Below are 1,153,433 nucleotides of genomic sequence, written 5' to 3'. Positions count from 1 at the left end.
TTCCCATGTAAACTTCTCCCACGTTGCTGTGACCTCCCAGCCAAACCAGTACACCCCCATCCTTCTCCCCATACTTCCCACTGCATCTACCATTTGCTCTGCCAACTCACTCACTCTACCTCCTGACTGTCACTCCATATGACATCCCATTTACCAGACTTCTCCCTTACTTCCATACCATCCTGCCCCCACCCACCTGCTGCTGCTCTACCTTGCTGGAATTTCAGGTGCAATTCTACTTTAACAAAGCCATTCTGGAATGAGGTGGTTAATGCTTGTTGTGAAATGTGGCAGACTGTTTTAGAGACTGAAATTCTCTCTTTATGCACAAAAGAGATACATCATAGGTAGCTATTTTTGGAGAAGTTTTGTGTGTTCTACAGGAGGTCAGCCTAGATGATCACAATGGTCTTTTCTGGCCTTGGAATCTATTGAATCTGAAGCAGACAGATCACCTCTAGGAGTAAAGGAATAAGTCAGTCTCCATGCAATCGTTGTCCCTTCTGCAGAGACTGTCAACAGGGCTAGTGGTCATTGCTAACGGGGCTGAGAGAGAGTCTCACAAAACCATACTTCAAAATGATTTTAATTGGAAGTGGCTGGGTATACCGTTATGTGGACTAAAAACAAGATAAAGAAAGCACTGTATTGAGCTGGAAGAGAAAGTAAACAGTTAATTAAAAGCATTCATAGAAGATAATTAATTGGAAGAAGTGACAAATACCAGTAAGGAGAGAGAAATCATACAAAGGGATCTAGAGAGAGTAGAAATGTTGGTGGAAAGCAGAGATGGTTGGGATTTTTTTTAGAACATTTTTGGCCAAAGAATGACACACCACTGATATGGGGAAGGATGATTCAATGGTTTGAGCATTGGCCTGCTAAACCCAGAGTTGTGAGTTCAGTCCTTGAGGGGGCCACTTAGGGATCTGGAACAAAAATTAGTACTTGGTCCTCTTAGTGAAGGCAAGGGGCTGGACTCAATGACTTTTCAACATCCCTTCCAGTTCTAGGAGATAGGATATCTCCAATTATTATTATATACACCAAAACTGTGAAACAGTCAGTTCAAAACACCAGACTCTTGTTTGTTTTTGTTTTTGTTTTTGTTTTGTTTTGTTTTTGTGTGGTAAAAACAGTTTTGAGATTATTGAATGGGAAAGTTTCTGGGGGTTTTAAAGACATTCATAGTTTTAGTAAATTTACACTAAAAGGTGGAGGAGAAAGAAGGTCAACATCAAAACTAGATACTTTGTAATTATTGAACAAATATTCTTATGTTTGTTTGGCTTGCAAAAACATTTTTAGATTTCAACTTTTTGTCATGATTCATGATGGGGGTGGAATTTAAATATATAAAAAAAAAATTCCCTCCTGGCCCTACTGGAAGGTAAAATGAGATTCCAATTAGCCAATATATCTTGGGAAATTAATCCAAAATGCAAGCTATTCAGCGGGAAGGAGGAACTCAGTCTGGATACTTCACATGTTAAGAACCTGGAGGGAGTTCAGAGAAAGGCAACAGAAGTCAGTAGGGCAATGGTGAAATCTACTTATGAGCAAAGCCTAAAAGCTAAATATGTAGAATTTAGTAAAAAGTGAATAAGGTCCTAATCCCGAAATGAGCTTTGACTGTACAGCCCCTTGTGATCATGTGGTGCCACCGTGGATTTTAGTTGGGCTTTGCACAAATATTCCATAATCCATACATTTTTGAAGGAGGGAAAGGATCTGTTAAAAGTACCATTTAAGTGTGGAAATTAGGAAAAGAGAAATTTAGGCTAATCTACCACTACAGGGAAAGGTTCATCAGAAGAATATACACTCATATTTACCAAAATTGTCCTTTCCTTGGAAATGAACATTTGAATTTTTCTGTTTCTTCAAAGGAAAACTAAAAACATTCCCCCCTGGAATACACAAAACAAAAAAGTAGAAAATCTTATTTTGGTCAAATAATTAATTTTTTGTTTGTTATGAAATATTTCATGAAAAATACTTACAATTTTCTAGCCAGCCTGTCTCATGACTATTAAAATCAGAGCGTATATCAATATTAGAAAATATATGGGTTTGAAGAGTCCTTCAGTGGCAGGAAGACACACTGCAGGACAAGTACATTCTTCCTCATAATCTCTTTGGAGCAGGAAGAATATCTTGATACAAGTTGTCATAAACAGATAAGTAAGAGTTAATATAACAGAAGTGCTTCATATCTCTTTGCCTGGAAAGGGTTAACAAGAACAGTAAGCCTGGTTGTCACCTGACCAGAGGACCAATCAGAGGACAGGATACTTTCAAATCTTGAGGGAGGGAAGTTTTTGTGCTGTGCTGTTAGTTTTGGTTGTTGTTCACTCTGGGGTCTCAGAGGGATCAGATGTGCAACCAGGTTTCTCTCCAATCTCTCCAACACAGGCTCTTATAAGTTCAGACTAGTGAGTACTAGGTAGATAAAGCGAGTTAGGCTTATGGTTGTTTTCTTTATTTGCAAATGTGTATTTGGTTGGAAGAAATTCAAATGTGCATTTGACTGAAAGGAGTTCAAATTGGTATTTTGCTGAAAAGATTTTAATTTGTACTTGTATACTTAGGCTGGGAGAGTATTCCCAGTGTCTATAGCTGAAAGACCCTGTACCTATTCCATTTTTTTAAATTTACAAAGATAATTTTTACTGTTTTTTCTCTCTTTAATTAAAAGCTTTTCTTGTTTAAGAACCTAATTGTTTTTTTATTATGGTGAGACCCCAGGGGACTGGGTCTGGATTCACCAGGGAATTGGTGGGGAGAAAGGAGGGAAGGTGGAGAGAGAGGCTAAATTCTCTCTGTGTTAGGATTACTGTCTCTCTCAGGGAAAATCTGGGAGGGGAAGAGAGAAGGAGGGGGGAAGGTGCATTTTCCTATCTGTTTTAGGATTCAAGGAGTTTGAATCACAGTGATCTTCCAGGGTAACCCAGGGAGGGGAAGGCTGGGAGAGGCAACGGTGAAGGAAAGGGTTTACTTTCCTTGTGTTAAGATCCAGAGGGACCGGGTCTTGGGGGTCCCCGGGCAAGGTTTTGGGAGGACCAGAGTGTACCAGGCACTGGAATTCCTGGTTGGTGGCAGCGCTACGGGTACTAAGCTAGTAATTGAGCTTAGAGGACTTCATGCTGGTACCCCATCTTTTGGACGCTAAGGTTTAGAGTGGGGATTTATACCATGACACAAGTCTTGCAGACCTCAAAGAACAAAATTCTGATCTTGATTAGGGCTCCTGAGTGATCTCGCAATACAGATATTAAATAATAGTCTAATCTTTGATTCTGTAAATTCCAGTGGTGTTTCTTGTGATGTGGACACTTCTTCAGTGAGAACCCAAACTGTAACAAACAATTCATTTCACATAAATAACTGAACAGCCACTAGACTTGGCTTTTGACCAGGATAACATTACAGTCTCCAAGTGCTAGTGGTTCTCTTACTTTTTTTTAAGCTTCTCCCATTTCAAATACGGAGGCTAAAATATAATTCTTTAAATGGTAAAATGGTAAAATGTACTCAAAGGCTGTGTAAAAGGTATAAAATAAGCTGGGAAATAACTGAGCTTTAAATCAGTGAACATAAAGTAGATCTCTTACAAAGGTTCAGAGATTGCACAAAATCACAGGGGACTGAAACCTGATGAAAAATATATATAATACATCTATTTAAAGAAAGAAGCCTGAGGCAGTAGTTACTTATGCACAACAAACCTACAGTACTTGGGTTCTTTATTAATAATAGAACAGTAAAATCAGTAAAGTCTGTGTGTAAGGCAAGTCTTTTCACACAGACCAATATGTCTGAAGCAATTTGGCAGAGGGATGAGTTGTAATGTGGGCCAACCAAGATAGTACCTTATCCATCTGCAAGTTTGAACCAAAATATGAAAATGTGAATTAGATCTAATGTTGTACAAATAAATAAATTGTTTACTCATCCAAGGAAATTGGATTTTTTTCACCCTAGAATTTGTACTTAGACAAGTAAAGATGTCAGGCTTCTGGACCATTGGAGAATAAAAGTGGAGGAGGTTGGAGGTGGTCTGAGATCAGTCTTGGCAGCTGCCAGTATAAGGGAAGGATGCAGAGGGCTGAATGGGAATAGAGCAAGGAGAATTTGGCTGCCTTCGGAGTAGGGAGTGGAGGCCATATTTTAACTTAAAATAAAGCAAGAATGAAACTATACACATAATTCCATGTGAGAGTCAGGTCCACTGAAACAAGAATAAAAATGAAACCCTAGTACAGTAGTCTCCGACAGAATGAAGAGAAATGCCTTTAGATGGTCACAGAAGTGTTTCATTTTAATTTCATTTAGAGAATTAATTTTCCGGGAGGAGTGGGAATGGAATTTCTTGTTGAAGAAGCAATTTGAAGTCTTAGCCGCCTCTGAACAAAAGACTATGCTGGAAAAAAGACCTGCTTTTTTATTCTTTGTTTATTATTCTAGCACCTAGAGGTCTCCTAGGATCAGGCCCCCTTTGTGCTAAATGCTGTACATGAACATAGCAAGAGATAATCCCTGACCGGAAGAGCTTACAAAAGGAACAAAGTATAGAAGAAAGAGGTGGTGTTAGCCTTATTTTACAGATTACAATCTGAGGCAGAGTGAGATTAAATGACTTGCCTAACATCACGCAGGGAGGCTATGGCAGAGTGCAGAATTGAACCCAGATCTGAGCGAGCTACGGCCTTGTTCTTTAATCACAAAACCATCCTTCCTCTCCAATCTTACTAAAGAGTGAGTCTTACTAAATTAGTCAGTCTATCAATGTCAGAGTAGGTTAGATGCACATAAATTGTGATTGTAGGTAGAAAGGGGTACTGTAAGTGAGATGTTTTCTACAAGATATAAGCCAATGATCGGCACTTTCTCTTTCTAAGTCTTTCTTGGAATCATTCCATATACTGCAATGTTTCTCCACTATGATAGCACAGTTTTTAAACAATGTCAGAGATTGATGGGCCTTTAAAAGCAAGTAGATCTCAGCCCCACCCCAGACACAGCCAAATCTCCTTCCCTGGTGGGAAACATGAGTCATGTGACTGGTGGGTCATGTGACCCAAGTAGGCTTTGGGTGAAACCAGAGGCTGAGCTGAAAGAACTGATGGGAAGAAGAACTCAGCCTGCCCACACATTGCCTCAAAGGAGGGCTGTGAAATCCTGATCTCAAGGGGTGAGTTTCTGAGCTAGGATGTATAGGATACAGTCCCAGCAGGAGGGCTGTGAAAACCCCGATCTAAAGGAGTGAACTTGTAGGCTTGGGAGGCTAAGACTTGACCCACAGCATCCCAGAAAGGAAGACTGGGGAAAACCCAGAACCTGTGGATGGCTAAAAGGGGACTTGCTTTGGGAGCCGGACAATATTAAATAAATTAGACCCCAAGGGAAGGAATGTTGTCTTAAAGACTTTTTCTGAGAGTGTCTTATTTCTGGGAACCTAAGGGCAACTGAGACAGGTCTCCTGCAGAGCCACCTTATGCCAGGAGGGAATGGTCTGAAAGCAGCAACTTCTTACAACATATATTGCCTCACATTTGTGTTTGTTTTTCGTTCTTATATGGCTTAGTTGTTTGAACTCTTCCGCTCACTTGCTGAGACAGAAAGATTTTGTGTTCAAGACCCACATTAGGATGTGTTTGGATTCTCACTATGTTTAGGAATAATAGCAGCAGTTACATAGCGCTTTTTCTGTTCATATCTTTCTAATAAAGCCCATAGATGTTCACTCAAAACAACAACAAAAAATAGGTATGAATATAGCTGGCCTCTGTGGTTACAATCTCAAATTTTGAAATTTACAAGAGAGATCAGTCATCCATGCTTCAGGTCAGGATCTGATCACCAGCTGGGACAAAGAAATAATTTTTCATGCACATTGCATAAGTGAACCAGTGCATTAAAGGAAAGAGAGAAATCTCCTTCCTCTACAGAGAATGTCAGCTTGGCCGTTTACTGTTTGGCAAAATAAGATTACCACAAAAATAAGTAGCCAAATCCTAACGTTTTTACTCAACTCGTACTCAATCCTTACTGTGCAACACATTCACTGAGGTCATTGAATATTGCTCAAGTGATTTGGCCATAGGATTGGGTATGATATAAATAAAAATTCACAATTTAAGAAAGAAAGCTGCCATTTTGCATGTTCTTTTTTTCAAAACTGAGGCACAAAGAGGCACGTTAAGCAGGTGGTATGTTTGCCATGCTTGCAGTATCACTATGTTCTGAATGACAGAGCAGATCTGAACTTTTTCCTTCCTTGGTTTTTATGGTTCACTTTTCAGTTAAAAATTCTTTGAACTGTACTTTCAGCTATTTATTTTATCTGTAGAAAGATTTTTTCTTTTCTTTTTAATTCCCCTTTCCTTTCTTTATATTTTGTTCTAGTAGCATCGATTCAGTAATTATATTAGTTATGGGTGGGAAAATGGGCTCAGATAAGATCAGAACTGACCCAAAACTTTCCCATAACTGCAAAAAAAGTATCTGAATGGTGCTTTCGAAAAGAATAGTTAACTTTTAAAAAAAACTGTACTTTTCAGTTCAATGTTTCTTTGTGTTTCCTGGGACTGGAAGTAAACATGGAAAAACTGAAAGAAAGTTTTATATTTCTAGCCCCAAAATAAGTAGTAAGGATTTGACCTCTTGAAGTTTGTTCTCGAGTGGATATTTGTTGTCTAATTTTGCAGAAGAGTGAGTTTCATTTGCTTCTTCAAATGCAAGTAAATTCAAACCTTTCCAAGTTCAGCTTCCCCTAGCACCAGCCACTTTAGAATGGGTTTTGATAATGATCCTTGTGGGATCCCAAAACGCCGTCAGAAGAGCAGATTGATTGATCTGAAAATAAAACAAATTAAGCTTTATTTTTTGAGCACCAATCACAGGTAAGGACAGATCTGGAGGACAGCAGGAGAGGGGTATTACTTGTTACGTATTAAGACTCTCTAGAAATGGCTGGCATTTTGGATTTTCTGGTTCTTGCTAGGCGTACAAAGCAGCAACAAGTAGCATGAAGTTGGACAAGCAATGTATTGATCCATGACTTGTTTGTAATAGTAGCACAAAGTGAGCAGGGGCGCTTATGTTTGGATTACAGATGGAAACTTAAACTTTTGGCAGTTTATAGCTTTGCGGTTAAAGCAAGCATCAATTTCCTTTTCCTTTCTCTTCCTCTGATGCCTGGTTGGGCAACCTTTCATGCTGCTCTGGGCATTTTTTAAATTTAGACTTTGTTTTTTGCCTGGCTGGGCATCAGCCTCTTTTGCTGCTGTGGGTAATCTTTACTTAGAATTCCCAGGTGATTAACTTTCACTGACTCTAGCTGATTTCATTGATTTCACTGACTGCCTGGATGTTCTAGTTCACTGCTGATAAGAGTATGATACAACTCTGGATTTTGGATATGGGAATGTATGAATCCTTTGGCCAATGAAGTTTTATATATCCTTTTATATATAATAGTATCAGCCAAACGAGTCTTAAATTTTATTTATGTATGTGTATATATAACCTTTGGATAATATGTGTTACATTTAGATATTGATGACAACTTTCATTTGGAGAATTTGAGTTAAAATTTGCTACTTGTTAGTCTTCACTCTGCATATTATCTCAGGGTTTGACTGGTAGGCAGCTTGTAATCTGCACTAAGTATGGGGCAGTATGTATCTGTGCTGTCCTACAAACAGACAAGAGGCCAAACTGTGACTGCTTCCCCCTTGCTCCAGGGAGCAAGCAATCTGTACTAGTCTTTTCCTTTCAAGGCTTTGTCTATTCCCTGCCCTCCTGAGCAGGAGAAGGAGTAACAGCCCCAGTGAATTTCTCTGTGATGCAGGTACCTGCACACGTGGGCATTATGCTGCCTTATACCATTGTGCAGGTAGACTCACAGTTGAGCCCTTAATGTTTCATATACGTTATGCCTGTAGTATGTTATGGCCCTTGAGAATTAGGTGTTAGACTAATTAGGTTGTATCACTTTTTTCCAGCCAATTTGGTAGCTTTCTAGGTCGGTCTTCTCTGTGCCTGTCATAAACAGATAATTAAGGGTTAATGCCTTTTTTACCTGTAAAGGGTTAAGAAGTTCACTGAGCCTAGATGACACCTGACCAGAGGAACCGATGGGGGGACAGGATGTTTCAAAAGAAAGGAGGGAAGTTACCTTTCTCTTGGTCAGTTTCAGTTTCAGCTGGAGTGGGAAAGATCAAGGAACCAGCCTCTTATCAGAGTAGTAAATTTTAGAAAAGAATAAATAAGTTTATGTTTATTTTCTTTTTCGTTTTCCTCAGCCTGTAATCTTGTTAGTTCTATTTCCATTTGCATAGTTTTTTTCCCTTGTCTGACATTTTCCTCTCTGGTCTACCTTAGCTATCCTGGAGAGATAGAAAAAAAACAGCTTGTAACTTTCTTTGTTATTGTAACTGGACTCTTCAGAATGAGAAAGAAAGAAACAAGAAAAACTGGTTTGTGACTTGTCTTTTGCAAACTGTAATTACCCTCCAGCTAAAGCCCAGCTGGAAATCATTCTAACAAAGCCATGTTAGAAAAAACTTTATCTATTTGCCTTCAGTATATCTCTCCTTCACTGCTTCCCCAGCATCTCAAAGGAGGGGGAAAAAATCTGGCTTTTGGTTCCTTTAAAATCCCACCATTACCACCATGTCATAGGTTTCACCCCCACTCTGGACTTTAGAGTACAGATATGAGAACCTGCATGTGAACCCCTAAACTGAATTACCAGCTTAGATCTGGTTTTGCTGCCACTACTCCCAAGTACTAACTCACTTCCCTGGGTGATCTTGAGAGACTTCTTCACAGTTCCTGGTGAACACCAATCCAACCCCTTAGATCTTAACACAAGGAGAATTTAACCATCCCCCCTCCTTTCCCCCACCAATTCCTGTTGAGTCCAGATCCAATCCCCTTGGATCCTAACACAAGGAAAAATCAATCAGGTTCTTAAAAATAAGACTTTTAATTAAAGAAAAGAAAGGTAAAAGAAAAAACCTCTGGGAGAGATTAGCATACCAGCTATTCTCACAGACAACAGATTCAAACACAGAGTATGTTCCCCTGGGCAGAACTTAGTACACAAAAGAATTTGATTATTCCTCTAATTGCATAAAGACAAAGTCACAAAAGAAAATAAACATAAACCTATTTATCCCTTTCTAAAATTTACTACTCTGATAAGAGGCTGGTTCCTTGATCTCTTCCACTCCGGCTGAAACTGACTGAGGGTATGGCTACATCTGGAATTTCAAAGCGCTGCCCCGGCAGCACTGCGGGAGCGCTGCCGCGGCAGCGCTTTGAAGTGTGAGTGTAGTCAGAGCAGCAGCGCTGGGAGAGAGCTCTCCCAGCGCTGCATGTAAACCACATCCCTTACGGGTGTAGCGTGCAGCGCTGGGAGCCGCGCTCCCAGCGCTGCTGCCCTGATTACACTGACGCTTTACAGCGCTGTATCTTGCAGCGCCCAGGGGGGTGTTTTTTCACACCCCAGTTGCAGCGCTGTAAAGTGTGAGTGTAGCCAAGGCCTGAGACAAAGGTAACTTCCCTCCTTCCTTTTGAAACATCCTGTCCCCCCCACTGGTTCCTCTGGTCCAGTATCAGCTAGGCTAGGTGAACTTCTTAACCCTTTACAGCTAAAAGAGGCATTAACCCTTAACTATCTGTTTATGACCGTGTCTATTCCAGCTTGGATTATATACATTCTATCATCACTGAGTAGAGGTTCTAGCTACAGAATTAAGTTTTTTTTGTCCAGCTGTATAGCTATAGCTGTATGTTCTGCAGTTTTCTGTTCCATGAATTTAGTTCATTGGTAGAAGAGAAAGTGCATGTCTAGTATCTTTTGATTTAAAGAAATATTTTCTGCCTCAGTTCTTTAGCAAGTCCAGTAATGTCTCTGGCTGTTTCCTTTACATAAGAGACTGTCCAAACATTGTGGCCTACTAATGCAATAAAAGGCAAATCCAGTCTTAGCATCTGTGGTTTGTGAAGAGCCACATATTTCCATTAGAAAGATAGGGGTAAGGCAGGCACACAGAGAGACTGTGTGGACATGGAGGATCCTTGCAGGAGAGAAGTACATGTAAGGGCCCCAAATAGTCTACTTCAGCAATTGGATCTAACTAGCCCACGTAGAGCGGCTCAGCTGGTATTACTGACCTAGAGGAGAGATTCCTCAGACCAGACTCCTCCCCATGCATCTGGCCAGCACTTGGCTACTTGGTAGGGTTGCCAGGCAGCTGGTTTTTGACTGGAACACCTGATCGGAAAGGTACCCTGGTGGCTCTAGTCAGTTCAGCTGACTGGGCTGCTAAAAGTGCAGTTGGCCACAGCGGAGCAGGCAGGCTCCGTGCTTGGCTACTCGCTGCTCCTAGGAAGTGGCTGGAACGTACCCCCGGTTCTAGGTGGGGGTGACGCCTACAGGCAGGAGCAGTGTGTGGAGCCCCCTGGCCACCCTTTCGCCTAGGAGCCACAGGCACATGCTGCTGCTTCCTGAGAGCCGTGTGAACTTCCTTCGTCCCTGGGAAATGCTGGGGATGCCTGAGGTCAGCGCCACTCGGAGTCCACACCCCAAACCCCCTCCTGCACTCCAACTCCCTGCCTCAGTCATGAACCCCCTCCTGCAATCCAAACTCCTCTACCCCAGCCTGGAGCTGCCTCCTGCACCCCAACCCCCCCATCCCTTGCCCCACCCGGAGTCTCCACCCCTAGCCAGAGTCCTCAACCCCTGCCTCAGCCTGGATCCCCCTCCCATACTCCAAAACCCTTGGACCCAGCCTGAACTCACCCCATGCACCCCAAACCCTTCATCCCTGGCCCCATTCCGGAGCCCGCACCCTCAGCTGGAGCCCTTACCCCATCCCTCTGCCCTACCACACTTTGAACCTCTCCACCCCACTGTGGAGCCCCCTCCTGAGTCCCAAACCCCTCATCCCCAGCCCCACCCCAGAGCCCGCACCCCCAGCCAGAGCCCGCACCCCCTCCCACACCCCATACCCCAGCCTAGTGAAAATGAGTGAGTGAGAGTGAGGGAGAGCGAGTGACAGAGGGAGGAGGGTATGAAGTGAGGGTGGGAGAGGCCTCAGAGAGGGCTGGGGAAAGGGGCAGGGCAAGGGTGTTTCATTTTCTGCAATTAGAAAGTTAGCAGGGCCAGTTGCTGGGCACCTCATATTCATCTAAGGGCTGAATCCTATGAGATGCTAAGTGCCCCCTGTTAGGTGCTGAGCACTCTCAATTCACACTAGCACCAATGAGAATTACAGGTTCTCAGCAGATACTGAATCCCTCTCTGGATCAGGCATTTAGGCCCCAATCCTATAATTCATTGCATACAGGCAGATTGACTACAGTGGGGCTCCGTGTGGATGCTGCAGTCTGTCTGCATACAACAAGTTGCAGAATTAGGCCCTCAGTTATTCTTGTTCAGAAACTTTCTCTCTTACTATGGAATATGATAGGAATAGTCTGGATTAAATGTCATAAAAGCAGGTTATGATTTGGGATTCCCTCCAAGTGCACCATGCAGACCGGCTCAACTGAAGTCTCCTTCTGTACTCAGGATGGCTGAGGTGAGGCAGAGACCCCTCTAGGGAAGATTGGAGCTGGGCTGATGGATATCCTGCTGTGCAGATCTACTGACAGCTGCCCTCACAAAGTGTGGGAGCAGGAGCCATGGGAGCTGCTGGAGCCATGGGAGCTGCTGCAGCCCTGAGGCTGAAGTTGCTGAAACAGCCTGAGAACAGCTCTGCTGTCAGCAGGCTGAATGTGACAATTTCTTCCCACTCCTTGCCCCTTGGGCCTCCACATGGTTCAGGCCAGTTATGCATATTATACACTTGGGGAAGGATTTGTCCCTTAATGTACCGGCTCATTCTATGTGCAAGTATTAATGTAAATGAAGCTTTATTTCCAGCCTGAAGCTCATAGTTAGCTGTGGCTTGCCTCTTGGGTATCTCTTTATTTGCCTCTAACTCACTCAAATCTTTGAACGTTTGCCAGCGTGGGCCCAGTGGAATCCCTCACTTTAGAAGATTTGGTTTGCTGATTCTGTCTCTCTCCTTAAATATAAATTCAGATCTTATTTATTTACTTTTTTGTGATTGAATTTCTATGCCTACAACGTGCCCTTTCATCCTGACAGTTTCCTAGCTTTCAAACATGGGTTAAATTATTGTTTGAAATAACCATTTGGAAAGATTGCATCCAAATTCTGACCTATAACATAACTTATTTTCCCCTCTTATTTATGTGCACAGGTTTATTATTCTGAGGTGCCTCGTCACGACGCCTGGGCTGCTGCCACAAAAACTTAATTTTGGAAATTGAGGATTGTAGTGTTTATTTGGAGGGGGGAAAAGAGATGCATAAAATTGCATGGGTTTTGGAAAATCAACTGAAGAAAAAAGGTAAGTCTTTTTTTGTTCAAAATAGAAAGGGAGGGAACTAGTTTAACTTAATTAAAATTAATAATTTAAGATAGAGGTGATTTGTGGCGAATGTAGTGATGGAAGTTATGTTTGGGGTTTTTTTGTCTTGAGCTTTTTAAGCTTTTAAGATTCTGCTGTCTGCAGAGGTGGCTGCTTTGGGAGGCAAAGTGGAGGCAGTATATTACATATATTACTCACACTGGGCTCTTCTATGTTAACTGTACATTATTCTTTCATGGTTTATTGTTTTGTTTTAAACGGAAAGAAAAGTAACTAAGTCTGAAGGAATCTGGTAGCATTTTCTGCATTAGAAGTAGAACACAGCTGAAAATGTTTTTTTGTTTTTTTTTTTTAAATTTCCCTTAATTATTTAAGGGACAAACATCAGTAGAAAGTCTTACAATTCTAGATCTCTAAAATCACAGTGTCGCAACAACATTACAATTAATACATAGGGAGAGATGATCAGGTGGTACTAATCTCTATATATTCAATACTATACATGGTTAGTGAATCGCTGCCCTGTCGTGAAATTCCATATCATACAAGATACAGGATTCTCATTCTCTAGACCAGTTGACCCACCAGTGACCCCACAGAGAAGAGCTCATCCTGTTTGCAGAAAATCATAGCTGCACAGAGTGCTCCAAAGGGAAATCCTGGCTAGTTAATGGTGACAGAAGGACTGGAACTGGTGTCCAAAAAATAGGAATAGACATATGCCCCCAAAACTGGTTAATTGTATATTTCACCTGTGTTTGAACTATGCAGTCTTTCTAATAACTTCTGCATTGCTGAAAGGTAAGTAAATGACACTTATACTAAAATGTGGCAGATTCAGTGTCACTTTAGCTGTCTGGAAAGATATTCTTTTGATCCTCTTTTTTTGTGATGACTGAAAGTAGGGTACTCTGATTATTATATACCCTCCACAGTATGCTGTAGTAAAGACCTATAGCACCGCAGTAACCCAATGGCAAAGTGTACTGTTTTGTACTACTAATGTAGAATACAATCGTATCTGTGTTGGAGTTACTATAATAAACAGGATAATACACTCAGTGGAACCCACACCTTCACCAGTCGGGGGTCAAGATATCGATGTTCCTGTCTTTTCCTTTCCTAATTACCTGAAAGCAGGCAAGTGCTCACCTCTTGCCTGAACACCAGATGTTCTTGAGGATAGTGGACATCCTGGGCAGGTCCCAGTGGTAGTATTAGATAGGTGGAAATTGACTATCCATCCATCTACAGCAGCCCTCTGTTTATAGAAAGAATAATTGTCAGCAATGCCTCCACCTGGATATGTACTGTATACCTCTGTTAGGGTTCCTTGATAGAACAACTCTGGTCTAAACGATACAATGGGCATAGCAGATAAGGGCAAATGACTACTAATTACTCTAAGGAAAGCATTAAACACTTAAGTGGAGGCAGGAACAGCTTTTACTTAAAAGTAACCTAGCAAAATCCATTGACAATGCAATGGAATAAAAATAGAGTATCTGCCGTACTGATCAGAAATTCCAAACCTGCGAATAAAAGGAGAAAGTGGGCTTGTTTTTGGCTTAATTGGCTTGTGAGTTCTTTGTTGGCTAGTTTTTGGCTTGTAGCTTGTTGCTGCTTTTTTTTTTAATCGGCTCCTGGCAAGCAGGGGCAAGTGGGGGGAGAGTCAGGGTGCATAGTGGGTCCACCGCAATCCCAGACTGCATGCTGGGGGGATCTAGTCACATAGAGTGTTGAGGTTCTTAGGGACTGGCTTGTTTTGAAATGGGATAAGCTTGATTTTTGGCTCATTGTGGAAGTCGGGGTGCTTATTTACCACGTGAAAGTTGGCAGCTGGTAATGACTATGACAAGTCAATAGGTGGCATTGTAACTGTTCAGCTAAAGGCAAAACATCAAACTAAATTAACCACGATTCACTACACCAGAAGCTTATGTTAAAAAATAAAAACTTAAACTTACACAAGAACGTTCACCATTAAAATGATACAAACAACCCCTCCCAGAGTGCACGCTCCCTGATAATTTTATAATCCCAAACACTTTGTTGGGATGAAGTGCTTAATGAACAGGAGTTCCAGGGCAGCATTAGGTATTTGTGAATCATCAGAGGTAGTCCAGATAATAGGAATGAGACACTTGTGTATAGGGCAGGGTAAAACTGACACAGCGAGAGCTAGTAATAATCCCAGTAATAAAACAACAGCCGCCAAGTGTAAGCGGGCAATGGATTTTAGTACAAGCTCCCTGGAGTGCACCTCAGCTAGTCGGTGAGAGACACTGTTCCTAGCACAAGGACTTTCACAACAGACCATCCAGGGACCAACAGAGACTCCCCAGATAAGGAGAATCGTCTCTGGATCCTCAAACACTCCACCTTTGCCTGTGGATGCAGCTCAGGCTCTGCCAGTACAATCAGCACTCTCTGGCTACAGCCTCCAGTGGCTGGCTGCTGAAACTCGGTCAAATAGGCCTGCAGGTGCAGCAGGACCATAATCTTGGCCATGTGTACTCAGCAGGGATGGATTCACAGTGGAGTGTCTCAAATCTCTGGATACCACCTTACTCTAAATTGACTGTCTGCAGACTGCCTGCTGCTATGCCTAGATCTCATTCTTCTGTCCGCCAGCCACCTCCCTTCTGTCACTCAGTCTATCCACTCAGTCCATGTAGGAACTGTTGACTTTTCACTTCTGCCCTGATACAGGCTCACAGAGCAAAGTTCAAAGTTTCCCACCCGTAGAGGGCACCAGACACTGAATAATGTGAGCTGTGGTCCCTGTGGTATCGAGCCCATCCAATTCAATTGGAAGTACACCTCTACCCTGATATAACATTGTCCTCGGGAGCCAAAAAATCTTACTGCATTATAGGTGAAACCGTGTTATATTGAACTTGCTTTGATCCACCAGAGTGTGCAGCCCCCTCTCGCCCCCCCAGGGGAACTGTTTTACCGCATTATATCAGAATTTGTGTTATATCGGGTTGCATTATATCAGGGTAGAGGTGTAGTTGTCCACGGAGGCCTTATCATAACACCCCTGGCAAGTTTTGAAGGCCACCAAAAGGGGAGGGGCCTACACTGAAATAGAAATCATGTGGCTTCATTTCCTCATCCATTTTAGCTCTGTAGTATTCCATCTTCTATGCGGAAGTGGGGGAATGGTCCTACCATTGTGGGGAACTTTCCTGGCTTCTGCACTACCCTGGTGAAGTGGGCGAGCGAAAGGATCTGAGTCCTTGCTCCCACTTCCTTTAGCCAGAGGCCTCCCTGCCCTCGAGGACTCCCCTTCCTCTCTCCTGTTTGGCAGAGTCCTCGTAAACCCAACAAGGCTGGGCCCAGGATTCCTGGGGGGCTCAACCCCCAACCCTGCTGTGGTCGCCTGGGACAGGGGCTATGGTGTCCCCACTCCGGGGTACCCTCTCTGCACTGGGCACCTCACTGACCCACTGATCATTTCATACAATTTAAAGCAAATACAAGTTGTTTAATTAACGATTTTAAAAAAGAATAAGGAACAATGGGAAAGGTTAAAGGAAAACACATCATCCTGCTCTGTGGCAGGGAACATTACAAACAGTGTCTCTGGACATGAGGGCACTGCACAGTCTATTCCTTGTAGGGTTCCAGGTCTCCTTCTCAGGCTCTGGCTGTGCTGCAGAGATGCTGCAGGTTGGACACTTGCAATGGTGGTGGCCACACACCTCCGGGCTTTGGGTGATGGGACCCTTTTTCCTGGCATCAGCCCCCTGTCAGGTTAAGATCCTCCTCCCAGTCTGGCCTGCAAGGACCCTTGGCTGGGGGTGTCTTTCTGCGCTGGGCCCTTTGTCCAAGGTCCCCCCTTGGCTGGCTCCAGTTGCTCACCACACCTAGCTCTGTGGCTGCAGCTCTGCTCCCAGCCCAGGATCTGCTCTCTCCCTGGGCTGTCTGGCTCTGCTCTCAACTCTGAGCTGCTTCCTGAACTGCTTTTCTGGCCCCTCTGGCTCTGGCACGGCTCTGCTCCCTAGCTCAGCTTGGGCCCTTGCTTTCTCCTTAGCTCAGCCCCACTCTGTCTGACCCAGGTAATTGCAGCTCACACAGAGGACGGGACCCCCCTGGCCTCCTGACTCTCTGATTAGCTTGCCCGCCCTGTCAATCAGGCTCAAAGGCTGAGGCTGACCTGGAGCATTGGCTTCTCTGCAATCTTTTAGTGCTGGGAGCTAGTCAACCAAAACACCCCCACTGAATGTTAGTAAGGGGGCAACAGTCCCCTTACATATGCATCATTATTCATCTCCATCAACTGCTGCACAGTGGATTGAACCTTGCCATTGGACATGACTCACAGAGTGGACCCTGTCCCCCATTTACCCATTCTAAGAAAAAACACCAGATTATCTGCCCTAGTTCTTCTTTCAGCTACATCTTTGCAGACCTAGAGGCTGTGGCAGGGGAATACATGGCATAGGGGCTGGGTGTATAGGTATATTTTCAAAATGGACTGAATGGCCACTGATAAATCATCTACCGTATTTGCACACAAAAAAAAGACAATCAATACTACATCTCTGGAATAGATGTGGACAGATGGCTGGACAGCAACTGAGACTCTTTTTTGTAAATTTAATTTGAATTGAGTATATAGTGAAATATACATCTGGACAATATGACTTTTCTGTGGGACCCTGATCCTGAATTTCAGTTCTCTGGCAGTAGATTCTTCTGTCCAAGAGAATTTGCCTAGATTTATTGCCTCTGATATGCAGCCTCATATAAGACAACAGTTGCAGTGGCTGCTGACTAGTAAATTAGCCAGGTAACTCTGTCTCCTTGCCTGTGTCTCTTCACATCAGGTTAGAAGAAGACTTGCCCGTGAATCTCTGTCTGCAGGCTCATAGGCTGGCAGCACGTTAAATGCCAGCTAGTGAAACAAATCTGCAGTTGTTCCTGCTGCTCATTCATCTAATAGTACATTTCCCTGTTGTTTTTTCTCCAGGGAAGGTATACAATTACTGTCTCTGTAATTTATAATTACATGTGTTAGGTGTAATGTATGTAATACTTCGTAGTCTGTAGTGCAAGGCTCCTAGAGGTGTCTAAGTAATCTAATTGCCCTATAGGGGTAATGCTCATCTGCACAAATTTTTTTTTCCCCTACTAGTTTGGTTGTGGTACTAGAAGCAAAATAGAATTAATGGCTTTAGCTTCGATGCAGTGATAAATATTGGAAGTACGGTGATTTACCGGATGTCTGCTAGGGCTTTTTCATTGGTCTAAAGACATTTTATGTACCTAAGGCTTGATCCTGAACTCAGTTCATGATGTCACCCTTTACAATATCAGTGGCTTTCTTGATAATTATTTTTTATAAAAGTCACTGGCTCTTAGCAGTGGTGCTGATGACACCAGGGTTTTGTTAACTGTTCAAGTGTTCAGATTCTTCACATATCACTGTATATTATTTTAGATCCTGTTTAGTTTAAATAGTTATTCCCCTTGCACTCACAAGAGAGAAAGGGATCTGTTCTCCTGTCACTACGTGAGCATAATTCACAATAGCCTCAATGGAGTGAAATATGCTCTAGATTGAGACCTATGACTATGCAATTATCTTGCCACAGTATTTTGTTTTATTTACTAGCTTGAATATAGTACTATACAACATACCCACACACAGACCTGCTTTTCATGCAATCTATTCCAAAGTCGCTTTTTATTCCATTGAAAGTCAACTCTGAGTAGGACACAGTACAAAATTAATTTCATTTTCCTATTAGTAGAAATAGGAAGGATGATCTTGCTGTTAAGATACTGGAGTGGCGTTCAAGTGATCTGTATCTGATTTTGAGTTCTGTCACAGACTACTATGTGACCTTGGGCAAGCCACTTAGGGCAAGATTTTCAAAGGTATTCAGGCACCTAAAGATGCAGAGTTAGGACTTGATTCTGAGCATCACAAGAACTAACTTCTTTGGGTGCCTGAGAAAATCATTGTGATATAAAAAGCCTCAGTTAGGTATCTAAGCTCCTATACAGTGAGTGGGAGGGGATAGGCACCTTAGAATGCAGTTCACAAAAGCAAGCATGGTAGGCAGGGAGTCTGCTGACCAGAGTGATGTGAGCTAAGCTCCATGCTTCTCACATACATAGGTGCCTAAGAGTGAGCTGCAAGGAGTAACCTAATTTTGCTTGTGAATCCTCTTTGGAGTTAAGTATCTTATACTGTTTTAGCAACAATCCTAGGGAGGAAGAGGAGGAGGACACCCCTTATAGGAAGGAGCATAAACTCTGGCAAGTCAAGTGTAAAAGTATTATTAGCTGGTCCAAGAAAGAACTGAAGACCAACCAACTGAAGACACAAAATCTAGCTGCAGAATAAATAAAATTGTTTTTTAAGTACAGCAGAAACAGAAAGCTTGTCAAACAGTGGGACCACTAGACAATCAAGGTGCAAAGGGAGCATTCAAGGAAGACAAGGCCGTTGCAGGAAGCTAAATGAATTATTTGCATTGGTCTTCATGATAGGATATTGGGGAGATCTCCACACTTGAGGCTTTTTTTTTTTAGCTGACAGATCTGAGGAACTGTCCCAGATTGAGGTGTCAGTAGAGGAGGTTATGGAACAAATTGATAAATAAAACAGTAATAGGTCACCAGGAACAGATGGTGGTCACCCAAGAGCTTTGAAAGAACACAAATATGAAATTGCAGAACTACTAACTTTGGTATGTAACCTATTTCTTAAATTAGCCTCAGTACCAGGTGATTGGAGGGTAGTTAATGTAACGCCAAATTCTAGAAGTCTCTAGGAGCAGTCCTAGAAATTACAGTCCAGTGATCCTAACTTCAGTACCAGACAAGTGATTGAGACTATTGTAAAGAACAGAATTATATATGAACACGATATGTTGGAGAATAGTCAACATGGCTTTTGTAATGGGAAATTATGCCTTACCAATCTATTAGAATATTTTGAGGGAATAAACAAGCATATGGACAAGAGTGATCCCCTGATATAGTGTGCTTGGACTTTCACAGAATCTTTGATAAGGTCCATCACCAAAGACTCTTAAGCAAACTAAGCAGTCATGGGATAAGAGGGAAGGGCCTCTCATGGATCAGTAACTAGTTAAAATATAGGAAACAAAGGGTAGGAATAAATGGTCAGTGTTCAGAATGGGGTGAAGTAAATAGCAGGGTTCCCCAAGGATCTGCACAGGGACCAGTGCTGTTCAGCGTATTTATAAAGGACCTGGAAAAGGGCATAAACAGTGAGATGAGGTGGTAATTTTGCAGATGACACAAAATTACTCAATAGAGTTAAGTCCAAAGCTGACTGCAAAGAGTTACAAAGGGTTCTCACAAAACTGAGTGACCAGGCAACAAAATGGCCGATGAAATTCAGTGTTGATACATGTAGTGTAATGCACATTGGAAAACATAATACCAACTATCCATGCAAAATAATGGGATCTAAATTAGCTGCTAACACTCAAAGATTTTGGAGTCATTATGGATACTTCTCTGAAAACATCTGCTCACTGTAGAGCAGCCATCAAAAAGCTAATACCATGTTAGGAACCATTAGGAAAGGGATAGATAATAACAATGACAATATCATAATGCCAGTATATAAAGCCATGGTATGCCCATACCTTGAAAACTGAGTGCAGTTCTGGTCATCCCATCTTAGAAAAGATATTAGAATTAGAAAAGGTACAGAGAAGGACAACAAAAATGGTTAGGGGTATGGAACAACTTCCATATAATGAGATGTTTTAAAGACTGGAACTGTTCAGCTTAGAAAAGAGATGACCAAGGGGAGATATGATAGAGGTCTATAAAATCATGGATGGCATGGAGAAAGTGAATAAGGAAGTGTTGTTTACCACTTCACATAACATAAGAACTAGGTATCACCCAATGAAATTAGTAGGCAGCAGTTTTAAAACAAACCTAGGGAAGTACTTCTTCACACAGTGCACAGTCAATCTGTGAAACTTGTTGGCAGCAGATTGTGTGAAGGCCAAAAGTATAACTGGGTTCAAAAAAGAATTGGATAAGTTCACAGATGTTAGATCCATCAATGACTATTAGCCAAAATGGTCAGGGATACAAACCCGTGTGCCAGGTGTTCCTAAACCTCCAACTGCCAGAAGATGGGACTGGATGACAGAAGATGGATCACTGGATAGTTGCCCTGTTCTGTTCATTCCCTCTGAAGCTTCTGGCACTGGCCACTGTCAGAATATGGGATACTGGGATCATTGATCCCATCCAGTATGGCCATTTTTATGTTCTTATTAATTGTTAACCCAGCGCTTAGGGACTCACCTGGAATGTGGGAAACCCCTAGTTCAAATCCCCGTTCTGCCTAGAAGGGATTTGAACAGAACTCTGCTGCTGTTCTGGTGAGTGTTCTGAAATCACTTCATTACGGCATACTCGGATGTGCGGGATCCCACAATCTCTTCTGTTGAAGCAGTTGTACCGTGTCTAAATAATGAAAGAGTAATTGGAGCAAGGGCACTGGGATCCTGGGTCTCCTATCTTTTGGGTGTGTGCTCTAACCACCAGACTATCAAGCAGGGGTGTTGTGGGGGTAGCTATTGCCCCTGCAATGGTAATGCTGTTATCACCCCCTCGGTATCTATCTCACAGAGGTGAGGGTGGGACTTGGCTTTATTCCACTCCTGCATGAGGGAGGGGGCCAGAGATGAGAGGAGGTGTTAGAGCGGCTGCAGCGACACTAAGATCAGGCCAACCACCAGGGAGCAGGTAGGAATCCTTGGCCCAGCAGGTCCAGGTTTTCAGCCACCTCAGGTTCTGGTGAAGAAACCTGGCCCAGGGGAGGTGCAGGAACATGTGCCCCAGCCTCTGGGGTGATGTGGGGGATGGGAGAGGGCATCTGCACCTCACCTAGGGGCAGGGGGCACCAGCTGCCAAGGAACTGCCATGAGAATGAGAGCAGGAAATACCGGGACTCCAGGACAGCCCTTCCCAGCCTGGAGCTGGCTGTCCACCTCCACCAATCTCACTAGCTCCCTCAATCCCCCTCCTATCCCTCTTCTCCCCATTCGCAGAGATCTTCCACCCTCCTCCTCCAATATAGTTGTTCTCATGCCTGTGCTCTCATTCTCTCACTCACTGTGTCTGGATCAAATGACTCTTAGAGACCAAGACAGAGCATAAGCATAAGAATGGCTCTATAGGATGGTGGTGTGAGCACTCATCTGGGACGTGGGAAACCCAGAATCCACTCCCTCAGCTCCAGTTACTTTTTCACTGTTTATCTATAGTGAAACAGCTTCCACAGGCGAGACTAAGATATTCCCCACATCAGGATATCCCATAGCTCAGTGGTTAGAGTACTCATCTGAGTAGTGACAAATCTCTTCTCCCCATTCTGTAGAAAGGGAACTTGAACTGCGTGGTTCCCAAATCCCAAGTCAGTACCCTACCACTGTGCTAAAACCTATGGGGGGAGGCCACCTCCTCTTCCTCTTTATTCTTCACTAACTCTTTCGTGTGAATTTGTCTGAGGCGCTTGTTCCTGTAAGTCGCCTCTGAGCACATCTACCGTATGGAGCCCCTCAGGCGATTTAGACATATGAACACCTATCTTCCCCTGGTTTGTGAATCACTTAGGGGCTTATGTGGAGATAGGCACCTGGTTGTCTAGAAAAAGGCAGCAGTGTACGTACTCAGAGGCAGAAACATAGGCACTTTGGGAATTTTTACTGCAAGAACTCAAGTGTCAAGCAAGTTTAGGCATATATAGAGTTCAGTGGGAGTTTTGTGCATCCCAATGGAACCTAAAACCAAGACTGAGGTGTCTAATTCCTTATTTATTCAGGCCTATGTACCTCAACTCCCCAGCTGCAAAATCAGAATAATAATACTCCCTTTCCAGCTATCTCTGTCTTTTCTACTTGGATTGTAACTTCTTTGGGGCAGGGATATGTCTTGCTATGTGTGTGCACACTGCCTAACACAATGGGTCTCAGTCCTGCGTGGGCAGTGTTTCTCAAACTGGGGTCGCTGCTTGTGTAGGGAAAGCCCCTGGTGGCCTGGGCTGATTTGTTTACCTGCCCCGTCTGCAGGTCCAGCTGATCATGGCTCCCACTGGCTGCGGTTCGCCGCTGCAGGCAAATGGGGGCTGCTGGAAGCGGTCACCAGTAAGTCCCTCGGCCCACACATCTTGCAGCAGCTCCCATTGGCCTGGAGCAGTGAACCGTGGCCAGTGGGAGCCGTGATCGGCCAGACCTGCGGATGGGGCAGGTAAACAAACTGGCCTGGCCCACCAGAGGCTTTCTCTACACAAGTGGCTACCCTAGTTTGAGAAACACTGTGCTTGGGTCATCTAGGCAGTACTGTAAGACAAAAAATAACAAATACCTCACACCACTCTTCTACACTGTGCCATGTCCTCTCAGAAAAGCCAGAGGGAGTTCTTAATACTCTTATGTCAATTTACATCACCAAAAATGTCATATGAAAGCAGTTCAACATCTTTTTTTTTCCTCTTCCCTCCCCTGCAATCTTGTCACTATTGGACTATGTAAAAAAATTCCAAGCATTTTTAATGCTCACCAACTACTGATTATCAAATCTGCTGCTCTGCAGAGTTTAGAAATAGCTATTTTCATTTTCAAAGATCTGGGAGGTAGATTCCCTGTAGAGGATGACACTACTCTACACATTCCCTGTAGAGGATGATATATTTTTGCTCTCATTTCCTGCCAATCTTCCCATGATTGATTCGAAATTCATTTTGCTTGGGTTATTATGGATCATGTTTGTTAGGACCACTGTATGTTTTACATTTGTAACTGTGTGTTAAGTAACTGATGTGGTTGTCCAAATAAGACAACTGAGAAGCTATTCAACCAGGACATGCCATCTGCTTATCTTAAAACTGACAGCAACAAAAATATCTTGCTATCTCCTCCATTGAATAACTTCTTACAGTGGTAGTTACATCCTAGCCTTTTGTAACAAACAAACAAACGACTTCTGCTATATTGCTCCATTGACATTGGCCATGACTCCCAAGGTGACGCTATCCTATTGTTATGGACGAATGGTCTCAGATATGCTTTTCCTCCTATTCCCCTTCTTCCACGGGTTCTAAGAAAGATTCATCATGGTGGGGCCAGCATCATTCTCCTAGCATCCAACTGGCCCAAACTGTTTCTCAGAGCTCCTATCAGTGTCAGCACATCCTGCAATCAAGATACATCCCTTTCCAGACTCCTAACTCAGGATAGCAGCAGAATCAAACACCCCAATCCCAACTCACTCCACTTCATGGCCTGGTGTTTGGATGGGCATCAGAAACAGAATGCTCTTGCTCATCACCCTTCAGGATATAGAGGAAAGATTTGAGTAGGACCTGCTATCTGTGATATCCCAGGTCTTGAACACAGACCTGGGAGTTCCTAGACAGCTGTTGCATCCTGGCCTTCGCCCAATGTCTACTGAAACCTGGTGGGCTGAAAGGTTAGTGGGACTATAGCCCCAGCCAAGGCATCACCCATGGGAACTCTGACTGAAGGATTGCCCAACTCTACCGATTGGTCCAATTACACTATTTATTTAAGCCAGAAGAAGGCATAGACATTTTATCTGAGCAACAAACTGGTTTCCTGTTGTGGCTGCGTTGGATCCTGACTGTGCTTGCTTCCTGCTTCCAACCTGATTCCTGTTCTGTTCCTGGCTCACCCCACCCTTTGCTCCTGTTCCCATCATGCTCCTGCTCCGTGTTTGATCCTTGTATCTTTTCCTGCCCTTATACCTCACCTTCAGTCCTCAGTTACCAGTTTTGGCTCCGACCCCAGCCTCTGACTTTTGAGGCTGACTCTGGCTTGACCCTGGGCTCTGTCATTTGGTCTCCTATTTCAGCTCTGACCTTCAGCTTCGATTCCTGGTTCTGACTCTGGCTTGAGCCCTGGTTCTGGTAACCAGCAGTTAACTCTGGTGCTGACCCTTGACTTCATTCCCCAACCTAGATGACTCCTCTGCCCACTAGACATGACTCTTGCTCTGACTGCTAGGCAAGGCTGCCTACATCCCCGTCCATAACATTATCTAGCTGAATGGAAGTGACTGTATTGCATCCAGGCAGAGAATCAACCTTTACCAGTCACTACAAACATTCCAGTTGTTCTATATTACCGCCTATCTCTAAAGAAGTCTGGTCTTTCAATTAGCTTGTTACTAGTCCACCTCACAGCAATTAGTGCCTTCCTGATTCCAGTACCTGAGCGCTCTGTTTTCATCCACCCAACTACAATATGATTCTATGAAGGACCTGATCCAGGCCTTCCCACCAGTGACTAAACCTACCCCACAATGGGACTTCAACCTCGTGCTGTTGAAACTTACCAGACCACCACTTTCACAAAGAAAAGTTATCCCTGTGCCTCCACATTAAATTTCTCCTCGAGGTCATTTCCAAATTTCACATCAACCAATGTATTCACTTACTTGTCTTTCCCCATCTTCCCCGCCCCCCCAAAAAAAACAACAACAAAAAAACATGCTTCTCCACAAGAGAAGAGACTTTACTCCCTCGATGTCTGGCATGCACTGGCATTTTACCTGCAAAGAACCAAACCTATCAGGAAGTCACCAAGACTATTATTGCAGTAACAGAGAGTCCCCGATGTCAAGCAATATCATCTCAAAGAATCTCTATGTAGATTTTTGGCTGCATCATTGAGGGCTACAAGCTCGCACACGTCCTGGCAGAATAACAACCCACTCCATGAAAGCACAGACCACCTCTGTAGCATCCCTGCAGGAAGTCACAGTGCAGGACATATGCAGAGCAGCCACTTTGCTAAACATTGTGCACTAGTCCAGGCTTCTGATATGGATGCAGCAGGGGAGATTTGCAGTACTGCAAGCATCTTTGCTGCCAGCTTCCTCGCACTCACTTCCAGTCTGAGCACCGCTTGTCAATCCGCATGTGCAGAATACACACACGGACCAGCACTCAAAGAAGAAATGGAGGTTACTTACTATTACTGAAAGTTTTTTTGAAATGTGTGGTCCCTATCTGTATTCCACTACTGGCCTTCCATCCCCTTTGCTTTGGACCTGGTTAAACTCACAGTACAACCCCCACTGCCTTTTTATGGCTTTGGTCAGAAGCACGAGGTGACTTACTGGGAGGCAAATGCAGGCCAACGGACACTGCTGGCTAGAATCCCTGGACTCAGGACCCTGGTGCATAAGCATACCCCTACATGCAATATAGATTTGGGACCACACATCTCAAAGAAATTCCTTTTACAGTAAGTAACCTCCATATCTTAAAGTCCTAAACACTCTAGGTGTGATTTTCCCCGTCTGGTGCAGGAACAACAGTTTGTATTTACTGTACTCACAGGGGTAGCTTTGTGTCAGGCAGGGTCTCTTCAGGAGAAAGTAGATAATAAGTAGCCTTCAGGGATGTGCTTGATAAATGTGCATGGTAGTTCCCTGGCCATCTCCTTGCTCTTGTAGAAGATACCTGCTCTTGGTGCTTGGTTGGTTGCAGGCCCCCTATGCCCGTGGATGAGTGTTGTGGTGATACAAAGCACACAGAGATTGCAAGTGCTTTATGCCTCCACAATCCTGGCTCCAAGTGTTTTTTTTTCCACAACCAGGTGTCCTGCACCGTCAGAAGTCAGTGCAATCAGGGCTGAATGGAACCCTAGTGCTAATGCAGTTTTTTGGCCAATTTCTGTAACATGTCTCTATAGAGATTTGACAGACTCTGCACCTGCATATGCAAGGGGCTGAGTTTTGTCCCCACCGTATTCAAAGTCAGTGTAAAGTTCTGTTCATTTTGTATAGCCACACGGATGCAAGTTTCATTGCTTTGCACCTCTTGTTGAACAATTTACACTAGCGATTGCATCACCACCAAATTTGGCCAATAGAGCCATTAGGGGTCTTTAGCTGAAGCAAAACACCATAGCTACTATTATAATAAAAAATATGGCCACTGTTAGAGCTGCTGCAATGGATTTGAAAGGGGCTAGCATAATTCTGTGCATCTGGAAGCTGAAGAGGGAAGCACAAAGGAAGCTATGCTAATATACTGTTAAGTGCTCAGTTCATTGATATTTATTTATTCTCCCATCTTGCAACTGTGAGGAGCTCTCTCCTCCCCGCCTCACAAAAAAAAGACAGACTGGGTATATTACCACAAAACAGCCCTAAATAGCCTTCTGTGTCTGGTCTGTTTCTTTGCAGTGAAATATGTATCTGAAGAAAATAACATATATTCTGTACAGTACTAAATTCTCAAATATAAAACATCCTTATATGCCCCACTATGGGCCATCAATGGAAGTTCTATATGTGCATTCAAGGCAGTATGTAAAAATATCTATGCATACATAAAACTATGTATAGAATATGAGTGAGCATACCTAGAGTTTTTATTGAGGCCCAGAAATAGAACCATATTCTGAGAAGTTCTGGGGATTAGAATGGTTGCATATCAGTTCTCAGGATCTGGCCCATAGCAAGTCACATGTATAATTTAAGTCCAACAAAATAAGAATGACTTTATTCCCGTTAGAAGATCATACAAAGTGTTCTAACACTGAACTCAATAGTCTAGGGGTGAAGATCTTAACCCCAGTCATACTCCTATCTTAATTAATTATGTAGCTTGGATTTCCCTTGCACTCTCTATTGGATAGTTATACCATCTACATACTCATTTATCATTTTCTAAAGACTCATTTCTCCTCTTCAGGTTGCGGTATGTGGCAGTTCTGTTCCATGAGTATTACACATGGCTGTGTTAATAAGCAATATTCTAGCTTCTGTTGTTGATATATTTAGGTATTACAGTGACAAATGTCTTTCAGACATGAAAAATGGGGTGTTGTAATGACTTACTGCATTAGCTGTATTACCAAGAAGTTTGTCCTAATGAAATTTGGCTAAAATGGTCAAAGTTTCTCCCAATTAAACAAAGCTGCCACATCTTTTTGATGCTTCAGATGACAGTCTAACATTTTTCTCGCCACTCAAGATAGTATGCACCATTGCACTTACAATATGTGAAATAGCATATGCCAGAAGCTACTGTCCCCTCAGGCTTTCACATTTTTTCCCATTTTTCTTGAAACATAAACAAAATACAGGCTTTGAAAAATCAACCATGCACAGATTTATTTTGTCAGTTCCATTTAAAAAAAACAACAAAAAAAACCAGAAGAAAAAGAAACTGATGATACTTGGCTCTCTTACAGGAAAACCCTGTTGTATGCAGTTCCAAAGCAATGGGAGCTATTAGAAAGGGAGAGGAAAACCTTGGTGAAGAGTGACAGGCATGTTGCTTAATGTTGTGAGCAGTATCTGAGTGTCTGTTTACAACTCCTCTGCATTTTGCATTCTTCAGTACTGCACTCTTTTGTAATCTTGCAAGGGACTTTTAGTGATGGGGTAACATGACTGTCTAAACATACCTGACTCTGTTCTGGGTGAAATTCATCTGCGGAAAGAGTCATCCCAAGGTCAATCCACCGCTTAATTCCTACTTAATATTTGTACTCATTGGGTGAAAAGAATGCCATTATGCTTGGAACTGGATTTTTGTATGGTGATCCAGTGAGTGAGGCTGACCTTGACTTAGTCTGGCACACATTACTGTTGGCAAGGCCAGACACTGATACACTTCATCAAGATGAATAGCATCTTACTCAATTATTAGTCCTGTTTCCTCCAGTAGAACTATTGTGGGGTAAGGAACTATTCTATTGAACATGAGTAACTATATTGGAATCTGGCCTGAAAGGAAGGCCAGGGAAGGAGGTGTCGTGATCCTCTCAGTAACTCTCATTTTGTATCAAATGCGCCGTCTTTCAAAGGCTATCTGAACAATAACAACAAACATGCTATGTATACCACCATCACTCCCTCTCCCCTCTGTGATTTAAGCTATAATCACATATCTTTGTTTCTGTCCCATTTATTTATCTCCTTTTGAGATAACATTAAAAACAAAATGTGAGGAGGGTAGAGGAGGCGTAATTCTTCCCTTCCGCTGTGCAAATTATTGTCCCAAAACCAAAAGAGCTGCATTTTGGGGGAGGGGGTTAGTAAAAGTGAAGAAACTAACGATGACTGTGAAGAAAGCGGCGATAACTAAGTGCAAATGTATTAGAGACTATGGCAAGAGTCCCAACTGCTGTAAATCAGTGCGGCTCCATTCACTTCAAAGGCGCTACGATGATTTATAACATCTGAGGCTCTAAAGAGATGCACTCAATATATTCAATAACAAGAAAAGAAACAAACATCAGCCTTGGAAAATTTCCCTGAGCCATAGGAAAGTGGTGTGGGGAAGCTGGTTATAAATAATCAATCTCTAGCTCTGAGAGCAGCGTGTTTCATTTAATTTTCTGTAAAATGAAATATTTTAATGTATTTTATTCAGCCCTTTAATTTTTCCTTGCCAGTTTATAGTCTTCGCCATTGAGAAAGGCTCATAAATATTTCTTTAGTATTCCTCTCTCTTTCTCTTTTTTTTTTGTTTTTTTAAAGTTTGCCCCTCAGAAAAGCATGCGAGAATTTGTTTATTCATTGTGAGTTCTTCCTCTCAACAGCTTTGCTCCTTTGGCCCTGAAGGCGAAGCAGCTACTGCGGCTCTTTATTCTGCTTGTTCTTCAATTTCCTTTCCTTTGCTCTTTCCTTATGCGCTGTATTCAGTCCTAAGAGCTATTTGATTAAACTTTGTCAGCAGCACGGTGACATTTGGATTTACTTTCTGTCTTCTTCAGTGAAAATATTTTTTTATAAAGATGTTGTTTTGGCCTGTAATACAAAAAAACCCAAGCTCGTTATTTTTATTCTTAATTAGTATTATTATTACAGGGGTGCTTGTAGCCTATGTTTAGTTTGCTTAACACTTCCCATTCTAAAGATTCTTGTGACCTTTTATTTGAGGAGCTCTATCACCTCCATTATTTGCAGCAGGTCTTTGAAATTTCCTAGAGATAAGGGCCTTTTTTTTTTTTTCAATCCTATGAAACTTTATTCACTTTTAGCGGAATTACAGATTGTTTAAAGTTACTATTTCCCTTTTCTTGTTTGCCTTCTTTAGGAAAACTTTGGTATTCTGCCAAAATAACTGAACATGGAGATTTTAAACTGCTGGGTCTATACCACCACCACCGCAGCAGCAACACGTGTTGCACTAGAAATGCTTGGGAGTTGCTGGAATAGTTGTGGTGAAGGTAGAGAGGAAGAGCTTGAGCCAGGCCAAACTTCTTCTACGTTCTCCATCCCCGCCCCGGTCTGGCTTGTGGACCCAGCATCCTATTACCATATCTGGGGAGGGGGAGCTCCAGCCCCTGTGAACCCAACTCCCAGAGAGAGAAGAGAACTGGGCTGGGCTCACCATCTCTGGGTCAACACATAGGATAGGAACCTCCCACCTCCGGTGGGGAAGAAAGTGAAAGACCAACTAGCCTGGCTTTCCCCCAGCCACCCCTTGGAGCCAGCACATGGTTCCCATTCCAGCTTCAGGTATAACTGCCTTTTTCTGCCACCAGCTGCTCTCATTAGACCAATGCCTCACATTTATTGGGGAGGAGGGAGCACTGTGTGTTTGGAGTTGCTATGTGCTGATTCTGGGGGAACAATTCTGTCCCACAAAAGGCTTGTTTGAATCCTCACTTGCCACCAGAGCAGATTAGCTGCTCTGCTTCTTTCACACTTTCCATTCTGAGGTGCAAATGATCTTTTTGTTACAATTTTAAAATAATGCTTCAGAAAGGATCAAGTCACACACAGTTTTAACAGTTATGAATGACGAGTTACTTGTATGTTTCCCTTTCAGTGAAAATATGATAGCTTACAATACTTACTACCATGAAATAGCCTTATTTCTTGACAGTATTCAGTTGTCTAAATAAAACATGCAATTATTATACAAGAAAACAACCATTTCAGCTTGAAAATCCCCTTATCATTAAGCAAATGCAAAGTATTTTCATTTTCCATGTTTCCCAAGAACTAATTTCATGTACAAGAATTATCTTAAACTAGTCCTGAGATTTTAAAAAGTTGCCACTGGTAAACTGTCTCCCTGTCCCTAGATTTAATTTAACCAGCTCTGATATTTTAGATAAAAGTGGTTGCAGTTCCTACTTATTAACATTAATAACTTTTCCAAATTATTAGAATTACCTTATCAGAAATCCTCTGTCAATATCCTTCCAAATGGAGTTGCACTGACTTCAATAATCACTTCTTTTTAATTCAAAATTTAGGGCCTGATCCAAAGCTTCCTAAAGTCCAGGGAAGACTCCCATAGAGTTCAGTGGGGTTGGACTGGGCCTTATCATAAAGCAGGACTGTTTTCCACACATAATAACAAATGTTCTTAGCCTTCTGCTGCATTCTGAAATGAAATCTGGGACTGAAAGCAAGCTCAAAACAGTAACCAAGTTACAAGCTAAACAGTTATTCTTATTTGTAAAGTCCTCTGAGGAAGTTGTTCAGATGGCAGCTAAGGGTCAGCTGGCCAGGACTTTGGACTTTTGTGTTTATTCTCTTTGGAGAACAAAGAGAAACTGTATCCAAGAGAGCAATATTTAATCCATCTTGGAGAATCCCTGAAATGGCCACCAATATCCCATGCTTCACCCCAATCTGTCCTTGCATCAATTGGCTCTTTATCATACCACAATTACAGCTCCTTGGATTTCAAGCATTCTAGCTTTATGTTGCACTGTGATATGGAGGGAGGGATAGCTCAGTGGTTTGAGCATTAGCCTGCTAAACCTAGGGTTGTGAGTTCAATCCTTGAGGAGGCCATTTAGGGATCTAGGGCAAAAATCCATTTGGGGATCGGTCCTGCTTTGAGCAGTGGGTTGGACTAGATGACCTTCTGAGGTCCCTGATATTCTATGAGATGGGATTTATGTTCCAAAGTACCTCACAGCACCCTCATACAGGTGTATCTAGCTCACCAATGACTCCTCTAATTGACATGCACAACCAGAATTTTGTGACAATCTGAGTACCACTTGGAACACTTCCTTGCATAACTGGGAGTTTTGAAAGCTCAATTCTCTTTTGTCTTATTGCCAGGATTTCTATTGAATTTGCCTGCTCTGGGGTCCAAACATGCTGTCTGTGGAACACATTGGCTCCCACTTCCTCAGTTGTGTTTTGGTCCAGCCACACCCAGAAACCTTCCAGTTGCTTCACACTTTTCAAATTTCTATCCTACCATCTTCCTAGTTCCTTCAACACACATATATTTCAGATTTTTTGCTTCTATTTCTTCATTGGAGAATGGCAGGACTGCCTTTATTCTTTAAAACCAATCCAGATTAAATTTACAGTTAAAGGGAAGAGTGTAAATTTGGGAACTAACACCCAAGTTTAGTTTTGGATAAAGGAGACTATAGAAGTGTACGTTGAAAATGCAATGGAATAAGATCCATTTTATTTGCATTTAGTAGCAATATTTGCTAGATGTCTTTTTCCTGTGCCTACTAATTCTGAAGTTGATGTAAGAACCTGTTTCATCCTTACCATATATACAGATATAACTATTTTTTTAAAAGTCTTTAAAAACGGTGATTGACCTAGGAGCATGGGTACACTGCTACACACTACGCCAGTAAATTCCTTGACTTCCTAATTACTCAGAAAACTTAGCTCTACTTCAGAATTGCAAGTTGAACAGCCTAAGGATATTACTTAGTGGCCATCTGGAAGACAGGTTTTCCATAGCTGGGCTCTGTGATGATATATTCTGCCCTAAGCATTGTTATTTGAATTGACTACACAATGAGAAGAAGCTGAGAAAAATATAGGGAAGCAGGGAAAGGAGGGTTCAGTATTTCATATTACAATGTATCACACCACAGAACTACCATTTTGTGGCACAGTGAACGAAAAGAATTTTTAAATGTTTTGCATTTGTTTGTAACATACAAAAGAGGGAAAGTGAAAATAATGGTCTAGTAATTCTCAGAGGGACTGATACAACTGCTAAGGAAACCGTTGACTGCATTGACTTCAATGGGAGCTAGACTTGATCTTTATTCCTCCATCTCTTCACATCTTCATCACTAATGTATTTTGGCTATTTCATGCCTGTGCACATGTACACCAAAAAATAGCTACATTGTTAAACTGAAAGACAGGGAAACATAAGCCCAAGCCAGATGTGAATCTCACGGAACTCCTGGGAAACTTAGATCTAAATTTCATGATCCAAGATTCTCTCTAGAGTGACAAGTCCAAACATCACTGAACTTCACAGCTCAGACATGTGTCTAATTATATATTGTATATACAGAGAGAATGTGGTGGGTGTATAAGGACTGATGTAAATCACAGTGGTACATTAGCTGCCTTTTTCATAAGCACTATAAATATTTTTGCACTTTTCAGCCCATATTTTCTGATTTAGATTTTTCCCTCTAAATTCTGGGTGCAGTATATTAAAATGCCACAGGGGCATCGACAACCTAGATTAGCACTGTAACCCTAATCCCAGCCTGGTGTCAAGGGTGTGGGCAGGGGGTGTTGGAGAGCAAGCCTACCCCACATTCACCTCGCAGCCACAGTTCTTGCCCCACAGGACTGGACTTGGATATTTGCTCTAGGTGTTGTGACCTGGTGCATGAGGTTGCGTTGCCATGAGGTCTGGCAGGGCCTCCCCTCTGTCCTGACAAAGAGGCAGCCAAGCCAAACCTGAGTAGCACCATGACTCAGTGAACTAGGATGCAACACCCAGAGCAGGGAACTGCCTCCAGCTCCTTGGGATAGGAACCACTACTGGAGGGTGAGTGCAGGGTGGGTTTGCCCTCCAACTTGGCCTCCCCTCCACACCCAGCCAGAAGAAGTGTATGTTTGCTAGGTTTGCACCTTTGGTTTCATTATTTCTGTGGCTGCCCTTGAACCAAGAATCTACACTAAAGCTGCACGAGTCTAGCACCGTATGTGTTTCTTGTTATAGCCAGATATTCAGTAGTAAATAAAACAGGTGGAATTAGACATCAGATGACCATTAGTTGTGATGCTAAAAGGTTTTAGAGAAAATGTGCTTTATTAGAAATAATGGCTTTGCTGTGTTATACTGCAAGTGAAAGGTTGTAATGATTGTTCAATAATTCTTTCATTAATACTTATCACAGCTGTACAAGAGGATTGCATGGTCTTGTGTGGTTTTGAGATGGGCATCACATGCTGTAAGTATGCAAGTATACTTGGCATGCTTCCTGGATGCTAGCAAACAGGGACAGCAAGTAGGGGAGTTGAGCGGGAGATCCCCCGCTGAAGAATGAGCAATCACTACTTCTTGGGGTGAGTGGGCAAGCTTGTTTGTCTGCTTGGTTGTTCTTTTGGCTTACTTAAAGTTTACTGTGTGGTCTGTTGAAGACTGTATGTTTGGGGACTGGGTGGGAATGGGGGCCAGAGGCTTCCTGCTGCTAACCTCCTGTCCTTTGATCCTTGATCACACTGCTCCTGTTTCCTCCACCTGGACCTGTGTCCAGACAGAAAACTGGACCTCTACCCAGGTCCTAGTGTGGATTTGCAGGGACTGTGGCCTGGATTTCCCAGTTATAGAAAGCTAGTCTGGGGATACCATCCAGTGTGAGAGATGTCTACTCATAGAATCTCTCAGGAAGCAGCTGGGAGAGTGGAGATGTGAAAAAGATGTAAAGGCAGGTCTCACTCTTCTTATCTGTTCCTAGCTGGCCCAGACCTGGCCCTAAGTGACTGAATTAAAATGCAAGCTCATTTATGTACCCTTCTAGTGCAGATTTCTTGAGACATGTTTTATAAATATTGCTATTTTGCCATCCATGAATCTTGAGAAATGGCTGCTGAACACTTGACACTAAAGTGATAGAAGGTCTGCATTAGATCAGCTTCAGCTGAGTGTAATATGCTATACCTGCTGGATAGATGCTTAATGAGGTAAGCTCAATTTGTTCAGATGGTCCTCTGCCAGTAATAGGGAATGGCATGATATATTTAATCATTCATTGACTGAAGAATTGAATCTAATTATGAAATTACACCTAGAGAAATTAAGTTTCTGACAGTATAGGTATGGGTGCCTCTAACTGTCTTATTATAGTATCCCTCTAGCAGTGGAATATGAGAAAATTAAAGGTTTAAATGAGAGAATTTACAGTAATTTGAGCCTAGAATCCTAAGGGCTACACAGATCTGTACTTTGATACATGAAGTGTGGATTTATGTCTCATCTGTTCCAGGAAAATGTATTGCAATTATAGTTTAAAAAAAAAAGCAATACTGCACCAAATGGTTAGCTAGATTTAGCTTTACAGGATCATTTGTTAAGCTGGGTGCAGACAATTAATATCCACTTCAGTATGACAAAATGTAAGGTCGTACATCTAGGAACCAAAAATGGCAAGCTGTACTTACAGGATAGGGGAACCTGGGAAGCAGTGACTCTGAAAAACACTTGGTAATAAGGTGGATAATGAGCAGAACATGAGCTACCAATGCAATGCTAATGTGATCCTTGGATATATAAGCAGGGGAATTGTAAGTAGAAGTAGAGAGGTTATATTACCTCTTTATTTGGCACTGGTGAGACCACTACTGGAATCCTTTGTCCCATTTTGGTGTCCACACTTCAAGAAGTATGTTGAAAAATTGGAGAGGGTTCAGAGAAGAGCCACAAGAATGATTAAAGGATTGGAAACATGTCTTATAGTGAAAGTCTTAAACTAAATAGATTGAGTTCACTATCAAAGAGAAGGTTAAGGAGTGATTTGATACAGTCTATGATTTGATACAGTCTATGTGCATACATGGGAAAAAGAAATGTGATCATAACAGGCTCCTTAATTTAAAAGACAAAAGCATAATAGGAACCAATGGCTGGAAGCTGAAGCTATACAAATTCAGGCAAGAAATAAAGTGTAGAGGATAATTAACCACTGGAACAATTTACCAAGGCTTCAGGTGGATTTTCCATCAGTGGAAATTTTTAGGTCAAGATTGGATGTTTTTCCCCTAAAAGATAAGCTCTAGTTCATGCACAGCTATTGAACATTCAGCAGGGAAGTATTATGGCCTGTGTTATGCAGGAGGTCAGGCTAGATCACAATGGTCCCTTCTGTCCTTATAAACTATGAATCCATGAAGTCAGTTCCCACTCAAAATTGTCTAATGCACTAAAGTGGGAAGCTTCACTTATACCTCTCAACCTGCTGTTGATTTGGATGTGTATGTACTGTGTTTTGATGGAAACCATATGTAGGTACCCTTTGTTAGAGGGGTCTCTGAACTTTATTTGGAGTGTTCCAGATGGGAAGATCCTGTGTGCTGCAATCCAGCCTTACAGACTACAATTCACATGATGCCTTGGGGAAAGAGTGAGAGACTTCTTCTCCCAGGGAGTGCGGGGAGAACAGGCAGTGGGCTCCATTTTGGGGAGAGGAGTCAGATTGCTGGTGCAGAGCTCTGTCCATACCAGGAACTGTTGCTAGGAAGCTAAAAGCTGCTGATGAGAGCTGGGGCTTTGATTGAGCAGGGAGCCTCAGAGGCTGTTGGTGGCTTCACTGGTGCCAGGGCAGAGACTGTTGCTGTGCCTGGAGCTGACTGAGGTGGGCCTGCAGTGAAGGAACTGTGAATACTGGTGTGGAAAGGTACTTGCAAGGGAAGGGGCACCACAGAGAGACAGAGTCTGAGGAGAGGCAGAGTGATCTTCCCATCAAACCAGGACCCAGAGCTGCTGACATTTGGTGAGGCCAACTCCAGTCTTCAGAGGGGATGTGCAGCTTGTTGCCTTGGCTGGATTGATACACAGAATCAACAGAGTGCTGTCTCCAGCTGCAGATCTTCCTGTGCACCCACGCAAGTGTCTCCGACTCTGAAGTCCAGAGGAGTGTACACTCTTGGGTGGTGTAAATGCCAGCAGTATAAATGCCAGTTAGAGAATTTTCATCTATGACTGCACTATATTTGTTAATTGATTTTATTCAACTGCCCCCTGTGGGTTTAAATTAGTAGTGACATTTAATCTTAATTTGTTATACCCTGTTTCTTTAAGTTGTTAAGTAAAGGTGTGTTAATTCTAATATAAGTATATTTGAAGTATATTATTTATAACTGGTATTTTTGAGTTACACCCATGCCACAGGTGGTGATGATGATGATGATTAGTATTATTATTTATTATTAGAATGGTTTATTCCTGGAGTTTTCCATGGCATGCCATTGAATGTGTATGGGGGCCAGCCAGGTAGAGGCACCGCCAATTGTAAATTCTTTCAGGAGTAATGGGACTGCAGCAGAGGGGTGAATAGAGGATTTCCATCTATCCAACATCACCACTAGGATACTTAGAATCTCCTTTAATGTCAACATCATCAGGTGCCTAGGCACAGAGGTGAGTGTTGCCTGCTCACAAGTAACCCAGGGAGGAAAGAGGGAGAGGGCTACACATATATAGGTGTAAAATATGTGTGTGTGTGTATCAGTATGTAATATGAAAGTGCATAAATACAAAGTAAGTCTTTTGCCTTAGTAAGGTGAGTATCTGGAATTAATTTCAAGGAATTTATCTTGGTTGACCTTTGTCATCAATTTATGCTTGTCCGCAAGTGATTTTTAATATACAGTGGAACCCTGTTTAGCCAATCTGACTGGGACCTGGTCCAGATCCAAACTTCAGATTATCAGGAGGGGCTCAGGCTGTCAGCCCCCACTTGAGCTGTCAGCCCCAGGTGGTAGTGCTTGGGGCTAAAGCATCAATATAGTCTTGTGTGTGCTCTGGTGGTTCGAATACTCCAGAGAGCTGGGTGATGGAGGCACTGATAAATGAGGTACTGCTGTATTTCAAATAAAGTAAAAAAATAAAATTGCAACAAAAAAAGTAGTTATTTTCCAAACTATAGCATGGATAATACAGTTATGCACACAAATAAAAAAGTTGCACAGCTGGTATTAAAACAATAAGTTAATTTTGGGGTAGAATTTTCTGTTTTGGGGCTCGGCTTTAAGTTGCATTTGTATCCCTATTATGCTGAGAATTAGTCATCAAAGGCTGGTTTCACCCTCTTTAAGATCTTCATGATGCCAAGGCAGAATCTGGTCCTCTAGCTTAATGTTAACTACAGCACAATTGGTTGCTCTGCTATCATTCTTTCACAACGTCCATCTTATGCCATTTTCTCCTTTCCTCTCTTTTCTTTTAGGTTCCGCTTCTTATTCACTTCTTTACTGCAATGTAGATGGTGAAATTCCTCAAACAGGAATGCTCATATAAAGTGCACACTTACCTTTTTATTCCTGGACAAATTGCTCAATGTGAGATAGACTGTACTGCAAAATTGCTGTACATAAAACGGTGGCACTTTTACAGTGTTGTCATGAGAATGGTTTACCCTTCTGATGACCTCAGGAAAATGGGCTGTTTCATGCATGCAATTTTAGCTCAATGAGATGTCACAGATTCTGTTAAGACATTTATCACACAAAGCCTTCTTTTAACGCATCGACTCTTTGTTCTTCCCTCATACCATCAGCTTTAAAATGCTGATGGGGGTCTCTAGATAGGGTAGTAATGCCAATACACTGGACTTCTGGAGAATCAGACTCCAAGGAAAGTGAAATGAGCAAAGGGAAATTTGGATAAAATTCAATAATACATGGGAAAGGAGGAATGGAAAAGAAATTATTTTAGATACTGATAGACAAACCACAATCAAAATTCATTCCAGGAAAAAAAACACAGATTTCGGGGCCCAATTATTATAACCCAGGCCCAAGTTGGCAAACTCATGTTACTCACATGAATAGTTTCATTAAATTCAGTGGAACATTTGAATCACAGATTTATTAAGAGTTATGCCTAGGCTCTCTAGCTGGGGCTGTTACAGACTCATATCCTCCATGGTTCTGCACAGAAGGGCAATCACCAGTATGTTATACTAGCTCAAGCTTCTATCACGCCACCCATATCAGATTGTGCCTATGAATTAGTGCTCACCAGCATGGCTAAGACTTGCACAACTGTGTCCTAAAACATCAACTTAGACCAGTATACTTGGAACTAGAGCTAAACAGATGACTAGAGACCTATATGAAGTAAAATAACATAACTTTCAAGGTCTATTGAATCACAGAGATAGAGATAGACAGTACTTATGAGGTCATCTACACTATGTCCTACGAATTGTTCATTACAAAGAAGCTTTTGCTTGTATCTTATGCAGTCTAATTTTAAATTTCCCAAGTGATGAGAATACTATATTTGCCTTTGAGAGACTCATTCAGACTAATTTGTCTTACTTGATTCTGATTGTCTGTTCTATTTAAAAACCAGCAAAAGCAAAAACTCCACCACAAACTCCAGAAGGTTCCCTTCTTATGCTAGTTGGAGTGACATTGTAGTGTGTAGGGGTTAGGTAGTATCCCTTTAAAGAGTTTGTGCTGCTCGCTGTCTTCTGTGTTTTTTGAAGTCACCAGAAAGCTGCCAAAGCCATAGTGCATATATTTAGCTAGGCCTTGCATATTGTATATAGTTAATAAACAAGGTTATTTGGACTACACTGTACACTGTTTGGTCCGTCGTATTACACTGATTGTGTAAAGGTCAAAAGGCACAACAATTAGCAATGAGGGTGGGATCCTAATCCAGGAAATAGGGAGTGTTCATAGAGGGCTAGTAAAACTGAAAAGAAAATTGCAGTGCAGCCTGCAGTCCCTAAGACTGTAAATTAAATGCTCATTTATAGATGACAGAAAAAATGTTTACAGATGTCTGGCTCTTTGGGAAAATGGACTTGTCTGGTGTGTGTGTGTGTGTGTGTGTGTGTGTGTGTTCTGTAAAGAACAAAAGACACAACACCCACCTATCCAGAGACAGCAGCATGGAAGTTGTCCCCTTTCTGGGGGTGCATCCTTTCCCCTGCTCACTGTACTGAAACTCCTAATATCACGAGAAAATGCTCACTGCTCTCACACTGCTATCATTGACAACAGGATTTATGCTAAAGTAATGATTCATGTACATTTTCTGACACTATTGTTGTGTCCCTCTGTTGGCTCTTTGCTCCTTTTTGTGTCTCACTTTTGGGCCTCAGGAGATTGAGGTATAGAAAGGACATTTAAAAAGAAAGAGGCACCAAGGAAGGAAGAGAACTGGCAGAGTTTTAAAAAGAAGCAGAAAAGACTAAAAAGAAGCATAGAATCATAGAATATCAGGGTTGGAAGGGACCTCAGGAGGTCATCTAGTCCAACCCCCAGCTCAAAGCAGGACCAAACCCCAACTAAATCATCCCAGCCAAGGATTTGTCAAGCCTGACCTTAAAAAACCTCTAAGGAAGGAGAGTCTACCATCTCCCTAGGTAAACCAGTCCAGTGCTTGACGAATCCCTGGCTGGGATGATTTAGTTGGGGTTTGGTCCTGCTTTGAGCAGGGGGTTGGACTAGATGACCTCCTGAGGTCCCTTCCAGCCCTGACATTTTATGATTCTATGATTCAATTCTGCCATCCTTACTCACAGAATCATAGGACTGGAAGGGACCTCAAGAGGTTGTCTTGTCCAGTCCCCAGCGCTCAAGGCAGGACATAGTATTATCTAGACCATCCCTGACAGATGTTTGTCTAACCTGCTCTTTAAAAATCCCCAATGACAGAGATTCCACAACTTCACTAGGCAATGTATTCCAGTGCTTAACTACCCAGCCAGTTAGGAAGTTTTTTCTAATGTCCAATCTAAACTGCCCTTGCTGCAATTTAAGCCCATTGTTAAAGAGGTTAAAGAGAACCATGTTTCTCCCTCCTCTTTGCAACAACCTTTTATGCACTTGAAAACTGTTATCTTGTCGCCCCTCAGTCTTCTCTTCTTCAGACTAAACAAAGCCTTTTTTTTAATCTTCCCTGTTTTCATGGGTCATGTTTTCTAGATCTTTAATTATTTTCTTTTCTAGACTTTCTCCAATTTGTCCATAACTTTTCTGAAATGTGGTGCCTAGAACTGGACTTGAGTCATAAACAGCGCAAAGTAGAGCAGAAGAATTACTTCTCATGTCTTACTTATAATACTCCTAATACATCCCAAAATGATATTTGATTTTTTTGCAACACCATTATACTGTTGATTCATGTTTAGCTTGTGGTTCACTATGACCCTCAGATCCCTTTCCTTTCTAGGCAGTCATTTCCCATATTGTTTGTGTGCAACTGATTGTTCCTTCCTAAATTGAGTTATTTGCATTTGTCCTTATTGAATTTCATTCTATTTACTTCACACCATTTCTCCAGTTTGCCCAGATCATTTTGAATTTTAATCCTGTCCTTCAAAGCACTTGCAACCCCTCCCAGCTTGGTATTTTCTGCAAACTTTGTACGTGTACTCTCGATGCCATTATCTAAATCATTGATTAATATATTGAACAGAACCAGACCCAGAACTGATCCCTGTAGGACTCTACTTGATACATCCTTCCAACTTGATTGTGAACCACTGATCACTCCTCTCTGGAAACAGTTTTCCAACTCATGCTGGGTTATACCTTGCTCTTGTTCCATAGTCTGATTGTGCAGGTCTTACTCAACCTACAGTTCTAGACTGGCTTCAGTGGGAACATGTGGTTGTGTAAGGGCTCCGCTCTATCTCTCTCAGATCACATTTGGCCAGTTAGATAGTATAGCCTTGACAGGACTAGTTACAGGGCAGCATTGTATCCTATGGCAGAGCCTGTCACCAGTTCTTAACAAGACAGCTTACGTTCCTGGCTGGAAGGGGAGTTTGGTTTAAGCACAGGCATAGGAGTCAGGAGACCTGGGTTCTCTTCCTGTCACTGTTGCACACTTTCAGTGCCATCTTGGTCCAATCATACACAGGGTGATTTTTCAATGGTGGCTATTAGAACACATAGTAAGGAGCTGAAGTGGAAAATTATGGATGCTCCTAAAAGTTTTGCTGGGTGGGGGGAGGGAAGGCCAGAATTTGTGAAAATACTGCCCCTGCTCTGCCCTCCTCAACTGCTAGTGCACTCAGAAACTAGCTGAGCACTCAGCATAAAGGCTGTGTCCGTCTTTTCCTGAATTCAAACATATTCCTATTTGCTGCTCATGGACCACAGAGCCTTTTGGGCCCTCAGTTTCCTCATCTGTGATAATAGCTAGCCACCTCTCAGGGCTGTGGTGAGGCTAGATAATCTAATGTGTTAAATTCACACATTTATCCTGGTGGACACCCGGAGGGAAGGTGGAAGCAGAAATACCTTAATGGGAGATATGTCTTAGTGGTTGATACAGAATAAAGATTTGTATTTTCTCCTCACTTACCCATTGAATAGATGCTAAAACTACAGGAGAGTTCAAGAGCTTTTTAGTGACAATTGTACTGCACTGTATTCCTGTACTCTTCTAATTTTCTCTACATTGATAGCTTTATTGAAGATTAAGGGGAATTCTTATGTACCAAACTGTGAAGGTCCTTATGTTTCTGTATCTACTCTGTGCAACTTCAGTGCTTGCACATTCCTGGTGAAGTAGCCCTAGTTCTTTATCGAACAAGGTCTATAAGTAGGTGGGACTATTTATAAGTAGACGTGGCAGCTACATAACAAAAACCACGACATGACAGATAATTAGGGGTTCAAGAAGTATTAAAAATACTATATTCAATTGGAAATACAAGGGGAACATTAACGGGGAGTAGGATTTGGCGAAGTTTTATACAGGCAATGTGCTTATTCCTGTGAAAAGTGCCAGGGAATTTTTGAAGACCACAAGTGGTCTGGACCTCCATTTATGTCTGCTTCAGAAGATAGCACCTCCAACAGCAGAGTGCATCCTTCCGCCATGCAGGGCCATTAGTTCAGTATTTGATTCAGACGGAAGCATCAGGCATCAACACCGCTTTTTGCCCCACACTGGGATTTCCTTGAAGATCTCCCATTCAAGTACAGTCCAGCTTTAGCTTGTGTGATCTGATAAGATCACAGCCTGGGATGACTTGACTTCAGGCTTGCTCACTCTCCTTTTCAATGGATAAAAAGACTCGTTATGTATTTGTTGCATTACTCTTGGTTTGAAAGAGACTTCTGTTTCGTTGACCCCTTTTTTTTATCCTGCTTTTAAAAAATGTAGAGGGAGGTTTTCAAAGGCACAAATGACAGTTGGGCGCCTAACTGCCATTGACTTAACAGAGTTATGAAAGTCTTAGTCTCCTAAGTGTCGCCTTCCATCATCAAAATGGTACATAGGTGCTTTTGAAGATGTTATCTAATGTTCTGAGAAAGCCTAGCTTTAGATTGAGTATAGTTGAACTTTTTGAATCTTCACTGATTGAAACAATAGATTCCTTTAATTTCTGGAGTGAACTATTGCTGAGTTTGCAGTCTGGAAACATTCTCCTGTTTCTAGGGAAATTCTTAAAAGGGATGTGTCCATTAGTGTTGTTAAGGAGGTTGGAGTACGAGAAGTGAGAGGAAAGATGATCCAATGGTTAGGGTGCTGATTTGAGGGAGACATGTTGAATTCCCCGCTCTGCCACAAACTCAGATCTTTGGCAAATCACTTAGTCCTTCTGGGTCTTGGTTTCTCATCTGTAAAATGGAATAATAGCACTTCCTTACCCCACAGTGGTCTTGTGAGGATAAATGCACTAAGTAGTTTGAGGCACTCAGATACCACAGTAATGTGGGCCTTATACGTACCTCGAAAGATAGAATTGGTTAGTGTTTTTCATGAGAAACACAAGTACTAGGAAGAAATACTGGTCCTTGCCCTACAGACTAAGGAATAAAAAGCCTATACCATTTTGGTAGGGGATGGAGCAGCTAAATGCAAGTCTAGAATTGCCCTGGAGACTTTGGATGAAATCCTGGCCCCATTGAAGTCAATGGCAAATTCTCACTCACTTCAGTGGGGCCAGGATTTCACCCTATGGTTCTGGAATGGAAATGCTCAAGTTTAGATGATTGTTCTGTTTGGAACTCCAGACTCTGCCCAATATGCCAGCACAACTCTGATGGAGAGCATTTGGGAAAGAGGCAAAGCCCCAGCCATTCACTCACTCCCATCCACATACCTAGAGGGGTAGGACATCGACTCCATTGAGTCTGCACTTTTGCTCTACACAACTACTCAGGCTATGGATAGCTTTGTAAGGGAATAAGGAGACACCTTATGTTCCCCTACTTCCATGTATGGCCATGCAACCCTTGCTGTGATTGACACTGTGATTCTTGTGCAGATCAGGACACATACCATATAACTGATGTCACAGAGAGGTATCCTTCAAGTCCTTAGGAGAAAATAACATTGTTTGAACAAGGATCTCTAAAAAGTGAAAATCACTTTGTTTAGGTGTTCACAAATATTGGAAAACCATGAAGGTTCATCAGTGCTTGTTAAGAGGCACAGCACTTGTCCAGACAGCCTGGTAAGTGCACTTTGCAGCAGAAAGACAAACTTCCTTTTTTTTTTTTTTACTTCCTAGTAGTGTGTAACCCATTTTCCTGATAAAAGTATTTGTTTCCTGTGTATATTTATGTTTTTGTAGCAAATCTTAAAACTCTTATCTCATATTACCTGTATTTAAAAATCTGACTGCTGGATGATTGTCGCTAAATTATTGGCAGAACTTAAATTGTACTACTCAAAAAAAAAGTCTCACTTACAAACTATAGCAGGTTTTATTCTGAGGGGAAGAAAGGGGAGAGAGTTTCTGAACATTTCTGGGAATCCTGAATGACTTTTTTTTTTCTTCACCTTGTTATTCTCTGTTCACAAGTATTTAAGCAAAGCTATTTGTTTACACAAATAATAGATTGAGGATCCCATTATCAAACAGACAAAGATCTAATGCCTGGAAGTTGAAACTAGAGAAATTCAGACTGGAAATAAGGTGCAAATGTTTAACTGTGAGGGTCATTAACCAGTGGAGCAAATTACAAAGAGTTTTGGGAGATTCTCCATCACTGGAAATCTTTAATGCAAAATTGGATGTCTTTCTAACAGAAATTCAGGGAAGTTCTATAGGAGATCAGTCTAGATCATCACAGTGGTCTCTTCTGGCCTTACAATCCATGAAGCTATGAAATGTTTAGGGAATTTCTGTTTTCCTACAGTTACTTGTGTTCACATGTGAACAATCTGTGCACTGTGATAGTTGCACATGAACAAAATTATTCACTATTATACATTTTTCATTGTCATTAGTTTTAGTGCTTTAGGAGAACAAACACACACTACGATAATGAATAGAAAATAGTTAAAGTAAACAGTTGTTGACCACTCCACAGGCTGACAGATGCTAGCACAAACTATTTGGTGAATATTACAAATAACAAATCAATTTACAGAAATCTGGATTAGATCACAAATTATTTGCAAAGAGAAAAAAAGCTAAATTTGACAGATAATTTATTTGCAAAAAATAATTCAACCACTTCCTTTGTATACTTACAGTAAACAATGAGGACTTTGCTCAGTAAACTTTTCTCTAGTGGACTCTTTAAGCCATCAAAATCAGGAGCAGCACTATGAACTATATGTTCGGGTTTTGAGCATAATCTGTGTTAACATTCTGCAACATTCACAATAAGCAGCTAATTTGATTTCAATTTCTCATTCAGAATTAAACTATAAATAAGGTGTGACAGGTCAGCCTGAAGAATAACAAAGAGATTACTGTATGCATCAGTTAATGTATATGAACATTATTGCATTCCTTTGCCTTCTTGGTAACTAGGTTATCCTTAACATTGATTGGTAATAACAGATGCCAATATAATAATATAATGATTCAGTCTGGTTCCTCAAGCAAGTCAAAATCTCAATAAAATGCTTACTGTATTCTTTAACCAATACAGTATCATTAAAAATAAAACCATAGAGATGTGCTGAGGTGATATGAACATTAATATGAACATTCAGCCTATAATCCCAGCCAAGATATTGGCTTCCCGTGAATGAGCATTGGCCAAACATTTTAGTATTGAACTCACAGCTCCCATTTGAACTGTTTTATTGTACAAAAGTTACTGAAGTATTTTTCAGCAGATAATAGAATAGAAATTGAAATAACTGCGAATACAATCTGGAAACTTTATTTGCTATTAATTAAAAAAAAATCTCATGTATTTCTTCAACTAGGGTGAACTGTGTATGCAGCATGATCAAAATAAAAGAGCTTAAACAGAATGCTCCTTCTAGAGAGGACAATTGTCATAAAGTAGGGAATTCACATGACTAAGGATTCTGTAACCTTCAGATTCACCCTATGTAGAATAATATTTATCATCTACCGGAGATAGAAAATGCAATTCTAGTTAGATAGGACAATTTTGTATGCTACTGATAACAAGATCTGGGATCCCACACAGTTGTTTCAATATGTCAAGCTAAGCCTATTTAATCTCCTTTTAATCAGACTTCATCCTCCTGAGCCTGATAGTTTAAGAAAATGGTTTATATCATGGATAGTTTTTGTTTTTTCTTCCTTAGAGGCAGATAAACTGTGAGACAGAGCATGTAGCACAAAATGAAGGTGCATTGAAAAGGCCGCAGGTGGGGAATGATGGGAGGCAGTCAGAGTAGCTCATTTGTATGTGTACCTCACTGCTGTTTACATGCTGGAATAGCTCATGTCTACTCATTTATACCAATTCTGTTAGCTGCTGAGCTAATTAAACAACTTCTTTAGCTCAATAGACAGAAGCTTGTGGATTTAGAATCAAAGGTCATGGATTCTGATCACAATGCAGGGGTTTGTAGAGCCCTTATTAATATGGAACCCTTATTAATGTGGGTGAACACGTGCTCACATGAGTATCCCCATTGACTTTGTCTTCTCAAGGACAGAAACCTTCAAGAGCTATGATAGTTTTACTGATCTCACATTAAAGAGCTAAGCCTTAAGTGTGAGAATTCTGAAAAATTAGAGCTGGGTGAAATATTTCAACCTAATCAGTGACACAGAAACATTTTGCGAGTTCATGTGGATTTTAGCAAACAATTTTAACTGGGGAAGGGGATAAAAATGAAAAAAATCAAAACTTTTTTTGATACTTCCAAAAAGATGTTTTGATTCAAAATGAATTTTCATTTTGAAATTTCCTTTAATTTTATTTAAAAAGGAAACAAAACATAAAGCTTCAAATTGAAATGAAACGTATTGTTTGGCACAAAACTACTTCTTTTAATGTCTTAATTTGCCAAAAAATTGATACTTAGTTCAGCACAAAACTTTTTTTTTAATTTCCAGTGAACTGAAAAACTACTTGTTTGTATGTGCAAAATGTCTTCATAGAAACAGAATTACAGGGATGCACGTTCCCTTCTTCAACACGTCTCCAAAAAGGTGCATTGGGCATTCCTAGAAAACACAAGATGCTAACTGCAGTATAGAAGCTGCCCAAGATGAGAGGCACTCTCTAGCTAGCAGATGAGTTCCCTCTGGCATATGGTGTAGCAGCTGGCTCAGAAGCCAGTTCTCCTTCCTAGTTCTTTCTGGAGCACGGGGTAGATGCTCCATACAGTGGAGGTGCAGAGATTAGAAATAGGATCCCTCTACTCTGTATCTTCTCTTTCCATTCCATTACATCTCTACCCCAGTACTTTACTTCTGCACAACCCAGGGCAAGTTTTTGCCCATAATAAATTGATTTTTTTTAATCACGCAGTATACAAACTAGCTAAGAACATTGAAAGTATCAAAGTTATATATTGTTATTGTTAAAACCTTAACCTCCTTATCCAGTGTACTTGTGCATGGTGCTAACAAGTGTACAGTATATATTGCAACACTATCCTTCTCTACCCTCTCCTCTCCTCCCCGCCTCTCCCAACCTTACACTGATCAAGTTCAAAAGGATTTAAGTCTTTATATAAATGTTAATAGTGCAGAAAAAAAATCAGGGTCCTCTCTAGTATCCATTGCCATAGTATTTAAGCACTTGCCAACTAAATTAGATTTGCAGAGCAGTTGCCAATGGGACTTCATGGAGTATTCTTCCTTCCTTATATATTTGAGGTTCTGCTTAGATGTATAAATTCGGTCACTTTATGATGAGGGAGGGCTTTATAAAAGAGCAGGGTTTTGCAATATGCCATAAAGCAGGTCAGGCTCCTCGAGAGCTCGTACCTTTGCCAGATCTATTTGACTGATCATGCTTTATCGCTGTCTCTCACATGCTTTGTCCTGAGCTTTGTAACCTGCATCGTTCCAGAGGAATAAAGCTGTGTTGGCAGTTCTTTTTACATTACATTTGTCATTTCTGTAAAATAATTCATATCCACCAGCAAAATGAAGAACTCATATCAGGTAAGAACTAGAGTTCAGCAACTTGTGAACAACCATAATTTATTTGACGAATTTAGCCTCATTTTTCTGCTCTTAGTGTATTTTGGAGGAATTTATTCACAGGTATTTGTCACTTGAATGTATTGAAAAAATAATATTTTTGAATTACTTATGTCAGGGATTACTATGACAATTCAGAATTCAAGCTGCACTGCATAGCTGTAATTCTTCATTCATATCGCATGGTATATTTTCTATTCTCTGAATGAATGATCACAAATACTACTGATATGGGTATTTTTCCATACAACTCTGAAATATTTTTCTGCAAGCATCTGGTCCAAACAAACTCTGTAGCTCAAATATTTGTTGAATAAACCATGGAATCTTGGCAGAAGCAAATTTATTTAAAAACTCAAAAGAATACTGAAGGATTCTTTTGTACTATTTACCCACCTTCAGTGAGAACCTTGCAAGTTTCCTGTTAAGTTCTGTTTCAAAACTCAGAGGTTCCTCCATGTTGTCTGGAGCTATTTCACTTTTCAGCTGAGGAAAACTTTCAAAAAAGAGCAGCCTTAGCCACTCAAGGACTCTTGGATTCCTAGCAATCTCCACACAATCTACCTTGGGATATGAATCAGGCAGTGGTTTTAAAAACACATTAGTCATCTGTACTTTTCTGTGTGTCGTGATGTGGTTACTGAGGTGCATACTTGTGGCTGGTGAAATCCTGGGCCCACTTAAGTCAATGGGAGTTTTGACTTGACGAGGTCAGGATTTCATCCCTCTATAGTTTAATTCATAACAAAATAGTTGTGCACCTGGTTGCCTTCTTCCAATTGCTACACCTCATTATTTAAGTGCATAAACTATATCAGGACAAAAATAAGCTTTATGAAGATAGATGATGGCATTTGAGTGGCATTTAATAAACAGAATTGCATGCATAGTATTCTTTCAGGGCTATGGCAGTTCTTTTAACAATGTATATTTTATTAGGATTTTGCACGTTAAAATCAACAATAAAAATGAAATAGATATCTTGGTACTCACATGCTTTGTTGTACAGAATGTAAAATGGGCGTAAGCATATTGGAAGTACATAAAGAATTAGTAAGTAAATCAAATGACATTTTGAATATGAAGCAAAAGATAAATGCATTTTGTAGTCTGAGAAGAGTTCCGAAAGAGACCATATGTTCTTGTGCATGTATATCTTGTTTATTGTCATACAAATAAGTCAGATTCTCAAACCAAAGCCAACTGAGAGCACTCAGCTCACCATGCTGATGGAGACATAATTCATGGCAGTTTCTCTTTTTTTTTTTTTTCCTAAGTACTCAGTTTTGCAAATAATAGCAGCAAAGTCAGGCCAAATCCAGTGAAATAAAGTGTTTCATCCTGCATAGTGTGAACAGGATCAGTATTTAGCCTATAGTTTGCATTTGACTACTGTAACATGAGAGAATGAAGAGCACAGAGAATGCAAATGTCTTGAGACAATGAAGGGTGTATCTAAAACTTGCGAGAGGTTAATGTGAATTTGACACCAGTTTTGTAACTTGTTTGTGTAGATATGCTATGTACCTCATGTAACAATAATTTTTGATATCCTCTGAATGGCTTTCTGAAATTGATCTGTAGATCAGCGGGCTTTGAAATAAAATTGACTTGCATTAGCTGAGTCCCCTACTGTTCCCACTGATTTCAGTGGGATTTCTGGGTGCTTATTCTATCTGAAAATAAGATCACTTATAGTTAGGTGCCTACATTTGGATTAAAGAGACTAACTCTAGGCACCAGGTTTTCAAAAAAATGACTAGTGCTGATTTGGGGGTTATATGTACAGGAATCTCATCAGGAAAATGGAAGGTGAAAAGTAGAGGGACTGATTTATTAGGGAAGATAAAGAAACTGTCAGATTAGTCTTTCATTCGGAGCCTGTATTCCATCAGGACCCAGTACAAAAAGCAGAGCACCAGGCTGATGAGTTACTAGGGTACTGTATTGGTAAGCAAATATGTCGTGTCAATACAATTTGAGACCTCTTACATTTGTTGCTATTGCTTTGTGTAATGTTATATGGTATGGTTAAACTTCCTGACAGCACACTGTAAAGTACAGTCTAAGACTGAGATGCCTATAATTTATAACGTTTTTTTCAATTACTAATATGTGTGAATGTGTAAATTACACACGAATTCCCAGCTGCATCAAGAAATATATTTTCCATAGGAAGAGAATGACAAAAAGAGTGCCCAGTGATTCAGTAAAATAAACAATATGGTACTCTGTAAAAGAAACAACAGGGCAAGAAGAAAACAAAAATACATAACAGAAAATTAAATAAACAGAACTTTTTAGTACAATAGGTTTTCAGCCAGCATTCACTCAACTGGGAGATATGCAATGGAAAAGACAGCCACGGATATTTCAGAGTGTTCTCAGCAGAAAGTCAAGACTGAGCTATTGAAGAAGAGGATTAAAGTTATGGTGCTCCATGTTTCAAGAGGAGAGGGAAAGACTCAGTTGAGTAGGAGGTGGGGAGCAGAATGAGAGCTCTCTGTGCAGTGACAATCTGTCCTAAGTAAGACTGGCTGTGCGTAATTGGAAGGGAATTGTTCCTCACAGAGCCTCCCCTTTGCACAGAGGCTAAAGTTTTGCAATTGGCCCATACCAGCAGAAAATTCTCTGTCCCCCTGCTCCCAGCCCCACCTCAGTTCAGTCTTGGCTCCACTTTCCAGTCACTTCCCATTGGGAACTAGGCACTAAATTCCTGCAGGGATCCTTTGAGGATCTGGGCCTTCCTTCGCAGCTGCTGAGGGTGAAAGAAAAGTAGCAAGTGTGCAATGCCTGATTTATTTCAACCTGTTTGGACCTATGCTTCAAGGAGGTTGCACAGAAGAATAAGGGCAAAAGGAGCACAAGGCGTATTCCTCTTTGATTGTGACCTGGGCTGTGCAGTCATGCAATCTTCAAATAAAAATAGAAGTTGATTGCAAACAGAAAAATAAATGGATGGAGCCAGGCAAAGTGTGCACCCTGCAATAGTCCCTAACTGCTCCTCCGTAATTGGCCCTACTGTTAACAGTTGAAGATTTCTGGGGAGTTTTGTTTTTGTTTTGTTTAATTTGTTACCAGTGGAAAAGCCATAAAAGGTTTATTTTCAATCAGTCATAGTTCCTCATCTGAACCAATTAATGCAGTGTCTAGGAATTTAAAGGACCAGCATAATTTGCAGAGGAGTGGAAAATTACGTATAGTGTTCTATGGATTCATATGATGCTTTGGAAACATTTGGATATTCAAAGTTTATATCCCAAAGAGCATGCAGTGTATATCACCCAAGCTCAAATCAGTGGTGGAAAAGACATAAACACCAGAGGTAAGCAGCCATCATTTGGGTGGGGATCGCCACTGGAAGCTTTGAGAAAAAAGTAGGTTTGAGTGATGGGGAGGTAAATCAAGTGACAGACCACTCTGTCACATATCCAATTCTGGTTTCTCTTTCAACTCTTGTTTTAGAGATACATGCCATGCAATATATAAATATATTCTCACAGGGTTTGCATTCTTCACTATTAAATTCACCAGATGAATAAATGCTCTGTAGAGTTTGACATCCAAGAAGGACTATGTGAATACAGCCTAAATCTGTCATTCAAATAGAGAAACATACAGTTTTCATCTCATTGTGAATCTTTGTCACAGGAATGAACATAGTCTTTCATCCATTTTCTCCCCTCATTCTTTTTTTTTTTTTTTTTTTTGACTTGGGAAGGAAAATTTAAAAACTTAGAATAATCTCTGGCATGACAGTGATAGTAAAAGAATGATGGGCCAGATCCTCAGTTGTTGTGAATTAAAGTGGGAGGTGGTGGTCTTGTACCATACTTTGATGGAGAAATTGCTCCAGGACAGTTAAACCCAACACCAGAGACTACCAGGAGTTGTCCTAGAACTACTGTCACCCTCTTTACGAGCACAGGTTGTTGATTGGCTTATAGTGTAAGCCAGTAGGCCATACTTTGGTTGGTTCTATTGCAAATTAATCCATGGGCTGGTCAGGAGATACTTTAGGTTTTTCTGATTACCGTTTGAAACAAGAGATGACCTATGGTTTGTGTAATGAATGTGACACAGAGGAGTAAAATACCACTCTTTCTTTCTTAGCCTCAGTCATGTGACCTGGGTTGGGGTTAAGAAAGCATATAGCTAGGCTTGATGGACCTCAGTTTTTTTACTATAATGTTGATGGATAATATCAATGGTTTTAAGCATTTTTTTAAAAAAAAGTCATGGGAAATTCTGGGCATATTTAAAGACAGATATTGAGATTCAAAAAGTTAAAGCTTTACCACCACTAAAACACAAATTGTCAACATCATATGTCAAAATATACAAAGTAAGTATGCTTAAATCAATTCCTTGTATTCTAAAGCAGCATTTTTCTTAGTTTGTGTGTCCTTAAATTTTGATTATTATTGATAGAAATATTTTAATTGGTTTCTGTCTGTATGGTGAAATCGATGTATACTGCAACAAAGAGTCCTGTGGCACCTTATAGACTAACAGACATATTAGAACATAAGCTTTCGTGGGCGAATACCTACCTCTTCGGATGACATCTGATAAAAATCAGATCCTTCCATGCTTGTATATATGGGGCAGGTCAGTAGCAGCTGCTACCATTGGCCACTGTCATGGTTGGGGGATAGACTGAGGTTGTTTCATGCTGTAATCTGACGATGCATGCTGTTTTCATGCATCTGACGAAGTGGGTATTCACCCATGAAAGCTCATGCTCCAAAATGTCTGTTAGTCTATCAGGTGCCACAGGATTCTTTGCTGCTCATGCTGTAATATTATAGGTAGAATTTTCAAAAGTGCCTACGTGACTGAAGAACCTAATTTTTTTCAAAAGTGACTTAGATGCTCAGGAACATACATCTAACAGGCACATCTGAAAATTCTCCCCTGTAACAATAATGTTTAACACTGTGTAAACAGAGGATAAAGGATCATTGTTTTCCCTTACATTATATATTGAAATAAACTGTCTGTTAGAGTGACAGGAGATCCTCCACTCAAAATCAAGCTTGTAAACAGGACTCTGTGGATAAGTGTCATTAAAAATCTGGGATTTAGAATCCACATATGCATCCCAATCACACATTAATATCAGCAATCAATATGTGCTTAAACCTTGTGTTCCAGGATAATAACTATTGTTTGCAAAATGAAACACAGTGGGCTGGCAACGTTTTAAATCAATAAAAATCTGTTTTTTGAAAGGAACAGATTCCATTCACTGTCCTTCATCATTAAAGCTATGAACTACTAATAAAGCAAGTAAGTGTGGAATCATGCTAAATATCTTGTTCTGTTTAGCTACTGCATTAAAGACACTTATGGAACTGCTAATTCAAAATTAAAATACACTAAAATATCAAAAGATATTCTCCCTGGAGCTATCTGTAATTATTCATTAAAAATGATCACCAAAACAAATTATTAAGTCTCAGCCTGATTGTTGAGGGCAGAGACTGACTCCCTTCCAGAGCCCCAGTGAAGTCACTGAGACAGTGTGGGGGCCACAGGGGTCTGTCCTCATGAGTAAGCTTTGTGGATCAGAATCTTAGGTATTCAATTACAACCATCTACGAAGGCCTAGGATGTTTGGAAGACTTAACTTGCAAGTCATTCCTAGCCATTAACAGCTCAACCTTAAGCCTCTGGTTTAGGCAACCCTTGCTAATGTTTGTTTCAATGGAAGAGGTTTTCTGAGTTAGGAGCTCAAAACTGATCTCAAAGTCCCCAAGTTTTCCTTGTTTTTAGCGAGTTTAATTTTTGGTAGTGATATAGAACTTACTGTAATCAATATCTCATGTAGAAATTAATCTGGGGCTGGGGAGGGTGGAATTAAATAAATGCAATACTATTTCCAAGGGCCTTGAGAGATGTATTTGTACAGATAAGATGGGGGAAGAAATTTACCTCAGATAATTTTTTCTCACAATTAAAAAATAATGATTTACTTAGTTTACTTTTACCAACATTTTACTAGTCCACAGTATCCAACATGTGTTCTAGAAGTGCCCATTTCATAAGTGCTACATAGTGTTCTGAGAGTACAGCCTATCATGCTGACCAATATAGTCTCAATGTTTCCTTGTACTCCCCCATCTATCTGGCACCATTTGTTTTTCTTAAACATAGACTGTAAAATCTTTGGATCAGGATGCTCTTCTTCTTCAATATTTGTACAACACCTAGCCAGTGGTCCATGGCTGGGGCTCCTAGGCACTACCATAATACAAATAATAAATGAGCATGGTTCCCATTTTCTAAGTTACTTAGATACAATCCTACTTTAATGGATGCACTAGTACAAATTATACTGCTAGCAGCACTAAACATATTTTCCCCAAATTCTGATCTGAATTCAAAACTGCCAAAATATCATCCAAATCTTGATATTTGTGTCTGAAATTTGGCTCAGCAATGTTTGTCGTAATTAATAATGTATTATTATTTGTGCTGCAATATCACCTAACAATCCCAAATGATATCGGGGTCCATTTGTGTTTAAGCTCTGTACAAACACACATAGCAAGAGCCAGTTCAGCCATGAAGATCTCACCAGCTAAATAAATAAGACAAAAAAGTAGTAGGGAATATTACTCCTATTTTATAGAAGGGGAACTGAGGCACAAAGGGTATATCTACACTGCAATTAAACATCCACGGCTGATTGGTTTCAGCCAATCCAGACTCTCTGTGGGGCTGTAAAATTGTGGCGTAAATGTTGGGGCTTGGGCTGGAGCCCGGGCTCTTAGACTCTATAAGGTGGGGAGGGGATCTCAGATCCTGGGCCCAAATATCTATACCACAACGTTGCAGCCCTACTAATGTTTAATTGCAATGTTGACATACCCAGAGAGATCAGGTGGCTTGCACAAGGTCACACAGTATCTCTAATGGAGCCAGGATTCGAACTCTGATCTCCAAGTCCCAGCCTGCAGCCTTAAACATGAGATCATCTTTCCTCTTTATGGATTTGAGTCAGCTGCTGTTAAAGTCAATGGGACACTTGCCATTGACTTCAGTGGGAACAAAACCAGACTCTCTAATTATTAAATCCCATTGGACAATTTAGTTCGCTTCCTTATTAGACTATTTGGTATAATATTTATATGAATCTTTTCTTTGCTCTGATAGCAGTCTGATTTCAGCAATAGTGCATGTTTTGTGTCACAAGGTAGAATTGGGGTTTGAATGCCATAAATTGAGGCAGATTAGTTTGTTAAAGAATAGCACAGGATCTTTATCAAAATGTTAGTCTATATCTGCTGCATGGTTTTGAAAATAATATAGTGAGATTGGGATCTGCATTCTCTGACATGAAATTCTACTGGGTCACCAACTCCCTACAATCAGAAAACACATACAGAGGATTCAGGACTTGCACAGTATCACTGTGTTATCTCTCAAAGCACTGGGAATTTAAATGTGCTTGCAAGTCTGTTTTATCTGGAATCTATGTTCTTCTCAGCTAAAGAATTGAGGTCTCTACTCAGACCATAGCAACTACAGGGATTCGTACATATCTGCAGCTGTGTGATTCTCTTATATTGTGCAGTGGTTCCAAGGGGGGAAATGGCTGTCAGAAGTGGGTAAGGATGCTCTACGGTCCCAGCTGCATCTGTTGATTTCCTAGAGGATGAGTTGTAGATTCCACACAGTTGCCAGACTGTACATAGAAATTGTGTCCTCATGGTGGCAGGAGCAGGAGCAGCACAGTAAAATGTGTTCTCCATCATCCACATGGGGTCAGATTCTTCCCTGTTTGTTTGCCAAGGGGCTCTGTGTCTTAGAGTCAGAGTGATGAAGGGAAGCCTATCCTTCCCCCAAAAGGTTGTGACTCAGTCCTAGAAGATAACTTAGATCAGGAAACCTTCCCCATCGATAAATAAGGTGGAGAGCTTCCATTGTCAGGCACTTGGTGCTGGAGTGCCAATTTTCTTTCTGCCCTTCTGTGCTGATCTTTGTGGAGACTTTAACTTCGCTCTCTCCACACAAGGCAAACCTCACACACCCCAAGAGAGAAAAAATCTCTATCTCCCAACCTCATCCTTCTCCCTTACAGCCAGACTTATGGAGGCCAGGGATCTAATGCTTGGAGCTAGGATAGCAGGGAGTAAACTTGATTTGCTATTTTATTTTAAATAGTTTACCTGATCCTAAGGTATACTAGGTAGTTCACTGAAAGACATGGTCCTTGTCCTTACAGTCTTACAGTCTAGTCTTAGAAGTGAAGTGAGAAGTGAAAAGGTAAAGGGTAAGGAAGATCAAGTACAAATACAATGGAATTGGATTGTCACTTAGCAGTGGCAAATGCACATCTGGATGGCACAATTTCATGGTTTTTTTAATAACAATAACAACTATTAAAGATCCACTCTGCTACCCTAGTGCATGGACCTTTCCTTCCTATGTGACCTTGGGCAAATCTAATCTTTGTGCCTCAGTTCTTCATCTGGGAAAGGGGATAGTACTTCACTGGAGGGTTGTGAGGATTAAATCCATGAATGATTAGGAGATGCTCTCGTATCCTGAATAAGGCCATATAAGTACTTAGGTAGATGGTATTTCTCACACACACACACGCGCACACACATGTAATGTCATGGTAGATCCCTCAATACTTTTTTACATTCAGAGTCTATGTGCAAGGGCTGATTGTTGTTCTTAGGTACCAACCTAAATGAAAGCCTTTCTAAACCAAACGTGGATTCTGCAAAATTAGTACATCATTTCAAGACAATAACTCCCCTGAGGTACACAAACAAGTTGACTCCACTGGAGAGAGTCTTATGATCTCTTATTGAACACACATGCCACTAAATCTTTACTGCTAACAAAAATGAGGAGTTTTTTGGTTTTAAATTGGTAAACAATCTAATAAAATATAAGCCAGTCTTAACAAACCAAAGACAAACACTTCATTGCAACTATAAAGCATCGTGTGTAAGGGGAAGTGAAGAGGGTTGATCATGCCACAGGGAACCAATATGGCTTTTTAGGAATTGTACAGATTGCTTTATTCCTTGGATCCCAGCACAGATCCTTAAAAAAAAAATTTAGGATTTCTTTTTCTATATCCCTATTACTTTTCCAAAGGTGCAATGGACTGGTCACAGAGTTAATAAAGACTTAATTGGATTCAGAATATTTTTTTTCTTACAAAAATAATAATTGAAAATAAAATAACAGTATCTATACAAAATGTAAGTCTTTTTCTCATGAAAGAATTCCACCAACACCCCCATGTGTGCACACACACAAATACATGGACTCCTTCCCTAACCTGCTTACAACAATGGAAATCCTTAACACAAGGATGGACTGGGATGGTTTCCATAATAGTAATGTGCTATTTTTCCTTACTGTTAGATATCATGTTACCGTATTAGACATTAATTCGTTATCCTTATTCAATTCCAATAATAATGTATCCATCTAAAATTCTTGACTCTTATTTGGAAGTCATCCCATCATTCTTCACCTCATGCTATTATACCCTATTGTAGATTTTCTCCCCTGCCATTCTGCTCTTCTCTGTAATACAGGATAAAGAGATGGAGCATAGGGGTTAATAAGATTATTTACATATAATAATACAATTTATAGTGGCAAATTAGAAAAGTGACATTTTTGAATGAGAGGGAATAGAGATCCCATCTCAGTTTTGATTTCCCAATTAAGGCTCTTCACATTTAGCTTTTTATCTTCATACACTTTCATAATTTAAATGTCACATTGAATTTTTAGAACTATATGCAATCAGCCTGGGTCCAGGGGGAAACCTAATGAACATTTAGCACTTTCCTTGTAGGTTGTGTGACCATGTTGGACATGTAAAATCTTCTCCTATTATGGCCCACCCGCTTTACTTATTTTGATACTTTTGTCCACTTCACTATAGCAAGCCATCTAGCTTTTCTGATTAATAAAATTCAGTGACCAGTCTGAGATATTGTGGGTGAAATCTCAGCCATAACGAAGTCAGTAGCAAAATTCCCACAAACTGGAATCGGGTCAGGATTTCATCTGTTATAGGGGCCTGATTTTTCAGAAAGTGCTCCACCCTCTGAAAAGCAAGTCCCATTAAGGTGTGTGACTGGGCACCCAAAATCACAAGTCATGTTTGAAAATTGAGACAATTAATACCATATCCTCAAATTGTGTAAAGGGGCACAGCCTTTGAATTCAGTTAAATGACAGCTGAATGACAATTTAACCTAGCTGAGCATCTGAATACGTGTGTCTGTGTATGTGTGTCTCTGTGTGTGTGTGTGTGTGTGTGTGTGTGTGTAATAAATATATATACACACATTTTACCTTTTTACAATGATGGCTATAACTTTGAGGAAGCATTGATAAGAATATAAACAAGTGTGTTAAAATGATTTTAATAAGTAATTACATACTTTATTTAGATATTTTCATAATTGCTTGTTCATAAAAGTGAACATTAAAAAGGGAGCATCTGATAATATATTCCATTGATGATGATATCCCGTTTATCAGTCTTGTGGATGGGACGTTCTGAAGAATAATATTCTTTCTAATGCTGTTTAAATTAATGTCCATTAGATTACAACTGCAAACATAAAGACATGCCATCTCTGTCTGAGCCCCGTTGGAAGAGAGAGAAACTCGGTGCTGGAAGAAAACATATGTTCTTATCAGTTACCAGAACCAGGCAGAATGCAGAGAGAAACACAGGTCAGGAAATCAAATGCTCACGTATGGATGTTTTCTATACAGTAAAAGGTAGCACTAACATTTCTATCCCATTAAAACACTGCATTGGTACCATTTAATTTGAGGTCTCCCAATGTGCATAGCTCAATTGGCCGAACTTGATTCTCGTTCGAATTAGTTTTTACCCTTTTCACTTGGAACCTGATGCTATCCCTCTGAATAATTAGCTTTTCAGATGGTCATTTGCTAGCAACTCAAATACTAAGCATATTGGATCAGATTCTGATTCAGCTACACCAGTGTAAATATAGAGTGACTCCATTAAATGCAATGGGAGAGAAACTGGCCCCTACTCTGAATCCTATATGCTGTTTTAGCAGTGTAGAGGGATCATAAAGGAACTCCCTTCCAGTGCAAGAACAGTATAGGGCTGATGTAAGTGGCCCTAGACTGCCCACCCCCTTGCGGGTGGTTGTGTAGGGGACATGCCAGGGCAAGAGGGAGATGGAGCAAGAAGCAAAGTGCTGCCACACCCTGGACTGCAACAAAACCCATACAGAACTGTGGAAAGACTGCTGTAAATTGGAGTACTCCACAGAGCTTCCTATCTGGTGGCTATTTCAGACCTCAAAACAGACCATAATCTGGGTGGCAAAAAGGTAACTGAAAGCTACCAGTCCCCCACTTCCCATGGGCTGTAACTTTCCAGAAGCACAAAATCTGACAATCAGAATGGGACAGTTAGCCAGAAACAAGCAACGGTTTGTCCCAGTTGAAGGAAAACAAGTAAGATGTAGCATGTGCTAGCTTTTCAGAAAAGAGTTAGCAACAGGATCACGTGCGACAAGAATCACCAGGCTGGGTATATTCAGCAAGTAATGTTTACGTGCAACAGAAGAAATCAAGATGCTGCGGCAGCTGCAGAAATATTTTGCATCATCTCTTGAATAAGACATCAGGTTGTTGCAGACTGGGAAATGAGCTTACATTTAATTACATGGGTTTCCCTAGGAAAAAATATTCTCTCTCCCTCTCAAATCTGATTGTGTCTTAGGTTAATAAATAGCTAAAATGTGGTAATGATAGAATTAACATGGCCAATTTAGATCAGAATGAATATGGCCCAGGAGCTTATGAAAAAAGTCCAACAAGTGAATTTATGATAAGCCTTTCTGAAAGAGGTTGGAAGCTGCATTAGGACTTTGCAAAAGTTTGCAGAATTTATCCATCATAATCTATTCCAAGAATGCTGAAGCCACGAGAATTTATGGACATAGGAAAAGGAAGACCATGAGGCAAAAACCAGTAGAAGGAGGAAAGAATTTATCAGAATGGAGCAGTCAGTATGGTCATTCAGGCTAAGAAAATAGCTGTAACTGGCAACAAACCAATCAAAGAAAAAAGCGCATGTGATAGATATTAAAATGCTATTTCATACCTTTCTTTGTGTAAAACAGGAATGCATCCATACATTTTCTTCAAGAGATTGATGCTGAGGGAGAACCTATTATTGGCGTAGACCCAAACAAGACATGGAAAAAGACAAGGAATAATATACTAGCCTTATATAAGTCAATCTGAGTTTTGCTCAATGCTGGGGTCAGGATTTCACCTATTGTTCTTACAAGGAGTTTATAATTGAAATGCATTCCTAGTCAGTCTAATACAATCTGGCATTAGAGCACATTCTACCAGCTCTTGGTAGAACGAACTCTGTGTTATGAATTAAAATGTTAGGAGTGTTAAAATAGTAAGGTATCATTATCCATTTAAAAATGTCATTAGCACTATTGGGATAGAACTAGGCAAGTGGATTTAATCTAATATTCAATACACTGAAAAATTCCAACCCCAAGCACTAAATGATAGCTTTAGTCTACTTTCTCCACAAGTCCTCCATTTCCTCTTCGTAGTTCTAATTTATAAGTGCAATGAAATCTTCTACTGTTTGTTTTGAGGAAGGTAAATCACTATATTTTGTGGCAGTATGATTGTTCTATAATAACAAACTGTAGTGTTTCTGCTATACTGAAGTAGTCTGCAGTATTCTAAACACAGTGTTACAAAATCAGGATGAAACAATTGGATTCCATTGTGCCATATCCTAGTAAATTATCTGAGACATAGGGTGATAATCACTTGCTCTTGTAGACAGTTGCTAAGTTTTATACAGTAATGTAGAGCAGAAGATAACTTTTATGATCATTTATCTTACAAATGAGTTGTCCTAGGAGTTCACGAAAGATTTGTTAAATTTAACAAAAGCTGGCTTGGTTAAAGCCAGGTGACTTTTCAAATAAAAAGTACGTATACCCTGATCATGAGAACAAGTAAAGGAAAATAAAGAAGCAGAATTGCCAATCACTGTGACTGATAAATGGGAAATGGCATGAAATTACATGAAGATAAATGATTATTCTTGATAACTACCAAATATTCTGTTTTGCAGTGCAAAACAGTACCATAGTAATTTTAAAAAGTAATGAAGAAATGGAAAATTTTTGTAATATCTTAGCAGCAGAAATTTTTGTGCAAATATTTTTACTGCAAATTTAAAAAATTTCAACAGTAAATAAATTGGCAGTTACATGGGCTGTCCTGCATAAAGAACAGTTGTCAACACCACTAAATATTGCCATCCCAAACTCATGCCAAGAAATCCTTTATGCCAGAATACAACAGTTCATATTTCATATACTGTGTACACACACACACACATACATACAATTTGTAGCATGTGGTGGAAATATCTGCATTTTTTCAGGGTCTAAAAGGGGACCATTCCACCAACATCATGTCAGATTTGATTTCCATTTTCAAACACATAGGATTCAGCCCTTAGTTTGGGAACTTCTCCACCTCTGTTACTATTTTGTTTTGTTTTATTTATTTTGGGAGGCAGCAATATTGCCATGAGCAAAAAGTGGTTCTCTTGGAGAAACTACTTTATGCTTATCAAACATGTGTCACAGTAGAGTGGGGAACTACAGATAAAATGATAAATTCCACAGGCAGCATTGCTCTGTCTGAGTGTAAATATGATCATCTGTCAGTGCTCACAGTCACAACGGGGAGCATTTCTACAATGGGGGATGGTGGGCAACATGAAGAGAAAATTTACTCTAACTATGTGACATTACGTTCACTTTCCATTCAGGTTGTATTGCGTAGGGTTCTCAAAAGGAAAAGTCTTGGCTGACAGCCAAAAACAATGGGCTTTCTTGAGGCATGGTGGGAGGCTGAGGTGAAACAAAATTCTAAATTAATGGAACTACAGAAAAGAAGAAAAGGATCATAAAAAGGGGAGAAAATATTTTAGTGGCATGTGGCTGACCTGAATAGCCAAAGAAAGCCAACAGTCAGAGGGTAAAGCTCTTCTGAAGTTGCAGAGGTATTGGGGTGAGGTGGTGTCCTCTGCCATGCCCAGTCTCTTCTGTGTGCGGTTGAGGTGAGGGAGCCATAAATAAACTGGTTGTTGCTCCCCAATCATTGGAGAACACTCTAGAGCAGCCCTGATGCTACTCTAAACTATGCCCTGTCTGTAGTATCCCCCAGTGGGCTACTTATTAGTTGAAGCTTTCTGGAAAACAACACATTATGGTTCCATCACAATAAGACTACAAGGGAAACAGTGGAACCAGTCAGATGGCTTTACATTGGGATTTTCCTTTACATCAGAGGAATCTCTAGCTGACTGTGTAAGTCAGCAATATGGTAGTGGTAAAGTGGCTGTAGAAGGGCTCTGTATTGAGCACATGCTGTGTTCAGTTGCTTTATGAAGGGAGTTACCTTTGAGAATCTTGCTGTGTGGTGGCAGGATATTATATCTCCCCTTTATTTCCGTGGATCAAAGTATATGTACCCTCTGGTCTGCTTTTTCAGGGTGGGTGGATCTCTGAATTCAACCAAATGTCTGACTCCTTAGGAAATATAGAGTTGGATTCACTAGCATTGGCGCAGGAGATGGTAAATCACACTTCCTTGAGCCTGCTATGGCCCCAGTGCTCAATTTGATATCCACCCTCTAGTCAGATGGTGATACAGCCACTACTTCCCTCTGAGTTTTCACTCTGAGGGCAGCTTTAGTTTATGGCCACACCACATTTCCAGTCAATAATTTTTAGGTTGTGGTTTGGGCCTATAACCATCCTGACAGATTTGAAGTTGACTCTGCTTTCTGCTGCTGCAACCTTTTGATTAAAAAGGAAAAGACACCTATTGGGGATAAATGTGAAAGAGGCAGATGACTACAGCATCATGTTCTCCAATCATGATCTCTAATTATTCACTCACACTTAATTATTTTTCATCTTCATCTTCATTGACTGCTTGCTAAATTCTTCAGACAATGCACCTATTTTGCTTTTATACTTTGCCTATTCTGGAATGCTGTACGTCACAAAACAGAACATTTGCTAGTTAGCAAGAATGGTCATTTATCTTAGTGTAATTCCATGTCATTCCCTATTACTGGCAGTGATTGGCAATGCAATTTTTTTGTAATAAAGCCAATAAATACTCAGTACTTTAGGTGCTGCTCAAATATTTATTTAAAAGCAAAACTGGGTTAGTGTCCCAGGATAGTTAAAAATAGTATTTGAACGCATTAGAAAATGTGAGGGGGGAAGAACCAGTTTTATAAATGCTATTTAAATTGGGAAGCAAGGACAAAAGAACCCTGTTTTTTACTGAAATGAATAGTTCTGACACTTTTCCCCTGGAGAGTCAGCAGAACAATTGTTGTAGTCAGTAGTTCAAGCATAGCACATCAACAAGGAAAGAAGATGAGTTTGATTTCCCAAATATTATATGGTATCTGTGCTTTGAAATGGAATATAACATATTTTCTGAACTGTCTCTGTAGATGCTTTCAAGTATCAGAGGGGTAGCCGTGTTAGTCTGGATCTGTAAAAAGCAACAAAGAGTCCTGTGGCACCTCATAGACTAACAGACGTATTGGAGCATAAGCTTTTGTGGGTGAATACCCACTTTGTTGGACGCATCCGACGAAGTGGGTATTCACCCAAGAAAGCTTATGCTCCAGTACATCTGTTAGCCTATAAGGTGCCACAGGACCCTGCCACTTTTTGTAGATGCTTTATCCACTGAGTCATCAAAATGAACCTTGTACAAAACTGTCTGAAGAAGCATCCCCAAGGTACTTTTGTTTGGCTCCCTCTGACTTCTAAAATCCAGATGTCATACATGGATGGATGATATTGATATGCTCAACTACACATCCAGGTGCTAAATTCCATTCATTGGGCACTTCTCACCTACACTCTGCCCACTTGATCTCCACGTGGACTCTTTGTAAGAGTCCTAAGCACTGAGGAGCCACATAAAGCCACAATAAAAATAAAATAATAATCTGCCAAATACATGTATCTTTTTTCACATTCCCAAATGTGGATTTTTTCCACAAACTTATATGCACAAGATAAGAACTGGTAATCTAGCAATGAAAGGCTGCGTAATCGATGAATGAATTCCTTGGCCCATCTAGTATCTTCTCATTGATATATATCAGTTTTAATGGAATTACCTATCAAAGGAACAATCTGGATTAGTGGGGCCAGGTTAGCACCAAGGTTATGTAAGTATCTTCTTTAAAGCTCTTCTGTATATCTACCAGTGTCTCTCTGATGTTTCATTAGGTCAGAGTAAAAAATGACACCAATGTCATCTTCAATAAGCATAATTCATAGCCTGGAGGGCTACTATCTGCTCAGATAACCATTACAAATATTACAAGATGATTTTCAATATGTTGAAGATTCTGGATCAGGCAACGCTGAGGAATAGAGCTCACTTTCACTGAAATAGACTTAGATATTTATTGGCTTTGAGGGAATTATGAAAATGTTCACAGAACTTTTGCCCGACAGCAATGATTCTAGATAATGAACTGTGGAGACTGTCACCAGGAGAGTGCTTTAATTATGAGTTTCAGAATATGCATACAGAAGCGAGTATGGCTCTCAAACACCCTATTGCATAATATGGCCGTTAAAACATTTTTGAGTCTTAGTAGTTTATGAAGTAACACTGCAATAAATGAATATTTTCACTGGTCAAAATGTCAGAAACACTGTGGTGCTTTGCAGTATGTATGCCATCAGAGGAATGGAACAACTTCTCTGCTGGTGTAAACTGATACCGCTACATTAACCTCAACTGCTTTTCCAGTTTGCACCAGCAGAGAATTTGGCCCAATGCCTTTTGTCTGTGTGGATATACAGCAATGCCTAAATAGGATCATTTCATATTACTACCCTAACAAAATCAGCAATATGTCTGTCTGTGAGCATTTATTTCATGCCTATCACTAGGATCTAAGCGCTGTATATGTATTATGAACAGCAGTGAGCATTGTCCCAAGGAGATAGCCAGTTCTTCATCTTACTCTTTGTTTTCATCATTGGAGCATTATGTGAGGTTCTCTTCTGCTCTGGTTCTTTAAGAAATGCTTTGACGACATTTATTTTGCAGCATCAACTCAGTATGGTGGGTCTTCTCTAGGACTCTGCTAAGAAAGTGTCCCAGAGTCTTGGGGCTGCTATTGAGAAGCCAGTGATTCCCCTGAATTTATACCTGGCCTCTGTTAGTTGTAATGTGCTAGATAACTGGAGCTTGCCATCATGGATCCCACAATGATTGTAGTCCTTGAGACAGAGTAAACACATTCCTATTGAAGTAGTGCAAGAAGAAAGATAACTGTTAACGCCTATCATCTTATTAATTGATTTAGAAGACAAATCAAAGTTTTCACCTACACTCATTTCTCATATCAACCAGGGCCGGCGCAAGGATGTTTCGTGCCCTAGGCGAAACTTCCACCTTGCGCCCTCCCCCTCTGCGCCCCTGCTCTGAGTCCCCTCCCCACAACAGTTCCCCCCTCCACATTGAGGCACCCCCTTGTGGCAGCTCCCCACCCCACCCTCCGCCCTGAGGCCCCCCCCACCCCTGCTCATCCCTGCTCACCCCTGCTCCGCCTCCTCCCTGAGCACGCCGTGGCTGCTTCACTTCTCCCAACTCCCAGGCTTGTGGCGCCAATCAGCTGCGGTCACCGCTGAAGAAAATGGCGCCCCCCTCCAAATCCTAGTGCCCTAGGCTACTGCCTAGGTTGCCTAAATGGTTGCACTGGCCCTGATTTCAACACACAGATACTAGATCACTAAAAGTCCTTGAAAATGCAGTACCATATATCTAGCTATGATGCTGCTAAACTGATGATCATTCATACTTAGATACCTGAATATACAACACAATGTTCAGGTCAAGCTTCAGGATCTGAGCACCTAATACTCCATAAAATATGTAAGTAATTGAATGATGTCACATGCTTCTTATATACATCTTAATTTGAAGACACAGTCCATGCATTTCTTGGCATGGTTCAATTTGCTTGTCACTGAGTTTCTATGAGAGAATTTGAACACTGAAAATTATGGTCAAATAGGCTAAAATATAAGATTTTTGTCAAGGCCAGAAAAATCTTGAATGAATTGCAGTAACAAATTACCTGGTCAAAATATTTGCTAAAGTGATCAGTTCCAGCTCACTGAACTCTTCAATAAATTGATATTTATGATTGTGGATTCCTCATGTAACATTATCTTATGAGAAGTTTACATGCCATAACCTCAAAGAAAAGCTAAGCAGTTCTGGCACTTAAGCTGAAAGCAATTCTCTGATAAGTTATTACTCAGTCCTGCATATTAAATTATGGGTGGTTTCTGTGAAGACACAGAGTTAACAAAGTCACAGTACATTATTTGTTTTCTTTCAACATAATTAGTGGAATAGCTCACATGAATTATTTTAATGGAAATGTTCAGTCAACCTGAAGATTTCCCCTCCCAGAATGAGACAAAGCTTTTCAACGTTAGATATTTTGGGTCTGATTCTTCTCCCATTTGCCTCAGTGTAAATCAGGAGTGACTCTGTAAAAGTAATTACTATGGATCTACAATATAGCTACAGGATCTCTACCAATAACTCTGACTGTATCTATGTATCCCTTAAATACTTTACAGTAGCATTATGAGAATAAGTATATTTGAGTATATTCATCATCATCATCATCATCCAAAGCAAATCTATCCTCTTCCTTTGTAAATAAAGAAGAAAACAGATTTATTTTCTTGGAAAGTTGTCTAGTTTACTCTAGTTTTTATAGTGATGTAACTGAGAGCAGAATTTATCCTTATGGCACATATACTGCCTGTGAGACTTACATGGAAATCCCAGTTACATCAATGGGATTCCACATATGGATCCAGTGGAGTCTCTAGCTCTATAAGAAGACCAGGTTGAATTATTCATTCTTGCTGAATTCTCTCACAAACTCCACTTGTGAACCAATCCCACTGATGGCAAATTCATTCCTTATTTGTAAGTATTCTCTGGGTAGTTTTAATGAACAATTTCAAGCTGATCAAATTCTCTCTTCACTTTGATTATTCACAACCTGTTATCCATAGAATGTGATCAGTCACCTATGTCCCGTGGTATGTTTCGTCTCCTTGATTGGGTGACTAAAACTTAAGTCGGAGAACAATGGCTAATAAATAGCATAGGATAAACAGCATAGAACAAAAAGCTACTTGTCTTGCTTGCAAATATAGGGATTTGTGTGAAGAAACAGGTATTCCCAAAACATCTGTACCAAAACAACAACAAAGTCCATGTGAATGTTTATGAATAGTCATTAAAAATGGGTGAAAACACGATCAAACCAAACAGCTATTTGCAGTTCAAACGAATTTTACTAACAGTTTTGCAGTATTTCAAACAGTTTTTAGATAGAACTTTGCCACATCATAGAGTTCAAAAGACCCAGCATCCTCTTTGAGATATATATAGTTGTAAGAATACTGGCCTGTGTGACTTATGGCAGCTACCAATGGATTTCAGAGTAATGTTAAAAGCAGGCTGGAATATTTACAAAAACTTTTCTTGGTGCTTGATTTAAAATAAAATGTGAGGCATCTGTGAACTCCCAGTGGCTGAAGGAAATACATTCTCCTCACCATCCTAAGCCCAGTTGTTTAAAAAAAGCCCAGTTTGCTATAAGTAACTGTACTGTCCTGTCATTTATTACCAGAATGCAGCCTGGCTGAATCAAGAGGCAGGAATTTATAAAAGATGGAGTCCAAATTTTTCAGCTGTCTTTACTCTCCTGGAAGTTTGCCCATTCCTGTAATTACCTATTATCCATGCCTGTTCTATTTTGTACTAAATCTATCCTTATTTTCTCTAATTAGTTCAGTAATGTATGTGATTCCCTCACAGGGAGCCCTCACATTCATTTTCAAGGGCTATAGATTTTAGTTTATGCAATTTATGAGAGCAAAGGTTTCCCAAATGTGGCTGTAGGGCCTAATGCAGCCTGCTGAGACCTAATATGAAGCCTACAGTTACCTTCTTCTTGAAACTGCATGATAAGGAGAGTGGTGGTCAATTGTAGGGGTTTTATTATCAGTAAATTCAAACAACTAACAATTCCATTAAGGAAAATGACAGGCACAAATAACTCTTATACTATTGTGCACTTAATTTTGACCAGAAATGTGTGTTTTATATATCAGTCTATACACACACACACACACACGAACGACCTAGCAAACTATTAAATTTGTCCTGCTGGGTCACAAAATGAGGGTCACCAGCAACTTTGAAGTTCTGGAAGGAATAAACAGATGGTACAGTAAACAAAGCAGAAGTTTTTGGATCGGGATTGTGCTTTGTTTTGCCAGGTAGGGTGAAGATTAAATTTTCTTTAGAGCAAAGGAAGCTATTAAATAATTAAGTCAACTCTGATGGCACTGCAGCTGATACAGAGTCCAGCAGTGCATAGGTGCCTTTGGACACCTGACAGTTAAGAATGCTTTGTTCACTGGAACTAAGACAAAGGCTTTTCATTCTCTTTGTGTGGACTGTTCATCATGTATGTTCTTTGTAGCTTTGTGGCCCTTTTAGATAGTCAATGCTGGCTCTAGGGTTTTCATTGCCCAAGGCAAACTTCAAACATTCCCAGCCCCTGCAGTCACTTTCCACAGTAAATGTTCAGTTATTCTGTTGCTCAGGGTGAAAGACTGATGTTTCTGTGTGGGTAATGTTCCTGCAGTATCCAGTTCTAAGGACGTTATGTTCTTGTCTGATTAATGCAAGTGAAGGGAAATAACATTTGGTAGAAATTGACTGTGGGGAGAGGGATTGATGACAGATGACAAAGCATACTCTCACCCTGATCCTAGCACAGTCCCTCTACCACAACTCTGTATGTCTGGAGAAGAGATGTTGGAATGGGACGGCAGAACCAGAAGATGGCCACTTTCCACAGTGTCAAATGTCCCTGTCTTCTGCAAGTTCCTGAGATCCATTGAGTTTCTATATGGATCTCCGGATATCAGCAGGTTTATTGGTACAGTAGGTTGTCTCTCCCAATGCCTGTTTTGTAGAGGGCTTAAGGGGAGGAATTTGAAGGAAAGATTCAGAGTTTAAATTTTGGGCGCAGAGCCTCAAAGGTGTTTAGGTGCCTAACTTCCAATGAGGATATGGGCCTTTGAGTTTTCTGACCACTGTGGTAAGCTTTTCCTATAAAGGGGTCAATATGACCCTAATGCAAAGGGTTATGATAAGTTGGAGTCTATAGAAGATACGATATATTCTTTAATTACTTGCTCACAAAGGGGAGAGGAATCAGAATATGATATAACTAAACACAGTTTGATCATTGAATACTTTGTATATTGTTGCTGTAATGTTTGATTGAACTTGAGGTTGACCTCGTCTGTTCCTACTAAGGTCAACAGTAAAACTTCCATTGACTCCAGTGAGTGCAGTATCCATCCATGTGAATTTGAGAATGATCTTTCATAACTAATCATAATTGAGTCAAATTATATTGGAATTATTGTAGGATCAGACCTCCTGAAGTGAGTTGGAGGAGCCTATCAGCTCTCAGGTTTGGAGCACCTTGAAGCTTTGAGCCCATTTAATTTATATTTACTGTGAGTACAGCATTCATTAATTTTTATGCACGCTTGCTCCAATGTTGCATTCCTGGGAAAAAGGAATAGAGTGCAGCTGTTAATGATTTGAGATAGATAGATTTCTGAGATGTTATTTATATGTACACTGGCATTACTGATTTCTATTTTTTTTTACTCAATTCCATGGATTTTATTTCTCGGATCATTCCTTTCTATCCATTATTGTTGGGGCGGTTCAAATGGCTTTAAAGCATTATTTTCATTGACATTTTATTTTAAACAATGACAATCATTTGCCTTATTGTCTTTTAAGATTCTAAGTACAATATAGCCAAATTACTAATACTCATTGGTATATTGTTTCAAGGATACTTATAACACATAAATCTGTTTTCCCCCTCTTCTCCCCATTAATGCTTCTCAGGCTTTTCTAAGAGGGTTATGGGTATTTATGAACTGTATTGTTTACAGAGGTCTATCAAAATGTTAACATTCTGACTATTAAACAGAATTGTTGACAAGTTATCCTCTTGAATATTTGAAAGAAGGGATGGTATATATAAAAGATGAGGGAGTGTACAGCACAGTAACTATAAATAAAATGCCTTATTTTATTTTTCATGAAAAAATTGCATCTGAAGAATCATAGGATTGGTTTTCTTTTGTTTCCTAGATGCAGTGACTGGGGCATGAGTGGTCAGGCTTAGTTGTCAAAGCAGGAATCCCTCTCTGTGGCAGCAAACTATTATTCCACTATTTTCAACTGAGAAATGGAGACAGAGATTAAAGCACAAGAGATCTGTCACCGAGCCTATAATTGGAACTAAATCTCCTGAGATCCCCATCTAGTGCCATAACCTCAAGACCAGCATTCTACTTATTTTGTGGCTTTTCTGGAAGAAGATGGAACCAGAATTAATGCAGCATAATCTCCCTCTCCATAGAAGACCTCCAGAGATAACTCTGGATGGTAAGGTGTCCAGGCTCTGGTGGAGAGTGGGCAGATACAGAAACTGAAAACAGTCACTGTACATGACATAATCTCTTCTGAAACCAGAGGATCTAATGCTCCTTCATGAAGCAACACTTAATTCCTGCTCTACATTGTCATTTTCCCTGAGACTGTGGAAAGGAGTGCATTGTACGCCTGGTGGAGATGGTTTTGATGCAATGGGATAGGTAGAATCTAGAGAGCAGGTTTCAGGGGCATCCCCACTGTAGCTTTCAAGTTTAATTTCACTACAAACCTTGGGATCCGCGTGGCTTGATGACCTCTGTCCCCGCCATCTCTGTGAGCCCTCTAGCCCTTCCCTATGCGGAGAACATTAAATGGAAACTCTGACCACCGGCCCTTTCATAGTGCTTTCAATGCAAGAGAGTATGCTATGGCCCTTGGAAAATAAGTTTAAAAATCAAAAAACATCATAAAGAATTAAGATTTTCATTTTTAAGCACACTGTTCCCTGGCAATAATAGCCAATTATTACACAAAGCATTGTGTGAGATTTTGATTATTTGTGACAAGAAAGACAATTTAAAGGGTAATAACAACCTGATTCATTCTAACAGAGGGAGGAAAACACAGGCAAAAAGAAAGAAGCAATCACTAATGGAATTGTAGGGAGAAACAGCCAGCAGATAGCCCTGCATAACCCAGAGCTAAATTAACTTGGATTAGATTTTATTAATTATCTCACTGGATAGTAAGATTCAGACTGTGGTCAGAGATTATAATAAATGCACCTCTCATCTCACCAATCCTAAAGGAAAAAAGGGCAACAATATTTGTAATAGAAATCAGTATCTTCTGCCCTTGAGAGCAGCCCCTAAAACAGAGATTGGAAGTGGAATGTGGCAATATGAAATGTACATGGTCACTGGAGAAGAAATGTTTTATGTTTTTTCCTTGTTATTTTCTCTTTCCCTCCTCCTTCCTCCTGTATTTTACATTTGTTCCCTGAAATAGATTCTAGCTTTTAAAGGGGGCTAGGGGCCTTTTAAAACAGGTCTGATTACAGCTTGAGTCTCCTACAAAGCACATGCTGCCAAGGCAGCACAACAAATGGAGCTGCACCAGTTTATATCAGCAGAGAATTTGGCCCATAATTGCTACTTTGGAGTTCATTCAAGAATTTCACTTTCTAGGGGCTTTTTAAACAATGTCCAAGACATTTCAGTCTAAAGAACAAAAAGGACACCGTTTTTTAAAGAGTCCCCTGACCCCAATCCATTCCTGTCTCTTGTAAGTGCACCGTTATGCTAGTAATAAAAGACTATAACATTTTTGAGGGGAAAAAAATAGGTCTACAAAATCATACTTCATCTAATAGAAAGTTGAGAACTTAAGAAAGCTGATTTCTTGCCAGTGGTAGATTCAAAGCTCCCACAATCACCTTGAAAAGACTGAAAACATATTTTCAATCGCTAGAGGGAAGGAGCTTCCCCAAAGGCAGCGTAGAAAGGAAGGCGATTCAAAAATTCCAAATGGATTCCCACTAGTATCTCTGGGGTTCATGTGGCTGAATCTCAACATTTCTTTAGGAAAATTTATCCCTCGCACGACAGTCATTTGTCTTAACACCTTGTTGTTGCATAAAAACAGAGTTCTGCCAAGGACTGGCACAAGCATCAAGCTAACAGGGAGTTTTGCAAGGGAGTTCTCCAGGTGAAGGAGGAGCAAATACAGCATCTGTGGGATAAGTGACTGTCTGTAGTGTGTGTGTGTGTGTGTGTGTGTGTGTGTGTGTGTGTGTGTGTTTGTGTTTGGGGGTTACTTGCTGTGTGCTGAGCTTGTGTTTGTCAGTCTGTTTGTTTGTTTGGTGGTTTGAAGGACCATGTGCTGTGGCTGGCAGTTGGAGGCCATGAGCTTCAAAGGAAGGTTTGAAAGCTCAAAGCCTCTGGTAATTGGCTGAGCCTTAATCAGTAGGCGGGGCATTAACTCAGGCCAGAGCTTTATAAAGCCGCGCACAAGCGACATGGGGCTGCTAACAGGGAGTTTTGCAAGGGAGTTTGGAAGGGGAGTGGGAAGAGGGGGGGTGTCCCTTGTCGGTCCTACCTGTTCCCCTGTAGTCCCCTTAAAACCTATAATCCAAACCATTTTCCAAAACCCCTTTCTTTAAACCACCCTTTCATTAACTAGGAGACAATACAGGCAGAAGCCCAGCAGCAGAGTGGGGGCTATCCAGTTTATTCAACTGAGTGTAGCATGTATGATTACCTGCCCTGTGGGCGGGTGGCGTATGTGTGCAGTCGGTGCAAGGAGCTCCTGGCCCTCAGAGACCATGTACAGACTTTGGAGGCCAGGGTGGCGGAACTGGAGGAGCTAAGGGAGGCAGAGAGGTATGTTGATGAGGCTTTCCGGGACACTGTAGAATTGTCCCACCTCCGCTCAGACAGCCTCTGTGCTGTTGAGGAGGAAGAAAGGCCCAGGGAAGCAGAGCAGTCAATGGGAGCAGAGGGAAACCTTCTCATAGTTGGGACCCTCCTTCCAGATGGTGCTGAGATTGCCTCTCGCACTGAGGTTACCTCTCCGGGGGAGGAACTCCAGTTGCTAGGAAAAGGCAGATGTTAGTAATGGGAGATTCGATCATTAGAAACATAGATAGCTGGGTTTGTGATGACCGGGAGAACCGTATGGTGACTTGCCTGCCTGGTGTGAAGGTTGCGGATCTCTCGAGGCATCTAGACAGACTTACGTGTAGTGCTGGAGAGGAGCCGGTGGTCGTGGTACATGTAGTACCAGTGACATACGGAAGGGTCGGAGAGATGTCCTGGAAGCCAAATTTAGGCTGCTAGGGAAGAGACTGAAATCCAGGACCTCTATGGTGGCATTCTCAGAAATAATCTCAGTTCCACGCGCAGGGCCAGGTAGACAGGCAGAGCTTCAGAGTCTCAATGCGTGGCTGAGTCGATGGTGTAGAGAGGACGGGTTTACATTCATTAGGAACTGGGGAAACTTTTGAGATGCGGGGAGCCTATACAGGAGAGATTGGCTCCACTTAAACCAAAGTGGAACCAGACTGCTGGCACTAAACAGTAAAAAGGTTGTAGAGCAGTTTTTAAACTAGGAGATGGGGGAAAGCCGACTGCTGCAGAGGAGCATGTGGATCGGACACAGACTTCTCTTAGGGGAGAGTCTAATGGTAGGGAATCTCCAGGTTATAGTCAGGAACAAAGGATGGAAGAGGATAATGTAAGGGCCGGATCAGATGATAAACAGTCACATAAAAAAGAATCTGGCACATCAGAAAAGGGCAGACAAATAAACGTGGACAAGTTTTTAAAGTGCTTGTACACAAATGCTTGAAGTCTAAATAATAAGATGGGTGAACTAGGGTGCCTTGTGATAAAGGAGGATATTGATATAATAGGCATCATAGAAACCTGGTGGACTGAGAGCAATCAATGGGACACAATCATTCCGGGGTACAAAATATATCGGAAGGACAGAACAGGTAATGCAGGGAGGGGAGTGGCACTATATGTGAAAGAAAATGTAGAATCAAATGAAGTAAAAATCTTAAGTGAATCCACATTTCATAGAATCGCTGTGGATAGAAATTTCATGCTCTAATAAAAATATAACATTAAGGATCTATTATCGACCACCTGATCAGGACAGTAATAGTGATGATGAAATGCTAAGGGAAATCAGAGAGGCTATTAAAATTAAGAACCCAATAATAGTGGGGGATTTCAATTATCCCCATATTGACTAGGAACATTTCACTTCAGGACGAAATGCAGAGATAAAATTTCTCAATACTTTAAATGACTGCTTCATGGAGCAGCTGGTATGGGAGCCCACAAGGGAAGAGGCAACTCTAGACTTAATCCTGAGTGGAGTGCAGGAGCTGGTCCAAGAGGTAACTATAGCAGGACCGCTTGGAAATAGTGACCATAATACAATAGCATTCAACATCCCTGTGGGGGGAAGAACACCTCAACAGCCCAACACTGTGGCATTTAATTTCAACAGAGGGAACTATACAAAAATGAGGGGGTTAGTTAAACAAAAGTTAAAAGCTACAGTGACTAAAGTGAAATCCCTGCAAGTTGCATAGGCCCTTTTTAAAGACACCATAATAGAGGCCCAACTTCAATGTATACCCCAAATTAAGAAACACACTAAAAGAACTAAAAAAGAGCCAGTGTGGCTTAACAACCATGTAAAAGAAGCAGTGAGAGATAAAAAGACTTCCTTTAAAAAGTGGAAGTCAAATCCTAGTGAGGCAAATAGAAAGGAGCACAAACACTGCCAGCTTAAGTGCAAGAGCGTAATAAGAAAAGCGAAAGAGGAGTTTGAAGAACGGCTAGCCAAAAACTCCAAAGGTAATAACAAAATGTTTTTTAAGTACATCAGAAGCAGGAAGCCTGCTAAACAACCAGTGCGGCCCCTTGACGATCGAGATACAAAAGGAGAGCTTAAAGATGATAAAGTCATTGCAGAGAAACTAAATGGATTCTTTGCTTCAGTCTTCATGGCTGAGGATGTTAGGGAGATTCCCAAACCTGAGCCGGCCTTTGTAGGTGACAAATCTGAGGAACTGTCACAGACTGAAGTGTCACTAGAGGAGGTTTTGGAATTAATTGATAAACTCAACATTAACAAGTCACCAGGACCAGATGGCATTCACCCAAGAGTTCTGAAAGAACTCAAATGTGAAGTTGCGGAACTATTAACTAAGGTTTGTAACCTGTCCTTTAAATCAGTACCCAATGACTGGAAGTTAGTTAATGTAACGCCAATATTTTAAAAGGGCTCTAGAGGTGATCCCGGCAATTAGAGGCCGGTAACTCTAACGTCAGTACCGGGCAAATTAGTCGAAAAATAGTTAAGAATAAAATTGTCAGACACATAGAAAAACATAAACTGTTGAGCAATAGTCAACATGGTTTCTGTAAAGGGAAATCGTGTCTTACTAATCTATTAGAGTTCTTTGAAGGGGTCAACAAACATGTGGACAAGGGGGATCCAGTGGACATAGTGTACTTAGATTTCCAGAAAGCCTTTGACAAGGTCCCTCACCAAAGGCTCTTACGTAAATTAAGCTGTCATGGCATAAAAAGGAAGGTCCTTTCATAGATTGAGAACTGGTTAAAAGACAGGGAACAAAGGGTAGGAATTAATGGTAAATTCTCAGAATGGGGAGGGGTAACTAGTGATGTTCCCCAAGGGTCAGTCCTAGGACCAATTCTATTCAATTTATTCATAAATGATCTGGAGAATGGAGTAAACAGTGAGGTGGCAAAGTTTGCAGATGATACTAAACTACTCAAGATAGTTAAGACCAAAGCAGATTGTCAAGAACTTCAAAAAGATCTCACAAAACTAAGTGATTGGGCAACAAAATGGCAAATGAAATTTAATGTGGATAAATGTTAAGTAATGCATATTCGAAAAAATAACCCCAACTATACATACAATATGATGGGGGGCTAATTTAGCTACAACGAGTCTGGAAAAAGATCTTGGCGTCATCGTGGATAGTTCTCTGAAGATGTCCACGCAGTGTGCAGAGGCGGTCAAAAAAGAACAAGCAAACAGGATGTTAGGAATCATTAAAAAGGGGATAGAGAATCAGACTGAGAATATATTATTGGCCTTATATAAATCCATGGTACGCCCACATCTCGAATACTGTGTACAGATGTGGTCTCCTCACCTCAAAAAAGATATTCTAGCACTAGAAAAGGTTCAGAAAAGGGAAACTGAAATGATTAGGGGTTTTGAGAGGGTCCCATATGAGGAAAGATTAAAGAGGCTAGGCCTCTTCAGCTTCGAAAAGAGGAGACTAAGGGGGGATATGATAGAGGTATATAAAATCATGAGTGATGTGGAGAAAGTGGATAAGGAAAAGTTATTTACTTATTCCCATAATACAAGAACTAGGGATCAGCAAATGAAATTAATAGGTAGCAGGTTTAAAACAAATAAAAGGAAGTTCTTCTTCACACAGCGCAGAGTCAACTTGTGGAACTCCTTACCTGAGGAGGTTGTAAAGGCTAGGACTATAACAATGTTTAAAAGGGAACTGGGTAAATTCATGGTGGCTAAGTCCATAAATGGCTATTAGCCAGGAAGGGTAAAGAATGGTGTCCCTAGCCTCTGTTCATCAGAGGATGGAGATGGATGGCAGGAGAGAGATCACTTGATCATTGCCTGTTAGCTTCACTCCCTCTGGGGCACCTGGCATTGGCCATTGTCAGTAGACAGATACTGGGCTAGATGGACCTTTGGTCTGACCCGGTATGGCCGTTCTTATGTTCTTATGCAATATGAAACTGAGCTGGTACTTTTTTTTTTTGTTTGTAGGCTAGGATGAAAACATAGAGGAAAGCAGATGGTAACACCATTTGCAGTCTGAATGACAGCAGAGAAAGCTATAAACTTAGGCTAACAGCTTTGTCTCCTAACAAATGTTCACTGTCTTCGCAAAACCATTATCATTTATTTATTTCAAACATCTCAAAAAGTTGTAGGTGCCTCTCTAAACAAGTTAAGACATGGTTCCTACTCAGAGGCAATTTACAAACTATGACACAATGTAAAAGGGTCACAAATGTACAAAAATGGTGTAGAAGAGGAGAGACTAAGGCAACCATGGTAAGAAAACTATTTCTCAGCTGAGGGAGGCTAGAATTCAGTTTGGGGACTACTGAGTATATATTTTTTCTTGTTGTGTTGATGGTGGGTTTTGTTCTTGTTTCTTCTTTTGATGTGGGGATGGTTACAGTTTCATCAGTCATTGTTGTAAGCTTTCTTGCAGAAGCCAGTTTTGAGTAGGGGCTTGAAAGAGGCTATTCAGCTTTTTTCAGTGCATTGGGGTTGCCTTTGCTGAGGTGAAAGTTGCTCTTTTTGGGAAGATGGACTGCAGTTCTTTTCATATGTGATGTGCACATTTTGATTTCAGTTAAAAAGAGCCAGATCCTCAGCTGGTGTAAATCAGAATAGCACTATCAACGTCAGTGGAGCTCTGCTGATTTACAGTAGCTGAGCCACTTTCTTATAGTTTTAAAGTTATTCTTCCTCTATACTTCTCCTATCACTCAGTCTGAGCCACCGACAGTGAAGAAAGTCAATCAGAAGTGGTGAAGGCTTAGCTCAGATGTTTGGATATCCTTTATTGCATGATAGCCAAATATATACAGAAAGAAATCTTTTTGATTCCAGAACGAGACCAGACATCTTATAAATCAGGAAGAAAGGATTTGCCAGACCATATCGGACAAGTGGTCTATTCTGGTAGCAGCCAACATCATCTACTTCAGAAAAAAGTGGGAAAACTAAAATGCTGTACAGTACACTCAGCCAATCATTCAATGGGAGAGGAGAAGGATCCTTCCTTTCCTGCCCCCTGCAGGGGAAGAGAGTTAAGTTAGCAAAGTGTATTGGTTATTTTATAGTTTCTTAGATTTAGACAGAGTAACGTTTTCAAACGTGCCTAAGTGGCTCAGGGGCCTAAATGAGGTGCATAATTCCCATTGCAAGGCTAAAGCACTTAGGCACTTTTGAAAATTTGGCACAAGGTCTCATTGATTGTCAATGGGACTTAGGCTCCTAAATCATTTTGGTGCTTTGGTGTTCAACTCCACTGAATTCAACAGAGTAGTACCCACTTGCAGCAAGTGTAAGTTTGGTGGTTGAGTAGGAATAAAAAGAAACTTTTTCCCCATGAGACAAATTTTGAACAGGAACAGGAAAAAAGAGAAACCTATTTCCTTTTGACAGCTGGTTTTGACCCTTCATTTCCATTTGACATTATGAATTCCTTTAAAGCTTGGTGGAATGGGGAAAATCTTAGCTCCTAAAATCAGATCCCAGTGGAGCAGTCCATCCTATTCAGAGCAACTTTTGAACTTGTGCATAGCTTTTAAACATATGCCTAAATCCCATTGAATTCAATGGGACTGAAGCATGGTACTTAAGCATGTGCTTAAGTAATCTGTTGAAGAGGGATGACCTTGAGGATGTGCTCAAGTGATTTGTTGAACTGATACCTAAGCTCCCACCTATACGGCCAGGCAGAACAATGGCAATGGTCCTATGCAAGGTGTGAGGGCAGGATCTATATAAAGTCTATGAAGAAAACAGCATGTACCTTTTAGAGGATGGTGCTCCAGGAGTTGCGGGTAGGGATCTGTATTTGCCATTTTGTGGAAGATCATTTTTAATCAGGCTTTTGCAGAAACTCATTTTTTAAAATTCCTTGTTGTGCATGTAGCCTTGCAAATCTTTGGATTTTTTTTTTATTTGTAATATCACAAATTTCCCATTTGCAGTGGTTTTAACATTTGTTTGAACTTTTAGTGTGAATTGCATGACATGAAAATAGGCCATGCTGTTATTTAACATAACTCCAATACTTAATTTTTTTTTTACTTCTATAGTAATACAAGTGCCAAATTCAGTCCTAGTGTAAGAAGATGGAACTCCATTGGCCTTGGGCTACATTTCTCCCTTCATCTTCATAGCACCATACAAACATCAACTAATTAATTTCCCCTTTTGGAGGAAACAAGAGAATACAATATAGGGGAATGTGCTTTGTTTCTCTTGGAATGAAATTCATCCCTGTGCAGAAGGCCAGCATAAGGGGCCAGATATACTTTACATATGTACATCAAAGGTAAAATTTATCCTTGTGCAAAGGGGACAGCACAAGGTCTACGAACCACTTGAGTCCTCAAAATAGGGCTCTTGGGCAGATTTTAAACGCTATTTAGATGCCTAAAGATTCAAATAGGAGCCAACTGAATTTTCAAAAGTGCCTAAGCAGTTTAGTTGTCTAACTCCCATTGATTTCAAGGTGCCTATTTTTCATAAATGAAGGTTGTGTAACTTTTGCTAAGTGTGCTTCTACAGTCATAAACACAGCGTCCCAGATGACAATATTTCACAAAGAGACATGACTCCTTTTGGCAAGAACACAACACTCTGTAATCTTTCTGACAGCCATTCATATTATGCTCTTTCTTGTAGTGGACTAAAACAGTAATTTATTTGAGTGACGAAGACAGTTTGGTTATTTAAACATTTGCAGCAAAATAATGTAGCTTTTTTTTTCTCTTGGTGCTCCGTGCTTTTAACTGAATAAATTGCACTGGTATCATTGCGGAAATATTTTGTGAGATATATAAAGCATCCTAAAAAGAACAATAAATTATACATTAACCCAAAAGGGGCTTACACTTTCATTATTTTCCTTTGTTTAAATGACCTCTCCTAGAGTAACACAAGGGTCATTATTGTGGAAAGTTTCAGGCAAAACTGATGTCACAAGAAATCATTTTAATGGAGCTCATCTTATCACCCTATTGATTTGATCGTTAAGTATGAAGGAAAATCAATAAGAATAATTTTCAGGTCTCTTAAACATTTATATCACCCAAGAAAATATTATCAAGTGAAGACAGAAATCCTTGGCAGGAAAAAATAGAAATGACTAGGCATTTAAGTTCCTCCCTAGGAGTTTCACAGGTCATCTCTGATGCAACCCACTCAGACAGCTATGCCCTGGACCTGATTTTCAGCCTAGATGTCAAGATAGAGGACATCACAACCCATCCACCATCTTGGACAGGACATCAGCTCACTAAGGAAGTGGTCAGAGACCTTAAAGTAATAAGAAGGGCCCATGACCCTGATCCAGACAAAGACTCATGGACTCCAACAAATTCCAAAGCCCCCTAAAGAAAGCAGCACCCTTCCCATGGGAGGAGGAGTTGAGGATCTGGTGATTCATCATCATTTTACACAAGCATCAGTCATCAGTAGCTGTCCCCCAAATCACCCTTCCCACTCTGGAACCCATCCAGATCTCCTTGATTTTCTGACACCCTGTGCTGGATGAAGAGAGGGGGCAGAAACTCAAGCTCTGATGTTCAAAAACAAAGGCTGATACTGACAGAATGAACCATAACAAATTCTGTAAAGCCTCTGCTGAAGCTGTATTACAGTCCAAAAAACCCTTCCTATCAACCTCCACAGAAACTGAAATATCCCACTCTAAGGAGCTATCCAGGGTGGTTACTGATTCATCCATTCTGAGTGCCTACTGCCTGCACCAGAACTAAGCACCAAGTGTTGTGAAGAACTATTTTACTTTGCTGAAAAGATCACTCACATTTGTGAAGCCTTTTCAAAGAGTATGGATATGCTCATCTATCAGCTCTACCAACAGCCCACCCACATGCCCAGAAATCAGTACAGTCACTGAAGAAGTTCTGGATACCCTGAAGAAGGCTCAACCCAAGAACTGTGAATCTGACTGATCCCCTTCCTGACTTGTGAAAGGGCGTTACAAAGAACTGATGCCATTCCTGACTGTAATAGCCAATGCATCATTCAGAAGACATTTTTTTCCTTCCTCCTTCAATACTGAAGAAACCTATCCTGGTTACATCAATTTTAGCCAACTATCACCCACTGTCAAACTTCCTATTCCTGAGGAAGATCATGTAGAAGCTACTCAGACTCCAATTACAAGCTAACTTATTAAAGGTAATGTTCTAGACCTGGCACAAACTAGATTCAGGTAGGGACATGGAACTTAAGTCACTTCAGTGGCACTGATGAATGATCTACTGCTGTCAATGGATAGATTGTGGACATCCACTCTCATCCTCCTGGACCTTTCTGCGGCGTTTGACATGTTGCCATGAGATAATCTTGTCTTACTTGAGGAAGGTGGCAGGAGTCATGGGTAATGTCCTACTATGGTTTGAGTTCTTCCTGGAGGGACACACCCCATACTTAGTGGTAGGAAACTGCACCTCCACCTCTAGTAACCTCGCTTGTGGGGTCCCACAAGGATTAATTCTCTCTATGGTCTTATTCAACATGTACATGCAGCCACTAGGTGAACTGGACAAACAACATGGACTCAAGTCCCAGCAATATGCAAATAACACACAGACCCACTTATATTTCTCTGCATATGATCACACCATTAATACCAAATCTGCCCAATTCTTGAATAAGATCAGTTCATGGATGAAGAACAGCTGTTTGAAGCTGAACCTGAACAAGACAGAGACAATGCTGTTGGGTACAGGAAAGTATTTTGAAGAGTTTGAAGCCACAGTGTAGCCATCTTTGGCTGAAGGTACACATCCACTATTGGTCAATTTGGGCCATAGATTAGGACTACTCTCGAATTCCTCACTAATACTGAGTTCTCACAAACAAAGCATTGCTCATGGAGATTCCTATCATCCCAGTTGGCTAGGAGAATGTGTCCCATCCTGATGGTCAGTGACACGATTTTACTTATTCATGCCTTTGTCACTTCTTAGTTGGACTACAGCAATACAATATACCCAGGCATAAAGTCTTCAACATAGGAAACTTCAAGTAGTACAGAATGCTGCAGCACATCTCTTCAGCAACCTGGTTTATTGTGAGCACACCCGATTTATACTCCACTCTAAGGCTTACCATAGAATTTCAAATCAAGTTCAAGGTCTTGGCACAATTAAACTCTCTACAGTAAGGGTAAAGTTTATCTGTGCAGGAGACAGAACTTTCTCAAGGACTGATCCTAGACTGAGGAATGAACTCCTAGAGGAATGAAGGACAGTCACAAACCACACCACCTTCAGCTGCAATTATAAGGCAAATTTGTTTTTATCTTTCATTCTCTGACATAAATTCAAAGCAATAAGTATATTTAATAAAATAAGTAAATAAAACCCTACCAAAACAAGACAACTCCATCACACACCTGCTCCCCTTGAGGAGAGAATGAGAGAACAAACATAATGTGATGGATGTATAGGCATGTTGCTTAATGCACTACTGGAAGATGCTCAAATACTATGGTGATAAGCACAGTATAGAAGTCCATATATAATAGAATATATTAGAAAAGTATTTCATTTCTTTGTATTAAATTGTAGTCAAACTCATGTCTCAACTAGTTTCTATCAGGAGTGAATTTGGCACAATAACTGTAGAGCTCAATTCTGCTGAAGGAAGGCTGCTAAATGTTAAACATTTTCAAATCAGAGTGCTGTAGCCTCAGGTGATGTAAATCAATGTCATCCATTGAAATTAACGTGACTATGCAATTCACACCAGCTGAGGATCTGGCCTTGTTATTAAATGGACCTGAACCTGAGAAATATTATTGCAATGTGCAAAGTTAGATCATCAGGCTCAACAGGTAGTGGTCAATGGCTCAATGTCTAGTTGGCACCCGGTATCAAGCGGAGTGCCCAAGGGGTCATCCCAGGGCCAGTTTTATTCAACATCTTCATTAATGATCTGGACGATAGGATGGATTGCACCCTCAGCAATTTTGTGGATGACACTAAGCTGGGGGGAGAGGTAGATATGCTGTGGGGTAGGGATAGAGTCCAGAATGACCTGGACAAATTGGAGGATTGGGCCAAAAGAAATCTGATGAGGTTCAACAAGGACAAGTGCAGAGTCCTGCACTTAGGACGGAAGAATCCCAGGGTCTGCTACAGGCTGGGGACCAACTGGCTAAGCGGCAGTTCTGCAGAAAAGGACCTGGGGATTACAGTGGATAAGAAGGTGGATATGAGTCAACAGTATGCCCTTGTTGCCAAGAAGGCTAACAGCATATTGAGCTGCATTAGTAGGAACATTGCCAGCAGATCGAGGGAAGTGATTATTCCCCTCTGTTCAGCAGTGGTGAAGCCATTTCTGGAGTATTGCGTCCCGTTTAGGGTCCCCCCACTACAGAAAGGATGTGGACAAATTGTAGTGAATCCAGCGGAGGGCAGCGAAAATGATTAGGGGACTGGGGGAAATGGCTTATGAGGAGAAGCTGAGGGAAGTGGGGTTATTTAGTCTGCAGAATAGAAGAGTGAGGCGGGATTTGATAGCAGTCTTCAACTACATGAAGGGAGGTTCCAAAGAGGATGGAGCTAGGCTGTTCTTGGTGGTGGCAGATCACAGAACAAGGAGCAATGATCTCAAGTTGCAGTGAGAGAGTTCTAGGTTTGATATTAGGAAAAACTATTTCACTAGGAGGGTGGTGAGGCACTGGAATGGGTTACCTAGGAAGGCAGTAAATTCTCCATCCTTAGAGGTTTTTATGGTCTGGCTTGACAAAGCCCTGGCTGGGATGATTTAGTTGGGGTTGGTCCTGCTTTGAGCAGGCAGTTGGACTAGATGATCTCCTGAGATCTCTTTCCAACTTTAATCTTCTATGATAGTATGAATGTTCTGCTGTCACTCACATCCATGTAGCTTCACTATAATAATAAAAAATAATATATGGAGATATACCTATCTCATAGAGCTGAAAGGGACCATGAAAGGTCATTGAGTCCAGCCTCCTGCCTCCACTAGCAGGACCAAATACTGATTTTTGCCCTAGATCCCTAAGTGGCCCCTCAAGGATTAAACTCACAACTCTGGGTTTAATAGGCCAATGCTCAAACCACTGAGCTATCCCTCCCTAACTTTAGTGGAGTTCTGCAGGAGTCATTAAGGCAGACATCAAAATAAAATAGCTAATTAATTGTCTCATAAAACATTAAAATATAACATAGTGATGTAAATGAAAAGATCTCACAATTCTCTTTTGCATGTCAGTAAAACTGTTTAATCCATGTCTAATATTCCACATCTCCATGACTAGCTGTGCCCTAATGGCTGCTGGGAGTGAATCATGTCATTGTGTAGCAATGGATTCATCTGTTTCTCTAGAAAAATAGTAAGTTATTTAGGGGAGATAAAATTGTTGCTGTTATATGTGGTAATATTAGTTAAATGTTGATTTTTACATGCTTGACTGTGGTAAAATAACTGTTTTGCATATTGGTTCCTCTTAATCCCTCAAACTCATTGATTATTTTATTTTGATGGTTTACATAGTGCATTATCTGCAGTCACTATCAAGCTTTGAATATGTTATAGTATCCTACTACATACCATGTTATTTAGGACATGATCCAGTGCAATGCCTATTGAAATGAATAATGTTTCTTTTCATTGGTTTCAGTTCCCTATAGTCTAGCTATAAGTAACATTCTCTCAAACAAAAAGGGTTAAATTTTCAAGATGAATTTTTGGTTGGCTCTAGTTTTGGTTACTTAACTTAAGACACCTATAGGGGTATGATTTTTCATAATTCAAGTGCCCAGTACTTTTGGAAAATCAGATCTCTTGAAGTTGGGTTCCTAAAACCATTAATCACTGAAAAATGTAGGCAGGCCAGAGTATTTAACTACAGCAGTGGCTCTTAGTCTTTCCAGACTACTTTCCAGATTGCCCGGTCAGGAGTCTGATTTGTCTTGCATACCCCCAAGTTTCACCACACTTACAAACTACTTGCTTACAAAATCAGACATAAAAATCCAAAATGTCACAGCACACTATTGCTGAAAAATTTCTTACTGTCTCATGTTTACCATATGTTTATAAAATAAATCAATTGGAATATAAATATTATACTTACATTTCAGTGTATATACTATAGAGTAGTATAAACAAGTCATTGTTTGAAATTTTGGTTTGTACTGAATTTGTTAGTGCTTTTTATGTAGCCTGTTGTAAAACTAGGTAAATATCTAGATGAGTTGATGTACCCCCTGGAAGACCTCTACATACCCCCAGTGGCTGAGAACCACTGAACTACAATATATTGTCCAGCCTACTGAATTAAGTGATGTGGGGTTCCTTCCATCAATTCTATTGAGAGACTATTCTCAAGCAATAGCAAACAGTCTCTACTTCCTTACCTGTGAGCTAAGGCTTAGCAGCTGGAAATAAATATGTGTCTTGTTCATCAGAGGAGGAGGAAAAAGGAAGAAAGAGGAAGATCAAATTTTGTTTACTTTAGCAAATATTCACAGACTAATTCTTAACTAGCAATGGGTGAAATGTAACAGGTATGGTTGTTTGATTCAGAGTCAAGTATAGATGCTCATCACTTATCTGAATATCTGAGCTTCTTGGATTTACATGCCAAAAATGGGGAAGAGGGAACAGCAAGGTCATAACAGACTTTCTTTCATGGTCTGCAGAGTTTTCCACTTCCTTTTAACCCATGATACAACAAGGATTGCCTTACTTGCAGACTTTCTCATTGCACCTCTCAGTTCTGTTTGGAACCTGTAATGAGAAATGAAGAAAAAATAATAAGTGACACATATTAAATGGCATTTACTTCAGGTGCCATTGAGTATCAAAGTAATAAAATGGGCTGTATAGAAAAAAAAGGTAGGTATTGCACCTGATCTGTGTCTGTAAAATCCTACATTTCCATTATGTTAATCTGCGAGATGAAATATCTTGCTAATTTAAAATTAGAATTTTAACGTGAAGGATGTAGCTTCCTCGAGGCTTCCCAAACCCTATTAGCATTCAATTTAAATCTTCCTTCACCTACCAGTCTTTGAAAATCGAAACATGCATTTGTTTCCTCATATTATATTACCACATCAAAAAACCCCTCATTGTTAGTACTTCTTAGTATTCCAAGTTCATGGACTTTAATATTAAACTTAAACACAACGTTACTGTCATGAACAATTCTTGCTTCTGAGAATCCTCGAATGCACACTCCAGACTTATTCAGTGTCACAAATTGTATGTGCAAATACAGCCAAGGGGCAGATACCTAGAGGATGTAAATTGTCATAGACCTGATCACTTCTATGGACCTTTTGAAACTGTCAGGAAATCAGTGGGTCTATGACACATAACACCAGCTGAGGATCTGCCCAATTGGGTCTTAACTGCATATTGATTCATTGAGCAAATGATTAATATATCGTAATTCAGCCTTAAATTGAAGATACCTTTGAAGGATGTCAGATCTGCCTGTATTATTTTATGAATATAATATGTACCTCTGTTTATTTCATTGTTATGCTGTCTGATAAATCGGCTCAAAGAGTTAACTTTTGCAGTTCACACCTGTCAAATTTTCTCTCTGACCAAGTTGAACCGAACACCCTTACCTTGGGACAGCGGAAAGGGCCTTCAGCTGGGGCATGTGGAACAGAGACCTATAGTAGATAAAAACCTGAAGCCCTGAGCTCAGGGAGAGGTAGTGTCTACAGGGAAGTACACAGAGCCCTGTTCCACAGATGTAGGGGTACCTGGGATAGATTTGGCCTGCCTAGGCTTTGAGGGAAATGCAAAACTTTAGGTAAAACAAGATGAATGTAGGATTCTTTGTTTAACCTTTTCTTCCTATTTCTGTGTTCCTATGTATAAATAAATGATGTTTGTTTAGAGAAAGCAATTATGAGCAGGGGGAGGGATAGCTCAGTGGTTTAAGCATTGGTCTACTAAACCCAGGGTTGTGAGTTTAATCTTTGAGGGGGCTAGTTAGAGATTGGTCCTGATTTGAGCAGGGGAGTGGACTAGATGACCTCCCTAGGTCCCATCCAACCCTGATATTCTATGAGCCCCTGCATTTATCTACTGGTCATAGTTTCCAAAAGTAAATTTCTTCCTGGTGCAAAACCTAGTTGGGTCTGCTGACAAATCATGGTGGGTAAACACGGGCACTGCTGCTCCCCAGTCTGACTGGGAGAATCATGGGATTCCACCCTGAAATGAGTGAGGCTGCAGAGGGTCAAAGGTGCAGCTAACCCTATAAATGTGATGGTCCCAAATAGAAAAACTGTTTAAATTAAATATTTCATTAAAGAAAATATTTGTTATTAAGAGAGCAGGTGTGGAAAATGATTTAGCAAAGTCTCCTAAAGATTGTAATGCTAGGCTATGGAAACTCAATTCAAAGCAGGATAAACTTACTAAAGCCTGCTAACTTGTAGCCTATGTCCCATTGCTGAGTGCCAAAATGGGTACAGGGAGTGTTAAGAATATATACAAGTAAAAGTTTCAGAAAACATTGGAGCTAGTTGAATGCAAAAATAGCTGTTTGCTAGTATTTTTTGAAGAATATACTATTCCTACCATGTCCATTTTCTAAGGACCTGATCCAAAGTCCATTGATGTCATTTGCAAGATGCCCATTGACTTCAATGAGGTTTAGATCAGCCGTTTGATACTCCACGGAAATCAACCATCAGTCTTACCTAGTCTGGATTCAGTCTCAGCCAGCTCACTCCAAGATACCCCTCCCTCCTTCTGACACTGGGGGAAGAAGAGCAACAATATTGATCACTTCTGATGACAAAAAGAGAAAGAAGTTAGCAATAAAAATGTCAGTTATCACCATATGGTCTCAGTTACACAAATACCTCCCTCTCCTGATAATGAGGTGTGATTGTGGTATCTCAAATGTCACTGTCTGGTGACTGGAGTAACAACTGTAACAACCACAGGCAGCTCATCCACACAGGCAACTGAGGCACAGCCTAATCAAGAACTCCCAAAAACTATAAACTACATTTTCCATAATCTTTTTTTATTTAATTTATAAATCTATAGAGATTTAAGGACAAATTGTGATTTTATCACAACTCTCTCTCTCCAATAGTGAAACACAATGCCATAAAGTTTGAAGAATGAGTGTATGGGGAGGCAGAGGATTACCAAGGGGAAGGGATGAGGTCTGTACTCTGCATCTCCCTGGCTCCCTCCTCTACAAGGTTTGTGCCATGTGTGTACGTGAAGAGCTGCCTCGTGCTCTGGTCTCCATGCTGGCTTGGGTAGCAGTGGTGGTGGCAGGTCCAGGTCCTGCTGGTTCTTCACTGTAAATAAGGAAAGCTTTTAGTAGCTGTTAAATTATACATTGGATGGACTGGAAATAACTATTTTGTGACTTGTGCCTTACCTATCAAAAAAGTCACGATCCGCCACTGGTAACAACCCCTATAGAGCTGAATGTCATCAGCATGCTAATATCTCTGCAGGCCAAGTGCTTGTTCTTCCAGGAGTGTGTTTGTAATCTTCAAATCTTACTAGGGCTTGTTAAAAGTTAGTAGCTAGGCCATTATGAATTCCCATCCTAAGGATAATATCGTTCAGAGTCACAGAAGTCATTTTATTTTCCTAGATGTGGATAAACATCTGATCTTGAAGTAAAGGAACAACAGGAAGTCCTATAACTTGTATGTGTGTTCGAGAGTATCTACAGAAATAAACATATCTCCGTCAAACAGCTGTTTGAATTACCCAATTCCATGATTTCTCTCTATCGGAATGCCTCAGCAGAGTGTTCTGCATAACCCTCCTAATCAAAAGAGAAAAGCATGATTAAAAAGATACATACCTAATTTTGCCTTTGTTTTGGACCTGATGTTAATTACTGACTGAACAACTCTGGCTGTATCTATTTATCCGATCATTAATGAACCATAACCAAGGGGAAGGAGGAAGAACTCTATGGGCCATATTCTTAAATTTGATTGTCGCCTCTTTACACCACGTGGGTGACACAAAAGGGCTTTAATATAGTCATATGTGCCCAGCAGAAAATTTCTCCGTCAGTGGAGAATTCCTTGTTGGTATATCTGTGCCACATCAGAGTCCCATGCCTCTACCCTGGTTTTGCTGCCTCTAGTGTATGGGCATATTGTGGGTCAGCGGCAGAGGTGGAGACAAGCATGTTGGAGCATCTTCCCCAATGTCTTTGGCCCCATATATCCACCAGCAATACTTCCTCATGTGCTCCCATAATGCCAGATTGCACCCTGGAAAATATTTGTGCAACTCCCTGAACTTCAGTGGGAGCTACCTGTATGCATCTGCTGGCAGAATGTGTACTTACCTCCTTCAAACATAAGAACTACTTCTCCAAATATTTACTACTGAACATAGATCTTGCTGCTATGACCAGTTTCACTGAAGTCCATGCATTACACCAAGTAGTAAGAGATGTCAGGATCAGACCTTCAGCCTACTCTTTGCAGCTCACTCTTCTCTCTGGTGAGAAGCCATTGTCTTTTCACTTCTCCTGCTGTATCTAGAAGCCTAGCTGACTTGTATTGTTTGCAGCTACTTTTGAGCTTCTTTCAATCTCAAATTTACATCATCTGTTTCTCTTGCATTGTGGTCCAGTAGCTTAGGCACTGGACTGGAGCTCAGATAACCTGGCTTCTCTTTCTGCCTCTGCCACGGACCTGCTGTGTGATCTTGGGCAAGTCACTTCATATCTCTAAGCCTATTTCCCCTCCTCGCTCTTTATCTGTCTTTTCTATTTAGTTTCTAAATTTTGGAGCAGTGACTGTCTCTTACTTTGTGTTTATAAAATGCTTAAGCACAATGGGACCTTGATCTTGTAGGTGAGAAGGAAAACCTAGAAACTGAAACTCCAAGCAAAACAAGCAGTCATTGGCCCAGTGCCAATCCTGTGAACAGATCATGCAAAGCTGACTTTTTATAATCCAGAAAAAGTGGATTTTGCAGTATCTTTTAGCCCTAATAATTAGCAACAGATTTGAAAGTTTAGATAAATTAGCATTATTATACTGACTTAGAAATACAAAATCTCATCTATCTTAAGCCACAAGAAAATATTTCTCATGATCCACATGCTAAAATTTCCCTCTTGTGTATAGGCTCAAATTAATCTTCCTTTTGTTTTCTCAGCTCTGCTACTCAGCTTTACTTGTGTGCATAAAACATCAACATTAAAATTATTTAGATTTCTCTGACCCTTCTGTTTCTTAAAGTGTGTGAAAATTATATTATTTAAATTCTAGTCACTATTTCCTCATTTAATTTCAATACACATGGTCTTTCAAACTCACACTGGCACTTAGCCTATTCCTTACCTCACAACAACCAAACTCCATAATTATATTTAAAGGCAATCTAGGGACATATTCAGAAAAACCGTGAAAGAGGCTGCAGAGAGAAGACCAATCATGTTTCTTGCTGCTACTGATATATTTTCTATGATAAATCATCATATATTCCTAAGTGATAGTGATATATTATGTTTAATAATATTAAATTATAGTCAAATTCTTTTTTCAGATAATTCACATTACAAAGAATAATAACTAGAAGAGTACTTTTATATCATGCTGTCATATTTATCATTTCTCTTTTCTTGAATGTAAAAGATAGTAGCTAACTAAATCTATGTGCAAACCATTTTTCTAGAGAGATGGGGAAAAGATGAAATGTTTTGTCTTAAAAATACCAGTGAAACAAAGGGACTCTTATTTGCAAAGGGCCAGATTCTGTCCTCCATCACCTATTTGGGTAATCCATAATAAACCTAATAGAGTCATTACAAATTAAAATTGATGTAACAGTGATCAGAATCTGTTCTACAGTGCACTGAAAAGAACCATTAGAAAAGGACTGCTGGCTTTGTTTCATTATTGTATGACTGGAGCTGCCGTGTAACCTTTCCACATTATTTTGAGGCTGAAAAAATATTCCTTTTAACATCCTCAAGTCTGAATAGGATAAAAATACTGTGCCGAATTCATTCTATTGTAACCCCATTGATTTCAATAGAATTGTAGCAGGGGTGAATTTGGCCCGTTGGTTCAGATGCATTTCCATTAATGTGTGAAATCCTTCCAAGATGCAGATGTTTTACAGGTCTGGTTGAATTTTTAAATTACATTATTATTGGCCTAGAGTGAAATCATGGCCCCATTGAAGCCAGTGGGAGTTTTCCCACTAACTTCAATGCGGCTAGTCTCTAAGCACCGCTTGAGCACCCCCTTTTCCAAATAATTTTGAACTATAACACTAGTCCTAGGACAGAATCTCATGGCACCCCACTGTTAACCTTTTTCCATGATGATATTACATTCCCTGTTCCCACTTCTTGCTACATCTGAAGGTAGGCATAGCAGTCAGTAGGTTTTCGGTATAGGGTGGTGTTAATGTGACCATCACTTATTTGCACCGTGGTGTCTAGGAAGTGGACCAATCTACCTTCATGCCTCCAGCTTCCATCCTGGGCACATCGCATGATCCATTGTCTACAGCCAAGCACTGAGGTACAACCGCATCTGCTCTAACCCCTCAGACAGAGACCAACACCTACAAAATCTCCACCAAGCATTCTCACAACTACAATACCCACACGAGGAAATAAGGAAACAGATAAACAGAGCCAGACGTGTACCCAGAAGCCTCCTACTGCAAGACAAACTCAAGAAAGAAACCAACAGGACTCTACTGGCCATCACATACAGTCCCCAGTTAAAATCTCTCCAAAGCATCATCAGGGATCTACAACCCATCCTGGACAATGATCCCACACTTTCACAGGCCTTGGGTGGCAGGCCAGTCCTCGCCCACAGACAACCTGCCAACCTGAAACATATTCTCACCAGTAACTGCACACCGCACCATAGTAACTCTAGCTCAGGAACCAATCCATGCAACAAACCTCGATGCCAACTCTTCCCACATATCTACACCAGCGACACCATCACAGGACCTAACCAGATCAGCCACACCATCACCAGTTCATTCACCTGCACGTCCACCAATGTAATATACGCCATCATATGCCAGCAATGCCCCTCTGCTATGTACATCGGCCAAACTGGACAGTCTCTACGGAAAAGGATAAATGGACACAAATCAGATATTAGGAATGGCAATATACAAAAACCTGTAGGAGAACACTTCAGCCTCCCTGACCACACTATAGCAGACCTTAAGGTGGCCATCCTGCAGCAAAAAAACTTCAGGACCAGACTTCAAAGAGAAACTGCTGAGCTTCAGTTCATCTGCAAATTTGACACCATCAGCTCAAGATTAAACAAAGACTGTGAATGGCTTGCCAACTACAAAACCAGTTTCTCCTCCCTTGGTTTTCACACCTCAACTGCTAGAACAGGGCCTCATCCTCCCTGATTGAACTAACCTCGTTATCTCTAGCTTGCTTGCATATATATACCTGCCCCTGGAAATTTCCACTACATGCATCTGACAAAGTGGGTATTCACCCATGAAAGCTCATGCTCCAAAACATCTGTTAGTCTCCATAAGGTGCCACATGATTCTGTGCTGCTTTTTGGGGAGAAAAAACCTCCTATCCTTATAATACAATTGAACACTGAAACAATCCATGGGTCTCTAGGACTTCACAATGGCCATTATACTGCATACCATTGCTACTTGGTTGTGGCACCATGGTAACAGTAATGATATAAGCAAAACACATTTATGTTTCTACCACTTTCGCTAAACAGTTACGCATATAGGGCCTAAGACACCATTGAGCAATTCTGATTCTATCCATTAGAGGGCAGTGGTGCACACAACACAATAGCCAGTTGATTATAGTAATGCTGTTTTTATCCAGTCTATATTTTTCTCAGGATGCTTAGCCAAGAGGGTTTTATTGTAAAATATGTGTAACATTAACTGCTGTGAGATTTAGCCTCAATTCTCCAGTCTCACTGAGTGCTCAGCACAGCTGGCAGGGAGGAGGTCAACTTTGCCCCATACCCACACAGCACAAGTGGCTTGTGGCAAGCCAAGTGCCAGGTCCCCACTGTTAGAGCATCCTAAGGAGTGCTGCAATTATACTAGCCACAGACAGATCTGTGATGGTTCTCATGGCACCCAGGGCTGTAACTCATCTTGTAACCCCACCTCCAGCAAAACAGTATGTTTCTGGCTATCAGCTTCCTAACACCGCCAGACTTTCAGATGGTCAAGCACTCTTCTCTGGGCTATTCCAGCCCCATGTTTACCTTGCAGGTTAACAACAGCACCCAATCCTGGATTCACTTTGAATTGTTCACCTGTGACATCCAGCCTCTGCCACTGGCTACTCACAGAGATTCCAGACCTTCTGCACCCAAAGGTGCAATGTATCCCAGTTCACCACTTTTACCTGAAACCACTGCTGCTGTAAACCATACAGCACTTCTGAGCACTTAGGATAAAACACAAAATAGATTTATTTAAGAAAGAATAACGATTTAATTGAAATGAGAGAAAGTGATGGGAGCAAATGGTTACCACACAAAACAAAATCTTAAAACAGAAACCTGGGTCAAATCTTAGCAATAATTCCCTTTCCTGTATAATAAAGTAGACCCCCCAACCCCCACAAAGTACAGTGTGTTGCAGAATTGTCCAGTTTCACAAGAATTAGGATCCAAATGTTCATGAAAGCCCCTTGATCTTTCAGTGAATTAAGCCACAGTGCCTTTCCCTACCCTTTGTGATACTGAAACAGCCCTTTGTTTTTATTCAAAGCCAGGATGATCTCCTGCCTGCTATAATGTTCCTTTTCACCTCCAAGTGGTTTTGACCATTTGACATTCTGTTTGATGGTTTTCCATTGATTGTTCTAGGATGTGGCAAGGGTACACAATAGAATATTGCATTACCTTGCTGGCTTACTAAGGAGAATTGATAACTACCTCTTGTTTGAACAGGTCATCATCGAAATACATTATGTCCTGGTGACTAATTTCTACTACAAGTGCATAAGGTGTACTTCCCCTATTAACATGTTATTCCTTATATATCACCTGTACTTATATCTCACTATGATTATAATCTTGGCAAGTGACAAGCTTTCTGTAGATACATGTTATTGTTTATGGATAAATATCCTATATGTCATATGTGAGTTTGTCAGGTCAAAGGTGAGAGATATTTGCCAAAAATAAGTGACCCTTTGCCAAGAGATCTCTGTATGAAAGACCCAAGGGGCCATTATGGCAGCTGGGGATCATGCATGCACAAGGACATTCTAATTAAGTGCTCCTTCCTCATGGCCACAGCCTTTGCAAGAACAGAGTTGGTGTTGAAGATATTATGAGGGTTCATCATGGTGGGTCTTTGCCACCAGAGGATAATGCATTAGAAGAGGACTTGTTCAGTTGCCATTTAAGCTAAATACAGGGCCACTTTGAGCCACTGGAGCAGTGAAACCCGATGCAGAGCCCATGTTGGAAGTTTCTCCCTCTCTCTAAAGCATTTTCAGTTTTGGACACTTTGGAAGTTGTGCAACAACTGGAGGAAGGAAGTTTTATTTTTAACATGCCCTTTTCACCCATACTTGCTGTTGAGGAGCATGTCCATTGTAATAAATACCACAGATATTTCTTTTATGAAACTCACTCATTAGCAGTAACATCAGAAACAGTTACTGGCAGGAATAGAATGTTAAAAAAAATTGCTGTAATATTCTGAGGCTTGCTATGAACTGTTTGAAGAATTCATTACATTTCTCACTGGAATGTTCTGCTAGAGGGGAAAAAAGATCCATATCTTTATGGTAGAGAATTGTTTTCATTGTAGCAAACAACTGTCTGAGGTTAACAGCGCTGAACCTCAGTCACCCCCAGATGTAAAACTTTATCAAAGTATCTTCTTCACACACTCTGTGCTACCAAAAATTCTTCCATGCTAAATAAAATGTCTGTACTTTAAAGGTCCTCCATCTACATTCAGGTTTTATAACAAAAGCCTTCATTTGGCTGAGATAATAACTGCACCAAGAAGCCCTGTACTTAAAATTAAATGTATCTAATTAATCAAGAGGGACGCTAACAAATCAAGAATATTAGACAAAAATTGATTGAGTAAAAATACCAATGCCTCAAGTATAGAGAGAACGTTCTCTCAGGAGATGAATTAAAGAAGGACTTCACAGAGCTTGCCTGGGGTTATAGTCTTTAATGGATACTAGTGAATTTATACAGCCTGTAGTTAATGACAAAGGTAAATTTAAACACAAATGAAACTACAAAATGGTCAGAGATCTGCTACTGACAGCCCAGTAACTGATATGCCATAAAATATCATCATTTTGAATATTTCAGCTGCTATTATGACTTGGCTTGGAAACATTTTGGGACACATCAAAGGCTTTCTAATAAATCTGAAAAACTGAAGCCATAAAAATAGAGTTGGAATCCGCATACATATTAAAATCCTCCAGAAGCAAAATCTTGCCATATTCTATTAACAATAAAGATGAAATTGAAAAATTCTTGCATAAGGTAACTGCTTAGCCTTAGAGCATGAGGGACAGCTACCCAAATAAATACTGCGGCCAGCTTTTCAGCTGATGTAAATGAGCTGAGCCCCATTAAAATCATCGAGGGTCTTCTGATTTACACTAGATGAGGATCTGCCCCTAAAAAGCAATTTTTTCAGCTTAATAGTCACAAAGATAAGGAATTGCTTAGATTTTCACACTACGCAGCTGAGATGAAGCGCATGTTGCCACATAATAAACTCCTCTGGACAAGTAAAGGTGAATTCTTGATGAGCTCTGGAAAAATGTGTATGCAAGCCTTTTGGACAGTGTAAGGTTTGCTATCACATGAGGGCTTCTAAAGATAGCAAATACAGGCTATAGATACACTATAAATACACTATAGCTATAGCAGTGCAGCTTCTGGTGAAGACGTTCTAAGCCAATGGGAGAGATCTCTTCCATTGGCTTAATTACTCCACCACCCATAACAGGCAGTAGCTACGTCAGCGAGAGAAACTCTCCCATTAACATAGCTCTGTCTACACAGGCACTTAGGATGGTATTACGTATGTCACTCAGGGGTATGGATTATTGACACCTCTGCCAACATATGTTATACCGAAGTATGTTTGAGGGTAAACAAGGTCAAAGTGAGGCGAATTGCTACCCTGGAGATACAACTGTAAAAGGAAAATAATGTGAGACAGAATGATCCAATGGCTAGTGACTTGGACTGTGCTGGGAGTCAGGAGACCTGAGCTCTGTTCTTGCCTGTGCCACTGACCAGGTGAGTAACCGTCACTCTCTTCCTCAGTGTCCCCTTTGGAAAATTATTATTAACAGTATTTTTTTTAGTCTGATTAAGAAACCTTGACAACTTACCTAATAAAAATAATTAATTATTCAAAAAAATTATTCAAAAAAGAACTAGATAAATTCATGGAGAATAAGTCCATTGATAGCTTTTAGACAGGATGGTCAGGGATGGTGTCCCTAGCCTCTGTTTGCCAGAAGCTGAGAATCAGTGACAAGGAATGTATCACTTGATGATTACCCATTCTATTCATTCCCTCTGGGGCACCTGGCACTGGCTACTGTTGGAAGACAGGATACTGGGCTAGATGGACCATTGGTCTGACTCAGTATGGCCGTTCTTATAATAAATAATGTTGAGCTACATAGTGACACAGCTGAGCAGGGACATAAGGTGAAGTAAGGTCATTCCCATGCTCTGCTCAATTAATCCCACCGAGATTGTGAGTCTGGCGCACAGAGACTGCTTTCCAGAGACTTTCCACTGCATGGATGCAGTAGTCTCCCATGGCAAGCTGTGGGATTCTTATCACTTGAGACATGTAAAACTATCTGGGACAAAGCATTAGCACACGCCCTGTAGAGAAGAATCATGCACTGGCAGGAGGATGGACTAAATCTGCCTTGAAACCATAAGTATGATAACCATGTGTGTTTTTATTAGTCTATACTGTAGCATACTTAGAATGCAAAAATAAATTAGAACATTGCTGCTTATGCTTCTCACTCAGGCTTTTGTCAGATGTAATCATACCATCCATGAAATATTTAGGTTGTGTTTTCATGGACAAAAGAAATAGGGAGGATGACTGACAGTCCAACTCCTATTATCACAAGTAGGTTCTCTATCAGAACCTCAATCTGCTTCTGGCTTTTCAGCACATTGATAGGCAGTAACATGAAGCCTATTTTTAAGCTGTCTGCAGATTCTAGAATGAATGAAATATTTAATATGGAAGAAAGTTTGTTGATAAAATTGACTTGTGTACTGTATCCCTCTGTCTGTTACAGATTTCAAAAGGAACACATAAGAGCATTAGATGTTGTAGATATAGGATGGTTCATTCAAATGTGATATTATCCATTACTTGTCCAGGGTAAGAGCATATATTTTTCTCACTAAAGGACAAAAGGCTGGGAATACAAAGGGTATGTGCCTTTCTAAACAGGAGTTTTGCTGCCATAAGACCCCACCCATCCAGGATCAGGAGGAAGTGTGTTGGTATATACCTTTATGGAGGTGCTCTAAGATCCATGAAGACAGTGGGAGAACCACAGTTTGGGGCCATACACCTTATCCATTCTGCCCTTTCTTCAGGACAAGGACTGTGCTTTCTTTTCTATTTATGTAGCACGACTCTGTTGTGGGCATTACTGGAAACAAATAAAAATAAAGCACAAACTCATGAAGGAGTAACCTACGTAGAGGGCCTAAATTACCTACTTAAAAGGTATGTGGCTATGTGTTAGGTATGAGAGCAGAATCAAAACACTCCTTTCAATGAAATACACCTAACAATTCATTAATTCAGGGAACAAAAGTACAAGGCAAGTTTTAAATCTGAGAGTCTCCCAGTATGCTCACAAACAGGTAAAATCAAAGTGCAGCTGCAGTGTATGTAATGGCGGGTCTCTCTATAGCGCACAAAGCTACAGGTTTGTGCCATGGAACGTAAGTGATTCAACCACATATGGCTAAGCAGATGTATAACAACTGTCTGAAAACCTATATACTGTATTACAGAAGAACTGCAGGTTGGCTCAGAGGAAGAATGAGGCATGCTCATTACAGGAGGGAGAGCTGTTCATGTGGGCAGCAGTGAACAGTTTTTGAAACCCTTATAAAAGCTTAGCAAGACTGTGCATCACTCTCTCTCATATATATAGCCTTGCACCCCCATGTTTACTTTAGTAGTAATATCAGAAAATAACTTTGGATACAAAACCCTGTGTGTCAAGTCAATGGAAAACACAGGTGCATTAGATACAGGGTGATATGAAGGTTGGTACATTGTGACAGAGGCAGGGTAGGATGTTTCATCACTAGGAGTTCTTCATTGAAATCATGCTTTACTCTTCAAAGTGTGCTCATTGTGCCACTATGAGAATGGTCCCAATCAACATGATACAAATCACATAATTTTGTTTTCCATGCAGACCACTTGGCAATGCACACTTTACACAAAAAAGGAGTCTGGTAACTCAGATCTGTACAATTGTCTAACACATAACAGTTTGAGAAAGAGACCGAAAAAAACCACTATGCATAAAACATAGCAGATGTAGGCTGTGGTATTCAAAGAACGTATTTAGAACATTTGCATCTTACTGTTTACTGTTAAATAGTCTCTTTTTTCAGTTCATACAAAGGGCAGACAGATGGTGAAAGCACAGGTGTAAGAATTTGTTTCCCTGTAAATGACCTACACTGTCCTTCTTTGTTTTGATTTGATTTTTGTGGGGAAGAGGGACTAACTATAAGTAATAGAAAACATTAGCCACATAATATTAAGATACAGTAAATTATGAAAATGTTTGTTAAATGTAAACATCTGTATCTTTAAATGATTGTATGATATTAACTAATTAATCCTTACAAGTCATGTGTGAGGGAGGTAAATATTATGGCCCCCCATTTCTCATATGAGGAAAATGAGACAAAGGGGGCACAACTGAGAATTTGTGTGAACAGAATCCAGTGAAATCAGTGAAGATACAGCCACTTCTACCAACTCTCAATGTAGCCTACAGAGATTAAGGCAAGATGTATAAGTGTCCAATAATTTGAACTCAATTTTTGGCTGCACAACTTGAAACACCAAGGGCCTGATTTTCACAGATGCTACATTAAGGACAGATTTTCAGCATTATGTCTCAATTTCTTAGCTTCTGTGAATTTAAATTGAACTCTCAATCTAATGTTAAAGTAGTTTTTTGTGACTTAATTATAGAGAACAAGTAGTGAAGATCTTATTACATGCCACCTTTTAAAATGAGTTAACCAAAAAAAAAACCCAGACAGGTTAAATTGAAACCATAGCAAATAAAGGAATTAAGATTATTATGAGCAAGGTGAATATAATCGTTCTCTTTTAACATCATCAGACAATAGATTCATCATACTTCCCTGTGGCAATTTCACTTCAATTTTGCACCTCTCAGGTACCAGAATATTAATTGTCAAATTACACTGAGTAATTTAGCAATACAGCAAATAGTTCATTCCACTGCTAAAATGTAGTGGCGATTTTCACTCAGGATCACATATGTTGATCTTCTATAGCATATCCAGCTATTCTGTATATCCGAAATATCTATGACACAGTCAGGAATGTTGAAGACCTGTTGTCATCTTAAAAATTGTACCTCCATCTTACAGCTTATACTTACTATTGCTGCAAGCAATGCCTGTGATCACTGTAATTAAAAGAAATAGGTGGGAGAGAGAAGACTAATCCATATTTGTTCCAGTTTGGGTATGCATTTGTGCCTTTTTTCCAGCACTTCGGGCATATTCAACATTGCTGATTTCCCTCTGTAGTAAGCTAATCAACCCCCAATCGTTCTATCAACTCAATACAGTCATTGGGCTCTGCCAGTATGAAACTCAGAAGCTCCACCATGGCACAGTCAGTTTATGTGGATTTTTCACATGGCAACAGGGAAGAGAAACAGATATCTAAATTAGGGCTGTCAATTAATCACCGTTAACTCACGTGATTAACTCAAAAAAATCACGATTAAAAAAATTAATCACAATTAATCACATTATAATAATAGAATACCAATTGATATTTATTAAATGTTTTTGGATGTTTTTCTACATTTTCAATATTGATTTCAATCACAATACAGAATAAAAAGTGCACAGTGCTCACTTTATAGCATTATTCTTTATTAAAAATATATTCATTGTAAAAATGATAAAAGAAAGAAATTGTCTTTTTCAATTCACCTCATACAATTACTGAAGTGCAATCTCTTTATCGCGGAAGTGTAACTTACTAATACAGATATTTTTTGCTTATATAAGTGCACTCAAAAACAAAATAGAATAAGAAATAGGACTGAATGGACAGTGTAAAACTTTAGAGCCTACAAGTCCATTCAGTCCTATTTCTTATTCTGCCAATCACTAAGACAAACAAGTTTATTTACATTGATGGGCAATACTTCTACCTGCTTCTTATTTACAATGTCACTTGAAAGTGAGAACAGGTGTTCACATGACACTTTTGTAGCCAGCGTTGCAAGGTATTTACATGCCAGACATGCTAAACATTCATATGCCTCTTCCATGCTTCAGCCACCATTCTAGAGGACATGCTTCCAAGCTGATGATGCTTGTTAAAAAAAAATGCATCAATTACATTTGTGACTGTACTCCCTGTGGAGAGAATTGTATGTCTCCATATATTTCATGTTATAGCAGTCTCGGTTGGTGACCCAGCACATGTTCGTTTTAAGAACACTTTCACAGCAAATTTGACAAAACACAAAGAAGGTACCAATGTGAGATTTCTAAAAATATTGTGTTGCACAGATGGAGTCAGTGGGGTGCAATACACCATCTAGTACAATGCAGGCCCCTTTTTCTAGGCACTACTATTCCAATACTTAAACGATAATTGTGGACTGTTTGCAGTTACAACCTACAGAAATCTTATGAACCATATTTTCTTTGTGTTGCAGTACTATTATTGCTGTAGTTATGAAGAATTGTCATACATTTATTTTCTGATCTCCCTGGTGCTACTAAAGTTAATAGGAGTTTTCCTATTGCTCATTTTAAGACCGCCACATTTAATGGGAATCTTTCAATTGACTTCTGTGGGCTTCAGGTCACATTCTAGCAGCAGGACCAGAATTTAGATGTAGAAAAATTGAAGATTTGTGGAGTATTTTTTTTCCCAAGTCCTGTACAGCAGTAACAATTGTTAATTACGTGTTTCTTTGCAAAGTCTCATGGATTCCTCAAAGATTTAGCGTTGCGAAATATTTTAATGCTCATGTTAATGGAAATCTTTACATATCTCACCACTGTGCATTTTTCTGATATTGTTTTCATTCCCTCTTGTTTCTCATTCAAGTGTTCTGCTTAGTTGTATCTCAGTTGTAAACAACGCAGAAAGAACATTTAGAAGGGGGCGGGGAAGCCTTCCAATATGTTCCACTTCCCACCCTGTATTTAATTTTTAAATATAAAGAGAATAAATGTCATAAAAAATGAAGTATAGTGAAATACTATAGTATAAAGACTTCCTGTTAACATGGCACATTCAAATAACAATCCTTATAGCCTTTGTAAAATCTATTTAAGTATTTCCCCTTAATAATGGGGCTCAGAACTTGAAAGACGTAGAAGCATTATCATATTAATGGAAAATACAGACCAAAATTCTCACTGGATAATACAACCAGAGCTGATATATTTCTATCTGTTCTTCTATGGGGAAAAAAACTCATTCAGGATTAAAGCACTCATCCCTTTTCAGTTAAAGAGCAGCTAAAGTAATAAAAGTGACTATGAAGCTAGATCTCATGGGCTGCTTTATTTTTTCTTAAGTTCCAGGTCAGATTTGCTCAATGTATAAGTCAAAGGACGTGTTAATGCTGTTTTCGTTTAGTTGCCACCTCTACGTGCACAACTTGGGATCTGACAAAAAAAAGTTGTCTTTTTGAAACATTCTTCTATCAGCATTTAGCAGACTGTTTTGCTGATGATGCAAGCAGTAGAATTGAATTCAGGTCTGAAGAACTATTAGTAACTAATTCTTTGCTGTCAGGACTTTGCCACAGGACTCTTCATTTATGAAAACTCCTTGGTCTCTATCCTATGGTCCAAGCTCTCTCCCTCTGCCATAAGTCAGACTATGTAGCAACTAAGCCAAGTCTCCACTGCTATCGCCTTATATTCTCTAAGTTCTAAAGCCTTTAAAAGGAAGTCATTTCATACTCAAGTTAAAGTATCATCTCTAGCATCTGCTATAAATTGGCTTTTAGCATCTCTTTACATATCTGTCTTACCTATTTGCTCTGCAGAATCACTAGCCTCTGTCACATATTTTTCAAGATATCCTGTTAGTGTTCTTATCACTGGAACTGTGGCTAAGCTTTTTTATCCAGATTCTGCCACTCTTGCTCATACTTCTAGTACCTTCCTCTGAGAGTAATCCTATTGAAGTCAATTCATGGAATACGTTACTACTCAGCATGAGTAAAGACAGCGGGGTTACAACTCAGCATGAGTAAATTACTGATAGTAATTATTATATTCCAATTGCTACTGAAGAAAACAGTTCTGCTTGTATTGTCTCTCTGCTATTATACCGCACCTTTAAAAATATCTATCTATCTATTTTGCATGGAGTATCAAGTTCCCTCTTTTATCTTTTCAGTCTTAGTGCAATAACTCAGATTTGACAAGATTCAGCTGTGGCAGAAAATATCAAGTATATCATGCTCAACTGGGTTCAAATTCACCCTCCCGGCCTCACCCAAAATAGATTCTATGTAAGAATGTGCTAAAACTTTACATACAAATTGCAAGGATTAAACTGAATAGAAAGAAATTGGGAGCTGTCATTATGATTGAGACCACAGTAGTTATGTTGATTGTATAAAACAGGGGTGGGCAAACTTTTTGGGCTGAGGGCCACATCTGGGTGGGGAAATTGTATGCAGGTCCGGAGAAGGGAGTTGGGGTGCAGGAGGGGAGTGCAGGGTGTGGGAGGGGGTGCAATGTGCAGGAAGGGGCTCAGGGAAAAGGACTGGGCCAAAGGAAGGGTACGGGTTGTATGAGGGGGCCCAGGGCAGGGGGTTGGGTGCAGGAGAGGGGCCAAGTGCAGGAGGGGGCTTAAGTCAGGGATGCAAGAGGGGTGTGGACTGCAGGAGGGGGTTCAAGGCAGGGGGTTGGGGTGCAGGAGGGGTGCAGGGTACAGCAGGGGGCTCAGGGCAGGGGATTGGAATGCACAGGGGTGCAGCAGGGAGCTCAGGACAGAGGGGTGAGGTGCAGGAGGGGTGCAGGGTGTATAAGGGGGCTCAGGGCAGGGAGTTGGGGTGCAGGAGGAATGTGGAGTGTGGCAGGGGACTCAGGGCAGGGGGTTGGGGTGCAGGGTGCAGCAGGGAGCTCACGGCAGGGGGTTGGGGTGCAGGAGGGGTGCAGGGTGTACAAGAGGACTCAAGGGAGGAAGTTGGAGTACAGGAGGCTCAGGGCAGGGAGTTGGGGGCAGGGTGCAGGAGGGGTGCAGGGTACAGCGGGGGCTCAGGGCAAGGGATTGGAATGCACAGGGGTGCAGCAGGGAGCTCAGGACAGAGGGGTGGGGTGCAGGGTGTATAAGGGGGCTCAGGGCAGGGAGCTGGGGTGCAGGAGGGATGTGGAGTGTGGCAGGGGGCTCAGGGCAAGGGGTTGGGGTGCAGGAGGGATGTGGAGTGTGGCAGGGGGCTCAGGGCAGGGAGTTGGGGTGCAGGAGGGATGTGGAGTGTGGCAGGGGGTTGGGGTGCAGAGGGGTGCAGGGTGCAGCAGGGCACTCACAGCAGGGGGGTGGGGTGCAGGAGGGGTGTGGGGTGTACAAGAGGGCTCAGGGGAGGAAGTTGGAGTACAGGAGGGATGTGAGGTGCAGGCAGGGGGCTCAGGGCAGGGAGTTGGGGTGCAGGAGGGATGTGGAGTGTGGCAGGGGGCTCAGGGCAGGGAGTTGGGGTGCAGAGGGGTGCAAGGTGCAGCAGGGCACTCACAGCAGGGAGTTGGGGTGCAGGAGGGGTGTGGGGTGTACAAGAGGTCTCAGCGGAGGAAGTTGGAGTACAGGAGGGGTGTGAGGTGCAGGCAGGGGGCTCAGGGCAGGGAGTTGGGGGCGGGGTGCAGGAGGGGTTCGCGCTCTGGCCTGGCGCCACTTACCTACAGCAGCTGTGGGGTGGCAGTGGTGTGCACCAGGGCCAGGGCAAGCTCCATGCATGCATGAATGCCTGCCTGCCTGCCCTGGCCCTGGCCCTGGCCCTGGCCCCGGCCCCGGCCCCATGCATGCATGCATGCCTGCCTGCCTGCCCTGGCCCTGGCCCTGGCCCCTGCCCCATGCATGCATGCCGCCTGCCTGCCTGCCCTGGCCCTGGCCCCTCACCACTCCAGGAAGTGCTGTGACCCCTGGGGTGGGGGGCAGAGAGCTCCGCTTGCACTGCCCTTGCTGCACCTCCAGGTACCTCCCCCAAAGCTCCTATTGGCCGTGGTTCCCCATTCCCAGCCAATGGGAGCTGCAGGGGGCGGGGCCTAGAGGCAAGGGCAATGCATGGAGCCCTTTGGCCCCCCACCTGGGGGCCGCAGGAACATGGTGCCAGCCGCTTCTGAGAGTGGCATAGGGCCTGCAGTGCCACTGGGGGCAATCCCGCGGGTCGGATCCAAAGCCTTGAGGGGCTGGATGTGGCCTGCGGGCCGTAGTTTGCCCATCCCGGGTTTAAAGCAACATTTATCATCTTTTCTGATACTGTTTAATCTTTTTTTGGCCAGAATCTAAGAAGCTTTATATCACTGTATCTTCCTTTGTTGTTCTGTCATATTTCAACGCATAATGTAAATATAATAAACATAATCCCAGCCCTGTGACATGCCTGCAGCTTTCTCCATTTTCTCCTCAGGGTAATGGGGAGGATCCTCAGGGTCTTAAGTTTACCTATATGGATGCCTGATGCCTAGAGAGAACATAGACGGTTTGTCCCTTGGGAAAATGTTTAACACACCATCTCATACAGAGAGACCATCAGTCAGAGCAAACAAAAACATCACAATTCTTGGAATAATAAAACGAATTGGAGATTAAGTCCGGGAAACTCAGGATAAGGGAAAAGGGAATTACAATAAAACAAAAATAGCAATACATAACCTCTACCCCCACCCCCGCCCCAACATTTACAGCCAGTGAAAACCACCCTGTGCTCCCTCCCACCCTCTGCCTAGGTAAATGAGTTTAGGCTCAGTCTTTTTGATGGGTGGTGTAATGGTGAAGTCACTGGCTGGCTTAAAACAAAATAGCAAAATAAACAAACAAAAGTGTTCTCACAGAGTGTTCACACGAAGCATGAAAATCAACCTTGTGGTTCTCTGGTCTGGACTCCAGTTTAGTTGTCTCTCCTTAGCCTCCTGAGTTTCTGGTCTCCGCTGAAATGACAAAGTTCAATGTCCCAGAAATCCCCAAAGGACTCAGAGTTTTCTTTTGGGTAGGAATGTGGAGGTAGAAGGGTCCTCCCTGGATGTGATACTTCTCTCCCTGCTACCTTAGTCTCCAGAGAAACTCAAACTGAAAGTAAAACCAAACCCTTTGTCTCTGATTTCTGGCTGGTTCTGGTAGTTTTGCTAGCCTATTCTATTTTCACCCTGAATTCTAGGCAATCTGGGAAATAGAGTCCTGAACCTGTCCAATATTGCTGTTGTAGTCCAGGAGTGAGTCCCCTAGATGCTCGGTGTGGTATTCCAGGAGCTTCCCTTCCAACTGGGTTACATAAATACTCAAGAATACATAGTAATAAAGTTTAAATATAGCAAATGGCCTTATAAAAATACCAAGGAAGACCAGTACTGATACAATAGTCAACAATTTATTGTATTCCCAGTAATGCTTTGAGTTACTGAGCAGAAAGAGATTGTTTTGTATGGATGTTTGACGCCCCTGGTGATGAATGTAGTTTATTCATCTGTAAAAATTTATTAATCTGTATTTCAAAATGCCATTTATGTTTTGGATATTGAAGGACTTGTCTGCATGGGGAAGCTGGTGGAAAATAAGGTAGAATGTGAATTTAAAGATCGATAGATACTCTGCATTTCCTCCCTGTCTGGACACACCTATTCTGCACTAAGGTTATGTTTGTACTACACGCCAGATCAGCGGGTAGTGTTTGATGTATTGGGGATCGATTTATTGCGGCTCGCCCGGATGCAATAAATCCATCCGCTAATTGACGCCCGTACTGCCCCTCAGCAGGAGGAGTGAGCACAATCGACAGGGGCGCTGTGGCTGTCGACTCGCCACCGTGAGGACAGCCAGGTAAGTCGAACTAAGATACTTCGACTTCAGCTACGCAAATAGCATAGCTGAAGTTGCGTATCTTAGTTTGACACATGCACACACACACACACCCGCTAGTGTAGCCCAGGCCTAAGAGTATCTTTGTGCTGCTGTTCAGAATAAGAATGTCTGCACTGGGAGTTGGTGCACAGTAGCTATTTCACAGTAGCCACTCTGGGCTTTTGCTGCATGTAGGCAATCCATGAGAGTGTAAGATTCATGTAAGTCCACCCCAAGACAGGTAAAGGCAAGAGGACCAGCATGGGAGTTAGCCCAGCAACTGTGACAACATCAACACAAACTTTACTATCAATGGTACTTTTGCCTGAATAAGAATGTCAGGTGTTGATCCATGGTTGATAAATGACACAATAATTATATTTGCTCTACACATTTATTTATTGTTGGTGATAACTGCATTTAATGAGCCAGACTTTGAAAAGTAGTCTCTACTACTGAAGGTATAATTCTTCACTTGTCAAATTATCAACATGTACAGTTTTTCTTGGCCAAGATCTGAATGCAGAAAAACTGATCCACACAACCTGGATGTAGGCAGACAAATCACTCTGCTAATGAACACCTCCTGAGATGTGCTGCGAGCCCTTTGCTCCCCTTGACTATAGACTCTCAACAGCTCCTAGGAAAGGCTCAGCACCTTGTAAGACTGAGCCTATATTTTGCTTTAATAAATCCAAACTTTTCCTCATGCTGTTACCTGGGCATAAAAAATTCTGCACAGAACAATTTATGTACAAAAATGGCACTTTCGGTTTTAGAAGCTGCTCTGAAAATCTGGCCAATTACCATGTAATTATACAATATATCTTGCAAACTAACTACTGTGCCTGTAGATGTGGACTGGCCATCATTTATCTAGCAACAGTTATTGATTTGCCAGCCTGATTGATTTCAGTCCTGACCACCCACAAGTTGCATTGGAGTCAATAGTAGCGGAAGGAGAATGCCGCGCCTCAGAAAGTGAGGTCCAAAGTAAATGCAGTATATGATAGCAGTGAGCTATATCTCAATGCAGTGTGCTAGTCTACGGCTATGTCTTCACTACCCGCTGTATCGGCTGGTAGCAATCGATTTCTCGGGGATCGATTATCACGTCTCATCTAGACGCGATATATCGATCCCCGAACGCGCTCCTATCGACTCCAGACCTCCACCAACGCGAATGGCGGTAGTGGAGTCGACAGGGGGAGCCGCAGACATTGATCCCGCGCCGTGAGGACGGTAGGTAATTCGATCTAAGATACTTCGACTTCAGCTACATTATTCACATAGCTGAAGTTGCATATCTTAGATCGATCCCCTCCCCTAGTGTAGACCAGCCCTACATTTTGTGTTTTCCATATTTCATTTTTAGAGGCCAACTCTTTAAGTCGGTATACAGAAAATGTGAGACAATATTAGTTTTGCCTGACAACAGACTTAGTAAAAACATTTATGGCCAGGTCCTGAGAGTTGTACTCACAGGCAGCAGCACCCCAAGAAATTGTTCACGTGGCAGGTGAGAGGGTCTCCACACCTTGGCCCTTGCATCCTCAGCCCAGCACTACCCCCAGCCTCCTGCCTGACCCCACACTCTGCACCCACATCCCAGCTGGCACCACCAGTCACTCAAACCCTCCCAAATGAACTCCTTTCTGTCATTCTCATAATAGTGGCAGCACCACTGGAGCCTGGATCCAGCAGAGATGAAGCAGCAGCTGCAGTGTGAGGTCCAAGAGTGGGGGCCGCCCAGGTCTCAGAGCTTGCAGAAGCTGCCTGCAAAATTGCAGCTGTGGTCTGCAGGTGGACACGGAGCCAGGTGGTTGCTGCACATATAGCCGCAGCACTTGCATGCCACCGCAGGTCCATCTCATACCAGGAGACAGCACCAATGGCCACGGCCATCAGGGGAAAGGCAGTCAGGAGAAGCCCCAGGCCACCCAGTGCCTGAGCTGTGGGCATCATTTTACCCACATCAGGGATGGGGAGCAGCTGGGCAGAGGGCAGAAGCCCATCCCTGGCAGTCTGTGTGGGGGGCCTCTACCTGCTGCTTGGAGCACTGTTTTGGGGCTGCTCCATCACTTGGGCAGCCCAAGCAGCTACATAACTCACTGCTGCTGCCCAGTGTCAGCAGGGCTTGGAGAGAGGCACCAATACCCGGGTAGGGGATCTCAGTGATCTCTAACCTTCCTGGAGATCACAGAGCAACTGCCTCTCGCAGGAGCAGCTGCAGCTACCTGGGATTGAGAAAGACTCCTCACTCTGGCACAGCCTCCTTCTACCCTGAGCTTACATCATGAGTACAGCTGTGGGCACCGCTGCAGGAGCAATCCCCACTCAGAATAGTGTCATTGCAGGATTAGGAACATGTTTAAGGCCTGGCAGGACCAGGCTCTGGTCCATTTTAGTTTTTCCAAGTTGGCTAGGGTTCCAAAGTTTAATTTCCATAATAAAAAAGGGAAACAGCTAAACAGTTGCCTTCAAATATTCCACAAATGCCACATTGTGATCATCCAATAACAGGTATGTGGACATAACCTCAAAGGAATTACCTGTAAAATTCACTAGAATTAGTCTCTTTGGTTTCTACTGCACACTGGCAATTTATTCTGGAGGACCAATAACCTGAGTGACCAGTAGACTTAACTCATCTGTTCCAAAAGCTGTCAACTACTGAGCCCTTTCTACCTGAATTTCTGCTGTGGAAAGCTAAGTAATCTCTCTATCAAGACTTGCAGGATTGAAATATAGAGCTTTTGGGCACTGAAAGTTAACAAAAATCTTTTAAAGCTCATAATACTCTACCTTTTTCAGTGCTGTGAATGAAAGGGAGTATTATGAATTCCCATTTTAATCTTCTAAAGAGATCATGATGTTATTTTGATATTCAAACAAAGCTGGAAACTAGAGAATACATGTAACAGCTGTTTTAAAGGAGCACTATCAATTTAAAATTACACATCTGCCTGGCAATATTATTCCTATTAATGTTGCAAGTAACACCTAAGGTTACTATAACTGAAGTAGTTTAGAAACAAATTCTCAGGTTTTTTCCAGATTGTTTACATTGTGCATTTGTCAGTAGCTTCTATATACTTAGTTCCACTGATTTATTATAGTCAGCTTCCACTGTTACTTGTATGGGTCTTTCACACACTACAAAAAAAAAAGAGAGAAAATTCAGTAACAAGAAAACTTGGCAGAAAGACTCAGGAGCATGTGTAGTTCTTGAAATCACTAAATTGTTTTAACTTTTTAAAATGACTGTGTTTCAAATTGATAATATCTCTTTAAAAATGTTCTGACACCAAGATTTTTCGACTTGTGTATGTGTAACATTCTATACCATGGGGGAGTGTGCTATAACCCCCATATTCCTCATTTTCATATAATTGTGTTCTTACATATAAAACATACCTTGTGGTATCAGGGGAAAAGTTATAATTTGCTGAAAGTCATTTCTCTATCCATATATGTATATCATTAATGCATATGAAGTTATGAGAATTGTGTAGTATGGTTGTAGCTAAAATATGCTGTAAATTGGGGGAATCAGCCAGATATTAGCTCCCCAGAGGCAACAGCAAGGAAAGTAACCAACGCCCAGGCGGGGTATCTGCTCCCTGTTGGTGCCATGCTCACTAATGCTTCTTTTGGTCTCTCTTGGCTTCTGATTGCATTCTCCTTCTGACCCACACAAACACAGGGTCAGTCAATCAATATCCCAGCCCATATGTTTGCCTTTAGTCCCCAGGAAAACCCCTCAGCCCACAGGGCTTGGCTTCTGCCTAGACCTTAGCATGCTGGTCAGTGACTTGGGTGTTGGTTTCTCTTGCTTCACCTAACACTACCCAAAAGGGTATTTAATTACCCCTTCATTTAGTCTGAATGAGGGGTGCTAAGGACACCCAGCAACTTCACTACAGGTATGTAATTACCTATAGATCAAAGCTGCTTGACAGGCAGCCATTAATACCTTCCAGATAAAAATTATCACTACTAAGGACACTTACATTTCATTATCTACTCTTGTAAAAGTGCGGGAATGACTGTTTAAAGCATATAGCTCAATATTCAAAGCTCTTTGCCTAGTCCCTACCTATAAACTAGAAACTGATTTATACCCACTTTACATCATAATGTTTTGCTTATGGACTACAAACACTCACAACCCGCTATTTACCAACACATACAGCTTACAGACACCAAAGCAGGTATCTTCCAGTTCACCAGACCAGAAACTGCATTATAATCCAGTGACACCACTTTCCATCATACCAACATCCTAATGTGACCACAAATACACATCATATTCTCTATGTGCAGTACAGTTTGCTATTAGACAAAAAGCCTACAATAAAATTTGAAGTATTATCATTCAAGTTTTTTTTTAAGCAACAGGGACACAAAAATGGTTAGATACATTAACTTTTCAAGTACTTTTTAAGCAATCAGAATTTTAAAAATGTTTTGACTGATTGCACTGAAAACATGTTCTCAGATTAAAAACAATATTTTCAGCATAAAACAAAAAACATCTGAACAGTTTAAAGGCTAAGTTATAAGGGTTCCAAAAACACTGAAAAATAACTAGAGTAGCATTCACCCTTTCAGTCAGGATTTTTTTACTACCAATCAAGTACCAAGAATTTGACTAATTTTCTCCAAATCTTGTTAAAAAACATGTCCTTGTCTTAAAAGTGAATCTGGCAAGTGTCTATACCACATTAACTTCCTTAGACACAGTTACAAGATGATCAAAATAAGTTTTGTAAGAAAAGTAGATTGGAGCCTTAACTAGGGATGGAGCACTGTCCATAATTAATTATGAAGACTGGACTATGGCTGTATATTGCAGCTCACTGACATAGCCTGAACATCCCTACCCTCCTATCTGGTCAAACAAGGAATGGTTTAAATACTGCAGTGTGAAGTCACCGCTTAAAGAACAAATCAGCTACAGCTGAGAGTCATTGGGGGAGCAGTTATAAGAGACAGTGCTGGATTAGAAGTAGCTTTATTATAGGGGAGAGATACGTCTGGGAGGGAGAAATAGAAACTGTCTCTACCTGATATAGGAAATCCTGAAAACTGGGCTGGTGTTTGCTTAACCCTGCCAGGGTAGGGAACTACTTATTTTGAAGCCTAGGAACAAATAAATAATAACTGCTCTCTGCAGTCACTAGCAGAGATTGAGAGGCTGTTAGACTCATTTCTCCTCTGGTTAGAATACACACTCAAGCCTGCTGGAGAGGGGAAAACCTGAAGTAAGGAGAGGGCTAATATGGAGAGAATTGCTGAGAATTAATGAAGTTAGACCTTTCTATCAGGGGTTCTCAAACTGGGAGGGTCAGGACCCCTTAGCGGGTCACAAAGTTATTACATGGGGGTCATGAGCTGTCAACCTCCCTCCCAAACCCTGCTTTGTCTCTAGCTTTATAATGGTGTTAAATATATTTTTTAAAGTGTTTTTAATTTATATGGAGGGGGGTCTCACTCAGAGGCTTCCTATGTGATTGTCATACACTCTGACTTGACGGATACAGAGTTTTGGCATCTAAAGAATTTTTTTTCCAGAAGTGACTGGTGAGAGTTGTTATAAGTACCGTCTTGTCAGTATTCAGCACTATGGTACTGAAGGCAGAATATTGCTGCAGCAAACAACCGAAACATGAAAGGAAGCAAGATCACAGGAGAACAGTGAGGAAATAAAATGCTACTTAGCCTGGCTACAGACTTTGTTTTCCTTTTTCCTGAATCTCTCTACATCCTACTCAAGTTCAAGCAACTGTCAGTGTTGCAGATAAATCCGCTGAGGTCCATATTTAGTGTATCTGGTATTAGTCTCTGCTGATTTTAAGCCAACTGGATGATTTGGGGCATCACTCTCACATATCTTTAGTAAAAAGGTGGTAGGTGGTTTGCCCATTGTGAATATCAGAAGCGGTCTTCTCTGCATCCCTAGTCAGGCTCCTGCTGTCTTCAGTGCTACTAGTAGCTGTTGTAAGTGCTGAGTCTGTGCAGGAAAGTTGGGAACAGGGGGTCTAAACTCACCCTAATGATGTTTCCACCTCAGATGGATGTTTCCATCCTAGGAGGTTGGGATACACGACGTTTGATTAATATCCTGGCTTTGGGGCATGTATTTGAATGGAAGCTTTCAAGATTTACCTCAAGTTTTCTTTCCATACAGGGGGAGAATGATAATAATTTTAAATGGTTTACTCTAAATTAAGGAAATAAAGAAGAATTATATAAAATCTCAGTGAGGGAGAAAACAGAGTGTAGGATCCTCCATCTTGAATCCCCTCATAATCCTAAGGAATAGGTAGTCAGATTTCTAACATTTCAAGATGCAGTGTACAGGATATGGGATCATAGCTATGTATAATATCACAATTATATTGTAGTCTTTCTGTTATAAGGAAATGTGATTTCACTTATCAGTGCAGTTTTGATGCTGCAGTCAAATGCCTCCATGGGATCAACTTTCCAAACAACACATCTCAGTTTCTTACTTCTCATTTATTTTATATTACAGTATAAACTGCCTCAATGGGTTCCGTTTAGCACTCTAGACCAAATAATGGTAGGACTTTGCATTGATAATCTCTAGGAACCTGAATAAGGAATTTCCATCACTACCACATCCAAACCTTGATGGCAGAAACACTCTGCCAATGCAGGGCTGTGGTTGCCCATTCAGCCAGTACACTGCCTCCATGGAAGATACTGTACTGGGATCTGTGCTGTTCAGAATATTCATAAGTGATCTGGAAAAGGGGAGCAAACAGGTGGTAAAATTTGAAGGTGACACAAAATTACTCAAGGTAAAGTCCAAAGCTGACTACGAAGAGCTACAAAGGGTTCTCACTGAACTGGGTGATTAGGCAGCAACATGTCAGATGAAATTCAGTGTTGATAAGTGCACGTAATGCACACTGGAAAATATAATCCCACCTATACATACTAAATGATGAGGTCTAAATTAGCTGTTAGCACTCAAGAGAGATCTTGGAGTCATCATAGCTGATTCTGAAAATGTCTGCTCAATGTGCAGCAGCAGTGAAAAAAAAATGTTAGGAACCTAGTGCTACTATAGAAATCCACTATAAACCGTTCATGCAGTTCTGATTACCCCATCTCAAAAAAGATACACAAAAAGCAACAAAAAATGATTACAAGTATGGTTCTGTTCTGTTCATTCCCTCTGAAGCATCTGGAACTGGCCACTGTTGGAAGACAGGATACTGGGCTGGATGGTCCACTGGTCTGACCTAGTATGACTATTCTAATGTTTTTATAATGGACCAGGGGTCCATATTGTGACAAATCCACCCCTCATCCTTGCAGTATAGCTTCCTGCAAGCTGGTATAACAAGGAGCCCTGTAGAGCAGAACAATCTACAAATCCTTGCCCTGTCCCCCTGTCACAGACATCCTTCATCTCTTTGGAGCTAGACTAGTTCTACTGAGTTAAGGCACATGGAGAAGGAGGCAATGATTTATCCAGTTAGGAATAATGCCAGGTAGCACAGACAGCATGGTGTAATCATTGTGCATTATATAGTGAAACAAACATACACTGCTCAATTTATGCACTGCAGGAAAACATAACAAAGCCAATAGTCCTTGAGTTCAAAAACTGAATCACTCCCTAAAGTAAAACTTTTTTTTAGCTTATAACTTTATCAAACACAGGTCTAAATCTCAAGGTTGAATTATGGGGGGAAATCCTTTCTATAAATATTTAAACATGACCTACAGTATACATATAAAGCCTATTTTGTCTTCCTTTTCAGTGGTGCTATTTCATCACAGTAGACATCATTTGCATGCATCAAGACTACACAAAAAAGGCAGAAATAGAGAAGTCACAGATTTCAAGTGAAAGCACCTTGAATAATTAGTCACCAAGGCTGAAATGAAATCAATAACGTAAATCAATGTGACTTCAGTACAGATAGCTTGCTGGAGCTAGCATATTGTATACAAACACTTGTCACACCTGGGATCATTAATGTAGATATTGGGTGACCACTGACATTAAGAAAATGCTGAATAAATTACCAAATACAATTCTTACTTTCAATTTTTTTAAAGCGGCCATTTGTTCCAGTGACAACTTCAGCAAACCTTTCTGGATAGCATTTGGTGTACTTAGAGGTAAGTGTCCAGTGGCACCTTAAAAACTAACAGAGGAGTTAGTCTGTTAGTCTTTAAGGTGCCACTGGACTCTGTTGTTTTTTGTGGATATAGACAAAGATGAGTACTCCTCTGATGCTTAGAGGTAGGTATCCACTATGAAATCTTGATTTCAGCTACAAGAGCTGCCAGCATTCTATCCTGCTTATGGGCTAATTACTAAATATCATGTTTCAGATTATCTTCCATAGAGTTTTTTTTTCTATTGCTTCCTTCAAACAATGTTCCTACTCAGTGAATCTTTGTACCATTCATACATGGTATTCCTTTACATCAGAATGTGATGTGGACATATAAAGAGCATTTTTGGTGCATTTATAGCCAGAGAAAGAGAGAGATTGATCTCTGTTATTGAAATTCATAAAAAAACATTATGTCTACAATCAAACCAACACTGATATTTTTGCTGGTGTTTAACAAATGGCTCTTTGGAAGCTGGTTGTGCATCATTTCTCTACTGATATTTATTAAGTAGTTTGTCAGAACATATTTCACTGTAGCAACATTACAGACTGATCCATTTTGGATTTCTAAGTGCAAGCCCTCATGTAGAGAGGGAGACAAAATATTCTGCAATGAAGCAACTACAGATCCTATCAAAGGTGGCACAATGGTTAATGTGCTATGAATGTATACAATCCCTTGCATATTTGGGTGTCCTGGTGAGGAACAATGGAAGAAAAATTAGTTGCAAACATGTTTATGAATAACTAATTGTCTGTTCATATTTTCTGTGAACAAGTATATGAATGGTTTGTTCAGATTAGATGATCTTATTCCTGCAGATACTACCATTTGTGACCTAGAATGTGTATCTATGAACAATTATGAGTATTTGTATAAGAAGCTTTCAATCTACTGAGTGTGTGTAATATATAGAGATCATATGAGAGAACTTAGAGGACTTGTGGTTGTGGGAACAAGTGTAATAGATGGTGGAGATAGTCTCTTCAATACTCTTCAGTTATATTTTATTTTGTTTTCTTTTAAAATGTCTTGTTTTCTCATTCAGGATGTAGCCTATGTTGCGATTTATGCTCATGGTGCAGTATGAGCTAGAGAAAGTTGAGAAAATTCTTGGACAACTCACCGATTAAAAACAATGTGCTGAATTTAGTCGAGCAGCTGTACAAATAATAATTTTAAACCATCTTTAGTCATCATAGTGATTGGCTTTTTGGAGTCTCTCTATGGCCTCTGAAAGAATGTAAGCTAATTCAGGTACTAGACTCCCATACATTTATATTATCTTCCGGGACATGGGTAAAGCAAAACGGCCAAAAAACAGTGTTTAGCCCACTGGATCGTTTTCAGTCCATCCTCCCCATAAAAAGACAAAAAGTGGGGGAATGCAGTAGGAAGAGAGCCTGATATATAAGCCATTTTATCAGGGGCCTGGTATGAGGCAGGACTTGCTCACAGAATCTGGGAAGAACAGGGCTGATATTACAGAAATACACATTCCTAAGAAGTGCTAAGTACACGGTACTTATGCAAATACATCCTGATATCAAGTGGTACCAGGACATCCCAAGATCAAGGATGGTACCTAAACATTCCCCAAGAATAACAAAAACACATTGACCCTTCCTAAAAGATAAGGTCAGGATGACAGTTTTTAACTTGTTTATATCCTAATATAAACATGTATCTCAGAGGGAATATCTTTGGCCAACGTAGGGGGCAGTGGGAAGTCTCGCCATTGACTGAGCTGTGTCCATCATAACGGGCATAAATGTCTTAGTATCCTTGTAGGGTTGCCAGGTGCTATCACTGTGCTTTGTCAACAATAAACCTGGCTGGATGCCTTCGTACCTTAACAGATCTTTTGGTCATTGGGCAGTTTGCTCAAGATCTGCTGTGCCAACTGTCTCTGCACAGAGCTGGGACAGCACACAGGGAGAACACACACGCATAGCCAAATATCAAACCACAGGGAGCAATTGGGATAGTCCACAGAAGTTACTGCTGGCTCTGCCCTCGTCCAGGTCTAGTAACAAAGAATTCCAGACGACACACACAGCCTGCTAGGATGTCAGCCAAACTGGACATTAAGGTTTATTATTAATGCTCTGATCTTACATCAGATTTCACTAGTATGGATCCCTGCACCAAATGGGGAACCCCAGTGAAGTTAACAGGAGCTCTACATGGACAGGGGTGGTGAAGTCTGAGCTATGGGATTCCAGTGCAGGATCAGGGCCTAATGGTAATAGTTTGTCCTGGCAAAAAATGGAAGCATCATGGAAGGAAAATGCTAAGTTAATTTTCATTTTTTCAAAAAGGAACAATGATGGGCAGAAAATAATTTGAATTCTTTTTCATGAAAGTTATAAAGTGGAATAGCCTTTATTTTACAAATAAAATTCATAAATTAAATACAATTTCAGGGGGCTAGCTCAGTGGTTTGAGCATTGATTGGCCTGCCAAACCCAGGGTTGTGAGTTCAATCCTTGAGGGAACCACTTAGGAATCTGGGGCAAAAATCAGTATTTGGTCCTGCTAGTGAAGGCAGGGGGCAGGGGGCTGGACTCAATGACTTTCCAGGGTCCCTTCCAGGTCTATGAGATAGGTATAGGTTTTGTCATGGAACTCATGCCCATGACAAACTTATAGCCTTATTTCTAGGGAAAGCAAGTGATATTCCTATGAATAATCATACTGTGTTGTCCTCTGCTGTCCAAAAAGTTTGATGTTGCAAAGTGCAGTCAGTAGGACTAACAACATGTTTAAGTATTTTGCTGGATAGGAGGCCAGAGTTTTCAGCCCCTGGCAGATCAAAACAAGGACACACTGGGAAGAATGGGTGGTGCTTTTATCTCTACAACATATGACATGTAACTCTCCTGGGCCTTTCTACTTCTAGACAGTCCAATCTCGTATGCAATTGTGGATAATCTGATAAGTGTTTCAGAAGTAGAGGGAGAAGATAAGAGCATGTCTCTGGCTGAAACACTGAGCCTGTTCTGAAATAAGATTGATGGACTGATATTCCATTTATGAAACAACAATAAGGATTACCACCTACAAGACAACAACTGGCTGTATTTGGCAGAATAACAAAATGCAGAATCAATAACTGTGTCAGACGAAAAGAGCTGTGTGTCTGTGAGAAATGACTGATCCATCTGTAGTGCAGGCAACATGCCAGGAGCTTTACTTTCTATGGCTGAGAAAATTAATCCACCTGGGGCCAAATTCAACTTTGTAAATGGCTATAATTCCACCAAAGTCAATGGAGTTGCATCTGCTTACACCATGGCTAACGCTGGTCCTGAGTTTTACACAATTAAGGAGAAAAGTATGTTTGTTTCATTGATCTCCTGGTTTTATAATGCAGGCCATGCTATAATACCTCCCAACATTTCGGCAGATACCAATAGTGCCAACCATAGGGCTAGAATATCAGATTGACTTCAGCCAGATTTATTTAAATGGTGTTATGGTAGTTTGCACCATCTGAGGGTCTAGCCCATACTCTTTGTTTTATGAAAACTAAAAAACTAGTCATTGACTATTTTATCCTTGACACATCCTGCCCCATCCCATGTATCAGTAATAACTAAAAGGAGCCATTTTGTCTTAACTATGTTTGTTTTTATTCAGTCTAGTCTTCATTGTCAATGAACAAGTTGATCTTTCCAAGACAATATAGCTCTCATATTTAATTCTGAAGTCTATTTTCTGCTCAGGGTGGGTATGTTAAAGAATGGAAACATGAATATACTACCCACTAAAAATAATGATTTGACCCAGTATGTTATAGAATCATAGAATATTAGGGTTGGCAGAGACCTCAGGAGGTCACCTAGTCCAATTCCCAGCTCAAAGCAGGACCAACACCAACTAAATCATCCCAGCCAAGGCTTTGTCAAGTCACACCTTAAAACCTCTAAGGATGGAGATTCCACCACCTCCGTAGGTAACCCATTCCAGTGCTTCACCACCCTCCTAGTGAAATAGTGTTTCCTAATATCCAACCTAGACCACTCGCACTGCAACTTGAGACCACTGCATCTTGTTCTGCCATCTGCCACCACTGAGAACAGCCAAGCTCCATCCTCTTTGGAACTCCCCTTCAGGTAGTTGAAGGCTGCTATCAAATGCCCTCTCACTCGTCTCTTCAGCAGACTAAATAACCCCACTTCCCTCAGCCTTTCCTCATAAATTATGTGCCCCAACCCCCTAATGATTGTAGTTCCCCTCTGCTGGACTCTCTCCAATTTGTCCACATCCATTCTGTAGTGGGGGGACCAAAACTGGACGCAGTACTCCACGTGTGGCCTGGCCTCACCAGTGTTGAATGGAGGGGAATAATCAGTTCCCTTGATCTGCTAGCAGTGCTCCTACTAATACAGCCCAATATGCCGTTGGCCTTCTTCTCAACGAGGGCACACTGCTGACTCATATCCAGCTTCTCATGCACTGTAATCCCCAGGTCCTTTTCTGCAGAACTACTTCTTAGCCAATCATCCCCAGCTTGTAATGGTGCATTGGATTCTTTCTTCCTAAGTGCAGGACTTTGCACTTATCCTTGTTGAACCTCATCAGATTTATTTTTGCCCAATCCTCCTATTTGTCTAGGTCAGGGGTAGGCAACCTATGGCATGGGTGCTGAAGGTGGCATGCAAGCTGATTTTCAGTGGCACTCACACTGCCCAGGTCCTGGCCACCAGTCCAGGGGGGCTCTGCATTTTAATTTAATTTTAGATGAAGCTTCTTAAACATTTTAAAAGCCTTATTTACTTTACATACAATAGTTTAGTTATATATTATAGACTTACAGAAAGATACCTTCTAAAAACATTACAATGTATTACTGGCACGCAAAACCTTAAATTAGAGTGAATAAATGAAGACTTGGCACAACACTTCTGAAAGGTTGCCGAGCCCTGGTCTAGGTCACTCTGGACCCTATCCCTACCCTCCATCATATTTACCTCTCCCCCCATCTTAGTGTCATCTGCGAACTTGCTGAGGGTGCAATTAATCCCATCATCCAGATCATTGATAAAGACGTTGAACAAAACCGGCCCCAGGACTGACCCCTGGGGCACTCTACTTGATGCCAGCTGCCAACTAGACATCAAGCCATTGATCCATATCCATTGAGCCCGACAGTCTAGCCAGCTTTCTATCCGCCTTATAGTCCATTTATCCAAACCATACTTCTTTAAACTTGCTGGCAAGAATACTCTGCGAGACCATATCAAAAGCTTTGCTAAAGTCAAGATATATCACATCCATCACTTTCCCCATATCCACAGAGCCAGTTATCTCATCATAGAAGGCAAACAGGTTGGTCAGGCATGACTTGTCCTTGGTGAATCCATGTTGACTGTTCCTAATCACCTTCCTCTCCTCCGAGTGCTTCAAAATGGATTCCTTTAGGACCTTCTCCATGATTTTGCCAGGAACTGAAGTGAGGCTGATTGGTCTGTAGTTCCCCAGGTTCTCTTTTTTCTCTTTTTAAAATATGGGCACTATATTTGCCTTTTTCCAATCATCTAGGCCCTCCCCACAATCACCACGAATTTTCAACGATAATGGCCGATGGCTCTGCAATCACATGAGCCAATTCCCTCAGCACTCTTGGATGCAATAGATCTGGACCCATGGACTTGTGCATGTCCAGCTTTTCTAAATAGTCCTTAACCTGTTCTTTCATCACTGTGGGCTTCTAACCTACTCCCCGTGCTGTGTTGCCCAGTGCAGCAGTCTGGGAGCTGCCCTTGCCTGTGAAGACCGAGGCAAAAAAAGCATTGAGTACTCCAGCTTTTTCCACATCATCTATCACTATGTTGCCTCCCCCATTCAGTAAGGGTCCCACACTTTCCCTGACTTCCTTCTTCTTGCTAACATACCTCTAGAAAACTTCTTGTTACCCTTCACTTCCCTTGCTAGCTGCAACTCCAATTGTGCCTTGGCCTTTCTGATTAAACCCCTGCATCCTCTAGCAATATTTTTATACTCCTCCATAGTCATCTGTCCAAATTTCTACTATAGCTAAATAACATTTCCAAATTACATATCCCTTTGCTCAAATCTAAGCATTTATATTCATCAGCATCACACTTTCCAGGCACCAACACAGAAAGAAATGTCCAGTCACCTCGAAGACATCTAAACAGTGCTAAGGTTTTTAAGGTTACTAAATGTTACTGTTCACAATATCTTATTTATCTTTTGAGCCAGCTATAAAAGGTGATGTTCTCATCTTGTTTACATTTATCATAGGTATCCCAGACTATTTATATTTCCCTAGGTAACTGCAGTGATTGGTGCACTATAAATATATAATGAGTAGCTTAGAAAGAGATGAAGGCAGAATCATCCCTAGGCTTACTTGTGCAGATGTCCCTAGGCTTACTTGTGCAGAAAAGTATTTGTGAAGAAACCGGTCCTTTGAAATACACAATGTGAAGAAATTAATAGACCATTTCCATACAAAAATAATATTGGAAAGGATAATTAACACCCAACCAAATATTTTTAAACACTATACATATACTGCTGCTTCTCCTCCATTCACAAATGCTTCCACCTGAATTTCTGTTAAGTGCTCTGGTAATGCTTAATTAAGGTTTCCAATCCATTCCCAATTACCATGCAATAATTAATCATTCACTATCTCTGGCCAACTTCAACTGCTGATTCAACCTTAATTTTGCAATTTTGCCTCTTTAGGTGTTTTGGGCTAAGTTGCCAGGAAGGGAAAAGGGAGTAAAAATATCATCATTTATAACAGGAGCTTTGTTTCAACCTTAGCGATGTAGAGTTCCCATGTCACTCCATAATCCATTTAAGACAGCACTGGCAGCTTTCCGTAAGAGAGGAAAACTAGGAATTGAATTGTACTTATCATATGGTTTCTCTGTGTGAAACTAGAGAGGATAGGATGTCACTTTATGCATTGAGAATGAGAACTATCTAACTGTCAGGTACATCAGAAATGGTCAATAATATATCTAGAAATCTGGTGTTTCCATACATCCCTTTGCTAAGAATATTGCAAGGGTTTACTTGAAATACAAGATCTGCCTTTCAGACATAACAGATTGATAAGCTTCAAAAATTCTTACCAATGGGTTGAATAATATCCGCTGTATGATGGGAGATTCATCCTGTTGCTGAAGTTTTCTAATTAGTGTTTAAAGAAGTTTACTTCTTTCCTAAAGGTCTTTGTTTCTATTTTGTGTTTTTTTTCCCTTTTATCTCTGCACACTTCTCCCTCTCCCCCCACATTTCTGCCCTGTTCCATTTTTTTTCCACTTTGCCACTAGAAGGGGTAAAACAAAGTAAAGAGAGGAGAGAATCAGCGAAAAGATCAAAAACCTAGGTACAGACCATGTACCTTTTGAAAAATGAAAAATTGGATTTTCATTATTTTCCTTCAAAAACTTTAACATGTCACCAGAAACTTAAAAAAAACAACTATTCTTAACAATTGGCATTTTATTGAGTAACCCTTTATGTCTATATTGCTGGAGTGCATCAAAAATATCAAATTAAGACCATGACAACTATGGCTAAACTCTGGCTAATTGTCAACAATTATTGCAGTAAACAATTTCAGCCAATAGAAGTCTCTCTTACTTTTCCATTTAAAGCTGTTTTAAGTGGACATTAGAATGAACCTTAGGTTGGTAACATGTATTGACTTCAAAGCTCCATTTGTAAGTAGATGAATCCAAAATTAAGCCAAAAGGCCATATTTTGTGTAGATAATGGAGAATGTTCTTTGACTAAAATTAATTTTTTGCTGTTGTATCACTCCTTCCTTGTATATAAACCCCATGGCACCTATTGTCAAACTAATCTGGCCATTCAATGTCTCATTACTTAATAGTTAATTTTTAAATGCGATCATTTATTTTTTATTACAGACCAAGCATGTAGAATTTATAATCTGTTTTCTCCTCAAAGGTAAAATAACTTGGAATAGGTATAAAAATGGAATTAAATCAATTTTTTATTCTGCTACATTGTTCTTGCTCGTATTATATAATTAATAATATAAGAGGAATATGATATTAAAGGTATAAATCTTGCAGTCTTTACTCAGGCAAAACTACTGTTGAGGTACATATTATATAGATAATAGTGTAATATCTCTTTAAGTGGGTATGTAATATAAATTTGTTTTTCTTGTTTAACTAATCAGCATCAAGGCTCCAGTTGAGCATGGTAATTAACCATGTGAGTACTCTCATTGACTTCAGCAGGATTCTTAAATGCTATGCTTACGTTCTTTGCTGAACCAGAGCCCATGTTTGCAACTTTCTTCCCCAGATATTAAAATATTCCCCTTCTCAGGAGGAGAGCATCTGTCAGCCTGCCAAGTATTCACAAATGATTTGAATTTAGAGGAAAGAGAGCTCCTATGATCAAATCCAAGAGAGCTGCAGCCCTCATTGGCCTCACTGAAAGTTGCAGGTGCCCAGCAACTCTCAAGATTTGACTGCTAGATCTGTTCCCCAAAACAACGTCCTGCTCCTTCTCTGAGATTCCTGCATGGCTCTTCCCTTTGTGATCCCATATTTACCTGTCCATCATATCCATTTGAAGTCCTTAGCAGAGAATCTGCCAATAGGGTTCACTACACAAATTCCACTAGATCTTTTTCTAAGTGCAGAGTTCCCTTACCCCAATTTCTTCCCTAAGCTACTTGGGGTATCTTCTCTCCTCTCCCTGCCTTGCAGAGGCAAGACACCACCAGGATAATCAAGTATCCAAGTTATCTATATGTTTATAATAAGGTATCCTTGCTCTCTTGAAGAGACATTACAGACCTGCCTTTCAGAATTACTGAGCACCCACAGTCCCATGTTGAACTCCTGATGCTCGGTTTCTCTATACATCAAGCATCTCATGAGCATTTACACCGGTCATGCAGGCAGTAGGGGCTGCAAACCAAGGTATGTTCAAGATACAGGGGAAAGGATTTTGTCCTCTCCATCTTCTAGATGGAGTGTAGGTACCAAGGTATGTTCAAGAACTGAAGGAAGAGGAAGAGACTGACATGAAGGAGAGGAGATCTCATAGGGATACCAGCAGTTACTTGGGTGTGTTCAGGATTGGGGAAGGGAATCTATATTGAGGCTTAGGGAAAGTGATAATACTCAAGTCTGTGAATGTTTTAGGGTCCAGTCCAGCTAAGCACATAAGCATATGATTAAACTTAAAGAACGTGAGGAATCCCACTGAATCCCATGGAAATCACTTAAAGTTAAGCATGTACTTATGCGCTTTGGTGAATCAAGACCTTAAGAAGCGATGAAATAGAGAAAAGTTACCTCTAAGTCTACATTTAAACAATGAGCTGTCTATAAAAGGGGGTTAATATATTTACCTAAAGTACATCAAAGGGTAAATTTAGTTGATGTTTGTTTAAAAATATTCAAATACTTGAATGAAAAATACTATGGAAATGCAGCTGGTATTATGATTTGCCGGCTTAGAACAGTGTTGAATTTGACCCAATATTTAAAGACTGTATTTGGTTTTCAGAGGATTTGCACAGCACGTAGAGTTCCAGGAAAGTGCACAGCTAACTAGTATATGGAAAATGTCAAGAATGATTTGTTTAATTGTTCAAGGTTGAATGGACCAATTATAAGAACATTTTGTCTGCAAATGCAGAATGTTCATCCACCTTCAGGCAGAAGCTAATAACGACTTTGTTTCTAATACTGTTTTCATGCACCATAAAGGAAAATTTGGATCACTGTTGTCCATATTCTCATTGGTTCAGTAACGTTGGCAGTGATTAAATAGATTAACAGGTAATATGCTGCATAAAATGCATGGGTTATAGGAGGAAAACTTTTCATAGCCCTGCAAATATCTCAACAACTGGATGTAATCAGGATTTATATTACTTGTTGTAATTCTTAATTATATACTTTGCCTTCAGAGCCATGTACAGATAATAATCCATAGTGCATTGTGTAAATGTAGAAATGATCCCAGCCTAAGATTTTACAATCCAAAGCAATGTCAGAAATGCATCTGACAGCACTAGTATGTGTGATCTTCTAAATGGTAAAAATATATTCTAAATTAAAGCTATATGCAATTACTTAAAGGCTCTTAGTAACACCTGTGAAATTGTATAGCAATGTATATTTTTGAAACTCCATCACATTTGTTCTGTTTCTGCATTCTATCATTGTTAGGAACACCCAGTCAAAAAGGGACCCTGGTGGCTCCAGTCAGCACAGCTGACCCGGCCACTAAAAGTCCCGTCAGTGGTGCAGAGGGACCGAGGCAGGCTCCATGGCTCCTCTGGCTCCACATGGCTCCTGGAAGTGGCCACCTAAGGTAAGCACTGCCCAGCCAGGGCCCACACCCCGAATTCCCTCCCTGACCCCAACCCCCTGCCCCAGGTCGGAACCCCCTCCCGCACCCTAACTCCCTCCCAGAGCACACACCCCACACCTTCTTCCCCAGCCCTGAGCCCCCTCCCACACCTAAACTCCCTCCTGGAGCCCACACCCACTCCCGTATCCCGACCCCCTGCCCCAGCTCTGAGCCCCGTCCCACACACCAAACACTTCATCCCAGAGTCCACACCCCCAGCTGAAAACTGCACCCATTCCCGTAACCCAACCCCTGCCCCCCCTTCCACACTCCAAACCCCTCATCCCCGTCCTCACCTCAGAGTCAATACCCCTGGCTGGAGTCCTCACCCCCTCCCATCCTAACTTCCACCCCCCTGCTCCAGCCCAGTGAAAGCGAGTGAGGGTGTGAGAGAGCGAGTGACATATGGAAGGGGGATGGAGTGAGTGGGGGTGGTGCCTCAGAAAAGGGGTGGAGCCTAGGGAAAGGAATGGGGCAAGTGTATTCAGTTTTGTGCAGTTAGAAAATTGGCAACTCTAATAAGTGTGGATTATCAAAATGTCTGGGGCACAGCTTTTGTTTACAGATATGAGGCAATGTAGTCTGGAAGTTAGAAGATTAGGAGTCAGATGCTCTGGTCTTGATTTCTCACTCTCCCACTGAATGGGAAAGACCTTAAGAAATTCATGTTAACATCTCTGTATGCCTCTGTTTTCACATTTATAAAATGAACTAGCAATGCTTTGCCATTGTGCATATTAGGATCTTCAGATAAAAGAGGCTTTGTGCATGCAAAGTATGACAGTGATACAATTTAAACAGAATTACTCATTGACAAAAACCTCCCCCGCCAAAAAAAACCCCAAACCCAATTTCTGTACCTAGTATAAAATACCACCCATATCACAATCCATTATTCCTGTATAATATCCATTGAACCCTATCACCTGCCAGATAAACTAAAAGGAAAATTCTAGCCCAGGCTTCCATGCCCAGTTCTTAAATCACAAAACTTTGAGTCAGGGGATCTGGTTTTATTCCAGTTTCCTGCCACTAACTTAATCTAATCTTGGCTAGATGACTTCATTTCTGTTCTTCAGATTCCTCATATGCAAAATATTTGCCATACTTCTGAGGGTTATGGTGAGGCTTAATTCATTGATGCTTGAGATCTTTGAAAGGAAGACTATCGAGAATCATAAGTATTTATTCTTGATGATACAGGACTGCTCCTAGAAGATGCTCCATAAAGTTTGTTTCTGAACAAACTTGATTCCTTCATGACCGGATCTTGGGGGACAACTACTGCACTGGTGGGGTGCAAAATAAACTTTATAAAGAAAATGCAAAAACAGGGAAAATTTAATAGTGAGGGGCATGGGGTTTGTTAAGGTAGAAAATTGGGGAGGTTTCTTTTAGTAACTAGTATAGGGGGTTTCAATAGTGGGGTACAATACAGTGGGGTACAATACAGTTGGTAACCAACTAACACTGAAGTATAAATGTAACAGGTAGCTAACAATTTCTGTGTAAAGGGTGTGTCACAGCAGCATATAACCAACTAACAGTTATGGGTAAAATGTGTTAAATAACCAACAGCTCTAGGTAAAAATGTGTCACAGTGGTGTAAATGTAAAATGTGAGGTGTGTTAGAGAGAAAAAGGGTAACCAATGGAGTTTTATGCTAGGCTTCAGTAATACAATTGAGGTTTGGCAGCAGTAGGAGCGGGGTGAACACGTGGGGGAAGGGATTAAAAGAGAGAGAGAAAGGCAGTGGTAGAGGAATGAGGTTGGGGGATGGGGCAAGAGGAGCACGTGGTGGAGCAGAGGCCAAAGGCAGAGGCGCTGCAGAGGGAGATTTAAACTCAGGGAGACACAGAGAGCAGACAGGCTGCAAGTTTAAACAGCAGAGAGACTGCAACGAGTGACTGGGGAGCTCAGGGGGAGACACGGGCAAGCTTGGTGGGGCGGAATTAGGGCAGCGGGAAGACAGACTTAACCACAATTATACAGAACACAGCAAAATCTTATTTATGATCTAACTTAACCAAGACTACACAAATTAGCAAGTAACAGAACACAATGCAACAATTCTTTTTTAAACCTAACTTACAGTTACAAACAATTCTTTAAACCTAACTTAACCACAGCTATGCAAAATGAAATTACAACTTATCTAGACTAAGAACCTGATTCTAATAGGTGCACCTTACAATATGCCGATTCTTTGATCGGGAGGGGAAGCAGTTCCAGAGGCCAGAGTGGTGTGTGCCCAGGGTACAGCCCCCGGGGGGGAGGAGGTGGCTGCAGCACTGGGGCAGCTGCAAGCCGGCGGCCCAGGATACAGTCCAGGAAGGCACAGCTTAGCAGCGGCACAGGCTTATTTTTAGCAGCAAAGGCTCTGTGGAGCAAGAAACAGATTACAGATACAGACCAAGGAGTTAGCTTGGGTCTGTCTGCTGGGGAAACAAGGCCAGCAGCTAGGACAGGGGGAGTCTGCAAGAGGGAGTTCTTACCAATCCCCAGGACAGCAGCAAGCACAGAGGCAGGAACAGCAGTAGCATCGGAGGATGGAGAGAGGACTCGATTCGCTTACAATAATCAGGAGATCTCCAGGCACAAATTCGTTGTTCGTGGGAGGGGAGTTTAAAAACGGGGGTACGCTCAAAAACAAACAAGAGCGGGGAGAGGGCCCCCCAAAGACCCCTAGCTGATCAGACCAGGTGGCAAAGCAAGGACCTTCTCCAAGGTCTGATCAGAAAATGTCCGGCTTTAAAGGCAAACTCAGGCAGTTTCCCACCAGTACTTTTGATTGGCTCCTCTTGATACAGGGGAGGAGAGAAGGCAGGGAAAGGCTGCAGGTAAGCATAGGCATGCCTGGGCATGTTCTGAGCCACAGGTATGACTTATATGCTTAATTAGTTGGCCACTTCAGGTCTTGCATTTCTGGGCAGCGCCCCCCACACTGAGCCCGGGAGAGCAACCCTTCATGACTGTGCAAGAGTTTAGCACTGGTACCTGTGTAGCTCCTACTTTAAAATACATCTGCAATGGAGAATCCACCAGGCTGTATCTGATCATGCCAAGCTTCCCTGAATAATTTGAGTTCCAGAGAACATTTGCCTCTTACTCTGTTCCTCAAGATATAGGACAGACCGGGTTAAAACTAGCTCCTCCAAAAACATCTTCTCCTAAAGAAACTGAAAAAGCTAGTCAGTGTCAATGTATCTGAATACATGTTCACATTACGACAGTTGTTATAGTGTGTTGTAGAAAGTAGTTGGAAAATAAGGACACAATATAATAAGGTAGTTGCAAGAAATAAATATTAATTCATTGCCAAGGGACTAAAAGGAAGCAGAATACTATGAAATACAGGTATTCCATTTCCGCCCTGTGAGTAGAGTATATGTAACTGTAAAAGTTTAAAGCATACTGTATCTTGGTAAGTAAAGATTTCCATTGTACAGAGCTCCTTCACAAATATATGTATATATATTAACTGAGACTGACAGTGTTTAAAAATATTTAAGATGGATTTTCAGATAATCAGTTGTGTTCATGATTATAGCAAAAGGGGTAGTATTCAAATAATGTCTTATCTGAACTCGGATCACTCTGTTAATTCAAATTATCTCTTTAAATCTGGTACTTAGGCATCTTTATATTAAATGTTAAAGGTTATATACGGAGATGAAAAGGAAAGAAAAATATTGCAGAACCCTTTCTTAACAGGCAATAAAGAATTTGGATGATTTCACTATTAAATTTCCTTTATCAGACCCTTAGGAAATTTAAAAAGTCATCACATTTTGAGGGTTTTTTATGGCTTCTGACATTTGTAGTGATAAGAATATAATCCAATAGTTTGGAAGGAGATAATCAACTGTTGAGGTCAAATAAGACTTCCACCTCCCACTTCTCCGTATTCACAGATTTTCTGGATGATAGGAAGAGGATTTTCATCAAACTGCAGTTTTTATGGGATTAGTACACTCAGCTTTCAACTCACCAGCCTCTCACATTGGACCAAGTTGCTATTTTTCTTATCTGCCCATCTGTTTACTCTCACAGTGTCTCAAACCTCCTTTGGACAAATTCTGATAATTTGCAGAATGCTAAAGGACCTTATGTCAGATATTTATTTAGTGGATTTATTGGTAAATGACTAGGAAGTAAAGGTCAATTCATTTTCTTTTGTGAAGGATTTCCATTTGTGGACATAGTCTATAAATGATAAACTATGATAAATCTACATCTTTTTAAAGGGATTAAAACTACTATATATATTTGTTATTAGCTGTCAGCTAATCCTGCCCTTCAGGCCAGTATGGCTATCAACATTGGATTCTGTGGGGCATTTTGCCCTCTCTTGGCAAATTCCAATTCTTTAATGCTTCACATTATTTAGTTTCATTATTTTAACAGCAGAGTGTAGCCTGTAATCAATAAACGCTTTTATCTTAATCCTAGATCCTGTATTCATAAATATGCAGCTTTTCAGCCTTCTGGCATGCTGCTTATGATTTTTTCAGAGTCTGGCAAAAATGAAATAAAATCCATTTAGGCCTTGATTCAGCAAAGCACTTAAGCACATGCTTAAGTCCCATTGATTTCAATGATAGCTAAGTCAGTGCTTTTGTGTTTTGCTGTACTGGGGGGTTAAAAACTTAAACACTGTCAAATAGGTGACAGGTTAGATTAATATTGAAGGAACAGACTTCTGCCTCTTTAAAAGTTATAGAAGTTTCAGTCTATAGTAGCACTGTTTGAGAAGAGGTCAAGTTTATTATAGTGGTGTTGGAGCTCCATTATAGTTAAGATTGCATCCTGAGTTCTATTTAAACGTCAACCTTTCTTAATGATCTAAAATCAACATCCTACTCAAAGTTCTTTGACAGTTGGTGTCCCTCAGGAGGGTTCAGAGTAGGCTAGTGATCCAAATTTGTAGTCATTTCAGCCTGAGATTCCAGAGATATAAGCCCCTCAAAACAGCCATTTTTTAAAAAAGTTTCTAGGTGAGCTTTTATTTGCCAGAGCTACCAGTCAAATTTTTGATAAGTTATGAGTCAACATGACCTCAATCTTTCAAGTTTTGTCTGTGGTAGTTTATGGCACTCATTAAATCTTTGGGGGATCCAAATTGAGAACAGTATTTAAGAAAAGGTATATTTTTTACACTGCAGATGCACTGATACAGAAAAAAATGGCTAGAGAATTTCCATTCCCGCCATTTTATATGCTTTAAAGCGCGACTCTTTGTTAGAGAATGAGCATGCTGACCCAGAGATGGATTGAGTAAATGGACTTCTTTACTGCGGTACTTGTTCCCCTTGACCCAATTGTTGAGTAAGCACTGAAGTAGTTACAGCACACTTTTTTAATTTAAGTTAATATGTAAATGCTTGCATTTACTATAACAATCTTAAAGCCCTTAATGATAAATATGAACGCTCATACAATGAATACGAATAGCTATATACTGAATATTATTATCTCCCCATTACTGTTTACAACATTAGTATATTCTAAAGATAATTGTACTTTGAAGATACATTTCTTTGCAATAACTGCAGCCAGTTTGCAGGAAAGGGAGGAAGGGGCCATGACCCCAAGCTCATTTATGTAGCTGGGAAAGGAAGGGAGAGTACCTTTTAGATCCCACATTCCTTATGCAGCTGCAACTCTTATCAATCCTTAACAAGGAGATGGGAAGGGAGAGGGATAGCACTTTATCCATCCTGCCCATGCTTTTACTCCCTAATACCATGTCAGCACATTAGCCATTTCCCAGGCCTCTACTTAACCCTTATATATCCCAACATGCTTGTAGGAGCTCTAAAATCCAAATGGTTCATTGGAGTGCTTTGAAATTTGATGTGCCTCGCGGGGGTGCAGGATAACATTAATGATCCAAATTTGGGATCATGTTAGAGGTTCCCAACTTACAGAACCTCCCCAATCCAGTTTCCTTCTGCTGCCTTGTACTTAGGTTTGAAAATATTACATTTTTATCAGTAAATGTCAGTAAACATTGATTAAAGCAGTACAAACCTTTAATAGTGTTTGATTAACTCCTTTGGATGAGAGTAAATGGATTGTAAAAGGAGGTGAACATTCAGCAACTGTAGGTTTGGCAGAGTAAAGTTGTGTGTGTTAATGGGGTGTGTTGGCGCATTGCTGAAAGACAGCAGAGTTAAGATGGCACTGACTCTGGTGCTGTGCTACTCCTCAGCACAATACTGTGGCCCTGTGTGGTGTCATTCTCCTTACATTAAATTGGCTGATGTCAAATTGAATTTGACCACGCATATTATCACAGGCACCCTGTGTACCACTCCTATCCCATGGCTACCAGTTCTGAGCAACATAACTCCTCTTCACACTCATTGCACAGAGTCTACAGCCAGACTGGTGGAAAAGCGACATGCCAATCCAGGTCTCCCACTGTATGTGGACATTTTCAGTCACCCCAGAGCACGACTTATGTTGAGGAATCCATTGTGGTCTCAAATGCCAGATCGGAATCTCTCAGCAGCAACCTTATGGTGCGGTAAGTGGTTGGCTAAAGACATTTGTAACGGTTTCCCTGCCACTGATCCAACAGTTTGACTGCCTGGATTTGACCTTCCACGTCACCTTTGGGCTCTGCTGAACAGGTTCTGAACTGGTCAGGGAATACGCACAGCCAGCCTTTATACACGGGATCTCTGTGATGACCCACTTTGTCACTGTGGTCTCCATCAGTCAATGGCACGTTGTTAGTGAGTGTCAACTGACTAGATTTCATGGGGACTTTAGGACCCTTCTTTGTGCTGATGAAGCTGCTGTTGGGTGAACTCTGCATTTCCTGGTTTTCAGAAGTTTGAGTTTTGCTCAGCGTCCTGCAAACGGATGACATATCACCAAATAGTTTTAACTCTGTTAATGTAGCTTTTTGCCATTTAATTATACTTATGTTTTGTCACTAACAGTCTTAGATCATGATAAAAAAAATGTTCAAGGGTCACATTAGCAAGGATAGTTGGATAGTGGGAGGACTTTAACTACAAATGGGAAAGGTGATAATTGGGCAATGATGGTACCAACATATATGTAAACCATCCTGGATGGATCACATATATGACAAATCCAGGCACAAATGAGCATATAAGGAACACAGTTTTTAATTGTCTGTATACATGGTTTTATGGAAGGTAGATCTTCCTACCTATCTCTTAAAAAACTGCTCATCTTTTTTGACAGAATTACAGGTCTGGTTTATAAAGGCCACTGTGGCGATATACTATACTTAGATTTCTCCAAGGCATTTGACTTAGTACCACATGACATCTTGATTAAAAAACTGCATTATATGGAACTGACAAGGCACACATTAGGCAGATCAAAAACAGTCTCACTGACAGATCTCATAATGTAGTTGTTAACGAGGAGATATCAATGAGCAGATCATTTCTAAGTGGGTGTTCTCCAGGGATAGGTTTTTTGTCCAAAACTGTTTTATATTTTTATCAACAAGCCCGAGAGTGATGCAAAATCTTTGCTGGTTAGTTTTTCAGATTACACGAACTGTTGGTAGTAAATAATGAGGAGCACAGGTTGCTGTTAGGCAGTGATCTGAATCATCAGGTTAAACAGTTGCAAGCCAAGACAATACATTTTTATACAGCCAAATACAGGTAATACATATTGGAAACATGAATACTGGTTATATCTACGGAGTCTCTGTCTTGAAAAACGGTGACCTAGAGAAGGGTATAGAGGTTTTTATAGACAATCATCTCAACATGAACTCTCAGTGCAATGCCTCGGCAAAAAGGGCTACTGTGATCCTTGGATGTACAAAAGGAGACTATTAAATGGAAGTAGGAATGTGATCTTGCCTCTGTACATAGCATTGATAAGACTGCTTCCAGAATATCATGACCAGTTGTGGTTCACACTTCAAGGAGGATGTGAAAATACTGGAGAGGTTTCAAAGGAGGGCCGCAAGTGATTCACAGGCTTAAAAACAAGCCTTATGATGTGAGGCTTTAGGAGCTCATTTTATTCAGCTTATTGAAGAAAAGGTTGAGAAATGACTTACTCGCTTCATATAGGTACTTACATGTGGAAAAGAGGCCTGGTAGCAATAGGGTTTTTAACCTTGCTGAAAAAAGTGTAAGAAGATCCAGTGGCTAGAAGCAACCTTGAAATAAGATGCATTTCATATCTGTGAGGGTAATTAAACATTGGAAGACTATCGGGGAGGTGGTGGATTTACCATTACTGGAGTATTTAAAACAAGATTAGATACCTTCTGAAAGATAATGCATAATCCAGTTTCTGGAAGAAATTCTGTGGTCTCTGTTTGCCAGGGGTCTGGCTGGAATGTTTTAGTGGTTCCTGTGGCCTTGAAATCTGAGAATTCCCTTAGTCCTCCCCTTCCTTCATGAGTATTGCCTTCCGCATACTCACAACACTAGCACTTCTGCATTAGAATAATGACTATAATCAAACCTCATAGAGACGGGTTTCTGTTAGTCATTTGCAGGGAAAAAGAATGAATTTTTCCCCTGATGCACAGTCGGGTAGATGTATTCTGGTTTTTCGGGGTGTTTTCTCCCCCTTTCCTCTGAAGCAGATTGGCTACATCTGGAGACTATAAAGGACCAGAGTATAGCTGGTCTGCCCTAGTGGACACCAGTGCATCCATGACCGCAAATCAAGGATGGCCTTGAGGCGGTAGTCAGTGAGCACAGATCAGAGTAGATGCTAGAGTCAGGATTAATAGCCCAGAGTCAGAGTCAGGCTGGGGTTGGAGGCCAGAGACCAGAAAGCAAGGTGAAGTCTGGCAGTACAGCAAGATAGAAGTCTGCGTGGTTTCCCAGATAACTTCCTGGGGCACCCTCCAGTGTTAAATAGTGAGCATGGGCCAATCAGAAGGTTACAGGGTGCTGCTGCTCTGGCCTCCATTAATGCCTAATCTCTACAGTGGTCCTTGGATGCAGCTCTGCATGGTCTCTCGGGGTGATGTGCGTGTATCAGCTGTCTCAGGTTTCACAGATCCAGGTTCTAATCCCTTGTTGCCTTACAGAGCCAGAGCAACTGTACTAGTGGTCGTGGGTGGTACAGAGGATCTTCTTTTTAGATATCTCATTGCTTTGTCTTGCTCACATATGCAAGATTATACTGATCACCAGGTTTGGAGTTGGAAAATAATTTTCTCTAGGTTAGATTAGCTGTATTAGCCAATATCCAATAGATGACTTGGAAGAACCATACTCTCAGGATGCTTTGCACTTATGTTAAGCTTTATTGTGGAAATATACTAATGTAGTAGGTAAACTTTCAATGACCTCTGTTCTTTGTATGTGTAGGAAACAGAATGCATGTTCTGTTAAGGAATTCATATATGAATTGTTGCTAGGTACCATGAGGACAAAACAGTTCCTGTCACTATTGTCTGATGCTATTTGTACTGTTTGGTTTATTAACATCTGGAATGTTGTTGTGTGTGGTTGGTGTAATTGTCTATTTTGGAAAATAGATAAGTTAAGGTGAGTAAGGTGCATTAATCTTCTCCTTGTCCTAAACAAGTACAGTATAATTCTAAATCAATTTAAGTTCATACTTTGGGACAGATTAACTGCTGCAGGACTGTCTTTAAAAGATTGGTATGTGTGAACCTCTCTGTTTGTCCTGATCTATCATTTAGTAACTGATTGAGCTGAGTTAGCCGACGTTTCGTTCATCAATAATTTAAACTGAACCCTAACATCCAGGGCCTTGGTCTTTTTGCCTTCCACTGCAACATGGGGCATGGCTCATCTGCTGGGGTCACCTGCGTATATCTCACCTACTATTCCCTGCCATTACAGGGACCTCGGACATTGACGGCACCTGGGTCTCTCCTATCCTCTGCCTGTTGCACATAGTTTGGTCTCCTGGTGACTGAAATACTTTAGCCTAATTTATGTGTTTGGGCTTAAAATAGGGATATCTGGGTGGAAAATTAATGGCCTGTTATACAGGAGGCCAAACTGGATGATCTCATGGTCCCTTCTGGCTTTAAACTCTATGAACCTATGAAACATACAAACTCCCATGAGCAAAATAATGGCCTCCCATGAGCAAAGTGGACTGACATCAAAGTGATTTCTGTAATCACCTACTCAATAAAGACTGATTCAGGAAAGCAGGTGCTTAATTTTAAGCATGGAAATAATCACATCCCTATGTAGCAAATCACTTAAGCACATGCTTAGTTCCCAAATACTTAATGTTAAGTATGTGTTTAAATGTGTTCTGCTGAACTGGGATTAAAGTTATTGTAATTGACTTTGAAAGAGGCGTTATTGTATCACAGCAGTTGACTAAGCGCTGCAGTTTTAGGACTGATCAGAAACTTTTTTTTATGGGGGCTGAGTGCCTTCCCTTCAAAATCCAGGTCATTGTGGGGACAGAAGTGAAGATGGGAGCCATCTTGAAAGGCAGAAAAGTGAGGCATCAGATCTCTTGTCCTGAGCATTGCAGGGGAATCTCCTGGAATTTAGCCTAAGCAAAGAAGAGCCTGAATGAAGAGGTTTCACCTGAGACAAGGCTTGCCCTGAGCAGGGAAGGGCCTGAATGTGGAACTCACATCCCTAAGGTCCTAGTTGGGAAGGACTGTGTGTTTGTTGCAGTGGAACCAGCAGGATTCAAGTTGATCTAGAATCAAAGGATCTTATGATCACTGACTGTTTGGATACTTTAATTGTATTTGTCCAATTCTATTTGTGACTTTATTTAATTCAATTATTTTATTCCAGGCAGACTGGAAGTAAAGGTCCTTGTTTCTTTTGTTGGCCCTGCCTGTGAGTGTCATTCCTAGTTGAGCACATCCAGGGCTTTGATGCCTATTTGGGTATAATAGTTGGAACTCCTACAGTGTTTGTCCCTGTGGGTTGTAATATGGTTATCATAGCTACTGACTCTAACCAGTTTTTGTACACAAGTGCTCACACAGTCTCAGGCCTACCAATGACAAGAAGGGGTTGGTTATGTGATTTATGGAAAATGTCTTGGCTAAAATCCGGTGAATAGCATTCTCAAGCTCTGAATTCTTTCCTCAAAATTGAAAGTTTCATACCCAAGGCAGCCACATAGTAATGGAAGAAATTGATTTTCTGGGGGATGTGGGTGAAAATTTTCCACAAATGTATAGGGAAGGGCACTTAAACAGTTAAAATCTGAATTTTAAAAAGACCTTTTAGTCACCTGTGATGAAAAGGTCACATTTAGCATTAGGGATTTTTCCTGTACTCAGCAGCCAGTAATGGATGACTATAACTGAATTTCAAGATTCCAGCTCAGCAAGAACGTGGAAATTAATTGTGTCAGTCAGAAAGTGATTTGTTACAACCATCTGTTTATATTAGAGAGTTTGGAATGATGATGATGATAATGCCTTGCACTTGTATTGTGCTTTTCATTTGAGGATTTCAAAGTCCTTTACAAACATTAATAATAGAACTTCAAACAACAGTGAAGCCTCACAACCTCCCTGTGAGGTAGGTAAAAAGCAGCTGGAAAAAATGTGCCATGGAACTGTTGCATGACTTGCACAAGATCACTCAGTGAATCTGTGACAACATAGGAAATAGAACCCAAGAGGCCAGGCTTGCAATCACTTTTCTAACCATCAGAAAGGGCAGACTCAGATAATTTATTCTCTGTATTATGAAGATATGTGGAAAATCCTATGCATATGAAGAATAAAAATGTAAACATTTCCTTAGTAAGTAAAATTAGTTTAAAGTGATGATTTTGTGCTTTTATTTTTTCAGCAGCTATTTATCAGTGCAAAGAGACACCAAATGTCCACTGCTTCTTTTTCAATGAGATTTGATGGTTTTGAGCCTTTGAAAATCGCATCCCAACCATTGAAAAAATGTTTTAAGGCCTTGATTCAGGAAAGCACTTAAGCACATACTTAACTTGAACAAAAGTTGGAAATTCCCCTTCATCAATCAGTTGTAATTATTATTTGCACTATTGAGACTGTTTTTTCCAATGTATTGAAGTAATTTTTTGAAATATGAAGACTAAATAAAGTTTAACATAAAATAGCTAAATGTTGCTTCACAAAACAAAAGTAAATTAATATAATATATGTACATTAATGTAAAGGTCAATTACTGCCCTCACAGTGGTAAGAAAATACAAGGTGACACTCTCAAGAGTGACTGACCAACTTTCTGTCCTAAATGTTGTTTTCAAGTTAAAACCATTTTTGCTTAGACGGAAAATCACAAATATCTAGGTCTAACTGAAACTGATTTTCATACCTGCCATTTTCTTTCCTTCAGACCAGGAAATAGGTCCTTAAAGCGGCCAAATTGACCAAATTCTTGCATTAAAAAGAAACCTGTGTGATCTGAACAATTAATTTTCTCTTAATTTCATGCGCTCTTAAATTGAACACTCTACCATTTTCATCTCCTCAAAAGTTCTGAAAAATCTCAATTATTTACATTTTCCATACAGTTTAAAATGATGTGTCCTAGAAATTTTCTTCACCTATCTAAGTTAACTGTTTTTCACTTAGCCCTACCCCAAAGGTCCAGCTCACTTGAAGTGTAGACCACCTCTGCCATCCATTTGCATAATGCTGCAACACTCTGGAAAGTCCAGCAAATGGAGGGAACTGAACACCTCCCATCCACCAGGACCTCAACAACGTCCCTCACCAGCACTGGAGGTCACCCAAGCACTTTTGGCCCCCTGCACTTAACTTTGACAATGTGACTTCAACCTGATAAAGCTTGGGGAAGCCAAATGGAATTCACAAGAAGTCACAAACACCTTGCAGAAGACCCAACGCAGCAGATCTCTGCCTTCAATCTTCTGTGAAGCATATGGGCAACCCTAAACCACATCTGCACAAACCATGGCAGATGTGGATATTTGATGCACAAATGGAGAATTCAAAACTCTCCAGCGTGCGACTGGTCATCCAGAACAGACCATGGAACATATAATGACTCAATGCCCGATTCACAAATACAAAGGAGGTATCTCAGCTATACACCCCGCTACTCCTGATGCAATTATCTGGTTTCTTTGCTCCTCTGATCCCCACCTGCAGCTCAGCCCCTGCAGCTCCTTTTATCTGAGCCTGTGTCACTCTGGTTGTCCACTTCCCTGTAGCCTTTCTAGGCAGACCTGGAGGACCCACCTTCACTGCTCCTTTTCTGGGGCAGAGTGTGGTAGGATTGCAAGGCCTCCAGCAGGGAGCCTCAAAGGGCCTGGTACACCCCATCACAGGAGGACATACATATAACTTAACAAACTCTGAGGACACAATGTATTTTGTGAAATTTATCAGCTTCAGGAACTAACATGGATGCTGATCATACTGAATCTGAGGTGGTTAATTAATGAAGGAAACATCAGATATAGACAATTTCCTGGGAAACTATTATATTTAATTAGTTTGTTTCAAAACGCTTTATTTAGTAGGACGCTGTTTTCAATTGATATAGACAATTTTCTGGGAAACTATTATATTTCATTAGTTTGTTTCAAACACAAAATGCTTTATTTAGTAGGATGTTGTTTTCAAGGACTGGATGTAACACTCATTCTTTTGTATAACGTTCCTAAGTGAAACAGTTTACAGTTTCTTCTACCACCACCCCTCCCCCCAGTTATCACATGAAGTCTAAGCACTGGAGGTGGCCTGGTAATTTCAGAAAGCACCATAAAAAGAGTGTTCGTGCTTTAATTGCATAGCACCCTATAGGACCAGATTGTGCTTTGGCCCAGACTGGGGACAACATGGTTCTTTGTTGTCCCATGAGTAGTTCCTGGAGGCATTGAACTTCAGACATACATAGTCTTTCAAACTCGTTTTCAGAGTTCCACACACCACTGAACAAAAACACTGACCCAGGAACGTATCTTCGCAACAAAGCCTGATGCCAACTCTGTCCACATATCTATTCAAGTGACATCATCATAGGATCTAATCACATCAGCCATGACATCAGGGGCTCATTCACTTGCACATCTACCAATGGGATATATGCCATCATGTGCTAGCAATGCCCCTCTGCCATGTACATTGGCCAAACTGGACAGTCTCTATGCAAAAGAATAAATGGACACAAATCTGACATCAGGAATCATAACATTCAAAAACCAGTAGGAGAACACTTCAACCTGTCTGGTCACTCAATAACAGACCTGAGGGTGGCAATTTTGCAACAGAAATGCTTCAAAAACAGACTCCAAAAAGAAACTGCTGAACTTGAATTGATATGCAAATTAGATACAATCAGCTTAGGCTTGAATAGAGACTGGGAATGGCTGAGCCATTACAAACATTGAATCTATCTCCCCATGTAAGTATTGTCACACTTCTTATCAAACTCTCTGTACTGAGCTATCTTGATTATCACGTCAAAAGTTTTTTCTCTTACTTAATTGGCCTCTTAGAGTTGGTAAGACAACTTCTATCCTTTCATGCTCTCTGTATGTGTATATATATCTCTTCAATATATGTTCCATTCTATGCATCCGAAGAAGTGGGCTGTAGCCCACAAAAGCTTATGCTCAAATAAATTTGTTAGTCTGTAAGGTGCCACAAGTACTCCTGTTCTTTTTGCAAACTCATGATATTTGCTGTTTTTCTTAAAGCCCCTGCCTCCTGGATTCATGTAATTTGGTGAGAATCTCAGCTTTCATTTAAAAATAGTAAGAGCAGCAAAGAGTTCTGTGGCACCTTATAGACTAACAGACGTTTTGGAGCATGAGCTTTCGTGGGTGAATACCCACTTCGTCAGATACATGGCATGCATCTGACGAAGTGAGTATTCACCCACGAAAGCTCATGCTCCAAAACGTCTGTTAGTCTATAAGGTGCCACAGGACTCTTTGCTGCTTTTACAGATCCAGACTAACACGGCTACCCCTCTGATACTTAAAAATAGTAAGTTTCAAGTCCTCGTGGTGGGAAAAGGTTTTAAAAGGTACGTAAGTGCACCCTGTTGGCTCAGAAAGCAGAAGACAAATGAAACCAGACCAAATTTTTGTTTTAACTATCTCATGATTTTTTAAGCCAATCTCATAATTTTTGAGGCCTGCCTCATGATTTTTAATGTGTAGAATTTGCATTACAGTACAATATCTCTCTAGGTTTACCAGGGTCCACAAAAATATGTGTGCTGCATCATCACTTGGGAACTCTGGCACGTGTACAGTAGTGCAGCCTGGGGCTGCTCTAATTTATGCCAGGGCCAATGTAGAACCAGCTCCAAAATTAGGGAGCTATAAGTGTGCCTTCCACATCTCCCTTTGTGCAGCTGAAAACCCATTTTTTGGTTATAAGAAACCTAATTCCTTTCATTAAACTTTTTGACTGTAAAAGTAACTGGAATTATAAAGTACTGATCTGCTGTTTTATATTATTGTTTTTATGGTACTGAAGCAAGCTGGGATAAGACTTTATAGCAGTAGTCCCGCTGAGTCCCTCATGATGATGAGATGCACATCTCAATCTGGCAATCGCTGGGAGCAAAAAATTATAAATAAGTGGTTTTCAATGGTACCTGGAAAATGCTACTAACCTAGCAATTAAAACATCCTTCCTGTCTTTCTCCTCCCTTCTTTCTTGGGGTGGAATGGAATTTTCAGTGTGATTATGGTAATACCATTGGAAGCAATCTCTGCTTTTGTTGTTCTTTATAGGAATGGGTATGTTTTGTTTATTTGAGCTGCATGCCGGGACAACTTGTAGACTGTCTTAAAATGTAGAGAGCTCCCCATCTAAAACGATAATGAAAAACATCTGTTAAATTTATTATTTTGATGAAATAAGTTTCATTTTATTGCTATAGTAAAGTATAGTAAATGGTATGTTAGCCGTCTGAGTGAGAGAAGATCTTTCTTGGATATAGGAGATCCTTTTTAAAATCACCTCTGGAGGATGTCACATACTCTGTGTTTTTGCATGTATCTTATAGTTTTTATGCTGGATGGTAGATTTCTATCCAATACCATAAAATTGTCGGCATATATTAAAAAATAAATACACAAAAAGTGTGACATAGCAAAGGTTCCTACACAAGTAATATACAAGTCCAACCTATCTTCTTTGAATGGTTGATTTAGATGTAGAGCACCAACTATGATTTTATATTTAGATGGTTAGGTATATATGTAAGTTCTGATATATTAGTGAAAAGCAATGTGCTAACAACCCAGAGATTTGTCTCCTTAAGAGGAACAGTAATTGTAGTAACATCATAGTCTTGATCCGTGGGTCTGACTGAGTTTCAGCCATGCCTTCTCTCCTTCCAGCCATATCATGAAATGTTTCCTATAGCAGATTGAGTCAAGGAGCTATGCAAAGGGATTCACATTGTAAGCCAAAATTTGGCCTAATTAGTTTTCAGATGCTGGGGTCACACTTTACAGCTACACAGAAAAATATATAATTTTGGAATCAGAATATAAACTGAAGCTTGAGCTAGGATAATCAAAGCCTTAAAGCTAAAATTGATCGAATAGAGATTAAAATGTGTACTACTGGAACTCCATAAAGTCAGCTGGGAGGATTTTGTGTCAATGAAAGATACAAATCCACATGGTTCCTCTGTACTCTCTTCTATTTGATGTCATTATCTCTCTCCCACTTAAGAAAACTGAGGGTGAGAAATCTGTTTACAATATTACTAGCCTGCACCTCAGTATGTGTTAGAAACCAGATTTTGAGAGAGATGAAACAGAGAAGAAAACATGTAGAGGTACTTCTGTGAGATTCTTTCCTGATTATTTAACACTGTTGGTGAAAAGAAACTTCCTTGATGTTAAGAGATGCATTCTTGTGCTTTGGGCTTTGATTATACTGCTGTACAGTGTTCCCAGCAAACCTGGAAGATTGTTTTTGGAGGTGTGACAGTGCTCACTCACCTCTCATGAGCCCTCCTGTCAGGTGGGCTCAAACCTGCACTCGCTCTGCTCCTAGCTCCCTCTGTCGGATGTTAACCTCACCAGGTGGGTCTTTAGTGGCTCAGCTCTCCAGCCAAGTCACACACGGCCAATATATGACCCAACCCCTTCCAGGGTAACAAAGGTCCAACAGAGCCTGTTCCCATGCCCTTGTTATGACCTTTACCTCTGTTCTCAGCCTCTTCTGGGCTAGCTTTAAGACTGTGCCTGCCCTGGTATAAAAAAGTGCCCCCGGGGCTTTTTCCCTGGAGACTTTTTAAGTCCTGCACTTCAGTTGGGCCCCTAAACTTGCCATATCCCCTTCTTGTGACTTAGGCCACCCTTTCAGTGGGGAGACTCGGTCCCACCCACTGCCCCAAGCCCCAACCCAGAGACCCTATACATAGCAGCCATCTGCTGCTTCCTGTAATTCTGTCGCTGCTAGTATTCCTTTGGCCACTTCCCACGTAGCCCCTTCCGCTTCACCCCTACGTCAGGGCTGAAGTTCTTCCTCACAGAATGCCAGTGTTACCAGAACCCATCTTCTGGTTCTCCCTTTTGCTCCAGAAACCACCACATATTCCCAAAAGATACCAGGTTCACTCTCTTTCTTTTTCTTTCTTTCTTACTTTCTTTCTCTTTTGGAGGAGTAAACTATTACTTTTTATCACCAAATATCACCGTGTTAAGACCACACAATTTAGAATCTCAGGGCTTTGCTTTGTTTCTCTTGCTTTCTTGGCTATGCTGCAGAGTGCCAACTTCAGAGAGAAACTAGACTAACACGTATTTTTTATCCTCATAGTGACATAAGATAATTATAACATTCCACATCTTATATCAAAGTCTAGCTGCCCATGGGGGTCTTATCTTCTACAAAGAGATTCATTTTAAAAATCCAGTGGCCTGTCAAACAGAGCAGGGATTTTTATTTACTGTTTTAAATATTGAATCTCAAAATCATGGCCGCAAGTCAAATACAAATAATAATTAATGGCTTGTTTTAATATAATTTATAAAGGAAAACAAGTCCTAGAAAAATGATGGGTTTTTTTATCTAGGATCTTTTCCTTTGCTGTAGCAGTGGTACTATGAAAGAAGAGAAAGCTGACATTTATGAAAAATATAACCTTTAATGATACATTTTATGGTTTATGATTTTAGGCTCTCATCCTTGAGTATGCATAATGTTTTGGATCATCGTTGTTTTGACATCAAAACAAGATTGATATGAGATTTTATGTATGGTATTTTGTCACCTCTAGAGCGCTACATGAAAATAGGATCAATTCAAACATTTACCACTGTACTTTATTATCCCTTGAGTAATGAATATCTGGATAACTGAGAACTCAGAATCTTTGATATTAAGATTTATGAATTGGATAAAATTACCTTCTGCAACATGAATTTCTGTGAGATTGGGCTTTTCTTATATTCTGAAAAGCATCAGAACTTATGAAGTATATAAAACATTTAAACTGAGAACAATGCTTTTGCACATTGTGCATTTAATGTAAAAACTCTGTTCCTCTCATGCTGGTATTGAGTCCAATGTAGAAAAATCCTATAAATAAACTCTGGGCCAACTTCTGCTCTGCTGCACCTCTTCAGGTCTATTGAAGTAGAACCCCTGACCTCTCCGGAGTTCACCAAGCCATCATCTCATTTAGATCCATTTCATTTTTTCCAGTGTCAGTAACCTTCTTTCATGAGCAAGCCTCTCTGTATCTTGTGGCCAATGCTGAATTTTCAAAAGATGATTGCATGTTTCTCAAGTCTATACCTAAAACTCATATATTCTTGTCAACACTTTTATACCCCAGGAGAGACATCCTAGCCGCATTTATAAAGGAAATGCGAGTTAAGGGCAAAACTCCTATTGACTTCGGCGGGACCAGAAATTCACCGAGGACTCTTCTACTCTCTCCATTCCTTTCCTTTTAATTTAAATATTTTGACTAGTCATAACTATTGGCCAAATGGAGCACTTGAGTGCTAAATAATTAGAGGCCTGGTTTTTTGAAGGCATTCAGCATACACAGCTCACAATGATTCCAGTGACAGTTGTGAGTGCACCGCAACTTTAAATATGAGGCCATAAACTAGTAAAAGGAGTTCGCAGAACATACATAAAAAAGCTTCCTGGAATCTTTCCACAAATGGTGGCTTCTTCTTTACAGATCTGACAAATATTTTTTTAAAAAATCATCAATTAAGTGCAAAATATCACAATATGTAAAATGATTCAACTAATATTTAGTAGTTGACTCTAGTGCTGACTCAGTGCAGACTTACTACCTGACATGCCTTGACTATAGCATCCCATGTGCTGCAACTTTAATATCACAGTCAGCAAGCCCGAGGACACTGTCTTTTCCTCCCAGCTGTGTGTTTTCACTCAGAAGTCATGCCAGTTAGCCACAGAGTCATTAGTTACATCTGTCCCACTGCTTTCCCCTGGTTCACTGTCCCAATAAAAGTTAACAGACTTCCAGAAAAGAAAAGGGGGGTAGATTCACCTTTGGCAGCTTTTCAGGAACAGTAGGGGAATTAAAATCATTTTCATTTGTAAATCATGTTTATGCTGTGGAGAACTCCCACAGCCAGACCGATGACAAGTCGCTCTCCGCTTCTGAACTTTCAGTACAGCATATGGTGGTGGATGTGACGTGGAAGATTCTTTGAGAATAGGTATTGTGGGAGATCTGTGGAGAAGGTGCACTTGCGCCCACGTTTTACAACAGTCAGCTCTGTTGCTCTCCAATACACAGGTTTTAATATATTTGTTCATATGTGTATTTAAGAAAAAATACAAACAGGCTGTCTCAGGCCTGTTAATTTCTTCCTGAAACAGCTGGCTGGGCTCAAAGCCTTTGCAGGCTACCGAAACTAAGATATACGTTTAATTGGCTAGGGGTTCTATTCTGTGCTGCACATAGTTTATTTTATTATGCAAAAGTTTCCTATTGTGTGCCTGCCACACCATCCTCCAGGGCCTAGCTTTGGCTGTATCTGGAAATGGCCAATTAGGCTTGCACTTTGCTATTTTGCCTCAGATTCCCATGTCTCACACAGTTTATCAGGTTTTATTATCTTCGTACAGGTTCAGATGCCCATTTTTAACAGTAAGCATAGATCTGTATCCAAAAATAAGCCAATCCTGAGCATTTACTATAATAATTAATAATCTTTATCTGCAGCTGTCTGTGTTCTCTTGTTTTAGCTTTAATAAGACAGAATTACTGATATACTCTCCTGGGAACAATGATTCATCTTGCTTTATTTCTAGCTTTGAAAAACCAGGGAAGTTTATTGCAAGATTTCTTGCAAGGTTGATCTCCTGTAATTTCCAGTCGAAAAGATACATCTAAACTACTGAATGCTCAGCTAAACTGAATTTCTTCATTATCATTAATCTTCAGATTCTCAGAGGATTGTCTGTTGTGCAGATCTCCTGACTTTGTGTTCTGATTCTAATTTCCTTTCCAGGGTGTGACACGGATTTCCTACATCTTGGGCAAATAAAATAAATATTGAGTTTGTGTTGCTGTTTATCTCTAAAATGTAGAGAACATTTGAAAAGTTCTTTAAAATCTTTGAAGGGAAGGCTGAGAAGGAACTGTGAAATATTATCAGGGGGTAGCCATGTTAGTCTTTATCCACAAAAACAACGAGTCCGGTGGCACCTTAAAGACTAACAGATTTATTTGGGCAGTTGAAGAAGTGGGTTTATTTTTCCACGAAAGCTTATTCCCTAATGAATCTGTTAGTCTTTAAGGTGCCACCGGACTCCTTGTTATTTTTGTGAAATATTATGGTAACGTAACCCTTCTGCCAGTTGGAGTGGGCAGCAAGAAGGGCTGGGTTCAATATCTAGAGGGTTTATTTCCAACAATATAACCAAAACCAGCTTGAGCCCCCACCCAGTAACCTGGGAACATTTCACTCTATCCTCTGGGTGCCTTGAAGAGGCAATTCTTCCCCTCTCGCAAGCACAGAGTTTGTGGTAGAAAGAGTTTCTTTAATAAAAGTAATCTAACGTTAATCTGAGAAAACAGCACAAGTAGTATTCATAAACATAAAAACATGAGCAAGATGCCCTCCCCAGAGAATGCTAGGAAGTGTCCTTTGCTTCAGGGTCTGGAGCCTAACACCTATGTTTTTGTAGTGTGCCCCCCCCCCCCGCCCCCACCCCTGCCCCTTAACACCTCACTCACTGTTGGTGTGCGTAGTCAGTGCAGACTCAGAGATCACCGGTACATCTGTGTGAATTCTTCTCCTGCCATGAGGGGGGAAGAGAATAAACACTACCATGATTGCTCCACTGTCTAAGCTCCTGCCGACCACCTAGTCTCTTACTGATTTTAGCTCTGTGCAGGAAACAGTCCTGCTACAAGTGATTTCAGCTCTCAGTGATTTCCGGCTCTGGGCAGGCAGGGCAGAAACACAGTCCTAAAGCAATTAATATGGGGTGTGGAAAAGGAGAAACTGCATGCAGTTAACTGTCAAGAATGTGAACTCCTCAAGGAAAGGTGGTTATCTGATAAATGCATGAATGCTATTATGAGTTTCTTTGGGAAGAAATCAAAACTCTAATTTTTAGTGTTGGTGAAGATCAAACTCCTGAAGCTCATCTGTTTATCCTTATTGAAAGGATTTTAATAAGTGAATACTTTTTTGGGGGTAAATCCTAGCTGTGTCTTTTTTATTAATTATTATACAGAAACAATTTAATAAAAATGTTGTTAACTTATAAAAAAACTAGTTTCAGCTCTGATGGAGTAATTAAAATAACAAAGAAGTTCTAATGAAACTACTTAGCTTTATTCTTTGAACAGTGGGGAGAAAAATTTAACCACTCTCAGGAGTATCCTTGAGGATTACAGCTCCTTGGCTGGTATGTCTACCCCCACCTCTCTTAGTTTCATAGGGCTTGGACATTTGAGCCCCTGCTTAATGAGGTTCTTTCAACTGAGGGTGACCCCCCTCACGTGGGACAGGTTAAACACAATCCTGCTTCCTTGTGTTCCTACAATAATTACAACATTGATAACCATATTTTACCCCTGCATTCAGCACTAATGTCATTTGTAGCCAACACCAGCCAAAGCTGATCACTTCTACAAAGCTTTATCTGATAAATATGTAAACAGAACAAGAGCAAACTGTATTTACATAAACACTCCCGAAGTCTCTTCCCTCCCAGCTAGCTGTCAGGGAAGCATTCATTCAGACCCTGCTTATATCAATATTGACCATAACCTCACTTTTCCCTTCCTTTGTCATCCACCTGTTTATTTCCTGGGACTACATTTTATAGAACAACTCTTAACATGAGTATGCAATTGAGGATGGCAGTGAAAAAAGGGTCAGTGCAGGTTTGGGCTACATACCCAGAGGCACTGATCCACGTCACACCACATCTTCTTAGTGTATGGGCAATGTGCTTCAGGTGGGACCTGATCAGGATTTATCACTGAATTTGGTCCACTGGTTGGATCATTAGCTTTCTTGCCCTAGGCCGCGTTCTGATGGGGACTACAATGTGAATGCCGATACATGCCCTTCATGACCACCTAAGGAGCTGGATTTGCTTGCAACAAAATAAATGTGATATGTGGGGTTATAAAATAATGGGTGGATATTAAGAAAAGGAAAGTCTAGACTGACTGCTTAGTATGTATGTCATTCTATAAAGAATATGTAATAACAAGCTAATATTACCTTCAGCAATGTGGATTGAGATCTAATAAAGGAAGTGGTGGAAGCCATACAGGCTGGGACTCTTACAACTTGAGTGGGCAAAATGCACTGTGGGGAGCACTACTGCATTAGGAGGAAATTGGACTGGATGATATCACAGGTCTTTTCCATATCTAACATCAATGATTTTTCTACCCCTAGTTGCTCCTCTTTCAAACTGAAATGTGTCTTCACAAAATTCCTTGTTGAGCCCACTTCCTGACTTCCTTTCAGAGACATTACAGCAAGGGCCATACGAAAGGAAGAGCTTTCATTTGATCCTGTGATTAGGCACTTAATTTATGTAAAGTTACTGTCAAATGTGTGGTTTTGAAGACTGATCCAAGCTAGCTGGGAGATGTACTGTCAACCAAGAACACTGTTACACTATGAATTATTAAACGGAGTAGAGAACAGTAATGGGAAATTACTAATTACAAATAGAGTTTAATATGGAGGGAGAGGAGAGTTTATCACTTGACAAGTGCTTTGACAGGTTTCACAGAACAAAAAAAAATCAGGTTGTATTAGCATTTGACAGTCTAGATAGTTTGTCTTTATTGGTGATAAGAACACATGTAATTAAGCAAAATGTATGATTGCATTTTGTCAGACATCTAAATAATGACAACCACCCACAGACAATTCCTTCTCTTGGATCTGTTTTAATTTAAAGTAAATGCAGTTTTATCTCCTTAAAAAAAGACAAACAGCCCTCATACTGTAACTTGTAAATTACCTGAAAACAAATATCAGTATGAAATAACATTTTTTTCAGCACAGGATAAGTAGCATTTCCATCTTGAAATACCTACATATTGTAAAAAACAGTGACTGTGCACTGTTTGTTATAAATCAAAACAAAAAGAGGAAGGTTCAACTTGTGGTTAAGGCACTGGGTTGGGATTCAGGACATCTTAGTTCAATTCAGGGTTCTTTCACAGACTTCATTGGGAATTTATGTTGACTTATGAGGAGAGGCTGAGGGAACAGGGATTGTTTAGTCTGCAGAAGAAAAGAATGAGGGGGGATTTGATAGCTGCTTTCAACTACCTGAAAGGGGGTTCCAAAGAGGATGGATCTAGACTGTTCTCAGTGGTACCAGATGACAGAAGAAGGAGTAATGGTCTCAAGTTGCAGTGGAGGAGGTTTAGGTTGGATATTAGGAGGGTGGTGAAGCACTGGAATGGGTTCTCTAGGGAGGTGGTGGAATCTCCTTCCTTAGAGGTTTTTAAGGTCAGGCTGGACAGGCTGGGATGATTTAGTTGGGGTTAGTCCTGCTTTGAGCAGGGAGTTGGACTAGATGACCTCCTGAGGTCCCTTCCAACCCTGATATTCTACTATTCTATGATTCTAACTTAGGTAAGTCACACAGACCCCCACCAATACCACTGAAGTCAATGGGTGCTCCATCAGGCTGTTAATCTCTCTCTGCATCAGTTTATCATCTGTAAAATGTGATACTTTCCCCCCCTCCCTTTGGTTGTGTCAAAGTTAGAATCAGGACTCACAATTTGTCAGACCACTCTGTTTTATTAGCGCAGTGCTCCGCCAATAACACCCAGCTAATGTGAGCACACTGCAAGACACAAACTATCTTATTTATACAGATAAAAGAACGGGAATTAGACAAAGGGACAAAGAAAGCAAAACAGTAAAATTCACCTGGGGCACAGCATGCATATCCTACTTCCTTACTAACTCTTATCGATCTAAGGCTAATACTTTACTTCACCAATTGCCCTTAAACGGTGCAATTGTTCTATGTTAATGTCTGTATTCCTGACACCTGGATTGCAGCATTCCAACAATTTTACTTAAAGGTACAGACAGCATTTCTTTAATCCTTTCTGTTTTTACAATATAATTCATTCTACTTTCACAGTTGTCACATCCATTTTGGACTCTAAGCACTTGGGAAAGGGACTGTCTCTTACTATATGCATGTACAACACCTAGTACAACAGAACCTCAATCTCAGTTGGATCCTCTAGGCACTTTAGCAATACAAATAATAATAATAAAAAAGTCATTGTTCTGTGCTAGCCTATCTCCCAGGGGTGAATTTCATCATATGTGAATCAATAGCAGCTTATTGATTGCTCATAAACTATTTTTAATGAGTGTTGCTTTGTATATTTGCTATTCTTATTCCACCAGTAGCAACTGTTTCGTTACCCAAATCATCACATGATATTCTCTCTGCTTCCTGCTTCCTGAACCCACAGGGTTTTCAAGATAGCTGCATGAACGCTTCTGGAATAAATATATATTTCCTTCCCAGATACAAAAAAATTGTTTGCATGAATGTTTGCAAAAGGAAAATGAATGGGGTCAAAAATGCTAAAGCGAATTCTTGATTGGGTCTATCATAACCTTAGTCCCAGATTTGGACCTTAGCGTCCAAAATATGGGGGTTAGCATGAAAACCTCCAAGCTTAGCTACCAGCTTGGACCTGGTACTTGCTGCCACCACCCAAAAAATTAGAGTGTTTTGGGGCACTCTGGTCCCCCTGAACAACCTTCCCTGGGGACCCCAAGACCCAAATCCCTTGAGTCTCACAACAAAGTGAAATAATCCTTTTTCCCTTCCCCCTCCAGGTGCTCCTGGAGAGATACACAGACACAAGCTCTGTGAATCCAAACAGAGTGACTCCCCCTCTCCGTTCCCAGTCCTGGAAACAAAAGCACTTTCCTCTTCACCCAGAGGGAATGCAAAATCAGGCTAGCAAATCCAACACACACAGATCTCCCCCTGATTTCTTCCTCCCACCAATTCCCTGGTGAGTACAGACTCAATTTCCCTGAAGTAAAGAAAAACTCCAACAGGTTTTAAAAAGAAAGCTTTATATAAAAAGAAAGAAAAAATACATACAAATGGTCTCTCTGTATTAAGGTGACAAAATACAGGGTCGATTGCTTAAAAGAATATTGAATAAACAGCCTTATTCAAAAAGAATACAAATCAAAACACTCCAGCACTTATATTCATGCAAATACCAAAGAAAAGAAACCATATAACTTACTATCTGATCTCTTTGTCCTTACACTTAGAAACAGAAGATTAGAAAGCAGAAACTACTTCTCCAAAGCTCAGAGAAAGCAGGCAGACAGACAGCAAAGACTCAGACACAAACTTCCCTCCACCCAGAGTTGAAAAAATCCGGTTTCCTGATTGGTCCTCTGGTCAGGTGCTTCAGGTGAAAGAGACATTAACCCTTAGCTATCTGTTTATGACACAGCCCCCAAATTGCAGACAGTGGGGAAGCTCACTGGCGGCGATTTCCTTCTAGAACTTGAAAATAAACAGATTAATACAACACATGCACCTTTACATATACCACTAAGTATATAACTAACAGACTTTTACATTTTACGAACACTTTTTAACTACTGAATTCTGGGAAACTTTCACGGGAGAGAGCATCAGCAACTTTGTTAGAAGCTCCTGTGATGTGTTGAATTTCAAAATCAAAATCTTGGAGAGCTAAACTCCAACGAAGAAGTTTCTTGTTGTTCCCCTTGGCAGTATGAAGCCACTGTAGTGCAGCATGGTCAGTTTGTAGTTGGAACCGCCGTCCCCAAACATATGGGCGTAGCTTTTCCAGGGCGTACACAATGGCATAGCATTCCTTTTCACTGACTGACCAGTGACTTTCCCTCTCAGACAGTTTCTTGCTGAGAAACACGACAGGATGGAAGTTGTGATCTGTTGCTTCCTGCATGAGCACTGCTCCTATACCACGCTCAGATGCATCCGTGGTTACTAGGAATGGCTTGTCAAAGTCTGGGGCCCTGAGTACAGGGTCAGACGTGAGCATTGCCTTAAGTTGGGTAAAGGCCTTTTGACACTCATCAGTCCACTTAACTGCATTTGGCTGGGTCTTTTTGGTCAGGTCGGTCAATGGGGCAGCGATTTGGCTGTAGTGTGGTACAAATCGTCTGTAGTTTCCGGCCAAGCCTAAGAAGGATTGGACTTGCTTCTTGGACCGTGGGACAGGCCACTGTTGGATAGCATCCACCTTGGCCTGTAGTGGTTTTATGGTTCCTCGACCCACCTGGTGTCCCAGGTAAGTCACTCTGTTTTGGCCTATTTGACACTTTTTGGCCTTAACAGTTAGTCCGGCCTGCCTGATGCGCTCAAAAACCTTTTCCAGGTATAGTAGGTGTTCGGGCCAGGAGTCTGAAAAAATGGCCACATCATCGAGGTAGGCAACTGCAAATTCTCCCAGTCCAGCTAGTAGACCATCTACCAGCCTCTGGAAGGTGGCGGGTGCATTTCGAAGGCCGAAAGGAAGGACATTGAATTCATACACCCCCGCATGGATGACGAATGCTGACCTCTCCTTGGCAGGTTCATCTAGCGGTACTTGCCAGTACCCCTTGGTTAAGTCTATTGTAGAGATGAACTGGGCACGTCCCAGCTTCTCCAATAGCTCATCGGTGCGTGGCATTGGATAGTTGTCCGGACGAGTTACCGCATTTAGCTTATGGTAGTCCACACAAAAGCGTATTTCCCCATCTGGTTTGGGTACCAGAACCACTGGAGATGCCCATGCACTGGTAGATGAGCGGATTATACCCATCTGTAGCATGTTCTGGATCTCCCGTTCTATAGCAGCTTGGGCATGAGGAGACACCCGGTAGGGTGGGGTTCTGATTGGGTGAGCATTACCTGTGTCAATGGAGTGGTATGCCCGTTCAGTCCGTCCTGGGGTGGCTGAGAACAATGGGGCGAAGCTAGTGCACAGCTCCTTGATTTGTTGCCACTGCAGACGTTCCAGGGTGGTTGAGAGGTTCATCTCTTCCACGCCACCGTCTTTTTTCCCGTCGTAGTAGACACCGTCAGGCCACTCAGCCTCATCTCCCTGGACTGTAAACTGACAAACCTGTAAGTCTCTGGAATAGAAAGGCTTGAGAGAATTAACATGGTACACTTTAGGCTTTAGTGAGGAATTGGGAAATGCTATGAGGTAGTTTACAGTTCCCAGGCGCTCTTGGACCGTGAATGGCCCTTCCCATGATGCTTCCATCTTATGGGCCTGTTGCGCCTTCAAGACCATAACCTGGTCTCCTACCTTGAAAGGAACGTTCTCTGGCATGTCTGTCATACCAGGCCTTTTGCTCTTCCTGAGCATCCTTTAGGTTCTCTCTAGCAAGGGCTAAAGAGTGTCGGAGGGTGCTTTGTAGGTTGCTTACAAAGTCCAGAATGTTAGTTCCTGGAGAAGGCGTAAACCCCTCCCATTGCTGCTTCACCAACTGTAATGGCCCCTTAACCTCGTGACCATACACAAGTTCAAATGGTGAAAACCCTAAAGTGGGATGTGGTACAGCCCTGTAGGCAAACAGCAACTGCTGCAACACTAGGTCCCAATTATTGGAGAATTCGTTGATGAATTTTCGTATCATGGCCCCCAAAGTTCCATTGAACCTTTCCACCAGGCCATTGGTTTGATGGTGGTATGGGGTGGCAACCAAGTGATTCACCCCATGAGTTTCCCACAGTTTTTCCATGGTCCCTGCCAGGAAATTAGACCCTGAATCTGTAAGGATGTCGGAGGGCCAACCTACCCTGGCAAAGATGTCTGTTAGGGCCAGGCACACAGTGTTAGCCCTGGTGTTGCCTAGAGCTACTGCTTCTGGCCATCGGGTAGCAAAGTCCACTAAAGTCAGTACGTACTGCTTTCCTCTGGGTGTCTTTTTTGGGAAAGGACCCAGAATATCCACAGCTACTCGCTGAAATGGGACCCCAATTATGGGGAGTGGCTGGAGAGGGGCCTTGACCTGGTCTTGAGGCTTACCCACTCTTTGGCATACCTCACAAGACCGGACATACTTGGCAACATCCTTGCCCATCCCCTCCCAGTGGAAGGACTTCCCCAACCGGTCCTTGGTTCTGTTCACCCCAGCATGGCCACTGGGATGATCATGGGCTAAGCTTAAGAGCTTCCCCCGGTACTTAGTTGGAACCACCAACTGTTTTTGCGGCTGCCATTCTTCCCGGTGTCCACCCGAGAGAATCTCCTTGTATAAAAGTCCTTGGTCTATAACAAACCGGGATCGATTAGAAGAGCTGAGAGGCGGTGGGGTGCTCCGTGCCGCCGCCCATGCTTTCTGAAGGCTGCCATCTGCTTCCTGCTCAGTCTGGAACTGTTCCCTTGAGGCTGGGGTCACCAGTTCTTCCTCAGACTGTGGACTTGGGCTTGGTCCCTCTGGAAGCAATGTAGGTGATGGGGTTGTTTCTGTTGCTGGTGAACCGCTCTCCGCTGGTGCACCTGAGGTTATTTCAGGCTCTGGCTGAGCCTTTTGGGCATGGCTGTCTGTTGCTTTTGCCAGTTTTGGCTCGCTGGCGCCCTCTGGCATTGAGTTTGAAGATGGGGTTGCAATTGCTGGTGCTGGTTGCTGTTCCAGTTCCGGGCCTGGGACTGGAGGTGCTGTGGCTGTTTCAGTGGTTGGCATGGAATCTGGATCCACTACCTCTGTCTGGGTCTCTGGTAACACAGATGGGGCCTCTGTGGACGGCTCAGGAACAGGAATGGGTCTGGAAGCTTGCCTGGTTTGGCTACGTGTAACCATTCCCACTTTCTTGGCCCGCCTCACCTGGTTGGCCAAGTCTTCCCCCAGTAGCATGGGGATAGGATAATTGTCATACACTGCAAAAGTCCACATTCCTGACCAGCCTTTGTACTGGACAGGCAGTTGAGCTGTAGGCAAGTCTACAGCTTGTGACATGAAGGGGTAAATTGTAACTTTGGCCTTTGGGTTGATGAATTTGGGGTCAACGAAGGATTGGTGGATAGCTGACACTTGTGCCCCCGTGTCTCTCCACTCAGTAACCTTCTTTCCGCCCACTCTCAAATTTTCCCTTCGCTCCAAGGGTATTTGAGAGGCATCTGGGCCTGGGGATCTTTGGTGTGATGGTGGTGTAATGAATTGCACTCGCATGGTGTTCTTTGGACAGTTGGCCTTGATATGTCCCAGTTCATTACACTTAAAGCATCTTCCATCTGATGGGTCAGTGGGCCGAGGTGAGTTACTGGAGACTGGTGAGGTGGACGAATAGGGCGTCTGTGGCTTTACTTGGGTTGTATGTGGGGTCTTTGGCTGTCCTCGGTTGTAAGGTTTATGGTCGGTGTGCCCCCTGGGGTAATCGTTCCCCTTGACAGTAGCTTTCTTGCTTTCTGCCACTTCCATCCATTTGGCTCCAATCTCCCCCGCCTCAGCGAGATTTTTGGGTTTTCCATCTTGTATGTACCGTGTGATGTCTTCAGGAACACCATCCAAGAACTACTCCATTTGTATGAGGAGGTGCAGTTCTTCCAAGGTTTTAACATTGTGTCCTGATATCCAGGCCTCATAATTTTTTGCAACGTAGTAGGCATGTTTGGGAAATGACACATCTGGTTTCCACTTTTGGGTTCTGAAGCGCCGACGGGCATGATCTGGGGTTATCCCCATTCTGTATCTGGCCTTGGTTTGAAAAAGTTTATAGTCATTCATTTGCTGCTTAGGCATTTCAGCTGCCACCTCTGCTAAAGGTCCACTGAGCTGTGACCTCAATTCTACCATGTACTGGTCTTCGGGGATGCTGTACCCAAGACAGGCTCTTTCAAAATTTTCCAAGAAGGCCTTGGTGTCATCACCTGCCTTGTAGGTGGGAAATTTCCTGTGCTGTGGAGCAATAATTGGCGCCGGGTTGTTAGGGTTGGCTGGCACATGCAGCCCAGCTTTTGCCAAGTCCAGTTCATGTTTTCTCTGTTTTTCCTTCTCTTCATTCTCTTTTTGTTGTTCTTCCATTTCTTTTTGTTGTTTTTCCATTTCTTTTGGGTGTTTTTTCATGTCTCGGCAGTGGGCCGCCTCTTCTTCTTCTTGCTTCCTTCTGTGGGCCAACTCTTCTTCTTCAAGTTTTCTTTTGTGTGCTGCCTGTTTGATTTGTTCTTCTCTTTCTTTCATCTCCATCTCTTTTTGTTTTATTTCCAGTTGTCGCCTGTGTTCAGCTTCTTTGATTTGTTCTTCGGCCTCAATTTTTGCCTTAGAAGTCATGGTTCCTGTTTTCTTGGGTTGGGGTGCCCTCCGGTGTTTATCTTCTGCACTGCAGGCTCTGTTGCCTCCTAGAGTCTGCCTAGCAACAGCGCCTTTAGCTAATCTTCACTGTTAAGTAAACCTGAAAAACCACTTTATTTGCATGTATATAGTGCTGGTAATGACTCTCAATGGGAGAGCTATTGCATGACAAAAGACCCTTAACAGTCTGGTAATGGCTTCTTGCTTAACATGCAAGCCACAAACTGCCAGAGAGAGCAGAAAAAAAAATTCTCTTTGGTTCCCTTTTAAAACCAAACTGTTTCTCTCTGCTAAAAAGCCCTTAGCAGAGAAAAGAAAAATATAATATTCCTACTGGCTTCTGGATTTTGTCTATCCCGTAACCGCTGCACACCATATCATAACCTTAGTCCCAGATTTGGACCTTAGCGTCCAAAATATGGGGGTTAGCATGAAAACCTCCAAGCTTAGCTACCAGCTTGGACCTGGTACTTGCTGCCACCACCCAAAAAATTAGAGTGTTTTGGGGCACTCTGGTCCCCCTGAACAACCTTCCCTGGGGACCCCAAGACCCAAATCCCTTGAGTCTCACAACAAAGGGAAATAATCCTTTTTCCCTTTCCCCCTCCAGGTGCTCCTGGAGAGATACACAGACACAAGCTCTGTGAATCCAAACAGAGTGACTCCCCCTCTCCGTTCCCAGTCCTGGAAACAAAAGCACTTTCCTCTTCACACAGAGGGAATGCAAAATCAGGCTAGCAAATCCAACACACACAGATCTCCCCCTGATTTCTTCCTCCCACCAATTCCCTGGTGAGTACAGACTCAATTTCCCTGAAGTAAAGAAAAACTCCAACAGGTTTTAAAAAGAAAGCTTTATATAAAAAGAAAGAAAAAATACATACAAATGGTCTCTCTGTATTAAGGTGACAAAATACAGGGTCGATTGCTTAAAAGAATATTGAATAAACAGCCTTATTCAAAAAGAATACAAATCAAAACACTCCAGCACTTATATTCATGCAAATACCAAAGAAAAGAAACCATATAACTTACTATCTGATCTCTTTGTCCTTACACTTAGAAACAGAAGATTAGAAAGCAGAAACTTTCCAAAGCTCAGAGAAAGCAGGCAGACAGACAACAAAGACTCAGACACAAACTTCCCTCCACCCAGAGTTGAAAAAATCCGGTTTCCTGATTGGTCCTCTGGTCAGGTGCTTCAGGTGAAAGAGACATTAACCCTTAGCTATCTGTTTATGACAGGGTCACATTCATACATACTTTTTCTGGAGCATATACATCTTGGAATTCTGAGTAAATTTTTGAACGTACTATAAAAACAGAGTGAAATGGTACAGAATCTAGGAAAGGGCAAAAACAAGTTTCTAAAAGAATGAGAAAGATCTACCAAGAGAAATTATTTTTTCTTTCTTACACATACAGATTAAAGAAAAGATGCATTATGGGAAGATATTTTAAAAGAGGAAGAAGTTACAGAAGGTTGTTTGAGGTACACTGTAATATAGCAAAGAGTAATGGCCTCAAACTAAGGGAAAGTAATTTTTTTTAACTATGGTAGATGTGATGGAAAAAATGTCCAAGGGTATAGCTAGGTCAGTTAGAGGTGTAATAATTTGTCAAGAAAGGTAGTTAAGGCACCAGCTCTAGAGGTGAGCAAAAGCAATGTAGAGAAGCATTTAGGAAGACAGGCAGAGCAGCAATGCTATAAGCAGGAATGCTGTGTAGGGTTTGAACCAGGCATGAAAAATTATCTTCCATATCTAGAAGGAATTATTTGGATAGAGAATGTTTAGATAAATGTGCTTAGGTTTATTTTTTATTTTGACTTGTGGATCTCCTCTGTGCTAACCCCAGATGCTTTTGTTTGCTTGTCACCTTTAAGCTGAACCCCCAAGAAAGCTATTTGGGGTGCTTAATTTTTGGAATTGCTCTTTTAAAATCTAGCAATGGCCTAAGTTCCAGATGTATTTTCTTTCTTTTTGCTTTAATAAAATTTACCTTTTTTTAAGAAGGATTTGGATTTTTGTGTCCTAAGAGGTTTGTGCACGTGCTGTTTGATTAGTTGGTGGCCACAGTTAATTTCCTTTGTTTTCTTTCTTGGCTCTTCCTTGAAAGGGGAGGGGAGGGTGAAAGGGCTTGAGGGTACTCCACAGGGAGGAATTCCCAAATGCTTCTTCCTGGGTCCAAGGGGTTTTTTTGTTTGTTTGTTTTTTGCATTTGGGTGGTGTCAGCATTTACCAAGCCAAAGTCAGAGAGGAGCTGTAAGCTTGGGAGTTAAATACAAGCCTGGAGTGGCAAGTATTAATTTTTAAAACCCTTGTGGTGCCAAAGTGGTGATTCAACCTTGACACTGCCTCTGTTCCATGATTCTATAGAATCTAGTTGACTGAACCTCCCAGATATGTCAGCCCAGGACTCCTTGTTCTGAATATTAGCCAATTGGATGTATTGATTCTTCATGGCATGGCTCCATGGTTGGTGGTGGTAGTGGTAGTTTAATTGGCTTCTGCTGTGTTGCAGTCAGCTTTTACAATGGGGAAAGAACCATCCTCATCATCAGTTCTGCCACACTCATTGTCTCTGTATTTAATACACACTCTAAGATGGATGTCTTCCTGGGAGTGTCAACAGTGCATTTCATATGTTTGCATTTGTGCACAAAGTTGTACGCAGTGTTTATGCAAAGATACTTTTTTTAACACAATGGATCGATCAGATCTTTTAATTCAAAATCAATATCGGCTGTATTTCAATCGAGATACAGTGGAGTGAATAGAGAAAGAGAATGTATAGATAGAAAGACCAATATCTTATTTACTTCTTACAAGTTTTTCCTACTATACGACATATCTCAGAAATCCAGAGGTCATTTATTATGAATGTAATAAACACATTCATATCCACCAAGGGTAATAAATATTGCAAATTAAGTTGAATAATGACTATACTGTCTATTTCGTTTCTACATGAGAGGCGCACATGGGACTTAATGTAAGTCAGTATTTATAATGCAATATCTGGCATAAGTCTCATTCAAAGATGGAATTGCAGAAATGTCACAAACACATTAATTTACCGGTAGTGCCTGAGGAAAAATAAAATAATAAAAAATGCACACAACCAATGTGCACAGCATTTACAATGGACATTTTAATAATGAACCTATTTTCTTTCCTTTTATGACTTTACTCTCTTTTTTTTGTAGGAAGGGCTTGGGATTTTAGAAGGCAAAGGCAGAAAGGAAATGAGGTACAGCAGTTACCTTGAAAGGTGCCATTTGACATGATTTTACCTGGATTGATTTCTTCAGCTATAGCTTAGCTTGGATGAATCTTGAAAAATATTTCTATAAAGCACAACTGTAGAGTCAAAAATGGAATCACGTCTTCTTGTGGCAGAGAAGAATGGAAGTGGGGGAACAGTCTCTGCCATAAACAAGCATCTACTAATACTATTCTCAAATGAGTTTCAGGCTGCTGACATGTAACTCAATGTACCCAACTCAGTTCCCAAGATTTGTGATGACATAAATGGAGCACATAAAAGCATAGATCCACTATTCAGACTAGTTGGTTGTGTTAAGTAGGTCTGTTGGAGGCTGGGTGACTTCAATCTTGCATTGAAGCAATAGAACTGAGAGAGAGAGAGAGAAAAAAAATGTGGTGGATAGTGCAACTGTGAATTAAACTAATTGTTGGGGGAAGCATATAGAGGGAAGGCATTAGCTGAAGAGCTGAGGAAGACAGATGTGTGTAGAAAATCTAGGGGCCTTATTTATCCCACCAGATATGTGCATGCCACTCCCAGTCACTTCAGTGGCAGCTTTGTGGGCATGCAACTGATCGGCTAGTCAGTCCACATATGTCTTTTTCCTGTTTTTAAAACTTCAAGTGATCTTAGGTGGTAAAGGTAGTGAAACCTTCATTAAGGACCACACTTCACTGGCTATTCTCTGTGTTGTGAAATCACACAAAGTATCCCCAGGATTTCCTATACACCTGATTACCACCTCCACCAAGCTGAGGTCAGGACCGTTCCATCCTGTTAAAGAGGCCTGGTTGGCCAATCTCAGAGGTAGATGAATTCTATGTAAGGTTCCAGAGTACTTTTTTGGAATAGAGCCATCCTGCATGTAGACAGGAGCACTAGTGGGTTGATGAGAAACTACAAGAATCATTTGTCCAAGATCATGGATGCTGTGTTCCTTAAATGCCCCTCTGCTTCATATTCTCAGATTCCCATAGTTTACCTGTAACAGTTAGGACCAGGTCACTGGCTTTCATAAATTTACTATACTGAGTTAGGCAAGCTGTGGATTTGGCATTAGTGTTTTTTCTTAACCCCAAATCATCTGTTTCTGGTCCTTTCAGGCTATCTGATTCAGTTGCCTTGGGGGAAACAGAGTATATGAATTAACTTCTGGGAAACAATAGTGTTTCATGCATATGTGAAGTGCTTCCAGATACTGTGGCAATGGGTATATTGATAAAAATGACTAGAGTTCATAATAATAATGAATAGTACCATTAACTTTTATTGGAACAGATCTGCAACAACAATGCAGAGTTTTCCCATTTTCAACCAAATCTCTTTACTAGGTACCAAAGGTCTGACAACTATGTCCCTACAGGTTATTGAATTAATAAAATGAAGACATCTCTCTCACACTAAAGCATATCTCTTATTCTCAATCACTATAAGAATACATACAAGAAAATAAAAATTCTCAGTATTCCTGTTCCAAAGATTTTACTTCTCCAAGTTGGATATTTATCTTTTGATTCATGACAGCTGCCATAACTTTCGAAGGAATTGCTAAAGAAGATGAAAAGTTGATCAAGGCTTAAGCTTCACTCTTCTTGAAAGATCAGGACCATTGGAGAAGTATTGGTAGCACCTCAGTCCTCTCCCATTCTTTGCCTGTGGCATACAACAGTTTAGTCTCCTCGGAACTGAAATGCTTTAGTCTAATACAAGTTACTGGGTTCTCTATAGGGGCCACTGGGTGAACTTTAATGTCTTGTGATATTCAAGAGCTCAGACTAGGTGATCCAGTGGTCCTTTCTGGTCTTCAATTCTCTAAACCCTATGGAATGTGGTGAATACACTCCCACTGATAGAAGAAAACCAGAGTGCAACAGGGAATATGATTATAGAGTTCATCCAGAAGAACCATTGCTGGAGCTGCATACACCAAATGAGCTTGCAGCCTGCACTTTATAATAAAAGGACTGGTCTAGTGATTGAGCTGTGAGCAAGGAACTCTCAGTACAGCTCAGGATAGTTAAGAGGCTTCACACCTATCACTCTCACCAGGGTTTGAATTCAACCCAAAAGAGGGTTTCACCAGCTCATAACAATAAAATGATTTTTCTCCTTCCTACACGTCTTAAGATCCTTTTGCCACCAGAATAGCCTGCGAGGTTAGTGCGCTACAATGCACTCTTGCTTGGCATCATCTCTGGATTTTGTTGCTGTTGGGTTTTTGCCATGTTTACATTATGCTGGAGTATTAAAATTTATAAAAGCAAACTAAGAAAGGCAGTGAAGGAGAACAAATGCCCCCTTAAAGAGGAATATGAGGAAACAGTAGATTGTTCTGGCCCAGTGTAAGGGAGGACCAGGGCTGTTATCTCAGGTTTCTCCAGGAAACGTGATGTGGCCACCAAGATTGCTGCTCTGTGAAGATTTTAGGGCTGTTGTTTTATCACAGAAATTTTTAAGAAGTCACAGGGCAGTGGTGGTGAAAAGGGCAAAAGTAATGGGACATAGTACAATATGTCAGACATGATTCTCCTTATACTTACACTGGGGTAAATTAGGAGTAATTCCACTGAATGGAGTTATATCAATGTAAAACCAGTGGACATAAAGCAAGGGTCAGGTCAGTTATTTATTTATGGACATTTTTTTGCGCCTTACATAAACTGTAACTCCACATTTTGATGCAGATAACCAGAATTTTTCTTGTTGTGTAATAAAAGGATTTGCCAAACCACATACCATCTTTGTAAGCCCTTCCTATCCTACCTTGTGAGTCTGCCTGGAGAAGGGAGAAATTCCATCAGTCTTGAAAGAATGAAGGCTCACCGTGAGAGGTCACTGGTCTGTAGCCCTCCTCTAATCCTGTGTGCAATATTGGTTGTGTAATGTTGCTGGTGCAATGTTGTTGATGATCTCTTGCTCTTTATTAGACGCACATGCAGCCTAGGATTAACCACCAAGATTCCCAATGGGCAACACATATGAGCGTTTACCAATCCACTTACCATATACACAACCAGCAGCTGACACACGCCATGGAGACATCTTGATAAACATGATCCACTCTGACCGCCATATGCAGCCCTGGTCCTTAACTGCGCTCTGTCCATCACGACCCCACAGGATCCTGACCCAGTAAAACGAGTCTGACTCCACTGCAGACATAGAGCGCAGGATTTGGGAACCTTGATTGGATGAGGGGAAGGGGGTTTGGACTTCCAGCAAGCCACACAGTTTTGCTGGGATAGATCTATGACTGCATTGATCCACCAACTATTGAACCCCATACAAGTAAATATATTAACCTTATTTAACATTTATATTGTGGTAGAACCTACAGGCGAGCCAAGCCAGGGCCTCTTTGTGCTCAGCATTGTACAGAAATACAGTAAATAACAGTCCCTTCCACAAAGACTTACAGTTGAAAAGACATAAAAAGTGGATGAGACTGTGACAGCTGGATGGGATGAGGGAGGGAAATGAGTTAAAAATATCAAAGAGTGCATGTAGTTCTTAACCAATCAGGAGCAATATTCCAATTACCCACAGGCTTAGCCACTGTCAGATTACAGAATTTAGACCTCAGAAGGTAGCTACTGCAGCCACAAAGTTACAGCAGAGGCCAGAGAACAATTCTACTTCTACTGTAGCCAGTGAGGTGAGGATTCTATTCCCCTCCAGCTCTCTTGAAACATCTCAGTCTGCAGCTCAGCCAATTAGCTAATGCCAGTTCCAGAATTTGTCCCTCAATAGCTGGTCTCTTGCCTAAGAGTTTCTTCTTCTTCTTTTCTTCTTCTATCCCTGAATACTAAAACATGTCAGTTTGAGGATGAGCCTTCAAAAATTTCACGGCCTCCAAAAATCATGTCAAATATTTTACATCCAGGTTAATTAATGCAATAGTCAGTATCAGCCACTTAATCTGGAATAGTTAATGGGGAACACGTTTAGAGAAAGAGCAGGGAAATTCTGAAAATTAAACAGTTTGTTAGAGTTTTTGATCCAATATTAATTTACACATCTGCCACTAGATTCAGTCAAAAGAGGAGATGTGTGCAAAATTAAAGGGTGATGAAATAGTATTAAATTTTCCTCTTTTCTTTTCTTTTTAAAATAAATTCCAGGCCACCCTACTGGCTTCACAGTAATGCTTCTTGCTACAGCACAAGAGAACTGGCTTTAGGGCAAAATACTGTCAGTTTTCAAACTTGGGAATTTAAGCTCAAAAGGCCCAGTTTCATAATTGGAAGCCGGAGTTGGCATTTAGACCTAATCCTGTAGATTACTTTCACTCAGCGGCAGGATAGATCCTCAGCAGGTGTAAATTAGTATGGCTTCGCTGGTGTCAGAGTGAAGTGAAGGAATTACAGACTATGACTCTGAAGTCAGTGAAGAGTGCTGATGTACACAAGCTGAAGGGCTGGTCTACAGACTTTTTCTATGTGTCATGATTATACAAAACCAGTGCACAGCAAGAGTAGCAAGCAGAACTGGCTACAACTAGTTTATAAACTGCCCCACCACCACCAAAAAACCCCAGATGATGTGTTTTTGAAAACTACACTAAACAGTTTATCTAGAAATCATTCTAACTATTATATAAAACCTAAACTCAGAATATTGCAATTATTTAGATAACCATGCAAAATGTCAGAATTTTCTCCTCAACCTCCAAAACATCTGAGAGTTACCTCTTCTGAAGCTGACATACTTCCACTCCTTTCCTTGGTGTAACAATTCTATCTCCATCTGCACCCACTAAAACAAGTCCTGGCCATTCCATTATTTGACCATCCACAAAAGATTTAAATAGCTATGGAACTTCAGAAATGCACACTGCGATGTAAATATCAGGAAAGTCCATGAGTTCTGCTATGTTTAAAGGGAATTTGTTCCAGTAGGGATCAATGAAGAGACTACAGGCACTAACTGCTAGCTGGTGTCATTGTTTGGCTTGTCCAGCTAGAAGAACTGCTGTGCTAGGGGGTCAATAACGTCTTGACTTTCCTCTGAAGAAAACTAGCTAGGACTCAGGGTTAACGTGATGGTGCAGTGGAAAGTAAGACCACATAGCCATGAATTTAGAAAAAAAAAAGATGATTTAAATTGGGATAGTAAAGTCTGAATCTGATTTTTCTTTAGTGTGTGCATGTAAGATTTTTGTTGTTCTGTTCTTCCTCTTTTATTTTATTAATAAGGATAGTTGCATTGAAACAAGGTAATAAATACCTACATGTGCTGTTTATAGCTCAGTTGAAATCATAATCCTCTCCCGTGAGTTAATTTCCATAGCAGTTGATTGTGTTGGCATAAAATAGAAGATAATATACAAATGACATTATATTTATATTTGTAACTTCAGTCTCAGCCCTGAGCAGAAGGTATCTATGCCCCCCTCCCACTCTCACTCCCACAGCAGGAGCCCTAGGAAGTAATTGTCACTCAGAGAGTCACAGTTCCACCTTTGTTCCTCAGGGGAGAAAGGATGAGTAAATTACTTCTTTAATTGTGTAGGCTCAACTTATTTTTCACACATCATACCTGGTCATTTGAACTCGTCAGCCTGGGGCTAGCACAGAGCCCACGCTGCATGCTTGTTCCTGGGGAGGTGGCAGTGACCATGCTGTGGCCATACTGAACAGCAGACCCGGAATGAGTGATCAATGTAGGCCTACCACAGCCTCAGCTTACTCTCTTACATCCATGCACAGGCAAACCAAGGCTAGGTAATATCCAGCCCACAGAAATTAAAGTAAAATATATAGTGCGTGTTTTTTAAACTAAAAAGAAACTCAGAAGGTAAGTGATGATAATATAGAATGAGTTGTGTGTGTGTGTGTCTATATATATAATCTAATGGCTACAAAATTAAGAGTAAAAAAATTCGACATTGAGCAGGCTAGGAATACTGGAGTCTACCATGGAGATAGCTATGGCACAATTTAAACTAAGCTTAACATAGAGATGTTCTTCCTGAGTTCCATAAAATATTGACATTACTCTGAGAATGTTGTTTCTCAATCCATTACTGTCTGTCTTTAGAGAAAGCTTCTCATCCAGCCAATATATTGAAACAAAGACAGATAAGTGGGAACACTGCTCTGCACAGAGCATTTGGATTGTGCAGTTTTACTTTTGTGTTTGGGAATAACTATGCTGTATGCATCCTCTTTTTAATTTATTTTTTTCATTAAATATTAAGGAAAAACAATGATTTGAAAGAAAAAGTCTGTAGCCCCATTACCTTATTTGTTAATGTTGTTAAGTTCTTTGCAAAGGGTATCTGCCTTCTCTTGGATAAATATGTACTACAGCTAATTAACTCAGATTAGAATGTATCCTTCAGAGACAATCAGCCCTCAATGTCTGATTCAATAATTCCTTTTGCTCATAAAAAAGAATAAATCCACAGGCCCAGGTCAGCTTTCTGGATGCAAAAGAGACACTCTTCACTAACTGTGCCTTAATGCATCTATGTGCCTTTTTGGTGACATTTGTTTTGGTTTAGTCACATATTCAATAAAATCTCATTGTATGAAATGGCCTCTATCCATTACCTGAGTATGAAAGATTTGGAGTTAGCTGTGTTTGCCCTCAAGTCTCGGAAACCTTTCTTTAGGCTTCCAGCAACTTTGGCAGGTTTTTTTTAGGGAACAAGGACATTTTAAGAATTCAGAATCTTCTTCCATTGACAGGGTGTTGAAATTTCACCCTATACCAAAATGTCATTTTTTTCACTTAAATCATTACCGTTAGGATTTACAAACCTGGGGGTACAAGTTTATTTATTTCAAAGCGAAGTGTGGAATTTGAATATACTGCTTCACATTAAAATATGTAAAGGCTTAACCAGATGTCATAATCTGCCCTTCTCCTTTATGGAAAAAAATCCTTCTGAACCGAATTACATTATTCTTAGCATTCTCTGCGCTCTATACAAATTACCTGTATCATTTTCTGCCAGAGATATTAATCATTTTGAAACTTTTATCTCTTGGAAAGCCCTGGTTACAGTAGACTAAATTGCATTTTCCAAGGGAAAATGAGGGGATAGTATTTTTCCCTGTTTAGGCTGCATAATTTGCATGACAGTTGCCATTATCCTTTTGATTTTTAGGTTATCCAGAATATCTCAAGAAAGATCACTTGTTCCTTAGTGTATCTTATAGTTGATATCAAATGTTATTTACCCATACCATCCAGTAGAGTAAACCCTATATTTAAAATTCCATCATATATGCTATGACAGTGTGATGTGCTATTCGTTTGCTTAGCACAGATGCATCTTAACAATGACCCTGTCTGGGAATGGTCATCTTAGTAGCAAAATTCCTAGAAATTAGGTGAAGTCACTTGCCTTGTACAGTTCCTTATGAAGGTTTATAGTTATGGGTGCTCCATGTGTGGAAATGCTGGAGCCAGCCCTGATGGATTTGCATGTGTCCATGCACCGTTGATTGGAGATATTTTTGATAGTAGCATCCGTTGGTCCATACCTGAACCATATGCCCGCTCATGCCACATGTCACTATAGTTCCTTCTCAACTTCAGACCATCGTAGGATTCCAAAGCAGAAGGGAACAGAGGATGGATGGTGGAGCACCTATAGGGGCAAAACATCTTGCAGAACCCCAGTTACTGTTCAAGGTAAGTGACTTCACCTCCTCCTGCGAGTTATTGTCCCTATGGAGGCTACATCTGAGGAGATTCCCAAGCAGTACTTTAATGAGGAAAAGGGTGCTGAGGAAACAGATTTAGCACAGAACAGCTTCACCACAGGCCACATCTATTCTGGAGGTATGTATTAAGGCACAATGCTCTGAGAAAGTGTGAATGGAGGACCAGGTGGCTGTGTTAAAAATGTCCTTGATGGGTAACTGTCTAAGGAAGCGTATGGATATAGATTGAGTCCTAGATGCAGTGAGCATTCACTTTGGGGGCGTGGTACTCCAGAGGACTTGTAACATGTCAGAATATAACCCCAAACCCAGAAATAGAAATACAGTGACCCATAATCCTCTCGGCAAAGGAGATGAAGAACCTGGGGAAAACTTGAGGGGTTTAGTTCTGTGCAGGTGGAAGACCAGACCTCTTCTTACATCCAGAGTATGGAGACTGGCCTGTTCCTCTGAAGAGTGAGTCTTGGGATAAAAGACCTTCAGTTGCATATCCTACAAGGTCCATACATTTAAACTATTTGTCAAATGGTGTTAATTTGAAGTGATGATGCCTATTTCTCTCATTGGTGGCACTGATGACTAGCGAGTTAAGAGTGTGGTGGGAGTACAGGTACTTTGTACCCTCGGCTGGGACATGATACGTTTTATCAGTCCTCTTGAAAGTGGGTGGGATGGTAGCTGGAATCTGCCAAACTGTATGGGCTGGTGACAGTAAAGCCCAATTGATAGGCAAGACTACTTTGCCCTGAGTGGAGGTATGCAGAATGTCCACCAAAGAGTGCTGTTGTTCCTGAACTTCCTCCAAATGAATCTGTGCTTCACGAAATTCCAAAAGACCTTGAAATCATTTGCGTGGAGTGGACATAGCTGCCTCATCTATGTAAGAAGAGGATGGTGGTGTCTCCTCCTCTATTCTCAGCTCCTCTTCCTTTGCTGAATCTTCATTAGGAGGGCCTAGAGGTCTTGATAGCTGAGACTCTTCGTGGCTCATTTTGCATGAGGCAGACTATAGATTTGGTCCCCATAATAAGGGTGTGACTGAGGATAACCAGGGGAAGGTAGCCAGAAAGTTTTTCTGTTAGAAAATGCCGATTTTTTAGGATTAAAACGTCCTGCAGAAATGTGCCTATTTCAATGAAATTTTGTTTAAAAAAATCTAAATTAAGCCTTTGGCATGACCAAAATTTTCCATTTCAACTTGATGAGAATGGAATGTTTAGCTTTTTCATTTCAAAATTATTTCTTTTTAGAGATTTATTGTATTTTTATTATATTATAAATTATAATATAAAATAAAGTAAAATAAAATTAAAACTAGTTAAAGTCAAAAATCAAAACATTGTATTTGACCCCAAAATGAAATCATTTTGGACATTCTCTTTTGTGGGAAATTGATGCTTATTTGTAATATATTTTTGCCCAAATGTCAGACTTAGCTGTGGAATGGAAATTACGAGTTTCAACCATCTGTTCTATGACCTTTGTCACCTCTTGAGACCATCTTTGTTCCTTCAAATAGCTGGTGGGATAATGCTGTATCTAACAGCACCCTTCTGGCAATGAGTCTGCCCCAGGTTAAATTGGATTAAAACTCCCCAAAATCTGCTGGTCTGAAACAGCTGTAATTGTAAAGTAAGGCTGTGAGATGTGGCTACAAAGATTGATTGTCACCCTCCATTTGAGAAGGTGGGGTTCAGAACTGTAATGGGAAGATTAGAATAGACTTTGGCAGGCTATAGCTTGTAGCAGGCACTTGTTATGTTATATAATGTTTAATTCAAAATTTAATTGTTAAATACAAGCTCTTTGTATCTTAGTAAGGCAAAGAATAATACATGATACTATGAGTAGATGGATTTGAGATCACCAAGAAGATTTTATAGCAGTTCCAGACACCTGAAGAACACACAAAGGCCATAAGGATAGATGATCTGAATCTAACATGGGAATTACCGGTAACTTGTCTGGAAAATGTAAAGGAATCAAGGAAGCAGTTCCAACAGCATTTGTTTTTCTTGCATTTCCTGTTGTATGTGACTACATAAGTGGAAGCTAGACAAATTCAGACTGGAGATAAGGTGTACATTTTTAACAGTGGGAGTAATTAACCATTGGAATAGTTTACCAATGGTCATGATGGATTCTCCATCACTGACAATATTTAAATCAAGGTTGGACGTTTTTTCTAAAATATGTGCTCTAGGAATTACTTTTAGGGAAGTTTTATGACCTGTGTGCTATACAGGAGGTCAGACTAGATGATCACAATGGTCTCTTCTGGCCCTAGAACTGTTAATCAGGTGCCACAAAAGTGGCCTTTTTAATTGTAACTAGTGCGGAAGCCCTAGATGCTTTTAATAGTTTCTCAGGTACGTGCAGAGTTTGAACCTAGTGTTCCCAGAAAGAATAAAACCTATGAAAGATTCCGCCTTCACATGAAAGCACAAAAGACACAAGAAAATATTGATGGTTATGTTACATTCTTGAAGTTAAAGAGCCAACCTTTCAGTTTTGGCCATTGAAGTGATTCCCTGAGCGGAGACAGGCTAATAGTGGTCTGCAGCAATAGAAAAGTATGTGAGACTTTGTGCAAAAACTATGAGATAACTCTTGGAATACTTACAAAAATCTGAAAAGCTACAGAGCAGGCAAAATTTTAGGTGCAGATTTTAAGGAGACAAGTCAAGAAGCCATACATGAGACAGAATAAGAAAGATTGGTGTGAAAGAAAATGACTTGAGGAAATCTAACAATGCATGGGAGAGTGCCAGAACCTTGCAACAGACAACAGCGTGAGGAGTGTGGAAATGAACATGCATATAAACATTAACAATTTGGCAAAAGTGCTCAGTTTGCCATTTGCCAGAAAATGCAGGCAAAAGCAAATTGTAAATCCAGTGAACGCTCCAGTGATGAGGCGTTATACTTTGATACATGCATCTGACGAAGTGAGTATTCACCCACGAAAGCCCATGCTTCAAAACGTCTGTTAGTCTATAAGGTGCCACAGGATTCTTTGCTACTGTGCAACAAGTGTCTCAGGTCCTAAGCAGAATGCAAAGAACAGCATCCTATGCAATCTTCAGTGAACTTTAATCCTGGATAAATTTCCATAAGATCATATCTTGATAGTCTTTGTTCATTGAGGTTGTAACAGTAAACTTGTCTTGGCATACCACACAACTTTCTTTAGAATATGATAAATGCATTACAATTTTAGCCCTGTCTGTAGCTATTATTGCAGGATGTGGAATTAATTGTTCATACTGCATGTATATGCATTAGAAATTATTTGCAACAGTTTACTAAAGTTAGATTCATGCTTAAATACTTAGTGGTGAAGTTGTGGATGAAATCCATTCATCCTTCACAAAGTCTGAATGTTTGGGCTCCTTGAGGGGAGTGCACAGTGGCTGAGGAAGTGAAATCCAGCCCTAACACGGGGCCTCGATGTGAAGCCCCTGCATATCCCTCCTGGCTGGTATTCTGGGGAGTACAATAGGTGCTGAAGTCCATAAGCGCCTATTGTGCAGGGTACTAGGGCAACAGTGAAGTTCTGTAGACTTCCCCTTGGCCCATCTCCATTGTGTCCCTGCACTGGTGTATAAGGGTTACTCAGGCAACTGGTCTACTAGCGGAACCCAGGCATAGCCCCTGAACCTGCAACTCTACCCTGGCCATGAATTCTCATTGAAGCCAATGACAGTTTTATGTGTACATCCACCAGCAGAATCTTAGTGGATGTCACAATCCAACAAGACACTGCAGGCACCATCAAAGTGAGTCTCAGATCATAAAATCATAGAATATCAGGGTTGGAAGGGACCTCAGGAGGTCATCTAGTCTAACCCCCTGGTCAAAGTAGGACCAATCCCCAGCTAAATCATCCAGATATGCCAGTTAGAATTCTAATGTTTACTTTTAATATGCTATTGACATCTATATGTGCATTCAGGGAAAGATTTTGTGTCTCTATGGCAAATCGATGGTAATACAAAGCTGGGCCCACATGGCTAAAACTTGATGTGAAAGGCTTCCTGAGTTTGCAGATATTAATTTGTTAAATGTAATGTCTTGGAAAGTTTCCCTCCAGCTGAAACATAGCTATCAGAAGCATTTAGTGTGGATGCCCAGCAACAGCATATGTGCTCAGCAAAGTAGATAGTAAGTTAATTTAATAGTGAAATATATTAATAAATTCAAGAAGCACCCAGAAGGCTGAAACACTACATGTATATTGCAATTACATGTAGTAACCACACATTCACGTATTTCCAGTATCCCTCCAGAGGAGAAATTATTGCCTTCTGAATTCTCCATGTATACTGCATTCATAGCACCTTAACCAGGAGAGACTTTAAGCTATTTAGATCGTGCAGTTAGTGACACTCACAGCAGAACTATGCAAAGCTATTGGCTTTCTTCACATGAATTTCACCAGAAAGAAAAGGAACCTGCCAAGACACTATACTGGAGACATTAACTTCTTATTGTTAGAGACAGCACTTACCAGATTATACTTAATTTAAATCACTTTACAAAATTGCAGCCAAATTAGACAGCAATTTTGACCTTTGGAAAAACCAGTAAACTATGATTCTACCATTAATACCTTGTGAAAAGAAATTGAATTTATTTTTGAAAATTATTTTTTTTTTCAATTGACTGACTTGATGTGTACATATTGTTTGTCGGGTTGCTTCATTGAGGGGTCTGGAACGGAGAGAAACAGGAGATGCAGCATTGCACATGAATGCCATTTGTTAGTGTGGCAAGAAGTGCTTCTCTTGAGGAGTGTTTGTGAAGCTGAGGAATTGAGAAATCCCTAATACAGATGCAGGCTCCAATCCAGTAGATAGATATATATAATTAACTTTAGATCCTGTGTGGATGACATTGAAATCAAGGGGAGCTATAACAGAGCATGAAATTAAGCACCTGAGAAACTCTTTGAAGGATTGGAGCCTTATATTTTTGAAGTCTGTAACTGGGTTTTAGCCGATTTAAGGTAGTACTGTCCTTATTTACAGCATATTGCACAGGCAAGTATCAGGAGCTAATGTTCTATACTAGAGCATAGGATGAGGACTCTTTTATTGTAGAGAGAGAATAAAAAATCTACATAATTGCATAAATATGACTGAATGGCTGGCCTACTGAGGCAAATCAAGAGACAACTTTTATCCCACAGGAATTGACAGAGGATGCTGATAGACCCAAAGTGATAAAGGGGAATATTTTTGGTTTATGGCCTAATCTTGCTTTCATTGGGTCAGTGGCAAAACACTCATTGACTTCAATGTTCCAGCATAAGGGCCTTAAGTGAATTAACTCAATGTTCTGATAGAGAAATCACCTTTGGAAGAATGGGTATGTGCATTTGAAAGTTTGCACACATCCCTAAATTGCAAGGAAAGGCGTCATAAAGTAATCTGGCTGGCTGCATCCTATGTCCTAAGGAATTTAAAGCAAACATTGATTTAAAGGCAGCTGCTTCAGCTGCATTCTTTTTTTGTCTATTGACCTCTCTTCCATTTATATGACCATATATTTCATGCAAAAAAGTCAATAGTTAGCTACAGATATTGAACAGGCCAACCTAAAGGGATACTGCCAAAGCTGACAGATAAAAAATTTACCTAATGTATTTAAATACAAATACAATGCCCTCTCTTTTTTTCTCCCCCATATAATATATAATATTCCATGTGTTATTCCTTTGACATTGATTTCTGTGGAGCTATGCCAACTTACGCTAGCTCAGAATGTACCTCATGTTCAGGTACCTAATTGAAGACCAGATAATGCCCCAGACTCAAAATTGAAAGCCTTGACTTCAGTGGGAATATTTCCTTTGACTTCAATGGGTGTCAGATTATGCTCATAGAGAGGTTCCTTAGCTTTGGCCACTGGAACACAATAAACAGAGGAACCTTCCATATATTCTTTGCAACTGAGGATCAATATTAAAGGACTGAATTGTGTTATTTACACACTGGGCCATGTTTGGTGTAGGTGTGGAACTGTACTGTCCCTGGGGGAATAACCCATTGCCTGCCTATTCTTCCCCATCTCCTTTGGGGAGGTTGAAAGAAGAAATCCCTGAGCTCAGAGATACTCAGGGACTACAGTTGTGTTTTGTACATGCACAGTGGTGGGGGTGGGGGGTGGGATAGGAATATAGGGCCTACTGAACTCTTTTTCTCCCAAAGCTCTTTTTCACAAACATACAATCTAGCCCATGATCAATGTTATCTATGTGTTGTACTGGTTTATTCACATGCCATGTTTTCATACAAGGACATAAGTTTTGCTGTGAGTGCCCATACTGATGCCATCCCTGAGTCTTTAATGCTAAGGCTGGCTAATGATTTGATGGTTTTTAAAAGCCTCACGTGGATTCAGTACCCAATATTTCTCCCCGTTGGCAGAAATCCCAGCACAGGGCACTAGTGGCAGAAATTCTGCAGCGAGAAAAAAATTGTATTGGCAAAAATCAGTTGCAGTTGTAAAGGACCAGAACTTTTAGAATTATAGAGTTTAAGGCCAGAATGGATCATTAGATCATCCAGTCTGACCTCCTGTGTAACACAAACCATTAAATTTCACCTGGTTTATCCCTGTATTGAGTCTATTCATTTGTATCTGACTAAACCATAATGTGGTTGGCTAATTTTTGTGGCTTTTTTCCTCTCCTGCTTCAGTTTTTCAACATCCTTTTAAAAAATGCAGACACCCAAATTGGACATGGTTTGCACCACAAATTAGACACCTCTGCAAAGGAAGGGGGCATGACCAACCCAACTGCGGGATGTAATTCTCTCAGCAGCCTCCATCAAGACAATGCCTACTCTGGCTGTAAAGTTAAAGCCTCTCAGTCTCCACAGGAAGTATGCAGAAAGAACAACAGCATCCTGCTAAGGGACATGGCATTCACAGAGATAGACAGGTATACTTTATAACTCTTTGTGCCCCTAGAGAATCTGGCCACAAGTGTTATAAAACCTAGAGATAAAATATTTAGCTCTTTAAGATGATGCTGATTTGTGTCTCTCCATATGATGAACTGTGACTCAAGAGAGAGATTAAAGCTCATATTTGTAGTTGGTAGTGCATAAACAAATATTTGTGTTTGGTGCAGCATTACTGAAGGGGTTAAAATGAATATATTCATCAATGTATATTTTAGACCACTTAGTAACCTGGACTGTCTAATGTTATTCTACCCTGGTGTAAACTGTAAAATGTTATTAATATATTGGTATTGATATTCTCAGTCCCTGCTAATTCCTTCTCCTGGTCCTTTCCCCAAATAACTTAAATATAATTTTGTGCATGATGCAATGCATCAGCGTAACAAAACATGAGGGAGGGGACCGATAAGGAGGGTTACTGCAGTAATATCATGTAGCTAATAAGTTTTGGTAGGTCAAAATGATCTGTTGAGGCTGATTGTATAATCATGTGGGAAGTGTTTAAAAGCTTCCTGGTTTTGCACCACTTTTGTACAGCAGTTATGATGACCAGTTTCATTCTTGATATTGAGGTTAGTTCTATTTTTAGGCATGTAGAGTACTCAAGTAGATGGAATGAGTCATATATTCTTCAATGGCAGGCCATATTGTGCCTGATTCCAAGAATGTAATATAACGCTGTCATCCCCAAAGACATCTCAGTGAAGCAGCTAGATGATAAATCTTTTAAATGAAGAGGTCTCAAGCCACCTCTTATCTTCATTTAGCTGCATTTTTCTTGGACGTATTTGGTGCTTTTTACCTTTCCCTAGGAAGTTTTATACATCTGATCTGTCTTCTTCCCCCCCCCCCCCCCGATGTTAAGTGGAAAAAGAATTGGCAGCACTTTAAAAGGACATAGCAGACATGGGTATGAGGGAGTATACATCATTCACAGATTAATCCTATCCCACTGCATAGATGTCTTTCCAACTGCGCATACTTCCTCATCCAAGTACAAAAAGTCTGTTAGAGAAGAGTTTCATCTGAAAGTCATCAGGTAGCTTCTCTTTTATTTATATTGTCAGTGGGTTGCTGGGATATTTTACAGTTTGATTTGAGAGCCAAGCACTCCTCAGGCTGTTTGTAAAGAATCTGACGGATGGATAGGGCTGTGTTAGATGAAGAAATAATGGCCAAAAATTAATCTGCAAAAATTAATCTGTCCAGGTGGCCTGATTGTAATCCCAAATAAACTGGCACAGAACAAAAGGGCAACAGGTGCATTCAAAAAAACCATGAAGCAGTAGGGACAGAGGCAGCCCTATCTCCTACTCCTATTGAAATCAAATAATTTGGTATCATTGCTAAGGGTCAGATTGTGATACCCTTACTCAGTTTGAATAGTACCTTGCACCAAGAGCGGTCTCATAAAAGTTAGTGGCACTGTTTATGTATTAAGGAGTTACTGTGAATAAAGGTACTGGAATCCATCCCATGCCAACCTGACCTCCAAAATTAGATTCTAAAGTGAAGTCCTCCAGAACCTGGAGCATAAAGTTCACAGATCCTTAGCCTTCTCTGGGTTGGTATTGTGGAGAACAGCCTCTGAATTGTTTGCCTGAGATAGTGAATAATATCTAGGGATCTTCTAATACAGCAGCTCACTGCTTAATCCTAAATTAATGCAGGTCAGTCCATGTGAATGATAAAAAGGAGGAGCGGAGCCAGCAAATGTCCATGTGGTTATGGATGTGATGTTTCTTCTCCACTTTAAAAGAGATGTAAAACAGAAGGAAGTAAATTTTTCAATGGCCCTCTCCCTTTTTACAGAAAACAGCTATCACTGAATTCTTTAGGGAGAGGGAAGCTGTGAATGCCTATATACTCACACCAGATGAGGGACCATCAGGATTTTTCATCTTTTATGGACCTTGATGGAGAAAGCAACTTTTCTGTGGCTGAGATCTTGATGGCTTTAGAACCTTTGGTTCTGACATTTCATCTGTACCTGCTGTTCTGTCCATGCCTGTAAGGTGCTAGGTACCTCTTGGCAATTGGTGATTAACCTTGGAACAAACTATCAATGGAAATGGTGGGTTCTCTTTCCCTTGAAGTCTGATCTAATGGTCCCACCTGGCCTTAAAATCTATGAATTTATGAAAGAGGCTGAAATCCATCAACCACCATGTCAAGTTGTCGAGAGTAGCTCACAAGTCAACCATAGGGCAGACTATCAAGGAACAGAGCACAAACCCCAAACTGGTTGTATGGTCTATAATTAGATTTAACCAATCAAGTAACTAGTATGAACTCCTAAAGCACTATAATAGCCTTAATATTGAGTCACAGACCGTTCCCATGGGCACTGCAGTCTATCTTGCCACACAGGCAAGCCTGTCTTTGTGATGGATAGTCCTTACACCAAAAATCACATTAATATTCAGATTACTCCTCATCCCAAAGGATAAGTCACTTACACCAGGTCAATTGTACCTTAGATCTCTTACCAAAGACAACGCTCGCAGCCAGTCCTGTAATAAACTAACTAAAGATCTAGTAACTAGTAAAAAGAAATTATAGTTATTTTCAAGGTTAAAGCAGGTAAACATACACACTGAAAGAGCTACAGTCTTAGGTTTCAAAAAGGTAATAGACACTGCTGTAATAGGCAAGATCTGTATGTCCTTTAGGGCTAAGCCAAGCTAAACAGCTTGGGGATCCCTTGCTTATGCTTAGAATTATTGCCCTCTCCGAATTCCAAGCAGCATAGTGATAACAATTCCTCCTTGACAGGGATTTTTATTCCTTTCCCCACAGCATTCAAGTTGTGATGGGACAAGGGCTTGTACATGTTCACAGGTGGGTCGTGGGGGCAATTACCAAAGTCTTTTGTCCACTGACATTCCACAACAGCTCATCCGGGTCTATAGGCCTTCTTTTGTTGCCACCACTTGTGGTAAACTAGTATTTCACAATTGGTAATGAGACTCTTCTCACTGTGGGGGTTTATAGTTTTAGCCAATGTTTTTATAATTACAGAGCAAGCACTTAATTATTACCTTATAACATGGGATACAGATATGACAAGTAAGATTAATATGTATAGCAACCTACAAGTATTTAATAAAGAGTAAACTCTAAACACATTCTTATGGCGGTAATAATTATTTTAACAATACTGAAACATAGCTAAGCTGGACTGGTTTCCAGATATGCATTTGTCAGTGTTCAGTGGGGCCTTGGCATGAGCTGGCACCAGGTATGTCAGCCACTTTTTCAGGATCCGGGCCCTTGTTATATTACTATTCACTCCAGACATGCCAAACCCATGAAAAAAAATGTGGGCCTGTTTTTGGCTTAATTGGCTTGTGCGTTGCTGTGTTTTGGCTTGTAGCTTGTTGCTTTTTGTAGCTTGTTGCTTCTTTTTTTTTTTATCATCTCCCAGCAAGCAGGGGCAAGGGGAGGAGAGAGTCAGGAGTGCACAGTGGGCCCACCACAGTCCCAGACTACACTCTGGTGGGGATCTACTCACATAAAGTGTTGGGGTTCTTAGGGATGGGCTTGTTTTGGCCTTGTTTTGAAATGGGATTTGCTTGATTTTTGGCTTATTGTGAAAGTCGGGGTGCTTATTTACTGTGTGAAAGGTGGCAACTGTGATTCACTCCTGTGGAAATGAGTATTGCTGTCACAATCCGAGGATTATGGCTTCAGATGAGGAATAAAGAGTAGATGAACATGATAATTTAGAAACATAGTTCCTGTTTTCATGCTTCTGTTCAGAGTCTGACCAAAATTTTGTATCAGCAATTTTTTGGATGAAATGGCAGTTTCCTCATGAAAAATTTCTCTTTTCACCAAAACTGTGGAGTGTTTTGCTTGAAAAGTGAAAACTTAAAAAAAAGATTGGTTTAGGTATTTTTTGTTTGTTTGTTTGTTTGTTTGTTTTTTACAAAAACTTGAAAACTTTCCTCAAAAATGTTACTGGAAAATAAAGTAAAATTTCCAACTACCTGTAGTAACACACCACTTTTCTTCCCTTATTTATTTATTTTAAGAAACAAAAGCTCTGTCCCCTATTCTCACCCTTATCAGCAGTCCAGATATAAACCTTCTTTACAACAATTCTGAAAAAAGGTGAGCTTTTGACTGCCCTCAGTTCAGCTACCCAATCCAAATAGATTTCCCCCATTATGTGCCATGTACTTCCTCTTTCACCAACACACTCGTATTTTCTTATCACATAGTTGTGGGCTGGACCACCTGGAGGGACAATTGTCCCCTTACACTCAGCCTGCCTACTTCAGGCAGCTGTCTTGGATCCCATCAATATAATCTTCTCTTTTATTTTTGGAGTTATATTCTGATGTTTCCATACACTGGCAACTCATCAGCGCAGGCAAGTGAGGCACAGTCGAACCAAACATTGCCAAAATCTACAAAATACATTTTGCACATCCTTTTTTTATTCAACTGACAAATATATATAGATTTTAAGTGCAAATTGGGATTTGATTTAAATGTCACAACTCACTCTCTTGGTTGCGTAGCACAATGCCAGAAAGTTTTAAGAATGTAGTGCTGCACGGGGCTCAAATCCTGGGATAGCTAATAATGCCCTATTACCATGGCAATTTACCACACACAGAAGTCACTATATAAAGGCATTGCTGTAGTAACCACTTGTTGGAGAGGCCACCGCAGGATTGTAGCAGTTAAGGCAGGACTGCAAGAGGTTTGCAGGTGACAGGGATGGGGAGCTACACCCTACGCCTCTCGAGCACCCTTTCTCATGGGGTGGGCCCTGTATGTATGCATGAAGATCCACTGCCAAGCCCCAGGCCTGCCTCATGCTCTGTCCCTCACTCTGGCCCAGGTAATAGCTGCACCACAGTGGTGGCTCCAGCTCCCAGGTCTGCCTGCTGCTTCTTCACTATAAATAAGATGAGCTTTTAATAGCTATTATATTACGCCTGGGGCCATCACTGTTTTGTGATTTGTGGCTCACCTGTCAAAAAAGTCACAAGCAACTCCTGTTCCAATTCCAGTGTCTGGTTTCATCTGTCATTGTCTTTTCAGACCCCATGTGGAGTACAGGAAAGTGAGAGACTCCCATATTTGGAGGCCTATTGCTATCACTGCAGCAATAGCCATTTAAAACAAAAAGCCAGCCATTAAGTGGGAGCAAGGTCAAAAATAGAATAAATTTTGTCTTTTGTTCCTAACAGTGTTGTTAAAATTGTAAGACCTCATATTACAGCTCTGTGGGATAAATCCTTTGCCCAGTTTTAGCAGTGTAAATCCGGAAAAACTCTTCTTAAATCAATGTCATTATTCTGGGTTTAAATAGTTGCAGCTGAGAGCAGAATTTTGCCTGTCAGGGCAAATTTTACTAAAAGTGAAATCATACTTTTCCGTTTGTAGCTGAGAGCGCTTATCTCCCTTAAGGCCCCAATGAAGTCACTAAAGCCTCTCGTTCCAAGTCCCCAAATTCCAGAGGAATGTCATTATAATGCAGCACATTGTCTGTTAAATCTCTAATTGAAAGAACTTTTGGTGCACTGAAAATGAGATTCAGGTGCATGGAGAAATCTGATGAGATATTACAATACAGCCCCTTTATAAAGTAGAAAGATCTCTGTGCCTTCTGCGCAATATGTGACACTGCTGTGAAGCATGGATTAAGGGAAGATGGTATTAAATGTGTCTGATAATAATGATTGATTCAGAGGAGAGGTACTTGAAAGACCAGGTCCTAAAGTGGGTATGGAAGTGGGATAGCGCCATTGACGTCTGAATCACATAGTAAGACTTTATAGACTCATAGACTCTAGGACTGGAAGGGACCTCGAGAGGTCATCAAGTCCAGTCCCCTGCCCTCACGGCAGGACCGAACACTGTCTAGACCATCCCTAATAGACATTTATCTAACCTACTCTTAAATATCTCCAGAGATGGAGATTCCACAACTTCCCTAGGCAATCTATTCCAGTGTTTAACTACCCCTGACAGTTAGGAACTTTTTCCTAATGTCCAATCTAAATCTCCCTTGCTGCAGTTTAAGCCCATTGCTTCTTGTTCTATCATTGGAGGCTAAGGTGAACAAGTTTTCTCCCTCCTCCTGATGACACCCTTTTAGATACCTGAAAACTGCTATCATGTCCCCTCTCAGTCTTCTCTTTTCCAAACTAAACAAACCCAATTCCTTCAGCCTTCCTTCATAGGTCATGTTCTCAAGACCTTTAATCATTCTTGTTGCTCTTCTCTGGACCCTCTCCAATTTCTCCACATCTTTCTTTAACCATAAAGGGCCAAAGGCAGTCCTAGTGGAATCAGGTCCAACTTCAATATAGTTGCAATCATTTCTACCAGATGTGAATTTGTTCCAAAATGTGTAATAACACAGTTATGACCTGATTTCAGGAAGATACTTAAACACATGTCTAATTTTAACAGTAGTAGTCCAACTGAAGCCAATAACATAATTCACCCCTTTTGTTAGGCATGTGATTAAGTACTTTGCTGAATCAGGCATACATTTTAGGGAAAAGAACACACTTTATTTACTACATTCTACACCTCAGTTTAGGAGATGAAAATTATTTTTTTTACTTTCCATTTGGTGAATCCATCAATGCCCGTTGATTGAGAGGATTGATTTTATGTACAGAAAACTGTAATACATATAAGATTTTATCAGTGTTATTTCCTGCTTTCATTGCACTATGAATGACTTTCTAAAGTAGCATTTAGATCCCACTATGAAATGTGTATGGGGTAGTGAAAGGACACATTAATAAACATTTCAGGTAGTTAAAGTCACTTATGACTAGATCCTCAGCTGTTCTAAATCAGTTTAGCTTCACTGAAGGAAATGGCACAGTGCTGCGTCTGGGCCCTGGGGCTCAAGCAGAAGTAGAGGATAAATTGATTCAAGCTGGTTCCTTGTGAGAAATGGTGGCACAGTCTGGTGAATGGCTTTTACCCTAGTTCACTTCTCTTCCTCTATTACTCTTTTAGACTTTATCTTTAAAACATAAAATGCATAGTGAAAAAGAATTGCCATACTGAATCAGAGCAATGGTCCATTTGCCCAATATCTTGTCTGCTGTAGTAGCCAGAGCCAGATGCTTCAAAGGAGTGTGCAATGATCTTAGTTAGTGAACAATTATGGAATAATTTGGTAACACTCTTTATCTGTTTCTTCCTCTCTTTCTGTTTTCTATATTTCTCTCCACTCTGTCTTTATTATTGTCTCTCTTCCCTATCTGCTACCATTATTTTTTAAATTCTCCAAAACACTTATATTAATATTACAGAAGAACATAAGAATGGCCATACGGGGTTAAACCAGTGGTTTATGTAGCCCAGTATCCTTTCTTTTGACAGTGGCCAGTGCCAAACGTTTCAGAGGAAATGATCAGAATAGGGCAATTATTAAGTACTCCATCTCATGTCATCCAATCCCAACTTCTGGCAGTCAAAGATTTCGGGACACCCAGAGCATAGGTTTGTGTCCCTTACCATCTTGGCAAATAGCTATGAACTTGTATAGTTCTTATTTTAACCCGGTTACACTTTTGGTCTTCACAAGATCCCCTGGCAATTAGTTGCACAGGTCGACCATGTACTGTGTGAAGATGTACGTTTTTTGGTTTGCTTTAAACGTCCTGCCTATTAATTTCATTGGGAAACCTCTGGTTCTTGTGTTATGTGAAAAGATAAATAACACTTCACTATTCACTTTTCCCACACCTTTCACGACTTTATAGACTTTTATCAGTTGCAGTCATCTCTTTTCTAAAATGAACAATCCCAGTCTGTATAATCTCTCCTTACAATGAAGGTGTTCCGTAACACTAATATTTTTTTTCCTTCTCTTTACCTGGTCCAATCCGAGTATATCTTTTTTAAGATGGAGTGACCAGAACTGTCTGCAGTGTTCAAAGTGTTGGCATACCGTGGATTTATGCAGTGGCATGATGGTATGTGTTTTATTATCTATCCCTTTCCTAATGTTCCTTATATTCTAATAGTTTTGTTGCTGCTGCTGCACATTGAGAAGATGTTTTCAGAGACCTCTTGATGATGCCTCCAATCTCTCTATCTTGAGAGGTAACAGCAAATTTAGACCCCACCATTCTGTATGCGTAGTCAAGAATATTTTTTTTCCCTTTCTGAATTACTTTGCACTTTCAACACTGAATTTCATCTGCTATTTTGTTGCCCAGTCACCCAGTTCTGTGAGATCCCTTTGTAACTCTTCACAGTAGCTTTGGACTTAATCATCTTCAGCAATTTAGTATCTGCCATCTTGCTGTTTACTCCCTTTTCCAAATCATTTAGGAATATATTAAACAGCACATATCCTTGGGGGCATTTACCTCTTTCCACTGTGAAAACTAACCATTTGTTCCTGCTCTTTGTTTCCTATTTTTTAACAAGTTACTGATTCAAGAGAGGACCTTCCCATATCTGCCTACTTTGCTTAGGAGCCTTTGGTGTGGGACTTTGTGAAGGGTTTCTGAATGTCCAAATATACTATATCCACTGGATCACTCTCGTCCACATGTTTCTGAAAGATTGGTGAGGCATGATTTCCCTTTACAAAAGCTGTGTTGACTCTTCCCCAACATATTGTGTTCATCTATGCTGTGATCATTCGATTGTTTACTATAGTCTTAGTACTTTTCCTGGTACTGAAGTTAGGCTTATTGGCCTGTAATTGCCAGGATCACCTCTGGAGCCTTTTAAAAAAATTGGCATTAGGTTAGTTACCATCCAGTCATCTGGGACAGAGATTGATTTAAGCAATAGGTTCCATATCACAGTTAGTAGTCCTATAGTTTCATATTTAATCTCCTCCAAAACTTGGGTGAATACCAGCTGATCCTGGTGACTTATTACTGTTTAATTTATCAAATTCTTCCAAAACCTCCTCTACTTGATACCTCAGTCTGGGATAGCTCATCAGATATGTCACCTAAAAAGTCTTTCTCATGGAAATCTCCCTGACATCCTCTGCAGTGAAGACCAATGCATTGTCTGAATATGGTAGCCTTTAAAATTCTATATGCTATTTGAATGAGAGTTAAAGTGTACAGTTACAATCTGCCCTCTATAAGGAATGGTGCATAGCTGCTCCACTCATGGAATAGTGCAGAAAAGGAATCATAACACAGAAGCGTCATTCCCTACTCCCAACTTGCCCCAGAGGGTAATAGCCAATATTAGCCTTCCAACCCAGGCCTCACTGTTCATGCTGGGTTATTCATTGGGAGTTGGAGCTAAGACTCCATCCACACATAATGCTTCCTGCTAACTTGCATAATGGGCCATAGCAGGTGTGCAGTTCCTGTTTTCCCATCCTGACCAGACCCACAATCCTGGGAGTCTGGATGGGAGCATATGGTTGACCTAATCCCCTATTATGCTCCTGCATGCCTGTGGAAACTAGGCCACACACTGACCCTAAGCATGGTACCTAATCAAATTGCACCTTCATAGCTTGAATAATGGGAAAATGCATCGATCTGAAGAGAAGAAAAATAGGTATGGTTTGAGTGGAGCTTCAACAAACTGTTATGTTAATTAGAGATTAAAAGTCTAGTAAATAAGCACGTCTTGGCTCACTTGCGTCCTAAAGTTATCTCCAGAAAAACCTTCAAAGAACAAAAGAACTACACAACAGCAACATTGAGTTGAGCAGAAGAACTTTTCAGTAGCAGTCTTCTAATTCACTAATCCTTAATCCCAATTTGACTAGTCAGTTATTGCAACACATCACTATAATCTCTACCAGCAGCGCTAATTAAAGCATGAGAAAGTATTGGCATGTAAGTAACAAGTAAAACAAACTTTTTAAAAAGCTGTTTAACACTCCATGAATGCTCCAAGGCCATGAGTAAGTTAATTTTATATTCCAAGGGTTTCAGAAAGCTGCTTTACTGAAAATCATAAAACACTTGCAAAAACATGCAACTTGTTTTAATCGATACTGTGTTTCAGAGACAATAGGAAAGATCCTCAGCTGGTGTAAACTGGTGTAGTTCCATCAACTTTAATGTTCTTCAATGTTAATATCAGCTGAGGATCTGGATGAATATTTAATTTTCCTCCAAATTAAATTTTAAATATATGATTTAATCACAAATCACAGCATTTTCCCAAATATTATACTTCATGATTTTGATTAAACCCCAAGGATAACGCTGAAGTGTGTTTTTTTAATCTGTTTGTTTTTCATTTCCAAATACTTTCATTGCTTCCTCACCAACTGTCTTCTTGTATGTTTTCTGGTCAAATGCAATCAAAACATATTGCATTTACTCAACCACCTCTCTCACTTTATATTAAACCATATTCTCTTTACAAGCAGATTCATTTTTTTCTCTAGATCTTAGCCTGCTTTTCTTCTAATATTTCTACAATTTCTGTGGCTGCCTACCTTTTTAACTCTTTTTTTCTCAGGCAGATCTTCTGTTGTGCTCTGTTAAAGAGTAAAATCTTGCCCTCGGGTCTAAGAAATATTCTTTCAGAGACTTTTAAGTTTCCTAAATTTACTTTTTGCCTATTTTTTTTCAACCACTTCTTCCATCTTTATTCTGTTTAAGCAGAGCTTTTACTAAATCTTACCATAGCTATGCTTAAGTCATTTCTAACAAATATGCATCCAATTAATTTTGTTATGGATTCTATCAGCAGTCTTCAAATCTAAGCATTTTTGTTTTTTTGTTTTTGTTTTGCAATGTGTTGCTTCCTATGTTTCTTTCTGATGATGTTAGTTAACATCAAATTCTGGTTGATGGTGAGCATCTGCAGCACCCATTGCTTGGCAATTCACAAGATTTGTCCAGAAGAGTCCAAAAGGAAGGCTAACTAACTGCCCACATGTGGGAAAGGGAAACCTGGGAAACAGAAGACAAAGCTAGTCTAAAGAAAACATGTTTACAATGGCCCGGATCATCCGTTCTATACATAAATGGGTAGAGAGATTTCAGATTTGGGTATATGAGAGAATATGGAAGAAGCATTTTACCATCTTTACAACATGACTAATGGCAGGATTTAGATGTCAGAGTCTGGGTTCCTAGTCCCCTGTCTCTATCCACCCGAAGAGGTGTTCTCTCCTAGCTCTTCATTCTGTGGACAACTTTGTAAGACACAAAACCTTTCATGGACTGCCTCTCCTCCAACATCCCCATGGCCATATCTTTTTGGTCAAAATATCTCATTCTGGTGACCATCAGATAGGGTTCCACTGCAATAGACAAATCTGTCTCTCCAAATTAACAATTTCATTTTCCCATTAGTTCTTTGAAGGAGATCATCAATAACAACATAACTTGGTTAACGTAACATTTAGCCAATACATACTCCTCTGACTGTGAATCACTAGGGCCTGATCACTGAATGGATTGACTTACGTGGCTTGCAATGAACTTTGGATCAGGCCTTAAATCCATCCTTTTTTTCTTTTCTTTTCTTTTTTTTTTTTTTGTCTTTTTTTAAAATTTAAGCTGTGGGAGAATTTTCATATACTTCAACACATAAGAGTGAGAAAAGCAAACATTGCTTTGGATTTTCTCTACCCCTGATCATGAGGACAGTCTGTCTATTTTGCCTTAAATAATCAATCTTTGGTCTGCACGGTCATTATTATATACAGCTGTAATATCCATGACCAGCACTGCAGCTTTTGATAGTTACGAAACTCAGAAGATGCTCATTAGACCCCTGGGAATCTTAATCGGTTTCAATCTATAGCTTTTAGAAATTCTGTGGCATTCTTGAACTCAAAAAGATCATAGCAAGCATCTTTCAAATCTGTACATAGTTCTTTTCACTCTTCATTGAATTTCAAGTGGTAAAATGTATTGGTCTTCCTTAATTTTTCATCATTTTTCATCTGCTGCACTCATACCATATGGTGATGCATAACAGGTTAGCCACAATGGGCTTTCAGGTGTCATAACACACTGGTCTAGTATTATCTAACAGCTGTCAATTCTGTTTATGAAAGGCAAGCTCACATTCCTGTGATCCTTTCCCTGGACTAACCCTCTCAAACAACTCTTGTAATAGTTTTGAGATACTCAGATGATTTTCTACAAGAATCAGTTACAGTATAGTTGACCTGCAAGAGACAGTGAGTTTGGCTGTATTTAATGTCAAATTATAATGCCCTTCCCCAAGTGAGTCGTATATTTCAGTATCTGAGCATAGGAATCTTAGTAGCCATTACTATCTTGACGTATTCCAAAGCGGTATAAAACCTGCCCTAAGCAGATTCACCCAATGCTCAAACTAAATATTTCCACCAGTGCATTAGGTTATGCTGTGCAGGCCATTTCATGATTAAAATGCCACTGATTTTAATGAACAGATTCCTGAAAAATGTAATCTGTCATGGAGATGAATAGAATCACTTAAAAGTTATGGAGCAGCTTATGGTACTTGTAAAGTTCTGCAGGAGAACTTACTTTCAAGCAATTTTGCCCATCAGAGAGTGATAAAGAGAAACACATGGCACCTCCTCTCTCCCTTTTAGTATTTGTAGATGGCCTTCTGAGGACTTACTGCCAGGTACTTAACTGAATCAGAGATGGGTTCCAGGTGTCAATAGTCATTCAAAAAGTGAAGATTGCTGTAACTAGGTAGCAACATTAATGTCCTTGATTTGGCATATAATATACATGGTATTACTTACAATAATGTTATCTCTAATGTCTTATAAGTGAGGCCTCTCATTCCAATAGCAAGATATCACTGGGCAGGAACATTTTTTTTATATAACATGGATAGATATCCACTTCATCAGAACTTTGCGTAGTGTCTCCTAAAAGAACCACATCTTTGTACATAGCAGGAGTAGGAGGAAGAAGAATAAAGGTCTGGATTCTTAAAGATGAAATTTTTTGCTTTAAAACTATTCATAAAGCCCCTTATTCCTTTAAAATCCACCTACAGTCATTTGCCAGCATTTATTCAAGGAGTCCAATGTACTCATGAAATTTGCACAGTTTGAACTAATTCTACCAAATAATACAAACTTACTCTTATTTTCCCTGCAACCAAGAGCAGCAACTAGATATCGAATACTGAATACTGTACTAGATTATATAGACATAATAAGCACTTACAATGCTCCTTTCTTTTGCATATCAAAGCACTTTGCAGATGTTATAACTCCATGGGAAGATAGATATTATCAGCCCCATTTTACAGCTGGAAAATTTGATATATAGATCAGCAAAGTGATACAGGAAACCATTTCCAGAACCAACAAAGCTGTACAGCAAACCAGTGGCAGAGTGGGGAATGGAATATAGTCATCATCAGGAGGAGGGAGAAAAGTTGTTCACCTTAGCCTCTAATGATAGAACAAGAAGCAATGGGCTTAAACTGCAGCAAGGGAGATTTAGGTTGGACATTAGGAAAAAGTTCCTAACTGTCAGGGTAGTTAAACACTGGAATAAATTGCCTAGGGAGGTTGTGGAATCTCCATCTCTGGAGATATTTAAGAGTAGGTTAGATAAATGTCTATCAGGGATGGTCTAGACTGTATTTGGTCCTGCCATGAGGGCAGGGGACTGGACTCGATGACCTCTCGAGGTCCCTTCCAGTCCTAGAGTCTATGAATCTATGAATCCTCCCAACCATCACCCATACCACAAGACACAGTTCGAAGTTGTTTTCAGGAGACTCTTTTCCAAGTTTTAGGCTGCAGTGTAGTGCTTTCCAGGTATAAGTCTGACAGCTAATGCAGTAAACTCTTCCTGGCATGAAAAAGAGCACTCAGTTTGGTGTCTTATCAGAATGCTCAAAGATATGCCATCTCAACAGATTTTAATATTTATGCCTTCCCTCCCCTTTCTATCAGTGTTTACCAACAAATCATCATATTTGTTGATATGCTTAAAAAATCACCCTCGGCAGCAATAAAAGTCACAATGCCCTCTTCAAAATACTGAGGAGTGCCTGGGGATTTGGATTCTATACAATATGGCATTCCTGAATTTTAAAAACAGATGTAATTCACTCTTAAACGCTGCGACATTAGGCATACACTTCCCATCACACCAACACTTATGGTGAATCATTGCTATCTCTTCTTTTTCCCCATAGCTCTGTGCTCTTGATCCCACCAGAGACCCTGTATTGCTGTTGACAGGATCCATGCCTGAAGCAATAGGCTCTGACGTGCCACATTTTTTTATTTATACTGACTGGCCCTCTGACAATCTTTTTCCCTGCTAGTTCCAATGAAGGTTTTGTGTGTATAGCTATTTTCATCACTAAAATGATTTTAAATGCAGTCCGGATATAGTAGTTAAACCATTCTCAGACAGCAATGTCCTCCCGCCACCAAAAAAACCTATTTTGTATAAATGTCCATAAACAGCCTTTTTTGTTGTGCCTCATTTTCATACCCTGCTGGAGAGCTTTGCTTTAAGGTACTAATATAGTAAAAAATTGCTTCATTTATCCCCCGCCTCATCCGCCATGGTGAAACTGGAAATGCTCTGCAGTTATGAGTGGTTCGGACTGGAGGTAGCTCATTACAATTAGAGTGAATTGTCACACAATTTGTCTTTTGGTCTGTCTGATGAAGGGCTTAGCAAGAAAGGAAGAGAAATAAACTTTTTGACAGGTCACTTACAATTTTCCTTATTCAAGATATAGCTCTTTTTTAATCTTTCAGCTCTTCCTGCTAAATTATCTTGGCCAGATGCAAAGCAATTTCAACTTTCAAAAGTTGTATTTAAGCTAATTGATTGCCTCTGTTGATTGATTTAAGTTAATTGATAGCCATAGTGTGTTTCACAGGTTTATTATTTATATTTAAAGTCAATTGCCTATATTTTCATAATTGACCTCAGTACATGGGTGTCCAACTTGAGACACCTTATACAGGTCTGAATTTCAGAAAGTGCTGAGCACTCACCCTCAGAAAATATCTCCTTTAAGGTGTCTTAAGGTGGGCACCCAAAATCACTGGTCACTTGAAAACATAGGTCTTAATTGATATGACCAGCTCACCTGGATTTAGCCTAATTGGCACAGCTGACCATACTTGGGAGGATACTGTTTCTTTAAAATTGTAGTACAACACCAAGCAGAAGTGGAGTCAGGGAACATACTTTCAAAAAGGAAAAAATGAGAGTGTAATTTTAGAGCTAATCTATGTTCCTTGGTCTAATAAATGTCTTTGTTTGGTGTTAGTAGAAAATGACTTTGCTATGCCATTTGCCACATGAATCAGCAAAAGTAAGATGATAAGAAAATCCCAATGTTCAGCCCTCAACAATTTGGGAAGTGTTCAGAAAAAGGAACGCCACAACAGAGTCCGAGGCCTTGTCTACACTACTGCTTAAGTCAAAGTAAAGCAACCCCCATGAGCCACGCAAGAGACAGCAACCCAAACGCTGTCCACATCACACCAGCCGGCAGGAGATGCTCTCCCGCTGACATAGCTTCCGCTGCTCGTTGAGGTGCAGTAATTATGTCAATGAGACGGTGCTCTCTTGTCAGCATAATATGTCTTCCCCAGATGTGCTACAGCTGCCAATGTAGGGCAGTAGTGTAGACTAGGCCTAAACCACCAAAAGCCAGGATAGTTCAGTTTGTTAATTTGTGAAGTGGGGAGTTAAGCTGAAAAATATGCCTAAATCATTTGCCTTAGCAGTGGAAGGGGAACAGGAATCACAGTGACATTGCTCTTTAGAGGCTGGATGGGCATTTCAATCCAAATGTAGATCAATGGTATGTTTGGGTGGTTGTCATGGTACCAAGGCTGTCATGTGTATATCAGTGAACATTTAATTATTTCTTTACCTCCACCCAACACTGCAGAAGCCCCAACCTGCTCTCAGCCGCAACAGGCTGCTCTCTGTTCTGCTCAGCATTTGCAGAGCCCAGCATTCCAGTCTATAGGGCTACCCTTCGAACTCTCTACCTCCTCTCATCCCATTATACAAGCATAATAGCTTCTCCATGCAGGTGTCAATAGGAAGGACACACGAGAGATCGTTGTCCTGTATTCTTCCATGCCACTCCTGCCACATTTTTACCTAGGGAATTCAGTGCTTTTGAGAGGCATTTTTTTCAGTGTTTCACTTTTCCTCATGGTTCTAGGCTTCTTCTGTTTTCATACTATGTGACTTGCATTGACCCTATCAGAGACTGCAATGTCATTTGGACACCTGTTCCAAAGCTAGCACCTTTTGCCTGGTGTGCACACTCCAGAACAGAAGCATCTTTTTACCTTGTAGCACCTTTTACCTTTTGACCCTTCACCCTAGTAGGTTCCCAGAGCTCAGGCTCTAGCCCAAGCCCAAATGCCTATACAGTGATATTTAGCCCCAGAGCTTGGACCTTGTGAGGCTCAATAAACTGACTTGGGCCAGCTGTGGTTCTTTTTATTCCTGTGTAGACATACCAATAGCGAGGCAGCCATCACACCCTCAGGTATGGGGCAGATCCTCAGTTATCTTATCCTAACTATTGCTAACTCAAAATAATTGCAGCGAAAATGTGCAGCCACAGCCACAGCTGCTAAAATACATGACAGTCCTCTTGTATTTCCCACAAGTTGTCTGTGCAACTATGCTTGTGTACTATCTTGCCATCTACCTGTGCTGAGACCCTTGACTAGAACTATTCCACCTTCATATGCCTCTAGTCACTGTCTCCATACCAACCTGTGTGCAATTCCTCTAGCTTCACCCCTCTGCATTGTTTGATAATGCAGAACAATGAAGAGTAATAAGCCCATGTGTTAGGCTGGTCTTCGCCACCGGGAGATCAATGCTGCTGTAATCAATGCAATTTAGCGGATCGAGTTAAGACCCGCTAAATCGATGGCAGAGCACTTTCTGGTCAGCCCCGTTACTCCAGCTCTCCAAGAAAAGTAAGGGATGTTGACTGGCGAGCATCTCCCGTTGATGCAGTGCAGTGAAGATACAGGTAGCTGGAGTAGCGTAACTTAGGTCGACTTGCGCCTAAAGCGAAGTCTAGCCCTTAGTGTGCAGCCACCTGACCAAATGATCACATCACAATTTTAGTGCAGTTTTTGGCTGATGTGAGCAAAACTCATGACTTTACTCCTGAAAGAGGAACCTGCACAAAGGTATGTCTAAGCATGTGTAATTAACCACTGGAACAATTTACCAAGGATTGTGGTGGATGCGCCACCACTGACAATTTTAAATCAAGAGTGGGGATGTTTTTCTAAAATGTATGCTCTAGGACATATTTTGGGGAAATTCTATGGCCTGTCTTATACAGGAGGTCAGACAAAATGATCATATTGGCCCCTTCTTGCCTTAGAATCTATGCAAGGGACTAGGTTGGGTATCTGCATGACATCAATCACACGTGCACAGTGTGGGAAACCCATCCATTCATAAATATTTTAATTCTTTAAAATAATTATTAATAATAAGCCCCACAATTAGTGCAGGAATATTTCCTATGTTTACAACGATGGGAGACAGCACAGCATTCATTGCTTTGCAAACCTCCGTGACCACTGTGCCAACCATGGATTTGCCTAGCTCAGACTAATTACCAAAAGAAATGTAATGGCCTGGGGTGGACAGTTTCCACAGGTGAATAGCTACATGCTTCTGGGATATTATTGGTGCTCTCATCAGGCCACTGTACTACTCAAGGGACAAGTTCCTTAGATAGCTTCAGGACTATGGCTTTCTTCATGTGAAAGTTCTGGATCCACTACTGGTCATCCCAAGTTTCCTTCACAATGTAGTACCAGTACTCTGTGCTTCGGTCTTGGTCTTGCCGTGAGAAATAACACCAGTTTAGCCTATGCCTTGTAGGTAGGTCTGGCCTGATGTCAATAATTAAATACATGTGGGGGAGGCCTCATTCCTTGGAAGACAGGATTAGAGAGGTAAATAAATCATCACTTTAAAAATGGAACATTTGTGCTAACATAACTAAATATGTCAGTAATCTAGAAGACAGAATATCTGAGCTAGGTACAATATGAGGGAGAATACTAAACCAAGGGAAACATTTACCACGAACAAGATAACAATGGACAAGATAAGTGAGCAATGTAGAGATGATGTAAAGAGTAGGCTGACCATAAACAATGTATTGACAGAGCATGCTGCACAGGTTCCTACAAGGTAACCAAGGCCCTGTCTACACTAGTTGGTTATTTCAGAATTAGCTGAGTTAATTCAGGAAAAAAATGATTTCATCCACACGACCAAACCGTTTTTTTTTCCTATTTAAAGGGCTCATTAATCCAATTTCTGTACTCCACCTCAGCAAATGGAGTAGCGCTTAAATCAAGATCACAATCTCGGGTTAAAGGTGGATGCAATTCGATGTTATTGGCCTCCAGGAGCTATCCCAGAATGCTCCCTTGTGACCACTCTGGACAACACTCTCAACTCCGATGCACTAGCCAGGTGTGCAGAAAAATCCCCAGAAACTTGAATTTCATTTCCTGTTTGGTCACCATCAGCACAGGTTACCATCAGCACAGTCCACCATCACAGGCGACCATGCAGAGTCCACCATCACAAGAGATCATGCTGTCCTGGATTCACAGATGAGCTCCAGCGTGGTCCGAATGGGAGGTACTGGATCTCATCGCATGTTGGGGAGATGAATCTGTTATGGCAAAACTACGTTCCAAAAACAGGAATTCAAATATGTACGCTAAAGTCTCCAGGGCCATGGCGGAAAGAGGCTACTCCAGGGACACAGAGTGGTGTCGTACAAAAATTGAGGAGCTCAGGCAAGCATGCCAAAAAGCCAGGGAGGCAAATGGGTGCTCTGGGTCATAGCCCCATATATTCCACTTCTACCTCTGGCTGCATGCAATTAGGGGGCTGTTGCCACCACTACCCCACCACTGTCTGTGGACACCTACAAGGGGGGGAGTTGCATGGAGCGAGGAGTTATTAGAGGACGAAGAGGAGAAGGAGGACGGTGCACAGGAGGCAAGTGGGGAATCCATTTCCTCCCCCTAGCCAGGAACTATTCTTAACACTGGAGCCAATAGCCTCCCCCCACTCCCAAGGCGGGCTCCTGGACCATGACCCTGGAGAAGATAAGTCTGGTGAGTGAGAGCGTGATTGGAGCCACGCAGTGGGGGCCGGGCGAAAAACCAGCCGCACTGGGCTGTTCACTTTTAGTTTAAAGGGCTCATCCCTGCTAAGAGCCTCATTGGAGCCATGCGGTGGGTGCAGGGGGAGGGGGAGAGTGTTGTGTGAAGCGATCATCCCAGAGAGCCCGCAGGCCCTCCTTTTATATGGCAAACCCATCAAGCATTGCTTGCTATGGGAAAGGGGTCCCAGCAGTTTGAAAGCATTGAAATGAATGTGCAAGAAGCAGAACCCCGCGTGCCCCAGACTGCCTACAAGCTGAATTCTGTTGCCCGTGTGTGATGGTTTACTCACACCAAAGTGGCAGGCACTTCAGTATAAGAGGCAAAATGCTAACTTGTACAGAAAAAACATGTGCTGTGTACTGTGAATTGTCTGTTTCACTGAGAAAGAGTGTCCCCTTTGTTCTCTGAAATGTATCTTTTAAAACACTACCCTCCCTTTTTCTCCTCCCACAGGTGCAAATGTTTCAACGCGGCCCCTATCTACTCCATCTAAGAGGCTGGTCCAGATTAGAAGACGGAAAAAATGAAATCAGGAGGACATGTTTGCCGAGCTCATGCAGTCCTCCAATACTGATAGGGCCCAGCTGAATGCATGGAGGTAAACAATCGTGGAGTCCCATAAAGCATTACAGGAACACGAAGAAAGGAGGGAGGTGCGCGATGAGAGCAGGTAGGATACTGTGGTCAAGCTCATGGGGGAGCAAACTGACATGCTCCGCTGTACGGTGGATCTAATACGGGAAAGGCAGCAAGACCACAGACTGCCAGTGCAGCCCCTGTATAACTGCCCTCTCTCCTCCCCAAGTTCCATAGTCTCCTCACCCAGACACCCAAAAGCACGAGGAGGGAGGCTATGGGGACCCACACTGTCATAAACAGATAGCTAAGGGTTAATGTCTCTTTCACCTATAAAAGGGTTAACAAACAGTGACCTGAAACACCTGACCAGAGGACCAATCAGGAGACAAAATACTTTCAAAACTGGGTGGAGGGAAGTTTGGGTGTGAGTTCTTTGTCTTGGTTCGGTGGCCCTCTCGGCTCTGAGAGTGATCTTTCTATCTCCAGGCTTTCTAATCTTCTGTTTCCAAGTTGTAAGTACAAGGATAGTAAGACAATAGGTTTATATTTCTTTTTTGTATTTACATGTGTGTAGTTGCCGGAATGTTTTAAATTGTATTCTTTTTGGGATAAGGCTGTTTATTCATTTTTTCCTTTAAGCAATTGACCCTGTATATTGTCACCTTGATACAGAGACCATCTTTATGTCTTTTTCTTTCTTTTTATATAAAGTTTTGCTTTTGAAGACCTGTTTGTTTGTTTTTTCCCCTTGTTGAGGCTCGAGGGAATTGAGTCTGTACTTAACAGGAATAGAGAAGAGGGGGGAAGGGTGGAATCCCTTTGTTTAGATTCATGGAGCTTGAATCGGTATATCTCTCCAGGAACCCAGGGAGGGAACACCTGGAGGGGAGGAGGGGGAAGGAAAATGGTTTATTCCCCTTTGTTGTGAGACTCAAGAAATAAGACGGTTACTCACCTTTGTAACTGTTGTTCTTCAAGATGTGTTGCTCATATCCATTCCAGTCAGGTGTGCGCGCCGCGCGTGCACGTCTGCTGGAAACTTTTTACCCTAGCAACTCCAGTGGGCCGGCAGGTCGCCCCCTAGAGTGGCGCCACCATGGCGCTTCATATATACCCCTGCCGGCCCGCCCGCTCCTCAGTTCCTTCTTGCCAGCTACTCCGACAGTGGGGAAGGAGGGCGGGTGTGGAATGGATATGAGCAACACATCTCGAAGAACAACAGTTACAAAAGTGAGTAACCGTCTTTTCTTCTTCGAGTGATTGCTCATATCCATTCCAGTTAGGTGAATCCCAAGCCTTACCTAGGCGGTGGGGTCGGAGTGAGAAGTCACGGCATGGAGCACTGCTGAGCCGAAGGCCGCGTCATCTCTGGACTGCTGGACCAGGGCGTAATGGGAAGCGAAAGTGTGGACCAATGACCAGGTCGCCGCCCTACAGATCTCTTGGATCGGCACTCGGGCAAGGAAAGCCAGCGATGACGCCTGCGCCCTGGTAGAGTGAGCAGTCACACGGCCCGTAGGGGTGTGAGCCAAGTCATAACAGGTCCTGATACAGGACGTTACCCACGAGAATATCCTCTGCGAGGAAATAGGAAGGCCCTTGACACGGTCCGCTATCGCCACGAAGAGCTGGGGGGACTTGCGGAACGGTTTGGTCCTCTCCACATAAAACGCTAGTGCCCGACGGACATCCAGCGAGTGGAGTTGTTGCTCCCTGCAGGACAAATGGGGCTTTGGGAAAAAGACGGGAAGGAAGATCTCCTGGTTAATGTGAAAGGCTGAGACCACCTTGGCGAGAAAGGCAGGGTGCGGTCTCAGCTGCACTTTGTCCTTATGGAAGACCGTATACGGGGGGTCTACCGTGAGGGCCCGGAGTTCCGACACCTGTCTAGCTGAGGTGATGGCTACCAGAAAGGCGGTCTTCCAGGAGAGGTAGAGCAGGGAGCAAGTTGCTAACGGCTCAAATGGAGGGCCCATGAGCCAAGACAGAACGAGGTTGAGATCCCATGAAGGGGCAGGGGGACGGACCTGTGGGTAGAGACGTTCCAGCCCCTTCAGGAATCTCGCCACCATAGGGTGGGAGAAGACAGAACGGCCATCTCCTCCTGGATGAAAGGTGGAGATGGCCGCTAGGTGAACCCGAAGGGACGATATCGCCAGACCCTGGTCCTTGAGGGACCAGATGTAGTCCAGAATATTGGCGATGGAAACCTCCATAGGGAGAAAACCCTTCTCCGAGCACCAACAGGAAAAACGCTTCCACTTGGCTGAATACGTAGCTCTAGTGGAAGGCTTCCTACTGCCCAGGAGAACCTCCTGAACCGGGGTAGAGCAGCGTAACTCGGAGCTGGTCAGCCACGCAGGAGCCACGCCGTGAGATGCAGAGACCGAAGGTCTGGGTGACAGAGTCTGCCGTGGTCCTGGGTGATCAGATCCAGGTGAAGGGGCAGGGGAACTGGGTTGGTTATTGAGAGGTCCAGCAACATGGGGTACCAATGTTGCTTGGGCCACGCTGGGGCTCTCAGAATCACGCGAGCTCTGTCCCTGCGCACCTTGAGGAGGATGTTGTGGACCAGCAGAAACGGAGGGAACGCATAAAACAGATGGATCGCCCATGGGATAAGGAGTAGAATGCCTGGCATTTCCTGTTCCCCCTGGATGCGAAGAGGTCCATCCGGGGATGACTCCACCTCTGGACGAGTGAGAGGGCGACATCCGGGCGAAGGAACCACTCGTGTGAGCGGAAGGATCTGCTCAGGCTATCCACCAGTGTGTTTCGTACTCCAGGGAGGTAGGAGGCCGTGAGGTGAATGGCATGGGCTATACAAAATTCCCAGAGCCGCGTCGCCTCCTGATATAGGGGAGAGGATCTGGTGCCTCCCTGCTTGTTGATATAGTATATGGTCGTCGTGTTGTCGGTGAACACTGCCTTGAAGGTGATGGATGAACGCTTGACAAGCAAGACGGACCGCTCTCAACTCCCGTATGTTGATGTGGAGGTCCAGTTCCTGGGGGGACCACAGGCCCTGAGTCCTCAGGGTTCCACTGTGCGCCCCCCAGCCCAGATCTGAGGCGTCCGTCATCAGGGATGCCGAGGGTTGGAGTGGATGGAACGGGAGCCCTGCACACACGATGGACTGGTCTAGCCACCACCGGAGGGAGTCCAGTACCCCCTGGGGAATGGTGACAACTGTATCTAACGAATGTCTGGCCAGCCGGTACTGCGCGATGAGCCAAGATTGGAGGGGCCTCATGCGGAGTCGAGCATACACTGTCACGAACGTACAGGCCACCATATGGCCCAGGAGGGTCAGACATGTTCTTATGGAGGTCAGGGAGGCCGCCTGCAAGTGCAGAATGATGGCCGATAGCGACTGGAACCTGGGCAATGGTAGCAAGGCCCTGGCCAAGGTGGAATCCAGAATGGCCCAGATGAACTCTATCCTCTGCGTGGGGAGCAGAGTGGACTTGTCCACGTTGACAATGAGGCCTAGGGCAGCAAAGAGGTTGCTGATCCTGCGGACGTGGTCGCAGACCTGCAGCTCTGATGTGCCTCGGACCAACCAGTCATCGAGGTAGGGGAACACGTGAATGCGGCTGCGCCGAAGATGTGCAACGACGACTGCCATGCATTTCGTGAATACCCTCGGGGCTGTAGAAAGGCCAAATGGGAGGACCGCAAATTGATAATGCTGGCGGTCGACCACAAAGCGAAGGAAACGCCTGTGCTGTGGAAATATGGCGAAATGAAAGTAAGCATCCTGCATGTCGAGGGCGGCGTACCAGTCTCCAGGATCCAGCGATGGGATGATGGTCCCCAGGGATACCATGCGGAACTTCAACTTCACCATATGCTTGTTGAGTTCTCGCAGGTCGAGGATAGGCCTGAGGACTCCCTTGGCCTTGGGGATCAGAAAGTATCTGGAATAAAACCCCTTGCCCTTCTCGCTCTCTGGAACCTCTTCTATGGCTCCCTTGTCGACGAGTGTCTGTACCTCCTGACGGAGGAACTGCTCGTGAGAGGGGTCCCTGAAGAGGGACAAGGGGGGGTCGATGAAAACTGCAGGCGGTAACCGGCCTGTATAGTGCGTAAGACCCAACGATCTGATGTTATTCGGGTCCACACCTGGAGGAAAAACGAAAGACGGTTGGAAAACTGTGGGAAAGGATCCGAAGGGGAAACTGGTACTGCGCCCTCGGGCGCACCTTCAAAATGAAGGCTTGGGTCCGGGTGGAGCCTTGGAGGAGCCCTGGTTCTTCCCCCCTTGGCCACCTGACTGTCTGCACCTACTGTTCCTGCCCCGGCGCCTATTAAGGTCCTGCCGTGGGTGGAACTGGGGATATGGCCGGCGTTGTTGCTGCTGGTTCTGCGGCCGGAAGGCTCTGCGCTGCGTCACGGGCGCGTGCATCCCCAAAGAGCGCATGATGACCCGATTGTCTTTAAAGCTCTTTAGCCTGGGGTCTGTCTTGTCTGAAAACAGGCTCTGGCCTTCGAAGGGGAGGTCCTGGATGGTATACTGGAGCTCCGGTGGAAGGCCAGAGACCTAAAGCCAGGATATGCGGCGCATCGTAAGCCCTGAGGCAAGGGTCCGAGCGGCCGAGTCTGCAGCGTCCAATGAGGCCTGCAGCGAGGTCCTTGTGACTTTCTTGCCCTCGTCAAGAATAGCCGCAAATTCTTGACGTGCCTCCTGCGGCAACAGCTCCTTAAACTTGTCGAACGTTACCCAGGAGTTAAAAGAGTAGCGGCTAAGGAGGGCCTGTTGGTTGGAGACCCTGAGCTATAGCTCCCCCGCCGAATAGACTTTACGGCCTAAGAGGTCCATCCGCCTCGCCTCCTTAGATTTGGGCGCCGGGGCCTCTTGTCCATGGCGCTCCCTCTCGTTCATCGACTGTACCACGAGGGAGCACGGTGTCGGGTGGACGTGCAGGAATTCATAGCCCTTGGAGGGGGCCATGTACTTTCTCTCCACGCCTCGTGCAGTAGGAGGAATGGAGGCCGGTGACTGCCAGATAGTGGTGGCGTTGGCCTGAATGGTCCTAATGAAAGGCAGGGCAACCCTGGTGGGAGCATCTGCGGAGAGGATGCTGACCACCGGATCCTTGATCTCAGCGACCTCCTCCGCTTGTAAATTCAAGTTTTGCGCCACGCGCCTGAGGAGGTCCTGATGTGCCCTGAGGTCGAGAGGGGGAGGGCTGGAGGACGAGGTGCCTGCCACTGCCTCGTCAGGGGAAGATGACGAGGAGACCCCTGGCAGCAGAGCGTCCACAGGGGGTTCTGTCTGGGCCCGGCCCTCCGGCTCCGGAGGGAGCTCTGGGTCCTGGTGGCTGGACCTGTCCTCGCCTTCTGGGGGGGGGAGGGGCGAGACAGCGTTGACTCTGGTGGTCTTCGGTCCGCCGCAGGCCAGGGAGAAGTATGTTGCGGACCCTGGGCTTGATGGTACGCCCAGGGAGTCCAAAACCCCCACTGCTGTGGCCCTTCGTCTTGAGGTGGAGGGTCTTGAAAGAGGGCCGCGTGTCTGTCCGGGCCCAGCGTATAAACGCTGTCCGCCTGAGAGGAGACCGATGGCTGCCTCGAAGGCCATGAAGGTGCCGAACTCGGCTGATAGGCATCTCTCAGTCCCAACGCCGACGATCCTCTCGGTGCCGAGGATCGGTACCGGGAGCCATACCGGTGCCGGGACCGGGACCGGGACCGGGATCGGTCTGGTACTCGGTGCCGGGATCCGGACCGGGACCTGCCTCCAGCTCGGTGCCGGGATCAGGACCTCGATCTATGTCTGATGCGGTGCCGGGATGGCCCTGGGGACCGGGACCTGCCACCGACGCGGTGCCGGGAGGTCGACCGGGGAGTTGATTGCTGACGCGAACGGCTCCTATAGTCCCGGTGCTGGTATCGAGAAGAGCCAGACCGGGACCGTACCGACATTGACCTGCACCACGAGTGCGACCGGTACCACCTAGGAGAGCGGTGCTGGGACTGCGAGCGGCGCCGAGGGCGCAAGCGTCCACGTCGTCGGGGCCTCGAAGGCGATCGATGCCTGGTTTCCGGAGACGGCGCTCTCAATGTTGGCTTGCCTCTGGAGATGACCCGCACCGGGGGTACCGGGGGTTGAGGCTGGGATGGCTCAGTCAGAGCTATCAAGTCCCGCGCCTAAGCGAAGGTCTCCGGCGTGGACGGGACTAATAGCTCGACCCCAGATCTTAAGGGGGAGCTAGGAGGGGCCGGACTCGACGGACCTTCCGGGCCCGGAGTCGACGGCAACCCTGCAGGCGGTGCCGCGGCAGAGGTAGGTGCCGGGTGCTCCACTCGAGCCTGCCGAGATGATGTCGCAGACATCGAGGGTCTTTGATCGGATCCCGGTGCCGGGGATGGGCGGTGCCGGGGTGTCTTTCCGGCCGCACTCCACAGTTCCAGCAATCGACACGGCGGTAAGAAGGAACTGAGGAGTGGGCGGGCCGGCAGGGTTATATATCAAGCGCCATGGCGGCGCCACTCTAGGAGGCGACCTGCCGGCCCACTGGAGTTGCTAGGGTAAAAAGTTTCCGGCAGACGTGCACGCACGGCGCGCACACCTGACTGGAATGGATATGAGCAATCACTCGAAGAAGAACTGAGTCTTGGGGTCCCCCAGGGAAGGTTTTGGGGAGACCACAGTGAGCCAGACACTGGAATCTTCTGGCTGGTGGCAGCGATATCAGATCCAAGCTGGTAATTAAGTTTGGAGGTTTCATGCTAGCTTCTCATGTTCTGAACTCTAAGGTTCAGATCTGAGTAGGAAAGTTATGACACACACACTCAATCCCAGAGGCTCACCCAAGCAGGAGAAAGCTGGCATATGCAAACTTTTGATTTGGTTTCTGGACTTGTCCTTCCCTCCTCCTCCATCCCCCAACCCAATATTCCCCTCCTCTCCCAGTCTACGTTCTGATTTCTCTCAATGTGTTGTGCAACAAATAATAAAGAAAGGGTTTTTTTAAACAATTGTGACTTTATTTCCTTTCATATATATATATATATATATATATATATATAGAAACAAACACAACTGTCACACTGTACCCTGGCCAGTCATGAAACTGGCTTTCAAAGCTTCTCTGATGCGCAGTGCGCCCTACTGCACTCTTCTAATCACCCTGTCATCTGGCTGTGTGAAACTGGCCACCAGGCGAGTTGCCTCAACCTCCCACCCCACCATAAACGTCTCCCCCTTACTCTCACAGATATTGTGGAGCACACAACAAGCAGCAATTACAATTGGAATATTGGTTGTGCTGAGATCTAACCGAGTCACTAAACTGTGCCAGCGTGCTTTCAAACATCCAAAAGCATATTATACCACCATTCTGCACTTGCTCAGCCTATAGTTGAACTGCTCCTTACTATTGTCCAGAGTCCTGATGCTTATTGGTAAACTGAGCTATTCTGTTCCTTTAGGAATATCAAATCTTTTGATTTCTGTGAGTGTCCAGTGGAACAGGGTTTGAATGTTCCAGAGGGAAGCTTGGAGTGTTCAGGGATTAGTGGGGGCCTTTACTTACCTGCAGAGGGACAACAGGGCCCGTGTGGGATGAGAAGGAAGTGCTTGTGTTGCCTCTGGCTAGTGGCAGCAAAGATTAATAGATTTCAAGGCTGGAAGAGACGACTGTGATCATCTAGTCCAACCTTCTGTGTAACACAGGCCATAGAACATCCCCAAAATAACTCCTAGAGCAGATTTTCTTAGAAAAACATCCAATTTTGATTTAAAAATTGTCAGTGATGGCAAATCCACCACAACCATTGGTAGATTGTTCCTTTGGTTAATTAGTCTCACCTTAAACAATTTATACTTTATTTCCAGTCTGAAGCATGTTATACTTTTCTCTACTAGATTGAAGAGCCCATTATTAAATATTTGCTCCCCATGTAGGTACTTATAGCCGATAATCAATTCACCCCTTCACCTGCTCTTTGTTATACTAAATAGAGACTATCACTGTAAGGCATGTTTTCTAATTCTTTAATCATTCTTGTGGCTCTTCTCTCGGAACCCTCTCCAATTTATGAACAGCCTCCTTGAATTGTGGGCACCAGAACTGGGGACACTATTTCAGCAGCTGTCGGACCAGTGCCAAATACAAAGATAAAATCTCTACTCCTACTCAAGATTCCTGTTTATGCATCCCTAGGTCACATCAGCTCTTTTGGCCACAGTCTCACACTGGAAGGTCATGTTCAGTGGATTACCCAACATTACTCTCAAATCTTTTTCAGGGTCTCTGCTTCCCAGCATAAAGTCCCCCATCCTGTAAGTATGGCCTACAGTCTTTGTTCCCAGATGTATACATTTACATTTAACCATATTAAAACACATGTTGTTTACCAAGTGATCTAGATTGCTCTGCTCAATGAGCTCTGCCCTCTTCATTATTTACCAACTTTTGTGTCATCAGCAAACTTTATCAATGATGATTGTATGGTTTCTTCCAGGTCAGTGATAAAGATGTTAAATAGCATAGGGCCAAGAACTGATCCTTGTGGGACCCCACTGGAAACAGACCCGCTCATTGATGATTCCTAATTTACAGTTACATTTTGAGACCTTCTAGCCAGTTTTTAATCCATTTGCTTTGTCCCACATTAATTTTATATTGTTCTATGGTTTTTTTAAAACCAAAATGTCTTTTGTTACCAAGTCAAATGCCTGACGGTCACAGACAAGGCTTCCTCATATTAAGGACAGAAGGGTGCAAGGTGCCCCACAACTCTGGGTACCTGCCAGAAGCTTCACAGCATTAGCCATCCGTTTGGCATGTAGTAGCACCCCACCGCACCAGCTTGGGTCCTGCAAGGACATGCATTTCTTAGGCCTACAGCATGTCCTCCCATATCCTCAAAGTGGGCAGACATGTTGTCCCACAGCACCTTGTAAATGCAAGCAGAGAGTGCCACAGTCCGTGGTGCTATGATAATTGTATTGCTCAGATAGCTGTATTGCTTGTCATAGCCACATACAGCACCAGTGCGGACACGGTGCATGGCAGCAGCATTCTTATTTCAACAACGTATTTGCACCATAGTGGGTTAGACTATGGTGCATTAACAAACCCATGGGTGCTTAACACATGGTCAGCATTCAGAGAAGACAGGCCCTAGAGTCAGAGGCATTAGATAATTCCTACGAAAATGCAGAGCACCCTGAACTTCCATGAAATCAATGGGATTTTAATATATCTTGTGCTACAGTGTGTCTGTCTCAATCAACATGTTATTTCTGTGCCTTCCTTCCTTGCTCCTTATCGTGTCTGCTTAATCGTTAATAAGATTCCCTGCAGCAGTAATGCCTAAGCTCACACAGCAGGCCATCTGTGCTCATAGGAAGGCTAATGTTAGAAGATTCCTTTTGAAATCACTAATTACTCCAAACAATCAAAATATGCTTACTTCAGTGTCTACCATGGCACACCTCAGGATGGGTTTGTTAGGGCTAGAGCTGTGAGAATAGCACAAAACATTGTCCATGAATATGATCTTGCATTTATAAATCAGTTCACTTCAACTATGGCTGTGGCATTATTCAGCTGCAAAACAATGTTTGCACAATGCAGACTTCCACAGCACTGTCATAAGTACCTACAGAAACTGAGTTTTAAAGGTACAAAGTACAAGTGACTTCTCTGGGATTGCTTGCATTCTTTTCCCGTAGGGGGCAGAAACCATACGCGACTTATCTGACTAATCAGAGGTAAGCAGTGCAACTCAATTTTCAAATATTCCTATTGACAAACAGAGAAAAAAACTGAAAATATATTGAACAAATAAATTAAAGGACCAATATCTGCTCTTGGACATTGCATGAGAAGAAAAAGAAGCATTGCATTTATTAGATAACTTATTTGTTGCATATGTTTCACTCAGTTCCAGTAAGCAGTGAATAAGCTGACAATCTACAGAGAAACTACAGAAAATATTACAAAATATGTATGGTTCTAACAATTATAAAGAACACTGATAGGAAAAAGGAGATTTTCACTTGCTGGTTTAATAATTATTTTCTCCTTTAGGGGTTTATTTCCCAGCTCTATAGACCTAGAGGATGTAGAGAGATTTTTAAAATAAGTGAGTCATGACCTACCTGGCTTTAATCAATGTTATTATGGCCAATCTCCAAGATGAATTCATTTAGACTAGTTCCGAGCTTGCAATAAAAAGAATGTACTTGCCAATGTTTATGGTAGGCCACCTGTTCTGCCTCCAGACTGTAATATGTTTCATTAAGTAGCAGAATTAAAATGGGCCAATCCCTTAAATTCTTATTCAGGCAAAAGTCCCATTGAAGCAAGTGCATTGGGGTGCTTGCCTGTATAAAAACTGAGTACCTCTAACTTTTCAGAACTATTTATTGAATTCCTAATTAGAGGTAGCAATGGAGATGGTCACCCAAACCAGTGACAAGTCTGAGGTACTTATATTATCATAGGAACTGAGCACCTTACATTCTTTTAATGTAAAAGCAGCAAAGAATCCTGTGGCACCTTATAGACTAACAGATGTTTAGGAGCATGAGCTTTCGTGGGTGAATACCCACTTCATCAGATGAATGTAGTGGAAATTTCCAGGGGCAGGTATATATATGCAAGCAAGAAGCAAGCTAGAGATAATGAGGTTAGTTCAATCAGGGAGAATGAGGCCCTGTTCTAGCAGCTGAGGTGTGAAAACCAAGGGAGGAGAAACTGGTTTTGTAGTTGGCAAGCCATTCACAGTCTTTGTTTAATCCTGAGCTGATGGTGTCAAATTTGCAGATGAACTGAAGCTCAGCAGTTTCTCTTTGAAGTCTGGTCCTGAAGTCTTCTTTTTGCTGCAGGATGGCCACCTTAAGATCTGCTATTGTGTGGCCAGGGAGGTTGAAGTGTTCTCCTACAGGTTTTTGTATATTGCCATTCCTAATATCTGATTTGTGTCCATTTATCCTTTTCTGTAGAGACTGTCCAGTTTGGCCGATGTACATAGCAGAGGGGCATTGCTGGCATATGATGGCGTATATTACATTGATGGACGTGCAGGTGAATGAACCGGTGATGGTGTGGCTGATCTGGTTAGGTCCTGTGATGGTGTCGCTGGTGTCGATATGTGGGCAGAGTTGGCATTAAGGATGGTTGCTGAGCTCTGTGCCTTTATCCTCACACACAACTATTTCAAATTTGATGACAATATATATCTCCAGATCAGTGGCACCACTATGGGCACCCGCATGGCCCCACAACATGCCAATATTTTTATGGCCAACCTGGAACAACGCTTCCTCAGCTCTCGTCCACTCACGCTCCTTCTCTACCTAGGCACACCATCACCAGTTCATTCACCTGCACATCCACCAATGTAATATACGCCATCACATGCCAGCAATGCCCCTCTGCTATGTACATCGGCCAAACTGGACAGTCTCTACAGAAAAGGATAAATGGACACAAATCAGATATTAGGAATGGCAATATACAAAACCTGTAGGAGAACACTTCAACCTCCCTGGCCACACAACAGCAGATCTTAAGGTGGCCATCCTGCAGCAAAAAAAAAGACTTCAGGACCAGACATCAAAGAGAAACTGCTGAGCTTCAGTTCATTCTTCACTGCTTTTACAGATCCAGACTAACGCGGCTACCCTCTGATCTTTTAATGTGTTTATTCTCACAACACCCTTGTGAGGTAGGGTGGTGCTATTATCTCTGTTTAGCCGAAGGAGAAGTGAGGCCCACAGACAGAGAAGCGAGGCCCACAGACGAAGAAGTGAGGCCCACATCCTCAAAGGTATTTAAGCACCTAACTCTTATTGATTTCAATGGGAGTTAGCACCTATATACCTTTGAGACTCTGGGACCAAGTGACTTGTCCAAGGCCAAAGTCATCAGTGGCAGAGCAGGGCATTTAGCATCCTAACCACTGGACCATTTTTTCTGTCAAAGGCCTAAGCCACTAAGGCCTGCAAAATGATGATGTATGAATCTGACAAGATGCTGAGGTTCTGTTTAATGTAGATGTGCCCATAGAAGTTTAGATCCTTATATATATTTTGGTTGACAAATTCATTTAGACAAGGGTTTGTGTGAGATTTTTTGTACTTTTCAGAGTAAATCAGATTGAAGTCAATGAAGCTACTCATGGGGTAAAGTGCTAACCAAAGTGAGCAAGAAAATCTGAGTCTATGCCACTGAAATAAAGATATTACTCAATAGGCTCAACTGTAATTTTACAATTGGTCCTTAGTGAGAGGTAGCACATAGCTGCACCACCCAGGGAGCAACCCAGTAAACAAATTGTGATTGAGGGAGTTGCAATTCCTCCCCTGCAGCCCCCGTCCTCTGGGGAGAGAGTTAGGCCACTCTTTTTCAACCTTTCCAGCAGTTTTCAGCGTCCTTTGTGGGTGGTCAGTGAAGGGAATGGAGCTAGAGCATCTCCCAGTCCTTTTTCCATCCACTTGCTCACTGGGGGGTGTATCAGATAAGTAGCTCCTGCTCTTGCTCAAGGTCAAAGAGATGGTCTTTTCTCCCTCTTATTCCCCTGAGACTGGGCTGTGACAGTGTATGCAATGTGAGTGATGCAGAATCAGGTTCTAATGGCCATATTGTGAACCTTTTACTCATCTAGGCAAGCAGTTATTTAAGCAAGTAGGCCCACTTGAGCCTTGAGTCATGGTCATCAGTGTGAGCAAGGGATTCATAGTCTGGTCTTAAATCAATAAAGCGATGCCCTTATAGCAGCGTAAATGAGGAGCAATTCCACACAGATATCAGTGAGGTGTGAAAACCAGAATAAGTGAGATGTCTGGTCCTCTGCCTTCACCTCTGGTCATCCATTCGACTGTGTGCTGCATACAGAGGTGCTTTCATTAAAAGTAAAAACTCATATTTGTTTCCCAAGGTCAAATAAGACATGCTTTCCAAATGCAAAATGAACTAATTCAGCCTTTGCAAACAAACTGTTTCTCAAAGCAAAAGATGAACTTTGCCAATCTCATTTAATTTATGCTATTATGTTTCCATCCTTGACTACACTCAGAAAATAACTTTGCTCATCCTCCCAAGTATTTAAATGTTATAAACTGTAATAATCAAAACAAAAACAAATAAACGTTACTAATTGCTTGGCAGAATATTTTAAATGAGTGAAAGAACAAAGAAAACAATCCTAATTCCCTAGTGTTTACAACTTCTTGACCAGTTTCTCAGTATGCATTTCTACATGGCCAAATGTACAGGATGGGTTACTCTTTCCTGGGAAGAAGTAATTCTGAAAAACTTAAGGAACCCCATCTGTTTATCTTAACAAAAAGAAGGTTAAGGGGTGACTTGATCACAATCTGTAAGAACCTATATGGAAAGCAGAAATGTGATAATAGAGAGCTCTTCAATCTAGCAGGGAAATGTATAACAAATTCTAGGAGCTGGATGTTGGAGATAGATAAATGCAGACTAGAAGTAAGGTTAAATTTTTAACAGTGAGAAATAAGGTGTACATTTCTAACTGTGGTGCTAATTAATAGTGAGGGTAATTAACCATTGGGACAGTTTACCAAGGGTAGTGGTCAGTTCTTCATCACTGACAATTTTGTAATGAAGATTGGCTGATTTTTTTTCAAAAGGATATGCTCTAGTTCAAACAGAAATTAATTCAAGGAATTCCTGTGGCCTGTGTTATAGAGGAGATAGATTAGATAATCACAGTGGTCCCTTCTAGTTTTATAATCCGTGAATCTATGAATTTTCCTTTGAGGTGCATTTGAAAAGTGCCCATGAACTGAAGGTAGTGGCAGTCAAATACACATTTCTGAGTACAGAAGTTGTCCTTTTCTGTACTACAGACAAACTTTGTTCTTATAAAGGGGTATCCAGAACCTTTGCACAATCAAGGTTTAGTTTAAATGGATTTTGGTTTGGATATTAATGATAGCTACAGGACCAGACAGAAATTTCAGATAATGGAGTCTTAAAGGTTGCTACTCAGAATAATTAACTAATGCAGCCATCTCTTCCTCTTGAGTCTCAATTTTCAGAGCTTTTTTCCTCCCTCTGGTTTTGTCAAGCAATTTTTTTCTTTACCCCCACAGACCAAATGGAACAAATATATGTTCCACTGAGGTGAATTGTCCTTACATTAGCAAGAAAAAAGAAGACACAGAAGGTTTCTTTCTTTGTAATTATAGCATAAACCATTTTTTAGTGAAGTTGCTTATTTTATCACAGCAACATTATAGTGTATACTTCAACCCTGGCCTGGGGAAACTCCCACTCTAGAAGTCTAGCTAGTCTTGGCTTCTATTCTGAGACTGCCAACCACGGGCAGCTCCAGGCACCAGCACGCCAAGCACACCAGGGGCGGCAAGCCATGGGGAGCACTCTGCCGGTAGCCATGACGGCAGCAGGCAGGCTGCCTTCGGCGGCATGCCTGCGGAGGGTCCGCTGGTCCCACGGCTTTGGCGGACCTCCCGCAGGCGTGCCACCGAATCCATGGGACCAGGGACCTCCCTCAGGCAAGCCGCCGAAGGCAGCCTGCCTGCCATGCTTGGGGCGGCAAAATACCTAGAGCTGCCCCCGCTGCCAACAGCAGTTTAAAATGAAAATTTTTACACACCATGAACGGGGCTGAGACCATCGGATCATTTAGTATTGACCAACAAACAGCCATTAAATAGTAAACCAACATCAGTATGCCACTATTTTCAATATACTTGAGGCCAGTCCTTTCACTGGAAAGCAGGGGGAGAGGGGTCATCAGTTTAGTAAGAAGTATGTATTGACATTTCATAAATAGAGGAATTTTCTTGAGCTTCAGATGCAGTGAAACGAAAATGTTCCTCACTGCTGTCTTTGTGAAGCATACTGACATCTCTCTAATTTTTAATGCCTTTAATCCAAGATCCATTTCTCCTTTTTGCACCTCTGATATGCTTCTATTTTTACTAGCATATTGGTTGGACTGGTGAGTTTGTGTTAGTCTGAAAGGCTGTGGATTGTCAAAGTCTCTTTTCTGTGAGCAACAGCTCTCCTGAAAGGCCTTTTTTTTCTTTTTTGACCCAGGAAAACATGTATCTAAAGGCAGCAATTGAACAGTATCTTTTTTGCTTTCCTGTGAAAAATGTGAGTTACATGCTTACCTAAGGGGATTGTGTCTATGCTCAGGGATCGCAAATGCTTCAGCTCTGACTCACCCCTGAGTAAAAATGAGAAACAGTACACATAGCAGTTCCATTTTCTCTAGAGAGTTAGCTCATTGTCTTCACTAATTAGGCATCCTTGTTTTGTCAATGGAATTGGATTGCTTCTTTCTTGTGAAACCACAGAAAGCAACTCCAGTGTATGTACATTGCAACTGTAAGGCTCTTTTAGCCACCTCGCCCCACTAGTATGAGAGCAGAGGAGTGTTAGTGCAAAATGGCTGTTGTTGAAGAGCGAGTTGCACATCAAAATGCTTTTTCATGGAGCTTATGAGTGGCATTTTTAAAAACGCTGCACAGCTGACCTAACTGGTCCCACTGAAATCCAAGCAGCACTTGGCCTGTTAAGATCTGACCACCATAAACCATCTGCAGTGGACAATATCCAGTTTCTGTCACTGTTCGAATGCTGCCTGTTTAACCCACATGCCTCCAGGGTGTGGTGCTCTGTCCCCTTCTAGTGTTACAAGTGGGGGCTCGTCCGGGATATCAACTGGGAAGTCTCTGAAGCGCAGGATGCACTTCCTTAGCTAGGGGAAGTATGTAACCCACACACCTCCTGGGTGTGGTGCTCTGTCCATCTAGTGGCACTAAGATCACTTAGAAATTATTGAGATTAAACCACTTTTAGAGGCCCTTAAAATGGCAATTGCGGGGTGGGGGGATAAAAATCTTTTACCATCAATGCAGCTGCAGTGGAATGACTCTTGCTGTGACATCAGATCTTGATACTCCAGTGGACATGCTTTGACCATCATCACTGTAACAGCAAGGATCCCAACCCAATACATATGAGATCCTGCTCTTTCTTCCCCTCCTTCATGAGCTCCCATATTTTTCCCTTCCTCTCTCTCTCCAACTCTCACCTGATTCTGAAATCAACTGTACAGCATGATGAGATGGCCCATCAAGCCCTACTTGGCCTGAGAAGGAGCGGGACCTGACCAGTCAGATGATGTCCCTGTCTGGGGAAGTGAACCGCGGTCCAGAGCACCAGCTGTAGTGGCCAAAGAATCTGTCTGTGATTGAGCAAATGCCCTATGTCCTGAGAACATCAAAAAGCCATATTTCCCCCATATTTACTATTCTATCTCTGCTCTCACCTCTGTGTCCGTCTGTTTTGTCTAAAGCAAGGACACGACTATCATTCCCAATTCAGAACTGAAGAGCACTAACCCTTTCTTCACACCAAGAAGGACAGTGTTGCTGAATAAGCAATGTGAGCCAATATTCACTGTCTCCAAAAAGGGACTTTGATAGGTTTTGATTGTTTTGCAAAACAGTACATTTCAGTTTCAATGCTCTGTACCTCATTGTGATTCTTTTCCTTTTAAGTGTTTCACTCAATACATTTCTAGCCTTTGGCATGAATTTTATAGTGAGTTTGCTTTAGTGCAAATGGGGCTGAGGTCTCTGTTTACTAAACCCTGGATATTGTTGAAAATTGTTTAATGTTGGACAGTGACTGGGTTATGTTAATACCGTTGCCCCATATAGTCCATCTAACTTAATGCATCACCACACCCTCTCAACTTCAAAATATTGAGGAAAAAGACTAGCTTTCCAGCATGTCCCAGAATATGCTGATCCAATGGTGAAGGCACTAACTTGGAATTTTGGATATGGAGACCCGGAATTAGGTCCCTGCTTCTCTCACGCTTTCTGTGTGCCCTTGAGTAAATCACTTAGTCCTTCTGTTGCCCATCTATCAGATAGGAGTAATAATGCCTACCTCCCAGAAAGCTGTGAGGAGCAATGCATTACAGATTGTATGGTGGATTGTGAGAGGCAATGGTTGCCATATAAATAGTGATATTTAGAAATAAGCTTGTCTGATGTGGGCCATTTCAGACCAACAAGGGGGAATGCATTCCAGAACTGCAGCCGCCCTGCACCCCACAAAGAAAACCCAAATAGTAACTGATTCTTACTTATGTACCAGCAGGGCATCAAGCACTGGCTAATTAACGGCACCTTTTGAAATGCAAAAATCCTGGCACTCTCCCCCACACAAGACAAGTCCATTGCAACCCCAACCTGCAACCACAAGGCAACTACACACACACACACACACACACCCCTCACTTCAACAGACACCTATAGTATCTAGAGCAAGAACACATGAAGATAAGATTGATATTACACATCTCCTCATTCTTGTGTGACTCAAATCCTGCAGGTGCTATATTTTCAACAGTTTTATCACTTAAACTGCAGAAGTGGGAACACTGCAGCATCTTTAGCTGGACACAAAAAGTTTTAACATTAGCTATCCCAGTGTACTGTGATAATAATTCAGATCTTTAGACCCACATAAGAAAACCCCAGCAAATTATTTTTCCAGCAAGTGGCAACACCATAAAAAAAACCCAGCCAGGCCAATCAAATATCCACCAGGTGGTATCTCTAATGCCGCACCCTATTTCCATATGTACACAAATGCCACAATATGTGTCTAGTTTACAATATGTGGCGTGTAATACAAAAGGATGCTCTAAAGGCCACTTTAAAGTCTGTACTTTAATAATTTGTTTGCCTCACTTCACCTCATAATAGATCAGTGCTATTCAGTAACGGTACTTGAAAACATCAAGATTTCACTCCAATAATATTTTAACACAGTGTAACAGCATGATGGAAGATCCAGTTTGAAGCATGCTTCAGTGTTTTTTTCATTCTGTTTTTTATGGAATGGGAAACATTTCCAGTTATTTAATGTCATATTAACTTTCAGTTTGTCTCATCTAGTTTTGATTTATTGTATGACTCCTTGCCAGAGCTGCCGATTCGCTATAAATCATACCATGCAAATCAATAAAATGCAATTGAACAAATCAAGGCACTAAACAATAGTTCATTACCTAGATTTTTACTGTTTCATATACACTTAATTAAAATCTGAGTTTAATTAAATTGAGTTATTTCTACACAATGACTAATTTGCAGCTTTTTTTTTTTCCTGTCAAGGCTGTTTCATTTTTTGTATGCAACATAGTATACAACTGGTGCTAGTTAAAGGAACCTCAGGGCAGCCCAGAACCCCAAGGGGGCCGCGCTGGCAGCCAGGGATCTCTGAGGTGGTAGGGATAGCTCAAGCACAAACTTGCCATGTCCTCTGTGTCTGTCATAACCTTAGTCCCAGATTTGGACCTTAGCGTCCAAAATATGGGGGTTAGCATGAAAACCTCCAAGCTTAGCTACCAGCTTGGACCTGGTACTTGCTGCCACCACCCAAAAAATTAGAGTGTTTTGGGGCACTCTGGTCCCCCTGAAAAGCCTTCCCTGGGGACCCCAAGACCCAAATCCCTTGAGTCTCACAACAAAGGGAAATAATCCTTTTTCCCTTCCCCCCTCCAGGTGCGCCTGGAGAGATACACAGACACAAGCTCTGTGAATCCAAACAGAGTGACTCCCCTTCTCCGTTCCCAGTCCTGGAAACAAAAAGCACTTTCCTCTTCACCCAGAGGAAATGCAAAATCAGGCTAGCAAATTCAACACACACAGATCTCCCCCTGATTTCTTCCTCCCACCAATTCCCTGGTGAGTATAGACTCAATTTCCCTGAAGTAAGGAAAAACTCCAACAGGTCTTAAAAGAAAGCTTTATATAAAAAAAGAAAGAAAAATACATACAAATGGTCTCTCTGTGTTAAGGTGACGAAATACAGGGTCGATTGCTTAAAAGAATATGGAATAAACAGCCTTATTCAAAAAGAATATAAATCAAAGCACTCCAGCACTTATATTCATGCAAATACCAAAGAAAAGAAACCATATAACTTACTATCTGATCTCTTTGTCCTTACACTTAGAAACAGAAGATTAGAAAACAGAAACTACTTTTCCAAAGCTCAGAGAAAGCAGGCAGACAGAAAACAAAGACTCAGGCCACGTCCAGACTAGAAATTAAAATCGATTTTAGATACGCAACTTCAGCTACGTGAATAACGTAGCTGAAGTCGAATTTCTAAAATCGAGATACTCACCAGTCTGGACGGGGCGCCATCGATGTCCGCGGCTCTCCGCGTCGATTCCGGAACTCCGTTCGGATTGATGGAGTTCCGGAATCGATGTAAGCGCGCTCGGGGATCGATACACCGCGTCCAGACTAGACGCGATATATCGATCCCCGAGCAATCGATTTTAACCCGCCGATGCCGCGGGTTAGTCTGGACGAGGGCTCAGACACAAACTTCCCTCCCCCCAGAGTTGAAAAAAATCCGGTTTCTTGATTGGTCCTCTGGTCAGGTGCTTCAGGTGAAAGAGACATTAACCCTTAGCTATCTGTTTATGACAGTGTCATTTGCAGGGAAGGGAGTGTCATAAGCATCAGGATGGCATCTCTGTACAACCTGCAGATTTCACAAGGCAGAGGGAAACTTCATGTTATTGTATAAATGAGCTTCATTGTAGCCTTGTGTCAACCCCCCTGTGGTCCAGAACTTTACATTATTGCTCAAGAAAAGGTATGCAGTATATAGGGCCTGATTTATAAAGGCCCTTTCTCTTGCACATGTAAAACTTGGGTACAGGTTTAACTCCCATGCAACCCCCCATTGACATAAAAGGAAAAACATGGGTGTAACTGAAGGGAGATTTTGATTTACAGCTATTGTGTCTGCTTCCCCAAGTGCAGATTTGCAGGTGCAACTAGGATAACTGCAGCGCTAAACAAACTGCATAATAAGACACATAACACTAAATAAGGTGAATTGCTAGTACATTACACCTCTTTACTAGCATTTAGAGGACTAAATTAAATTCACTAACATGCCCAAATACAGTAAACATACAATGATCTGGAAAGATTTCTGCTATTTGAGACTACCAATAGTTTACTTGAATAGTGCATCAAAATGGTAGTTTAGGTTATTATTAATTATTACAGGCACCCCCAAAATGTTTGAAACATTTTGGATGAAAGTTTCTATGTTGAAGACAACAAAAAACAGATGGGGAAGGGATAGAGTGACCAGACAGCAAGTGTGAAAAATCAGGACAGGGGGTGGGGAGTAATAAAAGCCTATATAAGAAAAAGACCCCAAAACCTGGAATATACACAGCATTTAACGTTTCTGGAACATATTCTTGGATAATGTAAGCTGGCACAGATCTATTGACTTCAATAAAGCCCTGACAAATATACCCCAGTTGGAGACCTGGCTGTTAATGTTCCTGTATTATACATGTATGATCCTATGTTAACTTCCTTAAGTAAAGAGATTACATTTGAATCACTGCCAGTAAAATTAAAAGAGGAAAACCTTGGGTCCTTTTAAAGACCCTGTTATATTTTCTGCACATTCTGAAAAGGTCTCATTATACATATTCGTTAAAGCTTTGGGGACTTGAATCTGCAGTAAATTAGTTGCTCCGTCATTTTTGATACCAGAAAGGGGACAAACTTCCTCCTTCCATACACAAACACATTATCTTCAGTCAGTGGTTTCTTTTCAAGGGGGAACTTAAACAATAACTAGAGCTCTGGTTCTAACACTCCACTGATCCTTCCTTAGCACAGAGAACATTCCAAGGGCTCATGGTCAGAATATATGATGCCCCTTTCTGGGTTGTCATCTAGAAGACTCCTTGTGGTTATGGAGAACTGCTATGACTTGTAGAAGCCATAAGGCAGGTTGAAGTGGGATAATCTGTCCCCTACATTAGGTCTCATCTTGATCTCTAATAATAGAGAGCACTTTTCACATTAAGGCCTTTCTGACTAGCCTTCTGATTGTTAAACGTTCCCTTTATAAAATGTAGTGTCACTTTTTTGTACCATCGCTGCCTCTTGGATGTGGAACCTTATTATATTGCAGTCACTATTATTTAGTGACTCAGCTACTGTCACGTCTTGAATTAGCTCATGCAAGTTACTTAGGACTAAGTCAGGCATAGGCTCTGTTCTTATGTGCTCTGGAACTAACGGTTCCAAAACCCAATCACTTAAAGTGTTGAGAATTTTTTTTCTCTAAACTTGGCCCCATTGTGCCACTTGACCAGGTTATATTTGGGTTAAAGTGCACCATTATCATAACTTTATTACATGTTGCTGCCTTTTTGAAGGCTTTGAACATTATGCACCAGTTTCCCTTTCTTGATCTGGAGGCCCATAGTATGGCCCTACTAATTACATTACATTTACATTCGTATAGCTGGATATTTGCATCAATATAGATTCAACTGTGCGGTCCTTTCCACTCTGAATTTTATAATGCTTGACTCTAGTAATCTTTTAGATCCAGTGCTACCACTCCATCTGTTTTGGCCTAGGCTGTTCTCCTTTACAGTTAGTAAGCAGGTGTTATGAAACTCCACTGGTTCTGTAATGCCTCTCATAGGCGCCAACTCTGTTGCTGCTACAGGGCTGGAGCACCCATAGGAAAAAAATAGTGGGGCCTCAGCACCCACCAGCAGCCCCTTAGATGAGCTCCTTCCTCTACCCCCGCCCAGCCTTCCCGCCCACTAAGAACATGAACAGGGTGGTTAGCTGTAAAATATATGCACTGAAGGTTTTTTTAAATCTTTGTTAAGCGCGGTGACAACTGCCAAGGAATATAAAATTCCTTCAGAGCAAATGGCGGGGGGGGGGGGTGTCAAGCTAAGATGAGAGGAAAACCAAGAGCAAAGCAATAACCTTCAGACTTTAACGTTTCCTTTCCCTCATCAGGACTACAGTTGAGGCACAGTGCCATATTTCTGTACAAAAAGCAGCACTCTCTAGTTCTATTTTGAATGAGTCTTAGTTTTACCTTAGATTTTTGGGACTGACCCTCAGCTGGTGTAACTTATTTTAGCTTCATTGACATCAGCTGAGGATCTGGCTCTTTGCCATATCTGGCGAAGGAGCTTGGGCTTGATTTTGTGAACTACCTGATAAATTCTGCACACTATTATGTTTAGATACTGTAGCGATTAGAGTCATGGGACACTGCAGCTGGGATGAATGCAAAACTGTCTTGGTTCCTTTTCATACCTAGCCTTACTGCCTTCCTATATGTCCACTAGTGGCCCACCTTCCGTATTTGGCCTTAAATGCTGACAAGTAACATCACTCTTACCCATAGGCAGCATTTAATCTATATGCCCAGTTACTTGCTCAGCTACCACTAAGGCTCTTTAGAAGAGAGCTGTAGCAGAGGAACCTGAATTCCTCATTACATTGCATTGGTGCTGCCACAGGTGCAGTGCAAAACAAATGTATTAAAACAGCCTTAGTGATATGTGAGTCTGCAACAGCAGTGGACACCTCAGTCATGACTAATATCTAACTATCACTAATAAACAGAACACAAAGGAGAAATTTCTTTTTTCAGGCATTGAAGCTGTCATTCTACTGGTTATTCAGTTGGTCACATTTTTGTCAGCGAGAACTGACCTTTCACTCCCTCTGGAAAGACCAAACATATCTTGTTGCGCTTGAAATTCTGAGTCCCAGAGCACAGCCTAGCCTGTGTGCCCACTCAGGGAAGTACAGATGTATAAGGTGTCTCCTCATGCCTCTACACTAGCGCAGCATAGGAAAGCAGCCTTAGTGTGATGCTCTTTTCCCATACCATGTGGGCAGAAGTGGTTGAGAAGCAGCTGGAGACAGAATGCAAGGGAGACAAGGGAGAGAATTGGCTTGGTCTCCCCACCACACACCAAACAGATTCTCTGAGTCACAGTTTACTTCCCAGCCTACTCCTGGGCAGTATGACATCATGCTGACCAGGGAAAGGTGCCTTTGTGTACTAACTAAGCTATGGGGCTCATCCAAAACAGTGACTGAGCCCTGAAGTAGGTGGATGCCCTCTTTGGCTCTGGCCTTTTATTCTTCAGCTCAAGTGAATATAATTTACATAGTGGGAGAATTTGGGTAATCATAATAAGTAATATTAATATTCCACAACACTTTCTGGAGTTACATTTTGTAAAGCAAATACATCAATTTCCATAATAGCGGTTTTACAATGCTGAGAGCCTATTGCCTTGTTTCACACATTATAATATAAGCAAATGGAAGTTGTAGTGGTTAGCTGCTCTTTTTATTGTGTTATAATATAAAATGACAAAACCAAACACTCTGATATTTTAGAACTTTATGATGTGATAATGGTAAATGCTTAGAACCTAAATTCTGCCGAGCTACATTCACTCTGTAATTTCATTGGACATAGTGGCTCGCCTCCTCCAGTCTGGTTGAGCTACTAGATGTAAGAGTAGCGATTTGGGGTAAAATTGGCTTTAAACCAATGTTATGTGCAACTAAGGACAGCTGAAACATGGGAGATCACCTGCAAAAGTCAGAGCAGCCTTCAGCACAGTCTGATCTACTGGGCCAGATCTTGGCTACCTAGCTCACATGGTTTTGTACTCTGGGTTATGCTACACGATTTCTATGTGGGCAGAAAAATCATGTGTGCTAAGTGTAGTGCATGGGAAAATAAGTGTCTATGAGTCTTAGTGACAATAAGCCTCCCAACAAATTAGTGTCTCACCTAAAACATCTTTTGCCTTTTAGTTCAGCAGGTGAACTATCACTTTATCCATTAACTCTCCTAATTCCCTTCAGAATTTTTACTGTATTTGTCAGCGTGCAGTTCACTGAAATCCCAAAGCTTCTGTCTGTTCTCTTTTAGCATACTCTGACTGGGACAGTACTCTGGGCAAACGCCATGAAGTGATTTCCATGCCTTCAAAGGGAAGAACTACAGTCTTTCTCCATTAGTTTGAAAAAGAGAGCAACACATTATTTCTGTACAGTTGAAGTGTTGTTACTGTACTTTCCACATAAGCATTAATCTGAGAGTTCCAGAGAACTTTAGGCTCATTCAAAGCCCATCAAAGTCAATGGAAAGGTTCCCACTGACTTCAATGGGCTTTGAACCCAGCCCTTTGATAATCACTGTGACTTTTTATTTTGAAACTACCTTTTAAGATTCCTTACAATAAGAAACGGATCTGGGTTTGCAAATGAAATTAAACTAAGGCCCTGACTCAACAAAAAGAATGCCTCAGACTTTAAGTCACTGAAACTAAGAATGTACTTAAAATTTGGCATATGTTTAGATACCTTGCTGAATCATAACCTGTTAGAGGCAACTCGCAGAAATCCTTGAGTACTCTTCCCCATATCTGACATAAGCAGAGTTTTCCAAAGTTTATCAAATTGATAAGGCCTATATAACCTCAGTGAGTTTTAAGTGTAAATATATTGAAAACAGTTAATCATAAAGATCAACATTTTTTACATTAACAGCTTACTAGAAATGAATCACCTCCTTTCAGGCCTAGCCGTTCACCCAGAAGGATTCCTAATATATTTTCTTTGCCTTGTAAAATAATGAGTTGAGATCTAGGTGACAGGTCATATCGGAAATTTCTGTTTTATCCCTTCAAAACACCTATCTCAATGCTCATTCTATGGGTATTTTCCATATTAGTCACCATATTTAATCCTACAACTGAAGGTTTCATTATTTATGGTCTCTAACAGAAGTTAGCAATTTCATGCTGTAAGCATTTTTAAATTATTCCATATTGTAAATGTCACTTCATTCACATGAAGAGAATCACATAAATTAGATGGGCTAGTTCTTGTGCAGTACTTGGTGAAAATAATATTTTCACCTCTGGAGATGAGAGTTGACCTTCTGAGACATGTTGCTGACATCTTTCAAAACTTCATCATTTTGGAAAAAAAATGGAAAGGGTTGGCGCATGCAGTGCAGAAACAACAAATGTCAAGACACAATCTAATCAGAGCAGAGAAGATTATTGTAGTGACTAATTATTTCTAGTAGGGTAGTGGCTAGAAGCCCCAACTCAAATTGGAACCCTTTTGTGCTAAAGACTGTATAACCAAGTAGAAAAAGACAAATGAACTTGCAATCTAAACGGACAAGACAAAAAACGGTAAGAAAGGTGGGCTATTATCCCATTTTACAGATAGGGAACCAAGGCACAGAGCCTCAAAGGTTAGATGCTTAAGTACCTTGGAGGAGCTCGACCAGAAAGATTAAGTGGCAGTCACACAGGAGATTTGTGGTAGAACTAAAACAAGCTTTCTGGGTCCCTGTTCAATTTCTGAACCGCAAGACCATATAAGGCTGCAGAGCTAATATTAATCTCTTCCCACTGAACCAAGTCCTGGTTGGGTTTTATTATACTTAAAAAAATTAAATAGTACATTTGATAGGCATGTGTTGAAGCAGCTCTAATACTATAGGGCTCACACTAGTGCAATCAATGAAATTACTCTAGCAAAAAAATGGAGTGACACACTGGAGACTCAGGCCACTGTTATGAGTTTTCCTATGCAACCAAGTGCAAATGTCACTTGAAATGGAGGGTCTGATTCTCCTGAAGTAACTCCACTGAAGTCACTGGGGTAATAGTGGGGTGAAATTGGTGTTAGTGAATCAGACTCAAAGCCTGTAGCATTGAGGCTCATAATAGCACCTTTTTTTCAAAGAGAGGCACAATCATTGCTGCTACCTAGTCTTCTAGTAAAGTAGCTGATTTCAATAAGAGATGGCATAATGTTCTTAGGATCTCAGCCACATCAGTCTCAAGTTTCTACAGAACTCTTGGATGTCAACCAGCTGATCCTGGGGACATGTTGCTCTTTAATTTATTAATTTGTCACATCACCTGTTCCTGTGAAATGTCCATCTCTGACAGGACCGTTTCGCAACTACCTGAAAAGAGTAGGGCTGGGAGTGGGTTGAGCCCTGAGAATATGGCCATCCATCTTCATCATCAAGATGTAAGCTCAGGATTTTTGTTGGTTTTTTTTATTAAATGGATTTACTTTACTGTAGTCCACTAATAACTAATTGAGCTGTCTACCGTCCTTTCAGTGCCAAAGCCTCTTTCAGTCCAAACGCCCCTTGTGCTCATTCTGCCTGGAGCGTCTCTCCTTTTCAGACAGAAATATCATGGCTGGATGCCATGTATAGGTTAATGCTCAGTTCTTTGGAAGCATATTCCATAAATCAGCTGTTCCCTAACTCTTTCCCCACCTCAGCTGGCCGTGGTTCCATTGCAGGCAGAGCTGCGTTCACACAGAGGGTTTTGCAGAGGAGCTGCAGTAGTGAGGATGCTATCACAATTTTTTCCGTCTTCCCCAGTTTCCGTGCTGTTATGCCTGTTAGCAAGGCAAAAGAATGAAGAGCACATGGACCCAAATACATTTTAATGCACCTTTCTGAATGTGCTGCATCTTTAAATATCTGCACCTATGGCCCCCTTCCTCACACTACAGTATATGAGCACTGTGTGCTCATTAATTAATGTGTCCTCACAATACCCCTGTGAGATGGGGAAACATTAACAGATGAAACCTCAGATAAGGCTCTGAGCTAAATCCCCCTGAGTCTACAGGAGACATTCCATTGACTTCACTGGGCTTTCAAGCAGTCCCTCTGTGTTTTACCTGAGGTCAAAAAGTAAGTCTGTGTCAGAGCTGAGAACTGATCTTACATCTTTAGAGTCCCAATCCATTACCTTTACCATAAGCCCATGTTTCTGTCTTGCACTGTATTCTGTTATTCAGTCTTTACAAATTAGTATCTTGTGAATGACTACTGTTATCCTTTTCTTAATTTAAAAAAACTGTTTTCGTTTTTCAAATATCCATCATTGCCATGAAGAGCTTTCTCATGCAGCACTAGCAATGGATACAACACTGCATTCATTTTGGCGTAACATCAGCAGCACATCTATCATATTCTGTACTGGTGGTACCAGAGTCATCTTTAAATTTAGCAGAGGTTATTGTGATGTGATATGCAGCTCTTTAATAGTCCTGTGTGTCAGCTAATACATTGCAGCATATAGTCTTAGTCATTTAAATGGGACACTCGTAATTTGGACAATCAATTTCGTTGGACAACCTCAGCGAAAGAATTTTTACTCCCATTAAATTGAATGCGTTCTTTTGCTTTAATGGAACAATTGTAATTGCTCAAGCCACTTTGATGGGATATTTTTTTTCAGTCTTAATTGTCCTGTCATTTACAATTAGGGATGTTAATATGGCTGTTAAATGTCGCAAATAGCTTACAGCTTTTGCTCTCCGCCTGGCTCTCACTGTAGCAATCAGGAACTGTCCAGCTATATGTTGTTTTTAAAATGTTTTGATAGGTTTTAAACTATGTTCAATGGCACATTAATCAATTTTATGCTATAATAAAGGGCATATAAAACATGACCAAGCTGCAGTTGAATGAACCAAGCTTCAGTAACATTTGGTGGTCATGTATGGTAACATTAGTACAGACTTCGTTTAGATAAGGTAGGTTAAATGGAACAAAACTGAACTCAGTGTGGCATCCCTAATAAGTCACTTTTTCTAGCCCTGGAAGTCAGAAATAAGTCTCAAAACCTAGTCTCCCACCCCAATGTTTGTGGACATGCACTCAACAACTGATATTCAGGAGGATTAGCAAATACCTCTAGCTACCAGAGAGAGATTTCATATTTTACACACATTTTTTCTTACTGTAATGAATTCTTTTTCTTCCTTTCAGTGGCAAGACCAGTTGCTGATCCAGAATTTGATATATTTTGACACCAGAGGGCAGCACCAATAGGGTGGGCTAAGTGAGGGCATTGCCTACACAGTCAATTCAAAGTAAATACACTTCTGTAATTGCTGGACTCATGCTCTGCTTATGTGGGGTTTCAACTATGTGAGCTGGAACATGGTTCAAAGGATAACATCAATGTTTTTGTGGCAAAGGGGCATGGAGTATGATACCATTTAATTGTTTCCAGGCAATTCTTAATAATCCCAAAGGGTCAGAGATGGACTGAAAACATCAAAAAGCTCTCACCGAGTCCCTCCTCAGAGCAAAACCTAAAAGGGGAGCTAACTAAAAATTGAGTAGTTCTGTCACCTCCGATAACTTTTAGGCATTTAACTGTAGAAAGCATCAGCCAGTACCCCTATAAAGTTACCCTTGAAGATGACCATTATAGTATACGTTGAATTGCTTTCTTAATTGCTTGGTAGGTATATTTTTATAATGCAGTTTTGCACTTTAGTGTTTTGTGATACATCCTTCTTATCTTCCCAGGGTTCCATTCTCACACTCTCACAGCCACAGAGAAACTAAGAATGACATGTTGAACAGCTATCAATTAATTCACCTTTGTTTAAGTTAACTATTCAGGTGGGTTAGACTTTAAGATTTATATTCCAAGATAACATATCATGTTAAAAAACATGTTTATCACTCCATTTATTTAGTTTGAAGTCTTCCAGGCCTCACGTTGACTCTATTATTTGTAAAAATACAACTCTAAACTGAGTTACCAGGAGAGGGTTTGTTTGTATTTTTAACGCTCTTTATGGAGTGAAAGGGTTTGTTACGGTACAGCCTTAATCCATCAGTTCTTTAGTACAGCAAGTGTGGTGCACAGGGATTTTTCTGTCTCTGATATAGTAGAAGACTGACAAACACAGACACTTACTGACAAGATCCTAAGACTCTTAGCTTTATGACACTTACATAAAAAGCTCTCATGTACCACACCCTGTTAGAGGTTAACTCCTAACTGTCTAGGGGGCTTGTAACCCTACAGCCGTCCATGTATGGCTTCCCAGTTTGTCCTCCCCAAAGGTACTGAAGCCAATAACAGTATAAGGAGCATTATAATGTTCTTCAGTGAAGTCAGAGTTAGAGTAGAAAGAATTATGGGTCAGATTTTGCTTGCAATTACACCCAAAGCAACTCTATGGACTTCAGCAGAATTATTCTGGATTTAGATTAATATCATTCTTTGCACTTCAGTACTGCTCAGAGGCCCCAGTCTGATTCACACACACTGTAAAAGTGAGTCCATGTCACAAAGAGTTTATGGTCTAATTTAAGACAAAAATGCACCAAGTTGGTGTGGAAAGGGAAGAGGAGGCCAATATTGACAAGAAGGCCAGGTTATACACACTGGCTACATGCACTATTTGCAAGTTTGAGAGATGTTTTATTTACAGTGTCTCTCTCACCCTTTATCTTCGGTGGGAAATGGGGAGGAAGAAGAGGTTTGTACCCTGTTCAGAAGAGGGAAGTTGGTTGGGGAGCTCAGGTCCTCCTGCTCCACTGGGTTACAATTAAGGACCACTTCCTACCACCTATTTTCCCAGTCCTGGGCATGGTCAAAAGTCTCTCAAATGATCCATCAGAGGTTAGAGTGCAGGGTTCCCTAGTCTTAGGGAAAGGCTACTCCTCCCCTCCCACCAGGGCCAGGGGTAGCTGCGGCTTGCAGACCTTTCACCTGCAGCCAGGATTTTTGCTCTGATAGGGACAGGCCTCTGAAAGATCTCCAGTTACTGTACAAGGGGTGTAACCTCTCCTTTCTTTGTTCACAGTTTCAAGACCCTTTTCAGCCAGCACTTAGCCCAAAAGCTCTCTCTCACTAGGTTTTTTCTCAAGGCCACGTTCCCAGTGCTTGTTCTGGCTGTGCCCTTGGCTTTCTGCTGCAGCTCACTCAGCTTCTCTGGTGTTTTTTCTGCTTAATAAGGGGCTGCATCCAGCTCTCCAGACATTTTAATCCAGCATCCACCAGGGAGCAGGGTCCAGGAATTGCCTGACTCTGTGCAGCTCCTGGAAGCAGCAGCATGTCCTGCCTCCGGCTCCTACATGTAGAGGCAGCCAGGGGGCTCTGCACAGTACTCCCACCCCAAGCGGTGCCCCTGCAGTTCCCATTGGCCAGGAACTGTGGCCAGTGGGAGCTGTGGAGCGGTGCCTGCAGACAGGGCAGTGTGCAAAACCACCTGTCCATGGGAGGTGGACATGCTATTGCTTCTGGGAACTGCTTGAGGTAAGCACTGACCATAGCCTGCACTTCTGACCCCCTTCCGAATCCCCTCCCCCAGCCCTGATCCCCCTCCCATCCTCTGAACCCCTCAGTCCCAGACTGGAGCACGCTCCTGCACCCCCAACCCCTCATCCCCATCCCAGAGCCTGCACCCCAGCTGAAACCCTTCTCCTCCCCCACGCCCCAACTCCTTGCCCCAGTCCAGAGCCCCCTCCAACACCCAGAATTCCTCATTTCTGGCCCCACTCCAGAGCCCACACCCTCAGCTGGAGCCCACACCCCAACCCCCAATTTTGTGAGCATTTGTGGCCTGCATTCATTTCCATACACAGATGTGGCCTGTAGGCCAAAAAATTTGCCCACTCCAGTAATTTTGCCCAAATATGGGGCAGCTGCAACAGCCACCAGTTTTAATGAGGTTTAACAAAACACAAATAAATAGTAATAATGCCATCTCATTCATCACGTGCTGTCCATATACCTATTATTGTCCACCAGCAATGCCCATTTTGGTACTTTTTTTCTAGTTTACCACTCACACATCTGTATTTGGCACATTACACAGCATACCCATTTCAATATGTAGGATGCATATATGCAACTCGTGCAGCTGCTTGGAAATTACCATAAAAGCTCAAAAATTGTATTTGATGAAGATACCTGTGTAGTAGTGGTTGTGGTGGTAGATGTTTTTTTTTTATTATTTTATTCTGGCTCTTAGGTCCCTTCTTAGGCTGGAAATTGGTCTGGGCAGAGCTCTGTGCCAGCCTTTTATTCCTAGGCATGTAGATACCGAGGAAGCACAACATAGTCCTTCAATCCCTGAGAGTGCAAGGATGCATCAAAGAAGCCAACGAAATGCTCAAGACCATTGAAAGGAAGGTCCTCGTTGGTAGTCTGGACAGCCCTTGGGATTCTTGACAGTTGCAGCCAAGCGGCACAGCAGATGACAATCCTTGCAGCCATAAAGCAAGCTGTCCTGTCAGCTGCTTCCGAGGCGGGTTGTAATGAAGTCCTTGCTAGTAACTGACCCACTACAATGCTCGCCTGAAATTGTGCTTGAGGTAGATCGTCAATAAAAGACAACCTTCTACCTGCTGGTGTGGTTATATGTTACCAGGGCTTGCTAGCTCACCGGTCTAAACTGCAGTAGCCCAGATGAGCAGTTTTTGCAACCAAAGAGATCCAGCCCTTTTTTCAGTCTTTATCGTGTTGGAGGCGACTGTGTTGCTCATTCACAATGCTCATAAACAAGGTGCTGGGTGAGCTAAGACGACATTCTGAACCTGTATCAGGAAGATAGTACTTGTTACGCTGCCCTTTTACAAGTTGGAGGTCTGGTGGGTAGAGTTTGCTGGCTTGTTTTTGGGGTGGGGAGAGTGCTCAAGTAAAGCCTATGAGCAAGGCTACCTGCCCTGAAGTTGCAGTATGGGGAATATCCGAAAGTTCATGTTGGGTATCATGGACCGCCTCCAATGGCCCCCTTCATAAACTCCTGAAACAGTTAACTGCAGCGCTCCAAAGAACCTGGAGCTGTCCTTTACCTCCCTGACGGAGGAGCATAGTGGCAGTCCTCTGTGATTTATGGACCCTAGATTGGACTTCTTGAGGTCTGGTGCCTCTAGTGCATTCTCAGTGAAAGTTGCTTGTCTCAAAATCACACTACCAGTCTGCCAGGGTTTGGATTTGCTGTCCATCATAACACATTGCCAGGTGTCTTTCTTCACCAAAACAGTTGATTAATACTGTGTCAAAAGTGAAAGAGGGGGGTACGGAGGGCAGCGTTTGTGATGGATGGGTCTGGACAAAAAGGTGGATGTTTGCTGTTTGTTCTTGTTCCAGACACTACACTTGTATTGTTTTAAGGTATGTAAATCTAGCCACATGCTGCAGAGGTGGGCACATTAATCACTATACAAATATACCACTTTGGATGTGTGTGTTTTTATAAACCCATTACGCATGAAATGATGAAGCCAATCCCCTTCCTAAATATTATTTAACCCCAAGTAAACTGAAAATGTACATACAATTCTGATGTGATTAGGAGTAAGCTCATGGGGCAAACTGAAAGGCACAAAATATAAATACAGTATGCAGCTTCTCGGAGTGGGTTAATATTCTATGATTGTTTCATATGTTAACAACTATTAGCATTATAGTTATTTACCTTTTGCAATCCTCTTCAACATAGAAAGTAGAAACAAAGCCAAAAAAGGAACAGTGCAGGCTCATTCTCACTAAACTGTATAATTAATTATGTTTTCCCTACTAAACCTGTTAAAAGAATATAAAGAGTGCAAAGCCAAGCCTCAGAACTTGTCCACGTGCATTATGTTTCAGTCTTTATTTACATGATCAACTGATGTAAATTTGTGTAGCTCCACTGACTTTAATGGAAGTATTACAACAGCTGGGAAGTTATGTATTTCACACCTATTCTAAATGTAGCTTGTTATATTTTCCATAGGGACCCTACCTTATAAATTGCCCAAGATGGTCTGTGGACAGTGAATGAAAGAGCTTCTCAGTGTTTGTATTTTATTCTCACTATTAAATCTGTAGGGGCCCACCTCATCAACTCTATATGTCCAACATTGCAGTGAATGAATAAAGAGCCTTCTGTACGCCTGCATTGTTCCTACATAAACACTTCTTCATTCTTCAACCCCAAGAAGCCTAATGAATAAGACGGGGCTCATATGTCGAGCATGTAAATAAAGACCACCGCAAGGCATACTAACCAGTGGCACAGTTAAGGTTGTACAGGCATGGCCTAATTTTAGCCTTTTGTGTGGGGGGGTGTGTGACTCACTCTGTAACCCTTAACAGTCTTTGAATATTGTTTTTAAACTATGGAAGTTCTCAGCTTTTTTTTTAAAAAAGAAAAGACAAGTAAATAATAAAAGAAGAAGTAATTCCATTCCAGGGAGCTGTTTTCTAGAAGGAAGTGGAATGTTGTGTTGTTTACTCAATGAGTGAAGAACACGCTGTCTCACAAGTTTGAGCCCTGCCCCATTCAATGAACATATATTACTGTATAACAAAGAAGGCAACCTTCTCATTTCACTCTCACACTGCAATGCACTGAGGTAGGTAGTACGCTCTGTGTCTAATGCTGGTTCTATAAATACAGGGTGAGGTTCCAATATCCTTACTCCTACTGCATAGCATCTTACTCTACATATAGTCCCATTAAATGAAGAAGGCTGTGTGTGTGTGAAGTATGGTGCTACCCAATATTAGCAACAGACTGTAGTCCGCATGCAGTTACATGATATACTTGTGTAACTGTGCTCTTGGTTATGTTCCATGCTTCACAGTTCTTTTTGTAAGGAAAGTGTAAGCATAGCTAAGGATTTTCTCTCCGTGGGGACACAGCTGGATTCCCTTGGGAAAAGCTTTCTGACCAGATAGCCCTGATGGCTGTTTCACTCCTTCCTTTCATAATGCTGCTCCCAGCTCGACTCCAGAGCTGTGTGCTTGACTGCTAAATCCAGGCTGTGCAGTGCAGCATGGGCACAAATACTCATTTTTAATGCCTGGAAAGCCTGGTCAAATGTTTGTCCATTCCACCTTTTTCCCCATTTATTCTGCTTTGATTAATTCATGCAAGGTGTGCTGCTAGTGTTCAGACATGTAGCATAAACCTCCTCCATCACCTTATAACACCCAAAAAAGGAGCGTAGTTGTTTCTTTATTCTAAGATAACTTGAACATTTTCCATGTGAGGTGTCATAGACCTCCTTCTGGTATGTAGCTCCAGTATTTATCCTCTTTGTGCCTCCCTAAACCTTCCTTTGGTCATACTGTTACCCCCACTTATTGGAACCCTGGACTACTTTTTCTTACTGCTCAAGGTGCTCAGCGCAGGTGGTACTGTAAATGTTGTTCAAATGGGCTGCTGCCTACAATTTGCAGTCCATCAAAAATACCCATTAACCTCTGGAATGTAGCCAGCACTCCATGTAGTCAAAAAGGAAGGACAGTGAACGGGTGGAAATCATTTGTAATTTTAAATGCAATGTATTCCTTTTATTGCTGCGACAATGGCACTTGCCAGTAACTTTAACCCTTGACATAAGTGACTTAGGCAGAGTTTATGTAGCAGCTGCTATTTTTTAATCACTTTATCCATTTAAAGTACGGTCATCAGATCAAATGTTAATAGTGGATTGGAAACCTATACAGAATTATATTGTTCTATCCTTCTCTGGTACCAAAGCTACTGGGCTAGTCCAGACTATTTTGAAGGTTTATTTTCTCCTGTAACAAGCATTGCCTACATTTCCTCTTGTAAGGCTACTGTTGCATTCAGTAGTATACAATTACACTGCTTGTTAATTTGAGTGAAGTCTTTTGAAGTGATAGTATTGCATTGCCATGGTACTCCTTTCTCTCACCACAAACAATGATACACACCTTGACACAATTTACCCTATGGATCTTTTCCATTCGATTCTGTAATTTCCAGGAAAAAGCAGCACTACACCATCTCTGAACTACACTAGTCCATTTCTGTATCATCGCATCTTCCAGAATTTCCAGTACCATCAGCTTCCTCTAGGATTCCACCTTAGGTTCTATCCATTTGTGAAGTGTATCACATTCCAGAGCTGATTGGTGAGCTTACTAGCAGGCACAGCTACCGTATCTGTCTTCCTTAAGAATTCGGAATGGCTCTGCCATTTTATCAAAAGCTTACCCTCTTGAATGTTAACAGGAACAAAACATATTGCCATGGTATAAAGTCTCTCTCTTGCTTTGGGGTTATATTTGACATTCCAAATTCTCTGGAACATTTTGAAGTTTGTGGGCCAATTATTTCATTTCTGCTAGTTGGTCTTTCATCTGGAGTACATAGTTAGCCATCCACTCCAATGGTTTGATCAAACACCTTAAATTTTTTTGGGGATAGATAAACAAGGATTTATGAAGGGCCATCTCTGTGTAGGTGATGGGTGTTATTTTCAGCCGCCTTATACACAGTTGCTGATGTAGGCACTGCATAATTTGAATGTAAAATTAGTCTCCTTTTAAACTCCTCAACTACACGAGAGGACAGTTGCACTAAGTGACTTAATACCCGGTGGCTTTTTATGCTTCTGGGGGACAAAGCCCTGGGTATAGGGTAAAGCATAGATGTTTACCACCAAAATTCAGTGACCTTCCAACCAAATTCATTCTAAGAGAATCTTGAAGTTTGGCTGTTCAAGAGAATGGTATTCAGTTTCTGGATAAGCTAAGAAAGATCTATAGCTTATCTATATTAGGTATCTATAATGGCATTGTTACCATCGTATCTATGAACCTCACACTCTTTTATATATTAATCCTCGCAACTCCCCTGGGAGATGGGGAAGTGCCATTGCCCCCATCTTACAGATGAAGAACAACCTAGATCCTCAAAGGTAATTTAGGCGTCTAACTTCCATTGAATACCTTTGAGAATCTAGGCCTAAGTGACTTGCCCAATGTTACACAGGAAGTCTGTAGGAGACCAAAGGTTAACCCAGGTCTCTGAAGACATAGGACCATTGTCTGCAGGCAGCGCCTTATGCTTTTTGGACATGTCATAAGGGTGCCACAAGACGTTCCAGTGAATGCCGTTCTCCGGGTGACTTGTAATATCTGGGATAAAATTCCACCAACCGAGGAGTGGACGTGGCCCAGAGAAAGACCTCCTATTACATGGGTTCATCAAGTCTGTTCCGATTTTGGACTCTCAGGCCATCAAGCCTTCGTGGTTGTGCAGGAACGGACCAAATGGTGAACAATCACTACAGCCGACTGAAGAAAAGAAGTGCTCAGAATCACTTTATGCTGTTGGCAGTTGCTGATATATGCAAGACCAATAACATATTGTAGCAAAATTGTTCATTTGTTTTCTCCAACAGACCCCTGGTGTGACTTCAAATAAGTCATTTAATATCTCTTTAAAATTGTTCCCAAGCTATAAAATGGGGATAATAAAACTTCTTTTCTCCTACTCTTTGTCACTCTTATTTAATTGTAAGCTATTTGAAATGTGAACTGTATATTACTAAGAGTTGTAAGCAAAGCTCTGAGCTAAAAAGGCCCTGATTTTCGTTAAGGCATCCAGGCACTAATATAATACAAATAATAAATAAGAACAAGGGGGCATTCAATAAAATCAAAAGGTAGCAAATTATGCATGATTAATCCATGAAACTCATTACCGCAAGATGTTATTGAGTATAAGAGATTAGAAGTGTTCAAAAAATATTGGACATATAGACAACGAAACTATACAGTTACAATGGTAAATATTAAATTTGCCAAAAACAACAGTACACAAAAAACTACAGGAAAGCTCCTTAGCTACTATACATTTACATAGCTCTGCTGACTCCATTGGGGATTTTATCATAAGTGTTTTGGAAGAGATAGATATAAACTCATACTTTAGCATATGATAACCTCTACGCAATGGGAGTAAAGAATTCCAAAAGTCTTAACATCAGAGTTTTACTTGTAACTTCTTATAAACAAGATTCCAGTTTGATATACTATAACAGTGGTTTTAAACCAGTGGTTCAGAGACCCCTGGGGGTCTGCAGACTATAAGATTTTCAGAGGGGTCCGCATCTCCATTCAAAATTGTTTAGGGATCTGCAAATGAAAAAGGATTGAAAACCATTGTACTATAGCCTTTCTGAGGTTTCTAAGCCTTCCTCTTCACTAATTGAGATCCTTTCTGCTTCGTCTTATGAAAGTGGATGTTTTGCTTGTTTGAATATGTTGGTTTGTCATTACATATTGTACTGGGACTTCAGCACTGGGAGCGTCACAGTTATAACAGGAACTGCATACTCCATTTACATCCTCAAGGGCTACAACAATAATTGAATCAATTTTGGTTGACTCAAATTTATATAAAGGCAGAAATTTGTATTTCTAAAGTATTTCCACAAGCAAAAAGTCTTGACCCTACTGTAAATGGAGACAGTGGGTCAGATCCTCAGGTGATAAAAAGCAGTATACCCCTTGATTTCTGTGGAGCTATGCTGATTTATACAACCTCAGGATCTGGTCTAGCAAATTTAATAGCACTGTAGTCTTCAGGTATACATCTTCTCCAATAACATAGGTACTTACCTCAATCACCAAAAACAGTATTGATTTAGGATTCTGATAACTTGTTGGTAGAAGCCAAGGTGGAACACCTGAGGGAATCATGTTTGATACTTATTACTTAACTACCTTGGAATCAATTAAAGAAAAGAGGAGTGTTGCTATGTGCATAAAAGGATTTTCTATAGAAGTAGCTCCAGTTATCAATGCTAGTAAAGTGCTCTCTTCCCCAGAAGTGAGTGGCAGTCAGGAGTTACTAAAAGCAGACATAAAATGGATAGGTGCTTCTAGCTGTCTAAAAGAGACTGGCAGAGGGAATATGGGGTTGCCTTTGCCTAGTCTTTTCTTTCAGCTATTATTCTAGGTTTCAGGAACTTTCAATATGCCTAATAAATCTGTAGCAAAGGATATTCAGTTAAATATCAAGAGCCTTCTGCATTTGATTACTTCTGCCAAATCAAAACCAACACTATCAAATCCCCTTTCTGGGAGTCTTTGGATCAAATGAAAACCCTTTTCTATGAGAAGCCACAAACACTAGACTAAATGAATCTATGGGATTATATTTGCAAACTGAGTCTCAGAGCAGAGTGAGTCACGCTCACCTCTCAGATCTATGAGTAGGTCTACAGATGCCTGCAAGATAGTAACTCTGGGGTACTTGACTCTAAAAGAAAAAAAAACAACCAATCATCATACAGACCAGGCTGCAGGTAGCATACACTGATCAGGTTTCTCTTAAACAATCCATTTGCCTGCCTGCATTAAGATTAAAGAATATATTTCAATCAATCAATAAAACAAAAACAAAACAAAACAGACCAGATTCTGATTTCTATTAGGCAGTATAATTTAGGAAAAACTCCCCTGATATAAATAGTATTACTCCTGATTTCATTGTATAATTGAGATCACAATCTGACCCATGATTCTTACGGGTCTTGCAAGCCCCAGTATTATAGCTAGGAGAGAGAAGAACAGGAATGAATTTTGAAGGTTAAGCTATATAAATTGTTGGAGAGTAAATGGATAGATTCTGATTTTATTGCCCTTTCCAAAATAACAGGTATAGTCTAAAAAAAGGTCATGTTTTAAAAGGAGGATGAATCTAGTAGTAGTTTTTCTGGCCTTAAAATATTTCCATAGTGGTTAGAAATGGATGGAGTACTTAGACTGCAAGCTCTTTGGCCCATTCATGTGTACAGTAACGAGCACAAATGAGTTGTAGTTCCTGACTGTGGCCTTTCGGTGCTCCTTAAATACAAATAACTAATAATACGGCATTAGTTACTTACAGGCTTCTATTTATATAACAATACCTGGTTGTGCAAATAGAGCAAGTGAAAGGAACCCAACATTATACAACCCAGAATAATTCCGAAGATGTTCATAAGATTAAAAACTAAATCTGAATCCCATTAGCATGATCAAAGATAGCTGCAGACAAAAAAAAGTTTGTTTTTTTCATTTTAGGTAGATTCAGAGACTGGATCTGTGATCTCTAATGCATTACCAGAATTGAACTGGTGGATAGTAATTTCATTTCTAAAACCTTCTCCCAAGGTCTGATGCCCATCCTATGTCTGAGTGTTAGACTGTTGTAAAGAAAAGTCAATGGAAATATATGGGTTTGTGGCTTAATAAGAAAAATATTGAACGTACTAAAAATGAAAATTAGAATGCACACCTGCTGTCTCATAGATAAAATGCAGGCACCTGTTCAGAGTGCATGACCATATGCAGATGGGCATATGCAGACTGATGTGATGTGAATGCATAGGGGGATCCCCAGTCACAAGGGCATACACTGAGTGCACTTCTTTGTATATCCATATGCAGGCATTATGTGTGCACTTATTATGTGGAAGCTTGGCCCCATTGAAATCAATGGTAAAATTCCCATTGACTTCAGTGTGGCCAGGATTTTACCCATTGTGTTCGATTAGGAAAATTTGGTTCATGGTAGCATATCAGAGGAAAATGATGAAGGACATAATCAGGGTAAATTTACATGAACAAATCTCAACTGTTTAATAAGTTGAAGTGCTGCTCCTGTAGCATAAGCAGAGTTCGTAGGTCTGTGTTTGATTTTTTGCTTGTTGCTGCTGAAGAAACTGATTTTCTCAAATTTTTCATGACATCTTTTCTAGTACAGAAGAATGTTTCCATATCCTCCATTGCAGACATAGTCAGACTTTGCGGTCACACTGGGACCCAGACAAGATGTCATTGCACATTAGAAGTGTATTAAATTATTTGAAAATAGATAAAAATTGCTAGTAAAACAAAGTAAATACTAAACATTAATAGACAAATACTTTTAAGTGCTCCATAAAACCATATCTTTCCAACAACGTAATTATTTGCATCATAAAAAACTCTAGCAGTTGAAGAAGAAAATATTCCAGATGAAAATATTGATTAAAAAGCTTCAGATGAATTTCAATGTACCTTAAAAACAATTTTAATTCTTCATAAAATATGCAAAACTTTGCATTTTAAATAGTATGTTACTTTCCAAAAATTATGTTGATTACTTCATAATTTTAATTTCACAAGAAATGAAATCCTAATCATGTAGAAAAGCATTAATAATATCCAGAGAAAAAATTACATATGTATTTATGTGAGTTGCACAGCATTTGTCAAGAGCTTTCAGATACCTTCTGGAACATACCTAATATTAAATGAACATCATATTTGATTTCAATCATTGATATTAATATTCTGATGACCTATGTTGACTGGTTTGTTTATTTCATAGCATCAATTTCTAGTGCTGTAATTCACCTTGGCAAATAAATGGATGCATTCTTGTATCTCCATTGGAATAAAATAACAAAACTTCATTTGTCAGGAGCTTCCGTGGCCATGGATGAAAAATATTTCATTTTTTCATAACACTGTTGAATGTAAATCCTTCTTAATAAGCAGTTGTGGAATAGCAAATAAAAACTGACAGACTGTTCCAGTTACCTGCTACCTCCACAGAAATTAGAATGGAATCTGAGCAAAGATTTCTTTGTTAGGGTAAAATACTACTCAATGGCATTACATTGTTAATAAAATTTCTTTATCTGAAACTATAATTTAATATTTATGTATCTAATTTACATCTGACAAAGTAGCATATTCTAAAATTAGAGTATAACCAGCAAACTATTAACTACTATAAACAATACCAAAACACAACCCAAACATTTCTTATGGAAATGATACATTTTGGATTGGGGAAGTAGTTCAATTGCAGACATTGTTAAAACACAGCTGTTAATTATGGCTTGAAAAATTATTCAAGCATACAAAGATTTTCTGCTTAGGAAGTCTTGTCTATATACATAAAGACCAAGAGTGCACTCTCAAAAATGCCCTTACTGGTTACTAATAGGTAAAATAATGATAATAAATGTCTGAAATGAAAAGAAACAAACAAAATAAAATAAAATCAGTTTCCATAATTATGTTATATAACCCACTGGACAATATTTTCCCTTTAAACAGAAACTATAGAAAATCTCACATCCTTTATTAACTCAATGCTTTCTTATGCTTAATAGACAGGAAAGGAATTGCACTTATTGTAATGTTACAGTAAAGTATTAGATTGCAACTCATCTTTTAAAATATAAGTGGCCTTAATATTTATGATTGGTAGAGCATAATCCAAAAATGGATAAAGATGTGCTTTTAAATTAAAAACAGAGCAACTACTTACAGAACAAACAGTGAGGCTTAACATAATAAACATGCACTAACTCTACACTTATGCAAAACTAAGTTTGTCCACGAAACTGTAACCACCCGTTGTCCTTCCACAAAGGTATAGGTTCTGTCCCTCAGTAACATGTTTGGACTTTGAATTCAAATTCCAGTTTATTAGCTCAGTGTCTCTAAATGTGCTGTTCCACTGTTACATCCTTTAGCTGCCCTTGAGCTTCTGCAGAATCTGCACTCTTACAGTCTCTTTTATTTAAGGTTTTATTGAGCCTCAAAGTAAGTCTCCCTTCAGTACTGTACAAACAGGCTTCCTTATTCATCCTCTTCAGGTTCCTGTGGTAAAATTGGGGCTTCCTCCTTTAAACAAGCACTAAAAAACCCAAGGATTGTGCTGTAAAGGTGATATTTGCTTTTCTCAGATGCAATGTTATGACCTTCATCTGGGTAGATCTAGCAGAGGAAAAGGAGAACGTAAACAGTCTTACAAATCAGGTCAGATATTTAGGGCTTTAATTTTTTCAGTCTGATTTTTAGAGCTTTTTAGTTGACAACAGGATGACTATGTTAAATAGTTTTATGGTATCAATGAAAGTAATAAACTTGAAAGCAAAATTCATTTGATTGGGATTCAAAACCAGCACTAAATGACTGCATCGTGATCTTTAGCCGTAAAAGCCTATTCTCAGATATCGTGTTCAGAAAAGCATTTCTGGTTGGGATTTTCATTGCAGCCAAAGGAAGTATTCAACAGAAGACCTTTTCATATTACTAACGATTTCTCTACCTCATCCAAAGCCCAGCACCTCCCTTCATGGTGAACATAAATAATCACTGTCGTCTCCTCAGCCCCCAAATAATGGGCACTTTTCCTGTGCAAGGACAGAGAAGGGACTTCAGGATTTGAGAGGGAAATCCAGGTCACAGAGCTCAGCCTGAGTAATCACGGGGTGAGTTGCTACGGAGATGCACAGTAACATGAAGGACAAGAATTCCTGCCCCACCCCAACCCACCCTCTACTACCTCAGAATACAGTGGTCTCTGCTCCATCCCAATGTTTAAAGTATTATATGCAGGGTTGGGGGGGTGGAAGGGAAAAATATAATCATGTATTACTTGTTTCCATTAGAAGGCACAATGTGCTAGGTCCTGTATAAAAATAGAGCACAATCTATGTCCCCCAAATACCCTGCCCACTCCCTTTTCCCCTCTGTTTCTGCAGAGGGGTCTGCACATGGACACCTTTATTCTTAGGGCAGCAGAGCTGACTGGTTCCTTTGTATAGGGCCCTTTGCAGCCATGGAGGAGGGGCTTAGAGACTTGGTAAACTAAGTGAATGCTCTGGATCAGAGGTTCTGAAACACTTCCATTATATGAACCACATCTTAACAGACAGTGTTTCATGGATACCTCCCATCCTTTCCATTTGTAGTCTCCAACATGACCACCTCCTCAGTGACGGTCATGTAAACTGTCTCCTGTGCTATTTGCATTCCCACAGACCAGATCGCTTTCCATTTGGGAGCTATGGCACCACCTTCCCTTGGTTATTCACAACTGGGAGGCCCAGGTCTCCTCTTCTTCCCCATTTGTGATTCTATATATCCCCGTGGCAACTACAGCATTTTCTTATATGGACAAATAACATCAGGGTTTGTGATGCATCATAGCAGCCAGGGTTTCGAAAGAATAAGCCAAGAACACATTGAAAATCCAACAGCCTTTAATGCAGCCAGAGCCATTGAACAGCAGCACCTGCCTCTTCTAGAGCTGGTGACCAGCAGCTCCACCCCACAAAATAACACTTTGCTCCACTTTCCATTCCCCAAGCTGCTCTCTTAAACTACACCCACCTGCAACCCACACAGTGGGGGAGAGGAAGACCGTTACAGTATTTTTAGCTGTTTTTAATGCAATATTTTTAGCAGCTGAAAATAAGGAGGAAAATCAGTTCTATGTGACCAGCCAGTGCCTCATGGATCATCAGTGATCACAAACCACAGTTTGGAACCCTCTGCATTGGATGGAATATATTTGGATTTTAATAAAGCCTTTTATATGAGACAAAGTGGTTTGGATCCACTCTGTTATGAACTGTAATCCAGCCAAAGGACAGAGGCCACAGATAAGTGGTCATGTATTGACTGGGGAGAAGGAGTCCTATGGAAGTGTCACAGGGATCTCTCCTTGACTTCTTTACTAACTATCGGGACAAGGGGTTAGACAGCATTCTAACTGCAGTCACTGATGATTCTACTGTATGCTGTGGGGTACACAAGTTATCCAATGAGCCCCTACATAGATAAGTATAGGTGAGAAAAATAAAAATGAGATTAAATACTGAACAATGCACCTGTGAGACACCTGAGCATTACATACCTGCATAGTGTAATTAACTCCAGCTTTTATTAGATGTTTAATTAGTTCTGCTGAGTGTTGGAAATGGACTTTAGCTACAAGACAATAACATCTACATATTAGTGAACAACATTATTATAGTACTAATTTATTAATTGTATTTATTTATTTTCCTTTTAGATAAAGAAACTTTTTGGCTGAAGTTATGTGGCAAGATTTGCAGTTGATTAAGGTCTATCTACACTGCAATCAGAGGCATGACTGCAGCACATTTCGACACTCCCAAGCTAGATTTGATCTAACCAGCTAGAACTAAAGTAGCAGCAGCATGGGCTGGCTGACCGAGTACACACTCAGGGTCCTGTCCTGGGTAGGCCTGTACAGTCCATACTATTGCCTGTATTGTTGTGGATTCACTGCTATTGTTATTTGAGCTATTTGGATCAAAACTACACATGTTGCAGTCACATCAATGATTGCAATGTAGACATACCCTTTCTGACTGCACCCAAGATACATACCGTAGCAAATAACAATAGTGTTGCAGTGATGGACAGCACTGTAAAACTTTCTGGGCACTAAGTAGGAATTCTTGTTTTTCATCCATTGTTTAGCAAGGATTAAAACAGTTTGAAGTTGAGTAGCATGGGTGTGTTCAAATGCAAGTAATTTGTCAGTGTATTAAATGAAAGCATGTTTTCTATTGTTCGCACAGAACTGTAAGAGATTGTATTCATTTAGGAAATGGGCCTTTTGTAATGTTATTTCAATAAATTTCATGTGGAACAAACATGCAGCTCTGTGACTATGCTTGTGTTTGCTTCATTCAGAGCAAACATGAAACTGGGGTTCAGTAAATACTGATGGGCTAGATTGTATTACTAGGCAATGTGCTGCTCAGACACCTCGTATAGACATAATTCCCTCTCTAATTCCCCCTGGGTCTGGGGGACGGAGGGGTAGTATTTTGCTGCTGGCCTATACCAGCAGCAAATTCCAAGTCTCCCATTCCAGTTCTGCCGGGTCAACCAGCACATTGTCTCTGTCCATTTCCATTCCTCCCCACTCACCTGTTCTGAGAGGCGCAGATCAAACATGTATGTGATCTAGGTAGGCTGTGCAAGGCATAAAATGCATTTTTTTGGAACTAGATGGGCTATTTACCCCTTTACCATGAACAGCAAAATATACAAAAGAAAATTGCTTGTCAACTAGCACAGGCCAAATTCTTTGCTGCCTGGCACCCATGGATTTCCACTGCAGGTGTTGCACCTGGTTCTGGTTTCACTTATACATGTTATACCAGTGTTTACTTCATTGACTATGCTCAAGAGCAAATTACAATCTAGCTCTAAATAGTTTAAGGATTCCCCATTGTTACATGTTAATTAATTAACCAAAGGGTTAATTTACTGAAAGATATTGTTTATCACTGATTACGCTGACATTTAGTATGCTTTCAATCGCAAAATCAGGATTAATTTAGAAGACCATTAAAAATGTATGTCACCTTATTAATAATTGACACAGTGCCTTTCACTAGCAACCTCCTGCTTCACCAGATTTAAACAAATTAGAACATACAGCAGCTAAGAGTTACAACTATGTAGCAAAGGAAAATGTCATCCATTCAGATTTACAATTGGTAACTGAAATTGACAATCGGGTCTCTTTGGATGGACAATTCTACTAGACGGGAGACAAAGATGAAGAGTATAAAAATCTATATGCTTGCTACGTGCATAATCTTTCTTTGAGAATCTGGGTATTACAAGCTGTAACTGCAAATTTAATTGCATTTATAAATACTTACTATCAGCTGTCCCATGAACTATTAGCAAATTCTCTTCTTTTAAACCATGAATATTGTGCAGTACACTGGATGCCTATAAAAATTAAACACACACAACATAACTGCAGTATATTTTAAAAGCCAAACCATTACTTTTAGTTACTTGTTAAACTAACTTACCTGATACGTATTTTCCTCTTTAGATGGAATGCCAAGGTATCTTTCTGAAAAAGCCGAAGCTACAGAGGAAAACAGGAAATTCAGAGTTAATCAAGATAAATTCCATTTTTAAAAAAACTTTATTTCTGGTTGAAAGCCAGGAGAAGCTTGTTAAGCCATAAAGATGGCAAGTATCTTCATCTTGAAAAGAGATTAATAGACTTTAAGGCCAAGAGGGAGCATTATAATCATCTAGTCTGACCACTGCATAATGCAGGCCACAGAACTTTACCCAACACTGAGCCCAATATCTTGTGATTGAACTAAGTTATGGTGAAAGCCTGGCCCTATTGAAGTCAATTAGCACCACTGACTTAAATGGGGCCAGGATTTCACCTCATATCTGTTAGAAAGACATTCAATATTCATTTAGGTTGGGATTTTTAAAGGGGCCGAAGAGATTTAGGTACCCAACTTCTACTGATTTAGTTTCTTTTGAAAAATCTTAACAATTTCTAAGTGATGGAGAATCTACCACATCCTGTGCTTAATTTCTCCCATCATTAATTACCCTCATTTTAAAATTGGAAGCATCTGTCCAATTTGTCTAGATTTAATACAGTTCCACTACACTACCTGACCTTAGTTAACCTGAGTTACACATCTGCTCTATAGATATTTTAAGCAAATCATTTAATAAAAGGGCAAGACGGGAAATACTCACCATACAACTTCATGTCTGTGATTGGTGCAATAACGGCTCCACATTTAAAAAGTCTTTCATTGGATTTCAGGATCATTGATGCAATGTATCCGCCATATCCCTATTAAACCAGATAACATGATTTGCTGTTTGTTTTGTTTATTGTTCCTTAATATAGATGAAGTTAAAGAGTATCATGCTACTTTTCTCATGTCATTCCACAGTATTTACACCTCCAACTATTGCTTTAGCATGAATTAAAAACCTATGAATGAAGAATGAAAAAAGGTGTGGTATTTCTGGTCTTGCTATGAAGCCCGAGGCTTTAAAAATATGTTATAATTGATAATTTGATTAATAAGAATAAGAAGAGGTATATAAGATACCATAGTCTCATTGTGCAGATTAGCCCTCAGCCTGCAGAAGAATTGGTGAGTGATACAAATAAAAAAATTGAAGCTAAGGGTGCCAGAAACAGTGCTTAGATGGGAGAGTTTTTGTTTACTTTAATATATTTTGTGAAGATTTTTTGATTATTTCTGAGTAAACACTGAGGTTAAGGAAGAAGGGAGAGCTGTCACCTGTCCTCTCTCTAAACTTCAGTCTTTACAGATGGATTCCCATTGCCTTCAATGGGGATTTCTGCCTGAAACATTGTCACATTCCCCTTAGAGAGGGTCAGATTCTCTGGTGCACTTTGCCCTACAGAAACTAGCTCTAGTGCTGGCTTAAATGAAGCAGAGATCACCCATGTGTGTGGGAGACTCTGGTGATATATCCTGCCACAACCATTCTGCTGCCCTGGCCAAAAGGATATGTGGCTAGAAGAAAGGTGGCCAGTAAACTCAATTCTCTGCATTTCTGTGGCTACAGTAGATGTGCTCAAGCAGCCCTCAGGCTGCTGCACTGCAGTGCAGGGGGAACAGCCTGCACAGAGCACCAGCTTACCTACATGCCTCCAGCTTCCATCCACACGATCCATTGTCTACAGCCAAGCTCTAAGATACAACTGCATTTGCTCCAATCCCTCAGACAGAGACAAACACCTACAAGATCTCTATCAAGCATTCTTAAAACTACAATATCCATCTGCTGAAGTGAAAAAACAGATTGACAGAGCCAGAAGAGTACCCAGAAGTCACCTACTACAAGACAGGCTCAACAAAGAAAATAACAGAACACCACTAGCCGTTACCTTCAGCCCCCAACTAAAACCTCTCCAGAGCATCATCAAAGATCTACAACCTATCCTGAGAGGTGATCCCTCACTCTCACAGATCTTGGGAGACAGACCTGTCCTCGCTTACAGACAGCCCCACAACCTGAAGCAAATACTCACCACACAACACAGAACAAAAACACTAACCCAGGAACCTATCCTTGCAACAAAGCCTGATGCCAACTCTGTCCACATATCTATTCAAGTGACACCACCATAGGACCTAATCACATCAGCCACACCATCAGGGGCTCATTCATCTGCACATCTACCAATGTGATATATATCATCATGTGCCAGCAAAGCCCGTCTGCCATGTACATTGGCCAAACCGGACAGTCTCAATGCAAAAGAATAAATGGACACAAATCTGACATCAGGAATCATAACATTCAAAAACCATTAGGATAACACTTCAACCTCTCTGGCCATTCAGTAACAGATTTAAAGGTGGCAATTTTGCAACAGAAAAGCTTCGAAAACAGACTCCAACTAGAAACTGCTGAACTTGAATTGATATGCAAACTAGATACTATCAACTTAGGCTTAAATAGAGACTGGGAATGGCTGAGCCATTACACACATTGAATCTATTTCCCCCATGTTAAGTATCTTGTCAAACTGTCTTAAATGGGCTATCTTGATTATCACTGTAAAAGTTTTTTTTTCTCCTGCTGACAACAGTTCATCTTAATTAATTAGCCTCTTAGAGTTGGTTGGGCAACTCCCACTTTTTCACGTTCTCTGTATGTATATATATCTCCTCACTATATGTTCCATTCTATGCGTCTGATGAAGTGGGCTGTAGCCCACAAAAGCTTATGCTCAAATAAATTTGTTAGTCTCTAAGGTGACACAAGTACTCCTGTTCTTTTAGCAAGATCAGAGGAGTGCAAAGATGAGGTTTAAGCCACCTCTTCACATCTCACCACCCTGAAAGGCACTTTGTGCAGAGTGTCTGAAATCCATCCTCTATTGGTGGGATAGGGTGGTATGCAGAAGAGAAGTAAGAACATGAGTCCTCTTATTTGAGACTATCCACTAGGGTTTTGTTTCTGATGAATTTGACAATCTACATGAAATACTTGTAGGTTAACTCCAGAGTCTTAAAAGATGGAGCTCAAGGTCCTGCAGTCCAGGTTCAATGCTTTCACCATATTCATTGTGTTTCTCTTAGAAGGGCTATTATCTTTTCTCTTGATTATTGCTAGAAAATTGCCCTTCTGATGGTGGATGGTTTTATTTATTTATTTATTTAGGCATGATAATTCTCTGCAAAAAATAATCCAGCAGAAGGGCACTGAACAAGAAAAAAGTGATGGAGATAGTTGGCCAGGGTTCATCTACATCTTATTGAGATGATTTTCTATATCCTTTTCTTCAGTTCTAAAATGGTTAATAAAAAAAGTTAATCTTTTTCGAATTCTCAGAATATTTTAAAAACGTTGTTAAATGTTAGTTAAGGAAAAAGAGATAAATCAAAAAGTGTGTCCTTGGGCTCAAAACTTTGTCAATGCTAACAAGAAGAATAATAATATGGAATACGGAGAAGAAAATATAGAATAAGACTGGGATTTTCAAAGAAGCCTAAGAGAATTAGGTGCCCAATTCTCATAAAAATCCTAGCCTAAATTGCTAAAGACAACACAAAATTGCCGACATATTGTAAAAGATTTTAGCTAAGAGAGAATGTTGATGTGAGTGCCAGTAACTTGTATAATTCTTGCATCTGAGGAAGTGGGTATTCACCCACGAAAACTCATGCTCCAAAACGTCTGTTAGTCTATAAGGTGCCACAGGATTCTTTGCTGCTTTTACAGATCCAGACTAACACGGCTACCCCTCTGATACTTGTATAATTCAAAGAGCTGAAGGGAACAGTAACTTTTTTCTGCCTCTGGGTTTCTTTTGCTTGGTTGTTTGTTTAATATTCTCCTTGTACCATCTGCAATAGTTTCACAGCACAATTTTAATGCTAGATAGGTATTGCCAACTTATTCACAATTTATATCATGTCTTCATTAAGAACCCAGTTTAGTTCTGTTGGGAATATTTTTTCTTTGGGGTTGTGCCTTTTCTTCCAGTCAGGATTCCCCAGACATACATATAACATGTATAGTTTCCCTCAATGGTTATACAGTATTTAGTTGTTTTTTTATGATTTAAGAATCTGAACTTCCTGTTCTTAGGTTAAATTTCTGAGGCTTCACCTCTACTACCAAATTTTCCACAAGTTGCTTAGCTACGCAGTCATATTTTCAAGCTCATTTTCAATTTCCATGATGGAAAGTTGTAAACTATATGTCACCACAGTTTGATATGTAACAATTAAAAGAGACTCTTCTGATGTACTTCATTGGTAGGGTTTGTAACTTTTCTGCAACTGAGCAAGGTAGTTTTGGTAGGCTGTCTAATAGACAGAGGTGTGTGTTTTTAATACTTTGCCCTCTTGACATTCCAACTGTTTTTGTTATTACTGCTAGCAGTTTATATTGCAGAATTTATAATGACTTTGTTCCGAGTAGCTCAAAAGCATGTTATAACATTCAAGGATGCTGGAGAGCTCCAGGACAATATATGTGTGCCCAGCTGGGTTGAGATCAGCATACGTAATCCACACAATCCTCCTCCTCTTCCACCAAAGGGCATCTTCTATTTACTTTCTTAGTCAGATCATCAAAAATGTAGTGCATATAAAGGAAAAAAAGATGTTCTTTGTCAACAATGTTTGATATGGTTGAAGGCAAAATGAGCCTATAAAAAGACATTCAATTGGCTCTAAAAGAAATACAGTGGAGTCAAATATGATTAGTAATATTTAGCAGTTTTTCTATTTTGAAATGGCTATTTGGGAATTTTTAATATTTTTATTAGTGATAGATGAACCTTAAAAGCTTTGAAGTTTATAAGTTAAACTGAATGAGGGTAAACACCTCCAAATTCAAAACTGCTTTGAAGTTTATCTAATTTGCTAATATTTCCTCTTTACTGTTCCACCTTCAAAATCTTCACTTTGCACCACCTGTTCTTTCAGCCAACATATGCATAAACTCGTCTGGCAACAATGTTTTTTGAAAGGACATCACAGTTGTTCTCCAGTGGACAGAAATACTTACACAGCACCAACAGTGTTCATGGTCCTATGTGGACATGTAAAAGCCTGCTCAGATCTATGCTATTTTGTAGTTCTCTCATCATCTTATTGCTCGTTTGGAAAGATGATACTTATGTCTTCTACTGTTCTTCTTACTGAAGTAGTAAAGGCCCGTGGGGAGTTTTTGAGCAATATCAAATAAAGACTTAAGGAATATAAATGAAATCTATTATTTAAACCAGAAGCAATTGTGTTAGCTGGCTACTATGCCTGGTGTTTGTGTGACAACTTTGTCATGCTAGAAGACAGACTCTGGCCCACTTGGAGCGAGGTGTGTGTGTATATGTGGTGAAAGACATAGTGTGATATGTCTGTGTGCACATTAAAAATGGCTAAGAGAGATGTGCACCCCTAGTGGATGGAATCGGTCATGCTTACATTTCATTAGCTGGAAATAGAGCTGGTCAACACTCAGAATGTCCATTCTGTTGGAAATTGAGAAATGTCAATTTTTTTTCCATTTCAGAACAAAAACTAGATAAATTTCCTCTGAAAGGAAATAAAAAATAAATCATTTAGGGGAAAAAATCAAACCATTTCAGTTCATGTTTTTCCTGATACCAAATGGAGCAACGGACTCTCACGGAAGCATGAGGCTGGCCCCGCCTGCAAAATGTGCTGTGAAACATTTCAATTTGATGAATCTGCATTTTCTTACTTAACATCTTGTTGGAAAATCCCCAACCAGCTCTAGCTGACAATGTTTTCTTTTTTGTGGCTGGCCTACAAACAGAGTATAAACTCAGATGCTATTGAATTTTGACAGCAATATTTTTTTTCTTTAGCTCAAGTAGTACAGTGGAGATCATGTGTTTGGAGAGGAAGGTCTTGTTGCATGTGGAACAATAATAATATTCAGCACTTTATTTTCACTAGGCTTCACACCATTAACTAATTCCCACAATGCTACCTCCGAGGAAGTAAGTATTATTATCCCCATCTGACAGACAGTCAAAGTCAGAAACAGAGGTTAAATGGCTTGACTACGGCCACACAGCAAGACAGTAACAGAGTGGGGATTAGAATTTAGGGGTTTCATAGCAAATGCATACTGCTTCAATAACTGATAACCATGGTGTCTGTATATGTGAGCAGCCATGGTTTGTTTGTTTGTTTTCACTGTGAGATTTTAAAGTACTAAAGACACAAAATATTGACATTTTTAAGGTAACATTTAAAAACTAAATATCACAAAGGAACAAATGTCAGATTCCAAAGATACAACTTGTCTCATGTTAAACTTCTAGAAGCTCATTTCAAGCGAGATAATTAAGATTCTCTTTAACTTTTTGCTAAAGGTTAAACTTTTGCCTGGGTCTGTATGATGCCAGAGGCAACAGTGTATAACATAGCTAAAAAGCTGACAAAACAGCAAAGGGGAGACTTCTAAGAGATGGCACAAAAAAGGATGCTACTCAACACTCTAGGATCTTATCTCAAATAACTAAAGCTAAAAATGTCTGCATATAAATTGTGTATTAAAGGAACACTGTCAACTTAAATATGGACTAGAATTTAAATTGTGCAAGAAATGAGCTTTTACAGAAACTAAGACCAAAAGAACTGTTTCCAAAAATTTATTTTAAAAACTTCCAATGGAAAGTTTTTTTCCTCTCAATAATTAACATTTTCCCCTGCAGTATGTGAGAGGCAAATTTTGCAACAGTAAGAACTGAAAGTGAAAGTGACTATAAACAAAAGTGAAACCGATTACTTAGCTGCTAATTGTTCTATATGAGAAACAAACTGAATCAATATTAAATAATGACAAGTAAACATGATTTTCATTGTTAGTAACAAAAATGGTTATTTGCAAAATACGTAAAGAAATCTGTTTGCAACAAATGATTTTAAAATTGACAGTATCCTCCTGCTATTTTTGCAAGTTACCTTTCCAAATACGCTCAGTCGGTTAGGATCTATGAATGGTTGTTTCAGTAACGATCTGTAAGACAAAAGGAAATTTTACATTCTGGAGAGTCATATGCGTGGAGTTGGTTATTTGTAGAAGAAAGAACTATGATAAACTAAGTGAGAAACAGATTTTTAAGAGTTCAAATAAGAACAATAAAAGCTGTTATTTTACTGAAGTCTTGCAGTTTTGCTTTCAGATTCCCTACAGTACATGATGAAGGCCTTGTGTTTTGGCAATTATCAAAATTATGAATCCTCCCACAGAGGTAATTCTTCAACTATGCTTCCAGAAGGATAATATACAGAAGAGAGACTACAAATTTCAGGCAAACTTCTGTAACATCAAGAGAGAAATAGCATCAAGAGAGAAAGAACTTGCAGGGCCACCCTGCATACCCTCCTGCTCAGTGATGCACCCACACTGAAACCAGATAAAACACACAGTAATGACTCTGAACTCATGAAGAAAGAACTCTGATTTAGAAGAACTCTTAGAACTAAGATGTGGAGCCAATTAGAATGCTTACTAGAGCTCCATGTCCCAAAAGAGGCCTCATCCATCCAGTTGGGAATGTGGCCCTGGTCCCTCCCCTGCTCTGCAAATCTGCCATTGTGAGGCAGCAAGGCAAGGGAGGTAAGGAGGCGGGAAGAAGCATGCTGCTCCCTTCAAAAACCTGTGAGGCACTTTGTGAAGCTTTCTGTCTGCATATGGAGGAGGGGGTCCTTCCACTCAGCCTCAACAACTTTGCAACTTCACTAACATTTCAGAGATGCAAAGCCAATTGACGCATAGTCAATTAATGTTTTCATTGTCTTCAGGGGTTACAGATGACTTTCAGAAATGTAAAACATGTCATTCTAAAATTGTCCAAACAATACAAGAGAATACTTAGTACATGCATGTAGGTAATAATCCATCCATCTTTAAAATAACACAATGAGATTAACCTTTCCAGGAGTGGTCTCTTAATAAAAAGTGTTATCATATTTTTACATGTAAATATACAGTAGGGACCTGATTCTCTTCTTACTGAAATTGGTATAAATCTGCAGTAACTCTGTTGCAGGCAGTGAAGTTACCCATGCTAAAACTGATGATACAAGTGGGATAATAAACCCTTTGGCCAAATTCTGCTTACGTTTACATTTTTGTAATTCTGGTGATTTAGAGAAGTCATTCTAGATCTACAGTGATTTAAGAGCAGAATTTGACCCTATATGTCTAAGACATTATATTTCACTTGTAATGAAGCACTGTATACCATGCCATGAGTCATTTTTCTAAGGAAGCTAGAAAAAATATGTAAACTAGATTAGATTACATATTTAGATTAGGCCCGGAAGGACAACTTTATCAAAGAGGAACATCAATCCAAAACATTTTTCCCTTTGATTTTTTATTCATTGAATCACACATTGCAATGAAAAGCCTAATGTTTCGAAACGTGCTACTGCACTAAAGATAAGCATTTATCATTTTCATTCTGCAAAGGGAGTAATAGCTGGAAATTTGCAGTTAAATGTGTCTATTCATCAAGGTAAAAATGGATTAAAATAGAAGCAAAGTTTGCACATACGTACTCTACAGCTGCTATTTGGTCCTTCACTTCCACTGAACCTAAGCAACGATGGACTTCCTGTAGAATTTTAAGGCCTTGAAATCCACTCCCTCTGCCATCAAATCGAGCTACGATGACATTATCAGAGTTGACAAGCACCGAATCCCAGTCAATGTGAAACTTATCTGTAACCAGCTGGCTGCCTGGAGCTTCATCACTGTAAATACCAACACACCAGACACAAATGCAGACTATTGACAATGTGATACACTTTGCAGTTCTTCAATATTTTATTTAACCTAGACAGCAGAATTCAGTCAGTTTGTGCAACCTAGTTGAATTATTGTCAGCTTAATCTATACCATCTCGTTAACCAGTGCTGTTATCCCTCATGGCAGCAGTAAGCAAAATAATTTGTTGAACTGTATAAAGCAAACCCACTATGACTATAATGCTTATGCAATAGGTGGGATACTTGGATAATTTTTGCAGAAAAGAGACCAGAAAATGAACCACGTGCTTTTCATAGAGTGATCCTGAAATTAACATTATGTCTTCTGGTTATTTGAATTCTGGAAATTCCATTTTAGAATTTGTTAAGATGTTACAGTGTGACAGAAGGGAAAAATCATCATTGCATTCTGATAATAACTAAACAAGAAATAAAATACTCCTTAGAATGATGTTTTCCTAGAAAACAAAAATACCTGCATTATCACATCCTAGAATGGATTTTTGTAAAGTAGACTACAGAGGAGAATTAAGCATATTTTGGGGGAAATTATTTTTCACTGTCAGTGTTTCTAGCAACAAAAGGATGCAGGCATGAGTGATAAGTTGTTTTTTTGTTGTGTTTGTTGTTTAGTCATAAAATAAAGATTTTACATCAGAAAAGATAGAAAGGAATAGGAGGAAAGAGGTTTCTAGGGGGATGATAAGGATTTTCCATTGAAGGTAAGTTTACTTTTTTCATTACAATGAAAACAAAATGCCAGTTTTAAAAAGGATCCTTGTCAATTTTTTCCCCAAAGATAAACACAGAATAAGACAGCAGGCTACCATGAAGTTGTAAAAAAAATGCAAAATGCCTCTGTTCAGACTGCATCTGCCAGTTGAATGCAAATTAAAATGTAAAAATGTCTGTGCAGGCTGTATGGAAATTAGATTGGACAGTGTCTATGGGAATATTCTAGGGTGAAAGAAGGATGGAGGCAGAAATTATTATTTTGCTGAAGAAATCAAAGTTTGAAAGAGTTATAGAAATAGGGGAAAAAACAACAACAAACAGACCTTTCAATCACTGTTGTGTCATAGGCTCTGCTGGCTGATTTAGTTTTATTTTTGCTGTGGGTAATAGACAGTTCAGTTGAAAGGTACTCTTTCAGACAACTTGATAATTAGCATGTATATGATACATAAATCTATTTTCAAATTTACATAGGACATACCATATTTATGTAATTATAATTTCAGGAACTAAGCTTGGGATAAATTATTTTTAAATGGCATGTCAATAAGTTACCTTTGATTTTTCATTCTTGTGTGTCTTGAGTAAACAATTTAATTTATAAAAGAAAACTATAGTATACTTTTAAAAAAGGATTTAACATATGATACTGCTAACTCTGAAACAATAAGCATGAAACTCCTCTTAATGTCATAGGTGCTGGGTGGGAAAATACCACTGTCTTGGCAGGATTTCAGTTTCTTCATTAATTGAAGTACAAAAGCAACCGGCACTGACCAGCTCTTCCTATTTATATGTAACATTTAGAATGGGCTTTCCAAAAGCGTTCACAGTGTTGGTCTAACTGCTCCCATGGAAGTTTTACTATTGACTTCAACAGCATCAGATTTATACCAATGGTGAGCTTTTAAGGAAAATATTACCCTTAATGTTCTTAGTCAGATAATTTTCCATAAAAGCACTTATCTAGCTAATTATGACTCTACATTCAGTTCTTCATTACTTTTGACTTTTTCAGAATTGCCCACCCAAACTTTCAAAAATCATGAGTCAGGCCCCCAAAAAATCATGACTTAAAAACGATGAGATTAAAAATAATGGATTCTTGGTTTTTGAGTTTTTAGATCATGTCAGTCACATTTAAAAGCTTTTCTTTGCCATCAAGGCCTGAGATTCTTATACAGTGTTTCCCAAACTTGGGATGCCACTTGTGTAGGGAAAGCCCAAGTTTAGGAAACACTGTTCTATACTCATGTCTTTCAGAAGCTCTGGCTTTAAGTTAAAAAAATATATTGTGAGATTCATGATAAAATTATGAGTTTGTAAAACTGCTCTTTTTTTTTTCCTGAAGCTCATTTTTTGGTAGAAAATGGCTGAGTTTTCTTAGCATCAAACTTTAAATTCCACATGTCTTGCCATGCAGTTTTTGATGGGCTGCTTTGACATGTTATTTTTGTTGTGTAGTTCCCCGTTATTAATTTATTTCCAGGATGTCTATACAGATAGTTGTGATGGACACTTAGAGCCATCCCTAGTACGAGATGTGGCCAGTAGAATCCATTTCTTACCGGTACGTGCCCCCCACGCCCCCTGCAGGGCACATGGCCTCCTCATATGACCCTCTACATGACTCCTCCCTGCTCTGCCCCCAGCCCGGTCCCTCCACACTCTCCCCATCCCCTCATGATCCACCCCCCTTATCAGAGGGAGGTGGCGGCTCTCTCCTCCTCCCGCTGCGCTGGAGACTTCAGAACCGCAGCAGCGAAAGGAGCAGAACATGAGGCCATTGGGCAGCCCCATGCCCACAGCTTCTCTGGCGCAGCTGTACCACCCCCAGCCCTTCCATGCAGGGTCTCCTCCATCTGTACAGCAGCCTACCACAGGAGCTGCTGGCGTAGGGTCGCCCAGAGGCCCTATGTTCTGCTCCTTTCCCTGCTGCAGTTCCCAGAAGAGCCCTGTGGCTCAGGGCTCTCCCAGGAACCACAGCAGGGAAAGGAGCAGAACATGGGGCCACCAGGCAGCCCCATGCCTACAGCTCCTCTGGCGCGGCTAAACCGCCCCCAGTCCTGTCCTCCGGCCAGGCCGCTGCACAGATGGAGGAGACCCTACATGAAACATCTGGGGCAGCACAGCTGCGCCGGATGATGTTTTGCTCCTCCTCTTTCTGGTATGCTGTATAAGCTATAAATATCTTGGTGGTACGGCGGATCACCGGACCACCCTTTTTGCACTGCTGGATGTGGCAAAACTCCCAATGGCATCAGTAGTGTCAGACAAGGGCTTTGGAGTCTCTAACTGCTACTAACACAAATGCCACTAATCATTTGGGCTGTAATTCACCCCTTTGCAGAGGGACAGGACATATTCTATGAATCACTTAAACCCCAGTTAGGCCCTTAAAATAGGGCTTAAGTGGTGTGCCAGCCCTTTACACAGGGGTGAATGCCACTATTGGACTACAAGAATGGATTGTTTTTGTGTCCCTTTTCAAATCTATTGCCATCAAATGTCTCTGGCTTTGACATGGATGGACTGTATCAACCCCCCAGAGGAGTCTGGTATGAAAAAGAAGTCTGTTGTGAGAGCTATTGACATGGACACACAATCTATTTCAGTACAATGGGGACTGCAATGTACATTACCTCTCTTGCCACACTGTTTCTTGAATTCATCGACTTTTCCATTCATTGTAGCTACTCACATGCTGAAGTATATATTAAAGGACTATGGCAGATAGAAACTGCACCTCGCCACGATTGCAATGTGGAGTCAGATCCATTATTGCACACTTCACAGTTAGAGGTGGGCTTGAGCTGCAAAATTTGCACTGCAATCCAATCTTCCCCAAAGTGCAGCAGCATTTCAATCCAGGGTCTTGATTTATACCTAACTCTGCGTACAATCAGCTTCTGTTCATCGTTAACCTGCTCATATGCAGGATGCCAATTATAATGCAGAAGTGCAGCACTGTGGAAGCACTCAGTTTCTTCCACTGCTACCCCTTTCTACAGGATACAGTGTCTCCCTTCCATGATTCCCACTGGCTGGTATTGAAAGGAGTAGGGACCAAAAACCCAGAGTCATGAGCGCAAGCCTCCTTGCATCCTACCTCACCTGAGCATGGGTAGACACAAGTGAATTCTCTAATAGGCAAAGCATTACACATATTTCACAGCCAGCAAAATCAAAACACACACAGAGAAGGGCCATATCCAATTACATGCCTTTCTCTATGTCTTCTAAGCATGTCATTTTGCAGCAGTGTAACTATATTTTCAACAACGAAACAGGAACCGTGGGATTCAAGTGAAAGAGTTATCGAATAATTCTTAACTTTATTTTTTTACTTGTACCAGAGCAGCATCTTATGAGTCTGCAGTGATAGCAAGGTTGAGAATGATTCAGAAACACTGCTGAAGTTCACCATTGAGATGCCATTTAAATAGACAGAAGCTATCAATAATATACCAATATCATTGACCTTAGTGGGTAATTTGTATGCCTCTTGCAAATTCAGTCACATACACCTCAGACTGTCTGGAGAAAGGCAGCTCATCATCTCTTTGGTATATTACTGAAAGGAGAAGAATCTTTTCATCTGGGAGCTAAAGCTAAGGCTTTGCCTCTCGTTAAAGCTTAGAGGGGAATACGTAGTTCTTATCACAGTGGCTATTATTACTATTATTTATTAATATTATCATAATGCCTAGTCATGGACTTCCACAACACATCACAAACTCCCTCCCAATACAAGCTCATGAATCTAGTGCAGAACATGAAAAAGTATCATAATGGCAAATGTGAATTAGTGAGGGAAACTACAGCTCGGAAGATAAATTCTATCTATGGAATGCAAAATTGAATCACTGGCAAAACAGTCTCTTTTGCAAATGGTAAAAATCCACTGAAGGAAAAAAGAACATTTTGCAAAACTGATATGAAAACAAAATTCATCACACATTCCCTTTTTGTGAGCAACTTCTCACATGGCTAAGCCGCAGGCTGAGTTAAGGGCCCACAAAAAGGGTATTAGGGCTGCAGAGGGACAGCCCAGGAATAAGCAGAGGCAGCTGGTTCAACCCCCCTTGTCAATGATGAGTGGTTTACAGATTGCAGTCTGCCGCAGTGAGCGAGAGGTAGATGGTGACTGGCAGTAGCCACTGAGGCAAGGTGGGGATAGGGGGTTCTCCTGGGAGGGGAAGCCCAGAGTGACGGGGTGCTGCGCTGGGCAGAACTCCTGGGCAAAGAGCACCAAGAGGGACACAGGGGCCAGCGGCAGGCGAGACACTGGCCTACAGAGGGTGCTCTGGGCAGGAAAGAGCTAATACCCCGGAAAACCAGCAGGAGGCACTGCACAGGTGAGTCTCACCCTGTTACCAACCACACCCTTCATCAACAGTATGAGATCAAATACTCATAACAATCCCAAGGAGTGGTGTCACAGAATGCCAAACACTCCTCCCTATCCCCATTCATTTTCCCCGTTAGAGCCTATCATAGCTAAGAAGCAGACCATATATTTGCAACTGTGCAAACCAATGCATTTACCGCTGGGGGGAAAACACCAGCAGAAAAGATCGCATTATCAGAATAGAATCATGATAGACTGAAATGAAATACAGATAGTACTGCAAAGGCAACATGACTATTCTTTAAACAGCCATCAAACATACTAAAGGCTAGATTGTGGCTTTTAAGCCACAGCTCTGAGTATTGGAGATGCAGAGCTGCATCCGAGAAATGGAGGAAAGGTTGTGGTTCCATACTGTGCTGCTCCTTGCACTCATGCAGGGAGGGAGATATCCTCATCCATTGCTTCCCTTGCTGTGCCATCCCTATTCAGGAGGTTTAGAGATGGATTGAGCCATGGCCCATCTTCTCCCCATCCCATTTTTGGAGTCCTGGTCTCTGAAAAGGAGCAGCCCTTGCATTCCCCATAGCACAGGACTGCTGTTGTCAGTGAAACAGCTGGTGAAGCTTCTTGCTAGTTTCTCAGCTCCTGTATGGCCTGTGTTGGACAGTGGGAACTTACAAAACGTTTAGAAAAAGGGGAAAGTCCCAGAAAACTAAAAAGAGATAGGTTTTCACAAAACACCACCACAAAAAGAGCAGAGACTGTTCTATTACTTGCAACAGACACCAATTAAAACGATAACATCCTCTGCAACATATGAAAATTCCAAAAGAGAACCATTTGTGCAAGAATGCTATCATGCTGAAGGTCTTAGACAAATACCAATAGTTACATTTTACCTCCTTAAATTCCTGCTACTGTTTACATGTGTTACAGCATTCTTCTTCACCATTGTACTTGCCCTGCTAAAAAAATTGCCACTTTCAACCCTATGGTCTGGGAAGCTGGTATCAGATTCATATGATGCATAGACGTGCTTAGTTGGCTTGAGTGAGGCCTACCTCTGGCACCATTCCTATATTGGGTGGAGAGTGGTTTCCTTTACATTACAGAAGTATACGCAGACATGTATAAAATATGCAACACTTCTAGGAGAGTTAAGATATTTGATCTCTATATAGGAATATACAGCCTGATAATTTTTTTTCTCTGAGTTCAGAAGAATCTCTCTGCTGGTTCAGTTTCACTATATCTACTTACAGTTTGTACAGTTTTAAATGACTTAAATAATGAATGCTGACATTTAAGATGCATTATCTACAGATTTTGAAAGAATGAGGTTAATTATGTTCAAGAAGAAATAAAGAATGATTATCACCTCTCATTTTATTACCAACATTAAATGCCTGTGTCTTTACTCCACTTAATCATTTCCTGTGTATTATGAAGGACTGGATCATCCAACTTTTTTAATGAGTAAGGTGAACCATAATGAAAAAAAATAAAAAATCTGAAATTTAAACTTTGATCTTAATTATATAGAAAGAGATAATAACCACATTTTAAGGCAATTATTGTACACCTCTCTAATCTATAGGCTACAGTGTATGTATTATATTTGAAGGCAACTGAGTGTGAAACGTATTAGTAGTTTAAGAGGAACAAATGGAGGAGCAGACAGTGTTATAATCTATTTAGTATTTTATGGCCTATGCATCACAATTCACAAGAGAGAAATAGAGCTGGCCAGAGGCAACCGACTACTGTGTGAGGCCTGTACATCTACTAGATAGCCTGGTGTTCTGACCCAATATAAATATGAACAACAGTCCTTTGCATTTCTGTCTAATGGTCTCAATATGCTTTACAGCCATTAAGGAATTAAGCTTCGCACCACCCTTACGATGAAGATGACTCTTACCGTAAGGAAATTTAGATCCTGATCCTGGAACAGACTCTTTGAGGCTGGGTTCTGTGATGTGTGGAACTTAACTGAATTCAGTGGAATACTGTGCAGGTTCAGAGGTTGGCCAGCACAGATTCAGTTGCAGGACCAGGCCTTAACCATTAAGGCCAAAAGTTTCAAACCTGGGTGCTTAAGTTTAGAAGTCTTATTTTAAGCACCCAAGTTTGGTCAGAGAAATTGAGTGATCTGACCAAAGTTGGACTGAAAGCCTGTGACAGCAGGAATTATACCTACATCTTATGATTTCCAGTTTATTTATTACTTGAGCTATGATTTTGGGATAGGAGTTTTACTGAGCCATCTACAGTACAAACACAGCATAAAAGATGGTCCCTACCCACAAAAGTTTACGATCTAATTTGGACCCTCAATCCAACATACTTTTTTCTGAGCCAGTAATGAAAGTCACCAATACTAAGAATAGCTGGATCAGGTACCGGGCACATGCATGACATGCAGGGCTATAATCCCCTGCAGAAACCATGGAGCTGCTTTGCAGAGACTGCTACAGCCCAGTGGCTGAAGTACAGTTTGGGGGGGTGGGCGTGTTACATGCCACACGAACCCTGCCTAAGTAGGAAGACTGTGAAACTTCAGCATCCTGTGTGCACTTAATTGTGCATCTAAACTTGCTGAAACCTTGGCCCTAGAGACACAATAAATCAGCCAACTCTTGCCTTCCCTCTCAATTGCTCCTTTCCCCATCCTTTCTTTCCTTCTCCTTTTCCTAAATTCACTTGTAAACTGCAATCCTGTTGATATAAACACTTTAAACTGGCTTATATCTACAAAGAAAATATAATTCTAATGACATCTCAGTCATTCAAACTGGATCAGTACCAGAGAAGTCATTTGCTTTGCAAAGAAATAGATAGAAAGAGATAACACTAACCATTGTTATTGAGGACTACAGTGAACATCCTTCTTTCCCCTTTCAGTTCCTAGGTGGCTTGGTAGTTAGATCACCCCTTTGAGACCATGCACAAGGAGATAAGTGTGGCTGTTCAGGAGTATTAAGGGTTCCTCTGGGGATCTACCACTAAAATAACCACTGTATGCACACTCCTAATATGTGTGCAGAAGGGACAAAGTGACCCTAAGTCAGCCACAGAAGTACCACTTTCAGAAGGTAGAATGTCTGGGAAATGACATCACACAATCAGCCAATCAGTGTTACCTGAAACAGCCTGATGTCCTTCCTGGAAGTACAGTACTGCTTTTTGGAGGTGGTACTTCTGGTAATGAAAAGAAGCAAGATGTCAATTTTGAGGTTGTTTGGATGGACAAAATACCTAGTTTGCACACAGGCTTCCAACCACACCTTGCCTCAGAGACTGGAGCTATCCAAAGTCTATATGAAACCCCTGGGCTCAGTCCTGCAATGGTCTCACAGACAGAATCCACACTGACTTCAGCATTCTCAGGTCCAATTTTGGGTCATCTCTAATTCTAAAAAGAGATTAATTTGGTGACCTCAGTGTAGAGTTTGTAGCAAACTGGACTCAGAAATATTACCCCTTTCTCTTCAGGTGGTGGGAGTGGTAAGTTACATTAGATGAGTTAGAAAAGGTCTTTTCTGTCGGATTTTCAGTATTGATTTTTCATTACCATGTAAAGGGATTTATAAAAGTAACTTCTGTTAACACTAACTGAAAATTCAGCACTGCAACAGAACCGGATTCACTGAAGAGAAGCAGAAATTCAATATTCCAAAAGGTAAACATTTCTATTTGTTGCTAAGGTCCTTTCCCTCCCATTTGCAAACACTACCAAATAATCATTTTATAGGCATAACTATCTGGTCACATTAAGGTATCACTGACAGCCTGTTCACTGGAGACCTATAGATCTCTAACCCTGATACCATGAAAATTTAGAACTCAAACCCTGCCTCAGTATCACTCTTGGATGCTGAAACTTTTGGGGAAAAAAAAATTAAAACTCTCTCCAGATATCTGTCTTTATATGTGTGAATAATGCTCAGTCATAGTAGCACCTTCTCTTTTGCCCTCCTCAAATTTGTATTAACTTGTAGCACAAGAATTAAATATATGTTGAAGAATATTTATTTATTCAGCTTTTTGTAAGTCACTTTTTAAGCAAATTACATGGAAGTCCCTGAGTTCTCTTATTTACAGAAAAAAAAGTTTTTGTAACGCCATATGATACCAATTGTGCTGGTGTCAAATGCGTTTACCATTTGATCCCTAAGAACAACTGCCTATAATATAAATGTGCTCAGTCATATGCACTAGCAAGTATACACTCTCTCTCTGTATATATAAATATATGTCTATCCTCTACTCTCTGAAGAAGTGGTCACATTTTACATCAGCCATTAGAAAGAGAGATGCAACCACTAGTCTAACTGACAAGTAGTCCCGGAGCCCAGTTTTCAAATGTAGGCACTTAAATGGAATGTTCAGATGACATATTGGGCATTGAAATTAGCACTTACTGTCTGTTTACCTACTAATGCATAAGAACCGATCTGAATGCTCAAGTGCAGGAATTCTGGAGAACTTATTTAGAGGCTCATACTCGCAAATTAGGCCTTGTGTGTATAACTAAAAGTATCTTTGAAGATTTTTCATTAAGCAGAAAACACTAGTTTAATGTATCCTGTCCTAGTGCTCATCAGGGATTACATTTTCAATACGCTGCATAGGGAGTTAGCTGTGTACCCCTCCATTCATTTTAATAGGCGTCACATTGCTAATTCCCTACACACAGTACTGATGGAAAATCTATCCCAAGACTGTAAATGATACAAGGCTGTAAATGCTGCGTGCAAGTGGTATAATACAGGCATTAGACACATGGCTTCCATGTTTGTTAACCAGAATTTGAAACCTAGTTTGTGCAGCTCCAAGGGAGAATAATGCCTGGGGTACTGAAAACATCAGGATGGATCCCAGAGTTCGAGTGTTCTAAGGCAAGAAGGGGAGCTCTATTATGACCATTTTACTGTGTTCCTCCATGAGTAAATTGCAGTACGTAGTATTATGTGCACTTTATGTGCATTTTACCAATGATAAAAGAGTTAGTAACCACTGAGATGTGAGAAAAACAAATATGTCTAATTAGAAATACAGGTACAAATTATGTCTGCTCCAGTGTGGGTGTATGGAGAGAGGAGATTGTGTGTAATGAGAACCCTTACCTTAGCTCTCCTTGACATAACACTACAGCCTTAACACTATAGCCCTCACTCCCTGGGCAAAAATGGAGGGTGGCTAATGCTGATAGAGACATTGATCACCGCTGACATATCAGAGTGGGTTGGAGGTATGATCATGGCCCTGCTTCCCTCCCCATACGCACACATCCTGTGCACGAGTAAGCAGAAGGAGACTGGCTCTGAAAGAAACATAGCTAGTTTATTTCTACAGGCATAGCATGGGCTACCAGTGAGTGCATCTGTCCTCTCATAGTCTTTCCACTTACTTCGGTGGGCAATGGATCAAGCCCATAATGTCTCCAGCCACTGGTGCTCCAGTATTTTATCTTCTCTCTGCTATTCCCAAAGCAGTTGGGCTCTAGAAGTCTTAACTGACTTCTAGGCAGTAGCTATGACTATCAGTGATAAAAGAAAAAAATATCCAAAAAAAACCTTACAGTATCTCCGCTGATGTAAACAGGCATGGCTCCATTGAAGCCAGTGGAGCTACTTGAGATTACACCAGGTGAAGATCTGGCTATACATATGTATACATAGCTATTGATACACATATAGCTATTGATAACGTGAACCACGTTTATACTGAAAAGCTCACAAAACAGGTTTTTTATTAGACAAGACAGAAAACAGCAGCTTCCTGATAACAAAGCTTTTAGTTTACCAACTCAAAAGCTGTGTTATAAGGAGAGTGATATTTTCCTACACTCACTCTCCTCAGACATATATTTTACAACTGAAAATACAGAAATAAATCCTCTCTTTATACCCCCATTTATCTACTTTTATTATTTTTAGGAACCCTAACTAGATACTTACATTATTAACAGAACAGCATACTGGTTTCGATCTGTGAAATCCTTTGGTAATGACAACTGTAAAGGAAGTTCTTTTAAGAAAAGAGAAAACCATTAAAGGCAGGAAGTTACACAGATGCAAAATAGTAAGATTTGAAGAAAGTTTTTTCTGTGTTAAAGGAACATTTTGCTAGAATTACCATAATCCTCAATGTGAAGCATTTTAATTTCTGTCCGGAAAATCTTTTTCTTTAAAATAGTTTCTTTCAACACAGCATTATCTTCCAAAATGTAAAATTCTGTTGGAAAAAAAATGGAGTAATCAGGGTAGAAAAGATACAATGAATCACCATACAAGAGAGAAATCAAGATACCAATAATTAAAGAAAAATAAACAGATATACAATGTTAAACCATTTTATAGTTTCTTTCTTTAAACAAGTTTTATAACATACCTACTTTGGAACTCAAAAGCCAAACTAACCAGCTTACTTCACAATGTGCAAGGGAGAATTAATGATTTTCTCTTCTCTGTTCTGGCTTCAACAAGTTTTGTCTCCATTAAACATCAAGGGCTAAATTTTGTCTTGTGGTGCATGGCAGGTGGTAGGAGGTAAGAGAAATACTCAGTCTCTAACCTTCATTACCCACTCCATTTAGGACCCAGGCACAATGCAGATATTAGATATTAGCATACCTGATACATAATGGGAGTGTGGATGGTTGTACGGGAGACGCTACTATGCTGAGCAATGTTCTGTGTTTACAAGAAGGCAGGCATACAGTCCCTGCCAAAATGGATGCCTGACAGTAAGCAGTGGATTAGGACTGAGAGAGCACATGATGCACCTATCACCAGCAGGAGTAAGGAGCTTGCTATCCTTAGCACCTGTCTGTCCAGCGCAAGAAAATGACCCAGAACACCTTTCCTTGGTCACTACCTTTCTGTATTCCTCCCTCTCCCACACTCCAGTGAAGAGCCAGGGCACAATTTGGCATAAAAGCCAAAGCCAGATTTGAAACAACTCTTTTGCATTTGGATGAAAGATCCTACTGTTCTTTTTTATTCTCCAATCTCACTCCCTTAATGTGGATGTTTGAAATCATATATCCTCATTTAGGGCAACAGGGGATAATCTAACTAGAATATTAATTCTGGGCAGTCAACCAAAATGTTATAACTATAGTGTTAGGATATAATAATTTGAAGTAATCTTTAATCACACTCATTCTTTTATTAAAAGAGGGGGATTATCTAATCTTGCACTGAAACATTACAAATAATGTATCTCATTATTGGGTTTTGTTGTTGTTGTTGTTAATGGTAAGCACTCTCTCTCTCTAAACCTACTGCCTTGTCTTCTTTCCATAATGTTCTACATAAATCCCATTCACATTTATGCTTTGTTTCCTCACAAATGGGAATTTTAGAAACAAATCACGAAGAGCCAAATTCTGCTCTCATAAATACTGAGCAGCAGCCCTGAAGTTAATGAATTTACACTGAGTGATATACTTAGCCCCGGATCCCTTCTAGGGTTTCTGCAGTATAGAGTTTGACAACTACAATAAAGAGTAATATTGAAAATATGAAGGAGAAAAGGCAGTTGTTAGCTTTTCCTTAATTAAGGATTGGGATAGTTATCAACATGCTGTAACTCTATTATGTATTTGAAAGGTCTGATCAGTATGACATTTTGAAGATGTAGGGCCAGATCCTGTGCTCTGGCTGAGCTTTGGTTGGCCCAGACTAGAGGAGGGTGGACAAAGATGGCTTCATGCCACCTTTGTAGCCGTGGGATCTGGGAAATAACGTGCAGCAGCCTGGACCTCCGGCACAAGTTTAGAACCTCTTGAGGTTGCTTTAATTAGTGCCAGGTGTCGGTGCTGTAGATTGCCAGGGTGGAGTAATGCTGGGTGGGACTGGAGGGGCTGGCAATAATTGCTGCTATGGCTACACTACCTGATGTCTGCGGCTGGTTTGCATTGTCAGAGCAGCAAAGCAGCCAGGGAGCAGCAAAGGATCACAGCAGACAGCATAATTAGCAAAATCTGAAATGTAGAGGTAATGGACCTGATCTCACAAAACTCAATTCTTGGAATTCCTATTTAAAATACCAGTGAAGGCACTTTGGATTTGCACCAGTATACTAAGAGCAGTACTTGGTTCATTGTATGTAAGTTAAATTTGACGATCAACCTTTGGAGGTCTGTACTTTAATCCAGAATAATTGGATTATAACTTTAAAAACATTTTTAAAACTACAGAAGACATGCCATAATAGAAATATAATTTACATAATGAGTGAAAGGGATGAAGAGCATCCTGCCACCTAATTAACTCAAGTGTAAATAGTAGATGAAAGATATGCATCTAGCCTAACATGTATCTGAGAAATCCTGGGAATGTTCTAGTCACTTGATTAATTTTTTTCTCTTATCACTTCCAGCCATGTTTACTGCTAGAATGTAATTAAGACAGGTTTATGGAAATGGATTGCATATTTTTTTCTTTTACTTATGTTAAAACAAAGATTACAATAAGGAATTCCTCTGGAATGGTGCTTACTTACTTCCAGGGTTACTTGTAGTGTGCACGCTAACAATTGGAACGCCTGGTCCTATTTTTGTAGAGGGAGAAAAGTACAAAACATAATTAAAGTAGAAACTGTTTATGAGTTGCTCTGAACTTCAACAAGTACCAAAGATCGCAGTATTTGAAGGAAGGTGAACACAGAGATGACAAAAATCACTTTCTGATGCAAATCTACAAAAGTGCAGTAAAAATATCATATAATTCCAAATAGTCCCATAATCAAGAAACTCTTTTGGTATCCACTTTCTAGGTATCACAGTTAAATGTAGGTTTAATATGCTCGCCCTATATAAATATATCAAGGGGGTTAACGTTAGGGAGGGAGAGGAATTATTTAAGTTTAGTACTAATGTAACCACGAGGACGAATGGGTATAAACTGGATATTAGGAAGTTTAGGCTTGAAATTAGACGAAGGTTTCTGACCATTAGGGGAGTGAAGTTCTGGAATAGCCTTCCGAGGGAAGTAGTAGGGGCAAAAGACTTTCCTGGCTTTAAGACAAAGCTTGATAAATATATGGAGGGGATGTTATGATAGGATCGTTAATTTGGGCAATTGATCTTGAATTACCACCAGACAGGTCTGCTCAATGGTCTGCGGGGAGATGTTGCATGCGATGGGTACTGAGTTGCTGCGGAGAACTCCTTCTTGGGTGCTGGCTGGTGACTCTTGCCCACATGCTCAGGGTTTAGCTGATCGCCATATTTGGGGTCGGGAAGGAATTTTCCTCCAGGGCGGATTGGCAGGTGCCCTGGAGGTTTTTCGCCTTCCCCTGCAGCGTGGGGCACGGGTCGCTTGCTGGTGGTGTCTCTGCAGCTTGAGGTCTTCAAACCATTTTTGAGGATTTCAAAAACTCAATCCTGGGATAGGGGTTGTATAAAATTGGATGGGTGGGGTTCTGTGGCCTGCCTTGTGCAGGAGGTCAGACTAGATGATCAGATTGGTCCCTTCTGACCTATGAGTCTATGAGTCTATGAGTCTATATTGAAGTATTATTTACTATATTGCAGTAGTGCCCAGTGTCAGAAAGCACCAGGACGAGTATCCCGTTTTAGTAGATGCTCTATAAATATGTAGGAAGACATGGGACCAAATTCTGCTGTCAACTAGCCTGGTGTGGAACTCAAGCAGCTTCACTGACTTAAATTACTCTTGATCTTGAGTGGTGTAATTGACAGCAGAATCTGATCTGCAGTCCCTTCTCTGAAGAGTTTACAGTTTAAAAAGACAAAGAGATAAAAAGGGTGAAAAAGGGGCAATGGTTTTAACCACTGCATGTGGCATATTTGTCTAAAGAATACATTCTAAAACAGGAAAGAGACAAAAAAGAAGGTAAGAAGGTCTTGTGTTAAGGAACAGAACTCAGGAGATCTAGGTTCTCTTCTTGGATTTGCTAATAACTTCCTGTGGGACTTTGGGCAATTTACTAAAAAAGCGCCACCAACCAAACAAAAATTCAGAAAATAATCTAAATGTTTAGTACTGATGTTTTTAAAATAAAGCATTTCGATTTTTTCATTTGAAATGACTTTTAGTTTCAAAATTTATTTCCATTTTATTTAAAAATTAAAATACTTTTTGAAGAACTTAGAAAACAAAACATTTTATTTGACCTAAAATTATTATTTTACTTTTCAGTTTTCCAAAAAATAGAAACAATTTAACTTTGGATTGACCTAAATGATTATTTTCCACCATTTTTCTGATACTGTAATTGAACAAAAAATCAGGTATTTTTTCCATCACTCATCAAGGACCACCACAGGAAAGTTTATAAACAAATAAACACAGGGAAAATCTGACAGGATACCAGCTCAACACTAGTTATAGCAAACTGGGAATTAATTCTTCATTCAAGTCTCTGGAAGTGCTCAGGAGATGAAAAGGGATGGGATACTGAGACAGTGCTACTGACTGAGGGCAAAAGGAAGCAGAAGTTAGACTATAAAAAATGCTCATAGGGGAACAGAAGGTGAAAGAACTGAAGCTTGTAAGGATCAAGTTAACCCAGCAGCCTGCAAAGAGTTAGCCGAGATGTGTTTTTGTTGCAGTTTTAGCAGGGCCTTTTGTTTGTTTTAGAATGTGTGTATGTGTTGGTTTACCTCAAACTCTTGTAAGTAAACAAGAGAAAAGCTTCGGTTGCTGGACTGTGCTGCTGACTCTGACACCTTAGAAATGTTGTGCCCCCTATACAGTCATTTTTGCACTACTCTAGTGGTCCCATGGGGCCATACTGCTGCTGTAGCTAAGCTGCTGGAGATTCCCAGATGGAGTAGAAATGACTGTACTCCATCTTCACATAGGGATTATGCTGGGAATATACCTAGAGAAGAGGCATGTGGAATCCCAAGATGGAAGCTCTAATTTATATTGGGGATAGGGAAAAATAAAGCTGGTGTGCAGCCATCTCTGCACCCCCATAGTCACGCTGGGGCTTGCACCAAGTGCAGGGTCATGCTCAAGGTTTGAGCTCATAATCAGACATGCTAAGCATCCATAGATCCCATCAACTTCCAGTAGAGATATGGGATCTCTCTATCTCTAAAAGTTAGACCCCTAATGACCAGTTCTAGTATAGTGAATGTCAAAGCTGGGAGAAGAATTAAGGTCCTTCTCATTTCAAATGTACAAATAAATAATTCCACATTAAATACATTTTACTAAAACATAATAAGAACAAAAGCTACCGAGCCTAGCACCTCCTGGCACCTGGCAGTGGTTCAGTACTGACTCAGAAGAAAGAAACTCTTGCTGACTTGCGCAGACCACTTCCTGCAGCACCCCGGGATTGCCTAGGTCGTCTCCCAATCAAGAATTAATCAGGGAGAACACCGCTTAAACCATGTTTTCTCTGTAATGCTTTTATCTTAAGAATAAGATAGGCTTTCATAAAAAGAACTGGGTGGTAACTTTTAACTGTTTACTCTAGTATCAGCTTCTGAGGAGAAAGCAAACAAGTGTACTTGGGCATCCTGTCTCTGTCGAGAATAACACAGTGAAAACAGGGAACTGTGCAGCCTGGAAAGACCCCGGCCAGAGGGAGTAAGACATGGGTCTCCACCAAAGAAAGGCAATGGGTGAGGAGCTGGAAACCTGAGAGTCAATGTCCTTGCTAGACCACTGAGGGGAAACACAAGTTCAGTTGCCCTGAATGATGACTATGTGTGTTTATTTATTTACAGGTGTCTTTATGAAAATACCTCTTATTTTAGTCACTATGCATTTTCTAGTCTATTTTCAAACTGAATGGATTTTTTTTTTGTGAAACAGAAACACATCATTGCAGAGAGAAGTAGATGTACATGCAAAGAAGTGGAGCGTTCAAATGTGTTGTTAGATGGCTGTATTCTATCATTTTCTACCTGCTGCTAGATGGGCAGCAAAACAGGTGCTCATAAAAATGTAGGCCCCACCTAGGGTGGCCAACTGTCTGATCACACAAACCCAAACACCCCTTGCGCCACCCCTGCCCGAGGCCCTGCTTGCTCACTCCATCCCCCCTCCCTCTGTCACTTGCTCTCCCCCACCCTCTCTCACTTTCACTGGGCTGGGGCAGAGGGTTGGGGTGCAGGAGGGGTGTAGGCTACGGGCTGGGGCTAAGGAGTTTGGAATGTGGGAGGTGGCTCCAGGCTGAGCCTTGGGCAGAGGGGTGGGGTTCGGTGTGGGGTGTGGGTTCTGGGAGGGGGCTCTGGGCTGGGGTAGAGGTGCAGGAGGGGGTGTGGGCTCTAGGAGGGAGTTTCCGTGCAGGATGGGGCTCCAAGCTGGGGCAGGGAGTTGAGGTGCAGGAGGGGGTGAGGTGTGCAGGCTCCGGCCAGGCAGTGCTTACCTTGGTCAGCGGTGCAGCAGGGCTAAGGCAAGCTCCCTACCTGCCCTGGTCCTGCAGTGCTCCTGGAAGTGGCTGGCACATCCCTGTGGTCCATGGGGGAAACCAGAGGACTCCATGCCCTGCCCCCACCTCAAGTGCCGACTCTGCTACTCCTATCAGCCAGGAACTGCAGCCAATGGGAGCTGCGGAGGCGGTGTCTGCAGGCAGGGGCAGCAGGCAGAGCCCCTTGCCTCCCCCAAGGGTCAGGGGAACATGTTGGCTGCTTCTGGGAGCAGTGCGGAGCCAGGGAAGGTAGGGAACCTGCCTCAGCCCTGTTGTGCCGCCGGACTTTTTGTGGCCTTAAATCTCCCGGTTTGGCTTCAGTAGGCTCTGGGAGATAGAGCCCGATTATGGGAGACTCCCAGAGAAACCAGGAGGGTTGGCAACCCTAGCCCCAACCTGCTATTAATTTCAGGATTGGGGGCCTACCAGTGCCTGTCACTAGCTTATAATAATACATGTTCTGTCCTCTCATCTCCTTTCCATGACTCTTGCCTACTGCTTCTTTACATCTATTGCAGAGTCTTGTCTGGATCTAGATTGTAAAACTCTCAGGACAGCGGTTGTGTCTTACTCTGTGTTTGTATAATGCCTAATACAATGGGGCCTGAATACAGGTTGGCGCAATTTGCTCTACTGGAATACAGCTAATAATAAATACACAAGTGCAGGTCTTTGACATACCGTTGATAAAAAGAGCTGTTTACGTGGATTGAACGAGACCATACTTTTGGTAAATACATTCATGTCTAAACACACCTGCATATTAATAAATTAATAGTTATGACCTGGAATTAATTGCAGAGGATCAGTCAAAACACCTATATATATTGCAAAGAGTAATTTATTTGTCAAATAACTATTGTTAGGAATTACAATAGTGTCACTTTAAAATTCCACATTTCCACAATCCCTGCCTTGTAGTGTGAATTTTAATGACTGCAAAATAAAAATTATTATTATTATTATTATTAACAACAACAACAAACAATCCATTCCTTCCTAAAAGGATACAAGGAGTTTTAAAAGACCAGAAGCTACTAATTATACATTTTTACAAAAATGATCTTAGACTCCATAACTCCAATGAGCTCTGCACAGGGGAAGCCTGTGCCTTCACGGACCTAGCAATTGAGCTTGTTGCTAGATTAGGGTCTAAATCACCCCAACCGGAAGATGATGTTAATATAGGATATACACAAATAAAGCACTACTTTAAATATTTATTATTGTGAACAATATATTTGACTTACCTTTACAATGCAGTAAAAAATGCTTGTTCATAGGACTAAACTTTGCACTGAAGTATGTGCAATGATCTTTCATGAAGTTGCATGAAAGACACTGGCGGTTCAGTAATCCAACAGTTGATACACTAAGAACAAAATTAGTTATAAACATCAGTAACGTTTTATTTGATAGTATAACAAACTCATTAAGTGATGCCAAAGGCCCAACAGACAATAGTTTTTATTCTGATCTCCACTCTTCTTCTGCTAATTTGTTTTTGCTTGTTTTGTACCCAATAAGACATGCCGTTGGGTTGCTCCATCAAGCTACAACCCTGCAAGCTGTTCTGTGAGGAAGGTCTTCTAAACCTGCAAGAAATAGCTTACAGGACTGAGACCTTAATTATTAAAGGTGTCCTTGAGTGAGAATAAAAGTAAAAAAATAATGAGAATTAGGGAACTGTAGCTTTTAGAAATGTGGCTTCTGCATGGGTGAGGGAGTCTGCCCACAAATTTCAGACTGAAGGATTGGAGGCTTTGTAAATATAATTTTAGCCACATTGAGAAAGCTTTCTATACAGTATACCAGTATGAAGAATACATGTGTATTACACCATTGCATTTAGATTTCACCTAATTTTTAATTTTATATTATATTCACATAAATATGATTGGCAATTTTTGAGCATAAAGTAAATTCTTTTTAATAATGAGCCGGCTGATTCCGCACTCCGTGCACTTTCTGCAGTCATTTATCTCTGTGCCAAAGTGAGTGTGAAACCTTATCACTCAGATTTGGTAGTAAAGATCATCAAAAAGAAAGGGAAATACTCTTGGGGGATTTTTTTTTTTAAATCCCATCCTTCTCGGTTTTTCCTCAAAACCTGAAATCTTGACATTTCATTGCATTTTTCAAATGGCAAACATTTCAACCAGCTCTCTGGTTACTTTGAAAATAAAGGTTAAATATTTTAAAATATTGTTAGATTTTTTCAGAATACAATTTTTTTGTGAAATTTGAAATATAAATATACAGGAAAAATATTAACAAAAATTTAAGTGTTCTTGACAGCATTTTACACCTACATTGAACTCATTTTGCTCAGACACACAGAATCTCTTTCTAGTTTATAGTACTTGTGTGAGGGCTATTGTAAATTTCCCTTACTTACCTATGTAGCTGTCTTCCTCTTGGGGAATCTTCAGTGCTTAAAAAGTAACTGCCCAAGAAAGACAAATAAAATTAAACTCACTTCTGAAAACTCTCTGATTCATGTACTGTTAGGAAGAACTTTCAGCATGAAACCCAAACCCATGCAAAGCTCATTATGCAACAGAGCTGGGTGAAATTTTTTGCACTTTTTTTGTGTGAAATGTTTCACAAAGTCATGTTGGTTCTGCTGAATTGTTTCAGCTAAAAAAATTTTTTTTGAAAATGTCAAAAATTTCAATTTTTCAGTTCAAAATGACTTTTTGTTTCAAAATTTCCTTTAATATTATTTGAAAAAATAATTTAAAAGGTTCAAAAAATGCTGGAAATCAAAACAATGCATTTCAATTCAGGTGAAACAAAATGTTTCCCCCTGATCTTTTCGCATCACTGAACATTTCAAAAAATGTTTTCAGTTTGAACCAAAGTATTTTTTGGTTTTCCAAATTCCCCAAACATCCATTATTCACCCAGCTCAAATTACAAATGTGCAGACAGCTTTACATACCTGGGCTAATATATGTTTTCATATCAAAACAATACTGAACTCTTGGGAGTGCATTATGGCTGCCTCTGTGTGGCATCTAAAGAGAGCTTTTCTTTTCAAAAGCCATAGCTGGATCTGTCCTTAACTGCATTCCCCAGTAACCTTGGAGGCAAATGATTCTAATCTCACACAGGCTCCATCACTACTGCTGAAACTCTTTTGACTTCAGTGGAGATCAGAATCAAGCACATTCTATTTATTTCTGCTTTATACAGATTTATATAATAAGGCCTGTTCCAAAGCCCATAGTAGTCAGCTAAACTCATTGCATTGACTTCAATGTGTTTTGTATTAGGCCCATTCTGTCTCCAGGCACTGCCATTCAGTCAGTGTACGTCCTTCCTTATTTAGGAACCTTAATGTAGTCCCTGGTTTTGTTTTGACTAAATTTTATTAATAAATTGGTTGAAACTCAGTGATTTTGGCTGAGTTCCCCTCTATTTTCTGATTTCAGTTTTTGTATCTGTTTGAACAAAGAACATCAAAGTGAAGCTTGGAAGGTTGGAATGCCCACACATTGAAACCAAAGAAAAGGTATAAAACCCCTGTGAACTCAAACCTCTGAGTTTTATCAAGTCTAATAATATTGCCAGGTTTTTTTCCCTTGGATTCTGGAGGGCAGGGCAGGAGGGTTGGAAAGGCTATTATTTCCATGCTGTAGTTTAATTCCTTTTATTTAATCAGCAGAGTGAGTCAGTAGATGGCATAGCATATCTCCATTAGTTATTCAGAAAAGATACTTGCATTACCTTGGCAGATCAAATGTATGAAACTGCTCTTTGTACTATGATTATAATTTATTATTTTGCTTTGCAGACAAAGAACACTAATACTCACATCTTTTGAGTATTTTCATCATACGCCAGGATTTTGATAACTTCCCAGTTTCCTGATGTCAGGTGTCTCACACTGATTTGTTCAGTTTTAGCCTGCAGAGAAATGGTAAGTATTGACTTTCATCTTTCTACTTATGTTTTTCTTTACTTAACCTGGTTGTCAGCACACATCAATACTCATTTACAGCTTTTTAATCTTTTAATGTACAACATAACTCACTTAAATCACAAAACCCACATGCACTAAAAGGCATTGACAGTAAGGATCCTTTCTCCCTCAATATATTAACTTTTCCAAAGGTAGTAAAATCATGTCAGTTTCCATTGCAATACTTTTTCAATTACTCATACACAATATCAACAATAGAGGTTCTATGTTTTATCTAGGTTGGCATATCTTTAATTTTGGCGCAAGTTTCATTTCAGCTAGAGGCTATCGCAATACATGCTGAAATTTTCATTATATTAAAAAAAACCCCTTTAAACTAACAAATAAGTGTTTCTCTTCTAGAAACGAGAATACAGGTGCAAAAGGTTAAAGCTAGATCCTTAGTGCAGCAATTCACAGCAGCTGAGGATTTGACCCCAAAGCTGCAAGGAGCTAACCATAAATAAATATCACCTGTGTTTCTTGAAGGTTTGCTTGTCCTTTACTTGCTGGAGTGGCACAAAGAGGCTTAGCCTGACCCTATGTATTCAAAATGCTGTACAAACCATCTAGTGAGGTAGGCAGATATGTGTTTTAATCCCCTTTGTTGCTAGCCTGGTAGGAGTTAAGGCAGAGTAGAATGTGGTCCCTAGTCCACCTGTGTTACTTGCCATTTAAACTATCAGACCCTGAACTTCCAGCCATTAGAATTACAGTGTCTTGACTATAGAGAAAATAGAAAAAGACTGCTTGGGAAAGAATTGTATGGAGAGTGTAAAGTATTACAGTAATTCTGAGATGACTCATCTGAGGTCAGGGTCACACAGTGCTATTATCTATATTAAGAAATATTTCATTAAAATGGGGTACTGATATTAGTTGGGGCATCTAGAACTACTGAAATGAGTGAGTGAGTGTTTCCTGTCTGCTTAGATGGTAGACGCTAGAGGACTTTTCATTTATAACAAAGTTCCATCCATGGCAGCACTGAAGGGAATTTTTAAGTTCTGAAATCACAGATTCCAAAATAAGCTGTGGTTTATATTGCTGATAAGTATTAAACAATATGGCTATTTTTCCAGGTTACAGCTGTAATACATAATTTATTATGCTTGCTGGCAATTTTTGTCCCGAACCATTTTAATTATTTTTAAATTCTCATACTATGGTAGAAAATATGAACCACTGTATATTTGTATAGTTTTTGGGGAAAAAACTAAATAAGAATTTCCAATAGACATATCACTCCTGGTTCAGTCCAGTTTTTTAATTAATTTATTTTCAATATGATATAAATTACTAAAGGTATTTGGGAACATAACATAGATTGAGCACTTCATTTTCAACAAGTAAATAAATTGACAGGCTTTAACGCTTTTTAAAACAGTGCCCCAGAGAGATTAAATTGGATGCCTTTGATAACCTGATTTGGTTATGTAATTGACATTTTGTGTAGCATCTTTTCTAAAACTTAGCATTAATAAGGTTGATTTAAGATGTTCTAAGCGAAACCATCACATTTCACTAACTTAGCTTCATTTGGATAATCAAACCCCAATGATTAATTGAAACAGAAATGCATTGATCATTAAAGTTTAATTCTGTGTTATTAGACTTTTATGCTGGGGGCAATAAAACTGCTTAACTTCTCCTGTGTCTACAATGCTTACTTCTGCTTAACATTACCAATGAAAGATCTTAAGTGGGCAATTACACATAACATTCCATTGTTTACTGCAAGTGTTCATGGTGGATTTTGGTTTTCATGATGCTGAGTACCAACCACCTATTTAAAATTCTGCTGAGGCAACTGTTATGCTTCTGTGACTCTCACAAAGTGTGACAAATATTTCATATGACAAAAGCCTTTATGTGAAATGGTTAATATAATTTTTATGTATCCATGTTTGCTTTAGAAATGGACAATCAGATTAATACAGTGTGCAAAGCACAGCATATAAACACATTTCCTATCCTTTATTGCCCCATATCAGCCCCATTACCATACAGAGTGTTGCTTACTGATGAATAATGGTCAGTAGATGGAATGTCTGGTTTCCTCGTATACATGTAGATAAAAACTAACTCCAGGGAGCAGCTATATACTAAAAAAACAAATTCATCACTAGTGTAAGGTAGTACAATTCCACTGAAGTCAGAGTTATACCTATTCATACTCGTGGTGAATTTGGCCCAAACAGTGAAAGGTCTTTGCCACTTTGCAGTTCTATATTCCCCTATCTCCTTATTCTGCTGAATAGGGATGGACTGCTAAGCAGCATTTAATCACATGCTTACCTTTAAGGACATGTGTAACTCCCACTGAAGTCAAAGTTAAAGTTAAGCATGTGCTTCAGTTCTTTGCCGAAGAGGAATGGATTTAAACGTGTGCTTATATGCTTTATTGAACTGGGGCCTAATTTTCCCCAAAACTTTGGTCAGGTCTAATGAAACAGCTTACAAGTTCCCTCCAAACTTTTTATTAGCACTAACATTTAGTTATGACTTCACAAGACATTTTCCCTCCACTTTGTTATTATTTCAAATATTTTTGAATGCTACACAGCACCATATAATGGGAAAGATATCTAAATGGGACTTCCTTGCTTGTTATATTAGTGTAATATTCTCTGATTTTCATGCACATCACTGATTTATTGAAAGATGGAAGTTTGACACATACACTTATGTTTCCCATTCTAAAATCTTAGGGAACATCTTCACTGGCAAAGTTAAAGCGCACGTGGCTTGTGTAGTCATGGCACAGCCACCTCCATAAGGGGAATAGCTATCAGCACCTCCCTGTCACCGGTGCACTGTCTACACTGGCACTTTACAGCACTGAAACTTGCAGCGCTCAAGGGGGTGTTTTTTCACACTCCTGAGCAGAAAGTTGCAGTGCTGTAAAGTGCCAGTATAGACAAGCCCAAGTGATAGATTAAGGTGCAACTGCTCTTTCTTTTTTTCACACTGGATTGTGAACCACATGATTTATACTGAGATCAACATGAACATTATCATAAGGGTGTGATGCCAAGGAGCACTGGTATCATGGAATGGCTGCTATTTTAATTCCCTAGGGCCTCTTTGAAAATCCCAGCATAAATTGTCTTGGATATGTGCACCTCTCTCCTTGTGTCCTGTTGAGATCAGCTGAGCTACCTGAATTAACAGCCCCCTGATTTAAGTGGGAGCTGGAGGAATTCTCAGCTCTAGAACTTCGGGTCAGATTCTCCAAGGGTTTTTGGTGCCTCACTCCTATTGATTTCAATTGAAATTAGGAGCCAAAATCCATTAGAGGATCTGGGTCGTAATTTCTATATTAGTTCACCACAGTCCAAATCCACTGGAACTTCTGGTCACACTGCAAAGCTCATCCTTTGTCCCGGATCTTCCCTGGCAGGAGGGATAACCCGAAGAAGTCAAAGTCATTGGAAAATGTAGCACTTGGAAGGGGCAGAATTCTAGGGTATGTCTACACTATGGGATTATTCCGATTTTACATAAACCAGTTTTATAAAACAGATTGTATAAAGTTGAGTGCACGTGGCCACGCTAAGCACATTAATTCGGCGGTGTGCGTCCATGGTCCGAGGCTAGCGTCGATTTCTGGAGCGTTGCACTGTGGGTAGCTATTCCATAGCTATCCCATAGTTCCCGCAGTCTCCCCCGCCCCTTAGAATTCTGGGTTGAGAGCCCAGTGGCTGATGGGGCAAATATCATTGTCGCGGGTGGTTCTGGGTAAATGTCGTCTGTCATTCCTTTCTTCGGGAAAGCAACGGCAGACAATCATTTCGTGCCCTTTTTCCTTGGATTGCCATGGCAGACGCCATAGCACAGCAACCATGGAGCCCGTTCAGCTTATTTTTTTACAGTCACCGTATGTGTACTGGATGCCGCGGACAGAGGCGATACTCCAGCGCTACACAGCAGCATTCATTTGCTTTTGCATGATAGCAGAGATGGTTACGAGTTGTTCTGTACCGTCTGCTGCCAGTGTAATTTGGCAATGAGATGACAGTTATCTGTCCTTCTGTGCTGTCTACTGCTATCATGGGTGCCCTTGGCTGAGATCGGCCGGGGGCGCAAAAGCAAAACTGGGAATGACTCTCCGAGTCAATCCCTCCTTTATGGTTTCTAAAAATAGAGTCAGTCCTGCCTAGAATATGGGGCAGATGTACTAGAGAAGCAGTGTATCAGAGAGCACAGCTGCTCTGTGTCAGATCCCGCAGAAATGATGAGCTACATGCCATTCACAGGGGATGCCCCTGCAATAACCCCACCCGTTGCTTCCCTCCTCCACCAACCTTCCTGGGCTACCGTGGCAGTGTCCCCCCCATTTGTGTCATGTAGTAATAAAGAATGCAGGAATAAGAAACATTGAGTTTTTAGTGACATAAAATGAGGGGGAGGCAGCCTCCCTTTGCTATGATAGTCCAGGCAGGACATTAAGCAGTGTGGGTGAGAGGAGCCCAGCATCCCACTGCTATGATAGTCCAGGCAGTACAGAATCTTTTCTTTTCACATGAAAGGGAGGGGGCTGATTGAAGCTCAGCCCCCAGTTGCTATGATGAAGATGGTTACCAGCCGTTCTGTACCATCTACTGGGAATGACTGAGAGTCATTCCTATTTTCACCCAGGCGCCCCCGGCCAGCCTCACTTGAAGCCAGCCAGGAGCACTCACGGGTTGATAAGAAGGACGGTAACCAGTCCTACTGCACCATCTGCCACCACGGAGGGGAGAGGAGCGGATACTGCTCTTCACTGCTGCAGCATCGCGTCTACCAGCAGCATTCAGTAGACATAGGGTGACATTGAAAGAAGTCAAGAAACGATTTCTTTCCCTTTTCTTTCATGTGTGGGGTGAGGGAGTAAATTGACTAGCTATTCCCTGAACCACGCCGGACAATGTGTTCGAACATACAGGCATTGGGAGCTCAGCCAAGAATGCAAATACTTTTCGGAGACTACTGTGGGATAGCTGGAGTCCTCAGTACCCCCTCCCTCCCTCCATAAGCGTCCGTTTGAGTCTCTGGCTTCCCGTTACGCTTGTCACGCAGCACTGTGTAGCCTGTAGATTTTTTTTTCAAACGCTTTGGCATTTCGTTTTCTGTAACGGAGCTCTGATAGAACAGATTTGTCTCTCCATACAGCAATCAGATCCAGTATCTCCCGTACGGTCCATGCTGGAGCTCTTTTTGGGTTTGGGACTGCATTGCCACCCGTGCTGATCAGAGCTCCAGGCTGGGCAAACAGGAAATGAAAATCAAAATTTCGTGGGGCTTTTCCTATTTACCTGGCCACTGCATCTGAGCTGAGATTGCTGTCCAGAGTGGTCACAGTGGTGCACTGTGAGATACCGCCCGGAGGCCAATACCGTTGATTTGCGGCCACACTAACCCTAATCCGATATGGTAATACCGGTTTTAGCGCTACTCCTCTCGTCGTGGAGGAATACAGAAACCGATTTAAAGAGCCCTTTATATTGATATAAAGGGCCTCGTAGTGTGGACGGGTACAGCGTTAAATTGGTTTAACGCTGCTAAAATTGGTTTAAACGCGTAGTCTAGACCAGGCCCTAGTTTGGCTGAATTTTGGAGGGTTGCAGATTTGGACATTGGTTCCCATGTATGTTTTTATCAATTAAATTTTGTGTGTGCACCCAGAGTTCTGGACTGACATTTAAAAAAAAATAAAATAAATATATAAAGTAAAATTGGCATTTCTGAAGATTTCCTTGATTTCCATATTCATATCGAACTTTTTGCATAAATACAGAGCATTATCTTGCTATAGAGGATTTAGAAAGCAAACAATGTCTCTGACTAGTTCTGGAGACAGGAAGAGAGAATGACGACCGGGTGCTGTGTGAGTGCCTGCTGTTGACAGATCTATTGAGCATCTTTTGCACCAGCCTGCTATGGAGAGAGTGTTCATCCACCTTCCTGACTACATGGTGCTACAAATGTGTCTTGCAGAAGAGATGTGGTCACGACAGAGAAAAGGCCATTCCCATTATACATATGTGGAGGCTCTCAACTGTTTACTTAGGGCAGTCTTTCGTTTGTGTAAGACATCACCAGGGACACCCCTTACCAATATGCCTGGGGAATTATACAACCACTCCCAAAAAATATGAACTGAAGCAAAAACTTACCTGGACAATAAGCATGGCTATGTGGTGGAATTCACCCCGGCCACCTTGTTTCACTGGGACTATCATAAAGAACTTACTTCCATCTTTGGAGAAAACTGGCTCCTCATTCTATAAATATAAAATTGTTCCAGTTGTCTCAAACTGTGTGTTAAACTCTCCATTAAATAATCAGCTTGGATATCTAAATCTGTGGATTGTCATTGCTTACACGAAGATTAAAGAGGTGTCCTTTGACTTTCAGCATAATCATGTCTACATACTGCGATAAACATAGTGGTCTTTCGCCAGTGTTGGAAATACTAGAGAGTTTCCTTTATTGGCGTATGTATAATGAAAAAAACAAGTTTTATTGATAATGGTGACAAATGTTGTCTACTGCATCAATTTAGCAAAGCAAACTTGGCTTTAACAGGAATTAAGCCACTGTTTCTGAATTTGGATGGACACACACACATGTAAGTGCTTTGATGAATCAGTGCCCTATCGCTGACTGTTCAACTATGTAAGTAACTTTGCTTGTTATGCATCTCCTAATCCAACATCATATAGAAATGTTAAAGAGACACCGCCTACCATAAAATCATAATTTTTGATAATTTTTTCTTACATACACTTTACAAGATGGAACCTGAAATGTGTTTTAAATAAGTATGTTTCATCCATTTTTGCAAACGGTTGGATTTTCTTTTTGAATCTGTGAAAGTGGAACCATTTGCTGACATTTTGGTTCTACAAACAATTCATGTGCGTGAACTTTTTATATTATTTTCAAGCATTCCTCTGGAGCCCTATATGACCTCTTTCCCTTCTACTCTTTTGCATCAGTTTTGAACAGGAGGAAAAAAGGAGTAAAAACATTTTTCTCTGAAAAGTCAGCAGATAATGCACAAAGAAGTCAGATTTGCTGTGCAAGAATACATATGCTGCGTTGAATTTTTACAGTAATTTTTCTGATGATCATATGTTATATTAAATGTGGGGGTCCTGAAAAGTGAATATTTTAATTTTAACAAAAATGTCATTTTACATTTCGTTAAATAAAATAAAATAATGAGATAAAAGTAACAATAGAAGCAGCTATGCATTACACATTTCAGACATCATTCATACAATACCTGTTTAGAAAGCCACACTTCTGATGTAATCTCATATTTCTAAAAGAGAAGAGTTATCTTTATGAAATATATACAGACCAAAAAAAGCCTTACATTAATCAAAATGACTCTTTATATTTAATGTTTGTGTCCTGTGTTACAGAGCTCTAACCCAGCAGTTCTCAAACTTCATTACACCATGACCCCCTTTTGACAACAAAATTCACTACAAGACCCCAGGAGGGAGAACTGAAGCCTGAGCCCACCCGAGCCCAGCTGCCTCAGACACAGGGGCCAAAGCCAACACCCAAGGGCTTCAGTCCTAAGTGGGGGGCCTGCAACCTGAGCCCCGCTGCCCAGGGCTGAAGCCAAAGCTGAGCCTACCACCCAGGATGAAGCCCTCTGGCTTTGGCTTCAGACCCAGGCCCCTGCAAGTCCAACACCAGTCCTGGCAACCCCATTAAAAAGGTATTATGACTCACATTGGGGTCCCAACCCACAGTTTGAGAATCTCTGTTCTAGTCTTTCCATTGATATTATCCCAAAAATGTACAAATACTTAAAAGGTTACAACAGATGATAATTTAATTATAAATTCAGCTGTCTTTCTGAATTTCCAGGATAACTAGGGACATAAGATCTTTTAAAATCCTTTTTTATTAGCTATCAAAAAGCTTTGAACAGACAGTAATATTTGGTTTTTAACTCTAGGCATCATCTGACAACTGGAAATTTGTAGGACCTTCAGCAACATTGGCTAAACAGCCAGCACCAGATTTCTATCATTTGTTTTCATCTGAACATGCTTTTCATGGGTCATAGTTTACTTTAGTTTAGTTTCATGGGTCATAGTTTAATGAATACATCAAAATCTTAGTATCTACAATATCATGCTTCATATAGGGCCATTGCCTTTACACCATGCCATACAACCAGGTACTCATATATCTACCAGTAAAATAATATGGGATAGATTTGCAGCTGCTATGAATTGTCTTAGCAGCACTGAAATTATGACAATTGATACCAGCTGAGGATCTACCCTCTAGAAGAGTGGTCCAATCAACTGAAATTCAAATGGTTATCATAATTGGATCATTTCTTTTGATATAAATCTTTTTGGAATTGCAAATGAATACTGATAAGCTCTTGAGATATTTATAGAAGTTGCATATGCATTAGCACTGACATGGCAATATATGCTGTAAAACATTCTTGCACTGAGGATTTTTCAGCTCACTTAGAAAGCCATGAGTCTTGTCTCACTGTCACTGAAGTCAATGGCTAAACTTTCCCTCGGTCTAATGGGAGCTGTGACAAAGTGGGAAATATCCGTGTTATTTTTTATGAGTATTGTGCATACCTCTGTGTTTGTCTATGTGGGTTACTTGATATGGAGGTAGATCAAAATGAGTTTGAAAGAAGGAAACCAACGGGAAACAAAACAATGGCAAAGATAAGGTGTTATCATAGCTATCTAAGCCTCTATCCAGGCTAGACTGCTTTACTCTTCCCAAGGCTAAGCCTAGCATACAAGGGAATCCTAAACCTTAAACATGCTGGCCTCAGGAAGGGGATGGGAGGAAGTTGTCAGCTTCTGCAGGCTGACACAGATTGACTGAGAGTAAATGTCTGCAGCAAGCAGGCTGTAACTTGTCCCCCAAAGAGAACAAGGGGCACCAAGAATAAGACAGTCTACACAGGGTTGTGGTGAATGCTAAGGGTAAGACAGACAGTATATGTATGGGTCTCTTTGTTGTTTTAAATCCACTTCTCTCAATGCTGTGAACCTTTTGGCAAATAAATCCTACTTTGTTTGAAGAAGGTGCTTCTGTGTCACTGCATTTTATTACGATCCACATGATCCTGGCTGGAAACCATTCAGTGAGTGGTTGGATTGTTCAGTTTCACCCCGGGAAAAGGGGAGAGGTGGGTATTGAAAGGGGTGCACTTGAGGGACTGGACACAGCTACCCAGGGCCATGACAGCAGTGTTTATATGTCTGAGATTCCCAGTTATGACAACAATCACTACAAATGAAATAAATATATCTGAGACATGCTCCAGAGCAGTTAGTGTATAGGTGTTATACAATGTTCTTTTCTTTTTCTTGTACACAATCCAATCACACCCTAGCAACAGCCTCCACTCTTCTTTACCTGTCACTTTTTGTGGTCCATATGAAGGTGTACATTCACAAATATTTCTGAAGGCACCCAGATGTATAAAAAAAGTATAAAGAGGGATGGGTTATGGGTGCACGTGTCTTTGGAAATAGAAAGGTATGAATACCCAGTTTCCAGTCCTGTTTTAATAGAACTCAAGGAGATTATTATCATGGTCTTCAATTCAAGCAGGACCCGCCGGGTGTGAAGACATGTTTGTGTGAGAGGAAAATGAGGAACCATGAGTTGTCCTGAACCTTTGTGAAAAAACTTCTATTTTGAAATGCTGCCACATTCTATCACCACACAGAGGCTGCTGTCAGAATCAGCAGCAAAAGCATTAAAATAAACATTCCTTTTGATGAGACTGGCCCCTTTTTAGAGCTGTGTTATCATGACTTCCACCTGCAGGAAATTTGGAAACAAAAATTCTCTTCTCCACTAAATGTTCAGAACTTAAGCTCCCCTTCACACATTCTTATGACTCCATGACAGCCACCATATGTGATTTCCTTTGAAGCCCAAGAATTCTCTTCGGTCTTCCCAGAAATGTCAATTTCAATAAAAAACACAGTGTTATCTTAATCATAAAATACATTGTTCATGTACGATGAGCCTCTGGGGACTATGCTGCATCTTTCCATTAAATCCATGCAAACCTTTATAGATACTAAGGTCTGGAATGGAACTATGTTGGAAGAAAGAACAGTGACTGGACAGCTGAGAGTACCCGAAGGGATACATCTTGCTTCTGCATTAGCTGTAAAATGCCTGATTTTCAGAGGTGATGATCAGCTGAAGTTAAATAATGAACAAAGCATAGGAACTCTGAAAATTAGGTCTCTCGATTTTACTGATTGCATGAAATCATTTCATCGTAAAATCTGGAATTCTATTATTTCATTTATCTCCATGTTATCTAATTATATTTAGTTAGTAATTATGGCATCAAAAGGCATTCTGAAGACTAAACTCCAAGCACCTTTTTCTGGTCATAAGGATAAATATCAGGTATACAATCTGTGAAAGAAAGAAACAAGGAAATCTGACTTACCTTGCTACAAGCCCCAGTCGTGGTCTCACAAACCGTAAGAATGGAAATGTTCTGTGGTCTGTTTAACCATCTCACCACAGTCTTGGTATTGCTTACCCACTTTACCATAGTGATGTAGTATTCTCTGAGGTAAACATAAGTTTTAAAATATAGTGGTCATATAAAGTTGTGTAATGTTTTAAATTATATTAGTAAGTAAACCAAATCTGGAAAACAAAGCCTGAACTGAGTTGCTCCTTGTGAAAACATCAGTATTGAGGGATGGGACTGGATACCAAAATGACAAATATATTGGGTCATGGATGCTACCACTAGAAATAGTGGTTATGGCATGCTGCTTGCCTGGGAAGTTTCTGCTCCTTTAGCAGTTATCTTGCAATCTTTTAAGTAGCTGTGAGCCATATGCACCTTCAATAGCCTTTGTCCCACATGACTATATGCAATAAATTATTCAATGAAGATTTAAAGTGTATAAAATACAGATTGTAAATATGTCAGATGACTGCCATATTTAAGTTTTCCAAAAATATATACTGTCCATTTTGATGCTGATCCAGCAAACCACAAAAACATGGGCTGAACTTTGTGCAAGTGAGTAAGGTCTTTTATGAAAGTGAAGAGACTTGTGCTTAGAGCAAAGCACTGAAAGTTAGGTATTGGAAACTAATCAGGACTGTGCCATTGAGTCACGGTCAGACTAAAAGGAGAATAAATTTACCTGCATTCTTGTTTGTCTGTTTAGTGTTAGAAGCAAATAAGTAAAAGGAGAATGTACTCAGAAAATGGATGTTGTACCTGAACTTCCCTAGACTAACCAGGTGTTAATTAATGCACTTGTTTTTAAAAATAGTCTGCAGACTGCAGTATTTCTTTGCTATGCCAGATGCTTCTCTCTCCTGGACATATAGCAGACATCAAACTAAGAGAAACAAACTTTTGCACAAACACTCAATCCCTCCCTCACAAACCAAAAATCACCCACTATTGCTTTGCAAGGTTTGTGGGATCATTTTAAAATGCCAGTGATACACTGCAAGTATTATATGCAGGGACTGAATGAAGAGAAATCAGACGCTGTATCATTGTTAGTTGATTTTCACTGTAGCAAATAACTTGTAATACCAGACAAACTGTCCATCCCCAGACATGTTTGGCTCAGCAAAGGAGTCCAACACACAGATTTTAATGGCACAGAATATCTACCTACCTCCTACTGAAACCCTGTTATGCTGTCAGACTAAAGATGTTACTAAGAAGGCCTGTTGCAGCATGTCATCATAAAGAAACTTGGTACGCTTGCTTCAATTCACTGCTTATGACAGCTAGCAGCTTCTACAGTCCAGCTAAGAAATGCTCAACATTGCACTTAGACAATATGTCTAGAAATTCAGTCCCACTTTAAACTGAGGGTGTTAGCTTGCACTTAATTCATTTTTTACTGTAGTTTTGATGGAAGCTTCATTACTTGTTAACAGCAGATATTTATTATAGAGTCTAAAGATATCTCACTACATCACGAATGGCCAGCTGGCGGCATGTAGGAAAGGTTTGATGCTGCACACAAAAGATAATGGGCCCAGGAAAGCAATGCAGATGCCCCAGGTCTGAATTTGACCCCATGTTTACGGCATGTGGTAGAATAACAAAATCGACACACATTGCCTGGGACTATCTTTTCCTGTTTTTCCACTTGACTCCAGGTGATATGGATATTCTTCCAGAGTGTGATCTGATATGCTGACTGCAACTAGTGACTAGGGGGTTAGTATTTGCATTTTGAATATTTAATATCAAACCACATCAAACCAGTAGTTTAAACCAAACCATAATGTAACCTTCCAACAAACATCATGTGAACCTATGATTAATTACACATGAAGGAGCTGTGGGGGAATGGGCATACTAAGTCACTGTGTGGGAATGGTGCATACACAGTCTGGTTAACATTAGGAGCGGAGAGAGAGGCTTGAGAATGCTTGGTAAGTATGGAATCTTCACAGTCTTTAGCTGCTAAAATTGAAGAAGACTCCACAGAGCATGTGCAAACTGTAATTTCTAGAGGTTTATAAACTGGCTAAATTTGCTCAGATTTCATGGGGACACTGCAAGGCACATTTCTGACACAAAGGCCACCTCCCTCCCAGTACATGTCAAGTTCCTGCTCCAAAGCATGGGGGCACAAGAGATGTTGAAAGAAAAATTCACCTGAATTTTTTAATTTGGGGGACACAATGTATTTTCCCTAGCCTCGTTCTCTGAAATGGCTCAGCCATTTTGGCTGAAAATTAATATATCAGTCTAGGGCAGACACCTGCCATGTAAACTTGCAGAATGAATGGTTAAAGTTTGACAAAGTTATGAGCAGCTGAAAACAGGGTCTTATAATTGGTAGTGTTGGGCAATATAGGCAGGACTTGCATATATGTATATATGTTACACACACACACACACAAACACACAACCCGTCCTTCTTTGAGATACACTCAGTTGAAAGAGCAAAAATATTTTCTTACAATTTTTTCCTTTAATTTGGTGGTCTAAATTGAGACACTATGTTATGTTCATAGCATAATAATTTGCTGACACATTAATTATCATTTAAGAATGTATGATCCTCCTATCTCACCTGTGCGTTTGGGGAACTTAGTGAATGAGACAATATGTGCATTTTCTTATTGCCTGCCATGCTAAGTGCTTGGCAAAGTCAACAGAGACAGTAATCTGAACAAAGAAAAGGGATTTGCATTGAATTACATTGAAAGCATAGTTACATTCACAATCAAAATTCACCTGAAGAGTGGATACTTAGATTTGAATTAGAATAGTTTGAAAAAAATGTTTTGAGCTTTAAAATAGGAATCCATCCAAGAAAAAATCCAAATTTGCAAATTCAGACAACTTGCTTTAATGAAGTCATTGTAGTCTAATTTAGAGTCAATGGATAGGTTGTGAAACATATCTACCGATTAGAGTAGCAGGAAGCTTCTGTTATTTAACACCTGTGGCAATGGAACAATGGCGTATCCTACTGTATGGTGACTGTATGAATACTTGTGGATTTGGTTGAATAAGTATAGCCTGTGCTAGCATGAACAAGCTATGCCATGTTGCTCTTTTAGTTTGCTGGCAGATTATCTGCTAAGAAAGGTAAACACTAGATTCTTGCCCTATGAATGACTTCCTAAAATATTTATTGTGTTTTTTAAATTATTTATACTGCTGTGTATTAGAAAGAGGTACTATATGAATTTATGAATACTAATAGGAAATTTTTGCACTTATGAACACTGGTGCAAAAGTTAATACTGTGCAACCATAAATGAATTCTGAAAGGTAACCAAACTCATTACAATTGGGTCCTGCTGTATGCTATATTGAAAGGAGGCTGGTCTTTTGTTTAAGGAAAAAAGACAGGGACTCAGGAGATACAGATTGATGGATCTCCCACAGACTTCCTGAGTGACTTTGGACAAGTCAAGCTAGGTCAAATTACAAAGGATGAATAGAAACAAACAACACAAGTATGTAGGGACAAAATTAGAAAGGCCAAGGCACAAAATGAGATCAAACTAGCTGGATACATAAAGGGTAACAAGAAAAAAATTCTACAAATACATTAGAAGCAAGAGGAAATCCCTAAAGATGAACCGAACTCTAGAGAATTTTTAAAGGCTCCCATGACCCTTTTTTTTGAGAAACACCTTGCTGATCTTATTACAAATGGGACTGCAAAACACTGATTGCTGAAACAAGCTAGTACTAGCAGGGGTCGGCAACCTTTCAGAAGTGGTGTGCTGAGTCTTCATTTAGGACTTAAGGTTTCACGTGCCAGTAACACATCGTAATGTTTTTAGAAGGTCTCTTTCTATAAGTCTATAATATATAACTAAACTATTGTTGCATGTAAAGTAAATAAGGTTTTTAAAATGTTTAAGAAGCATCATTTAAAATTGAATTTAAATGCAGAGCCACCTGAACTGGTGGCCAGGACCAGGGCAGTGTGAGTGCCACTGAAAATCAGCTCGTGTGCCATAGGTTGCCTACTCCTGTACTAAAGCCTCAGAATCATTAAACAACCCTTCTGCCTTAGAAAAGGCCTGCCCAACTCTTAGCTTCTCTCATGTTTGTACATGTTTTATGTGCACGTATGACTTAGACTGACAAACATTCAGATTACTTGAATGCAGTTACGGATCACAACTTTCAAATGATGCTTGACTCATACCTATGTAAACTATCTTTTTTCGATAACTAGGGCATTATGCTTGAATAGGTAAAATTAAAATTGATTTTTCCAGGCTTTCACAGCCTTGCTCTGGTTTCCATGATGCAACAGCAGAATGGATTTTTTTTTTAACTGAATGTATCCCAAAGAAAACAGAGAATGTTAACATTAGTCTTAGTAAAGCTACAGTGAGCTTCACACCAAAGACTCAAGCTCTGGGAAGAGAGTCCCTGTAGGACAATCTGTGAATTCAGTTGTTGCTAGCCTTACAGCTCAGGATGGAAAGAAAGACTGAACAATGTCAATATCCATGCAATTAATTCAATTTTGTTTTACTCTGAGAGAAACAGATAACTTAAGGAGCAAGAATGAATTTGCAAAACCTAGAGCAAAACCGGTAAATTTATGTGCTTCTCTTTTCTTTTCTTGAAGATTTCTCTGTTGTATATAATTGATACTTTCACTGGCTTTATAAGATATAAAGAACTATTTTAATCCATTTCATTTAAGAGTTTGTCCTCCATTTTTTTGTTTATTGGGTTTTTTTAAGCTCTTTTAGAAGGGCGTATGCTATTGCTTTCACCAGTGAACAGTTAGCAAACATTCAGGATGTGTTCAAGTCTTTCATAAAAGGCTCCATTTTCAGGGAGAGAATCTATTTTCAGCAAGCACAGTCCATTCAAAATCATTCCTTTTATCAAAACAGTAAGTATTCATGACAGCATGCACAACAAACAGGACCTGATTCACCACTCAGTTATTACCATAGGACTCTGGTATTGCTCTATTAATGTCAATGAAGTTATACTAATATGAAACTGTGATAATTCAGTCCCATAGTGTTAATGCCATGGCCATTCTGAAGAACCGTTAAAAACTGTAAAACTGTTAAGGTTTTTCAGGAACTGCACAAACAACAAAGTGAATTCTCTGGTTTTTTGGACTAGTGATAACATAATTCTTTATCTCATTTACCACTTTTCAGCTGGAGATCTCAAACTATTTTAATAATATTTAAATAAGCCTCAGACTGTTCTGTGATGAAGGGCAAGGTGATAATACACAGTGAGTGCCTCCCTTACCTCTAGAATGCAGTCAACTCTGTCCAATAGCACTAAATAACATTGACTAACAATTTAGGGCAGGAAGTAAGTGGAATATCATAGCCAATGAAGCTGCAATGGGAATTTAGACTAACAGAACATAATGACATAAATTGGAATTTGGCTAGAAGACTGTAATTAAAACTCTCCGATCCTTAAAGAAAGTTCCAAAAGATCTTTAATAACCATGGGGGTTCAGGAGCTCAGCTTTATGCCTCATGCAAAAGACAGTAACTTCAGCAGGGCAATCCTGGCAGCACCATGCTGTCACTACTTCGTACGGACTCAAAAGAAAGAGGAGTCACACCTGGTAAATCATCTCACTATTCCTGAAGCACTTACTTATACCCAGAGATCTCTTTACCAAGCATTGACAAAATCCAATACAGCCTCGCCTGTGTGATCTGACAGGATCACAGCTTAGTTTATGTGATCTGCTTGGATCTGACAGGCTGCAGGAAAAAACTAATGTCTAATGATTTGAAGAGTTCCTAATATATCATTTTACATTTTAAAAAAGTGTATTGAAATGTATTTATTTATTTATTGGTAATGCACCCATTGTTGTATTTTCCGGGCGCATCACAGAAACTGAAACCAACTTTGCCCGCAAGTGGGAACAGGGCAAACAAATGGCATAATTCAGTTCTACACTGACCTCAAGCAAAATCTCTGTTCATAACCCTCTGCCCTCTACCATTTGTCTAGAATCTTAGCTCTCTGATGATAAATACCTAGTGCAATAAATAACTAAATCAAAAATGAAATTGGGCTCTGAAGGATCTCAGAAAGGTGAACTTTCTAGATCCTTGGGACTTCCACTAACGATGCCCGTCCCATGGAGTTCAATTCTATTCAGGTTCTTATACTGTCCCCATCATCATGATCAGCCCTGGGGACAAAGATCAAGGGTTTTCCAGTTATATTGAGCTTTTGTGTTGCTGTATAAAGGTCTCAGAGGTAGTCATGAGTTTCACAAAACAATTAAATTACATACCTTGATTTAAAGCTGTCAGGTGGCATGAGTTCCAGTGTATGTGTTGGTCCATATAGATTGACTACAAACAGCTTTATCGTTGGGTTTGTTTGACCTGCCTTTGAAAAAGGAAGAAAATAGAAATTTTAGCATGTAATGTAGAGACACTGGAAATACTGACAGCTAAATATACTTAAGGAATACATATATTTCAATATGTTTTTCATAACCTGAAATCCCTTAAAGCAATCTTCAACTGAACATAATAAAATTCTGTCTCACTATCTCCCATGAATTGCTCCGTCACATCAGCTACACACTTGAAGCTCAAGCCCAAAGTACTGATCACATACTATCTATCATGCTGCTATTCACTGAAGACAGATACCACAATGCAAAAAAATTGACCAGTCACATGACACTAATTGGGAAAGTATTTTGTGAGTTCTGTATGTAGATGGAACTCCCGTTAACATTTTATCAGAATTATGCATGTTCAAAGGCAGAATATACCCCGTGGTGTTTAGGACTTAGGGCTTGTCTACACAGCAAAGTACTTTAGAGGGCTGTGATTTGTAGAGCACTCTAATGTAATGAGTTCTAGCTACCCTATGCAAACCATGATGGTGTGCTCTAAAAGGTAGCTAGTTTGCATTAATGTAGCCCTGTTAAGAGCCTGTCAGCAGGATCTACATGGGGCAGTTAGAGCGCAACACCTTAGACTGCTTTACAATCCACACCCCTCGAAATGTAGACTAGCCCTAAGATTCCAGAATGTAAGACCATGTGAAACTTGTAACATGAACATGTATGCATCACAAGAAAGCACAGCTAGCATTCTTTCTTATTGGGTAGTTAAAAATCCAGTTTAAATGAACTTTGTAATAACGTTCTAGTAATAGATCTAATATTCAAATGTGTACACTCATGCTAGGGGACAGCCAAGGAAGAACCATTAGGATCTCTCACGACTCTGAAGACTGCTGCTGACAAAAGGGGAACAACCAAAGAGAGGGTGATAAATAGGTTTGGTGGTGGTGGTGGATGAAATGTCTGAAGGAGGAGAGAAAGGTAGGTCAGATGGTATCCTGCACCTTCAAATATTTTGAGGTTCACATTATCAATAATATAGATATTACTCAGATCATTGCCTATCATGGTAATGAATGTTGTCTCATTGTTTCCTTGTGCTCCTCCATCTGCCTGTTCTAGTCACATGTTGTCTTTTGTCTTGTATTTAGATTTAGACTGTGAACTCTGGGGCAGGGAACATTTTTTTACTCTGTACCTGTACAGCACTTAGCACAGTGGAGTCCTGATTCATGACTGGGTCTCGGAGGCACTACCACAATAAATAAATACTACATTGTAAAATTGTATACAATTTTGTAAAATATAATAAAATAATAAAATATCTACTTGCAGTTTGCCTGCTTCTGAGTAGCTCTGAAATGCTCAGTTAATTTGGAATGGTAATTGGACTCCGCTTGCACTTCCCACAAATTTAAAATCATATCCTCTTTTCAGTTTTATAGACTAAAATGGCTTTTAGATCTGGCTAAGTTTTTTTATTCTGCGATCAAACTACTAGGTATCTATGTGGATTCACTCAATAGCTGCTAGAACTGTTAAAACATGTCTTATTAGAATCATTTATGGCTTACTATTGAGCCTGTGTTTCACACAGAAATGAATGTAGTTCTCCTTAAAATAGCATGTCTAAAGTAATCTTGTGCTGGATAATCATCTTGTTGAAAAAAGGACACAAATAATTTAAGGTAAATGGTAGGGAGCTAGGGAAGAACAAATCTTCATTGGATTTCTTCTCAATTTTTTTTTTTAGGGTGTGGGGAAGGGACCCTCCCTTCTCTCCCCCCTCCCTGAAGAACAGGTCATATGCCAAGTTCATAAAGACTGAGGATCCACAGGAAGTCAAGCCCCTGTGTGTGATGTGCTATACTTCAATCCATGGCCACTCCAGACTTCCATTACAGGCTCCTCCCATCTCCATTCTCTGGCAACATATCCCCAGTAGAACTTCTCCAGGTGGTGACCATCACCAGAGTCTCCTTATTCTCTTCAGGTAGGTTGTGGGGGGAAAGGAATCAGAAAACTGAGTAATGTTAAGCTTTGGCTCCGCAGGACCAGTGGAAAAGGTTATAAACCCCCATAATCCTATCCTATTCCCACGTTGTCCCATCCCTCGACACTGTGCAGATTCCAGGACCCACAGAGAGTTTTCCAAGGAGCCCCAGGGAAGCAGAAGAAGAGGCAATGCTGCGGCAGAGGAAGGGACTTCCTGTTCATGCAGAATGGGCAAAATTATTTGTGGGTCAAGAAAAAGTGATCAAACTCACAATTTTTACCACGTCTACTTAAAAACTAGCCTGTGTACACTTGGCTCATTGTAGGGATATTTACAGATCCCATGTGATCTTTAAAATATGCCTTGCTGAAATACCAACACACATTTTCTTTGGAAACTGCACTTGTCTCATCACATTTTTAGCCCAATCCCCGTGTCCGCCCATATTTGAGTGGTGCAGGACAGAAGACAGATGTATGTTTGAACCAATGATAGGCAAACATGAAATTTAGAGGATCACTTAGGTTGAGCCTCTAGAAGTTCATGTGTCCGCAAAATTAGGGTCTGATCTTTGAAATACAAAAGAACATGGGTAACTTTCCTCATGTGAGTAGGTTTCATTAACTGCAGAGGGATGATTCATGTGAGTTATGGTGCATAGCTGTGTAACTGAAGATTTTTGGGGGAAATATTTTGTGTGAGATTTTGAGTTCTTTCAGCTTCCAGTGAGGCCAGAAATGCCACCAAAACGGCTTTCCCACACCTCCACTTCTGGCAAGAACTGGGAATTGAAACAGCAGTGGTAATGAAAAATACATGCAAAAGCTTTAAACAGGGTGTTTTTTTTTTATTTTTATTTTGAAATTCAAAAATGGTTCACTCTACCTCTTTGTCAATGGATTATATCATCCATTATATGCTCCTAGGTGGAAAATGTAATGCACATTTAATTCCATGCATGTCAACCCTACAGATGTCCTTATTCTGTTACCCTTTCTCGCACTTACTCCTTTACACTCCACAGGATTATTGCCTTGAGAAATTATTACTGCGTGTGAGTAAGGATTGCAGAGAGATCCCAAGTGAGCAGGTCACAGTTTTTGTATGGTGTAAAGTGAAATCCTGTGTTAAACAGCGACTTTTATCTATCCATGTTGCCTACACACAAGCTTAATTAATAAATGATGTTTAACTGCAAGTTAAATTGTTATTGAATAGACAAATTAAATGAAGATAATGTTTTTCATTAATGAGATTACTGAAATAATATTGCGCATCTCTTTTGTGCTGAATTGCTAATGCTTTGAGATTTTTCACTTCTTTGTAGTGCTATTTTTTTTTTAAAGAGTTCCTTGTATATTTTTTCTTGGTTGATTAATTGCTTTTAGCCATCAAAGCTGACAGAATTGTGTGACTGGTGCTCTTAGGTGCTATCATACTATAAATACTAAATAATAATCATAATTACCATCCTCAAATGCTTTTCCTTAAGAAAATCATAGGTATTTTTAAGTTCTGATCTTACTTCTGTTAAAGATCATGGGTCAACTCCAATTGATTTCAATTTGAGAAGGGTCAAGGTTAAAATTTTAAAGACTACTTAAGTGACTTAGGAAAATCAATGGGACTTAGACTTCTGCATGCCCAAGTCATTTATGAAAATGGGACTTAAATGCTTTTGAAAATCATACCCAAACCTTTAATCTATACACTGAACTACTGCTACTTTCTTCAAGTTTTGAATGTTTAACATTTTTATGAGAATCCCTACCTACTGCATATTATGCTGTTTGAGTGTTTCAGCAATCACTGTACGTCCTTCAAAGAAGCCAGCTCCCATTCTACATATTTGCATTTTACTGCACAGAATTCACCAAGGAGAGGTCAAAACCAAACTAACAAAGAACATCATCTCCTTTAAGAAGGCTTCCACATTAATGCCCTTGGTTTTCTTATTTTTCCAGGAGGCAGATGGGCTTTCTCCACTTCCCTTCAGCATCAGATTGGGGAAACAGCAGCGTAACCAAGTTTCTAAGGCTTTTACCTCAGTGAAACCAAACTCATAGTCAGAAAACAAAGTCACTAAGGCCTAGGTCAAACTAGTGTCCTGAAGTGGGCCTGCAGCCCATAGCAACCAGCATGGCTTCCAGTCTTTTCTCTCTCCTCTTCAGCTTCCCTTTCCCGTTTATATATAGCCTTGCCCCAAGGGTGAGGTTGGGTGCCTCTTGATTGGGCCCAGGCTCTTTTGACTATAAGCTGCAGATTAAAGGGGCCATAGACCCTGCCATAGTTACTTACATTTTGTTGCCTCTCACAGAGTTAAAAAATAAGCCAGTTTTTAAATATATATATACACACACACACACACACACATACACGGGGGAGGGTTTATGGGAATTAAACAGAAAATTAGGAGGATTCTAATTCTGGTATCAGAGAGCGTCATGTTTAGACCTGCAGATCTCTCCTCATCACAAAAGGCGGGCGCTCCTTATCCACGTTTTTGAACCTCACTGAAAGGTTTGGTTCTGTTCAGTTTAAAGACTTGGGGAAGGCTCATATCACTGCTTATTTTATCCAACCAAGGCCTCTGACCCGTGTTAATAATACCATCATTTGATGAAAAGTAGCAGTCAGATACTATGATGCTCTGTATTATCAGAAAACTGTTATGCTTCATCTCTATAAATGCAGCGAAACACTCACTGCAGCCTGCAGCTACTCTGTGCTGTTCAAAGGCAATTCTGGCAGCATTTTTTCTATACTCCTTCTGATCATTTCATTCTTCATTCAAAAGCTGTAGCATATACCAATCATAAATTAGCATGAAACAGACGGTATGTCCCATTCTGACCTAATGGTTTCTGTCTAGCAAAAAGCTTTATAACCCTATTTGAAATAGCATAACTCTGAATGCTATTCCCCGTACTGCCACATCAACACAAGGAGCTTCTTTTACTATGTAGAAACAGTCCTTCAGTAATGCAGAATGCTATCAGTCGGTTCACTGAACCGTGCACAAGGGCTGTAGATTGCACTTAGACTTTACTTACCTTAGGATATGGATAGTGCTTTCCTTTGGGATACAGACCTCCAGTAAACCGAGGAATAACCATGTTTGGTACCAAAGTGTCATTTATCATCAAGAATGCCAACCTTTCTCCATCCGGGGACCACCAGTGGGCAACGTGAGAGTGAAGAAGCTCCTCTGAAACAGATGCATATACTTGGAAATTCATAGAAGTAACTATTGTGTGATTCAGATTACCAACTCATTCATTTGCATTTTATATAATTTCTATGCTTTGTTGCAATGCAGCTATTGTAATTATAAAGAAATACTGAAAATTATCCTGAACTGAATTGCCTGAATATTAAGAACCATTATAGGCTAAATTACGAGATTTTACTCAGATGAGAATTCCCAATTATATCAATGGAATTACCTGCATAAGTGAGATGATTATTATTTCCTTATATTTAGCCCTAATATCATTCTATCTATTTTTTAATTCTTTTGTAAATGCTTTGCATCAATAGAATTTAAAGGCATTTAAAGGCATTTTTAGCACTAGTATCATTCTATCCAGTTATTTATGTTTTATTCTTTAATTTGGGGAAAACCTTCATTTTTATTGAATCCCATTTTGCAAGAAATTATGATGAAGGTGGAGGGTATTCTGTTTTGGAATAGATTTCTTTCTTTCCTTTTTTTTAAATTACCAAATTCCCAGCCAAATGAAAAATCTAGTTCCTGTCCAGCACTAGATCTGACTAATTTAGCTCTTTTACTTTTAGTCTGTGATCAGACTTTGATTTTGTTTAATTAGCTAATTTACTATTTGTACTTTTTCAATGAACACTGTGTTGTACACAAAATTCAGCTGTGTGTCTGGAAACTGAAATTTGGAATATTCACAAGCTGTCCACTCAGAATATTCACTAATTGCTGTTCACATGTGATCGATTGCCTGAGTTACAGAATATTCTTTCTGCTCCCTGACTGGATAACTGAAACCTTTTTACACAGATAATGAATGATGAACATTCATATGGCAAACATTTTTGTTTGTTCTAAAACACCGCTGTTTGCATTTAAATAAGGATATTCACACAAAGAACAGCCACTCCCAAATATTTCTGTAAACCAAAGCCCAGCAACATGAGTATTTGTGATTTCCAAATTAAAAAGTCACACAAATAAGGTCAAAATGAGCGGCTATTTGGAATTCATTTGAATGTCCATTAATATAATTGTGCAGTATTCAATCAGCTATATGCCTGATGCCACCACACAGTATTTCATCTATATCTACTGCTTAAATTAACAAGTTACCTAGGAAAGAAGAAAAGAATCAGAATGCCACAATATGCTCTGGAGATTTGTGCCTAGAAAAACCCCCACGTGCACCCTCTCACAATTGTTAAAGAGATGGTGTGTGCGGGAGAGGGGAACAGTTTCTTCCATTCCACCATAGCCTACTCCTAGGAATCCATGGAGACTGCTCTCTGGGAGCAGGACCTGCATCAGAGCTATGGGGCAAGGATTGGACAGCCTGAGAACGGGTGGAATCGCTTGACAGAGGCCACACAGAGCTCAAAGGCCAAGGCTCCCCCATCCCTTAATGCTGTATAACCTTTGCTGGATATTACCTGATTCAGAGAGCCCCCTCTGCGGTGGGGGAGCCCCTCACAAAGTGGCTTCCAGTGGCTGTCCTGACAGGGCTTAAGGAGGAGCAACTGAAACAGTAAACTGGAAATTCAGGATCTCTGCATCAGTGTGTCTGGCTTCCTTCATATTCAAACAGAGGAAAAGTTGTGGCCTTGCTGAAAATAAACCTCCATGTTTTTTGGAGAGGTTAATGGGCCTGATTTCCAACCCTACATATGCACTTGCATGATAAATTGCACATATGGATACAAACATGTATTTTCTAATGCAAACCGTCATATGAGCATATGTCCCAGCGAGTTTTGTGAATGGAAATTCTAACACCTCTGAGCACACAGATGCTGGAATTTTCAGGGCCGCCTGGGGGGGGGGCAAGTGGGGCAATTTGTCCCAGGCCCCACAGGGGCTCCCACAAGAGTTTTTCGGGGCCCCTGGAGCAGGGCCCTTCACTCGCTTCAGGGGCCCCGGAAAACTCTCGCGGGGCCCGGGCCCCCGGAGCTTCTTCCGCTCCAGGTCTTCAGCAGTTCGGCGGCAGGGGGTCCTTCCGCTCCAGCACCCACTGCCGAAGTGCCCCGAAGACCCGCGGTGGGGGGTCCTTCCACCCCAGGACCTGCTGCGAAAGTGCTGGGTCTTCGGTGGCAATTCGGCGGAAGACCTCAGGCCCCCTAAATCCTCTGGGCAGCTCTGGGAATTTTACAGTGCACATTCAAAGCATGGACACATGTATGTGCATGCACTATTTTACATAGACATGTGTAAAGCTCAGGTAGAGTATCAGTGGGAAATGTAACATAAATATGTGTATTTTCAACTAGTTACTTCTCTTCCTTATCGTTTATATTTCTTACCCTGTTTTTTAATGCTTATGTAAGAAAGTAATTTGTACTGTTAACAATTTTATTTATCTTTCATAAAAAAACTGTTTCTAAAATGCACACCAACCTTTTTTATAACAAATAATTTTCTGATATGCACAATCGAGTTGAAATTGAAAAAAATGTCGCATTGGCATGGCATAAATGACAGAAATTGGTCTTGTTTCTCTTTAGTTACTGTACACAAATACTACAAATACCGAGGCCCTTTGCAGTCAATATACTCTTTTCTTACTCGTATTTATTTCTCTCACAGTATCTGGTCTTAACAATAGGTGGGGCTTTGCCATACGGATCTACAATAGCATTAGAATCTCCTATACATTCTCTATAACTAAGGACCAGATTTTGTAATCCTTACTTACACTGAGTGTTTCCTTAGCCATAAGTGATGTGGCAGGCAGGCAAAGTCATAGGAAAGAGATCTTGACCGGTGTAACATGCCACAGCGCCAAAGTTGGTCTGTTAGCAACTTCATCACAGTCCCCCCTGAAACCTGACTCTTTCTTTTCCCCAGTTTCACTCATCCTACAATGCTATCTCTTAATCTTGTGAATTGTTTCATTCACTACTACACTACCCACAAGTAAGTATATTTGAGTAACCTTTACCAATGTTTAGTAGAGTCCAATTGACTTTACCAGGGCTTCTCTTATGCTAGACTTCACCTAGTCATTAGGTGGAGGATTCCTCTCCCTCCCATATGACTAAATAAATGTCAGGTTGACCTCTAATTACTCTCCAGGGATGAATGCTGCCCAGGAAAGACTAGAGAATTGGCAGAGCCATAACTTCGTCTGCTCAATGTGCTGAACAGCGGAGAAGGTCAGCTGCCTGGGGTGGAGGGTGGGAAGGAATATACTGCACTTTGTAAAGGGGAACAGTGTGAATCTGGAGATCTCCAGGAGTCATTCAGAATTATCTTTTGCACAGTGCAACTCAACACTTCCCCCCCAATTCAGAGCATATCCCACAGGCTACAATCTTGTGAGTATGTGCAACTCACCCTAAGGTTAGCAGAATTTGGCCCAAAGTTGCCTAGCAAAATTTTGAATAATCATGAATGTGAACCAAGCAATACTTTGTTTTAGCAACAAGGCGAGCTGCTCTTTCAGATTTAATTAACTTTATATGGTTAAATACACCAATTTATATGCAATCATATTAGATTTCCAGTTTCTCAAGTACATTTAAAATGATCTCCTATGCTAAAGATGCTCTTCTCCCTGGTTTTGAACTTCACTGACCTATTAAAATAGTTACAAAACATTAATGGAATCCATTAAAACCTGAGGTGGGTAATCTTTTTAATACAGGCATTTAAACCTCTATAGAATGTAAATTACCATTCTTATTTCAGAGAGTCCTTTTGAGCTCGGGTTTTCAAAGAAGCATAAGGGTATGTCTGCATAGCAACTAGACAACTGTGTCTGGACCATGCAAGCCGACTCAGTCTTGTGGGGCTTGGGCTGCGGGGCTTTTTCATTGCTCTTTAGCCGCACTCTGGGGACACCCCCCCACTCTAGAAAATATAACTATATACAAATGAGTCAATATAAAATATGAGCTAATGCAAAGATCTGAAGGCAATTCTGCAAGAAAATAGGAAGAGAAAAAGCAAAATAGCTTCAGACACTCGAATGAATAGTTTTCTCCTGTAGGTTTTGTACAAGAATCTCTTCCCTGTATTAATAAACAGCTATATTTATCCACCTTACCTTCATAGAGCCAGTCTGCGATTCCATTAAAAATGATTCCTTCTTTTCCTGAGGATGTCAGTCGCAATGAGCTACTCTTTACATCAGGTTGATAGTAGATGTTATTTTCAAAAATATAAATCTAGATTAGGGAAAGAGATAAAGGGGGGAAATAACATGTTGGTAAACATAAATGAATGTTTTCATGCCAGAGATAGAAATACAATTTCCATGGTTTCAGAACAGTCTAAAGAATAATTCATCATCATTTTCATTGAAGATCTCTTTAGATGTTCTGGTACTGTATTATCAATTTCTAAGAAACTTTTAACATTCTTGTGGCTCTGAATCCTCTCTTTTTAACTATTATGCCAACTCAAATATTTCTACTCCCTTTAGCAAATTTTCTCACAATCTCCAGAACCAGCACTGTAAAGATGCTAAAAAGTCAAATGTTATTAATTTAATATTTAAATATCTATTTAACAATTAAATAGATTATGAAACATTTTGTTAGTCCCATTTTTATCCAGAACAAATATCTTTATTTCCATCTATGAAAATAGATATAGCTGTATAGGTACAGATTACAAATATAAATTACAGATATACATCACTGGTGTAAGATGGGAATTAAGTGAAATAAGAATGAGACCAAGGAACTGAGTACTGTTTGATTCTCTTTAAGCTCTTATACCATGTACCTCACTGGTATTTGAACATCTTACACAAAGCACATCATAATAATGACCCTCCTATTGTAAAGTCTGGTTTCCTTATTTTTTCTCTGTAGATGTTTGGGAAGAATTTCTCTTTACTCATTTTTCTTCCCCTCTTTTCTTCTTCTCTCCATTATTTTCGTCCCTCACTCTTCAATGGCAAGGAGCCAGTGAGGACACAGACAGAAATTAGAATCTTTTGCAAGTGGCTGCAATTGGAACTTCAAATAAGATATCTTCCGCCAACAATTTGTCCCAGCAGCAATGAAAAGGGAGAAGTCTACAACCACCTTAAGCGGTCAGTGGTTCTCCTCCTTCAATGCTAAAATATAGAGCACTCTAACATGTCCTGGATTTAACCCAGTCGAGGGAGGAGGAGCAGGAAGAGGTCTACATCTGTCTTTTTACAGTATCTTCCCTTGCTTCCTCCCAGCCAACCCCAGCACTTTTTCTGAGAATTGAGATTCTTCTGAGGAGATCAGAAAGCTGTTGTTGTCTGGCAGGGGCCGTGAACCACCTGGAAAGACAGGCCCACCTTTCTGAAGCCTGCAAAAATGGCCAGCCCCTTCTCTCTACCCACATCCCTCCTCTTGTATCTTAATTCTTTTGTTGCAGTGACATTTCAGGGAAAGCTACACCACAAAAGTGAGTCTTATACTTTGCTCTGATAACAGTGAGTTTTAAGGCTGTTTTCACCTTATTCAGTCTTGCTGTTTTCAATGGTAAACCAAAGTGATATTTACACTCCAGTCTCCTCGTCTATTCTGGTGTTTCTAAGAATTAGAGGAAGGAGCCAGTGGGTGAATACCTGGGACGGGGCAGAAAGGTCTCCCCATTTTTGATGTAATCAGAGTCTAAGTTTGAAGTTAAGAATGTTAGAGCACTAAGAGGTGCAAGGAAGAGGGGAGAGAGAAAAGAAAGACCAAGAGAGAAAAAACAGGAGGGGCAGTGAACCTGATTGTAAAGATAAGGGTTTATAATGGAAGCAATGACACAACCCTAAGTATAGCACTATGTACTTCAGCTAATGCAGAACAGTCCAGCACTTCTCCGAGCAAGGCATCAAACCTGTCCTCCACTCTCTACACTAGCTTCTCATAGAATTTTGAATCAGTTTGGATGATAGATCTCAGATAGATCTTTAAAAGAGAACTGAATAAATTATTAAAAGAGAACTGGATAAATTCATGGTGGTTAAGTCCATAAATGGCTATTAGCCAGGAAGGGTAAAGAATGGTGTCCCTAGCCTCTGTTCATCAGAGGATGGAGATGGATGGCAGGAGAGAGATCACTTGATCATTGCCTGTTAGGTTCACTCCCTCTGGGGCACCTGGCATTGGCCACTGTCGGTAGACAGATACTGAGCTAGATGGACCTTTGGTCTGACCCAGTACAGCCATTCTTATGTCCTTATGTTAGTCCTTTACTTCAAAGTGCTCCCCAGCCTGGGCCAAGATATCTACAAATGTGCCTAAAGCTCTGAAATGAAGATCATAATTAACAACTCTGCTTCTCTGGCACAGTGGAACTCTCTACAAGGAAAAAGCTCACCTGTGTAGGAGACAGAACTTTTTCAGGGGCTGGTCCAAGACTATGGAATGAACTCCCTGAGGAACTAATGACCATTGTAACCCTCATCACCTTTCACTCCAAGGGAAAGACATATTTATTTGATGTTGGCGTCTCTAACATGAATAGCAATGTGCATATTTAGTTAAAAAACAAACAAAACAAGACACTCTACTACATATACTTCTCCACTTGGGAAGAGTATGAGAGAACAAACATGTGACAGATGTTAGTCACATTACTTAACAGCCTCCTGAAAGGCACTCATATAGTATGGTGATAAGCATGATAAAAGAACTTCTGTAGAACAGAATACAATACTACTTCCTTTCCCTTGTCAGATGGGGATCTTCTCCTCTCCTATCATATTCTTCCTTGAAACACAGTTCTTTTGGAATGAGCTATCCCTGATCTCTTCATTGGCACTATCTACTCCCTCTTTCCCACCTGATGTTATAGCAAACACACACCAACAAAAGTAAACAAACTAACAAAAAGGAAAGGAAAATGGAGAATCACAGCTGATGTGAATTCCTGTAATAATATTTCTGCCAAGTGGATTTTCCCAATCACTTAATTTTTTTGTTATCCCTCATCCCTCCTCTCACCCGATGTCAACATTCATGATTTGTCCTAATTGTAAATTCCTTAGGGCTTATTGTCTTGTTTATCTTTAAAGTGCCATAGCCATGTATGCATTTGCCAAGCACACAATAATCATAAATAATAACAAGAAAACAATTCATAAGAACATACACACATCATAATAGCTTTGCAGGAGGAAAATGCAGATAACATAGCAATAGATAAACAATACACAATATAAGTTTTGGTGCTAACATCTCTTCGATATGCACTCAGGCTACAACACTGGGCTGCTTAATTGCAGTAAATGCATTTCCATAGATCATCTAAGAGGCCCAGGTATTTATCATATGTCTGCTTGTGGGAATTACAATACCAGTCTAAGGTTAAGTATTCTTGACCTTATCACTGCTTTCCTCTCCCCTTCCCAATTATCAGTTGAAACAGATTTCCCTAATCATCTTTAAACTACAGACATTTATTGATATTTAATGATATCTATATCAGGATTTCTACTTTATGAAGCAATAAAGCTGAAGAGTTTCATACCAGGAGCACTGAAGCATGTTTTAGTTATTATCAGGGACAAAGGGTGACTTGGGACAAAGTTACTTCATGGTCAGAAATTCAAAATCCTATGTGAATTCAAACTTCAAGTAAAAATAATTGATGAAATGTTTTATGGTTTCAGCAGCTATATAAATTATCCAAAAGTATTGACCAGTAATTACATTTATATTTGAAGAACTGAAATTGGATGCAGTTCAGAATCTCTCTGAACCTGAAAAATATGACCCAACTTTCAGCTTGGAGAAGATATGGAATAAGAATTTTAATGATGCCAACTTTCTGAAGAAGGTAATGACGGGCTCTGTAGTCAATGTATATTACTAACAAAAAACAAAAAACAAAAAGGTGACCTACTTAATTATTTAAGGAAGCCTAGGTGAAATAAGATCATTTTGACAAATGGTTTTTCTTTTAGCCAGTTAAAAGCATTTATTTATGCCAAGACAGATCCTCAGGCAGTGTAAATGGGTGTGGCTCCAATATGTAGCATTACCTCCAATGTATAAAGAAATGTTTTTAACTGGCTAAAAGAACAACTTGGAAAAATGATCTTATTTCATTTAGGTTTCTTTGAACACATAGATCAATCTTGTCCATTATTGTAGAACAATAACAAGGACAAAATATTATTTATATTTCTTTTTTTCTTACCTTTTAGGTTGTTTCTGTCTCAAATTGTGAAAACATCTTTTATGGCTGGATGCTGTAGTGAAAAGCTTTCATTTAAATACTGCACTGTCAGTAAGCATGCAGGATTAAGAACGACTTTTATAACTGAACCATGAAAAGGGCCTTTAATCTTGTTACTACTATTTAGTATGTGTTGCTAATTGAATTTAACACACTGCACATAAGAAAATATCTCACAGGGAACCTCCAGTTGTTGGTTCCACTGATCACATGGTCATTTATTCTTACTCATTATTATCTAATAAAGTGCCCTTTCCCTGTCTGCCCTGACCACCCAACCAGCCCTATTTTCATCCTTCAAACATTCCCACAAACAGCCTCACATAATCTCTCATCACATATTCCCATTTCCTCTTCATTACTCCTGATCTCAGACTCTAACTGCTGTGAAATCTTTGCCTATCTTGCCGCACAGGAAATTCTTTCTTCCTATTGCACATGAGGAGTGGAGCTGCTGGGGACCTGTGCCCACCCTCTACCCGTGTCCAGCAGCTAGGGATGACTTTATTTGTTAGCTAAAAACGATGAAACTGTGTTACCCACGACACCGAGTGCAATACAGATATTAACAAATTAAACAAGATTTAAATCCAGGACCTTGCAGAACTAAATCAATCACCTAGACTAAACATGCTGCTCTAAATCATCCCCTCCACTGTCGGGGCTGTGCAATGTTGTGCAGGATTTAGTCCCAAAAGAATAATGTGTTCATGCTTGATGTTGTAGAAATACCTTAGTATAAATCACCATTAAGTTCAGTCATTCAGCCCCAGTCTGTAACTTTGAGCACTTTTTATAATTCATCTGGTGTCATTTTTGAGTTATAGGGGCTCATAAAAAGTGTTTGAAGCCAAAGAAATTACTCCATGCAGATTTCTTACAAATATATAAAAGACCAACACCCCAGAGTCATTGGGTTTAAGACTTTTCACACTGTGGTTCATCTGAGAGAATTTATTTTTATAGATCAGTTGACCATATTCCACCCCTTGAAAACAAGACCTTTGAATGAAAATGTTCATATCTGCTAGTATAGCAAAGCAGATAGAACACAATTACAAAAACATTAGCACTAAAATCAATTAGTAGTAACCTTAACATGAAAATTGCTAACACTGGACTCAATCATGGCTTTGTGACAAGCACTGAACAAGGGCCAGAGCATTGGTACGGTGCCCCAGGAGCAGCCCATGACTGTAGAAGTCAGGATCTGCCTCCCATTTTTTTGCTATTCTGAGGCGGGGGGGGGTGGGATGGGAGGGAATATGTTGTGCCAGGTCTAAAGTCCCTAGTGCAACATAATTCTCCTGACATGCTCTTCATGCCCACTTGTGATTCTAGTAGCTGGCACAACTGAGTAAGTTGGTGCTTTACTCCCCTTTGTTCAGCCACCCAACCCAGGCCACAGACTAGCCCATGGCTATGATTATAGTGAGAACAGTAATGTATTTTCCTAGGACAAATGAAGGCTGGAAAATGAATTTAATGCATATTATTTTTTGGACATTGCCATGCTGTATAATATTATAAAGTAAGCATCTCTAATACACAGCAACAATGGATAAAATCACTTGTAATGTATCTTGCAACCAGCTGACACTGATCATCAGCTAATTTGGCAATGTGTTTCTTTCAAATAGCTCCAGCAACTGAAATCAGGTATGCTGAATGCAATCAAATGGAATCCACTTCCTCAGAATTTCAAAGTGAAATTGAGTTTTAACCGCATTGGAAGGAACATATTAATCTGCTTCCTGAATGTATAATTATATAAGTGTGAATTGCCATTAGGAGAGCCAGAGAACTGGGAATTAGTTTGCCTGGCATGAATGCCCCAGCAAAGAGTAGACGTGGGTACTAATATTGCAAATTCCAAGCATTCAAAAATCATGAGCCCTGCCCAAGAAAAGCATGAGATTTTGTTTTCTTTTTGATTTGCTCTCTGGATTTTGAGCTGTGCATTGGAACTATGCAGGAAATGGTTTTCCTGTCCCACAAAGTTTTTGAGATTTCAGAAAACTCTCCTGTACCGAATCATGACAAAAAGAAGGTATCTCAAACATTTGTGCAAACTGAAAATCTGAAAATAAATTTGGTTTGGGTCAATCGAAATGTTTCATTTTAATAACATCAATATATTTTGTTTACATTTTGACCACTTTTTCTTTTTTAAAAAATTATTAGAATTAAATGACATTTTGAAATGAAAAGTCATTTAGAACTTGAAGCCCAGAATATTTTATTCTGAAATGCTGAAACATACATTCCAACAATTTTTATTTTCCCGAAAGTGTTTTTTACTTGAAAAATTTGTCAAAACCAATCCTTTCCCACAAAAACATTTCAGTCATGATCAATCAGCATCTTCTGCTGAAAAATGTTTTGTTGCAAAATCCCTGGCCAGTTCTACTTTATATTGCACTCAGGTCACATTTTCAAGGTTTATTCTGCAAAACTGAGGTCTGCAAACTTATTTTATTATTGTTCTTTCTGAATTATGAATCAATTATTATTAGCTGTATTACTGTAACATCTAGGAGCCCCAATCATGTACCAGGACCCCCTTGTGTTAGGTGCTGCCCAATTTTTTTAAATCAGAACTCAGATTCTCATTTAATCACATGCCTCCAAGAGGTGGAGCTTGAAGGAAAACATGAAATATCACAAGATTCATGTTAAACTCATGAGAGTTGGCAATACTGGAGCAGACTATGTAGACAACACTGCAAACTGAGATGTGATTACAGCACAGGTATCATGGTATCATGCTAACTTTACCCACGCTCACACACCTAAGTGCTATAGTAATATAAATTAAATAAATAAATAAATAAGAGAAACTACATATCTGGGACACCAATCCTGAAAACACACACATTCTTAATTTTACTAATGTGAACAGTCGGGGCTATTCAAAGTAGTAAAATTAAGCACATGTGTAACTGTTTACAGGAGCAGGGCCTTGGGGCACACTCATTTACTTACTCAAAAGGGTGATGACATGTATTTTAACATCTTCCCTGTCTCCGGAAGGGTCTGTGGGTATTGATGATGTACAATTCACTAAGTGAATGTTGCAGGGTTTTTCTTAATACAAGCTCATCTCCAATTATTAATATTATGGTTTTATAGGGATATACTGAACACTAAAATTTGCTGACTGCATCTTTCAAAATTATTAGAAGAGGAATTGCTAAAAGTATATCAGAGTGATATTCTCATAAATTAATCAATGGCTTTGTGCCTAAAATGCTTTCCCAGCTTTGAGGCATGATGATAAGAAAATAAATTGAAAAAGCCATAAGGTGGAACCAGGCTACGCTATCTCACATAAAAATTGCATTACTATTTTTAACTGCTTCTCACCACACCCTTTAGTATTTGGGGCATAGACCACTTAGTGAATAAAACTTCAAAGTGTGTAAATATCAAACTCGAACCTCAACGTTGCATGATCTATTATTTCATTAGAGAGTTATTGACAAAACTATTCATTTTCAAATTTAACAAGCCAACAAAATCTAGCATGTATTTAATTAAATCTTTGTCTTTAATTAAACATATCTTTAGGAATAATCTGGATTAGCAAGAAATTTAATTCTGATAATAATCAAATTCACTTCAATTTAGCGTGAAGAATTGAAGATAAACTTCAATGTTTTCGATGCGACACTAATCCTTTCCCCCCTTCTGCTGCATCTCTGTCAGCGTCATTGATTCCTCAACTAAATTACCTTCTTTCAAAATACTTGTTTATGGTTTGTAAAATGTTTCACAATATCCAATTATGAAATATTCTTCAAGGACTAATTCCTGTGGGCAGCACCCAGTCCAGGTGGTTAGGGCCAGATAATAGGCAGATGTGCAAGGGTGGAGATAGTCTCTTTAAACTACTGCTAATAACTGGAGCTCTAGGGCCTTCTTAATCACTTCCACCAGTGCAGGTGGAGAGGATCCATGGACTGCTAGAATCTCCAGATACACCCCCAACCCTTCTCTCAGCCCCCTATGTATTTCAGAGCAGGGTGTCTGAATGGAGCTGGATTTTGGACTATGCAGAGGATGTGCACCTTTCTTCTAGTTCCACTGTCAGTGGCCCCCTTTTCCCAGCATCTAGCCATGGAGGGCAGGATTGGATTTTCCCTGAAGAGATCTGCACACATTTTAGAGATACATCTGTGCTGCAAAGTTTGACTCTGAATGTAGAAGCAAATCCAAACTTTCTTGAAGTTCAAGCGTGTTCCATTTCTGCCCAGTATAGATGTACCGACAGATCAGCGTGCAGTCTTTACATTATTTATATTTCACTTCACTGGAATTATGGACATCAACAAGGGTTCAGATGCACAGTGCAAAGTTAAGATTCCGAGATGAACTTCCCCAAAAATTGCGGGTGAGGGGTTGGAAATAATGGTTTAATTGTGACCTATTTCTAATACATCTGCTTTGGTCTAGAGTGTGATAAATAAATAAAATAATCAAATAATAATGGAAGGTACCAATAACAATCAAACAGAATTGTGGTTAGCATATCCTTTAAGATAATCTGACTATTCATCATAGCGTCACTGAAAAACTAACCCAGACCCTAAACTGGTTAGCATAAAAGGAAATCCTATTCTAAGATAATGAGTGAATTTTTCCAATTACTTTTTTGTAGCTTGTCTGTGACCAATTTGCATGACTCTAAGATTGACAACAACAAGACAAGCAGCGTGCACCATCAAAGATAATAGAAATATAAACTGCAAGCTGTGAGGGTCAGTGGATTCTGAAACAATTTACCCTCTACCTACTAGTTTTAATAGCCTCCTGAAATTTAATGTTCAAGGTGAAATGATAACACCAAATGTCCAGTGTCTTGTCTTGGGGGAATCAACAACAGTACAATCTCAAGAAAACAGAGGTTTGTCACATGCTACAGAATATGTTAGCACCTCTGGCATACTCCAATTCTGAAAAGTAGTAACATTGTTAGTAAGACTGGGAAGATTAATAAATTTCTTCACAGACTGGACTTGTTTATGCTTATCTGATGCCAACTCTAAAAGTCCGTCCCCCCATCCAATTTTTTTTCTGTGTTTTTAGCCTCCATGTGTTAAAGTAAATCATGGTTATAAAATAAGGGAGGGGCAGTTATGTTAGAAAGTAAGTAAGTCTGATTACTCACTCCAAAAATAAAAAAGCAAATGAATCATTATCTGGATCATAAAAAAAACCAAAACCAAGACAGTTTAAAAGCACAATCACATTTTACTATTTTATTTAAGAATCTGTATTCTCTGTACATAGCACCATGCAATATCCCTGTCATAACTGCAGCATTTAACATGAACCTTTAAAGTTGATCACACTCAAGCATGTCTACAGTGCAATCGGGAGGTGTGACTGCAGCACCTGGAGACATACCTGAGCTAGCTTTGAACTAGCTTTCAATGGAAGAAAGGAACCTACATTCCTTTGAGGATCTGTATCCATCTGCTGAAAGCATAGGGAGTTTGTGGGCCATTGGCAAGCCAGGGGATCTGAAACTAGTTCAATCTCTCACAATCGGGGGGGGGGGGGGGGGGGGAGGATACAGCAGCAAGGGAGGCAACTGCAACCCAAGGCTACAAAACCACAATGCAGCTTCACTATTGTTTCATTGTTTGAAGCACAGTTCTTATTTGGGCTGCTTGCTGACCAAGACTTACATTCATGCCTTTCTTGCCAGGAAGAGCTCATACATTTCTAACTTGAAACTCAGGTAGTTATATGGCCCTTCACAACATTCGGGCGAGGTGGGGTGTCAAGAGAGCCCATACCAGGATGGTCTACCTCCTTCTAGGCCAGGAGGGTGGGGAGAAGACAGCTGTGTTCTGGAGCGGTGCCGGGACTGCCAACCCAACTGGACAGCATCAAGTGATTGGGGCTGATGGTTACCAGCTGGAAGATATAAATGAAGACTCCAGCACCAGGAGAGAGTCAGGGACTAGCAGCGGGCTGGGAGTATGCTTGCCTGTATGTAGCAGAGGACTGTGAAGAGGCCTGGGGACCCTTATAGACTGGAGAAGGTCCTGATTAGTAAGCTGTGGAATGCCAGAGGATGCTATAAGATAGGCGGAGAACAGGAGAGAGGACTATTACTTTACGATGTTATTCCATGTTTATTTTATGTTGAAGAATAAACTAAGCCCTGAGGCATGGGCTATAAATTTGGGAGTGGCCAATTCATTGGCTCAGGCTAGTGATTGAGTCCAACCTAACGCACCATTGGCATTATACAAATATATTATACATTATACAAATAATATGTGATAAACAAAGGCAGTACTATTTGTGGTCAAACATTAACATTGTGCTTGATGTTATACGAGATTCAAAGATATAGTTGTTGCACAATGTCTCATCCTTCATGTGCTTAAGTTTGAGTCCTTAAGACCCCAATCCTGCAATGACAGGTGAACAACAAGAATAAAAGAGGCATTTGGAGACCCAGCTGAATTTTTTTCTTTTGTTGTTTAAATACAAATGGCAGTAGTGGTATATTTAGAAGGGTTTGCATCTGAAGGCATCATGGAAGTAGTGGAGTCTCTGAAGAAGAGAGTGGGATCCTTGGGAAAGAGAGGAAAGGAAAGTGGGAGCAGATCCAAGAGACTATGAGGCTGACACCACTGGCTGAGTGAAGAGGATAAGGTCCAATGTGATATCAAATGAGCAGAGAGACTGAGATGCAAAGCTGGAGTTGTGCAGAGCCTTGATAGCTAATGCAATAATCTTACATTTGATTCAATAGACGAGGTGCAGGAACTGGATAATCAAATAGGAGATGACAGGGTTCAAGAGGAAGGGTGGGAAGATGATTTTGGGCACTGGATTCTGGGTAGACTGGAAGCAAGCGATGTGTAAAAGGAGGCCAGAGAGAACGGGGTTTAGTTAAGGTGGGAGATAAACCCAAAAGTGTTTTTGCTGCAAGGACAGTAGGAGGGTGGACAGGTTTTATATGTATAGAGCAGAGAAAAATAATAGACCTAATAAATTTGAAAAAATAAAATTCCCTAGAAGTGTTAAAGACATTTAAGATATCTGTATCACGTCTTACTGTGATTATTGCGTTATTACTGCTATCTGATATTATTATTTCAGAAGCATCTAGAGGATCCAAGTGAGATCAAGGCTTCACTGAACTTAGAGCTGTACAATCATAATAAGATATATTATACTTTAAACAGATAAGATAAACAAGGGAGATGAGTTCCTGAGAGGCTAAGTGACTTGGCAAAGGTCACACAGGACTGCCCAGAGGATTCAGGGGACCTGGGGCAAAGCAGGGCAGCTGTGTTGCTTGTACTCACCCGGCAACGATATGAGTCTTTGGCAGTATTCTGGCGGCAGCAGCCCCTTCAGTTGCTCCACATCTTTGGCAGCCCTGAAGGCCTCCCCTCTTCCTGAAATACTGCCAAAGACCCAAACCGCTGCCAGGCCAGGGCTCACAGGGCCCCTGCAGGGCCTGGGGCAAGTTGCCCCACTTACACCCACCTCTGGGCAGCCTTGAACCCAGATCCTCAGACGCCAGTTCAGCATCTTACCCACTGGACCAAGCTGCCTCTCTTTTTGCTCCTAACAAGATAAAAGCTTCACTGTGCTGCTGCTGCCTGGAACAAGTGTGGCTATTTCCATCCCGCATACATTCCCTGGTTAACCTCCACCATTATAAATGCTGCTGGGCACAGCTGAGCAAGGAGTCCATCACATCGTAAGTGTAGTCTAAGTTCCACGGCTTCTTCTAGTGATACGTCCTGATAATTAATTCTTCAAAAGCTACAAGATTGTTTTTCCATCTGGACCTGTCTCTTACCCTGTCATAACCTTAGTCCCAGATTTGGACCTTAGCGTCCAAAATATGGGGGTTAGCATGAAAACCTCCAAGCTTAGTTACCAGCTTGGACCTGGTACTTGCTGCCACCACCCAAAAAATTAGAGTGTTTTGGGGCACTCTGGTCCCCCTGAAAAACCTTCCCTGGGGACCCCAAGACCCAAATCCCTTGAGTCTCACAACAAAGGGCAATAATCCTTTTTCCCTTCCCCCCTCCAGGTGCTCCTGGAGAGATACACAGACACAAGCTCTGTGAATCCAAACAGAGTGACTCCCCCTCTCCGTTCCCAGTCCTGGAAACAAAAAGCACTTTCCTCTTCACCCAGCGGGAATGCAAATTCAGGCTAGCAAATTCAACACACACAGATTTCCCCCTGATTTCTTCCTCCCACCAATTCCCTGGTGAGTACAAACTCAATTTCCCTGAAATTTCCCAGAAAAGAAAACTCCAACAGGTCTTAAAAGAAAGCTTTATATAAAAAAGAAAGAAAAAATACATACAAATGGTCTCTCTGTATTAAGGTGACGAAATACAGGGTCAATTGCTTAAAAGAATATTGAATAAACAGCCTTATTCAAAAAGAATACAAATCAAAGCACTCCAGCACTTATATTCATGCAAATACCAAAGAAAAGAAACCATATAACTTACTATCTGATCTCTTTGTCCTTACACTTAGAAACAGAAGATTAGAAAGTAGAGACTACTTCTCCAAAGCTCAGAGAAAGCAGGCAGACAGAAAACAAAGACCTCAGACACAAACTTCCCTCCACCCAGAGTTGAAAAAATCCGGTTTCCTGATTGGTCCTCTGGTCAGGTGCTTCAGGTGAAAGAGACATTAACCCTTAGCTATCTGTTTATGACATACCCATTTATTCTCTCTCATGTTTAACCATATGATATTAACCATGGCCAAATCCTGCATTCCTCTGATAGACCAATCCTGACTCAGTGATATTTCCAAAAGAAGCCTGCAGAGCTCACACATGCTAACACACTTAAATAAAAACAATATCATGTAAATAACATAAAGATCCCATATTTTCAATATTTACAGGTCAGACATTTTACTATGAACTCTGGATATAAGACAACTCTATCTGGACCTTTAACCACTTGTGAGGAGCTGATCCAGGAGCAAATTGGAACAAAAAGTTTAGGTTCCAAGACACACAATTTTGATTGAAAAAGATGTTAAGAAAACAACCCAGATAAAAAGATGAGAGAGAAACCTGGACAAAGAAATCAATCCAGCTGAATGGGTCTTTATATGTGAGAGGGGATACAGATTTTCAATTTGTGTAGCTCAAAGAAATTTTTGATTAATCACTCTATAGATGGCATTTGACTCCATATAACATCCTTCGTATTTTTGCTATCAGGCAGGCACTCAGTTGGAAGAGTTATGGGGAAAGGGAACATACTTGCACATGTGGAAGTTGTATGCAGGAATTAGTTTTGGGAGGAAATTATTTAAGAGGTTTATCATATGACAAAATGCTGGCTGTTTAGAAATCCCCTGATCTGCTTATTTAATAGTCCAGTAAACAATCTGCATTTTAAACAGAACACATTAATTTATCTTTTATTGTTAGCAGCAAGATCTGCATACATGGGTAGGGGAGTAAGAGGGTTCTTGCTCCAGGACCTGTAACAAGGCTAGCTGCTATGTTCTGCCTGCCTCTGTGGGAAAGGGCAGAACCTTGATATCTTCCCACCAGACTTCCCAAGTAAGTGACATTGGTCCCATTTGTTTCAACTGGAATTTTTGGGAGAATGGAAATGAGCATAATTTTTCATTCTAATTAGTGGGGTGCATGAATGAAACACAAGTAGCAAATTATTTCTGGGTAGGTGGACACACCATGGTTGGAGGCTTCTGATGTTGTTCATCTCATTCCTAGTTTCAGGCTTAATCATGCGGTATGGAAAATGGCAACTGGAAAGTTCACTGACAGAAAGGTCTGTGTTTCCCTTGATTTACAAATAATATTTTGAATTGTTCCCTAATTTCAGGGAAATTTAAAATCAGACCTCTGGAACTGTATGAAACCTGCAATTGTCACTTTGCAAAATACTTGCAGTAAAGATGGCAAAATTGGCTCTAACTTGTGCAATGTTACCTCATTTGCCATCATGTTCTAATTATCAGTTTAGAAAAATTCTGCAAATTGTTCCAACAGAAAATACCAAAGATTAGCTTCCATGGGTTAAAAGAAAATCCTAAGATTAGCTTCCATTGGTTAAAACAAAAGTTGTATGGCCAAGCAGCAGTAACTAGACATTACTGTCACAAACATGTTTTAAAAGACCTAACTTGGCATTTTCTTTCACACCTTCACTTTCCCACAGCTCTAATAGACACATGCTTGTTTCTAAACTGTGATCCACTGATTATATTGCCCTCAGTTATGGCATATACTTATTGTCTATTCTCCAGGCCCAAGGTTCTGTTAAGAGAATTTATTCAGAATACCAGAAAATCTCTATCTTGATGGCTTCTTTTACCACTATCCAATTGATTCTAATATGTATGCTACTGCTTCTTAATTACATAGAGATATGACAAGACAGCCCTGCTAAATGGCTGCTTAATCTGACAGCTATTAAACCAGGTCAGGTGCATGCTTGGAGATGTATTTACAATTCAATCTCCTTCCAGTGCACTTAGGGAAATCCAGGGATCAAATCCATCCAACATAGCTTGTTCTTTTTGCCTCCATGGCAACATTATGGCTTCTAATGTCAAAACCTACACTTTGGACTTCTCAATCTTTAAGTATCAACTGTAGTAATTAAAAATATGCAACCCAAACAATATTTTACGTTACTAGTCCCTGATTGCTTAGGGCTTCCTAGTTTAGCAAAGTTAATTGGAATTTTTCCAAGGACTAAAATCTTTGATTTAAATACATTTCACATTTTCAAAATTTGCTTTAATTCCACATTGGAAAGAAAACAAGCCCTCTATTGAAATACATGCAGTGACACTTGGTCATGCCTTGTACATTTTTGGAAATCTGCTTTTCTAATGGCAATACAAAGGGCGAGTATGTGATATGCCTGCTCAGCCTGACTTGTAATGTACACCGAAAGAAGCCCCATTGAAATGGTTTGGGCTACTCACAGAGTAAAGTGTTACTCAGTGCAAGCTGTCTAGGGCATGCACTGTGAGCTTAAATTCTCTGGTCTGCTACAGCTGCTCTGCATCTCTCAGGCGGTGCAAAATGGCTAAGTCAGAGGCTGGCAGTGGAGAATTCTCTTTGTGTAGGCAAACTCTCTGCAGATTTAAAACTTGCTGAGGTGGCATAGATCCACCCTGAGTCAGCTGCCTCCACTTACCCCATGCTCTGGCATAAGAGACATATTAGGGAAGGAGAAAGTCATGATAGGAGTTGGTGGGCTGGGACCTTGGAGGGGTGAAGCTCACTGTTTTACACTAGTGGCCTGAACTAGTACAGTTCCTCAGCATCTCTAACTTAAGCTGGGGTTGGGCTGTGTGGATTAGGCAACTGTGACCAGCTCCCTAAACTGAGGTAGGCTACAGGAGAGAATATACTCTTGTGTTTCTTTCTGTATGGAAAGCACCTGACACACTGTGAACAATACAGAAAATATATGGTAATCAAGGAAGACACAATGACAGGATTTTCTGGAGGCTGGGGGGAATTAATTCAATAGCTATTGATTAGTTTGACATATGTGGGTCTTAAAACATTAATTTTTCAAGTGTTACAAAGCATTGTTTTGTTTTTCAATTAAAATACATTGGAGTGGGGGCTCAGATAACATGCAGGTGTGAGTGATATCAGAACAAAAACAGAACACAAGTACTTCTTCCATTCTAACTATTACTTCTTCCCTGATCATTATTACTATGCTACGCTAATGCAACTGTCTCAGAGTCGTGTGCTAGCATCATCATTTTTCTTTAAACTGCAAAATAGCTACATGACTATTACATCTCAATAGATATTTAATTAGTTTAGAATCTGCTGTATGATATAATGAACATTACCCACAAAACAGCTGCTAAATACACATTGCAGGTCTATATCTATGCTGACATAAAGTGGTACTGTACAATATCTGGGGCTATCCCATGTGGTTTCAGACTCATGCAAATACAGATCCTCAATCTTTGTAATCGCACAAGACATAGCAAAATGACACCATTGGCATAGCCAGAACATCAATTTGATGCCTGGGTCTATCTCTTCACCCAGTGAGGTGGCAGGCCTCTTTTGAAGAACTTTACTTGAAGTCTGGTGGTCCCAATACATTGTAGATTTCTTTAAGGGATTATATCGCTCAGCCATGGGGCTCTGGTGTTGAGTAGTTCACAACACTGAACACTCTACACCACCCCCACGCCTCTTCTCCTCACTGGAGGCAATGGTTTGCAGATGGCCTATGACTGATGAAGCAGCAGGGAAGAAGCTAGAGTGTTGGCTATAGATGCATCACTCTTATATCATAGACTCAATTGATGCAGGCTCATATTACAGGGCTAAAAATAGCAATGTAGATGTACCTGCTCAGGCTGGAGCCCAGGTTCTGAGATATGGATCACACACACACTAGGTTTCAGAGCCTGGGCTCCAACCCACGTGGGAACCTCTATACTGCTATTTTTAACCGTTTGGTGTAAGCCTGAGTCAGCTGACCCAGACTCTGAAACTTGCAGCCCTGAAGGTTATTTTGAAGTGTAGACAAACCTTCTCATGTGACCTGTCAGGTTCTAGGACACCTGTTCTTTCCACATCCAGTTCCAATTGCTGGAAGTCACCTTTACTACTCATAGTTTGGGATCCAATTTCAGTGGGTCAACCTTTATTTTCACATTTTAAGTTTAGGGGACTGTAAAAGGGACATGCCATCCCCACATACTTCCTTGTGGTCAGGCACAGGTACACTCTACCCTAATCTCCCCAATGGGTGTGTATGTGAGGGGGATCAGTAAGTTCAGCAGTCTTCTATGTATTGAATAGTACCCCCCTTCTGAGGGTCTCATTTGTTAGCAAAAGGTTTAATTGAAACATGAGAAAGCCCTTCACCAAGGCAAGGAGGTGGACTCTGTCGGAGTTAACAGTGTTAATGTAGCTTTGTTAGTCCCAAGATATTAGGGAGACGAGGTGTGTCAGATAATTTCTCTTATTGGACCAACTTCTGCTGGTGAAAGAGACACACTTTCAAGTTTGCACAGAGCTCCAGAAAAGGCATTGTGCAGGGTGTCTCAGGTGGAACAGGTAGTTTAGCATGAAGAGTTAAAATGTTGTAAGAGAACATTCAAGGTGAAGTGGCCAGTGAAAACCTCTGCAGTCACAGGACAAAGGAAGGTTAGTGGGTTACAGACTGTGGTAATGAACTATAAATCCAATGTCTTTACTGAGTCCATGATTTTTAGTGTCTATTAATATTATGAATTTAAGTTCCTGGGCTCCTCTTTTGAAGGTTTTGTGCAGCTTTTCATTGAGGATGAGGACTGAGTGGTCAGATATGGAGGGATCACTTTGTGAAAAGTGTTCACCCAGAGGTGATGGGATGTTTTTGTCTTTTATTATTTTTCTGCATGAGTTCATTGGAGAGTGTAGTGATTGTCTTGTTTCACCGACAGAGTTGTTCTTATCAGTTTATCACTCCCACCTCCAAGCCCCTTTTCTCCACAAAGCATTCTCAATCTTCAGTCTTTCCCTGGAGTAAGGTCCTTTGCAGGACCTTCTTGATGAGTACATCTTTTCTCAAGGGCCTGGTGCTGCAGGGCTTATACCCCTTGGATGAAATCCTGGCTCCAGATACCAATGGCAAAATTCCTATTGACCTAATGGAAGAAAGATTTCAACTTCTTACCCCTGGAATCTGATAGATCATTCATGGGATAAGGTACCGTTCATGGTGAATAAGAGCTCAATTCTGACACTAAGGCCTGGTCTACACGGAGGGCGGGGCGGATCGATCTAAGATATGCAATTTCAGCTACGAGAATAGAGTAACTGAAGTCAACGTATCTTAGATCTAATTAAAATTACTTATTTCGCGTCCTTGCAGTGCTGGATTGACGGCTGCGGCTCCCACGTTAACTTTGCTTCCACCTCTCGCACTGCTGGAGTTCAGCAGTCAATGGGAGAGTGATTGGGGATCGATTTATCGTGTCTACATTGCACGCGATAAATCAATCCCCAATAGATTGATCGCTACCCGCCGATCCATCGGGTAGTGTAGAGATACCCTAAGAATGGCTTCAGGAGAAGAGGAAAGATACTGATGCTTCCACCAGCAGAATCCAGCATCAAGTGGATTAGCATTAGTCCACACAGAGAACCAAACCTAATGATGGCATGAACACAGTCTGGGGGGACCAGAACACATAAATGTGATTTGCTTTCTTCTGCAGAATTAGTGGTTTTACTTCCCTAACTTGCCCTTTATTGAACTATATATTAGACCAATACTACTGAAGGGACTCTCTCTCTGAAAGACTTCAACAGTCACAAATGATTATTTTTGTTAATAAACATATCTGGTACTGGAGCCTGACTTGGGAAAGCATTATACCTGTCAAGCTTCCACATAAAATCAACGAGGAGTCCTTGTGGCACCTTGGAGACTAACAAATTTATTTGGGCACAAGCTTTCGTGGGATATAACCCACTTCATCAGATCTGAAAGCTTCCAAATGTTTGCTTTAATAGATTTTAGAAGAATATCACCTTGAATTTTTCCCCCTTTCCTTTTCTCTGGGTGGTAAACACCCAGCTCTTATCATTTACTCACAGCTACAACTGAAACGTGAATGAGTTCTAAAGGCACTTTTATTGCCATACTGTTCTTTGAGTCTAGGAATCAAAGAGATATCTGTTCAAATGAGCCTCTGAAAGGCTACACAAAAACTTGGCACAGTAAGCTTTTGGTGTGGATCTTCCAGTTTGCTTGTGAACGTAACTATTCAATCTGATCACACGGACAGATGTGCAAAATTTATAGGCAGTATTTTCGAGGCTTATTTGAAAGTGCGGCCCCTAATATAACTAACCTTCTAAGATGTATTAAGACAGGGGAAAAAAGGCATTTCCCACCTTTGCAGGAAAAGGCTGAATCAGATTTTGATTGCTCTCATTTTATATTATTTTTTCCACGAGTGGAAATTGCTACACAGTGTTAGATTTCTGAAGCACAACCCTCTTCATAGTTGCTTCCTTCCAGGGTCACAGAAATGTAGAGCTGGAAGGAACCTCTAGGAGTCATATAGTTCAGTGTCTCATGCTGAGGCGGGTTTAAGTCAACCTAGACCATACCTGATAGGTGTCTAAACTGTTCTTAAAAGTCTCCAGTCATGGGAATTCTGGAACCTCCGTTGGAAGCCTATTTCAGTGCTTAGTTATTCTTAATAGTTAGAAAGTTTTTCTTAATAGTAAACCTAAACCTCTCTTGCTGCAGATTAAGTCCATTACTTCTTGTCCAAGCACTGGTGGACAAGGAAATCAATGATCACTGTCTTTTTTAAAACAGCCCTCAACATATTTGAAGACTTATCACCTCTCAGTCTTCTTTTCTCAAGGCTAAACATGCCCAGTTTTTTAAAACTTTTCCTCATAAGGTCAGGTTTTCTCATTTTTGTTGCTCTCCTCTGGACTCTCTCCAATTTGTCCATATCTCTCCTAAAGTGTGGTGCCCAAAATTGGACACATTACTTCAGCTGAGGCCATACCAGTGCCTATTAGAGTGGGACAGTTACTGCCCCTATGTTACATAGGACACTTCATAGGACTACATCACATTGTTGACTCATATTCAATTTGTGATCCACTACAACCCCCGTGATAAATGAAGGGGAAAGTTAGCTATAAAATCCCTTTTAGTAGCTGTTCTCTACTTGCTTTACCTGAAAAGGGTTAAAAAGTCTCACTGCACAGGTAAAAGGAAGAGAGTGGGCACCTGGCCAAAAGAGCCAATGGGAAGGCTAGAACTTTTTAAAATTGAAACAAGACTCCCATTTTTGTCTGTCTGTGTTGTTCTCCTGGAGAGAAGGGACAGAGCTACTATGCTGTAAGAACTTGGGTCAGGTATGAACAATCATCAGATCATACCTAGAAACTATCCATTTATAACCCCAGATATGTAAGTAGATCAGGAAATGTCTAGGAAGACATGATTGGGTTTATCTCTTACTTCTTTATGACTTGTGAACTCCTCTGTGCTAACCCCAAATGCTTTTGTTTTGCTTGTAAACTTTAAGCTGGACCTCCAGAATGTTATTCTTGATGATTAATCCTTGTAAGTGTTTTGTTTTTAAATCTAGCAATAGCCTGAGTTTCCAGATGTATTTTCTTTCTTTTTAATAACGTTTACCTTTTTTAAGAACAGGATTGGATTTTTGTGTCCTAAGAGGTTCGTGCACACGTTGTTTAATTAGATGGTGGCAACAGCTGATTCCTTTGTTTTTCTTTCTCAGCTCTTCCCTGGAGGGGGCGGTGAAAGGGCTTACGGGTACCACAGGAAGGAATTCCCAAGTGAGCCTTCCTGGGTTTTCAAAGGGGTTTTGCACTTGAGTGGTGGCAGTATCTACTTATCCAAGGTCAGAAAAAAGCTGTAACCGTGGGAGTTTAATACAAGCCTGGAGTGGCCGGTATTAATTTTTAGAATTCTTGCAGGCCCCTACCTTCTGCACTCGAAGTGCCAGAGTGGGGAATCAGTCTTGACACCCCAGATCCTTTTCAGCTGTACTATTGCCTAGCCAGTTATTCCCCATCTTGTATTTGCCCATTTGATTTGTCCTTCTTAGATGTAGTACTTTTCCACTTGCCTTTACTGCATTTAATCTTGTTGATTTCAGGTCATTTCTCTAATTAATCAAAGTCATTTTGAATTATAATCCCATCCTCTAAGGTAGTAGCCGCTCCTCCCAGCTTGGGTTCAAGTGCAAGTTTTATAAGAATGCTCTCCACTCCTTTATCCAAGTCATGAATGAAATAATACTGGGCCGCAGGACTGATCCCTGATAACCCCACTAGAATATGTCCTCCCAGTTTGATACATGATTGATCATTACTCCGACTATGGTCTTTCAAGCAGGTATGCATGCACCTTACAGTATTTCATCAAGACCACACTTCCCTACTTTGTCATGTGGGACTGTGTTAAAAGCTTTACTAAAATCAAGATATCAAATCTAATTGTTCTCCCCTATCCACTTGGCCAGTGAGCCTGTCAAGGAAGGAAGTGAGGTTGGTTTAGTATGATTTGTTCTTCAAAAATTCATGCTGGCTACTCCTTATAACCCTATTATGCTCTAGGAGCTTACAAATTGATTAATAATTTCTTCCAGTATCTTTCCAGGTACCAAAGTTAGGCTGACTGGTCTATAATTACCCTGATTGTCTTTGTTCCCCTTTGTTAAGATGGGCAATATGTTTGCCCTTCTTCAGTCCTCTGGGACCCCACAGGTTTTCATGAGTTCTTGAAGATAATTGCTAACAGTTCTGAGATCACTTCAGCTAATTCCTTAAGTACCCTAGCATAAATGCCATCAGACCCTACTGACTTGAATACATTATTTAAATATTCTTTAACCTCTTCTTTCCCTATTCTGTCTTATGTTCCTTCCTCCTTGTTGTTATGTATTGTTTTAAGTATCTGCACACAATTAACTCTTTTAGTGAAGACTAAAACAAAATAGGCATTAAACTCAGTCTTCTTGATATCATGTGTTATTAGCTTTCTTTCTAGAGAAATAGTGGACCTATACTTTCCTTTGTTTGTCTCCTAATGTACTCATAGAACCTCTTCTGATTGCCTTTTACATCTCTTGCTAGCGGTAACTCATTTTGTGCTTTAGCTTTTCTGACTTTGTTCTTACATGCATGTACTATTTTTTTTTGCACAAGCAGCACAGCAGCACCATCCTACAAGTTGTCAAACTACTAAACTTGCAGTTCATATGGTTAAGAGGAAAAAAGAACTTGAAAATTCAGATATGCTGCCAGGGGCAGCTCTAGGGATTTTGCCGCCCCAAGCACGGCAGGCAGGCTGCCTCTGGCGGTTTGCCAGTGGACGGTCCGCTGGTCCCGTGGCTCTGGCGGACCTTCCACAGGCGTGCCTGCGGGAGGTACTCTGAAGCCACGGGACCAGTGGACATTCCGCAGGCACGCCTGCAGGAGGTCCACCGAAGCCGCGGGACCAGCGGACCCTCCGCAGGCAAGCTGTTGGAGGCAACCTGCCTGCCGCCCTCACGGCACCGGCAGAGTGCCCCCCTGCGGCTTGCCGCCCCAAGCACACGCTTGGTGTGCTGGGGCCTGGAGCCACCCCTGTATGCTGGGTAGCACAATGTATGTTGATCAATACAGTGTACAGGATGTTTAAGAAGACAGAGATATTTCTATTTTTTTCTTTCTCTATCAGTCTACAGGGGATAAAGTCATAATCAGTTATCCCATGGAATTCATATATTAGTTTTTTTAATTACAAAAAAAAACACCTTACAATTTAGAAGGCCATATAATTTAGCATTAGTTTTCAAATACAAAGGCAAGCCTAACTATTTAGTTTAGATTGCAGCAGTTGCATGTGTACACACATGCTATTATCATATAGAATGGATGCAGAGTGTATACTGGTATATTGAATCAACATAAAGGTCACAAATTAAACCAAAGAGATAATAGAGGAAAGAAAAAGGGAAAAGAAGAGAGACATTTTATCCCCTTTTCTTTCTTGACCTTCTCATGCTAGATCTTCTGGGCCTTTTCTAACAACATCTACAAAAGGTACGTAGGGAAATAATGTCCTGCTCATGCACAGTACACAACGTTCTCAATATTAACATTTTCTCTCTGACAGCTCAGGAACAAGATAATTACTCTCAGAGGACTGGCTACATGTAATTTTCCAAACCTCATCCCGTACACTGTATTTCAAATTTTACACTCAGACAGGTTTACTGCACAGATACACTTGTTTGAATGTGGGATCATTAAGCAATTTACTGATATAGCAGCTCATTCTGTAACAAACAACTCACCCACCCATGCCTTTTGTTGTAAGGGAATTACCAGTCTCTTGCCCATATTCCAATCTTCTGCCTTTCCTAGTGTTGCTCTCTCCATGCCTGTATCTCAAATGCAGGAAGCTTCCTTTAATATGGAATACCATTTAAATTACAGCAAATACATCTAGAACACATCTCCTCCCTCCTCTTCCTCTATTTTTAGGCTAAACAGACAGCAGAATTTAATCACTGAAAAACGGAGATGAACTCTGTGGAAATAAAATTATCCTTCAAAATGAAGAGTTTTGATTGGAACAAAAACATTTATATTTTACAATACATGTGTGTGAGTAATTCAGAAACATTTTTGTCAGCAGTGTAGAAAGAACTCTAGTCTTACTCCCTGTAAGTGCCAGATCAAAGATAATATTTTAGTGCCCATGTCTACCCTGGACACACAAAACCAGTCTTAGTGTAGAAAATAAATGTAGCAGTGGGACGGTTGAGGGAGGTCATCCTAACACATACCCCTCTGGTCAGGAACAGCACTGCAAGTAAGTCCTGCCTCTACTTCTCTCCACTCTAAGTATAAACAAGTCCAGACTTTGAGTATTAAAGAGGACCCTTCCCAAAGGTCTCCTTTATTTAAGAGACAAAACTTACACCAACATACCCAACACCTTCCTATCTCAGCTTTCTGGCTGAGGGACTCAGTCTGTTACCTCTCTTGAGTTCAATATATACTTCTGCCCAGGTGTTTCATCTGCTTGCTCTTACATCAGGTCTCTCAATGTTGCCTAGGTGGAGTCTCTCTCTGAAGTCAGGGGACATGAAGGTCTCTCAAGAGGAGCACCAAATACTAGGCCCTTGGGCTGTCAGCCCACCATAACTCCAACACTAGAATCCTCCCCTTTCCTGAAACATGTCTTCAAGGCTTCCTGGCCCAGTAGGCTTCACAGGGAATTCTCTGTTTCCAGGATCCCTTTTTAGGCTCTGCTCTAGGAACTCGCCTTCTGCCCAGACTGGACTTCTTGCCCTGGGAGCACAGTTTCTGTTTGACTCACAGTCCCTGGGCGCTCCCCTGTTCTAGAGCTTCTTCTCCTCAGGAACTTCCTCTAACTTTTATCATGCCTAGGTGCTTCTCTGCCTAATTATCTGCCTCTCAGTTACTCTGTTAGTTAACTACTTCCAAGTGAACCTATGTTGTCTCACTCTCCCTTGTGGAGCCTTTCAGAGATAGGCTGTGCCTCTAACAAGCAGAAAAGCTATAGTTCAGAGGTTCTCAAACTTTTGTACTGGTGAACCCTTTCACAGAAAGCCTCTGAGTGCGACCCCCCTGTATAAATTAAAAACACACTTTTACATATTTAAGACCATTATAAACGCTGGAGGCGAAACGGGGTTTGGGGTGGAGGCTGACAGCTCACGACCCCCCATGTAATAACCTCGTGACCCCGAGGGGGTCACAATCCCAAGTTTGTGAACCCCTGCAATAGTTGATACTGCAGCAAGTTATTTGCCAAAATCAGGATCCAGCAGACTAGCATCTCTCGATTTACACTGAAAAGTTCTCAAATAGCCCCATCCTGCACAATGGTGAGCAACCTCATTTCTATAGCTGGTCAAAACATTTCTGTTGAAATGTTTTATCTGATGTAAAATTGGGTTTTTGATTAAATGGATTGTTTTGCAGTAAGTCTCTGCTTTCCACAGAAAAAACTAACTTCTTGTAGAAATATTAAAACCTCCATTGCCCTACATTTTCTAGCCAAAATCTGAAGACTTTTAGGTTTTTGGCTGAAAGCTTTTCCGCTGAGAACTGAAAGCTTTTAATTTTTGACTGAATTTTTTTGGTTTTCAATGAAAAGATGAAGTTTTTCATGTGCAGGAAAAACCAGCATTTTACAACCATCTCTCTTCATTTCTCATTGGCCTCAGTGGTAGCTGGCTTCAGCACCTGGTAGGATCAGAGCCAGATTCATTAAGGGACCATTTGGACAACCTTTATTCATGTAAGTGTTTCTCTATCATATGAGTAACTCTACTGAAGTCTAAGTGACTTCTGAGTACGTTTGTACCAATGTGAGTCAGGGGTTGCTGGGCCCTTTCTATACATTTTAATTTACAAATCATTTGGCATCAGATTAAAACACTTATTAATTTTTTGGTTTTCAGCATAAATTAAAAAAGACACTTTGTCCTGCTCTCATTCTTACTGTCATTTGCTTCATTAGGATTAAAAGGGAGGATGAAAAAGAGGCTTTGATATTTCAGTATGTGATTCTAGGTTATTTTATCTAAGAATGCAGCACGTCAAGAAAAGGAAAAGACATTGAAAAATAAGAATTAAAACAGCATATGTAATATATTTATTTAGGAGTTTACTTTATTATCATTAATTAAGATCCCATTTGGATCACAAACTTTGAAAATTGTTTTTCTGTGTTTGTTTTTATTTTAATAGAAGCATTTTTGCCAGGAGGGTTTGTCAAGTCTCTCGCAGTACTAATTATGATGAAATAAAATTTGTAAGAAAATCTCTGCCAAAAAATGAGCTTACCAAATTGCATGTTAATTGTACTTTGAAACTTGGATTACTTGATAGAGTAAATTAAGCTTCCCACAATTAGAGCACTAAGAAACCAATTCAGCACCAATTAAGCATATGTCTAACTTGAAGTGTGTGAGCAGTCCCACCCACTTCTCATTGGCTAAAGTCAGGCACAGGCTTCAGGTTACAACCAGATCATAATTTAAAATAGATATGATTTCAGTAGACTTGTTTGAGATGGTGCTTTTTATTGTGTAGAAAAAATGCTTTTAACAATCACAATGAGAGCTCCTATTCTGCAGAGAAAGGAAATTATAAATAGTCTCTCACATTAATACAGTGACACAAAGAATAACTGAAAGATCTTTGAGTTTTGTAGTGTGGCAGCAGATACATGCAAATCACTATCAGGCAGGAAGGAAAAATAAACCTATATGCATTACAGCTAGGACAAACCCAGCTGAACACAGAGTAGGGTGGCAGAAGGCTTTGAAAGTGGTACAAAGGCTCCTGACAATAGGATAATGTTTTGTTTTTGTTTTTTGGTTGTTTGTTTTAAAGGTAAACTCCTAGGCATATTAGGCCTATTTGTTTTGGGAACCTTCTTACATCTTAATGATTGAGAGGGCATTTTTTTCAGTCTTCTAATATTTTCTAAACATTGGAAGAGGCAAAGCTGAATAGATAATTAATATACAGGCAACAAATTGTTCTTTCTACACACAAGATAATGGGTTTCTCCATATACTGATAACCTGAATTACCTTTAAGCACAATAACCGCTCATCTCCAATCATAGCATTTGATAAGCCTGGATTTTGCTGAGGGCACCAAATTCTGACAGAAAAGCTATTAGGCTTCTACAAAACAATCATTTTAGTACTCTGGGTAGCAAAATCATTTTCTTTAGTTCTGTTATATTAATGTATATATTTGTTTATGTGTAGATAGTTATAGGTAAGGATATACATCTTTTATTTTTGCTGATCCTTTCTGAATATATAACTCAATGTCTCTTCAAAACCATTTACCATCATGAGAACACTGACCTTGTCGATGTAATCAATAAAATAAATACCTATAATAACATACATATATGAATATGGAACAAACAGAAAGTAAAGGCACATAAAATAACTATAGAATCCAAAGCAAAAGGAACCTTGATAGAAATATGTAGATAAAATATGTTGGACTTTAGCAAAAAGCTGTCAACTTAAACAATTTCCAAATTCACCTCAGAGGGAGCTACTGAGGAAACCAGTCCAATGACTAAGAACAGTCCAAAACTACAGAGGCATGACAAATGACAAAAAAAAAAGCTATACCTTTCATATAGAACTGAGCATACTCTGAAGACCATGGGCTAGATCAGGGGTCGGCAAGCTGCGGCATGCATGCCAAAGGTGGCAAGCAAGCCGATTTTTACTGGCACTGCTCCAGTCGGGGTCCTGGCCACCGGCCCCGCTCAGCCTGCTGCCGGGATGGGTGAACGGAACCCCCAGACAGCAGCAGGCTGAGCAGGGCCGGCGGCCAGGACCTAGCCTGGCAGGAGATGGCAGATGGAACCCCAGACCGGCAGTGGGCAGAGCTGCTCAGCCTGCCACCGGTCTGGGATTCTGTCCGCCGGCCCCACTCAGCCCGCCGACGGTGTGGAGTTTCGGCTGCCAGCCGCTTGCCAGCTGGGGTCTCGGCCACTGGCCCTGCTCGGCCCACTGCCGGCCTGAGTGAATGGAACTGCCGGATGGCAGCGACTGAGTGGGGTCAGTGGCTGGGACCCTGGCTGGCAGGAGCCAGTGGATGGAACCCCAGACTGGCAGCGGTCTGAGCCGGCAACGGTCTGGGGTTCTCACCTCACTGCTCGCCTGAGGTTCCAGCCGCTCGGCCCCTGCCAGCCGAGGTCTGGGCCTCCAGCCCTGTTAAGCCCTCCTGCCGGCCTGGGGTACTGGCAGCCAGTCCAGGCCTGCTCCTGGCCTGGTGCCAGCGCTCTGCAGCCCTTATAAAAAATTACACTACAATTAGCTTAAAAACTTGAAAACTTAAAAACTTTGTTTGTATATTACAGTAATTGTTAAAACATGTATAATGTTAATAAATACATAGATTTGATGAAACAAAGTAGTTCTACTTATGTGTCTGTGCTTAATTTGTGTTTTCAATGATTTACTCTCTAAAAAAACTTGCATGTCTCGCACCCCCCAGAAAGGGCATCTCGCACCCCAGGGGGTGCGTGGTCCCCAGGTTAAGAACCACAGCACTAAAATGATAAGATCTGCATTTTAATTTAATTTTAAATGAAGCTTCTTAAACATTTTAAAAACCTTGTTTACTTTACATACAATAGTTTAATTATATAATATAGACTTATAGAGAGAGACCTTCTAAAAACGTTAAAATGTATTACCAGCACGTGAAACCTTAAATTAGAGTAAATAAATGAAGACTCAGCACACCACTTCTGAAAGGTTGCCGATCCCTGATCTAGGACCTTCTGTAGAATATACTCAACATGACCCTGGATACGTATTGGTGCTGGTGGGGTTTGATGGGGAAATGAGTCTTTTACATATGGGTTAGGAGTGACACAGGCAAAACAGGGTGCGTTCTGAAGGACTGAGGCAGGCAGAGCTCAAAAGTAACAGGGTTGATATGTTGACAGATCCAATAGACAGACCATCCTGAAAACTGGAACACCTATGTGGAGATGTTTAGCCGAGAGCCGCATCTTCTGGCCCACAGAGAAGGTGGAACCATTCTGCTGCTGTTGGTATGCATATCACTTGTAATTGGATTATTTTGCTTCTCTTGGGTCTGGCAGATCTGCTGTATCCAATTTAAGGCTTCTGGGTTGGAGGAGGTTAAGTGTAACTCCAGATGGAATTGGGGATAGAAATTTGTGAAGAAAGGGCTTTGTCCAGTACAGAGATATTCTGTGGTGTTATATGCAAACTCAGCATGGGGTAACAGAAATAACTAGTTGTTCTGGTGATGGTTGATATAACACCGTAGATACTGCGCTTGTATTTGATTTACTGTCTCTATCTAGCCATTCATATTAGGGTGGTAGGCAGATGTGCAACAGGAGTGAACCCCTAATATTCAAAAGGCTTAATGCCAAAAATGAGAGATGAATTGCGATCCATGACCGGAGATGTTGTAATCTATGAATCCATGAAAGTAGACAACCGGGTTCACCCATTGCTAAGTGGTTTCCTCAGGGGAGGGCAGGCAGGTGCAGGGAACAAAATAAGTCATCTTTGTGAGATGGTTCACAACCATCAAAATCATTGTATACCCACTGGACTCAGGTAACTCCATGATAAACTCTAATGTAATAGCTGCCCAGGGTCTAGGTGGAGTTTGTAACGGTTGGAGGAGTCCAAGGGGTTTACTGTGTGGCACCTTGCTGTAGGCGAATACTGGACAGGAGGTGACATATGCCTGTGTTGTCATTTGCATTCAGAGCCACCAAAAGAAATTGAAATACTAAGTGCTGGGTCTTGGAATGACCGGAATGCCCCACCAGGGGGGAATCATGGCATGGTAGCAGGAGTGCAACTTGTGAGAGTCTGGGGGAATGTATATGATCCCATCATGAAAGTTAGCCCATTCTGGATGTCATGTGATTCCTTGCTTATAGTTTCCTGTTCATCAGGGTTGGGGGGGAGTCCATAAGGTAGAGGTTGCATGGATTAGAGCAGGAAGATCCTGATTAAGCATCATGCCAAGGAAGTTATAGGGTTTAAAGATGTAGTAGGTCTCTTGACTAGACCCCTCTGGGAGCACTGCATCAGCCTTGTCATTCTGTAATCCCAGGGAGTAGGAAATAAAGTCAAATTGGGAAAAAGAATAGGGCACTGTCAAGGTTTTTTCCCCACTCTGAACTTTAGGGTACAGATGTGGGGGACCTGCATGGACCCTTCTAAGCTTAATTACTAGCTTAGATCTGGTAACACTGCCACCACCCAGAATTTCAGTGTCTGGGGCACTTTCTGTCCCCCCAAAACTTTCCCCTCCCTGGGTTTCCTTAAGAGCCTTCACCAATTCCCTGGTGAACACAGACCCAAACCCCTTGGATCTTAAAACAAGGAAGAATTAACCATCCCTTCTCCTTTCCCCCCCCCCAATCCCTGGCGAGTTCAGACCCAATCCCCTTGGATCTTAAAACAAGGAAAACTCAATCAGATTCTTAAAAAAGAAAGCTTTTAATTAAAGAAAGAAAGATAAAAATCATCTCTGTAAAATCAGGATGGAAAATACTTTACAGGGTACTTAGATTCATATAGTCCAGAGGAAACCCCCTCTAGCCTTAGATTCAAAGTTACAGCAAACAGAGGTAAAAATCCTTCCAGCAAAAGAAAACATTTACAAGTTGAGGAAACAAAAATAAAACTAACATGCCTTGCCTGGCTAATTACTTACAAGTTTGAAACATGAGAGACTGATTCAGAAAGATTTGGAGAGCCTGGATGGATGTCTGGTCCCTCATAGTCCCAAGAGCGAACAACACCCAAAACAAAAAGCACAAACAAAGACTTCCCTCCACCAAGATTTGAAAGTATCTTGTCCTCTTATTGGTCCTCTGGCCAGGTGTTAGCCAGGTTTACTGAACTTCTTAACCCTTTACAGGTAAAAGAGACATTAACCCTTAACTATCTGTTTATGACAGGCACACAAAAGTTGTTGCTGATTGAAGACCTTGTCCCTGCATAACTAACAGTTGTTGTGTTCACCGTAAACCTGAACTGGATAATTAGCTCCTTTCAAGGTAGTGGTGCCACTCCCTGAAGGTGACTATTTGCCAGAAGTTTTTTATCTAAGATTTCACAATTTTGCTCCACAAGAATGAGTTTTCTAGAATAGAAGACTCACAGATGAAGCACCTCCTGAGTACTGTACATTTGGGAGAGCACTGCTCCGAATTCTTCGTTGAAAGTGTCTGCCTTGACAATAAAAGCTTATGTTATAGGAGTGGGCTAGCATGGGAGTGCTGGTGAATGCAAGCTTTAGTCGTTCAAAGGCATGCTGGACCTCAGGAACCAAAGGAACTTGGTGTTCTCACAAAGCAGAGAGGTAAGGGATATGATTTGTTCAGAGAACCTTGGAATAAATTAACAGAAATAGTTTGCAAAGCCCTAGAAGTGCTGTAGATCTTGGATATTTCAGGGTGTTGCCCAGTGACAGATCACTTCTACCTTATATGGGCTTATTTCGATACTCTCTGAACACAGGATAAACCCCATATGAAGGTATGGGTGAAGGTGTACTTCTCCATCTTGTCATATAGGCCTTGTTGGTCAAGTCTCTCCAGAATGGCTTGGACATATATGCTATATTGCTCAGGGTTGTCATCAAGTATATCATCAAGATACACTACTACATACAGGTCCAGGATGTCCCAAAATACATCATTGACAAGATGTTGGAACATGATAGGAGCATTAGTTAGACTGAATGGCATTACAAGGTACTCAAAATGGCCATAGTGGTAAAGGTAGTCTTCCATTCATCTCCCACTCTGATGTGTCAATGTTATATGCTCCCCAGTCTAGTTTCATGAACTTTCAGGCAGCTGTCACACAATCCAATGGTTTGGGGATCAATTCTTTATTGTTATCTGATTCAGGGCTCAGTAGTCAACACAGATGCAGAGACTGCCCCTTTTTATTTTATTTTTACAAAGAGGACTGGTGGCCCAGCAGGTGAGGTCTATTAGTGAATGAATCCCTTGGCCAGGCTCTCCTGGAGGTATGTGCATAGAGTGGCCAGCTCGGACTCTTTCATGGCATAAATATGGCCACATGGTCTCTTCCCCCCAGGCTGCAAGTCTATAGGGCAGTTGTAGTCTCTGTAGAGGCAGGGAATCAATGCTTTTTTTTTCAAATACACCAGCAAAGTCACCATATTTAGAAAGGACTTGGTGTGTGGAGTGGCAGGAGACCCTGCCAGACCAGTCATTCGAGTCCCCTTGAGGATAGTTATGTGCCTCCCACCTGCTTGAACCAAGCAATGCTGTCAACAGAACTCTAAGGGAAAACTGACCCTTTATTCCTACCAGTGGATGAGATGGTTATGGAGGGTTATCTGGGAGATGCCTAGGATCAGGGGAAGTGCAGGGAGAGGATCACAGTAAATGCAGAGTTTCCTGGGTCCCTGAATGGTAACCTTCAAAGGCATGGTTTCTGTGGTCACTGGTCCATAGGATATTTGGGACCTGTCAATTGTCTCTACTGGGTCCAGGGCAGACGTGATCTCTCAGGGGATTTGCACGGTTTGTGCTGTCATCACATTCATAGAGTTATCAGCTGCTCATGAGTCAAAGGGGGCCCACTGCATAGGAAGCCGTCGGGACTCTCCAGGAATGCACAGCCAGGTCAGTACTTGAAGGTATAGAGTCAAGCGGTGAGAACCGATGTGTGATTTGGTCAAGACTGGAGCTGGGGTCTCAGGAGTATACCCGGTCATGATGCCCAGGCCAGCCCCTCCTACTGAGCTTGTGCCTGCCTGTTTTACACATCCCTTTGGGATGGGCCTCCCGTAGGGCTGAAGAAGATGGGGTGGCCTGGCTCACTGCCATAGAAGCATAGGTTGAGGCAATATCATTGTTCCCTTTCCTCAGAGGTAAGTTGCTGAAGGGCCATGTCTACCTGCATCAGCTCAGTGTGCTGTGCAGGATGTGATAACAGGGGGCACAGGCCAGGCAGATGAGGTGACCCTCTTCTTTCCTCCTGCTGCTCACACAACCGATTGTTGATCTGAATTGCAAGGTAAATAAATGAAGGCATCCAGTCCTGATGGGGCTTCCCCTCAGGCCAGCTCATCCTTAGCCTTCTACTGCAGGCCCTACCAGAATTGCTATAGCTGGAACACCTTGTTCCACTCTATCAGTTGTGAGTTAACAGAACTGTGCAGCATAGGAGGCAACTGTGCCTTTGCCTCTGCCAGAGTTTCCATAGGGTTGTCTTGGCCAAGTGGGTGTAATGGAAGTAATCAAAGATTCTTGAGATCAACTGTAGGAAGGCATTCCAGTTGGTAAGCACTGGCCTATCACCATCCAGTATGGGGAAGGTCCAGTGCAATGCTTCCTTGGTCAACAGGCTAACTACCAGGTCTAGCATGGCTTGGTGGGAAGAGCAAACTTGTGGGTGAAGTAAGAACAGGAGGTAGCCCTCAGAATCTCTGATGTTTCCCAGAGAAACATTATATCAGGGGAATTTACAGTCCTTGTTTGGAGAGCGAAGGGTCTGAAGCACAGCGTTCTCTGAGGGATGCTGAAGTACTTGTTCCCACAGCATCTGTTTTTTGGTTGTCAGCTACGTCATTTGGGCCCGCAACGCTAGGTTGTCTGCCTGAAGGTGGACGACCCACTCCAGTGAATCTGGCAATCGTTCGGGAGGGGGAGTTTTGCTGGTTCCATCATTCTCCATGGAACAAATCCCAGAGGAGTTAGAGTGCCCTGTGCAAACTATCACAACTGGTGTTTGGGTCATTAACCTTGAAGGTCAGGAGTTGACCAAGGGTCCGAGCTGGACTCAGAGTTGTGAGTCAGAGACCAGAGGCAGGAAACAAGAACATGTTAGGGATGCAGGAGCCAACAACAGGTCAGGACAGCATGGTGCAGAAGTCAGGTGAGAAGGCAGGGTTTAATGTAGCAGACAGCTAGGAAGTCATCCAGTTGTACAGACAACTTCCTGTGCTTCCTTCTAGATTAAATTGTGCATCCAAACCAACTGGCGGGGCTGGGTGCTCCTCCAATCAGGACACCCGGGGTAGTGCCTCTGGTGGAGCCAGGGTTATATGAGTCACTCAGACCACAGTAACTAGCAAACACTTAATTATGGTTGGGATGCAAATGTTGCCTGGGGACCTGGTTCCTGACCCATGAGATCCGCACACCCTGCTGGTGTGATCTAAAAGTTCCCTAGTGCGTTTTAACATAGTACTATTTGAAACAATTCTATGTTAATGTGCACAAGCTTTTGTGGATACATTAATGTGAAACATATCAGTGATCTTTAGAAATCACACACAGCCAATGTGCATTGCTGCCCCATGTATACAAGCCCTTATGCTCCTTAAGATGCAGATAGACACTTTGTGGGATTTTCAAAAATGATTTGCTGCCTAACTCCCATTGAAATGAGGCACCTCGAAGTTTTTGCAAAATTTCCTGTTGGGATATCTACATATTTAGGTGTCTAAATACTTTTAAAAATCTGGCCTCACGTCACTGGAATAGAAATTATCAAGTGGGGATATCTGAGTAGAATCAGCTCCCGTGACTTCCATGGAGTTCCATTCAGTTCAACTATAACAATACACACTAGCTGAAGGATGACCCCCAAAGGTTTCAGTTCTATTGGTTCAAAATGTTTGAGGGGATATGGCTGAGGAAAAAGAAGTTCAGAAAAAAATAGACCAATTCAGTATCTGAATCCCTTTAGGGCCCATCACAAGACTCTTCCCTTTGATAAAGCCTTTCTATCATAACTGGGTTTGGATACCTCCCTCCTGCCCCCACAAAAAGAGAGCACTACTCAAGAAAAATGAGAAGAGCACAAGTTTCGATGAAGTTAACTAGTTATCTTTTTATGTTGATCTATTTTGCCTGGGAAGCTCTTATCACTGCGGTGATCGGTGCTATACAAAATCAGGTTATAAATCAAGAGATTCTTTTCAAAATCTGGATCTGAATTCAGACTGAAAAGACCCCTCTGACTCCCCTACACTCCATGACACACAAAACTAAGGGCATTTGGATTGGTGTCTTCATTGTTAATAGAGATAAAAATAGCATTTTGAAACAGTGATTAAGTAAAAGTTTGCTCTCCCAAACTGTTTGGAAAATTCTTCAATTTTACCACAAAAATATTATGACTCTGAGCTCTCATCCTAGTCTGCATAACATAATGTAAATAATAAGAAACTGAAATAACTCACAACCAAAGCAGCAACTGCAGTAACTTCAAAACAATGGCAGGATGAACCAATTATCTCACTGCTGATAAAAACCTAACCTTGGCATTCTGCACTAGCAGCATGTGGCATGCTAATTCCATAGGCAATCCTAGAAATAGTAAATAGTATCTTAGCCTCCTTGTATTATTTTCACAAGGTCATGGGTTGATACTGTACGTATGAATTCATGTTGGCCACATTCTTTAGTAAAATAAGCTGTTCCTGGCCAAGTATACTAGCCCATGCTCAAACAATTCCTAATGTTTCCTCTCTTCATCTTTCTTATACGTTTGGACCAAGTTTCTCCCTTATTTGAAACCTCTACTGAGTTCCCCTCCCCTGCTAACCCCAATTTAAGATTCTTACATAGCTTGTGTTATTTGTGTCTTGTACAGAAGCAAGTACAGTGCCGGTGCTTAATAAATAACAAAAACAACAGCAATATGTTAGCCTGCCTCATGGCCAAATCATACAGAACAAGTGATCCAAGCCCATCCAATTCCCACACTTCACTTTGATTTAACCCTGATCCTTTGGTTTATCCACAGACAAGTGCAGGTTTGTGGTATGTACATGCCTTTTTTTCCATCATGCATGCTAGCTGGCTGATTGATCGTGGACAGGCACTGCTGCAGTGTTGTGCACTGCTTCGGGATTCGTGATGAACCTCTTAGAATTGAAGGCCATCTACATGTTGCCAGTCTAGTTCCTGTTCAATGGTTGCAGGTTTGTGCAAACTGCTAGGTCTTTTGTGTGTGATTTCTGTGTCTACATATGTTCGTAACATTGTTCCTCACCATTTTCCAGTGTGTGTCTCTGTTGACAATAAGTGATTTGCAGCTGTAGTGAGTCTGTGTGGCTATGGGTGGCAATGGATCATTATCATGTGGGGTTTTTTTATATGGATTCTTTCACTCAGTATGAATTAGTATGTGGACCAGATGGATCTGTTATTATCTACATAGACATTGGTATGCCTTATCAGTGGCATATTTGGCAGCCTGAGTCTCCATGCCATTTGCATCGATAAGTTATGTGAACACAAACACTTATTTTGGGTGCCTATTACTGATGTCTGTTCATGATTCAGAGCTGCTGCTGTCTGGCTGTACTCTCTTTACCTAATGTATCTGGGGCTTGTTTTGCATGACATCTTTTGTCTGGGGGCCTAGTGACGCAGTGCCCTGATACCAGTACAGTGAAAAATGCTTATAATTGGGGGCCACCATGTACCACGTGCCCTTAATAGGACAGGCTCCTCTATAATCTGCTCTGCTAGAATTATCTGTGCCATCCTCCCTCCATTAAAGAAGCAGCTGTTATTTCTCATAGAAGCAACAGCAATTTATGCATACATGCTCCTCCTCCTTTTCGTATTTGCACGGGATGCCTTGGAGCAGGGTGTAGGTGGGGGACAAGTATGACACAGGCTTTTTTTTTAATTTTTAATTTTGCTATGTACCCTTTTTGTTCCTTCTCCCAGCATGCATTGCCGCAAATAACATTTCCTTCTTGTTAGAAAGCGCTGGAACGCTTTGCTAATGTAGCTTTGCAGCTGGGATATAATACTTGATGGGCTGCACAAAGGATTATGAGTTTTAATGGAAGTTATCCTTCTTTTCTAATTCTGCAGAGCAAATGGTAGCATAAAGGCCACAGTGCTGAAGACATTTAGAAAGCACATTAACTTTGTAATGGACCTTATTAGAGATGGTTAATGTAATCTTTATTGCATTAAAATTATGGTCAATATTTTCTGACTTGGGTGATTAAGGTTAGGCACCTAAATCCATATTTAGGCACATAAATAAGCGGTCTAATTTTCAGAGGTACAGAAGCTCCCACAGAAGCCTATTAGGCACCCATGTTTGAAAATGTTGGTCCAAATTTCCAGTGATAATCTAGGCAAAATATATTCCACGCTGTTACTTTTCTAACTTTTAATTTTTAAATGTGTCACTTTTTTGATGTATTTTAGGACCACATAATGTTGATTTAGCAGCAATTATCACCTACAGTTTTTTGATTATGCTCTAACACATTAATCTACTGCACAGTGCAGCACTGGAAATCTTCCTGTGAATTGCAGTTAAAAAAATAATATGACACACTTAATTCCTACTAAGTTTTATATACACGTTACCGCCCTGTCAAGCATGTACACGGTGCAGTGCCTAGTAAATAACATATGTATTTGTTATTATCCGTCTTGTCACTATGCATTGGCTATTGATAAATTAGTGTGGTTAATTATTAAAGAATGCCAAGCATGTTCCAGAGGACTGTAATTACTTCTGGCTTCCCACCCCCCATGTGCTTAATGCGATGGATCTCAACCAGAGGCATAGTCTCCATCTCCACCATATTGATTAATGACACAAGCAACAGGTTATCCTCTCCAAGTGGCCAATTTATAACCAATCTGCATGCAGAACTCTCACTGAAGTTTCGTGCATGAAGGGGCTGCAGGCTCACGCCTGAAGGCAGTAATGACACTATTAGATCATTAAGACTAGGACTGTGTGATTTCTTCATTCTGAGAATTGAGTTTTCTTTATTCTCCTTAAACCTTCCTTTTCTATGCACCAACTCACATAAGAGACCCAAAAAATATAGATTAACATTAATGCTGCTTCTTGAATCAAGATTTTTTTTCTTCGCTTACTTCGTGGGATTTTGTAAAAGTTAATACTTATTTGTAAAACATGTTAAGATTATTGGATGAAAGGCAAAATAGATGTGCAAAGTATTGTTATTATGGATTTTAACTGACCTTTACAATAATTTCACACAGAAACTGAAACCAATACATTTTAATTCTTGTTTGTTAGATCCATTCTGGGTGTCAAATGTGTTGCATTTTATCCAAGATTTCGCACCCGAAAATTTTTTCATCTGCAACTCTAGCCCTCTCCTAGTGCCTGGCAAAAAGACTGATTCAACAAATTACTTAAGAGAATTACTTTAACTTTAAAACACATGCTTAAGTCCATCCATATGCACATACTTAAGTGGTTGGCTGAATAGGAACAGACTTAAAACATGAATTTATGAATCAGGGCCAGAACCAACAACAAGACTAGTCCTCGCAGGTTTTATAATCCCAAGTCCCAATAAATCTACAATAACAGAAACTTCCCTTCATGTTTCTGTTTGTTTGTTTTTTGCTCTGTAACCTGTCTGGGGTGGAGTGTTAGCACAATATATTACAATATTATTTTTAGCATAGCATTTTAAATGACTGTTCTTACCAGTTGCTCTCCTTGTACACCCCATGCCGCATACTGTAAAATTGAATCCTCTACTTCTGGAGGGTTTAACTCCCAAACTTCCCTTGAAAATATGTAAACATTTTTACTTGAACACATTAACACCACCACACTTTTAAAACATTGAAACATAATCATATTGTATTGAAAAAACAAAATGACTAACCTTGTATGTATGTTATAAATCACATATGAAGCTGTATAAGAATAATGAAAAACCTGTAACAAGAAAGAAAGATAGATCCAGTATTCATAGCTGTCATTCAGTACTAAGTGTGAAGAACATATTATATTGCCAATATTTATAGTCTTCCAATATGTCCGTACATTGTTTCCTTGTTACCTAAATTAAAGTTTGTGTCAGTATTAATTATAATTAATAGGTCTGAAATATGGTTTGAATGCAGTATAAGGACAAACAGCGTTTGCGGTGCAACCCACTGTTCTAGATGTACTGTATGGTTAGTTAATTTCACCAATCACTAAACCTGTGCAAAATATTCATGCCCCAAAATCAGGCAAACTTGCCCCTACTGCAAAATAATTCCCTTGTTTGAGAAAACAATAAAAATGACTAGGCAGAAAATATTTGTTCTCTTGCAAATTTACACCAATTTATAGTCAAAACAAAGGCCTATGTCTGGACCTCCACTGTCAGTTCTTTAACTTTTTAGTGGACATAGATATATGTCAAATGATAGCCGCCTGACTAGCCCATCATGGAGGGTTACAAACAGAATATTTAATTAGGAATGATTTAATAGCAAGGAGAACAGACAGGTACAGAATAATATTCCTACAAAAGTATTCATGTAGAGGCTAAACTAACTTACTCCTAAAGACAGAAGTGTTGTGTTTTTCTGCAAAGAGTATTGGAGGGTTGAAAATTAGGAAGACGTACAGGAAGATTATGAGAAGAGAGAGATAGTGTTACATAATGAGAATCAAGCAAAGGGTTTTCATCTGAACAATCAGAATGCAAAGATGCTATAAAACATCTACTGCAAAATATGAAAATAGTTTGGTAAAACTCTGCCTAGCCACATTAAAATGTATCTGAGGGTTATATCATGTTATATGTATTAGTAAACTACAATCTGTTACACCTATTTTGCCAGTCCTCATAAGAGAAATAAACCCTAAGATAGACGGTGACAATAAAACATAAGAGGTTTTCCTAGCTGAAAAAAAGAAGCACTACACTTAAGTAACTAGATAAATAAAATCAATCCTAGGAAGATGGCTGCAACACTAATAACATTTATATTCTCTGTACCACTGAGATATTTGCATGCAGTTGACAGTGAATGAACAACATGGATTTCTGTTGTAATGAAAATTAACATAGTCATTAAGGAAATACAGTCATGAACTACTCCTTCTTCACAATTAACATTTGAAAGGAGTGAAATAACAATTCTGGTTTACAATTTCAGGAATTGTTATCTCTGCACTGTGCAAAACTAAAACAAGATCACTAGACCTAAAGCTGCAGTGGCCAGTGGAATTTCAATTCAGAAATTGAAGAAAGCGGCTTGACTTTTTTGTGATTCACTCTCCCACTCTGTGAAATAGAAATAATGATACCTATCCACCTTTGTGAGGGGCTTGGAGATCTACAGATGAGAACTGCTATATAATAGCTACATCTAATCATCATAAAATAATAATGGTAATCCAAAGGGAACATGCGAGAAAGGGGCACCTGAAAATGTGGATATCACTCCTGGAGCCATCTCTCTCAATGAATAATGTTCTAATAAAACTGGGATGTTGTTTTGGGGAGAGTGGGCTACCTCACAACATACTGAATTTTAAAAATAAAATAGGACTATGATTAAAAATGCAATGTCTTATGGAGTACTCAAATCCCCGAAAGGTATTACCCTGACTGGGTTATCAGAGAGATTGCTCTCATCGTGACAACCATATTTTCAAATTTTGTTTTTCCCGAGTATTCTTTGAATTCCAACAGAGAATTAATCAAAGGATCCAAAGAAACACCATTCTCCTTAGGGAAGCTACAATTCCTCGCAGGTTCCTATCCACTCAAATGATAAACAAATTAAATATAAGGGCCCTTTTCTTTCTCCAAGGAAACTTCTAAAATTAAGCTGCCTGTCTGACCACACACATTAACATATCCCAATTACAGGTATTTATCGAGAATTAGTGAAATATTAAAATCCAGAAAGATTGTTCAATCTAATGAGAACCTCAAATCCTTTACAACTCCAGTCCTCTCTTCTTACCCTATTGGGTCTGTGGATGCTACTACATTATAAGTAAATAATATAAGCTGATGCCTCAAGGAAAACTTTAAAAACATTCAATTAGGAAGCAATTGTACAGACAGATTTACAAACTATTCTATATTTTCGCCACATTCTTCATTACTAAGGATATCGGGTTGGAAATGGAACTGTTGCCATTTTACGGCCTAGTTCAGTCACCTTTCCTGACAGACCTTTCCAGGACAAACACCATGACTCTATGGGTAGTCCTATAGAAAAAAATCAACCTATCATTTTTGATGTCTGGAGAGTCCATAGCACCAGGAGGGGAATATGGAATAAGAGTTGATGTACTTGCAATAAACAAGGGCTGTTTTCATGAAAACTAAACAAAATATAGGCAAGAGGATAATGAAAAACATGCATGGTGTGAGTAGGGTATCCACAGCAATAACTCTTTAAAAATAAACTCTTAAAATATTTTAATTTTGTAACCTTGATATCAAATATACATTATTTCATTTACAACAATTATGTATATTTTCACAATATGTAACAAATAAAGTGTTAAGTGGAGTATGTTTTAGTAAGAGATGTTTAACTACAAAGTTATTTTACACAAACTATTATTACGTACAAAGTGAAGGGTATTTTATATTCTGTTTAATTCCCTCTCCTTTTTTGTTACTTAAAAATCTCAATCTAAATATTTATAAGCTTTGCATTGAAGGTATTGGTGTCTCCAGAATGATTCCTACAGTTGGAAGAAACTGACATTACAAAAGGTTATTTACAAAGGAATCTTGTCATTTTGTTTGAATCTTTCATGCTGGTTTAAATTTTTAAAAAAAAAAAAAGTGCTAAGGATAAATAACAAATAGGATGACTGGTTGTTCACACTAGTTGTAATAGCCAGAGACACTAAAAAAATCTCTGTCTAGAATCAAAATATTTGGAGGTGGAAAGTGATTTCACTCTCTAAACTCTCATTGCTGTAATATGAGTTATATCCTCAGAGCTGCTCCAACTGCTTTGTACTGTGGTGGAGGCCTAATGCTGGCTTAACCAGCCCCTTTAAGATTCACTGATGTTAGGGAATCTTCTGGTTGCATAGAGATGATGCAGTGGCTCCTAGGTCACTCTTGTCTTGACCCCTAGTACATAGAGAGTGGTCAGGGAAAAGGGGGCATGGCTAGGACATCCGTATTCCCTTTTGGAATCAAGAGCAGCTAGCATAAATCAGAGGAGCTCCAAGGTAGGCCTGATTTATGCTGAAGAATGGACTGGCAACCAGACAGGCCCAGGACTTGCAGGGTGAAGTGACAGCTTAACTCTGTTTTTGTCCCTTCCCACCAGTCTTGCATTAAGCTCAGACCAGACAATCTGACCCTGTATATTCATAGCTTTCTTTGTGAAGGTTGTAAGATTTAGTTCTAAACTATTTGATTGTCCCACAAATATTTCTTACAGTCCTTGCCTTCTAGTAATTATGGTGGTGATTACAAAACATGCTTAAAGACTACATCAGGATTACCCTTTCAAACATGTCACCCGAGTCATCATAGCTGCAATTCTAACTGACTAAAGAGAAGTGAAGTTCACTAGTATCTAATGAAAAAGAGCATATTGAGGAAAAGGAGGGAAGAACATAGTGAGAACAGAGAGAAGAATGTCCTGCTAAGTATAGGGAAGGCAATGAATGAATAAGAAAGCAGGGAAAGCCTCTTGTAGATGGAGCAAAGAGGGAGGGGCAATGTAACCATACTTGTTGTGTTTTAAATAAAAGTTAAATACAGTCAGATCACCTCCGCACCATTATGATCAAGTCTTTATCTTTTATCAGTTTATTCACTGGAGGAAAGTGAAGAAAGGACAGTGGCCCTGCATTATTCAACAACATGACTGTATTTTTCAGAGAGGCCACTGTGAGGAGATTGCAGTGAAAACATGAAATGTAGATGTGCCAATATGGGATGTATACTTGCCCAGGCTCACTCGTCTACGGCAAATAAATAACATTTGACATATCTGCTGAGATAAGTTACAAAATGTTCCCCCCATCAGCTAGCAATGTTGATTTAGGAACTCTGAAAATGGACTTTTAGATAAAACAGACAGCATATGCCCTCTCTGAATATTTTGTTTATTTTTTCTCCCACCACTGTGCACTGAGTAACAGCTGTGGATTCTACATGTAACAGCTACTGAATATTACATATTCTTCTCAAAAACAGCCCTCTGGAGTCTTCCATCAATTTGTACAGTGAACATAGGCTTTCATCTAAGGGCGCTCAACATTGAGGGGGGAGGAATTCCTCTGCATTTATGTATGAGAAATCAACCTAGAAAAACTAATATTACAAAGGATCCAAAAGAAAAAGCAGCTTTAAGACAAATTGCTCCAGACAAAACACATTAGAATAACAATCTATTATTCAGCAAAGAGTCAACAATAAAAAAAAAACTTATCAATTATGATCTGAACCTTCAGTCGACATATTGTCCTAGTTTTTAGTAATGTCCTTTATTTTCTGTATGTCAAGGCACATCTTAGTCTTGCTGGGGTTCCTAAAAATGAAATATTGTCATGAAGCTCAATGCCTCAATGCCCAGTCTAACAGAATGTAAGGAAACAAAGTATAATATGTGCCAAGCTTCCAAATGTGCAGTTTCATGGCTCCACTAATTCTGTAATGTACTCCAGGAAATATTCACTTGAAAGGAGTGATTTAGAACATTTCTCAGCAGTGGAGTTTTTGGGCAAAATACAGCTAAGAGAACCCAACTAACAACACCAGTTGTGAGGTGATAAGTGTCCTCAGCTCCCATGGAAATCAATGGGAATTGACAAAACTCAGAGCATCACAAGATTAAGTACTCTAGATTTTTGGGGAATCCAAGTACCCTTTAACTGTGTATTCTAACTGTATTCTGTACCCTGCTTACATTACTAAGGCCTTATTTATTTTAAGAAGCATAAAGACATCACCTTGTTAGCTTGGATTTTTTCAACGGTTTAAATGACATATGCTATATCTTAATTGTTTCCCTACCCAGACACTTGTACAAAGTGTGCATGTGCACTTTGAGTTAGAGTCTCAAACGCTTACTCTGTCTGAATTCACACACAGTGAATTCTCCTGTCTGATTTAAATGAGAATAGTTGTAAGTCATGATAGCACTTGGAATGAAAAGAGTGGCAGAATCTGGCTCTATACAAATAAATATGTTAAAATCAGCATTGCCTTATATGCTCTCAATTATTTCCTCCAGTCATATCAAAGTTTAGCTTCCTCTTCCAACTAAACGAGACAGGTGTCTGATAAGCAGTATTCCCACTATTGATTTTTTTTATGTGGATTTAGCCAAACAACAAGAAGAATGCCTATCCTGGGCCTCTAAGTGCTCTTCCCATTAATTTAAATTGCAATGCAAATAGCATACAAAATTAAACCAGCAGCATATTTCTGCATGACCACTGCCACTTATCTCCACAGGGACCCTATGGCATGAAGAGAGAAGCAGTTTCTCAAGTAAAACGGCACCAAGCTATGAAGATCTTTATTACAGGCCAGTGTGTTATTAGAGTTCTAAAGGTAATATTTACACTCCGGTCACACTAAGGTAAATTCTAGGACGCTAGCCAGATAATTTCTGCCTTAAAGAGAATAGTTAATTTTGTTTAGTTATAGAAAGCATTTATTGCCATAACATCTGCATGTCATCTCAATAAGAAAAACACAAATCTGAAAATAAAACTGTCTTCCCCACAGAGTGCGAATGACTGATGCTATTGTTGCAGAGTTACAAACTTTGGTTGTTAGACTGTTCAGCTGAGAGAACTGATTTTTCCTGAGCTCAGCTCACATAAGAAAAATAATCTAAAATAAATTAGGTTTATTTCTTACACAGTCATCATTACTGCAGCACAGATTGCAAAATGAATAGGAATTAAGAAATAAAGGGAATGAAAACACTGTAAAAAGGAAAAATAACAAAAACCTAAAAAAGCTACCTTAAAATACATTCACTTCTCATTCATCCATGAACACTCACCTTGAAAGAGCTACACAGTATGGAAGTAAAAAGGCTGTGCTATTAGCATATTGATTTGATTATTGTCATATATATGGAATGTTGATTGTAGCCGTTGATGTGCTTGTAGAGGCAGTGACAGAGTGACTTTGTCTTCAATTTTTTCTTACAATTAAAATTTTGAAATTTTTTTTGATTATTTACTTATGTGCAATTTAAAAGATTTTAAGAAGAAAGTGTTCATTATAATCATCTAGTCTTATCTCCTGCATGCATAACTCAGGTCATGGGGCCTCACTCAGTAATTCCAGCATCTAGTCCAGAATAAAATTCAAAACATTTTAAGAGATTTACTTTTATTATACAAAGGAAAAAAATTGTTTGACTCTGGGAGAAAAGGCAATTGGAATAAAATGGAAGTCTCCAGCATATGTAATAAACTATGAATAATACACACGTACACAATAACAGGTTAGAGAGAATGGAAAAGGAGTAAAATAAAAGACAGGCATGAGACTGGCAATTCCAGCATACCGTCAAAGGTATGCTGGAATTGTTAAGTATATTGTACTATCACGCTTACGATGCAATCAGATCAAGACAGCAGATTGTAATTGTGACAAATAACTTTTGTTTCCCTTTGGGTGCAAAACAATGGAAAAAAGCAGATATTTATCACTTCTCTAAAGTAAGAACATTTTAAAAGGTTCATTATCTATGCCATGTGTTTTAAACCCAGAAGGCCATATTCTGCTCTCACTTTTGTTGTATATACACAGGTGGGATTCCAGTGTAAATTATTTCAGATTTGCACCAATGCAAATGAGAGCACAGTTTGTGCAACATGCTGAGGTCCAAAATAAATGTAAGAGATGGACATTTCTAGACACTTATTAAAAAAAAATCATCTTGTTCACTCACTCACTTGGGAGATGAACTGGAGATACCAAATCCACTTGAGGACAGATTCATTCCCTGTCTCTCTCTACTGCAGGAAGCTGGGTTAACCTGGGGTGAAACTGGTCTTTGCTTTACACAGTCATATTCCAAACAGCAATTTTCCCCTGACCCTTCTGCTCCAAAAAAATAGATCAACATTCATATAACAAACTTCCATTTCTTGTTTACTTTGCGTTAACTTAAGGATATGTGTCTTTGCTAAGATTACAGTGCAAAGAAAATGGAATCAGTACCTAATGTGCTGAGACAGAACTTCCAGAAGGCAATAAAAATGATATATCCGGTTCTTTCCTTTGTGTTAAAAGATGTGTGGCTTCTCCATTAGCAAAACTTGTGATGTAGTTAATAAACTGAAATTAGTAGCAGCATGTCTATTGCCCAAAGCAAGGATTCAGCTCATAGATGAATCCTTATTCCATTTTGCAATCTGTCTACTAAATACATTTGTAATGTCCTCAATATATGCACTGAAGTTAAAAATTCACCTTTTCTTAATGCTATATTATAATTCCTCCTTCTTTTTAAGCATAAACCAGTTGCTTACCCAACCTAACTCGGTGGCTCTCTTCAGCACAGGAGCTGATATTAAAGAAGGTTTAAAAACACTGAATTTAGCAGTGCTAGTGTTGGAGTTCAGTATGACACATTAATGAGTTATTTGTGTGAATACAATACAATGTGAAGTGAAAAGTGAGTTTTGCCATTTTAACTTCAGAGCTGCAGGCATATTAAAACAATATGGATAAACTCTTGGGATGTTGGTGAAGAGCTTTAAGAGACAAGACACTGAATCAATAAAGGCTCAACTTTGTATATCTACGAAAATTACGGGCCCTGATTCAGCTAGATGCTTGAGCCCATGCCTAACTTTAACCACCTGAGTAGCCCCACTGATTTCAATTGGGCTCTACTAAGTATTCCAAGTGGGGAACATGCTTAAGTACCTTGCTGAACTGGGGCTTGTACCCCAATCCAACAAAGCACTTAAGCATGGGTTTAAATTCAAACACCCATGGGTTTCAGTGATAACAATACATGTTTTTCAGGATCAAAGCCATGATCAGCAGAATATGATTGTGTTTTGTTAACAAACGGAAGTGTTATTCAGCAGGAATTTGGATCCAGACTTTAACTCTTATCCATATGAGTAGCCCTTGCTTTCATGAATAGTCACATTGAGGACAATGGGGCTTCTCTAAATAATATAGCTGCCACAGTTACTGACACACAATCAGGTTCTGTTGATCATGGCCTTCTCCACTGGGAATCTTTCCAATGACAGCAGTAAGGGCTAGATCTGGCTTCTAGGGACCCAAAGAGACAAAGACCCCACAATATATTTTTAGAGGGATTTGACATTTTTTTCTTCGAACACCATTATTGCTGCTCAGTTTTGAGTCTCATCACATTTATTCTGATCTCCTGAAACTGACAAGAAAACCTACCAGACTTTGCCAGTGGAATTATCATCCTACTTCACTGAAAAAAAATTATACATACTCAGGATGGCTTGGGTCCACTCTACTTATGCTTACCAACCAACAGACCACCTGCACTCTGAGGATTCAATAAATTCACCCTTCGAGAAGTTCTTGACAAACTAAAGGCGTTTTGGTCCAAGAATTGTGACTCTGATCCATGCCTTTCTTGGCAGGTGAAAGAGAAAAATGAACAATTGGTGCCACTCCTCAGTGAAACACTCAAAACACCATTCAGAGAAGAAATCTTCCTTTCCTCCTTCAAACACTAGGTCTGGCCAGCATGGAAGAAACCCAGCTTACAAATATTGATACATTATTTCTAGCAAACTACTGCCCAGTGTCAAACCTGCCATTCCTGAGCAAGCTCATAGAGAAGTTAGCGTTAATTAGAGGAATTGGCATTCTAGACCTGGTAAAACCTACATTCAGGAATTCAGCATTCAACATTGTGGACCATGAGATACTGCTTTTTCACCTGAGAGCGATAGTAGGCATCCAGAGTAATGCATTCAAATGGTTTGAGTCCTTCCTGGAGGGACCCATTTAATGAGCAGTTATGAGAAACTGCACCTCCACCACTACATTTCTTACTTGTGGAATCCCACAAGGTTCAGTTCTCTTTCTGGTCCTTTTCAATGTCCACATACAACAGGTGAACAGGTGGGATAACATGAACTCAAGTGTAACAATATGCTTATTCTTCATCACATGCAACCACATAACTACCACCAAGATGGCACAATGCTTGGAGTAGTTTAGCTCATGGACGGAGAACAGCTGGCTACAACTGAATTTGAGCAACACAAAGGTGATGCAGACTGTCAGAGAAAATATTCTGAACAGTCTGCAGCCATGGCGAAGTCTTCTTTGGTTGAAAGTACACATCCATAGTTGGACAATTTGGTCCATAATTTAACAATTTGGTCCATAATTTAAGAGTACTCTTGGATTCCTCACTGACACTAAACTCTCAAATAGCAGCATCTGCGAGTAACATCTATCATTATCAGTGAGTTAGGCGCCTCTACCCCATCCTAACATAGCCTCATTTATTCATACCTTCATCACTTCTGAACTGGACTACAGCAAATACAATATACATTGGTATGAAACCCTCAACACTTAGAAACCTTCAGATATTACAAAATGCTGCAGCACACCCCCTCATCAACACAGGCTACCATGAGCCTAGCAAATCACTTTTGCTTTCTATACTGGCTTCCCACAGAATTCTGAATCAAGTTCAAGGTCTCAGTTCTTATATGCAAGCTCCCTGGTTCGGGCTCAGGAGAGCTAAAAGACCACTTAAAGCTTGGGGATAAAGATTGGGTCAACAAACTCTACTAAAACAAGACACTCCACCGCAGATGCTTCTCTCCCTGGGGAGAGAATGAGAGAGCAAAGAGCACGTGACAGATATGTAGTCACATGGCCTAATTCACCACAAGACGACGTTCTGTTACTACAGTGATGAGCGCAGTATACAAATCTATATAGAATAGAATAGTATCGATATCTGCCTATCTAATCTATCTAACAATTGTGGCCTTTACCTGATGCAGTATCTTATTTCTTAAAACTCTATATGTACTTATGAAGAGTTAATCCAAACTGGTTTGATGTGTTTGCAGCACTGAAGTGAAATGACAAGGTCATAACTTTGCAAAGCATCATATTTATTTGATTCAATCAAGATCAATTACTTGTCATGATTGATAACAACCATTGTATATCATTGGTCATAATTTATGGATAGTATTAACACTTTTGGGTATGAAATATTGCCAGCCATAACAAATATATGCTGCCAAGCCAAAATAAATATAAGAGAGAGTCATTTCTAGACACCTAATTCATCTACAAGAAAAAAGGCTGTCAAGTAAGTCTAAACAAAAAAGCACATCTAGAAACTCTGCTGGAGCCTCAACTGCTCTGTGTATCATTTTTCACTAAGATTAATTACCTCAAGAAAAAGACATCTACTGTAGAGTGTTAATTAATTCACAATCAATTAAACTCAACTCAACTGACCAGCAGTACAATGTGATACAAGTACAGTGTAGAATAGCTGTGAAAACTTGGTGTTTACTGCTAATTTCAAAACTAAGATAACCCGTTCTATATTTGGAGATGCAGCGCAATCATTTTTGAATACATAACAATTTAAGATGAGTGAATTATTCAGAACAGAATTTTCACATTACTACTTTTGAAAGCCTAATACATTGCTGTCATTGAAATTCTATTATTTACATTATCATGTAAAATATGTTTCTTTTTGAGTGTTATTTGATGACTTAATACAAAAAAAATATGGAACTGATTCTGATCTCACTCACCTTACACCATTATAAATCCAGTATGACTCCATTAAAATCAATGTTACACTGGTGAAAACTGGTGTAAGATCAAAATCAGGCCCCAGCTAATTCCACATAACACCTTCCTGTCTATGAGATATAATACTTTATACTGTAGCATCACATTCTAGCTATATATTTTAAATATACTTTAAAATTGACTCATGTTTAAAATATATTTTATTGTATACAGACTGTTTTCTTCCTTGTAAAGCATCCCACTCCTCAATATACCATGCATGTACAATGGGCCAGACTCTGATTTGGAATAGAAGAAGAGGAAAATGAAAAAAACCTGGGAATTCAGCTCCCATGACAAAACCATTAATTTATCTCCATTTTAGATGGAAACCCTCAATTTAGGAGCTGCAACATATGTGCAGGATGTGGCTTAGGAGGTACTTGATAAATTATGCTTCCTTTCCTTCCTACCCTCAAAACTGATCTAGTTGGGTTCCACTCCATGGAGGCATCCTTTAGGGAAGATGTGGTTTGGGCATGTTTTTAATTTCTTGAGATTTATATTACTTGAGTCAAATCTCAGCTTTGGAGTTACTGGCCCACCGTACTTGCAATGCACAGTCACATTGTCCTTGAATGAGCTCAAGGAGTGATTGGGGTTTTCCAAGCCACAATTCTCCCCAAGGGCATTTTATGGTGGTTCAGCCTTCTCCTGAGGTACGTGCAGCCTGCTCTCTTTGTTAGTGCAGATGAAGATTGGAGCCAAGGCCCAGTCTCCTTCTCAGCCTATGGAGCAATGTGGTTCCCAGGCTTTGCAAGCTGTATTCTTTCTAAGATTGCTGTAAAAGGGGTTGTGTGAGGGTAGAGAGAATGTTGCAGTGGTTTGAGTGAGCACATTGCTTTATACAGTATTATTTGCAGAAGTGTGCATTAGCCTACCAAGGCAAAACATTTTTCCCCCGTGTGTAAAGAATTAAAATAGAAATGCTTTTTCTTCCAAGCTATATATACTAATATGTACACTGCATATGGAATAAAACACCTGGTTTTTGCAGCATAGAACTGAGCTGCAGCTGCTCTGAAATGATCATATTGAAAAGGAAATCAGGATACGTGATGAGACAATTTGGGGGGAAATGGCACTGGTCTCAATTTCATATCTTCTCCTCCAGCTGATGTGGCTTATACAGGCATCAGTCAGAACAGTAAGTTACAAAATATCAGCTGCTCCTTTCATATCTGTTTATAAATGACACAGGGAGGAGAAGTAGCAAAGAGTCTTGTGGCACTTTATAGACTAACAGACGTTTTGGAATATGAGCTTTTGTGGGTGAATACCCACTTCGGGGAGTAGAAGAAGAGACCCAGGAGAGCTGAAGAACGGAGAAGCAGCAAGAAGCATGTGCCACGGGGGGCTGAAAGATATGATGGACAGAGGAAGAAAGAAAATAAATTCAGTGGAAGAAAAGATTTGAACCAGAAAACACGTGATATAAGCAACACAGAGGAAGGGGAGAAGGAGCCAGAGCTACATATGCCAAGAAGGAAAAGCCAGACAAGAGTACAGAAAAAAAAAGTAAATATAGAAGAAGCTGAACAGAGTTTAATAAAGGCTGTGAATGAAAGAGGAGAAAAATCAATAGGATCAAAGAATAGCACACCTGAGAGAAAGGGAAATAACCTCAAAGGGGAAGAAGAAATGAGCAGCGGGGTTGGGGGGGGGGAAAGAGGAATAAGGAGCTTGAGACATATGGGTGTGATAATTGAAAAACACATGCACAGAAAAGAGCTGCTGTGACCTATGAAAGAAAGCTGCATGAAACACACAGGTTCAGGTCCTGCCTTCATGGAAAATAAAAGGAGCAAGCGGAACAGGAGAACAGTTTGCCCCAGGAATCTGACTGACTCCTGAGCTTCCGCAAAAGGCAATGGATGTCGATTGTGTTACTTGGCATTGATGCTGCTATCTTCTCTGCTTGGAGTTCTGTTTGGAGTGGTGGGGGAAAGAGAAGGTGCATTAGATGGTCTGTATGTGGTTGTTTAGGGTAAGATTTTCTTCCTTTATTATCAATAAAGTTCCTTCAGAAGGGGAAGTGCAAAGTTTTCCGGCAAATCTCTAACATGCTGAGGGCATTTAATGATGCTGGACCCATAGTGTGACCTAATAGAGTTATAGCACATCCCTATTTTAGACCTGTATTTATCTCCACTCCTCACAAATCTACTCATCCTCTCACTTTTGGTAACTTATTTACATTAAAAAAAACCAAAAAACCTGAAGCAAATCATTAATGATGTAGAAAACATTCCTTATAGCCAAGAAATTATCATTATTCATACAAATCCCAAAGGCGAGTGCTTTACAGACATACAGGGATAGATTTTGCCCAACCAGCATGCAATATAATGGATGGGACACAAAATATTCTCCTCACCTTGCACCTTTCATATACCAGCCAGGCACAAATGGAATCCTTTGTCATGCCCTCCAAGGGCACTAGGATGCCCAGAGCCGCCCTATAGGGTACCGGAGGAAGTGTGTATGCTGGTGAGCACTGTGAAAACATACTGTATGTTTATTCTGCATGAGACTTCACAGTGGTCCTGAATTACCTGTGTCGACCTCTATGGTCCCTTACTTTGTCTCAGAACCTGTTATTCTGCCTTGGTTATTGAGTGTTTTGTTGCCTGCCTGTCATCAAAGCTCTGCCTGCTATGAAATTCAAGCTCTGTGTACAGCTTTCCCTACTACTTCTGAAAGCCAAGAGGTTCTTCCTTCCAAACCCATCATCATATTGTTATGGCCCACCCACCCACTGGCCTAGGATGTACACCTATTTCACTATGCCCTCTAGAATCCCAACTTTGATTTATACTGTCAAAATGACTTACTTGTATACTTATGGGCAGATTCCGCTCTCACTTACAGTGTTTTTTATAGCAGTGCAAATTCTATTGTTTTCACTGGGATTATAGCTGCTTTAAGCCAACGTGAGAAGAGACTTGAGCCCATAGGAATAAGGTACACCAGATTAACTGAAGATAGATTTAGATCTTAGTGTTACATTTCCTTCTTGCTCATGCCCCATCCAACTCCTTAAGCTTTGTGATTTAGGAGTCCTCTACGCTCTTCCATTAGGACTTGATTCACTGGCGCCACTGCACCAGTTAACAATCAATTTTTTTTCTATCCCACTATAAAATGGAGCTAAAATACCTCCTCTTGTATGCAGTCTACAACAACTGAGCTAACAGCCAGTTCCCTACACCAGCACTTCCCATTAATAGTCCTTGTTGCTTGTCCTAGTCCATTGGGTCTACCTACATTAATTTCCTTCTATTGTAACATATTTCAGTAGCAGCGACTGTTGTGTCTCCTTTATGTTATTATAGCTCCTTTGATGAGGGCAATGTGAAGTAGCCTTTTGTACAAAATAAAAGACTTCTTCATGATGAAGTGATTAAAAGGTCATGATAAAAGATTTATTCATTGAGTACAAGGGACTACTTCATGTTGACCTCAAAAGAGTTGCAACAAAGTAATGAATACTTCACACCAAACTCAACTCTCTAGGAAACATCTAATCTGGTGCTATATTTGCAGACAATTAATAGAATTAAAAAGATTAAATGCATGCTGGTCGTTCAGCACCTTCACTGCAGCGCTCATTTATTTCCCACTACCCCAGCTAACAACCTTTAATGTACAAAACACGGAGAAGATTTGTTCCTGGTTTAAAAGAACACAGAAACTGGACAAAAAGGTGTAGGTCTTCATATTTCTTCAACAAAGTGACCTCAGACATCTATGCATTTGATCTTTTCAATTCTACATAAAATGACAAGTTCTTAGGTACGTTAAATTGTAGATGGCCCTTGGAACATGAGACTGAAGCTCAGCTTAAAGCATAATGAGCAACAAGGGCAACTTACCAAGCAGTGCTTAAAATATTTCTCTAGGACACTCTAATACAGAGGCCTCGACTCGGCAATCTACTTCAAGGCATTTCAATCCTTTGTATATACGTTTTTAAAAAGATTCTGCAGTCTATCTGCAGCGCAGCAGCTGCTAACCACTGTTCTCCAGGGACTCCTATATTCAACGCTCCCTCTTTCAACAGTTCTCCTTTGTATGAGCAGGTGCGTGCTGTTCAGAGCTGCATGGGTAAAGTAGCCAGGAGATTTCCCCTTTTTGTGAATGGTCTTTTAGTCTACTGCTCAGGGAAAAGGTTGCCAGTCATTTTTGTGGGCTAAAGGGGCCAGTAAAGCAGTGAAGACCCCTTCTTCAGAAGAGTGAGGCAGGGGTGGATTCCTCACCCTTAACAACCCATGTAGAAAATTACAATAAGAGAATCTTGAGACTGGACAGCTCAGCACTTTAACCTCATCCTTATCTCTGTTCCCTTGGTGCATCAGGCTTTAGGATAAAGTTTTCAATTATATGATCACATAATGAGTAAGTGGTGCCAACCATCCTAACTGGTGTCTGATTGCAGGGTGGGCCACACATTTCAGGTTACACCATATTGCCTTCTGGCAAATGGCATCTCTCCTTTCTTGAAGGATCAAGCCTGGCACCCTTGAAGCAGTGGGTTGGTTCAGTCTGAAGCTTTTTTTTTAATGGCTGCCTTGGAAGGATATGACTTGAGAGGGAGGAGGGGAATCAGCCTTTAAATGCAGGATTCTCCTCATTGCAGCTGGGAGTAGCAGACAACAGATTTTTGTCTGAAGCAACTTTCTCCTTATTTTGTTGCTTTGAGACAATTTTTGTGTTATTTGGTGGTAATTGGTAGGGATTTTATAGCTGTTTCTGTTGTCTTGCCTTTGTATAATGTTCCTACTCTCTCTTCTCTGGTTACTTTTAAAAAAAAATAAAATTACTTCCACTTTTATTTAAACACTAAATGGAATGTATCCAGAAGAGCTATTTTCTGTGGATGCTCTGGTAATGCACCCACAGAACATCACAAAGTTCTTGTTAAATTGAGCCAGATCCTAATACTTGTTAAATAATGGTGGATCAGCTTTGCCTCCTTAGTGCTTTCATACAGGAGGCAGGCATTATTTGACAGACAATTCTGCCTAACTGCAAGTAGGTGCACTAATATCGGGATAGCAAGGGCTGCTGGTGAGCATGCCTTTCCAGGGGTCTCTGAAGCATAATTCTTTCACCTACAACTATTCTGGTGGTTCAGTCCCTTCCCTTGCCCCCAAGTAACTTAGCAGTGGCTCCTGTAGCCTGAACGGAGCTAATAAAATCCAATACAGTTTGCTTTTTCCAACACTGTGCTTTTTCTAAGACATTTTTAAAGGGCATCAGCAACACTGCCATTCATCTTCTGCATCTATTGCCTTGTCAAAGTAGACAAAGGTGACTCCAGTTTTCAGAGGATGAGTTTCAGCAAAACAGAACTGTCTTTATTTGTTATGCATCTGCATTAGTTGGTGCTGAGTATTCTATCAAACGTGTAAGTCATGGGCATTTCAGCACAACTGATAGTGCAGATGGTGTTGCTTCTATTAAATGGCTTTCCTGATAATTAGTTTTATTTTGTACTTATCAAACCTTTGATTCCTTTGTCTTTCACATTTTAAAATTTTGCTGATATATTTATAGAATTCCCTATCTGTCAGCTCACCAGTTTCCCTGTTTCCATCAAGTGGTACTGGCTCCAAGTACTATACTGCATTCCTTTTAGGAGCATCTAAACTCAAGGTGGCACATCATGCTAGTGTACTGGCTCAATCTGCTGGTGATTGCCAGGCCTGTCACTTCAAGTTGGAGTATGCAGTATAGGTTTTAAGCTACCAATGTTTAAAATAACTAATCAGGGTTGTATTAGGTCTCTTCCCAAAAGCTGTATGCCAAGCTTGCTCTGCTGAGTGGGCTGACTTGCATTTATGGGAGAATAAATCTATTTTGAGGATTATACTTGAAAAAGTAATTTCTAATCATCTGGGTATAAAACATACAGTGTGGGTATTACAACATTTTTTTAATGTAGATTAAGCACGTCCATTAACCAGTTATGCTACACTAAGTCACAGACTTTGGTATAATCGATTTAAGTCACTCACTCCACAACATCGCATGGATTGATTACAAGTTGAATCTCAAAACCTAGTGACGCCTTACTTCATATTTGTTGATCTTCTGCTATAAGCCCGTAATCATTTGAGAAAGCCAGTGATTTAAGCTAAGGCAGAGTCAAACATTTAGTACATGGTTGATAAACATGATAGGTCAATAGTTCTTGGCCTCTTGTATTTCATTATCTTCAGAGACTATATATAAGATACTTTATAGGATACATTCGCTGAAATCTTTTAGCAGCACTTTCAAGGTTAAGCACACATTAGTGATAACTTTTAATACCACAGTAAACCAGAGAGAAATGTCTAACCATGCATCTACAGTGGTTTAAGCTTTTTTTTTCCCTTTTACCTTAGTGTCTGGGGTTTTTTGTTTGTTTGTTTGTTTTAAAACCCTGTTTACTTATCTATCCAGAAACAAAAGCAGATATCTTTATGGAGCCTTCAGCTATGAACCATACACCACATCCGTGATTTTGTGTGAAACATTAGGTGGAACTTTTCATTGTGAAGCCCCATTAACATTACAATGGTGATCACAGGATGGATTGAAGGTTCATTCATTCATAGGAATAAGCAAATTATTCCTATTCAACCATCCAGCAGCAGTGGCTACACTTAGAAATACCAGTGTAACTAGTGACTAAAAAGACCCCCCGACCTGATGTCTTAGCTGCTGGCTTAGATATCAAACGGGGGTACCCTTCCAGCCATTTGTAATGTGCATTATCATTTAGTATATTGCCTTTAAGTAAACATTGTGGGGGATTTACAGTAGATTTACAAAGTATGTTGGTGCAGTTGGACACCTAGTGGAATTTACAAAAGCACCCAAGTGAGTTAGCCACCTAACTCCCATTGAAATTAGTGAGAGTTAGGTACTAATTTGCTTAGGAACTTTTCAAAATAAAACTTGGCACCTGTTTGCATCTTTAAGAGCCTAAATACCCTTAAAAATCTGGCCTACGAGCCCTTCTGAAAATTTCCCCCTAAACCTTTTCCAAGCACTCCCAATCCCCCATAATTCAAAGGGAAAGACACCCCCACAGTTATGCATTGAACATCTCCTACATCTGCTTTAAGTTTTGACTTTTTATTCCACATACTTGAAGGAAGTTACCCGCAGTAACCCATAGTTGACATTTAATCCTTCTCTCATAATTCAAAGGGGAGAATTAAATGATTAAACCCCAAAGTGTCTATATATGCAATGAGGAGAAACATACCATTAATCTTTTTTTAAAATTTCAATTGTGGGAGTTGTAAAGATTGTTAAGAACCTTGAATTTGACAAAATTACTTATAAAAAAGTCACACTTTTGCCCTTTAAAAAAAATGGAACTTAAATCAAATTAAACTCCTTGGGTTTCCCACTAAGCAACGGCTAGCTCATTATAACCCACTGGTCAGATCCTCAGGTAGGGTAAAACATTCTAGTTCTATTGACTTCAGGGGAATATTTCCATTTATGTCTGCTGAGAATCTGGCCCCATATCATCATCTTTTTAAAGCGTTTGGTTGGTTTGGTCAGGTACTATTGTTTATTTTTTATAAAACTATTTATTTGTGAAATAATAAATTCCATGGGTAAACTGCCATCATTTATTTGTGTCTGGGCTGTGTCTTGCTAGTCAAATCCCATATAAGCAATTCAGTAACTTCCCACCATACCAACTTCTTGTCCAATTAGTAGGGTCATTGAAGAGTCTTTGTTAGTGGTAACAACGCAGCAACCTGAAAAACTCTAACTTGGCTCTCCGAGATATATTTTTTAACTTCTAAGTAAATTTGATGTGGAGTCAGATATGGACAGTAAATATGGAACCACATGCTGTCATTTGCACAGTGTCTTTTCAGAGCCTATTTTGGGTTAACCTTCCCTTATATTAGGGTTACCATACGTCCGTATTTTCCCGGACATGTCTGGCTTTTTGGTTTCTAAATCGCTGTCCTGGAGGAATTTTTAAATATCTAAAAACGTCCAGGATTTTGCCACATTGGTCGGGATACCCTTTGTTCCGATATCAGGGACTGCTCACCTCACTGCGTGCACCAAAGTCCCAGGGCTGGTGGCGCTTCCTGGGGCAGCTCCCAATGCCCACCCACTGGCAGGAGCCAGAAGTGTGGGCAGCCCCTAGGCACAGACATGGAGGGGGTCTCCACGTGCTGCACCGACTCCCTCCTGCCCAATCAGAAGTTCAGGGGTGGGGCTTGCAGGCACTGGCCGAGAGCCCTCCAGCCTCCTCAACCCGACCCTAGGAGCCAGTGGGACCTGCCGGATGCTTCCCGGGAGCCACCCCAAGTAAGCAGCACCGGGACTCCCCATCTTGCCCTCCGGCAGGTCCCTCTGGCTCTTGGGGTCAGGTTCGGTCGGGGGTAGGGCTCTCCGCACGCTGCTGGAGCCTGCAAGCTCCGCTCTGCGGCTCCAGCAGCTCCCATTGCACTTTTCCTGGCCAATGGGACCCACGGAGCTCGCGCTTGTGGCGGGCGGAGCACATGAAGACCCCTCGGTTGCCCCTGATCCTAGGAGCCAGAGGGACCTGCAGCAGGAGGGGTGAGTAGGCTAGTGGTGGGGTAGGGGTGGTGAAGAGGCGAGTGGCGAGGGAGCCAGCAGCGTGTATATATACACTCAGTGTAGACGACATTAGTGCACAGCATATATAATGGTATAACAACATTAATACAATGCGAGTTGGTAGATACAGGTGCAAATACTTCCATGGAGAGGCCTCTTTTGTGAAGGTTCAAATACGGTAACCCTACTTATATACCAAACCCAAATAGTACAGACTTTGCATGGTGGGGGGTGGAGACTCCCTGGATATGGATATTCCAAATGATCCTCTCTCACGCTGCAGAGCTGTTCTGCAGCTGTTGTTTCAGCCTCAGGTTGAGTTAAGTAGCCATTTCGACAGCCCTGATCCTGTTCTAATTGAAATAAATGGCAAAACTTCCACTGATTTTGGTGCTGCAGGAACAGACCTTAACTGCATACAAAAATACAGGCAGGACTTTCGGGCACATTGTTAAGTATGGACCTCCGGTCTCTCTCTAAACCATAAAAAGGACCATATGTTTTCAACGGAATCTGTGTGGTGCGCTAGTGATGTTCATTTCCCATCCCAATTAAATTTGCTTAGTGTTAAATGAACACAAAGAGAAATAGAGTTTATATTCAAATTCTGGGTGGCCTGATAATATTTTAAGAACTGGTGTTTGTTAAGAAAAACTTTGTATTTAAATTGTTCATGTTCCATGTTATTATTAACCACAATGACTAGCAAGAGTCGAGCATGGTATAAGCACAATGCTACAAATGTAGCACACATATATACAAGTCTCTGTGCGCTAATGCTCATTTATCTGCACTGCATGCAATACGCTTTATTGTCAATGTATTTGCAGGATTACAAATTAAATAAAACCATTAGTATTTTTTTCTGTAGACTGATCTCTCTCTCTACAAATTTTTCTGAGACTTTTGCTATTCAAGCTATGAGACAGTGCTACTGAAAGACACTTAAGCACTGCTTGGTAGCAGATACCTGACTCAGATTATTTTTGGACCTAGGTATAGTAGGTCATGCTATCAGTGACTGGTCTTGATAGCAGGAATGTTAACTCTGTCCCATCATTAACTGTGATGAGCTAGCCAGAGCTTTTCCCAGAATGTCAGCTGCCTGGTGGCACAAGAAACTGTTTTCAATTGGTAGGTGTTTTTCCAAAGTGAAACAACATGCACAGGAAAATATATTTAAGTCTCATACTGAATGAGCATGTTGCTAACTTCTGCTCAGAAGAACCTGGATATTTTACCATTCCCAGGCAGCTCTTTTTAAGCCTCCATCTGTATTAACAGTCATATACGCTTTATCCTATTTGAATGATTCTCTTATAGTAATTGTGTTAATGACAAAATGCAATACATAATTCTTTAATCTTCCATTTGCTGCTAATATAGCTAATCTGACACAGAGCTTCTCAAGCAATTAGACTTCTGCTGATTGTAATGCTGAACTGCAAAGATGAGATGCAGATATTTTAATAGTTTATACAATAAGACTAAAGCTACTGAGACCATCCATTTCACTGCCCACTAAGAATGCTGCATGTACAACTTTAATATTTTCTTGAAGATTTTTATTATGGAAGCAAATATATTGTATTCCATAAATATAAAGAAATTGATTTAAGCAAAAGTAATGGCTTCATTTTAGAGTGCTCTTACATATAGAAGTAACTTGTGAAGTATTACTAGCTGTCCAGCATTTTCAGAGAGACTTCTGGTCTAATCAAATTAGTAAATGAATAGTCAGTCAAACATGCTAGTTGAACTGCCCTGGATAGAATGACAAAAAATATTATTTGAAAAAATAGAGTTAAATTGTGAAAAATAGAGTTAAATTGTGAATAAAAATATACTTAGCATTTGATATTCTGTTAGAGGACTTTTCACAGCTAATGCCTTTTATATTTTACTTCAGCTTTAAAATTTGCAATGTAATAAAAGGAAATGGGGAATAATTAAAAGTGACATTGAATTTCATTTCTAAATGCTGATATTGTATCAATATGACATGGTACCTTTAAACAGGATGGTTGCTAACAAACACGAATTAAGAATCTCAATTGAAATTAAACTTTATTTTCAAATATATTTCACAGTTTACTCCTGAAGGAATAGGGGAAGGGAAATGCTGCTTGCTTTCTACCTTTCAGATTACCTGGTCTAGCACAAAGATCAATTTCTCCTTCATTGCTTCCATCTACTTGATTTAAATAATCATGAAAAACTAGTTTATTTGTGGCTATGTCAGGGGTTGCTTAATATTGAATATTGCTAACCTGTACTTTCTCAACTCAGTATCACAAGGCATGGTGTGACACCAGATGTCGAGAGCTCTTTCATGTAGTGTATATACAATAGTAACTGATGCACTGATGGGCATCCTGATTCACAGGTAGGTGGGGGATCAGATGTGTTTCTGCACACATTCGTTGGATTTGTTGATTTCTAAGGTGTTTGTAACTAGACCAGCTCTGTCCTATTATGGAATTAGAATAGCCTCTGAATTGAAACAGACTGGTCTGGGTGAACAGAGAGGAGAGACTTAAGTATCTAAAGTATCCAAGACAGGATTAAACAATGTTGTGTGTGGTTTCCTTTGCTTTCTTGGACTTCTTCACATTATTTCCCCAGACATTCCAGTAGGGTTTGTGTCAGGCAGGAACAAACAAATGAGTTGGCGTATCAAAATAGATAATGGTCCATCTAGACCAGTGTTCAACCACCCCAACTGACTATAAGCAATGCTTTGAAAGAATGCTAGGAAAGTCTTGGTCACACTAAATACATTTCACTTTCTAACTAATGTCAATACATTATAGGGAGAAGAAAGCAAAGGAAGCAAACCAAGCAGTGGTGTAACCAGGTATAATATGCATAAATCATAATTTCCTAGCTACACTATTGTCCATTTGTACATGCATTGGGACAAAAAAATTTAGTAGGCATTTAAGGTCAGACACTCCCTGACCCTCCTGGGGGCATATCCCGTGTGGTGGGGCAAGAGAAGGGAGAACGGTAGGCTGAGCGTAACAGGTGGCACAAGAGATGGCAGCTTCCTGAGTACACCAGAGTAAATCTGCACGTGCAATAATTTACAGATGCAAAATTGTGTTTATAAAAATGGAGACTGCGTTAAAAAAATCAGCCCCCATGTTTTCCACGGACTGCACAAATATCCTATTCTTTCTCAGGCAAAATCCCCACTGAAATAATATGTTATATACATAATTAATTATAATAACAACTTTATAATGATTAGGTACACCCAAAGGAACTTTACTTGTGCCAGACCATCGGGCTCACTCAATAATTAATCTGTACAAACCTCTATGAGGAAAGGAAATGACAATGCACCCCATATTAGTCATAGTAATAATAATATGATATGATTATGGCATAATTATGATGCATTTTGTACATGGTAAGTCATGTGAGGTGTCATTGAAAAAGTTATGATTTGCTGATTATAGATTCATAGATTCATAGATTCTAGGGTCAGAAGGGACCAATGTGATCATCTAGTCCGACCCCCTGCACAAAGCAGGCCACAGACCCCTACCCATCCACTTCTATAACAAACCCCTAACCTATGCCTGAGTTATTGAAGTGTTCAAATTGTGGTTTGAAGACCTCAAGCTGCAGAGAATTCACCAGCAAGTGACCCATGCCCCACGCTGCAGGGGAAGGTGAAAAACCTCCAGGGCCTCGGCCAATCTGCCCTGGAGGAAAATTCCCTCCCGACCCCAAATATGGTGATTATCCTATTATGATTATCCTATTTGTATGCATGTATCATTTTTGAATCTGAAGTTATGAATATTGACTAGGGATCTGTATTTCAAATGGGCTTACGCTGGAAAACTTCCACAGCCAGCTGTTCAGGATACAACAATGAAGAAGCCAGACAGTGTTGATGGTCCATCAGCAAAGACAATGGACCCTGGAAGAATTTAACCTTTCTGTTAATGTTCCAGACAGCCTGTAAGTAATGGCTGCTATGATTCAGCAGTGTATATATAAGGGCCTGTGACTAGGCCACATGACTCTGGACTCCATCTTGGGAAGTCAAGATTTTTCCCCAAACTGAGGTTTGGGACAAAGGGTTCCTGCCACACGCTAAAGCTCTATAAGCCAGGGAATGACATCATCTGTTGTTCCCCACACAAGAAGACACCTGGAAACACCTGAGAAACAAACACTGAACCGGGGGAAGTGCTGAACCCAGGCTAAAGGGATTTCTAGCCTGTGTATGAAAACCTGAGGATTCCAAGCTGCAAAGCAAGTGTAGCTTGTGCCTTAAGAATCTGCAGCCTGCTTGTATCATCAGCCAGGGTGAGAATGTGCTAATTCATATCCTATCTTTCTAGTATCTTAAGCTTAGTTTGCATTTTTGTTTATTTGTGTCAGGCAGGAACAAGTAATCTGCTTTGATCTGTTTGGTATCATTTATAATCTTTTTGTAATTAATCAACTTATTTTATGTTTTAATCTAAACCAGTGAGTTGGAGTGAAGTATGTGGAAAATCGTAGCTCAAGGGGCAAAGTCTGTTGCATATTCCTTTCCACATTGGAGGGGTGGGGGAGGGACTCTGTGAGCTTTCACTGTAGAGTTCCCTGTGCAGCGCAAGATGGTATAATTTGGGGTTTATGCTCCAGAGGGTGTGTGCGCCTGGGGAGCTGGGAGTTACCTTGGCTGTAGCCTTTCTACCGTTGGTTCATGCAGTGGCTGGCCACGGAGCCTGCATGTAACTGCAACTGGGTGTGTCCCTACCTGTGTGAATGCAGGTGGAAGTGTGGGACCGGGAGAAGGTCTGAGGGTTGTCACAGCATGAGTGGGTGCCCAGGTTGATGGGTCAGTGGTACCCCAATTCCAGGTTACACCCTGGGAGGAACCCATAACAAGAGAAATAAATATAATCTGAATTTTCCAGAAGGGGAACTATGACAGAGAAGTTCATGCCTTTCCAAGGCCACACAAAGAGTGAGTGGCAGAGCTGGGACAGAAATTCAGGAATTCCTTGCTCTTGCCCTCATGCTTAGTTTGTGAGCCCAACATGTCTCTGGAGTTATTCTGCTAACCCTAAAAACACACATACTCAAAAGAGTCTGATGACAGAGCTACAGGAATATCAACATGATACACTGCTCATCTCCCACCTGTGAGTGATGAGTATTCTGCTTTATTTTACATACCATATCATTTGTGAATCTGTTCAGTTTAGCTGCCTTTTCCATGCCATTGGGACATTCTAACTATTGCATAGCCACTAAACAGAAACTTTTACCTTACTTTTCTAACATTAGGAAATGATTAAATGAAGTTATCTGTGATTTCTTCTTATTTCTCAAAAAACACAATGAAAATGCCTTTATGGATGTTTTATCCTAACAAAACCATAAAATGAATATTTAAAAAAATATGCTTGTTTCTAGATCTAATAAAAATATTATCCAGTGATTTCATTTTAAAATTAGGCAAATACCACGGAATTATAGTAGCTGTTTAACCCCCCCGCCCACACACACACACTCTATGTGCCAGTACCATGGAGAGTTCACATGGCTCTCACTGGTTAATCAGCACTCTTGAGAATTATTTCCTCTTCCCTATTTTGTCAGAATATAGAAAAGAAAGGTTTAAATGAAAACAGCCACACTGAGCTTAGAGTTTAAAAAAAATAGATAACAATGAATATGAACAATAACTGCCAATGAAGATGTCAAAATTATAACGCTTTTAGGAGTCTCCATTGCCCTGTGCCTTGTATAGCCTTTTGCACCAGGGCAAACTAGCTGTAAAACACTAGCCCACTACCCAATCAGAACAGTAGTATTTTACACTCACAATTCTTTGCCATTTAAGCAGAGAATGCTTATTTCCCCTGAAGCTCATTCTTTTTAAATTGCAAAGCTCATGAATATTTTACAGAAATGTGCCCACTTGCATTCAAGGGAAAACATGTTTAATGACTTGAGATACATTTTAACTGCAATTTAAGGGTTTGGTTAAACAACGTATGCATAATGCTTGTTTATACGCCAAATACTAGGTATGTTACTTAGGTACCGTGATATGAAATATCCCAAAAGGCAGGAAACAGACAAGCGTGACCATAAATATGTGATTCCTGATGCTTTCAAGGGCTAAACATACATCAGGTATAGTTACTGTGCCATGTCTGAACACTGTAAGTAGTGCTTAGCTTTCATAAATTCATAGATTTCAAAGCCACAAATGACCATTATGATCATCTAATCTGACCTCCTGCAAAACACAATCTATAGAATTTTAGCCAGTGATTCATGCATCATGCCCACAACTTCTGGTTGAGCTAATCATATCTTTAGAAAGACATCTAGACTTCACTTGTTGTTATCCTTCATCCCCAGAGTCCTCAGTCACTCCATACACGGTACTTCTCTGCTTCCAAAGTTGGCAGTGATCATTTGTGAGAAGGACTAGATCGAATGTTTTTCTAACATTGACAGGGACTCTGAAGTTTGGGACTCCTTAAAACATAGCATTTATATTTTCATTTTCAACCCCCTCCCTACTAACCCCCTTTCTCTACCTTTACACTAACCCAAATTAACCAAACTTTTTTTTTTCAATTTCCAAATTTTATGCACCTTTGAGTCACATATCAATGTTATTTTTGGGGGCAGCCCTCAAACTTTATGAATCTTGGTGGAGAGAGAAACCCTGTACTTTACTGTACTGGCAAATGTTTTTAGAGCTTCACCTCCCTAAAAATTCCACTCAATTCTTAACTGAATGATTGCATGCTACCTGTGCTACACAAATGTGATTTTTGAAGGTCAGGAGTTAATTACATTTTGGAAGGACTCTTGCAGAATTGCTCCCTCATTACCCACCCAAATGCAAGTCACCAGTACGGGGATGGGAAGTAGGCAGAAAGATTTCAGCTCCTCCTTGCCTACCAACACTAGTCAGCAGCTGGCCAACTACACAGGAAGGGCAAGGATATGCTTCACCTCTTAAAGAAATGTTGCAGTGCAATCAGGGAGCTCCCTAAGGCTCCCTGGGTAGTTTGTGCAAATCCACATGCCCCCTGCTGCCAACACACTGCTATTAGCCCTTGTTATTTCCCTAATTTCAAAATGAAACCACGGGACTACATTTTTATTTGATTTTTTTAAATACATCAAATCTTAACTATTCAATTTTTTAAATAAATTCCTACAGCTATTGCAGTGTTTAAAAGATATGTTCCAGACTTAGTCATTCTTCCCCAAATCAGCAGGACTAAGCAGGGGGTATGGCTTCACCGGGTTGAACTCTTAATTTCATCTACAAATCTTAGCAGCAGCAGCAGTGTACTCTCCACGCTTTCCTCCAAGTCTTTTATAAAAATATGAAAATGAATCATCAAGTCTTGATACCAGGCTTGAAGCCTTTCCCTAATTTGACATACAACTATCAATAATTATTTTGTTTATGAACCCCCAGTTCATTCTGTATCCATAACACACTATTCCACACTGACATCCAAATGTATCTCTATATTTCCTTGTCTGCCCATATTATTACTGTAACTAAAAGGATATTTTAACTTGATATCACTTTTGTGAATGCATTACCATGTTATCTTCAAGCTGCCTGCAGTTTGATTGCCTTATTATTGGCTCTAGTAAATTACCCCATTTTGAGGTTAAACTAAAGGGTTTATAATTTTCAGGATCTGTGTCTGTTTTCTATCTCTATGTTTGTCTGTATCCTTCTGTTTCTTTTCATCTTTGTACGCTTCTCATCTTCTCCACTTTCTGATTCAGTCTCTTTCCTCTTCATTGTCTTTGCCTTTCCTTTTAATTTTCTCTTTGGCTCTGTGTTTGCATTCACCTCTCGAATTCCTTTTCTCTTTTTACGGCCTTACTATCTATTTCTCCTTCTTTCAGGATTGCTGCAGAAGATGGGTCAGCCTCTATTCCTGCACTGAAATGTAGGGTCAGCTGTGTGGGAAATGAAAAGGATGGTATGATCCAACTCAGTTTCCCTAAGAGTAAAACATTTCAGACTGAAGCATGGTGTTGTTCTTTAGTCTCCAAATGCTAGTGCTTACTGTTGACAGACATGTAGGAGGAACACAAAGTAAAACACTGGTTCAACAGATTTACAATTTCCCTGTTCTACATCAGCAAGACGAACCCACAAATTGGAAACCACAGGGCAATGAGGGAATCCTGAGGTCATCTACTGCAGGCTGAGGCCAGCATAGTCAGCAGTAGAACTCTTTGGGAATTTTTTAAAGAAAAGCTTTTAAAGTGGAAAATACCAATTCATTGAGATTGATTTTTATGGGGGGGAGGGGAGACTCAGTTTCAATACATTTTTCAAATAGAAAATAAAATAAAAACGTTTGAAAACTGTCAACATTTCAAAATTGTCAACATTTAAATGAAAATAATTTTTTCCCCGAGAGCTTTTCAGCGTTTCAGAATTTAATCTAATTATCACCTTGACCTTCATCCCTCATATAGGTTGCACCAATCACAACATGTCTTCCATTCTTCTCTTGCCCTGGCCTTCCTTTTCCATGTGCAACCATGCCTTTTCATGATAAAATCTTCTCATTTCTTTAGAGGTCAGCCAAGTGGTTATTTCAGTTTTCGTGGGTACCACTCAGTGACAGCTGTAGTCCATCAGTTGTCAGTGAGCAAAGCTATATGTCTGGCCCATTGCATTTTACTCTACCTGCTTTCAGCAACAACGTCCTGCACTCCATTTTTTTGTCTGATCACTTCATCACCCTCTTTGTGACAGACAATTGTTGCTCCTCTATCTTCATCGGTGCCCATGTTTTGCTGCTGTATAACATTGCCAGCAGTACTGTTGAGTTGAAGAGGTTGGCGCGTGTTGCCTTGTTGATTTTTCCTTCGAGAACATCCTTGATAGAATTGAATGCATGCCAGCCAGTTATAGTTAATAACAATTAATAAATAAATAAAATTATAACAATAATACATTGAAATTGAAATTAAATGTCTTTACTGATGCAATCCACATTTTAGATGCAGGTTTTCAGATCACGGGGAAAGTTTTCCATATCTCAAAACATTTTTGAAGGTCAGGAAAACCATGTCCTGATCAGGTCTTGTAAGCAGCTTGAGGGAAACACGGTGCCACGGGAGCTGGGAAGTCTTCTGAAAGGTCTGACTGGCTGTGAGAATTCTCAGATTTCTATGTCTGAACTAGTTTCCCAGCACATCTCCAGATCCATGATTTATATACCCGCCGCTGGGAGAAAACTCCACCCACAGAGGTGGACAGTGCTTCTGAATTTTCTCACTTAATTTAGACCCTACAATGAGACCAAGTCCTAGCAGTTACTAAACTCCTGCAACTTCTTCAGTGGAGCAAAACAATATTTATATTTCTTGATTATAGTTGTTATTGTTCTGATTAATCTTGTCTTTTTTTTTAATACATGAATTTGTGTCAATAGAATTTCTAAACAGTAAAGATTTCTCTATAGAAAATAACATTTTTGTGTCATTAAGAAAATTACTCTTCACTGGATTAATTACCTGGAACAAGCTACAGAAGAAATACCTGAATATTAAAATCTTCCCTTACTTTTCTAAGAATTGTTGTTCTGGTTTTTATCTTGATCACCCTGATCAATGAGGTATTTAAGCACATGCCTAACTTTATGCTTGTGAGTTCTCCCATTTAACTCCACCTCAGAAACTTTATACTATTCAGACAGATACCCTGATTCCTCTCTCACTTACTTTATATTTGTTTTCTGCCTACATATCTCCACTGACTTCAATAGAGTTACCCGTGATTTAGGTCCTAAGGCACTCTTTGCGGCAGAGGTCTAACTCAGAGGACAAGGTGGTCTCTATTGCGAAAAAGGTCATACTGGCCTTCAATATTCAGCTTTCCTTTGATGGATTTATATTTCCTCCTCTATTTCACTCTCTCAGGCTAACTGTTCATTTAGAAATTTGAATCACATTTTTTTTTATAATTTACTACTAGTTTTTATTATTTATGAACCATTATTTAACAAATGCAGTTAGGGTCTGCATTTGTTCTGCGTGCCAGACAACAAGGCAAAAAGTATATGTTTCTCACTAACATAACAGTAAAAATCTAGATGCAGGTATGCCCCTACATCCAGAAAATCCACTTCAATATAAAGGAAATCAACAGGCAGAAAAGAGAAAAGAAGAAAAATCTGAATTTTATATTTCTAATTATTCTTATATCAACATTGTATTCACAGAAAATTGCCCATCACACAAGTTTAAGGCCTTCCTCAAAATTGTTAATGGTTTTATCTTGTTTTTCATTAAAAATAGTTTCTAGTTCTTACAGTTATGAAGATAATTTTTGCCATGTAGCCAGCATATTCTTGGGCCCTGATCTTGTAGCTCCTCCACACAGGCAGATTCCTACTCTCTTGTGGAGCCCCACTGAAATCAGAGTTGTTCTACAATGGAAATAGGCCACTGAAATCAATGGCAAGATGTGACTTGACCCTAACATGGCCACGCAGGAGGTAACCTGATGCTTAGAAGGCTAATCCCCTCCCACCAAAAAAATCTATACTACATCTAGCTACTGTCCAAATTCTGCCCCTTTGGGTAGGAGATGCATAGGAAGCAGGTAGAGAAGTGATGCCAGCATTGTGTTAAGTTCTGTTCATTCCCTCTGAAGCATTTGGCGCTAGTGAGTCAGAAGGCAGGATACTGGGCTGGATAGACCACTAGTCTGACCCAGTACGTTCTTATGTATAAGACATAAGATGATTCAGGGCTCACGGCACGTGTCCTACAAAAATAAAACCTAGTATTTTCTGAAAACAGCAGCATGTATGCTGCTTTGCTGTGCAGGTGGCCACACCTTCCAGCTAAGAGATCACCTCCTCTGGTGATAGGGTCAGCCCAGCTAGAACTCCCCAGAGCACTGGAAGCTTGACAAGTTTTGCACACAGATGGGTGGCTAGAGGTTGCAATGAAGGGTTGCCCTTTGTCCTTTACTCCTACTTGCTCACTTGTACAGAAGAGGGCAGGATCTGACCCCAGCTGAGTGATAATGTCAATGAGGAAAGGTGTGTGTTCTTTAAACTCCATGCAAAATTGTTCCATGTTATAAGGTAATGAAAATCTTCAGTGCAGCAACTCTGGAGAAGCTCATAAAGCCTATATAAAACTCAACTTATTTTGTGTGACCTTTCACACAGAAGAAAAGTTGAAATGGTTTATTTCAACAATGTATCTTAAAAAAAAATCAGACTGAGACTTGTCTGTCAAGTTTCAGGCAGAGCTAAATTTTCTTATAAAAGGGTTTAAAAAAAGAAACCTTCCTCAAAAATAGGGTTTTCATGGAAAAGCTGACAAAGCCATAATTATAGTGGCAATAATGGGTGCTGCTCTAAAATACTATATTTCTTCCCCTTGAAGATATTAATTTACTTTTTGAAATGTTCATTGCTAAGATTAAGATTAGGTTTTTGAAATGTGTTGAGGCAATTTATGTATGAGCAAAAATATACTCTCTCCTAAATGTACAGAATGCTAATTTAAAATGATCTATCTGTCATAATATACATTCAATCACCTACTGAAAAGTTAAGCAAGTTCTTCCTCCCTCTCTCCAACCCCATGAAATTGAGTAACATCAGACTATTGTTATGCACTGTGAATACAGCCATACACTTCTAAAGTATAAGGGTTCTATTTCCATTTTTATTGAAAAAACAAAAAGAAAGGAAAGAAAAAGAAAAGAAAAAGCTACACAGATTTGATACGACCTTTTCAGGAAGTACGTATTCTTTGTAGGAATAGCACTATCCTAATATCTTGAACATAACCCACAAAATCTATGTCAACATACCTCAAGGAAAATCATTACTCCATGCCATGGGTTCTCAACCTGTTCTGAATTACGCTCCAATAACCTTCTTTTTTTAAAAACTTTGCGCTCTCCCTCTCCTCTTACAAAATGGAACTTTCCAATATATTCTAGATGGCACTGGGCCATTAATATACTGATTCCATACCAGGTCAGAACAAAGGTCCATCAAGCCCAGTATCCTGTCCTCTGACAGTGGCCAATGGCAGGTGCCCCAAAGGGAATGAACAGACAGGTTATCATCAAGTGATCCATGCCCTGTCATCGAATCCCAGCTTCTGGCAAACAAAGGCTAGGGACGCCATTCCTGCCTATCCTGGCTAATAGCCATTGATGGACCTATCTTCCATGAACCTATCTAGCTCCCTTTTGAACCAGGTTATACTACTGGCCTTCACAACATCCTCTGGCAAGGAGTTCCAGAGGTTGACAGTGCGTTGCATGAAAAAAACAGTTTCTTGTTTTCTTTTAAACCTGCTACCTATTAATTTCATTTGGTGGGCCCTTGTTCTTCTATTATGAGAAGGAGTAAATAACACTTCCTTATTTACTTTCTCTATACCACTCATGATTTTGTAAACCTCTATCATATCCCCCCTTAGTCGTCTCTTTTCCAAGCTGAAAAGTCCCAGTCTTATTAATCTCTCCTCATACGGAAGCCATTCTATACCCCTAATCATTTTTGTTTCCCTTTTCTGAACCTTTTCCAATTTCAATATATCTTTTTTGAGATGGGGCGACCACATCTGCACACAGTATTCAAGGTGTGGGCGTACCATGGATTTATATAGAGGCAATATGACATTTTCTGTTTTATTATCAATCCCTTTCTTGATGATTCCCAACATTCTGTTCGCTTTTTTGACTGCCACTGCACACTGAGTGGATGATTTTAGAGAACTATCCAGAATGAATCCAAGATCTCTTTCTTGAGTGGTAACAGCTAATTTAGACCCCATCATTGTATATGTATTATTAGGATTATGTTTTCCAATGTGCATTACTTTGCCTTTATCAACATGCATACAGTTCAGTATATTAAATTCTACTTTAAATAAATCAGTCCTTTGATCCTGATGTCTAACCATGCACAGGCTTTTAAACTCACATACCTTCATATCCACAAAGTTTTCAGGGCAGTATTTCTCAGTTTCAGCACTGAAGAATGCTAGAGGGCATTGCGACTCTGTGCAACACCAGATTGCAATGTCACTCACTCAAATATAGCTCATGACGGAGGGGCAGCCAGGCCAAATCTAAGTGAGTGGTGTTGTGACCCACTGATTGAGTAGGAAGGCTCACCATGCCCTCTTAGAGAGTTCAACATCCCTCCCTTTCCCCCCATGTGCCATTGAGAACTGATGCTGTTTGGCATGCCTTACTGCATTTTCAGGCCCTTTTTTTTCCCCTTGGTGCTAGAAATAGGATCCCAGTAATGTATGTATGTAATGAGGAAGCAAAGTATATAACATATATCTATATCATGTAGGCTTAGACCTTATTAGATCTCATAACCAGAAATATTAAGCCAAGTCAGTATTTGGATGAGAGACCTCTAAGGGAACCCTAAAAGCTGAAGGAAGTTGTTTTGGTTATTCAGTAGGTGGGACTCTTTATTTAAGACAATATTTGAATCAATAGCCCAATATGGTGCATTGAGGAATGTTGTGCTTCTGGAGGTGCCATCTTCTGCATGATGTAAAAACAAACTCTGACCAACTGAGCATAGGAATCTTGAGTATTTCACTCCCTAAGTTGAGGCTAGGAGACACAGAGAGCCAACGCTTAGCCTCACAAATTGCAGCATTTGTCATATCTAAACATGCTTTGGTGGGCAATAGAACAGTTTTTTCTCTTGCTAACCGTGCGGCTAGTGTTGCACCCACTAAGGAGGCAGATGAGAAAACATAGTGAAAGACAGCTGAGAATTAGATGGGTGGGAACTTTGTAATCTTTATACTGGCTGCCTTGCTCTATGTTCTAAACTCTGCACATAATAGACATCTATGCAACAAGGTTAGTGCCCCTACTCAATTGCTTGTGAACCAATGTTATAAACACAGAAGGGGAAAGTAAAGCTTAGTTTTGTGTCACTGATTTTTCAACAGACAGCAAATGTTTCAACATGAGTTGTACGACTCACATCTAAATTCAAATTAGATGTTATCTGCTGATAGATTATTAATCAAACAGAAATATTCAACTGAAGTTTCCCCTTATAATTAAACTTTCACTTTGCATAATATGCCATTTACACAGTATCTGCAGAAGCAATCACTGCTATATAAAAGAAATGTCAACTTCAAAGTTGTTATCTCTTACAAATTATAAATTCTATCTTTGTATATTATGGTTATATGTACTAGACTCTTAAAATAATTTAGATTTGGATGAATTATATTTTTGATTCAGTCAAGTGGACATTTTTTCCTTTAATGGCTCAAGGTAAAACAGATTATTTAAAACAGTTAAATAAAAAAGATTTAAAAACTATATAAAGACATCTGTAAAAAAAAAACCAGAAAGCTAATCATCTACAGTTAATAAATACTAATGATAATAGAACATGCACAGAATAAGTGTTAGGATTTATATAGAGTTTTTTCCTTAATGCACTCATGACAAAAGATATGTTACAAAAAAAGCAGGCCATTTTTTAAGAAATGCTGAAAAATGGTAAATGTTACCTAGAGGGCTCAGCATCTCTGAAAGTCATGTTTCCTTGTTAGGCTCTGAAATATGAATTTAGGTGCCTGACTTTAGGCACCTAGATCTGAAATGTTGGTCACCACTTTTTGCTAACTCTGGCTTCAGCCACATATACTCTTAAAAAATGTTTTTAGATAGAATTTTTCTATTAATTCTTTCACTTGTTGTTGATTGGCTTTTGCAATATATCTATATCTATCTATATATCTTCTGACTCACATTTTGAAATTGATCAGGTATGGACTGATTAAATTAAAAAAAAAAGATTCTGATGTCTTCCAAGAAGAAGTTCCATAAGTGAAGGAACCTACACCCAGGGCCGGCTCCAGGCACCAGCGAAGGAAGCAGGCGCTTGGGGCAGCCAATGGAAAGGGGCGGCACGTCCAGCTCTTCAGCGGCAGGTCCCTCAGTCCCTCTCTCCCTCTTAGAGCTGCCACTTTTTTTTTTCTTTTTTTGTGCTTCGCCGCTTGGGGCGACAAAAAAGCTGGAACCAGCCCTGCCTACACCATCAATGCTCTGCATTCGATTCCTGACGGTTTCACCTGGGCAAGCAAAGGAAATCCTGAGACTATTTGCCTACGGCTTTCTACACCACTGCAAGTTCTAGGTTTCCTTTCTGTCTGAGAGTATACATGTGTGTGCAGCTATACAATATAAAACTCCAAAGTGTACAGTAATTACTGAGATGCCTAAATTATCAAAATCACTTAAGCGATTTCAGAGCATAACGTGTACTTCAAATATATATAAGGTGCTTCAGAAAATCCTCCCCTAAGCATCTTGGTTCTGGAAGTATATAGGGTCTAGTATCCAAGAATTATTTGGTGCTATGTACTTTAAAAATCATCATGCACACGTTATTGTATAAACATCACTTCACTCTGACCAATTATGCTATATAAAACCATTATTATTATTATTATTATTAATTAGTATTAACCATTCATTTTATATTTCTTCTCCATGTGAGATCCAATCCAGCCAGAGGCCTTGGCCAGTAAGCTCAGCTGAGAAGCAGCCAAAGCAGGACTGCTGCACTAGGGGTATGGGATTAAAATGCAGTCTTGCTGGGGACACCCTCTGGGGAAACTATGATCTAGGTGATGTCTCCCCTCCCCTTTGCCATGTTACCTAAGTTGGAGGAGAACTACAGAGAGGAACCAAGCAGAGACTCCAGCTGACAGGAGCAGGTACAAAAGCAGTCAAAGCAGCAGGGACCTTTAGACACTTCCTACAGTTTTTACTAGAATTCCTCTGCTCTATGCTGATTGGTTGTTTGCTGCAACTCTCTCCCTCCCCATCCCTCATAGTCTCTTCACCTCAGTTTCACTTCATACCTGCCCTCTTACCCTCTTCAGCTCTGAGCTGCCCTCGTCACTGAGCCCAGATTAAATAATTTGTGGGCCCCGCGCACTACGGAAATTACCACCCATGCTCCCCCGCCCTTCCTTAGGCTAGAGCTCAACTCAAGCTGCTGCCAGCTCTGTGCGGCACAAGCAGAGTGCTGAGCTCCTGCATTGGGGCTGCTCAGCAAAGCGTTCCTACATCCCATACATACCTACCCATCCCACACAGACTTCAGAATACCCCTTTCTCTCTACCCCACACACTGTACAGATCCCTGAATGCCACCTACTCCACCCCACACGTATCTCACCCACTCCACAGACACCTCCGCCCCTCCAGCCCCATGCACGTATGTAGACCTGAGAAGAGGAATTCAGTTTTCCAAAGGATTTTGTGATTTTGGTTTTGAAATTTGGCTTAGTTTTGAAACAGAATGAAACCTGAAAATTTCCTAACTGTGAAGGAAAATTGTTTAAAAAATGCTTTCGGTTGATCAAAATGTTTCATTTTGATTTAAACTTTTTAAATTTTATACGATAATATAGCATATAATAGTAAATTTTAAAAACAGAAAGGAAAAGTTACTTAAAAAACAAAAACAACCCTTTTCATTCAAAAAAATGTTGAAAAAGCCCAAACAGGGCATTTCAATGTTGCTGAGGATTTTTGTTTTTCTCCAAAACAAATGTTTTGTGAAAAGCAATATGATTTCACGAAGTGCTTTAATTTTGACTGAACATGTTTTTCCAAAGGAAAATAGTTCTGTCAAAATTATTCTGAGCTGTGCTACATATGTGACCTGTTACAACTGTAGCTCTTGCATACACTGAAGAGCAGATAGGCACTGGTCCATTACAGCTCAGGCATTCCAGGTGCAGAGCACTCCTGCCTTGTGCCGAGGACCCTCAATTGCCACTGAAGTCACTGGAATGTGAGGGTGCTCAGAACTTCATCTGAGTACTCAGCACATTGCAGGACTTAGCCCTCAGTACCCCAAAAGTGAGAGAAGTTGGAAGAAGCAGAACCATATCCCTTGTCCCGCTTTATGTTGGCCCACAATAGGGCGACTACCATGGAGACCTGTGTCTTGCCACAATTCGGTCCTGTATTTATAACACCAGAAAGCCTCCTTTTGGATTTATGAATAGAGCAAGAATTTCTGCTCACAACATGGCCTGTGCATCCCCATTAAACCAAAGGCAGAATTTGAAACATTAGGACAAACCAAACTTTTTTGCTATACTGTGTTATAAACACAATCATTTGAATTTACTCACCCATTAAAAGAATACCTTAAGAAATTACTCCTTTGCAAAGTTACTAACAGTACCATTATAAAGTAAGTTAATCATTGCAATTTACTTTGCAGACCACTGTTAATCAAACCAAAGCTAACATCTAGTCATCTCGATTAATTTAATTTATTTCTTCCATTCCGGAAACAGCTCTTTTTGGGACTCCAGATTGATCTCTGAAAGAACCGGATGAAGTATATATGAAGCACTTATATTTTAGACTGTAATAGTATTTGTTTGTTTTTAAATTATTTTTTCTACTTGCTAAAGACAACATATTGTTTGTATCACATATCTAACTTAGAAGACTGGTACAGAATGGAAAACATACCAGATTCTTTGCTTTCAGTTTTGGCAGCCTTAGTTTGTGATTATTTTTTATATGTTAATTTTTATATCACATGCGCACATTACCAGTTGGTAAACTAAGGCTTCTTACATTAAGATTTAGTTTAATGGGATTTCATTCACTTGGATAAGTACAATAATGACTGCACTGTTGATCAACTTCTTATGAGAAACATCTGTTGTCATTTTCCCCCACAATCACCTAATTTATTATCTTTGTATAGTGTCCCTTCTATATTGAATACCATGCCACCTGGTGCAGATCAAAGTGTGTGTAAATCCTGAATAGGATTAAGAACAGACTTCAAGAAGAAATGGGTTCCTGAATAGAGCTGGGCAAAATTTTTCAACCTATTCTTTTTTCAATGAAAAATGGAGATTCGGGATGACCAAAATATTTTCTGAATTCATGTGGATTTCACTGAATTGTTTCAAATGGAAAAAAAGTAATTAAAAAAATCCCCCCCCCAAAATTTCATTTTTTACATTGTCTAAATGAAACATTTTTTTCATTCAAAATAACTTTTATTTTTTTTTTTAATTTCAAATGCAAAAATATCTTCAAAATCTAACAGAAAAGATTTCTTTTGAATCAAACAAAACATTTAGTTTCACCCAAAACTTTTTTTTTTTTTACACTTTTCAATTTGCTGGAAAAAAAAATTGTTTCAGGTTGATTTAAAACATTTTTTTCAGAACTCCCAGAGAACAAAAACACCCATTATTTACATAGCTCAGTCCCTCAGTAGTTTGACCTGCAATGCAGCCAGTACCCACAAAGGCCTTGCTTGGATCAAAAACAGATACTGGTCAACGGCTAGAATCCACTGATACCAATCACGTTATGAAAACATCATCATAATGCAAGAAGGCTGAATGTAGACAATATATTTTCAAACAGAAAAAAGTAAAAAGCTGTAGTGGAGTAAAGTGGGCAGACGATCTGATGAGATTGTTAAGATATGGAGTCTGATTCTCCACTGCTCTGAAACTTATGTAGCCATTTACACCAGTGCAATAAAGAGCCGTTTGCATGAGGATTTGTATTGTATTAACAAAGGATAATAAAATAATACGATTAAAAGAACAATCAGGCTTTGAGGCAATTTCACATTTCAAGGATGCCATCAGAAAATATAACTGGAATACGCACACTCACTGCTACAGAAAATAATCTTTGCAGAGGCCAGTTAACTTTGCAGCAGTTATCCTATATCCAAGACAGACTGTGCCAGGACTGTGCAGAACATACTTCCCCTCTCTCCACAATCACCAGATAAAACAAAAAAATTCCATGGTAGCAAAAAAGAAATTGCCCGGTGTTGATAGATAGGTGGTTTAGACTAAATGTGGAAGAGAGTTTAGAAAGGTCTTTCGACTTCACCACTAATCTTTCACTAGATAAACTCTTCTGTACTTCTCTTGAAATTCTGCCTGTCATACTAACCGCAGAAGTTGTCATGCTACTGTTAAAGAAAAAAAAAATGAAAGAAGAGCATTGAGAATAATGCAGACAAACCAGACAAAAACCCATGCCCTACTGTCAAAGTTTAGGGCAGCTGCTCCTGTATTCCCCTTGTGTGGTCCAGCAAAGACACTCACTCTTTGGTTTCCAGCTCCCAAGCTGTCATCTCTCTTGGGCAGACACACACATCTTTCTCTCCTAGGCTAGGTATTTCCAGGCTGCACAGCTCCCTGCCTACACTATTCCCCAGAAAAGTAAGGCTGCCTAAGCAGGCCTGTTCTACTTCTCACCTCAGAACCAGTAAACAATGTAATTGCCACAGTTAAGCTACCACACAGCTCTTTCTAAAAAAGCATATTTATTCTTAAGGTGAAAGTATTTCAGAGAAAACACTGAAAACAATAAAATAATTTACACACATGCTAATAAGTTTACCAGACATCAGCAAAACTCCAGCAAAAGCTCTGGCTAGTGAACAGTCCTTCAAACCCTACTAAGAGGTTTTCTTGTTGTCACATGTTCATAACAACTGCTAGCTCAGAACAAACACCCCCAGGAATCAGAGACTCACAGCTTTATAACTTTTTTGGATATTTGATCTGTCTTCATGTGACAGGTGATCCATCAGTCAAAAGGTCCCCATCTCCTTTGGAAGCTTCAAAGGCTGGAGTCTTGCATAACTCCTCCTCCTAGAGATTTCCAAGGAAATCTACCTAACTGTTCATTCTTGTCTTAGCCCATTACTTAAAGGTTATAACATTTCCCACGGTTACATTAATTATGTCTCATAGGCAAGTTACACAAAATCAAACAATAGCACAAACATTTGCATTTTAATGCAATGAGCTCCTAAGATATTGAATTAAATTTAAGTTTAAGTAAGGTTTCTTCAGGATATTGGAGGCACACCTACATCCAGACTTTGTCACACTTGTACACCCCTGTCCACCGCAGGGTTCTGCGTAACGTGAATGTCCCAAGATCCATGGGGCAATCCTGTGCATCTTGGGATGTCCACAGAAAGCTGAAGGATTCATGGAAAGACCAAGTGCCTTCACTTGGGGAGGGATAGCTCAGTGGTTTGAGCATGGGCTTGCTAAACCCAGGCTTGTGAGCTCAATCCTTAAGTGGGGCATTTAGGGATCTCAGGCAAAAATCTGTCTGGGGATTGGTTCTGCCTTGAGCAGGGGGTTGGACTAGATGACCTCCTGAGGTCCCTTCCAACCCTGACATTCTATGATTCTATTATCTCCTTTTTCATCAGATTTCTCTGTGCAGCACATCTCAGTGAGGACCTGTGCACACAAGGTTCTCTGACACCAACTGCCAAGAAACTATCCCTGAAAATGCAGAGGGAGAATTCAGAAGATCAATATTGTCTTATGCAAACAAAACCCCTCCGGTTGGAAGGAGGGATGATGCTGCAGAATATGGCCCTCCTCCAGGTCCTCCTAACTGTGGATTTAGGCTGTTGACCTGCTATGGAAAGGCCTTAATGAAAGAAAAGAGGTTTTTATTTAGATTCAACTCTTTCCTTTTAGCAAACACTCTTTCTCTGCTGAAATTCAGCAATTTTCCTATCTTCCATAAGTTTTTCAAGAGGGCGTGTCCTGACCCTGCAGCTCTCTAAACAAATACTGATTTATCAGCATTGGAGGTCCCTTCCAGTCCTACATTCCTAAGTCACTGTAATTTTCAGATTTAACAGTACTGTTTGAATCTTCCTGCACTTAGCATTGAATCTAAATACTCAGGGACTGATCTGAAGCCCACTGAAGCCAACAAGAGTCTTTCAATTGATTTTAATCGTTTTGAATCAGGTCCTTAAATAGCAGTGGTGATGAAGAAGACAGCAAGGCAATAACAACACTTTCCTCTTAAACCCAGACCTACCCAGAGGTGATCAATGCATTGTCACCTCAAGGCCAGAATATTGCAATATTGGGTTGAACATGAAAAAAATACAGAGACTTCAGCTTGCCTATATTAAACCGTTCTCTCCTGAGTAGGATAAATCAGCAAAAGCATCTCATGCAGCAGTTTTCTCTTTACATAACCTCCCATTCCAATTCCAGGTCTGCCTTAGGCTTCCTGATCCTTACTTTCAAAGCTCTCCGGGTGATATCCTAGCCTCATTGAAGTCAGTATGAATTTTGCCCTTGACTTCAATAGGATCAAGGTTTCACTGTGAATGGACTACTAGAGCTTAGCTACCCCAGGGACAACCCCCATTTCGCTCTCCGGCTCTTTGAATTACTGAGACTACCACAATCAACAGGGATGGTGCGCCTGATGTAGAAAAGTATGATAACTCCCAGGGAATAAGGATAGGCTGATTTGGTGGTTGGCCTTCAACTGTGGAACTCCCTTCCACATGAGGTAAATTCATGTTTCACTTCTTGTAGAGACATGCATCTTTGCATTTGGCTTTCTTCTATCAAGGAGTAAGCAAGGCGGCCCTTCACCTTTCCTTGATGTCTTCCTCCTAGAATTACAACTTAGGACAGCTGGGCAAGAGAAGACAATCTTTAGACAACAATGATGTTTCTTTCAATTCTAGTATTTGGGTCTTCTATGTTAGGAGAGTATTAGCTACTTTAAAACAGCTGTTGTGTAATAAGGATCTGTGTGGGTTGGGGATGCTAGTCACAACAACAGAACAAATCATTTTAAGGATTTCTTCAAATTTCAGTTACTTAATTTTTGACAGAGGCAGTTATTTCCATAGCAACACAAGTATTCTCTTAAACAAATCTATTTTAAATACCGCAGACATCAGTGTATAATATCCTACTTTGGTTTACATTGTTTTGAGGGCAAATCAATGTGTTTTGGCACAAACAGTTTTTCCCTCTAATTTTCATGTTTATCAAATGTTTTTTATGCTCTTTCCTTTTATTCATGAATTCCTTTATGTATGCTAAATGTAATTTCTCTGTAGCAGAAGCTACAAATTGTGGAGGAAGAAGGGAAAAGGAAGATCTGCAGGAAAGCTAGAATGCATCTCCTATCATTTGTTTCTTGTAGGGTCACTTGGGCATTGCTATGAAGTTAAAGCATTGCTAAATAATCGCTGCTGATTCCTTAATTAACAAGGCTCTGCATGGAATTTGGAGGAGAATGTGATCAATCATTCTTTCCATATGCCCATATTTGAATTTTGCATGGAGCCATGACTTCACCTAATCCCTACTTAGGTGACCCTACAGTTTGGATAGTCCAGAAAATATTTCATTCTGATCAAGGCGTGTACAGTAAATGCACTCTGACAGCTCAGCTGCATTCAAAATCCTTGACTCAATTTGTATGCTTCTCTACATGTCTCCCTAGGCTACAGATTTGCACAGTACAATAAAGCAGATGTTCATTCTTCTCATTGTTATTTCTAGTAGATATAAACAACACAAAACCTTTTTATTTAGAACAATACTCTTCTTAAATTCTTATCCTGTACCCTTTACTCACATGAGTAGTCCCATTGACTTCATCATGAACCAAAAATACAACAGTTTCTTTGTGGTGGAATGCTAATGTCCATATCACACTTAGCCAGTTTATTACAGGTAACTTATTTCCTAGGGTACATAAGTGGACAGGGTGGTCTCTAACTAATGTAGCAACAGCTTTACTTTTCATTCTGTCATTTTATTTTGTTGCATAGTACAATTCTATCTTTTTTCAATAGGATTTTTTTTTAAAAAGATTAACATTTGTAAATCTTCACATGAGAAAATAAAGAAGAGGTGCACAGTCATATAAGATTCACAACACCACAAGGCCACAGATTGTAATGGTGCCTGATTCACCCTTTCTTTAGTGTAATTCTTTTTTCCATATTTTCACTTAATTGAAGATTGCTCTCCTTATATCATGTGCTGTGAAGGTAGCTCCTTAGTCTAAGCAAAACTCTTTCAGACAACTGATTCTAAGACATTAACATAGCAGATGACATTGGCAAAACATTTAGAGGAAGAAGGAGGAAAAAAACAACAACCCTTTTCTCTGGATTGGCAAAAACATTTAGAGGAAGAAGAAGAAGGAAAAATAAACAACCCTTTTCTCCTATCACTGAAACCTTCCTCCATTTTTCAAATGAATATCTAGATCTATTTTATGAAGTTCAGGAAATTCTTGTATTTCTGTGAACCTTTGAACTTGGTGGATTCAGCTAAAGAAGTGCTGAAAACCAAAACAACCCTGTTCTCATGAGATTTCTTACCCATTCTGTGGACTCAAGAGGATTCAGAAATGCTTTGGAATTGAACCCTGAACCTTTCTGAAGGCCATTCATCATTAAAATCTTTGTATATGGACATGTGGAGATGCATTATGAAAATGAACAGGCAGCTGTGGAGAACAGCCATGTTCCAAAGCATGTACTTTTTGAATAAAAAGCTGATGATGCTCTGAATTCACAGAACAGAGAGAAGGAAATGCAGATGCTCTTTGGGCACGTTCATAAATTGGAAAATTAGAGTGACAGAACTTGAGTGTTCTGCAGCCAGCCTAAATGACAAAACAAAAACGTACATTGTCAAGCACAATCATGTCAAACCAAGCTAATAACTTTGACAGGGCAACAAGCCTTCTGGATAGGGGGAAGTGGTAGATGTGATATATCTTGACTTTAGTAAAGCTTTTGATACTGTCTCACATGACCTTCTTATAAACAAACTAGGGAAATATAACCTAGATGGAGATACTATAAAGATGGCTGTGTAACTGTTTGGAAAACCATTACTGGAGAGTATTTATCAGTGATTCAGAGTCATGTTGGAAGGGCATATCAAGTGGGTCCTGCAAGTGTCAATTCTGGGTCTGGTTCTGTTCAATATCGTCATCAATAATTTAGATTATGTCATACAGAGTACACTTATAAAGTTTGCGGATGATATCAAGCTGGTTGCAAGTGCTTTGGAAAATATAATTAAAATTCAAAGTAATCTGGACAAACTAGGGGTCATAGTGGATCACAAACTACATGCGAGTCAATAGTATAACCTGGTTGCAAAAAAATAAATTATTATTCTGGGAGGTATTAGCAGGAGTGTTGCAAGCAAGACACGAGAAGTAATTCTTCCCCTCTACTCTGCACTGATAAGGCCTCTGTTCTGGGTGCCATATTTCAGGAAAGATGTGGACAAACTGCAGAAAGCCCAGAGAAGAGCAACAAAAATGATTAAAGGTCAAGAAAACATGACCTATAAGGGAAGATTGAAAAATATGGGTTTGTTTAGTCTGGAGAAGACTGGTGGGGTGGGGGGGGGAGGGAAGACATAACTGTTTCTGAGTACATAAAAGGTTGTTACAAGGAGGAGGGATAAAAATTGTTCTTGTTAATCTCTGACGATAGGAAAAGAAGCAGCGGGTTTAAATTGCAGCAAGGGCGGGTTAGCTTGAACATTAAGAAAAACTTGCTAACTGTCAGGGTGGTTAAGCACTGGAATAAATGTCTAAGGAGATCGTGGAATCTCCATTACTGAAGATGTTTAACAGCAAGTTAGACAAACACCTGTCATGGATGGTCTAGATATACTTAGTTCTGCCTGGAGTGCAGGGGACTGAACTAGAAGAGCTCTTAAGGTCCCTTCCAGTCCTACGAGTTTATGATTCAATATACACTTTTCAATTCAGAATTTGCCTATAAAACACATTTTTCTTTTCTATATATTCCATGGACCAAATTCATCCCTGATATAAACCCATAAGGCTGTTAATGGTCCTGAAGTTAGCCTAGTAAAAAGTGTATTTCTACTATACTTAATTCTTCAACGATGACACAGATGCACATTTTAGATCTATAAAACTTCATCCACCAATCTGAAAAATTACATCAGACTTAAGTTAACAACACTCTTATTGTGACTGATTCGCAATTACCTTCAGTTAGCTAGGTAAGGTAGACTAGCTTTAATCCTTCATCCAAGACCAGCTGGCCTACATAATACATGTGAAGCTATTTATTTTTTTTTAAATCTGCAGTACTCAAAAAGTTTCACTCTCTTAGTGGGCAGATGCCATCTTTAAATTTCTTGCAAATTTGAGGGCTGTTGCTGAGGAAATAAGCACAGTTTATGTGGCCTCCAACTGATAAGCAACTTCTTTGCAGGAAGTGAGAATTACATGTTAGGCCCTCAGAATAAAAACTGAGATTCTTAAAGATCTTTCATTGATCCAGAAGGGCCACGTCATATTGCAGATCTGAAGTTACATTTTTTCAGTATGAAGAGGAGGGTGGACTATATATATATTAATAAAAAAGGTCTTGCTTGGGTCAGAAAACCACAGATAATTTTTATGGGCTAGAATCCACTGATATCAGTCACTTTGTGAAAAAATCAGCATAGTGCAAGAAAGGTGAATTTAAACTGTGTATATTATCAAACAGAAAACAAGTAACTAACTGTAGTGGAGTTTAGAGGGCAGAAGATCTGACAAGATTTTGGGTCTGATTCTCCATTGCTCTGCACCTTATGTAGTGATTTACATCAGTGCATTTTTTTTAATTGTCAAGTGTTAACTTATGGAAGGGTGACTGAACTTTTGTTACTTTGGAAAACTTTAGATGAGATAGATGTTATTTTAGTGTTAGGTTTCCTTTAAAAAAAAGTTGTTGCTTTAATAAGACAGTTAAACTCTTTTAGGTCACTGAGATTTCTGAGTGAATGGGTTGTAATGCAAGAGAATGTTATCTCCGTTTGCCTCGGTTATTGATATCACTGAGCAAAATCAAAAGTAGAATTATGCATCTGAATGACTGCGTTCTCTGACAGGCTTATTCATTCAGTATACTCAGCTAAATTCTCTGTGGATCTAATTACTGTGTTTGATATGTAGCATATGAAACGCTGCACCTCATTTCTTTGTAAAAGTTATAACGCGGCTTCACTTAATCCTTCTTGATGCCTTAATCCCATATGCCCCTTCTTTCTCCCTCAGCACTTGCTCTTTTCACCCCAATAATAAAGCACATTGGGTGATGTTTGGATCTAACAATGAAAGCTGCCATATTCTTGTGTTGGTGCTATACATATGTATATTATTTTTCAAGCTGGCAGAGTTCCCAAAGGAAAAAAATGATTCTTTACAAGGACAAAACTTCATAATCACGGTCATATAAGGGGAGGGAGTTCAATGCAGAACGTTTTTCTATTAATTTAAATGTGTCAGTGTAACATCTTTGTCAAATGAGAACAGAAAAAAAAACAAAAAAACCCTTAATGCTACTGATGAACATGCTTAAAATATCAAACCCCAGCATACAATAGAGGTAAAAGGAACTAGAAAAAGGCCTTGTGACTAATACTCCTATATACTGGAGTAGTGGCTACAGTCCCTGAGAGCTATTTGTTTAGGAGCCTTCAGAAGCCTACGCCATCAATCTCTGTGCTGCTTATTTAGGGCCAGCCAAGGAGACCTTTTTCCAAAGGAAGCAAAGGGGTGCCCATTTCATCCCCACCCCACACAGGCGCAATATAAAGTTTAAACAGAGCCCAAGGACTGGCCCTCGGCACAATGGGTGAATTTCACCCTAAGTACATTCTGCAATAAATCAAATCTGTCTTCTGTTAATGCATCCTATGTTAGCAATGCCCCTTGCACTGATTGTAACTAATAGAAGGATGTTTCTCATTAAGTATAAATTAATTCTCAAAAAGCCTGACATTGCAAAAATGTAATGATCTTAAACAGTGAACTTCAGAATGCTATATTATCTTTAATCAAATTCAAATACCTCATTCACCTAATGTATTAATTGACTTAACTTTTTTCATAGAAACATAAAAAAGTTACATACACCTTTCAATCTTATCAAATCAATTCAGAGAAAATCCTCCTCACAGATACACCTGGCAGATCTTAACTATGAGTCTGTTCTCCCTAAATCCTTGAAACTGCTATGTCGATAGTTGTTCCATGCATTTAGGGAGAGGAGAACTCTGGAGACAAAAAGGAAATTTTGTTCCATCTGCACTGTGGAGCCAAGAGGAACATTTTGCTGTTCTTGCAAGTTAGCAGTAACAAGACATATCTATTTCTCTCTATAAATTAGACAAAGTGCAAATAATGGCCCAAATACTCATGACTAGTTATTTAGTGTCTTGTGTAACTTTGGTGAGAGGATATGGGGCATAAGAGATTATAAATTATCTTTCAGGCCTCCTGAACCTTGGATCATTGGGCTGGTCCCAAAACAGAACTTAGAGAAGTCTGCTTTAGATTGTGTTGGCTGTTCCAGTTATTGCCCTTTTCTCCTAGCCTTGCCCTCATGCCAGGCAAGATGTGTGTCACTTGGGATTTCCTCTCTATGTCATAAGAATGCACAAGTAGCCAGTTAAGCTGACTTGATGGCTGCTCTGCTCCACAGGGTGGCACAAAGCAGCTTTAGCAGAATTCAGAATGTGCCCCAATGGGTTCAGTACAATAATCCATGTGTGCCCACTGAAAGCAAACCAATGGGAGGCTGAGGTACCCAATGAATGCAAGATTGAGCTCAAGTAATGAAAAGGAAGAATGAACTAGATGCTTCACAATTTGAATGAAAATTAGCATTTCCTATTTTTTGCTTCTTTAACTATAGATCATTTCCATGTCTGTGTCCTTGAGAAGAGAATGAATACATAAAAAACAAAAATAGAACTACAGCTTCAAAATGGAAAAAAGATCTTTTTTTTTTCATTATTGTGAGAGAGCTTAGTATCATAGGCTTGCTATTCACAATGTTGCAGTTAAAAGTGCATGAGCACTTCATTTTAAGTTGTTTATTATGATTCGAGCAACTTCCTCCTAGACCATAACTTGGCACAAGAGGGAATTTTATTACTGTTTTACGTTTAGATTACACCTGTAAAAATCAATACACAAATATTGTCCTTTACAACACAATAAAATATTGTATTTACTCTTCCATAGTAAATAAACAGAAAGGCTGGAAGACACTGTACATCAATGCATTATGCAGCCCATAACATATAGGGATCATTGTGCCATTGGAAGTTTTTGTTACCACATCCATGAGTGGAGAAGTCATCCTTAATAAATCAACAGAAAATGAAGAGGAAAAAAAATTCTTAAAGATCCAGAAAATTGACAATATTTACAATAAAATTCAATGGGGAGTATGAAAGGTTGGCGGGAGTATCCATTAGCACACTGTGCCAAAAAGGGGTGTGGACGAGTTTAATCTTGCTAACACTGCTAAATAACATACTCCTCATTGATTTCTAGAGAACAAGAGCCTTTGTAATTCACTCTTAATTCCACCATAGAAAGTTAAGTATAGTAGTTAAAGCTAAAAAGCCAAAGCAATAACTGCTATCTATCAGGTTAGGTTTCATTTTCATCCTGCAAACTGGAGTTCTATAGTAATATACCACACGAGTTTAAGGATTTCTCTTTAAAGTTTATCAAGCACTTTGAGATCCTCAGATGGAAGCAACTGCAGCAGCGTCATTTACTGATTAATTATTATTGATTGTTTATTTAGGATGGCAGTCACATTGTTCTAGTTGCTCAATTCATATTGATAGATTAATCTCCCCTTTCAGAATAGGATCACATCTGCTTTTCTGTTGTGTGTGAATTTTTATGGGTATGCCACTTTGCGATCTGCACTGAAGCCTACCACCATTTTGGCTCTAGTTTCAGAGTTCTTTACTCTGGTTTGGTATATTTAGGTCATTTTGAACATATTGCTCCATGACTCAACTATCCATAACAACATCACTCTCCTTCATCATCAAACCTTAACTTTGGGTGTAACGAAACCCAGAACACAAGCTGTAAGTTACTTTTTGACATGTTTGTTTTATTCAGGGCTGCTGAGAGCTCCTTCTCCAGTCAACATGGTTCAAGTAAAAAAGATGAAGGGAGCATTTTAGCCTAGTGCCCCTGGAGCTGAAGGATACTTTTCCGTTTTGCATTCAGTGAGTTCCACATGAGCTGTGCCCTATCTCACTGCTGCTGCTATCACAACTTCAGCCACAGGAGTATCTTTTGCTCCAGGGGATTGATTCCCATCTCAGATAATGTTTTTCTCACATAAACTTCTTGTTAGTTCCCTTTGGGTGTGCATGGTTATAAACAGTAGACGTATTTAAGGTTTTTCTTAAATAAATAAATAAAAATAAAGTCAGCACATTATAGTCTGAGGGCACAGAATAGGCAGGAGTGGAGGATGAATTGGAAGAAGGGAGTCTTGAGGAATTTGATAGAGGAGAGTCAAGATGTATGGCACAAAGGGATCAGGGAGGACATTCCTAGACGTACAAATAGAGGTGGAAAACTCCTAATAGGTCATCCATTCCAGCCACTTGCAGTGCAAAATGGTTCTATTCTACAAACCATTTCTCCCTAAACTTGGTTCTAAAAGTCCCCAGCAATTGGGCTTCCACTACTTTCCCTGAAAGTCCATAGACTAATAGAATTTGCTGCCAGCAGAACTGTTACAATGTCCCCTTGAGTTTCCTCTGATCTCAAGTTCTATTATCTTTAGCTCTTTCAATCTTTCTTCATACCCAGTCTCTCAGCCTCCTGATCATTGTAGTTGCTCTTCTCTGACCTCTCTTCAAGTAGTCACTGTCTTGCTGGTATACCCAGAACTAGATGAAATACTATTCTAGGAGAGGTCATGCGAGAGCCATATAGGAAAATAAGCTATTATTTCCCAGTTCCATGACATGATGCCTCTCTATTCACAGTCCCCAAATTGAATGGATTCATGTTTGGAGCCCTGTTGCACTTCATATTCGTTTCCAATTTATTGTCTGCTATTACCTTGAAGTCTTTTCATGATTACACTTTCCCAGATTTCTCTCTCACTTAAAATATATGGAGGTAGATTATTTTCCCCACCAAGCAACACTTTTTCCAACAGGAATCTTATAGGCCAGATCTTCAGCTGGTGCAAGTCACCATCGATCCATTAAAACCAATGGAGCTATATTGATTTACATAAGCTGAGGTTCTAGCCCAATGTTCTTTGTTTCTTTTTATCCATGTTTTCTAACTCATTTTATAGTATTTCTCTGTCCACACTATTATTATCATCAATGACCTCACAATTTAGTGTAAACAGCAAATATCATAAGCATGCTGCTTACTCCTCCATATAAATCATTAAGGATATTAAATAAAACCAGATGCTAATCAGGGATCCACCTACCCTGATTATTTGGGACGTTCACCATTTTTATTTTAATACGGTTGGATTTTTTTTAACCTATTTGCAGGGTGACTTTACATCAGCAATCACAATTCTGAATGGTCCCAGTCTGGCTTTGAGATACACCTCACATCTCTAGTTGACTTTAATGGGAAATTTGCATGGAATACTGAGGTACTCTGTATTTTCCTAGATTGTGCATTACTGTGAAACTCACCAGGGAAATAAAATAGCTGAAGTCCAACACACATATACCCATTTACTACAGACTGATCTGTTGAATTCTCCAGTTCAGCCATTCAGAATGGAACAGATTCAGTAGTTACTTTTGAATGCCACAGATATCAAGGGGATATTCAGTAATATTTAGCACAGGACTGATTATTTTAAAAAGTGTCTATTTTAGGATCCAATCCTGCTAATACTTAAGCAAAGGTGGAACTTAGTAAAGTTACTTCCATGCGTGCCTGCATGTTCGGGTCCTTCTTGTTTTGTATCCAGACCTATTCATTCCCATTTCATGTGATGCCCTGATATGGACTATGCTAGCAATGTTATACTCTTCATGTAACCCAAATGAAGAGTCGAACTACATATAAAGGGGTCAGAGAAATCAATTTTTCTGTCCTTCTTGCTTTAGACAATGTTGTATAGATTTAAAACAGTGTGGAACAATCATTATTTTGTACCCTATGATATAGAGAGATGGCAAAGCTATATTATATTTGATATGAAAGAAATAGAAAAACTCCAAAATATTTAGTTTACCAATACAGCGTATTGTGGAGTTCTGTGACTGATGTCAAAACATTAGTTTTTTGAATGTCGGGACATCATATGGAGCAAGAGTCACTACATTTACACTTCAGGAGTTACCAAAGAGGAAAACAAATCATAGGAGTAAATAAAGAGTCCCTTCTTCCTATTATGCCCCTGTTGATTAAAACAATATTCCCTCAGTATAATCTTGTCATTTAATAGGCTACTCCAGACTATTGTGAGAAAAGTTTCATTTGAGTTTACTAAACTATTTGTTAGTATGCAAATTGCTAGTTGGTAATATATTTTCTTCCAATAACTTATGTCAATGAAGTTCAGGATACCACTCTCTAGTAATGTATATACTGACATTTTGGGAAAAGATGTTTCTCAGTAAACAAATGTACTCTGTTTTTATCTGAACTGGGAATAGGAGTTTTTTTCAGCCTTTTCTACATTTGAGGGGTATATTGCAAAAAGAATGTTTGAGTGAAGGAGAAAGATATATTCCAGATCTATGAATCTTAGAGAGTCTGCTCATGCATGGCTTGCTCTATATATTTTCTCTGTCAATGATACAACAAAATCATTCTGTGTTATTATTTTTGGATCATTTAGAAATGCACTAAAGGCTCAGTCTGCCAGATCCCAGAGGGTCCTTTTTCCTCATCTTCCCTATTTTAGGAAGGCATAAAGCTCACCTGCTTAAGCTTAGTCAGTTCTGTGTCACTTGGTATGAATATGCCCTTTGCATAAGTACCTGTTATTTGCAACTATCATGTTCCCCTTTGTGATTTTCTGTAACTAATGTATCAATAGCTGAAATTCTGGTCTCACTGGTGTCACTCACAGACTCAGCTATTTTGGAGATGTTAAAAATCTCACTTGATCCCCCTAATCAAATGTTTATTTCCAGTTTCTTTTTCTGTACATTCAGTGTTTGTCAGAATTACATACATAATACATAGGATCATATGTCAACAAGACAGACTTGATTTTCACCCCAGGTGTCCTTTTGGTTTAGGAATAGTTAGAGAAAGCCTAAAACAAGGGTAGATTGATAACCACCAATGTTCTGGGGGGCCCCACCCTATTCATTTCATCCATTCTCCGACAAAACAACAGTGGGGTGAGTTGGCTATACCATCACCAGACATGTTCTAGTCTTGAGCAGCCTGGGCCTTTAATAACTGAAACATCTTCAGTGTTATACATTTAGAAAGTGATTTTAAATATCAGGATTATATTAAAAAAAAATCAACATTCATTCAGTTATAGAGTCCTGTATTCTAGATATTAAGGTAAGAAGGGATCAGCCTTGTCTTACTATATAAGATAGGCCACGGAGTTTCACTCAGATACCCCTGTATTGAATCCAATAGTTTGTGTTTGACAAAGACATATCTTTCAGAATGTATTGATTTGAAAATGTGAAGAGAGTGAGAATTTATAACTTATCTTCATAGCTTATTCCAGTGGCCACACTGATAAAAAATATTCTTTATTTCTAATTTGAATTTTGTTTCCAGTCATTAGTTATTGTTCAGTATATTCTCCCTATAAAAGGTCCGTATACACCATAGTCAAGTCATCTCTCAATCTTCTTTTTAAAAAGCTACAGAGATTTTGCTCCTTAAATCTCTCACTATAAGGCGATATTTCCGGATCTAAAATCTTTTTTTTGGAACTCTGCTCTGAACTCTCTCTAATTTTTCAAACCTCTTAAAAATCTAGGTAGCAGATTGCATCTGTGCCATTGTGCTTGTTTTATTAAACTGAAGGTGAAAATATTTTATAAAAATAATGTGACATTTTGTGTAGTTTTGCAAACGGCTATGCCATTTTGTATAGTAAACTACAACTACAATTTACTCAATAACTCCTTTAAATCAATGTCCTGAACCAATTAGTAACCATTACTCTTGAAGCGTAACGAGGCTCCATGAAGATATATTACTCTCAATAACCATAATATTGTATGCTAATTTAAAATATGGTTATACATATCCTCTCAAGGTTAAAAAGGAAAAAAAATACTTCAACCATTTCTGAAAGAGATACAGCCTCAAAGTTGACTTTCGGTTCCATTATTTAAGATAGATACGTTAGCCATTATCAGAATAATTATAAACTTTGAATATTTCATCGGGATAAAGGGGCTGAAGTGAAGGCAGAACTTAACTGCCAGTGTTCATCATCGTTTAGTGTACTTGTCTTTTCTTGTTCTGCATATTATTTAGGACTGCAAGAGCATATATTGCAAGCCACTAATCTTGGAATCCATGATCAAGCATCAAAATGATGGGCATTGTGTGGGATAGCATATAATCTCAAATGAAAATTAAAAAGAAAGTCAGAGGAAAAGGATCTATTTTGCATAGATCCAGAAAGGCATAAATGAGCATAATGAAAAAAATATCTCAGCAGAAGTAGTAATTTGAAACAACTTCCTCCCTAATCAGATTGTCAGGATGGCAGTTTTAGGCCTGGTCTACACTGGAGGTGGGGGATCTATCTAAGTTATGCAACTTCAGCTATGTCAATAATATCGCTAAAGTCAACATACTTAGATCTACTCACCGTGGTGACTGCTGATGCTCCCCCGTCGACTCTGCCTCTCGCTCCGGTGAAGTAACAGAGTTGACAGGAGAGCACTCGGAGGTTGATTTATCGCGTCTAGACTAGACGCGATAAATTGACCGCCGCTGGATCAATCACTGCCTGCCGATCTGGCGGGTAGTATAGACAAGCTCTTAGTCCAAGTCTCTGATTCACTCAAGGTTGCGGTATGGCAGCTGGGGAAAACAGACTGAATACAATACATAAACACTACACAATTGACAGTGGAATAAAAGGAGGTCATTTTACACATAAGCAGGCTTTTTTAAATCTCACGATTCTGTATTACCCCTCTTCTTACTGAAAATACATTGGTAGGAACAAGAACTCTCCACCCAGTTTTCTTTGCTTAGGAACACAACACTGCCAACACTTTCTACTGGGCACAGTGCTTATTACAGGAAAATCCCACTGATGTTGATTGTATAACTCCTGTGAGTGATGTCACTCAGTGCTTAAATGTGCACAGGATTGGGCCTTAATTCTGCCGTGAAGTAACACAGCAATAGAAATGACGGGTTTGACAAATTCAGTGTGATCAGCTCATTCTAGCATCAATATGGATAGTGGGAAAATAATATGCTTGAGCAAAAACATTTCTGGTGGTTAGACGAAGGGACTGTAAATTCTGGGATGTGTTTCTGACTCTGCCCTTGAGTCACTGTGCAACTGGAAACAAATCACTTTAGTTTTTTTACGTTCCTCAGTTTTTTTCACTTGTAAAATGCGTATAAATAAAAATAAGTAAAGCTACAGAAGATGCTCTCTTTCAAAGGGATGATTTACGGTGTGTTTTACAACTAATTTGAATTCCTGAGGTGGGAAAAAAAAGTGTGTGTGCAATATTTTACATATTAAAATAACTAGCAAAAGTGACTGGGATTATTAAGATAAATCTATTTAAGGTTTAACCAATACAGGTTTTAATTTTCCCTACTAAGAAAATATTTCAAAATACAAATATTTAGAAATCCTGTATTCCATCTTGGTACAGTAGATAGGAACTCAAGGAAGGAAATTTTGAGTACTGGTAGACTGTGTATCAAGAACCTCTCCTAAAATATAATCTACTATGTTTCGTCCCAAGAACAGTATGTATTATTTAATAATATTTTGACAGCATGGTTAATTTACAGGATCCTTTAAAAGTACAAATAAAAGTCACACCCTCTGTCCTGAAAAGGTATAGAAGCCAAGACAAACTCAAAAGAGAAGACATAGCTCAAAAGTACTGGGGAAGGAGATTGGGCATTAATAGTAAAAACACCAGAAACAGGACTGTCACGAGAAGCTGGAGTGAGTGAGGATTATTTTAAAATGGAGGAACAACATAATGTTTGATGGTGAACAGAAATGAATGAGAGGAAAGAGAATGTGTTTAAAGATAAGGGAGATGAAAGGAATTAGAGAAAAAGAGAGCTATGAATAACTGGTGCCAAGAAGGGATTGGGTCAATAGAACCTTTCAGAATGTATTGATTTGAAAATGTGAAGAGAGTGAGAATTTATAACTTATCTTCATAGCTTATTCCAGTGGCCACACTGATAAAAAATATTCTTTATTTCTAATTTGAATTTTGTTTCCAGTCATTAGTTATTGTTCAGTATATTCTCCCTATAAAAGGTCCGTATACACCATAGTCAAGTCATCTCTCAATCTTCTTTTTAAAAAGCTACAGAGATTTTGCTCCTTAAATCTCTCACTATAAGGCGATATTTCCGGATCTAAAATCTTTTTTTTGGAACTCTGCTCTGAACTCTCTCTAATTTTTCAAACCTCTTAAAAATCTAGGTAGCAGATTGCATCTGTGCCATTGTGCTTGTTTTATTAAACTGAAGGTGAAAATATTTTATAAAAATAATGTGACATTTTGTGTAGTTTTGCAAACGGCTATGCCATTTTGTATAGTAAACTACAACTACAATTTACTCAATAACTCCTTTAAATCAATGTCCTGAACCAATTAGTAACCATTACTCTTGAAGCGTAACGAGGCTCCATGAAGATATATTACTCTCAATAACCATAATATTGTATGCTAATTTAAAATATGGTTATACATATCCTCTCAAGGTTAAAAAGGAAAAAAAATACTTCAACCATTTCTGAAAGAGATACAGCCTCAAAGTTGACTTTCGGTTCCATTATTTAAGATAGATACGTTAGCCATTATCAGAATAATTATAAACTTTGAATATTTCATCGGGATAAAGGGGCTGAAGTGAAGGCAGAACTTAACTGCCAGTGTTCATCATCGTTTAGTGTACTTGTCTTTTCTTGTTCTGCATATTATTTAGGACTGCAAGAGCATATATTGCAAGCCACTAATCTTGGAATCCATGATCAAGCATCAAAATGATGGGCATTGTGTGGGATAGCATATAATCTCAAATGAAAATTAAAAAGAAAGTCAGAGGAAAAGGATCTATTTTGCATAGATCCAGAAAGGCATAAATGAGCATAATGAAAAAAATATCTCAGCAGAAGTAGTAATTTGAAACAACTTCCTCCCTAATCAGATTGTCAGGATGGCAGTTTTAGGCCTGGTCTACACTGGAGGTGGGGGATCTATCTAAGTTATGCAACTTCAGCTATGTCAATAATATCGCTAAAGTCAACATACTTAGATCTACTCACCGTGGTGACTGCTGATGCTCCCCCGTCGACTCTGCCTCTCGCTCCGGTGAAGTAACAGAGTTGACAGGAGAGCACTCGGAGGTTGATTTATCGCGTCTAGACTAGACGCGATAAATTGACCGCCGCTGGATCAATCACTGCCTGCCGATCTGGCGGGTAGTATAGACAAGCTCTTAGTCCAAGTCTCTGATTCACTCAAGGTTGCGGTATGGCAGCTGGGGAAAACAGACTGAATACAATACATAAACACTACACAATTGACAGTGGAATAAAAGGAGGTCATTTTACACATAAGCAGGCTTTTTAAATCTCACGATTCTGTATTACCCCTCTTCTTACTGAAAATACATTGGTAGGAACAAGAACTCTCCACCCAGTTTTCTTTGCTTAGGAACACAACACTGCCAACACTTTCTACTGGGCACAGTGCTTATTACAGGAAAATCCCACTGATGTTGATTGTATAACTCCTGTGAGTGATGTCACTCAGTGCTTAAATGTGCACAGGATTGGGCCTTAATTCTGCCGTGAAGTAACACAGCAATAGAAATGACGGGTTTGACAAATTCAGTGTGATCAGCTCATTCTAGCATCAATATGGATAGTGGGAAAATAATATGCTTGAGCAAAAACATTTCTGGTGGTTAGACGAAGGGACTGTAAATTCTGGGATGTGTTTCTGACTCTGCCCTTGAGTCACTGTGCAACTGGAAACAAATCACTTTAGTTTTTTTACGTTCCTCAGTTTTTTTCACTTGTAAAATGCGTATAAATAAAAATAAGTAAAGCTACAGAAGATGCTCTCTTTCAAAGGGATGATTTACGGTGTGTTTTACAACTAATTTGAATTCCTGAGGTGGGAAAAAAAAGTGTGTGTGCAATATTTTACATATTAAAATAACTAGCAAAAGTGACTGGGATTATTAAGATAAATCTATTTAAGGTTTAACCAATACAGGTTTTAATTTTCCCTACTAAGAAAATATTTCAAAATACAAATATTTAGAAATCCTGTATTCCATCTTGGTACAGTAGATAGGAACTCAAGGAAGGAAATTTTGAGTACTGGTAGACTGTGTATCAAGAACCTCTCCTAAAATATAATCTACTATGTTTCGTCCCAAGAACAGTATGTATTATTTAATAATATTTTGACAGCATGGTTAATTTACAGGATCCTTTAAAAGTACAAATAAAAGTCACACCCTCTGTCCTGAAAAGGTATAGAAGCCAAGACAAACTCAAAAGAGAAGACATAGCTCAAAAGTACTGGGGAAGGAGATTGGGCATTAATAGTAAAAACACCAGAAACAGGACTGTCACGAGAAGCTGGAGTGAGTGAGGATTATTTTAAAATGGAGGAACAACATAATGTTTGATGGTGAACAGAAATGAATGAGAGGAAAGAGAATGTGTTTAAAGATAAGGGAGATGAAAGGAATTAGAGAAAAAGAGAGCTATGAATAACTGGTGCCAAGAAGGGATTGGGTCAATAGAACAGAAAGCAGAAGAGAGATTTCATGGATGAAACAGGAGGAAAAAAACAGTAGAGATGATGTCATCTGAGGCCACAGAGTGGGCAAGAGAAAAGATAAGGAAGGGTAAGATTTTGCCAGATGTTTTAGTTTGGCGAGGTACTTGGAAATAAAGGGAGTTATAGAAAATATGATGAAATCTTGGAATAATTCCCTGTATAAAACAAAATGAGAAATAACCATGCAAGACAAATAGAGATATGTGGCATGCAAAGACTGCTATAGGATGCCATTAAATATAATGTTAACAATGTTTTTGGATCCTAGAATGAATATGTGCGAGGGATACCTGATGGGTTCTTTATCTTGGCTCTCTGAGTTAATTCTACATTCCCATCCACACATCCACCTATTGCATCCATAGAACGCTAAGGGCTTGTCTTCACTATCAGGGTAAGTCGACCTAAGTTACGCTACATCATCTATGTGAATAATGTAGCAGGAGTTGACATAGTTTAGGACAACTTACTTCAGTGTCTTCACTGCACTGTATTGACAGGAGACGTTCTACCTTAGTCTTCTCAGGGAGCTGGAGTACCGGGATTGACTGGAGAGCACTCTGCCGTCGATTAAGGGTCTTCACTAGACCGACTAAATCGACACTCACTGCACTGATTGCAGCAGTGTCAATCTGCCTGGCAGTGAAAACAAGCCCTAACCAGTAGTGAACCCTCTGTGAAGAACTACTGTGCAAAATCTGCCTGAATACTATTCAACCCATAACTTTTTCCAAAACAGTTAGAAGTTTTTTCTACTTTTGGAATATTGTGTAAATAGAACATAAATTGTGACAAGCCGTAAGTACTTTAATGCAAAGTCCATAGTTAGCTTTTTCACTTTCCCAGTATTTACTGTATGATGATTATTTTAATTTCATATGAGATACTGAAAAAGAAATTAGGTCATTGCCTAAACAGATGTTTGTTGTGAATGCCACAGCTGATATGTGAATGTTGCTGATAAGAAATGTGCTCAACACCAAAGTTTCTTGCTTTTTATCAACCCATTTTGTGGGGAAGGCCTGCTTTTCATGTATCTTGTTGTAAGTATTCCAGACCAAGTCTTCTTCTAAACACTGTCAAAGAATAACCTGTACATATTCTGATATACAGACACATGCTTTAAGTACTTTTATGACTACATGTGTACTCATTCTGGCTGTCCAATCCAGAATAGGTTCCTCATTATTTTTAACACAGACCAACTAATAACATACATCAGCATAACAGATTTCCAAAGTACAGACTTTGTATTATAAAAGTATTTGCAGTATCCAGATCATTTCACTTACCACTGAAACCCATCCAGTCTGATGTGTAAAGTGACTGCTGTTGAGGTAAGCATAATGTAATTACCCAAGTTAGAATTTGGCCAGGAAACATTTTTCTCTTCAAAAAGTGTTATGGGACCTTTCATTTTGGAAAGCAGCATCTAGCAACTTAAATATGACTGGGAGTCAGGAAATCTGGGACTATTCCTGTCTATGCTGTGAGACTGATCTGTGATCTTTGAGCAAGTCATTTTACCACTGTGTGTCTCAGTGTGCATATGTGTAAAATGGGATTAGCAATACTTGATTGATACATTTTGGATTCAACATTTTTCTGAGACAAGAGACATATTTTCATTAAAAATTTCATTAAAATATTCATCCAATTTTTCAACCAGGTAAAAGCTCCCCCTGCCACACACACAAAAAAAGATAATTTTTTTTCAACGAATATTTAACTGTTTTTCAGGAATGTAGTGAGATATAAATTATGAATTAGTGAAAGTCACTTGGCAATCTTTGGATGACAGGCATTATGCAAAGTATCTTAAGTGACCATAAGTGGGCAAAATCTCAGTTTTACATGTTATCCAGAAAACAACATCTCGCGTAGGATAGCACGTTGTGGAGTTGGAGCTGAAGCACCTAAGGTGGGAAAAGACTGCCATTTCCTGCAAAACAGTGGTGTCTCTTAGTAACATCCAATCTAAATGATGGCCTGCCAAACTTTGCTTAGCTTGTGAGGTATAACACTATGACAGCACAGGCTGGTATGGCTCCAAGTCAAAAATGTATGTCAAATACATACTTGTTTTTGTTTTTTTAAAGAGAATCCTAAATTTTAACCCATTCACATATATGTGCCAAATTCCATAAGAACAGAAAAACAGATTATTAGATTCAAATATCAATGCTTAAATGACATTAAAGATGTGATGTAAACCACCAAAGAGGTGTTCAATTATTCTGTGTGATCTATCCCTGAAATCAAGGACAATTTGATAAATAAAAGGCGTATTTAGTATCACATCCCCATTGGCTGTGATCTTTGTTTCAGGTGTACTTCTGTAGTTCCATTATTGGAAAAAAGGCTTGCTGAGCCAAAAATTAAATAGCAGCGATGTCATGTGTGTCTCTTAGATGGACATATGCAGTCAGTTTTGTTAACTACGGCTTCTCAGTCACACTGATTGAGAAGCTGAAGACAGTGTTAGAGGATCAAAGGATTAAAAGGTATTCAAGATGAATAAGAAATGGGCCAGGGTCTATGTAGGATTAAATTAGACATACTTAATGTGTGATGGAGGTGGACAACACCAAACGGTAAAGAAACAATCGTAAATAATAATAAACAATTGGGATAAAATTTAACTTTACAACTCTGTGGTATACGGAAAACTGCGTTACAATTGTAAAATGTCACTTTAAAATGCAGTGATTTTTAATTCTGCTTGGAGGCTCTCTACAGACGTGTGCAATCTGGGCCTAAGAGCAATGCAGCAGTCAGTTCTTCAGACAAAGCCTATAATAGATTAGGTGAGTCGTGCCTCTCTGTTTTAAGAAGCTGCCTGCTTTGGGATTCTTTTGTGTTATCATTCTGAATTCTAAGAAATAAAAATAGTGTTACATTGCAACCTTCCATCAACAGTATTTCTGTTGTTTTTCTCTAACGTTGCTGTGTGCATGCTGTAACACCAGTGCAGTGACCAGTGCATAAACAAGGAATAGCTCCAGGACCCACTGTGACCCAGGGACACACCTGGTACAAGACAATAGTTGAATATTACCCTCCACCCCTACCTCATGCTACTCTGCTGGTTCAGCTACTCTGGCTGGTGAGAAACGGGGCTGGAGAAAAGGCACAGCTGTTTCCCACTTACTCCTTTCCTGTCAGCTCTGGGGAGGGTCTACTTCAACAAATAGGTTACTCCTACCTACCCAGTCCCAAGTATGAATGAAGGGGATAAGGTGGAGTGGATTTAATTCCTCTTATTCACCTATTGGGCGTGTCATTCAAGACACAGTCTAATCCTCGAGAAATGGAAGGGAGAATGAAGTACACCTTTTAACACATGTCAGCATGAGAAGAGCAGGCAGGGTCTCAAGAGATGTTAAGAGCCTGAATGAATTCTTACTTCAGCATCCAGAAGAAGCAGCTGAAGGTCACATTCAGGAAGAGTGAGATACATTTTGCAGGAGGAAAATGTAATTCTAAAATATCTTTATGATAATGGCACTGTAGACAGGCAATTAGAACCATTACAAGTTGACAGTGCACCAGAGCCAAATGAGTTACATCCCCAAATTCTAAAGAAAATAGCAAGGGAGACAGTAAGCTGTCAAAAAAAAAAAGTCTTTGTCAGGGCTGTCCCTAACAACTTGGAGCACCACAGAAAGTGAGAGGACTAATGTTCACAGAGGAGCTAGTAAACTACAGACTCAGTTACTGACTTCCAGCACTGATGAAGTGCTGAAAAATGTATCCCTTATGAGATAGTTTTGAAAATCCATACAGCACATGTGCACACTCCCTTGCTGCTGCTCTTCCCCTTCCATCCCCCCAGAGATGGTGGCGGTGTTGATGTACAAAAGCAGATCCAAAATCAATTGACTCTAATAGGCTTTGGATCAGGTCTATAGTTAATAAAACACTTTGGGATCCTCCTGCAGGGATCAGTATTGGGTCTGGTACTAGTCAATATTTCCGTTAATGATTTGGGTAAAAGAGTGGAGACTATGCTTATAAAATTTGCAGATGACACCAAGCTGGAAGGAGTTGCAAGCACTTTCGGGAACAGGATTAGAATTCAAAAGAACCTTGACAAATTGAATAATTAGTCTGAATTCAACAATATGAAATTTAGTAAAGATAAGCGCAAAGTAATTTACTTAAAAAGGAAAAATTAAAAGCACAACTTCAAAATAGGGAATAATTGGCTAGGCAGTAGTACTGCTGAAAAGGAAATGGGGTTAGAGTGGATCACAAATTGAATAGGAGACAACAATACAATGCAGTTTCAAAAAAGGCTTACATCGTTCAGGGAGTGTTGACTGTAAGATACAGGAAGTAATTGTCCCATTCTACTCAGCACAGATGAGGCTTCAGTTAGAGTCATCATCAAACATACATTGTCGACTAACAGAGCAACCATGTTTGATAACATTGCACCATGCATCATGTAGTGAATTTCCCAGATCCAGCTTAATCCTGGGAATCCACAAATCTCTGGGGTGGCCCCGTGAACAGTGCTAGGTATAGTCAGGGTGTGCACCCCTTCACACGTTGGTGCAAACTCTGAGAGCAGCGCACTGGGATTTTTTTTGTGTCTATCCTGGCAACATAGCTGCAGAGCAATGCAATACTGCTTTTGAATATAATAAGCGACTAAAGGAAAGCCAGATCTTTGCGAGACTGTGACATTTCACACAAATTCACCACTTTATGCTCTACATGGGGTGGTAACAGTGCAATATGGAATCCCTCTAGCCGCTCCAACTCTGACTGTAGGAGGGTCCAGATTTCTGACCCACACAGTAATACAGGAAATACATAGGTTTGATGGATCCTGAACTTTGTCTCAGCACAAAGACATTTTTGTGTCTACAAGCAAGACGTGGACTTCATTCAGAAGGCAGTGAGAGCTATTCATCAAAGAATGCTTGGTTTGCTGCAATTATCTGAACTCTGCTTGCAGCCTATGTAGATGATCATCGATGCTCTCCATGGTATTTGATCCCACTTGCTAAAGGAGTTCTGGACTGCATAGCATGGGTGGCTTCTTGGAGACCTTGGAGGGTGGGACTGACATTCTCTGACTTCTCCACAAGCAAGATAGCATTGGTGTCATAGTCTTGGTTGGTAAACACTTCTTGACCAACCTTGATTTAAACATGTGGAGAAGCAATCCTAATATCCAGTCAATAGCGAAATAGAATAGTGCTGGAGTGAAAATGTATCCCTGCTGCACAACTGAGGAGGTTTAGAAATGCAGCAAAAGTCATGAACCAACACACACTCCTGCACCAGTGCTGCTGTGAAGGTCACACACCAGATTTATCTGAACATTTTATATATCAACTCCTTTAAGCGAGAGTCAAACTGCTGACCAGTTGACTGAATCAAAAGCCACTTCAATGTCTATACATGCCACATGAAGCAGGAGGTTAAATTCTCAGTGTGGTTCAGCCACAAGCTGGAGGGGAAACACAGCATCCATTGTGGACTGCCCTACAGTAAAACCTGATTACTGTGGATGATGATGTCTGTTAAGGAGCAGCTGCATCCTACCAAGCAGAACATGAGGAAAAGATCTTTCCAGGGACTGATAGCAGTGAGATTAGCCTGTTGTTGCTACACTGGATGCGAGATTCTTTGCTCTTATACAGGGACACTAAGATGCAGCCAGGGAATTGACACAGATATCACACTTCACCAGTGCCATCAGAAAAAGTCCAGTGAGTGCTGCTACCATGCCTGCGTTTCCTACATTCCATCACAAATGGCCATATGTGCAATACTGACAGTCCTGCTTTTAATATACTGAAAATTATCCTTATTCTACCTAAAGCTTTGAATGAGTGACAGCATAATACATGGCACATACACTGGTTACTGTTGTAGGTCAAGGCTGTAGCACAACTGTATGTCAACTCAAGGGAGTGAGGAGTTATTAGCATGCTCTGCCGCCACCTTCAGGATCCACCAAGTTGCTAGATCTCTCTCTCACACTGATGAATGGAAAGCAATAGGAGGGGCTGAAGCTTTGACTATGCATCCACAACATACTAGCTGGTATATTTGTGACAGTGTGCAAGGAGCACATAGCGTAGTCTACTATCTCTAAATGGCCCCAGGGAGACCAAGAGGTAAATTCTGACTTGAGGATTATCAATCTCACTTATGAGCTGCTACATGGGCACCCCAAAAATATTCTGTCTTCAATGAGCTGTCATAATCTTATCGCCCTTGAGGGGCCAACTCTGTCCTCAGATATGTATTACTGCATGACGTAGAAAAAAAATCTATTATTTAATGTTTAACATTTGTTTGTGTTTCCTTGTTTTCTTTTTGGCAATATTATACTTATTCTGCCTGCATATAAAATAACCTAGACAACAGAAATGTGACAAGATCAAATTTAAGTGTATTTAAGAAATTATTATACATTTTATGTGAATGTTTTCCTGAAATGTCATTTTTGGATCCAGTATGCAAAGGAATCTTCATGGAATAAGGCAAATTTGTACTTACTTTCCTATAACTTGTAATTATTTAATAAATAATTTGCAGAGTCTAGCAATTTGACAGCAAAACAGTTATAGTGCAGTGGCTCCAATTCTATCAGTATCTAATTCTCACATTTTAATTGTATAATTGAAATGCAACAGACTATTTGCAACTATGCTGAAGGGGCCTGTCTGAGAAGGTTATTCTTGCCCTTTTGAGACTTAGGACATCAGTCAATGAGTCAGTTGGTGATTCCCGGACTAGTTTTGAATTCTGTGATTTAGGAAACACTTTTGAACCTGATATTATGAGACTCTTAAGTATTTTATTCTCTTTTTGGGGTGGCAGATTGGCTATATGTTCTCACAGTTGCCAAATGAGGGATTGTTATTTCCACCCACCCACCCCTTTATGGCCTTGATCCTGTAATCGGATCCACACAGATATGCCCTTGAGTACAAACAGAGCCCCACTGATGTAAATGGGGCCTGGTGCATGTGCAGGTCTATGCCCAAATGGATCAGTTTCAAGGACTGAGGTCAATATTTGTGAAGATTATCAGCACATTATAGCCCACATCAGGGTGGTGGGAATTTTATTATTAATATTTTCTTCAGAAGTATGGATTATGTACAATGCGTTCAACTCATAATGCTTTTGCTTTCTATCTCTGTAACGCCTCCAGAAAGTTGATGGAAACTAATTGATAAATAAATGGTATTAGCGTTACATGTGAATACTATAATAGATGATGGCTGGAGAAGTTCACATTTCCCGCTTACAGCTACTGCAATAGACACTGTCCAAGCTGCTGATTAGTTGGCATTTCCGTGGAAAGATTACTTAAAAACCCCTATGGTCACATTGAATATAGTATCTTTACTGTAAAATAGGCTTTGCAAATGTACTTCAGTTGAATGAAATCCAAGATACACTCTCTTAATTCAAAAATTGTTGTGTCTGATTATTGATTTTGAGAAAAGAAAAGAGTCTGCTGTTGAACATAAAAATAAATTGGAAAGCAGTATTACACAATTTCAAAATAACAAATGATCACTTTAAGATTTAACAAGCATTACCACAAAGATATTTTTTATTTATACCATAAAACTGATTTCTTGGGAAATATAGACTATAATGTTCACATATTGCCTGAAGATTTTTAATTAGATTCTTTGGATTAATTACATTTTATTATTAATATCAAATACTGATTTTTTTCTTTCCTTCACTTTTTAAAATATTAGTGTCTTGTTAAATAAGCCACCTATTATCATATCTAACTTGTCTGTTTTAAGTAGGACTTTAATTATGACTCTGTGCATTGCTGATAATGACAGAATTATGCAGAACATGTGGAAATGCAAAAATGCAAAGGCATTCTAAAATAAGAGAAAAAAATATCATTAGTTTTCAGACCTTGCCAGGGCTACTCAATAATAGTGGAAAATATTTTTCAATCTTTGATCAGAGCTATTTTAATGGGATATGAATATTGTAGTAATGTGTAGATATATGTGAGCAGCCTCCTGGAATTAAAAGGTCTCAACAGTTCCATAAATACACACACACACACAGAATGGAGGTATGGAGACTTTTTAATTCCAGGAGGTTGCTCACGTACACACATAAGATACCTTAAGTGTTTGCAGAAGCAGGCTCAAAATGAACCTAAAAAGAAAAAGATAATGGTGTGGTTGATGTTAATCTGAATAGCTTGGGTTATGTTGGGCTCCACGATTTCCTAAACATGGACATTTGGATTCTGGAAGCACATTTACCATTATGTCCTCTTGAGCATTTAAAAAACAAACAAACAAAAAACCAGACCTATCTTAATGAAATTTCCTTCTTTCAAGAGAAATATGAGTCTGTGGCAGTTTTTATCTCATTTATTAATGGATGAATACATGCCAGTGAAGTTTGGGTTTTTCTTCCAAGTTTTCTTTTTATTGATAGTTTTTGGCCAAGCTGCATAACGGACTTCCAATAGACAAAATAATAGCAATCGTATTTTTAACAATTGTTTTGTTTTTGTCTTTTGCATATGCTTCTATATTGTCAGTGACTTATCATTAGTTAATTTCTGATGTAATATTTTCTGAAATACACATAAAATGTGAAAAAGGGGAGTGCTCCACAACTGACAGACTTGGCTTTTTATTTTTTTTAAGATTCAAGAAAATAATATATATCTTTACTATTAATATATGTTCACCGATGCAGGGGAAACACAAGGATCAATACAGTGAAATTAATTATTTCCATTTTTTACATCATTTGTAAAACATCATTTGGGGGGAGGGATAGCTCAGTGGTTGGAGCATTGGCCTGCTAAACCCAGGGTTGTGAGTTCAATCCTTGAGGGGGCCACTTAGGGATCTGGGGCAAAATCAGTACTTGGTCCTGCAAGTGAAGGCAGGGGGCTGGACTCAATGACCTTTCAAGGTCCCTTCTAGTTCTGTGAGATAGGTGTATCTCAAAACAGAGATTAATAGTCAATGAGAACACTGAAATAAGATTCAGACATTACAGAACTATGGGATTCTCCAGTGTAATCCTATTCTTAGGTGTTTTATCAAATCATAGAATTTTACATGTCAGAGTAGGTTTAAAATAATAAATCAGAAACTCTGTTATGTGTCTTGTATTTAACATAGCAATTTTCTCTTTTAAATGCATAAATCTTAGAATTTGGTGTCTGTAACAAGTCACCACTAATTTATAAATCTAATGCACAAATACCTCAATGAAAGCAAGGTGTTAAATTCCCTTTTGGGAATAAATTAATGACTACCAAAACCCTGTGCTAATTTGGTGGCAAAAAAAAGAACCAGAATGTTGTGATCAATGACTATTTTAATATTAAATATATCAATACTTATGGTATCTTGTGTAAATGTGTATTGAGAGAAAGACTGCACATGTGGCATTTCTCAGTCACATATTACTGTTATTTCAGAATTTTAGAAATAGGATATCATGACAAATGAAATATATTTGAATGCAAAACAAAACCAGCATATTTTAAAATGGATTTTCTAAATATGTTGACCAGTAAGTTGATTAATAGACAGTTGTTAAGAGAACTGTTTTCAAGATGTGCCTGTAGTAATATTTGTGTTTGCATACAGAGAAAAGTGTGAGGAGGCAATGACCAAAAAGATAGACTTCGAAGATAGATTTGAAAGGACTAATTATGGTACCTGCTAATTTCTATATCATAAAATTGTCTAGACTGTATTTTCATTACAATGTTTTAATTATAATAGGCCAGATCCTTAGCTGCTGTAAAAGTGGTGTTGTTTCATAGATTTACAGTAGTTGAGGATCTGGACCAACATTTTACTTGAGAATCAGCAAGACAAGAAGTTTGACAGTGGTTGTGAACAGGATTAACGTTATTGTCAAATTCAAGTTATGAAAGGAATGGTCTTTGAGGCCACAGTATTCAGTAACTTTGGGATGGGAGTAAAGGGATTAGTATTCCTCTGGAGTACTGAGCAGGAGGGAGCAGGTGGTGAGCATTGGCAGACCTCAATCCTTCCGAATTCTCATCATTAAATTTCTTCTGAAAAGTATCAAAACATCATATAATGTACCGTTGATTATTAGTTTGTATAGTACCTAATTACAATATGTATGGTGTATTACTCTATTACAGTACACTGTGGTTTTAATAAAAACAAAACATGTATCTTACTTCTGAGTGTGACAAATAAATACAATATCAACTTGGCCTTTATGAAATTATGCAGTGGAGAGGAAGAGCAAGGTGACGCCCTCGTATAGCCTGCCAAAGAGCCAGGAAGAAAAGCAGCCCCTCAGAAGAGTGCAGTTCCTTCCTTAGACCAAACATAAAGGAGCTAGGACCATGGCTCCTCCCCTCTACATAAAAGCCAGCCATGTAAAAGTGCAGCTATGTACAAAGCCTCTCCATATATATTTCTATTTCATATATAGAAATACCTCTTGATGTTCCTACTATGGAGATGCTGCTCCAAATCACTCCTTATTATGAGTTGTGCATAAATCTAGTCCCATGTATTTAACAAAATCCACAACATGGTTAAAACCATGGAAACAGAAAAGAGTAAATCTTTTTAAAAAGATGTATAAATTGGAGGTCACAGTTTTGCTTGATCAATATACTTACATATTCCAAATTTTGTTTTTAGTTCCCACTGAAAATGTAGCCCAAAATTAATTTATAAAATCATAATAATCAGTAGTAAACCTTTTTCTGGTTTAAAAAAAAAAGTTATCATTTAGTACTGTCTCTAGTTAGAACTCCTAACATTACTTGCCCTGTTGATTTATTCAGGCCATCCAGCCTGATTTCATTCTTATAAACTCATTTCTCTGCTCCACCTTGCTGAAGAAGAGTTTCTTGACAGACATCTATTTGAGTAAAATGTCACCAGTATCTTATCTTCTAAAAACGTGTGTGTTGCAAAATCAGTTCTTTAGCTAAATACACCTCCACTACCTCCTATAAAATGGCTAGTATGGACAATGAGTTATAAGGGAAGGGAATGATTTTTAATAGTTTTTACAGTTCATAATAATAAACTATATTAAATTCAATAATTTGTTCATGGACTAGGATGGACAAACTCTTTAGTTAAAGGGACATTTCTGGGGCATTTCTGGGCATTACCATTATATAGAACAGGCAAAAAGACAAAGATAGCATAGTGCTGACAGTCTGATATGAGGAGCTAGAATTTTATTCCCTATAATTGTTCAGAAGATGAAGGAAACTGCTTATTCAGTTAAACAAATAGTGAGAGACTTTTATTTCGTCTTTGTACAGCATTCAGCACTGTGGGGCCCATGTGCTTCTGGGCACTACCACACAACAACACTATCAGTTTCCAACAGATCCCTCGCTATATCTTTGTCTACGTTAAAGAATTTTGCACCAGTGCAACTATGTTGATAGAGTTAGACCAGTGCAAATGCCTAATATAGATGTGATGTGCTGGTACAAAGTGCGGCTTGTCCAATTGCAGTTTACTTCAGTATGTTACCAAAGTAAAAAGTTGTTTATATTATTTAACTCCACTGATCATATACTGGAGCAATATATATTTTTTTAAAAAAGATAAATGCCCTAGAATTCATTTTTAGTGAACAGCAGCAAAGCATATCAATCATGAGTTTTACTTCCAATACAACTTTGTAAGACAAGATGTAAAACATTAAATTCTAATCTCTTAAATTGTTTGTGCCAATTCTAAATCGGAAAGAAAAAAACACATTATATAATATACCAAATTATTACTACAATATTTTCACAGCAGAAGCAATTTCCATTCTGGTTAGTTTCAAAGATTGTGGGCCAAAGTGTATTCTCAGTGGTGTAAGTCCAGTGTAACTCCATTAACTCAATTTACTGTAGTTGGTAGTCTGTTAAAGCTATGGAAAACGGATATTAACCTTTTCATCTACAACACTATAAAGTTAATGGAGAAGCACAATCCATTTAACAGTTAAAAGATTCAGTGTCTTCTGGGGTATATGACAAAGCCCTCCGATGTTTGCAAGTTCAAGATTTAACATTTCGATCTCAGAAACACCTAGAATAATGTAGTACTTTGTTCAATAAAGAAAATACATTGCTGGATCACTCTGCGTATATAGAGATTATATTATATATATAGCATCCCTAATAATAATTTTATAATAAGGTACTACTCACTGTGGGTTGAATAAGAATTGGACCCATAGTATACCACAGTATGTTCACAATATGCTCTCAACATAAATAATATTCCCTTTCCATTGTTTATAATTGTCTCAACCTTCATATTGTTTCCTGTCTCCTACTCAACAAGGCCTGTTTTTCATTATTCTTTGCATTATCTAACTAAGGTCCAATTCTGGAAACACTTAATACTCGGCATGCTGACTAATGCAACTAGTCCCATTAGAGTCAATGAGAATTCATGGCAGCAAGTATTACACACTGATATTAAATGTTTGCAGGATTGGAAATCTCCTCAGGTAGATACCTCATGTTTTTATATGTCTGTAAAATATCATGCACTTCTATAGTGCTACAAAACTAATACATGGTCATTTAAAAAAAATCAAATATACATAATAAATAATAAGTATACCACAGTCACCTTCAGTATAGCTATTATTATTTATGAAATCCTTCTACACAGGTAGAACTTTGATTTAAAATACAAGAAGAGTGTTTAAAGGCCAGATCCTCAGCTCAGGTAAAAGGGGATAGCCCATTTAATTGCAATGACCAGCTGAAAAATCTAGCCTTTCATATACACATTGTTGTAGTACTCATTAGCTAAGCAACAACTGGAGAATCTCAAAGTGAAGCGCAGAAACAAACTTCCTCATTTTTGGAAATTCTATTTATTTGCATTAGCTATGGATGCACATGAGGAACAAAATTCCTGCCTAGATTGATTCTGATATCCCTGAAATACAGTGGGTTTCTGATCTTTTTGGGAGGTTGAGATAGAAATAGGGACAAATGGTAACATCTGGATCTGGGCTTAAAGTCAAACCTCACAATGTTCTTGAGCATCTGCACCCAGGGTTTTGTTCTGGACCCATGCCAAGTAAAAATACATCATCACTATCAGAAAGTCCACAAACACATGCAGCGGGGAAAACACAGTGGCCCAACCATGAAGCATTTAATTTCAGAAAGGCGGACTATACAAAAATGAGGAAGTTAGTTGAACATAAATTAAAAGATACAACACCAAAAGTAAAATCCCTGCAAGCTGCATGGAAACTTTTTAAAGACACCATAATAGAGGCTCAACTTAAATGTATACTCCAAATTAAAAAACATAGTAAGAGAACCAAAAAAGAGCCACTCTGGTTAAACAACTAAGTAAAAGAAACAATGAGAGGCAAAAAGGCATCCTTTAAAAAGTGGAAGTTAAATCCTAGTGAGGAAAATAGAAAGGAGCATAAACTCTGGTAAATGACGTGTAAAAATTTAATTACGAAGGTCAAAAAAGAATTTGATGTACAGCAAGCCAAAGACTCAAAAAGTAATAGCAAAAAAAAATTAAGTATATCAGAAGCAGAAAGCTGGCTAAACAATCAGTGAGGCCACTGGACAATCAAGAAGCTAAAGGAGTGCTCAAGGACAATAAGGCCATTGTGGAGAAATTAAATGAATTCTTTGCATCGGTCTTCATGTCCGAAAATGTGAAGGAGATTCCCAAACCTGAGCCATTCTTTTTAGGTGACAAATCTCAGGAACTGTCACAGACTGAGGTGTCATTAGAGGTGGTTTTGGAACAAACTGATAAACTAAACAGTAATAAGTCACCAAGACCAGGTAAAAAGAACAGGAGTACTTGTGGCACTTTAGAGACAAACAAATTTATTTCAGCATAAGCTGTCATGGGCTATAGCTCACTTCTTCGGATGCACAGAATGGAACACACAAACAGAAGATATGTATACATATAGAGAACATGAAAAGGTGGAAGTACGCATACCAACTGGAAGAGTCCAATCAATTGAGATGAGCTATCATCAGCAGGAGAAAAAAAACATTTTGAAGTGATAATTGAGATGACCCTTAGAAGGTGTGAGGAGAACTTAACATAGGGAAATAGATTCAGTTTGGGTAATGACCCAACCATTCCCAGTCTCTGTTTAAACCTAAGTTAATTGTATCTAATTTGCATATTAATTTGAGACCAAGTATTCACCCAAGAGTTCTGAAGGAACTCAAACGTGAAATTGCAGGACTACCAACTGTAATCTGTAACCTATCATTTAAATTAGCTTCTGTACCAAATGCCTGGAGGACAGCTAATGTGACGCCAATTTTTAAAAAGGGCTTCAAAGATGACGTCAGCAATTAAAGGTCAGTAAGCCTGACTTGAGTATTGGGCAAACTGGTTGAAACTACAGTAAAGAACAAAATTGTCAGACACACAGATGAACATAATTTGTTGGGGAATAGTCAACATGGTGTTTGTAAAGGGAAATCATGCCTCATCAATTTATTAGAATTCTTTCAGGGTGTCTTAAACACATGGACAAGGGGGATCCAGTGGATATAATGTATTTAGATTTTCAGAAAGCCTTTGACAAGGTCCCACATCAAAGGCTCTTAAACAAAGTAAGCAATCATGGGATAAGAGGGAAGGTTCTCTCATGGATTGGTAACTGGTTAAAAGATAGGAAACAAAGAGTAAGAATAAAAGGTCAGTTTTCAGAATGGAGAGGTAAACAGTGGTGTCCCTCAGGGGTCTGTACTGGTACCAGTCCTAGTCAACATATTCATAAATGATCTGGAAAAAGGGGTAAACAGTGAGGTGGCAACATTTCCAGATGATACAAAAGTACTCAAGATAGTTAAGTCCCAGGTAGACTGTGAAGAGCTATAAAAGGATCTCTGAAAACTGGGTGAATGGGCAACAAAATTGCAGATGAAATTCAATGTTGATAAATGCAAAGTAATTCACATAAGAAAACATAATCCCAACTATACATATAAAATGATGGGGTCTAAACTAGCTGTTACCACTCAAGAAAGAGATCTTGGAGTCATTGTGGATAGTTCTCTGAAAACATCCATTCAGTGTGCAGCAGCAGTTCAAAAAGCTAACAGAATGTTGGGAATAATTAAGAGAGGGATAGATAATAAGATGGAAATTATCATACTGCCTGTATATAAATCCATGGTACGCCCACATCTTGAATACCGCGTGCAGATGTGGTTGCCCAATCTCAAAAAAGATACATTGGAATTGGAAAAGGTTCACAAAAGGGCAACAAAATGATTAGGGGTAAGGAACAGCTGCCATATGAGGAAAGATTAGTAAGACTGGAACTTTTCAGCTTGGAAAAGAGGCAACTGGGCAGGGATATGATAGAGGTCTATAAAATCATGACTTGTGTGGAGAAAGTAAATAAGGAAGTGTAATTTACTCCTTCTCATAACACAAGAACTAGGGACCACTAAGTGAAATTAATAGGCAGCAGGTTTAAAAACAAACAAAAGGAAGTAGTTGTTCACACAATGCACAATCAACCTGTGGAACTTCTTGTCAGAGGATGTTGTGAAGGCCAGGATTATAACAGGGTTCAAAAGAGAACTAGATAAGTTCATGGAGGATAGGTCCATCAATGGCTATTAGCCAGGATGGGAAGGGATGGTGTGCCTAGCCTCTGTTTGCCAGAAGCTGGGAATGGGTGACAGGGGATGGATCACTTGATGATTATCTGTTCTGTTCATTCCCTCTGGGGCACCTGGTATTGGCCACTGTCAGAAGACAGGATACTGGGCTGGATGGACCTTTGGTCTGACCCAGTATAGCCGTTTTTATGTGTGAGTAAATACAAATCTGCCTTTGATGTGGACACAGGGGCAAAATGAAACAGATATGCATGGAATTAAGTGGCAGGCTACAACTTTTATTAAACTTTCACCTGGGGCAGGGGTTGCTTTCACCCATACTCTCCATTACCAGGCATTTAATTGGTTCCAGTGCGGGGGTTACAGGGCTCCTTACCATATAACCTGTCACTCAGGATAGGCTCTCGTCAACCTACCTTCAGGGCTCAGCTCTCTCTGAGTCCTAATTACCTTCCCCCGGGAGAGGGGCAGAAGATGAAGAAGGGTGGGGACCCCAGGTCATGCGGGCCACAAGGTCTCACCTGTAAGCCCTAGGCCCATCACCAAAATTCCAGGCCTTCTCTCTCAGATAACCATTCGCTTTATTCTTTTTAACACACTTGAAACTGGCCACAAGTTGCAACAAATAAACAAGTCAACCCAAGTACCTCAGTAAGGTACTAAATGCATTCCTACTTAAGTCACTGTGGCTTGAAGGCACAGTGAGGAAGGCAAAAAAAACCTCCCTGGTTCTCTGCCAATTGGCCCATGATAGATACAATTCCATCCTGACCTGCAAACTGGTCATCAGCTAGACCCACAGAATCTGTCAGACCAGATTCCTGTTCCTAGTTCAGGGGGGAGGGAGGAAGAGCTGGGCTGCTGGAACGGAGTTGAAAGAGGGTTCACATGGTCCCCGCAACAGGTTAAATTCTGGGAGCTAGGGAATGCTGGCCAATCAGCACGCCTCCCCCATGGCCAGAGACTACCAGGGAAGGAGCTATCTAGTGTGCTAGAATGAGTGTCTCCTTCCCTTCCTGCTGAGACTGCCCCATTTCACCACTGGCCCCAGCAAGTTGCTCTGCCCTTTGAGGCAGGTAGGCAGCATTTTTAAAGAGAGTTCCTTATTTCATGTGCAGTACTCCAAAAACGAGTGATGTGCAGGTGAATGCAGGGGGCGGCTTTGTTAAATAAGAACATCACCAACCTACAGCTAGTGCTTCCTGGGAAAATAATACTCCATAGTCAGACTTCCATAACAGTACAGCATCATTTTGTTGAAAACACCTGTATAATTTTGATATTTCACATTGTTTATTCCAACTCTGCATAATCTCTAGATCGAGAAAACAATCAGCAAACTGATTTTCCTCCTTCAATTTCAGCAGAACAATTACCATAATTAATTTCACAGACCAAGAAGATAAGATTACTGACATAACTGAACACTTAACTGCCAAGTAATTGGTAGGAAGATTATCTCATAATGCATAACAGATAACCATAATTTAAGGCTTTAATGCATTTTTTTCTCCTGGATTCTTCTAATCTGCAAATAAGCTCTTGTAAGATCTTTTGCAGTGCACTCTAAAAGCCAATATCATAGGCAAACTGGAAAAGCTCAATGAGTGTGCCACTTCTCTCAATTTACCCTCAGTTCTTTGTAGATTGTGGTCAGCTCTGTTATTATTCCGTAAAAATACATATAATAACAGTGGAGTGGTGATAAGCATCCCCGCACAGTGGATAAGCAACTTCAATCTCTGCTGATTTCTCTTCAACTATCTTGCTGTGCTTGAGTCATTACTTTGTTTGGTGCATTAAACTACAACTTTTCAGAAAGTGTTTTGAAATATTTTTCATTCACATAGAATGATCAATTCTAAAAACTGTTAGTGTCATGACTCAGCTTCCTCTTCTTCTTTCTGCACAGGCTTGCATTCTCCTTCATCCTGCACTTACCCTAACTGATTATTAAAAATCACTTCTTCCGGTGTATAGCTTCCGATTGAACAAACAATGAATTAGATGGTGGGTCAGTGATGTAGCACTCTATCACAGCAGCAGCATCTGGAGACGTCACACACATCCATCCACCATTTACAGTGCTATAAGCTAGTATTGTTTTACACACATTCCCTAGTCCGACTGGTTTACAGTTTAAAGACTCAATCTAGTAGGCAAGCACACGTTTACGTTCCATAGATTCCTGAATGGGGATGTATCTAAGTTCACAGCATAAGTGCTTTTGTGAATCAGGAACTAAAATGGGCAAACGTAACTGTAAGTGAGTGGACTCACACCTGCGGTGCCTCCTGCTGGTCTCTTCTGGGAATCAGCTTGTTTCCAGCCCTGGAGCGCCCTCTGCAGGCCAGTGTCCCACTGCCACTTGGCCCCCATGTCCCTCCCTGGACTCCGATGCCCTGTTATCTGGGGTGCTGCCCCCTGGCAGTACACTCACCAGTCTTGGGGTCTCCTCTCCCCGAGGAACCCCTACTCCCACCTCACCTAAGTCATAGGCTACTGCCAGTCACCAACTCACCCCCATGCCCTGAGGCAGACTGCAGTGTAAGCCACTCATCATAGGCAAGGTTGGGTCTGGACCTGCTGCTTCTCTCTGCACCCCAGTGCCTCTGTGGGGCCTGGGACAAGGCCCTGCAGCCTGGGGAGTTGCCAGCCTGGAGCTCCCCAGCTCCTCTGGCCTTTCCCCTGCCCTGCCTCACTCTAGGCACTCTGAGCTTCCCAGCAGACAGACTCCCTCTCTCTGAAGGCAGAGAGAGACTCTCTCTGCTCCTGGCTTCCCTGGCCTTTACACGGCCAGCTGGGTCTGTTTAGGGCGTGGCCACAGCTGAGGCTGTTTCCCCGATCAGCCCAGCTTTTCTCCCTGCCCCAGCCCTCTCTAGGGCTGTCTTAAGCCCTTCCAGGCAGGAACAGGTGATCACCCCGCCACAGGAACTTAATTCAAGAAAGGCAAGTTGTAGATGACTAGTGGTAAAGAAAAGATGATAGGAAAATGTTCCTACAATAAGTTGGCACTGAGAAAGCATTTGAAGGAGAGAGGGGGCATGTGGCAGACAAAAAGGGATCAGAAGAAAGGGATCACAAAGTCAAAAGAAAGGAAAAGGAGATATAAGGAGAGAGAAGTGGTGAGGAAAGTAGAAGGAAATTTGCTCCAATTCACAAGCTCACTCTTCAATGTCAAGCTGAGTTCTGGCGAGGTCATGGATTAGGATCCAATAAAGCCTAGTGAAGTATTTGGAAAGACTCACATTCACTTCAGTGGACATTGGATCAAACCCTTATGAGGTAACTCTGCTCTGGGGAGGAATGAAGATGAGAAACTTGCTAAGCTTCTTAGTGCTCGGAGCGTGCTTGCGAACTAATGTGCCATCTTTTAGGGCCAGTGCAGAAGGGAAGGCAGAATAAGCACATGCAGTTTTCCTTATTGTAAGCAGAACTTTACCTACCTTTTTGGCAGCTGTTACTATCAACAGGTACTGGAGTTAAAAAAAGAAGAGTTGAAATGACAGATTTCAGTCATGTCACTTATTAAAAGCAACATTGAGAGAATTGCTTCTCTCACACTCCTCACTAGCTTCCTAATATAGCCTCCACCCATTCTGAATGTCACATCACCCACTCCAGACCTTGGCTGAAAATGAGAACCTTGCAAGAAAGTCAAAGATTTACCATTCCCCATCCGTCTCATTCTGTATACAATAAATGCACGGATGGCACAGGGCAATGGTCTAATTACTGCCATATTTTTCACATGCCCTGAAAATATAGGCTACTTTCATTCCTTACATTAGTTCTCACCTGTTGGTTAACTACTTGGTAAAGCAAGAACCTTATTCCGGGATGTTCGTCAAATAGCATGAGCATCAGTAATGGAAGTCTGAGCCGCACTCAGCTGATCCACATGAGTTTTGGCAAAGTCACAGAATTGTGGAGAACAGGAGAGAGAACTGGAAATATGTGGAGCTACATAGCAGTGAATACAATGAAACCACCTCCGCCACTTCCACAGCTCCCATCTCACTATTGTTACAAGTAATCCCTAAGGTGACTGTACCTCTCAGTTTTACTCAACATCAAGCCACGTTATGTAGTGTGCTGTCATAAAGGTAGAGACAAACGTGTGTACAGAAATCAATATGCCACAATGTAAAGATTATTTCATAACACAACTATCTTGCACACGATAAAGGCTATTATTTTGTCACATGCCGAGTTTAGAAAGCAATGCTAAACCAGCTGCTGTGGCACAGTTTGATTCCTTTGTTCCTTTGATTAGGCATGATTTAAATGATTCATTCAATTATTACTTTTGTATTCAAAGATGGCTTATTTTCATGCAGATTTATGTCCCGTTATGCATAAAGGACAATCTTAATTGTGCTGAAACAACTGCAAATTTAATTAAAGTTTGCCATTCCAAGCATAAAATAAATTAGAGAAAATGCTGGCTATGGTAAAAATAAATATTCAACTATTTCATTTAACTCAACATTTATTTTTAATCCAAACATCAAAATAACCTTGTTTCTAATTACAATTTCATGACAAATGTCTTGAAGAAACATTTGTTCCTACTTTACTTCAATTTATTCATCTGAATTATACTAGCTTCTTTACAAAACTCTGTTGATTTATAATTCTGCACTGGCTGTATTACTATGTCACAATGGAAAACAGATAAACATATGTAAACTATTACTCTCATTAAAGAAAAATCCATTACCCAAATATTTATGAATAGCTTCAATCCAGTCAAAAGGGTTACAATTCAGTTGATAATGCACAATGAGTAAGGGAAAATAAGAGTCAGATTCTCAGGTAATGTAGTCAACAGAGCTATACTGATTTACACCAGCTAAGGCTCTGGCTCTAAATGTTTAAAACAGTCCAGTTGTGGTTCCCAATGAGTGCCACTGAAAACTGTACATTTACTCTACTGAGTGGTAACTTCCATTACCAGAAGCAAATACTTCTGTATGATAACAGTATACATTTTTGATGGCATCAGGTAAAGGAAGAATCTGGCCTGATCTTGCTCTCATTAAAATAATTGAATATGCATTATACTTTATTTTCTATTTTTAAATCTATCATTTTAAATCTATGAAATTATAATTAATTACACGGGGCAAATCCAAAGACTGTTACCAACACATGGATTTCCTTGGGACAGTCCTCAGTAGGTCTGGGGATCTCTGCTTGGGAAAGGCTTGCAAGGGAAGGGCTGGGAGGAGAATGAACATCATGACTTCTAACCCTTTATGACATCATCGCTTCACAACTGATCCCCCTTAAAGGGGAATTCCAGGGGCAGGCTACTGTCAGAGCTATAGTGGCAAGGGGCCAGGCAAAACAAATAGAGCTGGCACTCCCGGATGGATAGATGCCACTAGCTTCCTGTGCATCTTTGCAGGGTTCTCCTAGCACTGGCCCCCTGGGCTTCTTGTACGCAGAATCAAACCCCACTTTCCTAACAATGAAAGTGAGAGAGGGAATAATATGAAGCAAATAATGTAGAAAAAACAGAGGAGAAGCTGTTGAAGTATGACGACATTATAAACAAAATCAATGTTTTAAATAAATTAAGTAGATCAAGCATGACTAGTTTTCTAAATGAACCAAGGACGTGAGATGAGACAACACACGTTTTACCTCATATGCACTATAATAGCATAAAAGTATGTTATGCAACAGTTGTAGTGATTGATACTGTTTTAAGGTGACCACATATACACATAGGACAGATGTTCAGTTGGGGTTGATTGGTGTAGCTTTCTTGACCTCAGTGGAGTTATGCTAATTTACAGTGGACGAGTGCCTAGCCTAGTGGATAGAGCAATGAACTTGGATGCAAGATATCTGGATTCTAGCCCCAGTTCTGTCACTGAAATGCTGGATGTCCTTGGACACATCACTGCCCCCCTCTCTATATATCAATAAAATTGGGATAATGTTACTGTCTTCCTTTGTAAGCCACTGTGTGATCTACTGGTGGAAAGTGCTATATAAAAGCTAGGTTTTAATGTGCATTAATAAAACAAACATCACATTGTTATAGTATACAAGTATTGTTCACCTGACAAATAGTACAACTGGAACATTCATGTATAGCCGAGGGCCCTGACTGAAAGCCCAGGGAGGTTAAGAAGCTGACTTCAACGGCTTTGGATCAGACCCGATAGCTGGATGATTACTGTGCATATTTGTTTGATGTGGTTAACGTGGTATTGCCTGTGTTTTCACCTCTGTGATGTTTTCTGTAACTTTTTTACTAAATGATTTTACTTGTGTGAATTTTCAAGAAAATAGGTTTTAGGAAAATAATGGAAAAACATAATCACTAGAATTTGTACAGGAATTCAGATTTTGAGAGTCACACGCCTATTTTCAAGGAACAGAAACATACCATGTGACTTTTGTCCAAGTAAGGGCTAGACATTTTTGCAGAAATTAATTTTAAAAGAAAATCATGATCTGTCTGAACAAATTAATGAACAGAAAAAGCCACCGAAATCAAATAATCTAGGAAGTATTTGTAAACTCTGCTCATCACCTGTGTTCATGCTCAACTGCTTTAGCACAAGGAATGACTGCATCACAACTAAGGTGGGGCAGAATCTGTCTGGGGCTTACCTGGGCAGGACAGCTCTGCTTTGAGGGTGGGGGGTGAAGAGGAGGAAGGAGGTCAGAAACTGCTATAAAAAAGATGCTCGGTGGTTAGCTTTGCAGCAATGACTCCCCACACCCAGGAACGTGAGGTCTGAAGGGCATAAAGGTACGAAACCTGGGTGGGGCAAGTCTCTTTGTTCCATACAGCAAGGAAGCTAGCACCCGCCCTCCTTCCCCTAGTGAAGGCAAATGGCAGATTGGGTTGGGACTTCCTGTGGCCATTATGCTAGTCCCTCCTTTTAAAGGGGGCTGAGAAGGAATTTTTTCCGCACCACTGGAATTGACTTCGGTGGAGTGAGGTTTTTTCACCTTCCCCACAGTGGTTGTGAGGCAGGACCTTTTCTGGTGAGAAGAAAAGCTTGTAGGCCATATGTCAAAAAGTATTTTGTAAGGTTTGGTGGATGTCCAGTGCAGGTACTCCATAGGAAAGGCAGCTAGTAACCAGATAAATGGCCTGGTAAAGGACTTAAAAGAAAGTACTGGATAAAGGAAAAAATTGGGGAGGGGGTTGGGGACTTCTCTGATTGGTACGTCAGGGAGCCAACCCTTACTCCCCCCCCCCCCCACATTCTCATAGCCCACCTTAACCCTCTTGGGAGGGTGGTGGATGGCAAGATCCAAGCCATGGGTCGTCTGGGGGACCTGAATGGAAACAAAGGAGGGACTGATGGAAGCCCTGGAGAATTGATTTGAATAAGCACAGATTTGCCTGCACTGTACACTTTATCTGCAGGGTAGTCTCAGACATCTATATAATAAAAGTTGCAACCCGATTAAAATCCACAACAAGTGTCTCCTGTCCTTCTTGCGGTGTAATCAGACAATGGCTACCTACCATTCTCTGCCTCTAAATATCTGTTGATAATTGAAGTTTAAAATGAAGTACAGTACTGTAGACAAAGCAGTAATGACAAACAGAGAGAGGGTCCTTCTGTAAAGTGGTGAATTCAAAGGGATCCTTCTGTAAAGTGGTGAATTCAAAGGGATTTGAGGGCTCTTAGCAGCTCACTGAATCAGCCCTAAGTGTATGTAGACATAAGGGGTAACACTTGTGATTGGTGCTACTTGACTGAAGTTCTCCACATAACATAGGGTAATATAGCATTGCTATTATTCCCTATTTTGCCACATCAGAAACATATTACATAACAGTTAGGAAGGAAAATCACGAGGAGCAAAGAAATATTTTGACCAAGAATCAAACATGAATCCTTTTATCTACTGTGTCAAATCCTACAATACAAAATACAGATATGTCAGCTGTTATATTTAGTAATAACTGCTTCCTTGTAACTTGGTAGAAATAAAGAAAGAAAGAAATAGAAAGAAAGAAAAGCTCCCATTTACTTCAATAGACTTTAAAATGAGACTCAAATAAAGAACCGTCTTTAAGAAGTTACTTTTTTTCCTTTACATCACACCACTCTAGCATGTTCTATTAGCTGTCAACATATTTTTCCAGGTTGCAGACATAATCGTTAAGGTTAAAGATCTAGAGAGCAATAAAGGAATGTTACCGCTGCACTTGTCCGGCTTTTATTCTGACCTGGAAATTAATATATTTATCCCAAGAAAATCAGCATACTAAACACAAGTAGTCTATGGTGAGTTACCAACATAAAGTTTATCAAAAATAAGTAATAAAATCAATATGCTCCTATTTCTGAATATTGATTTTTGAAATTAAAAGAAGAAAAATGTTTCACCTATGTGGAATTTTAACACAGAGTTTATTGTCCCAAAACTTAAAAAAGAAGAAAAAAGGTTTATTTAATATATCAGTCTATCTTAGTCTTATGAATAATGGGAATGCATTTGTAAAGTAAATCAGAAATGATAAAACGTTTAAAGTGTTAATTAAGGAGACAACTGAATGTATGAGTAGCTTGCTTACCTGTTTGACATCATATGCAAGAAGAACAAATCTTAAATCTGGTGAAACTGAATATCTTGATGCTTTGAAAGTTACCTAAAAACAGGTAATAATATGGGTAATTAACACATTTAAGGTAATTTTTTCCCCAAAGATTCTGACATTCACTTAAGACCTTTACAACTGCAAGATCATTTCTATTACAAACAACTGAATTATTTGTGCATCAGAAGGGTTATATTAATTATCAGTGTAATTTCATTGACATTATTAGACCACAGCAGATTAATTTGGCTGCTACACTATCAACAAATTAAAAAAACCTCTGAGACTTGGTCATGATAGCAACACTATGCTCAACATTAACTGTTTGAAGGAAGGCAACTATAATCAGCACAAAAGAGGAAAGACTAGGCTTCTGTGATATATACTTCATAGACAATTATGAAAGAGGCCTCACTGGTTAAGCTTAAAGATAATTGTGACATTGCACCCCATAATGCTTTATAGAAATGCGCTTCTGAGTGTAAATATGACATAACTGGAATATGTTTATGCTAGATATGCCATGTAACATATCTGTGCAAAGGTTATGCTCCTCTGCATGTATTCATCTTATTTGTATGCATGTATCATTTTTATATCTGAAGTTATGAGCATTGGCTCTATGCTTGTATTTAAAGCATTTGCTGTAGAAAGCACCTAAGGCAGATTTGGTCAACATAGTGTGAAGGGGTTATTCAAGTAATTCGGAGTACTTGGCGAATAAAGAACCTTGATAGTCGCCAATCCACATCTGAGCTTTCCTCAGAATTCCTGGATAAAACTGAGTCATGCATGGACATGTGACTTGTCCATGTGACTCCAAAACTCCATTTTGTAGCAGGATTCTACACAGGGAGAGAGAGGGGTTTCCACCCACAGGAGAAAGTCTGTTTAAGCCCCTGGAAGCCCCTCCATTTTGTCTTCAGCTGGCACAAAAGATAGCCTCTCCACCCCAAGGAGATGCCTGAAAGAAACTGAAATAAAGGACAGTAACTACAGGGGTGTGAGCGATTGCTGGACCCAGGCTAGGAGGAAGTATAGTCTGTAAAAGAGGCTTATTGGAACATACCTGAGATTTACTTGCATTTAGTTTTTACTGTATTAGGCTTAGACTTGTGTGCCTTATTTTATTTTGCTTGGTAATTTACTTTGTTCTGTCTGTTATTACTTGGAACCACTTAAATCCTACTTTTTGTATTTAATAAAATCACTTTTTACTTACTAATGATCCCAGAGTATGTATTAATACCCGGGGGAGGGGCAAACAGCTGTGTATCTCTCTCTATCAGTGTTATAGAGGGCAAACAATTTAGGAGTTTACCCTATATAAGCTTTATACAGGGTAAAATGGATTTATTTGGGGTTTAGACCCCATTGGGAGCTGGGTATCCAAGTGTTGGAGACAGGAGCACTTCTTACACTGCTTTCAATTAAACCTACAGCTTGTGGGGGACGTGGTTCAGACTTCATTTGCGGCAGGCAAGCATGTCTGGCTCAAACAAGGCAAGGCACTGGAGTCCCAAGCTGGCAGGGAAAACAGGCTCATAGGTAGTCCCAGCACATCAGGTGGCAGTCCCAAAGGCATTTCTGTGACCCAACCCATCATAATAATGTACAGAAAAAAATGGATAAGCACATTTAAGCAATAAAGCTTTGTCTCTCTAGCTGCTTCTCCTTTATCTTTGTAAGCAGAGTCAGGACTCACCTGGACATCTGGTGGTGAATTATGGTGAGTGTGGAAAAGAGTTTCAGGGACTGATCATGTTTGCATAGGCACGCCCACCTCACCTAGCATAGCCCACGGCAGCCTAAAATGGTTACTTTGACTGCTGTGGGATCCCCAATTTCTTTGTTATTAGGACAGGAGGAATAAAGTGTTGTCACCCTGATTATGTGAATGAGGAACTATGAAACTGCCTTATGACAGAGAATCTCACCCTCAAGTAAACAGCACTCGCTAGACAAGGGATATGGGTGCCAAAACCCAGTGAGTGGAGAGAGGTTGGGGATAGGTGTGTGTACCTGATGGTATGGGCCTCTCTCTAGGGCCTAGCACACCAATTGCACTTCCTTTTCTCTCTCCACTGTTGAATAGCAGAGCTAATTTTGATTCTATTAGGAGTCTAGCTGGAGACTGCTGAGCTGAATTCACTTTGGGCCAATAGTGCACCAGCACTGGGGCTCCCCTACTACAAGCTGAAATCACTAAAAGAGCTAAAACTACTGAGCTGAGATCACTGAGTGCTGTGTTAACTAGTGGGGGAGCCTGCAGATATACTGCTAAGCAGCTGGAAGAGCAGTTTGCAGGACAGTTGGATCAGTGAGCCAGTGCAGAGGAGTGGAGCTGAGCAGTTTGTGGGGACAGCTGGAGTGGTTCATGGGATGGCTGGTGGAGCGGAGCAGCTTGTGGGATGGTTGGAGCAGCCCACAGAACAGTGAGCAGAGCAGTTTGCAGGGACGACTGGAGGAGCGGAGTGGAGCGGAACGGCTGGTGGAGCAGAGCCATTTGTGGTGAAGGCTGCAGCAGACCTCCATGGAGAGGCGGGGCAGTCGGCCTCACTCACATAAGGTGCCCCCTAACACCCTGTGTGCCCCCCCATTCCACCCAGGATGGGGGGGTTGTTAAAACTCTGCAGATGAACTTTTGAACACTGGGGTGGCACTGAACAGGGAAAGAGACTTTTGGGTTCTTGGACTTTGGGGTGATTTGGACTTAAGACCCTGTAGGGAAAAGGACATTGCCAAACGTACTTGGAGGTGGGTCTTTTGCTCATGGTTTGTGTTATAATCCTGTTTGTGGTGTTTCCCCAACATAATGCAGCATTGTTTCCCTCCTTTATTAAAAGGATTTTGCTATATTCGGACTCCGTGATTGCGAGAGGGGAAGTATTGCCTCCTAGAGGCGCCCGGGGAGGGTGGTATGTAATTGTCCCAGGTCACTGAGTGGGGGCTTGAGCCGGTTTTGCATTGTGTTATTGAAATGGAACCCCTGGATACTGAACCCGGCCCTTGTTGCTGCCAACGCAGAGGGGCAGAAGGATTACATCTTGAACATAAACATTTCGTAGAACAACCTTCACTAAGAGGAAATGTCTTTTATTTTACAGGAAATTCAAAGAAAACAAGAAAAATCTCTGGTGGAAAGTAAAGTGAAACAGAAAGCAGCATTACAAAACTAATATTGCTTTATATATAGCTAAGTCTACATGACACCCAATTGAACTGAGTATTGTAATTTAATCAAGGGGTAATGCTGATGTCAGAAAGAATTTAATGCATTTGATGTAGAAAGAGGATCAGTGTGCCAGAAGAAATAGTACCACTAAAGAAAAATATTTTACGTTAATTTGGAACCATTTGCTTTCTACAGAAGGAAAGGGTCAAAAACCAGGTAGTGAAGATATAGGCAAGATGAAAAGAATAGAAGCAGCATAACTGGGGGGGGGGGGGGAAATAGTAGCCCAGAATTGGGTATACCCACAATAAAAAGGTTTTTCGTGGATGCTGCTGCTCTCAAAGGGCCTTGCATATGTACACGAATGCCTGAGCTGACTAAGCTGGAGTATGCAAGGGTGTCTAAACTGAGCCTTGCTAAACACCACATTCAGGCTAGCTAATGCCCTCCGATGAGTGTATGTACATCTCTCACTAAATTCAGAGGAAACTGCATGTTTGACTCTGAAGGCAGAATTTTAGCCCTTTCAAAACTAATAGAACCAACCTTGCAAAAGAAATCACTGGGAAAACTTAAGTTTTGAAACAAAATGCCCATAGTAAATGTATTATTTTAATATTGAACACAGCAGTTCTACAAGTGGCCAGCGGAAAAATGAAAAATAAAAAACAGCCACCAGAGAAAAAGAAAGGAAAAGGTCTGCAGGTTTAAAATATTCTTTTTGCTTGTTCAAAACAAGAGATTCCTGTCCCCCCAACCTAACCTTGATTGACTGACTGACTGATGCAGTCAAGACAGATCATGTATATGAACATTTCACTTATTTGGCAAAGCACTAAGAACATTTTTAGATGTGGAGTTCTACTTCATTCTGGCAATGTATTAATTATTGCCACACTAACTCAGTCTTCTGCAATATATAACCTGGGAAGTTTTCCAAAATCATTTTCAAGCAAGTGAGGTTTCCTGCATTTAGCGATAATCTTCAGTCAGTGATTATGCCACTGCAACACTAATGACACACTCAGAGTAAACACCTGGGCAGCTCAGCTGCAGAATGTTGGCACTTTTAGGCAAAGCCAGTAAGAGCTAGTTTCTTATTTCCCATTAAAAGATTATCTCAAGTATCTGGGGATTTATAATTGTGTGAGACATGCTGAAGATGTCCTTGTTCACCTTGCACTCACCTGCACTTTTTTGTATGGTTCTGGGAGTGTCACATGTATAAGTGGAGTGTAAGTAAGTTACAGTCTCCTGACTACAGCTAGTGGTTTTGGCAGACTATTTCCCTCCTTCTGGTATAATGGGATTATTCTTGCTAACAGAAGTTAAAAATACGGAATATTTTTATATGTTCCACAAGCGGGAAAATTAATATTAGGCAAGCAAAAAACATACTAAATAAGTTTGGCAATGCATGCATGCTAACACTTTTCAAAATTCACTTTAAAAATGCAATGAATGTATTTATCAAGATTGAGATTTTCAAATAACTCACTAAGGGAGTTAGTGAGGTGCCCATTTGAATTTCAGTAGCGTTTGGGTGCCTAACATCCTTAGCTTTTTTTGAAAATCTCAGCTTCATTTTTTGGGGGGGGATCAAATGATAAGTTTGGCAATAAAATAAGAAATGTAGCCAGTGTTAATTTTCACCATTATATTAACAGAAAACAGCTTTCTAGGAAAAAACACAAGTTAGCATCTGCACTTCTCTTCATACCAAATAGGAAAAAATATGCCAGGCTTAGAATCTGTAGAACCATCATAGTGAAAGAAAGGCAGAAAGAGTAGGTGTTCCACATGCTCTTCTTCCAGGTTCTTCCTTGTCCACATGACAGAGGTCTGACTCCCTTATGGGCAAGAGGATGTCAGCTGGTGTCGAGCTTAGCACAGTTCAGTGCACACTGGGCCTGATTATAACTGATAACTGATGATGCTCCCAGTCTCTACATAACTTTAAAAGTCTTTTGAAATGAGATCCTCAGAAGAGAAATACAGGGAGGAGGGAAGTTGTTTGTTTTTCTTTTCTTTTTTGGGGGTGGGGAATGGGGATTATTGTTTACATAAGAATGGCCATACTGGGTCAGACCAAAGGTCCATCCAGCCCAGTATCCTGTCTTCTGACAGAGGCCAATGCCAGGTGTCCCAATGGGAATGAACAGAACAAGTGATCATCAAGTGATCCATCCCCTGTCACACATTCCCAGCTTCTGGAAAACAGAGGCTAGGGACACCATCCCCACCCATCCTGGCTAATAGCCATTGATCCAGTAACTTATCTAGTTCTTTTTTTGAACCCTGTTATAGTCTTGACCTTCACAACATTCTCTGGCAAAGAATTCCACAGACTGATTGTGCGTTATGGGAAAAAAATACTTCCTTTTCCTTCTTTTAAATCTGCTGCCTATTAATTTCATTTGTTGGCTCCTAGTTTGTGTGTTATAAGGAGTAAACAACACTTCTTCATTTACTTTCTCCACACTAGCCATGATTTTACAGACTTCTACCATATCCCCCCTTAGTCATCTCTTTTCAAAGCTGAAAAGTCACAGTTTTATTAATCTCCCCTCATATGGAAGCCATTCTATACCCCTAATTATTTTTGTTGCTCTTTTCTGAAACTTCTCCAATTCCAATATATTTTTTTTTGAGATGGGGCAACCACGTCTGCACATCTGTTTCTAGCCAGCACGTTCTCTACCTTTCTGGGGGAGGGATTTTCTGTTTTGTTTGGTTTTCATTAAGCATTTTATTAATGTGGGACTTTAGTGCTTTTAACCCTAGTGAAAATCTGGAGGTTAAACACTCAGCCCACCCCATAACATTGTTTTCCCCAGAAATAGCTGCAATTGAGTTTTCTTGCTAGTTTTACTACCACGTTCATGAACACTACTTTTCAGACTGCTGCCTGTGCCAGAAGCTGTTATTCTTACTGTAGGCAGATACAGTTTAATGCTGTCTCTATGGTAATCTCTACACTGTAATGAGGATTTGTGATTACAGCACATGTAGAAGGACCTGAGCTAGCTTCGATCTAGATAGAGCGAAAATAGTTTGTGTATGCCTATATCAGCTGCAAACACACCTCCTCATTGCAGTATATACATGCCCTGTTACCTGCATAACTGCTACTCCTGCAATATTTACATTTCAGAATGCTGCAAACTTTTTACCCAGAAAGGGGGATAAGGGGGAGGGATAGCTCAGTGGTTTGAGCATTGGTCTGCTAAACCCAGGGTTGTGAGTTCAATCCTTGAGGGGCCACTTAGGAATCTGGGGCAAAAATTGGTCCTGCCAGTGAAGGCAGGGGGCTGGACACAATGACCTTTCAAGGTCCCTTCCAGTTCTAGGAGATAGGTAGGTATAAATTAGATCTCAAAGGCTTGTACATTCTCTCTCTTCCTAAACTCACAGGTCTATCATGTTTTTCATGAACTATGCTGAGTTTGACACAATTTTATTTTTTCTAAGTTGTAAAAGCAACTGACTAGGTTTGCTGAGGCAGAACCCCCACTAACTGCAGGATCCGAACCAACTGTATAAGATGCTCAGCAGATTGCATTCTTAGCCTCCTATGGAAGAAATACCTCATGTGATATGGGTTTTAATTCTTTGTCTGACAATGATGCATGCTGATGTGACACTCCATGGACAATCGATGGCCTCTTCTACTCCCAATAATGCACTTGATAACTATGACCACTGGTATTACCACTTGCACAGATCACAAGGATGATAACCAAATGGAGATGGACTGACACAGCATATTTAAGTTACGCTTTGCCCTTTATCTTCTTGGTGACATACTAGGTTTGTTTTTCAGGCAAAGTATTTTTTTTCTGGGAAAGAAAAAGGTAAGGACTGTTCTTTGAGACAGTGTGACAAAAAGCAAAAAAATCTGAGAGAGACTTAAGCAGGGCAGAGAAAGAGAGAATAAGGCAGAGAGCTAATTCTTTCCTCCACCTTTTAGAAATATTAAAAAATGTCCGGGTATTTTTGAAAGTGAAACTTGCTCAGATTTTGCTTTACAAGGCCAAGGTTTCCCATTGATAGAGATTTTTTATTCTTTCATATTTCATCAATGTTTCACTGATAACCAGAAATGTTTTGTTGCAAGTCAGATGATATTGTCACGCATAAAGATAGCTTAGGCTAGAGACAGTATAATAAGCCCATATTACAGTTAACAAGGCCTGGTTTCAGTGGCCATGGTGAATGCTCAGATAACTAAGAGAAGGAAATATTGATTCAGACTCAGCCTTTACTTGATCTCCATTGTCAATATAAGCCACTCAACCTGAACCTCTTTTTCCTTTTCTTTTCTTGAAACCTGGTTTTGAGTTATTATTGATAAACAGGCTAGTCCTTTCATCTCTGCTCAATAGTCTCAACTCACTATACAATATTCTCCATGGCTCAGATCTTCAATGGTATTTAGGCATCTAACTCCCACTGATTTATGTGTAAGTTAGGAGCATAAATACCTTTGAGGATCTATGCCCACATGGCTGCTGAATTTTAATTGCTCTTGCATTTAAAGTAGTGCCCTGTTTCTAGTCTTTCAACATACATATGGCAGAGATGGAAATTACTTATAAGGTAACCTAATCAACCTCTATGGTTATATATGGCTGTTCAACATTTTGACAGATGAAAGGAGACATGGCAAAGTCAGAGGTGCTTAGCAATGGCATGGGAAAAGAGCCCAATGCGTGAGCGGTAAACCTCACAGTGTCCACTCGCCAGATGGAAGTTGAAGCATATTTTGCTTCCTGGCTCGCCTGCATGCCTCAGTCTGGGCTCTCTGCTGGCTCTCCATGATGACTACACCAGTCGTAACCTGACTTCTCCAAACTGAAGGATTGTGGGCAGGATTTTTCCAGTTGTCAGTGGGTTGCTGTATTTCTTGAGGACTTGCTTGACCTTGTCACCGTGCTGGAGCTTTGGCCTTCCTCTGCATCACAGGTGAATCTTAAGTTGGTCCCAGTGCACAGCCTTCAGACAATCATGAGACATGTGCTTCACGTGTCACAACCAGCAAAGCCTGTGAATGTCCAGCATAGTCTGGATAGACTGTAGGCCGGTTCTCTTAAGGATCTGTTACTGGTGATCTGTTGGTCCCAAGTAACTCCAAGGATTTTTCTAAGATAGTGGAGGTGGAAACTGTACAATCTCCGCTCTTGCTCGGAGTACGTAACCTAGCTTTCACAACTCTAAAGGAGGGTACTAAGGACACAAGCCTGATCAGACACCTTTTTGTTCAGAGTTAGCAACTTCTTGTTCCAAATATGCAAGGTAAGTTTGCCAAAGGAAACAGAAGCTTTGCCACTTTTTACATCAAGTTCCCTAGCAAGGTTGAGTGGGCTGGTAAGAATTGAGCCGAGAAATGAGAAGTGATCCACATTGTCCTGAGTTTCATTATTAAAGTAGGTTTTAGGTGGAATGTTGGTGCCTTGTGACATGGCAACTGTTTTCTTGATACTAATTACCATGCCAAACATGGTGCATGCATCAGAAAACGTATTCAAAACATTAAGACAGTGCAGGACTATTACTCATAGTATATTTTCTAGTGCTTTTAGCACTTTCTCCAGGATAGATTCAGTGGGTCTAGCAGCAGAGCTTCAGCCACTTAACTTGGGAGACTCTTCCACATTTGGGAAATTGACAAGTTATTTAGGCTATATTTTCTTCTCTTTAATTTTACCCCACTTATATTTAGATTCCCTTGTACTAATCTAAACATCCATTCTTGATGCTTACACTCTTCATATTCCTGTTAACATTTCCTCTCACTTTCACTGTTGTTAATATCCAAAGAGCATGCTGTTCCTTATTGCACCCTACCAAGAACAGAGCCATTTCAAGACTGCTCCTTTAAAACTGACTGTAAAAAATAATACTTAGCACTTCACACAGCAATTTGTGTCTTCACAATATTAGCTGAAGGACTATGCTGTTGATGTTCATTGACCTGCTCAGGTCACCTTATCAGATGGTCATTGGCCAAGTGGCAATGCAGAGCAGTAACCAAAGGGTAAGGATTACGTGGGTAGCATTAACATGGCACTAAGTTTCAAAATAGTTTCCTGAAGTGGCAGTGGCAACGATGGGAACAGTGAGTATCAGGCCCCCCTTTCATTTCTGTAAATCAGAAGTTTGGTACACAGAGTTTTGTACCAGTGTAAAGGTGGACTGAGAAAGGATTCAGGACCATTGTGATGATTAGGATAGGGAGCATTTAGTGGACAGGGTCTAGCTGCAGAAAAGGCAGTGTAGCAGTAGACAGAAAAGGCTTAAGAAGGAAGTCTGGTAGCAGACAGAAAATTCAGGGTAATTGGAGAAGGATGGTCCAGTGGTTAGGACATGAGGCCATGATTTAGGAAACTAGGTTACATATCTTGTTCTGTTTCAGTGTGACTGAGAAAGTCAATTAACCTTTGTGCCTCAGTTTCCATTCTGTAAAATGGGATAATATGACTTCCCTATCTCCCAGCAGCATTATGAGAATAAATACTTTAAAGACTGTAAGGCACTGAGCTACTACAGTAATGAGGGGCATATAAGTATGGTACGAAGTAATTACGGAAGACCCAATAAGAGAGAGAAATGGATCTTGATAGCAGAGAGGGCCTTACAGCAAAAAGAAATATAGTCGAGAGAGACAGAAGAGACTAGCAACAGGCTAAGTCAATGGAACATGAAAAAACAATGGCAGGTGCATGAAATTAAAGAGACTGATGAAGTCAGGTGCATAGACTGATAGAAAGTAGGCAAAATCCAAACTTGAGTGGATTCTCCCGTGATTGGGTCTGGTCTGAGATTTTAAAAAACTGTATGTATTCTACAGTATATGATAAATTACATTAAAAAATCACACTAAAAGGGGTATTCAGGTTGTAAAGTCAAGCATTCAGAAGTTAGGAAATGCCTGTGTTAAGGTTGCCTGTGCAACCTGTGACAAAGTTCCTCCTCTCCCTTGGTGGGTCCTGTGCTTATTGGCAGAGTTGCTCGCCTCACAGATTCAGCCTGTGGGTTGGGAAACAGCCCAGAGACCTTCCCCTCTGGTAGAAGCCACAGTCCAGGACAATTTCTCCTTTGTTTGATCAGGAGTTGGGTGGTTTGTGGGGAACCAGGGCCCACTCTCTACTCCGGGTTCCAGCCCAGGGCATCAGAGAGCCTTAATTAGAGTCAGGTGCTTAACAGCCTCACCTGACTCTCAGCAGGTTAATTGGAGTCAGGTGTTCTCATTAGCCTGGAGCAGCCTCTGCTCTGGTCACTCAGGGACCAGAAAACTACTTCTTCAGTGGCCAGTATATCTCCCTTCTACTACTCTGCTGGTTCCAAGTGGCCTAGGTCTATCACAAACCTTAATTTGTTCCCCTTGTGTGTATGCATTATGACACAGTCTATCACTGCACTATTATAAGCTATAGTTTATATACACTGTCCTACATTTTTAAAAAGCACACTGAAAAATCAAAATGCATCATGTGTTTCCATATTGACTTGAAATAGGTCATCAGCAACCTCGGGACCTTTAGATCCACTACACAGACCTCTGCCACTTGAGCTAATGGAGTAACTGGTAGTAAAAAGCTATTTCCCTCTCTGCAGGTGAGCTACTAGAGGGAGATGAAACAAGCACTTTGCCAGGGGGTTTCATGGCTGTTTGCTGACAGCAGAGGGCTACTGAGACTCAGGAATCCTCTCGAGGGGAATGTTGTCTAGTTGTCATAAACCCTGTTTGCCACGCAACCTGTTGCTGGCCCACTCTACTATCCAATCCCCACCCCAAACATTTCTGTACACCTGTTCCTGTCATTATCCTCCCCATAGCTCTGTCCTTGCCCACCCTGTCTCCAGCATTATCTTCTGCCCCTCTCCTGACCCTGTGCACCTCTGCTCTTATCTCTTTCTGGCCCTCATGTTCTTAATTCTCCCCCACCAACTCTTGTCCGTGACCCACTCCACATGTGACTCCTGTGCTATCCCTGCACTGCTCTGATTCTTGTTCCTGTTCCCCATTCCACAGTTCTTCTACACCCCTTGCATTGCACTCAGGATGTTTCCTCTTGCTGTCTGGGCACCTGCAGTGGGACTGGGGACAGCACTGAGAGCACAAGAGAAGGTCTCCCTGTTCTCGGTTCTCGATACCGAGTGCCACAGAATCACCCAGCAGCCAGGAGGGCCAATGTCAGGGAAAGTCAAGCTCATCACTGGAGCCTGGGATGGAGCATGCTAAATCACTCTGTGGGGATGGGCCAGGTATAATGTAGTCTGCAAGTAGAGTCTCTGAACGGACTTGCAGCATTGTGTATAATTAGGGACAGATAGAGCAGGTGCAACCATTTAGGTGACCAGGGCGCTGGCATATGGGGGGTGGCATTTTCTTTGGCAGCGACCACGATGGCCGGATCTTCGGTCACCCCGGTCGCCACCGGCCTTTAGGCAGAGGGAGCTGGGGCAAGGGAGCGCAGGGAGGGTCGCCTGCAGCAAGTAAGAAAGGGGGGCGGCATACAGGGGAACTCCCCGCCCCAGCTCACCCCAGCCTCGCCTCCTCCCTGAGCATGCCATGGCTGCTTCACTTCTCCCGCCTTCCAGGCTTGCGGCGCCTAAGCTGATTGGCGCTGCAAGCCTGGGAGGCGGGAGAAGTGAAGCAGCGACGGCGTGCTTGGGGAGGAGGAGGAGCAGGGGTGAGCTGTTTCACTTCTCCCGCCTCCCAAGCTTGCAGGGCCAATCAGCTTAAGCGCCACAAGCCTGGGAAGCAGGAGAAGTGAAGCAGCCACGGCGTCCTCGGGAAGAAGGTGGTGCAGGGGTGAGCTGGGGTGCAGAGAGGTGCCTCAGGGCAGAGGGTGGGGAGCTGCCGCGGGGGGGCACCTACGGGTGGAGGGGGGAGCTGCCACAGAGGGGTGGGGCACATCAGGGCGGGGGCTCGGGGACAGGAGAGGGCGCAAGGTGGAAGTTTCGCCTTGGGCGCGAAACATCCTTGCAGCGGCCCTGGGGACAGATTTTCAAAAAGATACAAAGGGCAGTTAAGTGCCTTTCCTTTGTGCTTTAAAAAGCCTCCCCCTTATTTACAAACAACATATTTTGAACAAATTTGTGGATATTGACCACTCTGAAGAGTTACGAAAGCTGTTGCAGATGTTCTTGGACTATTACCAAGGGATCCTTACAATTTTATTTATCAACCATTCTCTCAGATTTTTGCATATCTATGTGCATTGTTGCACTGCACTAATAAACCATAACATAAAATAAATTAGCTGTGGAGGTTATTTAACATTCAAAGTGCATATGTGGGTGATGTTCTAATGTTCACAACATATTCACAACACGCAAGTGTCATTAAAACACCCCATGTTGCAAAAGTGAGTAATATTTATGTGGTATAAAGTGTAGTTTAAAGCATTTACTATTATTCACTCTTATTAATCTCTTGTGGAAAGCTCTTAAACAAAACAGAACCATGTAAGCTGCTCTTGCAATTAAAGCTACGATAACAAACAAAGAACTATAATTGCACTGTGATGCTGTACTGAGTTTCCAGTCAAGAGAGAGGAAGGTGACAATAAAGGAAAGCTTACTGTGAACAATTCTAGGTGAAATATCACAAGAATATTCACTGCCAAAAGCTCCATTCAGACTAAAATTCTAATTCTGTGCTTTTGGCTGCAAGGCATCTGCAGGGCTTCTACAGCTGGGTTGCCACAGAGCCTAATCATGATTCATGAGCCAAAACTACTTCTGCTCTGCTCACCCATCTGACACCATGCATCTAATTAGCAGGCAGCAAAAAGTAATCCCTCTCTATCAAGCCACATGCAAAAGACGGCCCACAGTAATATCATACTAGAAGCACAATACACTCTTGGGTACATCAAATGGGAAGCCCCTGGAAACTTGCGCAATTTAAACAGATTAACTGGATGAGACCCAGGACTGAGGCTCTTAAGCCTGACATTAAGCTTTCTTGAAAAGGCAGAGGCACCAGGGCCATGGGGAAGGTGGATTTTTGAAGAGCAAGGATAAACATAAGCGCATGAGATTCATATTTTTAACAGGGTCCCCTAACTATGTGAGGGGATCAAATTAGAACATAATTTTAGGATAATTAAATATGCTTGGTGAGGCAACTGCATAAATCCAAATTATTTTATTCTATATTTCTAAGATTAGTCCTCTGAAGGACAAGGAAAGTAGAGGGACTGCATTAATTTGATGTGGCATTCTCTTGAACGCTTGCTGGACAGTAAGCATCACTTTGGAATGACTCACTTTTTTCCACACCCATCTCATGCACATAAATTTGCAAGCTAAAAATGCAACAAAAGCAACATGACATTTCTCAGCAATATAGACCTTTCTGATGTAGATCAGTGGATAAGTCTCCTTACCAACTAATGTCTTTTGTTATTAGGGTCTGGAGTTGAAACCCATCACCCACAAGACTTTGAATACATGGCACAAGGTACTTCTATGTGACTTTCAGAGCTGGCACATCCAATCAACACTCCAGCAGCGTAAGTGTGACTGAGAAAGGCAAGTTTTCATAGCAGGGATAACTCCAGAACTAAACTGGCTGCATGGAAAACCCAAAGGGCTCCTGTCATAAACAGATAGTTAAGGGTTAATGTCTCTTTTACCTGTAAAGGTTAAACAAGCTCAGTGAACCTGGCTGACACCTGACCAAAGGACCAATCAGGGAACAAGATACTTTCAAATCTTGGTGGAGGGAACTCTTTGTTTGTGCTTTTTGGGTTGTTCGTTGTTCTCTCTTGGAGTTAAGAGGGGCTAGACATGCAACCAGGTTTCTCCAATCTTTCTGAAACAGTCTATCATTTTCAAAATAGTAAGTACTAGATAGAAGGCGGATTAGTCTTTACGTTTGTTTTCTTTATTTGCATATGTGTATTTTGCTGGAAGGATATTTTTTCCCTCTGTTTGCTGTACTTGTATCTTAGGCTAGGGGGGAGGGATTCCCCCTAGTCTATATAAGCTGAAGACCCTGTAAACATTTTCCATTTTGGTTTTACAGAGATAGTTTTTACTTTTTCTCTCTTTAATTAAAAGCTTTCTTTTTTCAGAACCTGATTGATTTTTTCCTTGTGTAAAACTCAAGGGGATTGGGTCTGAACTCACCAGGGAGTGGTGGGGGGAAAGAAGTAGGGGGAAAGGTTAATTCCTCTCTGTTTTAGGATCCAAGGAGTTTGGATCAGTGTATCTCTCAGGGAAAGTCTAGGAGGGGGAAAGGAGGGGGAATGGTTTATTTCTCTCTGTTTTAAGACCCAAGGGATTTGAGTCTTGGGTCCCCCAGGGAAGGGTTTTGGGGGACAGAAAGTGTACCAAAACACTATATTTTTGGTTGGTGGCAGCGTTATCAGATCTAAGCTAGGAATTAAGCTTAGACTGGTACATGCAGGTCCCCACTTTCTGGACGCTAAAGTTCAAAGTGGGAATAATACCTTGACAGCTCCTTTGTCCAGTTAAACCCATTTCCTTCCTTCCAGCCATGCTGCCAGAAATTGATCCTACGGCTTCTGCTGCATATATGGTAATATGCATATAGTTAGTGGAGTGTGGAGAGATCAGCAAAAGGAGGAGAAAGTAACTCTTTTACGCAGAAGTGTTGGGGGGAAATGAATCTCTCCTCCTTCCATTTGCCCTACTCCTCTACAGCCAGAAATTTACAAGGAGTGGGAAGAGAAAAAAGAAATGCCATGCCAGCAATTAAGGAAGTAAGAGAATGTCTCCTCCCATCCCATAGATGCTTGTCTGCTGAGGTGATCTGATGCTGTTTGAGTTAAGCTGTTTGATTTAGAGACTGCAGCAAAAGACAGAGTCTAGACTCCTGGTGGTATCCCAGGTTGCTACTACCTCACTCTGTGACCTACGATCACTCCTCTCTGTGCTTCTGTGATTGATGTGTGATGTTCAGATAAGAATATCATTACTTTATTTGTATTACAATAATGAGAACAAGACATTTCCTTGTATAAATATAGATAGTTTTTAGCGTTATTCGTGAGCCATGTGTTTTTCTTCCTTGCAGAGATTCTCATAACTCCATGCTCTGTTCTCTTAGCAATGGAAGGTGAAAACTCATGGTCTGCAGGTTTCTCCTGAGGTTAGAGAGAGATAAAACACTCTCCTTTCTCTCTCGATTATCCCCTTCACACTCTGCACAGGATGCACCTAAAAAGAACAGGAGTACTTGTGGCACCTTAGAGACTAACAAATTTATTAGGATGCACCTAGTTTCCTATCTGGAACACAAGTGCTTTGATGGCCTTCCTGCTCTTGAATTCTGCCTCTGGTCACAAAGAGCAGGATTGATTTATCTTAACAATACTGCATGTGTGAATAGTGATGCATAAATTACCCCGCCCCCCGCCGCCCTTTCTGTTGCTGTCATCCTTCAAGGTTAAGACTTTCCACTGCAGTCACAAGATATGCACAATCAGCTAACATGTGGATGGAGATTGCTCAGGACCAAAGTGAATGGGCCAGGAATTGGTGGGTCTTAAAGCAACAGCCCTTATTTTATTCATGTTTTTAACTTCTTCCCACATCCTTAATCATCACACATCTGGTAGATGGATCCTAGCAGTTTTTGAGAATTAATACATTTGCCATATTTTCAGTTACTAATTTTTAGTGGTCTTTTTGGAGGGTGGCAGTGAAAGGAAGGGGAATGTTGACATTGGTTGGTTTCAGTGGCTATGAATTGGGAAGTGGATTATGGGTCATTGGGTCCCTATACTTTTTTCATATTTGCAATTTCCTGTATTGTTTTTTTGTTTGGGGTTTATATAATCTAGCTGAGGGTGGCCATGCTGGCAGTATGGTGAGGGATGGGAGAAAGATGAGAGGCCATCGGCATGCATTTCATGAGCTCAAGCAAGCATGCAGCCCCCTTCCTTGTTCCTTCATGCAGCCATCTCTGCAACTGCATTTATGATTGGGTTACTAACAGTTAATCCATTTATTGACAACATTTTAAAACAAATGACAGTAAAAAGAGTCTGTTAAAAAAGGGAGAAAAAAAAACATGTCAGAAAAATGGCAAACTTATTTAGACAAAAATGTGGTATGACTCCAAAATCATTTTGGAATTATACTGTGTAATAAAAATAAAGATTTGCTGCTGACTGCTAAATTGGTGAGGAGCTTACATTCCAGCGTGACAGGAACATTAGCTAAATAATAGAGAATGTATTGTCATCACACATTGACACAGCATCACAATATAAATTCAAGATGCCATGTTGTGATTAGTTTCTAGTCTCTTTGGCTCCCTGGACTATTGAAGTTGCTTAGCTTCCAGCTGTTAACATTTGCATATCACTGGTTTAGAGTATTAACTGTTTACTGGCCAGCTAGAGAGGGCACACGATTCACTGGTTAATTCTGACAGGTTCACTGAAGTTGAAGGATATAGTTCAGAAAATGCATCAAATCAATAACCTACAGAGATGCTAATAGACTATTTATGGTGCTTCTTGAAATGGTTTTGTAATTTTTTCCCTATCAATACATTTTGTTAACGATTAGATTACTTTGTTAAAGGGCTGATTATATAAAGTATTCAGTCTTCTCTACTCATGTTTGAAGAGGACAAATGACTTAATTATACTAAAATGTGGTAATTTTTAAGACAGTCTTTGAATAAATCCACGGGAGACTGAGAAAAAAGCCTGCTGTTTTCTATAGAAACTTTTAAAAGACATTCTCTTTGGAGGAGAAATAGAGACTTTAAAAGAAGAAAACACCAGAACTTCTTAATAAATTCCAGCACCATTACACCTTGATTAAAAACTAAAGTGGTATTTTTCTTAAGGAAAGAAAAAAAAACCTTTTCTATAATGCACGTAATACAGAACTTACTAATGAGCCCAGAGTCTGCCTTTTTGTGCTGAGTGAGTTTTGCTGGCAGATATACATGGTGAGGGAACACAGTGAATGTCTTTCAAAGGCTTTTCAGAAGGCTTTGCCTCTGCATTTTAGACAGAAAGTGACACTAAGTAGGATAAAAGAAAACTTACTCTGCACAAAATGGCAGTCTCCAAGGAGTAAATCAAGAACCTCTGAGCTGCACACTAGGGGCCTGTGTGCATCAAGGGATTAGTAATAAAGTAAGATGATATTCACTTATAAGATTCTGGTTCAAATATAGCCAATTTAGAGAGCAACCAAGAGCATGACTACCCTCTTTGGTTGTGTCCCTGAAAGAAGTTTATTATTGCAGTCTAATTTCTAACAGGCAATTATCAACCTCACTAAGAAAAACTCACCCCCTTATTGGCTCTTTGGACAGAAAAAGAGAGAGAGAGAGAGAGAGAGAGAGAGAATGAAAAGTGGAAGAAGGTTTCATACAGAAAAGTGGCTTCTCTAGGATGGGACCCTGTGTGGAAACTTGCATTGCCAGTGCCTGTGTGTTTTTGATGAGCACAAGACAGCTCTGCAGGGTGTTAAACCAGCACCATTTCTATTTATGCACTAATGATTAAGCAGATATGACAATGAGAGAGGAATTATGATTAGTGATTCAGGAGTTTAGCCTTGGAAGAGTCCATCTAGCAGTGTGGAGAAGCGGGAGCAGTTTTGAGGGTAGAGCTTAGAGAAGTGGGAGTATTTTGAATTTCAATTCTGCAACCTGCCTCTGTTTCATTATGACCCGATGTTAAGACTGTTTGCTGTGTATTCATCACAGACAGAAAGTTGTCAGGTACAGCAAAATTCTCCTTTACTATTATACCTAAAAGTCATTTTTAGGCTTCTGCTCCACATACAGTTTTTTCATTCCACTTATATGTGACTGTGGGTAGAATCTACCTCATTTGTGCTTTCAACTTTTTACTATGCTCACATACTGAATTCAAATGAACTTCTTGTGGAAAACAGACACATCATCTCTCTATTCTTTGCCTCTGTTCCATATATAGGCCTGCTGGACTATTGGCTGGATATTAGGCATCTTTGGTCAGTTGCAAACTTCTAATCAAGGGTGTGTGTCTTGTGCCTTTAACTCAGTCTGCGTGATCTGAGGTTGAACTGGTCCCTTCTAATGCAAACCCAGAAAAGAGCAACCTTCTGAAAAGAGGGGGCATTTGCAGTGCTTGGCTGCTGTCCATATCAATTTGTTGTAAAATATGGTGTTTTGCCATATGGAATAGAAGCATTTTTACTCAAGTGGACAAAAAGAGACATTTATAATTGGTAATGCCTGCCCTTCTCAGTGTCAGATTGAGCCTTGAGGCATGGCTGGGATATAAGGCGCACCATTCCAGAAATAGACCCAGGAGACATTGGGTCTCACAGAAACACCCCTCAGACAATTCCCTCCCCTCTGTCTCCTGCTTAGTCCAGAAGGGTATCACATCTTCTGTATTCCTATACCAACAGAAAATGCAGACCTCGCCCCCCTGCAGTGGGAGTCCTTTGCTTCTGGAGATTGTCTCATTCCCAAGAGCTCCTGTTCTCCTACCACTAGTTGAAGTGTTTAGAGGAGGCAGCTCGCTGGGGCCTGGTGCCCCTGAAACAGAGAATGCGCCTGAGGCGGGGGGGAAAGGAAGTTATATTACAATGAAATACAGGGAGCAAACAAAGCCAAGGTAACTTTGGGCTGCATCAGCAAAGGCATCACAACAAAGACCAGGAAGGAGATAACCCCTTGCCATGTGGCTCTGTTGAAAATGAGTCTTGAATTCAGTCCTGGGCACGCTGGTCCCCAAAAACTGAAGTAAATTCAGAAACCAGCAACATAAAAGATCAAAGGGTTGTAGGGACAGATTTGTAAGGAAGAATTGAAAAGGATGAAATATGTACTGCATGGCTTGAAGAAGTGAGGATTACAGGTAGTATCACTGGGCATAATGGGATCAAATAGAACAAAGGGAAACCAGCTAAATATCAAAAAGTATCCTTAGAATAATTATTATTTAGGTAGCACACTACCACTTGCAAGGCATTTTACAAGAAATCCGATCTAAGTTCAGAGCAACAGGTAAGTAGAAAAAGGTTAGTGGAAATGAGAAATATATATTTTTTCTTTATTCAATAATGAGAGCTTCTTGAATCTATAGTAATGTTAACAAAATGGAAAAAAAATTGAGGATTTTTTTCAAAATTTTCCACATTTTTCAACCAACTATATGGTTTAATTTTTCAAATTTTGAATTTTTTAAATTTCAGATTTTGACCAAAAACCACCCACAGAAAACTTTTCAACGTTTTAATAATTTTTCCCACATTTTATGATCAACCCTACTTATTATACCCATCAGCTAGATTCACTGTAGGCAGCACAACAGAAGTCAGCCTTCGAGGCCTCCATCAGATTGTCTGCCAAGCAAATGATAATATACTGGATTGGAAAATCTCCCATTAACAGTGAAATGGGTGGTATTTTCCATCTCTAATATCATCTAGTCTAAACAGATTCTATATCATTTTTAAGCACTACATTCTTTATCTGTTATAGACAAATGCCAAATACTTATTAACTGGATGCCATTTAAAAGTGACATACAATTTTAATGAGTAAAATAAGTATTACTTACAAAAGTTGTATTTTCCAATAATAACGTGGTTGCATTTGTTTCTACATTCAGTTTAACAACATGTCCATTCCTATTTTTATACACCACTTCTGTATCTGCAACAATAAAGGAATTATCAATTAGCAAATACACTGAGTATTTAATACATCTGCAGAGACAACAGACATATTTAATAAACAAAATAATTGCAAGACACGCTGATGCACTAAAATGTGCGCAAACAGACTGAGGAACGGACCTCATTCATAATATCTATTTTGTTTGCGTGTGTTGAGATCATTAAATAGATCAAACTGTTTATGCCCCAAATCCTGTTCATCTGATTCAAGGGGAACAATCCTCAATGGGGTCATTCCTGTGAGTTCAGAGAGTCCACCTTCCTGTGAGCAAAGCAAGTACAATTACACACATGGTTTCAAGGCTGAAAACTGCTCACATGAACACCCCTGAAACACAAGTAGATTCATTAAAGTCAATGGATGACTCATATGATGAAGAGCCTTTCTAGTGGGTAAGGTTCTGCAGGACAAACCCTGGACATTCTATTTCTCATGTGAATGCTTTTGTTACACTTCTATCCTTTCCTTTAAACACGTCTGCTGCCCTATCACCTGTAAGTGATACTATCGCTACAGGTGATGAGCAGCAGACATATTTAAAGAAAAAGGACAGAAGCGTAATAAAAGCATTTAGGTTCTCTCACACTTGACTAATTTATAAATCCGGAAGGAATCCCCTGCTACTGGTTTAATAAATTGCAGTCCGACTAGATCTTACATTTTTCTGTTCTGTATTTCAGTTAGGAATAGATGATACAACATGAGTAAATCAAAGGAATGAGTTACACTACACTAGCAGAAAAGGATTAAGACATTGGTATGATCTGATCTGTTATGGTATGTTCACTCATAACATACATAAAACAATTTCATGTTAAAGTCTGCACTGTGAGTAAATCCTCTCTCAACAACTTGTTCTACTTTTAGTTACTATAATAAAAGAATAATTTACACCAATACATTCAAACTACAGACAAAACTACAATATATAAAGGTACATTAACTGTGATTATTATGAAAGCATATGGGTTAAGAAAGGTATGTCAGCCTTAACCTTCAACCCCAAGGTTTTGTCTAACATATCTTCACCATTAATAAGAGATGCCAAGATGAAATTCTAACCTCCTCCCACATTGAAATTGATAGGAGTTTTACTATTGTCTTCAATAGATCCAGCATTCAACCTTAGTTTTGCCTTTTTATATTTGAAGGAAATCTAAGGCTGCAATACATTTGCAGAAATTGTTACATCTGTGTTTTTAAATACTTTAGGGTATAACTCGAAGTTTGTGGGTAAAATCATAGGGCTAGATTTTGACTAGCCCTAACACACCTGCAGACAGGGAGAAAGACCCTAGCTTCCTGGCTTTGATGAAACCTTTCCTGCAGATACAATATTTAATCAAGTATAACTCCTTTGTTATAAATATCTGGAAAACAGGAATTATAATGAAAGTTCTTAAGTAAAACTTACAGGAAAGGCTAAAATGATGCTGAAATAGAGAAAAGAACACCACTAACTCCTTGTCATGTTTTAGAAACTCATTACAGATTGCTGAATTTTATGAACTAGCAAGGAAACGTGACTTGGGGAAAAAAATCAAGGTTACAGCATCACAAAATATGCTTTATTTATTTATTTAGAGAAACCTAGTTTAGTGCTGATTGACAGTACAGAAATTCAGAGTGTATAATACTGGTGAATGTGCTCTAGTATGATTTGTGAAATTAATGAAGTTTAATTAAGAGACCTTACTAATCTAATATTCTATCTTTATTGAGGTGGGATTGATAGAGTTTTGGTCAGGATTATTGTATCTCTGGTTCGGAAGTGAAAATGAGGAAGGTTGTGATGTGAAGAATTAATAGCTGTAGTTCTAAAAATGAACATGATACATTTTAAATAAGAGACAATGCTTTGCTGGCAATTATTGTTCACAGCTTCCTTGCAAGCCAGTAATACCTTCATAATATACTGGCATGTAAAGATTTAAAATTTGTATTATTTTTGTCATTTGTACTTCAGTAGCACAGAATAGCCACAACCAAGACTAGAGCCCCATAGTGACAGTCAATGTTATATAGCAAGGACCTGGTGCCTGGCTTGAAGAATTTAAAATGTATATACACAAGTCACATACAAGATGGGGGAAAGGATTCCTCTGTCCTGCTGGTATAATGCATTTAAAAACAAACAAAATCTTTGATGTTCCATTAACAATTACGTCATAGGGTCCTGGTTCATGACTAGAACTCCTAGGCCCTAGCGCAATGCCACCTAACAACAGCATTGGGATAGACCTGATAGTACATGAATCTCCTTTAATTTAATTAACCATTTCACTGCTTCCTGACATACATCAGGCAAAATGTACTTCGAAGGCCATGCTTTGGGGTCCAATCCTACAAAGACATCGGCACATGAATAATTTCACTCATGTTAAGTACCCTCTCATGAGTTAAAACTACTCATGTGAGCAAAGCTATATCAGTGCATAAGTGTTTACAAGATCAGTGGCACAATATGTAGCCCCAGAAGTTCATTTAGCCAGAGATACATGGCATGTGAGGCAGCAGTGAAATGATCAACTGTCTAAATGAAGATTAATGTAAGAGTTTGTTTTTATTTGTAAAGTTGGAAGAAAATGTTATCCTAGTGGTTAGCAAAGAGAACTGGAAGTCAGGACTTCTCAGATTGAACATTCCTGGATGCTGACTGCACCTCAGTCTTCCATCTGCATATTGGATATAATTATACCTTAGTGGACAAGCATTCATTAAATGAATGTCTATAAAGTGCTTTGAGATCCTCAGAGAGCATGTTACATAAAAACACTGCTTAAGTGTTGAATGTAAGTATAGTAATCATGGGCAATCATCATTAATTTATATGAAAGTGCCAATCCAATGAATGACACTCTGTATGATAAAGAACACTTAGCAGACTAGATAATGGAGCAGTTGATGGCCACTCAACATAATGATGATATTTTGATTGGTAGCTGAAATGTAAGAGGGAGGTGAAAGAGAGGACTATAAGATCACACAGACATGTAGCTTAGTTCTTACATAGTGTGATGGTTCTTGATGGGTCCAGATTCTCTGAATATTTATTTTGGTCAAATAGGGGGTAGATTATCATAGTTCTCACACAGCTGTGCAGGGGAATAAGGACGCCAGTTGTAATTCAGACCACACGGGGAGAGCAGAGGTTGTGCTTGATAGCCACCCTAAGGAAATGGACAAGGACTGGGCGCAGATGGGAAAGGAGCTCTGGCTCCATCCCAAAACTCACCAACCACAGTAGCTGGCTGGGTATAGGGGAGAGAGGTAAGCTGCTCCTTCTAAAAGGGGTTAAGTAAGTAACTTACCTGTCAGAACACAGAAGGAGCATGGAAGTCACAATTCATTCTCCCTGGATACAGCAGCAATGTGCCACTCCTTACTTTAGCAGATGGTAAAGATAGCATCCAGACCAAACCTACTGAAAGGCACTATCCCCAACCACCGCTCAATCAAACCATAATAGGCTGGCAGATTTCTCATAGACATCATGGCAAGAGTAGGCCTAAATGGCAGATCTGAAGAGGGATATAACTTCACAGACCAATTTGCACAGAAAATTCTGTGTGTATTGGGATGCCATGGAAGAAAACAAACAGGTGGGAAAAGCCAGTGACATAACTGTAATGGAGCAAAGGGAGCTTGGGTAGATGCAACAAGAGGGAAAGACCTATGAAGAGGCATGAAGTTGCAGAATAGAAGTTAGAACTTGATGCAGTGGAGAACAGAGAGGGATTTAAAGGAATGTGGGGAGTGATATGGTTAGAGTAACAGGCTAAGAAAAGGGTCTTTTTTTCCCCAGGAGAAACTTATTGATTATAGTCCTAGTTTCAAAACTGACTTTGGGTAGGCAGATCCCTACACAATGTGGATCCCTATCAAAGTCAGCAGAACTCCATTAAAGTGCACAGCTCAGCGTGCATGGATCTAATTGCAGGAGCTGGCCCTTGGCCACTATTTTGTCTTGCAGAGAGTCTTGGCAATTCTGATTGCCAGCTAAATAGTTAAGCAATTCAAATTTAACTGTTAATGGCAAATACATATATAATCATCACAATAATCTCACTTGAGCCAGCAATGCCAGTGTTGCACAATACTATTTGATCCTATAAGGTACAGTGGGAAACTACAGGTTATTTTTCCATATTGTGAAAGCCAAGTCATGTTCAAATGTCTAAACCTTATAATCACACTGCTGTAACTTTTTAGAGGCAGAGTTGTTCCCAGCTGAAACAGCCTCAGAGCAGAATTCGGGAAACAAGTATCGTATTGCTTTGCTTCTGCATTTATAATAATACTACTTAGTACTTATACAGCATATTTCAACTTCAGAGCACTTTACAAATATTAACTGGCTATCTTTGGCAGTTCTGATAAATGGAGAAAGCCCTCTTTTACATACTCATGAGAGCATTTTACTAAACACTCAGTGAAAAACAATATTTATAAAGTTCCTATAAAGTGAGAAAACACTGGATAGGTTTGAAACAGTGACAAAAACTAAGAGTGGGTAAAAGATATGTGTATGAGGTCTGATGAAATTTCTCTACCAAAATTTATTTATACTAATGTACATTTACCATGCTCTGTCAAGCTATAGCCTTCACCAAATGACCCTAGGCTCAGTAATTTTAAATTTCATATTGTTTGTTTCTCCCACTTCTATACAGATTCTGCCCAAATCTTCCTTTCTCCAGTATTTTTCATTTTAAAAATATATCAATTCAACACAGCTCCAAGAGGCGATGGGTCCCATTCTTCAGATATCAGCCCACACCCCTTGGAGTGCCTGCCCTAGATGGCCCTGAAAGGCCACAGGAATTCCAATTTTTTTCTGTACCGTCTAGTGGGCAAAGGAGGGTCCACACATGCAAGAGGGCAGAAATTCCATTGGTCAGTTATGAAGTTCTGATGTCCATGGTTACAGAGGTGTGACCAGGGCCTTCTACAGTTACTCCATGTCTAGTTCTACTAGTTCAAAAGTGGGTCTGGGGAGGAGTTCAGCTTTACATATGCAACTGAAGTAGTACCACCACCACCACTACCCTGCTGCCGATGGGTGCCTGAGTGCTATAAGTAGCTCCAGAGCAGGGTGTTAACAATAAGTTAAAAGGAAGAATGGCATGCCACAAATACTGTCCCTACAAAAGAGGAGAAAAAGCAGCATCAACCCCATCCTCAGTATTGCCCCTTCCACCACACACGCACAATCAGGATCCATAGTCTAATATATTAGGATATTAACTCACTGAACTCCTATTTCCACCTGGACAATACTCTTGTCCTTGGTCTCATCCTTATTATGGAGCATGATGTGTTCCCCTAGTACCACTGGAGTCAGTTTGGTAATCAAACAACGTAATCAGGGTAGGGGAAGAGGTGGTATGTGACTGAGGGTTTACTCCCTCAACAACTGGCTCTGGAGAGTTTAAGCCTGGCAGAGGCTTTGCTAGTCCCAGAGGGGCTGCCCAGTTATAAGAGTTCCTTTCTCCCTTCCATAGGATGTAATTCTGTGTTACCTGGGGCTGGGTACCTATAGAATGAGAGCAGAGGAAGACACATGAAGCACCCCATGGTGGTAGGAGACAAAGGGTGAAATCCTGGCTCACTGAAGTCAATGGCAAAACCCACTGATTTTAACAGGGACAAGATCTGACCCTAAATATATCTTTTTTTTCCCATACTTGCATCTGCATTTTCCTATTTTTATGTATAAATTAAAGAAAATGGATTTTAAAAATTTCATTGGTACTACAGCAAGATTTACAACCCGCATCTAGCTCAGTAGCAGGTGATATACCCCATTTGGAAAAAAAGGAAGGAATGGAATATGTAAAAAACAGATGCATCCAATGACTGTGCATTCATGTGAAAACCAAATGAAGCAGATCCTTCATAAAATATGATGTTATGGGAGAGAAAGAAGAATGTTGAAGAATATGAACAATTTGTAGCAAATGCTAGCAATCCATGTTACTCCAGCCTCTGTCTATGCTGGAAGAACAGATTGCAAAACATTATAGGGAACAGCGGATGGGGAAGGCTTCAGCCATTAAACCCTGCTGGAATTCACATAAGCAATTTAAATTATATTTTTGGATGCAGATTTCAAAGGCATGAATTTAGCCCTCACATTGTGATGCAATTACACAATATGCAAAGGCACCGTCCCAATATTTCTAAACTAGGAATCATTTTTTACATTAATAACATTTTAGTAGTGCCCATGTTTTTGTTTGCGCCATGCAGCTAAAGCTTTGAGATGAGCCTGGAAAGAAACAGCAGTGAAGTGACAGTATGACTAATGAAGTTCACCACTTACTTCTAAAGGTTCTGCAAATGTTATTGGCACAGATCTATCATGTGCCTTGTCTGATATGTATTGTTCCCTAAAGTGTCAAAGACAAAATATCACAAAATACAAAGCAATAAATGTAGAAAACCTCCATATTCTTTCAACACACACATAGACAATCCCATCTAAACATTCGCACTCCCATTTTACTACTTTTTCTATACTGTTGCACTTTTTAGATGCCATGGATCTAATTTTCAGGCACCTGCAGTTCCCATTGGCTTCACTTCACATTGTGAATGCTCAGCCTGTTTGAAAATCAGTCCCTGTTCAATTCTACATAAAAATAATTTGCTGTTTGAAGGGGAAAATGGGCCAGATTCTGTTCTGAATTATACTTCTATCACTTGAAATGAAGTCACTAGAATTATACCAGGGTAAAAATAGAGTTTGAGCTACTATCTATATTGACTAATTATTTTAGATAGAAATAAAAACCAGAGATGAAATGAACTGAGCTTTAGATAATTAGTGCTAAATCCAATTTCATATTTCACTGTGTTCAAGCAACTCTTTCACTATTTCAAGTTTCAAGTTAGTCATGCTACTCCAAAACAGTCTAGTAACTGGAATTCTTGGATGATATTTTTTCCTCAGTGCTATATTTTGGAGATATTTGCTACGCAGTGTGGACCCGGACTTGAAAAACAGCTGGGATAGGGCGCTTCATAATATGCACTGAAAATGTCATAGCTGTGGGTAGAAAGTGAAGATTTGGAAGCCCTTCATACTTCCCAGGCTGATAGAGGATGAGTATGACTCTGCAGAGGTAGTACTCTCAGAGGCAGTACTCTCAGAAAACTATTGCTGCTGGCCAGTAATTTCACCTCCCTCATTCAATATCCATCCCCATTCTTGGAAACAAGCCAGCAGTGCAGCTTTTGGGAGAAAAGTTCAGAAATATTAAGAGCCAGATTCTGCCATCCTTGCTCATTATGAGTAAAAGTGAGTAAGGGCATCAGAATCCAGCCCTGGACTGTAGCACTGCATTACCAAAGCAGTCATCTAATTAAACTGAGCTGTAATTTCCAGCCAGGGTAGAGTTATGCACACTAGGTTTGATTGAGCTAGTGTTATAAAAATGGATATGTAGGCATGGTGGCACAGACAGCAGCATGGACTAGCCACCCTAGTACACAGCTAGGGTGTGAAATGGCCCGAGCCACCAAGTGTGCTCTTGCAGCTACATGGTTTTATTTTTAGTAGGTTAGCTCAATCAAAGCTAGTGCATGTACATCTACCACAGCTGCACATGACAACTCCAGTGGCAGTTTAGACTATCCAAATTCCAAACAATAGCATTGTAGCATTACTCCATGCAGGCGGTTTGCACATTATCCTTTTCCAGGTCTCCCAAAATTAACACTCATAGTTCCCTTTCTCCAAGTAGAAATCCACGTTTACTGACATCAGGCAATTGTTCCCATTTACACAGGGCTGAATTTGAATCCTACCTATACAAAACTAGGCGAAATTCCACAAATATATTAGTTATTTCTCTCTCAGAACCAACATTTTTCTCATCATTATTATAACTGCACCTTGAAGCGCCAACTGAGTTTAGGGCCCCATTGAGCTAGAAACTGTACAAACATATAATGAGAGACAATTCTTGCCCAAGAGATTTTACAGTACTAAAAAGGACAGATAAGGGAGCTAAGGGAAACAGATACACAGAGGTGAAATTATTTGCCTGAGATTATACAGCAGGACAGAAGCAGAGCTATGAATAGTACCCATCTCTCCTGATTTTTCAGTCCAGTGCCCTATCTACCAGGCCACAACTGCATTTCATACCAATATACCTCCTCTGTTCATTCAGTACTTTTGGAGCTTGTCCCTTTTAATTCTTTATGTCCTTCTTCAGGTCCTGGTTGTGCTTGCCAGAAAAAAAACTCAGACATGTCCAATCAAATAAGTACACAAGCCTACTAATTTTTCAAAGAGGCAAAGGGATTCCCAAATTACCATAAACTTGCTAACTGTGCATTGCAACTGGAAGAGCTGAGATTGAGCCAGACGTGAGTCAGTTGTGGACATACAAAGATAAATTACTGTTAAAGTCAGTGTGAGAATAACTATGGAAGAACATACAGTAAGGTTTGGATTATTTGGGGATAATAAGGATGCTTTCACAATAAGTAACCCAGTGAGGTGGGCTCAATGGAAGGAGGAGACAAAAATCACAGATAAGTCCAAAACAATGGAAAGCTGGGTGAAGGGTCAAAATCTGGGAGGAACATGGGCAATCATCACAGGGACAAAGCGACAAGAAGGAAAATAAAGGCAAAATCAATCAAACAAACAAACTAACATCTTAGATGTCTGCATACTAATATAAGAAGTATGAGGAATAAATGGGAAGAGCTAGAAATAGTAGCAAAAAATTACAGTTATGACAATTGGCATCACAAAAACTTGCTGGGATAATTCACGACTGGAATATTGGTATTCAAGTGTACAGCTTGTTCAGGAAGGACAGGCAGGGAAAAAGGGGAGGAGATGTTGCCTTGTATATCAAAGATGTATATATTTGTACTGAGGTTGACACACAAGACCTGTTGTAAGTCTACGGGGAAGGACAAAAGGGTTAAAAACAAGTTTGATGTTATGGTCTCCTATAGAGCACCTATCCAGGAAGAGCTGGATGAGGCTTTTTTATAACAACTAACAAAGATATTCAAAGTACAGGATTTGGTGGTAATGGGGGACTTCAACTACCCAGACATCTGTTAGGAAAATACAGCAGGGCGCTGATTATCCCACAAGTTATGGAATGCACTGGAAACTATAGAAGGAGGACAATGCAATTACTGGAAAGACTGTTCTAGAATTCATTCTAATTGGGAGCAATTGGTTGAAAGTTTGAAGGTGGAAGGCATCTTGGGTGAAAGCAATCATGAAATGAGAAAGTTCATGATTCTAAGGAGTGGTAGGAGGGTAAATAGGACAATGAAGATGTTAGCAGGAAGTCAAATGTTAGCAAACTTAGAGAACTAGTAGGTAAGATTCCCCTGGGAAGTAAATCTAAGGGGAAAAAAAGAGTTCAGGAGAGTTGACACTTTTGTAAAAAAACATTATTAAGGGCACAAGAGCAAACTTTCCCAATGCACTATTCCAATGCATAGCAAAGATAGTAAGAGTATAGCAAGGGACTGCCCTGGTTTAACCAAGAAATCTTCAGTACTCTGAAACTCAGAAGAATCATATACAAAATAGAAACTACGTCAAATTACAAAGAATAATATAAAAAAAGAAACACAAGCATGGACAAAATTAGAAAGGCCAAAACAAATTAAACTATCTAGGGAAGAAGGGTAACAAGAAAACATTGAACAAATATATGGGAAGCAAGAGGGGGCCAAGAACTGGGTAGGCCCATTACTCAGTGAGAAGGGACAGAAAATAACAGAAAACACAGCAAAACCCAAAGTGTTAAATGCCTTTTTATTTTCCAGTTTTCACCAAAAATGTTAGCAGTGATTGGATGATTAACAGGGAACATCAGTATAAATGAGGTAGGATCTGAGCCTAAAATAGGGAAAGAACAAGTTAAGAATGACTTAGACAAGTTAAATGTCTTCAAGTCAGCAGGGCCTGATGCAATACCTAGAATATTTAAGTAACTGGCTGGAGAGATCTGAGCCATTAGTAATGACCTTCGAGAACTTGTGGCGGACAGGAGAAATCCTAGCGGCCTGGAAAAGGGAAGATACAGAATTTATCTATAAAAAGGGGAATAAAGACAACCCAGGGAATTATAGACCAGTCATTTTAACTTCACTCCCCAGAAAGATAATGGAGCAAATAATCAAACAATCAATTTGTAAGAACCTAGAAGATAATAAGGTGAGAAGTAACAGACAACATGGATTTGTCAAAAACAAACCATGTCAAGGGCAGGGGACTGGACTAGATGACCTATCAAAGTCCACTCCATTCCTATTTTTCTATGATTAGGGAGTTAGGCAATCAAATCCCACTAAAAATCCTTTACAAATTCAAGCCTTCATCTGCAAAATGGGTACAATATAATAATGTCTGTTTTGTTTATTTTGACGGTAAGCTCTCTAGGGCAGAAGCTGTCTCATACTGAGATATGGGTACTACGGGGTGGGTATAGTGCCTGAACAGAATGGAGCTTCCACTACTGTGATAGTGGTAACAGAATTAAATTAAGGATTGTTATAACTTTTTCTGACAGTTTGTAAAAATAAAATTCAGCTTTACGGTATACACAGCTGTGTTTGAAGGTCAGGGTCCTTATTTTTTCAATGATATGAATATAAGAGGAGTTGATAAGTGCCATCAACACATGTCAGTCATGTGGTGCTGCACAAAATATTATTAGAACTGCAGATGGCATTTCATTAAATTGATTATAGAAAACGCCGTGTTAATTAAAATAGAAAATGCTTTCTAATTTAATGAACAGGAGATGCTGGACAAATCTTTGTCTAATTAAGTGTTAGCTAATTAAATACAATGGTCATTTACAAAGATATTAAAGATACAGATGAAATTTCAAGATTGCTAAACATGTTATCCATCAAATAAACTAGAGGTTTCCACTGCCCTTTTGGAATATTAAATTTGCATTAATAATTTTCATAAATTTCTTTGTTTTGCAATAGGATTTAAACTTTGAAAGACTACGTTCAGAGGAGAATTTTATTATATATAAAGTTCCCTATTCCAAAGTCTTTACTATCTGTTGGCCCAATCCTGCTATGAGCTGTCTCACTGAAGTCAAGCAGATCCTGATCTGGGCCAGATTATTCTGACCCTCCTGCAAAGAGGCTTTTGCTTCCCCTTGTCTTGTGCTCCCTCACATGAGTTTGGGACAATCAGAGAGCAACTTAGGGCTTGTCTACATCACAAAGTTGCAGCGCTGGTGAGGGGGTTACAGCGCTGCAACTTAGGAAGTGTACACATCTGCAGGGCATCACCAGCGCTGCAACTCCCTGTTTGCAGCGCTGGCCGTACTCCCGTTTTGTCTCGGGTGTAGAGGATCCAGCGCTGGTGATCCAGCGCTGGTAATCAAGTGTAGACACTTACCAGCGCTTTTCTTGACCTCCGTGGAATAAGCAGGTATCCCAGCATACCTGAGGAAGCCTCTCCTTCAAGCAGGTCTCTTTCCCTGCGGTTTGCAGGGGGGTCCGGGGAACGCGAGAGCAAACCGCGGGGAAGCTGGTCTCCTTCCCCAGTTTGCTCTCATGTTCCCCGAACCCCCCGTGCAAGCAGGTCTCCTTCCCTGCGGTTTGCTCTCGCGTTCCCCGAACCCCCGAGCAAGCAGTTCTCCTTCCCTGCGGTTTGCTCTCGCGTTCCCCGAACCCCCGAGCAATCAGGTCTCCTTCCCTGCGGTTTGCAGGGGGGTTCGGGGAACGCGAGAGCAAACCGCGGGGAAGCTGGTCTCCTTCCCTGCGGTTTGCTCTCGCGTTCCCCGAACCCCCGAGCAAGCAGTTCTCCTTCCCTGCGGTTTGCTCTCGCGTTCCCCGAACCCCCGAGCAAGCAGGTCTCCTTCCCTGCGGTTTGCAGGGGGGTTCGGGGAACGCGAGAGCAAACCGCGGGGAAGCAGGTCTCCTTCCCCGGTTTGCTCTCGCGTTCCCCGAACCCCCCTTGAAGCCGCCCAACAGCGCTGCAGTGTGGCCACATCTAACACCACTTGCAGCGCTGGTTGCTGTAAGTGTGGCCACTCTGCAGCGCTGGCCCTATACAGCTGTACTAATACAGCTGTAACAACTAGCGCTGCATAATTGTAGATGTAGACATACACTAAGGCTACTGCCCACACCCTGGCTTGCAGAGGTGATTTGGCACTGAAAGGGGAGCAACTGCTCCAAACACAGCATGGTGCAGTTTGCACAGCCCTTCTTGTTCCACCCACATCATGCTTTCTTGGACTCCAAAATGTACCATACTGTACCATCCACAAAGCAGGCTGGTATCCAAATGCCACAATTTGGTGCTGGTTGTATTGGTCTCCCATTTTCAGCCCTCTAAGCAAAAGTTTTCCATTCCTGTGCCTGGTTTCTTTCTATAACCAAACCACAGAGATCTTCCAAGTCTTCACTGTTAATTTTAACCATTATGCACCCTTCTCCGCATAATAGTACAGCAATAGAATGCAGCATTGTTCTTGGACGAGCTGTTAATCCAGTTCCAGCACCTCAGAAGGGACAGAGCAGGGAGATAGGCCAGAGAAGGTCAACTGATTAGAGACTGATTTGGGAGGAATGACTAAAAGAACTAAATACACATAGTGCAGTTTGACGAAGAGTCCATAACAGTCCATAAATATCAAATGGATGTGGACACAAAGGTAGGAGATGAATTGCTCCATCTAGAACATGGAGATTTAGCTAGGAGTTATGGGACAACATTAATACAGGAAAAAATTCAGACTCAGCGGGAAACATTCTCAGCTGATGTAAGCTGGTATAGCTCCATTGACTTATATATTCCATTAAACACTTTCAAACCCTATTCCCAATTTGATATTGGACCCTCCTGCCAATGCTTGTTTCTCTACTTCTGTAATCAAACAAAACAATCCCAACTGGTGCTTTGTAATTACTCCCCCCGTTGGGTGCTGGTTGTTAACATAAAACAACAGTTCATCCCAAAACTGGAAATCCCCAGGCTTCTTCTACCAGTTCATTGCACTCCTTTGAAGGGTTCTGCTCTTTCATCTTACTGTAGGTAGCTCCAGCAAAGCTTTTTCCTTTAGCTGGTACAGAGACCTTGTTTCCCAGTCTCTGCTGGAGTCTCCCTGTATTTCCTTCTCTCACTTCAGGTCTCTACGTGGTAGAGAAAGAGAATCTTTTGCAGATCAGCTCATACAGCCCTCCAACTTCTCTGAGACATTCCCTGAACTCCAGCTCCCTGAATTCAGGCCGCCCATTATATCTCCCAGCAGGCCTGGGTTTGAGTCACATGATCCCATCACATGACCCTTGGACTCATTCTTGTCACCTGGGGAGGAGGGCGACAAATGGCACAAAGGCTGCAGTACCCCAACCCCCTTAAAGGGCCAGCTCAGTCTGTGACAGAGATCACTGATTTACACCAACCAATCTGGTCCAAAGTCAGGAAAAGTTGAACACGAATAAGTTGAACTAGATGATGCAATAGGCTCCTGGAAGAAGTGGTGGAAGCTTCCTTCATTTGTGACTTTTAGAATGCAACTGGACAAAGCAGTTAGAAGGTGAAAAGAAAAGGAAACAGAAAAGAAGGATTTGATTCGGTCCCCTTTATTTATTTTATAGACACATAAATCTTCATTTGTATTTGTGTCATTACTTGGAGTAAAATGTTTAGTGATATTCATTCCTACTACAGAGTGAAACATTTAATCTGATTTCATGGAGTTAAATGCCAGGATAATAGACCCTAGTCTAGTTCATACCAGTTTGTTTGAAATATATTAAGCAGTAAACTAGCACCCCAAAATTAAAAAAACCAGAATTGTTTCTCGATAAATATGGAGTTATCTTGCCAGACTACTTCATTAAACTGCTGTTACACCAAGGATGCTCCAATAAGACCTCTGGGCTTTTACTCCTCAAGGCTTTCTAGCAACTACATTTTTACTTAGCTGTTCATTCTGTTACAACAAACTATAACTTATTAAAACTGCTAGGACTTTGAAGAGAAAGAATGAAAGCTTCTATATTGGTAATCAGTTTTGCCTTCCTATGTTGTAAAATATTTTAATATCACACAGGACATGGACAGAGATGAAATCTTCGCTATCACAAAATGTTTCAATACCTTTGAAATTTCATAGAACTTTACTTTGAACTGAACAGCCAAGCAGGAATTTTAATTTTATTTGAAAAACTGGTAATAGACATTTAATGCTGTCTCCAGTTAACAATACAGTCCACAAGCTGCTGTAAATTTGTGCATAAAAAAGATGTCAATTTAAAAAAAGTTATTTACTTTTTAAAAGGTTGTTACTTGCAAACATGCCCATGCAGACGTGCAGAAGGGTGTAAGGTGTTTCTTAAGTCCTCTGTGCAGGCTACCCTATTTGCTGGCCAGAACACAGTGGGAAGACCAAACAAACAAAGGCAGGTATTCCCCAAACTGCTAAATGGGAGAGTAGGAAAGGTTAGGCAGTAGTAAAGAACGTGCCTTAACTGCACCCTCAGAATGCATTGCCAACATTGTTGAGACAGCATGGAGAAGAATTTAATCTGCTGTTGCCCTAGGGAAATAGTATATTATTTCAATCCGGGAGCAAATGGGAAACAAATTATGATACTTAGTCACAATTCCCTCACTGGTCTGCTCCTGGGGGAGACTGTAAAATTCCAAACTAGCCTTTAGTGTTTGTGACTGGTTCCAGTTAGTAGCAGGGGAAACAGAATCCGTTTCTCCAAAGAAAAGGTACAACATGAGTGGTGGCAGTGCAAGCAGCCCAGTGCAACCCTACCAATGTGCCTTAATCTGGACTTGGAGTCAAGAATTCAGTCTCCGTGCACATTTAGTACTTGGCCCTTCTGCAGGAATGAAAAAGAAAAGGTCTGGATCCAGATTATTTGCTACACAAACAGTTTGGGAAAAAATAACACACAGTGCCATGTGCCATTGTTAAATGTAAATCTGGATTTATACGTTTTAGTTATTCAGTATATACTACCTATATGTCTATATAAATTCATCCATGATTTAGACTGTGGAACTGATGACAGTGTTTGTTTCCAAGCACAGAGGAAGACAAAGTCCTCAAATTCAAAAATGTTTAGTCCAAAATGATATTTGCAACCCTAATTATTTTCTGATGTATTTATAAGCAACAAAAAATATACTGAAATGACTTAACTCAGTATATGCTGAGAATTAGGTAATTTCATATTTATTCCAAATCAGTCTAACTTCAGTCAAGTCAATGGACTTCTACTGGAGTAAAACTGGTGTGAGATCAGGACTGGGTCTATGGAATGATTGGCATGTTGAAACAAACAGCCCCTATTTATTCATCTTAATACTTACATTTCACATCTATATTTAATGTACAATCACATATGAAGCTTGTTGGCATTTTTTTCAAAGAAATCTGTTCTTTGGTCAGAAAATGCAGACTCATCAAAACCAAAACTGTTCTTGGGAAAGGATGAGTTTTCGACAAATTTCCCATTTCAAAAACTTTTTTCTAAATGTTTTGAAATTATCAAAATGATCCTTTCAAAATGAAAACGTCAGGTTTTTGCCTTGAAATGTTCATTTCAAGATGTAAGCTAATTGTAGTAAAATACATTAAAAATTAAAAAAAGTCAAAAATCAAACCAAAATGTTTCATTTGACCTGAACCAGAGCTTATTTTGGATTGTCAGTTCATGAAAATTGAGATTTAAGTATTTGTCCCAAACTGAGATGGAAAAAGTTTTTGAAATCCCCAAAAGTTTTCTAGAACTGTTTCCTGCCTAGCACTACTCATATACCTTCCATCAGACTCTGGACTGTCTTTTCCCAGGTACCTTTGTAACCTATTTTACTGTACTGTAATTCGCCAAAGATAACCCTAAAAGGTTTTCCTGTGGAAGTTGATACAATTCCAATAAGATACCAGTGTGCCTATTGATGTTTCATTATAGTGCCAAAAACTGCTAGATGCTCGGCATTCTAAAGAGTATTATTACATTATGTCTAAATTATTATGAGAAATAGAGCATAAGTAATGCAGTAGCTATACACATATTTGCATCTCCTGAAAGGTGGCACCAGGTTTCAAGTAACCACATCTTTAGTGCTAACAATTTGAGGAGGCATTCATATGCCTTACCGTAACTCATCACTTTCACAAAGTTCCCTTTCTAATTTAACAAAACTAATCAGTGTGACAAAAATTAATGAGCTGCATCCTTCCTGCCTCTAACCTAGTATGAAATGTTTATATTACAGATAGTTTTATAGATATAGGCCAAATCCTGTAGTCATTAATCATTATGCAGGCAAAGCTCCCTCTAAAACCAATGAGATTTTTGACTAGAGGCTTCAGGATTTGGTTGGTCCTTAGTCATGAAGGAGAGAACAAAAATAAGAGGAAAGAACCATATTCCACCAAGATGATGGACTATGGACAGGCATGTGCTATAATATGAAGTCATCAGGAGGATATTAAATTCTGTCAAGCCCTATTCTGAGTAACTCAGTATGACTCCCATCACCAATATATTGCAGAGGTCATCCCTATTCACAGGATGTCTTCTGTCCTTATCTATGTTCAGGAGGTGAGTCAAGGAAAATACAGTTTTTTTTTTAAATCTCCTCATTCTTGTTAGATATCTGTCATGTAGAGGATTCATATAGTAGCATACAGTTTCCCTATGATTATAATTGTAGGATCTAAGTAGAAAACCAAATTAGCTGTAAGAGGGGGATAATTTTATGACTCTCATGGGTAGCGAATATTTCATTATACATCAATCTGTTTTCTAGAACATTCTGCTTTTGTGACAGCTGCCATCTTGGCCAGCATATGAGGATTAAACCAGGAACCTACATGGCTAATCAGCATTAATTGTTACATCTTGAACTAGAGAACTAACCATCATAGCTAGGGCTGGAACAGACTCATATCACCTAACACACACTGAGTAGTGGCTTACACTTAGGGTATGTCTACACTATGAAATTAGGTCGATTTTATAGAAGTCAATTTTTAGAAATCGATTTTATACAGTCGATTGCGTATATCCCCACTAAGCGCATTAAGTCGGCGTGCATCCTCACTACCGTGGCTAGCATTGACTTACGGAGTGGTGCACTGTGGGTAGCTACCCCACAGTTCCTGCAGTCTCCGCCAACCATTGGAATTCTGCATTGAGCTCCCAGTGCCTGATGGGGTAAAATCATTGCTGCGGGTGGTTTTGGGTACATGTCATCAGTCACCCCTCCCTCCAGAAAAGCAACAGCAGACAATCATTTCACGCCAGACACCAGGGCAATTAGAAGAGCACAGCAAGGTATGCTGCGCATCAGAGAGGCTTTGAAAACCAGTTTCATGACTGGCCATGCTTCGGTGTGACAGTTGTGTGCGTTTCTCCTTGATGCAAACCCACTCTCTTTGTTGATTTTAATTCCCTGTAAGCCAACCACCCTCCCCCTTTTGAAATAAAGTAACTATTGTTTTGAAACCATGAATTCTTTCTTTATTAATTAAAAAAAAAAAAGGGCGCTAATGGACAAGTTCACCCGAGTGGGGTAGGGGAGGAGGGAAGGACGAGGCCACGTTGCTTATTGTAGCCACACTAAAAATCAAACTGTTTGAATGACAGCCTTCTGTTGCTTTGGTCATCCTCTGGAGTGGAGTGGCTGGGTGCCCGGAGCCTTCCCCCTCCGTGTTCTTGGGCATCTGGGTAAGGAGGCTATGGAACACAGGGAGGAGGGTAGGCGGTTATACAGTGGATGCAGCGGGGATCTGTGCTCTTGTTGGCTTTCCTGCAGCTCCAAGAGATGCTTCATCATGTCCATTTGCTCCCCCACAGATGCTTAATCATGTCCATTTGCTCCCCCATTAGCCTCAGCATCACGTCCTCTTCACTTTTCGCGCTCACTTAATTCTTTCCTGGCCTCTGCCACTGAATGCCTCCATGCATTCAGCTGTGCCCTATCAATGCGGGAGGACTGCATGAGCTTGGAAAACAAGTCATTGTGAGTGCATTTTTTTTTTTTGCCTTCTAATCTGTGATAACCTCAAGGACGGAGATGATAGAGGGAGCGTAGAAATATTCTACGCTCTACAATTCAGGGCGGAATGCAGGGTCACCTGTGCTGCTGAGTTTGCCACCCTGACCAAACAGGAAATGAAATTCAAAAGTTCCTGGGGCTTTTCCTGTGTACCTGGCTAGTTCATCGGAGTTCAAAGTGCTGTCCAGAGCAGTCACAATGTAGCACTCTGGGATAGCTCCCAGAGGCCAGTAACACCAATTTGCAACAGCACTACCTCAAATTCAACTCAGCAAAGTCAATTTTAGCACTACTCCCCTCGCCGGAGAGGAGAACAGAAGTCAATTTTAAGAGCCCTTTAGGTCGACGGAACAGGGTTGATTGTGTGGACTGCATTGTTGCATTCATTTTTAAATCAACCTAACGTGGCTAAAATTTAACCTAATCCTGTAGTGTAGACCAGGCCTTACAGTATTAAATAAAATACAGTACTGTGGTATGGCCTTGACATGGTATTTCCTATATTTATAAAAAGGTATGCAGAATGGAGTATGAAATTTAAAATGTATACTATGGTAAGGTATTTGTACCATGCCCTGGTAAATGTTTACTATAAGTCTATCCACTGTGCATTTGGATGACAGGACAATATATTATTTGGGATAAAGACTGGATGGTGAAAAAGGTTGATAATGGAATGTGAAAAAATTTCCTGTCTAATCCACTGCTTCAAGTGACACTCAGGTTGGTAGTAACTGAAAGTTGATACCATCAATTGATCTATATGAAATAAACTGGTGGCCTTGGAGAAGTGAAGGCAATCTATTCTGAAATATATCCATCCTATACCTATCTTGCAAATAACTGTATGAGTTAAGTGTCTATGGCTTTCACTACCTTTCATGACAACTAAATTAAAAAGGATTGCTGACATTGAATGATTTAAAAAACAACCCTTTTGTATGGTATAGATGTTTCTAATTTTAAAATAGTTAAGAATTGTTTTCCCATGGATGATGCATCAGGTGCAAGAAATTCAGTTAGCAGGTGTGGTCCGAAATCAGCAAGATAAGAGAAGCATGTGCCTAATTCTCAGCCCATCAACTACAATGAGACTGCTCATCTGATTAAATTTAGACACCTTTGGTAAAATTGTGGCCTCACTGAAGTTAATGGGAGTGTTGCTTCAGACTTTAGAGGAGCCATGATTTTCCACCATATGTCTAGCACAGCAAAACATTATGTCATTTACAAAGTTTTTTTAAAAAAAATGTGCTGTTGATGTATAAGCAAAAATATTAATGTTGTTATTAATGTAAACCAACATAGGCAATTTGCTGTTCACACCCTGAAGTATTTAACCAGCTCCTAGAAAAACAGCAGGTGTCTCAGTCTGACGTATGAGAAAAAATAAATTAAATATGATTCAATACGTCTCAAGAATTAGTACACAAGCAAAATTATACACAATTTATATTAAAAAAAATGACTGATGTTATTGTTGGTATCTTTTTATAAGCCTAATATTTCAAGTAATTTCTTTTGAACATGGAATTCTTAAAGTCAAAGGGGGAGATTTTTTTAAAGGCAAGATGGTTGTTTGGCACCTAACTCACATTAGCTTTCAATTAGAGAGACAAGATGGGTGAGGTCTCTAATATTCTGGGACTGACACAGCTACAACTACACTACACACAACAATGGAAGATACTGACTTTCAGTGGAGTCTAACAGCAGCTCCCATTGGTCGGGAATGGTGAACCGCAGCCACTGGGAGCTGCGGGGGTCTGTGCCTGTGGATAGTTAACGTGAACAAAATGTCTCGCGTCCCGCCAGTAGATTACCCTGATGGGCCACGTGCCGAAGTCTGCCGATCCCTGATCTAGGCAATTAATTTAATTTGAAGTAAAATGTGATTGAACTGCAGTATTAGAAAAAGAAAATCAGGGTAAAGCTGAACAATTGCATTCTTTTTTTTCTTTTTTTGCAAACTAGCAACTGCTCTTCAGTAGTATGAGCATCTGGTGGTAATTAGATTATTTGCGACTCATGTTTGTTAATTATGAGAACTGCAAAAAGAGTGAGAATAGAGTTGATTCAGTAAAACTGGTGGTGCAATATGTAAGTAACACAAGTAGAGCTTCTCAATACACTATTCACATAGTATTATAATTATGGAGCCAGATTCCTCCTACTGACTTTTACGGAGAGATACACTTAAATAATAACTTCAGCTTCAAATAGTTTAGGCCATTTGTCTTTTGTTCTGCATTCCAATTCCTTGTCCCTTTGATCAACACTACTGTTTTTAAGAACATAAGAATGGCCATACTCGGTCAGACCAAAGGTTCATCTAGCCCAGTATCCTGTCTTCCAACAATGGTCAATACCAGGTGCCCCAGAGAGAATGAACAGCTTCTGGCAAACAGAGGCTAGGGACACCATCCCTGCCCATTCTGGTTAATAGCCATTGATGGACCTATATTCCATGAACTTATCTAGTTCTTTTTTGAACCCTGTTATAGTTTTGGCCTTCACAACATCCTCTGGTAAGGAGTTCCACAGGTTGACTGTGTTGTGTAAAAAAAAAATACTTCCTTTTGTTTGTTTTAAACCTGCTGCCTATTAATTTCATTTGATGACCCCTAGCACTTGTGTTATGAGGAGTAAATAACATTTCCTTATTTACTTTCTCTACAGCCATGATGATTTTATAGACTTGTATCATATCCTCCCTTAGTTGTCTCTTTTCCAAGCAGAAAAGTCCCAGTCTTATTCATCTCTCTTCATATGGGCTGCTGTGGTGTTTTCCCTGCCACAGGGATGTTAAATTAAATTATATTATGGTCACTATTACCAAGCGGTCCAGCTATATTGACCTCTTGGACCATAGCCTGTGCTCCACTTAGAACTAAATCAAGAACTGCCTCGCCTCTTGTGGGCTCTACAACTAGCTGCTCCAAGAATTTTGTACCCTGGTATTACTGTGTCCCATTGATTATCCTCATTCCACCAAGTTTCTGTGATCTCTATTATACCAATTTCCTCATTTAATATGAGGCATTCTAGTTCATCCATCTTATTATTTAGGCTTTTAGCATTTGTATATAAGTACTTTAATAACTTGTCACTTTTTAGCTGTCTGCCATTACATGCTGTAATTGAATGGGACTCTTTTTTCACTGTATTGTTTCTTATCAGATCCTACCAGTATTTTATAATCTTCATCTTCTCTATGTTCTCTCCTCCTTACTAGAACATAGAGAATCTCCATTAAGGGCTGTCTCTGTCTAAACCATGTGCTCCTCCACACCTGTCAGCTTTCCTCCAGCCCTTAGTTTAAAAACTGCTCTACGACCTTTTTAATTTTAAGTGCCAGCAATCTGCTTCCATGTTGGTTTTGGTGGATCCCATTCTTGCTGTACAGGCTCCCCCTCCCCCAAAGTTTACCCAGTTCCTAATGAATCTAAACCACTCCTCCCTACACCATTGTTTCATCCCCGCATTGAGGCCCTGCAGTTCTTCCTAAATGGCCCTGCATGTGGAACTGGAAGCATTTCGAAGAATGATACCATGGAGGTCTTGGACTTCAATTTGTTTTCTCGCAGCCTAAATTTGGCCTTTCAGTCTTCTAGCTTTGTTAATGTATACATCATAATATACACATGATATCATTTTATCATTTAAATAGAACTTTCATTTATAACTTTTTTATAAATGTTCAATGGTTGACAGTTTCATATGATTAGGGTTGGTTTGTTTGTTTTTAAGAAACCTCAAACCAGCTTTTTATGTGTCTTCACAGTTTTGCACCTGCAAATAACTGCAACAGCAATACACTGTAGGTGCATATATTGGCATATAGACAAAGGATAGGTGGGAAGGTCTTACTGGATAGAAGGTGACAGATCAGTTGTGGATAGTTTTGGAAGCAGAGCCGATCAGATTATTTTTTTTTATTAATACTGTTTATTACAAATGGAACTCCCACCATTGTGCACTGATCCTGAATTCTGAAATAGGATGCTAGGTCAACATGGAAAGTAAATACATACCAAGGTAATACAGAAATCAGTATCAAACTCCTAGAGCGTATTATATATTCTCTTCAAAATTTTACCTCTTCACCTTTCTGAATTCAATTTAAAAGATAGTCTCAATTTGGGCTACAGTGCAAAGTTACTTCTAAACTTGCCAAGCATGCTGCTAACATGTTTGTACCTCCCTAGCAACTGTCCCCACATCATCAGATAATTCATTGTTTGCTAAAGCGCTATACCACTAAAGGACTAAGCAAAAAGGGTCAAATACCTTGCCAATCAGGCTATAGTGCCTTTGACTGCTGCATACTTTAAGATGGAATTGGGATGAATACAAATTTGGACTACAGAATTGTTATATTATAAAACTATTCGACTTTTTTCACTGAGATATTTTGAATTACTAAAATATTATAATATTTGAGTATTTATTTTCCTTCTCATATATGTTATGGGCTAGATTCTCAGCTGGTGTAACTTAATTTTCATGGATTGATGCCATTTAAAATGAACAGAGAATGTGAAGGTATATATTATACATATAACAAAGATATAGATATTACATTTTATAGAAAGAGAAGAGTTCACTACTAAAAAAAAAATCCTTGGGGATTTTGGTTGCTTGTGTCTGTCTCTAAAAATGGGAAAATTCTCTATCAGATTCAGACCATAAACATCAGATTCATGTTGTAATGCTAAAGAGAAAATATCAACATGTAGACAAACACTGGGAAACATTTCATTGCCCAAACATCAACCAGTTATGGCAAATCACAAAAATCATTATTAAATAAAATAGAAGCAGCCCTGTTTTCTTAATTTGTTGTGCACAGAATTCATCCATTGAGAAAATCTCAAAGGCACCTTTTCAACCACTTTATTAAAAAACAAACAAACAAACTACCTTGTCCTGGTCTTTTTTTCCAAATGAAAAGAAAAACAAAAAAACTTTAGTCCGTTTGATGAGACATCATTTGGTCAATACAATGTACAACAGAAAAGCCAAGGTTTCTATAATGCAGGGACATGCCTTCCTTTTAAATGAATGTTCCATAGAACATGTTATGCATTACATACTAGGAGAGTCAAACAGTTATATCAAGATCAATGGAATCTATGGGTATGTATACACTATGAAATTAGGTCGATTTTGTAGAAGTCGATTTTTAGAAATCGATTTTATACAGTTGATTGTGTATGTCTCCACTAAGCACATTAAGTTGGCAAAGTGCGTCCTCACTACCATTGCTAGCATCGACTCACGGAGCGGGGCACTGTGGGAGCTATCCCATAGTTATGGCAGTCTCTGCTGCCCATTGGAATACTAGGTTAAGCTCCCAATGCCTGATGGGGCAAAAATATTGTTGCGGGTGGTTTTGGGAACATGTCATCAGTCACCCCTCCCTCCATGAAAGTAACAGCAGACAATCATTTTGCGCCCTTTTTCCTGGGTTATCCATGCAGACGCCACAGCACGGCAAGCACGGAGCTGCTCTTGCAATCATTGCAAGCACCTCACGCATAATGCTGCAGTATGTGCAGAACCTGGCTAAGGGACGGCAGCACAAGGACAATTGTGAGGAGGACATGGACATAGATGTTCCTGAAAGCCTGGGATGTGGCAATTGGGACATCATGGCGACAGTGGGGCTGGTTGATAAGAGTGGAACCCCGATTCTGGGCCTGGCAAATAAACACAGACTGGTGGGACCGCATAGTGTTGCAAGTATGAGATGATTTCCAGTGGCTGCAAAACTTTTGCATTCGTAAGGCCACTTTCCTGGAACTCTGTGAGTTGCTTTCCCCCACCCTGAAGAACAGGAATACCAAGATTAGAGCTACTCGGACAGTTGAGAAGCGAATGGCGATAGCCCTGTGGAAGCTTGCAATGTCTGACTGCTACCGGAAATCAATTTGGAGTGAGCAAATCTACTGTAGGGACTGCGTGATTCAAGTAGCCAATGCAATCACTGACATTCTGCTATCAAGGGTAGTGACTCTGGGAAATGTGCAAGTCATAGTGGATGGATTTGTTGCAATGGGTTTCCCTAACTGTGGAGGGGCAATAGACGGAACGCATATCCCTATCTTGGCACCGGACCACCTTGCCAACCAGTACATAAACTGCAAGGGGTCCTTCTCAATGGTGCTGCAAGCACTGGTGGATCACAAGGGACATTTCATCGACATCAACGTGGGATGGCCAGGAAAGGTGCATGATGCTCACATCTTTAGGAATTCCAGGCTGTTTGAGCAGCTGCAAGAAGGGACTTACTTCCCAGACCAGAAAATTACTGTTGGAGATGTTAAAATGCCAATACTTATCCTTTGAGACCCAGCCTACCCCTTGCTCCCATGGCTCATGAAGCCATACACAGGACAGTAATAAGGAGCAGTTCAACTATAGGCTGAGCAAGTGCAGAATGGTGGTAGAATGTGCCTTTGGACATTTAAAAGCTTGCTGGCGCTGGTTGCTGACTAGGTTAGATCTCAGCGCAACAAATATTCCCATTGTTATTACTGCTTGCTGTGTGCTCCATAATATCTGTGAGAGTAAGGGGGAGACATTTATGGCAGGGTGGGAGGTTGAGGCAAAACACCTGCTGCCAATTTTGAACAGCCAGACACCAGGGTGATTAGAAGAGCAAGGTAGGCACGCTGTGCATCAGAGAGGCTTTGAAAACCAGTTTCATAACTGGCCAGGCTACGGTGTGACAGTTGTGTGTGTTTCTCCTTGATGCAAACCCACCTCCCTTGTTGATTTTAATTCCCTGTCAGCCAACCACCTTCCCCCCTTCGATCACAGCTGGCAAAGGAAATAATGTCATTATTGCTTTGAAATCATGCATTCTTTCTTCATTAATTAAAAAAAGGGAGATAACTGATAATGTAGCCCGGGTGGGGTAGGGGGAGAGGAGAGAAGGACAAGGCCACATTATTGTAGCCACACTACAAATCAAAACTGTTTGAATTACAGCCTTCTGTTGCTTGGGCCATCCTCTGGAGTGGAGTGGCTGGGTGCCCAGAGACTCCTCACCTGCATTCTTGGGTGCCTGGGTGAGGAGGATATGGAACTTGGGGAGAAGAGCAGGCAGTTGTACAGTGGATGCAGCGGTGGTCTGTGCTCTTGTTGGCTTTCTTGCAGCTCCACTAGACACCTGAGCATGTCCGTTTGCTCCTCCATTAGTCTCAGCATTGCATCCTGCCTCTTCTCATCACGCTCACTTAATGCTTTCCTGGACTCTGCCACTGAATGCCTCCATGCATTCAGCTGTGCCCTATCAGTGCAGGAGGACTAAATGAACTTGGAAAACATGTCATCGCGAATGCGTTTTTTTCATCTTCTAATCTGCAATAATCTCTGGGATGGAGATGATAGGGGGAGCATAGAAACATTTGCACCTGCACAAGGATTAAAAGGGAGAGTAAAATTTAAGATGATACATTTCTGAGAACAAAAGGGAGACTCTTTCATAGTGAATCAAGCAATTCACAGCAGACAGCACATGTGCTTTAGGTACAAGGTTGCATTTTGCCTTTTATATTGAGCGCCTGCTGGTATGGTGACACTTCACACAGGGCTGGGAAACAGAATTTGGTTTCCAGGCAGCCATGGTAAGCCAAAGGGTACGCTGATCACAGAAGCGGCATGTATGGGGATCTGACCCAGAGGGACCGTTTGTCTCTTTTGTCTTTGGTAGGCTTGCCTGAGCTCTTTGACTTTCATGTGGCACTCCTGTGTGTCCCTGTTGTAACCTCTGTCCATTATGCCCTGTGCGATTTTGGCATATATATTAGTATTTTTCTTGTTGATTGGAGTTCTGCCTGCACATATTCTTCTCCCCATACAGCAATCAGATCCAGTGTCTCCTGTTCACTCCATGCTGGAGCTCGTTTGTGATTCTGGAGGGACTGCATGGTCACCTGTACTGCTGAGCTCGCCATGCTGACCAAACAGGAAATGAAATTCAAAAGTTCCCGAGGCTTTTCCTGTGTACCTGGCTAGTGCGTCGGAGTTGAAAGTGCTGTCCAGAGTGGTCACACTGGAGCACTCTGGGATAGTTCCCAGAGGCCAATAACTTCAATTTGCATCCACACTGCTCCAAATTCAACCCAGCAAGTTCGATTTTAGTGCTACTCCCCTCGCCAGGGAGAAGTACAGAAGTCGATTTTAAGAGCCCTTTAGGTCGACAGACTAGGGGTGCTAGTGTAGATGCATTCATTATAAAATCGACCTAACGTGGCTAAATTCGACCTAACCTTGTAGTGTAGACCAGGGCTATGATTCCAACAGAGGGAGAATGCTTTAGACAAACAAATCTTAATGTTTTGATAGTAGGTACTCTTTTAGACCCCTGCGTATAGATGACAGAGTGGATCCCCATGTGTTTAGATGATAATAAAGATAGACTGATGTTTAATTGTTGATTTCCTGCTGCTCCTTTTATAAGTACAGAAGGCACTACAGTCAGCCAAAACACTGGGTTTCTGATTCACAAGTCTGGGTAAGTGGAATACTCCTCTATTGCCTTCTGTCTCCCAACCACATAATATGAATTAGTAATAGCTGAATGGCTTGTAAAGCCACTGCTGGGCCTGAGGATTGCATTCTGTTGGCATGTGTGCTCTGCTCCAACCCCAAGATTTCATTATGTTGCAACAGAGATGAAGCACAACTGCTGATAGCTGGGAGAGGCATAATTGAAAGGTTCTGGGAAGGACATATAATCCCTGGTACAAATCGGGGGAGGGGCACATTACCTCGCCCATGTGTCGACTCTGCATTGCAATGAGTTTCAGCCAATCTCACTCATCTTCTGCTTGTACATTTGCCAACCTTTCAAGCATTTGTAAAACAGAGAACACAGTTTTTCATACTTTACTGCAAGCACTTCATTAAAGTACCAACATTAAAAAGACAACATATGATGAAAGTTAAAGTTAAAATCTGTTCTCTCATAAGACATCATCTTCCCCACATCAAAATGTTCAATTGCAGAGGCTTTTCAGCAAGACTCCTAAATGATTATTACTGAGGTTCACAGGACTAAATCTATAATCATTTCGGTGAGAATTTAGGGATAGTTGTTATTACTCTGAAGATGCATTATAGTGTTGGTTTCAAGGGCAGCTGGTTCCCAGCCTGGTCGCTAGGCAACCCAGCAGACTCAGCTGGGTGCAGTGAGCCCCCTCCAAAATGGTTGTGCTTCCTGATTTGCCATGGGAGCCAGCAGTCTGCTGCAAGAGCCTTGCAGAAGCAGTACAGCAGCTGCTGCATGTGTACCATGCCTGCAGCTGTGCTTACCCTCCTCTCACATCTGCTTCCTGTTCCAATCTGATTCCAGTCCTTGCTTCAAGCCCTGCTCCTGTCTTGCAACAGTCCCAGCCTGTATCTGCTCCATCCTGGTTTCTGACTCCAGAACATGGCTACGTCCCTAACTATGATTCTAGCTTAGGCTTCTGACTCCACTTCTGGCCTTTGGCTTGGCCCCTTAAGCCTGACTCTGCCTTCCCGCTTGAACTGGTGCCGGATTCCTGGATCTACACTTGTGATTACCTGAACTGCCACCACAATCACCAAGCAAGTCCTACTCTACCAGCCAGGTAGGCCGCCCCTGCTAAGGCAGTGGGTCCCATAAAAAATGAGGAAGACTCTCCAGATGTATCAATAATCTTCATTTAATCAATTTAGGGAGTATGAATTTCAACTCCTCACACTCTACCAGCCTAGAGTACAAATACTCAGGCTTTATGTAAGCTGAGTGAATTTCCTACTAAATATTAAAAATAAAAACCCAATATATACTTATTTAAAAATTGATGAGTCCCTGTTATTAAAAATGGTGGGCTCAATTGTGCTTTTAAGGCACCACCCTGCATTGGATGCAGAGTTGTCCTACCCCAGGAGAAGAATCAGGAACCATCATGGTTTCTTTAGGGCATAGCTACACACTATAGGGAGCCCCCTCTGAGTTCAGGCCTGAAAATGTCTAGACATTGCACCAACCAATCAAAATGAGGAAAGGCATCTTGTTCCTCCACCTCCTCCCACTTAGGCATGTGTATTAGCTTCAAACATACTCTGGCCCTATATTAGTAACAAAATTATCAATTGTCCTATTCCCCTGTGCTGGGAGTAAGGAGCCCACTAACTCCTGTTTGTGGAATACCAGTTTTACTAATATCAGAGGGGTAGCTGTGTTAGTCTGGATCTGTAAAAGCAGCAAAGAGTCCTGTGGCACCTTATAGACCAGGGGTCAGCAACCTATGGAACGCGTGCCAAAGATGGCACACGAGCCAATTTTTAACAGCATGCTGCTGCCTGCCAGAGTCCTGAGGACACACAGCCAGTGAGATGCAGAGCCCGTGCCCTCTCCCCCTCCGAGAGAGGAGCCGCCTCAGCGGCCTGCCTGTGGGCTCCCGCGTCCCCTTGGGGTGCGGAGGGGCCCGCTCACCTGGGCCGCTTTGGTATAGGTGGCCATGGTGGATTGGCGGTGCGCTGGGGGAGTGGATTCGCTGCGGGACCCGGTCCTGACGCCCAGTGGCAGGATGCAGGGGCAGTGGAGGCAGGAGCGGCCGGTGGAGGCAGCAGTGCCAGCTGCTGAGTGTACCCAGGAGGAGGCACCCGGCTGCGGCCAGGGACCGGTACCTGCTGTTCCTGAGTTGGGAGGAGCGGAGAGCCCCACGGCACGGCGGCACTGAGCACGTAGAAGGTGTGGGCGAGCGGGAATTGGTGGTGGCCAGAGAGCCCTGGATGAGGAGTTCACATACCGCGGGGTCATGCACCGCCCGGAGCGGCTCCTCCAGACACAGCCAGAGGGGACTCTCTTGCTGGGGAGCGCTAGTTGTGCTCGTGCAGTGTGCTGCGGGGCCCCAAGTGGGTGAGCCAGCTGGGGGCCGCGGGAGTGAGGGGGGGGTTCTGCCCTGACCCCCCCCCACACACACACACCCAGCCCTCTGCCCTGAGCCCTAACCCCCCCACACACACACACAGCCCTCTGCCCTCAGCCCCGCACACCGCCTAGCCCCTGCCCTGAACCCTGTACCCCCCTCACACACACTCAGCCTTCTGCTTGACTCCTTCACACACCCCCACGACCGCAGCCCTGACTCTGGCACCACCACACATACCCAGCCCCCCCACCCTGACACCTGCACCTCCCTCATATCCCCCCAGCCCTATGCCCTGACTCTTGCACCCCCTCACATACCCAGACCCCCACCCACCATGCATCCCCCACATCCTGACTCTTGCATCCCCCACATCCCCACTCTGAGCACCAAATGGGAGCTCTTGCACACACACACCCTGCACATTCTCACCTGCACCCCTCGCACCAGATGGGAGCTGCCCAGGTAAGTGCCCCACACCCAAACCTCCACCCCAGCCCTGAGCCCCCTCCCTCATTCTAGCTCCTGGCCAGACTCTTCATCCCCAGCCCTGTGCTCGGTCCACTCCCACCCTCAACTCAATGCAGAGAGAGGAGGAGAATGGGCCAGAACCAGGGAGAAGGTAGGTACCCACTGTATGTGGGCAGGGGCCGGGACCCCAGACCAGCAGCGGGCTGAGCGGGTCTGGCAGCCAGGATCCCAGCTGGCAGGAGCTGGCGGATGGAACCCCTGAGCAGCAGTGGGCTGAGCAGTGGTCTGGGGTTCTAGCCACTGGCCCCTGCTGGTCTGGGATTTTGGCTGCCGGACCCTTGCCAGCCGGGGTCCTGGCCACAGGCCCTGCTCAGCCCGCTGCTGGCCTAGGTGAACAGAACCCTAGACCAGCAGCTGAGCAGGTCGGCGGCGTAAGATCAACATTTTAATTTAATTTTAAAAGAATGTTCTTAAACATTTTGAAAACCTTATTTTACAATACAAAAATAGTTTAGTTATATAATATATAGACTTATAGCAAGAGACCTAAAACACATTAAAATGTATTACCGGCACGCGAAAACTTAAATTAGAGTGAATAAATGAAGACTCAGCACACCACTTCTGAAAGGTTGCCGACCCCTGTTATAGACTAACAGACATATTGGAGCATGAACTTTCGTGGGTGAATACCCACTTCATCGGATGCATGTTCTCTAAAACATGCATGCATGTTTTACTAGTCTGCATCCATTTGGGAGGACATGTTTGTGAGGTTTGTACTCCCTGCCTCTCAATAGGTGGACCGGGAGTAGGAGGAGAGAGGCAAGGAATAGACAGAGCCTTGACTCTCTCCACTCCCAAAACACTAGCCAATACAAAGGGAAAAGTAATTTGCTTTGCCAAGAGCCTTAGCAGCATAAAGGAAGGATGAAGGAGAGATTTGTGACTTTAACAGCAATGATTCCATTCCTAGGCTGCTATGCCTTGCCCCTTCCTATGGGCTCAGAGCAATGTCTATGACTTAGTCTGAATTAGTATACACCCACTGATTCCCAAGGTAGTATGAACTTAATATATACAAATTAAAAAAAAGCTGTTAGAGCTCTATGAACATAGTAATGGTCTGTGTTCATCTCCAGCTGTGAAAGCACAGCTGTGTGCCTGCCAGACTTGCCTTTACAGTCTTCAGGAAGCAAAACATTTCTCATATGGAATATTACAAATTGATGGGAAAAGCACAAGTAGCTAATAAATAAGTAATTTACATTTAAATTCTTTACTATACTATCCATTGAAACCAAGAAATCTTTGAGGATAAATAAGAAAAAAAGTATTATTAGATACATTTAAAAAGAAGAAAATAAATTTCAGCTTTCATATTGCCACATAAGATAGAAGAAAGACCCTGATACACACTTTCTATATTCAAAATTAATTTGCTTTGTTCATACACCTCTGGTACAGAGTACCAACAAAGAGTTATTCTTGATACTGGTTATCTAAACACTATCTCTAATCAATTTTCAGGTTTACAAGGATTCTAGTGCACTCATTTTTTGCTTGCAAAACAGAGCAGAGGGCTGATAATATAGATGTCTTTGGAATAAAGAAGCAGCTTACAATTAATATGTGCTAATTATGTTAAATGTTTACACTATATAGTATCTACCACTGTAAACTGTTTTCTTACAATTTCCAACTTAATCAGATTATTCCCATACATCATTATAACTAGTACTGGACAAAAAAGGATGAGCAATAATTACCAAAATGGTAAATATAAAGTACTTCATCACACTTCCTTATAACTGAAGTAATTTTCTGTTCAAAAAATTAAGTGACAGAATTCTAAAGGTCTTTGCGGGGGTGGGGGGGGTGGAAATCATACACTTCTACATAATAAACATTTAAAGTAAGCATAAACAGTCAAGAGGCTTTAAAATACTTCAAAAAATAGATCCTTTTTGAAGTTCTTGTATTGTCTCACAGATATAACAGTATCCCTATACTATCTTTTCAAAATGCTCCACTAACATCAATAGTAATGTAAATAGAGGTGACATATTATTGCAATAACGCATCAATATGAAAAACTTCAAGTAAAGGTTATTTTAAGAAAATACTGCTTATAAAACAAAGAAAGCAAGTGAAAAGATAGAGCTACTCTCTAATGTTTTATGAAGCAGATTTTTTTTTTTTATTCTGCATACGCTGAAAAATTTACTTTCTCAACAAATGTTTTGCATTTTCATGACTTGTGTCTAGGCAGATTAAGAAATCAGATGTGGGCAGGATGTATAGTGCCATTCACCTATGAAATCATGACTGCAGTGGTATTTGTATGCATTGAGTGTGCAGTATCAGGCTACTGAATAAGTGATTTCAAATGTAACTGGACTATAAGGAAAAAAATCTTATTTTTTATTTAAAAATATGTTAGTATTTTGGAACTGATTTCTATTTTAAGTTTAAACATTTCACTAACAAGTGGCTTTAGAGAAAATGTTAACAAATACATTAAAAGCTGAATAAATCAAGAGGACTCCAAATAAATAACAGCATCAAAACACTCAGAGTAAATCACATTAGACAACAAGTAACCTAGGCACTATACTTGTATAAAAATCAGTCCTTTCTGCAGAACTTACACCACATATCTCTTCAAAGTATTATGCCTTTCATCAGACATCTTCAGCTATAAATATACCCTGCCCAGCTTCCTATATGCTTGATCAGAAAAAGTCTCCATTACAGCATTAATGAATGGCGTGGGTTTAGAAGCAGCAATACATATTCTTTATATTACACTTTATTCTGTTATTACTCATCGTATCATCAGCACTAATGAAAGTGCATTCTCAGTCGACTTTTGTTAGATGGTAGAAAAAATCCTGATGGCTAGAAGGATTAAAGTAGGGCATATTTTTCATTTGAACAGCAAATGAATGGCCAATATTTCTTATATGGTTATTATGATAGATTTATTTATGCTTCTACATGATATAGACAGATAATTTATCATAGCATAAGCAGGTGTGTCATATGCAGAATTCTCAAGCTCAGAGACCCAACTAAAGGTACACCTACATTACATGCCGCGAAAAGAAGTGTGCAGAGTACATAAACTATATACACCCATATCACGGGTATAAACGGCAGTGTAGCTGGTGAGGAACTGTTTAGGTGAGTAGAGCAAAGATACACCTGAACACTGTGAGTATGTACTCATCACAGGGTGCTCCACTCAACACTTATCTGACACTTCCTCCTGATCACTAAGGGGATTAATGCTTGAGGTCAATGCCTCATTCTGCAGTTTGCACGCCAACGCTCCATGTCTCTCTGTCTGGTCTGCAGTCCCTCTCTCACTCCCAAAAGCTGTCCTCCTGTGACTCAGCCCTCCAGCCAGGTCACTATAGTGGTTTTGCCTTCCAGGGAGGAGTGCATCAAGGTTCTTGCTCTCCAGCAGTCTCAGGCAATTTTCTGCTTCACTGCCTCATAGTGCCACTCCCAGTGGCTTGCAGGGGAGCCAGGCCTACCCTCCACTCCAGGCTCTGGCTCAGAGCCCCTCAACACAGCAGCCAAGGTTTGTTCCCTGCACCTTGCTGCCTTTTCCTGATCCACTTCCATACCTCCTGGCCTTCCCCACTCCTGTGGGTTTGCCAGTCTCTTCCCTCCCTCCTTCCAGGGAGTAAGTTTAGGAAACTCATCTCTGTGACCTCCATACACTCCTCCCGCTTCCCAGAGAGTGACTGCAGCCTTTCCCAGCTGCTGCTTCTGTTGCCAGCCTCCTGGCTTTTGCAGAAGCCCCACCTGTTCATCACAGATGAGCTTCTTTCTAATTAGCTACCTCCAGCCTAAAGCTCTTGTTTCCAGCCAAATTAGCTGATTGAGCCCACCTAACCTAATTCAGCTCTTACAGGGCTAGTGTGGGGAACACACGCCCTCACAGTACTCTACATGGCTCTCTGCAGTATTGTCCCCTGTCTAAATGGCTATTTTTAGCAGTGTAGCATCCTGCTGTCTTCTTGCTGCTAGTGCATTTCCCTGCCGTGTGGAGCTGTGGGAGCCTTTTCCCGCTGCCTCCCCACTGCCAGAGCATTTCGCTGCAGCAGGCATTACTCATACTCTACGCACCATTGCAGAGTGTGTGCAGTGTACACATAGCCTGAGAAACATTCATCCCCTTTGGCCATAAAAGAAGAAAAAAGAGGTTGTTGCTGGGCCCCAATTCTGCTGCCTTGTCCGTTGAAGAAAAACGGACTGCCCAGGTGGTGGGCCACTGTGTATAGAGGAAACCAGAGACCATGCCCTACTGGAGTGGAAAAAAATATCTAGTCCCTGTTCTACAAATAATTTTTGCCAATCAGGTCATTAAAGATTAGACTAATATTCCAACCAATAGCTTCTTTCCTTTGGTTACTATTTCATTTCATTCCCACAAGATTTGATTCACTCAACTCCAGATCATTCCCAACCAAGCCACAGGTTTCTTGCTAATTGGATAACAACAATATAATGGAGTCATTTGAAACTTAAATCTCAATTCAGTTGCATGATGAAAAAGCAAGTTCAATCCTCACATAATCAGATAACAGCTTCATAGATATTAAGAACAAAAAGGCCATTATGACATCTGCTCTGACGTCTTATATAACACAGCACTAATAAACAAGAAGATTTAAGAGAGAGGAACTTTTTCTAAAGGGTCAGCAACAAACTAGCCTTATATATACACAAGACAAATACCAACCATTGAGTATAACTGACAAAGGTTCAGGATGTACATGTCTCTACATTCCAGTACCATAAAGGATTAATAAATTGGATTTAATTTACAGAAGAGTTGCTAAACTTAGTAGAATTGTTTGAAGAACTGACATAAAGAAGGATTTGGATGTGGATTAGAGATGGTCAAAAATGGGAAATGTTTGTGTGTAATATTCACTCATCTGTGAAGTGTATAGGTTGAATAGAGTAATGTATTGGTTGAATGATGATGATACAAGAAAAGAATAACAGTTTACAAATGTTTCAAACTCACAATAGGGGAAATTGTTTAACACAGCCCAAGTGAGCACAATTATGAAAAGAAAGAATAAAAGTCAGAAAAGGAAAATTTATGCTGGATAACTGAATCTATGTCTTAATGTCATGGTCTATTAGACTGGGGGGAAATCTCCAGGAGGAATTAATACAAACATTATTGGTTGGGTTATTTAAATGTAGAATGAAGAAAGCTTTTCGGAATATGCTAAAGGGAATAATCTTGCATTGCTGGAGAACACAACTACAGTTGAGCAAATCATATGTAATTAATATATTGTAATGTATTAATTTTGCCTCTTTCCCTGTTCTTTAATGGTCCACACAATGATCTGAAAAATTCTCAGATTAATTTGATATGAAATATTACTGATGAATTTCTTCAGCATATAATTTTTCATAGAAAACAAGCTGTCAGAGAAATTCCTGATTTGTGCTATCTTTTTAAGAAGTCACTTAGTATTGTTTCCACTCCCTGATTGAATGACTCCTAGTAAATAGCCAAAATAATGCAAACTGAAAATTGAAAATGGTACAGTGACACATCATTCAAAATTTACATTCAGCCAACATTCAAACATTAGAGATATGGCTATCTAGGGGTATTCCATGCTGGTAAAACTTGAGCACAGCAACATTCACAAAACGTGAGTAAGAGTCGCTAATGTAGCTGAACAAATTTTCACTTTCAAAATCAAATGAATACTTACAGAGAAACATTTCACTGTTCCTTCCACTTTCAAATGAGCTGACCAGCCTTTCCTATCTCACATTCCTATTATTCAATGAGTGGACAGTTTATCTGAGGGTACGTCTACACTGCAGCTGGGCGCATGCTTCCCAGCACTAGGAGACAGATACACACTAGCTCTGCTGGAGCTAGTGTGCTAAAACTAGCAGTGTGGTTGCAGTAGCTTGGGCTAGCTGCCCAAATAGGTACCCTGGAAGTTGAGCGTGATTATACTGGGATGGCTAGCTTGAGTCACTGCAGCCACACTACTATTTTTGGAATGCTAGCTCCAGCAGAGGAAGCAGATACCTGTCTACTCACACCTGGAAACACGCTCCTAGCTGCAGTGTAGACATACCCTGACATATACGATCCTCTTTAAGTGATTCACAGGCCCTGATCTTGTAACACTGACCCATGTGGGAGTTCAGGAATCACAAAGATGCTGGGTTGTAATGGAGCTCATTACAGAAAAAAGGCCTTAGACACGAATAGATTAAAATGAGTGGCTACAGAAGTCCAGGATTCACATGTAAAGTTAAAATAAATGGGATTTTTTTCCTCTTTTTTAATCATACAACAGTCACTTTGACAAAAAAATATGGTGGTAAATTATAGAAAGTGGCAAATTCAATTTACTAGAGCTTGAAAATTAAATTGTGTGTTTCTTGCAGAAGCAATGACACATCAAACGTGGAACTTTTATCACCCAAGTTTCTGTAGTCTTGCAGTGACTTTAACCTCATTGTTTTATATGTGCAACATTTTGCATAGTGCTACCCATAATGTCTGCATTGCTTTCTGCCTTGAAAAGATATATTCAATCAGCTTAATATGCTATTTGATATGGCGAGGCAGCTTCCCCATTAAATAAGGCCATTTGGAGGGGTTTAATACGTGTCTTCATCACTTGATGTCTAGTTCTTCATTGCACACTGTATTTCTTAGTGCACATTACCTCAGTATTGATGTAAACTTGAAACAAAGGCTATAGTAACTTAAATAAAAGGCACACAACATAGTGATTACACTTGTCTTGAGACAGAACACTATACCTAACCTAATTAAGTATGCTTGTCTTATGTGGTGACACTTTTTGAGGCATAGTCAACAATACCGTATATAAGAGTGAGTCCCCAGACAGACAAACATAAGTGCTTGTGGTATGGGTTTCACCTTTGGCATTCTGAAATGCTGAGGACATTACTTGAAACCATTTGGTGATCTATAGTATTTAGTCAGCCTAGCTGTCTCATGTATGTAGTAATTTGCATAATATTGTTCATTATGCACAGCACTAATTTTTCTTTCAGTAGAAAGCAATGACTTTTTTATGACATACACAGCAGGGATATAGACACAAGTTCATCTTCAGGTTTTTGTTGTTGTTGTTGTTTTTTTAGAGACGAGTTTAGCTACAACAATAACAGAAGCAGTGCCATTATAGTGTACTATTTAAATTCCTGTCTTCATTTTTATAGATGTCCTAAAACAAACAAAATAAAGTGGGTGCCTGATATTTCCCAAAAAAATTCTGGTGTTTTGTGGCTCCTATTATTATTGATTGAAAGTATGCAGATACACTGCCTTTAAAAATCATCTCAGAAACTCCCCACAATGGGTAGATTAGTAACAGACTACAAGGTGGTGGGTGTGGGAAGAAACGACATGCAGACTCACATCACAGAGAAAGACTTTTTAAAATAAAGGGTCTTCATAATTTTATAGGTCTCCACATAGGTATTTAGGATTCACAGAAATAAATTTTTATTTTATCATCATTTTGATGGATAATATAGATGTTTATTTTATTTTTTTTATTTGTGTCTATTTAAATTTTTGCAGTTAAGGGAGACTACGGGGGAGCTCAGACAATAATTATTTAATGACTATAGACACTGAGATTCAAAAAGTTAAAGCTTTATAACCATTAAAACACAAATTGTTAACATCACATGTCAAAATATATAAATTACATATTGTTAAATCAAACTGTAATAAGTACTCAAACAGCATTTTTCTTACTTTGCCTCTCTATAAATTCTGTTTACTAATGATAGAAATATTTTTCCCATCAGTTTCTGTGCATACAGAGAAATTGATGTCCACCATTATTTATTGATGAAAATGCAGTCCTTCCAAGCTCCCAAAGGGACATGTGTTTTCCAAAAAGTTTGCCAAAAAATTGACTCAGTCAAAAATATCTGTTTTTGACCAGCTCCAATAATGTCTCTAGGGCTACTAAAAGTAGCATATTACTACCAGTCTTTGCCACAGCTTCAGAATAGATGTAGCATGGACTCCCTACTGCTCTGCCCTGATGCCTGCATATGGCCTTACCCTATTCACACACTGTAGCAGGGTGGACCCCTGCTCCTGCCCTGAAGGGGTTAAAAACAGCCCTAGAAAGGGGCTGTGGCTGGAGAAAGCAGCCTTTAGGCTGGGGCAAGAAGCCTGGGCTGATTGGGAAAGGTAGGCTCAGCTGTGGCCATGCTCCAATCCCAGTTGGCCCCTATAAGAGGCTGTGAGCCAGAAGCCAAGAGAGTCCCTCTCTCTGTTTGTAGAGGGAGATGGGCCTGGCTGCAGGGAGCTAGACGCAAGGTACCTGAGTGAAGCAGGGCTGGGGAAAGGCAGAGGAGCTGGGGAGCTCTAGCCTGGAAAGCCACAGGCTGCGGCCTAGCATGGGGCTAATAGGTACTGGGGGTTGCAGAGGGCAGCCCAGGGGTAGGCCAAGGCAGCAGGTCCAAACCCAACCTTGCCAGTGATGCTTGGCTGATACTGCAGTCTGCTCCAGGGCGTGGACAATGACTGGCAGTAGCCATATACTGAGGCAAGGTGGGGATAGAAGGTGGGGGTTCCCTGGGGAGGGGAGACCCTAAGAGAAAGGAGTTACTGCCAGGGGGCAGCACCCCAAGTAAAAGGGCATCGGGTCCAGGGAGGGACACGGGGGTCAGAGGACAGGCAGATCACCGGCCTGCAGAGGGCGCTCTGGAGCTGGAACCAAGCTAATTCCCGAAGTCACCAGCAGGAGGCACCGCAGGGGTGAGTCCGGCTCCTCTACACACACGCACACTTCTCTTTGCTCATAAGAGCTGCCAGGAGTGCTAGCAGTCCTCTCAGCCCCTCTGCATTCAATGATCACAGTCAAGAAAGCATAGGGAAATGAAAGGCACACTGCTATAGTTTATCTGTGCTGGAGTAACCATAATTTTGTCCATAGTTTCCTGAATTTCAGCCAACAAGAACAGTCTTTTCATGAAGAAAAAAGGTTCATGTTGGTGGGAAAAAGTATGGTAAGGGGGCTGGTAAAATAAAACCTTAGGTAACAAAGGCTAAAACGATTTGTCACACGACAAATACAATGTCATTTTTATGTCCTGGATTTATTCTTCACAGTGCTTGCAAGTTTGCATCAGAGACAGCTGTAATATTAAGGGGCAGGCAAACCCTGACCCTTAATCTGGAGCCACAGTAGGCCCTCTGATAGACTATCCAGTGCAGTTCTGCTGTATAAGGCTGGGGGAGTAGGATTTCAGAGGTTCTAAAAATGGATCATTTACGATAAAATACAAATGGATTAGCACCCTTTCTGGGAAAACCATCTGATTGCCAGGGTTTTTACAAGTAAATCCAAAGGCCAGCACCGTCCTGTAATCACATCTGCTGGTTTGTATTTCTTTCAGAGGGTGACCTATTCTAGAATCAAGCTGCCTTTAAGCAGACTCAAGTGTTTTCTCAATATGCCTCTTAGAAACAACTACTGTGGTTCTACAAGCTGTCCCTTTTAAATGAATCACAGGCAACTGTCAGGGTGTCACTGTGATCTATCCCATTGCTAGCTCTCATGGTAAATGATGCTCATAATTCTTCTTTAAAAAAAACCTGCAAATGGAGAATTTTTTTATGTTTCTAGTGCAGCACATCTGCTGGTTATCTTTCCTTTCTCCTCAGTAAAAGTCTATATTACATGCAGGAGGTTCAGTTGCATGACTCTTATTTTATTTTGTTCTAGGCTTCCTTTAGTTCACTGTTACACAGGGGGATGAGGGTGGGGTTATACATATAGATACCTATCTATATGACAACATCCTCATTTGGATCTTCTTTGACAGCCAAACCTTTTCGAGCATGATCTTGCCCTCACTGATAGATATAAGCATGTAGCCACATCGTTTCAAAAAACAGATATTATCTATGCCTACCCAAGTACCATGCTCAAAATGCAAAGGCCCAGATTTTTAAAGGTATTTTGGCTTGTTTAGGAGCGTAAGTCATTTTCAAAAGGCATTTAGGAGTCAACATGTCATTGATTATCTAAATTGGATTTTGGCTCCAAAGTGTATAAATCCCTTTTGGAAATGAGATTTACTCCTAAACCAGTTAGGCATTGCAACCCTTTAAAAATCTGGACCAAAGTGCCTGATACAATGTTTCTAGTGACTTGCAACAGACTTTGACTCTGGTCCACAGACATGAGGAAGGAAAGGCCAAATCCTTAATAATGGGTTAATCCTACACACAGAACACTCCCAAGGGGAACACTTACTTAACGGGAACAGTTATATTGACTTCAGTGGCATTCCATCCAGCAGTAAGTGCTTGTAGCAGAGAGGGTTGCCAATGTCAGCTGGATGAATTCCTGCAGGTTTCATCACATGACATTATCTTTACTTAAAGATTAATCTTTAACTCTTGGAGACTCCAGGACAACCCTGGAGGGTTGGCAACTCAGAGTCCTAAATGGCTTATTTATTTCCATATAATTCCTATATCAATATAATTTTCAGACTTTGTAGCTGGCAAGGATTTATGTAGACTATTACAGCTCGTGTTAGAACTGTACCAACCAACCAGCAGCACGTCCAAACATCTTAATAGCATGAATATTCATACTCCTTCGGTCCATCATTTTAATATGTTACTTTCTCTGACTGCCTGAGAGCATTACACTATAGCATGTTTTCATTTTATCTTAAGATAGCATCAGCAAGGCTCAGAACCCACACGCAGCTCTATTTTATAGGAGTGATCCCATTTTGTCTTCAAAACACTAAAAATTGCAGAGCTAGGCCCTACCAGCCTGACCCAGCTCCTATGAAAGTCAATGGAAACACTCCCATTACATTCACTGGAAGCTGGATCAGGCCCACATTTCCTCACAAAGCAGAGAGACAGAGTGGCTCCGAAGACTTCATTGAGAAAGAAATAGGATGCAATAAATGCTGAAGAATGATTATCCATAGAAACTGAAATGTGCTATTGGACCACAGAGCTATCTGGAGTAAATATTGGAAAGGCAAGTAGAAAAAGATTATATTATATATAATAAGATTATATATGCAAAAAGTTTTTTTCCTAACAAAGACATGAAATACTTGTTTTGCTCTGTTTAATAGAAATCTTATATGACTGGTAAAAATCAGTCAAGAAAACAAGAGAGGAATGCATAGTTGAAAAAGACGTGATCCTGAGAGACGCCGAGCACTTCTTTGGGAATGCTGACTGCCTTGCTACCAGGAATTAAGGTACTACATCTATTAGAACATACAAAAAAGTTGCAAAGGATGTGATCTCACAAGAACTATGTGGCAGGCTATTTTTGAAAGTTCATCCTTACTCTTAATAAAAACAAATGGGGCACTGGAGTGAGCAAAATGAAAACTGTGGCTGCTATTGATTGCAATTTGCCTGAAATAAAAGAAAAAAATGTCACCTGTCTGTAAGTAGAAAACGCTCTTCCCACCCTGCATGTTATAAAATGCTATTCAGTAATCTCTGAAGGCAGAATGAAGATTTATGTTAAATTAAGAGCCATGCATAATTCACAAGGTCTAGAGTTTCCTCTATTTACAGCAGAGTTTTTCAAGCCAGGTTTATTTCTCCAGGTAAATAATTTATGTTACTTTTGTTTCTAGGAATAATGTGCTCACTCTCCAGAGAAATGCCGACTGCACTTAGGACACGTGTGCACCTTCTTGAGCATTCAAACCAAGCTGTCCAAAATGTGGTCACTTATTTGATCACACTGCCATAAATGAGCATTACAGTTTGTTTGGGGTTTTTTTTAGTGGACTGTTTTTGTGTTTTATCAGGAACCATTCAAAATCCTAGAGATGTATAAACAATTCAGATAAAGATGTGCTGATTTGCTTTAGCTATAAAATATGAAAATAACTATAAATATGCAAAAGTAAAGCCGGCCTCTGCATATGTGATACACCAGCCACGTAACTGATAGATTAGATCTTTGGACAAACAGAAAGCAACAACAATTGAACTACCAACATTTGCAGCTGAGGTCCTGCTGTCTAGAGGAAGCGTGTTAATTCAATGCAGCTGGTGTTTGCGCTAAGGAACAATCCCTAACATATGCATTTCCTTTTCATTATCCCACTCTGAGGATACCCTGTTTTTTTAATCTGCTCCAAGACTGGAATCCCTGTATGCCATTATGTGTAACCATCTCACATGGGGAGGGGGGGAAATAACTTTTCATGAAGTCCTGTAGCTCCAACTTTGAGATGACAATACAGGAATGATCCTTCATTGCATACCAGTAGTGTCCTATCTGTATAAAGGGAGTAAATATAGACTGGAAGCTTAATAGCTATTAAGACAGGATGCTTTTTAGTGCATCATAAAGTTTGAGAAATTTAAATACATGGATTTTTAAGAAAAATTATCCTGACCAGGTGAATAATGAGGTTGGAATATCAGATAAATTGGGAAGAGAGAAATCCTTTTCCTAAATCATCTAAGATATCTCAAAAGACATAGGAGGTCCCACCACTTCCTTCAAACATAACTTTGATGAAGGATGGATTAATCTCATCTTAAGCAAAGCGCTGAAGGAATGACTTATAATATGTGTCCCCTTCATACCCAAACTTTCTTCAATTTTTACAAGAACAAGAGAAGACCTGAAACATCAGGTAGAGCTGAGCTATCATACACAGAAGGTGAGACAAGTGCCCCCAAACTACCAGCCTCATGCAGATGCTCTGACATGAAACAGGAGGGTCCATGCTCAATCCTGCTGTTTGTTTCCATACAAGTGCTACAGCTGGTCAATATGGCTACTCCCCATTTTGTATTACTACCTAGCAGTCTTGGGTCATGAGTCTAGCATGCATGTCCCATTATGCAGTATTATTGGTTAGGCCTCTAGAACTACAACCCTCCTTCATAACACAGCAAAGAGCATGTTAATTAAGTGTGCAGATGATCCAAAACAGGGAAGTATTTTCATTAGTGACTTGACTAACAGAGTGAAGACTATGCTGATAACATTTGCAGATGACTCTAAGCTAGCAGAGGTTGCAAGCACTTTGGAGGACAGGACTAGAGTTCCAAAAGATCTGGATAAATTGGACAATTGTTCTGATATCAACAAGATGAAATTCAATAAAGAGAAGTGCAAAGTGCTTTGCTTAGGAAGGAAAACATCAAATGCACAACTACAAAAATGGGGAATAACTAGCTAGGCAGTAATGCTGCACAAAAGAATCTAGAAGTTGTAGTGTAGCACAAGTTAAATATGAGACAACAATGTGATGCAGTGGGAAAAAATATTACTGTCATTCTGGGGTGTTGTACTGGGCCTGTGTCTGCCCCCTTCCTCTTCCTTGCAGAAATTGCATGCAGTCCACCAGGTGTGCTCTCAGAGACGCTTTATTTCAGTTTCCCTTCACCAATATCACCACAGTCCCCCTTGCTTCCACCCATTTACAATCTTTGCTGAGCTTTAGGCCCTCTCAGCAGGATCTGAGGGGAACAAAGGTCTCCCTCCTCTGAGCCCTCTGCATGACTAGCCCCAGCGAGCCCTGTTCCTCTCTCTCTCTTCCCCTTGTACTTCCTTCCTGTGCCTCTTAGCCCTGGGCTGATAGGGCCAATTGAATGTTTACCCCACCTAGACTATTAGCCTTCGTAGATCATTACCCCAATCAGCTTCTCCTGGGGCACTAATTAGCCTCCAAGTGAACAGAGTGCAGGCTCACCTACTCACTCCTGGCTCCACCTTGGTTTCATGGCCTGATGGGAATAACAGTTGGTGGCTCCTTCATGGAGCCTTGAGCACGGAGGTGATCCACTCCCATCCTGGATGTTTGTCCCTTTTGCTGTGTGAGGGAGACCCTGGTGCATGTCTATCTGCATTGCACTAGATTGCAGCCCCTTTTCCAGCTCCTCCAGAACCTCCCTTTGAGGCTCTGGCTGGGCGTTTCCCCACACCTTTTCATATATGCACACCCTATATATGTCCCCACAAAGCTGTGAGGCCTCCTTGTCAACCTCTTCCTGGTGTTGGCCAAAATGGTCATCTACGATATCAGGAGGAACATGCTGGACGAGGAGGTACTCTGACTATGGGGCTTCCTTCCATTCCTCTCTTGTGTCATGTATCCAGGCAGAGTTCCTCAGGGCAGCATCTGCTGGCTCCCTAGACACCTTTGAGGAGCAGTGGGCACTCTCCAGAGTTCTTTGCTCAGTGTCCCCCTCCAGATCCCTGATTTTGAACCTATGACCATCACTCCCATTCCCATTTAATCATTAGTTGTCCCACCTGATGAGCTGAACTGTGGATTTAAGTGCAGGTGTAGGTAACCTATGGCACGTGTGCCGAAGGCGGCACATGAGCTGATTTTCAGTGGCACTCACGCTGCCTGGCTCCTGGCCACTGGTCCGGGGGGCTGTGCATTTTAATTAAATTTTAAATGAAGCTTCTTAAACATTTTAAAAACCTTATTTACCTTACATACAACAATCATTTAGTTATATATTATAGACTTATAGAAAGAGACCTTCTAAAAACATTAAAGTGTATGATTGGCAAGCGAAACCTTAAATTTGAATGAATAAATGAAGATTCGGCACACCACTTCTGAAAGGTTGCCGACCCCTGGTTTAGTGGTTCCTCCCGTTAGGCTGGAGGAGGGACACTCTGATATAGACCTTTCCCAGAATTCAATAGGAACTCACTCCTGGCACTCTGTCACAGGTGTATTAACAGGAATGTTGTCTCTAAGACACAGAGGGTATTTCTTCCTCTGTACTTAGCACTGGTAAGGCCTCAGCCGCAGTATTTTGTGTCCAAGTTTTTGGCTCATTGCTTTAAGAAGGATGTGACAAGTTGGACAGGGTCCAGAGAAAAGCAAGAAAAAAGGTAAAAGGTTTAGAAAACCTAACCTATGAAGAAACGTTAAACAAATTGGGCATGTTTTAGGCTTGAGAAAAGAAAACTGAGGGGGAACCTGATGACAGTCTTCAGATATTTAAAGGGGAGTTATAAAGAAGACAGTGATTAATTGCTTTCTGTGTCCCACTATAGGTAGGACAAGAAGTATTGGGCTTAATCTGCAGAAGGGAGACTTAGGTTAGATATTAAGAAAAACTTTTCAACTATTAGAGTAGTTCAACACTGGAATAGGTTACAAAAGGAGGTTGTGGAATTCCTTGTCATTGGAGGTTTTTAAGAACAGCTTACACAAACACCTACCAGGGATGATCTAGGAATAGTTGGTTCTGTCTCAGCATAAGGGGATGAACTAGATGACCTCTCAAGGTCCCTTCCAGCTCTATGTTTCTATGATTCTTTGAAGAATAAGATTAAAATACACTAGAGTCTTAGTAACATGAATAATAAACTAGGACCAATTATATGAAAATAAGTAATAAAAGTGTAAAGTTAATTTGTGGTAGAATAATCAAATGCACATGTGGGAACAGCAAACCTTTGGAGGGAGCTCAGATTGAGGTTTAGTTTTGTTATTATTTAAGTTAACAATAAAGGCAAAGCCAAAGAAGAGAGTAAATCTAGATAATATCCAGTAGGTGTATGCTACATTAGGAGCAACTGGGAATACTACCTATTTAAACAGTCTTAACAGTAACTTTTTTAAGGAATGATGTTTATTAACTACACATTTTATAATCATCACCTTTGTTTGCAAAATTGTTGTGCATGTACGGTGTCAGTAGTGCTTCACAAGCTCAAAGAGATGGTATCTAATAATGCCAATTCCCTCCTCTCCCATATGCTTTTTCATGTAAGTTTAAGCTTCATTATTTCATCTCCCCAAAATGATGGAAGATGAACTTCAGAACTTGACATCTCAGGGACTAGCCATAGGGTTTGCAGAGTGCACTTCACAACTAAATGTTAAAAGCTTGGTCTCTCACTGGAAAGAATATCTGCTTGATCATCAGTAATGGCAATATTATCTACTTCAGAAAAAGGCCATATGAGACAGACCCTTACCAGCAAGAAAAAGAAGGATTAAATTGGATTTTGATCATTTGGAATTAGGTTTAATGTCACAGTGATTTCAGGTTATGAACTTTAAAGACATTAAACTCAAACTTCTCTATCTATAGTTTACGTTTGATTTTGGAATTTAAAAAAAAATCTTATACATTTCTGTTTCCAAATATTTTGATAATTGTGATGATTAAAAGTCTACTGAAGACTCTCCCATATTAAAAATTCTCCCCTTGGGTTATAGAGCGCCTATGATTATAAATAGGCTTTATTGGGTCCTTTGCTATTTTAGAAATTTGCCATTTGTATTAAAAATGTTTCCCTTTACAGTCTTCAGATGTATAAGAATAAAACAGTGGGACAGAAATTAAACTGGTATAATTCACTGTTGCTTCACTGTCTTTAGTGGAGCTCTTCAGAGTTCCACCACCTGAGAATCTGGCACATTTGTTTGTTTTTAAGGGTATGTGTGACAGCCTATACTATTATGGTCACCACTTTTACAAGACTATGATAAATTTTGTACCAAGTATGTCTTGTGAGGTATCATTTTAAAAAGTCATAACCTGCTGAATATCATTGTCCTAATAAAATATGTGTAGCGACATTGTATGTAAAGTTACGAAGTTCTACTGTGATTGTTACTGAATTATGCTGAAATTCTGGATAAAATCTACAAGCCAGTTTCTCAGAGACAAAGACACACTAGTACACCAGACAGGTGTGAGAAGGCCATCACTTACTTAAACAGCCATTCTCCAGCAATGGGAAGCTGTGAATAGGAAGTTTACATTGCATCACAGGAACGTTTTAAACCTCACGTCCACAATGGACTATATGTCATCATGACTCAGCAAGGCCATTTCTAGCACAAGGGGGAGGAAAATACTTGACTTTGCCTCTCCTCCCATCTCTCGGCTTATGATGTCAGCAATTCTCAAAGAGCTGAACTAAGGGGGAGTGATCCTAGGCTGAAGAGAGACACAGCCTGTAAAATTTACAACAGCGTATGGTGATAAAACCCTTGCTTTAAAGGACACTTAGCTTGTTATGTTAGGTATTAATTTGGTATTACTCTTATTTTCTTTTGTAACCAATCCTGACTTTTATGCATAAATGCTAGTAATCACTTAAAATCTTTCTGTAGTTAATACACGTATCTTATTGTTTCATTTTAACCAGTGTGTGTTTGGATTAAAGTGCATGGAAAACTTCATCTGGGATAACGAGGTTGGTGCATTATCATTTTCCTTTCTATGAGCTTGCATTGTTCAGTAGTGTGCTGGAAAGTACAAGACACACATTTCTGGGGGAACACGGCATAGACTAATAATTTGCAGGAGTCACCCTGTATATAATTCACGGGTAGTTTGATAATTTTTATGAATGATTCCATTAGATGCAGGATATCCCTTTAAACAAAAACAATCAGCTTAAGTGGCAAATTGTCAGTATATCGCTAAATTGCAGGGGTTCACCTACATGCCGAGAGCCAGCATAACTCCTGTGTATCACTCATTGTGAACTCTTGAAGGGGGCTTAAGCAGTGCATAGTACTCGTGATGGCACTTTAAAGGAGGCAAATTTCATCCTTAAAAGCAGCACAATGTCTAAGAGGTTGTATTAATGAATTGTCAGATACATTTGTCAGTGCATTCATGTTTACAGTACTTCTGCACTTCAGATAGGAACCAGAAATTGATCATACCAATGTCCATCCAGCCCATTATTCTGTCTCTAGCTGTGGCCAGCACCAGATGCTTCAGAGGAAGGTGTAAGAACCCAGCATTAGGAAGACATACCCTGCAAATGGTCTTATTCTGGTCTCTATAAGTTAAACATTGGCTTTAGCCTTGAAACATGAGGTTTAATATCCTATCCAAATATTTTATAATTACATCTGGATATTATTGATATCCATATACATGTTAAATCCTTTTTTAAATCTTGATGAGCATTGGTATGTAGAAAAAGGAAAGATTTCCAATGAGTTTGTGTAAACAAAACGGGAGCAAAGTCCTCCAGAGAGTATCATGAATCCACATAATGTTCCTGACTAGCACATTGTGCACTTGGATCTCAGATTTAATTGATGACACTGATAAAACCACATGTAACCAGACAATTCTCAAGTGTCTACATATATGCAAATATGGAAAGCAAAAGCTATTCCCCCTCTGAGGTTGTCATTAGCTTGCACTCAAACTACTAGTTAATGGATTCTGCCATATTATATTTGCAGGTGTGTTTCTTTTTATTTGTTTATTTTTGTTACCACCTGCTTTAGACAAGCCATATTTATTTTTAGGGATGCTCCAAGCAGAAATGTGCATGAAACATATGAATCTGAAGAGCAGCCCTTTTAGAAGAAAAGCATGAGGCCTGATTACTAGAGCTAGATGAAAGTTTTCTGACAAACGCCAGACATTGGAAAATGCTGATTTGTCAAAATTGAAACATTCTGTGGGAAAATGTCAATTTTGATTAAACTTTAAAAGGAAACCTAGCAGGTTTCCTGTAAGCCCATCCACTTCTCCAGCTTCTCAGCAATCCACCTGGCAGGCTGCCAAGGATCAAGCCCTGGCTCTCAAAAGCCCCAGGTTCCTCAGCAGCTTGTCAATTTGGATGCTGCAGAACTTGGGAGCCCAGGAGATCCAGGAATTGGGACTGGACATTTAAATGGATTTTTTGAAAATGTCCTTCCTGTGGAAAATTTTATATATCTGACTTTTCATTCCAAGTCCGAATTATTTTTTCCTTCCAGAAATGCAAATTTTTCCACAAGAGGGAAATTCTGATTCCCATAAAGCTCTGCTGAAGAGCCTTCATTCAGAAGCCTCTAGAAGCCCATGAAATGCTTAACGAAAGCCAAATTATAGAGCTCTATACTATATACTTGGCAATAACTTATTGTATGAAATTAAATAATTTCACGGAATTAATTTTACTTATGCTCTTTTGGAAGTCAGTAATGAGAATTTTTTACAGTGATTTTTTATTCTTTGAAGAATATTTATAGAGATTGTTTTGTCAAAACAATGATTAATTGCAATTAAACTATAGCAAAGATTAGATGTGCTCTTTGACTATGAATATATACAGATTGTTTATCTCCTAACAGCAGAGCCCCATTAACTTCCTCAAATGATAGGGAAACCTACTGAAAATTAGAACATGACTGACAACACATTGTCCAAAGCTACATTTTGCTTGGCTAGTTAAGCCTTTCCATTGATGTCACAACCATATCCCCTAATCCTCAAACGTACACGGTTGGGACCTTTACACTGAAATACATGAAATTTCCCATATGCCCATTATGTTAAACGTGGGAAGAAAAAGAGTTGATAGGAGGATTGTGGGGGGAAAATAAAGAAGGCATACTGTGAGTTTGGGAGGATGAGTTTAAATTGTCTGTTCTCTAAGTACTCAGCTGCCCTTTTTAGAAGCAATCTGTGGCCCTCTGTAAAACAAAATATAGGAGCTATTCAAGAGCGGATTTTTATTTACTTATTTTTATTATAGCAAGCAGGTTGAAATTGTATGTTAGAACAGAATACTGCTGAAAAAGCACTTGCAGTCTAGGTCCAGGTGGTTCAGATCATTTCAAAGAGAAAGAAAAAGAAAGAGAAAGGATTAAAAAAGATGAAGAAACACTAAGTATTTTAAAAATATATCAAATACATGTTTATAACCTTTTCCCTACTATTTTCTCCTATTCTTTCAGTTGGAACTACTCAGAGCACATGGGTACCTTACATGAACCTCAACAAATCTATACTGTTTTAAAAGACATGCATAAAGAATGACATATACTCTAGTGCAATAAGGCACTCCAGGGTGTGCCATAGTAAATATACAATACTCCAGTAATGCACACCCTGTTGTGGCTTATTGTTTCTTTGCTGAATTGGGAAAAATAATGAGTACGTGAACAATAAAAGTGCAAGACAAATGCATAGCTGAATGTGCTTCTCCCCCCTCACCCCTCCCCCGCAATTTATTTTGGCAGCTGTGTTTTATATTACTATAATTTATTATTTGTATCAGACTACGGTCTAAAATTCCCCGTCAGGAGACAGTATTTCCACATGCACTTTAATGTATTTTATAAAAATAATTAAATATACTACTCTCTGCTATTAAATCCTTGCTGGGAAATAGACAGAGGCCACCTTCTTATTTTTTTTAAATGTATGGATTAGTGAAATGTGGTTTAGTGCACTAAGGAATCTAATCAGCAATAATTAGTTTTTCATGGTTTTCAAGACCTTGCAAGAACACAGAATCTGCGGAAGGTCATATATCTCAGGGCTTGTCTACATCAGAAAGTTGCAGCGCTGGTGAGGGAGTTACAGCGCTGCAACTTTGAAGGTGTACACATCTGCAGGGCACCACCAGCGCTGCAACTCCCTGTTTGCAGCGCTGGCCGTACTCCCGTTTTGTCTCGGGTGTAGAGGATCCAGCGCTGGTGATCCAGCGCTGGTAATCCAATGTAGACACTTACCAGCGCTTTTCTTGACCTCCGTGGAAGGAGGAAGCCTCTGGTAATCAAGCTGGTCTCCTTTCCCGGTTTGCTCTCTCGTTCCTGGAGCCCAGAGCAAGCAGGTCTCCTTCCCTGCGGTTTGCTGGGTGGCTCCGGGAACGAGAGAGCAAACCGCGGCGAAGCGGGTCTCCTTTCCCGGTTTGCTCTCTCGTTCCCGGAGCCCCGAGCAAGCAGGTCTCCTTCCCTGCGGTTTGCTGGGTGGCTCCGGGAACGCGAGAGCAAACCGCGGCGAAGCGGGTCTCCTTTCCCGGTTTGCTCTCTCGTTCCCGGAGCCCAGAGCAAGCAGGTCTCCTTCCCTGCGGTTTGCTGGGTGGCTCCGGGAACGCGAGAGCAAACCGCGGCGAAGCGGGTCTCCTTTCCCGGTTTGCTCTCTCGTTCCCAGAGCCCAGAGCAAGCAGGTCTCCTTCCCTGCGGTTTGCTGGGTGGCTCCGGGAACGCGAGAGCAAACCGCGGCGAAGCGGGTCTCCTTTCCCGGTTTGCTCTCTCGTTCCCGGAGCCCCGAGCAAGCAGGTCTCCTTCCCTGCGGTTTGCTGGGTGGCTCCGGGAACGCGAGAGCAAACCGCGGCGAAGCGGGTCTCCTTTCCCGGTTTGCTCTCTCGTTCCCGGAGCCCAGAGCAAGCAGGTCTCCTTCCCTGCGGTTTGCTGGGTGGCTCCGGGAACGAGAGAGCAAACCGCGGCGAAGCGGGTCTCCTTTCCCGGTTTGCTCTCGCGTTCCCGGAACCCCCCTTGAAGCCGCCCAACAGCGCTGCAGTGTGGCCACATCTAACACCACTTGCAGCGCTGGTTGCTGTAAGTGTGGCCACTCTGCAGCGCTGGCCCTATACAGCTGTACTAATACAGCTGTAACAACCAGCGCTGCAAAACTTTAGATGTAGACATGGCCTCAGACTATGCAACCAGTGGACCTATTCAGAAGCAATGTTCATTTAAGTACCTGGCCTACAGCCTTAGCGAGTCATCATGCATTGAATTGTTGGCAACATTCCCTGAATAATCCTTTTACTTTTTATAGACCTTGTTTTGGTTGCTTCCCATTTTAAGCTTTACCATAACAATTATATGGAGAGATGTCAATCATTCTGAGAAAGTTCCCTTACTGTCTCTTACAAAAAACAAGAGTCTCTTGGCAATGTTAAAAGGAGGAGTTATCTAGTGTCAGTACATGATGCAGTAATGAAATCAGAAACGCACAGATGGATGAGGATACTAGTGTAATAAATCCCTCTTGGAGCATAAGTCTTTACTGCTTGATGTATAGGATTACCTCCCCTCTTCATAGATTCATTGATTTTAAGACTAGAAGGGACAACTAGATTACCTAGTCTGATCCTGCGTATCATAGTCCATTAAATTTACCCACTTACCCCTGTACTGAACCCCATAAATTGTGTTTGACTACAGTGAATATTCCAAAAAGACATCCAATGTTCTTTTGAAGAAATCAAGAGAATCCACCATTTCCCTTGGTAGTTTTTCCCAGGGTGAGTCACCCTCACTATTAAAAAAAAAAAAAAAAAAAAAGAAGTGCTTAATTTTTCATTTGAATTTGTTTGGCTTCAGCTTCTGGCCATTGGTTCTTGTTATGCTTTATCCACTAAATTAAAGAGTCTTCAGTGCATTGTATTTTCTCCCTGGAAAAACACTTATACACTGTAATCAAGCCACTTCCCAGTCTTCTTTTTAAAAAACTAAACAGATTGAGCACTTGCAGTCTCTCACTGTAAGGAATTTTCTCCAGCCCCTGAGTATTTTTGTGGGTCTTTTCTGTACCTTCTCCAATTTCCAGCATCATTTTTAAATGTGGATACCAGAATTGGATACAGTAGTCCACTATTGGTCTCACTAGTGCCATATAGAGAAGTAAAAACATCTTTCAACTCCTACTTACTACTGCACTGTTTGTACAGCCAAGGATCACATTAGCCCCTTTTAACCACAGCATAGCACTGGGAGATCATGATGAGTTGCTTGTTCACTTTGACTTCTAAATTCTTTTTAGAGTCACAGGATACAGTCCCCCATTCTGTCGGTGTGCCCTGCATTCTTTCTTCCTAGATATATGACTTTGTACTTCGATGTTTAAAAAACGTGTTTTGTTTGTATGGGCCAAACTTACCAAGTGAGCCACAACATGTCGTATGACTGCCTTGTTCTCATTATTATTTACCGTTCCGCCAATGTTTTTGTCATCCACAGATTTTACCAGCAGCAATTTTATATATACTGCTATCTCTATATCTATGGATAAAGATAAATAAAAATGTTAGCTAGCCTCATGCTTAGTACCAATCCCTGTGGACTCCTGCAAGACACATCCTCATTTGATGAGGATTCTCCCATTGGCAACTACTTTTTGAGGTCCATCAATTAGCCAGTTCTTAATCCATTTAATATGTACTTCACTGATATTGTACAGTTGTAATTATTTAATTAAAATGTCATGCAGTACTACCTCAAATGCCTTACAATAGTCCATGTTAGATGTAGTCACAAACTCAAACCCCTTATATGGACTAGCCATGAAGGGGTGCTAAAGACCCATACTCTCCTAGTATGGTTATACTAGCATGCTACAATTACAAGGGTGTTTTTGTAAGGCCTGGTCTACACTACGCATTTAAACCGATTTTAGTAGCGTTAAACCGATTTAACGCTGCACCAGTCAACACAACAAGGCCCTTTATATCGATATAAAGGGCTCTTTAAACCGGTTTCTGTATTCCTCCACGACGAGAGGAGTAGCGCTAAAACCGGTATTACCATATCGGATTAGGGTTAGTGTGGCCGCAAATCGACGGTATTGGCCTCCAGGCGGTATCCCATAGTGCACCATTGTGACTGCTCTGGAAAGCAATCTGAACTCGGATGCACTGGCTAGGTAAACAGGAAAAGCCCCGCAAACTTTTGAATTTCATTTCCTGTTTGCCCAGCGTGGAGCTCTGATCAGCACGGGTGGCGATGCAGTCCCAAATCCAAAAAGAGCTCCAGCATGGGCCGTATGGGACATACTGGATCTGATCGCTGTATGGGGAGACAAATCTGTTCTATCACAGCTCCATTACAGAAGATGAAATGAGAAAGCATTTGAAAAAGTCTCCAGACTATGATAGACAGAGGCCACAGCACAGTGCTGTGTGACAAGCGTAATGGAAAGCCAAAGAATCAAATGGACGCTCATGGAGGGAGGGAGAGGGTACTGAGGACTCCAGCTATCCCACAGTCCCCGCAGTCTCCGAAAAGTATTTGCATTCTTGGCTGAGCTCCCAATGCCTGTAGGGTCAAACACATTGTCCGGGGTGGTTCAGGGTATATGTCGTCAATTTACCCCCTCTCCCCCCCCCCCGTGAAAGAAAAGGGAAAAAAATCGTTTCTTGACTTTTTTATATGTCACCCTATGTGTACTGCATGCTGCTGGTAGACGTGGTGCTGCGGCAATGAATAGCAGCATCCTCTCTCCTCCCCTCCCCTCCCTGGTGGCAGATGGTACCGTGCAAAAGGACTGATAGCCGTCCTCGTCATCAGCCCATGTGCCTGGGTAAAAATAGGAATGACTCCCGGTCATTCCCAGTAGATGGTACAGAACGGCTGGTAACCGTCCTCATCATAGCAACTGGGGGCTGAGTTCCATCAGCCCCCCACCTTTCATGTCTAAAGAAAAGATTCTGTACTGCCTGGACTATCATAGCAGCGGGATGCTGGGCTCCTCTCCCCCCCACCGTTTAATGTCCTGCCTGGACTATCATAGCAGCTGGAGGCTGCCTCCCCCTCATTTTATCTCACTAAAAAGTCAGTGTTTCTTATTCCTGCATTCTTTATTACTTCATCACACAAATGAGGGACACTGTCACGGTAGCCCAGAAAGGTTGGAGGAGAAGGGAATCAACGGGTGGGGTTGTTGCAGGGGCACCCTCCGTGAATGGCATGCAGCTCATCATTTCTGTGGGATCTGACACGGAGCGGTTGTGCTCTCTGGTTCTCTGATACACTGGTTCTCTAGTACACTTGCCCCATATTCTAGACAGGACTGACTCTATTTTTAGATAAACCATAAAGGAGGGATTGACTCGGGGAGTCATTCCCATTTTTGTCTTTGCGCCCCCGGCCGACCTCAGCTAAGGCCAGCCAGGAGCACCCATGACAGCAGCAGACGGTACAGAATGACTGATAACTGTCATCTCATCGCCAATTTACAATGGCACAGCAGATGGTACAGAACGACTGGTAGCCGTCTCTGCTACCTTGCAATGGCAAATGAATGCTGCTGTGTAGCATTGCAGTACCACCTCTGTCAGCAGCATCCAGTACACATACGGTGACAGTGACAAAAGGTAAAATGGGCTCCATGGTTGCCATGCTATGGCGTCTGCCAGGGCAATCCAGGGAAAAAGGGCGTGAAATGATTGTCTGCCGTTGCGTTTACGGAGGAAGGAATGAGTGACGACATTTACCCAGAATCACCCACGACACTGTTTCTGCACCATCATGTATTTGGATCTCAACCCAGAATTCCAATGGGCGGGGGAGACTGCGGGAACTATGGGATAGCTACGGGATAACTACCACAGTGCAACGCTCCGGAAATCGATGCTAGCCTCGGTAAATGGACGCACACCGCCGAATTAATGTGCTTAGTGTGGCCGCGTGCACTCGACTTTATACAATCTGTTTTACAAAACCAGTTTATGTAAAATCAGAATAAGCCCGTAGTGTAGACATACCCTAAGTGACTTTTAACAAGATTAAGTCTTGGGGCTAGCAAGCTGTAAGATACATCGAAATTAAAATATGCCTTGAAAATATGTTGTTGACAACGTCTCTCTCTCTCTGCCCTTTTAAGTATCTGGGGGTGGGAATCATGCCAAACATTTGCTTCTTCTTGAAGCTCAAGAAAAACAACAGTCAATCAACCCATCCCAATAGGAGAGACATCATCTCTGTGGAGCATTAATTAAACTAAAGCTAAAACACACAATTCCCAGGAAAGGAAAGTTCTGATGCTTGATATGGAATTTTCCACTTACTGTTAGTTTTTCAAACCAAAGGCATCCATAATTTATTCATGGATGAGACTTCCATTTCCCTTAGTCTAGCTAAGGAGAACTCATGCCAGGCAACAGACACAAGTAACTGCACTCTTTCCTGCGGAGAAGCCTATTGTCTCCAGTACATTAATTAAGAATCAGAGGAGAGAAAAAGCATGTAGGTTTAAAAACCCGTTGGGAATAACTTGCTGGTAATCCAGAACCTGAAAGTTCCAGAGAAACTTTCTGATACCTCAAAAAGCCTATATTATATATAAACTCTTCCACCCCAACTTAGAAATTGTACAGTTGTTTGCCTTGTGAATCAAATCTACTTTTGCCTATTGAATAATCTCTAATTCCTCTAATGTAATGTCTCATATCCTTTAATAATCCTAAAGGATGTGAAGAACATTAGATATAATCAAAGAATGTACAGATCATGTCCAGATTTAGAAGACCACCAAGGATTTTGTTTGCATTTTTGGTAAATGATTGTTGAATAGAAGTAATAAGAATTGTATGACATTAGAATGAAAAAGTAATGTTGAAAGATATCATCACTTAACCAGCGTATAACTTTGGAATATGAAAAGAAATTTCTTAAAAGCGGGGAGAGATCCCAAATTAATAGTCAAGGCAAATTATGAAATATAATCCATGAAATAAATTAAGCCCTTGACAAAAGGAAGCATCAAATAATTTTTTTGTTATATGCTGACACTGTTTACTGGATATCAACAGAAGCAGCAGAGAAACTGAGAAAGCTGAAAGTTGAGAGATATTTGCTAAATGGCCAATAGAAACTAGAGTGTGACCCCCTCCAGTAAGCCCTGGAATCAGAGTATATAAAACTGAAGTCATCATGTGGGACCCTAGAGATGTCTGAACCCACAGCAAAGCTATAAAATCACTAGAATCATGAAGCTATAGAATCAATTGATGCTCACATCAGCTCTGTGGAAAGGACTCTTCCCCCGTCCCAGGATTAAGAGGATAAGAAATGGTGAGATTTCATTTCAAAAAATGTATTTTCCCTTCTGTTCTTTAACATAAATCTTGATTAGATCTACACTCTGTAATGACATCACACATTTTAGATTTTAACTGATACTATATACATGCCCTTCTTTATAAATCCAAACAAACTGGCCTAAGAGAGCTTTGAATCATAATTTTAAGGAATTGCTTTTGATATTCTAAACTTTTCCCTTTGGACAAATCCATTCCAATAGCAGGGATCACATTCTTAATAGTGTCTAAAAGACAAGTATATTCTTACTCTCTGAAGGAATACTAGAAGGATGATAAATGTGAGAGATACTGAACAACTGAAGCTCATAAATAAATGCAATAAGAAATCTTCATGAATTGCACTCTTCCTTGGTGTAACTACTGAGCTTTAACCTTAATCTTTGACAACTGCTTGTAAAACTGTATAGGTGTGGGCAGTACATAACTAGAACATCAGTTGTTTCCATGCTTCATTGGTTAATTGTTGATTGTATATTGATGTGGTTCTAAATGAATTAATCAATTGTTGGTTAATTAAGAATAATAAAAAGTGTTCTGACTTTGAAAAAAATGTTCAAGATAAAAGCTGACCTGAAAAGAATCTAGCATTAAATTAGTAAGCTGACATTCCTTGGGCTCAACAAGAAGAGTTTATCCTATTAGAATCCATTCTAATAATTGCTATTACACTAATCCAACTGGCAACTCTAGTTTGTTAGATTTCAGCTTTAAAATCTAGCTGGCACCTCAGCAGTTTATTCAGTCCACATGTGCTTGTTTTGCTAAATATCATTTTAATTATTGTAGGTAAAAGCTTCCAACCCAAACAAGGGAACTGGAAAGACACACAGATGCAGACAGGCAGGAGAATCTCAGCCAGGCTTCTGTGAACCGCTGCTTAACTCCTTCTGTTCCACCATGGAGAAGGACTTGGGTTAGGACAAGAGAAGTAAACGTGTGTGTTAAGTAGAACTATGAATGCACAGAACTACCATCAGACCTTCCTTCCTTCCTGGGGTGGCGAGGCACAACAGTCATGGAAAACTGATCTTGAAATTTTGACCACCAACAGGCTCTGCCACTGATCCTCAATAGCCTGGGAGAAGTGTTCCATCCCCTCTGATCTCTAGGAACTCCACTGTACATAGCCCTATTAAATGGACTGTGGACAGGGACCAGGATTTAGCTTTGTGCATTTTAATACACTCTGTATGTTCAAGTGTGAACTAAAATGGAAAAGATTTTGCAAGCTTTATAAAGAGGAGACACTGCCCAACATAACTTCAGCATGCACAGGCCTCCATATTGCCAATTAAGTTTGAATTATTGCAAACATTTTTTCTAGATGTTTAAGATTTAATTTCTATTATTTTGCATCACAAAAGAACCCTTGTATAACCAAAGGCAATTGCATCTGCACAGTACGTCTGCACTAATAATTTTACAAGATATTCCTGATGGGAGGAAAATATTTAATTCTGCAGAATTCTGAACTCATTTAAATTTCAATGAAACTACAAGTGCACACCTGTCTGCACATTCTGTTTCTCGTACTCTGTAATGTCTATAGCTAGTCTGGCACTGAAGTCTTATTTTCAAAGCAAAATAACTCCATGTATTGTAGGAGTTATGGATCACATTTTAATATAACGGCAGTTGTTTAATGCCACATTAACATCTCATCTGTACATTATATTCTAAAATATGTTATTGGAATAAGTAAGAGAGTAAAAGCCAACTGTGTATATTGAACATTTTTTACATTCATAACAAAAGCACATACTGACATCCAAGCATTCAGATTCTATCATTCTTTGAGTTTTGTTCCTGCCTTGACATGATACTTACAGGCACACATCAAGGGATGAAAAACAGACTCTCTTTTTCAACAACTGTAATGTTATATCACCCATAAAACAGGGATTCAAAATGCTGTCATATTCGCTGTTTTTTATTGTATTGCCCAAGATATATAGGACAATTGTGTCTAATAATGGTGTTGCAACAAATAGGAAATTTAGTCTGTTTGTTTTTAACCTAAAAACCATGAAACTATTTGGTATCAAAAAGAAATACAGAACATTTCACTTTTCCAGTAACTTTCAGAGAGGTTTTTATGATGCATCTCCTGACTTTAGGAACAATAATCACATGAGAAAGTAGAATGGGCCATTTGAAAAGTTTTCTTTAGATATATATTTTGCCTGGTGAATAAGAATGGCTCCTCTGGAGATGTTCTAGCTGGGTCATGAACATAATTTTCCTTTAAATACAGTCAAAAAAGCAATCCTCTCCCATCCTCTAAAAACCATATAAATATTTTTAACAATGCATTTGCTTGCAAGATGATGTCATGGATAAAGTACTGCACATTATAATCATTCTGTATGTTTTTTATGTACTTCACGGTAGAAAGTCTGGCTGCTTGGGTACATCTTGCTTTTAATCTTCCTAGGAAAATAAATCACTGATCCTGCACATCCTCACTGAGGGCACTACCCAAAGCACACGGAAGTCAACTGGGAATCTGTCCATTGAATTCTACAGGCTTTATACCAGGACCCTAAACTAGTAAGCACATAGTTCAGGCCAATAACAAGAAAATAAAATAGAAAAATAAACAACTATGGCCTTAATTGTATTAATCCTTTTTCATATGAGAAATTATTCCTGCATAAAGACCACTTGAGTGAAGTTTGCCATATATGTATACATTAGGGGCTACTTGTTCACATGTTGTTAATGGTCTGAGTTTATTAGACAAAGTATTGTCTAATAAACATTGGTTTATTGGTTGGTATGCGTTCTTCCACCTTTTCATGTTTTCTGCATGTATAAATATCTTCTGTCTGTGTGTTCCATTCTATGCATCGAAGAAGTGAGCTGTAGCCCACGAAAGCTTATGCTGAAATAAATTTGTTAGTCTCTAAGGTGCCACAAGTACTCCTGTTCTTTAGACAAAGTATGAAATGCAGTTCAATGCACCCAAGCCAACCTGACTTTTCCACAGCTTAAACAAAGTCCAGTGATTAGGGCACTAGCCCAGAACTTGGGAAATCTGTGTTCAAGTCCCTGATCTGTTACAAAGTTCCTGGATGATATCACTTAGTCTCCCTGCGCCTCATTTCCTTGCATTTGAAATAGGCATTTTAGTACTCCGCTATCTCACAGGAGTACTGTGTGCCTCACACTGAACAATGCAAAGGGGCTATAATGCAACTTGTGAACTGGCCTGTAGATGTCAAAGGGATAACTCAGGCGAGGAAAATTAGACACATGACTTTGTGTTTGCAAGATGGGGCCCTATGGATGATTTTTTTAAAAAAGTACTATGAGACAATGTCCTAAATCAGCTTGATAATCCTTGAAAAATGTCATGAGCTGAAAAAATGTGGGCCTAACACATCAGAGTAAAGCAGGATTAACTCTATTTAAGTCAAACAGACTGATGTAAAACTGATGTCAAAAATCAGAATCTGGCTCTCTGTTTTGTATCATTCTATCATTTTCTCCTGTTTTTCCCTGGTGAGCAGGAACATTAGCATTTCTGGATAAATAAAAGACGTGTGTGCGACCTGAGAGTCACATCATTAACTGTGGATGTATTTCTGTAACCTAGCAATACTGCTTCAACTAATAATACATTGTACAGGCCTGCCCACAAAGGAGACCATGTATCTGCTTTTGTATATTAATCAAACACACAATTTCTAAATACTGGCCTTTCGGTTCACAATTGGGAAAGCAAATTACTGGAGTTTACTCAGCCTGTTTGTGGAGTCCCTGTAATCTGGTCACCTCAATAAAAACAGCCATCACTAAAGCTTCAGTTTCCAGACTCACCTTCTGCTGATGTTTCTGCAGTTCACTCTCCTTATAATGATGAGTGTGTATGATTGATATAGACTTGATTGAGAAATGATGATGGAAGGAAAGTGATATGGCTATGACCTCTGTGGGTGAATGAGCTCAACAACCAATGCTAATGGCTTTGGAAATTGAAATCTTTTATTGCATTTTTTTTTTTTTTTTACTTTGGGATACATGACCAACTCATAGTACTTTATTTATGCTACCTTTATTTTCATAAATAGCTTTGCAATAAATGCCATCTTCATGAAGTAACATATTTCCCATCATCTCTGCAGTGTGCAAGTGAGATGTTCTCAAAATGTAAGAGACAAATAATGTGACTATGTCATTTATGGTATGCAAACTAGGAATTTTATCATCTGAATCTAGTTGGAATTGCCTTTGCCTGAAAAGTGGTGTGTACCTCAGCAATACAAAGGATCATGACAAAAAGGATACAGCCCATTCAAGCATTTTAAATGTATTATTTTGGAGAAAATAAGTATGCAAGAAATAACGTCACATGTTTTATTCATAGCTCTCTGATTCAGCAAAGCACTTAAGCACATACTTAAGTGGTGATGGACATATTTAAATTTAAACATGTGCTTTAGTGCTTTCCTGATTCAAGGCCTTCTAGTTTTAAAATGAGCCCTACCCAAAAGGCAGGTGCAATCAGCAAGGTTTAAGAGGAAGTGAGGGGTTCAGTGATTAAGGCACTAGCTTGAAAGTGGGAAAACCAAAGTTCAATTCTCTGCTCCGCCGCAGACTTCCTGTGTGACCTTGGACACGGCACATTGAGTGTGCGTACACTGTATGTGAAAGTGCAATTGTAGCACAAGAAAGAATACCCCATGCTATACTTTCATGTAGCAAGCACAGGTAACAACAGTAGCTTGCAACCAGAGTACAAGCCCGCTGGGGAGCCTGGATATGAACTCTCATTGTTAGCCCTTGCTGAGCCTGTACTGCCATGTTTGCTCTACTACTCTTAACCCAGATTAAAGATACAACTAGATTAAAGCTACAGCTGTGCTATAACCACACCTTCACTTGCAATACAGACACATCCTTCGTCTCTCTGTGCCTCAGTTCCTATCTGTAAAATGGGGGTAAGAACACTTCCCTATCTCTTACCAGGGCTGAAAAACTTTTGAGGTACTCTGATGCTATTGTAATGATGTCCATATAAGTACAAAGGTAGATTAAAGACTACAGACCAAGACCCCAGTCCTCTCCTACAATGAGGCAGTATTGCACTACTCTGCCATGCAAAGCTGCCCTTCAATTGATGTTGCTAGCCAACAGAGGGTTTCCTTGCCTAGGCAAATCCCCAGGTAACATACTGCGCTCTATAACTGTCCTTATTATGTGCTTCCTCAAAGCACAGGAGGTGTGGCCAAAACATCCTTAACCCCTGCTGTGGTAATTCATCCAGCTACTGGAACAGCATGCCAGGGCTGCCAGCAGCTGGAATAAAGTGAAGCAGCATGAACCGTTCTGAGCATGATGCAACTGTTGCTCAGGATCCAAGCCCAAATTTCCAGACTTGCTGAAAGTATGAGCCACAATGAACCAGTCTTACTCAAATTACCACCACATCTACCACCTATCTAGTCACCCTCACCCAGACCTCTACAGAGGAAGATGCTGGGTTGTGAAACAGTTCTGCGTATATGAATTTTGGTTTTGGTTTTCTGTTACTGTTTTATTTTACAAAAAATAAGTTTTTGAGCAATAGGAGATTTACACAGCATTTCAGCATAGGCAGGATTTTGCTAACAGTTGAGTATTTTCCAATGAACATTTTAACTTTACAACCTGTTTTTCAAGGGTTTAAAAGCCAGCTGTAAAAATGCATTCATTCAGTGAAACTTGCCCTGTAGGGTTTCTCAGCTGCAGAACAAATTATATTTTATCAAATGTGCTTAGATGAGTTTGGGCCAATATGTAAAAATGTTGATGTGTCTAATGCAAATACACAGCATATATTTTTATTTTTACTAAGCAGCTTACTATATGTACAAAACTATTTCACTCAGTAACACAAAATGTTTTTTAAAAATGAAAATAGACAGGTGGTAGTTGTTCCAAATGACTTGGTTCAGGAGATTTGGCCAATAATCAAAGGGCTGAGGGCCCATCCAATCTGCAGCTACCATGCTTCTGCAGCTATTAGGTTACCAGGTTAAAAGGAGTGCTATTCAGCACAGCAGTTTGTCTGTCACCATGCCACAGATGGCTAAATTAAGAGGGAGCACAACTCCCTCTAAAAAAGAATGGAGAGCTTCCCATTTTCTGACTCTCCTGGACTTAAAGGGAGTACTGCTCTCTAAGAGCTCCCACCTCCTATTTCACTGCCAAAATTAGGACACATCAGGGATGGGAATCAGAAGTGTGAGAGACAAAGGAAGCTTATATCTGGATGAGGAGATCCTGGGCTCTCATTCTTCATGTTAGCAGGTGAAGCAGAAGCACTACCTGATAGGAGGGGAGATGTTCTAGCGAGGAGTGGCCCATCACTTTTTTTGGCTCCCTACCCCTGCAAGAAGAGAAAGGAACAATGCCCTTAGAGCTCACCCCTCCCTTCTGGGGGAAATGGCAGATAAACAGTTTACAATCAATTAGACTTGATACAAAATTTAATCTACTAAAAGGTTTTAAAATCTTCTAAATTGCAGAAAATGGCATTGGACCCCTTCATTTTAATTTGTTTTTACATCAACACAGAGCTTCCATCCTGGTCTAACACTGACGGAGAAACAACAAAAGCCACATTTATATACACAGGATGGTTTTCAGTTAGTGGTTTACCCAGACCACCACAGGGAGGGAACTCTGACCCCAGGGGGAGCAGGTAGACAGGGCAGGCAAAAGCAATGGGAGAAGTAGGCCAATGGGACTTCAAAGATGGCATCATTTACCTCTGTCATTAGTCTCAAGGTGACAAAGGTGTAAATCATTGTGCAGTGAGGTCTGCATCCTAAAGATGATGTCATAATTATCTACTGGCCTAGCAAATATAGGGGGGGAAAGGTGCTCCTAGCTACTGTGCTAAAAAAACATCCAGAAGCAATCCAGGATACAAAAATCCTTTGCAAATTACATATAGCGCCATTATCCTTATCTTTTTTAGTGATTTTGCCTCTTTAATGTGCATTATTTTGTTTAAGTAGGAGCAGAAGTAAGGTTTGGTGGGTATTAATTATCAGGTTCATTCATCTTACCTTCGCTGAAAATTGTTATTGCATTTTCCTTTTGCCTAGGGTGACCAGATGTCCCGATTTTATAGGGACAGTCCTGATTTTGGGGTCTTTTTCTTACATAGGCTCCTATTACTCCCCAGCCCCATCCAGATTTTTCACATTTGCTGTCTGGTCACCCTGCTTTTGCCCACCTTTTTAGTACCTCTCTATTTGTCTCTTGTGCAGTAAGTTTATTAAGCAATACCTCTAAATATACCCTCCAGGGCAGCTGATCGATGTATTTTGCCTGAACCAAGCAGGTCTCCCACACTTGGAGCTGTGCTCGACTTGTCAGAGCTGACTGGCACATTCATTTATCAATTTTATTAATGTGATTAAGTTAAAGCTTCTTGGTCTGGGAGAAATGACCTCTGTGATATCAATATAGCATTAATAGCTGATATAACAATATTAAAAGCCTGATGATACAACTACAAGTATTAAAAGTATCACATGGTGGATACTTCAACAGCCATAGGCCCCCCTTCTCTCCCCAAAAAAAACCTAAATGGAAAAAATAGTTTCCTTATTGAATACATGAAGTCATTAGAACAAAACTACTTAGTTTATCAATTTTAAAATAGCTGCTGGAAGAAATGGAACAAGGACGACCACCATCTATCATTTGGCAATTTCTTACTGGTTTTCTACAAACACTAAAATTGCTATTAATGCTTAGGCCTTCATGTACATAAATCACTGTCTTACCCAGGGCTACTCTACACTAGAAGTGCTACATTGGTGCAACTGCACTGATGCCGCTGTAGTGCATCTGGTGAAGACACTCTATGCCGATGGGAGAGCTCTTTCCGTCGGTATACTAAATCCACCTCTGCAAGAGGTGATAGCTATGTCAGCGGGAGAAACTATCCTGCTAGCATAGGTCTGTCCATGCTGATGCTTAGGTCAGTGTAAATTAGGCTGCTCAGGGGTGAATTATTCACACCCCTGAGTGACATAAATTATTCCGAAGTAAGTAGTAGTAGTAGTGCAGACCTGGCCCCAATCATTCATCTCCAACTGTATCTTCCCCTGCGTAGTGCAACTAGCTTCTAAGATCAGGTCTACACTATCACTTACTTCGGCATAACGCACATTGCTTAGCAGTGTGAATAAGCCACCCGCGTAATGACATAAGTTAAAGTGACCTAAGCACCGGTATGGAGAGCCAGTGTGGACATAGAGGTGGATTTATTATGCCGACATGAGAGCTCTCTCCCAATGCCATACAGCATATTCACCAGATTCGCTACGGCAGCACAGTGGCATTGGTGCAGTTGTGCCCATGTAGCACTTCTAGCGTAGACTAGCTCTTAATTTCAAATTGTTTAATCATACCTAATTTTATAGCATTTTTTTTCGTATGGGTGTATTCTTATGGAATAAAAAATTCACTGTAATATTTGAGAATTTCCAGAAAAATAAAGTACTAGTGTTATGAAAGAAGAAAATGTTAGTCACATGAATAGTTTTTGCATTCTGTTTATATAATACAATATCTAGTAATGTAGGTTCATGAATCACAGCATTTCACTAAATGATGCAAAACTCACTAACGTAATATAAATCTCACTTGGCCAATTGTTTAAAGTTATATTTCTATATTTTCCCCTCTGAGTCTCACATTCTCACAAAATTATAGCAAAAGAAAATGTTCTAAACAAAAAGCTAATGTTTTTGTTTGTGTTTTACTATTTGCAAAGAGCTCAGAGGCATAGCGCTCCATCATTTTGTCTGTTTTAACTAATTTTATTTCCTGTCCTCTGGAAGAGGAATGGATGGGAAGACAGGAATATATTTTTGTTCTTCCACAAATTAGCAGGCAGAAATGCAGAAAAAACATGCAGGTGGCATGGTCTTATGGAAATAAAGTCTAATATGACACCTCCATAGGCAACTCTACCAGTCCACCAAGCAAGAGTTCTGAGTTTGCTTCCTGATCTGTACAGCAGCTCTACGAATGCAGCCATTATATCAGACTACACTATCCCGTTATATACCACCACAGTATAGTTAATAGATACAACTCTGCAGAGTACCCAGAGTGGAGAAGGTATTTTCTTTTTGGATAGGATAAATATGTTTGATGCTTAACAAAATGTTTAATTATAGTTTTTAATTGTTAACAAACTAACCTATGGTGAACTAGATGGATCACAGAATCCATAATGGGTAATGGGGCTTTTCACATACAGGTGAAAAGTTCAGCTGTAGACCTGAATAGTAATAACTCCAAATCATTATTACTCTAGGATGGCTTTTGAGAATTAGCTCACCACCTCTATCTGTTTAGGTTGTCAATACCTGTAAAAACATTACAAAACACAAGCATAGTTAATATTTTTTACCACTTTCATTGGCCATGACATGAGAAATGAGGAAGAGACCAGGTACCAAGGCTAATCACATAAACCATCTGAGCGCCCAGTGGCTAATACAGATGATTTTCTCATGGATCAGGCACTAATGCTCAGAACAAGATGCTACTAAAACTTGCTCCCCCATGAAATTCAAAGTTTCCCTTTAGGGCCACCAGCTGAGGATGCAATGGCTGGAGGCAATACTGAGAATGGGGAATGTGATGCTAGCTGCTGGCAGATCCTCTTAGATCTACAAACTCTATAGATGATCCCACTCCTCCTTCTGTGAGGAGCAATTTCCTCTCATTCCAACAAAAGAATCTGAAATAAAGTCTGCTGGGGGAACTCAGAAAGGTATCTGGTCCTGAGTTTTCTATTGGTTCCCCTTAGGAGAAATGGTGGGTATTATCAGAAAAAAAAAGTATTTTCCCTGCTTAAAACAGCAAATTATACACACACTGGATCGTGCATGTTAGTAAATAATAAACTAAAAAGAGTCAATCACCTTTAATTAATCTGGCCATGTATATTTTACACAACATACTATATCATGCAATTTTAAAAAGAACTTTCCCTAGCAACTCCTGCAATACATAAGGCATATGATACTATACCTTGGGGAGACACAGTGAATTTAAAGAAACAATATGTAATTAGAATGATGGATAATCCTTAATTGCCATAAATCAGTATAGCACCGCTGAGTTTCAGAGACACGCTAGCTGAGGATCTGGCCCAATATATTTCTTGTGGCAAATCTTTTCTGAGTTACAATTTGGATTCTGCTTTGAGACAACTGTAGAATACCAACAACTGTAATATTTACTAACATTTTATTGACTAATGTCTTAAGACATTCTAACCATGTGGGTTCACTAGAAGGCATAAAAATTTAAATAAAATTTAACTTTAAAATTGTTTTAGATGTGAAATTGTGTTGGAAACAATTTCATCATGTTTCAGATATTTCAACTTTCAGTCATTCTACCGAGGTTTGATTGTGAGCTGCCTTGTGTAGCCACATCCCACAGCAAAGTGAGTATAAAATGCTACTTAATCAGAATGCAAGAGTTTCACCCACTGTGTGTAGGTAATAATAATTACACAAGGTTCAAGGAAAATCAGAGTCTAAAGCTACTCATCATCCTGTTCTGAAAAATACATATGGCCCTTTCTTTTATTTATGTATTTATTTACTGCTGTTGGTTGGGACACTGTGACCTGTAAATTGATAGTCAAGATGCTTCTTGAATAGCAGAAAACCTTTCATTTTTTTTCCCTATGGGACTGATTCTCCAATTCTGTACTGTTTTAACTCCATTGAAATCAATGCTGGTCACCTTGTCTGTCTTTCAAATATGGAATTACCAACTTGAAAATTAGTATCATACATTTTTGTATTTATTTCCATAGAACGCTCCTTCTTCGACTGAAGTGGCTATTTAGTTCTAGGACACTTCTTCCCAGAAGAATGGATCACTTCTCCTCAGAGCTCCCTTTCCATCGTTCAAGTATGAAGCAGCACATGCATGAAGCAGACAAAGGTATATATATATATCAGAGGGAATAAGAGAGAAGGTTTTCTCGTGGATCAGTAACTTGTTAAAAAATAGGAAACAAAAGGTCGGAATAAATGGTTAGTTTTCACAATGGAGAGAGGTAAATAATGGGGTTCCCAAAAAAATCTGATCTAGAAAAGGGAGTAAAAAGTGAAGTGGCAAAGTTTGCAGATACAAATCTACTCAAAATAGTTAAGTCCAAAGCTGACTCTGAAGAGTACAGAATGGGTAATCAAAACCAGGTGACTGGGTAACAAAATGGCAGATGAAATCCAGTGTTGATCAGTGCAAAGTAGTGCACATTGGAGAATTACTGGGTATCTTCTGGATTCTAGCTTTTGGCTAGCAGACAACTCATCAGATGATAGCCAACCCTTCAGAGAAAACAGCAAAGCACTTGACCAGAGGTCCTTCTACAATTTCACCAGATAGAGAAAGTTCAAACTGGGTCTAATCAAATTGCAGAGCGAGTACCTGTCACACACCTGTCACATTTGTGACATCTTGCATTATAAAGTAAATTTGTTCTCAGTAGAAGAGACAGTGTTTCTGGACAGAAAATTCTCCAGGCAGCAACTTCAGAAAAGCTGATATCCTAAGCTGTATTGATTGCCACAATTCTGATTTACTGTAGGAGGAATGGAGAGGTGAAACTCAACTAAGTAGAATTACTTACTAGTATTTATCTTTATCATAGTCTAGCAGTCCCCTTCCTAAGAACAACTATCTAAGCAACCCTGTTGTCTCACTCTTTAACCTCATCTGCCCCACCCTTATTGTTTGCTATCTTTTATCTAAATTGAGAATATAAGCCCTTTGGAACAGAGACTGTGTCTCCCTTTGTGTTTGTACAGTGTGTAGCATATTTCAGGTGCCATGGCATTACTAATAATAAATAATAAGGATAATACCTCCTTCCTCATCTCATATTTCTTAAGGTTATATGTTTTGGGCAGAAGTGTCTTGACTACAAGGAGGCACTGGCTCATGTGCCTTCTGAAACCCACATCCTATAAACCTGCACATGCTTATCTTTACTCACACAAGTAATCCAACTGACTTCAATGGGACTACTCATATGTGTAAGTATTTGCCAGATTGGGTTCACTCAATTACCTTCTTGCTCTCTGAGAGATAAAAACATGAAGCACGGTTTCTCAGGACCGGGAAAAAGAAGATATTCCACAATAATTATTATTAGTAATTTGTATTACAGAGTTGTTTCTAGTGACCCCAGTCCCATTGAGCTAGGTGACATACCTACACATAGTAGAAGATAGTGCCTATTCTAGAGAATTTACAGCCTCTAGAATTTGCAGCCCAAAGCTTTACTTGTGTGAGAGCAATAGATAACAAACTGCAGAATTTTTGAATCAAAAATGATTGCAGAATAGTTTTACTGTATCAGGTTTAACAATCTGTTTTCTTCTAGTACAAAGCACTATCATCTTCACAGAAAAAATAATATTTAAAGACCGCCCACTGCTGCAGTGAGGTTAAGCTTTTACATATTGTGAAAAACAACCTCCCGGAGAATCACCTACCATGAAACCCATCACTCATCCAGTGTCTGAGCAGGATGTGCTCCTAGGGGTTTCCCACTTCCTCTAGCCACATTAAATGTGATGGAGTGAGGCTGTCACCACCATTGTTTTCAATACGCAAACATGCAGTGTGTTTCATTATGCTCTGAGGAACAGATCCAAAGCTTTTACAGTTATTCATCGCAGCTTTTAAGGACTAACCGCTCCCTTTGTCTATTTCATCCACTTGCACTGTTGTGGTTCTTTTTCATCCTGCTCTGTGCACCTGATAAGGCTTCCCATTGTAATATGAGGTGACTATCCTGTCCTTCAACTAATCTTGCCCTAAAATGCGCTTGTTTTATCTTGCATTCCTTACCTAATCACCACTATGCAATCCCCTTCTTATCTCACCTTTTATTATATCCACGACAAAAATAGCTATATACGCATCTGCAATACACGTTTACAATAAGGAACAAAATGCTAAACCCTTGAGATATATGATCATATACAAATGAAAGCTAACTGGCTACGCATCTGATCGTGCACTGCTTTGCAGCTGGATAAAATTACTCATATTTGCAGAATAAGGTCCTTTGATTATAAGCATTCGTGGGCAGAGAACTTTTTTGTTTGTTTGTTTTTGTTTATAAAGCTATGAAACTATATAAAGAGTATGTAAAGTGTTGCAGCAGGAACGGGGGGAAAGAGTAGAGGAGAAATTCTCTTAGGGCTGCATAAAGATGAAGTACTGGTGGATCATTCTGGCAGGTTTATCTGGTCAGCTCCATGTGGGATATTTGGTAAAATGAAATGCTTCTATGACAGAGGGAATTATGATAGAGAAGGTTCTGAAGGGAAATCTTAGAGACAGCTCAAGGGGAATGTTAAGGCTCAGATTTATGTTGTGACACCAAGCCTGAAGAGGGGAGTTTGGACATTGTTTGTTCTGACAATAGGATAGGAATTCAGCCCATTCACGTAATTTCTATTAATAATTTCTGCTTGGAGAGTGAAATCCTTTTGAGTCTACTGACATGCACCAAGTTGTGCTTTCGTCCCATGGCTATTGTCGGCTACAACTGAAGAGCACGAATGAATGAAAAATGCTATTTATTAACTCAAAGCTTCAATGGAAAACATGACCCCTCACACACCTCAATTTCACAGTATCTAGAAATATCACGGAATATAAGACCTGAGTCCAAGAGAGCCGGAGTAGAAAGTTTCACTTGCACACTTCAAAAGGTGTTCTGATCAATGCTCTGAACTACTCTGCGTTGCTATTATATGGTGTTGTATGTGCAAGAGGCTTGTGTAAGCCTGACTGAAGACATGCACACTATCACACACTTAAATGTTTTAACTGAATGGAAATTGTCCAAATGTGAATAAAGTACATTGAAATCTGTATAATCCTTGCTTTGTTCTGTTTGTTGATTTGCTCACTAATTCACACAGTAATTAAAAATTACCAGTCATGAGTGGGAATTCCCCAAGTTTCTGCCGTGATGCTTTGGGGTGTTTTTGTCTTTGGTTGGACTAGACCTGCTAAGTGGGAAATTTGACAAAAATCCAGCAGAGATAATAACTATGATTCTTCGTGGAATTCTGTGGTAACTCCATTAAAGTCAGTGGAATCATACAGATGTAAATCCAGTGTAAGTGAGAGAATGATCAGGCACACAATAAGAGTCTAAAAGTAAGACACATCCTAATCTGACATGTTGTTTTATCCTGTGGTTCTACAGTGGTGTTTACTCCTACAGAATGTTGCATATATTCTTGCCTACAGTCAGATTGCCCTGACTTTGAGTTTACTCACCAACCACAGAGATGGGCTTTTTGTGACTCTGCTACTAATATTATCTCCCTCTGGAGAAGTGATATAGTTTATAGTAGGGGTGGCCAACCTGAGCCTGAGAAGGAGCCAGAATTTACCAATGTACATTGCCAAAGAGCCACAGAAATAAGTCAGCAGTCCCCCATCGCTCCCCACCCGGCTTCCAGCACCTCCCCCTCCCTCCCCGCACCTCCTGATCAGCTGTTTTGTGGTGTGCAGGAGGCTCTGGGGGGAAAGGGGAGGAGCGAGGGCATGGCAGGCTCAGGGAAGGGGGCAGGAAGGCATAGATTGGGGGGCGGGCATGTGGCAGAGCCAGGGGTTGAGCAGTGAGCACCCCCAGCCACATTGGAAAGTTGGCTCCTGTAGTTCCAGCTCTGGAGTCGGTGCCTATACAAGGAGCCAAATATTAATTCTGAAGAGCCGCATGTGGCTCCAGAGCCACAGGTTGGCCACCCCTGTTCTATATAATAGTTCTTCTAGGAACTACAGTATAGTATTAAAATCACTGAATCAGTGTTGTAGAAGAATTCCTGTAAGTATTGTCTATTTTAGCACATATGGCAGAGAGTAGGGTAGAAGACGCGAGTATTTTTATACCTGCTCTAGTGCTTCTGAGTTTTGTTTTCTAAACTCGATTCACTTGGGTATAGCAATGTGTGTGGAAGAGTTTACAGCTCCTCAGGCAGAAACATCTTTTTGGTTTTTTCCCCACTTTTCTTTCAAGAACTTGTAAGGATTTCAAACTCCTGTAGCTTCTATTGATTTCTTTAGCTTTGGCACATTTCTTGTTTATATTTGATTTAAACTCCATCATTCCCCCACAGATAAAACAGCACCTTGGGAAAAAGCTTTGGAGGTACAGTACAGCTAGTAAAATTAATTTATTATAGCAGCACTCTTCAAGCTACTCTAGTTAAGCTTCTGTCAGCATTTCTGCTATTAACAGTTTAGAACATTATTCTACCTGTTCAGCACAGGCTAAACTTTGGCATTTAGACCCTGAAGCCTAACCATATTCGAAAATAAAATGTCAGTTGGTCACTTTAAAGTAATAAAAGCACCAAAAAACTGTTATTCTTTTAGATGGTGTTGACAAAATATATAATTCAAAGGTATTGGATTTGTTTTGACATTTGAAATCTACTAGCCAATAATCTGAAATTTTGCCTTTGGATACTTGGTAATATTACTACTGTGATGTTTTGAAGTAATGAGCCAATATATTTTCCAAAGTTTATTACTGTGATGTTAAAAGTGGTGGCCCTGATCCTGCAAACATGTGGTCACACTCCTGCATCTACATAGACGTCAACAAAGTGGGTTTCTGTGACAGCATGACAGTACTTATATAATATAATAAATGACAAGTATGTATGTAGATGAGTTTTTCAATAAATAGATAAAAGCATCTTTTTTTTCTAGGTTTATTTATTTTATTAGGTTTATTTAAATCGTGCCCTCCCAGCAGTCTATAACCATATACAGAAATAAAACATAGATGCATTAAATACAATGTTCAAGATATGAAATTCAACCAATTTACCCAAACTAGGCCTTTCTTAGCATGTAATAAGCCTGGGTTAGGGAACCTTTTTTCTATCAAGGGCCACTGATTCACAGAAAAAGATTGATCACAGGCCACACAGAGACCTGCAGCAGGGCATCGAGGCTCGGGGCTTCCCTCCCTCAGCACTGAAACTTGCTGTGAGCCAGACTGAAATTAAGCAATGGGCCAGATGAGGCCCATGGGCCATAGGATACCCACCCCTGCAATAAGCTGTTTCCCACACTCAGAGGCAGCCTAGAAGGAAAGATTTTTTTTTTTGCAGGCTGACTTGGAGTTCAATAAATTCCAGCTTTGACATGCTAGGTTCTGCAACTGAGGCTCCTCAATGAAAATATCCTGAATCCATCGCCCTCCTGACTAAACTGAGTGTCCATTCCTTAAATGCCTCAGCAGATATCAGTTGTCATGGGGAGAGAGGCTTCACGGGTTTGTGGTCCTAATTTAATTCAAGTTAATTGGTTAAATCAAGTTAATTGGCAAACACAGTTGTAAACATTAGTCAAAACATTCCAGAAACATTTGTGGTTTATCCTTCACAATCAAATAAGTCAAGTTAAAATAGGACCACAACCACTAGTCTAGACACATACTTAGGGTTTAATAGTACATACATCCACATAAAAAAGTTCCTAACTGTTAGGGTAGTTAAACACTGGAATAAATTGCCTAGGGAGGTTGTGGAATCTCCATCTCTGGAACTATTTAAGAGTAGGTTAGATAAATGTCTATCAGGGATGGTCTAGACAGTATTTGGTCCTGCCATGAGGGCAGGGGACTGGACTCGATGACCTCTCGAGGTCCCTTCCAGCCCTAGAATCTATGAATCTATGAATATTACGTGAATAATAGAACACTTCATTTCAGCAGCATCAACTGAAAAAATCAAGCAATATTCTTAACAGTTCTCGAAAAGAACTTTATGAACTGTGGGGCAATTCATTCCATGGTTTGATTAAAAAGAATTCATTTTTGAAATCTATCCCAGGATTTTATACAGCACTTGTCACCACAGAATAGAAGAACTACATAGGTAAATCAGCATAACGAGGTCTGTGATGGCCTTCATGGACTAATCTATATTCATGATGGGAAAGTAGTGTTCTGCAATAGATAGAACATAGGCATGGGAGTGAGGAGATCGAAGGTCACTTCCCAGTATTACACTGATTTTCTGGGTGACCTTGAGAGAAAAAACTCTGAACATCTCCAAGACGTAGCTTCCTACAGGGATTGTGATACAATCACCCTTCTTGTTAAAGTGGTGATTCTCAAACTTTTGTACTGGTGACCCCTTTCACACAGCAATCCTCCAACTGAGACCCTCTTTATAAATTAAAAACACTTTTCAATATATTTAACACAATTATAAATGCTGGAGGCAAAGCGGGGTTTGAGGAGGAGGCTGACAGCTCACAACCTCCGTGAAATAACCTCGCGACCCCCTCAGGGGTCCCGACCCCCAGTTTGAGAACCCCTGTGTTAAAGCTATATAAAAGGATAAGCATTATTATTAGTAATCATATTATTATTTCTATGTTTGCAGGAATAAGAAATTCCTGCTCCCAATGAAATCAACAGGAGTTTTTCCCACTGAGTTCAAAGGGAGCTAGAGTGGCCCCTAACAAGATAAACACTTACTAGTTCAAATACAACTTGTGCCACAGAAAGAAAATCAGTGCTTCTATGACTATTTTCACAATCAATACCAAAATGCCCTCAGATAATACAGGGGATAGGAATAGTTAAAATAAGGACTGAATCTCATTGATTTCAATGAGATTTGGATCATGCTTAGATTCCATTTCTTCATACATCAACAGGTTTTCAGTGTACACACCAAAAAGGGGGCTTGAGCTTGGGGCTCATGCACAGCGATCAGCTTTGTAGGACATTAGTAGAACTACTCACATATGCAATTCTAATGGTCCCCTCACCACAGTAGTTTGAACTAGAACTTCACAAGGTAAAGTCAAAATAGGTTCTCTTTATTAAATAAATATGCTTACCCAAAGATAGGTATTTTAGGGGCACAATACTGGACTAAAGCTCTCTAAATGACATTCAACATGGATATATATGACCTCTTTATACGATTGCCCATAAGCCTAGCCATTTTGTTTTCACTAGATCCATTCTATAACTTTGTTAAATTGCAATAAACATAAGTAAGTCACAGACAATACTGTGTTCTAATCCTGTAATTGCCTCATCACAACCAAACAGAAGCCCAAAAATTTGTAGTGAAGACCAACAGCTCATTCTTTTCAACTCAGCTTCTGCAATTGTGGTAGTCTTTTTCCATTTCACAGTTGTATTAGTTAAGGGTTGTATTCCAAAGTATCTGACTGCACCCATCGCAAGTCTCTACTATGAACAACAGACCATGTTGCTAACAGCAGTAGGTGACTGAGTGGTTTTCCACTGGGCAGAGTGTGAGACAAGGGTGTACTTTATTCAAGCCTCTAACATATACACAGAATGTATTATGAGACGTGCCTTGGAAGGTTTTGACAAAGTGAAGGGAGCTGGGATTTCCATTGGTGCACACCTCAGATATGCTGATGACACAGTATTCTTTGAAACAACCACTGATGCTACGCAACAAATAAAAATTCAGCTATGATATCACCGATATTCAGACATGAATAAATGGATTTATTAAAACATGAAAAATGTCATCCTTAACTTCTAATGTCTTCCCTTTTCTCAGCTTGTATTTCAGCTTTAATTTTATTTAAACATCCTTCTCCGTTGCAATTACATTTTTCAATTTCTTACAATACAAATTACAAAGATATTCTCTCTTATCAGCAAATTTTCTGGTTTTGTCCTGATTAATTGACCATTATAAAAGATGAACCAGAAAACTTATATTTTGAGAATGTCTTCTGTTTGCAGTAAAGAAGGAAATCTAAATCCCCATAAAAGCTTGTCCTTTTGCCATTATGCTAATTATATCTTTTCCACCTACAATACTATATCAGAATGTCCATGCAGCTGTTACGGATGCTGCAGCATTTTCATCATAAACCTTTTATTGAAGCAGTAGTTAAGTTGGCCATTAAACATGTACTCTCTCTGTTGAAACTTGATGTACAAGGACTTAAAATATTTTTTCTTTAAACACAGAAAACATTAATTACATTTTGTAATAAGAACCAAGATACAGAAAAAAAGAAACAATACCAATGACTGAATCAGAATGTCAGAAAGGTTGAATATGTAGTATGAAAATGAAGGTCTTGTGAACTGTAAGAGAATCCTAAATAAACAGCAGGAATAGAATAAAGTGCAATAATGAAACTTCATAAGCCGAGTCTAAAGTCTGCTTGGAGAACCTTATTATAGCATTGGGGATACTGCAGATGCAACAAGATTGCTGCATAGAGCTGGGCAAAATGTTTTGCCTAAAGCTATTTTTATGTGAAATATACAGATGCAGCAACTCTTATCTTTTACAAATTTGTGTTTGTTTTGCCTACTAGTTTTGGTAAAAAAAAAACATTTCTGAAATATCAAAATATTTCGTTTTGACATTTTCAGTATGAAATGTTTTGATGTTTGTTTTGAAGCAACATTCCATTTCAGAGTTTCCTTAAATTTTCTTACACACACACATACATACATAAATAAAGTTATAGAATTAACTAGCAGGCGCTGATGCTTCACATAGCGGTGGATATATCCAGTGTGCATTCCTCCAATACCACTGTCATCCTCCAGCATGTCAGCATATGTGGAACAGTGATCACTGGCTGGCCAAATACAGCAATATAAACACTGCCAACCACAAATTGATCTTGAGATGTATTCTTCCCTCCTTATATTAGAGAGAAAAATCTTCCTTTCACATCCAATGAGCAATGTCCCAGGCCTTCCAGTGCTTCATGGAGTGGCACTATCTTAAATCCTCAGGTAGAGTGATGCCATAACACTTGTTATGTCCACTTCAAAACCTATTTTAAATCCTACTTCACTATTTCTCAAGGCAATCCTGGCAAACAATGATTGCTTCCAGTTGGCTTCTATTATTCTGAGGCATGTATAGTTGAAATATTCTGATATAAAGAACTTTGTTATGATATAGAACTATGGCTGTATCCTTTAACCGTTTTCTGGCTGACCTTGCTGTTCAGGGTTTTTTGATATGCAGTCCCATCACTGTGGGATTTCTTTTTGGTAGAGTTCCTCATTTTGACTAACCATATGGTTGCATCAGTTTCTTTGGTTATGTCTGTGTGGGTCAGACTTTTTGCTTCTGCCATACATAGGGATATCATCTTCCCAACATGTGTGACTTCTACAGTTTGCCCCCTGCTTAAAATTAGTTAGGAGAATAATTTGATATGTCGTATTCTCACTTTAACAGACCAAGCTGGCCATTCTAGTATCAGAACTAGAGCTAACGTCTGAGAGCTTTGTACCTACACTCCCACAAGTCTGTCCCCAATGAGTTCTTAACTCATCTGTCCATAGCCATAGTGCTCAATAAGGTCATACAGGGCTGTTATAAAATTATGCATTGATTCACTTTTCCCTTGTCTATATGAAAGGTAACATGCTTGCTTCAAAATCAGCATTGCAACAGCATGAAGCCTCTGTCTAGTTCATCCTTAGCTATGTTGAACTGTTTCAGTGGGGCTGGTGTGAGGTTACACACTCCAGAAATGGCCTGGGCCTCTGGTTCCATCATATCAATCCAACTTCCTTCTCCTCCAGCTGCTGAGGTAAACTGGATTTCACAGTCTCTGGAGTACTCTTATCCAAAACTGACATTTTCCAGGTCAGTGGAAGTTGAATCTAGAAGGAGGTGCTATCTGGGAAAAGTTGACTGTGGTGTAGGCTCTCCAGTCGGCTGAAAAACTGAGCAGGGACATGTCCCTTTTTCCCTTCTTTCTAGCTCCTTTCACACCTTTTTAAGAGATTTTTCTTATTAGTTGTTACCGCTGCAAACGGTAGAGTTTCTCTCAGCCTATCACAAGATTCATCCCCTTACTGCACCTGCATCTCTCTCTTTATCCCCTGAACTTTTCATCTACTGCTTTAGAGATACCAAATTTCTTGCTCCTTCCAATGTTTTCCAACAAAGATGCAAAACACCAGGGTAGTTGGTAAGAAAGCAAATGTTTCCTTTCCCACTGATGCAGTCCTTTTTTTCAGCATACAAAAGGAACCTAATGACCTGTTAAAGTTGTGGCTCTACGCAATCCCACAACCCCTTCCAATGTGGAAGAAGAATAGAAATTTGGAATCTCTCCTCATATATATGCAGTACTTCAGCTCTCAGACCAGTGATTGAAGATTTGAAATGAGATCCACAGCCTAGAATTTTGGTGCACATAGATCCACAAGCAATGAAGAAAATCCCCAAAGGAGGATTTCAGTGACTGGAAGGAGATACCAAAACTCATATGTTCTAGAACAGTGAAGAGGACAAATAGAAATATATATCTCACAACAAGTTCGTTGAATCTCTAATCTACCTGACACTTGCACATAAACATCATTTTCTTCTCACTGCATGCTGAACTTCTGTCATTTATGTATCTATTTATGGGCTACAGAATTTACTGCCTGGAGTTTCCAGATGTGCTGCATTACACATGAATTATCTCCAATATGAATGTAAATTTCCCACATTGTTTGCTACCAATAGCTCATTGTTACTTTCCTCAGCCCAGTCTACCTTTTACCAACGCTATTTTCGGTTTGCAATCAGAATTAAAATACAAAATCATGTACCTGTTATCTGTTCTTTCTTAGATGATCAGAGGTATCTACTCACAAGGAAAACTTGAAAAAAGGCAAAAGGAACATGATTCAGCCTCACACAATTCTCAGTATCTCAGTTTCAGTCTGCTACAGCTTGATCTCAGGTTAACCTTGAAATTGATAACTTTAATGGAACACTTATTCAACTGTCAGCTAATGGTAAACAGAATAAAGACAGACAGGTAGTTGGCTAAATATCCCAGAAAGAACTAGATTTGAGCTGACTTTAACTATCTATATGTCACAATATGGTTTAAACGAAACACTGTACTAGTATTTACAAGATTTCATGACAATATGTCAGTCAGTGTTAAATAAAGCATCCACCAAAGAATTGAGAGCAGGATAGAAATTCCAAAACATTTGAATACCATCCGAATCTCTACCTTAACCTAACATAGCTCAGATTTTCTTGAAGTGTTAAAATTAATTGGAGTGTAATCTCTTTGGAATGCACACACATAACTCCCATTAACACTAATGGAAGTTAGACACATGCATCAAGAGAAGAAAATACTTCTGTCTTTACAAAAGTAATCAGTGTGTTACAAAGCTATATTTTTTCTTAAGTTATCACTCTCATTCTATGCCAGTTGAGTACAAAGGTCTGCATTAATTTAGATTATGCACTTAGAAAAGATCTTTCTACTGTTCGGGAAACTGATTATAGGGAAACAGTTCACTATTATGTTAAAAAGGCTTATACCATTGCAACCATTGTAAAATGTAATAAAAATAATTACCCTTATAATTAAAGGTTGTCATTCCAAATTATTTAAAAAATATCATTATTCAAAGAATTTTTCACTGAGCAAAGATGTAATCAGATGGATTTGGTCTATGGCTTCCTGTTAAATAGATAGCTCAGTTAGCATTACCATTCTGTCTTCTAGCAAATTGCTAGATGCGTGCACAGATCATGCAGTTATTCATGTCCTTTATAAAAGATGAGCACATTTCTAAAACACACCCAAATATATATATTTGACTGCTTGAGTTTACACTTTATAAAAGGAAGAGTCCTGTTATAGGCTGTCAAAATCTTGTCGGTAACTTAGCCATAGCAATATGTTTTAACCCTTTCAATAGTGGGTCCTGGAACCAATGGCTAATAAGACCCTAGAAGCAGTATTGAAAATGCATTTCTTCTTCCTCTGATATCAGTTGGAGAGTTGATTTAATAAGAACAATGACCTTAAAGAAAAGAGTGAAATACAATTTTTTCATAAGGACAGGACCTGATGAATGGGCATCTCATGGACCAGATCTGGCCCCTCACTCTGGCACCAGTGGCTATAACCTTGCTGATCCTGGCCTCCAATGGATTCCCTCTACCTTGGATTCCCTCTGCTGCTGTACAGTTCTATAGCCCAGCAACCCCAGATACTGGAATGGCCCTTAGAGGCAGCTGGCTGCAGACACAAAAGAAAGCAACACTGAAGAAAGTGAGTTTTAATCTGGTTTTGGGACTGAGGAGAGTTGCATAAAGGTGACTTAATGACACCTTAGTCTCCACTTCCAAATTGTGCTAAGAGGACGTCAGATGCAGAGGGAATCTGGACTTACACGTTCTCATCAATAAATTCATAGTTAAGTAAATAGTCTTGAATCACAACACTAACTAGAATCTAGGAAAAGTAGGAATCCATGAAAAACCGATCACTCAAATCAGGTAGAATACACAGTGGAGGGTGGCACAATCCCAGTGATCTGAGCAAGTGATTAGGAACAGCAGAAGCCTAATCCTGGCTCTTCTGTTGATTTGCTGTGTGCTTTTGGGCAACACCTTTTAGACTTTATTCTGATCCCATTTACACTAGTAAATCAGGATTAACACTACTTAAGTCAATAGAGTTACCTTGGTGTGAGATCAGAATCAAGTCCTCTGTTTCAGTTTCCTCCTCTATCAAACAGAGATAATATTTATCTATCTCACTGGAGTCTTTTGAGGATTAATCAGTCAATGCTTGTAACAGGATTTGAAAATGAAAAGTGCTATACAAGTGCTTAGAATTTAATGCTTATATATAGCACAAAAGGACAAAGAATGAGATGATAAAGGGCTGAAGTGATTTACAATAATGGAAATTTAGAAATGCTCCCCCTACCATCCTATACACATACACACTCATATATACTGGGGGATTTTGTGAAAAACAGATTAGATTTAGATCCCTGAATAAGAAAGAAAAACATTTATGGGTAGTTGCTGGGCTGATTTCCCACTATGGGCATGAAATTATAATAAATAATAATAATATAAAAAAATCATACAAAGCTAATTATGGACCAATTGCAGCTGCCTTTTTGAAATTGTTGAATATACAGTAGTTGACAAGAAAGTCAGCACAGCTACAGTAAGAAAAAAACCAAGTACCTAAAACTTAACTTGAACCTGTACCAAACCTATTTTGAAACAGTTATGTTAATTTTTGGGTGCTCCCCTCAGTTTCTCTGACTTCTATATTTACAAGATCAGGCTTGGTTAGAAACAATTAAAAAGCACGAGGAAGACTTTCATGGTACCACTAGAGGAATAAGTACTGTAAAAAGCGCGGTGGCATCTCCTCAAAGTATTAATTCTAAGGGTTTCATCATGTGTGATTTCTGTGTACCTACAAATCCCATAAAACTTAGTGGAAGTTACATACACAGCATCAACTCCCTCCCCCAAACACACGCACCCACATTCTGCAGACTTCAAAAAATTGAGTGCTTTTCTGAACTAACACACTGGTTCGCTTGCTATTTGTACATCACTTGGAGTGATGAGTGGTTGTGCTGCTGAAAAGTATCTAGGAGTAATAAGGATCACAAACTGAATACGAGTCAAAAAATGTGATGCAGTTGCAAAAAAGGCTAACATCTTTCTGGGTTGTATTAACAGGAGTTTTGTATGTAAGACAGGGGAAGGTACTTGTCACGCTCCACTCAGCATTGGTGAGGCTCAAGTGAAATACTGTGTCCAGTTCTGGGCACCACACTTTAAGAAAGATGCAGACAAATTGGAGATAGTCCAAAGGAGAGCAACGAAATGATAAAAGCTTTAAAAAATCTGACCTATGAGGAAAGATCAAAAAACTGGGCATGTTTAGTCTTGAGTATAGAAGACTGAAAATTGTTAAGGTTGTTATAAAAAAAGAACAGTGATACATTGCTTTCCCTGTCCACTGAAGGCAGGACTAGAAGTAATGGGCTTAATCTGCAGGAAGGAAGATTTAGGTTAGATATTAGGAAAAAATTCCTAACTCTAAGGGTATTTAAGCTCTGGAATAGGCTTCCAAGGGAGGTTGTGGAATCCCCATTGTTAGTATATAGGCCTGTTTGTCACCCTGGGATAGAATTTTGGGTTTGATTTTTTGATACTCTCATATCTTAAACCAATGTGTGAGAACAAAGTCACTCTGTGTGTTGCTTCTGCTTGGCCAGATGGATTTGTTAGTATAATAGGACAAGATAAGGGATAGAGCACTTAAAGTGTTACAGGGTATGGTGGGAGTGTAAAATATGAGCATACACTGAAAAGCTGCCTCGACTCCTATCTCAAGGCAAGGTCAAGCAACCACTCGGGAGGGGTAAGGAGAGACTGGGGGGCGGGGGTGAGTATAAAACACTAAAAGGTCAAAGAAATGCCTGTCCCTGAGCATAGCACAACCTCACTTCTCACCCCTTCCATGGGATACAAAAGAGGTGGGACGAAGACGCTAGACTCACGACCCCCCAAAATGGAACTTGGCCATAAGTTGTGACTAGGGGTGTGCACTGCAGGTATATTTGGGCCTGCTAAGAATGGGGACACAGGCAAGGCTCTGCAGCATCAGAGTTGGGAATGGAACACTGGGAAACAGATTCTGTTGGCATGTAGAGCCATGGATATGCTTGCTTGGAATTAAAGCCAATAAACATTGCATTTCCTGCACTTCAGACTTTTGGACTTCTGCTTTCTGTCTGTGTGACAAGAAACAGGGGAGAGGGTTAAGGGAAAGCCCTCTAACACCCATCACTGGACAAAGACTGTCAGGGATGATCTAGGTTTACTTGGTCCTGCCACAGCACAGGAAGCTGGACTTGATGACTTCCTGAGGTCCTTTCCAGCCCTCCATTTCTGTGATTCTATGATTCAGTGAGGTATTCTGAAATACCCCCCACCAATCCCTGGTGAGTTCAGACTCAATCCCTTGGATTTTAAAACAAGGAAAAATCAATCAGGTTCTTAAAAAGAAAGCTTTTAATTAAAGAAAGAAAAGGTAAAAATTTTCTCTGTAAAATCAGGATGGAAAATGCTTTACAGGGTACTCAGATTCATATAGACTAGAGGGACCCCTCCCCCCACCCGAGTCTTAGATTCAAAGTTACAGCAAACAGAGGTAAAAATCCTTCCAACAAAAAGACACATTTACAAGTTAAGGAAACAAACATAAGACTAATCCGCCTTGCCTGGCTATTACTTACAATTTTGAAACATGAAAGACTGATTCAGAAAGATTGGGAAAGCTTGGGTGTACGTCTGGTCCCTCTTAGCCCCAAGAGCGAACAATGAACACCACAAAAAAAAAAAAAGACTTCCCTCCACCAAGATTTGAAAGTATCTTGTCCCCCTATTGGTCCTCTGGTCAGGGTCAGCCAGGTTCACTGAGCTTCTTAACCCTTTACAGGTAAAAGAGACATTAACCCTTAACTATCTGTTTACAACACCCATTTATATTCATTACCATTGTGTTCCCCTTTCTTCCACTGGTTATATTTATATATATTTTATTTTTATAATTGACTCATAGACTCATAGGTCAGAAGGGACCAATATGGTCATCTAGTCTGACCTCCTGCACAAGGCAGGCCACAGAACCCCACCCATCCAATTTTATAACAACCCCTAACCCAGGACCGAGTTATTGAAATCCTCAAAATTGGTTTGAAGACCTCAAGCTGCCTTCACTTCCCATTCAAACCAGGTCAATTTTGTAACTGGTATTTCCTTCTTTCTTGCTTGTGGGACTGTAGTTTTTTTGGGCATTTGCTAAAGTATTTTTAAACAATTCCAAATCATCATTCAGAAATTTCTGTTTAAATTCTTCACCACCAGATGATTTGGCTCATAATTGTTTTCATCTTTGTGAAGTTGGTCCTTTTAAACCTTCAAGCAGATCTACTGGACTTAATTCTTTTCACACATTACAAATGTTATCAAGTCATAATCACCTGAACCCAAGCTAAAATTAATTTTTTTTTAGATTTAATACAGAATTCACTTATGTTGGATTCAATCCTTTTTGTGTTAGGAAGTTGTCATTTATAATATTTAGAAATTCCGAGGATGTTTTAGCACTGGAAGCATGAAACCTCCAGCATATGTCTTCAAACTGAAGTCCCCCATGATCATGCATGTTTGTCTGTTTCCAACAATTACAGAGAGATGCTCAATATGGAGCTGGTCATCCTGTTCCCTGTGTGATTTGGTGGTCTGTAGCAGAAACCAACGAATACACAGTCTTGCGCTTTATCTGTTGGGACATTGATCCATAAGCATTCACAATCATTTTCTGAGTTGTCAGTGATCTGGAAACAGCTAACCCCATTTTTGACATAAAGTGTCATTCGTCTTCCCTTTTTGCCCACTTGATCCATCTCAAATAGGCTATAACCATAGATCTTTAACATTCCAATCACATGAATCATCCCACCAGGTTTCAGTAATATCAACTAGATTGAATTTATGCTCATAAATGAGCAATTCTAATTCCTTTTGTTAGTTACCTGGCCCCTGGCATTGGTATATAGGTAAAGAATTTATTCTCTTCATGCCTTTTGATTTCTTGATTAATTTTGCTCTCATCATCTTGATTTTATACTAAATTAATGCTCATTTCTTCCCTCTTTTTACCTTATACATGCCCTACAAGAAAAGAGATGAAGCTTCCTGCTGTGTGTTGACTCTCAGATCCCATACACAAGGTTCTTGACTATCAGGTTGTCTTTCCAGCAGATTTTATAACCAAACACACAATATTTATTTTTAATTTACAATTTATAAATCATCAGTGTGAGCAAATTTTTGACTTCAAAACAACACAATGAAATTTTGGCTTGACTTAGCAACCTATGTTCCCAATGCTGGAAGTGCGTCGTGACCTATATTTGCAGAGCAGGCTGCTATTACAGAACACACAGTTTAAAATTTTCCCTTTAAAATACAAGTCAAATAAGATTTTGACTTAGCTCATCAACACACACAGTTTCAAAGTATTTATAAAAAAAAAAGAAGATTCATTTTTCCTATTGTGGGTCACCAAAAAAACCCAGAAAATAATAAAAAATAAAGGATTAAGGTCAAGTGACCTCAGCACAGAAGGCCAATGTTTCAATTCAGGCCAAAACTCAATTTTTCTTCCCAGTTCTATGTTTTATTTTAACAAAGTGCCCAGACTTTAATTATCTCACTAGAGAGGATATTACAGTCTCAATAATGGATGGAAATCAATCTATATTTATTTATTTGGCAAAGACACATTGTTGTTATAATGACTAATGATTGGCAAATATTTCCCACAAATTGCACAAAAACTTTGTCAAATAGGAAAACCACACATATCCGTTGCCTTTTGTTCATTTCCACTACACTGCCTTGTACAGTCTGTATATGGGCCACATTCAACTTTTGCAATAGTAAATTAAAAATGCAATTAAAGTCAGACATTCAAAAAATGTAATCAACTACATTTTTATCAGTTCCTTATTAAGTTCTTGTTACAGTGCATGCATTCCCAACTTTCTGCTGAATTGTGGTTTTCAGCCACAGCCCTAAGTAAGGGGGAATGGCCAAGCTGCACCATCCCTGAAAGAACTCCTAGGAGCATTGTGTCTTAAGCACTGTGCACTAGCCAGCAATCTGATCACGCAAGGAGCAGAACACACATTACGCCTCTCAAAGGGGGCAGCAGCAAACACACTTCTGCTCTTCACACAGACAGGATACCAGCACAGAATTTCACACAGCTAAGGAAACCAACACCTTACAGAGAAACCTAAATAGATCAGGGACATAGGTGGATGAATGGTAAATGGTATTCAGGCACTTGAGCAGAAAAAATAACAAAAAAAGAATACACACTTAATAGATTAGAACAAAAAATGAAGAAAAAACTAGCAGGATTCATAAAAGGACTGAATATTTACAGAAATCACAAGCAATACCAAGAATTTACAATGATAACAAGAACATCCAGAGTTACAATCACAAGGACTAAAAAAAAATCCATTGGTTTGGGGTTGAGAAGAAACTTTCCGTGTCAGGGAAAGGAAGTTAGGGAAGCCTGAAAGGGCTGCTGCGTGCAGCAGCATCCATAGTTGAGCACTCTACCTGCCAGTCTGTGGGGCAGACTAATAGCTGATGAACAGAGATAAGCACTCAGCTCACCCACTAAAATGCATAGGCAGTGCCAAGCAATGCAGTAGGGGAACCCTAGTTCCTTCCACTGGCTGCACATACAGTAATTGGAAGAAAGATTCCACCTGGGAAGAGGCAGACAGGACACTCAGAAAGATATCCCTGTTGTGGAGACCAAAGCGGAATGGTGGGGAATAGAGATCAAAGGTGGGAGATGGAGTGAAAAGGGACACAGGAGACAACTAATACAAACACAAGTGACAGGACAAGGGGAAGCCTACAGAGCAGTGGGGCGGGAAGGAAGGAGTGGAGAAGGATACACTACTGGTGGGGATAGAGGCAGAAACAGATACTGGGGAGGACAGAATAATTGGAGATGACAGATAGATGGTGGGACGCAGATAGGGGCATCACTTCAGACAAATTCTGGGATGAGGGTGTCAACGTTTCATTAGCATAGAGAACATTTTATGTGATTAAATTATATCCTATAAAGTGTGTGTGGGTGAGAAGACATAATGGAGCATATAGACCCAGGAGAAGTCTGCATGAGGAGGAAACAAGGTCAGGGGGGCAACTGTCCCATAGCAAATGATGCCCCTGGACACAGGCAGATATAGAGGACACAGGGACTGGAGGAAAACAGGCAGACAGGTGGGAGGATGTGAGCAGACAGACTGGCACTGGCTCTGGCGTGGAAATCAAATGAGGCACTGCACTATATATACACACATGTGCAAGAAAATGCACACAAACCTACATACCCTAAGTGTGTGGGTAAGTCTACACTTGAATTTTAAGTTGTAGTTTAACATGCTTTAATTAGCAGCATGTGGTAACTAACACTACTCCAAATTCTCCTGGAGACCAGACACCAATGTCTGTTGCTAATCATGTTAACATGATTCGGAACAAATGTGTGTGAACTGGAACAAACATTGTGTAGGGACTGCAGTAGAATATAGAATCATGTTAATTAACACATTTAACGCAAGTAATAATTCAAGTATGGACAAGTTTGATGCACAGACATACCCACTTTTATTACAGATATTTGGGTCTTGGTAGTACTGGGAGGGTGGGTTCAAGAAGAGGAGAATGGCACTTATTTATGGAGCCAGCTCTTCATCCTCTGAAGCTTTTGTGTGAAAAGTACTCCACTCACTATCCAGTTCTCCCAACCTGATACAGATTTGCCCATAAATTAAATAGTGCTTTCCCAAGGAGTATGGAGAACAGTAATAATGCCGCGTATCCAGCTAAACAGTTTATATTAAAGGCTGTTTTCTAAGCCAAAAACGTAATTCCAAAAAAATGAAAATCCCCATTTTTCAGGGATATTGCTATGGTAACCAGAAACCTAGCCTTAGTATGTTCACTGCGCTCAAGAGAACCTTGCGTCAACCAATACAGAGAAGTGAGATTTATTGAGGTGTCTAGTCCACTCTCCTATAGGTTCATGTTTAGAGTGACGGTACTTAACCCTTGGATGTTATACTGATGTACACAAAGATGTTTTTGGAGAGCATAAGCCATTTTACTATCTATGTCATCCTATTTTAGATACAATGCATCATATGATTGATACTTACAAAATATTCCCCCAGGCAGCAGTGTAAGTGTATTGATCAATTTGTTAATTCTTAATGCTTCGGGTTGTAGAATAAATCTAAAATCAATAAGAACATTAATTTTAAAAGGGACTGGGATGGAAAAATACTTGAGAATTTATCGTATTTTGACTGTACTACTGAAATGTAGTTTGATCTTCTACGAGGTGGATAGGATGACTTTATTTTTCTTAACTTATTTTCCATTCTATGGGCCTTGCCCCATTCCTCATTAACTGCTGGATCAGCCCCTGTATAAGTGAACGCAAATGGAAATAAATTGTCGTGGTAGACAGGGATTCATCGGAAAGTAAATGTTAAAGTAGCCCATGCAAGAACTGTTCAAGAGGGAAATGGTTTAAAGAAGAAAGCCAGAGAGAAGATTTGCAACCAGAAGCAGAAACGATAAAGGGAAGAAGGGAGGCATGTATAGTGTAAAAGAAGAATCAACATCCTTTGTGTGATCTATTTCTTCCTTTATACATCAAAGGTCACCCCATTGCAATCTTTTGTTTGTGAAGAAAGACTATCAGGAAAGGCACAGCTTTTTCAAAATATGTGCTCTAAGAGCCATTTGCAAAATACAATGGTGAGACAAGTTAATGGCCCTGAATACATAGCACTATTTAATGCTTGTTAATGTTCATTAATACTGGCACAACTATCGATGTAGCAGTGGGGCTTAACATAGCTGGTCTCAGCAGAAATTACCAAAGATCCACATTTAAGCATGCAAGTCATGTGGCTTCTTATAGCCAGGCAGTTTTATGGAAGGGGAAACAAACCGTTGTGCATGCAGCAAAACCTAAAGAGTTGGGGTCAACTCCACTAGCCAGTGTGCTATCTTCTGCTCCAGGGACCCACATCACTCTCAGGACTGCGGCATTCTCTTCATGACACAGCCCTCTGGCTGTGTGGCACTCTGTGCTCCCCCTTCCAGGGGAATGTACCACAGTCCAATGGTCCAGCCACTTCCCTCAGTGCAGCCCATTGTCTGGCCACTTCCTCAGTGGCGAGGGGCAGGGGGACGGGGCCCACCCACTACTCCAGGTCTCGGCCCAGTGACCTTGTAGTTGGCCGCCACTTACTGCATCCCCTCGGACTCCTCAGTAGATTTCCCAGGAATACTTCCCTACAGCCCCAGCACCCTCTTTGCCCTTGCCTCAGGGCCTCAACCTGCAGATCCCTGCAGCCTGCCAGGATCTGCCTTTAGTTCTCCAGGTCTCCACCTGCAACACTGCTCTGTCCAGGGTGCTTGCTGCCTTCAGCCTGCAAGGCAGTCAGTTCTCCTCCCTTCTCAAGCTCCAGGGAAGGGCTCTCCATAACTCCTGGCCAGGACACTATTTTAGATACATCTAAATTTTAGACGACTTAGCTCCTATTTGTGCCCAATGGCCACACTCTAAACTAGCCACTTTAACTTTCATTTCGTTCAGGCAAGCCGAAGACATTTCTCTCTTAACAGCATATGTTAAAAATTACATGTTCAAAGCATACAAATGTACTTTGTGCCAAGTGCATGCCCAATTGTCCATTAAGCAATTCCAGCTCAGATCCACCTTTTTTGGAAACTTAGAAGTATTTGTTCTTTTCAGTGTTCAGCAGGAGAGTGATTTCTTGCATGCTGACCTGTCTCCACTGGAAAGCAGCCCTACATGTGTAATTTCAACAGACCCCAGCTGTTAGTGGGCAGGATCAAATGGGAGATCTCCGGAGCTTAGTGCCGGAACCTCTACAGCATGAGCTAAAAGCCAACTGCCTGTTAGCTAAGACTGTAGAGCAGACTTGTTTTCTCTCTCTCTCTCTCTAAGTGGTCTCGGTGCCACTAGATGGGACAGAACACCACACCCAGAAGGTGTGAGAGTTACATATGCTCATGGTCAGATAGATAAAACTTATACCTGCCTCAAATGTACTGGAAGAATCTTTGCTGCAAAAACTGCCAATTGGCTCAGTCATTGCTCCAGTTTCCCAGGATTTACAGGACTATGAGAAAATGTAGTGTGCGTCACTCACAGTGTGGAATCTCTGAGCATGCCATGCTTTTCATACTGATTTCATTTTAGTGCTCACAATTCTGAGGCAAACATAAGAATGATCCTACAGCTCTTCGTGCACAATGCCTAACTCATCTTTTATGAGGAGTTTCCTGGTGAAAAAAAGCCTGCCTTGCATCACCTGCAGAGAAAAATCGCTGCATGTTTGATCATCTCTCTAAATAGCAAAGCTCTCAATGCAATGCTACTGGAGGGTGATGGGCACATTTAGGGTATGTCAACACTACAGCTGGAAGCGTGTTTTCCATCATGTGTAGACAGACATGCTAGTTCTGCTTGAGCGTAGGTTAGCATGGGCAGCGGCTCAGGCTAGCCATCTTACTACATACCCAAGAAGGCCAGGCAGACTTGGACTCAGGCAACTAGCCCAAGCTGCCACCTGTGTAACCCCAGTCTACACTACGCTGAGCTGGCACGGCACGTCTATCTATGTGTAATGGCTGCGGTGTAATAGCCGAATGGGAAGCCAATATATCATCTTCTGTTGAAGATGCTATATAGGTATCAAGAAGCACTGATGAAGCAGTTTCAGTTAACGCATTCCTTTGCATGCTGATTAAACAGACACAAATCTATGAAAAAACAGTGAATAATTTGTTCACCTGTGCTGGAACAGAATTTTAGTCACAAACAAAAGGGATCTTGGTGTAAAACACAATAAGGATTCCATGAGTACAACCTAAATACAGTTTAAAGACAGTGGGTCACATTCACCCTAGGATAACTCCAATCATTTCAATGGTGTTTCACCAAGGAAGAATAGGACCTATTCTTGTCTCTCATGGGATAAGACCTAGAAAACCACAGGAAAGTCCTTATGCCAGAAATTGTTAGTACAGGTTAGCAGGAAAAGGAGAGCTTTTCTCTAATGGAGTAAACAGAGGAAAGATCAAAAAAGAAGACTTAAAAATATATGATCAGTACAGGAGATTGAGGTCAAAGAGTGAGTTGGGCAAAATTAGGCACCTGCTCCCTTGATTTCACCCAAGCACAGGGAAAACATTTCTGACCTAGGAGGATGGAATGAGCTAATAACTATCATCATCTCTGCACAAATGAATTATACAACATAGCAAAGGAAGGTCTGGAAAGTCTTTGCCTTGGAAATATTTGTGTGTAAAATGGTTTGTCTTGGGAATGATTTCCAAACAGGCTCTGCCTGCCAATACTTGAGGCATACAAGGGATTTTATACTGGGAAAGCAGAGTAATAAACCTTATTCTAAAAAGAAAGCTTTAGTACAAAAAAGGGTTATGGAGATTGAGTCTCTCCAGAAACCTTTTATCAAATTTGTGCATTTTAATTCTGCTCAGTTAGAGGACGAAGAGAGCAGCCAACCAGGCTGGGGGGACAAATCTATCTATCACCAAGGAATCTAAGCACTGATATCCTATCTTAATCCTGCCCTCTCCCCTGCATATGTGTCAGGGGCCAGACTGAGATGAACAGTTGTGGTTCTAGTGTGCCAGGGAGCTAAGCAGGATTCAGAAGGCCCACACAAGCATTCCTCATCCTTTCCATGGAGTACAGATGTGTGGGGATTGCATGTGCACAGCTGGGATAGGATGGAGGGGCAAAAGATTACCAGGTAAATGCACCCCCAAATCCCTCCCCCCAAGATGGGGCACAGTAGCTGCCAGACATGCACTATGGCTATTCTGTGGTATGGGAGGGAAGTAGGGAAGGGAGTAAGGAAGGGAAAGATTTCTTCCCTACCCTAGCCCGAATTCAGCAAACCATTTCAGCATGTTTCAGTTTGAGCACATGCCTCCCTGATCAGCAAAGCACTTATCCTTAAGTATGTACATGCTTAAAAGAATTTCTGAATCAGAGCCTTAGTCTCCACACAAGATGCCAGGGCACAGCCTGCATACCCCAGCTGCCTAAGATTAGCATTCTGATCAAAGTGCCTTTTCCTACATTTTGTTCTGAAATAAGAAAAATAACAATTATAATGGCACTATTCTCAGTATAATCTGGAGAATGACACTGAGGTGCCAGTGCTTCCTGTTGCATATAGGAAGGGAAAGTCAGTTTTGTTACTCAGACTGCACAAATGTGAGCTAACTCCCATTTTTGCAGAAAGAAGGAAAGCAAAGCCATGAAACGGAGTCATCAGAAGGCATGGCCACACTCTGCTATAAGAGGGACAAGTATTATAGTAATATGGAAAGATCAGTGTTGCTCTTATCACTGATGTGAATAGTTTACATATATAGGGTAACAGTTACTGCCATCATCTAGTATTTGTATGATGGTCACACATAGGCTTTCTATTCACGGATGCCATTGCACTAATTACTCCACAGACACAAAACAGAAACATAGCCCCAAAGAACTTACAATCTCAGTATAAGTCAGGAGACAACATGGTAGATGCAGACAGATGCGGGAGATCTGTCAATATAACAATTTATTTAGCAATATATAATAGTTCGTACAGAGAAAGTTCTGTTTTATGGCTTTAATGGCCTACCTTATTTTAGGTTTAATTAATTCATACAATTCAAACGACAGTGCATCACTGTATTCTATGTACATTTACTTAAACAAAAGTTAAGCAGGCTATTTCTTTGCCATTTCAATTCAATATTTCCTTCAGTGGTGATGTGCTGTCAGATTTAAGTACTTTGTATCAGTCACTGGAAACATTTTAAAATTTTCACTTTTTATTAAAAAACTGAAAATCAATAATGCTAAGGGAAGACACACTTTAGTTTAGCATCTTCAAAGCTATGCCAGACAACTTGTGTTCTTCTTGGAACCACATGCTCTTTCAGATAACATTGACTGTTCTGATGGCCAGGCTCGCTATCACCATGGCTTTAAATACAGCATAGGACATAGGATTTACAATTAAAAATATCTGTTTAATAAAGTACTATGAGATAGATTTATTCTACAAACAATCTTTCCCATTACTAAAACAATGAATTTTTTGTTCTGTTCTGAACTATTGTACATGAATTCTAGGGGGAAATCATGGTGTATTTCGTCAAGTACTTTACAGGATCTATACAGTGAGCTATGAGCACATTACTCACTTCCAGGAATTCTACCGATGTATCTTGAACATTTACTAACCAACATGTATGGAACAGAAGCAGAAAAATATACATAGGTGTTTCGTTATTGCTATTGTTATTGCATCATGACTAAGAAGCAACTGTGCTGTGTAAGCTGACAGTGGATAGGTTTTAATGGCCTCGTTGCAAATTTCTGCCAAACTGGTTCATAAACCTCAGTTGAAAAGAAAGAAATCCAAATCATGTTTTCTCAGTCCTAATGTTAAAGTAAACTGAAAAGCTTTTCGAATAAATGCAAACACCTGTGTAAGATAAAAGATACAATACATTTAAGATACAACACGTTAGTTTCTATTTGTTCTCCTCATCTGTCAAGACAGTAGTTCAGAGTTTTGTATTTTTTTGGCAGAGCTAATCATCTCATGTCAAGCAGGACAGAGAGCAGCATTCCTCATGCTGCTTTAGATATCTGCATTGTTTTTAATTCTTTCACTGGAAACACAGGGTCCTGACACTAAGCAGAAGAGGAAATAAAACTAAAATTAATTTGTTAAACACAAATCAATACTTTTTCAAAAGCCTATTTAAATATTCTGCTGTTGATTTAAGGCTAGATCCTGTAAATGAGGTCTGCAAGTACCAACAAAAGGAGGTAATTTCTGATAGTAGAGGGTTCTTTGATTTAGCAAAGGCAAAGCACTGTTAAATGGCTGCAAGTTGAACCAAGATCTGTTCAGACTAGAAATTAGATGGATATTTTAAAGTGAGTGGAATTAGCCATTAGAACAATTTACCTAGAGAATATCTCAGCTAACGTTATGGCCTTCAGGCAGGAATCTCTTGTCAAAATTCTATGGCTTGTGTTATGCAGGAGGTCAAATTAGATGATCATAATGGTTCCTTCTGGCCTTAAAATATATTCAGTGGAAAAAGATTACTCTAACACAGAGATAAGGTTGCTTAGTGATGTGTTGTCTCTCTGCAGAAGCAAAACTCAAACTTCTGAAAACCAGCAAATGCAAAGTTAGGTTGCCCATGCAACCTTATCTCTGCCCTATTTCAGCAATATATCCCACATACCTTTACTCTGCCAACCCCACAGTTGCTGAAGAGTACCAGTTCTTCACCTCCTTTTGCAATCAATTCACTTTCCCGCACAAGAAAAAAAAAAAAAGTTGCCATGCCACTTTCCTTTTTGTTCCCCTGGAATTGGCAATAGCCAATAGGAATAATTTGCACAAAGTCCAAGTGCAGTGACTGTGTTAGGTGTACCTACACTAAATGATGAAGGCAGTAGTTAGGCTTCTTGGTAAAAGTGTGCTTGTGTTATGAGGACATGTATAGATTACTTTAAGATGGGTGAAAGAGCTAAGATTACGATACAGTAAAATTTATCTTTTGCACACTGCAATGTGTGTGAGCAAAGGGAAGAGCTGCATGTGTATCTTTAGGATCCAGTATGAATCATTTCAATGCAGAATTGTGTGCATCACGCAATTAGCAGGGCACAGGGACTTGATTACAAATGGTACTGTCAGTACGAGTTGGGATATGAGAGCAGCTTAAGCATTTATTATCCATGTGCACTCTAGGTAAAGTGAGTGTGGCCAATATAGGGGCGGTTCCAGGCACTAGCTCACCAAGCACATGCCTGGGGTGACAAGCCACGGGGGGCGGCCTGCCAGTCGCCGTGAGGGCGGCAGTCAGGCTGCGTTTGGCGGCATGCCTGTGGGAGGTCTGCTGGTAACGCAGATTCAGTGGCATGCCTGCGGGAGGTCCGTCGGTCCCGTGGTTTTGGCAGCAATTTGGTAGCGGTATGCCAAAGGCACGGGACCGGCAGACCTCCCACAGGCATGCTGCCGAAAGCCGCCTGACTGCCGTACTTGGGGCAGCAAAATATATAGAGCCGCCCCTGGCTCAATATCCAGTGTAGCTGTACTGAATGATGGAATCAGTAGTTAGCTCTGCACTGTTGAGGTGTGCTGTGGATTACTTTGTGTGTAACAGAGTTGTGATAAGAGATCTATGTTTTGCAGCCTCTGATGTGTGTGATGAAAGGGAAGAAGTGCATGAGTACCTTCAGGATACAGTATGCATCATTTCTCTGATTGTGGGGGTTGTGTCAGTAGCAGGACATAGGGCTTTTATGACGAAGGTTATTATCAGCAGGTTGAAGAAGAGAGAATTCTAACGCTTTAAATGATGGTTAAGTGAAAGTGAGATGGAACTCTGTGAGTAATTGTAAGGGTGTTGTAAAAGACTGTGAAGTGGTTCTTAAAATGTACACATGTACTATTCTTTTAGGGAAGATTGTGGATCAGGTTTGGATACAAATTTTGTATCCGCACAGGGCTCTCAAAACTATTACAGCTGCTGGACACAAATCTCTGATTTGGTCCAAATCTTCTCTTATACATTGTATGAGGTGTGTATCAGGAAAAAGACTCAGATAATTTCTGCCCAAGTGAATCACCACAGTGTCCAGTAGATCACAGTCTCTTAAGTTACAGTTAGATGAGAGACAGTGGCAAAACATGATGACAATGTAGGCCACCTATCTCCATCCAAATCAGCCTGTTGTCACCAGTCCCATGCCATGGTGTACTCCTTGCTGTCCTGCAAAACTTCTGTAACTTCATTATCCAGGAATCACCCAGAATCCACCCTGGCAATCCTGGCAGTGCACACATTACTTTTCCCTCAGTGGACAAGGTGCCTCTGCAGTCAGTTCCAAGCCTCCATGCTACATGTCTTTGGAAACACCACATTAATATGCCCTGAGATCAGGAAGTGCCCACCCACCCCCTGGCTAGTAAAATACAGGTTTTCTCAAACAACCAATCCAAATCTTTCCTACCACCTGCCTTCATTTCCCAGCAAAATCCTGCTCCCTGATCCTCTATGCCTCCCACACATACAGAGACAAAATCCTCTACCGTGGGTTCCTTTTTGACCAGCTGCTCACCATTCCACTGTGTTCACCATAAACCTCCCCACAAAATAAAAACACTTTATATTATAATAGTAGAAATCAACATGAGTTATTCATTTTTTATTATACAGGTGCACAAAGGTTTGAACTAGAAGTGTCCATGGAGAGGTTTTCACCAGGGGCAATGGCATCTGCACATTTGCTCAAACTACCCAAGCAGCATAAAGTGACTGCACAGAAATCCTCTCTTGGTTTATTATTTACTGGTGCATGCACACTGAAATCCATCCAGACTGCACATCCATACAAGCAAAAAAGTGAACATGTTCTTAAATACCATTTACAATTTAGGTCCCTGAAAAATCAGTAGGTGTCATGCACTACATTGGATAAAAATTGACAAGTATCTGAGACCATTTTGGTTCACATCACAGCAATAGTTTGATCCCTAGCTCTGCACCACAAAGAAACCAACCAAAGGAAAAAAGAGAATTAGAAATTTTTTGAAAAACAGGTATTTTGTTTAGGACTCAACTCTGGAAGCCCTGGCTTAAACAACCCCAAATTTGGTTCACCAATACTACTCTGAATTCCCACAAGCAGAGGTGAAAGTAAGTCAGTACGCCCCGGTACGGTGTACCGGCAAGAGCCGGTGTGCCGTACTGGGGCGGATCGGCTTCCCCTGGTGGCAACTTAAAGGGCCTGGGGCTCCCAAAATTGGCTGAAGCCCTGGGCCCTTTAAATTGCCACCAGAGCCCAGCTGGGGAAGCGGCAGCGGGGCTCGGGTGGCTATTTAAAGGGCCTGGGGCGCCTGCCACAGCTATAGCCCTGGGCCCTTTAAATCGTCACCGGAGCCCTAGGGTAGTGGTGGCGGGGCTATGGTGGCTACCCCCCCAGCTCTTTAAATCGTCCCTGGAGCCTGCCGGAGCCCTGGGGTAGCAGTGGCGGGGCTCAGGCAGTGATTTCAAGGGCAAGGAGCTCGGCTGCTGCTACCACACCAGGCCCTCTAAAGCTCCGCCAGAAGCCGGGACCTCTGCATCTGGTAGCTCTAGGGGTGATTTAAAGGGCCCGGGGCTCCCACCTGCTGCTACCACAGCTCCAGGCCCAAGTCCTTTAAATCCTGATTTAAAGTGTCCGGGGATTTAAAGGCCCCACCTCTTCCGATAGAGGCCACGTCTCTTCCAGTTGAGGCCCACCCCCTCCTAAGGATTCTGGAGTACCGGTAAGTCCCTTAAGTTACTTTCACCCCTGCCCACAAGGCATAGCACATTTCAAGAAAAGCCATGCAAGTATATGGATTTTATACCATTTAGGGTATGGATAATGGGCTGTACAAACCTATAGTGAGCAGAAGCAGAAGGGGGAGGGAAGCCACTCCTGCCTACAGGCAAGCAGACACATCCCCCGGCAGCTGCCAGAACTGCCAATCATGGAGGCAAGCACCCACAGCTGGAACAAGGAGGGGGAAACAAGGTCTTCTATAAAAGGAGAGAGCTCAGAGAAGGAAGGGGACAGCCCAAGACAGCGAAGGGGCAACACCCCTGCATCCAGCTGCCTCCAGGAAAACAGCCAAAAAGACTGAAGGAGACTGCTAGGCCTTATTAGGGGCCTGGGGCCAAGAACTGTCCTGACTAGGGACTAACTAAAGAAAGCCAGTTGGGACAGCAGGGCCCGCTCAAAAGACCACATCAAGGACTAGTGACAGTATGTCTACACTTAAAGTGCTACAGCGGCAGAGCTGCATCATTATAGCGCTTCAGTATAGACAGCACCTATGCCAACAGGAGGGTTTCTCCCATTGGCACAGGTAATCCACTTCCCTCACAGACAGCAGCTAGCTCAGCAGGGGTTAGTTCAGCGTAAGGTAGTGGATCTTTCACACCCCTGACAGATGTAGCTATGCCAATATAAGTTCCCGGTATAGACCAGCCCCTGGAAGTGTCATCCTTTAAACAGGAAGGATAGAGGAAGGATGAAGGGAAAGGCTCTTCTACATAACCATCTGCAGCATAGGAAGCTCTGAAAGGTGTGAAGTGGCCCACTCATCTCGATGGGATGTCCTCAGCCAAAGGAAAACATCCCATGGAGACAAATATAACCTTAAACAAATGGTGCGAGACATGTTAATCACTCCATTCATCTCTGAGCCCTCGTCCAGACTAACCCGCGGCATCGGCGGGTTAAAATCGATTGCTTGGGGATCGATATATCGCGTCTAGTCTGGACGCGGTGTATCGATCCCCGAGCGCGCTTACATCGATTCCGGAACTCCATCAATCCGAACGGAGTTCCGGAATCGACACGGAGAGCCGCGGACATCGATGCCGCGCCGTCCAGACTGGTGAGTACCTCGATTTTAGAAATTCGACTTCAGCTACATTATTCCCGTAGCTGAAGTTGTGTATCTAAAATCGATTTTAATTCCTAGTCTGGACGTGGCCTGAGCAGTTCTACACTAGAAAATTAGGTCAACTCAGTTACATTGCTCAGCAATGTGAAAAATCCACAGCCCTGAGTGATGTGGTTAAGAATTGTTCTGCTATTGCCTTTCAGGGAGGTGGATTACCTCTGCTGATAGGAGAACCTCTCCCCTTGGCATAGGTAGCATCTACAGTGAAACACTACAGCAGAGAAGCTGCAGCACTGCTGAGGTAGCATTTTAAGTGCAGACAAGCCCAAAGCGTATGTTCCCATTTCACTCCTGAGGGGGATAAGAAGTGGGGGTACTAATCCCTGTAGATGGGCAAAGGCCTTCCAGATCCTGGCACACACAGGAGGCAGTGAGCGTGGCTAAGGCACTCCAGAGGAACAAGGCCTCATATCCCAGCTCCTATGCTGCAGAGAAACCATTCGGATTTTAGAGCACTTCAGAAAGAGTTGTGCTTTAAAGCATACAAAATGGTGGGAACGGAAATCCTCCAGCTATTTTTTCCCCCAGTACTGGCGCATGTGCACCATAAAAAAGTACATTTTCTTAAATATCGTAGTCAATTTGGTTCCCCCAAAGATTTAGTGGATGCCATGCACTACCTTAGGTAAAACTCAACAGACAGAGATGATTTTGACCTGCATCACATCAATAGTTTGGTCTCAAGCTCTGCACAAAAATCCCACCTAGAAAATTTTTGAAAGATGGACATTTTTCTCCAGGGCGTATATCTCCATGACCTCCTAGCTCAAATGACACCAAATCTGGGACCCTATTCCAATCCTAGACCTTTCTGAGGCATACCAGATTTGAAAGGAATTGTGCATGTTCATTTCAGAGGACTTAGAAATGTCAACCATTAAACAGAAGTTGTGATGTAATCTTAACTACCATACCACTATAATGATTTTATGATAAATGGATCCAGGCACAAGATCTAGCCCTTAAATTATTCGACATGATAGTGTATACAATAGTTTTTCCTCAATAGGTCCTCAGGACCTCTTGCTCCGCACCCCTCACCTCTAACACAGACTTATCCCACCCACCTTGCTCTTCAATATCTAGGAGATGACAAAAGCCTCACTGCAACACTACACTGATGACACCCAGCTGTATATGTCATTTACCATGTACATCCAACCATCACTTGGTTGTTAAAATGCAAAGAGGAGATCAGCACTTGGATTAAGAACAGGTGTTTAAAAAAAAAACAGAAGGAGGAAAAGGAGTGGCTAATTAGGTCTCTCTCTTGTTTTGAATATGAACTATATTAATTTTAGTTATTAAAACAAAATATAGAAAAATCAGAGCTTATCTGAAGAATTATTGGTGCTTCCGATATATGCTAACAACAAATAATCAATTAAACCTAGAAACTATCCCCACATTTCTTAGCCAACAGCCCCTAGGAACCTACTTAATAAGTAAATCCAACCCCTCTTCTTTCATGTGATCAAACTCAGACTCTTCTTCCTCATGAAAGAGACTGCAGATATTAATTTAGGGATGTTAGAAAAACCTTGAAAAACCATTTTTTTTTTGGCTGAGGAATCACTGTGTTACTGTACAAATTTCTGGGATTTAAACAAACCTATTGCTAATAAAACTTAGGTCTTTTCTTTCTTAAAAAGTGCCTAATACTACTTACAGTAGATGGAAAAGTTTATAAAATTGCAAGATATCATTAGAGAAAAGATGATTAGAAATGATACCTGCATTTTGTGATAATACTAAAGACTAGCTTTCATTAAGTGTGCTTCTTTAAGATGGATCCCATCATCAAAGCAACAGTTCTACCCAAAGAAGCAAGCATGCTAAGCAAGCATTTATCATTTTCATCTTTCCTTCAGCAAAACTTCACTGCAGTCTAGGGCAGATATTCTTGAGTATGGACAACAGGATTGAGCCCAAAATTACAATACACAAGCATGCATTGTATATAAACATATTTAATAGAACTCAAAACCAATCATGCTACTTTATTAAGTTAGGTTACCCTTTGTCTTACTAAGTCTTAATAAATGTGTACAATGTAGCTCTGATATATGAAATATTCATTTTTTTCTAAAATAATTAGGCAAGTAATATTAAATATCTGTTCAGTAGTAAGGGAATAGTACTAACAATAAAACTTGCACCAAAGTTCACTCCCAAAAAATAACTAACTATCTTAAGTAATCATTTTAAAGGCCAGTGCTGTTACCAATGCAATTTTTTTTAAGAGGAGGACAAAGTCCACATGCAAAATCAACTGTGTATTTACATGCATGTGCAATTACTTGTACAAGCAGAAGTAGAGAATATTCTGTCTCCGTTAAGCCACTAATTTTTGCTAGCATCTTGAGCAGTTTTTGAATATAGGCTTCACTGTCTCTGTTATGTTATTTGTGACTGCTGCAGTATTTGTATCCTTGAGTATTCTCCATATCTCTAGCTCAATGCAATATAATTTTCACTCAAAAATATTTTTTATTAATTAGCTGCACTCGTGTGCAGGCTGCTCACACCATGTGTTTGCCGTGAATGAGAGAGTTATTCAGTTTCATGCACAGGAGAAGGGCTTAATCAATATTCTATAGAAAAGATTCATTTCATCATAGAGTATGGTAATTGGAATTGGGACAAACATAGCAAAGCAGGGTGGAGGGTGAGACAAAGAAAGGCTCCTCCTTCTTTCTTGCGCACCTATTCAGGGAACAGATGCACTGGGAATCCTGGCGTTCCCATGAACACAGTTGTTCCAGGATAGTGCTACTCGGTAGGCCAACCTCCCCATAAATGGAAGGGCAGGACTAGGACCAAAGATGGAGAGTGACTGCCCGCTTCACTTCATGAAAGAGCTCACCCTCCCCATCTATTCCCTTGCCTGAAGCAAAACACGCTTAGGAATTTCCACTTGTGAGATGCAACTCCACTTCAGCCTCCAGAGAAGGCTGTCAAGGTTAATTCTACAGTGTCCTTTTACTGGGCAATCAGTGTTTCTAATTCTTACTGATTTCCTCATGGAAGCTAGCTTTGGTATCTTTAAATATCTGTCTTTTCAATGTGAAGGATAAACCATTTTGATTACACTTAACTTATAAACTCTGCAACACATAACAAGACTTCCTATTTTCATAACTCTTCTTCAGATACTTTATTTTGCACAAAGCCTGTTATTCCTCTGATTATAACACCCTGAATGCTACACAATTATGATGACTCAAAGACGGAGAAAGACACAATGTTATTTGAAAATTTCTTGCTAACAGAAAGAATGTAAAACATTCTATCTGGTCAAGAAAAAATCATAATAAAGATTTCAATGAGATGACAAAGGCTTTTTCAGGTGATATGAGTCTTAACACTATATTATTTTTAGAACATTATGCACAATTCTAAAGCATCTAAACAAACAGAACCTGAAATACAATACATAGACATCAGGGAATAACTAGAGCTGTACGAATATGCTGAAGTTCAAACTGAAATGTGTTTCCATATGTTATGCATCAGAACCATTTGCACACCCTGAAGTTCAGATCTGAATAAACTTGTTCTTTCAATGGCTTGATTTTGTTGTGAATCCACAGACAAGGTTCAGTTTCAAAAGAGTTCCTGCATATTCATAAAAGTTCTCACAAGTGATGTGGAACTGCTGGTACAATTAAAAAACGTCATGCAATATGACTGAGGTTATCTGGATCAAATTCCAAATGTACAATTAACACAATACCTAGGTTACAAGATATTTATATAGAGTATATATTAAAAAATCAGTAACACACTGCAAACACAACGAAACTTCTAATGAACCGGTGGTTGTTTATTACTTTTTCATAGCTTCACTAATGACAGTGTTTCATTTCATCATAAAAATGCTTGTATCTGTATTCAAACTGCTTGCTAATATATACACATACCATTAATCCATTTGGCTTCTGGATTATGAACTATGAACTCTTTTTTGAAGAGATCTTCTAAAGACAATCTGGTTTCTGATGAATTTGTAAGTTCATCTAAAAAGAAACAAACAAAGAAGCACTAGGTTACACATTTTAAAAAAATTGATATATTACGTGTAATTATTGTAAAATTGTTGGGATTTTAGGGGCAAATCCTACAGCTCAAAAACAAGTAAGACTCCTAGTGAAGTCTATAATAATAATACCTACTTCTTACTTACATAGCCCTTTTTATCAAGACATTGCTCATCATTTTACAAAGGAGATAAATATCATTATTTCCATATTCCCCAGGGAAAACTGAGGCACAGGGGGGTGAAGTAACTTGCCCAAGGTCACCCAGCAGGCCAATGGCAGAGCTGGAAATAGAATCTAGATCTTGAGTCCCAGTCCAGTGCTCTAGCCACCAGGACACACTGCCACCCCAATTCAATGAGTGAGTATTTCCTATATGCATAGCGAAGGATTAGGGGTAAATAATGATTACACAGACTAATAAAAAACAATTTTTTCAGACTGGAAAAATACTGATTTACAGAAAATGAGCAATTTAGAACAAATCTTACCTCCCATACATCCTAAGGGGTGAGGGAAAAGAAACCCAATATCCTACCTTAACACAAGTTGCTATGGCCATGAGCCAGTTTCAAATAGAGATCATGTCTCTCAGTCCCATTAACCATATGTCACAAGAATAAAAGAATGATATTAACCTTTTCCAATATTATTTCTGTTTAATGGTAACCACAAGATTCATATGTAAAAATAATCTGAATAGCCAAATAGACCCCTCCCACCCCATCCCTGCGCTGTCAGATCTTGGTAGATATGAGCGATGGAATGCTGGGTTACAGAACTACATGTGGTACATTTTCTAGGAATACTGTGACCTCCATTAGTAAGTCCACATTTACCAAGAGATTCCATGCAGTTACTTTACATGCTAAGCAAAAAGGGAGAGTGTGGCATCTCAGAGGTTACTAAATGGTAGTGAATGCTGATATTTATTTTTTTTTTTAATGTCGACCTCTGCAATCACTTCCTTACTTCCAGAAAGGAAACACCAGTAAATTCTCATTTTCTTGTGCTGAAACATCATTTATGTAAATACCTGGTACTTCCAGAAATCTCATTTAAAAAAAGGTAATTAGGTAAATGGACCCATTATTACATGAGATTAAAAGGTATTGCTAACTGAAAGTCATTATTGCTTGTCAGGACACAAATCTCCAATTATATTTATCTTACATGTCCTAGATGACTCGTTGCTTTAGCTAAACTTATAAGCATAACATATGAAAGAACTCATTGCTACCAGAATATCAAGTATATATTATATATGCACAGTATCATTATTAGCCAAACTACCAGTAGAGTACAGCAATTCTTCTCTATGGCACTGGGTTTTGTCTTCCTACATAAACTGACTCCCCTCTGTCTGAAAGTCCCTTTTCTGTTGGGTTCAAATTTTGGCTTTGCATATTTCTGCTGATAAATATTTTCAGTGACTTAGGACAGAAAGTCTAGAATCACAACAGTGAAGTGGCAGACCCTTCTTTCTCCCTTTGGTTCACCGATATATTCCCTGACTCCAATAGAGAAAAAAGAAATCTGCTTTCCAGTAGAAACATTCCATACAGGGGCGGCTCCAGGCCCCAGCATGCCAAGTGCATGCTTGGGGCGGCAAGCCGCAGGGGGCGCTCTGCTGGTTGCCGCGATGGCGGCAGGCAGGTTGCCTTTGGTGGCTTGCCTGCAGAGGGTCCGCTGGTCCCGCGGCTTCGGAGGACCTCCTGCAGGCATGCCTGTGGAGGGTCCGCTGCCTGCAGAGGGTCTGCTGGTCCTGCGGCTTCAGAGGAAGCCGCGGGATCAGCAGACCTTCCATAGGCAAGCCACCAAAGGCAGCTTACCTGCCGTGCTCGGGGCGGCAAAATGCCTAGAGCCGCTCCTGATCCCATAATTCACTCAGAGTGCAATCCTGGTCCCACTGAAGACAACAGGAGCTTTCCTATTACCATTGCTCTTGAAGAGTACAGGCGGGTTCTAAGTCTATCGAAATCAACCACTCCCCCACAGCCCCAAAAATAAAGATATGTGCTTCTCTTAAATTTTGTCAATACCACTTGCTTGAGCCACTTCTCTCAGTAGTATCCACGGCCTACTTGCTATCTTCAGGAAATGACATCTCCCCCCCAGCTCCCTCTTAAACTTATCCTTAACCAAATTCAGAGTGAGACCTCTCATTATGCCATCCTTTTGTAATCTATACAGGTCTTTCCTCAAGGTCTCAGTCAGTAGGAACCCTTAAAATACTTACTCTAATCAACTCTCCTCTCACTCTTCCTTTTTTCAAGGCTAACCATGTTCCACTCTTAAAACCTTTTCTGACAAAACAGACCTCCTAATCCCCAAATAAGACTTGTTGACTTCTTGTGTACCTTCCCAAGAATAACCTTTTTTAAAATTCAGATCCCAGTACTGGACACAGTATTCCAAGTGTAGTCTTACAAGGGCTTTACAGAGTAGAACTATTATCTCTCTTGATTTATATCTAATCCCTGTTTATACACCACGGAACCTTATTAGCCTTTCTTTGCTGCTGATCCCACATACTGAGTCTCTACCTTCAAGCTCCTGCATATTATTACCATAGCCTCTCCCCGTCTCAGCTTCCATTAATACATTATTTAAGGTATTTTTTGCTAACATTTCTCCCTTCAGAAGCACTTATTACCTTGCACTTATTACCATCAAATTCCACAGTGCTTAATTCCTTTCGCAGTTTAGCAGCATTCTCCTCAGTGCCTGCGACCCTGTGTTTCTGTGATATCCTGCAAATTTGGACACCATGCATCTCATCCTCATTTCTGAATCATTTAGATAAAAATTAAATAGAACTGGCGCTGGGAAACTCACTTGCAGCCTTCAAAAAGGGTTAGCTTCCATTTATTATGACCCTATGTAACCTGCTAGTTTGCCAACTTTCAATCCAGATCACCAATTTTATTATGACACCAGATCTTTTTTTGCATCTCACTAGTTTCCTCTGAGAAACTTAATTAAATGCCTTATTAAACTCATTAAAAATACACCGGACAGTATATGGAAAGGATACCCAAAAAGACAGCTGCACCCTCTTTTCTTAGCATTCTGACAATTCATACACTTGCCAAGTAGTTTTTGTTATAAATTGAATTTTATAACTTTAAATTGAATTTAGCATTTCTAAGCATTGTTTTTAACCATCTAGTTTAGAAAAATAGACATCTTTCAACAACTATACTGCATAATGTTTGAAGAGTAAAACTCTCCTAATGCTAAGATGGTATTTAAATAAAACCAAATTTATGAACTTTTAGTCTAGGTGTCCACTCTGTCAACGTCTTAAATTATGTAATTTTTTTAGCCACCAACAGCCTCAGAAATACTCTTTTAAATTCCGAAAATGCTCAGGTAATTCATGGAAAGACAAGCTGCTCATCATGTAAGCTATCAGAAGGCCGCAATTCATATTTTCAGTCTAAATATGAATTTGTATGCATACCATATAGTATATTTTCTGTCTGTTGTTAAAGATTCTCTTTTCCCCCTTAATGTTTATTATTACATTGCAGAATAGTCTACCATCTCTTTTCCATTTCCATTTTAAATTGTATTGAGTTATAACTGAAGGGCTAACATTTTCCAGGTCCCCAACTAACTTGATAGATTTTTGTATTTCCAGTTTAATACATATTCAACTAGAAACATAAAAAACTATACATATATTATGTAGATTATATATATTTTGTAGATTACTGGAGTCAGAGTTGAATTCAAGTATTAAAAGATAAAAAGTGTTATATTTTTATACTGTGCAGTAAACTGACAGTTGAACTGCTTAACAATTGGTGCACATTAGTACACAGACAGCTAACCTTCATTTTTTAGTAAATTAAAGACTGAAAAGCAGAAATCAAGTAGAGTAGATTTGCACTAATAGATAAGAAAATGCTTTTGCAAATTAGCAAGTAAATGAACAGACAATAACAAAGGAAGAATAGCACTTCACAAAATTTACTTTGTACAGTTATTTTATAAAACTAGTTTAGCTGTAATTATTTAATTTAATACTTCACATTTTAGATGAATAATTATTCTGTTCTACTTTGAGAAAACAAATTATGGCTTGGTAATACGAGACCTAAGTATATCATCTTGCTTTTAAATATTGGCTGAGAAATGGAGAGACCCCACTGGTTTATTGTGCATAACTTCCTGGGTGTATGGATGTGTAAATTGGGAATTAGTGAAGTTCTACTGTAATTGTTATGAATGACAGAGGGCAAATAGATTGATTACAGGTAGGTAGTGATCAAAAGTGGTTCCTAATTTACATGTCACTGTACACTCAACTACAAGGTAGACAGTCAGTTTCAGCTTGTGTTTGAGAATCCTGATTCTAAACTACACAGAAAAGTTCAGTGGGAGACGACATACTCCAGTATCATGGAATAGGGCCTGACTTCCATTCCCACCTCTGTCACTGACCAGCTGTGTGACCTTGGGGGAGTCATATCAACTCTGTGTCCCATTTTCCCATCTGTAAACTGGGGATAATAATGTTTTTATAAAGCACTTGACATATATGGATGAAAAGCACTATATACAAGCAAAATATTATCATCACTACATGGAACAACGTACATTCCCCAGTATTAGCTTAAGAAAAATAACCTAAACCCAGTCGACAGTATCAGAATAAACATATAGTACATGTCTGGTATAGTATCTAACAAGCTATGATTCTTTTCCTCCTCCATGATCTTAATATTATGGTATTTGGAATTTAACACAAATGCTATAAGACGACTCTTGGAAAATTTAAGAATCAGTGGAGATTCATAGTATGAGCAAGCAACGTAAAATGAACAAGTTCCTGCACTTTTCTATAGCTGTATTTTTTACTTCTTCAGTCTGATTCTCTTTTAACAATAGGTAAGATATCACCAGTTCTGCTTGTATGCCTCATTATCAATATAATGAATATCTGCTCCAATTAGTTCTACAAATTCAAGTTTTATTTCATGTCATAATAAAAATCCTTGAAATTTGTGTTAATTTTTCTTTGATTTTAACACTGCTTATATCTTTTACAAAAGAAAATGAAAAGACAATGTCTCTATTAATGTGAAGGTGAGCGAGGTACTATCTTTTATTAGACCAATTTCTGTTTGTGAAATAGAGAAGCTTTTTAGCTTACACAGAGCTCTTCTTTTATTTGTATTAATGTCATTATTTGTACGGAACTAATGTCCCAAATTCTTATGACAACTAACTTATCTCATTCAACATTTGTTCTTCTCTTAGGAACAATAAGTAGGATTTGAATTACTGTTTGAAGTTTTAGAAATACACAGCATGTATTGTTGTGACACCTGTTTAGTTCTAGGTACTTGGCAGGAAATTATGTGCCCCACAATGCAATTAAATGTGCTAGTTAACTGCAAGCAAAAGCTATTATATCTGTTACACACAGCAATATGCAGTAGACTTAGCCATACCTAGACAACATTACAAATGATAATGAGGAAACGTTAAGAACTAGCCGTGAGATGCACATTGTGAGGAAAACAAGTTCTGCCAAAGATATGCACAAGGTTATATGAACTCAGCAGATGGGCAAGGTAAAATCCAGATTGACCACATGATTATTAGTAAAAAGCATAGAAGATAATTGATGGATGTTAAAGTCTACAGAAGTGCCAAGCATGGCAGTGATCATGAACAACTAATGGGAAAGGTTAAGTTATAGTGCAATGCAAAGATGGGTGCAACTGGAGCCAAATTTGATCTTGATAAGTCAAAGGATAGCTCTGTGAGGGAGGCACACAAGATGGTGCTTGGAGGGCATTTCAGGCCATTAATTTATGATGAAGAAATGTCACTACAGAACAGATGGGAAATATTATAGCAAGCGGTACAAAATACAGTGGAGGAAGTTATTGGAAGGCATAAGTAAAACATGGGAAATCTGGACAACAGTGAAACAAGAACATTACAAGAAAAATGTAAACAAGGCAAGACTGCTAGGAGAGAGGAAGTAAAAGTGTGCAAAGCAGTGAAGACTGAACAAGCAAAAGTGCTGGAAAGAAGAGGCTCAACAACTACAAGAGGCATCACGAAAACAAGACATCAGAACAATATAAAAAATGGTTAAGCTGTATGGATGCACAGTCAGGCCAATGATGCAAGTCATAAGAAAGGCTCCTGGTGAACTGACAACAAATGCCAAAGAGGTGCTGGAAATATGGAAGGAGCATTTTAACAAAGTGCTGAAGCCTGTATTTCATCCAGATGCAAGCATTCTAGACACGCTGGATGAACAGGGCAGTTTGCAGTGTAGAATGGCTACCAGCATGGAACCACCTTCAGAAGAAGAAATAGAAAGAGAAGTAAGGCAGCTAAAAATGGGAAATCTACAGGATTAGACAATGTAACAGCTAAACTTCTAACAGCTGGCAGGACAAGCAATATTCAAAGCATTTGGAAAAAATATATTATAGGGTATCGGAACAAAAGGAGATACCAATGACTGGCTAAAGGCAATAGTTGTACCAATTCAGAAAAAAAGAGATCCTACCAATGTGAATAATTATAGAGCCATAAGATTATCATAAATATTGGGAAAGCTATTGTCCACAGATTAAGGCCACTTTTAGAGGAAGCGGTAGGTAAGATTCTGTGCAGCTTCAGACAAGACTAGGAGTACTTGTGGCACCTTAGAGACTAACAAATTTATTTTGGCATAAGCTTTCTTGGGCTAAAGCCCAGTTCATCAGATGAATGGAGTGGAAAATACGATAGATAGATAGATAGATAGATAGATAGATAGATAGATAGATAGATAGATAGATAGATAGATAGATAGATAGATAGATAGATAGATAGATAGATAGATAGATAGATAGATAGGGGTTGCCTTACCAACTCTAATGAGATAAATCAATTAATGTGGGCTATTATCAGCAAGAGGAGAAATCACCAGACTAGGTTGATCCATGCTCTGACAGTTGATAGAAAAAAGGGACAATGGAGATTTAAGATGTTTGCTGTTTTCATCAACTACATGAAGGTATTCAATTCAGTTTGGAGGAAAATATTATGGAAAACCACAAAATCACATGGTTTACTATACAGGATAACTGCAATTATAAAACTGTACAAATCCTCTAGTACTGTCAGAATTGATGGAAAATTAAGAAACAGGTTAAAGTAAAAGTTTGCTGTAAAATAGGCAGCAAAGAGTCCTGTGGCACCTAACAGACTAACAGAGGTACTGGAGCATGAGCTTTCATGGGTGAATACCCACTTCGTCAGATGCATAAAATAAGGTGGCTGTATATTAGAAAAGGGAAAACAGATCAAGCGTTGAAATGCAGCAGCAAAGAAGTCATAGAATAAGTACAATTTTATGTATATCTAGGAGGCTTAACCAGTTCCACCAAGGATGAGATTAAAAGATGTTCTTTAGATACAAATGCTACACATAATTTGGTTTTTATCCATCCATAATTTCACCATTACATTTCGTACCAAAGTGAAAATGTATCAAACCAGTGTACTTAACAGCATTACTCTCTGGTCTGAAAGCAACTGCATTAAATGAAACAGACATCAGAAGGCTGTAACAATGACAGTTCTTTGGAAGATAAAATCATTCTTTCTTTACATATTAAGGCAAATGAAGTTCAAAGAAGAGTAGGATGTGAAATCAGGGTACAGGACTGGCTGCAAATAAAATGATTCAGAATGCCGGGACACTGCAGAAGACAAAGAGATGATAGGATGCTAAAAAAAAAACAACAACAAAAAAACAACATTCATGCAACCAAAGTCAGTCACACTTAGAGGCCAACCACCAACTCAATGGTGGGATATGGTATGCAGGGACATGACCAGGCTGGGCTTCATGGAGGAACAAGCAACGGACAGAAATGAATGGTGACACTGTACTGCTCCCTGTGTCCGTTAAGATGCTTTGGGATGAGAAGAAAAAGTTTATAAAGTACTCTTTATCTTTAAAGTAGTTTGCTCCGACTAGTGGTATTAGAAACTGGAAGCAATATATTCTGAATGATCCTGAGAGAACATGAAACTTAACTCTAAATTCTGCACTAAACATATTAATTCCTATCAAGTGTATTTCACAGGAAGATTTTTACAAAAAGATTACATTTTATTAAGGCAGTTTAGACCAACTACAAGTACTAATGGTCAGTGATTATTTCTGTTTCTAGATCTACAAGATGTAGTCTATTTTTTTCTAATGCTAGACATCCCAGTTGCCTTTGAAATACTTGAGACCAACTCATATAACAACACACATAAGCAAAAATCTCAATTTACCTAACCAGTTTTAAAAGGTTTTATAAAGTAATAATAAATAATTAGAATAATAATATAAATGATTTGCTCATGAAATTGAGGGGTGGACAGCACTGGCTCGAGACATCAGGCAGGTGTGATGCAAGCTTCCTCTCAAAGCTCTCTTCATGTCCTTCAGTCCTGACCTGCATAAAATCCTTTTTTTTTCCAGTCCTAGATCTTTGCAGAGCAGATTCTGTTAATTACACAAAACTGCGAAGTTTCTTAGGGATATCATAGCAACTGAGACGACAATACTGGTTTTCACTTGTGTGACTTGAAGTGTTAGCAAAGACCAGTGTAAGGGGGGACATACATTCTAATAACATAACATAATGTTGTTAATCCATATGTTGTAGAGGGTCTTTTAAAAAAAAAATCTTTGCCTCTGAAGACTTTTAAATACTTCTTCAAATTTGCCACTGTTAACAATAGGTTTTCAAACGTAAGGGCCAGAACTGACTTTAATTGCTCTGAGTTTCAGCATAATTCTTTCTAGCTTTTGCCATCCCCTCGAACAAGAAATCCTCTCCTTGAAAAGAAAGAAATATACTTCAGTTACTAGAATGGCTTTGGGTATATCATGACATACATGTTCCCAAATTTACCTTTCTCGATCCCCTGAAGAATCCGCTCTCCTCTAACTGGGGTTAGATCAGCCCAACTCATCTTTTGCAATATGTTCTAAATGGGTGACAACCAAATGATCGCTTTTGATCATTGTTTTTAGTGCTCTGCACTGCATATCAGCCAAGCATACATAGAATCATAGAAATGTAGGAGTGGAAGGAACCTTGGTAGGTCATCTAGTCCAGTTCCCTGCACTAAGGTAGGGCTAAGTATTATGTAGACCATCCCTGACAGGTGTTTATCAATCCTATTCTTAAAAATCTCTAATGACAGAGATTCCACAACCTCCTTAGGTAATTTCTTTCTGCTTAACTATTCTTACAGTTAGGAAGGTTTTCCTAAAGTCTAACCTAAATCTCCCTTGCTTCAATTTAAGCCTATTACTTCTTGTCCTGTCCTCAGTGGTTGAGGAGAACAATTTATCACCCTTCACTTCATAACAGATTTTACATACTTCAAGAATATGATGTCCTCCCTCCCCCTAGTCTTCTCTTCTCCACACTAAACATATCTAGTTGGGTTTTTTTTTTTCAATCTTTCCTCATAGGTGACATTTTTTAGACCTTCAATCATTTTTGTTGCTCTCCTCTGGACTTTTTCCAATTGATCCACATCTTTCCTGAAGCATGCTGTCCAGAGCTGGATACAGTACTCCAGCTGAGGCCTTAGCAGTGCTGAGAATACTGGAAGCATTACTTCTCATGTCTTGCTTAAAACACTCCCGCTAATACATCACAGGATGATGTTCACCTTTTTTTTTTTTTTAACAAAAGTATTACATTGTTGATTCATATTTAGTTTGTGATCCACTATAACCCCCAGATCCTTTTCTGCAGTATTCTTTCCTAAGCAGTCATTTCCCATTTCGTATTTGGGCAACTGATTATTCCTTCCTAAGTGTAGAACTTTGCATTTTTCCTTACTGACTTTCATCCTATTTATTTCAGTTTGTTAAGATCATTTTGAATTCTAATCTTGCCCTCCATAGCACTTGCACCCCTCACAGCTTGGTATCATCCACAATCTTTAGAAGTGTACTCTCTATGCCATTTTCTAAATCATTTAAGAAGATATTGAACAGAACCATACTAGCACAGATCCTTGTGAGACCCCACTCAATATGCTCTTCCAGCACGATTGTGAACTATTAATAACTAGTTTGATCATAATTTTCCAGCTAGTTGTGTACCCAACTTACAGTAGGTTCATCTAGGCTAGATTTCTCTAGTTTGTTTATGAGACGGTTATGTGAGATAGTAGCAAAAGTTGAGATATATCACATCTACTGTTTTCCCCCATCTAAAAGGTTTGTTACCCCATCAGAGAAGGATATTAGATTGTTTGGCATGATTTGTTCTTGACAAATCCTTGTTGACTGTTATTTATTGCTTCATTTTCTTCTAGGTACTTACAAATTGATTGTTTGATTATTTGCTCCATTATCTTTCCAAGTACCTAAATTAAGATGACTGGTCTATAATTTCCTGGGTTGTCCCTATTCCCCTGTTTATAGATAGGTACTATACTTGCCCTTTTCCAGTCCTCTGGGATCTCTTCCATCTTCCACAAGTTCTCAGACCTAATCGTTGATGGCTCAGAGATTGTTTCATCCAATTCCTTTACTACTCTAGGAGGTATTGCTGACTTGAAGACATCTAACTTGTCTAAGTCATTCTTAACCTGTTCTTTTCCTAGTTTAGCCTCAGACCCTAACCCATTCACACAGATGTTCATTGTATTAATCATCCAATCACTGCTAACCTTTTTAGTGAAAACTGAAACACTTCGGCCTATCCTGTCACCGGTCTTCCTCTTGAATCTCAGAATTTTACAAATACATTTCATGTTTACCCTTTATGTCCCTAGATAGATACCCTTTATGTCCCTGGTCTTCCTCTTGAATCTCAGAATTTTACAAATACATTTCATGTTTACCCTTTATGTCCCCCCCTCATTTTATGCCTTCGCTTTTCTAATTATGTTCCTACATGTTTATGGGGGAGGGTGGTTGTTGTTGTTGGGTTTTTTTACATTCATCCTTTTGTAATTTGACCTAGTTTCCACTTCTTGTACTTTTTTTTTTTTTTTTTTTTTTTTTTTTTTTTTTTTGAGATTCAGGTCATTGAAAATCTCCTGGTAAAACTAGAGTGGCCTCTTCCCATACTTCCTTTCTTTCCTATGCATTAGGATAGTTTGCTCTTGTGCCCTTAATAGTGTCTCTTTAAATACATACCAACTCTCCTGAATTCTTTTTTCCCTTTGCCTGCTTCCCATGGGATCTTGCCTACCAATTCTATGAGTTTGCTAAAGTCTGCCCTCTTGAAAGTATCTTTATTCTGCTGTTTTCCCTTCTACCATTCCTTACAATCATGAACCTCATCATTTCACAATCACTTTCACCCAAACTAGCTGCCTTTCACCTTCAGATTCTCAAATAGTTCCTCCCTGTTTGTCAGAATCGCCTCTTTCCTAGTCATTTTCTCCACCTTCTATAATAAAAAGTTGTCTCCAAGGCATTCCAAGAATTTGCGGAATAATCCGAGCCCGGCTATCTTATTTTCCCAAAGATGTCTGGATAGTTGAAGCCCCCCATCTGCACCAAGTCCTGTGCTTTGGATGATTATGTTAGTTGTTTTTAAAAAGTCTCATCCATGTCTTCTGGGGTAGGTGGTTTATAGGAGACACCCTACTATGACATCACCCTTGTTTTCTATCCCATATATCTTACCCAGGGACTTTCAGCAGGTCTGTCTCCCACTTCTATCCCTGCCTCAGTGCAAACATATACATGTTTTATATATAAGGAAACACCTCCTCCCTTTTCTCCCTGCCTGTCCTTTCTGAGCACTTCTATACCAATATTTCAGTTGTGAATTATCCCACCATATTTTTGTGACGCCAATTATATTTGTGATTTTTCACTAGTATTTTTAGTTCTGCCAGTTTATTCCTTATACTCCTTGCACTAGTATACAGACATCTAAGATGATTATTAGATTTCTGCTCTATATTCCTTCTTTGTCCATGCTGCAATTTCCCATGTTCCCCACAAATTCCTACCCTTCACCCAGATTTCCATGTTTTGGACTTATCTGTGGGTATTTGTCTCCTGCCCCATCAAACCTAGTTTAAAGCCCACCTCACTAGGTTAGCCAGTCTGTATCTGAAAATACTTTTCCCCATCCTTGAAAGGTGGACCCCATCTCTACTTGGAACAGGACCCCATGTTCAAGGAAGCCAAAGCCCTATTGGCAACAGTATTTGTGCAGCCATACATTCACCTCCAGAATATGTCTCTCTCTGCCGGGACCCCTACTCTTGACTGGAAGGATCAAAGAGAACACCACTTGTGCCCCCAACTCTTTCACCCTTACTCCAAGAGTCCTATAGTCACTTCTGATCTGCTCAGAGTCATATATTTCAGTATCATTATTGCCCACTTGAGTGAGCAGCATGGGGTAATAGTCTGAGGGCAAAATGATCCTCAGCAATCCTTCCATAACATCTCAGATATGGGCCCCGGCAGGCACCACATCTCCAGGGATGCCAGCTCAGGCCCTCTTCCCCATTTAGACGGGAGTCACTAACCACCATTACCCATCATTTTCTCTTGAGCCTGGTGGCCACAAGCCTCCCAGCTTTGGGTGTACATAGTGGATATCTCCATAATACAAGGAAAGCAGCACAGTTTAGCACTCCAGCATGCTCTGTTCAGCCACCTTTCCTCCCAAATGGTAGCCTCGTCTTCTTTGCTCCTTTCCCAGAGAATCTGGCCACCTCCCTGTCTGAGAAGCAGTTATAAGCTTCTGTGCCTGCTATCAGTCAGCCCATTCTCTGCCTACTTTATAGCCTGTTTCCAGTGGCCAGATAATCCGACTCTTTTACTTGCTCAGATAGCACCTCTACTTGTCCCTTGGTCATGAGCTATAGGAATTTTTCACAGCCTATTTATGCTTTCTTCCAACTCCATAGTGTGTAAATTACATCAACATAACCACAAGCTAAGGGAGACTAACAGAGCTGTTAGAGGTCTACCTTAAATTTGGTCCACCATATCTAAGCTTTTCAGTGTGATGATTCAATTAATGCTGAATTAACCTAAAACTCAAGTACTAAAACATGCAAATGAATTTGCAATATCTAATTATTGATTATATACACATTGATTCGTAAACTATACTAGAGAATTATGCAAAAAATATATACAAATGTAACTGAGTGAAAATTAATCAGGAAAATATATAGCTTCATCAATGGTTTGCAAATTCCAAGGCTATGCAACTTAAAAAGCACATTCAAATACAAACCAAATGAATAATATTTCCAATACAGACTATTTTCAGACCAATATTTACCACTGATATATGCTTCTCAGTTCACTTATTTTAAATAACTTCTGTCTGATTGGGAGAAATCAATGAGATTTTTCTTTTCTCTGCAACATATGTTGCCTTCTATCTGGGCTTCTATCCCTGTTTAAATGTTTGCTGTCCCAACAGAAAAAGGATTTCCTCTAAAAATATTTCTTGGATAAATTAGAATAAAGAAAACTTACAGCAAAATCAAACCATCCATGTGTAGGAACTTACATTGTCCAGGACGTGATTAATAGGCATATTAACATTATTTTTGCAAATCAGTTGTTAAATAAATAGATTCCGTTCTCTCTGATTTATTGCATGTATATGACAGTGAGAGATACATATACACTGATGTGGCTGGGTATAAACATTTCATGTTCAGTATTAGCACATTTTAAACCAAGTATCAGATGGGTAGCCACGTTAGTCTGGATCTGTAAAAGATTTACATTTTAAACCAAGTTTTCTGTCTATACCAAGGGATCTGAAAATACACTAGGAGGCAACCACACATAACTTTAATTAATTTCACAAATACTGAAGCCAAGGGGGATTTTGACTGGGTGTATAATGGCAGGTCCCAACTTTGCACCAATTAGGTCATTCTGTGTCTGCGCTGGATACTGAAATTCAAGCAGTCAGAAGTAAAACGTGCAAAGACAAGAGTTGTTACACTTATAAGTCATTTTCAGGATTACATTATGAATCAAAATATCTTCAATAAGAGATTACATTTTATATTATATATATACAGAAGGAGAGGGAGAGGGGGAGACAGAGAGAGAGAGAGAGAGAGATTACCTGGGGTTAAAAGAATGACAGACATAGTGATGAGTGAACATACAACTAGAATCACCAGCAGCGCAATTGCAATTCCCTTCCAATTCCTCTGCGGAGAGCTGTTACTTCCAAGCTCCTACAGAGATTAAAAAAAAAACGTTTCATAATTACATACAATCCCAGAAAAATGTATTAATACAAGAAATGATTCTGCAGATTGTTATAATCACACTATATGTGAGCTGATTATCATCCTTCTCCTCTCTGTAGTTCATTTAATTATTCAAAAGTACATAATTCCTAGATCTTTTTAATAGAGATGTCTTTTTAAAACAATTTTATTTCCCTAAGAGACAATCAAATTGACCTTATACAAGCTGTCCAAAATATGACTGGTGTTAATGTGTGCTGAACATAAACTTCAGGACAATATCAACTGGCATTTTTACAAGATAATTACAGAAATAAAGTGTGGCAATTTACTGTAATTCTACCTAAAGTGGTATGGACCGTAAAGGTTTAAATACACAAGCTTTTAATGTATAATGTTAAACTTCTTATTTGTAATGAAAAACACTTACAAAACTGCCAAAGGCTGAAAGTATTCCTTCTTAAACTGAACAGCATTTCTTCCTCTATACAGTAGTTCATCTGCAAACTGCTCTCCTATCACTCATAAAAATCAATAGTAGCTTGTAACAATATTAAAGGAATGCTTCTGTTAACTACTGCTCCATGTAAGCATATATTCTCCTTTGGTTACATGTGTAGCTCCTGTTAACATTAGCCAAATGGGACTTTAAGTTTGCCGACAGAAGTAATGCATAGTTTCTATACTACAACATCACTGTCTTGCTGAATAGAAAAATACATCAAGGTGATATATGGCTGGTATTGCTCTCTTCCTTCCCCACATGAAACAGCATTTTCCACATCTACATCTGGCAAGACAAGTTCCAACTTTTTCTCTCTGATATTGACCTTAACACAATTATCCAGGCCTTTGTCACCTCAAGATTAGATTGCTATCATACATTCTATGAGGGATTACATTTTGGGAGCATTTAGAAGTTGAAGCAAGTGCAGAATGCTTTGATGTATTTACTGAGTTACACCTTGGGAGCACATTAAACTGGTGCACCATAATATTCATTGGCTTTCAATAAACTCCTGAGCAGAACTTGAGGTGTCAGTTTTAAATTATAAATGCCTTAAATGGTTTGGGGCCTGGGCACCTGAGAGACTCCCTCTGTGACATATGGTCATAGACGAGATCAGCAGAGCCACCTGAGATGGAGTATTCATGGAATAAATGAGAGGAAACTGGTGACATGGTGAGGGGTCCTTGGTTTTAGAATTTGCTCTCCCTGACTCACCAGTGCCCAGATTTGTTAAACTTCTGGCCATGTTGCAAAGCCATCTTTTCTCTCTCTTTTTTTTCCTCAGACTACTAAGGAGGGAGCAGGCTGAGGGATGAGCACGGTTCTATTCATGGATAGTCTTTTAGCATTCTTTTGTTTGTTTTAACCAATGGGGTAGTCACGCAGGGCAAAGATAGGATGGACCCTGCTGTAATTTATAACTTCACATAAATACTAAGACTTTTTTTGCACATGCAGAAGATTGTTTCTGAATAAGTTTGCAAACATCTGAGGAAAGAAAAGCGTTGTGACAACCCACATTCTTCGATACAAACAAACCACATGGGCCTATGGGATCTTAGAAGGGTCTTCCAGCACCAAAAGCAGAAGCCTTTACTGCCCAAGCCAAAGGAGAACTCTCTTAGCGGTGAGACAGTAAATAATAGGTTGGATACTTAATAAGAGAAGTCACTCAAAGGAGTCATATTCTCTCTTTCCCTCATACTCATACAAGGGCAGTATATTTCGTACTTCCCCAAGTCAGACAAGCCCATCCCACATGTCTGAGGTCCATAAGAGTCCTAACCCAATGCTTTTGACTTGTCTGTTACATGTATACGTCAGACATGATCCAATATAATGCACATGGCTGGCTGTGAGCATATTTACAGGCAATGCAAGGAAAATCACTCTCTCTCTGTCCTATAAGAATTAATACAGCATACTCCTTGAACCAATCTTTACAAAAAAATAAAAGGCAAAAATTGTGATTTCCTTTCCACAGTTTAGCACCTGAGAAAATGTAAAGACCTCTTCTTGCCCAGGTCCTGTCTTATGAAAGAAGTCAGTTTAAATACTCCAATTTAGCATATGTATCTTGAACAACTGTGAAACACTGCACAAGGGCACAGTGAGGAAAGCAATGGGCAAGCAGTCACTTTTATTCTATTAATGTAAATATTTGGACTAGATCTTACTCTCACTTCATGAGTACAATCCCACTTAATTCAAACCAAGTTGCATACACGTTAAATGAGATGGGAATTTGACCTCAGGGCTTTCAGTTCCTGACACGTCACCGACAATTAATGTTCAGTCCAGAACAGATGGACTAGCACAGTTCCCCTATGTGGTAGTAAGGACTGCTAATCCCACTTTTTGCACTGTTGTACACAGTTTAACCCTTCATAGGTGCTAATATGTAGGTGTCGTGTTGTGTTTACTGCATACAGCTCACACTTCACAAAAAAATTAAGATATTTAGCTCTGTGAGTCCAATATTGGTGGACAGAATCCTTAAGACTGAATTCCAGTTTAACAAACCATTTTTCTCCACTTTCACCAATAGACATAAGTAATTTAAAATTTGGAGAAACACATAATTATCTTCACACTTAAACTAACAGAAAGGACTACGAGAGAGAGAGAGTTATACTGAGGAAACCTGATATTGAATCACAATGCCTTAAAAGGTTAACTATCATTGACTCACCGCCAAATGGTGGTGAATTTTCAGAGTCTTGCACATCAGTTTTCCTGACTGTAGCAGAAATCAATGACAGAATCAGGATACAAATGTACTAGACTCCAGATTTTTAAAGCATGGCTGGGAATAAAAAGCACAAAAGCAACCCACTCTTGGAGAATCCTTAGGCCCAGCACCTCCAATCTAGGTCAACAGGCGGCTCAGCTGACTCAGTGTCTTCCAGGGACCAACCTACACCCACAAGCCAAAACTCCCTACAGCTTTTTTTCTGCAGCTTCTTCTGACTCACTGCAACTAGTTAAACATGTATCGAAGCAGCTCCTGGCCCCGCTGTAGGTGCATGGTTTACTAGGAAAGTCTAGATCATTAGCTTCACACCACCACCTCTTGGTGCAGAAATTTGAGTTACTACATCAAATTCCATTAAAGGAACCTGAGTGATGAGACCAGAGTTGAACTGAGTTCTTAGGGAACTGAGAGGAAGAGGTCTCGGAGGCTATCCCAACAATCAGCCCCTTTTGTAACACTATATAAAGTATTATCATGTTCTAGAAATTAATTGGGGCCCAATCCTATTGCTCTTGCTTATGTGAAAATCCTGCTGATTATAGTGGGACATTTCTGGTGACTAAGGGTCCCAGTTATTGGACCTTTCTTCTGGAATTCATTATAAAAAGCAAGTAATACAACCTTTGTTCAGCCATCAGACAATGGAACTTAATAGCTGTTTAAGATAGTGACTACCAATTAAAATATGTATGCTAAGAAAAAAAGAGTAGTCATCCCCAGTGAACTGTGCATATCACTACTTCGAGGCAATGACTTTAACAAACAGATGTTAGAAATCACAATCATAGTTCTTTGTACATAGGGTGCTAAACACTGTTTGGGGGGGGGGGGAAGATTGTGGTATTCGAAGCATCTTTCTTTGCTGAAACAAAATTGCGTAACAAAAAGGAAACATTTTAAATACCCTCAGGCAAGAGCGTATTGTAAGAGAAAGACCAATATAAAGAAATGTAGAGATGAGAGACCGGATGCTTCTTCCATGCCACTATAGAGCAGGAGTGACTCCACTGAAGTCAACTGCCTACCAAAGGCCTTCCTGAGAAGCGGTAAAAGGCAGAGGCACCAACTGGACTTCAGTAAGCATGTTAAGGGGAAACTAACTATCATAGATGTGAGAAATAATAGGCTTTTGGTACTGACAGCTAGTCTGCTGTTGATCAGATAAGGAAAATCCTAACGCAGTAAGAAAAAGTAAAATTAAAAAGTTCAATACATTGACCCACGATAAAGAAATAACTCTTCCTCTCTCTCCAGAGCATCAAATGAGGCAGAATATTTTAAAGAAAAAAATTGACTTTCTGAGTAAGGTTTAGGCTCTAGGCTGGTGAACTGCAGATACTGCATAGAAATAAATTAATCCAGGAAATGCTTTTTCTTTAAAAAATAAGTTCTGTGACTGTAGAAAGATAATATTTGTCCACAAGTTCAACATAAAGGCTTGTGAAACGATGGGATAAGGGTAGATTGTTCCTCTCATAGGATTGGTCCAAAGAGATACAGCCTCAAATGGCTCTACTAGCCAGTTAAGTTTCCTGGTAAATAGCTCAGTTGAATAAAAAAGCCAAATCCATAATGTTCTGCTGTGTCAATGTCTGCATTTAATTTCTGTTGAACTCAGTCCTAAAGGGAAAGGACAGAACTTGCTGTCACATTGGCTTCATGAAAACAGGTATTATATGGCAGCACAGCAATTTCCTAAGTGTCTCATGAGGGATAAGGAAAAGCAGCACTTCGTGGATGTACCCCTTTTAGTTTCATATGCGGGAATGGTATCCTGGTGCTTGGTGGTTTTGTTTGCATCAATTAGTGTAGGTTAGCTTCGCAGCTATGTGATCATATAAAAACTAAAACCTTCTAAAATTAAAATTTGGAGAGATAGGACATGACACAGAGAAGTCATGTTCAGGCTGCGGAAAGAGCTTGAGTCAGTCCAGGGCCTCAGTGTCCCTTAGGCTAAGTCCCATTCGCCTAGAAATGAGATCTTGCAAAAGCTCAGTGAAAATATTATATGGATGGTATTTCAAAGGGAAAGTGATGTAAACTTTTATCCCAAAAATACACAAAGAGAATAGGAATAACGAGTACCTCTACCCAGCAAGAAAAACTCCACAGCTGCCCCAGGTCAGCTGACTTGGGCTCATGGGGATGAGGCTCAGGACTGAAAAGTTGCTGTACAGACATTAGTCTGGGACCCTGCAAGAATCTACACAGCATTTTTTAGCCCCATGAAACCAAGTCAGCTGAACCGGACCAGCCATGGGTCTGTTATCCCTGGGTAGATGTACCCAAAGAGGCTGGGGCTTTATGGCTTTCCTGTACAGGGCTGCTTTCCAAATTTAGGTTCTTTCCAATCACAGTTTATTGATTGACAGAGCACTGATTGACTGACCACATGCAAATCCTTTTAGCCCTGGTCAGGAGCGCTTATGAGAATTTCATATTCAGCATCTTAAAAGAATTATCTATATTATAGATCTTGCTTACTACCTCAGAGGTTGGCCACTCATCTCTACTCTGAATTAATTTTGGAGGTCTGGTCCAGACATTCCATGTTGTAAATTCCAGGTCCTGTGGTCTATAAGCAGCATGGTCTGATGACCAGAAAAGGGACCAAGGGGTCCCAAGGATGCAGAATTTAGGATGGATTTGGCCGCAAACCCATGGAATGCCTTATAGACTACTGACCCACTACTTTGGTATTATTTTTAAATGACTGTATTTTTTTTTCTTAGAAGTTCTGAAAGAAATGTATGTAGACACATTATTGAAAAGCAGTTATATTAAAGAGAAGCCTGTGCTAGGTAAACATAACACATTTGCAAGCTCTCTTGGACTATGACTGAGGAGCAAACAGTACAGTTCAGGAGGCAGGGAAGTGCTCTCTGATCCTGGGCCAGTTCTGCACCAGGCTGGGCCCTTAGCATTGCCTAAAATCTGGTTGAACTGACACTAGCCACTAATGTCCCCAATGGATGATTACTTTGGACTGCAATCACCAGAAGTCTCAGAGACATGATGGCCATGTCCCTCAACCCCCAGCCATGCCCCCTGTGCTAGCCACCGGGAATGGAACGGTTTAAGAGCCACAACATCAGCTGTATGCTGCCAGAGGTTCCCCTTTATGCTAGAGTGATTCACAGATCCATATATTTTAAGGTCTAGAAGGGACCATTAGATCAACCATTTTAACACCGACTAATCCTCCTGTGGATAGCTATGCTGGCTCTTGGGCTGCTGACAGTACAGTATAAACCATTCTCAATACAGCAGAGATGTAGGGCCATGATACCTTGATATAATGTGCCTCAATCTCTCAAACTAGTTTCATCAACCACTGCCTTGTGTTGCAGTTACTTTTTTTGGTATTTAACGATGTTGGCCTTTGCCAATACAGCTCAGAAAATTCATCTGACTTTCTTCCAGAAAGTAAGCTTAGTTTATTCTTGTCATTTTTTTTCTGACCCATATGTCATTTCTGGCTCACTCTGGCCCTGATCTGACTACAAAGCTCTCTTTGGCTATGTAATGTAATAACCGTAGAATGACACAATTGGCAGCATTCTATACATTACCTCTTTGCAACTTTATTACACTCAACATTTAATAATGCTCCAGATGTTTCTGATCTCCACCAAGACCCAGATTAATGTTAAATAATGTTCCAGATATTTATCATCTAGTTTGACTTTGTACATCCAGCAAAGGTAGAAAAATAATAAATATAAGACCTTTCCCCCTCTTCCTCCTTACTTTGGACCACCCACCCCAAAGTATTATAAGGAAATCTCTGTAACATACTACACTTTAGACACAGCCTAAATCTCCATCAAAATGATTATGACGATGGAGCCCAGGGTCAAACCACAATAGAAAGAATACATTTATGTGGTATTAGATACAGAAAATGAATTCTCTATAAATTCAATTCATATACAGATATTTTGTTCATCTGAGGTTTACAATTCAAAGGTTCATCATTTAGCAAAGCCATTTTCTTTAAAGTAGAATTGGGAACATGGGTTAGGAAAAGAGAATAATTTTACATTAATAGAACATTATTCAAAAACACATCTGCAGTAATTATTTAGATGTATAAACTCACAATCCCTCCTGTAATTAACACAACCAGAAACAATTCACAGCTTTCTTTTTAAAGGCTTCCAAGTTATACAATTTTTATTGTTAATCAATAAGCATGAAAGCCTTTAAGGCATAACTTCTTTTCCAAGCATGTATAAAACTGGGCAGGATACTGAAACAATAGCATGCTCTAACATGCTGAGTTAGTACAGTAACTTGGTTTGGTAAATCTTATTAGAAAACTGAATTTTTCCATCTTCTTAGAATTATCAGTAACTTTTAATGTTCTGCCTTCCCTTTTTCCCTGTAATGACTACACAGTCTTGCAACCAAGAATGGAATCTGATCATAACAAAGGATGGGAAACTAAAGGTTAGATCTGCAAAGGGAACTAACTTTAGGTGCCCATGTCCAATTATATAAAAACTCCAGGATGCTGCCTAAATTGCCTAGGTATCTAAATTTCTGCTGGTATGCATGCACAAAGCAAAGTCCTGACACTGTCAAACAGCAGATCCTCAGACTAGGCATCCCTCACCTATCTCACTCACTTCCTCTTTCTATAAAATATTTCAATATGTATAGGAGCTGGAACCTTGATCTTCCAGGTGAATACTCTAATCACCGGGCTAGAGAGTCACACTCTTTCTGGCCCAATGACTAAATATTTTATACAAAGATGAACAGCTCCAACAGGAAATACTGAGAAAGAATACGCGATAGCCTGGCAATTAGAGCACTTATCTAGAGTCTGATCTAGACACTTCAAGTCCCTGCTCCCAATCAGGCAGAGCAGGGATCTGAAGTTTGCCACATCTTCACGGAGTGTTTTAATTATTGGGACATAGACATGGGCGGCGGCTAGAATAGGCCAGGGGAAGCTCTGCCTCCCCTAGTGCAGCTACTGCCATGGGACCCCAGTTGTGGGTTTGGTGGTTTGCATAGGGGAAATTTTTGCTTTTTGTGCCCCATATAGGTTCCAGAGCAGCTGAAGAGGTGATATGTGCTATTCAGCTTCCTGGGTTCATTAGTAATCTCCTTGGACTCTAGGGAGATTACTGATAAACTGGGAGTGCTGAGTAACACATATTGATGCCTCAACTGCCCCAGAACCTGCTTGGGGCATAGCAAAAGCTCAGGTTCTTATTCAGGAAGAGAGAAGAAAAGAAGAGCTTTTGAATTTTCGCAGGGCAGCTTGCAATCTGCAGAGAGGAGACATGGCTTCAGGAGCTTCAGCCAGCCGGGGGCTCCTCTAAGCAAGTGTGGGGGAGGCTCAGGACTCTGGCTGGCCCCGGGTTCCTCAGGCAGCAGGAGGGAGGGAGTGATGAAAGGGGTGGAGCTGGGATCTAGCCTCACTGAAGTGGAGCTCCATCCACTGCTCATGGCTATAGATATAAGGAGAGGGGAAACACCTTGGACTTTATTTTTTTTTTGCATTAAAGAACTGACTGATCTGACTTGGACACCTAACTCAAGAGAGGGTTCATGGCTGTGAATTCTGAGATGAGGCAGGCATCGTCATGCAGTCCAGAGTTAGGCACTTAACTCCCTTTGATGGATGCGGCTTTAGTGACATCCCTTTCCTCAGCATTTTCTACTGGATTGCTGAGGTGACTCCCTGCTCAGCATACTGGCTTTTGTGAATTCCATTCGTAGGCACCTAATTCTCCTCATGCACTGTATTAGGAGCCTAACTTGGGGCTGGTGTGGATTCCACTAGGTGGCAGGACACTTAAAATGCTAGCTATTGAACCTCTCAGTCCAACCAACCTTTTTGGATCTAGGCCTAAGGTAATAAAGACCAAAATTGTATACAGTGCTGTTGTAGCCATGTTGATCCCAGGATAGTAGAGAGACTAGGTGGGTCAGGTAATATCTTTTATTGGTCCAACCTGGTGAGAAAGACAAGCTTTTGAGCTAACACAGAGCTGAAAAAGAGCATAAGCTCAAAAGCCTGTCTCTCACCAATAGAAGCTGATCCAATAAAATATATTACTTCACCCTTCTTATCTCTTGTAAACTACCACTGCACTGAATTTATACATATTTCACAACAATCTCATAAATGTCTGCAGTTTGAGTTGCATATCATAGAATCATAGGGTTGGAAGTGATCTCAGGAGGTCATCTAGTCCAACCCTCTGCTGAAAGCAGGGCCAACCCCAACTAAATCATCCCAGCCAGGGCTTTGTCAAGCCAGAACTTAAAAACCTCTAAAGATGGAGAATTCATCATTCCCTAGGTAACCCATTCCAGTGCTTCACCACCCTCCTAGTGAAATAGTTTTTCCTAATATCCAACCTAGACGTCCTCACTGCAACTTGAGACCATTGCTCCTTGTTCTGTCCTCTGCCTCCACTGAGAACAGCCTAGCTCCATCCTCTTTGAAACCCCCCTTCAGGTAGTTGAAGGCTGCTATCAAATTCTCCCTCACTCTTCCTCTTCCACACTCTAAATAAACCCAGTTCTGTCAGCATCTCCTCATAAGTCATATGCCCCCGACCCTTTTTCATTTTCATTGCTTTCCACTGGACTCTCTTCAATTTTTCCACACCCTTTCTGTAGTGGGGGGACCAAAAGTGGACGCAATACTCCAGATGTGGCCTCGATCTGCTGGGAACTCTCCTATTAATGCAGTTCAATATGCCGTTAGCCTTCTTGGCAACAAGGGCACACCATTGACTCATATCCAGCTTCTCATTCACTGTAATCCCCAGATCTTTTTCTGCAGAACTGCCACTTAGCCAGTCGGTTCCTAGCCTGTAGCAGTGCATGGGATTCTTCCATTCTAAGTGCAGGACTCTGCACTTGTCCTTGCTGAACCTCATCAGATTTGTTTTGGCCAAATCCTCCAATGTGTCTAGGTCACTCTGGATCCTATCCCTACCCTTCAGCATATCTACCTCTCCCCTCAGTTTGAGTCATGAATCAATACAGAGAATACACTCCAGGTAACAATATTCAGGAACAAATGGGTATATAGAAAAACAAGGCAAACCTTTCCAAGATTGTTGGGCCACGAACCTGTAAAGGTTCCTACTGAAACTACTTTTCCCAGGGCTGAAACCAACTACAAAACTATAGTTTCAATGAATTTATATACATTTGAACTGGACTAAACCAGTTCATTAATATGCCATAGCAGAAGTGGCACGAGGCCTCAACTCTGATGTCATAAAAGAATTCTGAACTCAGAGAAATAAATATTGTAATGGAAAATGTTATTTCCACAGCATAGATACAGAGAAGTTCGATTAAAAAAAAACCAAAACACTCTTTCTGGAAGGTTGTAACATAATACTACTGTATTTTAACAAAGCCAGAACACAAATGCACAGGACCCAAAAGCAGGAAGAGGTAACTAACTGAGGTAATAATGTCTGGGTATTAGGACACTGGCTGCCAGCATCAGTCACTCAGAAGGGCAAGGATAGAAGGTTTTTGGTCCCTGCACCTCTGCCCAACTTTTTCAACTGACACAGACTTCTTAACTAAAAAGGGGTACTTCTCCCTTGGGGAACAAGTGAAAATGGATTTTGATGAAATGCTCTGAACTTTCCTGGTAATGTAGTATGAGCTAAACTAATCCAATACATATGAGAGTTACCATGTGGTTTCCACTATGTGACTTGCTCTGTGTAAACTCCATGAACCTAAAATTGATCTAAAGCAGTTTCTTCAAGTTTGTGGCTCACCAAATACAGGAAATTATATATAACGTGTACAGAAAATTTACAGATGAAGGTAACTTCTGCTGGTTTGTGAATGCTACTCAAAGTCAAAGTTAGGCTTTTGCAGTTTGATTTGAGTTTACACAGTGCTGTAATATTCAGTGATACAAAATGCCTGCGTGCACTGATGCAAACTCTTGACTAAGGCTCCCTCCAAGCAGAAGATCCATCAGTGGGATATTACAGCAGTACATGTTGTCTTCTCCCTCCCTTTGTTCGGGATGCCTCAGGGAAAAGTGTGGGGGTACTGTGCAAGAAGAGGCTTAGTCTGGGCAGACAGGGTACATAGTGATGCCAAACATTTCATTGCAGCCTCTGACAATGGTGCATCATTTTACGAAGCCTTCAATGAAAATATAGAAATACTGTTCCCTCACCACCACCTGGAGCGAAATCATGAGTGAAAGCATGCAGCAGAACTATAATAAATACATAATAAATAATACAATAACAATAATTTAAAACAACTAAATATCAAGTCCCTAAAATTGACACACCCCTCAAAATGCATTCACAGGAAAATTTCTAATGACATTTCTTTCTAAGCATTTACAAACAAAACTGGACTTTGAATGAAAAACTCAAGTTTAAAGAAGAAATATTGGCACTCAAGAATAATCAATTTTTCCATAACACCGCACTCCCTTCTAACAGCTTGAGGGTAGCACAGAGCAATATTTATTGACTTATAACACTGAAATATAAAATGAAGGATTTGATAAACAGTACAATTAAAAGCTTTGTTAGTTACACTTTTAATTATTTGTAATTATGGATACTGAATGAGCCCAGATGACATAACACTTCCAGCATCTACTTTGTTAAATCTTGCCATTTGCAGCCCATAAACATGTAGAAAGGTGATATACTTCAAAAGACAGGTATACTCCTGCTGTGGTTTAGGAGCTGTAAAAGATATGCCTGGTATACTTTTAATAAAAGGCTTTAGTCTTATGTGGAGCTTCTTACCATACAGCCTGTCCTGTGACTGGTATTAAATATTACTTTCACTGATTTTGAGGTGCTGTATATGCAGGAAAATGAATATAGTAACAACTTAAAAACTGATGGTATCTGTAGCTCCCTGACTGTTTTTGAGTAATTCCATGGCCTAGATAGCAATGGGGAATAAAAAATGCATTTATGAAGTGGTATGGTATAGTTACAATCCATTTGCGTAAGTACCCATAAGTTTCACACATCGTGCTGCCTTTGTGATTCACAGCATTTAAGGACTCTATTGCTCTAGTTCTTGTCTGAATGATTATGGTCTCACAATTACTTCCCCTGGTCAATGTCTTTAACTTCTTTCAGAGTCATTGTGAAGCTTCAGTATTGCACAAGTCCATGATTTTCCCTCAACTGCCTGGATAGAAAGCATTTTTTAAAAGGAGTCACTTATAAGTCATTATGCTGCTAGAAAAAGTGCATTGTCTGAATATAGATGTGGAGGACTCTTTCTTTTCATATTTTTATTTATGTTTTGCTGGTAAGAGAAACACCTCCCTCATGAACCAAGTTAAGACCTATCTTAGCTGAACTGAGTCGAGCCCTGGTCTATGCTTAAAATTTAGATCGACCTATCTATGTCAAATCATGTTCCCCAGTGATACCAGTCCTGCTTTGAGGACTTAGGATAATCAGTATGTTCAGACATGGTTTGAATAAGCATTTTGGGCCAGATTTTCAAAGGTATTTAGGCATCTGAAGATGCAGCTAGGCAGCAAGTATGATATTCAAAGGTGCCCAAGCAAATTATGTGGCTAACTCCCATGTTTGAAAATTCCACTAGGCATCTATCTACATCTTTAGGCCCTAAACCACCTGTGGGGACTTACAGGGCAGCAGACCCTCAGGTAATTCTTATTCACAATCACTTGCAGCTGCTAAAGGAACACATGCAGTCTCAAGAGACTTATGATACCAGGGAATCCAGAAACCTACTTCTAAAATTAATTTGGAAGAAGCTTAATTGGAATTGCTATATTTAACTTCAACCAGAACAGGGCAGAGCTAGATACTATTAACATATCTAATAGTGGAACGACTGTGCTAGAATTTGATGAAGTGACAGACTGATTAGGAAAGACTATTTTTTTTTTATTACAACTCTTCAGGCCTAAACTGGAACACACTAATTAGAGACAATATGCAATTAAGAAGAAAGTTGAATTAAGCACTTTAAATAATAGTAAATTTTCCAAAAAGTTTTCAAGAGCAATTGTAGTATATCAGGAATTTTCAGACTATTTAATCAGTTTTTCAAGGATATTTTTTAAATATCTGTCAAGGGCTTTCCAGCTATTGTCAGAACTTGCAGGAGACATTTTCAAATAAAAAGGCAATTTAGACACAAGATGCCTCAATAACATTTAGCTTTCATATAAGGCTCTTCCCGAGCACAACATTTTAAACTATTAATCTTATTTATATTACAGAAGCACCTGGAGGCCCCAACACTGGAGCGCCTTTGTAGTAGGTACTGTGCATACATATATTAAAAGATTGTAAGCTCTTCATTCTACTGACTGTGGAAATAGACAAGACTCAAACTGTGGGAGAAAGGAAGTATAATAATACCCGTTTACATATAGAGATCTGAAATACCGAGACGTTAAAAGACTTCTAGGTCACACAGGGAGTCTCTGTGGCACACATACCTCCCAACTGTCCAACATTGTGAAGGACATCCCACACTGAGCTCCAATTTTTAAAGTTGCCTAGTGTTGCCACTGCAAAGTCCCGGAGGGGAAACAGTTCTGGAGGGAGCGGGAGGAGAGAGAGGACAGGTAGTATTGACAGTGACTGGTAAGCTCTGCACCCAGTGCAGTCTTGCAAAATTGGAGCACTGGCCAATAGGTTTAGGTGGGCAGGCTGTTAACAGCATCAGTGTCTCTGGTAGGTCAATCAGGGTGCCAGTCAAGGTAGGGCAGCGGAGAATGTCACTGGGCCAGTTGTTTGTTGTCATCTCAAGACAGAATGTCTGCTGGGGAATCTGTTCAGCACACGGGTGGGACAGATTTTGGGGACAGGGCATTGCAAAGACCTGGACGGGAATTGTTCTTTTGTCTAAAATATACAGCATACTGCACCCATATTGGAAATTTTCTGAAAAACTTCAAATCCTTTTTAATTTCATTTTATTTGTCAAGTTATAGACAAAATGTGCTGAGGGATCCATTACACTAGTGATCTAGCAGAAGAAATCTCCTATCAACTAATAGATTTTCACAGCACATGTGAAAAATAAGGAGCAAATTGACTTTTTTTCCATTATAAGGTCCAGCATGTTTGTACATCTATATAATGTTTAATAAAACAGTATGTTAATACAAAATTTGATGTTCCTCATTATGTCTCTTATTTCAAGGTGTGGTGTTCCTCATTGTTAAGGTGAAGATTTTGTCACAGTGATTTTTAATAAAAGTCATGAACAGGTCACGGGCAATAAACAAAAATTCATGGAGCCCGTGACCTGTCCACGACTTTACCAAAAATAATTGGGGGCAGGGCTAAGTTGGGGAGAGGAATGGAGTTCCATGGATGGGGGAGGTGACTGAAAGGCCATGGTGGGGAGACAGTCCCAGCTCCAGCTGCTGCAGCAGGGGGCACAATGGGGGGATGCACAGACCCCGCTCTGGAGCTGGCTGCTGCTGCTGGACAGGGGTGTGCATCCCCAGCTGCAGCCTCTGCCAAGCCCCAGCTGCAGCCATGGGAGAGGAGGAGCAGCGCACAGCCCTGGGACTCCGCAAGTGGGATACAGGGCCCCAGCGGAATCCACGGGGCTGGTGTGCAGCCACAGGGGGCGCACAGGCCTCACTCTGGAGCTGGAGGACAGGAGCATACAGATCAGCTGCAGCCACCCCACCCTGTAAGCTGCAGGGTCCTGGTTCCAGCCATCCAGCCTCTGTTGCAGCAGGGCAGAGGTGCACAGTTCCGCCTCCAACCCCGGATCCAGCTGCCGACAGCTGAAGAAGTCACGGAGGTTCAGTAAAGTCATGGAATCTGTGACTAAATCATAGCGTTAATCATTGTCACTAATTTTGAGTGTCATTATCTCTCATTTCAAAGTCCAGAGGTTGAGAGAGATGGTGGGAAAGCCAATTCCTTTTTCTTGTAAGTATCATGTTTGTTAGATGAGTAAACTTGGGCAGAGAGCTTAAGTGACTTGGCAAAGGCCACGGAAGACATTAATGTCGAGATTAGACTTCAGAACCAGAGCTGGGTAAAACTTTTTGGACAGTGTATTCATCAAAATATGCAGTTTTGATCACCCAATTTTGGCATGAATTCACTGAGTAGTTTCAGCAAAAAAAACAAAAAACAAAAAAAAATACCAAACAAAAACCATACCAAACTAGACTTGCACCATACTCGTCATTCCCTAGAGACCACTGTTTAGAGCGCTTACCTGGGATTTGGGAGCTCCACATTCAGTTTCCAACTCTGAAAAATTCAGAGAAGGAGTGTACTAGGTTTCTCATCTCTCAGAAGAGTACGTGAAGCACTGGGCTATAGGATATTCTGGTGTGGGTCTGTAATGGGGTTCATGGCATGCCCCTGCGTATTCAGCCCCTTGGCCCACTCCTCACAGACTCAGGGACACTCCAAGGTGGTGCAACACCCACGCTCTTTATTTGTGTCCATTTCCCACCACCAGTTTCCTACTATATACAGGCTATTTACAATGGCTTGGCCAGGTCAGCAACAGAATATCAAGCTCCTACCTCTCCCTGAGCCCTCCTTCCCTCCTGGTCTCTGCCCCCCCACCCTCTTTCACTCACTTCCTCCTAGCCTTATAGCTCCTACCAAATGAGGCTGGCAGGCTCAGTGATTAGGCAAACCTAGGCTATTTACCCAGCCCCAATCCATTTCCACTGAATGGGGCTGGAGTGGCAGGAGCTGGCTGAGGCTTCCCCAGCAGCGCCCCGTCACAGACACTCTGCTCAGTGTCTCCTGTTGAAGCTCTTCCACTTAGTATTAAATAATCAGTGGGCCAGAGAGGGAAAAGTGTGTAAGAAACTCTACAGAAATGGTGGGCAACTTGCAGTCCGTGGGCCACGAGACATTTTGTTTACATTGATCACCCACAGGCACGACCGCCTGCAGCTCCCTGTGGTACCGTTCCCAGACAACGGGAGCTGCGGGAAGCAGCAGCCAGCACTTCCCTGGTAGTCAGCCAATGTAAACAAACTGCCTCACAGCCCGCCAGTGGATTACCCTGACAGGCTGTCGGTAACCTACCATTGGTCTACAGCCTGGTGGTTAAGCCACACACTCGGGATGAGAGACATTTGTGAAGTCCCTACTCTCATCATCTCTTCCTCCAGTGGTTTTGTGAATGGCATTTCCAAATTTCTTTTGCTTTTAATAAAAAACAGTGAAAATGCCTGAAAGAACAAAATGATTAGGTCAACCTGATACAACGACTTCTTGTTTGTTTGTTTGTTTCTTCTTTCATTGTTTTGAGTCTTTCCAAAATAACTATACTTGATTTGACCATCAGATAAAAAAAGATGATTATTCACCCAGCTCTGCACTAGAGCTCCTTTTTCACAATCCTGTGAAAGTACTAGATAGACCTGTCATAACCTTAGTCCCAGATTTGGACCTTAGCGTCCAAAATATGGGGGTTAGCATGAAAACCTCCAAGCTTAGTTACCAGCTTGGACCTGGTACCTGCTGCCACCACCCAAAAAATTAGAGTGTTTTGGGGCACTCTGGTCCTCCTGAAAAACCTTCCCTGGGGACCCCAAGACCCAAATCCCTTGAGTCTCAAAAACAGAGGGAAATAATCCTTTTCCCCTTCCCCCCTCCAGGTGCCCCTGGAGAGATACACAGACACAAGCCCTGTGAATCCAAACAGAGTGACTCCCCCTCTCTGTTCCCAATCCTGGAAACAAAAAGTACTTTCCTATTCCCCCAGAGGGAATGCAAAATCAGGCTAGCAAATCCAACACACAGATCTCCCCTGATTTCTTCCTCCCACCAATTCCCTGGTGAGTACAGACTCAATTTCCCTGAAGTAAAGAAAAACTCCAACAGGTCTAAAAAGAAAGCTTTATATAAAAAAAAGAAAGAAAAATACATACAAATGGTCTCTCTGTATTAAGATGATACAATACAGGGTCAATTGCTTAAAAGAATATTGAATAAACAGCCTTATTCAAAAAGAATACAAATCAAAGCACTCCAGCACTTATATTCATGCAAATACCAAAGAAAAGAAACCATATAACTTAGTATCTGATCTCTTTGTCCTTACACTTAGAAACAGAAGACTAGAAAGTAGAAACTGCTTCTCCAAAGCTCAGAGAAAGCAGGCAGACAGACAAAAGACTCAGACACAAACTTCCCTCCACCCAGAGTTGAAAAAAATCCGGTTTCCTGATTGGTCCTCTGGTCAGGTGCTTCAGGTGAAAGAGACATTAACCCTTAGCTATCTGTTTATGACAAGACCCCACTTCCCTCCTTAATCCTCTCCCTATGTAAGACTAAAAACATTTGGTTTTTAGTCATATGAGAATTGGATAGTGTGTTTTTCTAAACAAAGGAATACTCAATATCAGAAAGGTTAAATTTTGGTTCTTTATGCTGTCAGGACAAAATGACTCTTTGGTAGATTTCTAGTTTAGGTTCTTGGTGTCAGATGAGGAATGACCAATACCTAGACCTGAAGAAGAACTCGGTGTAGCTTGAAAGCTGGTCTCTTTCACCACCAGAAGTGGGTCCAGTAAAAGATATTACCTCACCCACCTTGTCTCTCTAATACACACCTATTAATTTATGCTGAGATATATATCAAGGCTTATTAACCCAAGGTCCCACTGTACATACTGACCATAAGAAGCTATGTTCCCATTTAGAAACAATATGGATCCTGGAAGCATTGAATGACATGATATTTTTCATAAATATATTAAACAGTGTGGTTCTTCAGAAACTCTTCCCCCAGATGTACAATTAAAAAGCAATGAGAGCTACTGGGGGGAAAAAAACATGGGGATTTGCTGGTCATTTTACAGGGTCCATTGATTTCAATGGGAGATGCAGAGAGACTGTGTAAATCCCACATTTTTTTCTGCAAGCTCTTCTTACTTTAGTGGACCACACTATATAAAACATTTTAAAAGCCTCTTTATCCATTATGTTTCATGAGGGAATCTGAGCAGTGCAATAAGTCACTAGAAATTGACTGATTTAAGGATAACTGGAATGCTTCTTAGACGGAATGCTTCTTTACATAGGTCAAAAATCAGGTCTGTTCTTATCTAGGTGTTATAACAGTTCTCTTGTGCAGATATGCCCATCAGCACCTAGCCCAGGGCAAGTTTAATTAAAGTAAAAACCATTAAGGTCTTTACAGTGCTATTTTGAGTTGAAGTAGAATAAGTTAAAATACTCAATTATTTAAAGTTCTGGGATATGTTTTATGGACTTCTTATCTAACATCCATGTCTTCTCTCAAGGTTTGATACTGACCCCTTTTACATCAGTTTTATTTCAGTCATGATGCTCCTGATTTACACCAGTGTAAGGAAGATCAGAATCAGGCCCCAAAGTATCTTAGCTGTTTTCTGAATATAAAAGCATTTTCAAGTGCTGAATGAAAGCTTTGTGTGTGTCCACCACTCACTCTCTCAAAAACCAGCTTTCAGACTCTCTCTCTGTCACATACACACACACACACACTCCTGTCCTTCCCCAAAAAACCTCTTCAAAAGAGACCATAAACAATGTAGCCATCCTAAGAATATTCTTACATTGCAGTATCTCTCCTAAACAGAAAGCGGTTTGAAAGGTAAATGTCACTATAGCCTAATTTTCCAGATTCCATCTTAGTGAAAACAAAACAGACCAAACAGATAACTAAGGCCAGCTCAGTAAAAACTTGGCCCTCTGTAAAATCACTCAATTAGATCCCTGGCTATAAAGGTCGAATCTCTTTACTGCCTTCTTTCAACCACCTGTTCAAACTCCTATAACCATGACAGCAGAGAAGTTTCAGTCCCCTGAGTAAGGTAATATCTCTGATTGGGCCAACTTTTGTTGGAGAGAGAGACAAGCTTTCAAGCTACATAGAGCTATTCTTCATGCCTGAGAGAGGTACTTAGAGGGTCACAGCTACACACAAGGTGGAACAGATTGTTTAGCATAAGTAAACACATATTGTAAGAGATCTTTTGTCATAACTGTCCTACTCAGATCTGAACCTTAGAGTTCAGAACATGAGAAGCTAGCATGAAACCTCCAAAGCTTAATTACCAGCTTAGATCTGATAGCGCTGCCACCAATCAGGAATTTTAGGGCTTGATACCCTCTGGTCTCCCCAAACTTTCCCAGGGGACCCCAAGACCCAGATTCCTTGAGTCTCACAACAAAGGAGAATAAACCATTTCCCTTCCCCCTCTTTACCTCCTCCCAGATTTCCCCGCCCTGGGGACCCTAGGATACTCCCTGCTTCAAGTCCTTGAAACACAAGTACCGAGAGATCAAATCTCTCTCTCCCTTCACCCAGAGGGTATGCAAAGTCAGGCTTTGTAACTCTAACACAAAGAGATGTTCCCCCTCCCTTCGTTTCTTAGCCTTAACCAGTGAAAAACACTCAAACAGGTCTTATAAAAAAAGAAAAAGGACATAAAATGGTCTCTGTATCAAGGTGACAATATACAGGGTCAATTGCTTAAAGGAAAAAATGAATAAACAGCCTTATCCAAAAAGAATACAATTTAAAACATTCCAGCAACTACACACATGTAAATACAAAAAAACAATGTAAACCTATTTTCTTACTATCCTTGTACTTACAACTTGGAAACAGAAGATTAGAAAGCCTGGAGATAGAAAGATCACTCTCAGAGCCGAGAGGGTCACCGAACCAAGACAAAGAACAAAGAACTCACACCCAAAACTTCCCTCCACCCAGATTTGAAAAAGTCTTGTTTCCTGATTGGTCCTCTGGTCAGGTGTTTGGGTCCCTTTGTTAACCCTTTACAGGTAAAAGAACATTAACCCTTAGCTATCTGTTTATTACATCTTTCAAAGTGAAGTAAGCAGCCAGCTAAGAGCTTTGCAGTCATAGGACAACATGTCCAACACATTCAAAATATAAACCTGAGAGCTTAAATTTACAACTTTGCAAGACACTAGCAAAGTTAAACTAGTTGAACAAGTAATATAGACAGAGCTGATATTTGTGGAGGGAGTTAGGGGAATAGTATGAATAGGATGGATGGGAGAATTGGTGAGGTTACTCAGCTATGAACACATGCTGATTCTCCAGAGGATCCCAACTCTCATCAGAGTTCTCAGCCAGTGTAAAGAACCACGGCAGTAATAGCAGTAATTCATGTGATAGCAGTTGATGAAGTGGGTCTTAATAACACATGGCCCTTTGTAGATGTGGCTTTAGCAGCATATGTCTCAAATGGACCTTATATAGCAGCAGCTTGGAGATATATTCCTTTCTTGCTACCCATTTACACCTTTGATTAACTTTCGGAGAAGTTACATGTATGTATCCGGAGGATAATACACTACTTCAACTGAGTCTTTAACCATATTTTTTATCAAAAGAATGTGCAGTGCCACAGATACGGGTCTGACAGTTGCTGTAATAGCTAAGCACAGGAATCTTTTAGGCAGTCAATTCTTTTTAGAGAGTTTTTGATGTGTATATCACAACACACACAAATCTCTTACTGACCTGTGCATATGCCCTTTTTACAATAGTGAGAACAACTAAATGAAGGGTCAGTTTGAGCTTAGGACCCATTCTTACACCACATATAAGGCAATTCTTGTTTTCTGAGCCACATCTTTCCTCAACAGTAATTCCATGTGTGAGAGCAAGCCATAGCAATAGTAAGGCAGGGTCCATTCTCCTTCTGCAAAGTCCTCATAACAATTTTAAACTTCAGGAGTAATAGAGAGATTGGAGGGGGCTGAATGAAGAACATTTTAGAGGCTCTATCATTTTCTTAACAAGAGACTGAAGGATGTTGCTGCAAAAGGGAATGATACTGTTGGCACTCCCCGTTCACGCCATAATACTTGCACTACTAAAGGTGAGAACATCTCATAACATTTTGGCAGAAATCCATACAAGCAAAAAGGTTTGCCTGAGAGCAAGGACTGAACGGCATCATTCATTCCACAAAAGTAATGTCTCCTTCCTAAGTAACGTACCTGTTCTTGTGACAAATAAGGCAGGGCCAATTTCTCTCTCTAACAATATTATTTATTTCTTTTTGGTTTCCTGCCAATTTTGAAATTTAGGAATTTATAATGTGACAGTATCAGAGGGGTAGCCATGTTAGTTTGGATCTATAAAAGCAGCAAAGAATCCTGTGGCACCTTATAGACTAACAGATGTCTGTTAGTCTATAAGGTGCCACAGGATTCTTTGCTGCTTTTACATAATGAGACAGGTTGAACAATTTTAGGATGGGGTGGGGCAGGGAAGATTCTACTTGTGCAGAGGAGGGTATTTGATTGTCAAGTGGTGGAATGGTTCTACTAAATGGGAAGCAAAGTTCAAATCAGTCTTGTTTTTGACTTTTCCCTTAATTTAGTGAAGGTAATGGCTGTCTGCAGGTCCAATATACATTGTTGGTAACAGAAAAGCCTTGGTACTGAGCTTTGACATTAGGACCAAAGTGCTTTCAGAGGTACTCCCATTGAAATCAACGGGAGTCTTGTGTGCTTAGCAAAGGATTGTATTTGACCAAATTGAAGGCCTTTGGCAATGAGACAGGCCACACTATCAAGTTAATAATAAAGCCATATTGAAGAAAAATTACTTTTTTACCATTAAAAGGAGGATTGCTTCCCAGAACACTCTCTCCATAAGCTCCAGATTAACATCTACTGTGTTTGTCATTAAAATGTCAACATTCAGAAAGGACAGTAAGGTAATTGAGGAAAGTAGAGGGAAGGTAAAAGGCTCTTTTTTTATTTTCTAAATACTGATATTTTGGAAGTTGTTTTTTGGTGAGTAGGAAGGGGTGTGTATACCACACAGGCCCTGAATAGGATAATCAGAGCCTGAGAGGTCAATTATGTTATGTAGTTGCACCTGGAGAAGATGACTTGAAGCCCCCATGATACAAGAAGTGAAGGACACTAGGAAGCCCTGATGCAAGAGAGGGTGGATCACAGGAGTTGGGGCAAAAGACCTCTTGTGAGGATATTGGACTGTTTTATGTTGGATATTGTCACCTCAGAAGTGGCAGATTAAATTGTGACCTTGCCAGAGGGCAGAGTCATAGGAAGCAACCATCGGCACTAGGTGCCAGATGGGGTGAAGAGCTGCTACACAATCCTTGGCCACAAGGAGGCGCTTCTGTGGTGAGTGAACACCCCAACAGTGGGACCACAGTTTTCAGACTATACCCCAAACTGAACAGTTAGAATTCCAGGTTCCAGATCCATTTCCAGCAAGAGTCTGAAATGTATATTTAACAAATAACAAATTTACAAAATACTTCCACATATAAGCCAAACTGTAAATAATGGTCTAAATTCTCTGCTGGTGTAAATTAGTTCAGCTACAATTAAGTCAATGGAATTGCCCCTGTCTTCACATCAGCAGAGAATTTTCTGCATTGTCACTCCAAATGACATGAAAATAACTCATGAGTATTCTGCATGACTCAATTAATATTTGCTTGAACTGCTGACCTTTCATCTTTTTAAATTAACCAACAGTTCCTAAAGCTATTTGGGTGCATTCCTAGTTTCATGCCAAAGATCATCTCTTCTGCTCTGAGAAGCACATTTTTGCTAATCTTGCATTTCCTAACATACAAATCACTTTCAGAAGCTGGGGAAAAAAAGTGAACACTGTTTACAGAGAAGTCCCAATGATTAGCAAATGGCTCTTAAAATTTGTGAAAAACTGCCAACAAGTATATCAGAGCTAATTCATAGTCTTTCACAACTGCAATAACTAACGTTGCATCTGAATTTTTCCCTTCACATTTTTGTAGTCTTTACCCCTATATATTTATTTTCTGTTTGCTACAGCTCCATAAGCTCCTGATTCCCTGTTGAACAGCGGTGACTGAATAATTTATTATAGCAGTGTTTTATTGTGTAAAATTTTTATTAGCTTTTTTGGCAGTAGGTACACTCTGCAATTTGCCAGGCTACAGCTTTGGACAGCACTAGAATTCTGTACAGGGGCATGCATTTGGACAGCACACCAAAATAAGACCAAATTACATTAGAACCTTGGAAGTGACTAAGCCTACCAAGTAATCCAGTGAAGGGGAAAACATTGTCTGACGTTGTAAAAATGACTTCTAAATTACAGTGGTGTTTGAAAGTAGCAAGATTAGAGGATAGGAAGCACTCGTTAGAGAAATAGAGCCAAATCCTGCAGCAACTTCTGTGGGCATGTAATGGCTGAAACACATTGCAAATGCGGTGTTGTTGCTGTGCAAAGACACAAGGAGGGAAAGCAGAGATCATGTTTTGGACTCCGTACACTCCTCTGCCCTATTAGAATGCATGCGGGAGGGAGAGAGGTTTTTGAATGGGCCAAGGGAGCAGTGGTTTCATGGCCAGTGGATCTCAGAGATCCACTGCTCCAAATCTTGAACTCTTCCCTACTGGCTGTAATGGATTCCACAGCCCGGTTGTGCAAATAGCCTGTGCCCCATATCCCTGAGTAAGGGACGATTCTGACTCCTCTATCCCTGCAAAAGCCTTTTACTCAGACTTGACTTGTGGGATGACTATGTAGTCCACAGATAAAATTTTACTCTTAGATATATGGGAACTACTCCTCTTAACAAAACTGGGCTATAGGAACAAATCAGGCAGTAGCCCATGTCTACTGAAGTCAATGAAAAAAAATTCTATTGTCTCCAGTGGAGCAGGATTGGTCCCATAATTTACTTTGCATACTCACAGGCCGGATGAGTTTGGTAGTCTGACCCCTTTATAAAGGATGTTTGTCCATAACTTTATTATTCATTTAATAACATGATGATTTAATAGTCTGATACACCAGCATGATACTACAAAAGAAATTGAGGCAACAAGCCTTATTGAAAAGTATTAAATGTCTCCTAATCCAGTGTAAAATACTCATTTCTCTCAATTGGTGGTGTTATTCTCAAAGTGCCTCAAAGAGACTCGGTAAAAGAGGGGGACAGAGGATAGCTCAGTGGTTTGAGCATTGGCCCCCTAAACCCAGGGTTGTGAGCTCAAACGTTGAGGGGGCCATTTAGGGATCTGGGGCAAAAATCTGTCTGGAGATTGGTCCTACTTTGAGCAAGAGGTTGGACTGGATGGCCTCCTGAGGTCCCTTCCAACCCAGATATTCTAGGATTACAAAAAACTGCCAGACTGTAGTAAACTAAGAGCTATATAACAAACATTTTTCTGACCTTGCAAAATAGTAGTTGGTGGTGATTGTTTCATTATTTCCACTATGAGAGGAGCTGCATTACAATTACACCTCTACCCCAATTAACACAACCCAATATAACACAAATTCGGATACAATGTGGTAAAGCAGCACTCCGGGGGGCAGGGCTGCACACTCCAGTAGATCAAAACAAGATCGATATAACATGGTTTCACCTAAGACGTGGTAAGATTTTTTGGCTCCTGAGGACAGCGTTATATTGGGGTAGAGGTGTAATTATATGAAGAATTAAATAAGGGCGCTCTGCAAAGTACCCTGAACACCAAGTTTTGCACCAAAGTGAAGCTAGGAATTTTTATGTGTTGGTTATTTTACAGCCCAAAAGTGTTGCCCGATATATTTAAACAAGCAAAAATCCAGGTTGTTTGAAGAAACCAAAATGTGAATTTAAAAATAAATACATCTTGAAGTGTGAAATTTCAAAAAAATATAACTACATAGTCAATATTTTATAATCTGATTTATTATTTGTGAAATTAATGAAAGGATAACAAAAGTATTTATCAATGATTCTAGGTAACTTCAACAAAAATCCAACGAAAGCAGCAATTTACCCACCATTAGCCCCACCCCATGAAACCCATCTCTAACAAAATCCCTCTGTCCCCTCAGACATCAGCTTTGCTACCTCCTCTCTGACTATATGCCATTAGTCAATCCATTGCAAGACTGCATCATCAGAATTCTTTTGTTTTCTATGATTACACTCAGGTTTTTAATTGTATATTTAAGTACTCTTGCACAGCGCAAGACAAGAGAAACCTTTTGTACTTTTGGTAAGCAATTTGTTTTCAGACTGCAGCTCCCAAATATTGTAAGTGTAAAGAGCAAGAAAAGGGCATAAACTCTAATAGAATGAGATCTATTCTTGTTCTGTTATACAGCAGACAGATACAATAACAACAACTGCTGCACCAGTGTGATATTACAAAGAGCAGGAAAACACATTATTCAGATTACAAGTCAAGATATTGTGGAATAAAGGGGAAAATCAATTCAGTGCCTTAACTGCCAGTACTAGATCAGGAAGTGCCCATAAACAATGTTCAGTGCCTTTTCTCAGAGGCGCACATTAAGGCCCTGATTTTTAGCTGGCCCTCCAGCCACTTCCTAAGTTGAAGGTCTAGTTATTTGTGCTACAACTGCATCCATTTAGATACCTATCTATTTGACTTGCAGAATCAGTCAGGCACTTGAATGGAGAAATCAACAGTACAAACAATTGCACCCAAAATAAGGTCACACTATTAGACCTACTATTAGATAGGCCTCTCTAATTTCTTGGAACTGACACAGCCTCAACTACATTGCAGGCAGAGGTGAAAGTAAGCTGATCTGGTCCAGCACTGGACCGATTTCTCACGCGGTGATTTAAAGGGCCCAGGGCTCCAGCCACTGGGGCTCCCCACAGTGGCAGGAGCACTGAGCCCTTTAAATTGCCTCCGGAGCCCTGTCGCCACTAGCTCAAGCCCTGCTGCCCTGGGGCAGTGGCAGCAGGGCTCCCATGGTGATTTAAAGGGCCTAGAGCTCCATGGCGGCCAGAGTCCCGGGCCCTTAAGTTTGCTCCTGAGCCCCGGCAGCTGGGGTGCTCTGGGGTGATTTAAAGGCCCTGGGGCTCCCAGCCACAGCCAGAGCCCCTGGGCCTTTAAATCTTGAAAAGCCTCGCCTCTTCCAGTTGAGGCCTTGCCTCTTCCAGCTGAGGCCACACTCTGCTCAGGTCTCTGACGTACCGGTAAGTCCTTTAAGTTACTTTCACCCCTGATTGCAGATCACACTATGTCATATATGCACTGATAACTAATAGGTAAATATGCATAGAAAACTCAATCCACACAGAGAGCGCACACACACACACTCTCTCTCTCTCTCTCTCTCTCTCAATCTGTCCCCCAAACCCACCTCCTCATATCCTATCTTGCTTCTGGATAATACTTTCCAAAGAATCCAGATATCTGCCACACAAATAATAAATTATAGCCAGGCCCCATATCCTCTCCCTGTTAAAAGTCTATCCCCAAAACCCACCTCTATCATAATATGTATAAGAAATCAGCCAATACATGATGGGTGGGCTGAGAAGCAGATGGGGATAGCTGACACTTTCCTCTAAAATAAGCAAGTGTTTATAAAAATCATATTTTGACTCTATCCATCCCTCCCTTTTGTATGTCACTTGCCTTCTTAGATTTTAAACTATGGGTCGGGGATCATATCTTTGAACATGATTGGACAGTGCCCACCATGGTATCATGTAAAGGCTTATGCTTTCACAGGGAGTTTCAAATTGCCACACACCCTGAAGGCTACTAGGTATTTCCAAACTTCCAATTGACTTGCTCACACACAGACAAGAACCAGTTGCAGCCAGTACAGAATAGGGCTGTGTTTACTTCAATTTACTTCTTGTGGGGGGTTAAATAAATTGTTCTAAAATATTGCCAGTCACCACTGAAATACTACAGCTATCACAACAGGGTTCTGCTCCTGACCTGATTATAATATAAATATTAGACCAGGATCAAAGTGAGAACATACTACTCAGAAACAATATAGAACCTTTCTGTTACTTAAGCCACATGAGGAATCTAAACTAAAAAGTTATAGGTGGAACCCAAAGCAAGAAGAAGAATCTGAAATGTGACTGATGTGATATAATCCCAAATTTCTTTCTTTTTTTCCCTAGGTCTTCAGGTTACGATGAGATTTCTACTCAAATCTATATTTGAAAAGAAACAGGGGCCACAGTTTGTTGCATCAAAGTAGTGGAAAACTGAGGAAGTAAAATCATAGGACATGGAACACTTAGATTTATAATTTTCAATTTTTAAAGGACTTTCACTAATTCAACATCACATGTATTTGTAGCACATTTTGACTAGTCTGATCGGATCTTACTAGTAGGTTTAGTGCTGAAAAAGCAAGTCAGTTGGTAACAGTGTATTAGAACCTAAAGGCAGATACAAAAATGTGGTAGACCGAAGTTGTCAGTAGACTGAGGATTCAATTGTTGTGTTCCTGCATTTTACCTACAGTATTGCACACTTTTCATTTTGGATCATGAGAACAGTAGAACCTTACAGGTTAGAACACCTCAAGAATGGAGATTGTTCGTAACTCTGAAATGTTCATAACTCTGAACAAAATGTTATGGTTGTTCTTTCAGAAGTTTACAACTGAACCTTGACTAAATACACCTTTGAAACTTCACTATGCAGAAGAAAATGCTGCTTTCTTTTTTTTTTTTTTTTTTTTTTTTGAAGTTTACATTTAACACAATACTGGAGAGAGAGAGAGAGAGAGAGTGACTCTTTGCTGTTGCCTGATTGTGTACTTTCAATTCCAGGTGTGTGGTTCAACGGTCAGTTCGTAATTCTTAGGTTCTATGGTACCTATTCAAGCTTGAAGAATAAATATGCATATGAAACAAATAAATATTGAAAAAATCCATAGTATGTATCATTTGTTTTCAATAAGATGTTAATATGACCATCCAAAGCTGGACAATTATCTCCAGTAGTTCATTAACCATTCTTGGCTCCAGAGCCATTATCTTTGAAAACGCAGGGCGATCAGGGGAGGTCCCAGATGACTGAAAAAAGGCTAATGTAGTGCCCATCTTTAAAAAAGGGAAGGAGGAGGATCCGGGGAACTACAGGCCTGTCAGCCTCACCTCAGTCCCTGGAAAAATCATGGAGCAGGTCCTCAAGGAATCAATTCTGAAGCAATTAGAGCAGAGGAAAGTGGTCAGGAACAGTCAGCATGGATTCACCAAGGGCAACTCATGCCTGACTAACCTAATTGCCTTCTATGAGGAGATAACTGGCTCTGTGGATGAGGGGAAAGCAGTGGATGCATTATTCCTTGACTTTAACAAACATTTTGATACAGTTTCCCACAGTATTCTTGCCAGCAAGTTAAAGATGTATGGGCTGGATGAATGGACTATAAGGTGGATAGAAAGCTGGCTAGATCGTCACGCTCAACGGGTAGTGATCAATGCCTCCATGTCTAGTTGGCAGCCGGTAGTAAGCGGAGTGCCCCAAGGGTCGGTCCTGGGGCCAGTTTTGTTCAATATCTTCATTAATGATGTGGAGGATGGCATGGACTGCACCCTCAGCAAGTTTGCAGATTACACTAATCTGGGAGGAGTGGTAGATATGCTGGAGGGTAGGGATAGGATGCACAGGGACCTAGACAAATTAGAGGATTGGGCCAAAAGAAATCTGATGAGGTTCAACAAGGACAAGTGCAGAGTCTTGCACTTAAGATGGAAGAATCCCATGCACTGCTACAGACTAGGGACCGAATGGCTAGCAGAAGTTCTGCAGAAAAGGACCTACGGGTAAAGTGGATAAGAAGCTGGATATGAGTCAACAGTGTGCCCTTGTTGCCAAGAAGGCTAATGGCATTTTGGGTTGTATAAGTAGGGGCATTGTCAGCAGATAGAGGTATGTGATCATTCCCCTCTATTCGGCATTGGTGAGGCCTCATCTGGAGTACTCGGTGCCAATGCAAGGACATTTTGCGCCCTAGGCGAAACTTCCACCTTGCATCCACCCCCACCTCCCAGTAACATTGGTTCATTGAGGGGCAAATCCCAACAAGACTTTATAGACCCCAGGGGCCAGCCATGCCCAGGGGCTGCTCCCCAGACCAGGTTCTGCCCTCCCTGCCTCCTGAAGTCCCTGGAGAGTGCACAGCCCCCCCGTGAGCCCTCCCCTCCCCACCCCACTCCAGCGGCCCTTGCCCTGAGTCCACTCACTGGCTTTGCGGGACTTGGGCCACTGCAGCATCTCAGCAGGGAGGAGCTGCCATCTGGGGGCTCTTGGGGGCTCCTGAGCAGATGCATGCGGGCAGAGGCCCCCATGCGCCCCCCCAGCTCTCCCCTCACCACACTCGGGCTCTGCCAGTCCCGGGAGTGTGAGCCGCCACTGCCCCTCCCAGAGCAGGCTCAGGACCCCGGGCCCAGCGGTGGCTCACATGTCCGGGAGACGCAGAGTCCAACAGTGGCGAGGGGGCAGCTGGGGGGGCACACAGGGGCCTCTGCCCGCATGCATCTGCTGCAGCCTGCAGGATCCCCCCAGGGAGGCGCCAGGCCACAGCCCAGGCAAGAGGGGCAGGGGGACACAGCTGCTTCCCGCTAGCACCGCTGCCGCCTTTACAAGACTCCTGCCTCCCTGCACCGCACCGGCTCCTCCATGGCTGGGGCTCGCCGCCCCTGCAAGCAGGATGCTCTGGCTCTCTGGTGCCTCCGGAAGGCGTCTCCTCCCTGCTGAGCCAAGGCACCGCTTTTTGGCACCCCCAGGGCCGTACTTAGGATTTATGGGGCTCTATGCAGTATTATTAAAATGGTGCCCCTAGGGCCAATGGTAGCCTGAGCTTGCAGCCCAGCAGGGATGGGGGCAGAGGGACAAGGCAGAAAGAATAACAAGATGCCCAGCCTGCCTCATGGTGGTGGAGAGTTATAGTTCTCCACAGAGACCCTTGTACCCTCTCCCTCACGCAGAATGGACATGCAGAAGGTACCTAATTAAAAGCACTAAATGTGGGAATAAAAAAATGTCAGTCACAGGTTTTTTGATATGCCCTGAAGTTTGTCAGACATTTATTTGCAAAATCTTTGTAGTAAGGGTGAGTCAGCTGTCTTGCTGAATACAACATTAAATATTATGGAATACTTGATGCAGCTCTTCTCTGTTTTACATTTTCTTAATCAGTATTTCTAAGCTGATTTTGTATTTTAAATGTATTCTTAAATGTACTCATTCCAGATTACTACATATTTAACTCATTGAAACAGACATTATTTTAAATTAATCAGTCACAGAGGTTTAGTGTTCATAACAATGTTCATTACTTTTAGAAAAAGGGAACACTAATTTACTTTGTGTGATCTCCATAACAATACACATGTTTATGAAATTTCACCAACTTTAAAAAATATGGTCCCAAAGATTTAAGGCATAACAAAGGATTTTATATCTTACTAATGTACTGATTTTGCTTAAAACTAGTTCATCAGATAGTCAGAAATAAAGAAAGGGAAACACTTTGTCTGGAAGCAAAGGGCTGTTGCTTCCTTCAGGGGCGGTGAAGGGGGAGAAGAGAGGGAATGAAGGGAGAAAGGGATGGACAGAAAGGACAGGAAGACTTTGGAAATAAGTTTTTTTACCCTAGTAATTAAAATTTGTATTTTAGATAAGGGTGGTCTTTTGAAGAATTTCTTTTAAAAAACCATATGTCTGAAGATCCAAGCATTTAAGGCTAAAGATGATTGTGCATCTAAAAATCTGTGCAAGGATTTTTTAGATATGTGATTTTATAATCTTTACCAACTCACTAAAGAAATATTTTTAAAGCAAATTTTAAACTAAGGTCCTGTAGACTGACATGTTCTGAGTAAATATTACAGTCATGCACAACTGTTTTTGTCAGTACATTCAGAAACTGACAGTAGATACTTGGGGGCTGGCAAATGCCTGTTAAATGGCTTCATTGCTCCTTGACTGGCTCTTTAACAGTTTCAGTGTTGTGCTAATAAGTCTGGCAGGCTGGATGCTTTTTATCTTTTAACTACTAGATCCCTTCCCCAGGAAGACTCAGAGCCTGCAGGAAGGGTCAGAACAGGGATAGGAAAACCAGAAGGGTGGACACTAAGACCAGTGGTGCCCCAAATTTTCAGGTGCCCTACCCAGCTGCCTCTGCCTAAGGACAGACCTGGGTGCCCCTAACCACTTGCTGACCTAGGCGACTGCCTAGTTCGCCTAGTGGTTGCACCGGCCCTGGGAGTACTGTGTCCAGTTTGAGGGCCCACACTACAGAAAGGATGTGGAAAAATTGGAGAGAGTCCAGCGGAGAGCTACAAAAATGATTAGGGGGCTGGAGCACATGACTTACGAGGAGAGGCTGAGGGAACTGGGATTGTTTAGTCTGCACAAGAGAAGAATGAGGGGGGATTTGATAGCTGCTTTGAACTACCTGAAAGGGGGTTCCAGAGAGAATGGATCTAGACTGTTCTCAGTGGTACCACATGACAGAACAAGAAGTAATGGTCTCAACTTGCAGTGGGGGAGGTTTAGGTTGGATATTAGGAAAAATTTTTCACTAGGAGGATGGTGAACCACTGGAACAGGTTACCTAGGGAGGTGGAGGAATCTCCTTCCTTAGGGTTTTTAAGATCAGGCTTGACAAAGCCCTGACTAGGATGATTCATTTGCAAATTGGTCCTGCTTTGAGCAGGCGGTTGAACTAAATGGCCTCCTGAGGTTGCTTCCAACCCTGATATTCTATGATACCATCTTTCTTGCTGCTTTACAATATATGAACCAAATTCTGCTCTCTGTTATACCTGTGTGAATCTCTGGAGTTCAGTCTATATATTAATCAATCCTTTCCACCAAATTGCTCAAATTCCGTTAGCATTAATGCAACTGGAATCTCAGTCTACTTAATCTATTTTTTTTTAAAAACGACAGAGGCAAACTAGGTGTTGATAGCTTCAGCTATAACTGAATATTTTTATATTAGATTTCCTTTCCCATTTAGCAGTGATCCTACATCCTCATTCTTGTTTTCATCTTATCCTTAGGTTGAGCTTTTATCACTGAGTATTATTTCCTTCATCTTTTTTGAGCTGACTTAACCTGCTCCCATTTTCATCTCTACGTTTTACTGATAACATCTAACTGCATCTATTGCTTCCACTTTTCTCATTTTCTATACATTTCAGTTTTACTGTCCAGAATTACAAGCACTCCTTTCATTTACAGTGACCATTAAGAATATAAAAGACGAGGCTGAAGCATTGATATATACTAAACAATTTTGTTATAGAAGACAGTGTAGTAAAATGTTTATAGTAATGATAATTACAGGCTATATGATTTTCTGAACAATGGATGAACATTCACTATAAACAGCCATTTTGGTTTTAAAGAAAGGAATCATTTTAAATATGTACTGCTTCCCCCCACACGCACACTTGAATATTCTGCTTCAAAGAAACATTTAAGTCTGAAGTCAGTTCATATTTAAATGACCATATTTAAACAATGTTATACTTAAAATTTACATCTGAACATACAGGATCTTCACAAATAACAAGGAGTAAAAACTCATCTCAATCTGATCATATCGTTGTTGCAGTTGCAACAATGAGAAGTACATCTGGTTATTATAATTGTATTTGCTTAACACGCAGAAGCACATCAAATAGAAAACTTCAGATCACTAGCAATGTAAATATCTCATCTAGTAGTAGGATTGCTAAAATAACTGGAAAGGCCCACAGATATTATACTGCTAAAGCTGAAATTATCAGTTTTTATACTTCTTGAAACATAGATATTACAATGCAAAGATTATGTACATTAGCTCCAACAATTCAAGACTCTCCAGGATTAAATACTACCATATTTAAATTGTTCAGATATCAAAAATGGATTGATCAAAAGTAAATAGCACTAAGCCAGTTAAATAAACACTATACTAATTATTTACAGTCCCATTCAAAGTATAGCACCAGTAATGATCAAAGTCATACCAAAATACCTATGCTTCTTTATGAATATAATTTAAAAGAAAGATAACAGTGACACTGGTAGACCAGGTGCAAGCTCATCCCCCAAGGACTCTAGGCCTCAAGTGAACACTATCAAATCCATAGCTGGATACCAGTCTTACACACCAGTGTGTTAGTATTGCTAAAATAGGTATTAGATTTGTAACAATGTGTTTAGACTTTATGACACTATAAATCCATTCAGGAAAGAAATATCACCAAGTGTGAAATACTGGTTGGCACCCATGAGGAGGGGTTATCTCCAGCCCATTCAGGCTATCATAACCCATCAAAGAACAAGGACCTAATTGATTGCTCACGGGGTGAAAGTATCATAAAAGATTTATCAGTACAGGGGCCAGCTCCAGGGGCCCAGAAGGGGCAGGACCTCAGGTGGAAGGGGCAGGGTCTTGGATGGAAGGGGCAGGGCTGGAGGTCAGCCAGCCCTTCCATGCTGCCCAGCCTGTGCCACCTGGGGTTCTGACAGTGATTTAAAGCGGGCTAGTACCGGTGGCCAGTTCTTACTGGTACGCCGTACCAGCCCATACCTGCCAACTTTTACCTCTGATTGCTCCTGGCACACCCATGAAGAGGGGGACATGCAGAAACACTCATCCCAGCAGCTTGGACTCTAGGGAGATGGGGATAAAAAATCCCTGACCAGAAGGAATTAGGGTCTTTTTATGCTGCTTGGACTTTAAGGGGCCAAGATTCACAAACATAAAGAAGAGATCCCCAGTATTAATCTGAGTTAGTCCTAAAGGATTTATAGAGTTGGTATATTTCAGAAGCTCTATCACCATCTGAAACCTAAGACTGCAATTCATTTGTGGGTATGCTTACCTCTTTTAACCCTTGTAAATAACTTTCCTGTTTCTATTTCATAGTTAATAAATCTTGAGTTAGCTTACTATCAGCTTGGCTACAAGTGTGGTCTTTGCTGTGAGATTTAAGTTGCAAACTGATGTGGATAAGTGACTGGTCCTTTCGGACTGGAAGTAGCCTGAATATTTTGTAATCTTTGGTGTAAAGTGATAATCTATCACACAGTCAAGTTTGCCTGGGTGGCAAGATAGATCCGAATGCCCAAGAAGACAGTCTGTGACTCCATGTTAAGGTCTGTACAGTGCCTGAGGAGTTCACACTTGTTACTTGGTTAGTGAAATCTAAGAACAGTTTGGAGTTTGTGCCCTGCCTTCTCAACAATCTGCCATGAGGCTGGTATTCTTGCTTGTGAGCCACTCCAGACAGTGTGACATTTGTCATAGTCTTGACAGGATTCACATGCCACAAGTCAATTGGATTTATAGTTCATAACCCAGCACTGTTAAAAGTTTAATCTTGATGTTTAGAGTTTTTAAGGGTTAAAGAATATACATGAGTGAACCACAGCCCTATGATGGCCAGGGTTCAAAAGACTTTCAACAGTGATGCAAAAAGAAGAGAATATTCTTGTAAAGGAAAGCCCCAGATCAGGAAGTGAGAGCTTTGTTCATAAATTTTGACCAAGTGTCCAAGGATGCTGCCGTCCCAGACACTGCAGGGGAACTGGCTTGACTGCAGTACTTGGCAGACCAGGAAGAATGTAAGCACAAGAGAATGATGGCAGAGCTGCAGATCAGGGAGACTGAAGGAACCCAAGCAATGGTCACTGAAGCCAAGCCAATGAACAGGTTGAGGAGAAAGCCCACTGAAGACTCATGGAACAAGTAGAAGCCGAGGAAAGGGCAGACCAGAAACAAATGGAAGCTCACGTACTACAGCTTAAAGTATTGGAACAGCAAAAGGAGTTTCCTCAGCCAATGAGTACATGCCCCAGAGCACCAGAGAGTTGGAGAAAGTCTGCCCAGTTTATAGAGAGACTGACTGTATAGAAGAGTTCCTGTCCATCTTTGAGAGACTTTGGGGGATCCATAAGATCCCAGAGGATAAGTAGATGCCTATCCTCTTGAGTAGATCAACTGGGGAAGCAAGACAAGTTTTTAATGATATGGAGGAAGGTGATGCTGTGGCATATAAGAAATTTAAAGAAAATGTATTGAAAAGGTTTAAGATTACCCCAACTCTACGGACTGAAATATGGAAATCAAAGTGTTTGACAACAATATCACTCATGTTAAATATGTGCACAAAATGTGTAATTTTTATAAGAAAATGGATAATGGGGACAGGAGCTGAAGGTGATTATGAAAAATGGTTTGCTCTGACTGCTCAGGAGCAATTGTTATGGGTAGTTACAGATGAGGTGAAGGCAGCCATCTGTGACAAAAAACCTTCCACAGTTTTAGAGGCTGCAGAAATTGCCGATGAATATTTTGAATCAAGGGCCCAGTAGGGGAAGGTACAAATCCCAGGGGAAGAGAAATCCACCCATCATCCCAGTTAATAGGGAGGAGGGAATTGGAAATAAACCTAACCCCAACTTTGACAAGAAACCCTAGGGGTGCCCTCAGAAAAGGCAGGTAGTCTTCAATCACTGTGGGGCTCCCAGCCATATAAAAACTAAGTGGTCCACAATCCACAACCCCCAATGAGAGTGGTCCCAGAAGCAGCAGTAGAGAAGGTGCAGGACCCAGTTAACTATGTTAGAGCTGAGTCTTGTGAAGGCAGTGAAGAATTTATTAAGGATGCTAAAATAAATGGCATAAATTATAAGGGCTGAAGGGACACAGAATTCCAAGTCACTTTGGTCAAGGAAAGTTTTGTAAGGGAAGACAAACTTCCTGGTAAAAATGTAAAATAAATTAGCTTTTTCTGAATTCTCTGTAACTGTGCTTCTAGCTAAGGTTCTCCTCGAGTGGGAGGATTTTAAGGGTGATGTTATTGTGGGCATTAGAATCTAGATTTTAGTGGGTAATAACATTTTAGCTATGTCTAAGAAGGTTAATGTTATAACTAGGAGCCAGAAAGAGTATGTCTTAGTCCTTTATCAGCTGAGAGTAGCAGTTTGTCTTCAGAGTAGGGGTTTGAAAATTCCATTGCTTTTCCAGAGTCTGCTCAAAACTTAGAGAGACTGAAAAGGAGTTCATTAAGGCTCAACGGGCTGATCTTTCCCTAGACCAAATGAGGGTTTCAGCTCAGAATAAATACTGCAACTGGGCAAGGGAAGGGTAGATTTTTGTTCTTGAAAGGGGTTTGTTTTATAGAGGCTCCTTGTTGAGGTGTGCAAACAAGTGATTGTGCCTAGCTTCTTAACAGTCTGCCTTGAGGCTGTTTGTGAGCCACTCCAGATAGTGTGACAATAACATTTCAAGGACGCTTACAAGGAAATACTGATAACACCCATCATCACAAGGAACACTTGAGTAGCTGGAACGTAGAGGTGCAAAACTGGAAAGCCGATGACACTCTGAAAGCTATTATATACACAGAAAACAGTTGTTCAGCCATTTTGAAATTAAGAAATATTAGAAACTAGAGCTGGGTAAAAATTCTTAGAGAAAATTTTTCTTCACTAAAAGATTCAGGTCAATGAAAATTTCATTTTGACATTTTCAAAACCAAACCTTTTGCTTTGTTATTCAAAATTACTTTTTGTTAGGGCTGTCAAGCAATTTTAAAAAATAATCAAAATTAATCACAGTTAATATTAGAATACAATTTATTTAAATACTTTGGGATATTTTCTACATTTTCAAATAAATTGATTTCAATTAAACAGACTACAACATGTACAGTGTTTATATTATTTTTATTACAAATATTTGCACTGTAAATAAAATAGTATTTTTCAATTCACCTCATACAAGTACAGTACTTTAGTTCAATATCTTTACCATGAAAGTGCAATTTACAAAGGTAGATTTTTTTTTTGTTACGTAACTGCACTCAAAAACAAAACAATATAAAAACTTTATAGCCTACAAGTCCACACAGGCCTACTTCTTGTTCAGCCAATCATTCAAACACGTTTGTTTACTTTGAGGGGAGATAATGCTGCCCACTTATTTACAGTGTCACGTGAAAGTTAGAACAGAGAACTAAACTTCTAATTTGAACCAAAACTAAATTATTTCATTTTTTATTTTAATCCTTTTTCAAAAAAAAAATAAAAAATGATACTTCAGTACATTTTGATTAAAAAAGCAGAGCTGTCAATTAATCTCAGTTAACTCATGTGATTAACTCAAAAAAATCAATCGCAATTTAAAAAATTATTTGCAATTGATCACATTTTTAATCACTCTGTTAAACAACAGAATACCAATTTAAATTTATTACATATTTTTGGATGTTTTTCTACATCTTTTTTCAACTATCAGCCCACAAAAAGTTTTGAAACGTTTTCATTTTAGACAACAATTTTTGGTACATCCAGGGAACCAAAAAAATTAGTTATTCACACAACTCTATTAGATACATGACCTCCAGTGTAAAAACAAAATCAAGGTTCATTATGATATCTTCCTTTATATACTATGAAAAGACAAATGTTCAAGGTAAAACAAATCTGGATAACAAACAAGTAATTTGCACAATGCATAAAGAATATTATAGCATTATCATGCTATATTTAAGGTTTAGATGAACATCCCAGTATCTGTCATTTGCATGGCTTAATTTCTCTAACAAGTTTATTTTTGGGTTAATGTTGGAGGGAAGCTAGGGAGAGAGGAAGTATACCATTATGTCACTTATGATTTTACAGGAGTGTGTGGAAAAATAAATCTCTACCCTAAATTTTGATTAAAATCATTATAATTCAAAGAGATACTGAACCAATTTTCTGCAAATGTTAACTGTTTTACTTCCTCAGTGGAGATTACAAAATAAGAATATTTTGAAGTTCTTAGGTCTTTGGAATCACTAAAGCTTAAATTTTCAATTTGGCAATTCTGCACAGTGAATTTGAATTTTCTATATAGTTTTTGTTTGTCTGACATGTATTATTTAAGGACTCACTTGTTATGGATCAGTTAAAGACATCCAATAGCCACTGAAGTCAGAACAAGTCTTTCAGGCTGTTTATGACGTCTGAGTTAAGGTGCCTTAATTAATTTGCCACAGCTCAGGATTCATCAAATTAGGGGTGCACTGTGAAAAGTACTAAGTTTTAAATTTCCCTACCATATTTTAGTTATATTTGTACATAAATATTAAGTATAGCCATTCAGTTTTTTTTTTAAATGGGAAATTAAACAAATGTTAATTAATGCTAGTTTTTGCATTAAAGGGTCAAATCTCATTTATCCTGGTGTACATCTGAAGTAAATCCAATTACTTGAATGGGTTTACTCTATATTCATTCCGAAGTAACTGAGAACATTATTCCTACGTGAAAACCAGTTCTGAAACCCTCAGTGCAGAAAAGTCTGACTGAAGGAGAATGATGTACTGACAGAAAACAGCAACAGGAAATCTACAGGGAACCAGCATCCCCCAAAGTGGCCAGACAGGTAAATGTGATCAAAGCTGATGAGGAAGGAGTGTTTTGATCCCTGAGCTGCTTGCATTGGTAGGATTCCTCTGAAATCCTTGTAAGGAATGAAATGTGCCCACCCAAAATGCCTTCCTCCATTTTCATTCTGAGTATCACTTTCCCTCCTTCAGAATTATATCCTTGACAAGGTGTGCACTGCTCTATCCTTTCCCTATTGGGGTGATACTGCCTCAGTGGAGTTGTAGCAGAGAGGAATTGGTTCCATTTTCTCTAATGCAAGCAAAACAAAAACAAAAATAAAAACCTTGTCTTGCCCAAATATCACCTATATGCATTGTTGATAGTGGTATTTATTTGGGTTTAAACTTGTTTTGTTTTGGGAATTTTAGGAATGGTGTAATTTCTCTAAAATACTTCAGGTCCAGGATTACACCTCATGCTGAAAATTTGATTTTTTTCTCTTAATCAACCATCTGAATTTTTCAAGGAACATTTAAAAGGGAATTCTTATTTTGTATGCCAGAACTTCCAATGTGTGGGCAATATGATTTTAGTTATGATAATTTAGCGGAATGGTTGGAGGCAGTTTGAACTTACTCATTTGGGAATTCTGTAACTCCATAAAGGAAATACTATCACAGTCTCTTCCATCAATACGTTTACTCTAGCAAGGCCATTTCAAGGACAAAATCTAATTATAATTTTGACATAGTTTTACCTTCAAAACTAAATATGAAAGTAATAATATAATATGCCTCACTTCTCCTGTCTATTTTCTCTCTTTTAATTTTCCAGTTTTAATGAAGTAAGGCACTTCAGGAGATGATCTTCTATATATAAAAATAGACTTGAATGCTTTACTCTTCAAATATGGCCTTTTAATTAAAATATATCAGATTGTTAAAAAATAAATGTGATTTCAACAGCTGAGAACTCTGCAAAATAACTCAATTAATTTTAAAAGGCTACAAAAAGAAAAGTAATTGTAAAGATGGTAGGAATTAAGGATGGGCAATTTTACTCTCAAAGGGAAGTTAATACTGAGTGCAAAGTGAGTGTAAAACACTACCATTCTACTTCATTAGTATTTTATAGTTACTTTTGTGCTTGCATAAGTGACTACAAGAGATGCAGAGCAAGAAGAAATCAGGCCCAGAGTATTTTATTCAAAAATCTTTAATTTTTACCAGATTGCCAGATCTGTGTTTCTACTCCAAAACATGCAATTTATATTTATACACCTCTACCCCGATAGAAGGCGACCCGATAGAACACGGGTTCGCATACAACACGGTAAAGCTCTGACACACTGCTCTGAGCAGTGTGTTAGGGGTGTCGAGCCAGGTCAGGGCTGAGGAGTTTGATAAGGGGCACAGGGTCTCGGGCTGGTCAGGGGCTCCCCCCTCCAGGCCCTGGGGGGAAGGAGCTGTGGGAGGGCACTTTTGGGGACCCCGCAGTCCCAGAGTGGCCCGGGGGATTAGTGGGGGGCCGGGAGCAGTCTGCTATGCTTCCCTCACCCCGGCCCCAGCTGTGTTGCTCGGGGGAGGGGACTTGGGGAAAGGGATCCCCCCCGCACTCACCAGCAGTGGTGGAAGCGGAGCAGCCCAGCCCCAGTCCGCTCCACTCTGCTGGCTCTCAGCTGCACTGCTCCGCTTCCCGCCACAGGTGAGTGCGGAGGGCGTCCTTTCCCCAAACTCCCCGCACTCACCGGCGGCGGGAAGTGGAGCAGCCCAGCCCCAGCCCGCTCCACTCTGCCACCTCCCAGCCGTGGTGCTCTACTTCCCGCTGGACAGGTGAGTGCAGGACCTTTCCCCAGCTGTCCCCCAGTGACATGGCTGGGGCCGGGGCAAAGAAAGCGGAGCAGGCTGGGGCCGCGTCGCTCCGCTTCCTGACACAGGTGAGTGCGGAGGGAGGGGCATCCTTTCCCCAACCTCTCTGCACTCACCGACGGCGGGAAGCGGAGCGCCGTGTCTGGGAGCGGGCATGTTGGAGCGGACTGGGGCCAAGCTGCTCTGCTTCCCACCGCTGCCGGTGAGTGCCTGTCAGGGGGCAGGGAGGGGTGGATAGGAGTCGGACCAGTCAAGGGACAGGGCGGTTGGGTAGGGGGTGGGATCCTGGGGGTGATTAGGGATGCGGGTCTCTGAAAGGGGTGGTCAGAGAACAAGGAAAGGGGGGGGGGCAAAGCAAGTTTGATATAACGCGGTCTCACCTGTAACGCGGTGAGATTTTTTGTCTCCAGAGGACCACGTTATATCGGGGTAGAGGTGTATTAAACAATAAATTTACAATATTTAAACTTTAAGCTTAAAAAACTCATTCCTGCTTCTCTCCCTCATCTCATATGCGATGGAGTGGGTTGTTGCAGGAGCCAGAGAGTAGAAAGGGTAGAAAGGAAATGGCACAGAAGTCCGAAGGAGGGGGTGGGTAGGAACAAAGGGAGAAATGGGGCAAAGCGGAGTTGAACAACAACACAGGGGATGGTGGAATAAGAATCAGGGTGAGGCAGATAGAAGTAGAGGAGGGAGACAGGTACATCTATAACCACTAGACCCACTCCTCTACAGAACCTGGAACTGAACCAAGTTGTGATCATTTTCTATACTTCTTTGTGGTCAGCAAATAGCTGTAAAAATACACTGGCAAAATGTGTCTCTCCATTCTGCTTCTACTGTTTGGTCCGCATGGTGAATAACAGTACCAGTTGCTTTATTAGCTCATGATTTTTTTCACTTATGTGATAATGTTATTAAAGATTGTATCACAATGCATGTGCAAAGGGCGCTGACTTAAAGTTGCACAGGCTCCCGTAACCCTGGCATTTCCTAACTCTGAGTGCTTGACTTTGCAGCTTTAATGTTCCTTTAACATATTGATGTACCGTAATTATATTACAGAAACTGGAGTAGCATCCACACAGTGTGCCATGCACTTTCCAATTCACATGAAGATACAATCCCCTTCCCCAAAGAGTATATAATCTAAACAGAGTATGACAATCTCTCTTCACAGTTCAGCCCTCATCTTTCTCACACACCAAAATTACAGCCTCACAACTAGTATCCCTCATGTTCCACTCTCCACACAATTAGTAATTCATCACTGAGTAACCGAAGTAAATAGGTATGCAGATGACATAGTCCTCTGTGGTCTTGTAAATACAGGAGGGATTTAAGTAAGTCAATAGCAGCTCTGAAAACCAATTCAGGAAAAGAATTCACTTGTGAGAGTAGCATGAAAAAAAAAGAATAAAGGTATTTTGCCATGACAAATGGTCAACAAGGCTGATGTAATTGGCAGAGCCCTTTGGAGACTTTTTTTAAAAATTGGTATCACATTAGCTATCCTCTAGTCACTTGGTACAGAAGCTGATTTAAATGAGATGTTACATATCACAGTTCATAGTTCTGCAAATTCACATTTGAGTTCCTTCAGAACTCTAAGGTGAATACCATCTGGTCCTGGTGACTTATTGCTGTTTAATTTATCAATTTGTTCCAAAATCTCCTCTAATGACACCTCAGTCTGGGACAGTTCCTCACAATTGTCACCTACAAAGAATGGCTCACTTTTGGGAATCTGCCTCACATCCTCAGCCATGAAGACTGATGCAAAGAATTCATTTAGTTTCTCCCCAAAGGCCTTATCTTCTTTGGGTGCTCCTTTAGCATCTCAATCATTTGGTGGTCCCACTGCTTGTTTAGCAGGCTTCCTGCTTCTGAGGTACTTTAAAAAAAAATGCTGTTACTTTTTTGAGTCTTTGTTTTGTCTGGGTTCTTTATTAGGGCTGGGCCCTAATTCACCACTGCCTGAAGCATCATCAAACAATGCTCTGTATTCTGTGACTCTTAATGGGGGAATAACAAGCACAAGCACATTCTTTTTTGGCCTTCCTAATTATATTTTCACACCTCACTTGCCAGAGTTTATGCTCCTTTCTATTTTCCTCAATAGCATTTAACTTCCACTTTTAAAAGGATGTTTGTTTGTTGCCTCTAACTGCTTCTTTTACTCTGTTGGTTACCAGAGATGGCACTCTTTTTTTGGTTCTCTTACTATGTTTTTTTAATTCGAAGAATACATCACTGGCAGCAGCTTATAGGGTACGTGTAGCAGTGAAAAGCAGGCAGCAACCACACTGCATCTGACGAAGTGGGTATTCATCCACGAAAGCTCATGCTCCAAAACATCTGTTAGTCTATAAGGTGCCACAGGAATCTTTGCTGCTTTTACAGATCCAGATTAACACGGCTACCCCTCTGATACTTGACACTGCGGAGTGTAGCTACACAGGTCAGGGAAAGGCTTTTGCAGGTGGGGAGATGCCAGGGCCTTTCCCTGCTGTCTCTTCCCTGCCAGTCTTTCCTGTGATGGGGAAAGGCTCCAAGAGCTGTTCCCCTGAGCAGGAGTTTTTCCTTGCAGCAAAAGGCTCCTGCAGTGAGACACTACACTGCTAAAAACAACAGTGTAGATGAGGGAGGTGCTGCTTGCGCACGTAGAGCGGTGTGCAGGGCACACACCGAGAGGGTGTAGATGTGTTTTTACTCCACTCATCTAAGCAGTGCCTCACCATCCACACTATACCTGTGCTAGGGGTGTGTAGTGTATGTATGCTACACACTGCCATAAGGAGTGTGCAGTGTAGATGTACCCGAAGGGATCCATGGATCAGGACCATCACCAGAGTGTGCAATGTTCTACCTTAGGGACCAGGAAGCATTAGCAGGGTAGGGAGCCAGGCATGCCATCAATAGTTTTGAAAAGAGGACCTTTGTTTTGTCTGGGTCCTTTATTAGGGTTGGGCCCTAATTCACCACTGCCTGAAGCATCATCAAACAATGCTCTGTATTCTGTGACTCTTAATGGGGGACTAAGAAAGCACAAGCAGCCAAAATAGCGAGCAGCACTGCGGGTCTTAGCATACTCAAGATACCACTTGGCACTTACCTAACACAGCTCACCATTAGGTCTTGAGGCACTCTACAAACCAAGGAAATTCATTATCTGTATTAATACAGATAATCTTCCTGCATCTCACTTTCTTTACGAAATTTACCCATTATCGTCAAGTCATCCAGTATGAGAGCTAAAATTAGAAATCACGTCTCTCTATTCCTGAGACCATTGGATCACATTTCCACATATCTACTAACTGAACAAACGTGCTGTCATAGATTACTGCTTAATTAGAAGTCACAGTTGCCTCAGAGTTGAGTTATAAACCACCACATGGAAGAATTTGAATTCCTTGTTTCACTAAATTGACAAATGAAACACAATCTACAAAGGTAAAAAAAAAAAAAAAAAAAAAATCCCCAAAACTAATCCCAAACAGTAGTTATAGAAAGGACACATTGAAAGGGATTGAGCTCTGTTCATGTGGAATTATACGCTATTGGTTAGATGTATAGTAAAATACCAGTTAAGTTCTGTCACCTCATTAAACAAACAATGACATTACTGTTCCTTAAGTGCTACAGGGAAGTGCAACTAGGCTACTAATATGATCGTTTTAACTCTTTTCCTAGCTCCTAACCAGTTGTCTTAAATGCATATCGCCTACAGCAATATAAATAAGATGTATGCTCTTATTTACCAAAATACCAAAAGCTGACGTTATGTGGATAACATTATAATACATTGCTAGTGATTCTCCACTCCTAAACACAGCACAGACGATAGCACACGCAGCATAACAAGCAGCTAAAGGCAAGAGATAGAAGTGGGGAATGAAAAGGCAGATTATGCTAATAGGGGCTCAATATTAAGCTGACATAAATCAGGAGAACTCCATTGACTTCACTGGAGTTACGCCAGGTGAGGGTCTAGCCCTAAATTATGACTGAAAGAACAAATCATTAGTACAACTTTTGGGGAAAGACTGGTGAGAAATAGATATTGAGTGAATTATTTAATAGGCAATTGAGTATCATCCTCAGAAGAAATATTGGGAGGGCAAGTCTCATGGCCTTTTTGTTTTGTTTTCACTAAAGACACCACTAAATTGTCTTGTAGACAAAAATAGAAGAATAGGATGGAAAGAGCAAGAGAGAGACAAATTGGACATACTGGACCAGATTCTGATTGTATTTATACAGAGAAGAGGACAGATTTAAAACATTGCAAATAAGATCTGAATTTTCTCCAATGAAAAGAAAACAGGATAAGAGAATAAGGCTGTGTCTACTCTACCGGGGTAAGTCAACCTAAGTTACGCAACTCCAGTTATGTGAATAACGCAGCTGGAGTCGACGTACCTTAGATCGACTTACTGCGGTGTCTACACTGCGCCGGGTCAACAGAAGACACTCTCCTATTGACTTACCTTATGCTTCTCATTTCCATGAGTACTGCAATTGACGGGGGAGCAATCTGCAGTCAGTTCAGCAGGTCTTCACTAGAGCCACTAAACTGATTGCCTATGCATCGATCACAGCAATGTTGATTCCCAGTAAATGTAGACATTCCCTAAGAATATAGACAAAGTAAGTGCAATTGAAAAGAGAGAGAGTGAGAGAGTCTGTGAGGAAATGTGTAGGCAAGATCTATGGAATCTTCTCACTCAACCATACACAGTGAGTGGAGCTCACTGGCTGCAGCAAAAAGTAAATGAGTCTTAAAGGGTATGGCACTACATGCACTCCTGCTACATGCCTGAGAACTTCATGAAGCACAGTGCCTCCTGGAGAGTCCAATGGGGCAGTGGGGCTCTGCATTGCCCCCAGCCTGGGACACTGCTTAAAGGGAAAGGAGAATGGAAACATGATTATGGAAATATGAAGTTATGACCTTTTTTTTATTTAGAAAACCCACAAAGTGGGGCCAGAGCAAGTGGAAGAGGAGAGAAATATCTATGTTATTCTAACAGATGGCACAGGGAGTGCATCACCTATGTGTATGGAGTAGGCCTGGCAGAGAGACTATACCTCCTGAGGCTAATCCCTTCTGGTACTCCCCCCAAAATGGTGCAGCTCCCCAAGGCTCCCTACACTGTTCTTATGCCAGTTACCATGTATCCCTTAATATGCAAATTACAATATGTGTAGAAAGAACAGTCCTTTGTATTCCCCATCATTGTTTTATTGGAGGAAAGAGGTTTATTTGCTCTTGACAGTATGCGGTAGAAAAGAAGATTCATAATTATGAATGTTCTCCTATGACTTTGTCAGTAAAATAGTCTCCTTAATATCACATCTCTGAACACAGTACTTGAAAAGTGTAATAAAACTCAGCTCTCACGGATCATTCTTCCATTAAGAAAAGCCATTTTACAAACATTTTTCTACCTTTAGTGTCACAAAAGATATAATCACTGTCTTATTGGCAATGTATCCACCCCTTAAACACTACTGCATTATCGAGTCACACTCAGTGGTCTTGTTTTTTATTTAGCTCATATCAAGGGAACAAAACAAAGTATTTCATTGGTGATAGGAAAAAAGAAATATAAATCTCATTTTATTACTTCGACAAAGATGGGCATATGACCATTTACTCTTTTCTTAACTTTTTGAAATGCAGAATTCTAAGAAAACTTCTATGGGCTGAATGTGAATTTCAGTGGAACTGGACACTTCATATACTGCTCTTGTTGGAGTTTTCTGCATTTCTGATAACAAAGTAGTTTCAGTGTGACTGCACATTCTATCTCCATGGTATAGTCTGCCAATTCCATGATTTTGGAATTATGCAAAAGTCAAATTCACACAGCATTTCAAGTTTCACTATACTTCAGATACCAGTGTGAATCAACACTGGCCTTGTAAGTGTGGATATTTGAACTGCCAGTTAGATAATGATTAATTAAAGACACAGGAACTTGATTTAAAAAAAACACAACTTTGGTATAACATTAATTTTAAAAAAATCTATTTCAGTTGCTTCTCACTTATCTAAGGTATTTAGATATTGCCAGCCATTAAAAAGCAGCAGAAACTTGTAGGAAAGTTTATGGAGTTATGGGGTCTTAGAAGGTTCCTCTTCATTTTCCAATGGCAGACAAGTGAGACCAGCTCAGGCTTTCAAGCATCATGCTGAAAAGTAGAATGTTCCTTGATTGTGGTTCAGATAAGCTTACCCCCACCTTCACTTCTGCTCTTATTCTCCCTTATATTCCCCTCTTGCTCCCTATCCTTTCCCATTCCTGTGCCTTACGGGTCCCCTTTGTCTCCTACTTCCCATTTGATTTCATGCTGCCCTCTATGTCTGGAACAGTTTCCAGTTGCTTGCCTATGAAAAATCCTTCAAACCCTTCTTAAATCCCACCTCTTAAAGTAATGCCTCTGACCAGTTTTACAGTAACCCCCTCGCCATTCTTTACCTGAACTGTTGCTTAGTGTTTGGTCCTGCATTTGCATCCTCTTACCTGGATAGTAAATTCTATATGGTAGGCAATCTTTATGGTATCCACGGTAATAAAGCATCAAGTAAGTTTCCAGAGCTGTACAAATTATTTTAATTTATTCCATGTATTTTTAACAATAACTACTACTTCTGGATCTAACAAGAGTATCTTCCTCTGGCAGCCATCTCTTAAGTGAAGGAGCCTGGTTACCTAAGTGCACTTCCTCAAGTTACAATTCAAGCAGAAACTCCTCATTAGCCTGGTTTACAACACAAGCAAATTCACTGCACTTTCACACCATGGGGTGCTAGGACTCCATGGTGTGGTCTAGTCGGGAAGCCAACAACTCATGTCTCTATTTGGCATGCTGAAGTATAGAGAATATACCACCTATTCATCCCCGTGAATCAGACTCTGCAACTTAATTATACCCTATACTTACAATGAAAGTTCCTACAGGTCTATGAACGTGATCATCAAACGCAGGTAAGATTAAGAATTTATAGTATGATATTTGTCATGAGTAAATCAGAAAATATCATTTATAAGTCAAAGAATCAAGTAGGCAATTTTGAGGTTGGCGACAAAAAAATATAACTCCCCAAAAACACAAAATGACCTTGATCATAGCAGAGTTCAATTTCGAAAGGTTCAACACAGTATAGCTATGGCTTTATATCAGCCCAATATGATGACTGCATGGAAACTATGCTTCATGCACATTTCAGAGACAGACAATATGAAAAGTAACAAACAGTTTTGTTAAGGATAGAGTTTACAGTAATGAAATCACATAGCAGATCCTGAATAGATACTCTGAGATCAGTAGGTTTCTATTGAGAATCAGTTCTTATTTGGAAAGTAGTATAAACAATGTTATCTGCTATGAAGCTATCACCAGAGGTCAACTCATTCCAGCATGATTTGAAGTTAGACAATAGAAACCAAGTATTAGCAATTTTTAGAAATTTCATTTATCACCTCAACTATGTGAGAAGTGCATTGTAAAAGCTACAACCAGGGCCACATTCCAAATGCATAAAAATAAAAGGATCAGTGATTTGGCAAACTTTTTTAAAAATCTGAAAAGCAGCAGAAATTAGGTCCCTTTGCCAAAGTTTACAGATTTGAAATCAGCCTAGTGTACTCATCTATTTATTTTATGATATAGGCACGATCACTTTTTAACTAAATCTGAAATGTTCCCTTCAGATACCCGAAAATGAACTTTCAGATGTAAAATTTGGTAGAAGTCACTAAATGACTATGCAAACAGTGAGGGGGAAATGTTTTGATTCTGGCCAAATGTCCTGTTTTTGGCAGGAAACTCCAGCTTTTGGGGGTCAGCCTCCCACCTGCTGTATGGCAAGAAAATGTCCCTGGAAAGCTCTCCTCTGGTGTTCTACCTCCCCTCCATCTGACACAGGATAAAACAGAATGGATTCAACACTTGTAATAGTATGTTACTGCTTTTTGCTTTACAGCACCCCACCAAGTATCTGAGCATGGGTTCTTTCTTCCTAGGCTTGGCTCTGACAGAAGTCTTGTATAGCCAGTGTTTTTTAGGGTCCCCACCCCTTCATTCTATTTATCATCTTTTTTTTCCTCCTTTCATGTACAATCTTCCATTTAAACATCTCAGACATGGTTTAATCTGTGGCAATCAGTGTTGCCACCATACCACCAGTATAATTTCTTTTTGTGTTTTTCAAGTAAAGAGCTTCCACCAAGCTCAGCCAGAACACACACACAGACTACTTGACTTCTCCCTTATATATTCTGGAGAATATGATTATTTCGAAGGTTTCCAATAGACATAAGCCAAAAATGTTAAAGTGCTGCTAAATAATACATACAATATTAAGAGGCAAAGTAAAATAGCAAATCAAGCCATTTTATCTTTAACAAGCACTTATAAAAATTATTTTCATAAAACCGTACCCCAAATGTTCCACCATGGTCACATGAAGAATATACATATAGTCATTTTTGGTTGATGGTTGTGAAATATCAACTATATAAGAAATGCATCTAGAATAGTCTTCAATCCTGCAATAGGAGACAGTATACACTTAGATATTACTCAAAATGGAGCAGATGTCCTTTGCAATTCTACATGCTGTTATGTCACTATAGCCTAGGTACATTTCACAGGCACTCAAACATCTTGAAAACATAGCAAAGGTATCATGCATAATTATACCTTAGTTATGACAGTTAAAAGAAAAGACCTCTAATAATTCATTCAAATGACTGAGTCACTCTTTAGTCGAAAATATAAACCACACTATGCAGAAACTAGAAACATTTATATGTTTAATTATTAACATTAAATATAATATTTATAAAATTCTGAGAAGTTCAGTTAATTAAACCTACACACACACCAGAATGATAACTGACCATGATGGAAGATTGTTAATTAAAAGTGAACCACCAATGTGAAATCTACAGGTCTGCATATGTCAGTTTGCAGGTAGAGAAGGCAATTTTGCCCTTCACTGCCACAATGGATACTGCAGAGATTATATATCCATTACTAATAACAAGTAACAGAGTGAAAAGAAATACTTTAATATCTTCCATCTAGCATAATGTTGGGTTATGCTGCATTGTACTTTGCGCCTTTACAAGTTTGCACTGTATAATAATTCTACAGAACATGATTTTACAAGATGAAAGACATGCAGCCATGCATAATGTGATCCTGCCAGTAGGTGTTCAGGGTTCTCACTGTGGTTTGTAGAAAAGTACTGTCATTGATAAAGCCTTGCTTTGTTTTGTTTTTTGTTTAAGTATTTTAGTCATATTTTACTATCTTTCCATCAATTTTAATATTTAACATTACACAATGCTGTTGTGAGTGCTGAGATAAAAAACACAGCGCTGTTTTAAGGGCTAATGTAAGTATCAAAACACAGGATGCTAAGTAGCTTTTTGACTGGATATCAAGACAACTATTTTACATATGCATAGATTTTCCTCACCGCTTTATGAGAAAAAAGTGACCATTTCAATAAGCCAGCATAATGCATTTTTATGTATGCAAGATGCTTTCAGATAGCGAAAGTCTAAATCAGAATCCAGTCTTACAGAACATACTGCATGTACATCTTTGAACAGGCCTGCTTCCCCCACTAGTACTGAACTGATCATAACAAAATCTAGTATCCTGACATGAGTGTCACAGAGAAAAGTTGGGTGAGGTAATTATCTTTAATTGGATTTACAGCAACACTGCATGCATCAGTATCACAACATTTAAGGTGACAAAATGTTTAGAATATTCATTCAGCTTGCAGATAGAAATAAGTGCTAGCTTTCATTGCCAGTAGCTGAACAACAAACATCTTCCCATTTGCTGATGAAGCAGTCAACAAGAGTGGGTTCTGGTAGGATATATGTGGTCACAGGTCATAAAATGGAACACCCTTCTTAAGCAAAGCCAAAGAAAAATGTACTACTGTATTCAAAACTGCCTGTCTGTAATACATCATTAGTGTCCTATGAAAATGGATAATAATTATTTGTACTACTGTAACACCTAGGAGCCTGTTCTGCCAGGCACTGTATAAAACAGAGAACAAAAGGATGGTCCCTGCCCCAAAGAGCTTACACAACCTAAGTACCAAGACAAGAAACAACAGAAAGACACAGACCCACCAAAGGGGGAGTACAGGGAAACAATGAGACAATCTGGTCAGCGTGATAAGTTGTAGACTCAACACACCAATAGCCTTTACTTTTAATCCTAAAACACAGACATTACAGACACCTTCCTATTACTAAGAATGAACATATTCCTTTTCACACTCACTTTCAGTGGGTGCAGGAGTGAGCTGAAAAACAGTGTCACATAAAACCAGAAGCAGTGGTTTGTGCCAATACCTTACTTCAAACTGTGTTACTGACACACAAGAGTTGTAACAAACTCTTGGAGATCTAGTGTTTATGCTGTGCTGTTTATTCATACTCAGCACTTTTGCCACATTAAGCACCTGTCTCAATGACCAGGTCTTTCGTAAGGCTTTGGGCATTCCTTTGATGCTCAATCTGGATGTGTGCTGCAGAGGCTGAATTTAAGATTTTTAAACAGAATACATACAGAGAAGGCAGCTGTGCTAAAGGATTTAGCAGTGTTGCTTATGAAAATGTGTTCTAAACCACAATACTTCTTAGTCCTCAGTGACAGGTGGTATCAAAGCAATAACCCAATTTGTGGCTAGGTTTCCAGTGTGTTGCTGCGAAAGGAAACATTGTGTGAGTAGGTCCCTGCCAGGATATTTGACAATGTTCAAAAATCTTTCACTTGATCCATTTTTAATTAAGCTTTGTCAAATACAAAACTTTGGCTGAGCCTGACTGATTTCCACCACTGTCAAATCTGATGTCAGCACTGTTTATCCTCATCTAATTCTAATCATGGATTTGAGAACAAAGACTCAGCATTATGAATTAAATTTTTACAAAAAAATGAACACAAGAATGAGCACACAAATCACTGCTTTTCTAAATATATCTTATCAATGAATGGGTCACAAGGGCCTTTTATAGTTCACTAAGAAAGCAGAGTCAAGCCTTTGGGAGGGGGGGCAGGGGCGGAAATGACTATAAAATGTCAGTATTGGGATAATCCTGCCTTAAGTCAACCCCCTACATTGATGGAAAAGGAAAGTAAGGGTGTGGAAGACAACAGAACCTTCCCCACCTCACTTGCTAGCCAAATTGGAAATCAACTTGCATAATGAGTGCAGGGTCTAACCCCTGCTAATGCCTTCTGAAAAGCAAGCCATTCCTAACCCGTTAAGAATGGGGGAGGAGGGTGCATGCCCTAAGTGGCCAGTAAAAATGCAGACAGGAGGAAAATTTACACCCCAATAAAATCTCTATAAGGCATGAGGAATCCTACAGCTCCTACTGTGGTGTTGCAATACCACACTGCCCCTAAAGTGGGTTTGTGCCTAAACTGCACAGTCTGGTCCTTAAGACTGTGTGACCTACATTTTAACCATATGTTTTAAAAGGCTTGAAATCAAAGTGACGATAAATGTCATCAATCATGTCACGACATACTACCAACAATTGGAAGAGAATGCTAGAAGTGGTTCTATTGCCAAGACATACTTTCCCCCAATATGTTAAACTACACCATTATTTAATATTCAATAATGACCCTTTTTCTAGGGTTGCCAACTTTCTAACCACACAAAACCAAACACCCCTGCCCCACCCCTTCTTTAAGGCCCCAGCCCTGCTCCCTCCATCCCCTCTCCATCTGTTGCTTGCTCTCCCCCACCCTCACTCACTCACTCATTTTCACGGGGCTAGGGCAGGGGTTGGGTGAAGGAGGGAGTGAGGGCTCCGGCTATGCGGGCGGGCTCCAGGATGGGGTCAGAAATGAAGGGTTCAGGGTGCAGGAGGGGGCTCTGGGCTTGGGATGAGGGGTTTGGGATACAGGAGGAAGCTCTGGTTGGGGGTGGAGCCGAGGGGTTTGGTGTGTATGAGGGGGCTCCAGGCTGAGGCAGGGAGTTGGGGTGTGTGAGGGGTAAGGGCTCTGGGCCGGGGGTGTGAGTTCTTGAGTTGGGCCAGAAATGAGGGGTTCTTGGAGCAGGAGGAGGCTCACGACTGGAGGAGTGGTTGGGGGTATGGGAGGCAGTGCAGAGTTCAGGCTCCAGAAGGGAGCTCCAGGCTGGGGCAGGGGGTTACGGTGTGAAAAGGGGATGTGGGCTCCAGGCAGTGCTTACCTTGGGGGGGGGGGTCCCTGGAAGCGGCCACATATCCATCGGCTCCTAGGCGTAGGGGTGGCCAGGCGGTTCTACATTGTGCCTGCTGCCTCTGCCTGCAGGAACCTCCCCCGCAGATCCCATTAGCTGCAGTTTCCAGCCAATGGGAGCTGCAGAGCCAGCAAACGGGGCTGGGGTAGTGCGCAGAGCCCCTCTGGCCGCCCATGCCTCAGAGCCAGAGGGACATGTCACCACTTCCAGGAGCCGTGCGGAGCCAGGGAAAGAGTCTGACAGCCCCACCAACCAGACTTTTAATGACTGGGTCAGAGCTGCCAGGGTGCCTTTTCGACTGGACGCAGACTCCTGGCAGCCTTATCTTTTTTTTTTCGTTGTGACTGTATATTTGAAAAAAATACATAGGCTACAAAGGTGGTGGTGTTCTTTGGTCACATCCAAGTTTCAGAGGGAAATGAATATTCTTGTATACTTGATGACAATCTGTGGGAGATTTCTTCAAATAGGAGGAAGATTATAGATTTTATTTGGTTCTTAAAACTAAGTAGGAGACCATTAACAGAACAGATATGATAGACTCATTTTGTTCTTGATTTTACTGCATCTCTCCCCAATCTTTCCCCAGACTTTGCTCTAAGTCTTCATGTACCACAAGCTCAGCATTATTGTTCTCTTTGAGAATGATTCTGAGACTTAAAGGAGCAATGTCATTCAAGGTCAATTCTATTCTAATAAGAGGGCTATTCTGACTAGACGGAAGAGCCTGGATTTTATGTTTATCTGCCACCATAGCTTCTGTAATTCATACATTAATATCTTCAACCAACTTTTCCCTTTCATTCATGCCTAGCGTTTCTTTTTTGTTCTAACACATAACTCAATACTCCCTGTTAAAGTAATGGTGCTTACCACATTAGAGTTATCTGTACAAGTGGATGTGGATAGGGCCCAGTTCTGACTCCTGAGGTGCACACACCCATACCACAGACTTCACAGAGAGTTTACACAGGTTTATCAGAGGGTTTAATTTAGCCTGAGGCCAGATTCTTCTCTCAATTGTAGCCCATGTTCAGCTTCATTGAAGTTATCCAGATTGACACTAGGTGTAGTCAAGAAGAAGAACTAGGTGTAGTTGTAGAGAAGAATCTAGCCCAGGGAATAAAGCTGACAGTTTAAAATCAATATCACATCACACTTCCTGGAACTCTCAAGTCATGCACCTTTGATTTTGATTGTGGGTTTTTTTTTTTCCAAATCCATATATTTGTCCTTAACAAAAACATTTTATTCCAAAATTTCACTAGCAGTCTAATCAGTTTTAATGTCCACTGTCCTGCATACATTATTGTATTCTTTAGAATTCATAATTATTTGGATGGCACCCCAAGTACGTTAAGTACTCTCTTCCTAGTGTGAACACATTGTGCCAAATATACCTTCAAGGAAAAGCAATGGTAAAAAGAGCAGAAATATCCAATTTTTTTTCCCCCAAAGAGAAAACCTAATAAAGCAAAACTAGGCTAAGTAATATTGGTGGGAAAACTATATTTTCAAAAACACACAAGATGTACAACATATCACCCTCTTAATGTATTATTCCATATGTACTACCTGTAGGTAGAAGTACAAAATTGGGAGTAGTTAAAAAGGGTGGTGAAACAGATAAAAACTTGAATACCACCTTCGGTCCAATGCCCTTTTTACAAAATGCCACATCAACTGAGACTACACTCCAAGCTGCATTGCTGAGATGGCACCAAAAAGGATGCATGTTTTGCAAATCCCTTCCACAAAATCTCCTCTATCTCAGATAAAATAGAGCAACTTTTATGGTGAAACAACTGTCCAGACCAAAAGAGATCTACGGATTTTTGTAGTACATTTTCTAAAAAACATCTTACAAATTTTGTAGAAACAAACTGCAATCGATTATTTATCCCTCTTCATTAGAGAATGGTGGGCTTAAAAAAAACCCCAAATTGCAATAACTATAAATCCTACAAAGTAATCAATCACTCTGCTGACTTTAACTTTTTTTTTCCTTTGAAGAAAAACAAAATATAGATTGTGTGTCTTGAAGATGTACTCTGCAACAGGGTTGAATTCCCAGAAAATGATTAAAGCCACATTACTGGAAGCATAGAGCAAAACTGTAACTTTTGTGGTGGTGGCAGCATCTTTGGGTTACATTCTGTGCTGATTTACGTTCAGTAATGACTAGTGCCCAAAGTGAGGGGTGGGCACCGCTAGCCAATATGCACCTCTCCCCTATCGATAATATCTTCAAAGTGAAAACCGGGACACCGTCATTTGGGGTTTCACAGTGGAGCATCTGGGGGAGGGGGCAGGGGAAGGTAGGTTGATGGGGAAGTGAGAAGACTAATGTACACCCAATCCCACCCTTCCTGATTACACCAAGTGTCATAATAAGGGTACAGATGCTCCTCGACTTATGCAAGCATTCCATTCCAGAACGCCTCACGTTACTCGAATTTTGCATAAAGTCGGAAAAGTATACCCGACCATTACGCACACAAAAAAACCCACAACAACAACAACAACTTCTAGCTTACAGAACTTTTTCGGTAAGTGCGGATTTGTCTAAGTTGGCTTTGTGTAACCCGGGGGGTGTCCATAAACAGCATTTATCCCTTTATGTCCCCTGGTTTTCATAGTCCCCAGCCTGGCTCTTAATGTACCCTCCTCTTACTCGTCACATCAATACACCCACAACTGGGAAAATACTGAGGTTGTTCCACTTTATTTTAACTCCATGGGAACAGCAGGCTTGAGTTTGGGGTTGTAAACACTGGTGAAATTCCAGTAAGTTTAGTGGAATTGCTACATATTTACAAGTGTAAGTGAGGGCAGAATCAGGTGATCTTGTTTTTATTTTAGTCAGCTTTATTATTATAGCATCAGAGCATCAACACAAAGCTATTCGCATCCAATTTATTTGTTATAACTTTTTTCAATATTTCCTCTGTGGACTGAATTTCTTCTGTTTGCTCTCCATCTCAAAAGGAACTGCTCTGGGAATAGCTGAAGAAAATCTGCAGAACCATGTCTCAGTAACAAAACTGTGATTTTTCATACTCAAAACAATTTTCAAAAATTGTTTTGGTAAGCAAAAAACAAAGTTAGTTTCATTTTATATTTGGAACTTGGTACACACACACCACTGCTATCATATAGTCTGACCTCCTATACCACAGGTCATTAAACTTCCCCAAAATAATCCCAAGAGCAATTACCACACTAAACCATTTGTGTCTCCCAGCCCTGTCATCATTTCAATCATATGAGTATTCTTTTCGTTTTCTTCATTTTTAAAGACAACAACCTACATTATAGCAATGTTTAAATAGACAGTGTAAATGTGCAAAAGCCGGATCATTCAATAGTCAAATTTACCAGAGCATTTAACACATCCATATTACAGTTATAGATAAATGTATACATTTAATACTCTATACCAGGCCTGCACAACATACGGCCCACGGGCCGTATGCGGCCTGCGGAGGCTCATTGTGCAGCCCACGGCGGGGAATCAAAGGGCTCTGGGCTGCCCGCAGCCACGGGGAGCCCAGAGCTCTTTAAATCTCAGCTTCGGCTGGGATTCATAGGGCTCTGGGTTGCCGGCAGCGGCGGGGAGCCCAGAGCCCTTTAAATCTCAGCTGCGGCCGGGATTCAAAGGGCTCTGGGCTGCCTGCAGAGATTCCCGGCCGCGGCTGAGATTTAAAGGGCTCAGGGCTCCCCGCGGCTGCAGGCAGCCCAGAGCCCTTTGAATCCCAGCCACGGCTCCAGCAGATGGGCTGGGGCTGGGATTTAAAGGACTCGGGCTCCCCTCAGCAGCAGGAGCTCTGGGCCCTTTAAATCCCTGCCCCAGCCCTGCAAAGCTCCGGGTTCCCCCAGCCGCCGGAGCCCCTGGCCCTTTAATTTGCCCCTGCAAGCTCCCAGCCACCTCTTCAGCTGGGAGCCCCTGGTTGATTTAAAATCAAGTATCACCTCCCCACCTCTAACGTTCCTTTTTGGTCCACAGCTGTTTTGGTGGGGTGGTTTTGGGGAAGGAGGGTTTGTTTCTGCAGGGCTGGGCGGTGCTGGGGTGCGGTGTTTCCACGGGCCGGGAGGTCCTGGGGGGCGTTTCCGCGGGGCCGGGAGGTTTCAGCCCTCAGCTGTTTTCTTTGGAGTAATGTGGCCTTCGCCGCTTTACGAGTTGTGCAGGCCTGCTATATACAGTGATCCACAATGTTATGCACAATATGGGAACTCGGACTTAGTGAACTTCTTGAATTGAAATGACAAACCTTAACATTACATTAACATAGTTCTTTGCATAACAATCATACAAATAAATCATCTAATAAAGCACACAAGTGTCACAGCAGTGCAAAACAATGTTTTCTGACATTGTATATATTGGTATACTTAAGTAGGGTGACCACTTTTAAAGGGACAGTCCCATTTTTTGGGACTCTTTCTTATATAAACGCCTATTACAGCCTACTCCAATCCCGTTTTTTCACATTTGCTATTTAGTAACCCTATACTTAAGGGCTAAAAACACCAGAACATTTTTATTGTTTCAAGGAAATGTAAAAGGTGAAGGTTAATTTTAACAACTTGATTTATATTTAGTTAATTTGTGAGACCTGCTGAAAACAGAAGCTACAAAGCTGTATTCTCAAATAATTGTCTGAACAGGCAGGTGAGGGTGGTCCACCAATTAGTTACCATTACTACATTATTATTTCAGCTTATAGCTTGATTTTCAGGGACACTGAGCATTTGAGACTCCCGCTGAATGTTGTGAATGCTTAGCATCTGTGAAAATCTGGCCACTCATGCATCATCATCTCTACAACTAAACTGTGTTTGCAAAAACACTACAGATTTGATTTTCAGAGCTGATGAACTTAGGGGGTTAAACAGCAGCTGGGAATCTGTGAAATGGAAAGATTCCAAAGTCAGCAGGGACCACTGCTATCATATAGTCTGACCTCCTATACCACAGGTCATTAAACTTCCCCAAAATAATCCCAAGAGCATATCTTTTAGAAAAACATCCAATCTCGATTTTAAAATTTCCAATGATGAAGAATTCATCACACTCATTTGTTTCAAGGGTTGTCATAAACAGATAGCTAAGGGTTAATGTCTCTTTCACCTGAAGCACCTGACCAGAGGACCAATCAGAAAATCGGATTTTTTCAACTCTGGGTGGAGGGAATTGAGTGTCTGAGTCTTTTGTCTGTCTGCCTGCTTTCTCTGAGCTTTGGAGAAGTAGTTTCTACTTTCTAGTCTTCTGTTTCTAAGTGTAAGGACAAAGAGATCAGATAGTAAGTTCTATGGTTTCTTTTCTTTGGTATTTGCATGAATATAAGTGCTGGAGTGCTTTGATTTGTATTCTTTTTGAATAAGGCTGTTTATTCAATATTCTTTTAAGCAACTGACCCTGTATTATATCATCTTAATACAGAGAGAACATTTGTATGTATTTTCCTTTCTTTTTATATAAAGCTTTCTTTTAAGACCTGTTGGAGTTTTTCTTTACTTCAGGGAAATTGAGTCTGTACTCACCAGGGAATTGGTGGGAGGAAGAAATCGGGGAGATCTGTGTGTTGGATTTGCTAGCCTGATTTTGCATTCCCTCTGGGGGAATAGGAAAGTACTATTTGTTTCCAGGATTGGAAGCAGAGAGGGGGAGTCCCTCTGTGTAGTTTCACAGAGCTTGTGTCTGTGTATCTCTCCAGGAGCACCTGGAGGGGGGAAGGGAAAAAGGAGTATTTCCCTTTGTTGTGAGACTCAAGGGATTTGGGTCTTGGGGTCCCCAGGGAAGGTTTTTCAGGGGGACCAGAGTGCCCCAAAACACTCTAATTTTTTGGGTGGTGGCAGCAGGTACCAGGTCCAAGCTGGTAACTAAGCTTGGAGGTTTTTCATGCTAACCCCCATATTTTGGACGCTAAGGTCCAAATCTGGGACTAAGGTTATGATATGGTGTAGCAGCGGGTGGGATCTAGACAGAATCCAGAAGCCAGTAGGAATATTATATTTTTCTTTTCTCTGCTAAGGGCTTTTTAGCAGAGAGAAACAGTTGGTTTTAAAAGGGAACCAGAGAGAATTTTTTTTTCTGCTCTCTCTGGCAGTTTGTGGCTTGCATGTTAAGCAAGAAGCCATTATCAGACTGTTAAGGGTCTTTTGTCATGCAATAGCCCTCCCATTAGGAGGCAAGTTCCAGCACTATATGCATGCAAATAAAGTGGTTTTTCAGGTTTACTTAACATTGAAGATTAGCTAAAGGCACTGTTGCTAGGCAGACTTCAGGAGGCAACAGAGCCTGCAGTGCAGAAGATAAACACCGGAGGGCACCCCAACACAAGAAAACAGGAATCATGACTTCTAAGGCAAAAATTGAGGCCGAAGAGCAATTCAAAGAAGCTGAACACAGGCGACAGATGGAGATGAAAGAAAAGGAAGAAAGCATCAAACTGGCAGCCTTCCAAAGAGAACAGGCAGCCCAAGAGGCAGGACACAAAAGAAAACTAGAAGAAGAAGAGGTGGCCTACCGAAGGAAACAAGCAGAAGAAGAGTTGGCCCACCGCCGAGACATGGAAAAACAACAAAAAGAGAATGAAGAGAAGGAAAAACAGAGAAAACATGAACTGGAGTTGGCAAAAGCTGGGCTGCCTGTGCTAGCCAACCCTAACAACCCGGCGCCAAATATTGCTCCACAGCACAGGAAATTTCCCACCTACAAGGCAGGTGATGACACCGAGGCCTTCTTGGAAAATTTTGAAAGAGCCTGTCTTGGCTACAGCATTCCCGAAGACCAGTACATGGTAGAATTGAGGTCACAGCTCAGTGGACCTTTAGCAGAGGTGGCAGCTGAAATGCCTAAGCAGCAAATGAATGACTATAAACTTTTTCAAACCAAGGCCAGATACCGAATGGGGATAACCCCAGATCATGCCCGTCGGCGTTTCAGAACCCAAAAGTGGAAACCAGAGGTGTCATTTCCCAAACACGCCTACTACATTGCAAAAAACTATGAGGCCTGGATAACAGGAAACAACGTTCAAACCTTGGAAGAACTGCACCTCCTCATACAAATGGAGCAGTTCTTGGATGGTGTTCCTGAAGACATCACACGGTACATACAAGATGGAAATCCCAAAGATATCGCTGAGGCGGGGGAGATTGGAGCCAAATGGATGGAACTGGCAGAAAGCAAGAAAGCTACTGTCAAGGGGAACGATTACCCCAGGGAGCACACAGACCATAAACCCTACAACTGAGGACAGCCAAAGACCCCACATACCACCCAAGTAAAGCCACACATACCCTACCCTTCAACCTCACCAGTCTCCAGTAACTCAACTCGGCCCAGTGACCCATCAGATGGAAGATGCTTTAAGTGTAATGAACTGGGACATATCAAGGCCAACTGTCCCAAGAACACCATGCGAGTGCAATTCATTACACCACCATCACCCCAAAGATCCCCAGGCCCGGATGCCTCTCAAATACCCTTGGAGCGAAGGGAAAATTTGAGAGTGGGCGGAAAGAAGGTTACTGCATGGAGAGACATGGGGGCACAAGTGTCAGCTATCCACCAATCCTTCGTAGACCCCAAATTCATCAACCCAAAGGCCAAAGTTACAATTTACCCCTTCATGTCACAAGCTGTAGACTTGCCTACAGCTCAACTGCCTGTCCAGTACAAAGGCTGGTCAGGAATGTGGACTTTTGCAGTCTATGACAATTATCCTATCCCCATGCTACTGGGGGAAGACTTGGCCAACCAGGTGAGGTGGGCCAAGAGAGTGGGAATGGTTACACGTAGCCAAACCAGGCAAGCTTCCAGACCCATTCCTGTTCCTGAGCCGTCCACAGACGCCCCGTCTGTGTTACCAGAGACCCAGACAGAGGTAGTGGATCCAGATTCCATGCCAACCACTGAAACAGCCACAGCATCTCCAGTCCCAGGCCCGGAACTGGAACAGCAACCAGCCCCAGCAAGTGCAACCACATCTTCAAACTCAACGCCAGAGGGCGCCAGCGAGCCAGAACTGGCAGAAGCACAAGACAGTCATACCCAAAAGGCTCAGCCAGAGCCTGAAATACCCTCAGGTGCACCAGCGGAGAGCTGTTCACCAGCAACAGAAACAACCCCATCACCTACATCGCTTCCAGAGGGACCAAGCCCAAGTCCACAGTCTGAGGAAGAACTGGTGACCCCAGCCTCAAGGGAACAGTTCCAGACTGAGCAGGAAGCAGATGACAGCCTTCAGAAAGCTTGGGCGGCGGCACGGAGCACCCCACCGCCTCTCAGCTCTTCTAATCGATCCCGGTTTGTTATAGACCAAGGACTTTTATACAAGGAAATTCTTTCTGGTGGACACCGGGAAGAATGGCAGCCGCAAAAACAGTTGGTGGTTCCAACTAAGTACCGGGGGAAGCTCTTAAGCTTAGCCCATGATCACCCCAGTGGCCATGCTGGGGTGAACAGAATCAAGGACCGGTTGGGAAAGTCCTTCCACTGGGAGGGGATGGGCAAGAATGTTGCCAAGTATGTCCGGTCTTGTGAGGTATGCCAAAGAGTGGGAAAGCCTCAAGACCAGGTCAAGGCCCCTCTCCAGCCACTCCCCATAATTGAGGTCCCATTTCAGCGAGTAGCTGTGGATATTCTGGGCCCTTTCCCAAAAAAGACGCCCAGAGGAAAGCAGTACGTACTGACTTTAGTGGACTTTGCTACCCGATGGCCAGAAGCAGTAGCTCTAGGCAACACCAGGGCTAACACTGTGTGCCTGGCCCTAACAGACATCTTTGCCAGGGTAGGTTGGCCCTCTGACATCCTTACAGATTCAGGGTCTAATTTCCTGGCAGGGACCATGGAAAAACTGTGGGAAACTCATGGGGTGAATCACTTGGTTGCCACCCCGTACCACCATCAAACCAATGGCCTGGTGGAAAGGTTCAATGGAACTTTGGGGGCCATGATACGAAAATTCATCAACGAATTCTCCAATAATTGGGACCTAGTGTTGCAGCAGTTGCTGTTTGCCTACAGGGCTGTACCACATCCCAGTTTAGGGTTTTCACCGTTTGAACTTGTGTATGGTCACGAGGTTAAGGGGCCATTACAGTTGGTGAAGCAGCAATGGGAGGGGTTTACGCCTTCTCCAGGAACTAACATTCTGGACTTCGTAAGCAACCTACAAAGCACCCTCCGACACTCTTTAGCCCTTGCTAGAGAGAACCTAAAGGATGCTCAAGAAGAGCAAAAGGCCTGGTATGACAGACATGCCAGAGAACGTTCCTTCAAGGTAGGAGACCAGGTTATGGTCTTGAAGGCGCAACAGGCCCATAAGATGGAAGCATCATGGGAAGGGCCATTCACGGTCCAAGAGCGCCTGCGAGCTGTAAACTACCTCATAGCATTTCCCAATTCCTCACTAAAGCCTAAAGTGTACCATGTTAATTCTCTCAAGCCTTTCTATTCCAGAGACTTACAGATTTGTCAGTTTACAGTCCAGGGAGATGATGCTGAGTGGCCTGACGGTGTCTACTACGACGGGAAAAAAGACGGTGGCGTGGAAGAGGTGAACCTCTCAACCACCCTGGAACGTCTGCAGCGGCAACAAATCAAGGAGCTGTGCACTAGCTTCGCCCCATTGTTCTCAGCCACCCCAGGACGGACTGAACGGGCATACCACTCCATTGATACAGGTAATGCTCACCCAATCAGAACCCCACCCTACCGGGTGTCTCCTCATGCCCAAGCTGCTATAGAACGGGAGATCCAGAACATGCTACAGATGGGTATAATCCGCCCATCTACCAGTGCATGGGCATCTCCAGTGGTTCTGGTACCCAAACCAGATGGGGAAATACGCTTTTGCGTGGACTACCGTAAGCTAAATGCTGTAACTCGTCCGGACAACTATCCAATGTCACGTACCGATGAGCTATTGGAAAAGTTGGGACGTGCCCAGTTCATCTCTACAATAGACTTAACCAAGGGGTACTGGCAAGTACCGCTAGATGAACCTGCCAAGGAGAGGTCAGCATTCGTCACCCATGCGGGGGTGTATGAATTCAATGTCCTTCCTTTCGGCCTTCGAAATGCACCCGCCACCTTCCAGAGGCTGGTAGATGGTCTACTAGCTGGACTGGGAGAATTTGCAGTTGCCTACCTCGATGATGTGGCCATTTTTTCAGACTCCTGGCCCGAACACCTACTACACCTGGAAAAGGTCTTTGAGCGCATCAGGCAGGCCGGACTAACTGTTAAGGCCAAAAAGTGTCAAATAGGCCAAAACAGAGTGACTTACCTGGGGCACCAGGTGGGTCGAGGAACCATAAACCCCCTACAGGCCAAAGTGGATGCTATCCAAAAGTGGCCTGTCCCACGGTCCAAAAAGCAGGTCCAATCCTTCTTAGGCTTGGCCGGATACTACAGGCGATTTGTACCACACTACAGCCAAATCGCTGCCTCACTGACCGACCTGACCAAAAAGACCCAGCCAAATGCAGTTAAGTGGACTGATGAGTGTCAAAAGGCCTTTACCCAACTTAAGGCAACGCTCATGTCTGACCCTGTGCTCAGGGCCCCGGACTTTGACAAGCCATTCCTAGTAACCACAGATGCATCTGAGCGTGGTATAGGAGCAGTGCTCATGCAGGAAGCAACAGATCACAACTTCCATCCTGTCGTGTTTCTCAGCAAGAAACTGTCTGAGAGGGAAAGTCACTGGTCAGTCAGTGAAAAGGAATGCTATGCCATTGTGTACGCCCTGGAAAAGCTACGCCCATATGTTTGGGGACGGCGGTTCCAACTACAAACTGACCATGCTGCACTAAAGTGGCTTCATACTGCCAAGGGGAACAACAAGAAACTTCTTCGTTGGAGTTTAGCTCTCCAAGATTTTGATTTTGAAATTCAACACATCACAGGAGCTTCTAACAAAGTTGCTGATGCTCTCTCCCATGAGAGTTTCCCAGAATTCAGTAGTTAAAAAGTGTTCTTAAAATGTAGAAGTCTGTTAGTTATATACTTAGTAGTATGTGTAAAGGTGCATGTGTTGTAGTAATCTGTTTATTTTAATGTTCTAGAAGGAAATCACAGCCAGTGAGCTTCCCCACTGTCTGCAATTTGGGGGGCGTGTCATAAATAGATAGCTAAGGGTTAATGTCTCTTTCACCTGAAGCACCTGACCAGAGGACCAATCAGAAAATCGGATTTTTTCAACTCTGGGTGGAGGGAATTGAGTGTCTGAGTCTTTTGTCTGTCTGCCTGCTTTCTCTGAGCTTTGGAGAAGTAGTTTCTACTTTCTAGTCTTCTGTTTCTAAGTGTAAGGACAAAGAGATCAGATAGTAAGTTCTATGGTTTCTTTTCTTTGGTATTTGCATGAATATAAGTGCTGGAGTGCTTTGATTTGTATTCTTTTTGAATAAGGCTGTTTATTCAATATTCTTTTAAGCAATTGACCCTGTATTATATCATCTTAATACAGAGAGAACATTTGTATGTATTTTTCTTTCTTTTTATATACAGCTTTCTTTTAAGACCTGTTGGAGTTTTTCTTTACTTCAGGGAAATTGAGTCTGTACTCACCAGGGAATTGGTGGGAGGAAGAAATCGGGGAGATCTGTGTGTTGGATTTGCTAGCCTGATTTTGCATTCCCTCTGGGGGAATAGGAAAGTACTATTTGTTTCCAGGATTGGAAACAGAGAGGGGGAGTCCCTCTGTGTAGTTTCACAGAGCTTGTGTCTGTGTATCTCTTCAGGAGCACCTGGAGGGGGGGAAGGGAAAAAGGATTATTTCCCTTTGTTGTGAGACTCAAGGGATTTGGGTCTTGGGGTCCCAGGGAAGGTTTTTCAGGGGGACCAGAGTGCCCCAAAACACTCTTAATTTTTTGGGTGGTGGCAGCAGGTACCAGGTCCAAGCTGGTAACTAAGTTTGGAGGTTTTTCATGCTAACCCCCATATTTTGGACGCTAAGGTCCAAATCTGGGACTAAGGTTATGATAAGGGTTAATTACCGTACTGTTAAAAATGTACACCTTATTTCCAGTTTGAAAACCTTACAGAAACCAGACAGATCTCTGAAGAAAACCTGCCTGCCTCTCCAACTCCTTGGCAGACCGAGGAACAAAAACATCTTTGAAACATCAGAATTTCCCTTGGAAGAGAGATTCCAAATCTCAACAAACTAATTAGAAGTGTTGCATCTCCCCTCCTGTTCCTGATCAGGAAACATCCCTGTGACTGATTGCAGAAACTGACATGAAAAAGCTGTTTGAGTATTGTGACGGTGGTCCCCGTGGGAGGCAGTTGAGGTCACTCAATCAGGGTGAACTGCAAACAAAACGGGGCACACAAACCCCAAACACAGGTGATTATTCCAATACTTAGATTTACCAAGCCAGCACAAAACAGCTTCTATAGTACCTCACTGGTCACTTAGAAGTCCAAACCACGCAGTTCCCTTAAAGTACCCAGCCTTAGGCCTCTGTCCAGACACACCTATCATATATGATGATGATTCCTGAAAATCTTATCTCATCATATAAAAGAAAAGGTTCTTCCAATCCCAAAGGATCAGCCACATACCCGAGTTCAATTATAACTTAGATCTTACCCAAAATACACACTATTAGCCAATTCTTATTAACTAAGCTAAAATTTATTTAAAAAGAAAAGAGAGAGTGTGTTGGTTAAAAGATCAATATACATACAGACTTGAACTCAATTCTTGAGGTTCAGAAGCATATTAGAGGTGAGCTTACAGTTGCCAAAAGTCCTTTTGGAAATAGTCCACAGGTTACAGTCCAATGTCCATATTCAGGGTGGCTCCTGTCAATGACTGGGGATCTTAATCCTTGTGGCTTAAGGTTTCCCCCTCTTGAAACCCAAAGCAGATCTGAGATGAAGTAGGATCGTGTCCCAGGGTTCTTATACATTTCCAGCAGCCTTTCGGCCTGGCCTGAGAAAACAATAGACTTAACTTCTTCTTCCAAACATCCCAGCAATTAGCACAGAGTAATTTATCCATTAAACAGTTCAGATACAGGTTACCACAATCTTCAAAGAGACACAGACAATAATACTATTTCACTCAAGTATCGTCATAAATGTTAATATTCCTTTTTTATCTTTGAATTAAAACTATAGCAATAGACAAGACTTGTTTGCTTGCATCACATCACAAGACTTGAACAAACATCTACCCCATTACCTCTAACAATGCCAGCTTGCATTTCAAAGCTCTATTCATTTACATATCTTCCTAACAAGTTTTTACAGTTCACCCATGGGTCAGGTCAGTCGGAGTTAATTAACTCTTTCTGGCCCTGTCACCTTCCAATAAAATATTATATTACACTCATAACTTCACAAGTATTTAATATTTTTTATCCATCCTGTAATGCAATTTAGCAGGTGGAAACAATTAGAAGAGTTATCACCATGTGTGTAGCCATCTCTCCATCCATGCACCATACTACTTATGCTACACTGCTTTGGCTCATGCCTTTCCATCTGTGGCACCTTCCTGTTGCCTTTCATCTTATATTTCCAATCTTTGGAGCACAGAATGTAGCTCTTAGCTTAGCTCTTAACAACAAAATAATCCATGGACAATAGTTTGAAAACACAATGAGTTGAGGAAAATCATTTTTACTATAACTGAACTTTCCTTGAACAAGTTTGGGCTGATGATTTCTCTTTCCAGGATTAGCCCATTGTTCTTGTAGAATGTCCCCTAACCTTCTGAGGTAGTTTTACCAAGCAAGTCCTCTATAGTCTTCCCAGACAAAAAGTATTCACTACCCAAATGTTCTTTCACTTCTGTAGTTTGGAAGGGCTAGAATAACACTTATGTCTTATCGTGCAACATCCTCATCCTCCAATTTCTGTCTACTCTCAGCAGTTACTGCAATCTCAGGCATTCAGTAGTTTCTACAGGTCCTGCATAGGCAGAAGAGACTATATGGCACTACTCGAGGGGGGGGGGACAAGAAAGCCATTAGCATGAAAACCCCTCCTGTTAATCATTTCTGTAAATTTCATTGATGGTCCTGCAACAGACTTCTTGGTCTTGTGCATGCTGCCCTCAGTTCTTAAGAACAAGGCTAGCTTGCGGAGGGGGAGGGAGACACATGAGGGGGAAGGGTCAGCTGACTAAGCATCATGTGACTGCCTCCTGGAGATTACATAAAGGAGTTCTCCTGCATCAGCGGGGAAGTGAAATAGAAGACGGCCTAGGAGATAGCCAGGAAGGACTACCCAAGTGGTAGGTTGTACCATTTCCTTTCCTAGCTGGTGGAAAGCAGGAGAGGACTCTGTTACCTAATATTTATACCATTTGAAGGTTTTTGCACCTTTTGTTATTAATAAAATCAGCCCTGAAGAAAGACAGAGAATGGTGGGGTGGAGGGTTGGTTTTTGTTGGGCTTTTTTGGTGGGGGGGTTTCCTTCCCTAATTGGTGATTTTGCCCATTGACTTATACCACCTTATTAACTAGCTTGTTACTCATCGGGATCATTCAGGTTTCATGAGGAACAGGTAGTAAAGAGTTAACATGGCCCACATTTCACTTTATACCAATTAAATATCATATAAGAACTGAGAAACTTTGTAAAGGTGATTTCTACAAACCCTTAGTAGAATGAATTAGAAAGAGAGTGTTACCTGAGCAGCAGGCCTACTTGCAGCTTCATTGATTTCTATGAAAAATATCAGTATAATCTCCTACTGAATTTACACAGTGCATTCCCCAAAAGGAAGATTTAAACAAATCTTAACAGCAACAGCTGCAAGTTTATGAACATTTCTAGTGAGAAGCTCTTTTCTCTGGGAATTTGTTGTTTGGTTGGTTTTTTTGCATTTTTAAAACATCGCAGCATTTCAAACTGCTTCAGAAATGTCTAACTACCTAATACTCACAATACCTCCTAGAGAGAGGTATTATCAACCCCCAGAGAGTATTGATCCAATGAGCTACATACATCCAAGAGAAATGCACTTCACCACAAGATGAGGATGGTTAGAGCAACCAATGTATATCTGCATTGGTCCCCATTAAAGGGTCAATATCTACCAATAGTCACCACATGATGGTAACTTACTGAGATACCACTATGAAGTAACAAATCATAAAAGATGACTATTCAATGGGATCCCACTGCATACAGCGAAGCTTTTAAGCTTCGTCAATGCCATTTAAGCAATGTCTCCCCATAAAAATCGTTCTCAATTATTATCCAAATTAGACTGAGATATTCCAGTTGTTTCCTTTTCTAAATATATGGAAATACTATAGCATCTCTATTCCACTCCGCTGTAATTGTTGACAAATGTTCTCTCCATTTATCTAGAGATGTAAACCACACTCATCTTTGTATCAGCTGACTTTTTAAAGATAACAATATATCTCAATTATAGTTCACTTTTCATTCAAAGATCTCAAAACCCATTGTAAATATGAATAAACATTTTTATCCCTATTTTAGAGATGGGTATCCTGAAGCACTGATTGGTTAACAACCACACATTTAAAATATTTGATGCTTCAATTTTAGGTACCCAACTTTGGATGACTTGGGCCTGAAAAATAGTGGTGGTTTAGATAAGACCCTAGACTAGATTTAGGAGCTATGGGTCTATCTGTCTCTACCACAGACTTCCTGTGTGTCCTTAAGCAAGTTCCCCAAATGAAAAAAAATTGAGATACAATTACTTCCTTTCACCCATTCTTTGTCTATCTATTTAGATTTTAGGGCAGGGGCTCTCTCTCACTGCATTTTGTGCAGCATCTGGCACAATGGGGTCCTCATCATAATTGGTAACAACTCACTCAAATATGGATTAACCTCAGAGCAGCATCCACAATTTTGCATTAACATGAGATGCATGACACTTGAGCTGAACTTAATTTTCATGCTTAAATTTCATGCTTCACTGGGCTACATTGGGAATGCAATGCCCGTCGGCAATATCTTAAAAACCAAATAACCGTTAATTTGTCCCGGGTGATCTTAAATCTTGATAAGTTGTTTTTAACCACTTCAAGGTGAGGGATAGACACCTCAGACTGTAACATCTGCACACAGGTATATTTTTTGATTCCATACCTTGATATAAAGCAGGGCTCAGATGCTAACATGCAGGGACTTTGTTGCAAGTAGGAACAGTAATGGAGACAGGGAGTAGCCCTGACATGTTCCACACAATAGAGAAAATAATCAGAGCACATCCCACTGGTCTATCAGACAGGAGTTTCAGCCATTCCAGGGAGTTAATACCAAAATTATCTTTATATGAAAAGATTATCCCCTACATACTGAGCAAAAACCTTGTCTGCATTCAAGAGCAAAGCCATTAAATATCAGCAGCTTTATCCGTGCTGAGAAATCTATCAGCGTCATCTAGAGTTTTTCATCTCAGTAGAAATGGGATGGAAAACCTTAGTTGTTTAAGTAACAGTTAGCAGGATTTTTTCAACAGAGCTAGTTGAAATTGGTGAAGGTTTTCCCATGCTCTCAAACGTTTTTGCCTGTTTATTTTGTGTGGTTTTCAAATCCTCTAAATCAGTGCTACTCAAAGTGGTGGTCCGTGGACCGGTGCCAGTCCGCGAGCCATTGGCTGCCATTCTGCAGCGAGTTTCCAGGAAAGTAAGAGACAAATAATAGTATAATTTAAAAATCACACCAGATTTCCACCAAGAATCAGTCGATAAAAGTCGACAATATTAAATAATATTATTATGTTTTCAGAAGCACATATTATAATATTGATAATTATGCCAAAGTGCTACAGCATGTTTTGCATGAGACATGCGAGCGCACGCTTACACCACTCCTTCGCATATAAAGACCCCATCCCACCGTCAGTTACCATCGAGAAGTTGAATAGAGAGTGTCATATGGATCTCTGTGCGTTTGTCATTTGGGACCCTGTACAAACCCACTGATCTGAGAATGTATGTACTAATATTATAAATTTGAATAACTACTTTCTATCCTATCCCGCCATATCCCTTATGAAGTAGAGAGACAATTGAGCACCGCACACCTATAGCCAAATAGACAGTCCTCGTAGGAACAGGATTTTATAATTGTACATATTGTATTATAAGAATTGATGTAAACTTTGATTTCATTCTGCTAGCCACCCTTTTTGAATAATAGAAAGGAATGACCATCTGAGACTGGGATCCTGTTTCCAATATGCATTAGAATTAGGAACTGTTATAAAGTTTACTTAGTAAGAGACAAGATATTGTATTGTGTCTATGATAAATAGATTAGAGAAATGTTGAGGGCCTGAAGCCCCAATGTAAATTATTTTAGTTATAAGGTTTAGCAAGGCTTGATTTATAGTGTATTCTGCTGAATATAAAATACTGCTGTCTGTATACCTTTGAAGGTTTCTGTGAAAGACTGTTTGTGTGAATGAGGAATGAATGCATCAGGACAATATAAGGCGTGAAAGCCATCACAAATGTCCAGATGGTCAAGAAGAAGTGAGAGACTTTGAAAGGCCAGGAGACAATCAGAAAACATCCATTGTATCGGATGCTGACCTCAGAGGTGAGGGAGGCACCCCCAAAGGCGAGACAACAAATAGGAGATAATGATGGGAAGCCCAACAATAACCATCAAATGATAACAGCAGAAAACTCCAAGATTAACACCACTTAAGGACTAACAATTACAGGATGACACTGCAAAATGCATGGCCTAAAATGGGAATTTACAACTATAAAGCTGGGGTGTTTTGCCATGGAACTCTGGGTTCAGTCCTGCAAAGCCTCGGAGCATCGACCAACAAAAGAGAGAGAGAGAGAGAGAGAGAGAGAGAGACTGTTTCCCCAAAAAAATCCCATGTGCTTTGTATGAGCACAACATCCTCGCTTCCTCCATATCCATATATCGTTTCATACACGCTCTCATTGTTCTTACTTATAGCCTTCCCCTCTTCTAGAATCAAACCTACATGTTTCTGCCAGGAAGTTCTCGAAATTCCTCACTTTCTCACTCCATATCGTTCAGACAAGCAAATCTTATTTTTGATGTTCATTATTCATTCTTTCCCTATGTTCAAACCATCTTAACTTTAAAATTAAATTGCAAACAGGATGATAATTGGAAAATTTATATTCTCTTTTTATCCTAACATTGCTTACCCTATTAATCAATGTTCTCCCGCACACATTTCTCAATAAAATCATTCCCACTGCATTTATTTGGCTTTCATCCTAATATCATAAATTAAGTACATACCTGGGGTAATGGAATTTATATTATTTTTATGCCTAATTTACAGATGGCGAACTGAGGCCCAATCGATATATTTATCGAGCAGAGACATCCAGTTGCTGAACACGCAAGTAATCTTGAATCAGATGACGGCAATGTAAATGAAACCGAAGTATTGTCAACAAAAAGAATCCGTACTAGCTTTAATCAGAAATATGCCTCCTCATACATTCAGTTCGGTTTTGTAGCCATGAATGATGGTGGAGTGCCAAAACTGCACAGCATTATTTGTGGCGATGTGTTGGCTAATGACGCAATGAAGCCGTCAAAGCTCAAGAGGTATTTAAATACAAAACATAATGAAATTAGTTCAAAGCCGAAAGAGTTCTTCAGAAGAAAGCATGTTGATTTAAAAGGCCATCAGAAACAGATCTTTGAAGCGTCACACATAAATACTTGAGCTTTGCAAACTTCTTATAAAGTAGCGCTTCACATTGCTAAGGCTAAAAAGCCACACACATTCGGTGAGACACTAGTGATAGGCTGTATTAACGATGTCTGCATGGAAATGCTGGGCGCGCCGGTGGCAAAGAAAGTGGCTCAGGTGCCACTTTCAAATGACACTATAGCTCAACGAATTCATGATCTGGCTCACGATATGGAAGATCACCTCATAGGATAGATTAAATTAGCAAAGTACTTTTCTTTGCAGCTTGATGAATATACAGATGTTGCTAATACAGCAGTTCTGATGGTGTATGTGCGCTTTGAACATGACGGTGATTTGAAGGAAGAGTTTTTGTTTTCTGCTTCACTACCAACAAAAACAACTAGTTCTGAAGTGTTTAAGACTGTGAGCGACTACATCGTTAACAAATGTGGGTTGGATTTCAAGTTTTGTGTAGGTGTATGTTCTCATGGTGCTGCCAGAATGACAGGACGGCATTCTGGAGTAGTTACCCAGATTAAGGTGCTTGCAGCCAAATGCAAGTAGACGCACTGCTTCCTTCAATGAGAAAGTCTTGCAACAAGAAAAATTTCAACAGAACTAAACAGTGTGCTCAGCGAGGTCATAAAAATTGTGAACCATGTAAAGGTGAATGCTTTAAATTCGAGACTATTCACTGCATTATGTGAGGATATGGGAGCTTATCATAAACAGCTCCTAATGCATGCTGATGTATGTTGGTTATCGAGGGGAAGAGTCCTGTCAAGAGTATTTGAGCTCTGAAACGAGCTTGCCGAGTTTCTTCAGGACAAAAAACCAAATTGGTCACAATTGTTCCGAGATGTGGATTGGATAGCCAAGCTAGCTTATTTGGCTGATATCTTTGTCATCTTTAATGATCTCAACACCTCCATGCAGGGAAGGATGGCTTCGTATCTTACAATGGCAGACAAGATAGATCAGTGGTCCCCAACGTGGTGAACCACGACTGGATAAGCTGGCAAAGAAGAAGCAGGCTCACCTTTCACGTTAATAAAGGTTAAAGTTTTAACATGCCTATTGTCGCAGCCCTAAGGTTTGTTTTCCAACATGGTGTCTGTATGGCCAATTGCCGGTCATCTAAAGGTCACACTGGTACTGTGTGCAACACCGTAGTGCGGTGTGCAACATTAGAGTGCCGTGTGCATTCTCCCGCTCTTTTTCCTGGTCACCTAGGGGTCAGGCTAGTGTCATGTGCAGTCTCTCGCTCTTCTGCCTGGTAACCCAGGGGTCACGTTAGTGCTGTGTGCATAACACCAGTGTGCCGTGGGCAAAAGGATCCAATCTGACCAATCGTAGGTCAGTTCAAACGGTCAGATTAGGGTTGTGTGCAAAACTGTGCTGGGTGCAGCTTCTAGCAGCTTCTAGTGTGCCGTGTGCAAATCCTATCTACATAGGGGGCAACAGCTCGGAACCTGGAGGGCGTAGGAGCTAGGGACCAATCAGATCCTGACAAGTGTAAAAAGGGCCTTTGAATAAAACCATGCCTCGTGCCAGGATCTGGAGGAGTATCGACGTACTGACTGAAGGACCTGATCAACCCTTCTGCCAGGGGTCTCCTCCGGATATAGCCGGCTCGGGGCGTGTCGTTTTATTGCTTTTTCAACGTTATCTTCTACGGATTCGGTATGCTTCTGGTGTCTGTTCTGCTGGTCAGCTGCGCCTGGAATACAGTACTTGCTTTCTAATTTTTCCTTTCTGTGCTTTGCTTAGCCTCTTCTCTTTTCCCCTCTCTTCTTTGGTACAGAACTACATATATATTGTTATCTGATGTGAATTGTGTATATATGGTATATAAGAGCTGAGTTGTTGTAATAACTGCTATTGAAGTTAATTGGAGCATTTAATAGTAGTATTTGGCCAGTGTGCACATAGTTTGTTTTATTTGGTATATGCGTTTACCTGGTTTTACAGAGCAGTTAATTTTGAAGCATTTGGTTCCTTGTTGATAAATGTAAATAAATTGCTTCAGATTGTGTAAAGGTTTCTTGTTCCAATAGTCCTGTTAGTTGGTGAAACTGCTCCTCCCCAGCCCAAGCTGTGATTTTTTCCCTGTTAATAAACGGCCACATGGTGTTTTGAAGTTTACATTTGTCTGGTTTTAATTTTCCTCCCTCGATTAAACAATTCACTGAACTTGCATTAGGGTCGGACACCTATTACTGTGTTAATAATTTTTCTTAATAATATCTCTGTTAGACTTTGCTGGTTTGTTTTTTTTAATTTTTTTTATTTGTATTGTAATATTGTATTATTGGTTTACAAAATAAATACAAAATAAGAAATGTCTGCCAACTTTTATTTTATTCATTATATTGTTTCTGATATAAATTAATATTACGACAAATGTTCAAATAATATTTTCTTGGATCATAAACAAATAGTCATTTTATACTATCCGCACAGACGCACAGCCTTTCAGTCAGTCTTCAATGTATTTAAAGGGAACATCTCTGCATGTACACCACACTCCCATTCCAATTAATACAGTGAAGAATGTTAGTTTTTTCTGATCTGATGTGTTACGTGCCTATGCAAAAATGAAAATACGGCACAAATATGGTACCGGTCCCTGGCACACTGGGAAAAAAAAATTCTGGTCCGCCACATCAGATAGTTTGAGAAGCACTTCTCTAAAGAGCATTGTCCACTGCAGATTCGACTTGCGCCACAAATATCGCCACCACCCCAAAGTTGTAACATTCACTTCCAGCTTGGAATTGTTTTATTTTACACATTCTAAGTTACAAAGGGAGACATCTTTGGTCATTTTAGCTTCTGAAGGGTTGATAGAAAGGGACACAGCACCTAGATGCTATGGAGATGGGTGCCACAGAAGAACCGTAGACAGAGGTGACAGGGAGGGATATAACACACTTTTATAATAGACTACATATTCCAACACACAGAGACATGAACACACCAGGTCAAAGTGGTAGGGGACTGTCATAAACAGATGGTTAAGGGTTAATGTCTCTTTTACCTGTAAAGGGTTAAGAAGCTCAGTGAACCTGGCTGACACTTGACCAGAGGACCAATGGGGGGACAAGATACTTTCAAATCTTAGTGGAAGGAAGTCTTTGTTTGTGCTGTTTGTTTTGTTCTTTGTTCGCTCTTGGGACTAAGAGGGGCCAGAGGTGCAACCAGGTCTTTCTCCAATCTTTCTGAAACAGTCTCTCATGTTCAAAATAGTAAGTACTAGCCAGAAAAGGCGGATTAGTCTTATGTTTGTTTTCTTAACTTGTGAATGTGTATTTTGCTGGAAGGATTTTACCTCTATTTGCTGTAACTTTAAATTTCAAGCTAGTGGGGAGGGAGTCCCTCTAGGCTATATGAATTTGTATACCCTGTAAACATTTTCCATCCTAATTTTACAGAGATAGCTTTTAATTAAAGAAAGGAAAAAGTAAAAGCTTTCTCTTTTAAGAGCCTGATTGATTTTTTCCTTGTTTAAGACCCAAGGGGATTGGGTCTGAACTCACCAGGGATTGGTGGGGGGAAAGAAGAGGGGGCGGAAAGGTTAATTCCTCTCTGTTTTAAGATCCAAGGAGTTTGGATCAGTGTAGTCTCTCAGGGTAACCCAGGGAGGGGAAAGTCTGGGAGGGGGAAAGGAGGGGGAATGGTTTATTTCTCCTGGTTTTAAGACCCAAGGGGTTTGGGTCTTGGGTTCCCCAGGGAAGGTTTTGGGGGAACAGAAAGTGTGCCAAACACTATATTTTGGCTGGTGGCGGTGCTATCAAATCTAAGCTAGAAATTAAGCTTAGAAGGGTACATGCAGGTCCCCACTTTTAGGATGCTAAAGTTCAAAGTGGGAATAATACCTTGACAGGGACACACGCAGTCTGGTTCCACCTTGAGGAGTGGCATTGTGATGAGAGCTATCCCTTGCTCTCCTACTCAGTATGTTCAGGGTCATCTCAAAGTATGACTCTGAGGGACACATTCTGAGGCCAAGAGATAAAAGATGGTCCAGCAGTTAGCACACTAGCCTAGGACTTGGAGACATGGGTTCCAAGTCCCTGCTCTGGCACAGATTTCCTGTGTTATTTGAGCAAGTCATCTAGCCTTCCTGTGCCTCAGTTCCTCATCTGTAAAATGAGGATAAGAGCACTTCCTATCTCACAGGGATAAATACTATGGTAACGGGAGCCATGTAAGTTCCTAACATAGACAGATGTTGAAGCTGCTCATCTCACTTCTATGCGTGACCACTTCTGTGCCCTTTAAAAATGCCCAAAAACAAAAACATTGCAGTTTGAGTTTCTCTTATTCACCTACATTTTCCAGCATTTTCAAATTCATTTAGACTCAAACCAAATTTTTGTTGTTTCAGTTTTTTGGAACTGCCAGCTAACCAAAAAGATTTTTATTTGCCCAACTCTTCTAATTCTATGTATATGTGATGTAGCAGTTTTAAATGTACACCTTTGAATAGTTCTCCATGTACACACTGTTGCATAAGGCCACCCCACATCAGATGTTGCAAAAAGAAAACAATTCTATAATATCAGGAACAATTCCAGGTGGGGACAAGCACTTCCAGTCTTAGTGAAATCAATATATGGATCATCAGTGTGTGTATTTTATACAAATACATGAAACAGACACAACATTTCTATTTTCTGTAAGAACTTAACAGGACTGTTTGCCTATTTCTGATGAATGTCAGGAGTACGTATTCAAATAATGATGCACTCAATCAAGTAAAGATGGTCCAGTTAACTTAAAAAAAAAAAAAAAAAAAAAAAGAGTTGAAAGTGTTTACACACTGAAAACCTAAACGACTGAAAAACAAACATAAAGTGAATTACTGTAGCTCAGAGTAGCAAAAGCTTAAGCTTAAGCACTGATAAATTATGTAACATATGTTTCACATACCTACTATTCTCTGCTGTTTCTGTAAAAACCTGCAGTTACTACCCAGTATTTTGGCATGATCTATTATTTGCCAACATGAAAATAGATACTTTGATCAGCCTCTTGATCCTTTTGAGTTTGTATATCTTGTTTGGTCATGGCAAAACACAAAAACTCTTAAATTGTTCATAAATCAGATATTTAGACCAGAACATTTCTTCTGTCAACTAAGAACTCCAGGGGCTTACTGCATCAAATTCTAACCCCACTTAAAAAAATAAAACACACACACACACACACACACTGCACAGTCGCTTGGGAAAATCGTACAAGTATAATAAATTCAATGTTCTGTATTAAAAACTAGGCTCAACAGCATTCTACCAGCCACAAAAGGGGCATTACTGTCTGCTGTTTCTGAATGAACTTCCCTTTGTCATAATTTAAATCAACTTTCATTTTCAATCTACATACATAAAATATTAAATCCCAGAAACTTTAATTACTTTGAAAAGCACTTACTGAATCTTTTAATGTCACTGTATGGATTCTTGTATACCAAGAACCTCAGGAAAGTCCTTAAGGGCAAAATCCTAAGGCTAAATCTGTGGTCTGAATCAGAGATACCTAGTAGCAATAGTGACTTAAATCCATTTCACTGCACAAATGTTCCTCCTAAAAATGTTTCCATGTACTAAACAGAAGTTAGCTGTTCATCAGATCCACATCAGGAAGAGTGTATCTCCAAATACAGGGTATGGTTTGACCCAAAAGTAACATTTTTGCTTTGACACATGCTCAATTCCAAATCTTTCTATGTCAAGTGCACGGAAATAAGGTCCTGATTGGAACAAAAATATTTCATCTCTGAGGCAGAGAATAGCTTATGCACAACAGCTACTATGCCCATGGAGCAGCTGTGCTAAAGAGACATAAGCTTTTGGCTATGCATAGGATTTACCTGCTAAGGCCACAAAACAAATGGAACAAATTTTCAGGTTGGCCTTACTTGAATCACCATTTTGCTTGTTCATGAGGTAGACATATTGGATTTTGTGTATTGAAATAGCCCAAGTGATATACAGCAGATGGGAACGGGAAGAAAAAGGACATTTCCTCAACATGTATACAGTAAGTTAGACCTTTTATAATGGAATTCTTTGTGCTTTCAGAGAGAGTCAAGAAGTCTGGAGAATGCTAGTAGCCAGCATGGAAGACCTTAACCAAGAACATGCACTTCATATAATAAGTGCACCCCAGATATAGGACTAACTAATGGAGGACCACTGAGGAAGTGCAAGATCCCTAAAGCTTCCCTACAGCCAGAGCCGCATCACTTGGACCCAAGACTGAGCTGTGCAGAATTCTAAATGTAAACCTTCCTAACAGGAAAATTTCACACATCTAAATGTATAATCTTCTAGAACAGTGTTTCCCAAACTTGCGATGCTGCTTGTTTAAGGAAAGGCCCTGGCGGGCCGGGTCAGATTGTTTACCTGCAGCATCCGCCGGTCTGGCCGATTGCGGCTTCCACTGGCTGCAGTTTGCCGCTCGAGGCCAATGGGAGCTGCGGGAAGCAGTGCGGGCCAAGGGAAATACTGGCTGCACACTTGCAATTTCATCAAAGAATGAAATCAGGTTGCTTTGTCAAGGCCTGTTTTTCATAAAACCATGTTAACTAGCATTAATTCCCTTGCTATCTTTAATGTTTTTATCAAATGAGACTAACATTATTTTATTCAGGATTGATGTTAGGCTAACTAGCCTGTAGTTTTGTCTTCTGGTCTTTCTCCAGTATTCAAGATTTATTAAAAATTAACATCAGCAGGCCATATATTTCCTCAGCCAACTCTTTATGGACTCTTGGATGAATGTGATTTGGGCCTCATGATTAAACATGTATATCCCTAGTAGATGTTGTCTAACAGCCTCCTCAGTTATTCTAGTGGACTGGAAAGTTTTTCATCATTCTCAAATGATATAAGTATATCAGTCTTATTCTATTGCAATAGTGCAATGGCATCAGATAGATTACTAAAATATTTTAGTCTGACTATATATTTTCATAGTATGGTAGAAGTAATAGTGAAGGATACAAATCATGGACTTGACTTGCCCCTTCATACAAGTAGTCCCAATTAAGTCAGTAGACTGTTTTCTCCTTTGGTGTAAAACAACTTATTCCAGACCTGAGTTCACCCCCAATAAGACTCTTCACATTAGGACTACATGTCTGATTCAAGGTTTGAAAAAAAATATCTCCCATTGCATTTTCAATAAACTTTTTCATGTATGGTAATCTGTTAGTGTAATAAAGTAAGCATGACCCTCATTAAAGGTCATGGCTTCTGTATGTATGTTCGTTACACTTACATTATTTAGATACTCTGATACCAAGATGATGGATTCCATTTGGGAAGACAGAGATAAAATTATTAAAATATCTGAAAAAAAATCAATTTTTATGTTGCCAAAACTTCCATCTCACCAATATTGTTTTTAAGGAAAACTTCAGTAAATCATAACAAAAAGAGAGCTTTACAGTTTCTGAAGTACTCTGATCCTGCTCTTCCACATTCACAAATAAGAAATTTTAACCTCATATCCATAATTCCACCACATCTAGATAAATTTACTTCAAAGATTAGATAAGCACTTAAATGTTGGCTTTATAGTTATGTATATTTTAAAGATTAATTTTACTTTAAAGAAGTTATCTCAAGTGCCTTATGTATTTTTTCCGATTGGTTTTAAAATGTGTATTTTATAGATTGCTGAAAAAGAAAAGTTGAAACTTACTAAGATATGCAGTGCTGTAGAAAGTGGCATCATTGAAGTTAGTGGGAAGACTACTATTGATATCAACAATCTTTGGATCAGGTCCTCAATAAATATAGAAAAATGAATTATCAGTAAGTGGTTGGGGTCCCATTCTGCTCCCACTGAAGCCACTGGACATTTTTGCTATTGATTTCGGTGACAGCAGGAATAGGCCCAAGAACCTTCAATCTTCACCAACGATGCCCGGATAGGTAAAATCAAATAGAAGTTCCTCTGAAAACAACACAACCATTCATCTAAATAAGGATTGGGCTCCAAAACCAGCCATATAGGCAGTCAGAAGGACTAATTACTATGCTCTGTAGTAAAGGTTTGCAGAATTGGGCTTGTGGATAGATTCAATGGTTAAAACGTTACTATTACTTATAATTTAATAGTAGCTGCTTTCCCAGAACAAGGGATGAGGGAGACAGCACAGAAAGGAGGAAGACTACTCATATTTCTTTAAAATGAAAGAATAAAGTATTTAAAATGTCCTTCACAGCTTTTTCTGTGGCGCAACGTTTCAGGCCCCATCTTGCAAATGCTCATGCATGTCAAAAACTTTATCCCTGGGAGTAGTTTCCATTCAAAACAATGGGACTATTTAGATGTAAAGTTACTCATGCACATATATATTTGCAGGATCAAGCATAGAGCTGTTGCTTTGAAAGATCATGCTGCAGAACACTGCCACATTCTCTGGACTGCACCAAACAGAAATCTTTCTCATTCTGACTGACAACACCTCCCACCCCCACACTGCAGTTGCTGAACAGTCAGAATGAGCTATTACTATGTCTGTATAACACAGCATCCCCAAAGCATGATGCTGCAATAGTGAAAACTCTGCCTTTATAGCAGACACTGTGAATCACTAGATTTAATATTGTCCCAAAATTCAGTCTGTACAACAGAAACCTAAACTTTTCTTTGGGCAATCAGCATAGAGTAACTGTGAAAAAAAACAAAACAAAAAACTTCTACCTTTCTTGCATGCTTTTAGTATTATGATAATAATATATTTAGCACTTCTATAACACCTTTCATTAAAGGATCTTAAAGCACTTCACAAACACCAATACATTTAGCTCACAACACCTCTCCCTGCAAGACAGCAATGTATTTTTCTTAATTTAACGGATGGGAAACAGAGACTAGGAGAGATTAGAAACTAATTTTTCAAAAGCATCAACTAAATTTGGATGATGCAGTGTTTTGGTGCCCAATTCTAGATACTTTGGCACCTCGAGTTTGCCAGCAGAAAATGAGGCACTCAAGTGGGCACTTTGGAAAATACTGGCCTCAGAGACTTGCCCAAAGTCAAACAGGAATTCTGTACTAGAGCCAAGAATAGAATTCATGCTGCTGATTCACAGACCTACCATTCTATTTCACTGGACAAATAATGGTGCTCTTTTCAGGTACATCAACCCACATATAGGTATTGAAAACCTAGTCACAATCATTGGTGTTAAACTCTTCTGGCTAAACAAAAATGTTTTATATTTCTTGATTACTATATAGCATTATATGGCATGATTTCAAAACATATACTAAGACTTTTCTAAATGTTTTCTTATCTTGTTTACATTCATTCTCTCACTGGCTCTCCATCTTATACTGAACTGTTCTTGTATTCAGTGGAACCTCAGCCTCGCATATAGACTTCAAGTGAACTAAGTTAATTGACATCATCTTAATCACGAATGCCACAACTGTCTGAACAAAAGAGACTTGCCCAAAGACTTGTCCCCTCAAAAATGTAAGAAAAATTTCCTTTGACATAATAAAAGTAGATTTGACACAGTCCTCCTTTAAGGCTAAGATTCAAGGCACCAACAAAACAAAAAAGTTAAGTATTTAATTAGTCCCGTTGATATCAATTGGATTCTTCACTCACTTTAAGTAAAGCACATGATTAAGTGTGTGAATCATCAGGCCCTTCACTGATTTTCATTGCCCACGTAAGACCAAAAAATATCGCATAATGTAAAGAAACAGCACAAATAATGAAGAGCAAAGGGGACTGTTTGATTTCTTTCTGTTTCAGTATTTTATAAACCATTAGTAGTGGCAGACAAGTAGGTAAAGACAGTTGCTTGCTTAACATTGTCATTTTTTATCTTGGCAGTGACCCTTTAGAAGGAAGAGACAAGAAAATCCAATAAAAGGCACCACTTCATAAGAGTCAAAAGTTGGAGACAGTCTAATCAGGCTGGCAAATATGAGTTCAATTAATAGCAAAGGTTGACATAGCTCTGGTATATCTGATATTTCACAAAGGGAAGGACACCCATTCAGAAATGATATAAGATGTATGGCAAATATATTTGATAGGTTTCCTAGATATAGAAAATTCATTTAATAAGAGCAGTCTGACTGAAAGAAAACACTGAAGAAAAAAATAATTCTCTACTAATTGTTTTTAAAATCTAAAAATAAAAAAGAAATTAAATGAACAATCTCAATGAAATTGACATTTTAGCATGAAAAATATTTTTCTTTCTTTATACACTGAAAAATATTCCCATGTTGACATGATATACTACTCTGTGATTGTTTCTTTCAGGAGGTGTTCTTTATCTCAGCATATGTGCATGAGATACAAGGTTACCATGGCAAACATTTTTTATAGAACAGGAAGGTAAATAAATAAAAGATGTACCATGTGCTGGCACACAAGTCAATGTTGCTCAAAAGATGTAGTAAATTACATCCTCTGAAGTTGTTCAACCTTTATTTTTCCTGAATAAACAACTTTGCATCGTGCTATATAGGAGAAGAGCTAGAGGCAAAGAACTCTCCTTCCAAACTCAGGTGGCAAGATACCGATATTTAAAGTTATTAAAGGCAAAACATTACATTACTGAAAGTTTAAGTTTACAAATGTAAATGTAGCAAAGTCAGGAGAAAAACAAGTTCGGGTTCCTATAGCAATGCATGCAGATGGGGATCCAGGATCAGGGCTTAAATACCCACTACAGCCTACACTCTGTGCTCTTTTTTCCCCCCCACCTACTCTCACCAGCTTTCCCATAATGCAGGCAGATCATTAAGGTCTTGATGTCTGCAGCTCTGCCTAAGATGTAAAGTAGTCTTCTTTCCCATTTCCTGTGACAGGGGACAAAACAGGAATATTCCCCTTTCAATACACACCTAAAAGCAGACTTCACAAGAAATGAAGTAGAGTGACTGCCTGTGACTATTTTTTTTCCTGACATCTAAACTTTTTCTGCAATAAAAATTTCTTACTGGGAGAAGACTGACAAATTATCTTACATTTTCCAAGAGGGAAAAAAGTTAAGCTATAACCTGGTAATTATACTCACTTCCAGGGAACAAGAAGAATCCTGAAATCACTATATTTTGCATAAAATAGAAGTTAACTTCTTTTGAAGGTTTCTGCTTTAGAGAGGAGGAATTTCTGGTGAGACCTGTGACATGCAAATTTCATGATAATATGTCATCTGAGAATGACAGTTTTACAAACATAACAGTGCTGTGGAAATTGGTGAGTATGCTGTAAAGAAGAGAGGGAAAAAATCTCATCAATTCAACCACAGGCAAGATCATTCCTTTACCAAATACAGGCAGGCCCTGATTCTACCAACCGATCCATTCAGGCAGAACTGTGCAACTATGATAATCCCAAATGGCTTCACTGAGGTTCTGCACAGGTCAAGGAATCCACAGAGAGCAGATTGCAGGATCATGGCCTTAGTTGGCAGGATTCTGGATAAAGTGAATCTTAGCTGAAGCCTGTAGACAGCGCTGCATATCAGGAAAGATATTCCTTTATTACTCCCCACTAGAGATATGAGAGTATTTCATTTTTCAGATCGCTGGCTGAATTGAAAATAATAATTTTTAAAAAGCATTTGTTTTGGGTCAAGCCAAAGTAAAAGTTGTTCAACAAATCAAAGTTTCATTTCAGGTCAAACAAAAATATTGTTTGACCCAACAGGAAATGTTTCATTTTGGTTTTGTTTTTAAATAAAATCTGAAACTAAAAGTTACTCTGAATCAAAAAATTGAAACATTTTGTTTTGATCTTTTTGAAAGGAAATATTGATGTTTCACATCTTTTGTTCATTTGTTTTGTTCTATTTTTGGCTAGAAGAATGTGTTGGATTAGACATAAATTTGCTAAATGTTTTGGTCAACACAAAATAGCATTTTTCAGAGAAAAAAGTTTTGTATGAAAAATTTCTCCCAGCTCTACTCACCTCTTCCCCCACGTGCAGTGAAATAACTACAGATACAGACACCTAACTTTTGTTTTAAAGGAAACAGGCATTAGGAAAACATCTGAATCATAGGCCTATACAAATATTTAAATTTAATCCCAGGAGTAGCACCACTGAGTTTAATGGGACAATTCACATGACTAGAGTTATGCACATGCATGCATTTTTACAGGACCAGAGCTCAATTCTCTAGTTCCATTTAAAATTGTATTCCAATTTCCTGGCTGATCTAGGAATCTTGTTGTTTTGTGCTGCTATTCTATTTTTAAGCCGTGATTTATGGAATTTTGCATCTCTTCTATCTCTCATCAAAATATTTCCCAAACCATGTAATTTTCAAGATTAGCTGACAATTTATAATTCTATGTTCCGGAACAAGAGTATTTAATTTTGTAAAGTCATGTCTTCTTTTCCTTTCTCCCCAGCCCATTATTATTAGCAGTAGATATTTTGATATGTAAGTTTCAAAAGTAAAAACCAAAACACAACATTTTCATTGCATTCAGTTTTTGGAGGAATAACCATGTCTTTGATAGGCTTTCTGTGGGACACTATAAAATAACGCATTCATTATTTTAATGAATTACAAAAAATAATTTTAATTACATCAATGCTATTTTTAAACAGCTAGCCCGAGAACTGATCTATAATACCTCAACTTAAAGGGACACTGTCAATAAGAATCATATTTTAAACAAATACATCTCCTCAACAATTAACTTTAAAACTGACATAATTAAACACACTTCCAATTGACATTTTGCTATTATATTGTTTGTTTAGGTCCCAATTCTGCACTGAGATTTGCAGAGGTACAGGAATCTCCTTGTATGGAGCTCATGGGTAGAATCAAAGCCTTACTTTGTAATTTTCTCTCAGGATGGACAAAAAAAAGTCAGTTAAATCAGATTCACTTTCTGGTTCATAATTCTGCAGTGATTGGATTCCAAATACCCTAAGGGAGAGTTTGTTTAAAATAAATGTTCCTATTAGAATAAGAACAATGGAAACTTTCCTATTGGTCTTACCTGTTGTGAAAAATTGTTTTATAAAAATCTAAAGCCCTGCTCTTGCAAGTTTAAGTCTGTTGGTGGTCCTATCAAGCTGAATGGGTCCTCTCTTGTCTCTGCAATGTTACTCACATGCATAACTTGGAATCAAATCTGAGTTGATTGTGTTCCGCGAAATGCATTGGCAGATGTTTACTTGATACAACAAACTTGGAAAACTGTTTTAAAGAAAAAGATAGTCAAATTAAATATCTATATTTGTCCAAAGTGTGGGGCAACAGAAAAAAAAAAAGTTTCAAAGGAACTACCCTAGTTATAAACATGCCTAGATTTAAAGTTATATTTAAAGTTGCTGTATTATTTTTCAGAATTATATGCAGAGGATTCTTCCTGTTTTGTTTTTATTAATATATGAAAAATAAAAATAGAACAAGAACTTTATTCTGAAACCAATTATTGTTGATTTTAAATAAGCTAGTTTATAGTACGATCGTGAAGTCCCCGCTCAGAATTCTGAGCACTTACTTATGTAAAATATTTCCATGATGTTCATAGTTTGATACCACACTTTCAAATTTGCCACATATTGAATTTTTACAAATAAACTCACAGACTCTCCAGAATGATAAGACACAGGACAAACCCATTTCACAAAAAGTCTGAATACAATTTGCATTTATAAAATCGCCTTGTATCCTGTGGAACCCCAAAGAACTTTTAACAAGTTGACAAACTACAACAAATATTGTCGTGTAAATATGTGCTTGAACCAGTACCAATTAGTCATGTAATTAGTCCCACTGCTTTCATTGGCACTAAGAGTATTTAACAGTGGGCTTCTATACAGGAACTTCAACCACTATGAAATACAGTCACATCAGGAGTAGAACACAGCATCTGCCTAACAATGCACCAAAAGCCTGCAATACAGTTTGGATTAAAAAAAAAAAAAAGCATATTTTACAACTAATTTCCTTGTATAGTCATCCCCTTATTTCAGAATCTTTGACTTTGTAAGAGTGTATTACCTTGACTAGATTTAAATTTATATTTATGCTTGACAGCATCTAATTACCCTATACAATCATCTATGCCTTGGAGCAAGAAAGCCTTTAGTAACAAACAATCCAGCAGGATTTTTATGTTGTTGCTTTTCACACTGTGGGATATTGCACATTTCTTCCAAGAAAGAGCAGGCAATCTTGCAAGCTAATTCCTATCCAGAAAACATACCCACTTGGACTATACTTATTATTAAAGTCATCCTAGATTTTTGTGGTTTTTTGGATGTATTTATAGTAGTCATTTCGCCTACCCCGCCCTTCAGCAGAATTAGTTGTGGGCATGAGATTCAGATCCTATGCCCTCAAGATTATTCCCCCCCCCTTACCCCCATCCTGCTGTACAGAGAAAGAGAGAAGCTCAAAATTCAAAAAGCTAAAATCTAATCTAAGGACTGACTAGAGTTACTTAAGCCAAAATCCTGAGACTCTGAAAGCCTCTTTCCCCATGTATGTCACCTTACTAGCCTGGTCAATCAATGGGATGCTCAAGACAGAAAGGAAACAGAGATGAGGTGAACATATACAAATGCAGGATCAGACCCAGAATTTATGATCAGTCCCATTAGTGATGTTTGCTTGATTTAGTTCTCTGTATTCATTCAGCATTTAATTTATACAATAAAACAAGCTTAACATTTTCCCCTCTAGTATTTGGAAATCACACCCATCTTGCAGAAGAATCTGTCTTAACCTTTACCTAACTCCTTTTCAGGGAGTCTACAGAACACTTTTCCTTTTCAAATGAATGTGAATTTCAATTATTACCCTAGACACTCTCCAAAATCTTTAAAGGGTAGAAATGGCTTGAGGACGACAGTTCCGTGTCACTGGAACTTCTGAAGTTTTGAAGTGTGGTTTTGTTCTGCTTTGGAACAATACCAAAATATCTTAAATGCACAAAAACTGAAGTGTGTCAAAATGTCTACTTTGGCTCAAAGATTAAGCTTTTCAGCACGTCTGGCTTGGGATGTAGGAGACCAACATTCAAGTCCCCTGCTCCTCTGCCTGATTCAGAGCAGTTTTTTTATACCAACCTATTCTCATTCAGCTACAGCAGTCATTTGACCTAGGGTTCCTACATCCTAGCCTAGTGCCCTAACCACTAAGCTATAAAACAAGTCTGCCACGTCTGCTCTCTCTCCCGTTCCATCCCTGCCATGCCACAAAAATCCATCAGCTATATCGCCACAAAACATGTCCACGTCCAACACTGTGCAATTTTATACTTACTAGTTAATTATCTTCTACAACAGTCTCAAAGTATCAGAGGGCTTTTATCTGGATTTTGAATCACTCCCTGTGTACAGAATCTCTATATAATAAGTTACGTTCAAGTTCCTAACAGCGTTAAGAACAATTAGGAAAGGTTTTCTAGCTTCAGCCGTCAATTCTGTAGGTCATCCAATGTCCTTCCTAATGGATAAATACTGTAATTTATCATCATCAGTCACCATCAGCATTATTCTTTTTACTATCATATATTCATGAACTTTATTCGATACAGCTTAGTGGAGCATAAAAGAACTGCATGATTAAAGTGAAAAGGAGCAGAGTTTGAGACAGCACAGGTTTTATGGTTACTGCATGGACTGAGAAATGACATAGGTCTTCTAAAAGTGAGAAAGCGCTTGTCATCAAATTATAGCTACCTCTTGGCAGAAGACTTAAAGGCATCTCTGGCAATGGACTTGAAGGCAGCTACTCACATTCCTGTCTAACTCTGTCAGTGCAATATGAAAGAAGAGTTAATTATGAGAAGTATAAAGTACGTGCTAAATACAGTACTGTAAACCCAAACGGACTTACAGCAGATGGGGCCTGGTGCAAAACCTAGGAAAATCAATGGAAAGACTTCCATTGACTTCAGTGGTCAGGCCCAGATACTGATTCAGGGATTAAATTCACACATTTTACCAGTATGAAAATTTATAAGAGTAATTATTTTTCCTCATCACATCCATGAAAGTCTTTAAATGCCTTACAATTTAACAAACAAAGCTAATAAAAGGACTTTTGTACAGTGGAATAATACTATTCAACAGCAATTTAGTTCGCTTAAACGCTTCCTTCTCCTTATTAATTATCAAAGTAGTTTGTCCCTTGCAGTACCTTAAAATGGGAAGCTACCAGAAAGAGGCAAAGAAATTATATTTGAACATATATGCTATAACAGATATTTTCAAGTTCCTGGGGCCAACTCGGACACTTTGTAAACGAAAAATTGTTCCAGCATATAAGAACCATGCAAAGCCTTCTACACCACAGAAGTCCCATTGAAGTTCTGTGTGAAGAGGCAAATCCTAGTGTCACCGCCACAGAGGCAGAGGGCCCCACAAACAGAAAATACAGTACTGTTCTACTCGATAAGAATTACCTGCAGGTTATTTTGGAAACAAAACAAAGATAAAGGGGTTCCTGTGCAGGTCTGGAGGGACTATAAAATGCAAGTGAAAGCCCCTCCAGCCTAATAGCTATGTTCTTATTCTGTAACTTAAGAAGGCTGCTTCCTTTTCCCCTTGCCCTTTTTGAGTTCCACAGTGCACAGCCAGTTACTCAGCCTGGCTCCTGGGGTGCTCAAGTATTGGACCCTCTGCAATAGATATGTGAATTTCAGTCTAATTTGTTTTCCTGTTGTCAATAGGTAAATGAGTCAATGGGAGGTTCACTTTAGAAAGATCTGTAGAACTAAGCCCTACATAGTTACTCACTTAAAAGTTTGCTTCAGAACTCTTAAAAAAAAAACAACACCGCATTTTAAATACCCATAGTACGACTTTTGCATGCACCCAGGATGTCTGAGGTTCTAGACACAAACGGCCTTTTTACAACATATATAGCCCTGCTCCTACATAGGTCATGCTATTATGGCCCAATCCTGCTTGTCCTGTGCATGCAAGTGGTCTCATTGAAATCATGAAGGTAGTCCTGTGGGGAAGGTGATCAGGACACACACTCAGAAAGGAAAATGTGCTCATTTTTCTCCAGCCCCCACCCTGACTTCTCCTCTGGTATGACACCAGTCTTGTGAATGAAAGGTGTGTGGCCACCTGTCAGGAGGGGGGCAATTCAAGGCAGAGTAAACGATTTCAATATTCATTTGCTCTCTGCATTCCCCACATACCCAATTCCTGCATGTAGAGCTTGAAAAATATAGTTCTAACCCTATAGCAGGATTATTAATGCAGATTCAAATAATCTTCTTGGGCTGGCATTCATATACTTGATCACATAATCTAGGTTTGTAATATTTCTCTCTGTCTTCAGCATGGAAATGGCATGGCTCACTCACATACGGTGTAAGAAATTGAATCTGAATCTAAATCTTAACTGTTGCCATAAAATTCAGGGGATAATGAACTTTCTTTTTTCCACTTTTCCTCATTTTTCCACCTTAGACACCTGATGTATCTGACTTTGTACTGACCCACAAAAATCAATACATTTGATATATCACAATAATATTACAAGTCAAAAAAAAGCTAGCTACAGAAACTTGGAGAAATGTGAAGTCACTTTTGATTTTGATTTCTTATTTCAATCCTAAGCAAACTCAAAACACAAACACACACAGTGTGTCATATGGAAAGAATTTCTGAGGGCTTGTCTACATCACAAAGTTGCAGCGCTGGTGAGGAGGTTACAGCGCTGCAACTTAGGAGGTGTACACATCTGCAGGGCATCACCAGCGCTGCAACTCCCTGTTTGCAGCGCTGGCCGTACTCCCGTTTTGTCTCGGGTGTAGAGGATCCAGCGCTGGTGATCCAGCGCTGGTAATCAAGTGTAGACACTTATCAGCGCTTTTCTTGACCTCCGTGGAATAAGCAGGTATCCAGCATACCTGAGGAAGCCTCTGGTAATCAAGCTGGTCTCCTTCCCCGGTTTGCTCTCGCGTTCCCCGAACCCCGAGCAAGCAGGTCTCCTTCCCTGCGGTTTGCAGGGGGGTTCGGGGAACGCGAGAGCAAACCGCGGCGAAGCTGGTCTCCTTCCCCGGTTTGCTCTCGCATTCCCCGAACCCCCGAGCAAGCAGGTCTTCCCTGCGGTTTGCAGGGTGGTTCGGGGAACGCGAGAGCAAACCGCGGCGAAGCTGGTCTCCTTCCCCGGTTTGCTCTCGCGTTCCCCGAACCCCCGAGCAAGCAGGTCTCCTTCCCTGCAGTTTGCAGGGGGGTTCGGGGAACGCGAGAGCAAACCGCGGTGAAGCTGGTCTCCTTCCCCGGTTTGCTCTCGCGTTCCCCGAACCCCCCTTGAAGCCGCCCAACAGCACTGCAGTGTGGCCACATCTAACACCACTTGCAGCGCTGGTTGCTGTAAGTGTGGCCACTCTGCAGCGCTGGCCCTATACAGCTGTACTAATACAGCTGTAACAACCAGCGCTGCAAAATTGTAGATGTAGACATACCCTCAGACAATCATTACCTGGAGCTGAATACCTTTTACACAGAGCACTAAATCTTACAAGTTTTCAAGTTTGCTGAAACTGTGGTTAGTGTGTAATGTAAGAGCTCACGTTTTTCTGTGTATCCAAGCAGGAAAAGATAATTTTGACTGAACAGACAGATCGTGTTCAAGACCAGTACTTATATAGGAATACGTACAATAGATCGATATTGTCACATTAAAAGTAGGCCAATGCTCATCCACTGTCTCCTATGTGTGAATGTACCACATAATGTAAAAATTCACAAAGTCTTGTAAGTTTTTGAAAGACAACATAAAATAATTTTAAAAAATTAAAAATATGAAAAATAATTTAATAGGACCATCCACCACAACACAAAATATATGTCCTCCAAGGCTCTGATCCTGCAAAGAGATCCATGTGCAGGGATTCCTCTGTCCATGTTGATCCCCACTGAACAGGCACAGGTGTCCACCAATTTACTTCTCTTTGCAGGATTAGGGCCTAGTTTGGGGAAACCACTATAACATGATGAAGGAACACACAAAAGACATTAGACTATTTCACCTTTTATTCACTGAAAACTAAACCTTGATGCATACAGAGATTAAACTCCCTTGGAGGTCAAATTTATTTGAACTTAATAGGGGCTTTACTACAGCTTAAATTTTCAGAACTTAGCCCTGAGAAAGCGGAGTTTAAATTTCTTGCTCTTTAATCCACGGCACTTTACAATAAAGGCAATACTCATACTCCCACTGACTTCAATAGGAGCTCTGCCTGTCTATATATTATACAGTTATAGTTAACTCTTATGCTCAGCCAATAACTGCCTTATAATAGCAGACTAGCACACAATTAACTTTCACATATCTATTTTAAAAATATATTAACTTAGAGCTGCAGTAATGGACTGTAGTTCAGAACTTCTAAAGAAAATTTTAGATTCCTGTATTTTAAAACTAAATTAAAAAAATACTTACGTGTGAGAGAATAATAGAGACTCAGGGGAGAACGATTAAAATTTTCAAAGATCTCTTTGCTCATACAGACAAAGAACACCAAGCACCAGGTGGTGTAGATCATCTTTTTTTTGGTAAACAGACTGAAGCTTCATAATGTTAATACCGATAGGAATTATCTTAGTTTTGCATCTGCAGAAAAATCAATATGCATAAACTGGCATGCCATACAGGTACCAAATTTGCTGTGGTTATTGACTATTAAACAGCGCTTTTTTTTTATGATCACTAAGAGCTATTGTCTAAGACCATGGGCAGCTGTTAAAAACTACAGATTGACAAATGCCATTTGCTGTATTACACAGGTAGAACTCAAAAAGCTAAAATAATTTATGAAGCAAGCTTTCAGGCAACAGAGTTCAGCGGAAATAAGAGTAATTTAAAAGGTATTTTCCTCTATGCAGATAAAGTATGATAACGTAAAAATGTAATTTCAAAAATAAACAGCAACAATCATTTAACAAAGGGTTTGGAATGAATGTGACTAATTTCTCAAAGTTCTCTCTAAAAACATCAATAGTATTGTTTATTACAATCCTGTCAAAGGACTAACTATAAATGGGGTTCCATTGGGTTAGGCCTTGTACATACACAAAGCAGTAGGCAGTCTCCGCCCTGAAAAGCCTACAATTTAAAAATCGACAAGCCAGACACACAGTGTGCCTATAATGCAATCAGTGAGTGTGACTGCTGCATGTGTAGACACAGGTGAGCCAGCTTTAAGGTAGCTAGCTCATGCACCAATAGAAGTGGAGCTGAGGCAGTACAGCTTCACTATGGGCTGTACAGCTGAGTAATAACTGGGGTAGCTAGGTCGTGCTGATGGCTATGCTGTCACAACTTCACAGCTACCAGTACAGAAGCTAGACAGAATAAGGTAGCTTGGGTATGTTAACAAATGCTATAACTACACACCCAACTGCAGTGTAAACGTACCAACAGTATGGGAGAAGAAGGAATAACTCAAGCAGAATGAGTTTAATTAGGAGGGAACAAGGTAGTGGAAATAAAAGTGAAGGGAGAGGGGACACTGAATGGAAGAGATTGGGAGGGATATACAGTCATTAGATGTTTTGCCCAGGGGAATGTTAGTTACAACTACCTTCTTGAGGAAAGTGCTCAAAAAGAAGTTATACAAAATTGATTTTTAAGTAAGTGATCACTAATGTTTCAGTCAGTAAAATAACACCTTTGTTTAACCAGGAAAGTCACTGTAACAGCCAGTTGTAATTGTATGGGTATGGCTACACTTACAGTTGTACAGTGCTGGGAGTTACAGCTGTCTTCGTACAGCTGTGTAGGGAAAGCGCTGCAGTGTGGCCACACTGACAGCTACCAGCGTGGCCACATTTGCAGCATTTGCAGCGCTGTTGGGAGTGGTGCATTGTGGGCAGCTATCCCAGCATTCAAGTGGTTGCAACGTGCTTTTCAAAACAGGAGGGTGGGGTGGAGTGTGACAGGGAGCGTGGAGGAGACAGAGAGAGTGGATTTTTGGAGCTGACACTGTTCTCAGCTCCCTGCCTTGCAAGTTCTAAGGACTGGAAGATACATAGCACCTACCTTCAATCATTGTAAAAGTTTTGACCCCTTCCCCAACCCTCTCTTATTCACTAAATGCAAATTATGCACTCCTAAATAGCCTTCAGACCACATAAGCAGCTGCTCAACATGGACTCCCCTCTCTCCTCAAGCAAACAGCTGTGAACATTCCAAAGCAATTCCCCTGCCTCCGCTCATCACTGGCTGGAGCAAAGAGCAGCTGTGTTTGTTTTTTAGATAAGTAGCTCCAGGGAGCTCGGAGTTCAGCCATTCTTCCGGTTTGTTGTGGACAGGAATTCTGGGATACCTCCTAATACCCTGGAGGCCAATAACAGCGCTTTTGGTGGCCACACTTGATGAGCAGCGCTGCATCACCAGCGCAGCAATCGTTACGCCCCAAGCAGACCAGGTGTACAGCCAGCGCTGCAGCCAGAGAGTTGCAGCGCTGGATGTGCCTTGCAGGTGTGGACAGTTACTAAGTTGCAGCGCTGTAAACCCACCACCAGAGCTGCAACTCTCCAGTGTAACCAAGCCCTTACAGTGATAACTCAGGTCCCAATCCTGAAAACACTTACTGCAGCAAACCCAGTGACTTCAGTCTGACCACTCACGTGAGTAAAGTTATATCTGCGCTTGGGTGTTTGCAGGAGAAGACCCACAAGCAATTCCTCGCTTCACCACAGATTTTCTGTGTAACGTTGACTTGGGCCAGGTTGATGCTAGAAAAGTGCAGACAATGAAGGGCCTATCTTATGAAAAGAGGTTAAAATAGCTTGGCTTGTTTAGCCTAGCAAAGTGAAGGGTAAGGCTGGGGGGAAGCAGGAGAGGGAGAGATTTCATTGCTCTCTATAAACACATCAGGGGAGGGAGAAGAGCTCTTTCAGCTAAAGGAAAGTGTTGGTAAAAGAACAAATGGGTATAAACTGGCCATGAATAAATGTAGGATGTAAATGAGAAGCAGCTTCCTAATCATCAGAGGGGTGAGGTTATGACACAGTTTTCCAACAGGCATTGTAGAGGCAAACGACCTAACTAGTTTTAAAAAAGAGCTTGATACATTTATGAGTTTATATGACAGTTCTGCCTGCAAGAGCTGGGGTATGGACTCAATGACCCAGGATTTCCCTTCCAGTCCTAAGTTCCTGTTCCCCTGCATAGCCATGCCAGCAAGCCTTCCTAATGTAGATACAGCTTATACCAGCAAAGGAGGGCTTTGGCCAGTATAGTTTATACTGGTTCAGCAAGAAAAATAATCTATATCTTCAAAAGCAGCTTTTGCTGGTACAAGCTGTGTCTACACTAAGGCTTCTGTTAGTATAGAAGTGTGACAAAAAAATCCAACATTACTATACCAATAGAAGCTCCTAATGCAAACCTGGACTTAGTCTCTCTGGACCTCAGTTCCCCATCTGTAAAATGGGGATAGACATACTTCCCTACCTTGCAGAAGTCTTGTGAGGAAAAATATGTTAACTATTGTGACATAAGCAGAAATGATGCTTACAGAGACCATCTGAAGTATCTAGACAGATGCTATGGGCAGATTTTTGAACCCATATGGATCCCCACTGGCTTCAATTGAATGCTGCATGGGCTTTACTGCAGAATTGGACCCCTAAAACCTTCTCAATAGTCAATTACCATTTAAAATAAAGATAATAATCTTCTTCTGTATATAAAATTCAACTCTGACAAACAACTGTTACGTGTGATTTAAATATTAAGCACTGTGCAAAAAATGTCTGGAAACCATGAATTTCACAACACAGTTCAGTCTGAGCCTAGCAAAACTTTGTTCTCTTCTATACTTTAATGTTTGCATACAGTAGGGAGAACCACAGTTACCGCCATTCACTTACAAATTAGCTGAAAGAGAGGCTGAAAACTGTAGAGCAGTGAAAAAATGATAAGCCTATTCCTAAGCCTTACAGCTATTTAAAATTAATAGAGAATAGAATACTGTTCTTCAGTTCAAGGTAATAGGGCAGTAGGAAGAAATAGAGTTTGATATATAACAGACTGCTTTGATATTTAAAAAAGATCTCTAGCTTTAACAACAAAAGGCCATTTTGGTAATTCAACTATGTGTGAATTTAAAATAAAGCCAGAGTGAGTGGTTAGAGCCAACCATCTTTGATGCTGGCTAAGAGCACTGTCTTTTAAAAGAAAGCAAATACAATATTTTATTGAAATGAAGAGCTCTGTGAATGCTTGAGATTGATCATACAGTAGCAACAAATGCCTACACCAGCTGACTTGCTGTAAAATGTAATCATTCTGTACACATAATAGGAACCACTGACAGCAATAACCCAGTCATTCTGTCTCAAACTATTATAATAGATGCATTCATTTTATTCAGAATATTGAAAGCCTCCTCAAAACAGCTGAAATGGAGTATTTTGTTTGATATCACAGGAAAAAGTGTCAGAATGCATACACATAAACCCAATCCTCCAAATACTGATGCACATGTTTACATTTACTCATGTGAGTAGCCCCACTGAAGTCAATAGGATTACTGACATACTTAAAGTTAAACATAGGTGAATATTTTCAGGATAGGATCCTTTGACTTAAATTAACACATAAACCTGTAACATGGGACTTTTCAATATCAACTTTCTTTTTTGATATATTTGTAAATCCTACTGATTAGTCTGATAATGAAACAAATGTGATTTATATTTATCTTGGTTATGTTTTGACAAATGCTGGTTTCAAAATGTAAAAATTGGGATGCCTCAGTCTTGAGCAGTAAGAAAAATGCAACCTCACAAAGAATCTTTCTGAGTTTGCAAAATTTCAGGTGTTTTGCACGCAATACAAAATCGTGATCAACTAGACTCAGCTACACACTGATGAGGTTAGGTGTACTATTTTCAGCATTTATAGTCTGTTCTTTGCCCTCTTCTCCTCCTCCCACCATTTCAAACTCTGCAGCACCAGAAGTAACCATCTGGGGTCACAGGTTAGTGATCAGAGATTTCAGGAGGGAGTGTTCACACAACCAATCTTTTCTAACATATTGGTACCATCATCCAAGAGCACCAGTGAGAAACAGCAGCCTGTTAATGAAACTTAAGGTTCCGTGATGCTGAAAGATGATTTCTGCTAACAGACATTCCCTGGTTGGCCAAGCCTTTATATTGAAACTGCTTGTTCATGTTACAAGCATAGTACTGAGAGAGACACATAATCTTCCAAATAGCCCCGTTTATTAACATAAACACAGTGCAAAGGCTTTTAGCAGCATGACTTCGAAAAGGCTGCATGAAATGCTGCTCTAACACTTGTAAGGCTAGTAAATAATCTTTCTTTCTCACCCTCTATATCAAACCAAAGTAATCACACATTTGCCAAGGGGGCGAACAGACAGGAATATGGGGAGAACTAGGCAAAGCAGAGGTGCTGAATTCTCACAGTATTAACGACCCTAGTCTTCCCCACGGATCTAGGGATTGCCCTTTCTGCTTCCTATCTAGAGAGCAGGAAGAGAACCGAAACGGTTTTCAGCACCCCAGTACCATTTGTTTAAGCTTATTACACTCCTTTCAGCCCCACTTCTAGTGCTTGGCAGCTAAAGTGACTGACATGGAAAGAATTACACCTTCCCCAGCGAATCTTGAGCGGACAGCACCATCTCTGGTAGTATCAGCCTGCTCCTCTCCAGAGTGCCATAATTATCCAATGACCTAATAGCTGACAGCCTCTACTTAGAGCCACTAATTGATGTAAACATGACACATCTGTAGAGACTGATCACTTCGTGTATTTATTTCACTTGATGCAACTTGGGCAAGCAAGAGCACAAAGTCCTGCACGATCCTCCGGGGGGAGGGGACTATGGAAATGACACCAAAACCACCTCGAATGATACAGGAGCGCAGTGCTCCAAGTCTGGAGCCCTGACTCGCATTCTGAATTCTCCAGCACCCACCTGAAGCAGACACAGCACCGCAGCCAAGACACCCTGGGAGCCCATTTCAAATCTAGACTCCTTAAAACATATATTAACAACCCCCCAAAGCCCCTGAATCTTCCTCCAGCTGTAGCCTCCCCCCCACCCCGCTAACAGGCTTCTGGTCCCTCTCACTGCTCCGTTCACACGCTTGGAAATGTCATCCGAATGCTTAGTTTCGTCTAATAATGATGCGTCCAAGGAGACTCCCCCCCCACCCCAAAGTCTTCGCCTGCAGGGGAACAAAGTACTCCACTAAGGCTGCTGTATCCCCCCGAACCAGGCAGCCCCCCACCCCCAGGGCAGAAAGGGTCTGTTTCTTTCTTGCGGCGGCTGCCCCCGTCCCCTCTAGAGCAAGGCGGCAGCCCCTTGCCCTCCCCGCGCCTCTCGCCACCTCGTAGGCAGGCAGCGTTTTTCCTGGCCACACAGACCGCACTTTTACCCACCGCAGGCTACAACTTCGCCTGGAGTCAGTGAACGGGGGGGGACACACACATGAAAGGTGCGTTAATCTTCAAGCCTCTGTGGGAGAACGGGGGCGAGACAAGGGGCGAGGCACCCCCCACGCAGACACACACACGGAATAGTTCTTGCAAACTCTTACCTGGTCTTGCTGCTGAGCCTGGCTCCCCCGGCTGCCCGGGTTCGGCGCTGCCTGCTGCTCCTTCATGGCTGTCATTGCACAGAGCCGGCTTGATTCCGCCGCACTTCCTCTCACTGGTACTTCAGCCTCGGAGACCTTTCACTGGGCACCAATTGCATGACACCCGCTGCCCTGCTCGCCTGGAATCGGCAAAGAGGCGGCGGCGGCGGTAGCAAATGGGGGGGAGCACCAAGGAGCTGCAGCTTCTCTCTCCCCCTCTTCCTCTCCAGCTACCGCAACCCCCCCTCCAGCCGGAGCCAAGCGCGCCCAGGGGCAGCGCAGCCTGGAGCTGGCGGGTCACTGAGCGCTCTGGGCCGGCAGCCGCAGACAGAAGCGGAGCACCTGGCTGGGCTGGGACTCGGCCGGCTTCCCGCTCCCCGCCAGGAGGGGACGGTCTCGCATTACTGCAGTGTGCGCGCCCCCTCCAGCAGCGGCGGCGGCGGCTCTCCGAAGAGCCCTGCTTGGCGAGGCAGGTGCGGAGGAGACGGAGCGGGGGCTCCCTCTCGCCTCGCCGCAGCAGCGTCCCGCCGCCGAGCGCCGCTGGCTGCACAGCTGGAGCAATGGACAGGCAGAGCAACAAGGCGCCGCTGTCTCTGCTTCCGTCCTCGGCGGGAACAGCCCACTCCGAGCCCCCAGCCAGAGCGCGGGGGCGGGTCTCTGGCTGCCCCTGCCGCAGGACCAGCCCGCCGGCTTGGGCTGGGGGCTGGCCCCCGCGGCAAATGCCTTCAGCCGCCTTCCTGCAAGCCCAGCCCTACACAGCTCTGGTAAATCCTCTCTTTGAGCAGCGAAGAGCAGCTGCCCCCGGGCTCTTTAGGATGGATTGGGGGGGGGGGTGCTGTGGATCTGGCTTAGGAGGAGCTGACAAGCTGTGCCCCCCCCCACGCACCCACCCCACCCTACACACACCCAGACAGGGGAACGGGCAAAGTTAAAAACAGCAGCCAGAGGTTTGCAGTCCCAACCTCAGCCATTTCCAGCCTGAAAAGAAGGGCTGGAGCTGGAGATATGGATTAAATTCTCAGGTTGCTTGTTGTATCCCTTATACAGTCTTATCTGGGACTACCTACATAGCCTGTATAATGCTTACTTGGTACGGGGGCATGTTCACAGGTGTTTGGGGGCAGGTTAGTCCCTAATCCTTCTACTGGATTTACAGCTGTAAACTAGGCTACCAGCTATCAGGAAATAATCAGGTGCTGGAAGGGTTCAGGATCAGCACCTAGGGAATATGCATAACTAGGGTGAAAAGCCTTGATTCTGCACAGTGACCAGTCTATTCATAAGTGACCACTGCTTTGGAGGAGTCCAAGTTTTTGGCTGTCCAATGTTGAACATAAGTATGCAGCACCTACACCTCTAGCTAACATCAGTGGTAGGTTCAGGTATTTAACACCTCTGAAAATCAGACTCAAGCTGTCTGGTTATCCCTGGTTTCAGCAGTCTTCTGCTCAGTACTACTTTAACTAATCCATCCATAGATTTGGCCTACAGGCTGTTGCAAGACCAGAATTAGCAGGGGGAACCCACACTGGTGGATGAGGCCCCTAGCAGTGTCTGCTACAAACCACATGTGAGAGAAACAGAGGTCCAGGTCAGAGCCAGCACTTAGGAACACAAAGACTTCACTGTTCCCCACAGGGTCCAAGGCAGTGGCACCAGGAATGGTGATGAGGCCCAGTCAGCGCTCCCCATCCCTCACACCAAGGGACCCCACAAGGGGACAGCAGCATATGCTGCAAACACTGTAGGATCATCAGCCACTACTTACCATGGTTTTCAGTCTGGACATTTATTTCCTCTCTGTTCATTCCCACAGCTTCTCTCTGTCTTCCACACCATCCCAGAACCACTCATTCTCTTCTCCTTCCCTTGCTCTCTCACTTCCTTCCTCATTGCTCTATATCACCATAACTTCCCCCCCCCATTAATATAATATGAAGCTATACCTATCTCAAAGAGCTGGAAGGGACCCTGAAAGGTCATTGAGCCCAGCCCCCTGCCTTCACTAGCAGGACCAAGTACTGATTTTGCCCCAGATCACTGGGTGGCCCTCTCAAGGATTAAACTCACAACCCTGGGTTTAGCAGGCCAATGCACAAACCACTGAGCTATCCCTCCACTATTCCACCTTATCTCAGCCTCACTTTTTATATGCATGCTGTGACACTACACCCCACATGCTTCATGGTGATATTGACATGATATAATTATGACATAGTTATGATGTATTTTATGCAAGATAAGTATTATGAGATGTCATGGGAAAGGTTATGATTTGCTGAATATGATTATCTTATTTGGATTCATGTATCATTTTTGTATCTGAAGTTATGAATATTGATTGTCTGCATTTCAAATGTAATTACACCTGGGGAATGCCCACTAGACAAGATGTTTTCATTCTAAACAGTGGGTGGGGAATGGGCCATTAGGAAAACAATAGGACTTGGGAGAAGCTTATCTCCCACCTAGGGAGCCTTCCTGTGTGCCCTCCAAACAGCCTGTAAGTGGTGACTGCTATGACTCTACAAGGACATGTGATGAGACCACAGGTCTCTAGACTCCACCTTGGGATGTCAATAACTACCACTGACAGGTCTGGGAACTAGGAACCAAACTTTGAAACAAAGGGTTCCCACCCTATATGCCAAAGCTATATAAGGCGGGGAAGAACATCATCTGGTGTTCTTCATTCCTCACTCAGGAAGACTCCTGGAAAACCTGAGGAACAAAAATTGAACTGGAGGAAGTGTGGGACCCAGACTAAAGGGATTTTTAGCCTGTGAATGGAACACCTGGGCATTCCAAGCTGTAAGTAAGTGCAGCTTGCTCCTTAAGAAACTGCAGCCTGCTTGTATCATCTCTTTGGGTGAGAAACTGCTATTCATATCCAATCTATTCAGTATATAAAGCTTACAGGTTTTTTTTTGTTTATTTGCTAGGTAATCTGCTTTGATCTGTTTGCTATCACTTAAAATCTATATTTTGTAGTTAATAAACTTGTTTTTGCTATATCTAAACCAGTGTGGGATTCATAACTCAGGGGCAAAAGGCTATTACATATTCCGCTCCACATTGAGGGAGAGGGTGCATTTTATGATCTTGCACTGTACAGTTTCCTGTGCAGTGTAAGAGGTTATAATTTTGGGTTTATACTCCAGAGGGGGTGCATGCCTGAAGAGCTGATAGTTGCCCTAGCTGTAGCCTTTCCATGTAGGGGTTGGTTAGAGAGCCTGCCTGCATGTGACTGCAGCTAGGTGTGTCCCAACCTATATGTATGCTGGTGAAAGTGCAGGCTAGAGAGGGCGTTGCATCTTGTCACAGCAGAACAGTGTAAAAGGGAGCCCAAGCTGGTGAGTTGGGGGGCTTAGTGATGCCCTAGTTCCAGGTCACAGCCAATGGGGAACTCCTCACACATGCACCACACAAAGAAAAAGAAAAGTGAATCAATATGACATCTATCAAACATCACCCTTATCACTTTGCCTTCATATTGCATCCCTTCCCCTAATCCTACCTCTAGCCTTTACACTCTCTAAGGCAGAGATTATTTGTCCATACAGGACATAGCACAATGAGACCTTCATTTTGATTGTGGCCTCTAGGTGCTAGTGTAATACAAATAATAATAAATCCTAAAAGCCACAACTACATAATCATGCCCCTTACAGTACATTTCTAGTGAACATTACTTGAACAATTATTGAACCCCTTTATTAGATAATACAGTTTTTCATTTTACTGTTTTAATTGTGCATGTTTTGTGTTTTAAAACCATGTTTTGGTTCCTTTAAACTTCTTGTTTTGAATGTCTTCCATGTTGCTGGAGTGCCACTATTAATCAATGAGGCAAAGGATGCTGGCAGTCACAATATATTTAGTTTTAGTTGCAGCTTGCTGGATGCAGCTGTACTAATCAAAGCCCAACCACATGTATTCTGACTTGCTTGGTTTTATCACTCAAGTAGTGTAAGACGTGCAGTGTCAGTTTTGTTAAAGGCCATGCATCTTGCCTTCTCTGGAACACCCTCAATCAATAGAACTACTTGCTTAAGTCAGGATTTTTTTTTGATTTTTTTTTTAATGGATAAAGGTTGCAGGATCAGGCCCTATGCAGTTTAGACCTGATCCCAGTGGACCCCAGTTTGAGAAATGCTGGTCTATTAAACCCAGTATTTTGTCTTCCAACAGTGATCAGTGCCAGGTGCATCAGAAAGCATAAGCAATTATCCAGTGATCCATCCTCTCATCCAGATCCAGCATCTGACAGTCAGTAGTTTATGGACACCCAGAACATGGGGTTGCATCTCTAACCATCCTGGCTGCTAGCCATTGATGATTAGAGATGTAAACCCCATGCTATCCTCCATAAACGTATCTAATTCTTCTTTGAACCCAGTTATACTTTGTTACCTTCACAACATCCCCTCTGGCAATGAGTTCCCTAGGTTGGTTCAAGTGAGGTATAAGTTGATAGTCAGTGATGGGATACACATTTCAGACTAGAGACGATCCTAAAAGGAGTGACGTATGACTAACAATCATGTTAGCGTGTAGTATTTATGGTATTTTCTCGCTAATGCTTTCACCTTAAGAATAAATGTGCTTGCTCAGAAAGAGCTGTGTGGTAACTTGCAACTGCAGGCAATTACACTGTTCATAACCTTCGGCAAGAAAGCAAAGCAAAGCATAGCCACTGGCCTGTTTAGGTAATCTGACTTGGTAGAAATATCAATATAGGCAAGGAAATATGCAGCTTGGAAAAACCCAGTCATAAGAGAGAGAGAGACACAGGTCTTTGTGCAAAAGAGGTGAAGGCTCGGAGCCAGGAAACTTTAAGGGGGTGCCCTTGAGGGATCATGGAGGGGGAATACAGGTACACTTGCTCTGAAGCTGTGACAGCAGGCAATACTCCAACTGTCTTACTTCCGTTGGGGGTTTGCCAGCATAGGAAGTGCAGGTTTAGGCTTAGTCTGCAAAGGTACATCTCATCAGTAAGAATGGCTTTTCATTATTGGTAGAAAGGCAAGTGGTTGCTTTGCAGGTCTCTCCTCTGTTCTATATGAAGACATGGACATAAAATGTATCACCAAAATTGCATTGTGTAATACAGTATACAGCATGTCTGATCACCCTCATTTCTTTTTAGCTTGATAATAGCATAGATTTTTGATTTTGAAGGGCGAATCTATTCTAGTCACACCACAGTTTCAGCCCATTGCTAACTATGTTTATTGGAGGACAGGCAATCTCTATTACACAAACATTTGAAGCTAGCGCTGATGGAGTTCATAAAATTATTCCTAGTTTAATATTTTAGCATTTGAACTGTAAAAATCATGTCAGCATCTGTTATTGATCTGTTTGTATATTGCAAAATCAATTCTCAAAAGTTCAGTAGGAGTTACTAAAAACTGGAAGCATTTTCTACAAACTCATTCTTAACATATGTACTGTTCAGCCTGCTATGTGGTATTGTCCCACTTTTTATTTTAAAGCAAAGTAATGTCAGCTCAGAGAAAGTTGCAGCTAACGTATTGGGCCTGATTTTGTACTCAGATGGACCAATGCAACTCCACTGACTGCAATGGAGTTGCCCTTAATCTACACTAGTGTCTGGGAGAATAGAATCAGACCTATTGATTGTAGATTACCCCATCCAGATGCAATCTCAAGAAGACATAAGGCCTGATTCTCCACTACTTGCCCAGCCATTTACACCTTTGCAAAGTGGGTGTACCACCATTTACCACTTTGCAATGATAGAAATTACTAGAAATGAGGTAAGGAAGGGAAGAATCAGGCCTTCAGCCGGTCAGTCAAAGGTACTCTGGAACTGGAAGATATACACAATCTATTTTCAATTATTAAAAAATATGGATTTTAGAGTATCTTCTTTATTTCTGCCATATGGACCCAGTTCAAAAATCAGAAGAGTAGCCATGTTAGTCTGGATCTGTAAAAAACAACAAAGAGTCCAGTGGACCTTAAAGACTAACAGACATATTGGAGCATAAGCTTTCATGGGTGAATACCCACTTCGTCAGACGCATGTAATCATGCATCTGATGAAGTGGGTATTCACCCACAAAAGCTTATGCTCCAATACACCTGTTAGTCTTTAAGGTTTCACAGGACTCTTTGCTGCTTTTTACAGTTCAAAAATGGGAACCAAACAGTGTGCTGCCAAGAGCAATGTCTACATTGCTCTAGGTTTTTTATTACACCCTTCTTTTAGTTGCAAGAAAAACTTCAGGAGAGATTTAGGTGGGATGTTCCCCTGGATGTATCCTTTATTTGGCCAGCACACTGTTTTTTATCCTTCTGTACTTCCCCCTTCTGTCTTCCTTCATGGAAGTCAATTTTTACTAAAATTAGACATCCATACAATGCTTCATTGACGCGTTATATTCCTTTGTTACTCACATCCATTTGCTGACTAACTTGCAGCTGAAAGCTAAGTTTACTCCACTGTGTAAGTCACTACACAATTTTGCCCCTTGTTGAAATTAAGCCACTGTGGATCAATCTAAAATAAAAAATATTTCTTCTTGATGTTTTCTTATCAGTGGCAAGATGAACAGTGAATGGTAGATTGGCAATGTACACTGTATTCCGCTTAGCACCATTTAGTATTTGTTAATAAATGATACTTAACACAGCCTTTTTAGCCAAAGATTCCAAGGCACTTTACAAACATTGGATCCCACTATGCAATTATTATGCAGTCAAAACTTCCATTTTCATAAATAAACTCGGGAAATGCAGTCTAGATGGAGCTACTATAAGATGGGTGCAAAACTGATTGGAAAACTGTTCCCAGAGAGTAGTTATCAGTGGTTCACAGTCATGCTGTCATGAGTCCTGCACTTAGGAAGGAAGAATCCCATGCAACGCTACAGGCTGGGGACTGACTGGCTAAGCAGCAGGTTTGCAGAAAAGTACCTGGGGATTACAGTGGATGAGAAGCTGGATATGAGTCAGCAGTGTGCCCTTGTTCCCAAGAAGGCCAACAGCATATTGGGCTGTACTAGTAGGAGCATTACCAGCAGATCAAGGGACATGATCATTCCCCTCTATTCGGCATTAGTGAGGCCTCATCTGGAATACTGTGTCCAGTTTGGGGCCCCACACTACAAGAAGGATGTGGAAAAATTGGGAAGAGTCCAGCAGAGGGCAACAAAAATGATTAGGGGGGTTGGAGCACATGATTTACGAGGAGAGGCTGAGGGAACTGGGATTGTTTAGTCTGCAGAAGAGAAGAATGAGGGGGGATTTGATAGCTGCTTTCAACTACCTGAAGGGAGGTTCCAAAGAGGATGGATCTAGACTGTTCTCAGTGGTACTAGATGACAGAACAAGGAGTAATGGTCTCAAGTTGCAGTGGGAGGGGTCTAGGTTGGATATTAGGAAAAACTATTTCACTAGGAGGCTAGTGAAGCATTGGAATGGGTTACCTAGGGAGGTGGTGGAATCTCCATCCTTAGAGTTTTTTAAGCCCTGGCTTGCCAAAGCCCTGGCTGGGATGATTTAGTTGGTGTTGGTCCTGCTTTGAGCAGAGGATTGGACTAGATGACCTCCTGAGGTCTCTTCCAACCCTAATATTCTATGCTGGAAGGGCATAATGAGTGGGGTCCCATAAGGATCAATTCTGGGTCTGTTTGGGTTCAATATCTTCATCAATGATTTAGATAATGGCATAGACAGTACACTTATAAAGTTTGCGGACAATACCAAGCTGGGAGGGGTTGCAAATGCTTGGAAGATAGGATTAAAATTCAAAATGATCTTCACAAACAGGAGAAATGGTCTGAAGTAAATAGGATGAAATTCAATAAGGACAAATGCAAAGTACTCCACTTAGGAAGGAGCAATCAGCTGCACACATACAAAATGGGAAATGACTGCCTAGGAAGGAGTGCTGCAGAAAGGGATCTGGGGGTCATAGTAGACCACAGGCTAAATGTAAGTCAATAGTGTAATGCTGTTACAAAAAAAGTGAACATAATTCTGGGATGTATTAGCAGGAGTGTTGTAAGCAAGACATAAGAAGTATTTCTTCCGCTCTACTCAGGCTTTAACTAGAGTATTGTGTCTAGTTCTGGGCGCCATGTTTCAGTAAGGATGTGGACAAATTGGAGAAAGTCCAGAAAAGAGCAACAAAAATGATGAAAGATCTAGAAAATATGACCATATGAGGAAAGATTGACAAAAAAGGATTTGTTTAGTCTGGAAAGGAGAAGACTGAGAGGGAACATGATAATAGTTTTCAAGTATGTAAAAGGTTGTTTCAAGGAGGAGTAAAAAAAATGTTTTTCTTAACCTCTGAGGATAGGACAAGAAGCAGTGGGCTTGAATTGCAGCAGGGGAGGTTTAGGTTGGACATTAGGAAAATCTTCCTAACTGTCAGGTTGGTTAAGCACTGGAATAAATTGCTTAGAGAGGTTGTGGAATCTCCATCATTGGAGACCTGTCAGGAATGGTCTGGATAATTAGTCCTGCCATGACTGGATTAGACGACCTCTCAACGTCACTTCCAGTTCTATGATTCTATGAAAGTTTTGTCAGCATTAGGGCCAGGAATTGGATCACTTAGACCACAAGTGAAATTTTGAGCCTTTAAAAATTGCACAGAAAATCTACTAACAGGTCAGGGTTCAGAGTGAAGCATCTCTCGTCCAAATGAAATTGTATGGGAATCTGGTGAGAAAATGTAATCGTTCAATTACAATTTGGTCTGGACATCAGAGCGATCATTTCTATTATCGCCCAAAGTCCATGGAATATTTGAAGACCTCAGGTAGCCAAGACATCAATTTTATAGCTTATCCACGAGCAGCAGTGCCCCCTTGTACCTTAATGCAGCTTCTGAATCACCAATCCTACGTTACTATCTATAGCTCCGATGTAGCCCAGTCCTGCTCAGTTTATGAAATCCACAAAGATCACAGCAGATTTAAGAGCTGATTTATTTCCCCTGTATCACTCTATTGAAATCACATCTTATTAATGTTCACCTTTCTTAATTCCTGTAAAACTACAGTACATTGGTAAAAAGGAATCTTGCAAATTATAAAAATAAATGTAAAATACATGAAAGTAATGCAACCTCAAAAACCAATAAGCATATCAAAAATGGTAGCATTCAGCTAGTGTTTTAAGTAGATATGTGGGTCTACTAGAATTAAAGAAAATAGTGGTCCAGATCCTCCGCTGGTATAAATCAATGTAGCTTCATTCAACTTAGTGGAGCTACCATGATTTGTACCAGCCGAGGTTCCTGCAGAACATATTTTTGTACAGCATGCTCTTAAATGTTGACGACTCCTTTAGAACAATTGAACTATGTAGTTGAGGAAATTCTCTTGCTGGTAGAGATAAAAAAACAAATTGTCCTCTGTATTCAAAAATACTTTATATTCAAATAGCTGTTCTACTGAAAGTCTATTTTCTTTGTGAATAAATTATAAACATGTTTTTCTCTTCTTGCCTTGTTTTAGAAAAAAACATGCAAACATTGAGTTAATACAAATAAATGCAAATATATTCCAACAGGAAAGATCACAGAACGTATTAAATACATATGCAAATATTTCAGCACTAATGCAAACAGAGCCAAGCTACATTTCAAAATACCATTTTTTAACCAATAAAATGCACAATCAGTGTACACCAGCATGTGTCTTTGAGAAGTGCTTTAAGGAATAATTTATTACAAACGGACACAAATCATGGTTTCATCCCCATGACATCTGCTTCTTGTTACTGAATAATTTATGAATTCAAAAGTTACGCTATGTCACCTTCCAACACAAACAGAGATGTACAAAGACATGTGCAATGTGATGGTCAAAGTGTCCCGTGTTAATCATTTGAATCCCACAAATACCAACTTCACCTATGCCTTAAGTAGTCTCAGAGAAGTGCTGTGTCTGTCCCTGCTTGACGGTAGGATTTCATTAGTTCATAGCAGTTTTAGGTCTCTGACAGAGCTAGTTAGAAAAAGCTCAACAAGTTCTGTGGTTTTTTGTTTTGGTTTTTTTGAAAGAAAAAAAAAGTAGTTTGTTTTATGTTTTTATTCCCAACGAGCTCTAATTTCTCACAGCTTGTTTCAATATATTTATAATGCCATTTCATCCTATGAGTGGGTCAGGGGACAAACATAGACTGCATAGCAGATATGGAGTGAAAATATCAAGGTGAATTTGCCAATAGGGATGTGGTAAATAATTCCACCAGAACTCTAGGAGTCTAGACTAATGTGCCTCTTGCTCCTCCACAGACATGTAAATGGAGATATTCATATAACACTGGTCTGCAATTTTTGAGAAGTCATCTGATTCAGAGATAAAATGTGATATTTATTATGTATTTTGATGTGTTGAATTCAAATATGACAATTAAAACAACTGATTGGCTACTGTTTCTAAGATATTTAAGTTTTTAGATTTTATGTCTAGGTATATTGTGTAGATAGTAGAGTTTTAATCATAAATTGTAAACCTAGGTCTTTTCATGTGTTTATGGTTGCTTTACATGATAATATTTCACCTGTCCTGTTTATGTAACCCTTTAAACATCAGCAAAAGGGTTATATAAATAAAATGTAGTATGAAACAAAAGGCAAAAAACGATTATGTACATAGTTTAGTCCTATTCGGTGTCTACTCGGCACTTCTTGGCTTGTCTCTTGTATTCATTAAATGGAGCATCTCTTGTCACTATCCAGCAATAGTCTGCAAGCATTGATGGGCTCCATTTGCCCTGATAGCCTGCCAGGAGATTCCACTGCTGTAGTCTGGAGCCCAACAGCTCTGCCTTACTCTTGGGTAGTTCCAAATTCCTGACAAGGTCATTCAGTTCACCTTGTGTGGTTCAGAGGAGGAGGATGGGAGAAAATGCAGGTCCTGTGACATTGATGGTTCAGGACCAGAAGTTTCATCCTCTTCCTCTTCTGACTCAAGTGAGAATGATTCTGGTGCATCAGGAACCGGCAGTCCTTCTCCGTGGGGGACTGGGCGTATAGCTGATGGAATGTTTGGATAATGCATAGTCCACTTTTTCTTCTTTGACACACCTTTCCCAACTGGAGGCACCATGCAGAAGTAACAATTGCTGCTATGATCTGTTGGCTCTCTCCAAATCATTGGCACTGCAAAAGGCATAGATTTCCTTTTCCTGTTCAACCACTGGCAAAGATTTGTTGCACAAGTGTTGCAGCATATGTGTGGGGCCCACCTCTTGTCCTGATCTCCAATTTTGCAGCCAAAATAAAGGAGATAGGCTTTCTTAACCATAGTGGTTAGACTGCGCTTTTGTGATGCAAAAGTCACTTCACCACAAACATAGCAGAAGTTATCTGCACTGTTCACACAAGTACGAGGCATCTCTGCTCACTTTGGCTAAACAGAAATGTGTCCCTTTGCAAAATCAAACACTGACAAATAAGAGAGCATGACACTATGATTTCTAGAGCTGATATAGGGCAATTTGTTCAGCAGAGTGATGTAAGCTTCGTTATGATTGCATCATCCATGATTTCTAGGAATAACATGATGCAATTCATATCATGTATGATGCAACACCAGCTTCAGATTGCATCATTCATTGTTTTGCCTAAAAAGCAAGTACTGTCCAAACCCAGTCATAGATTTCTTCATAGATCCAGTCAAAGATGTATTTTCGTCATTTTTGGTTTAAATTGAGATCCCTTCCCTTTATAACTCACTTATCCTCCACCATTCCCAAGTCAAGGGTCGTATATACTGACCCAATAGCATATCTTGAAAACTAGAGCCAATCAACAATTTTAAGCATCATTTTCGTTCTCAGTGACCCAGAATTAGTAAAGTTGGACTACATTTATTTCAGAAGCATTTTGGCTGTAGAGCAGTGTAATCAGCCCAGGATTAATTCAATTTTAATTTTTGCATTATCATTCACTTTTAATAACTTCCATCCACACATTTTCCATGTGAATGACTGAAAATACATTTGGCCAATGGCTATGGCAGAGGATGACTGATGCAACTCTCCTCCCCAGACAAAGATTTGGCTGCATCAACCATTAGTTCAGGTATGTGTCTGAGGTAGTCATCCTCAGTTGTTAGACAGCGAGTGCAATGACTCCGATCCCTTCCCCAACACTGGGATTAATGTCACAGCAGCAAGGGAATAAGTGACATGCCTTTCTCCTTTTACTCATCCATGAGTGCCATGTTGGCCACTCGATCAAATCAAACAATCACCAATATGCCTCAATCTTCTACCCAGTAATTTGGTTTCCTGGATCAACACCACACTAATAAATACAATAATTAATACTGAACATTTCTATAACACTGCTCGTGTAAGGATCTCAGAGCACTTTACTAACAGCGGTCTCATATAACACACGCTAGGATGCTATAAACAGCCCACTTCCAGAAAGAAATTAAGTGATTTGGCAAGTTTAAAATGGGGTCAAGAGGAAGGCAGTAGCAGGAATAGATGCCAAAACTCTCATTCCTGTTCACGATCCACTAGAAAATGCTACATTAACTCATGTTCCAAAGTGGGTAACAGCCTTTTACTCATGGAGATCAGCTACAATACACAATTTCATATATTCTAATATTTTTTGATCTTCTAATTGTGTAGCAGACTCACCCTAAACCAATATTACCTTTTTTAAAATGCTTACTTCATATATTTTGTTGGTGAATAGGTATTTATCCACTCAAGGGAAATGCATTTATAAAATATTTAGATTATTTTCCAAAACTCACCCAATGGAAATGTTTATGTAGCTGTGCACATGCAAGAAGAGTGAACTAAGTGGGTCACATCGTTGCACGGGAGTGAGACATTAGCACAATTTCTACATTCAAGAAAAGGTTATGCTTAGAAGATGAGTAAATTCCTGAGGCACAGATAGGAACACTATTTTCTTAACTTTACTGTAAAAAACCCAAACCCTTATATGATGCCACATTATAACAATATTTTAAGACCTTTCAAACTTCTCTTGATGGGTATCTGCACTCATACTTCACCAGCTGTTTACAGATTGCACTGTGACAATTTAGGCTGTTGGGTGACTGAAGCCTCTTATGGCAGAGATCAGAATTGGTTCCAGAGTCTCAATAAATGGGTTAACAGTGGTGAAAAACTGGTATGAGATCAAAACGAGACCCCTTCTCTCTATGATATTCAGTATGCAACTCTTGTGCAATGAACATAGTTGGCATTCAACAAATAATAAATACTAGAACGCGAAATGTACTTCCTACTGTTGATATCACATTCAGCCCATTCTTGCCAACTTAAAAAATAATAATCTTCTTTCTTCTAATAAGATTATATTTTAATGTAACCACTCGTACCCATATGTATCACCTTTGCCTCTACTCATTTTATTCCTTTTATTCTTGAATTTAAGCACATTCAGTTGGATTTATTTTTTTCTGAATTTTAAGTGAGCTTTCAAAAACAAATGTTGATTTTTTTTACATATATAATGTTATATTGAAGCGTCTCTACCACTTCTTCTCCGGAGGTATGTGGTGGTATTTTATAAATAAAATGATCATAACTGGACCAACATCATGAGGTATTTGGACCAAATTATTATTCAGGCAAAATCATTGAAACCAATGGGAAATTGCTTGACTGAGGACTGAGTAAAAACTAACAATGGGATCATTCCCCTGCCTCTACGGTACACAAGTGGAGGGTCCTCTCTGCACATAGGTTCTTCCACTTTTATATTCAAGGAGGCGGGTCAGCCACCATTGCATTATGCCCCCTCCTCTGGATTCCTGCTGGGCCAAAATCTGTGGCCAGGAGTGGGTAGGAAAGGGTGAGCTAGCTATATGCGCATTTTGGGGGTGAATTCCACTGTCTGGAGTAAGAACAGATAATCTTTTCAGTAGAGTCTCGGCATCTGAGAGATATCCCCTCTGCAAGGGACCAACTGGTGGGGGAGCTTCTAGAGCTAAAACTCATGCGAAGATACAAAAGAAGAAGTTACCTACTTGTAACTTGAGGTTCTTTAAGGTATGGTCCCTATCTATATTCCACTGCAAGTTACACATGTGCACCATGCACCTGGAGCTGGAGAATTTGAAACTAGTATTGTCTGCATTGCACATGTACCCTGGTTCAGCTTTTGTCTCAGACTGAGGTAATAAAGGGCACAGAGCACTGGCCACCTCTCCAGCTCCTTCTCCACCTCGAATTAGAGAGGATTAAAAGTAGAAGGGACAGAGGGCAGGTAGTGGAATACAGATAGGGACCACACATCTCAAAATAACTCAAATTACATGTAAGTAACTTCCTCTTCTTATTCTTCTTCGAGTGATGGTCCCTATTGTATTCCACTGTGGGTGACTGACAAGTAGTATCTTAGTGGGAGAAGGTGAGAGGACATGGACAGTAGGTTTGAGCAGAGAACTGATATCTCGAAAGAGACAGCAGCAGCCAAGTCCTGTATCAGAGCAAAATGTCTTGCAAACATATGAATGGAGTTCCATGTGACTGCTTTACTGATGTCCAGAAGGGGTATCTCCTGAAGAGTGGAATGAGCTTGTACTCCCTTGTGCAGGGAAGGTTGGAGAGCCAACAGAGTAGAATTCAGCCAGATATCCATTTGGAGAATCTCTGGGTCGAGATGCCCTCTGATTCTTTCATATAGTGACAAATGGTCTCAGGAATTTCCTGATTGATTTTGTTCTAAGCAGGCAAAAGGCCAAGGCTTGTTGAATGTTGAGGGAGTGTACTTTTCGTTCTTCAGTGTGTGGTTTTGGGAAGAATACAGGTAAGTGAATGAATTTGTTAAGGTGAAATTCCAAAACTACTTTAGGAATAAATTTTGGATGTAGATGCAGAGAATCTTTATCTATATGGAATACAGTGTAGCAAGGGTCTGCCATCATGTCTCCCAGATCGCCAACCCTTCTCACGGACGTGATAGCTACAAGAATGACAACTTTCATGGAGGGACATGGAACAAAGAGGGGGAGTCTCTTAGTGCTGAAAAAATGAGATTCAAGTCCCATTAGGTTGGAATCTTCTGAGTAAGTGGGAAATTCCTTATTAAGCCTCTACAGAATCTATTGGTTAGTGGATGTGAAAAAACTGAGTAGCCTTAAGCAGGTGGGAAATACGCACCATCGCCACTAAGTGCACTCGTAAAGAGCTGGCGGACAGACTTGGTGTCTTTACAGATAGGATATAGTCTAAGGTGAGTGGAATATCTTCAGCCTCTGGTACGATGCCTCCTTGCTGTGTCCAAGATGAGAAACATTTCCATTTAGCTAGGTAACATTTCCTAGTGGAGTCCTTTCTGCTACTAGAGAGGATGTCTCGTATGGCTGAGGAGCACAAATGTTCTAGCGATGATGCCCCTCCAAGTAACACATGGAACGGTCAGGGATTGGGGTATTTGAACTTGCTTTTTCAGTGTGTCATGAGCTCAGAGAACATCAGGAGGGTAATTGGTGAGTGAGATTATATGCACAGGAGATTGGGGAACCAGAACTGTTTGGGCCAGAAAGGGGCAAACAAGGTGACCCTTTCTCTGTCTTGTCAGATCTTGTATAGGACTCGTGCCAGAAGCAGCACTGGAGGGAAGCCATAATTGAACCAATCTGACCAGGAAAGAAGCAGAGCATTGCTCTGGAAGCAATGACCTAGAGCTCATCTGGAGCAATATGTGGTGTCTTTGTTGGTTGTTTGAGAAGCAAATAAATCTCTGATTGGGATTTTCCATAGAGTGAAAATGACATTTGTGTGTCATGAAGTTCCCATTGCAGTCAATTGCAAAGTATATTCTGAAGGAGTCTGTGAACACATTCAACTTTCCCAAAAGCTAGGCTGCTGATAGGGTGATGTGATTGCTGATACACCAGTGCCAGAGGTTGACTGCTTCTGCACGCAGGGAGATCAATATCACTCCCGCTTGCTCATTGATAATGTTGTCTGACAGCATAAGGATATGAGGAAAGAGGATGAATGGAAGAAAGAATTCACGCCCTCTATAGTGCTCAGAGTTCTAGGATATTGATGTGTATCCTGGATTCTCAAGGTGTCCTTGGCCTTTGAGCTGTGTAGTTGTTCATATGTACTCCCCAATCTAGCAGGGATGCATCTACAATGATGGTTCTGTCTAGAGAGGAGCAGAAAAAGGAGACCCTCAAACATGTGTGAGGAAGGACAGTATTTTGATCGGGACTGTCACCATGAGGTTCATGGAATAGCATATTGGGGACTATACTGACTGTAGTCAAGCTTGAAGGCACTGAAGGTGGACTTTTGCGAATGGGGTGATGTAAGTGCATGAGACCATGTGGCTGACTAGGGACAGACATGTTTTGATTAGTACCTGAGGGTTGCTAGTGATGAGAGCTATGATATCACTCATGGTCTGAACCTGTGTGTCAGCAGTTATGCCCTTGTGGAGGCAGAGTTTAAGGTTGCCCCAATACAGTCTAGAGCAGTGGTTCAAACTTTTTTTCTGGTGACCCATTTGAAGAAAATTGTTGATGCCCACGACCCAACGGGCATGCAATTCCTAGAAGCAGGATGTGAATTATTCAAAAGAAGTAAATGAGTATTTTAAGAGGCACAAATCAACCTGGCAACTTGGAAAGTAATGTTCCTATAGGCTCTGAATCCAAAATTAAAGCAAACCTGGAGTTTCCAAAACCAAACTCCAGAGCGCCTTATACTGATCTATATGTAATATTTGTATTGCTTGCTAAGAGCCTAACACCAATTTTCTTCTGTTTTCATTTTTAATTGTCATAATTACTATGAAGTTGTGTAGAAAAGCACAGTAGATTTTGACATGGGTATCATACTTCATATTTGCTTTAAGGCCAATGTAGCATTTTTGAGCTCAGGAGTCATTTTATCACTTTTGTTGAATAAAGAGGGTGACAAAAGGTAGGAAAGATATTTAAGGGCTCATGCAGCATCTGATGAGGAGTCTGATGTAGCCTTTTTATATGAATTATCAACCAAATTAGCTGTGAACTAGTTAAGAAAAAGAGTGGCAATAGTGGGAAAGCTAGTCCTGTTAGAAATATTGGGGGCCACGTTTGGGTAAGAGAGAAATGTTGTTTAAAACTTTGGGACTGATTTTACCCTTGAAGAATGGGCAAAGATCATAATCCACAAATGTATTGAGATTTGCACCACTGTTGGTGGTTACAGAGGACATGGATGGCCACTGATTTGAAATTGCTGCCTAGATGCTGGCGTTAGCATGTTTCTCAGTTGGGGGCTGCCCTAAAACCCCTTAAGGGGGTTGAAGAGGTAGGTGAGGCACGCACATAAGGAAAAGGCAGGTGTGAGCATTATCCTAACCTGGAGATCTTCACAGGTATGAGGATGAATGTTAGAGAGGAGGAGCTATCCTCCAGCTAACCTAGTTGCTTCCTAACCTCCCTGAAACAAAGGATTCTTTAATGTGTGCAAGGAGCTTCTTCAGAGTATGTGAAGAGAGAAGCTCATTTCCTTTTCCATTCAACAATATCTGGGCTAGATCATCAGGTTTTACTCCATGACTCAGCAGTCCATACCTAAGTGTTTTGCTTAATAGTGATGTGCTTAACTCCCACTGAAATAAGTGAGACGTTACCACACACCTAAAGTTAAACATATGCTTAAGTGCTTTGCTGAACAGTGATATACTTAAGCAAGTGCTTAGGTGCTTTGCTGAATGGGGGCCTTAATTCCTTCAATATGAAAAAAACTGAGAATGACATGGTGTCTCAGTTGATAGCCTGGAGAATCTCTAGGCAATGGTTAATGCAAATTCCCCAATTCCAGCCTTTTGAAGTTACACCCTGAGGAAAGGTAGTGTACCTGTAGCAGGTAATCTGCAGACAAAAAATAAAGGCCTGAACTGTATAAAGAAATGGCTGATCTGCCCAGGCAGGGTTCTGAATCTGAATTTGTAACCATGAGAAAAACCCAGCTCCGGGTTTTGAAGATTAAAACCTACCAGAGCCCTAGGCTGGTCCAGGAAATTTGCATTAACTTTTTCTTAGGGGTTTCCCAGGAAATCCAGTTAACATTTACTGTCCTAATAGTCCATATACGTCTGGCACATTTTCAATATAGACTTTTGACCTCCCAGGTCTTATATCTTTCACATCTGCCCCCAAGAGTGGTTACCCTTCACAACAATATATAAGCTTAATACATTAAGGTCCTTCAAGGATATTGCAGGAAATTACCACCTCTCTCACAAATGGGTCTAAATTGTCACTGCACAGTCCTGGACTTCAGGGATATAATTGCCTGTTATAAAAAAGTGAAAGGTTTTATTCTTCATTTTGCAAACTCACATTTTCTCAGAGCACCTGGCCAAAAATCTGCATAACCCTCATGTTACACAAAGTTATTTTCTGAGAGCAAGAGCCATGCACATTTATGTACCGTAATGTTCAGAGGCTGCCTTAAAGGCCTCAATATTTCAGGACGCACTTTGATTTTTAAGAACAGATTGCACCAGCTCAAAACAAGCAGTTTAATCTAACAAATTGAAAAAGATTTTTAACCCTGGAGAAGGAGCTAAGGGATTGTAAATATTAGCTCAGATTTTAGAAGGGATGAAAATTAAAAAATTTTAGACCACTAGCTTATAGCTATCAAACATCATGACTTGGTGGGGTGTATCGGGGGAAAATCTATGGCAAACTATAAGCTTTTCATCTTTCTTTCTTTGGCTCTCCCTCTTTTTCTCTCACTGAAAGTAGACTTATTTTTGACCCTTGGGTTCTAATATTGACAGTAACTTCAGTTTAGTCGATATTTATCTGTTTGATAAAAAGACCTTCAACAGATGTCAATATCTGTTTTCTTCCATTGCAAAATGCAAATGAAGTTGGCAATTGTGACATAGTATATTATCTTCATTGCTGTTAGAATGCTATATTTAAAAAAAATCACTTTATTGTATGCTTAAACTGAACTTAATTATATATTGTAAAATTAAATGTTTCTCAGGATTTGCAAGGATATTCTGTACTGTATCTTCCAATGTGAGTTTATTTTAAGAATAAGATCTTTTTATACATTTCTAACCTTGGTGTACAGTTTTCTCTCTGGAGAAAAGCCCTTCTATTTAACACACAAAAACCCCATTTTCTACAAAAATCAGTCACTGTAAGATGTGTGTGTGTGTGCGGGTGAATCCATTTTTTCTTTATCTGAAGGACAATGTCTCTGGAAATTATCAGTAATTCCAAGCATTCACACAATCACTGTTAAAAGTGACATTATCAGTGACATGCCATTGATAAGAAGAATTGCAAAGCTGAAAGAAGACAAAGTAATTTGCAAAAGTACAGTAGGGCCATCACACTGATGCCAAAATAGTTTTAGGTGATGGAAATTATATGTATGTTTATATATTAAGCACCTTGAAGCTATGTTTAATCAAGTGGTTGTGTCATGATTTAGTCTGACTTCTGTTTTAAAATATATTGGTGTCAGTGACATTTACAGATCAAAAATAAAATGTCCAGATTACAGCCATGTGATTTTTTTCTGAGGACTTGTCCTTGTTCATCATTAAATTACAAGATAATAAATGATAATAATATAAAAAATCCAGGGCTTAAATGAGGAAAAACAAACAGATTCATCCAGAGGTTCATTAAAAACTATCACAGCTTGAGTGCACATTTTGTGAATATCTTAATAAAATTGTTCCATTAGGGATTACAGTATTTTATTTAGTAGCTATAGTCAATAGTCTTGTCTGTTACAGCTGTCCCCCTGCTGCATTCCTTTTTCCCCTCTCCTTTCTGTTTGTCCTGTGTGGCCGCCCCTCCCGGCCATTGTGCTAACTAAAGTCACAGCCCTATTCATAGGAATGGCTTGTACAGACTAACTGGCGCCATTGCTCTTCCTAGGGAGGGGGCTTCTTGCTTCTTTGTTTGGCTCCTTTGTTCAGACCCGGGCTCGGTGTGGGGGGCGCTGCCCAGAAATGCAAGACCTGAAGTGGCCAACTAATTAAGCATATGAGTCACACCTGTGGCTCAGAACATGCCCAGGCATGCCTATGCTTACCTGCAGCCTTTCCCTGCCTTCTCTCCTCCCCTGTATCAAGAGGAGCCAATCAAAAGTACTGGTGGGAAACTGCCTGAGTTTGCCTTTAAAGCCAGACATTTTCTGACCAGACCTTGGAGAAGGTCCTTGCTTTGCCACCTGATCTGATCAGCTAGGGGTCTTTGGGGGGCCCTCTCCCCTCTCTCGTTTGTTTTTGAGTGTATCCCCGTTTTTAAACTCCCCTCCCACAAACAATGAATTTGTGCCTGGAGATCTCCTGATTATTGTAAGCAAATCGAGTCCTCTCTCCATCCTCCGATGCTACTGCTGTTCCTGCCTCTGTGCTTGCTGCTGTCCTGGGGATTGGTAAGAACTCCCTCTTGCAGACTCCCCCTGTCCTAGCTGCTGGCCTTGTTTCCCCAGCAGACAGACCCAAGCTAACTCCTTGGTCTGTATCTGTAATCTGTTTCTTGCTCCGCAGCGCCTTTGCTGCTAAAAATAAGCCTGTGCTGTGCCTTCCTGGACTGTATCCTGGGCCGCCGGCTTGCAGCCGCCCCACTGCTGCAGCCACCCCCCCCCCCCTCGGGGGCTGTACCCTGGGCACACACCACTCTGCCCTCTGAAACTGCTCCCCCTCCCGATCAAAGAATCGGCATAGTGTAAGGTGCACCTATTAGAATCAGGTTCTTAGTCTAGATAAGTTGTAATTTCATTTTGCATAGCTGTGGTTGTTAGGTTTAAAGAATTGTTTGTATTGTGCTCTGTAAGTTATGTTTAAAAAAGAATTGTTGCATTGTGTTCTGTTACTTGCTAATTTGTGTAGTCTTGGTTAAGTTAGATCATAAATAAGATTTTGCTGTGTTCTGTATAATTGTGGTTAAGTCTGTCTTCCCGCTGCCCTAACCCCCCGCCCCAAGCTTGCCCGTGTCTCCCCCCGAACTCCCCAGTCACTCGTTGCAGTCTCTCTGCTGTTTAAACTTGCAGCCTGTCTGCTCTCTGTGTCTCCCTGAGTTTAAATCTCCCTCCGCAGCACCTCTGCCTTTGGTCTCTGTTCCACCACATGCTCCTCTTCCCCCATCCCCCAACCTCATTCCTCTACCACTGCCTTTCTCTCTCTCTCTCTCTTTTAATCCCTTCCCCCACGTGTTCACCCCGCTCCTACTGCTGCCAAACCTCAATTGTATTACTGAAGTCTAGCATAAAACCCCATTGGTTACCCTTTTTCTCTCCGACACACCTCACATTTTACATTTACACCACTGTGACACATTTTTACCTAGAGTTGTTGGTTATTTAACACATTTTACCCATAACTGTTAGTTGGTTATATGCTGCTGTGACACACCCTTTACACAGAAATTGTTAGCTACCTGTTACATTTATACTTCAGTGTTAATTGGTTACCAACTGTATTGTACCCCACTATTGAAACCCCCTATACTATTTACTAAAAGAAACCTCTCCCCAATTGTCTACCTTAACAAACCCCATACCCCTCACTATTGAATTTTCCCTGTTTTTGCATTTTCTTAATAAAGTTTATTTTGCACCCCACCAGTGCAGTAGTTGTCCCCCAAGATCCCCTACCTGCTGGCAGTGTCAAGTCTATTACATTTACCCTTTAGTTCAAGATGGAAATTGTGAATACTTTAGCATTCAGATATAAATTAGCTCCTGATGTCTGTCTGTTCTAGAAAAATGCAAACCTTTACATACCTTTTTCAGGATTTCTTTAGAATAATTCAACTCAGGTAAGTCTCAGCACAGCTATGGGAATAATATTTAAGTATTCAGACACTGGCACCTGAACAGAATATCCAAATCCCACCAGCATTTGGGCATTTTCATAACTTTGTCCTGACCTGAGCATTCAAATGCAGGATTAGGCAACCTATTCCAAAAGATGTAGTAAGAATATGACCATTAATTCATTTAAACTATTCATATTTAAGGTGCCTCCAGCTCTCCCTGGGGTTGGTTTAAAAATTTAATATTTTAAAGCACATAAGTGAAGCATTAGACAACTGTTAGCAGTTGATTCACCTACTAGAATCATCTTGGAAGCTGAAGTGCATTTCAAATATGCAGTACCTAGGTTGTTTAAATTAGAAATACAGATTTCAGGCTCATTCCTCAGGTGCAGTGCAGCATGCACCAAGGCTAGAAGATAAGGAGGGTATAATGCCAGTTCTATGACTCTCACAATCCTAATGCTGCAGGGACGGCCCTGGTGTAATTTACAGTATCTATAGTATCATCCTCTCTCCACCCAACTAAGCATACCACTCCTCATCCCCTACACTTAAGTGGGAGCAGAGTGAATAGTGTAAAGATTCCCTCAACAGGGGAATCATCAACAGTGTATTTACAGATGAGATTTATCCCATAGCAATTTTAAATACTTTTTTTTTTTAAGTGAGAGCACTAACACGTCCTCAGAAAAGGAATTCTAGTGTGCCTTGGGTGTATTTAGGGCTTACAAGATTTTCTAGAAAATGGGGTTTTTGTGTGTTAAATACAAGGGCTTTTCTCCAGAGAGAAAACTGTACACCAAGGTTAGAAATGTAATAAATTAAATTATCTGAATAGTGGTGACTATCTTGCTATTTCTATTGCAGCAACATCCAAACTTGACTGAGTCCTCCTGCCCACAGGTAGGTTTTCCAGAAATGGGATACTGTGTTTTTAAACTGGTTTGCCAGTTAGGAGGAAAAAAATCACAAGGCTCCTAGGGAAATATAAATGACACAAAAAATGAAGAAACTGAAAAAAAATATCTTGACATCCTAGGGCATGTCTACACCTTGGGGGGCTAAGTCGACATAAGTTACGTAACTCCAGCTATGTGAATAATGTAGCTGGAGTCGACATATCTTAGGTCGACTTATTGCGGTGTCTACACTGCGCTGGGTTGATGGGAGAAACTCTCTCTTTGACTTACCTTATACATCTCGTTCCGAGGAAGTACTGGAGTCGACGGGAAAGCGATCGTCAGTCAATTTAGCGGGTCTTCACAAGACCCGCTAAATCGGCCCCTGGTGGATCAAACAAGCACTTAGAATATAGAGCTTCCCCAAACAATCCCCAAAACAGAATTTTGCCTAAAATGTATAATTACTTGGTTCCAGCTGGCATCATCAGTATGTTCCGAAAAGAACCGAAATAGAGGAAAAAGGAAAACAATGCAGAGCTATGTTTTCATGGGGCATTGGTTCAAAAGGACCCTCAAAGAATGCTGAACCCCCAATCTCTTTTTAAATGGAGGAGGCAGCTTGAAAGCCTCCTCTTATCACAACTGTGGCATTATGGCATGAAGATAGAGGTGGCCTCTTAAGTTCAAGGTCCCAGCCTATTTAGGGCTTTATAGATAGAAACCAGGACCTTAAATTCAATTCCAGTACCAACAGGAAGCCAGTCTAGATCATGGAGCATAAATGATGTCCTGCCACCAAGACGCACTACCCAGTGGGACACATATTGTAGCAGACATTTGTCTCTTAAAAATGAGATATCATTATTTCTCTCATTTGATTAGGAAAAGCTTGTCTGTGACGAAAAATATTTAGAAGTCCTGATAATATTAAAATCAGACAAGTCAAACTTTTTATTAAACATCAATAATCCACTATGTTTGGTGTTTTCCTTGACAGCATTAATTTAATTTCAGTTTCCTCCTCCATTTCTACCAGTAAGAGAATCTACATGTTTTCAGAGCCTTACATAATATAAATGGTTGTAAGCCTGCTAAATATTCATGCAACTGTGTATTTGTAACTTCAAATATGGAAGTTTGCAGGAATGGAAAACAGTAACATTCATACTGGCCACATTATCCAAACAAAAAAGGGTCAGCTGTTGTAAATCAGTGTAGCCCTATTTACTGTTTAACTCGTAATAAGTAGTAATTTATACAGTAAACATAGTATTAGTCTATCTTAGAAGTATTCTCTATCTCAGTCTCTGAAACAGGCCCTCTCATGCACAAAGGCAGGAACTAGAGAGTGTCATCAGGAAGTGTGGCACTGCAATATGTCTGTCAGGAAAAGTGGCAACTTTGAATTTCCTACTGAAGTTACACCCTTTATAGAACAGATACCTTAGGATAGCTGCTCCCAATTTCTCCTTTTACCAGCTAGTTTGGCAAGTAATTAGAATGGAAGAGGCTAATCCAGTGTAACAGCAAAGGGAATAGTGGTGTTTTGACTCAGACTAATTTAATAGAATTGTAAAATGTTTAACATGTTTTCAAACAAATCATCAGCATTAGTAACACAAGTAGAAACAATGAAAAATAATGAACACAATTGCTTGATCTGAGGAAATATGACATTAAAACATTATAACCACAGCTCCAACATGAGGCCAGTTTTAAGACCCCATCTAACTCCCACATGCAAATGCTAACATTCTCAGCATTATCAGGAAAATTCATTTTCATTCATTCATTTTCTTTCTTAAACAATTATGCGTTTGCAACCAGATGAAGTCTGGAACCAAAGATTTGTAGGAAAGAATGGGTTCTGCTCCATACGTCATCATGAGAACATAAGAACGGCCGTACTGGGTCAGACCAAAGGTCAGTCTAGCCCAGTATCCTGTCTACCAACAGTGGCCAATGCCAGGTGTCCCAGTGGGAGTGAACCTAACAGCTAATGATCAAGTGATCTCTTTCCTGCCATCCATCTCCATCCTCTGACAAACAGAGGCTAGGGACACCATTCCTTACCCATCCTGGCTAATAACCATTTATGGGCTTAACCACCATGAATTTATCCGGTTCTCTTTTAAACGCTGTTATAGTCCTAGCCTTCACAACTTCCTCAGGCAAGGAGTTCCACAAGTTGACTGTGAGCTGCTTGAAGAACTTCCTTGTATTTGTTTTAAACCTGCTGCCTATTAAAGACATATGTAAGCATGAACTTTTAAAATAGACCAGATTATCACTGATGTAACTTCATTGATACCAGAAATAAATTTGGCCTATTGTTTTTTAAGTGATTAAAAATCATGGGAAATGTTATTTTTTCAGAAACATCTTAATATTTGTAAAACAAATGTTATATTGCCTTTTAAATTATATAGCACAAAAAGTAACAGCGGGCAAATTGCAAGTGCTCATACTTCAACGGGGAAAAATAGGGTTTTTTTGTTTTTGTTTTTTTAACTAAACCTAGCAGAAAAGGTAAAATACTTTAACACTGCCAGTGTTGTGAATGATGTAAGCCAATTTAAATGGCAAGTGCCTCCGCTGAATGCTATACATCTGTGTGCATATTGTGTGTGTGTTTGTGTGTGTATATATACATATGTATACACACACGTGACAGCACTGCATTCTTCTTTGCATTGGGCAAGGACTTTCACTGCATTCTTCTTTGCATTGGGAAAGGACTTTTCATGTCAGACAGCATTCACACAACTTGCTACCTAGATTGCCAAGTTAGTTTTGTATTGTTAAAACACACTAAAGCAGAACAATGTGCATTTTCCATTATTGGTTCAAGGGTAAGGAACAAAAGCTGCATTTCTTTTTCACTCCAACAATATAGAACAAACAAGTTTAGATAAAAATTCAAATCTTATATTTCTAGGAGAATCATAATTACGTGTATGCTTTTAGAAGTTCTTGACATTGTCTATACAAGTTGAGCATAAATTCAGTCATTTCTCTGAAATATATACTTCCTCATTCTTTTGCAGGTTTGGCAGGAGAGGCTAGTTAATTGATTTTTTTTAAAAAAAATTAATTTGGCTTTATTGTTCAGCATTTAGATGTTGAGACTGGTGCACTACAAATGGATTAAATAAATATATAAATAAACTGTACCACTTAATGTCATTCCTGCCATAAACCAGAAAACACAGACGATACCTAAAGAATATTAAACTGTATATTAAATATTAGCTCATAGCATCCTGTCATTAGTTGTGTTGGGTTCTAAAGTATAACAAGGTGTTAAGGCTGAATCCCCACTCTGGCACTTCTGCTGCAGAAGGTGGGGGCCAGCAAGGATTTTTAAAATTAACACTTGCCACTCCGGCTTGTATTAAACTCCCAAGGTTACAGCTTTTCTCTGACCTTGGCTTGGAAATGCTGCCACCACCCAAATGCAAAAAAAAACCCTTGGACCCAGCGGTGGCTCCAGGCACCAGTGCTCCAAGCGCATGTCTGGGGCGGCAAGCCGCGGGGGCGCCCCGTTGGTCCCTGCGAGGGCGGCAGTCAGGCAGCCTTCAGCGGCTTGCCTATGGGAGGTCCATCAGTCCCGCGGATTCAGCGGCAATTTGGCGGCGGGTACGCTGAAGCTGCGGGACCAGCAGACCTCCCGCAGGCATGCCACTGAATCCGTACGATGGGGGACCTCCCACAGGTGCGTCGCCGAAGGCAGCCTGCCTGCCGTGCTTGGGGCAGCAAAAAAGATAGAGCTGCCCCTGCATGGGCCCAGAAAGAAGCACTTGGGAATTCTCCTGTGGAGTACCCTTAAGCCCTTTCATACACACCCTCCGGGGAAGAACTGAGAAAGAAAACAAAGGAAATTAGCTGTTGCTACCAGCTAATCCAACAACATGCATAAACCTCTTAGGACACCAAAAATTCAATCTTGTTCTTACAAAAGGTAAATTTTATTAAAAACAAAAAAGAAAGAAAATACATCTGGAACTTAGGCTTTTCCTATATTTTAAAATAGCAATTCCAAAAATTAAGCACCCAAAATAGCTTTCTTGGGGGGTTCAGCTTAAAGGTTATAAGCAAACAAAAGCATCTGGGGTTAGCACAGAGGAGTCCACAAGCCAGAATAACGAAATAAACCTGATCACGTCTAGCTAAACATTCCTAATTTACTTACATATTTGGGGGGATTCAAATAAGTAATTCTAGGTATGATCTGATGAGTTCTCATACTTGGTTTAAAGCTTTACACAGCATTCCTGCTGCCCTGTGTCTCTGCTCTCCGGAGGACAATCACAAACACAAAGGGAAAGCTTCTTTTCCAATTTCAAAAAATCCTAGCCTTCCCATTGGCTCATTTGGTCAAATGCCTTTTACCTGGGGGCCTCTGTTAACACTTTACAGGTAAAGCAAGCAGAGAACAGCTACTAAGAGGGATTTTACAGCTAGCTACCTGGCTGGGTGTCCATAAAAAGGAGTTACCTTCCTTCATTTATCACAGAAGGTCCATGCCATTGCATTATCACATACTGCTGTGATGTTGAAGCAATGTAGTACAAAGCACTACTGATTAAAAGAACCAACAGTCAAAGAATCCTAATTAAGCATTTCAAACTGCCAATCCATAAAGTGGCTTTCAAGTGGCTGATCATATTACCAAGCAAATGTGCTTCCCTTAAAAGCAAAATAATCTGAGACATTATTTAGATTTTACAATTCAGATTGAACAGAGTATATTTACCCAAAGTGATATTGTACAAATGCACAACTATGGCATGTACTTATAATTAAAAATAAGTATAACACGGTGATTGTGATGAAGCATAAACATTTTGCACTGCAGTGTTTTCAGACTACAGATAGGAGTAAACCAAACTTCACAAACTGGACCTCTGGGAAGGAGGCCTAAGAAATCAAATCCAGATCTGAATCTGAATTTAATAGCTGACATCTATCTCCATCACCCGGAGGAACCAAAAACCCTGGTGCTAAATTCTCTCTGTCTCAGCAGAAAGGGTTTTCAAAACCAAGAACTTAATTCAAATTTAATTCTGCAGTTCAGGCCCATGATGAATTAAAACTAGGGTTGGCTGAATGTGAGTTTTGTAATTTCAGTGGGTAATAGCTGTTTAATGGTTTTTAAAAAAATGTTCACTTTAAATTTCTAGTTGTGCAAAGTTGTGGGGTTTTAGCTTTTTTTAATTTTTACCTATTTGAAGGTACAGATTTGCAGGAAATTGGGGGGGGGGAGGAGCATCAGACAATATTTAATGACATTAGATGTTGAGATTAACAAAGAGAAAGCTTTAACCATTAAAACACAAATTGCCAAAATATACAAAGTAAATAGCCTTAAATCAAACTAAGTTCTCAAGCAACATTTTTCTTGCATTGCCTATTTGTAAATTTCAGTTATTATTGAAGGAAACATTTTTCATTGGTTAGTGTGCAGACATAAAATGTATTTTTATTGCCATTTACTGATTAAAAATCTTTCAAGCATAATTAAAATGTTATTTCTGAGCAGGAGAGTAGAAGGTTGTTTAACTAACATATTTATATGGTGTCCATTAACTAGTATCTGCCTCATATAGTCATTTATTTATTCACTCTGCACTCCTGCAAGTCAGGGACACATCATCCCCACTTTACAGATGGAGAACTGAGGCATGGGAGAGACTAAAGGCAGATCTATGCTACTGTTTATGTCAATCTAATTTATGTCACTTAGGAGTGTGAAACCCTCCCTCCCCCTTCCCCAAGTGATGCAAATTTCACACTGTCCACACCGATGCTATGTCGGTGGGAGACACTATTCCCCCGACACAGCTTCTACGTCTCACTGAGATGGAGTAATTGTGCCGATGGGAGAGTGCTCTCCCATGGGCATAGTGCATCTTCAGACACATTATGGTGGCGCAGCTGCATTGGTGCAACTGTGCCGATGTAGTGCTCTAGTGTAGATTTGCCATAAGATTCTCAGAGATAACTAAATGCCTAATGCCTGTTGTTGATTTCAATGGAAATGAAAGGCCTAAATACATGTGAGGATCGGGGTCTAAGACTTGAACAGGATCACACAGGAAGGCAGCGGCATAGCAGTGATTTGAATCCAGATCTCTTGTCAAATCAGCTGGAGGGAAGAACTTAATCAGAAAGGTGTGAATGATAATTGGGAATCCTTTAAGAACATCTTAATAGAGGCCCAAAATGCCAAATCCTACAAATTGAGGAAGAAGGCCTTGCTGGTTAAGAAATAAATAAATAAATAAAAATACTGACCTGGTTTAGAGGAGAAGTGAAGACACTAATCAAAACAAGTTAAAATATATAACAAATAGAAAAGGGGAACGTTGATAATAATGAATATAAATAAAAAGTTAGGAAATGTAGAAAATTGATAAGGAAAGCAATAGAAAACAAGGAGAAATCTATGACCAGCCTAGTTAAGGACACTAAAAAGGATATATATATACGAGGAACAAAAGGATTCCTGACAATGGTATTGATCCATTACTAGTGACAGAACTATCAATAATTGAGAAAAGGCAAAAGTGTTCAATAAATATTTGTTCTATATTGGGGTGGGGGGGAACAGATGACAGTCCCATTCCATTAGTATCTACTGATAGATATTAGCTAGAAACTACTAAAATTAGACATTTTTAAATCAGCAGCTCTATGTAACTTGCATCCAAGAGTTTTAAAAGAGCTGGCTGTGGAGCTCCCTGGACCATTAATGATGATTTTCAACAAGTCTTGCAGCACAGAAGAAGTTCCAGAAGACTTGAAGAAAGCTAATGTTGTGCCAATTTTTAAAAAGGGTTAATAGAATGACCTAGGTAATTATAGGCCTGTCATTTTAACATCAATCCTGGGCAAGATAATGGAGCAGCTGATATGGGACTCTTAATAAAGAATTAAAGGACGGTAATGTAACTAATGCAAATCAATATAGATTTATGGAAAATAGATCCTCTCAAACTAACTTGATATCTTTTTTGATGAAATTACAAGTTTGACTGAAAAGATAAGTGTCAATGCAATATACTTCTCTAAGGCATTTGACTTAGTACCACACAATGACATTTTGACTGAAAAAACTAGAATGATATGAAGTTAACATGGCACATTAAATGGATTAAAAAGCTCTGATAGATCTCAAAATGCAATTGTAAAAAGGGAATCAATCAGTGAGAGCATGTGTTCAGTGGGATTCTTGGCCTTATGCTATTTAACATCTTTATCAATGACCTGGAAGGAAAAATAAATCATTGATAAAATTTGCAAATGACACAAAAATTGGGGACAAGTATCAGAGGGGTAGCTGTGTTAGTCTGTATCTGTAAAAGCAGCAAAGTATCCTGTGGCACCTTATAGACTAACAGACCTTTTGGAGCATGAGCTTCCGTGGGTGAATACACACTTCGTCGAACCACTATGCCTACCTTCATGCCTCCAGCTTCCATCCCGGACACATTACACGATGATCCATTGTCTACAGCCAAGCACTGAGGTACAACCGCATCTGCTCTAACCCCTCAGACAGAGACCAACACCTACAAAATCTCCACAAAGCATTCTCAAAACTACAATACCCGCATGAGGAAATGAGGAAATAGATCAACAGAGCCCGACGTGTACCCAGAAGCCTCCTACTGCAAGACAAACCCAAGAAAGAAACCAACAGGACTCCACTGGCCATCACATACAGTCCCCAGCTAAAACCTCTCCAATGCATCATCAGGGACCTACAACCCATCCTGGACAATGACCCCACACTTTCACAGGCCTTGGGTGGTAGGCCAGTCCTCGCCCACAGACAACCTGCAAACCTGAAACATATTCTCACCAGTAACTGCACACCGCACCATAGTAACTTTAGCTCAGGAACCATTCCATGCAACAAACCTCGATGCCAACTCTGCCCACATATCTACACCAGTGACACCATCTGTCAGCATCTGGGATGTTTATAAGTAGTATTTCAGATACTGAATACATTACTTTAAATCTAGATATCGGCGTTTGCTTGTATTGTACGGATAAACGGCAAGGCCACTCTTGTGGGGGTGTCAGCTGACAGGATATCCACCACCGGGTCCTCTATCTCCGGGACTTCCTCCACCTGAAGATTCATATTCAGGGCCACCCACCTAAGGAGGTCCTGATGTGCCTGCAAAGCAATTGGAGGAGAGCCCGAGGAGGATGTCCCCGCCACCGCTTCATCTGGAGAGGAGGAAGAGGAAAGGCCAGGGACAAGAGGGTCCTGCGTGGGCTCCTGTTCTTGAGTAACATCAGTCTCAGGTGGAACTTGAGACACTGCTAGCTGAACGAGAGCCTCCTCTGTACCCGCGAGAGGGAGGAGGCTGACCGTTGCCTCTGGCACCTGGTGTTCCGATGGTGCGGAGCAGGATGGCACTGGAGGCGCACCTTCAGCTTGATGGTATGTCCAAGGTGTCCAGAAGGACCACTGATGGGGTCCCTATTCCTGGGCCTGGGTCTCCTGGAAGACATGGCCGCGCACATCTGAGTCACAGTCCTGTGCATAGGAAGCACTGTCCGCGTGAGATGACACAGAGGTGTGACGAGATGGCCAAGGAGGAGCTGAAAAACCCTAGGAAGGATCTCCATCTCTAAACGACCTCTCCCTGTGTGGCACCGGAGAGTGGTACCGGGTGCCATACCGGCACTGGGAACGAGACCAGGACCTGCAACCAGAGCGGTGCCGGGAGGTCGACCGGGATCTGGAGGCTCCACATCTGGAGTGGCTGCAAGAGGCGCGTTGCCAGGAATGGTACCAAGAGCTGGATCGGTGCCGAAAGTATCGGGCTGGCAAACGGGATGCTGAGCGGTGCCGCGAGTGCGACCGGTACTGAGATGGAGAGCGGTGCCAGGACTGCGAGCGGCGTCGGGACCAGGATCGGCGATGGGACCAAGAGCGCTGGTGAGACCGTGATCGGTGCCTCTCAACGGTGCCGACAGAGGGTGGCCTCAGTAGGGCAGGCTTGCCTATTGATTGAATGACCCTCCTCGGCGGTGCCGGGGGTTGAGGCAGCGTGGACTCCGTTAGCGCAATCAGCTCCCTCGCCATAGAAAAGGTCTCCGGCGTGGAGGGAATTGTGAGCTCAACCATGGCGTGCGCCGGGGAGCTTTCAGGCACCGGACTCAATGGCCCTTGTGGGACCAGAATCCATGGTGCCGAAGCTGTTGGTGCCGTGGCAGATGTCGGTGCCAGGCAGTCCGGCTTAGGTGTGTGCTCCAACTGCAGTGCGGGTGGCACGGAAGCCGCAGGAGTCTTATGCTTCTTAACCCGCGGAGAGAGGGAATAGTGCCGAGCAGACGACAGTGCCGCCGACGGTCAGTGCCGAGGGGCCTTAGCGGTACCGGCTCGATCTGGTGCTGAAGAGACGCTTCTGCCTGATGTGGACTGTCCAGCGCTCGGTGCCGAGCCTGCCTCCATCAGGAGCTGTTTCAGACAAAAGTCCTGCTCCTTCTTCGTCCTGGCTTAAAGGCCTTACAGATCTGGCACTTATCCGAGAGGTGGGATTCCCCAAGGCACTTAAGGCAAGAGTCGTAGGGATCTCCCGTTGCATCGGCCTGTGACAGGTCGAGCACGGTTTGAAGCCCGGTGAACAAGACATGGGCACCGGTACCAGGTGCGGGAAAGGGGCTAATCCCTGGACCCCTCTCAACTATATACACTAACTGTAATAAAAATGAATAAAACTAACTATAGAATTTATAACTATATACACAAGAATTAATAAAAACTATGAGTAGCTAGGGAGGTGGAGATCAGCTAAGCTGCGCTCCACTGTTCCAACGGCCGACACGGGCAGTAAGAAGGAACTGAAGGGCCGTTGGGTCAGCAGGGGTATATATCCAGTGCCATAGCGGCGCCACTCCAGGGGGCACCCAGCCGACCCACTGAGTGTTGCTAGGGTAAAAATCTTCTGACGAGCATACACGTGGCACGCGCACACCTAATTGGAATCGATATGAGCAAGCACTCGAAGAAGAACCAGAGGTTCTCAAACTGTGGTCCACAGACCACCAGTGGTTCGCAAGCTCCATTCAGGTGGTCCAAGGATAGTTTCCTCTAAGGTGCACACCTGGGCAGCCACACATGAGAGAATGAAGGGCCACCCACCTTATTAGTGGAGCTGCGCAGCCGCGCAGGCTCCACTACTTAGGTCCCTGGACCGTGGAGAAGACGCACATGTAAGGTGAGATGGTGGCTGTCAATAACCTAGTCCCAGATTTGGACCTTAGCGTCCAAAATATGGGGGTTAGCATGAAAACCTCCAAGCTTAGTTACCAGCTTGGACCTGGTACTGCTGCCACCACCCAAAAAATTAGTGTTTTGGGGCACTCTGGTTCCCCTAAAAACCTTCCCTGGGGACCCCAAGACCCAAATCCCTTGAGTCTCACAACAAAGGGAAATAAACCTTTTCCCTTCCCCCCCCCCCAGGTGTTCCTGGAGAGATACACAGAAGCAACCTCCGTGAATCTAAACAGAGGGATTCCACCCTCCCCGTTCCCAGCCTGGAGAACAGAATTACCGAGAGTCAATCTCTCTTCCCCCCTCACCCAGAGTGAATGCAAAGTCAGGCTAGTACATCTAACACACACAGGTTTTCCCCTGACTTCTTCCTCCCACCAATTCCCTGGTGAGCTGCAGACCCAATTCCCTGGAGTTCCTCACTAAAGAAAAACTCCAACAGGTCTTAAAAGAAAGCTTTATATAAAAAAGAAAGAAAAATACATATAAATGGTCTCTCTGTATTAAGGTGACAAATACAGGGTCAATTGCTTAAAAGAAATATGAATAAACAGCCTTATTCAAAAGAATACAATTTAAAGCACTCCAGCAACTATAGACATGTAAATACAAAACAAAAAACCAACTTTGTACTCACAACTTGGAAACAGAAGATTAGAAAGCAGGAAATAGAAAAAATCCTTCTCTAGCTGAGAGAGATTCAGGCAGAAGACAAAGAACTCAGACACAAACTTCCCTCCACCCAGAGTTGAAAAAATCCGGTTTCCTGATTGGTCCTCTGGTCAGGTGCTTCAGGTTACTTTTTTTTCAGGTGAAAGAGACATTAACCCTTAGCTATCTGTTTATGACACGCCCCCCAAATTGCAGACAGTGGGGAAGCTCACTGGCGACGATTTCCTTCTAGAACTTTAAAATAAACAGATTACTACAACACATGCACCTTTACATATACCACTAAGTATATAACTAACAGATGTCTACATTTTAAGAACACTTTTTAACTACTGAATTCTGGGAAACTCTCATGGGAGAGTGCATCAGCTACTTTGTTAGAAGCTTCTGGGATGTGCTGAATTTCAAAATCAAAATCTTGGAGAGCTAAACTCCAACAAAGAAGTTTCTTGTTGTTCCCCTTGGCCGTATGAAGCCACTTTAGTGCAGCATGGTCAGTTTGTAGCTGGAACCGCCGTCCCCAAACATATGGGCATAGCTTTTCCAGGGCGTACACAATGGCGTAGCATTCCTTTTCACTGACTGACCAGTGACTTTCCCTCTCAGACAGTTTCTTGCTGAGAAACACGACAGGATGGAAGTTGTGATCTGTTGCTTCCTGCATGAGAACTGCTCCTATACCACGCTCAGATGCATCCGTGGTTACTAGGAATGGCTTGTCAAAATCCGGGGCCCTTAGCACACGGTCAGACATGAGCGTTGCCTTAAGTTGGGTAAAGGCCTTTTGACACTCATCAGTCCACTTAACTGCATTTGGCTGGGTCTTTTTGGTCAGGTCGGTCAGCGGGACAGCGATTTGGCTGTAGTGTGGTACAAATCGCCTGTAGTACCCGGCCAACCCTAAGAAGGATTGAACCTGTTTCTTTGACCTTGGGACAGGCCACTTTTGGATAGCATCCACCTTGGCCTGTAGGGGGTTTAAGGTTCCTCGACCCACCTGGTGCCCCAGGTAAGTCACTCTGTTTTGGCCTATTTGACACTTTTTGGCCTTAACAGTTAGTCCGGCCTGCCTGATGTGCTCAAAGACCTTTTCCTGGTGTAGTAGGTGTTCGGGCCATGAGTCCGAAAAAATGGCCACATCATCGAGGTAGGCAACTGCATATTCTTCCAGTCCTGCTAGTAGACCATCTACCAGCCTCTGGAAGGTGGCGGTTGCATTTCGAAGGCCGAAAGGAAGGACATTAAATTCATACACCCCCGCATGGGTGACGAATGCTGACCTCTCCTTGGCAGGTTCATCTAGCGGTACTTGCCAGTACCCCTTGGTTAAGTCTATTGTAGAGATGAACTGGGCACGTCCCAACTTTCCCAATAGCTCATCGGTGCGTGGCATTGGATAGTTGTCCGGACGAGTTACCGCATTTAGCTTACGGTAGTCCACGCAAAAGCGTATTTCCCCATCTGGTTTGGGTACCAGAACCACTGGAGATGCCCATGCACTGGTAGATGAGCGGATTATACCCATCTGTAGCATGTTCTGGATCTCCCGTTCTATAGCAGCTTGGGCATGAGGAGACACCCGGTAGGGTGGGGTTCTGATTGGGTGAGCATTACCTGTGTCAATGGAGTGGTATGCCCGTTCAGTCCGTCCTGGGGTGGCTGAGAACAATGGGGTGAAGCTAGTGCACAGCCCCTTGATTTGTCGCCGCTGCAGATGTTCCAGGGTGGTTGAGAGGTTCACCTCTTCCACGCCACCATCTTTTTTCCCGTCGTAGTAGACACCATCAGGCCACTCAGCATCATTTCTCTGGACTGTAAACTGACAAACCTGTAAGTCTCTGGAATAGAAAGGCTTGAGAGAATTAACATGGTACACTCTAGGCTTTAGTGAGGAATTGGGAAATGCTATGAGGTAGTTTACAGTTCCCAGGGGCTCCTGGACCGTGAATGGCCCTTCCCATGATGCTTCCATCTTATGGGCCTGTTGCGCCTTCAAGACCATAACCTGGTCTCTTACTTTGAAGGAACGTTCTCTGGCATATCTGTCATACCAGGCCTTTTGCTCTTCCTGAGCATCCTTTAGGTTCTCTTTAGCAAGGGCTAAGGAGTGTCGGAGGGTGCTTTGTAGGTTGCTTACAAAGTCCAGAATGTTAGTTCCTGGAGAAGGCGTAAACCCCTCCCATTGTTGCTTCACCAACTGTAATGGCCCCTTAACCTCGTGACCATACACAAGTTCAAACGGTGAAAACCCTAAACTGGGATGTGGTACAGCCCTGTAGGCAAACAGCAACTGCTGCAACACTAGGTCCCAATTATTGGAGTATTCGTTGACGAATTTACGTATCATGGCCCCCAAAGTTCCATTAAACCTTTCCACCAGGCCATTGGTTTGATGATGGTACGGGGTGGCAACCAAGTGATTCACCCCATGAGTTTCCCACAGTTTTTCCATGGTCCCTGCCAGGAAATTAGATCCTGAATCTGTAAGGATGTCGCAGGGCCAACCTACCCTGGCAAAGATGTCTGTTAGGGCCAGGCACACAGTGTTAGCCCTGGTGTTGCCTAGAGCTACTGCTTCCAGCCATCGGGTAGCAAAGTCCACTAAAGTCAGTACGTACTGCTTTCCTCTGGGTGTCTTTTTTGGGAAAGGACCCAGAATATCCACAGCTACTCGCTGAAATGGGACCTCAATTATGGGGAGTGGCTGGAGAGGGGCCTTGACCTGGTCTTGAGGCTTTCCCACTCTTTGGCATACCTCACAAGACCGGACATACTTGGCAACGTCCTTGCCCATCCCCTCCCAGTGGAAGGACTTCCCCAACTGGTCCTTGGTTCTGTTCACCCCAGCATGTCCACTGGGATGATCATGGGCTAAGCTTAAGAGCTTCACCCGGTACTTAGTTGGAACCACCAACTGTTTTTGCGGCTGCCATTCTCCCCGGTGTCCTCCAGAAAGAATTTCCTTTTATAAAAGTCCTTGGTCTATAACAAACCGGGATCGATTAGAAGAGCTGAGAGGCGGTGGGGTACTCCGTGCCGCCGCCCATGCTTTCTGAAGGCTGTCATCTGCTTCCTGCTCAGTCTGGAACTGTTCCCTTGAGGCTGGGGTCACCAGTTCTTCCTCAGACTGTGGACTTGGGCTTGGTCCCTCTGGAAGCAATGTAGGTGATGGGGTGTTTTCCGTTGCTGGTGAACTGCTCTCCGCTGGTACACCTGAGGGTATTTCAGGCTCTGGCTGAGCCTTTTGGGTATGGCTGTCTGTTGCTTCTGCCAGTTCTGGCTCGCTGGTGCCCTCTGGCGTTGAGTTAGAAGATGTGGTTGCAATTGCTGGTGCTGGTTGCTGTTCCAGTTCCGGGCCTGGGACTGGAGGTGCTGTGGCTGTTTCAGTGGTTGGCATGGTATCCGGGTCCACTACCTCTGTCTGGGTCTCTGGTAACACAGACGGGGCGTCTGTGGACGGCTCAGGAACAGGAATGGGTCTGGAAGCTTGCCTGGTTTGGCTACGTGTAACCATTCCCACTCTCTTGGCCTGCTTCACCTGGTTGGCCAAGTCTTCCCCCAGTAGCATGGGGATAGGATAATTGTCATAGACTGCAGAAGTCCACATTCCTGACCAGCCTTTGTACTGGACAGGCAGTTCAGCTGTAGGCAAGTCTACAGCTTGTGACATGAAGGGGTAAATTGTCACTTGGGCCTTTGGGTTGATGAATTTGGGGTCTACGAAGGATTGGTGGATAGCTGACACTTGTGCCCCCGTGTCTCTCCACGCAGTAACCTTCTTTCCGCCCACTCTCAAATTTTCCCTTCGCTCCAAGGGTATTTGAGAGGCATCCAGGCCTGGGGATCTTTTGGGTGATGGTGGTGTAATGAATTGCACTCGGATGGCGTTCTTTGGACAGTTGGCCTTGATATGTCCCAGTTCATTACACTTGGGCGGAATAGGCATTAGGTGGGAGGGGGCAGTGGAGTGAGAAGAGGGGGTGGACGGTTGGGAAGTGCAGGGCTGCAGCAGCCAGAGAAAGAGGTGACTTTCCCCAGCTCCAGGGCTGCTGTGGTGGGGGAGAGACCTCCCTACTTCCCAGCCCCAGCTTGGGAGCTGAAACAGTGGGAAAGAGAGGGCACATGCATCTCATTAGGAAGGTAAGACTACTGATATTAAAATATCAGTTATGTGCTTTTATTTGTAGAATAAAAAATGTTAATTATTATTACTTTTTTTTATATAGTGCTTTTGTTCAAAGCTCTTTACAATACTTAGCTAGCGATACAAACAACATTTTGAAAGATCATTAAGTAGACCACTGAGACCCTCAGCAATTTTCAAGTGGTCCGTGGGAAAAAAAAAAAGTTTGAGAACCACTGGTTTAAGCATTCTTGGATAGTTCCCTTGATAATAAGATGTCTTACACAGGGTTGAAAAGGGGCTTGCAAAGGCTGTTGCTTTTGGTAAATCTAAGGTTTTAACACATATTATTTGAAATCAGAGGCTGAGAAATGCATGTTAGTAGAGAGATGGCTCAGATTAAAGTAACAGGATATTTTACTGTTTGCCTAACAACTATTGCTAATCTGCAGTGGAACAATCATGAAAATATATGTGACATTTACATGAGTACCAGACTCTTTCACTCTGTGGCAGACCACGCTAAATTAATTCCTCATTATTTTGACATTTCAAAATGTTACTAAGATTAACTTGATACAATAAAATGGTGCTCCCACTCACTAAGTAGAACAAACATTCACAAGAGCATGGACTTGAAGCTGAAAATCCTTACACAATAATGCTGGTAGAAAATATGCCACAGAACAGTTCTCGGTTGGAAAATGCAGTTGTATCAAAATTGAAACATTTCATGGGAATGTAGAAATTTTCAGTGGAAAAGAGTCAAATAAATCATTTTGACATTCTCATTTTGTTTCAACAATGTCAAAACATTTTCATTTCACTTTTATATTATACTATTATAATGTTACATAGACTGTATTATATGTTATATTTAAAACATTATAATGTTTTGATTTTATCAAAATAAAACATTTTTACTTCATTGAAACAAAGTCATTCAATATCATAAAAATTAAAGGTTTCTAATGTTTCCAAAAAAAGTTTTTCAGCATTTCCATTCAATGAAAAATATTGAAATTTTAACTTTTCAGTCTGATTTGGAATGAAAATAAAATTTTAAAATGGCCAACTTTCTCAAATCATGGAAATTCCATTTTTCCAACCAGCTCTATTACAGAAGTAGTCTTTCCTCATGCAAGTACTCCCTTGAAAGCTTACTTAGATTAACTCTGAGTCAGGAACTATTTTGGTTAATGTTCTTATAGAACTTAGCACCCTCCCTTTACTATGACCTCTATGTGTTATGATGATACAAATACTAAATAATAATAATGGACGAGGTTTTACAGAATATGATCTCATTTGTAAAAATTTAAAAATCATATTAGGGCCACAGTTTGGAATACATTTTTAGATACATTATTTAGGATTGAGCAAAGGAATAGTGTTAATTAGAATAACATTCCAATAATATATTCTTAAAACAGCAAATGAATGAAGTTTCTGAAGGAGCAAGACCAGATTCTGATTTTAGTGAACTTTAGGATCTTTTAAATCAATGGAGTTACACTGGTACAAGCACATGGGTAATCTCACCGAGTTCAATGCAGGATCAAGATCTAAGCCATTAGGTTTTCTAAATAAAATTATCAAAATAGATATAGTTAATAAAGAACTATTTGTGGAAAATCATATCCTTAACCTACTGGTAACAAGGATTAAATATAGCTAGAAGGCAAAATTCAGCAAAGATGAGTACAGCTCTTTGTGCCCCGAGTTTGGAAACCATGAAAAAGCATTTTATAACAACCTCAAACACACACATGTAAGTGAGGTTGTACCCCATCATGACCACTGATCCTGGACCATTTGCTGCAACCAGGGACAGCTACCACTGTCAGAAACATTTATGAATGGGGTTCATTGTAAATCACATTTACCTCTAGTCTGCTTGATGTTTATGAAAATATGTAGACTGATGTATGTATTCAAATACTATGGGGATTGGTGCATTTAAAAATAAATAGTCTTTGATGCATTTCTAACTATCTTAGGTACCTATATGTCCCTGATCCCCATTTTACATCACAGTTAAACAGCCCCTTAGCCTGAGCCAACTGGCATGGGCCAGCCCCAGGTTTCTAACTGTAGTGTGTACATACCCTAAGTGACTTGCCCAGGGTCACATAAGATGTTTGTGGTGAAGCAGGTATGGAGCCTGGGTCTTCCACAGCCCAGCTGGTGCTATAACTGCTGAACCATCCTTCTTCTCATCATAACAGACTCATTACGTATGCTGACATTTAATGAGAAAATAAGTTTAATATTTAGCAAATATTACAACCTTTTATTGGAACTATTTTTGTATCTAACTTGTGTCTTTGTATGGCTATAGAATGATCACACAAAATGTTTGTTCTACTTCAAGAGAGAGTCTCTATTTGGGGAACATGGCTGGAGCTAATTCTCATGTCAGAACGAAATATTTCAAACTCTTGACCATAGAGTCAGAGTTTAAGTCCAGACGGATTCACCAGATTACCTAGTCTGACCTGCTGCATTTTACAAGCCACTATATTTTGTATTGCAAAGTGGATTTTTTATAGTTTCCTTTTTCTGTTAAAATTGATAGAGATAATGAGGAGTCGGATTTTCAAAATACTAGAATCTCAGGGTTGGCCAAAAATGGAAAGAACATGCTCGCAACAAAATAGAATGCTGTGGCGTCCATTTGTATTCATGGAGGTACGGATGAGGGCAAGCCAGACAAAGGTGACATTCTTTTTTTGGACATAGACATAAGCCAGGGCCACCGGGGGGGGGGGGGAGGGGGAAGTGGGGCAATTTGCCCCAGGCCCCGGGCCCCACAGGGGCCCCATGAGAGTTTTTCAGGGCCTCTGGAGCAGGGTCCTTCACTTGCTCCGGGGGCCCCGGAAAACTCTCGCGAGGCCCGGGGCTCCCCTGAGCTTCTTCCACTCTGGGTCTTCGGTGGCAATTCCCAGGCCCCCTGAATCCTCTGGGCAGTCCTGACATAAGCTTTTGATGTTTTAAAACATCAGCCCCTCAAAAGAAGCGGAAAAAAAAGTGTTGCATTATAGAGAAAAGACAAATCCTCAGCTAGCATTAATCAACACTGCAATTTGACTTCACGTAAACTATGCCAATTTATACCAGTTAAGAATCGTGCTGATAATGTTTCTTACACTGTGTCCTCAATGGATCACCAGCTCTAACTGTCGCATATAACACAAGAGAGACAAGGAAGGTCAGATAATATCTTTTATTGGACCAGCTTTTGTTGGTAAGAGAGACAAGCTTCATAACTACACAGAGCTCTTCTTCAGGTCTGAAGAAGATATTACCTCAACCACCTGTCTTTCTAATATCCTGGGACCAAACAACTACAACTACATTCAGTATAATGCAGCTCACTTGTGCCATGTTCTAAAGTTGGAACCCTGATGCTGCACGCATCTATGCATATCAAGCACAATTACTCTTACTCCTCCTTCTCAACACTCAGTCATTACCATTTGTTCTAATCCTCTGCAAAACTTCATTGGTATTCTATAGGCTCAGAGTATCATAACCCTGAGTGCCAGCACACGCGCGCGCACACACACACACACACCACAAAGTTGAGTTTTTTTAGTTCTTGTTATTTTACACCACATTTTGGTCTCTGAACAAATTGTCAAACAGATAAGGAGGTGCTGTGGAAAGAGTATAATAATGAGCTGCCTAGGGCTGGGCATGCATGTCTTCCTATAATATGGAGAAGGTAAATTCGTAGATCTGTTCTTTATATAGTAGAATAAACAGAAATGTTAGTTCTGTGATGATTTCATGGAACTATGGTGCTATATTAGGGAGCAATTGATAGAGAAAAGGAAAAAAACAATAAAGAGAACCCCTCTCATTGGAAAGTGTTGTTCTTTTCTTAACTACCTTCATGTATTTTTAACTATCTTCCTACTTACTATAGCATTATATACTGCTGCCACAGGTCTTCACAACCTAAAAAGTGAATATCAACTTTGAGCCTCGGAGGATGCAACTAATTGTTGGTTTTTTTCCTGTCCCCTTCCAAATGCAGTTTCTGTTAATATGTAATGAAGATTTTGATTTGAGATGTCCCCAGTAAGCTCACACTGTTGTTCAGTGATTGCACTTGTTTTAAACGTGTGTATTCAGCACTATTACAAGGTTGTAGTTCTTCAAGAGGCAATTTTTGCTGGGTAACTCTCTTGTAATTGGATATAGAAGCAGCAGTGAAGATTACAATAGCAACTGCCTTTTCCACTGAGTGTTGGCTGGCGTGTTAGAGCCTACCAAAGTTAGTATGAGCCATACCAATGAAAGCTTATGTCACTCTTGCCTTTCACATTGACCTTCTGATTTTTTCCCAATTATATTTGTCAACCTTTATTATTTATAGTCTAGTAATTTGATGTGGTGGGGAGAGTTTGCCAGGTTACCTTGTTCACTGCTAATTTAGCTAATTTAAGTCCCTGCTCCACATATCTAGATATCACAGAATTGGACACTATGTTGAGGAAGCTTTGCTGAGCGGATAATAAAGCAGAATTTTTTTAATTTTTTTTTTTTGGTTTGGCTAACACAGCTCCTGAATAGATAAAAGTAAATCACATCTGAAGCATTTTGCGGAGGAAGGTAAGATTAAGAGTGGTGCAAGAATTAGTATCAAGGCCATGGGAGAATATTATAAGAAGGGTGTGGCTGTGACTTACGTTAGGAAGTTGTATGAAGGCAGAAGGCTCAATACTCAGCTGTTTTAAATTGCTGCAGCCCCATTGAAGCCAATGGAGCGATGGACATTTTACATCAGTTGAGGGTCCACCCCAAGGAATGATCAACAATATTCAGAAATGCAGGATTCACTAATGAAACTACAAATGAAAGGGTCGAATTTTGTCCTCGGGTGCATATATGCAACTTCCATTGAAGTCAATAGGAACTGCACCTGCGGTTCTGGTGGCAGATTTGGTATACGTTGTTTAGATAAATGGAATATATTACTGGGGACAAGTGAATAAAATGTATTATGCCAGTATAATAGCATGGCCACCCCTCAATCCCTTTGTGAGGGGAATGAAAATTACCTTGTGGTTATGATGCAGCTGCCACAGGCTAGTACTAATCCTCCTGCTGTGACACAAATCCAAATATAAAATTAATGGCTTCTTTCACAAGAGTCAAATGGAACGAGCAGATATTACCGAAAGCTTCCATAGCCACATAGTCTACACTCAGTCAATCTCCTACTCTTTTATTTCAGGAAGAGTCTGCTCTCCTTCCAGTTCAACTCCCAGGGCAAGTGACCCCCTGAACTGTCACTGTTCTTATTGATTTCTACTTCCTTTCAGAGAAATCATAATAATCAGCAGTAACTGATGCCTGCACCATGCAGTGGTGGTGGAAGATTTTTAGTAGTGAGGGTGCTGAAAGCCAGCCCCCTTTCCCCTGCCCGTGCCCCTCACCCTGAGCTGAGGCTGGGAGCAGGGCTGTGTCTCTGGGGCAAGGATGGGATCCAGACAGGGGTAAGGGGGCCAAGGCTGTGGCCACAGCTGGGGGCAGGCGTAGGCCCAGGAGCAGAATCCTAGGGAGGGGCCGGCAGCCAGCAACCCACATGCGGGGCCAGAAGCATAGCCCCAGCTGTGGTGCCATGTGCAGGGCCCTGGGAGTGGAGACCCGGGAGCAGGAAGCTTGGCGCGGAGCCCTGGAAGTGGGATGTGGGGCTGGGCATGGGACCCCAGGCATGGGACCAGCAGCCAGGGCCCCAGGAGCAGAACCCTGGGTACGGGGCCAGGACCCGAGCCCCCGATGCCAGGGTTGCGGAGCGGAGTGTGGGGTGAAGCTCCAGCAGCCAGGGAGCAGCACCCTCTGCACTGCTACCTCCTGTGCCTATGGCACCATGGCAGGGAAAGTAGGACTTCAGATTTTTTTATTGTGTAGATTTTTCTTGAAGACTGCAGTATCAGGAAAAGGCAGTGTTTCCTAGACACTGACCCTAATGGGTTATCTGCTGAGGTGCCATAGTAAATGCAGCTGTCTCGTTCTGAAGATAGACACATATCTGCAGGAAGATGAGAGGAAGGATTGTCCAGCGGTTAGGGCATTAGTCTAGGACACAGATTTATAGATTCCGAAGCCAGAAGGGGCCATTGTGATCATCCAGTTTTACTTCCTGTCTAACATAGGCCAGGGAATTTCCCCAAAACAATTCCTAGAGGATAACTTTTAGAAAATAACATCCAATTTCAAAATGGTCTGCGATGGAAATACAAGAGAAACTTTGATAAGTTGGTCCAATGGTGATTACTCTTTGCCATTAAAAATTTACACCTTATTTCCAGTCTGAAGTTGTCCAGCATCAGTTTCCAGCTATTAGATCATGTTGTACCATTCTCTTCTAGTCCGAAGAGGCCACTATGAAATATTTGTTACTCACTGTACACTATAATCAAGTCACCCCTTAGCCTTCTATGTTAAGCTAAATAGAGCAAATCTAAGCAGAGTATCACTGTAAGACATTTAACCATTTTCATGGCTCTTCGATGAACCCCCTCCAATTTGTCAACATAGTTCTTGAATCGTGGGCATCAAAACTGGACACAATATTCCAGCAGAAGTTGCACCAGTGCCAAATACTGGGGTCAAATAACCTCTCTACTTCTACTTGAGATTCCCTTGTTTATGCATCCCAGGATTGCATTAGCTCTTTTGGCCACAACATCACATTAGGAGCTCATGTTCAGCTGATTATCCACCACAACCACCAAATCTTTTTTTGAGTCACTGCTTGCCAGGATAGAGTCCTCCCATCCAGTAAGCATTGCCTACATTCTTTCTTCCTAGATATATACATTTAAGCATATTAAAACACATATTGTTTGCTTGCATCCAGTTTACCACGTGATCCAATTGCTCTGAATCAGTGACCGATCTTCATTATTTACCACTACCCCCAATTTTGAGGTCAACCTTTTTCAGTGATGATTTTATATTTTCTTCAAGGTCATAGATACAAAATGTCAAATAGCACAGGGCCAAGACCCCATCCCTGTGGCACCTCATGGGATATACACACACTTGATGACTGATTCCCTATTTACAATTACATTTTGAGACCAATCAGAGCTTTTAAATCTATTTAATGTGTGCCATGTTCATTTTATACCATTCTAGTTTTTTAATGAAAATATCATGTCGTATCAAGTCAAATATCTTTCAGAAGTCTAAGTATATTAAGTCAGCATTATTACCTTTATCAAACTTGTAATTTAATTAAAAAGATATCAAGTTAGTTTGAGAGGATCTGTTTTCCTTAAGCCCATGTTGATTTGCATTAGTTACATTACCCTCCTTTAATTCTTTAATTGAGTCCCATAAAGGTCACTCCATTATTTTGCCTGGGATCTATGTCAGGTCGACAGGCCTAATTACGCAGGACCTTCTATTTGCCCTCTTTTAAAAAATGGTATAACATTAGCTTTTTTTCCAGTCTTCAGGAACTTCTCTAGTGCTGCAAAACTTTTGAAAAAAAATCAACATTAATGGTCCAGGGAACTTCTCAGCCAACTCTTTTAGAACTCTTGGAGATGAGTTATCTGGCCAGATTTAAAAATGTCTACTATAACCTTCTGTTTAACATTCTCCAGAGATACTAGTAGACTAGAAAGAGTGAAAACATCACCATATGATGACACTATATCATCTATCTGTCCTCCCTCCCAATACAAAACAGAAATATTTAACACTTCAGCCTTGCCTTTTCGATATAATTATTGATAATTAAGGTTAAGATTTTGTCATGGTTATTTCTGGTAAGAGTCATGGACAGGTCACATGCAATAAACAAAAAATCATGGAAGCCCTGTGAGCTGTCTGCCCCTAAAAATAACTGACAAATTGGGGGGGGCGGGTCCAGCACCCACCACTGCTATGGCTCCAGGGTAGAAGGGAGAAGAAAGAAAGAAAGAAAGAACCATTCTGAATGAGTCACCACTGCTGAAAAAAGTACAGTAAATGCTACCTTTTTTTTTTTAGAAAGAGGATTTTGGTATTCTGGCCCTCTTTATCTACTTGTTGGTTCTAGAGAAAGACAGATTGATGGGCTTAAGATATAGTGCCACATCACCCAGTCTCCTACAGCACACTAAGTGCTATCACTTCCTTTATAGCAAATTCTTCTGCTATATACTTTGACATATTGGCTAATAAACTTTAATAATCTTTTTTAAAAGGATTAGCCAGAGAGATGGAAAACAGTGAAAGCCTATAAAACCCACTAACATTTCAGCTGAATCCGTGGAAAGAGCAGTAATATTTTGAGGAGCTGAATTCAAGACTCTGGTAAATCTTAAGCTTCCTGATGAAATATTGGGAGTAGAAGGAAAGGGGAACTTCAAAATTTAACTTATATTCATAGTCTAGTAAACTGTGCTAGAGAGCCAGTAAATCTGGCTTATATCTTTCTCTCACTATCAATCAAGAGGGAACCCAGTTATTTTTAGAACTCGAGCAGTGGTACTTTTGCAAGAGGACAGGAAAATAACAGTCCTACTTAGTCTTTCCTAGGCCTATTTATTTCCTGCTACCTCTCTCTTCAAAAGTGTTCCCCCCTCACACACACACACTTAGAAGAGCAACACCCTCAAATAATTATTCAGCACTCCTATTGTTTATAAAAGATTAAATCATCCAATCAGGGAACAGAAGCCATCCCATGTGACGTAGGGGGGCTAGAAATGGGCTGAATTCCTCCCTGTCCACAACAACGCACACAAATCTTGAGTCAGTGTCTGAACTCCTCTCTGTCTTGGAGTTGTCTTTATTGGTTACTCAAAAATATTGTTGTGGATTGGGCAAAATGTGTCTGAAAGTGATCCAGTGAGCTCCTGTGTGGAATCAAAAAAACCACAGCCTCAACAGGCACATGTCATTGTCCAAAACAAAGGGACATGTAAACGGATGGTTTTTTCCCTGGATATTCTTATGAGTAGAAGGGTGAGTGGGTGAGAAAGAGAGAAAAGCAGGAGAAACACCACAGAGACGAGGAAAACCTAGAGAGCGCTGATGTTCAAACAGTTTTTATAGTGGAGGTGCTGAGAGCCACTGAACCAAACTGTAAATCTTGGATATAATGTAAACCACTTCAAGCCAGGGGGTGCAGTAGCACCCCCAGCAGCCCTAGTTCCAGCACCTATGCTACAGAATGCTTTTGAGCTGAGTTCTGGCTGAAAATAGGCAAGGCACTGTGAGGAAAGAAACCATCTCCTGTTTGAAGCAGAATTGTATACATTTTTTGTGAATGACTAGGGTTGCATCAACAAAATACCTGACTCTGTCACCAACTTCTCTTCCTAACAGAAACAACCCACAGGACGCCAAACTTTGGCTAACCAGTTGGGCCAAAAGAGATAGCCATGTTAACACAAGATACACTCCAGCTCAAACTTCCTCCTCAAGCTTGGCTATTCATAAAGTTTATTGCTAAGATTTCTTTGAGTTCCCTGTAGGCCAGAGATACATTGCTAACCCTTTATATCTTGAAAAGAACTAGCTGGGTGCACCTATTGGCTTGATTCAGCACTAATCACTCTGAATTTGATGGCAGAGACTAACTACTGAGCAAGTGTCCCTAAGAGGAGTCCTACTTTCCCATACTTAGTAAGTCTTTTCCAGGTCAAGACTTATGTAGATACACTGGAAACAGTCTTCCATTGAGCTGATCCAAGCTTTTTCCATTAGATTTCTCTCCTCAACTTTTTGGCCAAAACAAACATTTTAATGGAAAATTCCATTTAGGCAAAATTTTCCATTTTTTAATCAAAAAGCTGCAAACTGACTTTTTTTGCTTTAGCTTTTTGAAAACTAAACATTTTTCCTGATTATTTTAACTACTTTTAAAAAAAAACCTGAATATTTTAACCCAAAACTGTTTTTGACAACCAAACATTTCAGTTTAAAAAATAATTTTTAAAATTTCTTGTAAATATTCAAAGAACCAGTCTTCTAAACAGCTCCTAATAACAAATATGTTCATTAAAAACTATTAGCTGAACTACAAAAGACAATCAAATTTATAATATTTGTTCATGGTCAATTTGTGACTGGGTCAAAGATCCAAATCAGATAAGAACATTGTTCTAAATAAATGAGATGGCCAAATCTAAAAGGAACCTGGAAAATGGCTGTTTTCAAGGCACTCATGAATTAGATGCAATTACACTTGTGTTAAAATAATTGTATCTGTAACTTGAGTTACCAAGGGGTATTAGCAAAGAAGGGTTATACATATTGTATAATTTCCTAACAGTATATTCCTGTCTGAAAATAATTCTCAGACAAAACAAAGTGTTCATTAATATTAAATGTCTAGGTCTTGTGTTTGGAGTTGTCAACAGGAATGGAAAGAGTGGTAGCCCACTGGGAAGAGGGAAAATAATAGCCATCATAATACTGTTACGTGAACTGCAGACTGCTGATTCAAGGACATACGCAGCAGTCAGGTGAATTTAAAGCCACTATATTCACATCTGTACACAGGAGGAATCATGCAAGGCAATGGGGTAAGGAATATCTCCATGAATAAATATAATCCAATGTTTTTTCCTTAGAGAAAGAGGCCTGTCTATGTTAAATCTTTAAAACCTGGCCACCGGCAACAAGCTAAGTTCTGTACTAATTAATACTTTTGCTTATTTGCTAGTTTTAGTCTTACCTGGTCAGCTTCTTGCTCAGTGCAGCTATCATGTAGATTGAAGTATGTTGGTTTAATGTAGGTTTTCTGTACAAAAGGTAGCTAAAAGACCTGCAAGAGCATTGCATTTTTATAACCCTATTTTCAGGCTGCTGAGTGATCACTAAAAATGTGCGTGGGCAAAAAACAACAGGTGATATAAAGACAGACTTGCGACACAAAATTCAGATTCAGATTTTAAACCTCTCAAAGGCCCTGGTCCTGCAAATGTTTTTTCCTAGTCGTGAAAGTAATTCATTTATTTCAGTCAGACTTCTCATGTGAGTCAATTTCTCTTTGACTTCATGAGGGAGCTGGAGGCACTCAGCACTTTGTGTCAATTCACCAAAGGAGTCCAATCCTTCATTAATGGAAGCACGTGGAAAGAAAATGGCCTTGCAATTAATGACTAATGTAAGAGCACAACTTTTCTTTCATAAATGATATTTCAAATCCCTGTATAGGACATTGATTTTACAGTCTCATTCTTTTACTCTTTGGTAAATTTTATGGTTGTTACCAAACCAACATATTTACTAGATTAGGATAAAGCTCACTGATACATAAATTTGAGAAAGCAACAAAAGTTCTGTGGCACCTTATAGACTAACAGATGTATTGGAGCATAAGCTTTTGTGGGTCAAAGTGGGTATTCACCCACGAAAGCTTATGCTCCAATATGACTGTTAGTCTATAAGATGCCACAGGACTCTGTTGCTTTTTACAGATCCAGAGTAACATGGCTACCCCTCTGATACATAAATTTGAGAAGCATCTCAGTTAGGATTTTTGTTTGCTTAATTGGTTTTTTGTTATTTCAAACTTTGGCATTGTTTAGACATCTCCCTATCAATTGGTCTAATTATCTTCTAGTGTAAATTGGCATAACTCCACTGACCACAATGGAGCTGCACCAATTTGCACCAGCAAAGAATGTGACACCATAGAGTCAGTGTCAACTTAATTTCAAGCTGTTCTTATGTACATGACAAATTTTATTTCATTTTATTTTTGACAAGGTCAAGAATGTTTAGATCTTCAATTCCAAATTATATATACTGTTTAAGACTTATTACTAAAATGTATTTGTACATTTAATATGATTATAAATGTGAGCAGTCTATGGTGGCTAAAAATCTATTATACATAATCTTAGAAGTCATGAATAAAATTCTATAATGTATTTTTATTGTGATTTATCATATTTGAATTAGTTTATGTGGTTTAATATGGCAGTAAATAATCGATTGCCCTCTGGAAAGAATATGTTGGAGGTAAGGATTAATATTTCTCTGTCATATATTTATACTGAACATTGATCAAAGACCACAATGTGGTCTAGCTCTTGTTGACTTCAGCTGAAAATAGCTAAATGACTGCATTGTACTTGAAAGCAAAATATAGGTAATATTTCTGAATGCTGGTCAAAGACCAGAGGATATTAAAAAATGAATGAATAATAATTGCATAACCAATGAGAGTATAGTAACGCCCAGATAGAGCAGAAATGTATGTCACATTTATGTGAGATGTTTTATAAACAGCTGATTATTTCTCTTTATTCTCTTTGAGTGTTGGTGTTCGTTTTTTTAAACTTCATAATTTTCATTTGATAATTATAAAAATAATAACCTGATTTGGAGATTAATTTAAAATGTTAATGTTATGTTTATGGTTAAGACTACATGTGATCCAAGTGGGAGATATGATTGTTTATGTATGCAACAATATGTAGTTTTAAGCCGGCCCTTGAGCTCCCGCTGGGGAGCAGGGTTTGGTGCTCCGGTGCTGCAGCCGGGGAGCAGGGTCCGGGGCCGCACCACATGGCTCCTGGAAGCCATTTGAGGTAAGTGCTGCCCTGAGCCTGCACCCCGAGCCTCCTCCCACAGTCCAATCCTCTGCCCAAGCCTGATCCCCCTTCTGCCCTCTGAACCCCTCGGTCCCAGCCCAGAGCATTCTCCTACACCCCAAACTCCTCATCCCCTGCCCTAACACAGCCCTCCCCCGCCCGCACCTCAACCCGGAGCCCCCTCATGCACCCTGAACTCTTAATTTCTGTCCCTATCCCAGAGCCCGCACCCCCAGCCTCAGCCCGCACCCCTACCCCTAATTTCATGAGCATTCATGACCTGCCATACAATTTCCATACTCTGATGTGGCACTCAGGCCAAAAAGTTTGCCCATCCCTGATCTAGGTTGTACCCCATTAGGGCCACTTTCTGATACTCCCACTCACATTGAGGGGGAATAATACTACCTAACTCTTAATACAGTGCTTTTCATCAGTGGTAGCAAAATCTGCCCCTTCATTCCTCCCCATTGCAAAGAATCATTAAAAACATTGTGAAAAGCTTAAATGCTAAAAGCTCACATTAAAAGTTATTTGCCACTCATGTTTTTATGAGTGTGAGACAGAATGATTCATTCTAAAGTAAAAAGCCATTAAATATTTATTACAGGTGAGTTTTTCTGCATGGGATGGGACAATAATTTTGTGTTATGGGAATTCTCAGGTGTATGTGAGACTTGACACTAAAAACAAGTCACATGATTTTGTAAACCGATACTGCATTATCACTAAATACATTTTTGTGGACAGTCACTGAATGGTATAATTTGTTCTTATATTATCCTCCTCTACCTTGCTGGGATTTAAAAAGCTTGTGGAAACTAATATTTGGCATTAGTCACAAAGCATGACTGAATACCGAGGGCCCGATTCTCTGTCCACCCACATCACGTTAACGCTGGTTTAGGTTTGGTATTAGGGAAGTAACTTCTGATTAGAGCTGGTTAAACATTTTTCACTGAAATTTTTTTAATCAGAAAATGCTAATTTATTGAAACCATTTGTGGGAAAGAGTTGGTTGGTGTATTTCAACTACTGCATATTAATATTAACTCTAATGTAACAGAATTTAAAGCTGAGAAATATGATTCCCAGTTCTGACCACAAACTAGTTATACTCTGATGCAGCTCAATTTCAGAGCAGTTATTCTTGATTTACACTTGAATAAGTGAGAAAGCAATTGGGCCCATGATGAATGGAAAAAACATAAGCAACACAGACTTTAAAAAAAATACATTATTAGTGTGATGCTGTATGGAATCCGGAGGGCACTTGAGGATATTATGAATATCCATGTTGTAAAATTGTTATGAGTTATACCAGATAGGCCATGTAAGGTATCTGCAAAAATGTTATAATTTGACACTCATTTATGTGTTTGTATCACCTTTGTATTATGAGTTATAGATATGTCTGTCTTTCAAACTTGGGCTATGCTTCTGGGGAAGCATAAGGAACATCAGCTATGCAATCGACCCATTGAGAGACGGCAGATACAATTTATGACTCAGCAAGGCATACAGGGAAATGCCTACGGACAGAACTCTAAGGCCTTCAAACCATGTGCTGGGCAGCTTTTTTGTTTTTTAAACAAAGGAAGTGCAGGCTGCATGGCAAAAGACTATAAAAGACAGCTGCATCTTCTCCATTTGGTCTTCAATCCTGCTTCTTACCTCTGGAGTAACCTTTCTACAAATGAAGCTCTGAACAAAGGACCGAATGACCCATCCAAGCTATGGATGTGATCCAGAGGGACTTTCAAGCCAGCAAACTCACCAATACTGCCAGGAACCTGATATATGGACGCTGAAGTCTTTGCATGTATGTAACTGCTTTACCATTTAACATCTCTCTTCTTGCTCTTTCTTTATAATAAATCTTGAGTTTTAGACACTAAAGGATTGCCTGGCAGTGTGGTATTTTGGGTAAGATCCAAGCCTATACTGACCTGGTAATGTGACTGACCCTTTGGGGTCAGAAGAATATTTTGCATATGTGAGCAGAGTTTAAAATAACTTCTCACTGTACGGGACGTAGGTGCTGATTGGGAGCCAAAGACTGGAAGGCAATAAAGGGGGATGTGTGATTTTTTGTTTTTAGCTTCTTGATAACCAGTGTGGGGGATCAGAAGCAGAGTTTGTGACTGGTTGGGAGGTTTAACTGCAGTGTTACCCACTAGTCTTGGGAATATCTGCTCCCCCTTTTGCAGCCTGCCCTGATGTTGGCATTACCAGTGAGGGCTGCCCCAGGCACCAACGGGTCACCATTAGTTCTAGGCTTTACCCATGACTCCTCCACTGATTTTTCTGTGGAAACTCAAACAAGTCTTTTACACCTTGGTTTTGCCACCTCTAAAACACTGACAAATATTCAACTACCACATAGGGTTACTGAAAGTCTTAATGAATTAATGCCTGAAAAGTGCTTTTTTATAGCCTTGATTAAAGCTGCTATGGAAGATCCAGAGAATGCAAATGGCTATGTATGTGCTTAACTTCATGCATATGACTTCACTGGGATTTTTCATGTGCAAGTGTTTGCAAACCCAGAGGCATACATGATTCTCAAAGGGCACACAAAAAGTCTTTTTTAGAGCTGGGATCTGACCCCTGATCCCCAGATCAATACCTTAACCAGCACACCATCCAAGACTCACGTCTTGTAGGTGTTGCAGTAAAGGTGGATCTGAATAAGGCAAAGAGTAGAAGCCTGGAAAAGCAATTCAGGAAAGGCATTCCATGCATCGGAAGCCTGCATAGAAATAAAAATAAAGCCCAAAGTATTATTTGATTTAATTATAGTTCAGACTCATTTATGTTTTATATTCATAACTCCTAATTGATTGTCGTTATTTCTTCTGCTAGAGGGAACCTTGTAAATAGCTACAGTCACATCACAGCATTTTTAAAAAAATGTTTTTTACTTCTTATAACAATTTTAAATGAAGAATGCAATACGGGATTTTTATTCCTCCATTTCAGATGCCTGTTGAACAGCTTGAAAGGAAAGACTAGCATCACTTTCTCTTATGTTGGTATAGATATTTGCCACTGGTTCCATTCTCAATCACTCCACGACAGCGTTACAAGAGTGCAAAGAACATACTGTTGTGTATTGGGCAAAATATATTTTAATACGCTGGGTATTCTCAAGGATAGAAAGAGGTTTAAGTGACTGGTTTTCTAGTCTTGCTAGCTTCAGGCCAGATCCAACCCCAGTGGGAATCGTCCCATTGATTTCAATAGCACATCTAAACACACTGTCAGATCATTTCCCCAGTTTCTCATGCAGAGTCCCCTCCACTCATGGCTCTCCCCCTGCCACTCAGAATGGGAGCAAAGGATCAGCTATTTCTGCGTGGCGGGCATCTAGCTGCACAGAGGCTGGAAGCAGGAGCCGTGCCAGGATTTTTGGCTCCCTAGGCAGGGATCCTTCTGCGCTCTCAGTCGTTGGCGGCAATTCTGCGGCGGGGGGGGGTCCTTCCGCGCTCCCGGTTTTCAGGGCACTTCGGCGGCGGGTCCCGGAGCGAGTGAAGGACCCACCACAGAATTGCCAACGATGACCCAGAGCGCGGAAGTACCCCTCACCGCCGAATTGCTGCCCTCCCAAATCCTGGCGCCCTAGGCGACCACCTAGGTCGCCTAAATGGAAGCGCCGGCCCTGGCTGGAAGGCACATAGCCAGTTCGTATGACCAATCCCACATCTCATTCTGCAGTGAGAGGCAGCTCTAGATGAGGGGAATTTTTACATCAATTGCCTCCTTCTCTCCTTCTTTGGGTTTATGAGATGGGGTGATTTACCCCACTGCACTGAACAATTTTAAACTAGCTAATCACAATAATACTTATATCATATGCTGCCATGGTGCATTGTACGTAACCTTTGGCTTCAATCAACACCTTGATCACTAAGCCTGAAGTCGCCAAACATCCTCACTGTGATGAAAATGATTTAAGTCAAAAGAACAGAATATCTGATTGTATGCAGTGTTGTTGTAGCCATGTCAGTCCGAGAATATTAGAGAGACAAGGTGGGTGAGATAATGTCTTTTATTGGATTTCTCTTGGTCCATTACAAGATATTCCTCATCCGCAATACCTGATGTCATAACAACTACTGAGGTACTGGAAACAGTTTGTATTTGTGCAGATTTTTAGCAGATGTACTTTCATTCCAATTAAGTGATAGATATGCACATATTGTAGGCAAACTGAGGGTGGAAGAACATCAATATTTAATCTCACTCCCTAGGTATTGGTTATTAAAGTTACTGCTGTGGTTGTGACTCTCAGCCTTTAAATCTTATATGTGTAAATGTGTTTATAAATCTTATTTACATATACTGAAAGAAGCCTTGAAGACTCCAAGAAGCCAAAGCAATGGAGAGACCAGCCAATGGATCACAGAGGTCTTAGTGCTCATATATAAAAGCCAACCTTTTAATCATATGGAGTAAAAGTGAAGGTACAAAATGGCCCAATCCCATAAACCCTAACTGCCACGCACAGGCCCAATCCTGCAAACATTTAAGCACATGAATAACTTTAATCACATGAATAGTCATATCATGTTCAGGATGTTTATAGGATCAATCCCATAGTGTTTACTGTTGTATTTGAGTCAATGAGACTGCTCACAATTCCCCACAATAGGAAGTGGTATGGCCCTGATCCAACTCCTACAGAAATCAATGGAAAGACTCCAATTGAAGTTGATGGGATCTGGATTGAGCCATATGCTCAATAGCTTTAGTATCATTGAGCCAAATTTTCAATCCATTGTAGTTTTTAGGAGTTTTTCAGTGGACTTCAACAGATTCAAGATTGACCGGCACAGATTACTCATGTATGTAATTCTGGTAAAGTCAGGAAGGTTACTCATACAAAGAAGGCGAGCAGGAGCTGGTCCTATGATTTTTGGGGTGAGGTGTGTAAGCATTTAGTTCATACAACACATACAATGGCAGAATGTAAAAGCAGTTAGAGGAAATTTTAAAGGAAAAAATACCAACTGGGAGATAGACACCTAATTGTCATTTATGCTACTGAAAATCTCCCTTACATCCTTTTTAATTGAATCACCTTTAGGTTCAGAGTACATAACAGAAATAAAGTTAGGGAATAAGGAATCATAAAAGCGCCTTCTTAGTTTTCATTTCCCCCTCTAATTTGCAATATCTCATTCTGCCTCTTTTTTGGAGAAGTAATATCTGAAAGGTGAAACAAGTTTTGCAGAGACTGGTGTCAGGCGCCATCTGCAGCAGTGGTTCTCAAACTTTTTTCGTGGACCACTTGAAAATTGCTGAGGGTCTCAGCGGACTACTTATTTATATTTCAAACGTTGTTTGTACCTTTAGCTAGGGCCAGCTCCAGGCACCAGCGGAGGAAGAACATGCCTGGGGCGGCACATGCTAAGGGGTGGCATTCTGTCCATTCTTGGGGCGGCACAGTCCAAGTGGCTTTTCTTTTTTTTGCTTCCGCAAAAACTTGGGATGGCAAAAATGGTAGAGCCAGTCCTGCCTTTAGCTAACTATTGTAAAGTGCTTTGGATAAAAGCGCTATATAAAAAAAACTTAATAATAAACTTTTTTTGTTCTACAGATAAAAGCACACAACTTATATTTTAATATCAGTAGTCTTACCTTTCTAATGCAATGGATGTGCCCTCTCTCCCCTGTCGCAGCAGCCCCCGAGCTGGGGCTGGGAAGGAGGGGGATCTCTCCCCTGCCACAGCAACCCTGGAGCTGGGGAAAGTCACCTCTTTCTCTGGCCACTGCAGCCCTGTACGTCCCAAATTCCCCCCACCCCCTCTTCTCACCCCACTGCCTCCTCCCACCTAATTCCTATTACCCCCAAGGCCACCACCTCACCTTACATGTGCATCTTCTCCAAGGTCCAGGCACTTAATTAGTGGAGCCACTCCTGCACGGCTCCACTAATTAGGTGGGTGGCCCTTCACTCTCTCACGTGTGGCTGCCCAGGCGCGCACCTTAGAGGCAACTATCCGTGAACCACCTGAATGGAGCTCGCAGACCACAGTTTGAGAACCTCCGATCTACAGCAACTGTGGTTTGCCAATGTCTGACTGAACTGGATGCGATATGGTGCACTTTACAAGGCTGTATGAAGACTGTGAAACATGAAGGCAGATTGCTGGACAATAACTCCTATGCGTTGTGTTTACTGTTCACTGTGATATGACTTTATATTTGTTACCATTATTATCTTAGTGAAAAACACTATAAACACAGATTTGTGTAGAAGAGATGCTAGTCTAGGTTTGGCACACTCACTCTAAATTGCTTGTAAACAACAACTGGGCAAAAAATGGGCCACCTAACAACATTCTGAAGGTACCTAAATATGAAACAGATTGAATGTGAGGGTTTGAGACACATTTAATGAGTGAACGTTGATGCTTCCAGACCAACAGGCCAGATGTTCTTATTTCTACAAAGCCCAAGGATGGAAATAAAAAAAGTAAAAGCCTCCAGGTGTCTACTGTACATTTCAATCTGTGATAAGATTCAAGAAATGACAAGTTTGATAAATGAAACCCGCAGGAGGCAAAGCCAAAAAACAAAGAAAATATATGGTGAAGATATAATTTATGCAAAGCATTATGGAAAAGAATAGCAATTAAAGCTGTCTTCCATAAAACACGCTGTTAATTTGTTTAATCCAAAGATTCTTTTTTAAGGTTTTCCTTTTGTTGCTAATCTGGAAAAAAATTAGTTGTATAATTTATTAGCTCTATAAACTTCTACAGTTATTTTTCCTCTTTCTTTGGACCTTTAACACCTGATTTTGTAAGTTTCAATTGTCAGATGCCTATTGTGTAAAACTTTGTCTGATATATATGTGCGTTAGTCATATTACATTATTTATATTTATAATGAACATTACTGGCCTTGATCCTGAAATGAGCCATGACATGTCTAACTGAAAATAGTATAAATAGAATGTCCAGAGAACAAGACACTTTTTTATTTCCTCAGTCAGGCAGGGAAACATACCATCTAGGTTACTGAAAAAAGCCATGTAGGCAATTTTATTCCAATTTCAGTGCTTTCAAATTTTAGTAGAACCAAGTTTTACAGTTTGTCATTTGTGTACTGTGTTTATTCTGAAGTTAAAAAAAAAGACTTCAATCCCTGCTAATTGCACAACAAGGAGTCTTCTGAAATTTGGGGGGGGGGGGGGTGGAAATTAACAACTTTGTAAAACAGAACTTTTCTGTTGCCAGGAATTAAAGACATTATCCTAGGAATAATGACTAAGGCACTGATTCTGCAATTGACAGCATGTGGCTAGACTGGTGCAGGCTTGGAGCCTCATTGATTTCACTCACCCTCTGCTCTCAATTGCAGGATCAGGGCTAAATACAGCAGCGTTGACGTACTCCAGAAACAACTTTAGGAGAGTCACCATGGAAATTATAAGTTTTGCATTCTTTTTATATTATACATATATATTATAGGGGTGTGGGAGGAGCAGCAAATGAGGCAGCACAAAATTGTCAGAGGGGCAGGAAGAGACTGACTGGAACCAGATTACAATGGGCTTGACCTGCATTTTAGAAGACTAAGTTCCAAAGAAGGGGAATTAAAGATCTTTACATTTCTTAACATTGGTGGAGAACCAGTGGTGTGAAAGCACTTTGGGGGTGAAGGGAACAACTAAATTTGAAGTTCAGCGGAGTGAGCATTGACTGGAAAAAGGTTACTGGAGACACAAGCATCTCACATGTCCTCAGAATCAAATAAATTGTACAGAGGAAAAACTTACAAGTTACGCTATTTAGGAATGAGGCACACTCCCTGAAGAACTCCAATTGCCACAAAACTCAGCAGTCCACCTGCTTAGTAACATGGGAAGCCATCACCCTAGTGCTGTGCTGTCTGCACTGGCTTCCCATTGAATACAGATGCCAGTTAATGGTCTGTATCTGATTATTCAATGCTCTCCACAGGACTGGCACTTGCTCAATGCTTAATTTGTGCTGGGGCTTGCCAGGGCTGAGCCCCGCATCTCTAGTCTTAACAGTTCATAGCCCCAGTACTTTTATGATTGCTGCATCAGTTATGAAAGTAAAACAAACAAACAAACAAACAAAACCCTTTCATTACAAATTAAGCACTGCTCTTGCCCCCTGAGCTTGACCTTCCAGAACAGCTAAGTTCCTCTGAAACAGTGAGAGACAGACTCAGAAATGGAATAACTTTCACAGGACCAAAACCTATGGAACTCGCTCCCTCAACAAAAGATCAAAACAACAACGAGACTAGCCACTTTCAGACCTAAATGCAAAACTCACTTTTTTTTACTTTGCACCTATTGGGATGTGCTAGAAATCCCATCATTTGAGATACTTAAAACTAGACCGGATAAAGCACTAGACAATGTATGGCAGGGACAATCCTGCATTGGCAGGGGAAGGGTTAGATAAAACAACAAGTCTTAGATTAAAAAAAATAGATCTGTTAGATCTATCCAGTCCTGATTGGCTACTTCGCATTGCTCAGGTTGCATGTTTCTAGAATCCTACCAGAAATGGCCAGGGAAGAATTCCTCTTGCAGAGCATAACTCCTTTCTAGGATAAAACTGATGGAGGTGGTGAAGATGTATCCTGCACCAGCCATCCCTCCCAACCCATTGAATAAAGGCATATCCCACAAATGGGCTCACGGAAGGGGGAATAACACTGCTCAACTCCACTATATTTATTCTCCACTGGTGTAAGACTTAAGGATCTTCAGCTGCTCTAATGACAGACCCAGGCTCTTGCTGCAATAGGGAGCCGTAACTAACTCTCTGGTGCCCAGCCCTTCCTGTGCAACAAGCAGAGCCTGGATACAGGGGGGAACCAAGCCCTCCAACCCTAGTTTTTATTATTCTATGAACATATGCTTTATATCACTGTCTTCTGACTTTGTCCTTAATGGCTATTTTTCATATAACAGCAAGTGAAAACCAAGGCTTCCCTTACAATCAGCACAGCAAAATAAAAAAATAATAAGGGGGGGGGCAAGGGAAAGAGAGCCACATTAAAAACTTTGCTGTTTCTTCATGAGTAATCCATCAGAAAAGTCTGGTGACTAAAAAAATTCAGCACATTGTCACAGCATGTTCTTGGGAATCATGAAATTTACATATTCTATCAAGAGGTGAGTTATAAAAGTAGCATCTATTTACTGTATAATGAATTTCGGTGAAGCTAGCTGTCACTGAAGAGAAGTCTTAAATCAAAAGGAACCTTGTAAATAGAGAATCCTGTAGCAAAGATGCGGTATATCATTTCCTTAACTGTCACTAGTATTGAGGAGATGCTCTCCCACAGCTGTTTGGTTTGCTGTCTTATTGTTGACTGCTGGCATGTGTTACATTTACCAATTAGCTCCGCATTCCAGTAGTGGCAGGTCTGCGGTTGTGATTCATCTCATTTACTTTCCCTCGAGTTGTAAAGTCACTGACTAAGGACACAAAAGGAGAAGTCCTCCTGTACCACAGTTTCTCTCTACAAAAGATGCAGTTGTTATGCTACTTGGTCTAGATAATACTTAGTCCTGTCTTGAGTGCAGGGTACTGGACTAGATGACCTCTCAAAGTCCCTTCCTGTTCTATGATTCTGCTTTCCTCAAAGCACTTCTCTTATGACACCAACCCCTTTTTGACTCATTTTAGTTCTGTTTAGTGTTTTGTCATTGTAATTATCCTTCTTCAGCAACTGTTTTTGTTTCTGTGCACTGCTACATTCCTCCTTTACAGAAGAGTTGCTTTTTTTTTTAAGGGGAGAGGGGGCTTTCTAAGGTTCTTTTGCTGTATTGTTGAGACTGGTGGTGGCAGCAGCCTCAGCTGAGAGTGGTATCACTGATAATGTTGATAGTCCTTTCAAAATCTCTAGCAACCAATATTGAAATGATTATAAGTTCAGTGTCGTATGCAGAACCTTTTTCAAATTGCTACATTAGATAGGGACTTATTTTAATAAAACCCAAGTATTTTGTTGGAACCTATATGCTTGCCTCAATTTTTGACAAACAATTGGTACTTCATGCAAGGAGGAGAAAAGAGAATCTGCCGTGCTAAATGTTTTATACATTTTGGGAATATCCTTGGTGTTTTTTAACAAAGAAACTTGTTCTCCTCTGTGAATTTATTCTTGTTATTTATCTATCTTCATCAGGAGAATGAGGAAGAAAATAAAATCTCCTGGCAGGGACACATCCAGGAACCCAGCTGAGTACCCTTCTCCTTTTTTATTCCACAAGACTTCCCCTTTTTCAAAGGAACTCCTTTGGCTGAAGATAAAAGTTCTAGGGGCAAAAACCTGGAAACCAGGAAAACCTGGAAACCAGGAAAAATCTGTTAGGAATATAGGTGCTTTGTGGTCATATATATCAAAAAAGTATTTTGTGCTTTGGACATAGGGTATATAAAAATAGTACTGTATTACCCTTGAATGCAGTAGAAAGTAAGATCACTACAGCACCACATATAGAAGCAAATGCAGTCCTGAAGCTTTAATAGGATACTTGGTGGAACAAGGGGTGAATAACTCAAGGAAAATACTTGTACTCCATCTAAAGTAAACAATACAGCTGGTTGGAAAATGGAATTTCAATTCCTTGGGAAACTGATTTGACATTTGTTTTCATTCAAAATAAAGATAAAATGTCAAATAATTCCAAACAGAAAATTTCAAAATGGGTGAAATTTCTCCTCTAACAAAACTAAAAAATGTTGACACTTGGAAAACCAAATACTTTGGCATTTCAAACAAACATTAAAAAGAAATATTGATTTGAACTAAAATATTTCATTTGATTTGAAGTGCAAATTTGTTTGAAACTGGCATTTCAACTTAAAAATGACAGTACATAAAAATGTCAGTTTGAAATCTTTGTTTCCAATAGACATTTTGAAATGAAATATTACATTTGATTTTGAAATGTCACTTTGGCAAATCAAACAATGTACTCATTTTTCCCATGTACATTGGAAGAAAACTTTTCCAGTGATAAAACTGAAACAGGTTAAGATTTCTAGTCAACGGTACTTTGCAGCACCAAAAGGATGCATTTCACTAGAGCTCAAAGAGCAAGGACACTTGGAATCTGACCATCACCAGGAAAGGATCATAGCACATCACACTGGTAAGCTCTATACTGCACCAAGGCCAACAAAACAAGTGCAATCCCCTCTGTTTTAGACTAGGGCTGATTTCCTATGGACCATATCTCTCTTTAACACATCGGTTGTTTGCTGCCTGGATGTAATCATAATATTTCCCTTTGTTAAGTTCAGTATGAGCATGCACGACTTTACACAAACTTTGCATTAGACGTACATAGTATAAATCTGTGGAGGGCACTGTTTATGTATCTAGGAATTGGAGAAACAAAGTCAGATTCTTCCCAGCACTGTCACTCCTTCACACTCTGCCACAAATTGCCCTAAAGTCAGCCACAAAAGAATCCTATAATGCAGGCAAATCTTGGGGTTACTTAGAGCCAGAAGAACTTCTATGTTCCCCTTATCTGGCTGATGGTGAAGTCGAGAAAGGCTAGTGAAAGGAGGCGTGGCTGAGGCGTCCTTTCACCCTGGTGATACCAATCTGCCATATGAGCTCCCTGGAGCTGATGGCAGCTAATGAGAGTTGTAGCAATCCTCAGGCTATTCTGTACTATACCAAGGAATCAGTCCAGTTCACAGCCCGTGCAAGATCAGTAGGCGACCTTTGCACCAAAGCCTTCTGAGTTTCACTGTCCGTTCTTCAGCTGCAGTAGGGGACGTAGGCCAAAGTGCTTTCCAGGTTTATGTCACAGTAGCACTCTGACCCAGAAGGTATGACAAGAACACAGATGCACCTTTGAGTTACAAGAGATTTGACTGATGCCTTAACTTTGAAAAAATGCAGAAAGGAGGGTTAAGGGACATGCTTTTTTTTTTTTTTTTAATGTTCTACAGCACATCATGTCTCAGATCACAAGCGAACATTAACCTGGTGGTCTTACCCTAATCTCTATTTGTTCAGGTCAGAAAAATCACAGACAATTTGATGCTACCTAGAATAACATGCAGACTCTACTCAGGAGAAACCCAAGGCTTAAATAGCAAAGTTATTGCCAAACTGTGTGGGCAAATGACCGTGCACAACCCTGGTTTGCATTATGCCGGGTGCTAGTGAGTACTATTAATTCTTCACTTTCCTGTGTGCTAAAACAAATGTAATATTTATTTATTGTTAAATTTAATATTACATAATTATAATTTTTAGAAGAAAAAATGTTAAATAGAAGGCAAGATTGGAAGACAAAAATGTGCCCTGGCAAGAGACACAATTTTGTTGACTGCACTGGGATTTATGCTGGATTACATCATAACTTCACTGAGCTTTAATTTCTCATACTTGGTGAGATTTTCAGAAGCATCTAAGAGATGAGGGCACGACGGTATATTGAAGGTCAACAGAATGTGGGCTTCTAAGTAACCCAGATGCTTTTGAAGATTCTGCTTTCTGCAAAATGTTATGTTTTCAAATAATAACTGTTGAACCAAAACCTCACTAGTTAATGTGATATGTTTTCAATCAGAGATCTTCATAAACAGGATCATGAGGGTGACAAAAGTCTTTCTATAACTTTGTCATCATCCTTCCCCCTTTTTGAATGATTGATTTTTCTTATTACCACCACTGACAGTGTTCTGAAGATTTTTCGGATGATGGATTTTGTGGGGTAGAAAATGGTAATTAAATAATCTACTGCTCTTGACAGGTATATTTACTGTTAGCTTGCAGTCATTAGCATGATTCAAGAAATTTGGGACTCATTTTGTTTAAAGATGACAAGATATGAAATGCTGTAAATGATATAAGCCATTGGTTCTCCTTTTCAGAGAGACACTTCAAATACGCCATTTCAAACTAAGAATGTGATTCAGCATCTTCTGATGTCCATGTTTATGAGATTAGGAGCACTCAGGTACTTCAGATCAGATTCTGATTCCCTTACTGATGCTGAAAAGGCCCATACTCTATAAGTGAACCCACTGATTTCAGTAGGAACACTTAATCTTTTTCAACATGAATAAGGAATAGAATCTGGCCTTTTGTATTTTACAACTTGTTGCTTTGTGTTTGCTTCCATATTTTTCAGATGGTACTTCCCTTTCTTTCAATAATGTATTGTGAAAGTGTTCTATTAACTATTGCAACAGCCAAAGCAGCTTCAAATATTAGAAGACGAGAGACTAGGGCAGGGGAAAGATTTGAATTTTAGAAAGTTATCTTGGAGGAAAATTTCATACTAACTCTATGCTGAGATTTTCTTCCTCCATTTGTTATCTGAAATGTTACTGAAGTGTGCCTTTTCATAGCTAGATATTTAAAACTAAATATTTTAAATGCTCTGTTGTGTTCAGAGTCCTGACACAAACCACTGTTACTTAGGTATGGGGAAAAATTACTTCTGGTGCCTGGCAGTGTAGGAGGCAGAATCTAGCTGAGAGGAATTTGAGATGACACAAAGAATCACTAGAGAACCTACACTGGTCACCATTAAATGTCAGTGGTATCACAAGGCAAGCATTTATTTCCTTACACTGGGGAAATGGAATAACTAGCATACAGATACTACTCTATGGCAACTGTGAGGAAATGTTCGCTTTCTAGTTATAATCTCTTGACTAGTAATTAAACTCTTACTGGATCAAAATGCTAGCAAATGAAGTTTGCACTGTGCAGAGCAGAGAATGGATGAAAAGCAGAATCAGCATTTTACAGGACTTCTGCACCTCATTTCCCTCATTAAAAGAAAAAAAAAAGGTTACTCAATACAAGCTATTTATAATATCAGGTACTTGTTTGGGAAAACCCATGTCCATAGCCTTGCTGTGGAGTGAGAGCAACGTTCCTACTAGAACACCCAAATTCTCTCTTCTGGTTTTCTTTTGATAGCTGCAAGACCTTTTTATTCCTGTCCAATGGCACATTCCCCAAGTTCATTCTGTGAGCATCTGATTCCACAACGTACGAGGCATTCTCACTAGGTAGAAACTTACTACCCTAAAATCTATATAGAGTCAGATTTTCAGACCCCGTAAAGGGGCACAGCACAGAAAATGTATATATGACAAAGAAGTAAATTTGAAATTAAAATAAAAAAAAACCCTGAAATGCAGAACAACAGTGTATAAAATGATTCATATTTAGACAAAAACAGAAGTAATAAATCAAGGCACATTTCTAAGAGATCAAAGAACAATAAACTCATACATATTATGACTCAGTAAAAGTAATACATAGTGACCAGGTGGCAAGATATAATGAACTGCATCCAAAGCTAATTTGCTACCCCCAGAAAATAAATTTAAAAGACAGGTTCCACAACAGATATTTTGTCTCTTTTAGAGAGCTTATTTGATTCATGGGTCTGGAAAATTGGAAACAGAGGGATGGCTTGTATTTTGAAGATTTATCCCTACTACTCATGGCTGCATAACACATATCCTTTGCTGTATGTACATGGAGTCCTTATCACTTAATAAAATAATATAGAACTTATATATCGGTTTCCAAAAATGTGGAGGCATCCTCTTCAGAAGGCATGAACAAACCTCTGAACATTTTCCAAAATCTAAGACAAAATACTGTAAAGTTTGTGAAGAAAATCTTGAGAACACAAAAGTGAATAACCTATGCAGATAAAGCTGCCTGAAAGACTGTGCAGACAGTCTTAAACAGCAACTCTGAGATGTGAGTGGCCCTATTCATTTTAATGGGAGTCCAGTCAGCCATCTCTCAGGCTAGACTTGGCCATTGGCTCCTTATGTCTATTGCCCCTGAGCCCCTCCAGAACCCCCATTCCTGGGCAAGCTCATTGTTCCCTGAAATTGAGTTCACTCCTAAAGTCCTTTCAGAGTCCAATTACCTCCAGGCCCTCATGTTGCTCCATAGGTCCAGCTACAGGGTATTGACAGAAAGCAGACATCCAGAGCCCCTCTCCATACTGCAGTGTTTGTATGCCCTAACAAGAGTAGGGAGGAAGGAAAGGCTGGTCACTGCCTCGGGCTAGGCTTCCTAGCAACCTCTCCTCTTGGGCAAACTCCCTTCTTATTGTATGCCCAACTTCACTTTTTAAAGTTCCCTTTCTCCAGGTAGCGTGTGCTCTGCAGGGGCGTTTAATTGGCACTGCCTGAGTGCAAGAACGCTTGTTAGACTTACTGTCAGTGGGATGTAAGCATGTCCCACCACAGAGAGCTAACTCAGATGTCAGTGGTGATACTTGAATGTAAACATTGTTAACTATTTCACTATGCATCAATGCATGTAAGAAAGGAGATAAGTCATTAATGGCTAACAGCAAAACCGGAAATAAATAAAACCCTACCCCAAGCAGAGTTCTGACCCCAAAAATAGAGAAGTGCCAAGTGTGTAATGACTTCCACAAAGGATTTTGCTATTGATATTGGTTTTACATGGAAAGCAGTCAGATGCCATAGAGACAGGCAGGTAGCTTTATAAAATCCTTAGGTAGATAGATCATATTATGGGCACATATACCAGTGCTTCCCAGAGTCTGAGTGTGCAAAGAACTAGCCACAGGTGGGAACGATACGCGGGCCTTCAGAACAGCCATGATATGGATTGATTAATTTTCCGGAGGAGAATTATCCGGAGGAGTCAGGATAAGCACTGCTCTGTATGTAGATGTAAAATTATATTTTATCTGGTATTAGTCCATGTACAGGGAAATGTTAATGATGTACCAGTTAACATTAAGGCATATTAAATGTTTGGGGAAAAAAAATTAAATTAGGAGGGGGAATTTTAAAAGACCTCTCATTTCCCCTCCCCTGCATTTTTCTCGATTTACCTGCATGATATCTGTAACTATCTACAAGCATCAGCAGTACTATTTTAAGACGCTCTGGCAAAAAGAGTTTTCTTCATTCTTGCAACATTTATCTGGAGTATGAAATACAAAATTAAAAAATAGCTTCTTGAAGGGGTTGTTGCTAGAGAGGAATATTTCTCTCCCCCTATTTTGAACAAAGTGAGTGACTTAGGGACCATGCAAGGGAACAGAGTAGAAATATATATTAACATAGCCCATGTCATATTTTTGCTCATTTCATTAAGTAGCATTTTTTTTCTACAATGCAGGAGAAATATCTTAATATATTTATGAAGGCTTAACATAAGCAAGTTAGGCAAAGATAATCAAATATATCAGAAAACACATGAAACACTGCAACTGTTTAAATAATTCATTACTATATTTTAACTGCTAAGTTTGTTAACCCTTTAGAGACTGTAGCCATCTAAATGTGCCCTCTTCAGTATTCATTTGACTGGAAGCCTGGAAAGTGACTGTGCTTTAAATTAAGTGACAAAGCACAAGACAGAAAAAAACAAACTCTTAGAGACTGTGGTGATGAATACAGTATAAATGGCAATACCACTCTGAATTTGGATCACCTATGCCCTACCTGCTGATCTTGCAATTGAATCAGGCAAAGAGAAAGCCTTGGGGAGCTCTAAGTAAATATTTGGGCATTTGGCAATAGCTGTTCTAGTTTCTTCACACAGCATGGCATCTACCTGTTAAGAGGACAAACCTGTTGAATATCTGGTTATAAATGGAAACATATTTAGGATCATCATTTCCAAATGTAAGCTAAAAACTGCCACTCTTATAGCCGAGGTCCCTTGCAGTTTTGGTCCAGGCAGTGGTTTCATTTGTTGTCTCAAACCCTGGCTCAGGTTTGGGAGCAAGACAGCCAAGATAATGTGTACACATGGGGAGGCAACTTTAAATTTGCATACAAGTTGAATAATAAATACTTTGCATACATCTACTGCCTTTCATCCACAGATCTTTAATTTCTGTACAAAGGTGTGCAAACAGCATTATTCCTATTTTACAGACACTAAAGTTAAGTGACTTGCCTAAGTATCTAAGAATTCAGTGCTGGAGCCGAGAATGAAATCTAAATCTCTACTGCTTGTGGGAACTGAATTCTTCCAATGGGGAAGACTAAATCCCTGATTTGACCAGATAGTTGTAAACCTATCCCTGAGTAGAGCCAGTCAGATGTTTTTCAATTAAACTTTTTCTGCTGGAAAATGTCAATTTATCAAAACTAAAACTTTTGATGGGAAAGGGTAGGTATTGATAAACTTCTTATATTGGAAAAGTTTTGAAGTAATCAGTGTTCCATTTTGACCTTTTTATAATGAAAAATGTTCAATTTTTTATCAAAATGAGTTTTTGTTATGAAGTTTAACCTAATTACAGTAAAATATTACATGTAAAAGGCCAAAACCAAAATGAAACATTTCAATTGTCTCAAATCAATAATTTTTCAGATTGTCAGTTCATGAAAATTTGAGAGTTTGACTTTTCATCCCAATTCAAAATGGGAATTTTTTTTTTGAAATCTTGAAAATTTTCCTGCGACAGGAAAGCCATTTCTTGCCTAGCTCTATCATTGAAGCTATAGCATTGAGCTATGAATGTGACCACAATAGCTTGATTTATTCTTGGCTAACAGTTTGAGATCTAGGTTAATTCTTTGATAAAGATGCTGTCTATCACTTAAACCACTGGTCTATCTGGAGTGTTTATTTGTGCATCATGAGAAAAGAGTGTTAATTATGTCATTTCAAATACAATTGTACATTACTTACTGTCTGCTAGTCGTCAGTAAGTTTTAAATAGGAACATATGGAATTTTCAATTGAGACCAACTTACCAAATTAAAAACATATTTTTGTCATTCTGAGCCACATGATGCATTTTTACTCATAATGCCATGAAAATAGGAAAACATATTTTAGAAGATTTTAACGTGGTGACTATTAAATTATTAAATGAACATACTATATTGATAATGAAAAAAGAATCAAGTCCATATATTCTTCCAGTTATTATTAAAATAGATATCAATGAGATAGAATCAATATTAAGTATTGGTTTCAACAGTGTCATAACCTTATTAGCTATTCTAGCATTTTTTTCAGCATAAATGTCATGAGAACAGCTGCTCTTGCCAGATTTCTACCATTTTGGGTAGAAATTTCACCAGCATGTCAGTTCTCACAAAATTTAAGTCATCTAAGGCTATATTTATATTTAAAATATAGATGCTTTGATGTTTTGTTTCTTGGTCATGTCCCAAACCAGGAAGGACAGCTTAGGAAACAGGAATTCCGATTTAATCCTACTCAAATTTGAAGCGGATCTGATATTCCATGTGCAGTTATTACATATTGAAAGGTCTGAACCTTTTCCATACCATATCCATTATTACAACAGAAGATTTTCAGGAAACCCACAAAAGAAAGAAAGAAAGAAAGAAAGAAAGAAAGAAAGAAATTGCAACCCTCCTGCTTGTTTGTAACTTCAAGATGGTAAACCCATGTCATACAACATTTTATAACAAATAAATAAAGTAGCTATCTTTAAATTAGGATTGTTAAAACTTCAGAGCTAAAATTTGACAAAAGGTTTTTATAAAATGGGCACAGAGGGACACTTTAAAAAAACCTGCCCCTATTTTTGAGCATATAATCCAATGCAAATGCAATTATTTGACAATTCAAATGATCATATTTAGATGTCTAATGAGCCAACAGTTTACATAAAACATAATCCAAAACAAGTTATGTCAACAACAGTCTTTGCCTCAACTTCAGTGTGTTTTGCATCAGGTCCATACCTACTTTTTCTCAATCAGATTCTTTATCATTTCCTTAGCCCCTGCTTCCAGCAGGGTTTTGTGCTGAGATCACTCCTGTTTCTTAAAAGGAAAGTATATTTATTTTATTTTATTTTTTACGCTAGAGCAAACATATTAAGTCAATGCTTCCATAGTCTTTCAGTCCAGCTCCTAAATATCACAAATTACATAACTTGAGTATTTCAATCTTGTTACTAGGGTTGAAGGAACTTCAAAAGTCCAGATGAATATCTGAGCTTTTGGGATCTGCATTCTGGGCAGTAAGAGACACAATAAGTCTAGTATTACCTAACTTTAGCCAGGTTGAGGGAAAAAATAGTTTATGGGGATTTTTGTTTCCAATCCTGTCTCCAATCAGGAAGTGCAGATACACAATTTTTTAAAAGCAAATTAAAAAAAACAACAACAGTTAACCAAAATTTTTGAACTTCAACAGTTGGTTTATGTTTTGGCAAATTTTGATTGATAAGGATTTTCCTGTTCTTGTCTATCCTAGTGGTTTTGTCAGGGTTATGTATTATATTCTGTATCAGAATAACAATGTTTTTCTGTGTTAACTTTTGTTGTAAGCCACAAACCAATAACCATAAATATTTTATTGCCATTAAAATGTGCCTGCTAATGAAAAATTAATTGGTACTTTTATTTACATGTTAAAGGGCACAGGAAAATGTATTTTAGTTAAATTACAGCAGTACCCCTGATAATCTAATGGTCTATTTACCACAGAAGACTATCCATCCTTCTTAAAACTTCTCTCTTCAGTAGGAAAGAATTCCTATTGGTGGCCATGTAACTCTGATAGCAACATGTGCCAGTTCAACCTTTTAATTGTGTAATTTTCATTTACTTTAGTGACAACAGAAGAGAGATGTTAATGTTTTGTAGATAGGACACCTGTATGTTGTCAAACCTGCTTTACCACTCTGTAGTGAAAAATGCATATCTGATGTTCAGCCTATACTCACACTATCCAAAGTGTTTTTCCCCTGATTTACATGATTAACTTATTTAATGAGGCAGAAAGAAGGTCTCATCCATTGTACTTAGTCACGAGCAATGCAGTATTGAATAAACAGTAACAGCACATTAATCTCTCTGACTTTTCATTATTATCAGCTAACGGAAATAAATTAGTAACTGCTATCGTGGTTAAATGTATTCATTTTTTTAAAGCATGATATGGTATATTAAGAAATTTCTTTGGTACATTGGAACAAGTACATTGCAGAGACCAAATAGTGCCTTGTAGGCACAACCATTAGTTAGGGGCCATGCAGAGTTTCAGTTCCTCTGGAGAGTTCAGGGAAGAATTCTGCCTTATATAGCCCGGTCCACTTTTAGGATGGTGTAGTTTGCTCCACTTTGGTTGCTAGATGGGCCAGTGTGGATGAGAGATGGGGTGGTTAGGTTCACACAGAAAGCAGTCTCTTTATTTCCCTGAGTGCAGAGACTGCTATTGTCCTTTGACTTTGCATGTGCTATGCAAGAGGTGGGTTCCTTACGCCCTCTCAGCCTGCACATCCGTATAAGGTTCAGTCACTTTACTCACATGATCAGCATCATCACTCTAAATGCTCATGTTAGTAAGGCAAGCAGAATGTTATCCACAGTATTTTCGTGGAATTACATGTGAACCTAAAACTCATTGTCTGTGCCCAGCCCACTTTTGCTGTTAGATAAAAAGAAACATTTAATAAACATATACAATAAAATCTAGGAAATCCCTGTACAATCCTATAGTGGTGCTGCATTCACAAATCCCATCAAAAGGCAAAGTTTTCTTTTTTAATATTGACAAATTGCAAAATCAGGCCCTTATATACTAGATGCTATGCTGCAGTAAATTAGTTTATAATATAATATTTGGTAGAGCCTCTTTCTTAGGAACTGTATCTCAAAATGCTTTACAGAGTTAGACACAGTCAACAAAAAGTTAGACCCAGTCATGCAAAGTGCTGAGCAACATCAACTTGGGGTGACGGTGCTCAACACTTGAAGGAATCAGGCCCTTGGTTTTTACTCATGCCAAAATCAGCAAGATTATGTGAATGAGCAGAGGAGGTTTCTGCTAGATGATGGAAGGGAAGGGAGACAGAAGGTAAAAAGAGACCAGGTTCCATATCCTGGGCTGTGCTCTGGCTGCTTTGAGCACACACTCCTCCTATGATGCCTTGGCTCAAGTCATGCAGAGAGGCTGGGGAAAATCTATGGAAGGTTAATTAAAAAAAAACACACACCTCCCAAAAAAACCAGGAAGAGTTTTTTTTAACTGTACTGTGACATGAATGAGTAAGGGAACTAGATGGGTGTCATGTGGTGCCACCTGTTGGTACGCATAAGGCAGCAAGCAGCAGTATTTTATTCATACTGGAATCTAGAGAGCTTGCAGTTTGGAGGCTATAGAAAAGTAAGCTGAAACAGTATAGGAGAAAAGAAGTTTTAGAAGTCTGCTAGTATACACCACTGGTAGCATCCTGGATCACCTGATGAAATTGCCTTTATAAATTCTTTCACCAAAGCATTTTCATATTTCTGGAAAAATAATGTGCTGAAATAACAGAAACACAGATATTAGAAATGGAAGTGTCCTTTTAAGTCATCTCATCCAACCTCGTGCCAATACAACATTGACCCCTGCAGAATATTTTCTACTGCTTTATTCTATCTAATTTTAATGTCCTGAGCTGGGGCTGTTTTCACCAAACCCTTTGATCAGATATTACTTTCACACAGTACAGAGACACAGGCAGTCCAGATTTAACTTTTTTTGAGAGAAAAATGAATATCATGAGCAATAAGTGATCTGTTTATTCATTATATATTATCTTTATATCCAGGGAAAATAACATTTATTTACATTAAAGGTTGAAGCTAGGACTAACCTGTCAGCTGTCTAAAAAGAGAATATGCAGAGTATTTTGAAGAGACTGACAGAGCAGGGAGATCAGTTTTTCTCTACATCAGATTAACTATTAGTTTGTATATTTTGTTTTTCTAAAGAACACCCAGAAAAACATTAGAATGGGGAAAAACGAATGCAGAGGGGGTGCAAAGGAGCCTCCCTGGCGCTCCTCAGCCATTTGCAGAAACTGAAGAGCTCAGGCATAATCTTAGGCTAATACTGTTAGTGGTTCTGGTCATTCATACCCCAACTCAGTGGGAGGAGTGAGGGCAGAGCCATAACCCTTTCTACCCTTCTGCACCAGATCCTGGAATGGATATGCATCTGGGGGGAAGAGCAAGCAGTACTTTTCCAAAAGGTGATGGAGGAGCTCTTCCTCAAAATAAAGGGGAATTATGTAGCAATAAACATAAATTAGATGTTATGAAAATTGATAAGGGAAGCTAAAGACATCAGTAGCACTGGGATGGAGGGGAAAATGCATACTACAGTCGCTGACTAGACGAATGATTCTGGAGACACTGGGCCTATGAGAGTTCCTGCTTGAGTGATGCTCTCCAGCACCTCCTACCACAGGCAGTGACTGAAGACCCAGGTATAACACTTATTTTCATGATTATAAGAGATAAAAATCATACCATTGATTGGTAAGCAAGATGTGTCAAGAAATTCACATCACATATTTGTGCTAGAGAAACTTCGAGCCAACATTGTTAGTTAAGAAGTCACTTCTCTAATCACAGGAATGATATGAAAATATCTAATAAAGATACAGCAAAGGTCAGGTTTTGCAATTTAAAAGCATTATTGAATTGTAATCTCCAATTAATATCATCCCTTCTTTCTAGTTTAGCTTCCAGTTTCTCACGTTTCAACTAGTCTATTTCTATTTGTACATTATTAATAAAGAAGCTGACTTTCAAAAAAGCTATTAAAATAGAATACATGGCAGTATAGAATATATGGCATATCTTGTGTGATTTATTTTCTGTAATAAAATCCCACCAACCCTATCCTGTCTGTGGACTAATATGATAAGACTTCAGCTTGCAAGTTGTGTGTATAAAGTTGAACAACTGCTATACCCGTATAAATATTCATCTCCCATGATGTAAGGTACAAAATGACCCAATATTGCCAGGTGTGTACTATCAGTAAAACATGACATATAATGTAATGTGCATCCTTACCCTTTTAACTTTGAAATGAAAATTCTACTGAATGTGAACATTTAAATTACCATTTCATTTTTATAATTTTACACCTCAGAAAGATGTCAGTGCTATTTTCATTTCCACATATACAAAACATGACTCTCTTAGAAACTCGGGAAAGTTATTTTTAGATGTGAACTATTTCTATAATTGCATTATCTTCTCTGAGTGCCAGTGGGCAGGTATATGTTAGCTAATGTGTAAAAATCATTTACGATTCTGGTGCTGTGACTTTAATCCTAGCCTTTGCCACACTGAGGACTTGACTGAATGTTCTTCTAACAGATATGCTCTAGGAATTTTGTTCAGGAAGTTCTATGACTTGTGTTATACAGGGAAGTCAGAATAGATGAGCAAAACGGTCCCTTCTGGCCTTGGAATCTATGAATCTATAATAACACTAATGTTAATGTTAGGAGACACAACTGTGTCTGCAGTGGATTTTTGAAATGCCAGGCCTTACAGTTAGCTCCTAGGGAAAAGGAAATTATAATTACTATGAACGAGGAGTACTTGTGGCACCTTAGAGACTAACACATTTAAGCATAAACTTTCGTGGGCTATAGCCCTCTTCATCAGATGCATGCAGTGGAAAATGTAGTAGGAAGATAGAGAGAGAGAGAGAGAGAGAGAGAGAACATGACAAAATGGGTGTTGCCATTCCAACTGTAATGAGACTAACTGATTAAGGTGGGCAATTATCAGCAGGAAAAAAAAATTTGTAGTGATAATCAGGATGGCCCATTTCAAACAGTTGACAAGAAGGTGTGAGTAACAGTAGGGGGAAATTAACATAGGGAAATAGTTTTTAGTTTGTATAATGACTCATCCACTCCCAGTCTTTATTCAAGCCTAATTTAATGGTGTCCAGTTTGCAAATTAATTCTAGTTCTGCAGTTTCTCATTGGAGTCTGTTTTTGAATTTTTTTTTTTGTTGAATAATTGCACCTTTTAGGTCTGTAATTGAGAAACCAGGGAGGTTGAAGTGTTCTCCGACTGGTTTTTGAATGTGATAATTCTTGACATCTGATTTGTGTGATGTGCAGGTAAATGAGCCTCTGATAGTGTGGTTGATGTGATTAGGTCCTATGATAGTGTCCCCTGAATAGATATTTGGACAGAGTTGGCAACGGGCTTTGTTTCAAGGATAGGTTCTTAGGTTAGTATTTTTATTGTGTGGTGTGTGGTTGCTGGTGAGTATTTGCTTCAGGTTGTGGGGCTGTCTGTAAGCAAGGACTGATCTTGTAAACTTACTGATCTTGTAAGCTATTCGGAGCAGGTTCTGTCTCTTACTGTGTGTTTGTACAGGGGTTAGCACAGTGGAGCCTTGATCTCAGTTAGGGCCTCTAGGAGCTACTGCAGTGCCAATAATAAAGTGCAGTTATGGTACAGACATGAGCCCAGTCCTGCCTTCTTTGAGTAGCCAGAGCCATTCACTGAAATAATTAGTATATCTTCTTTCCACAGATGATAAACCCTAGAAAATATACTTCTCCCAGTGAATTCAGTAGGAATACCACTTATTGAAACTCTGATATTATAAAATGAGAACACTTTTTCCAGCCTTCTGGCAGTTCGGGACCGCTACCTACAGCAGACCCAACCTGTTGAAATTAGTGAGAATTTGACATTGACTTCTGCAGCTTTTGTCTACTGTAGGTAGCTATCCTGAACTGCCAGAGGGAAAAAGTACTCTCATGCTCTGATATCGAATATTCAATAAGTGGTATAAAAATGCAAAGACACTTAGAAAACAAATATATTGGCTTACAATATTTCTTCCTTACCAATTATGAGGAAAGATCTTACTAAACATACCATGCATCTTTGAAATTTTAATAGCTTATTTTCTCTTTCTATATTCAAGGGAACTTGGGAAAATAGGGAATGCCATGGGCTGTAACAAAGCACACACACTGAGTTGGATGAATACGTACAATCTCTTAGTACCTTGTTTAAAAGCACATACTGTACTGTAGAGCTTTTCACCAATCTTTAATGTCATTTTTGTATTTATAAAATATACATCTAGCAAAATCAGGCAAAGTGTGATTTACAGTTTAAGAGCTCAATGAATATTTTATCAGTGAAATAATATGATTTGACTAAAGAATGACAGATGATTACAACTTGCCTCAAGCCACTTGTAATATTTAAAATAAATTAAATCCTTCTGAAGAAAATCAAAGCCATTCAACTTACATGCTAGCCCTTTAGGCTGATGTTTATTACTTTTAGCCTAGCAATTTATAGGGCTACCCTCACAAAGATTCATTTCATTAATTCCTGAAAGAAAGGTCATTATTGAGGAGGAGAGATCATGAAAAACAAAACCACACAGCAAGTTTGTAGATACTGATTCACTCATCTCTTCCACATTTATCTGATACCTGACAACACTCCATTTTCCACACAAGACTGGAGACATTCTGTTTAATTATTCTTGATGGCTTATAGAATTTGATCATTTTAGGATTTGTCCTGAAAAGAGCATTGTGCACTAGATAACATTAAATGAATTATAGTGGATATTTATTGCAAAAAGTAAGTGGAGCACAACTTAATTGTCTATTTATCACTTTCGTTATGAAAGATGCCATCCCAAGCCTGAACAACTTATACTTTTTAGGAGACAAATGAAACACACAAAGGGAGGACACAACCTAGAAGTGTTTTGTTTCATTAAAGTATAAGGCCAAATCCCAATTGCCCATTAGTAATTAGATAATTGATTGCAGGCTTTGTGGAAGAAGAGGAATTTAACTGTCTGGAGAAGGTAGTGGCTCTGTGGACCAGGCAATCTATGCTCAGGGAGACAGGCATGGAAGAAATCGTGACAATGAACATGAGAGAAGCAGACAAGCAGGGTCAATGCTTTCATAATTGGCAGAATGATGGGATGACATGATAAAAGGCAAAGGACATAAGTTGAGAGGGGCAGAGGTATGCAGCACAACCATCAAGGCTCAGGGAAGTTTTATTTTTCTTTCAAAAGTACCTAAATAAATGGAAAAGAGAATCCTATGTCATTTGAAAATTTTACCAAAAGAAAATAAGCTCAAATTAATGCTTTGAGGAAATCAAGGAAACTAGAGGAGAGACTTATAGAGAAACCTGCCAGGGACAGAATGACAGGCAGATAAAATTATCTTAGCATCATGCGTGTTTCATATGGACTAATGCGAAGTGGTATTGGACATCAGGAAGGCTACTGGGAAAGGTGGTTATAGTAAATAGTGTATGTAGAATGTAGAAGGTCTGGCAGAATAGGAAGAAAAATATAAATAGCATCTTTATATAGAACCATAGAAGATTAGGCTTGGAAGAGACCTCAGTAGATCATCTAGTCCAATCCCCTGCTCAAAGCAGGACCAACACCAACTAAATCATCCCAGCCAGGGCTTTGTCAGGCTGGGCCTTAAACTTCTAAGGATGGAGATTCCACCACCTTCTTAGATAATCCATTCCAGTACTTCACCATCCTCCTAGTGAAATAGTGTTTCCTAATATCCAACCTAAACCTCCCTCGCTGCAACTTGAGACCATTGCTTCTTGTTCTGTCCTCTGTCACCACTGAAAACAGCCAAGCTCCATCCTCTTTGGAACCTGCCTTCAGGTAGCTGCTATCAAATCACCCCCTCACTCTTCTCTTCTGCAGACTTAACAAGTCCAGTTCCCTCAGTCTCTCCTTCTAAGTCATATTCCCCAGCCCCCTGATCATTTTCGTTGCCCTCTGCTAGACTCTCTCCAATTTGTCCACATCCTTTCTGTAGTGGGGGGCCCAAAACTGGACACCAGTGCCGAACAGAGAGGAATAATCACTTCCCTCAGTCTGCTGGCAATGCTCCTACTAATGCAACCCAATATGCTGTTAGCCTTCTTGTCAAAGAACTATATAGTAAAATGTATTGAGAATTTAGGAAAGTCTGAGCTTTGCTCTCTGTAGGCTTGGCTTGGGACAGGCACCATATAGTACAGGCAAGAACTTCTGGACAGAGGGTCTGCTGCTGCTGCGATTGAGATTAATAGTAGATACATCTCCCCCACTGGGAAAAACAGCCACATCAATGATCCAACAACCCTGCCCTCGCCATTAGTCTTTGAATAGGAGAAGAAAGAGTGTACAACAATTTGTGTCAAAGAGTGTCAGAAATATTGGTCTGGGCCTGGTAACATGGTATAGACTACATAATAATATAGCTTTTGTAAAGGGAAATCATGTCTCAAAAATCTATGGGAATTCTTGGAACATGTGGACAAGGGTGATCCAGTCAATATAGTGTCCTTGGACTTTCAGAAAGTCTTTGACAAGGTCCCTCACCAAAGGCTCTTAAGCAAAGTAAGCAGTGACAGGACAAGAAGGGTCTCTTGTGTTTAAAAAACAGGAAACAAAGGGTAGGAATAAACAGTCAGTTTTCACAGTGGAGAGAGGTTAAACAGCAGAGCCCCCCAAGGATCAGTATTGGGATCAATATTGTGCAACATATTAACAGATAATCTGAAAAGGGGGGGTAAACAGTGAGGTGGCAAAGTTTGCAGAATACAGAAAATTGCTCAAACTAGTTAAGTCCAAATCTGACTGCAAAGAAATCTCACAAAACTGGGTAAATGGGCAACAAAATGGCAAATTAAATACAATGTTGATGAATGCAGATTAATGCACATTGCAAAACATAACCCCAACTACACATATAAAATGATGGGGTCCAAATTAGCTGTTATAACTCAAGAAAGAGATCTTGGCATCATCATGGATAGTTCTCTGAAAACTTCCACTCAGAGGCAGTCAAAAAAGCTAATAGAATATTAGGAACTATTAGGAAAGGGACAGAAAATAAGACACAAACGCTTATGCCAGTAAATAAATCCATAGTATGCCCACACCTTGAATACTGTATGCAGTTCTAGTCACCCCATCTCAAAAAAGATAGATTAGAATTGGAAAAAGCACAGAGAAGTGAAACAAAAATGATTAGGGGGTATGGAACAGCTTCCACATGAGGAGAGATTAATAAGACTGGGACTGTTCATCTTAGAAAAGAGACGACTAAGGGGATATAAAATCATGAATAGTGTGGAAAAAGTGAATACGTCAGTGTTATTTACCCCTTCACATACCACAAAAACAATTAAATTAAAAGACAGTAGGTTTAAAACAAATAAGATGTACTATACCATGCACATTTAACCTGTAGAACTCATGTTGTGAAGGCCATACTATCACTGGGTTCAAAGAAGAATTAGTTACTTTCTTGGAGAATAGGTCCATTGATGAGCATTAGCCAAGATGATAGGGAAGCAACCCTGTGCCCCGGGTGTCCCTAAATCTTTGACTGCCAGAAGGTGAGACTGGACAACAGGGGACAGAACACTTGATAAATTGCCCTGTTCTGTTCATTGCCTCTGTAGTACCTGGCACCAGCCACTGTCAGAAGACAGGATACTGGGCTAGATGGCCCATTGGTCTGATTAAGTATGGCCATTCTTCTGTTCTTATATAATATGACAACTGAGCAGGGTATTACATTTGCCTAACTGCTCAGGAAAACAAACCCCAACACAACAACAATAGAGACTAAGGTCTTCCATACACGGTGTTTTAATCTGCACCAGAGGATTGCAAATTTTAATCCTCACTAGGGTGTTGAGAACTAACTAGCCCAGGCAGACCCTGCTGGTGCACTAAAAGTTCCCTAGTGCACATTAACTATTTGAAATGGGACTACATTTGTACCCACTAGGGAACTTTTAGTGCACATCAGCAGGGTTGTCATAGGCTATTTAGTATATGACACACTAGTGCAAACTAAAACGTACACTCCTCTGGTGTGACTGAAGCACCACATAGGGAAGGCCTAAGAAACATATTCTATTCTGATACTACCCCGTGCCATTCCACTGAATGCAACGGGGGTTCCCCAAGATATAAGGTGGGGCACAGTTTTGCTCTTATTCCCACTTTACCATAGACATTTCTGTGTTTAAAACACACACATACAGACACACACTCGCACTTGAACGGGTTTGACACTTTCTATGACATCATAAAATTATATGTTGAGGGGAATTAAGTTGTCTGCTTTCCATCAATTGCAGACGCTTTACCCTCAATAAATCCACATACTCTCTATTGCTTTGTTTAAACATATGGGACCAAATCCTGAATACTTAACTCGGACAACATTCACATTGAAGGTAAAAAGAATTTTGCCCAAATAAACTGTAACTAAATCATGGGCTAGGTCCTGATTACTATTCAAAAAGCACCTTGAAGCTTAGAGGACGTCAAACCACCTGCAAAATATAATTCAATTCATGTTTACTCTTTAATTCAGAACAACAGGTTATCAGGAACCAACTTAACTGTCCATAAATAGATGCAACAAAACATATATCATCATGGGGGATGGTGGTTAGAGCTCGCAGATTTGCATATTGTGCATTTTTTATGCTTAAATGCTCTGCCATAATCATCTCAAGTTGTTCTATAGCTATTTGATGGGGTTTTTAATTCCACTTTAGAATGGCTTGGCCAGTCCAGTTAAAATTCAACAGCACCATTCAGAGGATGCAAAATGAAGATAAGAGGATGGAAATAGCATAATTATCCATCCAGAATGAAATGATTATCCAGTATGGAGAAAACTTATTTTGCCCAAATCACTCTTGAAAAAAATTAGGAATATATTTTTTGGTAAGTTAAGCCACAAATCCAATTGCTATCAATCCAATCTTTTCTTTTGCCTGCATCAATAAGCATAGACTGGGGAATTTAACCTTTTTTGTTTCTCAAGAATGTGAGAATTACATCATCCCCTTCACTGCAGTCTTAACATTGGCCCAATAAATTGCTTGCCTATTATGCTATTGCAGTCTATGGCCTAGTGACTGTTGGAGCTGTGTTTGAATTGGAGCTTAAGAGGTGTTGATGTTATTTGAAGCTAGTAAACTTTGATTCCTTAGTCTGAATCTACAATTCTAAGGTCAAATTCTCTCAAGAAGTTTTTTCCCCAGAAGGTGACAGGAAGCTCTGCAATGTTCTCTTCAGGTTGGAATCTACTTAGTTAGTTTTTCTGAGTATCTTTAGCGATAACAGGCCATATTCTCATTCACCACAAAACAGTGTAGATCCAATGAACTCTGGGTCTCCACCAATTTATATAAGCTAAGGATCTGAGCAAATTTGGGCTCTTTGAGGTGCAGTATATAGGGTCTAGTTATCAAAGGTGCTAAGCCCCAGAGCTTCATTGTGAGTGTTGTGGGTTCTCAAAACATCAGTTCCTAGATGTAGTACTAATAACAAAGCAATTGATCATCTATACGATGACAACATTTAAAAGAATCTGAGATGAAACAAAAGTGATGGTGATGCATTATGGACTGAACATGGATCTTAATTTTTTATTATTTATTTAAAGTCTGTCTCTCACACAAAAAGTCAATGGCATACCCATCTGCTTCCAAACATCCACATAGGGACCAGGAAGCTCCATGAGGTTTCCACTTCATCACCTGGCTAAGAAACATCGGATCCTTGCATGAAAAAAGGTCATCTATGAAGGCCTTTACCTGGCTGCTGGACCCCTGCAATCTTCCCCAAACAGACGTGGCGCAAGAACGTGGCATTTAACAGATAGCGGTGGGTTGCCGGATGCATCACATAGCACAAGAGCATCTAATAATAATTATACAAATCTGCCTCGTTTCCTAACAGAGCCATACTCTCAGGGGCTACCTGGGCAGCTGCTGCTCCAGGACTCCTTTTGGTGGGCAACAGCACTAGTGCAGCATCTCCTGTAGAAAGTGATTCACTTTCTTTGCTGATATCAACTGGGTATTGGAGGGATGATTCTCCGCCCCAGTTCATCCACTCCTCCTCTGACTCACTCACTACATACTCCCTCCCCATTAACCACTGCCTGGAGAGACAGGAGAATAGAATGAAGGAGACGGATGAGCAGTGCCTTGCCTCACCTGCTTTCCCCTCCTCCTCCCCCCCCAACCTCAAACACATTTCCATGGTTTGGGGAGGGGGGCAGGAGAGAGAGAGGAAAATCCATGCCCTCAGAATCTTAGGCTCCCAGGAATGCACAAGAGTGCCCTGAAGTTAATGGGACAGCATGGATAACAACAAAGCTGTATTTATGCCAAACCTTTTAATTAAAATGTTACAGTTACTATTTGGGACTGAAGATGCTGTCCAACAAGGGAACATTTCCGGTAGCTAGCTTTATCAGGACTTGAAATAAAACGACAAAAAAAAAAAAGCTCGTGACATTTATTGGAAATGTGATATTCTACTACTTTGTAATTATTCCCGCTTCCAAGAAGAAACAAGAAATGTACAGCATCATCAAAATTCATTCCAGCACTGCTTTAGGTACACAGTACTCAGACATGACACAGTTATGTGCAACCACTTCAATTACAAAGACTGCTAAACCATGTAATTCAACAGCCACATCATACAGTATCTCTTTAGTTGATCTTACAATAAAGATCAGGGCTTGGAGATTAAGCTTCAAATTCCCAATGTCCTGTGAGTACTTGAATTCATTTAAAAATCTATTTTCCAGTTTTAATTATGGTTGCATTGTGCCCAGATGCTAAATCTGAGCTACTTTCAGTGACGAACGTCAGAGCCCCACTGTACTATTTGAAGAAACAGAAGTAGGGTTGAGTTATTGAAAAACATGCACAATCTGCAATGCCTTTTGGGTCTAAATTTAGGTTCTTCACAGTACTTGATCACCATTCTGTGTTGCCACATGCTGTATATCATGATATTAACATTTTAAAAGAAAAAAGTTTTCTATGTCAGCAACACTGTCAAGACAGTTTTTTAGGTGGAATTTAAAGATTATTCAACAGCCTGGTTAGCATTAAATTTGTTATATTAATTTTGAAATCTGTTAGTAACAGTGAATGCACATGCCAGAAGAGCTTTTATGATATGACATCTAATTATAAAACAGCCTTAAATATCAAGTGTCTAGGAACCGTGTCAAAGATTCCATCAAATGCACCTAATTAAATACCTCTAATGGAGAAAATGGAATCATTCAGTAAGTTTGATTTAATATTATTCAAAGCAAATTTCTTCTCTTTTTTTTGCAAAGGCTTTTTCCCATTTTTGTCTATCTGAGCTAAGTGACAACTGATTTTATAGTGCTGGATAACACAAGTTTTGAAGGTTGTTATGAAGATTGCCGCTATCATTAGATGAGTGAGGAGTAACTCAATAGACCAGTGATACTGAAAATGTAACAATGTATATATTGATCATGATAATAATTTGATTAACATGAGAGCTAAGTACTTCAAACAATTCCTCTTTTATTATATGTTTTCAGTAAAGATGCACATTTTGTGGACTAATACTAACACTTGATTCCCCTTCCCTCCCCTGCTACACTGCACAGGAAAGTGTCACAGAAATACAGTCATTTATAATTGTTATGATTAAGGTCAGAGTTACCAAACAATGACAATTTTTTGGCCTTAGTAGGGCAAGATATTGTAGTTATAAAGAGCCTGATTCGTCTCTCTCAGTTGACTTCAATGAAGCTGCTGCTAATTTATGCTAGTGAAAGTAACAGGAGATTCAGGCCCAAAGTATTTTATCTGACTTCACAACACAGTAAGGGTGGCCTTAATAGATGAGTCATTGGAATGAAAATATGATTGCAGTTTAATCTGTAAAATTTGCATTTATATTTGTGTAATTATGAATGTGAAACATTTACTGCATTAATAACTGATGAGAGGTTAAAAGCTCAACTCGGTGAAAAAAATTACCTGAACAGTGAACAGGCAATAGAAATATCAGATTTTCTGCATATACCATACGGGGCAGGCCTGGACAGATCCTAGATTTTATTCCTTCTCTCCCCAGGGTTACATGATAATTTATTTTAAGTTAGGTGCCCAAAGGCCCTCAGTCATAACTATAGATCTTATATCTTATTACATGTATCATGTAAATACTAATAATGTATTACAATCTGTGCAATCATTCCATGTTCACTAAAACTAGAACATGCAATATCACATGAATCCATTTTAGTGACCATATTTAGAATGAGAACAGCTGGTTATCATGTACAATATAAGACAACTCTCTGTGATCATTCTTCTTTATAGTTCCAGAGGATTTGGGAAAGTGGACCTCCTTCTGGAGAGATCTTCTGCTCTAGCTTCCCTAAACCTGGCTTTCACACTAGTCTACAGTGTCTTCCTACTTGGCTTACTGGCCCTTCAGTGTCTTCTTGGGTGGCTGCTCTTCTCCTCTACTGCCTGCTTCTTGGGTGGCTGCTCTTCTCCTCTATTGCCTGCTTCTGTTGATATTTCTCATTGTTTGGTCCATGGTCCCTTTCTCTGCTCCCTGGGCAACCTTATTCACTTTCACCATTTCACCTACCACATTTATGCCAATAACTCAGAAGTCCACCTCTCCACCCTGAACTCTATCCTTCTGTCTGGAGCCATGTCACCTTCAGTCTCACCTGGATCTTTTTTTAGAAGTTCCAATGATTTCTTAAAACCTACTATATCAAATCTGAACTCCCACCCCCCAACTGTCAACTGCAGTTTTCCCTGTCTCTCAAGCCTTTAACATCAGATTTTTCTATCTAAGACTCTAATTAACTATGGTCACTTCTCTCAGTGGTATAGATATCTAGTCCAGTCATGTCATGTAGATGGACCATTAGGCTGACTGTGTCTAAAGATAGGTTGAGTAGCACGAGCTTTGAGATTCAGGACTGGATTCTCCATCCCACCCTTGAAATTAGTGGCTACTGGGAGCCTGTTGTTCCTTCCCTGATCCCAGGTTGCTCAGCCCCTGTCTAAGCCCAATACCCCTCCTATCTCCAACGCTGTCTCTGGAAGCGAGCACTCCCCAGCTCAGGGAGAATTGCTAACCACTTCTGGTCAGTTTATATCTTCGACAACTTGGAAATCCAGCCCATTGCTATCAGGAAGACAGGTTTTAATGGCTGCAGTGTGATCTCCATGCTGCGGCTTGTTTTGAAGCCCAATTGCAGAGCTCCCAGGATGCCAGATGTGGCTAAAAGCTGGGCTGGTGCTATGGAAGGTTGGAAAGGTTTCCTCTATTGCTTCCCTGGAGGACACATGGGTAGTTTCGGTTAGTAGCAGGAAAAGCTGTTGTGGCTGCAGTCCCCAGCCAGGAGGGGCAAGCATCTGTTTCATAAGTCATAACTTAAATTTTTCATAGATCTTCTTGAGCTTCAATAAACATGATGGAGCTACACTTTCTGGCAGAGTTATTAATACAATTAGGGGCAATTTAAAGATTTCTGCTGCAGTGATTTCCACTTGTGTTCATTTGGTCTTTTCAGCAAACTACGATAAGAACTCCTTTAAACTTGGGTCTATTGTTTGGCTTATGCAGCCTGGATTTATAAGCTTGTTGTTCTGTTAGGAATAGCTGTGCCAGCCATGACTGTGATTGCTATATTCTGCTTCCTTTATTGACCCCAATGTTCATATTGTAGATTTGAAAGCATAAATAGCTTATTTAGTAAATTATTTTCCAAGGTAAAGCTACTTGCATCACCCTTCCAAAAATGCCTGTAAGCAAATCCCTTCTTTCCCCACCATGCACCTGAATATTAAAGATTCACTTGCAATTTCTATTCCTATTAGAATTGACTTTTCTAATTACTTTTCAAGTCAGACTATTGTCTGTGGCAATCCATTGTTTTAAACATAACATGTCTTCTTCGTATACTACTTTCCTTTTAAATGCTGACAACTTGCTCTTTGAACAAGTGATACTCAGGGCCGGCTCCAGGGGTTTTGCCACCCCAAGCAGCCAAAAAAAAAAAAAAAATCCACGATCACGATCTGCGGCAATTCAGCAGGAGGTCCTTCGCTCCAAACTGGAGCAAGGGACCTTCTGCCGAATTGCCACCGAATAGCTAGCCATGCCGCCCCTCTCCAGAGTGACCGCCCCAAGCACCTGCTTGCTAAGCTGGTGCCTCGAGCCAGCCCTGGTGATACTGTTCTATTAACAAATTATATCAAAGACAGAAGCCAGGCTTTTCAATTTAGGAAAATAATTTAAAGCATATTTTCCCATTCTGTGTCTTATTTATAAATTCTTTTGAATGAAAGTTGGATAAAATGTATTTTATCTGGTATCTTTCCCCTCTGGTTAATACTCCAAGTAATATTGCAGCTGACCAGGATACTCAGAAGTGCACTGTATTTCCATAAATTAAGGGTTATTATAAAAAAGTTACTTTTTTACAATACTGTAAAGCTCTTGAAATTTACATTATGCAGGTGATCTTATGTCTCTAATAATTGCACTCCTTGTCTTATGGCCACCAGACAGACCACAGGTTACTATTGCGGGTATTCACTTATTGCACAACACAGCAAACCATTGCTTCAAATACAGATACAGTAAATAGATGGTTGAAATTTCTACCTGACCCTGGCCAACTTTATTATATGACTTGACTCCAGTGTGGTTTGTGCAGTCAAGAGAAGAACACATCCTATCATCCTGTTTTTACTTCTGTTTGCCACAAACACCATTAAGTGATTAATGGAGCTTACTTTTCAAAGCCGAGAGTGGTTAATGAGTCTCAGCACTGCATAATTTTTTCAGGAATGGTGATTTGTGTGTGTTTGGGAATAAGGGTATAAAAATCTTTGCATGTAAAGGTTATAAGCCAAAGGCATAAAAGGATATGCACCTGTAAATCAGGTCCTCCTTTACTGTTTGTTAAGCCCACTGGTTGCATCACATCTAAATTAGACTCCAATCTTGCAACTGAACAGACTGCTGCTCCCATGCAAAAGATCAATTAAATCAACAGGGCTACATGCAAGATCAATAGTTTGCCTGCATGCTGCCAATGGCAGGATTAGGGTGTAGATAGTTAACTCTTTAGGGCAGGAACCAGGTCTTTCGAGTTGTCCTGTACGACAGCATCCTTGTATGTGTATAAAATAACAAACAATAGCGTATTGTGTGGCTAGCAAACCCAGACACTTATGTATAAATGTATATTTGTGTCTTTTTCCTCTTTACACGAAGATGATATGAAGCAACAACACAGGCCTGGCTGGGGGGTGGGGGTCTGAAATAATGCTGTTTACTAACTATCCACAACATGCAAGTTGTAGCTACATGTATACACTGCTATTCTGGCAGATGGCTTTTCAAACATAAGGAGGCAATGAAGAGTCAGACAATTTAAAGAGATGCTACATACTAGTACTGGTATTATCTCAACCAGTGATATAGCTACTAGCAGCTGTAGGAAGCAACATTAGTTGAGAGGTCTCAGTCTAGTTTCCACATAAAAAAATCAGCATTATTGCTGGCAAGCTCAGCAGAAAGATGAAGGATGCGATAGAAAAGAAGCAGCTCCTTTCTCAGTTACAGGTGATCCACCCAAGGGAGGGTTGAGGCTTGTTGACAAGGGAGCACGTAGAAGCTTTCATTGCCACATGCTGTGTTGTACCTATTCTGTGCATAAGAGACTTCAGTCTTCATTACCACTGAATTCACATAAAAAAAACTTTTGTAAAGTAAACAAGAGTGTGAAATATGCATTGCTACTAAAATACCACCATCATTTGCTATTATATAAGTAGTGGTCGTTACAAAGTGCATTTCCTATTTTTCTACCTTCTAACACACAGGTTTTCCCATAGAGAACAGCAGCCAAACTAATGACCTTCATCTGCTAAAGTCTGATAATTATTTAGAGACCCTGCCGCACTGTGATATTTGATATCAGATGCCATATGTCTACACTACAGTTACAAATCCACAGCCGGCCCATGACAGCTGACACTGGCTCGCGGTGCTTGGGTTGCAGGGCTCTTTCATTGCAGAGATGACATCCAGCTGGAGCCCAAGTGCTGGGATTCTCCCATCTTGCGGGGTCCTAGAGCCAAGTCTCCAGCCCAAGCCTGGAAATCTACACTGCAATGAAGCAGCCCTGCAGCTCAAGCCCCACAGGCCCTAGCTGGCTCAGGCAAGCCAGAGGTTTCTAATTGCAGTATAGGTATATCCTAAGTGTTCACATTCTTTTACTGTTTAACCCCAGACTCTCCTGTACATATTTGTGAACTTAAATATAAAATTTTAAAATGGATGCAACTATTATACATTTTAAAATTATGAATGACGTTTTCATTCTTTCCATACTACTAAGTAGCATACCTTGGTTTCTCAACAGCTCAGAGTAATTATTTCTTGCATGTAGCAATGAACGTATTCAAATTGTACACAGCATTGCATGTGTGTTTTGTGAGTACCTGGGAATGTAAAATTCAGTCAGAAATTAAAACTCGTCCACATTTTTCTAGCCATAGAAAGTCTTTTTGAAGGAAATAAATGTTTCTTTTGAAGTTTTTCTACTAGAAAAAAATGAAAGATTTCATTCTGTATTCTTTCTCAAAAAAAAGACACAATTTTGAGGGGTTGACTTTACGTTCTCCAGCTTTCCCTTTCACTTCAAAGAGGAGGGGAGGAAAGGTGATAGTTGAAGGGAAGGGGGCGGGGGGGGAAGAGGAGCAGGAATAAAACGCTGGAAAACTAAAAGAAACACAAACCTTCCAATTTTTGAAAACCAAATTAAAATGTTTGAATGTTGAAAATTATATAAAAATCTATTTAGTTTTTATTGTTTCTTCAGAGTTTTCATGGAAATTAATTTTTAAAACAACTCTATCAAAAGTTCTTTCAAAAATACTTATATTGAAATATCTAAATAAACTTAAACTTGATTATAAGTAGATTAGGCTAATAGGTGTCTTTATATAGTATGGAACATAGCTCAAAAACTTGTTCAGTAGACTAAAAAAATAGTGACTGTCTTTTAATGGATTCGTCTCAAAAAGGATGATAGCCTTCCACTGACTTTTGCATATGAAGAATTCCATGCACATGTCAATAGCCAAATATGAGGTGTAGGGGTGCTGAGAGCCATTGATCCAAATTGTAAACGCTGTATATCATGGAAACCACTTGAAGCCCAGAAATGTGGCGGCACTTCCAGTATCCCTAGTTCCTGCGCCTATGATGGAGTGTGAAAATTCCTACTGACTTCAGTGGGCTTTGATTGGAATTAAGCACATGGTGAAGCACAAGTAGTTGTCTGTTCCGAAACATAAGGAAAAGGTGGGGCCAGGACTCAGAATGACTTACTAATGTCGACCTATAAACTAGTTGTTCCAGTGAGGTTATTAAGTAGTATCAAAAATTAGTTACTACTTGTACTGAGATAGCACCTAGCAACCCCAGACATGGACCAGCCCTATTCTGTTAGGTGCTGTATAAACAGAAGAATAAGGATGGCCTGTACAGCACCTAGTTTCCTTAGTTTGTGCAACTTATGGAAATAAATGACAATAGTTTACTTTCCTGAGGCAAGAAAGCGCATTTTAGAAGCTGCGTCATCATATTAGCTTAGAATGTGAGGTGATGCATTGCTACTGTAATATATATGCCTGTAATTTGAAAATATTGATAACTTCTTGGTCTGAGGATATGCCCTAAGTAGTCTCTAGAGTAAGGAGGAAAACACAAGTGAGGGAGCTAATAGCAGTTATCAACGTAATCCATCTATGCTGTGGTTTTCCAAACATTTTGATTACTTGTGGATGTTTCAGTCTCTCCCTAATATTATGACAGTCTTGAATTCTCTCATTGTGTGGCTAATATTATAGAATGAGCATTAACTAGATAGCTATACCCTTACATGTCACTGCTGGATTTTAGATTTGCAATGAATTTAGTGCTATTTTAAAAAAAACAATCAAACCAGTTCAAGCAGCTGCCATAGCTTGCAGGATGCTTCTAGGTATGACACATGCTCATATGTATTATTCTTCTGGACACACAGTGACAGACCACTCATTCCAGATAATTGCATTTTGGTACTGGAATGAAGACAACGACTTCCAGAAAGTATGATTTGTAGCCAAAGTATTAAAGGTGGGCTTTCATCCCTAGAGTGCCCACTGGCAATCTGTTGCAGAACCAAACCTGCATTTCTGCCTCAGTTTCTTCTTATGGGCTATCAATAAGTTCAATGAGGCTTGTATACAGTGAACAGGGCCCCTTCAGGGAGGTAGTTCATTTAGTCAACAGCCAGTGACTTCACTCCAGCATCCCAGCTGCAGAGCCAAGTTAATCTTAGTCTGCCTTCACCTGTCTCTCCTCCTCCAGCCAGCCTCTTCACCAGTAAGGCCCTCTCAACCCAGGACTATCTTTTGGAGGCAAGTCTCCTGCCCTCACCCAGGGCACAGTTCCTTCTCTGGGCCCAGGGCCTCTGAAGAGATCCAGCAGCTATAGCTCTTCCCTGAAGCAGCTTGTAGTTCCCAACAACCTAGACTTTTTACTCCATCTGGTAAGGTCCTTTTGCCGGGGCTGAGCCTCCCCATGGCTTTGCCTCTCATAGCACTTTTGGGTACTGCTCCCTCCAGAAACATCTTACCTTGGACCCCTTTTCTAGTGAGCTCTCTAACCATCATCCCTGAAAAGTCCCTTTCCTCAGGCACCTCCCTTCTGTCTTCTAAGACTTTCTGACTGAGCCCTCATAACTCTTTATGAGGACCAGGTGTTCCTTAACTAATTAACTACCAGCCTGCCACTTAGGTACTTATCTACTAACTAGTGGACCTGAGTTGGCTCATTCTTCTTAGTGGACTCTGCCACAGATAGGCTGGGTGTCTGACCCTGCCAGGGGCCAGCTACCCTGTTACACAAAAACTGTATCTTATAAAATAATGAGATAGCAGGTACCTGAATTTCCCTCTTAACTTGTTTCTATTTGTATCACTACCCACTGAACATCTCAGAAATTGAACTGGCCTTAGTTACTGAACAAATGGCTGCTATTTCTCTTTTGTTTGTTTTTAATTTCTTGGAAGATTTAATCTGAGCACACTGTTTTCTGAATACAAGTATAAATCTCTCTGAACTACATGCTTTAGGTTTTAATGGGTGGGATAGTTGACTTATACATTATCATAGTTATACTCTCAACTTGTATAACACCTCACTTCTGGAGTTAAGTGTTTTTTAACATTAATTAGTTAAAACAAACAAAAAAAACATACAGAAGTGTGCAGGCATGAATATTAAATCTTGCTAAGTATGTCAAGCTGAGTCAACTTTTTAGCAGTGATGCAAAGCACAAGCAAAGAAAGGGGGTTTATAAAGCATCACCTTGTGTATCAGTATGCAGAGGATGGTGTGAACTTCAAAAAGAGGTAAAAATACAAAAATAGGGGGCTTGGTCATTGCTAAAGTGGGAGGAGTAAAAGGAAGAAAAAGTAAAGCAGAACCATTCTACTGTGGATAAACTTGGAAAAAAAGCAGCCTAAACTGATGTTAGCATTAAAGCAAGGCAAGAATCCCATGCTGAAAGCACAGATGAGACAAGGAGATGATAGGAGAGAAGCAGGACCAGGATTTGCAGAAAATGCAACTCTATATGAACTATGGTGATGAAGTTAGCATGCAAAAATACAGAGAGGGCCTGAGAATTGGTGCATGCGGAGAAATATTGCCACAAAAAAAGTGCCCAGGCAAATACGTGGGAGAGAACTATTAAAAAAGTAACTCATCTCAGGTACAAAAGACCTCATATATGGCAACTATCAGCATGTTTGTCCAGTCGTGTCCAACACAAGTCAAATGTGAATGAAAAATATTCCCTCAGAACCCTTATCAGACAATTTTACTGGGAAATTACCTAGCATACAAAAAGTTTTATTGGGCATACCTTGAGACCTTAAAACAAACTGCAGTGATTACATAATTATGACATTCAACCATCTTAGCATCAAGTGGGAAGAGAGGGATACAACTCTTAGTAGGCAGAGAGCTTTGGAATGGTTATCACTGTGATCTCCAAGATGGACTAAAATTTAGGAATAAGAATGTTAAGTTTCCCTTCACTGCACAGATTAAGACAAAGTTACGGTGAGCTACAGAAGCCATCCACTGAGGAGAGAATTCAAGATGCTTTTTGCCTCTGTTCTTTTTTTCATGCTACCCCATTGTTTTCTATATTTTATACTATGTCCTGCGTAAAGAGTTTATAGTGGAGTTTTAATGAAAAAAAGCTGTACTATAGTATTCTACAGTATACTTAGATTATGGAACTGGCCATTGCATACCAGAATCACATTTGTTGCAATGATTAGAAAGCAGATGGCTACCAAAATTTCTGCAGGGGAATAGGCTAATTGAGACTCTAAAACTAAAATAAAAAGTTTCTCAAATATGTTTTGAAAAATGTGTTAACTTTTGCTACATTAAATTACTGAAAGGCATTACGTGCTTCATTCATTAACAGAAGTCTTAATTTCAAAAGGCAGCTTTAAGGCAAATCTAGTAAGATGCCCACATATGCAGTACAGTAATTACTTTCATTTCACACTGGAAAATGGAAATAATGTCAGTGGATTAATGATCTCAGAGCTTTTCGATATAATTATATTTAAAGTCATTCAAAAGAATCCCCACCATGTAGTTACTGAACATTCCCAACTAGAAATCTTGAACAAGAAGTTACCAGATACCCATCTTACTGTTGATTCAGCTTGACATACATAGCAAAATTCAATTTACCAGCTGTACAAAAAGCAGTTCGGTGTGTACTACAGCAACAAGCATGACAACAGCATGAAAAAAGTTGGAAAAATGAAATATTGACTCTAATGTGATTAAAGCTTTAACTTAGTTGAGCTGAGGCACACAAAATATATAATATTCCCTGTGTTGCGCATTAAATCTCTTCTTGATTTATGATATTAGAAACTTTCTAAGTCACACTTTTTAATGCACACACTCAGTCACAGCTGAATCACTCACTAATGTACTATATTCCCTGATGAGCTGGCCAATTTAATATCCATGCTGATGCCAGAGTCTGAACACAGTGAGGGCCCCTTCATTGACATTCTAGCTCAATATCTAATAACAATTAGATTTTTTTCCTCGGTATTGTATCTTGTTATTGTCATTCCAACAACAGATGCTTTTTTTATAAGCCACTGAATTTACCCAAATTTAAATGTCAGGCAAACCAAGCGAATGCGCAGTCCATGAACCTGCATTAGGGAAAACGTGCTCACATCTGTCTCATTATAAAATATTGTATTTCCATTTCATTTCATTTCAATTCAATTCTTAGCATAGTCTCAAGCAATTTTTCAATTTACAAACCAAGTAGCCTTTCTGAAAAAAGTTAGGTGATTTTTTTCTCCTTGCTGTCTAGGAAAATATACCATTCATTGGTATTTTTTTTGTTATGGCACCACATTCAATTCCAGCAGAATTCAGCCTTCACAAATACATTGTTTAACCAAATAGCAAAACTGCACAAGGAGTCACAATATAAAGGTTACTGATGCAGAAATCGCATAGGCAGGCTTTCTAATGGATGCCAGTGCTTAACTCAGCATCATGTGTATGAATAACTAGGTTAACATGGTTTTACACAGCTCATAATTGAATGAGTGGGATTTCACAGGTGAAAAGGAGAGCCCAACCAGGCTCTAAGGCTCTGATCCTACAAGAGGCTATGGATCACATTTTTAAAAAGGTAATTGGGTATCTAAAAATGCAGGTACCTAGTAATATTTTCAAAAGGGCCTAGGTACTATGGGAGTTATGAACCTATTGTGAACAACTAACAATATCCTGAACAAGCCCAGTGGAATTAAGATAATCTTTATTAATTAAGTTAAACCTTACTGAATTAGGGTTAATACCTTTGGGATGTATTGTATTAAAAATGCAATTGTGTGTATGTTATTGTGACATCATAGGCATCTTCTCTAGTATGGAAGGGTGATGCTAGAGTACTTCCTCCATTATTAGCTCTTTAAAGACACTCTCTGGGAGAGGTGTGAATATACTAGTTCAAACTGGTTTCTCCAAGGACCAGCAGACAAAGAAAGAGTTTTTGGATAAATTGCCTGGTTTTAAACCAGCTCAGAGTCTTCTTCTTGATCCAACAAATGGACAGGATCCGTCGTCCACAAAGGGCCTCAATCCTTTGGGAAGGGTTGGAAGGATTGGGCCTACTGAGGCCTCATAAGATTAGATGCTTGTTCTGAGCTGAAGTTGTGGTGAACCTGTAACCACAAGGAAGTCCCCTGGGTTGAGGCTGAAGGACTGTTCCTGCCAGAATCCACATTAGAGAGAACTCTGTAAGCTTATTAGCATGAGTGCAGGCTCTTTTATTGATTTTAGTATATTTTATCTGTAAGGCTTTTCATCTTACGAATAAAGTAGGTATAGGAAGTGCTGTGTGATAACTTATAACTGTAGCAATTACATCTGTTAACTGTCGCTGAAGAGAAATCAAGCAGATGTCTTTGGGCAACCTGTCTATGCTGGGAATAACAGAGTAAAGGCAGGCAACTGTGCAGCCTGGAAATCCCGAGTCAGAAAGGAGGCATGGATCGCCACCCAGAAAGGCAAAGGTGGGGAGCCAGAAGCCTGAGAACGGGTGCCTTTCTTGGACCACTGAAGGATAATATAGGTGTGGTTGTGCTGAAATGGGACACCTGTGTGCTTTTAAAAATTCTACTAGGCACCTTTAGTCACCAAAATACCTTAAATCTGTCCCATAGGCTTCAGAATTCATAGTAAAGTCAGAAAGACATTTTAGGAGGCAGGATGAAAATACAATTAATTTTTAAAGCAGCTGAATACCTACAGCTTTCAGTGAAATTAAAAAGTATGGGTGCTCAACACTACTGGATGTGTGATGTTTTATGTACATGCTTTTATAGCAAGTAATACACAAAAAACTTTGGGAATCTTGAGGAATTCCAAGATGGTGGCCCAAAATAGTATTGAATTGGGTTCCATTGTTCCTGACAGGTGTGTAGATCCATCAGCAATTATGGATCTACCTGGATTTCAAAGCGATTGCTGTGTACTTAGAGAGTATACCATGTATACAGACTGAAGATACCAGTTTCCTTCAAAAGTTATGCTATTTATTCCAGGTCTTGAGATATTTTCTAATTTGTTCAATATTTTAAACTAGCATTTTATTGTTAGGTTTCTTGGCAGCATCTCACGTAAGTTTCAAGTGTAATCAGAATGCAAATGAGAAAGTTAATTAGTTGGGGACAGTAGGGATTGGTAGCTTTTAGCTGCCCCTTTTATTAGATTTCTTTTTGGGGAGTGGGTGAAAAGAGAGGGCTAGGTGTATGAAGTGATATGAAATATGTAGGACTGTTTGTCTTTGTTTTTTAAATCTCACATTGTGAAATTATTTTATCTCACACTTTTGGAAGAAACACTACATTTTATTTACATTGCACAAGTGAATTGCACTGATGTACGTGAATTTTTTTCCTGTCTTTTGGTCTACTAAATCACATCAGAAATCCCAAGCCTACTGCTAACTAATTATAAAGCAGAATATGTAATAAGGTTGTTGTTAGCCTCTGTCAGTTTGGGTGTGAAACTGCAACTGGTGACAGGGGATGGATCACTCGATAATTGCCCTGTTCTGTTCATTCCTTCTGAAGCATCTGGCACTGGCCGCTGTTGGACGACAGGATACTGGGCTACATGGACCATTTGTCTAACCTAGTATGATCATGCTTATGTAAATCATTAATGCCCAATCACAAGTCCATGGAAATATTTTGTGTCTCATGGTTGCTGAGCAAAAACTAGGGAAAGAGAAAAGGGAGAGAAGAAATGAGTATAAAGGAAAAAGTGGGAGGATAGAAAGAAGGGGAGAATGGTGAGACAGGCCATTTAAGAATGGATACAGAAAGACAGCGAAACAAGGCAGAGGAAAAAAAATAGTCAAGAAGGAAATCATCACAGAGAAATGAGATAAGAAGGGGAGCTAGAGAAGGATTAGAAAGGAGAGAAAAAACGCTTAAAGGGGGAGAAGGAGAATGAAAAATGCAGCATTCATTTTAGTTAAAACATTAGTAAAATATTTTAAGTTTATTTCATATATAGTTAATTTATTCTAAATGCATTATGTAGGGAATAAAAAGTGATACACACATAGCCTGAGTTTGATCTTATTTACACCAGTGCAAACCAGGAGGGAATCCACTGGAGTAAATGGAATTAATACAGTGTAAAGCTAGTGTGAGGGAAGGCGCAGTGCACATATATTTATGGAAATATATATGCAAGTAATTTGCAGCCCTTGAGACATATGATCAATCTGGTCCTCGATGCAGACTATTCAATAACACAATTAACATAATCTGAGGAACAGTATGAAAGAGAAAACTAGAAGAAACACAGTAAGCCATGCAATAAAGTTTATAACCACATGGGCAATGATGCATGCATATGCAGCTATACACAGTACATAAGGGCTTGATTCTGATTTCATTTACACCAGTGTAAATCAGAAGTAACTCCACTGAACTTAATGGGGTTACACAGATGTGAAAGTGTTTTTAGATCAGAATCAAGCCCCATGTTGGCATATTATTTGAACGGAATTGCTATGGGCTTAGATGAATAACATCACTAGATTATTTTCATAGGATTTAAAAATGAAGGCAACAGTTTTGGGAATAAGATTTTTGTGATGGAAGAAATGTAATTAGTGACTGTCAAGTGTTTTTTATGGGGAAATTAGAGCTTTTAATCATTTTAAGAGACAAGATGACTAGAATATCTGGACAAGATGAAATCAACATGGATAAAGTGTTAAATACAAGTCAACATGAAGTGCAACATGTTATCATAATGGCTTTCCTGTCACTGTTCTTCACTTTATCATTTAATGTTCTATCATCAAGCCTTGACATTTTAATTTCTTTTCTATCTAATTGATATTCCCTAGATATAAGGCAGAACCAAGTTTCAGATCTTGGTATAGGATTTGTTTTTTACTACTTTGTTGCACCAATGTAAACATGCAGAAATCTCATTAAAATGTCACTGTTTCAGAGATGTCTGTGATGCAAATGCTGTTATTTAGATGAAAACTGATTGTCACAATACTAACAGCTCTTGTTCTGCAAAATTTCATTTAGGTCCAGCCTCTTTTAGAAGTCTACAGCTGTCAAACCTTGTATCTTTCTCTCTGATCCCTCAAGCAGATGCACTCTTGTTTGCTCTTATAATGTAACGTGTCTGTCCTTTAGCTGATTAGTGTATCAAAAAAGAACAAAAGATATGCAATGTTTCCAAAGGTTTACACATCAAAGAGAACTTTAAAATCCTTTTTATAAAGCTGCTTTTGTTAAAAACTTCAAAACTATGGGGGAAGGGGGCACCAGAGAAAGGCTGTTAATGCTGTGGATCTTGCAGAATTAACTTATGCCAAGTATTTTTATTCTATATTTCATTTTATGAAGTTCTTTGTAGTGCAGGCATGTGAATCTTCACTAGCTGTGCCTTCGTCAATCAGTTACATGGAGTCTAATTCAAAACGGATTGTGGAATTTGGAGAAAATTCCAAAAACATATTTATATAAAAACAAAACTAGTAGCTAATATCTGACATAACCCTTGAAAATTCTATCACTGTGCAATAGCTTAAGGAAAGTGCAATGCAATTGAATAAGAATGGCTCTTTGCCGCACAGATCAGCTTTTTCTTATCACGGTGGTTGTCACAATCCCTGCATAAGTTGGCACCTTCTGATACCCTTTTCCAAATCACACGAGTGCATCCCTTTAAAGTCACAGACCTGTCTCGTCTCTTCTCTTTGAAGTGAGACTCTGTGTGACCCAACCACTCTCCAACTGGGTCTCCATGTTACACCTCCCTTGGTTGCCAACTATGATACCTAGCAGGTCCAACAAGCTTGTCTCCTGCAACAATTTCCATTTGGGAGTGGGAACTGTAATTGAATGCAGTGACACAGAGGCAGCTCTTTCAAAACAAAAGCAGGATTTATTTGCCAAAAGGTTCACAGCACTCAGAGAAATGGATTTAAAGCCAAGTGACCTGTACGCATAGTGTCTTACCTATGCTTGGCATTTGCCTCAAGGCCCTAAGTAGACAGGTCAGCCTTAGTCCCCAAGAGAACACAGGGCAGCAAGTTATAGCTTGCTGACAGCAGGCCCTGATGCTGTCAGTCTGTGTCATCCTGCGGCAGCTGACAACTTTCCCCCTCCCTCTCTGCAGGGTGGATGTTTTATCTGATCAGTGTCTTTTGATCTCGAGAATCTCAGTCTTAGCAAAAAGCTATGTAACCAGGGCTGGGGCTGAGAAGTCACCTCTTCACAGCTAGTAGCCCGTCTGTTATGTTTGAGCATTTGTTAGGATGCTAGGCAATTCTGTTGGCTTTACTGTTTGGTTCCCCCTCATGGTCCCATTTGATCTAACTCCATAACAAGTAACCCATCAAGCGTGCGCGCGCGCGCACACACACACACACACCAGAGTCATAAAATTATAAGAGCTATTTCCTAAGTCTCCACAGTGAAACTCATATTTTATAAGCTAGTCACTAAAACAATACTCTGGTCTGGATCTTGTTATAGTACATTTAAGAATTAAATAACATTGCTCAGTCTGCTCAGATTCCAGAGTAACAAATTTGTACTTAGTGGAGTTACTTTGGAGTCAGAGAATTGGCTCTCAGATTGCCTCATTGTTTTAGCTTATGTGAAAAAGAAGCCTGATTCTGATCTCAATTATACTGGTTACAATCAGGAATAATTTCACTGAAGTCAACAGAGTGATGCTGCTGTAAAAGCGCTGTGCAATCTGAACTAGTCCACAGAAATAACAAAAGATTATTTTTAAATTAAATCATTTAAATCATTTAGAAAATGTATCTTCACTTATATAACTCCTACCTTGGTTTGGAAGATTGACTTGAGTAATTAGTGCATTTAAAACATTATCCAGTCACCTGCAGCACTAAAAGAAAGCTGTTGAGGTTTTTCATTATACGATGCTTACTGTAGTATTCTAAATACGTATTGTAATGAAACATTGGAGCGTAATGCCAAATTTCAGTCCATTAGGTATAAGCAATATTTGATTTATTTATGGTTGAAATATTGCCCATACCAGTTACAACAGTTCCTCAACTGTATGCTGAAATATTGCATTTCAGCTTGTTAACTGTCAAAAACCTCCAAAGGAAGGGTCTTTCCCCCCTAATTTAAAACAAATAACAGAAATGAAGAAATACTTATTAAATGCTCAAGTTAAAGCTAAACTTTGATTGCCAAATCAAATCTTTCATATAGATTTTTCAGCACCTATAATACACAATCACACACTTTTTGGATAATATTTAGGCATTATCAGGATAATCTAGGATACAGCTTAAAGCTTAAACTCTGACAGTCATATCAGGGACCCCTCTGGAAGGGACAAAGGGCAAGAATGGAGATTCTCTTCAGAACCAGCACTCATTACAGACTACAGGTAAAATTTTCAAGACCAGCTAAGTCAACTAGGAGCTTAAGTATCAATGAAAGTCAGTAGGACTTAGACTTGAAGTCACTAAGATACTTACCCTAACTTTGATTCATATCTTACTGGGAAAGAAAAGTCAACGGATGTGCATATCAGCCAGTTATCTGCAGCTCAGAGTGCAAGTGTAGGAAAGAAAAGGGAAAGGCTAGAAGAGAAGATGGAAAAATGTGCAAAAAGGTTTTTGCTCAAAATTCTGTGCAAGCAAAATTTCAGGTGACGGAGGTACAATACCCATCAGTTACATTTCTTTTATGCACTTGTAGTGAATGCAAAATGGTGGGCAAGACAGAAAGGTGTATTATGCTGTCGTTGATCCCTTTCTCTCTCAATTTCCTTCCCAAATGGACACTGTGTATGCTCATGTACAGGTAAAGTTGTCCGACACCTGGGCCACATGTCTCTTAGGCGGTATGTTTCACTCACACAGTCAGAGGTGAAAATAAGTCGGTACCACCGGGTAGAGTACTGGTAAAAAAAGATGCAGTAGTGTACCGGCAAATAAGTGGAGCATTCAGTACTGCCTTACTTCCACCTCTTTTTGGCTGCATAACAAAAAGTTCAAACTCAAAGCTAATAAAAGCTTGGAAAGGGAAAACTCACTGTCATGCTTGTTGTTTCTCTCCCTCTCCTCCTCCAGTAAGGCTGCCTGATGCGGCTAGGCTCTGCGTTCCCCCAACCCCCGCACTCAGCAGGGGCTGCAGGGGCTCCCCTCTAGCTTGTAGCAGGGAGCAGGGGGACAGGCTGAGGGAGAAGTCTCCCCAGGTAGCCTGCTGCCTGCATAAGAACAGTTTATATTTAGCTGTTCACCCTGCAGTCTGAACCTAGGGATTAGGGGCTATTTCTGGCATCCTTGTTAATTACACTTACGGTTGTTGAATCATAGATTTGAACTTGGAAATGGTTCCTGATTTTGAATGTATTTTTTGTGTATTATATTATTGAAGATCGCCTTGTCCGGGGGGGCAGAGAAGAACTGCACTGGCTTTGGTCATCCCTCCCCCCCCACCAACCATGGGACCTGTACCAGTAAGAGCGGTATTTTACTTTCACCCCTGCACTAAGCCCTCAAGCTAACAAGCCAGAACTGCAGCAAACTCAGTGCCATCATTTTTGCCAGCTTTGATGTAAGCTAGAAGGATGTTATCCTATCATACAAATGTCTCATCAGATGCAGGAAGCCTGCCAAACAATCAGTGGGGCCAATGGATGATCAAGATGCTAAAGGAGCACTCAAGGAAGACAAGGTTGTCGTGGTAAAGTTAAACGAATTCTTTGCATTAATCTGAACTGCAGAGGTTTTGAGGGAGGTTCCCAAACCTGAACCTTTCTTTTTAGATGACCCACCTGAGGAACTGTCCCAGATTGAGGTGTCAATAGAGGAAGTTTTTGAACAAATTGATACATTAAAGAAAAGTGAGTCACTGGAACCAGATGATATTCACCTAAGAGTTCTGAAGCAACTCAGATGAAATGGACAAAAACTACTAACTATGGTATATATCTGATCACTTAAATCAGCCTCTGTACCAGAAGACTGGAGCAAAGCTAATGTAATGCTGATATTTAAACAAGACTCCAGAGGTGATCTTGGCAATTACAGGCCAGTAAGCCTAACTTCAGTACCAGAAAAATTGGTTGAAACTATAGTCTAAGTAGGGATATGACAGAGGTATATAAAATCATGAATGGTGTGGAGAAAAAGTACTATTTACCCCTTCACATAACACAAGAACCAGGCCAAAAGTATAATTTGGTTAAAAAAGAATCAGATAAGTTCATGGATGATAGGTTCATCAGTGGTTATTATCCAAAATGGTCAGCGACAAATCCATTCCCTCGGTATCCCTAAACGTCCAACTGCCAGAAGGTTGGACTGGAAACAGGGGATAGATTACTTGATAATTGCCCTGTTCTGTTCATTCCCTCTCAAGCATCTGGCCCTTACCACTGTCAGAAGACAGTATTCTGGGCTAGATGTACCATTAGTCTGACTCAGTTCGGCCATTCTTATGATTTAGGCAAGACAATCAAGACACTGAAAACGTTAGTGATAAGCAAGCAAGCACTGGGAGCTGCAGGATGAAAAGAACAGGTAAAGATCAGACAAGAGAACATGTGAACAACTGTACACGGAATAAAGCATTGTCAGTAACAAGAGCTGTAGATAAGTTATGTGGTTCCCTCCTACTTCCCACAGCAAACTCAAAGCATAACTGATTCTTCTGGTCACTGCACAAGGTCATTGGAGTGATTATGATGTTTCATAAAAAAGTAAAATATATAATCATATGTTAATTATGACTGCGTTGAAAAAATGTTATGGGCTGAATTAAAACCTCATTGAGACTGAGAGGTGAACTCATCCTTCAATTAATATAACTATAGGCACAAGATCAGACCTAAGACAAAAGGAGTGTGTGAACCTGCAGAGGAGCTTTTGACTGAGTATTGTTTGGATAGGTGTGTGGGAAGGCTGGAGAGACAAAAGACTGGGTAAGAAAACAAGAACAGAGAAAGAGACATAGGCAAAAAGCAACAAAGCCAGGCAGTAGCTTGTGAACACAATGTGACTCTGGAAAAGACAGCTTTTGGATCTATTGTCTACAGAGGCTTGGGACAGTAAGAAATGGAAAGTGATCTTTTTTTTTCTTGGTTCTTCCTCCATTCAGAGAAGATGAACTTTATACATTCCTTGTAAATAAACAAGATTGCGTCAAAGAATGAAATAGAATCCATCAATTTCTACATCCTACTGGAACATCTTGAGGCCCCTGAAATTTGATTAGTCACTCAAGTCAAAAAGGGCACCACCACCCATACATCCACTCAGATAGTTACAGAGAGACAGGCCCAGCAAAATCTTCAAACAAGTTCCCCTCCTACAGTTATAAATGTGTAGCAAAAGGTTATTTAAAATAATCTGTACGCTCATTCCTGTGCTACAATGCTTTGAATTGATACTGGGGTCAGAGGGCTTCTTTTTAAAAGGCACTGGTGCTAATGCGCTCTAACTGTCACCTGTTCAGATGTGACTCTCAAACCGAAATAATAGACACCTTTGCCTCTTGTAATTGTTGCCCTGATTCTAAAATGAAACAAACCCATGCAAACCCTAGGGTTAATGTAGGCAAGCTACATGCAGAAGCCCAGAGTAAAGTAGTCTCACAGTGGTAAAATGGATATGAAATTAATTAGGTTTTTATAGCTATGTCTCAAAAGCATGCTATAAACCAGCTGCCTCATTGCAAAATATGCATGAAAGCTATCTTGTGAGTTGCTGAAGTCCCAGTTAAAGCTAACAAAGTCTCTAATATGAAAAAAATCATCTGTTTAGGATTTGCATTCCTTTGCAGAAAGTGTATTTGGAGACCTAAACAGACTGACCATGGTCCCTTATCTTTCTCCCCTCTTACCCATTTATATTCTGCTGCATCACAGCAGTGACCTCACAGATCAAAGGGCTAACAATTTTCACCAAGTTGTAATTCAATTTTAAAATCAGTTGCTAAGGAGTGCATAAGAGAGCTGTATAGTTCACCCTCCCAATCGCTTTTGGAAGAAAGTGTGACCTCTACAAATCTGTGATTCACACTGAACTGGCGGGTGCTTAACAATTTTACTATTTAATTTGTTGTATATGCTAGCTTGTCTCTATGCTTTCAGAGACTAGAGAAATTATAAATGCATACTCTGCGTTCTGATTAACGAGTCATGAACATCGCAAGAAGGAACTTTGCGACCTTCAGGTTAACTTTTTGCAAGCCTTCCTATAATCAGCATCATAAACCTTTTGGCAGAGTTTATTGAATCTGCACTTTATAGTAGGGTCTATAATGGAGTGTGCAATTTTTTCCACTGTTTTGGTTCTTATACAGGAAATATAATGGTGTTATTGGAAACTAGAGTCCCTAATCAGACTGTAGAAAGGGATTATATGGGAATAATGGAGCTTTAGAGAATAGTGTGAGAAAAAGATGGGCAAAAATCCAAAGCTGTTACACAAGGAAAAAAAGAGTCAGTTCAAGATATTGTACATAGTTGGTCATTGCACAACTACAAACTTTTCCCAAGTAATGCTGGCCCCACTATACAGGATTCCAGTGCCATAACAGAGAAGGATACAAGAACACAAAGATGAAAATGATGGTCCCAAATGTGCAAAATGCTCAATGTGCTAGTCAGCCTGACACCAGTTTGTGTTGTTACTACTTGGGAAAGTGAGATTTGACAGGACTGCCCCCCGCCCCTTCGTTAGAGCATGGATCTCACACCAAAGAGTAGCTAAAAAAATGGCATTGCAGTTCCATATTCATTGTTTTGTACCATTTCCATAGCCCGTGCTCAGTTCACAACCAGCCCTAGATCTCTGCAATTGGAATTTAGCCAACAACTTTGATAGCAAGTCAAATTATAATCCAGCTCCCTCTCCCATCATCAGTTGTAGAGAATCTACAATGCTACCTACCTAATTTAGCTACTTACTATGAATCTATATTCTAGAATATTATGTTACATTGGAAGGAACCTTGCGAGGTTATCTAGTCCAGTCTCTTGCACTAATGCAGGACCAAGTATAGTAGGTGTTGTCTAATCCGTTTTAAAAAACCTCCACCAGCATTTATAACTACATAGGAGTAAAAGGCATGGAAAGCTATTTTTGAGACTACAGACAGCAGATTGACTCTGAATTAATGTGGGGACTGGATGGGGGATCTGCACAGGGAGAAGCCAAGCTCTCAGCAGCCAGCTTCTGTTTTTACCACTCACTGGCATTAATATGGTTCCAATGGAGCTGAAGTTGATGGTACCCCACACATCACAGACATCCCTTAAAAGGGAGAGCCTACCAAGAAGATGGTCCAGCAGAAAGATAACACAGATGGAGGTCCCTGGATATCCCTAGGCTGCTCATTCCTTCATTGGCCTTTCAAATTCCCATCCCTCATAGAGCCCTGGGGCACCTTACAGAATACGGCAAGAAGGCTGTGGATGTAGCAAAGCCTCCATCTACACTGAAGGTTAGGTTCAAGCCTCACCCGTAGGGGGGGACAAGGCAGTTCTCTCTCTCCACGCCCATTCAGTCTTTGTCTTCTCCACTGACATTGGCAACATGGATGCCAACTGCCACAGTGGTTTTGGTGGGGATGCCTTACCAGAGGGAATTGGAGCAAGAGCACTAGACTCCCTCCACATAAACCACAACATCCATCAGAGAGCAACAGCCTTTAGGGCCAGGTGATCTAGGGCCAGATTGTGTTCTCTATAATCCTGGTTTAACTCTATAGACTGCATTGAGTTCCTCCCTAGTTACACTGATGTGAAATCAGAATGAGGTATGCAGAGATGAAGAGCCCATTACACATTCCCCGCACTCTCTATTTACTCTCCCCCTTTAAAATTTCTTAAGTGCAAGTGATACGTTTTGAAGGAAACTGCGATAGTGAATTAGTAAAGAAGCAAATAATGCTGAGGTGACAGAAGATGTTCTAGATAAGGAAAATATATTAGTTATAGGATGAGAAGAAGATACGCAGCAGTTAGCAGACAGATTACTTGTAGGGACGGGGCAAAAATAACATCACACTGTCATGCTGAAAACAAGCAAGTAATCAGATCATCAGCATTTTAAGGCAGATATTCTCTACATAGTCTGCAGAATAACAGAAGCTGTAGAGGTCAACATTACAATAGGTTCAGAAACAGAAGGAAGCTGCTATAGTTAAAACCCATTGAACATCTCCTGGGGGAAGTTATACAGGAAAAATCTGTCCTAAGTGACCAACTGAGGTACTGGAGAAAATTGGTTACTTAGCAGAAAATGACCAGATTTTGCCCTTAGTTAGGCCAATATAAATCCAGAATAACTCAGAGTCTACTTGGTTTACACCATTGTAAATGAGAATTTGACCTGTGCTCTTTGGCAACAGGTCAAACAAAACTGAATTGGAAACTTCACAGATGTTTTGTTTTAAATGGTCTCTTAAGGCATGGAGTTGTTTGTCATAGGTGATTATTTGGGCTATTTTATTGTAGTTACAGTAGTCACACAGGTACATGTCCATACTGCAGGCTCAGGCAAATTGTGTAGATAGAAATAGAGACAAGGTGTGTGAAGTAATATCTTTTATTGGACCAACGTCTGTTGGTGAGAGACACAAGCTTTCAAGCTTACACCAAGCTCAGCACTGCAAAGAAGAAAAAAACTAATTTAAATATTTAAGATGCAGAAGTCAGTCATGTAGCAAGATTTTTCACAGCACCATAGAAGAGAATCACAGGGAACTAACTAAATTGTATTAGTATTCTTCTGCACACAAAAGGCTGATTTAGGGGAGACTTGAAGAATGAATCACTAAACATAGTGGTGCATAATAACTACTGAAAGTGTTACTATGTTACATCTAGATAGGAGTGAACTAGTCTGGATAAAATAAGAATTGACCCAGGCATTGTTATTTGCAAAGGAAGCAGGTTACTGGTTAAATCAGCTTTGCAAATTTCTACTTTCTATTTGTAATATTTATTTATTTTAACAGGAGAATATTATTTATTTATTCATTCATTCTACCATCAGCAGGATAAAGGTGGATGAGAGGCTTCTGTACCTGGGCTGATATTTTCAGGATGATATTCATGAGGTTGGTTTAAAGCAACATGTACCATTGAAGCATGGTTTATACTACTATCCTGGACATTCCCCTGTTCCGATAGAGAAAATAAGCTTTATTATTCTCCTAGTTCCCAATTTCTTTTCTTACTGCTCTACTGTGCTTACATAAAATTTGACAGATAGACCACTGAAGTGCTGAGACCGGGCCTACCATTCTGAACAACTTTGTTTATCATTTCCTTGTGCTCCCTCACCTACTGTCTCTTGTTTTATCCTTTGTGGGAGTCTTAGCATCAACAGAATGAACTATCCTTCTCCAATCTATCCATCTAAAGTACCTATATGGCCCTTATCACCATAGTATCTCAGTATCTCACAATATTTAATGTATTCATGCTCACAACACACTGATGTATGGAAGTGTTATTATTCTTACTTTACAGGCAGGTAACTGAAGCACAGAGAGACAAAGTGACTTGCCCAAGGTTACGCAGGAAATTTGTGGCAAAGCAGAGAATTGCATCCCATCTCCCAAGACCTGGGCTCATGCCCTAACCACTGGACCATCCAGGTAAATTCTCCTTGAGTCAATCTCCTTAGTGAAGGAATGAGGATGAACCATTGATAACACTCCTACAAGCCATGCTGTACATCTTTGACTGAAAAGGGGACTTTGGTCACTAGGACGGTTAAACTGGCAACTCTTGCAAGTACTAACTGTGGTCAGAATGGTTTCTTCTAGAAGATTTTAGCAAGGAAAAGGCAAAAGGCACTTTGTCAGAGGTTCTAAGTAGAACACATGCTCTCAGTAACTTGCATTCAAGGCACCCAGAATCTCATCATGTTATAACTAGCATTTCAGAAGTAGGAGACCTAGTCCTGTGCACCAGCATGGTTTTAAATTGAACTCACACTCACAGGGAATGAGTTCTCTTATTCGTGCCCCTGCATATGTTCAGAATTTCAGGAGATAAAGTTTTGCATTATGGGGACTGTCTGATTCTCTCCATTTTGAGAGGAGACCATTTTGCCCCTCCTGTGATCAGCTTTTCAGTTGAACATCTGAAGGTTGGAAAGACTGGAGACTACACCTCCTTGTCCTTCCTAGAAGTTCACTGGCTGATGGGTAAGAATGGTGCTGCTGAACAGGGGCCTTCAGGTTTCTCACTCAGCTTTCCTAGGCAACAGGTGAGACAATCTTCTTACACACCTCCAATCTTTTCCCTCTTTGCAGGGTGCTTCCCCTGACTAAACTCTCTTCTCTCCATTTGGTTTCCAGCTGGCACACAGCAGCTTCTTCTAGACTCCACTACTGGTCTGATGACAGGCAGCATGGCCAAAGGAAAGACTCTATTTGGGTAGGGAATGCCAACAGCAGAGTAGCAGACCACACACACGCACACGATCACGGTCAATAGATCCCTCTCCAGAGAAAGGGGACAAAGAAAAAAAAAGGGCTAGAACATAGCAAAGTGGTGAGATAATTATTGTATCCCCTGAAAACTACTGAGGTTATCTCAATCTGCAAGAGTGTAGAGAAAAATCCTCCTTGAAAAAAAAAATTAACCCCTGACTAGTGCTTGGAATCAGGTTCCTGAACTTTACCACTATATCAACTTCACAACTATCAAATCAGAGAGATTCAGTCACTTCACGTTTGGGCTGAATACAAAACCAAGCTCTAGAGATTAAACGTCAGCAAATGTAGGCAATGCATTAATCCACTTGGCCACACTACCTAGCTCCCAAATCACTAACAAGCAACTATCTATCTTATCGCCACTCCACTTATTGACAGTCTCCATTTGTTTCTTTATGGAAGAGGACACTACCAAGCCATTCAGGATCCAAAACATACCTACCATCCTTACAGGAAAGAAATGCTGTGCCATAGGCAGGAGTATGAAGAACCAGGCCAGACTGTACATTGCCCTAGCGTGGACATGCAATGGAGGGAGGGTGCAAGGAACCCTGTTCTGCCATCCATGCCTTTCCCACCCTCCACATAATAGGCACTCCCTATATTTGGGAAATTGTAGGGACTGCTTGACCTTGCTGACGGCCAAGGTCCCACTATCTGCACTGGCCTATGGAGCTAGCCAAGTGTGCTGACAGCAGAGTGGGTTGCCCTACCTGGAGCTCTGGGAAGAATTTTGAACTATCCCTAGCAATGCTCCCCCGGCAGTGGTTCTGCTCCTCAGGGCCATTTGCCCTTTGCACAATCAGGCCTTATATTGGAAGAACACAAATCACTTCAAAACTCGATTTCACAAAGATTTGCATGACTTCTTAAGAGTGCCAGGTCTCTAAAGGTGTACACAGCACTTGCTATTTCATAATCCAGATGGAAGGCCATAAGAAATAATCAATGTAAAACTTCAAAAAAAACCCCTCTGCAATATATATTTTTCTTTAAATGTATGAGATGCATCATACAAATAATGGTGATGGTGAGGTATAAAAAGGTTTTACTGGCATGAGCTTGCAATGAAATGCAGAACTTATTTGTGGTTGACCATGCCAGCATTTATTCTGTATGTGTGTACACACACACACACACACACGCACGCACACACACACACGCACGCGCACACATACACATATTGATACATTAATAAAATGTGTATTAAAGACTTACAAGTGAAGAGCTCTGAGAATTGTGCCCCCTGGACCCACAGGTACTACTGCAGATGTGATGTAATGAAGACAAAATATGGAGGGGAGTGATCGAATCCTTGATTAATGTAGAATTTCTGACTAGGATAGCTGGTTGTTGGATGGTCCTATCCCCCTTAAAAGGCAACACACACGCACACACCCCATTTTTTGTTAAGCCCAAGCAAATGGATACTCATTAGTAGAGTCAGCTTGCCTCAGCTCTATTTAAAATAGTAAGAAAGTTCCTGGGCTGACTCACTTCATCCAAGACCTTGGCAAGTGTCCATTCTGAAGAGCTGATGTACAGAGCTGCTAGAGGAAAACCTCTGCAGTTCACAGAAGACTTATTGGTCCTGCAAACACCAGGAACCATGCAACATATTCTTGAGTGCCATCTATTGTATTTTCCTGTATATTAACTGTTTACAGAGGTAAGGACATCGGTAACATCCACATTTCCCCTGGCTGGCGGAAAATAGCTCTATCCAGCACTACTGGATCCATGATGAGCCTTTTCCTCCAGGTTCAAAGACAACCCTCTTTCTTCTGCTACAATATCCTTTAGAGGACCTGCGATCAGCACCAGCTGAAGCACAACCTGCTTCTCAGCATCTGTATCAACAACCTTTCTTACTCACTAGGAGTATAGGGTATATCTCAACTTTCTCTTTTTGTCCAATCTCCTGAATGACCATGACATTGTTTTATTGATTGACCCACTTAGCTGGTAGTAAAGCAGTGGTTCTCAAACTTCTGTATTGGTGTCACCTTTCACACAGCAAGCCTCTGAGTGTGACCCCCCCCTTATAAATTATTTTTTAAATCTATTTAACACCCTTATAAATGCTGGATGAAAAGTGGGGTTTGGAGAGGTTAACAGCTTGTGACTCCCCATGTAATAACCTCATGACCTCTGAGGTGTCCCAAACCCCGGTTTGAGAACCCCTGTAGTAAGGTACTGTGACAGCACCAATAGATATGGATGAAGGCATGGTCACAGGGAGAGACACTGAACGTGTGACATACTGGAAGGTATCCAACATAGCCAATCTGCCTGTTATAAGAATATTAGCTGAATGTTGCTGTTAATATGATTATGGAATTAGATATTACTGTGACATTTAAAACGGTCAACATTAGATTACAGAGGTAAATCCCACAAATATGAAAGGAAAGATTTTTTAAAAATAATTGTTTCAGGCTGCTTGCAGACTCAGGACAACAGGACCACAACCGTATTACTGTACATTTATATTCGAAACATTTTCTGTGCAACCATAATGGCCAGAAACTTTTTTTTAAACTGAAAGCTTAGATTTTTTTAGTGCACTTCTACAGCAAAATTAAATTCTCTGGCAAGTGCTGTGGTCACTCACACACACAAAATCACATAGTTCACAAGGTCCTGGATATAGATCACTGTCAGGGGACTGATAATGGACTTGATGGACCATTAGTCTGACCGGCTATGACTGTACTCAGAGTCAGCAAAGGAGAACTAGGTAGTAAAAAGGAGCAGATTGTAGATCAGAAAGGAATTGGGGGGAACGATTTAGGGAGGTCAAAATGAACAGTTCCTCAGTGAGCTTCACGTAATCATTTTATCTCAACAGCATGGCAAAAAGAAATACTTACACCTAGTCAGGTTAAGTACCCTGGAAACAAACATATTGCAAACTGACCTGAAAAGAAATAAAATCAATCTTCTAAATTCATGTTAATGCTAATATTGGCTTATAGCTATTGTTTACAACGTTTAACCTGCACCTCAGGGAATGAATGATGATGACATAAATAATAAATGTTAAGGTCTTTATGGCAACAACAATCAAAACACTTTTGTAATTTGATTATAGCAGAGTTGGAGTCCACATGCAGCTTTCAAACAAGAACGAATGTTAGGGCCAAAATTCTTCCCTGTTTTATACCCTTAAAAGGGTAACTTTATACAAAATTTGTTACTGTAATTAGAAAATTTCCTCCAAAAAATTCTGCATAAGAGCACAACTGCCTAGGTTTTTCAAGAGACCTCAGAGCAAAACTGCATGTATCATAATGGAATAAGATGTGAAAAAGATGAATAATAGTAAAGTTTTGATAAAAGCATTAGCCTGAATAGATAGAATCACAAATTGTGTAAACTCACTGCTGAATTTGAGGAATTTGTTGCCATATTGAAGAATCACAATAAATAACCGGCCTGCAGTATTTCAGTATGAACACCACTGTATACTGAATATTAAATCTAGTATTAATATTCAAAATGATAAAACCTAAATAGCAAATTTAAGTTGTCTACATTAGAAAAGAAGAAAAAAGAACTTTTAAGTAGATTTCAGGAGAGGATTGTTCTAACCTCTGACAGACATCAGCAATGGTCTGTTCTACATTCATGGAAAAGGGATGGACTGTCTTGATAAGCACAAAATCAGAATGATATGTGCATTGGCTTAGTCCTGAATGATAAACTCTCTATAAATGTGAAAAGCTGGACTCTGGAGATAGCAGACAAATGTCATGTTTGAACAAATAGTATTGGGAAAATCTAACTTGAGGTCCTAGAAATAGAACTATGCCTGGGGAGCTGGACCACGAGTGTGGTTACTTTTGAGATTAATCTGTACTTCATTCAGGACAAGATGAAGGAATACAGATTAGAGACATTTCACTATTGCTTGAATTACATACAGAGTTACTTTTAGTAGAATTATAAAAGTTAGAGATAAAACAGGCATATTTAGGTCACCTAGGCCTAGATCCTCAAATGTACTGAAGCGCCTAACTCAATGAGAGTTAGATACCTAAATAGCTTTGAGGATCTGGACCCTAATCCATGGTCAGGGCCATATAACAAATTCCCCCAGTATTTTGTCCAGCCTAGATCTAACTGACTGAACCAATAAGATTTCCTTGGAGATGATTCCACAATGTGGTGGGAGGCTTTCCAATTACCTTCCCCAATGGCTTTCAGGTCTAATAGCCAAGATGGTAGAAACCTCTGGTGGGAAAGAAAATGGCAAGCACTCATTTATACCCCATGGAACCTTAGATTATAAATCAGCACTGAATTTTACTGATACTGCTTGTTTTCTGGGGTTAGTTTCTCAGCTAGATTATTCCCATTTTTTCATGTGTGTTACTTTATTTAGCTGTTTTACATATCAGCTGGTAAGTGCCATGATAGTTCACTTTTGCCTTTTTAGAGACCAGTACCATATTCATATTTAAACAGACATCTTCTCTGTTTTACAGAAATCATTGCCAATAGTTCAATATTTTCACTTGCCAATTTTACAGAGTCCTATATTTGATATATGCTGATTGTTACGTAACAATAATCAGCATATACTTTATGTGTGTGTGTTTACATATATATATATATATATAAATTTCAGTTGTTCAAATATTCCTTTTCCCAGTTTTTAATCACACCTATATTGATGGGGGCAATTATGAAGAAATGAAAACCTTTTCTTTTTCCTGTTTTTTGAGATTAAAGTTCAATTTGTTAGTTAGCTAATTGCAAGCCACTGTTGATTTAATCTTTCTTCAATTATTAATTGATTGTTTTTGTTTTTTAGTTGGCTTTGTGCTTCAGTTTTACAGTGATGGATGTATTAGGAACACTCGAGACATCTAGTATATCTTACTGTACAATATATTTGTAAAAATGCTTCTTATGGTCCATTAACTCTTTGACTAGCATTCACTTGTTCTGATTTTTTTATTTTGCAGCTCTTATTCCCTTGCAAGCCTTAACTGACTTCTCGTATATTTTTATTAGGTTCCTTCTCCTCTTTTTCATTTCCAGTAAAGGTTCCTTTTCCACAGGAAAACACTCTGCCAAGAGAGCCCTAAAGATAAGACAGGTCAGGGACTGCACACTGGTTTGGACACTGGCAGTAGCCAAAATATCTTTTACCTATGTGGAACCTCTCAAGTACCTCCAGGAAGTTTGAAGCAGTTGTAGCTAAGTTTCGACATTCTTAAAACGTATCCCGACATGGGTAATTCTGGGAATGTCACATAGCATAAATGTATTTGGATGCTATCCATTCTCAGAGGGGCTGCTTTGGGGAGAGGGGAGACATCTGGAGACAAAAGATTTGGGAGCAACTAAGAGGAGCAAGACCAATCAGCGGAGTAGGGAGTGAAAATGTGCAATCTTCTCTAAAATCCATGAGATGGAGTAAAAAAGAATCCAGTCCTTCATAAATGTCAGCTTCAAAGAGAAGAAGCAAATTTGCTGATGCGGAGAAATTTGCCACACACAGAGAACAGGAATGGCACAATGGACAGACTCCCAAAGAAACCATAGTGAACGATATATAGACAAAAGACTCGGCCAGCTCTGAGATAACTTTCTCTCCCCTGAACCTAGAAATACTCACACTACAGTTAGGAAACCTAGATATTGGATCAGGGTCCCAGGAACTATAGACTGTGATGCCTAAAATTCCTCTTATGTTGTCCATTGGGGTATCTTTGAAGGTGTTCCTTAGAAGGAATTGCAAGTGTATCTTCAGTGAAACATTTAGTTAGTCCTAGTACAGCTGCTCTCGCATGAAGTAAAGGGTGGAATCTGCGTTTGCTTTAGGGTATTTTTTCAAGGTGCACAGATATAAATTGTATACTTTGGAGTCAGGAACCAAAAGGAAAAAATCAGGTCCAATGAAGAAGTATAAAAGAGAACTGGATAAATTCACGGAGGTTAAGTCCATTAATGACTATTAGCCAGGATGGATAAGGAACGGTGTCCGTAGCCTCTGTTTGTCAGAGAGTGGTGATGGATGTCAGGGGAGAGATCACTTGATCATTACCTGTTATGTTCACTCCCTCTGGGGCACCTGGCATTAGCCACTGTCGGTAGACAGGACACTGGGCTGGATGGACCTTTGGTCTGACCCAGTATGGCAGTTCTTATGTTCTTAAGTATTCCCCGTTATACCATATATTCCAGGAATTTTCAAAATTCTTTCACAGTGTGGACTGCATCTTAATATATTCTATCTCACGGATTTCTTTCCCTCCCAGTTGTGATCACACAGCCAAACTCCCCCTCCCCCCAATTTGCAGTCATACGACATCTCTGTGGCACGGGCAGCAATTACTTCTCTGGAAAACAATATGGAGGAAAGTGTTTATTTTATTCAAATTAGCAGAGGAAGATAAGATAGAGTTAATAGTATGTGACCAACCAGCTGTCTACAGACCAACAGCAATTGTTCTACGGGCTACAGCGGGCCTGTGCAACCATTTAGGCGACCTAGGCAGTTACCTAGGGCACTAGGATTTGGGAAGCGCCATTTTCTTCAGCAGTGACCGCGGCGGCCGGCATTTAGGTGGAGGGAACTGAGGCAGGGGAGCGCGGGGAGGGCCGCCTGCAGCAAGTAAGGGAGGGGAGGCGGCATGCAGTGGAACTCCCCACCCCAGCTCACCCCTGCCCCACCTCCTTCCTGAGCAAGCCGTGGCTGCTTCACTTCTTCCACCTCCCAGGCTTGCGGCACCTAAGTTGATTGGCGTCGCAAGCCTGGGAGGCGGGAGAAGTGAAGCAGCCACAGCATGCTTGGGGAGGAGGCAGGGCAGGGGTGAGCTGCTTCACTTCTCCCGCCTCCCAGGCTTGCGGCGCCAATCAGCTTCGGCGCCGCAAGCCTGGGAGGCAGGAAAGTGAAGCAGAGACAGCGTGCACGGGGTGCTCGTGCTCATGCTTGTGTGCGGAGCAGGGGTGAGCTGGGGTGGGGGGGTGCCTCAGGGTGGGGAGCTGCTGCAAGGGGGGCACTCAGGGCAGAGGGGGGAGCTGCTGCGGGGCGCGCGGGGAGGCATAAGGTGGAAGTTTCGCCTAGGGTGCAAAACATCCTTTCACTGGCCCTGGCTACCAGTACTGCACAGACCACAGTTTGAGAACTGCTGGTACAGAGAGTCAGGTGCTGAGCCCAAGTTGTGCAGAAATCACAGACTTAGGTGGCCCTAAACCAATAAATAAATAAATAAATAAAATACAAATCAAATTTGAGGTCCATTTCTATAATGCACAAATAGAACATTAAAATTTCAAATACAAACACCACATACTTTAGAAGGTCTTTTGGCTGATGAGCTACACTGGTATATCTCTTTCGAAGATTACATGAGATGCTTTTTAGCATCTTATGGGTATTTGTTTGCATGTATTATTCAAGAATATACTTTACTATTGTGAACAACTGAGCAGAGAGCACCTGTCATAATATAATTCCCAATTCTGAACCTTAGCGTCCAAAATATGGGTACTAGCATGAATTCCCCTAAGCTTAATTACCAGCTTAGATCCTGTAGTGCTGCCACCAATCAGGACTTAGAGTAGAGTGCCTGATAAACTCTGGTCTTCCCCAAAACCTTCCCTGGGGACCCCAAGACCCAAATTCCTTGAGTCTCACAACAAAGGGGAATAAACCATTTCCCTTCCCCCTCCTTTCTTCCTCCCAGCTCCTTTCCGCCCTGGGTACACTAGGAGACCACCGTGATTCAAACTCCTTGAATCACCACACAAAGAGGAATGATACCTTCCCCCCTCCTCTTTTCCCTTCACCCAGAGGCAATCCAGATTCAAACTCCGTGAGTCTAAAACAAAGAAGAAATTCACTTTTCCCTTCTTCCCCCTGCTCTCTTTCCCTTCTCCCCACCAATTCCCTGGTGTATACAGACTCAGTTCCTTTGAGCCTTAACTAGGAGAAAAAAATCAGACAGGTCTTAAAGCAAAGCTTTTAATAAAAAGGAAGAAAAAAGGTAAAAGTTTATCTCTGCAATTTAGATGGTAAAAAGTTACAGGGTCTGTCAGCTTATAGAAACTAGAAAGAAGCCTCCCCCCCCCAGCAAAATACAATTTAAAATACTTCCAGCAAACTACACATGTGCAAATAAAGGAAAACAAATAAAAAGACTATACCGCCTGATCCTTACTAGATACTTACTATTCTGAATATATAAGAGACTGTAGCAGGGAGATTAGCAAGAAATCTGGTTACACGTCTAGCCCCTTCCAGGACCCAGAGAGAACAAAGTAAAACCCAAAAAACACAAACAAAGGCTTCCCTCCACCGAGATTTGAAAGTATCTTGTCTCCTGATTGGTCCCCTGGTCAGGTGTTTGGTTCCCTGTTTGTTAACTCTTTACAGGTAAAAGAGACATTAACCCTTAACTATCTGTTTATGACAGCACCATCCTCATTTCTGGTATGACACCAGGATTGACTTATAATCTCTTCGGTACTTCGAGGTTGGTTTTAGCTGTTGACACTCTCCTCTTCCCTTCTCCCAACTTAGTTTTTGCAAATAATTTTAATGTAAACTTGGAAATTGTGGTATTCATGGAAGTTCAATTATGAAGACAAAACAGATAGATCACTATAACAACTCAAATAGTATAATTAAATATCCTTAAATATACATAGCTATAAAACTGCATCAATTTTCTGTAATAAATGGTATTGACTTCACAAGTTTTTTGTCACTAGCAAATCCAAAGGGCCAAATGTTACTATTTTCACACTAGTCCACTAGGGAGCAGCATGGAGCATTCATCCCCCATGACAGCTTGGGGAAGGAATTGTACTGAAGGAAGAAAATCCCTCAGTGAGTAGCATGATGCACTAGTGCTCCATCATCCCTTAGGAAGAGTCAACCAGCCCTTCACGGTGCTCAAGGCCTGCTCTGTTCCCCTTGCCTTCCCCCTCGCAGACCTCAGCATAGGAGGAAATTTTGGAGGCATAACTAGAATACTGCTGTATTCTGGCTATCCTCACAAAAGCCTTTGCAGCCATTGGCAGATGAATGTGAGCTACAGCAGCCCTACGAGTGCTCTAACTTACACTAGGAGCTGAATCCAGAGTACAGAAAGCAGCAAAGGTGACTGAAAGCTATCTTTGCCCCTTGCCGATAGTTTTCATGCTGAACGTATCTCCACTGCAACAAGTGGTGGATTAGCCACTGGGCCAAGAATCCCTGGCCAATTGGGCCACCCAGAAAAATGGGTGCTTCCATGCCTTGACCTGCTCCACCCAGTACTCCTGCCGGGGAGCAGGGTAGGGGTGTGGGGGCTTGCTCCGCTCTCCCCAGGTGAGGGCAGGTGAAGTGAGGCAAGCCCCTGTGCCCCAACCCTGCTCCCCAGCAGGAGCATGGTGGGGATTACAGGCAGGGCCAGCTCCAGGCACCAGCTAAGGAAGCAGGTGCTTGGGCTGGCCAACACAAAGGGGCGGCAGTCCATCCACTATTGGGGCAGTACGTCTGGGTCTTCGGTGGGAATTCGGCGGCGGGTCCCTTAATCCCTCGCTTCCTCTTTAAGCTCCTGCCGAAGTGCTGCTGAAGAGGAAGAGAGGGAGCGAAGGACCTGCAGCCGAAGAGCCACCGATTGGCTTTTTTTTTCCCTTCCGCCACTTGGGGTGGCAGAAAACCTTGAGTCAGCCCTGATTACAGGCAGAACGGATGAGGAGCCCCTGCCCACTTGCTCTGACCCAGGGCCCCACAAAAACTTAATCTGCCTCTGACTGCAACTGGTAATCAGGGCCTGGGACTGGTGCATGGTGTGCAAGCATAAGGTTTCTCTGTATCTTCCTTCCTAGCCCTTATTTACCTGGTCATGGTTAGCCAGTCTGAGGCTGAGTAAAGAAATTTCAGAACAATAAGCAAGTGCTGCATTCTCCTCCATTACTCCACCTCCCCCTACAGACTCCTCCATCTCTCTGCATAGTTCAGCGATATTTCTATTTTCAGGAGAATAAATTACTACTGATGAGTGTTTGGGTTATCAGGGATAATGAAAAAATAAAAAAAAAAAATGGGCAAACTGGCTGAAATAAAATAAGACTCCCCAACGCCTTCTCCTGCTCTTTGGGCTAAAGCCACTGCTAACCACAATCACTTCTTGCCTACAATAGGAAGACTTTGGAATGTGGCTGTACATTTGTGTCTTATCAGGTGCCATCCCATTCTCCTACTCTATTGCAGCAGAGTCCAGAAAGTGTTTTGCGGCACCCACTTGGCTTTTTGATGTAAAGTGCTGTGTTATTCTGGTCTTTTGCCAGAAACACAACGTTGAAGTGTCATATGTTGGACCATCTGCTTTCCCGTCCTGAATTGAACCAAACCACTGATCCCTTTGCGGGCTGCCATTCACTAATGGAAAAAAAATGAATTTTTGCAACCGGGACTGTGACTGAGTCCCTTCCTGGAGAGTCATCTTTAAATGAATTAGTGAAGAGGTAGGCTTTGCCACATGCCCTGCTGCTCAACAAATGCAACTCTCATCAGACCATTCCAGAGCTGTGCCTTCATTCTGAGCCCTTAGATTTGGAACCTGGAGACTACATAGATCTCAGCTGTAAGGATGGGTCATAAGAGAAGTGGTTTTAAAGGGCTCGATCTGCACCTACTGAAGTCAATGGAAAAAGCCTCATTGATTTCAACAGGAGTCGAATCAGGCCTTAAATGTAGCCAGGATGCAAGTCATGCTGGGTTATATGTATCAAAGCTAAAACCATGACTTGTATTAAAGAAATAAACAAATGGAAAACAGTGTAGTCTAGAGAGCACAGGTGGAATAGGATCATTTATTCCTTAAGAAATCAGTAACTTCAATGAAAGCCTGTAACAGGCTAAAGTAAGGGAGAGGACAGTCAGGCCCAATAATTGTTATTTCTGAGTGTTCATCCAACCATTAGGCATTCACGAAAACTAATGGAGCTTCAGAGATCTTTCCATGAACCACCACATTTCCAACTCTTCACACCCGAAGAGCATTTATTCACTACTCATTTTTCATTTTTAAGTGTCACTCTCCATAATCAGGAAGCAGAAATACCACCATCTGGCACAGGTTATCAACCATGCACTACAACTAGGGCACGATCCACAGCCCGTGCAGTCAGGTGAACACTTTCCATTGACTTCAGTGGGCTTTGCATGAGGTCGACAGAGAATAATCATAGCGAAATTTGCAATCAACCCATTTAAAAAAAGTCTGTATTAATCATTAGTCAGTCTTTAAAACAGTAAAAGAAAATAATGACCAGTGCAATGCAAGGCAAACCTAGAAAGGGGTAAAAAAAAAACAAATAATTTTACTATTATTTCCCATACCTAGTGCTGGTAGTTTCACATGACAGTTTCTGAGTTTCTCTGAGTATGTTTGTGCTAATGGTGATGTGTATGTCTAGAGATGAAATATGAGAGGGTATGCTAGGCACTGTCCACACAACAAAAAGTCTCGGCTCAAAGATCTTAATTGAAGATAGACAAATTCAGACTGGGAACAAGGAATAATTTTTTTTTTTAAACAGAGTAAGTGACCATTGGAACAGCATACCAAGGGTCAAGAAGATTGTTTTCAATCACAGATTGTTTCTAAAAGCTATGTTCTAGCCCTTATTTTGTGGAAGTCCTATGGCCTGTGCTCTACAGGAGTCCAGACTAGATGACCACAATCAGGGCCGGCTCCAGCTTTTTTGCTGCCCCAAGCGGCGAAGCGGAAAAAAAAAAAGCCGATTGGTGGCACTTCGGCGGTAGCTCAATCGCGCTGCTTCATTCTTCTGCAGCGGGTCCTTCGCTCCCTCTCTTCCTCTTCTGCGGCACTTTGGCGGCAGCTCAAAGAGGAGGAGTGGGACTGAGGGACCTGCTGCCGAATTGCCACCGAAGACCCGGACGTGCCGCCCCCCTTTCCACTGGCCGCCCCAAGCACCCACTTAGTTCACTAGTGCCTGGAGCCAGCCCTGACTACAATGGTTCCTTCTGGCCTTGGAATCTATTTTTCTAATGAAGAGTTTGACCAGCTCTAATCATGAACTGATTGAAATAGAGGATTTTAGCTGTAGCTCCTGACAATGACAAAAAATTTTAAGGACAGTGGGAGAAAATTGTTTTTAAATGTCTCAGATACACAAAAATATATTGAAAATGGGGTCCTGTGTTGGTATTTTCTCCGCAATGCATAAGCCTGGAGATCCTCTTTGGCGAAAAAAAATATATATTTTTTTTAAAGAACAGGAAACAATTCTCCTTGAGGAAATTAATCAATAATGAACAATAATTGCTTTGCTAATAAATTACCATGGGATTTTTTTCTTCATTTCAAGCAGCTCATTTTCTTTCAAAGGAACATTTACATTAATCTTAGCTGGAATTCCATTATTTTTATTTTGCAGTTAAAGCTAAACTTCCTCCAGCTTGATAGCATTACTGAAATTATATATGATACTGCTGATACAGCTATTCAACTTGCGTGTTAAAGCCTGCATCATTAATGAACATTTCTCAAGCTGCTTTGAAGGGCTGGGTATGAAAATAGAATGAAAATGTGATTACTGTCACAATAATGCTGCCAAATTTGTTAATGAGTCAATATTCTTTATTTTGTCTCAGACCAAATCTGGTGGTTGTGTTACAAATAATACAATGAAATGATTAACATTTAAATTAAACTCCAGTGTATTATGCTATGGATCATGTCTATACAGATGTACCTAACCTTCCCCTCCCCATTCTGCACTAAAAATATTCCAACAATATAATTCTACTGATCTGGATGCTGATCTAGAAGACAAATCAAGTCAACAATGACACAGCTGCTAGATGATACAGTGGTTTCATAGATCATTACCCCCCCCCACTCCAAAAACTGTGGCCAAATCCTTATTTAGGTTATTAGGAGAGATAAGCTCAAACTCGAACATGGGATCTGACATTTGGAAGAGTTCAGGTTAGGATTTAATTCTGGATAGTAACTTTATGATTCAGATCATCTCTGGTTGTAAAGTGACGAGTAGCATAGTTTCATTACCTTAGCAGTAATTTATGACATCAAACACACTACAGAATGAGTCTAAATTTCTCTCACTGAAGACCAAAACTGCAATAGCAAGCATATTACACGTCAGCACTGAGGTGTACTAGCACAGCTATGTAAGAGGAGAGCCTAATAATGCTATGCTATGCTTGGTTTAAGAAATGATCCTATGTCCTTCACTACATTCATTCACAATATAAAGTTTGTAAGTGATACTAAAGGCTCAGTGCAATGTTGGTCCCAGGATATAAGAGAGACTTGGTGGATGAGGTGATATTTTTCATTGGACCAACTTATTTTGGTGAGAGAGACAAGTTTTCAAGTATACACAGACCTGAAGAAAAGCCCAATGTAAGCTTCAAAGCTTGCCTCTTTTTTATCAACAGAAGTTGGCCCAATGAAAGATGTTACCTCAGACATCTTGTCTCATCAATGGTTCAAGATATTCCAGAGATTCAAAGAACTGCTCCCTAAACCAATTCCTCTCAAGAGATCAAAAAAAGCAGAGCATATAAGTTCCCCAAATGTTGTCTAAACAGTTTTTATTAACACTACGCCAGGGGTTTTCAAATTGGGAGTCAGGACCCCTCAGATGATCACAAGGTTCTTACATGGAGGGTCACATGCTGTCAGTCTCCACCCAAGCCCCGTATGGCCTCCAGCATTTATAATGGTGTTAAATATATAAAAAGTATTTTTAATTTATAAGGAGGGGTTGCACTTGGAGGCTTTCTATGTGAAAGGGGTACCGGTACAAAAGTTTGAGAACCACTGCTCTACACATCTGTCAGAAAATCTTTATAAGGGCAATGTATAGTAACATTATTGTAATATATGTTATTTGGCATCACTCGTGTAGAATATTATAGTTTCTTTAGAAAACTATACATTGAGAGAGAGAGAGAGAGAGATGAGTATGTATATGCACAGGCAAAAATATCATTATCTAGGTAAATGGCATACCTTGTGCGGATCTCCAAAAAATACAAAAATATCACCAAAAAAATCAAGTCTCATCATCTGTGATTGAACCAAGCATTGTTTCTTGAACAAGTTTTATTTATTTTTGTGAGGAGGGAGGTAAAATGAATTTCATGCCAGGGTACTTACTGAATAACGTAACATAAAACCAAAATGGCAGGAGGAGGAGGTAAGGAAAATAATGGATGGGACCTTTATCCTCATTTCTTTCCTGGCTGGATCTTGATGTGCACATTGAAGAAGTAGATGTAAACATTTTCAGTTATTTTAAAGAAACTTATGCCAGAGCTACACACAGTTTTTGTATTAGCATAGCTATGTTGGTTAGGTGGTGATTTTTACCAACAGAGTTAGATCAGTATAACTCATAGTACAGATGAAGTTTAAGGTGCCTTTATATCAGCATGGCAACGTAGTGCCAATTCTGTACAGAAATAAGCTATACCAATGTAAGCACTCATGCCAGTATAACTGTACCCACACAAAGGAGCTGTTCTGTTTTAACTATACTGGTGTAGTTAAAACTGTACAACTCTTGTATATAGAGGAGACCCATGTCATTTAATATTGATTGCAGCGAACAGGAATCTTTAGTGTATCCTTCTGTCCACAACAAAAGGATCCCCTGTGCTGCTAGAATGCTTTTCACAAGTGAACACTAAATGATGAGCAACTCAGATATAACTGTGGGCCAGATCTGGTCCCTAGTTATATGTGCACAACTCAAGTTGACTACTATTTTCTATTTAAAATATTTTGATATTTTATTGCCTTCTTTAAGTGAAAATTTTCAGTTGTTTTCTTGGAAAATTTTCCTTTTTTAAAAAATAAAAAAACCCAACCTGAAGTTTTTATTTTTAAAATCAAAGTTTTGTGCTCCTCACCTCTCCCCTTTCTTTTTTGCTTTTTCCCACTTGAAAAAAGGGAGGAAGAGGAAAAAAAAGGAGTGGGTGGGAGACAATCAAAATGAACATTTTTCAGTTTTTTGTTGTTCTGAAAAATCTCAGCTGGAAGGTATTTTTTGGGAGCGGTGGACATTTTCTTTCTCCAAAGTTTCCCACAAAAATACTTGAATTTAGAATAAATAAAATCTGTTTTTTTTTAAAGCAGCAGCTCTACTAAGAAGAAAGTCTCCAGGCTACTATATTGTCAGCTGCACTGAGAAGTGGTACAGGAACCTTAATTCTTTTTGATCCTGATGGCATTGCTTTATTATGATCAATTATTGTGCAGCTGTTGTACTAGCTGACATCACTTGCTTGCTATTCTTGCTTCTGTTCCTTTTGCAATCTAGGACAATCAGTGAACATGTGCATGTTCTTCGTTGAGCTCTGTTGATAGCACAACTTCAATATATTTAACTCAAAGACATTAGAGAATAGATTTCATTGCTGCAATTTCATGTTATTCGTTTGGCCTGCACACAGGAATTTGGAAGGTGCAAGAGGAGGTGAAAGAGGAGGATGACATTGCTAGAGCAGTTCATGACAAAAGCATCTTCCTAGCAAAACATCACTGCTTCATATGGAGGTACGATTTGAAATTCAATTCTGCCTTTGAATTGTGGCTCAAAGTATGTTTCCTGATGATGGTAGCTTTGAATATTGCCAGGGCAGAGATGTCAGACAGGAACACTGCCTAATGCATTTCCTCTGATAGACATGAAATTGGCCTTTTTTTACCTCTAGTCCACTTTTGAGTGAAGTGAATACCATGCCTCTAGGTACTTGTCCCACTTTTGTTTTGCTTCTCTTCCTCCCTCCTTCCCACTAATCTATATGGACTTCATTTGCCTCTTCCACAGGTTTTTACACACGTGTAAAACCACTTACTCCTTGCTATTCTCCATCAGTGTTACTGATCTCTGAATTTCCCAGTCTTTACTAGATACCAAACAAGTTCTTGCTTCTGAAAGCTTTTGCAGTTCAACCCAATAGACTTGCTGAATTCTAATGAACATCCGACCCTGGTGACAGTGCTCAAGTTTCTACTGAATGTCCCTACATTTTGCAAAGTTTTTATGAATGGTATCATCATAGTGCCTAGGAACCTATTGTGCTTCATGCTGTACAAACAGAACAAAAAGATGGTCCCGAGCCCAAAAGAGCTGACAAGCTAAGTGTAAAATGAGAGACAGCAGATGGAGGGATCACAAGGAAATAATGAGACAATACTGGTCAGCACAATAGTCTGTGGTGTCAACACCCCAGTAGCCTAAACACTAGTATTTGTGACCAGTAAAGAATTTACAAACAAAACTATAAAGAGAAAAAATTTTGTTTTGTTTCAATTTATGAAAGACAATCACTAGATTGGTAAAGGCAGACATTCATGGCCCATGCATTTCTGTTTGTATTACTAAATCAATCTGTATTCCTCGGGGGTGCTGCAACAATTTGCATAGTGGGGATGCTGAGAGCCATTAAACCAAACCATAAACCCTGTATATAATGGAATTCACTTCAAGTCAGAGGGGGCGGCAGCACCCCCAGTTTCAGCACCTATGGTATTCCTAGAAATCAAGTCTGTGTCGGCTTATGCAGTTCTTGGGTGACTAGGGAATCCTGACTGCATGGTCATTGGCTGGAGAGGTTATATTGTATTTTCCCCCTAGTGAATTATTACATTAAATACTATTGAGCAGGAGAGTTATCAGCTTGTGTTAAATCAGACTGCCTAAATTACAACTCTAGGTTATTAATTATCACTGCTGGTATTTTAAGTGATGCATTGTCTCATCAGTACACACACCAGAACCATTCAGCTTCACCTTCTATAGCCATCTCACTGACTCAGGACCACACAGTGGACACCTCATTGGTTGAAAGGTTTAACTCATTTATACTATGTGGAAGGAATTAGGGATGCAAGGGAAAGGCTAGAAGCAGAAGTAACAATTTAGGATGTAAAAATCAGGGTTTCCTGTAATCTTATTTTGAATTCAAGAAGAAAGAAGAATTCTGATCTTTAAAAAATATTTCACGTGTGTTCTAATTTTTAAAGTATTGAACAATGGCTAGGAAGTTGGTGTGCTGTGACTGTGGTTTTATTATAGTAATTGCCATCATCACACTATTACCAAGTGCTCCCCACATCTGTTTGTTGTACCCACCTGTTGTCCTTTGTCTTATACTTTCGATTGTAAGCCCTTTGGTATAGGGATTGCTTGTATTAATTTAGATGCACATAGTTGCCCAAAGAGTCAAAGGTGTTACCATGACCCTGTCACTGTCCAACATTAAGCAATGTTCACCAAGATTCAGGGTTTGGTATACAGGGATCTCAGCCTGATTAGCACTATGGCAAACACCACAAAAATATTTTACCTTTATTTTAAAGACACAGAAAAGAATAAAAAATAAAGCATTTGAAATGTAAACTGTTAATTAAGGCTTTTATTTTAACATCTTTTGTTCCATTTCCCTATAGCTGGAGAGTGTCCTTAGAAGGACTGCTCCTCCCCCTTGTTTGACAATCTTTGAGATGGTAATACCTAATGTATTGGGGGGGCGGGAAAGTACATTAGTTGAGATGGGCTAAAGCTGTTATTGCTATTGTTATTAAAGTCTGACCCCATCTCCTAAGATGACAAATAAGTCCATTAGCCAGGATGGGCAGGGATGGTGTCCCTAGCCTCTGTTTGCCAGAAGCTGGGAATGGGTGACAGGAGAAAGCTCACTTGATGATTACCTGTTCTGTTCATTCCCTCCAGGGCACCTGGCATTGGCCACTGTTGGAAGACAAGATACTGGGCTGGATGGACCTTTGGTCTGACCCAGTATGGCCATTCTTATGTTCTTATTTTGTCCACCAATTAGGCCTAGTTTCTGATGCACCAATTTTGGGTCATTGATTTTCGGCTCTACATTTTTCTTATTTACTGGGCATGATTAACACAGTCCTTGAGTTGTATCAGTAGGCCTTTTCATTTGGACTAATTCAGTCTGTCTGCTTCTGCACCTTTTCCCATTAACATTTATTGCTATAGGTATTGAGACATTCCATGAACTTTCAGTCACTTCTCATAACTGACCTCACAGTTAGGGGAAATTTATAGGTCCAATTATTACAACAGATCATTTTTTTGTGAGTGGGTGGGTGGGTGTGGTTAGACACTGCCAAACATGTCTACCAATACAGAATAAAATCTCTGGGGGAAAGGAGACTGACCAACAATGGAAGCACAATGATTGGGAAAAGTGGAACCTTTACATAAGCACGGGCTGCTATTGCACCCTTTATCAGCAATGTTTGGAAATATATCAGGGACAAAATGTTTGGTAGGTCTCTCCAGCCAAAATGGTATATGCACTATTAACCAAATATTAGAAAACAAAGCTATCTGTCAGTTGGCCCCTTGGGATGTCGTTAACAGGCAAACATCATGGCCACAGCCTACAACAACCTACAGTCTCTCAATGATAAAAATCTTGACAGTTAACAGATGAATCCTTTCTGAATTCTATTATATATATTAATAATCTCAGAAAGAGCATTACATCCATCTTCTGCAACAGCCGTTCTTCCATTGCTCATTTGGTTTATTTTCTTTCCTCTTGCCCAGTCTTATAGTAGTGCAACGATGACTTGGTGCACAGAGATTGGACTGAAATAATACCTTGATCAGTGTTCCCACCACTATGCTGCAAAGATAAGATTCCATTTGAACAGAAACACATTTCTAAGTGTCTGATTGCAAGATAAACTCCCAGTGAGATTCAGTCCAATGTGGTATGATTTCATTGAGCCTGTACACAAAGTTGTTCTAAGGAAAATGCGAGCCGCTACCACTCATCTCAGTGTGGTGTTGGTTCTGTAGATTAATGATGATCATTTAAGTGTCATCATTAATTATTTCACTGATCATTTTAGGAGAAACATCTAGATGTTTAGGGATGGTCAAAGGACAACGAGTAGCAATGATAAAAATAAGGGACTGAAGATCATCAAGGGACATTGTATCAAGGCCGGTCTCTGACACTGACTCATTGCAAGATCTTGACAAGTCATAATGTATAGGAGTTATACAGAGACTGAGGATAATGGTATTTATCTTCCATCACAGAATATGGTGAGGGTTATGCATGAGAAAGCACTAGGCTGGAGTTTTCAAATGAGCCTAATTTTAATGGAAGTTGAGCACCTAACTCCCTTAGGCTCCTTTGGAAAAAAAAATCACAAATATACAGATGACACATAATATATTTACTACTTTGTTTGACACAGGTGTCTGATGCAAGAGAAAAACAGAAAAGAAATTGTGATAGTGGAATTTCTGGAAGGCGAAGAGCTTTCTGAGGAATCTACTTTCCAGACTGCCAAGCAAATGCAGTTTTAGAATGGTGTAAATCAGGCTCTCTCTTTGCTATGCTGAGACTAGAAATGAAACTTGATCAATTTGTGTTATTGCCATAAGGCCAGGGGGTCACTGAATGATGTTACTAGCCAAATAGATGACAGTTAACTGTGAAGTTCTCTCTCATGATTGATTTATACTGAGCAGGGGTGGCAGGTTTGTATAATTTCTGGTGATGCCCAGAACGGGTCCAAGTCTCCCCGCCACTCCCCCCCCCCACACCCCTGCCTTGTAAGCTGATATATATATTTTTAAATAATGTAAAAATGTGAGGGCTCTGGGGATTAGGGGTTTGAGGTGTGGGAGGGGGTTGGGCAGAGGGTTGGGTTGTAGGGGTGAGGGGTTCACAGTGCAGGAGAGGGCTCAAGCCTGGGGCAGAAGGTTGGGGTGCAGGTTGTGAGGGCTCTGGCTGGGGGTGTGGGCTGTGGGGGCCAGAGATGAGGAGTTTGGGGTTCAGGCAGGCTGCCCCCGATGGGGCCAGAGAGGACTCCCCCCAGCAGCACACTCACCTCACACCACTGTCATTGCACGTGCTCCTAGGGCCCCTCACAGGTCCGGGAAGCCTCCTCGCCTGCCCTGGGGTGGGTGCTGGGGGAGGGCTGCCATCACAGGTGCGCCTCCTCCCCTGCTGCTGCCCCTCACTGAAGGTGGGAGATGGGGCTGCCCCTTGCCCAGCATGGGGTAGGAGCAGTGACTGCAGGCGGGGGGGGGGGGCTGTGCTGGTGAAGGGTCCTGCTAGAAAAGGGAAGGATCCCTCCAAGGTGGAAGGGCAAGGTCAGGGTCAGCCTGCCCTGGCACTAGTGGTTGAGGGGTCACTAGGATGCTGCAGAGGCAGTTGATGCCAGGAGCTGGCTGAGCAGAGCACAGTGCCGAGCTGAATGGAGCAGCTGCCCACTGCCCAGGGCACAGGCAGGGACGCTCTGGGGCAGGCACACAGGGGCAGCAGGCGAGGCTGGGAAAGAGACTCGTCCCCGAACATTGGTGGAGCTGGGCCCCCAGGTCCTGAATATTGCAGAAGCATGGGCACCACAGGCCCATATAACTCGCCACCCTTGATACTGAGGTGTGCAAAGGGAGATCCTTGAAATCCAGGCCTGGTGCTCTGACACAGAAGTGGAAGGGAGAAGAGTAAGGAATGTAGGAATTGGGAGAGGGAGCAGGAGTGTGATGATGATGATGATGATGATGATGATGATATCATTTGAGAGGCCTGGGAAGAGTCTATGATTGTCTGTGATTCTTCTGGAACCATTTGATATAGTGGTGGATTAGGATGCCATTTAAAAGGGACTTTGATTTTATACTAACTACACTCTCCTGATAGTCCAAATTCTACTCACTTTCCTCATTAAAGACGCTAGGAGCTAAAGCGGTATCACAAATGTAGCTGAGAGAAGAAATTGACTCCTCGATCTAGTTTCATTGCACCACAGCAGCACAGGTTGAAGAATATTGCCAATACTCTGAGCAGTGAAGGCCTGGGTTGGATTCTGCTTTCAACCACAGCAGTTGATTTATGCCAGATTTATAATATAACAGTGCACAACTTAGCCCAGCATACATACATATTTTGGGGTTGATTATGGAAAGCCAGTGTTTCCAAACATGCAGTTAGGATATAAAGTGGTATTCTGCATAGTGACTGTCGGTGCTTTTCTAAATCCTGCCAAGGCCTTGTGATCTCTCTGCCAGCATATGCTGCCAGCATAGCATAGCCCATTCCAAATCTACACCATCTTCACCTTCATCATCCTGTGCCTCTAGTCCTGCCTCTCCCCTGCAAGGGGAAAGTTCATAGTCAGGGGAGTTCCTCTCGTCTGTTCAGTATGATGGATTATACAATCTCTGATACAAATCTCTGCTTTGTGCCACAGCAGAGAGGTAAGGAGAAAGATGCATATCCAAAATAGCAGTGTTTTCTCCAAGCCCCTTTCATTATCACTATGTCTACATAAGAATCAGATGTCTAGATGGTCAAATGAAATGTCATTTGAAAATAGCATATTTTGGAAAGCCTGTCTGAAGATTCCACAGTCAGACTGTGAACTGTATTATATTGATATTTACCAACATAAGACAATTTCATATCACCTTCCAGGACAAATGTAGGTAAAGAAAAATTGTGCACCTGGACAACAAATCACATCAACAGTTTCACTATGACTTTCTAAACGGTCATCTTGTTAGATGTCCCAGACAACACCCACCCACCTCTTAAACTGAAATATAAAAACATGATATAATGCCTTCAAAGTCAGACTACTAGGTATTCTCACCTCTAATTGGAGCAGAGTTAAAGCAAGTGGTCAGCTGAGTGTGACAAAGGCTCGGGGCTGATGTGAAATCTTAACTCAATTTCCTGGATTTCTAATGGTTAAGCATCAATTAAAGAACACAGAAGCACTTGTTCTGAGAGAGAAAGACATGCATTTGACACAAGAATTACACTGAATTTGTAAACAGATCTAAAGAAAATGCAGGTTAAATATATCTGTATACATATACATGAAAAGCGATTTGAATACAAGAAGTGCTATAGAAAGTGTTAAGTATTATTATTTTGGTTTCCTCAGTTCTGTATCCCAAAACCCCAGATGAAGTCAATGGAATCCAGTGCTGGTCAGCACATGCTGGATCATAAAAATTTGATTATAGGCATGTTGTATCATGTGATCTTACAGCACTGATATAAATGGGAGTCTTGCTCTCAGTTTCACTGGGAACATGGTTGAGCACTTATATGCATAAAAAAAAAATATATGACCCAATTTCACAAGGAGTTTTTCACCTCTTATGAGGTGGGGAACACCTTCCCATTGAAGTTGGCACCTTGCAGGATCAGACATTGCCATATACTGAATTCAACATGGCTACTTGAAGGATTTGAGCCCAAGTGATTTTGACAATATTCAGTGTGGAAAGAAGGGATGATCATTTTTTCCCTCCATCAAAACTGTTTTGATGGAAAACTGGGGTTTCAATTACGTGACCTCTCTCTCTCACACACAGTTATGTTTTTCATTGAAAAGCTGAATGACTGAAAAATTAAAAAAATTTCAATCAAAAATTGAAATATTTCAATTGTGAAATGCCATGATGGGGCACCTCATGGAAGTGGTAGTCCAGGTGCCTCATGCTCCCATTCTCCTCTATATGCTGGGCTTTGGAGCCAAACTTTATCTTGGATGATTAGAAACCATAAATCATGAACATTTTACAAGTACTGCAAAAGGATTATTTAAGTCTTTTTAAGTGACAGGGATAAATACCCTTATTTCAGAGATATTTCCTTATATGCATACAATATACACTGATTTTTTATTTAACCGCAGTTATTTTGTGAACTTTAATTAAAAAGCCTAATATATTAACAAATTACACTATAAAAATTGTCAGTAAATACATGTCCTGCAGTTTTACAAATTTATTCTGATCTCTCATTCTGTATGGAAGTTAGAAAAATGCTGAAAACAAACACATACTTATTTTATTAGTTGTGCATTTTATATTTATTTATTGGTTATTCCCCCAGCTTCTTTGTAGCTTATATAAATTGATCTTTCAGTAATGAAATGTCAGTGTTGAGATTCTAGGCAGCTTCCTTTCTCTGCCAGTACTAAAGCAGGGCTTGGTAGACAGACTTATTTATGCCAAACATTTTTTCAAACTAGAATAGTGAACATTACTTAATACTACATTTTTCATCTGTGAAGACAAGACTTCACCTTCCTGTTTAGATAGCATTCATCTATTGATTCTTCTTTCGATTCCTCAGAACCCAGAACTTTAGTAGCTTTCTATCCCCATAAAGATATAGTAATTAGTATATTTATTATCAGAACACTTTCTTAAGTAGGTGCTAGACAGAGGGAGTTGCCCACAGCAATAGCAGATTAATAAGATTTTTCTACTTTATAGAAACAAAGTGACTGATGTAGGTCAGAAATGAAGAAGAAATTGATTTAACAGGTTTATAGAATTTAAGGCCCGAAGGGAGCATGGGAATCAACTATTCTGACCTCCCACATAATACAGGCAAGTAACTCCTGCCACAGAGGGAATTATAAAGTGATACTGGTAGCTCAGAGACCAGCAGAAATGGCGCAAAGTCACTTCCAACAGAATCAAGAATAGAACCCAGAACCTTCATGCAGTTGAATAAATCTGACCAGTACAAAATGAGCTCTACATCTTTAGAAGCTGGTTGGTACATGGAGTTAAAATATTTGGCAAAATATTGAATCTGGAAGTCATGCAATACTGTTTTTTTCCCATTAGTCCCAGAAAAAAATAGTACTCAAAGAGGTTGTTTTGCGAAGGACTTTTGGTATTAAAAGATGCTGATCAGATGACATGGTGGCATTATGTCCCTTATAAAAACAGGGACATACACAAAACTAGTTTTCAGGGATGAATGCTTTTCCTACTCAATGCTATCAATCTTTGTCAAAGATGAACTACAGGTAAATGAAAAAAATATCCATCTGCAGCTGAATAATATTTCTCTGAGCCTCTCTAAATGGCAGTCTGAGAACATTCATTTTAAAAAGTAAAATTAATAAAAAGAGCCTTGTCATTTAGCAGATTATCTCATGCAAAGTGTATTTTCTCTTAAATCAATAAGCTCTGGGACCCTTGCACCTCCAAGGCTCCTAGAGTCCAGGCTCCAGCCTGAGCCCAGAAGTCTACAAACCAATGAGACAGCCTTGCAGCCCAATCCCTGTGAGCCTGAGTCAGTTGGCATGGGCCAGCACGAGTGTCTAGTTGCTGTGTAGGCACACCCTAAGTGACTTGCCCAAGATCATACAGGAAGTCTGATAGAAGCAAGACTGGAAGCCAGATCTCTTTCCATCACATCCTGTACTTTAGCCTCAAGATAGGATTCTCTGCAAGGAAATTATAATAGCAATATATAGAAACTGAAAGTAACACTATCACTTGACAATTTTGTTACCCCTGACTCGCACAGGATTCCATAGCATAGAAATTTCTTAACATTGTGATGCCAGTTACCCATCATCTCCATCACAGAATGGCTATTTCTTAGAGGAAGGAGAAGATTCTGCACCATCAGCGTTTGGTGCATTCACTTTCTGGTCTATCGTGGGAGCCACAATGAAAGTCAGAGCAGCCCTGGAGCTTATTCAATTTATGGCAGCCTCCCATATACCTATACTCTATGCCTATACTCTATACTCTATGCCACAGCACACAATCAGTTTTGCTGAGGGTGAGCTGATTGCTAGGATAGGTCATTCAGAACGGCACTTCTAACCAAACAAACCATGCTTCATTAAATCACAGATTAAACACACTCTCTCTCTCTCTCTCACACACGTTTTTTTCCCTTCTTCGCATTTCATCTTATTATCATCCAGCTTTTCTTCTTTATCTTGATGCATCTGTTCTTCAGTCATTTCTAGTTTCCTTCAGTCCTTTTGTCTTTCATTCTGCTTTTTGAGCCTTTAAAGTGCACTGGGGTCACATTTTGAAGCTTTCTCCACAGCCACAAGGGATAGAATCTTATTTTTCTTTAAGAATGAAGACTGAAATCAACATATATCACTTGACTCCAGGAGCTGGGGCTTTAAGAAAAAACAATCATCATGAGACTCATGACAAAATCACGAGAGTTGGTAACATTGCACTTCTGTTTAAAGGCTAGTTACATTTCAGAAGCAGGGCTGGCTCTACTGTTTTTGCTGCCCCCAGTAGTGTGCCAAATTGCCGCCGCGGACGACGGAGGCAGTCTGTGTGCCGTTAGGGCGGCATGTATGTTTCCGCACGAGTGGTAATTCACAGATCCTGTCTTCCGGCTGAACACAGAAGCTGCCGCCGAATTGCTGCCACCGTGGAAACACGTATGCCGCCCCAATGGCATACACTGTCCCCGCTGTCCGCGGCAGCAATTCGGCTCACTGCTTGGGGGAAAAAACACATGGACTGCCGCTCCTTGCAGATTGCCGTCCCACGCACCTGCTTGGAATGCTGGTGCCTGGAGCCAGCCCTGTCCAGAAGGCTCTTAAACACAACACTACAGTGACTGAGTTGCAGTTTTCACAGGAGACTATTTTAAATCAAACACCTAGAAAATTCAATTTTTTAAAGTTGGGGGAAAATTGAGACTTCTGAGGTCTATGAGGGCCAATACAGGCAAGCAAAGGAAAATAAACAGGCACAGAAGCTGTGGGCAGCTCTTCCTCTTGAAAGAAAGTTGGAGGATCAAATCTTCCAGTCCTTAATGAAGTAAAACTTCTATTGCCATCAGTGCCTCCATGCACAGATATCACGTGATGTTTATAACATGTTTGATCAATAACTATACACTTCAGACTTAAATATCCGAGCCATCTTATCCAGAGTTACACATCTCGTATGCATTGGCTCAGGGACTAAATTTTCTGGCATATTCTGAACAGTGCTGAGCACACAGATTGTGCCCAGTGAGTAACACAAATCATGACAATAATGGTCGACTTTAAGGACTCAGTGGATGCAATTTCTGTTCTTTGTTCTGGAACTGGCCTGAATGCAGCTGAAACTCTAAGAATTTGATGTATAATCACATCTGATACTCATACGACACTTTCTCATTCCTTCCTTTTCTCAAACTATGAACAAAAAATGAAAACAAAATGGTTTTCAGCCAAAATCTAAAATTGCACAGCAGGCATTGCTGTACAACTCAGCCTGGGGTAGAACCTGCCACCCATTGGCAGTTAAGTGCTCTCCTTTCATCTGACTCTCATTCTTTCTTTCTTCATCCTTCCTGACCCCCATGGATTTCCTGTATGACCTAAGATCAGAGCCTTAGGGACAGAGTTTCAAAGACTTTTAGGCACTCAAAGATGTAACTAGGCATCTAGTGGGGTTTACAAAGCACCTAACCTTCTAGGCACTTTTGAAAATCCCACTAGGTACCTTTGAAAATCTGGCTGTTGGTCTCTCTGTGCCTCAGTGCCCCATCTGTACAGTGTGGATAACAGCACTGTTCTACCTTACCAAGGGGCTGCGACGTGAAGTGCTCAGATACTACAGTGATGGGGCCACATAAGTACCACAGGTAGAGCAGGAACTTCTCTGCACCACTGCTATCCCTTCCCTGGGTTTTGACCCCTTCTTTTCACTTATGCCCCTCATATCTTCCTCTTTTCTGAATGTAACATTGGCTCAGAAGGCTTGGCTGTATTTGTTTGGAGTCCCCTGCCTTTTCTCTTCAATCCCATCCTCCTACCCAGGGATTCATTTTACAGGTTCATCTAAAGCAGTATTTCCCAAACTTGGGAGGCCGCTTGTATAAGGAAAGCCCCTGGCAGACCGAGCCAGTTTGTTTACCTGCCGTGTCAGCAAGTCCAGCCGATCGCGGCTCCCAGTGGCCGCAGTTCGCTGCTCCAGGCCAATGGGAGCTGCTGGAAGCGGCGGCCAGTATGTCCCTCAGCCCACACATCTTCCAGCAGCTCTCATTGGCCTGGAGCAGCGAACCACAGCCAGTGGGAGCCGCGATTGGCCGGACCTGTGGACGCGGCAGGTAAACAAACTGGCCTGGCCCACCAGGGGTTTTCCCTACACAAGCGGCATCCCAAGTTTGGGAAACACTGATCTAAAGACCTCCAGATCCTTAATTTAATTACTAACTTATTCTTATCTTAATCCCTTGCCTCTGTTTGTAAACAAAATGCTGACTCACTGCCCCAGGGGCACAAACTGTGAGAAGCATCTCTCTGCAAAACTCACATTCTACACTAATCCTGGGCAGTTAAGAGCTCTACCTGGAAGCCCTGTATGAAACTCGGGGCGGGGGGAGGAGGCAGCTCCCCTCTGCCCTACCTATTCGGTGCCCTTGCCCCCCCTATTGTTTACTCATCACCCTTAAGTATTTTCTTTCATCTTTAGTGTTTCCTTTTCCTTTCCCCTCTGTCCCAAACACTCTCCGCCATTCTCTCATCTCCATTTCAAAATACCCTTAGTCACCTCTCATCTTTCTAGCTCTCAATTGGTTCCTCTCTCTACCTTCATTTCTATCTCTCTCTCAGTATTCTTTCAAGGGAGCCAAAACATGAGCCTTGTTCATGTAGGTGATTACAGTGTTTCAAGGGGTAGGCCGATGAGAAAGTAACTGTGAGAGAATCACCTTCCAACACAAGTGACCCAACAGCCCTTCCGCACTATGTACTATCTATGCAGAAATATATTCCTTTGGGGTTCCATTCTCTGAGACTTAAAAAGGACCTATAGTTCCACACTCCTAAGTCCTGATTCCTTGGAGGAACAGAATGAAGGGAATTGAGAAGGACAAGAGCTAGCCTGGCAGCAAGGCATTTATGTTAGTCAGTTACTCAGCTCTGTGTGTGGAACAGAGCGCAGAAGCTGGGCTTGTTCCGAGAACAAAGGCCTGAGAAGCGGGAGGTAGCGCACTCCAATGCTCTTGCACACCGCTCTTGCACACCGCTTCAGAAAGGTCACTCACGCCTTGCTGATAAAAGCTCTAAGATTACTTTTTTGACCTCCCCTCACTGCTTACCCATTATCATTATAATACGGTGTAAAGTTTCCTGAATATACTTTCTATTCATTGGGCCTTTGGATCCTGCTTTTCACTCTGAAGAAATGGAAGTGTCATGGTAAACCATTCAGGGCCTAGATGGCCCAAGCAGCAGGAGTTACTTAACCTCAAGGTACTCCACTCCAATTTGAAGTGCTGTTCTGAATGACCTATCCCAACAATTAGGTCATGCTGCACTAGAGCAGGACGTTCAGCTGGGGACAGGGAAGTAAAAAAGAAGCCTGACTGCAATGTAGTGCTGTGAGCAAAGCCTTTACCTATGAGTAGGTATAATGTGAATCATACATATAGTACATAACCAGCAACTAAGAGGCTGACCAGTGAGCAAGTGTTTCATTTATATCAATGAGACTGGTTCGGACATACACAAATGTGAAAATATTTAGGATCAGATGATTCTGGCTAGTCTCCATGTGAGGGCAAGGAGATCCACCCACTTATGTGCCTGTGAAAGGGATGGCCAGGCAGTTTATAGGGAGAATGGTCCTGATCTCTTCAAGTACTGCACTCCAGCAAGTGCTAGGTGCCTGAAAGAGGCCCACTGAGTTGAGGGCATGGCTCCACTCCTGTACTAGACAGCAGAGCTGTCTAGGTAGGGATGGGAGATGCATGCAGTATTACCAGTTCTTGAGATTTCATCATGAGTCTCACAGTATTCGGTTCAATTCTCAAAGCCCCAGCACCTGGCATCATGTGATTTGAGAATTTCAGTTTTTATTAAACCCAAAAAAAAAACAAAAAACAAAAAAGTAAATTCTACCTCTTATGGTTACTGAGAAAAGCCCAAAGGAAATTCAAGAGAGACCCTATTTTTACTTTGAAATCTCACTATTTTTAAGACAAACTCATAACTTTTGAGGACTTGACTCACTTTTTAATATCTGGGGTTGGCAATACTGTCTATACTGCCCAGTGACCCAGGCATGTTGCTGTGCTCTTGAAAGCCACAGTCAGTCAGCTCTAAATCATTCAGTTTCTCTTCTGGGGATGCCAGCAGCTCTGTGGTTCTCCTACAGGCTCCTAAAGGATATATAAGAAAGAATCTGGCTCTTCCAACCTAATCTTCTATGATTCTAAGACAGGGCAACTGTAGTCCAATGAATGGAGTATGGTTCTGAGTCTGCAGAGCTATGTTGTAGTTCTCGCTCTGGCCAAAATTTTCAGAAATGGCTAGTGATTTTCAGTAGTTCAAATTTTGGACCCCCAAAAAATACTTGAGTCATTGAAAATCATTAATCACTTTTGAAAATCTTGGCCTCTGTCACTCATTTGCTGTGTGGCCCTGGGGTGACATTTCTCTCTGCCCAAGTTATATCTGGACACGATGTTGATCACCCAATTAGTCATGAGCTCGGAGATCTACAAGTGTAGAACATTATTATTCCTAGATTTTAAGGCCAAAGAACTATCGTAATCATCTAGTCTGTCCTCCAGCATAATAGCCTCTACAATATTAGCCAGTAATTCCTGCATCAAGTGCAGTAACACGTATACTAACTAGACCATTTATTTGGAAAGATATACAACATTGATTTAATTATTTCAGGGGATGGAGGTTACACACTCATATCAAGTGACCTAATGGTTAATTATTTTCAGTAGAAATGTGCACCTTATTTCCAGTTTGAATCTGTCTAGCTTCAGTTACAGGAGTATTAATTAAATTATTATTGTTTTGTTGATTGAGAGTTCTTTAATACAGATAGCAAAATAAAATCTTGACCAAAAAGCTAATGTATACATCTGTAGTCTTAATCTTCCTTAATAGGTGACTATGTCCTTTAATACATTTCAAAGGTTAAAAATTCAGTCTCTCTCTGCATGGGATTACATTTATAGATTTTATTCTTTCTGATAATATTCACTTTTCTTGAAAAATACTTGTGGTTCAGTCAGAAAAACATACTTTATAGGTTTATTTTCATTTGGGTAAAAATTGTTAATCTTTTAATACAATTTTGGGAGGGAGGGTTTTAAATTGGCAGCATATAATCCTTATACTACAGACAATCTTCAGATATTAGGACTTCAATACATTTCCAACCAGTATTGATTATATAGGGTTGCCTCCCCCAATTTCACAAGCATTGATGGACTAAAGTCATTCATTCAAAATGCTGACTTACAGGTCATCCATTAAAAGACTACGGCTAAGATTGTACAAGTCTGTTTTCTGAATTACCAGAAATGAAATACATCAGAACAAAACAAAACTAAACAAAACTTTTCACATACACAGATGAGGTTTCAATTGAGCTTGCAGGATCCTTTGAGAAGAGAGATGAAGAGTCAGCAGGAATAGTTAAATGAGGATACAGCACAATGTGCTGTAACAGTTATCTATTCGTTTATTTTTGCATACAAGATAGTAGATACGTAACAAAACCCATTAAAAATACGTATGGCATTTTTAACGACATCATATACCATGTGGGGCTTGTCCCCATGAAGTGAAAAGTGCCTTGAGCTCCTATTTATTTCAGTGAAAATTAAAGGGACTCAGCACTGTCTTATATTTTTCCATGTCTCCTGCTATCCTCCTTGTATCCTATTGCACAATTTTCTAAGTAGGGAATCTAGGCCAAATCCTCATCCAATATTAAGTGACATAGCTCCACTGAAGTCAATGGAGCTACACTGAATTAATCTCACTACTGATTCTGTGAAAAACCTTCCTGAAAGGGTGTGGATGTTTTAGAGAAAGCAAATCATTCCCAACCTCTTCTACTTCCAAAGACACATGCACCAAATGAGGTGAGGAAAAGCGTTTCCAACCTCCTATTCAGGATTAATCCATGGAAGGGACACCATGACCCTACACGACTGAAAATTCCTTTCCCATTAGGAGTCATATTCAGGGCCACATTTCCAAAGGCATCTCAACCTTCCAGTTTAGGGCTTGTGATATTGCGGTGCATTCAACTGTGGATACACTGCAGGCTCTTTGGCCCAGATCCTCAAAGGAGTTTAAATTCCTAATTTTCATGGATTGCTATAGAGGATCCGGGTCTTTGTGCCGGCTGATCAGGTATCTGTACACCTATATCATTTTGGGCACAAAATTAGAGGTCAAGTTGAGGGGAGGTCCCTGAAAGTATAAGCTATAACTACATTTTTCATAATAGATTTAATTTAAATCACTTTTTCCACAAGTCATGCAGTAAATAAACCTTTCAGTCATCCTCTTTAATACCTGGCAAACTAGTTTCCATATAAAATAAAGCAGGGCTAAGATCTTATTTTTTTAAGACTACCATCACTCGCTTGTTCTGAACTGTCTCAGACCAATTAGTATGTATAAGTAAGTATATTTAGGACTTAGTATCATACATATTACCTATAGTTCTGGAATGTTATAATGAAATCATGTGCATCTTGGGGAGGGTTATAACTTTAGTGTCATTAGCTCTGACAATGTCATTTATTATCATCCCGAAGCTTAAATAGCTGTTGTCACAGTCTCAAAGGTATAAAAATATAAGTAACTGACTTTTTTTTAAGTAGAACAAGAAAATAGATGAGAAGATCTATAATGTGTCTCCAAATCTTAAACCATATCATGCCCTGAATGACAAATGTTTTGCCAGAAAAGAAGTGGAATATATTTAGGCAGCGTCACCATAAATAGAGTGTGCCTGTTTTCTGAAGAAAATACAAGCCAAGGAAGTCTGAACTTTCTGGGGAATTTTTTTTTTGTTTTTTTTGGATAGTGAAGTTACATGAGTTCCATCATGTGGAGAAAGCTAGGTGGCACACAGCACAATAAACTGAAATGTGTGAAGAGCTGGGTTCAAATTCTAAACAGATGAGAAATGAAAAGGACTTTGTAGGCATTTTCCTAATTTCTGATTTGTGTGCACCACAAAATGACCACCTAACTAATCACAAAGTGCATGATAGACATCTTTTAAACAATATCTAAGAATTGAACAGAGGGATATTGCAGGTCAGGACTGCAGTGACTCCGGGCACCAGTTGAAGTGAGTTGGGGATTTCATTCCAATTGTTAGTAGATAGGTGTCAGTCCACCAAAAACCATTACAGAGGAAGGTCTCAGACTTCAATTCCTTTGGATAAGTATTAAAAGATACACACTCTTCTGAATTAATCTCATCCCTAAACTAGAGGTATTTCTCCCTCCACGCTCCCTTAGTCTTTGAAATATTCTATTCGCACTGATGTTATAATTTACCAGTGGATGGGAGGAATAAAATCTTTAGTCAAACTCCACAATGCAGTAATCAAACAAGTTTTAATATATTTAAAAGTTGCTGGGATTCAGACTTTTATTGTACACCTCCAGTTTGTATTTGTTGTTAAGTCATGCTGTTGATAAATACAGTCTTCATGACTCTCTTGATAAGTCTGACACAGCAAGCCTTTTTCCTCCACTAGAATGGAAAAGTAATAAATGCCGTGAATGTGATATATAGTTTATCCTACAGGCAGTTCCAGTAGTTCTGTTAGGTAATTACACAAAGCAATACAGATCTTTTCAGCTACAGTCAGTTATGCTCTGTAGAGTAAAACTTTAGGAAAAAAACATCAGAAAGCTACTGCCATGGGGCTCTACATCGACCCATATGCAGAGTGGAATCCTGGCATGAAGGTATATTATGAATGAAGAATCTCAGAACTAGACACTAAAAATGTGGATGCTTCTCCAAGACGTCCTTCATTTGGAGCTGAGAAATCAAGTCCCAGTCCTCTATTTGAATTCATGTAAGCATGTACCTCATGTGCCTCAACCCATGCAAAGCAGTGTTAACTTTAATGGGACCAGCCGCAGGATGAGGGCCTTGGGCTGGCCTTTCATTAGATGTTCAGGATTTCCTGCTTCTGGTGGGGCTGGAAATATCTATATGTTTTCAATGCTTCATTGTAAAATAGAACTTGCACATTTCGAGACAAGTGTGAACAAAATTAATTGGTATGGAGAAAAAGGTTATCGAAATGTTTCTGAACCTCAAAAATAAATTTAGTCTGAGTTTGGGGTAAAGGTGCAGCCCAAGTTCTGACTGTGTACAAGCAAATTAATCCACATCCCACTCAAACTGATCTTACTTTTGGGGAGCAGGAGCATGCTTACATGGACCCAATTGCTCAGGCAAAGGATGAGAATGTTAAAATGTCACCCAGCTGTAATCCTTCAACCAAAACACTTGTTTGGTGAAAAATGAGGATTCCAGTCAAAACATTTTGTGTATTTGTGTCCAATAGCAGTGAATTGTTTCAATTTAAAACCAACTTAAAAATCTGAAAAGTGCGGAAATATTTTGACTTTGTAAAAGAAAAAAAAATGTTGTGACTTGTCAATTCAATTTCCACTTCAATATTTCTTCAAATTTTGTTTAAAATCATTTTTTAAAAGAAAAAAAGCTCAATATAAAAAAATGAAACATTTTGTTCCAGGTGGAATAAAATGTTTTGTTCAACCCCAAACAATTTAATGTATTGCTTTTTGATGTGCCAAAAATATATTTAAAAAAAAAAAAGTGTTTTGGGGTCAACTCAAAACAAATTTTTCCAGCACTCCCAGAAAACAAAAATATTCAGTGTTTGCACAGATCTACTGAGGCTCTCCAAGTAAAATAACTGAAACTAAAACACTGATATTTTATCTTCAGTATCTAGCTGGCTGTTCCTCTCAAAATGAGTTTTAAAAGTAATATTACTTCATAGTAACAGATACTTTCCCAAAGCTGGTAATTACAAATTGTAATAGATTGATAATGCAGCTGTGATTCAAGTAATGTGCCTAATTCAGATTGATAGATATGCATATTTGATGGCTCTGTTGGTGTGGCAGCTGATTGCGGGGAAGAGGAGGAATTTCATCAGTTAGGATTCTAATGATAATAAAGGTCAAACTTCCTATAGATGCGTTAATTGCAGGAATTATTAAAGGTGCACACAGCTGTTTGGCAGTCCCCTCCAGCACAGTACCTCACAATCCTCCCCAACCTAATTTATATTCTTCTCATCTAGGGGAATCAGGTGCCTGCTAGCAATGATCCTTAATGAGCCAGTAGTACTTCTCTGAGAGGGATGCTGAGGAGCCTAACTGCAGGCAGCAATTGTAGGTGCTCTGGCATTCTGAGACAGATTTAATCCCTGGTTTATCAGATAATCTGCGGGCTCATGCATCCTCCTAATATATATCCATATAAAAAAGAGATGGGCTAGAATCCCAAAGTTCAGCTTCAGTTCTAAACCTCCTGAAAGTTCAATATGTTGAGGTGTAGAGTTTTGCTTCTGGTCCTTGTTTGCTATCTAGATGTCCTGATACTTCAGAGAGCAACAAGGAAGTCATTTTTCCATGTGGCTATCTTTGTTCATATTTGATATTGATGGATTTGCCAGATCTTATTCTACAGCTCAAGCTGCAAATGTGGTGATTACTTTAGAACAAATACCTGGAGACATATATTAGCATGTTTTTTGGTAGGTGAAATATTTAGATACTCTTCATGATTCAAGTACATGGTTCATACTACACTCTGATTACCACAAGGGTTTACTATTTAATGCCTATCATTAATACTACTTCATATTTTGAGAAGCTTAACAATGCCTGAATTACTTATAATTCCTACTTTAATATCATACTTCATGTTTAATACTCGTATTTACTACAAAATCCTACAATCAGAAGATTAACAAATTACATTATTTTTAAGTGAAATCTTATTCCTGTGCAATTCCTAATTGATTCATAATGCACTTACATTATAATTGGTCTCCTACTCTATATATTTCTGCATTAGGATTGCAGTACTTTAACTGCCTTCTCCTTCTTGGGTCCTATAATGGTACAGGATTTTCAGGCTTCCCATGGCATATGTAATTAAATACTTCCAGTTCTCCAGAGCCCCAGGCTCTGGAGATGCTTGCAGGGCAGGGTGCCCACTTTCCCAGGATCCCTTGAGCTTAAATAGGTTGTCTGGTGGCAGGCACCCCAGACTGCTTGCCTGCTCGGTGGGTGGGTAGACTGCCCAGTCAACTTGCCTGGCAGCCAGGAGCCAACAGGATGACCAGTCAGCTAGGAAGCCAATTTGCTGACCCAGAAATTTTCCAAATGTATATAAAATCCATTTTGGTTCTTCCAAAATTGAATTTTTTGGAAAAATTTCCTTTGATCAGAATTTTCTTCATTTTGAACTTTTAATTTCAGTTTTTAGAAATGCAGTTTTCCACAAGATAGAAATTCTGGTTCCCACACAGTGCTAGTTTTCTGTTAGATTTCTCTGGATCTAAGAGATCACAACTACTTGGATGGCATTTTACTCAGGTGGTAATATTTTCCACTCACTTTGTGCTAGTACAAATGATTGCACAAACTGCAGATCAGTGAATTGGGTCCAAAACTGGGATTGCATCAGTCTCATTTTCCCTTGAGTTCTATAAAGAGGATTGCTGAAAAATAGCAGTTTCACACAGACAAAAGACTTTCTCCTTCATTTCATTAATACATGCTTTGTGACAAGATACAATCTTCCTGTAGCTTTCACAAGATTCCACTCATGTTCAGCGGTTGGCATTAGATCCGAGTGCAATAATTGTGTCACAATTGCTCCTTTAACTCTCATACAAACACAGATTTACTCCACTCTCTAAATATTTGTCAGAAACTAAGGCCAAATCCAGACACGGTACTGCTCAATTGACTTCAGTGAAGTTGGGTTCACTTACATCAGGGCTGAATTTGATCCAAAACCAATGTAATGTAACAAATGATTATTAAATGAAGTTCTTTCCTATACCTCTGGTAGAGTAGCTGAAATGAAACCCAGTTCAAAGCACAATGGCTGCTATCTCAATACCTATCATAACAACTCACATAATTATGTGCCATCCAGTCATTAGCAATTTTGCACGGATAACAGGATAGTGTAATTAGATTCCAAACCTGTTCATTGTTAGTTTTCCGAATACAAAGAGGAACATTACATGGTATTTGGATCAGACATAAAGTAATTTGCAGTAGTTAGAGTACTGCAAGTTAAAATGCTTTAGGTGCCTTTCAATAACTAGGAACAATAGATAATACTCAGTGTAATGAAATGCAGTTTGTCAATGGAGTTTGAAAGAAACATCTAGTCCCAAATGGTCAAATAGATGCCTCTGTTTCCGATTTAAAACAGTCTAAGGATAGGATAAGACACCATGCAAGCTTCTTATGGATTGTCTACTGCTCTGTACCATGCCTAGCACAATGGCATCCGGTTTCTGAGTGGCCCTTAAGCACTGCAGTAATGAAAAAAGCTTGCTACAATAGATTCTTAGCTATCAAAGAACTAAAGTAATGCAATATTATTTGCTGTTCTGTGATTCACAAATAAAGTGTTTTGAAAACAGTTGAACTGATGACTGGTCAATCTAATCTTCTAGTCTGCTAAATGTCATTAAGAATCAAAAAGGTATTACGTGGCAGCTGTTGTTGGTAGCCACCGGTGGGGTGCTTTGCTCTTGTTTGATGATAACAGTCAGCTGCAAGCATGTTTTCTCTGTGTGCTGCCCCAGTTCTGTGCAGAAAGCTGACACAGCAAACCCCGAGAGAACCCCCAAAGACCACAGACTCTAGTAAGGTACGAAGGAACCTGAGCCAAGTTTATTGTCAAACGAAGCACAGTAACAGTTTCCTGTAGACTCTACAAGACATACTACGAATTTGTGCCCCCTGGCAATGGACCAGCTCAGTCAGTGGTGGGACTTTTCACTGCCCCCTAGCCCAGACAAAGATGTGCACTCTGGGACCTATTTTTATACAGTTACAGGACAGATTACTCATTCCTACTGATGTACTGAGGTGCAGCCCCTTGACTCATTAAGGTGCTGTCTCCCCCTTTAATCATGTTGTTTCAAACAGATCTATCCATCATGCTGTCCTTTTGACCCTGTCTTTAAGATGCACCTGCCTGTTCCTCGTTATCTCTGTGGAGTGTTCTGATGCCATCTTGGCACAAGTTTCTCTTATTAGCACTTATGTGTGGATGCATCTGCTTCTAGCAACCTTCTTCTCACCAACTTCTGCGAGTGGGGCTTGCCTCTGGCTCACAACCCAACTTCTGCTTAGCAATTCCTGAAAGTAACTTGGTTCAGGCCTTAAGCCTCATACTGGGCCTCTGATAAGGATTTATGTTTCAGGGCCTCATCTTACTACAGTAGCTATATTAGAAAAAGTATGTCTGGAAAACTTCTCAAGTCCCAGTCCAGAAAACACTTAGGGTATGGCTACACTTGAAATTTGGCAGCGCTTTGAAGTGTGAGTGTGGTCGGAGCGCCAGCGCTGGGAGAGAGCTCTCCCAGCGCTGCACGTAAACCACATCCCTTACGGGTGTAGCTTGCAGCACTGGGAGCCGCGCTCCCAGCGCTGCGGCACTGATTACACTGAGGCTTTACAGCGCTGTATCTTGCAGCGCTTGGGGGGTGTTTTTTCACACCCCTGAGCGCGAAAGTTGCAGCGCTGTAAAGTGCCAGTGTAGCCAAGGCCTTAGTCACATATGTAATTGTACTCATGAGTGTAATTCCATTGACTACTCATATGTGTAAGAGTTAAGTATGCATGTTAATTGTTTCTTGGATCAAAGTTTATTGGTAAAACACTATCAGTGTGCTTGACACTGTGCAATAGCGAGAAACTCACAGTGATACTCAAAAGTGTTTGGGGCTTGAATTTTAGAGGTGCAACTGACCATCTTTAACTGCAAATGAAGTCAATAGCAGCTGTGGGTGTTCAGCCCTTCTGAAAAAAATTAAAAGAAAAAATCAGACCTCTGCTACCTAAACTGGACAGACAATACCATAAGGATAACACTAAATAGCCAAGGACTGGACAATCTAATCTCAAAGAGGCTTTGTTAGTGTGTTTCCTCTCAGTTTTATTCAGCGATCAGCACTGAAATGTGAAGCAAAGAAATGTGTCCATACTGAGAAATTCAAATTCCTGTGCATATAGTATGCAAGTTAAATTAAAGATCTGAAAATGCAGTACTGATATTAATGTGCAAGTTAACTGAAGGTCTTATGTGAATCCATATACACCTCTACCCCGATATAATACTGTCCTCGGGAGCCAAAAAATCTTACCACGTTATAGGTGAAACCACATTATATCGAACTTGCTTAGATCTGCGGGAGTGCACAGCCCCGCCCCCCAGAGTGCTGCTTTACCACGTTATATTTGAATCCGTGTTATATCGGGTCACGTTATATTGGGGCAGAGGTGTACAGTATTCAAGAACTGATTAGAATTGCTATATAAAAGGTACACTCTATGCCAATGCTCTTCTTTTGGTTAGTTTTCTTTCCTGATGAGATTCAGAGATAAAGAAATTAAGTAGTGAGGCAAATGGTGATGAAAAAAAGCTCAAATCCTGTGACGTAACTAAGCATAGCAAGTGCTCTTTTCCATAATGCTACATATAAAATATGAGTCTTCCTGACAAATATATTCTATCCAAAAATCAAGACAGTTCACCTCTGAGTCTCCAGATACTGCCAAAGCAAATACAGAGACAAGGAACCAGGAGAGAGGCTGAGTGGGAAAGGACACCAAGTGTGACACCTTTTTGTTATGCTGGTTTTTAGGCTACAGAATTTTGACCTTTGCAAAGGGTCACTCAGCATCACTAATCTATTGAGAACACATACCAACATTACCAGAAGCTAGAAACAACAGATTAAACCAGCAAATTTGGCTGTTTAAATTTTTACTTTTTTTGCTGCAATATTTAGTGGCAGTTTTAACATGTAGGAAAGAAAGGGTTTAGATTCTTTCAAAACTGAACTTGGGCATCACTGCAGGGAGAGAGACTAGAAAGGCAAAGGGTAAAAATCTGCTAGCTGTGGCTTATTTTCTTTGGCTTGATTTTAAGCACCTAATCAACAGCATCCAGGTCTCAAACCAGGAGAGCCTGAAGAGAGAGAGATGAAACCTGGGGTTATGGCAGAAAAATCCCTAAGAATAGTTCATCACCAAGTACTGGTCTAACTTGTTTGCACGAATAATAATTTTAATATGTTGACAGAGAAATCCTATTTCTGTCTCTTAGAGACCGCCACCCGGCACTGTTACACATGAGCTAATCACGTTGATTTAATGTGGTTTGGTTACAGAATAGCTGGCTTTTATGCCTTCACTAGAGTCTGCACCTCAGGGGAACAGCAGGTACACTTCCCATAACTAGTCTTTGTGCTCAGACTTGTATTCAGCTCCTGCTCTAAGGCCTTAAACACCTGAACTGGTGCTTCCTCAGAAGTCAAAGAACTGGAAGTTAGAGGTAGCAGTGAAAATAGAAGAAACATCAATATCTTTCCTCTCTCCCTCCACCTGCTACAGGGGAGGAGGAATAGTTGTGATAAGCAACTACTGTTACTCCATTGTACACTGACTGTTCTTCCACACTGCTCAAGGGCTTGTCTACATAGTGTTTTAGTCCGCAGTAGAGGAGTGTAAGTTTTACTCTACACTAACTGGCATGCACTAAAAGAGCCCCAGTGTCATTAACCAAAGTGCTATTTGAAATGGAACAACATTAACCGGGTCAACACAAAGTTAATGTGTGACAGAATAGTACAAACTGAAATTTATATCCTGCTGGTTCAGATTAAAGCACTATGTAGACAAGCCTTAAATCTGGTTCCTGAAGGGAGGCAACTGAGTCAAGTCTGGAAACAAGGGTCCCTTTGCGGTAAGCACTATATAAATACACCATCTCTGACCTGAATGGCAGCTTACAATCTAGTAGAAAAAAAGTTGCAACACACAATGCCAATACCTACTTTTCTGCAAATCTTTGTTATTTTAATTGTTACCTGCCTCTTGCTGTGTCCTGTCTGCATGCAGATTGTGAGCTCTCTGGGGCAGTGACTGTCTTCTTTGTTATTTGTTACAAATAACACAATGGGGCCCTGATCCTTGACTGAAGTTCCTAGATTCTATTATAATGAGTGTTATAAAACATAGAGAATGGAGTAAAAGTGAGACTATGCTTTTGCCTAGGCTAGCATTATACACAGCACAGAGGTTCTGAATGAGTTAAAAAAAGTTTTGGTTTGAATTTATAAATGTATAAATAAATAATCTGCAATCCCCACTAGCTCTTATCCTACTCTATGAACTAGATTTTAAATGTATTCAAATAACTTGTTCAGATCATCGCTTGTTCATTTTTTTCCCTATACACAAGCTTCACAGGGTACTGAGAAGCAATCAATGTGAGATTTTAAAGCACACCTAGGATTAAGCTAAAGGGAAAATTCACAAGGCTATATACCCTAAATTATCTCCACACATTTCATTAACTTAATGGAGAGCATTAACAAATAATATTAATGGAAAACTAATTTATTTATGGAAATGTGGTTAGCATGAAAACACTGTTCTTGTTTTTCTTATGTAGCGTGTGTATTTTTAATTAGATTTGAATCTTTAGCTACTTTCAACAAATCCTTTTAGTTATGCAGCAAATGAAATTTTTTAGCTCAGTTTGTTTCTTCAGAACCTTTCCACAAATCTTAAAATACTAGAAAGCAATGCATCATTTTGATTTATGTTACTTGATAACATCTGTAGGGTTCACATAATACATGCAAACTTCTGCATCTTTAAATTGTATAAAGATATATTTCTGAAAGTTTTCCAACCCCATTAGGAAACATACAGGAAAAGAATCAATGTACTGTTTTTATGTACAGTAAACCAAAACAATTTAGAAGATTTACTGTACCAAGTTGAACACAAAATGCTGGGAACACTAATAATTAAGGGACCAATTCTTCCACTCTTATGCACACTGAATAGTACCTTGGGCCCTGATCTTGCGAACACTTATGCACATGCTTAACTTTCTTCATGTTAATAGCTCTATTGACATTAATGGGACAACTCATTTGTTTCAGTTTAAGCATGTACTTAAGAGTTTTCAGAAACAACTTTATTTTGTGATTAGGCCCATTGATAAAACAGATGCTTGAGGTCCCAAATCCACATTTACTTCTCCAAGCTCACTGCTAGGCTCATAGCTGAAACACTCAAAGATGTACACCCACACAGCAATTCAAATTTCTGATTTTTGAGGGTGTAGATCTTTGGTGAATTTATTTAAACAGTCTTGACCTTATATTTTGAGAAGTTCCTGTGAATGTAACCAGCACTTTGTATTTAAATTAGAGCGGTCAAGAATTCCACCCCCCTGTCATAAACAGATAGCTAAGGGTTAATGTCTCTTTCACCTGGAAAGAAGCAATCTGAACCACCTGACCAGAGGACCAATCAGGAAACCGGATTTTTTCAACTCTGGGTGGAGGGAAGGTTGTGTCTGAGTTCTTTGTTTTCTGTCGGCCTGTATGCTCTCTCGGATGAGGAGTGATTTCTATTTCTTGCTCTCTAATCTTCTGTTTCCAAGTTGTGAGTACAAACATGGGTTTTTGTTTTGTATTTACATGAATATAGTTGCTGGAGTGCTTTGAATTGTATTCTTTTTGAATAAGGCTGTTTATTCAATATTCTTTTAAGAAATTGACCCTGTATTTGTCACCTTAATACAGAGAGACCATTTGTATGTATTTTTCTTTCTTTCTTATATAAAGCTTTCTTTTAAGACCTGTTGGAGTTTTTCTTTAGTGGGGAACTTCAGGGAAATTGAGTCTGTACTCACCAGGGAATTGGTGGGAGGAAGAAGTCAGAGGGAGATCTGTGTGTGTTAGATTTATTCGCCTGACTTTGCATACCCTCTGGGTGAGGGGGGAAAGAGAGATTAACTCTCGGTACTTCTGTTTTCCAAGGCTGGGAACGGGGAGGGTGGAATTCCTCTGTTTAGATTCACAGAGCTTGTGTCTGTGTATCTCTCCAGGAGCACCTGGGGGGGAAGGGAAAAGGTTTATTTCCCTTTGTTGTAAGACTCAAGGGATTTGGGTCTTGGGGTCCCCAGGGAAGGTTTTCTGGGGGACCAAAGTGCCCCAAAACACTCTAATTTTTTGGGTGGCGGCAGCAGTACCAGGTCCAAGCTGGTAACTAAGCTTGGAGGTTTTCATGCTAACCCCCATATTTTGGATGCTAAGGTCCAAATCTGGGACTAAGGTTATTTGACCCAAAAAACAAAGCAAAAAACACCAAACAAAAAGTTTTTAATTCAAAAGATATAATTTCTTGTGATAAATCAGAAGTGAAACAAAGTGAAAGTTTTAATTTATAAAAATTTGTTTTCAAAAACTAAACTAAAAAAGTAAAAGAAAAGTTGTTGTGTTTCATGATTTTCCATAGGGAAAAAAATCTCACCCAAAATTCCATTTCCTCTGAACAATTTCATTTTTGATTAAAATATTTCAGTGGGAAGATCAGAAAATTTAATGAGCTCTAATACAAATCGTTACTCTAAACAGATCTTTTGCAGTTATCTAACTCAAGCAGGATAAATTCCCCTGTTTGAACTTATAACATGTATGTCTGAATAGGTGACATTATTTTCCCCCAGTATATCAACATCTGTGTGTAACTCAGTGGCCTTGTGTAGGTGATTGGGCCACCTCTAGAGACTGGCCTCAGAAACTACAACAGTGTACTGCCTCGCAGCAATCTTTTAGCTCAAATGAGACGAGACTTACAGTTCTGTACTCAGGGTCCCAGGCCCCTCCCTCTTGTTGCAGTCATATTGTATGTATGTACACAGGCATGGTTCCTTTCACAATACCACTTCAGATGGAACTTGAGTGGATCTCACTCAGTTACTGAAGAGAGAAGTATATAAACACACTGACTTAGTCCATATGAACATTAAGTATCTCCCCAGTCCCTGTGACTGTAACAGCTAACTGCTTTCTCCCAACTAAAAGTCAGTTTTTGGATTGAAGGTCCCAGGTTTGATCCCTGCTGACTACGAGATCGCCGTATAGAGCCATAGTTCCCATGTCAAGTTAGAAATTGGAAGACTAACATAACAATGCCAAGCATAGAAGAAAACAGGATACATGTTTATTATGCTGTGATTGAAAGAGCAATTTCAAGTACTGATCTGTCCAGTTTTAATGACAGCTACTCACGGGTTTTATTTTCAGAACAAATCAAACTACAGCAATTTGGTCTTTGGGCATACTCTTTGTGCATCCATCCATTGTTCCCTTCTATCTCATTCTCCTACTTGATCAGAGGGTTTAAAAAATATATTATCAGCATATATAAAAGAGATAAGTTTGTATTGGATAGCTTAATGTAATGGGGTCTGCTAGCAATTACCATTAGGTGATGCCATTCCACTGATGTATTATACTGCAGCAACATCAGATGGTTCAAGGCAATGATGCATTTCATTAATTCATCAGTCAATGCAGAGTAATGATATTGTTCTGATGATGTATCAATGAACAACATTACATTAATAAGGGTGATACATCACCAAAGTAATGATATGCCCTAAGATACTTTCCTGCTGGCATTAGTGTATAGAGTGTCTATTATAATCAGTAGGAGCTTTACTAAATAAGTTTGTGTGTAATATTATATTATATATATATATATATATATATATATATATAAAATAAAAATTGTAGAACAGGACGTTAAAGATGTGGAATCTCCCTAAGCCTCTGTGTACATTCTTAGAGACAGAAGAAAAATGTGCCAGAGAAGTTGTTTGATTAGTTTATACTCTAATGAATGAACAATTGCCTATCAGCACATTCAAATAATCAGAGCAGTCTTTGCACTGCATGAAGGAAGCTAAAAAGGAAAGGTTTTTTTAAGTGCACATTTAAAGATATATCAATTGCTTTGCTATCACACCTCTTCACACATCTTTAGGTCGTCAATTGGCAGAACTGTACAGCTTCACTTTGTAGTTCTCTCACCCTAAGAATGTGTCCTGAAGAAGAGCTCTATAAACTCAAGAGCTTGTCTCTCCATCAGAAACTAATCCAAAATATATATATTACCTGATCCACCTTGAGTCTCTCTAATAGCCTAGGACCAACACATCTACAACACTACATACTCCAAGAATGTGAGACTGCTATATTGAACAGCCAAGGGATATGGGAGGCAGCTACTGATACAAATTGAAATGTTATTTAGGATTGCTGGACAGCTTCTCTGCTAGTTGACTGAATGTAAAACTCCCACAGGAGAAAAATGGCTTGGCAATTTAGTGACAGTATGGCTAAGAAAAGGGATTCATATTCAAATTCTGACCTTGGTCTGTCAGTCCCAGGATAGTAAGTTTGGCGAGCTCCCTGTATAACTCTCCCAAGTCCCTGAAGAAGCAGAAGGCCTTGACGTATGTAAACGCACACACCATGCTCTGGCCAACTACCTACAGAGTGGTATGTGTGGACCTCCAAGGAAGTCAGATCCAGCTCTTGTTAGGGAGAGGGGAAGCAGTCACCATGGGAAAAGAAGGAGGAGGAGGAAGAATTTGGAGGCCTTAGGAGAAAGAAGATAATCCAAGAAAAGACACCCAAAGCTGAATTCTACCCTCAAATTACTAGACCGTGAAGAGACTTTTTCCAGTTGTTTATTTACTAATGCTAGGGGGAACAAGGCAGAGGAACTAGAAATTCTCAGTGGTGATTAAAAATTGATATAATTGGCATTATGGAAACTTGGTGAGATGATTACATGACTGTTAAAAATTACTGATTATAACCTGTTCAGGAAGCAGAGAGTGTGGAGAAGAGGTTACAGACATAATTGCCTGTTTTAGAGTTATTGCTAATTCAGCCCGACAAGATCTCAAATGTATTTGATTCATTGCGCAAATAAAAAGCCCATCTGCGAATACTAGTGGAGGGAGTCTGTTGAGATCAAAGCAAACCAAAGAACAAGATGCTTAAACGCCTATCTAATGTGGAAAGAAAACTTGAATTATGAGCTATTTCTATTTGGGAAACATGCTGGCCATCTCATGCAGCCAGTAGTAAAACATGGTTAGCATGTCTAAAAATCCTTTTTGTTAGTACAAATATCCAAATGCATTTAAGATTTTATGGGTCTAGACGATCTGTAACTCTACAACAGACAATGATGTCTATAACCTCTTTGACCCAGATCACTAAATATTATAGATTATATTTTAAACATACATTAACTAATTTGGATCTCCTGATGGATGAAGATTAATTTATCACTGGTATGGAAGATGGTGACTGCTTAGGGACCAATGATCATGACCTGATTACATTCAATATGGGCAAACTGAAGATCCTTCCAATCACTAATATATATACTTGGCACATCAGAAGGACTAATTTCCTACAGCTGATGACAGTTATGAGCAAAATTCACTGAGAGGAAAAATTTTAGACAGAAAAATATGAATGAAAATTAGCGCTCTTAAAGGAGATTTTAGATGGCCAAAAAGCCACAATTCCACAATCAAGAAAAAGGACAAACTTTGGCTAAAAGCCCATCCTGGTTCAGAGGCAGCAATTTAACACACACACACACGAAAACGAAGAATGAAAATAGATATAAATATAAATTATCAATTGCTAAGTGCTAAAATTGATATAGGAAGCTTAAGACATGACTAGCAAGCCAAAGGACAATAAGGCATTGGCGTACAATAGAGCTTGTCCACATGGGGAATGGAGTAAGCTATGATGTGAATTTGAAGTGTGGAGTATCAGAGGGGTAGCTGTGTTAGTCTGGCTCTGTAAAAGCAGCAAAGAATCCTGTGGCACCTTATATACTAACAGATGTTTTGGAGCATGAGCTTTCGTGGGTGAATACCCACTTCGTCAGATGCATGTAGTGAAAATTTCCAGGGGCAGGTATATATATGCAAGCAAGCTAGAGATAATGAGGTTATTTCAATCAAGGAGGATGAGGCCTTGTTCTAGCAGTTGAGGCGTGAAAACCAAGGGAGGAGAAACTGGTTCTGTAGTTGGCAAGCCATTCACAGTCTTTGTTTAATCCTGAGCTGATGGTGTCAAATTTGCAGATGAACTGAAGCTCAGCAGTTTCTCTTTGAAGTCTGGTCCTGAAGTTTATTTGCTGCAGGAGTTGGCATCAGTTTTTTTGCTGCAGAGTTGGCATCAGGACTCCACTGGCCATCACATACAGTCCCCAGCTAAAACCTCTCCAACACATCATCAGGGATCTACAACCCATCCTGGACAATAATCCCACACTTTCATAGGCCTTGAGTGGCAGGCCAGTCCTCGCCCACAGACAACCTGCCAATCTGAAACATATTCTCACCAGTAACTGCACACCGCACCATAGTAACTCTAGCTCAGGTACCAATCCATGCAACAAACCTCGATGCCAACTCTTCCCACATGTCTACACCAGCGACACCATCACAGGACCTAACCAGATCAGCCACACCATCTCCGGTTCATTCACCTGCACGTCCACCAATGTAATATACGCCATCATATGCCAGCAATGCCCCTCTGCTATGTCCATCGGCCAAACTGGACAGTCTCTACGGAAAAGGATGAATGGACACAAATCAGATATTAGGAATGGCAATATACAAAAACCTGTAGGAGAACACTTCAACCTCCCTGGCCACACTATAGCAGACCTTAAGGTGGCCATCCTGCAGCAAAAAAACTTCAGGACCAGACTTCAAAGAGAAATTGCTGAGCTTCAGATCATCTGCAAATTTGACACCATCAGCTCAGGATTAAACAAAGACTGTGAATGGCTTGCCAACTACAGAACCAGTTTCTCCTCCCTTGGTTTTCACATCTCAACTGCTAGAACAGGGCCTCATCCTCCCTGATTGAACTAACCTCGTTATCTCTTGCTTCCTTGCATATATATACCTGCCCCTTGAAATTTTCATTACATGCATCTGATGAAGTGGGTATTCACCCACGAAAGCTCATGCTCCAAAACATCTGTTAGTATATAAGGTGCCACAGGATTCTTTGCTGCTTTTGAAGTGTGGAGTGCACCAGTTTGAAGTGCACCAATTTCCTGTGTGGATGTTCTTATTCCTTACTGCTCACAAAAAGGTATTCTTAGTGAGCAGTAAGTGTCCACACAGGGAGTTGCTATGGAGTAGCTAGTGTGTACTAGCTACTTTGCACTTATTCCTCTGGGCTTTTCCCCTACCTCCATGTAGACAAGCACTTGGGAACAGAATAAATCCCACCATTATTAGACTTAGATAGAGAAATTGTTAACAATGATGTAGAAGACAGAAGACATGCTCAATAAGTATTTCTGTTCTGTCTTTGGAAAAAAACAAATACATTCATTCTGCATCACATGTGGATCATGCAGTGTTTTTCTGTTCATTAGTAATTAAGAAGGATGTTAAACATCATGTGCTAAGGATAAACACTTTAAAATCTGAAGGCCTGGATAATTTGCACCCCTGTATTCCAGAAGAGCGGGATAGTGTTAATGTTGTGCCAATGTTCAAAAAGGGCAGCAGGATGACCCAGGAAACTATAAGTCAACTAAAGTAAATATAAATTCACTACTGATAAAGTTTACAGATGGCACAAAGATTTGCAAAGCAGATAATCAGGAAGACAGGACAGTCACACAGAGCAATATGGTAACTGGGTGCATTCAAAACAACATGTATTTTAACATGGGAACCAGGAACGTAAGCCTGTAATAGGATATACTCACTGCTAGGGGCACCTCCTTGTGGCCATATCTGCTCTAGCCTTCCATCAGTTGCTCGCCTTGTGGTCCCTCTGGACAGATGACTATTTAATCTGCCCCTTCCAGGGTGTCAGAGTCTTGCTGGTCCAGTCATCCAGTTGGCATGTCCCCACAAACTTTCCCCACTTGCCAGCTGCTGGTAGGGGAACCCAGGCCACCCCCCAACCTGGGTTCCTGCAACCAAGGTCTACAATGCAGAGGTTTCTCTAGGCTACTTTCTATCCTGCCTTCACAGGCTCTCTTCACAACTCCCCTGGGGTTGACCCTTCCAGGGCCAGGATCTGAAGTCCTATTCTCTCCCCTCCCCCCATTTCCAGTGCCAGAGAGTGACTGACTACAGATTCTCTCCCTGCAGCCCCCTGCTTCTTCAGGCTCCTTATCTACAAAATCCTCTCAGTTTGTCTCCCAGCTAGGCTTCATATGCAATTAGTGTTGTAATTCCTTGGGCCTGCAGTCAAGTGCAAGTGTGAAAGTTAATTAGCCCCTTCACGGCCACCCTAACCCCTTCAGGGCTGATGTAGGGTGAACACCCTATCACAAGGCCTCACCTACAGAAGGTGAGTCTGTATCCTGGAAAGTAGCGACTACAAAAATGACATAGGGTTCATAGCAGACAAGCAGCTCAAAATGAGCTCTGAGTGAGAGGGTAAAAAGTTTTGTACAGCCAAGGTTTCTGTTAGACAGGGTGTCACAGGAGCCACTCACTGCTAAACTGCCTCCTCCTGGCCACTCTAGGGATTACCTCTTCGTAGGTGCTGCACCCTCTTCCAATGGTCTCTCCATGCATCATCTTCTCTCACCCTACAGCCCCTCACCAGGAGCTGCAGGTTCCTGTTCATGACTTAGCCCTCTGGTCAGGTCACTATGATCCTCTCCTTCCAGGGTATCAAAGCTTTTCAGGACAAAACTGTCCCAAACAGTTTGCTCCCCACTGCTTGCTCTAGGCTACTTCCCAGTAGCTGGTAGGGGAATCCAGGCCCATCCTCTATTCCAGGTTCATCTCAGGGACTCTCTAGTCATCAGCCAAGGTCTACCTTTCCCTGAGCCTTTTCCCTACCAGCTAGCACTCCCTCTTCTCTGGGTTTACATGCCAGCCTCCCAACTCCCTTCTCCCAGGAAGCAACTGCAGACTATTTATCTTAGTAGTCCCCAACACTCCTCCTTTCTCCCCAGAAATCACTGCATTCCATTTCTCAGCAGCCCCCTTGTACTCTCAGCACCTGAGTTTTATACAGGCCACTCCTGTTCCTGTGCAGCTGAGCCTCATTAAATCAACCTCTAGGTGCAGTCTGGGCAGTTAATTGGGCCACCTTAATGCCTCCAAGTCTTACATGGGGTAGATACCCCATCACACAGGGTAAGTGAGTAAGAGTAGGCAGGGAAAGTGGGGGAACCAATACTGAAATACTGCATATAGTTCTGGTGCCCACATTTTAAAAAGTCTGTTCAAAAATTGGAGAGGATGCACAAAGATCCGCAAAATGCCTTTCAGTGAGATTTAAAGAGTTCTAGCTGTTTAGGCAATCAAAAAGGAAGACAGAGAAGTGACTTGGTTACAATGGATAAGTACCTTCAAGGGAAGAAAATGCCATGTATTAAAGAGCTCCTTAATTTAGTGTAGAAATGGATAACAAGCATTAAAAGATAGATGCTGAACCCAGCTAAATTCAAGTTGGAAATTAAGCACAAATTTTTATTAGTGAGGATGATTAACCATTAGAACAAACTACCACTGGAAGTGATGGATTCTTCATCAGTTGATGTCTTCAGATCAAGACTGGATGTCTTCTGGAACATATATGCTTTAGTCAAACAGAAGTTATTGTGCTCAGAACCAGGGCAGCTGAATTAAATTTAATTGCCAGGAGGGCTTTGGCTTCCTCGACCACGGGATGCTACTTGAGGAAGGACTGCTAGGAACAGATGGCGTTCACCTTTCGAAGAGGGGAAAGGCCTTATTTGCGCACAGACTGGCTAACCTGGTAAGGAGGGCTTTAAACTAGGTTCGACGGGGACAGGTGAGCAAAGCCCACAGGTAAGTGGGGAACAAGACCTGGGAGATGGGTTGGAAACAGGAGGGAGCACGGGCTATAATGGCAGAGAGGAAGGAGGGTCAGGGCAAAGCTGGGAGGCAAAATCAAACCAGTATCTTAGATGCCTTTATACAAATGCAAGAAGTATGGGTAATAAGCAGGAAGAACTGGAAGTGCTAATAAATAAATACAACTATGACATTATTGGCATTACTGAAACTTGGTGGGATAATACACACGACTGGAATGTTGGTGTGGATGGGTATAGTTTGCTCAGGAAGGATAGACAGGGGAAAAAGGGAGGAGGTGTTGCCTTATATATTAAAAATGTACACACTTGGACTGAGGTGGAGATGGACACAGGAGACGGAAGGGTGGAGAGTCTCTGGGTTAGGCTAAAAGGGGTAAAAAACACAGGTGATGTCGTGCTGGGAGTCTACTACAGGCCACCTAATCAGGCGGAAGAGGTGGATGAGGCTTTTTTCAAACAACTAACAAAATCATCCAAAGCCCAAGATTTGGTGGTGATGGGGGACTTCAACTATCCAGATATATGTTGGGACAATAACACCGCGGGGCACAGACTATCCAATAAGTTCCTGGACTGCATTGCAGACAACTTTTTGTTTCAGAAAGTTGAAAAAGCTACTAGGGGGGAAGCTGTTCTAGACTTGATTTTAACAAATAGGGAGGAACTTGTTGAGAATTTGAAAGTAGAAGGAAGCTTGGGTGAAAGTGATCATGAAATCATAGAATTTGCAATTCTAAGGAAGGGTAGAAGGGAGTACAACAGAATAGAGACAATGGATTTCAGGAAGGCGGATTTTGGTAAGCTCAGAGAGCTGATAGGCAAGGTCCCATGGGAATTAAGACTGAGCGGAAAAACAACTGAGGAAAGTTGGCAGTTTTTCAAAGGGACGCTATTAAGGGCCCAAAAGCAAGTTATTCCGATGGTTAGGAAAGATAGAAAATGTGGCAAAAGACCACCTTGGCTTACCCTTGAGATCTTGCGTGACCTACAAAATAAAAAGGCGTCATATAAAAAATGGAAACTAGGTCAGATCACGAAGGATGAATATAGGCAAATAACACAGGAATGCAGACGCAAGATTAGAAAAGCAAAGGCACAAAATGAACTCAAACTAGCTATGGGAATAAAAGGAAACAAGAAGACTTTTTATCAATACATTAGAAGCAAGAGGAAGACTAAGGACAGGGTAGGACCACTGCTCAATGAGGAGGGGGTAACAGTAACGGGAGACTTGGAAATGGCAGAGATGCTAAATAACTTCTTTGTTTCGGTCTTCACTGAGAAGTCTGAAGGAATGTCTAGTATAGTGAATGCTTAGGGGAAGAGGGTAGATTTAGAAGAGAAAATAAGGAAAGAGCAAGTTAAATATCACTTAGAAAAGTTAGATGCCTGCAAGTCACCAGGGCCTGATGAAATGCATCCTAGAATACTCAAGGAGTTAATAGAAGAGGTATCTGAGCCTCTAGCTATTATCTTTGGGAAATCATGGGAGACGGGGGAGATTCCAGAAGACTGGAAGGGGGCAAATATAGTGCCCATCTATAAAAAGGGAAATAAAAACAACCCAGGAAACTACAGACCAGTTAGTTTAACTTCTGTGCCAGGGAAGATAATGGAGCAGGTAATCAAAGAAATCATCTGCAAACACTTGGAAGGTGGTAAGGTAATAGGGAATAGCCAGCATGGATTTGTAAAGAACAAATCGTGTCAAACTAATCTGATAACATTCTTTGATAGGATAACGAGCCTTGTGGATAAGGGAGAAGTGGTGGATGTGATATATCTAGACTTCAGTAAGGCATTTGATACAGTCTCGCATGATATTCTTATAGATAAGCTAGGAAAGTACAATTTAGATGGGGCTACTATAAGGTGGGTGCATAACTGGCTGGATAACCGTACTCAGAGAGTAGTTGTTAATGGCTCCCAATCCTGCTGGAAAGGTATAACAAGTGGGGTTCCGCAGGGTTCTGTTTTGGGACCGGTTCTGTTCAATATCTTCATCAACGATTTAGATGTTGGCATAGAAAGTACGCTTATTAAGTTTGCGGACGATACCAAACTGGGAGGGATTGCAACTGCTTTGGAGGACAGGGTCAAAATTCAAAATGATCTGGATAAGTTGGAGAAATGGTCTGAGGTAAACAGGATGAAGTTCAATAAAGATAAATGCAAAGTGCTCCACTTAGGAAGGAACAATCAGTTTCACACATACAGAATGGGAAGAGACTGTCTAGGAAGGAGTATGGCAGAAAGAGATCTAGGGGTCGTAGTGGACCACAAGCTTAATATGAGTCAACAGTGTGATACTGTTGCAAAAAAAGCAAACGTGATTCTGGGATGCATTAACAGGTGTGTTGTAAACAAGACACGAGAAGTCATTCTTCCGCTTTACTCTGCGCTGGTTAGGCCTCAACTGGAGTATTGTGTCCAGTTCTGGGCACCGCATTTCAAGAAAGATGTGGAGAAATTGGAGAGGGTCCAGAGAAGAGCAACAAGAATGATTAAAGGTCTTGAGAACATGACCTATGAAGGAAGGCTGAAGGAATTGGGTTTGTTTAGTTTGGAAAAGAGAAGACTGAGAGGGGACATGATAGCAGTTTTCAGGTATCTAAAAGGGTGTCATCAGGAGGAGGGAGAAAACTTGTTCACCTTAGCCTCCAATGATAGAACAAGAACCAATGGGCTTAAACTGCAGCAAGGGAGATTTAGGTTGGACATTAGGAAAAAGTTCCTAACTGTCAGGGTAGTTAAACACTGGAATAGATTGCCTAGGGAAGTTGTGGAATCTCCATCTCTGGAGATATTTAAGAGTAGGTTAGATAAATGTCTATCAGGGATGGTCTAGACAGTATTTGGTCCTGCCATGATGGCAGGGGACTGGACTCGATGACCTCTCGAGGTCCCTTCCAGTCCTAGAGTCTATGAGTCTATGAGCCTATGATACACAGGAGGTCAGACAAGATAAGTTAATGGTTCCTCCTGGCCTTAATCTCTATGAATCTCTGTGGATGCTCACTTCCCATCGAAGTGAACAGGATTATTATATGTACATCTGAAAGGCAAAATGTGGCCTCTAGTCTTTAACCCTAATGATTGCCCTTCATAGTGTTCTTAAGACTATTACTGTAGAAAAGGCACTGAGAACAAAGGAAAGAATCAGAGCAGAACAAAAATGATATCTAGGGTAGGAAGGTTACATCACATAGGAAAGCTGTAAAAATTGAAATACAATAGTTAGGAAAAAAGAGAACAGGGTCTGACTGAAGTTTTCATGCTACTTAAAGGATAGCAAGAGTCAACACAGACAAGCTCTTTGAACTAATGACAAATGACACAGGTATAAGGTTTTATGCTAACACTAAGGGAAAGCAGTGAAAAAGGACTATACATGTTTGCTCTATTCATGATCTAGCAAAACCAATATGTCTTTTCCATTTGAGTTAGACAGTAAACTATAACTTGTCCTAATGTGAATAGGCAAATACATATATGTGCACTATTGAAACTTTACATTAAGATTTTAAAGATTCTTTTTCTTTTAGGAATGTCAGATTGTTACGGATGTAAGTTGCTCAACAGATGGACAGTGGCACTAAACACAATGATGGTGCTAAGCAAATAGTAAAGGGTAACACTTCAGCGCTTTTGAAAATTTTACCCTGGATCAATATTTTTAAATCAAATTAAATATTCCAGATTCCTGAATGTTTATTACCTCTTTAACTTACCACTTTCAAAATTATGCAGTGGATGACTGAAGCAGAAACTTTCCCCTTACTGTGGAAATAAACTCTTTAGAGGAAAATACTGCACTATAGCTCCCAATGAAGTCAATGGAAAGTCTCCTAATGACTTACTGAAAACTTTTTATTTTAGGCTAGGACAAAAACAATTAGGTGGCAAAATACTTTCTGCTGAAACCTTCTACCCAGGGCTCCCATAGAAGCCAATGAAAGATTCCCATTGACTTCAAATAAGGGGGTTGGGTCAGTCCCATAATAGCATCTCCTCTCCCTCCATTTCCACTTTTGTTTCATTCACATTCTCCCTCTCCCTGACTCCTCTTCCCAAACTGGTGAGAGAAATTACTTATACAAAATTCAAAACTACTTGAAACACTGACCTTTGTGGGCATCTCATCAAAACTCAATCCTCAAAGGCCTAAAACGGTGCTGATAGGAAATTAAAGCTACATTATATCAAATTCCTGATACTATTCTTCCCACTTATAAGCACTAAGCAAGTAAATCATATGGGAAGATGCTCCACTAGCATAAGTTGCTATAGTTCCATTGAAACCAATAGAGTTATGATTAATACCAGCTAAAAAATCTGCCCTACAGTGAACATCTTATATTTTGCAACTGCCCTGCCTCTTCACAGTTGATTGGGCACACCAAATAACCCTCCTTTGGAGGAGGGCAGGCATTAAGGCATATTTGAAAACTTGGGTAGTTGTGGTCCAGGTGACAGCACAGCCGATGATCCCATATTACAATTCAAATGCAAGTGCATTATATCAGATAAATATTTTTGGAGAGGACATGAAAGGCCTTTGGAGAATGTGTAAAAAGCCATTAAACTCAGCAAAGTTCATTTCCTTTTTAATATTACTTTGTGCTATGATCATCTCTAATTTCTTAAATGACCCCAATGGTATTCTCCAGCAGTCTAGCTGGCTAGAGTGTAGTATATTTGTTCCTCTTTGTGTATAATCTCCAAAAATGGCTTGTTATCTTATCTTATTATCTGTGTTAAGATAAAAATGCTAACTTAACCTGACATTATATATGCCATATAAGATTTTATATAATTCAACTGAATCCTTCTTAGCTGACTAAACTGATTTTTTTGCAAGCTTATTTTCCTAACATACACCCTTCTCCAATTGAGATTAGCATAATTGCTATTTCCAGTATTTTTCAAGTGCTATGAAATATTTTTATAATGTGGGGGTATACTTTAAGTGAGCTACTACTTGAAAAAGTTAATCTCATAATTAAACCTATGTTCTACTTTTTTTCAATTCTGTATTCTAGAATCATGCTTGTTCTGTTTAAGTGGATCTCATTTCTTGAGGCTTTTAAAGAAAAATTCTTCCACTTTGTTTCACTTGCAAAGTTGATATATTTTTGTAACATAATTAGGGTTTTATTTTGTTTGATTTGTTTAGTTTTGTTTTTGAGGAATGGCCCAAGTTAATAACAGAATTACAGCTGTTTTATATGGTTTATAGTATTTGTAATATTGAGAGCACAGTAAGTCAATATGGAAATCAATTGCATTTTTACTACTACTTCATATTATGTATATTGTGTTTAATTTCTTCCCTATACAAGTTTAAGATCCAATCCTGCAAATAGTTATGTATGTGCTTAATTGTATATGCTCTGACTAGAGCTGGTTGGAAAAATTTTAATGAAACAATTTATTGGATTTGCTGATTTGTCTAAATAGAAACATTTTGTAGAAATGGTTTGATTTTGACAAACTTTTGGAAAAACAGCTCTTTGGTAGTCCAGAGTCAGAAGCCTCAGATCCTGGGCGCCAGTGTTTCCAGGGATTCTAGGTTCCCAGTTAGCCCAGCCAAGCTCAAGGGCTGCTTAGAGCATTGGAGCTGGTGATCTTTTGCTCTTCTGCAGCCTACCAGATGGTCTGAGGAACCAGGTCTTCCCAGATCCCCAGCAGGCTGCCATGCAGCCAGACTGATTCTGGAAGCCCTGACAGCTGTGAACTGAAACTGGCATGATTCTTGTCAGTTTTATTGTTGCCAACCACTGAAAAGCAATGGTGACTCTTGGAAGAGCCAATTTCAGAATGCAGCTACCAGGGTTTCCAGGGTCCCTGGCTTGCTGTAGACTCAAAGGTAGGCAGTCCGGGATCTTAGGGAGTACATTTCATTTTGGGACCATCACATTTTGGTATTTCTGAAAAAATATTGCGGCAGTTCAGTTCCATAAAAAATCTGAGGTTTTGCTTTTTCACTCCAATGAGGGGAAAAATATATTTCCAAAACCTTAAATTTTCATAGCACTAAGATATGGTTTCCCTGCCACCTCTAACTCTGAGTAGAACAACTGAAGTCTACAGGGGTATTCACAGTGCATAAAGTTAAGCAGCAGGACTGGAGAATTCCATTAAAGGTTGCTTAACAGGGAAAACACCTTTTGTGTTCATTTCTACTTTTGTTTTTGTGGTGTATTAAAAAACATGTTAAAATTAAACATGCTCAGTTTAAGTTGTCCTGCCTGTAGACTAGGAGACTCCATAAGGGCTCCTGCACTTTGGATCTTTTCCAGTCACTCTGCAGAAAGCAAGTTAAGAGCAAGGCTGAGTTTTGACCTCTGTTTTCTCTCAGCCTGCTTTCTCTCTTTGTGGTTCTTGTGTTTTATTGTTCTGAACTCTACAAAATAAAGTAGTGTTACATTGCAAACTTCCAGCGAGATTATTTTGTTTTTAAATCTAACTTGTGTGTATGCTGTGAATACAATAATTATGGGGCTCGAATGATAAAAATGTGGCTACTAGCAAAGACAGCTTCTATCTGAAGCAGCAGCTGCTGTTGAAGGGTGCTTAGTATTGAGGGTAACTGTTAAATATAGATGTGTGTTTCTCTCTCACTCTTAATGCAGGTATAAAATCTAACTAGGCTGAGTCACCAGCATGAACCATCATCACCTATTCCAAAGGAAATCAGCCCATTGACTTCAATAGATATTGGATCAGGCCCTTGGATTCCAGAAGTTATTCAAGGCTAGTACCTACCAATGGAGCTGTTTGGATGAACTCCTGTACCTGTGTGAAGTCTTAGTGACTTCAGTGGTTCTTCCCCAGATGAAGTGGAATTCCCATGCTTAGGGAAATCCAGGACCAGAACTTTAGACTATATGCTGTTTAATAGAGGCAACTGTCTTCTTAAAAAATTCATTCTAAAGCCCAGTTCCCATCTATAGAGCTACAGAAACAAACAAACAAACAAAATTAATAACCAGCAGGAAAACACACTGCTGTATTGAAGCTCTCTAAGAAGATTTTATTTTCTTACATTCATCTTTTTTCCTGGTTCCTTCAGTTTTGTCAGGAATCAGGGCATGCAGCTGAGTCAGGCTGGGGGCAACCTTACAAACACAGCTGGCCTGTAGTAGGCTACCTAAAGTGGCTACATCTAATGATTGGCTAGAAGACTCAGCAGCTGGCTCTTAAAGCCCAGCAGCAGTTCAGCTATAATAGTACTGATGCCTGCTTGTTCCCAGGCTAGGATCTAGCCTGGCCTCACACTAGGTAACCCAGTTTGGTCCTTGGCTCTGACTCTTGCTCACTGACAGGTTTCTACTGAGCTGTGGGTGTATGGTTTTTTTCTTTCAACCCATTTCAGTGTTATTTTACACACAGACAAGAAGCTATTTTCTTGCGTTCAAATGTCACTCAGATGCCTACTTAGGGCTTGCTTTTCTCATCTTTATTCCCATGAGATTATACACAATCTCTGGAGTATTAGGGGACTTCTGTAATCATTTAAAGTTAATCAGCTTTAATTAGATTGATTAGATGCAGCCATGCTATCTCTGCTTACTCCATAATTCCTCAGCACATTCTTGAGATCTCTATTCAGCATTATATTGTTCAAAACCCATGATCATATAGGATTTTCATGGTTGTCACACTATGGCCACTTGAAATTTCACAGAGACAGCAGAGGTTGAACTTGGATCCTTGTGCTCTAATAGCACCAGCGTCTAACCACTTGAGATAAAGAGAATTTCCATCAGCTAACTTTGCACCTGCTTGACTTGGGTGTCAGAGGCTGTTGATGCAGTCAAAGGAACACAGAAAATATTATTGGAATAACCATTACATCAGCCTTTAAACTCTTGACCTACATATCACATCACAGACGTGTCACCTATTGAGAACTTGCTCTGCACAATTAAAGAGGTTCTGCTGGGTTACCAAGATAGGACAGTTTGAATGAGGAAGGACACTTTATTAATATGATGCTTAATTTTCCGAGCCAATCTTATGCTTTCATTTACCTGAGAATCAGGCCTTTAGAATGTACAGCACCTGCAGGCCAAATTCAATCCTCAGTTACACACATAACCCTCTTGAAGTCAGTGGGTTGCATAGGAGTGAGAGGAAAGTCCAGCCACTACCTCTGTCCAATTAATTTAAGCTTTGGTTTTCTAAACTAAGAATAAAATAGCTCAAGGTTTAGCAGGATGCACCTACCTATTTTTCTCAGATGATACATTATGAGAAATTCTTCCTAATTATAAGAATTGCTCTCTGAATCTGCCATTCAAATACTGTAGCTGAAAAAGGTATCAATTCTTAAAGTGGAACTATTGGAGACCAGTGTCAGATACTGGAGAATAATTTCACTCTTTCTTCAGTACTGGATTAATTATCAGACCTGTAACTTTACTGTGCTTGTGCAGAATACAAGTGTAAATTTCTTTTACAAGTACTACATTAAGAATAAGGGCTTCTATTTCCATTGATATCAGTGTGACTTCATTGGCTCTGATGGAGGTTCTCATGATTTCCATTACATTAATAACAGGAGAATCAGGTCCTGAAACTGGTTCTCTGACACAGGGCTCCCAGACTCTTCCAAAATATCATCACGTAGCAACAGGACCACAATCATAGCAGCCACAGAATCTTGTTTAATCCAAATCTTAATTTTGAATTAATATTTGCAGGCAAGATATGGTGATAAATGGTCTGAAAATGGTCTGCCTGAACATAGAACTGAGAAAAAGTGGTGATCTGATCTTTAAACCTTGAACCTCTGAACCTGTAGCTCTAAAGCCTCTTTTGGAAAGTGGCCCTGCTAGCACAGGCCAGAGGACTCAGGAGGAGCAGGGGCAGCCGGGCAGCCAGCGGCCGGAGAGAAGCGGCCGCATCTCTCCAGCCGGCTTTGAAGAGGAAAGCGTCTCCTTCCTGCTGCTGGCTGTGCAGCTGCCCCTGCTCCTCCATGGGCCGGAGGACTCAGGGCTGCACTCCAAAAAGGGCTTTAGAGCTGCAGGCCCGGCCCCAGGGCCCCCTTAGCCCAGAGCCTTGCAGCCCCTAAAGCCCCTGCATTCCAAGTGGCCCTGCCCAGGGACGGAGGGGGCATCTTCCCTGCTCGCTCCCTCCCTCCTCCGGCCGCCCTTTTTCCCCCTCCCTCCGGCAGTGCTGCTCCTGCTGTGCCCCTCAATGGATCATCTTGCGCACCCCACTTGAAGACCACTGCTTTAGAAAAGGTAAAAAAATATACAAAATGAGCTAATTTCTTTTCTGATGTTCCTGCTTCCATGTTCTTATGTTTCACTCTGTCATAGAACTTCAAGGATGTATGAAAGTGTGGGTAAGGCTTGGTGCCCTTTTATACACTTCAATAACTCCTAAAAAGGACCATAGCATGAGCTGACTGAACCCATGAAGAATGAAGACATTGATACTTGCACCTTCGATAGAACATTTCAAAAATTGAACTTTGAAGCCATTAAGATGTGTTGATGCAGATGGAGCCATTATGCTCTCTAACAAATACAGACACCAGTCAAGTAACCCTCTTACACAGATCAATGAACTATCAGTATATAAAAATTTAACTCCTTACCTGAAGTATTTGCATGAATAGGGATAAGTCACATAAGGAAAGAGTGTAGGATCCGTCCAGACTTAGATACATAAGCACCAAAATTATAAACATATTATGCATTAAATAATTTTCAGCAATAACTTGCATTCAATGCATCATTTATAAGAGGATCCAAAAAGGATATGAAAATATCTATTAACAAATACTCCTAACACTTCCTTGTGGTAGGTAATTATTACAATTGCCATTTTACAAATGGGGTGAAACTGAATCATTAAGAGGTGACGTGACTTGCTCAAATTCACAGAGTAAGCTGCAGTCAAAATTAGGAAGAACACCCAGAAATACTGATTTCTCATTCTTTGCCATAACTACTAGCCTACTCCCTCCAAATATTGTTCAACAGTCCCACTTAAATTATGTGAAAATTTTCAAAAATCCATGCTCAGCTGTGCACCAAATTAATGTATATACCATTATCTTGGTAGTGATTAAGGCACATGCAGATACCTGAATTGCATGCACAATCATGGTAAGTACACGTTCAAATTATGCATGAAACCACATACACTTTTCAGCATGAGCTGCTAAGAAAGACTGTATTTAAAACCAGGTACATCTTTTCTCAATCTTGTGGCACAGGGTCATTTACTTATGTCAAGCTTTTCTTAAGCTATGCTCAAATCTTTCAGGTGTCATGTTCCAACACCACTTATTTAGATACTGAATACATCATTATCCCTTCTATTGACCAATTTTATACTTCTGTAATCCTACAGTTTAACTAGATGACATAACATGTTAGTTGAATGAATGATAAAATTAACCAGATGACCACAAGTGTTTGCCAGAGCCAGGCACTGAAGCCAGATCTCCCAAGTCACAGGGCAGTGCCTTAAGAAGACCAACCTTTCTCTCTGTAAATTCCTCAGTGAAATGACCCATTGTTTTAGAGGCAGATTGGTGACCAATCATAATTGAAAGTCAATGGCAGTTGGTTGCCAGTGTCCCTTTTGTGCCTTTGAAAATTTTCTCCTTTGTCATTCTGCACCTTTCTGCCACTGTATAAAAAAAGAGTGGGTTTAAAACCCTTGGTTGGGGAAAATGTTGTATTGTAGAGTTTGGGGTTTTTGAATCACAAAGTATGTTATAAAATGAGTGGGTGTAGCCGCCCAGTTCTGCACAGACTGGGACAATAAAAAGATGAGTCTTCAGAAATAGCTTCAAAACAAAAAAGTCTTCAGCGATATCGCCACAGAAAGTTACTAGATGGATATTTTCACACAAAGATCTTCCAAATTCATCACAGGTCAGGCACCAATATTAGCTCTATAAATTTCCACACAAGGAAACTGACAGATTTGCTACAGGTCGTAAGGAGAGCAGGAATATCACAATGCATTAGACAACTTGGCAAAAACATTGCATTTAAATTTATTTATTTATTTATTTTGCATACTCAGAGTAACTTACTTCCAAAACCCTTACAGGAAAAGAGAGGCTTTTCGGTAATTACTCGCTTTAACTGTTGCCTTTTCTGTAGCCTCCTCTCAAGCTACATTATCTTCCTTCATTTGGACATGCACCAACTGAAACATTAAATGTTTGTTTTATACTGTATATCTCAGGGCTGTGGTCAAATAATTATATATCAGTGGCAAATTGTGTCCCCTAGATCCATTCATTGTGGTCCCACTGCACACGGATCCCACAAAGATGAAAAGCAGAGGTAGATTAATTGCCTTTACAACACTGCCTTCCCTACACTCACTTCTTGGAATCCCATGTATGGCTTTTCAGAGGCAGGATCTTTGCAGGGGAAGGGGTCAAGAGAGGATGGACCCAGATAAGAGTGGGACTGAGGAGGCCACCTCATTCTTCCACCAGCTGTACAGCAATTCCATTGAGAAAATGAAAGATTCCATGTTGGAAACTACTTACACGGATCAGTGCCAGGGCTGGCTGAAATTTTTCTGGTGAATATTTTTGATGGCAAGTGAGTAAAATATTTCTCACAAAGTATCTATTTAACACTGAAAATTTGGAGTTTTCGTTTGGAAGTGTTTTGACCAAAAACAGAAAAACTGAAAGAAAAAAAAATCAATTCTGAATGAAAGAAGTTGAAGTTTCTTGATGTTAGATGAGAATTTTCCCTATGCCCAACCAGCTCTACTCAATATTGCATGGTGCTTGTAGGAGATGAAGGCTCTCAATCCTATTGAAATTAATGGGCGTTCAGTATATTCGCCTCAAAGGAGTGCCGCGCATCTGGCAAGATCTATACCTTTAAGGAGCATTCTAAGGGCAATGACAGTCAAGGTAGGGACTGGTTTCAGTGTGGTAGCCGTGTTAGTCTGTATCAGCAAAAACAACAAGTAGTACTCGTGGCACCTCAGAGACTAACAAATTTATTTGGGCATAAGGTTTCCTGGGCTAGAACCCGCTTAATCAGATGCATGGAGTGGAAAATACAGGAACAGGTATAAATACATGATAAGATGGGAGTTGCCTTACCAAGTGTGAGGTCAGTCTAACAAGACAATTTAATTAACAGTAGGACACCAAGGGAGGAAGAATAACTTTTGTATTGAGAGAGTGGCCCATTTCCAACAGTTGACAGGAAGATATGAGTAACAGTAGGGGGAAATTAGTATGGGGGAAAATTAGATGTAGGTTTTGTAATGACACAACCACTCCCAGTCTTTATTCAGGCCTAATTTGATGGTATCCAGTTGGCAAATTAATTCCAGTTCTGCAGTTTCATGTTAGAGTCTGTTTTTGAAGGACTTTTTTGTTGAAGAATTGCCACTGTTATTGAGTGACCAGGGAGATTGAAGTGTTCTCCTACTGCTTTTTGAATGTTATAATTCCTGATGTCAGATTTGTGTCCATTTATTCTTTTACGTAGAGACTGTCCAGTCTGGCCACACATTTCAATGAAACTGAAAGGCAACAAATTAAAGGTCATAAAAGGATATAATTTAATATTATGTGTAATTAACCAGTGGCACTCATCATAAGATGTCACAAAGGTAGCAGGCTTCCAAGAAAGAGAAGGCATTTATATGGAAAATGAGAATGTCCATAACTACATAAAAGTTTAGAAGGATTTAAACCCCTGTGCCACAGACCATACACCCCCTACGTGAAAGGAGTTATGAAGAAACTTCACATGTACAAATTATGTTCTCAGAAGGGTTTCCTGCATCTTACTTTAAAGCAGCGGCTCTCAACCTTTCCAGACTACTGTATCCCTTTCAGGAGTCTGATTTGTCTTGAGTTCCCTCAAGTTTCACCTCACTTAAAGATGACTTGTTTACAAAATCAGACATTAAAATATAAAAAGTGTCTCGTACACTATTACTGAAAAATTGCTTACAGTCTCATTTTTACATATTATAAAATAAATTGGAATATAAATATCATATTTACATTTCAGTGCATAGCATATAGAGCAATATAAACAACTCGTATGAAATTTTAGTTTGTACTGACTTTGCTAGTGCTTTTTATGTAGCCTGTTGTAAAAACAGGAAAATATCTAGATGAGTTGGCATACCTCCTGGAAGACCACCGTGTACCCCCAGGGGTTCATGTATCCCAGTTGAGAACCACTGTTTTAAAGCATCTGGTACTCAGTGTCAGAGATAAAATGGTGGACTTAGATGAACCATTAATGTGATCTGATATGGCATATCCTATGTTTAACAGTAAAAATATTCTTTCTAATTTGTCATTTAGCAAGTTCTCTATCCACCACTGGATGGGGAAATGGGGACAGAAAGAGATATCTGCCCAACACTTTTACATATGCAAGAAAAGAGAAAAGCCTCAAAATCTTCCTTCCCAATTCAGCCATGTTGTTTTTATTTCTCTTTCACATCCATGGAAATGGTTCCATAACCCCATCACAATGGGCTCTAATGGCTTCTCATTTTAAGGTTTATTTCAGCTTAGTGCCCAAGGCACCAGTTACTGAACATCAATCCACCAGAGACAAGAGAACTAAAGATATTATTTTAGTATTTTCTGTGCATTGCCACTTCATGGTTTACTTGAAAGCCCTTTCAATCCCACTGACACACATGTGACACCACACACAAACCAGCAGAAATCATTTTAAAGAGAAAAAAGGGTTCTTTTTTAAAAAAAATAAGGTCTTGTCCTCTTTCATATATTTGGAAGCTCTTTTCCAAGTCCATCTATGTGACAGAAACATGTCAGAAAGAAGTGTCATGAGATATTGTCCCTACTCTTCAAACCTCAGGTATCCAGTAATTTTCAAAATTACATTACATCTTTCAGGCTAGATCATCAGCTGCTGTAAATTTGTGTAGTTCCATTGAAGTCAATATAACTGTGCCAACTTACAACTGGCCCCTTATTTCAACCTCTTTTTTAAATGACCGCCTTCTTATTTGATGCATAATAGCTCTGCTTACATCTAACAACAACTATATATATAAAAAAAATACAGACTTTTTTTCTGAGTTTGTTGTATATTTTTTCCAGGTAATTAATGTGAAATTAATTCAATCTGCACCATATTTTATTTAATCAGAACCATATTTAATTAAAATAAATTTATGATTTTAACACTTAATACTCAGTCCACCATTTAAAGAAAAAGAGGTGGAGTGAGAAGAAATTAATAGGAAACAAAGATAGAAAAACAAAGTAGATAGATAACAGTACAGCCAAATAGAGATCAAAGTCCAACACAGATCAAAACTATGGAATAGAAAAGGAAAGTCAGGTAAACTCAGTAAGTACGAATTCTGATAAAGTGTCAACTGGAACCAAAATTGGAAGATAGAAACAGACAACAGGCTAATAACGGTAAGTGGTTCTACAGAACTGTGGGGAAATAAAAAACCTTACATTTAAGATAATCAGATACAAGCACTTGTCTTTTATATCAAAGTTGTTAAGTACTTAGTTTTATTGAATAAAACACAAACTGAGTAACTGAATGGGGCTATTCACATAGTTGACTTGGGATAGGGATAGCTCAGTGGTTTGAGCATTAGCCTACTAAACCTAGGGGTTGTGAGTTCAATCCTAGAGGGGACCACTTAGGGATCTGGAGCAAAAAAACAGAACTTGGTTCTGCTAGTGAAGGCAAGGGGAGATGGACTCAATGACCTTCCAGTTCTAGAAGATAGGATATCTCTTTTCTTTTCTTTTTCTTGAAGTTAGGCAGATGCTAAGTCGGGACCTTGGTGGGCACAGATTTTTGCTTTAATCTGTATAATATTAATATTCTGTGCTGAAGTTAAAAAAGGAGGTGTCACTGGATATGAGGACAGAATGCTGTGGGACATCATGGCAGAGTGTTTGTAGGTGTCAGAACATGCCCATTTCCAGTCACCAAAAGAAGCGGATGGATAACTCAAAACAAAACCAAGTGAGCAAGATGCCTAATAATATATAGAATGAGGTTATAGGAATAGGTATAGAAATTGGTTTGAGAAAGGTGATAGCGGAGATTTCCAGGCTCTGGAAAGTGAAATTTAGTGATGGGAAGTTCGCTACTGGTGGACACAGAATTAAGACTGAAAAGAGCACAGTAAAAACGGTCCTAAGATCAACAGAGAGGAAATCAATGGACTGCAAGTGACTGATAATTCCTATGATTAGGCAGGTTTGGGAATGGGAAGAGAAGATCAAGCCATGAACTCATTTTGTTTACACAAAATGATGTTCAACAAGGTGAGATGAGGAATAGGGTGTGGAAAAGCAGGAAGGACCAGGAGGATAATAAGAAGGACAGTTATGAAAAGTGAAGGACTGAGGACATTAATGCTGGAAGACTTGCACTATATTTTCCCCTAACCTCTAAAAACAAGTAGAAAGTGACATGCACATGCCAGCCTAAAACAAGGCAGGATTCTAATAGCCACTGAAAAAGTGCTACATGAAAAAGATGCTGCAATTTACAGGAAAAGTGTGTATATGAAGAGGGGCTACTATTACAGTAAAATCCCTAGCATTTTCAGTCTGGTAGATAACTGTTGTGTTTCTAGTTAAATTGATATATTGTTGAAGAGCCAATAAAAAGTTGGTAGGGAGTAAGCTTAGCTTGGGCTAAACTCAAGAGCTGTTGAGACCCCAGTAGAAGAGCAAGAGGAGGTGTACTGAGCATGCTCAGTGTCTCCCCTAACAATCTAGTACTAATCTCAGTCAATGTATGTAGCAGTCAGGGTGGACACAGTCTGATTCGTCTCTCCTTTGCACAGATGTAAAATCAGGATTAACTCAGTTGTGGTCACCAGATTTTCACTGGTGGTAGGAGAGGAGAATCAGGCTTTATCATTTTGCTTCTGGAAAGAGGACATTCTTCGATAGCCCTGCAGAACAAGTTTACACACTGAGTGGCTGCCACCATGCCTGAATGGATCACAACTGAGAATTCCAAATTCAGGACAAACGACTGAGGAACAGGGCAGACACCACCCCCTGCAATTTCTTGTTATTCTTCTGTAAAATATACCAAATCAGCAACAAAAGTAAACTTCTGTCTCACCACAGTGGCTAACAAGAAGTCAGAAACGCAGCCTCCTTAGGTATTCCTAACACCCAGACACTAAGCTTAATGAGAGGTTATTTAAAACCAGTTTCATCAACCAAAGGATTCTTCTAATCCCAAAGGACCCAGCCACATACTCAGGTGAATATATAACTCAGATCTTATCCAATCATAATGCTGTTGCCAATTCTTTAGCATATAATATCTAAAGGTCTATTCAGGCAGGGGCGGCTCTAGACATTTCACTGCCCCAAGCACAGCATCATGCCGCAGGGGGGTGCTCTGCCGGTCGCCGGTCCTGCGGCTCCGGTGGACCTCCCGCAGGCATGCCTGTGGAGGGTCCGCTGGTCCCGTGGCTCCACCGAAGCCGTGGGACCAGCGGACCCTCCGCAGGCACGGCTGCGGGAGGTCCACTGGAGCCGCAGGAGCAGCAGACATCCAGCAGAGCGCCCCCCGCAGCATGCCACCCCAAGCATGCGCTTGGCATGCTGGGGCCTGGAGCCGCCCCTGTATTCAGGGCAGTCCCTAGCAATTCTGGGGCCCTAAACAGCCCCTCCTGTGGGGGTGGAGGGTGGGCCTCTGCTGCAGAGAGAGGGGGGCTGGCCCCAGGCCTCCACAGGTGGGGCTGGCTTGGAGGGCAACGGGAAACCATCCCCCAGCACTTACCGGCACTGCAGCTGGGGCCAGATCGCTGCACATCCTGCTGCCAGTGAGTGCAGGCTCAGCCCTGCTGCACTCCTTAGGAGAGTGGGAGCGGGACAGTGGCAGGAAGATGCAAAGCAGTGGCTGGAGCAGCACACAGCTGTGCAGGGCACCAGGAAATGTGGTGCCCGAAATTTCCTGGTGCCCTACACAGCTGCATACTTTGCGTATAGTTAAGGATGGCCCTGGGTTTATTCAGAGAGAGAAAGAGGTGAGAGTTAAAATTGGTTAAAGGAATCAAATACATACAAGTGCAAAGTTCATGAAGCAGTGATGGAATAAAGTGTTAGCTTGTTAAGTCTCTGGTTGCTTCCAAATGATTGGAAGGTCCTCAGTCCCTTGGTTAGAATGCTCTCATTAGTATAAGTCCATAGTTCAGAGGCTAGAAAGAGGCTAAATGGAGATGTTTTCAGAGCCTTTATAGCTTCTGCCATGTGGAGGGAAACCCATTGCTCTAAAGCAGGCCTGCACAACTCGTAAAGCGGCGAGGGCCACATTACTCCAAAGAAAACAGCTGAGGGCCGAAACCCCCCGGCCCCGCGGAAACACCCTCCCCCCGGCCCAGCGGAAAGACTCCGCCCCAGCACCGCCCAGCCCTGCAGAAACAAACCCTCCTTTCCCAGTGTCGCCCCACCAAAACAGCTGTGGGCCAAAAAGGAAGGTTGAGGGTGGGGACGTGATACTTGATTTTAAATCAACCAGGGGCTCCCAGCTGAAAAGCTGGCTGGGAGCCCTCAGGGTCAAATTAAAGGGCCCGGGGCTCTGGGGGCTGCGGGAACCCAGGGCTTTGTGGGGCTGGGGCAGGGATTTAAAGGGCCCAGAGCTCCTGCTGCTGAGGGGAGCCCGAGCCCTTTAAATCCCAGCCCTAGCACATCCGCTGGAGCCGCCGCCGGGATTCAAAGGGCTCTGGGCTGCCCGTGGTGGCGAGGAGCCCTGAGCCCTTTAAATCTCAGCCGCGGCCAAGAATCTCTGCGGGCAGCTCAGAGCCCTTTGAATCCCATCCGCAGCTGGCAGGGCTGGCTTTAGGAAATGCGGGGCCCCGGCAGGGATGACTAAAAGAAAAAAAACATGTAAAAAAAAAGCCTTTCATTTCTTAGGAACCGGTTCCCTAAAAAAAGTTCTGCCACAGTATGTATTTTTTGTACCAGTAGGGTTACCATACGTCCGTATTTTCCTCCTGGATGGCGATTTAAGATCCAAAAAGCCTGACATGTCTGGGAAAGTACGGATGTATGTTAACCCTACCTAAAGTTCTTTTTAAGAAAGATGTGTCTGAACTAGAAATGAGCTCCGCCACTCCCTGAAGGTGTGCTAGGGTGCACGTGTGGGTCCCAGCTGCTCCCTGCCCACCTCATTGAAGCAGGTGTGCAAGGTTACTTCCCTGGGAACTACAGGGCACCAGTGCACATGGGGCTGGCTGGAGGTGCGGGGGAGGTGGCTGGAGGTAGGGTCTGGCTGCAGGCTAGGCAAGGGGTGTGGGGCAGGCTGGAGATGGCGTGTGGGATGGGCTGGCTGGCTTCAGGCAGGGCCACAGGGGGTGTGTGGCATGGGTTGGCAGGGCTGGAGACAAAGGAGTGCAGGACTGGCTGGCTTCAGGCAGGGGGGTGTGGCAGGGGTTGGCTGGAGACAGGGAAGGGGGTGCAGGGCTGGCTGGAGACAAGGGTTGGTGCAGGGCTGAAGGCAAGGCAGGGAGTGAGGGGCTGGCTGGAGACGGGCTGGCTGTGGGCAGTGGGTGCAGGGCTGGCTGCAGACAGGAACTGGTGCAGGCAGGGCAGGAGGTGCAGCAGGGGTTGGCTGCGGGCAACTGGTGCAGGTACAGCCCATCCTGTATGGTGAGTGCCCCCTCCTCCTGCCTCCCCCACCAGGGTAGCAGTAGCAGCCCGTGGCTCAGAAGCTATTTAAAGGGCCTGGGACTCCCCTGCTTCCACTGCCCCAGCCCTGTAAATAGCTGCAGGAGCCCTGGGGAAGTGGTGGGGCTCCGGGGGCTATTTAAAGGACCAGGGCAGCAAAGGCTTTTGGAGACCTCTCCCCCCTGCTACCCCAGGGCTCTGGGAGCTATTTAAAGAGCCCGCGGCTCCCCTGCTTCTACTTCCCCAGCCCTGTAAATAGCCGAGGGAGCCCTGGGGAAGCGGTGTGGCTTCAGCGGCTATTTAAGGACCGGGGCAGCAGGGGCAGCGGGAGCCCCAGCCCTTTAAATAGCCCCCAGAGCCCCTTGCTACCCCAGGGCTCTGGGGGTATTTAAAGGGCCCGGGGCTCCCCTTCTTCTACTGCCCCAGCCCTTTAAATAGCCACGGGAACCCTGGGGAAGTGGTGGGGCTCCGGTGGCTATTTAAAGGGCCGGGGCAGTAGAAGCGACGGGAACCCTGGACTTTTTAAATAGCCCCCAGAGCCCCACAGCCCTACCCCAGGGCTCCAGCAGTGGTGCTCTGGTGGCAATTTAAAGGGCCTGGGAGCCACAGGCCTTTTAAATTGCCCCCTGGGGAAGCTGGGCCACTCCGCTACAGCGCACTGGCTTTTGCCGGTACACCGTACTGGGGCTTGGGCATGTGGCCCTCTTAGGGGCGGGCTGATTCAGGGGAATTGGATGAATTGGCCTAAAGCCAGCCCTGGTGGCTGAGATTTAAAGGGCTCTGGGCTCCCCACCGCTGTGGGCAGCCCAGAACCTTTTGAATCCCAGCCACGGCTGAGATTTAAAGAGCTCTGAGCTCCCTGCCACTGCGAGCAGCCCAGAGCCCTTTGAATCGCGGCCGCGGCTGGGATTTAAAGGACTCTGGGCTCCCCGCGGCTGTGGACAGCTCAGAGCCTTTTGAATCCCGGCTGCGGCTGAGATTTAAAGAGCTCTGGGCTCCCCGCCGCTGCGGGCAGCTCAGAGCCTTTTGAATCCCTGCCGCAGCTGGGATTTAAAGGACTCTGAGCTCCCTGCCGCTGCGGGCAGCCCAGAGCCTTTTGAATCCCCCCGCGGGCCGCACAGTGAGCCTCTGCGGGCCGTATGTTGTGCAGGCCTGCTCTAAAGCTGTCAGAACAGCTTGTGGAAAAATACAAATAACAAGATAGAGTTTAGGGTCACATGGTTTAGTCACATGCCTTTGCATGGTTCACTGAGTCACAGGAGGGGCCATTACCCTTACTCTAGTTGGAATGTTTACATGAAAGTTCATCAGGTGTGAACAGGCCTCTTCCATAATCCATTGTGAGTTAAGTGTTCTTTGACAGGCCATTCAACTTGAATAGTCCCTTCACAATGTGCTGGCTAACACCTGTGGGTGTTGTTATCCAGAAGCAAATACATTTGAAATACAGGGATATAGCCAATATTCATAACTTTAGATATACAAATGATACATGCATACAAGTAGGATAATCATATTCAGCAAACCATAACTTTTCCACTGACAGTTTATGTGACACACTTTGTACAAGATTTGTTGCGATTATATAACAGTGATAGCAACGAGTTACATCAGTGGTTGCGTTTGCTGTTCCCGGCCAATGGGAGTTGCAGTAAGCAGCGCAGGCCTCATGGACATGCTGGCCACCACTTCCCACAGCTCCCATTGGCCAGGAAGAGTAAGCCATAGCCACTGGGAGCTGCGGGCGGCCATGCAAATGTAAATGAACTGTCTGGCAGCCCGCCAGTGGATTACCCTGACGGGCCGCAGGTTGCCCACCACTGCTCTACATTGTCATATTTTAATCATATAACATCACAGTGGCCACTACTGGAAGGGTTTAGAGGGGAAGTACATCCATGGATTAGGAATAATCTCTGAAAGCAGCAAAGAGTCCTGTGGCACCTTACAGACTAACAGACGTATTGGAGCATGAGCTTTCGTGGGTGAATACCCACTTCGTCGGATGCATGGGACACATGCTCCAATACGTTTGTTAGTCTATAAGGTGCCACAGGACTCTTTGCTGCTTTTACAAATGCAGACTAACACGGCTACCCCTCTGATACTTGAATAATCTGTGGTTACACAGGCAGAGAGACTTGCTGTCTCTCTGAAAGGGAACAGTGACAGAGGCTGTTGACAATGGATGGGGGCTGAAATAACACCAAGATTTAATCCTTTGAATTAAGAAGAAACTCTGAGAAAGCTGGTATTGTGCTAAGGTTATGCTCAGTGGAAGGAGGATAGTTCATATGATCTAATTAAAATTATGAAAAGGGAAGATAAAATTGATCCATTTAAACTATTCACACTTGCTTAAAACACCAAGTCCAGAGGGTATGAGTGCAAAGAGGAAATAGATTACCTCAAAAGTTATTAAAGCAAAAGGCAACAAAGATTTTAAACTAAAAAGGCATTGAAAATGAGTTTCTCACATAGCTAAATTCTTAAGAAGATAAAGGAATATGAAGAGTAAATAGACAACTAGAAGTAAAGCTATCAACAAGGGACCGGCTTCATTGGCCAAGTGATCTTTCCTTATTTCATGGAGGCTTTTTAATCCGATGCAAGTTATATAAGATTTTAAAAACCTTATCTAGATATACCTTCAGCCTATTTTTAGTGTTCTCTGATAAATTATGTGAAGTATTATTTAATATCTTAGCTATGGCATATTCTTCTAAAACTTAATTTCCTCTGCCATTAAACAGTATTCTGATTTCCTCTTTTGATGAGCTCTTGTGCTTTCAAATTAATGGAGAAAGCTTATGTGCAGAATATCTAATTCTCTTTCTATTTCTAATGTTCTTTAGCATTTTCCCCCCTCCTTGACTTTCAGAATTATGATACACATTCAAATAACAGAGTTGCTGTTTTTGCCAGGAACACAGCACCTACAATTAATACTGATTGTTTGAGAAGACTTCTCAAAAGATGAACAATGCAGTACCAGTTTGGAAAGGAAAACAGTTTCTGCACATTAGGTGCATATTATGTGGGTCCCAGCTGATCTATAAATCAGAGTAAGCTCTAGGTTTGGAAATGCAAAAAGCAGATTTAAAACTGGGTTCATAAATGTGAAATACTGGATTGCTGGGTATATTAGAGAGAGAATAGAATCTATGTCCATGTTAGCTGCCTGTAGTATAGCCAATAAAATACATTATAAATAGCTCCCCATGAGGAAAGCGAAGAAAATGTTATAGGATAAAAAGGCTGAAGAGGAGGACAAGAAGAGGAAAAATATGGCTTAGCTATATGGAACTCTTAACTGTTCTGCTTTTCAGCAACCATCCTAAAATGTAAGCATTAAAACCAGGGCTGTTGATTAATTGCAGTTAACTCAACGCGATTAACTCAAAAAAAATTAAAAAGATACCAATGTGAAATTTCTAAAGATAGCTATAGCACTTGACCCAAGATTTAGGAATCTGGAGTGCCTTCCAAAATCTGAGAGGGATGAGGTGTGCAGCATGCTTTCAGAAGTCTTAAAAGAGCAACAGTCTGATGCGGAAACTACAGAACCCAAACCACCAAAAAAGAAAAAAGTCAACCTTCTGCTGGTGGCATCTGACTCGGACGATGAAAATGAACATGCCTAAGTTCACACTGCTTTGGATTGTTATCGAGCAGAACCTGTCATCAGCATGGATGTATGTCCTCTGGAATGGTGGTTGAAGCATCAAGGGACAAATGTTTAGCGCACCTGGCACGTAAATATCTTGCAACGCCTGCTAAAACAGTGCCATGCAAATGCCTGTTCTCACTTTCAAGTGACATTGTAAACAAGAAGTAGGCAGCATTATCTTCTGCAAATGTAAACAAATGTGTTTGAGCGATTCGCTGAACAAGTAGGAGGACTGATTGGACTTGTAGGCTCTAAAGTTTTACATTGTTTTATTTTTGAATGCAATTTTTTTGTACAGAATTCTACATTTGTAAGTTCAACTTTCATGATAAGGAGATTGCACTACAGTATTTTTATTTGGTGACTTGAAAAATAGTATTTTTTTTGTTTTTTTACAATGCAAATATTTGTAATAAAAAATAAAGTGAGCACTGTACACTTTGTATTCTGTGTAATTGAAATTAATATATTTGAAAATGTAGAAAACATCCAAAAATATTTAAATAAATGGTATTTATTATTAACAGTGTGATTAATCGCATGATTAATTTTTTTAACTTGCTTGACAGCCCTAATTAAAACTAAAAAATACGGCTGGTCGGAAAAATTCTGATGCAGATTTGTCAAAATAAAATAGGTCCATGGAGATGGTTTGATTTCTATGAAATTCCTTAGGAAGCCTGCCTGGCTCCTCAGTAGCCCTCTTGGGGAGCCTAGGCTTACAAAGCTCCATAGTTCCAGGACAGCCCACCATGCATACTGCCCTGAGGCCAGGGACTCCAGGGCTTCTCAGGTCCACAGCTCTGAGATAGCCTGTGAGGTGGACTGTGGCAGAATCAGGGACCCCAGGGCTTCCAGAGTCTGCAACTCTAAAGCAGTCCACTTGATGCGCTGCCCCAGAGTCGGGACTCCACTCCCTTTCAGGGAGAATGTGGACATGTTTGGTTTTCTTCCAAATTGGAACAAAACCAAATTTCAAAGTAGAGAATAAACTCTGAAATGGAACATCTCTCTTCCCAGCTCCACTAAAGAGTGCAATCCTGGCACTATTGAAGTGAGTGAGGATTTTGCCATTGACTTCAGTGGAGACAAGATTTCATAAGACTCTTTCTACGAGCAGAAAATGAAGTAAATGTGGGACATACACGTTCTTTTTTCAAATCATTCTCTCCACCATCCCCTTTTATCTGTTTTCTTCTCAATGACTGTGGAAAATTACAACATTTACAAAGCAAACTAGTCTCAAAATTATTGGAGATTTTTGCTTTAGAAGAGAGTAGTTTGTCATGGCAGAAGTGTTGCCTTGGTCACTGGTTAACATACAGAAGTCACACTTTCAGAGAGCACTATAGTCTCCATAATTTTATTTTATTCTCTATTACATGTTTGCTAAAGAACTTGGGCTCCACAGAAGAGGAGCTACAGATACTCCCCCTTTGTGGAATTGTACCAATTGGGAGGGGCACAGGAAGCTGAAAGACAAACAGCTGAGAGACATTTTAGACTACTTGTTCCTTTAGAAGAGCCTCCCACAAAGAGGAGAGATTTGTCAGCCTGCCAATTCCTTGGCCCCAGTTCCATCTCTCTGCATTGTTCAAGTGCTACACGTGGTGATCCTCCAGGCCAGTCTCCATAATATACATGTATGCGCTGAACACTGTACTTCGGTTCCACTGCTGGTTTTGCACAACCTGAGTGCTGTATAAGTGTATTTTGAGACCAGAGGCCAAATTTTCTGCTGGTGCAAATGAATGATAAAGTCTTATATAAGAGCAACAAGTATAATATGGACATGAGGAGTAAAGGATTCCTCACATCTTTATGGATACTAGAAGTTCAGGATCCTTTACACCATGCCACTCTGTGTTAAAACTGTTTAGTACTACTGTATTGTACTTTACTAATACTACCTTGCACCTTTAAAGCTGGTCTGTCTACTTCTAAATGCTCCCAGACTGAAATTCTTGGCTTCTCTCTTGTAACTGCAAACAGTGCAATTGTGCTATTATATCTGTGGCTTCCAGCAGCGAGAAGGTGCTGCCTATCAAAGTGGTAAAATAGTACTTTAAATTCAGCTGCACTGTAACATAAAGAAAGACTATAAGACAACAGCAAATATACCAGCAGTGTAAATGTGCCATTGCTGCGAAAGAAGAGCGATAATTAAAAGGTTGGGTTTTTAAAAAATATTTTGAGGGCCAATGATAATTAAGGAGGGAAATGAAGAGAATCAGAGTAAAAAAACCCAGATTCTATTTCTGTTATGCTTTAAAGGCACTGGAGGCTTCTAATACAATTTTCAAAAGTCTTTCAGATGGAAGAGGGAGAGATTATGATGCATAAGTAGAATATTTTACAGGGAGATGCTCTGGAAATTTTATCACTTGAGGTGAAAGGACAGATGCATTGACATTCCATAAATGAATTTAAAATTCTAAAGTTCATTAAAATACACATGCTACTGCCTCTCACTCCTATAAGCTCATTGTAATAACATGTACAATTATGTTGCTAGCTTGCATCGTACTGATGGAATAACTACACAATTTTAGGAGACTATCAGTTGTGTTAAGACGTGCTCCTTAAAGCATTACATTTTTACATTAATCATATTTTCCTTCAACCTTAAATCAAACGTGTTGTACATGAATAATTTTGCAAGAACTCTTGATCCTTATCAAAGAGAAACCTTTATGCAGTCCCAGGCTTTTAAGCACATTGCTGCTCAGAACTCACTTATATATATATATATATATATATATATATATATATATATATATATATAAAAAATCTCTCTCTCTCTCTCTCTCTCTCTCTCTCTCTCTCGGAAAAGAGTTTTATACCAGAATCAAACTCAAAGAGCAAATGTTGTTTAGTAAAGGAGAAAGACCAAAAGGCGAAGTTTGCTTAGTGTTCCTTTTGCTTTCAAAGTAAATGAGAGAAACTCAGTCTGTTTTGACATGAAACTTGACTGGCAAAACAAAATGATTTTGCAAGTGAAAACAGCTTTCCGCTTTACAAAATGGAAAGCTGTGTAATCACCAGTGAGAGAGAGCTGAAGGTCTAAGCTGTGATTCATCTTCCTCAGCTAGTGTCACAATGGAGAGACCTAGTCAAGTAGTTATGGGAAGGCTAGATTATGTTATGGAGCTCATAGATTCCGTGACTTCTGGACACCATGACATTTTCCATTTTAGCCCTGGGGCAGTGGGGCCACCTTGGGCACCTTTGCAGCTCCCAGCTGCCATGGGCACCAGGGAGCCCCCGCAGATTCCCTCCACCCCTTTTCCCTCCCGCAACAAGACTTGGGCTCTCATTCCCCCATCAGTCCTTTTTTGTCATGATTTTTACTAAAAATAACCAAGGACAAATCACAAGCTTCCGTGATTTTTTGTTTATTGCATGTGACCTATCCCTGACTTTTACTAAAAATATCCGTGACAAAATCTTAACCTTAGTTATGGGCATTTGAAAAAGAAAAAAAAAGGAAGAAAACGCCATATGAAAACTGTCTGAAAATAAACATCAATGGCCTGTCTGTTCTTGACATTGTCTCTTATGCTCTGTATCACTCAGACAGTTGATTACAGCAAATTACTGTAGAAGAAAAATTTTCTGAAGGAGTTTGTTCCAGGAACATGTGAACTCATCTCCCCTGGGAATAGCACAGAAACTCTCTCCTCTCTTCTGATTCAGCTTGTATAAGAAAAGGAGCCACATCCAATTTCCAGTCAAGTCAATAGAAAGAATTGTATTAATTTCAGTTAGATTTTGATGGAATCCATAAGGCCTAATCCAAAGCCCTTTGAAGTAGTAGGAAAGATTGACTTCCGTACGCCTTGGATCATGCCTGTAGGCCCCAGTCCAGTGAAAACACGCATATACATATAACCAAGACCTGAGGCATGGCTGTAGGCGTCTCCCTTTTCTTAGGGACGTGGGTCACAGGTTCACCTAAAAGGATGCTTGGTACCTTCATCCAAGGAAAGCCCTCCCAGTGCAGAGGAGAGAACAAAGAGAGCTTCTCTCTTGGGGAAGTATTTAACACAATATCATATAGAGGAGTGTCAGTTTTGTTTGTCTATGTTGTGACTATCACAATTCCCAGAGTAACAAAACAGTGACTGCGGCTTTATTAGGTATGGGGAACTCAGGATAGGGGACAATGGAAAAAAATGGATCAGAATAATAAAAGACAAAACCCAACAATACGTAAACTCTACCCCTTATGATTCTCTAATCTGCATTTAAATGTCCAGCTAGGCTAGCTCTTAGTAGCCTGGCTTCAGTCTCTCCTCAGCCTCCTGGGTGTCTGTTCAATGTCCCAGAAATCCCCAAAGGACTCGATCTCCCTTGGGGAGGAATATGGAGGGTAGAAGGGTCTTCCCTGGCTGTGATACTTCTCTCCGACACATCAAATACAGCCTGAACTGAAAGTAAAACAAACTCCTTAGTCTCCAAGTTCTGGTTCCAGGGCTAGCAACACTACTAGGACCAAGGTAGTTGGGGAAATGGAGACCTGAGCTCCTGTAGCTGTTGTAATCCAGGAGTGAGTCACCTAGAGTCTGTATGTCAAGGCACAGGCGCCGACTCTGTGGGTGCTCCGGGGCTGGGGAAAAATTAGTGGGTGCTTAGCACCTACCAGCAGCCAAGCTCCCCCCAACCCCTGCTCGCTTTCTCCTCCCCCAAGCGTGCTGCGTCTCTGCTCTTCCTGCTCCATCCCAGCACTTCCTGCCGCCCCAGTGCTTAACAGTTGTTTGGCAGTGTTTTGGACTTTCCGGGAGGAGCAGGGACGTGGCACGCTCAGGGGAGGAGGCAGAGAAGAGGCAGGGCAGGGGTGGGGACTTGAGGGAAAGGGTGGAATAGGGCACGGCGAGGGCAGTGCAGGGCTGGGGAGATGCAGGGCCGGGGATTGAGCACCCACCGGGCAAAGGGGAAGTCCACGGAAGTCCAAGGAGTTATACTTGACATTTACTGTCAAGCAAATGCCATTGAAAGGCTTTCATCTATTTTTAAGGGGCAGATTCTTATCTCAGTGCAATTCTAATATAAATGAACCATGCTGTGAACTCCTTCTTACATTTGTATTTGAGAAATGAGACAAGCCAAACAAGATTCAGCATCCTCATGTATGAATCGGGTAGATCAGCTGTCTTTCAGTCCCTGTATATCCTGAGCATCACATGTGAACAGATGCATGCAAGAGAATGAATGTGGATAAAATTCCTATTAGGCTGCAGACATGCCAAGCGATAACTGAATTTGAATGAATTTTACAAAGCAACTGCACCCTTTTTACTTTGTGTTACACACTCTTCTTTAGACCACACTGTTAGCTTCTTCATTCCTAGGTAATAGCCAATAATACTAAAGAGAGATATAAGGCAATCAAATGGCGATATCCTGAAGTGACCTGACCAAGATGCTGCTGAATGATTAACATTTATAAATAATATTATTTAGCAATTTACATTTTAAACAGTGTGTATAGCTATTAACTTATTTTGATATGAAAACTCACCTTCCCCCTCTCCCTCATATCATCTTAATTCACAGATAGCAGAGATACAGCATAATGCCAATTATCCTGAGCTGTACCCCCTACAGAACAGTGAATGTTACAGTGAAGGCTCAGTTGTGCTTGATAAGCCCAGTCCTGGTTCTGGAAGAGGAGTTTACTTAGTTCAGTGGTAGGGCTGGTCTACACTATGGAGGGGAGATCGATCTAAGTTATGGAACTTCAGCTATGTAAATAACGTAGCTGAAGTCGATGTACTTAGATCTACTTACTGTGGTGTCTTCACTGCAGTGTGTTGACAGGAGATGCTCTCCCATTGATTCCCCTTGAGCTTCTTGTTGAGGTGGAGTACTGGAGTCAACACTAGAGCAATCAGTGGTTGATTTACCGCATCTATACTAGACATGATAAATCGACCCCCGCTGGAGCGATTGCTGCCTATCGATCCAGCCTGTAGTGTAGACATGCCCGACAGCATGTAGTGTCATTTGACTTGCATGCGTATCTTCCACATGTCTGCTTCTGAGGCTATGAAAGGCTATACGGGTCAATGCTGCTCCAGTATCCCTCTTACCTGCAAGTAATTGAGCGGTCCTCATCAAGGAGCTGCCCTATGCCTATGGTTATGCTCACACTGGGGCTTTGGTGGATGCAGTGGTACCAAGGCTCCAGTGAGCGGGAGGAAGCTGGAAGAGTGCTCACTGGCCATGACAGGTGCCATATCAGCAGATTTGCCGGTCCTGGATCCAACTGGGCACATGAGTGCACAGCTTCCTCCACGAGAAACTTGCAGAGGTGAAGTTCCCTACTCTCCAAAGCCTGAGGTGGGAACAAGTGGCAGACAGAAAAGTGGGCGACGACACAGGTTTCGCAGAGACAGTAGAGATACCACTGGTGCTCATCACTCATGGAGAAGGAGCATGGGCATGAGGCACAATTCTTGTAACTGATTTGTTGAGGCATACCCCTCAGAAGGGTGAGGATCTACCCACTGGGCGAAGTCCAACAGGGAAGTCTAACTTACTAAAGTGTACAAGAACTATTATATGCAACACTATATAACTAATGCTAACAACTCTATATACAGATGAGAGAAAACAGACAAAGGTCCCTTAGCAGAGCTACAAGCACTGAGGAACAGGGGTTCTGACTCTGGCCATGCAGGGGTAAGAAAGAAATGGAACGGCATCAACGCATATGGTCTCTTATAGCTTGGATGCAGACACGTGGAAGATGCATCACACGTGTGCACTACTACTGAACAGTTCTGGCCCTGGCCCATGGCGCACATGCACACCCATATCTGGAATCCATATAGGGACCATCACTCAAAGAACTATATATAATATTACTCCCTAGGGGAACTTCAAGAGGGATTGTTTCTCAGGGAGGCTTTTTAGAATGTTTGGTACTTAAGGATAGTAAGCAGGACCGGATGGTGGCTGCGTGGGGCACTGGAAAATTTGGGGCACCCTAGGTCTTAGTGTCCACCTTTCTCCCTCCTCCTATAGATGTTCTGACCCTTCCTGCAGGCTCCCACCACAGCTGTCTGCTACAGCCTGGTGAGTCTTCCTCCGGAGTGGATCTAGTACTTAAAAATGAAAAAACCTTCCAGCCTGCCAGACCTATTAGCTCAACATTGAAACAGTTAAAGAGCCATTCAAGTGATACTGAAGCCATTGAACAGGCATTTGACAACCCACAGGTATATACGATCAGTTTCTGAATTTACTGAAAAAAATAGTTGTGCATGACTATAATATTACTCAGAACCTGTGAGTCTACAGGACCTTAGTTTAAAATTTGCTTCAAAAAATTTCATTAGGGTGTTGCTGAAGATTATAAAACCACATCCCTAAAAAATCCTTGCATAGATTTTTAGATGCACAATCTGAGTATTAATCTTGAGCCTTAAATGTTTGGATCTTCAGACATACAGATTTTAAATAAAGTCTTCAAAAGACCACCCTTATCTAAAATACACATGCGAGCCTGGGCTGCCATTGGGCATAGGAGCACCAGTTTCATAATACTGCACAGGGCCTGTGACAAAGTTCCTCCTCTGCCTTGGTGAGTCCTGTGCTTTTTGGCGGAAGTGCTCACCTCAGAGGTTCACGGCGGCCCTCAGTTTTCACTGCTTCTGACAGAGGCTCAAACCTGCCATTCATTCAGCTAACCTCATCACTGGCCATCATGGGGGAACTGGAGAACAATCCTCACAGTCTCTGTGTCCCACCTAGTGGGTCAGGGACAGGCCAGATCCCTTTCCAAATTAGACCTTCCCTTCTGGTCTTTCTCACAGATCAGGTCAACTCCTCCTGTGTCCAATCAGGAGTTGGAGGGGATGGGGGGAACCTGGGCCCACCCTCTACACTGGGTTCCAGCCCAGGGCCCTGTGGATAGCAGCTGTCTACAATGTTCCCTGTATCAGCTGCGTGACAACTACAACTCCCTGGGCTACTTTCCCATGGCCTTCCCCCAGCACCTTCTTTATCCTCGCTGCAGGATCTTCCTCCTGAAGCCTGATGATGCTTGTACTCTTCAGTCCTCCAGCAGCATACCTTCTCACTCCCTCCTCCTTACACGCCCCCTCACTAACTGATGGGAGGTCCTGTTTAAACCAAGTGTCCTGATTAGCCTGCCTGCCATAATTGATTCTAGTAAGTCCTTAATTGGCTGCATGTGTCTTAATTAGCTTGCCTGTCTTAGGCCATGTCTACACTTACAGTTTTGCAGCGCTGGGAGTTACAGCTGTGTTCGTACAGCTGTGTAGGGCCAGCGCTGCAGTGTGGCCACACTGACAGCTACCAGCGCTGCAGTGTGGCCACATTTGCAGCTCTTGCAGCGCTGTTGGGAGTGGTGCATTGTGGGCAGCTATCCCAGCATTCAAGTGGCTGCAACGTGCTTTTCAAAAGAGGAGGGTGGGGTGGAATGTGACAGGGAGCGTGGGGGAGACAGACAGAATGGATTTTTGGAGTTGACACTGTTCTCAGCTCCCTGCCTTGCAAGTTCTAAGGACTGTGCCTACCTTCAATCATTTTAAAAGTTCTAACTCCCTTCCCCCACTCCTCTCTCATTCACTAAATGCAAATTATGTACTTCTAAATACCCGTCAGACCAGATCAGCAACTGCTCAACACGGACTTCTCCCTCCCCCCCTGCCGTGTGAGAGTGCTGTTTCTCTCTTCAAGCAAACAGCTGTGAACATTCCAAAGTAAATCCCCTGCCTGCCTCCGCTTGCTCAGCAAACAGGAGCTGTGTTTGTTTTTTAAATAAGCAGTTTGGCTGAACTCTGAGCTCTCCCTTTCTTCCGGTTTGTTGTGGACAGGAATTCTGGGATACCTCCTTATACCCCGGAGGTCAATAAAAGTGCTGGTGGGCGTCCACACTTGCTGACCAGCGCTGGATCACCAGCGCTGGAATCCCTACACCCGAGGCTCGACCGGGTGTACAGCCAGCGCTGCAACCAGGGAGTGGCAGCGCTGGCCGTGCTTTGCAAGTGTGGCTACATCCTAAGTTGCAGCGCTGTAACCCCTTCACCAGCGCTGCAACTCTCTAGTGTAGCCATGGCCTTAATTGGTTCTAGCAGGTTCCTAATTGCTCTAGGGCAGTCCCTGCTCTGGTCACTCAGGGAACAGAAAACCGTTTATTCAGTGGCCAGTATATTTGCCTTCTGTACCCCACTGGTCTGGGTCTGTCACAGGCTCTATAAATCCTAAGGATGGTCTTGACAGTAATCCTGCGATCTCTTTTCTGCACCCAACTGGATTTGCTTCCCAGAGCCTTGAATCCTAGGAAGGAGCAGCCTCTGCATTTTGAGACTAAGGGCTTGTCTACATCAGAAAGTTGCAGCGCTGGTGAGGGAGTTACAGCGCTGCAACTTAGGAGGTGTACACATCTGCAGGGCACCACCAGCGCTGCAACTCCCTGTTTGCAGCGCTGGCCGTACTCCCGTTTTGTCTCGGGTGTAGAGGATCCAGCGCTGGTGATCCAGCGCTGGTAATCAAATATAGACACTTACCAGCGCTTTTCTTGACCTCCGTGGAATAAGCAGGTATCCCAGCATACCTGAGGAAGCCTCTGGTAATCAAGCTGGTCTCCTTCCCCGGTTTGCTCTCGCGTTCCCCGAACCCCGAGCAAGCAGGTCTCCTTCCCTGAGGTTTGCTGGGTGGTTCCGGGAACGCGAGAGCAAACCGGGAAAGGAGACCAGCTTCGCCGCGGTTTGCTCTCGCGTTCCCGGAACCACCCTGCAAACCGCAGGGAAGGAGACCTGCTTGTTCGGGGTTCGGGGAACGCGAGAGCAAACCGCGGCGAAGCTGGTCTCCTTTCCCGGTTTGCTCTCGCGTTCCCGGAACCACCCAGCAAACCTCAGGGAAGGAGACCTGCTTGCTCGGGGTTCGGGGAACGAGAGAGCAAACCGCGGCGAAGCTGGTCTCCTTTCCCGGTTTGCTCTCGCGTTCCCGGAACCACCCAGCAAACCGCAGGGAAGGAGACCTGCTTGCTCGGGGTTCGGGGAACGCGAGAGCAAACCGGGAAAGGAGACCAGCTTCGCCGCGGTTTGCTCTCGCGTTCCCCGAACCTCCCTTGAAGCCGCCCAACAGCGCTGCAGTGTGGCCACATCTAACACCACTTGCAGCGCTGGTTGCTGTAAGTGTGGCCACTCTGCAGCGCTGGCCCTATACAGCTGTACTAATACAGCTGTAACAACCAGCGCTGCAAAATTTTAGATGTAGACATGGCCTAAATTATGCATAGATGCTTTAAGAGGTACAAGGAGAGGGAAGGCTACTTGTGCCCTCCCACATCCTGTACATTCATTCAGCCGTAGGGCAGAATCTGGCCTTTGGACAGTATGGGCTAGAACCATGAGCAATGGGCTGGGAGTCAAGAACCTCTCAATTCCATTTTGGTCCTATCATTTCTGTAGCCTTGGGAAGCTCCCTTAATCTTTGCATTTCAGTTTCCCTACCTGCATATAGCAACACTTACAACACTCACCACCCAAGGGTGTTGAAAAATTACTTATTTTTGCACAATGGTATGAAGATAAGCATGAATCTCTATATTAATGCAAGTGCTATGCACGTGCTACTAAAATTTTCCACTTTCTATATATTAATTTCTTCTTCGCCTCCTCCTATTTCTCTTCCCCTCTACATCTCTGCATGTCAAATTATGAGTCTGATTTCATACTATATCCTAATGTGGCTTTGTCATACTTCTTTTTATAACAAAGTCCTTATCTAACTTTAACTTGGGGTTGACCTTGTGGCTTGTATTCAGCATGTACAAGTTTCATAACAGCTAGAACAGGCTGGCCGGGAGATGCTGACTTCTTAGCCTAGAAAGAATTAGAAACCATGACCAAAATTTTTAGATTGAAGTCCTGTGTATTTATTTTGAATCTCTTATTCGGTCATTTATTTTGTATTATTCAAAACTACTTTATTGCACTGTTAAAATTAATATTTTAGTTACATTGGACATTATGGCAACCATATTTTATTATTATACCAACTATATAGATAAAAAAATCATGTTTTATATGCGCCTACCTTTTGTCTGACTATCTATTGAATTTGTACGCTTTTCAGAGCAAACACTGTCTCTTGCCATGTGTATCCACAGTGTACATACCTAATACAATAAAGCCCAGACTCTAGGTACTGCCCTAATAGAAATAATACATCATTATGCTTTTAATACATGATTAAATATATTTAGTTTTATATTTTAGAGATGCCAAATTTTATTAATTTATCAACAAAGCCTATTAGTGTATATACCATAAGAAGGGTGGGTATGATAGGATAAATGACACATAAATACATGTGAGGGCATACAGATGTGCCCCAAGTTTACTTTCAAAGTCTCCATGTCACAACTATTTTGGATACAATTTCAAATTAAATTTTTGGTCGTATTATACTTTGTATGATTGTTGTACCTAGGGACTCCCAACTAAATTCCGGTCATCCGTGCCCTCTGCATACACACACATACACTTCTTGCATAGGTTGCAAGCTCCTCCAAATAGATGAGAAATAACAGTAGGGGAAAACAGAAGCACAGAAAGGTAAAATGACTTGCCCAAAAATCACTCAATAGTAAAACTGGGTATGAAACATTTTCCCTGTCCCATGAGAACTTTCTAGATTTCAAAAAAACATCCTGCCCCAACTAGGAGGAAAAAGTTGAAATCTCAGTGTCCCCTCCCTCCCAAACGCCCCCCATTAATTAGGTTAATCGAAATACTTTAATTTTGACAACCCTGGAATATTGTTTCAATTCTGACCATTTAATTTTTTAACCTTTTTTAATATGAATAAATTTAACTTTTAAAATGAAAACTCATTTTGAACTGAAAAAACAGAACTTTTATTTTGAGATGGGGGCATTTTTTCAAAAGAAATTGGAAACAGGAAATGCATGGAAATGGAGCATTTCATGCAAACGGTTTTGGTTTTCACCAATTGGCACTTTCTGACAAAGTGTTGTGTTTGAAATTTCCCAGCCAGCTCTACTTATTAGCAGAGCTGGGAACAGAACCCTCACTTCCTCTGGTCCAGTCCAGTTTCTAACCACTGAAGTACACATTGTTTAAAAGACATGGATTTCTTCTTGAGAGCTGCTTTTATGCTTCAATTTGGTACAAAAACTGTCAAATTTTAAAATTAGCTGATATTTAATTGACTGGAGTAGCAAAACATTTGATCCAAAAGGTCAGGATTGGAGCCATGATATTGTGAAATGTTATGGATTATGTTAAATGATATGCACTGAAGTCTGGTGCACTGACTTGTTATAGAATCACAGAATATCAGGGTTGGAAGAGACCTCAGGAGGTCATCTAGTCCAACCCCCTGCTCAAGGCAGGACTAATTCCCAGCTAAATCACCCCAGCCAGGGTTTTGTCAAGCTTGATCTTAACCTCTAAGGAAGGAGATTCCACCACCTCCCTATGTAATCCATTCCAGTGCTTCACCACCCTCCTAGTGAAAAAGATTTTCCTAATATCCAACCTAAACCTCCCCCACTGCAACTTGAGACCATTACTCTTTTTGGGAAAATACAGTAGAGAGAGACTTTAAGCCTGGGTCTGAAGTTGGACTGAAAGGCTTTGTTGTACAAGCACACCTTCCCTTCTGTCATTTCACATAATCTTGCCATTGTTGATGTCATGACTCGTCACCTATAACATCCTTCTTGTATTCGCCATCTCAGTGACTCTTCATCTCTTTTTCAAAATCCACCTCAATGTCTTCCCATTACTTATTAACTTTTTAATTGAGTTACCTTTGACTTATGTTTGATTGTTTTATTCATCACAAGATCTTCATGTTACTGTTTTCTGTAATCTATACCATATATGCACTTATTATTTAATGCTACAAAATTCTGAGAAGTAACTTGTGGCTCTCATTCAGAGCAGCATTCCTATTCAAGAAGGGCACATAAGCATATGTTTAAAGTTAAGCATGTGCTTAAGTGCTGTCCTCAAGCAGGGTTTATACAAACACAAAAGGATCAAAAAATAAGGCTTCAATCCTGCAATTGATATTGCCTTCCATGTGAACACACCAATCCATCTCCATGCTATCAATTTCAGGATAGGAGCCTGAAGTTTTATTGTACGTTATAGTTTGCTATAAGGCATGACGGATAGGTGACTACCTACTATAATGGTTACAAGAATCTGAAATTACTTTTTTTAAAAAGTGTTTCAATGAAGAATCAGAAGAGTTCCTGTGATATTTTCAAATGGTCTCCTGCTAATATATTTCAAATGGTCAGCTGGTATTATATTTACCAAAGTAATTTGAAACAAATTATGGATATGAGAAGGGTGCACATTCATATAACAAATGTATTAAAGCATCTAGCAGTTGCTTTAAACAACAGACACTTTTTATAAGATCTGAGGAGACTGGCAAAGGGATAATTGTGAATTAACATTATAATTCCAAATTAATGGGAGTAGGGACCCTAACTGCACTTTGTGACTTTGACAAAAAATTAGCTCCTACACTGATATTCACATGATCTTATTTATGAGAGACACCAGCAAAACGTAAAAGACACATTTGTAAAGCTAGATTTTTGTGTTTAAAGCTTTGTCTAAAAACTATCTAACCAACCCCCAGGAAATTCAGAATTACAGCTAACACCATGGTCTTAACCTTTATTACCCTCCCATTTGATGGGGTCTTAAATTCACATAATCAGTTCTAACCAACAATTTTCTGTTCTTTTAATTCAGATAAATAAATCTTTTTATTCAATTGCCAAAAATAATTTAAGGTGACATCTAGTGCATGCTGCCAGCAAGTCTTATTCCCATTTTGCAAGAGTGAAAACTGAACCACAGAGGGAATGCTTACACAGAATTTTGGAGCGTGCCTCCCAGACCAGGTTGACAGGATTGGGCTAGCAGGGCTCATGCTAGTGCTCGAAAAATAGCTCTATAGACAGGGCTTGGAAGTTGAGGCTCAGGCTGGAGTTTGGGCTCTGAAGCCCACTCCCCTCCTTAGGCTTCAGAGCTGAAGCTCTAGTTTAAGCAACAACTTGAAAGCCCTGTCTATACAGCTATTTTTAGAGCCTCCTGGGCTGGCAGACTCACTGCAAAATGCTGTGCAGACATATCCAAAGATTGTCACTTGCCAAGATCATACCTGATGTCCCTACAAACCCAGAAATTGAAGCCAGATCTCCTGATTCCCAGCCCAATGGCTTAACCACAAACCATACTTCCTTTCAATATACTGTGTTTCTACAATCTCTTCAAACATCCCTTCCTTGCAGCTGTATGATAAATGCAATTGCTCATGAACTTTATATTTTGCTATGAACTGAAGAACCTGGGAGCTGATTGAAATATAGGAAACAACCAAAAAATGCTCAGACTATCACAGCTCTTTACAACTGCTGCAGCTCCAGGAGAGCCGCCAGCATTTTTGGCGCCTTAGGCGGTGGAAGGACCCACCCCCAAAATGGTGCCCCCGCCCACCCTTCAAATGTTAGCGTCCTAGGCAACCGCCTAGGTCGCCTAATGGGTTGCACCAGCCCTGTGCAGCTCATAGCAGATGTTTATTCTCTGGCATATGCTAAGTATACTTAAGAGAAAGCCTGCAATGGTAACAGAAAGTGACACAAAAATCAATACACTTATTTCAAAGCTTGAGATGAGTGTGGGGAAAATATAAAATTAAATCATTCTTATTATAGTTTTAATTCTGAAACCTCATTCAACCTTTGATGCAGTATCAATAATTTCATAACACTATTTCTGTATCTCTCTGAAAGGTAATGGCCAGTATTAACCCCATTCATCATGCATTTTAATATTATGGCATCTTAGAAAGACCACAAGATGACAATTGTGAGATCACAATAAGAATGGGCAGAATTGGTTTCATTTCCCACTTTGTTATCACCTCTGTCAGAGCACAGATTAATGCATACGAGTACATGCTATTACTAAACTACATTGTAAAATATGGCATCTATGCTACACTATGGCTTTTCAATATTCTGGTACACATTGTTCCCTCAAAGCTCCCTCTTTAAAACAGGTTCCTGGATAAGGCTACTTTACTGTTAGATACCATTTAATGAGTATCAACCGTCAGTAACACCTCTGTATAACATTCAAAAGGACAAGAGTTGATGTCAAAATGAGGGTGGAGTACATTTTGAATGTCTGCCTAGTCTATCTATTCCCTATGAGACAATAAAGCAGTTGAGAGAGCACTGGCATGGCTACTCAATCAAATTACAGCATGCTGAAAAGGTCAGAGTGGTCGAGCACACCGATATAATTCACAGATTATACAAGGCATTACAATTCTGATACAACGGTTTTTGAAAAGGACTAGAACAAGAACAGAAAATGGCAGAACATTAATCCAGTCTTGTGACAACATTTGTACCAAAAAAAGGGAAATGTGCAATTGTAACATTTGTTCAAGCATTGTAAGACGAGTCACGAAGCCTCAATTTGGACTCCACATACTGCATCCCTGTCAACAAATGCTACCTACACAGTGGACATAATTAAGGAAGGGGAAATCTGAATCCTTGTAAGTAAACTAAAAAACAATGGGTACAGGTTTTTTTCCTAGACAAACTGTAGCCTATTATAATGTCAAGCAACAGTGTATGCCTGTGTGAAGCATATCTATATATGCATATACAGTAATATATATGTCTAGTATATGTGGGTACACACACACACAGAGTTAATTAAATTACTATTTATTTTGCAGTAGCACCCAAATTCCCCATTCAGACTCAGGCCCTTATTGTGTTAGGTGCTTATGAAAGAGAGTGACTCACCAGCTGATGCACCCCTCCCCATGGCTATGGCCAGGGCTGGATTAACTCTCCTGTGGACCTGAGGCTACTAGATTTTGTGGTGCCCCTGTATACAAGTCTTTTTCCTAATTTAAAACAAAATGATCACAATTATGGCATCAAGGCTATTATCGCTATATTAAAACTTGTCCTCTATCATAAAGCCCTTAGGTGCACAATTTATCCTTCCAAATTATGTATGTTTTGCTTTTATAAACCATATATGAAGAATATTAGCTACCTCTGACTGAGGCTCAGGCTATCTATCACTATTCAGGTAATTTCTTGGAGGTACCACAACAGACACAATATAATAGCTCTAATCCACAATGTGGAACACAGCTTCCATGAGCATTCCAGGGGCAGCAGGGCATTGGTTAAAGTACCTTGTGACAGAGGCCAAGCATGGAAATCTTTTCTCAGAAGGTAACTTGTTCAGAAAATTATGCTGTAGGAAAACAGAGTGTCTCAATGGAAATGGCAAATGTAACTGTATTTATTACCTCAGTTGAAAAAAAACATGTAAAATATTTCACTATCCAAGGCACACAGTTTTATTTATATCCTGTATATTACATGTATAGTTAACTGAAAATCCCCCGAGTTCAACTGTTCCTTAACATTAAACATTGTGCTTTCTGCTTCCACAAAGACTGATTATAAAATTTAATATCATAAAGGACATCAACTACAAAGTGGCTTTTTCCAACTGATGTGTCATTCTTAACAAAAATTTAGATTTTGCATTACATTTTCAATTGTAGCCAAAGGTTATTTTGTGCAGAATGTGCATCTTTCAACCATGTATGAGTCCATGCCCTTATACTTCCTGAAAGTTTCTCTGAGGGGAAAAAAAGTCAAGCACACAATCATGAAAAAGTGTGTTATAAAGTAATGATGTAACATGCCAGCTTTCTTGTCTTCAGAGAGACAATAGGTGAAATGTTTAACTGTGTATTTTACAAGCTAATCCCTCACAAGCAAGATTTCTAGAAATTCATATATGCCACAACAGAGATTTATTAGTCTTATTTCTTCTACTCATTTAGATGTACTTCAAAGCTAAATCATTCACCATCACAGATTTAACTTGCAGGCTGCCGGTTTTGAGGACATTCTCTGCTGACCATTGTACCATGACTTAGCCTTTAGAATGGTGGCATATGGACTTACAAAAATGTATTTACTTCTTGACAAGAAAGAAGCCTTATTTAGAGCAACAAAACAAAAACAAAACAAAACAAAACAAAAAAACCACCCAGCCCTTTAGGGAAGGATAATACAGTGCCTAGCATATTCAGGGTGGTATAAGAACAAATAAGTAACACTACTATCATCAGTAATGACTTAATAGGCTACATTTTTAAAGTGTGCCATTATAGAATACTACAATATCTTAATTCACAGAGTTTAAGGCAAGGAGAGACCATTAGATCATCTAGTCTGACCTCCTGTATATCACGGGGCTTTACATTTCGGCCAGTTACAACAGTATTGTGCTAATAAGTTGTGTTTGGCTAAAGCATATTTTCCAGAAATGCATTCAGGCTTGATTTGATGACATCAAGAGGTGGAGAATTCACCAAATCGCCTGTTAGTTCCCACCCCCCCAAATGGCTGGTTGTCCTTGCTGTTAAAAAGTGTGCCTAATTTCTAGTTGGATTTGTTTGGCTTCAGCTTCCAGCCATGATTCCTCATTGACAATTACTTTTGAGAGCTGTCAGTTAGCCAGGTCTTTATCCTTTTAATGTGTGTTCGATATTATATCATGCTAAATTTTTTAATCAGCAAATATGCAATACTAACTTTATAGATGTACCTTTATCACCAAAATTTGTAATTTCAAAAAATTAAATCAGGTTTGTTTGACAAGACCTATTTTCCTTAAAATCATGGTGACTGGCATTAGTTACATTCCTATAACTTAATCTTTATCAACTGAATCCTGTATTAGCTTGTCCATTATTTTGCCTAATGTATCAGGTTACATGGGTCCTCTCTTTTGCCTTTTTGAATATTGCCAAAATAGTAGCACTTTTCTTGTCTTCTGGAATTTCTCCAGGATTTCAAGATATATGATTACAAGCCATCAATGGAAGCTATGGGCATTCAGCCCCTGGCAAGAATGATGCACATCCCTACAAATCCTGCTCCTAACAAGTCCTCTCCCATGTCTTTATGCACAGATTCTATGACCTGCCTCATGAAAGCCTATAAGATGAGTACCGTTAGATTCAATTTACAGATAGGGAAACTGAAGTAGAGAAAGACAGGTCTAAAGTCACACAGAATGGTAGAGCACAACTAGAATCTAGGATTCCTAATGACAAGCCCTCTGCTTTAAAACACTGCCTAGAAAACATTGCCTCCTAAAAAGACACGGGCCAGGCTCTGGGGGCTACATCTTCTATAATCCACCACAGCCATACGACTCCCATGATGGACTGCATCAGTTCAACCATGTTGCATCATCGGAGATGTAGTCTAGCCAGGAAGCCTTGGTAGTATGTGTTCCATGGATTCATTTTTCTTGGAGATCTCCTGTCCAAGTTCTGAGTTGGGCTAGTTTTATTCAGCTCATGAAAGCCAACAAGACCACAGCCCATTGTAGTATGACTAGTGACTTCATATTTTTATAGATGCATTCATTGTAGCTCCAGGTAAAATAGTAATGAGAATAATACCTAGCCATATGGAGTTGAAATCCATCAACTTCATGAAAAAACTCATACAGATACAGACAGACATCATCTTCCTTTCCAAATGCAAAACAGTCTACATATCACACAGACTATGCTGAGAGACTGTGCCAATCACCTGATCAACATCCTATACAGCAAACAGGGAAAGTTTAAGAATGAGCTCTCAAAACTGGATACTCTCATAAAAAAAAACAACCTGCCACACAAACTTCCTCATGGATAGACTTTACAAAAACTAGACAAATAATATCTAGGTCTCCCACATTACTGCAGACTGCTATTAGCAGGTCACTGAGTAAGCTATAAAATATTAAAATCAACTCTTTGGTCCACATTCTTTTAATCCCAGTTTGCCAAGAACATTTATTGTGCATGACAGTATCAGTGAGATACACTGAATATACACCCATTCAATATATATTGTACAATTACTGTATTGTCAGATCTCTTTCTTCTGAATCACTTTAACATCCAAAGTTTTAGTGATATATGGAAAAAATTCCTTCCAAATAAAACTTCATAAAATATATAGAGAGAAACCTGTTAAAATCAGTTCTAATATTAGAAAAAACAAGCAGCATGAACACCAGGTCTTGCCTTTCCTAAAAATTTCCGACCTGCTTCTCCTGTGTGCCCTGCCCTCTCAGCTTCTCACAGTCACTTCTAGGACTTCTTTCATGTATCCTCGCACACGTAGCATGATCTCTCAAAGGGCTCCTACACTGTCAACATTTATGTTCTTCTTACGTGCCAGGCTGCCCACAAGGAATCCAGTTAACTTTTATATAAATTGTCTACTGTTGTGCCTCCTCCCTTGCCCCTAACCTCTGTCTACACGTCTGTCCTTATAGACTGTGAGCACCTCGGAGCAGCGAATATCCTTCCTAAATGTTTCAACTGCTCCTTCTGTGTAGAGTGCATTACCCAAAATCTCTGCTCAGAGCCCTGGCTTTGGTTCAGGCCATCTTCAGTCCGAAAGCACCCTCAAAATTCCTTTCTTCCATGGTGAATGTGTCAGTACTACAGGCAGAGCTGTGTGAAACATCTTCCGTTTCCTGGTTAGTCAAAACATCCCTCTTTGGGAAGCCCAACAGAGAACTAATTGATGATGAAATTTGTAGGTGGGATTTTCAGTACTGTAACTCCAAACATTCAAAAATAAAATAAAATAAAAGATCAGGCTTCAAAACATCACAAAATTGGTTTAAAAATTATGAGACTGGATTCTCTCTAAAAACTGATATTCTCATTAAGTAACAAGACTACAGGAACCAGAATTTTAAGGTAAAAAAACCCACCAAATATTGTGAAACTTGTGATAAAATTGAAAAAGTGGCAACACTGGACAAAAGTGCATTGTCGTAACTCCCATTGCAGTCAATGGTAAAATTCCTACTGACTTCAATAAGAACAGGAATACTTGTGGCACCTTATAGACTAACAAATTTATTTGAGCATAAGCTTTCGTGGGCTACAGCCCACTTCATCAGATGCATAGAATGGAACATACAGTAAGAAATAGATATGCATACAGAGAACATGAAAAGGTGGAAGTAGTCATACCAACTATAAGAGGCTAATTAATTAAGATCAACTATTATCAGCAGGAGAAAAAAAAGCTTTTGTAGTGATAATCGAAATGGCCCATTTTAGACAGTTGACAAGAAAGTGTGAGGATACTTAACATGGGGAAATAGATTCAATATGTATAATGACCCAGCCACTCCCAGTCTCTATTCAAACGCAGTTAATGGTATCAATGTGAGCACAGTCAGGCCAATAGTGAGTGCTTTTGAAAATCCCAGTTTTCAGTCTTACTCGCTGATACTGGATTAATCTGTCCTAAGATTTCCCCATTCATCTAGCTTATTTTTAACAGTTCTCCCCATTACAAGAAGAAAATCAAATATTTTTGTATTCTAAAGTATAAACCATGGCTATTCACTTTGGGCTCATTGATATACATCTGTTACAAGGAAAATCTTTAAAACAAAAACTTGATCAAGAGATCAGAACTGTTAACTAAATAAAAACCCAGGTGCTAAGTGGTAAAATGTTCAACAGTAAACAAATAAATGACTAAATCTGATGTTAAGAGAAACAAAAAAGGGTTTCCTAGTAAAGCAACGGGTTTAAGCTTCACTGATCAATAAACAATCTGGAAGATTACCAAATACAGGCCGAACTGGCTATAGGCACAGTCTAGGACACAGGTGATCTCAGGCAAGTCACTTCAGCTCTCCAAACCTCAGTTTTCCCTCTCACACTTGGTATGCCTTGCCTATTTAAATTGTAAATCCTTTCAGTCGGGGACCATCTCTTTCTCTGTGTGTGTACACAGGATTTAGCACAATGGGATCCAGTCTTGTTTGGTCCATCTGGGTGCTACCACAACACAAATAAATAAAAACAACAAAACAAAATGTATGGTGTAATCAGTCAACATTTGTTATCAGACACTTGTTCTAAAAAATTCATTCTTGTTCATTTAAGACCAAATTTTCAAAAGGTGGGTCCCACAGAACTATGTGGGTACATGTAAATAGGCATCAATGCAGGATAGTAGAGAAGGACATAATTATCTGGGTGAAGAAACAAGGGCTTCAACTGAAAAACAAGTGCATTTTTGTGGATGTTTTCATCCAGCCATCTCAGGAAAAATGGCTCTTTATGTTTTTATTTTCCCCAATTCTCATATAAAAGCAGGGATGTTAGTCATAGTCTACCCATGATGGAACAACAACAACATCCATTATGTAAGGATCAAAAAGTTTTAGGTAAAGTTAGGTTCAAAAAATAATCACCAAGGGGCAGATTTTACTATTAGGGCCTATTCTGACACCCACTGAAGTGAATGGAAGCCAATGTACATCAGGCACTTAAACAGTGGGCCCTGGCATCTCTGTAAATCCCAGAGGTTTCTCATTTTTCATGCCTCTGGGGATTTGAAGGATAGGCTTTTGTCTTCACGAAGCCTTTACCTGCAAAATAGATTGCTAACGATGTTGACACTCAGAGCAGACACTGAAATGAACAAACACATTTCAAATACTTTCAGATACCTATTGTTCGAAGCACCTAATAAAGTTATAAATGTTCTTGATGGCAAAATCTTATCTTACTTGGAATGATATTGTTCATATCAATCTAGATTCATGTAAATTGCATGGTCAATTGTTTTGCCTTAGTCTTCTATGTGTAATGAACCATATCAAGTGAAGTTTCTCTGTTTGATTCTAACCAATATTCCTTCAATTTAGCAAGCTAGTATTATACTGAAATAACAATCACCATAATATGTTCTGTGGAAGTTTAAGAAAAGCATACCTGTTTGAGATTTGGTGTGAAATACATGAAGCCATTACAGTGAAAAGAGTTACACCAGGCGTTAAATTGATCTATAATATTTTACAATGTAATTACAATAGAAGAGTTTGGTTTGCCTCTTAGACACGTAGCACAATGCTCTACAGTTGGGCAAACTATGTTCATTACAGAATGTTCCAAACTGAACTCTCTCTTTACAGTCCTTTTCCAATCCATTTTAGAACACTTGGATAGATATTTCTCTAGGGAAAGGCTCATATGTTTGCAATATCTTTGATTCAAAGGTGTTGCCATTTTCTTCACTTTAACGCTGACAACATATAGTTTGCTGCTTATTTCAGATATTATTGCTGGCCAGTTGTGAACTGCAATGCATATAGTAAATGACATTTTTCCTAACAGATATACTAGGCAAAGAGTGACACAGTACTTTGCTGTATTTTACCACTAAAATAAGCAGCAGCTCTGAATGACCTTGCACAGCTGAATAGAAACACACTTCTGGCATTAACTAAGAAAAAACTCCAGGGAAGCATGTGGTAGCATTGTAATTTCATTCTACCACTGGCACTGATGTGGGCACTGATACTGTGAAGGCAACAAAAGGAAGAGGGGGAAGGACAGAAAAAGATAGGGCTTTAAGGAGGCGGAAAATAGAGAAAATGGGATGAAACGACGAGTATATTGCATTGTTCAAAGTTACATCACTAGCAAAGTGAGGAATAATTAAAGGCCAGTGCAAAACTCCAGATTATTAACAACCATTTAAACCTTGAGCAGTGTACTTACAAGTCACAATATAATTGTAAGTCATATCGCTGAACAGTTTTGTCTCTGAAGATGAGCTTGCACAGCCTGCAGGCGAGAGTCTCCAAGCCTGGGTCAACAGACTTGGGCTCTTGGGGATCATGCTAGTGCTCTAAAAAGGCTGTGTAGACAGAGCTTTGAAGTCCTGGCTCCAGCTGGACCTCATGCTCTGAAGCTCACCCCACTCCCTAGGCTGCAGTAATGCTGCTTATAGAGCATAAGAACGAGCCCTGCAAGCCCAAGTAAAGGTTCATGACTGCAATAAAAAGCCAAATAACGGTTCCTGTTGGCAACAAGAAGGTAATTAAAAACTGCAGGTTAACATTTTGCTAGGAGGTCACATATAAAATATTGTAATGTATAGAAAAGTGATCCATGCGCAGACACGTAACAATGAATCAAACTGCGGTATAATCATTTATATGGATACAAACTCATACAAATTATACATTTTGCCTAGTTATGTTAATCCACAACATGAAAATCTAATTTAGGATGTATAATACAGAGCAAGATACAATGTGGGGAATTTTATTTTTACTACACTTAAATATCAGATTTAGAATAATCCTACCTTCACATCGCTTTTTGTCTCAAAGTGCTTTACAGGGATCAGTTTATCCATCACTGAAACCCATTCAATTTTGAGGTGAAACACAGCAACTGCTTAATACTGAACAGCAGGTTAAGAACAGCAGTAAAGAATACCGCCTCCAACTGAAGCTGCTAGCATAATCTAGTTAGGGTAAAATACAATTTGGCCTGTAGTCCAGGACACCACGGTTAGAATCTTAATACCTGAGTGGAAAGCACTGTAGGATCTTTAATAGCCATATGTGGTCAGGACCTAAGTTTCACATCTCTGCCACATGAAATAGACATGGAGGCACTGGTTCACTACAGACTGAGAGAAAAGAATGCCATCTACTTTGATGTGTTAACTCTTCCTCCTACAAGACCTTTAATGGATGTTAGTTGGAAGCCTCCCATCCAAGACCTGTACTGAGCCAGCCACCTATCTGGCTTGAAAAAGCTGACAAGACAGCAGCACAAGGGTTTATAGACATGGTTACAGAATTATACTGAGATACTCAAGATAAGGTTCTGGTTTCAAAAGGAATACATTTCAAGAGTAAAGCAGCTGACTTGTACTGAGTGAAAATGGATGTGATGCTAAAATGAACACAGATTAATTCTATCTTTTACAATAGATACATTCATAGTAAAATGTGACTATTCACTCTGTGGGCATGGTGGAAGCCTCATTGCTTGGCATGTTTAGAACCAGAGTGAGTAGTGCACTAGCAAATATATTATTAATATATAGTATTATTTTGCCTGGGAAGTGGGATGGAGTAGATGATGTAGTAGGTCTTTTCCACCTGTACCTTCTATGATTTGGTGCATAGAAGCTTCATGTAAAAAAAGACAATTATAGCTGACTGAAATGTTTTGAATTTTTGAAATTTCAATAATTTTTTTCTACCTTTTTTTGCTGTTTTCAACCAGTTTATACAGCTGTTCAAAGGCTTCAGAAAATAATGTTTTTTTTCCCCCATGAAGAATTGTAAATATCTTTTGTGGAAAATGTTTACCATTTTTGATCACCTTAAGTTCTAGGGGTTTGTTATTTTAAATTATGACTGGCTTCAAAAAGAAGCCATTTATTTTGGACAGTGTGTCATCCTAAACTGGCTGCTTGAGCCACATCATTTATTACTAATTACGTGTGTTATGGTAGCACGTACAGGCCCCAATCAGATCGGATCCCCAATATACTACATGATAGAAAAAGATACTTGTTAACAAAACGAATAATAATCTATAATTACCTGACTGAAATGGCACTGACCCACACATTTCCTGTGAAGTCACAGCTGTGTTCACATCCCCTCCATATTTAAGAAATATTTTATTAGTCACATGATGATGGATTTGCTCCTGTTCTACTACACCATACTCATAAGGACTCAATCTTGTGCCCAGTGGAATCAATGGAAGAACTCCTGGTGACTTTAACGTGCATTGGCTCTGGCCCTGAATCTAAAAGAAGTTTAGTTATAGAACTAGATGCTCTTTTTAAGGCTTACACATTTTTATTGCTCTCTAATTTCTTATGTCTACTGTGGAGTATAGGAGAATAATTAATGTTTCACAGGGCTGACACTTATGCAGATCCATTCACCCTCCACCACCCAAGTACTTTACTCTGCCTTTTAGCAATGTAATGGCTGTCTCCAGTTCACCCAAAAACATACAGAAATTCTCTTGAAAGTGACTAAATTGCAATGCAAAATAATGACCATTGAAAATGAAGGAGAAGGGAATAAAACAATCCATAGTATATTTGCCTTAATTAATACAACATGCATTACAATAAATTACCTAATTATGTGAGTATTACATGAAGATTTGTTTTTAATGCTATGCATATTAGAAGTAACTATTTTCCATGTTATTTATTATTCATTCAATTTGCAAAAGCTTGTATCAGCATCAATTGCTCACATATCCAATATCTAAGTGCTGATGTGTTTGTTTTGCTACACATTTTAGCAGTCAACTTTCTCATTGTTTCAAGTAAGTAACTAACATGTGTCATATTCCCAGGCAACAGGACCTTTATTCCCCCTCCATTAGGTGACCAAACAGCAAGTGTTAAAAATTGGGACATGGGGTAGGGAGTAATAGGCTTCTATATAAGAAAAAGCCTCAAATATCGGGACTGTCCCTATAAAATTGGGACATCTGGTCACTCTACCCTCCATGGTCCCTTGATGAAACTCACTTCACACTACAGACTCCTCAGCCATTACTGCTCTTGGGTAAAGAGCCGTCTCTCTCCCCCTCCTGACTGGGTTTTTTTCCAGGCTGCAGAGTTCCCTCCTTACATTGTGATACAATCAGCAAGCCAAACTGTGTAAATAGGCCAGCATCTGAACGTTGCTTTCACTTTGAAGGCTTGTGAACAGCTGTAATTGCCAGCAGCCTGGGGCATGGGTCACTTACTGGTTTGAAATAAAGTAAATAGTGTATTCTCTGTTACTTGAAGTCTTTAAATCAAGATTTGAGGACTTCAGCAAATCAGCCAGAGGTTATGGACCTATTACAAGAGTAGGTGGGTGAGGTTCTGTGGTCTATGTGCAAAAGGTCAGACTAGATGATCATGATGGTCCCTTCTAGCCTTAAATTCTATGAGTCACAGGTTACAACACAGCTCCTTATAAGAAAGCACATTTCTCTGTAATGCTTGCACCTCAAAAAGATAACATATTTAAAACAATCAAAGAACCTACAGGCATGGTAAAAAGCTCTCCAGAGGTCACCTCAACTCCATCCTTGGCTCTGGAGTGTGTCAATCCTTCCATCCGTCTCCTAAGGATTGGAGAACCCCCTTTGACAAAAGGTTCTCTTTCATGGATCAGAAATAAGACCCTGGATCAGTTTCAGGTCAGGCTATCTATTCAAAAGTAGGTTTGTCTGTTGTTCTCTGGAGAATCTAGTTTGCACTAATATATGTGAGCCGCTCTGGGAGGTGCTACCTCTCTGGGGGATTAGAACCTGGTTGATTTGCCTTAATAACCACATACCGTTTTTAGTTCCTGGAGGAACTGTAGACCTACCCCATGGAATAGAACATAATCATACATAAACCATTTATTTAAAGCAATGGCCCCAAAAATTCTGCATAGGGTTTCAATATTTGTCATATCCCCCACATAAGGAAGTTACATACAATCCAGGCCCAGAATACTGCATAAACTCAATACCATAATGTCTTTCAAGGATATTGTGGGAAATTGCATCACTATTGCAACATACATCTTGCATAATCTCATTAAGTTATCAACACAGCATTGTTCTTTCCTACCCTTAAGCCTTCTTTTATAGCATATACTGATGTAATTTCAAAAGAATCCTGCATTATACTATAAAGCAAAATATTTTTTTTTCTTTTTAGGATCTCTGAATGGTACAATCTAAAGAAGGGGTAGATGGTGGGAGAGGCAGCAAATACAGGCAGAAGCTGTTAGATACATTCCCTGTGCACAGAAGTATCATTTGTCTTTTTTACCCTTGTAGAATTTTGAAACAGAGAAGTGAACTCCACAATATTTCCCAGGGTTGTGACCGTCTGTCCACAACAGTGAATTTCCCACTGCAGAAGGTTAAATGGTGACAGAACAGAAATCCTAACATTTTTATAACGATACTAGCAATTTTAAACTTATCTGGTCTCATAATCCTCTTTTTGGTGCACCAATGATTTTTACTATTATGGTGGTGATGGGATAATTTGAGTTATTAGATAATGTAATTTCTCAGTTATTGTATTGGAATTTGGTAATTACTTTTTCAATAAAGAAAGTAAAAACCATTAAGAAAAAAAAAGAGAAACATTAGCTTTAAACCCTACACTCAGTTAAACTATCATAGCAAGAAGGTAATGAATTAGGATAATTTGGGGGAAGGAATGAGATTTTACATACTAGAGCCTTTTAACTATTCTACAATTCATTAAAATCAAACATAAGAACAGAATTACCAGTACTAACAGTACACAAGACCCTATGTAAGAAATAGACTTAGGCCAGGTCTACACTCCACGGTTAGGTCGACTCAAGGCAGCTTACATCAACTTAACTGTGGATGTGTCCACACTTAAATTTCGCCCCTGACGATGCAGGGTCAGAGTTGATGTAGTTATGTTGACGCAGTGTCAGTGTAGACACTGGGTTACGTATGTTGACTCGTACTGGCCTCCAGAAGCTGTCCCACAGTGCCCCACATGGACTGCTCTGATCACAGTTGTAAACTCCACTGCCCAGGGATCAGGCAGATAGGAAGCTGCCCCTCCTCTTTAAAGCCCTGCACATGTTTCAAATTTCTATTACTAGTTGCCCAGCACACCTAGCAGCTCTCCATTGTGAGTACAGCTGCCCAGCTGAATATGCCATCTACATCATGTAGATGCACTCCTCCCTGGAGTACACAAGAGATATTGGATTTCCTGGGCCTGTGAAGAGAAGAAGCTGTACAGGCACAGCTCCAATCCAGCCATAGAAACATGGGCATCTATGAGCAGATGGCTCGGGGGGATCCAGGAGAAAGGCTAAAACAAGGACCAGCAGCAGTTCCATGTGAAAGCCAAGGAGCTGTGGCAGGCATACTGGAAGGCAAGGGTGGCCAACAATTGATCTGGTGCTGAGCAGCAGCTCTGCCACTTTTGCTAAGAGCTGCATGCCATCCTCAGTGGAGACTCTGCCACCACTCCTAAGAAGGCCATGGATACTTCAGAGGAGTCCAAGTCACAGACTCCTGCTGTGAACAGCAAGGAGGAAGAAGTGAAAGAGGAGGAGAAATATGGGGGAACAGTTGACCAGTGGATCCAGCTGTGCAGCAAGCCAGGACATGTTTTTGACTCCACTTGCTGTCCAGCCAGTCCCAGCAGTCAAGCATGGGGTGAGCCTGATGCAGGAAAAAGAACCTCTGGTAAGTAGAGAGTTTGCTTTGAAATCCTCAGAGTAACAGGACACATCTGTTGATTAACTCTTTTTTTTACTTGTGCTAGAAGAGATAATGAAACAACCAAGAGAGGTAGAGTTGCTGTCTGCTTTTCATTCTGCTCTAGAGTTAGGCAGAGAGGAACACGTGGAGCAGTTTATTTATGTGCACTGGCATGTCCCATGAATCTTCCATAGAGAACTTGATTAAACTTTCATGGAGGTCCTCTGTAATCTTCTGCCAAAGATTTCTGGGGAGGGCTGCCTTATTTCTTCCACCGTGACACTTTCCCATGCCACTCAGCAATTACTTCAGCAGGCGCCAGTGCAGTACAGAGGTTAGCAGCATACAGCCCAGGTGGCTAGCAGCATTCAGCAGCAGCTGTGCTTTCTCCACCACTGTTTCCCTCAGGAGTGGGGTATCAGATAAAATCACCGCTCCCACTGGAAAACGGTGCTAATATTCAGTTCCATTTCCCTATCTAAATATACTCATGCCTATGAGCTATTTCTCCTCATTTCCCCCTTTCTTCTCGTCCCCTCCCCCCGCTGCCGAGGCCCATATGCACTATGGGTGGTGCCAGCATGGTGCTGCACCATTCCCAAGGAAAAGTGCTTACACCTTTTGGGGATCAAGAGTTCAGTATTCTAAGTTTCAATTTCTGTCATGAATGCACTGACAATGGTACCTTTGTGTTATATCTGCAGCTGCTGCCATTGTGGCCTTCAGGGTCTCCCCCTCCACATCTGCGTAACACCTGAGCCAGATAAGGAGGAAAAAGAAGAGGACTCAGGAGGACATGTTTCAAGAGATCCTGCAAGCCAGTGCTGCATCAGAGAATGAGACCAGGGCCTGGAGAATCACCCTTGCAGACAGCACACAGAAGGAATGTGTAGAGAGGAGTTGTCCACGCAGGAAAAGGAGGAGATGCATAAGGACATAAACAGGCAGCAAACAAAGATGCCGCAGATTCTCGTAGACCTGCAGGGTCAACAATCCCATGTTCACATCCCTCTGTAGCCTGTAGAGAACTCAATATTGGCACCTTTCTACGCCCCCCCCTACTTCAACTTTTCATGTGGTGTCAGTGGTTGCTGTACTACTCCTGCGACTCCACTCTGGGGCACATTAAAGACAATCATAGCTTCACATACATGGACTTGTGAAAGCCATGGTTGATGTATGTGTAGTAAAAATGGACCTTCTTAGGTTCTTAATTTATTAAGTTTTAAAATATTTTTTTAATTTCCTGGTTCAGGTTCCTAATTAAAATTCTATATTTTAGCTCAAGATTCATCTTTATTAGTTCACAATGTATGGTGCTGAGCAGGTCGGACATGCACTAATTTTCTGTTGCTTCATTTTGTCAGAGCCCATAACATCATTCACAGACAATATTAATCGGTGCATTGACAATGTTCTATTCCTACAGACACAGCAATCACTACAAGAATCATACTGGGCTACAAAAGAGCAAGGCCAGGTAGAGCACAGTACAGCAACACACACTACTCTGGCTCACTATTAAAATGTTCTGTCAAAACCTCCCTGAGCTATATAGCTCTGCATTGAGCTCTTCTAATAACTATTGCATCTGGCTGTTCCAATTCAGCAGAGAGCCACTCCACCTGTGACCTCCGCTCTGGCAGAAACTTTTCCCCTTTTGCTTCACAGATATTATGCAGAACACAGCAAGTAGCTATACCCATTGAGGTCCAATCTGCTACGTAAACAACTCCAGAGACCCTTCAAAATGACCAAAGACACATTCTGCACCTGGTGAGCCGGTACTTGAAACACTCCTTGGTGCTGTTGAGGTGGCTGGTGTGCAGTTTCATGAGTCATGGGAGCAAAGGGTAAGCTGGGTTCTCCAAGATCACTATTGGTATATCAACATTCCCAATGGTAATCCACTGGTCAGGAAAGAAAGTCCTGGCTTATAGCTCTCTGAATAGTCCTTTGTTCTTAAAGATATGCACATCATGCACCTTTCCTGACCCACTCACATGGATGTCAGTAAAGCATCCCCATTGCTTGCATTATGATAGAAAAGTAGCCCTTTCAGTTGATGGACTCCGTGGTGGGGTGGTCTAGTGCTAAACTATATGAGTACCATCTATTGCCCCACAGAAGTTCAGGAAGCCTCTTGCTGAAAAACCATCCACTATGTCTGGCACATTGCCCAGAGTCACAGTTCTGAGTAGTAGAGACAATTAATGGCCTTGCACACTTGCATGACAACAGCCTGTATGGTGGATTTCCCAACTCTAAGTTGATTCCCGACTTGGGTTGCAAGTTTTCACACTGCAACCACCACTCTGTCTCGCTGACAGTTGAGAAGCATCAAATGAGCTGGAGGACAGGGGCGAGTTTGGCATGCAGATCTGGTAATGTGGCCTTGTGCATCCAAAAGTTCTGCAGCCACTGCTCACCATCCCAAATCTGCAGGACAATGCGATCCCACTAGTCAGTGCTCATTTCTCTGGCCCAGAACTAGCACTCCACCAATCCCAGTTGCTCCATGAATGCCACCAACAACCTTGAATTATTTCTATGTCCCACAGCAAGCTAGACTCCACGAAATGGTCATGTTCCTCAGGGCTCCCCTTGTGGCTCTGCAAATACTGCTTGAAATGATCATGACAATAGTTCAGAGCTGTACAGAGATTCCATGCCTCTGTCAGAGATGGCAGACAGTGAGGAGGGATGTGGAGATTTTCAGAAGGTGCAAAATATTATGGGATGCAGATGAAATTATAGAATGGAGAATAAGGTGTTAAGAGATGTTGACCCCATGCTCCCAGTCACCCCTGCGTGACTCACTTCAGCCCCATAAGGCATTGCAAAAACTTCCCCAAACACCATAAGCTGGATGGTGGCAAGTTGCACAATGTGATATCTACCCGTGGTGCACTGCACTCTGCATCGATACAAGTGCTTTAATAAGGACATGAACCACCAATACACGAAGCATAATGCGCACATGCACAAGCCATGTAATAACTGTGGCAGCTGTATGCTGATATAACGTAGGTCAACATAATTTTATAGACTAGACATGGCCCTATATGTAAAAATATGTCCGTTGTTGCAAAGATTTGTTTATTGATGGTAAATATAAGACTAAAGCACAGATTTATGCTGACTAGATATCAGGGGTGTCGCCAGACTCTTTCTGTTGGGGGGCTGAGCCCCCCTTCACCACGAGGTCCCACCCCTCTTTCTGGTCCTGCCCCCTGGTCATCATCCTCCTCCTCCTCCAAGGCCCCTCTACATGACCCCATTGGATTCTGGAAGCCAGAGCCGGGCAGTGCAGTAAGAGCAGTAAGACACCCAGGCAGATGACTCAGCTTCAGGATTGGCAAAGTCCTTGCCAGTGCTTGGGGAGCAGCAACTGTGGGGGTGGGTGGGTAAAGGAGCCGACGGAGAAAGTCAGTCTGGACCACTGTGGGGAGCCTCGGACCCTCGACGTGCCCTATGGGGTGGGGACGTGGGTCAGGGCTGCTCTCAGGCATCCCTAACCCCTGTCCAGGCTTACTTCTCCATTGCTGGAGCTGGGTGCCCAGCCAGCAGCTGCCACTCTCTTCACTCAGCCTTCAGAGTTGGGCAGCCGCAGCTATAGGGTGGCTACAGCCCCCACAAGTCTTCTCCTAGTGCCGCCCCTGCTAGATATATTGGTTCAGACTGTAGATTATGTAAATCAACACAGCTCCACTGAAGCTAAGTTGATAGCATCTGAGAATCTGGTCCATTGTTAGTTCCAGGAAGCACTGAAAGAATCCATGTTACTGGGATTCCAGTGGGTGGGGGGAAAGACAACTTTCTGCCTATTAACAGTATTACAGAGTATAACTGTGATTAAATACTTATACAGAGATCTTTGTTCATGTGCAGAGTTGAACTACTTGGTTTTTTTTTCACCTTCTGCTGGAGCTCTTAAGTGTCTGATTTCTTGTGACTGCAGGAGAACAGACATTGGTGGAACTCAGTCTTTCCTGTACTCCATTGCTATTTTTTCTTTATGAGCGCGAAAGAACATTTTTTATGTGGAATAAGCAGAGGGCCTTCTTTAGATACAATTACCCTTGATCCCCACAAGCAATTTCCAGAGACGTCAATGGAAGCTACACAAGTGGATCAAGGGCATACCACCATTCAAACTGATCATTGCTGTAGCAACAGGTAAACAGAATATAAAATGGGAATGGCAGAAATTCTCTCTCTATTCCAACTAACAGTCCTATTGCACTCTCATCTTTCCACAACATTAATGTCATATCATGTAAGTACTTTGATTAATTTTTTGTAATATATCCTGAATTATGATCCTTCTATCTTACTGCATTAGCATAAACAAACAATAATCTGATGCGACTGAAAACTGCTAATGCCATATGAAAAAAGATGATGATGACATGACTGAAAAAACTCCACTAAAATGCTCCTCAAAGTTTTCATGAACTTGTGTATGGTTTTCATTATAAAAAGTAACTACTTTTTACATGATCAAGTTGGGTCATTTTATACATACAGTATGATACTTTTCCAGTATAATCTCTTCTAATCTGCAGATTTATTTATTTAATGGAGTATAAAAGCCAAAGCATATGTATAACTCCTCCTGACTCAATCTGGAACAGTCTAATTGCTCGTTTTGGGAATCTTTTCAGTAGTTTGTCTTTTGACTTCATAACTTCTTCTGTTTGAATCAGCCCTATTTCCATCTCATGCTACATAGCTCTGTGGAGTACTGTTGAGAGAGAAAAATATGAATCAACCTCAAATTCACCCTTGCAGCCTCAAAAACCCTGAGATTACAGTAATTAAACTGAGAGCAGAATTTGCAGTAAATAGTGTTTAAAAAAAACACAGGAAGTTTCATTAATTTGGTATTTCCTAATTCAATTCTCCCTCCTCCCTCCGGACAGATCTCAAGCCAGCCAACATTTCAAGTGGTATAAATCCAAGGGGTTCTGCTTTTTAATAAATATCATGCCCTTCTGCAGATTACAACGTAAGCCAAAAGTAAAAGCACTGAAATTGCCCAAGAAAAGCTGTTCTCATGGTACCGCCATCTTAGCCAACACCTAGAACTTTATAGAAACATCAGAAGTGAGCTAGATCTCGCAACATTTTCCATCTGATTCTCACACCAAAGTGGATATGGATCCTTCTCATCCAAACAGAGGGATACTTATGAAGATCAGCGCTTATCATGATAAATTTCATCCATCATCAACATGCAGGCTTTTCTGATTCAGAGCACATTATATTTTAATTGTACTTGGTTATTAATCATTGACAGCTGGTAGGGCCACATTTTGAAAAATATGCACTCCTGGGTGCAAACAGCTGCAAACTCTGTATGCATAATCCTTACCCATTTCTCTGTTCACAGATTGCACATTCCTATTTTTAAAAAAATGTGACTCGTGCAACTCACAGACAATGGAATATGGCATCAAAATAAATGAGTTAATGATTCTTGACTGCATTATCTCCTCGGATTTGTTATGTAACTGAATATTTCACACTGGTCTAACAACAGAGTGACATTTTATGGTAATCAACTGACTAAAACGATGCTCAGTATTTAAATATCATTTATTTTAGTCAGACTGGCATAAAAATTCTTCTTTCTAGTTCCCCAGGGGATGTTGGAGAAATTGATTTTGATTTTTGGGGTGAAGATTTGAGCTTGGCATAATTCAAGTAATTAAACCAACCTTCTAGTTTCTCATTGGCAAAACTAGATAATAAATGAAGTGACTCCACAGATTAAACTTTGTAATTTATCAAGTCCCAATTGCTTTAAAAGTGAGCCTTTGAAATATGCACAAGGCAAGTCCAAATTAGATCCTCATTTTCAATGACTTTTCAAAGGGAAACAAAATCCACAGCCTGAAACTGATTTGATTTTCTGTTTCGCCTTGGCTAGTGAGTATTGGTTTTTTCGCCTTCTGACCTCAAAATGATGTTTTATGCCAGGGGAATTTTTCCCTCCCAGAGCAGAGTTAGGAAAAGCTTCCTGCCTGTCACAGTAAATTTGTAGAGGTTTCTAATTCAGCTCCTTAATGAGCTGTCATTTTGTCCATTTTTAAGACCACATGCTCCTTTCATAAGCAGCAGCTGTAGAAAACACAAACGCTTCTGCTAAATAAATAAATAAAGAGCTGTCTAGGACACTATGTCTGCCCTCTGCCAAAACCTTTCTGCCCCTCTGTAGAACAAGTCCTTCCTTACTTGTTTTGGCCTTCAGGAGTATTGTAGCAATGCCAGCAATCCATTCCATGATTGCTTCATCTAAATCAGGATTCACACATGTCCTGTGTGTCACAGTGTGCAGCCTAAATAAATCCTTTCTCTCAGTCTACACGTTATAAAGCCAGTGAGTTAACAATCTGTGGGCATCCCATCATCCCAAGTGAATGATTTCCTCTGTGCTTATTAAACCAGAGTCCTGGCTCTTGTCTATGAGGGACACTAAATCACAAAACATTCATTTAACCACTTTAAAGGGACATGTTGTAATGATATTCTAAAATTGCCACTAACACCGAGTGCACCAAACTCATTTACGTTCCAAGACCACATTTGGATACCACGGATGAGAACTGAGGGTGGAATACAAGTAGAATTCCAATCCAAACCACACACGGCCAAATACAATAACTTTAAGAGTATTGCAGACAGTCTCCAGACTGATGATACTTTTTCACCTTCCACCACAAACCTTGGCAATGGCCCACACAACCTCCCCACCAATAACCCCCAAATATTTCTCTATATTTTTCAGGCTGTCTAACCATTCCTGGCTGTCCCTGGAAATGAGTATTAAACCATCCTACTCTTGAGCAGCCAGAATCATCACTAATCATCCCCAGATGGAAGCCCCAGTGTCTACTTTTCCCAGGCAACAGAATTTTCTACATTTTAGTGTCATATACCAAACTTACGAAGGATAATAAGCAGCTTTGTCACATTTCAACAAATAAATGGAATTCCTAATTTGTGAAATAGAAATGGATGAATAGAGAGGCTCACAACTTATGAGGAGAGGCTGAGGGAACTGGGGTTATTTAGTCTGCAGAAGAGAAGAGTGATGGGGGGATTTGACAGCAGCGTTCAAATACCTGAAGGGGAGTTCCAAAGACGATGGAATGAGGCTGTTCAAAGTGGTGGCAGATGACAGAACAAAGAGCAATGGTCTCAGGTTGCAGTGGCGGAGGTCTAGGCTGGATATTAGGAAAAACTATTTCACTAGGAGACTGGTGAAGCACTGGAATGGGTTACCTAGGGAGGTGGTAGAATCTCTATCCTTGGAGCTTTTTAAGGCTTGGCTGGGATGATTTAGTTGGGGTTGGCCTTGCTTTGAGCAGGAGGTTGAACTAGATGACCTCCTGAGGTCTCTTCCAACCCTAATCTTCTATGAATAACATTCAGACAGTGTAACAGTGACTTACCTGTAGTAAGTCATTAAAAAAAATATGTAAAATGTAATACGTTACTGAATATCTACAGAGCACTTTTCAGTCTGACCAAATGATGTCCCGAAGAAGGGTCAGGACCATATACTATACAAAAAGCACCATGGAATTACAACCACTTCTTTGATGTTAGAGTTGCATCCAAATGGAGCTCAGCACACCGAACAAAAGTGGAGAATGTATCCTTGGTCAGAATTTCTCCTAAGTTTAACTGTGACTCTACCAAAATGCAGAAAAGGAGGACCGTGGGTTTTAAAGTTTCATCTGAAAGACCCACACACAGTAAACTACATCACTCTCTTGATTCATCAAGATCAGAAGAATGACTCAGCTTTGCTAGAATAAGTAATGTTGATGCTAGGGTTCTTAGAAATTCAAAACCTGACACAGACAACTAAGCAGTCTCTCTGGCCTTTATTTATTTTTTTAAAAACAGAATTTCATTTGATTTAGAGTACTGAATAAATATCAAGTTAGCCTGTTTATATATGTGCTTCTTTCATGTAGATGAACTGTTGTGGGAACACTGATAAACAGTAATTCCTAACATTGCTGGAATTAGTTATGTGTTCATTTAGGGGAAAGATTTTCAAAGGCACAAAGGGGCATTCGGTGACCAACTTCCTCTGACTTTTAGGCTACATCTACACTTGGAGCTAGGATAAGTGGTTCTGAGCTTGAGTTAGACATAATCTGTTAGCTCTCATTGAGCTAGAGAACAAAAGTTGAGGCTAGACAAATTCAGATTGGAAATAAGGAACACATTTTTCAGTGAGCGTAGTTAACCTCTGGAACAACTTACCAAGAGTTGCGGTAAATTTCTTCATCACTGAATTTTTAAATCAAGATCAGATGTTTTTATAAAAGGTATTTTCTAGGAATTATTTTGGAGAAGTTCTATGCCCTGTGTTATACAGGAGGTCAGATTAGATGATCACCATGTTTCCTTCTCACTTTGGAATCTATGAAAAAACCCGGTACTGTAATGTAGCCTGGGTAACATGGGTGGCTACCCTGGCTACACTATTAATTTTAGCACATTAATTTGATTAAGAGCTAGCGTGAGTATGTGTATGCAAGCTGGGACTCACATCCCTAGCTCCAACTGTAGATATAACCTGTATTAAAATTCGGCATCTAACTGATCATTTTGCCTGTGTCCCTATGTGTCACCATTTGTGTACAAACTATGCAAATATTGAAAAATTGTGCATGTAATTACATAAGCCAAACTAAACCATCAAGCTGTGCATTTAACCCTAAGTAGTCACAGGACCTCAACTTTATAATGCTTATCCTTCCTTCCTCCTATTTCTACACTCTTGTTTCCTGCCATCTTTTCACTGCAGCTCTAATAGTGAGTGTGTCCTTTTTATCCTCCTGTTAAGCACTTAGCACTAGAGCTTGTTGGAAACATTTTGTTTATTTTTTTAATGAAAATTCCCCCAGACAAGTGAATATTTTTATTTTTATTTCCTTTTGAAAAAATTGATTTTGGAATTTTGAAACTTGAAACAGGTCATGGGCAATAAACAAAAATTCACTGACGCCTACAACCCATCCCTGACTTTTACTAAGGGGGGACAAATAGAGCACTGATAGGGGCTTGCAACTGCTCCTGTCCTATTGCTGCTACTGCGGCAGGGGCTAACCACCGCTGCTCCAGCCCCAGGGCACTGGTCTGGTGGCTCTGGGACTGATAACTGCTCCAGCCCTGCCCCAGAACTAATGTCAGAGGTCCCGGAAAGTCACAGAATCTATGACCTCTGTGACAGAATTGTATCTTTACTAATAAAATCTAATTTCATATACTTTTAATATCTGTGCAAGTGAGAAAGAATTTACTACTTGTGAAAGATGACAGTGGAGACTAAAGGTTTCCCAATATCCAAAGAGCATGTACAGTTCAAAGAGAGTGACAGTGCAAGATCTCCAGTCATACTTCACCAATAGTGTCTGAAGAGCTTGACCTGAAGATTTGGCCCCTAGTGGTAAGTAGGTAGCTAACTCAAAATTTTACAGACTAGAAACGTTACTAAAAATATTTCCTTCCTACTCCTTTGATGAATCAAGCCTAGTGTGTTCTATCTGTGAGTAGCCTGGCTTGATTTACTCTCTATATATATATACTTGAAAATTGATACTTTCAATATTTAACTTGCTATAGTTGGTAAATATAAATTCTGTATTGAAATTTCTCTCATCATAAAGTCTTTGTAAAAATCCTTGAGTGTTTCTTTGAACTGATCACTCTGTACAGTAAGTCTCTACATTACACAACACAGAAGTCAAATAAATATTTACTGCACTAAACTCTTTTATTACTAAAACCTAATACAATGAAACCAGATTTTACTTGATGCACTCTATTCACCTTTGAAGCATCATCATAAAGTGATTTCATCCAGAAAACAAATATTTCTTACATTTCAAATAAGTGAACTGCTTTTTTCCTCAGTGCATTTTCTTTTCATTATTAACCAATAATTTTACTGCTCACAATTATGGATGAGCTGTATTATTCTGGTGTAAGAGGTACATGCGCACAGTGATAATCGAACCTACAGGAATGGTGACAAGTTTTCTAGTATCTAGTCACATTGTGGGAGATGTTACAAACCAGCCACCGGTATACTGTTTTGGTATTGAAACAAATGGCCATCAACACCTTAAGGAAGAATATGCTAAGGACAGTTTGGGTGAGATTTTTAAATGCATTTAGGTCCCTAAATATGCCTAGTTGGAGCTTCAAAAATGCCTAGGCATCTAATTCCCTTTGAAAATAAAAAATGGTTTAATTTGCTGCATAGTTTTCTAGGCGGCATAAATAGTTCACCAGACCAGAGAAAGATTTAAGGAGAATTCGCATACAGCATTGATCCCACATGCAATACTGAAAAGATGTGAACCCCAAACAAAAGGCTGGTGTTCATATTCTAATGTTGTTTTGCCAGGGCATGTGGGTTTATACCACTTTTCAGGGGTGAAGAACTGAGTGTACATATTCTCATTTTGTTTTATATTCACATACACAGGCAGGCATATATAAAAATCACATACACATCCTGCAAAATAATTCTATTTAACTTATTGATTCAGCATTTTAATTTTAGGCATTGTCTTGTGAGGTGGGATGAAGCTACAAATTGTCTTTGTCTTCCTTATCTAGTCATTTGTTATTATGATGATGGACTATCCTAAGAGGATTCTTGCCAGTGAATCTGAAAGCAGCAACAGAGAACCTGATGCGCAAAACAATGAGCTATATGTCAGATATCCTTCACTGCCATGAAAATCCCAAGAGAGCCCAGCCTCCACTTACTGAAAGTGACTGATGCACACATCTGAATGTAGCATAAATCAAACACCCATCATATTACAAGCATTCTTATTTATTTCACATATCATCATCCAAAGTGACAAGACAATCGTCAGAGGTATTCAAAATTGCCAGCATTCACTCAGTTAACATAAATTTCTTCGAGAGTCCATCTTTTTATAGAAGTTCAATAATCCTCTGTTATTGCTTTTCTTCCAAACTATTCTAAATGAATTAGCTTTGCAGAATGGCATTTACTGACCATAATCATAGTATATTTTGTAAGCATTTGGGCAGAAGTACACATTACACCTCTCATATCTGGGCAATTTAGTATATCTGAATTGATATAAAAAACTTCCCCACAGCAATCATACATTTTCATTTTATATTGCAACCATTGGCATATTGCTAAAGGCAATAATGATATGTAACTGAGGAATAGAGAAATATTTTTTGAATTTTGTAATATGCAGTAGTGCAATGAAATGCTGCTTGGTATTTTCTGGTATATACAATAGAGATATTGGAAAGTACTTTTCCCCTTGGGGTCCTCAACAGTGTCTGTAAAATCCTGCAAAGAATCAAGGGAAGCATTCCTGACAATGTTTCTGCACTGGGGGGCCTATGAGATATGCAGAAAGAAGCAAAAAGTTCATATTTTTCAACTGGCTTACATACATGCTTATATTATGAGAGTTTATGTTGCGGTTATCCAAAACTTTGGTCTATATGCATTGCTGTCCATCTATTGGACTTCTGTCATATCATTAAAACTATTAGTGTCTCATTCAGGCCAGTGTAGGTTAAAGTTCTACTGCAGAATGAAATCTGAGTTCTTTTCAATAGCAATTCAACTATAATAAATCACTTATTACTGAAACCTAAATATAATGTGCCATGTCATACATCCTTATGCTATTACAAACATGGCCAGGCTGCTCCTTCTAAAGGTCCCACTTCTTCTTGTGACTTTTTTTGCATTGATGTCTTTCACTGCATTTCCATCCAGCTACACGCAATATATCATAAATAGTCAAACACTAGGGTGCAGATCCTCAACTAGCATACATTCTTATAGCTCCATTGAAGTCAGTGGAACTATGACAGTACACACCAGCTGAAGATCTGCCCATTACCCTTCAGCAAAGAACCCAAGACAACATTGACAAACTTCCACTCGTATATTACATGATATGCTATTTGAGTTTAAAGTACATAAACACTTGATATATTGCATTACTTTATTGCTTACATTTCTACAAACAAGCAAGTAGTTATAAATGTACAAATTCTATCTTGATTAATGAGGTCCTACAAAATGAAGCACCACGGGTCTTGATTCATTTTTTAAAAAACTGAGGTTGCACAACTGGATGTACAAGTCAGCCAATACATAGACACACAGGGGTGGGGGGAAATAATAATTAGTAATTTTATAGTACTTTCCATGTTTAAGGAATTGTACTTTCAATATAATACCCAAACTGGGTGAATGCTAGCTATTGTATAACAAACAAACTCTCACAGTATGACTAAAGCAGCGTATAAATCAGCACTTATCCTTTATACAACCTCTCTGGAGAGCTTGACAAAAAGAAAACCATGTAGATCTTCAAAGGATTTAAAGGCCAGTAGAGCAGGAAATAGATCATAGTAAAAGAGGTACTGTATGGAGTGTTAATAATGCATTTGTACTGCACTATATTTTGTATCTCTGTGCATATTTGAAAGCAGCAAAAGTGTCAGAAGATTCTACTTTATCATAGTAGCCAAGACTGTACTAAAAAATGTAATACTTCCATATTTTTATGTTTATATATAAACTAAATTGAAAAGCTAAGCAGAAATCATTAATATGTGACACAAACTTAATAAAAAACAGAAAATATAAAGTCAAACTCCTAGACAGTATTTGCTTGGTTTTATTTCCTAGATATTATAATCCTGGTTGTAGTCTCTTAGTTGCCGCCATGTTAACTGACAGAAATGTTTTGACCTCAGACCTCAACTGATTCCATTATGGAGAAATAAAAGACAAAATCCTGAGTTATAGAAGAAGGGACAGCATTAACATGTTGGGAAGAAGGGACAGCATTACCATGCTTCCTGATTCAGTAGGTGCACTCACCGATCACCTGCAGCAGCACCTTCCACTCTGGCACTAGAACCCTAATTCTGAATCAGTGAGGAGGAGAAACTGGAGAGTAAAGTCCAATCTGGACTCACCCAAAAGTATTCTGGACATTGCCCCATCATGGAAGGGTGACTGAGCCAAATTTGAGTGGCCTTGTGACCCAGTCCATCAGATTACAATGCCTGGAGTAGGGAGCTGGGCCCAGCCCTGCAGGACAGGAACCACTGCTGCTGGGTGAGAGCAGGGCATGCTTGATCTCTAATCATCCTTCACACCAGACCAGGACAAGTGTATGTATGACATTGCGGGGTGCAATCCAGACAAGTGAGGGGCTGTGTCACCACCTACCTTGCAGTCTGAGGTGCCTCACAATGCTTTGTTGCTGTAGGGTTGCCAACTTTCTAAATTGCACTAATCCAAATACCCCTTCCCCAATGCCCTGCCGCTTCTCCGCGGCCCCTCCCTCCATCGCTCACTCTCCCACACCCTCCCTCACTTTCACTGGGATGGGGTAGGGGATTTGGGCTCTGGGGTGGGGCCACAGATGAGGGGTTGGGTGCAGGAAGGGGTTCAGAGTTGGGGCAGGGTGTTGGAATTATCCAAACAATTCATAACACTGGATTAAAAAATAAAATAAGTTTATTTACTTACAGAGATAGTTGGTTAAGTGAGTACATGTAATGAGGCATCAAAATAAAAAATGGTTACAAGAAAAATAAAAGATAAAATGTTTTCTAAACTTAAACTAACTTGATTTAAGGTGAAGTCCATTACCACATGTTTCCAGTAAAATTGCTGACCAAACTCTCAGCCCAGGATCTACTCCCAAAGTACAACTACTGTTTCTTTTGTCTTGTTAGGCGACAAGAGAGACAGGCAGGGAGAGAGAACTTGGTGTGTTTTTGTCCTTCACTTTTATAGTTCAGTCACACTTTGCAATGATTTTTTCTAAGAGTGACCTCTAATAAATTTCTGTCCAGAGGAGAGAAAGGAGACATGGATTCTGGAGGGGAAGAGGTTTCATGCTGTTGTTCACTAAGACACTAAGCTGGGGGGAGAGGTAGATATGCTGGAGGGTAAGGATATGGTCCAGAGTGACCTAGACAAATTGGAGGATTGGGCCAAAATAAATCTGATTAAGTTCAACAAGGACAAGTGCAGAGTCCTGCACTTAGGAAGAAAGAATCCCATGCACTGTTACAGGCTGGGGATTGACTGTCTAAGCAGCAGGTCTGCAGAAAAGGACCTGGGGATTACAGTGGACGAGAAGCTGGATATGAATCAGCAGTGTGCCCTTGTTGCCAAGAAGGCCAATGGCATATTGGGGTGTATTTGTAGGAACATTGCCAGCAGATCAAGGGAAGTGATTGTTCCCCTGTATTCGACACTGGTGAGGCCACACCTGGAGTACTGCGTCCAGTTTTGGTCCCCCCACTACAGAAGGGATGTGGACAAATTGGAGAGAATCCAGTGAAGGGCAACAAAAATGATTAGGGGGCTGGGGCACATGACTTATGAGGAGAGGCTTAGGGAACTGGGGTTATTTAGTCTGCAGAAGAGAAAAGAGTGAGGGGGGATTTGATAGCAGCCTTCAACTACCTGAAGGGAGGTTTCAAAGAGGATGGAGCTCCGCTGTTTTCAGTGGTGTCAGATGATAGAACAAGAAGCAATGGTCTCAAGTTACAGTGGGGGAAGTCTAGGTTGGATATTAGGAAACACTATTTCACTAGGAGGGTGGTGAAGCACTGGAATGGGTTACCTAGGGAGGTGGTGGAATCTCCATCCTTACAGGTTTTTAAAGCCTGGCTTGACAAAGCCTTGGCTGGGATGACTTAATTGGAGTTGGTCCTGCTTTGAGCAGGGGATTGGACTAGATGACCTCCTGAGGTCTCTTCCAATCCTAATATTCTATGATTCTATATAGATCTGTTTGATCCTACCCCCTTTCCTTGTCAAAGAATGGCCACTTGGTAGTTGATGCCCATAAGCTTTGGTGACACTTGGCCAGAGGCATCAATTTGTTCTTTATCTTTGAGAAACAGGCGCACCCACTCCCCGGATTTGACAGGTAAACAGACTTCAGTCATGATCTCTGCTTATGTTCATAACTTTACATATAATGTTGCTACACACATTTCACCATGATATTATTGAGAACTAATAACTTGCTGGTCAAATGATACTTTACAAGGCATATTTTGTACAAAGATTACTAAACTGCCACTGATTAGAGATGAAAATAAAGAAATTTGATGTCAATCTCTGTTTCTTGCCTGAAGCACCCCACCCTCTCAGCAGCTATTGAGACTGTTCAGAAATGTTGTATGGAGTTTGCTGACTCACTGAGGTTATTATTCCATTCATATGTAAGGAATGCGGGAGCTGTCCTGTAGAAACAGAAGATCTAAGGTGTGAGCTAAGCAGGAGAGAGAGAGAGAGAAAAACTAACTCTAGGAGGAGCCAATCCTCAACAGAAAACTTGAGCTGAAATTTATCTTACAGTTAATTTCTGTGTTTAAAAAAAATTCCAGGAAAGAGGTGAGTTTGGACTCTGCATATCGTGTGAAGGTGAGAATAATACATGCTCACGTTTCCACCAGTGTTGAAAAACTACAGTTATTTAAGCATTGCTTCCTTTTATTTTCTCTTTTTATTTATTAAACATTTATTTTGATAATATGCTGGCAGGCAAGAAGGAATATGGGTAAGAGGCATTGTGGGAACACATGCCCTCTCAATTAAATTACCCTCTTGTGGATATACCCAAACCTGCTCAAATGTGTTCCATATGCTCTGTAGTGGTAACGTAACTCAATTGGCAAAGGATTATACTTTTGAACTGCAAACTCTGGCTTTTATTCCTGCCCTTGCCATAAAGGTCTATTTAACCACGCTGGACAACAAAATAACAACCATCAACTTGGAGGTATCCAAAGAGTTGTTACAGCTTAAATTTTATAATACAGAATAACAGATAAGCTCTCTGGAGCCATGGTGAAACTCTGTCCATTAATCACAGCTTTTCTGTCTACTGAAATTCCTTCTACTGTTTACTATAGGCTAGAAAGCATATTTTTAAATCCAAAAACATCTGTAAGTAGGAGTGATCAGCTGTAAGAAGCCAAAAAAGGAGAAGCGATGGTGCTGGCATATGGCATATGTAAGAAACCAACACATTGGCATATGTAAGAAACCAACACAAGTCCACAGTAGAAGGGAATGTACTAGTCCTACCAAATGGGTACACTATGAATATATGCTCCTCTGCCTCTCAGCTCCCACAGTCTGGAGCCACATTTTGGTATCAAGGACTCTTGGGCCTACAAAATCCCCTTCACAGCTACCATCCCATCTCAGCTCCTACAATGGCGTTAATAAAAAGCTAACCAACAGAAGCATGATCCATTCTATTCTCCTTTCCTTGACATTCTAATCTACTTTCTCAGTTCCTTCAGCCACTTTGGACCATTCTCAGCTCTCCTTGCATCCTACTTAGTTCAGATTCTTACACTAGACACCAGTATATTTAATTGATGCCTTCTCAGATTATATTGTGTTGCACACATTTAAATCACTGTCCAACATCCCCTGTGCTATAGAAGTAACATGACTTGATTATAATTTACAAAAAAGATATATGACTGATAATGTTAAATCTCAATTAGACAATGAATTTGCAATAAAGGGCCAGTACATTTCAGCCATCAAGCTTATACACAATGAATTATGGATTCAAGGCATAGTACCAACCTTAAGTGCAAGTACAGTGTGACTGCTTGAGTGCCCACTCTTTGGGGATTCTCCATTTCACACAAGTTTTACAGCACACACAGGGCTCACAGAGACTTCCCTAATCACAGTCAGCAAGGAGGTATGGGACCTGGGTTCAAGTTCTTGCTCTGAATTAAGCAAAGGGGGGACTTGAATCTGGGTTTCCCCCATCCTGCTTGAGTGTTCTAACCACTGGGTTACTGGGTATAAGGAAACCTCCTCCTCCTTAGTTTTGAGAGACAACACAACTTTAATAACAAAATTTCACTTTAATCTGGAGTTCTCATAGTTAAACATTTCACTTTAATCAAATAATGCTGCTTCTGTTGGATGGAAGGTGCCACGAAAGCGTAGAATGCAATAAATCTGCAGAGATTCCAACTTGTTACAGGTATCAAAGTTGAAAGGGGGGGGGGTTAAAATAGTGAAACTAAAAGCTTTGTTTCTCAGGGCCAAGAATATTCACAACTGCAGGATGAGCAGGCCAAGGGAGCCCTCACAGGCAGCTGAAAATTTGAAAAAAAAGTAATCCAAGAGAGACTGCCACTTGCACAGAAATGAAAAAAAAACACAAGATATTTCAAGCCCCATAGTGAAAATATGGAAATATGCATCTTTTTAGGTTAAATGAAAGATCATTCACAAGTTTAATTGTTTTCAGAGTGATCATCATGTGAGGCAGTTTAACTCACCAAAAGCACTTTTAAAATAGCATTCACCAAAACAACTTGCATAAGCAGCAAACCTTTACCTCTAATATAAAACAAGATTAAGGATAGTCTCCATAGATAATCAAAATATTTCTTGCCTTCTGTCAAGGTTTTTTCCCCCACTTTGAACTTTAGAGTACAAATGTGGGGACCTGCATGAACACTTCTAAGCTTAATTACTAGCTTAGATCTGGTAACACTACCACCAGCCAGAAATTCAGTGTCTGGCGCACTCCCTGTCCCCCCAAAACTTTCCCCTCCCTGGGTTGCCTTGAGAGGCTTCACCAATTCCCTGGTGAACACAGATCCAAACCCCTTGGATCTTAAAACAAGGAGGAATTAATCATCCCCCCTCCTTTTCCCCCACCAATCCCTGGTGAGTCCAGACCCAATCCCCCTGGATCTTAAAACAAGGAAAAATCAATCAGGTTCTTAAAAAAGAAAGCTTTTAATTAAAGAAAGAAAAGGTAAAAATCATTTTGTAAAATCAGGATGGAAAATACTTTACAGGGTACTCAGATTCATATAGTCCAGAGGAAACCCCCTCTAGCCTTAGATTCAAAGTTACAGCAAACAGAGGAAAAAATCCTTCCAGCAAAAAGAAACATTTACAAGTTGAGAAAACAAACATAAGACTAACACGCCTTGCCTGGCTGATTACTTACAAGTCTGAAACATGAGACTGATTTAGAAAGATTTGGAGAGCCTGGATGTACGTCTGGTCCCTCTTAGTCCCAAGAGTGAACAACAACCGAAAAAAACAAAGAGCACAAACAAAGACTTCCCTCCACCAAGATTTGAAAGTCTCTTGTCCCCCTATTGGTCCTCTGGTCAGGTGTCAGCCAGGTTTACTGAGCTTCTTAACCCTTTACAGGTAAAAGAGACATTAACCCTTAACTATCTGTTTATGACACCTTCGGTTACGCTGCAGGCGATAGTATGCAGGGCCAATTTCAGGGTGAAGTAGCACACATGCCTTCATGGTTAGACTTGAACACTGGAAACTATGCTGAAAAACTTATATACTAGAAAGCATGTAAAAACCATAACATGCACCCAGACACTGACAACGTGTTACGAAGTTTGCAAAGCTTCTGATATGCCACTAAGAGAAATGAACTGTCTTTGTTTAAAAGGAATACATGATAGGCAGTTATTAAAAGGTCAATTACCTTAGATAATTATTTAAAATAATGATTTGCAATTAGAAACTTCCTTATTTAATATGTTCCCTCCAGTAATATAGGAAAGTACAATAGAATAGTACAAATTCTGTGGTAAGCATATCTTACATAAAATTAATAGGGTTTTTCAGCGTCCTCTAGTCACTGACAAAAAAGGAGATACAATCATCACTGGGCACACCTGGACAAAGCTGAACTGATGCAAATCATTGCCAGAATATACTGTGGATAATGCCAGATTTAGGCTCAACTCCCACACTTTTTTTCCCTGAAACTAAACCTCTGTATCAAAGACAGGCACTGATGACCAGATTCTGATACCAAATCCCACCAACGGGACTATGTGTATGTTAAGATACTACTCAACATAAAAAAGGGCATCAGAATCTGTATGGTAGTGTGGCTGTACAGAAGTCCTAATAAGTAAAATCAATTGATTTGTGTTAGCCAGACATGCTTATTAGTCCAACGCCCCATGGCACATCTCTAAGACCACCTCTAATTCTGTGGGCAGCTCTTTGCATATTGGGTTTTGGCTACTTATACATGGGTGTGCTTACCACTAGGCCAACTAACCTACCAAGGACTATTATACCTTGTCTTAAAAGGCTGAGCTCCAGTAATATGCCATTCGGCAACACCTTCTATTATAGGGGCCAGCATGCTCTATTACAGCCTTTTAGAATGCAGGGGAATACAGCTGTTACTACAGTATCTTGAAAGGGTACATATGCGGATGTGAAAGTAAATTACATCAGGATACATAATACATTTGGACGTTTATTCTTGTCAGCATATTCTGGTTCTTTTCCTTCATCCTTTTCATGTAGTTATAGCAGTTTCCACCAAAAATCCAAGTCTCATTAGCCATATTCTCCTCTTGCTTAATCAAAGGTAAATCAGGCACCACTCTACTGAAGTAAATGGAGTTATTGGTGTATAACTAATAAGAGCAAAACTGGACCCACTGCATCTTTCTAACCCATCTGGGCCTACATCATGTGTGTTTTTGCAGAGGACACGTTTTGGATCATCATGTACAAAGGTCTGAGAAAAATTGGTGTATGTGCGCATTGGATGTGTTACTCATACTTCTAAATTTTTAGACCTTAGCATTCTCAGTCTAAGTCTGTGAAGATAATTTTACAATGCACAACTCAAAACCACCATTAAAGCTATGGGTTTACAGGCAGATATGGCTACATAGCAACTTCAGTACAACCAGTTCGCCAGAGCAAGGGCTGTTTCTCAATATGGGCACAGTTATGGAGCCTCAGTCTCAGTTGGAGCCTGTAGATAATGGAAGGTGATATCACCTTCCACCAGCTTTCTATAATGCCACGCTCTTTAACACAGTTACAAAAACATCTATTGTACTGGATCCTGTAGAAATCAGGTAAGTTTCTTGGTAATAATTATGTTGGTAAGGAAATGCAGCACTTTAATAGCAATCTATTATTATTACTATTTAAAAAAAAGGAGCAGCTTGAATCTCTGTGTGTACTATAAAACTATCCAAGTGTCACTTTACTGTACAAGCATTTTGCTGAAAGTCTTTAGTACCAAAAGAAATTAGTTAATGTAAAGTGCTAATTGAGCTATAATCATAATTAGCAAAGCCATTTTAAATCACCATTACCTAAGTGAGAAAAACTCCCCATTGTACATTAAAGAAAAGTAAATATAAACAAACAAAACAGTAATTTAATGGTCCATTAAATTTAATGCACCATTGTTTTAAGCTGCTTTTTTTCCTTTTCTTTGATAGCTGACTGGACATTCAAATCAATGAGTAAATTTGGAGGTCATCCTTCAGGCAATAATAAGCCAAGACTTCAGGATTTGGCTCTGATTTAACAATACAGCAAGCTTATTATTAATTGTGGGCATGCATTTGGACTTTTAGATCAGTGTCAGAGAGATGAGTATCTGTGTAACAGCCGCCACCTTCGCTGACACAACTGGGATGTGAACCAGAGACACCTCGAACGAAAGCATGAGCTGCTGCAGCTTGAGCTAGAACTCCCTAGCTGTAGTTGTAACAACACGTATCCTCTGTAGAGCAGCACAGAGAGGGATCTGGAACGTACTGACTAGTGGGTAACATACTGTCTCTGGGAGGCATAACACACACTAACCAGTGGGTTACATGTGCATATTGAGAACCTCTCATCAGCTTCCAGGTGAACTAACTCCAGTGAATAAACTATGATTTACCCAAGTACAGTTGTACTGGGTGACGGGAAGAAGCTGGGAACCCTTTTCTTCCCCAACACTCCCGCACAGCCATCAATTATAATGTGGTTGCCTGTGCTTCGTGAGCTAAAGATGAGGTGGGGATAGACTAAATTGATGGTTTTGGGTAGGAAATAACTATGACCACAACCGTCTCTCTCTAGGCTCAAGCAGTTACAGGACGTCAGTGCAAACTGTGTAGTAACTGACATTTGTAAGTTTGTGAAGGAGCCACCATTGACAAGGATGGCCAAGAGCTCTGTTCCCACCACTGACCAGATGCCTGCAGAGCTGCCAATGTGGCCTCCTGTCATAGAATGAAGAGTCAGTTCAAAGGAAGAGCCCACTGAGCTGCAGGGTACTGGTATATGCTAAAAGCAGAAGAAAGAGAACTGTTTCATTTGAACTGCCTCTTGAGGGGGAGAAATGATGTGAAGAGACAGGAGGAGAGGATTTTTCTGGAGGAACCTCAGAGGAAGAAATTGAAAATAAGGGAGAGAGGTAATGATGAGGATCTTGGGTTAAGGGGTGGGAGGAGGAAGAGATGGAGAAATGTGGAGAGAGAATTTAGGGAACAGTGAAAGCAGAAAAGGTGAGCAAAGTTTGTATACAATTGGAGAGCAAGGAGAGGGAGCAAGGGAGGAATGGGGAATATGAAAATAAAAAAAGGACGAGGAAAGCTGAATGAAAGAAAAGGGAATGCAAAAGTGAATTTTAAAGAGAATGCAAACTATAGACAAATGAGAGAGAGAAAAAGTGTCTGGAAATAGACTAACTACAGTGATCTAGGTCAAGTCTTACAAAATTCAAGTTCCTCATTCCACAGCCTCTCTTAGGGTGGTCTCTTTGTATATTTACAAGTCATTAAAGGAGTATTTGCTGCTGATCTCATCAGTGGGTGTGTTTTTAAATATATTTGTAAAAATATTTAAGCTCCAAATGCAACAGAATGACATGGACAAAAGTAGAGAAAACAAAATAAAGAACTGCAAAGAAAGAAGGAAAAAAAGACAACATTTCTAGGTACTACCAAAGTATAAATAGGTTAATGATATACCTTATTTATGTTTTGTTATTTTATTGCCTCCCCCTAGCAAATACACTCTGCATCTGTGGAAAAGAAGGGGAGGGTTCCCTCTTCTGAGGATTCTGTGGAGCTACTCCTCCTTCTCACATTGGGATAAATTAGAAGTAACTGCTTGGAATTTAATGGAGTCACACTGGGGTGATGGGAGACACAGGCTCTATTGGTGAATAACTGGATAAATGGAGAGAGAGAGAAGTCACCAGAAAGAACATAAGACCTTCCATGGATGGAAGTGTTCATAATATGCGGCGGGGGGGGGGGATTGATAATCCCTCAGATCCCCAGTTTATCAACAGGGTTCCTACTGTCCTTCACTAATGAATCTCAAATATGAGCAGCTATTCATGTACCCCAGCACGAACTGAAGACACCACTTTGGCAGTAGAGGAGGCTGACAGCATAGTCACCTGAAATCTCTAGGTAAGCCCCTTCTTCTTGTGTGTCAGTTAAGAATGGTGGAGAAGAAAAATAAGCCCTCTGGATGGCTCTTCCCCACATCCCAAGGCTGACCCAGGGTACAGCATATCAAGATATGCCACACAGTAATAAAAAATAGCTATTGTACTCATATAATTACCCATAAATATCAAATACTAATATTTAAAAATGTTAGGCTCCTAGATGTCTCTAACTGGTTTGAGATGGAAGTGTTACTAATTATGGATTTGAGCTTGTGCGAGCAAATTTGAAACCTGTAAAACTTTATGGACTTTATTGAATCAAACCATCCAGGACTGTGTTCTCTGAGTGCAGTCACGTGCATTTCTGGAAGTACGGGTGTTGCAAAAGGACTGCCCAGCTTTGTTGCAATTTTCCATAGCAGTATGCAGAATGGACTATGACATACTTCAGCTTGATGAAGTGCAGAAAAATGGAAACATACAGAGGTTTAAAAGATGGCCAAGAAATCATTCAGATAAAGCCAGCCATAAAAATGTGCTGGGTTTTGTATTGCCACGAGGAAGAAAGTTGATGAGAGACAGGAGCAGGGGAAGAACAGCACTAGGTACAGTGATAGCTAGAGTGAAAGAGGGCACTATCAGAACGAGGAAAGGTATATAGAAGAGACAGAAGCTAGGGAAGAGTGAGGAGAAAAGGGGACACCAATTTTTAAGCTGAGTAAAGGGCCTGGAATTTGGCGAAGCAGTAAGTAAGGATAGAATGGGATCCTGAAAGCATAAAGAGCTTACAAAGTTGGAAAAGTTCCCACAGCAACGTGGGTTACTGCAGATCATATTGTCTCTTGCGCCAAGAGCTGCTTGGTAGAGGGGAGTTGTCAGGAAGCTAGTTACAGCGCCCCGATTCTCTATCAACCCCAAACCTCAACTTCAACTTAAGCTGGTGCAACCTAGAGACTGTCTTGTATTTATACAGATCGCTCTGATCCCTAAGGAACACACACAAGTGTTGAGAATTAATGTGGATGAATGAATTCTTAAATTAGCAGCTACGGCCAGGTTCCCTACACTATGTGTCACTCAGGCAGCCCAAAGGGGTCCAGACATAGGCAGAGATCAGGTATGGAGGGGATGTCCAACACAAATTTGAGACGCATGAACAGAGGCAATCAACAGGAGGGTTTCAGAGGGAGTTTGGAGAGGGAGCATGAAAGGCTTTCCTTCTAGGTTCACCTTTATGTGCAATTTCAAGATGGTGAGCACTAGAACAGTGGGGGTGACCTGCAATGGAAGTGCCACATTTTCTTTCTTCCCTGAAACCAGAGGGGACTTCCTGTGCATGAAGGGCAAGTTGGTGGCTGTGCTGGAGGAAAAGTTTCTTGGATCGGAGGGGCAAGTATAGACAGTATTGAGAATAAAAAAGGCTGAGAGCCTAGAGAGCCAAGTTTGGTTTTGTGGAATATTGGTCCACCTTCTATGGCGAGAGGGGATAATATAGTCTGGATGGGCTCCACCTCAGTAGAATGGGAACCAATCTCCTGGGAGAAAATGTAGAAAATTAGAGAGGAATGAAGCAACAGCACAATGGAAGAAAATAATCCTAGTATGTTTAGTTAGTTATCAGTCCTCCTCACTGCTACTGTTCCTAGTTCCACAGGCACAAATGAGGAGTAGTCTAGAGATATTGTTAAGATGCACATGAGTTGTTTAATTTGTGGTATAAGCTATAAATACCTCTTCCCCCGCTCCCCAGACTTTCCCACCCCCAGCTGAGTTTTACATTTCAACCCCACCTCAGAGATCAGTCAAGATGTAACAAAACACCGCTGATAGAAAACCCCCAATTACACCTTTGAGGGGGATATCAAGCCAGATTCTGATCTCAGTTACTCCAGATTTATAATAGGCTATGTCTACACTACAGCTTATGTCGGCATAATTTATGCTGCTCATGGGTGTGAATAAACCATTCTGAAGAGTAAAAAAAGAGTCTCCCACTTCAGTTCCCTCAGGATACTCTAGATGAGATGGCCTGACTGTCACCTTGGAAGAGCACTCCTCTATTCTGATTTCAGGGGACTTCCTGGGCTCCTACAGCTAATGAAAAAGTCCTCAGTATACATGATAATAGAGAAGACATGGTACTGACCTAACATGTAAGGTGAGGCTGATACAATCAACCACATGCTGATTTTAATGAGGCTACTGCCATAGAAGTAGCTTAATTTACACCATTAAATTCCCACTCTACTGATTCTTATATGCTTTGAGGCTCAGCACCTGCGGATCTTCTTTCATTTAGACAGAGTTTGAAGTTAGCATTATTTTAAACACAATATAAGGCTGCTTCCAAAACACATGCCATTGCTTGTTCAGAAGCCATCATCAAAATGGGGATAGTAGTTAACAATTCATTTTATTTTATTTTTGAAAAATCCTTTGCTAAAAAGTTAAAGATTATAATGGGCCAAGAATAAGAAAGAAAATTGGAAGAAGGTCAGGTAGCAAGTACTAGTTCTGTAACTAGAAAAAGTGCAAGTACATATTTGGCATTTTACAGAACCTTCAGGCTTAGTTTGATTAGTTATTAAAATTATGGTTGGCCTACGGGGAGAATCATGATAATTGGTATAGGTCATAGATAATCAAAAGTGTCTCTCCCAGTCGGATGAAACCTATTAAAATCAGATATTTAAATCTCTTTACACTTACACATTCCATTCACGTGCAAAATGACTTGTCCCAAATCAAAGTCTCTAAGGAAGAACTCAGACATTGTTCTTTATTTGGTGCCAATTAACATTTTCAAGAGGTTTGAGACAGACTAAGCTCAGTATACCCCAAAGAAATAATTCTTTCTAGCTGCCAGATCTTTGCTTTATCTCATTAAAAGAATTAACTTTTAATGCTCTGAATGTTTAGATGACTTTAACTGACATCTCAAAGGCTAGTATCCAAAAAAGAATATTAAATATAGCATATTATTGCTATTGTGAGGATCTGAATTTAAGACTCATGTTAATCAGATCTGTTTTTATTACTGATTCAGAAACCTAGCTTTGTTATTGAAACTGCTAATGCATTATTAATGTCTATGAAGACTACATAGAAATAACACTTAATAAGATGGGAAGAGATGAATGAAACTGAAATATATTGGCTGAGCTAACCAGATTCAAAATCAAAGAGAATTCACACACACACATGCAAAACAATAATACATGGGGGAAAATGACCACATGTGATAGTCATTACACCAGGCTATTTATTAATGAAAAATATAATGTTTCTCTTTAGGTGTCTGATAATCCCCCATTGACTTCAATAGGCACAGGATCAAGTCCCAAACACTTCATGGTGATTTTTTAAAATTTAATTTACATTTTATTCACAGCTAAAACTAAGAAATCCATCTCAGCTTTATATGCCAACAAGACCTCATTGTGAGAGCACAACTGATTAGGCCACCATCTGCAGAATGAAGCAAAAGTAATATATGAAAGACATGTGTTACTATTTTTAAAGGTAAAGTCAGATAAAATGTATCCTAACAGGTGACTAACATCTAAACAGCCTGGAGACTTGCCATTCAAAGCACTTCTTCTTGTCACTAATATTACAGCTATTTTTTTTTCTTTTTAGTTCTGACAAAAAAGACTTTCCTCTTCTGTTAACTGCAGTTCAGGGAGAGAATGTAAAGCAGTTAATTTAGCCCATAATGAAGCTTGCAATTGGTCCATTCATGTGTGCATTTGATGGTTTGGCTAAAGTTCAAATTTTAGCTTTAAGCATTCACTTTGGTGCCAAATGTCACTGTGCAGTTCGGTGTTGCCATTTAGACTCCATAATGTCATTCTAATCTTAGATGTGATAAAAAATCCTTATACATATTATACAGTATTGTTTGTGGCTCATTCATTATTCATGTATCCATTTAGCCCTTGTGAACACTGTGCCTTAGTTCTCTTTCACTGAGGTGCAAAAAAACAAGTTCTCCTGTAGTCCAGAGTGTTTATCCACCAAAAATAAGGGGATCAGGGGAGAGGCATCATGGTTATTTGCCAATCAAGTAAATATATTCAAAAACAGGTTTTAGTCAGTTTGACAAAAGTTCCCGCATTCACGTTGCATCCTACGCCTGTTCCGGTTTGAAATTAATCTCCTTCTCATCACATGTATGAAAAATATGAGAAAGTGTCAGATCTCTACAGACTGCAGTCAATCTATGCTGGATGTGAATTCAATGCACTAGCATTTTGCATGTGATGTGAAATAAGATGTGAAATAGAACTAGGAAATTTTTATGAGCTCTTTGCAATTCAATTTTCTAATCTACCTGGAGTGAAATGCTCTATCATCAAAGCCTAATTTAACATTTTCTTTGTTGCCCAGAGAATATCCTTTTATATATCTTTATAAGCTACTTTTTAAAATTGTAGAGTGAATGGATTTATCTTCACAAAGGAAAGAAAAAAAAGCCTCCTAATCAGGTCAGATCAGCAAAATGACCACTCTGAAAAGGTACTTGGCATTAGTACAGAATGAGCAGGTCCTGATTTATCTAACTAATAAAAGGAGTCCTCTGCTACCCCAAGTGGTGCCCATTAACAAAATATGTTGCCCTTGCTATCTGTATTGGTGTTTCAAGGAATCAGTGCTAATCCAGTCAAGGTCTGAAGCGAGAACATACTAGTACTACATTGCTAAGTATTGCATCTTCTGTAGACAAATCTATCATCTGCCATGCCTACTGTTTGGATCAGTGACTACTGAGAGATTGAAGGGTGGGGGAGGAGGACAGTACAGGGATGGAACCAAGGAATGAGAGCACAGATCTTTTTAAGAGGTGGCAGTTTTGAATCAGAAGGGTTATGAGTAATGATAAAGGAAACCTGAGAGATATTTACTATGGGGAAAGCTGTATATTTAAGCTGAGTGCAGAACCAGTGAGTGCCCTCTCTTTTGTGTTGCCTATTTCAGATTTCTCTCTCCATTTATTCTCTTTTCTGTTTTCTCACTTCCCCATTTTGTTTTTCTCCTTTTTTGATTCTCTCCCTTTCTCCAAGCACAGGAACTCCTCACTTAAAGTCCTCCTGGTTAACATTGTTTCAATGTTATGTTGCTGATCAATTAGGGAACATGCTCATTTAAAGTTGTGAAATGCTCCCTTCTAACATCTTTGGCAGCTGCCTGTTTTGTCCACTGCTTGCAGGAAGAGCAGGCCGTTGCAACTAGCTGGTGGGGGCTTGGAACCAGGGTGGACTGGCAGCTCCCCCATCAGCTCCCCACTCCCCTAAGTTCCCTGTGCAGCAGCTGTCCCTCCCACCACTACCATGTGCTGCTCCTGCCCTCTGCCTTGGAGCTGCTCCCAGAGATTCCTGCTTGCTGTATGGGGGCAGAAGGGCTAATGTTGGAGTGTCTCTCCCTCCCCCCATCTTCCATAGAGCAGGGGGGACAAGGGAGTGTCTAGGCAGTGGCTGCGGGTCTCAGAAAGCTGATTTAATTAACTAGGCAGTGTACTTAAACCTGGGGTCAGCTACTTAAAGGGGAAATGTACATTTTTTTCTCTTACACACAGGGTGTGTGTCTCTGTCTGCCCTCCCGCCTTTCCTGCTGTCTTGTAGAGTGTTGTGAGAGTTAACCCTTGAGGGCTCAGTCAATTGCTAGTTCATTGAGCAGTAAGGCATTCCCTGGGAAATATCCCATTCTCTGACTCCTCCACCTCAACCAAGCTTCACAATCATCACTGTGTACCAGTATTAAATTGTTGGTTTAAAACTTATACTGTGCGTGTGTGCATGTAGTCTTCTGTCTGGTGAAACAAATTTCCCTGGAACCTAACCCCCTCATTTATATTAATTCTTATGGGAAATTGGATTTGCTTAACATCGTTTTGCTTAAAGTTGCATTTTTCAGGAACATAACTACAACGTTAAGTGAGGAGTTACTGTATTACTTTCTCCTCTCATCTCTGATCTCACTTCTTGTTCCACTTTCTCCCTAACTGACCCTCTATTCTGTGATTTTGCTCATAACCCTCCCATACCCTTTCCATCCACTTCCATCATACATAGCTTCTTTTTTATCTAACAGCTTGCTCTCATGCAGGACTCAGTAGCTGTCAGACACTGGGAAAGCAGAGACACTATAGCAGCCAGAGCTGATAAAAATGTGTGCATACACTGGAGCCTAAATCACTTAATGTACATACAACTTTGGGTTGATAAAACAGAGCCTGTGGAACCTTGCAAAAGAGTCTCCTTAAGATAAATGACCTAAAATGACCTCTCAGAGAGGAAGGAAAGGAAGCAGTCTAAAGAGAACCATTTATCTAGCTAATGACCTGTCAGTTAACAGAACATCCTGCTCAATGGTATCAACCGCTGTTAGTTAGCTAACAAAAACCACTGGTATTGCCCATCATCTTTAGATCAACTCTCACTTAGACCAGACAAAGCATAATCCAAATGAATCTGAAATCAGACTGAAAGGGATCTAGGAAATAAGAACCCTTTGGGTAATATCTTGTCACAACTTTTTCAATAATCTTCCCAAAAAGGGAAGATTAGTCTATGTCTACACTACGCAGCTTTTAGCGACAGGGCTGTGTTGATACAGCCGTGCCACTAAAAGGCGCGCTGTGTAGCTGCTGTGTGTCTGCTCTCCGGCCAACAAAAAAATTTCCACCCCCAACGAGAGGTGTTAGCATTCTTGGCAGGAGCAGAGCTGTTCACACCCGTGTTTGTCATCAGAAAAATGTTTGTCATCTTTCGGGTGGGGGGAGGGCAGTGTTTTTTTAACACCTCTGAAAGATCAAAAGGTGTGTCGTTCAGTTGCCATTATAGACATCACCTTAGAGACAGGACACTAAGTGATAATTTCTTTAAGAGTCTAACAACTGCTCATTTGATGGAAGCTGTACCTTTACTTTCCCACAGGAAAGCATTAATAATTTCCACTGTCAATAGATCCGGTGTATTGCCCATTTGCTTTAACAAGCCATAAAGGGCAAGGGTCCTAATTGCAGGCCAGAGTTCCCTTAATATCTCTAAAACCTCATGGGTGAAACTGGCTGAAATACAATGAGAAAAACATGCATTTGCCTGTTGTATTCAGACAAGGTCTGCTGTGGCAGCCGATGCATTCCAAAACTAATCAATCCTTCCTATGAAGTAGGTAGAAAATTCCTCACTGCCTGTAAGATCTGACAGTGTTTCCAAGTGGGGGCATCAAGATTTGGGAGGCTGACAGTTACTTAGCCACATATGACTTGGTGGATGCCATATAGGGCAGAGAGGGGTAGTACACACTTTATTCACCTCTAGTGCAGCACATTAAAAAAAAATTAAACACTGTCTACCACAAACAAATCTGACTCAATCTCCTTCACATACATTACATCTGTTGCAGATATTCTGTATATTAAAGGATTAAAAGAGGGAGAGGATGTTTGATCTTGATAGACATGGACAAAATACACTGCAGGCTCACTGTTGATGGTGTGGTAGGACATGACTGTTGATGGTGTGGTAGGACATGGTTTGTCCTTGGCTATTAAGGTCAAAAAGCAATTACTCCATCAGAGCAGAGAACATGATTCACTCAAGAAAAGTAATGGGCCCAACTTAGTTCTAGAATTTCTTCAGACTCCTTGGCAGACCCAATGAAGCATGTCCTCTCCCATGATGGGGCCTCAAACTGATGGACATAAATGTGTCACCATGACCTCCTTGAGAACCAGAGTCCATTGCCTGAATGGACAGCCAATTGTGATTAGCCCTAGGGCTGGTCTTCACTACGGGGGTAAGTCAACCTAAGTTACGCTACTCCAGCTACATGAATAATGTAGCTGGAGTTGACATGGCTTAGACTTACCCTGGTTTCTTCACCACACTGCATCAAAGGGAGATGCTCTCCCATCGACTTACTTTAATCTTCTCAGAGAGCTGGAGTACCAGGGTTGACTGGAGAGTGCTCTGCAGTCAATTTAATGGGTCTTCACCAGATCTGTTAAAATCAATCCCTGCTGCATCGATTGAAGCTGTGTTAATCTCCCCGTAGTGAAGACCAGCCCTTGATCATGAGCCCAAACTTGGTGCCAGGATCAGAAATGCTTTCTTTGTCCATCATAGTGATCATTAGAAATTCCAGTTTAATGGTTTAGCACTTCAATGGTTAGGTTAGTAGCAGCTGTCCATGAAGTAACCAAATTACTGCAGAGGTATTTTCGCTGAAACAGAAGTAAAAATTTGTCTTGTATATGTTGTTGGCCTTTACCTTAAAAAATAAATTAATTAAAAAACAATTCAAGAGAAAGACCTGAGTAATTTGAGAGTGTTATTATTCCTGCACAGGGACAGCAAGGCACATTTGTATTGATTATTTGATAGTAGCATTAATTAACTGGCACTGAGGTGAATACATGTAAAAAACCCTTGATAGCTTGTAATCTGTGCTGTTAAAAATAAGGCCAATGCTCTTAAAATGTAACAACTGCAACCTTACAGGCAGGGAGTTTTGTTTGGGACTGGTTGGAAACTGAGCAGTAGTTCCTTCATAGCATGAGGAGCAACCAGGAAGCAGCTACCTAAAGATTGTTGTATGGCTAAGTGAAAACTATATGGATTTATAAGGTGGCTGTTTTAATCATTAGAACAAAGAAATTTAGGGCAGAGCAGGACCTTTCCCTGGAGGTGACAGTAAACTGGTATGCTGAAGAGGAGGGTTTGGCAAGGAACCACCAGGACTCCATGGGTTGACAAAACCAGAAGATGTTTGAATCATTGTGAACAGGAAGGATCAATAAACACAGTATAGTCAGTACCTCACTTATTCAGGGAACACGGGGTACCACTCTCCAACAAGAGGGAGGATGTATTTTTGGCCATTTGAGAGGGAGAGAGAGTGCTGTTAACTATCTGGAAACCTGGCTGAGGGTCGTGGGAGGCTGCCAAACTGTTTGCTGCTGCTTCTTTTTAGCAGGTGCCCAGTGCAGGTAGGACATGGTTTGTCCTTGGCTATTAAGGTCAAAAAGCAATTACTTCATCAGAGCAGAGAACATGATTCACTCAAGAAAAGTAATGGGCCCAACTTAGTAGCATTTGCTCTGTACAATGTCCAGTTTCCTGGTAAACTGGAATTGGAAGTGGACTTAGAGGAAAGACATCCCCTGAAGTAGATGTGGATGTCTGTACAGTGATGAAAGAACCCAGTTCCATACTAGGTAAGGGTGGTGAGATCCCAGCAATGGGTTGGTGGTAGGAAAGGAGGTAGAAAAGATTAAGGGAAGACTCATGACCGGTGCTATGAGTTATTGAGATAGTTCCTAGATCAATTAAGTTAAAGTGATAACCTAATTAAACTACATCCTTTGCATCTTGTCTTTCTTCCCACATGTCTAGGACAATAATTGGTAATTAAGAAAAACTACATACTTCATTTCTGCCCAGTGTCACAGCATTTTGTGCCACTGCATTTTAATACTTTCTTTTAATAGTTATAAAAGACTAGGATATCTTCATTTATTCATTAACACCACATTATATGCTAGAGTACAGTAACATCTATTGCGCAATTACACAGTTCATTAATAAAACATGGCTCAACTTTTCTGGACTTAACTTCCTTTAACATGATAAAAATTATACTTCTGAGTTATTTCAAAGCATTTAAAGTATAATTGGTGCCAAGCTTCCATAAGAAATTTCATTTGTTTTAAAAACTAGATACAGTCTGAACTAAGCTTGAGATACTTCACAGTACAAAGATCAACCTTGGATACTTTGAACACAGACACTTCAAGGCTTCCCTTTTCACTATTTTACAAAATGACATAAAGAAAATATATTTTTGATTTAGCAAAAATATTAATAAAAAGTTGACACTTTCTTGCTATACACACTCAATACTGGTAAAGTTAAAATGACAGCACATAACAATCACACACTGATTTCTCTGGATTTATACATTTAGCAGTTTGGATTCATTCACATGACACCTAGTAAAAGCATGAAGTCTGAATTGGACCTAGATTTCAACCATTCAGAGGCATGGATGAGAAATTTGGTCAAAGATGAAATTAGACAGTTGTGATGGGAAAAAAAATCTTTCAGAGCACTGCTGTTAATACATTACCAACAGATATACCATGCGGCTTTCAATGTTCTTGAATTAAAATTGTAAATAATTTACTATCATACCAAATAATCAATAAATCTCACAATTAAAGTGGGATGATTGTTTATAGTCTTTATAAATTAGAATGTTATCTGGTTTGGCAAACATGCAAAATGGCTTGTTTTTATTTCTATGGTTTCCCCCTCTCCTCCCTCCCCCAACATTCGTATAATCCAACTCAGCAAACACTACTGCCATCTGCTGATGTTCAGCTGTATATAAAAATATGTATTTTGGTTTTGTAGAAAAGGTTCACTATTAAGTCTCTAGAAAACTTCACATACAATATGTATCCAACTATGTTATTAGCCTTTTTGAAATCCCTTTTTCAAACACTGATTTCACTTTTGTGATGATACAATATTTGCTCTGTTTAGAGTATTTTTAAACTATAGGCTACTTTTACTATTGCCATGAAGCATGCTTTAAATTCTATAGGTCAGACTCTCCATTCACATAATGCCAATTTATCACCAGTGTAATTCCACTGACTTTAGTGGAAGTCACTGCTGGTTTAGTCTAGTGTTAAGGAGAGAAGAATCAGGCTTTATAACTGGTTAAAAGTGTTTCTTAGGTGCTTGAATAATGCAACCAACCACAACAACAACAAAAAAAGGCAATGGGCCCAATTTTCCACTCATTTACACTCGTGTAAATTGGGAGTAACTCCTCCAATGTCAATGCAGTCCACTGGAGGAAACCTGGTGGGAGTGAGAAATCAGGCCCAAAGACTTCTCATTTGTTTCAAAATTGTTTTTTTCCCAAAGCATTAGTTCTAGCACCAGATGTGAATAATATTTGTAGGACACTCAGTTTTATCTCTGTCCATACAGGATTTTCTCCCCTCAATAACACTCTTGTAATAGAACTTATTGAAGAGAATTCACTTGTAGAAAAAGAAGATGAATTGATTTGGTACTGGAGAAGAGTATTGATTTCTTCCTCTAATATAGTCTTTGATAAGAAAGCTGATCTGTTCATGCAGCCATAAGTATGAATGGAAGACAGGTAAAAAAGAATGTGGGGCAAGATTGAGATATTTAGGCACAGGCCAGAGTGAGTGGCATGGTAGAGCACACCACCCCGGAAGCAGCATCTGGAGGTACTCTGCATTCAGACACAGGTCTCCTGGAGCTCCCATGAACACTAATTATCTACCTTTGTAGGATGCAGTTTTCTGCCCACTGTGTGACCAACCAGTAGGGGGAAACAGAGAGGACCTCCCTTCTCATTTTAAGGCACCTGGCATCCATCAGGGAGGGAACAGCCCCTCTTGAGCTACGGGATTAGAATTCAGCCTGAGTTATGTAGGTCACACAAGTAGAGGAAGATTTTTTACTACTCCTCTCTGAGGACTCACTCCTGGAAAGTGCTAAACACACCAACCTAATCCAGCAAAGCACTTAAGCATGTAGTTCACTGTAAACATGACTAGTCCCGTTGCTTTAAAATTAAGTACACGCTTATGTTCTTGCTGGATCAGATTATAGTGCTGAGCCCTTTGCAGGATCAAGACCTTAGATCACACCCACATATTGGCAAAGCACATACATTTAATCATCGAAGCATAGGGTTCAATCTTGCTCATTCTGATTTTAGTAACATTACTCCTGATTTACACTAGTGCAAGTAGAATCAGGTCCACAGAAATTAGAGCTGTAAAAGACCGAATACATCACTTAGTCCATCCCACTGTCAGGATAGCATTGCTTGTTACAATTTTTTTAGTGTTTTATCTACTCCATAGCTCAAAACAAAAAACAAAACAAAAAAAAGTAGTTGTTGCCAAGTTTCTCAAATTGCTGTTATCTTTTAAAGCAGGCAGCAATAAAACTAAGTTCATGAATAAAAAAAAAGCATGTCTGAATACAGCACAAAGTATTATACACTGGTATCAGAGCTTAAGAGTACAGTAGGATAAAAAAGGGTAATAGCATTGCTCTGTAGCTGCCAACGCTAGAGAATCCAAATATATGGACCAAGAGTTCATCTGTCCCCTAATGGTGGCAAAATCATCTAAATTAATTGGGTCATATGGTCTTTACCTCTGTATGAGTTTTGTGTTTCAAATTGTGGCTGGATTCTTAAAGACAGTTTAAGTTTGGGGTTAATGTTTTGCCAAGGCATGATGAGATTTACAGACTCCCACCCCAAATCTAAGGAAGTAGTGGAGCAGTACTGCCAAGAAGTTCCCACCCCTCAGCAGCTTTACAGCATGGTCCAGATGGAAGCACTGCTTAAAAGGGGCACTCAGTCAGCATGGGGAGGGGAGAATGGAGAGGCTCCCTGCAGAAAGGAAGCCAGTTCCTAGCTTCTTGGACAGAGATCTAGAGGAAGAGTCTGGACTGTGAGTAAGACCTGATTGGGAGACCAGGAACCTGCCACTTTTTCCTCCCTGCTTCTCCCTGACAAGAGGGAACAATTGGACACTGACAAATGAGCTGGGAAGCCTGAACTGACAATCTGAATTATAGAGAATGTGTGAGTAACCCTCTATGGGAGAGGGAGGGAAATCAGCGTGCTAGGATCAATCCCCAAACTGAAGAAAGAATGGGGAGGAAGGAAGTAGCCCAGGAGGTGATCAAATATATCAGCTAAACAAAACTGAGACATTCCTCCCCCCTTGGGCTCTGGGCTGGGACCTGGTGGAGAGGGAGGGCCCAGGAACCCTTCCCCTTTACCTGACCAGGAGAATATCAGGGGACAATTGCCAGGCCCTCAGATTGCCCAGCAAAGCCATCACACAAGTCTGTGACCCTGATGAGCCATGGCCTGCTGGCTAATGTTGCCAACTTTCTGCTTGCACAAAACCGAACACCCTTGCCCCATCCCCTACCCCTCCTCCAAGGCCCGTCCCTCTGTCACTCCCTCCCTCCCTCACACTCACTCACTTTAATTGGGCTGAGGCAGTGGGTTGGGATGTGGAAGAGGGTGAGGGCTTTGGGGTGCAGGAGTGTGCTCTGGGCTGGGACCAAGGGGTTCAGAGGGCAGGAAGGGGATCAGGGCTGTGGCAGGGGGGTGGGGTGCAGGAGGATGTTGGGGTGCAGGCTCTGAGCGGCGTTTACCTCAAGCAGCTCCCAGAAGCAGCGGCATGTCCGTCCACTGGCTCCTACGTGGACGCATAACCAGGCGGCACTGCGAGCTGCCCCATGTTCCTGGCCAATGGGAGCTGCAGGGTTGGCACTTGGGGCTGGGGCAGCATGCGGAGCCCCCTGGCTGCCCCTATGCCTAGGAGCTGGAGAGAGGACATGCCGCTGCTTCCAGGAGCTGCGTGGAGCCAGGGCAGGTAGTGAGCCTGCCTTAGCCCTGCTATGGCACCAACCAGACTTTTAACAGCCCGATCAGTGGTGCTGACCAGAGTCACCAGAGTCCCCTTTTGACTGAGCATTCTGGTTGAAAACCAGACATCTAGCAATCTTACTGCTGGCCCCCAAGTGATGCCTGCTACACAATTTCTGGCATGTGCCAAAATAAATTCTATTAGTACAAAATAGCTACTAAAATTAGAATTTGTTATGATATACACTCAACAGCCTAAGTAAGGAGTTACAGATAAATTCAGAACTGGTAGGTAAGATTCTATGGGAAGAAAATCTAAGGAAAACAGGAGTTCAGGAGAGCTAGCAGTTTCTCAAAGAGACAATATTAAAGGCATAACTGCAAATAATCCTGCTGCAAAGGAAAGACAGAAGAGGCCAATATGGCTCCATCAGAAGCTCTTTAATAACTGAAAATCAAAAAGGAATCCTACAAAAAGTGAAAACAGATAAATTGCTAAGGATGAGTACAAAAGAATAGCACAAGCATATAGGGACAAAATAAGAAAGGTCAAGGCAGAAAATGAATTACACTTAGCAAGAGATATAAAAGGCAATAAGAGGTTCTTTAAATACATTAGAAGCAAGAGAAAGATGAAGGAAAATGTAGGTCTTCTACTTAACAGGGAAAGAGAGCTAATAACTGAAAGTGGAAGTATTTAATAGCCCATTTTGCTTCAGTGTTCACTAAAATGGTGAAGGGTGACCAGATAAAATAGGGGGGGAAAAAGAGGTTAAAGAATATTTAGATAAGTTAGACATATCCAAGTTAGCAGAGCCTGATGAAATTCATCCTAGGGTGCTTAAGGAACTAACCAAAGCAATTTTGGAACTGTTAGTAATTATCTTTGAGAACTCTTGGAGGATGGGTGAGGTCCCAGAGGACTAGAGAAGGGCAAATGCAGTACCTACCTTTAAAAAGAGGAGCAAAGAAGACTTGAGGAATTATAGAACAGTCCACCTAATTTAAATACTAGGAAAGATACTGGAACAAACTATTAAACAATCAATTTGCAAACACCTAGAGAACAAGGTTATAAGGAATAGTCACTATAGATTTGTCAAGAACAAATCATGCCAAACCAACCTAATTTACTTTGACAGGGTAACTGGTGTAGTGGACTGGGGAGAAGCAGTAGATGTAATATCTTGATTTTAGCAAAGCGTTTAACGGTCCCACATGACAGTCTCATAAGCAAACTAAGGAAATGAAGACTAGATGAAATTACTATAAGGTGAGTGCAGAACTAGCTGAGAGATTGTATTTGAAGAGTAGTTATTAACGATTCCCTGTCAGTCTGGGATGGCATATCTAATGGGTCTCACAGTGGTCAGTCCTGGGTCATTAATGACTTGGATAAAGGAGTGGAGAGAGCATGCTTATAAAATCTGAAGTTGACACCAAGCTGGGAGGGGCTGCTAGCCCCTTGGAGGATAGGATTAGAATTCAAAAGGACCTTGATAAATTGGAGAACTTGTCTCAGTTACCAAGATGAAGTGTGATAAAGAGAAGTAAAGAGTACTTCATCTAGGAAGCGGGGGGCGGGAAATCAAATGCACAACTACAAAATGGGATATAACTAGGTGACAGTACTGCTGAAAAGGATCTGGGAGTTATAGAGAATCACAAATTGAATATGTTAAATGTGATGCAATTTCAAAAAAAGGTTAATACTATTTTGGGGTATAGTAAGTGTATGTAAGACAGGGTGGGGGATGGTAGGTGTCCCACTAAGCTCTTTGAATTCTTTGGATAGAAGGTGCTCAGCACAGCGAGGCCTTAGTTGGAATTCTGTGTCCAGTTCTGGGCACCAAGCTTCAGGAAACATGTGGACAAATTGGAGAGAGTCCAGAAGAAAGAAAAAATATATAAAACTTTTGAAAATCTGACACATGAGGAAAGGGTTAAAAACTGGGAATGTTTAGTCTTGAGAAAAGAAAGACCGAGGGGGGACCTGATAACAGTCTTCAAATATATTAAGGGCTGTTATAAAGAGGACAATGATCAATTGATCTCCATGTCCACTGAAGGTAGGACAAGTAAGAATGGGTTTAATCTGCAGCAAGGAGATTTAGCTTAGATATTAAAAAAAACATTCTAACTATAAGGGTAGCTAAACTCTGGAATAGCCTTCCAAGGGAAACTGTGGAATCCCAGGCATTTGAATTTTTAAGAACAGGTTGGACAAACCCCCGTCAGAGATGATCAAGGTTTAAAGATCAAAGTGTAGTGTCTGTCCTACCTTAGTGCAGGAGGCTGGACTCAATGACTACAAGGTCCCTTTGAGCCCTTCATCTCTATGATTCTATATTTTCATTTACCATTTCACCTAGGTAATTAATTACCGAAAGTAAAGACTTCTGCCTTTGTACAGCTCTAAGCTACTGACAGATAGGGTTTCAGATGCTTTTAATTTGACTTGCAATTAGTAAATGATTTGAAGGTGTAGAAAAAAATATCGAGTAAGCTGTTGTGTAGCCAGCCTGAGGGCCCACCACAGAATTAATATTTTGCAGAGATTGACCATTCACTGTCTCAATTTTCAAAAATAGCCACAAATATGGATCTTATCAATGAGTGCCCAGCCTGAGAGATCTATGACCTGAATTCTGGAGGTGTGGTATAATCACAATTCCAGAAGAAATGAGTAGAAGCTGTGAGTGATCACCACCTCAGAAAGTTTGGCCCCAAGTGCCTCAAACTGGGCACCCAAACAGCAGATATTTCTCAAAATTCTGACCTTTTTTGGGGGAAGTTAGACACTCAATTAGGTTCTCATTTATGAAGTGATGCTTTTTGAACAGCCTAGCTAAAATATTTTGCAGAGATTTGTATCTTCAGGTAATTATTTTTACTAAATTATGACCATCTTGAATAATTTCCTTGGATTATAAGAAGTAGAGAGGAAGACTTTTGTAAAGGTTATTGTACTTCAGTGTCTGATTTGTAGATATTGCTAATATTTCAGAAGGATTGAATACAAGTTTAAGTGGTCAAATATTTTCAATAAAACTCTATCCACAAATTCTTGTAAGTGTTGAATATTAAGCAGCCTGTGTAAATTGGTGTAACTACATTGAAGTAAATGGAGTAACTTGATTTAAACCAACTGAAGATCAAGCCCTACATCTGATTCTCAGGAACTTTTTGATTTCTTTCCAGATTTCAAGGAAATATCTGAATGTCTCAAAGGCTTTAAAATTACTGAATCCACATCACTAAATCCTGCTCACCTTAAATGAAAAGCACTGTGAGCCCGTTTTGATATATTGTAATAGTCAATTGTTTGACCACACTTTGGTTCCTTATGAAATATATTGAAAAGGGCAAATAACCAGTGTCAATCAGGGTTATTGCTCTAAAGGAAAGATATAGTATACAAAAAAGGGTCTGTATGATACTGGTCTCCAGGAAGCCCTTTCATGCAGACCTCTTGTGCAGCAATTCACCTTACACAGAAGGTGTGCTCCCAAAGTTACACATTTCAGCTGCTAGTGTTTATATGATGATTTTACAAGTTACACATCACTAAAATCCAACCCAACAGTTTGTCCCAGTTCCTTAACTTCTTGCTCTGTTCTTTCCCTATCTTTTCTTTGGATACTAGTATTCTAGACACTGGTACTGGAAGGAACTTCCCTAGATCTGCTTATGTCAAATGCTTACTCCAGCAAATGCAAGGTATTGTGCACTTAGCATAAATGAACAGATTATGGTATAAACCAGTTTAGGCTACACCACTGTTACAATGTTGTGCTTAATATTATTGGTGCTTTATATTATATATATATATTATATGGTGCATATAATAAATATATGGTATAGGCTGGCCAAATGAAAAGTCCCATTAACTCACATGAATAACTAACAATACTGATAGTGACTAACACGCTACTTATTATTTATGTAGCATCTTCCATCCAAAGAATTCAAAGAGCATAATGTGAGAAGCATTTGGTGGATAGTAGATCTATTATGTTTTTGGATATGGTAAGGAAACATCCAGGCTAGGGAAATCTACAATGGCTCTGAAGGAAAGACGTCAACAGAACCTGCTTTCCTCTCTTACAATTTTAAAATCAGATTTATGCCATGTTTTCATACACTCAATCCAAATTTACATATCCCCAGGGATTTACATTTAATCTGAAAGTTTTTGTATGATATTTAAACTGCTCCAATAAATGGTGTTTAATCTTTTATATTCAAAACTTAAGACCAAAAGAGATGATTGATCCTATGGTCTGGCTTCCTGCATTACACAGGCCATAGAATTTCACCAACTGGTGGGCTTTTGGCAGAAACAAATTCCAATTCAGCTTGAACTTTAAAAAAAAAATAAAAAGATAAATGAAGATTGGATGTGTTAAGGACTTCAGGTGATGGAGAATCTTCCACATCTCTAGGTAAATTGCCCCAGTGATCGATTGTTTTTGTTGTACAAAATGTGTACTTTGTTTCAGCTTCGCTGAAGTCAAAGTTATGCTGAGCAAGCATTTAGTGCAAACAGGTTTGAATGTTAATGCACACTGCATCCATAAGGTGTACTACACCAATATGTACTATAGGTCAGTTGCTCAGAGATTTAAAGAGGAGCAACTTCATTGACTTCAATAAAACTATGTCAATTTACATCATCTGAGGATCTAGCCCTTTATGTTTTAAAAGGTTTATCCTTAATACATAGTTTGTTTTTTCAAATAATTCCTTAGCATATGTTTAATATTCAATACTTCCATTCTCTCTCAATTAAAATTTCCAAACACTCATTTTGTTTAAAGTGATAGCTAGAATTTTATTCAGCTGGTGGTCTGGAGGAATTCTGATGCTTTCAAATGGATTCTTCCCTAGGAATTAGGTGTCACTAGACTCTGGCAATTTGTCATGGAAGTGCCATCTATCCAGGAATCTTAAAGTCTAATTATGTTTATTCTTTTTTTGTCTAATGACATTTTATGTACTAGATAAGATCCCTTAACTGCTCAGGCTATTCTCTACCCAGTTTTATTTTTTTTTAGTTTTCCTACCATGGTCCATATTGCAATTTCCCCCAAATCTTGGACTATTAAATGTAACAACAACAATCATATTTGTAAACAGATGGAGAGGGGAGTCTGGTTTAGACAAATGATTCACCTAGGTCTACAACTGGGACTAGAGTCACTTTGGAGCTCACTTTTTTCCACTGCTGAAAATTTTTTAATTCTTATTGCTAAGATTCTACAACCCAGTGTTTTGGCACAAGTCTATAGATTTCTGCTTCGCTGCTGTCAGATATCAGTGTTGAGATTTTTTTGTTAACACATCCTATTTCCCCTGGTATTTCAAAGGGCTGCTTTCAGTTTTCTCTTGGAAGGGACTTTAAGTGAGGAGTGGTTGTGGCTTTGTGTTCTCTTTACATTTTTAAGGTGGTTTCATATAGATATTTCATTTTTTTTCTCCTTCTAAGATTGCACCAATGCCCATTCCCTTGTTTTGTCCCAGACAGCACTGTTTTATTTTTCTCTATGCCCATTAATCTGCCTGTCAGCTTTTCAGAACGGTGAGGATGATCTACATCCTCTCAAGTGGAGACGGTCTAAGTGTCACCTCTTCCCATAAAAAGGCCTTTCGTTTTCTCTTCTAGAACAAAGCCACATGCATCTCTGTGAAGTTTCTAACTAAAGAGTGTAACAAATACTGTTTATTGTCCAAATCTATGCCCTTCCTGAAGTTTTGTTAATATTTAGATTCACAGATAGCTTAAACTTCATGTTAAAATATCTCCTCCATCTTTGCTATTCCTAGAATTGTGCTCTACAGGACCTCCTCTAGCCCGGCCTGTTGTTCCTTTTGCCCAATAGAGACATGCCAATTCCTTTTACACACTGGTTAGAGCTAGCAAGATTCACCAATCACCATGACTCAATGGTAACTACTCTGTATCTTCCTGCATGTTACCACCTGAGATTAGGGTGAAAGAAGAGCCCTCCATTCCTATGCTGAATGTGATATTACAGCAGCATTAGATTACAGATTCAAAATATAATTAAAAACTTTATTTTAGGACTGTCAAGGATTAAAAAAAATTGTGATTAATTGCACTTTTAAGCAATAAGAGAATACCATTTATTTTCAGATATATTGATTTCAGTTATATTTTATTTTTATTAAAAGTATTTGCACTGTAAAAGTGGTAAGTGAGCTGAAAAATACTTTAATACAAAAACTATAGGGCAATCTTACAAATGTAGAATTACATACAAAACTGCATTCAAAAATAAAACAATGTAAAATTTTAAAGCCTGCAAGTCCACTCAGTCCTACTTCTTGTTCAGTCAATCGCTCAGGCAGACAAATTTGCTTGTATTTGCAGGAGATAATGCTTCCCGCTTCTTGTTTACAATGTCACCTGAAAGTGAGAACAGGTGTTCTCATGGCTCTTTTGGAGCCGGCATTGCAAGGTATTTACGTGCCAGATATGCTAAACATTCATATGCCCCTTCATGCTTCAACCACCATTCCAGGGGACATGCATCCATGCAGATGATTGGTTCTGCTCAATATCAATCCAAAGCAGTGTGGACCAATGCATGTTCATTTTCATTATGTGAGTCAGATGCCACCAGCAGAAGATTGGCTCTCTTTTTGTTGGTTCAGGTTTTGTAGTTTCCGCATCGGAGTATTGATCTTTTAAGACTTCTGGAAAGATGTTCCACACCTCATCCCTCTCAGATTTTGAAAGGCACTTCAGATTCCTAAACCTTGCATTGAGTGTTGTAGCTACCTTTAGAAATCTCACCTTGGTACCTTCTTTGCGTTTTGTCAAAATCTGCAGTGCAAGTGTTCTTAAATGAACAACATGTGTTGGTCATCATCCAAGACTGCTATAACAAGAAATACATAGCAGAATGTGGGCAAAACAGAGCGGGGGGACTCCCCCACAGAGTTAGTCACAAAATTTAACTGATGCATTTTTTTAATGAGCGTCATCAGCATGGAAGCATGTCCTCTGGAATGGTGGCCGAACCATGAAGGGGCATACAAATGTTTATCATACCTGGCATGTAAATACCTTGCAATGCCGGCTCCAGTTATGCAACCAAAAAAAAATCTACATTTCAACGTTGCACTTTCACGACAGATTACATTACTGCACTGTAAAAATGATAAAAGTACTAATTTGTAAACAAATATACACTTTCATTTCAATTACAACAGACAATATATTTGAAAATGTAGAAAAGCCATCCAAAATATTTAATAAATTTCAACTGGTTTTCTATTGTTTAACAATGTGGTTAAACCCGTGATTAATCATGATTGTTTTGAGTTAATTGCATGAGTTAACTGCAATTAACTGACAGCTCTCCTTTAATTTCTTCTTTCCGTTCTTCACTTTCCCTTATTTTAAGCAATCTATCCTCCCTCCGCTACCCTACCCACTTATTGCTAAAACTCTCTTTCCTGAAGACTTTGAGATATCCTTTTTTCTTTTGCCGCATTACACACACACACACACACTTTTCAAAGCAAATATAAACAGGTTATAAACACAGATGAATTTAAATATGCCTTTGAATTTCCAGTTATTAATGTTGCTTTTCACTTCTTGCTTAGCTTTAGGAATACAGGAATGTGATGTCAAAATACGTGCATCTTACTGTAATTACTTCCAAAAGATCTGCCAAACAATGACATCTTTCTAGAAGGTCTGGTTGAAATCTTGATTCCAATGAAGTCAACAGGAATTCATTTTTCATGGCCTTCCAGTATCATTCTGTGGCTTACTAAAAGGAGAAGCAGTGAGGAATCTGGAAGTAGCCATACCTAGCTGCCATGTGTAACTTTTGGGGCACGTGCAACCACTGGAAAAATGCAGGAAATCCCCTCACAAGATGTGGCAAACCAGGACTGCTGATGGTGCAATTTCATTTGTAAAGTGCTATCTTCTGAAGGCAGCATATTAGATTGAGCATATGTCTGCACATATCTGTGAAAAAAAATAAATATCCATGCAGAATGGGCATAGATAGTCAATCCATTTACCTACTGGTACGAGCATTAAGTCATTATTATTTACTTAGTACCAAAAAGTGTCCCTTTAAATAAATAAATAAGAAGTCCTTGCCCAAAACAAAATCACAAGAGACAGACAAAAGAATTGAGAAAGAGAGAAAATATGATGCACATGCAGTTTAAAAATCCCTAGCTCATTTGCCTCAATTTTTCCAGCCTCTCTCAGGTCCGTCCCCCGCCTCACTCTGTTAGATTATAATTAAGCCCTATACTTCCCCAGTTTTGGTCAAAGGACCCTGTTCCTATCAACAGCTCACTGTATCCTCCCATGTTTCGAGGTTGGTATATCTTCACAAGAGCATTGCACTTCTCATTTACAGCACAGAGCACACATTTAATATTTATTTAACAGTAGCATCCAGGGGCCTCAATATTACTCCCCCACACACACCTGTTAGGCTTACAAACTTCAGATCCAAACCTCAAAGGCCAGTTCTGATGGAGGTGGGGAGCATCCTCTACACTCACGTGGAACCCCATCGACTTCATCAGGCTCAGCACAGGACACCCACGTAGGTCAGACTGAAGGATCAGTATCTTAAAATCTTGCTTGTATATTAAGAAAGTGAGGGAAGTCATATTTCCTATTTGCATCCATTAAATACTAAAGGGTTACCAGGACTATGATGCTTGCTCAAATCGAACAAGGAAGCTGTGTGTGTGTGTATACATACGTACACACACTTCATTTGCATTAGTGGTATAATGGACAAAAAGTATCCAGTTTAGATTGTGACATCCTCAAGTCTCTTTCTTTGCTATGATATTAAGAATTATTTCAATCAAATTAGGAAAAGGTTGCACTTCACCTTGTTAATATTGGATTTCTTCTTAACCTGACTTGATGCTAATCCCCCTTCATTCAAACCTACATAATTAATAAAGCATTAACTATTCAAGTAATAACTTAAGAGTTAATATCTTGTATTTTCATTCAGTATGAAAAAACTCCTTAAAGTGTTATTTATACCTACGTAAAGTAAATTTGATATTATTCACCAGAGTACTTTCCCCTTTCTTTCCATCCATTAGGTTTATTTTTGTGGTTAATTAGTCAACCAATAGATTTCATAATTTCAAATGGGTTCTTATAATCACGTTATAAACCACAAAGGACATTCTGTTCTCACAAAGACTATAGAGATTTATAACCTTGCAGCTTTCCCAGCTATCAGACATCTATATAATTCTCAAGGGCTCAGATATGTAGTGGATGGTAGAAATGTTGTAACATTAATAAGGCCATAAATTTTAAAATTGAATAAGACTTTTGCAAATAACTTCTCATCTTTCTTTGGAGACTACTGTTCTCAGAAAAATGAATTAATGAGAATGACAACCATGTTCATTTTTGAGTGATATTTCCCCTTAATTGCTTTTTTCTCCCTTTGAAATGAAAGTTACAATAGGAATTGAAGATACCAATTTTAATGTATGGTAACACAGGACCTGAGCCCATTAGATTTTTTTCCTTATAGCTTGTATTTATTATTTTGCTTTGATATATTCAAGAGGAGAAAGCCATTCCCATGTTTCTCAGCTCTCGGAAGAAGTTACAGCAATATCACTGAGTATACACACGATACATTGCATTGTTAGCCTGTTGGTTTTTGCAAAAAAGTATTTGGCCCAAAACCCATTGGAATCAGCAGAAAGACTCTCAGACTTCAGATCAGGCCTTAAAGCAGATACTCACCACACATCCTAGTTTCCTACTCCTTGATAAACCCAATCCCAAACTTCCATGTATTTAAGCAACCTCTCACCTTGCCAGAAGGGGTAAGAAAGGAATAATAGGGTTAACAAGGGAGTCACGATCATTTTGCAACACCATGCAAACTCAGCTGACTTGTATGTGCGTGTGCACACCTCCCCCCCAGGATGGAAATACAAACACTAAGCAGCAGCACCCTTTCTAAACGTCATCTGTAAGTAGCCTCCAAGTGTTCTCAAACCCATACTTCTGTTTCACAATGTAACTGATCTTGTTGTAGGAAGCCATCTGGGACAACTTGCTTTGCTGCTATTAACCCCCATTAGCTGGTCTCTTTTCCTGACGAATCCACAGTATCAGACTAACAGTTAAAAGAAATAAACTCAGCGTGATCAAAAATGTGGGATTTAGAACATAATTCAAGTCTCATTATTTTCGCCTGAATACTCTTGATAATGAAAAGTCTTCAAAGTTAAATCCCTATCTGGAGTCCACAGCTCTTACACAGATTTGATAGTCTTAGGCTCAGTTCCTCTGTTTTAAAGGAGACATCAGTATATTTGATGTATAATTTTAAATGTTGTCCTATCAAACTTGCATTCTTTACCACTTTATAGCTGCAAACCAACAGTGCCATCCACTGTCTCTCTGAATAATTTTACCCAACAGCTCTTTCACAAGATAGTCAAATAAAACAGGATGGTACATATAAACCCTCTTAACATTCGTATGTTCATTGGATTTGTAGTGTACACAAAATTTTAACATTTTTGAAAGGAAAAAGGCCAAACCACAGTAGGATGGCTTTCAAGAAGGGTTCTGAACATACTGCTCAAGCAAGTTCAGTTGTAGAAAAATAATACAATCCAGAGAATCTAAATGAATTCTTTGTATTAGTCTTCACTGCAGAGGATGTTGGGGGAGAGCCCCAGGCCTGAACCATTCTTTTTAGGTGACAAAGCTGAGGAACTGTCCCAGAGGTATCAGCAGAGGAGGTTTTGGAACAAACTGATCCATTTAATATGTCATCAGAACTCCAATAAGAAATTGTAAAATGACTAACTGTGGTAACTTATTGCTCAAATCAGCCTCTGTACCAGATCACTAGAGGATAGTTAATGTAACACCAACTTTTTTTAAAAAGGCTCTAGAGGTGATCCTGGAAATTACAGGCCAGCAAGCCTACTTCAGTACTAGGCAAATTGGTTAAAGACTATAGTAAAGAACAGAATCATTAGACAGAGATAAACATATGTTGGGAAAAAGCCAACATGGCTTTTCTTAAGAAAAATCATGCCTAGTCAATCTATTAAAATTCAGAGTGTGTAGACAAGTATGATACAATTGATATAGTGTACTTGGACTTTCAGAAAACCATTGACAAGGTCCCTCACCAAAAGCTCTTAAGCAAAATAAACAGTCATGGAATAAGTGGGAAGGTCTTCTCGTGGATCAGTAACTGTCCAAAAGATAGAAAAGAACAGATAGAAATAAATGGTCAGTTTTCACACTGGAGAGAGGTAAATAGCAGGGTCTCCCAAGGATCTGTACTGAAACCTGTGCTATTCAACATTTTGATCTGGAAATGGGTGCAAACAGCAAGGGGCAAAATTTGTAGACAATACAGAATTACTCATGATAGTTAAGTCCAAAGCTGACTGCAAAGAGTTACCAAGGGATCTCACAAAACTGGATGCAACAAACTGACAGATGAAATTCAATGTTGCTCAGTCCAAAGTAATGCACATTGGAAAACATAATCCCAACTATACATACACAATTATAGGGTCTAAATTAGATGTTAACACTCAAAGATCTTGGTGTCACTGTGGATAGTTCTCCCAAAACATCCACTCAGTGTGCAACAGGAGTCAAAAAACCACAACCAAATCACTTACAACATTAGGAACTGTTAGGAAAGCAATAGACAAGATTTAACAAAAAAAAACCCCACCACTGTATAAATCCATCGCATGCTTATATCTTGAATACTGGTTGCCCCATCTCAAAAAAAGATATTAGAATTTGGGAAGGGACAGAGAAGGGCAACAAAAATGATTAGGGGTATGGAACATCTTCTATAGGAGGAGAGATTTCTAAATTGAACAGACCCAGTCTTTGTAAAGAGTACTAAGAGGGATCTATAAAGCCATGAAGGTACAGACGCTCTGAGTTATGTAAACCAGATGTACGCAAATCAAAGTTTACGGAAAAAGTTCTGTATGCTAGAAATAGGAGGTTTTTTGTGGTGGGTTTTTTTTTGGGGGGGGGGTGGCATAATGGTTAGATGTTTTTCCAACTTATGCAAAATTTGAGTTCCGGAATGGAATGCTTGCATAAGTTGGGGAGCATCTGTACAGAGGAAGTGTTATTTACCCATTCACATGACACAAGAACCAGGGGTCACCCAATGAAATTAATAGGCAGCAGGTTTAAACAACAAAAGGAAGTACTTCTTTGCACAGTCAACCTGTGGAACTCATTGCTGGGGGAGGTTGTGAAGGCCAAAAGTTAAAAAATATTAGATAAATTCATGGAGGAGAGGTCCATCAGTAGCCATTAGTCAGGATGGCCATGGAAACAATCCCAAGCTCCAGGTAGCCCGAAACTTCTGACTGCCAGAAGATGGGTATAGAAAACAGGGGATGGATCACTCAAAGTTGTCCAGATTTGTTTATTCTCTCTGAAACATCTGGCACTGGACACTGTCAAAGATGGGATACTGGGCTAGATGGACCATTGATCTGCCTCCCATAAGCAGAAGGGCTGGGTCTGAAGCTTTGGGATCTGCACAGAAAAAGTAGTGTTCTTAATATATTTTCTCCTCCCAATGAAGATTGACAACCTAACAACTTCTGGAGGTGAGGCTGGGCTAAAAGGGTCTTCCCAAAAGATAAGTTAAAGATACTGAGCAGACTCATATGAAAGACAGAGGATGTGAGGATGAAACAGTTTCAGTAGAAAACTGGCACATTTTCATTTTGTTAATCTCAAAATTCCAAGCAAGCCTCAAGTGACAAGAGCATAGGTAAATTCAACCTGCTGGTTTTGCTTCTCAAGAACTGTGCAAATTATTATTTACCACTTGTGTTGGGGTAGCCCCTACCAGCGCCAGACCAGGACACCATTATGCTAGGTGCAGCCCCAAGACAGAACAAAAAGACAATGACTAAAATGGTAAGCTCCCTGGGCAAAGTAAGAAAAGTGGATGGAGATGGATACAGATAAGCAGACAGGCACAGCTGTAATGAAAATGCAAAATCTACTTTAATATAATTTTTCCAGGAGGTCCACCTAAAACAGATCATAGAACAAATGTCTGTTGTACAGTCTGGGTAAGTTTGCTCAATATGGGCCCCAATTCACTACAGTAATTAAGCTCATGTGTAACTTTAACCCTCTGAGTAGTGTCACTGCCTTCAAGAAAATTACTTATGTAGTTATATTACATGCATATTTAAATTACTTCCTGAATCAGGGCATCAGAGCACTAATACTAAATTATGATTTCTGCTTCTGATCGCTCTTCTAAAAGTATTAGAATATTTGCATGGATTGATTTTTGTAGAGTAAGAGATAGAACTATGGTACGTTCATGAGACACTAAAATTAAATGAACATGCTAATAGCTTGTTATTTTTGTACGTTGACATTTGCAGAGACATGCATAAGACTGGAAAGTATATATATTTTTTAAAATATGGACCCCCTGCAGTATATGTTCTTCATGCAGAGTGAAGGGTCCTTTGAAGGCAAGGAAAAATGTGTCCATTAGAGTTTATGTATTTTCTATATTCAGCATAAAATCATGCACTTATTTCTGACTCACCTATTACCCTAGAACATGGTTCAGTAGGAGTTTTCTTCCTGAATGCAAAAGTAAGATATGCAAGATTTTCTGTGGAGGAATGGGAATATTTCTATGAAGTACACATAACATTACGTCTGCATTGGGACCTCACAGGCTTAATCTTTCATATTTTACGCATCCATATAAGCATTCTTTATTTAAGATTAAAAACTTTAAGTAGTTGGAGTCCCCTCGACCAACAAACAACCCACAAAAGTTTGAATGTCTGCTTGCTGTTTTGTAATTTTTTTAGTGTATTTTAACAAGAGTAATTAAAATCTTAACCCTTTAGAAGAATATATGGAGCTATACCTATCTCATAGAACTGAAAGGTAATCGAGTCCAGCCCCCTGCCTTCACTAGCAGATTTCAGTAGGTCTGAATGATTTCCCCTGAGGAAGCAGTATGGCTGTGAAGTGCTAAAGTTGGGTTTTGTGGGACATTTTTCCTGTATTTCTTTGGCGAGGATACAAAATTATGGGTAAATTCAGGCAAAGTTATATTTTTTACTTTAAGTTGTGGTCTACTCCTTATGGAAAGCTTTTGAACAATCCTGTGGGACAGAATTGATAATTATGTCCCTCCTATAGAATTCTACAGGATTATTCTAAAACTAATAGAAAGTTTGGCACACTGAAATTTGATGGGTTTATAGAATTTCTATATTAACCTATTACATTACCATAATACTCTATTGTTTCCATCATTCATACATTCCATAGGCCTTTTCCATAAGGGATCTATGTGCATACAGCCCTCTGTTTCCTTGTGCACTATGACTGAAATTCAAACCTTCCTGCACAAAGTAAACCAGATATATACAAGACAGAAAGTTGAAGCATGGAATCTGCTCCTTCAAACCACAAGAAACTGCATCCACAAACTCAAAAACATCTTCTCCTTAAACAGGGGTGCAAAGTCCCCAACATCTCCCTCCTCATTCAGGGTTACCACAGTGCAGAGGTCCTTGCTTAGATCACCTTCAAAGAGGTGAATTTCACCCTAGCTGTACTGTGCAGCAGGTTTGACTATTCCCGGAGCACTCGCTGTGGCATGACATCACCCATGGGGGTGACACACACACACACACACACACACACACACACGATGTAGGATTTGCCATTTTAGCAAAACATGTTATAAAAGCAGAATTGAAAGGTATAATCAGTCTTTAACATGAAGGACAGCTGCTTGTATTGTGGAAAGTTTTCAAGTGGCCTAAGTTTTGCTCACATACACTGAAAACAGCAACTTGTTACCTTATAGTTACATATATTTTTGGCTTATTGCAATGCACTCAAATATGGAAATAAAGACAGCAAATAAAATGGAGCAAAGCACAACAGGTGAATGAAGACATACATATTCATATACTCTAATGCGAATTAGGTGTTGTGTATCAAATTAATAGAACTCAAATAGTACCCAGGATTTTAAAAATGTCACCTGCCCCGGAGGTATTTTCTTGCCCTGTAGGGTAGATTCCATTGAATAGCACTGAGTTCCTGTAATCAGAGGACACTGTCTTCATGACAGATAGAAATTTTACGCTTCAGGGCTGCATATTATTTCCTGATAGTCTATCTTGACATAAATTAACAACCAACTCATGCATGAATTTTTCAAGCAAACAATTTCCCTATACAATGTGTTTTAGCTATAGGAACGATTAGATTAAAGCATGCTTGAAAACAATCAGTCTGTCATAAATATACACAGGGCAGCTATACTGAATTGCCTTACTTGTAAGGGGTTAATCAGTTCAATTAACCTAATTGGCACCTGACCAGAAGGACCAATGGGGAAAGAAGATACTTTCAAATCTGGGAGGGTGGAGAAGAAGGTTGTGTCTGTGCTCTTTGTTCCCTCTCTGGATGGAAAGAGGGACCAGGCAGGAAAAACATCTCTTGAAAATGACTATCTAAGATTATAAAAATTGTAAGGCAAGGAAATGCATTAAATTATTTTTTGCTTTAGCTTGTGAATTTTCTGTATGCTGAGGTAATATAATTCCTGTTTAACTGTAAAGCAGAGTCAGAGGGGAATCCTCTGTGTTTTAAATCTTTTTATTTACCCTGTAAAGTTACCTTCCATCCTGATTTCACAGGTATAATTTTTACCTTTTAAATAAAATTCTTTTAAGAACCTAATTTTCAGTGTCTTAAAAACCAAGGAGTTTGGTCTGTGCTCACACTGTAACCAATTGGTTAGTATATTATTCTCAAGCCTCCCCAGGAAAGGGAGTGAAGGGACTTGGAGTCCCTGTTTCCCCAAAATATTCCCCCAAGTGGCCCTTTTCCCTGAATTTTTTGTCTAAATCACTTGGTGGTGGCAGCAGCAATGCTGTCCGAGGACAAGGAAAGGATTTGTGCCTTGGGGAAGTTTTACCCTAAGCTAGTAAAATTAAGCTTAGGGGGTCTTTCATGCGGGTCCTCACATCTGTACCCCAAAGTTCAGAGTGGGGAGGGAACCCTGACACAATCAAATGGCTGTTTACACAAAACATACTTGGGCCATGGCAGTGGGTATGTGAAAAAATATTCTGTCATTGGCAGTTCCAAAAAGTAAAAAAAAATTGGTTTGGGTCAAGCTGATTGGGGGAGGGTATTTTGGGAAAATTGAAAGAATCTGATCAAAAATAATTTTGGGTCAAATAAAACATTTAGTTTGATCTCAAACACATTGTTTCATTTTGGGTATTTTTTTACCCTTTTTTAATAGGAAGGGGGAAATGAAGGGCTAGAGCCATAGAACTGAAGAGGAGGAAAGCTAGACTGAGATAAGACTGAGGTGGTGGGGACTTCCTCATAAAAGATGCCCAGTAGTTGTGTCATTCACCTGGGATGTAGGACTTGAATCCATGTCTTCTGTATCCCATGTGAGTGCCAGACTACGGGATATTTTGAGGTGGTGTCTCACTTTGTCTCCTGTTAAAGCTGTTCCGTTTTTAAAAAATCAATAATTAACTATTCAGTGCAGCAAGGAGTGGAACCCCGAGGTGTCCCCTCTCCCAGGGGAATGCCCTAAACCCTGGCCTATAGAATCATTCTTGCACTTTTGCTCACTCGCTCAATCTGGTGCAGTGATTATGCAAAGGTGGTATACAAATTGAAATAGCTTCAAAGAAAGATCTACACCAGAATAGCCAATAATCTGGTTCAAGGCCCTGTTCCAGAGCAAGGTCTCTCGCAGGTGAGCATCCTCATCACTGGACAATTAGGTGTAAGGAAGATGGTGGTGGTGGCACCATCTCCTACAGCTCCATTTTGTGAATGGTGCTTGCTTTCTGCCCCCTTATCTTTTTAACTGATAACTATCTTGCTAGCTTCTTTTTCCTCATAATGGAATCCCCTAAATTCTTCCCATATGAGGGCAGCAGCATCAGTAGAGGATGGAGGAGAGCAAAGAAACTCTTGCTCCTCTGTAAAGCAGCTTCATGCTTTTCTCATAGAATAGCAACAACAGGATGCAAAAAACTTGAAGGTGGAGGAGATTCACCAAGACCAGCACAGACAAAGGCCAAAGGAAACAAACTGCACCAGCTCTGGCTTCCAGCGATTGTATACCACATATCCACTACTGGAAATTCCAATAAGACAAACCCCATGTATTTTCAGACTAAAGTAAGCTATCGCTTTTTATGGCCAATTATTTAGAAAGACCAACACTACTTAGGGCAAAACATGCCTCGGCATTGTAATGAGAGCCACATTCAATAACGAATTAGCACGAACTTCGTAGGAATGTGGTATAGACGTTACAAAGGCATGTGGCTTTGTTGTAGTCTTTGTAAAATGGTAACACTATATTAATATTTATAAAGATAAACACAGATAAAACAGTATAACATCAATGGTAACATGTTTTAGATACACATAATAAATATGATAATTTAATATCGTTCCTGGTTTCTGTAAAGCAAATGAAAATTGATAAAATTCCTTTGGAGTGCTGATTAAAAATCATACGAAATACTGTCTAAGAAGAAATCCAAAATCCATATGTTCTATAATACTCACACTTTTAAAGTAAAGCTTGTTACAGTCTTCATTTAAGGGCATTCATATTCAGCTATTTTAATGATACTCTAAACGTTTTTCTGTGACATCAGTTTCCAGTTTTGTCAGATACTAAAAATTGCTTTTGGACAAAATACTCTAAATCTTTTAGAGTTCCAAAGAGAGTTACATTTCAAGTTCCATAATTGCACAGGGGAATTTGAGCCTTGTAAAAAATTTAGACTAGAGAAACACTGAAGGATAATGCACGATAAAAGGAACACAGTTCTGAAGAACCCTTTTATATTGCTGTTGCCTGTCATCATGTTATATTCTAAGCCCAGTTGTGTTACTGTCTGTGAAAGGACAACGTGAATGATGAGAAAAGAAAGAAGTCTTTAGGTGGCTTAGCATTTCAAATATTCTTAGGCACAGGAAAACATTTGTTTTTACAACTTAGAATGCTGTGTGAGTATGACTCTTTGAAATGTAATATTTACATCCTATGATGCTGACAGAATCACTCAAGAGAAATTAATCATTTCACTAAGTGCTACAAGCAGATATAGGGTAAGGAAATCTAAAGCCTTCAGACCAATGTCACACACTGGGTAACTGAGATTTTTCATTCACATGACTCAGGCCACTTACATAGGACTGTCATGAAAATTACATCTTATCTGCAAGATTTCACATGTACAAAAAAGCTAAGTTAAGAATTGTACAGAAAAGCCATGGGAAAGAACAGTTCAGACGCATACATCTAACTGTATTTTAATAAATCAATCTAGGGACTGAACAGATCCAGAGCTGTGGAGAAGCACCACACAGCTTTCAGTAGAAGAATGTGCAAAGTTAGATTTAAACTGCTTTTGCCCTCCCATGTAGTAGGCCAGGTGTAGAAATAGGTCTCCAGTCAGATTTGAACTGGATAACTGAAACGCAAGGCAAACATTTTATTTTCTAGTTTTAAAAGAATATTGTCAACATCTCTGATAATTTAGAAGTATATTAGCCACCCAAAGGATGCCTGTTGATCTAAGTGCAGGGGAAATATATCGAGAAAGACGAAGAAAGAGTATCTATCTGCCAAATTGTCTTGTGTGATTGACTGACTGGGATACAGCGGTTGTCTCACAGGTCCCTGCCTGTTTTGGATTTGAAAATTTTGGATTTAAAGCGGAACCCTGTTATCCAGAAACACAGAGCTGGACAGGAAGAGTTGTTTAGATCTAAGGTTCTGTGTTTGGTCCAATGAAGAATAGTTGTGTTTTATTACTTACTAACTTTCTTTCAAGTCAGTGGTTTGGCTAAAAGAAAATGATATTTGGCCAAGCCAGAGAAGCTACTGTTCTTAGCACTAAAGTCAAAATGATAAACTTCTAACAAAATCATCGTACTCAAGCAACAAGGGGTATGACTGCCGCAAACAAACATCTTCGGAGGTCACAATTTGCCCACAGCTACCATAACGTGGAATAAAGGACTCCTCACCTAATAAGCAGAGGGAAAATGCTGTGGTACCCCAGACACAGACTATTAGTAATGATGAGCTTTTATTGCTGATCACCACTGTTAATCAGATTGAATAAAAAAATTAGTACATTTATAAGCCCAATAAAGCAATCTAATGCACAGCAAATGGACTTTAAAATAGATGGAAAAACTAGTGCTTCTTATTTTAACTTTATTTTCTTCTTATAAGGTTAGTTTTGATTTATCTAGTCGAATGAATTCAGTAAAATGCAATTTTTCTTATGTGGCACTTAACTGCCCCATCACTTTGATTCCTCATACTGACTATTGCATGTCTTGGATATTTAAATTTTTTCCTCCAGAAGATTCTAAGACAGTAGTACATTACTTTGTGAAATCCTATTCCCTGGAGATGTATGAATAGGATTTTATAATTCCTGTCTTAGAGGTGACAAATTCTTCCTATAAATACACATACATCGTATGCAATGTCAATTTGCTGTTGTAAAGACCCCACACAGTCCATAAAACAATGCATCTCCTAGCCCTCATTCAAGTTCAGTCGGGTTTATTAAAAGGGGTACAGTACCTTAGGTTAAGCTCTGTTTCTCTCCTCAGCAGGGCCCAAATACAGTAGTTCTTATAGCCTATATAAATGATATTTAAAGTAGTTAAAGGAAGAAAGTAATGATAGGAGGATGCTTCAAAAGTCTAACCCTGCTTATGAAACATTCTGCTCAAATACTGTAGCACAGGCAGCCTACTTAGATTAGATTATCAATGGTTCCCTTTTATTTCTTCAAGCACTAAGCTTTATCCATTCAGCTTTCAAAGTGATTGGTTTTTTAAGTGAGATTCTCAGTATTACAAAGTAAATGCTTTAAATGACAAACAGCTTTTCTTCTTTCACTGAAAGTTCAGTAGGAAACAATACTTTCCACCTGTGTAATGGAGTTCACTATTTACCCCAAAGCCCCCTTGTGGCTCAGTGGGGGATTAGCTCACCACCAGTCAGACACCCTCAGTCAACCAGTCAGGTTACTGCCTCTTCTTCATTCAGGATGCTGCTTCTTCATAGCATGACCCTCCAACCAGGTCATTGTAATCCTTCCCTTTGAGGGTATCAAAGTCCCTCTGGACAGACTGTCTCAGGCAATCTTCCATTCCACTGCCCACACTGTGCCACTTCTCCCAGTGGCTAGTGAGGGAATGCAGGCCCACCCACCACTCCAGGCTGCAGCACAGAGACCCTCTATCCAGCAACCTCCCCAGTTTACTCACTCCCAGATTCCATTGCTGTTGCACATGCTCCTTCCCAACCTCCTCTGGGTGCACCCTTCTCTCACAGCCTAGCTCCTAGTCTTCTCCCTGGTTCCCCTTTTCTCTTTTTAAGCTCAGAGTAGCTTCCCTACTGCAGCCCCTTCCCTACTGCAGCCCCTCTTACCAACTACTTCCTTTCTTTATACCTAGCTCAGCTCCTCCCTCAGCTGGGCTTCAGCAGCCATTAGGCTTTAAGAGCCTTGACTCTCCTCCAGGTTAACTAGACCCTTTCCAGCTACCTAGTGTGGTGTGAACACCCTATGACAGCACCTTATAATTGGTGTTTAACTTCTAATGGAAAAAACAAACCACAAAGACAGAATAGACAAAACATCCAATTCATTTCACTGCTCATGCCGCGTGTTTTCTTTGCCTTTGTTTCCTAAACTGTGTTCATGTTGTTATCAACAGCATAGGAATTTACTGAGTACTGTTTTCCCCCTTTACAATTCCTTCTGTGATGTCTGAAGAGCACTGATGCAGGGCAAGAAATCCCAAACAAGACTGGAGAAACTTTATAGGACCAGGACTATACACTTTTAAAAAAACAACAACCTATATTTACTAAATAGTGTTTAAATATAATAAAAAGTAGCATGAGACAAAAAAACCACATCTATTGATAGAGAACAACAGAACTGGAGCATGGATCTCTAAAGCAGTGGCTGGGCTGATGGGGAAAGTCCCTTACATTGTAGATCATTGAAGACAATTTTAATAGTTAAAGATACATTACAAGAGCAAGCCAATCTTCTTAATTTTCTTGCCTGGTTTTGCACTGTTACTCCTGAAGCTGGCTTCTCATGACTGCATTCTCTCCAGTTTTATAAACATAATTCCTTGAAGTATTCGTAGTAATTAACTTTAGCTTGAGTGCAGCTGTGCAATGTTCTGAAATGTCTCTACCTTGGGATAACCTTGAAGCTATTTTTAAGTGGCTCTGATTTTGTACTCTAAAATCTGGATCTCTTCTTAAATCAAGCTCCAAAGTACTGCCATCTTCTACTCAATAAAGTTAACTAAAATGAGAAAAAATAGCTTCTAAGCTCTCAGTGTCTTGAGACCAGGGGGGAAATGGCAAGTTTTAGTATATGTAAAATCATGTAAAAATAGGAAATATACAAGTCAGACAGCAAATGTGTTAAAGCCAAATGAGACCACAGATACTGGGCCTAAATCTGCTCCCACTGAAATCATTCCATTGAAATGCAACATTTGTCACTGAATTCAGGGGGTGCAGTATCAAGCCCAGAACATGATAATATAGTAAAAGCTGTTTTATCTGGCACTTCAACTGGAAAGTGCTATAAACTGGAATTCTGATGTTCATTGAAATTCCAGTTTACAGTCTGGTTGGTGCGGAGCTCGCAGTGGGTTGGGGTGCAGGGTGCTGGACCCAGGGGGCACTCACTTTGGCAGCTCACCAGAAGTGGCTACTGGTCCCAAGTGCTCCTAGGTGGAGGCGTGGCAAGCAGCTCTGTGTGCTACCTCCACCCACAGGCGCTGCCCCATAGCTCCCAGTGTCAGGACCAGGACATGGGCAGTTTTATCTAGTGGTCTAACCAGGAGCCAGGCCAGGTCTGATACCAGGAGGTCAGAATCCGAGACAGGCCAGAGAGCAAACCAAGCGTTGAGTGTTGAAAGGCAGGGATAGGTTATCAGGAGCAGAAGACAAACTTGAAAGCAGAACCACAGCGCAATAACCAGAGTCAGACCAGGTCCTGATACCAGCAAGTTAAGCTGCAGGAGACACAGTCCAGGGCAAGGTGGATCCCAGTTGCATGGATAACTTCCTGTTCCAGGTTTATACAGAAGCTGTGGATCAATCAGGAATCTCAGCTTTCTGCTGGTGAGGTTCCAGGACTGGAGTCCTTCTGTCCAAGTAACCATTAGCAGGCTCTTGGGTGGCAGGTTGGTGCTTAGTAGCACTGCAAGGCATTGTAGGTCTGGTTTAGAGACCCATACTCCCTGAAACCCACTCAGTTTCAAATACCTGCTTATGGTCTTGGTTCTAATCTTCACACATTCCAATGTAGGTTTTGACGCATTACATTTCTTGAAACAAAAAGCAATTTCTATGATTTTGTAGAAATAACTTACTTCCTCCTTTTTGTAACCGCTAAAATCAATATGGGCCCCAATCCTGCAAACACTGTCCATGTGAAACTTGTACTAGTGTTTGTTATCTAGATGACAGATACCTTAGAAATACCAGAGAGGGGGGACAAACCAGTATTCACTTAGTAGGAATTTGTGTGTGGAGTGCTATGAGGCACAGGCCTATTACCCAGGCAAGACATATTGACTATATAAAAAATTCAAAGATGGGTGTACAATTTTCCCTGCTGTTGATAAATAGAAATCTTCCTTAAACATCCTCTAAACCTGAATCCCAAAGCAATTTATCACTGCATGCATTGCTTAACATAGATTTTTAGCTATTCAGGATAGCCCATAGAAAACACTGCCTTGTTAGCGTTAAACCACAGCCCATGTTCTAGGGCAAGAAGAATGCATCAGGACTGTGCATCAGCAGAAGTACCCAGAGGCATTATTTCTGACTCAGCCACAATGCCCCCATGGGTTTGGGCAGAGTGCACACAAGAACAGAGCTGTGACTTTCTTTAATATGGGACTGTGTTCACACCCTTTCTTGTGGGCTCACATCTGTGTGATGCTGGACAAAAAGGGAGGGCCTATGGTCACCCTTTTTCCTTTGTGCAACCCAAACAGCCCCAGCTACCAACAGAGCTTTACACTGGGATTACTAATGACTGTAAATCTGGCCAAGCTCTGGATCTAACACCATGCTCCAAATAAAACAAAGCCAAATTCTGCCTTCAGTTAGGCACATGCAAGTGCATGGGTATAATTGGAGATGAAATTTTTCCTATTTTCTCTAGTTCAGACCATATGTCAGTGGAGTTCTCACCCTTAGTGCCTGCAGTGTTTTTAGAACAATTATAACCTTCCCCTCAAAGTCTTACTTTACTTGATAAATGGCTCCTTGTGAATATTATTCTGTGAAGTTCTTACAAAGCCTTATGTTTATCAACAAAATGCAAATGACAACAGGAGCGATGCTCTCATATTTTCTACAAACTCCTCATCTGCATCTCAGTTGTCCTATCTCATTTACAATGGAATTACTCCAGATTAACCTTAGGTCAAACCAATCTCTAAAGACTCGAGGGCAGTTTTGTAAGTAAAATTTTCAAAAGCACTTAGACTTGTGTGATTTAGGCTCCTAAATCACTTAAGGGCCAGATTTACCAGATATTTAGGCACCTAGAGGTTAGACAGACACCTGAAAGGATTTACGAATCCTAAAGATGTTAGGCATCTCATTGCCATTGACTTTCAATGGGAGTTAGATGCCTCACTCAGTCACTTTTGTAAATCCTACTAGGGGTCTGTCTATGTCTGTAGTTGCCTAAACACCTTGGTAAATCTGGCCTAAGTTACTGTACACTCCTAAACTACTTAGGCACTTTTCAAAAGTTTACCCACTGTCTCTGTATTTGTATGGTGATGCACCCTTGGGTTTGGGGAAAAACTCTGGGCCCAAATTCTTGATATTGTCATTAACACTGGACTATATAAATATAGCCCAAGCATAGCACAGTTTTGGACTATTACTGATTAATTAGATTTGGTATGAAATAACTGCTCTCTGCCAGGAATGGAAACATCAGTTCATTTTACATGGGAAGGCAAGTAATGAAACTTCTTGTGAAACCCATAAAACCACATCCCTAGAGTGCAGTTAGTGTTTGTTGACACTTCAAAAATTAGAACTTCATTAGTGTAATTTTATCTGAGAAAATATGGGAAAGTGTTGCTCACCCAACCAAAAATCAAAATTCAGCTGTAGAGAAATTTGTCCTCATACAGTCTATTGCTTTAATTCAAAGTAGTCGGTGCAGTGATGTGCAAATTATTTTGATATTGTTCTTGGATATTTCATTTCTGTTTCCAAGAAATCTTTGTTTTCACATAATGAGAAAAAAAGATTGCTAACCTGTTCTATCATTGTTCTTTGACATGTGTTGCATATGTCCATTCTGCCCCAGGTGTGTACATGCCCAGTGCACCGGAGTCAGAGCTATTTCCCTTAGTGGTACTCATGGAGACCAGACCAGTTCAGATGTATGTTAGTTTTGATCAAAACAGGTATGTCTTATAAGAACATATTTAGTGTTTAGACTCTGAAATGCTTGTAAGTTTCTGCATGCATTAATCTCACTTGTAATGTTGGTATTCTATACTATAGGAAAATGTAGGTTTTGCTTTTTAACTTTGAAAATATTTGCTCCAAACATGTGAACCCAGGCACAAGAATCATCTCCCATCCTCCTTGCACCCATCCAACCTCTCAAAATCAGATGGGCCATTGAGGAACTTCACAATACAAAGGACTGGTTAAAAGCCCTGCTACACCTTGGAAATGCTATGTGCAAGGAAGCTCCTCCTGTGGAGCTGGAAGCTGAATGAAGGAAATGAAACAAAGTTACAGGACAATTTTCTATCTCTTTGCTGTCTGAACTCTTACAGGACTAGATACACCAAACTGAAGCCAGAGATCACCAGGAGTTACATCCTGGGTCCACCCTAAAAGACACTTTAAATTGACAGATCACTACAGCTCTGTCATTTTAAGATTTAGATGATAACTCATATGAGCAAATATATATATTTGCTTGCTTTAACCTGTAAATAACTGATTTTTAATTTCCTAGTTAATAAATCTTTAGATAGTTTATTACAAGATTGGCTACAGGTGTAATGTGTCTTTGGTGTAAGATCTAGGATACCAGTTGATCTGGGGTAAGTGACTGGTCTCTTGGGACTTGAAGCAATGAGATAGTGTAATTTTTGGTGTAGGTGACCATTTTAATGTGGCTCTTGAACCTTTAAGACTATGGAGCATCTCATCAGTCTTCCGAATGCCCCATCCAATGATGTTTGTGGAGGGGTGCAAGCCAACAACTTGTCCAGCTCTAACAGTGTCTGGAATTCCTGTCTGGCATCCTCTAGCAACTTATCTGAGAACTTCAGCATATTGTCCAAGAGAAAAGTCATATCTGGCCAGTAAGTCTTGTTGATTAGCAATATAAAATTGTAAACCAGATATGGAATACATTTTTCTATCCAAAAGATCTCTTTTCTTTGGATCCTTGTTCTTTGTGGTAGAAGGTCAACCCTGATAACCCTGTCTCATGGCTGAGACAACTAAGGAACCTGGCAAATAATGGATATAAAAATGTCCATATCCTTGACATGGTACTGTTTCCTGTTTCTCTTACCTGGCGGAGGCAGAGAGGATGACATTTGCCATAAGGATTTTGCAGGCTCTAGTATGGTGATGTTGAAAAGTTGAGCCACTCTAGAAGGCCCCACTGTACCTAGAATGTCTACCAATCTGTGAGAACTCTCCTGGACCACCTCACAGTGTTACATCAGGTGATTAGCAGGAAGAATGCCAAGATGGTGAGGTTAATCCCTCTGCATCACAGTGGGTGGAGGTTCCAAAGCCTGCAGAGGCCTTGAGGGTTTTGTTCAGTACTGACATTGGTACTGAAAATAACTTCCTGGACCTCCTCATGTGCCCTAGAGCATTCTCTCCCTAGGAGGTCTGAAAGGTGGAGGAATTGGGGAATGGATCTGGGAGTGGGATGCATGCCTGTTGAGTTCTAATTGGGCCATGGGTCCACGATAGGACTCCAGCCATAACTGCTCCAAAGGCCTCTGTCTCTGGACTGTTTCTGAGCATCCATGGGTACCAGTACTGGAACTCCATTGATGAAGGAGAAGGGGAGTGCCAACTTCTATCTAGAGAGCAAGGATCATAAGATCCTACCTCAGGAGGAACTTCAGTTGTCCAACACAGAGGTGGTAGGCCAGATGGTACCAAGTCTGGGGTCACAATTCCAGAGATATCGGTACTTGTGATATCATGCTGTGTCATAAACAGATTGTTAAGGGTTAATGTCTCTTCTACCTGTAAAGGATTACAAGCAGGGAACTGGACACCTGACCAGAAGACCAATCAGAAGACAAGATACTTTTAAATTTGGATGAAGGGAAGCTTTTGTGTGTGTTCTTTGTCCGTTGTGTGTTCTTCTCTCGGAGGGTCTGAGAGAGACCAGACATTACTACAGGCTCTCTAAGTTTCTTTTCAGATAGTAAGTAAAAACAGGCGGTTTAGGCTTTTTGATTGTTTTACTCTATTTGCAATTGTGGATCTGGCTGGTTAACTTTTATATGTGTAGTTGCTGGGAATATTTTGATTTGTAGTGGTACTGGGGGGAAAAGTCTCTTTCTGGTGTCTGTAAGCTATAGGACCCTGTAATATTTACATCTTGAAGTTACAGAGATAATTCTTTACTTTTTCCTTTCTTTTATTAAAAGATTTCTTTTTAGAGAACCTGACTGATTTTTTTTCTTGTCTCCCTTGTTTTATTCCGGGGGATTGGGATAACTCACCAGGACGGGTGGGGGAGACGGGAGGGGAGAAAGAGAGAATCTCTCTCTCTCTGTTTTCCTTGAATCTGTTTGCCTCTTTGTGGAAGGGAAGGGAGATGCTTCTCTGTATGGTGATTTAAGAGGTTGGATCAGTATCTCTCAGGATAGCCCAGGGAGGGAAATTCTGGGAGCGGGAAAGGTGGGGGAATGGTTTATTTCTCCTTGTTTTAAGAACCCAAGGGATCTGGGTTCTTGGGGTCCCCAGGGAAGGTTGCGAGGTCAGAGTGCCCCAAAACACTATATTTTTGGGTGGTGGCAGTGCTATCAGATCTAAGCTGGTAATTAAGCTTAGAGGATTCAGGTGCTAGTATCTCATTTTCTGAACTCTAAGGTTCAGATCTGAGAGGGAATGCTATGACATGGTTGGCACTGTCCTCTGCTGTCAATGGTACAAAGACATTTTCCTGATGCTGTTGCACAGAAGAAGTCAGTATCATAGCAAAGGGTCAGTCTCAATGGCCAATGCCAGAATCAACAACTCCTGATGAGATGAGGTTGGTACTGGGAAACTTCTTCCAGACTATGCCCTTCCCTGTTCCTCAAGTGGGTAGACAGTACAAGGGACCTCAGTTGCCTCATGGAGCTAAGTCTCAGCTCATTTGAGGAATCTGCCCTCTTGTGTTTTCCTCTCAGCACTGGAGAAGGGGACTGGTGCTGAAGATCAGAAACAAGTTCTGGAGAGAAACTCCTTACCAGTTCTGAAGTACTCTGTGCACTCAGAGTGGGAAGATTCAGAAGATGGATGTAGGATGGTCTCTGTGGAGCTGTGATGTTGTCTGAGAGAGATAACTTGGGTGAGGTAATATCTTTTATTGGACCAGCTTCTGTTGGTGACAGAGACAGAAGTTAGTTCAGTAAAAGATATAACCTAACCCACCTTATCTCTACAGTAAGATAGATAATTTCTCTGAAAGATATGGCACGCAATAGCAAGTCAATCCTCTCTTACTACCAATCATAGGCCATAAGAAAGAACTGAACTGGGTTTGAGGCAGCTCCATCTTTTATACCATTGTGTAGCAGAACAAGGCAGCAGAGGGTTTTCCTGAATGGGTACCACTAAGGGAAAAATCTGACTCTGGTACATCGGCCAAGCACACACCTGATGGGGAATGCGCAAGTACAAATCACTTGAATTACTATGAGTAATTCCCTGCTCACGTAAAAGAAAAAACTATTCTGCAGGTGAATAAAAATTCAAAGAAAAATCACTTGGATTTCATCAGAGCAGCATAGAGATCAATACAATAGAAGAGTGCCATGTAAAAATAGATTGCAAAGTAGGAAATTAAAGTATGTCTACATTCCAATAAAAGACAAGCAGCACAGTCAAGGTCAGTTGACTCAAGCTCACGGGGCTCATACTGCAGGGCTATCAAACTGCATTGTAGACATTCAGGGTAGGGAATTCCAGCCCAAGCCCAAACAGATCAGTTGCAGGTCTTTTATTACAGTGTAGACGTACTCACTGGCATGCCCTGCACTCAACTGATGATGCTGTTAAGTTGAAGTTGATACATTACATTGGTGGAAAGACATGGGACAAATTCTGATACCCTTACTCATGTTGAATAGCACCTTACTTTATTACCATATCCAATGAAATCAATGGGCTACTCTTGAAGTAAGCTGCTCCTCAGTATGAGTAAGGGTATCAGAATCTGACTCAGTGCAAATAAGGAGGGTGGGATTCTGACATACAACATAATTATCAGATGAAAAAAGTCCAAAAAGTAAACGTAAAATACAAACCAAGTGGCTAGAATCACTACTGGTAAAAAGGAGTGCAATTCCATTGAATTCAACAGAGCTGAGTCCATTAAAGCCAACAATGAATTTAGCCCTAAAAGCACTTAGGCATAAATGTAGCATGGCAGTGCTAGCACAGCTGGCATTCACTGGTAAAGAGAAGTGGAATTTGTTCCATCATCATTTAAAGAGAAATTGACTAGTTATTCTACCTCACACGTCTTTGAAGACAAATTTCTATACATTAAAATACTTTGCTACAACTATTAGGAAATTAATAACAGCAGTAATAATTCTTTGCATTAACACAACACCAAAGTTGCCAAACCACTCTACCGTAATTAGATAGGAAAGTAACAGCAATTAGCAGAAAGACCATCAGGTCTGGGAAACAGAAAACATAGAACACTGAATTTTTTTTTTAAAACTTCCTAGCTGCAAGGCCACCCAGAAGGGGGGCAAGTGAGGCAATTTGCCCCAGGCCCCGCAGGGGCCCCGCGAGCTGCTCTGGGTTTTCAGCGGTGGGCGCTGCCTGGTGAGTACAAGCACCTCAAGCGGGGAAAAAAGAAAAAGCCACAATCGGCAGCACTTAGGCTGCTCTACTGCCACTGCTTCATTCTTTGGCAGCAATCCGGCGGTGGGTCCTTCCCTCCGAGAGGGACCCGCTGCCTAAGACCTGGCCCTGCACCAGGCCCCCTGAATCCTCTGGGCAGCCCTGCCTAGCTGCAAAAGGCTAAACAACTCAGTTGTCTTCAGAACACCTAAAAAATTATCACATATTGACAAACATCCTCACAAATACATTGATCTCTAAGCAGAGTAGGTAATAAAGGCTACATTAACAATAATTAAAGGTCATCTTATCTTTATTTCACATAACAGTGCTCAGAATTCATGTTGATCCTTCACCTGCTGCTACTCCTTTACACATCCTCTGTTCTTCCTATATGTGACTGCCTCTCAGTTAACACTTTGTTAAACTGCAGCAGCTGGATGCAACCTTGATTTGAGAACATGGTACAGTAGTCAAGTAATTCCACATTACAGGCCAGATCCTCAGCTAGTGTAAACTGGCAGAGATCTGTAGCATAGATTCCCAGTTGCAATGAAAAAATAAAAGTGAATCTGCAAATCGTCACACTTTATATTAATGTCCCATGTCTAAATAGTTTATAAAGAATTAATATATGATTAACAGATATTATATGCACAAGTAGGGAGTATTATAGATGGTTATAAGAACTTCAGTAAAAGGTGTTATAAGCCATGGTTATGAACTATTAATCCATTGGACTCCACAACAATCTAATAATTGTTTATTATTTTTTATTAACTGGTTATAAATGGAAGCCCTGCAAAGAATATAGAATAAACTTTTTTTCAGAGTTTTATTTAAGAAATTCAGCTTCAACATACTTGCACCTTAGGGTAGTGGAGGTGATGGCCACAAAAAGAGTTACTCATCTTTTAGCAGTTGCTAGGTAACATACTCTATCTTCAGTGTGTTTAGATCCCAAATTGCATTCAATCAGTGGAAATCCATTGATGATCAATAATGCTCCATCTTAGGTCTCATTATTAGAATGTGTTGCCCTCAATATCTAGAGTTTACACTGAATGGGTGGCTATCTAGAAGAACCGGAACTGTTTGCAGTTGAATTTAAATCTTAATTACAAGCCAGTTGCTATTTCTCTATATTGCCTCCAGAGCTTGCATAGTAAGGGCCCTATCCAACAGCCCTTACTTATGCAAGTAGCCCCACTGGAGTGTCAGGGGACTGACTACTCATGGGAATAAGAGCTGCAGGACTGGGCTGTAAGACTACAGCACAAACTAATCCCTGGCTGCCACCTGCTGAACCTCTGTACACTGTCAGATACCTGATTCCTTCCTATTGTTGCCAGCTAGCAGAGGCAAAACACATTTCAATCATATACTTCAGACTGTATTTTTTTCATGAAATCATTCATAATCCAATTTAAGGAGAGAGAAGTTTTCATAAAAATAGTTACTTTTTTTAGTATTAACCCAAAGCTCAAAAAAGTGTTCCCCCCGCCAACAAAAACTGAATGAGGTTATAATATGGTCGTTTCCATCACCTATTGTGTAGAATAGGCGCCCCATTCACCATTTGTCAGTAGGAGAGTTTCCCATGTCAAAAATCCAGACAATACATTTCCTATCTCCTCTCTCTTGGACTGACATTCACCTCATTACATAGGGGCTGCAGAAGGTCATATGGACCCTTAACATCAGGCCCCATTTAGAAGAGTGGATGTCACCCTTGATCTTTTGATCTGCTCCAAGCTAACACATTTTAAAACATGCTGTATTTTTAAAAGCAAAAGCCTTGAATTTGAATTGCATGTGCTGCAGAGGCATACAATCACGTATAGCGTGAATTCAGGTTTTACAAGTCATGCAGTGTATCATATGCAGTGGAAGACACTGCTAGTGAGCTGGGATAGAGGGAGACTGTTTGGGGTGAAGCAAAAATCAAACCACCAAATTGTTTTAGTGCTGTAATGAGTGAAGCTCTATGGGAAAAAAAAGTACTTTGCCAGTGGATGACTTGACTATAACAACTCCTATCCAAATAAGGATGCTAGGAAAGATAGTGAAACATTACTCCAGGTGTCCCCATTATGCAGGGACTTGTAAAAGAAAAGGTAGATAGTGACTGTTCATTTAAGGTTATTGATAAGAAAGCCTTTATTTCATTTAGGAAAAACTTTCTTAATTCACCAGTACTAGGAGATGTTTCTAATCATTTAGTTTAAATGAAACACAGATGGTTTAATTAGGTGTTTTTTTCAAGGCTAGTCCCTGAAAACCATACTAGATTGTTTATATAGATTTATCCAAATTCAATATGAAAAAAACAAAAACTAAGTAAAACAGCTTAATATTAATCTTCAGCATCTGATTATGAAACAACTGCCAACATCATTCATCACTTCACATTTCTTATGACAAGCCATTAGACCTTACCGCTTTAAGCTCTTTATCTTCGTTGTTACTAGATGTTGATTGAAGGGGACACTTCGTCACATTCTAATTAAACCATGTTTTCATTCCCACTCTTTGAGCATAAAAGCTAAGAAAACAAAATGATTGCTGACCAGTGTAGAAGCCTAATCGATACACCCCGATTCATTTGTCATGCTGTTTTATAATCCAAATGGAATGTCTGCTATATATAATAGAGCAAATAAAACATCCAGTTTGTTACTGTCAAGGTACAAATGCAGCAAAGCTAATCATTGCTGCTCTTGTTTTGAGAAGGGTTTTGGGTATTTGTTTTTAGAATATATGAGGTTTATTAACTAGAAATATGAACAGTTTCTCCACTGTAGATTGTTTTGGTAGCACTTTTTAATTTACTCTGAGTGACTAACAAGTCTTGCAGTATAAATTTAAGGTTCCTTGGATGGTTTTCTGTGATGAGTGCATGGCCATTGCCTCAAGAAATGTCAAGGCTTAAGTTAATTCAAGTGAGTACAACACTTTGAGATCCTCAGATGTAAGCTACTATAAAAGCAGAAAGAATTATATTATTTGGTGCAGATTCTCCCCCTGCCCCACAGTCCTGTAGAAGCCTCTCTGGAGGTTTGATTCTATGAAGGAAGAGGGAGTGAAAACACATTTTAGTTCCCTTCTGGTCTTAGGCAGGTTAAGCAGAAAAGACACCACCCTCCTCCCTCCCAGGCCCCAAGTGGAGAGGTTGGTCCACAGGCTGTTATTTCTGTGGATCTCCTTCCTCCCAGGGAGCCTAGAGGCAACTGAAGCCAAAAGTCTCCAGTACAATGGACTATAAGGGACCAAGGGTGTGGTGTTCAGGGTAGTCCTCTATGTTTGTGGGTCAGCCCTGAAGCCTATTCTGCAGGGAAAGAGGTGAGGGCAAAGATTTCCCTTCATGTGAGCATTTCCATGAGAGGGGATAACCCAATCCATTATTAGTGTTATACTAGATCAGGGGTTGGCAACCTTTCAGGAGTGGTGTGCCAAGTCTTCATTTATTCACTCTAATTTCAGGTTGTGTGTGCCAGTAATACATTTTAACGTTTTTAGAAGGTCTCTTTCTATAAGTCTAATATATTAACTAAATTATTGATGTATATAAAGTAAACAAGGTTTATAAAATATTTAAGAAGCTTCATTTAAAATTAAATTAAAATGCAGAGCTCCCCGGACCAGTGGCCAGGACCTCAGCAGAGTGAGTGACACTGAAAATCAGCTTGCATGCCACCTTTGGCACACGTGCCATAGATTGCCTATCCCTGTACTAGATCATACCAATAGTACTTCTGGACCAATAGTGTGTTTCAACAGTGGCTGATGTCAAATGCTTCAGAGAAAAGCCAAACCTATAATGCACTGTATCATGGGATGATATTGTGCTAACTGCATCGGTTATTCATTGATGCCCCATAGCCTGGGGATTTATTGATTGTCATTGTACTTTTACCCTTTGCAGATGCGATTCTTAATACTAAAAGAGAAAGAGGACAGCAGAGAGCAATTAGAAGTGAACAGGAAATATGTTTTGGCTGCAAAAAGTGTCATAATTTGGGGTTACAGTGTGAATTATAAATATTTTATTTATGATTTGTAGTTCAGCAGTGCCTAAAACCCTAGTCACTGTTGGTGCCTCATTGGATTCAGTGTTGTACAGAGGTGTAAAAATTCGATGGCCAAAAACTACATTGACTGCGTGTTAAGGTAGCTTGGTGGTACGTCATTCCCTTGCAGTACACTGAGTTAAGCAAGACTCAAATTTCTGAAAACCAGGAAATGCAATTCAGTTTGCTCACGCATCCTTTATGTTAACACATACCTTTACTCTGCAAACCCCACAGTGCTGAAATGTACATTCTCTTCCTCTCATTCACTCTCATCCACAGAATTCCATTTAACACTATTAAAGGATAAAGGGGAGGGAGTTGTCTATGCCATCTTCCCCTCTACCTTCTTCAAGCAGCGACTCAGTATGCACATCCTCAAACTGGCCAGTGGCACTAAAAGATTCCGGAGGTTCCAGATACACTCTCACACTTTGCCAGTTCCTCAGAAAGAATACCACATGTTTACAGTTTAAGAAAACTTTCCCAGCATTTTACAACTCCCTTACATTTACAGGATGCCATCTCAGCCTGCACCTCAATTTAACCCTCATTCAGTGCACTAGAATTCTCTATTATTCCACCTCATTGCTGACAATATCCTTTCTAATAAAAGCCCTGTGTCCTGTTATGGAAATAACCCACACAATTCTGTATCGAAATGTTTCATCCTGCAGGTTCACAGGCACCTCCTCTTTCCTCACACAAGAGGGTGAAAAACAGATCTCTTCATGTCATGATCACAGTTCTGTCACACACCTCAGAGTAATCCACAGATCTCACAAACACACCAAGCAGTAGCTATGCCTGACACAAAACACTCACTTTATCCTGGAGTGCATGCAGATAAATGCTTAGGCAACTCTCATATCCCAGTTTGCTATTGCCCTTTGAAATACAATCACTTTTCCGTGCTAATCATATTATGTACACAATTCTGAATTTCAGTAATGCATGTGGATCCTTTAGATACACATTCAGCTCTTTCCTTTGCTCACACACATTGGAGGGTGCAAAACAGATCTTATCACACTGTAATCACAGCTCTGTTGCACACCTAAGTAACCCACAGTTCTCATACCACAAACACATGTTTACCAAGCAGGGCTAGCTACTGCCTTCACCATTTAGTGTAGGTCCTCCTAACACACAGACTGCACTGGGAGTGTATCCCAGCAATTCCCATTGGCTACTGCCAGCTCCAGAGAAACAGAGAAGGTGCACAGCCATCTTTTTTTTTTTTTTTTTTGCCCTTCAATTGTGGTAAGTGAATTGGCCCATAAGAGGTGAAGATCTTGTACATTTCAGCAATTGTGGTGCTAAGAGAGTATCACCTTCTGCAGTCCAGACCTGTGAGGAGTTGTATCACTGCCTGACCTGTAACCCTGAGTGTCTCACAATACTTTGCTGCTGTAGCTCCCAACTTGGGACACTCACAACCAGCCTGCCAGCATGCAGGTCACACCCTGAGTGTGTGTGTAGCTGCAGCTCTGGTCCAGCAGATCTGACCCCAGCAGCCTGTCAGCAACACTCTAGTCACATGCTGCACTATTCTGCCCTCTCCTAGACAGATCTGGTATTCAGGTTTGCTGTCCCTGTAAAGAGTCAATATTCAACAGTTACTTTAGTTGAAGTTACCAAATAGTTCAGTTTACACAAAACACTGGATTGGTAGATTAAAAATAAAACAAGTTTATTAACAAAGAGTATTTTAAGTGAACTCAAGTATACAGGATAAAGTTAGAAACGGTCATGAGCAAATAAAAGTGAATACATCCATCTACAGATCTAAAACAATCTAGCACGTTTTGGTTCAAGGCATTGTTGAAGATGGTCTCTCAACCACTGTCTTCCAGCAAGAGGGTGACTGACCCTTTCTTTTGAGCCTCTGGAAGGTGCTGGTGCTGTTGTTTTCTTTGGTGAAAGTTGTTTTGTTTCCTGCCATCTTCTCCATCTGCTTTTCCTGAGGACTGTTTATATGTAAATTAAGGTAAACACATGTTTCTTGGTTTAGGTTAGGCCTGCGTAACAAGTTGTGTCTAGGCAGGGCTGTCTGGTTTTGAACATGTGCTAATATCATCATACTGGGGGAAATCATAACTTTACATATACTGTTGCTACATACATTTTGCCATATTCTTGACCAGCAAGTTATTAGTTTTCAAACAATACATCACAAGGCATATTTTGTACAAAGATTATTACAGTGGTATGTAGTGAGTGAATACCAGGTGCTTCGGGACATACAGAGTTAACAGGTATGAGCGTTAACAGGGCATATTGCGGCATTGCTGAAAGAGAGTAGAGTTAAGGTTGCTCAGGCAACCTTAAGTGTGCATTGCTTGGTTTTCAGAAATTTTAATTTTGGTCAACTCAGCATTCTGTGAGGGGATGACATACCAACAAGCAACCTTATGTTGGAGTTTTCACCATTGAATTTCCTAGTTTTTATTAAACAGGAAAATATATGGTTTTGATAAGAGTTAGTAGTTATTTAGGCAACTGTAGATATGTCCTGCAATTTGCGTGCCTGCTCAGCCAGTCCACCCCCAAAACACACACAAAAGCTTCACCAGCTCTACTTCAGGACACCTCCCCAGCCATGCCCCAGACCCATTCACTGTGTTTCTCCCTCCAACTTGGCCTCCTCTGTGCTACAGTACCCAGACCCTGCCTCCTCCCACCCCAAGCAGAGAATGCATGTGCCCAAAATTCTCACTCCCTGGAATACAAAAGGTGTCTATTGCCATTACTTTTGCCTTCCAATAACCCAACTAACAAACGGTGCTGGGAGTGAAGAACTGCTATGTTACAGTGGAATGGTGTTCCTGGTCATGTTTCAGAATGGTTGGAGGGTAGAATTTGTGCAGGATCAGTAAAAGAATTCACACCAAAATACCGATAGTTTTATGTTTGAGAGAACAATCATCTGACCCCTGTCCAATAGGTGTATCCCATCGAGAAACAGATGTGTCAGAGCTTATAATGTTTCTGTGCCCATACAATGCACATTTTCTGGTCACCCATCCAATTTTCTGATTAATGCTCTTCCAACACTTCTTAATAGCTTTAACATTGTCACGGTAGTAAGTATTCAGACACACAAAATCAGAGAAAACTAACACAGCTCTTGGACACAAATCTCTGATGTGATCCAAATTAGCTTTCATATATTGTATGAGAGTGCACCAGATCATTTCCACTCAAGTGAATCACCAGTGTCCTGTATATCACTACCTCAAGTCACTACTTTAAATGCTGCAGAGTGAAGAAAACGTGATGCTAATGCAGGCCACCTCTCTCCACCCAAATCAGCCTGTAGTCAGCAATCCCCATGTCATGGTGTACTCCCTGCTCTCCTGCAAACTTCTGCAACTTCATGATCCAGAATTCACCCATTGTCTCAATTTTAATAGTCAGAAATTGATGGATCCAAGATTTTGAAAATTCAGACCATAGCTAGTTCTTTGGTTTGGTTTGTTTCTCTGCTTACCGGACTTTCTGTTCTTATAGGCTGAGATTATCTATATCAAATTTTAGCCCCCACAGAATTTGGACATTCAAGTTAAAACTCTAAAAACAGAAGTCTACAATGGAAAATGTTATGATTGAGGATCTGTCAACCATGCTAGAAAACACAGCTATAAAATATGACTAGGATAAAATAACAAAACTACACAAAAAACCAACACCAAACAAACAATTTGAAGGCAGATGAGGTATTAGAGAGACTATGGAGAGAGGACAAGCATTTAAATCAACTACATATTATAAACCTACTGTACAAGTTATTTGGGGGTGGGGAAACTGACTGATAATTACAAGGGGAAGGCGACAAGTTGTAGTATATCACCCAAATTACAGTGGCACAGTAAAGTGGGTAATAAAGCAACTTTTCAGTTCAGCATGTGATTCCATTACAGCATTATCCAGGCACCAGATGGCAAAATGCTCAGGAGGACATCAATAGGAGAAATGTCACTGGAGATACCTGAATGAAGAACCATGTGGGGAAATTTTATGTTTCTTTCCATCATTTCCAGAAGTACCAGTTTACAAGTCTCTCCTTTGTGTTCAATAAATCCACAGACATTCGTGGACTTTGTCGTTTCACTAGACTTCCTGAACTAGTCCAAATCTAACAAAGCCAATAAGTGGTCCGGCTGAAGACAGTGGAACTACTCACATACATTAAATTGCATGTCCTTACTTGATTTTCTGGATCAGGACCTAAATGCACCAAAGAAATTTGTAAGTGGTTACCACATAAATCAGGTGGCATTCAGCTATTACAAAGAGTTATTCTTTGTTAACCACATAGCAAAACCTGAAGACATGTATAAAGATAAATGGCCAAGTTTTGCCCTCAATAATATCAGTTTAAAACTGGAATAACTCAGTCATCTCATTTGAAATCTAACGATGACAGTCTGAATATCGAGATTGTTTTTGCTATTGTTGTTAACTACTTTATAGCTGATCATTTCAGCAGAAACATCAGATAATATCAACATTATCTTGATAAATCCCAAAGGGATATGGTTTTCTTGCTAATCATGCCAGCTCAATCTCCAGCAAGGTGCTTAAAGTGGCTGGGTTTCATATTCAGTTTATGACCATCACTTGTTGTACCACTGAAGCTTTTGACTCCCACACGATTATCCCAAATTGTAATGGGATAAGAGGGAAGATCCTTTCATGGATTAAATCATGGATCCTTTCTGGTTAGAAAGATGGAACAAAGGATAGGAATAAACAGTACATTTTCAGAATGGAGAGGAGTAACTAGTGGTGTTCCCCAAGGGTCAGTCCTACGACCAATCCTATTCAACTTATTCATAAATGATCTGGAGAAAGGGGTAAACAGTGAGGTGGCAAAGTTTGCAGACAATACTAAACTGCTCTAGATAGTTAAGACGAAAGCACATTGTGAAGAACTTCAAAAAGATCTCACAAAACTAAGCGACTGGGCAACACAATGGCAAATGAAATTTAATGTGGATAAATGTAAAGTAATGCACATTGGAAAAGATAACGCCAACTATACATATGAATGATGGGGACTAATTTAGTTACAACTAACCAGGAAAGAGATCTTGGAGTCATTGTGGATAGTTCTCTGAAGACATCCATGCAGTGTGCAATGGCAGTCAAAAAAGCAAACAGGGTGTTAGGAATAATTAAAAAGGGATGGAGAATATCTTATTGCCCTTATATAAATTGATGGTACACCCACATCTTGAATACTGCATACAGATGTGGTCTCCTCATCTCAAAAAAGATATACTGGCATTAGAAAAGGTTCAGAGAAGGGCAACTAAAATGATTAGGGGTTTGGAATGGGTCCTATTTGAGGACAGATTAAACAGGCTAGGACTTTTCAACTTGGAAAAGAGGAGACTAAGGGGGGATATGATAGAGGTATATAAAATCATGAGTGGTGTGGAGAAAGTGAATAAAGAAAAGTTATTTACTTATTACCATAATGCAAGAACTAGGGGCTACTAAATGAAATCAATGGGCAGCAGGTTTAAAACAAATAAAAGGAAGTTCTTCACCACAGCGCACAGTCAACCTGTGAAACTCCTTGCCTGAGGAGATTGTGAAGGTTAGGACTATAACAGGGTTTAAAAGAGAACTGGATAAATTCATGGAGGTTAAGTCCATTAATGGCTGTTAGCCGAGATGGGTAAGGAATGGTGTCCCTAGCCTCTGTTTGTCAGAGAGTGGAGATGGATGGCAGGAGAGAGATCACTTGATCATTACCTGTTAGGTTCACTCCCTCGGGGACACCTGGCATTGGTCACTGTCTGTAGACAGGATACTGGGCTGGATGGACCTTTGGTCTGACCCAGTATGGCCATTCTTATGTTCTGGCCATACTGTGGCATTCCTGGCACATGTGCTTCAGAATTTGTTGGTCACTCATTCTAATAATATGTTCATATCAGGAAAACTGCTGAAACTGAATTAGCGCTGATGGAGGCAGGTGCCACCTAGACAATTTGCTTTTTCCTAAATCCTTAACTGCCAACCATGTGTCAAACACCCTGGTGTCCTCTAACCAGTTTCCAAACACTCCATCTTGAACCCTGACAACTACTACAATATAGTTCTAACTGGAAATTATAGAAGGCAGGCATCCAAAACACACCAAAAGATCACGCAGGCTGAAATACAAGGCTAAATCATATAGGCATTCCTTCACAACAAGGTGAAACATTTAAAAGAATTATGAATATATATGTTGTTCTATCCACTCTTATTTAGGACACAAGAACACAGGATTAAGTATTGGGTAAATACTTAAATAGTCTTTGGCCAAGAGAGAGATTGGTGGGAGGGAATGATTCTATAAGGCTGGTGGGTATGGTACTCGCCTCTGAGGTGGGAGACCCAGCATCTAGCCCCTTGCTCCAATAGAAATTTACATGCAGGGAACAGATTAAACAGGAGAAACTGAGACATCCACATCCCACAGGGCAGTGGTTAAGGCGTGAAGCCTCTGTCCAAATCCTTGCTCCTTGTCAGGCAGTGAGGGAATGTGAACCTGGGTCTCTTATGTCCTGTGTGAATGCTTGAGCCACAGGGCTTAAAGTGATAAGGGAAGCACCTCCTCCTTTGGCTGGATTCTCAGTGGGGTCCAATCCAACAGGCATGACTACCAGGTCAGGTTCTGCAGGTGAGGTAGGCAGGGGAACACCCATCTTCCCCTGGTTTGAGGATCCTGCTGGGGCTTAGGTATGAGCTAGGTATCTGGATAGCTAGAATGAGGCATTATGCATGTGCCTAGAGCCAAAAACTTAGATGCCTAGAAGACTTTTACAGTGAAAATTTAAGCACTGATGGATTTTAGGTGCCTAACCCTATAGGTACCATCTGAGTAGAGGTTTTGAGGTTCTCAGTGGCACTTACAATTTGGTCCTAGGTGCCTAAAGTGGGGAGTTAAGAACCTAAATTCATTTGTGGATCTGGCTCTTTACGCCAACTACTCATATTTGACAGGATGTTCCTCTGATGGTTAGAAACCTTCCAATCTTCAGCCTAATTTTATTAATGGCTACTTCATTCCCATTTGTTCTTCTGTCAACATTGTCCTCTAGCTTAAATAGCTCTTCTCTCTCCCTAGTATTTACCTCCCTGATGCATTGAGAGAGAGCAGTCATCGACCCTCTGAACCTTTGTTTTGATAGGCTAAACAAATCAAACTCTTTAGTCTCCTCTTGTAAAATAGGGTCTCCATTACCCTGATCATAACTAATATTTATGGAATAATTTATTTCAAATTATGTAGCACATAATATGAACTAACTACTAGATCAGTAAGGCCACATTCTGACCTGATTTATGCTGAGATAAAAATGGAGTATCTACCTTGAATTGAATAGAGTTTCTTCAATTTCATCTAGGGTTGCCATGTGTCTGGTTTTCAACCAGAAAATCAGGTTGAAAGTGGGCCTGTAGAGTGTCCAGTCAGAAGTACTGATGCTCCTCTCTGCTCCCTGCCTTTTCCCACCTGCCTGCTGCAGAAACACCCCATCAGGCAGCCGCACCAGGGGCTTGGAGACATGTGTGAGCAGCACCAGAGCCACAACCTAAACCGGGGATCCCATGTGGGGCAGCGCTTCTCCCCAGGGCAAAGGTACGTTTACAGCACCAGTTCCCATTTCACCTCCTTCCCTGTGCCACTCAGATGGGGGCTCAGCCTGGCCCAGCCTGGGAGGGTGGGGAGCCCCGCCCTTAAAGCGCAGGGCATGCGACTCACTGAAGACCTGGCCTTCAGCTCGCACACACAGCACGGGCAGGGAAGGGCATTTCTCCCAGCCCGGCTTGCCCAGACAGACAAACAGACAACATCCTCTGCTTCTCTCCTGGTGACCACGGCCTGCAAATGCCACCACCAGCCTGGCCCAGGGCATGGGGACTGGGGACACCAGGTCATCAACCCATGCCAGCCCCTTCTCAGCCAGGGCCGACTCGGCAATCAGAACCCCTCCTTAAGTCTGAAATAAATACAGATGAAAAGTTTAAAACTTACAAGCGGTTGAAACATTTATTGGGGTCAAAGAAGAATAATTACTTGTATGCTTCTAAATATTCAAGTATTATTAATTAAAATAGCTTTAACTCTTAAATTAACTTTTTTAAATTCACTGATGGAACTGTAGGTAGCTAATTAAGTAACAGTAACTACCTGTATCATATGTGGTAATTGCTTACTCTAATCATTTGTAGTATAACCTTATCTATGAGCTGCTTTTCCAGTTTAGTTTAAAGAAATGTACTCAGGCCAAGAATAATAAATGATTAACACCAATATATCCCGGCACCTGACAAGTATACATTAATTATTGTGTATAACTTAAAACAAAGCCTTATCGTTTCTTCATCTACAGTTTCTGATGGAAGGGGGAGAGATGGTAAAACTTTCAGTTACATTGTTAGTGTAAAGTTATATGCTACCACTAACGGTAAAGCAATGCTCGTTACAACATTTAACAGATGAAGAATACTTTAGCTCCTTGCGGTGTGGCACATAATGTTGCCATCTTTCTGAAACATACCATGCTCTGTGCAGAGATTAGTCAATATAACTCACTGAAATCCAGGCACTTCTTAACATGAGAGATTAACAACACAGATCAAAAAACCCCAAAACCTCCTAACCCAAGCATTTAATCAATTCCACGAACTGTTAGCAATTTATGTATTTTGTGGGGGAGGAGGTTGTTGGATGAATTAATTTCAATGAACAAACCTCTCAAAAAAGCCAGATTATCCCCTACAAAGCTCTTCTTGGCCACATGTTGGAAAAACCACCATAACTACATGCTTCCTCTTCATCCAATGGAACCTCCAGAGTTTCTAATTAGTCCCTTGAAAGAGTATCCAAAGACTGGTTAGTCATCAGGGTGAGCCCAGCAGCATGGCTCTGACAGGGAGAATATTTACAGCTGTAGTTCACTGTAGGCTATGTTATAGAACTCTAGTCCAAGGATGATTCGCTGCTTTTTTCCCTCCCTCCTGGATCTCCATGGCTAGTTGCTGCTTTTTCTCCTATTTAACCCTCATTCCTATCTGCAGAAAGGCCCTGGATTGCCTCCATTTCATCGTACTCCAGGTTACCGGATGCTGCTTGGTACAAGCCTCTCCTAAATCTATATAAGACTCAGCTTGCTCCACAAAATTGTACCCACTGCCAGCAATGAGCCAAGAATCTGAGACAAATTCAGGAGTGCGCAGAATCTATTGTTATTACAAATGCAGAAAAAAACATTTGATTTAGTAATATTCCATCACTCCCCCTTTCCCCCCTACCTTGATAATAATTTAATCTACCTCTTTAAAACAAATCTCTATGCTGTTTGACTTGTCAATCCATTTTAACACAATTCTTTTACACATTTATGCTTTGGACATCACCTCTGAGGCACAGTTGCCAACTTCCACAGGGTAAATAAGCACCCTGACTGTCACAATAAACCAAAAATCAAGCTAATCTCATTTCAAAACAAGGCCCTATAAAGCTGAACAAACTCACCACTGCGACGCCTCCTGCTGGTCATCTCAAGAAATTAGCTCTCCAGACCTCGGAGCGCCTTCTGCAGGCTGATGTCCCACTGCCGCTGGCCCGTGTCCCTCCCAGACCTGGGCGCTTCCCCCTAGCAATACTCCCACCAGACTCCCCTCTCTGGGAAACCCTCAACCCTCTAATCCTCACCTTGCCTCAGTCTGGGCTACTGCCAGTCATCACTAAGACCCTACTCCCTGGGGAAGACTACAGTGTAAAAGCTACTCATCATAGGCAAGGGGGTTCAGACGGGCTGCCTTTCTCTGCCTCCCAGTACCTCTATGGGCCTTGGACCAGGCCCTGCAGTCTGGGGACTTGCCAGCCTGGCATTCCCCAGGCCCTCTGGCACTCCCCAGCCCTACCTCACTCCCAGTACCCTTTCTGCAGGCAGCCAGGCCCTGCTCTCTCCCCACCTGGAGAGAGACTTCCCTTGGGCCTCCTGCTCACAGCCTTTTTATACAGGCCAGCTGTGACCTGATTGGGGCGTGGCTCAGTTGCAGCCACTTCCCCAATCAGCTGTCCCCAGCCACAGCCCTCTCCAGGGCTGCTTTCAATCCCTCCTGGGCAGGAGCGGGCGATCACCCCGCTACAGGCCCAAACAAGCCAATCCCTAAGAACCCCAACATTCTATGTAACTAGATCCCCCTGGTGTACAGTTTGGGACTGTGGTGGGCCCGCTGTGCACCCCTGACTCTCTCCCCCTCTTTGCTCCTGCTTGTCAGGAGCTACAAGCCAAACAAGCAACAAGCTACAAGCCAAAAACTAGCCAACAAGCAACTCACAAGCCAATTAAGCCAAAAACAAGCCCAATTTCTGCGGTTTTTTTCTGCAGGTTTGGCATGTCTGCTCTGAGGTTATATACATGAAATTATGTAAAAGACTGGTAGCTAGCATAAGATGCTGTAAGAATACAAAAATTCAGAACAATTATCATGCAAATAAACTGCTTGACACTACACATATCTCAAATGAGTCCTCTTTATTCTTTATGTAGGAAAACACCAGGAACACAACCTTAAATGTAGTCAACTTGTAGTTATCCTAGTTCTACAAGATACTCCTGATTAAAAATAGATGGCATTCTTATTAGCACTGATATAACTTACTTCTCAGGGAAAAGGTACATCATTGTTTGCACATTTCCTTTCTTGAATCTTATCATCTCAGCCACAGCATTTACTTGATATCCCTTGAGTTCTATTTGACGAATGATGGTACACAAACTGGGATTTATTGAGCATGAATATTCTATAAAGGATTTGGGGATTCTGTGTTCACTGACTCCATTATTAGCTGAGGCAGCTTTGGTTTTGATTTATTTTTAATATATGTATATAAATATTTGGCTTTCCCTTTTACTCTACACCTGAGATATAACATCATCAACATATTCTTAGAACAATTTATATTCATTGGGAACCAATTGCTCAGAAGAAACATGAGCAGAGTTTACATGTGTTGGTGGAAATAACTCCAAAACCAGTATATGCCCATATGCCTGTTTGCATTCAAATAACTGGTTGAACATTCTTGAGGTTACAACATATACAGTAGAAACTGCTTAACTGGGACAACCCAGGGGTAGCCTCTTGCTCCAGGTAATCAATTTTCCAGAATACCAAAAAACCCTGCAGAGCTTTGGAACTCTGCCAGAGCTTTAGTCATGGGGTTGTTAGAAATACAGAGCTTTGAAACACTGCCTCAAAGCAGAATTTAGAAGCTCTTGTGGAACTTCAAAACTTCGGCTGTAACTGGGATTTTGGCTCATAAGTGCCCACATCCCTGTTAAAAATAAGATATAGGTTCCTAAATCAGTTAGGCATTGTAATGTAGAGCACAGCAACACCTTTAAAAATCTATCCCTTGGGTTGTAAGCTCTTTGGGAAGGGACAGCATTTTCCTTCTGTGTTTGTACAGCACCTTGCACAGTGGGGTCCTGGCCCATGTCTAGTGCTCCTAGGTGCTACACTAAAAAAAAAAATAACTTCAGTATCTTCAATATTCCATTGTACTTCTATAAATGCTTTTAATAGGGAAATTTATCAAATTTCATTTTAGTTTTTTAAGATATCTGTAAAGATTTCAAAGACCACCACTGTGTTTGCCTGATAATCTACCATTTGGCAAAATGCATTACTATCCAACTATCACTAGCAGAAAAAAAGCTTGATGTTATAATCAATCAACATATGGCTAAAGAAGCCAACTTTTACCCTTATGTTTGGGTCAGGTTCCAGGTCATTTTTAGGGGGAGGGATGAACTTCTATTTTCTGAGTCATAATATTTGCTCAAGATTATATATACATTATACATACACACACACACACACAAAATAATTGAGCAAATACACACACACACAAAGTCCCAGCAGATCTTTCCGGTATGAAATGCATAGATTATGGACTTGCTGGCAACAAACAAGATGATCAAATCCACAGGTAGAAGTTAGAAGAGAATGGAATTTCACCCCAAGGAGAGGAAAAATAGGACTATCTATTTCTGCTCCTTTTTGAAGATGTGCAATGGCAGTTTTCAGGGAGTAGAATACTGACATACATAATAAGAATGATGGTATATGAGGGTACATGAGATATCCACTGATATGTGCCGCCTATATGAAATCAAGACCTGCAGTTTAAAATTGCAGTGCAATCACTTTTTCTATAAATTAGTAATTAAAATAGTCTCTATTACATGGATTGATATACTACAAGTTATACATGAGTAATACCCATTATTACATTTTAGGAATTAATATAAATGTGTAAAAGGCATATTATTTGAAGACTTTCTATACAGTTTTTATTTCTCAGATTTAAGTATATTTTTAAAAGCAGACCAGATGCATTATGTATGATAATTTTGTCACAGTAGTTTTCAAGAGATAGTAAACCATATCCACTCACATGTTGTGCATTTAACTGAAATTGTTCATTTCATTTTAAAGGTCACGGCTGTATAATTCTGACTTTTGCAAATAGGAATATTTTCAAAATATAAAGTCTAACTTTACTGTGCATGTTTAAATATTCATTTGACTGTTTGGTGGACCAGACATTTGAAATTCAAATGACAATCTATTTCTTTTTTCTTTACAAGCTACTCCATGAATAAAAAGCATTGCAGATCATTTGAAACAAATTTAAAAAATATTCTGCTGTCATTCAACAAGAACCAATTTATTTGATTAAACAGAACAAACTCTGATTCCACTTATGTAAGTCTGAAGAACAAGCTAAGCAGATCTTACTGTATTTCATTGAAATACTTTGATATAAACATGTAAGGAAGAATTATTTTGATAACTGCCAAACAGCAAATTAATATTGTGTATCAACCAGAGAGTATTATATGACACATAAGATGCTCTTATGCGATAGTTAACTATTTTTTATTTTGACTCATGATTGCTTTAAACTCATGAATTTTAAACTGTCTATTTATATAGTGATTAAGAAAAAATGTCCACTTAAGTTTGAAAACACACAGTGCAAATTAGTTACATACTCCTCCACAAAGACCAAACTTTAAACCAGCATTATGGGTTAGATATTCAAAGTGCCATACATCTGAAAATAAGTATTTAGTTACAAATGTTGATTTTTCATGTTCCAGCACAAACATTTATGCATGCAGCAAATATCTAGAGAGGTTAAAAATCTAATTGTGCAAAATCATCCTTTTAGAGTAGTATCATGCATAAATGAATGAAGTCAACAGCTAATAACACTGCTCTACAGCCAAAATGCTTCTGAAATAAATGTAGTCCAACTTTACTAATTCTGGGTCACTGAGAACGAAAATGATGCTTAAAATTGTTGATTGGCTCTAGTTTTCAAGATATGCTATTGCGTCAATATATATGACCCTTGACTTGGGAATGGCGGAGGATAAGTGAGTTATAAAGGGAAGGGATCTCAATTTAAACCAGAAATGACTAAAATACATCTTTGACTGGATCTATGAAGAAATCTATGACTGGGTTTGGACAGTACTTGCTTTTGAGGCAAAACAATGAATGATGCATTCTGAAGCTGGTATTGCGTCATACATGATATGAATTGCATCATGTTATTCCTAGAAGTCATGGATGATGCAATCATAATGAAGCTTACATCATTCTGCTGAACAAATTGCCCTATATCAGTTCTAGAAATCAAACAGTGTCCTGCTCTCTTATTTGTCAGTGTTTGATTTTGCAAAGGGACACATTTCTGTTTAGCCAAAGTGAGCAGAGATGCCTCGTACTTGTGTGAACAGTGCAGATAACTTCTGCTATGTTTGTGGGTGAAGTGACTTCTGCATCACAAAAGCGCAGTCTAATCACTATGGTTAAGAAAGCCTATCACCTTTATTTTGGCTGCAAAACTGGAGATCAGGACAAGAGGTGGGCCCCATACATATGCTGCAACACTTGTGCAACCAATCTTCGCCAGTGGTTGAACAGGAAAAGGAAATCTATGCCTTTTGCAGTGCCAATGATTTGGAGAGAGCCAACAGATCATACCAGCAATTGTTTCTTCTGCATGGTGCCTCCAGTTGGGAAAGGTGTGTCAAAGAAGAAAAAGTGGACTGTGCATTATCCAAACATTCCATCAGCTATACGCCCAGTACCCCATGGAGAAGGACTGCCAGTTCCTGATGCACCAGAATCATTCTCACTTGAGTCAGACGAGGAAGAGGAAGAGGATGAAACTTCTGACCCCGAACCATCAATGTCACAGGACCCATATTTTCTCCCATCCTCCTCCTCTGAACCACACCTCATAACACAAGGTGAACTGAATGACCTTGTCAGGGATTTGGAACTACCCAAGAGTATGGAAGAGCTGTTGGGCTCCAGACTACAGTAGAATCTCCTGGCAGGCTATCAGGGCAAATGGAGCCCATCAATGCTTGCAGACTATTGCTGGACAGTGACAAGAGATGCTCCATTTAATGAATACAAGAGACAAGCCAAGAAGCGCCAAGTAGACACTGAATAGGACTAAATCATGTACATAATAGTTTTTTGCCTTTTGTTTCATAATAAATTTTATTTATATAACCCTTTTGCTGATTTTTAAAGTGTTACATAAACAGGACAGGTGAAATATTATCATGTAAAGCAACCATAAACACATGAAAAGACCTAGGTTTACAATTTATGATTAAAACTCTACTATCTACACAATATACATAGACATAAAATGTAAAAACTTAAATATCTTAGAAACAGTAGCCAATCAGTTTTTTAATTGTCATATTTGAATTCAGCACATCAAAATATATAATAAATATCACATTTTATCTCTGAAGCAGACGACTTCTCAAAAATTGTAGACCAGTGTAATACAAATCAAAAATGTATAGCAGTATACACGGCCCATTCTGATTCTAGATGAACACCACCACAAAGAAGTAAAGAAATGTTAGATTGGCAACAAATTAGTAAAATACATTAGAAAATATCTAATTATACTTAGCTGAAGGTTTGATCCAATGCGCTTTGAAATCAATGAGAGACATTCCAATGATTTAACAGAAATTGGATCAGGCCCTGATTAAAAAATGCTTGTAAGGACATGGATGATTTTGATGTTATTTTTTTTTCCTCGTGGTCTAGCACCAACAGCCAAATCCTGCAGCCTTTACACACAAGTAACTCTCACTGAAACCAACAGGAGTTTTGCATGCACAAGGACTGATACCTTAAATGTGTGTTTTAATACTTCTACCTGCTTTTGCTGTTCATGTTGGTGTCCACAAAGGAAAATATAATTTTCTGTTGAATTAGCTATTTAAAAAAAAAAAAAAGCAGGTGAGATTGATTCATGTTGGAGGAGACCTTCATCTAGTTTTTGTTTTGTAAACTGATTACTGACATTTCCTTCTAATATTTTGGTAAGCGGGAAGGTTTTAATATGGGAAGTTTATACTCAGAGATCCTGCACTATCAGTTCTTCCCTCTTACTGAGTTTATTCTGTATCTCAGCATTACAGTATGGGAACCAGGAAATTTACCATCTTCCATTTTAGACTTAAATATATTTAAAAACATTAAAAACCTTTAAATAACCATGATATCTCTAAAGATATTGGGCCAATTTCTGCTTTCACATACATCACAGTTTTAGGAACTACATTCAATGGCACAGATAATTCCCTTTCAGTTGTAAATCTCCCACCTCCCATACTGAAGGTTGTGGTCAGTTGCCGCCACAGCACTAAGATTTAGGCCAGGCATGGAGATTGGGTGAGCAATGAATAGGCGAGGGCAGGGGACATCATCACTCTTCCAGCCCCATGGAGTTTGAATAAAAAAGAGTTAATATAGCCGGTGGGTGTTTTGTTTTCTTCATGGAGCCATGGCCAAGGGAGTCCTTGATGGTGCAGCTCCAAAGGACCTGGGCTGCCAGGGACAGGAAGGAATGGGGTCAGAGGGCCAGTGTGCAGATATGAGGCCTGCATACCAAGATGATACTTGCTGACAACAGATGTCCCTTTGGATCTGTTAGTTTGGGGGTTAGACACATTGCTTATTCACATGACAGCAAAGTTCAGGCCCTAAGAGAATGACAACAGATGAACTTTACAAGGGGATCCCTGTGTAGATTTTCTTCCTTTGATACCATGTTTCTGTGGGTTTGACTGTGAGAGGGGACAATCCAGGCAAATATTATGGCTTAAAGCATGTTTTCTTCCAGTGGAGCTATACAGTATTTATGGAGGTGTATCAGAGCAGAAACAGGTCCACAATTTCATTTATGGTTTTATATTGTTTTCAGATAGGTTGATCTTTTCCTTAAAGTTAACCCAGCAACCAATTCAACTGTGCCACACTACAGATTTTCTGATTATTTTAAAAAGATGAATTACCCACTCCCATATATTGGCTCTTGTTTACATCGGGACAATCTAAAAATGGCATTCCATATTTTCCTTGTTTAGAATACTCAGCTGCTGAATATACTTAATGAAGTGAGATACAAAGACTGCATAACATGGGCCCGGTTACAAGGGGATTCAGTATTACTCAGTATCTCAAATGATTATTTGACTACCTAGATAACACCTTGCTTTCCAAAAGACAGCATAAATTGGAGTGGAAGTGTTTGCCTGTGATTCATAGGGCTCTTGGTTGTCAGCATCAGGTTGGAAAATTTCTCATTTTTATTAAATGATTTTGAAGGAAAGAAAAAAATGTTTCACCTATGTGATTGCAACTCTAGTGAAGGTACAGAATGTTACAGCTTGTGGGAGTGTTAATTAGAACCAATTATAACTTGACTGACATGTCTTCAAATGAGTTAAAATGCAGTAACTCTTACTTGACAATTTTTTTGTTTTGCTTCAATGTATCTATATTAGGAAAATTCATTTTCCTGGAGCCAAATCTAATAGTGCTCATTTGAGTATAAAGACCAAGAAGAAAGGGTTGCTCAGAAGTTATCCTTTCCACAAACTTCAGTTTGTATACACATGTTCTTTAATATTTCACTCCCATGATGGTCTGGGAAACATACTCTTCTCTTCCCTAGCCGTGCTCGTGAACATTAACTCATGTCACAGGAGAATTCTAGATGACACTGGATATTCAAGGTGCTCTATATGGACAGGTCAGGACCAAGAAGGGTGACACAAGGCCCTCTTTCTCTGTATATGTGCTCTGATTGGTTATCTGGAACATGAACCATAGGAATGGTGGGGCAGTTGGAATAGCCCTGTGATCCACTGGTTAATTTTGGGATTTCTAAGAAAAAATGGTGACATAAGGTAACCACACAAAAAGGTTTACTTTTAGCGTTGATTTGTACTAGTCCCTGCTAGTCCTAGTCCTCTTGTATGACCTTATTTAGTACTCTCTACGCCCACCTTACTTAGGCAAAATTCCCTTTACTTTCAATGGGATACATCAATGCCTAACAAGGGCAAAAGAAGGGCTGAATAAGACCCATAATATGTTATACATGGATGTAATCTGGTTCATGTTTAATTTGGACAAGCATTCTCAAACAAATTGTCTCCCACCTAAAGCCTGATATTAAACTGTAAATATCTCAAAGGCATGTAATGTTCCTTTAAACCAGAGAAGGTGAACCTAATTAGCATACCTTCACCTTCTCCCTGTGTCATAGTATACTTCCCAAATCTGGACCTTAGTGTCCAGGATATGGGTACTAGCATAAAGTCCTCTAAGCTTAATTACCAGCTTAGATTCTGTAGCACTGCCACCAATTAGGAATTCCAAGGCCTGATACGCTCTGGTCCCCCCAAAACCTTCCCTGGGGACCCCCAAGACCCAGATTCCTTGAGTCTCACAACAGAGGGGAAAAAACCATTTCCCTTCTCCCTCCTTTCCTCCTCCCAGATTCTCCCCACCCTGGGTACTCTAGGAGAGATAGACAGATTTCAGCTTCGTGAATCTAAACAAAGGGATTCCACCCTTCTCCCCTCCCTTCCCTCTCTCCCGGAGAGAGACACAGAGATAAACGCAGAGAGCAGGTTTTTCTTCCCTCCTCCTTTTCCTTTCTCCCACCAATTCCCTGGTGAGTGCAGACTCCCTTCCCTGGAGTCTTACAAAAGATAACCAAAAAATCAATTAGATTCTAAAAAAAGAGGAAAACTTTAATAAAGAAGGAAAAAACTAAAAACTGTCTCTGTAATCAAGATGGTAAATATACAGGGTTTTTTAGCTTATAGACAATAGAAAGAAGCTTTCTCCAGCAGAAACACAATTTAAGCTACTTCCAGCAAGTACACATCTGCAAATAAAGAAAAACAAGTTAAAAGACTATGACCACCTTTGTACTTACTTACTATTCTGAATAGATAAGAGACTGTAGTAGGGAGATTGGCAGAAACCTGGTTGCACCTCTAGTCCCGTGGAGGACCAGAGAGAACAAAACCAAACCCAAAAACACACACAAAGGCTTCCCTCCACACGAGATTTGAAAGTAACTTGTCTCCTGATTGGTCCTGTGGTCAGGTGTTGCAGGTCACTGTTTGTTAACCCTTTACAGGTGAAAGAGACATTAACCCTTAGCTATCTGTTTATGACACCCTGACACGGTCTTTGTAAGAAACCAGAACACAAGTCTTCGATCAGCTCTATGGGCAAAAGTTTTCCTAAATATTACAATAAGAGTGAGAATAAACTGACCCCAAATTCACAAACCCTTTATCTAGAGTCTAGATAAGAAACAAAAAAGGTTGGTGTGAGAGTTTTATGTGCCAAAAAACCCAAACAAACAGGAAAAAAGTAAAGAGAAGAGAGAAAATTATTTCTTTATACAAGATGCTATCAAAAATAAGATATCGTCATAAATAACATGTTTATCGTCAGTAACATAAAATATTCTATTGAATCTACTCCCAAAACAATTAAAGTGGAAGGGAGGTAAAAATAATTAGTATGTCAATGATAAAGCAGGTGCACTGATAGGATTTATAAACAATGGCATGCTTAACTGAGACAAAGCCAATATTAATATTTATGTCTATGTCTAATATCTTAATTATTTACATTACAGGGTTGAACTATTATGAGTTAAGATTACATTGAAAGGTATGTTTCTACTATAAGAAATTTTTATTGGATTTGCATGTACACCTCTACCTCGATATAACGTGACCCAATATAACAGGAATTTTGATATAACGTGGTAAAGCAGTGCTCCAGGGGGGCGGGGCTGCGTGCTCTAGCGGATCAAAGCAAGTTCAATATAACGCAGTTTCACCTATAACACGGTAAGATTTTTTGGCTCCCAAGGACAGCGTTATATCGGGGTAGAGGTATATGTCCAAAAAGCCTGGACTAATGAATTGTTGATTTCTTAGTGCTAAATAAATAAATAAATGTAAAGGCACTAACAATGCCCATCCGTCAACTGAACAAAAGAGATGAAGCAAAATAGACGGGGGGTGGGAAAGAAAAGAGGGAGAAAAGGCCGAGAACAGAAGTAGCTAGCAATGACTTGTATCCCACTGTTCTAAAAATGTATCAAGGAACCAGTCTTATTCTAAATGTTTCAGTGAAATCTGAATTAAATGCTATTTTTGTTGTGTTGCACTGCATCTTATCGCATTCTCTAGTGGTTCACATGGGATGTTCATTTGCATATTGAATTAAGGGCTGGTATTTGTGGGCAGGGAGTACAAGCTGGCTTCTATTCTCTATCCTGCCTCCTCTATGTTAAAGAAGGTTTAGCATTTGGTGTTTTAAAGAGAAGCCTGGCAGCAATTACACTCCACAAACCTCTGTGCCTTCTCTCATTCCTTTTCAAGAACCCTCCTAAAGGAGCCTATAGATCAGGGATAGACAACAGTAGCCTGGGGCTGCATCTGGCCTGCCAGATCATTTTATTCAGCCCGCCAATTGTTAACAGATGATTTAGTTTGCTGTGACGTTTCTTTATCACTTCTTTTCTGTGATCAACTGTGAATATTAAGTGCTTGTTTCAATGTGGAAGACCCATCACTAGGGCGGAGTAGTTGTGCACTTCTTTGGATTACATGTATGACGAATGCAACAAAATTCAATATACTGAAATGTCAGCTCTATATCCTCTGCACTGCGAGTAAAGTGGGAAGCGGCATATGGAGAAGCCAGTGGCTGATTCTACTTTTACAGTTTTATCATGAGTAAAAGAAAGAGGTAGAGAAATCTAAATTTTCCGTGTATAGTGGAAGCATGATTAACCTTTTTATTTATTTATTTTATTTTTACTGAAGAATGGAGGTAAGCCCCATTGCCTCATATGTTTCCAAGTCATGGTAGTGAAAAAGGAATACAACTTGAACTGTCACTATGTACCAATCACAAAGCAAAGTACAACAAATATACTGGTGATGCCACGGATGCCATTGTTACTGATCTAAATGGCAAAGTTTTAAGGCAGCGGAGCTGTTTTGCTGGAGCTGCCACAATACAAAGGTCAAGACTTTCTGCATAATAAACTGTTGCTCTCAAGCTGGTGTGGGGCTAAAAGAGCCACCAAGTGATGACAAACCAGTAAAATGATGTGTAATGTAAATAGCAAAGGCATTTAGTAACAATAAAATAGCAAAAAAATTTGAAATGGTATCTCTTTCTTGATGTACAATGTTATGAAGTGTTCCAATAGGCATGAACATATGGAAGAAAAGCCAAAGAAAATTATCCACAGTTGTTCTTTTTCTTTGGCATTAGCTGAGAGCACAAGTGTGTCAGATGTAAGATCAGCTACTGATACACATACAAACAATTGACAGTAATCTTAACATGCAGGAAGAATTCATGAAGTTAACCTCATTACATGGAACTAGAAAGGATCCAGATAGTTTTGTTGTAGCTCAAGAGGCTGTTGCAGATTTTGGAGGTTTGGAAAAGTCAGCTGCTGATATGAATGGACCACCTGTTGTGCATGGAGCAAAGGTTGGGTTTATTGAACAACAGTTTGGTGGATGGATTACCCAACAATGCACTGCGTTATTCAAGAGTCACTGTGTGGAAAATCACTTAACTTTGACCATTGCATGAGTGCTCATGAAAGTTACATACTAGATCCAAGGAAGCAACAGATCACGGAGTCATTACAAATTTGTGGCTGGATTGTGATAAATGCCTTGAGAGATTTTTTGCACTTCAAAAGAGGATTATTGCCTTTTGGCAAAATACTGAGTCCTGATATTACAGAGTTTCAGGAAAAACTAGAAGATTCAGTTTTGCTTTTTGATACGTCATTTTTGACTGACATAACCAGACATCTGAATGTGCAATTGCAAGGCATGGACCAGTCTGTGTCAGATCTTGTTCCTCACATGGATGATTTCCAAAAGCGAGCACACGCTTTTTAAGAATCACCAGTTGCATTTGGATTTTGCCTGTTTTACAGCATGTACTGCACTTTCACTGTCACTGCAATAGTATGAGTCAGAATTTAGCAGCTATGCTACTGTCATTGAAATGCTGTTTAATGAGGCTGGATGCAGTAAAATGTATAGAGATGTGCCATTCTTAGCACACAGGAAAGCTCTCCTTCAAGTTTCACATAAACTAGCAAGATACTGTAACGATGAGAAGCAACAGAGAAAAAGCATTAAGACAGACTTTTTATTTTTATTGTCGTGTATTAAAACCAAGTTCTTCTGCACCTTGAAAACAAGGTTAGTGAAAGATTTATGTTTGAACTGTTTTGTTTATACAACAGTTATGCTATAAGACATTTTATATTTAAGAACACCTCAGTTTTACACTATTAATACATGGTTCGTTGTGTGCTAACATGTATTGTAGCAAACATTTCTTAGTCATGCAATCTGTATTCTTTTAAAGAAAGAAAGGATGGCTGGCCAAAGGGTTTAATCGATTTTGTGTCCCTTTACTACCATAAAGTTGCCTATTCCTCTTAAAGATGCTCTTCAAAGTGGGGTTGAAACCCCACAATACTAAGATTGAGAGTTTTAGTGATAGCAGAGGTGATATTTAGTTACAAACAGAGCTCATCGTAGGTACTGGTTATGTATCATAATGTGTAATGTTTCAAAATCAGTGCATCAGGTTAAACTGAAAGAAGGGCATCTCCGAGCAGTTATCAACAGTTATTAATGTTACATATATAGGGAGTTTGCGCATAGTGATAATTATTGATTAAAGATAGTCAGGACCACTTCTGAGAAGTTGGGAATTTTCTCCAACTAATTTGCAACTTCCAGATTATTCAGACTAAACATATCTAAAATATTGTTATTTATTTGTTTATAGCCCCCAAGTGTTGGGCACTGTGATACAATTTTTTTAACCTTCGAAGTTTTCTGATACCCTTACTCTTAGCATCATTTGCACCATGACATGCTTTGTATTTTACATGCACAGCAAAGCAATACTCAAAAAAGAAAACGCTTTTAGTTAAAATTTCTGCAAAAAAAAAATGAACAGTTGGAATGTCAAGGGGGAATCATGACAAAGAATGAAATTTGAGGAAGTGATCATATACCGTAGAAATAACCTGTTACATCATAAGAAAGGCAATGGATAAACTAACAGGACTGGAAAAGGAGTTTCTAACATTGGCCTTAAAGAAAGGTCGTAAAAGTATGAATTTGTATTTGAAGTTGAAGGAAAGAGAAAGCATCACTGTGCCTAATGCATTAAGACAGCTGTCTGGTTAATTCTACTAAGATGAGTCATTACTTACTGAGGGCGTCTTCAAAGAAATGGCATGTATGCCCGCCCCAAACACATGGTATAGGTCATCTGTCATATTAGTGACAGTCAGATAAACTAAATTAGAAAACTGAGACAGGTAATAAATTACATTTAATTAGAGCCTGATTCAATTGCCAATAAATTCAATGGGTTCCAAAGTACATTGCAAATGTAAAGGAGGAAGCAAAATGCCACAATGTCGCTTCCTTTCTCTCTCCCTCTGCTCTAGGAGATAAGCAGAGGGATCTGGCCTTTGGGATATGGTTCAGCAGAGATTGGCAAGGGAAGTTTCATTGGTTTGATAACTAAAGTATTTATCCTTCAGCTAGTTCCCATTGTTTTGTTCTGAGGGGTGGCTTGATTTACTGAGCTTCAAAACACAAGCTGAACTCTGGGGATTCTTTTACGGGTGACCAAAACCCTCTCAAATGGCTAGCTGAATCTCAAACAACCCAAGAGCCTCATTCTATTCCCACTCATTTCTGTGGAAGGTTGACCATTGATCTTGCTCCTGCTGAAATCAATTCCCCTAAGCTGGAGGGTTTCCCACAGCTCTAGCTGAAATCTGGCAGGTGGTTTTTTGGGGCCATACAGAAAATAAAAACACTACAGACAAGAAGTGAAGAAGAATCTGCAGGGAGAATTTAGATAAGAAGAATGCAATCATGAGGAATGAATTTTGGCCAGAACACTAGGGTTAACACCCTTACTCTTACACATACTTCTGTTGGATATTTATACATTAATAAATATATCCAGATCGTGGTTTGCTTCACATCCTGCGAGCATCATAGTGACTTCCCACACTATGTTTGTTCAGAGAGAAAGAATACCTGCAACATATTCAAAACTGGAGAAGGTCATTGTTCTAAATGAATTGTGGGAAAGAATGCCTGCAGGCCAGAATGCAATTGTATGCTAAGCATAGTGAAAAACCGAAAATAATGTCCCTTTGCTTGTTACTTGGCACCCAAAACATATGATTATTACTATTTGTACAGTGCCAATAGCTTGCTACGCATTTTATTTTACCATTGAGTTCATTTTATCTTTACTGTGCTTCTTAGAAATTGGTGGTAGGCTTTAGATGAGGTTATCTTGGCAGTGTTTGTACTGATATCACTAACTGCTACGAGGACTAAGAATCATATGATACAGTCAAACGCACACTGCATACGCAAGCGCTGAGAGCAGCCTATACACCTAAATTGATATTTTCTTGCATGCTCCCATCCTCCAAAAAGGTTGGTGAGCCAGAGCCTCATGTCCCGTTTTGTGTTGCAATTGCTTTTCCTGCCAATTAAAAGGATGGATTTTGACCATTCATCTACTAACTCTGTAAAAAGTAATAGCTGTACCATATCAGAATAAGGAAGCCGTAGAGAGAAATCTATGGGGGCTTGATTCTTCACAGTACAGGAGCAAGCATAAGACAAAAAGCAAGGCATGTAAAGCAATAAAGTTGTCATGCATACTGCAGCAAGTTATGCAGTGCTTCTTGTCATGTCAACTAACAGACTGTCTCCCTCTCACACACAGCTGTAGAGACAGAGAATATTGCCAGCCTAGATGATAGCAGCATCTGCTGTTTCCTTTATTGTTATCTCTACATAGATAACAAAATTATCCTCAAATTCATCCACCACTGAAATATTATAAGCCCAATTTTACATCAATGAAAACATTGCTCTCAGCCACCAGCCTACTCTGATCTAGTAGCAGGAGTACAGCCATGGAAGGGAACACATAGCTAAATGCACCTTTCTTGGGGGCATTCTGAATTTCTGCCAACCAACCCCTTTTTTGCCATGTACCTTGGGGAGCAAGGGAGCACGGCTGCCAAGGGCTGGAGACTAACTTCCTGGCAGTGTAGCAGTCTCTAGTACTTATCTGTACTTGTGCCATCACCTGGTCTCCACTCACTTTTTCAGTACAGCACAACCACCTTATGCTCCTTGCTACAGCACATAGGTACTTGCTGGATCAGAGTTTGATGTTATATTAATAGTAAATGTAGCTGGGACAGCGTGCAATTTGCACCTTCCCCAGGAGAGTTGTTTGGTTACATGAGATTTTATACATCTGTCAGCTAATTCAGCGATCCAAATGCAAAATGCAGCATTTGGAAACACTATGAATATTTGTAATACTCCCTAGAGGAACTTGGAATTGCAGAAAAGTGATTTTGTTACCACTTCCTTTGGCGTAAAGCTTTCCAGTGAATAGATTGTGTTTTATTACTGTGAATTTTCCATGTAATTTGTTTTCTAAAGAAGACCACTTAGATGGGTAATGTACACATATTATGGCCTAACTAAGTTCACTTGGGAAAAAACAAATAGAAAATTATTCTGTAATCTTTGACCCTTATAAATCACCTAGATGAAGACCCTAGAATCCTACAAGATACTTTCTTTAACCCTAATAATCTTTGTTGCCAAATTCTGACCGTTAGCCATATGCCTCTGGCCACTGAAGTTTAACAAGCTTCCCTGCATCAATAGAATTATGTCTTGTTCTCTGAAGAATCAGATAATGAAGTTGCTCATTAAAAATAATGAGCTGCCTTAGTAATGAGCCCTGATCTACAGCTTCTGTCTGTGAAATATCTTCTTTCCAACTGAAAGATAATTAGATTCACTTGAGGTCCCCAAGTTGGGATATGAAAGGTAGCCACAAAATCATACTTAATTATCCAGACTGAATATTTTGAGAATGAAGTTGCAAAGATAGAAGATCAGCTATGAAAGGCTATTACATTTAGTCTTTAAATATAGTTGTTTGTAGATGCTAGTTGAAAACAAATAACTAATGCCAAAGTCATTATGTAATTCCCCATCAGTGAATAGAAAACACAAGCTGACACGTTCAAATCTGGCTGCCTAAAGGCACTTGCATTTATATTTAAACTGAGTGGCTTGATTTTTCAGCAGTGTGGAACCCCGAAGATTTCAAGTGACTTCAGTAGGACATGAGATAGTCTGACCCCTTCAAACAAAAAATCAGACTATTTATTATACACAGATGATTAAATGTGGATTTAGGTAGCTACTTAAGGCACCCAAAGTTTTAGCTGTACTTCTTACTTGAAAGGCTTAGATCTTTAAATTTATCGAGCCAACTCAAAGCAATTGTGGTCCTTCTATTTACTTCAGTTATTTTTGCATTGGGTCCTAAGTTATTTTCACCAAACCAGACATTTCTGATTTAGCTGGGGATTGGTCCTGCTTTGAGCAGGGGGTTGGACTAGATGACCTCCTGAGGTCCCTTCCAACCCTGATATTCTATGATTTCCAGTTCTGAACGTTTTAAGTATTTACCTTCCCTTAGTCATCTTTTCCCAGTCATGGAAATTCTTTTAAAGAGACCATATGAGTGTTAGGCTGCAATTTCTTAAACAAATTTATCAGAGAAATAAAATGAAACATCTACATTGCACTTTAAATCTCATTGAATTCTTATGTCAGCAAACTATTTATGGGTATTGAAAAATCTAGTAATGGCTGGTTTCAGTAATTTCTGCTTTATCTCAGATCCTCTAGCCAATATTACCCAATTGTAAAGACTCTCAAACACGTTTCTATTGCTTAATGGTAACATTTGAGATTTTACTATTCATTTTCTGACTGATTAAAAATGCAGTCATTTACTTAAATAATAATATCACTCCTTGCCTCTCTGTTTTCCAGTAGATAAATTACTCAGGCTTGGTGGATAACATTGTGAGAATTAGAATATGGCTAGGGAAAACAGAGAGGAAAAATATTATCTGTATTAAAAAAACAGTTAAAATGCTTCATTTCTAAATCCTCCCCACATAAAAAATTGTAATTTCCTACTCTGCAACAAACTATAGCTTAAGGCTCCCTGCACAAGGATCTGCCTGTAATGTTGTCCACAGGATAACAAATAATTTCCTAAATGTTTTCTATTACAATTGTCCTGGGAAATGTTCTTCTTCATTATGGCCAGATGTGTTTGCCCCATCTGGATGTGTCGCATGTATTTTGCATTTGAAAGAGCATTTTATTAAAAGGGATGCAGACATAGAACTATGAAAGGAATAAGTTACAGTACATTTACAGAATTCAAGATAAATAATTTACAGGACAGCACAGAGCTGAACAAAAGTAGATATTTATGGAACATGTTTCTGATAGTTTGCACTTATTAGAGCAAGTAGCATACAAAGTTAGTAGAGTCTTATACAGTCCACTTGGAAGTACATAAGGGATGTTAGGGTGCAGGGTTATAGCATCCTGCATACATGTCTTCAGACCAAAGAAGAATCACATACCATGCATTTAAAAAATAGTTAACTTACCCAAATAATTGAAATAAAAGGTAGTTTTATCTGATGTAAAACCAGTTAATGTAGAGCATAAACATCACTTACATAAGAAATAAGTGCAGTGGCTGCATTAAATTCACTTCTTGACTTTTTCCCATTTATACAGAGTTGGAGGTGTCCATGATTCTTCGCCTCCCCTTCCAATCCAGGCACAGGTTCATACGTTTTGGAATTCCGTCCTTTTTTTCTTCACACTTTTCTTGACAGAGTCTTCCCACCATATTCTCTGTCTTTCACATCCTTTTTTGCTGTCATCTTCCTCCAATGCTTTCTTTGCTCATCATTCTTCTCCCATTATTATCACAAGTCCAGTCCACCTCAAATGTGCCCTCTCCAACTTATCATTGTGGGTTCCTAAAAGCAGCAAAGCGTCCTGTGGCACCTTATAGACTAACAGACGTATTGGAGCATGAGCTTTCGTGGGTGAATACCCATTTTGTCACATGCATCCAACGAAGTGGGTATTCACCCACAAAAGTTCATGCTCCAATACGTCTGTTAGTCTATAAGGTGCCACAGGACTTTTTGCTGCTTTTACAGATCGAGACTAACACAGCTACCCCTCTGATACTGTGAGTTCCTAGTTCATCTTCCCCCCTAATTTTCTGCCACTCACACTCCATCTACCCTCCACTTGTCTGCCATTCTCCTCACTTTATTAGTTTATTATTTCCTACTATCTGTATCTTCTCTTCTTCCGGCTCCATAACACCCACCAGTTCCACACCATGGAGCAGGCAGGAACAAACACAGCATACACGTATCCGATCAGTTTGTTACTTAACTGCCAGACCCACAATATTCCGACTACCTCCGCACCAAATAATGAATAAAATAAATTATAAAAATAAATTAGAAATAAAAATAATTTATGCATAATTGAGAGGTAACCATTTCAGTCGTCAGATTTAAAAACAACAACAAGAACATATTTATTTATGCTCAATATGTAAATTGCTTTTTGAAAAGTCATGATCCCCCTGCTGCTCTAGTCTCAACATGATTCCACTGATGCTACCACACCTATTATTCAATTAGCCTTCGTGTGTGTCAGTTTCCACCTGGCCATTTCACCTTCCTGATTTCTTGGTTGGGAGAAATAAAGGTCTTTTATTTGCATTATGCAATCTGGAAGTCATCAAATTGCACTGTTACAGATCTTAGGATTTTATACTGCTGCCCATCACCATAGTTTCCGAGTGCCTTGCTTGTAAAATCAAGATGGTCTAAATGAATGGCTAAGCAGTTATTTCTTGAGATAAATTATTGTTGTCAGTTGTGATGCAGTCCTTTTTAAATTCTAAAACCAATCTAGCAGAATCTCTCACAAGAACCTTTTCTTTATGTTCAACTGCTTCCTTTAGATTGCATAATGTCAAATATTACAATAATATATTTCTCTCTCTCTAGGTCCACTGTCTATAGGTAAGGTCTCTGAACTCACCATTACTAGGATTCTGCCAAGAGCATGTAAAAATAGAAGTGGTAATGGAAAGCAGGTTCTGAGGTTATCAATCATCAGCTTCAATTCATGACAAAACTTCTCAGATCCAATCCACAGACAGCCTACGAGACTATCTACAAATGTTTGTCTTTAGTGCTGATGGAAAGTACCAAATTAACAGCCTAGACATAAAGTCTCCTGTCCAAAAAAAAGTGCAGAAGAAATGACCAGGATGGATAACCTCCATGATCCAAGCTTCTCTGTGAGGCAAAGATGCCAATTTTAGTGTTGGTTGCATTGGTGGGTTTATGATGTAGATACCTGTCCACAATGGAAGAACTAGATGGTTCTTGTAATGCTCAAAAATGCTCACAAGAAACCCATTAATACATCTATGGCTGCCCATCAGACACAAGACATACAGTACTGAATTATCATCTACAAGAAGATTTTTCTCCACAATTGTTTTACAGAATTTATTTTATCATCTGCCCTATCTCATTGTCGGCCTGTTCTAACAAGATGCTAAGCATGAGCTCAGCGCCTGTCACAAGGTCCTCAATCACCTTGCAAGGTCAAAACCTTTTTCTGACCAATCAGAGGAAGGATAGTCCAGTTGTTAAGATACAAGCATAGGATTCAGGGACCTGGGTTGAATTCCCTACTCTGCCACAGACTTCCTGTGTGATCTTGGGCAAGTCACTTATTCACTGTAGTGCAGATCTTCATCTGTAAAACCATATTCTCCTTCTTCACACAGGTGTTTGAGGATAAGTACATTAAAAGTCTGCAAGACACTCAGATGCTGTGGTAATGGGGACTGTAGAGGTACCTAAGCTTGGAGGGTAGATACGAAGGGGATTGATAAAGGATGCTACGGAAAGGAGAGGTTAGAATCTGGGTGGCAGTAAAACATGGTGCCTCAGTATTCCCATTGCGGCATTTAGACAGGAAATATTGTGTCTAAATGCCGCAATGGGCAAAAATGTTGAAAATATTGTGTGTCCCCAAATTAGGACACAGAGCCACTCTGATGTTAGCTTGTGTCCCTTAATTTGCAGGGTATCTGTTTAACAACATCCTGGGATTTAAAAGTATAAACAAACAAAACACAGTAGCAAAGGCAGGAAAGCTCAAACAGCATTTAATTAGTTCCATAAGATATTCATTATTTTCCTGATTTGAAGATTTTTCTTATAAACTTCCCATAACTTGTAATCCGCTATGCTTCTGAGAAATAAGCAGGTGATCGAGCTAATGTATTTTCACTGTTGACTATTTTTATACTTCATTTTAAAATAAAAGATGAACAGAGATATACAAGATTAGATCAAAATCACTGGCTAATATAGCCAAACATCCTTTGCGCAACAATGGAAGCCAGAACCAAGGCCAGTTTTACCGTTTTCGCTGCCCGAAGCAGCACGCCGAATTGCAAAATTCAGCCAGAAGACAGAAACTGCGCTGCCGCAGACAGCTGAACATAGAAGCTGCCACCGAATTGCCGCCGCTGCGGAAACGTGTGTGCTGCCCGAACGGCACACGGACTGCCCCAGCCATCTGCAGCTGCAATTCAGCACGCTGCTTGGGGGCAAAAACACACGGACTGCCGCCCCTTGCAGATTGCCGCCCCAAGCACCTGCTTGGAATGCTGGTGCCTGGAGCCGGCCCTGGCCAGAACTAAATGTACGATTATTAGCAGTTATCAAATATACTGCAGAAAGATGGAAACAGACCTAAATAATTGAATTCAGTTGGCAAAAGTGTAAGCGCTCTAACATTCCTTTTCAACATTTGAAAAGATCATTTTTACTTATTGTGCACTGAGCTTTCATTTATGACCTGCAAAACGTACAGTAATAGCAAATGCAATTTTATCTTTTTTAATATTCATTTTGCATTCTCCTGCTTTTTCATCATTTGCTTCATTGATCACTTACTGGGTTAATTTCACTGAATTATTATACTGAACCATAAAATACTATGTTTTTATCTGTGAGCTGGAAAAGGTAGCTTATTGGAGAACTTTAATAAACTTTTAAATACACTTTTGCTGTGGTCAGGGAACCTTTTGCAAATGTTCTACAGTGTTTACCATGGATTGAAAAATAGAGAACCACTACTTTTTTTAAAAGTAAATATACATAGTTTCCACTACATATTCATTAGAACAGAGGGAGAATACACTCAAATTGTGAATCTATTTAATCTATAAGTTTGAAATATTCAAGGAAGTGAACATTTTCAGTTGTCTCTTTTACCTTTTGTATCTAGTCTGTGTGTGGCTTAGCTACATCCATTCACCCAAATCATGGAAGAAGTAACCTACTATTATTAATGTGGCAAGGTCACAAGGTGAGTACTGGCTCTGGATAAAGGGAATTTCAGCCTGGAGGGGAGAAGAAAAGACCCTAAAGTGAAAACAGGGACTTGAGGAAAAATGATGCTGAGCATAGACTGAGAGGTTCTTAGATACTAGACGCAGAAAGTAAGGAGTTAAGACACATGGGAACTTTTCAGCAGTGGGGGGCATTCTGAGAGGGAATATGATACAGTTTTCAATTACATAAAAGATTCAGAGACAGAGGTCATCTGAAAAAGAGAAAGATGTAGACAGAAACCCTGACTGGAGACAGAGAAAGAGTGTATTGGAAAGAGAATGGTGGACAGGACTCAGAAAATAAACAGAGATGGATTAGTACCCTGGAAGCAAAAAGCAACAGATGACTGTGGAAGCTGAATAGAAAGATACCATTTTATAGAAGACAACAAGGAATAAAGCATGGGTAACAGAGGCACTCTAAGGAACATTTCCTGCTCAGTAATGGAGCTCTCTACCTTGAGTTCATAAAAATATGTAAACATCTTATTTCTTACTGAGGTGGTTTGGCTAGGGGAAAAAAACCAAATGGACACCAATCCAACATGTCTACTTATTGTAGATACTCATGCAAGTAGATTGCACTGAGGGCACAATGTCACTGGTTAATGAAAACTCTATATAAGAGATTTTTATTTATTTTTACAAAATGGAGGGAGCTGTTAAACTCTCCTCCACACACACTCCCACACATACTTAAAGGTAGGGCTCAAATTTCCACTTCAGTTTTCTGCTGCTGGAGTCATAACTGAAATAGGTTAAAATGTTCTGCATATGTACCCACTACACGTGCAGTGAAATACTACAGCTTGCTGAAGATAGACTAAATAAAAAAGTATTTAAAAAAACTTTCAATTTCTCCAAAACACAAACATCCAAGAAAACAGGATCCCATCTTAAATTAGTTTGATTGTTTGACGGCTGAAACAACTGATGACAAGTGACCTATTATAGCACAGCTTATTCATGACTTTACGACTGTTGGAATCATAGAATCACAGGACTGGAAAGGACCTTGAAAGGTCATCTAGTCCAGTCCCCTGCACTCAGAGCAGGACTAAGTATTATCTAGACCATCCCAGACAGATGTTTGTCTAACCTGTTCTTAAAAATCTCCAGTTATTGAGATTCCACCACCTCCCTGGGCAATTAATTCCAGTGCTTAACCACTCTGACAATTAGGAAGTTTTTCCTAATGTCCAACCTAAACCGCCCTTGCTGCAATTTAAGCCCATTGCTTCTTATCCTATCCTTAGAGGTTAAGGAGAATAATTTTTCTCTCTCCTCCTTATAACAATCTTTTATGTAATTGAAAACTGTTATCATGACCCCTCTCAGCCTTCTCTTCCCCAGATTAAACAAACTCAATTTTTTCAATCTGCCATCCTAGGTCATGTTTTGTTCTCTTCTCTGGACTTTCTCTAATATGTCTACATATTTCCTGAAATGTGACACTCAGAACTGGACACAATACTCCAGCTGAGGCCTAAAGAGAGTGTAGTAAAGTAGAAGAATTACTTCTTGTGCTTTGCTTACAACACTACTGCTATTACATCCCAGAATGATGTTTGCTTTTTTTGCAATAGTGTTACACTGTTCACTCACATTTAGCTTGTGGTCCACTAAGACCCCCAGATCCCTTTCCACAGTACTTCTTCCTAGGCAGTCATTTCCCATCTTATATGTGTGCAACTGATTGTTCCTTCTTAAGTGGGCTACTTTGCATTTGTCCTTATTGAATTTCATCCTAATATTTTCAGACCATTTCTCCAGTTTGTCCAGATCATTTTGAATTTTAATCCTATCCTCCAAAGCACTAGCAACCTCTCCTAGCTTGGTATCATCCACAAACTTTATAAGTGTACTCTCTATGCCATTATCTAAATCAATAATGAAAATATTGAACACAACCGGACCCAGAACTAATCCTTGTAGGACCGCATTGGTTATGCCCTGCCAGCTTGATTGTGAACCACTGATAACTATTCTCTGGGAACTGTTTTCCAACCAGTTTATGCACCCACCTTATAGTAGCTCCATACAGGTTGTATTTCTCTAGCTTATTTATGAGAAGGTCATGTGAGACAGTATCAAAGCCATACTAAAGTCAAAATATACCACATCTACTGCTTCCCCCAATCCACAAGGCTTGTTACTCTGTCAGGGAAAGCTATTAGATTGCTTTGATGTGATTTGTTCTTGACAAATCCATGCTGATTGTTATTTATCACCTTATTATCTTCTAGGTGTCTGCAAATTGATTGCTTAATTATTTGCTCCATTATCTTTCTGGGTAATGAAGTTAAGATGACTGTTCTGTAGTTCCCCAGGTTGTCCTTATTCCTCTTTTTATAGATGGGCACTAAATTTGCCCTTTTCTGGTCCTCTAGAATCTCTCCTGTCTTCCATATCTTTTCAAAGTTAATCGCTAATGGCTCAGATATCTCCTCAGTCCGCTCCTTGAGTGTTCTAGGATGTATTTCATATGGCCCTGGTGACTTGAAGACATCTAACTTGTATAAGTAATTTTTAACTTGCTCTTTCTCTGTTTTAGCCTCTGATTTTCACTATATCAGATGTCCAATCACTACTAACCTTTCTTGTAAAAACTGAAACAAAAAAGTCATTTAACACTTCTGCCATTTTCACATTTTCTGTTATTGTTGCCCCTCCCCCACTGAGCAACTGGCCTACCCTGTACTTGGTCTTCCTCATGCGTCTAATGTATTTATAGAATGTGTTCTTGTTACCTCTTATGTGTCTAGCTAGTTTAATCCTGTTTTGTGCTTTGGCCTTTCTAATTTTGTCCCTACATACTTGTATTATTTGTTTATATTCATCCTTTGTAATTTGACCTAGTTTCCACTTTTTGTAGGACTCCTTTTTTTGAGTTTCAGATCATTGAAGATTTTGTGGTTAAGCCAGGGTGGTCTCTTGCCCTGCTTCCTGTCTTTCCTCCACAGTGATATAATTTACTCTTGTGCCCTTAATAACATCTCTTTGAAAAACTGCCAACTCTCTTGGACTGTTTTCCCCCTTAGATTTGCGTCCTATGGGATCTTACCTACCAACTTCCTGAATCTGCCTTCTTGAAATCCATTATCTTTATTGTGCTGTTTTCCCTCTTATCATTCCTTAGAATCATGAACTCTACCATTTCAAGATGTCTTTCACCTAAGCTGCCTTCCACTTTCAAATTCTCAACCATATCCTCCCTATTTGTTAAAAATCAAATCTAAAACAGCCTCTCCCCTAGTAGCTTTCTCTACCTTTTGAACTAAATAATTGTCTTCAATACATTCCAAGAACTTGTTGGATAATGTGTGCCCTGCAGTATTATTTTCCCAACAGAAGTCTAGGTAGTTGAAGTCACCCCTCACCACCAAGTCCTGTGAGTTAACTGTTGAGTTATATGATCATTCTGTGACAAGTATAAGTGACAAATGCCTGGAATGCTTAATTGTTTGCAGCTAGTTGTAGACATGTTGGGTCCAAGATATGAGACAGACAAGGTAGGCAAGGTAATATCTTTTATTGGACCAACGTCTGTTGGTGGAAAGGACAACCTTTTGAGCTACTAAGCCCTAGTCTACACTACAAACTTTTGTGGGTATAACTGTGTCTCTCAGGAGTGTGTAAAATCCCATTAACTTAGTTACCATCTCAGGAGAAGCCCTTCCGTTGATGTAGGCAGAGTCTTCACTAAGCACTACATCAGTGCAGCTGTGCCACTGCAGTGCTGTAAGTGTAGATAAGCCACAGAGCTGCTTTTTCTTCAGGTCTGGGGAAGGAAATCAGAGTGTCTAAGCTCAATACAAGTTAGGACAGAAGCTTAAGCCTGATGGGCAATGCATGTTGCAGGCAGCCAGTTGAAATGAAGGCAAATGAGGTTTAGACTGTGATGCATGAGGGGTCTGAAGTTCAGATATGATGGTTCAATAGGGTTAACTTTGAGTCTCCAGCACTGCAGCCAGGAGCATCAAACTTGCCAACCAGTCACAGGTATCCTTCAGACGTTCTGGTGAAACGTGATTTGCAAAGAATTTACAGAGACTGGAGAAAAATATTTTGAGGTCCTGCTCCAGCAAAGTACTTAAAACACATACTTAATGGGACTTCAGAGGGACTAGTCACATGCTTAAAGTTAAGAATGTATGTAAGTGCTTTGCTGGATTGGTGCCAGAGAGCAGCATAGAGAAGTTCCAATTGTTGCTGCCCATGCAATATTTCTGTGTATCAGTGAAATTCTCCATTCCCCTGAGATTTCATCAAGATTCAGACAAAAAAATGTTAATTTTTAAAAGCAAATGAAACCGCAGTCCTGCTCCATGCATACATTATTAGATCGTGTGATTTTTTTACTGAGCCACTGTGAAATCCATATAGTACTTCTCAATAGCTATAAGGCATGTAGTTGCAAACAATGATAATATGCAATAGCGCTGTCACATGATATGACTGGAATTACTACAGTTGTCCAGTCCATTCCTGATCTATGAAGAGAGAAATAATGGAGTTTTACCTTGAGAATTTTTTTCCTTACATTTGCTCTCAGGCTGTATAAATACTATGTTGTACTAATGTATATCCAGCATGTCTCGCTCACCATGCCTCTAAATCAATATTTCCATCCAGAAATCAGATTTGATTTTCATTCATGTAATATTTCTGATAACATATCTAATTAGAGCATTTATTTTATGTTCACAGTGTTCATTTTATGGGCTGGGGCCGGAGGGAAATCCAGTAGTGCTTTAACAGATTTTTCCTCCAATTAAACTAGCATTACATGAATTTAATGTGTGTCTTAATTAGGCAATGTTATTAAGAGGATTTTATACAAATTAAAATCAAGTACTGTATATTTTAACTTTTTTGCAAACATATTAAAGGAGAAACTCTTAAAAACATGAGAAACCAACCCAATCCTACCATTAATGGGGAAAAATGGAAACATGTAAAGTTTCTATTTGTACTAAAACATAATGATTAAGTATTAGCACAACTGGAACACATATAGAGTCAACATAGGTAAGACTGAATTTCATCCAAAAATAAAAAGACCAAACACACTACTAGAAGTAATTCTAGAGGCAGGAGATCTTTATCTGTTGACTCCCTTTACCTTTATGTAACCACCAGGGTAACAAGCCAAGCGTTTGTTACGTGGCTAATCCAATGAAGTGGATTTCAGCCCACAAAAGCTTATGCCCAAATAAATTTGTTAGTCTCTAAGATGCCACAAGTACTCATGTTCTTTTTGCTGATACAGACTAACATGGCTACCACTCTGAATCATGTAATTCTGTTGGGATTCTATTGTTTTAAGTAACAAAGCAAAAATTTCCTTGATGTCTAATTTAAGACAGAATTCTGAAAGTTTAATTTTCCAATGCTATAGCTGAGAGATTTTTTTAACTCATTCAGTGCATTTTTTTTTCTAATTGAGCTAATTCAATTAGATTTTGATCACTGCCAGTTTATTAAGCCTTTCCACTGCTGAATTAACAAACATATTCCTCCGAGATGCTGATACAAAAGTAGACCTACACTTCAACAGCTGTTCATTCAAGTAAGACCAAAAACTAATAAGATCAGGACAAAGTGTTCCTCTGAGCCAATTCATAATGCGTAAATAAACCCACTATGCCATCCAGTTGGCACTAATGGTGACAATGTAGTAAAGCATAAAGGTGTGTACATAGTTTTTTCCCCAGTAAGTTCCATTTTCATTAGAGCACTTCAGCTAGTGGTTAGTTTGCTGTATGTGAAGGATTTTATTTAACTTAAAAGTAGTTACAATCTCAAATAAGACAAAAGGGAAAATATAAATGTACCCTATTTTTAATGCAATTTTTTCAAAAATAATATCTATGCAACTAGTCCATGCTGCCTCTGTTTTTTTATTGTGTGTGGTGAAACTGAACTGATTCATCTCAAAGAGGTGAGGCCAGATTCTCTACCGCATTACGCCCCTTTGTGCCAATCTGGCCGCAAATGTGCAGCCAAATATTCCTTCTGTAGGAGAGGAAATCCCTACTAGCCGCCATAGGCCCTCCCAACCCTATGGCTCAACCAGCTGAGTGTCTTCTAATGGCACATGATCCATTAGCTAACTATTTATATATAACCAGACATCACTCATTTATAGAATGTTCCTGTAACACACCCTGTTATCCCCTGCTCCTTACCCTCCCCCTCAAGCACTCTGCATAAGTTCATTCACTGGAACCTGTAACAGAATCCACTGACCCTGGCCACGTGGCAAGAGTATTAACCTTGACAACTCTCATGTGATGCAACTGGGGACAGAAAATAAAAACTCGCCTCTTTTCAGCACTCCTGGGGTGCAAATCTTTACTGCAGAGTTCTGCAGGGCTTTAGTTCTACAAGCATGGCTTAAATTCATGTGGAGCAGAGCTCTGGTAAATATTTTCAAACTCATGGGAGCCCCTATGCACCCCGCGGGACTGAAGGCCCGAGCCCGGAACACCCTGTGGGGCTGAAGGCCTGAGCACCAAGGCTCCGGGAAACATGTGGTAAGAATTTAAGCCCTGTCTATAGGATATTGATGTGAGAGGGAGGAAACAAGGGAGCAATGTGACATTATCCACAGCTGATTCCTCAGATATCCTAGAGACCAAATGAGGCAGAGAAATACTGCTTGGAGGTGAGTTTCAATAGTGTCAGAGCTTCCCTGCACCTGCTGTTATTTCCTCTGTCCCATCTTTTGCTCTTCATCTCATTTTCACATGTACTTCTTCCCATAAAGAGAGTCTGCATCCTCCTAAGCTCATAGTACCCTGTGGTATTATGAATTATAAATATCGTGAATAAACAAACAGCACTTCCTTGAGTAGTGTTGTTTTGTAATTCTGGATTTCAGAAGACTCAGAGGATGTCCAAACTCCTGCAAGTGCCTGGTTTTACATACCAGTCTTTGCAATATTTAAAAGATTGATACATATAAAACTACATTGTAGTAAAGCTCCCAACTGCTGCTCAGTGGCACAATCTCTATGTTCTTTCTATAGGGATGTAGTTCACCAATGATCAGAATGCCCTTGTTAGGGAGAAACTCACTGCATTGATAAAACAGGAGACCCAACTCACATTATCTTACTGCATAGACTGCTATTCCATTTGATGAATAATGTTCATGTTGCTGAACAACAAAGTCCATCCTTCTTTCAGTCTTATTGACAACGCTGGCCGTGCATTCATATTTTTTCCAAGACATTCATTACAAATTTTTCCTATTGGTTAATTTTTACTCTTTCTCCAGCTAACTTTTGATTTCTTTTGAGTCTGCATTTTAGTTTTTTCTCTAAATGTTCCCTTTGTAAAGAAAATTGTAGCACTACAGAAATCATCTTTGATAGTCTGAATGGACTTTTCCACAGATGCAAAGTAGGTTTTCAGGAATGTATATGCCTATGGTATAGCCATTTTGAGGGTTTACTCATGGGCTTACTCATCAAGGATCTGGCATTTAAATGCAGATATATCAAATCCCTCTGAAAAACTGACTCCTTCCATGACACTCACCTACCTCATCATCATTTTTCTCTCATCATTGTCCAGCTTACATGGCCCCCACAGTACCTGAATGCCTCACAAGTTTTAATGCGTATGCTGTCCGTCATCTCCAGGACTGGCTCCAGGCACCAGTCGACCAAGCACATTCTTGGGGCGGCACCTTGGAGCAGGGCAGTGCTCAGTTTTTTTTGTTTGTGGGTTATTTTTTTTTGGTTCGTCGTGGGCAGCGCTGGAGCGTTTTTTTTTGTTTCAGTGGCGCTCGGGGGCGGGGCTTCGGGCAATGCGGTGCTCGGGGGGGCAGGGCCTTGGCGCAGTGCTTGGGAGGGGCGGAGGCTTCAGGGAGCACGGCGCTCGGAGGGAGGCAGGGGCTTTGGGCGGTGATGGGGGAACGGGGGCCTGCGCGGAGCTTGGGGGGCGAGGCTTCGGGCGGTGCAGTGCTTGGGGGGGCAGGGGCTTGGCGCAGCGCTCAGGAGGGGTGGGGGCTTTGGGCAGCACGGCGCTCAGGGGGGGCAGGGGCTTGCACTCCATGGGGGGCAGGGCTTCAGACAGAGCGGCGCTGGGAAGGGCGGGGGCTTGTGCGGCGCTCAGGAGGCAGGGCTTCGGGCGGTGTGGTGCTCGGGGGGGCGGGGGGTTCGGTGGCACGGTGCTCACGAGGGGGTATATGACGGGGCGGTACTCTTCTTTTTTGCTTGGGGCGGCAAAAAACTTAGAGCTGGCCCTGGTCATCTCCAGTGATAATGTCACTGCACCTCATAAGTTCTCTTGTGACTGTATAGTCCAGCCTGCAAGAAGCAAGGTCACAAAGAGGTGCTGTCATAGTATTCTGTCCCCAATCTGAACCTTAAGAGTCCAAAAAATTGGGGTACCAGCATGAATTCCTCTAAGCTTAATTACCTGCTTAGATCTGATACGCTGCCACCAACCAGGAATTCCAGTGCCTGATACACTCAGGTCCCCCCAGAACCTTGCCCGGGGATCCCCAAGACCCAGACCCTCTGGATCTTAACACAAGGAAAGTAAACTCTTTCCCTCACCGTGCTTCTCCTAGGCTTTCCCTCCCTGGGTTACCCGAGGAGATCACCGTGACTGAAACTCCTTGAATCACAACACAGAGAAATCAGGTTGGTTCCCCCGCCCTTCTCTCCCCCTCCCTGGGTTATCCTGGAGAGATAGACAGATTCAAGCTCCGTGAATCTAAACAAAGGGATTCTCCCTTCTCCCCTCCCTTCCCCTTCCCTGTTAAGTACAGACTCAATTCCCTTGAGCCTTAACAAGGGAAAAAAATCAGACAGGTCTAAAAAGCAAAACTTTTAATAAAAAAAGAAAGAAAAAAGTAAAAGGTGTCTCTGTAATTTAGATGGTGAAAGTTACAGGGTCTTTCAGCTTATAGGCACTAGAAAGAAGCCTCCCTCCAGCAAAAATACAATTTAAAATACTTCCAGCAAACTACACATTTGCAAATACAGAAAACAATCAAAAGACTATAACCACCTTTTCTACTAAATACTCACGATTTTGAATATATAAGAGACTGTAGCAGGGAGATTGGCAAGAAACCTGGTTGCACGTCTAGTCCCTTCCAGGACCCAGAGAGAATAAACCAAAATCCAACAAACACAAACAAAGGCTTCCCTCCACCGAGATTTGAAAGTATTTTGTTTCCTGATTGGTCCTCTGATCAGATGTTTGGTTCCCTGTTTGTTAACCCTTTACAGGTAAAAGAGACATTAACCCTTAACTATCTGTTTATGACAGGTGCTACACGGGAATTTAATGGCTATTAGCCAGGATGGGTAAAGAATGGTGTCCCTAGCCTCTGTTTGTCAGAGAGTGGTGATGGATGGCAAAAGAGGGATCACTTGATCATTACCTGTTGGGTTCACTCCCTCTGGGGCACCTGGCATTGGCCACAGTTGGTGGACAGGATGCTGGGCTAGATGGACCTGTGGTCTGACCCAGTACGGCCATTCTTATGTTCTCCCATTGTAGACTTGGCACGACGGCCCTACTTTCGATCATTTTTTGAATCTGTCTTTCTCAAAGCATTTACATCCTTTATTGATAGTTGCTGTCTACTCTGCTCTGTCCTTCGAAGTTATCAATATTTACGCTGCAGGGTTTGAGATTCTGCTTTGAAGCATTTACATTGACTGTTCTTCCTGCACATCCCGAGTTTCAGCTCCTCCTAGAGAATTTCTTTTGGACTCTCATCACCCATTCTGACAATGTGACCTGTCCATCGGTGATGAAATTTGAACATTACTGCTTCACGGCTAGTTGTTTTTGGCGCTTACACAGATGTTAATATTTGACAGTTTGTCTTGCTAGCAGACCTTCATAACAGAGCAAATGTGAAATTGTTCAAACCATTTGCATAACACTCTTATTGCCTCCATTTTACAGATAGGAAATTGAGGCACAAGGAAACTAAGTGACATGCCAAAGATCGAACAGAAAGTGAATTCAGGGAGCAGAGAACTGAACCCAGATTTCCTGGGTACTCAAACGAACACCTCAACCAGTGGACCATCCTTCATCTTGTTTCAATGAAGAATAGTAATTGAGAATAAAAATGATCCCTGTCTTTCCTGAAAACTAAGTTAACTCCCTCCTCTGTATGTCTAATCTTCTCTATGCAGGACAGACACTGTCTTTATTATTGTTTCTTGTACAGTGCTGTGCACTTGTCAGAGCTCAACAAACAGTCACTATATTTTTAAAAAACCCACTAATTCAAAATTTGCTTTCATGTTTCACCTCTGAGCATGACCTTGTAAATCAAGTGAATTAATTTCGATAATCCTTTGTCATATTTAAATTATGGAACAAACAGGGATTAATATTTAAAGCAGCGTGCAGGGATTTAGCTGTGCAATTCCTATAAATGTCAACAGCAGCCACTCAGAAAGGATCGCTGCATAATTGTCTAAAAATATATCCCACAGAGTATTACACTGAACTTAATTCCACAGGCTATTTGCACCATGCAGTTATGGCTAGGTAAGAGACTGGAAAAAATACACTAAATCAGCACATCTGACACCTTGGCCATGCTTCCTCCATAGTCAGTGGTATCTTTAATGCTACTGATGTGTTGAATTCTGCTCTGTTACCTCAGTACAACTCCACTGAAGCAATTGTATTTTGGATTTACATCAGTTTAAATGAGAGCAGAATAGATCCCTTTAACTGATTTTCAAAGGACTTTGGGGGAAATATCAACTATAATTTCATCCTCACTGATCCTATTTAATCAATAAGTGACGGCAATTCTTAATCTTTTTGAAAAAAGACTTACAATAGCAGAAGTATTAGGAAGATATTTCATAAAAAAACTTCATGACAAATAATTCCTTATGTTTTCTGCTGTGATCAGCTGGCTAATTTAAATCCTCTGGGAGAGATTTGTATCCTTCTAATCGAATACCTTGTACTTTCTTGTAAGAAGGTAAATTTTTGAATGGAAATATTTAGTATGTCCATGTACCATACATTTTATTGTAGAAGCTAAGTCAATATGGTGCAAAATAGTCTCCCCTGATAAATATATTAATATTTAAAACAAATTATGATGACAAAATATAAATTTAGAAAGAAAAATGAAAAAGAAAAACACTGGGATAAACACTTATCAACTACACAACCTGATTCCAATCTTACACTTCCCAAATGTTTTTCGATGAGGTCTGAAAAAAGTAAATTACTTACATAATACTATACAATATTGTACTCTATGTTAGGGGAAAGAAAGGCTCCCTATATCCTCCCAATGTGTACTAACATAAGTGTGTCTAGATGTAGATGAAGTTGTATATCTGTTTTATCACACAATTATCTCCACAGTATAATCACACTGGCTTTTAATAATCCAGTTTAGACAAATGTACAATAGAGAACAATCCTGTCTTGACAGGGAGATGGTTTGGATGATCTGATCAGGTGGGTCTTTTCTAACTCTAACTTCAATTATACTGTGAAACGGAAAAAAATCTTGCAAGCAATATGAGTGTGCATGTCATCTATCAGACAGTCAGCAGTCTTTAAGAACGAATCCTCTGCCTGTCTCTGGAAGGTAAACCCTTTGTATATGAGCAAAACCAATTATTTATGTTTCATTAATAGGATGAGAAATACCTATGCCAATGTTTCAATACAGAATGAGCACATGAAAAGCTGACTGACATACATTAAGCAAATCATTTTAATAAGTGAAAAATAAAAGAGGTTTTAAACGAAGAGATGATGTTATTTTTCTAAGGAAAAATCTTGTGGGACCACAGAAAGACTCAGTCTTAAAGATAATGGTTCAGATCCTCAGATGGCGTAAATCCACATAGCTCTATATAGACCTCAATCGAGTTATGCTGATTTACATTAGTTGACAATCTGGCCCATATATATAAAACCAAAATTAAACTAGAAAGAATTACATTGTGTATTCTGCAGAGAACCCTTAAAGCCAAAAGGACTTGTGTGGAAATACTTTAGAATAGCTTTTTTATAGTTATTCAAACTCAAACGTTTTGGTCTTTTCACAGAGCAATGTTGAAGAAAAAATGTGCCAGTAAGAAAAGCACCTTAACTCAAGTAATTACCATGTGCAAGAACAAACTAAATATCCCCACTTCAGAAATTTCACATGCATGTTACTTTTAAGGACATATGAGGGTTCTCTTACAGAGATGAGCAGTGATTTAAGTCACAGATTTGTAGTGATGATAAAAAAAATACAATACACTGACCCAGCACAATCAAATACAATAAAATATAAAAACCAAAAAATGTTGCAAACCTCTTACAATTCTTACTTGCACACCAGACTACAGTATATGCATGCATACAGAGCCACAGAGCACCAAGAGTTTTGCCTTTTTTTTACATTTTCACTGTAACTTAATAATTTGCATGATTTCCTTGTTACTTATATTACTGGAAGCATTATTCACTTTAAAAATGTACAATACAAGGGGAGGTGTTTGTTTTCCTGTTACATCCATGTCTTCTTATGATTCTACTTCTCATTTTCCTTTTTCAACGGAATGTTCCTTCTACTTTTATCTAAATTAGGTTTTAGAAAAAGCATTATGGGAAAAATTGGAGCCTTTGATCTTCCCTCAAACTTAGCTGAAATTGCCTTTCCTAGGTTTCATTTCTTATGATGCGTTATGAAACCGCAGAACCACCCGAAGTCATAAGAATGGATTACAAAGGGATAAAGAAATCATTCTGGTATCACAGGTCCCGTATTTCACCTTCCTGTGAAAACACAGGCACAGACAGAGAAGCATATTACTTACTTCTCTCTCCATAAATCTCTCCTCCATTTCTCATGCCAGTGTAAAGAATCATGTGTAGTCAAAAACTTCAGAAATGTCAAGATTTGCATTTGGAACTAACTTCAATAAAATAATACTACTGTCAAGTTGTTTAGGCCTAAAAGTTAAATTACCTCTAAGAATGTTAACATTTAGAGGATTCATAATTAAATAAATAATTGATTTGATGAGGTTTCTCTTTTTCTCTGTGAATTTTATGTGAGCAGACTGCAGTTTTCCAATGTGGCATCATGTCCTATGGTCATATCAGTGGCTCCATCACGACAAAATAAGGCATGATCTACATTTGGCTATTTCAAGGACTTGGGTAGCCCATGGCATCATCAAGAAATAATATGTGCAGCTCCAACTTGCAACTCTTTGATGAAATCTGAGACTGGCTTAATAAGGTTGCAAGAAAATTGATCACTTCATAGCACTGTTGTAGAAGCAGCAACTCAGCCAACAGAGTTAAAAATACAACTAACAAACCCTGTTCCTGGAATTGTAATTACCAATAGATAATGCCAGGCATGAGGCTTGTGCTTCTTAAGAAATAAGTGTTTGCCAGATGGGCACTCTGTTCCCTAAGGGTCCAGTCCTGCCTGGTGCTGAGTATCACAGTTCCTAGGTAGGCTGTCCCTTTTGAGACTCTCTTCCAGTACCCCAAGCACACCTGTTTTAACTGATAGGCCAATGCCTCCACTTCTCTTCGGGGTGAGACCTCATGAGACAACTACTCTCCAGCTGGGTCTCCAGGTTACCCCCATTGGTAGGGTTGCCAGGTGTCCGGTATTCGACCGGAACACCTAGTCAAAAAGGGACCCTGTTGGCTCCAGTCGGCACCGCCAACCAGGCCTAGCTCCACATGGCTCCCTAAGTGCATGACCGGCCAGGGAGGCTACGCACGCTATCCCCACCGTAAGTGCCAGCTCTGCAGCTCCCATTGGCCGAGAACTGCCACCAATGGGAGCTGCAGGGGCGGTGCCTGAGGGCATGAGGACAGCGCATGGAGCCTCCCTGGCCACCCATGCTCCTAGGGGCTGCAGGGACCTGGTGGCCACGGTAAGTGCCGCCATGACCCCACACTCCCTCCCAAACCCCAAACCCCTACTTCAGCCCAGAGTCCCCTTCCAAACTCAAACTCCCTCCCAGAGCCTGTCCCCGCCCAACACCCCAACCCCAGCCTCCTTTTGCATCCCAAGCTCCACCCCAGAGCCCACACTCCCAGCCAGAGTCCTCACACACACCCCGAACCCCTGCCCCAGCCCAGAGCCCTTTCCTGCACCCTGAACCCCTCATTTCTGGACCCACCCAGAGCCTGCACCCCAGCCCAGAGCCCATACCCCCACTGCATCCCAACCCCCTGCCCCAGGCCAGAGCCTTTTTCTGCACCCCAAACCCCTCATCCTTGGCAGCATTCCAGAGCCCACACCCGGTGACAGAGCCCTCACCCCCCTCCCAAACCCTAGCCCCCTGCTCCAGCCTGGTAAAAGTAAGTGAGGGTGGGGGAAAGCGAGTGACGGAGGGAAGAGGGATGGAACGAGTAGGGATGGGGCCTCAAAAAGGGACGGGGAAGGGGCAGGACAGGAGTATACAATTTTGTGTGATTAGAAAGTTGGCAACCCTACTCCTTGGTGACCAACCAGGATACTAACAGGCCCAATGGGCCTGGCAACTGCAAGAGTTCTCTTCAGGAGCCTGTGGCCAGTAACAGATTGCAGTGACACAAAAGCTTCTTCCTCAGCACAAAGTAGGATTTATTTGCCCAATGATTGACAGCACTCAGAGAAATGGATTTAAAACAACAAAGAGACTCAAACGCAAGCTGTCTTACCTATGTTTGACATTCCCTTAAGGCTCTAGGCAGAAATGACTTAACCTTGGTGTCCCTCCCAACCCAGCCCCTCATTCTCTTTGTGACCAACTTGCTTGCTTGCTGCAGACCCTGATTCCGTCAGTCTGTCAGCCTGCTGAAGCTGACAACATTCTCCCTCCCCTTCACCCAGCAGATCTTTTATCTGATTGGTCTTTCGATCTCCAGGTTCCCAGCCTTGGCAAAATAGCTCTGTAAGCAGGGTTGGGTCCAAGGTATTGCCTCTTCATGGCTATTAACCTACTATTGTGTTTGAGCATTTGCTCAGGTGCTCCTTATCTAGGCCATTGTGTTGCCTTTCCTGCTTGGTTCTCCTGACAGTCCTATTTGATGTAACTCCGTAACAAATAGCTCATCATAAATAAACCCACAAAGGAATACACCATAGTCATAAAAATAATATAGAATTTCCCAGTTCTCCACACTGTGCACCCTCAACTGAGGGCAAACATCATCTCTCAGGAACTACCCAACGTCTCACAAGATTGGGCCCAAATTCATTAATGAACTGATGCCATCTTTTAGGTGTTGTGTAAAATGATCACCTGTGACTGACCAACATGGCACAGTAAAGATACTAGCTGTGTGTTCTACATGGGATTAACTTTGCTTCCTGTCATTTTTCCTACCTACATTTTCCTATGCACTTTCATTACAGTGTTATATCATTCTTCACTTCCTACTGTTGTGTAGGATTGCTGTGTGCTGATACACAGCTGCTGCCTTCCACCCTGATTATGAAAAAAAATTATTTTTTCACTTTTCACATAATGAAATTGATCATGAAAATATTATCTTTGGTCCTTTTTCTGAGTGCTAATAAATAATTGTCCTGCAAATTTCCTTGGAAGAACTATCAGTCCCATCAGCAGCCAAGTAATAGGTGGCCAGGCCTAGTGGTTGGAGCAAGAGGCCAGTCTACTAGTGAGAGCTAAATCCAGATGGGGCAGATCCAGAAGTGAAACCAAGGGTCATAGCTGGGCAACAAAGACTGAAGTCTAAGCTAAAGGGTTAACTGGAGTCTTCGTCAGAAGGCACAGCAGAGGGTCTGAGCCAGGAGTCAGAAACCAAAGCCTACACCGAAGGCTTGGCCAGAGTTGCAGTCAGAAGGTGGGTCTAAGAGTCTGAGCTGGGAGTCAGAAGTCAGGAAAAAGATGAGCCAAGGCTAAAGACAGTGGAGGCAGAGACAGGGCCAAGTGGAGCTGCAGATAGAATCCTGTGTGGAACTATTTTATTTAATCCCACTCCTGTCCCACCCCACAATACCCACTCTGACCCGCTCCTACATCGTTTCTTGAATTTTTTGCCTGCTTCCACTATTATGGCAGCAAGTCCTGCTGAAGCTGCAGGATCCCAGTCCTGCTGCAAGGCTCTAAAATTGTCCCAGCAATGGCTGGACATGCTGCTCTCAGCAGATGTCTCACCACCAGCACACACCCAGTCCTTGCCACAACCCATTCATGCAAAGGGATTGGAGTCCTTGTGCTCTCCTAGAAGGTGTTGAGCAGTGCTTGCATTTCCCCTTTCCCACATAAAAGAAACCTCTAATCCTCCATGCAAATGGCTGGAAAGCCCCTGCATCTTCATGTAAAGGGGACAGGAAGCCCCCACATGCTGCCATCCCCAGGCATTTAGATTGCCACCCTTTCTTCTGCACTGCTCCTAGCGGCAGCGCTGCCTTCAAAGCGGGGTGGCCAGAGAGTAGCAGCTGCTGATTGGGGCATTCATGTTGTTTGCGGTGCACAAGGACTATATTTTTAATCCTGCTCCCATCCTGCTATGCATACCCAGTTCCACACCTACCCGCTCCTGCATTGTTTCTTGAATTTTTATCCTGCTCCCGCTATAATGGCAGGGGTTCTGTGGGACCCACAGGATCCCAGGCCTGGTGGAGGGCTCTAGCTGCAGGCTAGGAACACATTGAGTTGCCATTGGACCATGGCTGCTACTGAGCTTAAGTCTGAGCCTGCAGATTCCTGCAGCCAATCAGATGGTGCAGTCAATCAGACAGCTTTTGTCAGGGCCAGCTGAGCTCAGTGGACCGCAAGGAGACTGGCTCTGCTGCAGACTGGCTCTTGACAGCCCCTCACATCACAGCAGCAAATTGTTCATCATAATAAAAGAAAATTGTTAGCTGTGCACAGACACTCAACAAGCTAATGGTTTGTAATCAATTTCTATGTTACAAAACATCAGGTTAGCTGTAAATTTACATTACTCCATAGACTAGAATGAGGCTAAACTGCTCAAGGCTGAATTAAAATAGAGGAACTACAGGTTTGTGCCTAGGGACCCAACTCTTAGAGTATTGTCATTACATCCCAATCTTTGCTTTCATTCAAATAAAAGTTGGTTACAAAGAAAAGTTTGAAAACACGAACAGTGTAACTAAAGCAGCAACATCTGTCTGAATCTGAAGACAGCCTGAAACAATACATCTAAGGGCTGGTCTACACTACAGGGGGAAATCGATCTTAGATACGTGAATAACGTAGCTGAAGTCGAATATCTAAGATCGGATTACTCACCCGTCCTCACCACGCGGGATCGATGTCCACGGCTTCCCCTGTCGATTCCGCAACTCCATTGGGGTTGGTGGAGTTCCGGAATCGATATAAGCGCGCTCAGGAATCGATATATCGTGTCTAGATGAGACGCGATATATCGATCCCCGAGCAATCGTTTTAACCCGCTGATACGGCGGGTAGTCTAGACGTAACCTAAGTGGTGTGAACTGCCCCAGGCAACTCATTGAGGCATTAACTCCAAGTCCCACTTTACAAGAGGTTCCCATCAACATCACACTAGTAGAGGACTGTATATGTGGTAGGAGAAGAGTGCAGTAGGCCCAGCTCACATACCTAAATAGATTTACCCTGGAGTAAGTGGTAAAGGGCCCTCTTGTTGCTACCCCTGCCTTCATGAAGGGGGCCTCCACGTGGGTGGGAAAGGTTGCCATGTTACATGGGGGAAAGGGGAGCCCCAGGAAGCTGCCAATGCCTCTCAGGGATACAGGTGATGGAGGGAAGGGCCAAGTGGATCTCAATGCTTTAGTGTGGCCCTGGTGCTGAATCACAATTTTCCGAATATTTTTGACAGAGTTGTTAGGACCTGTAGCAAGTCGAGCATTCACCGCCGCAACGCCTCCTGCTGGTTGTCTGGGAATTAGCTCTTTCCAGCCTCAGAGTGTCTCCTGCTGGCCGGTGTCCTACCTGCCGCAGGCCCCGTGACCCTCCCAGACCCTGGTGCCCTCTACCTTGGGGCTCTGCCCACAGCAGTGCTCCCACACTCTGAGTCTCCCCTCCCAGGAGAACCCCCAACCCTCTATGCCCACCTTGACTCAGTGGCTACTGCCAGTCGTCATCTAGCCCCCTCTCACTGGGGCATACTGCAGTCTGTAATGGCCACTCATCATTGGCAAGGGGGTTCGACCAGCTGCCTCTGCCTATCCCCAGGCTGCACCTCCGCAGCCCCAGTACCTCCTTAGGCCTTTACCAAGGCTTCAGCCTGGGGAGTTACCAGGCTGGAGCACCCCAGCTCCTTTTGCCCTACTCTAGCACTGCTCAGCTTCAGGTACCCTTGCTCCTTCAGGCAACTAGGTCCATCCCTCTCCAAAGCTATAGAGAGACTGTTTACCTTCTGGCCTTGCAGCTCTTTTCTAGGGCCTAGCCTGGCCCTAATTGGCTGCCTCCCAGCCTTTTCCTATTGGCTTTCAGCCCCAGCCCTCTCAACAGGGCTGGTCTTTAACCCCCTCAGGGCCAGAGCGGGGTGACCTCCCCGCTACAAGACCTCTCCCCAAAATAAAATTTTTAAAAGTTTGCATATGTTGTGAAACACTGGTGACTAAAGGGCTTCAGACTTTGATTATTTTGCATTCAGTTCCCATTCTTGTCTCCATAATTATTATAAATTATTTGTATTACAGCAGCACCTAGAGGCCACTAAGAATGGGGCCCCACTGTAACAGTCCTGGCCTTAAAGGTTTACATTCTAAATAGACACAATAAAGAAAGGGTGACAGGGCAAACAGAGGCATCAAGATATGAAATCATTTGCCTGAGATCACAGCGCAGTTCAGTGGTTGAGCTACAAAGAGAACAGAGGTCTCCTGACACCCAGTCGAGTACACTAGCCCCAAGACCACACTGTATCCACAAGTAGAGGGAGAGCTAAGCAGTTAAAAATAAAGAGACAATAATTTATTTTTATAGCTGAACTAGAAATGGGCTGAAGCGTTAGCTATCTATAATTGGAGTGCTAATGAGACCAATTTTTCTGTGTCATGAATAATGTGGGCTTTTGCTGGTTGACACTGTCATTTCAGATTTATTTTTTTATTTAACCCAAAAAAGACAGTATGAACTAATCTTGCTATTCATTGATATGGATTCACATTTTAAATGGAATCATTGCTACTGTTCCCTACCGTTTCCAGGCTGCACGAGAACACAAGCGGCAGGAAGGTAGCTCAATTAACTAGAACTTTTTTATTTTTGCCTACTCCTTCATTTCATTTTCAAACTTGGCCATTAAGGTATAATGGTGCCTGAGTCAGATTTAGATTCAACAATTAGGCCAGTTTCTTCACAGAGTCAAGCAAAGATTCCCATTCACTCCAGAGACTATTGGATCAGGTCCAATTAACTGTCTGAATTATTTGCCCATCCTAGAAGAGTTTGAGAATTTTTGAGGCAAAGTAATTTGATTTTAAACTTTGGGACTCAAAGCTAAAGTGTCAGCAGTTCAAATGAGTGAGGGTTGAAGAATCTGACTGTGATGTTCGTCCCTTGCAGTACTTCTCTCCCCTCAACCCGGAACAATTGCCTTCTATCTTATCTGAGTTTAGCTTGAGCCAAACCAAAATATCTGCAAGATAGTTAAGGCAAGAGACAGTCCGCAAGGAGTCAACAATAAAGGAAGCACTTGGGTTGGTATAATCAGCAAATTGATGCCATAGTCTAGAAGCACTGTACACTGATGACACAAGGTGTACTTGCCCCACATGGGAGACGAAGGGGTTAAACCAGTACTCTTGGAAGTGGAAGCCATGCCCCCTTGCCCCTGCTGGGCATGCTCCAACTGTTGCAATAAAAAAAGGGAGCAACTCAGCCCAGTCTGAGTGGACTACCAAGGAGGATGGATGCACCTCTCTGACTCTAGCTGAGGAGCAGCTGGAAGCCCAGGCCACAAGAGCAGGCTGGGGGCGGTGGAGATGCTGAGACCCAGATAGGCACACAGGGAGGTTGCAGCCTCCAAGGGCCACACTGCCCAAGGGGCCTGGAGACTCTGAAGACACCTCAACTTCAACAGCAGCAGTCAAGGTAGGAAGTAGCCCAGGTAGGGACTAGCCAGTGTCCCTGCAGCAGTTAAGTGTGTTGCGGGCGAAGCCCTTCACCACTGCCAGGGCCCTGGGCTGGGACCCAGTGGAGCAAGGAGGGCCCAAATCCCCCTACATGACCACCCCCCCTTTGGGGGGGTGGCCCACCAAACCCCCTTCTATTGACTCTGGCCATTGGGCCACACTTCCCTGCAGCCAAGGGATGTCCTATTGATTTTGGCCATTAGACCATATTTCCCTGCCACCAAGGGGAATCCTGCTGACTTTGGTCATTAGGGTGTGCTTCCCTGCTCCCACGGGGCACCCCATTGACTCTGGCCCGTAGGCCTCACTCCCCCACAGACGAAGGGAGTCCTATTGGTGCTGGTCATTGAGCCATACAGCCCTGAGGCTGAACGCAGTCATATTGACTTAACCATGGGTCTACCACACCCTTGCCCCAGTCCCAGGGTGATGGGGTGTACTTAGCCCAGGACAACTGCACATGATGAATGGGGGGGACTGTGTGTCAACTTGACCTGTGTCAACTTGTAATCTTGGCAAGCTCTTATCTGTATTTTTGAGCCTTCCCTTCAAGAAAGGAGTTTAAACACTCACGATGGCTTCTATCAATCCCAACCAGGGAGTACAGCCTAGCCAACTGACACCGAGTGATCGATAGTCTATCTTAATCAGTCAAGGACAGATCCCTTATGTCCACTACCAGGACAAAGTTTTCTACCCCATTGCTCAGAGCTGTTTCCTGAGGCTGCCTGATTCCAGACTGAAAGACAAGGTGAGTGAGGTAATATCTTTTATTGGACCAACGTCTCTTGGTCAGAGAGACAAGCTTTCGAGCTATACAGTGCTCTTCTTCAGGTCTGGGAAAGAGTGAAATACAAGATCGAACAGGTGGTTTACCATAAGTAGTGAGCACATATTCTAAGGACTTACCTTGTGTCTCTAATATCCTGGAACCGACACAACCAAACACTACACTCAGACTGAAAGACAGTTGTTGTTTTTCCTGTCTCCTGCTTTTGAGATGAGAGGGTGAAACTAATAAATCCTATGACACAAGGAATGTTTTTTAATAATCCAAAATCCTGGTTTCTCACAGTGATTTAGCCAGGACTTGTAATGAGAGTTCAAATGGTTTACCTTTACCCACATGCCTTCCCATTTCAAATTAATAGCGGACTCTTCAGCTTAACTGCTATATATGGTTTGTAATCTCCAGTCCTGTGTGCTTAATGAAAGAAAATCAACACTGAAAAGTGATGCCTGGACTCAGATAAAATATTAAACTCTGATCAGTATCTCTGTTCTCCCCAAGACAAACCTCCCTTTAATGTCTCTCAAATAAGATGACAGGAAGATTGAGGATTTGACTGTTACAGACTATTTCACTTTTTTCCTGAATCCTCTCCCACTATGTTTGATTGACTCATTCTGTACTTTGCATCTATGAAAAGTAGAATCAAATCCTTATCTAGCCTCTCCTTCCCCCTCTCATTAACCAATATAAAGAAAGTGTTGTTTGTAAATATTATTACCCGCATTCTTCCCCAAAGAGTTCTGAGTAAAAACAGTTTGTGCCTTTCTTCTCAATTGGTCCACATTAGACAATATTCCCCAAAGTTTTATTTAAAGCCTTGGGATCCCATGAACTGCCTCATCTCTCAGCCGAGACATTGCTGATGAGGTTAGAGTTGTCTGCAAAAAAAAAAAAAAAAAAAAGTGCCTCAACCAACCTCATGTACAAATATGCACTTGAACTCTCACTCCTCCCAGACCCCAAAGATTGACCTTACAGCAATTTTGCTTAGTACTAAACGGTCCCAATGTAATTTTATTTTTAAAGAAATAGTTTCACTTCTTTTGTAAAGAAGCTGAGTTACACTCGAGCAAAACTTTGTTTTGGTATTATTGCTCAAAAGAGTTTCATTCTAGGTGTAAAACAGTTTTCTACGTGACGAGGTGCGGAATTTGCATAAACTAAATTATGTCCTGCAAAGAAATATATAGTAAAGTTTCTATTCAAGTTATTTTTAAAAACTTACAGTTAGATTAATCTAGCATGAGAAATCAAGAGTGAAGCCTTTCCCTTCAGCTCCCACTGTAGCAGGTCTGTGCCCAAATCATGTACAACCTTCCATGTGCCAGGAGGGTGGCACCCTCCAAATATGGGTGGCACTGGCCAGGGTATTGAGAGCAATGATGCCATGCTTTCCAGCAGCTGTTTTGGTCTGCAAACATCCTATGGAGCCTCATGAAAATCTAAAGCTGCCCCCTCCCAGGGAAAGACAGCTGTGGAGATGCAGTTTGCCCTCCCGTAGTGATGAATTCTCCCTGTAGCACAAGATGCCACACTAGTCATCTTTTCCCCTATTACAAAAGTATTTGAGCTCCATGACATAGTGGGATGCAATTTATGGCCAAGACTTTTAAAGATGACTAGTGATTTTTGGTGGCTATAATTTTCAAGCATCCAGCTTGAGATACTGTGAAAGGGGCCTAATTTTTTGAAAGTGCTGTGCATCCATCCTTGGAAAAATTAGACCCCTTTAAACAGAGGTATTCAAAATTACTAGTCACCTGGAAAGCTTTGACCTATGTCTGCATGTACCAGAAGAAATGTATCTATCCATTTGCACCTGGATTTAACATTAAATAATATGAGTTTACAAAAAAGGAAAAAAGGATTATTGAGTGTATTCACTATATAGATATATCTTAATAAAGCACCATCCTCAAAAATGTTGATGGGCTTTCTCCAAGGAGACTTGTGTGAGACTTGCACTGATTTTCAATCCTTTCATTGTGTTCTATTGGATGGGCAGTCTTCTCGAGATTTGTAATTCCCGGTAATTTTTACAACGTGAAGTTTCCATAGTTTGTAAAAAACTGATATATATGCTCCAATTTGCCCTAACATGCAGCCATCTCTAGATTTTGTTCATGAGATTCTTTTTTCAGAAATCCATCTCGCTCCATCTGCTTGCTTGTTTTAGAGAATACTGATTAATTTGGGCTGGCTTGTTGCCATTGTGCTTTATGCAGAATTAATATAATTCTTACACCATCATTTAGAAATTGCATAGACTGTTTGTACACCCTAGTGGGGAAAGTTGGTCAATGCATGTCTTATTAAAAAAACCCTATACAATATACTGTTACTTCATTAATAAGCAGTCATGGAAACATGATACAGAACTACTGATTAAAATAAAATACAACACTGATAATACCAAATCACAGTGAACCACCCCTTGCATTCCTTTATGAAGCAAAAATTCTGTTGAAGGCAGGACCTTTAATTGCCATGTTGAAATGTAGAGGTTTATGTGAAATGAGGATGAAAGGCACTATAGATCTAAAAATGCCTGGCCTAGTAAACATCTTACAAAATATATAAAGACACTGACATTATTTTAAGTTTGAAAATGCACTGAATCTTCCATTGTCCTACTTCAAATCCATTCTTTAAACTCATCTCTTCTATAATGCCTACAAAGCCCTTAAGCATGTCTAGGCAGCAAACATGCTGTGATTGCTGCTCACTTTATCAGATATGATCAATTTCTGATACTTTGTCATCTCCTACTTTGAGTCATCATCTTTACCCATTGTCCCATTTCCTTAAAATCTGCTGAACATGAAAAGGATGAACATTTCTGCAAGTAAACTCGTTTGCTAGTATATTCACTGAAAACAAACAGAAGGGTTACAACCTCGGCTTAATTCAATGGAAAAGAATTTCACAGCAGATGCCCAGGATTTCGATTCAAATTAAGTCCCAGAATCATTAACGTTAATTATACAAGAAACTAGAAAGTTTCTTTCAAGTTAGGAAAATATTCCTTTCTACTAAGCTATTTTATAAATTATGTTGAGTTTTACTGAGGTTAAGTCTTAATAAAATTCATCTTATAGTAACAACAACAACTAGCTCCTATATAAAATTTTCATTTGATGCTATGGTGCTTTACAAACAGGAAAGTACAGTCATGTGTTTCTCTTATTTTCATGTAATTATTTTGGTTTTCAAAACTTATGAAGTCCTTCGTTTAACAGTATCTTTAAATTGCTTTATAGATTCATAGATTCTAGGACTGGAAGGGACCTCGAGAGGTCATCGAGTCCAGTCCCCTGCCCTCATGGCAGGACCAAATACCGGATAAATATTTATCTCACCTACTCTTAAATATCTCTAGAGATGGAGATTCCACAACCTCCCTAGGCAAATTATTCCAATGTTTAACCACCCTGACAGCTAGGAACTTTAAACCTCCCTTGCTGCAATTTAAGCCCATTGCTTCTTGTTCTATCCTTAGAGGCTAAGGTGAACAAGTTTTCTCCCTCCTCCTTATGACACCCTTTTAGATATCTGAAAACTACTATCATGTCCATTCTCAGTCTTCTCTTTTCCAAACTAAACAAACTCAATTCTTTCAGCCTTCCTTCATAGGTCATGTACTCAAGACGTTTAATCATTCTTGTTGCTCTTTTCTGGACCCTCTCCAATTTCCCCACATCTTTCTTGAAATGCGGTGCCCAGAACTGGACACAATACTCCAGTTGAGGCCGAACCAGCGCAGAGTAGAGCAGAAGAATGACTTCTTGTGTCTTGCTCACAACACACCTGTTAATGCACCCCAGAATCATGTTTGCTTTTTTTGCAACAGCATCACACTGACTCACATTTAGCTTGTGGTCCACTATAACCCCTAGATCCCTTTCTGCCCTACTCCTTCCTAGACAGTCTCTTCCCATTCTGTATGTGTGAAACTGATTGTTCCTTCCTAAGTGGAGCACTTTGCATTTGTCTTTGTTAAACTTCATCCTGTTTACCTCAGACCATTTCTACAAATTGTCCAGATCATTTTGAATTATGACCCTATCCTCCAAAGCAGTTGCAGTTATTTTACCATAACTAATACAACAGAGTCTGTCTTGTATTAATTTCATATAATGAATATTCTTAGTTTACATCAGTGGCACATTGTAGAAGTGAAATCAAATATTTTTATGTGCTGATATTGGTTGTTTATGTCTAACTCAGTTATCCCTGTTGTTATTGACTTTCTAATTGTCTAGCTTTAAAGACACATTTTTAAACACTATCTAACATGCTGAATCTGTGTTGTGTAGGCCTTGCAAGCTGATTGCTTTAATTTTTCTCCTTTAACAAGATAACCCTCTATGTGAGGTTTCAGTTTACTGGCACTTCAAACTATGAAATAATGGTGCCATTTGTTTCCATTAGAATCAACATTCCAGTTCAGAACTTAATGCTTTCATCAATTTTCAAAATGAAAGTACCTCGGTATCTTGAAACAACTGAAATTAGACCTATATTTTGCACATGTAATACACCTCAAAACTTTGACAAGGCTTCACAATATTTATAAAGCAATAAATATGGAGCTGTTGTTAAAAAGCTGATCATTATTCAGCTGTCAGTGATACATATATTTATCATCTTGAAATCATGCATTCCACAGTCTATAAGGAAACTATGGTTTCTCTACAAGGCCTGAAATTGCTTCCTATTAAAATCAATGAGATACAGGCCCTGATCATGCAAACATGCAAGTAAGTAGTTAACAATTAACCTGTGTTAACCCATTGGTGTCAAAGGGACTACTTACACTCATAATTTGTAGAACCATAGTTTTTAATGTACTGAATCCTGTTACTACTTATTTATAAGAACCTTTCTCTCTCCAAATCCATCTCTTTCTTTACCATCTGGATTCCTATCAGTCAAGTTCCTCATTTTGAGATATCACAAATAGTCCTTGGATAACTCAGCGTATATCAGTTCTCATATTGCAGTACAAAGGATTTTGACAACCTCACTAATTATAAAACTATTTTTCAAATCTCAGGGGGAAAAAAAGATTCAAGCAGGTTTTTGTTCAATCCAAACAATTGAAAAATGTGGGATGCTATTCTGGAGTATAGCTGAACCTCTTGAATCAGGAATCAGGCTGCTCATTATGGTGACCAAGTGTCTGGTTTTCGACCAAAACTTCTGACCGGGCAGTTCACTGTCTGGTTGGTGGTGTCACGTGGCAGGGCTAGCATGCTCCCTACTAGCCTTCATGCTGCACGGCTCCCAGGAAGCAGCCAGCATGTCCCCTCCCTCCGGCTCCTATGCGTAAGGGCAGCCAGGGGACTCTACATGCTTTCCCCACCCCTAGCACTGCCCCTGCAGCTCCCATTGGCCAGGATCCATGGCCAATAGATGCTCCAGGGGTAGGGGGACATGCCATTACTTCCAGGAGCTGCTTGAGGTAAGCACCACCCAGATCCTGCACCCCTGACCCCTCCCGGGCCCCAACCCCCTGCCCCAGCCCTGATCCCCCTCCCACCCTCCGAACCCCTTGATCCCAGCCTGGAGCACCCTCCTACACCCCAAACTCCTTATCCCCAACACCACCGCAGAGCCCACACCCCTAGCTGGAACCCTCACTCCCCCCGCAAACACACCAACCTCCTGTCCCAGACTTGATCCCCCTCCCAGCCTCCGAACCCCTCGGTCCCAGCCTGGAGCCCCCTCCTACACTCCAAACTCCTCATCCCCATCCCAGGGTCTTCACTCCCAGCCAGAGTCCTTACCCCCTTGTACTCCAACTCCGTGCCCCAGCCCAGACCCGCCCCCCTCCCCACACCCTGAACCCCTCATTTCTGGCCCCACCCCAGCACCCCCACACCCAGCTCAGAGCCTGTACCTCCTCCCACACCCCAACCCCCACCTCAGCCTGATGCCCCCTCCCATACTCTGAACTCTTCAGCTCTAGCCTGCAGCCTGGAGCCCCGTCTTGTACCACAAACCCCTCATCCCTGGCCCCACTCCAGAGCCCGCACCTCCTCCTGCACCCCAGCCCCCTGAGTCAGCCTGATGAAAATGAATGAGTTGAGGGGGAGAGTGAGCGGGGTATGGCCTTGGAGAAGGGGTGGGGCATGGATGGGGCCTTGGAGGAGGGGCAGGGCCAAGGTGGGGCAAGAATGTTTGCTTTTGTACGAGTAGAAAGTTGGCAACCCTAATACACATATGTCAGGATCATTGTGTCTCATGAAATTTCTTTTTACTGCCAGTTGCAGCTGAATTAGTAGTATTCCTACAGTAGTGCAGTTCAGGTTCTTCTGGTCTGAATCACACCAAAAGTAGTTTGTCAAACATTTTTAAATCTCACAAAAGGTTATTTGCATGTCCTGAGTAACTGACCAGTGTGTCAGTTCTTACTCAAAGCAATTCTCTTAGCTCTAATCCTATAAGAAACATGGCTGGTTTCACTAGAGTGTAGAGTCATAAGACGTTACTTGCCCATTCAACACTCACACATTAGATCATGCATCCTTTGTAGACCCAAAGCTCTGACTTAAATCTGTGGAACATCCGAGTGCATTAATAATGCAGAATTGGGCTCATATTCCTAGGTATAAACTGAGAGGTATGGTTTTAAAGTCACTTCTTCCACTGAGATCAAAAATAAACATTTGTCACCCACTGACTTCTATCTTCCTCTACTTACCTGTACACATTCTCTATACAATGTTTGTTACTTTAAGAAGGTAGTATATCTTCACGGATAGCTAAAGGGTTTTTTCCTTCTAAATTTTGCTATATCCAGGCCTTAAAAGAACTGGATGACAAATGATTTTTTTTCATATGAATGTTCCTACAACTAGCTCAAAAAGAAAAATTGAAAAGAAAAATGATTTTTATTCTACTGGATTTTACTCTAACTAAGCTTTAAAAGAACAAGGAGATAAATTGAAAAGACAAAAATGATGATTTTTTAAACTGAAATAATACCCAGAGGAAGCTGAAAATGAAGACCTATGGAGCAATGATAAGATAATATTATAGAGGATACTCTTGAAATAGATATCCATTCCCCATAATTCAAGTGATGGGACTGAGTGCAAAACTTTTTATCTCTGTCTACACAAATTGATACATGGATAGTCTTTGCCAAAATGATTTTTATTCTACTGCAAGTTGCCATATCTTAAGTCATGTAAGATAGCATTTGAAAAGAATCATTTTTTGTACAAATGGAGTAGTTTATCTACCCTTTATAAAGGTTCTTAATGTACAAAAGAATGAACATCAACTCTTAAGAGCTTTGACACCAACCAGAAAAAGAAAATCTCTTGTGCCTAAAATATTTCAAAACACAATTTCCATAACAATTCAAACCATATTTATAATAAGAAATAAACTTAGCTGATATCTGGCCAACTGTTTCTCTTGCTTTCAGTACAGCACAAAAATCAATAGACCTTATAGCACAGATTTTATTAGAAATGGACTAATAATCTGAATCTTAATCTGAAATGGATACAAAACCTGAAGATGCCTATTTTCTGGTTTGTATGCAGTGTTATTGTAGCCCTGGTAGTCCCAGGATATTAGAGAAACAAAGTGGGTGAGGTGGTATTTTTTACTGGACCAACGTCTGTCGGTGAAAGTGACAAGCTTTTAAGCTTACACAGAGCTCTTCTTCGGATCATTGCAGCTTTTCTCTCTGACAAACAATTTCATCCAATAAAAGATATTACCTCACCCACCTTGTCTCTCTATTTTCTGGTTTAATGTTAGTTGCAGCCAACGTATCACAAGACAGTCTTCTTTGTGAGCTTATATTACAAGATGGTGAAAATTTCCTGGAGCATTTGTAATTTCTTCTATTTAAGATGGCAGAAATCTGTCTTTTGGGTCAAAATCTACTGAAAACAAGTCTTAAGATTCAGAGTTGTTGAATATCAAACATGTCTAGCCCTGATTTTTTCTTAACTCTAAACGCCTCTTCCTTTCCTCATTTCTACTTATAATAAACTGAACATATGTCTCTCATATAACCTCTAACAAAAGAAAGATTCAGTCTCCCACTAAACATGTCCACTTCTCCAAAGAGCTTTTTCTATTTCATATTTAAATATTTGTCAATATGATAAATATATTTTAAAAACCTTCTTTTAGAAATTGAATGTAGTGGTTAAATTTACAGCATGGAGATTGAGTTCCTATATTTATCCACATTTCCATTTCCAGTAAGTTTTCTCACCACAATCTCTCAAACTGCTCCTATGGGGCCATATTGTACCTTCAGGAATGAATTTCCACAACAGCAACACCACATCTTCTCCTGAGTGCACCCCACAGAAACTGTGATATCAAATGAATGCTGTATTCATTGCTTGCAGAAACATGGACCCTGTGGACTGAGGGCTCCTGGGAAGAGGTAATACAGTCCCAGGTTGCATTAATTTACTGCGTGAGGTCACACAGAGCTCTAGGAAAAGTGATATATATTCACTCAGTTCAGCCCAACCTCCACTGAACATGGACAGCCTGGTCCCTGCGCCCATCCCTATGTTCAGCACAAATCCTGAACTAGCAGAGAGGTAAACATGGGGTTCTAGGAAGGAGTGAGCAATGCCAAAGGAGGTGGTTAAACCTCCACACACATATCTTGGGGGTATGAAATGGGCCTGCGTTTCTGGCTTGAATAGTTACTATACCCAAAAGACCCATAGATATCAATTTATGTCAGAAATGTACATGGCTTTCTTAAATCCGGTCTACACTACAATTTAGGTCAGTGACCCTTCAGTCTACCAAAAGCACAATCACAAATCGTTCTGTACCTGCTGAGCTGGTAGTTGAATGTTTCTTTGGTGCTGCTGAGATGACCAGTGCATGGCTTCATGAGCCAAGAGAAAATGGTGAAGGCTCAGAATTGCTATTGGCATTTCAGTATTACCAGTGGTAATGCATCAGTCAAGAGAGGATGTCCCTGCTTGCAGCTTTTTGAAAAGTTCTGTGTTCTTAAAGATGTGAGTGTCATGCATCTTCCCTGATTAGCCTACACTGATATCACTGCAGAGTCCCTGGTAGTCCACTAGTGTTTGTGTAACCATGGGAAAAAATCCTTTTTTTTTTGCTGATGTACTTCTTGGCAAGAGGGGATGGTGCCAGAATAGGGTGATGTTTGAGGTCTATCATTCCATCTCAGTTTGGAAATCCCATTACTACAAATCCAGCACTATTTCCTACACATTACGAAGAGACGCTGTCCTGCACAGGAGGATACACTGAATGGCCTTACACACTTGGATGACTGATACAAATCTGGTATTACAAGCTTCCAGAGCATGATCACTACATACTTCTCTACCATCAATGCTGCTCTCAATTTGGTGTCGCTGTGCTGGAGATCTGGAGCTTGGCACAGATTCAGGAACATGGCCTTTCATATCCAAAAGTAACATAGCCTCTGCTTATCATCCGAAACCTATATTGCTATGCAATCCCGCCAGGCAGTGCTCATTTCTTGGGCCCAGAAGCAGCAATCCACCATGTGGAGCTGCTCTGTGAACGCCAGCAGCAACCTGGCATTCTTTTTCATTGTGTCCATTAACATAAGCAACTAACAAAATCCTGCAAAGCACAGGATTTGGTCGTGCTGGGGGACTTCAACTACTCAGACATCTATTGGGAAAATAATACAGCAAGGCACAGATTTTCCAACAAGTTCTTGTAATGTACTGGAGACATTTTTTTATTTCAGAAGGTGGAGAAAGCCACAAGGGGAGAGGCTGTTCTAGATTTGATTTTGACAAACAGAGAAAAACTGGTTGAGAATTTGAAGGTGGAAGGCAGCTTGGATGAAAGTGATCATGTAATGATCATGCTCATGATTCTAAGGAATTGTAGGAGGCAAAACAGCACAATAAAGAAAATGGATTTAAAGAAGGCAGACTTTAGCAAACTCATGGAGTTGGTAGGTAAAAAACCCCTGGGAAGCAAGTCTATTGGGGGAGGGGTATAATAACAGAAAATGTGAAAATGGCAGAAGTATTAAATGACTTTTTTGTTTCAGTTATCACCAAATAGTTTAGTAGCAATTGGACATCTAACTCAATGAATGGCAGTGATCATGAAGTTGGGTCAGTCTAAAACAAAGAAAGAACAAGTTAAAAATTACTTAGGCAAGTTACATGCCTTCAAGTCACCAGGGCCTGATGAAATACATCCTAGAATACTCAAGGAGCTGACTGAGGAGATATATCAGCCATTAGCAATTATCTTCAAAAAGTCATGGAAGATGGGAGAGATTCCAGAAGACTGGAAAAGGGCAAATACAATGCCAATCTATAAAAAGGGAAATAAGGACAACCTGGGGAATTATAGGTCAGCTTAACTTCAGTTTCCAGATACCTAGAATAATATAAGTAACAGTCAACATGGATTTATCAAGAACAAATTGTGTCAAAGCAACCTGATAGCTTTCTTTGACAGAGTGACAAGCCTCGTGGATGGGGGGAAGCAGTAGGTTTGGTATATTTTGACTTTAGTAAGGCTTTTGATACTATTTCTCAAAACCGTCTCATAAACAAAGTAGGGAAATACAACCTAGATGGAGCTACTATAAGATGGGTGCATAACTGGTTGGAAATCCATTCCCAGAAAGGAGTTACCAGTGGTTCACACTCACGCTGGAAGGGTATAATGTGTGGTCCTGCAGTTCTGGGTCAATTTCTGTTCAATATCTTCATCAATTTTTAGATAATGGCATAGAGAGTACATTTACAAAGTTTGCGGATGATACCAAGTTGGGAGGGGTTGCAAATGCTTTGGAGGATAGGATTAAAATTCAAAATGATCTGGACAAATTGGAGAAATGGTCTGAGGAAAGTAGGATGAAATTCAATAAGGAAAAATGCAAAGTAGTCCATTTATGAAGGAACAATCCACTGCACACATACAAAATGGGAAAAGACTGCCTAGGAAGGAGTGCTGCAAAAAAGGATCTGGGGGTCATAATGGATTATAAGCTAAATATGAGTCAACAGTGTAATGCTGTTGCATAAAAAACAAACATCATTCTGGGCTGCATTTGCAGGAGTGTTGTAAGCAAGACACAAGAAGTAATTCTTCTGTTCTAATCTGCGGTGATTAGGCCTCAACTGGAGTATTGTGTCCAGTTCTGGGGGCCACATTTCAGGGAGGATGTGGACAAATTGGAGAAAGTCCAGAGAAGAGCAACAAAAATGATTAAAGGTCTAGAAAACATGACCTATGAGGGAAAATTGAAAAAATTGGATTTGTTCAGTGTGGAGAAAAGAGAAAGGATTGAAAGGCAACATGATAAGTACATAAAAAGAGAGAGAAAAATTGTTCTCTTTAACCTCTGAGGATCGGACAAGAAGCAATGGGCTTAAATTGCAAGAAGGGCAGTTTAGGTTGGACATTAGATAAACTTCCTAACTGTCAGGGTGGTTAAACACTGGAGTAAATTGCCTAGGGAGGTTGTGGAATCTCCACTGTTGGAGATTTCTAAGAGCAGGTTAGACACACACCTGTCAGGGATGGTCTAGATAATACTTAGTGCTGCCTGAGGTGCAGTGGACTGGACTAGAAGACCTCTCGAGATCCATTCCAGTCCTATGTCTTGTTATTGTGCTTCAACAATATCCACCTTTCAGTGATTTTAGTAGTAGTCATTCAAGTTTTGCAAATACAGGAAAATGGTGCAATCTATATCAGTAACATGCATGAGAATTGCTCTGAACTGTTCAGGGTCTATGCTTCTGCCAGAGAGATGGGGGAGACAGAAAAGTGGCACACATGACTGTGGGAATTTTTAATGTTGTGAAAATTATGGGATGGGGCAAGCATTATGGGATGAAAAAAGTGGAATGGTGGGAACTTGACTGCTAGCTCCCAGAAATCCGCAGGAAAATCAGTGGTATCCCACAAAGCACTGCAAAATATCACAATGGCATTGTGCCATACAGCAGCATGGGGCAGACAAGATACTTATCTGTGGTGCACTACATTCTACATCAATGCAACCACGCAATGCTGAGGCAAGCACAGGCACTGATTTACAATTTTCCCGTAGGTGCTCAACCCCAGCTCAGTGCCAGGTGCCACCCCGCTCCACTCCTTCTCCTAAGGCCCACCCCCACCCTGCCTCTTCCTTCTCCTGCTCTGCCATCACCCTGCCGCTTCTGCATCTCTTTCCACCCCCTTCCCCAAGCGTGCCCTGTCCCTGCTCCTCCCTCTCCCTCCCAACGCCTCCTGCACATCGTGGAACAACTGATCTGTGGCGGATGGGAGGCACTGGGCAGCAGTGGGAGAGCTTTGCTGCAGGTCAGTGCTAAGCACTGACTAATTTTTTTCTGTCAGTGCCTATGGATGCAAGCAGCCAAGTGTGCTTTTCCCCAAGCAATATACAAAAGTTGGAGACTGTACGTTGATGTAACTTGCATCAGCTGAACTTTGTAGTATAGATATGGCCTTAGTATCGAGGATCATACCCACAGATTAACATCTTCAAGTCTGTTTACTGGGTCATAACTCTCCATCATTTCATCTTTTAAGTTGTTTTCTGCAGTGCGGTGTCCTTTGTGTTGAAAGCCACTATTCTGTTTTCAATACTGGGCCTTTGCTTTGGTTTTTAATGAGACTAATGAAGAGCAGGGTGGATAATGGAAATTAGAATATGGAAGTAAAAATTACCATATCCGAGGTACAAGTCAAACTCAAACAGCTTAATAGGACTAAATTGGGGGTCCAGATAATCTCCATCCAAAAATATGAAAGGAACTGGTACAGGAAATTTCAAGCCCAATAGCAAGGAATTCTAATATATCTGTAAACCTATGACTGGAGAATTTCTAATACAGTTCCTATTTTTAAGGAAGGGGGTGAGGAAGTGATCCAGGAAACTACACGCCTGTTAGTTTGATCTCAGTTATATGCAAGATCTTGGAACAAATTTTGTAAGAGAAAGTATTTAAGGACATAAAGGTTCATGGTAATTGGGATAAAATACAAAATGATTTTACAAAAGGTAAATCGTGCCAGACCAACCTGATCTCTTTCTTTGAGAAGAAACTGATTTTTTAGACAAAGGAAATGCAGTAGATCTAATCTACCGAGATTTCAGAAAAGCATTTGATACAGTTCCACATGGGAAATTATTAGTTAACCTGGAGAAGATGGGGGTTAACATCAGAATTGAAAGATGGATAAGGAACTGGTTAAAGGGAGACCACAACAGGTGATATTGAAAGGTGAACTGTCAGGCTGGAGGGAGATTACTAGTTTAGTTCCTCAGGGATCAGTATTGGGACCAATCTTATTAAACATTTTTATTATTAATCTTGGCACAAAAAGTGAGAGCATCCTAATAACATTTATGGATGACCTAAAGATGGGAGGTACTGCCAATACGGTGGAGGACCAGAATATCATACAAGAAGATCTGGATGACCTTGTAAACTGGAGTAATAGAAATGGGATGAAATTTAATAATGCAAAGTGCAAGGTCATGCATTCAAGAACTAACAACAAGAAGTTTTGCTATAAGATAGGGACATATCAGCTGAAAGTAACAGAGGAGGAGAAAGACCTAGGTGTATTGGTTGAACACAAGATGACTATATGCTGCCAACGTGATGCACCTGTGAAAAATGCTAATACAGTCGTAGGATGCATCAGATGAGATATTTCCAGTACAGACAGAAGTGTTAGTATCGTTATACAAAGACCTCATCTGGAATAGTGTGTGCAATTCTGGTGACCCGTGTTTAAGAAAGAGCAATTCAGACTGGAACAGATGCAAATAAGGGCTACTAGGAATGGAAAACCTAATTTATGAGAGGACATTCAAAGAGCTTGGCTTGTTTAGCCTAATTGGATTAGACTGGCAGAGACCCTGGCAGGGTTTTGCCTTCTTCTGCAGCATGTGGCATGGTTCACTTGCAGGCTTAAATTCATTTAAATAATGGATTCTCTGTAACTTGAAGTCTTTAAACCATGATTTGAGGACTTCAGTAACTCAGCCAGAGGTTAGGGGTCTATTACAGGAATGGTTCTATGGCCTGCGATGTGCAGGAAGTCAGACAAGATGATCATGATGGTCCCTTCTGACCTTAAAGTCTGAGTCTCTGAGAAAGTTCTAGTGTTTGCCGCTGTTTTCTATCTTTTCCCAATTGTGCCTCTTTTTAATGAGTCTGCAGTGGTAATGAAGCTCACCAACAACTTCATGGGCAGTTGGTTGCAAGACTATTTCATGGGGGGAGGAAAGGAATGCAATCAGTAAGAACCTGTCCACATGTTAATAGATTAAGCATATTTTATTCCTATTTATTTTTTGCACTTAAAAATAAATGTGCATGTGTTTTTGTTAATGGATAATCCTTTTCCAAGCATGGATAACCAACAAGCTTTGCTTTCAAGAATTGTTGTTTCTTTATCTTTTGCATGCAGTTTCATTTTATTTATTTATTTATTTATGGGTCATCAGAATTTCTTTCACAACTTCATTTGGACAAGCACATTTTCAAATCAATCTTATCCTTCAAAATTCACAAACAGTATGTTCTCCCTCCATTGGCCTTGCTTCAGTGTAATATGTTGAAAATAGAGACCCATTTTTCTTGCCAGACAGGGTGGATGGTTATCTAGAGTGAAAAGTTTCATTTCCCAGCATCTTTCATTGAAACTATCACCTGATAATTATACTGAATAGAAAGTAACCATTAATCAAAACTTTAATATATCAATTTATCATGGTCATTCTCTCTCTCACTCTCTCTTCTGTGAAGCAGAAGAACTAAAATTAATCAGTCAAACCAAACTCCATCACATCAGAAAGTTTTTAAAAAATGGATAAAATGCATTTTGCTCATATGGCAGGATGATTGAGGCCCTATAAATGTTAAACTACCTTCTGTCATTACAGGAGATTATTTTAATCTCATATCCTGTCAACTGAAGCAACTATAAATTTACTGGCAATTTAAAAATATTAAATGTTATCTGACCCTTAAGTGGAGGTAACAGGTAAGATTTTTCATTTTCCCACTATCGTAAACAGTTGTGCTAGAGTACATTTTAAAATCAGAAAGCTTGCATTCCAAAGGCAAAGCTGTTCAAATGGACCCTGTTTACAGAAAATTTCCATATGCAGGCTTGCTCTAGTAATGTCTGTAACCTTCAGCATCTTCTCAACATAACATGATCATAAAAGTGAATTACTTGGAGTTGTCACTTCTGGTTGGTCTGACATAATTTGATTCATACAACTGTATCTTAACCAGCCATGAAAATTAAAACACATTTCTATTGTCTTGATTTTTATATTGTTCTCCCCCCCGGAAGTGTGGAGTTATTCTATGCATAGTGTTTACCACCACAAGCAATGGTTGTATGAACAGATCATGCATAACAACAACTTCATTTCTAAATAGGATGCAGATTTCCTGACCATTTCCTTCTCTTCCTTACAAGCAAATTAGGCAGCATAAACTAGGGCAAGATGACAGTTTGCAGTAAGAGAGTATGTAGGCGTGCGCCCTCAGCAGCACTGAGCCCCACTCAAACAAGGTGGTTTATGGAACCCAGATCAGAGCAACTTCACTATGTCATTTGAAAGGGTGCAGCATGCCCTCCCCCTGCACCAGCCCTGCTCAGCTTTTTGCTGTGGAGGGGCATATGGTCACAGCCCTTCCCTTGTCTCTGCCTGTCCCCAGGCTGGGCTGCTGTCAGCACAAGCTTTGCCCAGTCTTTGTGCTCAGGGTGTAGAGGGACTAGAATTGTGACAAGCCACTTATGTACTGGGAATGCTTCCTATACCCTCTACCTTCCCCCTTCCCTGAACTCCCCTTTTGTCCCATGGCACAAGGATAACCACAATCTACCACTAAAAGTGAGAATTTTCTCTTATGAGATAGTATGGGACTGTGTGACTGAATAGGACATGCTATGAGCTGGGTGAAACCTTGTTAAGGGTTAAATTAAAATGTCATTGAGATTGATAGGTGTGCATTCATTCTTCAGTTAACATAACTGTAAGGATAAGCCCCCATCCAAGACAAAAGGAGAGTGAACTTGCCCTGGAGTCTTTGCTGAGTATTGTTTTGGGCAAGAGTGTTTGTGAAAGAGAGAAGGAACACAGAAGATCAAGGAGGGACAGACAGCAGTCTGAAGAAGCAGCTGAAAGCAGCGTGTCTGACCCTAGAAGAAATCTGGGGAGAGGTTTTTGGGTCAGGGATACAGGCTAAAAAGTGTGTTCATGGTATTGTGAGCTAAAGAAACTATTTCCTGCTATTTGATTCCTTCTGTGTTCAGAGGCAGAGGACTTTGTACATCCCTTGTAAATAAACAAGACTGCATCAGAGAAATACCTATCACCAACTTCTGCTCCCAACTGGAACATTCCCACAGTCCCAAACTTTGACTAGCCATTTGAATAAAAAAAGGGGAAATATACATATAGGGATATATTGTGCAAAATAGTGTTCTGATGGGGATCCATAGCAAAATTAAACAACGGCAGGACGATTTGTTGACAAATCTACTAGATGTATTTATCTCTTACACGCGCGCGCGCACACACACATTAATTATTTAGTTGAATGCACTTAATACTGCTGCGCACTGGACTTGCCAGCATATTTTCACACTGTTTTTAGATATCCATTTACTAATATAGGCCTCAGGAGACGTGTACAATTTCTTTAAATCTCTAGCACGAAGGCAGGTCGGAGGGGGCTAGGCAGAATCTCTACAGTGAAGCAGACACCCAAAGTCACTTTAAGAGAGAACTGACAGTGCTGTCCTTATTTGGCACAAGCAATTATTTCTGTGATCCTTTACCACTGTCACATGAAAAGGGACCTATCCCAAGACCAATAATACAAACACATGAAGAATTAACATAGCAGAAATTAACCACTTTGGCTAATATAAAACCTATACAAGAAGATCCTGGAGCCCCAGTGTTTCACAGAAGTGGCTTCCAGTGTAGGGCTCCATAGGAGACTATGCAGAGGAAACATGGGTATGTCATCCACAAAGGGAGGTACGGTCAGTGGGGTATTCCATGCCCAAACCCACAAAAGTGGAAGTTTCCATGATGTCCACACAGAAGTTGCTGTGGGGTGGTATTGAAGCTCTACCCTACTGTGATTTTTCACTTTTTCAGCTCTTTTATTGGGGCTTTACACACTCGGTCAAGGTTTGGACCTGAATCAGTTAAACTCCTGGTTTGCTTTGTATGTGTGTGCTCTTTACAATGGTCAGTTTTACTGACGCCATTTCATCTGGAGGTTTTCATGGACTACTTGGGCAGTTATTGACTGGCGAAGGTTTTAAGGTGTGATTGCTGGGGCGGTTATTATTACTAATGTCCCTCTGATTGTCAACATATCACCTGGTTTTTGACCCTGAGCAAAAGAAAGGAGTCACTCTAAAAGAAGTGGCCCACATTCATATCCCCCAAAGATCCACTCATGCAGGGTCTTTCACAGAACGGAATGGAAGTCAGGTGCCTGTGCAGCACCATCTCTCTCTCCCTACACCCTGTGAAGCTCTATCTGCATGAGACAGAGATGGAGCCAGGGCAGACTGTGGGGCAGGACTGGAGGAATTGCCCATCATTCCCTTTTAGATCCTGTGGAACATCTTCAAAAAAATTAAATATCCCCAAGCTTGACTGACTTTTTCAGGGATCTCCTCCAGTGGGGAACCTTGGGAATCCCTGGTCAAGATGTTGCTGGCTATGTAGCTCCAAAGGAATGTATCTGTAGGGAACTGCCAGGGGCCAGAGAACTGCAGCTCCCAGAGGATGCTATTGGGAGGCAGCTTTTCAGCAGAGCTAGGAGGAGTTATGTATAAACTTCACTCTCTTATCAGGGCAATGCAGAGTCCTTAATTAAAATGCAGTAAAAATAATTCCCTTCCATGACTATCTGCAGAAGGGGGCACACTGGGCTTATGTTTGCTGAAATTCAACAGGTAAGATAGGGGCTATTGAAGTATGAGTTGCCAGCTATGGAAATTCTCTCCAAACAAACTTTTATTTCTCATGTATGGGAGACAGTTACAAAACTAAGTGACTCATCAGAACTGTATTAATGGTAACTGTATTAGAACCTGATCCAAAATATACTAAACTCAGTAGGAATCTCTCCATTCACTTTAATAGGTTTGGATAGGGCCCTTAATCCTTAAGTATAACTAATGCAAACACATTAAATAGTGATTTTTTAAATTTAAAATTGACTGCATGTGCTTAGCTGCTCAGCACTTATCGTTTTTTGACTTAAGACACTTTTAGTCAATTTGTACACTAAGTATTCAATAAATTATTAGAAAATATATTTTAAAGTTAATGCATAATATAAAAACTATTATTCCATGGGTAACAAATTATAACACATGAAATGAACTCTTTTGAAAATTAAAAATAGGTATTATAGCACTATCTCTACACTAAAATTTTAAATGAATTTCCCCAATCTTTTCATTTTATTAGTGACTGTATTCTGTCTTCAGTTTCAGCACAGTTACATCTACATTTGATTGGCATCAGAAATGATTTATAACATATACAGTGAATATTGTTAGTTATCCATTTAGAGTCAAACTGTTAATTACTCAAATTGTTCAGCAGTTACTCACCTGAGCAGTCCCATTAACAGCTTGCAGATGTGAGAAAGGAATGCACAAACTGACCCTTAATATATTTAGGATATATACGGAGGGTTTGATTTTATAATCCTTACTCCATGATTAGTTCCATTAAATTGAATGGGTCTATTAGTGGAGTAAGATGTTACTCACCATGAGTAGGGGACACAGACTCAGACTATTATTTTAGGTTAGATTGTTGTAACCCTACAACACGCTATAAGAAAGAAGCAGCATGTAGCTGCACTGCCTCAGCAGCAAACTAGAAATCAAACTGATTCAGAAAGTTGGAATAGCTCCCTTGCTTCCTCCTTGCACCGGGGAGGGAGTCAATTACTTCATCCCTTCCTGAAAAGCTACTGGCCAGCAAATAAGGCGGGATGTAAAACCAGGGCTCCTCCTACTCCACACCCTCACTACACACTTGCTCATAGCAGGTACCCCTTGCAGAGCTGGTCAGAAATTTTCCAGGGGAATACTTTTCTATTGGAAAATGCCGATTTTTCAAAAGCAAAATGTTTCACGTAAATGTGCTTATTTTGACACAAGTTTGTTTCAAAGGAAAAACTGGGGAAAAAAAGTGTTTCAATCTTTTAGGACTTGCTGGTTTCACCTTTCCATTTCAAAAATGATTTTGTTACTTTTTAAAATTTTCTATTACCATCTAATATAAAAGTCAGAATTGTAATGAAACATTTTTTTAATCTTTTTTGGTGGGAAATTTCAATTTTTTTTCTCGGTTCAGAATGGAAACCTTGTGATATTCCCTGTGAAATGAAAAATACAGCATCTGCCTAGCTCTAGTACCCTTGTTCTCCCCACCAAACCCTGGGTCCCCAGTCTGAGCAGGGAAGCAAAGAAGGCCTTATTCTGAGTGATATTCCAGCCCTTAATATTCAAATCATGAAAACTGATTAAAAGCCCTTTGTGCCTAAAATGATAATGCTGCTGTTCACATGCAATTATTGGGCACTTACAGGATCTATTCAGTGTCTGGCTGAATACCAAACAGGAAAGAGGCAACATCCCTAATTAAAAGTGATTCAGGAAAAAGGAACCAGACAGAACAGCTAAACTCAACCCCTGCCTATGCAGAATGCAGCACACAACCCTTTGGAGTCTGTAATGGAGACCATGACTAAATATTCTAGATGATTCCTGAGCAGGAGTGGAAGTCATTGGAGGAAAGACTGGTGGAATGTGTGGCTTATTAGAAGAGATTTTTTGTGGAGGAGGATGCTTGGTGCACAGAACTAAGAGAGGTCCAGGAGGAGGGAACCATGTGCACAAAGGCATAACAGGGAGAAGACAAAGGTGCTGGATAACAAGAAAACAAACAAGGTGAGAACTAAGAGAAGGAGAGACCAGGGACTGAGTTGTGCAGAGATTTAGGGCAGGTCTACACTACGCAGTTAAGCTGACCTACATTATGCAACCCCAGCTACACGAATAACATAGCTGGAGTCGACATAGGTTAGGTTGACTTACTGCGGTGTCTACACCATGCTGGGTTGACGAGAAACTCTCCCATTAACTTACCTTACACTTCTCGTTCCAGTAGTGTACCGGAATCAATGGGAGAGTGATCTGCGGTCGATTTAGTGGGTTTTCACTACACCCGCTAAATCAACACCCAATGGATCAATTGCTGCGGCATCAATCTCTGGTAAGTGTAGACATACCTTTAGAAGTGAGGGCAAGACAAGAGCAAAGGAACTCAAGTTGGGACATGAGATGGTTAGAGCTGCAGGAAGGGACGATTATGGGTTTATCTATCGCAGGTAGCCACGTGGGGCAGAGAGCAGCTTCCCATGGGGCAATACTCCTCCTTCCATGTGGGGTGGTGGGAAGTGCACAGGTTGAGGAGAGCGAGGTAGATGAAGTAATTTGGCACAGGTTATTTCCCTCTCTTCTGCCCAAAGTGAAGGGGAGTAGCAGACTGAAAAGCAGATTGCAGCACTCTGAGTGAACAATCTGATTCTCTGCCCCTGCTCCAGGATAACGCAACCACACGCAGAGCACAATTTAGCCTTTTATTATCTGCTGAATGTTGGACAGATTGAAAAGCAGCTAACAGAAAGTCAGGAGACCAAAGAGGAGGTGGTGACAGTAATCCAGGGGAGCAGGAACAATGGCATGAACCAGGGTTTGGAGAAAAAAGGCAGATTTTTAAAATGTTATAGTGCGAGAAGTAGCAAGAGTTGTGAGATCATGGATGTGACAGAAGGAAACAGGGGGTCAAAAATAAGCTTCAAGATGCAATGTGAAGAGAATGTAATGGAGTTTCCTGGAGAGGGGCCTGCACCAAAGCACTGTGCTTGGACACCCTTACATTTGAAGATGTTTTTATCTGGACTTTGCAGCTCTACCCAGCAGTAATGCTGTAATTAAATGCATTGTCAACAGCCATACAACAGCCACCTAGAAAACATTACATAAGCTCCATCTCATGTGTACCTATCTTTCAAAGAATGAGCTGGTTAGCTAGGGAGGGAGCAATATCATTACTGCTATGAATGCCCCAGCTGCATTCACATATCCTCTCCCAAAGAAGGTAGAGGGATAATACCTCCTTTGCACATTGCTTTCCCACCCCACATTATTTCTTTTTAGCATTACTACTCCTTTATCCGTCTTTCATTCTCTGCTGCTTTTTCCTTCTCATTTGCTACATTTGAAATATTTTTCACTCCCTCTGTCCTCCACCCATATACTCTCCCCGAAGCACACTGCACATTTATTAAAGGTATTTTTGGTGTTTTTATTGGGCTCAGTAGTGTACATTACAATACAAAGTGCTACTTCATTTGTGGCAATAATATTTGAACAGCTCCAGCATGCATGAGGTCAGAGAGGTATAGCAATTTCTGTTTTAGTATAATACTCCCACTTTAACAAACTTTAAGTCCAAGTTAAAATCTCATTTACCTATTCACTGCTCTAATGAAATTTCTAGTATGGTAAGAGACTAGTCTAGAGAGACAGACAGAGATAGAGACAGAGACACAGACTGTGTGTGTGTTTCTGTTGCTCTAGAAGTTCCATAGCATCAGAGAAAAATCCTGAGAAACTTTTAATAAAATGTGCAACTGCATACATCATACAGGAGATTTTTTTTCCCTCTCTGCCCCCTCCACAATGTGCTGTCTCTCCAATCACTGCTATAGGTTAGCAAGCGTTTTTTGTGATGATGCAGCACAGCTAGTTGACTTTTAATGTTCCTTCAGCCCCCTCAGATATGTGTGAAGACACAGGTGCGAATGAAAATTGCCTCTCTATAAATCCATACTAGGCCCACATCTTGAATAATGCATGCAGGTCTGGTCGCCCCATCTCAAAAAATATATATTGGAATTGGAAAAAGTTCAGAAAAGGAAAACACAACACTAAGAGATTTGTTTAGCAAGTGAAAAGCTTTCCTCTAATGGTAACATTTTAAGTAACAGCTCACAATGAAAAGTAAAGCACTTACATAATTTTTCACTTATCAAGATTGCTTTGAAAAAATGAAATAAGATTTTGTTATCAAGGGAGATTCAGCTGCATGATGTGTACCAAAAAGACACTCTCTCTTTTGCCAATTCTGGAATTAAGCAATAACAAAAAATAAAAATAAACTGTATTAGCTGATGACATTTCTATTATGATTGAAAATTAGTAGGTCTCACATGTATGTTTCATTGCTCCTTATCACTTATCCCTGACCTAAAAGTTTACAGCCAATGTATAAGTAGGGTAGCAGCGATTTCCCTTTACTTTAATACAGAGCAGGAGTGAAGTTGTTTGAGAATGTTCTCCTTCACACAATGTGCAATCATCCATTTTCAGTCTAAAATGATTTATTTTAGACTAAGGAAACCAACAAGAAAGAACAAAGGGAAAGTCTCCTTGAGAGAACTCCGTGTGTATCAGCCACTTGTGTTTCACAGGCTATTAGTAACCGAGAGAATAAACTGTACACAAAGGGAAAGGCTTAAAAATATAAAAGTAGAAAATACAGAAAAGAATCCGTGTTATAGCTGCTCACAGCAGAGAGTAAAATTGAGCCTCTAGAATGAATCAGTCTTGTGCTCCTCTTGGCAATATTCACAGAAAGGCCAAAGTTGTGGCTCTGATTTATATTTCCAATCAAAAACAATATTTTTGAAATTTTCAAGAGTGGCCTCGAAGTGCTCCAAACTGGCAGACCAGATTCTGCATGTCATTGCTCCACGTCGTGTATTGCTGATCTCAGTCCAGTTTCATAGAGAATACTGATGTAAGTGTCTGCATCACTAACTCCCACCCCAAATCGTGCCACTGTTGGCAATCTCAGCAGAAGAACCAAAGATTAAAAGGCCGGGAGGCAGCACTTAAAGATGTGAGCCAAATCCTGTGGAAGGTTCTGAAGGAACCAATTTCTCAGCATCATCAACAAAATCCAAACCCAGACTGATTAACACAATGGGTAGTTATCCCTAAAGTGAAGCAAAGAGAATGGAGGACAGAGTATAGTGGTGGTGCCTTCTTTCCTCTGGAATTCAATCCCACTTAAAACACATTTGAGCCCAAAGACAGACCACATGTTTTAAGTGCAAAGGGCCAAATTCTTTAAATAAAAAGCGCCAGATTCTGTGATCTTCAATCAAGCAAAAATCAATAGGAAATTTACTCACTTAGGCTTTGACTCAGCAAAGCACACTTTGAACCACACTCTTAAATGCTTTATTGAATTAGGGATATAAGGAAGGCCTCTGGCACTCAAAACACAGGAGGAATTACCTCTTTTATGCCATTTACAATGCCTTTTATGTTTAGTAAAACCCGACATCAGGCATTAGTGTATATCACAATCTCACTGAGACACAAAGCACCCATTTTCCAGAATTTCATACAAACGTAGGGATGCTATAATTTTTTTCTGAGGACTATGAAGTATGCAGCACTAATTACAAGGTTTTGATTCTGTCAATCTTCAGCAAATCCGGGGGTGGGGGGATTGCTTTGTTTTAATGGCATAATTCCGTTGTTCTTCACAACTCTTTCCTTCATTTTGCCATGTCCCCCTATTTATACACACTACAAGCACAAATTTCCATAGAAATCCATTACTTCAATGTACTGGTATGTTAAATATAAGTATTTAATTGACAAATTCTTAAAAAGCAGGATTCAAGCTGTGAGGGGCAATCTGTCAGACAATTCTACTATCTCACCCAAAGAGTTACTTTAATTGGTCCAATTAATTAATATATTGGTGACAGAATGAAAGGGCTGGGAGGGACCTCAAGAGGTCATCTAGTCCATCCCCTGGGCTGAGGCAGGTTTAAGCATGCTTGCGCTTTGCTTTGATTTCTGTGTGGCCTCAAAATCTAAATAGCAGCAATTTATGTGGGTTTTCCTGCAACAGATTTATGGGAACATCCAAAATTACAATAGTATAGATTTAAAAAAAAAAGTTTGGAAAGGATATTAACGCTAATGTCTCAGGTATAACCAACCTTTAAATGATGAGCATTAGGAAGAATCATTCTGTATAAGCAGGCTGTTCCATAGCTACCAGAGACTTCTTGTATCCTCCTTTTGACCTATCAAATACTGGCCATTGCTGTCAGAGATAGGGTGTTGGACTAGACTGGTCACAGGTCTGATCTCTAAAGCTTTTTCTAAATTATGTACTCATTTTCTGATATTTTGTATTGCAAGTTCTTCCACATTGTTATGATGTGATCGTACCTAATGTGATCACTGGAAACTCTTTCCCCTTAGACCAGTTAGATTAATTTCCTTTCTTTTTTATATGAAGACAATGGCTTCCCATCTTGATGAGCGCATTTAATTTCCTTTGCTTTTGATATCTGTGTTGCAGCTTCTAGGCTGGTAGAGTCCTTGCCAAAATTCAGGAGGCTCAGTAACACAGATAAGCTCCTTATCTGCTAAATCAGGGAATCTGGACATCTACAACTCCCAGATCCTTCTCAGCAGCATTGCTGCCAAGCCAGTTCCCCACCATTCTATATTTGTGCATTTGGTCTTTCTTCCATAAATGTAGCACCTTACATTTGTCTTTGTCGAATTTCATTTTGTTGTCTATAGCTCAGTTCTCCAATTTATCAAAATCTCTCTGGATTTTAGCTCTACCCTCCAGAGTAACCCTGGCAACCCCACCCCTAGCTTTGGGTCATCTACAAACTTCATATGGAACCCCACTTGAGATCTCCCTCCAATCTAATTCCACTAGTAGTTATTCTTTGTTTGAGGTTGTTTAACCAATTATGTATCCACTTAATTGTAGTTCTTTCGAGCCCACATTTCTCCAGTTTACTTATCAGACTGTCATCTGGGAATATGTCAAAAGCCTTGCTGAAGTCCAGATATGTTATGTCCATCGCATTCCCCCATCAACCAAATCAGTTACCCTGTCAAAGAAGGAAAACAAGCTGGTTTGTCATGATTTGCTCTTGGTAAATCCATGTTTGCTGCTAGTGATCACCCCTTCATCCTCTAGGTATTTGCAAATTGAATGTTTTATACATTGGTCTGGTAGCTTCCCATGTACCGAAATCAGGCTGATTGGTCTCTAGTTTCCTGGCTCCTCCTTTTCCCCCCTTTTTAGCCCTTTTCCAATCTTCCTGGACCTCTCCTGTCATCCATGAGTTTATAATATTATTTCCAGTGACTCTGAGATTTCTTCAGCTAATTCCTTCACAGGGGCGGCTCCAGGCCCCAGCACGCCAAGCGCGTGCTCGGGGTGGCAAGCCGCGGGGGGCACTCTGCAGGCGCCGTGAGGGCGGCAGACAGGCTGCCTTGAGCAGCTTGCCTGCGGAGGGTCCGATGGTCCTGCGGCTTCAGTGGACCTCCGGCAGGTGTGTCTGCGGAGGGTCCGCTGGTCCCGCGGCTTCGGAGGACCTCTCGCAGGCATGCCTGCAGGAGGTCTGCCGAAGCCACGGGACCAGCGGACTCTCTGTAGGCAAACTGCCGGAGGCAGCCTGCTTGCCGTGCTTGGGGCAGCAAAATCCCTAGAGCCACCCCTGTTCCTTCAATATCCTCAGGTGAATAACACCCAGCCCCACTGGTCTGAATTCATTCAAATTGGTCAGAAGCTCTCTGATGCGTTCTTTATTTATCCAGATCTGCATCTCTTCCCCATTGTCATCTGTGGTAACTTCACCAGTCATCCGGTCATGTTATGTTTTTTGTGAGAAGACTGAAGCCAAGTAGGCATTGAGCAGCTCTGCCTTCCTATGATCTTCTGTTTCCAGTTCATCTTCTCCATTGAACAGCAGACCCACACAGTGCTTAATTTTTCTTTTTAGTCTAACATATTTGAAGAACTCCTTCTTGTTGTCTCTAACATTTCTTACCAGCTGTAACTCATTCTTTGCCTTGGCTTTCCTGATTTTGTCCTTACAGGCTTGAGCTATTCCCAATGGATACTTTCTTGGTGACATGCTCCTCCTTCCATTTTCTGTATATATCCCTTTTGGTTTTTATATACTATTAAAATTTATATTAAAATTATATTATTTTACACTAATTTAAAAAAAGAAGGAATTTGTTTCAGTAGGAGAATGATGGCCTCAGATTATCCTGTTAAAACACAGAGATATACTTGAATCATTAACATGTACCTCCAGTAGATGCAGAATATGGGACATACAATATAGAAATTTCCTATACCCAGTAGAAGATATATTACATTTGAAGCTGTCATAACTATAAAGAGAAGGGAACAGCCCTCCTGTGTACAATACTATAAAATCCCTCATGGCCAGAGACATGAAAATCCTTTTACCTGTAAGGGGCTAAGAAGCTCAGGAAACCTGGCTGACACCTGACCCAAAGGACCAATAAGGGGACAAGGTACTTTCAGATCTTGGTAGGAGGAAGTCTTTTGTTTGTGCTCTTTTGGGGGGGAGGGGTTGTTTGCTCTTGGGACTAAGAGGGACCAGACATCAATCCAGGCTCTCCAAATCTTTCTGAACCAGTCTCTCATATTTCAAACTTGTAAGTAACAGCCAGGCAAGGCTTCTTAGTCTTATTTTGTTTTCTCAACTTGTAAATGTTCCTTTTTGCTGAAAGGATTTTGCCTCTGTTTGCTGTAACTTTGAACCTAAGGCTAGAGGGGGTTCCTCTGGGCTATATGAATCTAATTACCTTGTAAAGGATTTTCCATCCTGATTTTACAGAGATGATTTTTACCTTTCTTTCTTTAATTAAAAGCTTTCTTTTTAAGAACCTGATTGATTTTTCCTTGTTTTAAGATCCAAGGGGATTGGATCTGGGCTCACCAGGAATTGGTGGGGGAAAGGAGAGGGGATGGTTAAATTCTCCTTGTGTTAAGATCCAAGGGGTTGGATCAGTGTTCACCAGGAACTTGGTGAAAAAGCCTCTCAAGGCTACCCAGGGAGGAAAAGGTTTTGGGGGAAAAGAGGGTGTTCCAGACACTATGGAATCTGGATGGTGGTAGCAAACCCAAATCTAAGCTGGTAGTTAAGCTTAGAAGTGTTTATGCAGGTCCCCACATCTGTACCCTAAAGTTCAGAGCGGGGAAGAAAGCTTGACAGAAGCCTACTGTGGACTACATTCAGAAGACTTGCTTGAGGTGTGAATGAGGCCAAAATTTGGCCTGCTTTGTGATAAAAATTATATAAATTTCATGTTTTAAATATACAGTGAATAATTTTATACCATATATTTTTATATGAACTCAAACCAATTTTGCATATGTTTCATATGTTTCATACTTAGTATATTGTGCATGCCATGTAATTGATCACAATATAGAACAAACATATGGAAATCAGATTATTTTCTGTATAGAGAGTTTGGGAGATATAAGTCTTCACTCAATTTCCTGAAAAAGTATTTCTATCTGAATCTAAACTCCAATTCACATTTCATAAACTACAGCTATTTATTACACGGTTGTGTCATTTGTCATTTTTATGAAATTCACTACATTTTCCAAGCTATAAAGTGACATAAAATTATGCAGCAAAGATGTATGCCATGGTTATTTCTCATCTCCACTGTTTGGATTATATTCACCTGTACAAACCAGGGCTGATTTATGAAGTGAATAAATAACATCCTTCAAATATTTATATCTACAGAGGCTTCATTAGTTGCTCTAAGATTCTCTCATGATTTTGCACACTGAACTTTAAACAAATACTTGATCAAAATAAATTCAATACATATCATTGTTGCCTATAAGTAAAATTACATAGGATAGTGAAATGAGCATAATCCTCCAGCAAAGCATAAACTGAAAGACACTGTCAGTTGACTGACAGCCATTGCAGGCAAATCCCATTCAAAATGAGAACATAAGGGAAAATCTTATAGAATGTAATAGGGATAATGGTAATAGGATTCTAAAGGAATATAATATTCTAAATAAGTTACTCTAAATACTTTTAGAGACAAGCTAGTGAGGTAATATCTTTCACTGGACCAACTTCTGTTGGTGAAAAAGGCAAGCTTTCAAGTTACACAGAACTCTGTATAGCTCATAAACTGGCCTCTTTCACATACAGAAATTGGTTCAATAAAAGATAATACCTCATAGACCTTGTCTCTCTGATATTCTGGAACCAACATGGCCATCACAACACTCTAAATACTTTTGCAATTTTAATTGAGAATGATATAATTTCTATAGGTTTTCAAATCATCCTATAGAATACTATAGCATGGAAAAGAATATTAATTTCTACAGGATGGCTCACAAACACCTAATAGAGAATTATCCTTTACTGCTAAATACTATTTAGACAAAAGAAGTGTTGGATAGTGTAATTGGATTAATCCTTTACATCTCTTCATAGCTTTAAATGTACTTTTGATTCACAAATTAGATGAACTTGGTTATCTCAAACTTGTGAATCCTGCTTATGTCACAGTTAATGGTTACCCTTAATAGAGATGGAGCCAATAGAGTTTTATACAAATTATACTAAAAACCTAGAGAATATTTCTATAAAAAGAATATTTCTTAACAGATTAATAGAGAGTTGTATCCCTGTATATCTGTGTAAAGTTAAATTAAAATTCCACAGAGGGATTATCATCATCTATTCAATGATGCAGGACTTTTCCCAAAAGCAACAAAATGAAAACTGATCTGTCCCCTTATCGTACATACATTAGCTTCAGTGGGATGTGAGGTTGCTCTATCTTGTAACACCAGTTACTTCAATGAGATTAGAATCAAGCCTCAATTTTCAGGAGGCACTCAGCATATCTCAGGATTGGGACCTGCAAATTTTTATGCATGGAAGTAGTCCCAGTGAAGTCAATAAGACTATTTGCATATATATGTCTTTGCAGGGGCCTTTTTCTTCTCTTTCTTTTGCATTGTACCAACGGCACTGGCAACTCCCTCTCTCTCTCAGAAAAAGTAATCCTTACCTAAAACTCAAAATTAAACCTCTTTTGAAGCACAAAACACTCATTTAAGTATTTTTGCATGCCACTGTGATTTGAAGTATGACTGGAAGTGGAATTACCAAATTCAGAAAGGAGAGGGATTGCTGAGATAAATAGAGAGAGGCGAGATATGCTACAAGATAAGATTCATTTTGGGACAGTATTTCCCAGCTGGTTGCAACAGGCTAATATTAGAATTATCTCGAGGCAGCATGTTATTGTCAGATTTTTCCAGCATGATATTTAGACCAAAGAGGTTTAGATGAGCTCAGGAAGAAACGTGAGAGAAAGCATACATAGTTCCTGGCTAGAGTCAGAATTCACTTTCATCAACACTAAAAACACATAATTACAAATTACATATGGAGTTAAGTTCTCTGCTTACAGTCATTTTGCTTCTAGAAAGGTGGATCAAGGATCCTTTCTGTGATAAATGGGCTTCAGAGCTAATTTGGGGAGTGTATGTTAAGGATAGATGCTCAGCATTGCGGCTTGTTCATCGTTTCATGTTTTTAGCAATCCCCCCTGGATTACAGCCATGGCCTCATTTTCTTGTGCTTTCTAGTTTACATGCAGCTTTTAGGAGAGATTATTAGGATGTTTGATTCAGGTTTCCTGTCTGCCACCTGCTTCTTCCTGATAGGGCCACAGGGGAGCAACAAAAGGAAAAAAAACTGTAGGAGGCCATCTGGTGGCTGTCAATAAGCAAGGATTTCACCCGAGGAATACAACATGCTTACACTGTGATATTTTAGTGTGACAGGAACAGTCTCACCCTGCCAGTCAACTGAAGTGAACAAGCTCCTTGTGGTTCTCAAGCTCAGTACTTGTCCCTCTACAGCCTGGCTCTTAGCAGCAAACCTGAATGTTGCTCACTAGACTCACCGAAGAAATCCATCTTGCAACACTGAGGAGAACAGCAAGAAAGACTTAACTCACTCCCCCCTATGTGTGGCAGAAAGCCCCCTAGAATATGCAAAATTGGGGAGCAGTGCCGATAACCTATGCTACCCTCAGACCCAGGGATCATGGTCTTGCTGCAATATTTTTTACTCTAAGCATTCAAAAGTCATGAGTCTGGCCTTTAAAAAAAATCATATTAGCGTAGTAGTGAGATTTTTTTTTTTAAATACATAAATACATTTTGGATTTTTTCCTTTGTATTTTGGTTAGTGAGCCTCTAGGGTACACTCAGGTCACATTTTCAAGCTTTTCTAGGCAATCAGGGGGGCTAGATTTTTTGTAAAGAGCGCTGAAATTGTTGCCTCTAGGAGCTGGGGCTTTGAGAAACACCATATGTTACATGACTTGCAATAAAAATCACAAGAGCTGGCAGCTCCACCGCATTCGGGTACATAGAACGGCCAGGGGAGGGGAAAGAGGCAGTGCTGGGGGGAAAGAATCTCCACAGCACATTGCCCTCTGTACCACGCAGATTTCCATTGGTGAAATCATGGGTAACTGACCTCTTTGACTTCACCCCTTTCAGAAGCCACAAGCTAAAAGGGAAGAGAACCAATGACAGCCCAGCTCCTAACAGAGTCACACTGACAGGGAGAAGGAAGCCGTGCTAGCTCTGTGGAAGAACTTACTATCAGCAGGGACTGACCATGGTTTCAAGGTGTTTCTTACACCTGAACAACAGTACTTTTTTAGAGTCTGATGCAAATCAAGTCTGCCAATCTGTTTGGACTTTGATATATATCACGCAGGTTTCGCCCAGTTCTAGTCTAGCCACATCCATACTTCTATGTAGAAGTGAAACAACCAGTGCAACATTCAGGAGATGCCATTGTGGACCAAGGATACCACTGAAGAACACAAGAAAGATCTCATCAAAACATCCTTTTCTCTGGCTAAGCAGACACATTAAAACAAATATAAACCTTTCGCTTTTTCTTGGTCTAATTAAAGGTGTGATGTCATTTACCTTGTCTACTTCAGAATGATGGACTTGCATAGAAAAACAAGTTAACTCTTCTCATATAAACTGACAAACTGAAGACAGAAAGACTCTGTAAAACACCACAATCAGAAGAAGTATGTGTGCATAAATATATTTGTAATCAGTCGTACAACTTCATGACTTCCAGCCAGTGGAAACCTATCATTTTCAACTACCTGCTCATGAACATAGTGTGATAATAATGTCAAGGGGCTAGATTTCAACTCCAGTTGACGATACAATTTTCATATATAAGATTTAATTTGGAATTCATCAGTGTCAACTATAGGAAAGAAGTAAATAACAGATTTAGGCACAAAAATAAACCCAGGATAGTATGACAATGGTGAGGAGAGGAAAAGAAGAATTGTCTGAAATGTGGACTAAGACAAAAGTTGTCATCTTGAAAATGAAATGAGGACTGTAAAATAATTCAAAACTGAGAACAATTTAAGCAGCAGATTAATATAACAGATAAGATACTCCATGTGATGGAGAGAAGGCAAGATAAAATAAAAGGATGTGATGATGAGACACAGTGAAGGGTGTGCGTGAGCTGGCAAGATATAACCAGCAGGGATAGATGATTAATAGACATTGTCTGGAATTAGAAAAGCACAGTGAGCAAGACAAGACAAAGCAAAAAAGACTTTTCAATTCAGCAAAGAAACTAAACTTTTAGGCTCATTCCAAAGGCTTCGATGACATATTGGTCCTGAGTTTGTTGTCACTGAAGTTAAGAACAAAAGTTTTGCCATGGATGTCAATGGGGGAAGATCCAATATATTACTTCAAAATATTCCTGCAGGTGTCATCTTTCACATTAAATGTAAATCCAAGGTTTTGAGCCAGGGTTATCCCCTGTGGGTTCGGGGACAGAATAGGCCCACTGTTCCTCCTGCATGTTGTAAGAACTGACTAAAAGGGGGCTACGTGGAGAGGGATGGGCTCTGCCAGGTTATAAATTTGCCCAAGACACACTATATGATGAGCAAGTCAACGATCTCCATACCGTATTGGTCGCAGCCCAGGTTAATGATGACTGTGCAACCATCTCCCATCAGAGTGGACGCAACAATTATACTACTGGTGTAACCCCAATAAATAGGATCCGTGGAAAAGATAATATCACCATAGCCACATGGAATGTAAGGACATTGAGACAAATAGGGAGGTTGAAAGAATTAAGGTACAAAATGGAACAATACCCCTGGCACCTCCTAGGAATCTCTGAGGTCAGATGGAAGAACTTTGGAGAGGCACTAATGGAATAAGACCATGTACTCTATTACAGTGGAGAGGACAAACTTGTCAACAGTGTAGGATTTCTTGTGTATAAGGATATCAAGAATTCAGTATTAGGATGCCACCGAATATCCAGCAGGCTTATTTCCATCCGTCTAAAGGCAGTACCGTTTAATGTCCCAGTGGTACAAATCTACATCCCTACAATAAACTATAACAGTGAGCAAATTGAAGATTTTTATAATCAGCACCAAGACATTGATAAGGTACAAAAGAAAGATATCCTGACTGTACAGGGAGAGTGGAATGCTAAAGTGGGTACTGATGCACAGGCAGATTGGCGAGATTATTGTGGCCCTTTCTTTAATGCAGTAACCAATGAGAGAGGACTGAGACTTTTGGAGTTCACCAGCTATAGCAAACTGGTTCTTGCAAACACATTAGGAGTACATAAAGCATCCAGATGATCAACGTAGCATGCACCTGATGGTTTACATCACAGTCAGATTGACTACATCATGGTGAAAAATTACTTTTGTTCTGGGATCAACAGAGCTAAAACAAGGGGCTTCCCCAGAGCTGATGTTGGAAGTGATCGTGACCTTGTGATGCTTGACTTTTCACTGCGGCTAAGGAAAATCGTTAAGCCAAAGTTCACCAGAATCAAGTCTGAGTCAGAAAGACTTAGAGTACGTCTTCACTACCCGCCGTATCAGTGGGTAGCAATCGATTGCTCGGGGATCAAGATATCGCGTCTCAGGGTATGTCTTCACTACCCGCCGTATCAGTGGGTAGCAATCGATTGCTCGGGGATCGATATATCGCGTCTCATCTAGATGCAATATATCGATCCCCAAACGCGCTTATATCGATTCCGTAACTCCACCAACCTGAACAGAGTTGCAGAATCGACAGGGGGAGCCGCGGACATGGATCCCGCGCCGTGAGGACGGTGAGTAATTCAATCTTAGATACTTCGACTTCAGCTACGTTATTCACGTAGCTGAAGTTGCGTATCTAAGATTGATTTTCCCCTGTAGTGTAGATCAGCCCTTAGAAATCAAAGAACTGCAGAGTCATTCCAAGCAATGATCAGTGGAACATTTGCTCCGTTGCTTGCTATAGAGGAAGACGTAGAAACAATGACCAACAATTTCAACACTGTAATGGATGAGGCAGCAATGAATATTCTTAGGAAACACAAATGAAATACTACAAATGTGTGACATAAGAAGAACTTAAGAGAAACAAGAAGAGCACTGAGGGACTCGATAAATACAGAACAATTGGCTGAAAGATCAAGAAAGGAATGAAGGTGGGCAAGGAGATATGGATTGAAAAAGCAATGCTCTGAAATTGAAGAGTCTATCAATAATAAAAATAGTAAACGAGCCTTCCAGACCAAAGCTAATGCAATCCAAGACAAAGACGGGAACAGTCTTACAGAAGAAAAGGACATCAACAATAGGTGCACAAATTATTGCTTTGATCTATACAATCACCCAACAAATGGATATCCTAGTGTTGTAGATAGCCCAGATTCAACAGAGGAGGATGACTTTCCAATACCGCATGCAGAAGTGGAGACAGCTGTGAAATTACTCAAGAACAGAAAGGCTACAGGTATTAACAACATCCCAGCTGAACTGATGAAATTCAGAGGAGAAATAGTAATCGATGTACTCACCAAGATCTGCAACAAGATCTGACTGACCAGTGAGTGGCCCGCCATTTCGACAGAATCACTAATCATCACTCTGCCAAAGGAAGGCAACCTGCAATTGTGTTAAAATTACAGGACTATAAGCTTAATTAGCCATCCCAGCAAAGTGATGTTGAAAGTCATATTGAATAAATTGAAGCCACAAATGGAGAATATCACTGCTGAAGAACAGGCTAGCTTTCGTGCTGGAAGAAATACCTCAGAACAGATTTTTAATCTTCATGTTCTATGTGAGAAGTACTTACAATACCAGCAGGACATCCACCATGTCCTTGCTGACTTCAAGAAGAAGTTTGACAGAGTGTGGCACGAAGCTCTCTGGGCAACCATGAGGAAGCACAATGTTGGTCGTAAGCTTCTTACCATTAAAACAACTGTATGCCAAGGCCAGCAGTGCAGTTCTTGTCAAATGCACAATAGGAGAGTGGTTTCATACCACTGTTGGAGTCTGGCAAGGCTGCCTTCTTTTGCCCACAATGTTCAACATCTATTTGAAGCGCATAATGACTGATGCCCTGGAAAATCACATATGCACAGTCAGCACTGGGGGGGCGAACAATCTCAAACCTTCAGTTCGCTGATGACATTGATGGCCCGGCAGGCAGCAAAGATGAACTTGCCAACCTTGTGAAATGATTGGATGAAACCTCCGCAAAATATTATGGAAATCAGTTCAGAGAAAACCAAGCTGATGACAAACAAATGTGACAGGGTCAGCTCATATATCACTGTCATTGGACAAGAGCTGGAGACAGTAAAACAGTTCAAGTATTTGTGGGCAATCATCACTGATGAAGGATCAAAGGCAGAAATTCTGGCAAGAACTACGCAAACAATAGTAACAGTGGCAAAGCTAAAGCCAATTTAGGGGAATCAAAACAAACTGCTGCATGTACAGGTCATCTACATTTTTCACTATGTGTGTGAGACATGGACCCTTATGGCAGAACTTGAATGAAAAATACAGGTAGTAGAGATGAGATACTTCTGTAAAATCCTGGCCATCTCCTGCTTCAATCACATCGCTAATGAAGAGGTCCGCAATATCATCACCCAAAGCGCTGGGTTATATGAAGACCTCCTGATGACCGTGAAGAAGTACAAGCTGAAGTGGTACAGCCATGTAACAAGATCATCTGGCCTATCCAAGATCATCCTCCAAGGGACAATACAGGGGAAGAGAAGAAGAGGTAGACAGAAGAAGAGATGGACTGACAACATAAAAGAGTGGACAGGAATGGACTTCGCAAACACACAATTGTCAGAGGTGGAGACAATTGGTTGATTGCTGATCAATGCCCCAATGACCAGTGCGATTATGGGAGTGATGATGATGATGATGATAAATTATTAACAAGCACATTTTCAAAGTGGCTAAGGCCCAGCCTCCCTGACTGAGGGTTTGATCCAAATCCATTGAAGTCAATGAAAGACTCAAACTAACTGTGGTGGCTGTTCGATCAAATGCATAAGGTAGAATCTACACCTGCATTATACACCTCAAAACTAATCATAGGCACAAATTGGAGTATTTGCACGTCTAATTGGCTGATATGCAAACAATTTGGCAGTTAGAGGTGCAAGTACTCAGATATTTGTTCATAATGCAATTATGCCCACAAAAGGGATGCAGACTGTTGGAAAGAGTCACCTAACTATCTCACAGCACCTTTAGTGAGTACTGTCCTGTCCTAACTTGGGTTTTTAGATTACACCTTCCTAAAACTGCTCTCTAGAGTAAAGAGAAGATACTCCTCACTCCCCAGACTAAAAAAATATTGTATAGTGTTAGTGACATAGAATATCTGGTGTTTTTCACCCCAGATAAGAACAGCAATTCCTAAACACTGTGTACTGGCACAGTTTATAAAGCATGTTGTGATACATCAAGATTATTGGAACTGTTTTATTATTTATTATTATTATTGAGACAAACGATAGGTGTGGAAAGAGCTCTGTGTAGCTTGAAAGCTTGCCTCTTCCACCAACAGAACCTGGTGCTATAAAAGATATTTCCTCCCCTTGTCTCTCTAATAGCCGCACATTGCAAACAAAAATGAAAGATATTATTTTACAGATTTTGATAAAAGACAGGGAGCCCTGAACAGAACACAATTAGCTACTTTTTCTTCTTGGGGTGTTTGTTTTGTTACATGATCTAATAGGAACCAGAAAACAAAGAAACTCAGAAAGACTTTATTTTATTTTGTCTTTGAGGCTGTGATAACAAAATAACTTTCTTGTGTTTTTTTTCTTCTTGGTAGTTTAGTGTGTTTATGATCAGACTGAGATCAGATAGTGAGAGGCTTTTTCCCCCCTTCTACTTGGAGATTTATTTTGTTTTATTTGGTTGTCATCCTGGCCGACATCAGGAACTCAAGCTGTAGTTAAAAGCACAGTTTCTAAACTAAAGAGCCAGGCTTTCCAGCTAGAGGCTATCACCCACTAACATACACTATGGATTGGGGACAGAAAAGGGGACACTAAACACATACTTGCACATGTGCCAATCAAGATTTGTTGTGGAAATGGAAGATGCTGAAAGAAAAATACCAAATAAACAATAGTAACTTCATACACGAAGGCCTCTCATCTGGGGATTTCAGTTAATGACAGTGGAGACAGACAAGTTTGTCTCTCTTCCCCACCTCACTGTTACTCTACAGCAAGTGATTCCTTCCTATACCAAAGTGTGTAAAAATTTCTGGATAGGTGTGAAGCTCAAATTCCAATGCTTTGTGTATGTGTGATTGTTGATCCATCTGCATAAAACATTACATCCCAGTGTGGAAGATGATCAGTAGAAAGAGAGACCATCAGATAAATAAGAATTATTTCTTTTTAATTCTACCCTCCATTTCCTCTCTTCACTTTTAAGTCTCCTGACAAGGTTAATTAAGATAAAAAACCTAATGAAATTAGGAAACTTTTTTTTCTCCCTCATAAATGAAAGTGCAAGGAAGGTTTTTGTGGTTCACCTAGTTTTAATCTGCATTGTGTGGCTTGACCTTTCCATAGTGGGATGTAGACTAGAAATGTGCACTAGTTTGAAGAAAATTTAAAGTTACCAGAGTGGAAAAGAATTTCAGTTTTTTTGGCATGATATGTAGCAGTTGACTGAAAGAATTTCTGGCCTCTCTAACAATGAGATTTAGTCTTTTGGGAATACAATGAAAAGTATTATTTTTCGTGGAACAGGACTGCTTTTTCAGAATGAAAGAAAAGACTGTAAACATGTTTAGAGACTGCAGTAAGAAAGCGAAATTTCAAGCTTGAAGTACTTTCCAAGGCAGGATATTGTGCACACCTCTCAGTGCTTAGCGTGAGCCTCCCAGTTGTTGTCCAGCTTCAGCATGTAAGCCCTTTCATTCCACAATTAAATCTAAAGCTCATCTCTGGGGGAGCTACAAGGCTGTTCAATAACAACAGAGAAACAGAGTGCAGGAATAAGTAGGATTGGTATAACAAAACAGCTTCACATACCGAGTGCTTTATAACATAATTTGAGACGCAGCTAAAGTCCTTACAATACAGAACTGCCCTACATGTCAAATAAGAAATAACTATAGCATCTCAATATTAAAATGTGGTAGTGATTGTTGGCAAATTTTGTATTTTTAAATGGTGGCCATTGTGTTCTAGCCTGATTTTACTTGCATTAGAAATGTTTTAGGTGAATTTAATGGAAGTTGTTTCAGAGTTATATACTTATAACAGTAGATAGACACAAGCATCATATGAACAAGCACTGTGGAAGCTCTCCTTACTCCGATAAGATGCCCATCATTTCCTGAGCTTTGAGAATCACATAATCCTAGAACCACAGTGTTAGAAGGGACTGTAAGGTCATCTAGTCCAATAGTTCTCAAACTTATTTGATCACACACACTCTTCTTTGTGTCTATAGTAGCTTATGCCCCCACCTCCAGGTGCATGGCATGATATTGCATTATCACTCTTACTTCTCCACTGCTGCTGGCAGCAGTGCTGTCTTCAGAGCTGGGCACCCAGCCAGCAGCTAGCACTCTCCCAACACCCAGCTCTGAATGTGTGCAGTAATTTTTTTTTCTCCTAAAGCTTCTCATCTCTCCAGAATATATTCGGTGCCCCCCATGGGAGTACACCCCACACTTTGAGAACCTCTGATCTAGTCTAACCCCCCACCAAGATACAGGATTTGTTATGTCTATACCATCCAAGATAGATGGCTATCCAGCCTCCTTTTGAAAACCTCCAGTGAAGGAGCTTCCACAATTTCCCTAGGCAGTTTGTTCCATTGTTCTTACATTTAGGAATTTATTCCAGAGATTTAATCTAAATCTGTTATGCTGTAGTTTGAACTCATTGCCTCTTGTCTGGAGAGTAGGTTGCCAACTTTCTAACACACAACATCAAACACCGTAGCCCCGTCTCTTCCCTGAAGCCACAACCCCTTCCCCGAGACCCCGCCCCCCATTCACTACATTCCCCTCCCTCAGTAGCTCCCTCTCCTCCACCCTCACTCACTTTCACTGGGCCTGGGCAGAGGGTTGGGGTGCAGGAGGGAGTGAGGGTTCTAACTGGGGCTGCGGGCTCTGGGATGGGGCCAGATATGAGGGGTTCAAGGTGCGGGAGTGGGTTCTGGACTGGGGCAGGGGATTGGAGTGCAGGAGGGGATGTGAGCTCTGGCTGGAGGTGCAGGTGCTGGGATGGGGGGGTTGGGGTACAGGAGGGGCTATGGGTTTGGGGGGCTCAGGGCTGAGGCTCGGGCAGCTCCCGGTCAGCGGCCCAGCAGGGCTAAGACAGGCTCCCTGCCTGTCCTGGCTCCACACTGCACCCCGGAAGCAGCCAGCAAGTCTGGTTCTTTGGTGGGGGGACCAGGAGGCTCTGTGCGCTGCTCTTGCCTGCAGACACCAGCCCTGCATAGTTCCCAGCCAGTGGGAGTGCGGAGCCAATGATCAGGGTGGGGGCAGTGTTCGGAGTCCTCTGTACCACCCCCAGGAGCCAGACCTGCTAGCGCTTCAGGGGCAGAGCCAGGACAGGTAGGGACTAGTTTGCCTTAGCCCTGCAGCAAGCCAACCAGACTTTTAACATCCTGGTCAACACTGCTGACTGGAGCCTCCAGGGTCCCTTTTTGACTGGGCATTCTGTTCAAAAACTAGACACCTGGCAACCCTAGTGGAGGGTCTGTACTTAATTCATTAGTCAAAAGATACAGGAGAGAAGAAGTTTCTTCTTAGTCAGGGATACCTGTCATGGAGGTGGGTCCTAGAGGGATGGGACCTACAGAGAGATATATTTTTGTTGAGGCTTATGTCTAGTAGTATTATACTAAGGTAAAAAACAGACTAATAATGTTATGAAATTCACTCAGAAAACTTAACACTCAGATAAACAGAGGAGCCATTTGTTGTGTCCTGAAGTAAGATTTATGCACACAATGTCTTCAGCACACAAAGATCTCTCTCCTTCAGATTTCTGATATAACTACTTCAGCAAATATGATCTATACAGATGGTTTTTGTCTCCCTCTTGATACTCACTTTTAGCAATGTAGGCGGTCAAGGCACTTTAGCTCTGTATATCACTTTAAATTATTATATCACTAAATTATTTCACGGAGTAGCACAAATCATAATTTTAAAACTCACAAAACTGAAGAACGTACATGGTAAAGTATGTTATTTATACTAATGAATAAAACATTAGACATGAAACCTCCATGGCAAAGTCTCTATGTTGCTTTGCCACAAAGTATTTATTGAAAGTTGTACAGATTGTTTTCAGTGTTGAGAATCTGGATTTCATATGATAAACTGCAGTCTCCCCCTGTAATATTGTCCATGAGTTGTCCATGAGGGCACTTCACCTGTAGACTAAGCCTATGATGTTGGTCTTCAGTGGATAGTAAAAGTAAATTACATTGTATAACCACCAGGAGGCATAGTGAGTTTTACAGATTAAATTTGCTTACTTCATTGCTTCACATTATTTTCAGAAGGAGCCTATCTTAATAAGAGTGCCATCAGAACACACATTCAAGCTTGTTCTAACAGGAGACTGTGTGAAAAAAATTAATACACAGAACTGTTTACTAAATTCCTCATTCCTATTAACTCTGGACTATAAACCAATCTGTCACTATGGGTGGGGCTGAAGTGAGGTGAGCTCAGCCTGAAAGAGCAGCAGGCGAAATGAAACAGCATGGTTTTAATTTTTAACATTTTGCTAAGCTGCCCATATGAACGTAGATAGTGCTAATCATTTGTAAGGCAATGGAGGGAAACATTATTATTTATTTATTATTATTATTAGGGAAAATCCAAATGATCAGCTATTAAATGGAGAATGGAATGGGAGTAGCTTCTTCAGTAAGAAGGGGGGATTTTTTTTTCTTGTCTTAGTAATTTGTATCACTGTAGGCTCCAATTAGTGTAAGGGCCCATCAAGCTAGATGTGTTACAAATACAAAAGTGACACGCACCATGCCTCAAGTGACAGAAAATGTGCTCAGAGTTCAATGCCAGTAATCCGATTCCTTGTTGAAATAAATTACTTTGCTTTCAGTCTTATTTTATCCCTTGGAAATCAAATTATTGCCTGATAAAATAGATTGCTTCTTCTTTCATCCAGTGTTCGTTTTAGCAGCTTTCAGTCCATTCATGGGTTAACACTGCCACGTGGTTAGCTCTTTGCCTCTCTTCCACGTGAACACTCAGAACAAGGGGATATTTATAACTAGAAGAATACCACGTCTGCATATAGAAGAGTTTGTTAAACACCAAGAACTATGTAACTACCCTTCTTCCATGCTAGAAACTCCTATTTGTATGTATAGGAGTTAGACACATTGTATTTTCTTTGTGGTAGATCCATGAGTCACTGCCACATATTAAATCACATTGTGCCATGCATTAGTCTCATGCATAAAGTGAGGGGAACAGAACTGGTTTTCTCCTTCCAAATCACAAGGTACTAGCACTTGAGCTACAGGCAAATCACCTTTAATGGTCACAGATATACCCACTTGTAACTACAGTACTTTCCAGGCCTTCAAGCAGCTGAAAGACCATTAGACCGCAACATATCCAGCATTCAGTGCAGTAGAGGCTAGTGTCACAACATGTATAAATGAAATTTGTTACATGGAAATCAATTTCCCGCATCCTCAGATTTTACTCTAAACTAAAGCATTCAGCTAGGAACCTATTTAAAGAGACAAAAGAGCCAAAGAGAACAAAATATGAAAGGTAATAGACTAAAGTCATGAAGCTTTGAGTGCTCTTAAAGCAAACTCCCCATGGCAGGAAGCCTGATATTTAACCACACTATGAACAATTGAATAAATTCAGTTTTCACAGCCCCAGTTCAGCAAAATTCTTAAGACATGCCCAACTTTAAGTATGTGAGTACTCTTTTTGACTTCAGTGTGCTTTAAAATTAGTCACATGCTTAAGTCCTTGCTGAACTAGAGCCCAGTGGAAGTGCCAGATTGACAGTCTTAAAGACCAAAGTTCTCTGTCCACAGAACAAGTAACACGTAAACCTTGGCAATGCATAATCCCTGCCAATATGTCCTAAGCCTCTACAATTGTTTCAGAATGTGGTAGAAAGAAGTGGTCTAGCCTCCATGACTATGTAATTTTTGGCCCGTCCGCTTAGTGATATTTTAGGAGTAGGTCACAAGAGCATCAATGTACTTCACTTAGACCTCTGATTAGCACTGGACAATAAAAAATGTTTTCAGTCACTCCCGGCCTTGGCTGGTTTTGATGAAAGGCCCATTATCCCATCCCACCCCACCTCACATCACAATTATTATTTTAATTAATCAGGATTTTAAAATGATGGAAAAACAAAAACAGAACTTTTATTCTTTGATTTACTGGGTGCAGAAGTCCTGAATTACAGAATTTCTCCAGAGTAGCATCACTATTAGGATGATGCAGATGAGAAAAGTAATAAGCTGCTATGTATTACTGTTGCATAATCTTGTTCCTACTCACTCAGCCAGCCACACAGTGAATACACATGGCATATTAAACGTAGCAGTTCTAAATGGAAACTGCTGCAGTAAATCCCATTAAGGAAATAGCTGGTCGAGGATGAATATAATCTCAACATGATTCCACCTAAATATTGCATCAATGCTGAAATGCAAAGAAACATGATACTAACAGGACACTGTTTTTCAGTGCCAAAAGGCAAAAATAGTTAAAAATAATCTCAGATGTAAAGTAATCCAAAAATTTTGTGAAAGCACATGACATTTACCTGGTTCAGGAATTAGAAGAGGGATGTGTCCACTAATTAGTACTCTGGACCTTTTTGTGAGACCTTGGGCACATCACTTAGGACCAGATTTTCAAATGTATTTAAGCACCTAAAGATGCAAATAAACATTTTTGAAATGAGTTAGGAGCCTAACTCCCATTGAAGTCAATGGGAGTTAGATGGCTAACCTGCTTAGGTGCTTTTCAAAATCCCACTAGGCACATATCTTCATCTTTAGGTGCATAAACATCTTTGAAAATGTGGCCCTTCATCTCTTGTGCCTCAGTCGCCCATGTGTAAAATGGGATAATAGTACTTCACTACTGCACAGAAATGTTGTGAGGATAAATATATTAAAGGCTCTGAAGCACTTGGATATCACAGTAATGGGCCCACGTAACTATCAGAGAGGGGCAGACAGACAATATGGATCTGATGAGATTGCTAGTATTATCTCCTGGCATTTCCTCCTCCAAGACACCCACATTGCCCCTCTCCAGTCTATATAAAATATACTTAAGATCACTTTCCTTGTGTTACGATTCCAGGTTTAGCTGTGCTTTTGACCCCACACTCAATCTCTTCATGGGCACCTCTTTCAAGTGACATGCCCAAGCACCTGCCCCTCTCTGACTGGAATCCTGCAAGTCACCCCATTTTTAGACTGGCTCTCCAGGTTACAGCATCCCCAGTTACCAACCGTGTGTCCAACTGTGTTTGGCCCCTACTACAGACTTCTCTTCAGGACAAATACATTAAAGACGTGAGGCATTTGGATACTATGGTAATGGACAATTGTTAAGTATGAGAGAGACAGACAGACAAAGAGGGAAACTCCCAGTAGATAAATGCAGTGACACAAAATAGCTTCTTCAAAACAAAGTACTATTTATCCATCCATAGCAACAAAGTCATCAGAGAGAAAAGGATTAAAATAACAAAAGGAATTTCACACATATTGTCTTACCTAAGTTTAGCATTACCCTCAAGATTTAGGTAGGCCAGACTTTTTCCTGCACCCTCGCTATTCTGAGGACTGGGTTATAGTCTGTTTCTCTGCAGACCTAGTCTTTCCTTCTCCTCTGAGTTTCAGGAAGTGTGTCTTTTTCAAACCAGGCAGACCCTTTTATTTTCTGTGTTCACACACTGGGGCCCTTTACCCCAAACTAAGGCAATATTGTGCCCAACTTGGACAGAGGCAAAACTTCAGAGGACTTGACACTTGAACTGTTTGTTAAGCAATGGTGCTTGAGGCGGTCTAAAGCCAATGACTTTTGTTTCCTGCAGACATGCAGTAACCACAGGGGACTCTGTCATCTCTTTGCACCCTGTAGCAGACTGCATGCCAGTAATCCAATAGACAGAGCACCACCTAATATTAATAAAAATAGATATCTCATAATATTTGTAATAATACAGATAACTCCCACCACATCATTGCTGCCTCTGAATCCCTCTCCTAGCTTCCCCTTTTCTACAGTATCTAGTTCAAACTTCTTGCTCTCAAGGTCAAGACCTTTCATAATTCTGCCGCACTCGCCTCCCATTCCCTCTGCTCCACTAACCATACCAGCTTTGATACTTCTTTTGTTGGCTTCTCTCACAATAACTAGGAAGAAAGAGATGAAATTAAGAAAAATAAAGTTTAGGGTGAATGTCAGGAAAAAAACCTCGAACCCAAGGGAAGCACATGTGACTCCAGTGAAGTCTTGAAACCATGGCTGAATTTGGCCCAGTTAGATATATCAAACCATGGAATATTCTCTTGGGTGAAGTGGAAGAAGCCCCATCATTTGGCAAATTTAAAATTAGACCAGGAAAAAAACCACTAATACATGTACATTAGGGAACAGTCCTGCCCTGGCAGGAGATGGACTAGATGAAATAATAGGCCTTTCCCATCTCTAGATTCTATAATTTTCACTATTAATGTGCCTCAAGCCTTAGCTCATCACCGTAGATCAAGAAAAACATCTGAGAGACCAAAGCAATTTATACACTTAATTGTCCCATTCTGGCTTAAGTGTAAAATCAATCCAATCAGTAATTTATAAAAAATCAATTCTGTGTATCTCAAAGCAGACAGTCATTGTTTAATAATTGCTAGAGTTGCAATAGATGTACAGTAAATAAAAATGACCTTGGAAACCATCAGATGTGTTTCCCATGTTTATTGGAGGTGACTTATAGCAAAACAAAGAGACTTTGCTGCCATAACTGGATGTTGGTGAGCATTACTTTGATTCTAACTATAGACCTGAGCAAGTGGCGTGAAAAAACACCTTTTACTCCCTATACAAGCTACTGAGATTGAGTCTAACTAAGTAAGAGTTGGATGGGCTACTTGCATGCTTGCTCCTTCCAGAGCAAACAAAAAAGAGAAGAGTGGAGAAGGGAAGAGAGTGGGTACAGCCTTTACTCTAATCCCCCTTTACTTGCTGGCCAGAATCTCTCTGCCAGCTCAGGTAGTAATTTACTGCTGGTATTGAACTGAATCCATAAAGTCCAATTTTCCCCTTGGACAAATACAGAGCTCCCACTTGATGACTTTGCTCCACAGATACTAAAATGATATACAGTGCTATACTTATTTTAGGTTTAAATATTGATTTTCACTCTCCTGTGTCTTTAAAGATTGTGATAGAACCTTGAAGATAACTCACCTACTGTCATAAACAGATAGTTAAGGGTTAATGTCTCTTTTACCTGTAAAGGGTTAAGAAGCTCAGTGAACCTGGCTGACACCTGACCAGAGGACCAATGGGGGGACAAGAAACTTTCAAATCTTGGTGGAGGGAAGTCTTTGTTTGTGCTGTTTGTTTTGTTCGTTGTTCACTCTTGGGGCTAAGAGGGACCAGAGGTACACCCAGGTTTCTCCAATCTTTCTGAAACAGTCTCTCATGTTCAAAATAGTAAGTACTAGCTAGAAAAGGTGGATTAGTCTTATGTTTGTTTTCTTAACTTGTAAATGTGTATTTTGCTGGAAGGATTTTTACCTCTGTTTGCTGTAACTTTGAATCTCAGGCTTGGGTGGGGGAAGTCCCTCTAGTCTATATGAATCTGAATACCCTGTAGCATTTTACACCCTGATTTTACAGAGATAATTTTTACTTTTTATTTCTTTTATTAAAAGCTTTCTTTTTTAAGAACCTGATTGATTTTTTCCCCCTTGCTTAACATCCAAGGGGATTGGGTCTGAACTCACCAGGGATTGGTGGGGAGAAAGGAGGTGAGGGGGGAAGGTTAATTCCTCTGAATTAACCAAGAAGTTTGGATCAGTGTAGCCTTTCAGGGTAACTCAGGGAGGGGAAAGTCTGGGAGGGGGAAAGGAGGGGGAATGGTTTATTTCTCCTTGTTTTAAGACCCAAGAGGTTTGGGTCTTGGGTTCCCCAGGGAAGGTTTTGGGGGAACAGAAAGCGTGCCAAACACTATATTTTGGCTGGTGGCAGCGTTATCAGATCTAAGCTAGGAATTAAGCTTAGAAGGGTCCATGCAGGTCTCCACTTTTTGGACACTAAAGTTTAAAGTGGGGGAAAAAAACCTTGACACCTACATTTTCCAAAAGAAAGTAATGAAAGCAGCAGCTTTTGATGGGCTGTGATTCTTAATGCCTCCTTATGAGAAACTAAGGTGCCAGCTTCCCACAGACAAGTGACCAATAAGCCATTATTCAAGAAGCTTAGTGATGCAATCCTAGTTCGTTGCAGTCCTCAGATTTCCTGGACACATTTTTGGTTTACCATGAACACAACAATAATCTCATTGGCTTATGATCTCTTTGCAGTGATGGACAATGATCAAACATCTCCACTGATTTCTGCTCTCCTTCCCTAAAAGCAGTATCAAATGAAGGACAGGAATGGCCATCACAAACAAACGACATCACAATTGCTACAATTGCGAATAAGATATAGCTCCCTATTGGTGTAAATCACCACAGCCCCATCAACTTCAGTGAAGCTCCACCAGTTTGCATCAGCGGAAGATCTCACCCATAACATCCCTCCAACAGAACGTGGCCTCTCTATGCCAAGCAGGAAGTACAGCAGGTTCCCTCCAGAAGTGCCAGGATCTGCACAGCTAATGGCCCTACACTATACCTACCTCAAAACTCCCAACACCGAAACACTTTCCTTTATAAAACAAAAGCTGCCCCCTTGCAATCCTGTCTTTCTGTACTCTGGTATTTCTGTACCTTTTGTTTTTCTAGGAAAGAGGCAAAGACTATATGCTGTGAGTAGATTGTGTACCTACACGAGACACATGGGTGGGTGTAGCGAAGTAAGACTCACCACTGCTCTGCCTCCTGCTGGTCATCTCAGGAATTAGCTCTTGTCCAGCTCAGAGAGCCCTCCTTGGCCGGTGGCTCACCTGCCTCAGGCCCTTGTGCCCCTCCTGGACCCTGGTGGGCCCCTTTACCTTGGGGTGATGCCCCCATCAGTAACCACAGTCTGGGTCTCCCCTCCCAGGGGAACCCCCGACCCTCTATCCTCACCTTGCTAAGTGGCTACTGCCAGTCATCATCTAACCCCCACTCACTGGGGCAAACTGCAGTCTGTAAACCACTCATCACTAGCAAGAGGTTAGGACCTGCTGCCTTTGCCTGTTCCCAGGCTATATCTCTGCAGCCCCAGTACCTTTGATAGGCCTTGAACAAGGCCTTCAGCCTGGGGAGTTGCCAGGCTGGAGCTCCCCAGCTCCTCTTGCCTTTCCCCAGCACTTCTCTACCTCTGGTACCCTGCTCCCAGGCAGCCAGGTCCTTCTTTCTCCACCACTACAGAGAGCCTCCTTAGCTCTTGGCCCACAGCCCTCTTATCGGAGCCAGTTGGGCCCTAATTGAGCTTCCCCAATCAGCCTAGCTTGGCTGCTTTTAAACCCTGTTCTGAAAGAGTGGGGCAGGTGCCCCACTACAGTGGAGAACACCTAATCACTACAACAAGGGCTCTCAAACTGGTAATATCACCAATGATGTCACACGAAGGCAGTATATTATTTCTTTTCTGTTTTTTTTTTAAATGAAACAGTCAGCAGCAGGCTAAGAAACAAAGAACATTTAGAATCTAAAGAACTTTCCAGGCCCAAGATAAAATTTCAAAAGTGCCTAAGTGATGTCACATTTCAAAAGTGATCTAAGCTCCTAGGTGCCTAAGTTTTATCCAAGATTTTATAATTTTAAGATGGGTCAAACTTGCAACCTAGATTACTCAACAGCATTCCTTAAACATACTTTGGTAATGCATTTCAGGTTTAAACCTAAAGCCCACCTAGAAGAAACATTCAAATGATCTGGACAAACTGGAGAAATGGTCTGAAGTAAATAGGATGAAATTCAATAAGGACAAATACAAAATACTCCACTCAGGAAGGATCAGTTGCACACATACAAAATGGGAAATGACTGCCTTGGAAGGAGTACTGTGGAAAGGGGTCTGGGGGTCACAGTGGACCCACAAGCTAAATATGAGTCAATAATGTAACACTGTTGCAAAAAAAGCGAACATAATTCTAGGATGTATTAGCAGGAGTATTGTAAGCAAGACACGAGAAATAATTCTTCTGCTCTACTCCATGCTGATTAGGTCTCAACTGGAGTATTGTGTCCAGTTCTGGGCACATTTCAGAAAGGATGTGGACAAACCTGAGAAAGTCCAGAGAAGAGCAACCAAAATTATTTAGGGTCTAGAAAACAGGACCTATGAGGGAAGATTGAAAAAAAAAAAGGCGGAGGGGGGGTTTAGTCTGGAGAAGAGAAGACTGGGAGGGGACATGATAACAGTTTTTAAGTACATAAAAGGTTGTTACCAAGAGGAGGGAGAAAAATTGTTTTTCTTACCCTCTGAGGATAGGACAAGAAGCAATGGGCTTAAGTTTCAGAAAGGGAGGTTTAGATTGGACATTAGGAAAACTTTCTAATTGTCAGGGTGGTTAAGTACTGGAATAAATTGCCTTGGGAGGTTGTGGAATCTCCATCATTGGAGATTTTAAAGAGCAAGTTAAACAAACACCTGTCAGGAACAGTCTAGATAATATTTAGTCTTGCCAGTAATGCAGGGGACTGGACTAGATGACCTCTCAAGGTCCCTTCCAGACCTATGATTCTATGACTACATAAAGTGGCATTTTGGGGAAACTGGAAGAGTTCATTTTCCCTTTTCATGGCTTTAAGGTCTGCTACAAGCTTTAAATTCCACTTTGTTTTTTTAATAGATGATCGTAATAAAACCTAGATGCCCCAATCACTCAACTAACCAGATTACCTTGCTGGATTTCGTAGCAGCTCTGCTGAACTTAAAAACAATGAGCTCATCTTTGTTATTATCATCAATATTGCTGCATTGTAAAAGTGACCGTAAGATGTCACAGGAAAAGTCTGGAGTTACACATTTTCTCCTAATTACCTCATTAATACAGGTAGATGTTTGGTTATAAGAGTTCCCCTGACTCCTCCCCAGCCTGATGTTTCTTAAATCACAGCCTTTCCCCAGAACATATACTGACAGAAGCATAATCAAATATATCTTAAACGTTAATTGCAAAGTTGCTATTCAGCTATTTGATTTTTGCATCTCCCTGATACAGAGTGTAAAAAAGACACAGAATAATGTCCATATGAGCCTTGAGAATTGCAATCACAATCTCTTCCTTGCCTGTGTAATTACAGTAGCACTTAGTTTTGGGAACTCTGAATTACCTTCACTGAGGAGTTCACCTGAGGATCAGACACAGCCTTCATGTGCACAGAATTGTATGACTTTCCAGAAAAGAAAAGTCGTAAAAGATACACTTTTTCCCAGTGCCGTGAGCTAGTGGAATGTTTCCAACCTGACTGAATAATACATAGGAGCTCTACTTTTCAAGACTGAGTCTACAAGTTGAACAAAGGTCTGTGAGTAGGTCTGATTCTGATCTCACTTGCACCAGTATAAATCAGGTACAACTTGGCTGAAATCAATTCATTTATGCCAGGTGTGAGATCAAAATCAGGCCCCATGTATTTTTTTGTTCTGTACCTTAGAAGTTCATGGCTAAGGGCCATGTTCAACCCCAAATGGGTCAAATTCAGCCAGCATCAAGTGGATATTTCTCCCATTGAAGGCTTTTATCCAAACAGAATAGTGACTTAAACTGCACTTTGAGCTAAATTCTACCCTTACAACTGTATAATGCAGCTGACATCAGAATGGATTGTATGAGTGTAACCGACTTCTAGGACAAATTCTGCCCCATGGGGGGCCTTCATGCAGAATTGGGACCTACGAGCTGATCAGCACAAGTCCCTGAAAATGTTGCTTGTTACCATGGATACTGTGGGAGTTTGTCAGATATATAATGGGATACACACTCCCTGCTTTAGCACAGAAAGCACTGGGAAGATATAGACTAGCACAATATGTTACTAACCTCTCAAATACTGCACATCACACATATTCAGAAGATCACTACTGTTCTTCTTGATACTTTATGTGAGGGGAACATGAATGTATCATGTGCATGCAGGGAAACATACATTTGTATTTTGTGACCTTTTAATTATTTTGTTGATTGCATTTTAATTGCTTGTGTGTCATCCTGAGCACCTCAGCAGCAAGGGCAGAATTGTGTACTATAAATTACTCCACAAAATCTTCTATACAAGACTCAGGCCTTTTCATTTAATCTTTTCAGTACCCATGGATGAAAGATAACAAAAATATTAATAAAGACAAATCCCAGGGTCATCATGCAAGCAAACTTAATTCAAATTTCAACCCCTACTGATTTTTTTTTTATTGTCATGATGGATCCATGGGTACTAAGAGGTTCAATCAAAAATTGAAATTTGATTTTTTTAAAATGTTGTTTAATATCTCAGCATGTGATATGGATTCAAAAGTTAGTATGAGCAAATTGATATAATTGGCATGCCAGTTTTTAGCAGTCTCAAGTTACTTGCATTCATATTTAGCTGTCATATTCATTCATAGAATAGCACACCCTTTGCAGCATCCTCATGAAAATCATTATGATGTCCTCTAAATTTCCAGGTATAAATTACTCTAGGAGGTTTCTGCTGCTTTTAGTGGAGAGTTCCCATTTCTCTTTCCATCACATAGTATATGTAAATCAAGATGTTTTTAATTTTTTATTTACATTAAAATGTTCTATGCAAACTTCAGTAGCAGACCACTTTAGTCATGAATTCCATAGGAAAAAAAGCGCATGCCATTACTAGCTAAAAGTGGTACAACGCGTTACAATATTTTTAGCCACTCAGTCTATTAGCACAATTTCCATAATTTAGAAATTAAAGAGCAAAACTTATTTTCATCAGAAAAAAATGTGATTTTCTGCTTTCAGTCTAAACAAAATCAAATGGCAAATATATTTCCTTGTTGCCATGCAAAACAAACGACAGAGCTGGTCTTACAAACTGCTTTATTTTTGTGTTACGCATTATTCTCCTTCCCCCTCCCCCTTGAACAGCTGCTTTGATGTGTGTTCAAAGGCTGATGAATAAGTGGTTAGACTGTTAAATGGTCTTTCCTGCACAGTTTTTCTTCCAAGGGATTGAATTGCGAAAGCACTCATAATGGAGCAAACCATGCAGCCTGGTGTTGGAAGTAAGAAAATGTTGACACACAACTAATGGAGCATGAGATTATAATCTTTCCAAGTGGCATTTTAGAACCTCATATATGTAACAATCATTTCACTAAGGCAGGATACACACCCACATACATGAAAAATAATTACGCAGCAAAAACAAAGAAGCACCACAACTACTAATGGTCTTACAGACTTTCATTGGCAGGGCAAGAATCATTTAGGGGAAAGCTAGTATTCTCAAATCCCATCCTGCTGCTTCCCAAAATGAACTTGCTGGTCTCACCACTTCCATGTTAAAAAAAAGAATATTTAGTATCTGTACTGCTGCTACTTCCAGCCTGAATTCTTGGCCAGAGAGGGGACATTACAGGCAGAGGTGGCTCTAGGCATTTTGCCCCCCGAAGCATGGCAGGCAGGCTGCCTTCGGCGGCTTGCCTGCGGGAGGTCCTCTGAAGCTGCAGGACCAGCAGAACCTCTGCAGGTAAGCCACTGAAGGCAGCCTGCCTGCCGCCCTTGCGGCGCCAGAAGAGGGTCCCCAGTGGCTTGCTGCCCCAAACACGCGCTTGGCGTGCTGGAGCCTGGAGCTACCCCTGATTACAGGGCATGAGATGCCATATACAAGTGCACCGCTTACACATCCCCACAACCAACCATGACTGCCAAACTACAGAGACTCAGTTTAAGACTCATGGACAATACAGATTTAAAATTTTTATTAAAGTTAATGTTAAAATTATATAACACAGGTTGAGAAAAGTGTGTCTTTACATCTGGGTATAGTGCTTAGATTATCCACAAATACAAAGTTTGTTTTAAAAAGTCATATGATACATATAGTACATAATCAGCAATAACCCAAATTTAGGTGAATAAATTTAAAAATACAGTTTATATATTAGCATCCAAGTATTCGGGTTACATCTGATGGGCAAGTCACATGCCCATGCATGACTCAGGACTTGCAGGCAGCAGTCATTACCCACATGCTACCTTGAATGTCCTCAGGTAGACTTCTTATGTGGATTGGAGTCTTCCAAGCTCTTTTGTCTCTTAAATGCTTCTTGATTGACCAAAGAAGTGACCAAATGTTCTAACTAAGGCTACTTAGAAATCAAGCAATTATACAGCCAATGTTCATAATTTTGAACACACAAATGGTGCCTGCATACAACTAGGATGAACATAACCAGTGGATCATAACCTTTACATAGATATGTTACATGGCATATGTAGCAAAACTCTATTCCAGTTATATCATACATACATTTATAAGCACTCCCACCCCTTAAAGCCTTATGGGGCACACTGTCACAACATCACTCATGAGAAGTTGTACAGAGATTTGGTTGTGGAAAGCAAAATATACCAATGAGTGGAGATTGTCCCTCAGTAACTAAGAATTAGGGTAGGTTGTCCATTTAGAAAATGCTATCTATAGGGAAGTATTTCAGTTACTTTCCTAACAGCGCTTTTCATTGGCACTCCAGCTCATCCCTCCTGGTATTGCCGATGTGACTGTCGCTCCTCAGCTCAAACAAAGGTGCAGTACATACAGCCATCTTATGCAGGAAATTTATGGCTCCTCATCTTTGCAGCTCCATGGTGGATACATGGCTTGCATTAGGGAGCTCTGCTGTACTCAGAAGTCACTCAATATTCTATCAAACACACATGTTACTTTCATCTGACAGGAAATCAGTAGTGCCATAAATAGCTGTGGTGCTCTTTTGTTTTTGCTGCCCAATATTTTTCATGTATGTGGGTGTATATCTTGCTTCTCTGAAATGATTGTTACATGTATTAGGTTCTGAAATGACATTTGGAAAGATTATAATCTCACGCTCCATTAGTTGTGTGTTCTTTGCTGCACTGTTCTTTGTCAGCATAAGTATATATGTGGAGAAACATAATTATTATTGTATTATTATCTTGCTTTTTTAAAACGAGATGCCTACCATAAAATCATAACTCTTTGTGATATACTGTCATAACATTTCTTCCCAGATCTGGACCTTAGCGTCCAAAATATGGGTGTTAGCATGAAAACCTCCAAGCTTAGTTACCAGCTTGGACCTGGTATTGCTGCCACCAGCTAGGAATTATACAGTGCCTAGCTCACTGTGGTCTCCCCAAAACCTTCCCTGGGGGACCCCCAGACTCAGATGCCTTGAGTCTCACAACAAAGGGAAATAACCCCCTCCCCTTGTTTCCTTGTTACTTCCTCCCAGGCTCCCCTCCCTGGACGACCCTAGGAGATTCCCTGTTTCCAGTCCTGGAAACACAAGTACCGAGAGATCTAATCTCTCTTCCCCCTCACCCAGAGGGTATGCAAAGTCAGGCTTAGTAAATCTAACACAAAGAGATTTTCCCCCTGACTTCTTCCTCCCACCAATTCCCTGGTGAGCTGCAGACTCAATTCCCTAGAGTCCACACTAAGGAAAAACTCCAACAGGTCTTAAAAAGAAAGCTTTATATAAAAAGAAAGAAAAAGGACATAAAATATAGTCTAGATCTCCCCCTGATTTCTTCCTCCCACCAATTCCCTGGTGAGTACAGACTCAGTTTCCCTGAAATTTCCCAGTAAAGAAAACTTTAACAGGTTTTAAAAAGAAAGCTTTATATAAAAAAGAAAGAAAAATACATACAAATGGTCTCTCTGTATCAAGGTGACAAATACAGGGTCGATTGCTTAAAAGAAATATGAATAAACAGCCTTATTCAAAAAAGAATACAAATCAAAGCACTCCAGCACTTAATTCATGCAAATACCAAAGAAAAGAAACCATATGACTTACTATCTGATCTCTTTGTCCTTACAGTTAGAAACAGAAGATTAGAAAGCAGAAACTACTTCTCCAAAGCTCAGAGAAAGCAAGCAGACAGAAAACAAAGACCTCAGACACAAAATTCCCTCCACCCAAAGTTGAAAAAATCCGGTTTCCTGATTGGTTCTCTGGTCAGGTGCTTCAGGTGAAAGAGACATTAACTCTTAGCTATCTGTTTATGACACGCCCCCCAAATTGCAGACAGTGGGGAAGCTCACTGGCGGCGATTTCCTTCTAGAACTTTAAAATAAACAGATTACTACAACACATGCACCTTTACATATACTACTAAGTATATAACTAACAGACTTCTACATTTTAAGAACACTTTTTAACTACTGAATTCTGGGAAACTCTCACGGGAGAGTGCATCAGCTACTTTGTTAGAAGCTCCTGTGATGTGTTGAATTTTAAAATCAAAATTTTGGAGAGTTAAACTCCAACGAAGAAGTTTTTTGTTGTTCCCCTTGGCAGTATGAAGCCACTTTAGTGCAGCATGGTCAGTTTGTAGTTGGAACCGCCGTCCCCAAACATATGGGCGTAGCTTTTCCAGGGCGTACACAATGGCATAGCATTCCATTTCACTGACTGACCAGTGACTTTCCCTCTCAGACAGCTTCTTGCTGAGATACACGACAGGATGGAAGTTGTGATCTGTTGCTTCCTGCATGAGCACTGCTCCTATACCACGCTCAGATGCATCTGTGGTTACTAGGAATGGCTTGTCAAAGTCCGGGGCCCTGAGCACAGGGTCAGACATCAGCATCGCCTTAAGCTGGGTAAAGGCCTTTTGACACTCATCAGTCCACTTAACGGCATTTGGCTGGGTCTTTTTGGTCAGGTCGGTCAATGGGGCAGCGATTTGGCTGTAGTGTGGTACAAATCGCCTGTAGTATCCGGCCAAGCCTAAGAAGGATTGGACCTGATTCTTGGACCGTGGGACAGGCCACTTTTGGATAGCATCCACCTTGGCCTGTAGGGGGTTTATGGTTCCTCGACCCACCTGGTGCCCCAGGTATGTCACTCTGTTTTGGCCTATTTGACACTTTTTGGCCTTAACAGTTAGTCCAGCCTGCCTGATGCGCTCAAAGACCTTTTCCAGGTGTAGTAGGTGTTCGGGCCAGGAGTCTGAAAAAATGGCCACATCATCGAGGTAGGCAACGGCAAATTCTCCCATTCCAGCTAGTAGACCATCTACCAGCCTCTGGAAGGTGGCGGGTGCATTTCAAAGGCTGAAAGGAAGGACATTGAATTCATACACCCCCGCATGGGTGACGAATGCTGACCTCTCCTTGGCAGGTTCATCTAGCGGTACTTGCCAGTACCCCTTGGTTAAGTCTATTGTAGAGATGAACTGGGCACGTCCCAACTTCTTCAATAGCTCATCGGTACGTGGCATTGGATAGTTGTCCGGACGAGTTACAGCATTTAGCTTACGGTAGTCCACGCAAAAGCGTATTTCCCCATCTGGTTTGGGTACCAGAACCACTGGAGATGCCCATGCACTGGTAGATGAGCGGATTATACCCATCTGTAGTATGTTCTGGATCTCCCGTTCTATAGCAGCTTGGGCATGAGGAGACACCCGGTAGGGTGGGGTTCTGATTGGGTGAGCATTACCTGTATCAATGGAGTGGTATGCCCGTTCAGTCCGTCCTGGGGTGGCTGAGAACAATGGGGCGAAGCTAGTGCACAGCTCCTTGATTTGTCGCCGCTGCAGACGTTCCAGGGTGGTTGAGAGGTTCACCTCTTCCACGCCACCATCTTTTTTCCCGTCGTAGTAGACACCGTCAGGCCACTCAGCATCATCTCCCTGGACTGTAAACTGACAAACCTGTAAATCTCTGGAATAGAAAGGCTTGAGAGAATTAACATGGTACACTTTAGGCTTTAGTGAGGAATTGGGAAATGCTATGAGGTAGTTTACAGTTCCCAGGCGCTCTTGGACCATGAATGGCCCTTCCCATGATGCTTCCATCTTATGGGCCTGTTGCGCCTTCAAGACCATAACCTGGTCTCCTACCTTGAAGGAACGTTCTCTGGCATGTCCGTCATACCAGGCCTTTTGCTCTTTTTGAGCATCCTTTAGGTTCTCTCTAGCAAGGGCTAAAGAGTGTCGGAGGGTGCTTTGTAGGTTGCTTACAAAGTCCAGAATGTTAGTTCCTGGAGAAGGCGTAAACCCCTCCCATTGCTGCTTCACCAACTGTAATGGTCCCTTAACCTCGTGACCATACACAAGTTCAAATGGTGAAAACCCTAAACTGGGATGTGGTACAGCCCTGTAGGCAAACAGCAACTGCTGCAACACTAGGTCCCAATTATTGGAGAATTCGTTGATGAATTTTCGTATCATGGCCCCCAAAGTTCCATTGAACCTTTCCACCAGGCCATTGGTTTGATGGTGGTAAGGGGTGGCAACCAAGTGCTTCACCCCATGAGTTTCCCACAGTTTTTCCATGGTCCCTGCCAGGAAATTAGACCCTGAATCTGTAAGGATGTCGGAGGGTCAACCTACCCTGGCAAAGATGTCTGTTAGGGCCAGGCACACAGTGTTAGCCCTGGTGTTGCCTAGAGCTACTGCTTCCGGCCATCGGGTAGCAAAGTCCACTAAAGTCAGTACATACTGCTTTCCTCTGGGCGTCTTTTTTGGGAAAGGGCCCAGAATATCCACAGCTACTCGCTGAAATGGGACCTCAATTATGGGGAGTGGCTGGAGAGGGGCCTTGACCTGGTCTTGAGGCTTTCCCAGTCTTTGGCACACCTCACAAGACCAGACATACTTGGCAACGTCCTTGCCCATCCCCTCCCAGTGGAAGGACTTCCCCAACCGGTCCTTGGTTCTGTTCACCCCAGCATGGCCACTGGGATGATCATGGGCTAAGCTTAAGAGCTTCCCCCGGTTCTTTGTTGGAACCACCAACTGTTTTTGCGGCTGCCATTCTTCCCGGTGTCCACCAGAAAGAATCTCCTTGTATAAAAGTCCTTGGTCTATAACAAACCGGGATCGATTAGAAGAGCTGAGAGGCGGTGGGGTGCTCCGTGCCGCCGCCCATGCTTTCTGAAGGCTCTCATCTGCTTCCTGCTCAGTCTGGAACTGTTCCCTTGAGGCTGGGGTCACCAGTTCTTCCTCAGACTGTGGACTTGGGCTTGGTCCCTCTGGAAGTAATGTAGGTGATGGGGTTGTTTCCGTTGCTGGTGAACCGCTCTCCGCTGGTGCACCTGAGGTTATTTCAGGCTCTGGCTGAGCCTTTTGGGTATGGCTGTCTGTTGCTTCTGCCAGTTCTGGCTCGCCGGCGCCCTCTGGCTTTGAGTTTGAAGATGTGGTTGCACTTGCTGGTGCTGGTTGCTGTTCCAGTTCCGGGCCTGGGACTGGAGGTGTTGTGGCTGTTTCAGTGGTTGGCATGGAATCCGGGTCCACTACCTCTGTCTGGGTCTCTGGTAACCCAGACGGGGCATCTGTGGACGGTTCAGGAACAGGAATGGGTCTGGAAGCTTGCCTGGTTTGGCTACGTGTAACCATTCCCACTCTCTTGGCCCGCTTTACCTGGTTGGCCAAGTCTTCTCCCAGTAGCATGGGGATAGGATAATTGTCATAGACTGCAAAAGTCCACATTCCTGACCAGCCTTTGTACTGGACAGGCAGTTGAGCTGTAGGCAAGTCTACAGCTTGTGACATGAAGGGGTAAATTGTAACTTTGGCCTTTGAGTTGATGAATTTGGGGTCAACGAAGGATTGGTGGATAGCTGACACTTGTGCCCCCGTGTCTCTCCACGCAGTAACCTTCTTTCCGCCCACTCTCAAATTTTCCCTTCGCTCCAAGGGTATTTGAGAGGCATCCGGGCCTGGGGATCTTTGGGGTGATGGTGGTGTAATGAATTGCACTCGCATGGTGTTCTTGGGACAGTTGGCCTTGATATGTCCCAGTTCATTACACTTAAAGCATCTTCCATCTGATGGGTTACTGGGCCGAGGTGAGTTACTGGAGACTGGTGAGGTGGAAGAGTAGGGTGTCTGTGGCTTTACTTGGGTGGTATGTGGGGTCTTTGGCTGTCCTCGGTTGTAGGGTTTATGGTCGGTGTGCCCCCTGGGGTAATCGTTCCCCTTGACAGTAGCTTTCTTGCTTTCTGCCACTTCCATCCATTTGGCTCCAATCTCCCCCGCCTCAGCGAGATCTTTGGGTTTTCCATCTTGTATGTACCGTGTGATGTCTTCAGGAACACCATCCAAGAACTGCTCCATTTGTATGAGGAGGTGCAGTTCTTCCAAGGTTTTAACATTGTGTACTGATATCCAGGCCTCATAATTTTTTGCAACGTAGTAGGCGTGTTTGGGAAATGACACATCTGGTTTCCACTTTTGGGTTCTGAAGCGCCGACGGGCATGATCTGGGGTTATCCCCATTCTGTATCTGGCCTTGGTTTGAAAAAGTTTATAGTCATTCATTTGCTGCTTAGGCATTTCAGCTGTCACCTCTGTTAAAGGTCCACTGAGCTGTGACCTCAATTCTACCATGTACTGGTCTTCGGGGATGCTGTACCCAAGACAGGCTCTTTCAAAATTTTCCAAGAAGGCCTCGGTGTCATCACCTGCCTTGTAGGTGGGAAATTTCCTGTGCTGTGGAGCAATAATTGGCACCGGGTTGTTAGGGTTGGCTGGCACATGCAGCCCAGCGTGCGCCAAGTCCAGTTCATGTTTTCTCTGTTTTTCCTTCTCTTCATTCTCTTTTTGTTGTTTTTCCATGTCTCGGCGGTGGGCCGCCTCTTCTTCTTCTTGCTTCCTTCTGTGGGCCAACTCATCTTCTGCTTGTTTCCTTCGGTGGGCCAACTCTTCTTCTTCTAGTTTTCTTTTGTGTGCTGCCTGTTTGATTTGTTCTTCTCTTTCTTTCATCTCCATCTCTTTTTGTTTTATTTCCAGTTGTCGCCTGTGTTCAGCTTCTTTGATTTGTTCTTCGGCCTCAATTTTTGCCTTAGAAGTCATGGTTCCTGTTTTCTTGGGTTGGGGTGCCCTCCGGTGTTTATCTTCTGCACTGCAGGCTCTGTTGCCTCCTAGAGTCTGCCTAGCAACAGTGCCTTTAGCTAATCTTCAATGTTAAGTAAACCTGAAAAACCACTTTATTTGCATGTACATAGTGCTGGTAATGACTCTCAATGGGAGTGCTATTGTCACAAAAGATTCTTTGTCACAGCTTAATGGTCTCTTGCTTATTATGCAAGCCACAAACTGCCAGAGAGAGCAGAAAAAAAAATCCTCTTTTAAACCCAAACTGTTTCTCTCTGCTAAAAAGCCCTTAGCAGAGAAGAGAAAAAAATAATATTCCTACTGGCTTCTGGATTTTGTCTATCCCGTAACCGCTGCCACTCATATCATACCTTTAGTCCCAGATTTGGACCTTAGCGTCCAAAATATGGGGGTTAGCATGAAAACCTCCAAGCTTAGTTACCAGCTTGGACCTGGTACTTGCTGCCACCACCCAAAAAATTAGAGTGTTTTGGGGCACGCCAGTCCCCCTGAAAAACCTTCCCTGGGGACCTCAAGACCCAAATCCCTTGAGTCTCACAACAAAAGGAAATAATCCTTTTTCCCTTCCCCCCTCCAGGGGCTCCTGGAGAGATACACCGACACAAGCTCTGTGAATCCAAACAGAGTGATTCCCCCTCTCCGTTCCCAGTCCTGGAAACAAAAGCACTTTCCTCTTCACCCAGAGGGAATGCAAAATCAGGCTAGCAAATCCAACACACACCGATCTCCCCCTGATTTCTTCCTCCCACCAATTCCCTGGTGAGTACAGACTCAATTTCCCTGAAATTTCCCAGTAAAGAAAACTTTAACAGGTTTTAAAAAGAAAGCTTTATATAAAAAAGAAAGAAAAATACATACAAATGGTCTCTCTGTATTAAGGTGGCAAAATACAGGGTTAATTGCTTAGAAGAAATATGAATAAACAGCCTTATTCAAAAAGAATACAAATCAAAGCACTCCAGCACTTATATTCATGCAAATACCAAAGAAAAGAAACCATATAACTTACTATCTGATCTCTTTGTCCTTACACTTAGAAACAGAAGATTAGAAAGCAGAAACTACTTCTCCAAAGCTCAGAGAAAGCAGGCAGACAGACAAAGACCTCAGACACACAATTCCCTCCACCCAAAGTTGAAAAAATCCGGTTTCCTGATTGGTCCTCTGGTCAGGTGCTTCAGGTGAAAGAGACATTAACCCTTAGCTAACTGTTTATGACAGAGCTGCAGACTCAATTCCCTAGAGTCCACACTAAAGAAAAACTCCAACAGGTCTTAAAAAGAAAGCTTTATATAAAAAGAAAGAAAAAGGACATAAAATATAGTCTCTGTATTAAGGTGACAATATACAGGGTCAATTGCTTAAAGGAAAAAAATAAATAAACAGCCTTATCCATAAAGAATACAATTTAAAACATTTCAGCAACTACACACATGTAAATACAAAAGAAAACAATATAAACCTATTGTCTTACTATCCTTGCACTTACAACTTGGAAACAGAACATTAGAATGCCAGGAGATAGAAAAATCACTCTCAGAACCGAGAGAGTCAGACCCAAGACAAAGAACAAAGAACTCACACCCAAAACTTCCCTCCACCCAGATTTGAAAAAGTCTTGTTTCCTGATTAGTCCTCTGGTCAGGTGTTTGGTTCCCTGTGTTAACCCTTTACAGGTAAAAGAACATTAACCCTTAGCTATATGTTTATGACATATACAATGGTGAAAAAGGTCAGGATATTAGAAAAAAGTATGAAGACTGAAACACAGTATGTTTCATTTTTACAAGATCTCTCTGATTTAAAGCTACAATATTTCACTCTGGATCTTAACTTCACTTAAGTCCCTATCTACTAATTAAAAACACATATCATTTACTATCACCTCACTAATTCAATGTCACTGGATCTCTATAACAGTTTCTATAGTACATTGCAAGGTGTAAGCATTCTTAGAATACAGTACTTCTCACCATGGAGAATTCTACCTTGTGATAGGAGATTCACTCAGGTTCACAAGCTTAGTTTGGTTCAGCGACCCCCCAAAAGTATGACTGTTTATTGGAAACTTATCTGGCCTCATGAGGTTCTCTCCTCAGTTTTCTTCACGTGTTATACTTCTCACACTATGAGCTCAGTCCCTTTCTCTTCTCCTCCCCGAGCACAATTAATTTAATCAACAAATCACCCTAGACTGGACCCAGTGAATACCATTCTCTCCGCTTACATTTCCTGCTATTATTTTTCTTTCTAGAATGGCCTGAACTTTTCTGATACCTTGGTCAAATCCTCTCCAGGTTCTCAGCAATTTTGGAAGACTCAGTTGGGCTTGCAGTCATCTTCAAATTGCTGGCACTTAATGGCCAGAGACAGCCTTCAACGTAGTGTTTCGTCCCTGACCCCAGCCAAATACAAAAGTGTACGGGAACTGTAGGCAAGACTCAGTCCAGCAGAGATTATCAAACTAGTTAAGAGTCTGTGACAGTTTTTTTAGATTAGAAGGATAGGCAGGATGGTGCTGGAAACAGAATAGATTTTTGATCAGATGTTGGGGTACATGCTTAGTTATAGAGCTGGTCAAAAAGTGTTGAGGAAAACTTTTTTTCTGACAAAAAATGGCATTTTGTCAAAACTGAAATGTTGCATGTAAATATATTTGTTTTGACAGAAATTTATTTAGGAATTTTGTGTGTGTGTAAGAGAGAGAGAGCGCGCCAGTCTCACCTTGAGGCCCACTGAATATTTAATTTATACAAAGTTCAAACAGCTCTAAGAGAAAGACTGACTTTACAGCCCCATGGTAAGGGCACTCTCTGATTAAGAGGAGAGACTTGAACCTGGGTCTTCCACATCCCCAGCAAGTGGCTCAAACACCAGGCTGTTGCCTATTCTGATCACATTTTATCTGTGTGCGAGAGAGAGAAAAAAATCAGTTTCAGTTAAGTTTTTCATCAGAACACAAATAAATTTCAAAACCCAGAATTTTTTGTGAAACAGAATTGTTCTCTGGGCAACTCTAGTTTTTTATCTCATGACAAAGTTTTTGGCTCATGTCACAGCTGTACATGAGGAGTTTACATGTCCTAATGCAAGGAGAATAACACACACACACACACTATGGGGGCTTGGAATTTTTGCAAGTTAGCAATGGCATTTCAGAAAGTTAAACGATGGATACTTTAACCATAATTATAGGTCAGACCATTTATCCTAAAATATCCTTTTATTTATTTGAAATTAATCTGAGCCTGATCAGAGAATCTGCCATGATCTTGAAAACACTAAGAAAATGCACTTGAGGGTTGGATTTCTTATATTGAATATTCACTAGGAGGCACCACCATTGCTGCCAGCTTGAAAGCAGCTGCTATGCAGAGATGGACCAAAACTAGAATTTCAAATCCCCACTGAGGGGGGGGAACATAAATTCATCGGATCTGCCTCCATGTATGATGTTGGTTCTAAGTTAAATCCAAAACCACAAAGAATCTGAAATTTTGCTAGAGCTACTGATTTCATGAGAATTCCACATTCAAAACTGTACCTGAGCCCAAACTTAATCCTTGCTCTTGATTCAAGATCTGAACCACAGCACAAAGCCAATCCAGATACAGATCCCCATATTATATCCTCAGTTTATTTTTTCCACTGTGTACCTCTTTATAGTCTTGCCGTGTACTGAGAGTTGAATCAATTTTTAAAATAATGTAACTTTGACAAAAATGGAAGATTCTATGCAACTTTCAATATCATGAGTAAAAGTAATTTTATATAACACTTAATAGTAATAACTGTGCTAAAAATATTGTGCAATAGGCTGGTGGTTTTATAAATAATCTGGCTTTGGTAGTTTGCTTTTGTTTTGGTTTTTTTAATAAAAGCATCTTTAAAAAAATCAAGCAGGTTTCTAACATGAATTAAATGTACAGACAAAATTAGGGGCCAAATTCTGTCCTTCGATGTACATGGCTAGCTCCCATTTAACTCAATTGAAGCCATACATCTGAGGACAAGTTTTGGTTCACTGTCATTTCTCTTTAGTTTTCCAGTTTCCCTTATTCGTCTTCCAAATACACTGTGAAGGAGCAGAGAACGAAGGGAGAGAAAAGAAATTTGGAACCTGATTACAGACAAGTGAGACCTGAAATTTCTCTTTGACTCAGTGGCTTCTACAAGTACTAATTTACCTCTTTTGCTCAGTGATAAGGGAAATACACTTAGTCTGCACAAAGGACTCAACCACATTTTATATTAACAGTCTAGAGAGAAAAAAGCATAAAGGTTTTTTAAACAAAAATGTTTCACTGAAGACATGTTTATCCAGTTGGATACAAGATAATGCTAATACAAGAATAATGGTAACCACAGCATGATTACTTTATGTAATTTTACACAGCACCCATTGGCATGGCATGTGGCCTCAGCAATTACAAATAAACATGAGCTGATCAGTCAAACACAGCAACTTTAAAATAGTAAATTCCAGGGCAGATTTTCAAAAGAGCTCAGCTCTCATTTAGGCACCAAAATGAACGGTCCATATTTTCAAAAGCACTCCACTGAGAGAGTGGAATTAATTGTTTTTGAATATGAAAAAGTTTATTTCCATTTAAAAGAGAGTTCAAAAATGTTATGTTAAATATGATGAGTGAAATCCTGACCCCATTAATGGCAATTGCAAAATACCCAATGCCTTCAATATGGAATTTCACCTAATGAGTTTAATTCTGCTCTCATTTACAACAGCTTCACACTGTGTACTACAGCTTAACACTAATGTAACTCTCCTCTGATCTCAAAAGAGTTAGTTCTGATTTACACCAGGAATAAATGAGAGCAGAGTTAGTTCCTTTGTTTATTTCACATTTTTCTCTGCTTGCTCTATCCCATTTCTGTTTCAGGCAGAGTGACAAATGAACTAACTGCACATAAAAAAGGCGGCAATGATGTATGAAGACCTTTGGGATTTACTCAGGGTTTTTTGGTACTAAACCACTTTTGACTAAATTCTGACATACAAAAGATGTCTGTAACTGGTGCATATTTTATCACGGAACTAAGTTCATTTCTTTCAATAAACCATCTTGATTTATACTGAACAGATCAGGAGGATGGTGATTCATTAATGTATGAAGCAAGTGTACTGTTGCTGGGTTACTAACATCCTAAAAAATGTTATGAACATTTCAAGAGTAATATGTGCTAGTTCCCAACCTAATAACAAGTTTTACTGTTCACTACTGCATGATGGGTAAAATACTTTGTCTTCTAAGTTCTGATGGGAATAAGCTATCTTTTATTTTATTCATTTGTATAATTTTCCTTTTAGAACAAAATTGGTTTGCGACATTGAAAAAAATGGAACAGAATATTATCATCTAACCAATTCTGTCTTAACTTTACATATGCTTTGAATAACTTTGCATCTAATACTTTCAAGTGCTTCCTTTCAGAAGAAGGTTGGATGTAGCATTTTTCAGTGAAACAAAGTAAGCATTAAAGCCCCACCTGCTGAATGTCTCCATTAAAGAGAACCAACAATATTTAAACTATAGATAAAACGCACCAGAGAGAAGGGAAGGAAGTCAAAAACCTCTGGAAAAAAATGGTTTAAGTAAATCAAAATGTTTTGTTTGATAATTATGATGTTGACCATCTTTACACTGTATTTGTTTTTTTTACAATTAACTTAAATTTCAAAATGAAAGGTTGTTTCTAACAGGAAAAATTAAAGGTTGCATTTAGAAAATGTCAAAATGAAATGTTTCAACATTTGCTAAACTTTTTCCCCCAGGTTGAGAAATTCATCAAAAGTAACTCTTTTCCACTAACAGTATAAGTTTTGATTAATTTTTCTGACAAAAACATTTCATCAAATATTCTCAAACAGCTCTAGTTCTGAGCAATGTTATTGACTTAAGTGCAAATTTCAGACTCTCCGTGCCTCTGAAAATCAGGGCATAGTTGTGACAAATTATATTACTGATTGTGTCAAGCTATGTTACTGAAAAGATTCTTCCAAGATGAAGTATGTTGTTTACTTTCTACTACCACAGTTGTGTGTATTGCTTATTGTCCATTGCCACAGTCATGTGAGGTTGGGGCACTTTCTTATGATATATTTGAGTGCTCTATGTTAAAATAGGCAGTTGGTATGCAAGAGGAAGAAGGAGGGTCTTGCATTAAAGGTACAGACTGTGGGGGCAGGATACTTAGATTCTTTTATCTTCTTCCACCCCAAATTTCTTGTATGACCTAGGCCAAATCACTTATGAACAAATTCTGCTCTTTGTCATGCTGGTGGAAATGAAGAATAACTCATTAACTTCACTTGAGTTACTTCAAATCTACACAGGTATAAAAGAGGGCAGGATTTGTACCTTAATATCAATGGTTGAGATTTTCAAAGCTTATTAGAGAATTTAGTCACACATCTCCCATTAATGAGAGTTGTGTTGCTAAATCCTCTAGTCAGTTTTGAAAACCTCAGCCAACATACTTCAGTCTTCTCATCTATAAGATGAACATACTACTTGCTCACATCAAAGAGATATTATAAGCCTAAATATAATGAATGCTTGAAAAGTACATTGCTCATCCCCAGGTGCCTAACTAAATGAAAAAGATGGGATTTTCAAAACTATCTAAATGACTTAAGAGCACAAATCCCACTAATTTTCAGTACGACAAACTCGTAAATCAATGAGATTTAATCTTGTACATGCTTTTGAAAATCCTGCCCAAAGTTCAGTTTTGAGAGCTTGCTCTCTCTCCAATACAGAAGAGCTAGTCTCAGAAACCTACACTAAGATTTTAATCTGTCATTAACATTATTTAAAATAAATTAGTATTTTAACTCCGTATTGTAGAACTGTATACTTGGTTTTCAATAAACTTTTTCTTCCAGCATTTCTGCCTCCTCTACACTTTCTTTTTTCATTTTAAATGACAAAGAGAAGAACTCTAAAAATGTGGCAGTACTAAATCTTCTGATATACCCGTTATCACTGCTAAAAGATAAAAGAGATAAGAATAAAAATTTCAACAGAGTGGATTAAAGGAACAGATTGTCTATAAAGACAGCTCAGTGACAGAGACTTTAAATACAAACTCAGGAAAAGTAACACCTAAGTACATGTTAAGCCTGCCTGTAATGGACAGTTATGCCTGAAAATGATATTACACAACAAGCTACTCTATGGACTACTCTGTTAAAATGACCTTTTGCACTGTCCTTTGAAATGGTACTTAATGACTGTGTGGGCTTGACTCCCACCTCCTGTGCGGAAAGTTGCAGGAAAGGACCAAGAGGAGAAAGTCTCTGCAAGTTTCTCTTCACAGGGGGCTACCTGAATAATTCTATCTAGGCACAATGCAGCAGAATGAGCCCCAGAGGAGCCCAGGCTGTCTGTTCTGATGCTTCTTGGCTGCATTGTGTCCTCAGTAGAAATAGCTAAAAATCCTTTCTGAACAAACATTTTCGGGGTTGTTGTTCTTTTAATGAAAAAACAATCTTTTTTGTTTTCAATTACTTTCAAAAACCAAACTGTGTTGGGTGTGTGTTTGTGTGTTTCATTAACTATACCTTTTGTGAGAATTTGGGGGGAGGGAATAATTAAATAAAAAAATTCTCTGTGAAAAATATCTTTTTTTCAGTCAGCCTTAGCCCCAAACAAACAGTGGTGGTGTCAAGCTGGGGTGTAAATCTATGGCACCTAGTTTGCTACGCATTAACAGGACACATTACCACACACTAAAAGTTAAGTAATATGCTTTGACATACTGCTGCCTACTCTGCAATTTAGGATATGTCTACAGTACAGTTAGACTCTTATGCCAGCTGACTCAGGTTTGTGGGGCTCAGGTTAAGGAGCTGTTTAATTGAGGTGTAGATGTGTGGGCTCAGGCTGGAACCTGGGCTCTAGGACTCTACAAGGTGGGAGGGTCCCAAAGCTTGGGCTGCAGGCTGAGCCCAAATGTCTATACTGCAATTAAACAGACCCTTAGTCCAAGCCCCACAAAATCAAGTCAGTTGGCATGGGCCAGCTGCAGGTCTATAATTGCAGTATATCTAATTGGTGTATGGCAAGTTAGCGAACTATACATTCACACCCTGGCCTGCTGCACACTAAGTTGCCATCACTCTAATCACTCAAGGGCTGGAGACAAAGTGCAAGATTGTCTGAAGCCTGTGGCTGTACCCAGGGCTGGCTTCAGGATTTTTGCTGCCCCAAGCAGAAAAAAAAAAAAAAAAAGCCGCAATCACAATCTGTGGCACTACCGCCGCCGGTTCAGTCTTCGGCAGGAATTCGGTGGCTGGTCCTTCACTCCCAGAAGGGGTGAAGGACCCGCTGCTGAAGAGCAAGAGGTGCCGCCTCTCTTCGTTGGCCGCCCCAAGCATCTGCTTGCTGGGGTGGTGCCTGGAGCCAGCCCTGGCTATACCCAGGGCTGAAATAAAAGAGGTTATTCTCCCTCATGGAGAGCGTCTCAGTCAAACAGGCAATATAGAGTCTCCGGTGTGTTACCTTTCCTGTCAATCTTTTTGGAGACATTGATGGATGTTACATGTGTATTTCTAACTATTTTGTCCCTGCAACAGCCCACCCAGTGCTCACCACTTACATCAATCTTCAGACAAGATTGACTAAATGAATATACACACATCTAGGAACAAATAATGTAGGCCATGCATATGGGATGGGGGACTCTATCCTGAGAAGCAGTGACTCTGAAACAGATTTGAGGGTCATGATAGATAAGCAGCTGAACATAACTTCCCATTCTGATGCTGTGACCAAAAGAGCTGATACGATCCTTGGGTGCATAAACAGGGGAATCTTGAGCAGGAGTAGAGAGGTTATTTTACTTCTCTGTTTGCCACTGATGCAGCCACTGCCAGAATAATGTGCTGGATCTATTGTCCATGATTTAGAATGGATGTTGATAAATGGAAAGGGTTCAACAAAGAGCCACGAGAATGATTAAAGGATTAGAAAGCATGCCTTACAGTGATAGACTCAAGGAGCTCCATCTATTTAATTTACTAAGGAGAACGTTATGGGGTGACTATAAACACCTACATGAGGTACAAATATTTAATAGTGGGCTCTTCAGTCTAGCAGAGAAAGATATAACAATCCAATGGATTGAAGCTAGACAAATGCAGACTAGACTAGTAATATGGTGTGTATTTATAACAGCGAGCATAATTAACCTTTGGAATAATTTACCATGGATCATGGTAGATTTGCCATCACTGACAATTTTTAAATCAAGATCATTTTTTCCCCCTATAAGCTGTGCTCTAGGAATTATTTTGGGGAAGTTCTGTGGCCTGTGTTATAAAGGAGGTCAGACTAGATGATCACTCCTGGCATTTGGAATCTGTGAAGCTAATGCCCCTCTTTGATAGAGAGGTGAGATTTGTGCATGGATCAAAGACAGAAAGTAGAAGGAAACAATTTGAAGGCAAAAATAAAATGTCTGTTTTTTTAAAATAACTCTCTCAATTCTATCACAGTGTCTAAGGAAACAGAGAAAGATGGTTTTGACCCATCTAAAACCTTAGCTAACTTATCTTGTATTCACACTGCGTCTCCTACACCAGAGGTCTTTTATTTCGTCCTACTTCTGAGATTATTGTATGCTGACAGGAGTGGGGTTTTTTGAGTGATCTTAAAATGCTTTTAAACATATGGAAATAAATAATTCAGACTTTTTTTGAGTGTTTGTTCAGTATCTCATCATATGTACCGAGTGTTTTAAGGGAGTGCTCACCTGCATAATAAGTTTCATTTTCTGCTACATGTCTCTCTGACTATAGTATCCTGTTTTTGTGATAATAAAGTATCACACCCCTTTTATACATGGGATATTCACTCAAAATATTGCATACATTTAGTGACAGTGTTTTTATTATAAGAACATACATCCTTTGCAAAAAAAAGCCCCTCACATAATATTAATGTGTATAAAAACAGAACATCTTAAATATTGGAATGAAAAGTATTAGTATTTATTAATATAACACACTGATCAGTCAAAAATTAGAAACCTTATCAAGGAATCAAAGCCAATTCCAATAATATATAATTACAACAAACTAATAATGACTTCAAAGGGATTTGAGCACATGATTAAGTGCTCTTTGGCATAAGGATACTTTCCAGAACTGGGGTGTTACACCAATGTTATTCAACATATTTTTCAATAATCTGGCAAAGGGATTGAGTAATGAGATGGTAAAGATTGCAGAAAACAAGAAGTAATTTAAGATTGTGAGGTGCTTCAGAGAAATCTAACAGTTAGACAACTGAGCAGCATGCTGTCCAGCTGAAATACTATCATGACAAATACAGGATAATGTACATTGCAAAGAATCATTTGAGTTCATACAAATTGTAGGATTTTAAATTAATTCAGAAAAAAAAATGTCTGGCCATCATATTGTGCTATAACAATGAAGACCTCTGATCAATGTGCAGCAGTAGTCAAAAAATGATAACAATATGCTGGGATATATTCAGAATGGGCTAGAAAGTAGAGATGGTCAAAAATGTTTTTCCACTGAAAATTTTGACAAAAGAAAAAACAAAAAATATTTTTAATCAAAAGTTTCCACACAAAAAAATTATTTTTCATTGAAAACCCAAAACCTGAAAAATTTTGGCTAAAAACCAAAAGTTTCCATAATGAGAATGAAAATGAAACTTTTTTTTCAGATTGTGATGACCCAAACTGAAATACTTCAGTATGTCAGTTTGCCTTCAAACATTTTGTTTTGTGTCCATTCCAAGTTAAACCACGTCTGTTGACATTGCTGTGCTGAGAGTTGTAGTTCAGATGCCTCATGCTCCCATTCTCCTCTATGAGCCAGGCTCCCTGGCCACATTACATCTTACATGATTATAAGGGACCAGGGTGTAGGCAGTCTTGCCAAGTGGTCGCATCTGGGCAGAGGTCTGCCCACCAGGGACAGGAGTCATCAGGCTGGAGTTAGAGAATCTCAAAGCCAGGTTCCATAAACAGGAGTCAGGCTGGGATCAAAGACCAGGAGAGAGGGCAAAGTCTAGCATAGTAGCAGGCCAAGGGTTATGTGGTTGCCCAGACAATTTCCTGGGCCCAACCTCGGGGGTTAACTAGGGGCCAATCAAAGGCTGCCGGGTACCATTATTCTGGGTCTCATGGATAGTACTTCCTGCAGCGCCTACTTTCCATACTGCTCCCTGGCTGTGCCTCTGCAGGGCCTTCTGGTGCCACTGTGGGAATATCAGCCACCCCAGGCTCTAGTCCCCAGATCCTTACAGCAATGTACCACAATCTCCCTCCTTGATGTCGCATCATGACATAGAATATCAGAGTTGGAAGAGACTTCAGGAGGTCATCTAGTCCAACTCCCTGCTCGAAGCAGGACCAATCCATAGACAGATTTTTGCCCCCCATCCCTAAATGGCTCCCTCAAGGACTGAACTCACAACCCTGGGTTTAACAGGTCAATGCTCAAACCACTGAGCTATCTCTCCCACATCGTTGTGATGCATCATGGGAGATGTATATTCTGGCCAAGGAGCCCAACCCACAGAAGAGAATGGGGCCATATAAACTACAACTCCAGGAGCTCAGAGGGACACAGTTTAATGCCCACGAAAGTTCATGCTCCAAAACGTCTGTTAGTCTCTAAGGTGCCACGGGATTCTTTGCTGCCTAGCAAGAATGAAATATTTCAATTCAGGAATGCTGAAATTTTTAATTTTGATTTAAAATGTTGAAATAAATATTTCAACATTTCTAAATTGAAATTTTTTGGGTTTTGGCTGAAAGTTTTAGGTTTTGCTCCAAAATGATTCAGCTTTAGGTATTTGGTTTTTTCAATTTTCCACACAAAATAGACACTTTTCACACACAAACATTGTTTAATCCCAAACACAATTTTCTGTCAAAAATAATAGACAATAATATAGAAAATATGAAAATACCATTATATGAACAGATGGTATGTTTAAATCTAGAATACTATGTCATTCCATAACATAGGAATTGCATTGTTGGATCTGATTTGAGGTCCACTGAAATCCAGTATCCTGTCTCTAACAGCAGCGAACCCCAGATGCCTTAGGGGAAGGTGTAAGAACTGCACAGCCACATGTGGGATAATCTGCCCACTACCATATTAGATCTGAATCTGCTCTTTAATACAGACTGGCTTAAACCCTGAAGCATGATGTTTAATATCTCAAAAGAGCTACAGCAGAAACAGAAAGAGTTCTCAGATAGGCAAAAATGATTAGAGGTACAGGGAACATTTGCATGAAGAGAGATTGAAAATAATGTGACTGTTTATCTTAGAGGAGATGAATCAGAGGAGAGAAGATGGAGATATAAAATAACGAAGGCTACAGAGAAGGTAAGACAGCTGGCTCCTATTTACCCTTTCCTCATAACACAAGAACAATGGGTTCTCCAATCAAATTGAAAAGAAACAAATCGGTTTCTCACTACCATTGGTGCCAAGCTGCCCCAGCAAGGACTAGTCATTCAGAAAGAGCCTCATGACCCATGCAGATCAATCACCTGCTGTGGGATCTTGATGTCTCTCTCCAAAGGCTTTCACATAATTTAGTTGTATGTGCCAAGTACTATCTCCTGTCTCACTTCTTCTCAGTCTGTTAAAAGTTGCAGCCTTTTATTTTTGTAAATGATGTCTTCTTTTCCTGCACTGTGCAGACTTGCCAACTCTAGACACATTCTGCTATTTGTGCCTCTTATTCTTCATTGAGACACATAGCAAGTGCAACCTAGTGATATGATTTGGGACCAGAGTCTATTAAATGCGACTTGAAACCATTTCTAACCAAGCTAATTTTCTTGCCGTCCCACCTACATTCATATTTCACACAGAGCACAGATCTTATTTAGTTTTATATCAGAACACAGAGATTTATATTTCTCTTTCCAGGCGATTCCAGCAAGATGTCAACATAAGTTAAAAACAAACAAACAAAACCAAACAAAACTTTTCAAAGCCCAAAATTGTACCATAAAAGCAATTTGAATTTTCTATTTTTGATACAGTTATTGCACACTGCCAGCCTATGGAATAATCATTACGTCTATACACAGTACATATACAGTGAGTGATTACGTTTTATATTGTTAGTCATGGCTAATTTCCCATACGAATACAGTTATGTTGGAGGAGCAATAGGCAGGGATTCACATGTGATGGGGGCACCAGTCTGGTGAGGGAAAGGTAAGTAGAGAGCCACACTGAGATGGATGGATCAATCTAAGGAGAGGTGTGGGGCTAAGAAGAGATCTAGACAGTAACATCCAAATACACATACTTTGCATTCAGAGGGGAGCAGGCAGAGAACTCAAGTGTCAGTGAAATCAATGGGACTGTCTCTTCAGCCAGCTGAGGATTTGGTCTTTAGAGTATTTGAAGTAGACGGTTGCCAGATTCTTGAAATCCTCTAGCAAACCTCCATCAAAATGCCTCAGTCTTAGGTACTAGGTATGATGGGAGGGGCAGGGTGAAATTGTCATTGATGAAGGGGGCTGAATTAAGATTCCTCGAGTAACTAACTGTACTTGTTCCATATTGTACTCTCTAATGCTTGTGTGTTGTTTTAATTGCAACCTTATATTTGAATTTTGAAGCTCCTTTTTCCCCTTAGAATTCTTACATAAAAGGAAGAGTTATACTAGTGCAGGAGTCGGCAACCTTTCAGAGGTGGTGTGCCAAGTCTTTGTTTATTCACTCTAATTTAAGGTTTCGTGTGCCAGTAATATATGTTAACGTTTTTAGAAGGTCTCTTTCTATAAGTCTATAATATATAACTAAACTATTGTTGTATGTAAAGTAAATAAGGTTTTTTAAATGTTTAAGAATCTTCATTTAAAATTAACTTAAAATGCAGAGCCCCCTGGACCGGTGGCCAGGACCCAGGCAGTGTGAGTGCCACCGAAAATCAGCTCGTGTGCCACCTTTGGCACGCGTGCCAGAGGTCGCCTACCCCTGTACTAGTCAGTTAACTCACTAGCTCCTACCATTAAGGACTCTACTGAACTCCTAGAAACAAAAGGAAGAAAATCAGATTGTTATTTACCATTAGCTGGCCTACATGATAATGCTATTCAATGGTATCTAGTAAAAATCCTTTTTAGTTTATGCATATTAAGACTGTGCACATTAGAGTGGTGTCCATACCTATGTAGCTCCTTACAAACATCCACAAAGCTATCTCATTGTTCTCCATCAAATCCCTCCTTAAAATTCTCTTCTGCCAGGATGCCTACAAAAAAATCTGACAACCTTAGGCCAAGGATATGCTAAGACCACTACCTGTCACACTGACCTACGTCATCTCATTGTTTTCTTGTACTCTCCTATCTGTTGCCTCTCATTTTATATTTAGATTGTAAGCTCTTTGGGCGAGGGCCATGTTTTGAGCTGTTTTTTGCACAGCACATAGCAAAATGGATTCCTGTTATTAATAGGTGCAAAATATGAACTCAGTATCTCCTTAACGTACCTGAGCCAAGAGATAGTATGGCCCAATGGACAAGGCATTAGACTGGGTTAGAAAATCAGGGTTCTATTTCTGGTTCTGCCACTGAGCTGCTTATGACCTCAGGCAAGTCACTTCACCTCTCTATCTCTATTTTCCCCTCAATCTTTTGCCAGTCTTATCTACTTAGATTATAAGCTGCTCAGGTCAGGGAATGTCTCTTACTCTGTGTGTGTATGTACAGTATCTAGCAAAATTGAGCCCCGCTCTTGACTGGGGCCTCTTTGTACTATTTTAATACAAAATAATAATGGTAATCTAAGGTATTTAACATTCCCTTCCACAGGAGATAAAATAGTAACAGGAAACCCTCTAAAATCTCCAAATTTTGGATCAGAAATTGTTCTTTTAAAGACTTGACCAAGACTGACTGACAGCTCTCAAACTTCTGCAAACCCTTTAGTGAATCTGGATGAAATTTCAGGTCCTGTTACGAAACTTTCTATCAGATGTAGTTTCCAGAATAAATAAATAAATTAAATTAAAAAAACCCACTGAGACTTAACCTAATTTTATATTTAAAAGAAGTACAGTATCTGAGTGATTAAAGATATGAAAGTTGTAGTCACTAATGATAACCTCCCATAAAGCAGCATGGGCGTTATGTAATAGAATTGTTTATTTGGTTCCGTGGCAGAACACTTGGCTGGGTAACCTGTATTCTGTTTCCACCAAGGAATTCTTCCCAGAAAGTTAATGTATTATTTGCAAGTAGGCTAATGTTAGGGAGGAATTTGTGTTTATGAGGTTTTTGATAGCCTCCGGCTCATGTTACAGTGTGTATTGTACAGTGCAGTAGTCATGTATAAAACAGATATTTCACAACCACTCAGAGTACTTGTGCATTGGTTGCAAATGCAGCCCATACCGGTGCTTTTTACCAAACCGAGTTTCTTGAGTTGTCCTGAAACACAGATCTAAATTTTTAGGAGCATGATTCGGTATGAATGAAGGTGCTTTTATGAGGGAAAACAATAACATTAATTGAGAAACTTAACACACATGGCATGTCTACACTGCATCTGGGAGCAAAACTCACAGCCCAGGTCACAGACTCACAGTAGCACTCTAAAAATAGCTGGGTAGATGGTGTGTTCATATTGTGACCCATGCTGGAGCTCAGGCTCTCAGTCCCACAGCCCTGGTTTCAGAGCCTGAGTGCCAGCTACAGCACCTAGACAACTATTTTTAGAGTGCTACCACGAGCCCCAGTACTACAAGTCTGTGGAATCCCCTTTGTGATTTTCTTTACAAATACATATTGTGCTTTAAATATGTATTTGAGTTGACATAGGTGGGACCTGAGAAGACAACAACAGTGTAGAGGGATGCTTTTCTCTTTTGGTTACATGTTATTGTTAAAACTGAAAGTAATCTGACACTGGGTCTTCCTGGGTCTTCAGTTAAGCACACTGGGTGGCCATCCCACACTGGAAGTGACCTCTCTCTGTCTCTCTTAACCTGTCTTTGAGTCTAACAAATTCTCTTTGTGGAGTCTTCTCCCTCACTGTGAGTTTGACCTCCAGATGGTTCTCTTTCTCTGTTCTGCAAAAATCTGTGAAGGTTCTCTAGGTGTTGGGTCAGCTGTCTCATAAGTGCCTTGTGTTCCTTTGGATCACCTTTCCCTCTTACATAGTCATTTTGTGTGACCCTGGGTGCTAATCCTTCAGTCCACTCCTTCCAGTGTGTTTCTAATGACTGGATCCTCACAGGAGTGCCTTTCTCCAGAGCTGGTAGGTCCCTGGCTAACCTGTTCTACTCTAATGCCTGCCATCTCTTCTCAGCAGAATCTCCATCCTTCCTGCTGCAACAGGTCTCCCCTCATTGGTAGCAGGGTTTTGGGCCTTCATCCCATCAGCTCCTGTGCTGGACTGTTTTAGCACCCATGCGATGGTGTATTCCTGTGTGCCAAAAATGCTAAGAAGGGTCTGAACTGCAAGGAACAGGCTTCTGTATCAAAACCTGTTCCTTATATCACAGACTGTAAAGACTGAGATTCTGGAAAGTTCTGGCAACAGATCATCCGTTGTGGGCTGTGAATAATGGCATCTTTTCTATCCCCAGTTCAGTGGCACTGAGTCTATGCCGATGCATAATTTGTCTGTTGGCTTCTGAACCACCAGTATGCTGCTTACCAAAGCTATATTTGCTTCTACAGGTGCTATGATACCCCAGCACTGCAGACTTTCAAGCTCCTTGCATATTGGATTATGTAGTCCCCCTGGAATTTTCCTTTGTGGTAAGCATGCAGGTTCTACTGTGGGGGTCTACTTCCAACTGCAACTTTTCTTCAAACACCTGTCGTCTTTGAAAACATCCCCATATGTTATGGAAAACATCCCCAATTATGTCTTTTGTCCACGGAACTCTCCTTTTGCTTCTTGTACTGCAACGATAATATTCTGATGCTGTACCCTGACCAGATCCATGGCTGTGTTCCTCTAGAGGGGTGTGTGGCCCTTGCCACTCACCACCAAAAACTTCAATTAGTACAGTTATTTTTTGGGTTAGTTTCTATGAGGTCAGATTTTCTTATGGGCTGCATTATGTTGTCACTGTACATTATTAGATTGCACCTGCTCTTTGTAATGGGTGTGTTTGAGTCCAATTCACCCTCAGGAATCACGTTGCTGGAAGCCCCACTATCCAGCTGAAATCGCAGAGGGCATTTCCCTATTAACATTGTTGCATGCATGGTTAATATGGTCACTTGTTGCTTTCCAGTTCAGACAGCTGGAACCTGATATGCTCTTGGAATCAAAGAGAGAGTCATGATGTCATCACCACTGTCTGATGTGTCATCCCCCTCTTGCACAAGTGTCATAAACAGATAGCTAAGGGTTAATGTCTCTTTCACCTGAAGCACCTGACCAGAGGACCAATCAGGAAACCGGATTTTTTCAACTTTGGGTGGAGGGAATTGAGTGTCTTTGTCTTTGTTTTCTGGCTGCCTGCTTTCTCTGAGCTTTGGAGAAGTAGTTTCTTTTTTCTAGTCTTCTGTTTCCAAGTGTAAGGACAAAGAGATCAGATAGTAAGTTATATGGTTTCTTTTCTTTGGTATTTGCATGAATATAAGTGCTGGAGTGCTTTGATTTGTCTTCTTTTTGAATAAGGCTGTTTATTCAATATTCTTTTAAGCAATTGACCCTGTGTTGTATCATCTTAATACAGAGAGAACATTTGTACTTATTTTTCTTTCTTTTTATATAAAGCTTTCTTTTAAGACCTGTTGGAGTTTTTCTTTACTTCAGGGAAATTGAGTCTGTACTCACCAGGGAATTGGTGGGAGGAAGGAATCGGGGAGATCTGTGTGTTGGATTGCAAGCCTGATTTTTGCATTCCCTCTGGGGGAACAGGAAAGTACTTTTTGTTTCCAGGATTGGGAACAGAGAGGGAGATTCACTCTGTTTGGGTTCACAGAGCTTGTGTCTGTGTATCTCTCCAGGAGCACCTGGAGGGGGGAAGGGAAAAAGGATTATTTCCCTTTGTTGTGAGACTCAAGGGATTTGGGTCTTGGGGTCCCCAGGGAAGGTTTTTCAGGGGGACCAGAGTGCCCCAAAACACTCTAATTTTTTGGGTGGTGGCAGCAAGTACCAGGTCCAAGCTGGTAACTAAGCTTGGAGGTTTTCATGCTAACCCCCATATCTTGGACGCTAAGGTCCAAATCTGGGACTAAGGTTATTACAACAAGTCTAACTGAATCTTTCTGAGACCTTTTTCTGCTCCTGCATGCAATGCTGTCCTAGTGTGGGGCACTTCTCCTTTACCCGCTCACGCTGTCTCCCACAATAAATGCATCTCATTATGGGTATGGAACCATTGCCACCTGCTTTCCTTCGCTGTTGTCTCACTGCATATATGTTTGGGGGTGTTGTGTCTCTTATATCTTTCAACCTTTCTTCTTGAGGCTTCTGCTAAACATGTCATGTCCAGGAATCTATCTAATGTGAGACTGCCTTCCCATAGCAGCCTCTCCTGCAGGTGGTGATCTCACGTGCTGCAAACTATCCTGGGAGTCTTTCAACTAACCAAAATTTCACGTAGCAGCCTGCGTGCATGCATAAGATAATTACATAGGGGTCTATCTGCTCCCCTTCAGATTAGTCTGTAGTGAAAAACCTGAGTCGCTCCACAGTTTTGTTCTGCTTTGGGGCGCAATAAGTCCCCAGGGCTGCTAGGACCGCTGTGAGGCCTGAGGCAGTGGTGAGCTTCAGAGTGGTGCTTGTTCTCCAATAAGGTAAAACAAGTTTTATTTTCCTGCTGTTGTCACTCTCCTGTACAGCAAGGTCTAGGAACAGCTCTAACTCCTTGTAGTGAGGCGGAGTAGTCTCCCTCCAGGCTTAAGAGTGAGGAACCACTACCCCCTCCCCGGTGGGCAGAGCGAGACCCACCCCGCCCCCTTCATTGGACATAACAGGGCGGGATAGGAAGTATAAAGAGAGGGCCCTGCAGCTCAGTTGAGTGGAGCCACAGAAGGAATGAGACCTCTCTAGTCTACAGCCAACCGCAGCAGCTGAGCCCGCACTGTGCAGTGCCCTGTCTCTGGAGACACTGACCCTGGGGAGGAGTTGCTGGGTCTGCCATCCGCAATATACCCTGAGGAGACAGCAGACCTTTCGATTATAAAACCCTCTCTCCAGACTGTGCTAGGAAGTAGCCCAGGGAAACCAGACTGTAGTCTGGTTTTGTTGTCAGAGCAGGAGCCACTGGGTTGTGGCTGGATTCCCCGGTGACCCAAGACAGAAGACTCCGCCACCATTAGGGCCCTGGGCTGGGACCTGATGGAGTCAGGTGGGCCTGGGTGCTCCCCCTCCTCCCCCCCCAACTGTCAATCTCACCCTTGGGTGGTGGCCTACTCACCCCTAGGCCAGAAGGCTTGGCAGGTGGCTTGCCCCCATCAGAAGACAGTGACCCTTAGATCATGTGTTTAGCTGGCTGCCTTAGCCCAATGGCTTATGCTAAAGCCTGCTTCCTGGTCTGCCCCACCCAAAGGGTAAGAGCGTAGACTGTGTGCTTGCTGGCTGCCTTGGTCAGAATGCTCAGACTAAAGCCAGAATCTCAGACTGTTAATTGCTCCAGGAAGGACGCTGTGGGTTAAAGACTGCTTATGCTCTGCACCACCTCGAGGGCCAGAGCCCCAACCTCTTGATTGGCAGCAGCCCGAGGCAGGAGACTCTGAGCTAGAGACTGCTTACTGCTCTGCCTCGCTGGAGGGGGCTAGAGTACAAGGCTGTTAATGGTTGTTTACTTCTGCTAGGGGACTACAGAGCTAGACTGCTTATTGATTGAGTCCGAGTGCTGCGACCGGACACAGCGAGGTGCAGTGGCCTCCCTCCCAACTTAAGAGCGAGGGACCACTACCCTCCTCCTTCCAGTAAGTCCATCACTGGGCTAGGTTTTGTGTCTGCAAATTTCAGGGCTCCAGGGGGCTTCAAGCCGAGTGCTATAACTCACGTGGACAGCTGCTGCGCTTCAGAGAACTCACAGCCATGTATCCTTAGCAAAAAGTAGTGCTGAATGCAGGTTAAGTTGAACAAGACGAATTTTATTAAACCCTGTGGACTGATCTGTCCATATATCTAAGTCACTTCCAGCCTCATTCCACACGTTCCATCTTCCTCTGATCTCCTGTCCGTACCAGTCCTTCCAGGGAACATAGGACCTCTGAATCAAATACACTTCGCCATTTCCAAACAATGTTAAATTAGTCACTCCTAGGCCTATGCTGGAAGAGTGTGCTTTGAGATTTGACCTCAAGTGGGAGGTTTTTACTCCTGTGAACCAGTTATTTCACATCTGAAAGAGCATATCATGAACAAACATCATTCATGCTGGTTATTCCATACTCTTACTCGTTAAGCAACGGGGAGCTGCATGAGTTGTTACTCACCTTCTCAACTAATTCCAACATATAAAAATGCAAAAATCTTGCACTCATTACCAATATGTGGCGCTGTGAAAGGTTTTGAATGGCTTTCGGTCAATATACTAGTAAATGGTTTTTAAAGATATAAATGTAGTAGTACACTTCTATGCAACCAATATAAGTTTCTCTATTTAAAGAACTGCTCTCAGTTTACATCAACCCAGAAGACAGAAAGTTCAAAATATGATGCATCGCTCAGCATGAATACACTATGAAATATTTTGATGATAATTATCCCAAACGCTTACATTGCCAAAAAAACAGCCAGAGAATGCTGAGACATATGAACAAGTGATCTCAGGGAGGACCTTTCACTTTTGAAGATATTTATTTTAAAGGTCAGTATAACAAATAGCCCAACATGCCAGCAATATTTTGGAACCACAACTCCACATCAACTCTAATAACTCCTCTGTGTCTTCTGAGATAATTTAGCCTAATGGAAATATTGATCTGCTCTACAATGGATGCTATAGGATTTTTTAAAACATTAACCGTCAAGCCAGTACAAGGGAAAATTGAACATAAGAACTTAATTTTGCTTATAAGCTGGCACCCCTAATAAGTTATGGTGACTAATTTGACGACTAACACAAATCCAAGCTACAATCAGGCTTCAAAGTTCAACACATGAACTACTATTTATAATTATCTCCACTTAAAATTATTAATACAGTGCTACCTATTTTTGTTCCCTAAGGGACACCTTTGGTATTATCATAAGCTGGTATGAACTACTTGCTTTATAAGTCTCGCCAATAGGGGGCATTAATAACAATGTCTGTTTAGCAAGGTCACTTGCAATTTTTCAGTTCTGTCAATAATTGGCATTAGGTTCACAGTCACACAATTATGGCTAAATTGTTTGGACTCTGTTGCTTTAACTAAAGAAAGACCATTCATCATATGATTACAGCAAGGATTCCAATATTGTATGTCTGGTAGATAAGCATATTGGTTTGGAAAGCTAGAACAAATAACACAGTAACTAAACAAAATATGTAAGTAGACAAAACCATGTAAGTGGCAAAATAGGTAAGTTGACAAAAACACGTGTCATAAATATCAGAACACTAAATTATGGTTATTGGCAGTGAAAATTTCTCCACAGCTAAATTCACAAACTCAAATGTGCTTAAAAATCAGAACAAGAGTTCTTCTGTCACTATAACATATTGTAACAAGCTGACATCCAAGTAACAAGCCTTTAAAGAAAGGGCAAAACTCACGTTTTTCAGATTAACTAGAAAATTAGGCCTTGGTCCTTGGCTACAGGGCTTATAGAGGTATTTGGGGTGCAATGTTGACAGGAAGACAGCTAATGAAACACCTAATGAAAGGCTCCAGAGGTGGTTCTGGCAATTATCAGCTGATAAGCCTAACTTCAGTACCAGGCAAACTGGTTGAAACTATAGTAAGGAACAGAATTATCAGACACACAGATGAACATGATATGTTGGGGAAAAGTAAACTTTTCTAAAGGGAAATCATGCTTCACTGCTATATCAAAATTATTTCAAGGTATCAACAAGTATGTCATCAAGGGTGATCCAGTTAATAGAGTGTACTTGGCCTTTCAGAAAGCGTTGTCCAGCAGTCAAAAAAAGCCTAAAAAAGAGAAAACTAAGGGGGAGGGGGATATCATTGAGGTCTATAAAATCATGAATGGTGTGGAGAAAGTGAATAAGGGAGTGTTATTTACTTCTTTACATAACACAAAAACCAAGAGTCACCCAATGAAATTAATAGGCAGCCGGTTTAAAATAAACATAAGGAAGTACTTCTTCCCACAACACAAAGTAAACTTGTGGAACATGTTGCCAGGGCATATTGTGAAGGCCAAAAGTATAATGGGGTTAAAAAAGAATTAGATATATTCCTGGAGGATAAGTCCATCAGTGGCTGTTAGCCAAGATGGTTAGGGATGCAAACCATGCTCAGGGTGTCCCTAACCTTTGACTCCCGGAAGGTGGGACTGAGTGACTGGGGATGGATCACTGAGTAATTGCTCTCTTCTGTTCTTTCCCTCTGAAGCATCTGGCACTGGCCATTGTCAGAAGAGAGGATACTGGGCTAGATGGACCATTGGCCTGCCCCTTTATGGCCATTCTTCTGTTCTTTTGCTGTCATGACTCAAAGCCATCTTTGTACATTCTGAACTCATCTTTCTATTGATCTCTCTTAGGTACTCAAATATCCCCCATTACCTAAGTTACAACCTCTAATATATTTATCCTTGAAGGCAGGGAAGCGGGGTTATCCCCATTTTACACGGGGAACTGAGGCACAAAGAAACACAATTAACTTCCTTAAGGTCACACAAGAGTCTGCAGCACAGCAGGGAATTGAGCCCAGATCTTCTGAACCCAGAATAACTCCTAAACAGTGGACCACTTTTCCTCCTGTTGAGCCAGTTGAGACAAAAGTCTGTGTTAACTTGCACCAACTACTAACAGCCCCAAAAGGCTGACACAAAAGCTGGAAGTCAGGATGGTTCCGGAAAAATCATACCCCTTATACTAACCATAGAGCAAGGGATGGCATAGAAACCATGATGTTGGTCTACACCAGCAGAGGCTGCCTCTACAATAATAATGTTCTCAGGCCCTGGCTATACATGATTACATAGATTGATTAGATTAGATAGATTAGATTAGATAGATCTGTTTTAGTAACTAAGTGCAAAGCAACCACAAGATAGCTCAGGATATGGGCATTCAGAGTTCGAAATGAGTAAAATTCAGACAGACGCATTTTAAATTCTCTTTAAAGCATAAGCTTAATTTGAACATATGCATTGCAAAACCTATATTGCTCTAATTATCAGAAGTTATTTATCAGTCATGAACAGCTTCTGTAGAAGATTTCAATAATTACAGTAGTTTTGCTATCTGATTCCATCCATATTTCATCAGTAGGCTACTAACACAATATACATGCTATAGATTCCTCCATCTCACTCAGTATTCCCCAGAGACATGATATATGCAATAGGCCTACACAGCCTCAAGAAAGTTCTGAGTATTACCAAATTTCCTAATAAGATCATTTGATTCCAACTCCACCAGCCTTCCTTTAATCTACCAACTTGGATCATACCTCGGGGAAGGAGAGCAAAATCTTTGTAAGTTGCCACTGTATATAAAGCTGTGTTTGTTATGAAAAAACATAGCACAGCCTCTTTCAGCAACAATCTTGGCAGACAGATTTCTGTAATATCTCTCATTGAAAGACAACAAATGAACCAAATATGGTTAGACAGGAAAGATTTTCATTAGATGCCTTGAATTTTTTTATTCCTGCTTTTTCTTCACATAGTAATGAAGATCCCAGCATGTTCTTTTAACAATGAACAGATAACTAAAATATTCACATAGATAACATTTTTGACCCAGGAAACATTTCCTCCAACTTATCTGGACTGCTGCTCTAGGTGAACAGAATACTTTTGTATTCATGTTCAGAAAAGATTAACGAGTTATGACTTAAGCACATTAAATTACAGTGCTTTGAATATAGAACTTCTGGCCTTTTTTTATTCATCTCTCAATAAAATAAGCACAAATGTTAAACATTACCTGACGGAATATAATTCCTGAAAAGCGTGAATCATAGAAAGTAACTAGGGAAATAAAGAGCTTAATAATTGTGAAATAATTTGACTTTTAAAAGACAGGTAAGAGAACAGGGTGTGTGTCTGGAGCTCCAGACAGAAGAGCTGCAGTAAGCAGGTCCTCACAAAGTGAAGAACCCAAAAACCTGCCCGAAGCCAAGGAGGAAAAGAGTGGCTCACCAGGGACACCCCAGGACAGGAGCCAGGAGGAGCACTGTGCCAGGGAGGAATCGCCCAAGAAAGACAAACCAGAGCTGGACCCAGTAGCAATACTGCCCAGAGCAGCATGGGGCCATGAGTACTGCGGCTTCTGACTTTGCATTGGGAATAAGGAGGGAGGCTGCTAGCTAGTTAAGTAGGGAGGTGGTCGCTTTGTGTGGCTTTGCAGAAAGTGGCAGAAGAGAGCACTGGAGGGGATTGTTGGGAAAAGACGACCAGATGCACCCAAGAATCACCATTGGACTGGAACTTTGCCCAGGACCATGAGTGGTGAGTTGTATAGGCCCGTGGTGCACTTACTCCAGCAAATTCAGAGCCCCAGGGGCCAGGCTCCACCAATGCTGGGGGCCAAGTCTCTCCTGCGGCCCCACCTGCCACCCCTGCATGCCTCCCTCGGAGCATTCCCCGACGGACTCCTGAACTCTGTGTGCAGACACATTGCTCGGCGTCTGCCCTTTCAGATTGTGGTACCACTGAGCTGTGGGGGCTGGTGTTGAAAGTAACCCTGTTTTATTGCTCCCCTAATCTTTCTCCCTGTTGTTTTTCTCCATTCATTCCTGCACCTACCTCTTGGTCAGAGCTGCCTGAAGAGCAGACTCCATCTTGGCCACAAGGGTGCTAAAGTTACACAATCATCAAGTGATCCATCCCCTGTTGTCCACTCCCAGTTTCTGGCAATCAGAGGCTAGGGACACCCAGAGCATGGGGATTCATCCCGGACAATCTCTGCTAATAGCCATTGATGGACCTATCCTCCATGAACTTATCTAGTTCTTTTTTGCATCTCATTACAGTTTTGGCCTTCACAACATCCTCTGGCAACAAGTTCCACAGGTTGACTGAGTGTTATGTGAAGTAGTACTTCTTTTCGTTTGTTTTAAACCTGCAGCCTATTAATTTCATTGGGTGACCCCTGGTTCTTGTAATAACACTTCCTTATTTACTTTCTCCACACCATTCATGATTTTATAAATCTCTATCATATTCCCTCCTAGTCTGTTTTCCGAGCTGAAAAGCCCCAGTCTTTTTAATCTCTGTTCAGATGGAAGCTGTTCCATATCCTTAAATCATTTTGTTGCCCTTCTCTGTACCTTTTCCAATTCTAATATAACTTTTCTGAGATGGGGTGACCAGAACTGCATTCAGTATTCAAGGTGTGGGCTACCATGGATTTATATTATTATATTTTCTGTTTTATTATCTATGCAGTTCCTCACGGTTCCTAACATTCTCTTAGCTTTTTTGGCTGCTGCTGCACATTGAACAGCTATTTTCAGAGAACTAACCATAATGACTCCAAAACCTTTTTCTTGACTAGTCACAGCTAATTTCAACCCAATCATTTTGTATGTATACTTGGGATTAGGTTTTCCAGTGTCCATTACACTTTACATTTATCAACATGGAATTTCATCTGCCATAGTGCTGTCCAGTCACCCTATTTTGTCAATCCCTTTGTAACTCTTTGCAGTCAGCTTTGGACTTAACTATCTTGAGGAATTTTGTATTATGCAAATTTTGCCACCTCACTGTTTACCCCTTGTTCCAGATCATTTATGAATAAATTGAACATTACTGGTCCCAGTACACATCCCTGGAAGACATCATTATTTACCTCTCTCCATTCTGAAACTCATGCAAAATAGTGAATGAAAAGTAGGAGTTTTGCCTGAATATAGATTGTGGGATTGGCCCATTTTTTAAGATAAAGTCAGTCTATTACCTAGCTCCCATAGTCATCAGTGCCCTCCATAAGTCTTGATGGATCAATTAGTTATATAAAACAGTAGCTGAGTTTTAAACATTTAGAAATGCTGTGATTTTGGTATTTGTTGTCATATGTATTATTTCCAAAGTATCATCCATCTGCGGTTTTAAAGAGGAAATACTAACAGAATTTCACATTTGCCAACAGACCTGTGATTTGAAATAGTTAACACACGTTGGGGTTATTTTGTTTGTTTGTTCTTTACCCCTTTTTCTTTTGAAAATTTCATTACTCAGGTCCTTGCCATTGGCTCTGGAGCTACATGCTAGTTCTCCTGTGGAGATGAGATGAAAAATACAATAGAAAGGAAAAAGTTAGAACAAAGTAGCATGGGGTCCCATGGGACGTATTGGTTCTTTAATCTCTCCCCAAACTGCTTCTGGTTTGTAAACAGGAGATGGTATTGCTACGAATACCACTGCTGCTGCTCCTACTGCTTTTAATTCCTTTACTTCTTTTACCTTCCGTGAAGCAAACAGACGTGTTTTAAAATAGGCAGGTATATCAGCCAGCCTTGAAACATTCCAGATACTCTGTTGCTGACAGCATTTGTCCACCTGCAGGCAGGCATGACAGACTTTTGATGCCCAAACAAGTACCCACTGAGGTGAAGCTATACATTTTTCCATCTGTAACTCTGGAGATAGAGGATCACTTCTGCAACATAGTGATTAGTCCCAAAATGGATGATTTGTTGGAGCTGTGAGGCTAGTCCTTACAGTATTAGTGATAGTATTTATAACAGCTGTCATTGGATAGCACTCAGAACCTTGTTGGGGTAGCAATACTTTGCAAGATTAGGCTCACTGGTATTGGAAATTTCTCTAGATATTTAAATGTGCCTTTACCCTATGCATTTGGCTATGGCTTCAGGTAGCTCATAATTAATTAATAATGTACACTGTCTTGACCTTTTGATTTCTACTATTCATTTTTCATGTTTACTGTGTACACAAATCTCTTTATTGCTGGCTATAAAGAGTCTTAATCAGTCATTATCTATCTCTAGACTATCATCTATTATGAAATAGTACATACCACTGGGAGTGCCTGTAATAGTTTAAGAATGCCATCTTATGAGAGGGATGGATAAGAGAATATTTATACACAAAGACTTGTCAGCCATTATTTTTAACTTGCCCTTTACATTTAAGGTTTTTTTATTCTTTAATATTTAATTGCACACAATCTTTCTGATATGCTTTTTCTAAAGACTTACTTGTTTGCATTAAGATACCTTCATCAGCCACTGAATGATCATTTATTTTAGAACACTCTATCTATAATCTACCTAGATTATCCAATTAACTTGTTTGTACTCCTCTTTGTTTCATCAGCTGCTTAGTCTAGAATTTAATGACTTTAGTTTTGACATTATGAGATTTTGTTAAACATGCAATCCAAGTAATAATATTCTAGGGAGCAATTCTACATCACATGCTATTTTAAATACTCTATCTGTATATTATCAGCTTTTTATTTTTAAAACTTACACATCCCAGCTTATACAACACTGAAGCTCCAGGCAGGCCAGCATCAGACTCCATTATAAATGGAAGCCAAATTTGTGCTAATTTTATTTCTCACTTAAACTGTTTTTTATTCACTAGTTTTTTATTCTTAGGCATCTGAGATGTTTGGCATTGAGGACTAATGGAAAGGTTTTAAAAGCACACTGTTTCTTCAAAGCATTAATACAGAAAAAAGGAACAGGAAGTAATGAGCATGTAGCATTAGTATCCAGAGAACAGTTGGGCTAGGTAGGTATGAAACTTAAGATTTATTTTTTTAAAAGATACTGTACAATAAAAAAAATCTGTTAAAAAACACTGCAGCATTTTCAGAAACTGTTTCCAGTGATTTATAAGGCAGATTTTCTGCAGTGAGTGCAGCATTCATCAGACAAGAGTATGAGTACTTCTTAGATCTTACAGCTTAACGATGAAACATAAAATTTTTCAGTCTCAAATGCATTACAATCTTTGTTTTCTCATTCAAATCCATTCCCTTTCATTTCCCTGACATTTCATCCATGTCAGCGTTATTTGTGTAGGACTCAAGACAGATTTCTCTTATAGGATGTCACATACTGAATAAAACCGGGATATTCTCACGAGTCTTTGCTACCTAAGGAATAGGTTAAGAGCAATCTTGTAGTAATTATGAGTTTTGACTACCACCAGGGCTGCATAATCTAGTCCTAATCTGATTTTAAAACCTCAAGGTTTAGAGAAATTTTTGTTCTGTATAAATTTGCAATCACACAAAAATACTGTTTTTTGGTGGGAATGGGGAGAGGTTGGTTGAACCTCAAAAGCAGTTTCAAATATTTCAATTTAGAAATGCAAATATATTCTATCAAAAAAAGTTCAAGTATAGGAAACTTATTAGTCACAGTGAACCAGATTTTCCACTGCCATAACTCTATGCAGATCAGTGGATTAGTTCACCTGAAAATTCGACCCAGAATATTGATCCTTAATACTTTTATGTAAAATGTAAATACAGCAGCAGTCTTATTTTGTGCAGTTCAGATCCATACATATCAAGTTTACAACAATGGATCAACCAATAGAAAAAACAACAAACAAACAAGAAAAAAATATTGGCATACTTTAAGAGAAGTGATAGAGAGAGAAATCCAGGTGTAGAAAAACAACAAGCATCTACCTTTCGGAGCTATCACATCTTGCAACCAAATTTTCAAAGGAGGCCTCCAATTTTGACTGCCTAGCTTGAAGCCTGATTTTCAGAAGTGCTGAGAATCCATAATTGTTGTTTCGTATTTGTACTGCAGTAGCACTTAAGGACCTAATCTGGGCCTCCATTGTGCTGGGCACTGTACGGCCATATACAGGGCTTGATCCTGAGTTCATTGAAGTCAATGGCAAAATTACCATTGACTTCAGTGGTGCAGGATTAGAAAAGAGTAGTCTCTGCCCCAAAAAGCCTATAATCAAAATATATGGCAAGAGACAAATGGAATATGCAACATACAGACAAGATGAGTACAAGGTAATAATGAGATGATTCTGATTAGTGAAATAAGCCGCCAGCTGCCTAGCCTTTAAAAAAAAACACTTTTTTAAAAATGGAAATTTTGGTGTTAGCATTTTTTAAAATCAAGCCAAATCAGGTGCTCAAGTTGGGCACTAGTAACAGAAGGATCCAAAATCAATGGCCACTTTTAACTTAAGACAGTCCCTAATACTTAATAATGTATATGCTACTCAGAATTAGAACACTACTGAAGAGCTTAGATTTTAAAAGATCATTAGTAATGTGATGTGTTTTCTTCAAGAAATGTGACTAATTAGGGATGCAGATAAGTTAACTGATTCCTCTACAGACCCACACAACAACTGAACAGAAATGAACATTCAGAGTTAGGGAAATATACAGCGTGAATATCAAATATTCACTCAAAGCCGCTTTTTTGTGCTTATGAGTTTGTCCTCTACAAATGTTCATACAGTCAAATTTCACTGGCTCTAATGTTCACAGAAAGCACAGCATTTGCAGCCATCGAATTTTAAGGATAGGATTGTTCCAACCCCAGCCTGATTCTTAAGGCAAGAGTGTTCATGGACATTAATTGGATAAAATATTCATTTTGATTTATTCACTCAGCTTGAGACATTATAACAGGGATTATAGAAATGAGGCTTAAAACACATATTTCTTTAAACACAGGAATCTTGGGCCTACTGACTTCCACTTAAATCAGTTGTTTTTTGTTCCCCAGTGTCAGAAAAAATTAAAGTTGCAAATGTTTCTCCTGTGGGCACAATCCTGTTCTTTCTTAAGTCAAGAGCAACAAATTCAGCAGTCTCCTATTTGAGCAGGATCAAGTCCTATATCATTGTGAGGGGAATATGATCTTTTTTTCAAACAAACACGTCTCTTATAATGTTGCAGAGGAAACTTTGAGGAATTATGCAAGGTTGCCGCAATTACTTATTTTTTTCCTCCTCCTGCTGTAACTAGTTCATTTTTTTCCTCACTCTTCCCCGGTCTTTCCCCATCTTTCTTAATAAAAGTGCCTTACTTTATCCCTAGCCAAATGGGCTCAGTGTTCTTTTCTAGTTGTAGATGGCAGTAAATCCCCGAATTGCAAAAATTAAAGCACAGCATCAGCTCATATTACACTGCCCCCCACAACACAGCCCCACCTCACTGCCAAACAGGTCAGACTGCCAGACAGCCAAGTTCCATGGTTTCTTGGCACTGGTGTAGCATGCAAAGTCATAAATGGCGACCATTGAACTGTTATATGATTAAGAGAAAATTTACCCATCTTAACAAGAGATTGGGATTTTTACTTTAGAATCCCTAAGAAATACAATATAAACTATCATATAAATTTAATGACGGATCTGGGCCCCGCTTACTAAGATTGCCAGAAGACTCCCACACAGCTGCAATAACAGTTGTAATATGCTAATAGTTCCCAGCCTTACATTTTATTTTTCTTGTCCAGGTGTTTAGCTGACTACAGCAGTGGAAGTGCACAAAGCAGCAAACAAAAATTTTGGGAGGTAGTTCCCAGAGGGACAAATCTGGCCCCATGAGTAAGGAGGCTTGGCCAACAAGAATTACCCAGAAGCTAGAATCCTATCTTACAATTCATATGCTGGGCTAAAGAACCAATGCAGCTGAGGCGTGTCGGATACGATAGTGTATGGGAAGGAGTACCATGAATGCTGCTTCGTTCTCGCCACCTGCCTTTATGTCAGTGGATCCATTCCTTGGCCTACACTCATCCAATACACAGACCCAATATTTAGCTCTATACTGCAGCACAAAAAGGGGTGCTGAATCCCTCCTGTGCAAGCCCTTTGCTGCCTTTTACCTCTTCCCTCCTTTCAGTGGAGACATGGCATTTCTACTATAATTTGAGGCTGGCACTTCATTGTCAGTGGGGCCAGAATTTTCCCCAGAGCTATCAGAAAAATTTAACCCCTTTAGGAAAGCTAACATATAGAGTGTTGATAATTAATTACTGAACTGAGAGGAATAAATTACATTGAAAAGGCTTCTCTACCTCCACAGAACAAGTTCAAGGTGAATAAAAAATGGCCTCTCCTTTATAGGTAAATGATCATTCTTACCATTGTGGTTATGTGAAAAGATGAAAAGTGGTGACTTTCTCCATGGTAACACACCAGTTTACCCAAAGGCTCTGATTCCCTTTTCTGGCCTTGCTCCCACTGGTCCAAGGGTCAACTAAATATTTATTGATGTGTGTATAAATTAAAGGAAGAAAGCCTTTACTCAGTCATTTCAGAGCTTCTAAAACATTTTAATGGGTTTGGATTAAGAGGAAAAAATAGGAACTTTATAAGGATCAGAAAGTAATAGATCCCACATGGGACAAATGCACACGCACAGTAATTTCCTTTTGACCTCAGTGGGGAACAAGGTTAAGATATAGATTTGATAGATTATTCTGCATCTCATTGAAATGATTTGGACACAGTCTCTCTCTCTCTCTCTCTCTCTCACACACACACACACACACACACACACACACACACACACACACCATGATTTCCTTATGGGATAAAATGTGAGTGATAAGCAAAGCTCAAAAGCTTTGGGGATTTGGTTCCTTTCAGCATTTGGAAGCAGAGACGGCAATCACAGAACTTCTCCAAACATATTCATACCAGGAATGGGAAAACCTGTCAGTACAAAAATCAACTAGCCTCACCCTTGGTCCATCCCCAAAGCGACAGACAGAGAGACTTTGGATAAAGTTTAGTAAGTGTTTCTATGCCCTCACTAAACTTGTACTGCCTTTTGGTGCACATTAGCCCTATATCTTGCAGGTTTCTACATAGGGTTCATTTCCCTACTCCCAGCAGGATGCTTCTTAGGAGAGTGGAAGAGTGGCTTCCGTCTTCTTTTGCCATCAGGTGCTGTTTAAGGGGAACACTAGCTGTGGTTGAAGTTACTGCAGTTTCACCAGTGAGAGACCAGAATCACTCCCCACTATTTATTTATTTCCTAATTTGGCACAAGAGGCCACACTGCAATGCTAGGCACTAATGATGCAAAAGATTTAAAATATTATATTACTAATATACTATTACTAATATACTATTACTAATTACTAATGCTTAGCGAACAGGAGCTGCTAACAGGGAGTTTTGCAAGGGAGTTTGGAAGGGGAGTAGGAAGGGAGGGGGCGTCCCTTGTCGGTCTCATCTGTGACCCATTGGTCCCCTGAACTCATAACCTGAGCCACATCAAAAACCTTTCTGTTTACAGCAAAGAGGAGTGGACAGAGGGCTGTAGACGGGAATTTGAGAGTTTGACAGAGGGAGGCATACAATGGTGAGGAGGACCCGCAACACCTGTGCCAGCACTGCTTCTGTCTCCTCCACCTGCGCCTGTAGCCAGACAGAGCACCAAAGCATGGATGCTTTTACCCAGATTCTGGTGTGGGCTTGCAAAGACTGTAATTTGCAATTTCCACTTACTGATATCCAGGCTGGGGGTGGCATTCAATGTGAAAGGTGCCTACTGGTGGAATCTCTCAGGCAACAGGTGGGAGAGCTACAGGAGGAGGTGGCCAGGCTGAGGAACATCCATGTCCATGAGCAATTCCTGGACAGTATCCATGTGGAGATAGCTGATGGTGCTGTCCCAGTTGACAGGACTACTGACACTCCAGTGGAAGAGGAGATGCCTCAGGGTGTACCTGACACACCAGTGGAGGAGGAGGCTCAGGGTGGACACAGCCAGCTGATTACTTCTAGCAGCGGGCAGTGCTCCACTGCTGATGCAAACCCTCCTGTTGTGGTAAAAGATACAGGAGAGAAGAAATCACCCCCAACAGTTAAGGGGGTGAAGCCTCGTACCCCTAAGGCTGGGAGGTCTGCTGCCACCACTGATAAGGAACGTAGGGTAGTGGTGGTTGGAGACTCTCTGCTGAGGGGGACGGAGACACCCATCTGTCGCCCTGACCGTTCATCCCGGGAGGTATGCTGCCTGCCAAGGGCCCGTATCCGAGATGTTACAGAGGCTTTGTCGAGGATTATCCAGCCTTCTGACTACTATCCCATGCTACTCATCCATGTGGGCACAAATGATACTGCGAGGTGTGACGCTGAGCAGATCAAGAGTGACTACAGGGCTCTGGGAGTACGGGTTAAGGAGTTTGGAGCGCAGGTGGTATTCTCTTCGATTCTTCCTGTTGAAGGTAGGGGTCCGGGCAGAGACAGATGCATCGTGGAGGTGAATGCCTGGCTGCGAAGATGGTGTCGCCAGGAGGGCTTTGGCTTCCTCGACCACGGGATGCTACTTGAGGAAGGACTGCTAGGAACAGATGGCGTTCACCTTTCGAAGAGGGGAAAGGCCTTATTTGCGCACAGACTGGCTAACCTGGTAAGGAGGGCTTTAAACTAGGTTCGACGGGGACAGGTGAGCAAAGCCCACAGGTAAGTGGGGAACAAGACCTGGGAGATGGGTTGGAAACAGGAGGGAGCACGGGCTATAATGGCAGAGAGGAAGGAGGGTCAGGGCAAAGCTGGGAGGCAAAATCAAACCAGTATCTTAGATGCCTTTATACAAATGCAAGAAGTATGGGTAATAAGCAGGAAGAACTGGAAGTGCTAATAAATAAATACAACTATGACATTATTGGCATTACTGAAACTTGGTGGGATAATACACACGACTGGAATGTTGGTGTGGATGGGTATAGTTTGCTCAGGAAGGATAGACAGGGGAAAAAGGGAGGAGGTGTTGCCTTATATATTAAAAATGTACACACTTGGACTGAGGTGGAGATGGACATAGGAGACGGAAGGGTGGAGAGTCTCTGGGTTAGGCTAAAAGGGGTAAAAAACACAGGTGATGTCGTGCTGGGAGTCTACTACAGGCCACCTAATCAGGCGGAAGAGGTGGATGAGGCTTTTTTCAAACAACTAACAAAATCATCCAAAGCCCAATATTTGGTGGTGATGGGGGACTTCAACTATCCAGATATATGTTGGGACAATAACACCGCTGGGCACAGACTATCCAATAAGTTCCTGGACTGCATTGCAGACAACTTTTTGTTTCAGAAAGTTGAAAAAGCTACTAGGGGGGAAGCTGTTCTAGACTTGATTTTAACAAATAGGGAGGAACTTGTTGAGAATTTGAAAGTAGAAGGAAGCTTGGGTGAAAGTGATCATGAAATCATAGAATTTGCAATTCTAAGGAAGGGTAGAAGGGAGTACAGCAGAATAGAGACAATGGATTTCAGGAAGGCGGATTTTGGTAAGCTCAGAGAGCTGATAGGCAAGGTCCCATGGGAATTAAGACTGAGCGGAAAAACAACTGAGGAAAGTTGGCAGTTTTTCAAGGGACGCTATTAAGGGCCCAAAAGCAAGTTATTCCGATGGTTAGGAAAGATAGAAAATGTGGCAAAAGACCACCTTGGCTTACCCTTGAGATCTTGCGTGACCTACAAAATAAAAAGGCGTCATATAAAAAATGGAAACTAGGTCAGATCACGAAGGATGAATATAGGCAAATAACACAGGAATGCAGAGGCAAGATTAGAAAAGCAAAGGCACAAAATGAACTCAAACTAGCTATGGGAATAAAGGGAAACAAGAAGACTTTTTATCAATACATTAGAAGCAAGAGGAAGATTAAGGACAGGGTAGGCCCACTGCTCAATAAGGAGGGGGTAACAGTAACGGGAGACTTGGAAATGGCAGAGATGCTTAATGACTTCTTTGTTTCGGTCTTCACTGAGAAGTCTGAAGGAATGTCTAGTATAGTGAATGCTTACGGGAAGAGGGTAGATTTAGAAGAGAAAATAAGGAAAGAGCAAGTTAAATATCACTTAGAAAAGTTAGATGCCTGCAAGTCACCAGGGCCTAATGAAATGCATCCTAGAATACTCAAGGAGTTAATAGAAGAGGTATCTGAGCCTCCAGCTATTATCTTTGGGAAATCATGGGAGACGGGGGAGATTCCAGAAGACTGGAAGGGGGCAAATATAGTGCCCATCTATAAAAAGGGAAATAAAAACAACCCAGGAAACTACAGACCAGTTAGTTTAACTTCTGTGCCAGGGAAGATAATGGAGCAGGTAATCAAAGAAATCATCTGCAAACACTTGGAAGGTGGTAAGGTGATAGGGAATAGCCAGCATGGATTTGTAAAGAACAAATCGTGTCAAACTAATCTGATAACGTTCTTTGATAGGATAACGAGCCTTGTGGATAAGGGAGAAGCGGTGGATGTGATATATCTAGACTTCAGTAAGGCATTTGATACGGTCTCGCATGATATTCTTATAGATAAGCTAGGAAAGTACAATTTAGATGGGGCTACTATAAGGTGGGTGCATAACTGGCTGGATAACCGTACTCAGAGAGTAGTTGTTAATGGCTCCCAATCCTGCTGGAAAGGTATAACAAGTGGGGTTCCGCAGGGTTCTGTTTTGGGACCGGTTCTGTTCAATATCTTCATCAACGATTTAGATGTTGGCATAGAAAGTACGCTTATTAAGTTTGCGGACGATACCAAACTGGGAGGGATTGCAACTGCTTTGGAGGACAGGGTCAAAATTCAAAATGATCTGGACAAGTTGGAGAAATGGTCTGAGGTAAACAGGATGAAGTTCCATAAAGATAAATGCAAAGTGCTCCACTTAGGAAGGAACAATCAGTTTCACACATACAGAATGGGAAGAGACTGTCTAGGAAGGAGTATGGCAGAAAGAGATCTAGGGGTCGTAGTGGACCACAAGCTTAATATGAGTCAACAGTGTGATACTGTTGCAAAAAAAGCAAACATGATTCTGGGATGCATTAACAGGTGTGTTGTAAACAAGACACGAGAAGTCATTCTTCCGCTTTACTCTGCGCTGGTTAGGCCTCAACTGGAGTATTGTGTCCAGTTCTGGGCACCGCATTTCAAGAAAGATGTGGAGAAATTGGAGAGGGTCCAGAGAAGAGCAGCAAGAATGATTAAAGGTCTTGAGAACATGACCTATGAAGGAAGGCTGAAGGAATTGGGTTTGTTTAGTTTGGAAAAGAGAAGACTGAGAGGGGACATGATAGCAGTTTTCAGGTATCTAAAAGGGTGTCATCAGGAGGAGGGAGAAAACTTGTTCACCTTAGCCTCCAATGATAGAACAAGAAGCAATGGGCTTAAACTGCAGCAAGGGAGATTTAGGTTGGACATTAGGAAAAAGTTCCTAACTGTCAGGGTAGTTAAACACTGGAATAGATTGCCTAGGGAAGTTGTGGAATCTCCATCTCTGGAGATATTTAAGAGTAGGTTAGATAAATGTCTATCAGGGATGGTCTAGACAGTATTTGGTCCTGCCATGATGGCAGGGGACTGGACTCGATGACCTCTCGAGGTCCCTTCCAGTCCTAGAGTCTATGAGTCTATAATGTGTTTCATTTAGGGATAATACATAGTATACATACGATCATCATACACTGTACAGATAAGCAGAATACATGTTATACTATGGGTTTCTCAGATTACAACTCCGCCTTGACCTGGAAAGTGACATTTGTTCTATTTTTGAAGCAAAGGTAAGGAGCGAGATCACAGACCTCCCTATTACAGATGCCAAAATTATGCACTCTTTCAAGTTGTCATTATATTTCTCTGGCTGAACTGAAATTAATCTGGCATCTTCAACAAATTGAGTGCCCGATCCCACAAGCTACTAACCAGCACCTATGAGGTACTGAGCACCCTCAATTCCTTTTGATTTTAATGTGACCACAAGTTGTGGGGACTCAGCTCCTTATAGAAGGTCCTTTTGAGCTGGAAGGGTCAGGCTTAGAATGTGATGGATTTAGGCTGCTTCAAAGTTGAGGCACACTCATCAATTCAGCATGGCTCAGCTGGCAGCTTCATTTTATGAGACACGTGAGATACTTGAAGTCCAGCTACACAAGTAATCAGTGTCTGCTTAGACAAGGAGCCTTCGCATGGGCTGTTCTCTTGACAGCACCATGAAACACTGCCAGGCAGCATTTCTGGGTTTGGCAATACCTTTTGGAATTACACCCGCTGCCTATTCACTGCTAGGGCTACCTTTCCAGCTAACAGGATACACAGAAAGAGAACTGGTTGATCAAGACTATCATGGTAGCACAGAATGGTTTTCTTAGTGAGGGAACCAGAATATTGCAATAATAAAAATAATAATCACCATACAAGTCAGTTTAAGTATCTTCCTTATCGTGAAAATTCATGCAGCGAAAGAGGAGGGTTCTTGCAATCCTTCTGGAGGAGGTTTCAGTACAGACAGGCAGTCAGCTCTTTCCACTGTGGGAATAAGTCCTTGAAATGATCCTGTCATCTTTTAGCAGCTTTTCTGCAAAACATTTTACCTCCATGTGCTCTGTTCACCTGGGCCCAACCACAATGCTAACAACACTATTCTGTGTCCTAGATTCTTTAGCTTTTTCCTTTAGAAACAAAATTTCCTTTGTTAATGATTTCTAGCTTGATGGTTCTTTTGCCTGCCCTATTTCCGTGTCTCTGGCAAACAACTTTTTCACATTGGGCATGAGAGAAATGAAAGGCTTCAATATTTGACAGGTGTTCTTTTGTTTGTTGCAATTTATTCCAGTGCTTAACCACTCTGACAGTTAGGAAGTTTTTCCTAATGTCCAACCTAAACCTTCTTTTCTGCAATTTAAGCCCATTGCTTCTTGTCCTATCCTCAGAGGGCAAGAAGAACAATTTTTCTCCCTCCTCCTTGTAACAACCTTTTATGTACTTGAAATCTGTTATCATGTCCCCTCTCAGTCTCCTCTTCTGCAGACTAAACAAATCCAATTTTTTCAATTTTCCCCTCAAGTTTTCTAGACCTTTCATCATTTTTGTTATTCTCTGGACTTTCTCCAATTTGTCCACATCTTTACCTGAAATATGGTTCCCAGAACTGGACACAATACTCCAGTCAAGGCCTAATCAGCGTGGAGTAGAGCAGAAGAATTATTTCTCGTGTTTTGCTTACAATACTCCTGCTAATACATCCCAGAATGATGTTTGCTTTTTGTGCAAAGCGTTACACTGTTGACTCATATTTAGCTTGTGATCCACTATGACCCCCAGATCCTTTCCGCACTACTCCTTCCTAGGCAGTCATGTCCCATCTTGTATGTGTGCAACTGATTGTTCCTTCCTAAGTGGAGTATTTTGCATTTGTCCTTATTGAATTTCATCCTATTTACTTCAGACCATTTCTCCAGTTTGTCCAGATCATTTTGAATATTAATCCTATCCTCCAAAGCACTTGCAACCCCTCCCAGCTTGGTATCGTCCATAAACTTTATAAATGTTCTTTCTATGCCATTATCTAAACCATTGATGAAGATATAGAACAGAACCGGACCCAGAACTGATCCCTGCGGGACCCCACTCGTTATGCCCTTCCAGCATGACTGTGAACCACGATTTTCTAATCAGTTATGCACCCACCTAAAATAGTAGCTCCATGTAGGTTGTATTTCCCTAGTTTGTTTATGAGAGGTCATGCAAGACAGTATCAAAAGCTGACTAAAGTCAAAAGATACTACATCTACTGCTTCCTTCCCTTTCCACAAGGCTTGTTACCCTGTCCACGAAAACTATCAGGTTGGTTTGACATGATTTGTTCTTGACAAATCCATGCTGAGCACATACCCCCAGCCAGAGCCCGCCCTCTCCCCTGCACTCCGAACTCCTCAGCCCCAGCCCAGAATCCCCTCCTTCACCACAAACCCCTCATTCCCAGCCCCACCCCAGAGTCCACACCCCCAGCCGGAGCCCTCACATGCCCCCCTGCGCACTCTGAACTCCTGGCCCCACCCCAGAGCCCCCTCTTTCACTGCAAACCCCTCACTCCTGGCTCCTCCCCAGAGCCCATGCCCCCAGCCAGAGCCCTCTCCTGCACTCCGAACTCCTCAGCCCCAGCCCCACCCCAAAGCCTTCACCACCAGCTGGAGCCTGCACCCCCTCCTGCACGCTCAATTGCTCGGCCCCACCTTGGAGCCCTCTCCTGCACCCTGAAACCCTAATTTCTGGCCCCATCTGGAGCATGCACCGCCAGCCCAGGCCCATACTTCCCCTGCAACAGTCCAGAGCCCTCTCCCGCACCCCAGCCCCTCCTCCCTTGCCCCACCCCAGAGCCCACACTCCCTGCCTCAGGCCAGTGATAGTGAGTGAGTGTGGGAGAGAACAAGCAACAGAGGGAGGGTGGATGGAGTGAGCAGGGGCAGGGCCTTGGAGAAGGGGCAGGGCAGGGTGTTCAGTTTTGTGCAATTAGAAAGTTGGCAACCCTAGATGTGGAGAGTTTTTAAATCTCAAGAGAAGGAAAGATTATTGTGAATTGTGTCTTACCCCTGTCCAGTCAGTCAGATCCACATCTTTCAGACACAGAACTAGTGTATGTGTTTGAGAGAGAGCATGAGAGAGAGAGAGAGAGAATGTTCTTATGTGCTTCTGCAACAACCCAATCTGGTGCTAGAATTTACAGTTTGCTGCAGTCTGTGCGCCCAGAAAACTGTGTTCCTCAATAGGACACCAAGTATGTAGGTGAACATGAACACAGTATGTGTTGCAGGGTGTAGCTGTGCAGTGTTGTGATGCTGTCACCATTGTAGGGGGACGATTTTCTGGTGCAGTAATCAAGGTTGTCCAATTATCAAGGAATTGATAGGCTGCTGGTGGAAAGAAGCATTGCGATTGATCAAGAGATCACAGTTGGAGAGTTAAAAATAAAATAAAATTGTCAGGCTAAGTAAAATTCCAGGGAAGGCAAAGCGTTTTTGAAGAAAACTTTTTAAAGAAAACAATGGGACTCTGATGTTTCATTACCAAACATTACCTCAGTTATACAAATTTAAAAACAAATGTCATGGTTTAGAAATACTGCAATTCTCAGGTAACAGAAAACTGGAAAACCTAAATGCAACCCTAGAATTTAACACCATCAGCTTTCCCACACTTGCAACCCATTAAGCACCTCTGAATATTAGCTACTGTAAATGACAGGAGTTTAGACTCTTGATCACAGAACAACTTTAATTTTGGATTTGTCCAAAATTGTGCTAATATCAGAATTTTCAGTATTTCTAAATACAGATGTTTATGGATTGCTACAGGTCTGGCTACTTTTTACAAATGTGTCACAGGTTTTGCAGAAAATATATGAGAGATGGATGAGACATCTTCCCAGCAAGTATTTTTTTAAGCACACTTTTTACAAACTCCATCAATTAAAACATTTTAGGATAAGCTTTAAAATGATGGATTCTTATAAAGAAAAGGAATAAGCATTTCCGCCTACACACTGCCTCTGGGTTTCAGTATTAATCACTACTGTATATATAGATTAACTTCCACAAAGACTATCTACATTATTTCTCCTCTTTATATTTCCAAAGCATTTATTTTTAAAAAAATAATAAAACATTGCACAATCATTGGCATCAATGTGTGACTAAACTCATGTTCACTGTCGAAGTGGGTCTTGTAATGTGACTGCAAAAAATTATCCATCAGTTATTGCTTGTGTATGCGTTAGCTTTGCCAATGTTTTCATCAATCATTTTCATTCAACGGAGGCAAGTGTCATTGCTTCGGTCAGAATAACATTATCACAGGCAAAGAGTGATATATTGCCCTTTGTGATATACAGAATCATTATCATCATCATCAATTCTATGTATTGTTCCATGGCACATGAATCAAGGGATCTAGCTGTATTTGGTTACTGTATACATATTTTTGTAGCCGCTGTAAATCAGGGAGGATGGAGGTAAATAGGCACAGTTCTAATGACCTAACTGATGTTGCTTCCATTTAAACCTCCTGAGGACCCAGGCCAAAATGTATTGGTATAAAAATACAGCATTCACCTTAGTTGTTTGCCTTGGCATAGTCCACAGTACTGCAATAAGGTATTTATGACCCTAAGAGCATCCTTAGGCCAGAAGGCAAGTGGCTCTCTGGTATGTAGCAATGAGTTTCAGCTGGCTAGACCATTGTACTCCAATTCATTGATGTCATGACCTGTAGCTAAAACGTGTCATGTAATATCACTGGAAAACTAATAACACACTGGGGATTAATATCATTGCAACATGTATGTATGAATACTCTATATGGAGTCATGGCTGTTCTCTAATATTATGTTTTAAGTCTGTACCTGAATAAAGGAGAAACAAGCACAGTTGACCAGTGGCAATGGGATTGCTGTTTACTTATGCAGTAAATAGAACCATCAAAGCTCGCAGGATAGTTGAGGAATCCACAGGTCCAGATCACAAAGGACTGTGTATTTTGTTTGTCTAACCAGCCTGGTCATCAGCAGAGACAATGAAAACATATTTAAACGTAAGGTAAACAAAGCCATCAGGAGAATAGGTGGGGAAAGATGATCACTTAATCTCGATGAGGGATCGAGACAGCCCTCTCAGAAAGCCTTCCTGCTTTTTGAAGCAAGGTCAATGAACTCTTAGAGATATGCTTTTCAAAGGTTTATTGGTCTATAAAGGGAGGGGCAGAGAACTCTAAGTAATCCATCACTTTCGGGATAAAGAGACCAGAGCTCTTGGGATTGCAGAAAGATGGATCCTTCAACCAACGGGGCTGAAACCTCTGAAAACTGCTTATAGTTGAGAAACCTGTTTAGACAAAGATTGTGATAGGCTGGAGTTAAGTTTTAGACTTAGAAGCACATTCCAACTTTTGTTTCTAACCTTTATATTTGAACTCACTTAAAATCCTGTCTCTTTTTGTTAATAAACTTGTTTTACTTTTAATCAAAACCAATCCAGTGCTATGCTTGAATTAAAATGTTTGTTAATTCCTGTTAAAGTGATAAAGTTTGCAGTTTGTCTCTCTAAAGGAGCACACGAACCTCTGAATGGTCCAGGAAAGGGCTGGGCATTGCAGAGCATGGGGTTTGGGGAAAATTCAGGACTTCAGGATATTGGGGTCATCTTGCCAGCTGCAAGCAGAGCTGGTTTATGTCAATCAGAGTGTGGCTGGCATATAACACGACGGCAGCTGGAATCAGTGCTGAGTCAGAGCTGCTTATTGCACAGATGTTCAATGTGTGCTTGTCTGCTGGCAGTAGGGGTCCAGGCTGTGAGCCACAGCAGCAGAGCATTTAAGGCACCTGGGCTATAGGGCAAGCAATGACACCCCCCCACAGGTCTGGATAGCACCCCAGTATTCCAAACAGTGAATTATATGAAAATGAAGAGATCTGGTATTTAATACCAGCCCACCCACATCATCTGCAAAAAAGCCTCCCATTCTAATGCATACAAATAGTTTTTATATTTTGGACACAGAAGCAGATTTATTCATATTTAGAAAAGTCATCTGGTTATATAGTGCTTTACGATCACACATCTCCAAAAACAGTGCTTTAAAAAAGAAGGCAAATATCATTAACTCTGTTTTACAGATGGGGAAACCAAGGCACAAAACAGTGAAATAACATGTCCAAGATTATAGTACCGGTCAGTAACACATCACAGCCTGGCCTTGTCCCCTCATTGCCAATGGGGAGCATGACTGGAGGCTCTGCCTATATCAGAGGGCACTTCCCAGCCAGCTCAGACCCAGTGCCAGGGCTAAGAGCAAACCTTTCTTTGGGGTGTGGTTTTGCAGGGACTGGGTTGTAATCTTGTCCCTCTGCCATTCACCCATAGCTCTCACTCACCTACTTCTCTATCATCGTAACTGTGTCTCTATCTCTCCTTCCTGGTTACCCTCACCCTTTTACAGTTCCCATCACTTCTATTTGCTCCTCTTTCCCTCTCCCCATGGATCCCCCTTGTCCTACAAGTGTATGTCCCATATCCTGCTGATCACCTCTCATAACATTTGCCCCAATATCGGCCCTCACTCCATTCCCACCCTATCCATTTCCCAACATCCACCCCCACCACCTCTCCACCCCATTCAGGTCACCATTCCACACCTGATGACCACCACCATCCTTAACTCCTCTCCCTCCCCTTCTCTTGCTCTCCCTAGGATGCCCACTCAATCTTTAAAAAGATTACAGCAATTCACAATCTGTTCATCTCTCTCCCTCCAGCTTCTGGTGCTCCCACAGACCTGTGTCCCTTCGTCTGATGCTGCCTCTGCAGTTGCCCTCTCTTATCAAGGTCTCTCCTTCTCTCACACTCCGCACCCTGGATCAGACCAGGGTGGGGGTTGGTGGACTTCTCCTCTCCCGTTCTTGACACCACCAACCTCTCCCACCTTCCCCTTCACTATCTTTCTCCCCTTTTAAACAGTTCTGCATCTGACTCTTCTCCCCTCTCCCACTTCATATTGCTATAATCTATCATCCACCCAACTCTTCTCCATCCACTTCCTCTCTGACTTTGACTGCTGGTTCACTCTCTTCCACTCCTCATAATCTTCCACACCTTCTTCTTGCCCCCATTCTACCCATCATCTCTCATTCATTGTTGAAATGTCAACTCCTGCCTCTGATCGGTCCATGATGTCAGGCTGTATCACCTATTTGTTAAACTTTTAGACAACCACCTTTGTGCTTTTTACCAGGCTGCCCCTCAAGGAGAGCTGCTCCTTGTAAATATCTTCAAAACTGCCTGTCATGTTGACCAATACTGTCTCTTAGTTTCCTTGTACTTCCCCATCTGTCTGCCTGTAAACATCTGTTGTCTCTCAGCTTATACCAGAGGTGGCAAACTATGGCCCATGGGCCGGATCCGGCCCCTCAGGGCTTTGGATCCGGCCCACAGTATTGCCACCCCAGTGGCACCATGGGCCCCGCTGCACTCCCAGAAGCAGCCAGCACCACTTCCCTGCGGCCCCTGGGAGAAGTGGGGGGCAAAGGCTGCCCTTGCCTGTGGGTACCTCCCCTGAAGCTCCCATTGGACGGGAATGGGGAACCTCAGCCAATGGGAGCTTCGAGGGAGGTATCCTCAGACAAGGGCAATACATGGAGCCCTCTGTCCATCCTCCCCCAGGGCTGCAGGGACGTGGTGCCAGCCACTTCTGGGAGCAGGGGCAGGAGCAGGGCCAGGGGTTCAGAGTGTGGGAGGGGGCTCAAGGCTGGGACCAGGGGTTCAGGTATCGGAGGGGCTTTGGAGTGTGGGCTCTGGGCAGTACTTACCTCAGGCAGATCCCAGGAAGTGGCAATGTCCATCTGGCTCCTAGGCGCAGGAGTGGCCAAGGGGCTCTGTGGACTGCATCCATCTTCAGGTTCTTCCCCTGCAGCTCCCATTGGCTGTGGTTCCTGGCCAATGGGAGCTGCAGAGCCAGAGCTCAAGGTGGCATCTGCGCCACGGGCAGGGGCAGCGCATGGAGCTCCCCTGGCTGCCCATGCACCTAGGAGCCGGAGGGACATGATAGCCATTTCCAAGGGCCGCTGTGGCCAACCAGATTTTTAGCGGCCCAGTCAACTGTGCTAACCGGAGCTGCCAGGATCCCTTTTCAACTGGGCATCCCGGTCAAAAAACAGATGTCTGGTAACTCTACTCTGAGGGTGTGGATTTTCCACACCTCTGAGTGACATAGTTATACTGAAATAAGTCTGTAGTGTAGACCAAGCCACAGACTCTGTGGAAGAGCTATCTGTCAAATTGGAATAACTCTACTCCCCCCCAGGAGATGTTGTGAAGTTTAACATTTATAAGATTATTTGATTTGCTAACATAAAAGGTAGTATCTATAAAAGCACGTTGTTCTTATTAATTTCCAAAACAACATATAGTTTACCCATAAGATACCAAGAAATGAATCCTGAGGTGTTAAATTTCAGGCTGTGATGCTGAAGAAAATGGGTGTTACGTTCTCATAAAATTTGTTTAACACAATGGTTTTAAGATTAAAGACCAGAATAGATTAAACTGCTCACTCTTAAGTATTCTTTAGGGAAAACTTTATCTAACATCCATAGACCATATTTTACACTGCCTCAAAGACCAACTCTCTCTTAGCAGGCAAATTCTTACATGATTACAATCCAGGAAACTACTAACCTAACAGTAAGTATAGTTTATTATAACTTTCCTATATATTTGTTCATATATACTTTACAATTATTTCTTTCTCCAAAAGGTCATTAATTTAAAAGTTATGAATGGCAAACGTATTATAGCATATAGAAGTAAATGCTTAAATATACATGCTAAAGCATTGGCAAATATCAAGCATATCTCATACACACAAAGAGATTTATATATTTTTATAAAATGAAGGAAAAATTAAAAATGGAAAGACCTGAGTTGATGGATCAATATTAAGATTTCTAATGCAAACACATATAGCCACTTGGCTATGAATGACAAGTCATAAAAATGATTTTTCAAGGTTTCATTTCACCATTAGGAATTACTTGTGAACAATTCCACTTTTGTTACTGAAGAATGTTAGACAATCACTGAGCAGGTATACTGCGGAGCTGAAATGAGAAAGTGCTGACACTAAGCCATTTCTTACAGTATAAAATAAAGATATGTTTAGCATCTTTTTCTCTTTTTTGTCCAGCTCTTTTCTAGTTTCTCTTTTCTTTTCTTTTTTTAACTACCTGTTTCTCTTCCACCTTGTATCAGTCAGAATCACTGCAATAAAACTGATCTTGATGTTAGCCACATAACAGAGTAGCTACCTTTAAACAGTTTGGAAAGCAAACATTATATTTAAAATTGGTTTCCTTCCTTTAGCTCTTTCTCTGTAAGCATGCAGGTAAATGTGCACTTTCTGACTAAGATGGGGCTGCTTTTTCAAAGGAAGAGCAGCAGACTGTCAGCAGGAAGGACAAGATGGTATAGAAATGTAATATGAGTAAGCTGTGGAAATGGAAGAATTACATGTGGTTGTCAAAATCTTAGCATTTTCGTCTAGCAAATTCCAGCTCACAGAAGTTGACTGTTATATCATGCTCACTGTAAGCACGTATGGACATTTCTTGGTATTTTTGTTTTATAAAATACAAATAACCACACTGGCGTAAACCAAACGTGCAGGTGGGTAGAAATGTGACTGTAGATGGTGTGGTGGCAATGGAATCCAATATGCATTTCGGGAGTAAAACCCAAAATTATTCATATTATGTCCCACCCCAATTGACCTCTTTCATCCTATATGCACCTAATCCTCCTAATTGCTTATTACCCTTCTTCAGTCTGACATGGCTAAATTACCATTTTTCTATGTACTGTCTTTGTATAGAGGAGTCAAAAACTGGTGGATTAGATAAACAGGCACAAATTGTATAATTTATTTTTGTGTATATTACAAGTCTTCAGCTCATGGATTAATGACAAGTGGCTGTAAAAAAATTTTTTTTTTCTTTCTTTAAGCTTCTGTTCCTAGGTGGCCAGTTCCAAAAGTATATGTTCTCCATGTCTCACATTATTAACATACCTCACACATTCCACTATCACCTCTGCACAATGCTTCAATGGACAACAGGAACTAAGCATTATAATTCAATGTGTGGAAATATTCTAATTATCTGATGCTGAAAACACTGATATGGCATTAGACTGCTGTTGGGACAAAATAATATATATATAGTAAATCTATACAAGCCTATTAGAGTACTAAATGCACATTTTTCTTCTTGCATTATTATGCTGCCATAGACAGCCTTCCTATTAAATGCCATTTGCTCATATTAGTGATGCGTGACATTTGTGTTACATACAATCCAGAACAATTCATAACGGAACAATCATTCAGATTATCTGTTGGAAATCTGGTCTTTGAAATCAAGCATTATGTTTTCAATAGTGCTATTCTCAGTTTACACAATATAAGAGATCAGTTTTCTAAGCAACCTATATAGTCACAGGTGCAATTATTTTTGCATATGTGGAAAAAATCTAATTTGTGTACACAAATTATGTATTTAAGCATCTAACTATCTGGACCTCAAACCTGCAAACTATTACCAAAGCAAATAATCTTTACTCATATGAGCATTCTCAATGAAGTCACTACTCACTTGAGCAATGAAGATGTGTGTGTGTAAGAGTCTGCAAGAATAGGTTCTTGATTTGACAGAAGATGCAATTTTCCTGTACAAATCTGATTTGTTGTGTATGGAAAACTGTATACCCAGTTCTGGAGAACTGAGAGAAGCCCCTTTAAAATTATGTCCCTCAAACTACTTTCAGGTAAGACGCGTACTGTGTGTTTTGCAACTACAACAATGGACTTTGAAAGCAAAAAAATGCTTTATTATTTCCCTAGGGAGATATTAAATTATTAATTAAAGAATGATTGATATTACTTTTTCTTATTTGTTTAAGATGAGGTAACTCCCACAAAGTGCTAGCCACTGGCTAAACACATGTTTATCCATCCCTACTGCACAGACCTTACAATGTTAAAATAATGGATGAAGGGCAGGGTAAAGGAGTAAAACATATGGACAATATATTGCAGTGCACCAATCATTAGACAGAGACCATGTGTTCCTGAAATGCCAGTCAGTTGCTCTTTCTATATGACCACCCATAATCAGATCCAGAAACGGGCTGATAAAGGTCAAGGGAAATGATCTAGTAGGAAGTCTTTGTCATTAAAGAAAGTCAAGAATTGCAGAAATGTTAGCTTAATTCCTTTCTTCTGAAGTGCACAATATAGACCTGTCTGTGGAAAGAAGTGAGAAGCAAACACTCCTACTCTGCAAGACCTGTAATTTTCATATAGATTTGTGTTTTCAGGGGATTTATGGTGGTAGAGAGTTTGGTCAGTCTTGATAATTCAATATGTTTTTTTCCAAACCTATTAAATTATTATTTGCTTTTTCTTTTCTTGGTGACAAAAATTTTTATTTTGCTATTAGTATACTATAACAGTGTGATTCTGCTATGGGGTCTAATTTACTTGCAGTGTTGACAATATGGGCCAAGAGCATAAAGAATAAAAACAGGATAATTGCCCTGGGGGGAGGGAAAAGGAAGGGAAGACTTCAGAAGACAATATTGTAATGATACAGAAATAAAACAAGTGTTTAGCATTCACTGCTAGACCCTAAAAGTATTTGTTACAGATCTCACAGTGAAAGATCATTATTCATAATACTGCTAGCATGGTGGTAAGATTTGCAGTCACTTCAGAAAAGCTATAAAAAGGATTAGAAGTTAAAAAAATATTTTATTAATACATTTTGCATTTGAACCTAGGTAAACTGAAGGGTTTTGTTATCTTTGTTCTTTTCTACTTTCCACTACAATCGGATTTCATATGTTAACATGGCCATATGTCACCATTTGGACATCATGGATCTAATTCTCACATACACTAAGGTAACATTGCTCTGGCAGTGTTAGGGACCTGAAAATGGGTGTAGCTGTAATTTGTATCCAGTTACACATTAACATCCCAAGAGAGATGTAAAAGGGCCTTGCTGAAAGTAAGACTCAGCCCCCATGAGTCTGTATAAAACAAAAGCTTATTGATGCATGAAAAAAATCATAGACGTACAAGTCAACTATTCATCACGTTCATCTACAGCAGCAGGAGCCTCAGTATTTAGCTCACTAAACTCCAGCTATTTTCAGTCAAACTTTACTGAGAAAAACTATTCATCATACTCCTGTGTATTCTGTTGCCCTTTTCAAAGTATTTTTATTCAGTTCTTTTTATAGCTTATTTCTACTGTATACAATTTATCAACGGTTAAAATGTGAAGACCCAAAATAACTCAACATGTCACTGTTTGCCATGCAGTCTGCTGCACTGGATAATGAAATGGGAGTTTCAGAACTTCTAATCAGGACATGAATTACATCAGTGATAGCAGCAAATATCCGAGACTCAGTTTACTGGATAAGTGCATCATTCTGTGTATTTGTATATGAGAATTCAGAATTTCGGGTTCCACTAGCAGCACAAGAAATAACTACTCCAAACAAACATATGGTGGTATCATCATACCAAATGTATCAAGGAGTGAGCAGAGATGTAAAGGGCCTGTGTTTCGAGAGAAGCATAACGAACACAACAAAGAGATAAAACAAAGAACTATTTTATATAGACAAAACAACAAGCGGTGCTAAGTTATCCTTCTACGTGTTCTCCTTAGATTTTACCATTTTTCTACCAATATTTCCCATGCTACTTGTCAAAATATACTTAGCAATATTCACTGTGAATTCTACTGCTTACTAATTACTTATTTCACATATAGCTTGCAGAGATAGGGCATTCTACAATAGGTCTGTTACTAATTTTTCAACGTCATATTTCCCTTACCATGTAGTAACCCTTGGCTTAGCTTTTCTAACGTGCATCTTACACCTGACACTAAATAATGGGCAAAAAATGAAATATAGTTTAACTTATGGTATCAGTATTGCTATGTTTGTTGTATAATGAAAGATATGTCTAAAAGACTCTGAATCATGTTCTCTCTCTTTTTGAAGAATATTGACTTGTTTGGGTTGGTTTTTAGTTGTGTATCTAACAGTTTTTGTTTTGGTTTAACAAGTCCAGTCAAATGAATTTAGGAAGTGTTGCTGTCAGTGAAAAATAAGTATATCAAATATAATGTAGGAATACTTTACAGTGTAAGCATCCTTACTGCACAGTACACTCTGTTCCCTTATTATTCTCAGTGCTAGACCTACAGAGTATGAAATGATTTGAAGTGATTTAATATTATATACACTTGCACTCTTTGAAGTGGGCCAAGGCAACTGCAATTCATCATTTTTGTGACCTTGAACATTTGAGCATGAAAAAAACTGGTCATTTATGGTTGACAAATACCATTATGAATTGCATGACTAGTCATTAAGAACAAAGGTCAATCCCCAACTGCTTCCTGACTACACATAGTTTGCATTAAGCTCTGTACTCTATTAATTGTAACCTTAGGATCAAATGATATCGAAGATATATACCTGTTATTCCCTCCTCTCTCAGTTACTAAAAAGTGTAAGATTTTTTACATCCAGCAATTAAGTTTAGAAAACCTAGCTGCTAATTTTCTAATGTTTGTCTTTCAGACATTCCTTTTTAAAAATAAATAATTCCCAACTTTTTCCATTAAACAGGGTAAAGAACTAGATTTTGTCATATCACTTAAAATTAGTTTGCACCACAGTTATCACTGCACAGTTTTGAATTATGTGAAAATATAAGTATTGGACTGTACTTTTTGCAGATTTCCACCTTAATCTGTGAAACAAAATAACCAATGCAAAATTTCCTCTTGTGGTACTTTCTCTTTAGAACAGAACTGAGACAAATAGTCAAACACATGAACATTTACTATATTATTCCAGGAAAAATCACTTATATTTATAGAGATCATTTTTACTGCATACCAGTATATTTAGGGGTTACTTTTTCCTTATTAAAGAGACTAGAACATCAGCTGTCAAGTCATTTTGCATTAATAGAAAACTTTACCCAGTGTAAAAACCAAGGCTTTGTCAGAGGGAGGATAAGAAAATGGCAAACAATCTAGCGGATTATTCCCATCAGAAATTCCCATCGTTTGCCAGAACTACAACACATACACATGTACAGTAACAATGCACAATGAAAAGAACCAAAGTAGTAACCAGATAAGTTAACAATGTGAAATGAACTATTAGCCCCATGCCAATCAGAATTGATTGAAGAATGATACAACCATTAATAAAACCTCAATATTATACTGCACCTCTAGATCATCACACCACAGCCATTGACCCTCCCATGCAGTAAAGAATCAAAAAATAAAGTAAGATCTTCCAGAACAATATGCCTGTATTTTCAATTAGCCAGATAATACATGACAAACTTTCACATGAATATGCGTATGGGTTTGCTTCAAGAAAACATTTGTAAAAAATTGATTTGGACCTTAATATAAATTAATCAACAAATGTTCATTATCTCTGCTGCAAAGTTAATGCCTCTGGGGTTTTTGTGTTTTAGTTAAAGGATGCAAAAAGATGGCAAATCATCACACTCAGCTGCCAGCTGCATTTCAGGATGCGGGTTTGCTCTTTTCAATATCTTGTATAGTCTTCTTAATTTCTTTCACCGACCAAATGATACTGCAAACTCACCCCAAGTTTGGGAAACTTTCTGCATTATACCAAGATTCCAGACACTAAGATTAAAACTACGAATTATAAATGACCCTGTATACTACACTCACTACTATGTTCTCCCGTTAAAATCCTTATGCAGCTTACTATACACAAATCCTTTACTTGGATTCAACCTTCCTTCCAAACACAATCCAAACACGCTCTATTGGTAGCAAACCCAGCATACAAATTGATGTGTGTTAAATATATGGAATTACAATGTACATAGGACACTACAGGGGAACAAAATAAACAAATGTTGCCCTTACCTTGATTGGCTTAGATGACGGACACTTGACATGATGGGACACAGTTGCTGTTTGGTTCATGTTTCAGCACCCTGGATAGTGCACAATCCCACAAGGAGTTGGAATGGATGGCTAAAAATCAGTTCTTTTCTCTGGCAGACTTTGCTGCTTCTGCTGCTGCTGCTGCTGCAGGAGTGTTTCTTACTCTAGACTGAGAGAGTTGGTATCTTACTTAGCTTCAGAGTATTCATTTCGTTCATCATTCTCGGTGCTCCTGGCGATGTGCAATAGCAAGCTAAAATACTGCTTCGATTCACTTCCACTGCACCTTTCCAGCACTGAAAATGTGACAGCTACACAGCTCAGCCAATGATCTTGGCTCCTATTCTCTCTGAAAGGGCTGAATACCAGAGAAAGCACCAGATTAATTGCAGATCCGTTACTTAATGGAGCACTGAAAAATCCCCCTCCCACCCAATTAAATAAGATAGTTTTAAAAAGTTTATGTTCTTCTGGGTGTTTATTACAGGGATTATTTTTTGCATGCTTCGCCCTATTTGTGTGTGTGTTTCAATTTCCTTAGATTCTACTGCTTTCCCATTGCTTTAATAGTGACACAAACATCATCAGATATCATAGATGCCAGATTGTGAACATCAGTGTCACATGCACACACTGTGCCAATATAGGATGTTCCTCATCCCAGTTTCCTGGGGCATGCCCATGCCTGTATAGCCTGAAGGAGGAAACAAGAAGATATTGTTCCTCTAAATCAGGAGAAAAGGAACTCGGGCTGGACTTTGCTAGCTCCCTTCTCTGCAAAGAACTTTTCTTGGGTTATTAGACTGTGTCATGTTCTGAAAATATCCCCTCCACATTTCTGAAAAGGATCAACAACTAAATAAGAGACTGTGCACAGAAGTCCCACCCTAGATTTTATGACAAACCCAGTGCACACTGAGACAGAACTTTATTTGTATTATTATAGCTCATAGGAGCCCTGCTTATGGATTAGGCCCCATTGTGGTAGAGGCTGAGCAGATAGAACAGAAATATGGTCCCTGCCCCAAAGATCTCTTAATCTAAGCATAAGACAAGATGGATACAAACAGATAGGGAGTACAAGGAAACAATGTGGCAATATTGGTGAGCCAATGGTCTCTGCACTCCAACAGTCTAATCCTTGTCAAGTCTCCTTCCCCCACCCCATAGGAATCACAGCAAAGGAGCTTTTTAAGGAGGGATTTGAAGGAGAAGAATAAAGTGGCTCTACAGATGCTTATGGAGAGCTCCTCCATGTGTGAGGGGCAGCATGAGATAAAATGGGCAGTTGAGGGTAACATCATTGCCAGCTGTAGAGCTTGTCAGAGAGCTGGTGTTTAGCAATTCCTGAAGTCATCTCACATTAAGCACCCAATTCAAAATTCATATTTGCAATTTTGGCCCAGGTTCACAGACCTGGGAACTACAGTAAGCTGATGAGACATGAGGCTTCCCTGTGGATGAAACTGCCAGGGATCCCCTGAAAAAGGGAACAACCAGAATACAAACTATACATGAATTTTTGTATCCTGTATAAACAGACTGCCTGACTACTCCATGGACAGCTTGAGCAGGTCTCTTTGAGGAAAGCAAGGGCTTTAGATATGGACTAGATCATACTTCTTCTGCTGCTGACCCCTTCTGCCAAGAGTAGTGTCTGCTCAAGTGAGGTTTAGAAAATCACTGTGCAGGGGCAAGTATCAGAGGGGTAGCCGTATTGGTCTGGATCTGTAAAAGCAGCAAAGAATCCTGTGGCACCTTATAGACTAACAGACGTTTTGGAGCATGAGCTTTCGTGGGTGAATACCCACTTCATCTGATGCATGCATCTGACGAAGTGGGTATTCACACACGAAAGCTCATGCTCCAAAACGTCTGTTAGTCTATAAGGTGCCACAGGATTCTTTGCTGCTTGTGCAGGGGCAGCCACTGACAGAAATATGCCCAAGGTTTCTGAAAAAATAGTATCTTCCTAAGCCAGCTAGAAGCATGCTAGGTGCCATGTCCCAGTTAACAATTGGCCTGAACAGCCCACTCCCTTCACCTTGCTTCATTTTATTGGATCATGAGTAATAAAAGCACCATGTTCAGCAAGTGTATTTAATAGCGCAGTACTGCTCTTTCACCACCCTCATCCACATCCAGGCAAGACTGAAACATAATGGATTCAGTTCCAAAACAAACACAGAAAACTATGACTTTTAAACACACATTTGACTTTGTAGGTTTCTAAACTTATATCGGGGGAAATACAAGATAATATTACATGAAAAACGTCATTTTCAGGCTAACAAGATCTCTCTAAACTTCCCTATGCCATGACTCATACTATTTATGTTCATAATTCAAATCCCCACTAGATGGTTACAGAGGTTATCAGATATTGGGACTTGGGGTAAATGGAAGAACCTCTGGAGAATCAATGATACACTTTTTTTCTTGAATCAAAAACATATTTAGTATTTAATAAGGTATCAGCTACTTTAAGTCAATAGAATGAACTAATGAGATATTTAGTGAGACTAAAATATATATTGATTTTATAAGCTCCAACAGGCACTACACGAGTCTCTATGCCCTGTTTTATGATTTGCAATAGCTGATCTTCTGTGTTAGCCACCAAAATATGCCTCTAAACAACAAAAGAAAAAAAAGTTTAAAAAGCTGCCAAAGATTTAAGAGATCAATAATTTCCCAGAATTATATGCAAATAGACTTCTACACATTTTAATTTATGTACCCCTAGAACATACAAATATTGCTGATTAACCTCATAGTCTTTTTAGATATAATTGTAAGTATAACCCTAAAAAGGGTGACCAGACATAGTAATGACTCTGTAAGTGAATCATTTATCTTTATAAAATATCTCAGAAACAATTTAGATCAATAGAATGGGGTTCCACAAAGTGCTGACTGAAATCCTCTAGAACATTGGTTTATTGCTTAATTCTCTGGTAATGTCATTCATTCCCATCCTTTGGGGGTTTTTTATGCAGTATTTAATCCTTTGTAGTGTGTAATCCTCTTTGATAACTGGCTGCTTAACAAAATGTAGTTCTTAACACTGCTCCTGGGTTGTTGACTGCAAGTATCCATGCTGCCCCATGAGGAGGTTTTCAAGCATCTCTGTGCCCTCAGGGTTTAATTAAACAACAGAGATTACCAAAATATATTTGAGAATATTAAATCTAGGAACAGATGCCTCTATTGAACTTTGCAATAGAACAGGTGGTAACTGTACCTCCCAGTACACTGAATGATCATCTTTCCTTAAATATTTAAAATTATTAAGAAATTGTCCTGACAGTTCATAATATAAACTAAACTTCCTATTATTGTAAGTCCTGTAATAAAAACACTCATGACCACCCCATCCCTGAAACACAATATGTGATTGCAGTCATCCACTTCTGCTATTAGAGACACTGTTCCCTGAGGCTCCTGATAATTATTCAAGGCCTTCAGTACCCCACTGTTAGTACCTCCTGATATAGTTCCCTTACCACACATTTTTCTCCTTCTTGCTTTCTTTCTAAACCTCATGTTCTTTCTGTAAACTTGCTGTATTTTAGAACTCCAATTTTCTAATTTAATTTGTGTAACTGATGTGCTACGAGAACAACAAAAGCAAACCAATATCACTAGTTAGGTACTCCCATGGAACCGACCTGCTTTCCTGTAGCTATTTGCTTTCTTTTGTTAACATAGGCATACACTGAAGTTCTCTTTTATTGCCTTCCCACAGGGTCAAGGCCTGATTTTGAATTCACTTATCCTGGCATTGACGTTGTTGTTACTTCTGACTCACATTGGATTGAAATCAGATTCCAGGCCCCTCTGTTTAAGTGCATAATAGTTTTGTAGATGACTATACATGGCACCAGTAAACCTCAAACTACTCTTGGATTGGCATCTTGATTACTGTTTTATTCAAAACGAGCTGAATTCTGAGCAGGTTTGTGTGCAAACCTAAGGCTCAAACACACCAGAAACACCAGGATACTATGCAAAAGATTCTGCACATGAGCTCACACAAAACATAGGAAGCCTTCTCCCTGCACTGCGGTATAGGGTTGGCATAGCCAGTGGATTCATATAGAGTTCAAATTCCAATGGGCAAACCCTACGTTGGAGGAAAGCAACAGACCATAGTTGAGTGTTACTAATGCACACAACACACACACAGATTGTACTCTGCAGTCATGGGGCTGGCTAGGTTAAACTGCTTGAAGTAGAAATCAGGAAGTGAGGAAAGAAATCACTCAGATAAGGAACATCTTGAAAGAACAACCCTTTAATATTTATTTTAATTTCCTCTAATGCAGGTGTGGAACGATATAGAATTACAGCCTACTTTTGTTAACCTGCAACTGTCACTGCCTTTATATTATAAATAAACAAATCTTTAGTGTGGTGAACTCTTTTATATCTCGAAGAATTGGAATACAACATCCCAATATATTTAACTTAGTTCAACACATACACATTATCCGAAAAAAATCATAAACAAAAAAAACGCTTCAATGGCATTTTACAAATATATGTATGTTAAAAACAGCTCCATATGAATCAGCAACAGTTGATGTTCTTGTACACAGAAGAAGAGAATCCAGTTTCCTGCTTAAAATGATTTTCTTTATGAGGCTCAGGCAAACACTAGAAAGAGCTATCCACTATTTTGAACTGATAAAGAAACATACCCAAACATTTCAAGGTGTCTTCCTATTTTACAGATAAGCCAACACCCACACAAACTGTTCTTCCACTGCTAAATATCTGATGATTTCTCTACTGTTATCAAGCTCTATTTTAATTTTCATAGAAAACAGTCGGACGGACTTTTTGATATATCTTTTCAGAAAGGAGGGGCATGCTGTAGTACTCTGATACTTGGCAGAAACTTTTTTAAGTTTCCGCAAAAAGAAAGCTAAATCAATTCTTAATTTATGGCCAGAAAGTGGGAAAATCCCTGATGTTTGAATAAGAAGAGTCTGCTCTGATGGGTTTATCTGACAGCTATGAATCTGTAGTCTATCATGAAAATAAGACCAACAGCATCCACTTGTCATGGAGTAGGTAGCAGAGTTTGTTGGCACAAATGATAAAAATGAAAAACAGATGGGTGAAGACGGCACTGGTGACATAAGGGAGAAGCCAGAAGAAGAAGAGAAGAGAAGAGCAGAGAAGGATGTAAGAGGAAAAGGGGGATGTTAGATCAGAGTGAGTAAAAGAGAAACATCACCTGCAAAAACCTACACAGGCAGATAGCAGATGACTTTATGAGCTATTTGGGCAGCAACACACTCACCAGGCCCCTTAAGAACTGCTGAATGCATTTTGATCATGGCAGATGTGAAGAGTGACTGCACCATCTATACCATCCTCCTGGGCACACATTTGTGCAATTCCATTGTTCACTAGCCTTCAGAGGGGAAGTGGAAGGAATATCTATTTTTTGCCCTTTTTATTGCTTTTGAACAGCACTGCAGAGTAATAGCGAATACTATGCCAGGGAATAGGCAAAAAAAAAATATGTATTGCCACAGAAACTCCATTCATCTTACTTTCCATCTTAGTTTACAAGAGGCTTTGGCACCAGAAAACATCAAAACATATTTGTATTATGGTGGTCCCAAGAGGTCCAAACAGATCAGGACCCCTCAGTGCTGGATGCTGTACAGAAATATAGTAAGAGGCAATATCGACCCCAGAGAGTTTACCTCCTAAACAGACAAGTCAGACAAAGGGTGGGAGAAGTGAAGTATCTTTACTCCCATTTTACAGATAGGGAACTTAAACACAGAGGGAATAAGTTACTTGCTCAAAGTCACAAAGGAAGACTGTGGCAAGGTCAGGACTGAAACCAGAATGTCTGAATCCAAGCACAGGAATTTAACAAGACCTCAATCCTCCCTTTCTTTTTCAAACATAAGGAATTTCTTATATTTTAACCTTTATTGGCAGGAGTTCTTTCACTATAAAAATGGAGCAAAAAACAGGTGAACCATTGGAACTTCTGGTTTAATTCTGTGCATAACAACTATTCCTGCTACCAGCAAGACTAACGGTGTCTGCCACCAGAAAAGCCATAGAATCAAATCAAGTCTCATACACTTGAGCTCAAGAAACAAATAATAAGGGTACACCAGCAAAGAAGCTCTCTCTTCCCATTTAATAGAGCAAATATTTAAATTCTCATTACACAGTGCTCAAAAACTATTACAAAATATTGGAGAAGCACCAAAAGCAGCAAAAGTATCTTCCAGTACCAATTTACACTCCTTTAAGCGTGAAAACATTGATTACCATAGGGACAATAAGAACTAAATAGAATGCTTTTACTGAAAGAATTTTATAGCCTTGTCTAACCTTCCGGCGTCATTCTCTCCTGCTGGAGATGGCCATTAGCACTGGAATTTTGCATTGGATCCAGATCTAAAGTCTCCTAAAGTCCAGAAGTTCTTTATCTTGGATTCAGGTTGGGATTCAAGTTTTGAATGAAAGATCAGAGGAGACAGAATATTTTGTCTGAATCTGATCCTGTATCTCATTACTTTTCAGCATGGAAAGAAGAGAAAAAGTGTTTTTCCTTTTGATGATTAATTTTTATTATGAACAGACCATCCAGTCAGGAGGAGCCACACAAAAATTGTAAAGTTGCAAGCAAACAATATTCTCTAAAGGAAAAGCTACACCTGCCTATGTCATCCAGCTTCCAAGGGCTTAACAGCATAAACCTCAACCTAAATTTTCTCCCCAAGTTTAGGTGTTCCTAGGGCTAACCTACAGAACCTCTCTTGTCCAAACCCCTAGTTCCCTCAACCCCAGACACATATATCCTGGTTTGAGTTAAAAAGAGCCACCAGATACCACAACGGAGCAAAAATAACTCAATCTCTTTGTAGGGTTGAGGTATTTTGCATCAAGATGATTCCACAGAAGTGCTCTGTATCCCTGTATAGGATCCAAGAATCTGCTGCCCTGTTACAAAAGCAAACAAGGAAAGGTCCATGTATTCTACGGGGCTTGGGGATTTCGGTGGAAGAATGGTAGAGGAGGTGCAACAGAGTGTATTTTATGTTACATATCTGAGATCAGGCAGGAAAGGCACAAAGCAACCTTCCAGCTTGAATAAAAACATGGCCCAGTGACTCAAAAAGGTAACAGAAGAAATTTGGCTCCATCCATTATAGATCCTTCTCTAATGGGCCCTACGAGTTCTGGGTTTACAAGACATGTTACTACTTGGTCTGTGGCTGTTTCTATAAAAGGTCTAACAAAAGAACACTTCTAGAAGAACAATACTCAGTCTTCAATGAATGCCAAGTCAAAACCTTAGTGATACTACTGAACAAGGACTGCTCTATTTTCCTCCAACTGCACTCAAAAGGATACAAATCTGCAAGTTGGTCAGTTTTCAGTATCATATTCATCCAGATTTTTTTTCTGGATGAAATTTATAATGCATGGCATTGCATGGGCAGCACTTTTTCTTAATCCATCTGAAAAACACTTAGGCTACTTTTCTTAGGAGCCTTTCTCAGCTTTAGACTTCATACTTCCTATTTGTATTAGTCTCATTATCATCTATATTGCAGCAGCACCTATCACGTGATATGTTTTGCACAGACATAAAAGAAAATGCAATCCCTATATACACATCAAGATAAGTATATACCTTACAACACTGTCTAGGAAGGGAATCATAAGGAGTTGCCAACATCAATGAAAACATGTCCTTCCTAAACTATCCCCCCTTCTTTTTCATCTAAAAATGCTGATTCCCTCATAAAATACAATCAGAATACCAGAAACAGCTTTAATTTATTGCCACACTTAAAAAAGCAGAAGATAAATTACTCATATTTTGTCCTGCCCGCCCCCACATAAAGTTTGTTTATTGATTTATTTTTATCTTGGCAAAAAGCATCAACTTCAATTAACAGGGACTAGCGATGGCAGGACTATCCAGTGAGTTATATACTTGGAGATGCTCTGTCTCAGCTCCTCCAGGCTGGCAAATTTCAGGAGGACAGAGCTGGCATTTTGTGGCTCCCCAATTCTGGGGTGAGAGTAAAGCAGCTTGAAGGCTGGTCTACCTTATGTTATTGCTAATGATGACTCCAGCAACTGGGGATCCGCCAGGCCCAAGACTACACTGACTACTTTGCACATCTCATCCTTATTTCAGAAAAGAAAAGATAGTGAGTAGTAGTGATAGTAGAAGTAATGGAGAGCAGAGCATGGAGGGCAGGGAGAATAAACCAGCAGTAAAGGGACTATGAGAAAGTAAGAAAAGTTTGGGGCAAAAAGCCAATGTTGGGGCAGAAAATAGTGTTCAAACTTCCAGCTGTGAAAAGCAGTCTGCTCATATCATTGGTGGTCCAGGCCTGTGAAGATTCAGGGGAGAGAGCTCTGATTGGACCTCTTTCTCTGTTGTTGCTGCTGCTGCTGCTTTCAATCATTACCAGGGAAGATCCTGAGGCTGCCAAGGGTTGGCTCTGCCCTCAGAAAGGCCTGTGTTCTTTTCCTAGACTAGTGTTTCTCACCCTTTTCAGGTTGGCAAACCCTTGTTCGAAGTCACAAATGTTCACAACGCCCTTACATTTACTATAAACGCAACAGTACAAAATGCATCAATGATAAACCTATACAATACAACTACTACTGTAAATAGGACATTTGACCTGTCAAATTTTGAAGGATTTGGCTGCGCTGAAGTTATCATGCAAATTTTATTTTCTTGGCTTTAGAGTTGTAATAAAACTTTCAGTGTCTCGTGACCCCCTGATTGCCTTTCATGACTTCCCCAGGTGGGTCATGAAAGGCAATGACCAATGAGTGAGAAATAGTGCCCTAGTCTATACTGCTCTGGTCCAATACCAATGGTGGCTGCTTCAGGGACCACCAGAATCTAGCCCCAAGCCTATATCCAGATAACTTCTTTATGCTTCAACCTCAATTAATGCACGTGATTCGACAACAGTGAATCAGCAGCTAGGTATATGAAAAAGTGCTGAATCAGTGGAGGCTGCTTAACAGAATTTATAAACTAGTTGTTTCAGTATCAAAGATAAATTATACCATACAAGCACATTCTCTCAATGTACTTACTCTACTCCTTGCCCTCCTACATATGTTCAAAAAGCAGAATAGAAAAACATAAATCAAAGTCTTAGCACATACTTTCTTCCCCAACTCAAAAAAACAGCCATAGCTCTGCTTTTAAAATTCACAGTTCCAACTATACAAATAAGAACATGGCCAAGCAATCAGCACTTCAAAAGTAATTACAAAAAGTAACTTACATTTATCTAGGGCCTTTCATCCCAAAGGACCCCAAAGCAATTTACACACTATATATATAGCCTGGTTGGTATGAGAGCAGCTGTAGTGAGGACTTGAGGTAAATAGGATTATTAGACCTACTGACTTTTATGTGTTCACTGGAACAGAGCTGAGCCTGTTTTAGAATAATGCATCTCAGAACACTCCAAACCTTAAAGGTGTTTATAATCCAAAATTTTACAAATGACAGATCATAAAAGTTTTGAAACATAACTCTTAACTGGCTATTCCAAATTCTAAAGTATTCAAAATCCATATTGGGATATTCTGGCTTAAGCTCAGCTCTAAACTAAACGAGTTTTAAAATATTACCAAGGGAAAGAAGTTGGAAGAGAGATGCTGATGGAAAATCTCAGATATCTTTGCTTCCTGGCAATAGCTTGTATCAAGGGTTCATTAGGTGCCACGAGCAAGTCACTGCAGAGGACAATGGGATTAATTTGCTGTACTCAGTTTTTATTTTGTTTTTTAAAAATGTTGACTCCTGCAATCACCTAGGTGACAACTGAGATGCATACATAATCCTTCTTCCTTTCAGAGCTGTGATTGTCTTGAAGTGGACCTTGACAATTTTATCATTTACCTACTATCTGCTCAGCTACAAAAGACAGCCTGAGGGCGCTGGCTGCAGTCCTACACCATCAGCAGCACCAGTCCCCAGAGTTACAGCTTGATCTAGAGCAGTGGTCCCCAACGCGGTGCCCATGGGCACCATGGTGCCCGCCGGGGCGTCTAAGTGCACCCGCCTACTGGCCGGCAGACAAGCATCTGCCGAAATGCCGCCAACAAGCAGCGTCATCCAGAGGTGTTGCTGCCAAAATGCCTCCGATTTTCGGCGTGCCTCTGGATGACGCTGCTTGTCGGCAGCGACGCCTATTGACATTGCTGCTTGTCGGCTGCATTTCAGTGGATGCTCATCCGCCGCCACGGTCCTCAGTGGCTTGTTGTCTGGCTTGTCATGTGATACAGTTCAATGCTATCATCCTCAATTTAAACATGGGGAAACTGAATCAAAACTGTGTAGTCCCCCAGGACACTAATTGTTCAAATTAGAGAGCTAACTCCTGTCATAATCCTGTGCTCAGACTCTTGTAACATATTTCTCTCTAGAAGAACTCACAAGCAGAGCTGCCAGTGATATATGGGAGTTTGGTGCATGCAATTGGAGTAGACCTTGCAAAAGGTCTGCAGAAATATGAGAGTTTGGTGCATGGAATTGGAGTAGAATTTTCAACACGTCTACAACACGCCTAAGGCATCTGTAGCGCAGATCACAGAATTTGGCTCTTACGATCACTGGTCCAGTAGTATTCTCTGGGCTCAGAAGGGAAGAAGAATTAACTACATTGCTTCTTAAGTATAATAGAGTCACTCTGGTAATTTGTTTCCATTTGAGTTGCCTTTACGAGACGTTTCAATTACACTGCTGTATGGCAACTGCAGCATCAGCTAACAGGGAGCTGGAGTTGCTGTTATTTATGAAAGTGTCAAAAGTGTCTGGGTGTTTTTTTCTTCCCACCTCACAGGTCCTGGTGTGTTGATGGGTGGCCCCAAAGGTGCTTAGGTCTTTGCTGAATTATTCAACCCAGTTGAGTGCTGAGATGGGACAGGGTGTTTGTTGCATTGCATCATTCCGAATTATTTTTGTTTATTGCTTTTTTTGTTGTCCACACCTTGCTTAACTATCACCAAAGAAGTAAAGCAAAAAATTCTAAAGATACAGGAATGACTGACCTGACGTTGAGATGTTTTGAACTAAATTCTGAAGCTAAAAAGGAAAAATGATTTCATTTTTGCTAATCTTTGTATGGCCTCAGTTTTGGGAACAGCATGTGAATCACCTGTGCAATTCAGCATAGCTTAATTGAAACACTAGCCAATGGAGCTATGCCAATTTACACCAACTGAGAACCTGGTCCAATATTCATTACCAGATGCTTTTTTATGTCATTCAGGCCCATTCCTGGCACATAATATATCATTATCTAAGTACTAATATGTCCCCATAATCATAGTATTGGAGCATCTTCAAAGTAATAATCTCTCTGGTTCTGACTGACAGCGGTCCAGAGGCTCTTCTCCATCAGTTGTGACCTTCTGTTCCAGGTCTCCATGGGGCCTTTGGTGGCTCTGTGGTGGGATCAAGTCCAGGTGATGTGGCGCTCCTGCAGCCTCTCTGCAGGAGCTACCAGCTCTGCCCACCCTGACTGAGCTGGGCCACCCCCTTTTGAGCTTTGCTTCCACTGTGAGCATACCCATCAAGTGTGGCTTGGTGGGGACTTCTGGGCCCCAAGCCGCTCATTAATCCTTGGTTCCCTGGTGTGGGGCCTATGAACCCCATTACACACATCCTCCTCAGGCTAAGACCTAGGCACGGGTCTTTTTCCTGCCACTTTCCTCCATCCCGAGAGAAGAAATTGGCATTCTTGTGTGCCTTTCCCACGGGGTGAAATACCTGGAACTCGCAGGTTTATAGGGAAAGGTACCATCTTATGATCTGGGCATTGGTGACTTTCATGGAGTTTAGCAACCGGAGGAGTACATGGTCTGTGACGAGTATGAAGGAGTTCCCTAGGAGATAATATCAAAGTGCTATGGCCCTTGTCAATGCCAGGCCTCTCTCTCGATAGTAGAATATTTCACCTCCCAAGAGAACAGCTTTCTACTTGTTTATAGGATTAGATGTTCTTCTCTTTTGATCTTTTTGGAATAGCACAGCTCTGAGGCCCACTTCTGAGGTGTTCATTTGCAGAATGAATGACTTCATAAAAAGTCAGGGTGGAAGAGAACTGGCCCCTGAATTAGCAGGTGCTTCAAGGCTCTGAAGGTCCTGTTGCAGGCCTCCATCCACTGCATCTTCTTGGGGTTGGTGCCTTTCACCAGGTCCGTAAGGGGGGCACTTATTGTGGCGAAGTTGGTTACGAATCCCCTGTGATAGTCGGCAAAGCTTAGGAAGCATCACACTTCCTGTTCGGTTGATGGTATCAGGCAATCTGTCAAAGCCTGGAATTTGTCCACTAGGGAGTGCAGACAGCCCCATCCCACAGTATTCCCAAGATATGTCACCTCTCCCTGTCCTGGGTCACATTTGGCCAGGTTCACTGTACATCCTGCCTTCTCAAGGGCCCAAATGACCATGGTGACATGGTATAGGTGGTCTTCTGAGTTGCAGCTATAGATGACTATGTCATCAACAAAGGATCAGAAAAGAGCTACAAGAATGACTCAGGGTCTCAAAAATATGCCATATAGTAAGAGACTAAAGAAGCTCAACCTATTTAGTTTATCCAAAAGAAGGTTCAGAGGTGACTTGATCATGGTCTACAAGTACGTACATGAGGTGAATATCTTTGATAGTAGAAAGCTCTTTAATGCAGCAGAAAGAGGCTGTAAGGCACTGGGGCATAGGTAGTCTTGCCTAGTGGTCACAGCTGGGCTGGGGTCCACATGTCAGGGACAGTAGTCGGTAAGCAAGGGTCAGAGAGAATCCAAGATGGAGAGATTCCAAGCTGGAATCAGGAGACAGCAATCAGGGTCAAGCTGGGATCTGAGGCCAGAGTTCAGTGATGAGGTGAGGTCTGGAGTCACAGCAGGCCCAAAGTTTGTACTGTTGCCCAAACAACTTTCTGGGGAACCCTCAAGGGTTAAATAGGGTGTCTGGCCAATCAGAGGGCCACAGAGTACTGTCACTCTGGGTCCCTTGGGAAGTACTTCCTGCAGTGCTTATTCTCCACACTGCTCCTGCCTGGAGCACTGCATAGCCTCCTGGTGGCACTGTGGGAACTTCAGCCAACTCAAGCTCTGCTGACCCCTCTTCAAGTCCCTGCATTTTTACAGAGATATAACAAAGATCCAACAGTTGAAAGCTGAAGCTAGACAGATCCGGACTAGAATTAGGTCAGATTAGATGATCATAGTGGTCCCTTCTAGCCTTAAAATCTATGAAATGCCAGAGAGAGATACAGCAGAAAGATTATCTACAGATTGCACAACTGAACATTTGGATTAGGATCATGCAGATGCAAAGCAGCCCCGAAGCAGGTATAGCCAGTCATGGGAAGCCCTCCCCAGTGTAGGTATCCAGGGCAGAGACAGAATAGGTGTAGTGGCGTCCAGTGTAGGGGCATAGCTAGAGGAAAATTGGTGCAACTGATGCTTCCCTGCACTTTGACAATCCAAAGTTACACTATTGGCCCCTTGGCCTTGGGACCAAACCAGTACACAATTTCCCAGGATAAGGGAAATACAGAAGTGCAAACCATCTACATATATACAACTCTCTCTGTGCTGCACTTTTACACCTTTCTGCCATAGTGGGCAACTCTCTTCGGCGGGGTATCAGAGCTTCCTTGCCCGGTTTCTGCACCTGAAGTCTAAAACAGCAATATGAAAAATTTCAGTAGATCGGCAGATGCACCTTTTGTCAAGGATGGACTTAAAATTTGCAGGATCCCAGACTGTTGGACGATGAGGAGTCAGCTAGTTGCCTCCTCACCTTGCTGTTGCAAGGGGGAGATCATGCAGTGAGCTACCTCCCTCTTCAAGCCCTGCAGCAGGAGGGAGGCATTTGCAGTGAACTGCAGGTTGCTGTCAGGGAAAGGGAGGAAGAACCTGGAGAATTACTTTCCTTCTCCTCCCACCCATCCCTCCTCCGCCACCCAACACATACACACACGTGCTCCAAAGTCAAAGGGAGTGTCTGGCAGTCAATTGACTGCTCCCAGTTACACTGGCAAAAAGAATATTGGGCAGTAAGCTGCCTACCCCTCTTCTTGTGGCAGCAGCAAAGGGAAATATCAGGCTGCCCTATGAGTTTCCAGACTAACCGTAGACCTGAAAAGTCAGAAGCCTACACAATCATTTGTGTTACTTCTGCTTAAGGCCAACTCTACCTTTGTGCTAGATTTACTAAAAATATTCCCTGTGTTGATTTGTTAATTTTGCCGCATGTGGGCTGGCAGCGGGCAAACAATTGTATATTTTTTCCATTCATGCAAAAATATCACACAGTTCCACCAAATTATACATGTTTTTATTCATACTTTTTTCATTCCTACTGCAAATTTTCAAGAACTGCAGGTGTGAACTTCCCTTCTTTTGGGTCCTATAAAAATGCCAGTTTGGAGGAGTAAGGTATACAAATACGAAGAGGAAATATATGGGCTTGATTCAATCCTACCCAACCATAACATCAGAGAGCAGGACTCTAACTCAAGAGTAGGTCCATTGATGGCAACTAAATCACATTAGTATTAAAGTCATGCAAGATCACAATCTGGGCATGGGTTTCATTGACCATAATCCTACAGCAACTGGCTTTGAAATAATCTACAAGGCTGTGAAATAATCAGGGCTGGCGCTTCCCTAGGCGGTTGCCTAAGGTGCCAGGATTCGGGGGGCGGCATTTTGCATGCTCCCCATGGGGTGTGCGGGAGCTTCCCTTTCCGCTCCCGTCGCACTGCCGAAGAAGAACCTTCTGCTGACGTGCCGCAGAAAACAGCGGCAGGCAATTGAGCAGCTCGATGACTGCCGCTGTCGCCTGTGGCATATCGGCGGAGGGTCCTTCTTCGGTGGCGCGATGGGAGTGGAACTGGAAGCTCCTGCGTGCCCCCTGGGGAGTGCACAAAATGCCGCCCCCCGAATTCTGCCTAGGGCACCAGAAACTCTGGCGCCGCTCCTGAAATAATTAACTGCCAGACTATACAAAGTTGCTAAACTAACAAACTAAACAGTTGCTTATACAAGAAAGTTAGCCTAAATTGATACATTAGTCCCAAATATGAGAACTGTTAGATACAACAAACTTTTACACCTCTGCAGGGTTGTTTGTTTGTTTTTGTTTTTTAAATGGACCCTTCAGAATTGCATCACTTGGTAAATATCTTTCCAGTTTATTGTAAACTGCTTCCCCAAAGTAATACTCTTTTATTCTCTGTTAACTTTGTTTCCAGCTTTACACAATTAATTAGGAAAGTGTTTTAAGACCTACATTTTAAACCACTTAGTTAATAAGGAATGAATGTTCAATGGCTATTCCTCTCAGACTATTTAATTTAATGAGAGAATTTGCAAGAAAAGGGACCAAGGAAAATTGATTTAGTATGTAACAACCTGCAACAGAAAAAAGAAATGTCTGGGAAATAGTATATGTATCTATTTATTATTTAAATGTATAAAGCATCCAAAGCCAGAGGTCAGGGTGCTGTCATAATTATTATAAAATATACAACTCAGATCAAAGAGACATCTCCACCTACTGAAATAAAAAGCTGCTCTTCCATCCCATCCTGAAACGCTAGTAAACACACCATTCCCACACTGCCTCTCAGAAAAAAGCCTGAGATAACAGAACAGATGAGCCTTGTAATTTGTCCTACATCTAGGCTCTAGCAGACCAAGAAAGGAAATGAATTCCAAAGGAGTTCAGGACCCCTTGTGGAGTATACTCTGCCACCAACTCCCACTAGTTTAAACCAGTGAGCTGTTACTTTGAGTGCTGAACACAACTATCATGTTTTCACACAAAGAAAGAGGCAATGTTTAAAGTGGCCAACTCCCAGATTACATAGGGCTCATATCATTTATGCAGGATATGTTAAGATTTCTGACTAGGAAAAATTGGTATTACCTCCTCACCCTAGCACAAAATCAAATAGAGAAATCAGATAAGCATTTAAGACTGATTTATTTAAATTAAATCTTTCTATTGTTGCAAAAAATTAATAGCATGCAGTAGCAGCAGCTTACAATTTTATATTGTAGGGGCTGTCATCCTGTTATCGCTCTATAAGCAAAATTTCCTTTGATGTAGAATGAGGTGAGAGTATACGTCCTTTTAAATATTTTTAAAATATACTAGTTTAGTTTCATTGCCTGAAAGACCTGCCACACACAAGTAAAAACAAGGGTCAAGACAGTCAGGTTTCCTTGGTAGAGAAGGTTAAAATAATATTAATAAATAATAATACTATTAATAATAATTCTATTAATGCAGTAGTGCCTGGTGGCCCCAGACAATACCAGGGCCTCTATTATACCATGTTCTGCACTGAATATCACAGTTCAGAGCAAATGAACCTGTATTCTACTCCCATGGTCCAGCAAGGGCACTCAATTTTTAGACTCCCAGCTCCTTAGCCATCACCTCTCTTGGGTGGAGACCCACATCTGTCTCACTCATGATTGGGTTTTTTCCAGGCTGCACGGTGCCCTGCCTACATTGTGAGTTCCTCAGCAAGCCAGACTGCCTAAACAGACCTGCACCTGCATCTTGCTTTCTCCTCAGAGACTATAAACAGTTATAATTGTGGGCAATTACAAGTTACCATATAGCTCTTTCTAAGCAAGCACATTTATTCTTAAGATGAAAGAATTACAGAAAAACCATATTAAAGCAATAAAAGAACCTACACGCATGTTAATAAGCATACCAGAGATGACCTCCCTGCCAACTCCAGCAGGGCCTCTGGCAGAAGTCAGTCTTCAAACCCCGAACAGCGGTTTTTCCAGGTTACAAACTTATAACAGCTTTTGCTCAGAACAAGAACAACCATTCATACTTCATTCTTTCCTTTATGCAACTTGGGCGTTTGGCCTTATCCTGATATAAAAGGTGATCAGCAGACATTGTATCCTTAAGAGCTTACAATCTAAACCCTATGTTCGATAGCCAGTACCTAGTTAGCCACAATAAGGAATGGTAAGAAAAACAAGCATGTTTTAATTTGGTGAAAGAATTGGGAATGAACATTCAAAGAGAACATGAAGTTATAAGGGCCCTATTCAGTACAGTTAACAAGATCATAATCTTTCCCCCCAAAGAATCCATTGTGATCACTCTGATGAGATTCAGCATCATAAATAAATATTTGATGGCATATTGTTTTGGCAAAATTTTGCCTAACCCATATTTAATACATTCCAATATGCCCCAAAGGATAGCAAACTTGGCAATTTAGCTATACATTATAACCCATGTGAGTTTATAAAGGAAGCTAAATAGCAAAACATTCCTCACTATTTCATATTAGTTAATTTTTCCATTACATGGATATACCTCACTTGGCCAAACTAGCTACCCAAAGTAAAGATAGTAGAATCCCACTGGTACAAACCATGAAACAAATTTTTGTTGTTGGGCATTTGTGAGTTCACTCAGGTATTTAAATTAATAGAGGGAAACTCAAAAAATCAATCTAATCAGAAGTACCCAATAAATCTGGACTGGAGAATAGTAACAACTGCTCGGATGCACCTCCAACCTAGGTTAGTTTGAATGCTTTTAACATTGACCTAGAAACATATATCCTCAAATATATACAGAATATAGTTAATGTTTATGAAAATCAATTTGCTTGTTATAAAAACCAAGGGCTAAATCTTGTTTAAAGAGGGAAGGAAAGAGAAAAGAACGTGGGAAGTCTTTTACCATGTCCTCCCCAAGTAACAGAGGGCAGAGCTTTCCACAGACCTTAAGAGAGTAGTAGGAAGGACCAGCTGAAAGTTGGACAAAAGAGGGGCATATTTGCTGTTTAAGGTTGTATTCAGCCTCTCAAACCAGCTAGTGAGCACACTGCAGTTAAAGGAACAAGAGAGGCTCCACAGCATGTTCTCCTGGCCTGCCATGAGGAATCTTGCCCGTGCCAGACAGAGTCCTTGTGCAAAGGACAAAGTGAGCAATGCGTCTCCTGACACATGCTGTACCAGCCAGGGCAAGATTTAGCCCCTATCATATTAAAAGTCATTCAGACTTTAAAATTTACATAATCTAATGTGACTAATTACTCATAATTACAAAATGTTGCAGCATATGCAATTACTTATTTAGCTTTGGTTTTAAATTAATGAAAGTCACACTCCTTCCATTTAAAATCTCATTTTCCATATGTGTAAAGCTTCCAATCAACTTTGAATTCCAAACAGAAGGGTCTAATTCAACCTTCGTGTAAATCCATTTAAACACAAATTCGAACACAAATCTGGACCGTTGTGTCGAACTCCTCACAAAGAAAAAAGAAAGCAATGTCACAACCTTGTATGTCTAAAATATTCAGTAGATATCACTTGTTTAAAAACAATCAAGCTTCCTTAGTCAGACTGGGAAGGGATTCTGCAACCATGCCAAAAATAAAAGGTACAACAGTTATTCCCTTTTCTCATCCACGCAATTATATGCAACTAAACTGCCCCAGGTAAACAGAAATATTGACCAAACACTGTGTTCACAATTATTTTTCATTCTTCAAAATAAATTCAAAACCTAAGTATAATATTCTTTATCACAGAGAGAGCTGATAGTTCTGTTCTGACTTTTGTAAAAGGACTCTACTCAGTGCAACAAAAATAAGTCCATCACAGGACTGCAGACACGGAACTTACTGCTTTATTTAACTGTATCGCAACAGAGTAGAGGAAAAACTCCTACTCGCTAAAATAGGAACGATGTCTCGATCCCAAAATACTCTGGCTAGCACAGTTAATGCTATCATGAGTGCTCTACTATGTTGACAAAAAAAAATCTCATAATAATCTATATGTTAAATTATTTCCACAAATAGAACTCCATCCCTGTTTTGTGTTTGCTCCTGCGCCACTACTGTGGCAGTTCCCCTTTGCTCCAGGACATTTGCAAAGCACCACACCAGTGATTCAGCAGTCTGCATATATAGGACCAGATCTTGTCTTTTAGGAGCTGCTTATAATAAGAGGTGATGAGGAGGAGCCTCATTGCCTGTAAAGGACAAATACGGAAACAAAGGCAGAGAGTCTACTGCAATATCCCTTTATGGGCTGCAGCTTACTACCTCCTGGACAGCTCGCCTAGCTAATACATGGGAAGGACAAAGCCATGACCCAGCCAGATCTCTATCACCTTTGGTGGCGGATCCCCCATGGGAGGAGAGAGAGCTGGTCTAATAATTCTCTGAGTGCAAGGACTCTAGCCCTGCCCTGCTCTTAGTCCATGTCTTGAACAGTCTGAAAAACACTCCTGTACTTCTCCCAACCCTCACACTATGCCCTCACTGGGGGTGGACAGAATCTGATTCTTAGTAACGTGGAAGCTCTTTATTCCCAAGACCTGCTACCCCTGTATCTAGAAACTAGAGCTTGATATGTTCTGTAATTACATATTTTTATCTTTTCCAGTTGTCTGCTCATTCTCCTTTCATATGCATGTCCCCCAGCTGCCTTACTCCCTTTTACCCCTGGCCATTCCTTTCCCATTTCGTGTTTCTTTTGTAAACTGTTTTTATCGATGAATATCTGTGCCCATATTACAAACGCAGCTCTTAAAACATGGGTCAAGTAGTTTTTCAAACATATTTTAGGTTATCCTAGAGACTATGAACACCTTAAGAACTCAGGCTTACTGCACGATGGGTTTTCTTTTTCTTTCAGGTTCAGGGCACATCTGATCAAATAAAAGATGGAAATCCCTGGTAAGTAGTTGCCTAAGGATGAGTCATTAGCATTGATTTTCTGAGTGACAAATGGGGACTGGTTAACAAAACGGATGTTTGAGTCCAATGAGTGGTGGACTAGAGAATATTGACTCTCTCATACGTGTCAAACTTGCCTTTATATACTGGACCAGAGTCACTGCAGGGGATGTATCAGCTTCTCTGAGATAGATCCCTCCAGATGTGCTCCACACGCACACCTCCAGCAATGGAAAATCACATGAAGGTTTGTTCCTTTGTTGGACGAGGACAAGCACTTTTGCAAGCATACCTATTTTCACAAATGTCAGATTCAGTTTTTCCCCACACATCTTTGAAATTCACTTCCCACCAGCATTCATGCCAGTAAAACCTAAGTGTTCTGAATGCTTGTAACAAGTAAACCAAAATAAAGATGTGAGACATGGAAATGACCGAAATGAAATATGAACATATATTTATGAGAGATAAGGTGGGTGAAGTAGTATCTTTTATTGGACCGACTTCTATAGGTGACAGTGACAAACTTTCGAGCCACACAGAGCTTTCCCAAGCCTAAAAAAGAGCTATATGTGGCTCAAAAGTTTGTCTCTCTCACCAATAGAAGTTAGTCCAATAAAAGATATTCCCTTACCCATCTTGTTTCTCTAATATCCTGGGACCAACATGGTTAAAAGTACTCTGCATAAAATATTTGTAGACAGTTTTTTTTCATTATTCTTCCAGCAATATCTTTCATTCAAAAAGATCCCAAAGATCTTTACAAGTATTATGTAGTGTCACCTACTGCTGAAAAGCAGCTATCCCTGGGGTGAAACATGACAGCTATCTGGCAGACATTTCATAATGAATCCATTAAATCCTGATCCAAGTGTGAGAACTTTTTGTCTTTTTGAAAAAACACAACAATGAATATTTGTGATCTCTATACACTTAATTACACTAGGATCTTTAACTCGTAAAAATATCAATTATGATGAATCTCCTGAGCAACAAAATTGCTACTTTTCCTCCCACCACTCCAGACTGTGATGGTCAGCAGAAGGGGAGTGCAGACCCTGTCTGGTCTCCTGTCTAATAAGCAGGAAACAGAAAGCTCTCTGGGGATCCAAGAGAAGAAGGCAACTTTAGTGCCAGTGATCAGCAGAGAGCCCAGCATGGAAGATGGTTGATGCTGGCAGCAGCTGTATCACCTATTGAATACAGGCCTGCACAGAGCCAGGGAGGAAGTAACAGAGACTCTCAATTCAGACAGCTGACTAGAGAGGGCTCAATGAGGACTTCTCAGGAACAAAGAGGCAGCAGCCTGCTAAGGCTGTTAAAAAAGGCAGTAACTTAAGTTGTGGCAGCCAAGATGCCCCAGACACTGTGAACATAAGGATGGGTTCAAAGCAATATGACTGTGTGTTAGCTCCAAGGACGACTGGGCCTCTGTGCTCATAAAAGGGGGTGGGGTGGAGCTTCTAACTTAACTGTCATGCACAGATGGAGCCATCTGCTAGCAAAAGACATTGGACAGCCACTCATCTGGAAGCCCTCAATAATACAACTGGCTGTGGATCTGAATCCCGGGCAGTGGGATCTTCAGGATGAAAGCTAAGAAAGGGGACTGTGTGATCCCCTCTAATGCACTGCCCCCTAGAGACCAGGTTAGGCGGTACAACAAAAGGTAACCACTAATACAGTAGCTGATGACACTGCTATGCCTGACATTTACAAATTTTCTGTCAACTCCAGATAATCTGCCAATAATCATTGAACATGTGTGAGAATTTTCAGCCCCTTCCCACATCCCACAGAAGATGCTGAAGTTTTTGCAAACATCAAAAATCAAAATAATTTGGATAAAAACCAGAATATTTTGATTTGGAAATCTTGCTGCAATACCTCATAGGAGTTGTCGTTCAAGTGCCACATACTGCCATTCTCCTCTATGGGATGGGCTCCCTGGTCAGACTACATTTCTCACAATTCACCATGACTAAGCCACCCCAATGCATCTTGGGAGTCCACACATTAGGGGAGATGTGATTTACTCATGTAGCCAGGCCCATAGAGGAGAATGGGAGCATGAGACAGTGAGGTTTTTTTATGACAACTTGACAGTTTCTGCAGAAAGCAGGCACTTTCCAAGAAAAGTTTCATTTAGCCAAACCCCCAATTTTCCATCAAAACCAGTTCCAAAGGAAAAACTTTGACCAGCCCTAATCATTCTTTTTCTGTGAGTGGTTATTGGAAACTCTATAGGGCCTACAAGGTGAAACACAATCAACATTTGCCTCCAAGTCTAGGCACACGAGTTGATGTGCTTCCAAGTATCTGAAAAAGTCTGTGTACTGGAGTGCTCCAGCAATTTCATTGGCTTGGGTCATTTAAATATTACAAAATATAATCAACATGTAAGTATGGTAAATATCAGGTTCAAATACTATAAGTACTAAAGTAGTAAAAAAAATACAAGTACTATATTTAAATCTTATTTATAGTACCACAACAAGCCTTTTCTGTAAAATGATTTCTGTCTGTATTCTTAACTATTCCTACATCCAATCAGAAAGATTTCTAGTTAGTTTAGATAGGAGTCTTCTAGAATTTTATCTGCAAGATGAAAGCTCAGTAACTAATCTGTTGAACTTTTTCATGCCACGTTACCTGTTTGCAGTCAAACAAACTCTTATGTGCAGACAAATTTCATAGTAGAAACTTACACAGTGAATAGTCTATTAATCTTACATTTGATTTCTTTCCTAAGAAATGTTTACAATTTTTATGCCTCCAAAGATGGCTAAATTCTTTGTAATTGGCATTTAAACACGTATAGAATAATATGCAGTGCATTGTCAGTATTGATGACTCTACATACAACTGACAGCTTTGCAATTAAGTTCTATGAGAATCCCACATTTCAAAAAGCCAAAAATATAGTGTTTATAAAGTTACCAGTAGAGATGGGCCTTTTATCATCCTGTTTTCCCTTGGGAGAGCTACAGCCTAAGAAAATTATCACAAGCACTTGGTCTGTGCAAAGCCTTTGAAATATTCAGTGATGAGTTACCTCATCACAGTACCAGTAGGAATGTGCCTATTCTAACTTTAGATTTTGTTAAGCAAGAAAATAGAAACACATCACATTATCTGAAAATACCACACACACCCAATGAAAGCAACCATGATTAGCTCCGTAACTTACTGGTTAACGTTAAAGTTTTATTTCTAGACCAACATGTAAAGATATTTTCACCACTGGAAAATCAAGGGTTTGGTATCAGTGTCATGTATGGAATTCCAATTCAGATACCAAAATATCCCACTACACATACACTCAAAGTTAAGCAGTATTCAAATCTGGCATCACACCCATTTCTACTTCATACCCACCCAAAAAAGCAATAGTCTTTCTTACACCTTATTTTCCGAGGTACGTAGTCTGAAATTTTTCCATATACTGAGAGCTAAAAGCATTGCTAATTAATTAGCACAGATAATTAATCTTAGATAATCATCTTAATTCTATGTCTCCTTCTGCCATTCACTCACTACATGAACTTGTACTAATTCCTTAATTGTTCTGTTTCAGTTTTCCTATCTGTAAAATGATATAAAATATAAAAATAATTGTCTACTTCATGGAGGCAATAAAAAGGTTTAGTTAGTCAGTCAGTTTGTGAATTACTTGGAGCGCCTTGGAGGAAACACAGTATTTAAAGGCAAGCCCAAGTTTCTCTCCAAGTCACTGCAGAGACACAGGAAGTACATTCCATTAAGGAATGCCCTAAACATTCCGAATCCCACAATTTGAATCCATTTACAGTGATTCCCAAGTAACAGTGTACATTGTTAGTGTGCAGAGCACAATCTGGTCATGTTCTGCATGCACTGCCCAAGTAAAGCACCTCAAAACGAGGAATAAAGGCCGGTGCAACTGGAAGTGTCAGCCATCAACAAGAGGCAAACATGTAAAGGAGAAGGGATGAAGCAACAAGGAAGCATGTATAGGGAAGAAGAGGAGGAGAAGAGGACCAGGGTGGAGGGAGTACATGCAGATGGGAGAGTGAAATTAAACAAAAAACTGAAGTAAATAATGATTAATAGAACTGGGTCAGAAAAAATTGAGATTGACTTTTTGGCCAAAACCAAAAAATGTTGATTTGTAAGTTCAGCCACAGTGCCTCATGGAAGTTATAGTTTGGGTGCCTCATTTGCCCAATATGTTCCCAGCTCCCTGGCTGGACTATATCTCCTTTGATGCACCATGGTCTTAATGAACTGCTGTGAAGCATCCTGGGAGACACAGTATAGCTGGGGGGCCTAGCTCAGAGAGGAGAATGGAAGTATAAGGCAATCTAAAATTCTCATGACTAGGCTTGGCAGAATTTGCTTTTTATTTTTGTTTTGATAATCATGGGGAGGAATCAATTGGGGAGTAGGACAATAATTATTTAATAACAGTAGATGTTGAGATTCAAAAAGTTAAAGCTTTATAATAGTTTTAAATCACAAATTGTCAGCTTCATAGATGAAAAAAATTAATTACATATCCTTAAATCAAATGCTAATAAATTTCTCAAGCAGCATTTTTATTACTTTGCCTAGCTGTACATTTCATTATTGTACATTATTATTGTTGGAAATATTCTTCTGTTAGTTTGTATGTGTATGATGAAATCGATGTTTATCAACATTTACTAATAAAAACCTAATCCTTTAAAGCTTACTCATGAGTTATCGTGGTAGAATATCCTAATTTAATTTTTAAGTTTTTACATGTTCAGGGGTGTTTTTTTAATAAAGAGTCTAAGTTTTCCACAAAAAGCAAGCACTTTTTTGCAAAACAATCTTTTAGTCAAAAACCCAAATTTCTTTCAAAGGTTGCCCATTTAACTGTTTTTAAAATGGAGGAAAAAACCTATCCCACTGAGAACAAAAATACCTAAATATTTTCTTAATATTAATTTTCTATGCAATCAATTTCTATAGTTGAAGCTACCGGGTTGTTATGTGATTGTGAATGGAAAGGATAGCCCACATATTTGTGAACAGCAGTTATAGGGAGAAGTGGTCTCTGTGATCATGCATGAAGCAAAAGAGGCTTCATAACAGTCTATCTGCATAGCTACTGTACATCCACTAAGGATGTTAAACTTAGGCTATGACTACACTACAGCTTGTGTCAGCACAACTTATGTCACTCAGACCCCCCTCCCTGAGTGACATAAGTTACGCTGACATAAGCGCTTGTGTGCACAGCACTATGTCGGAAGGAGAGCTTCTCCCGCCAACACAGCTTGTCATTTGCGGAGGTGGTGTTATTATGCTGATGGGAGAGCTCTCTCCCGCCGGCACAGCACATCTTCACCGAACACGCTGCAGCGCTATACATGGAGACCTAGCCCTAGTCACTGATGGGTTTTGTTTGGTTGCTTTTTGTTGTTAAGAAAAGAGGATCAGTAAGCTTTTTACATCCCATCAAATTCAACAACAAACAGCAGCAGCAGCAGCAGCAGCAACGAGCCAGAAAAAATCCTGGATTTCTTTTTCCTGAGGAGTTTCACTCTGTCTCATTGTGTTTATAGCCTTATTTTTCTCATACAAAACAAAGAGCCAGCAAAATGTTTGAATCTATACATCACACCAGCAGTTATTTTCTTGAGTTATGTGCTTCAGATACTAGACATACAACAAGGAAAGAGTAAAACCGCTGTGTTCCATCAGTGCACAAGAGCTTAAATAATGTTCACAAGATAATTTAAGGCAGACACTAGCTCCCTCCAGAGCAATACGTATTATTTATAGGTTTGAGGCCATTATTCTTGATTTGTCAAATCTGTTCGTTTACTCTGATTAAGTCATTTTACTAGAAGGTGGTTTTAAACCACGCAATTCTTATCACCCTTTTGAGCTGTCATGAGCTGCATGGTAATACAAACATGTTTCAGTAATGGGAATTATTGTGAACACTGTTGCTGCTGCCTGATGGATTGAAAATGCAAAGATTGTCAAACTTTTTCAGGCAGAAATATCTTGGTCGATATATGTCTCATGGACCACCTTTTCTTCAATTTGCAACCACGCTAACTACTCCTATCCCATTACATACACACAACATCCCTATGATAACTAGATCATTTGCTTGCATGGTAAAATAATATTAAGAAAATATTTAGGTATTTTAACTGTTTTTAATGGAATTCTTTTAAAAAAGGATAATTGTCTCTTTTTGCTCCTTCAATTCTACTCTCCTCTTTTCTCCTCAGCTGGAGAATCAGCATCATGTGATTGGCCAGTTCTTTGTAGGCCATTGTTTGGGAACCACTGAGACAGAGTTTCAGATCTTATCTTCTGTTTGTTTTTTGTTACAAATCTATAATTTAATATTTTCTTTTGAGAAAAATATATTATAGAAACAGATGAGATGTCCCCCACCCCATTATTTAAATGGGAAACCCATCACCACATTTATCCTCCCAGTTTACCTTCCTTAAATGAATCGACAGAAGATTTCCCTGAGTAAAGACTGCAAAATATGGTCAATTGTTTGGGTTGCTGATGACACAAATAATTGTTTTCCTTAAAAAACAAAAATCACTCAAGAGTTTATGTATTAATTAATTAGCAGTGGAATGTTGTTTATTTTCACATTTTAACAAGCAAAAATGCCATTAATTCATTACCTATTAACAAAAAAAAATCTAATCTTTAATCTTTAATATTAATATATTTATTTTTATTCCTTTCCCATCTCCTGCACCAAATCCCCTGCTCCTTACGTCAGGTCCATTTTAGCTGATGACAAGTATGATATCCATTCACTGGCTACAATGCACATAGGAACAGCCATGCCCAATTAGACCCAAGGTCCATCTAGTCCACTATCCTGTCTGCAACAATGGACAGCATCAAATGCTTCAAAGGAAGATTACTTTCTCTGTGATTTTGAGATAGTCAGGGCCTTGTTGGTATGAGATGAGAGAGGTGAACCGTCATCTTATATGTCTCTCTAAAATAGTAGCAATTTTTTTAAAAAAAAAGTTAAAACAAGATTTTGGGTGTTATTTTAAAAAAAAATAAAAAAAAACTTGAGGATTTCTTTAATTTTCCGGCAGAGATGCTTGAATGCTAATGAGACAATACCTGCCCCAATCCCAAATAATCATATTCAGGTAATTAATATGTGTTTCAAACATCCTAAACTCAGTGTGTATATAGGAAATTTTGGGTTTGTGTAATCTGTTAGAAGCTGGCAATTTTTTCATCTCCATTGGAATATTTTGTCTCCAGTATATTTGTTCGTTGAACAGATAAAGGTGAGTGTATAAATTAAGAGATAATGTCAGTGAAACTGTAAAGCTGATTTAGGATAATAAGCTCACTTTCTGCTTCATAAGTACTGGGGTGAAACAGAGACCTTTATTTTCAAAGCAGGTGTCCTTGATCCTGTGGCACAATTATTTCTAAATGACTGTAGTTCTTTTATACTAAATGAGTAATTCAGATTTAATCAGTGTGTTTACAGGATCTTCAGAGTGACAGACCACTGATTTACTGCATTCTCACTGGTGTGGAGAAAGATCTATTGTGCATTTCAGCCATGTAGAGAGCATTGGGCCTGAACCTATAAGCCTTTACTTATACAAGCACTCAACTCCCATTGAAGCCATGTAAACATCTAGGGCTGGGGACCTTTCCACCTTACATACTGATGCATAACCCTTTATACCATGATCCTATATAAATTAAAGCATTTTTAGTCTACACATATTGAAAAAAAAACAAGAAATCTTGCTTTCACATCTACACAAGTTCATTGTCTACAATGAATGAAAGAATGTCATAAATGAGCACAGAAACTGGCCCATTGTCAGTAGTTACCTTGCCTTTCTGTTCTACACAAAAAAAATCTATTAGAATGGAGACAGCAATGATAATGACTTGTATGTATAAAACCCATTTCATGAATAATTTAAGGTTTATGAAATCTGTTACATATGTAAGCTGATGGGTTGTTTTTTTTTTTTAAATCAATAGCATTTCTCGTGTGGACAATAGCTTCCAGGATTGGGTCAAATTTTATTCATGAGTGTTATTTCATACTTTGAATAAGACAGTGTATATTTGTCTGAAATTTTCATTTTAAAAACTTGAATAACTGTAAATCGTTCCTCAGTTTTATTGACCAGTACAAGTTCCATTAGTATAATCTGAAATATAAATGAATTCATTCACTAATTTGCTGACCATCAAATAGATTAAGCTGCAGCTCCTAATCAATACTGAATTTCTTGAAATGGTATGAGTTGTAAATTATCCAGTTAAGAACAGAAGCAATTATTAAGCCACTCTGATCTGCTACAAATTCTGTTTAGTTTAGATTTGCATGTTAATCTGAAGTCTACTTCTACATATACCCACTACAGCCAGGCCAGATTCATTAGTTAAGAAGCTGCTGCAGGAAACAGAGAAACAAATGCTTCGAAATCATCCAAATGAATCCAACATCTGAGATTTGATTTCTGCTCTGCTCATTTACTGCAAGCTCCTAAAATCTGTTAGTCTTCCAATAATAGGTTGCTAAAGTGGAAGACTGTTGTTGCTGTCGTCTGAAGAATGGGGTTGAATGCAGATTAATGAATGAAAATCACTTATAGGTTAAATTCACTTTGAACTTTTTAACACTCACAACGATTTAACATAAATTTCCAGTATAGGTAAGATGGTTTATTCAGAGACATAACTGGTGGATAATTATTTTTGCAACATGCCAAGGCCGAAGGCTAATATATTTACACTACACTATTCATATTCATTCTCTCTCTCGCTCGCTATAAATATAGATATAGATATAGATATAGATATAGATATAGATATAGATGGAATGAGAAAAAAAGCAGAATAAGCATCCTGTATTAGGGTTCCGCTATCCTAAGCAATGTATTTGCAACACTATGTTGTTCAAGGCCCCAGTTTCCAGTACAGCAATGATCTTCTTGCATCCAGACTCACAGACACATTCAGAATACAGAAAGTAACTCATTCTGTTATGCAGAGTAGAGCTTGAGGATATTTCCAATCTACAATTATAGTTGTAGCTTTTTTATCCCAACTCCCTCACTGGATCTAACACTCCCTTTAATAGCATTCTGAGCATATTTGAAATGGATATTGCAGCATCTGGCAGAAGGCAAATTCTGAGGCTTGGGGCACAGAACATTTCATAAATTGCCCCTTATCAAACTAGAAAAACTAGCCATAAATTCTGCAAACCAGGCTTCCCACAATATCTTTTCAACAAAGCTTATAAAAAATACCATACACAGCTTCTGTAATCACATGTCTTGGTCCCTCAGAAGAGATGATAATCTTCTAAATGGACACGTAATAAGGCCTAGTCCGTGATTAATGCAAACTCAAATTCATTTTGGAGGCTGTGGCCCTGAATTTAAGAAAAATACTTGCCTATTTGCTATGTCAATATGGTTTAATTTTAAAAACCAAAACTAAATAAAGCGGCTTTTAAAATTCCCTTTGGAGATTAATGCTTAAGAAAGTTTTTGGAGCTGTGGGGATTTTGTTTAAATCTAAGTAATCCAGTGCCACATATATATGCTTTTAAGTTTGAATTTCTAGGAGTAGTGAACTTACTGTGTAGATTGGGATCAGAGAAGACTTGTTTGCATGAGCTGGAAATATGAATTTAGAAATCAAATCCTCTTTTTTCATTTTATTTGATCTGATCAACATGAGTAACTGTTGGATTCTTCCTGGAGGCAATGGGTGACCTTAGCCTGACCAAAATCACACACACATACACTGCTCTAATGTTGTCATAAATAGTCATTGCATTCTTCTGTTCCCACTGATTTAAACAGTTCATGAACCTATTTTATTCTTGATAAGATATGTGTAGAAGATATACACAGCATTTTCCTTCAATTTGACACAACACACTGCTTTGTTAATTTTATAGTCTTCATAGTTGTGCGTCTATCACTGCTAAAATAATATACTTTCAGCTGGATTGTTTTGTGGGGATTATGGTGATGAAGGAGAAAGAAATGCATGTTTGGGTGAAAAAGCACTTTTTATCAACCTATCATAAACTTTAAAGAAGTAGAGCATTAAAACAGCCCTTCACTATAAACAGTTTGCACTATATCTGACTAAAATCAAATATTAAAATGAGATAAATCAATTATTGATCTGCATTCTTTATTTACTGACACATTTTGTCAATTAAAATTTGGGCTTCAAATGAGCTTCAAGTTTGCTTGGCTTTCTAAAGTATATTTTACCATAGTAACTAATTTATTTTCCACTTTTTTTTTCCCCCTGGAAATTTGTCATCTTCCTCTTAACTCCTTGAATACCAGAGTGCACGGCTCTACCCAGGATCCATTACACAGTGGTACAGTAATATACTGTGAAAATCCTTAACAAGAAGGGGCTTCCTCTAAATGCCTTCCTCATCAGTGAAACTCATGATTTTCCCTAGGTGAAGCACTCTCCTTTCCTCTCCCTTTAGAAACAAAAATCCACTCTCTTCTCCCTGCCATCCAAGGAAAGTCTATTAACTCCAAAGTCCTCTCCCCAAATACATCAGCCCCTTCACACTACACATTCCTGTCTGGCATCTGTTGGCCCACCATGCTTCCCCCTCCTCGATATCTCAATGAGACACTCTAGGTGGTGTTAGTACCAAGCAGTTGTTCCAAACATCAGTATCAGTCATGGTGGCATGTGGTCCTCCTACAGCCTCTGCTGGCATCAGGGGTGGCAAACAAGTCATCCTACAGTCTCAGGTTGTAGTGTCTGGTGAGGGTGGGAACAGGTCCACCATCTGGTGGTTATTTGGGAAGTAGGCAGGTGTTCCTCACTGATGATGGCCTATAGAGCTGGTATGGGAGAACAGATGAGCTGGTCTCCCCAGACTGGTGTACGGGTTTTCCCCTAGCTGAAGACTACCAGTATCAGATCTTTAGACACCAATTGCAGATACTACAGAGAAATGGGTGGCCTATAGTGATTACAGGACTCCTGCTCAGTGCAGCAGTAGTTTAGACCTGTTTCCTTATCCGCTGCTGGAGCCGTGGTGGGTATTTACACATTTAGAAGTATTGATGGGAGCTACAGAAAGTGGGTTCCAATTGTAGAAGCTGCTGCAGTGACAGCAACAGTGGGTGCACTCAGAGAAGGTTGAAAAATCATAAGGTAACAAGGGAGAGACAACCAGTGCACAACAGGATAGTTTGTCTCCTAAGCAACACAAACCAAGGAGGTAGTATTTCACCAGTGCTCCACAAAGGACATTCACTCACCATTCACATCCTCTTCAAGGAAAGGACGACTTCTGGTATCAATCTGCGAAGCCTACTGACACTTCCAGGATGATCTTTCCTTCCAGGACCTGCCACAGCAGATCTGATCATCAGCTATGCTCTAACTAACAAGAATAAATGTAAGAACAAGCTCCTCAGTAGCATGCACAAAGCTCTGAAGATCAGAAAGACTCATGACCTCTTCAGGTCATATCCCAGGAGTCACCTCTTCACCATAAAAAGTGACAAATAGTCCTGTGGCATAAATAACCAACCTTCCACACAAACGGACTTTACTAAAATAAGACAGGAGATCTACATTACAGGCTTCCCCTCTCTACAAAGGAAAAAGGACCGTAAGTGGTCTAAAATCCTACTTGCCACATGGGACCACAACAGTGGTACCCCTAACTCACCCAACAATATAATCAATTTATCCAGCTACACACTTAACCTGGCAGAAGAGTCTGTCTACAGCCCACTTCATCAGATTCATGTAGTGGAAAATACAGTAGAAAGATATATTTTTATATATATATATACACACACACACACATACACACGCACACAGAGAGAACATGAAACAATGGGTGTTACCATACACACTATAAGGAGAGTGATCAGTTAAGGTGAACTATTATCATCAGGAGAGAAGAGGAACTGTTTGTAGTGGTAATGAAAATGTCAATTGCTGGAAATGGGCCAAGGAAACAGTTCTTTTTCTCTCCTGCTGATAATAGCTCACTTTAACTGATCACTCTCCTTATAGTGTGTATGGTAACATCTTGTTTCATGTTCTCTGTATATATATCTTCCTACTGTATTTTCCACTACATGCATCTGATGAAGTGGGCTGTAGACCACGAAAGCTTATGCTTAAATAAATTTGTTAGTCTCTAAGATGCCACACATACTCCTGTTCTTTTTGCAGATACAGACTAACACAGCTGCTACTCTGAAACCTGTCTTATCTCGGGGACTCTCTTTTTGCCCCACCACCCCCATGAACATGATACAGTTCTGTAGTGATCTGGAAGCCTACTTTCGCTGTCTCTGACACAAAGAATACTTTCAAGATAACATTGAACAGCGCACTGATACACAGATACCCTCCCACCAACGGCACAAGAAGAAGAACTCCAGATGATTCCTCCTGAGGGTCGAAATACATAGAATGGACCTATACATAGAATGCTTCCATTGATGTGCACAGGCAGAAATTGTGGAAAAACAACATTGCTTGCCTCATAACCTAAGTTGTGCAGAATGCAATGCCATCCACAGCCTCAGAAACAACCCTGACATTATCATCAAAGAGGCTGATAAAGGCGGTGCTGTTGTCATCATGAATAGGTCTGACTACCACAAGGCGGCTGCCAGACAACTCTCCAGTACCAAATTCTACAGACCACTTTTCTCAGATCCCACTGAGGAATACACTAAGAAACTGCACCATCTACTCAAGACACTCCCTACACTAACAAAGGAACAAATCAACATACCCTTAGAGCCCTGACCGAGGTTATTCTATCTATTATCCAAGATCCACAAACCTGGAAATCGTGGTTGCCCCATCTTCAGTGAGAGTGCCAATTCCAGAGATGGACTGTCCAGATATGTGGACTCTCTACTCAGACCGTACGCCACCAGCACTCCCAGCTATCTCTGTGACACCACTGATTTCCTGAGAAAACTACAATGCATTGGTGATCTTCCAGAAAACACCATCCTAGCCACCATGGATGTGGAGGTTCTCTACACGAACATCCCACACACAGATGGAATACAAGCTGTCAGGAATGGTATCCCTGATGATGCTACAGCACAACTGGTTGCTGAGCCCTGTTACTTCATACTCAGGCACAGTTATTTCAAATTTGGTGACAATATATACCTCCAGACCAGTGGCACTGCTATGGGCACATGCATGGGCCCACAATATGCCAACATTTTTATGGCTGAGCTGGTATAATGCTTCCTCAGCTCTCGTCCACTCATGCCCCTTCTCCACTTACACTACATTGATGACATCTTTGTCACCTGGACCCATAGGAAGGAGACTCTGGAAGAATTCCACCATGAGTTCAACAGCTTCCATTCCATCATCAGCCTTAGCCTGGACCAATCTACATGGGAGGTCCACTTCATAGACACCATGGTACAAATAAGTGACGGTCACATTAACACCACCCTATACTAAAACCCCACTGACCTCTATGCCTACCTTCATGCCTTCAGCTTCCATCCCAGACACACCACACGATCCATCATCTACAGCCAAGCGCTGAGGTACAACCACATTTGCTCCAACCAGGGCCGGTGCAACCATTTAGGCGACCTAAGCTGTTGCCTCGGGTGCGGGGATTTGGGGGGCGCCATTTTCTTTGGCAGCGACCATGGCAGCTGAATCATTGGCCGCCCCGGTTGCCGCCAGCATTTAGGCGGAGGGAGCTGGGGCAGGGGAGCACGGGGAGGGCTGCCTGCAGCATGTAAGGAGGGGGCGACACACAGGGGAACTCCCCGCCCCAGCTCACCCCTGACCCGCCTCCTCCCTGAGCATGCTGGGGGCTCGGGTGAGCTGCTTCACTTCTCCTGCCTCCCAGGCTTGCGGTGCCAATCAGCTTAGGGGTGCTCGGGGTGCTCGTGCACAGAGCAGGGGTGAGCTGGGGCCGGGGGGGGTGCCCCAAGCTAGAGCTGCCACAAGGGGGGCACATCAGGGTGGAGGGGGAGCGCCTCAGGGTGGGGGCACAGAGGGGGGCGCAAGGTGGAAGTTTCGCCTAGGGTGCGAAACATCCTTGCACCAGCCCTGGCTCCAACTCCTCAGACAGAGACCAACACCTACAAGATCTTCACCAAGCATTCTCAAAACTACAATGCCCACATGAGGAAATAAGGAAACAAATCAACAGAGTTGGAAGTGTACCCAGAAGCCTCCTGCTGCAAGAGAAGCCCAAGAAAGAAACCAACAAAATTCCACTGGCCATCACCTACAGTCCTCAGCTAAAACCTCTCCAACACATCATCAGTGATCTACAATCCATCTTGGACAATGATCCCTTGCTTTCACAGACCATGAGAGGGAGGCAGCCAGTCCTCACTCACGGACAACCCACCAGCCTTAAGCATATTCTCACCAGCAACCATACACCGCACCATAGTAACTCTAACTCAGGAACCAATCCATGCAACAAACCTCGATGCCAACTCTGCCCACATATCTACACCAGCGACACCATCACAAGACCTAATCAGATCAGCCACATCATCACCAGTTCATTCACCTGCACGTCCATCAATGTAATATATCCCATCATATGCCAGCAATGCCCCTCTGCTATGTACATCGGCCAAACTGGACAGTCCCTATGTAAAAGGATAAATGGACACAAGTCAGATATTAGGAATGGCAATATACAAAAACCTGTAGAGAACACTTCAATCTCCCTGGACACACAACAGCAGATTTAAAGGTAGCCATCCTGCAGCAAAACAACTTCAGGACCAGACTTCAAAGAGAAACTGCTGAGCTTCAGTTCATTTACAAATTTGACACCATCAGCTCAGGATTAAACAAAGACTGTGAATGGCTAGCCAACTACAAAAGCAGTTTCTCCTCCCTTGGTGTTCACACCTCCACTGCTAGAAGAGGGTCTCATCCTCTCTGATTGAACTAACCTTGTTATCTCTAGTCTGATTCTTGCTTGCATATTTATACCTGCCTCCGGAAATTTCCACTACATTCATCTGACAAAGTGGGTATTCACCCACAAAAGCTTACGCTCCAATACGTCTGTTAGTCTATAAGGTGCCACAGGACTCTTTGTTGCTTCTTACAGATCCAGACTAATACGGCTACCCCTCTGATACTCTTCACCATAACGATTCACCAAACAGCCCCAAAAAGAAAACCAAACAATGTGCTCAAAGATAAGTCAACAATTAACTCAAAGAAAATTAGCAGTCCCCAGTACACACAGTTCTTATTATTGTCTATAATCCATTTACAGCACTTACAATACCGGGGACAGGCACTTCAGTATGTGATATTACAATTACAGCTGGCTGAAAAAAAGGGAATCCTATTCCCTGAAAAATGTTGCCTTTTTTTAAAAAAAATATTAGGATAAGATGCCAACATCATGAAAATTCTGAAGAGGAGTTTAAAGAAAAATTCAATTTTAAGAGACTTAAAATGACATTTTTTGGCTGCCTGGGAAGTCGTGAAATTGACAAAAGCCTCCAAGCCCAGCTGCTGGAGAAGCAGAGAACCTGGCACACTCTGCCTCCCCATCTCAGGGAGCTGGCAGGGAGGATGAAAGGTCTGCTTCCTCATCTCCTGAAGCTAGCCCTCGAGGAAAACTCTTGTCAATTTCACTGGCAGCTAGGAAAACATCATTTCTGTTTTCACTCTGAAAATTTTCAGTTTTCAAAAGGGGCATTGGAAAAAAATCATTCTGACAAAAAATGTTCAACAAGCTCTAATTACAATAGATGCATTTCTTGACAACTAATTGCATAAGCTTCTGCACAAAGGAAACATTCAACAAAATAAAACGTGCATAGTTGTACTTGTCTGTTTATCTAGATACTTATATGGCCCTCATCCCTGTAGCATCTGCATACCTCACAACACCTCTGTGAGGTAAGGAAACGTCATCCACATGTTACAACTGGAGAATTGAGGCCAGGAATGGAATCCGTTTCTTAAGTCGCTGTTCACTCTTTTATCCACTAAGATTATCCTTCCTACTCCTATAAGCATGTCAACAAAATTTTCTAAAAATCAAGGTACTTTGTTATACTCTGAAAATGGATTATTTTTATACTTGAGAACTGTCATGGAGTTAAGGTTCGGTAGGGAAAAATGCACATGGTATGACTGAAGAAATTTGGATTTACTAATGAAAACATCATAAGTGATTTAAAAAGGACAAAATGAACTACTGTGCTTGAACACAGCATCATGTTTGATTACTTAGAACGTCTGAATTTGTGAATCAGATTTCTTCAAACAAACCAAAGCCACAATCACATCTGTTTTAAAGCTTCCTCTCAAGACTAACCAGGAAATTGACCATCATAACAACTTTCATTTTTGTAATTTATATCAACTCTACTGCTAAGTGTTCTTTTTTACTTCCTCTTTTGATCCCTGTCTCACTTGAGCAGTGATCCAGGAAAAGTATCTGCCCTGTTCTCTTGATATATTTTACCAATGGCTTGCAAACCAGATTCTGAAGCTGTACTGCATTTGATGCACTATAGGGTCACTGCAACCACAGAAACCCTGGAACAGCAATTCCTGACCCCTGGGCCTGGGCCCAGCTCCCCGCTCCAGGAGTTGCAACCTGGCGCATGGGTTGCATCACCACCCAAATTTGGCCCGGCCATCCCTCCATCACATCTGAATGACACCTGGGCCAAACCTGAGTAGCACTGCAATCCAACATGCTAGATCATAATGTGCAGAGCTGGGAGCTAGGTCCATCCCTGTAGGACAAAAGTCACCACTGAGGGGTGACTGAAGGAGACCCAGCCTCCCCGCTGTACCGGGCTGGGATTAGAGTTGCGGTGCTGGTGCAGAGGGTGCTGCTTTACATGGTAGGGACCAAGGAGAAGGGTGTGATGCTAGAGGAGGAGTGTATCCACTGAAATGGAAGGCTACATCTTGCACTGATGATGGGTCTGAAAAGGTACAAAATCTCAGAGGATAATCTCCTTGGACATCACAAAAGCAGAGGACACTTGGAATAAGAGAGGCTGAGTGTGAGAGAGAATCTCTGATCAGTGGCAAACTGCTTTCCCAATTACATTTGCAACAGTTTTATCTGGTCTGTTTATGAACTAGCACTTTTCAGTGCTATTTGATGGCTCTTGTCCTGACACAGAATCTACTGTAGCTTGCTCAGCCATGTAACAATTACAATCAGAAGTGGAAAGTTAAAGGCAAACAAGATGTCAGGAGGAAACTGTGAGTGGAACCAGCAGTTATTCACCACACGCTAAGGAAGAGTGTCAGAAGACAAATAGTGAGGCAATGTAATAAACAGAAATTCAATAACATTCTCCACAGAATTTCACCTAGACCTTTTTTGCTCCCTTTTATATTTGCTTTGCAGCAGTGTTCACACTGGTGAAATTTTGTTTGTGTTAATGTTCATGGACCTGCAACAGAAATTAATTTCAAATATTTGTTTTTGGTAGGAATGGATATAATCACCCAGCCAAGGAACACAAATAATATCTTGTGTTTTTGACCAATTATACAGCATGGAGAGAGACTAAATCATTATCGAATGCTTGAAGGATCACACAGTATGACAGCAAGCAAGCCACAGGCTGACACTGGCTTGCACAGCACACTCCAATAATTTCAAATAATGAAAAACTTGTTAAAAATCATAGTCTATTCACGGAAAATTCACAAACAGAAACTGATTGAATAGACTTTTTGCTGTAAGCTGTTCACTCAGCTCTAAGGAGAGAGAGAGAGATAACTTTTGGAAACTGTACATTTCGTACTCGTTTTATCGTTTCACAGATATCTTAGTAAGGAATTGCCAGCTAGTAGCCAGATAATTCAATAAAGAATTGCCAGTTAGCTGCCATCTGGACTCTGTTTCCCAAGCTAAATGATCTCTCAATATTACAACAGAGTTCAGGGCCACATTCATATTCTATTCTATATAGGTTCTTATACCTTACTCATCACTGTCGTGTCTGAGCATTTTCCAGCAGTGCATTAAGAAACATCACTATCACCTGTCACACAGGTCACTCCCTGTCATCCTCATTTAAGCAATAAAATGATTGGAATAAGGAAGTACAGGGCTATCGCTAATGTGAACATTTAGATTGTTGACTCTTCAGAGCAGTAACTGTCTTCTATTATGTGTACAGTGGTCAGACTTATTCCAATTTCAGATATAATAAAGTGATATTACCAATACCTAAAATGGGGGATATTGTTCGAATATGTAATACCTCTAAAACTGGAACTAACGTTTTTACTGTGGCCACTGGAGGTACCATGCCTAGTTAGAGCGGGGCAAAAAAATTTGGCCAAAGACTTTTTCAGTGAAAAACGCAGATTTTGAGAAAATTAAAAAAAGTTTTGCAAATCTGTGTTGATTCTGAGGTGGTGGAATCTCTGTCATTGGAGGTTTTTAAGAACAGGTTAGACAAACACCTCTAAGGAATGGTCTAGTTATTACTTAATCTTGCCTTGAGTGCAGGGGACTGGACTAGATGACCTACTGAGGTCCTTTCTATGAAATTGTTTGTGTAAAAAAAAAGTTTGAAAAAAGTCAAAATCAAAAGTTCATATTTTTTATCTGACACTACAGTACTTTTTGTTTTGAAATTTCCCTCAATTATATTGAAAGAATTTTTTAAATTAACAAAAAAAACCACCCACACAGCTCAAAATGGATTTTTTTTACACTCTGATTTGCTGAAAATTTTCAAAAAAATGTTTTTGAGCCAACCTGAGAAAAAATTTTTACAAGTTTCCTGAATTGCAAGTGAACAAAAAAAATAATCAGTTATTTACATAATTCTATGCCTCGTAGGATAAGTCACTAGGCAGTAGTGTAATACAAACACCACAATGGTACATTCAGTCTACACAGATATGTGACTACAGTAACACCAGTATGTGTATATCAGCACATTCTGCATGATCTTCAGTTTGCTCAGGTTACCCATTTTGTAGTGCTCAAAAACAACCATTTTCTCCACAGTCCAGTTTCTGACAGAGCTCATTCCTGACCCCTTCAATCAATGCAATAACACTCAATCCCTTCACTGCACTTTGGATTTTAGTGCCTTTCGTATATTGACAATAACTGGCCATGAAATTGTTATGACATTTCTGTATAAATGATGCTATGCAGATATGAATTTCAGTAAATTACTATATATTCTTGTGCTATATGCTTCCAAGAGCATATTCTTGAGGCAGCATTTCAAGACTGGTGATTTATAAATCCATCAACTCCTTCTCAAACCCATCACTGTGAGAGTCAGATAGATGCTTGAGACATGCAGACAGCAATAACCCAATGTCCAAGAAAGTTAGTGAGTCTAGCTTCTGTCTGAAGATTTAAACATAGGGACAACCTGTTCCCTCCCTGCCATCTAGCTAATATCCCATAGGAAGACGCACTCCCCAAAGGCACTATTCCCTCTTCAGAAATAATTTCTGAAAAGCTGTACCGTGGTGTAAAGAATCCCCCTATTAATGCTTATCTTTTCTTAAATATGATTTCCACTTCTATTGTAGGCTCTCTTTAACTGCATCAATTTAAATTCTCTTATGCCAAGATTACAAAAAGTCCACCAACTTGAATTTGCTTTGTCCCTTCTGCGATAATTCCCCAATTACTTCTCGACTCTGAAAACCTTCATTTCTTTTGTGTTTCAATTTAGCTTCCCAGCTACAGTAATCTGATTAGCAATCAAAACAATTTTGGAAGATTTTTCTGCTCATAGCAAGCCAGGAAAGCTCACAAGAAAAAACACCTCTTTGAGCCTATTAAGCATACAAGTTTATTTTGTTCTCCTCTAGTCTAATGATGTTTGCAAGCAACCCCATTCAGCTTCATGTGAATTGGCCAATACCAAGATAGCTCTGCCTTCCAGCATCAATATTGTTATTTATTACAGAGGCACAGAGAGGTGAAGTGACTTGCCCAAGTTTGTGCAACGAGGCACAGGCACAGCTAGTAAGCACATGGATCTCCTAATTCCCAGTTCCATAGCCCTATCCACCAAACCATGCTGCTTCTCAACAGTGGCAATAGTTATTCAGAAGGGGTATGCGAAAGGCATTGAGTGCATTTGGGAAGAGGAACAGAATGAAGATAGTCATATATACAAACATGGAAAATTGCAAAGGAAGAGCATACAAGCTACCAAAAGCAGATAGCACAAAATTTGGGGGGAAAAACCAATTCCACTATATAACTCCATTTCAAGAAAGCATCCCTGCTCAGGAAAGCACTTAAAGTGTTTCTCATCCTGCAGCACACTTCAGTCCCACTGAAGTCTATGGAACATAAACATACTTAAATGCTTTCCTGAATATGGATGGTCTTAGCAGGTGCTTAAGTACTTTTTCTGAAGTGAGATCTATAAAAACAAGACCCAATATCTAAGCAGAAAGTCATTGCCATGGAAATAACAGCAGATTTAAGAAGCATCATCACACTATCCACAACTATACAAAGAAAGTAAGTAAAAAATGATCCCCAAAATTCTATTATTCTGGTTAATACTGTAATTCCTGTCAAAGTTACAACTGGAAATGAGATTTACATACTGTACAGCATGCCCGTATAAACCTTTATGTCATGTCAAACACTGAGGTATTTAGGAAAATCCCCAGCAGTAATAATACTTCTGATATTATTAAATTATATTAGCCCTATGGAACCTTACCTCATGCTCACTGTCAAATATCACATAGAACATGACAAGGTCCATTCAGCAGTCACACACTTCTACACATTAAAAATGAAACCCAAACTTTCTTATTCATCTGTGTGCATATCCAAGAAAATAAGAAATTATATAGATCAAGAATGTTATTCAGTTTACATATAAACATGCGCAGAGCCAGTCTAACATGGGTGGAGTTATAATAAAATAACTTCTAGCGCAAACACATATACATCTAAATATATAGTGTGTTGGGGTATGGCAAAAACCAAAGGATTTCAGTATTTGACCAGCCCTAGCATGCACATATGTGTAGACATGAATGGAAAAAGATATACGCACAGCTCTAGAGCAGTCTCTCTCTTGTAAACTACACCAGGGATTAATTTGGATGGAATACCAACGAAGTTGTGCCACATTGCACCAATGATGGAAAGTGTCTGTGTGTGTCTGTGACTTGAAGACCTCTAACCTAAGTAATTTTTAACTTGTTTTTTCCCTATTTTAGCCTCGGATCCTACCTCATTTTCCCTGGCATTCACTATGTTAGATGTCCAATTGCTACTAAGCTTTTTGGTGAAAACTAAAACAAAAGATTCATTTAATACTTCTGCCATTTTCATGTTTTCTGTCATTGTTCCCCCCCTGCCATTGAGTAATGGACCTAGCCTGTCCTTGGTCTTCCTCTTGCTTCTAATATATTTATAGAATGTTTTCTTGTTACCGTTTATGTCTCTAGCTAGTTTGATCTCATTTTGTACATTGGCCTAAATTTTTTCCCTACATACTTGTGTTATTTGTTTATATTCATCCTTTGTAATGAGACCTAGTTTCTACTTTTTGTAGTATTATTTTTTGTGTTTCAGATAACTGAAGATCTCCTGGTTAAGCCAGGGTGGTCTCTTGCCATTCGTCCTCTTTCTTATGCAATGGGATAGTTTGTTCTTGTGCCCTTAATAAGCTCTCTTTGAAAAAATACCACCTCTCTTGAACTGTTTTTCCCCTTATCTCATGGGAAGCAAGTTTCTTATCTACCAACTCCCTGAGTTTTCTAAAGTCTGCCTTCTTGAAATCCATTATCTTAGAATCATGAACTCGATCATTTCATGATCACTTTCACCTAAGCTGCCTTCCACTTTTAAATTCTCAACCAGTTCCTCCCTATTTGTCAAAATCAAATCTAGAAAAGAATCTCCCCAGTAGCTTTCTCCACCTTGTGAAATAAAAATAGTCTCCAATACATTTCAAGAACTTGTTGGATAATCTGTGCTGTATTATTTTCCCAACAGATGTTGGGGTAGTTGAAGTCCCCCCATCACCACCAAGTTCTGTGCTATGGATGATTTTGTTAGCTGTTTAAAAAAGCCTCATCCACCTCTTTTTCCTGATTAGGTGGTTTGTAGTAAACCCCTACAATGACATCACCCTTGTTTTTTTACTCTTTTTTTTACTCAGAGACTTTCAACAAGTCTGTCTCCAGAAGTAACCAGCAGCCAGTGTCCTCCCTGTGACCAAGCCATATCCTCCTCCCACCGTGGCATGACAGCAGGCCTCTCTAGCTGGATAGCTTCCTCAGCCTTGGACATCTCCATATGAATACTCTCAATGAATTCTTTATGGGCATGGATGCTCTTCAGCCTAGCCACTTCCTCCTATAGCTCTCCCACCTGCTTCCTGAGAGATTCCACCAGCAAGCACCTTTCACACTGGCTGGTCCCCCAGCCTGGCTTTCTGAAAGCAGGAAATGCAGGCCACAGTCTCTGCAAACCCAAATTCCAGGATCTGGGTAGAAGCATCCATGGTCAGGTTCTATGTCTGAATATAGGCACAAGTGGAGGAGATAGGAGCAGTGAGGCCCTTCCTACCCATAGCAGAGGGCAATGAAGCCCTTCCTACCCATAGCAATTAGTTATTAAAACTCCCTCAAATTCCTTTGTTTGTGGTCTCCTATTTGCTAGCTCCCCTTGGTCGCTGAGCCTCTGGCTTTTAAGGCTCTCTCTGCTAGGTCAGCCGTACTACCCACTTGTTACTTACACAAGGGGAGGGTGACCACAAGGCTGATTGAGGCAGATCAAAGATAATCAAGGAGGATCTGGGGAACAAATGCTCAGTCAGTCCCCAAATACACAATCCCAACTGACCATGTTACCTTAAAAAACCTGAAAGAGAACTGAATCTATTTCCTCGTGTTAAGTATCCTCACACCTTCTATAGGTCATCTCGATTACCAATTCAAAAGTTTTTTTCTCCTGCTGATGATAGTTCATCTCAATTGATGGGCCTCTTACAGTTGGTATGGCTACTTCCACCTTTTCATGTTCTCTGTATGTATAAATATCTTCTTGCTGTATGTTCCAGTCTATGCATCCGATGAAGTGGGCTGTAGTCCATGAAAGTTTGTGCTCAAATAAATTATGTTAGTTTCTAAGGTGCCACAAATACTCCTGTTCTTTTTGCTGAAAGAGAAAGAAATACACACACAACTAAACAAACTCACCCCAACACTAGTACTCGCACATTGTTTGTTCAGCAGGGGAGGGGGGGCAGAGATGGATCTCCTTCTCTCCCTCTCAAACTCCCCTGTTTGCAGTCCTCTGTTTGCTAGATCCCCCCTGATTGCTTAGCCTCTGACTTTTAATCAAACTGCATTTCTCTTTATACAGGTAACATAGCCCACCCTGTTAACATTTCAATCGTAAAAATATAACCTCTTGCAAAACAGGTTCTTGTGATGGGTGAAATTAAGTGTGTTCACTCTAGCTAAATAATATATGTATTGCTGCTATTGTGTTATGTCAGCTATCATTGCACTGCAGTTATATGCAAATACATATTCCAATTCCCATAGATTCATAACATTTGCATTCTATACAAACATATACCTATACATACACACACACAATAATTACTTGTGCTCATGAATTTCAGACTCATTGGTGAAACTGCTAATTGTAAATTAACACAGAAGATGACAAACCAGATGAGAATTCCAAAAGAAAAATGAACGCTGCAAATACCCCCATATAACATATTACAAACTTGTTACTAGCAGACAGTGCACAGATTAGGATGTCTGTGTGGGATGAATTGGAAATAATCTTCCGTTAAATTTCAAATAACTTTACTGTTATTTACTTTACTGTTAAGGATGAGTGGCATGAAGTTCAACTTCATGCTGTTCTTGATTTTTGCCAAGTGAAAATTATTCAGAATGTAGTTGTACAGAAAAGACATATTAAAATGCGTAAGACATGTAGACATATGGTGTATGTGACAAACACTACGGAATGCAAACATCCTGAGTTACTGCGATCCCATCCCACTTACAAACTATAGACCAGACAGTGAATAACAAACAAACATTAAAATACTAACAGTGGCGCCGGATCAATTTGTATAGTATGGATGCTGAGAGCCACTGAACCAAACTGCAAACCCTTTATAGGATGGAGGCCACTTCAAGCCAGGGGGTGCAGCAGTGCCTCCAGCAGCCCTAGTCCAGCACCTATGAACACTAATACAATCAATGAAAACTAACAAATACAATTTGATAGCATGAGAACTGTTGCCAGGAAGCTGGCTCTGCACAGTTACACAAGGACTGTGGGAGTACAGAGGTGCACTGTGCATTGCCTTTAGCCTCTACTCCCAAAGAGTGCTGAGCGCCGTTCAGACAGACCCAGAAGCTGGACTCATATCTATAACATGTCTCCCACTAGTCAGGAGAATGAGAATTGTATTTTCTGCAGACAGAACTCTGATGTGCTAGAAAAGTTGCGTGAGCATTAAAAATGTATGCAGCTATGCACTGCTATGCAGACTGCTTTTTACAAAGCATGAGTCAGGCTGTGCACTGATACTTCGCTAGCTCAAAATGCATTAAAATACAACCAAGAGAAGTATATTGGTTACAGATATCTTTTGCTAAAGTCAACTTTGATCAATTTTTCTTCAACATAGATGTGAGACAGTTGCTAAAAGAGCCACATAAATTTCACTTTTTACACTGACATACACAAAGGGCAAATTATGCAACATTTAAAAAATATTATCTATGAAAACAAATCCGGGTCAAGGACAAGAAACACAATCAGTAGATAAATCCTGAACTATGAAGGAGAAGCACAGCATTAGGGATCAGGATTGAATATATTGGTAATACAATATAATCCTTTGCTTTGTAGAGAATGTTCTATATCTAGTCCATTACAGGTTGAAGGCTGTGACAGTATAAAGGACGTCGCCTTTTAATACTTCACTAGCGTGTTCATTATGAGTACTTATAAATACCTTATGACTACTGTGTAAATACACAGGTTGTTGACAGAGTTAGTGCAATTCCACAAGCTTTTGGCAGTTCCTTAGCTTTCGTAAGTATCTTCCTTTGAGGACCGATTTCCTATCATTTCCTCTTGCTATGCTTTCTCAGTCTCACATATAAATAATGAAAGTGTAGTTCTGTCTCCATGGTACCTTATGTTGACAATCAGTTGCAGAAAGAACCAGAGCAGTCAGTGGTTGATGTGAATAAAGGAAAAAGCATACTGAATTCAAGTGCCAGAGAGTGAGAGTCAGTAAGTTTCAAAGCTATTCCCCAGGCATCCTTTTGGAGAGGCTGGAGTCTAACTGTTTGAGATGGTTCCTCCCGAGCAATGCACCCCTCCACAAAGTTATCTCTACGTCAAAGAGCAGTTATTGTTTAGACCCATAAAACATCAGTTCACAGATTAATATAAGAACACAGAAATTATACTAATTTTGACAAATGTGCCACTTTGTGCTCAAATTCCTGCATGTCCCTGTGTTTCTGATTTATGAACAAGCCCAGAGTGGCTGTCAGAACCTTTCACACAGTTGGAAATTTAAAATGATGTGCAATTTTTGTTCCTACTGTGCAGTGGCCACTCAGTGGAAGAGTCAGGTCTATCCCCAGAAACCCTGACTGATCAGGAAGTGGGCAAAAAGAGGAGGTGGCTCTGGAGAACTGGGAAGAAATCCCACCCTGACTTTCTGTCCGCCAGCCTCTCCTGTTGTAGTGAAGAAGTGTCATTCCAGAGCTGGTACAGGGAATTAGCTGCAAGACAGGTGGCTAGTTATGGGCAAGGCTAAAAAGACACACACACACACACACATACCCTACCTGCATATATGTTGCAGTCTCACTTATGCAAGATCAAGGCCAAGCATAGTCTGAGCCCACCTAGGGAGCAAACCAAGGGCACAACTGCAGCCAGGCTTCTGGAGCAGCTTAACTCAGAAGACAGGGCCTGACCAGTGGCACAGTGACCACAGAGAGGACACCAGACAACACAGCAGAGGACTGTACACCACGCTTGCACTGTGTCCAAGCACCAGCGACCAATATCCTTTCACCAAACACATTGGAATGCAAGCATCAATCCGTTGCTCTAACACTTCTGATGCCCTAATTAATCTGACTACAGGACTAACTTTTCTGGGCTGTGAGAATGTTTTCAATCTTGATCTTGTTTGTCTTCTTTGGATCAGTTACTCCTTGTAGCTAGAGGGGTATTTTCTTCAGAATAGAAATCTTCCAATACTATCCTAGACAATAAATGGTTTGTTAAATCCTGGGATATTTTATTTATGGAGATGCTTTGGTGTAACTAAAAAAGGGTAAACATGCTAGGTGTACTGAAACATGGTAACCCTTCATTAAGCATATGGAAGATATCCATAAATTATACAAATCAACAGATCTTGTTATTTATATGATTCTCTGTTACTTCTATATTTCTTAGACGTGTCAATCCTCTATATTTTGATAATGGAACTTTGAGTTTTCACTGAAAGCTTGTACTTCAGTAACAATAATTTTAAATAATAAAATCCATCTATATTGGGCCTGATTCTCCGGTGCCTTGCCCTTTGTCTATTCATTGAAACCTGTGTAAGGTGCACATAAAACACTTCAGTCTGAACTGGAAGCATTTTACGCCAACTTTGCAAAAGTGTAAATGACACGAAGGATGATGCAATGGAGAATCAGGCCCCATGCTTTATTTTCACCCCAAAAGTTCAGCCCAGGCAATGACCTTGTAAAACAATTTTCAGCCCAGTGGGCATTTTTAGCCTGGAGTCCCTAAAGGCATGTGTTTGTAATGGTAAGATACCCAAGCCCTCAACTAAGCAGTACTTTGGTGGTGATGAAGGCATAACTGAGTATCAACTACTAATACAGAATGAGTGATTATTCTAAACTTTTGGGCCAAATCCTGAAATCCCCATAAAGCCCAGGTAAACAGGCTTTGTACTAGGGCCCCTCTAGTACAAAGGCAGAAGATGGGGAACTCCCCAAGGCACAGAGTTTCAATGAATAAATAAAAATGTGTTTTGGTATATTTAAGAACTAATGATAGTAGTAATGCCAAAATAAGTCTTTCACATTTCCTGACTGGAGGGAGAAATACATTAAACATGCTACAAAAGTTTTATAGCAGTTAGTGATTTCACTTTGGAAAACTTGCTAGGAATAAATTTAATGGCATAATACATTTTCTGTTGTGAGGAATGGTTATTTGGAATTTTAAGGTTTGAGAATTTCTTGTAATTCTAATCAGCCAGCCAGCAATGAATAATGTTAAAGTGTCTCATGTCTTTCTGCATGAACATCATCACGGTGCATTAAAGGATATACCTTAAAAAATTCAGATCTACCTTAACAACTTCAGATCACTCGTATAGACCTATTTATGTTTGCTGGACATACTTTAAAAGCAAGCATTTCCCAACTGTCAGCTTCACCTCTTTAGGAAGCAGGCAAAAGATGTTGAGTTCTACTGGCATGGTTGAAGGAGCTTTCTTTTCCAATTAGACTGTCCCTGACTAATCTTTTGTGTTTTAACTCTAAGGAAGAAACAGGTAATTTGAGTCTGACACATCTTGAATCACAAAAAAAATAAAATATCAAACTTACTGTGTTTTCATCTATTATGCTTTTGATCCATGAAGGAACTCAGATCTATACTTGAACCAAATTATTTTCCACTAGTGTGGATGATGTTATAATTATCAGTCACAGGCTAAATTCAGAAAGAAAATACAGAGTGAGCTAAAAATGACAAGGCTAGGGAACTACAGAAAACTTCCTACTTCGGAACCAAGGAGATACAGTGAACTCCAGGTTACAGTCAATGAGTTAGTAGTTGCACGTAGGGTGACCAGGTGAGAGAGGTGAAATATCGGGACGCAGGGGGAGGGGAGGCAGATTAACAAAAAAAAAAACAAAAAAAACACAAGAGCCACCAGAGCAAAGGAAAAATTGGTGGGGGCTGAGCTCCCACCAGCAGCTCCACACACCCCCCCCCACCCTCTGCACCAGCTCGCCTTCGCTCTGCCTCTACCTCCCCTGAGCTGGCTGCCGCATCCTGTTTCTCCCCTCTCCCTCCAGCGCTTGCATCACCATACAGCTGATTAGTGCAAGCCTGGGAGGGAGGGGTGCGGAGGAGGAGTGCGGTGTGCTTGGGGAAGAGGCAGGGCCAGGGCAGTATTTGGCAAGGGATCCAACGGAGGAGGGAGGGACGGAGTCAGGGCAGGGCCGGGGCAAAATATCGGGACAATTCACGTCCCGACTGTTCGGTCGGGACATGGGACAAACATATATCAGGACAGTCCCGATAAAATCGGGACATCTGGTCACCCTAGTTGCACGAGCACCAAAGAGGCACGATAAGCAATCCAAGATCAAACATAAAATTACATGCCCAGATCTTCTATAGCCAATAGGTTTGAGTTTGTCGTTAAACTGATCTTAGTATGGTCTTAGAAGTAGGAAATGATGCAAAGACTACTGGTGGGGGCAGCCCAAAGGCAGGCGCGCCGACTGGTGGGGGTAAAGGGGGCAATTGCCCAGGGGCCCCTGGCCACTGCCACGGTAGCAGCCAGGTGCCCCAGTCCCTTTTAAATCGGCTGGGCGGGCTGCAGGCGAGGGTGAAAGTGAGCCAGTACAGGCCGGTACTCTGTACTGGTAAGAACCCACACCGGCCCATACCCAGTCCACATTAAAGGGCCGCTGACGGGAGTGGGGGGAAGGGGAAGCGACATTAAAGCGCTGCTGCAGTAAAGGACCCTGCAGCGCTTTAATGTCCCTGCCCCTTTTGCCCCCACCCCCAGCCGCTGACGGGCAGGGGGTGCAAAGGGAGCAGCTGCTCTGGGGCCAGCAATTTAAAAGGACCTGGGGCTCTGGACGCCACTGCCGCTACCACAACAGCAGCGTCTAGAGCTCCGTGCCCTTTATATCAACATGGGAGTTCCAGGCAGCGCAGGCCAAGGGCTGGCTGGGGTATGCTGACCCCCAGCCCTGCCCCTTCTGCCCGATGCCCTGCCCCTTCCAGGGACCAGAGCCACCCCCGCCCCGTACCGGTAACTGTCCTCAGTTAATTTCACGCCTGGCCGCAGGGCTCCTAGGTATGCACAACCACTCTGGGCCCTGCGCTTTGGGGGACCCCTTGGGCGGGCATGGTCAGTCCCGGAAGTGATGCATTTGCCACTCCTGCCACACACACACACTCGGGACGGCCCTGGCCCTGGGGCACAGTATTGCTGTCGGCGGGCCTGCCCAAAGGGATGGGGTATTAGAGGTGACACAAGAGCTCAATTATAGGCAGGGCTACTAGTATTCAGATTGCCTGACAATTCCCATTAGAAGACTTCACTTTCAGTTGCTTATAAAACTTTGCCAAACAGTTTGGACTGAAATTTTCCATGTTGCATATCTGTCTCCGGCTAATGTTTTTTCTTCTTTTTAAGAAAACTTCAGCCTAAATGGTTCAGCAGTTTCTGAAAATGAGGCTAGTGGGGGGGAGGAAATCCCAGGGTATGGTGGCTCAAAAGGATTTTTCCCAGTAGTGGCTGTTCTGGACTGCCTCATTGTACACAGGCAGCGTGGATGAAGAAGCCATCTGATTTAAATACAGAGGGGATAAGAGTCAGTGCAAGAGAAGGGAAAGGAATAAATTGGAATAAGGTGTCTAGTGAGACAGAGACTAGATGTAGAGAAACTGTATCTAAGAGTACATCCAGACTACCCACCGTATCGGCGGGTAGCGATCGATTTATCGGAGATCGATATATCGCGTCTCGGTATTCCCGTAGCTGAAGTTGCGTATCTTACATCGACACTCTACCCCAGTGTAGACCAGGCTAAGAGTTGATGTGGGAGTGGAGACAGGGACTTGTGGGGGTGGGAGAGAGACTGGCTGAGCAAACAGAATGTAAGCTGGCAGGTAGATCGGGCTAGGACTGAGAGCCATAGAAGGAGAAGAGATTGGGACTGGTTGGCAAGGAAGCTAGGAGCCAAAGATCAGAATGAAGCTGTCGGCGGAAGGGCAGGGGGATAGACTTGCTAGACAAGGAAATTGGGACTAGGAACCAGTGGAAGGGCAGGGAAAATGGGGAAAGTGGGAGGTGAGACAGATCTGACTAGGAGCCAGGATTTGAGGGGAGAACTGAATCTTCTGGGCAAAGGAACAGAAGACAAGCTGGATGAGGTGCGCTGCTCAAGGAGAGCGAGGACAAGGAGTTGAGGTGGGGAAGATTAGGACTGGCTGGGCAAAAAGACGGATTGGGACAAGAGCCCCTAAAGAGATTAAAACTGGACAAAGAGCCAAGAGTGCAATAGAGACCAAACTAAGACCATGACAGGCAGGGGTGGGGGGAATGAGCTGAAGAGCCTTTGCTCAATACAGTAGTGGCTTTTAACCTGTGGTCCACAGACCCGTGGGGGGTCTGCAAACTATGTCTAAGATTTCCAAAGGGGGCTGCACCTCCATTTGAATTTTATAGGGGTCCACAAATGAAAAAAGGTTGAAAACCACTGCACGAGAGCACATCCCCTCCAGAGCATGGAATGCAACTCAAGATCCCATGCCTCATCATTGCACTGCTGTTAGAGAGGACAATGACCTACTGTTGCTATCAATTACTGCATTAGCTCAAGTGGTAGATGTCTGTGTGGTGAGTCTAAATGTTCCAATTCTGCTGATCAACATCATCTGTATCAATATTAGGACACTACATTAAAACAACATTATTATGACCCTTATTACATGGAAGTTATAAAGTCAAGTACTCAAACAATTAGGAAATGTCAAAATTAAGATACCCTGGGCAATCTTCATTCAGCCCCTTCGTGCATATGCCATTACAATATAGTCTTTAGTTACATCATTACATACTACCTCTTCCCTAAGGCCCCTTCCTCATTCAGTGCCCAGGATGGATCTGCTCTAGGAAATTAATCAGGGTTGTGTATTGACAGAAGCTGTTGTCTATAGGAACTCCTGCTTCATTTATTGTAGAAATTGGAAAGGGTGGTAAATGAGGCAAGAAGAGAAAGGAGGGTCTCCTGGAAAGCTATGGAAATAACTGATTTTCAGTTTACTGGCTGTTCAAAAAATGTATATATTTATTTTGGTTCAACCCCAAAACAAGCTTTTTGAAATTTTTGGCAAACCAAAATTCTCTTTAAAAAAATAAGTTGTTTTGGGGTACATCATGGGGTCTCTCACTACACTGGTGCCTTCTGCTGGCCATTTTAGGAATTAGCTCTGGTCAGCAGGTGTGCCCTCCAGTGGTGGTAGGTCTCCCATCCTTGTCTCCACTTGCAGACCCACTGCAGTCCCAGTCTCACTGTCTCTGCTTCGTGGCACAGCCCTCCGGACGTGTCACAATCTCAGTTCCCTCCTCCCAGGGGACTCCTTCTGCAACAGTCTACATGCTCCTTGAAGCCGCTTGGCAGTGCATAGCCTGACTGCTTCTTCAGCAGCAAGTGTAGTGGGGGAGACCCAGGCCCACCCACTACTCTGGGTCCTAGCCCAGGGACCCTGGAAACAATAGCTTCCAGCTCCCCTCCTTTCTTTCTTTCTTCACCAGTCTGTCTCAATTCCCTGGACCACTTCCTAGCAGCCCCAGCACCTGCCTTTGGCTCCTTCACCCTCTTCCCAGGGCCTCAGGCCTGCAAGCCCTAGCAGCTCTGTTTACAGTGCTAGTCTCTGCAGCCCTCTAAGAAGCCAGTCTCCTCCTTAGGCTCCCTGCTGCAGACTCCTTTGCTCTAGGCTGCAGCTTCCTTTTATGTGGCTGGTCCAGCTGCCGCCCTAATTGGTTGCAGCCACTGCCCTAATTGGCTGTTTTCTTGCAGCCCTCCAGGCTGGGTTTTATCAGGGCCAGTTCAGGGCAGATGCTTCATCACATATTTTGTTAGACCCAAAATTAAACATTTCCCATTTTTAAATCTGTTTTTTCAAATAAAATTGAAGTAAATGTCAAAACAAAGTCATTCAAAACAAGAAGTTTTGTTTAGAAAATATTGAAATTAAGCATTTTATGTTTATTTTTAATTATTTTTCCAAACAAAACTATTTAACAAAATCAACACAAATTTGCAAAATATTTTAGTTGATACAAGTCAGCATTTATTTTTTTCATGAAAAATATTTCAGACAAAAAAATGTTCACAGCTGAAATAGCATGGTTAAGAAAGAGAACTGAATGCTGCCCTTGGGGAACTGTGTAGGGCTGCCAACTTTCTAATCGCACAGAACCAAACATCCTTGCTCCACCCCCTGCCTCACCCCTTCTCCAAGGTGGCACCATCCCCCCTTCCTCTGTTGCTTGCTCTCTCCCACCATCATTCACTCACTCATTTTCACCAGGCTGTGGCTGGGAGTTAGAGTGCAGGAGGGGGTGGAGGTTCCCACTGGGACTGCAGGCTCTGGAGTGGAGCCAGAAATGAGGGGTTCAGGGTGCAGAAGGTGCTCCGGACTGAGGCAGGAGGTTGGGGTGCAGGAGAGGGGAGGGCTCCAGTTGGGGTTCTGGGGTGCGGCCAGGGATAAGGGATTTGGGTTGCAGGAGGGGGCTCTGAGCTTGGGGCTGGGGCCAAGGAGTTCAGAGTGTGGAGGGGGCTCTGGGCTTAGGTGTGAGGTTGAGGTGTGAGAGGGGATACGAGCTCTGGGCTGGGGGCGCAGGCTGCAGAGTAGAGCCAGAAATAAGAGGCTTAGGGTGCTGGAAGGGGTTCTTGGCTGGGGCAGGAGGTTGGGATAGGGTCTGGGGTTGGGGTATAGAAGAGAGCTCTGGGCTGGGGCCAAGTGGTTCAGAGTGCAGGAGGGATTTCCAAGCAGGGACAGGGGGTTGGCATGCAGGTTCCAGGAGGGAGTTTGGCTGCGGGAGGGGGTTCAGGGCTAGGGCAGGGGGTTGGGGTGTGGGAGGGGGTGAGGTCTCTGGACAGAGCTTACCTAGGTGGCTCTCCAGAAATGCTGACATGTCCCTCGGCACAGGCACAGCAAGACAGCTCTGCATGCTGCCTCTCCCCATGGGTGCTGCCCCTGAAGCTCCCATTGGCCACGGCTCCCAGCCAATGGAAGCTGCAGAGCCAGCTTTTGGGGCAGGGCAGTGCATGGAGCCCTCCTGGCCGCCCTCCCACCTAGGAGCCAAAGAACATGTCTCCGCTCCCAGGGAGCCTCACAGAGCCAGGTAGGGTGCCTGCCAGCCCCTCGCCAACTGGACTTTAAATGGCCTTGTTAGCGGTGCTGACCAGAGCCACTAGAGTCCCTTTTCAAACACGTGTTCCAGTCGACAACCGGACACGTGGCGACCCTAGAACTGTGTCTTCCACAGAGTTCCTGTATGATGCTAAGCAAGTCACTAACTGTGTGTTCCTCATCTTCTGGGTGCCTGACTGCAGCCCCTGGGGCTTCGTTTGCACTCCAAACTTCAAGTGAAGTTAATGGGAGTGGTGCTTGAATACATGATGTTCTATATGATGCTAATTACTTTGATAATCAAGTCCTAGACATCTAAAATTGTTCACCCAAATTTAATGGGAACTATTGACCTTATTTTCTTTGTACCTTATCTTGCCCTCTGTAAAATGGGGAAAGTACCACCCCCTTCCGTCAGGGAATTTTGTGAAGATAAATTGATAATTGAGAAACACTCTGATACCATACTGCTGGGTGCTATAGAAGAGCTCTTCAGGAAATTAATCATTCTAAATTCAGTATTCAGTTCAGGGTCTGAATAATGTGCAATAAATAAGGCTTAGGTTCACACACTGAAAAATAAAGATAAAAGAACATATTGAATAGCTGCTCATCAACAGAGCACAGTCCATCCCATGCACTATATATATGTAATGGGTTTTTCAATTTGCTGGCAGTTTTGGGTGGGGAAGGGATTGCTTCAGGCCAAACTGAAAATGACATTTAAAAAAAAATTGGTGAATCAAAAAGTAAAAAAAAAAATTCAAACCAAAATTATCTGCAACATTTTAACATCACCAAAGCAAAAAGTTTCATAATACAGTTGCACAAGAGGTCTTAATTCTGGCATTTTCTATTATTTGGAGTACTTGACATTACAACCTTAATGATATACTAAAAAAAACTACATTAAAAGAATAATTTCATGTTTATTATGTATGCACATCTATTTTAAGACATTTTTAAAATAATTAGTTGTCCAAAGCTTTGAGGAAGAGAACTCATCACTGCTGTTAGTCCTATAACTTTTAATAGTACAGTTCTATAGCTATTTAGATCACAACAAATGTTTACAAATAAAATTAACAATATCCACATTCAAATAGGCATCTCCACAAAAATCATAGCAAGAGTATTTCAAATAGAACCACCAGATACACGATAGATACACTAGGCAAATTTTAATTCTTTTGATTTCACGTGAATTTAATGTAGTTATGCCAATTTATACCTAAGCTAAATTTGGCTCAGTACATATAACAATTTAAATTATTAATCTTCCTCATGTTCAATATCAGTCTCTTATAAATCTTGCATACACACACACACACACACCGTGCACACAATCCCCATTCCACCAATTTTTCCTTAAAGATCATTGTTTCTTTCTGACCAAGATTTTATTGGATATATTTAAAATATAAATATAGAATTTATCCAGCAAATGAGATCAACAGCATTGGAACTGCATAAGAGTTGCCATACCGGGTCAGACTAAAGGTCCATCTAGCCCAGTATCATGTCTTCTGACAGCGGCCAATGCCAGGTGCCCTAGAGGGAATCAACAGAACAGGTAATCATCAAGTGATCGATCCCCTGTCGCCCGTTCCCAGCTTCTGGCAAACAGAGGGAAGGGACACCATCCCTGCCCATCATGGCTAATAGCCATTCATGGACCTATCATCCACAAACTTATCTAGTTCTTTTTTGAACCTTGTTATAGTCTTGGCCGTCACAACATCCTCTGGCAGAGTTCCACAGACTGACTGTGTGTTGTGTGAAAAAATACTTAAAAGAACATAAGAACGGCCGTACTGGGTCAGACCAAAGGTCCATCTAGCCCAATCCAGTCTACCGACAGTGGCCAATGCCAGGTGCCCCAGAAGGAGTGAACCTAACAGGTAATGATCAAGTGAACGCTTCCTTTTGTTTGTTTTAAACCTGCTGTCTATTAATTTAATTTGGTGACCTCTAGTTCTTGCGCTATGAGTAACTTCCTTATTTATTTTCTCCACACCAGTCATGATTTTATAGACCACTACCATATCCCCCCTCAGTTGTCTCTCTTTGAAGCTGAAAAGTCCCAATTTTATTAATCTCTCCTCATACGGAAGCCGTTCCATACCCCTAATCATTTTTGTTGTCCTTTTCAGAACCTTTTCCAATTCCAATATATCTTTTTTTAGATAGGACGACCACATCTGCATTCAGTATTCAAGATGTGGGCGTACCATGGATTTATATAGAGGCAACCTGATATTTTCTGTCTTATTATCTATCCCTTTCTTAATGATTTCCAACATTTTCTTTGCATTTTGACCCCATAATTTTATATGTATAGTTGGGATTCTGTTTTCCAATGTGCATTACTTTGCATTTATCAACAATGAATTTCATCTGCCATTTTGTTGCCAGTCACCTAGTTTTGTGAAATCCTTTTGTAGCTCTTCACAGTCTGCCTGGGACTTGACTATCTTGAGTAGTTTTGTATCATCTGCAAATTTTGCCACCTCACCATTTACCCCTTTTTCCAGATCATTTATGAATGTGTTGAATAGGACTGGTCCCAGCACAGACCCCTGGAGGACGTCACTATTTATTTCTGTCCATTCTGAAAACTGACTGTTTATTCCTACTCTTTGCTTCCTATCTTTTAATCAGTTAAAAGATGAGAGGACTTCCCTTGTATCCCATGACAGTTTACTTTGTTTAAGAGCCTTTGGTGAGGGACCTAGTCAAAGGCTTTCTGAAAATCTAAGTACTCTATACTCACTTGGATCTCCCTTGTCCATGTACTTGTTGACCCCCTCAAAAGTATTCTAGTAGATTGGTGAGGCATGATTTCCTTTTACAAAAACCATGTTGACTCTTACCCAGCAAATTATGTTCATCAATGTGTCTGACAGTTTTGTTCTTTACTATAGTTTTACATCATGCTTACCAGCCTGTAATTGCCAGGATCACTTCAGGAGCCTTTTTTAAAAATTGGCACCACATTAGCTATCCTCCAGTCATTTGGTACAGAAGTTGATTTAAATTTAAATTTAGGTTACAGACTACAGTGAGTAGTTCTGCAATTTCACATTTGAGTTCCTTCAGAACTCTTGGGTGAACACCATCTGGTCCTGGTGACTTATTTACTGTTTAGTTTATCAATTTGTTCCAAAACCTCCTCTAATGATGCCTCAATCTGGGACAGTTCCTCAGATTTGTCATCTAAAAAGAATGGCTCAGATTTGGGAATCTCCCTCATATCTTCCGCCGTGAAGACTGATGCAAAGAATTCATTTAGTTTCTCCGCAATGGCCTTATCTTCCTTGAGTGCTTCTTTAGCATCTCGATCGTCCAGTGCACCCTCCCCCTCCCCCACTGGTTGTTTATCAGGCTTCCTGCTTCTGATGTACTTTAAAAAAAATTGCTATTACTTTTTGAGTCTTTGGCTAGCTGTTCTTCATATTCTATTTTGCCTTCCTAATTATATTTTTACACTTCATTTGCAAGAGTTTATGCTCCTTTCTATTTTCCTCACTAGGATTTAACTTCCACTTTTTAAAGGATGCCTTTTTGCCTCTCACTGCTTCTTTTAGTTTGTTGTTTAGCCACAGTGGCACTTTCTTGGTTCTCTTACTGTGTTTTTTTAATTTGGGGTTTACATTTAAGTTGAGCCTCTATTGTGCTGTCTTCAAAAAGTTTCCATGCAGCTTTTCACTTTTTGCGTGTACCTTTCAATTTCTGTTTAACTAACCTCCTCATTTTTGTGTATTCCCCCTTTCTGAAATTAACGCTGCAGTGTTGGGCTGTTGTGGTTTTCCCACCACATGGATGTTAAATGTAATTATATTATGGTCACTATTACCAAGCAGTCCAGCTATATTCACTTCTTGGACCAGAGCCTGTGCTCCACTTAGGACTAAATCAAGAATTGCCTCTCCTCTTGTGGGTTCAGGACTAGCTGCTCCAAGAAGCAGTCATTTAAGGTGTCAAGAAACTTCATCTCTGCATCCCATCCTGAGGTGACATGTACCCAGTCAATATGGGAATAGTTGAAATCCCCCATTATTATTGAGTTTTGTATTTTAATAGCCTCTCTAATCTCCCTGAGCATTTCACAGTCATGGTCACCATCCTGGTCAGGTGGTAATATATCTCAACTGCTATATTCTTATTTTAGAGCATGGAATTACTATCCATAGAGATTCTATGGTACAGTTTGGTTTATTTAAGATTTTTACTTCATTTGATTCTACGCTTTCTTTCGCATGTAGTGCCACTCCCCCACCAGCATGACCTGTTTTGTCCTTGTGATATATTTTATACCCTGGTATTACTGTGTCCCATTGATTATCCTCATTCCACCATGTTTCTTTGATGCCTATTATACCAATATCCTCATTTAATATGAGGCACTCTCGTTCACCCATCTTATTATTTCAACTTCTAGCATTTGTATATAAGCACTTTAAAAACTTGACACTTTTTAGCTGTCTGCCATTACATGATGTGATTGAATGGGATTTTTTTCATTTGACTGTTTCTTATCAGATCCTACCTGTATTTTATCATCTTCCATCCTCTCCTCCTTACTAGGACATAGAGAATCTCCATTAAGAGATCCTCCCCTAAGGGATGTTGCTGTCCGAACCACATGCTCCTCCACGCCTGTTGTCCTTCCCCCAGCCCTTAGTTTAAAATGTTAAGTGCCCGCAATCTGGTTCCATTTTGGAACCCAGCCTTCCTGTATAGATTCCCCCTTTCCCAAAAGTTTCCCCAGTTCCTAATAAATCTAAACCCCTCCTCCCTATACCATAGTCTCATCCATGCATTGAGAGCCCACAGTTCTGCCTGTTTAACTGGCCCTGCTTGTGGAAAAGATGGTTACTCACCTCTGTAACTGTTATTCTTCGAGATGTGTTGCTCATATCCATTCCAATTAGGTGTGTGCGCACCGCGTGCACGTCTGTCAGAAGATTTTTACCCTAGCAACACTCGGTGGGCCGGCTGGGCGCCCCCTGGAGTGGCGCCGCTATGGCATCGAATATATACCCCTGCTGACCCGTCCGCTCCTCAGTTCCTTCTTGCCAGCTACTCCGACAGTGGGGAAGGAGGGTGGGTTTTGGAATGGATATGAGCAACACATCTCAAAGAACAACAGTTACAAAGGTGAGTAACCGTCTTTTCTTCTTCAAGTGCTTGCTCATATCCATTCCAAATAGGTGAATCCCAAGCCTTACCTAGGCGGTGAGGTCAGAGTGAGATACTGCAGAATGTAGAACCGCTGAGCTGAAGGCTGCATCCTCTCTGGATTGTTGCACCAGGGCATAATGGGAAGTGAAGGTGTGTACTGAAGACCACATAGCTGCTCGACATATCTCCTGGATAGGTACTCGAGCTAGGAAGGCGGCTGACGAGGCCTGAGCCCTGGTAGAATGAGCGGTAATATGACCCGGAGAGACATGAGCTAGATCATAGCAAGTACAGATGCACACCATTACCCATGATGAAATTCTCTGAGAAGAGACGAGTAGGCCTTTCATCCTATCTGCCACCGCCAAAAAAAGTTGGGGCGTTTTACAGTAGGGTCTTGTTCGGTCAATGTAGAAGGCGAGCGCCCTACGGACGTCAAAGGAATTGAACTGCTGCTCTCTACGAGACGTGTGCGGTTTGGGAAAGAAGACCGGGAGGAATATGTCCTGGCTGAGATGGAAGGCCGAGACTACTTTAGAGAGGAACATCGGATGTGGACGTAACTGCACCTTGTCTTTGTGGAACACCATGTAAGGTGGGTCCACCATCAGAGCCTGAAGCTCAGAGACTCTCCTAGCCAATGTGATGGCCACAAGGAAGGCTGTTTTCCATGATAAATATAGGAGCGAGCAGGTCGCCAATGGCTCGAATGGAGGAGTTGTAAGTCTCGTCAGGACCAAGTTGAGGTCCCAGGAAGGAGCGGGGCATCGTACTAGGGGATATAGATGCTCCAAACCTTTGAGGAACCTCGAGACCATAGGGTGGGAGAAGACGGAATGAGTACCTTCTCCTGGGTGGAAAGTAGAAATAGCTGCCAAGTGCACTCGCAATGATGAAATAGCGAGGCCTTGCTGTTTAAGATACCAGAGGTAGTCCAAGATAGTGGGAATGGGAACCTCCGTGGGTGTTACATTCAGTGCCTGACACCAGCAAGAAAATCGCTTCCACTTGGCCAAGTATGTAGACCAGGTGGAACGTTTCCTGCTACCCAGGAGTACTTCTTGCACTGGGGCAGAGCAACGTAACTCTGACTGGGTTAATAATGCCCTGTCCCTGAGGAGCTTTAAGAGAACCCTGTGCACCAGTGGGAAGGGTGGAAAGGTGTACAGCAGCTGGTTCTTCCATGAGATTAGGAAGGCGTCCGATATCGAGCCCGGAGCGAGACCTTGGAAGGGCAGAACTTCTGGCACTTCCTGTTGTCGCGGGAAGCGAAGAGGTCTATGTGGGGAAAGCCCCACTTCTGGAAGATGGAATGTAGGATGTCCGGGCGAAGTGACCACTCATGAGACCGAAAAGATCTGCTGAGATGGTCTGCTAGAGTATTCTGGACCTCCGGGAGGAACGATGCTACAAGGTCTATCGAGTGGGCTATGCAAAAATTCCACAATTGGATCGCCTCCTGACAAAGGGGGAGGATCGAGTCCCTCCCTGCTTGTTTATGTAGTGCATGGCCTTGTGTTGTCGGTAAGCACCGAAACACAACGACCTTGCAGATGTTGTAGGAACGTCTGGCATGCCAGGCGGACTGCTCCCAGCTCCCGGACATTTATGTGCAACGCTAGCTCTTGAGATGACCAGAGGCCATGCGTGCGACGATGGTCTAGATGAGCCCCCCAGCCGAGAGATGATGCGTCCATCATTAGGAACACTGAGGGCTGCCTCGGATGGAATGGCAGTCCTGCACAAACCAGGGAGGGTGTTAGCCACCAATTGAGGGAGTCTAAGATGCTCTGAGGAATGGTGACCACCATGTCTATGGTATCTCTGCCTGGACGGTACACTGTGGCGAGCCAGGTTTGAAGGGGACGCATGCATAGTTTGGCGTGCTTGCTTACAAAAGTACATGCAGCCATGTGACCGAGGAGGCTCAGACAGGTGCGAGCCGAGGCTCAGACAGGTGCGAGTCGGAAAGGTCTGGAGGCTTTTTATAACTGAGACTAGTGCCTGAAACTGGGGCAGTGGCAGGCAGGCTTTTGCGAGTTTGGAGTCTAGAATGGCCCCAATGAATTCTATTCTTTGAGTGGGCACTAGAGTAGACTTCTATAGATTGATCATCAGGCCCAGTCTCTCGAATAGGTCCGTGATGATGGCTACGTGCCTGGTGACCTGGGCCTCGGAGGTCCCTCGAATAAGCCAGTTGTCTAGGTAAGGAAAAACATGTATTCACCGACGACAGAGGAAGGTGGCCACTACCGCCATGCACTTTGTAAAGACGCGAGGGGCCGTAGAGAGGCCAAATGGAAGGACCGCAAATTGAAAATGTTGGCGGTGCACCATAAACCGCAGGTACCATCTGTGCGGAGGATAAATAGCAATGTGGAAATATGCGTCCTTCATGTCGAGAGCAGCATACCAGTCTCGGGGATCCAAGGATGGGATAATGGTCCCCAGGGATACCATGTGGAACTTCAACTTCTTTAAAAACATGTTGATTCCTCGCAGGTCCAGGATGGGTCGAAGACCTTCTTTTGCTTTGGGGATTAGGAAATATCGGGAGTAAAATCCCCTGCTCCTTAATTCCTCCGGTACCTCCTCTATAGCTCCGATCGAGAGGAGCGTACGAACCTCTTGCCAGAGGAATTGCTCGTGAGAGGGGTCCCTGAAGAGGGACGGGGAGAGGGGCTGAGAGGGAGGGGGCGAAATAAATTGGAGGTGGTATCCAAATTCCACCATGCGTAGGACCCAACAATCCGAGGTTAATTGGGACCATGCAGGGAGGAAGGAGGAAAGGCGGTTGGAAAACTGAAGGGGATCCTGGGGAAGGACTGGTGCTCTGCTCTCGGGCGCACCTTCAAAAGTTCACTTTCGGGCCCGGCGCTGGTTTGTCAGGACTGGTATTGTGGACGCCTTGGGACCCAGATTGCCGTCTGTGGTTCCCGCGACCGCACCTTCTGCCAAAGTCTTGTCACGGTCTGGGCGGGGGGTAAAGGCACTGAGGCTGGCTACGGAAAGACCTTCATTGGGTTTGTGGGGTGTGCATCCCAAGGGAATGCATGATCACCCGATTGTCTTTAAGACTCTGTAGTCTAGGGTCCGTTTTCTGGGAGAAAAGGCCCTGGCCTTCAAACGGCAGGTCCTGGATGGTGTGTTGCAGTTCCGGAGGTAGACCTGACACTTGCAGCCACGAGATCCTCCTCATCGTGATTCCCAAGGCCACGGTTCTGGCCGCCAAATCGGCAGCGTCGAGAGAGGCCTGCAGGGAAGTCCGTGCCACTTTCTTTCCTTCCTCCAGAAGGGCTTGGAATTACTGGCGGGAGTCTTGTGGGACCAGTTCAGTGAACTTACCCACCGACTGCCAGGTGTTATAATTATATCTACTGAGCAGGGCCTGTTGGTTCGCCACCCTAAGTTGGAGGCCCCCTGCAGAGTAGACTTTACACCCCAACAGGTCCATCCGTCTAGCCTCCCTCGATTTTGGGGCGGGGGCTTGCTGGCCATGGCACTCTCACTCATTGATGGATTGAACCACCAGGGAGCAAGGAGGAGGGTGGGTATATAGGTATTCATACCCTTTGGAGGGTACCATGTACTTTCTTTCCACCCCTTTGGCCATAGGAGGGATAGACGCCAGAGACTGCCAGATTGTGTCTGCTTTGGCTTGGATGGAGCGGATAAATGGCAAAGCTTCACGGGTTGGGGCATCCACCGACAATATGTCTATTACCGGATCTTCAACCTCCGGGACCTCCTCCACTTGGAGATTGATATTTAAGGCAACTCGCCTCAGAAGGTCCTGGTGAGCTCGGAGGTCGATAGGGGGTGGGCCCGATGAGGATGTACCGGCCACTGCCTCATCAGGTGAAGAGGAGGATGACAGACCCGGTACAAGTGGTTCCTGTAGAGACTCTTGGTCAGGAGGTACGTCAGGGTCCGGGAGGACCTGAGGGTCCGGTGCCTGAGGAGATTGATCTGTGCCCGCTGGAGGGGGGCGGCTAACAGTGGCCTCTGGTGCGGGATGTTCCGATGGGGCGGAACGTGATGGTACCGTGGGTTCGCCTTGGGCCTGGTGATATGCCCAAGGCATCCAAAAGGACCACTGATGAGGACCTTGGTCTGGACCTTGAGCCTCATGGAGAACACGGATGTGTGTCTCTGAATCGGCATAGGCGGCACTATCAGCGTGCGATGACTCAGACACGTGCTGCAATGGCCATGGCAGGGCGGAGACCGTTTGAGGATGAGCCCTGTCGCTGGGGTACCATATTTCGTGCCGCACCGGAGAGCAGTACCAGGATCTGTACCGGTACCGAGAGCGTGATCGAGACCTGAGACCGGCGCGGTGCCAGGAGGTCGACCGGGATCTTGATGCCCTATGATGAGAGCAGCTGCGGTGCGAACGGTGCCAGGAGCTGGACCATAGTGGCGCCATACCAGGGGGCACCCAGCCGACCCACCGAGTGTTGCTAGGGTAAAAATCTTCCAACGGACGTGCACGTGGCGTATCGGTCTGGTGAGCGGGATCTCGAGTGGTGCCATGAGTACTACCGGTACTGAGGAGGAGATCGGTACTGGGACTTCGAGCGGCACCTGGATCTGGAGCAGTGATGAGATTGAGAACGTTGGTGGGACCTCGATCTTGAGTGCTGTCTGCCTGTGGTGCTGATGGAAGGTGGTCTTACCATGGCAGGCTTGCCTGTCGATTGAATAACCTGCGCCGGCGGTGCCGGGAGTTGAGGCAGGGCGGGCTCCATTAATGCCATCAGTTCCCTCGCCGCAGCAAATGTCTCTGGCGTAGTGGGAACGATAAGCTCTATCGAGGCATGTGCCGGGGAGCTGACATGCATCGGACTCGACGGCTCTTGCATGGCCGGAATCAACGGTGCAGAGATTGTCGGTACCGCGGCAGTTACTGGTGCTGGGCAGCTCGACTTAGATTGCTACTCAGACTGCGGTGCAGATAGTGGGGCCACAGGAGCTTTGAGCTTTTTGGCACGCAGGGAGAGGGAGCGGTGCCGGGCCGGTTTCTGGGCTGGTGCCGGCTGGTGCCGAGATGTCTTCGCAGTGCTGGCGCTCTCCGGTGCCGATGAGGCACTTCTCCCCAGCACAGACTGTCCGGTAGCCGGTGCCAAAGGTGGAGGAGCGAGGGCTGCCTCCATTAGGAGCTGCTTAAGGTGAAAGTCCCGCTCCTTTTTCGTCCGCAGCTTGAACGATTTGCAGATCCGGCACTTGTCTGCAAGGTGGGATTCCCCCAAACACTTGAGGCAGGAGTCGTGAGGGTCTCCCGTGGGCATCGGCCGGCGGCAGGCCAAGTACGGTTTGAAACCCGGTGAGCCAGGCATGGGCCTGGGCACCGGGTGACGGAAAGGGCTAATCCCCGACTCTCTGAACTATATACACTAACTACGTTTACGAAAATCTATTAACTAGAACTATATAGAATAAACTATATACACAATAACTATTAGAATGAGTGAAAAGCTAGGGAGGTGGAGATCAGCTAAGCCGCGCTCCACTGTTCCAACGACCGACACGGGCGGTAAGAAGGAACTGAGGAGCAGACGGGTCAGCAGGGGTATATATTCGGTGCCATATTGGCGCCATACCAGGGGGCACCCAGCCGACCCACCGAGTGTTGCTAGGGTAAAAATCTTCCAACGGACGTGCACGTGGCGCACACACACCTAATTGGAATGGATATGAGCAAGCACTCGAAGAAGAACTGGAAGCATTTCAGCGAATGCTACCATGGAGGTCCTGGACTTCAATCTCTTATCTAGCAGCCTAAATTTGGCCTCCAGAACCTCTCTCCTATCCTTCCCTATGTCATTGGTACCTCCCCAGCACTACAAATGCTTGTTGATGTATAATTAATAATACACTCAAACCACAAAATGAAAAGTGACTCCATCACACAGACCAACACACTGGCTCTTCTGTACAGAAAACACAGACAGGCCATCTAGGCAGCAAAACAGTAAGGACAGGTATATTCACAGAGACCGACAGTAATGGAACCCCCTAGTTCCAGGTCCGTACAGTACCTAATCTGCTTTTTCCCTCATTTTTTAAAAATTCAATTTTAAAGCCACATTTTAATGAGAAATTGGACATTGAAAAGACTGATGTTAATATGCAGAACTCAGGATAGCTTTTTAATAAAAATGTTAGAAAGCTTTTAAACAATTAGTGCTGCCAGTGAAAATTCTTTTCACTGGTAATGACATGATAAAATATTAAACAGCAGGTGGGAGTTCCATTACAAAATACCCAGGAGGAAGTCAGATGAAGGATTTTTTAACTGTTTACGAGTGACCATTATTATAATTGAGTAGCTTTTTAAAAAAAAATGAAATAAAAAGATGACTAGGCTGTGTTTTCATTACCTTAATTGCTTCACATAACTTCACACATCACGTTATTGTTGCTCATATCTTAAGTGTCACTTGATATCCATAACGTCAACCACTTTTGATCATTGACATCATTAATTTAAATATTTTGAAGGCCTTTCTGAATACATTAACCATATAGGATGTAAAATCAATGCTCTGAACTAGTCACTAATAATAAGTTAAGAACAAAAATTATACATTTTGTACATGAATTAATTCATATGGTCAAACAGAGAAACAAACACCCCTGACACTCACAAATATCAAATTCTTCCATGCAGCACAATCAGTGGTTTAATGGATGTTCCTCCTCTTCTTTTTTTTTTTTAATTGTATTGACATTATGTTGCATATTTCACACAGAATATTAGACCAGGTAATCTAAAAGCTTTTTCAGTGGAAACCCTTCAGGCCAATTTCCCCTCTTGTATAGTTACCATTTAAATAAAACCTTTTAATGCTGCAGAAATCCCTATGGTCTACTAGGGAATATAGTGAAGTTCTTCCTGCAACATCCACAGGCTATGTGGTGTACCGGGGATGTTCATAATTTCTCCTCTGCTCCATGGAATTTTACAGGCCTCTATACAATAAAGGTGTTTCTCTGTGGATGCCATCAACTTCAGTTAGAGAAACACAGACAGAGTCATATTTCTTCCTCATAGAGCTCATTCTGACTATTTTAATATCTTCTTTCTTATAAAGCTATTCCCAATACATGGGTAGACCTTGGGAGTAATCCATATGTTTACTATCATATTCTCTGGAAAAGAATGAGCTTGCTGCTTCCCAGGCATACAGCTCATACAGACAGGAAGTTTAAGTGGAGTTATTAATGATGGAGGAAGCCCCATACACTGGTGGAGTGAAATAAAATGAAGCCGCTCCCCAAAGGGAAAGTTGCAGACAACATTCATGACATTCCAAGTTATTTTGGTGGCCACAGAAGATATGGGTAAAGGTTAGGGTTAGAACTGGGTGTGGGGGGAAGAGATAAAAAAAAAGTGTTCCTGGTCCTTAATCAGGACAAAAAGTCAAAATCTAGAAATTGTCAGTGAACTGATAATCCAAAAAAATATCAGTTACAGTTACTCAAAATGTTTCATATTGATCATTTTGACTTATTAAAATCTTTTAGTCTAAATTTACTAAAATTTCAGAAATGTTATTTTGACTAAAAATATCCTAAACTTGTCATGATATTTGGACAATTCTTAAACTTTTTTCCCAGTAACTTTTGGAGTCAAAAGATTCATCTAAACCAACCTGTTCTGTGAACAGTTTTGATTTTGCCAAATCAGCATTTTTCCCAACCAGTTCTAGATAGGGTGGCAAAGCCCACCACCGAGGAACATAAAGCTTCACAGTTGTTCATTTTTCCTTTGGACTTAGCGTCTGAGTCTATTACATCTGTCTGGTCCATGTCACGGTGACATTTAGACTCAAACGTGCAAGGAAAGTGTGTCATAATAACAAGCCTTAAGGATGGCCAGAGCTTCTTATTATTAACAGCTCCCATCTCTGCAGGAACTGCAATGGGCTCAGCATTTAGATCCTGAACCTGGAAGTGCTGAGCCGTGGTTCAAGTCTATAAAAATGGGAGACTAACACCTCTGAAGAGTAAGGAGAGCCAGGATGGGTATTATTCTTTAGAGAGGAGGGGAAAGATATGGGGGTCTCGCAGCTGGGGCATCTCCCATTGAGGGCTTCAAAATCATCAGCCAGGCATCAGCTTCTGATGCTTGTAAATCAGTAGCCTGCCCTGGCAAGTCCTCACATCATCAGCTGGGAAGTGGGGGGAGGGAGGTGTTAGAGCAGCAGCACTCCATCAAGTAAATAATAGTAATAGTAATAGGATGAAATTTAATAGTGAAAAGTGCAAGGTCATGCATTTAGGGATTAATAACAAGAATCCTGGTTATAAATTGGGGGCACATCAGTTGGAAGTAACAGAGGAGGAGAAGGATATCGGAGTATTGGTTGATCACAGGACGACTATGAGCCGCCAATGTGATATGGCTGTTTAAAAAGCTAATGCGGTTTTAGGCTGCATCAGGCGAGGTATTTCCAGTAAAGATAAGGAGGTGTTAGTACTGTTATACAAGGCACTGGTGAGACCTCATCTGAAATACTGTGTGCAGTTCTGGTCTCCCATGTTTAAGAAGGATGAACTCAAACTGGAACAGGCCCAGGGAAGGAATGGAAAACCTGTCTTATGAAAGGAGACTGAAAGAGCTCAGCTTGTTTAGCCTAACCAAAAGAAGACTGAGGGGAGATATGATTGCTCTTTATAAATAAAGCAGAGGGATAAATATCAGGGAGGGAGAGGAATTATTTAAGCTTAGTACCAATGTGGACACAAGAACAAATGGATATAAACTGGACATAGGAAGTTTAGACTTGAAATTAGACGAAGGTTTATAACCATTAGAGGACTGAAGTTCTGGAACAGCCTTCCAAGGGGAGTAGTGTGGGCAAAAGACATATCTGGCTTCAAGACTAAGCTTGATAAGTTTATGGAGGGGATGGTATGATGGGATAGCCTAATTTTGGCAATCAATTGACCTTTGATTATTAGCGGGTAAATATGCCCAATGGTCTCTGATGGGATATTAGATGAGGTGGAATCTGAGTTATTACAGAGAATTCTTTCCTGGGTACTGGCTGCTGAGTCTTGCCCACATGCTCAGGGTTTAGCTGATAGCCATATTTGGGGTCAGGCAGGAATTTTCCTCCAGGGAAGATTGGCAGAGGCCCTGGAGGTTTTTCACCTTCCTCTGCAGCATGGGGCACGGGTCACTTGCTGGAGGATTCTCTGCACCTTGAGGTCTTTAATCCACGATTTAAGGACTTCAATAACTCAGACACAGGTTAGGGGTTTATTATCGGAGTGGGTGCATGAGATTCTGTGGCCTGCATTATGCAGGAGGTCAGACTAAATGACCATAATGGTCCCTTCTGACCTTAAGTCTATGAGTCTATAAGTCTTGAATAAGGGGAGGAGGGGAAAGAGGTTATGTGCTTCCCCCTTACTTTAACTCTAGGAACTCAGCTACCCCAGTTCCTGTTGGATTATATTCCCGTCTTGTCTGGTGTCATCTTCAGAACCCTCATTTTCAATTACAAGTGTACAGCCCTCCCCACCCCTGGCTACTTCTGTGAAACTCCAGCATGAAAACAATAGGGTTAGATGTATGCAACTGATTGCAGAATACGACTTATAGGATCTTTATTAATGGGGATGCCATCTGGAAAGAATGTTGCCTGTCTTCTAGATTCCAGGGTCCTTTAGAAGAGGTAGCAGCCAGAAAAACATTTTACCATGTAAACTGAGCACATTTGCTATGAAATAATTGAAAGACAATGAGCTTGAAGCTCTACAATGTCATTAGAACAGGAGTTACTTTACAAAGAAGCACCACACTTTAAATAACAAATTACTGTATGTGTCCTGAATAGTTATTATTGGAAAAAATAACAGTGTGGGTGCCGAAAGTTGATTAGCTGCCCTATGTTCACAAAAAGCATCAGTTAAGTTAATAAGTTGATTAGCTGCCCTATGTTCACAAAAAGCATCAGTTAAGTTAATAAGATTGGGGTTTTTTAAGCAGAAAAAGCTGTTCCATAAATCATTATGAATGTGAATTTACATGTGCAATTTACCACTATGCAATGGAGTAAAACCACAAAATGTGTTAAAGGTGACTTTTTCAAGTACTTTTAAAGCAAATTAAGTAATTGTAGATTCACATGCTAAATGCTTCAGGTGGCAAAGCACATCAGTGGGCCATCCTTATTCAGCCTAACCCAGCCAGAATTTAGTCTTAGATTTTGTTGATTGAGAATGGGGAGGTTACTGCATTACAAGCATCTGATTTTCCTTCCTTTATTTCTTTCAGTGCTCTGCAGGATCTCTTCTTTGATCAGGCCATTCCCCACTTTTATTTTGCATCATATTGTGTTTCATTGCTGCTGGATCACTTTCCCCTGAAATAATCTCTTGTGGTATAAAGTGCACGAGTCACCATCCTGTGTTTAATCATCCATTCTGTACAAACATAATCAACATGGCAAGAGCACTGCAGTGACAGCAGCATCTTTTTTATAAAGACCTTTTGGAGCCATGTCAGTCAGGTTGGTTTTTCTTTTATTGTCATCCCTTAGTCCTGGAAGAGCATCCTCAAGAGCCTAAACTGATGTTTGGTCAACTGTCAAATTCCTCTGCAACTATAATTTATTTCCTTGCCGCTTCCCTAGACTAATTCTACTACATGACCCATGGGTCTCATATTTGACTCAGCAGTTTGTTTTAGATCTCGTATAGATAATATTGCCAGATCCTTCTCAAAAAATTATTTGTTCTCATTCTTGGTTACCAACTAGATTTGATTATTATAATTTCAAGCCATAAAATTTCACTTTCACTATACAGTTGCATAAAATGCACAACCTCTTCCAATCACTAAAACACTCACATCAAATACATTAAATTGATTTCCATCCATAGGAAATCCTTCAAAAGAAAGGGAAAAAATTGATTTCCTTCCATAGGAAGGAAAAAACAAGTGCTGTGAATTCAACCACTGTATTCAATTATCACACAGAGTATGAAAAACAGTGTCATAAAAATGAAGTTAAATGCAGAATGTTACACAGTACTGATTACTCATGTTATCTACTGTTTTATCATGACACAATATAAAACTTTATGTCTACTGTAACAGTTTCGGGTAATTGCACTTGTATTTCTTGTCCATGGTCCCTCAAGGGCAACCACTTAAGGTTTCCAGCTTCCAGACAACATCTCTCTTGGATGTTTCTCTCTCTCCTGACCAGGGTTTTCAGGCGGCACAATTTACACTGCAATATTCACAGCAAGCCAGTCTACCAAAAGGCCAGTGCCTGTGCTTTGCTCTCTCTCCCCAAGGGCTATGGCCAGTGTACTGCTAGCAGTTACAAGTTACCATAGTTTGTTCTAAACAAGCACCTTTATTCTTAAGTCAAAAGCAACACAGAGAAAAGCCCGCTGTTCTTTGGATGACATTTTCTACGTCTTTAAATGAAATATAAGCAAAAAGTCAAACCTGTTTCTGCCTTTGAAATTTACAGAGAAATGTTTATTGATCTGGTCATTAGAGTTACAAATTACTGA

At 40.7% G+C, this 1,153,433-nt stretch overlaps 1 protein-coding gene across 2 annotated transcripts; it reads right to left on the bottom strand.

Annotated features, from left to right (window-relative positions):
• Nucleotides 1-232,818: 232,818 nt before the first annotated feature.
• On the bottom strand, nt 232,819-1,083,731 carry DPP10 (dipeptidyl peptidase like 10). 2 transcript variants are annotated; one of them, XM_050916008.1, is made up of 26 exons: nt 1,083,645-1,083,731; nt 549,234-549,348; nt 534,997-535,092; nt 433,761-433,855; nt 413,997-414,071; nt 332,503-332,555; nt 332,319-332,400; nt 294,607-294,727; nt 290,395-290,549; nt 285,277-285,374; nt 278,952-279,075; nt 275,754-275,792; nt 274,639-274,746; nt 268,334-268,425; nt 266,912-266,959; nt 265,764-265,885; nt 260,623-260,670; nt 258,250-258,348; nt 258,072-258,141; nt 246,810-247,004; nt 245,205-245,259; nt 238,963-239,062; nt 238,260-238,318; nt 238,101-238,173; nt 236,309-236,382; nt 232,819-234,381 (listed from the first exon to the last, which is right to left on the bottom strand). In XM_050916008.1, exons 1-26 carry the CDS (start codon nt 1,083,702-1,083,704, stop codon nt 234,244-234,246), a joined length of 2,394 nt encoding a protein of 797 aa, XP_050771965.1. In that variant the 5' UTR covers nt 1,083,705-1,083,731; the 3' UTR covers nt 232,819-234,243. The 2 variants fall into 2 exon arrangements, with proteins under 2 accessions (XP_050771965.1, XP_050771964.1); XM_050916007.1 differs by lacking the exon at nt 1,083,645-1,083,731 and adding an exon at nt 645,672-646,225.
• Between the last annotated feature and the right edge of the window lie 69,702 nt (nt 1,083,732-1,153,433).

This window comes from Gopherus flavomarginatus, chromosome 10 (assembly GCF_025201925.1).
Source record: "Gopherus flavomarginatus isolate rGopFla2 chromosome 10, rGopFla2.mat.asm, whole genome shotgun sequence".
Taxonomy (NCBI): Eukaryota; Metazoa; Chordata; order Testudines; family Testudinidae; genus Gopherus; species Gopherus flavomarginatus.
This window is presented reverse-complemented; position numbering and strand designations above follow the sequence as displayed.

Excerpts from the sequence above, each read along its gene's own strand:
- DPP10 (XM_050916007.1), bottom strand. The coding sequence starts at position 645,746 with ATGACAGCCATGAAGGAGCAGCAGGCAGCGCCGAACCCGGGCAGCCGG. Across the intron at positions 258,349-260,622 it reads CACTACAAGTAACCCTGGAA|AATTTTACATTTTGGAAGAT; the intron begins GTAAGTAAGCAC and ends TTTTTCCAACAG. Across the intron at positions 245,260-246,809 it reads GACCAAATAGCAGCTGTAGA|ATCGTTACTGAAACAACCAT; the intron begins GTACGTATGTGC and ends TTTGTCTTACAG.